The sequence below is a fragment of the Cryptomeria japonica genome, chromosome 3, assembly GCF_030272615.1.
Source record: "Cryptomeria japonica chromosome 3, Sugi_1.0, whole genome shotgun sequence".
Taxonomy (NCBI): Eukaryota; Viridiplantae; Streptophyta; class Pinopsida; order Cupressales; family Cupressaceae; genus Cryptomeria; species Cryptomeria japonica.
The window spans coordinates 764,788,629-765,942,061 of NC_081407.1; the positions used below are offsets into that span (position 1 = coordinate 764,788,629).

The 1,153,433-nt window shown below is 36.6% G+C and overlaps 6 protein-coding genes across 6 annotated transcripts; 2 read left to right on the forward strand and 4 right to left on the reverse strand.

Annotated features, from left to right (window-relative positions):
• The first annotated feature begins 333,577 nt into the window (after nt 1-333,577).
• On the forward strand, nt 333,578-335,834 carry LOC131874365 (uncharacterized). The gene is made up of 5 exons (XM_059217705.1): nt 333,578-334,144; nt 334,354-334,443; nt 334,536-334,980; nt 335,068-335,320; nt 335,405-335,834. Exons 1-5 carry the CDS (start codon nt 333,578-333,580, stop codon nt 335,832-335,834), a joined length of 1,785 nt encoding a protein of 594 aa, XP_059073688.1.
• A 506,646-nt stretch (nt 335,835-842,480) lies between these two features.
• On the forward strand, nt 842,481-852,139 carry LOC131061841 (uncharacterized). The gene is made up of 4 exons (XM_057995693.2): nt 842,481-843,436; nt 847,430-847,625; nt 850,109-850,240; nt 851,563-852,139. Exons 1-4 carry the CDS (start codon nt 843,108-843,110, stop codon nt 851,686-851,688), a joined length of 783 nt encoding a protein of 260 aa, XP_057851676.1. The 5' UTR covers nt 842,481-843,107; the 3' UTR covers nt 851,689-852,139.
• A 9,090-nt stretch (nt 852,140-861,229) lies between these two features.
• Nucleotides 861,230-863,793, reverse strand: LOC131061843 (serpin-ZX). Its single transcript, XM_057995705.2, has 2 exons — nt 863,206-863,793; nt 861,230-862,274 (listed from the first exon to the last, which is right to left on the reverse strand). Exons 1-2 carry the CDS (start codon nt 863,590-863,592, stop codon nt 861,495-861,497), a joined length of 1,167 nt encoding a protein of 388 aa, XP_057851688.2. The 5' UTR covers nt 863,593-863,793; the 3' UTR covers nt 861,230-861,494.
• A 188,817-nt stretch (nt 863,794-1,052,610) lies between these two features.
• Nucleotides 1,052,611-1,054,682, reverse strand: LOC131874366 (serpin-ZXA-like). Its single transcript, XM_059217706.1, has 2 exons — nt 1,054,235-1,054,682; nt 1,052,611-1,053,390 (listed from the first exon to the last, which is right to left on the reverse strand). Exons 1-2 carry the CDS (start codon nt 1,054,619-1,054,621, stop codon nt 1,052,611-1,052,613), a joined length of 1,167 nt encoding a protein of 388 aa, XP_059073689.1. The 5' UTR covers nt 1,054,622-1,054,682.
• Nucleotides 1,054,683-1,076,018: 21,336 nt separating this feature from the next.
• LOC131874367 (uncharacterized) lies at nt 1,076,019-1,076,909 on the reverse strand. Its single transcript, XM_059217707.1, has 2 exons — nt 1,076,777-1,076,909; nt 1,076,019-1,076,734 (listed from the first exon to the last, which is right to left on the reverse strand). Exons 1-2 carry the CDS (start codon nt 1,076,907-1,076,909, stop codon nt 1,076,019-1,076,021), a joined length of 849 nt encoding a protein of 282 aa, XP_059073690.1.
• Nucleotides 1,076,910-1,145,379: 68,470 nt separating this feature from the next.
• Nucleotides 1,145,380-1,147,778, reverse strand: LOC131061907 (serpin-ZXA-like). The gene is made up of 2 exons (XM_057995759.2): nt 1,147,178-1,147,778; nt 1,145,380-1,146,371 (listed from the first exon to the last, which is right to left on the reverse strand). The coding sequence occupies exons 1-2, from the start codon at nt 1,147,562-1,147,564 to the stop codon at nt 1,145,592-1,145,594; spliced, it is 1,167 nt and encodes a 388-aa protein (XP_057851742.2). The 5' UTR covers nt 1,147,565-1,147,778; the 3' UTR covers nt 1,145,380-1,145,591.
• Nucleotides 1,147,779-1,153,433: the final 5,655 nt, after the last annotated feature.

A 1,153,433-nucleotide genomic window follows, 5' to 3' on the forward strand; every position in this document is an offset into this window, starting at 1 on the left:
TGTCAAAAGTGTTTGTTGCCATACTCGATGCCCCTTATATTGATTTTGACAAGTTCATGTCTGATTATTTTCCAAGAACATTAGCTATAGAAATCCCATCTATAGTTATCACCCACACTAAACCCATTGTAATTGCCACTGCTTAGACAACAATTACAAGTCTATAAGTGGATCATAGCTGATAGGGAGCTTGCTAGGAAAGTGCTCACAAGGCTAATTTTCTCAAGAAGGATCAATTTATTACCCAAAGACTTATAGGGTCTATTGTGTTTGCCTACACAATCTATCTTGTGTTATAATGCTAGGTATTCCATGGTTCACTTGCCTAATAAACTCCCTGTTAGGTGATGGTTCTCACCCATGCATAGATCTACTCAAATTGCTTATTCCTTCCAACTACACATTCTCATTCCTAGTTCTTGGGGCCTTCAACCTTATGTTTCAAACTGTACTAGGGGTCTTCCACATGGGAATGTAGGGGCAGTAAGGTATTACTCACCTTTGAATGCTCACAATTTTGTTTGAGGTCTTTAACCCTTAGCTTACCCAAGCTCACCAACAAAGATCAACTACCCCCTCATGAGGTTGGACACTGTCTAAGGGTCCCAAGTAACACTTGTTTGAGTGCTTAGTATTGTTCTCACTATGTTTCATAAGTCCCAAGTTTCTTTGCCATCGGGTTCATGCTTTTGACAAAAAATAGTCATTATGTGTTATGAAGTCCTAAAGGGCTACTAGCTCGTGGAGGCCTAATTAGCCCTTTTTCCCTCACCTAGCCCAATAATTGGAATTTCAACCAAGAAACTTGTTTTAGATGATGTTAGGGAGGTCTATTCTTTAATATTTTCAAGGTTTAGCCCACTGTTTGTGCAGATTTAGGATTGTCCACCTTTTGTGGCATATTTGGAGGGTTTGGTAGGGTTTGGAGCAAGTAATTTTGGAAAGTATCCCTAACTCCACTCTTCAAGGCTCCATAATGGCTTAGGACCTATAACACATCATAAGGAACCTTCCTCTACTTCTTCCCTACAATCAAAATTCCAAGCACTTGGCAAGCAAGTGGGAAAACAGTAAATTGCCCCTATCATTGTCCTTTTTCTGCCTTTTACTAGTCAATTGCTGCCATCTCTTTAGACCTACATAAACAAGAGTTTGTATAGGAATAATACCTCAAAGAGGTTTAAAAAATACTAGAGTCACTCCTACTACATTTCCTTCTCAATTACAAGGCATGGATGATGCTTTTGGAAGCGTTCTAATGAGCATTTTACAAATACCATTCTCAAAATAGTGAACTCACTGTTTGTTTACAAAAATAGGAATGTTTGATAAAACAAGATAATCCAAGAAGCCAAGATGATTCCTAAAATCCCTTGGCCAAATTTCCAAACCACTTTCACATTCATTTTCTCACCCAAATTACTTTTGAGTGCAAACTTTGAGTTTTGTTCATGCTACTAGCCAAATGACAAACACTTGCCTAGTATTCACTCAATTGCATCTTCGAAACACTTCTTTGGCACAAAATGAAAGATATGTACATTATATACACATGAATAAACTTGTAACAATCCATTGGAGGGATCCCAGACCTGGATCAACCAAGTTGATGCATTTTACAACTCCAAACCCCTGGCAGGGCAGCAGGTACACAGTTTACAAATATTTTTGTACAAACATCTTGCAAATGAAAAACCAATGAAACAATTACATGAGAAGATTTATTACATAAAAATTTCAACTTCCAAGAAGGTATAGTATGGATTTGCATAGCTACAGTATGGACTGTTATTCAAAAGGAAGGAAAAACAGTCAAAAAAAGCCAAAAAAGCATGATTTCAATTAAGATTCTCTTGTAAGTACGAACACCAACCCTTTCCAAGGAAAAGGGAGGCCTTATATAATTTCTCTAGTTGGTTTTCAATCCCTAGTATGGACATGAGGCTTCAACAACTTCATTTTTACAAGAAAATGACATTTTTGACAACTTTTCTTGCTCAAAAATGCATTTTTGACAAACTAGCCTTGTCAACTTTCCTAAAGAACTTAGACATGCTTAAAAACACTTAACATGTTTCAATGCTCTTGAAGACATTAGGAGACCTTTTTGGCAATTTTCCACATTTTTGCCAAAAAATGTCAACTCAAGGCCTAAAAGGCAAAACTTGATCTCAAGAGCCCAAAAAGAGATCAAAACCACTAAAAATGACCCAAAAAAACCTAAAACAACATAATCAACCTAACAAAAGACTTTACAAACATAAAAGCATTAAATACTCAAAAATGGGAGTTTTACTCAACTAGGTGCTCCTGCACCATACTCCCCCAGAAACAAAGAAGTTATTTGACTCCTTGAGGAAGCAACGAATAAGGAATGCCAACTTTCTAAAAGTCATCTTCAGGTATCCATGTGGCCTCTGGGATGGGTTGCTCCTTCCATTTGATGAGATGCTCCATGTAGGTGTGATTCCTTGTCTTTTTGAGGATTCTGGAGTCTAGAACCTGTTCAGCTTGGGGAAAAGAAATAGAAGGGAGAGATAGATCAGAAAGGGATTGAGAAACATATGAAACTCTTTGAATCTCCTTAGGTGGCTTCCCTTTGAAAGCAATCAGATCTACAACATTAAAAATGAGGGACACAGAAACATTAGTAGGCAAATCAACTTTGTAAGCGTTAGACCCATACTTAGCCAAGATCTTGCAAGGGCCTATCCTTCTCATCTAAAGCTTTCTTGGAACTCCCTTTTGTAGCCTTTCCTTATTCAAATGAACCATCACATAATCACCTATGGCAAACTAAACATCTCTCTTTGTAGCATTCACTCTTGCCTTGACTTTTTGAGAGGTATCTTGGAGGGCTTGTCTCACTTGTTCATGAGCCTCCTTCATGGAGTGAGCCATGTCATCTATTGTCCCACTCTTATGATACAAGTTAGTGTATCCCTCAACTCTATTATGCCCCTTGGATGCATTCCATAAACAACTTCAAATGGACTTTTACCTGTAGATCGGTTAACACTATCATTGTAGGCATATTTTGCTTGATGAATGTGCTGATCCCAACTCTGTCCATATTCCTTTGTCAAATACCTAAGCATGTTTCCAAGAGACCTGTTCACAACTTTGGTTTGGCCATTAGTTTGTGGATGATAAGCTGAACCAAAAGACAGATTAGTACCCAGTCTCTTCCACAATGTTTTCCAGAAATGACCAAGAAACTTAACATCCCTATCTGAAATAATGCTAGTAGGCAATCCATGTATTCTAACAACTTCCTTGAAAAATAAATAAGCAATATGACTTCCATCATGTGTTGTTTTGCAAGGAATAAAATGAGCCATTTTGCTAAATCGGTCAACCACTACAAAAATGCTATCAAATCCTGCTTGATTTCTAGGTAATCCTACCACAAAATCCATACTAATGCAATCCCAAGGCCTATGTGGAATGGGAAGAGGCTGATATAAACCAGCATTAGAGGAATTGCCTTTGTCTTTTTGACATACCAAGCATTGCTCTACATACCTCCTGATGTCTCTCTACATCTTAGGCCAATAATAAAACCTTTGAACCAGCTCTAAGGTCTTATTGAGACCGAAATGTCCACTTAAGGACCCATTGTGCTTCTCTTGAATGAGGTTCTCTCTCATAGAACCCTTTGGAACACACAACTGTCCACCCCTGAATAACAAACCATCCTGCAAAGTGAAATAAGCATATGCACCATCGAAATTATTCTCAAAATCTTCACAAACTTTATAAGCTTTAGTAAAATCGTCATCAGTAGAATACATGTCCTTGAAACCATCAAAACCAATGCTCTGAACTTGAATCTCATGAATAGTTAACAACCATCTACTCAAAGCATTTGCTACTTTATTCAACTGACCCTTCTTATGCTTAAGAGTAAAAGAGTAAGCTTGTAAATATTCTACCCATTTAACATGCCTATGATTCAGTTTATCCTGTGAGTTCAAGAAACTGAGTGCCTGATTATCTGTGTAAACAAAAAATTCCTTAGGAAGAAGATAGTGTCTCCATTTCCCAAGTTCTTGTACTAATGCATAAGTTCTAAATCATAGGAAGAGTACTTTTTCTTGGCATCATTCAATTTCTCACTAAAGAATGCAATTGGTTTATTTTCTTGACTTAAAACAACTCCTACAACAATATTACTAGCATCACATTCAATAGTAAAAAGCTTATCAAAACTAGGTAAAATGAGCACTGGTTGAGTAGCTACTTTGGTTTTCAATAATTAAAACCCCTTATTGGCTGCACTTGTCCATTGAAACTTTACCTTTACACCCCCTTTGATGGTGTCTAACATTGGAGCATTAATCTCAATGAATCCCCTGATGAACTTTCTGTAAAACTATGTCAAACCATGGAAGCTTCTGACATCACTGGTTGTCTTAGGAGTTGGCCAACTCGTTATTGCTGCAGCTTTAGATTGATCCATTTTTAGATTTCCTCCTGATAAAACAAAACCAAGATAGACCAATTCTTGCTTCATAAAATCACATTTTTCAAGATTAATGGTTAGTTTTTCATCGGATAACTTTCTCAAAACAATAGCTAAATGTTTTAGATGCTCTACCTTGGTCTTACTGAAAATAAGAATATCATCTAAATACACAACAACAAACTTGCCAATGAAATCATGTAAAACTTCATTCATGAGTCTCATGAATGTGCTAGGAGCATTAGAGAGTCTAAATGGCATGACAAGGCACTCATAAAGACCCTCATTTGTTTTGAAAGTTGTCTTCCACTCATCCCCCTCTTTGATTCTTATCTAATGGTAACCACTCTTCAAATCATTCTTGCTGAAATACTGTGCACCCCCTAAACAACCCATCAAGTCCTCTATCCTAGGTATGGGAAATCTGTATCTAATGGTGATCTTGTTTATGGCTCTGGAATCTGTACAAAGTCTCCGTGTACCCCCCTTTTTAGGTGCCAACACTGTAGGTACTGCACAAAGACTAATGCTTTTCCTAATCAGCCTTTGGTCTAAGAGTTCTTGTATTTGTCTTTCTACCTCTTTGTTTTGTTCAGGGGTCATCTTGTAGGCGACCTTATTGGGCAAAGAGGCTCCAAGTATGAAGTCAATTTGATGGCTAATGGATCTAGAAGGTGGTAAGGCTGTAGGTGTACCATCACTGATTATTTGTTTGAAGTTATCAAGGATTTTCTGCACCTCATATGGTATCTCAAATTTGTTTTCTACCTTTTCTTCCTTGGGTTTCACTACGAGTGCAAATCCTACTCCTTCACCCTCTTCTAGTGTTTTTATGAACTCTTTCTCATTCACTAACAAGATGTTAGGTACTTTGTTGTTGCTCTCTCCTTCTTCAGTGAGGGACTGAATCTGATAGGCTACTCCAGCTTTCTAAAATGAATAGGAGTTTCTTTCCCCATCATGTTGTGCTTTTCAGTCAAACTACCATGGTCTACCCAACAGTAGGTGGCAAGCATCCATAGGAAGGATGTCGCATAGGATCCTATCTACATATCCCCCAATGTGGAAATATACCCAGGCTTGCTCATTTACCAACACATGTTGTCCCTTATTCAACCAGGTGACTTTGTATGGCTTCTTGTGTTGTATCCTAGGTAGTTTCAATTTGCTTACTGCTTCTTCTGATATGATGTTATCTGTGGATCCTGAATCTATGATCACCTTACACACCTTTCCCATGATTTTACACTTAATCCTACACAATTCTCTTCTCTGTGAGGCCTCTGTACTATCTATCTTCTTCATTAACACTCTCTTGATCATAAAACTCTCACCATCTTCTAAAGCTAGGTGGTTCAATGCTGAAGTTTTGGTATTACCTCTAGCTTCCTGAACATAATTTACCCTCTTTTCACCTCCATAGGATGAACTAGGCTTCTTTGGGCATCTATAGGAAGGGTGGCCCAACTTTTGATAGTTATAGCACTTCATGGTTGAGAAGTAGGACCCTCTCCCTGGTCCATTAAATCTACCTCTACTCGAGTTGCCTGATCCCCTACCCCTATAGTTGGGTTTGCTTTGAGAATCCCCACTTTGCTCAATAAGTTTAGACCCTCCCTAGGATCGTTGATTTATGTTCCTTCCCCCAAAACTACCTCTATGGCCTCTACCATATCTTCCCCTACCTCTTCCTCTATTGTTTTGTTCTTTCTTTCTCCTACCTTTCTCTTCCACCTTAAGTGCCAATTGATAGTACTTGTGTACAGTTTGTGGGCATAACAAGCTCATCTCTTCCTAGATGTTCCATCTTAACCCATTCAAGTACCTTGCCACTTTTATGCTCTCATCCTCTACTACTCTAGATCTCATGCACAGTTTCTAAAACTCTTCAGTGTAGCTATTGACATCTAGGTCTTTTTCTCTCAAATTTGTCATTTCTGATGAAGTTGTATTTCATAGTCTTCAGGAAGGTAGGTCTCCTTGATTTTGGCAACCATTGCTTTCTAGGTGGCTAGTGGTTGCTTACCTACTTTCACCCTTTCCTCTTGGATGAAATTTCACCAAGTTAAGGACGCCCCTCTTAGCCTTGATTTTGCCACCTTAACCTTTTGTGCTTCAGTCACTCCATCACACTCAAAATGGTTTTCTAACCCTTCAATCCACTCTATTAGAGTGTCTGGATCCATCTTCCCACTGAAAAGGGCCACTCCTTCTAATGTCTAACCACTCATAGCTCTCAAGGCTTTCAAGAATGGTTCTTTCTTAATGACAGGGTCAGGCATGGGGACTTCATCCTCTATTGCCATTATTTTACCCTGATCTCCAACCTTATCCTGGACCTCTTCAGTTTTGACTTCTACTTCAGCTAGTTTCATTGCTAGTTTATCTAATCTTTCTCTGAGTGCCCTATTTTCCTCTTCTTGGTCTTCAACCTTCTTAGCCAATTCTGCATTGGTCACCATGTTTGCCTAATGTTCCTTTCCTCCTGAATCTTTTGTTGGCTCTGATACCACTATGATAGGGAGCTTGCTAGGAAAGTGCTCACAAGGCTAATTTGCTCAAGAAGGATCAATTTATTACCCAAAGACTTGTAGGGTTTGTTGTGTTTTTCTACACAATCTATCTTGTGTTATAATGTCAGGTATTCCATGGTTCACTTGCCTAATAAACTCCCTATTAGGTGATGGTTCTCACCCATGCATAGATCTACTCAAATTGCTTATTCCTTCCAACTACACATTCTCATTCTTGGTTCTTGGGGCCTTCAGCCTTATGTTTTAGAGTACACTAGGGGTCTTCCACATGGGAATGTAGGGGCAATAAGGTATTACTCACCTTTGAATGCTCACAATTTTGTTTGAGGTCTTTAACCCTTAGCTTACTCAAGTTCACCAACAAAGATCAACTACCCCCTCATGAGGCTGCACACTGTCTAAGGGTCCCAAGTAACACTTGTTTGAGTGCTTAGGATTGTTCTCACTATGTTTCATAAGTCCCAAGTTTCTTTTCCATCGGGTTAATGCTTTTGACAAAAAACAGCCATTGTGTGTTATGAAGTCCTAAAGGGCTACTAGTTCGTGGAGGCCTAATTGGCCCTTTCTTCCTCACCTAGCCAAAAAATTGGCATTTCCACCAAGAAACTTGTTTTGGATGATGTTAGGGAGGTCTATGCTTGAATATTTTCAAGGTTTAGCCCACTGTTTGTGTAGATTTGGGACTGTCCACCTTTTGTGGCATATTTGGAGGGTTTGGTAGGGTTTGGAGCAAGTAATTTTGGAAAGTCTCCCTAACTCCACTCTTCAAGCCTCCACAATGGCTTAGGACCTCTACCACATCATAAGGAACCTTCCTCTATTTCTTCCCTATAATCAAAATGCCAAACACTTGGCAAGCAAGTGGGAAAATAGTAAACTACCCCTATCACTGTCCTTTTTCTGCCTTTTACCAGTCAATTGCTACCATCTCTTTAGACCTACATAAAGAAGAGTTTGTATAGGAATAATACCTCAAAGAGGTTTACAAAATACTAGAGTCACTCCTATTGAATTTCCTTCTCAATTACAAGGCATGGATGATGCTTTTGGAAGCATTCCATTGAGCATTTTACAAATACCATTCTCAAAACAGTGAACTCACTGTTTGTTTACAAAAATAGGAATGTTTGATAAAACAAGCTAATCCAACAAGCCAAGATGATTCCTCAAATCCCTTGGCAAAATTTCCAAACCACTGTCACATTCATTTTCTCACCCAAATTACTTTTGAATGCAAACTTTCAGTTTTGTTCATGCTACTAGCCAAATGACAAACACTTGCCTAGTATTCACTCAATTGCATTTTCCAAACACTTCTTTGGTACAAAATGAAATATATGTACATTATATACACATTAATCAACTTGGAAGAATCCATTGGAGGGATCCCAGACCTGGATCAACCAAGTTGATGCATTTTACAACTCTAAACCCCTGGTAGGGCAGCAGGTACACAGTTTACAAATATTTTTGTACAAACACCTTGCAAATGAAAAACTAATGAAACAATTACATGAGAAGATTTATTACATCAACATTTTAACTTCCAAGAAGGTACAGTATAGATTTGCACAGCTACAGTACAAACTATTATTCAAAAGGAAGGAAAAACAGTCAAAAAAGCTAAAAAAGCATGATTTCAATTAAGATTCTCTTGTAAGTACAAAAACCAACCCTTTCCAAGGAAAAGGGAGGCCTTATATTGGTTCTCCAGTTGTTTTTCAATCCCTAGTATAGACATGAGGCTTCAATAACTTCATTTTTACAAGAAAATGACAATTTTGACAACTTTTTAAGCCAAATGAAAACTTTTCTTACTCAAAAAGGCATTTTTGACAACCTAGCCTTATCAACTTGTCTAAATAACTTAGACATTCTTAAAAACACTTTAAAAACATGTTTCAATTCTCTTGAAAACATTAGGAGACCTTATTGGCAATTTTCCACATTTTTGCCAAAAATTGGCAACTCAAGGCCTAAAAGGCAAAACTTGATCTGAAGAGCCAAAAAAGAGATCAAAACCACTAAAAATGACCCAAAACAACCTAAAACAACATAATCAACCTAACACAATACTTTACAAACATAAAAGCATTAAATACTCAAAAATGGGAGTTTTACTCAACTAGGTGCTCCTGCACCAAGAACCTTCCTCCTTGGCTATAGTAATTTACAACCAAAAGGAAGAATAAGCCATCTCTTCATACAAATTTTATTTTTTTCAGCTCATTCCTATAAATCCAAAAGCTACAAAGAAGGCCAAAACTATTTCAAGGATTAAAGTAGACCAAGTGGGAAATAAGTATACAGAAGTGCTTGTACCTCCACCTAGAAAAATTGTAGATCTAGGCTTCTGACTATGTGCTAAGTAGGATTGAATAAGGAAAACAAACCCATGAGAGCACAAAGAGGACACACAAGGTGCACTTAAAGAATTTATTAAAAGGTATGATAGAGATAAGGTCATCAAATATAAACTCAAGCTTCAAGTGGAACAACTCACTTTTGTGCCAATAAAAATTACCCAGTCTTCTAAAGTGATTGAATGAGTGGGGTCATCAGTTGATGTAGAATAAATCAAACAAGCTAAGTGGATTGGTTCACAAGGGAGGGTTGTCAACACCTAGATTAGCAAAATGATGTCATAGGGAACACATCTCTTGATTTCTTCAATAAAGTTGTTGGACAATTTGGAAAGTGTGAAGTCCGAATTGGGCCAAACACTTGATCTTCTCATGTAGGAAATACAAATACAATAGAAAGACCTTGAGACTTGGACAAAGCTCAAGGATTTCAAGTTGGAAATATTAGTGGATAGTAGAGTAATTCCCTCTAGGAGAATGTATATTTATAATATGGAAGCGATGATACATCACATAGACATTCTTGGACAATTGATAAAGAACAAAGAGAATGTGAAGACAAGGCACTTGACATTACTACCAAGGCTTCGGAACTCCCTTGTAAGTTGTTGAATCAAGATCCAAAAAATATTCCCATTGACATTTTTGTTTATTATTTTAGTGCACTAACTTGAAAACAATTTAAAGGAGGTAATTTTATATTATCTTCTATTGAAAAATAGTGGATTTCTAGGTGAGCCTAGATAATTTGGAAACAAACCTGAATAAGCACAAAAAAGGATATATCATCATAGAAGATTCAATCTCAGAGGTTCTTGTCATCTCAATTCATACCCTAGGACCTGATGAATTAGAGATGCACACTGTCATTCAAAGATTTGAGGAATTATTGAAAAATAATGACATCAAAGATGAAGATGTTCCTCCAGGCACTTAGTCATTTCTTATGCCTTTTTAGTTTTGTAGTTGTAGTTTTGTCATTGATATTTTACATGTCTTTTTGTATATATGAAATTACATGTAATGATAGTACAAGTCCTAAATCAAATCAAACTATACTATTAAATAAGTCAAAATATTTATAAGATTCATATTTTTTCTCAGTGCTTTCCTCTATATAAAGAGGAAGCCTCATTGTAAATAATTATCTTTATTTTATGCATTGAAGTTGTACCAATTTAAGGAGCAATTTGAGACTTTGTGCTTAAGTTGTAAATCAAGATTTCAATCAATATAGAAAAAAAATTAGCATCCAACCTTTGGTTTGGACTTGGTGTGTTGATAAATTGAGATTGTTCTTATCTCCTTCTCATTACATTATCTTATATTGATTGAATTGTGCATTGTGGAGAAGATTTTTGTTTAAAGATAGTCAAATCTGATTTTGTAGACTTCATACTACATCATTAAATTTGAAGTTCTTGATATTTGTAAATCAATAATAGTTTGGAGACTTTGCATTGTAATTTGTTATACATTTATCATAGATGAATTGTGATACATGTAAAATAATTTGAGTTGCTCATGTATTACAACTTTATTCTTGTGATCAATTTGGAGAATATATGCAAGGAGTTGTGCTTACATGAGTTTCCTTGTTACTTAGGAATCACTGATACATTCTTAGTTAATCTTTTGTATAGCCTAATTTTATATCAATTATTATTTCTTTAGTTAGTGTCCGATGCAATCATATACTTTGTAATCTACTTAAGATTGTGTTATAATTGTTATTATAAGGAAAATAAAATCTATCTTGAAAGAAGAGGATATGATGAATGTAACACCCTAGATATAGATTATTGTATATAGTTTAGTTTAGATACTAGCTCAAAATAGTTATAAATAAGAAGGTAGCCTCCCCTTTGTGAGGAGAGATATAATCTCTATTGGCAACAATGCAACAAACTAAGGGGGGGGGGGGGTGAATCAGTTTTCTCACAAACTCTACACAACTCAAACTTAAATTCGGTTTTGATAATCATCAATGAAATCACAAATCAACACCACATCAATAACACACATAGTTCACCAAGATTTTTGATGTGGAAAACCCAAATCATTAAGTTGCTTCTAGATTTGAGTGTCTTTATCTTTTTTGCATCAACATTTCAAATCATACTCTATGATCCATCATCAGGATGAGAGAGAGAGTCAAGAGATGAAAAAAAGATAAACACAGTCAAATCTAGAAGCAACTTAATGATTCAATTATGAATTGTGGAAATTTGATAAAATTGGTGGAAAAATCAGTTAAGGGAACAACCACGATGGGAACTATTAAGTTTTAATGATCAAAATAGATAGAAAAAAATTCAAACATGATTGCACAATATATACCCTGGGAAAACCTTCCTCTTAAAGGTGAAAAACCTAGCAACAAATATCTTGAAATATATTAGCAAGATGTCTTTACAAATGCTTCACACTTTGAAGCATATATGACTAAGAGATTCATCCTAGATCTCAGTGAATGTAGTCCTAACTTCCAAAGAATGGAATACAAAGTCAATCTACCTTATATGAGAAACACAACTTGTTGAAGGAGGAATCAATCTACTGAAGGATATTGGCAATCGATGATCTACTATAGATGATTATCAACCTGCTAAAGATAGAACACAAATTGTTGTGAAGGAATCGATCTGCTTGTAATGAACTTATTCGATCCTCATGAGAGAGGGAGACAATCTAGATATATACCCAATCATGAGTGCTTCCAACCAACATGAATTCTACAAGAGTCGGCTATGATATTAACCAACACATCTCTTCATTAGAGACTGGTTACATTATAATCAACATGTCTTGTTAACCAAGGGTGGCGAGTTTAAATTTAAAAACATGTTATTTTATTTACAAATATAAAGTTGGCAATATATACAAATTGAACTTATTTTTATAAATGTGTAAGGTCGATAGGCCATTCACACATTTACATTTTCTATGTCAGCCTAAAGGAATCTGACCATAGATATAACATTAATAAGAACCTACCCACAATGAGATAATACCTTGTTAGGAGTAAGTGAAATATTACAATGGGGATTGCACATGCATTTAGGCACACTGCTCAAATCAAAAAACAAGAAGGGCTACAACCCTAGGAAATCTCACTTCCTTACAAAAACAATGGATTAAATTAGGAGGATCATGAACTGATAAAATAACATCTCCTCATACCTGGTTATAATTCCAGTTAAGCACAAACTCAAACTATTCTCTTTCACACTTCTTCACACTTCTCCTCTACTACTAAAAGATCAAATCAATGATCGCACATGCAAATACATCTCTCACATGAATATTACATATATTAATATAGATCATCAACCTATATTTAAAGGTTGGCTAAACCCTTAACACAAATAACAAGAATATAACCTCACATGCTACAACACTACATGCAGACCAAAACAATTTTGGCTAAGATATATTTTGGACCTAAACCAACACCACATGCATGAAACACCTCCAATAATTATGCCTCAAACATCTGCAACATGCTACAAACATCATGAATGTCACATAACATGAAGAACACCACTAGAACAACAAAATGATCAATAGTGTGCACAACGATCAATACGGGCCACCAACATGGATAGAACACAATCTAGAAACATCCACAAGAAATGTGAATCACCACAACAACAACTGCAACATCACCACTTACTAGAATATTCATCATCATTATATCAAACCACAAGAACACCAACTATACTGACTATCAAATTGAAAGATTCACTTGTGGACCTCCAAATCACAAAGCATTTTAATTGAGGACACATATGTGTTGCCGATTTGGAGGAATTGATTATGTGTTGCATTGATGTCAACACTAGCTTATTTGGTTGTCTACCAGATTCTGATATAGTGGGTGGACTTTGATGATGATCAGGAGATTTGTCTCTAGTATATTTCGATTGGTGGATTTGGTTTGGTTTGGTCATTCATGTTATTTTGATGTGTCACATTCAATTGATTCGAGATATGGTGATCCATAAGCTATCATACATTCTAGTAATCCTTTTTGTTATGGGTAAGGGTTCTACCGACAGAGCTTTATTTAAGATCTTTTGATGAATTCAATAAGTAGTGTTGGTGTAGCTTCTAGAAGGTTTTCAGGATGCTCATGGTTATCATGTTAATTTTCCACTTGATTGGTGGTATTTCATTTGGCTTATGGCGACCTATTTTAGGTCCGGTCTTATTTTGCTAGGTTATGGACCAATTTATGTAACGTGTTGGTGGATTCTCTCGATGCATTACCAGTTGGATTTATTGTTTGGTCAATGTTGTTTTGGTCCTAGGCCAACTTGGTTTATCATTGGTTTGCGGGTTTATGTAAAGGATTTAATGTATCATCTTTTACATGGTCGACCTAATTATTTAGGTCCTTCATTGGTATAAATATGATGTAAGATCTCTTTGTAGATCGTGGTTGTGGTTACGGGATTATCTGTGTGCAAATAAAGTTGTAATAATATGCAAAGGATTTGGTCAATCATAGGTGATCGAATTGGGTTTGTGTAAGAGGTTTAAGAAAAAATAAAATTAAGATTAACCATAACTATACTTAGGCATAGGAGATGCTATTCTTGCAATTCATTCTTATTTATGGATTGTAGTCTGGATTTATTTTGTAGTCAGTGAGGCTCCTTTGTGATGAGCAGTGTGCTCTAGGCTGTTGGCCTTCCTACATGTGCAGACCCCTTATTGTAATCACATATTTACTGTAGAAGTATTATCTAACTATGGGTAGGCTTCCCACCATGGTTTTTCCCTTTATCAGGTTTTCCATGTATAAATCTTGGTATTCTGTTGTGGATGCATGGTATTTTGTTTATGGTTTATGTTTGTACTTAATTGATATATTTGCTATTCTGGTATTTGGTATATGCATTGTGGTAAAAGGTTTTGTGTGCTTAAAGTTTCATAATCTGTTAACAATTGATTCACCCCCATCTCTCAGTTGTTCAATAGTTATCCTAACAATTGGTATCCGAGCTTGGTTCTATGTATAGAAGCTTAACTGCTTGAGAAAGATCCTATGGCAAGTAATCATTCAACTTCAATTGCTTACCGAAAGGATAGCCCTAGGCTTGAAGGAACAAATTATAGAGTATGGAAGCTTTGGATGGAGACTCATGTGAGATGTCTTAGCAAGGAGATTTGGGAGATCACTGAGAAAGGATATACTCCTTATGATCCGACATCTAGCAATCCTCCTCTGATAGACTTGGATAAGAACATTGAAAATGACTATAGAGATAGAGAAAGGCTCTTGAGCACCCTTTCAAATCAGCAAGTAATGGGATTAATGGAGAAATCATCTACAAAGGCTATATGGGAGAATTTGGAGACTCTGAATGAAGGTGACCCTATTGTTAAAATTTCTAAACTTGATGGTTACCGGGTAAGGTATGAAAACTTGAGAATGGAGGAAGATGAAAGGATTATAGCTTTTATGGAAAGAGTTAATTGAACTATTTTGGGAATTCAATGTTGTGGTGGATATCTGAGCGAAGACAACATTGTTTCTAAAGTATTGAAATATTTTCCTTTGGCTTATAAGATGAAGGCTACTATAATTAATGAGTTGAGAACAATGTATAACACTTCTATTAATAGGGATACTTTGGTTGGAAAGTTGTCTTCTTTTGAGCTTGAAGAATTTGGTCCCCAAGGAGCTGCAAAGGCAGACTCTGTGTTCAAGGCATCTACATCATCAACTGAGAAGAGTGATTGGAAAGCATTATATGAAAAGGAATTGGAGGATATGATGAAACAAGATGAATTGCTTGAATAACTTGAAGCCCTATTTTCTAGAAGAGTACCTAAAGGTCCGACACGAAGTAAGTACGAAGGAAAATCACCTTTCAAATATTCTGCATGTAATAAGATAGGTCATTTTGCATCTAGATGTCTTGAGAGGAATTCAAGATTTGAAGAGAAAGATGGAAGATATTTTAGGCCTAACCATGAATATCAGAACAAGCATAATTACAAGAGGAACAAAGATAAATCATGCTACTATGCGGATGAGGAAGGTGTAACTGATGATGAACTGGAAAAAGATTCAGTGAGTGGATCCAATAATAGAAAGGAATGGGTATCCTTGGCTATCAAGGAAAATACTCCAGAACCTATCATTTTATGAAGAGAAGACCCTTGATTCTAAGGTTGAAGACAAGGATGAATGGCTGATAGATAGTGGATGTTCACATCATATGACTGGAGATAAAAGGAAGTTTCTATCTTTGCAAGAATTTGATGGTGGTCTTGTTAGATTTGGAGATGACAAAGCATGCATGATCATAGGAAGAGGAACTATATCATTGGATGGTAAGCATAACACTAATAATGTTTATTATGTTGAAGGTTTAAGGCATAATCTTTTGAGTGTAGGACAATTCGTGGATAAGGGATTTCAATTACAGTTCAAGAATGGAAAATACAAAATCATCAATAGATCTGGATTGGAGATTGCAACCGGTACCCAGACTAAAGGTAACATCTTTCATTTGAACTTCGGTCAGAAGACATGTTTGATTGCACATATTGATGAGATTTGGCTATGGCATAAGAGGTTGTGTCAAGTGAATTTTGATTGCATTTTAAAGATCAAATCAACTAAGGCAATTAGAGATATACCTAAGATTGTGAAACCTCTTAGTCTAGTATGTAAGGAATGTCAAATGGGTAAGAAAGTCAAAACTTCTTTCAAGAGTATACAAAATAAATCTAATGATTCTCTTGATCTTATTCATATTGATTTGTGTGGTCCTGCTAGAATAAGAAGTTTTCAGGGTGATATATATTTCATGCTAACCATTGATCACTATTCTAGAATGATGTGGGTTACATTTCTAAGGGAGAAATATAAAGCCTTTGAAAAGTTCAATATATTTAAAGCTATGGTTGAGAAAGAGACATGATTTAAGATCTGATCAAGGTGGTGAATTCACATCTGGTGAATTTAACAGTTATTGTGAGAAACATGGGATAAGGAGATAGTTGTTTACACCTCGGACACCTCAGGAGAATCGTGTTGTGGAAAGAAAGAACAAAATTATCCTAGATGCAGCTAGATGTATGATGATGGAAGCTAATTTGCCACATATCTATTGGAGAGAATTTTTAAGAATGATGGTGTACAAATTTAACAAAGTTCATATCAAAGGAGACACTAGTAAGACACCTTATGAGTTATGGTTTGGTCATAAACCTACGACTAAGTATTTCAAAATGTTTGGTAGTAAATGCTATATCAAAAGAGATTATTCCATTGGAAAGTTTGATCCTAGATGTGATGAAGGAATATTTACTGGTTATTCTAATCAAAGAAAATCATATAGATGTTATAACAAAAGATTGCAAAAAATTGTGGAGAGTGCTAATGTCAAGGTGGATGAGCAGAACAAAGATTGAACCAGAACTTATGAGAGAGAACTGAAAGTGGAAATGGTTATATCTGAACCGGTAGCACCTGTATCAAAACATAATGTTGAACCAATTACTCTAGTAGTATCAAAAAATTCAGCAGTAACTGAAGATCAGAGAAGGGAATAAAAAAGTTGGAAGACTCTATGGTATGTAAGGTTGAATCATTTAGAAGATTAGATCATTCGAGTCAAGAGAAAAGGAGTAATGACAATAAGAAGGTTGGCAGCGAAAGAGGTGTGTTTAATTTCTCAAATTGAACCAACATCAGTAGATGAAGCATGTAAAGATGAATCTTGGATAAAAGCTACGGAAGAGGAATTGGATCAGATAGAAAAGAACAACACATGGACTTTAGTTCCCTAGCCTAAAAATAAGAATGTTATTGAAACTAAATGGATCTTTAGGAATAAATTGTGTAGACACCTAAAAATATCTCATTAATTCTACACTAATTATTCATCTATTTAATTAAGTAATTCTTTAATTATTTGATTAAACTAACTATTTCTTCTAATCATCACCCTTCAATACTTCTAATTATTCTGTTTCTATTCTCAAATCATTTTAATTAGTTAACCACATCTCAATTATTAATTAAATATCAATTATTTAATTAATTATGACTTTATGACCTTTTCCTTAGTTAAATAATCTTTATTATTTAATTAATTTAATCTCCTAAGTTTAAAATATTTTAATTAAATTATTTAAATTAATTAATTAAATTCCTCCAATTCTCCAAATTATATTTCCAATTAATTCCATCTAATTTCATTTCATATTTCCCCAAATTCAAATTTCATATTACTTCATCTAATTTCACATTTCCAAATTCACATTTCACCAAATCTAAATTTCAAATAATTTGATGTGCATTTCAGCATTCCAATGACCAAATTCAAATCCAAATTGAAAATAAAAATCAAATTCCATTTCAAATTCCTACAACACATGCTAAATCAGAACTAATTGATCAAATTAGTTGTCTAATCAATTAACTCAGTTAACTCATCAATCATCTTTTTAAACTCAAAATCAACTTTTTTATGACTAGTCCATAAATTCAATCTACTAATCCATCAATTCAGTTATCTCCCTAGTTTGTTCAGTTCATTGATCAATCAAATGAGTTTACTAGTCAATTTATCCAGTTCACTCTCCAATCAATCCTATTAACAGATCAATCTATTGAATTAACAAATGAATATTGACTAGTTTATTGATCAATCAATTTCAGTTATCTATCAATCAACACTTGAGCTCTATTTCTCACCCCCTGTGTGTTGAAAATCTATAAATTAATTATCATTTTCATCAATTCAATCTAGTATCTAGCTTTTTCAAAATCACAGTCTTCAAAGTATTTATAAGCAGAAAATAAGTGCAATACCTAAGTGCCACCAACCACTCAAATTGGAGAAGCGCAATGGAAGAAAAGATGCAGAATGAGGGAGTTATTATTTGAATTCATTCCTTATTTCATATTGATTTTCATTGATTATGTTTGTTTGTTTATTAATTAGTTAGGAATTGGTGATTCATTCTTACTTGCTAATTAGCTTAATACACATGACATTCAGGCATAGAAACAATGGTGAACTCGACATGAATCATGCTAACCTAAGCTTTATGTTATAAATGACTTTGTAGATCCGTGCATGGTGAACATGACCCAGATTTCGCACTCGATTATGCATAAATTCACAATTGCTAGTATTGCACCGTAATTGCTAGTATAATATACCACAGTTGATCAGACATCATACCACAATTGCAAAAGTGTCTTGCAATTGTCATAAAGGGTTACGAAATCAAATTGTCTTGTGTCATTTCTTCATTATCTAGTCTTGCGCATCTAACCCAAAAATTTCATCAAATTCCAGAAAATTCAATTTCTGCATATAAGATGTATTTAATCCAATGGCAGGAAAGGTGACTTTCACAATTTTAGGTGAAAGAAAGGCAAAACAACATAGAATACAACAAAGGACATATCAAAGACTCTTAAAGGCAGAAAGGGAGCTTCGTGAAATCGAAGAAAAAGATGAGATTTCTCAATATCACAGAAACATCCACCATTTCTTAACCAAGTACAATTTTTTTGATTAGTTTGATGTGATGGTTCGCATGGTGTGGGACAATATCACTGCATATTAACCCTTCTATCTTCTATCTTTTTCTACTATTTTTAAAAATTTCAAAATTTTAAAAAAATATAATAATTTTTTTTACTGTGAGAAATTGATCTTATATCAATTCGCAATTGAGTAGTCATCACATTGCAATTTCCTAAACAATAATTCACAATTGATGATACATCAATTCGTAGTTGATCTGATATCAATTCGCATTTGTTGTGTAGGTCATTCACAATTGTTAGGTTATTTTTTTCTTTTTTGGTTCTGTTTTAGTTCTGTTTTTAATCAGAATATTTTTCTGTCTGTAAAAAGACAGAACTCTATAATTGGAAAATTAGGTTGGATAACCCACCATGTGCTTACTAACATCATTTCTGTAGGGGTAGCTTAGAAACACTTCAATTTGGTGCAAGTAAAAATCACCACAAACAACATGTTTTCTTTCACAAATTGCTATGAAGGTTAAAAATGAACACCATGTCTGTGTGGAGCAACATCTTCACTTAGAATAGAAAATCATTGCAATGGAAGGTTAAAAAGAACCCTTGTTTTTTGTGTCTTCAAAGGGATAGGTATTATTATCTCCCCTTCAATGGGTGATAAGAAAACCAAACTCTCTTCTTTCATGATTTCATTTATTTCATGCAATTAAATCCTTTAGAAGACCTGCCCTCCCGAGTTGTCCTTAGGGCGCCATTAAGGTCGGTGAGAGGGGAACAAACTAAGTGGCAATGGCTAAAGCCGAGTAATCCAAGCCACTATAAATAAATGTGTATGTGATGAAAATCATATGCAACAAGTGTTACATGCTGTCACAATGACATTATGCCTCCCTTAGTGCCTATACAGTATGTTAAAATCTGTAGAGTATAACCTCTATCAACTGGGAGACCTCCCTCAATGGAGTATAAAATGCTACTGTATATGGTGAAAATGGATAACAAGAATATTGAAAGGCTAAATGAATTCAACCACAAAACCCTAGCCTAACAACAACAAAGATCCACCATAACATATGAAGATTACCTAAGACAATGCAAATAAAATGAAATCACAAAGATTATACCATCACATGTCTAATAGGGTTTGGATCTCCATTCTTCCTATCTCCATTGATCTTGCTTGATATATTTTCTGTCAGATTTTATGTGTGCACAAGAGCTCAGCAAAGAATGGAAATGTGGTTGCAAGTAGGCTTGATTGCATATGCAAGTTCAACAGCGTAGTCGAGTATTCAGCAGGGGTTGATAATGAAGGAAGCATCTCCTTATATAGAAGACACTATAAGAAAATGGAGGGATAAGATTGAGAGGTGTAAAAGATAAATGGTTGGCTATGATTAGAGGGTAGGTAAAGGAAATAATAAAATAATGAGAGGGTAGGTAGTGTAGGAATTAAGAGATGAATGACATGTGTCATAGGTGGAAAAGGTTAATGAATTAATTAAATAAATAAAGATTCATTTAATTAATAGAGGAAGTGGGATCAATTAAATAAATAAGATATTATTTAATTTAAGAAAAGGATAATTTAAATAAATAAACGTATTTATTTAAATAAGAAATAAGGCTAGAAGAGGATAAATGAATTAATTAAATAAATAAGAATTTATTTAATTAATAGAAGAATTAGGCTAAAGTAATTAAATAAATAAAGATATTTATATAATTAGACAGGACAATTTTAAGTGTCTACGTTTTGCCCCTCTTTGAGATAATGTAGCTTGTCACGTTGTTTCAAAGAAGATAATATGAACTGATACAAAGTTGCCCCAAGATGGGAATGATATGCCCCCTCGAGAGATTGGATGAAAATGTCTGGAAAGATTGCAGACAATCTCTCGATAAAAAAGAAAGGCTAGAATGGACTAACTGGATAGGATAGAGTGATAGAGTCACGGGATAAAGAAGACTGACTTGGGAAACGAGGGCTAGGGCTAAGGCTAGGGTAGTCTATAAAATAGACCATGAGGGGAATACATCCTCATTGTCATCCACACATCCAAGAGATCAGAGTGTAGAGAGAGAATAAAGTAGTAGCAGTCAGTAGCAATAGCGTTGGTTCACAGATTCGATTGCGTTCGTCGATAGGAGAGGCTAGCAAATGCAGGAGAGCCGGTGAGTACCACAAAACCTCTTTGTACTTTGCCGAAATAAATTATGTCATTAATGTATCTTAGGTAATGCAATAAATGCACTTTTAGGTAATGTCAAAAAATGTCAAAAATGTGTAGGCACGTTTGCGTTGGTGCCAGGTGCGTCTAGGTTGGCTAGGCGCATTTGTGTTGGTGCCAGGTGCATCTATGCCGGAAAAAATGTCTATGCAAAATGCGAGTGCGTTTGCATTATGCAGGCATGTTTATGCTATGTGGGCATGTCTATGCTGAGCATAGGCACATCTGTGTATTTCAAGTCCGTTTGTGTAGAGCAGGCACGTTTGTGAAATATGTAAGTGTGTTTATGTCATGAAGGTCGTTTGTGTCAAAAATGTGCATTTATGTCTTCTAGGCCAAATTGGCAGTTCTATGATGAACATACGCTGTTGATTGGATAAGCTTCGGAGAGGATACACTCAAGCAGGTCCTTTAGGGAAGACTAGGATAGCAGATAGGGCTAGGATTGACAATTCTATGATAGAACATACGTTGCCAATTAGGAAACTACTCAAGAGGATACACTTAAGTAGAGGCCCTAGGATAGGATAGATCGAGGCACTTTGTGATGAACAGTGAGTACTAAGACATAGTACTTTGTGATGAATAGGGAGTACTAAAAAGAGCAGCACTTTGTGATGAACAAGGAGTGCAAATATGAGAAACACTTTGTGATGAACAGGGAGTGCAAGAACATGTAGTACTTTGTGATGAACAGGGAGTACCACTAGGATAGAAGCAACACTTTGTGATGAACAGTGAGTGTCACTAGGATAGAAGCAACACTTTGTGATGAACAGTGAGTGTCACTATGATAGAGTATCATATGATAGATATAAGCACTAGGATAATAAGCAACATTTTGTGATGAATAGTGAATGCCACTTTAATTGACACAGTTGATTTACTTGATTGCAGGAGTACTTGCCTATGTTGGAGTCACGAGAGAGATTCCCATCGACTCAGAGGTTACGACTAGAGTTGACATTTAAGGACTGAGCTGCCATTGAGGTTATGGGTTTGAGATTTATTTTGTATGTGCCTGAGTTTCAGGCAAACATGGGTTTGCTGACTGCACCTACTGAGAGATGGCACTCTGAGACATGCACATTCCATTTGTCGATGGGTGAGATGATAGTCACCTTAGAGGATGTTTTTAGGATACTAAGGATACTGATTGATGGGGAGTTGATACCCTATGATCGAGATGGAGATAGGGAGGCATTGAGACGAGTGTTCCAGGAGCTGGGACTAGAGATGAGGACAGGACATGTCGCCTGGGACACCATGACAGCGACAAGACTGGTACTACCAGCAGTGCTAGGATGAGTGATCAGTGGGTTCTTGTGTCCAGATAGGGTGACACGAGGGTTGGCTATGGGCTAGGGGAGTACCTTGGAGACACTGGTGACACAACATACCAGATATGCCTAGGGACCATGTGTGCTAGCACATTTGTACTATGAGCTCCATTAGTTCGTCTAGCATGGATCCGTAGGATTGGGCTGTAGAGTTACATTGCTACAGGTGTGGGCATATGAGCATCTGCCAGTAACACAACCGATACATTTCAAAAGCAGGGGTCATGGACACAACTTTTTGCACTTGTATGATATGATTACATCACAATCACAGATTGGCAGGTTGGAGCACTAGCATCAAGTCCTTGATGAGATTGACACTATGATATGGAGGTCATACCATGAGTGCGAGCAGTGGGAGGATGACACAGCAGAGCTACCCTATACCTTCAGGAGTAGATATCTGATTGGGTGGATGCCCTATGTACTGGAGAGGTAGTTGGTTGATAGGGTATGTAGGTAGTTTGGCAGGATTCAGCAGATGCCACGGGGTTCTGGGATGTATGCTCGAACAGTCAGGGATCAGGCACACTTCAGGCTATTGTTATCATATGATCAGGTAGTGATGCAACTGGTAGAGATGGTGCCCATGCCTTGGGATATGTGGCCAGAGATAGAGGATGCAGAGATGGATGCAAAGTATATTGCATATTTGGCTGAGCATCCATTTCCATGACTGATAGACCTAGGGGAGCAGATAGATGGAGATGGTGGGGGGGATGAGGATGATGATGGAGATGGTGGAGGTAGAGGCTGACAGAAAAGGTGAGGGATGATAGGAGAGAGGAGAGTGGCTCCACGGAGAGAGGGTGGGGAGGAGAGACAAGCTCAGATGGTGAGAGGTCGAGGTGGTTTACCATTACAGGTGCCAGCAGCACAAGGTCCCAAATAGGTACAGGGGTAGGGGCAGCCATAGGAGCAGCCACAGGTATGGGGGGAGAGGAGGAGGAGCAGGATGAGCTACTGGAGTTGAGGGAGATCTACTAGGGATAGGAAAATGAGATCTAGGATCTAGAGAGGGAGACAACTAGGCTCAGGAGACAGTTGACGGACACAACGCAGGACTAGGATCAAGCCATTCAATGCTATACAGAGGCTAAGATGACACTAAGGGCTAGGAGGTAGGTGAAAAAGGACATAGGGGTTGGATACGCCTATGTTCTATGGGCAGGGGAGGAGATAGATTATTGGCAAGACCTATACTATGGGGCAGTGCCACCAGAGCAGTGGGTGAGGAGCTTCCGCAGACCATCGCGGACAGCGACGACCATTGGAGGGAGTCACAGGAGATAGGCATCTAGTGTTGGGGTCATGGGTCCTCCACCACCACCAGATAGAGGGGATAGGAGAGATGATCTTGGGGTAGGTCCTTCTAGGGCTTAGACTCCATTGAGGCCAGGCGGCTCCGAGGGAGGGAGTTCATCATAGCCTTAGAGGGCTCCCTATGTATCAGTTTTGTACCATTTTGTATTATGATGTAGACACCTTCGGGTGATTGTAGCCATATGATTTTGACATCATTGTATCATGACACTTATGATTATATATATATATATATGAGATTCATCTTTGCGGTAGCTATATGCATATGTACCTATGTGATGAGGTGTTTCATGATGTACGTTTCTATGTGATGGTTATGATATGGATGCAAATATGTATATGATGCAATGCAATATTTTTTTTCTTTTATGTTTTATATGTGTATGCATGATGCAAATGTGAATGTATGAAATGCAGATGAATATGATAATGCAAATGTAAAATGTGCTAATATGTGTCATGTGCAGGATGTGATGCAATTGTGATATCTATATGTATGTATGAAATGCCTATATGTGGTAATGCAGGTGCAACTACATGAAATGCGAATGTTTTTGGTGTGTCATTATACTCAGTCATGTGATAGCAGGCTACGCGGACTCAAGAAGGATGATGGAGGTCAATCAAGAAAGGGTGATGGAAGATAGAAGATATGAAAATGAAAGAGCTTCTTGTGCATTATCATCATTGAGCTTTATTATGGAAAAATAGGTTATGACAATCTAGGCATATGTTTGACCCAGAAAGTCATTGTACCTGTTTGCATGGAGATAAGACAGTTGCAAACAATGAATGCCCCAATTCACACTAGAATCATAGTGTCCTCATATCCTTGGACAAGTCATAGCATTACTAAGAGACAATCCACAAACAACAAAGAAAAATAGGTGACAATACCCCATCCTCACCTTTCTAGTCAAAGATATCCTGGAGATAAAATCTCTAGTCAGAGACATCCTGGAAAAGCTAAAAGACATGTCACCAAAAGATAAAATCAAAATAAAACCAAGACTCGACACCAACATCCACTGAAGTCCTCAAGTTTAGTGTCTCTTGTCACTTGTATAAGTCTATTTGATTGTGGTCACAATGTTTACTTTCACAAAAAGGATATATAGCACTGAACCATAATGTTGTCTGAGTCTGTTAAAAGATTTGATTTGTTGAAGCCCATTGTTGTTGCTGTGTCTCATCTGAAACTGACTGAATCCATGAAACTGATACTTTATTGTAGATTGTGATGCAAATGTTACTTTATTGCAGATTGCACATGGATAAACTGAAGAAAAGTGGAAGAAACTATACTCCTCGAAACATGTGATGTTCTTAGTTCCACACCCATTACTAGACGTAGGATTTTCCTTAGCCACAAATAGGAGCTGATTTATTATGGATGGAAAGGGATGAAAAGGGGGTTATTATGAATGGCTAACCAATCTTAGGTAGATCAATAACAAGCCATGATGGGAATGGGTAAGTTTATTATGGATGAATAGGTTGTGAGTGTGTGCAAAGTGAAAGGATGTGATGGAATCCTGAAGGAGGGAGGAGCAATGTCTCTATGCATGGTGTTGGTGACCCAGTTTTCACCATGGTACTTGCCCAGGGCGCCACCGAAGTGTTTTTCACCGTTGGACAAAATGCTTTTTTTTCTTTATATTTTTTTTTTATTTTTCAATTTTTTTTTGTGTCATGAGGCACCTATTTGCCAGGTTTTCACCAAGTAACGATTTTTTTGTTTTTATGATTTTTTGTATTTTCGATAGTTTTTTTTTTGTATTTTTGAATTGGGATACTCTGAAGAGCTGTGTAAAACCTGCGAAGGTGCATGTTGTTGGTCGGATCCTCCAAAGGTTCACCCTTTGTGGTTGAGAGTTGATATGCACGAGATCCATATGCTGCTATGATGATGTAAGGACCAAGCCAATTTGGTTCGAATTTGCCCTTCTTCTCTCTGTCTTGCTGATTTTTAGGATTTTCTTTGAGAACTAAGTCACCCACCTCAAATGTATGAGGTTTAACCTTATGATTGTAGTTGCATTGGTCCTTGACTGAATGATGTGTATCTCGAGTGACTGTCTTCCTTGATGAAGGAACTGAGATATAATTACTAGTGTGTGGACTACATAGTCCCATATGCGTGTCACCTGAAGAAGTTTGGGCATCCCTGACAACAAAGTTCCTCAAGGAAGCTCCATTAAAGGTCCATGATGTTTCACCAAAAGGGAAAGGATGTATGGAACACGTAGATGAGTGATGAAGGCTTATGATTGTGAAAAGAAGTGAAAGTAGGATAGCATGATGGAGACTTAGGATCAACAAAGATGTTTTTTCACTTGAAATTTTAAAACTTTTTCCCCCAGTTATTTTGATATTAGGGGAGATCATCTCTTTCTCTTTTTTCTTCATAGGATTTTTATCCTTGACTTTGATTTTTGCTGAGTCTAGTAGCTTTTGATTTTGATTTGAACTAAAGGACTTATCTTTATTTTTGAATTTTAGATTTTTTTTTTCAAAGCTTGATTTGTCATCCCCAATGAGTAAGGGCTTTTCTAATTCTTGTTGATCCAAGTCTAGGAGCAGAGTGGAAATGGAATGAGTGGATGATATGGTAAAGCTATGTAAGTTATCAAGAGGGCTGATGATACGCTCAATAGATTCTTTTCTATAACCACTCTTAGGACTATTGAGATTTCTTGCACCACTATAGGAGATTTGCATTCAGACTTAGTAGCCACAACACTAGGTGGTTCACACCCAATTCCTTTCGAATTGTTTATAGATTGTTCATGTCGACTGAATGTCTTAGGAGATAGTGGGAGTTTATCAACATGAAAGATATACTCACCACATCCCAGGTCTTTAAACTTGAACTTTTCTTTGAGCTCTGTTTGTTTTGATGTAGAAGCTTTTAAGCATTCTAGATCCACATATGCTAAAGAAGGAACAACTTCTTGATTGACTGGGATTGTTATTTCTGATCTAGGTCACAGATTGTTGCAATATATGAATGGATTTGGGTCAACTTTGATGGTCACTTCAACTCCATTGTGTGGGAACTTGATACATCGATGATATGTAGATGGGAATAGGCTTATCTCATGAATCCATGGGTGTCCTAGCAATATGTTGTATGTGCACACTAGGTATAGGACTTGAAAAACCACATCCTTTGTAACTGGCCCTACTCTGAGAGGTAAGGTGATTGTGCCTTTGGATGAACGCTTTTCATCATCATATGCCTTGATGGTAATTTTGTTTGTAGCATTCATAGCTTTTTCAGAATATCCCAATTGTTTAATGGTGCTCAATGTGCAGATGTTTAGACCTACTCCTCCATCTATCAAGACTCATTTTATTCAATGTTTGTGTTTGAAAGCTTCAATGTGTAAAGGTGCATTATGTGGCTAACTTACAGAGGTGTCATTGGCTTCTGTGAATGTAAGGGAGTGTGGAACGGAAAGGTATCCCACCATGGCTTGAAACTGGTCCATGTTTAGATTAGTGGGGATAGAAGTGTCTCTCAAGATTTTATCAAGAATGGCTTTATGTATGTGGGATATGCGTAAGAGCTCAAGGATGGAGATAAGTGTGGGTATCTTCCCTAACTATTCTACAAGGTCATACTCAGGTTTGGTTGATGAGGAAGCGGTGTTTTTAGCTGGAGCAACTTGCAAGGTGAATTTACCTCAATGAGTTGTAACATTACATTCAAAGGTAGGTTCAGAAGAAGATCCAATGACTTTTAGAACAATCTTGGGTCTTTGGGTAGAATTCTCTTGTGTTTTGTCCTTGATGATAATGGTAGAGACATAATTGTCCATCGAAATGTGATTGATAGTTGAATCATAGTTATAGGATGCTTTGGTATAGCTGGTTTGGTCATATGTGGCTTTAGCTTTTCCCTTGTCATGCTTTGGGAATGGTTCTTTAAACATCTCATGTTCTTGATTGGATGAGTGTCCTTCAATCTTAATGTCACCTCTATCAATGAGATCTTGTACGATGTTCTTTAGTCGATGACAATTTCCTTTTTTATGACCCTTGCTCTTATGAAATTCACAATACTCATTGTCATTCCACTAATTTGGTTTGACCTTTGGCTCATATTGAGGTAGATCTAGGATTGTTATTATTTTGTTTGCCACTAGCTTCTTGAAAACTGATTCTAGTGGTTCTCCCAATGGAGTGTACTTCCTTCGTGACTTGGAAGTTGTTTGAGTATTCACTTGATTGTTTGTAGAGCTTGATCCAAAAAAAATGATTTTGGGTCGTACCGTATTGGCATCAACAACACCATCATTGACTGTGTTCTTGTTTTTATTCCAAAATCTTGGCTTATCTTTTCCTTTAAAGTCCTCTTTGTTTTCTTTGAATATCTTAATTACTCCTTGTTCAATTAGGACCTTCTCTATTGCTAAGCCTTTTTCAATGACGTCCTTGAAGGTGGACATATCTACAAGCTTTTCTCAAGTCATAACCAGTGTCTTTGTTAACATTCTGGGTGAACATATCTACCATTTGTTTCTGTGGAATTTCATAAGAGCATCTGCTGGCTAGATTCCTCCATCTTTGTAAAAATGATGAAAAAGATTCTCCATCCTTTTGCTTGGTTTTGCACAAGGTAGTGATTGATATGTCTATCTCTATGTTGTATGAGAAATGTTGGATAAATGCCTCTGCTAAGTCACCCATGACTTAATTACAGGTGGGAGTTGGGAGAATCATTCCATAGCTTGATCACCTAAGCTCTATGGGAATAATCTCATCAAATATGTCTCTTCTGAAGCTACCTCAATGCAAGCTATGAAAAACTATCTTATATGTGCCTTGGGATCCCCTTTTCCTCTATACTTATCAAACTTAGGTATCACAAAGTGTGTAGGAAATGGAGGCATTGGAATGCTTTTTTCAAATGGATAGGTACATATGTCTCTCATTGTGTATGTTGGCTTCGGTGTATTTATGTCCTCCATTTTCTTTTGTAAGTCCTTGATTTGCTATTCCAAATTGTTCTTAGGTGGAGATCAACTTCTTGGACCATATCCCATTCCTGAACCATCGGGTGGAGGAGGAGCATGTTGCATATATGGATGATATTGATCATACACATGTTCATATGGAGGAGGTCTCTAATGATGTTGTGTATATGGACCACTTGGTATAGATTCATGACGAGGAGCGGAATATCTATTTTGTCCATGTATACCATACTCTACGGACATGTCATGAGTTTGTTCTAGTGTGTTGCCCCCAAATTTGACATGGGGTTTCCTTGTGTCCAAATTTTGATCATGCCTTTGGATATCCAATTGCTTTAGTGGTTGATCCGTAGCATTGGTATGTGATTGAGTATATTTTTCTATATAAGACCTCCATAATGGTCTACGAAGGTGAGTATCATATGCTTGACCTTGTGTATGTAGGACCTCCAGTTTTTGAAGCAAAGATGATGGTGATTTAGGCACAAGATGTGGTCCTCTATTGCCTCCACTATTAGGCCTCCTTTGATCCATGTTGAGGTGAGGTTGTTGCAAAGGTTGATTTTCCATTATTTGAGACGTGTCAAAGTCATGAGGGATCTTGGCTCCACTTTGTGCCATCACTTGTAGAAAATATTGTCTATCTCTCCTTATTATTTCCTCAACCAATCTGTTGAAATGGGGATCCATAATGGTGTCTTCCACTTCTACTAAATGTATAGAAAAGTTGTCCATATTGTCATTGTGTGTGTCATTATTGTTTGTGTTCTCCATGTTCTCAACATTTGGAATGTTTCTATAAGCATCCATGTCAGGTAATGTAGTATGATCAAAATTGAAAAAGATATCATTGTCATATTCATAGGAACTCATGTTTATTTACTCTTGAGCCTCTTTAGTTTCTCTCCTAGATTTTTGGGAATGGGTTTCAACCATGAACTAGGTCTTGACCAAGATGTATGAGACTAGATGAAAATGGAAAGAGTATGGAAGACCAAGAGTTGGATGGAATGTAAATGAATCTGAGGTGTGCTTGCAATGTCCAAAGTGTAAGACCAAGTATGTATGTAGTAGAGTAGATGTGGCTTCCAAAGAGATGATAGTTTCTCTTGATGAGGTAAGTTGACCTTGACTCTAAGTAAGACCAAATGAGACCCAAAGGTGATAGACCTTGATAAGGGACCACTTAGCAAAATGTTGTTGTATGTAGTGTGTTGACAAAGTATGATGAGGACAAGCAAGTGACCTTTTGACTCAAGTTTAGACAAATGTGAATGTAATGTAAGGTGTAAAGCAATGATGGACTTTGTGAGACCCAAAGATAGGTTGAATGCTAGATGAAAACCTGGAGAGATACCTAGGAAGCTCGATAAGTCTAAAACTGATTATTCCTTGTTGGCTGGATTATGAAAGTTTTCAATTCTAAACACAGACGTGCCTGTATACTTCATAGACATGCTCAAATGACACAGACGCTATTCTGTCAGACACAGGTGTGGTTCTGTCAGACACAGATGTGTTTCTAAGATGTTACAAGTGCAATGTTTCTCAAGAGAACATAGACGCGTTTCTACCCTTCACAGACACGGTTCTATCAGACATAGAAGCATTTCTGAAAACTTTGTGCAATTTTTCTAATCTATGAAGTGACTTGTTGTGACCAAATCTGATTGTTTGACTATTTTCCGTGACAAGAGGACAAAATATTGATGAGCACTCAATGTTTGCAACTATTTAGACTCAAAAATGACTCAAAGAAAAGTGTGTTGTTTGATGTAAAATTGTTTTGCATACACTTGAAGACACAAAAGACACAATGTTTTGATGTTTGGTCTTGAATGTTTGAATGTTTAAAATAAGTCAAGCACAATTCTTATGGCTGGCCAAGACAATAGTTGTTGATCCCACATGGAGTTTCCCTAAGGCTACGCTATTCAGAGCGAATACTTAGATGCTTGACCCCACTGGCTCCACCCTCAGCACTCACTTCTCTGGGCAGCCAAGCATCAGTCCCCACGAAAAATCCTCATGGTGAACTTTGTATCTATACTAAGAACCGTATGTGTGTGGGCCACTGCCAGAGGTCTGATCTCCTGCCCCAACAACTAGAAGGATTTTGGCTTCTAAAACAAAAAGGTGCTAGTAAGGGCATCTGCTCGTGTGGCCATACATGCAACACTTTCAACTCTGTAAATATAGAAGGCTCCCAGCCGATAGGGGTTACGCCCTACAACTGATCAAATAAATTTGATCAAATGGGTTTATCTGGAGACATAGTGTCGGTATGAATTAATCAGCACACATTATCCATAGTTTTCACCATGAATATAGTTGTTTATAGTGGTTTAGAAGAGGTGGGTTTTCCTCACTACCACTTGGGTCGTTCTCTCCTCACTAGTAGTCTTAATGACCACACGGGGAGATAGGCCCTCTAAAGATTAAATAAAAAGAGCCTATTGCCCAAGACACAAAAGACAATGGTTCAATTTTAGTACACCAATTGAAGTGTTTGCTATTCTATGAAAACAAGGCACACAATAAAGATCAAAAACCCTTGCCAAGGTCCTACAACAAAGATCTATTAATAGTTTGGATTGTTTCAAATGATCACCCCTTCCTGCAAGCACACAAGTTAGGTAAATTTTAGATCCAAAAGACTTTGTGAAAATAGGGGTCTTCAACAAAATGATTTTGCTTTCAAAATAAGCTGCACCAATTTCTTTAGCTAGATCTGAAGGTGTTAGCTCAAAATAAACCAGATCTAAAAATCTGAATGACAAAAAACCGAATCAAAGAAACCCAAAATGTAACAACCTCACACAGACGCGGTTATCAGAAACACAAACTCTATATAACTTCATAGATGTGCTTGGATTTGACACAGACGTGATTCCAGAACACAGACATGGCTCCTAGACACAGATGCAATTGAAGACTTCATAGACGTGACTAGGGAACACAGACGCGTTTCCTGGAATCTACAAAAAAAAAAAAAAAATACTGTCGAGGGCGTAGACACGATTCCAAATGTCACAGATGTGGCAAAAAACCAAAAACATGATCCGATAGCACGCAGACGCGAAAATATCAAAATGTTGTCGGAAATGTCAGATCTGCAACTTCAAAACACAAAATCTGCAACAAAAGGATGTTAAATGCAAAAGGGACAAGAGTCCCACCGGGCGTGCCAAAATGTATACGGTGAAAATGGATAACAACAATATTGAAATGATAAATGAATTCAACCACAAAACCCTAGCCTAACAACAACAAAGATCCACCATAACATATGAAGATTACCTAAGACAATGCAAATCAAATGAAATCACAAAGATTATACCATCACATGTCCAATAGGGTTTGGATCTCCATTCTTCCTATCTCCATTGATCTTGCTTGATATTTTTGCACTCAGATTTTATGTGTGCACAAGAGCTCAACAAAGAACGAAAATGTGGTTGCAAGTAGGCTTAATTGCATATGCAAGTTCGAAAGTGTAGTCGGGTAGTCGGCAGGGGTTGATAATGAAGGAAGCATCTCCTTATATAGAAGACACTATAAGAAAGTAGAGGGATAAGATTGAGAGGTGTAAAAGAAAATGGTCGGCTATGATTAGAGGGTAGGTAAAGGAAATAATAAAATAATGAGAGGGTAGGTAGTGTAGGAATTAAGAGATGAATGACATGTGTCATAGGTGGAAAAAGTTAATGAATTAATTAAATAAATAAAGATTCATTCAATTAATAGAGGAAGTGGGATCAATTAAATAAATAAGATATTTATTTAATTTAAGAAAAGGATAATTTAAATAAATAAACGTATTTATTTAAATAAGAAATAAGGCTAGAAGAGGATAAATGAATTAATTAAATAAATAATAATTTATTTAATTAATAGAAGAATTAGGCTAAAGTAATTAAATAAATAAAGATATTTATTTAATTAGATAGGACAATTTTAAGTGTGTACAGCTACTGATTGTGACCACTCGAACGGAACCCTTTCTAAACAACATAGAAATTAGAAGCCAAACTAAGTCAGTAACAAGACACTTGTTTTATCATAGTGCAAGGGTGGGGAAGAATCCACCCCCAAGACACTCACCATATATCTCCCAGGATAACAGACCAATTGAGGAGCAATCTTCTTTGGTCTAATTTCTGGAAAAAGGCAAAAAAATGTGTGCACCCTAGGGTGTGACAGGGTTGTTTGTGCTAACAGAGTATCAAGATGTGGGTTGTGGTAATACTTGTGGCCTTTTGCTCTTAGGAGAGTCTATCTGATGTGATATCAAATTTCCCCAATATATCAAGAACAAAATGAGATCTTGAGAAAGATCCCAACATTCAAGGAAATTTGAAAAAATTCCTTAAATAAACGTTCTTTTCATGGTTTTATTCTTTTAATGTGATTGTTGTGTCCTTTGGTACACTTCGACAAATTCAAAACATTATAAGAAATAAATCATAACCTCAACAAAGTCAAAGTTTCAGTGTTCAACAAGATCAAACAAAATCTCAAAAAAGTCAAGTGTCAACATTAACACCAATGTCAGATCCAAACCTTTTGCACAAATTCAAAGATGACATACATGTTACTTTGAAATGATCCTAGGTCCTAGGCATTTAATTCATGCAAAAGTACCATTAGAATCATCACACAAAGTCCTCGCACAAGTCATTTCACCAAATTATCTTTTACTCACTTAAGATTTAGTGTTGCATTAGAGTGTAGGAATCATACCTAAGTCCATGGGTATCAGAGGAGACAGAGAATTCCCATTCGAACAACCAAATCTTGGGCCAAACAATGACCGATTACAAATAATTGATAGTTTAGATAACCTCACTTGGGAAGTAAGAGTGAATCATGCCCAATATGACGTAGTTGAGGCCGTCATAGATGATGAAATCTTGAAGTCTGTTCATCTTGATGTGAAACTAAGGAAAAGGATACAAAGAGCAGCTCAAAAAGAAGCCATTAGACAATTGGTAGAAAAGACCATAGCAATATTTCTCAAACCTTGTTAAAAGAGCAAGGTGTCAATCATTTTTAGGTGTCAATCATTTTATGCATCAATTATTTCTAGGGTCTACATTGTCTGCATAGTAGTCTTCAACGTATGGGTCTAAAAGGAAACAATAAATTCTCATTTGAACAACCCAATCTTGGGCCAAACAATGTTCAATTAGAAATAATTGACGGTTTGAATATCTTTGCTGAGGAAATAATAATTGATCAAGACCAATACAACATAGTCCAAGCTATCATAGATGAATAAGTTTGAAAATCAATACAAATAGACATAGACTTCAAAAATTGAATCAAATAAGAGGCATAATTTGAAGCTTTTCAGTAATATGTTGAAAATATTGTGTTCGAATTTCTAAATCCTCGATAGTAAGTCACCATTCATAGATTGCATTGTCTGCACTTTAGTCTTTAGGAAGTCATATATACATATTTAGTTACATTTAATCGAGTCTTGCATACACATCTTAGAGAGTCAAGATCACTTCAAAACAATATTCATGCCATTAACACATGCTCAAAAGGCAAAACACTAAATGGATCCTAAAAATGATCCCTTGGTTAACCCAACATGGAATATGGATCTATCCACACTGTTGGTATTTTGATATGGTTTTTTCATTGATGTCAGCACCTACTAAACACTTATCAACTCTGGCACTTTGGAGAATCAGCAACATTCACCGGCAAGCAAATGACTCATGCACAATCACTGGTATCTGGTACACTGTAAAAAGATAATGATCACCGACACTTGGAATGATATGGAAAATACTTGGTTATGTTGAAGACATCATGTGGACACTTTTTCATGGAGTTTTGTTTATCGGTATATTAGCATTTGCATATTTGTTGTTACCGACAAATAGGTCTAGGTTACACTGGCAGGTTTATCTTTTCTAGATCAACATGGCACGCTATGGAGATGACTTATTATTGTTGTAAATGCATTAAGCCAACATATTGAATCAATTATTGCATCAGGTATTAATTGATATGTAAATTAATTTTATTGTAATATCTTGTAGAGTCGACCTACTAAAATTGGTCTTAGGGTATGGTATAAATGTAAGATCTTATTTGTAAGATCGAACGTGGAATGTGAAAAAGGATTGTGTGAAGGTATATGCGAGAATAAGCAGAGCTATACATGCAGACATCATTTGAAGATTGAAGGAGTGTTTTTGTGAAGACAATCAGAACTACATCGGTACTAAATCCAGCATATGAAGATGCTATTTTGAGCAGTACATTCTTATTGGATTTAACCATCCAATTTTAGTCAATGTGACTCCCATTTTGTGATTAAGCAGTGAGCTCTAGGTGCTTGGCCTTTCTGCATTTGCAGACCCCATTTCTATACACTTACTATCTGCAGTAGTATCATCTGATTGTGGGTAAGGTTTCCCACCATAGTTTTTCCCCTTACAGGGTTTCCACATACAAATATTGGTGTTATGTGTTGTGGATGACTTTTTGCTTTTGTTTCATGCATTAATCCTTACCGGTATTGCAATTAACTGTTAAAACTGTCTACCGACATATTAGATTGGTTTACTGGTATTAAGCATTAAATCGGTTAAGTTGTTTTTGGTTTGAATTTTGACAACTGATTCACCCGCCCCCCCCTCTCAGTTGTCTCTTGGACCTAACAATTGGTATCAAAGCCTAGTCCTCTTTTGCAAAAGTTTAACAACTTGAGGAGATCCAATGTCTACTAACTATTTCAGGAAGGACAATCCTAAACTTGATGGAACCAACTATGGCATATGGAAGATCAGAATGGAGACACATTTAAATTGCATTAGAAAGGACATCTGGGATGTTACAAAGAATGGCTATACTGCTCCTACTTAGAGTCAGCCCAATCCACCCAACTTGACTAAAGATGAAGAAAATGATTGCAAAGCAAGAGAAGCACTTTTGAGTGCATTATCTGATCAACAAATCATGGGACTATCAGATAGGTCTATTGCTAAAGCTATTTGGGATCATTTGGAAACAATGAATGAAGGAGATTCCATAGTCAAAATTACAAAACTTGAGAGCTTCTGAGTCAGGCATGAACATCTGAAAATGGAAGAAGATGAAAGGATTTTTGCTTTTATGGAAAGAGTAAATGAGATTGTTTTGGGTATTAAATGTCATGGAGGAATCTTAAGTGAGGATGAAATTGTTTCAAAAGTTTTAAGAGGATTGCCACGGACATATAAAATGAAAGTCAGTGCTATAAATGAGTTAAGAACAACGCCTAATACATCAGTAACTAGGGATACATTGATTGGAAAACTTTCAGCTTTTGAAATTGAAGAATTTGGTCTTGTTGCTACTATAAAGACAGATTTAGCTTTTAAAGCATCAACATCATCTGCATCATCATTTGACGAATCTGATTGTAAAGCCTTTTATGCAAGAGAACTTGAAGAAAGCAGGAAAGAAAATGAAGAACTTGAAGCACTATTTGCAAGGAAAATGCCTAAAGGTCCAGTTGGAAGTAAGTATGAAGGTAAAGCACCCTTTAAATGTTGTAACTGCAATAAGATTGGTCATATGGCTTCAAGATGCCCTGATAGACATGCTAGACTAAGAGAAGAAGCTAGAAGAACATACAAGCCTAACCCTGAATATCAGAGATACGGATTTAAGAAGAATAAAGACAAATTTTGTTACATTGCTAATGAAGGAGTGACTAATGATTTTGATGAGGATCCGGCAGACAACGGATGGGTTTTTGTTTCTATAATAGAAGATCAATCGACACCTACTGCTCAACTGGTAGAATAGGCCTTCGTAGCTAAAGTTGAAGTAAAGGATGAGTGGATCATTGATTCAGGATGCTCACATCATATGAAAGGAGACAAAGGTAAATTCTTGAACTTTCAAGAATACAATGGAGGCTTAGTGAGATCTAGAGATGACAAAGCTTGTTTGATCAAAGGTAAGGGTGCAATATCTCTTGATGGTAAGCATAATACTAACAATGTTTACTATGTTGAAGGATTAAAGCATAATCTTTTGAGTGTTGGTCAATTAGTTGAGAAAGGATTTCAGTTACAATTAAAAAATGGAAAATGCAAAATCATGAATAGAACTGGTTTGGAAATTGTAACCAGTAATCAGACTAGAGGTAATATCTTTCATTTGAATAATAGTGAAAAGACATGCTTAATTACACATATTGATGAAAGTTGGCTATTGGATAAGAGACTCTGTCATGTAAACTTTGATTGGATGGTGAAAATCAGTACTATTAAGCAAGTTAGAGATTTACTTAAAATTGTCAAACCTCACAATACAGTATGTAAGGAATGTCAATTTGGAAAACAAGTTAGAGCTAGCTTCAAAAGTATTCCAGAAAAAATCCAATAAAGCTCTTGATTTAATTCACACCGATTTATGCGGTCTAGCTAGAACTAAAAGCTTACAAGGTGATAGATATTTCATGCTAATCATTGATGACTATTCTAGAATGTATTGGGTTACTTTTCTCAGAGAAAAATTAGAAGCACTTGGAAAGTTCAAACTATTCAAAGAAATGGTAGAAAATGAAACCAGTAAGAAAATCAAATGTCTAAGATCAGATCAAGGAGGAGAATTCACGTCTAAGGAATGTAATATATTCTATGAAGTAAATGGAATCAGAAGACAACTATCAGTACCTCAGACACCACAGTAGAATGGAGTTGTTGAAAGGAAAAACAAAACTATCTTGGATGCAGCAAGAAGTATGTTATCAGAAGCAAACCTACCACATGTATATTGGAGAGAGGCAGTCAGTACAACAATCTATACATTCAACAAAGTTCACATCAAAGGTGAAACCGGTAAGATCCCTCATGAACTATGGTTTGGTATTATTCCTAATCTTAAATATTTCAGAATTTTTGGAAGTAAATGTTATATCAGAAGAGATGAGTATATTGGCAAATTTGATCTTAGAAGTGATGAAGGAATATTTCTTGGTTATTCATCTAAGAGCAAGGCATATAGATGTTTTAACAAAAGATTGCAGAAAATTATTGAAAGAACAAATGTAAAAATTGATGAACAATTCAGAGGAACTTTAAGGTATATAGACTCTAAACCGGCAACAGAAATCTTGACAAATGAACCTACTTTGAATCCACCAGTACAAAATGAAGATCCAATTACCCCGGTATCATCTAAGAATTCCACTGTAACCGAGGAACAACAGCAAACAAGGACACCCCAGTATGTAAGACTGAATCACTGTGAAGATCAGATAATTGGAAACAAGAACAAAGGAGTTATAACAAGAGGAAGATTGGAAAATGAAGAGGTATGTCTTATTTCTCAAATTGAACCATCACTTGTTAATGAGGCATGTGAAGATAAATATTGGATTAAAGCTATGGAAGAAGAATTGGAACAAATGGAGAAAAACAACACTTGGACATTAGTTCCCCGGCCTAAAGATAAAAATGTAATTGGAACCAAATGGGTATTCAAAAACAAAATTAATGAAGATGGTAAGGTTATTAGAAATAAAGCAAGACTAGTGTGTAAGGGATATTCTTAAAAAGAAGAAATTGATTATAATGAAACCTTTGCACCGGTAGCTAGAATTGAGGTAGTCAGATTATTTTTGGCTTTTGCAGCACATAAGAACTACAAAGTATATCAAATGGATATTAAATGTGCATTTTTGAATGGAGATCTTGAAGAAGAAATTTACATCAAACAACCTGATGGATTTTCTTTGATAGATAACAAAGATATGGTTTGCAGGTTAAGGAAAGCATTGTATGGTTTGAAACAAGCTCCAAGAGCTTGGTATGCAAGGTTAGATAAGTATCTTTTGAAGATTGGTTTTTCTAAAGGCAATGTAGATAGTAATTTATATTATAAAGTGACTAATGATGACATCCTGGTTATAGAAGTTTTTGTTGATGATATAATCTTTGGAGGAGAAGATGGATTATGCAAAGACTTTTCTAATGAGATGCAAGAAGAATTTGAAATATCTATGATTGGAGAAATAAAATTCTTTTTAGGATTGCAGATTTCATAGACTGATAAAGGTATATTCTTGAGTCAATCCAAGTACTTAAAAGAGTTACTAAAGAAATTTGGGATGGAGAACTTTAAACCAGTAAGCACACCTATGACTACAAATGACAAATTATCACTAAGGGATGAATCTACACCTGTTAATCCAACTAGAAACAAATCTATGATAGGAGGTTTACTATATTTGACACAAACCAGACCTGATATTATGAATGCAGTATGTATTGTTTCAAGATTTCAGAGTAATCCTAGAGAAAATCATGAATCAACAGTAAAAAGGATTTTTCGGTACTTACAAGGCACTATAAATCTTGGATTATGGTACCCTAGAGATGAAAAATTTGAATTATGTGCATACACAGATGCAAATTGGGTAGGAGATGTGGATGATAGAAAAAGCACCACTAGCAGAGTATTCTTTCTTGGAAATAGACTAGTTTCTTGGTTGAGTAAGAAACAAAGTTATACATCTTTATCAATGGTAGAATCAGAATATGTTGCAGCAGCAACTAATTGTACATAGGTACTATGGCTTAAGCAAATGTTGAAAGACATAAAGATAAAATGCAAGGAACCTATTACTATCTATTGTGATAACACTGCAGCAATTGATATATCTAAGAATCCGGTATTACATTCTAAAACCAAACATGTTTCTATCAAACTAAATTTTCTAAGGGAAAATGTTGAAGCAAAGGAAATAAAACTGGTTAATGTGAATACTAAAAAGCAGATTGTAGATATCTTTACTAAACCTCTACCTAAGGAGACTTTTGAATATCTCAAAGACTAGCTTGGGGTCATACCCCCACCGATAGAGACTTAGGAAGTTGATGATTGTCATCAACTGGCAGAATTAACAGAGAAATATTTTACTCCGGCTTTGATGGGAAGCTACTTCTCAGGGGGAGTAGTTGGTATACTAAATTGATTGGTATTTTGTATATGAACTTGGCTTGGTAAGAACTTTGCCATTTGATGTCAAAGGGGGAGAGATTTGTATGGAAAAACACAAGGAAAACACATGTTGCTCCCAAGGGGAGAGATTGTTGTTTTGGAGAGATTATTACTCTCTATATGTAAATTTTGATTTCTAGTCATGCTCTCTTTTTGGAGATTGTTGGTTTTTGGTATTTAGCATTTCTGTTTTGGCACTTTGATGGTTTTTCCATCTTGTGTTGCCATCAATGCCAAAGGGGGAGATTGTTGGTATTTTGATATGGTTTTGTCATTGATGTCAACACCTACTAAACACTTATCAACTCTAGCACTTTGGAGAATCATCAACATTCACCGGCAAGAAAATGACTCATGCATAGTCGGGTGAACTCACAAAGCTGGTTCCCACTTTTGACAACGAAGGAAATCAACGAAAGTGGAAAATTTTGTTTACGGGGGGTTCGAGCGAAGTGGGGGTGTTTGAACGGAATACCCTTTGGGGTTCGAGTGAAGACCCCACTTTGCTCGAACCCCATCTTTCGAGCGAAGCACCTTTAATGCCCTTTTATGTCATTTTTCAGTTATAGTGCGGGGGTTCGCTCGAACCCCCCTTCATTCGAACCCCTTTTTTAACACTTCTCTGAAGATTTCTACATTTTTTTGCAGATTTTTGGCCTTGAAACCTATGGTTGAAGGCTCAAATGGAATGATCTTGACAACCCAAAATGTAGTATTATAGTCCTCGAAGCAAGCTTTTCAATGAATATAATTTTATTACATATTGAGTTTATTATGAACTTGTTTTTTTAATTTTACCAAATATAGGTTTTTCACCGAACATGAACTTCTCTATTCAACGCATGGGGAAAAATAGGAAACTAATTCAAAAAAATTCTGAAAAATATCTAAGCCTTGGGTATTGGTGTCTTCTTTCTAACAAAAAAAATAAAATTGAATTTTGATATATATAGAATAAGTTATGTGTTCAAATGTAAACCTATGTCTGAATTATGACTAGTCGGACTTCAAAACTTAATAAAATGAAAAATATTGAACATATCACTATCAAACCAACTGCAAGCCTTGGATATTGATGTTGCAAACCAAAATTCGAAATAATTGAGTTTTTATCATTTATAGAAAAAACATTATGCATTTCGGGAGGCACATCACTCTTAAAAAATGTAGTTTGTTGTAAAAAACTACTTTTCAAGGGAGATGGAAAAATTAAAAAAAAATCCTTCAAAAAAATTTGAAAAAAATATATACAAAATCTACAGACAAAATTCTACAAATCACTAATTTACATCATCTTCAAAGTCTCAATAGTTTAAAATTTATAGTTGTCGGAAGTTGAAGATTATTTTAAAATTGTTCATCTCAGTGTCAAAAGTGGCAAAAAAGTGGGAACCATTATTGTGAGTTCACCCAGTCACTGGTATCTGGTACACCGGCACTTGGAATGATATGGAAAACACTTGGTTATATCGAAGACATCGTGTCGACACTTTGTCTTGGAGTTTTATTTATTGGTATATTAGCATTTGCATATTTGTTGTTATCGGCAAATAGGTCCAGGTTACACCGGCAGGTTTATCTTTTCCAGATCAGCATGGCACACTATGGAGATGACTTATTATTGTTGTAAATGTATTAAGCTAACATATTGAATCGGTTATTGCATCGGGTATTAATTGATATCTAAATTAATTTTATTGCAATATCTTGTAGAGCTGACCTACTAAAATTGGTCTTAGGGTATGGTATAAATGTAAGATCTTATTTGTAAGATCGAATGTGGAATGCGAAAAAGGATTGTGTGAAGGTATATGCAAGAATAAGCAGAGCTATATATGCAGACATCATTTGAAGATTGAAGGAGGGTTTTTGTGAAGACAATCAGAACTACACCGGTACTGAATCCAACATATGAAGATGCTATTTTGAGCAATACATTCTTATTGGATTTAACCATCCAATTGTAGTCAGTGTGACTCCCATTTTGTGATTGAGCAGTGAGCTCTAGGTGCTTGGCCTTTCTGCATGTGCAGACCCCATTTGTATACACTTACTATTTGCAGTAGTATCATCTTATTGTGAGTAAGGTTTCCTACTGTGGTTTTTCCCCTTATAGGGTTTCCACATACAAATATTGGTGTTATTGTGTAGGGGAAAAAGTGACACTAAGCAAACATGCCCTAATCTCACTTTCAATCACACACTTGTGGAATATGAAAGAGCCTAGAGGTATCACACAATTGGCTACTTCTTTTTGTGGAAGAGAGAGCCACGGGCTACCTATTAGGATTTCTATTCCTTTGTTGCAAATGATAGATAGAATGATGCAAGTTCAACTATTAACCCTAAAGTGTAAGTATAAACTAGTAACAAGATTGCAGAATTGAGATTAAACAATGGAAAGTTGTAAACACAAGGACAAGATAAGAATGCAGATGTGTACCTAGAGTTAAAATCTGAGTGAAAATGTTCGGGACGGGGGTGCGGGTGCCACTGTCTTAATTCTGCACCTGAAACTGCTCCTTTTGGCAACCTGAAAGTTGTCAAAATGTGCTGAAAACTGCTATTATCTGAGGGACCAGGGTGCCCAGCACCCCTGTCCTGTCAGGACCAGGGTGCCCCACACCCCTGTCTTAGGTTTCTGCTCTGCAATTTGGTGTGTTGTCCCGTCTTAGTCTGCTCATGTCGGATCTACAACTTGCGGCGTCCTTCAAATTTGGAAATCTACACTTATGTCTGAAAAGGGTTGTAGGGCAGCTATATAGGGTTTTGCCTTAGTCAAACCCCCGCTTTGGTGATTTCCACCTCCACGAATAGCCAAGTTGTATTGTAAAAGTAATGTGTGTGTGCAGACCTTGTGTGTGTGCAAGATCCTAAAATGCAAGTAAGCAAACTAGAGCAACCTAGAAAGTAAACCCTAATTGCTTGTAAATGATAATGTAAATGCTCCATATCAAGATGCAAAGTGATCTAAAGCATGAATACAAATGATATAATTAGGCTTATGCAAAGACATGAAAATAACATGAAATAATACCCAACCCCAAGGGAGGGGTACAAGCCAATCTTCAGTCGGTGATCCCCTATTGCTCTTCAATGTCTTCAAAGCCCTAAATGGATGAATGAAATTTATGAATGCTTGATGGATGGATGTTGAATGTTGTTGAAGTCTTCAAAGATCTGCTCTTTCGCTGCGTAGAAGGCCCTTGAAACCAAAAATTCTGGATCCTTTCAAATGAAGAAAGAGAGCTCTTATATATGAAACCCTAGGTCTTAATTTCAACTTTTGGCCGACCTAGAGATTGAATCTCCCGCCAATTTCTTGGGGTTAAGCTTTATTTTATGATTGGATCGTGCTCCTAAAATTTCGGGAAAAATGTCCGGGACCGTGTGCACTCCGAGCGCCATGGTCCTGACAACTTTTCACCAATTTTTCAGGGCCATCGGATATGATGATTTTAGAGAGAATCCCGAAGTTACAGCTGATTTCAAGATGTTTTGACCCTCGAAATTAGGCCTTAAAGTTCAAAATAGGACCTAATTAGGGTTTTAGATTAAATGATGTATTGGAAGAATAAAATGAAAGGGGCACACTTTAATGAAAAGGGCCCAACTTTATGATATGGGAGATGATAAAATAGAACCTTAGACCTAATTAATTTAATTAATTAAATGCTAAAGGGGAAATGCAATGCAAAATGCAAAATGCGCCAAGTCGGGTGCTAAACTAGGTGTGAAATTGTACCACCCTAGCAAGTGCATACAATTTACGACGCTACAATTATGTGTTGTGGATGACTTTATCCTTTTGTTTCATGCATTAATCCTTACCAATATTGCAATTAACTATTAAAACTATCTACCGACATATTATATTGGTTTACCGATATTAAGAATTAAATTGGTTAAGTTGTTTTTGGTTTGAATTTTGACAACTGATTCACCCCCCCCCTCTCAATTGTCTCTGGGACCTAACACACACAACAACATACACAGGGTCCCACACCCACAACGCTGTCAAAAAACACAAATAGGATACCTTCCATTAATGAAATACAACATAATTTGACAAAAGAAGAATTGGAAGTACCCCAACAAGATCTTGCGACACTTATGATTCTCAACGCTCTCATCAATAATAATAGAGATAGATATCTCACTCTCTTAGTCCAGAATGGGGCCAAGTTACCTCATGGGGTAGTCATTTCAATGATATTACCACAAGGTGTGACATTAAATTAAAATATACCTCAAATGCCTATTTCAACATAGACACAAGCAACAGTTACTACATCAACGCAAGGTATATCTCAAAATGCCAATATGGCTACAACCTCAACACAATCAATAGTGGCATCAGCAAGTACTGATCTTACATCACTGACAATGCCCAACATGATGATGCAAGCTCTAATGACTCACAGCGCTACCTTGGCAAATCTAGCTCAACCTGCAGTTTCAGCTAGTTCCACCCACAGTAGTTATAGTGTGAATCAAGGGACAACTAGCTCAGCTCAGCCAAATTTCAGTTTATAATTTACATACTTTACACCACCTAGTGGAATTTTTGGTGCACAATTACTTGGTCTATCTACTTTTCAAAAAGCTCAAAGGTACTCAAATACTATCCCTTTTATGGGAAACACTCATCAAGTCAATACACCATTGACCCAAATAGAGATTTTGACCCAATAAATGGAGAACCTTCAAAAGAAAATGGCCAGTATGCAAGCAGATAATGATAAAAAGAGCTACATAATGGAGGACCCCATATCCTTTTGATAGAAAATTATACATGCGACCATTTCCCCCACATTTTGAAACTCCAAAGTTCAACAAATATAGAGGGATAGGGGATCCTTGAGATCATATCAGAGAATTTTTCACGGCATGTATTGAAGTAGCACACAATAATACATACTTAATGAGGCAATTTTCCAAGAGTCTTGGAGGGACAACATTAGAATGGTTTTCACACCTTCCACCCAAACTTACTTCATGGGGAGAATTGGTTGAGTTATTTATATCCAGCTTTGCCTTGAACATAGATAATCCAATTACCTTAATGGATTTATGTGCAACAAAGAAAAAAGAAGGTGAAACTTTCACCACATTCTTGCAAAGATGGAGAGGCTTATATTGCAAATGTCTTAGTCATGTCCCTGAAGCGAAGCAAGTAGACATCTTCAATGAAAATCTTGTACCTCCAATTAAATATCCATTACAAATGCAATGCCTAAACAATTTTAAAGACATAATAGAAAAAGGAATCAAATGTGAGAGAAGCCTATTAGAACAAGGGATATTGAAACACCACAAGGATAGTGGACTGACCACTAGCACAAACAATGAAAAGCCAAAATTTTGGTCTAGAAACAAAAATGTCACAAATGATGGAGTTGTTAACGTGTATTGTAAACAAAGCTCAACCACTAGTATCTCTACAAGGACCAACTAATTTTGCTAATCAAAACCAATCTCAGACAAACAACACCAATGCACTACAGTCAAATAATCCAAGGCCACCAAGGATAGGTGCACCCAGAAGAAATTTTACACCCCTTAGTGAACCTATTGAATCAACATTGAAAAAGTTGATACATAGCAATGCCATAACTTTACCAGAAGCTAGGCCATATGAACCAAGGCCATTTAAGCCCACCTGGTGGAATGACAATGATTTTTGTGTATCACTGCAATAAGGGTCACAAAATAGAAAGTTGCTACAAATTGAAGAACCTCATCCAAGATCTCATTGATCAAGGTGATATTACTGTGGAGACCAATAAGGCACCGAACATAGATCATACCATTTCTAAGGATCCTTTCATCAAACATGACAAAGGAAAAGCTTCTAGTTATAATGCACAAAACAATACTGCTAATTATACCAATGTCGCATTTGACTATGCCATTAACACACTAAGTGCAGGAGATGAGATGGTAACTACAATCACAGTGAATCCTAAAAGCAGAGATTGTGTTGTCATCACTAGAAGATCAAAGGTCACATTACAAGGGGTTCCTTCAAACCCCCCTTCAATAACTAATAACTACAATATGGTGGATCAGTTGAAACGAACTCGAGCCCAAATTTCACTATTTGAGTTATTGCGCATATCGCCAGCTCATAAGGAAGTCCTGGATAAAGTCTTACAAGATTCAATTGTTTCTAGAGATATTGATGAGAACACATTCCAATCCATGGTTGGAAACTTGGCAGCTTCAAAGGTCGCATTCACTAAACAAGATGTACCTACAAACCAACCCATGCATAATGATCCCTTGCACTTGGAAGCTTTGGTTGACCGAAAAAGGTTCAAAGAGTACTTATAGATGGTGGAGTTGGCCTTAACATATGCACACTACACTTGATCAAAGCTTTAGGATATTCTAAACATTATATTGATTCTACCAAGATAATAAATATCAAAGCCTATGATGATGAAGAATGCCCCTCTAAGGGTGTGGTGACTTTACTAGTACAAGTAGGACCGACTATAACAAACATCACCTTTCAAGTCCTAGACAGAAAATTGGGGTACAATATGTTGTTAGGTCACCCATGGATACATACAATGCAAGCAGTACCATCAAATTTTCACCAATGTGTAAATTTCCCATACAATGGCATAGAGATCACTGTCTATCGTGACCCAAACCCTTTTCAACACTGACTATTTAAGGGCAAGCACAAACAATCAAGTACAAAATAATTAGGAAGCCTCTCTTCACTTACAAATGGAATCTGGTGTAGGAGTACCTCATCAACAAGCTATTCATGACCCTAAGGATGAAGACAAGGATCATTAGGGTGTCTTAGTGTGGTTTGTGTTTCATGTATGCAATAAACCCCACCATGTAAGCCCATGTCACCAATTAGGCAAATTGAGAAGCCAATTGGGACAATGTGGTAAAAAGGGGTAATCGATAGTCTAGATTTGTGTTTGATAGGTTTTAGACATGTTTTATGTGTGTTTGGTTGGTCCATGTATGTGGATCCTAGCCTTAGAGAGTATGACAACTTTTTGTGCAAAATTGCAAAAATGCAACTTTTGTAGAATGCAACTTTTTGTGCAAAAGTGCAACTTTTTGTAAATCGGTTGGGGGAAGCCTTTCAATGGATAAAACCTACTCCAAATTCAGTGGGAAACCATTGGAGATTTTTATAAGCCTTGTGGGAATGATTACTAAGGTGGTTGTTATTGGAGTGGGAGTTTGAGAATCAATAATACACAGAATACTATAGTTTTTCCTGAAATTTTGAGTTTGTAGGAGTTGTACGTGTCTGTATGGATTGATCTAGATCCCACCATCCATGGAGTAGATAGGGAGATGAAATAGTATTCTTTTGGTGGAGGTCTAAGGTCTTAACTATTCTAGAGTAGAGAGAACTGTCCATTCTTCTGACTGTAACCCGAAAATCGAGGGTTTGGAGAGGGTTTTGAACAAAAACGACCTTATCTTCCACTCCAGTACATTAGAAGACTCTTACTTTGAAGGGATGAAAGATAAGCCTCTATACTTTGGTGTGTAGTAGGGGAAACTTTTTTGTGTGGAGAAAAGAGCAAGATTAGGTAGGCATCTCTATGTGACTGCCTAGGACAAGTTTTAGGATAGTTGTCGTAGCGGTGGATTCCAAGCATGTAACCCTAGAATTAGAGGTTTCTAACTACCCCCACATTACCATAGAATTGAGTTTCCATTTGGTGTATTGGTAAAGGTACTTTCTTTGGAAAATAGGGCTAATTGCCCCTATTAGGTCTCTTAGCTTCTGAAGGGAACATACCTTGTATCTACACATCTGGCTAAACCATTTGGGGGATCAATACAACTTCCAAAAGGGTGTTTGAAATGCTAAATTGTTTGTATGGGTGTGTGGAACATTTTTGAGGTAAGGTCCATTCTATCATCAAATGGGCCTACAAGCCGAGGGGGTAAGTTTACAAAGGAGGTATAAGGAATTGGTGCCCTAAACCAAAACCAGTGTTTGAAAGAGTCTTTAGATGACATGTGTTGGCCAACTTCAAAATCCCAAGGAGTAGAGGTCACCAATAAAGCATGTTTGAGGAGTTGAAGCCTTTTACTCATCTTGAGTATGCCTAAGCATAGTGAATGAGTGTGTAGTTTCATCCAAGATTCAGAGTCCTTCCTTGTAGGCCCCTTGTGTGTAGTTAGGGGGTCACTAGCATAACCTTGTTTTGGGCTTGTCATTAGGAGTTTGGGTAGGCCTCTGCATCAAGTGGTATCAGAGTGAAGGAGTGTCCTTTGGAAGAGAAGGAGAAGACAAGATGTCAAAAGAAGAAGGATCTCATGAGGCACCTTCAAGAATGACCAATGTAGAATTGAATGTCCTGGTGAAGGAGTAGCTGGTAGAGAGCAGAGCAGTCAGGGCTGAGAATCAAGCCATGAGAAATGAGATGGATCGGTTGAAGGACATAGTGGAGAGGGGAGAGAGAGACTCTGGAGAAGAAGGGGATGAAGAGGAGATCCCTATGAAAGAAGAGCTAGAGGTACCTATAGACCATAGACCCTTGATGAGTGTCCTCAAGACATAGAGAGAATAAAAATGGATGTGAAGATGGATCTACAAGTATTTGCAGGCAAGATGGAGCCTGATATAGTGATGGAGTGGATAGAATCCTTGGATAATTTTTTTGAAAGTGAAGACATACCAGACCACCAAAGTGTGAAGATGGCCCAATCCAAGATGAAAGGGGTTGCACTAACTTGGTGGACTTTCATCCAGGATGAGAGGGTGAAAGAGGGAAAGAGAAGAGTAGCTACATGGAAGAAGATGTTGGCTTTGGTGAAAGAAGCCTATATCCCAATGGATTACAATATCCAATTGCATAGGAGGAGACATAATTTGAAAAAAAACCAGATGGACATGAGTTCCTATACCGAGGAGTTCATGAAGTTGTGTGTGAGGACTAAGGTGAAAGAGAGTGAAGAAGCAAAGGTAGCAAGGTATCTCAATGGGTTGAGATTTACAATCCAAGAAGACTTGAATCTCCATACCTCGGAGACAGTCCAAAGTGCTTTCAATTGGCACTCAAGGTGGAGGAGAAGTTCAAGAGAAGGTAGGATCAAAATGGCAGAGGTAAAGGGAGATAGAAACAAGGAGGAAGAGGCCCTTTCAGAGGTAGAGGAAATGGTTTTGGCTACCAGGGAGACTCTAACCAAGAAGGCAATAGAGGAGAGAGCAGTTATAACCAAGGAGGGGGCTACAATCCAAGAGGAAGCTTTAGGAGTAGGAGATCACCCTCTAGAGGAAGATCCCAAGGTAGAGGACCTCCTAGGTACTACAACTGTAACCAAGAAGGGCACATGGCCAATAGATGTCCAAAGAAGGCTTCTAGCTCCATGGGAGAAAGGAGAAGCAATTTGGTGCAAGAATCTGATTGTCAAAGTGTGGCAAGTGCAAACACTTATCAAAGTGTTAATGCTCCTGACATCTATGGCTATCCTAAAAGAGGAGAGGCTCTGATGATGAGGAGAGATGTAACCACCATGAAGGTACCTGATAAAGAGCCTACACAAAGGAAATCTATTTTCAAAACCACTTGCAAGGTAGGAGGAAAGGTATGCAAGGTTCTGATAGACTCCGGATCTACTAAAAATTTTGTATCACTTGAAATGGTAGAAAATATTAAACTTAGGAAGTTGCCTCACCCTTATCCCTATAAGGTCTCATGGCTCACCCAAGGTCAGCAAGAAGTGGTCGAAGAGAAGGATTGGGTGGAGTTTCAGATTGGAACTTACAAGGATAGATTGCTATTTGACAAAGCCAAAATGGATTAATTCCATCTCTTGTTTGGGAGACCATGGCAGTATGACTTGAAAGCTCATCATGATGGGTTGAGAACAATCACCAAAGATGGGAAGGTGATAGAATTCTTACCTCTGATAGAGGAAGAGATGGAATCAAAAGGGAAGGATACAGGAGTGCTGATAGTAGAAGGTAAATAGTTCATGAAGGAGATTGCAGAGAAAGGTGAATTTTGCTATGCCGCATGCCTAGTCCCAAGGTGACAAGGAAAGAGCAATTTGCAGAAGAGAAAGAAGGAGGACCAAAGAAACTAGACCCAACTATCAGACAGTTTCTTGATAAGCATCAAGGCATCATCTCAGATGGAATTCCAATGTCCCTACCACCAATAAGGTACATTAGTAATTGCATAGATCTGATCCCTAGATCTACATTGCCAAACAAAGCAGCCTACAACCTCACCCCAGACCAGAATGCAGAAATGACAAGGCAGATTAAAGAGTTGCTTGAATTGAGACTAATTGGAAAGAGTCTAAGCCCATGTGTAGTACCGATAGTCCTTGCACCCAAGAAAGAAGGCACTTGGAGGCTTTGTATAGACTCAAGAGCCATCAACAAGATAACCATAAGGTATAGGTTCCCAATCCCTAGAATAGAGGATTTACTTGATTGCTTAAGGAGTGCCAAGTATTTTACAAAAATGGATCTAAAAAGTGGATACCATCAGATTAGAATAAGGCCAAGGGATGAATGGAAGACAACTTTTAAAACTAATGAAGGGTTGTATGAATGGAAATTCATGCCATTTGGGTTGTCCAATGCCCCTAGTACCTTTATGAGGTTAATGAATTAAGTTTTGGTGGAATTCATAGGAAAGTTTGTCATAGTATATCTAGATGATATCTTGATCTTCATTCAAACAAGGGAAGAGAACCTCAAACACATAGATATGGTTCTCAAGAGGTTACATGAAGAGAAACTAATGATCAATTTGGATAAGTGTCTATTCATGTAGGAGGAGATCATCTACTTGGGTTTTGAAATCTCAAAAGGTGAGTTTAAAATGGACCAAGAGAAGGTAAGTGCTATAATGTCTTGGCCTACACCTTGAACTATGAATGATGTCCGAAGTTTCCATGGGTTAGCAACTTTTTATAGGAAGTTCATAAGAGGATTTATTCATGTTTGTGCACCCATGCTTGACACCATAAAGGGAGGACAAAAGTGTAGGTTCAATTGGACCAAAGAGGCAGATGATTCATTTGAGACATTGAAGAAGAAGGTTGCATGACAACTAGTCCTTGCCTTACCAGACTTCAATAAGATATTTCAGGTGGAATGTGATGCAAGCCACATGGCTATTGGAGAAGTGCTCAGTTAGGAAGGAAGGCCTATTGCTCTTTTTAGTGAAAAGCTAAATGATGCTAAGAGAAGATACTCATCTTATGACTTGGAGATGTATGCTCTAGTACAGTCTTTGAAGAAGTGGAGGCACTATTTATTGCCAAAGGAGTTTATAGTTATTACTGATAATCAGGCACTTAGTTTCATAAATAGCTAAGAGAAGCTAAACGACCAGCACATGAAAGGGGTAGAGACCTTTCAAGCCTTCACATTCACCCTCAAACACAAGAAAGAAGTTAAGAACAAAGTTGCAGATGTTTTGAGCAGGAGGGTCTTAACTGTCAACCAAATTAAGATGGAAAGTGTTGGTATTGATTCCTTGAAGAGTATGTATGTTGCTGATGAAGACTTTAGAGAAATCTACAAGGTATGTGAAACTTTTGGTGACTGGTATCATATTGAGTTTTCTCAGTTTCTAATACAAGATGGATTGTTGTTCAAAGGAGTGCAGTTGTGTATTCCTAAGTGTTCCATGAGGTTGAATATTATTAGGGAGAATCATTGTGGAGCCATGGTAGGTCATTTTGGTCTTGACAAGACCCTAGACCTTGTGAAGAGACATTATTTTTGGCCTAAATTGCATGCAGATGTAAGAAAGTTTGTGGAGACATGTGTTATATGTTAGAAAGCCAAGGGGAAGTCTACAAATGCAAGTTTGTATCAGCCCTTACCCATTCCTTCTAGGCCATCGGAGAGAATAAGTATGGACTTTGTGTTGGGTCTACCTAGAATAAGGAGAGGATTTGATAGTGTCTTTGTAGTGGTGGACAAGTTTAGTAAACTGGCTCATTTCTTGCCATGTAAGACTTCTTGTGATGCATCATATGTTGCAGACCTATTCTTCAAAGAGATAGTCCAGATACATGGATTAGCCCTAAACATTGTTTCAGATAGAGATGTGAAATTCATAGGTCACTTATGGAGGAATCTTTGGAAGAAGTTGGTGACTAACCTAGCTTTCTCATCAGCCTACCATCCTCAAACAAATGGCCAAACTGAAGTTGTCAATAGGTCATTGGGAAACCTACTAAGGTGTTTGACAAGGAAACATGGAGAGAAGTGGGATAACATTTTTTCATAGGCAGAATTCTCCTACAATGACACCATAAATAGGAGTACTGGTAAATCTCCTTTCCATATTGTGTATGGTATCCACCCAAGGGGAGTGTTGGAGTTAAGAGATTTACCCAAAGAAGAAGCCATTAATGCAGATGGTGAAACTTTTGCATCAGCCATAAAAGAGGTGCATGACCAAGTCAAGTCTCATCTCCAACAATCTGCAGTGAAGGATAAGGCTCATGCTGATAAGAGGAAGAGAGATGTATAGTTTAATGTTGGGGATTTGGTATGGGTACATTTGAAGAAGGAGAGACTCCCAAAAGAAAAATACACCAAACTCATGCAAAGGAAGATTGGACCATGTCAAATATTAAAGAAATGTGGACAAAATGCCTATGAGATCCAACTTCCTTCTGATCTTGGATTATCACCCATTTTTAATGTGTGTGATCTTACACTTTTCAAAGGTGATGGCAATGAAGAAGAAGAATCAATGCAGGTTGTAGCAGATAATGACATTCCAAGGCAGGAATCACCTAAGTTGAGAAAAGTGTTAGACACTAGAGTCACAAAGAAGACAAGGAACAAGGAGTACATTGAGTACTTGGTGGATTGGTAGGACAAACCAAACTCTGAGGCAATTTGGATGACAAGTGAGCAAATATCTCATCATGGTGCAGATTTACAAACTCTGATCTCAAGTGGGCTTGAGATCTCTTCTCTTGGGGAGTATAGTGTAGGAGCACCTCATCAACAAGATATTAATGACCCTAAGGATGAAGACTAGGATCATTACGATGTCTTAGTGTGTTTTTTGTTTCATGTATTGAATAGACCCCACCATGAAAGCCCATGTCACCAATTAGGCAATTTGAGAAGCCAATTGCGACAATGTGGTAAAAAGGGGTAATAGATGGTCTAGATTTGTGTTTGATAGGTTTTATACATGTTTTATGTGTGTTTGGTTGGTCCATGTGTGTGGATCCAAACCTTAGAGAGTATGGCAACTTTTTGTGCAAAATTGTAAAAATGCAACTTTTGTAGAATGCAACTTTTTGTGCAAAAGTGCAACTTTTTGTAAATCGGTTGGGGGAAGACTTTAAATGGCTCCAAACTACTCCAAATTTGGTGGGAAACCATTGAAGAGTTGTATAATCCTTGTGGGTATGAATTCAAAGGTGGTTGTTGTTGGAGTGGGAGTTTGAGAATCAATAATACACAGAATACTACAGTTTTTCCAGAAATTTTGAGTTTGCAGGAGTTGTATGTGTCTGTATGGATTGATCTAGATCCCACCATCCATGGATTAGATAGGGAGATGAAATATTTTTCTTTTGGTGGAGGTCTTAGGTCTTAACTATTTTGGAATAGAGAGAACCGTCCATTCTACTGACTATAACCTGGAAATTGAGGGTTTGGAGAGGGTTTTGAACAAAAATGGATTTATCTTGCACTCCAGTCCATTAGAAGACTCTTCCTTTGTAGAGATGAAAGATAATCTCTCTGTAATTTAGTGGTTTCATGGTTTTTATTAGGGAAAACTTTGTTGTGTGGAGAAAGAGCAAGATTAGGTAAGCAGATATGTGACTACCTAAGACAAGTTTTAGGATAGTTATCATAAGTCATCATAGCGGTGGATTCCAAGTGTGTAACCCTAGAATTAGAGGTTTCTAACTACCCCCACATTCCCATAGAATTTATTTTCCATTAGGTGTACCGGTAAAGGTAGTTGCTTTGGAAAATAGGCCTAATTTCCCTTATTAGGTCTCTTAGCCTCTGAATAGAATAGACCTTGTATCTATAGATATGGATAAACCATTTGGGGGATGAATACAAATCCAAAAGGGTGTCTGAAATGCTAAATGTTTTGTATGGGTGTGTGGAACATTTTTGAGTTAAGGTCCATTCTATCATCAAATAGGGCTACAAGCTGAGGGGGTAGGTTTACAAAGGAGGTATAAGGAATTGGTGTCCTAAACCAAAACCAGTGTTTGAAAGAGTCTTTAGATGACATGTGTTAGCCAACTTTAAATCACAAGGAGTAGAGGTCATTGGTAAAGCATGTTTGAGGAGTTGAAGCCTTTTACTCATCTTGAGTAGGCCTAAGCATAGTGAATGAGTGTATAGTTTCATCTAAGGTGCAAAGTCCTTCCTTGCAGGACCCTTGTGTGTAGTTGGGGGGTCACTAGCCTAACCTTATTTTGGGCTTGTCATTAGGAGTTTGGGTAGGCCTTTGCATCAGAATCATTATGAATTAGAGAAAAAGAGAAAAATAAACCAACCACATCTTCTTTGCATATTAAGGAAGTTGGTTGTGGAGAATATTCCATTTCGAGTACCTCAAGTGGTAAATAGTCATTTTTTTCTCCCAGGTCTTTTCGGAACCCTCAGAACACAACATTGAAGCAAGATAAAGGAAAATAGATAGTGAAGCATTCATATTCTTGCTCTTTCATTAGATGGGGAGACCTACAAGAAGAATCTGTAAATGAAGATATCAATCACTAGATATATAGAGAAGAAGATGACATGATAGTACCCAAGATACCTCTATATCAATATGGAAACAACTTCAAGATGTTACAAAAACATGGGTATGATGGCACCATAGGATTAGGAATACAAAAGAAAGGAATATTAGAACCTGTTTTGCCACATGAAAACCCAAAGAATCAAGGCTTGGGATATAAAAATGTGCCACAAATAATAGAAGTCAGACAACATACATTGGATATATTGAACAAGCCTAGGTTACCCTCAGAATACATACCTCAAAATTATTCATCAACAAAGATGTATTTCTCTTCACCTCAGAAAAGAAAGAGAGCACCAACATCTCCTATCATGGAATCAGATGGTGAAGACATGAGGCAAATTCTACAAGAAACTGGTATAGAGACATCTAGCATTACAGTCCCTAAAACATCTGCACAAGAAAACATGGTAACAGATATAGGCTTAACACTAGGATGAGGTAAATCCTTGGTTACTGTCAATACTTTTGCTAAGGGAAACAACAACTCCTCCATTTGAGTCAGATGAAGAAAGACTACAAAGACTGATACCAGGATTAAGAAGGGTATCCATGATACAAAAAAGATCCACTAATTTACAACAAACTCAGTTACAAGAACAAGAGCAGATGAGTGACATAGAATCAGAAAGTGAAACATACATAGAAAGCATCACCAATTCTCATGACTATGAATTTCCATATGATAATGAAGACAACCCACCACCAATTTATGATGAAGACACAAAAGATCATAACCAAGTATGCATGATATCAGGATCTTCTAAGACAATGAGAGATAAAGACTTACCCCTTATGCATCCATGTTTAATTGAATGGGGGCAAGAAGCAAATCCACAATTAGATTGGTTTCAAAATGATGAAGCCATAATTGAATTATTATGTGCAAGGGACGGATTCCCTTATAATGATCACAAAGTTGGCTATGCAGTAGATTTGGACAGAACTATATATTTTGGAGAAGCAAGCTCCTCTCCTAATCACGACAAGGATGATAAAGCAAAACACAAAATGGATGATCTACCTATTGATAATGAACAGTCAACATTATTGGTAGAAGAAACTGAGGAAACAAACGATGGAGGGAGATTCACTCCTTGATCCCATCAACAACATGCACCTAAATAGATATTACATCTAAGGGTTGGTTCATCTCAATTTTCAGTACTACATTTGCATATTTCTTTACCACATTGCATATCATTATTCAGTTCTCATATATTTGCATCAATAAGTCAAGATGATTATCTAAGTCATTCACCTATTTGCACTGAAAGGAAGGAAGGTTATCTCGTTTCCTAGATACTTGTTCATGAAGTCTTTAGGAGGTCTTTAGTCATTCATCTTCAACATCACCTTATGATTAAGCTTTATCCATGGTTGAGTAGAAGTTTCAGTATCAAGTCTTGTTACCCAAAATCTGTCAATTGCTATATCTCACACATTAATCAAAAGCTCTAAGTCATTACAAATACCTAGTTGGTCATGTGGCTAGTGAAAAATCCAATATTCTGCTTCAGCACCACTGTAATTGTCATACCCAAGTAGGTTTCATTACTTACAATTCAAGGAAAGAAAATAAAATAAAAAAGTGTTATGCCAATATCCATCTCAAGGAAACAAAAAGAAAATGATATCTTACTAAAATATCACACATACAAGTGCAACAAAAAAAAAGCTTGACTACAGGAACATGCAAGTAACTCCATCAGGGATATGGACACCTACTGGAAATGGATCAATGTTTGATAGGTTATAGTGCATAACATCATCGGAGCCCTATAAGCTTTCTAGTAGCGAGGCTCTATCCAGGTTGCTTTTGAAGTCAGAATAACTTAGGAAGCTAGCCACATAGGATTCTAAGGGTCTTTGATGGTTATAAGAGTTAGAATAAACTCAATTGCACACACATGGGCAAAAGAAGATTGAAGTTTCAAGAATTGATGGAGAAGTTTTCCATGCCTCCATTCATAAATCTTGGTTACATAGTGTGTTAGGCTGGATGGTCTAAGTTTTTTGAGAATGGATTGAACTCCTATCTCTGAAACGTTTCGCACCTTTAATCCAATTACTGCATGTCAAAATGAAGGAAACACACAATCATCCTTTTTCAAATATGAACTGCATTCTTGTCATGCATCTAGCATTAGCATAGCTCATATCAAAAATTCATTGTCTCCACATACATGTTTCATACCATCATCATAGGTCTGCACTTGGGGGCATAACTGAAAAAATTCTAAAACAATTAGATAAAGACCTGAAAAAATTCTAAAAATCAGATAAAGACCTGAAAAAATTCTAAAAATCAAATAAAGACTTGAAGAAATTCTTAAAAAACAGATAAAGACTTGAAAAAATTCTTAAAAATCAGATAAAGACCTGAAAAAAATCTAAAAAATTAGATAAAGTCCTGAAAAATATCAAACAAAAACATCGAAAAAAATTCAAAAATCCAAAAACATTTAGATAAAGTCCCGAGAAAAAAAACTCCTCACAAACAAACTAAAAATCCAAACCATCAAAAACTTGCAATAAATTGTCTTGCAAGAATCAAATACCCTAGCAGATATCCAACAAACACTTCGCATGAAGTTAAACAAAGGATACAATTATCTTGTCAAAACTTTCATAATCAAGTTGATCAACTATCTAATCTATCGAATCACTATCAAACTATCAATGTGATCAACATCTTGTCTTAAATAGAATCAGTACAGTCGAAACCAGATAGGTCAGTCTTAAATGAGGTCCAAAACTTTTGAAACCAGACATTATCAAAATCACATCAAACATATCAAAGAAAAGGCATTGTCAGTCTAACTGCTGAGTTTTGTCTATTTTGGTTGACTCTTTTTATCAAATTAGTGAAGATCATTTCTTTTAGCTACTCAAGGATGTCTAAAAAGTGACTAGAGCATTCATGATGGGCATGATCCTCTTTCTTTTTTTGTTGTTTTTGGTTTGAACCATTGAAGTTCTGGGGCAATTTCTCTAATGGATGTTTGTGATAGGAGCATTCAACTTATGAATGCCACACATACCTTGACCCCTAGTGTACTTCCCAGAATGGAGGGTTCATTCCTTGTCTGCTACATGTTTGTTTCTTTGCAATGAGATATCTATACATCTTGGTTCCTCATACCCTGGTGTAATAGCTCTATTGTTACGTAATAAGGCTCAATGATGATAATGTATTGCACTATGAATAAACAAATGAAGACTTTCTCATCAAAATTATATCAAACCATCTCTATCATATCTAAATCTGGAATAAACAAAGGTTGATTCAATTGATTGATCATTTCATATCTATTTTACACCTAACAACTAACAATTATTCCAAATTCACAATTTTCAACACTTATTTTGATACACAAAAATAATCATCACATTACATTTTCATAATGTTAGTCTATTGCATTATAATAAGAATTTCATCAACCATTATACATCGCAAAATAAAGGTACATCACATCATTGCATGATACCACATTCACATTGCATTCATCATAATAATAGCATAAAACACAATAAAGAAATATTATACCATGAAGTTCAACATCAAATAGCTCATCAAGAATGCATATCATATATCATATAGAAATGCATCAAAATATATTGTATCTACAACATCAACATCAATATCAAATCTCTCAACCTATGCTGCCTCTATTAGTAGGTGCATCTCGCCTAACTCCAGTCTGTTTCGATGGCACCCTAGGTGGACCCATCACTCCACTACTAGTCTGTTGAGAGGTAGATCGGGTTGATCTTCTCCCCATGAAAGAACTAAAACTAGGCTTCCTCTGACCCTCTGGAATAGCTCTCACATAAGCCTGACGATAATAAATAGCCTCCTATGTAGCAAAAAAATATCTATCTACTTGGCTATGTGCCTCTATCACTGACCCAAATAACTTATCGTATGCATCCATGGTGATATGAGCTCTCCTAAGTGCCTCATTCCTCTCCCTTTGTAGTCAGTCTCTCTCAACAGCTATCTAATCCCTCTCTACAATCAACTCCTCCATCACTCGTCGATACTGATCTCTATCCTCCATCCGTCGTTGCCACAAAGTAGGGACCAGGTCCTCTAAATGTCTAACTCAATCTCTCAATCCCTCCTCATCTCCTCTCTCCGCACCTCCAAAATCCATAGCCTGGGGCATCTCCATATCATGTCCATCATTCCCATCTTCATCCCCATCGCTGCTAGATGAGCCTAATCCTGACTCATTGCCCTCATCAGAACTGCTCATAGATGCAGTCTCTCCGCTAATATCCACATCCTCCTCTCCACTATCCACCTGCTCTACAACTGCTACTATTAGATCTATACCACCTCTACCTCCTCCATCCATACCTCCTCCATCTCTCCCCCCACCTCTCCCTCTTCCCCTGGGACCCCTACCATGTCTAATTTGTTGAGCACCAATAGGAACTGTCAGATCTGTCAAAGGTATATGCCCTTGTTGTATCCACCATACACTATACTATGTTGTGGACCCTGGATTAGCTACCCCAACACGCTATCCCCATAGAATAGGAACAAGAGCATCAAACTCAACAATAGTAATATGAAGCTACGCGCAAGCACCCCAATCACCAACCTCTCGAGTAGTGCGAGCAAAATAAGTTGTCACATCTGGAATACCCTGTATCTCCCCAAACTGTCTGAGTATATGGCTAGGAAGATGCATGTCAATAACCCTATGACCACCCACATCTCAACCAATAAGATATCTCTACTATCAAAAAAAAGGAAGATGTTGAGCATCATCTGTCCAACCGGGGCAAGTAAGATAAGGTCTCCATGAGAAATACTATAAGATCAATTAGATGATGCCAATACAAGATGTTACCCAATGCCCTATTTCTCGCACCAACAATGTACCTGAAAGCATATGGTTGATCTGTCTCTAAATCAATATGTAATGCAAGATGAAAGATAGCTATGTGCTCCCAAGCCCATGTCCGAAGAAAAGTAATACCACATCCAACTAATTTTTGCTGCAAGTAAACAATCCCATGCATTTGATGATACAAAGTGGAAAGAAGACAAGGACCCCAAATAAACACATGTCTATCAATAATCATATCATGTATGACTCATCCCCATCCAACAGGAAAACCATGGGTACATCTATCAAGAATCAATAATCCAACAATAGTGCAAGCAAGAACAACAGTAAGATCATTATAATCAAAATCATCCCAATGAATCTCATAATGACCACGAATATGTATACCCTGCTCCTCACACTTGAACAATGTACACAAAGCAGAAACACCATCATGACGATCAAAAGTAACTTATGTACCAAATATCAGAATGTGTAAGATATGCCACACATCCTCAAGTGTGATGGGTGCCTCACCTATCGGTAGATGAAAAGAACATGTCTCTGAATGCCACTGCTCAATCAAAGCAATAATCATGGCCCTATTGGCCGTAACCTTAGGTAAATGCAATCCAAACTATCATAACAAAGCGGTATCCTCTGGATCCAACTCATGATGTTGATCAAGACCATCTGGCCTTGTCTGTCTAGCAAGCAGTACTGGATAATGCACCTGCATTTGGAAAACATACAAATGAGTTAGTTACATCATAAAATTGTCAAGACGCATAAGAAAAATTGTCTTTCTTATCAAATGCGGCATACTTATATCAACTGTGAAGTAAAATTATTAATTGCGTAATGATTTTATCAAATATGAATTACTTTTAGCAAATGTGAAACACAATTATCAATTGTGAAGCAAAACTTGTAAATGTGAATCAAGAGAAGCAAGTGCGATGTAAAACATCAAATGCGGTACATTTGAATCAATTGTGCAATAATAATATCAATTGCAGCAACATCGATAGTCAAATGCAAAATTTACGAAAAACTACATCATCAAATGATTGAAATTTTTGAAAAACAGACATAAACGAGCAATAAATCATGCAACTCACCATGCCACTAGTACCGGGAGGTCTCTGATAAGACTGCACTCACTCGGATAAATGCAGCCTCGCTCTATGAGCTACCATTTCGCTCTAAGGATGCCGAAAGCACTAATATCTTTAAGGACTTCTTGCAAAACAAAATAGTGTAGATGAGCTCAGATCAATACCACTCTTCAATTTTTAAGTTCAAAATTAGGTTTTTTCTCAACATAATGCCCATGGACCCCTCCAACTTCAACATAGTTGTACACATAGCAAACAAGATCGAAACCATTTCAAACTTCATTTTATCAGTATCTAGCACATTTTCAAAAAACTGGTCTTCATTCCACAATTTTTTGACCACTTTTTCTGAGGGGGCATATTTATACCCTAAGTGTCACCAAGGCATTCTGGGGCCGTTTTCTTTTCATTTTCTTTGAAACAACGTTGTTTTGACATTGTCTCAAAGAGGGGCAAATGTAGACACCTAAAAATGTCTCATTAATTCTACACTAATTATTCATCTATTTAATTAAGTAGTTATTTAATTAAACTAACTATTTTTAATCATCGCCCTTCAACACTTCTAATTATTCTATTTCTATTCTCAAATCATTTTAATCAGTTAACCATATCTCAATTATTAATTAAATATCAATTATTTAATGAATTACGACCTTTTCCTTAGTTAAAAAATCTTTATTATTTAATTTATTCAATCTCCTAAATTTAAATAATTTCATTTAAATTAATTAATTAAATTCCTCCAATTACCCAAATTATAATTCCAATTGATTCCATCTAATTTCATTTCATATTTCCCCAAATTCAAATTTCATATCATTTCATCTAATTTCACATTTTCAAATTCACATTTCACCAAATCTGAATTTCAGATAATTTCATGTGCATTTCAGCATTCAAACATGACCAATTCAAATCCAAATTGAAAATGAAAATAAAATTCAATTTTGAATTCTTACAACACATGCTAAATTAGTTGTCTAATCAGTTAACTCATCAATCATCTTTTTAAACTCAAAATCAGCTTTTATGGCAAATCCATGAATTCAGTCATCTCCCTAGTCTATTCACTTCACTGATCAGTCAAATGAGTTTACTAGTCAATCTATTAAGTTCACTCTCCAATCAATCATGTTAACAGATCAATCTATTGAGTTAACAAATCAATCTTGACTAGTTTATTGATCAATCAATTTCAGTTATCGATCAATCAACACTTGAGTTCTATTTCTCACCCCTTTGTGTTGAAAATCTATAAATTAAGCATCATTTTCATCAATTCAATCTAGTATCTAGCTTTTTCAGAATCACAGTCTTCAAAGTATTTGTATGTAGGAAATTAGTGCAATACCTAAGAGCCACCAACCACTCAAATTGGAGAAGCACAATGGAAGCAAAGATGCAGAATGAGGGAGTTATTATTTGAATTCATTCCTTATTTTGTATTGATTTTCATTGATTATGTTTGTTTGTTTATTAATTACTTAGGAATTGGTGATTCATTCTTACTTGCTAATTAGCTTAATACATGTGACATTCAGGCTTAGAAACAAATTGAATGAAGATGGACAAGTTGTGAGGAACAAGGCTAGATTGGGTTGTAAAGGATATTCTCAGAAGGAAGGAATTGATTATGATGAAACTTTTTCTTTGGTAGCTAGGATTGAAGCTGTAAGATTATTTCTTCCTTATGTTGCCCATAAGAACTACAAGGTTTATTAGATGGATGTTAAGTGTGCATTTATGTATGGAAATCTTGAAGAGGAAGTTTATATTGAGTAATTTGATGGTTTTTCACTTTCAGATGACAAAAACATGGTTTGCAGATTAAGAAAATCTTTATATGGCTTGAAACAAACACCTAGAGCTTAGTATGCTAGATTGGATGAATATCTTTTGAAGCTTGGTTTCACTAAAGGTAATGCTGATACTAACTTGTATTATAAGATCATTGATGATGACATATTGATTGTTGAGGTCTTTGTTGATGATATCATTTTTGGAGGTGAGGATAAGTTATGTATGGAATTTTTTGATAATATGAAGAACGAATTTGAGATGTCTATGATTGGAGAAATGAGATTTTTCTTAGGTTTACAGATTAATCAGACTGATAAAGTTATTTTCATCTATCAAACTAAGTATGCTAGAGAGTTGTTGAAGAGGTTTGGTATGGAAAATTCTAAACTGACTGGTACCCCTATGGTTACTAGTGAGAAATTGACAAATAAAGATGAATCAACTCCAGTAAATCCTACAAGGTATAAGTCTATGATTGGAGGTTTGTTATATTTGACTTAGACTAGACCGGATATAATGAATGTTATTTTTATTGTATCAAGATATCAAAGTGATCCTAGAGAGAATCATGAGAGTGCAGTGAAAAGGATTTTTAGATATTTACAGGGAACAACTGAATATGGTTTATGGTATCCTAAAAATGATGACTTTACACTATGTGCATATACAGATGCAGATTGGGTTGGAGATATAGATGACCAAAAAAGCACATCCGGTGGAGCTTTCTTTCTTGGAAAGAAACTTGTTTCATGGATCAGCAAGAAATAGTCATGTTCTTTTTTATCTACTGCTGAAGCTGATTATGTTACCGCTGCTACTAATTGTACACAAGTTCTATGGATGAAGAAAATGTTGAAGGATATAAGGGTAGATTGCAATGAACTAGCAGTTATTCACTGTGATAACTTTGCTACTATTGACATATTAAAGAATCTGATATTTCATTCTAAGACAAAGAACATATCAATAAAGTATAACTTTTTGAAGGAAAAGGTGGAAGCAAATGAAGTCAGATTGGTTTATGTGAACACTAAAGAGAAAATTGCAAATATCTTCACTAAACCTTTTCCTAAGGAATCATTTGAGTATTTTAGAGACAGATTGGGGGTCTCTACCCCTCCAGTAAAGACTTGAGTGATGTTGATTGGCATCAGTCTGGTATGTATTTATAAAAATTATTATTCATTATGGATTAATGAGATGGTGCTACTACTTTGGGGGAGTAGTCAGTTGTATGGTTCAGAGGTTTTATGATTTTTTCTTTGATGTTTATGTCAAATTTCTGACATTGATGTCAAAGGGAGAGAGATATACATGTGAAAAACAAAGCTTAATAGAGATATCAATTGTGGGAGGAGTTTGGTCTTTGGCTCAGAACTTCATTGATATTGTAAAGCGGAAAAATCGAACCCTAGTCATTCTCCCCTCCCCAACTCCAAGGAGAGAGAAGGGAGAGTCACTAGGGTTGATGGTTTTCACTTAGGGGAGACTTTACATTCAAAAGAGGGGTTGAAACCCACAAGATCCAATCCCACACAATGCAAGATTGGATTCTAAATGAGTTTCAAGGGTTGTGACATCAAGGATACCCTCTTTTGTAAAGAATGTAGATAGAAAGATTGAACTAGGAATGCATGTAAAGTAGGAAAGATTCACTTATAAATAGAGTAGGGATACGGGATGAAGCTGCGGACCTGGAATTAGTAGTAAAATGTCGAGACGGTGTTGTTCTGCAAATTTGAGCAAAAGTTGACTGGACGATGGTGCCCGACGTGCACACGGTCCTCCGAAAAATCCGCGAAACGAAGGGGGATCTGTTCGTCTCTGCACAAGGATTCCAGATCTTCAATTACAGCCATGTACCTACAACCTACACACAAAAAAGAGAGGACGATTGGGGGGTTAGGGATGAGGGGTTTGCCTTTAGGTCAAACCCCAGTTTTGGAATTAACCAAGAAATGAGAATGTTGTAAATGTAAATGTTTGTAATGTAAACAAGTACTGATACCTTGTTGTAAGAATGTTTGTATTCTTACATGCGAAGGTGTAATGTATGTAGTATGTTGTATGTTGTATGTTGTCTCCTCTTCAATGGTTGAATCCTTGTCTTGAATGCAACACCTAGCCTTGAATGGAGACTTAGAATGCTCAATTGCTTGAAGGAATGCTTGAATGCTTGAATGTTTGAATATCGCTTCCACGTCTTGCTCACATATATTTTCCTCCCTCTTTTTTGGAAGAGGAAATGTAGTTTATATACTTGTCAATTAGGGCTGATAGACTGATTTTTCCAACCTTAGGCCGACTAGGAAACATTATTTCCCGAATTGCAAACTTAAAGACCCGATGCCCAAAAGAGACTAGGCCCAAAATAAGGCCAGGGACCAGGGTGCTGGGTGCCATGGTCTTGGGGGACCAAGGCGTTGGGCACCATGGTCCCACCTCCCGGGACAGCAGGGTGCAAGGAGGGATCAGGCCAGGGTGCAGAAAAATGCAGTTTTTGGTGTCGTAAACAAGTTTTAGGGTCTCCATTTAGGTTCAACGTTGCGCCGCCATCGTGAAGACCCAAATGCAATCGAAATTGCAAGTGTCACAATTTTAAGATGCTACATTTAGCCCCCACTTTAGCGGGAGTATAAGCGTACACTCATACTTCTGGTAAAGTACAAGGAAACAAAATTGAAAAACTTTCACCACGTCAAGGAGGCAAGATACACCAAGCCCCCAGTGGACTAAGGATCTTATGACTTCGATTGACAAAGTAAAAGGGAAGATCATGAGGGAGAACCATGACTGTCAGTAATAAGTTTCCCTCACTATGAGTCATGCAAGAAAGATATCAAAAATTTTCAAGGCAAAGCTAAATTTGTCAAGAAATTTTCAAGTATCTTGAAAAGATATGGATGGGATGTATGCCCCCCTACGTTAAAGCGATTGCACATGCCTCACTGGGGGTGATTGCTTTAAGGTATTGATACATATAAAAATGAGAAGGGAAAGGAGCACGTTATCACAAGGATTTAGCCCCCAAGTGTGAGATAAGCCCAAGGATAATAGACACAAAACACAAAGCACAAGGTGACTTCGCTTTCCTCGGGGTCAGTATGCTGTATGATAATTCATGTATATCATATGTATGTATGCATAATTGTTCTTCATTCCCCAATCAAGGAAGGTCACCTAGAAGAAGGGAACACATGTGTCTTTTGAGTCAACATGAGAGAGACCAAAAGAGATCTCAATGTTTTGCATCATCCTCAAGTAGACAACACTAAGGACAACAAATAGAAGAATGAGAATAACACATAGAAGAAGTAACAAAAGACATCAAGAGAGGAGGAGAGAGTCTGCTATGCTAATGAACTAGTCTAGCACATCATCTACCCACCGATCTTGCTGATCAATATTTCGGGAAGGTAGGAAACACGCTAGAGGAGGAACATCCAACACAGCAGATGGAGCTATCACAAGATCCAAACAAGGGCTATGTTCATGTTCCGAGCCACGTTGTTCTTGTCTAGGAGCTAGGATAAGTGCTTTAGAAAATTTGTTAGATAAATGGTTATCGACATCAACATATTCATATTCACTATCAGAATGAACAGGAGTAACATTTTCATCATGAATAATATTTTCATCATGAATAACATTTTCATCTATATCATCATCAAGATTTATAAAAATAGGATCTTTAACTCGCACAGGATCAAGACCATCATGCATCTTATGTTTAGGAGATTTTGGCTCAATCGTCGGCTGAGGAGAAAATGGAATAATACTAGTTGAAGGTGTTTTTGGGGATTGCAAAGTTTGAGAAGCAGCTGCCTGAGCTCTAAGATGACGCTTTCGTCGGCGTTCACGTGTAGAACGATTTCGTCTAGTCTTAGTAGGAAGTTGAGAAGATTGAGGAGGAGGAATGTTCTCATCCTTATCACTTGGGTGTTTAGGTTGTGGTCTCTTATGTTGTTTAATAGGAGAAGAGGAAGGTCTCTTCTCTCCATAAGAGGAAGGAGGAGGAACTACTCCATATAAGGGAGGAATATTCAGTTTAGGAAGGAGACCAAGTCCATCATGACGAGGAGGTATAGGTCTACTTTTAGGAATTTTATTAGATATAGGCATAGTCACATTCATAGGAATGGGTTGGGAATCTTCTTGAGGAAAGACATTAGTTTTATCTTTCAAAGGAAAAACTTCCTTCTCAAGAACGATAGGAATGTCAAGTTTGGGTGTTCTAGGTTCACTTAGAGATAGGATCATATCTTTCTTCCACTTTTGATAAGATTTGAAAAGATGATCACTTCGCAGAGGAAGAGATTGGAATTGTTTAGGCCAAAAGTAATCAATAGGAATGCTAGAAGTTCTTTCAGCTGGTTTAAAGAGGCTATGATTGACAGTAACAACTTCACCATTATGGGGAAATTTCAAACACTTGTGAATAGGAGAAGCAATAGCTTTCATGGAAGATAGCCAAGGATAGCCTAGCTTCACACAAAATTGTTCGGACGATGGAATAATAGCAAAGCTCACATCAAGGGATTTGTTATGGACCTCAATAGGTAATGTAATAGAACCAATTGCAGGAGAAGAAAATGCATCAAATAGTTTCACAACCACATTCGTTTCATCATAGATCATTTGATTCAATTGCAAAATAAAAAGAAATTCTTCAGTAATGACATTAACCATACAAGAAGGATCAATAAGCACTCCACGGCAAGGTGTATTCTTGACTTTTGCAACTATATATAAAGGACCATTAGGTGCCCTGATAGTTTCACTGGAATCAAAGGTGATGGAAGGTTCTTTAGGGATTTTCTGCTGCTCTACAAAGTTAATCACATTCAGAGTCATAGACACAAGATCATCAGGTGAGATAGAGGAATCAGTAGTATCAATTGCATTAGAGGTATGAGAAGGTAATGGATCAGTAAAAATCTGAAGATTTTGGTTAGGAGGAGCTACAGATGTGTTGCCTTTATCATTCATACCAGAAATAGAGATAGTATTATTATCAATCAAATCTTGAATTTTACCCTTTAAAGCAAAACATTTTTCAGTATCATGCCCAGGATGACGGTGAAATTGACAAAAAGATTTGTTATCAAAATAGGGTGAATTAATCTTTGCAGGATCTATTTGCTTTATAGGAGGAAGAGTAAGCACATTTTGTTCCAATAACTTATTCATAATACTATGCAATGATTCATTCAAAGGAGTAAACTTTCTTTCTTTCTTGAAAAACTTAGAAATAGGAGGCACACCTGATGCCACATTCACATTGTTGTTGATGATGTTTTCATTGAATTTAATGGACTCTCTATTCAGTTTAAACTTCCCAAATGGTTGTTGACTACTATCACCCTTATCACTCGGAGCCATAGGATTTGCTTGTTCCATTTGACTCACAGTCAGTTGATAATTGTGAAGAGTTGCGCACAACTGTTGGAAAGAAGTAAACTCAGAAAACAGAAGTTTTTCTCTAATATCTTTTTGTAAATTAGAAATAAAGATTCTTTGAATATCATTGTCAGGTACTGGAAAAGAAATTTGAGCATACAAATGCTTATATCTACCAATGAAATCAGTCACTTTTTCTTTAACACCTTGTTTACAATGCATTAAATCAATCAAAGTAACTTTAGGACTTATATTGTTTTGAAATTGTTGAATAAAAGCATTTGCAAGTTGTTCGAAAGAAGTAATAGAATAAGAAGGCAATGAGAAATACCATTGTAGGGCTTTATCTCTTAATGTTCTAGTAAACAGTTTTACAAGCAACCTTTGGTCATAAGCAAAATCAGTGCATATTGTTTGAAAGGTCTTAACATGTGTTAGAGGATCACCCTTACCATTATAAAGCTCCAAATGTGGAATTTCAACATGTTTAGGGGGAATAGCTCGAACAATGTCAAGAGAAAGTGGGCTCGCAACATCAAATGTGGGCACACTAAAGATTGATTCATAGAGGCAATTTGTTGCTGTAAAGAAGAGACAGTTTGTGCAAGATTGTTAATGGTTGCTTCAGTCGAAGAGTTCATATTAGACATGTTAGATTGTGATGGAGGTGTTATGTTATTGAAAGAAGGTAGAGAGTAAGGTGGTGGGACACTGTGATAGTTAGTCATAGGAGATGATTGGAAAGGAGGAACACTACAAGGAGGATTGGAAGGGTTAAATGAATTGCCCCCTTGCGTCATGTTCATTTGTGGAGATATAAGAGGAATACTCATTGAAGGAATGAATGAAGAAGTCGGATTGAATGAAGGAAGAGGGTTGATTGAAGAAGAGGGATTGCCCCCATGATTAGTGATCATAGGAGGAACATCTTGTATTGAAGTAGTCATTATGTTTGATGTAAAAGTAGGTATATTAGCAATAGGAGTTGTCAAAGGAATAGAATGATTAACTTGAGTAGGAGGTTGTGTATAACCTAAAGTTTCGGCACAACTCTTCATAGGCATCACATTCAAATCCACAATGTGTGCAATACCATGCAAAATATCAATTCCATTCTTATCACTTTGAACCATACGTTTTAGACCCTCAATTAAAGGAAGAGCTTGACTATCGGGGTATTCTTGAGACATCCATTGTCGAAAATCATCAAATTGGTTATCCAATTTTGAAAGTTGTTATACAGAAACCTCATGGAGAGCTTCTTCATCATTAAGAGGATTAGAGGAATTACCCATGTCCTCGTTAAAAAGGCCATTCAAATTAGGTTCCATCTCCTCAGTAATTAAACCTTGGAAGGACTTAATTCTAAGGCTTCGTCTAACGGGAATAGTGTAAGTAGGGCTTATTGTTGTAAAACTCATGCACTAAAGAGAGAGAGAAGATTTTGAATTTTAGAGGTAGCAAATTTCAATAAAATCAGCCAATCTCCTAGATTTAAGCTGTTAAATGCAATCAGGACAATCTCCCAAAATTTCGGAAAAAGTGTCCGGGACCGTGGCGAACGGAGTGCACACGGTCCTCGCAACTTTTTTTGAAATTTTCAGGGATGAAAGTTATGATGATTTTAAAGCTAATCTGAAAAAATTGAGTGATTTTACGATCTGTAGATAGGACAAATTAAAGCTGCAATCTCAAAATTGAACCCTACCAAGATTGTTGAAAAATGTAAAATTTGAATTTTGAAAAAGAGAGGGAAACTGAAATTTTGAATTTTATGATTTTAGAAGGAATACTGAAAGCAATGCAAGTTTTGAAATTTAAAAGTTGACTTGATTTCATGCAAAATTCGAATTTGAAAGTGGAAATCAAAGTTGCTGCAATTAAAAACTTAATTTCAAAAGTCACAAACTGCAAAAATTTGAATAAAACACTGAAATTTCGAATTAATGCTAACACACTTTTCAGATTTAGGACTGTAAGAAACACAATTTTGATATGAATTTCAATTTCAACAATTTTTGAATGATTAGAAGCCTCAATCCAAGCAATCGCTAGACCAAGTTTGACTTTAATTTTGAAAGTGTTAAAATTGATAAAATCAGCCAAAATTCTGGATTTTAGCAGAAAAATACAGTAAGATCTAGCTCCTGAAATTTTGGAAAAAATGTCGGGGATGATGGCGCTCGGGGTGCACACGGTCCTCGCAACTTTTTTCCAAATTTTCAGGGATGAAAGATATTGTGATTTTATTGCGGAATCCAAAGTTACAGCCGATTTGGAGGTGTTTTGATCAGTGAAATTATCAGTCAAAGGTTGAATCAAGAAGATCTTAAAAATTAGGGTTTTGACATTTAACCACTTAATTTTCAGAATTAAAGCACAAATATGAATTGATAATTTACAATAGAAGGGTAGATCTGAAACAAGCATCAACAATTAATCATTCCACAAGTTTAATTACTAAAAAGAAAATTTTAGGGTTTTTATGCAATCAACCTCTAAAATTTGCAAAAGATCAAACATGGAAATATAATTAGGAAAGCAAAATTTTCAGATCTAACCATGAATAATCAGAATGAGGATGTTCATGTCGGGTTCACCAAAATGTAAAGCGGAAAAATCAAACCCTAGTCATTCTCCCCTCCCCAACTCCAAGGAGAGAGAAGGGAGAGTCACTAGGGTTGATGGTTTTCACTTAGGGGAGACTTTACATTCAAAAGAGGGGTTGAAACCCACAAGATCCAATCCCACACAATGCAAGATTGGATTCTAAATGAGTTTCAAGGGTTGTGACATCAAGGATACCCTCTTTTGTAAAGAATGTAGATAGAAAGATTGAACTAGGAATGCATGTAAAGTAGGAAAGATTCACTTATAAACAGAGATAGGGATACGGGATGAAGCTGGGGACCTGGAATTAGCAATAAAATGTTGAGACGGTGCTGTTTTGCAAATTTGAGTGAAAGTTGATGGGATGATGGCGCCCGGCGTGCACACGGTCCTCCGAAAAATCTGCAAAACGAAGGGGGATCTGTTCGTCTCTGCACAAGGATTCCAGATCTTCAATTATAGCCACGTACCTGCAACCTACACACAAAAAAGAGAGGATGATTGGGGGGTTAGGGATGAGGGGTTTTCCTTTAGGTCAAACCCCGGTTTTGGAATTAACCAAGAAATGAGAATGTTGTAAATGTAAATGTTTGTAATGTAAACAAGTACTGATACCTTGTTGTAAGAATGTTTATATTCTTACATGGGAAGGTGTAATGTATGTAGTATGTTGTATGCTGTATGTGATCTCCTCTTCAATGGTTGAATCCTTGTCTTGAATGCAACACTTAGCCTTGAATGGAGACTTAGAATGCTCAATTGCTTGAAGGAATGCTTGAATGCTTGAATGTTTGAATATCGCTTCCGCGTCTTGCTCACATATATTTTCCTCCCTTTTTTTTGGAAGAGGAAATGTAGTTTATATACTTGTCAATTAGGGCTGATAGACTGATTTTCCCGACCTTAGGCCGACCAAGAAACATTATTTCCTGAATTGCAAACTTAAAGACCCGATGCTCAAAAGAGACTGGGCCCAAAATAGGGCCAGGGACCAGGGCACTGGGTGCCATGGTCCTGGGGGACCAGGGTGCTAGGCACCCTAGTCTAGAAGAACCAGGGCACTGGGCACCATGGTCCCACCTCCCGGGACAGTAGGGTGCAAGGAGGGATTAGGCTAGGGTGCAGAAAAATGCAGTTTTTGGTGTTGTAAATAGGTTTCGAGGTCTCCATTCAGGTTCAACGTTGCGCTGCCATCATGAAGACCCAAATGCAGTCGAAATTGCAAGTGTCACAATTTTAGGACGCTACAGATATATCATTTGTTGGATGTCTTCCATTGGAGGAGACTTGTTTGGCATTTTCTTGGCACTTGGATGTTTTTCACATGTAGTGTTGCCATCAATGCCAAAGGGGGATATTGTTGGTAGTTTGGAGGAATTGATTATGTGTTGCATTGATGTTTGTCATTGATGTCAACACTAGCTTATTTGGTTGTCTATCGGATTCTGGTAGAGTGGTTGGACTTTGATGATGATCAAGAGATTTTTCTCTGGTATATTCTAATTGGTGGAATTAGTTTGGTTCGGTCATTCATGTTATTCAGATGCGTGTAACATTCAATTGAATCAGGATATGGTGCTTCGAAAGTTATCATATGTTCTAGTAAGCCCTTTGGTTATTGGTAAGGGTTCTAGTGGTAGAGCTTTATTGAATATATTTTGAAGGATTTGATAAGTGGTGTTCATGCAACTTCTAGAAGGTTTTTAGGATGGTAATGGTTATCGTGTTCGTGTTCCAGTTGATTGGTGGTATTTCATTTGGCTTATGGAAACCTATTTTAGGTCTGATCTTATTCTGCTAGGTTATGGACCATTTTATGTAACGTGTTGGTGGATGCTCTTGACACATTACCGATTGGATTTATTATTTGGTTAATGTTGTTTCGGTCTTAAGCCGACTTGGTTTATTATTGGTTTGAGGGTTTATATAATGGATTTATTTTATCATCTTTTAGGTGGCCGACCTAATTGTTTAGGTCCCAGGTTGATATAAATATGATGTAATATCTCTTTGTAGATCACGGTCATGGTTATAGGATTATTTGTGTGTGTATAAAGTTATAATATGTAGAGGATTTGGTTGATCAATGTTGATCGAATTGGGTTTGTGTAAGAGTTTTAAGACCTCCGACATTGAGCTTAACTATAATTGTACTCAAGCATAGGAGATGCTATTCTTAAAATTTATTCTTATTTCTGAATTGTAGTTAGTGAGGCTCCTTTGTGATGAGCAATGTGCTCTAGGATGTTGGCCTTCCTACATGTGCAAGCCCCTTATTGTAATCACATACTTACTACAAAAGTATTATTTGACTATGGGTAGGCTTCTCATCGTGGGTTTTCTCTTTACTAGGTTTTCCACATACAAATCTTGGTATTATGTGTTATGGATGCATGGTATTTGGTTTATGGTTTATTTATGTGCTTAATTGATATATTTGTTACTCTGGTATTTGGTTTATGCATTCTGGTAAAAGGTTTTGTGTTCTTAAAGTTTCATAATCTATTAACAACTGATTTACCCCCCCTCTCTTAGTTGTTCACTGATTATCCTAACAATATGAATGTCACAAAGAATCTAACAAATCCACAAACCAAGATATTACAATTCTGCAGAAATGCGGAGCACAATCCAGAATACCAAATAACACAAACAACTAAAAAATGAACCTCAATACTAGATCACACAACTTAATCAAAACATCGTGTAGACCACTAAAAATTCTAATGAATCAACTAGAGATACTTATCTCAAAACCTATTAAACCACAACAACTCATCTACAACACACTGGCCAAACCAACTCATCCAATTAGACTGCAACACTAGAACATAGGAATATATTGACATCAATGACAATAGATCATTCTAGTAAACTTCTCAGTAATATGCAAAATCTCCCCCTTTGGCATTGATGGCAACATATGAATGTGGAAAACAATCAATGCAAAGAAAGAAATCAATGATCAACAATGTCCCATAACTCTTAACAATCTCCCCCTAAGATCAACACAGGCTATAGAAGTTTTTCACATGCTTCTTTCCCACTTTGGCATCAATGCAAAAGGCACATACAACACAAATCTTTGTTCTCTCCCCCTTTACTAGATAATCTCTCCCCCTTAGAAAAAACTCATAAATCTAAACATCTGAACAACATACTGACGACTCCCTCTAAGTAGCAGCCTCACTCATCAATCTGTATCGCAAGATATCTTTGTGAGGTCCACCAAACTAATGCAAATACATGCATCTTAGTTCTCATCAGGAGGGGCAATCACCCCTAGATTCTCTCTAAGATACCAAAATGTGTCTTTAGGCAAAGGCTTCATGAAGATATCTACAATCTATTCATTTTTAGATACAGACTCCAATCTAAATTCCTTCTCATTCACCTTCTCTCTCAAGAAATGAAACTTGATTGATATATGCTTAGTCTTTGAATGCAACACCAGATTCTTAGAAATGTTTATATCATTGGAATTATCACAATATATAGTAGTAGGCTCATCAAAAATAACTTTGATATCCTTCAACATCTACTTACAATTGCTAGCAACAACAATGTATTCAACTTTTGCAGTAGACAAAGATATAGCATTCTTCTTCTTACTCATCCATGAAACCAATCTCTTACCCAAGAAAAAATGCACCACCACTAGTACTCTATCTATCATCCATATCACCTTCCCAATCAACATCAGTAAAAGAACTCAAAGTGAAATCATTGTCTCTAGGATACCACAAACCAAAATCAATTGTCCCTTTCAAATATATAAAAATTCTTTTAACAGCAACAACATGAGATTCCTTAGGATCATCTTGAAATCTAGCAACAAGACAAACGACATTCATAATATCTGGTCTAGTTTGATTCAAATACAACAATCCACCAATCATAGATCTATATCTAGTTTGATTTTCTTTCAGAGAGTCATCGTCCTTTGTCGACTTACATCCAATCACAATAGGTGTATCAACTAGCTTTGGATCATCCAAACTAAACTTCTTCAATAATTTCTTCACATACTTAGACTGAGATATGAAAATACCATTCTCCAACTAAGTTATTTATAATCCCAAAAATAATTTCATCTCACCAATCATACACATTTCAAACTCATTTTGCATATCATCTGCAAACTTCATGCATAAACCATCATTCCACCAAAAATAATATCATCAACAAAAACTTCAACAATCAAGATGTTATCATTATCAATCTTTTCAAGTACAAATTACTATTAGCAGTACCTTTATTGAATTTAAGATTCATCAAATACTTATCCAATATGGCATACCAATCTCTTCGAGATTACTTCAATCCATACAATGCTTTCTTCAACTTCCAAAACACGTCTTTCTGATATATCAACTAAAAACCATCTAGTTGCTCAATGCAGACTTCTTCTTCCATCTCACCATTAAGAAAGGCTAACTTGACATCCATTTGGTAAACCTTAAAATCTTTGTAAGCAACATAAGAAAGAAATAATCTAACAACTTCAATTCTAGCTACTGGAGCAAAAGTCTCCACAAAATAAATACCTTCCATCTGAGAATACCCCTTATAAACAAGTCTTTCTTTATTTCTAACAGCTTCACCTTGATCATTCAATTTATTCTGGAACACCCATTTAGTTCCAAATACATTTTCATCTTTACATGCTTCACTAACATCCTTAGGTTCAATCTTAGAAATCAAGCAATACTCTTCAACAATTCTTCTCCTAGTCATCACACCTCTATTCTTATCTGTTGGTGTAGATAATTATTCATCATGGATATTATTACACCTTACTTAAGTTTACTTAGGTAATGCATTTCATAGTAGTTTGGGTATGAGACACTTGGGTGTTTGTGCCACATTGGGATAGTGTGTGTAGACAAATTTCCACTTTTTGTGGACTTATGTTATTGTTACATTCCACATTCAGTGAGTGATCCACCTCATGTGGAATATTATATTGTTTCTCCTACCTACCCACACCTATTTCCTACCTACCCTTGTTTCTTATTGATCCACATGTCATGTTTGTGTGCTCACATATCCATACAACCTTGCCAATATAAGCAGACTCATATTCATTGTATGTAATGATTGATGATCCAATTGATCAATATTTTCATCTTGATAGAATATAGTTTATTCCTATCAATATTTTGTTTCTCTATTGTAATTTTCATTGAGCTCTTGATCTTGGAAAAATCTCACATGGTATCAGAGCCTATAGGGCTTCATTGGTTAGTCTTTTGGAGACATTTTGGAGGCTTCAATTTTCGGATTTGGGGATCTTCATTTTTTGGGGGCATCATACAATGATTTGGACATCATAGTTGAGTCTGGGAGGCCGTTTCCATGAACTTTGACTATAAAGTCGACTATATTTGGTGAGAATTGTTTTTTGCCTATTTTGGCTATAGTCATATGGATTTCGAAATTTTTTTTAAAAAAAATATTTTCTGAAAAAAGACAAAAAATATTATTTTGGGGGGTTCTCGTGACCACCCCCCCATCTCATAATCTGTGCATTTCAATTTTTGTAGACTGTACCCTTCGTGTTTCCCTCACCATCTGTGCCACTGCTGTCCGTGCCACTGCTATCTGTGCTCCTCCAGCGGTTGTCTCTTCTTCCGGTCGGCCCCCGCGGCTCCTCTTGACACCGCCACCGATCCTCCCGCCAGCCCTCCATGACCTCTCTATAGGCCCCTCTCGGGCCCCATGCACTCTACCACATGGATTCCACCTACCACATCATTGATCCACACGAGCCCCATGACTCTACCATGCGGACAGGCTCGACCTTTGTACAATCACTTGTACCTTTGTCACGTAGATCGCCACGTCAGCAAGTCCATACTGTACAGATGCCAAATGGGTGGGGAGGCATTTTTTTTTTATGGCCAGATGGGCATCAAATTTAAGCCTATCATTTTTTGACATCAGTGCCACGTCAGTAGTATTTTGAAATTCTTTTAATCCCCTCTCATTGAGCTTTTCAGTTTTGTAGTTCAACTTTGGAAGGCCATATCTTGCTCATTTTTGCTCCATTTTTGGTGCAATTTTTTTGAAATGGGCTATAATTTTGTGCTCTTTGTAGTGGTGGAATAATTTTATGATTTTGGTAGATGGATGTTTCATACATTCTAGATCTTCATTATTGTACCTGTCTAATCCCCAATTTTGCAACTCCAGAGGCTTCGTTTGGGGTCATACGACCTCCTTTTTAGGTGCTATTTTTTTTTAAGTGCTTAATTTTTTGTCTGCTTTCATAATCTACCATTTTTTGTAGTTATTTTAAGTATAAATTATACTTTCAGTATTTGGTCATTTTTGGCCTATTTGGTAGTTGTATTTCACTTGGATCTCAATTTAGATCACTAGCAGTATTTGTTGAAGTCTCTTAGATCTCATTTTGAGAAGTTGTAAATTGAAATCAGAAGTCCACTTTTCCCTGTTTTGCAAGTGGCCCATTGTATACGCACTAAGTATAAAGTGCCAAATCACCATTTTGGGGGGGGTTTCTTGATTGAGTGAATTTGGGGGGGTATCTTGTGTGATTGTGCCTCTCTCTATCTTGTGTTTTTTCAATTTGGTGCTATGGGTTCTCCTAAATTTCCACTTTTAACTCCTAATAATTCTGCATCATGGAAGATTAAGGCATGGAGTAAACTAATGGAAAAAGGACTCATTCATTATGTAAATGGAACAATTACAGAACCACCTGATCCTAATGCTGATCCTAATGCTCAAATTGAATGTCTTACTATGAATGCTATGGCACTTGGAACTCTTAGAAAGTATGTATCAGATGACCTCATTTTTCACATTAATAAGTGTAGAAAGTATGTATCAGATGACCTCATTTTTCACATTAATAAGTGTACCACAATTAAAGAGGCTTGGGATATTTTTCAAAAATTGTATGTTCGAGTTGATGAGATTAAGGGCTACAAGCTTGATAGTGAACTCACAACTTTGGATCCCAAGGATTTTGATACAATCCAAGATTATATCACAAAAGAAAATGAGCTAAGAGCAAAGCTAAAGGATTGTGGAATTGACAAAAAGGATGCTCAATTGGTTTATAACTTGTTGGACAAGCTTCCTTCAGAGTATGCAGCCTTTGTATCTAACTTTCACACCCATAGGTTAGCTCAAGGTTCATCATACACTTCTCCCTCATTTAATTCATTCATAGAGATGTTGATACTTGAGCAACTTAAGTTGACCAAGATGGGGATTCTCAAATCTTCAAAGTCACAAGCTTTGGTGTCTAATAAAGGGAATCAAAGCAATCAAGGAAAAGACAAGAATCAAAAGCAACCTAAGTCAAAACCACAACAAGATGGAGCATAATCTTCCTCTCCACAACAAGGTGATTCACCATTCTCACCTAAGAGGAAATCATATAAGGATAAATTTTTTTGTGGATATTGCAAGAAGTTAGGACATGATGAACATCATTGTTATAAGAAGGATATTGATAAGTTGAAGAATCTTCTTGAGAAGAACAAAATCAACCTACCTTCTAGATGGTCTACATCGGCTTCTTCTAAGGAAAAGGATAAAGGAAAGGATCACTCTTTTGGGATAGATAAAGGAAAGGGACAAGCTCTTTGTTCTACTACAAGTCATGATTCAAGGAGATGGCTTCTAGATTCAGGGGCTTCTCATCATATGGCATCTTTGCAATCTATGTTTTATACATTTGAGCCTTGCCACATGTCGCAGATTTTCATGGGCAATCATACATACATGGATGTGATTGGGAAAAGATCTATTACTATTGGGGATAACTCCTTTAATGATGTGTTGTGTCTACCCCACTTGATAAACAATCTTCTTTCCATCTATCAAATCAGACATGGGGCAACTAGGAAAACAGTGGAGTTCACACCTGATTCAGTTATCATTAGAGACTTGGAGAGTGGAGCTATCATGGTGACTAGGGTGGTTGATCATGCATCTCGGTTGTACTCTTTTTCACATTTTGGTCCTATTGATGAGGTTGGTTCTTCCTATATTGATGATTCAGATTTTGAGGAGAACTTTGGGCACTTGAACTTGGGGATTCTCACTTGTGACCCCATTCTTGAGCCTTGCATTTCATCTCCTTCTCTTGATATCACACCACCTATTGCACCTGATGATGCAACTAGTGTGATATCTTTTCCTTGTGATTCAATACAACAGGATATTTCATGTCTTCCAGCTTCAGTTTCATGGGATGCCTACTTGACAGACATTGCAGATTTGGGAGACATCATTGATGAAATTCATCTTCTCTTTGATGAAGATGATCCTTCTTTGATTGTTGCGAGGGATCACTCTGACCATCTTGTGTATTCTCTACATGATCAATCTTTAGAGGTTGACATGATTGTGGATACTTTTGTCTAGTAGTTGGAGGAGGTCTCTTTATCTTTTGAGGAGACATGTAGGTTTTTGGATATTGTTCTACATTATTCTCCACTAGATCTTGAAGTTCCTTTTTCAATAGTGTGGCACAGTTTACCACCTTTGGAGGGGGTAACTTTCAACATTGACATGGGGACACTTGAGAAGTTTTCAAAGATTCCATTCATAATGAACATTTTTCCTACATCTTCCCTTCATGGTTGGGGAGCCTTCATGGATACACCTTTGGTTTTGTTTCTTCCTAAGGGGAGGAATGTTGTTGGACATTCATGGAGTAGTTTATTCATTCATCATTGAGCTTCTATCATTGGTGTAGATTCCACATTAAGGGGGGCTTCCTAGTCTCTCTTCTTCTTCTCTCATATGGGGGGGGGACTTTTTCCTCACATGGGGTTTTGTCCTTCACATACTTCTATGAGAGTTCTTTGTATAGATTTCATCTCTCTTTTGGGGGAGGGTTTTTTCCCATTGGGTTTTTCTCTCTTTCCCCACTTTGTGAGAAATTTTATTTTATTGGTTTGCATGCATTTGCATTTGTACATGGGTACCTAACATGGCCTAGTATCCAAGACCCATCTTGCATTGCTTAGTTGTATTATAGACTTAAGTGCATTCCCTTAAGTTGTAGTTAAGGGAGGGTGTTGGTGTAAATAATTATTCATCATGGATATTATTACACCTTACTTAAGTTTACTTAGGTAATGTATTTCATAGTAGTTTGGGTATGAGACACTTGGTTGTTTGTGCCACATTGGGATAGTGTGTGTAGGAGAATTTCCACCTTTTGTGGACTTATCTTGTTGTTACATTCCACATTCAGTGAGTGATCCACCTCATGTGGAATATTATATTGTTTCTCCTACCTATCCACACCTATTTCCTACCTAACCTTGTTTCTTATTGAGCCACATGTCATGTTTGTGTGCTCACATATCCATATAGCCTTGCCTATATAAGAAGGCTCATATTCATTGTATGTAATGATTGATGATCCAGTTGATCAGTATTTTCATCTTGATAGAATACAGTTTATTCCTATCAATATTTTGTCTCTCTATTGTAATTTTCATTGAGCTCTTGATCTTGGAAAAATCTCACATTATCTCGTATGATCTGATTCTATGAATGATTCAACCTTACATACCTAGGAGTCTTAAGATTTTCATGATTCTCAGATGCTTGACCTTTTTCTTCTGCACTATTACTTGTCTCTCCTTTATTCCCAGTCTTTTCCAGAGCAATCTGCACTTGATTTTGGGTCTACAGTTTCTTTCCTTTATCTACAGTGACATCCTGATCATCTAAATCATATTTGTAATATCTGATTTGTCTCTCATTTCCTTCATCAACCTTCACATTAGTACTTTCAACTATCTTCCTCAATCTCTTATTATCTCTTCTTAGTAGAATAACCAAGAAAGATTCCTTCATCACTTCTAGGATCAAATTTTCCTAGATCTTCATCTCTTCTGATATAGCATTTACTACCAAAAATGTTGAAATATCTAACTATAGGAACCTTACCGGACCATAACTCATAAGGATTCTTACCGGTATCACCTTTGATATGCACCTGGTTAAAGGTATATACTGCAACACTCATAGCTTCTCTCCAATATATGCAAAATATTTCCTTCAATCATCATTATTCTAGTAGCTTATTGAATTGTCTTGTTCTTCCTCTCCACAACACCATTCTGCTGAGGGGTCCATGGAGTAGATAACTATCTCTTCACACCATGCTCTTTTCAAAATGAATTGAACTCACTGGAAGTAAATTCACCACCTATGTTAGATCTCAAACACTTCAGCTTCAGACTAGTCTCTGTCTCAACCATATCTTTGTAAATCTTGAACTTCTCCAATGCCTCAAACTTCTCCCTTAAGAAAGTAACTCACATCATCCTTGAATAGTCATCAATCAGCAACATGAAATATTTGTCACCCTGCAAGCTTCTCACTCTAGAAGGACCACACAAATCAGTATGCACAAGATCCAATATTCCATTAGAAGTATACTATTTGCTTTTAAAAGAAACTCTTGCCTGCTTCCCTAACTAACATTCCTTACATATTGGATTAGTAGGCTTTAAAATCTTAGGTAGATCTCTCAGTTCTTGAGCTGAACTTATCTTTAACCATGCAATCAAAATTCACTTGACACATCCGGGTGAACTCACAATAATGGTTCCCACTTTTTTGCCACTTTTGACACTGAGATGTACATTTTTAAAATAATCTTCAACTTCCGAGAACTATAACTTTTAAACTATTAAAAATTTGAAGATGATGTAAATTAGTGATTTCTAGCATTTTGTTTTTAGATTCTATATACATTTTTTTCAAATTTTTTTGAAAGATTTTTTAAAAAATTTTCCATCTCCCTCGAAAAGTAGTTTTTTACAACAAACTACATTTTTTAAGAGTGATGTGCCTTCCGTAACGCATAACTTTTTTTCTATAAATGATAAAAACTTAATTCTTTCAAATTTTGGTTTGTAACATCAATATCCAGGGCATGCATTTGGTTTTATAGTGATATGTTCAATATTTTTCATTTTATAAAGTTTTGAAGTCCGACTAGTCATAATTCAAACATAGGTTTACGTTTGAACACATAACTTGTTCTATATAAATCGAAATTCAATTTTTTTTTTTTTGTTAGAAAGAAGACATCAATACCAAGGGCATAGATATTTTTCAAAATTTTTTTGAATTAGTTTCTTATTTTTCCCAATGCGTTGAACAAAGAAGTTCATGTTCGGTTAAAAACCAACTTTTAATAAAATTAAAAAATCAAGAACATAATAAATTCAAAATATAACAAAATTATATCCGTTGGAAAGCTTGTTTCGAGTACTACCATCTAATATTTTTGGGTTATGAAGATTATTTCATTCGTGTACTGAACCAGAGCTCCGAAGTCATTAATTCTTCAGAACTCTGAAATTTTTTGGGAGAAACTTCCAATTTTGGGGTTTCGATCGAACACATGTTCGATTGGATTGGGTTCGCTCGAACCAAAGTGGGTTCAAGCGAACCCCCATTCGCTCGAACCCACGAGCTAAATTTCGGCACGCATTTTTTGGTAACTGCCATGTTCGAGCGAACCCAACAATTTTTAACTGTCGGCTTTCGTTCGAACACGGGCCGACGCATTTTTTGTTTTTTTTTTCATTTGTGGAATCGTATAAATATCTATAATTTTTTTTCGCTTTTTATCACTCAAATGATTAAAATAATTCGCACTTTTGGATGAGAGAAGATATTTGAAAATTATTTTGAAAGCGAATAATTTGAAGGTTTTTTGTAAAAGCATGGGGAACAAGAAGAGAAGGCAAAATAAGACTGCAAGGAATTATTTTCCCGAAACGGAAGAAAGATATCGAGAACAAAGAAGACAAAGATATCATGATGCAAGTATGTATTTTTAATTTTATTTCTATTTAATTTAATATGTATTACGTATCAATTAATTAGAATTCAATATTTTTTATCTAATATTTTTAATAGGATTAAAAATAATTTTGTTTTAATTGGAAAACATAATTAATTTGAGATAATACATGTGTATTTGCAAATTTCAATTTCCATCAACTTGCTTGTTGTGTAATTGCATTTTTCTCCTATATAATTAAGTTCATTTATAATAGATAAGACCTATTATGTCATAATTTTTAGGTTCTAAATTATATATATTGAATATTTAATCTACATGTACAAGTAATTTCATGTGATAGGTCCTTTAATATCACATAATATATTTGTCTTAAGGGTAGTTAAGCATATTAATTTTGTGAAATGTTTTTTCAAATGTGGTCATATTGATTTTAATAATAAGGCCTATTAGGACTATTACATACCTAGAAGCTCACATACCTACAAATATACATACCTATGTAATATACATGTACTGGATGTGAACTATTCAATACATGACCTATCTTAGTTTAGTTTGTTCATTTCATACATACTCTTTTGTTTGAAAATCAAACATGTATAATTGAATACATTTAAATCAAGTTTGTTTGAAAATCAAACATGTATTTAAATCTAATCTAATCAAACATGTATAATAGATGATCAAACACAAACCAGGTATACAGAATAATCTAGAGTCTAAACAAGTCGTTGTACATATTCAACCCCTTAGGACACATAGGAAATGTCATATGTACAGTAGGATGTTATTAGGGGTCATACATGTGACCTACTAAGGGGTCACGTATGTGTCAATGCATGCGTGGCCCCTAGGACCACATACGACCCTTAAGACGCTATGTGATGAACTAAAGGGTATGTCATTCACACTAGGATTTTATAAGGGGTCATATGTGGTTATAGGATTTTATAAGGGGTCATATGTGGGTCTAACCACATATGACCCCTTAGGACACTATATGATCCTAAGGGGAATGTCATATGTACAGTAGGATGTTATAAGGGGTCATATGTGACCTACTAAGGGGTCACACATGTGTTAATGCATGCGTGACCCCTTAGGACAACATATGACCCCTTAGGACACTATATGATCCTAAGGGGAATGTCATATGTACAGTAGGATGTTATAAGGGGTCATATGTGACCTACTAAGGGGTCACACATGTGTTAATGCATGCGTGACCCCTTAGGACAACATAGGACCCCTTAAGACACTATGTGATGGACTAAGGGGTATGTCGTTCACACTAGGATTTTATAAGGGGTCATATGCAGTTCTAAGGGGTCATGCATATGTTATAACAAATGCATGACCCCTCAGAACCACATATGACCCCTTATGACACTATGTGATCCTAAGGGGAATGTCATATGTATAGTAGGATGTTATAAGGGGTCCTATGTGACCTACTAAGGTGTCACGCATGTGTCAATGCATGCATGGCCCCTTAGGACCACATATGACCCCTTAAGATGCTATGTGATGGGCTAAGGGGTATGTCGTTCACACTAGGATTTTATAAGGGGTCATATGTGGTTATAGGATTTTATAAGGGGTCATATGTGGGTCTAACCACATATGACCCCTTAGGACACTATATGATCCTAAGGGGAATGTCATATATACAGTAGGATGTTATAAGGGGGTCACGCATGTGTTAATGCATGTTGACCCCTTAGGACCACATACGACCCCTTAAGATAGTATGTGATGGACTAAGGGGTATGTCGTTCACACTAGGATTCTATAAGGGGTCACGCATGTGTTAATGCATGCGTGAGCCCTTAGGACCACATATTCAACCCCTTAGGACACATAGGAAATGTCATATGTACAGTAGGATGTTATTAGGGGTCATACATGTGACCTACTAAGGGGTCACGTATGTGTCAATGCATGCGTGGCCCCTAGGACCACATACGACCCGTAAGACGCTATGTGATGAACTAAAGGGTATGTCGTTCACACTAGGATTTTATAAGGGGTCATATGTGGTTATAGGATTTTATAAGGGGTCATATGTGGGTCTAACCACATATGACCCCTTAGGACACTATATGATCCTAAGGGGAATGTCATATGTACAGTAGGATGTTATAAGGGGTCATATGTGACCTACTAAGGGGTCACACATGTGTTAATGCATGCATGACCCCTTAGGACAACATAGGACCCCTTAAGACACTATGTGATGGACTAAGCGGTATGTCGTTCACACTAGGATTTTATAAGGGGTCATATGCAGTTCTAAGGGGTCATGCATATGTTATAACAAATGCATGACCCCTCAGAACCACATATGACCCCTTATGACACTATGTGATCCTAAGGGGAATGTCATATGTATAGTAGGATGTTATAAGGGGTCCTATGTGACCTACTAAGGTGTCACGCATGTGTTAAAGCATGCGTGACCCCTTAGGACCACATACGACCCCTTAAGACGCTATGTGATGGGTTTTGGGATATGTCGTTCACACTAAGATTGATTTTATAAAGGGTCATATGCGATTTTAATGGGTCACGTATGTGTTAAGACACTATTTGATGGACTAAGGGGTATGTCATTCACCCTACAATTTTATAAGGGGTCATATGCGATTCTAAGGGGTCCCGCATGTGTTATAACACGTGTGACCCCTTAGAACCACGTATGACCCCTTAGGACACTAGATGTGATCCTAAAGGGAATGTCATACATGTACACTATTATATTATATGTGATCCTCTATGACCTCCTAAGAGAACGTATAGTGTCATATGTGGTCTTAAGGGGTCATGTTGTGCGTGTAATAGGATGTGAAAATAGGTCACATTGTAGAGGAAATTTATTTTGTCTAATTTGTTTAAATTTGGTATCTAAATTTTCTAATGTTTATTTAAATTAATTTTTTTAACGTTTTTCTTTTTTTGCTAATGTTTTTCTAAGATTTGATTTACTACAGGGTAGTTTTCTATGTTTTTCATAACAATTTTTTAAAATGTTGAAAAAAATATACATCTATACAATTACGTAATTTTAAAAACAAATTTACACATTTCAATCAAAATATTAAATTATCAAACATTTTTCTAAAATAATGAAAAACAATAAATTATCAAACATTTTTCTAAAATGTTCAAAACCAATAACTATATATAATTATTTAATTAAAAAATTAAATTAACAAATAAATTATTTACAAATTTAATAAAAAAAGACATTATTAAACCAAACAAAGGGTTATTTTGTGCACCTGATATAACAAGGGTCGAAAACTGAAATAAGAAAGATGCTAACTGCTGCAGACAAGGCTCGATGACGTGATGCTGACGACTGGTTCGATCCAACCCCCACCAGACAGAAAAAGTCAAATGTAACAATGACCTTTTAACTGTCATTTTTGATATTTATAAAATTTTAAAAAAAACCCTAACTGCCAAGGGTTCGAGCAAATGGGGGGTTCGAGCGAACCCATTAAAATATCGATATTTAATGGGTTCGCTCTAACCACCGTGTTCGCTCGAACCCAGCTGAACCGTTTGGTTCGCTCGGACTCCCAGGGGCAGTCCGAGCGAACATTTGTGTTTCGCTCGAACATTGTCAAATCCAAAATTCCCACTCTCGCCAAATTCTTTCGTTGGCAAAAGTGGGAACCAGTTTTGTGAATTCACCCATCCTTCTATGACATAACCAACTTTTACCTCCAACATTCAAGTGAAAGATATTACCTTTAGTATGTGTACCTGATGCAATATCTATTCTAGAGCTACTCAAGATCTTACACTTGCCATTATTGAATTGCAAATCATATCCATTATCAACCATATGTCCAACACTCAAAAGATTATGCTTTAGACCTTCAACATACAAGACATCATTAGTATTATGCTTACTATCAAGAGAAATAGAACCTCTACCATAGATTATACTAGCTTTGTCATCTCTAAATCTTACTACAACACCATCATACTTTTCCATGCTCATAAACTTACTCTTATCACCTATCATATGATCAAAGCAACCACAATCAATAACCCATTCATCTTTCTTTTCAACTTTAGTAGCTAAAGCTTTCTCTTTATTAATGCAGCTAGTAGAATCAACAATCACTAAATCATCTTCCTTGATAGCAATGAACACCCACTCATCTCCTGAATTTCCTTTCTCAGACTCATCTTTTGTCACACCTTCATCAGTAGAAAAATAACACTTGTTCTGATATTTATGCTTATATGGCTTTAATGGATTCTTAAAAACTCTTTCAGGATACCTTGAGGTGAAATGTCCTATCTTATTGCATGAAAAACACTTAAGAGGCAACTTTCCTTCATACTTATCGACACCTTTAGGCAATCTTTTGGAAATAAAGGCTTCAAGCTCTCTTTCTTCCTCTTCAAGCTCTCTCATATCCTTCTCATACCTAGATACTCTTGTAGAAATTTCTCCTGGATCATATTTATGCTTCCTGAACACAGTAGCTTTGAATGCAGATTCAGACTTAGGAAGGGCTTCATCAAATTCTCTCAAATCAAAAGCAACAAGCTTACCAATCAACATATCTCTAGTCACATATGTCACAGTCTGGATCTCCACAATAGCAATAGTTTTATGATTGTAAGCAGGAGGAAAGGATCTCAACACTTTAGCTACAATCTCAGATTCTTCCAACACTCCACTAGCACATCTGATGTTCAACACCAACTCATTCACTTTCTGCATAAAGGAGGCAATGTTCTCATCTTTTCCCATATTCAGCATCTCATGTTTTCCCTTCAATATCTACAACTTAGCAACTTTCACATGGTTTTCACCTTCATACAAAGTCTCAAGCTTCTTCTAAATCTCATGAGTAGTCTGCAAATCCATCATATTAGTCATCTTAGAATAAAACAAGGCACTCAACAATTATTCCTTGGCTCTAATATTGAATTTAGCTTCCTTAATCTCATCCAGAGTAGTAGGACCATTTGGAGGAGAATTGTACACATTCTTAGTAATCTTCCAATAGTCTTCACTGACATCTCAAATGACATTCCATCCAATTCTTCCAGAGAGTGTAATTTGTTCCATCAAATCTCAAACAATCCTTCTTAATCAGCTCAAGTGGTCAAGCTTATTTTGGAGGATTAGGCTCTGATACCAATTGTTGGCAACAATGTAGAAAAATGAGAGGGATGGGAATGAATCAATTTTCTCACAAACTCTACACAACTCAAACTTAAATTCAGATCTGATAATCAACAATGAAAGTGCAAATCAACACCACATCAATAACACACATAACACCAATATTTTTGACATGGGAAACCCGATTAATGGGGAAAAAAAATGCTGGGAACCTACCCACAATGAGATAATACCCTATTAGGAGTAAGTTAAATATTACAATGGGGAATGCACATGCATTCAGGCACACTACTGAGAGCTCACTCCTCAGATCACAAAATAAGAAGGGCTACAACCCCGAGGAAGGCTCACTGCCTTATAGAAACAAATGGATTAGATTTGGAGGATCATGAACTAATAAAATAACATCTCCTCATGCTTGGTTATAGTTCTAGTTAAGAATAAACTCAAACTTTTCTCTTTCACACTTCTTCAAACTTCTCCTTTGCTACTAAAAGATCAAATCAATGTTCGCACACATAGATACATCTCTCACATGACTATTACATATATTTATACAAATCATCAACCTATATTTCAAGGTTGGCTAAACTATCAACACAAATAACAAGAATATAACCTCACACGCTACAACAATACATGCAGACCAAAACAATGTTGGCTAAGACATAGTCTGGACCTAAACCAACATCACACACAAGAAACACCTCCAAGAATTATGCCTCTAACATCCACAACAAGCTACAAACATCATGAATGTCACATAACATGAAGAACACCATCAAATCAAGAAAATGATCAATAACGCACACAACAATTAGTGCAGACCATCAACATAGATAGAACACAAGCAATGTGAATCACCACATTAGCAACTGTAACATCACCACTTACTAGAATCTTCATCATCATTATATTGAACCTCAAGAACACCAACTATACTAACTATCAAACTAAAATATTCACTTGCAGACCTCCAAATCATGAACCATGTAGATTGAGGACACATATGAATGTCCCAAATACTCTGCCAAATCTGCAAACCAAGATATTGTGATTCCAGAGCAATGCGAAGCACAATCTAGAATACTGAAAAATCAACCTCAATATCAGATCACAAAACTAGATCAAAACACAATGTGGACAACTAAAAAATTTGCTGAATCAACTAGAGATACTTATCTCAAAACCCATTAAACTGTGACAACTCATCTACTACACATTGGCCAAACCAACTCATCCAATTTGAGTGCAACACTATAACACAATAATATATTGACATCAATGACAACACATCATTCCAAAAAACTTCTCGGCAATATCCAACAATCTCATCACAATTTTGGTTGAATCTACCATTTTAAAATCAATCACTTGATTACAAAGTATTCACCCAACAAAATCCTAAGAAATATTCATACTCCATAACATAATGCAACATTGAGAAGGAAATAATGCATGATAGCTCATGCTTGGTACTAACATTGACACACAAAAAGCTAAACTAATCTATTTGATCATCATAAATGAGGAACTAGTCCAATATATAATATACAACATTATATTTATGAGGATTCAAGTATCCTTATGTTTAAATTTACAAATAATTGAAAAGAACTTAAAAGCATAAGAGAGAGAGAGAGAAAAGAGTAGAAAAAAACTGATGGAAAATCTAATGCCAATATATCTAGTCCCCAACTATGGTTATACATACCACCTAACCATGTCAAACCTATAGGTTCACCCCACTATTCTCATGGAGATAGTCACATGGGCCAAACACTTAAAAATGAATACACAAGGGAGAGATGGGCTTACACACACCTATCAATCATGCAATATACACACCATACATTATCATAGAGTAAAAACACTAAATAGAATAGAGTACAATGCCTCTAAGGTGCTACTCAATCTACATTTAGACTTAGATGCTAGAGTTAAAGTTAGGGAGTGTCATCACATGAGCACGAAAGAATTGTCTCATGCAAGATCCTAGTATTCTCTTGTATGGACGAGAATGTTGGAGTATTTAGGACACTTTATCTAGTTATTTATTTAATTAGATCCTTTAATTAATTTTTCAATTAAGCTAAACTTAGGTTCTTTTTTATCTAGAGTCATTTTTTCCTAGCTTCTCTTAGTGATACTATAGTTTAGCTATAGTTTAACTATATTTAGCTCCTATTTTCTTTTCTTTGGTTCCACTAATTTTAGGATCATGGAATCTCTTTCTATATATAAAGAAAATATTTGTACATTGTAATCATTAATTCTTGTGTGCAATCAATACAAAATTCTTAAGTCATTGTGGAGAATATTATATTTTCTTGATTTCTTTTATGATAGATTTTTTGCTTGGAGATGATTATTGGCTTCTATGATTGTATCATTAACTTCTACATGGAATTAAAGCTCAATATTCACTCCTACATGATATCAAAGAAGATCTATGAAGTTTATGACCATGTATTATTAAGGGATCCAACCTTGAGTGATTTTTTTGTGCGCATTGGGCTTAAACGAAAGTTACTTTTAATTTTTGGAAAGTTTCCAATTTTGGAAATTTTTTATTTTTGATAATTTTCTATTTATGTGATTTTTCCATTTTTGGAAAGTTTTCATATTCAAAAAAATTCCATTTATAGAAGCCGTTCAAGCCTTCCAAGCCCTAATTGACATGCAATTGGTTTTTTGGCCATAACTTGGGCATACGGGCTTGAAATTGCACAAACAAGATATTATCAAAAAGTTTGTCCCAACACCAATCCAGTGGTGTAGGTAGTTTGTTAGATTATGCTCCAATTTTCCATACCAAGCCACCAAAGTCAATCTTTATTTTTGCACTTTTGGGGCCATATCTTTCTCATCTAAACTCCATTTTTCAAAATCTAGATATCATTGAAAAGATGGTTTAGTGTTCTATCTAGATCTTAGTTTCATTTTCTATTTTTTTCCCCAGGTATATTGTTGACATTTTTTGTGTCAACCTAAGCCATGCAGATAACCGATCTGACATAACCTAGTGGCTAAAGCCTACATACTTCCCCAAGGCCTAAACCCTAAACCCTAAAGGCATTTTTTGCCTTAGTCATTTCTACGACCTTTTTGTATTTTATTGTCAACTGGCACAAGAGGTCCTTTTACTTAAATAAACCAACTAGAGTGTCCCTTATTTATCCCAAAACTAGTCCCATTTTACTCGCTACAAGCAGGCAAGAGGCTTAAAAGTTAATTGTTACTTTGATCGCATGGTTCGTAGCCATCAGCTTTAACTGCATGTTAACCTTGTGATGTTGCAATAAGTCATTGGAAGTTACCAAGAGATGTTTGATTACAGGTTCGTGATGATTCAGGTAAACTACCTATTAACCTTGTGATGTTGCGATGGAATATGCCAGTTATCGAGAGTTGTTGGCTGCAGGGTTCACAGTGGTCAAGAACAAGGGTTGTTCAAAGTTGCGATGTTGCGATGGGGTTAATGGAAATATGAAGGAATTGATTATGTGTTGCATTGATATTTGTCATTGATTTCAACACTAGTTGTTATGATTGGTTACAAGAAGACAAAGTTTGGTTACCAGTAGAAGAACTAGTGTTACCGATAGAAGGGACTATCAGTTGGATACTATCGACAGTTTTGGATCAATGGAATATATTCGGTTTGATGTTTATGGAGTATTTTTTGGCCAGTTTGTATTGACTTGATGATTGGATGCTATCATACACTCTAGTAAGCCTATATCGGTAAGGGTTTAAGGTTTTACTAGTAGAGCTTTTACTAAGAATCTTTGACAGGATGCATAAGTGGTGCTGGTGTGGCCTCTAGATGGAATTTAGGATGCATAAGGTGATCTTTGTTCATGCCTCAAATTATTGGAGACATTGCTTTGGCATGGAGAATCTATTTGGGTCTAGGTTATGGTTTAGTATCATGTTACGTGTTCTCTACACGTTACTAGGATGATTTATGGATTGGTTAATGTTGTTTTGGTCTTAAGCCGACATGGTATATCATTGTAATGTGGATGTTTGTAAGGATCTTATTGTAATATATTTTAGGTGGTCGACCTAATTAGTTTAGGCCTTAAGGTTTGTATAAATTGATGCAAGATCTTATTGTAGATCGTGGTGGTGGTAATGGTTATGGAATGAAATATCATATACGAAGGAGATTTGGTCGATCATGGGTGATCGAATTGGGTTTATGTAAGAGGTCTAATGCCTCTGATATTAAGCTTAACCAAGAATGTCATCAGGCATGGTAGATACTATCATTGGCAGTTCATTCTTTTGGATTGTTGTCCAATTATATTGAGGTGGTTATAACCTCTCTGAAGTCAGTGAGACTCCTTTGTTTGAGAAGTACACTCTAGGCAGTGTGCCTCTCTGCATGTGCTAGCCCCTTATGGTATCACATAATTTTTGCAGAAGTATTATCTGACTATGGGTAGGCTTCCCACCATGATTTTTCCCTTTACCGGGTTTTCCACATAAAAATCATGGTGTTATGTGGTATGGTTGCATTGTGTTGATTATATGTTTCATTCTTAAGTTTTATTGCTTACCGGTATTTGTTTCTTCTATTCCGGTATTCAATGTTTATGTGCTCCGGTTAAAGGTTATAAAGTGGTTTGATTAATATAATATGTTGACAACTAATTCACCCCACCCCCTCTCAGTTGTCCACTGGTTATTCTAACAATTGGTATTAGAGCTTTGGTCCTCTTTTGTAGAAGCTTAACCACTTGAGGTAGATCTTATGGCAACTCATAATTCAAATCCACCACCAACTATTTTTCAGAAGAGAAATCCCTAAGCTTGATGAAACAAACTATGGGATATGGAAAATCTAAATGGAGACTCATCTTAGATGTCTTGGCAAGGATATTATGGAGATCACTGAGAAATGATATACACCTTATGATCTAGCATCTGGGAATTTTGTTCCAGCAAACTTGGACAAAAATATAGAAAATGATTGTAGAGAAAGAGAAGCCCTCTTGTGTGCACTCATTGATCAACAAATCATGGGATTGACTGATAAATCATCTGCAAAGAATATGTTGGATAAATTGAAAACTCTGAGTGAAGGTGACCCTACTATCAAAATTGCTAAATTTGATGGTTATCAGGTAAGATATGAGAACTTGAAGATGGAAAATAATGAAAGAATTGCTACATTTATGGAAAGAGTAAATGAGATCGTCATGGGAATTCAATGTTGTGGAGGATCTCTTAGTGAAGATAAAATAGTTTCTAAAGTTTTGAGAGCCCTACCACTAGCTTACAAGATGAAGGCTACTACAATTAATGAATTGAGAACAATGGAAAACACTTCAGTTAACAGAGACATTCTGATTGGGAAATTATATGCTTTTGAGCTTGAAGAATTAGGACCCTCTGGGACTTCAAAATCTGAACCTTCTTTTCATGCATCATCATCTACCAACAAAAGTGATTGGAAAGCCCTATATGCAAAAGAATTGGAAGATATGAGGAAAGAGGATGAAGAATTTGAGAAACTTGAAGCCTTATTTTCTAGAACAGTACCTAAAGGATCGACAAGAAGTAAGTATGAAGGAAAAGTACCTTTTAAATGTTTTGCATGTAATAAGATTGATCATTTTGCATCTAGATGTCCTGAAAGGAATGCAAGATTTGAAGAAAGAGTTAAGAAATCATTAAAGCCTAATTGAAAAAAATATAGATTCAAGAAAAACAAACTATGCTACATAGCAGATGAGGAAGGAGTAAGTGATGACTTAGAGGATGAACCGGCAGGAGACTCTACTAGTGGATCTGGCAGTGGAAAGGAATGGGTGTTTTATGCTTTAAAGGAAGATGAACTAGAACTGGTTATCAAGAATGAAGAAAAGGCCCTAGTAGAAAAAGTTGAAGACAAGGATGAATGGGTAATTGATAGTGGATGCTCACATCATATGACTGGAGATAAAATAAAAATTTTGTCCCTACAAGAATACAATGGTAGTTAAGTCAGATTTGGGGATGAAAAAGCATGTATGATCAAAGGTAGAGGTATTATTTCTCTGGATGGAAAGCATAATACTAATAATGTCTACTATGTAGAAGGTTTAAAGCATAATATTTTAAGTGTTGGTTAATTGGTGGATAAGAGATTCCAATTTCAGTTCAAAGATGGAAAATGCAAAGTCATTAACAAACTACTTTGGAGATTGTAACCAGTACTCAGACTAGAGGTAATATCTTTCACTTGAATACCAGTGATAAGACATGTTTGATTACTAATATTGATGAGAGTTGGTTATAGCATAAGAGGTTGTGTCATGTTAATTTTGATTGTATGGTTAAGATCAGTTCAACAAAGGCAGTTAGAGATATACCTAAGATTATAAAGCCTCATAATATGGTATCTAAGGAATTTAAATTGGGAAAGCAAGTTAGAACTGTTAGAATTATCTTTTATTAGATAATAATTATTTATTTAATTATTAGTCTATTATACTTTATTTAATTATTAGTCTATTATACTCTATGCTTAAGCTAAACTTAGGAATCTTATAAATCTTTAGGGCTTTCTCCTTTAGGGTTTTGAGTATCCTTTTACAAGGATTCTCTCTTTGTATTTTTCATAACAACTGTAATTATTGAATTGCATTCTTGTTGCACAATCAATGTGACTCCTCTTTTATGGATCTCTGAATTCTTGCCTCCATAGCTTTTTTGCTTCTCTCCTTCTATGAGAGGTTTGCATGCAGGGGATCTTTAGGAGTTGTAGAGTTGATTTTTCCTCAACTTCAATATGGTATTAGAGCTCTAGATCTACATGCTCATGTTCTCTTCATGAGATATTTTGGGCCTTGTTCTTCAGATCTATGTATTCAGGGGTTTGTGTAGTTTTTTTTTTTCTATTTCTGGGGGTAGCTGATTTTTTGGTACATTTTGGTGCCAAAAGGACCTCTTAGTTGGATTTCAAATGCTGATTCCATGAATTTTGATATATATTTTGCCTATTTTCAGTGACAGGGGCATATGGGGCTTGATTTTTATTAGCACATTTTTCGAGGCATGAAAATCCGTCGGCTGTACCTGCAAATGCGTCAGAAAATTTTTGTCAAAAAAAAAAATGTTTTACCCTTTATGCCCTACAAGAGGGTTTTTTTTTTTCTTTTGGTTGTAACTTGGTCATACGGAGGCATTTTTCGACAAACCTTATATTGTCGAAAAGCTCTTTCCGAGATCTATCTAGATTTGAAGGTTTGAACTTTTGATTTTTCTTTTTTGATTGTGTTTTTTGCAGTCAAAGCAAGAGGTTCCTTTTTGCACTCCGGGAGACATAACTTGAGCATCTGAACTTCATTTTTTGAAAACTTTATATTGTTGGAAAACTTGCTATGTGTAATTTCAAGTCATATGAGTTTTCTTTCTAGATTCTGCTCCAGGTATATTTTCTTCAGTTTTTTGCTTTTCAGCACTCTAATGAATATCTTGGATGTTTCAGGTCTTGGGATCTCTTTCTTTGAGTAGGATGTCTCATCTTTGGCTGTTCTTTCTATTTCCAGTCTTGTGTCTCTTCTGATCATTGTAGCATTTTATTTATCCAAACACACTGAGATAAAGTGCCCATATGCATTGTATACATGGGATCTTGCACATCTTGTGCCTTATTGTACATGCACTACTTATAAAGTGCCATGGGGGGATTGATGTTTTCCTTTGTTTTCCATCTACCTTTGTCATGTGTGTGTTCCTTTCATGACATTAGCCTCATGATGTGTGTCAAGTGAGTGTTCCTTCCACAATACTATGTACTTTCTTTGCACCTTCGATGTTCCTAGTTCTTCGTCATGCAGTTCTTATTGGTTGTTCTTTTTAGTGTACCTATCCCTCTCCCTTTTAAGCATTATGGGGAGGTTTGTCCTATTGTTCTAATGCTTCCTTGGTTCAATTGATCAGCTCTTCAGGCTTTGGTGTTTCATGCCATCTGTATCTTCGAGTTTAGTTCTTTGCCTTTGTTTGCCATCTGATTTGAGTAGTGTCATTTGAGAGCACTCATGTAGATTATAGTCTTCTCTACCTAGTCATGTTCTATTTTAGTGGAGGTTCTTCAGATCAGCAACTACTCTTAGATAGTGTTTGCAGCTATTTCATGCTTTAGTGGTGTTCTTCATTCTCTTATTTTTGTTCCTATCTTTTGGAACACTCTTGTTCGGAGGCTTCTTAGTCCTTCACTTGAGCTTTCATCTCTTATTGGAGAGGAGTTTTGTTCCCACAGGGTTTTCTCATTTTTCTCCAGTTTACAAAGATTTTTATTGTACTTGGGTACCTCATCAAACCTAGTTGCAAGGACCCATTGTTGCTTTTCTGCATTTTTTTCATGTTTTTTTAGTGCTTAGTTGTTTTTTAGCTACTCCCTAAATTAATCTTAAGGGGGGGTGTTAGAGTTATATTTTATTAGCTAATAATTATTTATTTAATTATTAGTCTATTATACTCTATGCTTAAGCTAAACTTAAGAATCTTATAATTCTTTAGGGTTTTCTCCTTTAGGTTTTCGAGTATCCTTTTATAAGGATTCTCTCTTTGTATTTTTCATAACAACTGTAATTATTGAATTGCATTCTTGTTGCACAATCAACATGACTCCTCTTTTCCGGATCTTTGAATTCTGGCCTCCATAGCTTTTTTTCTTCTCTCCTTTTGTGATAGGTTTGCATGCAACTGATCTTTGGGAGCTGTATAGTTGATTTTTCCTCAACTCCAATAAATTTTTGGTGCAATGGCAAATTCACTTGTAACAAGTGCTATTAGAGCTTGGTCACAGGTTCAAACTATCGAGACCTATAAAATTTTGTTAGTTTGAGAGACCCATTTCAAAATTCTGCTCTGCACTTTCAGTATGCCACCTAATGAATCAAGCTAAATTGCCTAGTTTGAAGGCATGAAAAATGGAGCCAACAATCCTCCCCTCGTGTGCTTGTGAAACATGGGAAGCAAAGAAGCTTTTAGCAAATGGAATTGGCTTGTATAAAGATTTTTTACTCGGGTGCCAAAGAGGTTTTTAAAAGGCCAGAGAAACTTCCAAGAAAATGCACCTTGGTGGGCGTAAAGGTTTTAGAACTTTCCAAGTAGTTTCAGCCGCCAGGCATGAAGAACCATTTATCCCACATAGGTGGTGGGGAGGAGAGTTTTAATATTTAAATATAAAGCCCCACGCATATCAAGTGTGAAAGCTTAAAGGTTTTTGACAAGGCTAGCTCAATGTTGATGGGCCCTCGCATGTGTGCACATCTCAAAGCACCTAAATTTTGTAGCAAAAAGGCAAATTAACTAGCGAACAAGTCAAGCAGATCAACGGTGATTGCAAATGATCCAACGGTGGTCACTATACTATGATAGAAAGATGTCCGCTGAATACTCACCATGACTTGGCGACAAAGCACATGCAGAAAAGTGGCGAGTTAAAGATCGAGTAGATCGCTGAAATCCAACGGTAGATCTGAGGAAGATCAACGGTGGAGTAAAATTCTAGGACTATCAGCGGTTGTCATTGTACCGCGGTTGTGAGGTGCCTAGAATGAATACCCTCATGATAGGTGGTGCCCATATGGTGGCTAGCTAGATGAGTAGACAAACCAAAGAGTGACTTATCGAATGGACCTTGGCCGCAATGGATCTCTAAAAGGATTCACCAAAAGAATCAGTTCCATTGACATAAATTACATCGAAGAAATCAGAACTGGTCCTACTGATAAAATAAAAAGTATCGAAGAAACTACAGTATTGATGAGACATCTGAACAACTTGCCAAGGGAGGAAGTTTGGCCGAAAGAATAATATCAGACAAACCAATAGAACTAAAGACACGTGGTGGGTCCAGTGGTAGGTGATGTGGTGGTCCAGTGGCGGGTCAGGTGGCACCCAAGTGCACTCATGAGCAAACCATAGGCTGACACGTGGTGATACACGACAAAAGGGAGCAGATCAGCCAAGGTAGAGGTCGAGCAAATCAATGAAGATCGGTCAGTGATGCAAAAGATCCAATGGTGGTCGCTATATTGTGATGGAAAGAAGCTTGCTAGTTATCCCCTACGACTTGGCGACAAAGCATGTGTGGAAAAGGTAAGCAATTCAGGTGTTAAGGATTGAGAAGGTTTGAGCTGATCTAACAGTTGTTTCTATACCATGAGATGAAGGTGCTCGCTGCTTATCCCCTACAACATAGCAATTGGCGAGGTGACAATTGAGGTGGCAGTCAAGGATGATCTAATGGTCAGACGGATGATCCGACGATGGTCTCTATGTTGCGATGGGAAGTAACTCAATGGCTAATTGGCACAACTTGGTGACCAAGTGGTGGGACCCAACAGGAGAGCAATTCAAAGGACAAATAAAGAATGAGCAAGTTGGAAATGATCAGACGGTGGTTGCTAATCCACTATGCAAAGATGCACGATGAATATCCATTGTGCATTAGCAACAAGGAAGAGACAAGGAAGTGGTAGGTCTGGTCATGCTCAGATGGCAGGACAAGTGGAGTCTAGAGAGACTCATGAGCCAATCCAGAGGTGACATGTGGCAGATATCTATGCGAGAAATTCAAAGTTTAAAATATAGTTTCAGACTGTTTATGGTGAAAATGGATAACAATAATAACGATATAGAAAGGCTAAATGAATTCAACCACAAAACCCTAGCCTAACAACAACAAAGATCCACCATAACATATGAAGATTACCTAAGACAATGCAAATCAAATGAAATCGCAAAGGTTATACCATCACATGTCCAATAGGGTTTTGATCTCCATTCTTCCTATCTCCATTGATCTTGCTTGATATATTTTCTCTTAGATTTTATGTGCACAAGAGCTCAACAAAGAACGAAATGTGGTTGCAAGTAGGATCGTAATGTAGTCAATTGATCAAGTAGTTCATTCATTCAATAATGAAGGAAGTATCTCCTTATATAGAAGACACTATATGAAATGGAGGGATAAGATTGAGAGGTGTAAAAGGAGGTCGGCTATGATTAGAGGGTAGGTAGAAGAAATAATAAAATAATGAAAGGGGTAGGTAGTGTATGAATTAAGAGATGAATGACATGTGTCATGGGTAGAAAAGGTTAATGAATTAATTAAATAGATAAAGATTTATTTAATTAATAGAAGAAGTGGGATCAATTAAATAAATAAAATATTTATTTAATTTAGGAAAAGGATAATTTAAATAAATGAATGAATCTATTTAAATGAGAAATAAGGCTAGAAGAGGATAAATGAATTAATTAAATAAATAAAGATTTATTTAATTAATAGAAGAATTAAGCTTAGATAATTAAATAAATAAAATATTTATTTAATTAGACATGACAATTTTGGGTGTCTACATTTTGCCCCTCTTTGAGACAATGCGGCTTGTTGCGTTGTTTCAAAGAAGATAAGATGAATTGATACAGAGTTGCCCCAAGATGGGAATGATATGCCCCCTCGAGAGATTGGATGAAAATGTCTGAAAAGATTACAGACAATCTCTCGATAAGAAAGAAAGGCTAGAATGGACTGACCGGATAAGGTGACAAAGTCACGGGATAATGAAGACTGACTCAGGAAACGAGGGCTAGGGGTAGTCTATAAGATAGACCACAGGGGAAAATACATCCTCATTGTCATCTACACATCCACGAGAGCAGAGTGCAGAGTGAAAAGAGAGTAGTAGCAGTTAGCAGCGATGGCTTTTGTTCATAGATTCAACCGCGTTCGCCGATTCTAGAGGCCAGTAGAGGCAGGAGAGCTGGTAAGTACCGCAAAACCTCCTTATACTTTGTTGCATTATTGTTTTCATTAATGCATGGTAGATAGGGAAATAAATGTGCTTAGAATAGGGTCCAAAAAATGTCCAAAAATGTCCAGGTGCATCTGTGTTGGTGCTAGGCACATCTATGCTCGAGAGGCGCGTCTGTGTCTGTGTCAGAAAATGCGTCTGTGATGAATGAGATCGCGTCTATGATGTATAGGCGCGTCTATGTCGCCCAGGTGCATCTGTGCAGAGCATAGGCACATCTATGTTATTCAGGCGCGTCTGTGTTTTTCAAGCGCGTCTGTGCAGTCTTCAAGGGTGTTTATGTCAGGAAAGCGCATTTGTATCAAAAAAATGTGGATTTGTGTCTTCTAGGTCAAATTGGCAGTTCTGTGATGAACATATGTTGTCGATTGGATAAGCTGCTGAGAGGATACACTCAAGCAGGTCCTCTAGGGAAGACTAGAATAGATCAAGGCACTTTGTGATGAATAGTGAGTATCAAGATAGAGTACTTTGTGATGAACAGGGAGTACTAAAAAGAGCAGCACTTTGTGATGAATAGGGAGTGCATAACATGTAGTACTTTGTGATGAACAGTGAGTACTAAAAAGAGCAGCACTTTGTGATAAACAGTGAGTGCAAAACATGTAGTACTTTATGATGAATAGGGAGTACCACTAGGATAGAAGCAACACTTTGTGATGAATAGTGAATGTCACTAGGGTAGATAGCAAGATGCATTTAGATAAAAAGTAGCATTTTGTGATGAACAGTGAATGCCACAATGACTGACATGATTGGTTTGCTTGATTGCAGGAGTATTTGCCTATGTTGGAGTCATGAGAGAGATTCCCATCGACTCAGAGATTGCAACTTGAGCTGATAGCCAAGGAGCGAGCTGCGATCGAGGCTATGGGATTGAGACATATGTTGTATGTGCCTAAGTTTCGAGTGAACATGGGACTGCTGACTACACTGGTGGAGAGGTGGCACTCTGAGACTTGTACATTTCATTTGCCAATGGGGGAGATGACAGTCACCCTCGAGGATGTATATAGGATCTTGAGGATACTGATCGATGGGGAGCTAATTCCCTACGATCGAGACGGAGATAGGGAGGCTCTGAGATGAGTGTTCTAGGACCTAGGACTGGAGATGAGGGCTGGACATGTGGCTTGGGATACTATGACAGCCATAGGATTGGCGCTGCCAGCAATGATAGGAGGAGCAATCAGTGGGTTCTTGTGTCCTGATAGAGCGACACAAGGGTTGGTTGTGGGCTGGGGAGGTGCACTAGAGACACTGGTGACACAACACACCAGATATGCTTGGGGACCGTGTGTGCTGGCACACCTCTACTATGAGTTACATCAGTTTGTATACCACGGATAAGTGGGATTGGGCTGCGGGGTGACATTGTTATAGGTGTGGGCCTATGAGCATCTGCTAGTGACGAGACCGATACACTTCATAGGAAGAGGTCACGGATGTAGTTTTGTTCACTTATATGACATGATCACATCGCAGCCACGGATTAGTAGGTTAGAGCACTGGCAGCGGGTGATTGATGACATTGATGTGTTCATATGGAGGCCATACCTGAGATGCGAGCAGTGGGAGGATGATGCGGTAGAGCTGCCCTACACCTTTCAGAGTAGGTACCTGATTGGACGTACACCCTATGTGCTAGAGAGGCAGCTAGTGGACAGGGTTGGCAGGCAGTTCGGCAGGATCCAGTGGATGCCACGAGGTTCAAGCATGTATGCACGGACTATGAGAGATCAGGCGCAGTTTGGGCCCCTATTATCATATGATCAGGTAGTTACATAGCTTGTAGAGATGATGCCCCTCCCCTAGGATATGTGGCTAGAGATTGAGGATGTCAGCATGGATGTCGAGTACATAACATACTGGGCCAAGCATCCATTCCCACTCCTGACGGATCTAGGAGAGTTATTAGATAGAGATGGTGGTGGGGATGGGGATGATGATGGTGATGATGGTGGCAGAGGCCGATGGAGGAGCAGGGGAGCAGCTAGAGAGAGGAGGGTTGCACCACAGAGGGAGGGTGGAGAGGATAGGCAGGCTCGGGTGGTGAGGGGTCATGGTGGATTATCGCGACAGGTGCCAGCAGCACAGGGTCCCAGATAGGTGCAGGTATAGGGATAGGTACAGGGACAAATATAGGGACAGGTACCAATACAGGCACTAGTATAGGTACCAGTATAGGCACAAGCATAGGGGCAGGCACCCGTACAGGGGGAGCCACAGGCAGAGCCATAGGGGGCTGAGGCAGAGGAGGATGAGCTGACGGAGCTGAGGGAGATCTACCAGGGACAAGCAAATGAGATCCAAGACCTAGAGAGGGAGACAGATAGGCTTAGGAGGTGGCTTAGAGATACTGAGTAGGAGCGAGACTAGGCCATTCAGCACTACACAGAGGCTAAGATAGCACTACGAGCTGGGAGACAGGCAGCAGAGGACACAGGGGCTGGATATGCCTATGTCTTGCGGGTAGGGGAGGAGATTGCCTACTGGCGAGATCTTTATTATGGTGCAGTTCCAGCTGATCAGCAGGCGAGGAGCTTCCATAGACCATCGCAGACAGGGACAGCTATGGGAGGGAGCCGGAGGAGACAGGCATCTAGTGGTGGGGTTATGGGTCCTCCACCACCACCAGATAGAGGGGATAGGAGGGATGATCCTAGGGTGGGTCCTTCAGGGGCTCAGGTTCCGTTGAGGCCAGGTGGCTCCGAGGGAGGGAGTTCATCATAGCCGTAGAGGTCTCCCTATGTATGAGTATTGTACCATTTTTGTATGATGATGTAGACACCTTCGCGTGATTGTAGCCATATGATTTTTGACATCCTTGTATCATGACACTTTATATATATATGAAATGATTCATCTTTGCGGCAGCTATATGCATGTGTATCTATGTGATGAGATGTTTCATGATGTATGTTTTATGTGATGCTTATGACATGGATGCAAATATGTACATGATGCAATGCAATATATGTTTTTGTTCTTTTATGTTTTATATGTGTATGCATGATGCAAATGTGAATGTGTGTAATGCAGATGAATATGATAATGCAAATGATTATTTACATGATGAAAATGTAAAGTGTGATAAATGTGTTGTGTTCTGGATGTGATGCAATTGTGATATCTATATGTATGTATGAAATGCTTATATGTGGTAATGCAGGTGCAACTACATGAAATGCAAATGTTTTTGGTGTGTCATTATACTCAGTCATGTGATAGCAGGCTACGCACACTCAAGAAAGATGATGGAAGTCAATCAAGAAAGGGGGATGAAAGATAGAAGATATGAAAGTGAAAGAGCTTCTTGTGTGTTTATCATCATTGAGCTTTATTATGGCAAGTAGGTTATGACAATCGAGGCATATGTTCGACCCGAAAAGTCATTGTACCTGTTTGCATGGAGATAAGACAGTCACAAACAAGGAATGCCCCAGTTCACACTAGACTCACAATGTCCTCATATCCTTGGACAAGTCATAGCATTACTAAAAGACAATCCATAGATAGCAAATACAAATAGGTGACGATACCCCATCCTCGCCTTTCTAGTCAAAGACATCCTGGAGATAGAATCTCTAGTCAGAGACATCCTGGAAAAGCTAAAAGACATGTCACCAAAAGATAAAATCAAAAGAAAACCAAGACTCGGCACCAACATCCACTGTAGTCCTCAAGTTTAGTGTCTCTTGTCACTTATATAAGTCTTATTTGATTGTGGTCACAATGTTTACTTTCATAGAAAGGATAGCTAGCATTGAACCATATGTTGTCTGAGTCTGTTGAAAGATTTGATTTGTTGAAGCCCATTGTTGTTGTTGTGTCTCATCTGAAACTGACTGAATCCATGAAACTGATACTTTATTGCGAAGAAGACAGAACTTTATTGTAGATCTATGATGCAAATGTTGCTTTATTGCGGATTGTGTGTGGATAGACTGAAGGAAGCTGGAAGAAACTGTACTCCTTGAAACATGTGATGCTCTCAATTCCACACCTATCACTAGATGTAGGATTTTCCTTAGCCACAGATAGGAGCTGATTTATTATGGATGGAAAGGGAGGTTTATTATGAATGGCTAACCAATCTTGGGTAGATCAATAACAAGCCATGAGGGGAATGGGTAAGTTTATTATGGATGAATTGGTCGTGAGTGTGTGCAAAGTGAAAGAATGAAAGAGAATACTGAAGGAGGGAGGAGCAATGTCTCTACGCATGGCATTGGTGACCCAGTTTTCACCATGGTACTTGCCCAGGGTGCCACCGAAGTGGTTTTCACCATTGGACGAAATTATTTCTCTTTACTTTTTTCGATTTTTCAATGTTTTTTTGTGTCACAAGGCCCCTGTTTGCGAGGTTTTCACCAAGTAATGATTTTTATGTTTTTATAATTTTTTTGTATTTTTTGAATTAGGATACTCTTAAGAGCTATGTGTAAAACCTACGAAGGTGCATGCTATTGATAGGATCCTCCAAAGATTCACCTTCTGTAGTTGAGAGCTGATATGCCCCAGATCCATATGCTGCTGTTATGATGTAAGGACCAAGCCAATTTGGTTCAAACTTGCCCCTCTTCTCTCTGTCTTGCTGATTTTTGGGATTTTCTCTGAGAACCAGATCACCTACCTCAAATGTGCAAGGCTTGACTTTGTGATTGTAGCTGCGACTCATTTGTTGTTGGTAAGCCTTGAGATGATTAAAAGCAATTTGTCTTCGCTCATCGAATAGTTCTTGTAAGCGAGAAACCCTATAGTCTTCATCACTGATAATGTTTTGCAAAGAGACCCATAAAGAGGGTAGCTCGACCTCAATAGGCAAGATGGCTTCAGCACCGTAGACAAGTGAATAGGGTGTAGCTCCTATAGGTGTGTGGACACTTGTACGGTAGCCCAAAGTGCAGGATTAAGTTGGATATGCCAATTACGGCCAGCATCGTCGACTGTCTTTTTGAGGATTTTAAGGATTGTTTTATTAGATGCCTCAGCTTGACCATTACCTTGGGGGTAATATGGTGTGGAGAAATGATGGGAAATATGGAAGCGGTCACAAAGTTCATGAACATCCTGATTTTTGAAGGGACGCTCGTTATCAGTGATAATGGAAACAGGAATACCGTATCGACAAATGATATAGTTGAGGATGAATGTAGCAATCTATTTTCCCATCACTTGTGTGAGAGGCACGGCTTCAATCCATTTTGTGAAATACTCTGTGGCAGTGATAATGAATTTATGACCATTGGAAGAAGGAGGGTGAATCTTGCCTATGAGATCGAGTCCCCACTGACAAAAGGGACAAGGAGACACAATTGGTTGAAGCTCTTGTGCTGGCGCATGTATGAGGTCTCCATGAATTTGACATTGCTTACATTTCTTGACAAACTGATATGAGTCTCTTTCCATATTGGGCTAGTAATATCTAGTCCTGATGAGTTTCTTGGCCAAGGTAGGACAACTAGCATGTGGACCACATATCCCTTCATGTACTTCACGTAACGCAATCTGAGCTTTGTCGCTTTCTAAACATCAAAGAAGAGTGCCATCTAGACCTTGTTGGTATAGGATATCAGCTAAAATGACATATCGAGAGGATTGGCAAATGAAAGTGCGATGTTGGTTATTTGATAGATCAGGAGGTAGGGTATTGTCACGAAGGTATGTGAAAATGGAACCATATACCTGGGACTCGGGATCGACAACACATATCATCTCAGTAGGCATGATCTCATATGAAGAAACCAAAAGGTTATCCACCAAGAACTCATAACGGGTCTCATGTGGAGGTAGATCAATCAGTGAAGCAATTGTAGCCATGGCATCTGCGGCTCGATTCTGCTCTCTTGGTATCTGCTCAAAATCTATCTTTGTGAAGTGTTGTTTCAGGTCATCCACCATTTGTTTGTAAGGCATTAATTTTTCATCTTTTGTTTGGTAATCATTAGTTGCTTGACGAATGACAAGTTGAGAGTCCCCAAAAACATGAAGTTCCTGAATCTTCCACTGAACTGTGATCCGTAATCTAGTTGTTAATGTCTCATATTTCGCTATATTGTTAGTGCAAGGAAATGATAAGCGGTATGATTTTGGTATAGAATCCCCTTGAGGAGTTATAAAGAGGATGCCAACTCCTGCCCCATGCTGTGTGTATGAGCCGTCGAAGTACAGTTGCCATGGCTTTGCATGTGACATTGTTAAAATGGATTCATTTGGAAATTCCGAACTTAGAGGAACATCATCTATCATGGGAGCATCTGCTAATTGATCTGCAATGGCTTGTCCTTTTATTGCTTTTCTATCCACATACTCAATGTTGAATTCACTCAGGATCATTACCCATTTCGCCAGTCGCCCAGTAAGTGTTGCTTTATTGAGAAGGTATTTCAATGGGTCTATCCTTGCAACCAACTTGGTCTTATGAGTGAGCATGTAATGTCATAATTTTTGCGAAGCAAAGACCACGGCGATACATGCATGCTCAATTGGTGTGTAATTTAGCTCATATCCTACCAATGTGCAACTGATATAGTATACTGCTTTTTCTTTGCCCTTAACAATTTGTTGTGCTAAGAGTGCCCCCAGTGCTATTGGAGTAGCTGATATGTATAGTAACAGAGGCTGATCTGGAACTGGTGGCATCAAAACTAGTGGATTTAGAAGATAATCTTTGAGTGTCTGGAAAGCCTATTGACAGTTATGATCCCATTTGAATTTGATGTTTTTATGTAGCAAGTGCTGAAAAGGATTACACTTATCTGCAAGTTGTGCTATGAATCTTCGTATGGACTGGAGTCTGCCTTGTAAGGATCAAAGTTGACTGATATTTCTTGGTGGTTGCATCTCCAAGATGGCCTTGACTTTTGCTAGATCAGCTTCGATTCCTCTTTTGGATACAATGAATCCTAGGAGCTTCTCGGAGGTTACTCCAAAGACACATTTCTTGGGGTTTAATCTTACTTTGTATTTTTCCAACCGATCAAAGATGACTGAAAGTATGTCCAAATGTGTATTTTTGTCTATTGATTTGCCTAAGAGGTTATCGACATAATCTTCCATGGTTACATGCATGAGATCATGAAAGATAGTAGTCATGGCTCTTTGATATGTAGCACCTGCATTTTTAAACCCGAAGCATGACATTCCAGCAGAAAGTTCCCCAAGGACAAGTGAATGATGTTTTGTGTTGATCCTCGGGCGCGATCTTTATTTGATTATAACCAGAGAATCCATCCATCAATGATAACATTTCATGACCTGCTGTGAGATCAACAATCAAGTCAATATTTGGTAATGGGAAGTCATCCTTTGGACAAGCTTTGTTGATGTCTCTGAAATCTATACATATTCTAATGTTGTGATCTGGTTTACTAACAGGCACTAAGTTAGAGATCCATTTAGGATAATCAATTGGGTGTATGAATCCGACATCCAATAATTTCTCAAGTTCTGCTTTGACTAGTAATGCCACTTGTGGATGCATTTTTCTTAATTTTTGTTTCACTGGCTTTGCCCCCAGTTTGACTGTCAAATGATGCATTACCAAATCCAGATCTAATCCAGGCATATTAGCGTATGACCAGGCAAAGTTGATTTGTTGTTCTTTGAAAAAACTTATGAATTTTGACCTTTCTGACTCCGTCAATAGTTGAGCCAGGAATATGTGGTGTGGAACCTCTTCTATACCAATGTTTGTTTTGATAGTCTCCTCTACCAACATGGATGACTTTTCCTCATATGATGTTGGGAGAATGTCGAGCCTTCCATCTTCGGGTGCCTCAGAGAGGTTTTTTCCCTCAGATATGTCCTTTCTTTTTACTTTTTTGGGGTTAGATAGTGCCACAGTGTGGTTTTCGCCATAAGACCCTTGGTTTGTTCTTATTTTCACATTTTTGCGACTGGAAGGTCTGACACCCTCACCAAAATATGCCACGCTATTGAGTTCTATAGTGTATCCTGCCTTATGGTCCCCAAGAGGGAGATCGTCTCGTATGCCAAGATAGTCACTAAAAGCTTCATCATTTTTGAATGTGTCAAACTATGCAGGTCCTTCATGATCCTAGTCAATGAGTTGGTGGTGAACAAGGGGAAGGCCTTCAATGTCTTCAAAGTTAGTGGGGCTAAGAGTGAAGATGCAGTTATATTTGGGTATGTCAAGGTAATTATCAAGGTCATCAATGGCACTCTCCTCATCAGTCTCGATCGTGAGCGAATCCAAATTATCATCACTAGTTAGCGCATTCTGGGACAGGTCTTCTCATCCTATGTGATTTCAACCTAGAACCTTGAGACAAGGACTATGTGGAATCCTCATGGGTTATTTCTTGACCAACTCTGAACTTGTTATAAAATTCCTCTTCTTCTGTGGGTTCATCTGGCTCTCTGAATGTCTCAATGAGCTCGTAGTCACTGGAGGACTTATCTGAACCCCATTCCCATTCGTTGGAGTCTGTGGAATAGCGATCCTCTTGTTGAATTTTGGTAGCTTTGATTTGTAAGGCTTATTCTATCCTTTGAGTGTGGACCTTGGAAGTCAGGAAACCAAGTCCTTTTGAGCATTCCTTTTTAAATGTCAATTCAGGTTGTAAAGGTTCAATGATTCCTTCCTTTCGTAACCCAAGAGGGCTTTTTCCATCATACCCAATTTTTTGTAGAATTTTGAAGCCTTTGCCATATTTCTCACAAGGTAGACTGATGTGATCTTGTGTGTCATCTTCAATGTCTTTGTAAAGCATTTTGTATAAGTCTTCCTCTTCCAGTTCACCCCATCTTTGAAAGGTAGTAGGGTCCCATTTAAGTACCCTGATGGATACTTGCTTGTTAGGATGTGGTCTTCCATATTCTTTTGGTGAACTCATGACTTGTCGTAAGTACATGGTCTGATTTAAAGTGTATTCCCCCATGCCCTTGTCCTGAAACTTGCCTTTAAGCTCACCTTGTTTTGATGTCGAAGGTTTTAATGACTCAGGATCAATGTATGCCAAGGAAGGAACAGCTTCACGAATACTGGGAATGATGGTCTTAGTTTTTGATCTAAGATTATTGTAGTATATGAACGGATTAGGATCACCGTTAACTGTTACTTCCACTCCATTGTGAGGAAACTTAATACATTGATGATATGTAGATGGGATTGCCCTCATTTCATGAATCCAAGGATGTCCTAGCAATATGTTATAAGTGAGATCTAGATCCAAGACTTGACAAACCACATCCTTCGTAACTAGCCCAACTCTGAGAGGTAAGGTAACTGTGCCCTTGGACGAATGCTCTTCATCATCATATGCCTTGATGGTGATTTTATTTGTAGAATTCATAGCTTTATCAGAATATCCTAATTGTTTAATTGTGCTCAATGTGCAAATGTTTAGACCAGCTCCTCCATCTATCAGGACTCATTTTATTCGATGTTTGTGTATGAAGGTTTCAACATGTAGCAGTGCATTATGTGGCTGACTTACGGAGGTGTCATCGGCTTCTGTGAATGTAAGAGAGTGTGGAACAGAAAGGTATCCCACCATGGCTTGAAACTAGTCCACATTCAGATTAGTAGGAATAGTAGTGTCTCTCAAGATTTTGTCAAGAATAGCTTTATGTGTGGGGGATATGCGTAAGAGCTCAAGGATGGAGATGAGCGCGAGTGTCTTCCCTAACTGTTCTACAAGGTCGTACTTAGGTTTGGTTGATGAAGAAGTGGTGTTTTTAGTTATAGAACCTTGCAAAGTGATTTTACCTTGATGAGTTGTAACATGACATTCAGAGGTAGGTTCGGAAGAAGATCCAACACCTTTCAGAATGATCTTGGGTCTCTAGGTCGAATTCTCAGGGGTTTTGTCCTTGATAATAATGGTAGAGACATAATTGTCCATCGAGATGTGATTGATGGTTGAATCATAGTTATAAGATGCTCTAGTATAGTTGGTTTGATCATCTGTGGCTTTAGCTTTTCCTTTGTCATGTTTTGGGAATGGTTCCTTAAAAATCTCATGTTCTTGATTGGATGAGTGTCCTTCAATCTCAATGTCACCTCTATCAATGAGATCTTGTATGATGTTCTTCAATCGATGACAATTTCCTATTTTATGACCCTTGCTCTTATGGAATTCGCAATACTCATCATCATTCCACCAATTTGGTTTGACCTTTGGTTCATATGGAGGAAAATCTGGAATTGTTATGATTTTGTTTGCCACTAGTTTTTTGAAAACTGACTCAAGTGGTTCTCCCAATGGAGTGTACTTCCTTCGTGATTTAGAATTTGTTTGAGTATTCACCTCGTTTGATCCAGAAAAAATGAATTTGGGTCACACTGTATTGGCATCAACAACACCATCATTGACTGTGTTCTTGTTTTTATTCCAAAAATCTTGGCTTGTCTTTTCCTTTAAAGTCATCTTTGTTTTCCTTGAATATCTTAATAACTCCTTGTTCAATTAGGACCTTCTCTATTGCTAAGCCTTTTTCAATGACATCCTTGAAGGTGGACACACAAGCTTTCCTTAGATCATAGCCAATGTCTTTGATAACATTCTGGGTGAACATTTCTACCATTTGTTTTTGTGGAATTTCACAAGAGCATCTGCTAGCTAGATTCCTTAATCTTTGTAAAAATGATGAAAAAGACTCTCCATCTTTTTGCTTGGTGTTGCACAAAGTAGTGACTGATATGTCTATCTCTATATTGTAGGAGAAAGGTTGAATAAATGCCTCTGCTCAGTCACCCCATGACTTAATTCCAGGTGGGAGTTGGGAGAACCATTCCATAGCTTGATCACCTAGGCTTTGTGGGAATAATCTCATCAAATATGTCTCTTCTGCTGCTACCTCAATGCAAGATGTGAAAAAATATCTTATGTGTGCCTTAGGATCCCCTTTTCCTCTATACTTATCAAACTTAGGTGTCACAAAGTATGTAGGAAAAGGAGGCATTGGAATGCTCTTGTCAAATGGATAAGGACATATGTCTCTCATTGTGAATGTTGGCTTTGGTGTATTTATGTCCTCCATTTTCTTTTGTAAGTCCCTGATTTGTTGCTCCAAATTGTTCTTAGGTGGAGATCAACTTCTTAGACCATACCCTATGCTTGAGGCACCAATTGGAGGAGGAGCATGTTGCATATATGGATGATATGGATCATACACATGTTCATATGGAGGAGGTCTATAGTGATGCTGCATATATGGACCACTTGGTATAGATTCATGTTGAGGAACGAAATATCTATTTTGTCCATGTATACCATACTCTATAGGAATGTTCTAATGTGTTGCCCCCAAATTTGACACGAGGTTTCCTTGTGTCCAAATTTTGAGCATACTTTTGAATATCCAATTGCTTTGGTGGTTGATCCTTAGCATGGGTATGTGATTGAGCATATCTTTCTGCATAAGACTTCCATAAAGGCCTGCAAAGGTGAGTATCATATGCTTGACCATGTGTATGTGGGACCTCAAGTTTTTGAAGCAAAGATGATGGTGATTCAGGTACCATATATGGTCCTCTATTTCCTCCACTATTAGGTCTCCTTTGATCCATGTTTGAGTGAGGTTGTTACAAAGGTCAATTTTCCATTATTTGAGACATGTCAAAATCATGAGGTATCTTGGCTCCACTTTGTGCCATCATTTGTAAGAAGTATTGTCTATCCCTTCTCATTATTTTCTCAGCCAATCGATTGAAATGGGGATTTATAATGGATTCTTCCACATCTGCTGAATGTATGGAAAAGTTGTCCATATTGTCATTGTGTGTATCATTATTGTTTGTAGTGTCCATGTTCTCAACATTTGGAATGTTTCTATAGACATCCATGTCAGGTAATGTGTTATGATCAGTATTGAAAAAGACATCATTGTCATACTCATAGACACTCATGTTTGCGGACTCTTGAGCCTCTTTAGTTTCTCTCCTAGATTTTTGAAGATGAGTTTCAACCATGAACTAGGTATTGACCAAGATGTGTGAGACTAGATGAAAATGGAAAAAGTACAGAAGACCAAGAGTTGGATGGAATGTAAATGAATATGAGGTGTACTTGCAATATCCAAAATGTAAGACCAAGTATGTATGTAGTAGAGTAGGTGTGACTTCCAAAGAGAGGATAGTTTCTCTTGATGAGGTAAGTTGACCTTGACTCTAAGTAAGACCAAATGAGACCCAAAGGTAAGAAACCTTGATGAGGGACCACTTAGCAAAGTGTTGTTGTATGTAGTGTGTTGACAAAGAATAGTGAGGACAAGCAAGTGACCTTTTGATTCAAGTTTAGACAATTGTGAATGTAAAGTGAGATGTGAAGCAATGATGGACTATGTGAGACCCAAAGACAGGTTGAATGCTAAATGAAACCTTGGAGAAATGACCTAGGAAGCTCAAGAATTCTGAAACTGGCTGTGTTTGTTTGCTGGACTGTAACAGTTTTTCAATTCTGAACACAGACGCGGTTTCCTGACACAGACATGGCTTTGTTCAACACACACGCACTTATGAGATTTTTTTCAAAGTGTAATGTTGATTCTGTAAACACAGATGCGTTTCTGCCCTTCACAGACGCGGTTATACAACATAGATGCTATTATGTCAGACACAGATGAGTCTACAAAATTTGTGCAATCTTTTCCAATCTGTGAAGTCATTTTGTTGTAACCAAATCTGACTGCTTGACTATTTTTCGTGACAAGAGGACACAGTGTTATTGAAGACCTAATTTTTGCAAGTGTCTAGACTTCAAAATGACTCCAATAAAAAGTGTGTTGTTTGATGTAAAAATGTTTTGCATACACTTGAAGACACAAAAGACACAATGTTTTGCTGTTTGGTCTTGAATGTTTTGAATGTTTAAAATAAGTCAAGCACAATTCTTATGGTTGGCCAAGACAATAGTTGTTGATCCCACATTGAGTTTTACCCCCGAGGCTACGCTATTTAGAGTGGATACTTAGATGCTTGACCTCACTGGCTCCACCCTCGGCACTCACTTTTCGAGTCAGCCAAGCATCAGTCCTCACAAAAACTCCCCGTGGTGAACTTTGTATCTCTACTAAGAACCGTATGTGTGTGGGCCACTACCAGAGGTTCAACCTCCTGCCCCAACAACTAGAAGGATTTGGGCTTCTAAAACAAAAAGGTACTAGTAAGGGCATCCGCTTGTGTGGCCATACATGCGGCACTTTCAGCTCTATAAATATAGAAGACTCCCAGCCGGTAGGGGTTACACCCTACAACTGATCAAATAAATTTGATCAAATGGGTTTATGGGGAGACATAGTGTCGGTATGAACTAATCAACACACATTATTCATAGTTTTCACCTTGAATACAATTATTTATAGTGGTTTGGAAGAGGTGGGTTTTCCTCGCTACCACTTGGGTCATTCTCTTCTCACTAGTAGTCCTAATGACCACACGGGAAGATAGGCCCTCTAAAAGATTAAACAAAAAGAGCCTATTGCTCAAGGCACAAAAGACAATAAATCAATTTTAGTGCACCAATTGAAGTGTTTTCTAGTCTATGAAAACAAGGCACACAATAAAATCAAAACCCATGCCAAGGACCTACAACAAAGAGTTGTTAGTAGTTTGGATTGTTTCAAATAATCACCCCTTCCTGCAAGCACACAAGTTAGGTAAATTTTAAATCCAAAAGACTTTGTGAAAATAGGGGCCTTCAACCAAATGATTTTACTTTCAAGACAAGCTGCACCAATTTCGTTAGCTAGATCTGAAAATGTTAGCTCAAAATAAACCAGATCTGAAATCCTAAATGCAAAAACCCAAAACTAAACCAATAACTCAAAATTTGAAATCGGTGAACACAGACGTGATTACCCTCGACACAGATGCAACTTCATGACGCAGACATGGTTCTGTGAGACACAGAAGTGGCTCCAGAACACAGACGCGATTTTTGGACACAGACGTGGCTAAAAACACCGCAGACGCGACTTTAGAACACAATCGCAGTTTCCAAAACCTGCAAAAAAAAATAAAATACTGTTGATAACACAGACGCGATTCCAAATGTCCCAGACCCGGTTCGGGAACCCAGACGTGATCCGAAAGTTCACTGACACGGTAAAAAGCCAAAAATGCTATCCAAAAGTATGCAGACGCGAAAATATCAAAATGCTACCGAAAATGTCAGATCTACAACTTCAAAACACAATATCTGCAACAAGGATGTTAAATGCAAAAGGGACAATAGTCCCACCGGGCGTGCCAAAATGTTTATGGTGAAAATGGATAACAATAATAATGATATTGAAAGGCTAAATGAATTCAACCACAAAACCCTAGCCTAACAACAACAAAGATCCACCATAACATATGAAGATTACCTAAGACAATGCAAATCAAATGAAATCGCAAAGGTTATACCATCACATGTCCAATAGGGTTTTGATCTCCATTCTTCCTATCTCCATTGATCTTGCTTGATATATTTTCTCTCAGATTTTATGTGCACAAGAGCTCAACAAAGAACGAAATGTGGTTGCAAGTAGGATAGTAGTGTAGTCAATTGATCAAGTAGTTCATTCGTTCGATAATGAAGGAAGTATCTCCTTATATAGAAGACACTATATGAAATGGAGGGATAAGATTGAGAGGTGTAAAAGGAGGTCGGCTATGATTAGAGGGTAGGTAGAAGAAATAATAAAATAATGAAAGGGGTAGGTAGTGTATGAATTAAGAGATGAATGACATGTGTCATGGGTAGAAAAGGTTAATGAATTAATTAAATAAATAAAGATTTATTTAATTAATAGAAGAAGTGGGATCAATTAAATAAATAAAATATTTATTTAATTTAGAAAAAGGATAATTTAAATAAATAAATGAATCTATTTAAATGAGAAATAAGGCTAGAAGAGGATAAATGAATTAATTAAATAAATAAAGATTTATTTAATTAATAGAAGAATTAAGCTTAGATAATTAAATAAATAAAATATTTATTTAATTAGACATGACAATTTTGGGTGTCTACACAGACTATAGTGAAAAGGCAGAAATTTAAATGACTGAGCTCATCCGAGAGATTGATGGTTGAGGGATTATTTTTTGCCTAAATATATAAGTATTATATATCATTGGAAAGCTATAAAAACGAGCAATCCATTTCTGCAACCAAGTGTAACCCACACCAAATATTTTTGGGCTAGTTACCTCGGGATCTTAGAATATATTTTTCAGTCAGAAAGAGAGGATTTTCTACAGGCCAAGTGTGTGAGCAATTAATGCTGAAAGATTTGGCAGTTTCCATTGTTAGAGATGAAAATCTGAAATTCTTCTATTCCTTCTTATTCTGAGTTTTTCTCATTGTAAGGGTTCCAGTTTTAGGGAGAAATTATCCTTAGGATATTTCCAAGAGGGGTTCCATTTTTGCATGTAATTTTCTTAGTTGTAATGGTTGATGTTCCTTTTCTTCTGTCATTGAGTTGATACATTTTGCAGATTGTTTCTTAGTTGTAGGTCGCATATATTTAAGGCATATATACAATTGCATTGGATTGTCTTCAGGCATTCTTTATTTTCAATAAATCTAGTCTTCAAGGGAGTTTGGGTTTGTCCTCTCAAAGTGGGAGTGTAATGGGTGTTCTTAGGTACTCTTCAAGGAAGAGTTTAAATTATGTGAACAATCATTTTGGATTTGGGTCAATGTTTGGATAAGTATAATCTTTGATTGAGTCTAGAATTTATTAATGTCGGGCATTAATACAGGGATATCATTTTCAATGAATCTGATGTGCAGCTTGGATTCCATTTGTGGTTTTTAATTGACTCTATACCCGAGTTAAAGCATTGATTTGTTATAGCTAGAAGTTACTTGTTTCTTTAAAAAAAAAAATCAAATCATAATTTCTTTTGCTTTCTGTTTTGTGGTAATGTTCCAGCTATCTCATGCTCCAATATAGTTGAGATGTCAATGTAGATCTAGCCCATCTAAAGTAACCACCTTGTTGTTGAGCCTTTTGAGATTCATCTACTTTTGTTGATGCCATATGTTTGTGACTGGTTGTATCTTATGCATCAAAAGGGTGTCTCCTCCCTAGGTCTAGTAGAACATGAAGTGTAGGAGGATCATTAGGATCCTATGTTATGTTGTCTAAGCCCTAAAGCTTTTCATTGATTGGCTATTTCATAGATAGATTGTAGGAGAACTTGGGTTTCTCTTTTTTGAGAACAACAAAAATGGCGACTCTGCTGGGGAAATATGAAATTTATTGAAGATACTTTCCTCCATGAAGAAGGTGGAAACTCTGTATGAAGATCAGTGTACAATGTTAGAAGGTCTAAGAAAGATCTCACCAAATATTAAAACATCACTACAACATCCAAGTATTTGCCAAACTTGGTATTAAAGATTGTAAGAAATTTTGTTCCTTACCAAGTGAGTTTCAGCACTAAGAAGGAAAAGGAATAATTTAGGTTGCATGCTCCTATCAGCTTAAAAGAATGGTTGAAGTATTTTGAATAATAGGGAAGATAGACTCTAGCTGCAATAATTCTTATTGGTTGAAAATAGTGAATGTATTTAAGCAAGGTTGCAGCTAGTAATGGATTGTTGTAGAAATTTCTCTACTAAAGGTTATGTGCCATTTTGCTTTGATGGCATACCTAGTTACACGAATCAGATTCCAAGTGACATTAGGAAGCACTTACCATTGTTTAAAAGGGACAAGAAACAATCAGCAAGAATGCATGTGCAAAACTTTGTTGATTTGATGAATGACAATGATATCTACCATGAGGATATTTGCATGAAGTTGTTTGTGCAAAGCTTGAAAGGGGATGCCAGGATTTGTTTTTCATTTTTGCATGAAGCTTCTATTCTCTCATGGGAGGAATTAGTTGCATCTTTTCTCAAGAAATTTGCTGAGAGAATGAACTTTAATGATATGTTAAGGAGGCTGATGGAGATTAGAGTTGAGGAAGGTGAATTAGTGCCAACCTTCAATGTCAGATTTTCCAAAGCATTGGCTGAGATCCCACAAGGGTATAGACTAAATGATGAAGTGTATTTAGTGATTTATTTGGATTCCTTTGGAAGTAAGACGAGTTACAAGTTGAGGGATAAAGAGCCAAAGGCATTACATAATGCTTTTATAACAGCCATGGACATAGAGAAAAACTTAAAATATGGTAGATCCCTAAAGGATTTTTATCTGTCGGTGTCTATTGTCATAATGTTTGTAATGCTGCAATTAAGTGTGAAGTGAGAAGAAATGTTTAGAGCTTTGGTAATCATACTTGTGCTGGCAATGCCAATAATTTAATTCCAAATGGAAATCAGAGTTGTTTGGTGCAAACAATTGTTGATCCTCATATAGATATTGATAATGCAAATTGTGTTGAAGATGAAGTGAGAGTATTTTCAGATTTCACTTCCTATAATCATGTTGATGATCTTTCTGATATGAAAGTTGAGCATAAAATTATTTCAAAAGATTTTAATGGTATACATGATTGCAATGAAAATACAGCCCACATTGATGAACAAATTTATAAAGAATGTCACATTGAACAACAAAGTGCAATGCAATTGTAGATGATTGCAGAACTTAGAGAAGCTCTTGAAGTTGTGGACAAGAAAGCTCAAATGTTGGAGAGCATTAGAATTATGAATGAGGACCTTCTGCAATGTGAAAATTTAAGTGAACATGCTAGGAATTCATTTGATGATGTTAGTCATGCATCTCATAAGGATGATGATGATGAAGACAATGATGGTGATGAGGAGTGGTCTTTACATGTTACTAATGTATATCATAGTAAACATGAAAGTGTTGAATGATGACGTGCAACTCTTCTTGAAAGGATTGAATAACTGAATGCTTCAATTAATGATGACATGAAGGAAATTGCAAATACTCACCATGTTTCAGCAAAAGTTGAAGAGGTCTTATGACAAGGAATTATCAACAAAAGAATGTGAGAACCACAGTCATGAAGATACAGCTAAAGACAGTAATAATTCTTTTGTTGATATAAATATTGATGTACATGATCCTAAAAATATTTCTGCATATGCTGATGAAGAGCTTATTGCTTGTGAAGATGTGGATAATTGCTCATATGCTAGCAACAATGATGAAACTGTTGAAGTTCATTGTTACCCCTATATACATGTTGATATTCCTTGCCAAGATGATTCCAATGAAAATGATGGTCATAGTGTCAATCCTTGTGATTGTGATAGATGGAATGTTGATGACAATTTTATTTCAGATTTTGTTTCTTCCTTTTTAGGTGAAGATGATCGTGACAACAAAATGGATGATGTTTGCAACAGACAAATTTCTAATGATTTATTTGATGTTGATATAGATCATATCCAGCTGTGGCTTTGCCATAATGTTCACAAAAGGGGTTTGCACTTTATTTCTAACCACTTGTATGAAGAGATGTTGCAGATGCCAGATGTTGTAAAAGATGAACATGTTCATGAAGCTGATACCGTTTCATGTAGTACTAACATGTGTCAGGATGAAGATTTTTGTAATGAGTTGTTTGCTAGTATGTTTGAACCCCATCTTGAAGTTTTTCATGCAAAGATGAGTGAATGTTCAAATCTTATTTCAGATTATATGTTTGAGCCAGAGGTATATTCATTTTTTCAAGAGTGGGATATTAAAGATGCTGATTTATTTCATATAGCAGATGATGAAAGGAATGGGTATGTTTCAGTGGTTGATCATGAAAGTAAGGTCCAAAATTATTTTCATGATGAGTGTGCATATAATGCTGATTGGAAAAGCATGTTGAAAGATGTGTATCACAATACAAACACCTCTATGATGATTAGTGTTTGCTTCAGATTGTTTACATTACCAAGTGATGAGAATCAAATTTTTGATAAGGGAAAGAGTTGGCTTTAGCTTTGATGGCCCGGGGCCATTTTATAAATAATTTATTTATTGTACAGTTGCTTTGTTTTCTGTTGTGTGGTTTTCTATAAGGACCCCCTATTTTTGAGAAGAAGAGAAGTGTCCTATTTTTTTGGGTGGTCTGCTCTACCTAAGATTCTAAATTCTTGTGTTGATCTTGCAATCAACCATCCCCAGTCAGAGCCACTATTGGGACTTATAAAAAAATTTAGTTTGAGAGGCCCATTTCAAAATTTTGCTCTGCACTTTCAGTATGCCACCTAATGAATCAACCTGAATTGCCTAGTTTGAAGGCATGAAAAATGGAGCCAGCAATCCTCCCCTCATGTGCCTGTGAAACATGGGAAGTAAAGAAGCTTTCAGCAAAAGCAATTGGCCTATCTAAATATTTTTTACTCAGGCACCAAAGAGGTTTTAAAAAGGTCAGAGAAACTTCCAAGCAAATGCATCTTGGTAGGCATAAAGGTTTTAGAACTTTCCAAGCAGTTTTAGTCACCAGGCATGAAGAATCATTTATCCCACATTGGTGGTAGGGAGGAGAGTTTTAATATTTAAATACAAAGCCCCACACATATCAAGTGTCAAAGCTCAAAGGCTTTTGACAAGGCTCGCTCAGCATTGGTGGGCCCCTACGTGTACGTGCATCTCAAAGCGCCCAAATTTTTTAGCAAAAGAGAAAATTAACCAGCGAGAAAGTTGGGCATATCAACGGTGATCATAGATGATCTGACGGTGGTTTCTATACAGTGATAGAAAGATGCCCACCAAATACTCACCATGACTTGGCGACAAAGCACTTGCAGAAAAGGGGCGAGTTAAAGATCGAGCAGATCACTGAGATCCAACAACGGATCTGAGGAAGATCAACGGTGGAGTAAAATTTTGAGACTATCAGTGGCTGTCACTGTACCGATTGTGAGGTGCCTGAAATGAATACCCTCATGATAGGTGGCACCCAAATGGTGGCCAGCTGGATACATAGACAAACCAAAGAGTGACTTATCGAACAGACCTTGGCTATGATGGATCTCTAAAAGGATTCATTGAAAGCATCAGTTCCATCGACATAAAGTACATTAAAGAAATCAGAACTCATCCCATCAATAAAATAAAAAGTATCGATGAGACATGTGAACAACTCATCGAGGGAGGAAGTTTGCCCAAAAGATATCAAGAAAACCAAAAGAACCAAAGACATGTGGTGGGTCTAGTGGTAGGTGATGTGGCAGTCTAGTGGCGGGTCAGGTGGCACCCAGGTGTACTCATGAGCAAACCATAGGTTGACACGTGGTGACATGGGGCAGAAGGGAGCAGATCAGCCAAGGCAGAGATCAAGCAAATCAAGGAAGATCGATCAGTGATGCAAAAGATCCAATGGTGGCCACTATACCATGATGGAAAGAAGCTCGCCAGTTATCCCCCGCAACTTGGTGACAAAGCATGTGCGGAAAGGTAAGCAGTTCAGGTGTTAAAGATCAAGCAGGTTTGAGCCAATCTAACAGTTGTTGCTATACCGTGAGATGAAGGTGCTCGTTGGTTATCCCCCGTGACATAGCGACTGGCGAGGTGGTAGTTGAGGTGGTGGTAAAGGTGGGCTCAATGTAAATTAGGAAGTGACACATGGTGGGCCTACTAGAAGAGAGAGTAGCCTAGGCAAATTAACTGGTGGGCAAGTCAAGGAAGATCTAACAGTCGGACGGATGATCCGACGGTGGCCACTATGTCACGATAGGAAGTAGTTCGATGGCTAATTGGTGCGACTTGGCGACCAAGTGGTGGGACCTAGCAGGAGAGAAATTCAGAGGAGAAATAAAGAACAAGAAGGTTGGAAATGATTGGATGGTGGTCAATGATCTGCTATGTAGAGATGTACAATGAATATCCATTGCGGATCAGCGAGAAGGAAGAGACAAGGAAGTGGTGGGTTCGGTCGTGCTCAGGTGCCAGGAAAGGTGGAGTTCAGAGGGACTCATGAGCCAATCTAGAGGTGACATGTGGTAGAGATCTGTTCTAGAATTCAAAGTTTAAAATATTGTTTTAGACTATACTGAAAAGGCAAAAATTTAAATGACTGAGCTCATCCGAGAGATTGATGGTTGAGGGATTATTTTTTAAACGAATATATAAGTATTATATATCGTTGGAAAGCTATAAAAATGAGGAATCCATTTCTATAGCCAAGTGTAACCTACAAAACATATTTTTGGGGCAGTTACCTCAGGATCTTAGAATATATTTTTCAGTTAGAAAGAGAGGATTTTCTGCAGGCCAAGTGTGTGAGCAGTTAATGCTGAAAGATTTGGCAGTTGCCATTGTTAGAGATGAAAATCCAAAATTCTTTTTCTCCCTCTTATTCTGAGTTTTTCTCATTGTAAGGGTTCTAGTTTTAGGAAGAAATTCTCCGAAGGAGATTTCCAAGAGGGGTTCCATTTTTTGCATGTAATTTCTTAGTTGTAATGGCTGATGTTCCTTTTCTTCGGTCATTGAGTTGATACATTTTGCAAATTGTTTCTTAGTTGCAGGTCGCATATATGTAAGGCATATATATTGTTGCATTGGATTGTCTTCAGGCATTCTTTATTTTCAATAAATCCAGTCTTCAAGGGAGTTTGGGTTTGTCTTCTCAAAGTGGGAGTGTAATGGGTGTTCTTAGGTACTCTTCAAGGAAGAGTTTAAATTATGTGAACAATCATTTTGGATTTGGGTCAATGTTTGGATAAGTATGATCTTTGATTGAGTCTAGAATGTATTAATGTCAAGCATTAATAAAGGGATATCATTTTCAATGAATCTGATGTGCAAATTGGATTCCATTTGTGGTTTTTGTATTGACTCTATGTCTGGGTTAAAGTACTGATCTGTTATAGCTAGAAGTTACTTACTTCTTTTTAAAAAAAAATCAAATCAAAATTTCTTTTTCTTTATGTTCTGTGGTAATGTTCCACCTATCTCATGCTCCAATATAGTTGAGATGTCAATGTAGATCTAGCCCATCTACAGTAACCTCCTTGTTGTTGAGCCTTTTGAGATTCATCTTCTTTTGTTCATGCCATATGTCTATGACTAGTTGTATTTTATGCATCAAAAGGGTGTCCCCCCCAAGTCTAATAGAACCTGAAGTGTAGGAGGATCATTAGGATCCTATGTTATGTTGTCCAAGCTCTGAAGCTTTTCATTGATTGAGATTGGCTATTTCATAGATAGATTGTAGGTGAACTTGGGTTTCTCTTTTTTGAGAACAACACAAACCCCTCGCTTGCATTGGGGGGGATTGTTGCAAGGTGTATGCCCTTGGTCTCCTTGTGTTGTGCAACACAGTGCTCGGGTTTGTGACATGGCTAAAATGACTCTTGTGGATTCTACAAGCCTAGTTGTTGTATCAAGCATTAATAGGTCGATCTTTTGGTGCAATGGCAACTTCACTTGTAATAAGAAGAGCTTCTTTTAAGAGAATACATGATAAACCTAATGATGTTCTTGATTTGATTCATATTGACTTATGTGGTCCACCAAGGATCAAAAGCTTTAAAGGTGATAGGTACTTCATGCTAATAATTGATGATTATTCTAGAATGATGTGGGTGACTTTTCTAAGGGAGAAGTATGAAGCTTTTGAGAAATTTAAGATCTTCAAAACAAAGGTGGAAACTGAAATTGGATTGAAAATCAAATGTTTGAGATCGGATCAAGGCGGTGAGTTCACATCTCATAAATTTAACATTTTTTGTGAGATAAATGGAATTAGGAGACAGTTATCTGCACGTCGAACTCCCCAGCAGAATGGAGTAGTGTAAAGGAAGAATAGAACCATTTTGGATGCAGCAAGAACCATGATGATGAAAGCCAAATTGCCTCACATCTACTAGAGAGAAGAAGTGAGTACAATAGTCTACACATTCAACAGAGTTCATATGAAAGGTGAAACCGGTAAGACTCCTTATGAATTATGGTTTGGACATACACATACTCTTAAATATTTCAGAAGTTTTGGAAGTAAATGTTATATCAAAAGGGATGATTCAATTGAGAAGTTTGATCCTAGATGTGATGAAGGAATATTTCTTGGATATTCAATTCAGAGAAAAGCATATAGATGTTAAAACAAAAGATTACAGAAAACTATAGAGAGTGCAAATATGAAAGTGGATGAGCAATACAAAGATCAATCTATATCATATGATAGAGAATTGACAATGGAAGTGATCATAACTGATTCGACAATGCCTCAACCGATGCAAGACATTGAGACAATTACACTGGCATAATAAAAAAACTCAACTGTGACTGGTGATCAGAACAGAGAACCTGAAGTTTAGCAGACACCAAGGTATGTAAGATTAAATCATTTTGAAGATCAAATCATTGGAGATAGGAACAAGGGAGTTATGACAAGAATAAGACTGGCAAATGAAGAGGTGTGTCTTATTTCTCAAATTAAACTGACATTGGTTATTGAAGCTTGTAAAGATAAACATTGGTTAAAGGCTATGGAAGATGAACTAGATTAGATAGAGAAGAATAAGACTTGGACTTTAGTTCCCCGACCTAAAACTAAGAATGCTATTAGAACTAAATGGGTTTTTAGAAATAAGCTAAATGAGGATGGTCAAGTTGTAAGAAACAAGGCTAGGCTAGTTTGTAAAGGATATTCTCAAATGGAAGGAATTGATTATGGTGAGACATTTGCACCAGTAGCTAGAATTGAAGCTGCTAGACTATTTCTTGCCTATGCAACATACAAGAACTATAAGGTCTATCAAATGGATGTTAAATGTGCATTTTTGAATGGTGAACTTGAGGAAGAAGTATACATTGAGCAGCTTAATAGATTTTAACTAGCAGATAATAAAGATATGGTTTGCAGGTTAAGGAAAGCATTATATGGATTGAAACAAGCTCCTGGAGCTTGATATGCAAGGTTGGATAAATATCTTTTGAAGCTTGGTTTTACTAAGGGTAGTGCTAACAGTAATTTATATTACAAGATCACTAATGGTGATATTCTAATTATTGAAGTATTTGTTGATGATATCTTTTTCGGAGGTGAAGATAAATTGTGCATGGAATTCACTAATAATATGAAGAATGAATTTGAAATGTCTATGATTGGTGAGATGAGATTTTTCTTAGGTTTGCAGATTACTCAAACTGATAAAGGGAATTTTTATCTATCAAACTAAGTATCTAAGGGAATTGTTGAAGAAGTTTGGTATGGATAATTCCAAACCAGTAAGTACTCCTATGGTGACAAGTGAGAAATTATCTATCAAAGACACATCTGCACTAGTAAATTCAACAAGGCATAAGTCTATGATTGGTGGCTTGTTATATCTAACTCAAAATAGATTAGATATTATGAATGCAGTAAGTATTGTTTCAAGATATCAAAGTAATCCTAAAGAAAATCCTGAATGTCCAATAAAGAGGATATTCTGGTATTTGCAAGGAACAACAAGAAATGGCTTATGGTACTCTAGATATGATAACTTCACTCTATGTGCATATACAGATGTAGATTGAATAGGAGATACTGATGACAAGAAGATCACTTCTGCTGGATCTTTCTTTCTTGGAAAGAAATTGGTTTCATGGACCAGCAAAAAACAGTCATGCATTTCTTTATCTACTACAGAAGCTGAATATGTTGCAACAACAACTAATTGCACTCAAGTCTTGTGGATGAAGAAAATGTTGAAGGATATCAAGGTAAATTATAGTGAACCGGTAGTTATCTATTGTGGTAACTCTGCAGCTATTGACATATCTAAGAATCTGGTATTTCACTCTAAGACTAAGCACATGTCAATAAAATATAACTTTCTAAAAGAAAAGGTGGAGAAAAAGGAAGTCAAATTGGTTTATGTGAACACTAAAGAGTAGATTGCATATATATTCACTAAACCGTTGTCTAAGGAATCATTTGAGTATTTGAGAGATAGGTTAGGGGTATCTACCCCTCTAGAAAAAAACTTAACTGATGGAGCAGAGCATCAGTCCGGTATGCATCATCAAGTTTATCCTTTTCTCCTGATTGATGTAGTGGTGCTACTACTTAGGGGGAATAGTCAGCTTTGAGATTCACAGGATTTTGATATCTATGTCATATCTTTGGAATTGATTTCAAAGGGGGAGAGTTATATGTGAAAAATAATGTCATAATATGTCATATGGGAGAGCAATTCAGATTAGTTTCAGATTAGACTGCACTCCTCAGGGGGAGTTGCTGGGATTTTTCATTTTTTCATTGTTATATCTTCTATGAGAATTTTTTGGCATTTGTTGGCACTTAGATGTTTTCTTTTTCACATCTAGTGTTGCCATCAATGCTAAAGGGGGAGATTGTTGGCAATATGAAGGAATTTATCATGTGTTACATTGATGTTTTATCATTGATGTCAACACTAGCTGCTATGATGCTTAGTGGGAAAGATCCTATGGTCACCAAACATTTTATCAAGAATTGGAAGAATGGTAAAATCTTGGTCGGGTTCCAAATGATGAATGTAGTTGAGGAGACTATTGCTAAAGCTACAAGAATGATTACTGAGGGCATGAAATTTTATATGGACCGTAGCATCCCTAATAAAGCTGTAGACAAATTCCCTGTTACGGATGATGAGAGGAAGAAGATGGTAAAAGTCAACAATTCCTATCATTCCCCGAAATGGATATGCAAGCCATGGAGGTTTTTTTAATTTGCTACTATCTCTTATATCACTTTGGATGGTAGGTTTATTAGAGCCTATAGTCACCATTTTGTTTTGCTCAACCATTTCCGCCATGGGGAAAAGGTGAGCTTGTCATATTACCTTGCCTGCTTCATGGACCACACTATCAAGGAGATTCAGAAAGATCCTAAAGGTGACCATTCCCTTCACCAGGGTCTTATGGCTCTTGTCTATAAAGTGCTTAAAGGGAAGAGTATTGAAAAACCTATAAAAGGAAAATATGCAAGAAATGAGGACACGGAGAGTGAAGCCAGTGGCTTCAACTTTGACTTGAAGACTGAGGGCGATTCAGAGGAGACTAGCAAAAAAGTTATGAATAAGGCTAAGAGGAAAAGGATTGTGGTGGATTTAGATATTTTGGAGTCTAAGGCCGAATCCTTTGAAGGGAATTTTATTAAAAAAAAGAAAGGGAAAATTACTGGAAAGCAAATGCAGAGGAAGAAGACCAGCAAGGAAAGCAATAAAGATATTAGCCAAATCATAATTGATTCTAAAGAAGAGGTGGAGGAGAATGAAAAGGATGAAGGAAAAGATGAGGGGGAGGAGAACCAAGTCATGAACAACATTAAGGGTTTGAATGCCCAAGGTATGCAGAAAGAGGAGAAAGAAGACAAAAGTGGTAAGCTTAGTGACTATGTTGGTGATAATGCAACTATAAACGGCTTCTATGAGACTATTGGTACAATGGTAAAGGATATAGGTAGCTTGAAGAAAGATATGCTGACTATCAAAAGAGCTACAGTTGGAAAGAAACCCCTGATAGAAAATGTTAAAGAGTTGGCAGTTGCAATTAATAACATGGAAGCCATTGAAAGCATGGTGGGTAAAATTATTGCCACTGAAAAAAAGGTTAAAGAGATGGAAGAAAACAAGGAGGGGAAAGGAATGGAAACTACTATGAACAATCTGGGTAGCAGAATTGATAAGATGGAATTCACTGTTAAGAAGATCATAGAATAAAACTTCAAGATCCTCAAAGCTTTGGTGGATAACATGAACATCCTGATCAATATATTTGAGAAAAACACTAAGAAGGATGTTGACAAAAAAGGCCATGAGAAGAGGACCAGAGCCAATACTAGGATCAAGGGCAACATCAAAGGTTGTGAGCTGGAGGAGTTAAAGACTTCGGTGGACAACATGAAGCTAATGATTGTCCATGCTGAGGATATCATGAAGAGTATATAGCTATCTTTGTCTCTGTCTTGGCAGTTGTCTCATTTTCTGTCATTTTGTTGTCATTTTGCTTTCCAAATGTTGTCTTTTCCTGGTTTATTAATGTAATGTTATGTTTTATGGGTTGTGATCCTTTTTTGATTGGTTGGGATCTATTTTAGTTTTTGATGTGATCAGGCATGGTGTTTTCTAGCTCTTTCTATATTTCCTGCTTTGTAAAAGGTTTGGGTTCCTTTCAAAAACCTGCTTTTACTTAATCAAAACACTAGCTGCTATGATTGGTTACTGGCAGACAAATTTTGGTTACTGGTAGAAGAACTAGTGGTACCGACAAAATGGACTATTAGTTGGATACTACCGACATGTTTGGATCAAAGGAATATGTTTGGATTGATGTTTCTGGAGTATGTTTTGGTCAATTGGTATTGACTTGATGGTCGGATGTTATCATACACTCTAGTAAGCCTATACCAGTAAGGGTTTAAGGTTTTACAGGTAGAGTTTTTACTGAGAATATTTGACATGATACATAAGTGGTGTTGGTGTGGCTTCTAGATGCAATTCAGGATGTAGAAGGTGATCTTTGTTTGTGCCTTGATTGATTGGAGACCTCTCTTTGGCATGGAGAATCTATTTGGGTCTAGTTTATGGACTGGTATCATGTTGTGTGTTCTCTACACATTAATGGAATGATTTATGGATTGGTTAATGTTGTTTTGGTCTTAAGTCGACATGGTATATCATTGTAATGTGGAGGTATGTAATGATCTTATTGTAATATCTTTTAGGTGTCCAATCTAATTGGTTTAGGCCTTAGGGTTTGTATAAATTGATGTAAGATCTCATTATAGATCATGGTGGTGGTAATGGTCATGGAATGAGATATCATATGTGAAGAAGATTTGGTCGATCATAGTTGATAGAATTGGATTTATGTAAGAGGTCAAAGGCCTCTGGTATTGAGCTTAACTAAGATTGTAATCAGGAATGGTAGATGCTATCATTAGTAGTTCATTCTTCTAGATTTTTGTCCAATTATATTGAGGTGGTTATAACCTCTTTGTATTCAGTGAGACTCCTTTGTAATGAGTAGTACTCTCTAAGCAGTGTGCCTCCCTGCATGTGCAGGCCCCTTATTGTATCACATACTTTCTGCAGAAGTATTAGCAAACTGTGGGTAGGCTTTCCACTGTGGTTTTTCCCTTTACCGGGTTTTCCATCTACAAATCATGGTGTTATGTGATATGGTTGCATTGTGTTGATTCTCTATTTCATTCTTATGTTTTATTGCTTACTGGTATTTGTTTCTACTATTTTGGTATTCAATTTTTATGTGCTCCAGTTAAAGGTTAAAAAGTGGTTTGATTAATATAATTTGTTGACAACTGATTCACTCCCCCCTCTTAGTTTTCCACCAGTTATTCTTACAATTATTATGGCCTTTTTCTATTTTGTTGTCAAATGGCACAAGAGGTCATTTCACTTAAATCAACCAACTAGAGTGCCCCTTATTTAGCCCAAAACCAGTCCCGTTTTACTCACTACCACTAGGAAAGAGGCTTAAAAGTTAATTGTTACTTTGATCGCATGGTTCGTAGCCATTATATTTAACCTCCTATTAACCTTGTGATGTTGCAATAAATTGTTGGAATTTACCAAGAGATGTTTGATCACAGGTTTGTGATGATTAAGGTAAAATACCTTTTAACCTTGTAATGTTGCGATGGACTATGTCAGTTATTGATTTTAGTTCACAGTGGTCAAGAACAAGTGTTATTCAAGGTTGCAATGGGGTTAATGTTTACCTTCAGCTATTTGATCAAATGTTCATAGTTGTCAAGGTGAACCACCTAGTAACCTTGTGACATTACAATTGAACCATTAGGGGTTACCATCGAAAGTCGGCCACATCATTACAGTGGTCAAGAGCAAGTGATTTTTTACTTGCGATGTTGCAATGGCAACTAACGGTTAAAGTGAATGTTAAGTCAAATCATCACAGCTTCTTTGTATCTATTTTGTCCTAGGTTGTGATCTTGTGATGAGGAGTTTGGCTCAATTGGTGGGTCTTGCAATTTTCACAAACAAACATTAGTCTTCTGATTTCGCTTGAGGGCAAGATCAATGACAATGATTTTTTTATATGTATCATTGAAGGCCATAGGGGGTCTTCTAGGCACATCTCAATCATTCATTCATGTGTGAGAGGAGGATCTAGCAACCATAATTAAAACTTGGGGGTGATCTTTAAAATTCAAATGAGTTCCCATGGTGGTTTCCAACTTAATGGTCGAAAATCAATTTTTGACCTGATTGATGACCCGATTCTGATAGGATTGCACTCCCAACCACTTCCAAGTGTTGTGGGATGATTGTCATTTCTCCTTCCAACTCTGCAGAAGTTTCCTAGGGTCTTCCATGCCTATTTATTGCTTGATGAGACCTTTTTCAACTTGATAGAAGACTTTAGATGCTATCCCAGTTGCAGTGCCACCTAGATTTTAGGGATTTCATGCCCTCTTTGACTATAGCAATGATTTTTTTCTAGGGATCTACTCCAACATGCAACATCGGATCTTCCATTTGATATATAATCTCAATCTCTCTTTGTAGCCTAACCCTAGTCGGTTAGGGTTTCTGATCCTAATGTCCTACCATAGTTATACCTGAGCTATAAATGCCACTTCATTCTTTTGAAGTTCAGTTATAGCTTTCTTCTCTGTATGTATAGCTGAAAGATTACTCTTGTAGCTCAAACCTTTTGAGTTTTATCATATTTTCATACATTGTAATCAAATTCTTCTAAAAAATCAATGAAAGATACTGTTATATAGAATATTCATTATGATTGGTCACAAAATCCTTTATTATTCTATACATCTATACAATGTTTTGGCAAGTAATCATTTGATTAAATTAGGTTGTATGTTGTGTCAATATTTTGTTTCAGCTAGTATAATTGTATGATTCACATCATCTTTCATGCAAACTAAAAGAAAAGGCTATAGTGCCCAAAATTTTGGGCAAAAACACAACATTTTTTTTTAAAAGGCTTAATTACTTGTGTTTATGTAATGTTAAGATGAGGTTGTTCACTTAGTTTTACAAATCTGATTACATAAGTATCAACTTGTAATGATCTACAATGAATTAGGCTACAATGTTTTATTAAATCAAATCTAGAGGGGTTGGCATGTACATATGTTAGCCAAGTAGGTTAAATTCTACCCCTAAGACATTTCACTATAATTCACTCCATTGGGAATAGTTCTTTAAAATTGATTAAAGAAACTATCCCTAGTATTGACAAAGATAATTTTATTTTGATTAATTAAATGACATCTAAGTTTTAAAAATAACTCCATTCACTTAAATTCTAATTTTCTAAAGGATCATAATCCAGTCTCTTTAAAATAATGATTTAATTCCGTTTTCATTTAGTGTTAATAACTCAAATAATGTAAATTTATTTATAATTGTGTTCTTTAATCATGATTTATCCAATCCAAACATGGTAATATTAATATAATCCCCCTTTTTTATAATAATAATAATAATTTAATAGTAAAATATATTTATTTGTGGTAATGGTCGTTTTATTATTTCACTAATATCACAAACCTATTTTACTATTTTCAAATTGATACAATTCTCTTGTATTACTATTAACTTAATTGACAAGGTGTCCATTAATACTTGTTTATCAAAAATATATACATGTGTATATATACTTATAAATACACATATATAGATATTTACCCATACAAACATGAATATACCTTTATCCCCTTTTTAATCATTTAAAATTTCCATACATACACACACACACACACACACATATATATGTAAATAAATACGCATATATATAAATTCCTCTTTTAAATTTCGGGCCTTTCCCCATTCTTTATTTTAAATCCACCCCCTTATTTTAGAAAAAAGTTAACCTAACTTATATTATTTTTAAATTCTCTTTTTAGGGTTTTCTTTTCTTTACATGAGATATTCTTACCTCATTCTCTATTTATCTTTTTACTTTTCTTACCCTAATTCTAATTAGGGTTTCATTTTATGAAATTTTCATGGAGATTTTGTGTTGCAAGTTAGAGATCACAGGGGGGGCGGATCCCCGTGCTTACCCCGTGATCAACATCCATGGTGGCTGATGTTTTTGTTTGCAGAGATTTTTATTTAATACCGCAATGGCGTCAACTTTTTTTGGTTTGGCAGCACTATGAAGAAGAGGCGAGGAGGAGGGAAGGGGGAGGTGGAACACCATGGCGGCCACCGCCTACAACGTGGGGAGGTTATCCCACCCTACGATTGTGGGGATTCCCCCCACAACCGCGACACTATGGCCTCATGATTGTGGGGTGGCCTCTCCACAATCGCAGGGGGGAATACCCCCACGATTGTGGGTGGCCTTGGGCCCCCATAGTCTCAGCTCTACCACATGCGATGCATTTTTTTTTTTTTAAATAGAACAATACAATGTGTTAATATATATATATATATATATATACTTATTTAATATAAAGCTTATTTTTTATTTCAAAAATATATTTTGATATTTGCAAGAGTATATTTCGATACTCAGATTTCTTGATGTGTATAAATCTATTTTATGTTATTGCAGGGTTTTATATATATATATATATATATATATATGTTTATTTGTTTCTTACTTGATCGAACATGTAAAAATAATTTCTTTTCAAATTTGATTTGTTATTTTTTTTGAATTATCAAGTTGCAAATTAAAGCATCTAAGTGTCCATATGTATTTTTTTGTATATCACATGTATACACATTCAAATAAACATAAAGGAGAATATTTGTTTAAATATGAATCTATTTCTTATCATTTTAAACTTGATCTACTTCATTTCAAAACTAATAGTGTAACAGAAAATACAAAGGAACTCTTTATTTTATTTTATTTTTGCAAGAATAAACTTTCTACAACTAAAGAGCAAAATAATACAAGATTCAAGTTTAAATAAAATCTGAAACTTTACAACTAAAATGTGAAACTTAACAACTCAATCATTTAAGAAGTAAAACTTTTCAACCCCCTTTTTTTACAATGAAGTTTACAATAGAAAACATAATACATCTTTAACTATTTTTCCTTGCTCATGAATGATTAAGTTCAATGGCAACATTGCAACCTTTTACACTTGGTTCTTTTATGAACTCAATAGTGGGAAAAAGGAATACATAAAACATCTTTCTTCTTTACAATCTTTTCTAGATTTTCATTGAACACATAAGAAGCAGCATAAACTAAAAATAATCAAGAACTTGCAACTTGGAACACATTCTTTGAACAACCACATAGGAAACTTTGTTTTTCTTCATCTTCAACAACTAATTCACAGAACTGCAATTAAAAGAACTCCTTGGTTGTGATCATGGAGGCTCACCTTCCAACATAGGCCTACAAGAGGCCACCCCCAAGCTTGGGAGAACTAGATACCAAACAGGCTACACACACTCAAAATTCAAACACACTTTCCATATTTTCATAGGAGAAGCATACAAAATAAAACTCCCAACCCAAGCTTGCACATAGTCACCAAGTGACATTTAAATTAGAGGTGAAGGTGGACCAAGTATCAAAGGGGAGAACTACAATAATACAATAAATACCAAACACCTTCACAAGGCTAACACATACTTGAAACTTGGTCTCTCACATGACCAAAAATTCCCTTATGACCCCCTAAGGCTTTCAAGCCAAATACTCCCCTTATGACTCCTAAACATACAAAATAAATCTAGCAAGGATCCCAGATCCTTGTTTTTGCCTCTCTTCCCAGAAGAGAGACTCTACACCCTAAGAGTGTCACAAACCCTTCACCCCAAGACTACTCTGCCCTCCCAAGGGTGAGTTTGGTCTTGACTCCCATACACATTATTCAAAGAAAGATAAATAAAACAACAAGTTCATAAAATCAAAGGTTCAAAAGAATACACTCATTCACATATATTTTCAACCATATTTTTACACAAGGACAAACATGAAAGTGCAACTAGGATTCTAAGGGTGACAATGCACCAACCTTCAACTCCTGCTATCTACCAAGTAACATTCCATGTCTACTGAGAAGAAATAATGATACACTGAGTGAAACGTGTTACCAGATTCAATGAATCTAGACACACATGGGAAAACGTGTTACAAGATCGAGGAACATAGAACCGTTATCACATTGGAAATTGCACTTAAAGATTGTGTATGATTTTGAGGTCATCTAACCAATGAAATATTTTGTATGGTTATTCATTTGATAAATCATGTTTGTAAGATTGAAGCAATTAATCAGATCACTGACATAAGATATCTATTTATACAACATGGATTAAGGATAAAAGTGTGACATAGAGAGAGACAGTAGAGGTGTATGAAGCAAGACATGTGTGATACATACGAAAGCACTAAGTGTTATGACTATTACAGAGACATAGAGGTCACCAAGAAGGATTTCAGAGAACAGTCAAAGAACAGAGTAAACAGAAGGGTTTACCGAGTTATTCTATGGGTTACCGAGGTATGCTATAGGCAAGGTAATCTCATTTTTGAGCACATAGAATCTGCTATAACAATTCAGATGTAAAGTTGCAGATATTTGTAAAGATTTTATTGTAATATTTTGAAGTTGTAAGAGAAACCTTTAATAGGGTAAAAGACTCTAACAAAGTCTATAAATTGTAAAGCCTTTAACCAGGTGCAACATTTAGTTTAAGTGTTGTAAAATCCTTTAGCAAGGTAGATCTAACGATCTTGATACTCCTAACAGGGTAAGCTATCAAAAATAGCTGAACATGTAGCTCTAATCGAGCAACCTTTATTATTGTAGTAGTGAAGTTGTGGGTGCCATCCCCACCATAGTTTTTCTCTCTAACCAAGAGTTTCTACATAACCAAAATATATGTGCTATGGAGTGAATCATGCATGATTGTTATTTATTTGTTTTAGCTTTATGTTATGTTACAATAGTTTTTGGCTTATGCATAACAGTAAAGATATTGTTGATAAAAGGATTTGAAGTACTGATTCACCCCTTCCCTCTCAGTACATTAGCTTTCCATATTGGGCCTAACAATTGGTATCAGAGCTTGAATCTTGGAAAAAGGTTTAACAACCTAAAGAGAAAAATCTTATCAATGGAAGGCTATAAACAATCTCGAAGAATTGTGTATTTGCAAGAAGAGTTGGATCATGCTAATCAACTGATTGCAGACATGCAAAGACAAATGCAAAAATTATTGAAAGTTAGAAGGAGATTATCTGATGATCTATAGGACTCTCAAAAGTTAGTGGAACAAATTGAAACATCATCTAAGAACAGTATATCTGAAGAGATTGAAGAGATGATTGAAGAAGTAAAGGAAAAGAACAAAGCACTGTCTGATCAACTAAAAGCAATGAAAAGAGGACATGAACATTTCAGCACACAGATGACTAAGAATCTTGATGCACTAAGGATAGCTGAGGATAAAGTAAGAGATCTAGAAAGAGAAAAACAACAGCTTGAAGCATTAGTATCTGAAAAGAATGATGAAATCACAAGGTTGACTAGGATTCAACAAAATCTGTCAGATCAATTGGGCTATGCACATCATAAAGCAAATATGAAAGATGATGAGAATCAAGCATTGAAACTTGAAGTATCAAGGTTGACCAATGAACTTGAAACAGAAAAGAAATCTAAGGAAACACTAAAGAAGAGTTATGAAGCATCAAAGATGTTGGATGAGCAACTGAATACAAGAAGACCCAACAAAGATGCAGGACTCGGTTACAAAGGAAAAGACTCTACCAAGAAGGGAATTCATACTACCGAGTGAGGAGAATCATCAAAGAAAGCTGGAAATAAGAAGAATATCAAAGGAAAGAAGCCTATTTGCAACTACTGTGGAAAACAAGGTCATACTGCTAACTTGTGCCAAATCAGAAAAGGTAAGCAACCGAATGTCACTAAGTCTAATGGTTATTGTTACAATTTCAATAAATATGGTCACACATCTAATCAATTTAGGACAAAGTCTACTAGCAACTATAAGAAGGCAAAATTCAAAGGGTTTTGTAAAAACTGCAATAGATATGGACATAGTACCGAGGAGTGTTGGTTTAAGTAGAAAAACTATATGTGGTCTACACATCGAGCAAATACTAGAGACTATCGAACTCACATAGATCCTTATTGATAATATTCTGTAGTACCATGGGATTACAATACAAGGATATGATGTGAATGTTGTGGAAGATATGGACATATAAGTGCCAACTTCTTTATAAGGTTTAAGCTGAACAACCGAAGATCATGGAAAAATCCCGATATGGCATGTTTTCATTGTCACAAAGTTGGACACCTGGCTAGAGATTGCAGAGATCAACCTAGAGGAGACACTAAAGAAATAAAAGGCAAATTATAGATGATTTGGAAAAAGAAGGAAATTGTGTCAAATAAAGAAAGAACCTTACCTACCAAGTTAGGTGCATCTATTCCAAATTAATTGGTAAAGGTATGAAGGGACTGCATTATCTCAAAGGTCAAATATTAACAGTTCCTATTTCATTTTGTACTTAATTCAAAATCTGCATAACTAAGATGTATTAGTAAGTTTGAAATTCTATCAAAGTCTTGTGGAGCACTATACAGGAAGCCTGTCAAATCGGTGAATACAGGAAGCCTATCAAGTCGGTAAATGAAGGAAGTCTGGCTACTCGGTTAAAGCGCAAAAAGGAAAGAAGGTTTAGTGGAACCGAGTGCATTTAATGTCTTTTGACCTAACTGCATGAAGCCCGATAAGGTATAATGAATACTTAAAGCTATTACATGGTCATTTTTCACTCACCAAGTTTTCAAGAAAGCAGAGAAAAGCAAATCAAAGGCGATCAAACCTCCTTCGAAGCAAATTCAAAGGTATTTACATCAATCACAACACATTATCAAGATAGTTTACCGACCATATCAAGTTGTTATTATCTGCTAAGTAGAAAGCGTCTGTTGTTTGAAAGTCTTCAAACCCTAAGGATCTTTTGTTAGTATTTATCTGAAATTTGCAATGGCGCCTAAGATCCAGAACCCCATTGTTGTTGTGGACATCGAAAAGCCCTCACTGAAATACTCTTTAACTCCCAAAATTGCATCTGAACTGGATGATAAAACAACATTTTCACTCATTCCAAATAGAGTTTTATTAGTCGAGGATGTGAGATTCTTTACTAAATGTCGAGTTGAAGAACTAGGTCATGTTGAGATCAAAGACACATATGATGAATTGTGTACCGATGGTAAAATGGATAGCAAATATGAACACATCAAAATCAAGGGATTGACTGAAGCCCTAAACTATCCCCGTGTCTTCAAACCCCAATCGGTCAAGTTTGTTCTGAGTAGAGTTCATGATGACTTCATGTGGCTAGAAGAGAAACCATTTAAGATCACCAAGGAAATCATTTATTTGATCACCGATTACCCTATTTATGATCATGCCCGAGCTTAGAAAATGATATCACAGAAGGAATTGATCAGTTTAACCAAAATAGAATCTGATTGCAGGGGACTAAAATTGAACAATGTCACTGATGCAGAGCTAAAGTTTGCCATTAGAGTAATAGGTTATTGTTTCTTCCAATCAGCAAGGGAAAATAGTGTACCGTGTGCAGCAATCGACTTAGCATATAAAATTGTGAAGAAAGGCATGAAAATTGATTTATGTGAGGTATTGTTGAAAAACCTTTTTGAGAATCTCAATACCATAGGGAAGCCAAAGAAGAACAATTTGGCCAATACGCTAAAATTTGGATCACTTCTGGGATGCATGTTTTTCTATTTTGAAATTTTTTTTCCATGAGTTGGTAAAGCTGTTTGGGAACTACATCGACCAATCACCCATCAAATCAATGACTTTATCAAGAAGCTAGGTGATAACTTTAATGATATTATGGATGATTACTTTAGCAAGTTTCAGGAAAGGATGCATAACAGGTACCGGATTCCACCCAAGTTAGTGGAGAAATACAAGGATGACATATGTTTTGAAGTTGACACCGATTACTGCTATGTTAATGTTGTGGAACCAAGAACTCAATCTTTGCCACCTATGGGTTACGAGATTGATTTTGACATCACACAACAGTAGATAGATGCTTTTCTTACATTACCAAGGCATGCTACCGAGCTGAGATATGGAACATATGAAGAAGTGAAGGAAAAAGTAAAAATGAGTATTGTAGTACCCAAAGCTACAAGGAAGGCAACAAAAATGATCAAGGCATTAACGGAGAAATTTGGAGAAGGTTCTTCCTCCACACCTGTCAAGGGCACTATTGTATTCACCGAAGAGGAATTTGAAGCTCAAGAGGCAACTAAAACATTGAGCACTGAATTGTCTAAAGGGAAAGTTTTGAAAAGAAAGAAACAGGATACATCCAAAGTGTCATCGACTCCTCCAACAAAGCGACCTAACACAAGAGCATCTGCAGCATCACTGAGTAAGAATCCAAATAATGTTATTGCACCCAAGGTAACAAAAACTTACAAGAAATCTACTTGGAGACTCATTTTGACTAAAGAGTCTAGTGATATTGAATCCAAAGACAAAAACAAATTTCAGATTGTAAAGAGTACAAAGGTAAATGTACATACTGTTAAAAAATTTTGTGCTAATCTGAAGCAATATGGTGGATTTGAATCATTCAGATATGTAAAATATGAATCCAGATATGTTGATGAAAAGAGACAAATAGAAGAAGCTGTCATCTGCACACTATTGAAATTCTGAATTGTCCCATTGGAAGTATGTAAATCTCTTCCAAATGAATTATATTTGCATATTGACAATAGGTGGAAGTATGCAATGGACTTAGAGAAATAGATGAGAGAAAGAAGTCTGGTACATCTTTTCCTAGACATGTCGGTAGATGAGATCACCGAACATTTGAAAAACTGCCACACAAAATTCCTAGTCAAGCAAAGAGCCTTGAAATTGATGAATGGCCTTTACTTGGATGTAGAGAATGAGACCAAAGAAAAATGGCAGGAAATCTTTCAAAACAAGAATGATGGTGAGCAAGCTAAAGTTGAAATAGTTGATGTCACCAAGCAAGATCCTGATATCACTGAGCAGAACCCTGCTGACACTATACAAGTAGATGAAGATATCATGGATACAGAGGCACCTGAACAGGAAATGAGGGAATTCTTATGCCCAACTTGTATCCAGTGAATCACTTTTGGACCAAGTTCAGCCCTATCCTTCAGTCACACAATCTATTTCAACTGAGGCCCCTCATGATACTGAACAAGGGATAGAAGGTCACAAATCTACAAAAGGAGAAACTGCTTCTCAGGCCACCAAAGAATAGACCTCTCAAGCTCCCTCTAGCACTAAAAAATGTTACAACCGAGACACCAAGCTCAAAGACACCAAATGACACTATAGAGGCTAAAGAAACCGAACAAAGTGTTGCCTCTACCGAGCAACCTACCAAGGGTCAACAAGCCTCACAAGCCTTTGTTTTAGTTCAATCGATGAAAGGTAAAGAAAAGAAGATGAAAAAACATAGTTTCAAATTAGATTTGTCAAAACCAATAGTGTTGCCCAATGTAGATATATCTGTAGACATCTAAAAATGGTCAACGCTTGTGGAGTCATACTTTAACATCTGCACATTGCCTTATTTTAGGGTTTTTGTGTTGCATTAACATTTCTTCTATGTTGCGCGCTTGGTCTTTATCATTTGCAAGCATCGAGTCCTTCTTCTACATTCCTCATATTTCTCACTTTCAAATTTGTTCTTGTCGATAACAATCTCCAGTCATGATTTTGGTCGATAGTCATCCCCGTCAATCTTGTCATTTTGTGATCGATTTGTCATCGATCCTTGTCCTCTTGTCAATCTTGTCATTTTGTGATTGATTTGTCATCGATCCTTGTCCTGGTCAATCTTGTCATTTTGCGATCGATTTGTCATCGATTGTTGTCCTTTTCAATCATGTCAATTTGGATCAATAAGTCATTGTTCATCGTCAATTGGCACCTATCAATTTGATCTCCTTGTAAAAATTGGTCAACTTGTCATTGATTTTTGTCAACCAATGTCAATCATTTATTAGCATTGGTCCTTTGTTAATCAGAATCATGGTTGAACCTGCATTAATTTCTTGTTGTCTTGACCTAATTCCTTGTCCTCTTATTTCAAGGGTTTTATGATTTGATCATTAAATCCTTTTCTTCTTCTTGGTGGGTTAAATAAATCTATTTATTTAGTCCTAGGTCTTTTCATGAATTAATTAATGGATGAAAACCTATTAATTAATTCACCTAATTTCTATTTCATCTTTTTCTTCAATTTTTCTAATTTACTAATTTCTCCTAATTCCTAATTTCTATTTCTCCTATTTTCTTCAATTTTTCTATTATTTCCCCTAATTTCATGGGAATGACATTTCAATTTTGTCATAATTTGTCAATCAATCAATCTTGCATAGAAAATGTCAATTTTGTCATAATTTGTCATATTTATCATTCTTGATTTGAAATTTCCTTTCAAATCTCTTCATGCTAATCTTGTCATCTCTCCAATTGGTCTATAAATTGGATGATTTTCTTCAATCGAATCGATCAATCACATTTTCGAGTAACCTTATGCTACAAATTTCATCAACAACTTGCTTTCCACTTGCAAATGCACTTTGTAGGTGAGAACAACATCAAATTGGAAGGTGAAAGAAGAACAATGGAGGAACAATGAAGGAGATATAGGCTTTGGTTTGCTTTTTATTGTAGTATTTCATCTTCATGCCTTTATTGATTGTAATTAGGATTTCTTATCATTGCAATCTAGTTTTTGTGATTGAGATAGTTTAATATCTATTTGCTTTGATGTTTTTTCAAATTCCTATCTACATTTTCTGGTGAACCCGACATGAACTAACCCCTGAACCATGTTTTTGAGTGCTTTTGAGTTGATTTGCAGGTGAAAAACTTAAGAAACAAGGTGAATCAGAGCTTTTTGGACACTTCTGCACCTGTATCAAAACATTTTGTGCCTGTGTCAAGGCATCCTGTGCCTATGTCAAGGAGATATGTGTCTGTGTCAAAGAATTTTGTGCCTATGTCAAGGCATCCTACGCCTGTGTCAAAGAGATCTGCACCTGTGTCAAAGAGATTTGCGCCTGTGTCAAGGCATTCTGCACCTATGTCAAGGAATTTTGTGCCTGTGTTGAGACATTCTGTGCCTGTGTAAGGCCAGAAACATAGGTAAAATCAGTGTTTTTACTTGCAAATTAGTTTGTTTTCATTTTGTTTCTTGAATTCTGGTTTTTCCTTGGTACTGATTCTCTATGCAGCATCTTGGCATTACATGTGATGAAGACTAAAAAAATACAACTAGTAACAAATCTCATGTAGGACACGGTCAAAGACTTTCACTAAAACATCTTGTTTGTGATTTTTAAAGTAGTTGCACATTTAATTTCTTAAAGGTTAATGAACACCATGCATGCTTTGTTTTCTTTTAGTTTGATTGCATGTTTTAACCCTTAGAATTGGGCCTACCTCCCGATCTACCTGGCACTTCGCACAGGCATTGGTGAGAGGGAACGACCCAAAGTGGTGACGGGCTAAAACCAAGCTCTTTCGAACCACTCTAAATAATTGTGGATGCAACGAAAGTTGTAGACAATGGGTGTTGGAATGGTATTGCAACGATTTATTCGCTGGATCAATACCCACCCGAACGGATGCCCTTACTAGAATCTCTTGTTTTTAGAGGCCAAAATCCTTCTATCTGTTGGCTCAGGTGTTGTGATATGTGCATGCCAAAGACACCTCTCATGTACTCCTTAGTTAGAGATAGAAAGTTCTTAGGAAGTGATGCCCCTTGAACTCAAAGCTTGGTATGCCCGAGAAGTGAGTGCATTGTAAGAGGGAGCTAGTGCTACCAAGCATCTAGCTATCCGGCTAAGTGTTGTATTTTATGGTTAGAGGATTCAATAGATATTGCCCTTGCCAACCATAGGATTTGTTATGAATGTGCTTGATTGTCTTGAGTCAAAGTCAAACAAACATTTTGTCTTCGATGATTGTCAAAGGTTAAATCAAAAACAAACTTTCAAAAGTGCTCATAATCAACTTGGGTTTTCAAAATCAACAACCTTCAATTCAAAACAAAATCCAAACAAAAGTCCAAAACTGTCCAATTATTCATCCAACATTTGAACATGGCTTATCAAAACATTGAATATCCTTGTTTCAAAATTCATGTCACTTTAGGCTAGGTTTTGCATAGTCCAACTTAGGTCCTAGGGCATATTGTCATATCCCTTCATTTTAGTCCTTTTCATTGCAAGCGTCCTCATTTTGCACTTAGGTTCCAGATCATGTCTCTAAGTTTGCATTTCATTGTCATATCTAAGTTAGATTTCCATTTAGGTGACATTTGTGCATTATCCTTTTCATGCTAAAATTAGGTATTGCCTAGGTTACATTTTGTATATTCCATGTCATTGGTCTTCGCATATCCTTGTCATTGTATTGTCATCTTGTCGTGGCTTCATCTTGTCATATCATATCCTTAGATAATTTTCATGTCCTAAGTCATTGTCATAATCATTTCCTTCTTGCATTTAGTCTCAAAAATTTAGTTTGTCAAACTTAAAAAATCAAAACTTTGGATGATACCCTAAGTTGTTGTTAGGGAGTCTCAACCTTGTCTAAAATTTGTCCTTTCATAAATATCATTTTGTCAAACCTAGCTTATTATCCAAGCATATAGGTGAGATATTGTCAATTTGTCCTATTTTCATTTGGTCCTTTGTCCTTTAAGGTCTTGGCTTCATTTCAACTTCCCAAGGTTGAGTCTTTAGGTTTGCATTCCAAAAAGTTTGTCCAAATCTTGAAAAACAACAAAATCATAGGTTGCATTCTTTCCATAGATTGCATTTTCATTTATTTAGGTTGCATTTAGTTGCATATCATACATCATTCTTTTAAAATAAAAAATCCCCAAAACATTGCATAGTGACATGTCTATTGAAACAAGGTTCCAAGCACCAATGATGCAACAAAGTTTGACGTATCAACCGATAATGCAATCAAATTTTAATCCAAGTCAATCACAATTATATCCAACCCAACAACAAGGCAATATCAATCAAACTTTTTATGATGAAATAGGGCTCCAAATACAAAAACTAGAGGAAAAACTAGTTCGAGAAAAAGGGAACTTGGAACAAAAAGTGAAAAACATTGAGAAGCATAGATCACAAATGTCCAAAACATTTAAAAAATTTCAAGGTCCAAACCCAAAATTTGAGCCAATTGATGTAAAAGCTCTTATCAAACGATTAGACATACCAGCTCTCATCTCTCAAATAGAGATGATGAAACAATTTCAAAAAACAAGCACAAATTTCAATCAAGTCCCAAATTAAAATTCATTTGGTCAAATTTCATTCAATCAAATCTTGAATCAACAACATATCCAATAGACACAACCAATGGTCCAACATATACAACCAGCACAACCAATGGTCCAATTTCAACAATATGTCCAATTAACTATACAATGTCAACAAATAGTTCAACCAATGGTGGAATATCAACAAGTTCAATCAACATATAAATGACAACAACTACAATCACAAATTCAAAAACAAAACTTGCAACATGCACCAAGCCAAATTTTGAACATGTCAAACCAATTTGATCAACATCTAGTTCGAAATCAAAACATGACATCAGACCAGAACCAACTCCTTTCCAAACAAGTTCAAATTCCAGATACAACTATGTCAAAACCTTGAAAGAAAGGTGGCCTTATTGCAAGGATCTTAAGAAAATTACCAAGTGAGTTCTTTGAGGAAGATCAAGATAATACACTTATGTCTAGCAATGCCTCATCCCCCCATAAACAAATTGACTCTCCAGTGGCATCTATCCCTACACCTTTAGAAGTTTCACAAGAACCTTTCATATTGTCCTCATCAAATAATACACCCAAGGATGAAATTATCCAAGGGCTATCCATAATTGATTTCCAAGATAATCCAATTCATGATGCACATCCTTGTCATATTTCAGAAATACAAGACCCAATGCCACCATGCACTTTATTGCCATTACCTGTTTTAGAGGACCCCATTCAAAGTCCCTCTTCCTCATGTTCAAGTGTTGATTCCTTGCCAGAATCCATCACAAATGTTCAAAGTGCATTTTCCTCATGCCAAAACATTGATCCCTTGTTAGAATCCCCCATACATATCCAAAGTCCAATCCCATGTCAAGAGGATATTTTAGAGCATGAAGAAACGTGTCTTGAAATAGATGAAGATCAAGATCTTGAAACCTTATCATCCCATCCAATTGTTGACCAAGATCCCATTTCTCCAGACACTCACAATGATTCACTTATTCCTGTCAATTCTATCCAAGAACACAATATCCTTTCAAATCCCATTGACATTCCATTCCCCAAGAAAGATCTAGATATCCCTTCCATCCTTTCCAATAATCCCATTAAAAGTCAAGAGCAAAGCACCTTTAAAGAGGAATCCAATGATCTTCCTCCTTGTCAAGATCAAAGTATCCTTCCAAATTAATTTCCAACACAAGACCCTATCATTCCTTCAGATCCTCCACAAGATCCACTTGTTCCTCCATCTCCACATCCTAATCTAGCATATCCACTCCAAGGTCTCATTTCTTTTGATGATCCCATTATTTCTCCCATTCCATCTCTTGAAGAGCCTATCATTGGACCATGTCCACTACACAATCCTAGTCCCCCTCATGATCCTAATCCCCCTCATGATTCTAACATGTCAGTGCAAGATGTTCATAAACCCTCGACATGCATAATGGGTTCTTCCACTTTGGTGCAATCCGATCCACTTCAAGATCTCATTATTTCTCTCATATCATATCCACCTCATAATGGACTTGCGTCTTCTTCCCAAAGAAAAGAGTATCCTACAAGTCAAGATATTCATAAAGGCAAAGGAGTAGATCTCCATAAGAAATAATCCATTCATGTTAAAGAAAATATTAAGGGTCATGGCCTCAGTGAAATTCCTCAAGACGTGGGTACCCCTACTAAATCCAACATCCCTTCAAAATCCAAACATATCCTTTCCCCCTCATACTTTCCATCCATCTTAGGTCCTTATATCCCTTCATCCTTTATGCAAGGTCAGCAAAGGCACACATCCTTGAGTAAATTTCATCAATCCAAAAGAATTCCATTTCATTCGTATCCATCCATGCATTCCTTCCCCCCTCCAAGCAATTTGGATGCCAAGCATAAAAGTCATAAATCTAAAAATCCACATGTATTCAAGGATCAACATGTCCAATATAATCGACATGTCAAAAAAAAGAACAATATGATCTATAAAGAAAAAGAAATATCCAAAAGGCCACAAAGGTCCATTGCTCAAAAACAAAAGTTAAAATCTATATGGGCTCCTAAATCCCTTGCGTTGGCAATGCACTCCAAGGAACCACAAAACCATGAAAAATCAAAAACCATGTGGGTCCCTAAGCAACTCCTTGAAGCACAAAAGCCTAAAGCAACATCCAACTTGGCATCCAAAGTTTCTATTTCTCCATCCAACCCTCTCAAATTTGTTCCTCCATCACCTTCTTCATCCATTTTGGGCCCTTATGTCCCAGAATCCCAAGCTATTCCTCCATCCAAATCTCACAATCTAAGATCCATTTTTCCTCCGTCAATCCACCACCCATCAAGGTGTGTGCCAATGTTGATCTTGCATTCATTTCCATCTAGTGAAGCCCAATTCTTCCAAACCCTATCCATTATCCAATGCATATTTTCCATCCTTCCATCCCTCTGGTCCAATCCTTTGCATAAATCCTTGCCTTAATTTCATCTCTTTTTCCATGTCCATATCCTACCAACATCTTTGAGCATACTTTTAAAGGTCCTGGTCCATTTTTTTCAAGGCTACTATCCAAACAAAAAGATGTTTGACTCCTTCTTCCATCCCCTATCATGTGTCCAACTTCTATTGAAAATGTCAAAATACAAAAAAAAAAAAAAAAAAGTGAAAAAAAAAGACAAAAAAAAAAAGTAAAGCAAATATAATTTGTCCACTGGTGAAAACCTGACAAATAGGCATCATGCGTAATCTATGAACTTCTTGCATACCATACTTGGGGATAGGTTTTATCCTATCATATCCTTTTTTCCTTCATTGTTCCATCATCCTCTCGAACCCCTGTCATTACCCTCCATTATCCTATTGTCCCTCATGTCCAGTTTCCCCTTTCCACCTTTGATCTTGACAAGGTTGATGATCTTCATGAGCATCATGCATCTTGTTTTCAGCTTTTAATCCATCATAGCTTTTGGTCTTTATCCATTTGCTTATTATAACCTTTCATCCATATTCCCTAGCTTATTGCAACTTTCTGCCACTATCCCTTAGCCTAACCCGACCTTCAGTCCATGTCCCTTATCCATTCTTGGTCTTGCTTATCCTATCCATATCTTATCACTATCCATACACTCTTTTTTTCATTCCTTGATCTTGATCTAACATAAGGACGCAAAATTTAAACATGGTTTCAAAAACCTCTTGACATATCCCTCATGCCATGTCACTGCTTTACATTGTCATATCCAGTCTCTTGTCCCATCATGCAATAGCCCTTGAAAATTGCATCTGTATTGTCTCCATGATAAAAGGCCTTTGTCTTCCCTCTATCCACCAACATTTCAAAAAGCCTATTTATTCACCTATCATATTCCTTTCCTTGCTAGACACTGGGGGCAAAATCATAAAAATTGAAAAATGTCCTGAAATAATAAAAAAAATTGAAAAAATCCTGAAAACATTCAAAAACATCAAAAAAATCATGTGTTCATTTTCAGCTAAAATGTACTGAAAAAATCTCTAAAAATCAAATAATGTCCTGAAAAAAAAAATCCCTAAAAATCAAATAATGTCCTGAAAAAAATCCCTAAAAAGTCAAATAAAGTCCTGAAAAATGAACAAAAATAAAAAATAAAAATTCAAAACATCAAAATCCAAAAACAATTCCTTTGGCATTTTGCATTTTGTCAATAAATGGTCCCCTTTGTGCATAAATAGATCGCTAAGCATACATCCAACAACAATCAATCAAACATTGTGCTTTAATGAAATCACGCATTAACAAATGAACTTTTCAATCAAACCAGACATTCAAATTGATCAAAATTGTCATGTCAATCAATCAACATCAATATCATTTGTCCTTGCCACTATTATCATGGGTCTTATACAGGGTGTGGTATACTCGAAACCAGACCGTGTCCTGTCTTAGACGGGGTACCGCATTCCCTGAAACCAGACAGCATGATCCTTCTTGTTCCCCACTTTTGACAATGACGATCAGAATGTTTGTTTGACTTAGTTGAATTTGTCCGTCTTATCTTTTTACTGATTCATCTTTGGCTTTGATCATGTTCCTATGTTACTCGATGATGTCACTAAGTGATTTAGAGTGACCGGGATGGTTCATGGTCCCTTTCCTTGTTTGCTGTTTGTGGAATGTTTGTCACAAAATAGGGCAACTATATCATTGGGTGTCTGTGATAAGTATGTTCCCTTTGTGAACACCGCACATACCTCGACCCTTGATGTATGCACCCTAAGATGCTTCACTCATTCTTTGTGTGCGATGTGTCTGTCTTTTGCAAAAGGGGTTGCATTCCAGCTCTGGCCTTCAATGCCATGATGCTCTGCATCCACTTTGCTATAATAAATAAAGGTTCTCACCTACTTATGTGCATTTGTGAAAGCAAGTTTTCCTTCATCTCTAACTGTCCTCTGTCTAATTTCTGCTTACTAACATTTCTTCCATCATTCTTGGCAATCCGTTCGAACCTATCATCTTCTATCATTCTTATCGATCAATTGGCCTCTTTTCTTGATTTTTCTGGCCAATTCCTCGAGGGGGCATGCATATGTCATTGTTATTGTCTAGGGCATTTTCATTATTGTTCTTTGAAACAACGCTTAGAATCGCATTGTCTCAAAGAGGGGCAAAATGTAGACGTCTAAAAATGGTCAACGCTTGCGGAGTCATACTTTAACATCTGCGCATTGCCTTATTTTAGGGTTTTTGCATTGCATTAACATTTCTTCTATGTTGCGCGCTTGGTCTTTATCATTTGCGAGCATTGAGTCCTTCTTCTACATTCCTCTTTTTCTCGCTTTCGAATTTGGTCTTGTCGATAACAATCTCCAGTCATGATTTTGGTCGATACTCGTCCTCGTCAATCTTGTCATTTTGTGATCGATTCATCATCGATCCTTGTCCTCTTGTCAATCTTGTCATTTTGCGATCGATTCATCATCGATCCTTGTCCTGGTCAATCTTGTCATTTTGCGATCGATTTGTCATTGATCATTGTCCTTTTCAATCATGTCAATTTGGATCAATTAGTCATTGTTCCTTGTCAATTGGCGCTTATCAATTTGATCTCCTTGTCAATCTTGGTCAACTTGTTATTGATTTTTGTCAACCAATCTCAATCATTTATCAGCATTGGTCCTTTGTTAATCAGAATCATGGTCGAACCTACATTAATTTCTTGTTGTCTTGACCTAATTCCTTGTCCTCTTATTTCAAGGGTTTTATGATTTGATCATTAAATCCTTTTCTTCTTCTTGGTGGGTTAAATAAATCTATTTATTTAGTCCTAGGTCTTTTCATGAATTAATTAATGGATGAAAACCTATTAATTAATTCACCTAATTTCTATTTCATCTTTTTCTTCAATTTTTCTAATTTACTAATTTCTCCTAATTCCTAATTTCTATTTCTCCTATTTTCTTCAATTTTTCTAATATTTCCCCTAATTTCATGGGAATGAGATTTCAATTTTGTCATAATTTTTCAATCAATCAATCTTGCATAGAAAATGTCAATTTTGTCATAATTTGTCATATTTGTCATTCGTGATTTGAAATTTCCTTTCAAATCTCTTCATGCTAATCTTGTCATCTCTCCAATTGGTCTATAAATTGGATGATTTTCTTCAATCGAATCGATCAATCACATTTTCGAGTAACCTTATGCTACAAATTTCATCAACAACTTGCTTTCCACTTGCAAATGCACTTTGTAGGTGAGAACAACATCAAATTGGAAGGTGAAAGAAGAACAATGGAGGAATAATGAAGGAGATACAGGCTTTGGTTTGCTTTTTATTGTAGTATTTCATCTTCATGCGTTTATTGATTGTAATTAGGATTTCTTATAATTGCAATCTAGTTTTTATGATTGAGCTAGTTTAATATCTATTTGCTTTGATGTTTTTCCAAATTCCTATCTACAATATCCAAATTAAAGGGTCAAGCACTCATTGAATTCGGTAAACTATGCAAAGCCAAAGCTGAACAGGAGAAGCAAATGGCTATTCAAAAGGAAAATAAAGTACTTCAGAAGGTGAAAGCACTCTTAACCAATATGCTACCTGAAGCAACCGTGAAAAAAGATGCCGCCATCCACATTCAACTGGATGAACTCCTAACCAAGATAGAGACATCTGGAGTAGATGCATCTGAATATTTGAGCAAGTTAAAGGACAAGGAGCTGACTGCTAAAATGATTGAAGAGGTACAGAAAGCTATTGCCATTGGCAAAGTTAAACTTGTCAAATTTATTGCTGAGTTGATCCCTCAACTCAAGCACATTCTTTATTTATTTCAGAAACTCTGTACATTATCTTTATTCATTAAAGATATTAAGAATAAACTCAAGTAATTGAGAAAGAGATCACCAATCTCTCTAATAAGTTGACCACTGAGCCACATTTCATTCAGAATTTTTATACCAAGCTACAACAGCTCATGGCTCAACAATTGGAACTAATGAATGATGAATACAAGATAACGATGGACATAATGACACTTCAAACATTATTTCTTCCTCATCTTTCATCTGTCCAAGAGCAGATCAACAAAGCTACCTCCCTATCCACTCAGCAAGAGGGAAGCACTTTAGATGGACTCATTTCGGTGTTAGCTGACATTACAACTTAGAATTCACTCATGGGCAATGTTAAGGATGCCCTCTTTGTTGCTCTTACCGATGCCAAGACAAAGTACAAAACCATTTTTGACTAGTTGCCACCACTGAATGGTAACTAAGTTTAGATGTTTATCAAAAAGGGGGAGTGAGTATCATATCAAAGTATACAAGGGAATGTAGTATACAGGGGGAGTATATACCGAGCAGAACAGAGCATATGTACAGTTAATTTTGACCAGAAGAGCAGTGAACCGACTAGTACACCGAGCAGTGATCATCAAACAAAACCAAGTACAGAATATTGATCACCGAGCATGAAAAATCAGAATTATGTACAGTATATTGATAAGGGGAGTATATATGATTATACTATTTCATTGACAAAAGTATATGCTGTCAGTTTTGTCAAAATTTTGTAAGTATATAGATTTTTGAGTCATGACTTTGAAAGTAGTTTTGTCAAACATCTCAACTAATGCCAAAAGGGGAGATTGTTACTACTTATTATAGTTGCCATTAGTCTTATATCCAAAGTCATTCTATATACTCTAGTTGGTTACTACTACCGAAACATTCAGTCGGTATGCACAAAACAGTTGATTATAGAAGAAAGTAGTCACAGAGTCTTGTATTCACCGAGCTGTCTACCGAGTAACATTCCATGTCCACCGAGCAGAAATAATGATACATCAAGTTTATATACACCGAGTGAAACGTGTTACCAGATTCATTGAATCTAGACACACATGGGAAAATGTGTTAGAAGATCAAGGAACATAGAACCATTATCACATTGGAAATTGCACTTAAAGATTGTGTATGATTTTGAGGTCATGTAACCAATGAAATATTTTGTATGGTTATTCATTTGATAAATCATGTTTGTAAGATCGAGGTAATGAATCAGATCACTGACATAAGAGATCTATTTATACAGCATGGATTAAGGATAAAAGTGTGACATAGAGAGAGACATAGACGTCACCGAGAAGGATTTCAAAGTACAGTCAAAGAACAGAGTAAATAGAAGGGTTTACCAAGTTATTCTATGGGTTACCGAGGTATGCTATAAGCAAGGTAATCTCATTTTTGAGCACATAGAATCTGTTATAACATTCCAGATGTAAAGTTGTAGATATTTGTAAAGATTTTATTGTAATATTTTGAAGTTGTAAGAGAAACCTTTAATAGGGTAAAAGACTCTAACAAAGTCTATAAATTGTAAAGCCTTTAACCAGGTGCAACATTTAGTTTAAGTTTTGTAAAATCCTTTAGCAAGGTAGATCTAACGATCTTGATACTCCTAATAGGGTAAGCTATCAGAAATAGCTGAACATGTAGCTCTAATCGAGCAACCTTTATTATTGCAGTAGTGAAGTTGTGGGTGCCATCCCCTCCACAGTTTTTCTCTCTAACCAAGAGTTTCTGCGTAACCAAAATATATGTTGTATGGAGTGAATCATGCATGATTGTTATTTACTTGTTTTAGCTTTATGTTATGTTACAACAATTTTTGGTTTATGCATAACAGTAAAGATATGTTGATAAAAGGATTTGAAGTACTGATTCACCCCTCCCCTCTTAGTACATTAGCTTTCCATATTGGGCCTAACAGTCTACTTTCAATATAGGGTACCCACTAATGGTATGATGAAAGAATGAGTATCCGATAGAATACTAAGAGGGGAGGGGGTGAATCCATATCTTGAAAGACTGATACAAAGTTCCCAAAATCAAACTCAGTCAAACAAAGGAAACATATCTTAGTCAAGATCAATATTCATAAGAATACTTGACATCAACCGGTTTAACTATTATGACAACTTTAACATTAAACAACTTCAATCTTGCAAATATTAACAATGCTTAATCAAAACTCAACATATTCATCTCTTAATGCTTCTACTTAACTTTTCTTATCAGAAGTTAACCAAATCAAAAAATAAGATCACAACCACCAAAGCATTCACCACTTGACACAAATGTTTATACGTGGAAAACCCAAATAGGTAAAAACCACGGTGAGATGAGACTCATGAGGATAGCTATCTGAACTCTTCTGAAGTTCACCCTGTTAGGATCCAATCCTATTAAAGCTTTACAATAAGGCTTGCTAAGAATTAATTCTGGTTAGGAATCACCTGATTAAGGGATTTACAAATATGCCTTAATGAAAAGCACAATACCCTGTTATGAGTAACCTCGCTAGAGGATTTAAGAATCCAAGCTAATGGACCACCTTGTTAGAGGATTTAATGAGTAACCAAGCTTGTTAGAGCTTACCCGGTTAAGGGATTTCACTTTTGTTGTAATTGTTAGAAAACAACAGGTTTTCTTGAGCTATCTAAGTAGCACTACATTTGCTTGATCAGATCCTTCTAAGCTTCAATTTGCCTTCACTCAAACTGTAGATCCACTCACCGGTTAGGCAACGACACACTCAAAAGGTTTCTATCAATCTTGCCAACAAACTTTACAAACAACTTCATCGACCTTAAATACAAATCAATTAGGTCGGTAACACAACAAAAACCTAATTCTCATCATGGAGATTATAAAAATGTCGGTACAATCTTGACTATTAGAGATCATGACAATTTCTTCACATTCTTCAAGAAAATTCCAACCGCTCCATGATCACCTTCATCAGACTTTGTAACTCATCACGTGTTGTGCATTAGATGTAATCCACTTTTCTCCTTCCCTAGACAAAAAACAAATGCACCAAAACAATTTGAACATATCTGTTGCCATATGGACACTCCAATGAGACATTGTGTGTGATTGAAGGTTTTGTCATTGATGGCAACCTTGCAATCCTATGGCACCGGCAAGACATCATACTGGAAAAGCATTACACAAGCAAGATAGTGCACCGGCATCAACAAGATCACTCTACACCGACACCGGCACCGACACAGAAGAAAAGATGTATACCGGCATAAAGGCCGATAGGATTTTTGATATGTAATATTTTGTTTATTATTGTAAGCCGACTTGGAAAATTGTAAAATGACTCTTGTATATAAAGGAGATCATTGTAGACATTTAGAGAAGTAATGTAGTGAATATAAAGAAAATTATTAGGCAGACCTAATGTGCAAAATATAGGTCAAGGGTATATGTAAAGAATAGAGTTAGAATCAGTACTGAATCTAGCATTGGAGATGCTATTGTAAAGCAGTACAAATCATTAGATTAGTATAATCCTCATTGTAAGTCAGTGTGACTTCTCATTGAGCAGTGAGCTCTAGGCAGTTGGCCTTCCTACATGTGTAGGCCCCTATTGTAAGTAATATTCTCTTATTGGCCAGTGAGTGAATATTATGGGTCACAAATCCCACCGAGGTTTTTCCCATACTGGGTTTCCTCGTTAAACATCTTGTGTTATGGTGTTCTTTTCATGTGGATGTTTCTGATTCTATTTATTGCATTAATTCTTGCATACTGATATACTGCTATTTTATGTTCTACATGTTTTAACTTAAGAAATTCTTATGACCGGTTAGATACTAATTCCCCCCCCCTCTTAGTATTTGTGGGAATCCTAACAATTGGTATCAGAGCTTGGTCCTCTATTTTTAGAAGCCTAATAGCTTGAGGAAGATCTTGACACCGGTAAAGATGGAAAATCTGATGAAGCAACTTGAAGGAGCACTTACTGACTATGATACAGAAAAGTTGAAAAATATCAAATTAGAAGATGATTTAAGAGTAGCTCAAGATATCATTCAGGCACTTCAAGAAAATCTTACTATTACAAGAAATAAGAGAAGAGAACTTTGTGAAAAATTGCAAAATGAGAATGATGAAAAGGAATCTGTTAATGATATAATAAGCAAGCTGAAACAAGAAATCATGACAACAAAAAATGAAATACAGGATATGGCTATGAGATTTTTCAAAGAGATTGAGGATAGAAAGAAGAATGAAGAAGAATTGACTAGAAGACTAAGTGATGCAGCAAATGAGAACACAAGACTTAGCTATGAAAATGACATGTTGAAGACAGATCTGATGCATACTCAAAATGACTCAAATGAACTAATGAGAAAAAAAGAAATCTTGGAAAGGGAATTGGAAACTGCAAATCAACATAAAGAAAAATTCAAGAAAAGCTCAGAAGAACTTGGTACCTTATTGAAGAATCAAAAACCTAAAGGTGACACTTCTGGAATTGGCTTTGAAATTGGTGAAAGCTCTGGTACTGCAAATACTCAGGATCACAACAAACTGGTAAGACCACCTAATGCTTATAAATTCAATGGAAAATGCTTTAACTGTAATAAGTATGGTCATAGGGAAAATGAATGTAGATCTAGGAATTATCAGAATATCAATACACCCACCGGTCAATGTTCCAAATGCAGCAAAGTTGGTCATAACTCTGAAAAACTGCAGAATGAATGTGAGATGTTATGTTTGTGGAAGATTTGGACATTTATCTAATCAATGCAGAACACAAACTGGCATAGGTTATGGGAAAGCTATTTAGAAAAATAATGTAACTTGTTATGCATGTAACAAGATTGGGCATATTGCTAAATTTTGTAGAAGTAAAGGTATACCGGTAGACAACAAAGGTGTTAGCTTGACAGGAAAAGAAAAAGTTGAAGAAGTTAAGCAAGAATTCTCAAAGAAATGGATTAGAAAAGTTGATCTAAATATTGGGAATACTCCTCCACCGGTAGAACCAACAAATGCTTCATCGGCAGGACAGAGTGATGCTTCACCGACTGGATAGAGCAGTGCTCCACCGGCAGGAAGTTCTTCATCTAATTGAATAAAATTTCTTGAGGGTTTGGCAATCTAATGACACATGTGCTATTATTCCCTCGGTTAGAGATAAGAAGTTGAAAATCACTTATTACCGGCAAACAATGTTAAGTGAATACTTAACTGACATACAGTTAATATGGTAGATAGCGAAAAAGACTTTATAAAATAAGGTTTTGGCTCCATTTCATTTCACCATGATTTCAAACTTTCAGAGAGCACAAAGATTCTGAGCTAAGGCATTTTGAGCAAGAAGCAAGCACACTCCAAGCAATCATCCATCCAAGACAGAAAAAGGTATTTAATCATGGCATCCACCTCTACAATTGAATACATAGCAAACCCTACTATTGTGGAAGTAATTAAAAGACCTAGGCCCATATTTCAGTTAGTCCCCGAAATAGCAAAGAAGGATGATACCTTAGGTGCATTTTCTCAAATTCCTAGAGGTGTTGTATATGTTGAAGACCCTAGAATGTACATCCACTACAACATTGAAGAGTTAGGAGATGAGGAAATCAAAACCATGTATAAAACTGAGATATGTGATGATTCCAGCAATGTTAAAACTGAACACAAGGTTATTGAAACCCTAGGATTCACATAAATCCTTAGCATTCTTGAATTTCCTAAGGATGTTATTAGGATAGTGTTAAGAAGAGTTCAAGGAGAATTTTTCTGGTTAGATGCAATTCATAAGATTACCAAGGAAGCGGTAAAGGCTATCACAGGGTTACCAGCCACCGGTAAAAGACCAGACAAAAACAAGAAGGTTTCAAATGATTTAGTCATAGACCTAACAGGTGCAACATTTGATAAGAGATCTCTAAGGGTTAACGATGTAAAGAATACAAATGTGAAATTCATAAGTATGATATTAGGTTACAAAGCCACTCATGCCAATAGACTTAACTCAGTTTCAAGTTTATGCATTAATAGTGCTTATGATATGATAACCGATAATGCAAAAATTGACATCTGTGAATGGTTAAAGGATGAACTGATAGACAACCTTGGAAAGATAAAGAAGGAAAAGAAAGAAACTTTCAGATTTGGAAATCTGTTAGTATGCCTAATGGTTCACATAACAAAATAGGTTCTCAGTATAGGATATAAAGAACTAGGATATGACATACCTGTAGGAAAGAAATTGATAGAATTGTTTAATACCATGGGTGAGAACAAGGAAAACAACATTCATGACTTTTTCCAAGCATTGAAGATAAATATGAAGAAAAGGATAAGGTTATCTCAGAAAATTGTAGATAAATACAAAGATGATATATGCTTTGTTATTAAAAAGGATGAAATATGGATGGAAGTATTCCTCCCAAGGACAATTTGGGTAACAAAAATGGGTTATGAGATAGATGACCACATAGTTGAAACTTATGCCAAAGCACTTCTGGAAGCTCCCAATGAACCTAAGGAAGAAGTATTTGGTAGTGCTGAAACCATAGAAAGCCAAATACAGTCCAAGAAAAGAGTGAAGAAGGTAGAGGCGTTTGTGAGGAAAGGATCCAGACAAGCAAAATCCATTAAGGAAGATGTATTAAAGAAAACCAGCATAACTGAAGATGAGTTGGCAGCCCCACAACCTGAAGCTCATCTATCACCGGTAGGTACTTCTTCGGAAGGTGACATGCCAGCAACTTTTAAAAGAGTTGTCAAGAAAAGAGATCCCTCACCGGCAACCACTCCTTCACCTAGAAGGACAAGGCAGAAGCAACAAGCTATGAGATTTCCGGTCAGAAAGGTCACACCTAAAAGGAAGCTAACTCCTAAGAAAAAGAAAAAGACAAAAACTGACTTGGCACCTCTAGACATATTGCTAAATGAGATCACAAAGGAAGGAAAACTGAAAAAACATAGGGAAAATTTATGACACCCTATCTGCTAATGAGAAAGGGCAAGTCGACGAGAGTGTAATACTGCATATGGACATGTTCAAAAAGTTTTTGATGGAAGTTATAAATGAAATTCCTGATGATTTATACAAAAGACTTGAGGCTAGAAGGTAAGCAGTGATTGAATTAGACAAGAAAATAAAAATAGAAAAACTACTTGTTGTATATCCGATAAATTCTCCAAAGGAAATTGATGATCTGATTGCTCAGGCAAACTGGACTGTTTTCTCCACTACACACTGACACATTTCACTGATGGTAGGAAGAGTTACAGAAGTTACAGAGGAAACAAAAGATGGTTGGGACATATTCTTGGTTGAAAAGGAAAAACAAGAAGAATACAGGAATCCCAAGCCTATTAATGTATATCAGAAGGATAAGGACAAAGGGAAAGGCAAAGTTGGTGGACCTCCAAGCATAAAGGTTAAAGACAACCCACCTCCACCTGTAAAAATTACAACTCCTGAAAACCAACCGGCAGCAGAAAGCATGGATGTAGAGGATAGTAATCCAAATCCTGAAGTCCTATACACTGTAAATGTTGATACCCAAAAGATCAACATAATAGTTGATAAAGATACAATTGAAAAGTCAGATATGGCTAAAAAGCCTCTAGTAACAGGAGATACAGAGCAACCGGTAGAGGATACATGGAAAAAGATGGAATCTGAGGCACAAATAGAGAAACCAACAGAGCTAAAGGCTCTGGAACAGGCTCACAAGGAAACAATGCCACCAGTAAGCAATGAAGCAGGAAAACCAATACTAAAAGAAAATACAAACACAAACTGACCTACCGGAGGTCAATACAAGCATGGTCACTTCCACCGATACTCAGACTCTTGGATCATCATCAACATTCAAGTCAACTAATGTGACTGAGGTATTGCTTGAATCCATTAAGAAAATAACTGACTGCAGTTCACAGGCTTACAAAGCAATAGATGACTCAATACCAATTTTAAAGATAATTGCTCCTGATTGTAATATAGATAATAAAGATTCTTTAGGACAATTAGATACATTATGTAAATACATTTCTGGAAATATTGAGAAAATAAAGGAAGAATCAGTAAAGGACATAGTAGAAAAGGAGAAACAGAAATTCTTTGAAGAAGAAATAAAGAAGTGTAATAGAGAATTTGACACACTTCTACCAGAACTATGTAGTTTGTTAAAAGAGTATAAAAATCTGTATAAAGACACATGCAAAACAAACTTCTTGACTATAGATATTGACAAGAAAATAAGCAAGACACAGGATGAGATAAATAAGCTTGTAGACAATTTTGTCAACTCATCGGATTCACTATCTGTTTTTGAAGATAAGTTAGCAAATTTTGAAGAAGAATTGCTTAAATAGGAAAGAGAGAAAGAGAGAATAATAAACAAGGCAAAACACTTGAGATCTAAACTGAGTCCAAGATTGCACCATCTAGCATCTCTGTGGAAGGAAATCTCAGAGGCATTAGCACAGGGAAGTAAAACACCGGCAGAGCAATTGCAGCATCTCACCAGTACTGTGAAGAGGACTGAAACAACAATAAAAGATAGAAAAAAGTTTATGGATAATATAAACTTAATTTTGGGTGATCTTTTTTAGATAATAACTACCCAACTACAAGGTTGAGGATATGGACAGATGTAACTACAAACTCTACTAACATCTTGACAACCTTTGTCATTGATGCCAAAGGGGGAGTAGTAGGATGAGAAAGTTCAAAGACAGGAATCATATGCTCAGGGGGAGCCTTCATATTTTTGGTAAATTTTTTGGACTACACATTTTGGACACTTTTTGAAATTTCTCATGAGTGTTGCCATCAATGCCAAAGGGGGAGATTGTTGGCATATGGACACTCCAATGAGACATTGTGTGTGATTGAAGGTTTTGTCATTGATGGCAACCTTACAATCCTATGGCACCGACAAGACATCATATCGGCAAAGCATTACACAAGCAAGACAGTGCACCGACATAAACAAGATCACTCTACACCGTCACCAACACTGGCACAGAAGAAAAGATGTATACCGACATAAACGCCGATAGGATTTTTGATATGTAATATTTTGTTTATTATTGTAAGCCGACTTGGCAAATTGTAAAATGAATCTTGTATATAAAGGAGATCATTGTAGACATTTAGAGAAGTAATGTAGCGAATATAAAGAAAATTATTAGGCAGACCTAATGTACGAAATATAGGCAAGGGTATATGTAAAGAACAAAGTTAGAACCGGTACTGAATCTAGCATTGGAGATGCTATTGTAAAGTAGTACAAATCATTGGATTAGTATAATCCTTATTGTAAGTCAGTGTGACTTCTTATTGAGCAGTGAGCTCTAGGCAGTTGGCCTTCCTGCATATGCAGGCCCCTATTGTAAGTAATATTCTATTATTGGCTAGTGAGTGAATATTGTGGGTCACAAATCCCACCAAGGTTTTTCCCACACTGGGTTTCCTCATTAAACATCTTGTTTTATGGTGTTCTTTTCATGTGGATGTTTCTGATTCTGTTTATTGCATTAATTCTTGCATACTGGTATACTGCTATTTTACATTCTGCATGTTTTAACTTAAGAAATTCTTATCACCGGTTAGATACTGATTCACTTCCCCCCCTCTCAGTATCTTGGGAATCCTAACAATATCCTCATACAATGATCACATGTGTCTCCATCATTACCACTTATCAGATAATAAACCATCAAACTTGTTCAGTCAAGGTTTAACAACAGATAAGGTTTATCGATTACAATACATAGAAAGGTTTAACCCTTTACACTGGTTCAACTCACAAACTTTACATACCAATTTACAAAATCTTCCACAAAGCTCTTCTTACTAGTTACTAGACAATATCAAAAACAACAATATCAACAATAACATGAATACCATTACTAGTTCAATTGACATCAATGACAACATATCATTAATGCAATCTCTATGCAAAATGCCAACAAACTCAAAATACCAACAATCTTCCCCTTTGGCAATGATGGCAATACAAATATCAACACCTCTGATTGCTGTTGAGATTAGTGAATAGGAATCCTGGTTACATTACAAAGTAGTCACCTTGCTCTGTCTGTCTTCAGCCTACCGCTGGTTCACCTAATTAAACACAATTCTTCTCCTCAATCACATAATTCTTCTCCCCCTTTTACATCAATGCCAAAGTGAAAGCAAAACATGTAATTCTGCTCTCACTATGCATCAACATCATTCTGCAACTTGATGCTCCCCCTATGGAATACATCCACTTCTTCATCAATCCATGTAAAATTATGCAAGTGTTTCAGGGACTGATGCAATCAGCATCATTCTCAACTAACTTCATGAAGAGGGGCAACTCCTAATTGAATTCTAAGATACTCAAAAGTGGTCTTCGGCAGAGGTTTAGTAAAGATATCTACAAGCTGCTCCTTCATAGAAACATGCTCCAAGATAACATCTTTACTTTGAACTTTTTCCCTCAAGAAGTGATATTTTAATTCAATGTGCTTAGTCCTTGCGTGCAAAACAAGATTTTTAGAAATGTTTATTGCACTTGTATTATCACACAAAATCTTTATTGAAACTGAGATTTACATATTCAAACCTTCCAAAATGTGCCTCATCCACATAGCTTGTGTGCAATTCATATAAGCTGCTACATACTCAGCTTCAGTGGTAGATTGTGAAGCACAACTATGCTTTTTACTACTCCATGAAACTAGCCTTCTTCTTAGAAAGAATGCTCCACCAGTAGTACTCTTCTATTCATCAATATTTCCTACCCAATCAACATCTGAGTATGCTTTCAAATCAAAATTTCCACCATATGGATACCATAAACCATAGTCAATAGTACCTTTCAAATATCTAAAAATTCTCTTGGTTGCCATCAGATGTGCCTCCTTTGGGTTCTTCTAAAATCTAGCAACAATACCAACTGCATGGGCAATATCCGGTCGACTGTGAACAACATAGTGTAATTTGCCAATCATTGACCTGTATTCCTTTTCATCTACAGACTTGGATGCATCTTCCTTGGACAATTTACAACCTATAACCATTGGGGTTCCAACTAGTTTATAGTCACTCATACTGAAAGTCTTCAAAACCTCTTTCACATAATTGAATTGAGTAATAAAAATACCATTCTTCATTTGTTGTATCTATAAGCCTATGAAATTTTTTATTTCCCCTACTAATGACATCTCAAATTCATTCTTTATTTCATCTGCAAAACAATTACTCATGTCATCGTTACCTCCAAATATAATGTCATCTACAAATACTTCACTGACCAGTATTTCATCTCCTTTAGACTTGAGATAAATGTTATTGTCATCACTGGTTCTAGCAAAGCCTATCTTCATTAGATGAGTATGAATTCGTTCATACCATGCTCTGGGTGCCTGCTTTAATCCATACAAGGCTTTATGCAATTTTCATACCATGTCTTCCTTATCTGTCAATGCATAACCATCAGGCTACTCTATATAAACCTCTTCTTCCAGTATCCCATTCAAGATTGTAGCCTTAACATCCATTTGGTATACCTTGAACTTCTTGCTGCAAATGCAAGCAATATTCTGACACCTTCCAGTCTTGCTACTGGTCTAAAAGTTTCTCCATAATCCTCTCCTTCTTGTGCATAACCTTTGCATACTAATCTTGCCTTATTGTGAACTACAACACCATCTTCATTTAATTTGTTTCTGAACACCCATTTAGTACCTATAACATTCTTGTTTACCGGTCGAGGTACCAAGGTCCAAGTGTTATTCTTCTCAATTTGATCCAACTCCTCCTCCATAGCTTTCACCCAATGATCATCACCAAATGCCTCCTTAGCACTTCTAGGTTCAAAGGTGGAGATTATGCAAGAGTTCTCTCTTATTCTCCTTCTAGTTAGTACACTGACATCCTTATCCCTAATTATTTGTTCAGGACTATGATTCAATCTTAAATACCTAGGAATAACATGGTCATTCTCTTCAGGTTCAACTTCTTCATTATCATCTTCCTCTGAATTTATTTGTTTCAGTTGAACAAGTACATCAGGATTTGCTTTACCGGTTTCTGATTTAATAGTTTCAGGTTCCAAAAGAAAAATGCAAGGATCTTCATCCTTCTTCTCAGAACTGGTTCCTTTTGAAACTTCAGGACATTCATCTAGATGAACATCAACGCTTTCAACAATTTTCTATGTTCGGTTGTTGAAGCATTTATAGGCCTTACTCTTGGTGGAATAGCCAAGAAATATCCCTTCATCATTCTTAGCTTCAAACTTTCTTATGTAATCACCTCTTTTAATTAAAAATTTGCTTCCAAATATCTTAAAATAGCTAACATCAGGTGGTCTCCCATACCAGTACTCAAATGGGGTCTTGTCCTTACCTCTTTTCACTAGAACTCAGTTCATTGTGTAGACAGTTGTACTTACAACTTCTTTCCAAAATGTTTTTATTACACCTCCTTGTATCAACATAGTCCTAGCAGCTTCAACCATTGACTGGTTGTTTCTCTCTACTATACCATTCTGTTGTGGTATCCTTGGTGCAGAAAGCTACCACTTGATACCATTATCATCACAATACTTAGTGAACTCCACAAAAGTGAATTCACCACCTTGATTTGTTCTTAGACATTTTATCTTTTTGCCACTCTCTTTCTCAACTAAGGCTCTGAATGCCTTGAATTTACCAAAAGCTTCATTCTTATCCTTCAAGAATGTGACCCACATCATCCTTGAACAATCATTAGTGAAGATCATGAAGTATCTATCACCTTGAATGCTTCTTGTTCTTATTGGTCCACATAGATCTATATGAAGCAACTCTAATAAGTGCTCTGTTGAGAAGGACTTGCTCTTAAAAGGTGAAGAAGTCATCTTTCATAGTTGACATTCTTTACAAAGAGCATTAACTGGTTTGTCTAGCTGAGGCAGACCTCTTATTGTCTTAGACTTGCTTACTTTAACAATATTGTCAAAATTTATATGACAAAATCTCCTATGCCAAAGCCATCTATCATCTGTATTTCCAATCAAACAATTGCTAACTTTAGGATTGAGATTAAATAGATTACCTCTGTCATGTTTCCTGGTTGCAATCAATTCACCTTTATTGTCAAAGATTTTGCATATTCTATTTATAAACTCCAGTGGGTGTCCTTTGTCATTAAGTTGTGCCACACTTAAAAGATTGTGATTTAGGCCTTCAACCCAATAGACATCATTAGCACTACTCTTCCCATTAAGAGGAATAACTCCCTTACCTTTAACCATACAAGGTGAGTCACTGCCAAATCTGACAACATTGCCATCAAATTCCTTCAAGGAAAGAAATTTTCTTCGATCACCGGTCATGTGATGTGAACAACCACTATCAATGATCCAATCATTAGAGTTATCCATTTTGGATACTAGTGCCTTGTGATCTGATATTTCTTCCTTAATAGCTACAAACACAATATCTTCACTAGCATCATCATCAGATTCTTCATTAGTAATACCATTGTCAATAGCTACAAGACAATCTCTCTTGCCTTTTCCCTTATACTTCTTAATTTGTCTCTCTTGTATTCATTTCAACCATTAGGGCAATTTGCTTCTATATGACCAATCTTGTTGCATGCTAAACATTTTAAGGTAGCTTACCTCTATATTTATCAGTGCCTCTAGGCAGTTGTTTTGCTAACAATGCTTCAAGTTCCACTAAGTTGTCTTTATCTTCAACATCTCTACTATATCTAGATTCATAGTAATGGCCGGTATCTCTAGTTCTTCTCACAGATGGCTTAGAGACAGAAGCTCTAAATGCAGATTCTGATTTCTGTACACTACCATCATAGCCATTTAGTTTAAAAGCAGTAAGTTTGCCAATAATAGAGTCAAGAGTTACCTTGTCTTGTCAATGGATTTCAGCTCCGGAATATCATAGACTGGTATCAGGGTTCTCAGTACCTTACTGATTACTGTGGCATCTTCCACTTTCCCTATTACACTCTTTATCTCACCAACTATCTCTTTAATCCTTTGATTGTACTACTGGATATTCTCACCTTCAGACATTCTCATGTCATCAAACTTTCCTCTTAAACTCTCCTCTTTGGCAATCTTAACATGTTCATCACTGCTATAAATCTCTTCTAATTTCCTCCATACTTCATATGTAGTTTCAAGACCATGAAAATCTACATATTCAACATCAGACAGGGAACTGATAATAGCTTCTAATGCTTGGTGATTTTCTTCTTGTTCTTTCTTTTGATCATCAGTCAGGGGTCCAGTAGGTGTAGTATGCTTATTTTCTATATGATCCCAATAATGACTACCAAGACTCTTAATGTAAATCTTCATTCTGTCACTCCATATTCTATATTTATCTTTGTTGAACTTCGGACCTTCTTTCTTCATCATGATCTACAAGATCTTTTCCTCAAGCTATTAGGCTTTTAGATTAAGAGGACCTGATATGCTTTGATACCGATTGATGGTATGATGAAAGAATGAGTATCTGGTAGAATACTGAGAGGGGGGGGGGTGAATCAGTATCTTGAAAAACTAATACAAAGTTCCCAAACTCAAACTCAGTCAAACAAAGGAAACATATCTCACTCAAGATCAATATTCATAAGAATACTTGACATCAACTGGTTTAATTGTTATGACAACTTTAACAATAAACAACTTCAATCTTGGAAATATCAACAATGCTTAATCATAACTCAACATATTCATCTCTCAATGCTTCTACTTAACATGCCTTATTAGAAGTTAACCAAATCAACAAATAAGATCACAACCACAAAAGCATTCACCACTTGACACAAATGTTTATATGTGGAAAACCCAAATAGGTAAAAACCACAGTGAGATGAGACTCACAAGGATAGCTATCTGAACTCTTCTGAAGTTAACCCTATTAGGAGCCAAGCCTGTTAAAGCTTTACAATAAGTCCTGTTAAGAACTAATTCTAGTTAGGAATCACTCGGTTAAGAGATTTACAAATATGCCTTAATGAAAAGAACAATACCCTATTAGGAGTAACTTTGCTACAAAATTTAAGAATCGAAGCTAATGGACCACCTTGTTAGAGGATTTAATGAGTAACCAAGCTTGTTAGAGCTTACCCGGTTAAGGGATTTCACTCCTACTATAATTGTTAGAAAACAACAGGTTTTCTTGATCTATCTGAGTAGCAATACATTTGTTTGATCAGATCCTTATAAGCTTCAATCTACCTTCACTCAAACTGTACATCCATTCACTGGTTAGGCAACTACACACTCAACAAGTTTCTATCAATCTTGCCAACAAACTTTACAAACAACTTCATCGATCTTAAATAGAAATAAAATAGGTCGATAACACAGCAAAAACCTAATTCTCATCATCGAGATTACAAACAAGTCGGTACAATCTTGACTGTTAGAAATCATGTCAATCTTTTCACATTATTCAAGAAAATTCCAACTGCTTCATCAGACTTTGTAACTCATCACACATTGTGCATTAGATGGAATCCACTTTGCTTTCCCTAGTAAAAAAATAAATGCACCAAAACAATTTGAACATATCCTCATACAATGATCACACGTGTCTCCATCATTACCACTTATTAGATAATAAACAATCAAATGTGATCGATTAGGGTTTAACAGCTGATAGGGTTTACTGGTTACAATACATAGAGAGGTTTAACCCTTTACACTGGTTCACCGGTTCAACTCACAAACTTTACATGTCGGTTTACAACATCTTCCACAAAGCTCTTCTTACTGATTACTAGCCAATATAAAAGACAACAATATCAACAATAACATGAATACCATTACCGGTTCAATTGACATCAATGACAACATATCATTAATGCAATCTCTATGCAAAATGCCAACAAATTCAAAATGCCAACACCCACAACTTGAAATTTGTCCCATGTGTCACAAGTTAGCTAAGTCTAGGCTTGGCAAGGGTGTAAACTTTTGTGAAAATAGTTTCTGGCATACTCGGTGGGACTAGTTGAACTATCTCTAGTTTAATTTTTATTACATATTGCTCATAGTGGGTGTGTCTATCAACAAATTTTTCCTTTGGAAGAAACATTTCACACACTTGGCAACTCTAAGAGAATCTACTAGTCAAGCAGTCCTAAGCTCAAACCAACTAAAGATTTGGTGTGTTCTTCAGTTCATCAAGCATTTGGAGGCAACACTCTTCAAGAACCTAGTGACTCTACTATCAATTTTGGCAAAAAATGGTATGTTTCAACCCCTGGTAAAGCAGACCTATCTATCCTTCAAAAATTTAATCAACATCAGTCTTTCCTTCTTAGATGTGTTGGCAATATGGAGGAATTCATCATGTGTTGCATTGATGTTTTGTCATTGATTTCAACACTAGCTGTTATGGTTGGTTACCGACAGACAGGTTTTGGTTACCAGTAGAAGATCTTGTGTTACTGGTAAGGTTTAAGGTTTTAGCGGCAGAGCTCTTTACTGAGAATATTTGACAGAATGCAAGTGGTGTTGGTGTGGCTTATAGATGGAATTCAAGATACAGAAGGTGATCCTTGATCATGCCTCAACTAATTGGAGATATCACTTTGGCAGGGTGGACCCAGATTAGGTCTGGTACCTATCTAGGTTATGGATCGGTATCATGTTAAGGTGTTCTCTACACATTACTGGGATGTTTTATGGATTGGTTAATGTTGTTTTGGTCTTAAGACGACATGGCATATCATTGTAATATGGATGTATGTAATGATCTTATTGTAATATATTTTAGGTGGCCGACCTAATTGGTTTAGGCCTTAGGGTTTGTATAAATTGATGTAGGATCTCAATGCAGATTGTGTGTCATGGTCGTGGAATGAAATATCATATGCGAAGGAGATTTGGTCAATCAGAGGTGATCGAATTGGGTTTAAGTAAGAGGTCAAAGGTCTCTGGTATTGATCTTAATCAGGACTATAATCAAACATGGTAGATTATATCTCTGGCAGTTCATTCTTCTGGATTGTTGTCCAATTATCTTGAGGTGGTTATAACCTCTCTGTATTCAGTGAGACTCCTTTGTAATGAGCAGTATGCTCTGGGTAGTGTGCGTTCTTGCATGTGCAGGCCCCTTATTATATCACATACTTTTTGTAGAAGTATCATCTAAATATGGGTAGGCTTACCACCATGGTTTTTCCCTTTACCGGGTTTCCATGTACAAATCATGGTGTTATGTTGGTATGGCTGCATTATGTTAATTCTTTGTTTCATTCTTAAGTTTTTTTCTTACTGGTATTTGTTTCTGTTATTATGGTATTCAATGTTTATGTGCTCCAGTTAAAGGCTATATAGTGGTTTGATTAATATAATCTGTTGACAACTAATTCGCCCCCCTTCCTAGTTGTCCACCGGTTATCCTAACAATTGGTATCAGAGATTTGGTCCTCTTTTATAGAAGCTTAACCGCTTGAGGTAGATCCTATGACAACTAATACTTCAAATCCACCAACAACTATTTTCAGAAGAGAAATCCCTAAGCTTGATGGAACAAATTATGGGATATGGAAAATCTGAATAGAGACTCATCTTAGATGTCTTCGCGAGGATATTTGGGAGATCACTTAGAAAGGATATACACCTTATGATCTGACATCTGGCAATCCTACTCCTACAGACCTGGACAAGAATATTGAAAATGATTGCAGAGCTAGAGAAGCCCTCTTGTGTGCACTCACTGATCAACAAATCATGGGATTAACCGATAAATCATCAGAAAAGGTTATGTGGGATAAATTTGAAACTTTGAATGAAGGTGATCCTACTATCAAAATTGCTAAACTTGGTGGTTACTGGGTAAGGTATAAGAACTTGAAGATAGAAGATAATGAAAGAATTGCTACATTTATGGAAACAGTAAATGAGATTGTTATGGGAATTCAATGTTGTGGAGGATCTTTGAGTGAATATGAAATAGTTTCCAAAGTCTTGAGAGCCCTTCCACTAGCTTACAAGATGAAGGCAACTATAATTAATGAATTGAGAACAATGGCAAACACTTCAGTTAATAGAGACATTCTGATTGGGAAATTATCTTCTTTTGATCTTGAAGAATTTAGACCTTCTAGAGCTATAAAGTCTCAACCTTCTTTTCATGCATCATCATCTACTGGCAAAAGTGATTGGAAAGCCTTATATGCAAAAAAATTGGAAGATATGAGGAAAGAGGATGAAGAATTTGAGCAACTTGAAGGCTTATTTTCTAAAAGAGTACCTAAAGGACTTGCAAGAAGTAAGTATGAAGGAAAAGAACCTTTTAAATGTTTTGCATGTAATAAGATTGGTCATTTTGCATCTAGATGTCCTGAAAGGAATGCAAGATTTGAAGAAAAAGTTAAGAAATCATTTAAGCCTAATTAGAACAGATATAGATCCAAGAAAATCAAACAATGCTACATAGTGGATGAGGAAGGAGTAAGTGATGACTCTGAGGATGAATTGGCACCAAACTCTGCTAGTGGATCCAACAATGGAAAGGAATGGGTGTTTTGTGCTTTAAAAGAAGATGAATTAGAACTGGCTATAAAGAATGAAGAAAAGGACCTCGTATAAAAATTTGAAGACAAGGATGAATGGGTAATTGATAGTGGATGTTCACGTCATATGACTAGAGATAAAAGAAAAATTTTCTCCCTGCGAGAATACAATGGTGGTCAAGTCAGATTTGGAGATGACAAAGCATGTATGATCAAAGGTAGAGGTATTATTTCTCTAGATGGCAAGCATAATACTGATAATGTCTATTATGTAGAAGATTTAAAGAATAATCTTTTAAGTGTTGGTCAAATGGTGGACAAGGGATTCCAACTTTAGTTTAAAGATAGAAAATGCAAAATCATTAACAAAATTGGTTTGGAGATTGCAACCGGTACTCAGACTAGAGGTAATATCTTTCATTTGAACACTGGTAATAAGACATGTTTGATTTCTCATATTGATGAGAGTTGATTAAGGCATAAGAGGTTGTGTCATGTTAATTTTGATTGTATTTTTAAGATCAGTTCAACAAATGTAGTTAAAGATATAACTAAGATTATAAAGCCTCATAATCTAGTATGTAAGGAATGTCAATTGGGAAAGCAAGTTAGAACTTATTTTAAGAGCATACTTGATAAATCTAATGATGTTCTTGATTTGATTCACACTGACTTATGTGGTCCAACAAGGACTAGAAGCTTTCAAGGTGATAGATACTTCATGCTGATAATTGATTATTATTCTAGAATCATGTGGGTGACTTTTCTTAGGGAGAAGTTTGAAGCTTTTGAGAAATTCAAGATCTTTAAAGAAAAGGTGGAAACAGAAACTAGATTGAAAATCAAATGTCCGAGATTAGATCAAGGTGGTGATTTCACTTCTCATTAATTTAGCAGTTATTATGAGACAAATGGAATTAGGAGATAGTTATCTACACCCCGGACTCCTCATCATAATGGAGTAGTGGAAAGGAAGAATAGAACCATTTAGGATGCAACAAGAATTATGATGATGGAAGCCAAATTGCCTCACATCTACTAGAGAGAAATGGTGAGTAAAATAGGCTACACATTCAACAGAGTTCACATCAAAGGTGAACTCGGTAAGACCCATTATGAATTATGGTTTGGACATAAACCTACTATTAAATATTTCAGAATTTTTGGAAGTAAATGTTATATCAAAAGGGATGATTCAATTGGGAAGTTTGATCCTAGATGTGATGAAGGTATATTTCTTGGATATTCAATTCAAAAAAAAGCATATAGATGTTATAACAAAAGATTGCAGAAAATTGTGGAGAGCACAAATGTGAAAGTGGATGAGAAATACAAAAATAAATCTATATCATATGATAGGGAACCGACAGTGTAAATGATCATAAATTAACCGGAAATGCCTCAACTGATACAAGACACTAAGACAGTTACACCAGTACAATCAAAAAATTTAACTGCAACTAATGATCAAAACAGTGAACCTAGAGTTCAGAAGACACCAAGGTATGTAAGGTTAAATCATTCTAAAGATCAAATCATTGGAGATAGGAACAAAGGAGTTATGATAAGAAAAGGACTAGAAAATGAAGAGGTATGTCTTATTTCTCAAATTGAACCGACATTTGTTATTGAAGCTTGTAAAGATAAACATTGGTTAAAGGCCATGGAAGATGAATTAGATCAGATAGAGAAGAATGAGACTCGGACTTTAGTTCCTCGGCCTAAAAATAAGAATGTTATTGGAACTAAATGGGTTTTTAGGAATAAATTAAATGAGGATGGTCAAGTTATGAGAAACAAGTCTAGATTGGTTTGTAAAGGATATTCTCAAATAAAAGGAATTGATTATGGTGAGACATTTGCAGCTATAGCTAGAATTGAAGTTGTTTGACTATTTCTTGCCTATGTAGCTTCTAAGAGAAATAAGGTCTATCAAATGGATGTTAAATGTGCATTTTTGAATGGTGAACTTGAGGAAGAGGTATACATTGAGCAACGTAATGGATTTTCACTGATAGATGATAAAGATATGGTTTGCAGGTTAAGGAAAACTTTATATGGATTGAAACAAGCTCCTAGAGTTTGGTTTGCAAGGTTGGATAAATATCTTTTGAAGCTTGGTTTTACTTAATGCAGTGTTGATAGTAATTTATATTATAAGATCACTTATGATGATATTCTGATTATTGAAGTATTTGTTGATGATATCATTTTTGGAGGTGAAGATAAATTGTGCATGTAATTCTCTAAAATATGAAGAATGAATTTAAAATTTCCATGATTGGTGAGATGAATCTTTTCTTAGGTTTGTAGATTACTAAAACTAACAAATTCCAATAAGTTTGGTATGGATAACTCCAAACCGGTAACTAATCCTATGGTGACAAGTGAGAAATTATCTATCAAAGATACATCTCCACTGGTAAATTCAACAAGGTATAAGTCTATGATTGGTGTCTTGTTATATCTAACTCAGACTAGACCAGAGAATCATGAATGTGCAGTAAAGAGGATATTCCAGTATTTGCAAGGAACAACATAATCTAGCTTATGGTATTCTAGAGATGATAACTTCACTTTGTGTGCATATACATATTTAGATTGGGCAGGAGACACATACGACAGGAAGAGCACTTCTGGTGGAGCTTTCTTTCTTGGAAGGAAACTAGTTTCATAGATCAGTAAAAAATAGTCATGCATTTCTTTATCTACTGCAAAAGCTGAATATGTTGCAGCAACAACTAATTGCACTCAAGTCTTATGGATGAAGCAAATGTTGAAGGATATCAAGGTAAATTATAGTGAACCGGTAGTTATCTATTGTGATAACTTTGCAACTATTGACATGTCTAAGAATTCGGTATTTCACTCTAAGACTAAACACATATCAATAAAATATAACTTTTTGAAGGATAAGGTAGAAGAAAAGGAAGTCAAATTAGTTTATGTGAACACTAAAGAGCAAATTGCATATATATTTACTAACCCACTGGCTAAGGAATCATTTGAGTATCTGAGAGACAAGTTAGGGGTATCTACTCCTTTGATAGAAACTTAATTGATGGAGCAGACCATCAGTCATGTATGCATCATTAGCTTTATCCTTTTCTCTGGGTTGATGTACTGGTGCCACTACTCGGGGGGGGTAGTCAGCTTTGAGATTTACAAAATATTGATATCTATGTCATATCTTTGGCATTGATGTCAAAGGGGGAGAGTTATATGTGAAAAATTCAGATCAGTTTTAGATTGGACTGCACTCCTTAGGGGGAGTTGCTAGGATTTTTCATTTTTTCATTGTTATATCTTCTATGAGAAATGTTTGGCACTTCTTGGCACTTAGATATTTTATTTTTCATATCTAGTGTTGCCATCAATGCCAAAGGGGGATATTGTTGGCAATATGGAGGAATTGATTATGTGTTGCATTGATGTTTTGTCATTAATGTCAACACTAGCTATTATGGTTGGTTATCGGGAGACAGGTTTTGGTTACCAGTAGAAGATCTTGTGTTACCAGTAAGGGTTTAAGGTTTTACTGGCAGAGCTTTTTACTAAGAATCTTTGACAGAATGCAAGTGGTGTTGGTACGGCTTCTAGATGGAATTCAGGATGCAGAAGGTGATCCTTGATTGTTCCTCAAATGATTGAAGACATTGCTTTATCGTGGTGGACCCAGATTAGGTGTAGTACCTATCTAGGTTATGGACCAGTATCATGTTAACGTGTTCTCTACATGTTACCGAGATGTTTTATGGATTGGTTAATGTTGTTTTTGTCTTAAGATGACATGGAATATCATTGTAATATGAATGTATGTAATGATCTTATTGTAATATCTTTTAGGTGGCTGACCTAATTGGTTTAGGCCTTAGGGTTTGTATAAATTGATGTAAGATCTCATTGTAGATCATGTGTCGTGGTCATGAAATGAAATATCATATGCAAAGGAGATTTGGTCAATCATAGGTGATCGAATTGGGTTTATGTAAGAGGTCAAAGGCCTCTGGTATTGAGCTTAACTGGGACTGTAATTAGGCATGGTAGATGCTATCTCTAGCAGTTCATTCTTCTAGATTGTTGTCCAATTATTTTGAGGGGGTTATAACCTCTCTGTAGTTAGTGAGACTGCTTTGTAATGAGTAGCACGCTCTAGGTAGTGTGTCTTCCTGCATGTCGAGGCCCCTTATTGTATCACATACTTTCTACAGAAGTATCATCTGACTGTGGGTAGGCTTCCTACTATGGTTTTTCCCTTTACCGGGTTTTCCACATACAAATCATGGTGTTATGTGGTATGGTTGCATTGTGTTAATTCTCTATTTCATTCTTAAGTTTTATACCTTGCCAGTATCTATTTTTGCTATTCCAGTATTCAATGTTTATGTGCTCTAGTTAAAGGTTATAAAGTGGTTTGATTAAGATAATATGTTGATAACTGATTCACCCCCCACTCTCAGTTGTCCACTGGTTTGTCATGCCCAAACTTTTGGGTATGAATGAGATAATTATTTTTTTAAATCACAACTTAAAACATTACATAAGCAAATATGAAATGCACTAACAAGTATGGCTTATCTAAGTGTGAGTTAACTCTAACCACTAACTTAATTAAGCCAAATATTATTTAAATGAAATGAGGAATACTAAATTATTTTAACTCATCCATTTAGCCCAATAGGTTAAATTAAATCCAAAAATCTAAATTGATAAACAAGGACCATATTAATTTTCCAATAGTCATTATTTGCTTTTAAGAAGCAAACAAATTAGTCTTGGCACTTAGATTATCAATGCCTATATTTTATTCAACGATAATTAAAATGGGTTCAATCTAACCCAACTAAAAGGGCCAATTAAACCCCTAAAGTAAATTGACCTAAAAATTTAAATCAGGAATAGCCTAAATCTAGGCGGACTATATAATTTTTCCTCATAAAGAAAAATAACTTTTCCAAAAAAAACATTTTTTGTTATATAAGAATTTATCTCCAAGAACTATAATTTTAGAACCCATATTCCTTTATCCATATGCCTATATGTTTTATAAGCATATATAATATGATCGTAAAACAATAAATACAACATTATTGTATACGTTCATATGTATATAATTATACATATATATGTGTACGTGTATGCATATATAACTAACACACACACACACACACACACACACACACACACACACACACACACATATGTTTAGCATATTTTTCTTTAGAGTTTCATAAACATTTAAACCTAAATAGGAACCCTAAAATTTTAAAAGAAAACTATAAATAAATGATCTTACCTTAACCCCTCTTTTATTCTTTTTATATTATTAAATTCACCCTAACCCTAACCGGGTTAGGGTTTCATGAAATAATTTTTTGAATGCAGGAAGGAACCGAAGGTAGGACGAAGGCTGCTAATGGTGGTGGCCATGGAATTTGAAGCAAGGAAGAGGGAAGCGGCGGTGTCGGGCAGGCGCCACTGTGTGTCCACATAGTGGTCGCTGTGACACCACTGTGTGTCCACACAGTGGCGGCCGTGGGCACCACTGTGTGTCCACACAGTGGAGGCCGCGAGCCGTCCACTATGTGTTGACACAGTGGTTCATCCCTTCGGTCTTCCTTGCCCCCCCCAAAGTCATTAAAAATTTTAAATAAATTTTGTTTATATATATATATATATATTAGATGCATGAGATAACTAGGGCTATCTTTTTCTATGTTGATATATAATATGTATTTTTTTTTTGAAACTTTTAAAATAGATACTTAATATTTTCAGATTTAAAACAATGTATTAATTTTCTCTTTTTTTGTTTCCTTTGAACTTTTTAACAGATTGATTTAAAACAGAGATAGACTATTTAACTGAAGGTTTAATTTTAGCAAATAAGCGATAACAGAGTTTGATATATATGAAAAACAATTATATAAATGACAGATTAAAATAAAATTTCAACAACACTTTATTTATCTAGAATTCCTTAAATTTTAACCATGCAATTAGGATTTAAACTGAATCATTTACTTTCAAAGCAACATGCATGCAATCCTTACATCATTTCTTTATTTCCTTGATTTATCTCATATGCATTTAAGGGATAAAATAAATTTATTGCTTTTCCAAAATATTATCTGTTTAACAAATATTAAAATTTAGAAAAACTTTAGGATCTAAATCCAGCTTTATTCAATTCATTTTTTTGCAATATAGCAATAACATATTTCCTTTCTTTAAATTATAATTCAAGACACTATCGTTATTTTACAAATGGGTCTCTCATTATTAAAAATGAGGACTTTTAAAACAAAATAATAAAAATATTTCCAATCAGATTTATGCAACAATTAACTCCATCGAATTTTCCACTTGTCCTAATCCTTTCCTTCCAACAACCTCCAAATAAAATCAAGAATATGACCATGGAGTGCACACCTCCCAGCCTAGGCTAACTAGTAGCCACCCCTGAGCTTGGAGAACCAAGCCCTAGATAGGTAACACACATGCAAACTCAAATAAACAAGGGAAAACAACCACAATCACATTCCCAACCAAGGCTACACTGCACCACACATTGTGATGTCTTTTCAAGGGTGGTAGTGGACCAAGTACCCCGAGGAGACTGCAAGTATGGTAAAACATATAGCCACCTCATGACAAAACAAAACATATAGCCACCTCATGGCAAACCAATTACACCAAGTGTAACAACCCCACATTACTTGTGCCCCCCAAGGCATTCATGCCTTACTTCCCTCCTTATGACCCCCAATGCATAAACAAGCCATGCCACAAGGGTCACATAAAATCCCTTGTGATCACTCTCATAACGAGAGCCTCTCACTTGAGGGCTATCACTTCTACCACCCACAAGACCATCCTCTCTCCCAAGAGTAGGAGGTCTTGATTACTCCCAAAACACATACATTGCATAAGCACAAAACACCAAATAAATTTCCAATAAATACATGCACAAAAACCAGTCTTTTTTCACACGCTTTTTTCTTTAAAACAACATACAATAAGAAAACATTACAAGCAAGTAGAACCAACCTTAAACTGCCCAAAGGTATGCTAGTTTTGTTGAGGATGAGCAACACAATTCCACAAGTCTTCTTTTTCTACCCTTAGCCAAAATTCTAAATCCCAAATCTATCTTTTTCTTTTCAAAATTCTTTTGTCTCAAAAAATGGAGAGTGGGTGATTACCCACCAATCTTCTAATCCTTGCTTAAGAAGCCCTTTGTGAGAGTTCTCACAAGTTTCTAAAAACTGAAAAGGAAGGTAAGGTAAATGGGAAAGGGAACTTTCATTCAAAAAGGAAGGTTCACAACTTAGTTCCAGTCTTCTAATTTCAATTTTCGCACAACTTAGAAAAGCCACTTTTTAGGGTGTCTTAGTGGTCACATGAGAGTTGAAACATGCCTAAAATTACTCCTAACCCTTAGGTATACCTTATGGGCTTTAGGAAACCCTAATAAACTTCCCCTAAGAGTCCATTTAACCCTTTTTAAACCCCTCTGAAGTTAATTTTCGGGTCAAACCTAAGTTGACTACCCCAAAGATTCTCTACCTAAGGCAATTATGGAATCACATTAAATTTAATTGAAAAAGCTATAGTTAAACAATTCCCTCCAAGAGACAAATTTAAAAACTCAAACATAAATCAACACATGTGTCAAGGGACACGAAGAAAATACTTTTACAAAATTGCACATGAAATCTTGTCTCTGTTGGATTTAAATAAATCAAATAAATAACATTTAACACACATGCATCATTTACTATTACGAATAAAATACAACACAAATGGGGTGTTGTCTCTCCAAATAGACAAACCCTAGTTTTACGAACATACATAGGTCTAGGTTTGGTTCTCCATAATATTTCCATGGTCACATGGATATCTTTTCCTATGCCACTCAAATGCACATTAGTAATTTCCAATAACCTCATATAATATTAAACACATGAATTAGAATACACCTCAAACACTTTGCATATAATTTACATTTGAACAATTCAATATATCTCATATACAAATAAATCCACATAAGCAATTATCATAATTCTCATAATTTTGATCCACACATAAAACATACATCCTAATTCTATCATCATAGTAAAGTCCCGCAGATCCAATAATGACATACATCATTTCCAATTTATCCTATTCTAGAATCATATAGTGTTCTATATCATAAAGCATATAAATGAAGCATCAACATTCATCAATGTTATCCAAATCATGGAATCATATAAGTTCTAAATCTAGACATAGCGGACATACGTTACATCGAGATTATCCAATCAATGGATCTTTTAGGTTTTCAAATTCATAACACATAAAAGTGTACACAACAAGGTGCAATAACTCTATAACTTGGTTCATTTACTTTTCTCACCAATCTATCTATCTAACACAGTCCATTCTATTGGATTATAAAGAATTTATTAATAGGGTCAAACATGGTCAACTAAGTTAATCAAAGCTTGATTTGGGGAAGGCCTTACCTCCTCGTCCCCTAGAGTTTGACTTACTCCTGGAAGTCGCATGAGTAGAATTACGAAGTAGGGACATAACATTTCCCATAATTTCAATAAGTTGCTCAAAATCTTATCTTGCCTACAAGAATTACCAAAATTAACCTATTTTTGTAATTAACTTACTATCTGCACAAGGTTAGATTCTTAGTATTTTAATTATATTTCCCTTAAATCTCAGGTAGGTGTTTACAAAGTTCTATCTTCCAACAACTTACATTAATGCGCCATCCAAACTATATCAATAACACACATCAACTTCCATAATCAAGGTTACACATATTGAATTTCTAGGGGTCCTACTTGTTTTGGATTTGTTTAAAAGCATGTTTATCCTACTGTATTCTCCTCCAAGCATGTTACTTAAGAAAATTGTCATCATACTCAGGCCAAACGAATCTACTTATTCTACATCAAGGCACCTCATTAGGGTGTTAATAAAATATTTGCTAACCCATCCTAGGTGCATAATTTCTTCCAACTTTTCTTTTTAGATAACAAGGCATAATTAAATTTAGGTTCTTCAAATATGCCCCTATATAGGGTGGTTTTCTATCACTAGGGGTTAAAATGTTTTGTTTTTTTTTGTTTTTTTTTTAAATATCTAGGCACCAAGGTTTAAGTTTCATAGGGTACACTATTCGCAATTCCCAAACATTAAGGTACATAACAATCCCATTCTAAGGGTGTGATGGAATTTATTATTTCTTATTTTAGACATTATCCACACAATCTTCCCAATTCACATGCTAAATTTACCAGTCAACAATTATTACTTTCGCAATTTATTAGGTCTAGATCACACTATTGTTATAAAAATTTTCTCTTTCAGATTACTCGCAATAAATTTTACTTAGGAAGATATTCCTTCCTTTATCTTAATTTGATAAAATACATCCTTTGTTAATTCTTGTGCCTAATTTCACTCCTTGCGGTATTCTCCCTTGACACACTATCAGTGGATCAATGAACATGATAGATATTACACAAATCACATCACTAGGGCTAGTTATATCAACCATCAAAACGACCACTTTGACACTTCACAAGATCACAATGCAAGCTACTTCTGCCAAGTCCAATAAAAAGAAGAAAAATGCCAGCAATTGAAAAATATTAAAACTAGAAACATGGCAAGTGCCATAGTTCATATAAAAAGAAACATAAATTTAGTGGTCCTCTCTTCATGAAAAAAAAATAAAAGGAAAGTTCTAGCCCTCGTGTCACAATATACTTTTCAAAGAAAATCAAAATTAATGTCGAATCAAACTCGAAACAAGATGACCATTCTAGCCATGCTATAGGGAGTAACCGCAACACATCACCCAAGATCACACGTCCTGAGTGTGTTAGGAAGTGATTATTAGACTCTTGAGATTTTAGATTCTTTATAATCCTTTATTGATTTATCAAATAAATTCTTATGCACAAGAGATCGCATTCATTTTTATAAATCATGTTCCATTTTAACCTTCACATGCTTACTATTTCAAGCAACACTTTCCGATATAATCCACTATCTATTCAGGGTGATTAACATCCTTAATTATATTCTAATAGGTGCTTGCACTAACTCTAACATTCTCTGTCCATTCCCCTTGCACTAATCTTTTTGAACACTTAATTATATGCAATCTATGCTTAATTAGAAGTTAAAGCTTACCAAGCTGATCCAACGAAACCTTAGGTCTCGATAAAACTCCTAGGTGATAGGATTAAGAAAACTACTAACATAACAAGTACGATAACTTATATTCTCAAGTGGATCAAATAAATTTAATAAGGGCAATAATAATTTCACTCAAAAGTCTCTTTCATTACAGTTGCGTTTAATAGTACTTAATTAGGTCATCTTCTACTAAATAGACATTTATATAGTTACTTGGTTCAATATCAATTAATTAATAAATATCCAGTTTCCTCCATCATGTTAATATATCCTTCCTTAATAACTTAATTTATTATGGCTTCTATTAATTATCTCAATATGCTAAACCTTGATTCAATGTTACGTGGTAGCTCAAGTATGGACACTTTCATGTCTTACACACATGGTTAACAGTTCGGTACAACATTGATACTTGTTTACTTAGAACCTCTTAGGATTTGAATAATATAATCATATAATTTTACTAGGGACATCATTTGTTTTCTTAGCACCTAAATCTAGCTCCTTATACTTTTACCTCTAACATTCACTTGCCTTCATTAGGTAGGAGCTTGTTGTCAAATTACTCACACTTAAGGTTAAGAGCCATTTGGGGTGGAATTATTGTCAAGTAATATTGATAATGGTTGATAACCATTTCTGCCCACACATTTACAGACATATTTCAAGCAACTCAGAGAGTGGACTTATTCTCTCCTACTTCACTTATGCAACTACGAAATCAAGGGGGTGTGCACTTGAAAAGTGACCAACACCCATCCTTTTAATTAAAATTTAGTAAAGAGGGAAGTTGTCTCATTCCATATTACTTATTTATATTTACTAACTAGCCATTTCCAACATATCACAACTTATGATTTCCTTCAATCCACAAAAATAAACACCTTATCGTCATAATATTTTGTTACCTAATTATAGTATAACTTAAGGGTGTCCAATAACTACCAATGTCTTAAGACCCATAATTTTCCACATTCTCCCTTGGCTAACCACATAATTCGGCTCCTTATCTATGTTCTCATAAAATATTTTTATACTGCCAACTAATTCTCATTGAAGCTTTGGTATTATATTATTGTTATACTATCTTTACCTAAGCCATTTCCATCTGCACGTTGATTCATCCATCCTTTAATGTTTTCGCATACTTCCACACTTGAGTGCCATAAATTTACAAACCTACCTTGGTTGTTCCTAGTAGATAAATTGTGCTACATACTGTCTTGCACCTAGCGACTAACCATGATTGGGTTGCACTTTCCTCCTTAGTTTCTGAACGAATATTAGTTACTCATTCCTCGATTATAAGATCCTAATACCTTTATACTCCTTGTACTTCAATGGAGATCTTTGTACGATTCCCAAATCAACTCTACTTTCTCTTCCATTATTTACTTTTTCCAGAATTATCTTCCCATAAAGGAACTAGTTGAGGTTTACTTGCTTGTTTCCCCAATTATATAATCCACAGATGAACTTTTAGGGTTTATTGTAAAAAAAAAATGTTTTCACCCAAGAAATTCATGTCTCCTTTCTCCTTATTTAACTCACCTATAGTATTACTATGGTTTTCTGATCAAGGAGTTTGCCATTCATCATTTTAGTTCTAAACTTCAGGGTTATCCCAACTCTAGCTTCATTGCATTACTACAAAAATTGTCTAACAGATGCTCTTTATAAGAAGTCTAGCATAACCACATTCTTAAGGTACCTAGTCATTAGGATAGGTTAATGCTTCTATCAGAGATTTGCAAGAGTTCCTTTTAACTCTTCTTCATTTATGTCTCCAATGGCAGCCTTGATCCTTATAACCATCATAATTTCATATAGCTTAAAAGTTAACTTGAACTGCCTTGATTTTATTTATATTGTTTATTGCCTTTATCTTAGGTCTAACTATCTTGCTTGACTTGCCATTGTCATGAACATATCTCGATGGAAGGCATTCTCTTAGTTACCATCAAGAGTATTTTAGTGAAGAATTAACTCCTCATACTTGATTTGATTAGGGCAATTATTGCATTTAGGTCCCAATTGAATGGTAACCCCATAAGTACTAAAGAACTAAATCCTGTTAATAAACACCGAAATTAATTCATTTGAATAAATAGTTGAAAATTTCACAGCCTTTGGGGTTTTATTACGCCATAAACCTTATGTCTAAAAAGTTCAAATTTTCAGGCTCTTAGTGACCCTTGGAACCCCTTGAATTGATATATGTTGATCTATTGATTTAAAAGAATTTTTTTTTTTTTCACTTATGTTTCTCTTTGTTATTTCACAAGTTTCCACCTACGTGTTATACTTCAAGCCATAGTTTGGTTTCAACTAAGTTATGAATGTAGCCCATGTTCACCAGTGTATGAACCTAGGGCTCTAATACCAAAATGTTATGCCCAAACTTTTGGGCACAAATGGGATAATTTTTTTTTTTAAATCACAACTTAAAACATTACATTAGCAAATATGAAATGCACTAACAAGTATGACTTATCTAAATGTGAGTTAACTCTAACCACTAACTCAATTAAGCCAAATATTATTTAAATGAAATGCGGAATACTAAATTATTTTAACTCATCCATTTAGCCCAATAGGTTAAATTAAATCCAGAAATCTAAATTGATAAACAAGGACCATATTAATTTTCCAATAGTCATTATTTTCTTATAAGAAGCAAATAAATTAGTCTTGGCACTTAGATTATCAATGCCTATATTTTATTCAACGATAACTAAAATGGGTTCAATCTAACCTGACTAAAAGGGCCAATTAAACCCCTAAAGTAAATTGACCTAAAAATTTAAATCGGGAATAGCCTAAATCTAGGCGGACTATATAATTTTTCCTCATAAAGAAAAATAACTTTTCCAAAAAAAATGTTTTTTTTTTTATAAGAATTTATCTCCAAGAACTATAATTTTAGAACCCATATTCCTTTATCCATATGCCTATATGTTTTATAAGCGTATATAATATGATCGTAAAACAATAAATACAACATTATTGTAGACGCTCATATGTATATAACTATACATATATATGTGTACGTGTATGAATATATAACTAACACACACACACACACACACAAATATATATATATATATATATATATATATATATATATATATATATATATATATATATATATATATATATGTTTAGCATATTTTGCTTTAGAGTTTCATAAACATTTAAACCTAAATAGGAACCCTCAAATTTTAAAAGAAAACTATAAATAAATGATCTTACCTTAACCCCTCTTTTATTCTTTTTATATTATTAAATTCACCCTAACCCTAACCCTAACCGAGTTAGGGTTTCATGAAATATTTTTTTGAATGCAGGAAGGAACCAAAGGTAGGATGAAGGCTACTAATGGCGGCAGCCATGGCGTTTGAAGCAGGGAAGAGGGAAGCAGTGGTGTCGTCTGGGCGCCACTGTTTGTCCACACAATGGTCATTGCGACACCACTATGTGTCCACACAGTGGTCACTACGACACCACTTCGTGTCCACACAGTGGCGGTCGCGGGCACCACTATGTGTCCACATAGTGGAGGCCATGGGCTGTCCACTATGTGTTCACACAGTGGTTCATCCCTTTGGCCTTTTCCCCCCCCCAAAGTCATTAAAAATTTTAAATAAATTTTGTTTTTATATTTTTGTTTTTTTAATTTAGTATATTAATATATATATATATGTATATGTATATATATATATACATATCTATATATACATATCTATATATATATATATATATATATATATATATTAGATACATAGGATAACTAGGGCTATCTTTTTCTATGCTGATATATAATATGTATTTTTTTTTTTAAACCTTTAAAACAAATACTTAATATTTTCAGATTTAAAACAGAGATAGACTATTTAACTGTAGGTTTAATTTTAGCAAATAAACGATAACAGAGTTTGATAGATATGAACAACAACTATATAAATGACAGATTAAAATAAAATTTCAACAACACTTTATTTATCTAGAATTCCTTAAATGTTAACCATGCAAGTAGGATTTAAACTGAATCATTTACTTTCAAAGCAACATGCATGCAATCCTTACAACATTTCTTTATTTCCTTGATTTATCTCATATGCATTTAAGGGATAAAATAAATTTATTGTTTTTCCAAATTATTATCTATTCAATAAATATTAAAATTCAGAAAAACTTTAGGAACTAAATCCAGATTTATTCATTTCATTTTCTTGCAATATAGCAATAACATATTTCCTTTCTTTAAATTACATTTCAAGACACTATCATCATTTTACAAATGGGTCTCTCATTATTAAAAATGAGGAAGTTTAAAACAAAATAATAAAAATATTTCCAATCAAATTTCTGCAACAAATAACTCCATCCTAATCCTTTCCTTCCAACAACCTGCAAATAAAATCAAGAATATGACCATGGAGTGCTCACCTTCCCGCCTAGGCTAACTAGTAGCCACCCCCGAGCTCAGAGAACCAAGCCCTAGATAGGTAACACACATGCAAACTCAAATAAATAAGGGAAAACAACCACAATCACATTCCCAACCAAGGCTACACTGTACCACACATTGTGATGTCTTTTCAAGGGTGGTAGTGGACCAAGTACCCTGAGGAGACTGCAAGTATGGTAAAACATATAGCCACCTCATGGAAAACCAAAACATATAGCCACCTCATGGCAAACCAATTACATCAAGTGTAACAACCCCACATTCCTTATGCTCCCCAAGGCATTCATGTCTTATTTCCCTCCCTATGACCCGCAATGCATAAACAAGCCATGCAACAAGGGTCACATAAAATCCATTGTAATCACTCTCATAACGAGAGTCTCACACTCAAGGTCTATCACTTCTACCACCCACAAGACCATCCTCTCTCCCAAGAATAGGAGGTCTTGATTGCTCCCAAAACACATACATTACATAAGCACAAAACACCAAATAAATTTCCAAGAAATACATGCACAAAAACTAGTCTTTTTTCACACGCTTTTTTCTTTAAAACAAAATAAAATAAGAAAACATTAAAAGAAAGTAGAACGAACCTTAAACTGCCCAAAGGTATGCTAGTTTTGTTGAGGATGAGCAGCCCAATTCCACAAGTCTTCTTTTTCTACCCTTAGCCAAAATTCTAAATCCCAAATCTATCTTTTTCTTTTCAAAATTCTTTTGTCTCCAAAAATGGAGAGTGGGTGATTACCCACCAATCTTCTAATCCTTGCTTAAGAAGCTCTTTGTGAGAGTTCTCACAAGTTTCTAAAAACTGAAGAGGAAGGTAAGGTAAAATGGGAAAGGGAACTTTCATTCAAAAAGGAAGGTTCACAACTTAGTTCCCATCTTCTAATTTCAATTTTCGTACAACTTAGAAAAGCCACTTTTTATGGTGTCTTAGTGGTCACATGAGAGTTGAAACATGCCTAAAATTACTCCTAACCCTTAGGTATACCTTATGGGCTTCGGGAAACCCTAATAAACTACCCCTAGGAGTCAATTTAACCCTTTTTAAACCTCTCTGAAGTTAATTTTCGGGTCAAACCTAAGTTGACTACCCCAAAGATTCTCTACTTAAGGCAATTATGGAATCACATTAAATTTAATTGAAAAAGCTATAGTTAAACAATTCCCTCCAAGAGACAAATTTAAAAACTCAAACATAAATCAACACGTGTCAAGTGACACCAAAAAAATACTTTTACAAAATTGCACATGAAATCTTGTCTTTTGTTGGATTTAAATAAATCAAATAAATAACATTTAACACACATGCATCATTTACTATTACGAACAAAATACGACACAAACGGGGTGTTGTCTCTCCAAATAGACAAACCCTGGTTTTACAAACATACATAGGTCTAGGTTTGGTTCTCCATAATATTTCCATTGTCACATGGATATCTTTACCTGCGCCACTCAAATGCACATTACTAATTTCCAATAACCTCGTATAATATTAAACACATGAATTAGAATACACCTCAAACACTTCGCATATAATTTACATTTGAACAACTCAATATATCTCATATACAAATAAATCCACATAAGCAATTATCATAATTCTCATAATTTTGATCCACACATAAAACATACATCATAATTCTATCATCATAGTAAAGTCCTACAAATCCAATAATGACATACATCATTTCCAATTTGTCCTATTCTAGAATCATATAGAGTTCTATATCATAAAGCATATAAATGAAGCATCAACATTCATCAATGTTATCCAAATCATGGAATCATATAAGTTCTAAATCCAGACATAACTGACATACGTTAAATCAAGATTAGCCAATCTATGGATCTTTTAGGATTTCAAATTCCTAGCACATATATATATATATATATATGTATGTATGTATGTATGTATGTATGTATGTATGTATGTATGTATGTATGTATATTAGATGCATAAGATAACTAGGGCTATCTTTTTCTATGCTGATATATAATATGTATTTTTTTTTTGAAACTTTTAAAACAAATACTTAATATTTTCAGATTTAAAACAATGTATTAATTTTCTTTTTTTTTGTTTTCTTTGAACTTTTTAACAAATTGATTTAAAACAGAGATAAACTATTTAACTGTAGGTTTAATTTTAGCAAATAAACGATAACAAAGTTTGATAGATATGAACAACAACTATATAAATGACAGATTAAAACAAAATTTCAACAACACTTTATTTATCTAGAATTCCTTAAATTTTAACCATGCAATTAGGATTTAAACTGAATCATTTACTTTCAAAGCAACATGCATGCAATCCTTACAACATTTCTTTATTTCCTTGATTTATCTCATATGCATTTAAGGGATAAAATAAATTTATTGCTTTTCCAAATTATTATCTATTCAACAAATATTAAAACTTAGAAAAACTTTAGGAACTAAATCCAGATTTATTCATTTCATTTTCTTGCAATATAGCAATAACATATTTCCTTTCTTTAAATTACATTTCAAGACACTATCATCATTTTACAAATGGGTCTCTCATTATTAAAAATGAGGACTTTTAAAACAAAATAATAAAAATATTTCCAATCAGATTTCTGCAACAAATAACTCCATCGAATTTTCCACTTGCCATAATCATTTCCTTCCAACAACCTGCAAATAAAATCAAGAATATGACCATGGAGTGCTCACCTTCTAGCCTAGGCTAACTAGTAGCCACCCCTGAGCTCAGAGAACCAAGCCCTAGACAGGTAACACACATGCAAACTCAAATAAATAAGGGAAAACAACCACAATCATATTCCCAACTAAGGCTACGATGTACCACACATTGTGATGTCTTTTCAAGGGTGGTAGTGGACCAAGTACCCTGAGGAGACTGCAAGTATGGTAAAACATATAGCCACCTCATGGCAAACCAAAACATATAGCCACCTCATGGAAAACCAATTACATCAAGTGTAACAACCCCACATTCCTTATGCCCCCAAGGCATTCATGCCTTATTTCCCTCCTTACGACCCCCAATGAATAAACAAGCCATGCAACAAGGGTCACATAAAATCTCTTGTAATCACTCTCATAACGAGAGCCTCTCACTCAAGGGCTATCACTTCTACCACCCACAAGACCATCCTCTCTCCCAAGAGTAGGAGGTCTTGATTGCTCCCAAAACACATACATTGCATAAGCACAAAACACCAAATAAATTTCCAAGAAATACATGCACAAAAACCAGTCTTTTTTCACACACTTTTTTCTTTAAAACAACATACAATAAGAAAACATTACAAGAAAGTAGAACCAACCTTAAACTGCCAATTCCACAAGTCTTCTTTTTCTACCCTTAGCCAAAATTCTAAATCCCAAATCTATCTTTTTCTTTTCAAAATTCTTTTGTCTCCAAAAATGGAGAGTGGGTGATTACCCACCAATCTTCTAATCCTTTCTTAAGAAGCCCTTTGTGAGAGTTCTCACAAGTTTCTAAGAACTGAAAAGGAAGGTAAGGTAAAATGGGAAAGGTAACTTTCATTCAAAAAGGAAGGTTCACAACTTAGTTCCAGTCTTCTAATTTCAATTTTCGTACAACTTAGAAAAGCCACTTTTTAGGGTGTCTTAGTGGTCACATGAGAGTTGAAACATGCCTAAAATTACTCCTAACCCTTAGGTATACCTTATGGGCTTTAGGAAACCCTAATAAACTACCCCTAGGAGTCCATTTAACCCTTTTTAAACCCCTCTGAAGTTAATTTTCGAGTCAAACCTAAGTTGACTACCCCAAAGTTTCTCTACCTAAGGCAGTTATGGAATCACTTTAAATTTAATTGAAAAATCTATAGTTAAACAATTCCCTCCAAGAGACAAATTTAAAAACTCAAACATAAATCAACACATGTGTCAAGTGACACGAAGAAAATACTTTTACAAAATTGCACATGAAATCTTGTCTCTTGTTGGATTTAAATAAATCAAATAAATAACATTTAACACACATGCATCATTTACTATGACGAATAAAATACGACACAAATGGGGTGTTGTCTCTCCAAATAGACAAACCCTGGTTTTATGAACATACATAGGTCTAGATTTGGTTCTCCATAATATTTCCATTGTCACATGGATATCTTTTCCTACGCCACTCAAATGCACATTAGTAATTTCCAATAACCTCATATAATATTAAACACATGAATTAGAATACACCTCAAACACTTCACATATAAGTTACATTTGAACAACACAATATATCTCATATCCAAATAAATCCACATAAGCAATTATCATAATTCTCATAATTTTGATCCACACATAAAACATACATCATAATTCTATCATCATAGTAAAGTCTTGCAAATCCAATAATGACATACATCATTTCCAATTTGTCCTATTCTAGAATCATATAGAGTTCTATATCATAAAGTATATAAATGAAGCATCAACATTCATCAATGTTACCCAAATCATGGAATCATATAAGTTCTAAATCTAGACATAGCTGACATACGTTAAATCAAGATTATCCAATCAATGGATCTTTTAGGATTTTAAATTCCTAGCACATAAAAATGTACACGAGAAGGTGCAATAACTCTATAACTTGGTTCAATTACTTTTCTCACCAATCTATCTTTCTAACACAATCCATTCTATTGAATTATAAAGCATTTATTAATAGGGTCAAACATGGTCAACTAAGTTAATCAAAGCTTGATTTGGGGAAGGCCTTACACGGTTATCCTAACAAGATGCTTCATCATGAGTACTTATCATTTGTAATGCCCATACCCTAGTTGGACTTTTAAAACCCGTTTAACCTTGATTGACTTCCTATGTGGCATTCTTGAATGGTAGATTAACCAATATGCAGTGTATAGTTTAGATAATATAAATAAACTGTGCACACTTATTATTGTGCTTTTGCATCGATTTTCGTGTAAATGTAATTGTTTCCTAACCCTTGAGATAAATCTTGAGCTAACGTCTTCATTGAATATGTATATGTATATGCATGCTTGTATGAATTCATGGGTGCAGGAGATTGCAGGCACAACACCGCTTAGGGCAAGGTTCATCTCCTTTGGAATTTGCAAGGTTGAGTATGCTCGTTCATCTTTTGAATTCGGATTTAGTGGTCATATAACTCTCGTCTTGCCTTAGCCATGGTTAGTTGAGCATCGTGTGTGGATTCGTGGGCTTGCTCTTCAATGGGATGCGTGTCGAGTGATTTGGAGGACTTCCTCGATTTGCGTGCCATGCGCGAGGTAAGTGAGGTTTGTGATCCTAAGTATTAAATTTAAATTTATGAGTAGACGAGCGCATTAGAAATTTAGAAATTTAAATGGGTAGCTTCTCCTATATGATTAATCATTAATTTAAGAGATTGCTTTAAATTGTTATTGTAACAAGCTTAAGGTGTTTAACTGGGGATTAGCGTGCTCATTTACACCAGTTGAAACATTTACGCATATGTAGTTGGGAAATTAGAATAGATAAGACTCTTGCATTAGATCGGTCATTTATTTTAAAATGTCGCTTTATTTTGTTGTAGCGAGTTAATTTAATAGTTAATTTTAATAACGACGATTTTAATAAATTATGCATTTTAGAAAGGAAAATTTTTAAAGTCGTTTGGGGGATAGAAATAAATTACTCATTTTCGCATTTTGGAAGAAAAGGGTAAAATTTATTATTTAAAAGAAATTAGCTCCATTTTACTTGTTAAGTCGATATAGTATAAAAGTTGATTTCTTTTAGAAAATTTAAAATTTAATCAAAACGCCCTACCCGGTAAATAGTTCCACAGTGTAAATGTAGGCCCAAATCATTATTGAGAAATTAAAAATTTAAAAAGAAATAGAAGCATTATAATTTTAATAAGGAAAACAAATGAGATGTATTAAATAAGGTAAATGAATGACTTCCATTTCATTTTCATTCATTTTATTTCAAAAATAAATGCCTAATTTCGAAATTTAAAATTAGGGCAAAATTAGGGTTTCACTTTTAACCTAGTTTTGGAGTCATTTTTGGGGGTTCTTTGGGCTGGGGAGCTTTTTTGGGAAAAAAAAAAAAAAAGGGAGATTTGCATGGGAGTTGCAGGTGGAGCTCTTTGTAACAGAAATCCCTTCCCGGAATGCATTTGGAGGTAGGATTTTATCTACCCGTTTGTTTATTGTTTTGATCTCCATGAGATGTTGAGAAAAGAAAGGAAAGAAATGTTTTGTTTTAAAAGAAAACCATGAAGCTTCTTGAAGAATAGTTTTAGATTCAGTTTTGGGAGCTTGTTGTTCTTGAATCCAAGCTTTGACATGGCTACTTGGATATTTAGTAGGGAGAAAACCTTCCCCAATCCTTGCTTATACGTGCTGGAAATATATAAAAAAAAAAAAATAGGAAAACTAAGCAATGGCTGTGAACTGTGTGTGAGTTTTCTTTAGTGTTCTTTCAAAAAAAAAGAGATGTTTAGTTCAAACTGTGATTTTCAAACAAATCTATAAAAAAAAAAATAGAGAGAACACAAAATAAAAAATATCAAAAAAAAAGGGGAGAAAGAATTTTTTTTTTTTTGGGGCTAGGGTTTGGCGGGCGGAGGAGCTAAAGCTCGGCTCCCGCCGTCGCCGCCGCCCCCTTCCCCACTTCCCTTCCCGTGCACAGTGGCACGCAGGGTTTCCCCCTATGTCCGCCGTGGGCCGCAGGGTGTTCCCCTGCGTTCACCGTGGGCCGCAGGGTTCCTGCGACCACGGTGTCCGCAGGGTAACCCTGCGTCCACGATGGCTCGCAGGGTAAAACCCTGCGGGTACCGTGAGGGCAGCGCCCTTCGCGTGAGCGAGATTTTTTAAGTTTTTTTTGTGTGTTTTAAATTATTTTAAGTTTAAAATTGTTTTGGTATATATTAAAAAAAAAAAGAGACTCTTGCAGTAAAATGTGGGTAGGATTATCGTATTTAAATTAGTTTATTTATTTCTTTAATTGCAAAACAGCGTTATATATATATATATATGTGTGTGTGTGTGTGCGAGGGTATGTTAAGCATGAAGTTGTGTCCAATATGTAAAAGTAAAGAAGAGTCGGAATGATAAGAGAATTTAGAGTTAATATAAGGAAAATTAAACTTAGTCCTTCATATTATTTAATTCTAAATTCAGTTCTTTTATGGTTGTTTTAATATCTCATCTCAGATCGCTAAATAGTATAATTGGATTTTAGAGATCTATCATTTAGAAAATCTATACTAATGAACAAGTTAATTAACTTCATATTGATTATATCATACGCGGGGTACTACTCATTAATAACATGGAATAAATAGTAAGGGCGAATTAATATGAGTTTAGAATAAAAGCTAACCTTGCAAGTCTACCAATGGATCGACACTAATAGTTAGAGCAATATGGGAAACGAATATCTCTACCGGATTGTGCCTAGGATGAATTAAATTTCTATTATTGAATTTGGTTGTAAAGGAAGACTTGATATGATAGGGATTGGTCATGAGTGGGTCAAGCCCTAATTAGGATACCGTTCAAAAAAGAATCCAGAATTGTTTGTTTCTTGTATTTGTTATGATTCTATTTGACCCGTTTTCAAAAGGGGATCACTATGTAATAATCAATCAAAGCAGATGTTGACTAGTGTATGTGTTCACCTAAGTGGCAAGATGTAAAATATTTATAAACTATGTATTCCTAACAATATAATACCAAAAGGGGGTCTTGCAGTTGAGCAGACCCGGAGATGTAGCCCATCCGGGGTGAACTCCGAGATCATATTCTGTGTCATGCGATGTTTATAGCGTACTTTGTTTTATGATTTAAATTATCTTGAATGGTTGTATTCTTGCATAGTGTAAAGTGTAAATTAAATGAATTCAAATTTAAATGTATAACATTTTTCATATGGATAAACGTAGTTAATTAAGTTCATAAAACGTTGTGAATTAAGAATATGGCATGGTATTTAAATATTGAAATTAAAGTGTGGAAAAAAAAGAGTATATTGGTAATGTTAATTTAAAATGTAATAGTGGAAGAAATTTAATTAGAATTACTTTATTGGATTAACTTGATATTAAGTATATCAATGGAATTAATGTAAAAAAAAAAAAGAAATAAAGTTAAAATTCATGTCATAATTCCTAGATTTAAAACTAAAGAATGAACATCATATAATTATCTACCTGCTTACCTTAGTAAATGAATCACGCCATGTCAATTATGTTTCATTATATTGGATATAGTTGTTTGGTCAATTACGTTTAATCTTAACAAATCAACCTTACCGAAATTTAACTTGACAATTGGTGAAACTCAACTAGTCCATCCTAATTATAACCCCAACAAATGAATTTCTTTATGATTGTTAAAGATGAACTGAAAAAGAAGGGATTCAATTAGTTGTTGATACATTAAACCTAATAAAAGAATCTCTCTCACCTTATATTCATTTAACAATAAAAAGAGTGATTTGCAACAAGATAATTGTAATTCAATCCCAATGAAGGAGCATCTGTAGGAACTTATACTCTAATCTTGAAATGTAAGATATTATCTAGCTAACTACATCTTAAAGGTAAAGGATGAACTCTTGTGGCTCGATACATTTTCAACGTAATGATTCTAGCCAATCTAGTAGCATTATTTTAAAACTTCAAATGACTCCTATGGCTACTCACATTTTATCTTTCATTTAAGAGCTGCAACTCATTAGTTGGCTACGCATGAAATCGAATAAAGGGGCCTCACTCTATTAATAGTAGATAATCCTTAAGGAACGAATTCTTCCTATTAACCATACCTTTTAATATTTAAAAAAAAAAACTATATATCAAATGTGAGTGAATACTTTAAAATCAAATGATGGAAACCTCGCCTTACTAATCGTAGGTTAATCCTAAACGATCGTATCTCATTAAGAACATTTACAGCATTAAAGGATGATGTCAAGTGTGGATGGTTATTTTAAAACTCTAATGAATGAACTTTGTTATGTTTAAAACGCTGAACCTATTGGAGACCTCCTAATGAAACTATGAATTAAAGTGCATTGAATAATTAACCTCCTGATGGCCTCCTCACCAACCAAAGTAATTGAACGTTCCCTAAGGTCATAAGTTGTCAAACCATTGAACACATTTGTAATTAAGATCTATGCATTATCCCGTAATAAAGATATCCAGTTTAAAGGATCTAATGATGCAAGTTGAGTTAGGTGTAAAGTTGTGTAATCGCGTTGGGAAACTCCTTAGGATCGTTTTAGCCTTCCGCTGTGTTATCTAGATAGAGATAACTTGAGATCACTTCAATCTATCTTAATATTGTGACCCTTTTCATTAACGCTCTTAATTGTTATAAAAAAAAAAAAATTTACACTCTATTTGAGTGGTTTTAACTTAAACCCTTTAGGGGTTTCCTGGCGGGGCATTACACTTGGTATCAGAGCCCATGTTGCAACACTGGGATCTCTGGTTTCGCTTGTGCTCTTAATTGTTGTGTGCGTGTCTATCTTTATGTTGTATGCTTGTCCACCTTGATGTGAGGGTGTGATTTAACAAACCCTATTTGTGTGTAACATGTGTGTTCACACTTTGTTTTCACCTTATTGACGTGGGTGTTTTGGAAATAATTATGGGTGTTTTGTCTACCTATTGAGGTCTTGGTCTATGACTTCTCTTCTTTGAAAATGATTCGTATGTACCTTCGTTCTTGCTTGTTTTACTTTTTGACTAATCCATCTAAGTTGGTTGTTAATGTCTTGAACCTAAAAGTACGAAATGTGCTTGTTTATGGTTTTGATCTATTTTAATGGTTGTCCACTTGAAAGACTAGTATGGCAAATGCTAATGCTTATTTTGTAGAAAATTGAGTGAATATGACTCTTCCTCTTCTCTCTCTAAGTAAATTAACAGGAATTGATATGTATAGTTATCTTTTATTTAAGTTTTCTAATTGCAAGAGAAAGGATGATATTTCTTGAGCCTTGTGTGAGCTTCATAACGTTTTTGTGCTTTAGATTGTGAAAAGGATTGATTTAGGGGTTAATTTTTGGTTAAAGATAGAAAATTATATGGTTGCATTAAAGGGTTCTCCATGTGCTTGGTAGGAGTAATATAAATAAATTTCATCTCAAGTAAGGTGCTTTAATATGCATATAGTTGATTTTGTGCAAATTGATTGATGTGAAAGGAAAACCAAAAGAGGACATACTGTAGTAGCTTCAAGAGTAAATTGATGTGCTTCTCAAAAGATTGTTTTATGTGCTTATTCAATTAGTGTGATTAGGACCTATTAAATGACGCACCATTTAACTTGTTTTGGAATTAGATAATTGCCTTATTATGTTTCGAAAGGAGTAAATAAAAGACTTGTGGAATTGTATGCACTAAATGTGTAAAATCTAGTAGATAGCTCTTTATTTACCTCCTTATCATATTATGAAGTTTCAATGTTAAAATTGAGGTATTATTGTATTGTAACGTATTACGAATAGTGATTGTGCTTTAGAAGACTTGTATTACAAAAGAAAATTAGTTGTTTTGCATTCTTGTCGGGAAAACTAGAACATTATAGTGCAACAATAAAGATTAGAAATGTCATGTTAGGATGTTTTGGCACTTTCCTAAAAGATAGCAAAATGAAAACCGTGCACTCAAATGATAAACTTATATCCGAGCATATGGTGTGATTTTGAAATCCTTGTGTATTCATAGGGATTAGTTGATTTTCGAACTCTCTTCCTCCTCTTGTCTAAAATATAGGAATCGTTGTTTTTGAAACATTATTTGGAATGCAGTGATTTAAAGAAATTCTTATAATGCATATGAAATTTTATGTTGCTTTGGGCTTCTAATTGAAAGGGGAACATTTTTGCATCTTGAAAAAAAAAAAGGGGGCAAATTACATAGTTAATAATGTGAATGAAAATGCTTAGGGAAGATTGAGAAATATATTAGCATGATGTTATCTCGTTGTGTAAATTTGAATTGTTGCAAATTTCAGAACGTGGATCTAGAGTAAACCTTGTTTGGTGATTCATGTGTAAATCATAATTAAAACTTCCCTTAAGTATGTGTTAGCATAATGTAAAGTACTCCCCATAAATGTGACTAAACCAGTAATAGTGCTATTCTGTGTGTGTTGTGAGAAAACCCGTACTTGCTTTGTGTGCCCATGGGATGGTGAAGTAATCAACCATGGGGAATGTGTTTGTTTATGAGTATGGGAAGCCATACCTATCTATGTGATGTTGCTTGTTTGTTTCCCTTACTGAGTGCCAACCCACGGGTTGTTGATAAGTCAGTATGTGAAGGGGTAGTAGTAGAAGTCACCGTTCCTTGAAATAGTATGAACAGCGTACGAGTAATGTCGACGCGAAGCGACTTTAGCTTCCCTATTTCGAGGAAAAGCATGGTTTTGTAACGAAACTATAACATAGGTGTAATCAATACTTCCCCTTGTGATGAACCAAATTACGAGGTTCATATGTGCCAGCCTATTCCTATCCTTTATCTTGAGCATATAGATGATAGTTTTTGAGCATATTGTTGGATTCCATTGAAGCATTTGTTGCCTTGTCTTCATGAGAGGCGTGTTATTGTTCTACATAAGTTACCAACAGGCTAGCACTGGTAGACTTATGGGTAGACCTTAGCCATGTATACCTCTGGCTTACGGCGAGTATCCTAAGAGGAACATCGCTATGCGGAGTGTGACCAGCGCATGCCTTATCCGCGGGGTACACTGCCATGCGGGATACGTCCATTGCGTGCTTTGTCTGCTTGGAGTATTGCCATGCCGTGCTGAGACATGATGCGGGATGTAGTAGACATCGCCATGCGGCCTACCAATAGGTATAGGGTAGAGCCATGCCACGTGACGACGTGATGCGGGGTGATGCCGAGGTGCACACTGCCATGCCATGTGGATGTGTGACTTGGTCACACCACATGATGAGCTACTAGGATAGCTAGACGATTGTTCCTTCCTTCCTCGTTGGTGGCTAGCTACTAGTCACATAGTGATGTAATGTGCACTTATAAATTTCCTTTATTTATTTATTTAATTATTTTCTTGTGGGCCAGCAAATTATTTTACTTTGACCTTGACAGTTTAGCCACGATCTTGCGATCTTGATCTTACTTGCTTTGATGTTGCAAATCCGGAAATTATTTTCTTGTTTTATTGTTGGAATTGACAAATATTATCTTTAATCTTTTGTACTTTGGTGGCTAAACCGGTTTATCCTTGTGGTTTTCGTATGCTGGTCTTGTGTCGTAATGTGAATTCCTCTCCAAGAACGTAGGAGACGGGCTTGGATGAGTGTATACGAGGAAGTAGACGCAAGGAACCTTGAGGATGGAGGTATGTGAGGCTGTGAAAACAACTAAGATCCACTACCTACCTATGAGTGGTGACTATCTCTTGGAGGCTAAACACCTTACACAACAAGGGATATTCACGAGGGACTTGTATGGAAGGTGGCACCGCTATGGTGTACCCTAGCACCATCAAGCCCTTGAGTGAGATGTTGGACATTTGTTGATCATGTATTTATTCTAAGAGCAGACATAGAGATGTGGATCATATATGTTACCTTTGACCGAGCATCAGACATGCTCACATGTGGCCTATTGTGTTGTGCAAACCAGTCTTGTGGATGGATATTATGTGTGATCATGGATAGATGGTATTAACTTGTCACTATGTTATGGGGCATAGTCATTGGAAAAGTTCTTGTATGTCTGAAAGGTGTAAACAATTGAGTTCTTACGTTGTTCTTATTTGTTGAGAAGTTAACTTGGTCGTAGAAATTGTTCTATTGAGGCTAGTTTTATGTGATAAAATATTGTGAAAGAGACAATTTGGTGAAAGAAATTGACCTTGAGAGCATGTTTTCTTGTCAAGTTTGATAAATGAGTATGGTAACTGTGCTTATATATTTTAATTACTTTAAATTTGGTGAAATAAAAAGGGAAAAGCCTCGTATCCTTGCTATGATTGAGTGTAGATTATAGAATGTTTGAAGGTGTGAATGATGTTAGATGCATTTTTATTGGTGAATAATGTTTTAAATTGTTGAAAAAAAAAAAATAGTTGTTTGTGCAAATTGATAATTGTTAATTGAGTTTAAGGACAAATAAGTGTTGCAGGACTTCCGTTTAACTTTGTGACTTCCAGGAGTAAGTCGGAACCTAGGGGGGGAGAATGTAATGCCCATACCCTAGTTGGACTTTTAAAACCCATTTAACCTTGATTGACTTCCTATGTGGCATTCTTGAATGGTAGATTAACCAATATGCAGTGTATAGTTTAGATAATATAAATAAACTGTGCACACTTATTATTGTGCTTTTGCATCGATTTTCGTGTAAATGTAATTGTTTCCTAACCCTTGAGATAAATCTTGAGCTAACGTCTTCATTGAATATGTATATGTATATGCATGCTTGTATGAATTCATGGGTGCAGGAGATTGCAGGCACAACACCGCTTAGGGCAAGGTTCATCTCCTTTGGAATTTGCAAGGTTGAGTATGCTCGTTCATCTTTTGAATTCGGATTTAGTGGTCATATAACTCTCGTCTTGCCTTAGCCATGGTTAGGTGAGCATCGTGTGTGGATTCATGGGCTTGCTCTTCAATGGGATGCGTGTCGAGTGATTTGGAGGACTTCCTCGATTTGCATGCCATGCGCGAGGTAAGTGAGGTTTGTGATCCTAAGTATTAAATTTAAATTTATGAGTAGACGAGCGCATTAGAAATTTAGAAATTTAAATGGGTAGCTTCTCCTATATGATTAATCATTAATTTAAGAGATTGCTTTAAATTGTTATTGTAACAAGCTTAAGGTGTTTAACTGGGGATTAGCGTGCTCATTTACACCAGTTGAAACATTTACGCATATGTAGTTGGGAAATTAGAATAGATAAGACTCTTGCATTAGATCGGTCATTTATTTTAAAATGTCGCTTTATTTTGTTGTAGCGAGTTAATTTAATAGTTAATTTTAATAACGACGATTTTAATAAATTATGCATTTTAGAAAGGAAAATTTTTAAAGTCGTTTGGGGGATAGAAATAAATTACTCATTTTCGCATTTTGGAAGAAAAGGGTAAAATTTATTATTTAAAAGAAATTAGCTCCATTTTACTTGTTAAGTCGATATAGTATAAAAGTTGATTTCTTTTAGAAAATTTAAAATTTAATCAAAACGCCCTACCCGGTAAATAGTTCCAAAGTGTAAATGTAGGCCCAAATCGTTATTGAGAAATTAAAAATTTTAAAAGAAATAGAAGCATTATAATTTTAATAAGGAAAACAAATGAGATGTATTAAATAAGGTAAATGAATGACTTCCATTTCATTTTCATTCATTTTATTTCAAAAATAAATGCCTAATTTCGAAATTTAAAATTAGGGCAAAATTAGGGTTTCACTTTTAACCTAGTTTTGGAGTCATTTTTGGGGGTTCTTTGGGCTGGGGAGCTTTTTTGGGAAAAAAAAAAAAAAAGGGAGATTTGCATGGGAGTTGCAGGTGGAGCTCTTTGTAACAGAAATCCCTTCCCGGAATGCATTTGGAGGTAGGATTTTATCTACCCGTTTGTTTATTGTTTTGATCTCCATGAGATGTTGAGAAAAGAAAGGAAAGAAATGTTTTGTTTTAAAAGAAAACCATGAAGCTTCTTGAAGAATAGTTTTAGATTCAGTTTTGGGAGCTTGTTGTTCTTGAATCCAAGCTTTGACATGGCTACTTGGACATTTAGTAGGGAGAAAACCTTCCCCAATCCTTGCTTATACGTGCTGGAAATATATAAAAAAAAAAAAATAGGAAAACCAAGCAATGGCTGTGAACTGTGTGTGAGTTTTCTTTAGTGTTCTTTCAAAAAAAAAGAGATGTTTAGTTCAAACTGTGATTTTCAAACAAATCTATAAAAAAAAAAATAGAGAGAACACAAAATAAAGAATATCAAAAAAAAAGGGGAGAAAGAATTTTTTTTTTTGGGGGCTAGGGTTTGGCGGGCGGAGGAGCCGAAGCTCGGCTCCCGCCGCTGCCGCCGCCCCCTTCCCCACTTCCCTTCCCGTGCACAATGGCATGCAGGGTTTCCCCCTGCGTCCGCCGTGGGCCGCAGGGTGTTCCCCTGTGTCCACCGTGGGCCGCAGGGTTCCTGCGACCACGGTGTCCGCAGGGTAACCCTGCGTCCACGGTGGCTCGCAGGGTAAAACCCTGCGGGTACCGTGAGGGCAGCGCCCTTCGCGTGAGCGAGATTTTTTAAGTTTTTTTTTGTGTGTTTTAAATTATTTTAAGTTTAAAATTGTTTTGGTATATATTAAACAAAAAAGAGACTCTTGCAGTAAAATGTGGGTAGGATTATCGTATTTAAATTAGTTTATTTATTTCTTTAATTGCAAAACAGCGTTATATATATATATATATATATATGTGCGAGGGTATGTTAAGCATGAAGTTGTGTCCAATATGTAAAAGTAAAGAAGAGTCGGAATGATAAGAGAATTTAGAGTTAATATAAGGAAAATTAAACTTAGTCCTTCATATTATTTAATTCTAAATTCAGTTCTTTTATGGTTGTTTTAATATCTCATCTCAGATCGCTAAATAGTATAATTGGATTTTAGAGATCTATCATTTAGAAAATCTATACTAATGAACAAGTTAATTAACTTCATATTGATTATATCATACGCGGGGTACTACTCATTAATAACATGGAATAAATAGTAAGGGCAAATTAATATGAGTTTAGAATAAAAGCTAACCTTGCAAGTCTACCAATGGATCGACACTAATAGTTAGAGCAATATGGGAAACGAATATCTCTACCGGATTGTGCCTAGGATGAATTAAATTTCTATTATTGAATTTGGTTGTAAAGGAAGACTTGATATGATAGGGATTGGTCATGAGTGGGTCAAGCCCTAATTAGGATACCGTTCAAAAAAGAATCCAGAATTGTTTGTTTCTTGTATTTGTTATGATTCTATTTGACCCGTTTTCAAAAGGGGATCACTATGTAATAATCAATCAAAGCAGATGTTGACTAGTGTATGTGTTCACCTAAGTGGCAAGATGTAAAATATTTATAAACTATGTATTCCTAACAATATAATACCAAAAGGGGGTCTTGCAGTTGAGCAGACCCAGAGATGTAGCCCATCCGGGGTGAACTCCGAGATCATATTCTGTGTCATGCGATGTTTATAGCGTACTTTGTTTTATGATTTAAATTATCTTGAATGGTTGTATTCTTGCATAGTGTAAAGTGTAAATTAAATGAATTCAAATTTAAATGTATAACATTTTTCATATGGATAAACGTAGTTAATTAAGTTCATAAAACGTTGTGAATTAAGAATATGGCATGGTATTTAAATATTGAAATTAAAGTGTGGAAAAAAAAGAGTATATTGGTAATGTTAATTTAAAATGTAATAGTGGAAGAAATTTAATTAGAATTACTTTATTGGATTAACTTGATATTAAGTATATCAATGGAATTAATGTAAAAAAAAAAAAAGAAATAAAGTTAAAATTCATGTCATAATTCCTAGATTTAAAACTAAAGAATGAACATCATATAATTATCTCCTTGCTTACCTTAGTAAATGAATCACGCCATGTCAATTATGTTTCATTATATTGGATATAGTTGTTTGGTCAATTACGTTTAATCTTAACAAATCAACCTTACCGAAATTTAACTTGACAATTGGTGAAACTCAACTAGTCCATCCTAATTATAACCCCAACAAATGAATTTCTTTATGATTGTTAAAGATGAACTGAAAAAGAAGGGATTCAATTAGTTGTTGATACATTAAACCTAATAAAAGAATCTCTCTCACCTTATATTCATTTAACAATAAAAAGAGTGATTTGCAACAAGATAATTGTAATTCAATCCCAATGAAAGAGCATCTGTAGGAACTTATACTCTAATCTTGAAATGTAAGATATTATCTAGCTAACTACATCTTAAAGGTAAAGGATGAACTCTTGTGGCTCGATACATTTTCAACGTAATGATTCTAGCCAATCTAGTAGCATTATTTTAAAACTTCAAATGACTCCTATGGCTACTCACATTTTATCTTTCATTTAAGAGCTGCAACTCATTAGTTGGCTACGCATGAAATCGAATAAAGGGGCCTCACTCTATTAATAGTAGATAATCCTTAAGGAACGAATTCTTCCTATTAACCATACCTTTTAATATTTAAAAAAAAAAACTATATATCAAATGTGAGTGAATACTTTAAAATCAAATGATGGAAACCTCGCCTTACTAATCGTAGGTTAATCCTAAACGATCGTATCTCATTAAGCACATTTACAGCATTAAAGGATGATGTCAAGTGTGGATGGTTATTTTAAAACTCTAATGAATGAAATTTGTTATGTTTAAAACGCTGAACCTATTGGAGACCTCCTAAGGAAACTATGAATTAAAGTGCATTGAATAATTAACCTCCTGATGGCCTCCTCACCAACCAAAGTAATTGAACGTTCCCTAAGGTCATAAGTTTTCAAACCATTGAACACATTTGTAATTAAGATCTATGCATTATCCCGTAATAAAGATATCCAGTTTAAAGGATCTAATGAAGCAAGTTGAGTTAGGTGTAAAGTTGTGTAATCGCGTTGGGAAACTCCTTAGGATCGTTTTAGCCTTCCGCTGTGTTATCTAGATAGAGATAACTTGAGATCACTTCAATCTATCTTAATATTGTGACCCTTTTCATTAACGCTCTTAATTGTTATAAAAAAAAAAAAATTTACACTCTATTTGAGTGTTTTTAACTTAAACCCTTTAGGGGTTTCCTGGCGGGGCATTACATCATTGGTGTAATTTCTATTCACCCCCTTTTTATGAGAATTCAAGCTATTATTCTCCATCTTACCAACCAGACCAAAATAGGATTACTCCTAGTTCAACGCAAATGACTTCACTTAAATAGTAGGTGGGTATTTTCCTAATGCTTACCTCTCACTCACCTCGGTTCAAAATTCTTGGAAACCTAACCAACCCCAAAGTGATGAAAGGGATTTAATTGTAGAGATGAAAAGAATGTTGCTTTATTACACCAAGCAGCTAAATGAGATCAAGAAGTAACAAGAGTTTGATTTGTAGTAGGTGGAGATAGCATATCAGGCTTATCTTCACGAGTAGGATTTGGAGGCACAAAGGAGAAAAAATGAAGAGAACCTCACAAGGTAGGTGGATAACAAAGAGGAGTAGATGAGGCTCTTGTTTTCTCAAGTGCAAAGGATAGAGTCTCTTCCCCCACCTCATCTTCTAAATCAGCTTGTGGAGGAGGTTCATGAGCATAAATTTCCAAGCTTTACACAAGGTGGGTCTCCTGAATTTTCTAAATTTGAGATTCCAAGTTTTAGGAACCCTCCTTCATTTCAAGAGAAGCCTATTGAGAGGCCTATTCAAGAGATCCCTAAATTTAGGATCTTGAGCTTTAGAGGCAGTACACCCACTATTCAATCCCCTTGGTACCCTAAGAAAAATTCCCTGTCATATGGGCCTTTCCCTGATGCTATCCACCTCTTTAAATCTGGACCTATGGTATGGAGGGTAGATGGTTGTCAACCCCATTTAGAGGAGTTTAAATGTGACATTGGTGGGCCTTCACATTCTCCAAAGGAAGGGGAGACAAATTTGTTTCAGGAGGATATTGAAAATGACTAGTTGCAGCAACAAACCATCAGACAGGAAAAAATTAATAGTGAAGAAGAGGACTTGGTCCTCTCTTTTGATCATCTTCCTTCATTAAACAAGAAAAGAGGGAAATTTCTTTTCCCACATCAATGGTGGTCTTGGAGTAGCAGGGTGATGTTGGTGATCATAGGGACCATGTGCATGAGCTCGAGATGGAGGTGGAAGAGGATCATGAAGATGATGGTGTCATGAACAATCCTTGGTATTCCCTTGTTTCAAATTTAAGAGACCTTTAGGGGAATTGCAACAAGGCCGAGGCCAGTTCTTGTGTGTTGAAGAGTGAAGAGGAGCTAGAGGAGTACTATTTTTGGGATGACCTAGAGATTGTTTGTTCAAATTTAGATACTAAGAAGATACCCTCCAATGAATTAACTATTGAGAACCATGTGTTGGCATTGTGTTGTCATTGATGTCGAATGGTATAGGATGGCAACTAGTATGGGAGATGTATGTGCAGTATTGTCATTGTTACATACAAGATGTGATGTCTTTGAGGTCATCTAGTATCATGGACATTGGAGTCATCGGTACATAAGTTAGTGTTGACTTGTGTTGAAGATATAAGGATTGCAAACCTATAAGTGACATGTTAGCAGTGCATAGTTTCCAACCAACAAGAGAGCAGGATGTTGGATGGTTATTATGATGGAGGGGGAATGTTAACTAAATCACATCAACACTGGAGGAGAAGTATGTGCAAGCCATCGGTATGCTATGTGGATGTGAAACAGGAGGACTCCCACTGGTAAAAGTTGTAGTCACCACTTGCAGAGATGACTGATAGTAAATGTACCTAATTGATTCACATGTGTCTGATTGAAGATATGTTTCTCAAATAGGGAAGCCACATTGTTGCATTGCAGGATGTAGATGACAAAGATCCACTCCCACCAGTAAGTGAAGCCTATCTCCTATTATGCATGGAATGCATCATAGTTCTAGGAGATAAGATAAAAGAGTTAAAGGCAAGTGTTTGAAGGCTCACACCAGATCAACTGGTGAAACTCTAAGTTGCCTTAGGTTCATGATATTAGAGATATGCACCAGATCAGCCAGGTAGACATGTTGAGTTGTTGGTACAAAGATTGAAGGATATGGTTGTCACTTTGACCAACGTGTTAATAGCAAAACCAGTCCAGTGGTGAAGAAAGGTGTTACCATAGATGCAAAAAGATGGAGGAAATTGAAGGTTGATGACATGGTGTCATCAAGGTGTTTACCAGTAAGTATGTCCACTGGTAATGTTGACAAAGTGTAGATTCAAAAGTCTCCCATTTGATGAAGATGTTCATGAGGTAGGTTGGCATGGGTGCTGACCAGTTTAGATGCTCCATTGGAAGAGAAGCAAAGTGCAAGGTTAAAGGAAGACTGGTTAGGGTATAACCAAAAGGGTCTATGAACTGGTAGATGAACTCAGTTGTGTGGCTAGTCAGTGATCCTATCCAGACTGATATAGAAGACTTAGCAAAGGTGGATGTTGACAAAGGGGCCACGTGGAGGTGAAGTGGCATGCATGCACAAGTCAGTGAAAGTGTTGTCGGTGAGGTAGGTGGTGACTGGTCAACATTAATTTTGATAGCATGTTTCACAGGTCGAAGAGCAGAAGAGTGTGGCTCAAGACTAATCAAAGGACAAAGATCTGATTTGATGACTTCATGATTGAGGTCGAGTGTCTAGGTGCTAATAAGGGTAGGTGAAGCTATCTGCATGATCGCTTCATGTGTTTGATAAGTGCAAATCAAAAAAGGTGTCATGTTTGCCAAATAAGGCAAACATGTTATGAATGCAATAGGATTGGTGGAGTTTGTTTGATCAATTATAGGTGATCGATCTCTAGATGGAGATTTGATTGTATTTGATTTGTCGTCAATGAAGAAACCCTAGTGAGCCAGAAGTTTGAATGTCAGTCATGGCAGGAAAACTCAAGCATAAATATGTCGACTCATGACAGAAGGGATTGATGATGCTACAGGTTAGGTGATGAAGGATAGAGACTGAAAGAGTAGCAAAGAGTCAACCAATTAGTGAAGTTAGTTTAATATCATGGTGAATGTGTGCTCAAGAGAGAACTAGTGAGAAGAGTGTAACTGGCGGGGGTAAAGTAACTGACAGACTATCATTGAGCTTGACAATGGTGTGAACTTGTGAGCAAGTGAAGTAACCAATGGAGGAACAAGAGAAGAGTGATCCTGCATAGAAAAAATAAAGAAGATAAGTACAGAGTTAATCCTACAACTAAAGTAACCGGCAAGTTGAGAACCGGTGGTGTGCAGTGAGTAGAATCGATAGAGAAGGGGAAGAGGCTGAACTGGTAAGGGTACAATAGAGAGTGAGATGAAGAAGAGAGTAAGTTATAGCAAGAGATAAGGTTGCAATAGATAGAAGATGAGTAGAGAACCGATAGAGATCTATAGAGAAAAGAACCGGTGAAGAGACATACATGAGAGTTAGAAAGTTCTTTTGTAACAAAAAGATGACTTTTGTATTTATTATATGATTTTGTAATCACTGAGTTGGAGCTCGATGCAGGGGTTGGTGCTCCTCGGGTTGGTAACCTAAAGTAGGAGTGGTACTCCTTGGGTTGGTTCCCTAGATTTTGTAACCAAAGTGTTTCATTATGAGGCTGGATTGGAGTAGTAGTCTCTAGCAGCACTTCTCATCGAGGTTTTTCCCATCTTGGGTTTTCCTTGTACATTTGGTGTTATTCGATATCCCTATTATGTGTGATTGTATTTGTGTTAGTTTCCCTTCTAACTGGTATGTCTTCTTTATGTTAGATCTATTAACCGGTTTATACACATAGGTTAGAAAATGGCTAAGATTGGAAATCATTGATTCACCCCCCCTCTCAGTGACATCTAGTGTTCAACACCATGAGTTGGAGGTAGAGGCAATAAATCATGATGTACAAAGGCATATCTCAAAGGTGCCTATTTTGTCACCATATCAACAACAAATTAGGTGGACATTCTTAATCACCATAACATTAAGGAAGTAGTCCAAAAAATGGAGGCCAACAATGATGACCTGAATTGGATTTCTTCAAGGGGATGCCTAATAATGCATCTAGCTCAGACCTACAAGTTTCCCCTAGTCATGTTTACCTTTGAGCATGAAGTTGAGCATCAAAGAGAACAAGTCCACTTCACCCATCTATCTTAGGAGAGCAATGTTCAGACATGGGTGAGATTATTTGTTCTTAGGTTTTGAGAGGCATTCAAATAGTCTATTGGATGCCTATCATTTTTCTTTTTCTCGCTCATTGGCTTCAAGCATAAGAAGCATCAAAAGATAGTTTGGAAAGGCGGTTATTTTGATAAGTTAGTTAATAGATTTGTTTTTCCTTTGGTGAGAAACAATGTACATAATTAATTTAAGTTCTTTTTTGTTTTCCAAAGAGTGCACAAGCATAGGCTATTCTCCCCTAGAATAGAAGCATTTTTATTTTTGTAGGTTACGCAGGAGGCTTCATCTTGTCGGAGACCTATTTTTGACTCTATGCCCAATGGACTTCCCCAGGCTATTGATCAATATGCCAAGAAGGCTTTCCACCCCCTTTGAGTCACCATAAATGTTAACATTTTCTTTGTCAAACTAAGTCATTCAGATAATCAATTCTTGATAACCTAATGGCTAAACCATACATACTTCTCCAAGGCCTAAACCCTAAACCCTCAAGGCATTTTTTTCCTTAGTCATTTTTTCAGCCTTTTTCTCTTTTGTTGTTGACCGACATGCAGTCATTTCACTTAAATCAACTAGATAGAGTGTCCCTTATTCATCCTAGAACCAACCTCATTTTACCCACTACTGATAGGCACAAGGCTTAAAACTTAATTGTTACATTGATCACATGGTTTGCAGTCACCAGAGTTAACCACTTGATAACCTTGCGTTGTTCTGATGAACCATTGGAAGTTACCAAGAGATGTTTGATCATGGGTTCACAAAAGTCAAGGTGAACTACATGTTAACCTTGCAATGCTACCATGGATTATGGTGGTTATTGAGAGTTGTTAGACACAGGGTTCGCAACAGTCAAGAGAAAGGGTTGTTCTAGTTTGTGATGTTGTGATGGGATTAGTGGTTACCACTAGTTGTCTGATTGCATGTTCACAGTCATCAAGGTCAACCATTTGTTAACCTTGCAACACTACGATTGAACCATAAGGGGTTACCATTGGAAGTTAGATGCATCATTGCAATGGTCAAGAGAAAGTGATATTTTAACCTGTGATGTTATGATGGCAGCTAATGGTTAAAGGGAATGTTAAGTCCCATCATCATAGCTTCTTTGTAGCCATTTTGGCCTAGGTTTCAATCCTATGATGAGGGGTTTGACTCAATTGGTGGGGCCTACAAATTTCACAAACAAACATTAGTCATCTGATTTCACTTGAGGGTAAGATCAAAGGTTGTGGTTTATTTTAATCATTGAGGGTCATAAGGGGATCTTCTAGGCACATCTCAATCATTCAATGGTGTGTGAGAAGAGGATCCAATAGCCAGAATTCAAACTTGGGAGTGATCATTTAAATTCAAATGGGTGCACATGGTGGTTGCCAACTTAATGGTCAAAAATAAGTTTCTGACCTGGTGAGTGACCCGACTCTAATAGGATTGGTTTCCCAACCACTCCCAGGAGTTGTGAGACGATTGTCATTAATCTTTTTGACTCTACAGAAGTTTCTTGAGGTCTTCTATGCCTACTTATTTCTTGATGATACCTTTTTCAATCTAATAGAAGACTTGGGACACCATCCCAGTTGTAGTATTGCCAAAATTTCAGGGATTTCATGCCCTCTTTGACTGCAGCAATGTTTTTTGTCTAGGGATTTGCTCCAGCAAGCAACATTAGATCTTCCATCTGATTCAGAATCTTGGTCTCTCTCTGTAATATTATCCTAGTCGGTTAGGATTTTTGATCCTAATGTCCTACTAGAGTTATGTTTGAGCTATAAAGGCAACTTCATTCCTTTGAAGTTCAGTTCTAGCTTTCTTCTTTGTGTGTACAACTGAACTATTAATCTTGTAACTCAAACCTTTTAAGTTTTATCATGATTTTATGCATTGTTATCAAATTCTTCTGAAAAATCAATGAAAGATACTATTGTTCCTACTCACATTTCTTGTATTTTCATTTTTCATGCATGTTATATTGATTATTCAGTGTGATTGCTCACAAAATCCTTTATTATTATATACATCTATACAATGTTTTGGCAAGTAATCCTTTGATTAAATCAAGTTGTATGTTGTGTCAATATTTTGTTCCAACTAGTATAATTGTATGATTCACATCATCTTTCATGCAAACAGGCCTCCATATGAAATGTTTATGATTGTCATAGGTACAGATGAATTGTGAAAATAATTGGTTCCTTTGTTTGTCACTTGTAATCATCAAAAGTCATTTTAAAAAACAAATATTGGTGCATCATCGCAAGTTAGGTGTAGGCTTATGTTTCAAAGAATCTTTTCTTCCATTTAGCTTGTCAAAATTCAACAGTTTTAGAGAGTTTCAAAGGGAACTAGCCCTCTCTGGAGGTCTACTTTTGATATAGGGTACCCACAACTTGAAAGTAGTCCCATGTGTCACAGTTTAGCTGAGTCTAGGGTTCCAGCAAGGGTACAAGCTTTTGTGACAACATATATTTTATTTATATATTTTTTTCTCCACTATCTATTCAATTACTTGGATGTTTTAGCACTTAGGATGGATCTATTTGTTGGAGAGGGTTATATTTTATCTTCCTAGCATGTGTTGAGGTGTTTGGGATCTACTTATTTAATTTGAGGTATCATGTGTTTTTCTATTCTTTTTTGTGTTATCAAACTAGCAAAGGGCAATTATGAATGAGTCTTGGCAACATGGCATCCTGACACATCTCAGGTGGGTAAACATTTTTCCTTATGTGTATGGACTCATACTTGAGCTAGTCACTCTAGGAGGTAGATCAATTTGGGGTAATAGCATAGAACATGTGGTAGGATCAACTTGTTCTGGTTGATTATGAGACTAGGTGTGCTATATCGGACCTTTAGTGTCCTTGCACACTTTGGATTAGACTTTGGGAAATGCATAGAGACCCTGATATCTATCCATTCCTAGAGGATCATGTAGAAAATTGTCTTCTTCCCCTTACACATGAAGATTTCATACCCTTTAATAATGATACTTCAAAGGAGCTTAAGCATATCACAAGTCTTGCATGTTCTAATGGATCAGAGGCCTATATTCATGTTCCTACTCCTCACATTGAAATTGCATCTCAATCTTCTTCATCTTCTATTGTTCCTAATGAATTTTGGATTGGTGCATGCATGGCCCCCATTGATTTAATACAATAGGACATTGTTCTTCCAGATATGGCTAATTGGGATTTGTATCTTACAAATATATCATCATTATTTTTGGAGTCTCATACTATAGATTTGGACTATTTTGAGGACATTTATCTCCTCTTTTTTGATAGCCTCATCAGCGCTTTAAGCCCATATTCATTGCCCATGGAGCTTGTTCTTCATTATTTTTTGTAGAGTCTTGATTTATCACCTCCTATATTGATTGGGCATGTACTTCATTGGTTTGTGGCATCATCATCTTTCATGGACACATCAACATTTAAGTAGTTCCCAGAGGCATACAATATTTGGATTTTGATTTCTACATCTTGTTTATGGGAGTGACATTTCATTTCTCTAGTGGATTTGTTTGTTCATAAGGGGATAAATGTTGTTTTTAGGTGGTTTATTGTTTTTTTTGTCTTCATTCCTTCATCATTATCACAAGAGATACTCCTTTATTGGGGGGATTCCTATCCTCATTTTCTTTGTTATAGGGGGGAAATTCATTGTACTATTTTAATAGAAGTAGCCCTTGGGGGATCACATTAAGTCCTTTTTATTTCCTTCTTTCACTAGTGCATTTAATGTATTTGCTCTCTTTTAGAGAGGAGTTTTCTCCCACTAGGTTTTTCTCCTTTTCCTAGTTGTGATAGTTGCATTGGTTCATACATGAGCACCTAATTAGTTATTTGTTTTTGACACTAGTTCTTGCATGCATTCATATTAGATTTTATGCTTATCCCTAAGTTAATCTTGAGGGAGGTGTCAAAGTAATTAGGACACTTTATCTAATTATTTATTTAATTAGGTCCTTTAATTAAATTTTCACTTAAGCTAAACTTAAGTGGGTTTTTATCTAGATTTATGATTTTTGAGCTTAAGTTCTCATAGTGATACTTTAATTTAGTTGTTGATGTAGGAGCATCCCTAGTTGTTGGCAATCTTTCATCAACCAAAAACATTTTCTTTCTGTCTTGCTTTCTATTTTGTAGTTTCAGTCTTTCTTTTTGCATTTATTTTCATTTGTACACCAGACCATGTGGAGCTAGATTTTTATTGTGGCATGTTCATATACCTTATCTTAATTCCACAAGATGTTTGGATCTTTTTCTGGCAAGTTATCACTTCCAAAATCAAGGATAGTTTTCTATCTCAGAGCATTGGAACCGCTTGGACCTATTTTCTAATGGAAAATCTTGCAGATCTTTTCCATAGCTTGTGGAGCTTAATTTCATTGCTTCTAACATAACTTGGCTTGTGTCCAACCTTCCCTTGGGTCCGCACTTCATTCTATGTTGTTTTCAAAGGAATTCTCTTGGTGGAGGCCAACCTAGCTATTTTTCACATTACACCTTCTTCATTGGTAATTGTTTACATCTTGGGCCGACACAAATCATCCTAGAGCCATGAATATCATATAAATAAATGTAAACAAGCATATGGAAGACAAATCTTTAGATAGAAAATAATAATTAGAGGATTAGGAGGTATGGAGTTGGCTATCATTTTTCTTGAGCTCGGATCCTGTATTTTGAGCATGTTGTGTTTAGGCCTATGTCCTGAATCTTGCAAGCCTGCATGTTTTTGGCCAGTTGTAATTGAATTCTTGATATAATGTAATTCAAATTATACATCGCCTCCATCATGTTGAGCTATTTGTGTGGTGTTTCATTTGTTGCACAATCTAGACTGTTCTCTTTGAGGACATACTCGTGTCGTGATTGCACTAAGTGGTATTAGAGCAACTTTTTATTCCAAATATTGTGGAGTCCTGGAAGAATTTGTTGTTGTTAGAATCAATGATAGTACCAAAGACACTTAGAGGGGGGGGGGGCTGAATCAGTGTCTAACCAGTTAGCAGAATCTTTAAACTTATTAAGAACTTTGTATCCCAAAATGGTGTATCGGTAAATAAGAATTCATGCAGCAAATAAGAATAACAAAGACAACATAGAGAACACACCATAACACAAGATATTTAATGAGGAAACCCAGTGTGGGAAAAACCTTGGTGGGATTTGTGACCCACAATATTCACTCACTAGCCAATGAATAAATATTACTTACAATGAGGGGCCTGCACATGCAGGAAGGCTACCAGCCTAGAGCTCACTGCTCAACTACAAAACAAAAGTCTCACTGACTTACAAAATGGATTATCAAAATCCAATACAATGTAAAGCTTCAGATCAGCATCAACTATGCCAAGTTCAGTACCAGTTTAAGCTCTATCTATAACGAAAACCTTCACTATCAACTATATCACCTTATACAAAATATCATTTATATCCTCTCTCTCTCATATATCATCTCTATCAAAATAATCTATAAGATCTCATACATATATATGACTCTTTTACAATATGCCACGTTGGATTTTACAAAAGATAATTACAATATAAAACAATATACAAAATTTTATTCCATGTCGGCTTGAGTGTTGATATGCATTATTGTCACTGTCGGTGAATGTAGAAGCCTATCGTCGGTGCCGGTAACTACAGGTGGGTTGATAGATGATTGCCAATCGGTTGCCAATTGGTTTCCATCAATGACAACATCAACTATTCTCATAAGAGTGTAGAATGCCAACAATCTCGCCCTTTGGCATTGATGGCAACACTCATGAGAAAAATCCAAAAATTGTTCCAAAAACTGAAGTCCAAAAAGTTTCCAAAAGAAGTGCTCCCCTTGACCAAATGATCTCCTCCCTGAGAAAATGATCTCCTCTAAATAAGAATTTTTATCTCCACTACTCCCCCTTTTGATGAATACTAAGAGGGGGGAGTGAATTAGTATGCCAAAAATCAATGCACTAAAACACTTACAAAGTCTAAAGATAAATCGGTAAAGCAGTCTAATAGTCAGACCGGTTACCACACATGCAAACCAAACTGCGAATAATGCATTCACCCACAAAAGAAATACAACCATAACACAAGATATTTGATGTGGAAACCCAACTAGGAAAAAACACGGTGAGATGGAACTCACAAGTCACTATCTGTAGAATAGAAACCAGACCGGTTAAGGTCAGACCAGTTGTAAAGCGGAAAAATTGAACCCTAGTTGTCCTCCCCTCCCCAACTCCAAGGAGAGAGAAGGGGGAGTCACTAGGGTTGATGGTTTTCACTTAGGGGAGACTTTACATTCAAAAGAGGGGTTGAAACCCACAAGATCCAATCCGATGCAATGCAAGATTGGATTCTAAATGAGTTTCAAGGGTTAAGACAGCAAGGGTACCCTCTTCTGTAAAGAATGTAGATAGAAAGATTGAACTAGGAATGCATGTAAAGTAGGAAAGATTCGCTTATAAATAGAGATAGGGATATGGGATGAAGCTACGGACCTGGAATTAGTAGTAAAATGTCGAGACAGTGCTGTTCTGCGAATTTGAGAAAAACTTGACGGGATGATGGTGCCCGGCATGCACACAGTCCTCCGAAAAATCCGCGAAATGAAGGTGGATCTGTTCGTCTCTGCACAAGGATTCCAGATCTTCAATTACAGTCGTGTACCTGCAACCTACACACAGAAAAGAGAGGACGATTGGGGGGTTAGGGATGAGGGGTTTTCCTTTAGGTCAAACCCCAGTTTTGGAATTAACCAAGAAATGAGAATGCTATAAATGTAAATATTTGTAATGTAAACAAGTACTGATACCTTGTTGTAAGAATGTTTGTATTCTTACATGCGAAGGTGTAATGTATGTAGTATGTTGTATGTTGTATGTGATCTCCTCTTGAATGGTTGAATCCTTGTCTTGAATGCAACACTTAGCCTTGAATGGAGACTTAGAATGATCAATTGCTTGAAGGAATGCTTGAATGCTTGAATATCGTTTCCGCCTTTTTTTTTCCATCTTCCAAAATGGGAGAGGAAATGCAGTTTTTATACTTGTCAATTAGGGCTGATAGACTGATTTTCCCGACCTTAGGCCGACCAGGAAATATTATTTTCCAATTTGCAAACTTAAAGACCCGAAGCCCCATAAGAGACCGGGCCCAAAATAGGGCCAGGGACCAGGGCGCTGGGCGCCATGGTCCCACCTCCAGGGGCAGTAGGCTGCAAGGAGGATTAGGCCAGGGTGCTGAAAAATGCAGTTTTTGATGTCATGAATAAGTTTTGGGGTCTCCATTCAGGTTCTGTGTTGCATCACCATCGTGAAGACCCAAATGCAGTCAAAATTGCAAGTGTCGCAATTTTAGGACACTACACCGGTTAAGGTATTACAATGTTCTTCACCAGAACAGATCCTGTTAGGAATCTCAATCTCTACTAGGAGATAAGTCTGATTAAAGACTGCCTTGTTAGAGGATTTTAGATTCACAGGTGTGAACCACCTTGTTAGAGGATTTTACAAAGGCTTTGAGGCCTACCCGGTTAAGGGCTATAGACTTGTCAAAGATGTGAGTAATCAACAAGTGTTTGATCTATCTAATAGCACAAACTGCTTGATTAGATCCAGTATTTCTCATAGCTAATACATTCCAGCATTAATTCAGTCTTCTCTCTCTCTCAATTACAACTTGATCTTCTCAGATAATATAGTTCTTACAACCACCTTAAACCCTAGCATGACATTAATCCTTTCAGCAACAACTTAAAACCCTAGACATGATGTCCTTTTAAAGGAATCTGATTTCATGTCGGTCCAATAGGATTACATTACAATTTCCTAGGTTCAATGAATCTAGACATACTCAGTAACATGACACAAAAAGCACCGTCAATGTGTGGCACCATCAAACAATCGGTGGATTGGTAACTCATCACAAAATGTCAGTTGGTAACTCATCATAGAGTATTACCAGTTCATACAGAATACCAGTTGTCGGTTTGACAAAAATGAAGACTGGTAAGAATGTGTTGTGTTGCTTTGCTCCCTCATACCGCTTGGGCTCTATGAACCGCTTGGGGTTGACATGTCGCTTCAAACCGAGAAACACATTCTACAAAATCACCACTAGTCTAAAGACTAGTATAAAACATACCGGTTGGAATAAATATCAGTTGAGCTTGAGCTCATACATATAAAGGGGATCTCAATACAAGTGTGTGTCCATCAATGACAATCACAACATAAACAACAAAAATGCCAGCAATCTCCCCCTTTGGCATTGATGGCAACACTTAGGAAAATAAAATTTTGACAACTAAGTGTTTTACAACAAAAACTTGCCATTAACAAAATTGCTCCCCCTAAGCATATACACTATCCCTTAATCAACACAGTGTATAGCAATTTTGCATATAGAGCATAATCATTAAGACATCAAAGCATATAGCATATATCAAAATGTCAAAACTAGATACTTCTCCCCCTATGTCAGAAGATCAAAATTTTGAAACCAAAAAATAGATACTTCTCCCCCTTTTCCAACAATTACAAAGTACCGCTAAATAACCATGTTTCCATATATATATATATAAAAGTTTATGACAATAATGAATAATACTTGTCAAAAACTGATTTCTAATCCTACAAAAATTATTTCATGGATAGAGACCAAGACTCAAGTAGGGAGGTTGCCACTTCCTTCTCTATCTGCATCTGAGATACCTGTTCCTCCATGGCATCTACTGTGCTCAGTTCCTGAGTGATTGTCAGAGCATCCAGGTTCAGATAATACTTCTAAAGAATTTACAGTTGTGGAAGTAAAACCAGTTGAAGCTCCTGCAAATCCCTAGACCATGTACTGATCTCTTGCTCCATCTTGGCTGACTGGATCTGAAACCGATGAACTGTTTGCCCATATGCTAAAAAGGAATCATAAGGTGTCTTAAATGTGCCCAAGTGGAAGCTTTTGCTTCTTGGATAGCACATCATCACAGAATAGATGAGGTTGATAGATTTTGTTGAGTAGCAAGTTTCCCTCATCTAAGGCATTCCTTATGTCCTTTTGATCTTTCAGCAGTTCAGTCCTAAGCTCATTCATCTTTTTCACTAGAGCAACATTAAGAGCCTTTTGGTGTTCTCTCTTGACATTGGCCTCTACTGCTTCTTCCAGACTCTGCACCTGATCATCCACTATAGTACATAGAAGTTTGAGTTGTGCTAGTGATGATTCAGTGTCAGGAAGATTAGTACTGAGGATTAAACCAGTAAGGGTGTCTATAGCCGCCTGAATTATATCCTGTTCCTTTTTCCTATGAATGACTTCAAGGTGCTCTTGGGCAACCTTGATGCTCTGCATAAGCTCAGACTCACTTACAGATTGGAGATCAATAGGACTTGAGATAGCAGCTGGTTTGGCTTGGCTCCTGATTGCCTTAGGAGTCTCCATCTGTGTGCTCTTCATTGCTTCAGCTGTCTTGTTTGCTTCTTCCTTCTTTTTCCTCTCCTTCTCTTCTTTCTCTTTCTCTTCTCTCTTTTTCTTCTCTTCCTCTTCCATCTTCTTCTTGTCTTCCTCTTCTTTCTTTTTCTTCTCTGCTTTTTCCTTCTTCTTTGCTTCCTCTTCTTTCTTCTTATGTGCTTCCTCTTCCTTCTTCTTTTGTTCTTCCTCTTCCTTCTTCTTCTTCTCTTCCTCTTCCTTCTTCTTCTTCTCTTATTCTTCCTTCTTCTTCTTCTCTTCTTCTTCCTTTTTTCTCTTTTCTTCCTTATCTTCTTCTTTTTTCTTCTTCCTATCATCTTCTTGCTTCTTCTTTTCTTCATCTTTCTGTTTCTCCTCTTCCTCTTTTCTCTTCTCTTCCTCTTTCTTCTTTTTCTTATCTTCATCCCTCTTCTTCTTCTCTTCCTATTGCTTTGTCGCTTCCTGTGTGTCCTTAGCCTGTTCACTGCCCTGTTCTGCTTGTTGCCCCTATTTAGTTCCCTTAGAAGGTATGTCCTGAGTGACATCTTCTACATCTAGGGCATCGACATCGATGGTGTCGATTGGTTCTTCCACTAGGTTTCCTTCCTCATCAAAAACCTCATCTGGTTTGGAAATAACCGGTTCTTTTTCTGCTTGGAGGTTGGCCATTCATGTTTTGTGAGCTAGAACGACATGATTCATGTGCTGATGAGTGTCTTTTTCCACATCATCAATTCTCCCCTCCAACAGCTAGTGTCTTCTTCTCCTTGTGAAGAAGAGACCTTTATTTTGATCCAATACATCAAACAATTCTGAATTTGAGAGTTTGGGAAAGTATTGTGAAAAGACTTTCTCCCTAATCTCCTATTCCTTTTCAATGTCAATGTGCCATTTATTATCTAATGCTTTAAATAAAGAAGCTGGTGTCTGAGATTTAATCTCTGATGGCAACCGGTCATTCTTGCACAAATAAACAATGATTTCCTGTAGTATTTCCTCCTTCTCCTCATCACTAAAATAATCATAGTAATCTACTAAATCATGAAGTAATTTTCTCCTAATATTCTTAACTGTCCTTTGAAAACGTGTCAAAGGTTTGTATGAGGAGATGTCAATATTTACCGGTGCGGATGTTGCCGATTCATTCTTCTTCATCTTCTTTGTCTATCGGGCCTTCTTTGGCTTTTCATCAGACTCGGTTTCTTTGGAGTCTGGTTCATTTGTCTTAGTCTTCCTTTTTTTTTCGAAGGATTTTGCTAGTGTTACCTCCAATTTCTTCTTTGCCGGTGACCACTTGGTCACTCTTGGAGTTGTAGTGGTAGCCGATACCGATGTTGCAAGCACTGCCTTGGCTTTCTTTGTTGCCGGTTCTTTTCCTTTCTTGACTGATGGTTCTTCAGCTAGTGCAATCCTCTCCAAGTAGGTTTCGGTCCTCTTAGCCTTTGGATCAAGAGGCGAGGCAATAAGGTTTGAGGCATACCCTTCTAGCATTTCATACATAACTTCATAGCCCATTGGCTCTACTTCCTCCATTCTAGGCTCAATAGCCTCCATTAAACATTTGTCCACCTGAATGGTGAAACAGATGTCATCTTCGTATTTCTTCACTATGTCACCTGAGATTCTTACCCTTTGACTCATCTTTCTTCTGAACTCATCAAAATATTTGTTCAATACTTCAGGGTAGCCAGTTCCAATGTCTTGAATGCTTTCCTTTATCTATTTAATTACCGATTGGTCAGGAGACCACTGGACATCTCCTACTCTAGGAAAGTAGCCTTGGAAATAGAAGAACAACCCTACCAGTAGTTGTCCAAACTTAAATCTTAGTGCATTGTCCTGTTTGATTGCCTTTAGATTCAACAGGAGTTGCCTCTACATACCGTTACATAAGTCAAAAGATGCATCCTCTTTTATCATCCGGTAAGTAGCATTTACCACTGCAGTAGATACAGAATTAATCCTACTGGCTGAAAATGTTCTGTAGCCTATCACCATGAAGGCATATTTCACCAGATCATCCTTAATAGGATTAACTATCATACCCCGTGAATCATTGGTTGAATCAGTGAGCTTGGCTATTTCAATTTTGCTCACCTTTCTCAGGGTTGACACTTCCCCTATGTTGCAAAAACTGATGACTGCATGAATTGCCTGAGGCATAATATTATGCGTCCTCTCCAAGTACATCTTGTCACCATGGACTCTACTCAAAATAATTCTGATGTGATCCTCCATGAAATCTTCTAGAAAATATACTGCATCATGGAATTTCTTCTTCTCTAAGATACTAAACTCCAGTTTGATCTTTTTGTCCTTGCCGCAAAATAGACCTAACTGAGTGTGAATAGTTAAAGACCCTAGGTCTTCTATTTTGCAATCTATAAAATCAGAAATTCCCTCTTCAACTATGACTCCAACCGGAACTTGTGATAAAGCATTATATTTGGACTTCCTCTGAATAAAACTTTTCGACTCTATGGATGTATTCAAATTGGTATGAGATGCAGAAGCCATTGTAGAGTATTTCAAGAACATGAAAAATACCTTTTCAAATGCAAATTTAGGGCTTCATGATTCTTCTTCACTCCACTCTCCATCGGTTGCCAAATAATCGCTTTATGTTCTCCACTACTGCTTGCAAACTAGATTTGAATCTCTTTCAAGGGTTAGCAATTTCTTGAAATCTTAGCTCAAATCGCCTTTCCTTCACTTTGCACTTGAAAAATTTTCTTCGCTCGAAAACAGATAGTGAGAAATGATTTGAAAAATGCATTTATACATGTCTCTCACCTACCATCATTAATGCTCCTCTATTAGGGTGTAAACCCTAATTTACCTTTTTACCATTTCCAGTCTTCTGCCAAGCAACATGTATCACATACCGGTTAAGGTCTTTTACCAGTGTAAACTGGGGGTTCGAAAGCATTTCACCATTTGCTCCCCCTAAGCCTTTGAGGCTTAGTTTGCCAGTTTCGATATTTCCACACTAGGTGCAGAAACCGGTTCCTCTTCCAACATTGTTGGTTTCTTCCTCCATGTTTTGTTCATGTCCATTTGAACTATTTCAACATCAATTTCTCCTTCCTAAGTGACTAGTATATCATCAAATATACTTTTTCTGCTTCTACAGAATCTTGCAATGTGACCCGGTTTGTTGCAGTGATAGCAAACAAGTCCAGGTGCCCTCCAAGGTCCATTGTACATGTTTCCATTCTTCCTTCTACATGTTGCAACAGTCTAACCATGACCATGATAGATCATACAATTTTCTCTCCATCTGGTTGCCGCTTGATGGCCACCGCTTCTCGACTGATGATTGAAGCTATTAAACCAGTTGTGGTTCCGGTTCACAAAAGGTTCAGGACCAGTTCCTTGGGTCCTTAGAGGATATCTTCCAATGTTATCCATCATAGACCTGCATTCAAATTCTCTATGCCCAAACTTGTTGCATGCATAACAATGACCATTGTACTTATTGGATCTAGGTACATTGTTGATAAAATATGGAAAATTATTGTAGGCTTTGCTCCTACATATATTGGCAGTGTGTCCTTCTTTAAGACAATTAAAGCAAACAGGTTTGAATTTTTGCTTACCTTTTCCTTTGAGTGTCAATTGCTTCTTTGATGCTTCAGCATTTGTTCCTGAGGATTCTCCTTCCTCATGTCTAGAGAAACCAAGACCATTGGTATTCTTTACTGGTCTAGATGACTCAAGCTTTTTCTCTAGCTTGATAGTACTTTTTCCAAAATTAGCAAGTTTTTCCTTTGACTTAGAGAGTTCTTTGGAAATAGCAGTGTTTGTATCCATTAGAATTGCATTTTCCGAGATGGCTAAGTTCAGTTCTCCTTGCATGTCTTCCTTTTCCATTCTGCTCTCATGAAGGTGAGCAATCAGTGCTCTAATCTCTTGTTTCAACTTGGAGATCTCATGATCTCTATCCTTTATCTGATCTTCAACTTTTCTCCGGTTCTCAAGCTCTTGACTAAACCGAATAGTAAGTCCTTCCAACTCCTTTTCTTAGGTTGGAGTTTGATTCATTCAACTTGTTTACTTCAGCTATCATGGCTTCCATATTAGCTTCATCTTTAGAAATACTTTCAGATAGCTCCATCAGCTTTTCTGCATGTTCTCTCCTTTTTGCTTGAGATGCCTTGTATTTGACCATAAGATTATCATAGGCTTACTCAAACTTAGTGAGCCGTTGAGTAAGTTCCCTCATGCTGTATTCCCCCATATCTCTTTCCAAGTGGTTAAACTTATAGAAAGGTAGGCTCTGAGACCAATTGATGAATACTAAGAGGGGGGGTGAATTAGTATGCCAAAAGTCAATGCACTAAAACACTTACACAGTCTAAAGATAAATCGGTAAATCAGTCTAACAGTCAGACCGGTTACCACACATGCAAACCAAAATGTGAATAATGCATTCACCCACAAAAGCAATACAACCATAACACAAGATATTTGATGTGGAAACCCAACTAGAAAAAACCACGGTGAGATGGAACTCACAAGTCACTATCTGCAGAATAGAAACCAGATCAGTTAAGGTTAGACCGGTTAAGGTCTTACAATGTTCTTCACCAGAACAGATCCTGTTAGGAATCTCAATCTCTGCTAGGAGATAAGTCTGATTAAAGACTACCTTGTTAGAGGATTTTAGATTCACAGGTGTGAACTACCTTGTTAGAGGATTTTACAAAGGCTTTGAGGCCTACCCGGTTAAGGGCTACAGACTTGTCAAAGATGTGAGTAATCAACAAGTGTTTGATCTATCTAATAGCACAAACTACTTGATTAGATCCAATATTGCTCACAGCTATTGTATTCCAACATTAATTCAGTCTTCTCTCTCTCTCTCTCTTAGTTACAACTTGATCTTCTCAGATAAGATCGTTCTTACAACCACTCAACAACCACCTTAAACCCTAGCATGACATTAACCCTTTCAACAACAACTTAAAACCCTAGACATGATGTCCTTTTAAAGGAATCTAATTTCATGTTGGTCCAATAGGATTACATTACAATTTCCTAGGTTCAATGAATATAGACATACTCAGTAACATGACACAAAAAGCACCATCAATGTGTCGGCATCGTCAAACAATCGGTGGATTGGTAACTCATCACAAAATGCCGGTTGGTAACTCATCACAGAGTATTACTAGTTCATACAAAATACCGGTTGCTGGTTTGACAAAAATGAAGACTAGTAAGAATGTGTTGTGCCACTTTGCTCCCTCGTACCGCTTGGGCTCTATGAACTGCTTGGGGTCAACATGCCGCTTTAGACTGGGAAACACATTTTGCAAAATCACCACTAGTCTAAAGACTAGTATAAAACATACCGGTTGGAATAAATACCAGTTGAGCTTGAGCTCATACATATAAAGGGGGTCTCAATACAAGTGTGTGTCCATCAATGACAATCACAACATAAACAACAAAAATGCCAACACCTTTGACAACAATGACAAAGGTTGTCAAAAATAGTCAAATGAGTGCAAAAATTTCACCTCAAAGTCTATAACCAGTTGGTTACAATCTGAAAGATATCTGCCAAAACCAAATTTAGACTCTACATAAAACTTTTGTTGTCATTCAAGGTTGCCTCGGTCTGTTGGATTGTGTCGGTGAGATAATGCATGTGTGCTTCCGGTGATCATTCTCCTTGAAGTAATGCCTTAGATATTTCTATTCTCTAAGAAATAAGATTGTCCAACTCGGGACCAAGTTTATTTTTAAGCTCTCTGGCATTAGACCTTATCCTTTCCTTTTCTTTCTCAAGTTTCTCTAGTTTTTCATCAAAACCTTCCATTTCCTGTTCAAAAACTGATATGTGACCGGATGAACCAATTATGTTATTAGCTATGTCATCGATTTCTTTCTATGTTCTACTGATTTCCTTGTTTATGTCCTTTGTCAAAAGGTGAGGTTTGCATGTTTCCTTGTATAGCTCCTTGTACTCCAAAATTGTAGAGTTCAATATCGGTAATAATGTATTCAGGTGTTCTATACACTTCTTTATGGTGTCTTCAAATAATTTATTCTTCTCTTTTTCAATTCTCTCCTTTATTGTGTCCTCATTCACTTTATCAATGGTTATTACATTGTCAACAATAAATTTGGACAATGTGTCCAATTTGCCTAAAGAATCCTTAATATGATCTATGTTACAATTTGGTGCAATCAATTTAAGAATAGGTACAATGTTATCAATTGCCTTGTAGGCCAATGCATTATAATTTGTTATCTTTTTGATTGAATCCAAAAGTACCTTTGTAACATTGGTAGGTCTAAATTCACTTGTTGATGTGTCGGATGTCTGACCAATTGCCTTTATTACCTCTGTGCTTCCATCAGTTGTAACCATTTTACTTGCATTTACCTCCAGTGGATCAGTTTGGGTTTGCATCTCAACTTGCAAAGGTTTCTCAGACTATTTTGATGTCTCAGTGATTGCTAGTTTCCCTAGCTTAGTGTGTACCTCTGCCTTAGTAGATTTCTCAGTAAGTTCAACCGTTGATATCTCAATCTCTGGTGGTCCTCTTCCAACATCTTTACCTTCAATAGGTTTTCCAGTATCTGACAGTTACTCTATTTGGGTTGGGATCTCAACTTCAACAGTTTCTACTGGTTTCTCTGCTAAGTTGCCACTGTCCACATTATCTTCCTTAGCCTCTAAACTATCCTTGTCCACAACAATATTTACTTCTTGGGTATCTACATTCATGGTGAAGAGTATCTCAGATTTAGGATTTGTGTCATTATGAGTAACACCTTCAGTGTCAATAACCGGTGGACCATCTATGTGTACCGGTGCAGTATCCAAAGGTGGCGGTAGATTGTCAGTAATCTTGATGTTTGGAATACCACCTGATGCTCTGCAAAAAGGATTAGAAAATCTGTTTGATGGCAACACACACAAGAGCACAAGAAACAAACGTTAGTGTTAGCAACAAAAGATTATCCTAAACAGGCATATCAAGAGAGATATTAAGCATGAAATAGAAAGCATATAAACATAAAATGAAATAGCTAATCAAGATGCTCATAGTTGCTCCTCCCTTGTTTCTCTCCTCTCCAAGTCCCAAATGAGTGTAGCTCTCAGCTTTTAGCACTAGCCATGGATGCCATATGGAGATTCAAGATGGTTGAATATGATAAGCAAATGCTATGCAAGTGTAGATAGTGATGCTATGAGAAAGCTCTATGCTAATGCCAGTATAACAACAATACTCTAAAATGCTTCTCCTTCTTGCTTGAGGAGAAGGGTTCTATTTATAGAAGAAATAGGGAAATGAAGGGTTAAGATTGAGCAATCTTAACAAGGGTTAGGATTGAAAGTTGGGGATCCATGTGCACAATTGGCACCAATAAAATGGTGACAAGTTTCAACATAGGATTGGGTTGAGAGAAGAGGTTGGAGGCATTAAAGGCCTAAAAAGACCTCATGGTTATCTAGAAGGTAAGGGTCAAGTCTAAATTAAGATTACCCATTGGATTAGGAGTTAATCCAAGGATAAACCTTTGTGCAAATGTTTAAGAGATAATCATGGTCAAAGCATTAATGGCCTGATGAGACCTTTGGGTTGGGTAGAGGTTGAGTCAAAACAAATGTTTTAACCATGTGGGAGGGTTGAATTAACCATTAATGGTTATTGGAGACTTTGGGGATTAAGTGGTTGAAGGTTGAAAGCCTTCAATGGTTATCAAAGACTTTGAGCCATTTAGTGGTTGAAGGTTGGAAGCTTTCAAAGGTTATCCAAGACTTTGAGGGTTAATTTGTTGAACACACAAAGCATTAATTGCTTTTCAAAGACTTTGGAGTCTTTGAGAAGTGACTCCAATTTGCTTAGGAATGTGACAATATTTAGGGGATGGATTAGGCTAATTAGGAAGGGTTTAGAAGAATCTAGAAGGGGTTTAGGCATACAAGTGGATTTTGTAGGAAAATGCAAGTGGGAGAAATTTTGGTATTTTCAATTAAAATAAAATCATTTATTTCAATTAAATGGTGTAATTTGCATTTGGATAAATATTCAAATAAATATTAATTTATTTAAATGAGAAAAATGAAGATAAAGCATTAAAATGCTTGAAGACTTTGAGGGAAACCATTAAAGGCTTGAAGACTTTAAGGAAAACCATTAAAGTCTTAAGAAGACTATAGAAGGAAGCCATCAAGTTTGAAGACTTTAAAGCCATCAAGTTTGACTACTTTAAGGGAAACCATTAAAGGTTTCAAGTGGGTGAGGATAAATAGGATTTTAAATAAATAATTTATTTAAAATAGTTGTGCAACTTGTTTTTGTAGGAAAATACAAGTGGGTGGAGGATAAAGGTGATTTAAATAAATTATTTATTTATTTAAATGTGAGAGGTGGGATTTTGGGGGTTTTAAATAAATATTAATTTATTTAAATGTGAGAGAAGATTTAATTAAATAAATATGATTTATTTATTTAATTAATGGTCTGAATTTGGTTAAGTGAATTAAATCAAATAAATTGAATAATTTATTTAATTAATAGGAGAATAGGGTTAAGATGAATTAATTAAATATTAATTTAATTAATTATTAATTGATGGTTAAATAATCAAATAAATACTAAGTATTCATTTAATTAAGTGGACAAATTTATGTGACTACATTTGCCCCTCTTTGAGACGGTGCGGTTTATCGCGTCGTTTCAAAGAAAGAAAAATAGGTGTGAAGAAATGCCCCATAAAATGTAAATTTAATGGGTGGTATGCCCCCTCGAGGGATGGGCCGAATTTTTTTGAAAAATCGGGCGATCTCTCGAAAAAGAATGAAAAGTGGAGGGGAGGTAGAATAGAAGAAATTAGAACTAATGATGAAAGAATGGGAGAAAATGGAGTGAATATGAAGAAACAACAAGCCAACGAATACCCTGAGGTCATGCAAGAGATACATAGCAGATGTAGTGTGGGGTTTGGATTGATGCTATACAATTGATCAAAATTGTTTGGACAATCTGGTGCAATCGGTTTAATTGCCCCGGTCAAGTCAAAGCGTGACAGTTGATGTCAGTTGGTCGCTTGGACATGATAAAGTCTGAGTAAGTGAATCAAAGTGACCTGATGTGACTTAGACAATTGATGTAATTGCCCGATGAAGTCAAGGTATATGAAGCAAAATACTCGTTGAGACGTAGACAATTGATGTAATTGTCCGTTAGATTGTGTTTGATTGGTTTGATCAATTGATAATGTGTGTGTGATGGATGGTTGTGGGGAATCATGGTAGCCCCGTTGAGACTAGGTCATTATGATAAATGTCTGATGTAGTCTAGGATTACCATAATCGATTACCTGTTGAGACCCGAAGATACTTGATCAGAGTATCTGTTGATAGTCTAGGTGTGTGTGAGACGATGTATCTGTGCAGATAGAGTAACTTTCTTGACTTATTGGATGACTTAGGATAGGAAACACAATCCCTCCTATTTAGAGATGGATGGTGATGAACGTGGCTTGATTAGGCTGATTGGGACACGATGTAGGGTATGTGATGTTGATTATTGAGATGGGGAGGGTGGGGGGGGGTGCAATGTTAGATAGAAGAAATGGAGGACCTATTACATTCCTATGGAAGAAGAGGAAAATAGAGTATGCATTATTATGACTATGTATGCATGATATGCAGCTATTTATGAATGTATGGATGGATGGAATGCAACGAAATGCAATATATACAGATGAGATGAGATGACGATCCATAGTGCTTTATTTTTTATCATTGAGCTTTAAAATGTTGTAAGAAAATACAAGCAACTTGACATAAAGATTCAAGATGACCAAAGTATTTCTTACATGGATTTTATATAGCAAGTTAATACAAGCAACTTGATATAATGGATCAAGTTGACCTGAGTATTGCTTGCAGAACAGACAAGGATTATCTCCGTTCATGCATGACTTGGATCGTCCTCCTTGATCTTAGGCTGATCATATCCTGAGACAAGTGCATACCGTACTAAGAAATAAAAACCTTTATCCAAATTGGATGAGGAGGAACCAAAGAATGAGCAGTGTACCTGTAAACAAACAATATATACATAAAGAATAAAGAATATGGATCCTTGGTAATGGTTCATGCTCATATGGTCAAGGTATACGCTGTAGTCAACAAGCCGTAATGATCTATGACTGCATTTGGCATAAGATCACGTAGCTTAGTGAACTTCCCACGTAGACACCATTAGTACATGCCCCAGAACTTCATCGGAAATAATGCGCAAACGATACAAAACAATGCTGAAAGATCCTGATACAGATAAACAAATGATTGTACTCATAAATCAACCAAGCATTTGATAGCTTAACATAATTTTCTTGTCAAAGAAAACGTCACTTTTGTCTTTGTTTTGATAAGGAAGGATGCATCCTTGTTTTAAAGACGGGTTGGATTGTTGATGTCAATTGTTTTGGTTTGATTGATAAGTGGTCAGTGTGTGAGTAGTTGTCAATGTTTATTTTGTATCTGATCGGATAAATATGTACAAGGTGTTGCCATGTTTTTGTGTTATTTTTGATGGTTTTTCTGATGTTTTTTGGATTTTGTGAAACAATTTTGAATGTTTTTGGTATTTTGAGAGTCATTTTTGAATGTTTTTGATATTTTCTGATGATTGCCTGAATGAAGAGCGTAATGATATATAAGACAATGTAGAATCCACTTCCTTCACGAGGGTAAGGGTATTGCCCCCAGTTTGTAGACCTGACTATGAAAAGGTGGGATGCTAGACGCATGGAGTATTTTCTTAATTGCAGATCAAATAACAAGCCATGGTTTGGATGGATGGATGTATGTGTGCATGAATGTGATCGCAATGAGCCTGAAAGATACTGGAGCCATTGCCTTTACGAGTGGCGCCTGTTTGCCAGGTTTTCACCATCGCACTTACCCAAGGTGCCACCGGAGTGGTTGTTCACCGTTTGGATGCATGATTTTTTTTTTCTTTACTTTTGTGAATGTTTTTGTATTTTCTTCAGGAATTTTCTGAATGTTTTTGGTATTTTTCTGATATGTAGGGGAGCCTGATGCTCTGTACACCTTAGGTATAAAACCTTTTGAGGTGCATGCTGTTGATTGGATCTGCAAGCGGTTCTCCTTCTGAAGTAGCCAACTGATATGCCCCGGACCCGAATACAGCAGTGACAACATATGGGCCCAGCCAATTTGATTCAAACTTGCCTTGATGTTCTCTGTTTGGTTGGTTGCGAGGATTTTCTCGAAGAACAAGATCACCTACCTCAAATGTACGAGATCTAACTCGGTGATTGTAACTTCTACTCATGCGCTGCTGATAGGCTTTGAGGTGATTGTATGCAGCTTGTCGCTTCTCATCAAGTAACTCTAAGTCCTGAAGGCGTGAGACTCTGTATGCTTCATCATCGATGAGATTGTGCAATGAAACTCGTAAGGATGGTATCTCGACCTCAATAGGTAAGATAGCTTCGGCACCATAGACCAATGAATAAGGAGTTGCACCTGTAGGGGTCCGAATGCTAGTTCGATATGCCCATAGCGCTAGATTCAATTGAACATGCCAATCACGACCGGCATCATTGACTGTCTTCTTTAGGATCCTCAATATGTTTTTATTGGATGCTTCGGCCTGACCATTACCTTGTGGGTAATAGGGAGTGGAAAAGCGGTGTTGGATATGAAATTTCTCACAAAGTTCACGGACATCCTGATTTTTAAAAGGAAGACCGTTATCTGTGACGATGGACATGGGTACACCATACCGGCAGATGATGTAGTTGAGGATGAATGAGGCGATCTGCTTGCCGGTGACTTGGGTAAGTGGAACAGCTTCGATCCACTTGGTGAAATATTCGGTGGCGGTAATAATGAATTTATGGCCATTGGATGAAGATGGATGGATTTTACCCACAAGGTCAAGGCCCCATTGACAAAAAGGCCATGGTGTTGTGATTGGTTGTAGTTCCTGAGCTGGTGCATGTATTAGGTCGCCATGAACTTGACATTTTTTGCACTTCCTAACAAAGTAGTAGGAATCCTTTTCCATAGATGGCCAATAGTATCCAGCTCGCATGATCTTCTTGGCTAGTGATGGACCACTTGAGTGAGTCCCGCAAATTCCTTCATGTACCTCTTCCAAAGCCTTTGTTATCTCACCTTGTTCTAGACATCGAAGGAGAGTACCATCAAGACTGCGTCGGTATAGGGTTTCGGCAATAATGGTATATCGAGCAGTTTGGCGAATGAAGGTTTTACGTTGGTTATTTGATTGGTTGGGAGGAAGGGTGTGATCGCGGAGATAGGTGTAGAACTCACCATACCATGGGGATTCAGAACCGACAAGGTGACATATCATGTCGGATTCGGGGATATCATAAGCGGGAATCCAAAGCTGTTCTACCAAGAACTCGTAGCGTGTTGAATTCTGTGGAAGATCTAAGAGAGATGCGATGGTAGCCATGGCGTCAGCAGCTCGATTCTGATCTCTTGGTATCTGCTCAAAAGTGATAGTAGTAAATGATGTCTTTAGAGTGTCCACCATTTGCTTATATGGCATGAGTTTATCATCCTTGGTCTGATACTCATCTATTGCTTGTCGAATGACTAGTTGGGAATCGCCATATACTTGCAGTTCTTGTAATTTCCATTGTACGGCTAACCTGAGTCCTGTGATCAAGGCCTCATACTCTGCTATGTTGTTTGTGCATGGAAATGTGAGCCTGTAAGACTTCGGGATGCTATCACCTTGAGGTGTGATAAACAGAATGCCTGCCCCCGAGCCGTGCCTAGTGTATGAACCATCAAAATATAGTTTCCATGGTTGTGCTTCTGTGATCATGAATATCTCTTCATCTGGAAAATTGGAAATGAGAGGATGATCGCCTATGAGAGGTGCATTAGCCAACTGATCTGCAATAACTTGACCTTTGATAGCTTTACGGTCCACATACTCAATGTCAAATTCACTTAGAATCATTACCCATTTGGCCAAGCGACCTGTCAATGCTGCTTTGCTGAGTAAATACTTGAGTGGATCAATCTTTGCAATGAGTTGTACCTTGTGTGTTAATAGATAGTGCCGCAATTTAGTGGCTGCCAGGATTACTGCTAGGCAAGCTCGCTCAATAGGTGTGTAATTGAGTTCATAGCCAACCAGTGTACGAGAGATGTAGTATACAACACACTCTTTGCCTTCTGCATTATGTTGTGCCAGTAATACACCTAATGCTGTACTTGTCGCTGAGATATAAAGTAACAACGGTCTACTTGGATCTGGTGGCATCAACAATGGTGGATTCATGAGATAGTCTTTAAGCGCCTGAAATGCTTGCTGGCATCGGGCATCCCACTGAAAGCGGATGTTCTTGTGTAGCAGGTGTGTGAAGGGGTGACACTTATCAGCCAATTGTGCAATGAATCTGCGGATGGATTGAAGCCGTCCTTGTAGTGTTCTTAGCTGACTGATATTCTTTGGAGGTGGCATGTCCATGATTGCTTTAACCTTTGCTGGATCGACCTCAATACCTTTGCTTGAGACAATGTATCCTAGAAGCTTCCCGGAGGTCACTCCGAAAACACATTTCTTTGGGTTGAGTCGAACATGGTATTGTTCCAGTCTATCAAAGATTTTATCTAAGATGTGAAGATGTCCTTCTCTAGTAAGTGATTTTGCTAGTAAATCATCCACATAATCTTCCATCATAGTATGCATCATGTCATGGAAGATGGTGGTGATTGCTCTTTGATAGGTCGCTCCTGCATTCTTTAGACCAAAAGGCATTACATTCCAGCAGTATGTGCCCCATGGACATGTGAAGGCTGTCTTATGTTGGTCCTCTGGTGCGATCTTTATTTGATTGTATCCTGAAAAGCCATCCATGAGTGAAAGCATGGCATGTCCTGCTGTCAAATCTACTATGATGTCAATATTTGGTAGAGGGAAGTCATCCTTAGGACATGCCTTATTCAGATCTCTGAAGTCTGTACAAATGCGGATGCCCCCTTTTGGTTTGCCAACTGGTACAATGTTGGAGATCCATTCTGCATAATCAATTGGTCTAATGAAACCAACATCCAGGAGTTTCTTGAGTTCTGTTTTGACTAGCACGACAATCTGAGGATGCATCTTACGAAGCTTCTGCTTGACAGGTTTGGCTCCTTTTGCTACTGTGAGATGATGCATGACTAAATCAGGATCAAGCCCAGGCATGTCTGCATATGACCATGCAAAGTTGATCTGACGCTTCTGGAAGAATTCTATGAATTGAGGCTGTTCCTCTGGAGTGAGAAGAGATGCCAAATGTATGATATGAGGGTTTTCAGGAGTCCCCACATTGTATTCTTTGGTCTCCTCAATGAGGATCGTTGATCGTTCCTGTTGTGTATTAGCAGGGAGAATGTCAAACCCTTCATCCTCAGGCGCCTCAGAGAGGTTTTCACCGTTGGATACGCTCTTTCTTTTTACTTTTGTTGGATCAAACAGTGCCACAGTGTGGTTTTCACTGGAAGATCCATGTTTTAATGTTATATTTTTGCAGCTGAAGGGTTTGGCATCCGCCCCGAAGTATGCTGCGCTATTAAGTTCAATGGCGAATCCAGCTTTGTGATCCCCGCTTGGTAGATTATCCCTTAATTCCAAAAAGTCAATGATAGCCTCATCGTTTTGGAAGAGGTCAAGACATGGGGGATTTGGTTGGTTCCATTCGATGAGTTCAGGGTGGATAATGGGCATTACTTCATCGATTAAGTTAAGTGTGGGAGATGTATCAGTGAGGGTTAAGACAGTGTGGTGAAGGTCATTGATGGTACTTTCCCTGTCAGAATCAGGCGTAGGATGAGACATAGGGTCTGTGGAAGATGTTTCCAGCTCAGGTACCCAAGTGGTCTTTATCTGTGCTTCTCCGTAAACAGGGATGTCTTTGCGGGGTGGAGGTGGTGATGTGTCTTCCTCATCTGAAGTGTTAAGTTGCACTGAATCGAATTCCCACTCATGTGAGTCGGTCTCTGAATCACTCTCCAGCATCCGATTGCTATACCATACTGGGATGTCTTTGGAGTTAAACACGGCAGGTGTGATTGGTTTATGTATCCTTGTAGTGATCGGTGTTGCAGGAATTGTGATGGGGTTTAATGGATTTGTCACTGGAAGTATCGGTAATGGTGACTCAGTGGCTTCTGCTGGAATTACTGGTGCCATAGATGTTGCTGCGGGTTCCAATATAGTTGCTGCTACAAATGGTGTTGCTGATAGGATTACTGGTTCGTTTGATGGGATGAGTGACATTGGTGATGGTGGAGTTTTGAGCCTTGAGGGGGCAGTGGGGATAGTGCTTGATGGTGCTTTGATTATGAAAGGTATCCTCTTTGCAGTAGGTGGGCAAAATGGTTTGCTGGGTTTTCCTTTGAATCTGAGTTTAGGAAGGATCTCTTTTTCAAAGCCAAGGCCTGTATTACCTTTGGGCTTGAATTCTGGTAGTAGAGGTTCGTGTCGTCCTTGTTTGCAGTATCCCAAAGCACTCTGACCATCATATCCCATTCTTTGCATAATGAGGAGGCCTTTGCCATATTGTTCCGTAGGAAGTGTAACTTGCGGTTTGTCAGTGGTGATGGGATCTTTATAGATCCAGTCCGCCAGGTCCTCATCTTGTGTCTCTTCCTCTTGACTCTTTCCAAGAATGAAAGGCGTTAAGGCACATGGAGGCGTGATTAGTGGTTGCTGGAGCAACTGCTGTGGTTTACCATGTGTTCTAGGAGAAGTGGGCATTTGTCCCACACAAAAGAGCTGACTCAAGTTATATTCTCCAGGACCTTCCTCTGCGATTTTCATCTTAAGCTTTTCTTGCTTGGGTATAGGGGTGTTTGAACTAGCAAGAGAGGCGGGATTTACATATGATGTGGAGGAAATGGCTTCCCTATTATTAGGAACAGTAATCTCTGGTTGATGGCTGATATTATGGCAAAATGCAAAGGGATTTGCATCACCCAGGATTGTGATCTCTGCACCATTATGTGGGAACTTGATACATTGATGGTAGGTAGATGGAACAGCTTGCATGGCATGTATCCAAGGTCTCCCTAATAATAGATTATATGGCAGAGGAAGGTCCAGAACCTGACAAATGATATGCTTTACCACAGGGCCCACTCGGATTGGTAGTACCATAGCTCCTTTGGATGAACGCTCTGCATCATCATAGGCTTTGATGGTGATCTTCTTACAAGGATCCACTGATTCTATTGCATATCCCAATGCTGTGACCAACTGAAGTGTGCAAATGTTTAGGCCTGCTCCATTATCGATCAAGACTCGCTTGATCCTGTGTTGGTTGACAAAGCCTTCAATGTGGAGTGAGGCGTTATGAGGTTGTTGGAAAGAGGAGTTGTCGCTTTCAGAAAAAGTGAGACAAGGTGATGACTTTAGATTTCCAACCATGGCTTGAAATTGGTCCGTGTTCAGGTTTGCAGGGACTGACGCTTCTTGGAGTGCTTGATCCAAGATTGTTTTATGAGATGGTGATAGGCGTAATAGCTCTAAAATGGAAATGAGCGCAGGGGTTTTGTCTAATTGTTCCACAAGATTGTATTGCTTCGGGACAGAGGTGGTGCCCTGTGGAGCTGCCTTGATGGTAACTTTGCCGCGACGCGTAACAACATTGCAATTTGAGGTTGGATTTTTGAAGGTGATAGTTGCAATTTGTTCACTGGCATCATACAGGTGATTGACAGTGTAATTATACGCAGCCTGCGTATAATCAGTGGTATCAGGACCTCGTCTGGACGTGGAAGGACCCCTTTGATCTTGCGATGGAAGTGGATTCTTGAACATCTGATGATCATTATTGGTTGTTTTTGGGTCATGTCCTTCAATTTCAATTTCTCCTCGGTCAATAAGATCTTGAATGAGATCTTTCAATCGGTGACAATTACTTGTCTTGTGTCCTCTTCCTTGATGGAACTCACAGTGTTCAGTATCTTTCCACCATGCTGGTTTGACTTGAGGCTCATAGTTTGATAGCTTAGGTAGAGTGACCAAATTTTGAGAGAGGAGTTGTCGCAACACTGTTTCAATGGGTTCCCCTAAGGGAGTATATGTGCGTTTTTGTTTTTGCTGACGAGGTCTTGGTTCATCTTGAGATGTGATGCGACCTTGATTAGGAGGACCATGTGTATTATTTTGAGGTGGAGGATTTTGTCCTGCAAACCGAACCATAGGTTGTGCATTTTGGACAGTCCTGGCATCCACAACTCCATCATTGACGATATTCTTATTCTTGTTCCAGAAGTTCGGTTTATCGCTATTGAAGCGCGGGCGAGGAGCATCTTTTGGTTCATTAAAGATTTTGATGAGTCCTTTTTTGATGAGTGCCCTTTCACATTTTATACCCTTGGTGATCATATCGTTAAAAGAGTCTGTGTCTTTGACATCCAGGTGAAATTCCATTTCTTCGTTTAAGTTGGAAATGAAAATTTCCACTAGTTCTTGTTCAGGTAATTGAAGAGAACGTCTGCTAGACATTTGGCGCCATCGTTGCAGGAATACTGAGAATAATTCACCTGGTTTTTGTTTGGTGTTGCATAGATCAGCCATGGTGATGTCGCGTTCAATATTATAAGAGTAATGAGATAGGAACTTCTGGATGAGTTCCTCAAATGTTCTAATGCCACCTGGAAGTCGGGAAAACCATGATGTGGTTGTTCCTCCCAAGCTTTGGGGAAAAAGGCGCATTAGGTATGTGTCCTCATAAGCTACTTCAAGACAAGCGGAATGAAATTCTCGGACATGATCACGGGGATCCCCCTTTCCTCTATATTTTTCAAATTTGGGTGTTTCGAACCCGCGTGGAAAGGGTGGCATATAAAGATTCCTATCAAAAGGATAGGGACAAATGTCGTTAAGTGAGAATTGATTGGTCTTAACACCACTATGAAGTTGTTGGGCGAGATTCTCGACTTGTTGCCGCAACATCTCTATTTCATTTGGAGGAGGAGGTGGTGGGTTACCTCGAGGAATGTTATATCTAATGTGATTTCTACCCCTTTCCTCCTCATGGTGACTTTGTCTTTCTGATGCTTGTCTTAATTGGGCAAGATCAAAGTCCGAGGGGAGTTTGGCTCCTTCTTGAGCGAGTTTTAAGAAGTGAGCATCCGCATTGCTCCTTAATATTTCATCAAATAATTTGTTGAAGTGAGGGTTATGCTGAGCCCTTTCAATTGTTGAAGGAGTGGGAGTACTTGGGTTTTCATCAGTTACAGTTCCTCCAAGTGCTTCTTGAAATTCATTGAGGTTGTCTTCTTCTTCCTCAATTTCTATTTCTCGTTGCCTTGATCGCGATCGGGTTTGAGCCATTTTGTTTGTAAGTTTGTGTTGAAGTTGATTGAAGATGATGATGAGTTATTGATAAAAGATTGATGATTGGTGATTTGTATTGTATGGGGATCTCTAGCACTTTAAGGTAGATGTAACCAAAATTCCTTCTTTGAATTGCTTGTTTGTTTTGAGGAGTTTGGATGTGATAAGGTGTAGAGAAATCTGAGATGTGTTATAGATTTTGACTACCTAGCAATGAGAGGATTCACTCATGAACTAGTTTTAACCTGCGTAGATGTGTCTCTTAGGATGAGCTTATCCTAGATGTAGAAACAATCTAAAAGTGATGTGATGTGTTTGATTTCAAGCAATATCTAAAAGAGAACTTGGGACAAGAACCTCTTAATGTTTTGAGAGTTTTGGGATGAATTGATGATGGAATAATGATGTATGAATGAGATGATGGATGTTTTGTTTTTCAACTTCAATAAAAACTCTGTGTCACAAATGGGACAAACTCTTCTTCTTCCCTTTCAGGGGTTGGTGGCACTTCTCGAGCTGTGTTGTAGGTGATACAGATGTTTGGGAAGAAATTGGGATCAATCTTTCCTCCTTGATTTTTGTGATAACTCAGAGCCCTATATTGCATAAAAGCTCTACGATTCAATGATTCTGAATCAAACTCGTTTATTTTACCTTGAAGGTATAGACGCATGCGATGTAGAAAGACTCTATGTGAGACAAAGATTTGTCTATTGAGATAGAAGAAGTTCCTCCTTTTGATCAAAGCCTTTGAGCTTAATGGTCTCCTTTTCAAGTTGATAGTCTGATGACACTTCTTCTTTCGCAAGATGTGAAGAATGGTCATAAAAGTTGTGACTCTGTGTTGTTTGCACTTTGTTTTTGGTATTTTTGTTTGTTTTTGAGAAATGTTGGATGAATACTATGTTTTTGGGATTGATTTTCTAATTTTTCTTTGACAAGAAAACAAAGCAAGCACACAAACACAAGAATGTTGCCTCAAAAGGCACAAATGAGTATGGGTCTAGATCAACCCAATCCTTGGACTTGTTTTTGACCCTTCCTTTAGATTTATTTTAAGGTGTAATTCCAAAGCCTGAAGTCGGCTCAATTTGCACTAGGTCTGTAAAACGAACACACTTCAAACACTCTTTATCCCTATGGTCAAATGGCCAGTTGTGATAAATTTAGCCCACATCTTGATATTTCTTCGACTTTGGTACTACATACCTTATGAATCCCGTCGTGGCAGGTAAGGATGTGATATACTAAGTCTTGCGCGAGCATAACAAATAGATGATCCCTATGATGGGGGAGTCACCACTTTTATCAAGTCACAAGTGACCTTTCAAAAAGCTATGTTTCTACTCAAGGAAATATGTATGGTGAGTATCTTGGGAGCAAAACCATCTATGCTCTTGCACTAAATTATACCTCAAATATCCTCAATCAATAGAACAGGTGGGCTACTACTTAAAAGTGTTTAGTCATGTTCGATGGCTTTGGACATAAGTTCATTCTGCAGTGACTCACTTAAGAGCCTTGTAACTGGTGGTGGGGCCCATTTGTCCTTTCGGCCAGTTACACTGTAGGAACAGCTATACCCAAGGCTACAGCTTTCGCTCTCACCTGATTTCTATAGCGGCTCGAAGGATTTACCGCTCAAGGTCGTTCCCAAGAGTATCGATCCCTTGGCAGGCCTCTCTTAAAAAGATAAAATGTTTGAGTGTTACTAACACTTTTCTCTTGCACCTAGGACCACGAAAGCCAAGGGAGAGGATAGTGTGTGTTAGAAGTAGGACCACTCGACCAACTCTTTGCACAAGTGTGCCAAGCACGAAAAACACTTGTTCTTTTTAATCTATCATTGCAATGTGATCTAACTATTTGGAGATGTTGCTCCAACAATCATGGTGTTCTTTTTAATTTTCAAAGGCAATTGTTTGAGTAAACTAGAATTTGAAAATCCTGGTCAACTTAATGAAAAACACGTTTGCATGAAGTAAAATTGCTTTGAAAATGAGACAAGTTGATTGTGAATTTTATTTGCACCAAAAATGGAAGTGTGGATTGTGAGTTTTATCTTGATGCAAGAAATAAAATTTGCCTTGTTGATTTTAAGCACCAAAACGAAGTTTGTTTTCTAACTTGCAAAAAAAATAAAGTTGTTTTTGTATAAGTTTGTGGTTCTTTTTACCTTTGAACAATGAAATTCTTTTTAATAGCCCCAAACAAATGTGTGATTCTTTTTCAAAAGCCCAAATTTGAAATGTGAAGTTAATTTTAAACCAAAATAAAAAGTGAATTCATTTTTAAAACCAACTTCAAAAACAAGTTAGTAAAAAATATAAATCTACTCTTTAATCTAATTTAAATCTGCACAAAAAAGAAAAATAGTTAGTAAAATCTGCCTATTTGGTGGGCTTCTACAAGCCTAAATTTTTTTTTTTTTTTTGGTTTTTTTTTTTTTTTGGTTACAAAGTGATTTGTACAACGTTTTGTTACAATAGCGCTAGTCTGCGTTTGAACAGAGGCACTATTTAACACAAACGTATTAAAAGAAAGGGAAAGACAGAGAAGGGAAAAGCACTGAAACAGGGGGAATAGCGCCAAAATAATGCCAAACGCACCAAAACAGTGTCAAAATCGCAACCTGTGTGACATTTTCAACATTCAAACATGTTATTGGTTAAAAAAAAAAAATTGATCTTTTTGGTGTTTGGATTCACGTCGGGTTCACCAAATGATGCTCTGCAAAAAGGATTAGAAAATCTGTTTGATGGCAACACACACAAGAGCACAAGAAACAAACGTTAGTGTTAGCAACAAAAGATTATCCTAAACAGGCATATCAAGAGAGATATTAAGCATGAAATAGAAAGCATATAAACATAAAATGAAATAGCTAATCAAGATGCTCATAGTTGCTCCTCCCTTGTTTCTCTCCTCTCCAAGTCCCAAATGAGTGTAGCTCTCAGCTTTTAGCACTAGCCATGGATGCCATATGGAGATTCAAGATGGTTGAATATGATAAGCAAATGCTATGCAAGTGTAGATAGTGATGCTATGAGAAAGCTCTATGCTAATGCCAGTATAACAACAATACTCTAAAATGCTTCTCCTTCTTGCTTGAGGAGAAGGGTTCTATTTATAGAAGAAATAGGGAAATGAAGGGTTAAGATTGAGCAATCTTAACAAGGGTTAGGATTGAAAGTTGGGGATCCATGTGCACAATTGGCACCAATAAAATGGTGACAAGTTTCAACATAGGATTGGGTTGAGAGAAGAGGTTGGAGGCATTAAAGGCCTGAAAAGACCTCATGGTTATCTAGAAGGTAAGGGTCAAGTCTAAATTAAGATTACCCATTGGATTAGGAGTTAATCCAAGGATAAACCTTTGTGCAAATGTTTAAGAGATAATCATGGTCAAAGCATTAATGGCCTGATGAGACCTTTGGGTTGGGTAGAGGTTGAGTCAAAACAAATGTTTTAACCATGTGGGAGGGTTGAATTAACCATTAATGGTTATTGGAGACTTTGGGGATTAAGTGGTTGAAGGTTGAAAGCCTTCAATGGTTATCAAAGACTTTGAGCCATTTAGTGGTTGAAGGTTGGAAGCTTTCAAAGGTTATCCAAGACTTTGAGGGTTAATTTGTTGAACACACAAAGCATTAATTGCTTTTCAAAGACTTTGGAGTCTTTGAGAAGTGACTCCAATTTGCTTAGGAATGTGACAATATTTAGGGGATGGATTAGGCTAATTAGGAAGGGTTTAGAAGAATCTAGAAGGGGTTTAGGCATACAAGTGGATTTTGTAGGAAAATGCAAGTGGGAGAAATTTTGGTATTTTCAATTAAAATAAAATCATTTATTTCAATTAAATGGTGTAATTTGCATTTGGATAAATATTCAAATAAATATTAATTTATTTAAATGAGAAAAATGAAGATAAAGCATTAAAATGCTTGAAGACTTTGAGGGAAACCATTAAAGGCTTGAAGACTTTAAGGAAAACCATTAAAGTCTTAAGAAGACTATAGAAGGAAGCCATCAAGTTTGAAGACTTTAAAGCCATCAAGTTTGACTACTTTAAGGGAAACCATTAAAGGTTTCAAGTGGGTGAGGATAAATAGGATTTTAAATAAATAATTTATTTAAAATAGTTGTGCAACTTGTTTTTGTAGGAAAATACAAGTGGGTGGAGGATAAAGGTGATTTAAATAAATTATTTATTTATTTAAATGTGAGAGGTGGGATTTTGGGGGTTTTAAATAAATATTAATTTATTTAAATGTGAGAGAAGATTTAATTAAATAAATATGATTTATTTATTTAATTAATGGTCTGAATTTGGTTAAGTGAATTAAATCAAATAAATTGAATAATTTATTTAATTAATAGGAGAATAGGGTTAAGATGAATTAATTAAATATTAATTTAATTAATTATTAATTGATGGTTAAATAATCAAATAAATACTAAGTATTCATTTAATTAAGTGGACAAATTTATGTGACTACACCACCAATTTTTCCTTTTCCCTTGTCCTTATCCTTCTGATATACTTTAAATGTCTTCTTCAGTTGGTTCATTTCCTCTTGTTTTTCCTTCTCCACAAAAAATATATCCCAATTGTCAGCAATCTCTTTTACTCTTCCTACCATTAAACTTACTTGCCAGTGTCCACTGGAAGAAACAAATCGGTTAGCCTCAAAAATTAATTCATCAATTTCCTCTTTTGAATTTATAGGATGTATAGCTAGAAGTTTTTCAATTTTCAGCTTCTTGTCTAATTCCATCACTGCTATCCTTTTTGCTTCCAATCTCCTATAGAGTTCATTAGGTAAGTCATCCACAACTTCAATTAGAACCATTTTATATATGTCCAAGTGTAAGATAATATTGTTCTCAATGCTTTCCCTATCAGAATCATTAAATGTGTTATACATTTTGTGCACATTAGCTAAATTTCCACCATCAGTTATCTCATTAGTAAATCATTCAAAGAAGGAGTAACAGGTTGTTGTTTCTTCTTTGGTGTGAGTTTCTTTGTTGGTCCCCTTACTGCCTGTTGTTTCTTCCTCGGAGTCCTTTCTCTCTTAGGTGAAGGAGAGGGTACCAGTGAAGGTTTTCTCTTCCTCCTTTCAACTCTCTTAAATTCTTCTGGTTTCTCACTGTCAATTCTAGAAGATGTGTCAACCGGTGAAATATGTGCCTCTGGTTGAAGTCTTTCAAGCTCACTAGCTGATATGCCACTGATGTTCATTACATTTTCCTTGATTTCCTTAGCTTTCTTAGAAGCATCTCTAATATATTTTTCTCTTTTCTTTCTTTCCTTCAACAAATTCACATCACTTTCAATAGTCTCAGCACTACCAAAAACCTATTCTGATGGTTCTCTTGGTGCATCCAGTTAAGCTTTTGCATATGTCTCAAGAATGTTAATATCTACCTCATATCCCATTTCGGTCACCCAGATAGTCCCAGGGAGTATTGCCTCCATCCATGTCTCATCTCTCTTGATAACAAAGCAGATCTCTTTGTCATATGTGTCTACTACACTCTATGGTAGTCTTCCTCTAATTCTCATTTTAGCTTGGAAGGTTTTGAAGTATTCAATTATGTTATTGTCTCTAGTAGTTCCCATGCCGGTAAAAGATTCATATAATTGTTTTCCTACCGATATATCATATCTAAAGTCTAGGTCCTGTACTGGGGATCTCCTTAGTGAAATACAACATTAAACATACCAAAAGATTTCCAAAGCAGAATGTCCCTTTCTTATCTCCTTTAATCTTTTCCAAATTGTCGATGAGTTCATCTTTTATCCATTCACACACATCTATTATTGCATTATTGTTAATCATCTCATAAGCATTGTTTATACAAAGACTACAAACTAAATTTAGCATGTTAGCATGTGTAGTCTTATAACCTAGCACCATACTTACAAATCTCACATTGATGTTATTGATATCATTTACTCTCAGTGATCTATTGTGAGATGTTTCTCCGGTTAGGGTCATTACTTTGTTGTTAGGAATCTTCTTAGTCTTATCAGGTCTGTTGCCGGTTGAGGGTAAACTAGTTACTGCCCTAATTACTTGCCAAGTTATTTTGCAGATAGAATCCAACCATAAGAATTCTCCATGTGCTCTACTCAAAACAATTCTTACTACTTCCTCCAGAAATTGGGGAATGGTCAGTATCTCCATAAAACCTAGAGTTTCTACAATCTTGTGTTCAGGCTTAACAACACCATGTTCATCACAAATTACCTTAGTAAGCATTTTCATCAATTCTTCAGAACCTAGTTCTTCTATATTGCAATGTATGTAAATCCTAGGGTTTTCTGCAAATGCTACACCTTTAGGAATTTTCAAAAATGCCCCTATAGAGTCATCTTGCTTAGCAACTTTGGGAATTAAATTATGGGCCTAGGGCATTTCACATTTTCCATAATGGTAGGGTTTTGAATAAACTTGGGAGCAGAAGAAGAAGCCATTGAAAAATACCTTTTACTGCTTGAAAATATTATGAATGCTTGAAGAAATCACTTCGCACCTTTGCCTTGAATGTCTTCACTCTGTTTTTGCGCTCTCTGCTAATTTGAATGCTCGGTGAGTCAAAAATGAGGGAAATCAGCTGATTTATAATAACATTTCTCTCACCAACCACATTAAATGCTTGTCAGTTAAGTGAAAACTTAACACATCTGTCGGTAAGGAAGAAATCTATCTTCTCACCATTGACCGAGGGTAATTCACATGATTTTCAACTTGCTGCAATACCTCTAAAGGGTTACTTCCCAGTTGGATGAAGAATCTCCTTCTGGTGGAGTATTACTCTATTCTACCGATATAGAGATAGTCTAATCAACTGTCTGATCTCTCTTTTTAATCCATTGTTTTGAAAATTATTGCTTTACCCCATCTACCTTTTCTTTGCCTTTCAAACTGGATCCTTTATTGTTTGTCGGTGAAGTCTTGCTTCTACAAAATTTTGCAATATGTCCAATTTTGTTACAAGCATAACAAGTCACATTGTTCCTCTGAATAGCCTTTCCATATCCTACGCCGGTTTGTGTTATGCATTGATTAGATAAGTGTCCATATCTTCCACAAACATAACATTTCACATTCATTCTACAATTTTTTGAATTATGACCAACTTTGTTGCATTTGGAACATTGACCGGTGGGTGCATTAATATTCTGATTGTTTCTAAATCTACACTGATTTTCTCTATGACCATATTTGTTGCAATTGAAGCATTTGCCATTAAACTTATAAGCATTAGGTTGTCTTACTGGTTTGTTCTGATCTAGATTGTTTGCAGTACCAGAACTTTCTCCAACTTCAAATCCAAGTCCATTTGTATCTCCATTAGGTATCTAACTTTTCAGCATGTCATCAAGCTCCTTTGAACTTTTCTTGAATTTATCTTTGTGTTGATTTGCAGTAGCCAACTCATTTTCCAGAATTCCCTTTTGTCTCATAAGCTTAGTTTTATCATGTTGCATGTGAATCAGATCTATCTTCAACATATTATTTTCATGACTAAGTCTTAGATTTTCATTTCCAGCATCATTGAGTCTCCTAGTCAAGTCTTCTTCATTCTTCTTCATGTCTTCAATATCTTTGCATAACCGCATAGTCATATCTTGCATTTCATTCTTCATATTATTGTTATCCTGTCTCAACTTGTTTACAAGTTCTTTAAGAGTTTCCTTTTCATCATCATCTTTCTGCATCTTTTCATGAATTTCTTTTCTTTTATTTTGTGCTATAACAAAGTTCTCCTGAAGTCCTTTAATGAATTCTTGTGCAGTCCTTAGATCATCTTCAAGTTTGATATTCTTCAATTTCTCTACATCATAATATACAAGAGCTCCTTCCAATTGTTTTCTTAAGTTCTCCATCTGTACTGGTGTCAGAACCTTCCTCAAGTTGTTAGGCTTTTGAAAATTGAGGACCAGGCTCTGATAACAATTGTTAGAATAAATGATAGTCCCAAAGACACTGAGAGGGGGGAGTGAATTAGTGTCTAACCGGTTAGTAGAATTGTAGACACCTAAAAATGGTCAACGCTTGCGATGTCATACTTTAACATTTGCGCATTGCCTCATTTTAGGTTTTTGCGTCGCATTAACATTTCTCCTATGTCACGCACTTGGTCTTTATCATTTGCGAACATCGAGTCATTCTTCTACATTCTTCAATCATCTCGTCCTCGAATTTGGTCTTGTCGACAACATCTATCCAGTCATCATTTTAATCGATCTTATCCTATTGCATCAATGTGCATGCTTATTTGTCATCATTTTGGACATCATCAATCCTAATTAGGGTTTTGTCCTCTTTTCAATCCTGTCAATCTTGCGATCAATTTGTCATCGATCGTTGTCCTCTTTTCAATCTTATCATCTGGCGATCGGTTTATCAATCTTGTCGTTTTACGATCAATTTGTCATCGATCGTTGTCATGTTCGATCTTGTCATTTGCGATCGATTTATCATCAATCGTGGTCATTTTCAATCCTGTCATTTTGCAATATATTCTGTCATCGATCGTTGTCCTCTTATCAATTTTGTCATTTTGCGATCATTTCGCAATCGATCGTTGTTTGTCTCAATTATGTCAATTTGGATCAATTTGTCATTGTTCCTCGTCAATTGGCGCATTTTATCAAATCATTTATCACATTGGTCATTTGTCAATCCAAAATCAAATCAAATCGAGTCAATTGTCTTTCAAGACCTAATTCATCTTTCAGGGTTTTGTGATTTAATCGTTTAACCTTGTGCGTCGTTTCTTCCTCTAGGATTGAATAATTTATTTATTTATCCTAGGTCTTGGCTAATTAATTATTCCTCTCTTTATGAATTAATTAATAAATGAAAAAATTATTAATTAATTTCCTAATCTTTCATTAATTATTCCTCTTATCATAAATTAATTAATAAATGAAAAATTATTAATTAATTTATCTAATTTTCCTTATTTTTCATTCCCTCTTTGTGAATTAATTGATAAATGAGAAATTATTAATTAATTCACTAAGTTCCTATTTTCCTCATTTCTAATTTTTCGAATTTTCATTAATTTCATTAATTTCCTAATTCCTAATTTTCCTAATTCCTATTTTCTAATTTTCTAATTCAAATTCCACCTAATTATCTTGTCTCTAGTTCTCCCTATTTGTGTGCTTCATGCGTCATACTCTTGACATAGCAATTTGTCATAGAATTTGTCATAAATTGTCATAAAATTCTTGACATAGAAATGTGTCATAGAATTTGTCATAAAATGTCATAAAATGTCATGAATTGTCATAAGCCTTGCATAGCAATTTGTCATAAAATCTGTCATAAGCCTCTTTGCATAGCAGTATGTCATAATTTTGCTATTCTTGATTTGAATTTCCATTCGAATCACTGTCATGCTAATTTTGTCTTTTCTCCAATTTATCTATAAATTGGATGATTTTCTTCAATCAAATCCCTTGATCTTTCGAATCCTTGATCCTAATTCCTATCAGACTAATGAACTTATGCTTCTAGTACTCTTGAGCTTTTCATCAATCTTGCTTTCAATTGTGTGTGCACTTGTAGGTGAGATCCACAAACCCATTGAAGAGGAAAGAACAACAATGGAGCCGCATGGAAGGAGTATTCAATTCTACGTCTGGTTTGCATAATTTTCATTTTGAATGCTTTGTTTTCATACCTCCATTGAATGCGCTTTGGAATTAGGTTCATTTCAATGAGTGTTCTTATGATTAAGTTATCATGTCTTGCGTTTTGATTGATCTACTTATCTTGTGATGAATCCTAATTTCTACGCTACAAGAATATTTAAAATTATTAAGAACTTTGTATCCCAAAATAGTGTACCGATAAATAAGAATTAATGCAACAAATAAGAATAAAAGAGACGGCATAGAGAACACACCATAACACAAGATATTTAACGAAGAAACCCAGTGTGGGAAAAACCTTAGTGGGATTTGTGACCCACAATATTCACTCACTGGCCAATGAATAAATATTACTTACAATGAGGGGCCTACACATGCAGGAAAGCTAGCAGCCTAGAGCTCACTACTCAACTACAAAACAAAAGTCTCACTGACTTACAAAATGGATTATAAAATCCAATACAATGTACTGCTTCAGATCAACATCAACTATGCCAAGTTCAGTATTGGTTTAAGCTCAGTCTATAACCAAAACCTTCACTGTCAACTATATCACCTTATACAGAATATCATCTATATCCTCTCTCTCATATATCATCTCTATCAAAATGACCTATAGATCTCATACATATATATGAGTCTTTTACAATATGCCATGTTGGCTTTGACAAAAGATAATTACAATATAAAACAATAAACAAATGTTTATTCCATGTCGGCTTGAGTGTCGGTATGCATTATTGCTGCTGCCCATGAAGTGCCTGATGCTTAATGTAGAAGTCTATTGTCGGTGCCGGTAACTATCGGTGGGTTGATAGATGATTGCCAGTTGGTTTCCAGTTGGTTGCCATCAATGACAACATCAAATATTCTCATAAGAGTGTAGAATGCCAATAGTTGTGGGGTGGCAGATTGAGGATACAAATTGTAGCTACAAAGAGCTTGTGTGAAGATGGCCCAGAGAAATGTTAGAGGTGGTGGAGCATGTGGAAATGCAGACCCCACTGTGATAGAAATGTTGAGAGGAATTGCAACTTGATTGGAAGATGTTGAAATGGCCCAAAGAAGAGGCCGACATGTTAAAGATGTGAGTGATGAAGAAGAAGAAGAAGTGGGAGTGGGAGAAGCTGGAGAAAATCCACTGGTGAATGATCTGGATGAAGAGAGGTTCATAAGAACCTTGACAAGAGTGAATACCAGACCACATTTTAACCCACTGGATTATGATGGCAAGTTAGATTTAGATGAATTGCTCGATTGGATTACAGAGACGTGAAAGTATTTTGATTTTGAGAACACCATGGAAGATAGGAAGGCGAAATATATTTTTACTAAGTTGAAATGACATATGTCTCTTTGGTGGGAACACATGCAGGTAGATAGATAGAGAAGAGGTAAAGAGAAGATAAAATCTTGCGAGTAGATGGTTAACAAGTTGAAATCAAAGTTCGTGCCTGTCAATTATCAAATGAATTTATTTCAAAAGTTGTAGAACCTAAAGTAGAAAGAGTCTAGTGTGAAGGAGTATATTGAAGCATTCTACAAGTTGAATATTAGATCCATCCATATTGATGATGAGATTGAACAAGTTGCTATATACCTAAATGGGTTATGGATGTCTATATAGGAAGAACTCAGTCTAATCAAGTTTTAGAGTGTTGAGGAAGCTTATCAATATGCCCTGAAGGTGGAACAAAAGTTGAACAAAAGACAAGAGCAAAACCAAAGACGTAGAGGAGAAATATGTCAGGGAGGAAGATTTCAAGGAGGAAGGACTTATACTAAGGACCTGGTGTGGATCAGAAAAAAGACAAGTAAGCTAGAAGAGATGGTAGTTCATATCATAAAGATGACATACAATTTTACCAAAGAATAGAACCTGATGGTTACCAAAATGAGGGTTATGAAAAGGGAGATAGAAGACGGGATAAGATAGTGTTTAGAGGAACCTTCTTTAAGTGCGAAGGAGAAGGGCATCAATCTTTTGAATGTAAGAAGGTAGAGAATGGTAGAAGAGAAGAATTGGTGGAAGAAGATTTTATTAGATCAAATAATAGACTAGAAGATGGAGAATTATTGGTGATGAGGAGAGCATTGTGCCACACTAGAGATGATCAGAAGCCCTTGCAAAGGAGGATTTTGTTCAAAACAAGATGTAAAGTAGTTGGTAAGTGTTGTAAAGTTATAATTGATGGTAGTTCAGATAACCTTGTTTCAGAGGAGATGGTGAGTAAGCTGAAATTGGAGATATTGAAACACCCTAGGCCTTATTAGATAGCATGGATTCAGGATGATTATAAAATACTGCCAAGTGAACAATGTTTGGTAAAATTTAAGATTGGATCTTATCATGATGAATTTTTGTGTGATATTATGCCTATGGATATAATTTATATCTTATTGAGTAGACCTTGCTAGTATGATAGGCAGGCAATACATGATGGAAGCAAGAACTTATGCACTTATTTTGCAAATGGGATGAAGAAGACCTTGTTTCCCTTGGAGGAGCCTCTTAAGAGTAAAGTTTGTACAAGTACTAGGATTTGTTTGGTGGATGGGAGGAAATTCCTAGATGGGATGAGACATGAGAATGTGTGTTTTTCTTTAGTTCTTAGGAAGACTGAAGATCTCAAGCATGAAGAAGAACGACCAGAGGAGATAAAGGAGTTGTTGAAAGAATATGAAGACATCATTTTAGATAATGTACCTGATGGATTATCGCCTATGAGAAGTATCAGTCATTGCACCGACCTAATTCCTAGAGCTATTTTGCCTAATAAAGAAACACACTAGATGACACCATTAAAAATGGAGGAGTTGAATAGACAAGTACAAGAATTGTTGAAGAAAGGTTTGATCAGAGAAATTTTGAGCCCGTGTGTAGTTCTAGTAGTGTTAGCACCTAAGAATAATGGAGAATGGAGGATGTGCACTAAGTCTAGAGCAATAAATAAGATCATAGTGAAGTATAGATTTCCATTTCCTAGGATGGATGACATAATGGATTATTTAAGTGGATCCAGATACTACATAAAGATAGACTTGAAGAATGGACACCATCAGATCAAAATCAAAGAAGGAGATGAGTGGAAGACAACATTCAAGACAAATGAAAAACTGTATGAATGGTTGGTGAGGCTTTTTGGACTGACTAATGTACTGAGTACTTTCATCGGGTTGATGAATGTGGTATTGAAGAAATTATTGGGTAAGTTTATTATTGTGTACTTAGATGACATCTTGATTTTCAATAAGACAAAGGAAGAACATATGTTGCATTTGAGACAAGTTTTGTAGAGGTTGAGAGAAGAGAAGTTGTTGATAAACATTAAGAGGTGTAGTTTCATGAAGGAGTTAGTCTATTTGGGATTTTTGATTTTTGTGGATGGATTGAAGATGGATCGTGAAAAAGGTAAGAGCAATTGTTGAATGGACTATACTAGAAAGAATTGGGGAGGTAAGATCATTTCATGGAATAGCTAGTTTCTCCTAGAAGTTCATTAGAAATTTCAGTTCAATTTGCAGTCTTGTGACAGAAGCGATGAGGGGAGATAGAAAGGATTTTAAGTGGACATTTGGAGCAAATAAGAATTTTGAGTTGTTGAAGTAGAAGGTGACTGATTAGCCTATGTCGGCTTTATTGGATTTTAGGAAAGTATTTTAAGTGGATTGTGATGCAAGTGGGAATGCAATTGGAGTAGTGTTAAGCCAAGAAGGGAAACCGATAGCTTATTTTAGTGAGAAATTGAATGATGCAAGAGTGAGATATTCAGTATATGATCAAGAGTTTTATGTCATAATTCAAGCATTGAAGAAGTGGAGACATTATTTGTTACCTAAGGAGTTTGTGTTGTATACCAATCATCAAGCTTTGTAGCACTTGAACAGTCAATTTAACATGAATCAAAGACATATGAGATGGGTGGAATTCTTGTAGAGTTATACCTTTGTTTTGAACCATAGAAGTGGTAAGTCAAATAAAGTTGTTGATTCCTTGCAAAGAAGGAGGAACTTGTTGACGAAGATCAGAGTGGAAATATTGGATTTTGAGGAATTGAAGAATTTGTATTAGGATGACCCCGATTTTGCAGAACCTTGGAAATCTTGTAGAGAGCTGGTTATGGAGGAAAGGAGAAAGTGGCTAGATTATTTCATTCAAGATGAGATGTTGTTAAGAGGAACTCAGTTGTCTATACATAGAAGCCCTATGAGGGAGAATCTGATAAAGGAGAAGCATAGTGGAGGATTAGTAGGACACTTTGTTGTTGATAAGACAATAGCCTTGATTAGTGAGAATTACATTTGACTGATGTCGGGAAATTTGTGTAGAGCTATAGAATTTATCAACTTGCAAAAGGTAGCGGTCAGAATATTGGATTGTATAAGCCTTTGATGGTTTTAGAGAGACCTTGGGAGGAAATAAGCATGTATTTTATACTTGGATTTCCTAAGACACAAAGAGGAAATGATTCTACATTTGTGGTGGTGGATAGATTCTCAAAGATGGAACATTTCATACCATGTAAGAAGACAACAAATGCAGTGCATATACCTGACCTATTCTTCAAAGAGGTGGTGAGAATACATGAGTTACCTAAGAGGATAGTTTCTGACAGACACACTAAGTTTGTTCGATATTTTTGGAGGACACTTTGGAAGAAAATGAAGATAGATTTGAAATTTAGTTCTACTTTTCACTCACAAACTTATGGATAGATAGAAGTAGTAAACACAAGTTTGGGAAATGTATTGAGATGTTTAGTTGGAGAGAAAACCAAATTTTTTGACTTGATCCTTACACAAGCAGAGTTTCCCCACAACAATTTAGTGAACAAGAGTACCAGAAGAACACCCTTTGAGATTGTTACTAGAATACAACCTAGAGGCATATCAGAGTTGAGAGACATCAATAATGAGGATAAGAGGAGTGCAGAAGCATAAGTGTTTGTAGAACATATGAAGATAGTACATACTCAAGTCAAACAACATTTGGAGTGTTGGAATCAATGAACACTAAGAGGGGGGGTGAATCAGTGTTTTAGAATTTACAAACTTATTAACCTGATTCTTAAACCACCAGATGCATAAGAATGAAAGTAAAGTGTTGAAACATAAATAAAAAAACCACACAACCATAACACAAATATTTTTACATGGAAACCCAAAAAGGGAAAAACCATGGTGGGATTTGAACCCATAATGTTATTATATTATGGCCAGAAGTATGATAATATTACATAAGGTGAATGCACTTGCATTTAGGAACACTACCAAGAGCTCACTGCTCAATTACATAGAGGGAAACAACCCCGGAGGACTCACTATCCTACAAATAAGATACAAGAGTAATTCTAATGTCTGAACTTGAATATAGCATCTACAAATGCCAAAGGTCAGTTCCGATTAAGTACAATCTAACTGTCAAATGCTACTCTTCCTTTTTGCCTTGTTCACTGCACAGTCATCTACCGGAGCACCAATTCTACATTTTGATTCTCATTCACATACCACACAACCACATTCACATATTCCATACCTAAAATAATCATTTGGATGGACATTATATATCCACACAACCTAATAAGATCTCAAACATGTCAACTTCACAAAAACCACATAACATGCAACATGAAACATGTAACCTTAAGTCCGCTCAATCCACCCACAATCCATATGTGGACCCAAAAAGAATGATAAAAGGCTTCATAAAAGTTGGCTCAAACTCCTCAAGCATGAAACCAATCACCAAAATCAACCCAACAATTCTGCATCACACGTTACACCAAAATAGCTCTATTCGAACTGAATTATTGGATATACTAGACCTTCAATCTTGCTCACGAATCAACACCAGATATGAAGATCACAGAGTAATCTTCCTTGAACCTCCAATCATCTACCTTAATCACTACAACCAAAATTACACCACCAAAATCAAGATGTGCACAATGATCTCATGCTCTACTGGTTACTGTGTTCCACCTTCCAGACTTATGTCTTATGAACAATATGACTTCCGGTAAGTCAAATCTATCTACACCAGATGTGATTTCCAAACTGGGTTGCCATCAATGACAACTCCTAAGAATCTCTCATGCATCAATCTTCACTAGAACAATGTCTCTTGCCAACAATCTCCTCCTTTGGCATTGATGGCAACACTATGAAAAATGAACTGTACACTCAGGACTGCAAACCTTCAAAATTTCAAACTGTCTAGGAATCTACAAGCTCCCCCTGAAAATTTATACCATTTTCCACACTTCTCTCTCCCCCTTTGATAGCAATGCTAAAGATAGGAATCCGCCAAAACTTATATACAGGGATATGTAAAATTGCTCACAAAAACTTGAAAATATCTGCAAAAATTATCTTAAGGGATAGAATATGGTTATCCCATGCCTTCTTCATACTCTCCAAAATGTTGATCATCCCCCTGAAGAGATAAGTGTGCATCTCAGCTCCCTATCTGTCTATCGGAACACTCTTATTCAGAACATCCTTAGCATCTTGAATGCTACTCATCAAAGAATCTATCTAGGGAGTGATAAGACTCTTCACTTCACCTACTCTACCCAAAATTATGGCCTTCTCCCAATTTAGACTCTTAATGTTATTCAGAATACTCAAAACTTGAGGTTGAAAACTGCTAGCCAGGATTGATTGAGGTACATATGACTGATATATGCTAGAAATTTGCCCTTCACATTCTCTTATTTTTTTGTCAATATCTATTGTAAAATTAGGCAAAATTAGACATGACTTGTATATATGACCAGCTTCATCTAATGCATCTTTAATACCCTTAAGTGCAATTACTAAGCTTACTCTATCATCCTCAATCATCTTCAAAAATATTTTCAATCACATGGCATTAAATTGAGTTAAAACTCTAGTATTTGTTGCCTTCTCCAATGACTCAAAATGAGATTCTACAACATTCAACATACTTTTAAGCTTACCGGATGGATTATCAGTTGCGTCCAGTTTGAAAGATGGAAAAATTTTCTCCAATACATCCCTTGCCAATGTTATTATCTTTGTCTGCAGTATGGGAATTAAGAAAGTCCTCACTAGCTTTTGCTTGTGCAAGAGTTTCTAAATTTAATGCTTGATTTGAAGATAGGGAACTCAGATCAATAGGCCCTTGACCAAAATCATCTAAATTAATAGCAAATTGTTTTCCTTTGTCAGCTACAGTGTCTCTTGCCACTGTCATTGAATCTTGATATTCCTTCTTCTCTCCTTTCTCCTTTCCTTCTCCCTCTACACTTGCATCTTTACCATCATCTATCTCCTCAGTTGCCTTCTTTGAAATAATTTCTATCACTAGAGGATCCTGTACGGCTTCACCAGAGTTATCAACATTAACACTATCAAGATTATCTACTACTGTAGTTTGTTCATTTGGTTTCCCTTTTGGAATGGCCTTTTCAGATGATTGATCTTCCTTCTTATCAGGAATGACTGCATGCACTTCTAGAACAGATGTGTCTTGTGATTTCTCTCCTAGATTCACATCAATTTTGTGATCTATCAAAAAAAGCCTCAAAATTACTTCTGTCTTTTTTATTACCTCATCTATTTTCCCGAGCATAAGTTTATTGACCCTCTTCTTGCTTCAGAATCTCTCCTTTGCAAGATTTAACAATCTAACAAATTCCTCTTTAGAAATGATAGAGGATAAGTTTACTAATACATACTCCTTTATTCTTTCATCCTCTAAACTTGTTGCATGCCTCCTTTCATCCAAAATGTCATACAAGCTTTTGGGGGTCATGGATAACAATTCTATTAATGATTCTCTATAAACATCCATGTACTAAATAATTGCTTCTTCTATGGCTCTTTGATCTTTATCATCAAAATGTTCATAGTATGCATGCACATTTTTCAAGTTACCATCCTTGAGTACTTCATCAATTATTTCTTTCAAAGTTATTGGGGGTACAACTTCATATGTACCTTCAACTTTTTTGGATTTCAGAGCTTCATCCAATTCTGACTTTTTCTTTTTGCTCACCCTGACTCTACTAGGTGGCTCACCTTCATCTCTTAGATTTTTTGTCAACTAGGTTCCACCAAATTGAGACTTCTCCACTACTCTAGCATATGTAGCTTGATGGATGTTGTTGCTGCTAGGATATGTTGTTATCATTGATGTCAACATATTCTTATGTTTGGTGTTCCCGTATTTGCATTGAGTTGATTTGGTTGGTTTATCTGTTTGGGATGTTGAATCAACTAGAGATACTTCATTTATTATTGATTCCATGATGCTATGTGGTGATTTGGTTGAGTTGTGGATTTTGGTATAAAGATAGTTCTTATGTGTTCTGTGGTTGGCAGAGTCTGATATTTGATTCACTGTGCTCCGGTATGATCATATATTTGGTTGCAGATTACAGAGAGTGTTTTGGATGTTCATGTGTATCTTCAATTCAGATGATTCATGATTTGGTGCTTTGTAAGATATCTTTCTATTATGAATTGTTGTTGTTAAGTGTTCTTATGTTGATCAATGAATATTTGAATAAGTGGTGTTGGTGCAGCTATTGCAAATAATTTTAATGTGCTTGTTGGTGTTTACTGATCTTGTCCTATTTTTTCTAGTGGTCCCCATTGATCCTTGTGCGTTGTAATGGCTATTTTGTTGATTTGGTGATATTCTTCATGTTATGTAGTATTTTTGGTGGTGTAGCATGTTGTGGTTGATCTTGGCAATATTTTTGGTGGTGATGCATGTTCATGGATTTGATTTAGGTCCAGGCTATGTTGTCTATGTTATTATATTGGTTTGGTGGATGATTCATGTATCATGTGAAGTAATTTTGTAATTAAGGGTTGAGGGTTTGGATGACCTTGTAGTCAAGGTTGATGAATTATATAAGCAGGTGTTATATTCATGTAATTTGTGTGTCAATGTTGTGTTTACATTATCAGAGAGTAGTATATGTACACATAAGAAAATTTATCTTTTGATATGATGTATTGAGCAGAGATTGTTGCAAGTAGACAAATAAGCTTAACCAGAACTGTTATCGGGCATTAACATATGCTATCTTTGCACTTCATGTAATCTAGATTGTAGTCCAAATATTATTGTAAGGTAGTGAACCTTCCATGAGGGTTGGATCCTTCTAGTTCATTATATTTTGAGTAGTGAGCTCTAGGCAGTGTGTCTGAATGCATGTGCATTCCCCATTGTAATATTTGCACATACTACTGCAAAGTATCATCTTATTGTGGGTAGGTTCCCACCATGGTTTCTCCCTTAACCATGTTTTTCATGTCAAAATATTAGTGCTATATGTGTTGTTATTATTATGTTTATCTTTATTCTTTTTGTAGTTGATTGAAATATGATATTGTGCTTAACAGTTTAATCCAGTGAAAATTGATTCACCCCCCACCTCTCAATTTTCCTTCATTGTTGTTGCCAATATAGCTGTCTTCTTTACTTCTCTGACCTCTCCATTAGATTCAATTTCTTCCTCTGCAACTACATATTTTCTTGTTGTCTTCTCTTTCTTTCTCTTCTCTGCTCCATCAGTTGATGTTGTTTGTGGCTTGGGTGGAGGAACAGGCTTCTACACACCGAAGGTAGGTGCAAACTTACTCTATCTTGGCTTGGTCTACTTGGGAGGAGTGGAGACCAGTTTAGTCTTGGAATTCACCATGTCTTCCTCCTTCAGTATGTTTTTCTCCCTATCCCTTTGCACAACTTCTTTGTTTATTCCCATCTGCTATGCAAGTTGTTCAGCTTCCTTTTTGACTTTTCTTCCTTGTCAGTTCAATAAATTTCTTGTGCAAGTCAAGATCCTTTTCTTTATATGTACCTAAGCTTTCTTCTCTCTCATCCACCAACTAACTCAACAGGTGTTGAGCATATGCATCAAGTGTATTTTCATCCACCTCATACCCCACGGGCATGATCCAAATAGTCCTTGATTCTACTACTTCTGTATGAAATTGATCCTTGTCAACCATGAAGTAAATTGTTTTCTCATACTTCTTTATAGTAGCTTTTAGGATCCTCTTTTTTCTTTGAATCATGGCTTGAAACGATTTAAAGTAACCCCATAAAGAAAATTTATAAGTTACTATGTCACTCAATCCTTGTAAACCTTCCTTTATTTGGACTACCATTGATTTAACATAAACCTATTGAATCTTTCCAATACCAAGGATCTCATTTAAGAAATAAAGTGCTAAAAAAATAATTAGAGAACCAAATTTGAAAACATACTTCTTTTCCTATTTTATCTTCTTTATGTTTCTCATCAACTCACTAAGAAGCACTCCACACAAGTCATATTTCTTGTCCTCTTTGAGTGTCTGATGGGCTACATAAATTATAGTACCAGATATTGAATTTTGTCTACTGGACTTGTAGACTTTGTATGCTATGACCATTGAGGAAAATCTCACTTCAAACTCAACAATATCACTAATAGCCATAGATTGGTTGTCATGCTTGGATCCATTTACCGCCACTACAATAGGGTTTTTTACATGCCTAAGTCTAGGGATCTCACTGGTAGCATTGAAACAAGTAACTGCTTGAATGTCCTGCTTCATGATTTTGTGAGGTCATTCGAGCCATATAAATTCATCATGGATTCAACTCAAAACATATCTCACCCATTCGAGCTCATCAAACATTGAGAAATGAACAAACTGAATAAAACCCTTATCTTGCAATGACTTGAAATCACCTAGGTTTCAGATTCCAAAATTCATCCATCATGTGCTTAGTATAAAGTGACAACATATTTTCACTACCCAATGTTGCAATCAATGTACGCCCTAACATCTTCATTATGCAACACAGAATAAGGTACAAAGGAAAAATGCTTCATTCGGATCATCTTCAAATGACTTAAATGGGTGTTTCTTAAACACAAGCCTTGCTCTTTCATTGATTTCAATGATAAGTGGGGTTTCAATGCTAGAATATGACGCCATTTCAAAAAGTAGGGTATGAACAGATAGCTCATAAATGGATAAATGCCTTTTCAATCTCAATCAGATGCAAGGAGTCATTGTTGGATCGCTCTTAAGATTTGATTTTGTTGCAAGATCTCTTATGCTTTGCTTCTCTGCTCTCTCTCTCCATTCACATTGTGAAGAATGAATAGAAGAATGCCTTTTTATCTTCTAAAAACCTAACTTTTAGTTGTAATAAATCCATAACCCTAAATGATTTTTGGATACCCTATTTTTCTTGAATTCATTCACCAGAATCTCAAACTACCATGAAATCTTACAGATATCAACTACATTTAGTTGATCTAGATCTTATGCAACCTTCCACAACTAGTTACAAATCTCCAAGAGGGGGGTTTTAAGGATCTGCATGATAAGCTTTCCCCCTAAGGCATTTGGCCTTAGTTACCGAATGAAGTTCCAACACCGCAATCAGGTGTGGAGCCATTTTGCACATTTGAATCTTCCTTCTTAACCCACATATTCTTATGTTGATCTCTAATCTCTTCCACTTTTATCTTTTCTCTTTTCATTTGATTTAATTTTTTTTACCGAACCATTGTTTCTCATGTTTTTGCTTTTGCAATATTTTACAATGTGATTGGATTTGTTTCATGCATAGAAAACAACATTTCTCTGTGTATGCCTGAAATTCATCTGATTTGGTCTCATCCTGGATTGGTTAGAAATGTGTCCAAACATTCCACAGGCATAAAATCTCTTATTCTAAAAATTGTTCACCATTGTGCACATATTTGACTTATGACCAAAGTTGTTGCATTTGAAACATTGCTTGGTAAAGATAGAACCATTATTCATCACATTATTCATCATCTTATTATTCATCTTATTTTTGCATTGTCTTGCCATATGACCAAATTTACCATAAACAAAACATTTACCATTGAATTTATAGGCATTAGGTTGTCTTACCAGAGGTTTCTTGCTCTTCTGATGATTTCTTTGTCTAAAATCAAAGGATTTTCCCTTCTCATATCCAAGTCCTCCCATGTCTTTCCCATGTCTCTAACTTTCCAACATCTCATCTAACCAGGCTGAGATAGCTTTTATTTTTTCTTTATATTCATTAGCAGTAGAAAGCTCATCTCTCAGAATTATGATCTGTCTTTCAAGTTTCAACTAATCATTCTCATAGTTCAACCTGCAACATTCATCAAATCTATCTTTCAATGACTGAGTCAGATTTTCTTCATTCTTCTTCATGTCTTCAATCTCCTTTGTTCAGCTTCATAGCAATGGATTGCATCTCATTCTTCAGGACTACATTCTCTCTAGCAAGCTTTTCACATTCATCTGTCTTGTCTTGTAGGGATTGATTATCAATGCTTTTCTCTTCTTTCTCCTTAAGCTTATCCATCAATTCCTTTCTCTTCTCTCTTGATGTGTTGACTTGTTCTTTCAGTGATTCAATAAAAATTTAGATACTTCTAGATTTCTCCTCGAGCTACTCTTCTCCCTCATAGATACATCAAGATCTTCAAGTGCCACAATAAGCTGCTTCTGTAAATTGGAGTCCATTGAATCAATCTTTTGGATCTTCCTCAAGATGTTAGGATTATTTCAAGGAAATAAGCTTTGATACCAATTTTTGGAATCAATGAACACTGAGAGGGGGGGTGAATTAGTGTTTTAGAATTTAAAAACTTATTAAGTTGATTCTTAAACAACCAGATGCATAAGAATGAAAGTAAAGTGCTAAAACATAAAGAAAATAACCACACAACCATAACACCAAGATTTTTACGTGGAAACCTAGAAAGGGAAAAACCATGGTAGGATTTTAACCCATAATATTATCATACTATGGCCAGAAGTATGATAATATTACATAAGGAGAATGCACTTTCATTCAAGCACACTGCCTAGCGCTCACTGCTCAATTACATAAGAGGGAAACAACCCCAAAGGACTCACTATCCTAAAAGTGAGATACAGGAGTAATTACAATGTCTGAACTAGAATATAACATCTACGAATACCAAAGATTAGTTCCAGTTAAGCAAAATCTGACTATCAAATGCTACTCTTCTTTTTTGCCCTGTTCGCTACATAGTCATCTATAGGAGCACCAATTTTTCATTATGATTCTCATTCACCTACCACACATCCACATCCACATATTTTATACCTAAAATTATCATCTGGATTGATATTATATATCCACACAACCTAATAAGATCTCAAACATGTTGGCTTCACAAAAATAGCATAACATGCAACATGAAATGTGTAACCTTAAGTCAACTTAATCTACCCACAAATACATATGCAGACCCAAAAACAATGATAAAAGGATTCATACAACTCAGCTCAAACTCCTTGAATAAGAAACCAATCACCAAAATCAACCCAAAAATTCCGCATCACACGTTACACCAAAGTAGCTCTATTCTAATTGAATTATATATCGGACCTTCAATCTTGCTCATGAATCAACACCGGATATCAGGATCATGGAGTAATTTTCCTCAAACCTTGAATTATCTGCCTTAATCATCGCAATCAAAATTACACCACCAAAATCAAGATGTGCACAATGATCTCATGCTCTACTGGTTACTGTGTTCTTCCTTCCTGACTTATGCCTTATGAACAATATGACTTCCAGTAAGTCAAATCTATGTACACCAGATGTGATTTCCAAACTTTGTTTCCATCAATGACAACTCCTAAGCATCTCTCATGTATCGATCTTCACTAGAACAATGTCTCTTGCCAACATCAAGGACATGAACAACAAGTATAAGGAGAAAGCTCATGAAAAGAGGAGACACAAGGAATTTGAATTTGGAGATAAAGTGATGGTGTAGCTTTGAAAAACAAAGATTTCTAGTTGGAGCCTACAATAAGTTGAAGATGAGAAAGTTTTGTCCTTATAAGATCTTGAGGAAATTTAGTTTCAGAAATGCAGATGAAGTGGAGTTACCTGATACTTTGGGTATTTCACCTATATTAAATATTGCGGACCTTCATCAGTATCATGAGGCATAATTAAGTGAAGATAGTGTAGTAGACTTGGAGAAATAGATACCCCAGAGGGTATCAGACCAGATTGAAGACATTTTGGATAGTATAATTGGGCGCAACACCTGAGGCAAACAATACACAGAGTATCTTGTGAAGTGGAAGGACAAACCAATAGAAGACTCATCATGGATTTCTTAGGCAAAGACAAAGCATCTTGGTTTTCCTCTGACCCCTTAAAAATGAGGGACTCTCTTTTTCATCAACCCCAGATGTCTGATGTAGGAGAATCCCTAGTTCTTGGCAATCTTGCATCAACCAAAAATATTTTTTTTCTTACTTTCTATTTTGTAGTTTCAGTTTGTCCTTTTGTGCTTCTTTGCATTTGCACACTAGACCTTGTGGAGCTGGATTTTTCTTGTGGGCATGTTCATCTATGTTATCCTAAGTCCATGGGATGTTTGGATCTTTTCTAGCAAGTTATCACTTCTGAAATTTGGGATAGTTTTCTAACTCAAAGCACCGAAACCACTTTAACCTATTTGTGAATGGAGAATCTTGTGGATCTTTCTCATAGCTTTCTAGCCTAATTTTATTTCTTCCAATGTTCCTTAGCTTGTGTCCAACCTTCCCTTGGGTCCGTACATCATTCTATGATGTTTTCAATGGAATTCTCTTGGTGGAGGTTGACCTAGTTATTTTTCACGTTACACCTTCCTCATCAGCAATTGTTTTCATCTTGGACCGATGTGGATCATCCTAGAGCCATGAATATTATATAAATCAATGTAACTAAGCATATGGAAGATATATCTTTAGATAGAAAAGAATAATCAGAGGATTAAGAGTTCTGAAGTCAGCTCACATTCTTGCTTGAGCCCAGATCTTGTATTTTGAGCATGTTGTATTAAGGCCTATGTGCCAAATCTTGTAAGCCCGCATGTTGTTGGTTAGTTGTAATTGAATTTTTGATATAATGTAATTCAGATTTTGCATCATCTCCATCACATTGAGTTGTTTGTGTGGTGTTTCATTTGCTACATGATTTAGACTATTCTCTTTGAGGACTTACTTCTACCGTGACAACACCAGTTGTAGTTGAGATTTTTTTAGCTCCTCTTTTCTTTTCTTTAGTTCCAATTTTAAGATTAGGGAATATATTTCTTTCTATAAATAAATCCTTCATCCATTGTAATAATTAATTCTTGTGTGCAATTGATACAAAATTCTCAGGTTGTCATGGAGAATATTATCTTTTCTTGATCTCTTTTGTGTGATGGTTGTTTTTCTTGCAAATGATTCTTGGCTCTTGTGGTTGTATTATCAACTTCTACATGGTATTAGATCTCAATATTTTCTCCTATATAGAGTAATCAATATTACTTGATTCAACACTCCATGATATAGTAGGTCTTCCCAAGTCATCTTTAACCTATCTGATTACTCAAAAGGCATGTAAGTGGCATCCATTTTTCTTGTTTAGTGGTTTGCCCATATTTTAATTTAGTTATCACTTGATTACAAGGCTCCCTACACTGTGATTGTCAGCATGGCACTTTGGGCTAGGGACATGTTGGGAGACATTCCCTCAACCCACTCTAATACCTAATCATAAGGCTCATCATGTTCTCCATGAATGAGGACAAAGTAAAAACAACAATGCAATATCAAATTTCACTTCTATTCACATATTATACACAATTATTCAAATAATTATTTTCAACATGATATGAAACTCAAAATGGTCCAATTTTTAAATTTTATATACTATATCCATCCTTCCACATTACAATTCTTCAAGAAATATCAAAAATTCCACCTCTAAACACTTTTTCCAATTTTCCCAAAAACTAGCGAATAGTGGTTTTCCACCATGAAAATAGCTTCAAGAACACAAAATTTTCAAAATTCAAAACTTAAAGATATGAAAATACCCTTTTGGTTTGTATCCACCCAACACTAGGTTTTCATATTAAAATATGTAATTTTCTCATTCAATTGAATTTTTGGCATGGTAACATTTCTAAATGTATTATTAAATTTTCTCAAATCAAAAGATTCAATCCATGAATTGAATTGCTATCAACAAGTTAAATTTTCCTAATACTAATCTAATCCATTTATAATCATTCAAATACAAAAGAGAGGATAAACAAATAAGGAATGAGGTTCCTATCTCAAAATATTTTGCAAAACTCAAACTTGAATTACTTCACTCAGAGCAAACAAGAGTACAATTCTATGGAGAAGCATGAACAATCTACCAATCCAACTCCAATGTCATAATACCCACAAAAATTCTCCAATGATCCTCTACACAATATCCATTTTCAATTTCAAACTTAGGGAGGGATTTTACACTCCAAAACTACAAAAAAGCTAAGTGTCAAAAATGAGCTAATTTTCCTTTATAAAACCCCATTAACATTTTACCTTTATTAATAATAAAATTATTTATATTTTTAATTCCCCAATTTCACATATATGCCCTAATCATGCAAATTCAATTTTAATGAATACACATAAGACACATTTAACTAAATCCAAATATCAATTTGCCAAATAAGACCACTCATTTTGACATTAAAATTGACAACAAAATGTAATTAAATATAATTATGCAAACACTCTTTATTGGTTGACCACAAGAGGGATTTAAGTTTTTTTGGACATTACCAACTATAGAAGCTAGGTATACATTACAAAACACATGGAAAAATCTTACTTGATTAAGTATGATGGATAATGTATAGTGATAATTTAGCCAATGTGATATCTCATGTTAACCATTGTTAAGGTATGCTTACACCTATCAAACCAAGTGAAGTCAATACCTAGTACCTTTATCACTCAACACATGCCAAGAGTACCTATGCATATATATCATAGCCAAAGGACATAAAAACTCCCCGATCAATGTCAACATCATAAGTATAATCAATCACAAAACCATACATATATAATCAACTAAAATAGTAACAACAAAATAAAGATATTATCATAATACTATAACTATCTCATAAGGTGCAACATGTAGATGCCAATACAAAAGACTGGTAGTGTACACAATCCATAATAATCATATACAATGTTGATAATAGATTAAAATAATGATGAAAGAATGCAAATGTGGGAGGCATTACACATATTCATGACATAATAGAGGTGGACATTATTGTGATATTTATGTCTTTAATTCATTTGATAGAAAATTTGACCTAGATCAATAATTTTCATATTATATATTCCTCAAATGATATTCATCTATATTTTTATTTGTTTCTTGATTCTTTTCATAGGGTATCACAACTATAGATCATGCATTTACGTCTCAAACAAATGAAGAGATGCAACAATTGAATAAGATTAATTATCAATTTGTAGTTAGTGATTATTGCCTTATTTGTCATTATATAATTTATTTTTTCTATATTAATGTGTATATATTTTGTTGTAGTATATGGAACTCCAAAATAATTTAGAAAGGAGGTCAAATAAATGGGTCAAAAAGCAACAAACATCACTTGCCTCTCCATCTGCTCAATAGTCAAAGAGCTCTTGAATCTTCCATCCTAGTTTAAAAGTGTTGGTGTAAATAAATATTCATTTTGGATATTATTACACTTACTTAAGTTAACTTAGGATAATGCATCTCTTCGTAGTTTGTATTTGAGACACTTAGGGAAGTGTGCACATAGGGATAGAGCTTGTAGGAGAAATTCCACCTTTTGTGGTCTTATTTTGCTATTACACTCCACATTCGGTGGGTCATCCACCTCTTGTGGAATATTATATTATTTCTCCTACCTACCCTTAGTATTTCTTACCTACCCTTGTTTCTCATTGAGCCACATGTCATATTTGTGTGCTTATACATCCATATGGCCTTGCCTATATAAGCAGGCCTCTATTCATTGTACTGGTTAATCCAGTTGATCATTTTGCATATTGATGAGAATATAGTTTGTTCTTGTCATTCTATTATCTCTTTTATGCTTTTCATTGTGCCCTTGATCTTGGCAAAATCCTACATGGTATCAGAGCTATTGGGGCTTCATTGATCAGTTTTTGGAGACATCGTGGAAGGCTTCTATTTTTGGATTTGGGGATCTTCATTTTTTGGGGGCATCATATAGTGATTTGGACATCACCGTTGAATCCGGGAGGCCGTTTCCATAAATTTCGACTATAAAGTCGACCTATTTTGGTGAGAAATTTTTTTTCCCCATTTTGGCTATTATCGTACGGATTTCGAAAAAAAAATTTATTTTTCAAACAAAAAAAATTTCGAAAAATTGAAAAAAAAAAAAAAATTTTGTTCGCTGCATTTTTGAGGGGTCTGTAGACCCCCCATACTCTGTCAGACCCTGTGTTGCAGGGCCGTACCCTTTCTGTAGGTCCCGCCGCCGCCATCGTGCTCCCTCCCGCCGGCTGCTCCGAATGTTGTGCCGCCACCACAGATCACCGTGCCCCGCTCACCGCCGAGACCCACCGCCACCCGCGCTCATCCCCGCCGGTCTCCGCCTTCCACAGCTACCAGAGACTTCCGTAGGCCAATGACAGCACCAGTCCAGCCACCACCTCCGGTGACCGTCCAATCACCTCCGGCGACCGCCACGCAGACACCAAGTCAGCAGCTAGGACCCACCACGTGGCTCTCAAATAGCCATCCGTATGCCACATAGACCTTTGTACGCAGATTGCCACGTCATTCGTACGACCTGCACAATCACCTGCCCAGTCAGTAGTCCGTACAGTACGGACGCCCAGTCAGCAAGGAGGCGAAGTTTTTGTGATGGTCATACAGCCGTCAAATTTAACATAGTGACTTGTCGATGTCAGCCCCACATCAGCATTTTTTGAAAAATTTTATGACCCCTCTCCATTGAGCTTTACAGTTTTGCAGTCCAACTTTGAAAGGCCATATCTTACTCATTTTTGCTCCTTTTTTGGTGCAATTTTTTTTTGAAATGGACTAAAATTTCATGATCTTCACAATGGTGTGGTTATTTTCTGATTTTGGTGCATAGGTTTTTTGGAATTTTTGGATTCTCTCAATTGTACCTGTCCAATCCTCAATTCTGTAACTTCAAAGGCCTCATTTGAGCTCATACGACCTCCTTTTCAGGTGTCATTTTTTTTGAAAGTGCTTATTTTTTCGTCTACTTTTAGAATCTATGACCAAATTTTAGAGATTTTGAGTGGAAATTGTACTTTTAGATATTGGTCTTATTTGGCCTATTAGGTACTTGTGAATTGCTTAGATCTTAGTTAGATCTCTTGCATTATCAGTTTGAGACTCTTTTGGCCTTATTGAGGCAGTTGTAAAATTGTAAATCAGAAGTCCACTTTGCCATTTTTTGCAAGTGGCCCATCGTATACGCACTACTTATAAAGTGCCAAAATCATCACATTTGGGTGGGGGGGGGTTCTTTGATTGAGTGAATTTGGGGGGGTGTCTTGTGTGTGCCTCTCTTTGTGCTCTTTCCATTTTTTGTTGCAATGAGTCCTAATAAATTTCCACTTTTAATTCCACATAATTATGCATCATGGAAAATTAAAGTATGGAGTAAACTATTGGAAAAGGGTCTCACACACTACATAGATGGAACAATAACAACAACACCTGATCCTAAGGCTGATCCAATTGCTTAATTAGAATGGCTCACAAAGAATTGCATGGCTCTTGGAACCTTACGCAACTATGTATCAGATGACCTCATTTTTCACATTGAGAAGTGTAAAACAATCAAAGAGGCTTGGGATATGTTTCAGAAATTGTATGGACAAGTTGATGAAATCAGAGGCTATCAGATTGACAATGAGCTCACCAACTTAGATCCCAAGAGTTTTGATACAATACAAGATTATGTCACCAAAGCAAATGAGCTAAGAGCAAAGCTTAAGGAATGTGGAATTGACAAAAAGGATGCTCAATTGATATTCAACTTGTTGGATAAGCTTGCACCAGAATATGCAGCATTTGTATCTAGCTTCCAAACTCATCATTTGACAGTGAGGAGTTCTTATGTTATGCCTTCATTTGATGCTTTCACAGAAATGTTGATATTGGAACAATCTAAGTTGTTGAACATGGGGTTTCTCAAGTCTTCAAAGTCCAAGGCTTTGGTGGCTAATCAAGGGAATCAAGGAAGTCAAGGCAAAGATTCCAACAAGAAGAAGAAACAATCAAAGTCTAAGCCACACCAGGAAAAAGGAAAATCATCCTCTCCATCACAAGGCGATTTTTCATCCTCTTCCAAGAAGGGGACACCACCTAAGAAGGATAAACCAACTTGTGCATATTGCAAAAAGTATGGTCATGATGAGCATCGATGCCATGCAAAGCAAGTTGATGAGTTAACCAATCTTCTCAAGAAAAACAACATCAACTTTCCATCCGCCTACACAAAGAAGGATTCATCTCCTTCCTCTTCCTCACAGTCTAAGGGAAAAGGGCAAGCATTTGTGGCTACAACAGGTTCTTCACAGCAATGGATACTTGACTTGGGTGCCTCATATCACATGGGTTCTACAAAGGAGCAGTTTTCTTCATTGGAGACATCTAAGGTACCTCACATTTACATAGGTGATGACACACAAGTAGAGGTTGAAGGGAAAGGTTTAGTTGACATGGATGATGGAACATTTGAGAATGTTCTCTATGTTCCTAACTTGTCTACCAACCTTCTCTCCATCTACCAAATCACTCACTATGGGAATGGGAAAAAGGTTGAGTTTACACCAGATTTAGTTGTGGTAAAGGAACTTGATGATGATGCCTTGGTAGTAGTGGGACAAGTCAATGACAACTCAAGGCTTTATTCATTCTCCCACTTTGTGCCAAGTTCACCTTCTAGGGCCTTGCTTACTCATTCAAATTTAGAAAGTAAGCTATGGCATGAGCAGTTTGGTCACCTCAACTACCGCTATCTTCAGCAGCTAAGCACTAAAGACATGGTCACAGGTCTACCTCGAATCAGTTTTTCAAAGGGTGTATATTCAGGTTGTTCCATGGGCAAGCATCCTGAAGAGAAGTTTGATAAAGGGAAAGCTTGGAGAGCTTTGGAAGTTCTTCAACTTGTTCACAGCGATGTAGCAGGTCCATTTCCAACACCTTCATTTAGTAAGGCCTGCTATGTTCTTACCTTCATTGATGACTACTCCCGCTTCACTTGGGTCTACTTTCTCATTCATAAGAGTGAAGTATTTGACAGATTTTAGGACTTCAAGACTCGTGTGGAGAAGCAATCAGGGAAAGTGGTCAAGATTCTTTGCATAGATAATGGAAGGGAATATGTGAACAAAAGACTTGAGGATTTTTGTACATTTGAGGGGATTGATCTTCAGCATTCTATTGCATACACTCCACAGTAGAACGGGGTTGCAGAACGCAAGAATAGAACTCTCAAAGAAATGGCTAGCTGTATGATACATGCATGTTCTCTTGATCCCACTTTTTGGGCAGAGGCTATTAGTTGTGCCACACACATCCAAAATCGGGTTCCTCACAAAGCTTTGCAAGGTATTACTCCTTTTGAAGCTTGGGCTGGTAGGAAACCAATTGTGAGACATTTCAGAGTCTTTGGGTGTCCAGCATGGGCTCGCCTACCTCCACAGAAATGCAAGGCATTGGAACCTCAGAGTCAGCCTTGCATATTTGTTGGATATCCTGAGGGTGTTAAGGCATACAGATTGATGGATCCAGAGACACATGAGGTATTCATTGAGAGGAGTGTTCACTTTGAGGAAAGCTCTCCTAGCTTAGCCTCTCTACCTCCTCCACCTTCCTCCATTGTGGATAGTGATGTTAGTGATTCAGATGATGAGACTCCTTCAACTCTGACTCGCAGGGTTACACCTCCGCAGGGTCCACTTACAGTTGAGGAGCCTCATTCTCCACCTCCACCTAGACCTCGATGGGCTCGACAGACACTTGAGTCCGCAGGTTCTCTAGTTGGGGATCCTTCAGATACATGGAGAACTCGATCACAACATCAGGATCTTCCACATGCATTCATTGCTACAGCTTTTGATCCATAGACATTTAGGGAAGCATCAGGGGTTCCTGAATGGGACCAAGCTATGGAGGAAGAATATAGTTCCTTGATGAGGAACAACACATGGGATCTAGTCCATCTCCCTAAGGGGAGAAAGATGGTTCGATGTAAGTGGATCTATCAGACCAAGTTTGTAGTGAATGGTAGTGTGGATAAGTATAGGGCTCGGCTTGTTGTGAAAGGTTTCTCACAGGTTGTAGGTGTTGACTATAGTGAGACCTTTGCAGCCGTAGCCAAGATGAACTCCATTCATTTAACACTTGCTATTGTTGCAGCTCATGGTTGGGTTGTACATCAGATGGATGTGAAGAGTGCTTTTCTTCATGGTGATCTTGATGAGGAGATTTATATGGAGCAGCCACAGGGTTTCATCCAGGATACTTCCTTGGTTTGCAGACTAAGGAAATCTCTCTATGGTCTTAAGCAAGCCCCCAGGGCTTGGTATGCCAAGATGGATTCCTTTCTTCTCTCCGCAGGGTTCACCAAGTGTCATTCTGATCTGAATGTCTACATTTTGCGACAGGATGACTCTCACTTGATACTTGTACTCTATGTTGATGACTTGATCATTACAGGGAGTACTTTATCCATCATTAGCAGGGTCAAATCTGCTTTGCATGACAAATTTGCTATGACTGACTTGGGTCTTTTGCACTACTTTCTTGGGATAGAGATTTCACAGTCACCTTTCCGGATCACACTATCGCAGCCCAAGTATGCTCTTGATCTACTTGCATGCTTTCATATGGCTGATTGTAAGCCTACCCTAACTCCCTTTCTTTCAGGAGTCAAGCTTGAGGCTCAGTGTTCTTCTCCACTAGTTGATGCCATTTTGTATCGTCAGCTTGTGGGTAGTCTCATCTACTTGACTCATACACGCCCTGATATTTCATTTGTAGTTGGCATGGTTTCCCGCTTTATGCAGGATCCACATGAGCTTCATTGGAAAGCCGCCAAACGCATCCTTCATTACATCCAGGGTACACATTACTATGGGATTCACTATGCAGCAGGCATAGGACTTCGCTTGGTTGGTTACACAGACTCCGATTGGGCTGGCAATCTAGTTGATCGTAAGTCTACTTCTGGTTACAGTTTTCACCTTGGTTTGGGCCCCATTTGTTGGCAGAGAAAGAAGCAACATGCTGTTGCTCTCTCTTCGACTGAGGCTGAGTATCGAGGCGTTGTTAACGCAGCGACTGAGACCATTTGGCTCTAGCAGATTCTCACAGAGTTTGGTTTCACCACTCCATGGCCGACAGTTCTACATTGCGATAATTAGAGTGCTATTGCGATCTCGAAGAACCCGGTCTAGCACCAGCGGACCAAACACATCGAGATTCATATGCACTATATCCGAGAGCTCATCCAGGAGCAGGTCATTGATTTGTAGTATAGTCCTACAGCAGAACAGGTTGCAGACATATTCACCAAACCTTTCACCGAGAGTAAGTTCCAGCAGTTGCGAGCTTTCTTGGGGGTGCAGGATGTGTCATTAGGGGGGGTCATTTGACTTCTCCTTCCTCTCTTATGGGGGGGACTTTTTCCTCTTTGAGGTTTTGTCCTCCTTCTTTGAGATTCTTTTGTACATTCATCTCTCTTTTGGGGGGGAGTTTTTTCCCACTGGGTTTTCTCCCTTTCTTCGTTTGTGAGAGATTGCATTGCATAGTTTTGCTTGCATTTGCATATTGTACATGGGTACCTATCATGGCCTTGTAGCCGGGACCCATCTTGCATTGTTGACTTGAGTTTTCATTCCCCTAAGTTGCACTTAAGGGGGGGTGTTGGTGTAAATAAATATTCATTTTGGATATTATTACACTTACTTAAGTTAACTTAGGATAATGCATCTCTTCGTAGTTTGGATTTGAGACACTTAGGGAAGTGTGCACATAGGGATAGAGCTTGTAGGAGAAATTCCACCTTTTGTGGTCTTATTTTGCTGTTACACTCCACATTCGGTAGGTCATCCACCTCTTGTGGAATATTATATTATTTCTCCTACCTACCCTTAGTATTTCTTACCTACCCTTGTTTCTCATTGAGCCACATGTCATATTTGTGTGCTCATACATCCATATGGCCTTGCCTATATAAGCAGGCCTCTATTCATTGTATTGGTTAATCCAGTTGATCATTTTGCATATTGATGAGAATACAGTTTGTTCTTGTCATTCTATTGTCTCTTTTATGCTTTTCATTGTGCCCTTGATCTTGGCAAAATCCTACAAAAAGATTGATTATATTATGCATATTTTATATGCTTATATATCTTTCTTAAATACATGTATTTTTGTATTACCAACATGTAATATTGTATACCAATATAGCTTTTTAGTTAATCAAAAATTCTTTTATTAATGTTGCCTATATTTTCTATAAATGTTTATTAGATGATACATATTTATTTCCTTCTAATTTATATATTTTAAGATAAAGATATAATTATAAGGAAAATATACTAAAGAGATATCTATATCTATATCATTTATTAATTTCTAAAATATTTTACTTTAATGTTGACTAGTTTCATTGGTTCAACTAGATTGACCCATAACATTAACCCATTATCCCACAACATGAAATAATGACCTATAACATTCATATAATTTTAATATTTTACTTTCAACTATATTTTAATGTGACTAATGGAGGTCAAACTAATTTATGAAATTCCTTGCTAACCCTATATAAGAGCATTCTTTCTCATCCCATCATGTCCTCTCACTTCTTACATCATTCAAGAATAAGTATCATTGGTGAATTTCTTCAGATTTGAGCATAATGGAGGAGAAAGTTGTAGCGATGTTCATGAAAGTATGTTTTCATGATTGATTCTTGTATGCCTTATCATGTAATGGTATTGCATCAATGTTGGTGGGTCTCATTTAAAGAGAATTGTGTCATCATCATCGTCATCGACAAGCTTAATGTATTGCAATGGTGAAAAATTAGGGTTTCCACCACAGTAGGAAGAAACCACTAATTTATGAGTTAAAGACCATTACATTCAAAAGAGGGCCCCAATCCAATAGAGCTAGTCACAAACCAGCAAAGATTAGGACTAGAAATTCTAATTGGATTGGGGGTTTGATGATGATGTGAATTAATAAACCCTCTTTTGTGAGTTGAATTTCTCAAATTAGGGTAAAAGTGTTGGAAATTGAAGTAGAAATGCATAAACAATAAGCTATAGTCATGAGATTGAGCCACAAACCTAGATCTGAGCAATGTAAGAAGATTTTGACTTATTCCTAGAAAGAGCTCCTAAAATGTCAAGACCGTTGTGCTCGTCGCTCTTCTAAACTTTGTGCACTCTTATAGGGATTTGTTTTGTAACTGTAAATAATGCTTATTCTAAAGATCACAACTCTATACCTATTTCCTAAACACAAAAAGAAGGGGAAATAGGTTGGGAATATGGGGCTTTCTTGAGTCAAACCCCCATTTAGGAATTAACCATGAAATGTTGCAAATACTATAATAAATGATGGAAAGATATACCTCAGATTTGCAATGACTAATAATGATTCTTTATTTCTTGAATGTAACCACATATGTTGTTTGAAATGGCATGAACATGACAAAACCCTAATCACGCACACATTCTTGCATATGAAAGATGTAATGTTGCTCCACAATCGATAAATGAAGAGTATGCAACCTTGAAGATCTCTATAAATGCTTGATGATGAATGCTTCAATACTTTAATGAGAGATTGCTTGAATGCATATTGATCAGATGCCTTATGATTCTCTTGTTATTATCCGATGATGAAATGAGAGGGATGGACCTACTTTTATACTTGCCCATCGAAAAATATCTTAATTTTCTAACATAGGCCGAAATGAAGATAACATTCCTGCCAACTCATTGTGACTGTTAAAGGGGGGAAATTAAGGTCCCAATTGAGAGGACCAAGGCACCACAGCTTGGTCCTATTGAGTACCATGGCTTCATGCCCTAGTCATACCCCATTTTAGGGCTAGAGTAAAAGGTTCATGTGATGTGCAAAGAGAAAAGGAGGCTAGAATTGAATGGTATGAGAAAAATTAGGTCCTAGTCCGGTTGTAGGACATGAAGGCTAAGATGAGGGCCCAAATGTGGAACAAATTGTAGGGGAGTATAATTTAGTACACTACATTTAGCCCCCACTTTAATGGGAGTATGAGCCTATGCAAATAATAAAGTAATGAAACAGAAATGAAGAAGAGCAATGAGGAGCATGATCAAAAGAAGTATAAAATATCACTAATTTTGAGGGACCAAGCCCCCAATCGTAGGATCTTAACTGACTCAAATATATGCAAGAGCACATGAAACAAGACAAAAACCAAAAAGGCAAACTAAAGGTAAACAAAGACAAGAAGGAAAAATATGCACAACAAAAAAGTTAAAGACCAAGACCAAGACCTCAAGTCAACTAGCCGAAGAGACCTTGATATCAAAATGTCTCAACCATTAATATCATTCTAAAAAAATGCCATCTCAAGAACACAAGTGATCACATAAAAGAGAAAAATATGCATCATCCATGAACCATCAATACAAAAGTTATGAGATCATGAGAAGAAGGAAAGAGAGAGAGAACGGATACACACTAGATGTGTTTTTCTAGGTGATCCATGAGAAGAGTGATGAGAAAGGACATGGATAATTTACCCTAGATATGTTCTTCTAGGTGATCCATGTTGGGGAGGAGAGTAGGAATAATCTACCCGTGTTCCACTAGTTCCACTCATCCTTATGTGTGTGTGCAAGTTATATCTAGTTTCAAGTGTATAGCACCCTGTATAAGAGTTTGTTTTCTCTGGTTTCAAGCATGCTTCAACCTTTTTAAGACATATAATGCAAATTCAAATGCCAAGGGGTGAACATTTGGTTTTGAGTACATCTCATTTAAGATTTTTTCTCTAGTTTTGAGAATGTGTAACCACGTCTAAAAAAGATACATGTCTGGTTTTGAGGACATCCTATGTAAGAGTTTTCTTTCTTTTGTTTCAAGAATGTGCACTCCATCTAAGACATCTATCAAATTTTACCTCTAGTTTTGAGTGTGAAGTATCTCATGTAAGAGTTTGTTTTCTCTTGTTTCGAGAATGAACACCTCATTTAAGACATTCAAAAATATGGTACAATATGGTACAAAGATAGAAATATGGGTGCCCCCCTTAAGATGTCAACATAGCTCTATGTTGATGTCTTAAGGAAGCTAGGAACAAGGATACCCACCTTCAACATCAAAGAGATATCCTTTAGGCAACAATGTCATAAATCCAAGCTAAAGAGGGGAAACTCTTCAAGCAAGGATAAGATAGTTAAAAAAAGGAGATATCTTGCAAAAAGTGGAAAAGGGATCCTTGGAGGAGAAGAGACATTTTCTCAAAAGACATATACCTCCAAGAGGAGTTTCTTGAACAAACATAACATCTTCTACCAAAGGAAGGAAAGGGGAACAAGAATGCATACCTTCCCCCTGTAGTGTCATAAAATTGTGACCCTAACAATTTTTTATTGCATTAGGGTCCTCACGCATGCAAGTTAGAATCCTCTAGCCTGATCGGAGACCAGAGATTGCTCAGCCCTCAAAAAATGCTTCTTCCTTGGCCTTGGCACCCTTTTCCTCCTAGGACAGGGGCGTGCCCCCCTATTTTTGCCCTATTTTGGGGAAGGACCCTTCCTAGGGTTGCATTGTTGGTTGTGTATCAGGCGGGAAACTCTCCCAATGTCAGCTCATGATGAAAATTAGATCCACTAACATGTATTTAAGGGGCATTCATCCTCTCATTTTCATAAGTGGGTCAGGTCAAAGTTGGATAAATTCAAGTTACATAAGCGATCAAGCATTCAAGAGCATCCGAGCATTCTTTTCTAGCATTGAGCATTCTCAAGTCTCCCTTCAAGGCTAGGTGTTGCATTCAAGTCAAGGATTCAATCATTGAAGAGGAGATTGATTTCAATATTCAATTCCACACAAGAATTTATATCAACATTTCTACTACAACCTCCCTTGAGGTGATTTACAATTCAGTCTTTCATTTACAACTACTTGCAAGTACTTTCTTTCATTACTTGGTTAATTCCAGAACTGGGGTTTGACCTAAAGGAAAACCCCCAATCCAAACCCATTTTCCTCTCTTTTCTATATGTAGGTTGCAGGTGCGTAGATATACTTTCGGATTCAGGCTTCATTTTTAGACGCGGAAAAACCCTTTTTGTTTTGAAGATATTTCAGAGGACCATGTACATTCTCGCCATGGTCTGGGCAACTTTTCCTCAAATTCGTAGGGTGATTTCATCTTGACATATTATTGCTAGATCCAGGTACACAACTTCATCCCATATTTTGATCTCAAGTTATAATCAATTCTTTATCACTTTTGCACTACATAATTCAATCAATTCCTTTCCATTTCAAACAAAGAAGAGGGGATCAACTTAACATTCCCATTTCATTCAGAATTCAATCTACCATCTTCATGTGGAGAGATTGAATCTATTGAATTATCCTTTCCTCTTTCTAATGTAACATGGTGAAAAGTGTTTGAAGGATAATCAATAGTGAAACTCTCATCTCTCTTTGAGGGAAAGGGTAATTTTCCTCTTGATCTATCATTCACCATTTTCCCACCATTACACCCCCTATTTCTAGGTGAAAGGGATTCTTGATGAAGGATGACACACTTTTGACCCAATGTAAGTGGTAAGTTTATAATAGATATACATTTCCAAGTGAAGAAGAGGTTGTAGCCAATGAATTACACCTCTTGCATAAGAGAGAATCCTTGAGCAACAACAACTTCAGGAATGACATCAAATCATAAGAAAATACTACTCAACAAAGGAAAAGTGGATCCTTATAAAGGAGAGAGAAAGAAATCATTGCCCCCCAAGTGTAAGGACAATTAGAATAATTAAACAACATCTAAGGAGAGATAAACATAAAAAAAATTCATAATGTACTCACATTAATGAATATTCAATGCAAGAAAGGACATCAATTTATGTAAAATGCAACTGTAAAGAAGAGGTAATCTTCAAAGAGAGAGGGAAAAAAAGAAGGAAAGATCATAGATTCACTAGGGAGGGATTAGTCATAAGAGACATACCATTTCATGCAAGAAAGGATATCAAAGTATGAAAAATGCAACCCCTAAAGGGAATAGTGATACTTTACATAGAGAGGGAGAAGGATAAGGTTCTTGCCCACAAAGTATAGAGGCAAGAATGAACCATGTTTCTCCCCCAAGATGTTTGAAATTGAAAAAACATCACCTTAAGACAAAGAGCCCCCAATTAAGTTAACTACTTGTATCATAGGGTGAGGAACAACATGGAAGGTGAGAAGAGTGCTAAGGCACTACTTTCTCACCAAGAAAGAGAGCAATATCAATTGAAAGATTTATTTGAGCTTTAACAAAAAATTTTTGAACAAATTCCTTAAATTATTTACATTTTCCAAGAGAATGACAATATCTATGATGAAAAAGACAATTCTCATCACCTTATTTATGTTCTTTGCTAAATTTTACTAAAGGAAAATCAACATTCTTGTCATATTTTAACTTCCAAAAGATTCTAGTTGCTAATTCTTCTTGCTCATCAATATGAATAGGATTTGTCTCATGTGATGTAGGATTAGAAGAATAAGGATTGTCATCTATGATTTTAACTATGCCTCTATCAATGAGTGTTAGACACAATGCACCACTGAGAGGGGGGTGAATCAGTGGTTCTGAAACTTTTCCCTTTAACTATCCTTATGAAAGTATATCGATTAACATATCTAGCTAAATGCATACTTACCAGTTAGTGAGGAGACTAAACACATATGCATTCACACAAAGGGACATCACATAACATTAGTATGTACAAGGAAAACCCAAGATGGGAAACACCTCGGTGAGCAATGTTGTTGGAGACTACTGATCCAATCCAACCTCACAATGAATCTTTGTTATAATGTTTAGGGCACCAACCCAAGGAGAACCAACACAAGGAGATCCAACCCCTAATTTAGGGCACCAACCCAAAGAACACCAACCCCTAACTTGTTTATGGGCTACAACCCAAAGGAGCCACAACCCCTACACCGAGCTACAAATTAGTGATCGCAATGATAGCTTCAAATATAGAATTACTCATACTATTACAAGTGAATCTTGTAACTAATTTATATACCTCACTTTGTCGATGAGACACCTTCTCTATTGCACTGATTCACTCATCTGCTGCTGCCCGGTAAACTCTATCAGTTCACCTCTACTCTTCTTCTGCTCTACTGGATCTCCTCCTCATTGCACTGCTCTTCAGTCCTCTCAACTATTGTCTTGCTAGTACAAGCACCTACTGGTTATCTCCTCAAATGCACTCTAGCTACTATACCGGTTGCTCAAACCATATCGGTTAACCCTCTATTAAACCCTATCACTGATTCAACCTTCACTCCCTCAATCACTATCCTCTTCTGCTATTTTCACATTGATTGATCTAACTCTCATGCAACACTCAATCACTTTGCAATAGCTCTATCTTCTTCTATTCAGTAGCAACCTTTAATGATTTTGGCTTCCTTATTTATAACCTGGTTTTTCTGCCAAAAGCCAATTCAAAAATATGGGTGGTTAGGGTTTCCTCATCAACCTCGAGGAAAACCAAAACCAATCAGATCTTGTTTGATCTAATAGCCCAAATAGTTGTTTTCTCAACACCACCATTGTCGTGCCTTCTTGATCACACATTCTATCTTTGCTAATCTTCCTTTTACCCTGTCAGCTGATTTCTTGGTCAATCACCAAGATTGGTCTTGCGGTTTCCTTCATCTACCTCAATCTCCTGAATCACTCTGAGCTGGCTCTCTGTTGTCCTCCATACCTTGAGCTGCAAACCTCTACAACGGCTCTACAACACATCCCATAATTTATGAGATCTACCATTAATATCGACCAACTCTTCAACAACCACGTCAGTGCATATTCCATCTACCGCTACATGCAAGTCTTCTACCTTGACTCCACGTGGAATACATGTCGACCAACTACTATCTTGGAACTTTGTGTCAGTTCAGATAGGATCACCGACCAAACACTCAATCGGTTCTTCTTTTCTGTCAGTTCACTAACCCTGCAGGTAGCTCACACTTTACCGGTTAAGCTTCATGTATGTACTTTTTTGAACTTCCGGTGGAATACCTTAACTAGTCGCCAGACATGTCTATCCATAGCATGCTCATTCTCAATAGTTAGAGTCATATCTCTTAGCCTCTTCACATCCTTACCAGTTCTCATGCTTATCGGTAGCAATCCTTGATGACATCATGTCATCAACCTTCAGTGGTTTCCATCTAAGGCATCTGCATGTCAGTTTCATTCTCTCTTTTCAGCTGCTCCACTTTTCCTTCTTCATCATCAAACTAAATATCATCCCAGCTAGTTTGTCAAGTTGACAAGCCCATCACTCTTCATCTACACCTACATCCCAACATGCCTTCTCTATCAGTTCAGTGTATAACCCTTATTTCATGCACTTGAGGCATTCCTTTGATTCACCTATAGATCTGGTGTTAGCCTTCAAACATCTTTCTTTACTTCTTCTTCCTTATCTCATAGAACTATGATGCACACTATGCATAATAGGAGATAAGTTCCACTTACCAGTGGAGTGACACCTTGTTATCTACATCCTACAATGCACTCATGTGACTTCCCTATTTGTGTAGCACATCTTCAAATAGGCACATGTGATCCGGTGTGGGCACATTCACTGTTAGTCATCTCTTCACATGGTGACTGCATCTTCATCCAGTGGGAGTCCTACTATTCTGCAACCACACAACATGCTGGTGACCTATTCATCCTCATCCTCTAGTGTTGATGTGATTTTGGTAACATTCTGTTAGACACAATGCACCACTGAGAGGGGGGTGAATCAGTGGTTCTTAATCTTTTTCCCTTTAAATAACTTATGTGTGTATACCTATTATGGGATCTAACACAATGCAGACTTTTTGGTTAGTGAGGAGACTAAATACAAATGCATACACATAAAGCGACATCACATAACACCAGTATGTATGAGGAAAACCCAAGATGGGAAAAACCTTGGTGAGAAATGTTGCTGGAGTCTACTGCTCCAATCCAGCCTCACAATGAAACTCAGTTACAATATTTAGGGCACCAACCCAAGGAGCACCAACCCCTGATTTAGGACACCAACCCAATGAGCACCAACCCTTGATTGATTTATGGGCTACAACCCCTGCACCGAGCTACAACTTAGTGGTCACAATAAACATTCAAATACAAAAGTAATATCCTAGTTACAAAAGAGTTTTGCAACCTCTCCACACAATTTCCTTCTATCGGTGAGACACATTCTCTGCTATACCGGTTCACTCTTCTGCTACTCTATTGAATCTCCTCCTCACTACTCTACTCTTTATTGGTACTATACTCTGTTGGTTCTATGTCTACCTTCTTTGTATCTTCCTTCACTTCTGCTTTGTCGGTATGGACACTATCGGTTCTACACTACTACTGGTTGAACACTTCAACCTAGTTCTCCCTCACTCTTAGTCTCTTCTTAGATACTCATTGAGCACTTGACTAATTTTTTTCTCACATGCATAAGTAACACTCAATAACTTCATAGCAACACTATCAATATCTTTGACTTGCATATTTATAGCCTAGTTTTCCCCGCCAAAAGCCAATTCAAATCTTAGGCAGTTAGGGTTTCCTCATCAACCCTGAGGCAAACCAAATCCAATTAGATATTGTCCAGTCTGATCTCATAGATAACAACATGTACATCTCCTCCATTAACGCACCTTCCAATACACTTCTTCTAATCTTAGCAACCACGACCTCATCTCTTGACCTACCTCTGTCAAAATGCCATTAATGTTTCTATTGTTTCCTTCTTGAGGTCTTCTCACAATCCGATCTTCTTGCCTAGATCCAGGTGCCAACAACTCCCTAATTTGTCTCTGTCGCTCATTATTTCTAGAGCCTCACTCTTCTAATCCGATCCACAAATCACGGGATCCATATTAAGTGCACACCTATAGAAACACCTATCTCTACACAACACTCCACCGACCTTTGCATGCTTGCCACTTCATCTCCATGTGGCTTCCATGTTGGCATCCTCATCTGTTTGAACAAATATGTTGATATGGATTTGATCACCAAACAATTCCATTACCGGGTTCATCTACTAGTATACTAACCCTGTTGGTTAAACCCTCAAACCGGTCTATCATCAACCCTTAACACTCTATCTTCAATTCGACCATTTTCCTCTATCTGCATTTTCTCAGCCTTGCATTCTTCTTGATTAGCTCAGATCAAATCTCAACTACTTTGTCAAAGTGAAAAACTCATCACTCTTCATATGTACCGGTATCTCAACATGCCTTCTCTTTTGGTTCAGTGCATAACCCTGATTTCACGCACTTGAGGTATTCCTTTGATTCACCGATAGATTCGGTGTGAGCCTTCAAACAGCTGTCTTTCCCTCATCTTCCTTATCTCATGGAACTATGATGCACACTATTTATAATAGGAGATAAGCTCCACTTATTGATGGGAGTGAGTCCTTGTCATCTACATCCTGTAGTGCACTCAAGTGGCCTCCCTGTTTGTGCAGCAAACCTTCAAACAGGCACATGTGATCTGGTGTGGGCACATTCACTATTAGTCATTACTTCTCATGATGACTGTATATTCATTGGGTGGGAGTCCTAGTGTTTTGCAACTTCCCAGCATATCGGTGACCTATTCATCCTTCTCCTCCTATGTTGATGTGATTTAGGTAACATTCTACCTCTTCATCATAATCAACAACTCAAGTACCTTGCTCATCCTTCTTGTTCACTAGTCACGAGCTTTGCCGGTTGGCAAATACTCACTTGGCTGAGTTGTCTTCCCCATGTCAACACATCATTTCCCAGTTAACATCCTTTCTTTACTGGTGATCTGCAACACAAGATGATATCGAGGATATATCAACTTGTGCTCCTCCATGATAGTGTTGCACATACATCTCTCATATTGGTAGTCATCCCATACCGATTGACATCAATGACAATGCAATGCCAACAATCTCCCCCTTTGGCATTGATGTCAATTCATGTTGTATCCGACATACTACATAATCCTTCTCCCCCTTTCTCTAATCCATGAATTCTCAACACATGTAGTATGTTGTATACTACATAATCCTTCTCCCCCTTTGACAACAATGGCAAAGAGCACTATCAGGATATCATTCCTCCTTGTATTTACCAGTCACTAACAAGATCCTTTCTTCCCCTTTATCTTCATTGGATGCATCTCCTCCTTTGATACCACTTGTTACAACTTCTCAAGTCACAACACTTGAGATGCAAGGCTCACTTTATCAAATTGACACCAATTGAGCATGAAAATTTAATACCATTTGTTTAGATACTCAATTTGTAGAGGGATGTGTCTGTGAATACTACTCACCTAGCGATCAAACTGCATCCCTTCCCATTTGATCCCAAAATTCTTTAGAATCAATTGTGATTGTACTATGAATACAACCAGCTAAATGACAAGTAGATACCCATAAACATGAAATTCTCTTGGGTATTCCTACTATAATTTCCATCATTTGCATTTTGGGAAATCAGTGCACTTACAGTTTCAAGTTCAAGCATGTCGGCCTTGCATTATAACCACTTGTACTTCCCTTGAGTCATACATCTCGGGTCCCTGTCTCCGATCAGGTCCAATACCGGGGCTCCAATCATCTCCATGTACCAGTTGAGCCCTAATACCATCATCTGATGATCTTTCAACTCCATTATATCCACCACAGCCTATGACATGATCCTAGATGAACCTAATGCCATACAATATCATCATCAAATCATAAATTTAACTGGTTAGCCCAAAAACATGCATGCCTGCGTGATCAACCACCAAGCCAACATATGTCATTCAGGTCTTTTCCAATACAACTTGAGACATATACTCCACATTTCATACTATCAAGGCTATTGCAATGATCTCCAACCTCATTGTCTTACATAACCTACAGGTACCTATTAGCATTTAACATCCTGCACATACTAGTTTCCTATACCGGTCCATTATCACTACCAGAGCACCTTCCTGTGACTCCTGACATATGTGTCACTTTGTATAACTAATTCCAATTTTTATCTCATCATACTTTGACACAACAGTAGTGATCCAACATTCCTCTATAGGTGTGTAGTCAAGGTATCCTCTATACACACTTATCATCTCATTTTCTTCCTTCATACCGATAGTAGCATGTTCTTCCATGTGTCTTCTTCCTAAGGGGGTGAATGATAAATTTAGTGTATTACTCCCCCTAAGATCCCGCATCTCATCTAGGCCTTAGGAGATATCACCTATGTTTTGAATACACAGTGTTGGTCCATCATCTTCTTCCTCCATGCCTACTCGGTCTTATTCTTCTTCCCATTTTTCAAACTTGGGATCAGGTCTTACCACCTTCTGCTAATGGGTCCTTATATTTCCTGATTCTACTTCATAGCTGGGAAGTAGTGATATAGTAGCACACAACATCCATCCCAACCTCATGATTTGGCAATCTTTTAACATTCTAGTTTGACCATCTTCTTCTAGTCATGTTGTTGTGACTAGCAATCGAAACCGGTGGACCTCTTGCGTCTGCAGGGATATTCCTCCTTTGGTTACATGCAAGTCTCTAACTTCCATATGCTTTGTACCCACTTTTCTATAGAGCATAGTTGTTGTATCGGCCTCCATATGATTGCAAGTTCCTCTTCCTACATTCAAACTCTCTATGGCCAGATCCATTGCAGTTATAACATACAACATTTACTTTATTAGGAATAGCAAAAGGATTCTTTCTAGCATAACTGGGACAAGAGACATGCATGTATCTATTCCTTGATACATTTTTCTCATATGCATGATGTCTATGGGATCCTAGATTATTCCTTCTAGATCTCTTTCTACATTCATTTGCCCTATGGCCACAAGCATTACATGCAAAGAAATAACCGAAGAAGGATGGCATATGACTTACAAATTTATTTCTCCATATATGGGGAGATCTTACCGGTCTAGCATCTCCACTTCTCCTTCTTTGAGGATGGATCCTGGATTTTCTATTATGTGCATCTCTTCCATCTGGTGTCTTCTTCTACCACACTTGCTTTTCCCTATGGGTGGTAGCATTTCTTTGTCCTCTTCCAGTAGGAGGTCTTCTTTCCTATCTTCTCATGTTCCTACTTTCATAGAAGCTATCTTCTCCCATCTTCCCTTTGCCTTTTGGATCTTCATTGTTCCTCCTTCTTGCAACATTGGTCTTCATTCATGTCTGCAAGTCTTCACCAGTTGTATTTCCTTCTTCTGAGGAGCATTCCTCATTGTGAAGGTTTGGCCTTTGTTTTCTCCATTTGAGGAGACAAATATAATGTCATTGTGGGGGACATTCTTGCTGGTGGAGCATTCACCAACACCACTACCTAAACCTTCAATGTCCTTGGCATGCTTTTTCTTCTTCAACATCTTGTCCAAGGCATCATTGCTGCCATCAAACCGGATCCTTACCTTGACCTCATCCTGACACTTCTCAAGGTCATTTTGGAGAATCTCCATTTCTCCAAGTAGCTTCTGATAGTCTTTATCTTTTACCTCTAGCTCAAAAGCTATATCACTGCACCGACACTCCCTGGTGTCTTCCTTGTGATTCATCATCTCTGAGATTCTTTTCTCAAATTATTCAAGGCATTTGATCAACTAGTTCTACTCCACTATAGCAACATTCTTGAATAACTTGTATTCCTTTATTACTCAAGTTCTTCAAGTGCATTTACAAGCTCTCCTTCAAGATCAACATCTGCTTCATCTTCTTCTTTACCTTCACTATCAAATAGATCTTGATGGCTAGATCTATCTACCTTGTCTCCTTCTTTCTCATCATCACTACCAAACACATCTTCCTGGTGGGATCTATTTGCCTTATCAGTTTCAGATGTGTGCTCCTCATCTTCTGATTCTTGAGCCGTGAAGAGGTGGGTTCTTTCTTCATCAATGTTGTGGCTACTAGCAAATCTACCTTCATCATCTACAGATTCATAAGATGCATTTCTCATCCTTTCATCACAAGTCAGTTTTGCATTAGTAGGCTCATTTCTATAGAGCTTCTTTAATCTCTCCCATAAGTTTTTTGCTGATTTACATCTGTCCACCTATGAGGAGACATCACCAGTGAGCCCACTGAATATAGCCTTCATGGATTCTTCATTGCACAAGCATCTTATTTCTTCTTTAGATCTACTGGGAGGATTGGCATTCCTAGGGAGACCATTAATAACTGACATCCATACATCAAACCCTAGAGAGGATAGGTAGACTTCCATTCTAAAACTTCAAATGGAATAGTTAGATCCATTAAACACTAGAGTAGGGATTGACACTAAACAAACCATTGTGTCATTAAGATAGAATCTACCCAAGCTGTAGAAAGCTCATCTAACTGGGAACCTAGGCTCTGAATCTAATTGTTAGACACAATGCACCATTGAGAGGGGAGTGAATCAGTGGTTCTTAATCTTTATCCCTTTAACTAACTTATGTGTGTATACCTATTATGGGATCTAACACAATACATACTTTCTAGTTAGTGAGGAGATTTAATACAAATGCATACACACAAAGGGACATCATATAACACTAGTATGTATGAGGAAAACCCAATATGGGAAAAACCTTGGTGAGTAATGATGCTAGAGTCTACTGCTCCAATCCAGCCTCACAATAAGACTTAGTTACAATGTTTAGGGCACCAACCCAAGGAGCACCAACCCCTAATTGATTTATGGGCTACAACCCCTGCACCAAGCTACAACTTAGTGATCACAATAAACATTCAAATACAAAGTAATATCCTAGTTACAAAAGATTTTTACAACCTTTACACACAACTTCCTTCCGTCGGTGAGACACCTTCTCTACTATATTGGTTCACTCTTTTGCTACTCTGTTGAATCTCCTCACGACTCTTCTCTTTATTGGTACTATACTCTATTGGTTCTATTTTTACCTTCTCTGAAGCTTCCTTCACTTCTTCTTTGCCAGTATAGACACTAGCAATTCTGCACTTCTACTGGTTAAATAGTTCAACCTGGTTCTCCCTCACTCTCAGTCTCTTCTTAGATAGTCATTGACCACTTGACTGATTTTTCTCTCACATGCAGAAGTAACACTCAATCACTTTGTAGCAGCACCATCTTCTTCTATTCAACAACACTATCAATATCTTTGGCTTGCATATTTATAGCCTGGTTTTCCCACTAAAAGCCAAATCAAATCTCAGGCAGTTAGGGTTTCCTCATCAACCTCAAGGAAAAAAAAATCCAATTATATATTGTTTGATCTGATCTCATAGATAGCAACCTGTACATCTCCACCATTAACGTTCCTTCCAATACACGTCTTCTAATCTTAGCAAACATGACCTCGTCTCTCGACATGCCTCTGTCAAAATGCTATTAATGTTTTTGTTGTTTCCTTCTCAATGTCTTCTCACAATCTAATCTTCTTACTCAGATCCAAGGACCAACAAATCCCTGATTTGTCTTTGTCGCTCATTCTTCCTCGAGCTGCACTCTTTTGATCTAATCACAAATCTTGGGATCCATATTAAGTGCACACCTATAGAAACACCTATCTCTACACGACACTCCATCGACCTCTACATGCTTTCCACTTCATCTCCACATGGCTTCCATGTTAGCATCCTCCTCTACTTGAACAACTATGTTGGTATGGATTCAGTCACCGACCAATTCCATTACCATGTTCATCTACTGGTATACTAACCCTGTCGATTAAACCCTCAAACTGGTATGTCATCAACCCTTAACAGACTCTATCTTCAATCTACCCATTTTACTCTATCTGCATTTTCTCAGTCTTGCATTCTTTCTTATTAGCTTAGACTAAATCTCAACTGGTTTGTCAAAGAGACAAACTCATCAGTCTTCATCTGTACTAGCATCCCAACATACCTTCTCTGTTGGTTCAGTGCATAACCTTGATTTCATGCACTCAAGACATTCCTTTGATTCACTAGTAGATTCGGTGTGAGCCTTCAAACACCTATCTTTCCCTCATCTTCCTTATCTCATGGAACTATGATGCACACTATGTATAATAGGAGATAAGCTCCACTATCGATGGGAGTGAGTCCTTGTCATCTACATCCTGCAGTGCACTCAAGTGGCTTCCCTGTTTGTTCAGCAAACCTTCAAATAGGCACATGTGATCTGGTGTGGGCACATGCACTGTAAGTCATTGCTTCTCATGATGAGTGCTTCTTCATCTGGTGGGAGTCCTACTATTTTGCAACTTCACAGCATATTGGTGACCTATTCATCCTTCTCCTCTTATGTTGATGTGATTTAGGTAGCATTTTCCCTCTTCATCACAATCAATAGATCAAGCACCTTGCTTATCTTGCATGTTCACTGGTCACGAGCTTTGCTGGTTGGAAGCTACTCACTTGGCTGAGCTATCTTCCTCATGTCAACACATCACTTACTATTTGACATCCTTTCCTTACTGGTGATCTACAACACAAGATGATATCAAGGATATCTCAACTTGCACTCCTCCATGACAGTTTTGCACATACATCTCTCATATCGGTAGTCATCCCATACCGGTTGACATCAATGATGACACAATGCCAACACATTCTACTTATTCATCACAAGCAACATCCAAGCATCCTGCTCATTGTCAACACTTCATTTACCAATTGACATACTCTCCTTACTGATGATACACTATATCGGTAACCTTACCCTTTCATCCACACAAGTCAGGCACTAACTTGCATGTCGATGACTCCAGTGATCATTCCTCTGAATGGAATTCTCTTCATTACCTTACTGGTGATATGCAACACAAGGTGATATCAAACATATCTCATTTTGTACTCCTCCATGACAATGTTGCACATACATCTCTTATACCAGTAGTCATCCCATACTGGTTGACATCAGTGACAACATAATGCCAACAATCTCCCCCTTTGGCATTGATGTCAACTCATGTATTATCCAGCATACTACATAATCTCTCTCCCCCTTTGTATGATCCAATTTATTCTCACTCATGTAGTATGCAGTATACTATAGAATCTTTCTCCCCCTTTGACAACAATAGCAAAGGGCACTGTTAGGATATCATTCCTCCTTGTGTTTTTTGGTCACTAACATAATTCTTTCTACCCCTTTATATTTATTGGATACATCTCCTCCTTTGATACCACTTGTTACATTATCTCAAGTCATCACACTTGATATGGAGGACTTAACCATCAACTGACACCAATTGAGCATGAAAATTTGATACTATTTGTTAAAACACTCAATTGCAGAAGGATGTGTTAGTGAATACTACTCACCTGCCGGTCAAACTGCATCACTTCCCGTTTGATCCCAAATTTCTTTAGAATCAAATGCAATTGTACTATGAATACAACCAACCAGATGACAAGTAGATACCTATAACCATGAAATTCTCTTAGGTAAGCCTACAATAATTTCCATCATCTGCAGTTTGGGAAGTCAGTACACTTACATGCTCAAGCATGTTGGCTCAGCATCATAAGCACTTGAACTCCCCCTGAGACATACATCTTAGGTCCTCATCTCCAGTCAAGTCCAATACCAAGGCTCCAATCTTTACCATAGCCTATGACATGATCCTAGATGTACACAATGCCATACAATGTCATCATCAAGTCATAGATCAAACCACTTAGCCCAAAGATATGCATGTCTGCATGAACAACCACCTGTCCAACATGTCATACAGGTCTTTTCCAATACCATCTGAGACATAACTTCACATTCCATGCTACTAAGTCTATTGCAATAATCTCCAACCTCATTGTCTTATATAACTTGCAAGTACCTGTTAGCAATCATGCCGGTAACATCCTGCATATACCGGTTTCCTGTATCGGTCCACTATCACCACCAAAACACCTTCTTGTGGCTCCTGATATTTCATGTCACCTTGTATCTGATTCCAATTGTTATCTTGTCATACACTGACACATGCAGTAGTGATTCAACTCTGATCTGTAGGTGTATAGCCAAGTTAGCCTCTACACACACTTATCATCTCATATCCATCCACCATACTGACAACACCTTGTTCTTCCAAGTGTCCTTCTTTACTAAAGGGGTGAACGATAAGTTCATTTTATTACTTCCCCTAAGATCCTGAATCTCCTCTAAGCTTTAGGAGATATCACCTGTATGATGAATGTACATTGTCGGTCCATGGTCTTCTTCCTCCATACCTGCTTGGTCTCATTTTTCTTCCCATTTTCAGGCTTGGGAGTAGGTCTTACCACCTTCTACTGATGGGTCCTTTCATTTCTAGATTCTGCATCACAACCGGAAGTAGTGGTATAGTATCACACAACATCCATCCCAACTTCATGATTGGGGAATCTCTTGACATACCAATTTGACCAACTTCTCCTGGTCATGTTGTCATGACTAGCACCCAAAACCGGTGGACCTCTTGCTCTTGTAGGGACATTTCTCCTCTAGTTCCATGCAAGTCTCTAACTTCCATATTCTTTGTATCCACCTTTTTGCAGAGAAAAGTTGCTATATCGGCCTTCATGTGACTGCAAGTTCCCCTTCCTACATTCAAACTCTCTATGGCCAGTTCCATTGCAATTATAACAAATAATATTTGCATAACCGAGCGAGCGGACATGCATGTATCTACTCCTTGATACATTTTCTCATATGCATGATGTTTATGAGATCCTATATTATTCATTCTAGATCTCTTTCTACATTCTTCTACCCTATGACCATGACTATTACATGCAAAGCAATAACTGGTAAAGAATGGCATATGACTTACAGATTTATTCTACCATGCATGGGGAGATTTTACCAGTCTAGCATGTCCATTTCTCCTTCTTTGAGGATGGATCCTTGATTTTCCATTTTATGCAGCCCTTCCTTCTAGTCTCTTCTTCTCCCACACTTGCTTTGACTTGTGGACGGTAGCACTTCCCTGTCTTCTACCGGTAGGAGGTCTTTCTTGTTGTCTTCTCATGTTCTTGCTTCCAATGAAGCTATCTTCTCCCATCTTCCCTTTTCCTTTAGGATCTACATTGTTCCTCCTTCTTCTAGCACTGGTCTTCTTTCTTGTGTGCAAGTCTTCACCTGTTGTATTTAGGTCAACCTTATTCTAGGGAGCATTTCTAATATTGAAAGTTTGTCTCTTGTTCTCTCCTTTTAAGGAAACAAACAAACTGTCATTATGAAGGACATTCTTGTTGGTGGAGCATTCACTGACACCACTTCCTAATCCACTAGTAGCCTTGGCATTCTTTTGCTTCTTCAATATCTTGTCCAAGGCATCACTGCTTCTGTCAAACCGGATTCTTACCTTCAACTCATCTTGACACTTCTCAAGGTCATTTTGGAGAACCTCTATTTCTCCAAGCAGCTACAAATATTCTTTACCTTTAACTTATAGCTCAAATGCTAGATCATTACACCAACACTCCTTGGTGCCTTCTTCTTGAGTCTTCAACTCTGAGATGCATTTCTCAGAATCTTCAAGGCATTTGATCAACCTGTTCTCTTCTACCATTATAGCATTCTTGAATAGCTTATATTCATTCCTTACTCTTCTGAGTTCTTCAAGTGCATTTACAAGCTCTCCTTCAAGATCAACTTATGTCTCATCTCTTCTTCACCTTCACTATCAAATAGATCTTTCTAGCTAGATCTATCTACCTTATCTCTTTCTTCTTCATCTTCTTCATTATCACTTCCAAACACATCATATCAGTGGGATCTATCTCCATTAACCTCTTTTTATGTGTGATTCTCAACATCTTTTGTTAGGGTTCCCACAGATACTGAGAGGGGGGGGTGAATCAGTATCTGACCGGTAATGAGATTTTCTTAAAACAGAACATGCAGAACATAAAGTAACATTATACCGATATGCAAGAATTAATGTAATTAACAGAACCAAAAACATCCACATGAAAAGAACACCATAACACAAGATGTTTAATGAGGAAACTTGGTGTGGGAAAAACCTCAGTGGGATTTGTGACCCACAATATTCACTTACTGGCCAATAAGAGAATATTACTTACAATAGGGACCTGCACATGTAGGAAGGCTAACTGCCTAGAGCACACTGCTCAATAAGAAGTCACACTGACTTACAATGAGGATTATGCAAATCCAATGATCTGTACTGCTTTACAATAGCATCTTCAATGCCAGATTCAGTAGCGGTTCTTGCTCTGTTCTTTACATATACGCTTGACCTATAATTCGCACATTAGGTCTGCCTAATAATTTTCTTTTTTATATTTCATCTCCATACCCTACAAATGTCTACAATGATCTCTTTTATATACAAGAGTCATTTTACAATTTGCTAAGTCGGCTTACAATAATAAACAAAATATTACATATCAAAAATCCTATCGGCCTCTATGCCGATATACATATTTTCTTCTGTGTCGGTGCTAGTGCCGGTGTAGAGTGATCTTGCTGATGTCAGTGCACTATCTTGCTTGAATAATGCTTTGTCGGTAGAATGTCTTGTCGATGCCATAGGATTGCAAGGTTGCCTATGTAATGCTTTGCCGGTATAGTGTCTTGCCGGTGCCATAGGATTGCAAGGTTGCCTATGTAATGCTTTGCCAGTATAATGTGTTGCTGGTGCCATAGGATTGCAAGTTTGCCTATGTAATGCTTTGCTGGTATAATGTCTTGAGGGTGCCATAGGATTGCAAGGTTGCCATCAATGACAAAACCTTCAATCACACACAATGTCTCATTGGAGTGTCCATATGCCAACATCTTTCTCATGGGCCATGAAGAGATGAATCTCCCCATCACCATTGCTACTGCAACAATTTGATATGCCTTTGTCATCTACGCATGTGTTTGTTGCATTGTTCTTCTCACTCTCACAAAATGATCTAGTGGTGCAGGGTTCATTTCCATAAAGCTTCTTTAGTCTATCCCATAGACTTTGCCAATCTGCACTTATCCACTTGTGAGGGAACATCACTGATAAGCCCACTGAATATAGCCTTCATGGCTTCTTCATTGCACATGCATCTTCTATCTTCTTTAGATCTGGTGGGAGGATAGACATTCCTAGGGAGACCATTAACAAACGACATCCATACATCAAACCCTAGAGAGGACAAGTAGACTTCCATTCTATAAATCCAAATAGAATAGTTTGAACCATCAAACACTGGAGCAGGGATTGACACAAAGAAGACCATTGTGTCCTTAAGCCAGAATCTACCCAAGTGAGAGAAATCTTGATAAAAATGGTACCTAGGCTTTGATACCAATTGTTAGACACAATGCACCAATGAGAGGAGGGTGAATCTGTTGTTCTCAAACTTTTCCCTTTAACTATCCTTATGAAAGTATATCGATTAACATATCTAGCTAAATGAAGACTTATCGGTTAGTGAGGATACTAAACACAAATGCTTTTACACAAAGGGACATCACATAACATCAGTATGTATGAGTAAAACCCAAGATGGGAAAAACCTTGGTGAGAAATGCTACTGGAGACTATTGCTCCAATCTAGCCTCATAATGAATCTCTGTTACAATGTTTAGGGTACCAACCCAAGGAGCACAAACCCATAACTTGTTTATGGGCTACAACCCAAAGGAGAGACAACCCATGCACTAAGCTACAACTCAGTGATCACAATGATAGCTTCAAATATGAAATTAGTCATATTATTACAAGTGAATATTGTAATTATTTTATATACCTCACTCTGCCGATGAGACACCTTCTCTACTGCTTCGGTTCACTCATCTACTACTCTCATCTACTGCTGCATTGCTAATAAACTCTATTGGTTCACCTCTACTCTTCTTCTTCTTCTCTACTGGATCTCCTCCTCACTACACTGCTCTTCAGTCCTCTCAACTATCTTCCTATCAGTACAAGCACCTACCGATAATCTCCTCAAACGCACTCTAGCTACTATATCGATTTCTCAAACCATACTGGTTAACCCTCTATTAAACCCTATCACCAGTTTAACCTTCACTCCCTCAATCACTTTCATCTTTTTCTATTTTCACTTTGACTGATCTAACTCTCTCATGAAACACTCAATCACTTCGCAACAGCTCTATCTTCTTCTATTCAACAACAACCTTCAATGATTTTGGCTTTCTTATTTATAACCTATTTTTTCTGCCAAAAGCCAATTCAAAAATATGGGTGGTTATGGTTTACTCATCAACCTCGAGGTAAACCAAAACTAATCAAATCTTCTCTAATCTAATCGCCTAGACAATTGTTTTCTCATCACCACCATTGTCATACCTTCTTGATCACACCTTCTCTCTTTAGCAATCTTCTTCTTACCCTATTAGCTGATTTCTTGGTCAATCACCAAGATTGGTCTTGCAGTTTCCTTCATCTACCCTGATCTCCTCAATCACTCTAAGCTGGCTCTTTGTTGTCCTCCAGACCTTGAGCCACAAACCTCTACAATGGCTCTGTAATACATCCCATGATTCACGGGATTTACCATTAATATCAACCAACTCTTCAACAACCTCATCGGTGCACATTCCATCTATCACTGCATGCAATTATACCACCTTGAATCCATGTGGCATCCATGTCGACCAACTATCAGCTTGGAACTTTGTGTCGGTTTAGATAGGATCAATGATCAAACACTCATTCAGTTCTTCTTTTCTGTCAGTTCACTAACCCTATCGGTATCTCAGACTTTACCAGTTAACCTTAATGTTTGCACTTTGTTGAACTGTCGATAGAGTACCTTAACTGGTCACGAGACATGTCTATGTTAGGGGTCCCACGAATACTGAGAGGGAGGGGTGAATCAATATCTAACCGGTAATAAGAATTTCTTAAGTTAAAACATGCAGAACATAATATAATAGTGTACAGGTATGCAAGAAATAATGCAATAAACAAAATCAAGAATATCCACATGAAAAGTACACCATAACACAAGATGTTAATGAGGAAACTTGGTGTGGGAAAAACCTCGGTGGGATTTGTGACCCACAATATTCACTCACTGGCCAATAAGAGAATATTACTTACAATAGGGGCCTGCACATGTAGGAAGGCCAACTGCCTAGAGCTCACTACTCAAAGGGAAGTCACACTGACTTACAAATAAGGATTATACTAATCCAATAACTTGTACTGCTTTACAATAGCATCTTCAATGCTAGATTCAGTACCGGTTCCTACTCTGTTCTTTACATATACCCCTTGACCTATATTTCGCACATTAGGTCTGCCTAATATTTTCTTTTATGCTCCTACATCATTATTACAAATGTCTACAATGATCTCCTTTATATATAAGAGTCATTTTACAATTTTCCAAGTCGGCTTACAATAATAAACAAAATATTGTATAACAAAAATCCTGTCGGCCTCAGTGCTGGTATACTTTCTTTCTTCTGTGTCGGTGCCGGTGTAGAGTGTGATCTACTGATGCTGGTAGAATATCTTTGTCAGTGCCATAAGATTGCAAGGTTACCATCAATGACAAAACCTTCAATCACATACAATGTCTCATTGGAGTGTGCATATGCCAACAATCTCCCCCTTTGGCATTGATGGCAACACTCATGAGAAATTTCAAAAAGTGTTCAAAAGTGTGCAGTCCAAAAATGTTACCAAAAATGTGACAGCTCCCCCTGAGCATATGATTCCTATGTTTTGAACTCTCTCATCCCACTACTCCCCCTTTGGCATCAATGACAAAGCTTGTCAAGATGTTAGTAGAGTTTGTAGGTTCAGCTATCCTTAAACTCAACCTTGTAGCTGGGTGGTTATAATCTGAAAAAGATCTCCCAAAATCAAGTTTATACTATCCATAAACTTCTTACTATCTTTTATTGTTGTCTTAGTTCTCTTCACTGTACCGGTGAGATGCTGCAAATGCTCTGTCGGTGTTTTGCTTCCCTGTGTTAATGCCTCAGAAATTTCCTTCCGCAGAGATGCTAAATAGTCCAATCTTGGACTTAGTTTAGATCTCAAATGTTTTGCCTTGTTTATTATTCTTTCTTTCTCTCTTTCCAATTTGAGTAGTTCTTCCTCAAAATTTGTTATCTTCTCTTCAAAAACTGATAGTGTATCAGGTGAGTTGACAAAGTTGTCTGCAAGTTTATTTATCTCATCTTGTGCCTTGCTTATTTTCTTGTCAATATCTACAGTCAAAAAGTTTGTTTTACATGTATCTTTATATAGATTTTTGTATTCTTTCAACAAATTACATAGTTCTAGTAGAAGTGTGTCAAAATCTCTATTACACTTCTTTATTTCCTCATCAAAGAATTTCTGTTTTTCAATTTCTAACTTATCCTTCACTGATTCTTCCTTTATTTTCTCAATATTTTTTGAGATATATTTACACAATGTATCCAATTGTCCTAAAGAATCTTTCTTATCTATATTACAGTTGGGAGCTATTACCTTCAAAATTGGTATAGAATAATCAATTGCTTTGTAAGCCTGTGACCTGCAGTCAGTTATTTTCTTGAGAGAATCAAGTAATACCTTAGTCACATTTGTTGATTTGAATGCTGATGATGATCCAATGATCTGAGTGCTAGTGGAAGTTACCAAGCTTGTATTGACCTCTGGTAGGTTAGTTTGTGTCTACATTTCTTTAAGCACTGGTTTTCCTACTTCACTACTTACCTGGTGGCACTATTTCCTTATGTACCTATTCCAGTTGATGTTGTTCCGGAGCCTTTAGCTCTATTGGTTTCTCTGTATGTTGTGTTGTTTCTATTTGTGACTCAGTCTCTACCTTTTTCTATGTATCTTCTGTCGGTTTCTTTGTTTCCCCTGCTACCAAAGGCTCATTAGCCATATCTGACTTATTAGTTGTATCTTTGTCTACTATTATGTTGATCTTCTGAGTTTCAACATTCACAGTATATAGGACTTCAGAATTAGGATTGTTATCCTCTACATCCATACTTTCTGTTGCCGGTTGTTCTTCAGTAGTTGTTATTTTCACCGGTGGGGGTAGGTTGTCTTTAACTTTGATGCTTGGTGGTCCACCAACTTTACCTTCCCCTTGTCTCTATCTTTCTGATATACCTTTATAGGTTTAGGGTTCCTGTACTCTTCTTGGTTTTCTTTATCAACGAGGAATATATCCCATCCTTCTTCTATTTCCTCTGTCACTTCATTAACTCATCTTGCCATTAGTGAAATATGCTGGTGTGCAGTAGAGAATACTGACTAGTTTGCTTGGGAAATCAAATCATCAATTTCTTTTGGAGAGTTTACCGGATATACAACAAGTAGCTTCTCAATTTTTATTTTCTTATCTAATTCTATCACTACATTCCTTTTGGCCTCAAGTCTTTTGAATAATTCATCAGGAATTTCATTTACTACTTCCATCAAGAATTTCTTGTACATGTCCATCTACAATATAACTCTATTCTCAACTTGCTCTTTCTCATCAGCTGTTAGAGTGTCATAAATTTTCTCTATGTTCTTCAATTTTCCTTCCTCTATGATTTCATTTAGCAGTACATCAAGAGGGGCCAAGTCTCTATTTGTCCTTTTCTTCTTCTTAGGTGTCAGTTTCTTCTTTGGTGTGGCCTTTCTAATCGAAGATCTCACTGCTTGTTGCTTTTGCCTTGTTCTTCTAGGTGAAGGTGTGGTTGTCGGTGAGGGATCTCTTTTTCTTACAACTCTTTTAAAAGTTGCTGGCATGTCACCTTCTGAAGAGGTACCTACCAGTGATAGATGGGTTTCAGGTTGTGGAGCTACCAACTCATCCTCTGTTATGTCAGTTTTCTTTAATACATCTTCCTTAATGGCTTTTGCTTGTCTGGACCCTTTCCTTACAAATGCCTCAACCTTCTTTACTCTTTTCTTTGATTGTATTTGGCTTTCTATAGTCTCAGCACTACCAAATACTTCTTCCTTAGGTTCATTGGGGGCTTCCAGAAGTGCTTTAGCATATGTTTCAACTATGTGATCATCTGTTTCATAGCCCATCTCAGTTACCCAAATTGTCCTTGGGATGACCGCTTCCATCTAGATTTCATCTTTCTTAATGACAAAGCATATATCATCTTTGTATTTGTCTACAATCTTCTATGATAACCTTACTCTTTTCTTCATTTTGGTCTTTAATGCTTGGAAAAAGTCATTAATATTGCTTTCCTTGTTCTCACCCATGTTATTGAATAGTTCAGTCAATTGTTTTCCTACCGGTATGTCATATCCAAGTTCTTTATAACCTATACCGGGAACCTATTTTGTTATGTGTAGCATTAGGCATACTAACAGATTTCCAAATCTGAAAGTTCCTTTCTTGTCCTTCTTGATCTTTCCAAGGTTGTCAATTATTTCATCCTTTAACCATTCACATATGTCAATTTCTGCATTGTCTATTACTATAGCATAAGCACTCTTAATGCATAAACTTGGAATTGAATTAAGTGTATTAGCATGAGTGGCTTTATAACCTAATATCATACTGATGAATCTCATATTGATATCTTTTACATCATTAACCCTTAGAGACCTCTTGTCAAATGTTGCACCAATCAGTTTTGTAACTAGGTCATTGGAAACCTTCTTGGTTTTATCTGGCCTTTTACCGATGGTCGGTAACCTTATGACAGCTTTCACAGCTTCCTTGGTGATCTTATGGATTGCATCTAACCAAAAAAATTCTCCATGTACTCTGCTTAAAACTATCCTATTCACATCCTTAGGAAATTCAGGAATGCTAAGGATTTCTGTAAATCCTAGGGTTTCAATAATCTTGTGTTCATCTTTAACATTGTTGGTGTTATCACATATCATGATTTTATACATGGTTTTGATTTCCTCATCTCCTAACTCTTCAGTGTTGTAGTGGATGTACATTCTGGGGTCTTCAGCATATACAACTCCTTTAGGAATTTGAGAAAAAGCACCTAAGGTATCATCCTTCTTTGCTGTCTCGGGAACTAACTGAAATATGGGCCTAGGTCTTTTTATTACCTCAACAATAGTAGGGTTTGCTATGTATTCAATTGCAGAGGTGGATGCCATGATTAAATACCTTTTACTGCCTTGGATGGATGATTTCTTGGAGTGTGCTTACTGCTTGCTCAAAATGCCTTAGCTCAGAATCTTTGTGCTCTCTAAAAATTTGAAATCACGGTGAAATGAAATGGAGCCAAAACCTTACTTTTATAATGTCTTTTCACCATCTACCACATTAATTGCATGCCGGTTAAGTATTCACTTAACATTGTCTGCCGGTAATAAGTAATTTTTCAACTTCTTATCTCTAACTGAGGGAATAATTAGCACATGTGTCATTAGATTGCCAAACCCTCAAGTAAATTTTCTTCAATTAGATGAAGAACTTCCTGCCGATGGAGCACTGCTCTGTCCTTCCGGTGAAGTATCACTTTGTCCTATCAGTGAAGCATTGGTTGGTTCTACCAGTGGAGAAGTATTCCCAATATTTAGATCAACTTTTCTAATCCATTGTTTTGAGAATTCTTTCTTAACCTCTTCAACTTTTTCTTTACCTTTCAAGCTAGCACTTTTGTTGTCTACTGGTGTTCCTTTACTTCTATAAAATTTAGCAATATGCCCAATCTTGTTACATGCATAACAAGTTACATTATTCTTCTGACTAGCTTTCCCATAACCTATGTCAGTTTGTGTTCTACATTGATTTGATAAATGTCCAAATCTTCCACAAACATAACATCTCACATTCATTCTACAGTTTTTAGAGTTGTGACCAACTTTGTTGCATTTTGAACATTGACCGGTGGGTGTGTTGATATTCTGATAATTCCTAGATCTACATTCATTTTCTCTATGACCATACTTATTACAGTTAAAGCATTTTCCATTGAATTTGTAAGCATTAGGTTGTCTTACCAGTTTGCTGTGATCCTAAGTATTTGCAGTGCCCGAGCTTTCACCAACTTCAAAGCCAATTCCAGAAGTGTCACCTTTAGGTTTTTGATTCTTCAGCAAGGTGCCAAGTTCCTCTGAGCTCTTCTTGAATTTTTCTTTGTGTTGATTTGCAATTTCTAGTTCTCTTTCCAAGATTTCTTTTTGTCTCATCAGTTCATTTGAGTCATTCTCAGTATGCATCAGATCTGTCTTCAACATGTCATTTTCATAGCTAAGTCTTGTGTTCTCATTTGCTACATCACTTATTCTTCTGGTCAATTCTTCTTCATTCTCATTTTGCAGTTTTTCACAAAGTTCTCTTCTCTTATTTCTTGCAACAGTAAAATTTTCTTGAAGTGCCTAAATGATATCCTGAGCTGCCCTTAAATCATCTTCTAATTTGATATTTTTCGATTTCTCTGCATCATAGTCTGTAAGAGCTCCTTCAAGTTGCTTCGTCAGATTTTCCATCTTTACCAGTGTCAAGATCTTCCTCAAGCTAGTAGGCTTCTGAAAATAAAGGACCAAGCTCTAATACCAATTGTTAGGGGTCCCAAAGATACTGAGAGGGGGGTTGAATTAGTATCTAACCAGTAAAAAGAATTTCTTAAGTTAAAACATGCAAAACATAATATAACAGTGTACTGGTATGCAAGAAATAATGCAATAAATAGAATCAGGAATATCCACATGAAAAGTACACCATAAAACAAGATGTTAACAAGGAAACCCGGTGTGGGAAAAACCTCGGTGGGATTTGTGACCCACAATATTCACTCACTGGCCAATAAGAGAATATTATTTACAATAGGGGCTTGCACATGTAGGAAGGCCAACTGCCTAGAGCTCACTGCTCAATGGGAAGTCACACTGACTTACAAATAAGGATTATACTAATCCAATAACTTGTACTGCTTTACAATAGCATCTTCAATGCTAGATTTAGTACCGGTTCCTGCTCTGTTCTTTACATATACCCCTTGACCTATATTTTGCACATTAGGTCTGCCTAATATTTTCTTTTATGCTCCTACATCATTATTACAAATGTCTACAATGATCTTCTTTATATATAAGAGTCATTTTACAATTTTCTAAGTCAGCTTACAATAATAAACAAAATATTGTATAACAAAAATACTGTCGGCCTCAGTGCCAGTATACTTTCTTTCTTCTGTGTCAGTGCCGATGTAGAGTGTGATCTGCTGATGCCGGTATAATGTCTTTGCCGATGCCATAGGATTGCAAGTTTGCCATCAATTACAAAACCTTCAATCACATACAATGTCTCATTGGAGTGTGGATATGCCAATAGTCTATCCATAGCATTATCATTCTTATCATTTAGAGTCACATCTCTTAGCCTCTTCATTTCCTTATCGCTTCTCATGCTTACCGATAGCCATCCTAATGACATCATGTCATCAACCTTTAGTGGTTTCCATCTAAAGCATCTGCATGCCGGTTTCATTCTCTCTTTTCAGCTACTCCACTTTTCCTTATTCATCATCAGACTAAATATCATCTCAGCTAGTTTGTCAAGTTGATAAACCCATCACTCTTCATTTGCACCTACATCCCAACATACCTTCTCTATCGGTTTAGTGCATAACCCTGATTTCATGCACTTGAGGCATTCCTTTTATTCACCGGTAGATCCAGTGTCAGTCTTCAAACATCCACCTTTACCTCTTCTTCCTTATCTCATAGAACTATGATGCACACTATGCATAATAGGAGATAAGTTCCACTTACTGGTGGAGTGACACCTTGTCATCTGCATCTTGCAATGCACTCATGTGACTTCCCTATTTGTGCAACACATCTTCAAACAAGAACATGTGATCTGGTGTGGGCACATTTACTATCAGTCATCTCTTCACATGGTGACTGCTTCTTCATCCAGTGGGGTTCATGTTGTTCTGCAATCACATAGCATATCGGTGACCTGTTCATCCTTCTCCTCTAGTGTTGATATGGTTTAGGTAACATTCTGCCTCTTCATCATAAGAAACATCCAAGCATCCTACTCATTGTCAACACTTCACTTACTAGTTGACATACTCTCCTTACCAGTGAAACATTATACTGGTAACCTTACACTTTCATCCACACAAGTTAGGCACTAACTTGTGTAATAGTGACTCCAGCGATCATTCCTCTGAATGACATTCTCTTCCTTACCTTATTGGTGATTTGCAACACAAGGTGATATCAAAGATATCTCATTCTATACTCCTCCATGATAGTGTTTCACATACATCTCTTATAGTGGTAGTAATCCCATACCAATTGACATCAATGGCAACACAATGCCAATAATGAGTCCTTTCATTGCATTCTAAAAATCATGGCAATCATTGGTAGTGTGATCATTAGTTTGGTGGTATGAACAAAAGGAGGTTTTGAAGAAGAAGTACTTTTAGCTGAATGAATGGTTTGTTGTCTTGCAAGATGGTCTTTGAAATATTGAATCCTAAGGAGGTCATCTAGAGGAGATTTATGATCATGTCCTAGGCTTTATGTGCTAGTTTGTATAGGAGGATTTATAGGGACTCAAATTTCTTGTTCAAATTTTCCAAGTCCTCGTCCTCTAAAAACTTGTTTTGATATTATGTTAAAGTCACTTCTATAAGAATATTTTAATTGAAAAGTAAGAGAAACATTATAATAAATTTGTTTGAAGTTTGTAGTGTAAGTGTGTTTGGAAGGAACAAAGGGACAGGTAGATGAAGGGATATCTTGTGGACAGGGATTTCCCTTTCTTTCATCATGCATATCCTCTTTGGAAGATTGTGAAGGAAGATCCTTATCATCTAAGACCTCCTCTTTTCTTAATGTTATGTTGGGAGATATATCATGAATAAAATGCATAACATTGATGATTAAGATAGGCTCTAGGAGAATAAGGAGGATCTAGAGAGATGGAAACACCAATATTTTGATCTTGTCCCCCTTGTACTAAGGTATGTGAATGAGATAGTTCCATGTTGCTCTTCCATGCTTTCTCTCCATTAGAGAGATTATTGATATTAGTACTAGCTTATTCTTCATTCACATTATATACCCTAGGAGAGGTACAAGTATTAGTTTTTCCATTAACATCTCTAGAATTGGGATCTACAAAAGCTTTGAGATGATCTACATATGAAATTCATTTTCCCCAGAACATGATAATAAAACAACATGCACTATAAATAAAATCTTTGAGATCAAATTTATTGAAAGGAAGGAATTTTGAAACTCCAAAAACACAATATGCCAAAGTGCTATGAATGAAAAGAAGCAATGTGAAATGAAAGAAGCCATTATCCAATACATGATTTTGATAAATTTAAGTGAAAAGCAAGGAAATAATATGCAAAATAGAAAATAAATCAGATCAATTAAATGTCATTATGAATGTTTTAAAATCATATCTAAAAATTGAAGTGAAGAATTGAAGTGATGCAAAAACCAAATTAACCAGAATAAATTAGAGTTTTTATGAATTAAACTTATAAATTTATATAACTTGATTAAAATGAGATCTATGAATTTGAATTTGAATTTTTAAATGTTTCTAAATCAAATATGAAATAATTAATCCAAGTTAGACAACCCACAAGCTCAATTTTAGAACTAAAAATTAGGGTTTTTGTGAAATTAGCCTCTGAATTTTTCAAATTCAATTAGAAATTAAACTTGTAAATGTAAATTTGAATTTTAAATTGCATAAACACTTAGATCTAAGAACATAAATCATAAATAGAGGTGTAAGGAGTTAGGTTCACCAAAATGTAATGGTGAAAAATTAGGGTTTCAACCATCAAAGTAAGAAACCGCTAATGTATGACTTAAAGACCATTACATTCAAAAGAGGGTCCCAATCTAATAGATATAGTCACAAACCAGCAAGGATTAGAACTGAAAATTGTGATTGGATTGGGGGTTTGATGATAATGTGAATTAATAAACCCTCTTTTGTGAGTTGAATTGTTGGAATTAGGGTAAAAGTGTTGGGAATTGAAGTAGAAATGCATAAACAGTAAGCTACAGTTGTGAGATTGAGCAATGAACCTAGATCTAAGGAATGTAAGAAGATTTAAACCTATTCCCAGAAAGAGGTCCTAAAATTTTGTGACCATGGTTCTCATCGCCTTGGCCCTCCAAAAATTTTGCACTCTAATGGTGGATCGATTTGTCATTGTAAATAATGCTTATTCTAAAGATCATAGCTCTATACGTGTTTCCTAAACACAAAAAGAAGGGGAAATTGGTTGTGAATAGGGGCTTGCTTGAGTCAAACCCCGGTTTAGGAATTAACCTTGAATGAAATATTAAAAATACTGAAATAAATGATGGAAAGATATACCTCAGATCTACAATGACTGATAATGATGCTTTGCTTCTTGAATGTAACCACATATGTTGTATGAAATGACATGAACATGAAAAAACCCTAATCAAACAACATGCTTGCATATGAGTGATGTAAGGTTTCTCCAAAATGGATAAATGAAGAATATGAAACCTTGAAGATCTCTAGAAATACTTGATGATAAATGCTTCAATTCTTGAATGATATATTGCTTGAATATGAATTGATTGGACACCTTATGATTCTCCTGTTATTTTGTGATGATGAAATGAGAGGGATGGACCTCTTTTTATACTTTCCCATCGAAAAACATCTTAATTTTTTGATATAGGCTGACATGGAGATCACATTGCAACCAACTCATTGTGACCATTAAGGGGGGCCAGATTAAGGTCCCAGTTGAGAGGACCAAGGCATCACACCCTAGTCATATTGCATTTTAGGGACACAACAAAAGGGTCATGTGATGTGTAGATAAAAAAGGAGGCTATAATTGAATGGTATGAGTAGAGTTAGGTCCTAGTCCAACTTTAGGGCATGAATGCTAAGATGAGGGCCAAAATGTGGACCAAATTGTAAGGGAGTACAATTTAGGATGCTACAAGTATAATATTGTGGATCCAACATTTTACTTTAGATCTTTCCTTTCATCTATTTTTATTATAGGGTTAATTCCAAAACCAAAGTTTGATTGAGAAAATCCCTATCAAACCAACACCATTTTTCCTCTCTTGTGTGTGCAGGTGACAAGTTCAAAAGGAAATAAACATAGATCCCAAAAGAAGAGGCTGAGACAAATTGAACCAAATTTTGAAGAACCAGAAAACTTTAGATAGTGGCAATCGATAAACAGTGTCTAATAATTTTTTACAAAAATTTAGGAGTATATTCTAAGTGAAATCATAATCCTGAATCTATTTTTGATATCTAAATCTGACACCTCCAGGACTAGGTTGATTAGCCCCACAGTATAGTACTTTCAAGCTCAAATCTCAAGCATAGTTTCCTCTCTATTTCTCATTTCTAGATATGTACTCAAAGTTTGCATAACTGATCTAAACTTCATTGTTTGTGTTGATTATTGTCAATTTTGAATCACTAGCCCTAATTCTCACATCATTTCCAATGTCAAATTCAATTCAAATAAAAGGACATTTTCAATCTAGTTTTCAACTCCCTTTTCAATAGGTCTAAAGTAGGGCCTACTAAAATTGATTCTCCTTAGTGTATTGAGGTGGTAAATGTGTTTGATTGGTAGTTTATATAATTATATTAGTGGATCCCATTTTGATGCAGTCAAGGTAGGGAGATCCAATTAAGGACAACCCACCCTTGTAGCCTAACACAAACACCATGGAAGATATACCAGTAACACAATACCAGTTATAGCTAAAAGAACAACCGATAACAACAGACAATACATAACCGATAAACAATCTGAATAAATCTTATAACAATTTGAAGAATTACATATGCCAAATGTTGGACCGCAACCCAGGGTTACAAAACAACTCTTACAACTTAGATCTATGATCTACAGATCATCCTCTCAACAAATCATCATCCGATAACAACTTCCACTCTTCTGCACTTATCCAGACCTCAACCATCTTGGCTTTAGTCTCCCCAAACCAGAATCTCGCTGGAATCAAGATACAAATATAAGATCTATAGATCTTCTACTCGATGAATATGTCTCTGGTAACAGTTTGCACTGTTCTGCACTAATCCAGACTTCAACCATCTTGACTTCACTCTCCCCGGACCAAAATCTCTTCAAAAACTACATCTTGCTCAATCTAAAACTTCAGTCTCTTATCTTCTATCTTCTCAAATGATTCATAAACTTCTATTTATAGCATCCGCAAATAATAAAAACTTGATCAAGTCGGCCTAAAGACCAACCAGTTCATGAAACGTGCTAATGGTAACATGTTAGTTCAAATCACTAAGAACATCATGAAAGCATAAAATGATGTGTGGACCTCCAGAAAATACCGGCCAAGGCCCCCAAAAAAATCTCCAATGATCCACAAGTCACGAAAATCAACCACAACCTGATCCAACTTTGCTCAACACACTATCAGACTAACCGGTAAGAACATATCAACTGGGCCAATACCAGAATCAATATCTCGCCGGAATTAAATTCAAATGCCATGAAACTCGAACAAAACAAATACAATAAACTTAAGGGAATAAACCCAAAACCACAACGCTAAACTCTCAAACATGAAGAAATGCCATGATCTCCAAGAAATTCCATTGGTAGCTGCTCAACCAGTAAGAACTACACTAGTGCTCCTACATCAGGCTCTCAGGGTTAATTAAAAAGTGAGTCCCATCACATGATCTAGTTAGGTGATCTATCAATAGGTACTTGCAACTGCCTCAGGGGTTTGACGATCTGACTACAACTTCTAGTTGCCTCTCCATGACAATCTATTGGTCCACTCTGTAGCCTTTCTCGATCAACAATCTATTCAAGTCTCCACCCACTAACTACCTCAAGCTCAAGCTCTAGGATCGGCAGGCTACCTGTGAACCTTGCTGTGCCTCATTTTCGGTGATCTGAACAAGTCCATAAGTTGCCTCAACTTCCTCTCCAACAAATTGGTACACAACCAACACTCTCTCCAACAATAGGTTCACAAACCAATTCTGATTCCACTTGATGCAGTCAAGGTAGGGAGATCTAATGAGGGATAACCCATCCTTGCATACTAACACAAACACCATGAAAGATATACTGGTAACCGGTAACTTAATGCCAGATATAATAGAAAGAACAATCGGTAACAACACACAATACATAACCAGTAAACAGTATGAATAAATCTTATAACAATTTAAATAATTACATATGCCAAATGCTGGACCACAGCCCAGGATTACAAAACAACTCTTAAAACTTAGATCTATGATCCACATATCATCCTCTCAACAAATCATCATCTGATAAAAAATTCCATTATTTTGTACTAATTTGGACCTCATCCATCCTAGCTTCAGTCTCCACGAACTAGAATCTTGCCAGAATCAAGATACAAATCTAAGATCCATAGATCTTCTGCTCAACGAATAGGTCTTTGGTAACAATTTGCCTTGTTCTGCACTGATCCAGACTTTAGCCATCTTGGCTTCACTCTCCCCAGACTAGAATCTCTCCATAAACTACATCTTGCTCTATGTCAAACTTCAGTCTCCTATCTTCTATCTTCTCTCTTCTATCTTCTCAAATGGTTCACAAACTTCTATTTATATCATCCGTGAATAATAATAACTTGATCAAGTCGGCCCAAAGACCAACCGGTTCATGAAACATAGTAATGGTAACATGGCTCAAATCACTAAAAACATCACAAAAGAATGAAATAATATGTGAACCTCTAGAAAATATCAGCCAAGGCCCAGAACAACATCTCCAATGATCCGCAAGTCATGGAGATGAACCGCAACCCAATGCAACTTTGCTAACACACTGCTAGACTAACTAGTAAGAACATATGAACCAGGCCAATAATGGAATCGATATCTCACTGATATTGGTCTGGTTGATATGTTCTTATCAATTAGTCTTGCAGCATGCTGAGAAAAGTTGAATCAGGTTGCAATTGATTCCTATGACTTGTGGATCATTAATTTATTTTTCTTGTGTCTTTTTCAATGTTCCCGGAGGACCACATGATGTTTTATGCATTTTGGAGTTGTTCTTAATTATTTGAGCTGACATGTTACCATTAGCACGTTTCATGAACCGGTTGGTCTTTAGGCCGACTTGATAAAGTTATCATTATTTGCAGATGGTATAAATAGAAGTTTGCAAATCATTTGAGAGAATAGAAGATAGAAGACAAATATTAGAGATCGAGCGAAGATGTAGAACCGGCGATAATTTGGTCTGGTGGACTGAAGTTGGAAGGGTTGAGTTCTGGATTAGGGTTGAACCAACAGAGTATTTTTTGGAGGTTGATTTGATGTGTAGATGATCTATGAATCTTATATTTGTGTTATAAGCATTGTTTGTATCCTGGACTGCGATCCAACATGTGGCATGTGTAATTATTCAAATTGTTATAAGATTTGTTCATACTGTTTACCGGTTGTGTATTATGTGATGTTACCAGTTGTTCTTTCCGCTTTATTTGGTGTTGTATTATTAGTTACTGATATATCTTGCACAGTGTTTATGTTAGGTTGCAAGGATGGGTTGTCCTTTATTGGATCTCCCTACCTTGACTGCATCAAATCTGATGCAGGAGCACTGGTGTAATTCTTATCGGTTGAGTAGTTAGCAGTGGAATTGCTTGGAGATCATGGCATTTATTCATGTTTGATAGTTTAGCATTGTGGTTTTGGGTTTATTCCCTTAAGTTCATTGTATTTTTTGTGTTCGAGTTTCATGGCATTTGGATTTAATTCCAGTGAGATATCGATTCTGGTATTGGCTTGGTTGATATGTTCTTACCAGTTAGTTTGGCAGTGTGTTGAACGAAGTTGGATTGGGTTGCAGTTGATTTCCATGACTTGCGGATCATTTGAGATGTTGTTTTGGGTCTTGATAGGTATTTTCTAGAGGTACATGCATCATTTATGCTTTTGTGATTCTCTTAGTGATTTGAGCTAACATGTTACTGTTAGCATGTTTCATGAACCAGTTGGCCTTTGGGCTGACTTGATCAAGTTATTATAAATGTGGATGCTATAAATAGAAGTTTGTGAATCATTTGAGAAGATAGAAGATAGAAGATAGGAGAATGAAGTTCAAGATCAAGCAAGATTTAGTTTCTGGAGAGATTTTGGTTCGGGGAGACTAAAGTCAGGATGGCTGAAGTTTGGATCAGTGCAGAACAATGTAGACTGTTACCGGAGACCTATTCATCAAGTAGAAGATATGTGGATCTTATATTTGTATCTTGATTCCTGCAAGATTATAGTCCAGGGAGACTGAAGTCGAGATGGCTGAGGTCTGGATCAGTGCAGAATAGTGGAAGCTTTTATTGAATGATAATTTGTTGAGAGAATGATCTGCGAATCATAGATCTAAGTTGTAAGAGTTCTTTTGTAATCTTGGGCTGGTTCCACCATGTGGCATATGTAATTCTTCAAATTGATAAGATTTATTCATTTTGTTTACCGATTATGTATTGTGTGTTGTTACCAGTTGTTCTTTCTTCTATATCTAGCATTGTGTTACCAGTTACCAGTATATCTTGCATGGTGTTTGTGTTAGGCTACAAGGATGGGTTGTCCTTCATTGGATCTCCCTACCTTGACTCTAAAAAAATGGTTTTTGTGTTAGGCTGCAAGGATGGGATTATTGGTATTTGGCATTAATGATGCAGATAAGGTGATGCAATTGAAGACTGATGAATGAACCGGTAAAGGATAGAAGTCTATTTGTGATGAAGAGATTGAGATTTTGTGATTAGATGACATGATCAGTTATTTGTGTTGTCATTGATGGTAACTAATGTCAAATGATGTTCTTGATGTTTTGTTTTATCATCTAAGTGATTTGGTTTACAAGAAGATAGGGTTTACCAGTAGAGAACTAAAGTCTGTGAAATAGGACTTTAACCGATAAAGAAGAGATGTTTTGATTGAATTGGACGATCAGAGATGAATGGTGATTTGTGGTTTGGATGGTGAGATTGTATCATGAAAAGGTGTATTTTATTGAAACTAAAACTTGTGAAGATTATTGGAAGGTGTGTTTCAAATTTTTGATGAAGTTTTGCTAAGGTTTTAGTAGGGTTTAAGACTAGTGAAGAAAGCATCAAACCGGTAATGATTTTTGTTATGTAGTGATCAACGATGAGTCTACATGAAGGTGGTAACATGACACAACCCACATGAATGATTTAATTGTTGTTTTGGTGTGATTCAAGGAAAAATTTCTTGGGAATCCATGAAATGCTTAGTAGAGTATTTTAAGGTTTTGACTTTGGTACAGATTGGATTTTCGTGATAGGTTACGATCAACCAATGGTTGATATTGCATTGTAATTTGTTTTAATGATCTGTATATCGATCTGAGATGATTTCTTATTATTTTTACTATAAATTCATGATGTTGTTAGGGTTTAGTGGCCGACCTAGTTGAGATGTCTATTTAGGATGGCACACTTGATGTTTTTGAAGTTGGTGGTCTTGAGAAAATGTGTTGAGCCATCCAAGTGAAGTGTGAGATCTACCTAAGAGTTGTAGAGTGTTGTGCATAACTGGATCTAATCAAGCAAGAAGAGAAGTGCAAGTAATAGAACATTTACTCACTGTTGTAGCCTAATAGTTGCAACAGGTTAAATCACTTAACCAGGTAGGTCCTAACAGGCCTTAAACATTTAAGTCCCCTAACAAGGAAGCTCTCAAAATAGTGTTAAATCCTCTCATGGTGTTGATCCTAATAGATCATCAAGCTCCTAACCAAGCTGCTAAGCAAATCCCTTAACCAGGTGACTCCTAACAAGGTCTTCTTCTAACCAGGCATATTGTAAGCTCCTAACAGGGCTAATCTCCTAATAGGACATACTTCAAAAGAGTACAAATATTTGTGGGTTCCAACTCCCACTGTGGTTTTTCCCTATTTGGGTTTCCACATCAAAAACTTATGGTGTTCATGTGTGGAATGTTTTCATATAATGTTCTTGTTTATGTTTCATTTCATGCATTATTTATGAGACACCAATTATGATTTTTTATTAGAGGTTTATCAAAGGTTACCGGTACCGATAAGAGTTGTTGGAGAAAATATTTGATCTAATTGATGAGGTTGATAAGTTCATAAATGATCAAATCTATATAATTGCTTTGGTGGTGAAAATATTGATAGATATGGTAAATGATTTGATTAATGTGTTAAGCAAATTAGATAAAGAGGTTTTTAGATTTGATTAAAGAAGTTGAGATATTTGATAAGTGATTTCAGATCTAACATAAATTTGTTTTTGGGTTTGTTCAATTGTTCTTAATATTGATTCACCCCCCTCTCAGTATTAACTAGATCCTCATAGGATTAATAGGGATTCCCTTCATTGGATCTCCCTACCTTGACTGCATCACATTTACACCACCGTCTACACTAACTACAAAGGAAACAATAAGGGAACAACAACCACAAACACAATCATAGAACTAGCATGGAAGAACCAAGGAAATAGTAGTGTGAGAAACAATAATTCAAGTAAAACAATAGGAAGCTCTAATGAAGATTCTTCCAATTGACAACCATCAAGTCTAGTTTATCCTCACATTTTAAAGCACTACAAACATGTCCTTTCTTCTTATCCTTATTTGAAACATGAATTTACTCCTCCCTCTTTCTCATTTACTTCTCCTTCTTTTCTAAGTTGATTACAACTTTCACCTCTCCGACCATAGTCTTTCTCATAAGCTTGTCAATAAATTTAAAACCAAATTGCCCAAATCTTAATCCATTATTTGTTGGAAGGAGGCAAAGTACTCTTGCAAACCACCTCCTTTCTACTTGTAGGTAGGACAATTATTAAAGCCCTATGAATTTTCAAAACTCCACTCTAAGGTATTCAACTTCAGCCATGAAAATATACATATTGTATTCTTTGTTGGAAATATTCTCACTCATTTTTTTCCTTTATGGCCTTACCTTCATCTTCATCATAATTGTCTATATTATTTAAACTTAAGGGTCTCCCTAGAATCTAAAGGCATAACATACAAAGAGGAGTGAGAAAGAGAGTTTTTAGGGGTTATGTCCAATGGCTCACCTAAAAACTCCATGTTATTATCCTTATCGAGCAAAGAGCCACCTAAGTCTTCCTACATCTCAACGCATTAATTGTAAGTATAAAAGAACCATAGAAATATTATCCATAATAGAGATTTTAGAAATTTTAGTTGGCATTCACTCACCAAAAAAAGTAGATGTGTTCTCTTTAGTGCTCTCCCTATCTAAGATCTCCAGAGAAGGGCTAGGGGGTAGGTGCACCAAGATCTAGGAGACTAAAAGGGGGTCTTAAGATGTCACTTTTTTTTTTAATTAGCAAAGTCTAATCTTTGACAAAGAATTGATAATAGTTACACTCAAAATCTAAAGATGCAACGAGAACAAGAGTTGTAGTGTTCTAAATCTACTTTCTAAACTACTATTTTTTTTAAATGGTGGAAATTAAGGGTTTAAAAAATAAGGGCCACACAAATTTCTCCTATTTTTATCAAAAAATTATAAGATAGCATCTTTTATGGCCCTACTAAAATGTTGACTTTTTTTTATAATTTAAAAAATTGCCCCAATGAGAAGTTAGTTAACACCATGCAGTTTATGCCAAATTTTTTGGTTAATTTTTTTAATGAATATATGAATTTTTTACTAATTTTTGAAGTGAACACATCCTAAAAAATAGAAATTTGAGCGTGCACCCCCTAAATTTTTTTTAAAACTAATCAAAAATTAAAAAATTCAATGCATGTAGAATGGAGTCTAGTTTCCAAAAATATAATTTGTTTCAAAATTTGATGAATGAGTAAAAAACTATACCCATAATACCACATGTTGGTTTTTGACAGAAAAATGACACACTAACAAAAGAAATTAAAGATGAAAACTTCAACATACTCAAAATGCAAAAAGAATTATGTGATTAGATAGTGTAGATGCATAAATTTGTCCACTGAATTAAATAAATATTTAATATTTGTTTAATGCACTAATGTTCTTCTATCAATTAAATTTACATTTAATTAATTCATTTCAACCCATTCTACTATTTTAATTAAATAAGTTTCATAAATTTATTTAAATTAAAATCACTACCTATTGTCCAACTATTAAATAAATTGATAAATTTATTTAATCACACCCTTTCCTATCATTTAAATAAATTAAACATTTAGTTAAATCCCCAATCAAAATCCCTATTTAAATAAATGAATATTTATTTAAAATACTCATCCACTTGCAAATAAAAGTTGGACATTTAATTGAAATAAATGAATTTTATTTTAATTAAAATCCTATTTATCCTCACCCACTTGCATTCTCCTACAATGTCCACTTGCTCACTAATTTTCTTCTAAACCCTTATATTTTAGCCTAAACCCACTTCTAATCATTTGCACAATCCTAAGCCCAAATTAACCCTCAACCCATCATCTCACCCACAGAGTCTTAAATGCTTCCCTTCTTCAACACAGTAACCCACATGGGTCTTGTTCCTTTGACCAAGGCCTAACCATGGGTAAACCTTGTACAAGAATTTACCCATTAGATAATAGCTTTATCCAATAACTCAACCACATGAGGCTACCCTCATGTCCTCTCAAGCATTTAATGCTTCTTCCCTCTCCTCTCAATCCCTCTCATGATGCCACTTGTCACCATTGCATTGGTGGAAGTTGCAAACATGGATTGAGGATCATACCTCTCTCATGCAATCCTAGCCCTTACTAAGCCAAATCAATCTTGACCCTTCAATTACCCATTTGTCCTATAAAAGGAACCATCATCCTCCAGAAAAGGAGGAAGCATTTTTAAGAATTGTTACTATATTACATAGGCATTTCTACTTAGATTTATCATAGCAATTCTATTTTGTGCATTTGCATAGAAATAGAAGTTCATTTTCAACCATTCAATCCTTCATTTGTCATCCATGGTTACATGCTAAAACTGAAAGCTACACTCAAGAATTTCATTTTGGATATTAGAGAGGAGAAGAATAAGGGAGAGCCATAAAGAGCACAATGGAAGTGTCTTAGGGAATCTCTTCTCTCTTCTTTTCATTTGTTTTTCTTCCATTTGTATGCATTTTATTCTCTTTTGATATGCATTTAAAGGTTAAAATTTTATTTTGGTTTTGGTTGAGACTAACTTATTCACATATGAGATTTTTTTGTGTGTCCCCTTTCATGTGCATCATTTTGGAGCCCACCGTGGGGCCCATGTCCCATATTCAACACTAAAAATTTTGTAACTTGCAGATTTTCCACACACATGTCACATTTTAGCACATTCATCACGCAGTTTAGCACTTTTGTTTTGAGTTTTGGCACCTCTGTGAATTTCTATTCTGGTGCATATGTAGTTTTTAGCACTTATCTCACTTCTTTTAGTGCAATTGTTGTGTTTTAGCATTTATGTTTGGTCTTTTAGCACAGTTGTGGTGTTTTAAGCGCTTTTTCTCTATTTTAGTGCATTTGTTTCCCCAAAGTAGCACATTTGTCATAGGTAAAGAGATAAATTTTGTAACACAAAGAAATATTTTAGGCTTGTGAGCCCACAATATTGGACTAATATTTTGAGGTTTTTGTAGGTTCTAACTTTTCTTGCAGATTCCAAGGAGTTAGATTAGTTTTTATTTTACTTTTGTTTCAAGTTTTCATTTCTTGTTACAAAGGTTTAAAAAGAACTCACACTTCATTTCATGCAAGGTTTAAAAACAATTTCACACTTCTTTTTGGTGCTAGATAAAAAGAACTTCATTTTTTTCTTTGGTGCTATAAAAAGAACTTCACTTTTTCTTTCTTGCAAAGGATAAAAAGAACAACAAAGAGAACCTTTCATTTTGCAAGTAGCTCATACTTCATTTGCTGCAAACTAAAAAGAACAATTAAATTTCATTTTCTTGTTACAAACGGTAAAATGGACAAAACACACTTCATTTTGAAAGGTAAAAAGAAGAAGCCACCTTTTTTTTAATTTCAAAGTTCTTGTTTTTCTTGCAAAGTTTTTCAAAGTTTTTAAGGTTTAATTATTGAAATTATTGGATAAAAATAACACTCATTATCACTATCTTGGTTAACAAGAACACCACAATTGTTGGAGAAACATCTCCAAATAGCAATTTGATCATATTACAGTGATGGGACAAAAATAACAAACTTATTTACTTTGTCTTGTGATGGGCCTATGCTCTCCCCCTAATTCGGTGACCAAAATGCCAGACTCACTTTCATTTATTGCAATTAGGCTAAATCCATTAGCACGTCTACCCTCCCAAGAATCCCATAAGGTCGGTGAGAGGGGAACAACCTAAGTGGGGAACGTCTAACATCAAGTATTCCAACCCACTATAATCAAATGTGGATTGTGATGAAAATCACATCCAATGGTAGTGTTCATTGATAGCCTTCCCCTAGTATCTTAGAGATACATAAAGCCTTTGTTCTAAAGGTTGGGAATCCTCTTGAGGGAGTTTATCATTGACGCACCAAACAAAGCACTTATTATGAACCTTAAGTGTAGAAACTAGCTGAGTCAATAACCAAACATTGTAATATCATAGTGCAAGGGTAGGGGAGAATCCTCCCCCAAGACACTCACCATATGTCTACCAAGAAAATGATCCAATTGAGAAGCAATTCTATTTGATTCAACTTCTAAAAAAGGCAAAAAATGAGCGCACCCTAGGGTGTGACAAGGCTATTTAAGCTGACGGAGTATCAAGATGTGGGATATGATATTATTAATGACCTTTTTGACAATAGAAGAGTCTGACTGATTTGTATTCAATTCATCAAAACCTGTGGAAATCATTGGGGTTCGAAAAGATCCTAGAAATTTCATCGAATTCATTTCATAGTTACCCTACCAAGAAAATATGTGCTTTTGTGCTTGACGTATTTTCCGGTCAAAGGAATAAAACATTTGAAACAAATTACACCCCAATAATGATCTAAATAAATAATTCAAACATTCTTTCAAAAGCCATCAATGCTTCATGTTTGGAAATCTCTCAAACATGCCAAGAAGTCAATTTATCGATAGACCAAAAAGAAGCATAGTGAAAAGAAGACCCAAAAGAAAAGAAGCTTCTTGTGCAAGAATCGCAAGATTTTGTTGAAATGTTATACCTTCCTCCATCGCTATCACAATTTTGATCATGGTTTCACCTATGATTTTGAACTAGAACCCCTCACATCACAAACTTTATTTAAAAGGAGGTCTTTATCATATCATCACAATCATGATTAGTGAATTCCTCCATCATACATTCCTCAACCCACAATCACCTATTAGAAATTCCAAGGTTCCACATTTCCTATTGTTCACTTTCTTGAGTCATTCTAAACATACATCTTACACATTTTTTACTCAAATTATTCAAAATCAATAATCAAACTCATAATCACCTAGTAAAAATTCCAAGGTTTACACTCATTTCAAAACTCACAATCAAAACATCAAGATTCCATTCAACTCTCAACATAAAGAGGTCTTGTCCTTAGTTCTTTCGGATATTTCTCATTGTACCAATAGAAATACTCTCTAGAGTGTCTCTATATCTAGGATCAATCATCCTGAGCAACATTACTAAACTTCATAGATAGTTTAAAACTAGTTCATGAATTCATCTCTCATAGCTATATAGCTTGTGATTGTAACAACATAAACCTTTCTACACCTCTTCTCACAATTATTGAACACCGAGTAAGAAATCCCAAAGAGGACTGTGTTAACTTCCAACCTTTAGTATAAGAGATCACTCACCCACAAACATTTCAACTCAATCATCATCATTGTGAAATCTTAGAACTATAAGAGGGGATCAACCACCCACTTTTCATTCATTTCATTTCCAATACACAAACTTAAACATGGCTGAGATTAGGTCTCAGAGTCAGAGACACAAGCAAAATGAAATACATAAACAATTAGAAGAGGAAGAAGACCTCAACCCCTTTCATCATAGATAATTTGTAGGGGGAGAAGACCTAGATACTCCCACAAAAGAGGAAATTGAGCGAGCAACACATGACCTCAGATTTAACAAACTATTTGATGATATTCTCAAAGGGAACACTGATGTCCATTTCCTAAGACTTGCTCATGAAGAGGGTGAAAAACTCCCTGTAGACTTTGATGTATCACAACTTAGGGAAACACCAGAACAAGCTCAACACAGTCATCGGAAAGAGAGAAATGAGAGGAGGTCGAGGAATACCCACAATTATGATGACAACTAGTATCAACAAGGGAAAGTCCCACCTCCTCTCATAGAAATTAGTATTTTGAGACAACAAGTACAAGATCTCACCCAACAATTAAACTCAGGGAGGCCACAAAAGAGATATGGTCTCAAGGATATCTGTCCATATCCATTTGATAAGATAATTGCCATGCATCCTTTCCCAGGCAATTTTGAGACTCCAAATTTGACAAATACAAAAGAAAGGGAGATCCAAGAGACCATGTGAGAGAATTCTACTATGTATGCTTAGAGATTGTGTATGATGACACCTACTTGATGCACCTCTTTCCTCAAATTCAAGGAGGCTCAACTATGCAATGGTTTTCCTGATTGCCAGGTGGAATCCAGACATTTGAGGACTTAGTCCAAAAATTTGTTGCTCATTATGCCCACGACATAGAACATGATGTCTCCATGGCTAATCTATGCAACACTAAACAAACTAATGGAGAGTTATCCTCAATATTCTTGTAAAGATGGAGACACCTTTCTAGCAGACGTTCCTTCCACATTCCTGAGGAACAATTAGTTGAACTATTCATTTCAAACTTAAATGAAGAGATGGAATTCTACTTGGAAGTCAAATGTTCAAACTCTTTTGTAAAGGTGATAGCCCAAGGACTCAAAATCGAGAAAACCCTTATCAAGAAGGGACTTGTCAAGATCTACAAGAACAACAAGGACAGTCCTTGACTGACCTAAAATAGCAACAAACCCAAGTTTTGGTCCAAAATTAGAAAACATCATTAACGATGGTATTGTAGACACAAGGACTATCAAGATCACCCAACCTATGGTCAAAATAGCTAGGCAAGCTTATAATCGTAACAACAACAAGCCCAACCCGAACAACAACAATCCCAACAACGATATCAACCAAGGTAATCCCCCCAAAAATCAGAGAAATCAAGCTCCCAATGCACAACAAGAGGCACCTAAGAGCAAGCACTCTACCTATAAACCAAATCGAACATATACACCCTTGGGACAATCTTTTGAAATAGTATTGTGGCAACTCATATCTTCCAATCTTATCACATTGCCTAAAACATCAAACTACGAACCAAAAGTTAAACCTCCATGGTGGAGAGATAATGAATATTATGAATTCCACAAAGGAAGAGGACACAAAATGAACAATTTCCATCAATTAAAGGGCATCATTCAAGACCTCATTGATTAGGGTAATATAGAAGTGGATGGCCACACTGTAAAAACTTCCAATATGGATCACACCATGTTTAGGAATCCACTCCCATTATATGAGAAAGGGGGTCCCTTCCATCAATATAAGAATAAAGATAGCATGATAAACTATACGCGTGCATCATATGATTATACTATCAATAACTTTTATGATGCTAATGAACAAGTTGCAACTATTACAATAAAAGGAAAATATCCTGAATGCAATGTTGTTACCCACCATAGAAAGATTACCTTACCAAGAGCACCACCAAGTATGACATAAATTCCCAAACAATATAACCTTGTGGACCAATTGGATAAGACACCAACCTTCATTTCCATACTAGAGCTTTTGCACATATCACCCTCACACAAAACTATCTTGGAGAAAGCTCTCCAAGAAGCGTCAGTTTAATCCAATCTAAACATAGATCAATTCAAGCCATGGTTTGAATTCTCCAATCATCACCATGCCTCACTTTCATTGAGAGTGACGAAGCATTTGTTCAACAACCCCATAACATCCCTCTCCACATTGAGGGATTCATACATAAACACATAATCAAGTGAGTCTTGATTGACAATGGAGTTGGCCTTAACATTTTCACCTTATAATCGATAGCATCATTGGGATATGTAGAAGGAGCAGTTGATGCCAGAAAGAAGATCACCATCACGGCCTATGACAATGCAGAATGCTCCTCTAAAGGGTGCGTTACTCTACTAGTAAGGGTAGGACCTCTAGTGAAGGATGTAATTTTTCACGTCTCGGATCTCCCTCTTCCATACAATCTCCTACTAGGCATACCATGGATTTATGCCATGGAAGCACTACCATCCACCTAACATCAGTGCATCAAATTTCCACATAACGGAGTAGAGATTACTATCCTTGGTGATGCCAATTCATTTGTCTTCTGCAATAACATTAGTCACCATCTGGTTATCATGGTGCCCAGCAATAGAGAAGCCACCACCTCATCATCATATATCCACCCAACTTCTCTCACCAGTACATTGATCCCTACACCCAAATAGGAAAAGCTAAAGATGAAAGTAAAAGATGAAGGCCTAGGAGAATTTAATATTACCTGACTTTTCTATGTTGGCCAACTACCTCTCTCACCTAGAACTCATGGAAAACCACAAATTTTACTCTAGTCACCTATTGTAACAAATACCTGTACACCAACTCAGTTCACCCCCGGAAGCACCCAAGAGGAGGAGAATGTGGAAGAGGATTTGGCCAAATGGATCTACAAGGACCCTATAGACAAAGGTAAACAAAAGATAAAGATTCCCACCAAGAAGTATGGCAAAGGATTCACCATAATGAAAAAGATGGGCTATGATGGCCATAGTGCTTTGGGATCCTACAAATAGGGACTGCATGATCCATTACAACCCTTGTTAAAACCAAGAGATAAAATATGACTCAAATTTAGTCCTAGTCCAGGGGGCTCTTCTAAACTCAAAAGCAAACAAAAGCAACCAACTTATAAGCCCATCACTCCATGGTTAATGCTCTTGTTCATTTTAGAAACCCAAGAAACATCAACAACCCCATCAAATACAACACCTATAACAGTTGTCAACAAACCTTTCACACCTGAAGACATCCCTATAATATATAGTGACAGATTCACATGAATACGAATGGGATTCTTTGGCTTCACATGACTTTGAAGGGGACTCTTTTGATACTTTTGAAGATAAAAGAGCTAAGGAGGATGCATGGATCAAAACCTTTTGAAATATAGATACTAAGGATACGTCTAGGAGAGATATATTACCTTCTGAGCTTGATTACAATGAGGAGAGTACAAATTATGCCCACAATACCTCCATCCTAACCATAATTAACGCATCCTATGAACTCAACCTAATAGATGAAGCAATGCCAATCATCCACCTTGAACTCATTGCCTGGGACCAACAAGATCCCTCATACCCTGACACCTTCCAAAATGATGAGGCGATAATAGAATTTCTCAAATTACGAGATAACATACCAGGTGGGGATTACAAGGTTGGGTTTATTATTGAACTCAACAGTGTGGCCTATTTTGGAGAGAATGTTAGGAGAGAATGCTAAACCTTCTAGTTACAAAAATATAATAATAAAGAATGGATCTTCTAGTGAAAACCACACTGTGACACTTCTAGATCCCAAAAAAGAGAAAATAAAGGACACATCCAAAGGTGAAAACCTCTCCGAGGTGCCTAAGGATGGAAGGTTTGACATTCTCTCCTTTAGTATAAATTAGGAGAGATCCTCTGTTCTCATAGAGGAGACCAAGGAAATCAATCTAGGATTGGAGGAGAACCCTCATAAAATCCATTTAGCAACATCTTTAACTCACATAGAGGATCCTAGCTTTGTGGAATTCTTCAAGAAGTGACAAATAATATTTGTGTTGTCTTATGCAGATATGCCAAGACTAGATTTAGATGTAGTGATGCATCACTTGACAGTAGTAGAAGGAGAAAAACCGGTGAAATAAAACCTCAAGAAAATACATCCTCAGATCGCACTCTTAGTGAAAGATGAACTTAAAAAGTTATTAGACATTGGTTTCATAAGACCAATTGACTATGTAGAATGGATATCTAACGTTTTACTAGGGGCATCCATTTCTGTACATATTTTAGAGATCTAAACAAAGCATGTCCTAAGGATAACTTCCCTCTACCCAATATTGATATGATCGTGGACCTAACAATAGGACATGCAAAGCTATCTCTCACGGATGGATTTTTAGGATACAACCATATTAAGATTGCCCCAGAAGATCAACACAAAATTGATTTCACATGCCCATGGGGAACATATTGTTGGAATGTGATGCCATTTGGTCTCAAAAATGTAGGAGCCAGATATCAAAGGGAAATGACTACCATCTTCCACGACATGATGCATACACTAATGGAAGACTATGTAGATGATTTACTAGCTAAATCAATAACAAGAGAGGATCACCTTGCAATGCTAGATAAAATATTCACCAGACTAGAACTGTATAATGTTTGCCTCAATCCAAATAAATGTGTCTTTGGAGTGACCTCTGAAAAGATCCTAGGATACATTGTCTTGAATAAAGGAATTGAGGTTGATCCTACAAAAGTAAAGGCAATAATGGAGATGCCACCTCCTAAGAACATCAGCCAATTGAGAACATTACAAGGGAGGCTATAGACAATAAGTCAGTTCATTACACAATTGATCGATATATTTCATCCATTCACACATCTGCTACACAAGAATATTCACTTCAAATGGGATGAGAAATGCTAGCAAGCATTCCAATAGCTTAAGGACTGCCTGATGAAACCACCTCTGTTAATACCACCAAATCTAGATAGGCCCTTTTTATTATATATATCTATGACTACAGCCTTAGGAGTATTACTAGCACAACATAATGCAAAAGGAAAATAATGTGCAGTATACTACATCTCTAGGACACTAGTAGGGTATGAACTCAAATATACACCTATTGAACGAGCTTGTCTCGCAGTAATTTTGGCAGCAACCAAACTAGGGCACTACATGTTGACACATAAGATATAATTGTTAATCTAATGAGGATCTGGTAAATACTGAGAGGGGGGAATCAATCAGTATTAAGACCAATTGCAAATTTGAATCCAAAATCAAACTTATATCAAATCTGAAACCATCTAACAAATATCTCAACTTATTTAATCAGATCTAACAACCTCTTTATCAAATTTGCTTAACACATTAATCAAATCATTTACCACAACTACCAATACTTTCACCACCAAAGCAATCAAATAAACTTGATCATTTACCAACTCATTAACCTTATCAATCAAATCAAATACTTTCTCAATAAAATCCTTATCAGTATCGGTAACCTCTGATAAACTTCTGATAAAAAATCATAACCGGTGTCTCAGAAATAATGCATGAAATGAAACATAAACAAGAACATCGCATGAAAAACATTCCACACATGAACACCATAAGTTTTTGATGTGGAAACCCAAATAGGAAAAAATCAAGGTAGGAGTTGGCACCCACAAATATTTGTACTCTTTTGAAGTACGACTTGTTAGGAGCTTAGCCCTGTTAGGAGTTTACAATACGCTCGGTTAGGAGCTTGATGATCTGCTAGGATCTTGATGATCTATTAGGATCAACCTCATGAGAGGATTTAGCACTCTTTTGAGAGCTTCCCTACTAGGGGACTTCAATGTTTAAGGCCTTTTAGGACCTACCCAGTTAAGGGATTTAACCTGCTGCAACTATTAGAGAACAATAGTAAGAAAATGATTTGTTACTCACACTTCTCTTCTTTCTTGATCAAATCCAGTTATAATAAACACTCTACAACTCTTAGAAAGATCTCACACTTCACTTGGATGACTTAACACATTCTCTAAGACCACCGACATCATAAACATCAACTGTGACATCCTAAATAGCCATCTTAACTAGGTCGACCACTAAACCCTAATTACATCATGAATTTACAATTCAAATCATAAGAGATCATCACATATCAATATACAGATCATTACAATAAATTACAATGCAATATCAACCGTTGGTTGATCATAACCCATCATGAAAATTCGATCTGTACCAAAGTCAAAACCTTATAACACTCTACTAAGCATTTTACTGATTCTGAAGAAATTATTCCTTGAATCACGCCAAAACAGTAATTAAATATTTTCACTTAGGTTGCATTGTGTTACCAACTTCATGTAGACTCACCATCAATCACCATCATAATAAAAATCATTACCGGTTTGATGATTTCTTCACCAATCTTAAACCCTACTAAAACCTTAGCAAAACTTCATCAGAAATGTGAAACATTCCTTTTGGTAATCTCCACAAGTACTGGTTCCGGTCAAATACACCTTTACATGATACAAGCTCACCATCCAAACTGCAAAATACCAATCATCATTGATCGTCAGATCCAATCAAAACATCTATGCTTTACCAGTTAAAGTCCTATTTCACAGACTTTAGTTCTCTGTCGGTAAACCCTATCTTCCAGTAAAACAAATCACTTAGATGACAAAATAAAACATCAGGAACATAATTTGACATTAGTTGCCATCAATGACAATACAAATAACTGATCATGTCATCTAATCATAGTATCTCAATCTCTTCATCACAAATAGACTTCTATCCTTTACTAGTGTAGTCATCCATCTTCATCTACATTAGTTATGACAAATGCCAAAAATCTCCCCCTTTGGCATTGATGGCAACACTAATTAGATATACAATCATAGTAACATCATCATCTGCAACTTGCTTGCCGGTATCAAATCATTGGCCAATTCTCCTCCTTTTGTCATCTCTCCCTTAACCAATGCTTCTCTCAATCTTATCTTCAACTTCCATATCTGATTTCTATTCTTCTCTCATAGCTGCCATATCTAATTTCTATTCTTCTCTCATATTTACCATATCTTATTTCTATTCTTCTCCCCCTTTGACAGCAATGTCAAAGGTATAAATACATCACTTGTCTTCAATTCTGCTTCTACCTCTTCCATCATCTCTGCTACTCAAATCAAAAAAATTATAACAAAGCATTAAATCAGAACTTTACATTAGATTTGCTCCCCCAAAGGAGTATCCTACACCTTCACGAATCCTTAGTGAAAGATAAACATGAAATCTATAGGATTGATGGATCTCCATCATTCTAGTTCTTCTGGTGTAGGGGTGTAACCCCTAGTTTACCTCTAATAAAATCAAAGGTAGCCTTCGATAAGGGCTTAGTAAAGATAGCAGCTAACTGATCTTTACTCTTCACATATTCTATCTTTACCTCTTTTTCTTGAACTCTTTCCCTTAGGAAGTGATACTTTAATTCATTGTGCTTGGTTCTAGAATGAAGTATAGGATTCTTAGAAATGTTTATTGCACTTGTATCATCACAATAGATAGTCACCGGTTCAGACATATCTATCTTGAATCCTTCTAGCACATGTCTCATCCATATTGCCTATGTTCAATTCATGGATGCAACTACATACTCTACTTCAGCTGTAGATTGAGAAACACAAGTTTGTTTCTTGCTTGTCCATGCTACTAATCTATCTCCAAGTAGAAAAGCTCCACCGGTTGTTCTTTTTCAATCATCCACATTACCTGCCCAATCAACATCAGTAAAGACATCCAAAGTAAAATCTCCTTTATAGGGATACCATAAACCATATTATACTGTGACTTTGAGATATCAAAAAATTCTCTTCATAGCCACCATGTGACTCTCTTTAGACTCTTTTTGAAATCTAGCCACTAATCCAAGATCATGAGCAATGTCCAATCTACTATAAACAACATAGTGTAGCTTGCCAATCATAGATCTGTACTATTTTTCACTAACAATAGGAGAATCATCTTCCTTTGACTATTTGCAGCCTGTCACCATTGGTGTTCCTACTGGTTTGCAATCTTCCATGCTGAAAGTCTTTAGTGCCTCTTTGATATACTTGGTCTGACAAATAAAGATACCACCATCTAGTTGTTGGACCTGTAAGCCAATAAAGAACTTTATTTCACCGATTAGAGACATTTCAAATTCTTTTTTCATTATATCAACAAAGTCCATACACATATCATCATTTTCACCAAAAATTATGTCATGTACAAACACTTCTGCTATTAGCATCTTGTCTCCATCAGTCTTCAAATAAATGTTGTTGTCCTCACTGGTACATTGGAATCCAATTTTGATCAAATGTGCATGTAATCTCTCATACCATGCTCTCAGTGCCTGCTTTAGACCATATAGTGATTTGTGCAATTTACACACCATGTCCTTATTATCGATCAAGGAAAATCCACCTGGTTGTTCAATGTATACTTCTTCTAGAATCCCATTTAGAAAGGCTAATTTGACATCCATTTGGTAAACTTTGAATCCCTTATATGCACCAAATGCCAGTAGTGTCCTTACTCCTTCTAATCTAGCAATAGGTGCAAAAGTTTCACCATAATCCTCACCTTCTTCTTGAGCATACCCTTTGCAAACTAACCTTGCATTTTTTCTTACAATTCTTTCTTCTTCATCGAGTTTATTCATAAAGACCCAGTTTGTTCCAATTAAATTCTTATCCTCTGGTCTAGGAACAAGTGACGATGTCTGATTCTTCTCAATTTGATCTAATTATTCATTCATTGCATTCACCCAATCATCATCCTTTAGTACTTCCTTAACTATCTTGGGTTCAATTGTAGATATCAAACATGAATTCTCTTAGATCTTTCTCCTAGTTTGCACACCTGCATTCTTATCACCAATTATATGCTCTTGTGAATGGTTCAGTCTGACATATCTAGGGATTTCTTGTGCTGGTTGTTAGGACCCGAAGGCAACTGAGAGGGTGGGGATGAATCAGTTGTCTATTTATTTCAACCCAATTATAACTTAATCAAACTTGATACATAATACCAGTAAACCAAACTTAATGTTGGTTAACTGATTAATAGTTAATATTAATACCAGTGAAGCTTAATACATGAAACAAAAAGAGAAACAACATCCACAACACATAACACAAGATTTGTATGTGGAAACCCTGTAAGGGGAAAAACCACGGTGGGAAACCTTACCCACAATCAGATGATACTATTGCAGATAGTATGTGTGTACAAATGGGGTCTACACATGCAGAAAGGCCAACTACCTAGAGCTCACCGCTCAATCACAAAAAGAGATACACACTGAATACAATTGGATGATTAAATCCAATGATAATGTACTTCTTAAAGTAGTATCTCCAATGTTGGATTCAATACCGGTTAAGATTTGATTATCTCCTTCAAGTCTTCCTTGAATCTTCTCTATGGTCTGCTCATATGATCTTCAATATTCGCACATACCATGTTACAATTCCATAACCTTACATATATCCTTTTTACCTATATACATTATCTCATAAATGAGATCTTACATATATACTAAAACCTAAGACCAAATGTGTAGGTTGGCTCACTAAGAATATTACAATTAAATCATTTACAACAAGTAAGTCAAGATGTGATGCATCATGTCAGCTCAATCAATAATACCAATTGATTAAATCATCTTCATAATGTGTCATGCTGATCTGGAATAGATAACTCATGCCAGTCCATAACCTAGACCAATTTGCCGGTAACAACAAATATGTCAACCTGATTAGACCAATAACCAAATCACCAAAAACAAGTGTCCAAACCATGTCTTCGACATAACCAAGTGATCTCCAAATGATAAGAAGTCATCTTGAGTGTCGGTAAACAATATAACCTGTCGGTGAATCAAATACCAGTGACTATGCATAAGTCACTGAACTTGCTAGTGAACATAGCCAAAGATCTCCAGAAGGATAAGTGTTGATAAGTGTTGACATCAATGACAAAACCAATGCAACATATCCATAATACCAACAATCTCTCCCTTTGGCATTAATGGAAACACAAGATGGAAAACTCATCTAAGTGCCAAAGAAGAAATGCCAAAACCCAAAAGCCAACAATCTCCAAAATAGATCAATACTAGTAATCAAAAATACAAATGCAAAGATTAAGTATCTCTCCCCCAATGAATAATATCTCCTCAAAGGATAATGTGTTTCCATAGATATCTCTCCCCCTTTGACACCAAATACCAAAGCAATACAAATACCAGATAAAACCAATTCATAATACCAAATGTTATAACCAACTACTCCCCCTAAGAAGTAGCTCTCTTCCATCAAAGCCGAAAAAAGGTTTCTCTATAAATTCTGTTAGTTTGATGCCAAGCATCAACTATCTAAGTCTCTATAGGTGAGGGTATAACCCCAATCTTCTCTCTGAGATATTCAAAAGTTTCCTTAGGCAATGACTTAGCAAAGATATATGTAATCTGCTCTTTAGTATTCACATAAACCAATCTCACTTCTTTTGCTTCAACAATCTCTTTTAGAAAATTGTATTTGATAGAAACATGTTTAGTTTTAGAGTGAAATACCGGATTCTTAGATATATCAATTGCTGCTGAATTATCACAATAGATGATTATAGGTTCTTTTCATTTTACCTTTATGTCTTTCAACATTTTCTTAATCCATAATACCTGAGTACAATTAGTTGCTTCTGCAACATATTTTGATTTTGTTGTTGATAATGATGTACAACTCTATTTCTTGCTCAACCATAAAATCAATCTGCTACCAAGAAAGAATGCCCAGTCGGTGGTTCTCTTTCTATAATCTACATCTCCTGCCCAATTAGCATCGATGTATGCACATAAATCAAAATTTTCATCTTTAAGATACCATAAACCAAGATTTATTGTGCCTTGTAAATACTGGAAAATCCTTTTCACTATTGATTCATGATTTTCTCTAGGATTACTCTGAAATCTTGAAACAATACACTGCATTCATTATATCAGGTCTTGTTTGTGTTAAATATAGTAAACCTCCAATCATAGATTTGTATCTTATCGGATTAACAGGAGATGAATCATCCTTTAATGATAGTTTATCAGTTGTAGTCATAGGAGTACTTACCAGTTTAGAGTTTTTCATACCAAATTTCTTCAGTAATTCCTTCAAGTACTTTGATTGACATAAGAATATACCTTTATCAGTCTGTGAAATCTGCAATCCTATAAAGAATTTTATCTCCCCAATCATAGACATTTCAAATTCTCCCTGCATCTTATTAGAAAAGTCTTTACACAAACCATCTTCTCCTCCAAAAATGATGTCATCAACAAAAAATTCAATAACCAAAATGTCTTCATTAGTCACTTTGAAATATAAGTTGTTGTCAGCATTCCCTTTAGTGTAACCAAGCTTCAAAAGATATTTGTCCAATCTAGCATACCAAGCTCTAGGAGCTTGCTTCAATCCATATAAAGCTTTCCTTAATCCGCAAACCATATATTTATCATTTGTTAATGAAAATTCATCAGGTTGTTCAATGTAAACTTCCTCTTCAAGATCACCATTCAAAAATGTATATTTAACATCCATTTGATATACTTTATAGTTCTTGTGTGCCACAATTGCAAGAAATAATCTAACTGCCTCAATTCTAGCTATCGATGCAAAGGTTTCATTGTAATCAATTCCCTCTTTCTGTGAGTATCCTTTACACACTAATCTTGCTTTGTTTCTGATTACCTTACCATCTTCATTAAGTTTGTTTCTGAATACCCATTTAGTTCCAATTATATTTTTATCTTTAGGCTGGGGAACTAATGTCCATGTATTGTTCTTTTCAATTTGTTCCAATTCATCTTCCATAGCCTTAATCCAGTGTTTATCTTCACATGCCTCAATGACAGATGTTGGTTCAATTTGAGAAATTAAACATACCTCTTCATTTTCCAGTCTTCCTCTTGTCATATCTCCTTGATACTTATTCCTAATTATCTAACTTTCAAAGTGATTCAGTCTTACATACCTGGGTGTGTTCACTTCTTGTTGTTCTTCAGTCACTGTGGAATTCTTTGATGATACCGGTGTGACTAGATCAATATTTTGTACCAGTGCACTCTATATAGGTTCATTTGTGATTATCTCAACTATCGGTTCAAAATCCATAGACCTTGAATTTCTTTTGAAGTGTTCATCTATCTTCACATTTGCACTCTCAATGATTTTCTGTAATCTTTTATTAAAACATCTATATGCTTTTCTCTTAGATGAATAACCAAGAAATATTCCTTCATCACTTCTAGGATCAAATTTACCAATATACTCATCTCTCCTAATGTAACATTTGCTTCCAAATATTTTGAAGTACTTAAGAGTAGGAATATTACCAAACCATAATTCATAGGGTGTGTTATCGGTTCCACCTTTGATGTGAACCCTGTTGAAAGTGTAAACCATTGTATTCACTGCTTCTCTCCAATATACATTTTCTTCTGGTATTATGCTTCTAGCTGCATCCGGAATAGTTCCATTCTTCCTTTCCACAACTCCATTTTGCTGAGGTGTCTGAGGTGTTGATAGTTGTCTTCTAATTCCATTCACTTCACAAAATGTATTGAACTCCTTAGATGTAAATTCACCTCCTTGATCTGATCTTAAACATTTGATTTTCTTGTCAGTTTCATTCTCTACAAGTGCCTTGAATAATTTGAATTTCCCAAAAGCTTCTAATTTCTCCCTGAGAAAAGTAACCCAACACATTCTAGAATAATGATCAATGATTAGCATAAAGTATCTATCACCCTGTAGACTTCTTATTCTTGCCGGACCACATAAGTCAGTATGAATTAAATCAAGAACATCATTGGTTTTCTCAGAAATACTCTTGAAATTTGTTCTAACTTGCTTTCCCATTTGACATTCCTTACATACCGGATTATGAGGTTTTACAATCTTAGGTAAATCCCTTACTGCCTTAGATGAAGTAATCTTCACAATGCAATCAAAATTCACATGATAGAGTCTTTTATGCCATAACCAACTTCCATCAATATGTGCAATCAAGCATGTCTTTTCATTGTTATTCAAATGAAAGATATTACCTCTAGTCTAATTACCAGTTGCAATCTCCAAACCAGTTCTATTCATGATTTTGTATTTATCATTCTTAAATTGTAACTGAAATCCTTTTTCAACTAATTGACCAACACTCAAAAGATTATGCTTCAAACCTTCAACATAATAAACATTGTCAGTATTGTGCTTACCATCAAAAAATATAGTGCCTTTTCCTCTGATCAAACAAGCTTTATCATCTACAAATCTTACTAGACCTCCATTATATTCTTGAAAAGATAAGAATTTACTTTTATAACTAGTCATATGATGTGAACATACAAAATCTATAATCCATTCATCCTTTTCTTCAATTTTAGCTGCCAGGGCCTGCTCTATCGGTGGAACAGTAGGTGTCAGTTGATCTTCTACTATTGCAACAAAAGTCCATCCATTTTCTGTCAGTTCTTCATCAGAATCATCGGCAACTCCTTCATCAGCATAATAACATGATTTGTCTCTATTCTTCTTAAATCTGTATCTCTGATATTCAAGGTTAGGCTTATATGTTCTTTTAGCTTCTCTCAATTTTGCATGTCTGTCAGGATATCTAGATGCCATATGACCAATTTTATTGTAGTTAAAAAATTTAAAGAGTGTTTGACCTTCATACTTACTTCCAATAGGACCTTTAGGCATTTTCCTTGCAAATAGTGCTTCAAGTTCTTCCAGTTCTTCAGTTTCCCTCCTGATGTCTTCAAGTTCTCTTGCATAAAGTGCTTTCCAAACATATTTATTAGCTGATGATGAAGATGTTGTAGAAGATGATGCTTTGAAGGCTAAATCTATCTTAGTTGACATGACCAAATTCCTCAAGCTCAAATGCTGAAAGTTTTCCAACCAAGGTATCTCTAGATACTGATGTATTAGGCATTGTTCTTAACTCTTTTATAGCAATTACTTTCATTTTGTATGCCGGTGGCAATGCTCTCATAACTTTAGAAACAATTTCATCTTCACTTAAGGAACATCCACAACATTGTATCCCTAAAACAATTTCATTAACCCTTTCCATAAAAGCAAAAATTCTTTCATCTTCTTCCATTTTCAAATTTTCATACCTGACCCAGAAGCATTCCAGTTTTGCAATTTTAACAGTGGTATCTCCTTCATTCAATGTTTCCAATTTATCCCAAATAGCTTTATCAGTAGATTGGTCTGATGATCCCATGATTTGTTGATCTGATAAGGCGCTCAAAAGTGCTTCTCTTGCTTTGAAATCATTCTCTAAATCCTTACTCATTGTAGGTGGATTAGGTTGACCTCATGTAAGACCAACATAGTCATAATTTGTAACATCCCATATGTCTTTTCCAATGCAATTCAGATGTGTCTACATTCTAATCTTCCATATACCATAGTTAGTTCCATCAAGTTTCAGGTTGTCCTTCCTAAAATAGTCAGTTGCCATAGAATCTCCTCAAGTTGTTAAACTTCTACAAAAAGAGGACTGAGCTCTGATACCAACTGTTAGGACCCAAAGGTAACTGAGAGGGGGGGGTGAATCAGTTGTCTATTTATTTTAACCTAATTATAACTTAATCAAACTTGATACATAATACTGGTAAACCAAACTTAATGTCGATTAATAGATTAACAGTTAATATTAATATCGGTGAAGCTTAATGCATGAAACAGAAAGAGAAACAACATCCACAACACATAACACAAAGATTTATACGTGGAAACCCTGTAAGGGGAAAAACCATGGTGGGAAACCTTACCCACAATCAGATGATACTACTACAGATAGTATGTGTGTACAAATGGGGTTTGCACATGCAAAAAGGCTAGCTACCTAGAGCTCACTGCTACATCACAAGAAGGGAGTCACAATGACTACAATTGGATGATTAAATCCAATGATAATGTACTGCTTAAAGTAGCATCTCCAATCCTGGATTCAATACCGGTTAAGCTCTGATTATCTCCTTCAAATCTTCCTTGAATCTTCTCTATGGTCTGCTCATATTGTCATGGCCAAACTTTTGGGCAAAAAACACAACAATGTTTTTTTTAAAACACTTAATTACTTGCGACCTATGCTTAATTAGATGTGACAACTTAACAAGTTGTCCCAAACAAAATCTTAATTGATATTAAAATGGGTTTCTAAAGTGAGCAATAATTTATTTAATTTAATTAGGAGATTTAAGATTTATCTCAACCACCTAAATAGTTAGTTACGATATAGAATTTTAACTTACTTAATATTTACAATAATAGTCGTTACTAAAATTGGTTTACTAATTAATTTGCCCAAGCTAATCCTTTAATTATTAATAACACTATGGGTTATTATTGACCCCATACAATATTTAAATGACTCCAACTTCCACTATTAATGACACTAATATAATTTCTTGAATCAATAATTATTTATCAAATATCAAGTTTCCCCCAATCATTGATATTATAATCTCTTCATTTATAACTTAATTAATTCTTAAATCTATTAATTCAATATTAACACGATTTCAATGTATTATTATTATTAAACAATTGAGCAAATAAAATTAAGTGCCAAACGTTATTATAATAATTAAATTATTTAATAAAAGGTTCCACTAGGGTTAAATAAGTAGGCAAGAACAAGTCCATTAACTTATTTTAGAAAAGTATATTACTCCACCATAATACCCTTACAAATAACATTTAGCAACCTTTATTAAATTATTCCATTTAATTATAAATACAGTAAAATCTCTAAAAAGTATTTATATAACTTAAATCAAGTTGTTATATATTACTCCTCCAAACATTAAATATTAATTATTTAATAATCAACATTTAAATTACCTCTTGGTTTAAATTTAATCAGTAAACTATATAAAATTTCCATTAATAAACCTCTTTAATAAATTTACTCAAAATGAGTTTATCATTTTTCCTATAAATAATCAATCCCCAATTTTAATTATAATCTCATTAAAAGGTCTACCAAATTTAATAGTAACATAATAAGTGGGAATCTCCCCAATTAAAGAACTAACTAGATAATAATAATACAAATTAAATGGGCAATTCCTATTTCAAATTTTAAAAGAAGACTCCCCCCATTTTATTATAATTTTAATCCCTAACCCTAACTAGATTTTTTTTTTCTTTTTCTTTTTAAAACTATAACACTCATATCTTTCTTTCTTTCTATTTGTCTTTACCCTAACCCGAAATTGGGTTAGGGTTTCTTTTCCTTTTGTGTGTGTGTGTGCAAGTGGAAGATGGCTCAAGGCCGAAGGAGGCGGGTTGTAGAGGGCCGAAGGGCAAATGGAGAGAGGGGTCGTGTTTACAAAAGGGGAGGCGAGCTCAGAGACGACAACCATTGTGGGGCTACCCATAGGATGGTCGAGGTCGTACCTGTGGGTTGCGGTCCATAGTGGCAGTCAAGGTCACCACTATGGTATGTGGCCCACAGAGCAGTCGCAGTCACCTGTGGGTCACGGCCCACAGTGCGACCCGAGTCGCCTGTGGGTTCGCACCCCACAGGGAGGGAGTCGGGGGCTCCTTCCCAGAATGTATAGTTTGTGATATTTTTTTTATATTTATTTTCTTTAAAAATAAAGAATATGTAAGCATTATATGTACATATTAATATATAATTAAATATATATATATGGTAAATATAAATTTCAGGGTATATATTATATGTATGTTTAAATATATACATTTATATATAAGTAATCAGTTCTTATAATGCAGAATATAAAGTAATACCATATACTTGCACAGATATAAATAATCTCTTTTTTTAATATTAAATGTTACTAATATATCTGTACAGATTAAATAATCTATATTTTTAATCAGTATACTAGATGTTATAATCATGTTTGCACAGGTTAAATATTCTATACTTTTAATCAGAATACTAAATGTTATAAATATTTATGTATAGTTTTAAATGATGCTATCATTTTAGTCAAAATATTAAATGCATGAATCCTAGTTTAAATGTAAATGAAATCTTCCTTTTTTTTTTTACTACATGCAACACATATCTATTAAATTTCCCTTTAACAGCAGATTAGATTGGCATATATAAATACTTAAATCTGCACTATTTGTTTCCTTTACACTATCTTAGAATACGTATGATAAATGAGCATCATGTCTTTCTTTTATTATTTTTATTTTTCAACTTAAATAAGGATGCATAAATCTAAAATGTCCCTCTAACTGAGCATTATCAGAAAATAGAGTTTAACAAAAATAATTTATTTACAGCTGCAACTAATTCTTCCATATTTCTTATTGTTCAATAAAGCAACAAAATGAAAATCTAAAAGAAGATTTAAACTAACATGTTAAAATGTTTTTCCTACATTTCTTTTTAAAAACTATAGACAAAAATAACCTTTCCTCTTTCATTTAAAATTGCATCTCTAGTACTTATTTTTGCAGAATGATAAATATAACATAATGAACCCACTTAAATATACAACTGCTTTTCTCTTCCATTTTCAATATGTTTGTCCTTTACCAATTAAATAAAACAGAAACAGATTTTTCTTTCAACTTTTTCAAGAAATAAACAAATATAAAAGAATAACTGAAATACTTTTCTTTATTTTATTTATTTTTATTTCTTTGAGTGAGCTAGTCAAATTAAATACATTTTCTTCTTTATCATTTCCTTTACAAAAATAGGAAAGTTACAAAAAAATCAAACCTCTTCATTTCTACCAATTGAGGATTTATCCATTACATTTATTTTTGCAACTAAATACATTAGGACATAGGATCATCTCAAAGCTTTCCCTTCCAAATATTTTCCCCATGCCAAATCATTTCCCAAGCAACCTACGATAAAAAGTTTAGGGTTGTGACAATGGAGGCTCACCTCCCAACCTAGGCTTACAAGAAGTCACCCCTGAGTTAGGAGAACCAAGGGTAGACAAGAAACACACATTCAAACACATACAAGGAAGAAAACTTCACAACATTCACACTCCCAACCCAAGGATAAACAACATCACATATGTGACTTTTCAAGTGAGGTGAAGGTGGTCTAAGTACCTTGAGGAGAATTTTGGAAGTAGAGAACATCATGCCACAGCAAGGCTACAAATAAATGGATCCACAAGTTCCAAACTTGTCCCTAATATCCCTTATGTCCCCCAAGGCATACAAGCTAACAAACTCCCCTTATTACCCCCATTTCATAAGCAAAATCACTATGCAGCAAGGGTCAAAAAATCCCTTGCGAATCACTCTCTTCCAAAGAGAGCCTCTCACTCATAGGTTGTCAAACAACCCTTCACCCCAAGACCACTCTACCCTCCCTAGGGTGAGTTTGGCCTTGAAAACTCCCAAAACAATAACATAAAAAAAACTCAACCAAAAACACATAAGTAAGAACTCAACATCTTCCTACACATAAAAAATAAAAAGAAAACAATGGAAAAATAAATACAACAACAATCTTTTCAAAAACAACAACATACATGAGATAGGAGTTCAACCAACCTTAAATCTGCCAAAAGGGTGAAAAGAAGTTGTAGGAGAGCTGCCCAAATCCACAACCTTTCTCCTTCTCAAGACATAGCCAAATTTTCTATATCAAAATTCTAAACTTCTCAAGATTCTAAGTCTCCAAAAATGGAGAGTGGGTGATTAAACTTCACCCTCCCAAACTATTCCCTATGAAGACACTCCTCACTCTTTCCAACCCACTTGGGAAGGGTGAAGGATGCTCATCGGCTGGTCTTCCCAATACCTTACAAAATCTCTAACCAAGACACCTCAAAAAGGTAAAAGGAATGGGGAAGAGAAATGTCACTCATGAGGAGGGTTATCTAACCTAGGTAGGCTCCTCTAAAGTTGAAATTCGGCCAACTTGGGAAACTCAATTTTTGGGGAGGCTAAATAGGCCCTAGAGAGTGGACACATGGCAAAATTTTGCCTTCATCCATAGGTACATCATATGGCCCAATAAAAATGCCCCTAAGTTGACCCTAGGAGTTAGTTTAACCCCCTAGAATGTCACCCAAAGTTTACCTACGGGTCAACCCTGAGTTGACCTTTCTAATGGCTCCCTATCCAAGGCTTTCTTGGTACCATTCTAGGATAATTGAAAAATATGCATTGGTAAAATAAATTTCCTCAAACGAGACATGTCATTGTCAACTCATCTTACAACACATGTGTCAAGGGACACCACAAAAAGAATTACACATCACTAAAATACACATGGGAAATGTCCCTTTTTTTGGAATTTATAAATTAAACAATTTCCACATTAAACACACATCCAAGCATAACATTTACAAATTAAAACACATTTACAAACGATGTGTTGTCTCTCCAAATAGACAACCCTTGGCTTCATAAACGCACATAGGCCTAGGCTTGATTCTCCGAATAGTTTCCATGGTCACATGAAATAATTTTCCTGCACATCTCATTTTGCACATTAGTAATTCCAAAAATCACATTTAATATCAACATATGAAAAGAATACAATTCAGACACTTCGCATATAATTTCAATCATAATGATCAATTTATCATTTATCCAATAAAATCTAGATAAAGAAATTTACTCTGAAGGCATCCTCATAATCCTCATGAAACTCAATCATTAATATGTCATGCATCCATGTTTTCAAATATCAAAAAGAAGTACTGCAAATTTTGAGATAGCTAACATACGTTATATCAAGATTATCAAATCAGTGGATCATATAGGATCTAAATCCATAACACATCAAAATGTACACCACAAGGTAAAATGATTCCATAACCTAGTTTAATTATTTTTCCCACTAATATATCCATCTAACATAGCCCATCCTATTAAATTATAACATTTATTAATACGGTCAACCATGGTCAACTAAGTTAACCAGAGCTTTATCGGGGATGGGTTCTACATCCTGCCCCCCTAGAGTTTGACTTGCTCCTAGAAGTCGCATGACTAGGATACAAAATATAACATTTCCCACAATTTCGCTAAATTACTATAAATCTTATCTTGCCTACTAAAAAGATGCAATACTAAAATCATTCTTCTTTCATAATAGCTTATTTCCTCCATAAGGTACTTTTGTAGCATTTTTATTACATTTCCCTCAACCTCAAGTAGGTGTTTACAAATTCTATCTTACACATTCCTTACTTAATTTACATTAATGCACCATCCAAATCATATCAATACCACACATCAACTCCCATAATCTAGGTTACACATATTAGTTTACTTATTAAATTTCTAGGAGTCATACTTTGTTAAGGATTTGTTTAAAACATGTTTATCCCCCTGCGATTTTCATCCATTGCATGTTACCAAAGATAATTGAAATCATAACTTACTTTATCCAAAGTGAATCTTCTTATTTTACATCAAGGTGTCTCATAAGGGTGTTAATTACATATTTGTTAAACCACCCTAGGTGCATGATTTCTTTCCACATCATAAGGCAACAAGGTATATCCAAGTTTAAGTTCTTCCAATCTACCCATAAATAGGGTAGTTTTCTACCTCAAGGCTTACAATGTTTAGACTTCTAGGCATCAAGGTTTAAGTCACACAGGTTACATTAATCGCCTTCTAAGGGAGTAATGAAAAATAATTATACTTAATTTAGATATCATCCACACAGTCATCTCCATACACGTGCCAAATTAGCAGGCCTGCACTTATCAACACTTTCACAATTTATTAGGTCTAGATCACACTTTTTTAATTAATTTTCTCGCTTAGATTACTCGCAAAAGATTTTCATTTAAGAGGATATTCCTTCCTTCATCTTAATTTGATATAATACTCTCTATTTGTTCCTTGTTCCTAATTTCACTCCTTGCGGTATTCTCCCTTGACACACTATCAGTGGTTCAATGAACATGATAGACATTACACAAATCACATCACTAGGGCTAGCTATATCAACATTCAAAATGACCACTTGACACTTTAAAAGGTCAAAATAAAAGTTACCTTTTCCAAGTCCAATCAATAGAATAAAAATGTTGGCAATTGAAAAAGTTTTAAAATTAACAACATGGCAAGCACCATAGCACCAATGAAAAGAAACATAAATTTAGTGGTCCTTCCATCATAAAAAAAAAAATTATAAAAGAAAGTACTAGCCCCAAGGTCACAATGTACTATTCAAAGAAAGTCGAAAACACTGTTGAATCAAAACTCAAAACAAGGTGACCATTTTAGCCACACTGTAGGGAGTAACCACAACACATCACTCAAGATCACACATCCTGAGTGCGTTAGGGAGTGATTATTGGACTCTTAAGGTTTTTAGATCATTTATATTCCTTTATTATTATGAAATATCTTATACACAAGAGCTTGCAACCATATTATAGATCATGTTCCATTTAACCTTCACGTGAATACTATTACAAGCAACACTTTCCAATATAATCCGCTATCCATTTAGGTTTATTAACATCCATAATTATATTCTAACAGGTGATTGCACTAACTCTACCACTTTTCGTCAATTCTACTTGGGTTTCCATTAAATATCTTAATATGTTAATTCTTGGTTCAATGATACGTGGTAACTCATGCATCAACACTTTTATGTCTCTTACTAGTGGGGTTGATAGTTGGGTACAAAACAAATACTTGTATACTTAGAACCACTTATGATTCATATAATGCAATCATATAATTTTACTAGGGACTTCATATGTTCTCTTAGCACCTTTTGCTAGCTCTTTGTATTTTCATTTCTAATCATCCATTTGTTCTCATCAAGTAGGAGCATGTTGCCAAATTACTAACACTTATGGTTAAGAACCATTAGGGGTGGAATAATTGTCAAGTAAAATCAATAACGATTGACAGCTAATTCCTACCCACACATTCCATGACATATTTCAAATAATGCGGAGAGTTGACTTATTCTCTCCTACTCCACTTATGCAACTATGAAAACAAGGGGGTGTGCACTTGAGAAGTGACCAAGACCTCCCCTCTTAATTTTAAATTGGATAAAATGAAATTATCATTTCCTATATTACTTATTTTATATTTACTTGCTAGCCGATTCCGACATATCTCAACTTTTGATATTCTTCCATCCAAATTAACCACCTTATCATCATATTATCAAGTTACCCAATTATGGCATAGCATAAAAATGTCTAATAATTATCAATGTCCTAAGACTCCCATAATTTCCAAGTTCTCCCTTAGCTAACCACATAATTTGGATCCTTATCATCGTTCTCATTAAACATTTTATACTGCCAACTAATTCTTATTAAAACTTTGGTATTATAATATTACTTATGCTATCCTTCCATAAGCCTTATCCAATTGCATGTTGTCTCATCCATACTTAATGTTTCACATACTTCTACACTTGAGTGCCATAATTTCTTTTATAAACCTACTTTGGTTGCCAAGTAGTTAAATTGTGTTCCATACTGCCTTGAATCTAGCTACTAGTCATGATTGGGTTGCACTTTTCTCCTTAGGTTCTGAACGGATATAAGTTAACCACTCCTTGATTATTAGATCATGATTCTTCTAAACTGTTTGTACTTTAATAGGGATTTTGCATGGTTCCCAAATCATCTCTACCCTTTTTGCCATTTACTTAGTCCTTTCAAAATTATCTTCCCATAAAGGAACTAGTTGTGACTATGCTTTGCTTGTTTCCCCAATTATCTAACTTACAGAAGAAATTAGGGTTTTTTGAAATTACATGTTTTAACCCAAGAGGTTCATGTCTCCTTTCTTCTTATCTCAATTCATCTATAGTATTACTAGGGTTCACTTATCAAGGAGATTGTCATTCACCATTTCAGTCCTTATCTTCAAGGTTATCCAACACTAGCTTCTTACATTGGTACAAGAATTCCCTAACAATGTTCTTAATAAGCAACCTAGCAAGACCACATGCTTAAGGTACCTATTCATTAGGATAGGTTAATGCTTCTTTCTGAGATTTGCAAGAGTACCTCTTAACTCTTCTTCATTGGTGCCTCAAATGGCGGTCCTCATTCTTGAACCACCATAATTTCGCATAGCTTAAAAATTTAACTTGAGCTGTCTCTATCTCAATTATCTTGTTTATTGCGCCTTCATCTCATGTCTATCTAGCTTTCTTGACTTGCCACGTCATGAACATATCCCGATGAATGGTATTGCCTTAGTTACCATCAAAGGTATTCTATCATAGAATTAACTCCTCATACTTGATTTGATTAGGGCAATTGTTGCAATTAGGTTCCAATCGAATGGAAACCTCATATGTACTAATGATCTAAATTTCATTATTAAACATCAAAAATATTTTCATATATATATATATATATATATATATATATATATATATATATTGAAATTTTCATAGCCTTTGGGGTCTCATTATGCCATAACCATTATGAATAATAAGTTTCGAATTTCAGGGCTTTTGGTGACCCTTGGAACCCCTTGAATTGATAAATGTTGATCCTTTGTTTTTTTTTAAAAGAATTTTCACTTATATTTCACTTTGTTATTTCCCAAGTTTCCACCTAGGTGTTATACTCTGAAGTCGTAGTTCGGTTCAACTAAGTTATGAATGTAGCTCATGTTCACTAGTGTATGAACCTATGACTCTGATACCAAAATGTCATGCCCAAACTTTTGGGCAAAAAACACAACAACAATTTTTTTTTTGAACACTTAATTACTTGTGACCTATGCTTAATTAGATGTGACAACTTAACAAGTTTGTCCCAAACGAAATCTTAATTGATATTAAAACGGGTTTCTAAAGTGAGCGATAATTTATTTAATTTAATTAGGAGATTTAAGATTTATCTCAACCTCCTAAATAGTTAGTTAAAATCTAGAATTTTAACTTACTTAATATTTACAATAATAGTCGTTACTAAAACTGGTTTACTAATTAATCTGCCCAAGCTAATCCTCCAATTATTAATAACACTATGGGTTATTATTGATCCCATACAATATTTAAATGACTCCAACTTCCACTATTAATGGCACTAATACAATTTCTTGAATCAATAATTATTTATCAAATATCAAGTTTCCCCCAATCATTGATATTATAATCTCTTCATTTATAACTTAATTAATTCTTAAATCTATTAATTCAATATTACCACGATTTCAATGTATTATTATTAATTAATTGAGCAAATAAAATTAAGTGCCAAACATTATTATAATAATTAAATTATTTGAGGAAATAAGGGAAATGGAGCAGAGGAGGAGGAGGCTAGGGCTTCGACTAAGGGAGTTTCAAAATTTTCAGGGTTACCAGGGGTTTCGATCTCAGGAAGATGGTTTCCAGGATCGAAGATTTCCAGATCGGAGACCACTACAAAAATTTACACAGTCTCGATCTGAAAAGCAACCTTGGCAAAACCCAAAAGAGGCGTGGGAGGATCAGGATAGGTTTTTTCATTCTCATGCACACTGGGGGGAGGGAGTTGCAGACAAAAACTCTAAATATTCAAAAAATGAGGGAATCAGAAACAAAGGGCAAGGTAGAATAGAGTATGGATCGAAAACAATATGGCAGCATTGTCAAGAGAAAGAATGGCATTCGAAAAGGAATGCACAGAAGTAGACGAAGTCCCCAGATCGAAAAGAAAGTAGGAGAACAGAGAAAATATCAATGATAATAGATAACAAAAGCTAGAATGACTCGGTATCCTTTTTCTGGGAGAGGGGAATTTTTGTTAAATGTTTTAGGGAATGGGCAGTGGTGGGAAAGATGAGTTGGTGCACTAAAACCTAGAAATGAAAAATCGAACTCAAAACCCTTCCAAATGGGTTTTTCTTGGTAATAACAGATGATAATAAGGGTAAGCAAGAAATCTTAAATAATGGCCCTTTTTTCATGGGCGGAAGGGGATTGTACATTAGGGATTGGGAGCCTAATTTCAATCCAGCACTAGCTCTAATTGAAATGGTACCTGTCTGGCTCAGACTATATAATCTACCCAGAGAATACTGGAATGAGGAGTTCTTTCAAACTTTAGGTAACAAACTAGGTTTCTTCATCAGAGCGGATGAGGTGATTGAGTCCAAAGACTTTAGCATGTACACAAGAATATGTATTGGATGGAAACCACACTTCCCACTTCCAGAACAAGTGGAGATCATCACAAAAGAAGGATAGTGGCTCCAAAAAATAGAAATGGAAGAGTCTAACAAAATATGCCAGCATTGTAAAAGAGAAGGACATTCAAAGGACACATGCCTAATAGGCCCTAAAGGGAAGGCAGTGGAGACAATGATAGAAGATGAGGTGACCTTCTTTGCAAGCAAGGATGACTCATGCAAGGAGATGAGATCCAATGAGGATGAGAACCAAGCCATGCAGAATCTTGTAGGGCAGGGGGAGGCTTCGAAGGCTCCCATCATCACTGACCCGAAAGCGGAAAGGAATGTATTAGGAGATTCTATTATCGATAAACATAGGAAGGCAGCAGGCTGGGTGGAAGAAGCCATCACAAGAGTTGAGAGAGCGGTGAATATTCTGGATGAGGTTAACTTCAGGGTCTCCCCTCTAGCGGAAGTAGGAATCAATGTGGAGTCGATTCAGCTTTTGGAGAAGAAAATTGGTTTGAGGTCGGATAAAGAGGAAGACAAAAATAATAGAGAGTTAGATGGAATTGAGGAGGAGGATGAATGGGGTTGGATGGATGAGGAAGACATTATGGAGATAAGAACTATAGAGCAATCGGAACCATCATGTACTAAGGTACGAATAGGAGAAAAGAGATTGAGAGGAAGATAGTCAAACCAATTCAAGATTGCAATGGCTAGTAGTGCGAAAGGCCAATGTTAATTGAGAGTAGGGAAGGGGGTCACCCTTCCTTAAGGACAATGAAAATCATAACCTGGAATGTCAAGGGCTGTAATGCCCTTGATAAACGTCGATTGATCAAATGACGATTGGATCAATTACAGCCAGATGTAGTTCTTTTACAAGAAACAAAGATGGATAAAGTGGAAGTGAAGACTCTTATGGGAACTTGGAAGCAGTGGTCGGGGGTCTTTGTAGATTCAGAGGGTGCATCGAGAGGGCTAGGTATCCTCTAGAATGTAAATATTCAAAAGGTGGAGAAGTTATGGTCTCCAATATGTGGCAGGTATGTAAGTTCCACTCTTATCCTCTAAATGTTGACTTCACAATAACCAATGTTTATGGACCGTCAAAATCTACGCTGCAAAAAGTTTTTTGGAGAACCCTGTCCTCCCTCATTCGGGATTTGGAGGGGGATCTTCTAATCATTGGGGGTGAATTCAATGCTATTTTGGAACTGAGTGATAAACTGGGGGGCAAGGGTGAAATTCCTGCGAACCTAGCACATTTTCAAAATTTTGTGACAAAAAATGGTCTCAAGGAAATCAAGTCCACGGAAGGCCAGTATACATGGTCAAATCAAAGGATCTCAGGACAGCATGTTGCAGAGAAGCTGGACTGTTTTTTCTTAGGAGGGCCTTGGGCGGAAACCAATCTCCTCTTCGCCTCAAATGTCCATCCAATGACTACCTCTGACCACTTACCTGTGGAGCTATCTATAACCGTGGATGGTCTCCCCATCAGATGCCCCTTTAAATTTGAAAAAATGTGGCTGAGGGATCAAAGCCTAAGGGAGTTAATTAATGGTTGGTGATCAGGGGCTCTAGAGGTGTGTGGAACTAAGGCCTTCATTTTTGTTAAGAAGTTACAGTTCATTAAGTCAAAAATTAAAGAATGGAATCGAGTGAAGTTTGGCAACATTTTTGCTAATAAAAGGGATCTGGAGAACAAATTAGAGAGCTTGCAAGAAGATATAATTCAAAAAGGGATGACATCAAAGAAATTTTGGCAGGAACGAGAACTTAAAGGACAATATAGCGAAGTGTTAGCTCGAGAGGAGATTTATTGGAGGTAAAAATCAAGAGAGTGCTGGCTTAAGGAAGGGGACAAAAATACAAAAAAAATTCACAACTTAGTTAAAGCGAAAAGATCCAGGAACAAAATCACGACCATTCTCAATAGTGAGAATGTTGTTTTAGATAAAGTGGAAGATATCAATAAAGAGGTGGTGGATTTATTTCTATCTTTATTATCCAAGGATAATGAATCCAATGTGGAGCAGCAGCAAGAAGGATTGAATGTTATCCCGAAGTTGATAACAGCTACGCAGAATCAGGCACTGATGAAACCAATTCAAGTTGAGGAGGTTAGGAATGCAGTTTTCAGTATGGAAGGGGATAAAGCGCCAAGGTCGGACGGTTTCCCAACTTTTTTCTATCAAAATTTATGGGAGGTGGTGGGATTTGAGGTGTGGGAAGTAGTGGAGGAATCTCGAAGTAGAGCGAGTGTGGCAAAAGATCCTAATTGCACACTCATTGCCCTCATTCCTAAGATGGAGCACCCCACTAATTTTAGTAAATTTTGACCAATCTCTTTATGTAACACCATTTACAAAGTCATTACTAAAGTGATGACAAATAGATTAAAACCCATTTTAAATCTGATTATCTCAGAAGAATAGAGTGGCTTTGTTCTGGGTAGGTCGATTGTGGAAGGGATAATTATTGCACATGAGGCAATTCACACAGTCCGCTAAGCGAAGGTAGATCAAATGATGATTAAATTAGATATTAGAAAAGCTTATGACATGGTGGATAGGGAGTTTCTTATTCAGGTATTGCAGAGGTTTGGTTTCTCCAAAGAATGGGCTAGTTGGATTAGGGCTTGCATCAGGGGGGTGTGGACTTTGATTTTGGTCAATGGTAGCCCTCAAGGCTTTTTTCAAACCACACAGGGTATTAGAAAAGGGGACCCTTTATCACCTTTCCTATTCATTATTCTAGCAAAAGTACTAGGAAGATTAATTCAATCACAGCAATAGGGAGGGAGATGGAAAGGCATCAAAATTGTGGAAGGGATGGACCCAGTGACTCATCAACAATTTGCAGATGATACTCTACTATGTGGACAGTCCTCACTTCATGAGGCCAGAGTGATGAGAAAGACATTAGATGTTTTTTGCAGAGCAAGTGGACAGCAAGTTAATTGGACCAAATCGGAAGTTTTTTTCTTTAATATAGAGATAGACAGACAACAAGTAATCTCAAATATCTTAGGGGTCAGAAGGGGAAACCTTCTTGGAAAATTTCTTGGTACCCCCCTTTTTGGAGGGAGGAACAACCTGAACCTGTGGAATAACCTCATTGATGCTTGTGCAAACCGTTTGGAAGGTTGGAAGAGCAAATGGCTTTCATTATCGGGGCAGATTATGCTACTTAAAGCGGTCCTTTTTGCTCTTCACATATTCTCCATGAAAGCCCTCAAGATCCTGGAGAAAGTGATAAATTTTATTAACAGGGGAATGAGAAAATTTATGTGGAATGGCAAAGAGGTAAATGACAAAATTCCTTTGGTTGTGTGGGATAAAGTTTGTCAAGATAAACAGGCAGGGGGAGTAGGACTAAGGAATTGGAAGCTTTTAAATGAAGCTATGGGGGCAAAAGTGCTTTGGCAGATCTATACTAAGCCAAACTAGAAATGGGCTCAAATTCTAAAGGATAAGTATCTAGACCAGATGAGTAGGGAACGAATATTCACAATTTCAATTTTACCCAAATGATCAACCATTTGGAATTTTATTACCTCCTGCAGACATGTTATCACTAAACATCTTACCTAGGAAATAGGTAATGGGGCAATGGCCAATTTCTGGACAGATTCATGGGAAGGGAGACCAGCCCTTTCAGACAAACAAGACATTGAAAACATTAAATAGGTGACTAAAAATCAATGGGGAGAGAAGGTAGGAGACTTTCTATTGAAAAGGAGAATTCAAGGGGATGATGTTTGCGAATGGAAAGAGATAGGAAATCTTCCATTATCAACAAATCAGAAGGAGATTCTAAAGAGGATTTTGCAGGAGTACACCCCTATGCTATCTACAAAGGAGGACACTTTGAGATGGTGCGGCTCAAAATTGAGACAGTATTCGGTAAAGATTGGTTACAACATTCTCGTCAACGTGGAGGAAAAAAAGGAGTGGCCCCTAAAGCTGATGTGGAGTGCCCCAATTCTTCCAAAAGAAGGAATCTTTACATGGCTTGCTCTGAAAAAGCGCATCTTAATAGGAGATAGATTGTGCAAACTAGGGTTCTTGGGCCCTTTCAGATGTGTAATGTGTAAGAAGGCAGAGGAATCCCTGGATCACTTGCTCTTACAATGTGAGTAAGCACAAATGGTATGGAACTTCCTGTTAGGGAAGTTAGGTTGGCAAACTCCTCTACCTAATAAAGTTACTAAACTTTTCTCTAGCTGGAATATACCGAGCCGCAGATCAGTCTTTTCCAGTGTATGGTTAGTGGTACCATCTCTTGTGGTATGGGAGATTTGGAAGGAAAGGAACTGAAGAATTTTCCAAGAGAAAGAGGAATCGTCGGTGAGTTTGTTATCAAGAGTTGAAAGAGCAATAACAGAATCAGTGTCAGTAACAGCTAGAAATCATAATCTAGCAAAATACCCTTATACTAGTGAAGACATTGCAATCCAAGCAAGTTGGCCGCTTGTGAACTGCCAACCTGTTAATGGGTCCCGGAGGGCTAATCCCCTTTCAAAATCAGCAAAAGAAGAGGCTAAATGGGAACCACCTACTAAGGACTAGATTAAAATAAACTTTGATGGGGCTTCTAGGGGAAACCTGGGAACCTCAGGAGTGGGAGTAGTTGCAAGAAATGATAAAGGGGTTATTCTATTCAAGGGGGCTCGATGACTTCAGAATGGGACAAATAATGAAGCTAAAGCACAGGCGACACTAATGGCCTTAGAATTAGCCATAAACATGAAAGTACCAAAAGTGCACCTAGAAGGCGACTCCCAAGTGGTGATCAATGCAATAGTGAAGGGTACCACCCCCTCATGGAAACTATCTCATTGGGTGGAGATAATATGAGAAAAACTCACTTCTTTTGAGGATTTTTGGGTCTCCCATGTCAGGAGAGGTGCCAATGCAGTGGTGGACCTCCTCTCCAATATTGGATGTGACATGACAAGTCAAGTGGTGAAGTGGTGGTTAGGAACTAGCAGAGTATGGAAGTTGATTTAATGTAGGCCGAGAAGCACAAGCTAGTAAGCTAGCAAGATAGCTAGAAAGGACGAGTAATCACTATCACAAACAGCGTAATTAATGTGGCAGTTCAAAAGCACGAAGGAGATGCTTGAGACAATGGTGGTGGGCAGTAAATCTACTATGAAATATCTTTCCATTAATATCACAGATTATGCATTGATGGCTTGTCGCAAACGATGATAGATTTATAACTATATTGAATTTTGAGTAATGTATTAGTTAAAAACTGGATTAATGAATGTTTGTTGTGTCTCTGTCGTCTATTTTTTGTTTCAACAGGGTTTGAGCAGGTCCGATGGAGGCTAATTTCACTCTCAGAACAGAGAAGAAATTGGTCCCAATTCTAGGAATGGTGTTGGACAAACGAATGCAAGGCCTCTTTAAATATAAGGAAGAAAAGTTGTGGAGTGTGGCTCAACTAATGCTAGGGGAGGAATTGGTGCATATCCATTTTAGGTACAGGACAAACATGGAGGTCTATTCTTTGATAATGGCCTGGGCTTGCGAATTTGAACCCGAAGTGGAGAAAGTCAAGCTTACAATGAAAAAGCTTGTTGATGGGGACTACTTGATTAATCTTGATTCCATCCTCGAATGGGTAATCCCTTAGACCAAAATTTGTATCCGAGAAGGAGAGGCAGTAGAGGAGATACTACCATTTGTCAGAGGACTGGAGAATCGGTTAAAGGAGCAATGCAGGGAACAAGCTTGAATTGGTTGGGAAGCCATGAAGCTCTATGTCAAGTTGATACGAATAGACGAGGTCCTAAAGGCTCTCAAGGTGGTGGCATGCATGGAGGTGGGAAGAGAGCTTCGTGATTGTTTTGAGGAGGGGAGAGCGGTTCAGTTCCTAGCTAGCCTCGAAGGTGACCCAAACTTTGGGAACCTAGACTGCATTCCGAAGATGAAGACTGAAGCAGCCAAAGGGAAAGCTTTGGCAGAGATTGCAGATGAGGAGGTGAAGAAGCCAAACCAAAGTGATTCGGACTGAGCGATCATGATGCCAAAAATCTATTTTTTTGTTTTATGCTTATATGGTCTTTAAAAAACAATATTTCTAGATGATTGTAATATTTTGTGCATGACTGCACAGTACTATTTTTACTTCTATTTTCGATTGGAACTCTACACAGTAGGTTTGAACTAAAATTTTGGGCTGATGTTGAAATCTAAATGGCCCTGTTTGAATGTAGCTACTTTTGAAAATCAATATAACAAAATTACCGATCAAAAAAATAATAATAATTAAATTATTTAATAAAAGGTTTCACTAGGGTTAAATAAGTATGCAAGAACAAGTCCATTAATTTATTTTAGAAAAGTATATTACTCCACCACAATACCCTCTTACAAATAACATTTAGCAATCTTTATTAAACTATTCCATTTAATTATAAATACCATTAAAATCTCTAAAATGTATTTATAAAACTTAAATCAACTTGTTATATATTACTCCTCCAAACATTAAATATTAAATATTTAATAATCAACATTTAAATTACCTCTTGGTTTAAATTTAATCATTAATCTATATAAAATTTACATTAATAAACCTCTTTAATAAATTTACTCAAAATGAGTTTATCATTTTTTCTATAAATAATCAATCCTCAATTTTAATTATAATCTCATTAAAGAGTCTACCAAATTTAATATTAACATAATAAGTGGGAATCTCCCCAATTAAAGAACCAACTAGATAATAATAATACAAATTAAATGGGCAATTCCTATTTAAAATTTTAAAAGAAGACCCCCCATTTTATTATAATTTTAATCCCTAACCCTAACTAGTTTTTTTTTCTTTTTCTTTTTAAAACTATAACACTCATATCTTTCTTTCTTTCTATTTGTCTTTACCCTAACCCAAAATTGGGTTAGGGTTTCTTTTTCTTTTGTGTGTGTGTGTGTGCATGTGGAAGATGGCTCAAGGCTGAAGGAGGCAGGTTGAAGAGGGTCGAAGGGCAAATGGGGAGAGGGGTCGTGTTTACAAAAGGGGAGCTAAGCTCAGAGACGGTAGCCGCTGTGGAGCTACCCACAGGACGGCCGAGGCCGTGCCTATGGGTCACGGCCCACAGTGGCATCCGAGGTCACCACTACGGTACGCAAACCACAGAGTGGTCACAGTCGCCTGTGGGTCGTAGCCCATAGTGGCAGTCAATGCCATCCTTGTGGGTCGCGGCCCATAGTGTGGCCCGAGCCGCCTGTGGGTTTGCACCCCATAGGGAGGGATTTGGGGGCTCCTTCCCAGAATGTATACTTTGTGATATTTTTTTTGTATTTATTTTCTTTAAAAATAAAGAATATGCAAGCATTATATATATATTGTTTTATTTTTACTTTTAAGTAATAGGTTCTTGTAATGTAGAATATAAGGTAATACCATATACATGCACAGATATAAATAATCTCTTTTTTTTAATATTAAATGTTACTAATATATCTGTACAGATTAAATAATCTATACTTTTAATCAGTATACTAGATGTTATAATCATGTTTGCACAGGTTAAATATTCTATACTTTTAATCAGAATACTAAATGTTATAAATATTTCTATATAGTTTTAAATGATGCTATCATTTTAGTGAAAATATTAAATGCATGAATCCTGGTTTAAATGTAAATGAAATCTTTCTTCTTCTTTTTTGACTACATGCAACACATATCTATTAAATTTCCCTTTAATAGTAGATTAGATTGGCATGTATAAATACTTAAATCTACACTATTTGTTTCCTTTACACTATCTTAGAATATGTATGATAAATGAGCATCATGTCTTTCTTTTATTATTTTTATTTTTCTACTGAAATAAGGATGCATAAATTTAAAATGTCCCTCTAACTGAGCATTATCAGAAAATAGAGTTTAACAGAAATAATTTATTTACAGCTGCAACTAATTCTTCCATATTTCTTATTGTTCAATAAAGCAGCAAAATGAAAATCTAAAAGAAGATTTAAAGTAACACCTTAAAGTGTTTTTCCTACATTTCTTTTTAAAAACTATAGACAAAAATAACCTTTCCTCTTTAATTTAAAATTGCATTTCTAGTACTTATTTTTGTAGAATGATAAATATAACAGAATGAACCCACTTAAATATACAACTACTTTTCTCTTCCATTTTCAATATGTTTTTCCTTTACTAATTAAATAAAACAGAAACAGATTTTTCTTTCAACTTTTTCAAGGAATAAACAAATATAAAAGAATAACTCAAATACTTTTCTTTATTTTATTTATTTTTATTTCTTTGAATGAACTAGTCAAATTAAATACATTTGCTTCTTTATCATTTCCTTTACACAAATAGGAAAGTTACAAAAAAATCAAACCTCCTCATTTCTACCAATTGAGGACTTATCCATTACATTTATTTTTGCAACTAAATGCATTAAGACATAGGATCATCTCAAAGCTTTCCCTTCCAAATCTTTTCCCCAAGCCAAATCTTTTCCCAAGCAACCTGTAATAAAAACTTTAGGGTTGTGACCATGGAGGCTCACCTCCCAACCTAGGCTTACAAGAAACCACCCCCGAGCTAGGAGAACCAAGGCTAGATGAGAAACACACATTCAAACACATACAAGCAAGAAAAATTCACAACATTCACACCCCCAACCCAAGGCTAAACAACATCACATATGTGACTTTTTAAGTGGGGTGAAGGTGGACTAAGTACCTCGAGGAGAATTCTGCAAGTAGAAAACATCATGCCATAGCAAGGCTACAAATAAACACATCCACAAGTTCCAAACTTATACCTATAATCCTTTATGTCCCTCAAGGCATACAAGCCAACAAACTCCCCTTATGACCCCCATTTCATAAACAAAATCACTATGTAGCAAGGGTAACAAAATCCCTTGTGAATCACTCTCTTCCAAAAAGAGCCTCTCACTCATAGGCTATCAAACAACCCTTCACCCCAAGGCCACTCTACCCTCCCAAGGGTGAGTTTGGCCTTGAAAACTCCCAAAACAATAATGTAAAAAAACAACTCAACCAAAAACACATAAGGAAGAACTCAACATCTTCATACACATAAAAAAAAACAACAATGGAAAAACAAATACAACAACAATCTTTTCAAAAACAGCAACATACATGAGATAGGAGTTCAACCAACCTTAAATCTGCCAAAAGGGTGAAAATAAGTTGTAGGAGAGCTGCCCAAATCCACAACCTTTTTCCTCCTCAAGACTTAGCCAAATTTTCTATATCAAAATTCTAAACTTCTCAAGATTCTAAGTCTCCAAAAATGGAGAGTGGGTGATTAAACTTCTCCCTCCCAAACTATTCCCTATGAAAACACTCCTCACTCTTTCCAACCCATCTGGGAAGGGTGAAGGATGCTCATCAGTTGGTCTTCCCAATACCTTAAAAACTCTCTAGCCAAGACACCTCAAAAAGGTAAAAGGAATGGGGAAGAGAAATGTCACTCATGAGGAGGATTATCTAACCTAGGAAGGCTCCTCTAAAGTTGAAATTCGGCCAACTTGGGAAACTCAATTTTTGGGGAGGCTAAACAGGCCCTAGGGAGTGGACACATGGATAAATTTGGCCTTCATCCATAGGTACATCATATGGCCAACTAAAAAAGCCCCTAACTTGACCCTAGGAGTTAATTTAACCCCCTAGAAAGTCACTCAAAGTTTACCTACGGGTCAACCCTGAGTTGACCTTTCTAATGGCTCCCTATCCAAGGCTTTCTTGGGACCATTCTAGGATAATTGAAAAATATGCATTGGTAAAATAAATTTCCTCAAAAGAGACATGTCATTGCCAACTTATCTTACAACACACGTCTCAAGTGACACCACAAAAATAATTACACATCACTAAAATACACATGGCAAATGTCCCTTTTTTCGGAATTTATAAATTAAACAATTTCCACATTAAACACACATCCAAGCATAACATTTACAAATTAAAACACATATACAAATGAGGTGTTGTCTCTCCAAATAGACAACCCTTGGCTTCACAAATGCACATAGGCCTAGGCTTGATTCTCTAAATAGTTCCATAGTCACATGGAATAATTTTACTGCACATCTCATTTTGCACATTAGTAATTCCAAAAACCACATTTAATATCAACATATGAAAAGAATACAATTCAGACACTTTGCATACAATTTCAGTCACAACGATCAAGTTATCATTTATCCAATAAAATCCATATAAAGCAATCTACTCAAAAGGCATCCTCATAATCCTCATGAAACTAAATCATTAATACGTCATGCATCCATGTTTTCAAATATCAAAAAGAAGTACTGCAAATTCTGAGATAGTTGACATACGTCATATCAAGATTATCAAATCAGTGGATCATATAGGATCTAAATCCATAACACATCAAAATGTGCACCGCAAGGTAAAATGATTCCATAACCTGGTTCAATTATTTTTCCCACTAATCTATCCATCTAACATAGCCCATCCTATTGAATTATAACATTTATTAATACGGTCAACCATGGTCAACTAAGTTAACCAGAGCTTGATCGAGGAGGGGCTCTACATCCTGCCCCCCTAGAGTTCGACTTGCTCCTGGAAGTCGCATGACTAGGATACGAAATATAACATTTCCCACAATTTCACTAAATTACTCTAAATCTTTGCACATACCATGTTACAATACCATAACCTTAGATATATCCTTTTTACCTATATAGATTATCTCATAAATGAGATCTTACATATATACCAAAAACTAAGACCAAACGTGTAGGTTGGCTCACTAGGAATATTACAATTAAATCAATTACAACTGTAAGTAAGTCAAGATGCAATGCATCATGTCGGCTCAATCAATAATACCAATTGATTAAATCATCTTCATAATGTGTTGTGCTGATTTGGAATAGATAACTCATGTCGGTCCATAACCTAGACCAATTTGTCGATAACAACAAATATGTTAACCCAGTTAGACCAATAACCAAATCACCAAAACCAAGTGTCCAAACCATGTCTTCGACATAACCAAGTGATCTCCAAATGATAACAAGTCATCCTGAGTGTCGGTGAATAATATAACCTATCGGTGAACCAATGCAACATAGCCAAAGATCTCCAGAAAGATAAGTGTTGACATCAATGACAAAACCAATGCAACATATCCATAATACCAACAGTGGTTCTGCATCTTCTACATCAGGTTCTACATCTTCTTCCTCACTGTCATCGCTTACCGGTTGAGCATCTAATTCTACATTTGTCGGTTCTTCATTATTCTTTACCTCTGGTTCAATGATTACAAACTTTTCCTCATTATCATCCTTTTCAGGTTCAAATTTGCTTGTACCTTCAGACTTATTAGATAGATCATCAAACTTTACATTAGTACTTTCAACAATTTTCTTAGTTCTCTTATTGTAACATTTATATGCCTTACTCTTAGAAAAGTAACCAAGAAAAATTCCTTCATCAGATTTTGCATCAAATTTCTCAGTTCTCTTATTGTAACATTTATATAACTTACACAAGGGGTTTTTTCATACCATAGCTCATAGGGTGTCTTATTGTTACCTCTGTTTACCAGTACTCGGTTTAGAGTGTATACAACAGCACTGACGGCTTCTCTCCAAAATATTTTGGATACATTAACCTGCAATAACATGGTTCTTGCAGCTTTAGCTATTTTTTTGTTCATCATTTCTGCTATGTCATTCTGTTGTGGTGCCCTCGAAGAAAACATGTCTCTTTATACCATGTTCATCATAATGCTTAACAAATTCATTAGATGTGAATTCATCTCCTCGGTCTGATCTTAAACACTTCAAGTTCTTACTGGTTTTCTTATCAACTAGAGCTTTAAATGATTTAAATTTATTAAATGCTTCTGATTTCTCTCTCAAAAATGTCACCCACATCATTTTAGAATAGTCATCGGTGAAGATCATGAAATACCTATCACCATAATAACTCTTTTTTCTCATAGAACCATAGAGATTAGTATGTACCAAATCTAAAACATTCTCAGAAATACAATTCTTTCTCTTGAAAGAAAAGGTCATCTTACCGATTTGACAATCTTTGCATATCACACTATCCGGTTTAACAAGTTGGGGTAATCCTCTTACAACACTTGACTTTCTTATCTTAACCAAATTATCAAAATTAACAAGACAACATCTTTTATGCCACAACCAACTGTCTTCCATTATTGCAACCAAAAAATTATTAATATTACTATTCAAATGGAATAAGTTACCTCTAGTTTGCTTCCCAGTAGCAATCAGTTCACCATTACCTCCAAGAAATATCCATACTCCACTTTTAAAATCAAGTGAATAACCTTTATCATTGATCTGACCAACACTTAATAGATTATACTTAAGACCATCAACCCAAAACACATCATCAGCATTACTCTTCCCATTTAGAGAAATTGAACCTTTATCTTTCACCATGCAAGGAGATTTATTTCCAAATCTAACAACACCTCCATCAAATTTATTAAGGGTTATGAACTTACTTTTATCTTTGGTCATGTGATGTGAACAACCACTATCTATAATCCATTCATCACTATTCTCCATATGAGATACTAGTGCCTTTTCATCAAATAGTTTCTCCTTCATGGCTACAAACACAATTTTTTTATTGTCATCTTCTTCTTCTGAATCCTCATCGGTCACACCTTCATCTAATGCAACATAACAATGTTTCTTTCTCTTTCCTTTGAATCTTCTAAACTTCTCTTTCTTATCAGTGTTAGGGAAGTTAGAAGCAATATGACCGATTTTACTACAAGAGAAACACTTCAAAGGTAGCTTTCCTTTATACTTACCAGTGCCTCTTGGAAATCTCTATTCTAACAGTGCCTCAAGTTCTATCACTTGATCTTCATTGTCTTCATTTCCCTAGTGACTTCCATGACTTGTCCTACACTCATGATTTTGACATATATATTTTCCTTTTATAGTAGATGAACTGGTAATATAAGCTTTAAAGGAAGATTCAGTAGATTTTGTCATACTATTGTCAAAACTATTTAACTCAGAAGTTGTAAGTTTACCAATCAATGAATCAATAGTTACCTTATCCTTTGAAATAGATCTAAGTTATTGGATTGCTGATACTCTTATAGCATACTGAGGTTGAAGAGTTCTGAGCATTTTACTTACTATTTCATCATCTTCTATTTTACCCCCTACACTATTTATGCCGCCAACAACTTCTTTGATTCTCTAACCATATTGTGCAATATTTTCTCCTTCAAGCATTCTCATGTCATCGAAGTTTCCTCTCAAGCTTTCCTCTTTGGATCTTTGAACATGCTCATCTCCTCCATAGATTGTCTCTAACTTTTCCCAAACCTCACCCACAGTTTCCAATCCTTGAACATCAATATATTCTGAATCAGATAAAGTACTTACAATAGCTTCTAGGGCTTGCATATTATCTTGCTACTCTTTGTGTTCATCCAGTATCAATGGAGTAGTAGTAGGAGAAACATATGTTGTTTCAACTTGCTTCCAATATTGTGCACCAAGACCTTTGATGTAGATCTTCATTCTGTCTTTCCAGATCTTGTAGTTATCCTTGTTAAACTTAGGACCCTCTTTCTTCATCATCTTGACATCCTCAGAATCTTTCCCTCAAGCAGATAGGCATTCTACATATAGAGGACCGAAGCTCTGATACCAATTGTTAATCTAATGTGGATCTCATTAATACTGAGAGGGGGGGTGAATCAGTATTAAGACCAATTGCAACTTTGATTCCAAAATCAAACTTATATCAGATTTGAAACCATTTAACAAATATCTCAACTTATTTAATCAGATCTAACAACCTCTTTATCAGATTTGCTTAACACATTAATCAAATCATTTACCACAACCAATACTTTCACCACCAAAGCAATCATATAAACTTGATCATTTACCAACTCATTAATCTTATCAATCAAATCAAATACTTTCTCAAAAAACTCCTTATCAGTACTGGTAACCTTTGATAAACTTCTAATAAAACATCATAACCCGTGTCTTAGAAATAATGCATGAAATGGAACATAAACAAGAACATCACATGAAAAACATTCCACACATGAACACCATAAGTTTTTGGCATGGAAACCCAAATGGGGAAAAACCACTGTGGGAATTGGCACCCACAAATATTTGTACTCTTTTGAAGTACAGCCTGTTAGGAGCTTACAATACGCTCGGTTAGGACCAAACCCTGTTAGGAGTCACTCGGTTAAGGATTTTCCTAGTAGCCCGGTTAGGATCTTGATGATCTGTTAGGATCAACCTTGTGAGAGGATTTAACACTCTTTTGAGAGCTACCCTATTAGGGGACTTAAATGTTTAAGGCCTGTTAGGACCTACTCGATTAAGGGATTTAACCTGTTGCAACTGTTACGGAACAATATTAAGAAAATGATCTATTACTCGCACTTATCTGCTTGTTTGATCAGATCCAGTTATACTCAACACTCTACAACTCTCAGGCAGATCTCACACTTCACTTGGATGGCTTAACATATTCTCTAAGACCACCCACATCATAAACATCAACTGTGTCAACCTAAATAGCCATCTCAACTAGGTCGGCCACTAAAACCTAATTACATCATGAATTTATAATTCAAATCATAAGAGATCATCACATATTGATATATAGATCATTACAACAAATTGCAATGCAATATCAATCATTGGTTGATCGTAACCCATCACAAAAATTTGATCTGTACCAAAGTTAAAATCTTTAAACACTCTACTAAGCGTTTCATTGATTCCCAAGAAATTCTTCCTTGAATTGCACCAAAACAGTAATTAAATCTTTTCACGCGGGTTGTGTCATGTTACCAGCTTCATGTAGACTCGTCGTTGATCACCGTCATAATAGAAATCATTACCGGTTTGATGATTTATTTAGTGGTCTTAAACCCTACTAAAACCTTAGCAAACTTCATCAGAAATTTGAAACACGCCTTCCAATAATCTTCACAAGTTCTGGTTTCGGTTAGATACACCTTTCCATGATACAAGCTTACCATCCAAACCACAAAACACCAATCATCACTGATCATTGGATCCAATCAAAACATCTCTTCTTTATCAGTTAAACTCCTATTTTGCATACTTTAGTTCTTTGTCGGTAAACCCTATCTTTTGGTAAACCAAATCACTTAGATGACAAAACAAAATATAAGGAACATCAGGAACATAATTTGACATCAGTTTCCATCAATCACAACACAAATAACTGATCATGTCATCTAATCATAGAATCTCAATCTCTTCATCACAAATAGACTTCTATCCTTTACCAATGCGGTCATCCATCTTCAACTGCATCAATTATGCCAAATGCCAACAACAACTCATCGCCAAGATAAACCTACTCAAGTATTTACTCTTTAAAGCAACACAAACAAGTTGCTTGGAAAAGTGGGTTATGAACCTCAGTGAGTTCGCCATAGAGTATGTGGACCATAAAGAAATCAAAGGGAAATTTATTGCAGATCAGTTGGCTGAAGTACCCCTCATAGGAGACCATCATCTCATCTCAATTTTTCCAGATGAGGAGATCTTCACAGTCATGCCAGCACAACAATGGAAGCTATATTTTGATGGTTCATACACTACATATGGTTCAGGAGTTGGCATTCTTTTTATCAAACCTCAAGGTGATAGAATCCCAAAATTATGCAGGCTCACATTCCGATGCACAAACAACATAGAAGAATATGAGGCCTTGATCACAAGACTAAGAATGACCATACAATGGAACTTGAAGGAGCTACAAGTATACAACAATTCACACCTGGTCATCAGAAAGGTTAATGATGATTACCAAACTAAGGATGATAAGTTCATGCCTTATAAGAAAATGGTTGATAGTTTCAAGGAATTATTTACAACTATCACCTTCGATCAGATTCCTTGAGAGTAGAACAGTCCTGCAGATGTGATGGCTACAAAGCCTCTTTTCTTGATCTTCAACAAAACTCAACATGCTATGAGTTCTTAGTCGAACAATTTTGGATCCCCTCTAATGAAATCCCAAAATATAAGATGGTATGTGAACTCATTGGTCCCTTTTCCCCATGGTATGGTGAGTTTTATGCTTACGTACATGATCAAATACTTCCACCAAACCAATCGAACAATCAATGAAAAACCTTCATACACCAATCCACTCGATACATAATCAATGTTGAAACCCTATACCGATGAGGTTTTGATGGTACTCTCCTCTGATGTTTAGAGCAAGGTGATGTGACCACAACTTTAAAATAACTACATGAAAGTATCTATGGGGCCCACTCAAGCGGCCCTTCATTAGCTAAAAGACTCATGAGAATAGGATACTATTGGCCCTTCATGGAAAAAGACTCATATTACTTTGTCAAAAATTGTCAGAAGTGCCAAGTACATAGAGATTTGATACATGCACCAACACAATACTAGTACATGCAGAGCTGATTTTCGACAGCCGTTTGTCAGATTTTCAACGAATTTTAGTCAGAGTGTCGACAAAATCCACCGTCAAAAACTCAGCATCGGATTGGTCGACGATGCCATGCCCGTTGGAAATTTGACAAGCCAATGGACTCTACCAACAGTCAAAGAAGTCATCGGTCGAAAGCTTGGTATTCGTCGTAATTCCGACGATGATCATTTTTATAAAAAAATAAATATAAAAGAGCCATCAAAGGAAGGAAGTTCTTTCAATTTGTTTGAAATCCTAAGGGGTTCAGGGTTTAGGTTTTAAGTCACTTCAATACCTGAGAAAAGCCCTTTTGGTTTCTAATTTGGCGTTACTTTATTCACTTAAGCGATGGGTCCATTTATCATAAAAGTGTTCTCCCCTTGTCATTTACCTAGGCGGTCCCTTTAAATATTTTATTCTTGTTCGCTTTTAATCTACCTTTTCTAATGTTCGTCAAGCCTTACAAGTATCATGCGATTTTCTATTGATCTAACCGCTCGTGTTGATTCGCGACCAAAAAGTGCTCGAAACTTAGTTTCCGTGAAGTAGTGAAAGGCGGAGGCGGACCCGGCATATAGGTTTGGACCAAAGCTAAACACCGATCAAGTTTCATCTGATCAAACGGATAGCGTGGTTTCGTGAGATCAGGCTGAACATGTTTTAACCTTTGCGAAGTGGCTAAAGGGTTTGGTGGGTCCCAGAGATAAGCAGTCTTCTTTGGTTAAAGAATGATCGGGTTGGAAAAAGATCAATGGCTTCTCGTTGTTTTATGGCCAGGAGATGCACGAGCTATACCTTCAGTGAAATAGTGAAAGGTGGAGGGTCCCATTAAGAGTGGTAGTAAATGTAGTAACCCCAGTTGGTGATGACATGGTGGTGACAAGGCACTTAGTTGGCGGTATGCAGTGGGTCCAGGGAGGGTTGTCATAAAAAGAGCAAACAATGAGCAAGTTCTTGAGATCTAATGGATCGCGTGAATTCACAAAGATAAGATGCTAGCAAGTTAGTCATTATGAAGTAGCGAAAAGGCCGATGGGCCCAAGGGACAGGCATGGAATGAAGTTAAAAGTAGACTAGGTCTGTTTTGATCTAACGGCTCTCGTGGTTTCGTGGCTGCAAGCCAAACAAAGAATAATGTTCGTGAATTCACGAAAGATAGGTGGAAATCACACGGAGGAGTGACGTGGCATAATAGTTGCTGCTTTTTGTAGAGCTTGATAATAATGTGTCAAGTGATACTTGGTTTAAAAAAGTGGTTGAGGGCCTGCCTAGGTGTAACCGGCAGTTATGTGGGAATAGTAAAAGGGAACACATGGCGGATTAAGGGTGGAACCAAAAAGAGTTTCCAAGGCTAATGGCCGACTGCCATGTGGCATTTATTAACCAGAGAACAAGTGGGGTAAGTAATTCCTGGATAAAGGGCCCACTTAAAAGGCATTCATCTCAAGATTGATCTAACGCTTCTTGTTGTTTCGTGACCCAAAGATGCCCGCAACTTAACCTCGGTGAAATGGTGAAAACCATTAGCCGTCAAGATGAGGTGTGGTTAGTTAAAAGGATTAACAGTCCTAGTTGGAGTTAAAGGCCAAGTGATTTGAGTTTGATCTAACGCTTGGCGCGGCCTCGCGAAGGAAAAGTGCATGACTGTTAAACTCCGTGAAGTGGCGAAAAGGAGGTAGGGCCTGACACTAAAGCAAAGAGATTAAATGGAGATAAAGGCGATGTAATTTCTTGAGATCCAACGGCCAGCATTGTTTCACGAAAGAAAAGAGCACAGGTTTTATGTTCTGTGAAGTAGCGAAAGAGAAAAACAGAGGAAAGACTTAGAGAAATTATGACCCATTGGAGCCAATTTTGAATTTGATTTTGGTGAATTCAATTCTGAAAAGAAAGCCAAAGCATGCAGAGTTAATTTCTAAAAACTTAAATGCCAACTTGCCCTTTTGAGTCTGCATCAACTTGATTGCTAAGTATTGTTTCATCGAAGTTTGTTGCAGAGCGATTTTCTTTAGGCGAATAATCAGGTTTCTTGTGCTTTTCTTGATAACTCTTGGTTTGTTCTCAAATACTGTTGTGTGAATTACTTCATTAGAGGTTTGTGCTAGCTTCTAGTGGTATAATTGTTTGACCAAAATGGCACCTAGAAGAGAATTAACAGGGAAAGTGAATTACCAGGACCGAAATATCTGTGATGATTTTTTAGAGCAATTAACCATGTCCACCAATGATGGGGCTAAGGCCAAAGAGCTAGTACCTAATAACCCTTGTCTAAAAATTGGAGAGGGCCTTTATGATAAGGGTAATTGGTTGAGGGACCCTAAAATAGGATTTTCAAGCTTAGGACTCTTCAAAGTTGATTTTGGGCAGAGGAATTCCCTAGCTCCTTTGAATGGCATATGGGAGCAAGATGTAGGAAAGCTTGTGGTCCCAGGTGTTTTTATGGATGTAGATCTGTTAGCCCTGATTGCACAGAATTATGACTCTATGGCAAGATGCATCAAGAACATAAAGGGATCAGTCTTGATTGAGATAAATGAAGATGAATTCACGAAAGTGTTTAAACTCAGTGAGTCCTCCAATTTGTTAGAACCTATTGACTTTGAGTCGTTAGCCCAGGTTTACAACACACAAAGGGATCATCTTAGAAGTGGCCCATTGAAAGAATTCTTTGTAAAGATAGGGGGGTTAACAGTTGTAGGCCCCAGCACAATGGAACCATTCTCTCTCAACCTATTCACTCTGAGAGCTAAGGGTATGTATTGGGCATTATGCCAAATTTTTGGAGAGGATGCTGAAAAGAATATGCCAACCCATTATATGTTAATGATTGCACAAATTCTAAACCCCTCCCTAGAAATAACATTTGATTATGCCTCATACCTTGCTGATGCAATTCATAAAGGGCTAGTAGGAATAAAAAATGGTAAGGTTGATAGGCCATTTGGATGGTACTCCATGTTAATGCATATGTTTATGTTCAAAGGGGCTGATTATTTTGGAAAGGAGATGGATCTGATTAAGGTCAAGGATAAAGAGGAGATGCCAGTGCAATTGTGGAGTACTATTCTATCTTGGGATAGAGAAGATGCAAGTTATTTAAAGTTTGATAGATGCTTTGCATCTAAAATTAGGATTCTTCTATGCAGAGAAAACCCTAGAATTCCTAAGGCTCTTTTGGAGTTTCTCAGACCAAAGGAGTTTGCAGAGGATATCAAGATTGTTCACAATTGGGGAGACATATATTTGTACCCGGTGTCTACTATTTTTAGAGTGTTTGGATCTAGAGGCACCCCCTTTTTACTACCCTATCAGGTCCCATTGAAGATAGGGATTGCAGAAGTCCTGAGACAAATTGGGGGAGTACAAGAAGCAGAGCTAACCAATAGAGGTAAAGGGAGTATTTTACCACTATTACCATGGCTCACCATTTTGTGATCATTAAGGGTGGATGGAGATTTTTTGAAGAATTCTTTAAGCCATATAGGCTGTCTACTGTAGTGTCAAGATGTGTAGACCCCGAGGATTTTTTCAATGGCATGTTCAGAAAAAGAGCAGTGTGCAGAGGTAGGCCACATCATTTCAGTTCCCAGAAGATCTAATTAGAAATGAATTCATCTTAGATGAGAAAGAACTAAGGAAGGAGAAGTGGGTAGAATATAAGAAAGCCCTTGATTTTATCCATCAATTTGACACTGGATATGACCCCCTTTCTAGCTTCAATCCATTTGAGGAGAAAATAAAATTCCTGATTCTTTATTTTGAAGATCTCATGCAGACCTTAAAAGAAAAGAGGGAGGCCATAATGCAAAATGAGCATGATAAGGCTAAGATGGTATTGGCTAAGTCTTCCTTTGCTAGAGATATCCCATGTGGTGACTATGTAATGCACAAAAGGTCAAAGTACACTGTGATAATGTTAGTGACAGGTGAGCCTTCCACTTCAAAAGGGAAGAGGAAAATTGAAGATGTCATTGACATCCAAGATTCCCCTAAGAAGCAGAGAGTGGGAAAGGAAATTGAAACTGATGAGCCTCAATATTCTCCATCTCAGTCTCCTATCCACATTGGAGATGAACAAGCTATGCCTGAACAATTATTGCAGTTAGGGAGTCTCGGTGAGATTGCCTATACCTATGAGGAGACCCAAGAGGGGATGCCCAAAGAGCCACCTAATGCTGAAATGGATTTGACTAATGGTGAGTTAAAGGGCCAAGAAATGGGCCTTACTGTTAAGCAAGCTAGTGAAGAATTCCTAGCTGATAGTAATTTTGTCACATCAGGAGCTTTCATACAGTTTCTATGGAAGCAAAATATTGATCAATTCAAGACTAGATGTGAATAGAGGAAAAGTGAATAGCCTCTTAAAAATACAACTCAGGTAGAAGAAGAGGTTAAGCAAGAAACGATGGAGGAGTTCAAAGCAATCACCCTTGAGAAAGGAAGAGAAATGGTAGCAAAGGTTGGTGTGTTGATTCTCCCTGAATGGGATATAGCTGATGCCTTAGTGCTTGATGTAGTGAGGAAAAAAACAAAGCCTATGGAAGGAGTGACATTCAGCAAAGATAATGTTGCTCTTGTCATGTGGTCTTTAAAGAAGGATGAAAACAAAAGAAGGAAGGATGCATAAGATTCTAGCCTCTTAGGAGGCATGATAGTTAAAAGAGTCCAGGACATAGGGGTAGTGGAAGCTACAAGCACAGTCTTAGAGACTGCAAAATTTAGTGTTGCGGTGGCAGAGAAAGAGGCACAAGAAAAGGCTAATCTCCAATTGAAGTTGGAGACTATTTTAAAAGCTTACAATGATGCTAAAGAAGGAATAGCCAACAGAGACAGCATAATTGCTAGACTCCAGAGTCAACTGGCAGGTCAATATCATCCCGGTGAATCTTCTACACTCATGATAGCCTCCTCTCCAGCAAGACCGCCTCCTACTAGTCCCATCATTGAATATCCCCCTTCTCCTATGCCTTCTAGTTCCCAATTACCTGAAAATGTCTAGCATGAGTTGGAAAAATTGAAACAAGCTCAGACATTGTATGCAAACAAATATGAGGAGAAGGTGAAAGCCACCATCTTGAAGTTTGCTGACTCAGTCAAGACCTCCAATGTATACATAAATATGAAGAGGATTATTGAGATTTTGATCAAATTGAGAGAAGAAGAAGCCACTTTGGAACCAATCTTGAATAAGTGGGTGCCTAGAGGTAAAGAGTTAGAGCTCATGTGTTCTTCCCATGCAGATGCAGAAGAGAATGACAATCTAAGGTCCACATGTGAGTTTATAAAAGAGATGAATATTCTTTCAATGGAAGGAGCAGGTATAAAAAGAAAAGCCCAACTTTATAGGAAAGAATATTCAAATCATAAATTTGAAATGTTTCTAGGAGGTTTCATTGGTCTTGTCTAGCTAAAGGAAGAGAAGACTTGGTTAAAGGAGGTGGACCACAATTTGTCCCTAAGGATCAATCAGATTATTAGTACTAATGGCACATCCTTATTTGTCCAAATAATTGAGGAAATTGAAAAAGTGAAATCTCATTATGGTTTCATAGAAACAGAGATTGGGCATGTACGAGTCACTTGGAAGCGGCTAGAAGATATGAAATAAAAGATTGCTAGTTTTACTTGGCCTAGTGATGATGTGTATCAAGAGTGGAAAGATAAGTATATGGGACATAAAGAAGATCCTCAGGAGCAATTACAGGAGGTTGCAACAGAACAACAAATAGAGGAAGCCATAGATGCTGAAAAGGACTTATAACCGCTTCTTGAAAATGACCGGTTGTTTGTAACAAACTTTCTTTTGAAGGGTCCAAAGCTTGTATGCATCCATACTATTATAAATGGATACCAGGACTCCTAAAAAAATGATCACAAGTAATTGTAAGAAAATGCTACAGAAATTTATCTGAGCTTTTTTCTAGTCTTATGGAGAATACTCTAAGTTTTGTAATATTTTCTCAAAATTAATATCAATATATAGACTAGAAATAGTGTATGTACATGTAAATATGCATAGTAGTCATAGGGAAACTCATGTCAAATGTGCAACTCAATACAATAAATAATCATAGTTTGTAGCCCTATAGCATCATAATGCAGTCCTTGACCAATTATGCATACAAGAAACATCTATTTCTATTAAGGCACAAGCATCAAAGTCAGAGGTTATGACAACTAGTGAAAAACATCAAGAACAAAAATTTTAGTCTCAAGAATTAGGAGTTGTAATAAAAAAACTTACAAGGATGAGGCATATTCATAACTTTTTTAGTCCCACCTTGGATATCAACACTAGAAGCAACTCATATTGTTCGTGTGTAGACAAGACAATATGGGAGTTCATTATACCCAGCAACTCATGGTGTTGTTGTTCATGTTGGCTCTGTTGGACCCTGCAATTAAGATTCAATATACATTATTCAATAAGATTAACTGTGCAACATAATGAAATATTGAAAAGTGTGTTGCCTTGTTGAGATTCACTTGGTTTCAAGAATAGTTTAATATTCTCTACTTAATAGGGCCAACCACATGAAGGTGGAAGCTCATTTGGCCCCTCCCCTCCCCCAACATCACTCTAAATTCCCCATTAACATCTTATAACATTCATTCATTAATTCTTTCTACCATTAATAAAATACAGCATTCATTCATTAATATCACATAACGTTCATTAACACATAACATTGATTAACATTAATTAACACGCAACATTCATCAATATTAATTAACACATATCATCCATAACAATTAATTAGCACATAATTACATTCACTAACACGTAAAAATTAGTCATTATCAAATAAGTTAGATTACAATCGTTTCTCTCTTTGTTTTTTCTTTGAAGTTGTGAAAAGACTAAGTAGAACATCGGTGTCTTCATCATTTCCCCCCTCTGCAGATGTTCCGCCAACTGCTCGTGATCTCAATGTATGCCTAGTCCTATACTGAGGATGAAGACACTGAAGCAAAGGGGGGTCCTTTGCAACAACAAAGAAATGGGTTAAATTCAAAAAAAAAAATATTATTATTGTTATAAGTATTTCATTAATTTAGAGAACATAATTGTTGTGCTATTTACCTGATGGGACCACATCATTTTGTGTAGCCTCAACCTCAACATGTTGAACACCACGGTCCTCTTTACCTAAGTGGGGAACATCACGTTCTTGAGGTTGTGTACCTAGATCATGCTCCACTTGCTCACCACCGACTACATGCTCTAAAATATTAACGAGAAAGGTTACATTAATTACTACTCTAATTACAAATTAATATGTTTAATTGTATTAATAGCTAAATAAATAAATTTGAATAGCAAATGAATACCTCCACTACTGGGATACACATCCGAACCTTCATGTGCAAGTGGTGTTTCACAATTAGCAGGCTGCATTCCAATGGCATGCACATTGTTATCATTGCTTGCTTATTTAAAACAAATATAGTCACTTTATGTTGGAACTCAACATCAATTAGATTATTGGTAAAGTATTCAATTTGAAACAACTTCCATTTAGCATATTTACCTATGTGACGGATGCACTCGAATGTTGTGTATGCCCACTCAATTCTCGTAGCCGATCAACCATGGCTGAACAGCCTTGCTGGTAGGCAATTCTCTTGTCATCTTCTGTGGGCGCTCTATTGAATTCAGAGCCCTGCATTTTTGCTTAGTACCATGAATTTTGCTTGCATTGTTTGATAAAAAAAAAATGTTTGTAAATTATTAATATTTTGAGACAATATGGGAGTTTACATGAGATACTTACAATTCGTGCAGCAAGTTTCATGTAACCACCAAAGCCGAGTTTGTGTTGCCCATGCTTTTCTTGCCTTGCCTTGGTTCCCTTTGACGTGTCACTCAATCTATAAAAAGTTTGAAATATGTTAGATTATATAAATATAAAGAGTAATTAATTAGTACATAATTACATTCTTAATAGTATTGCGTACCTTCTTTTGGTGTCTACTGGTGTATTTCCTTTTTTCCTTTCAATTCTCTCCTTGGCATCCAAAATCAGGTCCTTCCACTCCCTTTCTGGAATCATGGGGGGACGCTCGTACTTTAGATTCCTCTCCAAATGGGTCTTGTATTGGTCCCTCACATACTTTAGATATGTGATAGATTTTTCAAGGAGCTTGGTTTTGTCAGAGGTGTCATTTCAAAACCACTCAACCATTTGGTTTGTCAATTCATCTTTTAACCTTTTTTCTTGGTCATTCCACCTTTTAAAGCAAAAACAAGCCTGTTAGATTCAGAAATAAACTGAAGCTACATTTATTACACTTCAAGAAATGGATCAAAGGAAAAGTATTCTAGCAATGATATGAAATCAAAAGTGGATAAGGGTTAGTTCACATATGATGTACCACCTTTTACGTATGGTGGGCCCAAATATCTGCAATGCAATGTCACTAAGATGTTTATAGAAAATATCATTGCCTACAAAAAATTCATGGGATCAATATTAGTCCAAAATGAGTGATCATAAAGTAAATTACAATTAGAGTATATATAATAATAGTTTTAAAGTACCTGGAACCTTTTGTATCTTTAAGGGAAGCATTTCTTCATTGCTCACCACGAATGTGGCCTACAATGTTCCCATACTAGCAATACGAGAAGATCCAGGAAACGATGCTATGTTATCAGCAGTATTCGCCTGTGGCACATCCTCATGTGCATCTCCTCCTGCAAAAACTGAATCCACTATGAAATGGCATTAGAATTCAAGAAAGAATTCTTGAAGGGAAATAAACACATGACAGAAGATAGAGCAAAAGAGGGATCTACCAACAGTGGGTGGGCCAATATGACATGCACTAGAGGATGTCTACATGCTACGTGTTGCTGACATTACAGTCGGCAATACAGGTGAGGGTGACCTTTGATGAGGCGACATCGGTATTTGCACAGTAACATTGACAACACCTAAAGAATAATACATTAAATAAATCAAGCATTAAATATATGAAAAGTGCAAGAATTGTAAACAAGGATGAACCTTTATTTTGAAAATTGACAGTATCAAGTATGATGTGTTTTGGGTACTTAGAGTGATAAGCCAAGCAAGTGATAATACAAGAAAATTGTCATCACCTGATCCTGCAACACCCTGATCATAGGAACGACTTTTATGAGGGTGGATAAATTGCTGTAAAAACAATATGTACATATTTTAGTTAATGACATAAAAAGAGAATAAAATATAAACCATTATTGAACTTTTGTTATAATTAAAGCTTTCATTACTACTTACTTGCAATTTTTCTACTGTCTTATACAATAATTCCGCCCTCTATCGTATCTCATCAATGGTAGGATGCACGGCTGCCAAAGCAGCAATCTCTTTTCTAATTTTTATAAGAGGCATTTCAAAGAATTTCACAAGGTCTGTGGGATCTTTAGGGTCATCATTTCTTAACCCTAATGATTCCATATCCATAGAAAGGTACTCAGGTACTGCAACTCCCTTTCCCTTTCCCTGAACATCCGTCTGTGTCAAGAATATCATTAACAATTACAAAATTAGTATAAATCGCTAAAAAAAAGAACATAATAATGTAACAGTTTGCTTCTACCTAATTTCTACAATTACAATGAGGTTTACCTCCTCGGTAGAAGTGTCGCAAGGTACATCTCTATCTGCGATATGTGATGGATCCATGTCGGCCTATGACAAAGAAAAAATATAAAAAACGTTAATGAAATTACATCATACACAACATGAACAACATGAACTTTGTAGACAAAAAGAGTATTAAATAATAAAAAGATGTTGGCATCAAAATCATTGTAAATTTTGTAATTCCTTACCTTTACTTTATGTAGACTATGCAAGATCCCCAACTAAATGGTCACATAAATAGTCACATAGCTAATAAACAATCCAATTTCCATAAATAAACACAGTTTAAAAATTGTCACATAAATAGTCACACCCCCTATCTCCATCTCCATATTAAAAGGTACATCATGAATTAATTATGTAATGGCATTAGAATTCAAAACATAATGAATTAATTATGTAAAAAAAATTCTATCAAGAAGTCAATATTCAATAGATAATATACTAATTGCATTCCTAATACATTTCATTCATCATCATCATGAACATCAAGGTCATCATCACCATCATCATCATCATCATCATCATCATCGTCGTCGTCATCATCATCATCATCATCATCATCATCATCATCATCATCATCGTCATCATCATCATCATCATCACCATCACCGTCATCATCATCATCATCATCATCATCATCTTCTTCTTCTTCTTCTTCTTCTTCTTCTTCTTCTTCTTCTTCTTCTTCTTCTTCTTCTTCTTCTTCTTCTTCATCGTCATTGTGAAACTGTCGATCGTGATCATCATCCTCTTCATCTTCTACTTCTTCGGTATCTTCTTCTTCCATCACATTATACTTTATCGGCCTTCCTCTTGGATCATGTCTAACAATAAATGACCAACCCAGTTTATGTGGAACCTCTAAGTAAAATACTTGCTCACATTGGCTTGGAAGAACATAGGGCTCATCCCCAACTATTTCAAATGACCTTGTATTTAGTATTATAAAACCATTATCATGTTCAATAACAGTTCTATCTGGATCATTTTTATTCAATCGTAGCCTGTACCATTTGATGACAAACAAAACTAATTTGAAGGAATTAAAGTCACACTCAAGTATATCATCCAAAATGCCATAGTATCGATTTTGAGACTGTTGAGGATGAATGCAATTTCTTGATGAAATATTTGTCACCTTAAAGACTGCAGTGATGCCAGAATCACAAGTTTTCTTCGTGTCATCCAACTTTTTTATGCAAAATTTATGACCATTGCAGCACATAGCGTTGTGGTGTTTGACTTGCGATATCTCAAACATGTAAAATTTATTGCATTGTGAGTTGATAAACATATGGGTGATTAAAAAATTTATACATACTTGTTTATCTCTTAAACCATATGCTAAATCAAGTTCCCTTTGCGTAACATTGGAATCTCCATTATGATGTGCTTCTTTAACCAATCAAGCCACACCTTCCCATGTTAACGTACGTCCAGAATGTTGACAACGTTCAATCCATACCGTCATCCAATCAAGATTGTATGCAATATACAAATGTAGTGCATTCCACTCTCGACCAACTGTACAAAAAATAAATAGACGTCTTACAATTGATTTATTTTGAAGATTAAGAATTAATTAACTACAATAACATCTTATAATTACCTCTCACTTTCCTCAATCTACCTTTCCCCGTCAAGTACTCCCCTTTGAATTTTTTAATGGTGTTGGGATCCCAAATGCGATCCACGTGGATCTTTGCTGCAAACTTAGGAAGATATTCAAAAATGTACACCATAGTCTGGTATACCATATATCCCTCCACCATAGAACCCTTAGGATGTGCTCTTTGTCAAACCAAAGACTTCAAAAATTTCAAGTGCCTCTCAACCATCCACATTGACCTAGTGTGTATAGGTCCACACAATTCAATCTCCTCAACTTGGTGTATGAGGTAGTGTTCTTGTGCATTGAAAAAAGATGGAGGTAGACACTTTTGCATTTCACACATTAAATGAGGAATTTTTCTCTTCCAATATTTTATATTGTCTTTATGGATTTCTTTACATGACAACCACCTACAAGGTATTCAAGACGCAAAAAAGTATATTACATAAGAAGTAAAACAAATCGCAAATATAATATCTATACAATGAACTAAACAAAAATCACTACTTACCTCATGTATTTTCCAAGATCATATATGACTTGCTTGATATTATTGTCGAAGTCGTCTGGGAGAGATAGAGGTAGAACATACTGCAACAATTATAAAATTATCTTTTCATTTTTTTGTAACATAATGAAAAGTACACATACGCGCAGTACTTAAATACATACTAAAAACACAAGAACATGAATTACCTTAATGAAGGTATGTCAATCATGCATTTTCATCCCTAGCCCAAATTCACTTTTCTTTGATATGAGATTGTTTATGTTCACAACAAATCCTATGGGAAATCAAATTTTTTGTATGACTTCTTTTATAGCATTGCTTTGCTGGTCCATTAATAACCAAGGAAGCTCACTTATATTAATCTGGTCTCCATGGCTATTTGATTGAATGACATTTATCATTGCATGATTGGAATCTTGAATGTCACTACATATTTTGACAATTTTTTCTTTGTCACGCCTTCCATCCAATATTTTCCATAATGTCTCTATTATGTTCTTTCCAATATGCATACTATCAAACAAATGAACAATTTGTAACTGCTCGTAGTAAGGCAACCTACTAAATTGTCAGGGATAACTTTTTATTCCCTTAGGAAGGTGGTCATTTATGCCTTCACGACCTTCATGATCATCAATCACATCATCAGTAAACAAAACAAAATAGAAAAGATGTTTTATGACAAACCAATAGATGGAATGGCATTACCTTGACGATTAATTCTATTAAATTCCAACTTCCACAAGTGAGGTGTCATTCTTCGTGGCTTTGATGTATTCTCTTCTTTCCCATTGAAAATATGTTTTTCAGTATTTCAATACTTATGATTTTTGTGGAGAAAGTGCCTATACTCATCAAACACTTGCTTTCCTAAACTTTTTGAATGACGAGATTTCATATTTGGACCACAAACAAGACATGCAAATTTTCCCTTTGTTTGAAGACCTACAAGATAATATATAATTGGATTAAATATGATAATTTTTTGAATTATAATGTTCATGCACAACTTAAACACTATAACATACCACAAAAATGTGTTAGCCTCGGGGCATCGTGTATTGTCCATAGAAGTATCGCATGGAATTGAAATTGTCTTTGTCCTATTGGTCTAAAGACATTATACATAGTGACACCATTCCATAACTCTAGCAACTCATCGATAAGAAGCTCAATATATACATTCATATCTTTAACTTGGTACTTACCTAATCAAATGAACAAAAACATTACATAATTATTATGACTATTTTACTACAATATTTATAATTAAATTTAGACGACTATATTTAAATGATAAAATACCTAGAACAATCATTGTCAACATTATGTGCTCCCTCTTTATTGACATCCATGGAGGAATGTTATTGTTGATAACAAAAATAGGCCACACTGAGTAAACAGATCTCATCTCTCCAAATGGATTGACACCGTCCGCTGCCAATGAAAGCATGAGATTACGAGGTTCTTCTTTAAAGTGTGGCCACTTTTCCTCTATGTCCATAAATGCTGAACCATTCATAGGCATTTGAATAATGTCATCTCGACTTCTATTGCATGCATGGTAATCCATAAATTGTGTCAAGCTAGTGCACTTGAATAATCGTTGCATACATGGAACAATGGGAATATAGCGAAGAACCTTGTGAGGAACCCTTTTTGTTATTTGATCTATTCGATATCTACTGATATGACATTCAGGGCATTCAGTTCGAAATTCATGTTGTTTGTGATATATAATATAATTATTGGGACAAGCATCTATTGCTTGATACTCCATTCCAATATCTTTCATAACGGCAGATAATTCTTGGTATGAGCGAGGTAGAATATTTGATGGTGGTAACAAAAACTCACCTATCAATCTACAGCAACAAAATATAATTTGTTATAATAAAGAATATTAATGGTACAACATGATTCATAGTTTATTATGACATATATGACATGCCTTAACAGACATGACATTGTTATGTTGGATAAACCATTCATAACCTTCAAGGTCACCAACAACAATATAGCGGAGAGAAGAGTTGCCTGCGAGCCTTCATAAAGGGCCTCAGATGCCTTCTCAAGTAGAGGGACATCATGAACAACATCAAGGTCATCTTCATCATCATGATCAACTGCGCGAGTACTAAATGAGTCATGGATCAATGCATTTATACTATCATCTTCAATTGTGTTTTCTGGCTCATGATCGTCATCTTCCATGGGATCATTATCTTCAGCTTTGATATTCACACCTCCATGTTTGTCCACTTCGAAAACCATATTCTCAGGGTTGTGTTGATCCATACCATGTGCTCCGGGGTGCTCGACCTATATAAAATTGATATACATAAATAAACCGTGATCATGATCTCATCATCACATGATTTATTATGTATATAAATTGTCAAAACAATATAATTAAAAACTTACCAATGGATGATAATCATGTCCACCTTCAATGTGACCATGCAACCTACAATTTTTCTTTGTTGTTTTGATTAGAAGTATTCTAGTCTTTAACCCCTTACAAATTTTGTAGGGACAATAACATTTTCCATCACCTTTTCTTTTCAAGTTAGACCACAATCTAGCAATTGTCTCCTTATTTTGTTGTTCGTTGATATTGTCTGACATGGTCTTTCTTCACAAGCAAGAAAATAGAAATTATTAAAATACATAAGACAACATGCCCTTTTCTTCTTGTTTTTTCATACTCATTGTCATGCTTTGAATTATTTTTATTTCTTGGTGACTCCTTACTGCTCTCACTATCAGTTTCACTCTCAGAATCTGAGTTTGATGTATCAGAATCTGATGAACCTGATGAACTAGACAAAACATCATTAGAGGTAGATTCATTTGACTCAGGAATAGACTTTTTCTACTGCATTACAAGCATTGGCATATTCTTCAAATACTCACGTAAACTCTCAGTGATACCACCAAGACCAATAGAAGTAAAGAAATTGATAGAAAACCATGAATTTTTGGGATTGTCCTTTGGAGAAATTGAATCAAAAGACTCCTGCATTGTTGGATCATTCAACCTTTCATTAAGCAACAATATACCAAGCTACTCTGTCAGCTCCTGCAAGATAATATTTATAAAAATACGAGAAGAGGAAGTAGTATCTTCCTCTATCTCACGTATATAAGCAAGACAATGCCATGGAAGAGCATTTGTGCCAAGTAAGTGGGCAAAAAACTTTGCAACATTATGCAGTTTATTTGTTTCTAGTCTGTGTATCATAGAATACTATTGTACAAAGCACTTATCAAAAAATTCCTTATATATTTTATTGATCATATAGAATCTTTGCCCAAGAATACCATAATAACGAAGGTATGTTCTCTCTTGACCAAGTTCAAGCTTGATCTTTAGTAGCTTATGACCAGTTTCCTCAAAATCAACACTTGACATGATTGTCAAATAAATTGTATGTCTTAAATTGACCAAGTTTGTCTCTGTCTCATCCTGTATTCTCAGTGCTTCCTCACCTTCCTCTTCATCATCATCATCATCTGAATCATCTGAATCATCACCTGAATAATTCTCCCCTTCTGCTTCATCTGAAGAAGCATCTCCAAGGATATCTTTCTTCAGTTTTTCATAGGTTGCCTCATGCTCTAAGAAATCAAGACCTGGCTTGAAAACATCCAAACCAGCCTCTTGATCAAGTTCATCTTCTAGGAAAACTTCATGTGGTAACTGATCTGGACGCACGGCTAGATGACCCTCGAACTTAGCTTTGTGAAATGCAAAAAGGCCTTCGATTAAAAACTATACTCGTTTCTCAATTTCCCACTCATGGAGAATACCTCTAAATCTTTCAAAAATCCCATAGAGACCTTTGGGTGAAAGGCCTTGCAACAAAGAACCACATTCTTTCACGAACCCAATAGCAACCTCTGCACTATCATCTATGGGGTTCTCTAGTAAAAGGGTGAGAAGTTCCAAAGCAATGATCTCATTTGCAACTTGTTGATTCACTAAATGAGCTATGAATTTGGCTGCTGGTATCAACATGTTCTTATCATTGCATTTGTATGCCCTCTTAAGCTGCAAAATAATTCTTCGCAAAAGCAGATTGCCAACTTTAGGAAATTTTGTATTTACCACAGCAACCAACGTAGCAAAAACATCTGTAAATCTAGGGGATGCCATTTGGGATTTCATACAAAACCTACAAAATAGACCCCTCGCACGAATGAGATTCTCTGCAAACAACTCCAGAATGATGTTCTTGATGTTAGATGCATTTACCTTGTTTACTAACCCATTAATACTCTTTTGAAGGGAATCCCATGTCATGCGCTGCTATTCCACACTGCTCTTGTCTTCCACATCTTTCATCATTTGAGCCAACTTAAATGGGGAAATGTAAACACCCCCACTTCTTCCAACACCTTTCTCAACTCCTCTTACAGCACCTTCGCCATTCCCATTCTAAGATGGAGCAGACACAACACCAGAAGTTTTCACTTCCACTGCCTCTCTGTCCCTCTTGTTTCCAGAAGCCCCTTGACCACTTAATTCGTGCTTATTTATGTACATAAACCCATCAGGAAGCATGAGTTTTTGCATATAAGCTCGCCCAAATATTTTACAGTTATTTTTCATCAAGATTCCCTCAGGAGCTGGCAGATCCTGCTTCCATACTTTAATTCTATTTTCTCAAAGGACAATCCTAAAAATCCATGCATTGCAAATAACTTTTTACACCTTTGTTGGTTGTGGTGGCGTCATAGAGAGTTTACATCAATAAATGAAGAACATGCCAATGCTTTTAATGTAGTAGTAGAAGTCTATCTCTTAATCAATATCTCTAGTGAAACCCCCATGATCTTTTGTTGGAGTAGAATTTGTTATATTCTAGAAAGGGTCTTGTCCTTTGTTGATGGGATATTCATCTACCTCAAGAAATAACTATTCTTTTCTCCAACAAGAAGTGGAACTAAATGAAGATCTAGCACCATGAAATGAATCCTCAAAAGGATTACTATAGTTAGTTTTGGTAGATAATGATCTAGGTAAAATACTAATGTGGCTTTAGGAAACATTATGTACTAGCTTAGCATACTCTAACAACTTTGGTGTGACATGCTACATCCAATTAAGTCTCCATCGGTATCTCTATTGTGTTTATGGATTGGGCTTCAATGTACTCTTTTTATACACAGGTTTTACTTTCAACTGAGGAGGTTTGTATGTACTTACTTGTCTTTTGATTATATCCTTATTTCAAGAATTTCTTCTATCAACAAATCATTTGTTGTAAGTTGTACAAGTGGAAGCTTGAACATGCCTTCCATGCTAGCCTTGTTGATACGTTCAACACCATCTTGTGCAACAAATCTTTAGAACTCCACTATTTCATTGAAGAGTGAGTAGTAGGGACAATCTAGGACACTTACAGAGGTTTTGCAAGAGAGATAAATAGACCTAAATATTATGGCTTAATAATGACCAATAGGTAAATAGATAAGAAACTCTCAATATCAAAATGACTTTCTCAATTGTCTTTACTAGAAATGGATAGATCGACTAATAATGGCTTTATGACTGTATGTCCATTGTCAACTTTAGACTCAATCCAAGAAGAGCTAGAACTAATATGCGATATCTAGATTTATGATCTCTATAATATAACAATCCCATAATTATGTTTCCATGCATCTATACCACAACACAAACATCATGCTAGTGTTCAACCATAGCAATTGATATCCTAATTATAGAATGTGAAATATGCACATAACTATGAATAAAGATTAAGAAAAACAAAGAAAGATGCTTATTGCAAACATAAATGACTAATGGACAAGAATTGAATTCATTGTAGATAGTTTTGAATATCAAATTCACTTATTTGTATGCCTCAAAGAAATATGGTTTCCTGGACTGCAATGATTGTCGGATATGCACAAAATGGATTTGTTGAGAAGGCTTTAGAAACTTTCAAGCAAATACAATCGGCAGGTGTAAAGACAAATTGCATGACCTTTGCTACTATCCTCCCTGCCTGTGCCAAAATGGGAGATTTGGAACAGGGTATGGACATTCATCGAAGCATAAAGGATAGAGGAATTTTGTCAGATGTTGTAGTTGCAACTTCCCTAGTAGACATGTATGCAAAATGTGGAAGCATAGACAAGGCACGTGAACTATTTGATAGAATGCCTGAAAGAAATGTTGTCTCGTGGACTGCAATGATTGCTGGATATGCACAAAATGGTTTTGTCGAAAAGGCTTTAGACACTTTCAAGCAAATGAAATTGGAAGGCATAAAGACAAATTCCACAACCTTTGCCAGCATCCTCCCCGCATGTACAAAAATGGGAGCTTTGGAACAGGGTATGGACATCCATCAAAGCATAACGGATAGAGGAATTTTGTTAGGTGTTGTACTTGCAAATGCCCTACTTAACATGAATGCAAAATGTGGAAACATGGACAAGGCTCATGAATTGTTTGATACGATGCTGCAAAGAGATGTTATCTCATGTGAACAATCAACACGCACGTATACGGGAGGAAGGGATTGCTGCTACAAAATTGAACGCTCACTCCTCAATCATAGTTCTATGGTTTTATGAGATTAAACTAGGACAATTAACCACCACATGTATATTTTTTGCAACATGAAATTAAAAAATGGGCAATTTGAATCTACCTCCTATGCGGGATTGCAAGCAATGCCACAAATGCCTTCGACATGGGTTTGATGTTCTTGGGGGTTGAAGTCGCCACGGACACCTACACGGGAAATTTGAAATACAAATGAATTCCCCTCTTCTTTTTTTTAACTTATAATGGTCGTTGTCGCCAGAATTACGACGAACTCGAGCACTTTTTTGGAAAAAAGAAATTTCTCATTGCTAATGCCTTCTTCTTCGAAACCAAATGGGAAATTTTTGTCGAAATTACATCGAATGCGGGCATTTTTTCAAACAAACATCAAATTTGGCCATAATATACCTTCTCCGTTGGAAACCTCAGTTGGAAATCTAGTCCAAATGTATTAGTGCAAGAACTGTAACCCATCACAACACCATGGCCCTTTTGTCAGTGGGAACTTAAACTTATGAAATAATCCATCCATCTTCATCCGTTGGTCATAAATCCATCATTACTACCACTAAGTACTTTACAAAGTGGATCAAAGTCATTCCACTCACCCAAGTCATCGATAAGAAAATTGCCTCATTCATCCTAAATTACATCATATGCCAGTATGGTGTACCCATGTCCATCATCACAGATAATGGGCTTCCCTTCAAAAATCAAGATGTTCGAGAACTCTATGAGAAGTTTCATATCCAAAATCATTTCTCCGCCCCATATTACCCACAAGGAAATGATCAAGAAGAAGCCTCAAACAATAATATATTGAGGATTTTATAAAAGATAGTAAATGATGTTGGTCATGATTGTCACATTCATCTGAATCCTACACTATGGGCATATCAAACTAGAATTCAAACCCCTACAGGTGCAACCCCATACTCATTTTTTTATAGATTAGAAGCTATCTTGCCTATTGAGGTTGAATTACCATCCCTATGGGTCTCCTTGCACAATATGATTAATGATGAAGAGTACCGATTCTCCCATATTTAGGACTTGGAACTACTTGATGAGAAGCAACAATTTCCCTACAATCACCTTAAGGCATATCAACAACGCGTGAGAAGAAGATATAATCATAGGGTCAAATCTCTCACATTTGAGGTAGGTATCTTGTTATCAAAGAGAATCCTCGCAATCAACCAAACAGAGAACACCAGGGAAAATCAGAATCCAATTGGTTAGGTCCATATGTCATCACCACCGTTTTCGGGTCTAGGGCATATCAATTAGCAACTTTAGAAGAGGAACCACTAGCAGATCCCATCAACAACATACAACTCAAAAAGTTCCATACATAAGATGTGTAGAGCACCAGGCTTGTAAAATCTCAAAAAGACTAAAAACATTCAAAAAACATCCTGAAAAAAGCAAGAAATAGTAAAGAAAAATCATTCATCCAAACGGTGAAAACCACTTTGGGGGCACCTTGGATAAGTACAGTGGTGAAAACCTAGAAAAAAGGCGCGATTCGTAAAGGTTGTAACTCCGTTGTCTTTTATAATTGTTGCAATAACATCCATGCATCTGCTCATACACCATATCTACCATGGCTTGTTACCAATGATATGCAATCAGGGTTATTGCCTCATGTGTCTCGCATCATGGTTTCACACCAACACCTAACTGGGGACAACTTTTTTAACCTAATGATGGGAGTGGATTCTCAATACTAGTATTTTTTCTAGTTACTCATTCAAAAAATGTTTTGATATAATCCAAAAACATTTGTAAAATCTCAAAAAAACCAAAAACCCTTGGAAAAAGTCCAAAAAAAAATCAAAAACATTGGAAGAACTGTACACAACTAGAAAATCCAAAAACATCATAAAAATCAATCAAAAACATTGCAATAAAATTATTCCTTGTACATAAACATCGAGCCAGATGCAAAACAACATTGGAGCTACCTAAAAGATGACCAACTATCGTATCAACAAAAAAATCAAACATCTAAGAAAAACATATGCGAGACCGTCTTAACAAGGATGCATCATTCCTTACAACAAGACATGGTGACATATCTCTTTGAAAAGAAGATTTTTTTTGGCTGATAGGCACTTGGTCAGATTACTACTTTTTATGTCAGGTTCCTATGCTACTCCAGGATATCCACAAGTGATTAGAGTGGCTAGGATGGTTCATGATATATTTTTCTTTGTTTTATGTCTATGGATTGTTCCAATGAAGTTTTGGGGCAAATACTAATGGTGTCTACATGGGAAATTCACTAAGCTACGAGATCCTATGCAAAAATGTGCAGTCATGGATCACTATGGCTTACTGACTATAATTTATACCTCAACAATGTGTATATGAACCAAAATGGAGGGGAACCTTCCTTGTCTGCGATGTTCATTTGCAGGTGGAGTGCTCAACCTTGGTTTCTAATACCTCGGTCAAGATCAATACTACCATACTCAATGAGGAAATAAAAGCATTATGAATAATCCATGGATCACCCATTTCATCTCATCTATATATATTGTGTTTTGTTGCATATCGCCCATACATCTGGTCATTCATACATTATAAATATGTGTGCATGCATACACAAAGAATGGAATTGACTATGAGATTGGTAATGAGAATGCTATCCCTAAAATCATGACTAAGTACAATGATATACACCCCATTCATGTCAATCGATACTCCATTTGATCCTCTTCAAAAGTAGCCTCAAGCTAAAAGACTTGGTACTAGATCTCCAAACCTTCTCTCTACAACTAATTCCCCCTGCCCTCCCCCCTTGCCCTCCCCATCCAGATCATTAGCATCACATACCCTATATTGTGTTCCGCAAGTTGATCAAGCCAAGGACATTGTAGTCTATCTCTCATAGGAGGGGTTGTGTAGCCTATGTCATCTCGGTCATCCTATAGGCTCGAATATCAATTGGTCAACCTATCAACCATAGTCTAAATGAGAAATTACATCAATTTTCTAAGTCTCAATGGGAAATTTGACTCAGATACCTCAACTTCATCAGGCAATTACATCAATTGTCTAACTCACAATAGGTCACTTTGACTCAATTACTCAAACTTTATCCTATCCAAGGGTAAGTTCACAATAATGGTTCCCACTTTCACCCACGAAGGAAAAATGAGATGGAAGGAAAAAAAATTCAGAGGGGGTTCAAGCGAAGTGGGGGTGTTCAAATGAACTACCCTTTGGGGTTCAAGCAAGCCCCCACTTTGCTCGAACCCCCTTTTTCGAGCGAAGCACCTTTAATTCTTGTTTATGTCATTTTTTAATTATATTGGGGGGGTTCGCTCGAACCCCCCTTCATTCGAACCCCCTTTTTTACACTTCTCTGAAGCTTTCTACATTTTTTTGTAGACTTTTGGCCTTCAAACCTTTGATTGAAATCTCAAATGGAATGATCTTGACAACCCAAAATGTAGTAGGGTGGTCCGTGAAGCAAGCTTTCCAATGACTATAATTTTATTACATCTTGTGTTTATTATGAACTTGTTTTATTAATTTTACCAAACATAGGTTTCTCACCGAACATGAACTTCTCTGCTCAACGCATTGGGAACAATAGGAAACTAATTCAAAAAAATTCTGAAAAAATATCTATGCCCCACGTATTGATGTCTTCTTTATAACAAAAAATAAATATTGAATTTCAATATATATATAACAAGTTATGTGTTCAAACTCAAACCTATGTCTGAATTATGACTAGTCGGACTTCAAAACTTAATAAAATGAAAAATATTCAACATATCACTATCAAACCAACTGAAAGCCCTAGATATTGATGTTACAAACCAAAATTTGAAAGAATTGAGTTTTTATCATTTATCAAAAAAAAAGTTATGCATTTTGGGAGGCACATCACTCTTAAAAAATGTAGTTTGCTGTAAAAAACTACTTTTCGAGGGAGATGGAAAAAAAAATTTTAAAAATCCTTCAAAAATTTTGAAAAAAAAAAATGTAGAATCTACAGACAAAATTCTACAAATCATTAATTTACATCATCTTCAAATTCTTAATAGTTTAAAAGTTATAGTTCTTGAAAGTTGAAGATTATTTTAAAAATGTTCATCTCGGTGTCAAAAGTGGCAAAAAAGTCAAAACCATTATTGTGAGTTCTCCCCCAAGCGAACAACTAACATCAATTGTCACACTTTGACTAACACTGGGGCAATTCACACAATTGCACCCAAACCATATTGATCAGTTGTATAGCATCAACCAAAGGCACCACAAAACATTTCATTTGCACAATCTCTCCTACATGACCTAAGGGTACTTACCAACTTACCTTTCTCTACTCTCTATTCATGCCCAAATCATCCTTTCTTCTTTATCGCTCGTCATTTCTTTGTATTAACCTCATTTTCCTCTGTTCTTCCCCCATTTAATCCAAATTATTCTACTCTATCATTCCCCCCAATTCTTTCTATTTTTTCGAGAGATAGCCCACTTTTTCTCATGTCTATCTATCTTTCTTTAAAACAACGCAATAAACTACACCGTCTCAAAGAGGGGTAAATGTAGACACATAAATCTGTTCACTGAATTAAATAAATATTTAATATTTGTTTAATGCACTAATGTTCTTCTATCAATAAAATTTGCATTTAATTAATTATTTCAACCCATTCTACTATTTTAAATAAATAAGTTTCATAAATTTATTTAAATTGAAATCACTAACTATTGTCCAACTGTTAAATAAATTGATAAATTTATTTAATCACCCCATTTCTTATCATTTAAAATAATTATACATTTATTTTAAAATCCTCAATCAAAATCCCTATTTAAATAAATGAATATTTATTTAAAATACTTGCCCACTTGCAAATACAAGTTGCACATTTAATTGAAATAAATAAATTTTATTTTAATCAAAATCCTATTTATCCTCACCCACTTCCATTCTCCTACAATGTCCACTTTCTCACTAATTTTCTTCTAAACCCTTTTCCTCTCTAACTTCCCCTCCCTCCTCACCCCCCATCTCTCTCCCTCTTGAGCTACTCTCTCTCTCTCCATTGTCTAGTAGTCACTATTCCCTTCCGCCCCCTCTCTCCCATCTCTAGATTTCTCCCTCCGTCTCTCTAACTCTCCATCCATGTCTCATTACCAACATCTTTTTATTCCCCTATATCTATCTCACTCCTCTCTCCCCCATCTAGGTCTCTCACCCTTCTCTCCCCCTCTAAGTCTCTCACATCTATTTGTCCCCTCTCTAGTTCTCTTTGTCCCTTTATACCTCTCTCTCCTTACTCCCTTACATGTCTCCCTTTATGAACACTCTTATTCTCTTCTCTCTCTCCCCTCACCTCTCTATTTCCTCCTTCCCTAGGTTTCTAAATCCCTCCATGTCTACCTCTTCCCTACAACCCTTCTTACTCCTCTCCTCTCTCTCTTTGTTCTTCTATCTCTCATCTTCTTCCTCCCTCCCTTTCTTCCCCTCTCTCTCTCTATCTCCCCCTCCCTCCTTTCTCCCATCTCTCTCCCTACCCCACTCTCTCTTATTCTCTCTTCATTGTCTAGACCATCACCTTTCCCTCCAACCCTCTATCTCTCTCCTCTCTAGGTTTCTCCCTCCCTCACTCTCCGCCTCTCCATCCATGTCTCAGTACCCACCTCTCTCTATCATCATCTATCTATCTCATCACTCTCTCTCCCCATCTAGGACTCTCACCTCTCTCTCCCCCTCTAGGTCTTTAACCTCTCTATCTATCCCCTCTCTAGCTCTCTCCCTCCCTTTGCACCTCTCTCTCCCTCCCCCTTACCCAACTCCCTTTATGAACTCTGTCATTCTCTTCTCTCTCTCCCCACACCTCTCTATCTCCTATTTCCCTAATTCTCTCACTCCCTGAATGTATATTTCTCCATTCATAGACCTTCTTACTCTCTCTCTCTTTGTTATTTTCTCTCTCCATTCCTTTCTTCCCTTCTCCCTCTATATCTCCCCCTTCCTCCTCACTGCCATCTCTCTCTCCCTCCCTCATTCTCTCTTATTCTCTCTTAAGCACAAGTCCAAGGAGAAAAAAGGGCTTCCTTTGATTGCGAGTGTAAGTTTTAGGAGCAAAAAAATGCAAGATGCAAGAGGAAATAGTAGAAATGAGTGAAACTTTCCACTTCTTTAGAAACATTTTTTCTAAAGCACACTAGTTTTTGGTTCAACTTAACCAAGCTTGAGGCTTGATCATTCTAAACCTAAGTGTACATGCCATTTTTAGCTAGTTTACTATGCTCTGATTGGGAAAAAAATTTAAAGTGCCAACTTTTTGGTCCTCCATCCTGGTGCACTTACCCTAGGAGGGTAGATCAAAATATGAGCCTTGCATTGCTTATTGCTAGCAAATTTACCCTTTTCATCTTAGGAAACCTTCATTTTTTCGGCGGGGGGGGGGGGATTTGTTTATCTTAAAGAGATGATAGAATATTCTCTAGCCTAGACTCATCATCAATTGAAGTTTTGAATTCAACTCTCATTTTAGACTTTTTCTTCTTGGAAGCAAAAAAAAGGAAGAGAAGTGTTGACCTTAATTTCGTTTGCCTGAGAGGGAGAAGTGTATCTTGTAAGAAATCAATGTGCTTTCTCTCTTTATCCTTGGGAGAAGGGTTAGACTTTTTTTGAGGAATTTCTAGAGGACTAAGAGTAGGGAGATTAGTAAAAGGGGTAATATTGACACAAAAATTTGAAATGTAGGGGGGTTCACTGGCATAAACATGCAACAAGGAATCAAACCCAAGCCCATCAATTTTATTTGAAAAGAACCAATTAGGCCCAGCTTTAGTCCCTAAGGAGAGTTGGGCACTTAGATTGATTGTTCTTTAATGAAATTGTTAATGATTGGATAATGTTTTAGATGTGAAAATGCAAGAACTAGGTTTAAAGGATGCAAAATTGGCAATAATCAACATAAACAAATAGATGCAGAACGAAAAGTTAGCTGAAAGGTATAGGACTAGAAATGAGGTGCTGAGAGAAACCTATGATAGTAAGAAAAGATAAAAATGTATGGTCACTATAGCTAGGAACCATAGTCTAGATAGGTGTTTAGGTGCACACAGGTGACATAATTGATCTTAGGAGCCTCCAAATTATCTTCTTATCAAATTTCAAGATATATCACCAATACTATGGTGCTAGGAACCACTAACCAAGTGGACTAGGGTGCAAGGCACCCTGGACCATGCCTTCTTTTCTAAATTTGGGTTGGCAACCTCTGTCTCTATCTACACTATGATCCTGTACGTACAAATTGGTATGGAACCTATTCCTTGGCCTACAAATTCATAAGAAAGAAGAAAGTAGTGTTGAATTGAAGTGTTGAAACAAAATTATTATATCTTTGATTGATGATGCAATGTTTTTTAGATAATTCCTCCAAGGGTTAATGCAATAACATGATAAATCATAACAAAATCTATCATGAAAACATACTTGAAGACAACTTGGTGTAGCTTGATGCTCCTTGTACTCGTATCTATTCTTGAAATGAAGGAATAGAGTGCTTGAATGAAGCTTGTGCATATGAAAGATGTGATCAAAATGAATTAGAGATGATGTCATATATAGGGTTCTCAAGTTTGTTTTTTTCATTTAGGCTAACTTCCAAAGGTCAGACCCAAATTTTGAGACAAGATTCTGCAATGTTAAGGCCAGCACATTAATCTCCTAAAATTTTAGCAAAAAAAATTATCTCACACTTCTGGCTAATGAACAGTGACCTGAAAAAATAGGCACCTCTTTTACAGAAAGCAAGATAATAGGTCCCTAATATTGGATCTAAAATTTAAATTTGGATTGACAACAATTATGTGTGGAACAAGATGCCTTCAAATTTAAAATAAGATAGAATCCAAATAAGCTTCAAATGACATAAGAAAGGGAACACTAAAACAAGAGCCCAAAAGGAATGTGAAATTGTAAGGGCTTACAATTCAGGGCACTACAAAATTATACAGCACTAACATCAACCCTTGATGGAGGACAAGTAAACTCCATATTTGATACATTTCTTCATAGAAATTTACCAAAACAAAAAAAGAAAACTAGCAAGCTACTTATGCCTCGAGTGATTCAAAAGAAAGAATTGATAATCATGAACCGTTGCAATATGACCCTTCGAAGTGAAGTATTGATAATCATGAACCGTTGCAATATGACCCTTCGAAGTGAAGTATTTAACTTACCATCCCTAGCAGAATAGGTATACCTTCACAACTAAACAGGTATTTTGGTGTCTTTTCAATTCTCACCATCTTTCAAGAACAAATCAATATAGTCTGGATAAGAGTTTTGACTAAGGTTTGGTAAGAATTTTGACTAAGCTTTGGCACGTTTTCACCTTCACGACTCAGACTAGTAGCTCGAAAATTAGCTCCTCCATAACTTGACCAGCATCGTCGCATCTTTTTGTCCACTCTCAAATATTGCATAGACTTCAACATTTTTCTTCAAAGATAAATAAGAGGAGGGCTCCACATGCAATCTTTGGCCACCCATAATTGCAAATCTTTTTCTCTCTCAACTCTGACCCACACAATGGAAAGAGAACCATAGAGATAGCAATAGAAGCACGAGTGTCTCCGCATTGAATACAGTGAGCATTGACACCACTGACACCATGAAAATAAAGTTTATGGCATTGACACCACTGTGAGAGATTATCGCAAAAATCCAAATTGTGATAATAAATACTGTATTGATTATAATAATTGGAATGACTAAGGATTATAATATAATCTTGCCCTTTATTAAGTCTTTTTGTACAAATCAAAGTGTAACCAATCATCACTATATTTATAACCCTAACTTGGTGATTAAGAAGTCTAAATATGAAGAAATAATGATTAAATTTATGAGATTATAAATTTGAATCCTCCAGACTCTATATACCTTTTCACATTCCTTTTCTCTTGAGTTGTATCAATGAAGAGTTAGTTAGGGAGCTAATAATTATTAGTAAAATACTTAATGAGGTAAAAATAATATACCTCAGCATAATGATTAGCCTAAGACAAGCCTTTAGACATAATAATAAAACTAACACACATCAAACAATATAGCACTTTCTTATACCAAATCTTAACCTTTAAATCAACATTGATCACAATCCTTACAATTACCTATTACAAGTGTATCTCTATCTTTTCTTAAATAAAATATCCTTAATGTGCAATTGGAGGTTACCATCAAATAACTAATACTTCCATTAGTTACATTGAAGACCTAATTTAGCGAGAGCATCCACCAATTTATTTCCTTTTTTGAAGGCATGAGATTTCTTCAAATGTTTGAATTTGAACACCAGCAATCTACTATGCTTAGTAAAATTTATAATTTTCCAAGAGAAGTTATGAAGTAGTTTAATGCTTAGCTCAAAGTCTCCCTCTATTTCATTTTTTTTTGTAGACATGCTCCTTTTATTCCCCACCAAGTAGTAATTGCTTCCACTTTCTTATTTATTTTTATACCCTTAGTTTTAGCAAAGCATTCAATCATAAACCCTTTCTCATCTCTGCGGGTGCCCTCAACCATAGCAATTTCACGATTTAATTTATTGCAACCATCAAAATTCAACTTTATCCACCTTGTATCAATTTTTTGTTCTATATGATGTTTCTTCTTATGAATCTCTTACTAAATTTGACCTTAGTCATGGGTTGGGTAATTCCTCAATATTAATTTTTAACTCAAGCGAAAAAGGAATCCTAAGGGTTTCTCTCAACTTGACCACATTAATGTCAACTTTAATACCATTCTTTATAGATTGAAAAACTTCAATATTGTTTTTGACACTCTCTAAATATTTTATTGTTTTGCTCCCTCCAACACCCTAGGCAAGGAAATGGGGTATTTAATTCCATAATTCTCTAAGACAAGGTGTGAAACAAAGGATAATTATACATCTAGCTTGAGATAAAATCTTCTAAAGACTTTGAGACAACCCAAGAAACCACAAGAAAAGATAAAAACTCCTCTCACACCTTCCCAACAAAGTTAATTCATAGAATTTAGAAATTAAAGTAGGTATTGATTATTAAAAATAATGTACAGATTTATTAAAACAAAAAAAGTTTACCAATATTTAGATATATAACCTAAATTTCAATAACTCAAATATCATTCATATTCAATTGATAAAAGAGAATCTACTTATAAACCTGCATAATTAGTATGCATTGCTTCTAGTTTTGATTGTGTGAGTTTTCCTCCTTGATATTTCAGATCAAACTCCATGATCCTTCATTGCGAAAAAGAAACAAGAAAAAAGAAAAGAGATATCAAGAGGAAGAAGATACCCATATTACATAATTATAAGTTATTAAAAATTAATCCTAAAAGCATGACCAAAACTGTACAATATGATTACTGTAGTACAAATCTTGACTGTGTTCAAATAGTAGAAAATACACAATCATTCCTTAGAACCGCCACCAAGGTTCTATTTACAAATAGCAGAAAAATCAGACATGACATACAAAATCTACACATTTCCAAACTGCACTCTCAATTTTGCAAGCAATAATTCCCATTCTATAATCTTCTGAGACACTCAAAATACAGAAAACTTTTCTCTCATATCCAATATCCACCTTAGCTATTATTAAGGTGAGCGTTTACTTGCAAGTTATGGACAAGCGCTGAAGAGCTCCAAGCTATCACAGCCCTCCTTTGAATTGCACAAGTCTGCTGCTTCGTCCTCACAGCTTTCTTATAACATTCACAGCAACGACTAAGTGCTTCAATTATTAGCTGATATAAATTACCCTTCAAACCACAAATACCCACAAACTCATAGAGTCTCTGCTACTTAAATAACCCACTCTTATCTCCATTCCCATCTTCTACTTGTCTCATATTGAGATTCACAGAAAAACTTAATGATAGACAGTTTTTGACTTAGCTTGAATGAATTCCATTCTCTGGGTTTCTATTTATGAACATAGAAAGTTCATTAGAATGATTGAGCATTTGCAACTTTACCGGGTTTTCCGGAATGGATATGGTAGATTGGCAACTAGCTGAAAATTTTATGGCTGGGCTTGTTTTAGAATATAGAAAGAGTGCCCACAAGAATTTGAGCTGTCCAACATCACAAAGACTGAAACAGTAAGGACACGCTGCACAAAAGTTTCCAGACGCCACATAAATTAGTGGGAAGAGGGACCGACTCAATGGGGAACACATGTAAAGTTTAATCGATTTCTCAAATAGTTGGACCGTCCTTACTTAAGGAATCGTTTCAACTTGCAGAATGTCCCGCCTAAAAACTGTTGCTTTTCTTCGTGAGGGAGAAAATGGATGCACGTATGAGTGTAAGTCATTTTCAGAGCATAAGCTAAAATGGCTTGAACGTGACTGATATGGAGTGCCTTCACAGATGGAAGGAAATCATTGGGTTTCATTATGATATTTATGGTTGGATGTTACATAATTAAAGTTTGATTTCTTATCAATGAATACTGTTGTTATTTGTTTGAGGTGATGGTATAACGAACAACCTGCAAATGATCCTCATCGATGGTACATCTTGATCTTTGGATAGCGATTTCCGAAAAATGACATAAGAGATGAGAAAAGTGCCACCTAGTGATTAGTACTTACTGTTGTTAGTTTTCTAGTTAATTGTAATTGTAATCTTAATATTAGATGTAATTATAATTATAATTATAAGGTTTTTTAATAAATTAATTATTAAAAGTAATTATTTTTATTTATTTTATTTTTACAATATATTAAGTTTATAATATATTTAAAGTTTATAATATATTTAAAATTTACAATAAATTATAAATATTTATTAAACTTCAAATTCAATTTATGAATAACCACTTTTCATATATATAATTTTCATCATTAAAAATTCATAATAGCAATCTAAGTTCTATTAATATATTGTAAATTTAATAGATTAGTTTTTAATTGCTAATTACTTTATTGCTATTTTATATATTTTGTAAAAATAAAAAAAAATTATGAACAATTTATTATTCATAGATATATTTTTAAAAATTTAAAATAAAATAAACCATTTTTTATTAAAAATAATTAATTTAAAATTTAATTTATAAATAATTTCTTTTTAAATACATAATTGTTAACATTAAAAATTTATAATACTAATTTGAACTTTATTTATATAATTTAAACCTATAAATTTATTTTTACAACTTAAAAATAAAATAATATAATAACTATTATTAATAGTAATAATTATTAATAATTATTAAATCTTAAAAATAATATTTTAATGTTAAAGTCATTAAAAGAATACATTATGGCAGATGTTTTTAAACTTAAAAAGTTGAAATCTGCATGTACCTAATGCATTCGGCTTAACCTTTGTGAATTTTACTTAGTATTTTCCATGCAAGAAGTGGTATGATAGGGAAATCACAAATAAAGTAATTCTATAAAGGGTAAACTCTAGAAATGAGGGTAAATAAAAATAAAACCAAAATATCTTTCACATATTCCATCTTAAATAGTTGTCATGATATTCATATTCAGATTATCAAAAATTTGCCTATAAAAGCTAAATTGTTGATTTTTATATATTTAAATTACTATATTGTTAATTTATTTTGATTAAAGTATAATATTATTGTATAGATTTTTATATATAATATATTATATTATTGATAATATTATTTTATTATCATTTTTTTTTATATTATTAAATTTATTAAGGATAATTAAAATTATGTGTGTGTGTTTATTTACTTATATAAAGTTTTAAAAGAATTAGAATTTGTTAAATATTTGTTTGGTAGATGTGTAAAATAAATTTGATAAGAAAATGTAAACAAGTTAAATATTATTTTAATGTGCTCAAAAAAATTCATTCAAATAGTGGATCCCTTCCAAGGAGTCTTGCTCATGTTGATGCTTATTTGTGGAGAATCTTTGGCAGAGCTAGGGTTTTCTTGGTTTTCCCTACCGTATTCTAGCAAGCGCCCCTTATAAGCCTATAGGCAATTCCCAACTACCAGCCGCCCCGACTGAGTCTATGGGCATTAGCCAGATTCTATACGTAGCATGCCCCCCTTTCTATATATTGGCCAATCCTCCCTAGATTGGAGAAAACTAATTCCTATAATTTAGAAACTTAAAAAGCATGCATCTTAACTTTATAAAAATTAAAAAACATATATCAAAACAAGAAAATCATACTTCTAATTGGTGGAGAAACAATTGAGTAATAATGAGTTAACAAAAAATAATGGCAACTGATTGCAATAGTACTAGCCTAATAGCAAGTACTAATAAGAGACATTGATTTGTGTTTTGAACATATTAATGGAATAGTAAATTATTGTGAGTTGTAAGTTATAAGTTAAAGTTTCATGTCTTAATAAAAAAAGAGAGAAATTTATTCATATCAATAAGATAAAAGAGGAAGGAAATCATTAGGATGCACTATGGCATCCATGGTTGGATGCTACATAACTAAAATTTTGGCTTCTTATCAATGAGGATTGTCATTATTCATTTCAGGTGATGGGATAATGAAAAACATGCAAATGATTCTCATTGATGAGAAGTCAAAACTTCGATTATGTAGCATCCATGGATACCATGGTGTATCCTGATGGCCTAATAGCCATTTTGGAAAGATGGTATAAGAGATGAGAAATATACTAGCCTCAAACTATTTAAAATTATATCGTAGTAAATTATTCTGAGTTGTAAGTTATAAGTTGGTGGTTTGAGTTAAATTTTCACGTGTTAATTAGAAAAGAGAGAGAGAGAGAGAGAGAGAGATTGATTCATATCAATAAGATAAAAGTGGAATATGAATATTAAATTATACATCAAATAATGGGAAACAAGCACAAAATGTGAATCTTATTTTATAGATCAAATAATGTGCAGTATACTACATCTCTAGGACACTAGTAGGGTGTGAACTCAAATATACACCTATTGAACGAGCTTGTCTCACAGTAATTTTGTTAGCAACCAAACTGGGGCAATACGTGTTGACGCATAAGATACAATTGTTAATCTAATGAGGATCCGGTTAATACTAAGAGGGGGGGAATGAATTAGTATTAAGACCAAATGCAACTTTGAATCCAAAATCAAACTTATATCAGATCTAAAACCATCTAACAAATATCTCAACCTCTTTAATCAAATCTAACAACCTCTTTATCAGATTTGCTTAACACATTAATCAAATCATTTACCACAACTATCAATACTTTCACCACCAAAGCAATCATATAAACTTGATCATTTACCAACTCATTAACCTTATCAATCAAATCAAATACTTTCTCAAACAACTCCTTATCAGTATCGATAACCTCTGATAAACTTATGATAAAACATCATAACCAGTGTCTCAGAAATAATGCATGAAATGAAACATAAACAAGAACATCGCATGAAAAACATTCCACACATGAACACAATAATTTTTTGATATGGAAACCCAAATAGGGAAAAACCACGGTAGGAGTTGGCACCCACAAATATTTGTACTCTTTTGAAGTACGCCTTGTTAGGAGCTTAGCCCTGTTAGGAGTCACCTGGTTAAGGGATTTACCTAGCAACCTAGTTAGGAGCTTGATGATCTGTTAGGATCAACCTCATGAGAGGATTTAATACTCTTTTGAGATTTTCCCTGTTAGGGGACTTAAATGTTTAAGGCCTTTTAGGACCTACCCAATTAAGGGATTTAACCTGTTGCAACTGTTAGAGAACAACAGTAAGAAAATGATCTGTTACTCACACTTCTCTGCTTGCTTGATCAGATCCAGTTATAATCAACACTCTAAAACTCTCAGAAGGATCTCACACTTCACTTGGATGGCTTAACACATTCTCTAAGACCACCGACATCATAAACATCAACTGTGTCATCCTAAATAGTCATCTCAACTAGGTCAACCACTAAACCCTAGTTACATCATGGATTTACAATTCAAATCATAAGAGATCATCACAGATCGATATATAGATCATTACAATAAATTACAATACAATATCAACCGTTGGTTGATTGTGACCCATCACGAAAATCCGATCTGTACCAAAGTTAAAACCTTAAAACACTGTACTAAGCATTTCATTGATTCCAAAAAAATTCTTCCTTGAATTGTGCCAAAATAGTAATTAAATATTTTCACACAGGTTGTGTTTTGTTACCAACTTCATGTAGACTCGCCATCGATCACCATCATAACAGAAATCATTACCAGTTTGATGATTTCTTCACCAGTCTTAAATCCTACTAAAACCTTAGCAAAACTTTATCAGAAATTTGAAACACGCCTTCCGATAATCTTCATAAGTCCTGGTTCCGATCAAATACACCTTTCCATGATACAAGCTGACCATCCAAACCATAAAACACCAATTATCGTAGATCATCGGATCCAATCAAAACATCTCTACTTTACCAATTAAAGTCCTATTTCACAGACTTTAGTTCTCTATCAGTAAACCCGATCTTCCAGTAAACCAAATCACTTAGATGACAAAATAAAACATCAAGAACATCATTTGACATTATTTGCCATCAATGATAACACAAATAACTGATCATGTCATCTAATAATAGAATCTCAATCTCTTCATCACAAATAGACTAATATCCTTTACTGGTGCAGTCATCCATCTTCAACTGCATCAGTTATGCCAAATGCCAACAACAACTCATTGCCAAGATAAACCCACTCAAGTATTTACTCTGTAAAGAAACACAAATAAGTTTCTTGGCAAAGTGGGTTATGAACCTCAGTGAGTTTGCCATAGAGTATGTGGACTATAAAGCAATCAAAGGGAAATTTATTGTAGATCAGTTGGTTGAAGCACCCCTCATAGGAGACCATCATCTCATCTCAATTTTTCTAGATAAGGAGAACTTCACAGTCATGCCAACACAACAATGGAAGCTATATTTTGATGGGTCATACACTACACATGGCATAGGAGCTAGCATTCTTTTTATCAAACCTCAAGGTGATAGCATTCCAAAATTATACAGGCTCACATTCCTATGCACAAACAACATAGAAAAATATGAGGCCTTGATCATAGGACTAAGAATGGCCATACAATTGAACTTGAAGGAGCTACAAGTATACAACAATTCACATCTGGTCATCGAAAAGGTTAATGATGATTACCAAACTAAGGACGATAAGTTCATGCCTTACAAGAAAATGGTTGATAGTTTCAAGGAATTATTTACAACTATCACCTTCGATCATATTCCTCGAGAGTAGAATAGAGGTGCAGATGTGATGGCTACAAATCCTCTCTTCTTGATCTTTGAGAGAACTCAACATGCTACGATTTCTTAGTCGAACAACTTTGGATCCCCTCTAATGATATCCCAAAATCTAAGATGGTATGTCAGCTCATTGGTCCCTTTTCCCCATGGTATGGTGAGTTTTATGCTTACGTACATGATCAAATACTTCCACCAAACCAATCGAACAATCAATGAAAAACCTTCATATACCAATCCACCCGATACATAATCAATGTTGAAACCTTATACCGACAAGGTTTTGATGGTACTCTCCTCCGATTTTTAGAGCAAGGTGAGGTGACCACAAATTTAAAACAATTACATGAAGGTATCTCTGGGGCCCACTCAAGCGGCCCTTCATTAGCTAAAAGACTCATGAGAATAGGATATTATTGGCCCTCCATGGAAAAAGACTCGTATTACTTTGTCAAAAAGTGTCAGAAGTGCCAAGTACACGGAGATTTGATACATGCACCAACACAAGAACTGCAACCCATCGCAACACCATGGCCCTTTTGTCAGTGGGAACTTAACCTTATGAAATAAATCCATCCATCTTCATCCGCTGGTCATAAATTCATCATTACTGCCACTAAGTACTTTGCAAATTGGATCGAAGCCGTTCCACTCACCCAAGTCATCGAAAAGAAAATTGCCTCATTCATCCTAAATTACATCATATGCCAGTACAGTGTACCCATGTCCATCATCATAGATAATGGGCTTCCCTTCAAAAATCGGGATGTTCAAGAACTCTGTGAGAAGTTTCATATCCAAAACTATTTCTCTACCCCATATTACCCATGAGGAAATGGTCAAGAAGAAGCCTCAAACAAGAACATATTCAGGATTTTAGAAAAGATAGCAAATGATGTTGGTCGTGATTGGCACATTCGTCTGAATCTTGCACTATGGGCATATCGAACTAGCATTTGAACCCCTACAGGTGCAACCCCATACTCACTTTTTTATGGAGTAGAAGTTATCTTTCCTGTTGAGGTTGAATTACCATCCCTATGGGTCTCCTTGCACAGTATTATTAGTGATGAAGAGTACTGAGTCTCCCATCTTTAGGACTTGGAACTACTTGATGAGAAGCGACAAGCTGCTACAATCACCTTAAGGCATATCAACAATGCATGAGAAGAAGATATAAGAATAGGGTTAAATCTCTCACATTTGAGGTAGGGATCTTGTTCTCAAAGAGAATCCTCGCAATCAACCAAACAGAGAAAACCAGGGAAAATTTTCCTTCAATTGGTTAGGTCCATATGTCATCACCACCATCTTCGGGTGTGGGGCATATCAATTAGCAACTTGAGAAGAGGAACCATTGGTAGATCCAATCAACAACATACATCTCAAAAAGTTCCATACATAAGTTGTGTCGAGCATCAGGCTCGTAAAATCTCAAGAAGACCAAAAACATTCTGAAAACATCCTGAAAAAAGAAAGAAATAGTAAAGAAAAATCATTCATCCAAATGGTGAAAATCACTTCGGGGGCACCTTGGATAAGTATAGTGGTGAAAACCTAGAAAACAGGCACCATTCCCAAAGGTTGTGACTCCATTGTCTTTTATACTTGTTGCAATAACATCCATGCATCTTCTCATACACCATATCTACCATGGCTTGTTACCAATGATATGTGATTAGGGTTACTACCTCATGTGTCTCGCATCATGGTTTCACACCAACACCTAACTAGGGGCAGCTTTTTTAAACTAATGATGGGAGTGGATTCTCAATACTGGTATTTTTTCTAGTTACTCACACAATTGCACCGAGACCATATTGATCAGTTGTATAGCATCAACCAAAGGCACAACAAAACATTTCATTTGCACAGTCTCTCCTACATGACCTAAGGGTACTTACCAACTTACCTTTCTCTGCTCTCTATTCACCCCCAGCTCATCATTTCTTCTCTATCGCTCACCGTTTCTCTATATAAACCTTGTTTTCCTCTGTTATTCACCCATTTATATCATTCCCCCCAATTCTTTCTATTTTTTCGAGACATAGCCCGATTTTTGTCATGTCTATCTATCTTTCTTTGAAACAACGCGATAAACTGCACCGTCTCAAAGAGGGGCAAATGTAGACACATAAATATGTTCACTAAATTAAATAAATATTTAGTATTTGTTTAATATACTAATGGTCTTCTATCAATTAAATTTACATTTAATTAATTTATTTCAACTCATTCTACTATTTTAAATAAATAAGTTTCATAATTTTATTTAAATTAAAATCACTAACTATTGTCCAACTATTAAATAAATTGATAAATTTATTTAATAACCCCCTTTCCTATTATTTAAAAAAATTAAACATTTATTTAAAATCCTCAATCAAAATCCCTATTTAAATAAATGAATATTTAGTTAAAATACTCTCCCACTTCCAAATACAAGATGCACATTTAATTGAAAAAAATATATTTTAATTAAAATCCTATTTATCCTCGCCCACTTGCATTCTCCTACAATGCCCACTTGCTCACTAATTTTCTTCTAAACCCTTCTCCTCTCTAACTTCCCCTCCCCCCTCACCCGCCCTCTCTCTCTCTCTCTCTCTCTCTCTCTCTCTCTCTCTCTCTCTCTCTCTCTCTCTCTCTCTCTCTCTCTCTCTCTCTCTCTCTCTCTCTCTCTCTCTCTCTCTCTCTCCATTGTCTAGGTAGTCACTATTCCCTTCCACCCACTCTCTCCCATCTCTATATTTCTCCCTTCGTCTCTCTAACTCTTCATCCATGTCTCATTACCAACATCTTTTTATTCCCCTATATCTATCTCACTCCTCTCTCTCCCCATCTAGGTCTCTCACCTTTCTCTCTCCGTCTAAGTCTCTCACATCTATTAGTCCCCTCTCTAGTTCTCTTTGTCCTCTTATACCTCTCTCTTCTTACTCCCTTACATGTCTCCTTTTATGATCACTCTTATTCTCTTCTCTCTCTCCCATCACCTCTCTATTTCCTCCTTCCCTAGGTTTCTAAATCCCTCCATGTCTACCTCTCCCTACAAACCTTCTTACTCCTCTCTCTCTTTGTTCTTCTATCTCTCATCTTCTTCCTCCCTCCCTTTCTTCCCCTCTCCCTCTCTATCTCCCCTCCCTCCTTTCTCCCATCTCTCTCCCTACCCCACTCTCTCTTATTCTCTCTTCATTGTCTATACCATCACCTTTCCCTCCAACCCTCTATCTCTCTCCTCTCTAGGTTTCTCCCTCCCTCACTCTCCACCTCTCCATCCATGACTCATTACCCACCTCTCTCTATCCTCATCTATCTATCTCACCACTCTCTCTCCCCATCTAGGACTCTCACCACTCTCTCCCCCTCTAGGTCTTTAACCTCTCTATCTATCCCCTCTCTAGCTCTTTCCCTCCCTTTGCACCTCTCTCTCCCTCCCCCTTACCCAACTCCCTTTATGAACTCTATTATTCTCTTCTCTCTCTCCCCACACCTCTCTATCTCATGTTTCCCTAATTCTCTCACTCCCTCCATGTATATTTCTTCATTCATACCTTCTTACTCTCTCCATTCCTTTCTCCCCTTCTCCCTCTATATCTCCCCCTTCCTCCTCACTACCATCTCTCTCTCCCTCCCTCGGTCTCTCTTATTCTCTCTTAAGCACAAGTCCAAGGAGACAAAAGGGCTTCCTTTGATTTCGAACGTAAGTTTTAGGAGCAAAAAAATGCAAGATGCAAGAGGAAATAGTAGAAATGAGTGAAACTTTTCACTTCTTTACAAACATTTTTCTAAAGCACACTAGATTTTGGTTCAAATTAACCAAGGTTGAGGCTTGATCATTCTAAACCTAAGTGTACATGTCATTTTTAGCTAGTGTACTACGGTCTGATGGGGAAAAAAAATTAAAGTGGCAACTTTTTGGTCCTCCATCTTGGTGCACTTACCCTAGGAGGGTAGATCAAAGTATGAGCCTTGCATTGGTTATTGCTAGCAAATTTACCCTTTTAATCTTCGGAAACCTTCATTTTTTCAGGGGGGGGAATCCGTTTATCTTAAAGAGATGATAGAATATTCTCTAGCCTAGACTCATCACCAATTGAAGTTTTGACTTCAACTCTCATTTTAGCCTTTTTCTTCTTGGAAGCAAAAAAAGTAAGAGAAGTGTTGATCTTAATCCTATTTGCCTGAGAGGGAGAAGTGTATCTTTTAAGAAATCAATATGCTTTCTCCCTTTAACCTTGGGAGAAGGGTTAGATTTTTTTTGAGGAATTTCTAGAGGACTAAGAGTAGGGAGATTAGTAAAAGGGGTAATATTGACAAAAAATTTTGAAATGTAGGGGGGTTCACTAGCATAAACATGCAACAAGGAATCAAACCCAATCCCATCAATTTTGTTTGAGAAGAACCAATTTGGCCCAGTTTTAGTCCCTAAGAAGAGTTGGGCACTTAGATTTATTGTTCTTTAATGAAATTATTAATGATTGGATAATGTTTGTGAAAATGCAAGAACTAGGTTTAAATGATGCAAAATTGGCAATAATCAACATAAACAAATAGATGCAGAATTGAAAGTTAGCTGAAAGGTATAGGACTAGAAATGAGTTGCAGAGAGAAACCTATGATAGCAAGAAAAGGTAAAAATGTATGGTCACTATAGCTAGGAACCATGGCTTTACAGGTGTTTAGGTGCACACAGGTGACATAATTGATCTTAGGAGCCTCCAAATTATCTTCTTATCAAATTTCAGGATATATCACCAATACTATGGTGCTAGGCACCACTAACCAAGTGGACTAGGGTTCAAGGCACCCTGGACCATTCCTCCTTTTCTAAATTTGGGTTGGCAACCTCTGTCTCTATCTACACTATGAGCCTGTACCTAAAAATTGAGTATGGAACCTATTCCTTGGCCTACAAATTCATAAGAAAGAAGAAAGTAGTGTTGAAACGAAATGATTATATCTTTGATTGACGATGCAATGCTTTTTAGATAATTCCTCCAAGGGTTAATGCAATAACATGATAAATCATAACAAAATCTATCATGAAAACATACTTGAAGACAACTTGTTGTAGCTTGATTCTCCTTGTACTCGTATCTACTCTTGAAATGAAGGAATAGAGTGCTTGAATAAAGCTTGTGCATATGAAAGATATGATGAAAATGAATTAGAGATTATGTCATATATAGGGTTCTCAAGGTATTTTTTTCATTTAGGCTAACTTCCAAAGGTCAGACCCAAATTTTGAGACAAGATTCTGCAATGTTAAGGCCAACACATTAATCTCCTGAAATTTTAGCAAAAGAACTTATGTATCACTTTTGGCTAATGAATAGAGACCTGAAAAAATAGGCACCTCTTTTACAGAAAGCAAGATAATAAGTCCCTAATATTGAATCTAAAATTTAAATCTGGATTGACAACAATTATGTGTGGAACAAGGTGCCTTCAAATTTAAAATAAGATAGAGTCCAAATAAGCTTCAAATGACATAAGAAAGGGAACACTAAAACAAGAGCCCAAAAGGAATGTGAAATTGTAAGGGCTTACAATTTCACATTCCTTTTGGGCTCTTGTTTTAGTGTTCCCTTTCTTATGTCATTTGAAGCTTATTTGGACTACATCAACCCTTGATGGAGGACAAGTAAACTCCATATTTCATACATTTCTTCATAGAAATTTACAAAAAAAAAAGAAAACTAGCAAGCTACTTATGCCTCAAGTGATTCAAAAAAAGAATTGATAATCATGAACAGTTGCAATATGACCCTTCGAAGTGAAGTATTTAACTTACCATCCCTAGCAGAATAGGTATATCTTCACAACTAAACATGTATTTTGGTGTCTTTTCAATTTCTCACCATTTTTCAAGAACAAATCAATATAGTCTTAATAAGAATTTTGTCTAAGGTTTGGTAAGAATTTTCACTAAGGTTTGGTACGAATTTTGACTAGTAGCTCGAAAATTAGCTCCTCCATAACTTGACCAGCACGCCGACTATTCAAAAACTGAGAAGAAAGGTCATCGTCGCATCTTTTCATAAATCTTAAAGGAGGAGGTTAAACCTCCACTCTCAAATATTGCATAGACTTCAACATTTTGCTACAAAGATAAATAAGAGGAGGGCTCCACATGCAATCTTTGGCCACCCATAATTGCAAACCTTTTTCTCTCTCAACTCTGACCCACACAATGGAAAGAGAACCATAGAGATAGCAATAGAAGCACGAGTGTCTCCGCATTGAATACAGTGAGCAAAAATGATCGTAAACTTCCTTTTCGAATTCATCATGAAAATAAAGTTTATGGCAGTGACACCAGTGTGAGAGATTATCGCAAAAATCCAAATTGTCATAATAAATACTGTATTGATTATAATAAATACTGTATTGATTATAATAATTGGAATGACTAAGGATTATAATATAATCTTGCCCTTTATTTAGTCTTTTTTGTACAAATCAAAGTGTAACCAATCATCACCAAATTTATAACCCTAACTTGGTGATTAAGAAGTCTAAATATGAAGCAAACTTTCAATGATTAAATTTATGAGATTATAAATTTGAATCCATCGGACTCTCTATACTTTTTCACATTCCTTTTTCCTTGAGTTAGTTAAGGACATAATAATTATTAGTAAAATATTTAATGAGGAAAAAATAATATACCTCATTACAATGATTAGCCTAAGACAAACCTTTAGATATAATAGTAAAACTAACACACATCAAACAATATAGAACTTTCTTATACCAAATCTTAACCTTTAAATCATCATTTATCATAATCCTTGCAATTACCTATTACAAGTGTATCTCTATCTTTTCTTAAATAAAATATCCTTAATGTGCAATTGGAGGTTACCATCAAATAACTACTAGTTCCATTAGTTACATTGAAGACCTAATTTAACTAGAGCATCCACCAATTTAATTCATTTTTTCAAGGCATGAGATTTATTCAAATGTTTGAATTTGAACACCAGCAATCTACTATGTTCAGTAAAATTTATAATTTTCCAAGGAGCAATAGAAAAGTTTTGAAGTAGTTTAATGCTTAGCTCAAAGTCTCCCTCTATTTCAATTTTTTTTTGGAGACATGCTCTTTTTATTTCCCACCGAGTAGTAATTGCTTCCACTTTCTTATTTATTTTTATACCCTTAGTTTTAGTAAAGAATTCAATCATAAACCCCATCTCATCTCTCACGAGCCCCCCAACCATAGTAATTTCAAGATTTCCTTTATAGCAACCATCAAAATTCAACTTTATCCACCTTGTATCATTTTTTTGTTCTATATGATGTTTCTTCTTATGAATCTCTTACTAAATTTGGCCTTAGTCATGGGTTGGGTAATTCCTCCGTATTGATTTTTAACTCAAGCGAAAAAGGAATCATAAGGGTTTCTCTCAACTTGACCACATTAATGTCAACTTTAATACCATTCTTGATAGATTGAAAAACTTCAATATTGTTTTTGACTCTCTCTAAAGATTTTAGAGTTTTGCTCCTTCCAACACCCTAGCAAGGAAAGGGGGTATTTGATTCCATAATTCTCTAAGACAAGGTGTGAAACAAAGGAGAATTATCCATCTAGCTTGAGATAAAATCTTCTAAAGACTTTGAGACAACCCAAGAAACCACAAGAAAAGATAAAAAGTTCTCCCACACCTCCCCACCTCCCCAGCAAAGTTAATTCATAGAATTTAGAAATTAAAGTAGGTATTGATTATTAAAAATAATGTACAGATTTATAAAAAAAAAAGTTTACCAATATTTAGATATATAACCTAAATTTCAATAACTCAAATATCATTCATATTCAATTGATAAAAGAGAATCTACTTATAAATCTGCATAATTAGTATGTATTGCTTCTAGTTTTGATTGTGTGAATTTTCCTCCTTAATATTTGAGATCAAACTCCATGATCCTTCATTGCGAAAAAGAAAACAAGAGAAGAGAAAAGAGATATCAAGAGGAAGAAGAAAGCGAGAGTAGAAAAAGTAGATCCATCATGAGGAAGAAGAAAAAATATATCATAAAGTTTGATCTGAAATATCATAAAAAACTTACATGATCAAAACCAAAAGTAATACACATTAACATCATAAACTGTACACATTATATGATTATATGACTACAACCAGAACAATTATAAAATTCATTATATATTCTCATATATGCTGATAATAATTAAAATAAAAAAAATAATAGCATGGACATGTAAATCTTCAATAAAGATACCCATATTACATAATTATAAGTTATTAAAAATTAATCCTAAAAGCATGACCAAAACTGTACAATATGATTACTGTAGCACAAATCTTGACTGTGTTCAAATAGTAGAAAATACACAATCATTCCTTAGAACCACCACCAAGGTTCTATTTACAAATAGTAGAAAATTCAGACATGACATACAAAATCTACACATTTCCAAACTGCACTCTCAATTTTGCAAGCAATAATTCCCATTCTATAATCTTCTGAGACACTCAAAATACAGAAAACTTTTCTCTCATATCCAATATCCACCTTAGCTATTATTAAGGTGAGCGTTTACTTGCAAGTTATGAACAAGCGCTGAAGAGCTCCAAGCTATAACAGCCCTCCTTTGAATTGCACAAGTCTGCTGCTTCGTCCTCACAGCTTTCTTATAACATTCACAACAGCAACTAAGTGCTTGAATTATTAGCTGATATAAATAACCCTTCAAACCACAAATACCCACAAACTCATAGAGTCTCTGCAACTTAAATAACCCACTCTTCTCTCCATTCCCATCTTCTACTTGTCTCATATTGAGATTCACAGAAAAACTTAATGATAGACAGTTTTTGACTTAGCTTGAATGAATTCCATTCTCTGGGTTTCTATTTATGAACATAGAAAGTTCATTAGAATGATTGAGCATTTGCAACTTTACCGGGTTTTCCGGAATGGATATGGTAGATTGGCAACTAGCTGAAAATTTTATGGCTGGGCTTGTTTTAGAATATAGAAAGAGTGCCCACAAGAATTTGAGCTGTCCAACATCACAAACACTGAAACAGTAAGGACACGCTGCACAAAAGTTTCCAGTTGCCACATAAATTAGTGGGAAGAGGGACCGACTCAATGGGGAACACATGTAAAGTTTAATCGATTTCTCAAATAGTTGGACCGTCCTTAGTTAAGGAATAGTTTCAACTTGCAGAATGTCACACCTAAAAACTATTGCTTTTCTTCGTGAGGGAGAAAATGGATGCACGTATGAGTGTAAGTCGTTTTCAGAGCATAAGCTAAAATGGCTTGAACGTGACTGATATGGAGTGCGGAAGGAAATGGGAATGGGATCACAGATGGAAGGAAATCATTGGGATTCATTACGATATTTATGGTTGGATGTTACATAATTAAAGTTTGATTTCTTATCAATGAAGACTGTTGTTATTTGTTTGAGGTGATGGTATAATGAACAGCCTGCAAATGATTCTCATTGATGAGAAATCCAAATTTAAGTTATGTAGCATTCAATCATGGATACCGTGGTGCATCTTGATCGTTGGATAGCCATTTCCGAAACATGGCATAAGAGATGAGAAATTTACTACTCTCAAATCATTTGAAACAAGTGCCATCTAGTGGCTAGTACTTGCCCCATTGTTAGTTTTCTAGTTAATTGTAATCGTAATCTTAATATTAGATGTAATTATAATTATAATTATAAGGGTTTTTAATAAATTAATTATTATTATTATTTATTTAATTTTTACAATATATTAAGTTTATAATATATTAAAAATTTACAATAAATTATAAATATTTATTAATCTTCATTCATAATAGCAATCTAAGTTCTATTAACATATTGTAAGTTTAATAGATTTATTTTTAGTTCCTAATTACTTTATTGTTATTTTATATATTTTGTAAAAATAAAAAAATTATGAATAATTTATTATTCATAGATATATTTTTTTAAATTTAAAATAAAATAAATAATTTTTTATTAAAAATAATTATTATAAAATTTAATTTATGAATAATTTTTATAAAAGGTAAACTCAGGAAATGAGGGTGAATAAAAATAAAACCGAAATATCGATTACATATTCCTGCCTAAATAGTTGTCATGATATTCATATTCATATTATATTATATATAATAATATTTTATTATCAAATATATATATATATATATAATAATATTTTATTATCAAATATATATATATTTGTGTGTGTGTTTACTTACTTATATAAAGTTTTAAAAGAATTAGAATTTGTTAAATATTTTTTGGGTAGATGTGTAAAATAAATTGATAAGAAAATGTAAACATGCTAAATATTATTTTAACGTGCCTAAAAAAATTCATTCAAATAGTGGATCTCAAAAATCTGCTAATAAGATGTAAATTTTTCAAGCCAGTTAGATTGGAGAAAACTAATTTCTATAATTTAGAAACTTAAAAAACATGCATCTTAACTTTATAAAAATTAAAAACATATATCAAAACAAAAAGATCATAGTTCTAATTGGTGGAGAAACAATTGAGTAATAATGAGTTAACAAAAAACAATGGCAACTGATTGCAATAGTACTAGTCTAACAACAAGTACTAATAAGAGACTTTGATTTGTGTTTTGATATTTGATGGAATAGTAAATTATTGTGAGTTGTAAGTTATAAGTTAAAGTTTCATGTCATAATTAAAAAAAAGAGATCAATAAGATAAAAGTGGAAGGAAGTCATTAGGATGCACTGCGACATCCATGGTTGGATGCTACATAACTGAAGTTTTGGCTTCTTATCAATGAGGACTGTCATTATTCATTTGAGGTGATGGGATATTAATGAACAACTTGCAAATGATTCTCATTAATGAGAAGTCAAAACTTCAGTTATGTAGCATCCATGGATACCATGGTGTATCCTGATGGCCTAATAGCCATTTTGGAAAGATGGTATAAGAGATGGGAAATATACTAGCCTAAAATGACTAAAAAAATATGAAATTTCTTACAATTACAAATCTTTGTTGAGTTAGGTGATGTGCTTCAAGTGATAGTTGATGGTTGAAGTACAATGTGGGTGCCCAATCCTAATATAGCCTTGTTGCATCCAATCTACTTTCATGAAAATGGTTTGGAGATAATTTAATTTACATATTTGATGATGATAAATGAAAGTTGAGATTGATTTAGGAGGTATGGATATGATTGCTTGAAGAAATTTGAATTTGAATTTAAAGGTGTAGCGTCCTAAAATTGTGACACTTGCAATTTCGACTGCATTTCGGTCTTCACGATGGCGACGCAACACGCAACCTGAATGGAGACCCCAAAACTTGCTCACGACACCAAAAACTGCATTTTTCAAGCACCCTGGCCTGAACCTCCTTGCACCCTGCTGTCCCGGGAGGTGGGACTAGAGCGCCCAGCGCCCTGGTCCCTGGGTCCTATTTTGGGCCCGGTCTCCTAAGGGGTCTCGGGTCTTTTTGTTTGCAATTTGGAAATAAACTTCCCTGGTCGGCCTAAGGTCGGGAAAATCAGTCTATCAGCCCTAAATGACAAGTATATAAACTACATTTTCCTCTTTCATTCGATATGATGGAAAAGGCGTGGAAACTATACTCAAGCATTCAAGCATTCAAGCATTCCTTCAAGCAATTGATCATTTCAAGTCTCCATTCAAGGCTAAGTGTTGCATTCAAGTCAAGGATTCAACCATTGAAGAGGAGATCACTTACTACATGCTACTACAACATACAACATACAACATCTAAACCTTCGCACATAAGGATACAAACATCCTTAGAACAAGGTATTAGTACTTGTTTTACATTACAGTCATTTACATTTACAGCACTTGCTCATTTCTTGGTTAATTCCAAAACCGGGGTTTGACCTAAAGGCAAACCCCTAATCCCTAACCCCCCAATCGTCTTCGTTTTTCTGTGTGTAGGTTGCAGGTACGCAGCTGAGATTGAAGATCTGGAATCCTTGTGCAGAGACGAACAGATCCCCCTTCATTTCACGGATTTTTCGGAGGACCGTGGCACCGGGCGCCATCGTCCCGACAACTTTTGCTCAAATTTGCAGGACAGCGCCGTATCGACATTCTACTGCTAATTCCAGGTCCGCAGCTTCATCCTATAACCCGAACTCAGTTTATAAGCGAATCTTTATGACTTTCTATGTATTCTTGGCTTAATTTCCTTAACAACATTCTTTACAAAAGAGGGTAGCCTTGCTTTCCTAACCCTTGAAATTCATTTAGCATCCAATCTTACATTGTGTGGGATTGGATCTTATGAGTTTCAACCCCTCTTTTGAATGTAAAGTCTCTCCCCTAAATGAAAACCATCGAATCCTAGCGAACCTCCCTTCTCTCTCCTCGGAGTCGGAAGAGGGGAGAACAACTAGGGTTCGATCGCGATTTTCCGCTTTACAAAAGGAAGAAAGGATATTATGATAGTGGTTGGTAAATGGAGTAATAAAATTGGATGAGCGGATGGGATTAAAAGTTAGTTTGAATTTGGATTTAAGGTGGCAAGAGATGTGTGGTTAGGATTAATCTAGTTGACTTGATGGTTACGATTGAGTGTTGACCTTATTTTAGATTGATTGTTTGTATTTATTGAATTTTAATATGATAATTCCATTGAGATTAGAATAGGGTTTTGCAATAATTTAGACTAATTAATCAAATAATTAGTACATTTAGTCAATTAGGAGAGATGGATATAAGATGTTGGTTTAATTAAAATAATATGATTTATATAATGCCCTTCCATTTTGTTGTTTTAGATTATTCTCATTTTGGAAGAAAATGCTCTCAAAACCCCCTCTAAGGAAAATTTAAATTTAGGGAAAATTGTGCTCACGGCAATTTGAAAGGATTGGGATTTGGATTGATTATGATAGGATAATTATTTTGATTGTGTCTCAAAATTCATAAAATTGAAATTTTTCATTGTTTGGGTGTGCTTAAAAGAATGAGGAAAATGTCCTATTCCTTCTAATTTAGCTTATTTTTCTCCATTTAAATATCATTCCATCCTTAAGAGGGCATAGGAAATTCCTAATAGGTTTCAATTGGACTAATAGATTAGAATCGATTTTTTATTTTTTCACTTTTCTATTTTTCAAAATGCTTGGAAATTAAAATTGACTTCATAAAATTATTGTAGTTCATATTTAAAGCCAAAGGGAACTTTTTTTTGTTTAATTTTGAATCTGAAAAAAATAAAAAAAAATTAAGGTCTCAAGAATGGAGTTTATGAAAATTTCTTGTTTTGTGTGTTGAAGATAAACACTTTAAAATTTTGAATTCTTGATGTGTTTTTTAATGTTTTACAACAATGAAATTGATGAATCCTTCATGACTTTTCATGATAAATTTTTGAGGTTATGTTGAAAATTTTGTGAACAAAGGTTATTGCCTTGTTTTTGATTTCACACTCTATTATTATGAGTATGATGAGCCTAGGATATAGGGGTTGGAATTATGTGAATTAGAATCGATTTTTTATTTTTTCACTTTTCTATTTTTCAAAATGCTTGGAAATTAAAATTGACTTCATAAAATTATTGTAGTTCATATTTAAAGCCAAAGGGAACTTTTTTTTGTTTAATTTTGAATCTGAAAAAAATAAAAAAAAATTAAGGTCTCAAGAATGGAGTTTATGAAAATTTCTTGTTTTGTGTGTTGAAGATAAACACTTTAAAATTTTCAATTCTTGATGTGTTTTTTAATGTTTTACAACAATGAAATTGATGAATCCTTCATGACTTTTCATGATAAATTTTTGAGGTTATGTTGAAAATTTTGTGAACAAAGGTTATTGCCTTGTTTTTGATTTCACACTCTATTATTATGAGTATGATGAGCCTAGGATATAGGGGTTGGAATTATGTGAGTGGCTTTGGATGTTTGTTTGGGCCCGAATTTGCTTAAGTATATCACGTGTAGAGTTGTCTTAATCAAGTGACAACTAAAATTTTATGGGTAATGGAAGTGAAAAGAGATAATGATCCCTCTAAAATTCTTGGAGCACTAGTATAAGCTCTATATGGTTGTAGAAGATATTCTTTCTTAGGGAGAATTGGCTCTTGTTGTTGAGTAACCTTGTAATTTGTGAAAGGTGTACTCAATCCTACTTGGCTAGTACCTTAGGCCATTATTATAACACTCCCTATCTCCTCTTTGGGATCATTTATTGTGACCTTTTGGCATTACCTCAAGAGAATTATATATTTTTATTTTTTTGTTGTTGTTGGGTAATTCTTGCATGTCATGTATCTTATGTGTCTACTATGTGATTGGTGTGAGTGTAAGACTAATCTCTTTTGTTTGTTGTGACTATGCTAGTGGCCTATGTGACTATCTCCTAGCATAGTTGGAGCATATCTTTGGATGCCACATGGTTGTGCATGGAACCACTTGAGAATATTGGGAAGAGCTTCAAGTTCATGATCAAGTTGGTAAATATAATGATTTTTATTTCCTTATTGTTTAATGTTGTAAAAGTGTAATTTAAAGGAAAGTTGAGTCCTCGCATCAATTATTGGACCTCCCTATTGGACGGTATACAAATAGGCCACATAAGTAGTGTTGATGTTATAAATATGTGTGTGTATGTGTGTGTGTGTGTGTGTCTTGGAATTATAGTTCAGAACACATTCTATCTTGTATGTACTCTTTAATCCTTTCCTATTCTTGGATAAAATAGCCTTAGATCTCTAGCATCGTAAATTATTTATGCTTACAATTTCACTCTATTTTTAACACCTATTTTGGTGGGTGTTCCTAATCTTGTGTGGATTGATTGTCTTAGTTTTAGATAGGGAATCTTGATCTTACCTATAGTGCTTGGCCCTTTGAACAACCAAATAGGGTAGGACTCTAGTACCTAGAACTAGTATCTCACTAATTTGTCTCTAAAATTTAAATTTAAAATGTTGCTTTCAAGCTCTTAACAACCATGACCTTACTATCAGCCTTTTCCTAATATATTTTTTACAAAAATGTCTAGATTACATATAAATATAACTTTCTCATCGTATACCTACAAAGTGAGTCTGAAACCTATTCTTGTTCTTGCAAATGCATAAGGAAGAGGAAAATAGTGTTGGGCTATATAGGGTCTTTCCTAAGTCAAACCTTAGTTAGGTTTTAACCTCGACAACAACTATGATTGATTAGCAAAGAGAGCTTATCCCTAGTACGACAAAGGCTAAATCTAAAATGAAACGTTGAATTGAGTGATGAAATGAAATGATTATACCTTTGATGGATGATGCAGTGCTCTTTAGATGATTCATCTAAGTGTTGATGCAATAACATGATAAATCAGAACAAAACCCATCATTAAAATATACTTGAAGACAACTTCTTCTATCTTGATGCTCCTTGTACTCAGATTTGTTCTTGAAATGAAGGAATTGAGTGCTTGAATGAATCTTGTGGATATGAAAGATATGAACAAAATGAATTAGAGATGATGTCTTATATAGGGTTCTCAATGTAAATTTTTATTCAGGCTGACTTCCAAAAATCATACCCAAATTTTGAGACTAGATTTACAATGTTAAGGCCAACACATTAATCTCTTGAAATTTTAGTAAAAAATCATTGATCAATTCTAACTAATGAATAGTGACTTGACAAAATAGGCATCTCTTTTGTGGGAAGCGAGATAATAGGTCCCTATTATTGGATCTAAATTTTAAATTTGGATTGATGACATTTAAGTGTAGAATAAAGTGCCTTCAAATTTAAAATAGGATAAAACCCAAATAAGCTTGAAATGACATAGGAAAGGGCCCAAAATAAGTGTGAAATTATAAGGGGTTACCATTTACAACACTACAAAATTATACAACACTAATATCAACCCATAATAGAGGGAAAGTAAACTCCATATTTGATAGATTTCTTCATAGAAGTTTACCAAAAAAAAGAGAAAACTAACAAGATACTTATGCCTCAGGTGATTCAAAAGCAAGAAGTGATAACCATAAACGATTACTAAATGACCCTTCAAAATTAAGTATTTAATCAAATAATAACTTACCATGAACCTATTTTTGGGGCTTTTTAATTTCTCAACATTTTCCAAGAACAAATCAATAGAGTCTTGGTAAGCATTTTGACTAAGGTTCGGCACTTTTTCACCTTCACGACTCAGACCATTAGCTCGGAAATCTAGCTCCTCCATAACTTCAATGTGTACCTTGCCATCTCAAACCTGACCAGCACGCTGACTATTAAAAAACTGAGAAGAAAGCTGATCATCGCATCTTTTTACAACTCTAAAGGAGGTTATATCTCCACTCTCAAATATTCAATATTTTTCTTCAAAGAAACATAAGAGGAGGGCTCCACTTGCAATCTCTGGCCACCCATAATTGTAAACCTTTTTCTCTCAAATCTCTCACCCAGTAGGAACCCACACAACGGAAAGAGAACTGTAGAGATAGTAATAGAAGCACAAGTGTCTCCACATTGAATACAGTGAGCAAAAATAATAGTAAACTTCCTTTTCGAATTCATCATGAAAACAAAGTTTATGGGGTTGACACCAGTGACAGAGATTATCACAAAAATCCAAACTGTGATAATAAATAATAAATACTATATTGATTATTATCATTAATCAATATATTGGAATTATATTTATGAGATGATAAAATTGAATCCACCAAACTCTCTATATCTTTTCACATTCCTTTTCCGTTTAGCTGTATGAAGGGCTAACCAGGGAGATAATAATTATCATTAAAATATTTAATGAGAAAAAATAAAATAATATATCTCTTTCTTATATCAAGTCTTAATTGTTAAATCAACATTGATCATAATCTTTGCAATTACATATTACATGTGTAATTTTATCTTTTCTTAAATAGAATATCTTTAATGTGCAATTGGAGGTTACCATCAAATAACTAATACTTCCATTCGTTACACTAAAACCTAAATTAGCAATAGCGTCCACAAATTTATTTCCTTTTCTAAAGGTTGAGATATCTTCAGATGTTTGAATTTAAATACCAGCAATCTACTATGTTCAATAAAAATTATAATTTTCCAAGGGGGGATGGAGAAGTTTTGAAGTAGCTTAATGCTTAGCCCAAAGTCTCCCTCTATTTAAATTTTTTGGGAACTTTAAAAACATGTTTTTTTAATTCCCCACCAAGCAATAATTGCTTCTGCTTTGTTATTTATTTTTATGACCATAGATTTAGCAGAGCATTCAATCATAAACCCCTTCTCATTTCTCCCAATCCCCCCAACCATAGCAATTTCAAGATTCGCCTTATTGCAACCATCAAAATTCAACTTTATCCACCTTATATCATTTTTTTTTCCATTTGATGTGTTTTCTCAAGATTCTCTTACTAGACTTGACCTTCATCATAGATTGGATAATTCCTTAGTTCCAACTAATTTTTAACTCAATCAGAAAAGGAATCATAAGAGTTTCTCTCAACTTGACCACATTAATGTTAACTTTAATACCATTTTTTATAGATGGAAAAACCTCATTGTTGTTTTTGACTCTCTCTCTAAATATTTTATTGTTTCCTCCTTCCGAACACCCCAAGCAAGGAAAAGGGAGTTTTGATTCCATAATTCTCTTAAGACAAGGTGTGAAATAAAGGAGAATTATTCATCTAGCTTAGATTAAAAACTTCTAAAGAAAACCCAAGGAACCACAAGAAAAGATAAAGACTCCTCCCACACCTCCCCAACAAAGCTAATAAAACAAAGCTAATAAATAGAACTTAGAAACTAAAGTAGATCTTTGATTATTATAAATAATGTACAGATTTATTAAAAAAAATGTTTACCAATATTTAGATATATAACTTAAATTTCAATAACTCAAATATCATTCATATTCAATTGATATTTAAGTATTTATAAAAGAGAATTTAATTATAAACCTGCATAATTAGTATGCATTGCTTCTACTTTTGATTTTATGAGTTTTCTCTCTTGATGTTTTGGATCAATCTCAATGATCCCTTATTAAGAAGAAGAAAACAAGAGAAGAGAAAAGAGATATGTTGAGGAAGAAGAAAGCAAGAATAGAAAAAGTAGATCCATCATCAAGAAGAAGAAAATAAGAGAAAAGAAAATAGATCATGAAATTTGATCTGAAATATCATAAAAATCTTACATGATCAAAACAAAAAATAATACGTATTAATATCATAGACTGTACAAATAATATATCTACAACCTACATAATTATAAAATTCCTTTTATTTTCTCTTTTATGCTGATAATAATTAAAAGGGCAAAAAAATAGCATGTACATTTAAATCTTCAATAAAAATACCCATATTACATAATTATAAGTTATTAAAAATTAATAAACTGAATTTTGATGGGGCCTCTCGTGGTAACCCTTGGTCGGCTGGAGTAGGCATGGTAATTTATGATCACAATGCAAATTTTATTCGAGCTAAGTGTCATGCTATTGGTTTTAAAACTAACAATTATGCAGAATTTCATGCTTTGTCTATTGGATTGAATATGGCAATCTCTCTAGGAATTAAGGACTTAATAATTGAAGGTGATTCTATGGTGATTATTCAATGTGTTATGAAAAAGAAATCGAATTGTTGGAATTTGCAGTATATACTTGATCCCATTTTACAAAAATTAGAATTGTTTGAATCTTTCTTGGTGTCCCATTGTTACAAAGAAGTTAATAAGATTGCAGATTATTTGGCAAATTTAGCCATTGATAGCAATGCTAATCAGCGAGAGGTGGGTTTTGAGGAAATTCCTTCTAGGGTATGGGAAGGTTTGCAGCAATAGTCATATGATTTTCTTGAGTAACGTCGATGTAAAATTTTATGATGATAATTATTCACGCTTTCCCCTTTCATTTCAAGTATTCATGTTCGTTGTCAGGAGAGTTCGAGCTCATGGTATTTGATATAATAGTGTTTTTCCAAAGCTTTTGTGATACTTTCCTTTTTGGCAGGAAGGTTTTTGGCTCATGGGATTTGGCACAGGGCTTTGGAAAATTTTGTCTTCTTCCATTGATAGCAGCTATGGAGCCTACATTTGAAAATTATCCGATGGGTTTTTTTGGCAAATTGTCATATGGGCTCTATGCAAAACTGATATTATATGTGTTGTGACCGCATTTTGTATGTGGTTTTGGGCGGGGTGTATAAATTGATCTGTTAGATACTATAGATTTATTTTATGAGCTGTGACCGGAGATTTTCTTCCCAGAGTTCTTTCCTCTGGTATGCTCTTTGAATCCTGTGTAAAAAATAAAAAATATTAATAAAAAAGTTTAGTAGAATAATCCACTTTTATTGAAAAAAAAAAAGATATTAAAAATTAATCTTAAAAGCAAGACCAAACTGCACAATATGATGACTGTAGTAAAAATCTTGACTGAGTTCAAATAGTAGAAAACAGACAAACATTCCTTAGAACCACCAGCAAGGTTCTATTTACAAACAAAAGAAAATTCAGACATGTCGTACAAAATCCACACATTTCCAAACTGCACTCTCAATTTTGCAAGAGATAATTCCCATACCATAATCTTCTGAGACACTAAAAATACATAAAACTTTTCTTTCATATCCAATATCCACCCTAGCTATTATTAAGGTGAGCGTTTACTTGCAAGTTATTAACAAGCGCTGAAGAGCTCCAAGCTATAACAGCCCTCGTTTGAATTGCAGAAGTCTGCTGCTTCGTCCTCACAACTTTCTTATAACATTCACAGCAGCAACTAAGTGCTTGAATTATTAGCTGATATAAATTACCCTTCAAACCACAAACACCCACAAACTCATATAGTCTCTGCAACTTACATAGCCCACTCTTATCTCCATTCCCATCTTCTACTTGTCTCATATTGAGATTTACAGAAAAACTTAATGATAGACAGTTTTTGACTTAGCTTGAATGAATTCCATTCTCTGGGTTTCTATTTATGAACATAGAAAGTTCATTAGAATGATTGAGCATTTCCAACTTTACCGGGTTTTCCGGAATGCATATGGTAGATTGGCAACTAGCTGAAAAATTTATGGCTGGGCTTGTTTTAGAATATAGAAAGAGTGCCCACAAGAATTTGAGCTGTCCAACATCACAAACACTGAAACAGTAAGGACACGCTGCACAAAAGTTTCCAGTTGCCACGTAAATTAGTGGGAAGAGGGACCGACTCAATGGAGAACACATGTAAAGTTTAATCGATTTCTCAAATAGTTGGACCGTCCTTAGTTAAGGAATAGTTTCAACTTGCAGAATGCCACGCCTATAAACTGTTGCTTTTCTTCGTGGGGGAGAAAATGGATGCACGTACGAGTGTAAGTCGTTTTCAGAGCATAAGCTAAAATGGCTTGAACGTGACTGATATGGAGTGCGGAAGGAAATGGGAAAATGGGATCACAGATGGAATCATTAGTATGCATTATGATATTTATGGTTGGATGTTAAATAATTGAAGATTGATTTCTTATAATGAGGACTGTTGTTATTCATTTGAAGTGATGGGATAATGAACAACATGCAAATGATTTTCATTGACGAGAAGTCAAAACTTCAGTTATGTAGCATTCAACTATGGATACCATGGTGCGTCCTGATTGCTGGATAGCCGTTTCCGAAAGATGGCATAAGAGATGAGAAATTTACAAGTGTCAAATCATTTGAAATAATAGACTTTGATTCACGTTTTGATATTTGATTGAATAGTAAATTATTGTGAGTTGTAAGTTATAAGTTGGTGATTTAAGTTAAAGTTTCATTTCTTAATCAGAAAAAAAGAGAAATTGATTCATATCAATAAGATAAAAGTGCAAGGAAGTCATTAGGATGCACTGCGGCATCCATGGTTGGATGCTACATAACTGAAGTTTTGGCTTCTTATCAATGAGGACTTGTTATTCATTTGAGGTGATGGGATAATGAACAACCTACAAATGATTCGAAGTCAAAACTTAAGTTATGTAGCATACATGGATACCAGGGTGTATCCTAATGGCTTGATAGCCATTTTGGAAAGATGGTATAAGAGATGGGAAATGTATCTCAAATCATTTGAAATAAGAGACTTTGATTTGTGTTTTGATATTTGATATAGTAGTAAATTATTTTGAATTGTAAGTTATAAGTTGGTGGTTTAAGTTAAAAATTTCATGTGTTAACTAGAGGAAAAAAAAAAGAGAGATTGATTCATATCAATAAGAGAAAGGTGGAATGTAAATATTAAAATATAGATTAAATAATGGGAAACAAGCATGAAACGTGAATCTTATTTTATATCAAGTTTGCACTTCTAATTATAACAAAAGAAATGTAAAAATGATTAAAAAAATATGAAATTTCTTACAATTACAAATCTTTGCTGAGTTAGGTGATGTGCTCCAAGTGATAGTTGATGGTTGAAGTAGAGTGTGGGTGCCCAATCCTAGAGTATAACCTTGTTGCATCCAATCTGCTTTCATGAAAATGGTTTGGAGATGATTTGATTTATATATTTGATGATGATAAATGAAGGTTGAGATTGATTTAAGAAGGATGGATAGGATTTCTCGAAGAAATTTGACTTTAAAGGAAGAAAGGAAGAAACGATATTATGATAATGGTTGGTGAATGGAGTGATTAAATTGGATGAATGGATGGTGTTGGCATTATTGTCATTGATGTCAAGGGATGTCAAGAGGTTGCAGAAAAGCAAATAGCAATCGTGCATAACACGTAGGTTATGTTGTGAAATTGTGCACAACACGTCATGTTATGCTACGGGGGTTTCGACTAGATTCATCATCTCCACATGTCAGAAGTAGTGAACAAGTCCCGATTTGTGCTTGAGACCCGTGATTTTCACATGGCAGTAGTTGTTTGGTTCACGTGTATCTGTGGGTTTTGTGGTGTGTTTGAATGCAGGGAAGAGAAGAGATCGTGTGGGATAACACTTGAATGAAGGAAAGATTATCCGCAACTATCCTGCAATGTTGAGATGGAAGATGCACTAGTCATGTGGGATAAGAGTTTCTTTGAAGTCGAAGATCCCCCAGCTATCTCGTAGCATGTGTCGCAGCATGTGTGGTTGAAGGTGTATGACCTTGCGGGATAACACTGAAGAAAAGCAAATGGTGTTCACCTTATCCCGCATCATGTTGGTCGAGTGATAATTGCCTCATGGGATAACACAAAAGTGGCACTACTCGCTATCCCATGTTGTTGAAAAGGTCATGTGCTAGTCGAGTGAGATAGCTTAAATTTGATGAACAAGGTGGTCCCTCTTATCTCGTAATGTCAAAAGTGACCAACAAAAGTCGCGTGGGATAAGAAACTAAAGGGGAGATTGTAGATTCCCTTATCCCACATAGGTTAAGAGGCACACAAAATATCATGCAGGGGGAAACAAAAACAAAGGCATTTTGTTATCCCATGTGACCAAGCAGGGAGGTGAAGAAGCCTGCAAGATAAGGAAAAGCAAAGAGAAAAGGGAAATGTGTTCCCCAGCTATCCCACACTAGGCAAAGTGTGTGCATGGTGATCATGTGAGATAATTTCAAGCAGGGCATAGTGACCCCCCGCCCCCCCCGCCCCCGGCAATCCTGCGGCATGATGGACGTGTGAATGGTAACCATGCGTGGTTAAAAGAACATAGGCAGGATTTGCGCTTCCCGCCATCACGTGCCTATAGATGGATATAAAGAGGAACTCGTGGGATAAGTTAAGGCAGAAAGACGATGTATCCCACCATTCCACAATGACAAAAGTTAAGGTCATCATGATCATTAGAGTTGTTTCAGCCAACACATTGGCAGCCCGATAAGAGTGATAGTCCACGTGGTGATTGAGTATGGTTGACCAGGTGACTTGGATGTCGATTATGATGACTTTTGACAACACCTGTGTATGCCAATTGGCACAAGGGTTTTACGTGGAATCTAACCGACCTTGATTGAATGATCTAGACAAAAGAAATGGAGACATATGGCTCCCTGGTTGGTTAAAGAAGATATATGATAGGAAGAAGTCGGTGACGAAGGACTCTAGTGCGGTAGTTGTCAATCTTTTCAGAGTAGGTTGACAGAGGATGGAAAATGCATTAATGGCGACTGAGTTGTAGGCAGGTTGTGTGGTTCGAGGAAGGATTCCAGATCATTTTGGGCAGAGGAAGATTACTAAACTTAGTAATCTAAGTACAGAGAATGATCTGAAGACAGATAGGGTGCATTTACTTCAGGAAGATGATATGAGAACACATTGAAGACAGATAATAAAATCACCTGCAGTAGAGATCTCCAAGTTAGCTGACTTGAATAAAATATTAAAATCCTACATTGGAGAAATATGAGTGGTGTACAGAGACGATTGAATCGAGTAGCAGGTGTGATGAGATTTGACATCAGTAGGTGTGGCTATTGAGATGTAGATAGAAGTGGAAGTAAAAATTTCTTGACTTGGAGTGTGTCGAGTAGGTTTACAGTGTGTTATGAGTAGAGTGTGATGTTGCTGCTAAGAGAAAATAGAGAAATCTACAGAAGTGAAAAGCTGGAACAGAGCAAGAATAGAGTATTCTGTAAGGAAAAGTTGTAGTAGAAAGAGGAAGACCAATAGACAGAGAAAAAAAAAGAAACAAAGGAATAGATTTAACAGACAGATAAATCCATTCTCATGATATGAGAAATGTGTAAGTGTTGCAAAACTCATTTGTAACGATCTTTTCATCATTGCATCGTAAACTTGATCAATCATTGTATATCTATGAGTGGGTGCTCAGAGTAGGGGTAGGTGCTCCTTTGAGTTGGTGCTCCTTGGGTTGGTGCCCTAGAGTTTAGGGGTTGGTGCCCTAAACATTGTAAATTGTTATTTATTGTGAGGCTGGATTGGAGCAGTAGACTCTAGTAGCTATTCTCACCGAGGTTTTTCCCACATTCAGTTTTCCTCATAAATCTGGTGTTGTGGTTTGTTATATGTGTGTGTGTGTGTGTTCTTAACTAATTTCTAGTCTCAGTATTAGCACACATAGTTAGATTTTAAAATACACTAATTCACCCCCCTCTTAGTCTCCATCTGTGTTCTTCAATTGGTATCAGAGCCATAGGTTCCCTTACTGTAAAAGCTTCCTCTAGCTTGAGTAGATTATGTCTTGTGAGAACAATTGCTAGAAATGAATCCTCCTCTAAAGCTCTTGTGTTTGATGACACCAACTATGCCTTCTGGAGTAGAATAATTGAGACATATCTATCTTCGCTTGGGTTTGATGTCTGGATGTTAGTAAAAAATGGATATACTGTTCCTCAAGTTCCTCCTACTGACCCTGATCTTAAAAAGGAATATGAGAACAATAAAAAAGCTAAGAATGCAATCTTGAGTGGCTTGTCTAATACAGAATTCATGAAAGTCATGCACTGCACATCAGCAAAAGAAACATGGGACAAACTACAAAGTATATATGAAGGAGATACTAGAGTGAAAGAAGACAAACTACAAAATCTGAGAGCTCAATTTGAAAACCTGAAAAATGAAGAATGACGAGAAAATAGATGATTATCAGTAAAGAGTGGATCAGAATGTGAGTTCTATAAGAGGACTTGGAGAATAAGTCAAAGATGAAGTTATAGTTCAAAAGGTACTCAAATCTCTCAATCCAAAGTATGACACCAAAGTCTCGGCCATTGAAGAAGCTAAGGATCTGACCACCTTCTCTATGGATGAACTATTTGGCTCTTTGTCTACCTATGAGATGAGAACAATAAGTGTTGAACCTTAAAAGAGAGAGGTTGCCTTTAATACCACATGTAGCATCCTAAAATTGCGACACTTGCAATTTCGACTGCATTTCGGTCTTCACGATGGCGACGCAACACGCAACCTGAATGGAGACCCCAAAACTTGCTCACGACACCAAAAACTGCATTTTTCAAGCACCCTGGCCTGAACCTCCTTGCACCCTGCTGTCCCGGGAGGTGGGACCAGAGCGCCTAGCACCCTAGTCCTTCAGGACCAGGGCGCCCAGCGCCCTGGTCCCTGGGTCCTATTTTGGGCCCGGTCTCCTAAGTGGTATCGGGTCTTTTTTATTGCAAATTGGAAATAAACTTCCCTGGTCGGCCTAAGGTCAGGAAAATCAGTCTATCAGCCCTAAATGACAAGTATATAAACTACATTTTCCTCTTTCATTCGATATGATGGAAAAGGCGTGGAAACTATACTCAAGCATTCAAGCATTCAAGCATTCAAGCATTCCTTCAAGCAATTGATCATTTCAAGTCTCCATTCAAGGCTAAGTGTTGCATTCAAGTCAAGGATTCAACCATTGAAGAGGAGATCACTTACTACATGCTACTACAACATACAACATACAACATCTAAACCTTCGCACATAAGGATACAAACATCCTTAGAACAAGGTATTAGTACTTGTTTTACATTACAGTCATTTACATTTATAGCACTTGCTCATTTCTTGGTTAATTCCAAAACCGGGGTTTGACCTAAAGGCAAACCCCTAATCCCTAACCCCCCAATCGTCTTCGCTTTTCTGTGTGTAGGTTGCAGGTACGCGACTGAGATTGAAGATTTGGAATCCTTGTGTAGAGACGAACAGATCCCCCTTCGTTTCGTGGATTTTTCGGAGGACCGTGGCACCGGGCGCCATCGTCCCGACAACTTTTGCTCAAATTTGCAGGACAGCACCGTATCGACATTCTACTACTAATTCCAAGTCCGCAGCTTCATCCTATAACCCGAACTCAGTTTATAAGCGAATCTTTATGACTTTCTATGTATTCTTAGCTTAATTTCCTTAACAACATTCTTTACAAAAGAGGGTAGCCTTGCTTTCCTAACCCTTGAAATTCATTTAGCATCCAATCTTTGGGATTGGATCTTATGAGTTTCAACCCCTCTTTTGAATGTAAAGTCTCTCCCCTAAGTGAAAACCATCGAATCCTAGCGAACCTCCCTTCTCTCTCCTCGGAGTCGGAAGAGGGGAGAACAACTAGGGTTCGATCGCGATTTTCCGCTTTACATTTTGGTGAACCCGACGTGAACATCCTTTCTGATTTTTCATGCTTAGATCTGAAATTTGATTCCTTGATTACATTTCCATGTTTTGGTGATTGCATAAAAACCCTAAATTTTCTTTTTGAATATTGAACTTGCGAAATGTTTAATTGTTAATGCTTGCTTCAGATCTGCTTTTCTATTACAAATTATCAATTCATATTTGTGCTTTAATTTTGAAAATTAAGTGGTTAAATGTCAAAACCCTAATTTTTGAAACCCTCTTAATTCAACCTTTGTCCGACAATTTGACCGATCAAAACATCTCCAAATCAGCTGTAACTTTGGATTCTGCAATAAAATCACAATATCTTTCATCCCTGAAAATTTGGAAAAAAGTTGCGAGGACCGTGTTGCACTCCGAGCGCCATCGTCCCCGACATTTTTTCCAAAATTTCGGGAGCGAGATCTTGCTGTATTTTCCTGCTAAAATCCAGAATTTTGGCTGATTTTGTCAATTATAACACTTTCAAAATTACAGTCAAAGTTGGTCTTGCGATTGCTTGGTCTAAGGCTTCTAATCATTCAAAAAATTGTTGAAATTGAAATTTTGTGTCAAAATTGTGTTCTTACTGTCCTAAATCTGAAAATTGTGTTTGCATTCATTCAAAATTTCAGTGCTCTATTCAAATTCTTGCATTTTGTGACTTTTGAAATTAAGTGCTTAATTACAACAACTTTGATTTCCGCTTTCAAAATTGAATTTAGCGTGAAATTGAATCAATTTTTAAATTTCAAAACTTGCATTGCTTTTGATATTCCCTCTAAAATCATAAAATTCAAAATTTCAGTTTCCCTCTCTTTTTCAAAATTCTAATTTTGCATTTTTCGACAATCTTGATAGGGTTCAATTTTGAGATTGCAACTTTAATTTGGCCTATCTATAGATCGTAAAATCGCTCAATTTTTTCAGATTAGCTCTAAAATCATCATACCTTTCATCCCTGCAAATTTCGAAAAAAGTTGCAAGGACCGTGTTGCACTCCGAGCGCCACGATCCCGAACATTTTTTTCGAAATTTCGGGAGACTGTTGTGATTGCATTTAACAGCTTAAATCTGGAAGATTGGCTGTTTTTACTGAAAATTGCTACCTCTAAATTCGAAATTTTCTCTTTCTCTCTAGTGCATGAGTTTTACAACAATAAGCCCTACTTACACTATTCCCGTTAGACGAAGCCGTAGAATTAAGTCCTTCTGAGGTTTAACTACCGAGGAGATGGAACCTAATTTGAGTAGCCTTTTTAACGAGGACATGGGTAATTCCTCTAATCCTCTGAATGATGAAGAAGCTCTCCATGAAATTTCCGTTGAACAACTTTCGAAATTGGATAACCAATTTGACGATTTTCACCAATGGATGTCTCATGAGTATCCTGATAGTCAACCTCTTCCTTTAATTGAGGGTTTAAAACGCATGCTTCAAAGTGATAAGAATGGAATTGATTTTTTACGTGGTATCACACATATTGTGGATTCGAATGTGATGCCTATGAAGAGTTGTGCTGAAACTTTAGGTTATACACAACCTCCTACACAAGTCAATCATTCTATTCCTTTGACCACTCCTATTGCTAGTATACCTACCTTTACATCAAACATCATGGCTACCTCTATACAAGACATTCCTCCTGTGATTACCAGTCATGGGGGCAATCCTCCTTCTTCAATTAATCCTCTTCCTTCATTCAATCCAACTTCTTCGTACATTCCTTCAATGAGTGTTTCTATTACATCTTCACAAATGAACATGACGCAAGGGGGCAATTCATTTAACCATTCCATCCCTCCTTGTAGTGTTCCTCTTGTCCAATCATCCCCTATGATTGATTATCATAGAGTCCCACCACCTTATTCTCTACCCTCTTTCAATAACATAACACCTCCATCTCAATCTAACACACCTAATATGAATTCTTCGACTGAAGCGACCATTAACAATCTTGCACAAACTGTCTCTTCTTTACAGCAACAAATTGCCTCTATGAATCAATCTAAGTTTAGTGTGCCTACATTTGATGTTGCGAGCCCACTTTCTCTTGATATTGTTCGAGCTATTCCTCCTAAACATGTTGAAATCCCGCATTTGGAGCTCTATAATGGTAAAGGAGATCCTCTAACACATGTTAAGACTTTTCAAACAATATGTACTGATTTTGCTTATGACCAAAGGTTGCTTGCAAAACTGTTCACTAGAACATTAAGAGACAAAGCCCTACAATGGTATTGCTCATTGCCTTCTTATTCTATTACTTCTTTCGAACAACTTGCAAATGCTTTCATTCAACAATTTCAAAACAATATAAGTCCTAAAGTTACTTTGATTGATTTAATGCATTGTAAACAAGGTGTTAAAGAAAAAGTGACTGATTTCATTGGTAGATATAAGCATTTGTATGCTCAAATTTCTTTTCCAGTGCCTGATAATGATATTCAAAGAATCTTTATTTCTAATTTGCAAAAAGATATTCGAGACAAACTTCTGTTTTCTGAGTTTACTTCTTTCCAACAGTTGTGTGTCACTCTTCACAATTATCAACTGACTGTGAGTCAAATGGAACAATCACATCCTATGGCTCCGAGTGATAAGGGTGATAGCAGTCAACAACCATTTGGGAAGTTTAAACCGAACAGAGATTCCATCAAATTCAATGAAAACATCATCAACAACAATGTGAATGCAGCATCAGGTGTGCCTCCTATTTCTAAATTTTTCAAGAAAGAAAGAAAGTATACTCCTTTGAATGAATCATTGCATGGTATTATGAATAAGTTATTGGAACAAAATGTGCTTACTCTTCCTCCTATAAGACAAATTTATCCTGCAAAGATTACTTCACCTTATTTTGATCACAAAGCTTTTTGTCATTTTCATCGTCAGCCTGGTCATGATACTGAAAAATGTTTTTCTTTAAAGGGTAAAATTCAGGATCTGATTGATAATAATACTATCTCTGTTTCTGGAGTGAATGATAAAGGCAACACATCTGTAGCTCCTCCTAACCAAAATCTTCAGATTTTCACTGATCCATTACCGTCTCATACTTCTCATACCTCTAATGCGATTGGGGCTAATGATTCCTCTCTCTCATCTGATGGTCTTGTGTCTATGACTCCGAATGTGATTAACTTTGTAGAGCAGCAAGACATCCCTAAAGAACCTTCCATCACATTTGATTCTAGTGAAACCATTAGAGCACCTGATGGTCCTTTATACATAGTTGCAAAAGTCAAGAATACACCTTGCCGTGGAGTGCTTATTGATCCTTCGTGCATGATTAATGTTATTACTGAAGAATTTCTTTTTACTTTGCAATTGAATCAAGTAATCTATGACAAAACAGATGTGGTTGTGAAATTATTTGATGCATTTTCTTCTCCTGCAATTGGTTCTATTACATTGCCTATTGAAGTCCATAACAAATCCCTTGATGTGAACTTTGCTATTATTCCATCTTCCGAACAATTTCGTGTGAAGCTTGGCTATCCTTGGCTATCTTCCATGAAAGCTATTGCTTCCCCTATTCATAAGTGTTTGAAATTTCCCCATAATGGTGAAATTGTTACTGTCAATCATAGTCTCTTTAAACCAGCTGAAAGAACCTCTAGCGTTCCTATTGATTACTTTTGGCCTAAACAATTCCAATCTCTTCCTCCGCGAAGTGATCATCTTTTCAAATCTTATCAAAAGTGGAAAACAGATATGATCCTATCTCTAAGTGAACCTAGAACACCTAAACTTGACATTCCTATCATTCTTGAGAAGGAAGTTCTTCCTTTGAAAGATAAAACTAATGTCTTTCCTCAAGAAGATCCCCAACCCGTCCCCATGGATGTGACTATGTCTATGCCTAATAAATCTTCTAAAAGTAGACTTATCCCTCCTCGTCATGATGGACTTGGTCTTCTTCCTAAACCAAAAATTCCTCCTTTATACGGAGCAGTTCCTCCTCCTGCCTTTTATAGAGAAAAGAGACCTTCTTCTTCTCCTATTATCCAGCCTAAGAGACCACAACCTAAACACCCAAGTGATAAGGATGAGAACATTCCTCCTCCTCTATCTTCTACACTTCCTACTAAGACTAGACGTAATCGTTCTGCACGCGAACGCCGACGAAAACGTCGTCTTAGGGCTCAAGCAGCCGCTTCTCAAAATTTACAATCTCCAAAAACACCTTCAACAAGCATTATTCCATTTTCTCCTCAGTCGGATATTGAGCCTAAATCTCCTAAACACAAGATACATGATGGTCTTGATCCTGTGCGAGTTAAAGATCCTATTTTTATAAGTCTTGATGATGATATAGATGAAAATGTTATGCATGATGAAAATGTTACTCCTCTTGCTTCTGATAGTGAATATGAACTTGTTGATATTGACAACCATTTATCTAATGAATTTTCAAAAGCACTTATCCTAGCTCTTAGACAAGAACAACGTGGCTTGGAACATGAACATAGCCCTTGTTTGGATCTTGTGATAGCTCCATCTGCTGTGTGGGATGTTCCTCCTCTAGCGTGTTCCCTGCCTTCCCGAAACATTGATCAGCAAGATCAGGGGGTAGATGACGTGCTAGACTAGTTACATTAGCATAGCAGATTCTCTCCCCCTCCCTTTTGTTACTTCTTCTATATGTTATTCTCATTCTTCTATTTGTCGTCCTTAGTGTTGTCTACTTGAGGACGATGCAAAGCATTGAGATCTCTTTTGGTCTCTCTCATGTTGACTCAAAAGACACATGTGTTCCCTTCTTCTAGGTGACCTTCCTTGATTGGGGAATGAAGAACAATTATGCATACATACATATGATATATACATGACTTATCATACAGCATACTGACCCCGAGGAAAGCGAAGTCACCTCGTGCTTTGTGTTTTGTGTCTATTATCCTTGGGTTTATCTCACACTTGGGGGCTAAATCCTTGTGGTAACGTGCTCCTTTCCTTTCTCATTTCTTATGTGTATCACTACGTTAAAACAATTACCCCCGGTGAGGCGTGTGTGATCGCTTTAACGTAGGGGGGCATACATCCTGTTCATATCTTTTCAAGATACTTGAAAATTTATTGGCACATTTAGCCTTGCCTTGAAAATTTTTGATATCTTTCTTGCATGACTCATAGTGAGGGAACCTTACTACTGACAGTCATGGTTCTACCTCATGATCTTCCCTTTTACTTTGTCAATCGAAGTCGTAAGATCCTTAGTCCACTGGGGGCTTGGTGTATCTTGCCTCCTTGACGTGGTGAAAGTCTTTCAATATTGTTTCCTTGTACTTTACCGGAAGTATGAGCATACATACTCCCGCTAAAGTGGGGGCTAAATGTAGCGTCCTAAAATTGCGACACTTGCAATTTCGACTGCATTTCGGTCTTCACGATGGTGACGCAACACGCAACCTGAATGGAGACCCCAAAACTTTCTCACGACACCAAAAACTGCATTTTTCAAGCACCCTGGCCTGAACCTCCTTGCACCCTGCTGTCCCGGGAGGTGGGACCAGAGTGTCCAGTGCCCTGGTCCTCCAGGGCGCCTAGCGCCCTGGTCCCTGGGTCCTATTTTGGGCCCGGTCTCCTAAGTGGTATCGGGTCTTTTTGATTGCAAATTGGAAATAAACTTCCCTGGTCGGCCTAAGGTCGGGAAAATCAGTCTATCAGCCCTAAATGACAAGTATATAAACTACATTTTCCTCTTTCATTCGATATGATGGAAAAGGCATGGAAACTATACTCAAGCATTCAAGCATTCAAGCATTCCTTCAAGCAATTGATCATTTCAAGTCTCCATTCAAGGCTAAGTGTTGCATTCAAGTCAAGGATTCAACCATTGAAGAGGAGATCACTTACTACATGCTACTAAAACATACAACATACAACATCTAAACCTTCGCACATAAGGATACAAACATCCTTAGAACAAGGTATTAGTACTTGTTTTACATTACAGTCATTTACATTTACAGCACTTGCTCATTTCTTGGTTAATTCCAAAACCGGGGTTTGACCTAAAGGCAAACCCCTAATCCCTAACCCCCCAATCGTCTTCGCTTTTCTGTGTGTAGGTTGCAGGTACGCGGCTAAGATTGAAGATCTGGAATCCTTGTGCAAAGACGAACAGATCCCCCTTCGTTTCGCGGATTTTTTGGAGGACCGTGGCGCCGGGTGCCATCGTCCCGACAACTTTTGCTCAAATTTGCAAGACAGCGCCGTATCGACATTCTACTGCTAATTCCAGGTCCGCAGCTTCATCCTATAACCCGAACTCAATTTATAAGCGAATCTTTATGACTTTCTATGTATTCTTAGCTTAATTTCCTTAACAACATTCTTTACAAAAGAGGGTAGCCTTGCTTTCCTAACCCTTGAAATTCATTTAGCATCCAATCTTACATTGTGTGGGATTGGATCTTATGAGTTTCAACCCCTCTTTTGAATGTAAAGTCTCTCCCCTAAGTGAAAACCATCGAATCCTAGCGAACCTCCCTTCTCTCTCCTCGGAGTCGGAAGAGGGGAGAACAACTAGGGTTCGATCGCGATTTTCCGCTTTACACCACACAAAAAGAAAAAGAACAAGCTATAAATGAGGATGAAAATGACTTTGATACTATTGTTGCAAACTTTGTAAGGAAGCTCAAAAGAGGTTCAGGAAAGTACAAAGGTAAGTTGCCTTTCAAATGTTTCAACTATGGCAAGATTGGACACTTTGCATCTAAGTGCCCTTATGGAGAAAAGGATGAAGATGAAAATAAAAACATGAAATTGTTTGGCAAAGAAAAAATGAAGCATTTCTATAAGCCAAGGAGAAGAAGTTTTAGGAGTAAGAGAAATCTTTACACGTTTGAAGATGATGCCTCTGATGAAGAAAGTGTCTCTAAAGATGGTTGTGTTGGCTTGATGATGATTTTGTGGAAGAGGTTGATTGATGACTTGTATTGTGTTGTCATTGATGGCAACCATATTTTATCAGCCATCTAAGTCTTTTAGTCCAACTGGTAAAGTCTAATAGGTAGAGGAAGCAGTTAAACAATGAACCAATAAAACAGTGACAGAGCTATGCTCAAGCGATCGGTATGGAAGATCAGTGAAGAGTAAAGTGTTGCGGTTTGGAAAGAATGTTCATGACATTGGCAAGAGTCTATGACTGGAACCGTATTAGCAGATTTAACTGTATGAGTGAGTTATGATGTTTAGAGTAGTCAGTCTTGAAGAGCAGTTAACCGGTTAAGTAGAGTTACATAGATCAGTAAACTGGTAGACTTAATGTTTTATTTTTTAGTTAAGTTATTTGTGGCCAACATGAGTAAAGAGCAATGTGCAATATTGACTAGATACAATGTACCTAGGAAATTATTCCAATGGTTCTTAGTCGGCTTAGCAGAGCTGTTTATTAAAAGGAGTATATTATGTCATGTTGAATGAGATATGAAACATATAGTGTGAATTTGATTGTGCGGTGAAAGAAGATTCTCTGTATTGATGTTTAGTCAGTGTTAGAAGAAGACTTGAAGTGGATCTAATCAGGCACATAGGTGCTATATGCAGATCAGTCACTTGTTGTTCCCTAATAGTTGCAACAAGATAAAATCTTCTAACAAGGTCACTCCTACCAGGGTGCAGTAGGATCCTCATAGGTTCGAAGGTTAAATCCCTTAACAAGGTCACACATTAACTTTTTTTGTTTAAATCTCATAGCTGGGTAGCTCCTAACTGGGTTGGTCCTAACGGGCCTTATTGTAATAACTCTTAACTTTGATAAGACACTCTTGACCAGGTGTGCTCCTAACAAAGCAGTTGTAAGACCTTAACCGGTCAGATCCCTATTCTACAGATAGTTGATCTTGTGGGTACTAATTCCCACCACAGTTTTTCCCATTTGGGTTTCCACGTGAAAAACATTGTGCTATGAGTTGCATGCTTTATTGGGTGTTAGCTTATGTGGTTATTTTCCTTGCATGCTTGTTAAGTTTCAAATTGATAAAAGTGGTGAACATATTTGTGTTGTTTTTTCTTGCACTGATTCACCCCCCCTCTCAGTGCCTTATAAGTTTATCAATTGGTATCAGAGACTAATTCCTTTAAGGCTTAACTGCTTGGGAAGGATCCTTAAGGCTATCATGGGGGATATGAGTTATAGGGAGCTTTCTAACTAGCTTGCAGAATCTGGAGAAGCCCTAGGTGAGTTAAGGGCCAAGTATAAAGCTCCATTGGCTAAAAGGAGAGAGTTGGTTGAACAGTTGTATGAAATCAGTGAAAATAGTTCATCTGAAGAAGCTAACATTGATACATTGGACAATGAGGTGGAAAAGTTGAATGATGATAAGTCAAATCTAAGGAGAGAGCTGGAAGCCCTAACTATCAGGATGAGTCAAGAACTGGAAGCCAGGAGGGTTGCTGAAGACAAGATCGGAGAGAAGGACCATGAGATCTCTCAGATGAACCAGGAGATCAGTACTCTACATGCACATATTCTTGAGGAAAAAGAAGAAATACAGGTTGATCTAAACATGGCTATGTCCCTTAGAAAGAGTCTTATGAAAAAGAATGAAGATCTTATTAAGGAGTTGGTTGATGCTAATGAGATCCTAGCTAAATTCAACAAGAGCTCTATTATGCTTGATGAGCAGATTCAGTCACAAAGACAAAATGGAGATACACATTGCTTGGGATACACTACCTTTGAGAAAGGAGAGCCTTCTAGTACTAAGGACATCGTGCATGAAGGCAAATCTGCACCTAAGACAAAGAAGAACACCGGTAAGAAACCCTACAAATGAGTATGTTTTAATTGTCATAAGCGAGGTCATACTGCTAATGTTTGTAGAAGCAGATATAGTACTTTTGATGGTTATAGGTCTAATACTTATGAAGGATATGAGCCTAGAACTTTTGATGGATATTGTTACACTTGCAACAACTATGGGCATAGATTTGTTGAGTGCAGGTCTGGAGCAAACATTCAGAGACCTTACATGAATCAGAGACCTAATGGTGAATGACAGAGATCTTTCAATAACAAGAGAAACCCTACTTGGCAAAGACCTTATGTGAACTGGTCTAGTCCTTATGAGATGGAGCATAGACAGAATGTGACTTGTTCAATTTGTCACAACTTTGGACATGTTTCTTTGAATTGCCGAAGAAGAACTGGTAGAGGCAATGTTGGACCCTAGAGAGCATCTGGAATGGCTTGTTTTCATTGTCACAAACCGAGACACCTTACAAAGTTTTGCAGAGCAAGAATGAACCAACTAGTTAATCAGTATGCTAACCAGAAAGGTAAGAAGAAGGTTGATGTGGAGGAAACTAGAGAAGAGATGAACAAGATCTGGAGAAATAAGAGTGATGAGAAAATTGAAGACAAATCACTTGAAGATTCCCATTCTTCACCTAATGTGGAGAATACATCACCGGTAAACTAAGTTGTTATAAAGCTTAGGGGGAACCTATTGTCAAATCTATTTGCGGATCCCCTGAATGACTGCGTGGTAAGATAAATTTTCATATTGTGATGCTTTATGATGTTTTGAAGTGATTTTGTGATCAAACTGGTAGGTTTGATGTGATATGAGAACCGATAGTGATTTTTAGGGTTGAATGAAGTTTAGGGTTTGTTCAACCGGGATAGCAATTAATGTTGTTGGTAAAAGGTAAATAAAAGGACATTTTTCAATTTCATTTGTTACCTTGCATTTTTGAGAGAATTTGGAGAGTGACTAAAGCAAAGAAGAACTTTTGATTGTTGCATTGGCGAAGATTAATAGCAGATTCAGAAGATTTGTGGATTTGTGAATCGGCGAAGTGCATTCAAACCGAAAAGTGCAGAAACCCTAGCTGCAAAGGAGGAAAAGGTATTTATCTGGAATTTGTATCTATGTTTTATATTTGAGATGGATACACCACACTTTGTTGATATAACTGAAAGGCCTGGACCAGAATTCAAGAGGCATCCACTCGAGTCAATTGAAACCAATCCTGTTGGAGCCTTATCTAGTGTATCATATGGTGTGTTTCACGTTGAAGATGTTAGATTTTGCATTCATTGAAAAGTGGAATATTTGGGAATGCTTGCAATCTTCAACCAATTTTGAACAAGGTGTGACAAACAAGATGTTTTGAAGGATCAATTTTGAAGGGTTTTCACCATGCGTTGAATTTTTTTGTTGAATTCAAAGAAGACCATATTAGATATGTTTTGAGTAGAATACATGATCAGTTTATGTGGCTTGATTGACCACATAAGATTACAAAGGAATCTATTCATGATGTCATCAGACTGTGTGCAACTAGTCAAGATCTTGTGCTGAGGTCAATCCCGAAGGATGATGTAACTAAACTGGCAAAGTCTAAATGGGATGGACGTGCTATGACAATAAATAAAATTGAAGACCTTGAGGTGAAATATGCATCTATGGTGATCGGTTACAGGGTTTATCATTCAAGCAGAACAAACAGTATTCCTGGAGCTGCGATTCATACTGCCTACTGGATGTTGAAGGACAATGTAGACTATGATCTTTCAGAAGCTTTGAGAACCCAGTTGGTACTCAACCTTGAATCACTTAAGAAGGATAAAAGGTATAAATTTAAGTTTGGACAGTTGATCATAGGTTTTTTTTTCTACTTCCAGAACTCTTTTCCTGGTATCGATGATATACAATGGTCAAATGATACACCGACAATGTTACAAATCAAGAACATCATCAAGATGATCGGTAATGAATTTGATAAGGTCATGTGGGGATACTTTAAAGATTTTCAGAAGAGGATGCATAAAAGAGAAAGAATACCAGAACAAGTTGTTAAGAGGTATGAAGATTCTATCTGTTTCATGGTTGATACTTGCTAGCCATTTGGTGGAATTGATTATGTGTTGCATTTATGTTTTGTCATTGATGCCAACACTATCTATTTGGATGCTTTATCGGCACCCTTCTGGTCCCGGTAGGTTGAGTGGTTTCTAGTTAACTTGGATCTGACATGATCTGGTAGGCTCCGGTATAGTCAGGTGATGGAATTGGCTTGTTCATGATACTCATGCTCATATTTGGTCGGATGGTTTTGGTCTGGTGATCGGATGCTATCCTGCTTTCCTAGAAGCTTGGTTTCTAGTTCCGGTGAGGGTTTCATCGGCAAATCTTTTTGTGGATATCTTTGATGAATTGCATAAGTGGTGTTGTTGCAGCTTCTAGTGGAGTTTCTGGATGTTGTTGGTTATCATGTTTGAGACTCGGCGGATGGAGATCATTGTTGAAGCGTGTAGACCTATACTGGGTCCCAATTGATCTAGGTTATGGATAGACTTTAATATAACGTATGGATAGGACCTATTGATGTATTTCTGGGATGTCTTATGTGTTAATATTATTTGTTTGGTCTTAGGCCGATATGGTTTGTAATTATGTAATTGGTTTATTGTCTAGTGGCCGACCAAATTGTTTATGGTCGAGGGTTTGTATATATAAATATAAGATCTCATTGTAGATCATCATGGTTATTGTTAGAGGTCATGGTCAAGGAATGTGATGTGCAAATAATGTAATATCATTCAGGTAGAGGATTTGGTTGATCATTGGAGATCTAATTGATTTTATGCAAGAGGATTTAGTCCTCTGGTATTGCGCTTAACCGGAACTGTACTCGGGCATAAGAGATGCTATATTTTGCAGTTCAACACTTCTTTGGATTGTAGTATGGATTTCTATGTAGTCAGTGAGGCTCCTTTTTGTGATGAGTTGTGCGCTCTAGGTTGTTAGCCTTTCTGCAAGTGTAGGCCCCTCAATTGTAATTCACATACTTACTACAAAAGTATTATCTGACTGTGGGTAGGCTTCGCACTGTGGTTTTTCCCTTTACCGGGTTTTCCAAGTACAAATCTTAGTGTCATGTGGATGGTATTTATTTTGTGATTATTGTTTATGTTTAATTGGTTTATCTGTTATTCTAGAAAAGCTATATGGGATAAGTTGGAGACTCTTAATGAAGGTGACCCTACAGTGAAGATTGTTAAACTTGATGGTTACCAGGTGAGATATGAAAACCTGAAGATGGAAGAAGATGAAAGGATTACTGCATTCATGGAAAGGGTAAATGAGATTGTTATGGGAATTCAATGTTGTGGTGGAACTCTGAGCGAAGATGAAATTGTTTCTAAAGTCTTGAAAGCCCTACCACCGGCTTACAAAATGAAGGCTACTGCTATTAATGAGTTGAGAACAATGGCTAATACATCTGTCAATGGAGATACATTGGTTGGGAAACTATTTTCTTTTGAGCTTGAAAAATTTGGACCTTTTGGAGCTATGAAATCTGAACCTTCTTTTCATGCATCTACATCTACAATCGGTAAGCAAGACTGGAAACCTTTGTATACAAAGGAATTGGAAGATATGAAGAGAGAAGATGATGAGTTTGAGCAACTTGAAGCACTATTTGCTAGAAGAATACCTAAAGGACCGGTAGGAAGTAAGTATGAAGGAAAAGCACCTTTTAAATATTTTGCATGTAATAAGATTGGTCATTTTGCAGCTAGATGTCCTAAAACGAATTCAAGATTTGAAGAAAGAGTTAGAAGATCATTTAAACCTAACCCTGGATATCAAAACAAGTATAAATACAAGAAAAACAAAGATGAATCATGCTACATAGCGGATGAGGAAAGAATTACTGATTCTGATGATGAACCAGCAGAAGACTCTACTAGTGGATCCGACAATGGGAAGGAATGGGTGTTTCTGGCTATCAAGGAAGATGATCTGGTACTGGAAGAGATTGTACCTCAAGAGAAGGCACTTGCTGCTAAAATTGAAGACAAGGATGAATGGGTAATTGACAGTGGTTGTTCACATCATATGACTGGAAATAAAGGGAAATTTTTGTCTTTGCAAGAATTTAATGGTGGTCTAGTTAGATTTGGAGATGACAAGGCATGTATGATCAAAGGAAAAGGAACTATATCATTGGATGGTAAGAACAATACTGACAATTTTTATTATATTGAAGATTTAAGGCATAATCTTTTGAGTGTAGGACAATTGGTAGATAAAGGATTTCAATTACAGTTCAAGGATGGAAAATGCAAAACCATTAACAGATCTGGCTTGGAGATTGCAACCGGTACACAAACAAAAGGTAATATATTTCATTTGAACTCCGGTGAAAAGACATGTTTGATTACACAGATTGATGAGAGTTGGCTATGGCATAAAAGGTCTTGTCATGTGAATTTTGATTGCATTGTGAAGATCAGTTCAACTAAGGAAGTTAGGGATATACCTAAGATTATGAAGCCCTATAATCCAGTATGTAAAGAATGTCAAATGGGTAAACAGGTCAGAACCTCTTTTAGGAGTATACAAGATAAATCAAATGATGTTTTTGATCTTATTCATACTGATTTGTTTGGCTCTACTAGAGTTTAAAGTTTTCAAGGTGATAGATATGTCATGCTAATCATTGATGATTATTCTAAACTGATGTGGGTTACTTTTCTGAAAGAAAAATCTGAAGCATTTGAAAACTTTAAAATCTTTAAGGCTAAAGTGGAAACTGAGACAGGATCGAAGCTTAAATGTTTGAGATCAGATCATGGTGGAGAATTCACATCTAGTGAGTTTGATAACTTTTGTGACAAGCATGGTATAAGAAGACAATTTTCTTCTCCTCAGACACCTCAACAAAATGGAGTTGTGGAAAGGAAGAACAAAACTATCTTGGATGTTGCTAGAACAATGATGATGGAAGCTAGTCTACCTCATATCTACTGGAGAGAAGCAATGAGTACAATGATTTATACATTCAATCTAGAGTACATATCAAAAGAGAAACTGATAAGACACCTTATGAATTATGGTTTGGCAATACACCTACAGTTAAGTATTTCAGAATTTTTGGTAGTAAATGTTATATCAGAAGAGATGATATTGTTGGGAAATTTGATCCTAGATGTGATGAATTCATATTTATTAGCTATTCTAATAAAAGCAAAGCATATAGATGTTATAACAAGAGATTGTATATAATTGTGGAGAGTGCTAATGTCAAAGTAGATGAGTTGAACATAAGTCAAATCAGAATTTATGAGAAGGAACTGGCGGTGGAAATGATTATATTTGAACTGGTAGCACCTTTACCAGAACGGAGAGTTGAACTAGTTACTCTGGCAGTATAAAAGAATTCTATAGTAACTGAAGAACAGGGAAAAGGAATAGAAAGTCAGAAGACTCCTAGGTATGTGAGATTGAATCATTCAAAAGATCAAAAATCATTGGGGATAAGAGCAATGGACTGATGACAAGAAGAAGATTGGCAACTAATGAGGTATGTTTAATTTCACAAGTTGAACTGGTATCGGTAATTGAGCCATGTAAAGATGAATATTGGTTGAAAGCTATGGAAGAAGAATTATATTAGATTGAGAAAAATAACACATGGACCTTGGTTCTCCGACCTAAAAATAAAAATGTTATTGGAACTAAAAGGGTTTTTAGGAATAAATTGAATGAGGATAGTCAAGTTATAAGAAATAAGGCTAGATTGGTTTGTAAAGGATATTCTCATAAAGAAGGAATTGATTATGGAGAGAATTTTGCACCTGTAGCTAAGATTGAAGTTGTAAGATTATTTCTTGCCTATGCTGCTTATAAAAACTACAAGGTTTATCAGATGGATGTTAAATGTGCATATTGAGAAACTTGATGGTTTTTCAGTATCAGATTATATAGATATGGTTTGCAGGTTAAGGAAAACTTTATATGGATTGAAACAAGCACCTAAAGCTTGGTATGCAAGATTGGATAAATATCTTTTGAAGCTTGGTTTTACTAAGGGTAGTGTTGATAGTAATTTATATTATAAAATCACTGATGATGATATACTAATTATTAAAGTATTTGTTGATGACATTATTTCTGGAGGTGAAGATAAGTTATGCATAGAATTTTCTAAGAATATGGATAAAGAATTTGAGATGTCTATGATTGGTGAGATGAAATTTTTCTTAGGTTTGCAAATTACTCAGACTGACAAAGGTATTTTCATCTGTCAAACTAAATATGCTAAGGAATTGTTGAAGAAATTCGGTATGAGAGATTCTAAATCAGTAAGTACTTGTATGGTTACAAGTGATAAATTGACAAGAAAAGATGCTTCTACACCAGTAACTCGTAAAAGATATAAATCTATGATTGGAGGTCTGCTTTATTTGACTCAGACTAGGCTTGACATTATGAATGTTGTTTGTATTGTTTCAAGATTTCAGAGTGATCCTAGAGAAAATCATGAGATGGTGGTGAAAAAGATTTTTAGATACTTCCAAGGTACATCAAAATATGGCTTGTGTTACCCTAAGGATGATAACTTTACTTTATGTGCATATACAGATGCTGATTGGGCTGGAGATGTTGATGATCGGAAAAGCACTTTCGGTGGAGCTTTCTTTCTTGGAAAGAAGTTGGTTTCATGGATCAGCAAGAAACAATCATGTACTTCTTTATAAACTATTGAAGTTGAGTATGTTGATGATGCTACTAACTGTACACAAGTTTTATGGATGAAGCAAATGTTAAAGGATGTAAAGGTGGATTGTGATGCACCGGTAGTTATTCACTATGATAACTCTGTTGCTATTGAAATTTCCAAGAATCTGGTATTTCATTCTAAAATAAATCGCATATCTATCAAGTATAACTTTTTGAAGGAAAAGGTGGAAGAAAATGAAGTTAGACTGGTTTAAGTGAACACTAAATAGCAGATTGCAGATATTTTCACTAAACCTTTACCCAAGGAATCATTTGAGTACCTGAGAGATAGATTGGAAGTTTTTGCCCCTCCTATAGAGACTTGATTGATGCAATTTGGCATCAGTCTGGCATGCACTATCAAAGATACTATTCATTCTGACACTAATGTAGGATGCTACTACTTAGGAGGAGTAGTCATCTTTGTGATTCAGTGGTTTATGTTTTTGCTTTGATATTTTTGTCAGCTTTCTGGCATTGATGTCAAAGGGGGAGTGATATTGATGTGAAAAAGAAAAAGAAAGGGGGAGAGATATTGATAAGGGAGAAATTCAGAGCTTTACAGAGATTATTCATAGGGGGAGATATAGATATTCAGAGCTATATGTGAAGTTTGTTGGTTGTCTTCCATTGGTAGAGACTTGTTTGGCATTTCTTGGTACTTAGATGTTTTTTCACATCTAGTGTTGTCATCAATGCCAAAGGGGGAGATTGTTGGCCATTTGGTGGAATTGATTATGTGTTGCATTGATGTTTTGTCATTTATTCCAACATTAGTTGTTTGGATGCTTTAATGGCACCCTTCTGGTCCCAATAGGTTGAGTGGTTTCTTGTTAACTTGAATCTGGCATGATCCAGTAGGCTCTGGTATGGTCTGGTGATGGAATTGGCTTGTTCATGATACTCATGCTCATATTTGGTCAATTGATTTTGTTTTAGTGATCGGATGCTATCCTTTTTGCCTAGACACTTGGTTTCTAGTTCTGACGAGGGTTTCACCGGCAGAGCTTTTTGTGGAGATCTTTGGTGAATTGCATAAGTGGTGTTGGTGCAGCTTTTGGTGGAGTTTCTAGATGTTGTTGGTGATCATGTTCAAGACTTCACGGATGGAGATCATTGCTGAAGTGTGTGGACCTATACTGGGTCCCGACTAATCTAGGTTATGGACCAGCTTTAATGTAACGTGTGGATAGGACCTATTGATGTATTTTCTGGATGTCTTATGTGTTGATATTATTTGTTTGGTCTTAGGCCAACATGGTTTGTAATTATGTAATCATTTTATTGTTTGGTGGTCGACCTGATTGTTTATGGTCAAGGGTTTGTATATATAGATGTAATATTTCATTGTAGATCATCATGGTTATTGTTAGAGGTCATGGTCAAGAAATGTAATGTGCGAATAATGTAATATCATTCAGGCAGAGGATTTGGTCGATCATTGGAGATCAAATTGGGTTTATTGAAGAGGATTTAATCCTCTGGTATTGAGCTTAACTGGAATTGTACTCTGGCATAGGAGATGCTATCTTTTGCAATTCAACACTTCTTTGTATTATAGTCTGGATTTCTATGTAGTCAGTGAGGCTCCTTTTTGTGATGAGCACTGCGCTCTAGGCTGTTGGCCTTCCTACAAGTGCAGACCCCTCAATTATAAATCACATACTTACTGCAGAAGTATTATCTGACTGTGGGTAGGCTTCCCACCGTGGTTTTTCCCTTTACCGAGTTTTCCACGTACAAATCTTGGTGTCACGTGGATGGTATTTATTTTATGATTATCATTTATGCTTAATTGGTTTATCTACTATTCCAGTACTAATGTTTTGGGTTCCGATATTAAGTTTAAATTGCTAATGGTTTCGGTAATCTGTGACAACTCATTCACCCCCTCCCCCCATCTCAGTTGTCTTCTAGTTATTTGAACTGTCTAACAATACTGACACTTGTCAGATGGAGGCAGTAGAACCTAGGACATCGTGGGTGATGCCAATAGGTTATGAAGTTGAAGCTGATTTACTAATTGCGTATGTTGATCATCTTCTATCTACACCTGTAGATCCTAATGCAACAAGGTTTGGAACATATAAGAAGAAATATATTGAGGTACATTCTGAGCTTGCCAGACCAGTCATTGCAAAGAAAGTCAGAAAAGAGGTGGAAGAATTTGTTTTTTCACAAGGGTTTACTAAAGAGACAATTGCTAAGGCGAGAGCTAAATTTAAAGAAAAGAAGGTTGTTGAATCTTCTAGTGCCCCAACCGGTACCAGTACCGGTAGACAATCAAGAAGCACAGTTGCTGAGGAGAAACCTTCTAAAATTCAATTCATGAGAAAAGGGAAAGAAATCAAGTCCGCTGCACCTAAAGAATTGGTAGTCACCAGTAAGAGGAGGAAGGAGCAGTCAAAGAGAGTTGCAGATGAAGAAGAAACGAAGTCTAAAGGAGAGAAGAAATAAAAGAGAGCCAGTGGTAAGAAATCAAATGTTGTTGGAGTGTCTATTGTAAAATCAATTAAGAAACCGGTAACTAAACTTACTCCCTTTGAAAAATTAGTGTTACACATTATGGAGTATGGTATATTAGCTGGTTTGAATAAACATTTTGCCAAATTCAATGAAGAAGAGCAAAGGAAAATTGAAGATGTAGTAGTTTTGTTAATGAATAAGTTCAGTAAATCTCTAATTGAATTGCAAGGGAAAATACCAAATTCTGTGTACAATAAATTAGATGCAAGATGGTAAACTGCAATAAAACAAGACAAGGAAATTATTGAATTTGTTCTTGTAAGTTTACAACCGGAAGCCTCAAAGGAGGATTTGCAAAATATCTTTTTGAATTGAAAACCATTCTTTAGTTCAAAGAAAAGGCTTACAAGATTACTTTCTGGAGAATCTCAGTCGGCACAAGATGAGACTAGGGAGATTTTGAAGAAGTTTTTAGGACTTATTCCTAAAGAAGAGGAACCAGAGAGATTAAAGGAAGAAGATATCCCTAACAATGTGAATATTGATGAAATCATACTGGATGAGATTTTTTTTGCTGAAACAACAGTTAATACATAAATTGAGCAAGAAATAATCATTATTCCTGATGATGAGACAGTATTACCAGAAGTGAATCTAACCGCTATAGGTAAAAAAGATGCAGAGAAGGTACAAAAACAAGATGAAGAAATGACTGAGCCACCGATGAATGAGCAAACATAAAATGTACAACCCACTGAGTAACCAGACAAGATAGAAGCACAAGTGCCACCAGTAGTTACACAAACAAATGATGTGCAAACCACTGCACCACCGGTGAAGGAGAAGGAGAAGGAAGAGAAGAAAGCTGAAGAGACAGTAGAGGAACATGAGAAGGATGAAGAAAAACAAAAGGAGGAAGAAAAATAGAAGGAAGAGCAAGAATAGAAAGTGACCTCTCGGTCACTTACATCAAAGAAGATAATTGATGAAGATGAGGAAGATGACACTATAAGTATACAAGGACCGATTAACATGGACATGCGAAGTCCTACTGAGCTGATGGAGATTGCATCTGCCATGCAATCTAAGGCACAAAAGAAGATTATGAAGGCTCAAAGAAAAGAAGCACAAACTATTCAAAGTGCAATAGATATACTTTCCAGTATATTACCGGAGACTGATATTGACAGTCCTCCTACACCTATTGACAAACTAGAACATTTGGTTACATCAGCAGGTGAGTAGATGAAGAGCCTAGAAGAAGCTGCAATCAAGAAGGTTGAGAAGGAATATGAGAAGAGAAGGATTGCAATTTTGATCAAGGAAATTGACAGAGACACGGTAGGTCTTAGTGATAATATGGAACAGATAAAAGATGCACTAAAGATCGGAGATAAAATATTGTCTACAATTTGTAATTTTTCATTATTTCTTGATGATATAGAGAAGAAGATCAAGGCAGTTAATTAGGAAATAAATAAGTTATGAGTGAATCATTTGATCCTCTAAATGATTCAACTACATTTTTTGGTCATTCTACTGTAAGTGTACAACATAAGTTGAATTCATATGAGGAAGAAAAGGTTAACATGACTGCAACTCTACAGGAGTTACAGACACATATATTTCTACAAGGAAATAAAGGCAATCTTGCTGACACTGGAGATGAGCACTCTAGATGCCATGGAGGAACTTGCATACCAAATCCAGACACACATTTATAATTTTGAAAAATGGTGAATGACGGATCAAGAGGAAAACTACCCTTTCCCTCCATGGAGAGATGAGAGTTTCACTATTGATTACCCTTCAAACATTTTTCACCATGTTACATTCAGAAGAGGAGAGGAAATTCACTAGACTCAACCTTCAAGGATGAAGACTGAATTCTGAATGAAATGAGAATGATAAGTTGATCCCCTCTTCCTTATTTGAAACTGAAAAGAAAATGATTGAATTATATAGTGCAAAAGTGACAAAGAACTGATTATAACTTAAGATTTCAACATGGGATGAAGTTGTGCACCTAGATTTGGCAGTAATATGTCGAGACGAAGTCACCCTGGGAATTTGAGGAAAATTTGCCTAGACCGTGGCGGGAATGTACACGGACCTTTGAAAAATCCGCGAAACAAAAAGGGTTTTTTTGCCTCTACAAATGGAGCCCGAATCCGAAAGTACAACTGTGCACCTGCAACCTACACCTAGAAAAGAGAGAAAAATGGGTTGGGATTGGGGGTTTTCCTTTAGGTCAAACCCCAGTTTTGGAATTAACCAAGTAATGAAAGATAGTACTCACAAGTATATGGAAATAAAAGACTGAATTGTAAATCACCTCAAGGGAGGTTGTGATAGCAATGTTGATAGAATTGCTTGTGTGGAATTGAATGTTGAAATCAATCTCCTCTTCAATGGTTGAATCCTTGACTTCAATGCAACACCTATCCTTGAAGGGAGACTTGAGAATGCTCAATGCTGGAAAAAAATGCTTGAATGCTCTTGAATGCTTGATTGCCAATTTTCACCTTATTGAACCTTATCCAACTTGACCCACTCACCAAAATGGGAGGGAAAATGTAACTTAAATACATGTCGATTAGGGTTAATGAAAGTGATTTTCGTCACAGGCCGACATTGGGGAAGTTTCTCGCCCAATGCACAACCAACAATGCAACACTAGGAAGGGTCCTGCCCCAAAATAGGGCAGGGATAGGGGCACCATGCTTATTTCCTAGGAGGAAAAGGGTACCATGCCCCTATCCAAGGGGGGACAGTGTCACCACGCCCCTATCCTACCCCTTTCTTCAGGGCAGAGTATGGACGGGGTGGTGCAGAGGCCAAGAAAGAAGCTATTTCTAAGGGTCGAGCAATCTCCGGTCTCCGATCAGGCTAGAGGATTCTATCTTGCATGCATGAGGACCCTAATGCAATCAAATATTGCTAGGGTTGCAATTTTATGACACTACATTTATCCCCCACTTTAGCGGGAGTATAAGCGTAGGCCAATACTATCGGTAAAGTACAAGGAAACAAGATTTAAAGACTTTTACTATGTCAAGGAGGCAAGATGCGTGAATCCCCCAGTAGACTTAGGAACTTATGACTTTGATTGACAAACTAAAAGGGAAGATCAAGAAGGAGAGAACCATGACTACAAGTAGAAAATTTCCCTTCACTATGAGTCATGAAAGAAAGGACACTAAAGATTACAAAGCAAAACAAAGTTCACTAAGTAATTCTAAGTATCAAAGAAGGAAAATATGAGCGGAATGTATGCCCCCATGTTAAAGAGATCGCACGCATCTTATCGGGAGCGATTTCTTTAAGGTAGGATACACCCAAAAGAGAGAGGAGGGAGCACATTATCGCAATGATTTAGCCCCCAATCGATGAATAAACCCAAGGATAGTGAACACAAAACATGAGGTAGTATTGCTTTTTTCAAGGTCTGTATGTTGTATGATAACTCATGTATATCATGTATATATATGAATATAATAATCATCATTCCCCAAAGAAGGACACTACCTTATAAGAAAGGGAAGAGAGGATGTCTTTTGAGTCAACATGAAAGAGACCAAGAAAAGATCTCAATACTTTGCATCATCCCTAAGTAGACATTAAGGGAACAATAGAAGAACATGGATACACGTAGAAGAATGGTCACAAAAGAGAAAGAAAGGAGAGAGGAAAAGATTTGCAATGCTAATATTGCTAATCTAGCATGACATCCACCTCCTGATCTTGTTGATCACTATTTCAAGAAGGTGAGCAACATGCAAAAGGAGAGACATCGAGCACAATGGATGGAGCTATCACAAGATTCAAACAAGGATTATGCTCATGTTGTAAGTCACTTTGTTCAATTCTAGGAGCTAGGATTAGGGTTTGTGAAAAATCATATGATAAATGCTTGTATACATCAACATATTCATATTCACTATCAGAAGCATTAGGAGTTTTATTGCCATTATGAATAACATTTTCACCCATTTCTTCATCAATGTTTAGATAAAGAGGAGCAAGAACATGAATAGGAGTAAAACCATCACATGTTTTGTGAAACTTATGATTTGGAGATGTTGGTTGAACATCTTGCTTAGGAGAAAAGGGAACCATGTCAACTGTCAGAGTCTGAGGAGATTGAGTATTTTGAGGGATAGCTTCACAAGCTCGAACATGGTGTCTTCATCGGCATTCTCTCACACAACGATTTCGTTGAGTCTTATTGGAAGGCTAAGAAGGAGGAGGAATACTTGAAAAAGTAGGAATGTTTCTCTCCTTGATAGTTGAAGGTTTAGGTTGAGGTCTTTTATTTTGAATAAGGGGAGAAGGAGGCCTCTTCTCTCGATAAGAGGAAGGAGGTAGAACTGCACCATAGAAAGGAGGAATATTAGGTGTAGGAAGGAGACCAGGTCCATCTTGAGGAAGAGGTATAGATATAACCTTAAGAATAATATTTTCATTCTCCTTAAGAGAAGGTGAAGTCACATCCATAGGTATAGGTTGATGATCTTCCTTAGGAGGGAAATTAGTTCTATCTTTGAGGGGAAGAACCTCATCTTGAAGAATAATAGGAATGTCAAGTGTTGGAGATCTAGGTTGACTTAAGAATAATATCATATCATTCTTCCATTTTTTATAAGATTGAAAAAGAGCATCGCTCCTTGATGGAAGAGATTGAAATTGTTTAGGCCAAAAGAGATCAATAGGAACACCGAGGCTTCTTTCGGATGGACAAAATACGCTATGATTCATGGTTATGATTGCTCCATTGTGAGGAAATTTCATACAGTTGTGTATTGGAGAAGCAATAGCCTTAATGGAAGATAGCCAAGGATGGCTCAACTTCACATGGAATTGCTCAGAAGAAGGTATGATAACAAAGTCAACATCCATGGATTTAGTATGAACTTCAACAGGAAGACTGATAGAGCCAATGGTAGGAAAAGAGAAGCCATCAAATAACTTCACAAGAACATTAGAAGCATCATATATTGGCTTATGAAATCATAAAGTGAAAAAATACTCTTCAATTATAGCATTAACCATGCAAGAGGGATCAATTAGGGCACCACGGAAAGGGATTTCCTTAACCTTCGTAACTATGTATAAAGGGCCATCGGGTACTCTAATGATATTGCTAGGGTCAAATGTAATACAAGGATCTGTTAGTATTAACTGGTGACTAAGAGGGGGAGTGAGTCAGTCAAAACTGTTTATACACAATTCAAACTTTCAAACTAACCGATTTACAGCTATCCTTCCAAATTAACTTAAACATTGCATTAATCATGAAAGCAGAGAACATCAAAGAAAAGAAATTTTCATGCACAAATAAGCATCACATAACACTAGCAATTATACATGGAAACCTTCAGTTAGAGGGAGAAAACCACGGTGGGGATAACACACAATCTCTTTTACTGCAGTGAAAAAGAGTGCCATGTTAAGAGCTTACAACCAGTTCTTTCTGAGAACATCACCCTGTTAGGAGTGACTGGTATCCGGTTAAGAATACCTTAGAACCTGTTAAATTTCACCTTGCTAGAGGATTTTACAACTTCATATTAGAAGTGACTCTGTTAAGAGATTTTACATGAAGAAATGGTTAAGGTTCACCCTGTTAAAGGATTTACAATGCTGCAATTATTAGAAGGCAACAAAGATGATTGATCTGTCTGATGACACTACCTCAGTCTCATAGATCCACTTTGCATGCTTTGTTCTTCTGATCGGTGTCGGCTTCACTGATTCATACCTCTATCTATTGCACTCTATTTTTCTCCCCCTGTTAACATTCACATAGATCTTTTTCTCATTGACAACAACACAATCAGAATGAATGATGTGAATATATTAGCCTTTAGTTCTGGCGCCAACTTTCCCTCCAAAAGTTAAATTCAAAAATCTATTATCGCACCTCAAATTGCTCTCCAAAATTCATTCTGGGAATATCAGTTAAGACAACAGTTCATGCTGAAAATCTCGTTGGTTGAAAAGAGAAGACCGACGGTTCAACTGGATGTTATCTGGATGTTTTTAAGTCCGTCGGTTGAGACTCTTGTATTTCCAGTTGTCGCCTATGTACCGGTCCAATTTTGCCTAACCGGTTACCTCCTATATATCGGTCTACTCACTTCTTAGCCTATTTACCCCTGTATACCAGTCTACTCACTGCTTAGCCTATTTAGTAACCAGTTAACCCCTGTATACTAGTCTACTCACTGCTTAGCTGGTTAACCCATGTATACTGGTCTACTCATTGTCGATAGGAATAAGTACTATTCTTTTTCACCAGTTACTCTTTACTCCTTTATTGATAGACTGTAGAGACTTAGAAGCTGATGTTGCCAACAATGACAACCATATCACCGATCATACAAAATGCGTCATACTGCCAAAAAACTCCCCCTTTGGCATTGGTGGCAAACACTACATAAAAGGGTCATTGACTTTGTTGCAAAATAGTCATGTATGTGTCGGTTCTGATCCCATGTTTATGTGCCTCGTGTATATACAAACTCCCCCTTTTAACATCAATGGCAAAGAATATACAAAAGAATTCATGAAAGTAAAGAAAAAATGTCTTTGAAATTTTCCTTAGCAGCTTGCAAAGAGGAATCCCATGAAGGCTTCCCCTATTTCATGGTGTTCAAGCACTACGAAAGAGCCTAGGGAGATAGATCACTTTCGCTACTTGTGAAAAATAGAGAGCCAAGGATTACCGTAGGGTTTCTATTCCTCTTGTTGCAAATGATGAGAAAAACTAGGGTTTGAATGATCAACTAGATTAGGAGATAAAGAATAAAGCATAAATGAACTCTAAATTGCATAAACTTGTAGATATGAAACTAAGATACAAAAGGCATGAAAGGGGGAGGATTTTGGATGTGTACCTAATGTTGTAAAGTAAGCCAAACTGACCAGGACACGGTGCCATGCCACTATCCCTGATAATCTGACAGAGAGATGCAATTAAAAGACTACAAATGTGATGACCTGAAACTGCAACCTATCAAATTTCACTGCAAAGTGGAGGGACCATGGTGCCATGCCACTATCCTAGGTAGCACTAGGCTACAACACCCCTGTCCCAAAATATTAGGGAAAATATGAAGATTATGGACTGTTCATGTGCCTTTTCCTGATCCAAAACTGCCTCTAGATGTCTGTTTCTGCACCTGCAACTGAAAAGGAAGGGTTTGGGTGGCTATATAGGATTTTGTCTCAGTCAAAACCCTATGTTAGTAATTTCAACCTCCACAAATAGCTGATAATGTACTGAAAATGTGTGTGCTAGAACCTTGCGTGTATGCAAGATCCTAAAATGAAAACAAACAATCTAGAGCAACCCTAAAGAGTAAACCCTAAATGCTTGTAATTGACAAAGTAAATGCTCTAAATCAATGTTGCAAAGTGATGTAAATCATGAATTTAAATATATAAGTTGATGCAAAGAACCTCATACAAAGACATGAAAATAACATGAAATCATACCAACCCCCAAGGGAGAGATATTGCCACTAGATCTCCTATTACTCTTCAATGTCTTCAAGGCTCCTAATTGATGATGAATGCTTAATGAAATGTTTGTGAATGTTGTTGAAGACTCCACATAGGCTTCTCTTTCACTATAATTTACGACACTACATTTAGCCCCCACTTTAGTGGTCATATGACACTATGTGCATATGCAAGCTAAAGTAAAGAAAAGTAAACATTCATGAAAAAGGAAAAATCCACAAGTTGTCAGATGAAGCCCCTAGCGGCATCTACAGTACACAATTAGGAACCGTACCCTACAAAAACACATGTTAGATAAAATCACAAAATCAATTAAATGCTTACTAAGGAATGTGATGAAAATTCGAGGGTAGCTATGTGGCCCCCTGTTTCGGCTTGATAATTTTAGTGAGTTGAAATAGGGTATCATGTTTACCACATCGAATTGGGAAAGAAGATTGATGACAAATACTCACAAGAAGATTTGATACAAGATCAAAAAATAATGGAGAATCATTTGGTAAGAAAGAGAACTAAGCCTCAATTCCAACACAACAAAGAGAGTGAGGATTTGAGAGCTCTCTAACACAAGATGAAAGATTTAAATGGAGACAAATGCAAAGAGAAGGAAGAAGAGATAGAAAGCATGAATACACATTTTGGTGATTCATGAGAAGAGAAAATGAACTATAGACATCTCGCCCCTAAAACTAGGTGATCCATGGAGAGAAGGACATGGAAAACTAGCCCCCAGAGTTTGTTTGGGTAATCCATGTAAGGGAGGAGAGTGAGAACACCATTAGTTCCACTAAACCTCATGCATGTGTGTGCAACTAGAACAAGGATACCTACCTTTGATACCAAGAAGATATCTATCATGCAATAATGTCATAAATCCAAGCAAGAGAGGGAATACTCTTCAAGCAAGGATAAGATAGTTCAAAAGAGATATCTTTCTATATAAGTGTATCATGTATTCATGATGGTGGCGAGAGTGATTTTGGGGGAAAAATGGTTGATAAAAATAGATATGAGACAATAAAATAAAATTTGTAGAGTGACAGTGAAGTTTCTAAATGTGTGTTGGTTACAAGAGAAATAAGTGTTATAGATTTAATATCTAATTTTAAGAATAATAGTTTTTACATGTATGTAAAGCATAGTCATAGATCTCGAAGGTTAGATCAATAATTTATGATGTTTAATTATTTCTTCCATTTGGAACTATTATATCTATAGTTTAATTTGGAAAAAAAATATGCTACAACTACAAAATGAAGTCCAAACTCAATATTACAATTCTTTTTAGATTGCTATTTTTGTTCACATCACATATAGAAATCCTTCATATTGTACAAAAGAGGACATGAAGATAGTCAATGAGTATAATTTTATATGAGTCATGATAGATCTCATTTGGTTCAATTATTGCAAGAAAAAGATATTGGAATGGTTCAACATCTCATTTGGTTAGATAATTGCATTGGTAAATTCAAGAATGCTCGTATGTTTTATTGGTTGAATGTAATGCATGCAAGGAAGGATATACCTCACATTTGGAGGTTTTTAAAGTTGTGCATGGAAATGGGGAGCATGATAGAGTAGGTATATGCTTGAAGAGATATCTAATTAAATAATAACTAAATATTAGATGTGCTACATTTAGTGATGTAAGTTCTATTGTTGAGTGGTGTAATATGTATTATACCAAAGAGGGGCACTTGATTTAGAAGTACATTGGTTCTTTTGGTTGGTTGATGAGGTGCCATGGGAGATAAATTGGATTTTCATAAAATAAAAGAATCTTAACTGATGAATTTATTTTGAAGCTCAAATGCAAGTGCATGGACTATTTAGACACAAGAATTAGCTTATTTTTTGTAAAAATTGTATTCAATGTGACTATGTTCATTGTGAGTTAAATGAGTAAGTAGATACATGCATTCCATAATATCTAACCCCTTTATCTCAAGAAAGCACTCTTTACTCAATTGAATGGAAAGTTCATTTTACTATGACCATTTGTCATCCCTTGTACAACTAGGACATGTTTATAGAATTATTGCACCCCATGGGAATGAAGAGAGATCAAACTATTGGTCGGTAATGATGTGTATAGGAAAATAAAAAGATAACACAAACAATGATAGGTGATGATGTGTTCACATATCCTATAGGATCAATTTTACTTGATGAAACTTTGTCGTGAACATATATGACTAGAAATAATGGCATAGCTACATTTAAAGACTTTTAGAAATACAAAACCATTCTCATGTATTTGCAAATACTTGTAGCAAAAAATATTAAGTTATTAAAGCAACATGCAAAACCAATAACAAAATAACTATGGATGATTATTAGTGTTGATCATGAAGCAATATTGGATACTTTGAAGGTAAGAGATGGCCCCGCAAGCATGCTTGAGAAGTAGCTCTAGGTTTTCATATGGGATAAGTATGATAATTGTAGACACCTAAAATTGTCCTGTCTAATGAAATAAATATTTTTATTTATTTAATTATTTTAAGCCTAAATCTTCTATTAATTAAATAAATCTTTATTTATTTAATTAATTCATTAATCCTCTTCTAGCCTTTTTCCTCATTTAAATAAATACCTAATTTATTTAATTGATCCCACTTCTTCTATTAATTAAATAAATACTTAATTTATTTAAATTGTCCTTCCCTAAATTAGATAAATATTTAATTTATTTAATTGATCCCACTTCTTCTATTAATTAATAAAATCTTTATTTATTTAATTAATTCATTATCCTTTTCTACCTATGACACATGTCATTCATCTCTTAATTCCTACACTACCTACCCTCTCATTATTTTCTTATTTCCTCTACCTACCCTTTAATCCTAGTCGACCATTTATCTTTACACCTCTTAATCTTATCCCTCCATTTCCTATAGTGTCCTCTATATAAGAGGATACTTCCTTCATTATCAACCCTCAACTTCACTTTAAAACTTTCATATGTGATCAAGCCTACTTGCAACCACATTTCCGTTCTTCATTGAGCTCTTGTACACACATAAAATCTGAGAGCAAATATATCAAGCAAGATCAATGGAGATAGGAAGAATGGAGATTCAAACCCTATTAGACATGTGATGGTATCATCTTTGTGATTTTGTTGATTTGCATTATCTTAGGTAATCTTCATATGTTATGGTTGATCTTTGTTGTTGTTAGGCTAGGGTTTTGTGGTTCAATTCATTTAGTCTTTCAATGTTGTTGTTAACATTATCCATTTTCACCATACACAATAATATCCATATCTTAATGATATAATGTGTGCTTCTCACTATTCAAGTCGATTATCAACCATTGTAGACTTTTTGGTGAACAATAGTATTGTATTCAAGCAATTTAGAACAAAAGTTTAACAATTTTATTGAACATTAAGGAGACATTTGACCTAATTTATTAGAAGATGTCTACTTGATAGAATTATACATAGTGATTCTTAATCCTATATTTGGTTTCAGAGAATATTCAGTTAACTTTGTCGTTTGTGTTTTTTATGCTCCAATTTTTTTTAATATTTATATACAAGTCTATTTCACACAAGTTTGGAGTACAATGTGAGCTTACAGTGGAAATGTATCCACCATTGGAGTTAACATTTATTTCATTCTTTGGTTATTTTTAGGTTATGTTCTTGTACTGTCGTAAATTATACACCCTTGCTAGGGTGGTACAATTTCACACTTAGGTTAGCACCTGCCTTAGTGTGTCTTTCATCTTGCATTTCTAATTCCCCTTTAAGCATTTAATTAATTAATTTAATTAAATCTAAGGTCATGTCTCATCACTTTACATATTATAAATTTGGGCCCTTTACCCTAAGTGTGCCCCTTTTCATCTTATTTCTCCAATGAATCATTTAATCATAAACACTAATTATGTCTTATTTTGACTGTTTAGGCCCGATTTTGCATATCAAAGCATCTCGAAATAAGTTGTAACTTTGGGATGCACTCTAATATCATCATATCTAATGGCCCCAAAAATTTGGTGAAAAGTCGGTCAGACCGTGGCGGGAATGCACATGGTCCATGGCTTTTTCCCCAAAATTTTGGGAGCACAATCCTATGATATAATAATGCTTAACCCAAAAATATCAATGGGAAATTCAAATCCTAGGTCAGCCTGAACATGAAATTAATATCTAGGGTTTCATACTTAAGAGCTCTCTTTCTTCATTTGAAGGGGTCTTTTTCTAAGGATCTAAGAGCAGGTTTTTGGAGCATTAAAGCATTCTTTGCAATGAAAGAGTAGATCTTTGAATTATTCAACAACATTCAACATTCATCCATCAAACATTAATCAAGAATCATTTTATCAATTTGGGGCTTCTGAAGATGTAGAAGAACAATAGGAGATCACCGACTGACAATTGGCTTGTACCTCTCCCTTGGGGTTGGGTATGGTTTCATGTTGTTTTCATGTCTTTGCATAAGCTTCATTTTAATTCATATTCATGCTTTAGATCACTTTGCATCATGGATTTAGAGCATTTAATTTGTCAATTATAAGCAATTAGGGTTGCTCTACATTGTTTTCTTTCATTCTTAGGATCTTGCACACACATTTTCAGTATATTATCGACTATTTGTAGAGGTGGAAATCAGCAACATAGGGGTTTGAATAAGGAAAAATCCTATATAGCCACCCCAAACCCTCTTTTTCAGCTTCAGGTACAGGTTTGAATTAGAGCATCGCTGGAAGTTTCAGTTTCGAAAGAGCACACATGGACAATTCTAGGTTGTATATCTTGGCAGAAACCCCAAAGGTAGAGGCGTGGCACCCTGGTCCTTCCTAGGATAGTGGTGTGGTGCCATGGTACTGCCCTGTGTCAGCAAGACTTGGTAGAACAACACTTTGTAGGTCTCAAAATCCCTCCTGTTAGTTTCAACTCCACAATTATAGAATCAAAATAGTGGCATGGCACCCTGGTCTTGGACATTTCTTCTCAGATTTCAGACATAGGTGCACCTCTGATTTTTCCTTCTGATCTGAACTTTTTAGCAGTGTATCAGTTGTTCTTTGATCTGCATTCTCAAATTAGGGTTTTCTTGCTTACTTAATTTCTAGGTTATATTGCATTGTGCATCATTCCTCTCTCTCATTTACAGCAAAGGAATAGAAAATATAAGAGGTAATCCATATCTCTCTCTTTCTCGTAAGTAGCCTACGTGCGTTACCTCTCTAGGCTCTTTCATATTCCATGAGTGTGTATGAGAGTGGGATTACGGTTTCCACAATTAGTCTCACTTTTTCCCCTACACATCTTTGGTGAAGCAGACATGAATCCAATTTCATTTGCATTGCATTGTATTGTTAGATCTAGATCCAGTTTATTTCATTTTCTTTCAAAACATAAAACAAAAACAGAAACATAGAAAAAGAAAAAAAAAAGATATAGGTTTCTTTGATTTTCCTTGCATTGTTTGTTTAAGTTTCATGCAATTTTCATTTGAAAATGTCAGATTTCTATTTTCAAGATGTTCATGCTTTTGATGATGTATGCAATTTTGTTGATTATGAGTTTAGTAAGGATGAATTAAATGAATCTTTAGATGATTTTTTTAACCCTGAGCCTTCTAAACCCTCATTTTTCCAAAAGTTAATCAGCCTTGTTACTATATCATTTCGTGGTGATGAGAAAGATAAGTTGAATGATCCCTCTCATGAGTACATTCCTATCAACTTCTCCACTAGATATAGCAACATAGTTTATTCCCATGATTCCCTCTATGATGTTATGTCTCCTTTTGAGTCCAAAGATAAGTCTTTCAATCACTATGACCATGCTTTATTTGATGATGTCCTTGATGACTTTATGTATTTGCCTAAACTTTCAAACAAGAATAATGCATCTAAAAGGTTGATTAATATGATCAATGTGAATGAACTTAGCAAACCACTTTTTGTTTTCCAAGGTTCTTGTCCTTCTCCAACTTCACCTCTTCCTAATCAACCTCTTTTTACAGTTCAAGGTGGATATGGTCATGATTCCTTTAGCACTCCAAACAAACCTATCATTACGGTTGAAGGAAGGAATCCCACTAAGAATCCTTATAGATATGCTAGACAACTAACTAAGGATAGTTATAATGTAGTTTCCCATACCTATAACATGAGATACAATAGGCAACCTAATCCTCCTCCGGTTGTTCTGACTCCTCTACCTGATCCTCGGCTCATTTTGCCTCAAGAACCTTGCATTTCACAAACTCTTTGTAAGGAATATGATATTGTCAAACAACTTAAAGCTACTCCTGCCAAGATATCCCTTTGGGATTTACTTCAAACTTTTTTGACTCATCATGGAATGCTACAAGATGCCTTGAAAACATTGAATGTCCCACCCGCAGTGACGTCCAATAATATGGCTTCTTTGATTCACTCTATTATATCACCTAAGGCTCAGATTGTGTTTACACAAGATGAGTTGCCCTCTAGTGAAATTAAACAAGAGTATGATCCCTTAATGATTGTGGTTATCATAAATGATAGTGCAATAAGGTGAACATTAGTGGACAATGTTTCTGGCCTTAATGTTTGTAGCATTAACTTGTTGCATAAGATCAATGTTGATACATCTCTTATTAAGCATGATTCTCTCACTATCTGTGACTTTGATAATGTTGCTAAATCTTCATTAGGTATCACCACCTTATCTATTAAGGTAGGTCCTGTTAGTTTACCCACACCTATCCATGTCATGTCTGTAGAGTTCAAATATAGCTTATTGCTAGGGAGACCTTATATTCATAGAATGCAAGTTGTTCCCTCTACGTTGCATAGGAAAATCAAGCTCATTCACAAGAATACAACATACACCTTGTTAGGTGACACAAGATTTCAGGCTTGTTTACAAACATCAAGTTATAAATCCTCTTCAATTAATTTTTCCCCAACTATCTTAGCCAATTCCTCTAAAGATTCTATTCTGATTAGTGTGACCAATTAATTCAAACCTATCTCCTATATCTAGATTGATCCCCAATACTTCCTCAAGTGGACCTAAGGTTCTTGAGGAAGAGACTTCTTAGCCCGATTCTACGATTGAGATCACTCTCTCTCTCTCTTGAAAAGATTCTTGCAGAAGATGATTGGGGATCTCTTGATTTCAATTCTACTTTCATAGGGGAATACAGGATTCCCCCTAGAGAACCTAATGTCAAAAATAAGAAAGAAGAAGAACCTAAAAATCAATCTACTTTGTCTGGGCCATTGAGTAATAACTTTGTGGTGGCTTCTCAGATTTCATCTCCCTTAGTTTTTGGTCTAGAGGATTTTGATCCTTTGCTTTTTGAAAATCCTCCTTCTTCTTCAGAAATGACTAACCTATATATTTCTGGTTTTCACATCCTGACTAGGTATGGATATAATGGAAATGGATGTGGTGCTCAAGAAAAATGGATTAAGGTTCCCTTGGAAAACAACTTTCGTGATATGACATTAAAGATTGGTTATTGTCCTTTCAAGCGTACTAAAGCCTTTAAGAGACCATATATTAGTGTTAATGTCATTTCTACTTCTCTCTCGAAATATCCAGAATATATTGACTGTGACTCTTCTTGTATCTTTGTTTTGTATGTTTTTTCTACCGATGATTCCTTAGCCGAATTCTTGGGAGCTTATGACAACCTTCCTCATTATCACCATAACCACAATTTTACTTATTGTCTAAAAGTGGAAGCTTACTTTGGGAAAGAAATAAATAACGATGAGATAGTTAAAGAATTTCCTCAATTGAAAGATTCTCCTCAACAAAGCAATCTCCTAATAAATGACACCATTGATATCAAGATGGATCCTTGTATTGAACATAAGATCATCAAGATAGGGAAATGTCTTAACGAAGAAGAGAAAAAATAATATGTTGAGTTGTTACATGAATTCCCTGAGATCTTTGCTTGGATATATTCTGACATGCCTAGCGTAGATCCTAAGATTGTCACTCATAACATTGTCCTAATTCCTGATGCTAAACCTATGAAGCAAAAGATTCAAAAGATTCACCCTAAAGTGGAATTACTTGTTAAAGTTGAGATTGAAAAATTACTGGATGTTGGACTCATTCATCGTATTGATTATTCCCCATGGATTTCAAACATTGTGGTTGTGGCTAAAGCTAAAAATAAGATTAGTATGTGTATGAATTTTCGTGATCTAAACAAGGCCTCTTTAAAAGATGACTTTCCTCTCCCAAATATTGATATGATACTGGATTTTGTAGCAAGTCATGCTTTACTATCCTTTATGGATGGTTTCTCAGGATATAATAAAATCTTCATCAATCCCCAAGATCAATATAAAACCACTTTTACCACTCCTTGGAGTATGTTATGTTCAATTGTGATACCTTTTGGATTGATAAACGTAGGCGCAACCTATCAGCGTGCTATGACTCTCATCTTCCATGACTATATACATTAAACCTTAGAAGATTACATTGTGTTAGGTCCCGAAGACAAATGAGAGCGAGGGGGTGAATCAGTTGTCAAATAAATTCAAACCAAAAACAACTTAACCAACCTTAATGCTTAATACCGATAAACCAAACTTTATACTGGTAGACAGTTTATTAGTTAATATCAGTACCAGTAAAGATTAATGCATGAAACAGAAAGTCAATAACATCCACAACACATAACACCAATATTTGTACGTGGAAACCCTGTAAGGGGAAAAACCACGGTGGGAAACCTTACCCACATTCAAATGATACTACTGCAGATAGTATGTGTATACAAATGGGGTCTGCACATGTAGAAAGGCCAAGCGCCTAGAGCTCACTGCTCAAACACAAATAGGAGTCACACTAACTACAATTGGATGGTTAAATCCAATAAAGATGTACTGCTCAAAATAGCATCTTCATATGTTGGATTCAGTACCGGTTCAGTTCTGATATGCCTTCACAAAAACCTTGCCTTACCTTAAATGATGTCTGCGTGTATAGCTCTGCTTATTCTTGCATATACCTTCTTATATTTATTTTTCCTTATCACCTATCGATCTTACAAATAAGATCTTACATATATACCATAACCTAAGACCAATTTAGTAGGTCAGCTCTAAGAGATATTACAATAAAATAAATTTACAATAAATCAATAACCGATGCAATATCTGATTCAACATGTCGGCTTAATGCATTTACAACAACAATAAATCATTTCCAAAGCGTGTTGTGCTGATCTAGAAAAGATAAGCCTGTCGGTGCATAACCTAGACCTATTTGTCGATAACAACAAATATGCAAACACGAATATACCAATGAACAAATATCCAAGACAAAGTGTCCAAATGATGTCTTCGACATAACCAAGTTTTTTTCATATCATTCCAAGTGTCAGTGATCATTATATCATGTTGGTGTACCAAATACCGGTGACTGTGCATAAGTCACTTTCTTGTTGGTGAACATTGCCAATCCTTCAAAGTGCCAGAGTTGATAAGTGTTGATAGGTGTTGACATCAATGACAAAACCATACCAAAATACCAACAATCTCCCCCTTTGGCATTGATGGCAACACAAGATGGAAAAACCATCAAAGTGCCAAAACAAAAATGCTAAAAACCAACAATCTCTCAAAAGAGCTCATAACCAGAAATAAAAAATTCAGATATAGAGAGTAATCAATCTCAAAGTAACAATCTCTCCCTCAATGAATAATCTCTCCCCAAAAGATAATGTGTTTTTCCATAGATATCTCTCCCCCTTTGACATCAAATTCCAAAGCAATACAAAACCAAGTTTAAATATAAAATACCAACCAATTCAATATACCAACTACTCCCCCTGAGAAGTAGCTCTCATCATCAAAGCCGGAATAAAGGATTTCTCTGTAAGTTCTGTCGGTTGATGGAAAACATCAATTTTCTAAGTCTCTATCGGTGGGGGTATGACCCCAAGCTGGTCTCTGAGATATTCAAAGGTCTCCTTAGGCAAAGGCTTAGTGAAAATATCTGCAATCTGCTCTTTAGTATTCACATAAACCAATTTTATTTATTTTGCTTCAACATTCTCTTTCAAAAAGTTCAATTTGATAGAGACATGTTTAGTTTTAGAATGTAGTACCGGATTCTTAGATATATCAATTGCTGCAATGTTATCACAATAGATAGTTATAGGTTCCTTGCATTTTACCTTTATGTCCTTCAACATTTGCTTAAGCCATAATACCTGTGTACAGTTAGTTGCTGCTGCAACATATTCTGATTCTGTTGATAAAGATGTACAACTTTGTTTCTTACTCAACCATGAAATTAATCTGCTTCCAAGACAAAATGCTCCGCCGGTGGTTCTTTTTCTATCATCCACATCTCCTACCCAATTTGCATCTATGTATGCACATAATTCAAATTTTTCATCTCTAGGATACCATAAACCAAGATTTTTAGTGCCTTGTAAGTACCGGAAAATCCTTTTTACTATTGATTCATGATTTTCTCTAGGATTACTCTAAAATCTTGAAACAATACATACTGCATTCATAATATCAGGTCTTGTTTGTGTCAAATACAGTAGGCCTCCTATCATAGGCTTGTACCTAGTTGGATTAACAAGTGTAAATTCATCTGTTAGTGATAATTTGTCATTTGTAGTCATAGGTGTGCTTACCGGTTTAGAGTTCTCTATCCCAAATTTCTTTAGTAACTCCTTCAAGTACTTGGATTGACTCAAGAGGATACCTTTACCAGTCTATGAAATTTGCAATCCTAAAAAGAATTTTATTTCTCCAATCATAGACATTTCAAATTCTTGTTGCATTTCAATAGAAAAGTCTTTACATAATCCATCTTCTCCTCCAAAGATTATATCATCAACAAAAACTTAAATAACCAAGATGTCATCATTAGTCACTTTATAGTATAAGTTGATGTCAGCATTGCCTTTAGAAAAAACAATTTTCAAAAGATATTTATCCAATCTAGCATATCAAGATCTTGGAGCTTGCTTCAACCCATACAAAGCTTTCCTTAGCCTGCAAACCATATCTTTGTTATTTGTAAAAGAAAATCCATCAGGTTGCTCAATGTAGATTTCTTCTTCAAGATCTCCATTTAGAAATGCACATTTAATATCCATTTGATATACTTTGTAATTCTTGTGTGCTGCAAAAGCCAAGAATAATCTAATTGCCTCAATTCTAGCTACCGGTGCAAAGGTTTTATTATAATCAATTCCTTCTTTCTCAGAATATCCCATACACACTAGTCTTGCTTAATTTTTCATTACCTTACCATCTTCATTAAGTTTGTTCCTGAATACCCATTTTTTTCCAATCACATCTTTGTCTTTAGGTCAGGGAACTAATGTCCATGTGTTATTCTTCTCAATTTGTTCTAGTTCCTCTTCCATAGCTTTAATCCAGTGTTTTTCTTCACATGCCTCATTAATTGATGATGGTTCGATTTGAGAAATAAGACATACCTCTTCATTTGCCAGTCTTCCTCTTGTCATGACTCCTTTATACTTGTTTCCAATTATCTGATCTTCAGAGTGATTCAGTCTTACATACAAGGGTGTCTTCGTTTGTTGTTGTTCCTTAGTTTCAGTGGAATTTTCAAATTATACCAATGTAACTGGATCTTCATTTTGTACCCGTGGATTCAATGTAGGTTTAGTTGTCAGTATCTTTGTTGTTGGTTTAGAGTCTATATACCTTGAAGTTCCTCTAAATTGTTCATCAATCTTCACATTTGTACTTTCAACAATTTTCTGCAATCTTTTGTTAAAACATCTATATGTCTTGCTCTTAGATGAATAACCAAGAAATATTCCTTCATCACTTCTAGGTTCAAACTTGCCAATATACTCATCTCTTCTAATATAGCATTTACTTCCAAATATTCTGAAATATTTAAGAGTAGGAGTAATACCAAACCATAGTTCATGAGGGGTCTTACCAATTTCACCTTTGATGTGAACTTTGTTGAATGTATAGACCGATGTGCTTACTACCTCCCTCCAATATACATGTGGTAGATTTGCTTCAGATAACATACTTCTAGCTGCATCCAAGATAGTTTTGTTTTCCCTTTCTACAACTCCATTTTGTTGTGGTGTCTGAGGTGTTGATAACTTTCTTCTGATTCCATTCACTTCACAGAATACATTAAAACCCTTACATGTAAATTCACCTCCTTGATCTGATCTCAGACATTTGATTTTCTTACCAGTTTCATTCTCTACCATTTCTTTGAATAGTTTGAACTTCCCAAGTGCTTCTGATTTTTCTCTGAGAAAAGTAACCCAACACATTCTAGAATAGTCATCAATGATTAGCATGAAATATCTATCACCTTGCAAACTTTTAGTTCTAGCTGGACCACATAAATCAGTATGAATTAAGTCAAGAGAATTATTCGATTTTTCTAGAATACTCTTAAAAGATGCTCTAACTTGTTTTCCAAATTGACATTCCTTACATATCGGATTGTGAGGCTTAACAATCTTAGGTAAATCTCTAACAGCCTTAGTAGTACTGATTTTTACCATGCAATCAAAATTTACATGACAGAGTCTCTTATGCCATAGCCAACTTTCATCAATATGTGCAATCAAGCATGTCTTTTCACTGTTATTTAAATGAAAGATGTTTCCCCTAGTTTGATTACCAGTTGCAATTTCCAAACCAGATCTGTTCATAATTTTGCATTTTCCATTCTTGAATTGTAACTGAAATCCTTTCTCAATTAATTGACCAACACTCAAAAGATTATGCTTTAAACCTTCTACATAGTAAACGTTGTCAGTATTATGCTTACCATCAAGAGATATAGTGCCTTTTCCTTTGATCAAACAAGCTTTATCATCTCCAAATCTTACCAAACCTCCATTATATTCCTAAAATTTCAAGAATTTACCTTTATCACCAGTCATATGATGTGAACATCCTGAATCAATGATCCATTCATCCTTAACTTCAACTTTAGCTGCCAGGGCCTTCTAAACCGGTTGAACAGTAGGTGTGGGTTGATCTTCTGTTATAGCAACAAAAACCCATCCATTGTCTGTCGGATCTTCATCAGAATCGTCAGTGACTCCTTCATCAGCAAGATAACAAGATTTATCTTTATTCTTCTTAAATGTGTATCTCTGATATTTAGGGTTAGGCTTGTATGTTCTTCTAGCTTCTTCTCTTAGTCTATCATGTCTATCAGGGCATCTTGAATCCATATGACCAATCTTATTACAGTTAAAACATTTAAAGGGTGCTTTACCTTCATACTTACTTCCAATTGGACCTTTAGGCATTTTTCTTGCAAATAGTGCTTCAAGTTCTTCATTTTCTCTCCTGCTTTCTTCAAGTTCTCTTGCATAAAAGGCTTTCCAATCAGATTTGTCAAAAGATGGTGCAGATGATGTTGATGCCTTAAAAGCTAAATCTATCTTTATAGTAGCAACAGGACCAAATTCCTCAATTTCAAAAGCTGAAAGTTTTCCAATCAATGTATCCCTAGTTACTAATGTATTAGGCATTGTTCTCAACTCATTTATAGCAGTAAATTTCATTTTATATTCCGGTAGAAATCCTCTTAAAACTTTTGAAACAATTTCATCTTCACTTAAGGTTCCTACACAACATTTAATACCCAAAACAATTTCATTTACTCTTTCCATAAAAGCAGAAATCCTTTCATCTTCTTCCATTTTCAGATTTTCATACCTAACCTAGAAGCTTTCAAGTTTTGTAATTTTGACTGTGGAATCTCCTTCATTCAATGTTTCCAAATGACCCCAAATAGCTTTAGCAGTTGATCTATCTGATAATCCCATGATTTGTTGATCTGATAATGCGCTCAAAAGTGCTTCTCTTGCTTTGCAATCATTTTCCTCATCTTTAGCTAAGTTTAGTGGATTAGGCTGACTTTGAGTAGGAGTAATGTAGCCATTCTTTGTAACATCCCAGATGTCCTTTCCAATGCAATTCAGATGTGTCTCCATTCTAATCTTCCATATGCCATAGTTGGTTCCTTTAAGTTTAGGACTGTCCTTCCTGAAATAGTTAGAAGACATTGGATCTCCTCAAGCTGTTAAACTTCTACAAAAAGAGGACTAGGCTCTAATACCAATTGTTAGGTCTCGGAGACAACTAAGAGGGGGGGATGAATTAGTTGTCAAATAAATTCAAACCAAAAACAACTTAACCAACCTTAATGCTTAATACTGGTAAACCAAACTTTATGTCGGTAGATAGTTTATCAGTTAATATCAATACCGGTAAAGATTAATGCATGAAACAGAAAGACAATACACATCCACAACACATAACACCAATATTTGTACGTGGAAACCCTGTAAGGGGAAACACCATGGTGGGAAACCTTACCCATATTCAGATGATACTACTACAGATAGTATGTGTATACAAATGGGGTCTGCACATGCAGAAAGGCCAAGCGCCTAGAGCTCACTGCTCAAACATAAATAGGAGTTACACTAACTACAATTGGATGGTTAAATAGCATCTTCATATGTTGGATTCAGTACCGGTTCAGTTCTGATATGCCTTCACAAAAACCTTGCTTCACCTTAAATGATGTTTGCGTGTATAGCTCTACTTATTCTCGCATATACCTTCTTATATTTATTTTTCCTTATCACCTATCGATCTTACAAATAAGATCTTACATATATACCATAACCTAAGACCAATTTTAGTAGGTCGGCTATAAGAGATATTGCAATAAAATCAATTTACAAATAAATCAATAACCGATGCAATATCCGATTCAACATGTCGGCTTAATGCATTTACAACAACAATAAATCATTTCCAAAGCGTGTCATTCTGATCTAGAAAAGATAAGTCTATTGGTGCATAACTTGGACCTATTTGTAGGTAATAGCAAATATGCAAACACGAATATACCAATGAACAAATCTCCAAGACAAAGTGTCCAAATGATGTCTTCGACATAACCAGGTGTTTTCCATATCATTCCAAGTGTCGGCGATCATTATATCCTGTCGGTGTACCAAATACTGGTGACTATGCATAAGTAACTTGCTTGTCGGTGAACATTGCCAATCCTTCAAAGTGCCAGAGTTGATAAGTGTTGATAGGTGTTGAAATCAATGACAAACCCATACCAAAATACCAACACATTGATGACATCTTAGCCAAATCCATTCTTCATACAAATAATGTTGTGATCCTTCATCAAATCTTTAAGATAATTCGTAAGTATAACATGCATTTGAAACTCTGAAAATATGTTTTGGTGTTGATAGTGACAAACTATTAGGATTCATAGTTTCACATCATGGCGTTGAGGTGGATACGAAGAAGATAGATGTTATTGTCAACAGGCCACCTCCTAAGAATGTTTCTCAACTAAAAAGTTTGTAAGGAAAGATCCAATTTATTCGTAGGTTCGTCTCTCAACTTGTGAATCGTACCTTTCCCTTCACACAATTGCTTAAAAAGAATATCACTTTCCAATGGAATAAGGATTGTCATCAAGCATTCAAAGACTTATAAACTTATTTGGCCAATCCTCCCATTCTTCAACCCGTTGATCCTACTAAGCCTTTCCTTCCAGAGATCGTTGCTTCCCCTCAAGCCTGTGTGGCCCTATTGGCACAATGTGATAAGGATGGTGGAGAATGCTCAGTTTATTACATAATCCAGACTCTACTCGATTACAAATTCCGATATTATATGATAGAAAGATAGTGCCTTTCTTTAGTCTTTTCAACTCAAAAATTGAGGCATTATCTCTTGAATGCTGAGATCCATGTTATCATTAAATTTGATCCTCTTAAACATCTTTTCTCCACAACTGATCTTTTTGGATGCTTAGCTAAGTGGGTTATGATGTTGACTGAGTTTGACCTTAAGTTTGTCTCACAAAAGGCAATAAAGGGTCAAGAGTTGACTGATCACTTAGTTGATGCTCCTTCACCCTTCTGCCTACCTAATCCAGAGTCTTTTACCAATGAATACATTCTTTCCATTGAGGTTGATGAGACTTGGGAACTATACTTTGATGGCTCCAAGTGTCATATAGGATCGGGGGCAGGGGTGGTCTTAATCTCTCCTAAAAATAAGCCTATTCCTTTATCATACCATCTCAGTTTCTTATGTACCAACAACATTGTTGAATATGAGGCTCTTATAGCTGGAATTAAAGTAGCCTTGGCATTGAGTGTGAAACATCTACATATTTATGGAGATTCTTAGCTAATCATAAGACAAGTGATATGAGTTTATCAAGCTAAGCAAGACAAATTATCACAATATAGAGATCTAGCTATATCCTTGTTGCAAGAATTTGATTCTTATACCATGGAGCCCGTTCCTCAAAAAGATAATCAACATGTTGATGTGATGGCATGTGTTGCCTCTCTTGTGTCTCTAGAGGATCCCATGGTAGATCTTAAACTCACTATTCACAACCTCACTACCCTGGCTATTGTTGATAATACTAGTGATGTGGATATTGTTACATTATAGATTTTGATGAATGGTACTTGCATATCATGAGATATTTGAGTAATGGTACCTTTCCTGACTCTGCAAATAAGAATGTTAAGTCTAGGATTTACAAATTGGCTACTAGATACATTATCCTTTCTAATGTCCTTTATAGGAGGGGTTTTAATGGTCTTCTTCTTCGATGTTTAAATAAGGCTGAAATCCCTATTGCTCTTGAGGAAGCACATTCAAGTGCTTGTGGGGGAATTTTGGGGGTGGGATACTATTAGCAAACCATGGAGAAATATTCCTTCGTGTTTGTTAAAATATGTCATTAGTGTTAGCAACATAGCAATTCGATCCATGCCCCTACCCAAGAACTTCGATCACAGGTAGCATCTTGGCCCTTTTCTACATGGGGTTTGGATCTTGCTGGTAAAATATCTCCTCCATCATCATATTACTATGATGACATCATCATTTCTGAAAACTATGAAAACACAAAAAAGTCAAATGGAGTCAACAGATGGTCAACTCACCTTGTCGAGCGGTTGGCCGACAAATACGGACTAGTGCAGGATCTCCATCCTCATAGGTTGCTCAGGTCGGCATCGAGGCATGGTGGCTTGTATGTGGGCTCCTCTATAGTGAATAGTACCAAAAAGTTAGAAAGTGACAAATGAAGGTGTCACTTTCATATTTATGTGTTATGCATTTTTTCACTTTATGCTTTTAAGTTAAAACCCTAATTTCTGCATGTTTTCTTCAATCTATCATATCTTGAGCTAGGAAGCTCCAATTCTCGCACCGTCAGTTGCATTGGAATCATGATTTTACCCTCTCACTTTGTATTAGTTCCATAACATGCTTGGATAATTAATCAAGCCTTGTTACAAACTTTCTTTGTCAAAATCTTTATCACATTTCGTTGTGGAAAACATGATACCTTGTTTCACCTCACTAATAAGCAAGTCAAAACAGGGGGGGCATATAGCTAACCACAAATTTCATCACCTTCCTTAGTAAGAATTAGGTGATTTTGTGATCTAACATGTGGTTTTATCGGGTGTGGTTCCTAATTGTGTACTGCAGATACCGTTAGGGGCTTCATTCGATAACTTATGGATATATCCTTTTTCAAATAATGTTTACTTTTCTATACTTAGCTTGCATATGCGCGTAGTGTCATATGACCACTAAAGTGGGGGCTAAATGTAGAATCATAAATTGTACACCCTTGCTAGAGTGGTACAATTTCACACTTAGGTTAGCACCCGCTTTAGTGTGTCTTGCATCTTGCATTTCTAATTCCCCTTTAAGCATTTAATTAATTAATTTAATTAAATTTTAAGGTCATGTCTCATCACTTTACATATTATAAAGTTGTGCCCTTTACCCTAAGTGTGCCCCTTTTCATCTTATTCCTCCAATGAATCATTTAATCATAAACCCTAATTATGTCTTGTTTTGACTATTTAGGCTCGATTTCGCATATCAAAACATCTCAAAATCAGTTGTAACTTTGGGATGCACTCTAATATCATCATATCTAACGACCCTAAAAATTTGGTGAAAAGTTGATCAGACCGTGGTGGGAATGCACATGGTCCGCGTCTTTGTCCCCGAAATTTCGGGAGCACAATCCTATGATATAATAATGATTAACCCCAAAATATCAACAAGAAATTCAAATCCTAGGTCGGCCTAAATGTGAAATTAATATCTAGGGTTTCATACTTAAGAGCTCTCTTTCTTTGTTTGAAGGGGTCTTTTTCTAAGGATCTAAGAACAGGTTTTTGGAGCATTAGAGTCTTCTTTGCAACGAAAGAGTAGATCTTTGAAGTCTTCAACTAAATTCAACATTCATCAAGCATCATTTTATCAATTGGGGGTTTTTGAACATGTAGAAGAACAATAGGAGATCACTGTCTGACGATTGGCTTGTACCTCTCCCTTGGGGTTGGGTATGGTTTCATGTTGTTTTCATGTCTTTTTATAAGCTTCATTTTTATTCATATTCATGCTTTAGATCACTTTGCATCATGGATTTAGAGCATTTACTTTGTCAATTATAAGCAATTAGGGTTTACTCTTTAGGATTGTTCTAGGTTGTTTACTTTCATTCTTAGGATCTTGCACATGCACAAGGTTCTTGCACACACATTTTCAGTATATTATCGACTATTTGTGGAGGTGGAAAACACCAACACAGGGGTTTGATAAAGGAAAAACCCTATATAACCACCCCAAACCCTCTTTTTCAGCTTCAGGTACAGGTTCGGATCCGAGTGTTGCTGGAAGTTTCAATTCCGGAAGAGCACATATGGACAGTTCTGGATTGTAGATCTTGGCAGAAACCCCAAGGACAGGGGCGTGTTGCCCTAGTCCTTCCTATTATGGTTGTGTGGCACCATGGTCTTGCCCTCTGTCATTAGGACTTGGTAGAACATCACTTTGCAGGTCTTGGAATCCCTCCTGTCAATTTTAACTCCAGAATTGTAGAATCAAGACAGTGGCATGGCACCCTGGTCTCGGATATTTCTACTCAAATTTTAGACACAAGTGCACCTTGTATTTTTCCTTCTGATCTGTACTTTTTAGTAGTGTATCAATTGTTCTTTGATCTGCATTCTCATATTAGGGTTTGCTTGCTTACTTGCTTTCTAGGTTAGATTGCATTGTGCATCATTCCTCTCTCATTTACAACAAAGGAATAGAAAACCTAAGAGGTAATCCATGACTCTCTCTTTCTCATAAGAAGTAACCGACGTGTGTTATCTCCCTAAGCTATTTCGCATTCCATGAGTGCATATGAGAGTGGGATTAGGGTTTCCACACTTAGTCTCACTTTTTCCCCTACACAACTTTATATATTCATTAACATTTTTTATAATATTGTAATGAATGTGTTTTTGAGACTAGAAGTGATTTGAGCTTTGCCTTACTTGGAAAGGATAGCTATTGGAGATAGATTCCCTAGAGGCACATCTTTGGCTGTGTGTGCATGTTTACTCAACAATACATTCATGTATTTGTACATCAGTTAATAGACAAATGTGTGGGAATTATTAGTAGAATTAATTATTATGGTGATTATGATGAGTATATGATGATTTGATGTATAGGTACATGATCACAAGGAAAAAATATGATGTGGTTATTATTAGTTTCAATTATGTGTATGATGATTAAAATGATTACATGATGATACTTCTACAATGAAATGGACAAAATGATGTGGTCATTATTATTTTTATTGATGATTATGTTGATATGATGCATTTGTACTTGAGAACATGGAAAATGTGATTGAGTTTTTCTTAGCCAATTCATTCTCTTGGCCTGAATAGGCTATAGCATCATTTTCTCAAATGTCAAATGAATATTTGGTATAAGAAATTCTTAGATGTTTGGATACCCTTGGGAGGCTTATTATCACGTCCACATGTAAATTTACTAGGTCAAAGGTCATGTAAATGATTCCCACACCCTATTCATTTAATATCTCCAAAGCTTGAGTAGATTTGTACGGAAATGATTTTTCTTTAACTCTCTCTAGTTACTCACCATGCATTGATCCTCATGTAGAGAAAAGCCATTTTTTTTTTTTCATATTTACAAGCACCAAAAATGGAGCTACAAAAGTAGTCAAAGAGGTATGAATAAGTACTAGAATAGTTTGGAGGCCATGAATAAGGTTGAAAATGTCAAAGGAGTCTATGTCATTTACCTACAAAAAGATATGCATAGCAAGACACAGCATATTAGTTTGGTTGGTGCTTAAAAAATCCTATTGCTAACACAAATAGATGCCTATTATGTTTGAAGTTCATTCATTCTACATGTTTGGTATGTATGTGTAGCATCCTAAAATTGCACCCCTTGCAATTTTTTATCACATTTGGGTCTTTTCCTTAGTGTTTGTGCCCCTTGGCCTGATCAAAGACCTGACTATAATCATACATGTCAAAAACACCATCTAGCTCAAAGATGCACCTCATTGCCACCTTGATCCTGCCCCAAAATAGGGCAGGACCAGGGCATGGCACCTTGGTCCTCACCAAGACCAAGGTGTAGCGCCATGGTCCTCCCTAATGGGGATCTGTTTTGGACCCCCTGGCCTATCTCAAATTTAAAGTGGGAAAACCCCCTCCATGTCAGCTCATGTTGGATTATTAATTCATTTTCCCTACAAGAATGTATATAAGAGGGATTTCCCCTCTCATTTGATAATACAAACACACACAAGAGGAAAAATAATCAATCATTAATCATTCAAGCATTCAAGAGCAATTGAGCATTTTCAGTCTTCCTTCAAGCTTTGGAGCAGCAATAAAGTCAAGATTTCAAGAATTGAAGAGGAGATCATCATCCTAATTCATAAAGTCCTGATTCCATGTGGAGGCAAGAAAAAATTCACAAGGAAGTATAAGTATTTCATTTTCAATCAATTTAACATCCCCTCAAAGAGGAGGATTTCTACTTTCAGTCATTTCAATTACATTATTTCAACCACTTGGTTAATTCCAAAACTAGGGTTTGACCTAAAGGCAAGCCCTTATCCCCAACACATTTCTCTTTTCTTCTATGTGCAAAAAAGAAGGTGTGTAGCTGTAACTATCAGGATAAGCTTCAGATATAGAGACGGAAAAACCCTTTTCAGTGATCAAAAATTTCAGAGGACCAAGAGGGGGCATCCTAGTTCCTACACACAGTCCCTGCTACTTTTGATAGTTTTCGCAAAGCAACTCTGAATCATCTCATACTTCTCAGATCCAGGTGCATGACGAAACCCTAAATTCACAACTCACTATTTTCTCAAATTTGTCTTTATTTCCAGCACTTAGTCTTAATTCAACTTGTCAACTTACAAAAGAGGGTCAAATACATTCTATTTCAATCAATTTACTTATTATTTAGTCCTAATCTGATTAGTGACTGAATCTAATGGATTTACCCCCTCTTTTGAATGTAAAGGCATCTCTCCCTATTAAGAGAAAATAGGTGATTTGGTGATTTCTCCTTCTATGTTGCAAATTGCCAAGTCACCTAATTTTCCCCTTTACATTCTGGTGAACCTGACATGTCTTATCCTCACTTCTGATTTTCATTTTCAGATTTGATTCATATGCAATTTAAAATTCAAATTTTCAATTACAAGTTTAATAACCTCGCAATTTTCAAAAATTTAGAGGTTAAATTCATAAAAACCCTAATTTTAAGATTCTAAATTGAGCTTTTGATTTGTCTAGATTGGATTAATTGTTTCAAATCTTAGAACTATTCAAGTTTTCATTTACATGTTCAATTTTCAAAAAAATTAAAAAATTAAGTGCTTAAATAAAAAACCCTAGTTTTTAATTTTAAAAATTGAACTTGTGGATTGTGTAGATCTTGAATTACTTTTCAAATTTGAGTCCTTGCTTCAATTCCAAAATTCAAATTCCCACCTTACAACATTCATAATTTAAATTTCATTTTTTTAAATTAAGCGGTTTAGTTACCAAACCCTAATTTTTAAATTTAAATTAGTCCTGTGCAATTTTCAATTTTTCTTTAAGAATTTAATTAATTTAATTGAATATAAAGCTCATAAAATTTGTCCCTTAACCATAAGTGTGCCCTTTTTTGTTTCATTTTTTTAATTAATCATTTTAATGAACATCTTAAGTGTGTCCTATTTCAAACTTTAAGGCCTTATTTTGCATATCTAGACTGTTGGAATCAATGAACACTGAGAGGGGGGGTGAATCAGTTTTCTACAAATTATTACATTCTTGATTTGATATTTAATCCACTTTAAAAACAACTGAAAGACAGAAAGATGCAATCACATAAAGCAAACAACATAAACACCACAACACCAATATTTTTACGTGGAAACCCAGTTAAGGGAAAAACCACAGTGGGATTCAAACCCACAATATTATTATACCTTGTTAGAAGTATAAAAATATTACAAAAGGGAATGCACATGCATTCAGGCACACTACCTAGAGCCCATTGTTCAAATTACAAATAAGGGCTACAACTCGGAAGGCTTTGTTGGCATTTTTGATGATTATGTTGTGATTGTCATTGATGGACACACACTTGCATTGAAACTACTTTTATGTATGAGTTATGCTCAACTGGCAATTGTTCCAACCGGTATGATGCATTATAGTCCTTAGACTATTGGTGTTTTGCAGAAAGTAATTACTGATCTGAAGCGGTATGTTGACCCAAGCAGTTCGAGGATCTCAAGCAGCACGAAAGATCAAAGTGGCAGAACACATATTTCCCAGTCTTCATTTTGTCAAACCAGCAACCGGCATTTTGCTTGAACCGGTATTTCGTATGAACCCGTAATACTCTGTGATGAGTTACCAACTGGCATTTTGTGATGAGTTACCATCCACCGATTGTTTAACGGTGCCGACACTTTAACGGTGCTTTTTGTGTCGTGTTACCAGATATGTCTAGATGCATTAAACCTAGGAAATTGTATTGTAATCCTATTGGACCGACATGAAATCAGATTCCTTTATAAGGACAGCATGTCTAGGGTTTTAGATTGATTGGTGTTGTTGATGTTATTTCTAGGATTTAAGGTGGTTGAGGAGTCAGAGAGAGTATGAATGTATAGAAGACTGAAGTAATGTTGGAATGCATTAGGAATGAGCTATCAAGGATCTAACCAAGCAATATGTGCTATTTGCTAGATCACTCACTTGTTGATTACTCACATCTTTGACAAGTCTGTAGACCTTAACCGGGTAGGCCCAAAAGCCTTTTGTAAATCCTCTAACAAGGTGGTTCACATCTGTGGATCTAAAATCCTCTAGCAAGGTAGTCTTTAATCGGACTTATCTCCTAACAGAGATTGAGATTCCTAACAGGATCTGTTCTGGTAAAGAACATTGTATGACCTTAACTGGTCTAGTTCCTATTTTGCAGATAGTTACTTGTGAGTTCCATCTCACCGTGGTTTTTCCCATTTGGGTTTCCACGTCAAAATCTCTTGTGTTATGGTGTTTGTGCTTCTATGGGTGAATGCATTATTTGCTATTTGGTTTGCATGTGTGCTAATCGGTTTGTCTGCTAAACTGTTTTACCGGTTTACTGTTAGTCTAGCAAAGTGTTTAAGTGCAAATTTTTTTGGCATACTAATTCACCCTCCCCTCTTAGTATTCATCAGGATCGCTACCTTAAAAATATTTTTTAGGAGATTACAATGAAGTTTGAACTGTGAATTAGCATCAACAAATACCTGTATATAGTTCTAGTTAAGCACAAAATATTGCATCATACCAAACTCTACAATACTACTTTGTTCTGATATTCTGCTTCAATCCAAAGCACCAATGGAACACTTGTGCATGTGAAACTGTGCATAATCGACCATATCCATCTCTCACGCCATCACACACTCTAAAATGATCAATTACACCTTCCTTATATATTCATGACAAATTGAGTCACCACATCATGTCGGCTTCAAGAACACGTCAGAAAAGATGAAACGTGTAAATAAGTCGGCTCAAATATATCTCCAATGCATATGCGGACCAAAACAAAATGTCCACATTCTTCTCATATGATAGCTCATCAACCTTGAAAACATATCCAACCACCAAAATCATTCCACAATATCTCCAAAGCGAATCACCACACGTTACCACATTATTCTTACCAAAAACATGATTATCGGATCTTCCAGCTTGCACAAATCTTGTTACCAGAGACCATAATCATGGAATAAGACTTATTACACATCCAAAAACCTTCTCTAAAATCCACAAGGCAAAATACTTAGCCAAAATAATCCGCTAGCCAAAATATTGAACACTCTATTGGATAACTTGTTCATCTTACCAGACTTCATTGGACTCAACCAATATTCACTCAATCTTCCAAAATGATGAAAACATGAAGTATGGATATGAAAACTGATATGGGTTGCCATCAATGACAACATCTCAACGTACCTGCAATGTCTCTTGCCAACATAGACATTTCCAATTTTCATATCCTTCTGGAATTTGCATTAAAATCATGATATTTTGCTTCCCCAAAATTTTGACAAAAATTTGGTCGGACCACGTGTTCGAACCAAGTAGCTAGCTACCTGGTCCCGACTTTTTCTCCTCAAATTTTGGGAGCCTGTTTTGACTGTATTTTGTTGTTCAATTCCATAGATTTGTGAAAAAAAAAATTAGGTCACCCTAAGGTCAAAAGAAAATCTGAATTTCAACATTTTAATTTTCAATTTAAATTTTAAAATTAAGTGGTTAATTACATACACCCTAATTTTTAAAATTAAATTGATTTCTTCAAAATTTCAAAATTTCAAAATTTAAATTACGTTAGTTTTGGACAACCCTAATTTTAAATTTAAATCTTCCCTCCTTTCAATTTTTAATTTTAAAATTAAGAGGTTATTGTTAGTAGGCCCTAATTTTAAAGTTCAATCACCTAGGAGATTGCATTATTGCTCTTTATTCTTTCAATCAATTTGTTCATCTAATTGGGTAGTCATTTTTCTTAGAATTTTGCATTATTCAATTATTTTGCAACTTAGATTCAAAATTCGAATTTCCAATTTCCCTCCCTTAATACATGAATTTTACTACTATTAGTCCTACCTATAGTATCTCCATAAGAAGAAGTTGTAGAATTAAGGTTTCCCAAGGTTTAATTACCGAGGAGATGGAGCCCAATTTGGCTAGCTTTTTCAATGAGGATATTGGTGGTTCTTCCAATCCTACAAATATCCATGTTTATCCTCTTGATAATTTTCATAATGTGGAGGAATCACTAACTAGGGTATCAGTTGACCAATTGGTGAAGATGGACAATCAATTTGACAATCTTCAACAATGGATGAGTCAAGAATCCCCAGAAAGTGAGGCTCTCCCATTAATTGAAGGATGAAAAAGAATGATTCAAAGTGATAAACATGGTGTTGATATATTGTGTGGTATTTCTCATATTGTTGATTCTAATATCATGCTCGTGAAGAGTTGTGTTGAAGCACTAGGTTATATACAACCGACCCTAATCATGTTAATAATCCCATTCCTTTGACAACTCCTATGACTAGTGTTCCTACCTTCACAACAAACATCATGGCTACCTCTACACAAAATGTCATACCTACAAGTGTTAGTCATGGGGTCAATAACTCTTCTTTCCTTCTTCCTACCATGAGTGTCCCCCTTGTTACCCAAATACCTTCACCGCCTATTAATGTTAATCTAGGGGGAAAATCCTTCAATCACAATTCCTTCATTCCTCCCACGAGTGTTCCATTTGTTACCCAATCTTCTCCAATACCAACCTACCATAGTGTCCCACCTCCTTATTCCCAATCTCTTCCTTCATTCAAAAATTTTACTCCTCCTTCTCAGTCCAGCATGTCTAATTTCAATCCTTCCATCAAAGCTACCATCAATAATCTAGCTCAAACAGTGTCCTCCTTACAACAACAAATAGCTTCTATTAATCAATCTAAGTATAATGTGCCCACATTTGAAGTAGTGAGCCCATTATCCATTGACATTGTTAGAGTTGTCCCTCCCAAACACATAGAAGTCCCTCAATTGGAACTTTATAACGGAAAAGGCGATCCCTTAACTCATGTTAAAACATTCCAAACTTTATTTAGTGACTTTGCTCATGATCAAAAATTGTTAGCAAAATTGTTTACTAGAACATTAAGGGATAAATATTTGCAATGGTATTGTTCTTTGCCTCCTTATTCTATTACCTCTTTTCAACAATTGTCTAATGCTTTTATTCAACAATTTCACAATAACATTGGTCCTAAAATTACTTGACTGATTTGATGCATTGTAAACAAGGTGTTAAAGAAAAAGTGACTAATTTGATTGGTAGATATAAGCATTTGTACTCTCAAATTTGTTTTCTTGTGCCTGATCAAGATATTCAAAATATTTTTATTGCTAATTTACAAAAAGATATTAGGTATAAACTTCTCTTAACTGAGTTTACTTCCTTTCTGCAATTGTGTGCACTACTTCACAATTATCAACTGACTGAGTCAATTAGAGCAATCTCCTTCCATGGCTCTAAGTGATAAGGGTGATAGTGCTCAACAATCATTTGTGAAGCTCAAACCAAATAAGGGATTCATCAAATTAAATGAAAACAACAACAATTAACTGGTAGGCACAACAAGTGTGCCTCCTTTGTTTAAATACTTTAAAAGAGAAAAAGAATTTACTCCTTTGAATGAATCTTTGCATACTATTATGTCTCAATTAATACAAAGGAATGTCTTAAAAATTCCCCAAATCAAACCAATTGATCCATCTAAGACAACTTCAACTTACTTTGATGCTAAATCCTTTTGTCAATACCATCGTCAACCTGGTCATGACATTGAAAAGTGTTTTTAATTGAGAAGTAAGATTCAAGATTTTATTAATAGCAATACCATATCTATGGCAGGTGTGAATGATAAAGGAAACAAATGCATAGCTTCTACAAATCAAAATCTTTAGATTTTTACTAATCCTTTACCATCCCATTCCACTAATGTGATTGAGACTGATCATCTTTCTTTCTCTCCCGATGATGTTGGCCTTGAATCTAATAATATGGTGAAACTTGTAGATCAACAAGAACCTCCTAAGGACTTGTGCATCACATTTCATCCTAGTCAGACTATTAAAGCACCTGATGGACAATTATACATAAGTGAAAAAATCAAAGGTATACCCGCTAGAGGAGTGCTTATTGATCCTGCTTGCATGGTTAATGTGATAAATAAAGAATTTCTTTATACTTTGCAATTGAATCAAGTGATATATGATGATATTGATGTGGTAGTTAGATTTTTTTATGGCTTCTTTTGTCCTGTTATTGGTTCTATCACAATTTCAATTGATGTCAACACTAAAACCCTAGATGTTCAATTTGCTATCACTCCCACATTTGATCAATTTTGTGTGAAGTTGGGACATCCTTTGCTCTCTTCTATGAAAGCAATCTCTTCTACTATTCATAAGTGTTTGAAGTTTCCTCATAATAGTAAAATCATAACTGTTAATCATAGCATGTATCAACCTGTAGTGAGGCATGGAGATGTTTGTCTTGATTAAATTTGGTTCAAACAATTCTAGCCTCTTCAACTTAGAAGTGATGCTCTCTCTAAATCATACCAAAACTAGAAAAATGAGATGATTTTATCCTTGAGTAAACCTAAAAATCCAACACTTAGCCTTCCTCTTGATGACCATATACCTCTATTGGAATCCAATAACACTAAGAGCGGGGGGGGGGTGAATCAATGTTATACCAGAATGATTAATTTTGGCCTTATTAAAACATGCATACACCAACCGGTATACCGGTACATACAGAATTGAAAGAAGTAAAGCAACCAATAAGCCAATCACATAAATGAGAACCATAACACATAGATTTATATGTGGAAAACCATAGTGGGATTTGTGACCCACAATATCAATCCACTAGCCATATGAAGAGATATTACAAAATATGAGGGGTCTGCACTTGCAGGAAGGCTTACAACCTAGAGCACACTGCTCAATCACAAAAGGAGCCTCACTGACTACATAAAATTCCAAACTACAATCCAGAGAAGTGTGAACTACTAAGATAGCATCTTCTATGCCAGAATACAGTTCCGATTTAAGCTCTATATGTTCCAGTCTGAAACCCTAAACCCCTTTATCGGAATAACCCTTACATGAATTTCCTCACATACATGATCTTTCTGGTATATTTTATATTACATTCGCATATCCATAATCTCCTATCTCATGTCTTTGTTGTCTATATCAAAAATGATCTATCAAACTGACTTATATATCCTATATAAATTTGCATGTCTTATGTCAGCTCACAAAGATATATACAATATCAAATTACATGTCGGTCAGATAACATAAATGCATAAACATTAAAATCAATTGTCGATGTTGGATCCAAGATATGTCGGCCTCCAATACCAATAACCTTTACCAAACCATGTCGTCCTGCATTGTCGGTGACCAAAGAAATCCTTCTGCCCTATCGGTGTCGATGTTGATGCTGGTGAAGTATCTGTGAAGTGTCTGCCCATACACAACTAATCCAAAACATAAATTCGGAACACAATACCATTTTGCCATCAATGAAAACATAGTGAAATCAACCAATTGAGTTTCAATTGGCAACAATCTCCCACTTTGGCATTGATGGCAACACTCATGTGAAAAATGGTCAAGGTTTCATCTGGCGGTTTCATCTTGCCCTGTTCCCCCTGAGCTGAATATGCATAATAATCCAATCTACATAACTCCATGACTCCATAACTCCCCCTAATATATACAACTCATTTTATTCTTTTTCACGTCTATATCACTCACCCATTGACATCAATGCCATCAAAAATGCTAAAAAGAATGTCAAAGAATAAGAACTATACAATGAATATCCCAAAATGTCTTACTGGAGCTTGACAAATTTTAAAATTGTCAGATAAGCCTTCTCCAGTAGCTCGAGATAAGTATCTCAGCTAGTTTTGAATGTGTCATAAATAGATACAAGTCCACTCAATATATGTGTAAAATAATCTTTCTCATTTACCTCTGTCGGTGTGGGCTTTCCCACCATATCCATGCATTCTTTCTTATGTACACTGAGTGAATCCAACCAGGGACTCACCAAGCCAATCAGACTTCTGGCTCTTCTTATTATTTTGTCTCTTTCCTTCTCAAGAATAGAAATTTGGTTCTCCAAAATCAAAATTTGACCATCAATGGATGTAGTCAATGAAATCAATCCGTCAAAAGAATTAGCTATACTTGCAATTTTCTCCTGAATTTATTTTATCTTTTTATTGACATTAGCTATAAGTATTTCAGTGTTACAACATACCCCATATATATTTGTACATTACTTCAAAGAATTTTCTATTAGGATTAGCTTGTCATCAATATTTTTCTTCTCAGATTCAATTACCTGATCAAATGCATATCTCTTAGCCTGAGTAAATCTTTCTAGTGCTTGTCGGTTTGAGATTCGCTTTAAGGATTGAAAATCTTTTGAAATATGCTCAGTGATTATCTTAAGCTTTCTGGATGGGCTCGCTTCATTTTCAATCTTACACTCTGGGACCAGTCTATATAAAATAGTGATTGATTGATCAATAATCCCTTTATCTATGGTTCCCTCTTTCATTAGTTTTTGTGTTGCCGTCATCATGAGTTTAGTAGGACTCATCTCTTTTATGTTTTTCTTTTCGACTTGTGAGGTGTCAATTGACAACAATGATGGACCAACTACTGGTTCCCTATCGGATTCCCCTATCTTCTCTTATGAATATTTATCCTTTATAACCTCCTCACTTGCACCAGTGGCTTCACCACTTGGTGCAGTCTATGCAACTATCGGTTCCTCTGTAGGAACTGTAACCTCAACCTGTACATTTGTATCTGGAGGACAATGATCCTCAATATTAGTATCTTGTACAACATTATCTTGTTCACTCTGTATTAACTAGTATCTCAATATTTGTTTATACATTTGTATTTACCGGGGGCTCAATTTCCACTATCTTAATATTTTTCAAAAATGAGGGTGAAGTACCCATAATCCCCTTTTTTTTCCTTCAACCGGGGTATCTACAGTGTCTATCTTGGTTTCTGGTGAATTAAAGAATCTCATGTTTTCTCCAAGAAATTTTAACCCATGCTTTTTGAGTCTCCTTTATTATTTTATTTACTCTTCCTAGCATCAGACTAGTTATTCTATGTTTGCTATTGAAAACTTTCCGTCTGCCACACCAAGTGTCTTTCGCATTTCATCTAGAGCAACAGTAACACAGATAGATAATAGCTCTTGAATTTTAATATGTTTATCTTCTTACATAGCTGAAAGTCTTCTAGCATCTAACATATTATACAATTCAGTCGGTATTTAATTTTCTATTTCTATTAAGACTTTCTTATAAATATCCAAGTATAATAAGATTGCTTCCTCTACCTCTCTTTGTTCATCATCCTCTAAGTGTTCATAATAAAATTGAACATTCTTCAACATGCCATCTTTAGTGTTTTCATCTAATAATTCTGCACAAGTTTTAGGTGGTATGATAGTCACATTACCAAATTCAATTGCTAAGTCGATGTCACTCTTCTTCTTACTCTTTGCAGTACCGGATGCAACTGAAGGTGTAGCCTTTGGTGCTTTCTTTTGTACCAGTATTTTGATTCTAACCTTCCTAATTGGTTGCTTCTTAACTTATGTCTTTGTTTCCATTGTTTTCTTTCTAACAACCCTCTTAAATGCCAATAGTGTATCATCCTCAGATTCTACAGTAACAGGCTCAATATGAACTTCAGGATCCTTCCTTTTTTTGCCTTTCTCCGGGACAACATCAATTAGTGCTTTGATGTCCTTTGAGACCTTCTCCACAATTTTTCTTGCTTTCCCTTCCTACTTCTCTCTTTTCTTCTGGTTGAACTCTGTTTCAACCTCTTGAGTTTTCTGTTGTGCAGTACAATAGGGTTTCTCTGCCTCATCAATTGGTGCATCAATCAACATTTTTGCATAGGCATCAAGAATATATGCATCCACCTCATAACCCATTTCTTCAATCCAAATTTTTCGAGGCTTAACTGCTTCCATAAGTGTTTCATCCTTCTTTACCATGAAGCATATGTCGGTTGAATATTTTACTATAATATGCTCAGGTACCCTTACCCTAGAACTCATAGATTTTTGGAATGCTTTGAAATATCCCCATACCTTATCATCTCTTTGACTTCCTAAAGAAGCAATTGATTGTTTCAACTGTCTCCCTACGGGGATGTCAAATTCCCATTGCCTCTTACCAAAACCAGGTGTATCATTCATGAAATATAACATCAAGAAAACTTTCAAGTTTCCATACTAGAATGTATCCTTCTTTTCACCCTTAATCTTCCCTAGATTTATTAACAACTCATCTAGCATCCAACCGCATAGATCTAATTTTACATTCTCTCTCATCATTTTGTATGCAGCCGAAATGCATGAATTGGAAACAAAATTTAGTCGATTTGACTGAGTTACCTTATACCCGATGATCATGCTACTGAATTTGATGTATGTGTCGATGATACTTACTTTCATGGATCTTTTGTCAGATGTCGCGTCGGTGATCTTTTTCATGAAATCATTTGAAACCTTCTTGTCTGCATGTTGCCCAACTAATGGTAAACCAGTGATTGCCCGGATGGCTTCCTTGGTGATTTTGTAAGGTCTGTTTAGCCATATAAATTCCTCATGTACTCTGCTCAAAACATATCTGATTATGTCATCCTCAAATTCCAGAATATCTAGAATGTCGGTAAACCCTAAATCTTCAATATGCTTGTATGTCAGTTTGATCTTTCCAGATTCTCCCATCATCTCACTCATATACATGTCCTTAATTTCAGAAGTTCTCAAGTCCTCAATGTGACAATGAATATATGCCCTAACATCTTCTACATAGACAACTCCCTCTGGAATGCGAGAAAATGCTCCAACCAAATCGTCTAGGGTAGCCACATGTGGATACCGCTTTAAAATTGTCTTGGGGCAGTCCTTGACCTCTACTACAGTCGGGTTTACAACAAAAATAGGAATATATGATGATCTCACTTCCATGTTAAAAGATAAATACCTTTTGATCGCTCTCGGTGAAAACCTCCAACAAATTCTTCCAGACATCGGTGAAATCGCTCAAGAAGAAATCTGATTGCTCTAAATCTCCTTTGATCGCTCTTAGTCACTCTGAATCACTCTGAAATCTCTCTGAATGCAAGGTGATTGATAATGAAGTGTATTCGACCTTTTAACCTTCAAGAAAAATCCTAATCTTCCATTGACATAAATGACTGTCAGTGAAAGATATCGGATCTCACTCAAAACGTTGGCCAGATAACATAAATGCATAAACATTAAAATCAATTGTCGATTCCGGATCCAAGATATTGCAGCCTCCAATACTGATAACCTTTACCAAACCATGTCGGCTTGCATTTTCGGTGCCCAAAGAAACTAAATTGCCCTGTCGGTGTCGGTGAAGTATCTGTGAAGTGCCTATCGGTACACAACTCATCCAAAACATGAAGCCAGAACACAATACCATGTTGCCATGAATGACAACATAGTGAAACCAACCAATTGAGTGTCAATTACCAACAACCTCTTCTTGAGGATAATATTATTCTTCATCCTAAGGAAAGAAATAATCTTCTTCCCAAGGAGAAATCTATTACTTCTCCTCCTAAGGATGAGATTATCTTTCCTCCTAAGGAAAGTGATATTCTTTTTTCTAAGGAAGAATCTATTCCTTCTCCTATGGATGAGTCCACTCTTCCTCCCAAAGGTAGAAATGCTCTTCCTCCTAAGCATCAATATATTCCTCATAAGGGTAGACCTATCCCTCCTCCTCATGATGGACCTAGTCTCCTTCCTACACCTCCCATTCCTCCTTTATATGGTGTGGCTCTTCCTCCTTCATCTTACAAAGAGAAGTGATCGGCCTCACCTATTTCCCAACCTAAAATACCTCATCACATTCATCCTTCCCTAAAAGAAGAGACAAAGCCTATACCTGATGGACCTTAACCTTTAGCCAAAACTAGACAAAACTATTGTATGAGATAACATCGATGGAGACGCCATGCTAGAGCTCGTGAAGTGGCCTCCTAAACCATTTCTTCTCCTAAAACACCAATTGTCGACATGATTCCATTTTCTCCTAAACAAGATGTTGAACCTAATTCTCCAAGATGCAAAATGCTTAAAACAAATGATGGTTCAAGTTCTATTCCTATTAGAACTCCTATTCTTATTAATCTTGATGAATAAATAGGTGAAAATGTTGTTAATGATGAAAATGTTGATCCTAATATTTTTGATGATGAATATGAATACGTTGATGTTGATAATAATTTATCTGCAAAATTTTCAAAAGCATTAATCCTAGCTCCTAGTAACAAACAAAGTGACTCAGCATTAGAGAATGGTCCTTGTTTGGAACTTGTGATAGCTCCATCTATTGTGCTCAATGTGGCTCCTCTTGCGTGTTGTCCACCTTCCCAAAAAAATGAGTAGCAAGATCGAGGGGAGGATGGCGTGCTTGATTAGCTTCAATAGCACTGTGGATTCTCTTTCTCTCTCATCTCTTGCTTGTTTGTGATCCTTCTTCGATTTGTTTCCATATTCTTCTATTTGTTGTCCCTAGTGTTGTCTACTTGAGGACGATGCAAAGCATTGAGATCTCTTTTGGTCTCTTCCATGACACGTGTTCCCTTCTTCCATGGTGGTTTCCTTTCTTTGGGGGATGAGGACAATTATATGCACATATATATACATGAGTTATCATAAAAAGCATATTGACTCCAAAGTTAGGTGAAACCACCTCATTTTTTGAGTTTTGTGTTCATTATCCTTTGATTTGTCCTCTCTTGGGGGCTAAATTATTGTGACAACATGCTTATCTTTTTGGATGTATCCAACCTTAAAGCAATTGCTCTCAGCAAGGCATGTGCAATGATATCAAGAAGGTAGATTTATGGTAACAAAATAAGTTTGACAAACATGTGATTGAAAAATCAAGAAATAATATCCAAGTCTTGAAAATACCAATACATGAATCATGTCCATTATTATTGAGGACAATCAAAATAAACAATAGTACTAAGTACTTGATGACAATGCTTATAATAGAATGGCAATTTTATGATAGTGGTTTTAAACTATCAAGAGGACATAGATTAAGATAGCAGTCAGAGCACATGAAAAATGGTAGTAAAGGTCCATGTGATAGTACATGGACAACATATGAGATCCATGTTGGATAGTGATTGGATAGAGTGATGTGTTGTCATTGATGTCAACATATTCCTATGTGTTTGAGTGTTCCAGTCAGATTGAGTGAGTTGGTTTTATCAATGCGTTGCAGATGAGTTGATGCGGATTAATGGGTTCTGAGATATGTATCTTGAGTTGATTCAGAAGAAGTTGCAAAGTCTTGCATGATGATTTGATCGAGTTATGAGGTTTGATATTATTGTTGGTATTTTAGTTGTTCAGTGATTGGCAGGTTTTGGTAAATATGTGTGTATTTCTCCAGAATTACAATATCTTTAGTTGCGTATGTGTGTCCTCAGTTCGAGTGGTTCATGATCTAAAGGTCCACAAGTGAATATTTCAGTTTGATAATCAGTTTTGTGAGTGTTCTTGAGGTTCAGTAGAGAGATGGTGATGATTCTAGTAATGCAATTTGTTGTGGTTGTTGCGATGAAATTCACATTGCTTGTAAATGTTTCTTGATTGTGTGTTATGCGTATTGGTGGTCTGCATTGATTTTTGTGCATGTTATTAAATATTTCCTATCTCTGGTGACATTCTTTATGTTATGTGACATTCATGATGTCATAGCATGTTGTGGATGATTGAGGTATAATTCTTGGAGGTGTTTCATATTTGCAGTGGTTGTTTAGGTCCAAATTTTTTCTTAGCCGACATCATTTAGTCTGCATGCACTATTGTAGCATGTGTGATTATATTCTTGTAATATGTAGTGTGTAGTGAGTCATCCTTGAAACATAGGTTGATGACTTGTATAAATGAATGTAACAATCATTGTATGATGTATGCTATGTGTGAATATGTGTTAATCATCCAGTAGAAGTGAATTTGTGTGAAGTTGTGCAAAGAGGTGTGTAGCAGAGAAGGTCAAATGGTGAGATTAACAGGAACTGTACTCAGGCATGTTTAGATGCTATTTTATCAGTTCATGATTCTTTGGATGTAATCTGAATGCTTTTGTAAGATAGTGAGTCTTCTTGTAAGGTAGCGAACCTTCCCTAAGGGTTGTAGCCCTCCGAGTTTTGTATTGTGAGCAGTGAGCTCTAGGTAGTGTACCTAAATGCATATGCATTCCCCATTGTAATATTTTACTTACTCCTAACAAGGTATTATCTCATTGTGGGTGTGTTCCCACCATGGTTTTTCCCTTAATCAGGTTTTCCACGTCAAAAATCTTGGTGTTATGTGTGTTATTGATGTGGTCTTGTTTCATACTTTAACTATTCATTATCAACTCTATTTTGTGGTTTAAGTTGCAGTAAGTTTTTGAGCAAACTGATTCACCCCCCCTCCCCCCCATCTCAGTTTTTTGTATTGTTTCCAACAATTGGTATTATAGATAAATCCTCTAAAAGAATTTTGATCGCTTGAGGAGATCTGGGATGGAAACCTTACCTTTCAAGAAGGATAGTTAGAGATTTGATGGAACAAACTACACTCTCTAGAAAAGCCAGATGCAATGTCACTTGAGATGCATTGGAGAAGAGTACTGGAAGATCACTAAGATTGCATATAATGTTCCTCAGAATGGTCCTACTACTCTAGATGAGATAAAGGAAGTAGAATAAAATATTAGAGCTAAGGAAGCATTGCTGAGTGCCTTGACTGATTCTAAAATGACTAATGTGATGGACTTAAAAATTGCTTATGAAATCTGGATAAAATTGAAGACCTTGCATGAAGGTGATAGCCATGTGAAGATTGCTAAGTTGCAGAGCTTGAAGGGTAAATATGAGAACTTGAAGATGAGTGAAGATGAGAACATTACCTATTTTATGTAGAAAGTGAATGAGCTTGTGTGTGGAATCAAATGTGTTAGTGGATTATTAGAAGAATCTGAGATTTTTGCTAAATTGTTGAGATCTTTGCCTCCTTACAAACATAAGGTTGTTGCTATTCATGAGATCCGAACTATGAAAAATGTGACAAGAGACATGTTGATTGGTAAACTTGTTGCTTTTGAGTTGATTGTGTTTGGTGACTCTCTTCCTAAGGCTGAATCTGCATTCAAAACTACTGTATCTGGGAAGTAGAGATATGATGCGGGAGAAAGTTCTACAAGAATATCTAGATATGAGAAAGAGATGGAAGAAGATGAAAGAGAGCTTGAGGAGATTGAAGCACTTATTGCCAGAAGATTGCCTAAAGGTGCTGGTAAGTATGAAGGTAAGTTACCTCTTAAATGTTTTTCATGTAATAAGATAGGACATTTTGCATCAAGGTGTCCGGAAAGAGATAGAAATCCTAAAAAGCCATTTAAGCCATTTAAGCCTAAATATCAGAAGAAGTGTTATTATGTTGTTGATGAAGGTGTGACTGATGATAAGTCTAAGAAAGGAAATTCAAGAGATGAATTTGTGTTCATTTCTATCAAGGAAGATAATCTAGTAACTACAAATTCTACAAGTTGCATTAATGAAGAGAAAGCTCTAGCTGCTAGAGTTGAAGAAAAATATGAATGGGTAATTAACAATGGTTTCTCTCATCATATGACAGGTGATAAGAGTAAATTTGTTAGAATGGAAAAATATGATGGTGGTATTGTTATATTTGGTGATAACAAAGCATGTGTGATCCATGGTAGAGGTTCTATTTCTCTTGATTGTAAGCATAATAATGATGATGTCTTATATGTAAAAGTCTTAAAGAATAATCTTTTGAGTGTTGGTCAGATGGTTGATAAGGGATATGACTTTCAATTCAAGAATGAAAAATGTAAGATGTTGAGTAGCTCCGTAATTGAAATTGCATAAGGTACAAAGACTAAAGGTAATATCCTTCACTTGAATGCTCATGGTAAAATTTGTTTGATTGCTCAGATTGATGAAAATTGGTTATGACTTAAAAGGATGTGTCATGTAAACTTTAATTGCGTGGTTAAGATAAGTACCACTCAAGAAGTGAGAGATCCACCTAAGTTGATGAAGCCATCTAATCTGGTATGTAAGGAATGTCAATTACGGAAGCCGACAATAGTTATTTATAAGAGAAAATAGTATAATTCTAATGGATTGTTGGATCCTGTGCATACTGATTTGTGTGGTTCTTCTAGAATAAGAATCTTGCAGGGTGATGGGTATTTCATGTTGTTGATTGATGACTATTCAAGGATGATGTGGGTTACTTTCTTAAGGGAGAAGTTTGAAGCATTGGAGAAGTTCAATATTTTCAAAGCTATGGTTGAGACTAAGACTGGATTGAAGTTGAAGTGTTTGAGATCTCATAGAGGTGGAGAATTCACTTTCAGTGAGTTTAATGCCTTTTGTGAAGAGCATGGAGTTAAGAGATAATTATCTGCACCTAAAACACCTCAACATAATGGTGTTGTGGAGAGGAAGATAAGAACAATTCAAGAAGCTGCTAGAACCATGATGATTGAAGGAAATGTTTTGCATGTGTAATGGAGAAAAGCTATAGTTACTACAATATACACTCTTAATCAAGTGCATGTCAAAGGTGATTTTGGTAAGACTCCTTATGAGTTATGGTTTGGTCATGCTCCTACAGCTAAATACTTCAGAATTTTTGGAAGTAAATGCTACATTAAAAGAGATGAAGATATAGGAAAGTTTGATGCTAGATGTGATGAAGGAATCTTTCTTGGTTATTCTACTAAAAGTAATGCCTATCGATGATACAATAAAAGAATGAGAAAGATAGTTGAAAGTGATAATGTGAAGGTTGATGAAGGAAATGTGAGACATATCAAATCTTGCGGATATGATTATGATGATTAGAATGTCAGTTCAGATAAAAGAAAGAAAGTACAGACCCAAAATCATGTTTAGATTGATATAGAAAAGTCAGAGAATGAAGGAGAAGGTACAAATGCTAATGCAAAGGAAGAGCTAAAGAGCCTATAAATCAAGAAAATCTTAAAACTCCCAGGTGTCTGAGATTGAATCGTTTAGAAAATCAAATTATTGGTGATAAGAATAAAGGTGTGATGACTGGGAGAAAACTTGTTGAAGAAATTTTCTTAAATTCTAAGATTGAGCCTAAATATGTTGATGAATCATGTAAAGATGAAAATTAGGTTAAAGCAATGGAAGAGGACTTAATCAAATTGAAAAGAATAATAAATGGGAACTTGTTCCTAGACCTAAGGATAGAAATGTAATTGGAACTAAATGGGTTTTCCAGAATAAGATGAATGAATAGGGCGAAGTTTTTAGAAATAAAGAAAGACTTGTATGTAAAGGGTATTCGCCGATGGAAGGAATTTATTATGAGGAGAATTTTTCTCTAGTAGCTAGAATTGAAGCTGTTAGATTATTTCTTGCTTATGTTGCTCATAAAGGTTTCAAGGTTTATCAAATGGATGTCAAGTCAAACTTTCTTAATGGTGAGCTGGAAGAAGAAGTCTACACTAAGCAACCTGATGAATTTTAGTTGACTAATGAAAAGGACATGGTTTGCCGATTGAAGAAATCATTGTATGGACTGAAGCAAGCCCCTAGAGCCTAGTATGCTTGATTGGATAAGTATTTAATGAAGCTTGGATTTGATAAAGGTACTACTGATAGTAATCTTTATTTCAAAGTTGATCAAGATAACATTTTCATTGTTAAAGTTTTTTTTTTATGACATTATTTTTGGTGGAAATGACTGCTTGTGCAAGAAGTTTATTCAAGAAATGTAGAATGAATTTGAGAAGTTTATGATTGGAGAAATGAAATTCTTTTTGGGATTGCAAATTACTCAGTTGGATAAAGGTATTTTCATATCTCAAAGAAAGTATGTGAAGGAATTGTTGAATAAATTTGGTTTAGATGATTTAAAGCATGTTGGTACACCTATGGTGACCGGATGCAAATTAACAAAAGATGATGATTCTACGAAGGCTTATCAGACTAGATATAGATTTATGATTGGTGGATTGTTGTATTTGACACAAACTAGACCTAATATAATGAATGTTGTGTGTCTTGTTGCTAGATTTCAAGTTGATCCTAAGGAATCTCATGTTACTGCTATGAAAAGGATATTCAAATATTTGAAAGGGACAGTTGACTTTGGTTTGTGGTCTCCTAAGAATGATGACTTTACCTTTAGTGCTTTTACACATGTTGATTGAGCAGGTGATGTTGATGACCGAAAGAGTAGTACTAGTGGTGCATTCCTTTTGGGTAAGAAGTTGGTCTCATGGGCAAGTAAGAAGCAAAATGGTACCTCTTTATCTACTGCAGAAGCTGAATACATTGTTGTTGCTAGCAATTGTACTCAGGTAATTTGGATGAAGCAAAAATAAAGGATATAGGATTTATTTATGATGAGCCTATTGATATATACTCTGATAATTAAAGTGCTATCAATATCTCAAAGAATCTGGTATTGCATTCTAATACTAAGCATGTATCTATTAAGTTTCATTTCTTGAGAGAGAAGGTGAATAAAAAAGAAGTCAAATTGGAGTAGTATCTACAAAGGAACATATTGCAGAGATCTTTATGAAGCCTTTGCCTAAAGATACTTTTGAGTATCTTAGAGAGAAGTTAGGGGTGATTTCCCCTACTAATGAGAACTAAGATGCATGGATTTGCATCAGCCTGGTGAACTTAACAGAGATATCTTGTGTTCTGGATTGATGAGTGTTGGCTGCTACTAAGGGGGAGTAGTCAGTGTTTTGTATCATATCACTGAGATTCAAATGTTCTGATTTGTATACCTAGAGAAGAGCATAATCTGTATATGTGCCTTTGTCATTGATGCCAAAGGGGGAGAGGAGCATGTGACAAACCTTGAAGCATTTTGGGGTAGAGATTATGAGATTTGAGTTTTGAGTTGTTTATCAAAGGGGGAGTTGATCTTTGTGATTTTTGGGGAGATTGTTGAGAGTTGATTCTTTCTTTGCATTGATTTTTTTTTCACATTTATATGTTGTCATCAATGTCAAAGGGGGATATTGTTGGATAGTGATTGGAAAGAGTGATGTGTTGTCATTGATGTCAACATATTCCCGTGTGTTTCAGTGTTGCAGTCAGATTGAGTGAGTTAGTTTTGTCAGTGTGTTGCAGATGAGCTGATGCAGATTAATAGGTTTTGAGATATGTATCTTGAGTTGATTCGGAAGAATTTTTAGAGGTTTGCATGATGATTTGATCGAGTTATGACGTTCAGTATTGCTATTGGTACTTCAGTTGTTCACTAATTGGTAGGTTTTGGTAAATCCCTATGTATTGTTCTAGAATTACAAATATTGTTAGTTGTGGATGTGTGGGATATATTTTAGACATTGATGTGTGTCATTAGTTTGATTGGTTCATAATGTAGAGGTGTGCAAGCAAATCTTTCAGTTTGATAGTCATTTTTGTGAGTGTTCTTGAGGTCCGCTAGAGAGATGATGATGATTCTAGTAATGCGAGTTGTTGCGATGCAATTCATGTTTCTTGTGAATGTTTCTAGATCGATTTCTATGCATATTGGTGGCTTGCATTGATTGTTGTGCACGTTATTAAATAATATTTCCCTTCTTCGGTAATATTCTTCGTGTTATGTGACATTCATGATGTTGTAGTGTGTTGCGGATGATTGAGGCATAATTCTTGGAGGTGTTTCATATTTGTGGTGGTTCTTTATGTCCAGACTATGTCTTAGATGACACCGTTTTGGTCCGCATGCATTATTGTAGTGTGTGTAATTATATTCTTGTAATGTGTAGCGTGTGGTGAGTTTAACTGGAATTGTACTCAAGCATGTTTAGATGTTATTTTATCAGTTCATGATTCTTCGGATGTAATCCGAATGATTTTGTAAGACAATGAGTCTTCTTGTAAGATAGTGAGCCTTCCCTAAGGGTTGTAACCCTCCGGGTTTTGTATTTTGAGAAGTGAGCTCTAGGAAGTGTGCCTGAATGCATGTGCATTCCCCATTGTAATATTTCACTTACTCCTAACAGGGTATTATCTCATTGTGGGTGTGTTCCCAATTTGGTGTTTCCCTTAACTGATTTTTCCCTTAACTGGGTTTTCCATGTAAAAACTCTTGGTGTTATGTTTTTTATTGATGTAGTGTTGTTTCATGCTTTAACTGTTCATTATCTGATCTGTTTTGTGGTTTAAGTTGCAGTAAGTTTTTGAGCAAACTGATTCACCCCCCCCCCCCCCCCCCCCCACTCTCTCTATCTATTTCATTGTTGCCAACAATTTGTGCATACAAATCATAGAGTACAATTATAAAGTTTAAGATGACAGTCTTCCAAAAAGTTCAATGTAATATCCTTATAGCATATGAGACAACAACAATGAAGGATAGAGCTCAGTGTGGAGATAAATAATTGTCATAGAATAGGGATAAATAAACACTGATAGTCATAATGTTATGTAAAGTACATAGGATTGAAGTATACAATTCTATTAAGATGACAGACAAAGAAATTAGAAAGTCACAAGGAATGAGACAACAAACTATCAATGACAAGAGAAAATGTAAGAAAATGCAGGAAAACAATCATGACAATAGAAAGTCATAGCATATCAAGTTGATAGAGAGAGGAATAAGATAGTGGCATAATGTGTATAATGATAGAGGGTTGGTTAATGATATGAATGGTGCTTTGTTCCTATATTCTCAAGATTGGAAAAATAATAAGGAACATCAAGTAGCATAAACCTAGTTATTATGCTAAAAGACAATCAAGACAATAAAATGATTATAGTATATACTTATAGTTGAAAGCATTTGATAGTTTATTGTGATCTCTATCTACAATTATAGAAGTCATGGAGGCACTATTATAGGATATAGGAAAAAATGAAAGACCATGGGGTCCAAGAAGGAAGAGATTATAGTTTAAATAGGGCAAAGCAAGGTCTAAAAGGGAGAATATCAATGTGACAAGAAATTAAAATGATAGTTAATTTCTAGTGTGGAGGATACTGAAATGCAAGGCAATGCATCACATTCATCATCTTCTTTAGATCAGAATGATAAATGTGATACTTAGTGATGGTGATATCTAAAGATCATAAAATGATAGTGTTAAGGCATTGAATAAGAGGGAATAGACAAAGAAAATTCCTTTCTCAAAGAAAAATATTAGTGCAAAGGATAGATTTGAAAGTACAACATAGTCACAGAGAGAGAACACTGATAAAGTTGGATACCAAGACTTATAATTAGCTGCTCAAGAATAATGTTAAACACTAATTTTTTTTTTATGCATGATGACAATCAATGAAACTAGAGAAAGATCTATGAATGCTAGGGAAGGGAAGCAAAAGGTAAGCTATGAAAGATTTGTTGAAGAAAGTGAGAAATCCTAAGCATAGAAGATACCAACGATAACAAATGATTGCAAGAAATGCAATAATAAGAGAAAATTTAGGACTCTTAGGTGTCATTAGGGCATGTGAGAATGTCCTTTGTGGATATATGCATTAAAAAGGAAGTTTGAAGTTGATATGTAAATTTTGGAGCAATTTTGGGGGCCTTAAATGGATAAGTTTTGTTTCATCCAACCCCAAAGCCTCTCCCAACTTCAAAAAGCATGAAAATTAAAGGACATGTGTCCTATTATTTTGGGAAGCTGGTACGATAGCTTGGCAAGGTGGAACAAGACTATAGGAGACTAATAGAAAATATAAGGTAGTTTGGGGCATTTTTGACCAAGTTTGAAGGCTATCCAAGTATCTAAGTGATGTAGGAGCATCCCCGGTTCATAGCAATCTTGCATCAACCAAAAATATTTTTCCTTTTTGTGTGTCTCGATTTTTGCTCACCGGATCCCATGGAATTGGATTCTACTTGAAGACTTGATCATCTTTCTTGCTTCCAGACTGCATCACATTTGGATCATTTTCCGGCAAGATATTGTTATCGGTTTCCTTGACAATTTCCTGTTACCAGTTGCCTGGACCTATTTTGGTGATCTACCCGAATCCCTTCTGAAGCTTGCGGAGCCTTGGGCATTGATTTCTATGTTCCTTGGCATGTGGCCAACCTTTTCCCGCGATCTACATTTCATCCTTTGGATTTTCTAGAGGAATCTCTTGGCAGAGGTCGACCTTGCTATTTTACACGTTAGGTCTTGTTCTTTGGGTTTTGATCCCTTTTTGGGCCAACTGGATCATTTGGATCAATATATATATAATTGTAATTGCGCATTAGAATGTAACGAATGAGAGAATCAAGTAGCTAGACTATGCGTAGAAGATAGATCTCAAGATTCAAGGTTCCGATTATGAGCTATTTTGTATGTTCTACCAGGCCTATGAGCCAGTATGCTCTAACCCGGTTGTTACCGGTTGCTTGTAATCAATTTGCATGCAATAAAACAATATGTTAAGCATTGCCTCCATCATATCTTTGTGTTTCAATTGTGTTTACACTTGCTAACTAGTCTGGATTGATCTCTTTGAGGTCCCTCCTCATCGATGATTGCTTCAAGTGATATCCGAGCCAAGTTTCATTCTGGAGGTTGTGTGTCCTGAAATTTTGTTGTAGGGTGGTGGATTGCAGACCCGACCTGTAGCTGCAGAGGGCTAGTGCAAACGATGGCGTGAAGAGGAGCTAGGAATGGTGGTGCGCATGGGAATGCAGACCATGTTGTAATGGAGATGTTGCAAGGTATAGTAACCTGGTTGGAAGTCATGGAGACAACCCAAAGAAGAGGCTGACATATTGAAGATGTAAGTGAAGACAAAGGAGAAGAAGCCCCGACAAAACAAGCAAACCTACCGGTAGTTGATCCGTATGAGGAAAGGTTTTTGAGGGTTTTGAGTAGAGGGTAAGTACACAAAGATGGTGGTCAAAAAAGTGGACACACCCAAAAAAAAACATGAAAAACAACAAAATGCACATGAGGTATTTCAAATTTAAAGAACCCTGTGCGCATTTAGGCTCGTTTTGCCGAGCCTAACCAAAGCTAAACCACGTATGAGGTCTAAAGTATACTATCGTGTATGCAGCTTAAAAAATAAAACCATGTACGCGGTTTAGAAACTAAGAACCCTGTGCGTAATTTAAAAAATAAAACCGCGTACGCGGTTTAGAAACTAAGAACTCCGTGCGCGGTTTAAAAAAAAAAACTGCGTACGCGGTTTAGAAACTAAAAACCCCGTACACGGTTTTAGTTTTTAAACCACATACGCATTTGTCTGTCAATAAAATGTAATTCATTTAGCATTCCATTAGGGTTTTTGGTAGAAAGATAAAAGACAAAGAGAAATGTCACTCATACTTTAAGTTATATTTTATGTATATATTGTCAGGATGTTTGAGAGTGGTTCCAGATCTCTAAGAGTTATAATGCAGATTCTAGTTTTTTCAGTATTTTTATAAATTTCAGACTTAGTCAAATTTCGGTAATCAGCATGCTTATATCAGCATTATCTCTCTCGTCTCTTCCCTACATTCCCCCTCTCTCTTCCTTAACCCTTACCTTTTTGTATCTTATGCATCTCCCTCTCTACTTTCTTCCCTCTCTTGGGTATCTCTCCCTCTCTACTTTCTTCCCTCTCTCGAGTATCTCTCCCTCTCTTTCTCATCTCCCTCACCCTCTTTCTCTCTTTCATCTATCCCTCTCTTTCTCTCTCTCTCTCAAATATCTCTATCTCTATCTCTCTCCCCCTCTCTTCAGTGTCTCTCTATCTCATTCTATCCCTCTCCCTCTCCCTCCCCCTCCCTTTCTCTTCCTTTGTCAAGTATTTCTTTCCCTCTAACTCTCTTTCTCTCTCCCCCTCTCGCTCCATTTCTCTCTCTCAAGTCTCTCTCCTTCTCTCTATCAAGTCTTTGGCTATCAACCTTTATCTCTCTCTCTCTCTCTCCTCTTCTATCAACTCTCTCTCTCTCTCTCTCTCTCTCTCTCTCTCTCTCTCTCTCTCTCTCTCTGAGTCCCCTTCTCTATGTCGCTCTCTATATCTATCTCTATCTCTTCCTCTATTTCCCTCTCTCTCTCTCTCTCCCTCTCTCTCCCCCTCCCTTTCCCTTTCTCTATCTCTATCTTCCCCCCCCTCTCTCTCTCATTTATCTCTTGTCTCTCCCTCTCAGTCTCTATCTCTCTATCTCACTCTCCTCCTCTCTTAGGTGTATCTCTCTCCCATTCCCTCCCTCTCCTCCCCCTCTCTCCCTCTCTAGGGTCATATGGTATTCTTAGGGGTCATATGGTATCCTAAGGATCCATGCATGTGTCCTAAGGGGTCATAGGAAACCATATGACTTCTTAGGACACCATATGACCCACAACGACACATAAGAGGTCATAGGGAGATGTAAGGGGTCATAGGATACCATATGACCCCTTAGCACACCATACGACCCAAAATGACACCAAATGGTGTCCTAAGGGGTTATAAAACACTATATGACCTTTTAGGACACCATACAACCCATAACGACACCATATGGAGTCCTAAGGGGTCATATGGTACCCTAGGGATCCATGCATGTGTCCTAAGGGGTCATAGGACACCATATGACCCATAAAGACACATAATAAGTCATATGGAGTCCTAAGGGGTCATAGGACACCATATGATCCCTTAGCACACCATACAACCCATAATGACACCAAATGGTGTCCTAAGGGGTCGTAGAACACTATATGACCTCTTAGGACACCATACAACCCATAATGACACCATAAGGAGTCCTAAGTGGTTGTAGGAGACCATATGACCCCTAACGACACCATATGGTATCCTAAGGGGTCATAAGGTGTCCTAGGGATCATAGGACACCATAAGACACATAACGACACCATATGGTGTCCTAAGGGGTCATAGGACACCATATGACCCTTAGATCACAATATAACCCCTAACAATGTCTAAGGGGTCATAAGATACTATATGATCCCTTAGCACACCATAGGACCTATAATGACACCAAATAGTGTCCTAAGGGGTCATAGAAAACCATATGACCCTTTAGGACACCATACGATATTGTTATGGGTCGTATGGTGTCTTGAGGTGTCATATAAAATCCTATAACCCCTTAGGATACCATATGGTGTCGTTATGGGTTGTATGGCGTCTTAAGGGGTCATATGGTATCCTAAAGGGTCATAGGACACCATATGATTAGGAAACAATATGAACTCTAATGACACCTAAAGGATCATATGGTGTCTTAAGGGGTCATAGAACACCATACGACCCTTTAGGACACCATACAACCCATAACGACACCATATGGAGTCCTAAGGGGTCATATGGTGTCCTAAGGGATCGTAGAACACCATATGACCCCTTAGGACACCATATGACCCATAACAACACCTAAGGGGTCATAAGACACCATATGAACCCTTAGTACACCATACAACCCATAAAGATTATCCAACTAATACATCCACATGATCCAAAGAAACCAATACATTCATCTTCTTCAAACATTCTACTTTATATCCTATATTCTTTTTTAAAAAAATGACCACCTTGTCAATCTTCTTATCACCTCATCTAGATGCAAACAAAAAGAAGATATATTGGAGGGAGAGGAAGAGAGAGAGAGAGAGAGAGAGAGAGAGAGAGAGAGAGAGAGAGAGAGAGAATGGGAGAGAGAGGGGGGGGGGAGAGAGAGAGAGAGAGAGAGAGAGAGAGAGAGAGGCACATTGTACATGCTTGAGAGGGGGAGAGAGGGAGACAATACACATACATACACACATATGTGTGTGTCTATATACTTAATATATTATATACATATATATATAAATATTATATATTATATATTTTTATATTATATATAAATTATATATTATATGTATATAAACATATTATATATACAATATCATACTATACACACTCCCAAAATTTAAACATAAAAAGCGCATATGCGCTATTTATAGTAAAAATAGCGCGTACACGCTTTTTATAGTAAAAATAGCACATACGCACTTTTTATAGTTAAGATAGAGCGTACACGCTTCTTACACCATAAATACCACGTACGCGTTTTTTATACCATAGGTACCCCATACACGCTTTTGACTGTTTAGGCTTGGAAATAGGCCTGGATGACAAAGCTACAGTTTGGAAGTTTGATTTCCTCCATTTTCCTCATTTTTGATGTGTTTAATTTTATCAACTTGGTTTCTCAACTTTATCATCATCAGGTTTACACTTCATCAAGTGGGTATTTCTAAAATTACCACCATATTTTCACCCATCTTATGAGCTTTCTAACCATATATATATTTTTTAATTTGAACAACAATAACATATTATTATTGAATTTCTTTTACCAATGTCTCCATAGTTCTCACAGACATACATGCACCATTTTTTTAATAACTTTCGATATACCTATCCAAACTTTAAAAAAATTATATATTATTGTAGTGTACTTGATTATTTACAATTTTTTTAAAAAAATTATATTTTTTATTTTTTCAGTGCAACTTATGCTTTGTGCACAAACAGGTACCTAATTTTCAGGATGTGCTTGATTGGAAAAATCATAAAATGAAAAATAATCAACAAAAAATTACAAAAAAATACACATCTTCTAGTGCTTGCTCTTAACTATCTTTTTGCCAATGGATTTGTCAAAATACTAAATCTAACTATGACTTTTTTGATGCGCATGTCAGACACTATGTTATGTTTTTTCTGAAAAAACCAGGGTTGTTTTTTGTGCGCGAAGGATTTGATCCCCTTAATTTAATCCAATTTTGAAAAAGTTTAGTAGTTTGGAAACTAGATTTAGAGTACTACAATATTTATTCTTTGGTTATCTTCATATCTTGATTGAATGACTTTCAAATTTTGCCTCCAAGTCCAGGTTCACCTGATTTCAGAAAAAAAGTTTCCACTTATACCCCCTTTTTTACCACCATCTTTGTGCACTTAACCTAGAGAGAATACGAACACTCATTTTACCCCACCAGAATATGATGGGAAGTTAGATTCAGATGAATTAATGGATTGGATCTCGAAGATGGAGAATTATTTTGATTTTGAAAACACTGCAGAAGAGAGGAAGATGAAATATGCCTGTACCCGGTTGAAAGTTCGTGCATCTCTTTGGTGGGAGCATTTGTAAGTTGATAGACAGAGAAGAGGTAAAGAGAAGATTAAGACATGGGATTGGATGATTGATAAGTTGAAATCAAAGTTTATGCTAGCTGATTATCAAGTGACTCTGTTCCAGAAGTTGCAAAATTTGAGACAGAAGGAATCTAGTGTGAAGGAGTACACCAAAGCATTTTACAAGTTGAATATCTTATCCAAACATGTTGATGATGAAGTTGAAAAAGTTGTAAGATATTTTAATGGATTATGGATGTCTATACAAGATGAACTCAGTTTGATCAAATTGGAGAGTGTTGAAGAGGCTTACCAGTATGCCCTAAAGGAAGAAGAGAAGTTAAACAAAAGATATGAGCAGAGGCAGAGAGGCAAAGGTGGAAGGTTTACCGAAGGAATATTTCAAGGAGGAAGAGGATATACCGGAGGTAGAGGAACCAGTACAATTCATAACAAGGACAAGGAAGTGAACAAAGAAGGTAATTCATACCAGAAGGATGATAGAAATTTCTACCAAAGGAGAGAATTGGATGGTTATTGGAATGAGAATTTTGGAAGACAAGACAAGAGGACATTCAGAGGAACCTTCTTTAAGTGTGAAGGAGAAGGACATCATGCATTCAAGTGTAAGAAGATAGAAACTACTGGAAGAGCAGAAGTGGTGGAAGAAAATCCCACTGGATCAGACAATAAACTGGAAGATGAAGAACTATTGGTGATGAGGAGAGATTTGTGTCATACCAAAGGAGATGAAGAGTCTTTATAGAGGAAGAATTTATTCAAGACCCGATGTAAGGTATCTGGTAAGTGTTGTAAAGTTGTTATTGATAGTGATAGTTCAGATAATCTTGTTTCAGAAGAAATGGTGAATAAGTTGAAATTGGAGAGATTGGAACGCCCTAAGCATTGTCAGATAGCATTGATTCAGGATGAACATAAGTTGTTAGTAAGTGAACAATGTTTGGTGAATTGAAAATTGGAAATTATCACGATGGAGTATTTTGTGATATTATGACTATGGATATTTGTCATCTTTTGTTGGGTAGACCTTGGCAGTTTGATAAACAAGCAGTACATGATGGGAGGAAGAATACATACACTATTATGGCCAATGGGATGAAGAAAACCTTATTACCCTTGGAGGAACCTTTGAAGAATGAATTTTGTATGAATGCTAGAATATTTTTGGTAGATGGAAGGAAATTCTTGGATGGATTGAGATATGAGAATGTGTGTTTTGCCTTAATTCCTAAGAAGACTGAGAAACCGTAACTGAAAGAGATAAAAGATTTACTAACCAAATATGAGGACATCATTTCAGATAATGTACCTGATGGATTGCCACCTTTGAGAAGTATTAGTCATTGCATGGACTTGGTTCCCGGAGCTACTTTGCCTAACAAAGTTGCACACTGGTTGGCACTGACATAAAATTAAGAGCTGAATAGACAAGTGCAAGAGTTGTTGAAGAAAGGTTTGATCAAGGAGAGTTTGAGCCCTTGTGTAGTACCAACAATATTAGCACCTAAGAAGAATGGAGAGTGGAGAATGTGTACTGATTCTAGAGAAATAAACAAGATCACAATGAAATACTAATTTCCTTTGCCTAGGGTGGATGACATAATGGACTATTTGAGTGGAGCAAAATACTTTACAAAGATAGATTTGAAGAGTGGATATCGTCAGGATCAGGATTAGGGAAGGTGATGAGTGGAAGAAAACATTTAAGACAAATGAAAGACAGTATGAATGGTTGGTGATGCCTTTTGGATTGACTAATGCACCAAGTACTTCCATGAGGCTGATGAATGAGGTATTGAAGAAATTATTGGGTAAGTTTGTTATTATGTATTTGGATGACATTTTGATTTTCAGTAGGATAAGAGGAGCATTTGTTGTAGTTAAGACAAGTTTTGCAAAGGTTGAGAGAAGACAAGTTGTTGATCAATATCAAGAAGTGTACTTTCATGAAGGATGAGTTAGTCTATTTGGGATTTGTGATATCTGACAATGGTTTGAAGATGGACCTTGAGAAAGTGAAAGAAATTGTTGAATGGCCTACACCAAAAAGCATTGGAGAGGTAAGATCATTTCATGGATTGGTTATTTTTTACCGGAAGTTTATCAGAAATTTCAGTTTGTAACCCTATGACTGAGACCATGAGAGGAGATCAAAAGAAATTCAAGTGGACCACCGAAGCAAACGAAAGTTTTAAACTGTTGAAGCAAAAAGTGACTGAGCAACCTATGTTGGCTTTACCGGATTTCAATAAAGTATTTCAAGTGGATTGTGATGCAAGTGGAACAACAATAGGAGTAGTCTTGAGTTAGGAAGGGAGAGCAGTACCTTATTTCAGTGAGAAATTGAATGATGCCCGGATGATATGTTTAGTGTATGATCATGAGTTTTATGTCATAGTTCAAGCTTTGAAGAAGTGGAGCTATTACTTGTTGCCTAAGGAGTTTGTGTTGTATATAGATCATCAAGCTTTGCAGTATTTGAACAGTTAGAGTAAGTTGAATCAAAGACATATGAGATGGGTAGAATTCTTGAAAAGTTGCACCTTTGTGTTGAAGCATAGAAGTAGGAAATCTAACAAAGTTGTTAATGCATTAAGTCGAAGAAGGAATTTGTTGACAAAGATGAGAGTGACAATATTAGGATTTGAAGATTTGAAGACCTTGTATGATGATGACCTGGACTTTGCAGAACCTTGGAAAGCATGTAGAGAACCGGTTATGGTAGATAGAAGCAAGTGGTTGGATTACTTCATTCAGGATGGGATGTTATTAAGAGGAGTTCAGTTGTGCATACCTAATATTTCTATGAGGGAGAATCTGATAAAGGAGAAACATAGTGGAGGACTAGCTGGACATTTTAGCATTAACAAAATAGTAGAATTGGTGAGTGAGCAGTACTTTTGGCCCCAAATTCATAAGGATGTTAAGAGATGTGTGCAAAGTTGTAGAGTTTGTCAAGTTGCAAAGGGTAGCAGTCGGAATGTGAGATTGTATAAACCTTTGACAGTACCGGTAAGACCTTGGGAGGATAGAAGCACGAATTTTGTACTTGGATTGCCTAAGACACCGAGAGGGAATGATTCTATATTTGTGGTAGTGGATATATTCTCAAAGAAGACTCATTTCATACCTTATAAGAAGACATCAGATGCATTACATGTAGCAGACCTATTTTTCAAGCTGTGGTGAGATTGCATGGATTTCCTACGAGCATAGTTTCAAACAGAGACACTAAGTTTGTTGGCTATTTTTGGAGAACACTTTGGAAGAAGATGAAGATAGATTTGAAGTTCAGTTCTACTTTTTATCCACGGACTGATGGACAAAAAAAAGTTGTTAACTGAAGTTTGGAAAACTTGTTGACATGTTGAGTGGGAGATAAAACTAAAAGTTGGAATTTGATCCTTGCATAAGTAGAGTTTGCCTACAACAACTTAGTGAATAGAAGTACCAGAAGAACACCTTTTGAGATTGTTACATGAGTGCATCCTATAGGTATATCAGAATTGAGAGACATTAGCAACAAAGACCAGAGAAGTTCAAAAGCATAAGACTTTGCAGATCACATGGCAACATTGCATATTCAGGTTAAGCAGCATTTGGAAGACATGAACAACAAATATAAGAAGAAGGCAGATGAGAAGAGGAAACATAAGGAATTTGAAGTTGGCGATGAAGTGAGGGTATATCTGAGAAAAGAGAGATTCTTGGTTAGAACTTATAACAAGTTGCAGATGAAGAAGTTTGGACCTTGTAGGATTTTGAGGAAATTCAGTTCTAGAAATGCATATGAAATGGAGTTACCAGATAGTCTAAGTATTTCACCTATATTTAACATTGCAGATCTCCATGAGTATCATGAACCATAACTTAGTGAGGATAGTCTTGTAGACTTGGAGAAGCATTTTCCCCGAAAGGAACCAGATCAGATTGAAGAGATTTTGAACAATAGGATTGGGTGTAGTACCCGAAGTAGTCAGTATAAGGAATATCTTGGGAAGTTGAAGGATAGATCAGTTGAAGATTCATCTTGGATTTCTCAAGCAGAGGCAGACTGCCTTGGTTTTCCTTTGAGCCCAACAAAGTGAGAGGCTCACTTTTTTTCAATAATCCTGGATGTCTATTGCAGGAACATCCCTGGTTCATGGAAATCTTGCATCAACCAAAAACATTTTTCCTTTCTGTTTTGTTTTTTGTTTGCAATTTCAGTTTTCCTTTCTGCGTGTCCCAGTTTTCGCTCACCAGATTCTGTGGAATTCGATTCTACTTGAATACTTGATCATCTTTCTTTCTTCCAGACCGCATCGCATTTGGATCATTTTCTGACAAGATATCGCTATCGATTTCCTTGACAGTTTCCTGTTACCAGTTGGCAATTCTTGTTACCGATTGCCTGGACCTATTTTGGTGATCTACCAAAATCCCTTTCGAAGCTTGTAGAGCCTTGGGCATTGATTTCGATGTTCCTTGGCGTGTGGCCGACCTTTTCCCATGATCTATGTTTCATCCTTTGAATTTTCCGGAGGAATCTCTTGGTGGAGGCTAACCTTGTTATTTTACACGTTAGGTCTTGTTCTTTGGGTTTTGATCCCTTTTTGGGCCGACTAGATCCTTTGGATCGATATATAATTATAATTGCGCATTAGAATATAATGAATGAGAGAATAAAGTAGCTAGATTGTGCATAGAAGACAGATCTCAAGAGTCAAGGTCCCAGTTGTCACCTATTCTGTATGTTCTACCAGGTTTGTGAGCTGGTTGGTTGTAATCAATTTTCATGCAATAAAACAATTTGTTATGCAGTGCCTCCATCATATCTTTTTGTTTTTGTTGTGTTTACTCTTGTTGACCAGTCTAGATTGATCTCTTTGAGGTCCCCCCCTCATCGGTGACTGCTTCACTAAGGATACTTGCAAGCCAAGTCAACAAAACTCATCAAGTGGAAAAGCTACAACAAGGTCAAAGCATTGAAGACACAACCTCAACCGCTCTTTCTAGTCTTCTAAGCAGGTTGACTTGGTCTTTTGCATTTATTTCCTTTCATAGATACTCTCCAATATTCTCTCATGTAACAAAGAGATATAAGGAAGTTTAGATTCAAGTTTAGAGTTAGTTCTTGTTGTTCTAAACCACAATTGTAATCTAAAGTAAATTCTTTCTGGTATTTTAATACCAAAAGACTCAATTTTTTAGAGTTGTGCAAAGGTGTTGCAAATACCTTTGATCAATAAAATAAACTAGTTTACCTTTTTTAATTATTGTTTAGTGTGAAAAACACATAAGATAGTTGATGCAATATTATGGTGAAGCTATTTTTCCTTGACTTTGTCACATTTTCCTTACCTTTATGCACAAAATACGTATTATTGTAGGTCATAACTCTTGTTTAACCAGTTAAAGAAATAGTTTAAGTTGTGATAACATTTCTATATCCTTCTAAATGTTGTCCTTGACATATTGAACCTAGTTGTGAAACACTATTGCAAAGACATATGAAATGTTGAATTGTGTATGCCATGAGCCAAGCTATTTATTATATTGTGTACCTAAAACAATAGTATAGGTTCTAAAAAAATATTTGGTGCATCACCATAGGAGTATAGATTTCATTTTAGGTTTTCCTCTTCCCTTTTCCCAACAAATCAAGAAGTTTTAGGTGAGAATCTAGGGGAACTAGCCCTCTCTAGAGACTCACTCTGACCTTTGGGCAACCCACAAGCACAAAGGTGTTTCTATGTGTTACAAGGTTATTGAGTTAATAGCTTAGTGAAAGGTGCAAGCTTGTGTGATAATAGTTTTTCGCACACTCGATGGGACACTTTGAACTATTTGAATTTAACGCTTTCATTCTTCTTGTTGATATTTGGTTTGTATGTCAACAATTTCTACCTTTTGGAGGCAATACTTTCACACACCTAGCAAATATAACTTCAAAATCATTGGTTTCAACAATCTAAGTGCTAGTATGTTTCAAAGCAAATCTTTTTTATTATGATTTTTCAGCTCTATGAATGATTAAGAATGTTTATGCCTCATGGAAATACATCTTATCATCCCCCATAGCATGAAAATTCTGCTTATATACCCTCCCTATATTCATATCAAAATGAGTATATTGTTGGTTTCACTCAAAATAACCCACTTACAACAAGTTACAAAAGTTTTATATGCTTACCACCCACCAATCCCTACTTAACCTTCTTGGCAACCAATATGTGTTCAAAGCCAACCCCAATAAGGCCATTTTGCTCCAAAGCATGCATGTTTGCTTGCAAAATCAACCTCAAAATACCAAAAATGTGGAGCTTAGAGATATTAAAAACATTTTCAAATATCCTTGGTAAACTTCACCAAGCAGCTAAATGGCATCAAGAAGCAGCAAGAGTTTGATCTACAACATGAAGAATTGGATTACCAGGTATATCTTCATGAGCAAGAGTTGGGGATTGAAAAGAGGCAACATGAGGAAGGCCTTGCAAGGGAGGTGGCTTCTAAAGAAGAGCATATGAAACTTGAATAAAAGAAGCTTTTTATTTTCCCAAGATAGAAGCCCAATCATCACTTTCCTTTGCAAATCTATTTCTTGTTGAAGAAGAGATGTCTTGAGCTTTAAACAAAGTAATCCTCTTGAACCCTCAAATAAGTGTCCTAAATTTGAAATTCCAAGCATTAGAACCCTCAAGTAAGTGTCCTAAATTTGAAATTCCAAGCATTAGAGAATCCCATTCATTGCAAGAAAATATAGCATTTTCCCAAAATCAGTCCATTATCCCTCAAGAACAACCTTTTGAAGAGCTCATATTCCTTTGAGAAACTCAATGCATTCCTCAAGTTTCTTTGTCAAGTTAGCCCTCTTATCCTCTTAATATTCATCTCTATCCAAATGGACCTATTGAATACCAAGAGAGCTAGTTTAATGAGCAAACAAAGGAGCATACTCAAGTAGAAGAAGAGAGTTTTTTTAGATACACTTGTAACATACAATAATTAGGTTTATGTTACTTGACATAAACCTAATTTTTGTGCCAAAAGACAATCAAGACAATAAAAGGATTATAGTAGAAGTTTATAGTTAAATTCATTTGATAGTATACTATGATCTCAATCTACAATTATGGAAGTCATGGAGGCACCGTTATAGGGTATAGACAAAAATGAGAGTCCATGGAGTCCAAGAAGAAAGAGATTATAGTTTACATGGGGCAGAGTAAGGTCTGAAGGGGAGAATATCTGTGTGACAAGAAATCAAAATGACAGTTAATCTCTAGTGTTAAGGATACTAAAATGCAAGGCAATGCATAACATTCATCATGTTCTTTAGATCAATATGATAGCCTTCATGGTTGGTGATAGTGATAGCTAAAGGTCATAAAATGAGTGTTAAAACAATGAATAAGAGCAAACAGACAAAGAGAAAAGTCTTTTCTCAAAGGCAAATTTTAGTGCCAAGGACAAATTTGAGAGTTCAAGATAGTCATAGAGAGAACATTGTTAAAGTTGGAGAAAAAGATTCATTCTTAGCCACTCAAGAGAAATGTTAAATACTAATTTTCTTATTTATGCACGGTGATAGTCTTTGAAAGTCAAAGATATGTGAGTTCCAGGGTAGGGAAGCAAGAGGTAAGTTGTGACAGATTTGTTGATGAAAGTGAGAAGTCTTAGGCATAGAAGATGACAACGATAAAAAATTATTGCATAAAAGGTAGTAGTAAGAACAAATTTAGGACTCTTAGGTATCATTATGGCATTAGAAAATGTCCCTTGTGGATATATATGTATTAAAAAGGCATTTTGAAGTTGTTGTAATGAATTTTGGAGCAGTTTTGGGAATCTTAAATGACCAAGTTTTGTGTCATCCGACCCCAAAGCCTCTCTCAACTTCAAAAAGCATGAAAAGGGCACATGTCCTATTATTTTGGAAAGCTAGTACGACAGTTTGCCAAGGTGGAACAAGAATATAGGAGACTAAGAGAAAATTTATGGTAATTTAGAGCAACTTTAACCATGTTTGAAGGCTATCCAAGCATCTAGGGCCAGTTGCAAGCCAAGTCAGCAAAGCTCGTTAAATCGAAAAGATACTGCAACCACTCTTTCTAGTCTTCGAAGTAGGTGGGCTTGGCCTTTTGCATTTATTTCCTTTTATAGATATTTTCGTATATTCTCTCATGTAAAAAAGAGATATAAGCAAGTTTAGATGCAAGTTTAGAATTAGCTCTTACTGTTTGAAAGCAAGATTGTTATCTGAAGCCCAATTCTTTCTGGTATTGTAATAGAAAGACTCATATTCGATAAAATAGGCTATTTTACCTTTTCTCATTGTTGTTTACCATGCATAACACTTAAGATAGTTGATGCAATCTTATGGTGAAGCTATTTCCCCTTTGATTCTATCCTATTTTCTTTGTCTTTACATAGAAAATATGTACTATTGCAAGTCATAGCTCGTGTTTAAGCATTTATGGAAATAGTTTAAGTTCCGATAACAGTTCTATATCCTTCTAAATGTTGTCCTTGACATATTCAATCTATTGTGAAACACTATTGCAAAGACATATTAAACGTTGAATTGTGTATGCCACGGGTAAAGTTTTTTTTTTTTTTTTTGATAAAAGTGGATGAACCACTGAAATTATATTAAATCTTTATATTTTTTTACATGGTGTTTGGTTCAATGTGTTGGCATTTCTGATGATGATGTTGTGATTGTCATTGATGGACACACTTTCTTTGAGATCATTTTTTGTATGTATGAGTTATGCTCAACCGGTATTTATTCCAACCGGTATTATGTAGTATAGTCTTTAGACTATCGGTATTTTGCAGAAAGTGTTTATCGATCTCAAGCGGTACGAAGAAACTAAAGCAGCAGTTATCAATTTCCCAGTCCTCATTTTTGACAACCAGTAATCGGTTAAATGTATGAACCGGTATTACTCTATGATGAGTTACCAACCGGTATTTTTGTGATGAGTTATCATCCACCGACATTTTGGTGGTGATTCTGTGTTGTGTTACCAAATGTGTCTAGATGAACTGAACCTAGGAACTTGCAATGTAATCCTATTGGACCGACATGAAATCAGATTCCTTTATAAGGACATCATGTCTAGGGTTTTAGAAGAAGTTAGGGTTTTAGGTGGTTGATGAGGTTTTTGTATGTGTGATCATAGTAGAGAAGATAAGGTCTGTGTGAAGAAGCAGAGTGTGGAGATATTGAAGATTGAAGTAATGCTAAAATGCATTAACAATGAGCTATCAAGGATCTAACCAAGCATACTGTGCTAGTATTTAGATCACTCACTTATTGATTACTCACATCTTTGACAAGTTTGAAACCCTTAACCGGGTAGGCCTGACAAAGCCTTTGTAAATCCTCTAACAAGGTGGTTCACAACTGTGGATCTAAAATCCTCTCACAAGGTAGTCTTTAATTGGACTTATCTCCTAATAGAGATCGAGATTCCTAACAAGATCTGTTCTAGTGAAGAACATTGTATGACCCTAACCCGTTTGACCTTAACTGGTCCGGTTTCTATTCTGCAGATAGTTACTTGTGAGTTTCAGCTCACCGTGGTTTTTCCCATTTGGGTTTCCACATCAAAACCTCTTGTGTTATGGTGATCGTGCTCTTGTGGGTGAATGCTTTATTTGATGTTTGGATTGTATTTGTCTTAACCAGTTTGTTAGTAAATCTATTATACTGGTTGACTACTAAATTGTTTAAGTGTTTAAGTTCAGTAATTTTTGGTATACTAATTCACCCCCCCCTCTTAGTATTCATCAATTGGTATCAGAGCCAACCTTTCTATAAGTTTAACCACTAGGAAGGAGATATGGGGAAATACATTGTGAGGGAGCTTACTCACCGTCTCACTCAGACTAAGAAAGCCCTTGATGAACTCAAAGTCAAATATAAAGCCTCTCTGGCAAAAAGAAGAGAGCATGCTAAGAAACTGATGGAGCTTACTGAAAACAGTTCTTCTGATGAAGCAGACATGGAAGCCATAGTTGAAGAAGTTGAAAAATTGAATGAGTCTAATGCCAACCTGAGAAGGGAACTAGAAGGACTGACTATTAGAATGTGTCAAGAGCTTGAGAACTGGAGGAAAGCTGAAGATCTGGTAAAAGACAAAGATCATGAGATCTCCAAACTGAAGCAAGAAATCAGTGCACTTACCGCTCATCTACAAGAAAGTAAAGTGGAAAAAGAAGAAATGCAAGGTGAACTAAACATGGCTATTTCTAAGAATGCAACCTTGAAGGAGTCCAAAGCTTCTATCACCAAGGAACTCACTGAAATAAAGGAGATACTTGCCAAATTCAATCAGAGTGCTGCTAAGTTAGAGCAAAAGCTTGAATCAACCAAACCGGTAAAGAATACTAACAGACTTTGTTTCTCTGGATATGAGGAAGGTGAGACCTTTGGAGCAAAAGATGTAGCATCAAAGAAGCAAACGACATCAAAAAATAAAGGTAAGCAAAAATTCAAACTTGTTTGCTTTAATTGTCTCAAGGAAGGACATACTGCTAATGTATGTAGAAGTAAGGCTTACAATAATTTTCCTTACTTTCTAAACAATAAGCCTAGATCCAATAGATTCAATGGAAACTGCTATGCATGCAACAAGTTTGGGCATAGAGCATTTGAATGCAGATCTGTCATGCACAACATTGGAAGGTATCCTCAAAGGAGTCAAGGAGTTTTTCCTGAATCCTCTGTGAACTGGAATCAAAACTGGTATAATGCCTATAATCATCAGTCAGGTAGTGGTGGCTATCAAGCGGCAACTAGTTGGAGAGCAACCTGTTTGATTTGCCATGGTAGCGGTCACACTGCTTCAACATGCAGGAGGAAGAATGGTAGAATGAACAATGGACCAAGGAGAACACCTAGAATGGTATGCTATCATTGCAACAAACCGAGACACCCAGCTAGAATATGCAGGATGAGAAAGTACATATCGGATGACATACCGGTCACTCCAGAAGGAAAGATTGATGTTGAAACTATTCAAACGGACATGAAGAAAACCTGGAAAAAGAAACCAGAAGAAGTATCACAAGAAGAACCGGTTTCTGCACCTAGTGTGGAAATCTCTGAATTGACAAACTAAGCTACAGAAAAGCTTAGGGGGAGCGAATTGGTGAAATATTTTGAACCCCTGGTTTATATCGATAAAAAACCTTAACCGGTATGTGTTACCTGTCAATTGGCAGAGACCGGAAACGGTAAAAGGCAAAATTAGGGTTTATGCCCTGATGGTGGAGCATTTATTGTGGTAGGTGAAGAATTTGTTTAAATGAGATTTTCAAGTCATTTTCACTTATCAATTTGCGAGCGAAGAAATTTTCAAGTATAGAGCAACCAAAGGCGATTTGACTTGCGATTCAGAGTGAATTGAAATCTAGCAGAAGAATTCTGAGATATTTGCAACCTATTAGTGAAGAACACTAAGCGGTGTTCCAAGCGACCGAAGTGGTGTGTTGCTAGCTACAGTGTCAAAGCCCTAAATCTCAATTCACAAAGGTATTTTTCAAGTTTCTTTGTTTATCATGGCTTCTGCATCGTACTCCAGTTCTAGTGCACCTATTGATTTAGCGGATTTCATACAAAAGAAGATGAAATACAATGCCCTATCCCAGATACCCGCTGGTGTTATAGTTGAGGAAGGTATTTTAGATTATATTGATTGCAAAATAGAAGACCTAGGATCCCTAGTGATCCATTCTCAGTTAGGTTTATCCTGCGGGGATGACAAGAAGATCAAACCGGAATACAGCATCCTAGAAAGAAACTTCAAAATGTGGTCTATTTTCTTGAAGAATCACAGAAGATCACATCCACATCATCCTAAGCAGAGTGCACAGTGACAAAATGTATCTTGAGCGGACACATGACACCACACCAGAAGTGATTCATGTCGTCACCAGTTTTTGCAACGTTGGAGAAGTGTCAACCCTAAGGAAAGTTATTAAGACGGAAATGACCAAGCTCACCGGTTCTGTGAGCGACCAACAGGGAATGACTGTTAACACCATCAAGGATGATTTGGTCAAGTATGCCTGCATGGTGATTGGATACTGGACGTTCTATGCTAGCAGAATAAACTCTATCTCTGCAGCTGCGGTGAATGTCGCCTACAAAATGATCATGGAAGATGCATCATTCGATCTATGCACCTGTATGCAGAGGCAACTTCTGGTAAACTTGAAGTCTATCAAACAGGACAATGCCTTAAGATTTGAATTTGGACAACTATTGGTAGGTTTGTTTTTCTACATTCAAGGCTATTTTCTGGGAGTCAGTGATATTCAATGGTCTGTTGACCAACCGGTTACCAAACAAATCAGAGAAAGTCTTCAAGCAGTGAGAACCGTTTATCCTGAAGTCTTGAACAAATACTTTGATGAGTTCAGATGGAAGATGAGACTGAGGATGAGGATATCTGGCGATATTGTCAAGAAGTGTGAAGCGGACATTTGCTTTACCATCATAGTAGATGAGTGCATAATGGAGGTGGTTGAACCCAGAAAGGAAGAAGTGGAGCCCATTGGATATGAGGTGATGTATGACATGCTCGATGGGTATCCTTCTACCCTACTTGCCTCGCCTCCTGATCCAAAGAAGAAGAGAACCGACACCTACTTGGAAAGGGTAACACCGGTTGAAGAACCTTCAGTGAATAAGGGAAAGACAGTGCCATTGGTATCAGCACCGGTGACTTCAACAAGTCCTAAAGTGACCAAGCGGTCACTGGCCAAGAAGAAACTGGAAGTTGCACCTACCAAGGTTTTTGAAAGAAAGCGGAAGACTAAGAGCAACTCACTAGATTCTGAGGATACAAAACCTGAAGTGCAGCCTAAAAAGACTAGGCAAATGAGGAAGAAAGCAAAGACAACCAGCAATGAACCAACATCGTCAGCACCGGTAAATATAGACATTTCCTCTTACAAACCATTGACACATTGTCAAAGGACTATCAAGAATATTAGGAGAAAAGTGCTAAGTGATTTAATAGATCATTTTGATTATTTTAATGACAATGAAAAGGAGGAAGCCGAACAGGAAGTTATTCAATATCTATGTATTAATGACCAATCGCCATCAAAAATTAGATCTGACACTAGATTCTTTATAAAATTCTTTAGATAACAAATGGTGCATTGCCATAGAAAAGGAACAGGAAATAAGAGAGGAAAAATTTGCACAATATTTTCCCGATGTGTAAAATTCAGAGCTCTATGAAGTTATGGATAAATACAAAGGCCTCTTCTTCATGAGAAGAAGAAGACTCTCGTTACTAGAAGGGAAAGTCTCTGAAGTGGTGAAAGATACACACTCACATGCCAAAGTCACTATGAGATTGCACCAAGTGTTTGAAGACAACAAGAAGGCTAAACAAGAACCAGAAACCGGAAACCGGAAAACCGGATGAGGTATATAACAGTGAAGGAGAACCGGTTACTGAACAGATGGACACTATTGACGTTGATGCTTTGGATGGTGAAAATGTCACTCTGGATGCAGCAAAGGAAAAGGTTGATAAAGAGAGAGTGGACAAGGAAAAACAGGACAAAGAAAAGGCTGACAAAGTGCAAGCGGAGAAAGAGAAAAAGAAAGATGAAGAAAAGAGGAAACAAGATGAAGAGAAAAAGAAACAAGCAAAAGAGGAGAAGAAGAAATAGGAAGAGGAGAAAAAGAAAGAAGAAGAGAAGCAGAAGGAAGAAGAAAGGAAGAAGGATGAAGAGAAGAAAAAGAAAGAAGCAGAGGAACAAAAGAAGGAAGAAGAGGAAAAGCAAAGAGTCGAAGCGAAAAAGGAAGCGACAAAGAGCACACATGTGGAGACACCAAAGACAACCGGTGGTCAAGCCAAACCGGCTAACATTACCAGTCCTATTGACCTCCAATCTATAAATGAATCAGAGCTGCTCCAAAGCATTAATCTTGCACAAGAGCGACTGGAAGCATTAAGGACGAAAAAGGAGCAAGATGTTATTCAAACTATGGTTGAAACTCTTGCCAATTTGATTCCTGGTACTAACCTCCCCAGTACCGATTCCTCTTTGGCCCAACTTAAACTTCTATGCACAGTTGTGGAGGACCAGGTACAAAGCCTGGAAGAGGTTGCTGAAGCTAACGCACTGAAGAAGCATCAAAAGGCATTAAACACTGCCTTAGTGAAGAAACTGAACGAGCTCCGGTCTAAACTTCAGAAAGAACAGAAGGACATAAGAGATGCTATCGATGAGGGAAAACTACTGCTCAGTAAGATAAGCCAACCCCATCTATTTTGTGATGATGTGCTTGCACAGAAGGAAAAACTGCAATCTGATTTGCAGGCATATATAAGCACCTTTAAGATGCCCTATGATTCCTTCACAACATATGGGCAAACTATTCACCGGTTTCAGCTCCAGTCTGCCAGAATCAAGTTGGAGATCAGCAACCGGACCAGAGATTTGCAGGAACTTCAACTGGTTCTACTACCTAGACTGCAAATACTTCAGAAGTGCTATCTTAATATGGATACCTTAACGATCACTCAAGAGATGAGCACAATTGATGCCATGGAAGAACAGGTATCCCAGATGCAAACAAAAAGTGAGGTGGCTACCTCATTACTTGAGTCATGGTCTTTATCCATGAAGACCTTTATGTGGGATTCTAAATCGGTTTTTGATAATTTTCACTCATTATTGTCATAAACATTTATTATATTAATGATAATGAGAAACAGAGGTTATTCTGCAATACTTTGTCATTGTTGGCAAAGGGGGAGTAGTATTTTGTATTTAAAATTTTGATGAATGTTATGTATACTTTCATGTTATCTCTTTAAGGGAGTAGTATACATTGTATCTTCTGCAAAAGGGATAGTGTATATGCTTAGGGGGAGTAATTTTGATTATGGCATATTTTTGTTGTAAAACACTTAGATGTCAAAAATTTTCCTAAGTGTTGCCATCAATGCCAAAGGGGGAGATTGTTGGCATTTTTGATGATGATATTGTGATTGTCATTGATGGACACACACTTGCTTTGAGATCACTTTTTGTATGTATGAGTTATGCTCAACCGATATTTGTTCCAACCAGTATTATGTATTATAGTCTTTAGACTATCGGTGTTTTGCAGAGAGTGTTTACCGATCTCAAGCGGTATGAAGACCCAAAGTGGTATGAAGACCTCAAGTGGTTCGAGGATCTCAAGCGGTACAAAGAAACTAAAGCGACAGTTATCATTTTCCCAATCTTCATTTTTGACAACCAGTAATCAGTTAAATGTATGAACCGGTATTACTCTGTGATGAGTTACCAACCGGTATTTTTGTGATGAGTTATCATCCACCGACATTTTGGTGATGACTCTGTGTCGTGTTACCAAATGTGTCTAGATGCACTGAACCTAGGAACTTGCAATGTAATCCTATTGGACTGACATGAAATCAGATTCCTTTATAAGGACATCATGTCTAGGGTTTTAGAAGAAGTTAGGATTTTAGGTGGTTGATGAGGTTTTTGTATGTGCGATCATAGTAGAGAAGATAAGGTATGTGTGAAGAAGCAGAGTGTGGAGATATTGAAGACTAAAGTAATGCTGAAATGCATTAACAATGAGCTATTACGGATCTAACCAAGCATACTGTGCTAGTATTTAGATCATTCACTTGTTGATTACTCACATCTTTGACAAGTCTGAAACCCTTAACTGGGTAGGCTCGACAAAGCCTTTGTAAATCCTCTAACAAGGTGGTTCACAACTGTGGATCTAAAATCCTCTCACAAGGTAGTCTTTAACCGGACTTATCTCCTAATAGAGATCGAGATTCCTAACAGGATCTGTTCTAGTGAAGAACATTGTATGACCCTAACCGGTCTGACCTTAACCGGTCTGGTTTTTATTCTGCAGATAGTTACTTGTGAGTTTCAGCTCACCATGGTTTTTCCCATTTGGGTTTCCACGTCAAAACCTCTTGTGTTATGGTGATCATGCTCATGTGGGTGAATGCTTTATTTGTTGTTTGGATTGTATTTGTCTTAACTGGTTTGTTAGTAAATCTGTTATACCGGTTGACTGCTAAACTGTTTAAGTGTTTAAGTTCACTAATTTTTGGTATACTAATTCACCCCCCCCTCTTAGTATTCATCACAATGAGCACTGAAGGGAAAGAACCAATAAGAAAACCCTTCAGTATTGCTCAAGAGAACAAAAGCCTATCTACCCATTACAAAAGCCCATAGGCATCCCAAATAAAAAACCCCCAGTCACATAGCCAACCGCATTAGATATAAAAGAAGCTTGTGAGAACCAGTGAAGAAGAGAACATCCCCAAATGAAGCCACAATTACAATTCAAACCAAAATCCTAATAAAAAATCTTAAAACTCTTTTGGTGCATCATCGTAGGAGTATAGGTTTCATTTTATAATTTCCTCTTCTCTTTTCCGAACAAATCAAGTAGTTTTAAGTGAGAATCAAAAGGAACCAGCCGTATTTGGAGATTCACTCCAACCATCGGGCAAGCCATAGGCCCAGGAGTGTTTCCATGTGTCACAAGGCTACCTACTTAATAGCTCGGTGAAGGGTGTAAGCTTGTGTGATAATAGTATTATTAGCTATATTGATGGTGAATTTGATTGTTCATAGATATGTATTTTCATGAATATCATGTTTATGGACATGGGTATGCATTTTCATGAATCTTATGTGTATGCACATAGGTATATATGTACATGAATATAATGTGTATGTGTAATGGTAATTACGTGTATTGAATGTATGCATATTATGTCGATTATGAAAAGATGCATAGACTAACAAAACTTATGTGTATGCACATAATTATGTATCTTCATGAATCTTATGCGTATGGAATATATGCATATTATGATGATTGAAACACTCTATGAATGAGACAAGCCTCCTAGTAGCATTTACTAACCCACCCTGAGATATTTGCACTTTTGGTTAGGTCCAAATATGTTTTCAAGGGCAAATACGGTCCTATTGAAAAATATCCCATGGCATAGAATATAAAAAATGCTTTCTTACATGTTTCCGGTGCATTCAAATAATGCTCTAATAACACTTTATAGCATTCCCTAGCATTTACATTCCCACCTTCACATGTTGGCACAATCAATTTTACTTTAAGATGCATGAAACATAAAATATGCTTTTTGCCTTTTTTTGTTTTGATCTACACTGACAATTTTTTTAAGAATGCATTCAATGTTGGCATGGTCAAATGGTGTTGAGTTGATCAAACCCAAGAGAGGTTAAGGTAGAGGGATTCCATACCCACTTGTAGGTCTAGAAAAAAAACATTTCTAGATGCCACAAGCTCCAAGAACTACTCCATCATAGTTTGGTTTCTTTCTGCTCTGATGGCTCTTAAGAGGCTACCCTAGAATAATACACTTTGGAAAGATTGGATGACTTGGGTAACAAACAAAGACCTTCCTTAGCATTTACTCACCCACCTTGATGTGTTAACCAGATCGATTTTGTTGTAAGATTCATGAAACAAAAAATATGCTTCTTGCCATTTTTACACTACTCTCCACTAACATTTTTTGGCAAGAATGCATTCAATCTTTGCATGGTCAAATGGTGTTGAGTTGACAAAAAATTAGAGAGGTTAATTTGCAGGGATATTTGTTTTGTAACACAATGACACCCCATAGCTAGATGCTTGTGTGTACTACCCAAGTAAACCAAAATATTTCATTTCATAGCATTTATTCATGGGATTTGATGATATTGTTGGTTGTTATGTCTACCCCAACATGATATTGGACTATTATGTGGGTTGTTATGACTGCCCCAACATCATATTGGACTATGAACTATCATTACTAGGCATCCTTGTTATGATTGTTAAATTCAAGCTAAGGATAGTACCACTTGGCAATGTTATGTGAGGATTACACAAGGTTTTTCAAGATTTGATGACTAATGGCCACTCATCAAATCTATCAAGTGTTCTCACAAATACTTAATAGTCATATCTAATTTGACATTTGAGAGAAAATAGTATTATACGATCATTTTAATAATATTGTCACATTTGAAAAATGGCCATACAAGCTAAGAAAAATAACTCATATAGAGAGTTATTAAGAAAGTGTTTGATGTGTTCAAAATGATCCGTAAATTAAAACAATGATATTATGTAAACTAATCTTGTGAATTGTAATGCATACAAATTATTGTTTTACCCAAAACTTTCATAGATGGATTCTCAATGTAAATGACTCACATAGGAATCTAATTTGGTGAGATGCCCAAGGAAACCAAATTTAACATTAATATAAATGGTTTACCAATTGTAAATGATTGAAATGATAATTTATGACTAAAACTGGTATGTAATTCATAAACTATTAAAGTGCCAGATTGTAAGAAATCAATCTATAACATGTTTGTTCATAACTTAACCATTCTAAACCAATTATACATTCAAATTTTAAGTTTAAAAGTACGAAAATATGCACACAAGGAACACATTATATTGAATACCAACTTTTATATATAAAATTGTAGAATAATTAAGTATACAAATATAAAATTGGCATATATGCCAACTCAAAATAAATTTTACAAATTGTGGAATATGCCATCTCAAGATTTATATATAACGTATATGTCAAATAGCTATATATCAAATCCTAAATATCTGATTGGTCCTAGATGTCTCAAGAAAATCTTAAACTCATAGTAGATCACCAAAATCTAGCCTCTTCACACACGTGGTTGATGTGAAATTGACTACACAATTACAATTCAAACCAGAATCCTAATAAAAAACAATTCAAACCAAAATTAGATTAATTAGCTCAATATTAAACTACTAAATAAAAAATTATTATTATTTAGAACTCTTAAATTAACATCGAAATTGCTATGTTTAACTATAATTTCTCTATCATAACATTAAAAACATATTTGACTTCCTCGATGTCGTCAGCGTCTGCCGCTGCCGCTGCCCTAAGGCTGTCTGTTGCTGCAAAGCCATCTTCCCTAAGGTCGGCTAGTGATGTTGTCCAACCCCCTGTTCCCCCTGGTGCGGCTGGTGAGACTGCTTTGCCTGGTGCTGTGAATGGGGGCTCTGCGGGGGTTTCCTCTAAGGATGGTGATACGATGCATCCAACGCCCTCTGCTGTTGATCGGGATGCCCGTGGCTTGGGCCTGTGGCTATTACTGCGTGCAAACCTTTGGTTTTCAAGGTGTCTGCTGTTACTGATATGGAGATCATCCACACTTCCTTTGTGTTTGAAGCTCATGGTCTGATTTGCAGGTTTCGGGGTTTTTGGCCAAGCCTTCCTCAGCTACAAACTTGGATTTCCCAAAGCTGGGAATCGATCATAAAAGGTTCAATTAACATTTTTCCTTCAACCAAGGGTTTTTTCATTGCTAAATTTGAATATGCAGAGGATAGATCGAAAATCTTAGGTATTAATCCTTTCAGCTGGGAGGACAAATTTGTTTTGATGGTTAAACCCTGGTTCTCAGGTTTTAACCCATCTACTGATTCATTTAATGAGATTCCTATTTGGGTTAGGCTCCCTAACCTTCCCCTTCATTTATGGACGAACTCTCTGCTAGAGGAAGTGGGGGAGGCTTTAGGCGAATTCCTAATGATTGATAAGGATTCTTTCCAAATTTATCATTCTACTTATGCTCGGATTTTGGTTAACATTGATGTCTCTAAAGGGCTTCCAGTTGAGTTAGAGATTGAATCTTCCTTGGGATCTTGGGTCCAACCATTCGACTTTGAAGGTATCCCCTTTAGATGTTGAAAGTGCTTCCAGACTGGACATGTTGATGCACGGTGTGAAACAGAAAAAAAGAAAAAAAGATCTGCTTCTTGATGGAAGGGTGCATCCTCTGAACACTATTTTGTTAAAAAGAAAAGCTTCTCCTAGGTGGTGGCACAGGTTCCTCAGGCCGATGGTATTGCGCCTCTGGTTGCTGCCTTTGTTCCCTAGGAATGTGTGGATTCTTGCAGTGGCATCCCGACTGATCGTTTGAAAAATGCTGGATCTTCTTCTTTGATGGATGACCCTCCTATGTCCCAGATTGCTATTGGATCTTCTGCTGTCCCTGCCTCTCTGGATGCTGGCTCTGTTCCTCCTGATGATGAGAGGTCCTCTATTCTGGACCCATCCTCTTGGCAAAAGGCTACTGCTAGGGTTGAGGAGGGATGGATTACTGTTAAAAGTAAAAAATCTAAATTGTCCCAGTCATCTTTTGATATGACCCTTCGATCCCACAAGGGTAGGACAAATTCTTGATCCTTCCTGATTGGGTTAGGGCTGCTGGTTTTTTGCATCCTGTTGGTTTTTGGTGGGGGTATGTTGTTCCCCTTCTTTTGATTGGCTGTACCGAGTCTCTTTTGTCTTCTATTTCTTTGAGTGGACTTTCAAGTTTATCTTTCGGTTCGGGTTGCAGGTCCTTCTAAAACCTGTCTTGTATAGGGTTTCTGGTCCCTTAAAAACTTGTTTTCCCTTAATCAAAAACTATAATTTCTCTAAAATATTATTTAAAGTAAAATTTAATACTTAATTAACTCAAGTCTTTGTCCTTTTAGTGAAAGATTTACTGCAAATGGGGGTTCCTTAAGATAATCAATATGCCTAGCATTCTACAACGATGGAAGATCCACATTATGGTGAAATAAACTATGACGGATAATATTAAATTGATATAAATTAATATATATTTGTTGAGAAAACAATATAAATGTAGGAGCATCCAAGGTGTAAGTGCAATCTTGTATTACCAAAAAACAAAATTCAATAATATAGGCTTACTATTTTTAGAAAGTTGGCATTTGTGCAAATATAAACCTAAAAAATTACCCCAAGAGGTGAAACTAAAATACAAAGTGAATGGTGAAAGAATTATCTCAATATCTTGTGACATTTGAAAGATATTGAAGTGTTTGTTTTGGGAAAGTTCTCCAAAACACTTTCAAATTCAAATTTGAGGCCCATTGAAGACTCATACAAGTTACAAAGTTGGCAAATTTTGTGTTAGCACAATTTAACATCATAAATATCTTCATGATATTTTCATTGATATATAATGATCGAAAATCCAATGATCATATCAAAAGTTATGGCTTCCAAGAGTTCTACCAAAATTCAATTTTCCAATTTCCAATAAAATATTTGATTGAGCAAGAAAATGGACACTTGGACTTCTAGCACCTAAAACGGGAGTTACACTTTCCAAAACATTCTAGGGCAATTCCACTATACAGGATAAATATAGAAAATAGGGGTTATAGAGGACATTCAATGGTGCAAATTGTAGCTCTATCTTACGGATTTTTCTTGATAAAATTAGATTTCTTTGTAATAAAAAAGCCTATGTGATTGTAGCCTGTAATTTCTAAATATTGTAATAAATTTTCATAGAAGTAATAAAAATTAGTTGTCTTCCTTCTTGTATTTGGTTGACATTTCTATAGTTCTTCCATATGCATGTGTTGGGTGAAGTAGCCCTTCATCAATAAACTAAAAATATAATCTACTTATATCTAAATTTTTATCTACAGTATAAAAAAGCATATACCAGTTGTGATGCTTCTTCCATTATTTGAGGACTCGTCTTAATTAACCAACTACAACTTCCTATATAAGAAATGACAAAAATGTAAGACTATAAATATATACATATAATTATAATATCTAGAAAATAAAGAAAACATATACCAGTTGTGATGTTTCTTCCATTGTTTGAGAAGAATGCATCGTAAATGAACCTACTACGACTTCCTATCTAGAATATGACAAGAATCTAAGTTTATAAATGTAAATACATATGATCATAATATATTTAAAACATTAAAATCTAAATCACTACACTAAGCTCTACAAGCTCTATAAACTATTAATTCAACTAAAATTTAGTTGAATAACTTTATCTCTTTGTTGTATCTCTAACAGTTATCCTCTAGATAACAGTCACTTAGGGGGATCGAGTGTTCTACCATTATGATGAAAAGAAAAGGGGAAATTGGATCCCCTTGACGAATGCCCTTAGAAGATGAGAAGAAACCATCTAGCTTGCCACTAATGAGGATAGGAAATCTAGGTGTGGCTCTGCATTCAAAGACCTAATTAATCCATTGCTTGTTGAAACCAAAAACATGCAGAATTTTACATAGAAAACGCCAGTCCACATTGTCATACACCTTGGATATGTCTAATTTCATTAGCATACTTGGTCTTCTCGTGCTTTGAAGAGTATGAATTGCCTCCTGAGCCACAATTACTCCATCTAAGATCGAGCACCCTAGGAGGAATCTGGTCTGCTCTTCTGAGATAATGCTATCCATAAGAGGTTTCAATCTATTTGTCATCACCTTTGAGAGGATTTTGTAGATGGTGTTACAAAGAGATATTGGTCTAAAGTCCTCTAAACGAGTAGCTTTCTCCTTCTTCGGAATAAGAGCTATGAAAGTATTGTTTATTTCCTTTAGAAGATTGCCTGATCTTCTAGCAAATTCCAGCATCTCCACTAGGTCATTCCTAATGATCTCCCAACATTTCTTGAAAAAACCAGTCGGGAAGTCGTTTGGCCCTGGGGCTTTGTCAGAGGGGAGTTGGTTAAAACTGAATTTTGACGAAGCTTCAAAAGGAAACTCAGGTGCTTCTGAAATTGGCTATGTGGTGAGAGATCACAGAGGAGTTGTCAAAGGTAAGATGGTTGTGCCTACATCTTCGGATACTAATAATATGGCAGAATTCAAGGCTCTTTTGTTAGGCCTCACAGAGTGCTCCAGAAGAGGAATTAAGAACCTAGCAATTGAAGGGGATTCAACAATCACTATCAATGCAATCAAAACCTCAAATTCCCCAAATTGGAGGCTGCAAGCACTATTGGATAAAATTTTGGTGACACAATCCATGTTTGACAATTTTCCCTGCAAGCATATCCATAGAGAGGCAAACACTGAAGCGGATGACCTTTCCAAGGTTGCATCTGATGGAATAGCTCTTAGTGGGTAGAGGAACTCAGTAATCAATTGTCCCACTGATCGAAAAATTTCGTAAACTGATTTTGATGGGTAGGAGAATTCATAAATTAATTTTGTTTTGAATCTCAATGTAGCGACCCATTGAGTTCTTTAACAACTCTCATTTTTTAATCAAATTATCTTCCCACCAAATCTAGAAATACGTTGGAGAGCTTAGCTGGATCTTGTCATCCTTTTCTTGTCAAGTCATGGCTTACTTCGACAAGAATGTTGCTAGAGGAGTTTCTTTTTGGGATGTCTTTTAAACTATCAACAATCAATGTCCGACATCATTAAATGATCTGAAAAAGGCATGTCTCAAGAAAGATCGATGAGATTATCAAAATCTGCCAAATCACTCTGCAAAGCAGAAAAGGACGCCACCATCATGATGTGGAGAGTTCGAGTTGTCTTGGTGGCAGTATTCCAAGGACCAAACATTTAGTTTCTTTTTTTGGAAGAAGGAACCTCGCCAACTTTCCCATCTGTCTCATCTACTCAAGGCCTTTTGCATTAAAGAGTGATGGAAGATGCGAGAATGTAGGGTAGTTAATCCTGCTCTTGTCGAGGGTCCTAGCTCTCATTCTACCATGGTCATGTAGTCTGGATTCGCCTCTAGTTTTTTCTAAATTGCAGTGTTAGCTTTTTTCTCTGGTTTCTTAGCAAACAATGGAAGAAGACCCATTTGGCTTCATAGTGAGAGCCTTCCCACAACCAATTTCTTGTTTTGGGGCGAACTCTCCTATCTCTCTCTCCTCTACGAGCCATCAAGTATCTTTTGGAGAAATCTCGAATTTGAGACTTAAACGAATCCTTCGAGTTTCAGAGCCCTTGGTAATCTTGGCGGTCAAGCTTATCCTTGGCCATGGCCATCTGAGTAGGCGGGAGTACTTGAGGGATAACACCCATATTTCTTCAAGGTTCGTGGCGTTTCTCCTCGACAATCAGGTCCCTAAAGCGGAGGTGTTGGCTTTGACAACCCAATTGTTTGAGAAAGATGTATTGGGGGGACTGGATGTAGTCCTTAACCGTGCTATCCTCAACACTGGATACCTCGACCATGAGACATGATGCTATTCTCAATCCTAGGTGAAGCTATCAACTACTACCTGTTTCCTCTGGACCTTAAAGGCCCTGCCTAAATGCAACATAGGGCTTTTGCAGCAATGGCGGTCAGGTTCCTCAATTGGAAGCTCTTGGGAAATGAGCCAGAGAATAGAGACAGGGAGGACGAATTCATAGACTTCGCCAGGCTAAACGGCTTCCTTCCGCCAAAGCTAGAACGCGATGAGCCGTCGATTTCTGGTGGAAGTAGTGATGAACAGCATATGAGCCATGGTCGTGGGCAGACGGGTGTGTCAGGCAAAAGAGGTCATCCGCAAGGCAGGGGTCGTGCTCAGGAAGGTGCTTCAGCCTAAGGCTGACTGGGAAGCATGGATACAGATATGAATTATGTTTTGCTTTTTGACGTGAAATCTCTAGTTTTTCATTGGATATTTAGATCTATGTCTTGTTGATATTCTCAAACTTGAGGAGTTAGAAAGAAATTGGTGATAAACTTTAGACCATTGAGGTTGCTAGATTGCCTCCTTTCTCTTAAATCTGAAAAATACTCGTTTGTTTTCTACAGTGGAATATTTTGGTTTTCATGGGGAATCTGCCCTTATTTTTTAGCACTCAAAAGTTCCTGACTACTGCTATGTAATTGGATCAATATTTTAATACAATTTTCTCTGGCTATGTCGTTTATCGATTAAAAAAAAAAAATTCAACATGTACAAATAAATTATACCATCAAGTCTAGGCCAAACAAAATGGTTAAAAAGTACCATATTGAACATCTCTAAGTTCATCCTATGTCAGTAATTGTTAAATCTCACTTAAATATACATTAATACTAATAGCATCTTATATTATTTCTAAATAAATGCATTATAAAATTACTTGATGTTTTACCTCTATATAAGATTGATCTTTTTCTCCTCTTCTCTAGCTCTTGATGGGTCTCCTTGTGTTCTTGCCTTTGATGCCTTTACAAGGTCTAGCACCCCTAATACATCCACATATGTTCTAAACCATATTGGCTCATCTTGTGTAGGTGTCGTATAATAGACCTCATATTCAGATGTGTTTATGAGAAGCTTACTAGTCTCTTCAAGTAGACCTAAACACATATGATTGCACATAGTGCATTGATGAGGCACATAAATATGTGTAGTCAAGAAGGGTCTACCAACATCAATTGATCCAACAAGAGCATCAATGCCATAAAATTGAGAAAATTAAGAACTTTGTGCAATCCAACAAAATGAACATATGAAAAACTACTCATCTTTGCCTCCCCAATATCTAAATTCATCAAGATATTGTCTAAAATATGACACCATTCAAGACTTTGTCAACTCAATAGGTAAATTGATTATCCTAGGTCAAAACTCTTCGTGGGTTGGATTAATGAATGTGAACAATACCAAAAACAACATACGCAAGCAATCAAACAACCTATATGGTGATGTATATCTGATAATGGTGTGCTAATTATTCTCTGTAATGTCCTCTATTTTCTAAATGCAAATTAATTACACACTGAATATTGAAATTCTATGACATAATGTGTGCCAAACTCGATCATGTCTAGAAGTGTGTATGAGAGTTGGGTGTTCAAATATAAAATTTTGAATTTTTGGGTCATTCCAAGTCGATCACAAGTGACATAGAAATGAACCATATCAATTATGTGATTATCTTGAGGTAAGGGGCACATGTCCAGAGGTACAATTGACGATAAAATTAGAAAAAATAAAAAGAACATAAATGAAAATTGGTACAAAAAGATATAAAATGAATATGAAAAAAAAAGAAGCTATAAGCCATTTTAAGCATAAAAATGTTACTTATCAAAAATCTTATCACATTAAGACATTCTTCCAAGTTTAACACAAAATGAAATAAAAAAATGTGATGGATGTAGCAATTTCACCATTTTCTGAATGTTCAATTTTCATATTGACTAAGAAAGCCAAAAGATCTGTGAAATGTTTGCAAAAATTAGAATGAATAGAGAAAACAATAACTAAAACAAAATAAAGCAATAACAAGAGACAACACACGATTTATCATGGTTCAGCAAATTTGCCTACATCCACACTCAAAGCAGGGAATCACTTCATTAATCAACTCTAATACATGGGCTACACACAGCCATTATATAATCATATTCAAATATGAAATGAACAATTGGGAGAATGCGAATGGTCATGTGACCGTTGGGCTTCACATTCCCAACAATCTCCCTCGTGAAGGCCAACTGGCACAACCATGCACTTGCATCCCTACTTCCATTTTCGAAATTCACATTAAAACCAACATGCTAGATTTTAGCTTCGCGATCTTCTGCTCGCATACACTTCGGATTAATCTTTTCCAAAGCACGTTAGACTGAATGACATTATGATTAACTCTTGCAGCTAATATATCCAAAACATTGAAAAAATCATTAACTCGTTCTAAAATAAACCCTTCATCCTGAAATGAATCCTTAAGATCATCGATGCTCCCTCGTGATAGAACATCGAAAAATCTGTCATCTTCCTTGATCTTCTCCTTCTGCTGAGTGAGACATTCTTGATTCACCACAAAAACTTCATACACGTTGTAACTACTTTGTAACAGACCTTCCACATCTTGATTCTTTTCAATAACAGTAACGCTGTAACAGTTATTTGCACTCACCAACTTCAGAACAGCCTAGCGCATGAGAGAATCTACAATCTCCATTTTTACACAATCCACACTGACTGCATCATTAACTTTGTCCAGCTAGTCACATGGGTCCTCTGCAATGATGACTATGACAGTTGCCACCTTAACTTCGGCCAGGGGGATTTTTATCTTTGGTAGAGGCGTTACTTCATTCCCTGTCTCAAATAGTAGCTTTACTTCTTTCTTTGTATAGCCATGCAAAGCAAACTGTAAAAACTTGTCATTGTTGAAAATATTAACTCCAAAATGATTCCCTATATACACCAGCTTCACCGAATCAATACAAGCGGTTGGTAATGCGTTCATATACTCATTATCTACATTGGCACTATCATCATTGGAATTGGCCAAAATTCCTCTGTTACAAATTCTCAGACATGGTTGTTGGTAATGAGAATATTGTTTCTCACCAGCAGTTTCGATCTCCAAACTAGGCGAAGTACCATCCAACAAAACCTGCACCTTTTCATTTTCCTTGCAATGCCTCATATCACTCTTTGAAAAATGCCTCACATCCATCTGCAACGAATCGTTCACTTGAAGATCTACCGAGATGACATTGACATTCTCTTTATTGTTATTTCTACTTGCCGAAGAACTGAGGGATGAAACTGCAAACACGAGACACGGATTTCTCTAGAAAACTCCATTCTGCCGATCCAAAGCGTGAATGATGGGTAGCAACTCCTTGGCAAGCTGTGCATTTAGGGCAAACATGAAAGCCACAAAACGCCTGCCCTCACATACAAAGGCAACACCACATACCACCTCAACGACTGCTGGAGATCCCCGCCACTCTCATGCGTGAACTCCAGGTGCTCCAAGATCATCGGAGCCAACGAAGCGCTGCAGCTTCTAATAAATCGGAGCTTCAGGTAAGCAACCTCTGGTTTCACAAAGTGTCGTTCCAAAGGAATTTGATGAATCGTGGGTTCTACGAAAGTCTTGTCTGCCAAGGCAACACAAATCGTATCCTTCCTCTTCTTTCTTTTTATAAGGATTGTGTCTCCATCGAACAATTGTAACTTTTTCATGGTTTTTGAGTGCAGGCAAACAACCGAGTTATCATCGTTAATGGCTTCGTCCACAACTAGCCAATTCGCCGCCTTCTTTCGCTCTAAAATTGTTGTGCTAAAAACCCTTTGCATTCCTTTTGGTTCTGAAGATTTCCTTTCTCTGAGAAGCTCTTCGTAAGTTAGCGCCCCATTTAGAGATATTACCGTGCACCTCTCCACACAAGCCAAAATTCTTCCTTTTCCGTTACAAATTGTCATATAGGCCAAAATGCGTTGCTCTACTAAGTCGTTGGAAATGAGTTTACCCAAAACTGGGCCTAGCTGCAATACCTGCAGCATTTTGTGCCTCATTGCTAGCATGGTCTTCTCCATCGCTCCAGCTTCATCTCCAAACGCGAGGGTCGCTACATCCAACAATTGTTCCTTCGTAGCCTTAATACGTTCTACTTCAGCAAAAAGAGCATTTCTCCTAGAAATCTTTGCATAAGGATTAAGCTTTGAGAGTGCCCCCAAATTCTTCAGCGAGGTCTTCTTGAGCGGCTTATATTTAACTTCCGTCTTAATCAGTCTCACAACACTTTGCACCTCGTCAGAGTTCACAATTCTAGCAATATCAGAGTTGGACATCTTAGACCTAGGCAACACGCACCCCTTCTTTTGCTCAGACTCCTTTGAATTTGTCACAAAAATGTGCAAAGGCTTCTCATTATTCTGCTCATAATCCTCGTCGACACAATCATCAATATCCATCCAATCAAGTTGTTGAACCATATCTCCCTTCTCTCCTTGTGACGCATGAAATCGCTTGGAGCGATGCCCAATGTCCTCGACTCCCATTAAAGGTCGCTTCTGCTTCAAACCAAAAAACTGTATTTTATCTGGACTTCATCCAAGTCCATAGGCTCATAGGCTTCTCTGAAATTATCTATGCAAAGGTTGTCATCATCATGGGAGTGCCTCTTTATATTTGTCAAGGTTATGCCATCTGCAGAGCTTTTCGAAGCCAAAATTTCTCCCAAGTCTCCTTGCTCTGCTACCTCACTCCAATTTGCACCCTCCTCATCCCAGGAGTCAACAGCAGATTCAACTTGGGTCTTCGACGGCATACACTCTTCATCCCGCAATCTCTTGAGTTCATCCTCTTCAACAACCACCTCTTTTCCAGCATCTTTCTGCTTAGAAATTCCAACGTCTATACAAGGATTATCACGACGTTCAACCTTCACCACACGAATGTCAATAACTTCCCGACCATTAACAGTTTGGCCAATAAGTGCCAAGGCTGGCTCAAGGGGAGAGCAAATAAGAATCCCAACATCATTTTCTTTCGCTGGATTCTCCTCTTCAACTGAGTTCCCCTCTTTCTTCTAGCCATCCCACCAATGTATGCGGCGCTAGAAGCATAGTTTTACATGGAACGTAAAACTGCCATAGAAGTTATAAGTTTTACCTTCTCCTTCTTCCTCCATCTCTGCTCAAGCCAAAATGGCTCTGATATCAATTGTAAAGATTAGAATGAGCAGAGGATACAATAACAAAAACAGAATAAAGCAATAACAAGAGACAACACACGATTTATCGTGGTTCGGCAAATTTGCCTACATCCACACTCAAAGCAGGGAATCATTTCATTAATCAACTCTAATACATGGGCTGCACACAGCCATTATATAATCATATTCAGATATGAAATGAACAGTTGGGAGAACGTGAATGGTCATGTGACTGTTGGACTTCACATTCCCAACAATATCCCTACTCATGCATCATCTAGCCAAAATATGTTGGCTGATCTGACATTAACAACGATCAATATCTTATTGTGATGGATGTAGCAGTTTCACCATTTTCTGAATGTTCAATTTTCATATTGACTAAGAAAGCCAAAAGATCTCTGAAATATCCCTACTCACGCATCATCTAGCCAAAATATGTTGGCTGATCTGACATTAACAACGATCAATATCTTATTGTGATGGATGTAGCAATTTCACCATTTTCTGAATGTTCAATTTTCATATTGACTAAGAAAGCCAAAAGATCTGTGAAATATCCCTACTCACGCATCATCTAGCCAAAATATGTTGGCTGATCTGACATTAACAACGATCAATATCTCATTATTTCTTCAGGATAGAATATTTCTTATAAAGGATAGATGGTCATTATCCTGTCCAAACAGCCCCATATGGCTGCCATTTAATACCTGAAAATCCCGTGTTTTATTCATTTTCATTGTTAAGAACATATGGATGGGATGAATACATGAAAGTTAACAATAATTTAGCTCCACGGTAACCTGAGAATTTTTTTATGCTATTGAATTGTTTTTCCTCTACAAAACGACGACTGTACCAAATACAATGCGAGACTTTGATATGAAGCTAATGCAACTTAAACTTTTCATAAGAAACAAGAAGAGTATTACAATGAAATCTTGTTTAGCTTCTAAAAAAAATGAATGCGAAAACCTGAGATACACCAAAATTGAATCCAATAGCCAATGCAACTTTAATTGCTTATAAGATCCATTTAACCAGACTAGTTGAAGTGTTCTCTAGATTCCCAAAACAGTAAGGTTAATTAAATTAACGAAGGAAATAGATTCTAGCACAACATGGCTATTTCCCACTGTTGCCAGGTAACGAGGACAATTACAGGTACACCATTTTTCAAGAAACAAAATGAGGTGAGTACTAGGTGACACCAGAAATAAAATAAACATCTAAGTATTTATGCAAAAATTCGAAAATATGGTATATACTATATAGTACACATACACAATTTTAAAAAGAAGAAATCTATTTTTGAAACTTCAGCAAATGAGATTAGAACATGGGGGTTTGTCAATTACAGTTAGGTAGTAGTGAGAAGCCACTTTTGCATGTTTTTAGTCTTTATTTTATTTATTAGTTATTGCAGTTAAAGCCAGGAAACTGCATAGGAGATGCAAAGAAACTTGGAATAAAATCTCTTGGTATCAGAAGACTGTTAAGAAATAAGGGAAGTATCACATCTCCGTGCCTTTGATCGAAGCTTGGATAATGAAATAAAGGTGATTCAATAGAGGACATCTTGGTACCAGAAACTTTTTTTTTTTTTGATAAAAGTGGATAGAACCACTGAACTATATTAAATTTTAAAAGTTTTTCACAGTGTCTGGTTCAAAAAGCACTAAAGGGAAAGAACCAGTAAGAAAACCCTTCAGTATTGCTCAAGTAACACAAGCCTATTCTACCCAATACCAAATGCCTATTGGCATAGTACATCAAAAAACCCATCCCAATTACATAAGCCGCATTAGATATAAAGGAAGCCGCCAACAGAAGCATATAGAAGGAAGATTAAAGTATGATCACCCAAGGATGCATATCCATTGCTGCCAAAAAACATCAGTCTGAACCACCCGTCTATGAAACACAATTCTTCAAACCACTGGTTAGAATGATACCACATAGCAGAAATGAAACCATAATTAGAGACCCTGTCAAAATAAACATTGTGACCAAGCATAGCAGAACCCACACCAAAGAAAAGCCACACCAAATAAGGAGGTTGATGAAGAATACAACTATGCCCTTCTTTACTTCAAATATTCAAAAACCAAGGAAGGGATCTCATCCACACTTACCTCCCGCATATTAGCTTCACTGTCAATGGCTAAGTTAGCCAAGAAATCTGCAATCTTATTCACTTCCCTATAACAGTGGGAAATCAAAAAGGAATCAAAAAAATCTAATTTTTGCAAAATATGATCAAGTATATATTGTAATTGCCAACAATTCGACTTCTTTTTCATGACACTTTGAATAATAACCATAGAATCACCCTCAATTATCAAGTCCTTAATTCCCAAAGATATAGCCATATCCAAACCAAAGGACAAAGCAAAGAATTCTGCACAATTGTTAGACTTGAAACCAATCGCATGACAACGAGCCTGAACAAATCTTACCTTATGATCATAAATTACCATACTTGCCCTTGCCAGGCCAGGGTTCCCACGAGAAGCACCATTAAAATTCAATTTAAAGTGCCCTTGCGGACAAGGTTTCCAGCAAGCAAAATTTCTTTTACTTATAGCATTAGTCTTATTTAAAATAGATCCATGAGAAGGTAAGATTGATAACATTCTCCAAACTCGAGTTACCCTACCATCCCAATGAGAAAAAGAGGTAAGGGTTTCCAAATTCTTATAGATAAAAGACAAAGCAACTTTAGAGATGGAAGATTCAATCCTCAATAAAACCTCAGCCAAGGAAGAACTTGTTTGTTTAAAAATCCTATTATTACGCTCTAACCAAATATTCCAAATCACAATAGATGGAGAAATAATCCAAAGACATGCATAGAAAGATGAGGCAAACAGGAGAGGCCAGGATCTAAAGTGGGAAAGGAGATCCTTACCAATAACAAATGATAGATTAAGCTTTTCAAACAACCACTACCAGCAAGCATAGGCAAAATCACAGTGAAGAAACAAGTGTGCAGAGGATTCTAAATTTTTATTACAAAAGACACAAGAAAATACTGCAGTAATACCCAACCTATCCAACCTCATTCCTGTAAGGACCCTGTCCTGCACTGCTAACCAAGCAAAAGCACCAGCCTTTGGGAGGCAAGCCATATGCCAAAACAGCTTGTATGGCCAAGTAGATAAATCTTTAGCAACCAACAGAGAATTATAGCCATCCTTAATTGTGTACTTACCAGAGATATTCCTTGTCCAGATAAGCTCATCGTCGGCATCAGAAAGAATTATTACTCTCTCCCCCAACAACTTTTCATATTCCAATTTCACATTTTGATCAATATCAAAAAACTCAATTGATTTCCATTTTGTCACCTTAAGATTCCCACTATACTCAATTTCAAAATAATCAGCCACAAAGACACCCCAAAGGGAAGAAAGAGTGGAAATTAAAGGAGACCAATCTCTCGAGTTCACCAAAGGGGGATGTCCATTCCAAACTTCCTCCCAAAACCTGACCTTTCTACCATTATGAACAATCCATGAGAGATGAGGCAAAATCACTGATCTACATTTACATAGAAAATTCCAAATAGCTGAACTAACAGTAAATTAGAAACTTGAAAAACATACTCTCTTGGTCCATTATTTAAATATTTAGCAAACATAATTCGTGCCCAAAAGGAGAATGGTCTCATACAATTTCCAAACCAACTTAGCACCTAAGGCTAAATTCTGACTTTCCAGACTCCTAATGCCTGTGCCCCCAAGGTTTTTAGGCAAACAAACTTTATCCCATGCTACCAGAGGGAGTTTCTTCTTACGTTTTTTATTATTACTCCAAAGGAAGGACCTAAGAGTATCTTGCAAACTAACAAGAACCACTTTCGGAGACTGCAAAACAGACATGAGATAAATAGGAACAACATTTAGGACAGACTTAATAAGAACAATCTTACCAGCCAAAGATAACTCTCTATGATTCCAGGATAGGATCCTTCTAGAGATAACTGAAATGATCTTATCCCAAAACTCAACTCTATCCTTCTTAATGAAGAAAGGTATAGCAAGATAAGAACAAGGAAGATTTCCAAATGCAAATCCCCAAAAAATCTTCAATCTATCCTGAACCAATTGTGAAGCATGAAGGAAAAAAATCTTTGACTTATCAACATTGACTCTCTAACCAGAAAAGGATGCATAATTCTGTATTATCCCCTTTATCACTCTTGCCTCACTTAAAGAGGCCTAACCAAATAACAAGGTATCATCTACAAACAAGCAATGCGAAATGCTTTGTGGAACATTATGAATCTTAATTCCCTTCCAAAGCCCTCCCAGCTTAGCGTCTCTAATAGCCCAACTGAACGTTTTAGCTAGAAGAATGAACAAGAAAGGAGACAGGGGATCACCCTGCCTCAAACCCCTAGAAGAGGAGAAAAAACCACAAGGGGAGCCATTAATTAGAACCGAGAACCTTGCAGAAGAAATACAAGCACGAATCCATTTGACCCATGCCTTGGAAAAGCCCAATTTAAGTATAACAACACACAACGCCCCCCATTCTACTCTATCATATGCTTTCATCATATCTAATTTGAGGATCATGGCCGGGATTCTCTGAGTAGAAATAGAATGCAGAACCTCATGCGCCACTATAGCTCCCTCTGTCATCTCCCTTCCTGGAACAAAACCACCTTGTTCTAAAGAAATGATCCTAGGCAGAATTTTAGCCAACCTTAAAGAAATAGCCTTGGTAAAAATCTTGTACAAAGTATTACATAAAGCAATAGGGCGAAAATCAGCAAATGTCTTGGTAACCTCTTTTTTAAGAATAATTGCAATCATTGTAGTATTAAGCTCTTTCAAAACAGACCTATTCTTTCTAGCTTCCTCAAGGGCCAATAAAACATTATTCCCCACAAAATCCCAGCATTTCTGAAAAAATAAAGGAGTAAATCCATCCGGTCTCGGAGCCTTATCAGGGTTCATTGCAAAAACAACATTCTTAACTTCATCCAAAGAAAAAGGAGACATCAACATTTTATTATCTTCCAAAGATACCAAAGAAGGAATATTAGAAGAAATATTATTATGAAGATCTCCATGCTCCGAAGACAATAGTGACTTAAAAAACCTAATTGCCTCTGAAGCAATATCCTCCTGTTCTGTTAAAAGTCTGCCATTTGGACACTCAATACAAGATATCCTATTTCTACTTCTCTTAATTTTTTTTGAAGAGTGAAATTTTTTTGTATTTCTATCACCATCTGAAAGCCAAATCTCCCTTGATTTCTGTCTCCAATAGATTTCTTCTCTGGACAATCCTCTATTTTTCCTGGAAGATGTTCTTAAAATGCAATATATTCCATTTTCTAATATTAAATTTCAAAAATCTCAACTTCTTAGCAATCTGAAACATTCGGGATCCAGAGCAATAAGGAGCAGAAATCCACCATTTTTTGAGCAAAGGCAAAAAGGAAGAATCTCTAAACCACATAGGTTCAAATTTAAAAGGTGACTTAAAAGGAGCTTTATCTTCCAGAATTGATAGAGAAATTGGAAAATGATCTGACCCCGAAACTGGAAGAATAGAGGAAAAAAATTCAAACTCTGAATCAATCCAAACATCTGATAACAAAAACCGGTCTAACCTTTCTGCAATCTGAGAAAAATCTCTTCGCATATTTGTCCATGTGAAAATCCCATTCTGAAACTGACAATCAAAAAGACGCATGTCCTTAATGAACATCCCAAAGTCTTCCATAATTTTTTTATTAGGAAGAATACCTCCTTTCTTTTCTCCCAAGTCAGTGATAGCATTAAAATCCCCCCCAAAGATTATAAAGGGACCATGCCTTAAAGGGGAGGAAATCCTCTTAAAGTTCTCCCCATAATTTAGTCTTCCTTTGAATACCAGAAGGAGCATAAATATTAAAAAGCCAAAACTTAACCTTCGAAAGCTTGCTTTTAACTAAGGCCAACATCCAATTTACAGTAGAAGCAACTAGCTCAACCTCAATGTTAAAGTTATTCCAAAGCAATGCCAAACCCCTTGATGCACCACAAGCTGGAGAGGAGAGGAATTCCCACTTTCTCCAAGAAGAAAAAACCAAATCAGCAGACTCCTTTGACAATTTTGTCTCTTGCAACATGAAAATATCACACTTAACTAAGTCCATCTGGGACTTAATTAAGCGCCTCTTGTTAGGAGCATTTAAGCCCCTAACATTCCAAGATATAATTTTCATTGCTCTCGAGGGGAGACCAAGGCTCCCCTCTTTCCTTTAGACGGAGAAGACTTTCCTTCTCCAAAACTACTTTGAAGATTACGCTTCACAGCCCCTGACCTAGTCACAGGAGGACTGATAATAGACCTCTTACTCCTCTTGCCCTTAGGAGTACCACTTTCTTTCATAGCGTCACCAAGAGAAACCGAATGCTTCCCTTTCCCAACACCAGGAGAAAGAGACAAAGTCTGCTGAATCCCAGCATCAATTTCCAATTGAGTCTTTCGATTCTTTGGAGGTCTACCCCTACTAGGAGAAACCACAGATGAAGCCCTAATTAGAGTCGTTTGAACAATTGGTAAACTCTTACTTGACTTAGGAGAAGTCATGGCTAAATTATCTATGGTGCCCACTTCTGATGAGGCCAAAATCTCAAAAGGGTTAGCAGATGCAAAAATAGGAAGGGTCGATTTAATTCCCCCCAAGTCATTCTCAATGGAACAGATAATCCTATTCGTAATGTCCTCAGCCATCTAAAGCTCATGATCTTTAAAAAGATCATTTACTTGGTGAACTAGATTTTCATCTGGCACAATAACAGGAATGTCCCCCAACTGAATATTATTTCCTAAGGTGGCGTTATTATCCACATCCACATCCACATCAACATGCTGCGAAGAATTAGACACCAATTCTTTGACTTGTTGGGCAAGGATAGCATCATCAGGAAACCCTAGAGAAGAAACCCCAACATTAGACTCTGAAACAACCCCATCATTCTTCGCAAAAATCTGACCAATCCCCTAACAACTTTCTAAGTATTCTTTTGACTTCACAGGACAGACAAGATTCCCACCACCATCATTTAGTGACTTATCCAAGGAATTCGAGGTAGTGAGATTTGGAAGTAGATCATCCACATTGTTGTCCCCCGAAACCACAATATTCTAGTGAGCTACTGTCTTATCCTTACTTGTAAAAAACCCTACAGACTCCGGATCATGAGACACAACATAAACCTCTCGCTTCCCAACATCCCTCATAGCCTAGTTAACCTCAAAAGTAGCGGGAGGTTTCCCAGTGGAACCATTAACTAATAGTTTATCCAGAAATGGATTATCGTTACTACCCAAGCAATGTTCTGCCTTATCCAGAACAGAGGATTTCGAAAAATCCATAAGCAAAGGAGCATCCAATTGCAAGGAAGTTTTACCAAAGTCTTTCTCCAACTTATTAATTGGTTGTTTCTAGATACCCTCATGAGATTTAATGATACAGGTTCGAGGGCAAACATTATTAGGGTTAGTCAAGACACAAATTTTTACCAAAACCTCCCCCTCCACAAAATCAAATCTTGATGATAAGAAAGAACCACAAGTATTACCAATTTGTTCCAAAACCTTTGGGTCCATAAATTCAAACGGTAATTTGGGCAAGCCAAACCAGAAAGGAACTAATTTAAAGCTTGACCAAGCAGGGACATAAAATGGTTTCCAAGTCGAAACAAACACTAAATTTTTACCAAACCAGTAATGTGAAGATTTTAAAACTTCATCCCTAACAGAAGAAGAGTTGAAAACAATAATAAACGCATTTGCAGAGAGTAATTGAAAATAACGCATATCAGACCACTTTTTGTGCAATTTATGATCAAATTTAGATAAACTAGTTGCATCACCCCATATTTCCCCAGAAATAGCATGTGTATGCAAACAACGAGCTTTCAAATCCACAACAGAATCAAGTAAATCAATGCATGGAACAGGAGCCCATACCTGTGAAGACCCACCTCCTAAATCAGAGCCGGTTTGATTTTCACTTACCTTATCGTCTTTTCCTGATGTTGAAGATTCTCTTACCTTATCCCTCCTTTGATGTGACGAAGATAACTCAAGCGGGTTACTGTTAGATTGTTTGTCCATCATCTTTGCACCAGTGTTCAACCGAGAAGCCCTAATTGCCTCATTTACAGATGAAAACTTCACAACTTTCGCATAGGACGGTTTTCCTCCCAGCTCTGTAGACCGTTTACCCGAAAGCCCCTTTAAATGATTTGGGATAAACTTTTGCCATGGGCCCTGACCAAAATGCCTACGATCCAAAAATCATTGATGCCCTTCACCAGATCTGTCCACACTCCACCAATTTCCACTGCTTGGACCTCTCAAAAAACCCCGAAAATACTTGGAGACTGGTTTGAAATTTCATAAGTCTGCCTTCAACCAATTCTGCACTGAAGACCAGCTGTGGGACATGTGGCTGACCTTCCCAGCCCACATCAGCCCACACGCCAATAACCCTAGATTCGTCCATGCAGAGCACTTTTAAAATCTTAAAGATCTGAATTGCGCAAAACCAAATTTACTGCAATGAAATCTGCCCTTCCCGGAATCTGGTAGAGATCGCCTAAGAGAGGCGATGAAGAAACAAACAATATCCTCCTCCAATGTGCAAATCGAAATCCTTCTGTCGCCCTGCAGCTGCAAGTGGGAGTCTGAGATATCAATGTAGACAGCAATGAAGAGGCTCCAAACTAACCGCAAACTGACCACCCTTAAACCAAGAGGAGAGCGCTTCACCCTAAGATGAGTTTCAATTCCCTCACAAGTGGAAATGACCCAAATCGAAGGGTTCTATTGCTCAGATCCATTTTCTGACCATACACCAAAATGTGATGAATTTTATCACCAAAGTTCATACAAAATGTCCCAAGGAGATCGCCTTGCTTCCAAACTAAAATCTTGGTACCAGAAACTTGTGTCCTAGCAACACTGCTATTTTATAAAATCAATTTTCAACATAATGAGAATGCATCGAGTCTTCAATCTATGAATCATCTTAAATTGGAAAGATGCATCATCCAATCCAAATGTGCCATACAAAGATCAGAGTACAAACAACTTTGAAATTAAAATACTGGTCTGGAATTTCAACCACTTGTAAATTTGCATCTTTCCTTATCATAGCATAAAATTTATTTTGAACTTGAAAACAAACAGGGAGGGTGTTTCAAGGTTTCGATATAAGCATGATCCTTCTTTTGAAAGAGGCGCCATTTGAAAAACATAATCCAATTTAGATTTGCATCACCAACCTTCACATTGCAATTTTTAGTATGGAGTCTGGACTCCATAAAAGTGGATCTACCCTTACCATAGGTTCAAGTTCAGATTCAGATGAATAAGGAAAATTGTGAATAAAATCGAAAATAATAAAGCTAAGAACGAAACAGAGCAAAACAAATTCTGAAACAATCTGACTTTATCAATTGTCTGTGGTGTTGAATATATGTGAAATTGTCAAAATATATTTGGTTTTCAATCTAGAAATTTTAATATCAAACTTCGTATGTATCTATTTAAAAGTCTTTATGAAATTCGATTTATTCTCTCCTTGCTCTCTTCTCCTCAATTCACAGTATGTACCTATAAAAATGAACAGACATTTCAACTTACACAAGAAAGACGCTTTAAAAGTAATTACTATGTCATGGAAAATTCAAGGAAAACGTCCAGAGCTTCAGACATGGCTATTAGACCGCCGGACTTTTTCCTTCAATAACATTAATGATATACGAGACTTCACTGACTAGAGAAATGAAACAATCCTCCTTTCATTTGGCTAAAATGTATAGTCAAGATTTTCCTTTACTTGTTACATCTAGCTTAGCATAGATATTGAATTTTGGCAACTTAAATGTGTCTAAGGCAATTGATTACAGAAACTAGACATTTATATTTGAAATTTTACAGCAGATTGGACTTGATCAACAACAAATTTGGGGGGTACAATATTGCATTATAGTATTATACGACCTTGTCTTAAGTATTAGTTATCTAATCTCCAATACCCCCATTTCGTTAATCCCAAGGATTAAAGCAAGAGGATCCCTTAACAGTATACCTGTATAATAATATCAAGGCTGAAGGTTCAGGCAGACTATCACAAGTGTCTAGAATCATTAATCACCGATACATTGCTAAGAGCTAAACCAACTGCTGAAGCCCTAAGTCATGCCACAGTTTACAGATGAATTGCAGAAGTTGATTTTCTCAGTGGTTATGCTCACAATGAAATTGTCATCAGATACAACCACTAGAGATTTGAACTACAACGTGTAAGCAAACAGTTTAATGTTTCTGTCAACCAATTGTGCAAAATGATAACTACACTATTAATTTAGAGTTCTTCCTTCTGTTATTTGTTTACTGCAGCCGTGTAGTATAGCTTTGATATTTTGATCTGCCTAAGATAGAACAGGTTCTTTGCAGATCATGGGCTACTTGGCCTTGATGCCAACTCACTAGCACATCAGGACTCTAACCATTTCCATTATGCAAATTGCATACATTGCAAGAACATTGGATTACTGGCATGGTTTTCTCTGAACCTGTGACTTTCTTAAAATAAAAATCTGTTTCCTTCATCAAAACAAGTAATAACTAATAACTAATAAAAATAAAAATACAAATCTAAGAAATTGAATAAATTACTAAATTTACTATCAGATTTGTCATGAATCTTACTCCATGTAACTTTTATAGCAATCAAAACGTTCAAATACTAGAATGACTTCACAGCAAACATTAGAAAATATATCAGTTTCAAAATGCTATACAAAATGCCAAAAAATGATTCTATAATGTGACCTGATTTTTTCGTACAATGTATTGATATGTTATAATTCAATAACGCTTAATAAATTAATCTTAAGAACGACTCCATCTCGTGCACCATCAGATGCCAAGAATTTAAAAAAGAAATCTCAAAAGACCACATGGAAAACCTTATGTCATCAGTTCCACGTACAACGCAGATGCATATTTCAGATACTCTAAAACATCAGCAACAAAATAAATTGCTATAAGCACAAAAATTATGTATTTTTTAGAATCCATGAGATGAAAGAACCGATAAAAACTTATGGAACCTGTTACTGGAAATTACTTGTCGTCAATAGATGTACCAATATTAACATCTCGGTGACTGTCATTGGTTGTTCTGACATGTCGGGAGAGGCAAAAGACGCATCGTGAGAGACAGAAAACACTGCGTGAAGGTTTTTTTGCCACAGCATTGCAGGAGAAACGGACAACTTCCAGCCTACAGATATTTGTTTAACCTTTTAACCCTAAGTGGATGCCATTTATTTACAATCAATAGCATCCATTTAGTGTCCTTTAGGCAGCAAATCGCTGGTCAAATGGCAAACTCAACACAGTCTGAGTCTACGTTTTGTAAATTTCCAAAAAAATTATAAGCTTTTAGTTATTTCAATTAAAAAAAGAGTCTACATTTCTATTGACCTCTTAAAATACAGTTTGTGTTTGTAATTTGTATAGGCTTAGCCTTATTCCAATAAAAAAAAATTATTAAATTAAAATTTAAACTATATAAATATAACTTTAATAACTTATAAACTTATACTTTGGCTGAGATCTCAGATTTTAAAAAGTCACAAAATTAACCATAAAAAAAAACAAAACAGACCTAGACAATCAAACCCAAAAATTAAGCATTGAGATTTGCCGTTGGGCACTGAATGTCAAGATTAAAAAAATGTAGAATGGAGGGAATCAAGGATAGACGCCTTTTTTTGAGACAAATCTTTGAGACCAATTTGCCAAACCCTCATTTTTTTCTTTTTTTTTTGTTGATTCAGATTCAAAATGGACAAAAACAAGGCTTGTACCCATTGTGGAAATATTGCAATCATGTCCAAGGGCCAAAATGGATAGGTCAAATAGTCACAATCAAATATAAGCTTTGTCCAATGCAATGGGCAATGCACTTACACGAGGGTGAAGGCTCATTTCCTTCACATACCTAGAAAAGGTGTTGATAATTGTCCATATGAGGGAGAACGATATGATGTTGTGAGGGATCAAGAAAGGGCTGATGGGAAAGTTGCTAATCTGAGCTATCATCCTTCAACAATAGGGGCAACTACTACTGCAGCTCAAAGTAAAATAGAGAGTCAGAGGTGGATGTGTCTTCTGGAGACGTAGCAGCACAATATGCTCACAAAAGACCATAGATTGGTAGCTCAAACGCATTGGAAGATTGTTTGATGTGCAAGGTCGAGAAGTAGTTGATGCAACAATTGCACGATTCTTTTACGCAAATAGAATATTGTTTAATTTTGCTCATTCGTCTCTCTACAAAGAGATGGTCCAAGCTATTAGTAATGCACCAATAGGGTATAAACCACCTAGTTATGAAAAGCTTCACACTACTCTAATCAATTAGAGGAACAAAGTGCACCAATGAAAAGAGTATGGGCTGCAGAAGAATGTTGGGAAGATGCTAGAAATCATCCACTACTTAATATCATGGTAACATGCAACAAAGGGGCTTGTTTTTTGAAGGCGATAGATTGTTTAGGGCAAGATAAAAGTGCAGTGTTTCTTCATAACCAGCTATGTGACAGCATTGAGAAGGTAAAGGCATCACATATAGTCAAAGTTATTACTAATGTTGCCCCTATTCGTAAAGTAGTAGGCATGTGGGTGCAAAAAAGGTAAAAGCATATATCTTGGACACCATGTTGTGTGCATTCATTGAATAATGCACTCAACGATATTGGCAAATTCTAATAGATTTTGGATCTCATAGAAAAGGGGAGAAAAATACGAATGTTCATATGTAACCATCACACACAAGCCATTTATCGTAAATTTGCGAAGATGGAACTTCTCAAACCTGTTGTTACATAGTTTGCTTCTTACATAATTCTTCTTAATCGTCTTTGTGAAGTCAAATGAGCTTTGTGTTCCACAATTGTTAGTGATGCATGGGCAGTTTGGAGACAATCTAGATCAAATACTACAATTGAGGTGATAGTAATGATCATTGATGACCATTTTTGGGCTGATGTTAAATTTGTAGATTCAGACAAGGCATGTTTTATGAAGCAATAGATTCCATGTGTGAGAGAGTCGAGAGAAAAACAAATGCAAAACATCTATCTCTATATCCTTGGATAAGAGGAAAAGTTACATGGAAAATGGAACAAACTTAACACACCTCTTTATTGTGTTGCATATGCCCTTAATTATAAATGGTATGACGTACAAGTGAACAATAAAAGGGCTCCACATCAGGATAGAGAGGTAATGAAGGGTTTTTGGGCTGCAATAAAAAAGATTTAAAGTTTTATATGATATGAAAGCAAAGAAAGACCCTATAAAGTGGAGGTGAAACCCCTGAATTGTAATCATTTGCAATAAGATTGGTCTTGGAAGTACCCAGCTCTTCATCTTGTGAGAGAAATTGGAGTGTTTATGGTTTCATTATTTCATTGAAGAGGAACCAATTAGGGTCAAAGAAACCTAAGAACCTGGTGTACATTCATAGCTCACTTCGTCTTCTCTCGTGTAGATCTTGGATACAATGAGGGACCATCAACAAAATGGGATTGAATTTCACTTGATGCAAAAGTTCCAGCCATTGTAGATTAAGTGATCAAAGAAGATGGCCTTACTAATTTAACCCTACTATTCTACCAATAGAGGAACCTAGTTTGAGAGTGATGAGTATTTGGACATCATAGCTAAGGACCTTGATATTGATGATCATGGCGTGGAACTATAGATGATAGATCTAATATTTTTTATTTTTGTTTTTTCTTTGCGTATCAGTTTGTAACTTTGACAGTACTCAAACTTCAAAGTTAATGTTAAACAGTAAACTATATCACTATTCTTGTTTTCAAAGTTCAATGTCATGATATTTTCAGATTTTCTATAAATTATTAAATTTTTTTTTTTAATGATTCTCCAAATAACCCCTTCTAGTTTGAAAATTAGCCATACCGGTACTGGTACCAATCTCTCGTACCAGTACCAATGCCTGTCTCCTAGCAACCCTAAATTCAAAGCACCAATATATATTATGCCCTCTGCACATCCAGCCTATAATACATATTCACCAGGATCTACTTGACTGCTGTTGGGGGAACTTTTCTAAGATGAATTTCCGAAGTCAAGCTCCGGGTCTGTCTTCAATAGTTCATAAGCTTCCGAAACAATACAAATTAAATAAAAAACAGTATAGCCTTCGTAATTGGCACCTTATATGTTTTTTTCATAAATGTCAAACAGAAAGAGCATGTCAACAAGTGATAACTATAATTTAAATAAATCAATTGCTTCCTGGACAAAAATCTTTAAATTTCAACAAATCGTGCTCAAAAACTTCAAACAGCCATGTACAAAGGAGGTTTTTTAATAGATCCATGCATGCTGTGTACTATTTTTTTTAGATTACGTCACACTACTTAAAAGGGCTGTTAAGGAGGAAACTTGGGAATATACAAAGTAGATTCCTTTATATACAAAATATGCAGAATTGAAAGTTTTTACAATATTTGTTAACTAGTACACCTATGTGCATCAAAAAACTACAGAGAAATTGAGTCCCATCATAAGTAAAACAATCATACACAAATGCAAACTATGTTAATAGCCCATTAAAAACCAGATATAAAATTCATACATTTTTAACAATAATGATGTCCCATGAAAGCAATCATTCACTTCTAAACATAAAGAGCAATACATTTCAAAAAAAATGAAAAAATATAAGAGGTAGATGCAAAATCACTGAAAATGCTCTTCCCAATATAAAAAATTGTATACAATAACTGGGGGATTGGTGTGACTCTCTAGCATTAAGAATTGGAGGAATTAACTATGTTATTTATAAGCTAAGATTTCTCAGTAGTCATTTCCAAAATCCTCACCCTTGTAATCACTCTCATCAATGATCTTGCAGCTGATTTAGTATCCACCACTATTATTTCCATGCAACCTGTTCAGCCCTCTGATGTTTAATGAGCCATACACAAGTCAGGTAACCCAGAGGAGAACAAAATAAAATAGATGTGAGTGTTTAGTGACCAGAAATGATTCTAAAGGAAAAGAGCAACCACAAAAACAATTGTCAGAACCCTCTGGTAAAACTATGACACGATATTGTGCTAACTTATAACTTGCAAATTTTGTACAATGATAAAAGAGATCAGATGTATCAACAAAAGTTGAACTATCTAGGCAACTACTGTAAATCAAGACATAAGTCGAAAAGGCACAGCAGGACTCGGAAGTTACAAGAATAGCAATCAATTTTGGAAGTGTACTAAATAAATTTGACACTGCCAAAGCTCTGCCATATCAAATACAATGAATGAGGATCATTCATTTCAACCATACAAACTTAGTAGTCAAAATGAAATTGATTTGTAGTACCGAAATGATAATACAACTTGATCAAAGTCCTCGATCCTCCTCAAATATTTAGCCCTCCTTAAGATGCATGTGGGAACTTCTCTACAAGTCGAGCTTTGGAGTACAAATCATCTTGTTGAGTTATCCAGCCAAGATTGACAATCCAATACAGAGAATTTATTTTCTTATATGTTGACCCATGCACCAATGACTTGATCAGATTCTACTATAATCAGGATTAATTCCCGTTGCTTGCAGTTCTTTCATTGCATGTGATGTGTCCAGAACTTGAAAAGTGAGCTCCATGAGGAGGAAGTTGGGCACTTGACAGTGCAATCTATAAGATTTTTGAAAAGGATTATGATTTTTCTTGAGAATGCATAGCAAATAACACACAATATAACAGCAATAATACTCTCCTACACAACCCAATAAATCATAACCCTTGCATTAATAGTTTATAAGAAGGCTAAAAATCACAGTCCTAAGAAGAGAAAAACACTCCTCATAACCTAAAACTGTTATTTCACTCACACAGCTTATAACCTGCAAGTAATTATACTCCTGCATAAGATATCCACCTGAAAAACACACTTTCAAGGACAAAGAATGTCACAAAAACCTGTACTAACACTAAGGACTCACAATCACAAAAGAATATGGAAAGGCATGGACTGCTTATTACTATTCAAAGGTGTTACAATGTTGTCTTTCTCCTGAAAATGTGTTACAAAATCATCCACTTCTATAGAAAGAACTCTGAAATTACAGTCCGCTCAAGATGAACAACTCAGAACCCCTTAAAAGAAGACTAAAGGAGGTATATATGCTTTTCCAAAAGAAAACAATGAATATAAAACTCCACCTTCTCCTGGGCGAGCAAACACAAAAACCCACCTTTTGAAGACCTAAAACAGGTCTAAAAGAAAACTTGGGCCAAAAGTCAAGCCCCTCCATTGTTCTGCCATAAAAGATCCTAAATGCATCATAAATGGCCCCAAAATATCTCCTGACAGGCCTGCAAACCTTCATTAATGCCAAAAATATCTCTTTGACTTCTCAATAAATGAAAATAAATATCTCATAAAGTGATTTGAAATTCTTACTTGATTAAACATTTGTTTAATTTTATGTTTACATTTAAAGTCAAAATATTATAAATGTAATGAGAAAACATATTTAATAAAGTGACATAAAATTATCACTTTAATAAACATTTTTATTACTCCATTTATTAGTATTTTGATTTTAAGTGTAAAAAAAAAAATAAAACAAATGTTTGATTAAGTGATTAATTTCAAATTACTTTAATTAATATGTATTATTATTTATTTAAAAAAAACTTAAGCTTAAAGTCTTCATTAAAAACATATTTATTAAGTGACTTATTATTATCACTTAATAAATATTTACATTGAAAATCAATATTAAGTGATAATAATAAGTCACTTAATAAGCATAGACAAGGGGATGTAATTCATTTTTTCGACCCCCTTAGGCATTTTCACGGGGCATGGAAAGGAAATAGAAAAATTAAAAATCAAGGCAAAACAAATGCCTTAGGCCATCGATGAATATAGGGTGAAAGAAAACCCTAAAAAGCTCATTCATCTTTCATCTCTTTTGGCATTCGATATTTTTCTTCTTTAAGGCACTGCCATGGGAAACCTGTAGGGTTTTAGCTGGCACGAAATGGAGGAATTTTGGGCAATTTCTAGGAGTTATCTAGCTCTAAATCAGCAGGCCGCCATGATTGATTTTCTGTACAAAATGTGGAAGATTTTTTAAAACAAGGTTCCGCAGGTCGAAGGGCACATTTTGACGTTTTCCGAGAGCTGAATAAGTGCCGCCATGAGAGTTTCTCCTCCTTGGTTCGAAATCTGGAAATGATAATTGATTTCTTGACCAAATGTAGGCCATTTCAGGTGTGCATTCTTGTTACACAAAGTAAATCGAGTTTTTTTGCATTTTGCTTTTGGAAAAAGACTATGAATGATATGGAATTGTTGTATGGCGTTTTTCCCTTGCATTTATTGTGTTCAATTCGAACTGGAAGATGTGCTTGAAAACCAGTGTCATAATTATCACTGCCCGTGATTTCCGTTTCTGTGTGTTCTTGTGTTTTTTGGCAGCCATAACTTGCTATTAATTGGGCTACGAATCTGCTCCATTTTGTTGAGACATGGACCAGCTAGGACTCGAACCTAGGACCTTCCATAGGCTGTTGGAGTGCTGTACCACTGAGCTACCAGCCCCTCTTGGACCAGTCCATCGTCGGTCCGAGTGTGGCTTATTTCCAACACCAACACCCCCCTTTAAGCCACACCTCTCATGTGCTTGGGGCTCCTAGCCTGGACCTGGCTCCGATACCATGTTGGGACATGGACCAGCTAGGACTCGAACCTAGGACCTTCCATATGCTGTTGGAGTGATCTACCACTGAGCTACTAGCCCCTCTTGGACCAGTCCATCGTCGGTCTGGGTGTGGCTTATTTCCAACATCAACACATTATATATAAAACCAGCCCCTTTAATGGTCGGAACTGCTTTTGTTATTATCTTATCAGCATATCTTTGCTTTGTAATAGTCATTCTTTATCATCGCATCTGCTGGAGATGACTACTTGCACTGTGTAATGAAGGACTGCAATCTTTTTGTTCTTATGTATTGAGCTCAAGCCTATATATATAATGACAATGGACTGAAAAATAACTCAGGAATCTGTGTATTAGTTGTTCTTTTCATTGCCAATCAGCCCCAATGACTGCTCTTGAGATTAAATTTGTATCTCCCCTTCTGTAATATGGCTGCAAACTAATCATTTTTCAGTACTCTTTTACTATACTTCTCTGTGTTCAACATGGATCTCTGTCATAAAGATGAATGAACTGCTCTCTGATAATATCAAATGGAACGGTTAAATGTAATCACCTCATTGTAGCATGATTTAAACTTCAATGTCAACCCCTTGTTGCTAAGATAACTATCTTTGCTCAATATGCATATTAGGAATGAAGGCATTATTTCATTGCGATTCCATTATTTTGTACTATATACCAGCCTGATGCACTTGTCCCCTTAAAGTTCATTTGCTAACCTGTAGCACGCTGGGCTCAACCCTTGTGGGAGCCCATTTGACCCCACGTACTAAAAATGAACATGATCAGGTCTGTAGCTGCACATAAAGCAAACATGTTAGAAATAATATGCCTACGCGTGATGATTTTCTTGATTCTCTCGGACACCTAAAATATGTATCTCCTTTGCAGTGCACATCAAGATTGACTTATACATGCATACGTGAATGTTCATGTATAGTGTATGACCTTTCATTGCTTAAAAACATAGTTCTAACTCATTGCCTATCGTTTAGTGCAGGAAACAGGAGCACTGAGGACTTGGCAAAGCTAGGAGGAGCAGGACAACACCAACAGATTTATGGATCAACCAACAAGCACCAGTCATTCAAGCAATGACTGGTCACCCTCTAGACATGCATTCTTTAGCATTTACTCATCCATGTATAATTTAGCTTTCATGTGCATCATGCATTTGAATTAACAAGGTCAGTCTTACAGCTTATTGTGTGAGACATGCATTGTATCATTTTAATAAAGATTACATCTCTTCAAAAAGACTTGCCTAATCTTTCTATGCTTCGTACATTTATAGCAATGAAATGATATTATTTTACAATCTTTGCTTCTGCAATCTCTTGAGGTTATTTCATTTGTACTTGAATGCAACATAGGGAGGCTATGAAAAATATAACTTGCTCAAAAACTCAGTGGCTCTACCTGATTGAGCCTGTAGGTGAAAATTTGGCAATAGGTACACTAGAGAATTCTTCTAGATCAATTATCTCATTCCCTAAACCATCTTTCTATTTATAGATTGCAAAAGTGCATACACAAAATAATCAATCATATAGAATGACTATCAGCTGCTAGTGAATTAAGTCATTGAATACTTGTAACTATCTGAATTTTTAGTGTTACCAAAGACCTGCTTCATGAAGAAAAACACCTTATCATATTTTTTGATTCACCATAACAAGATAGATCGATCTTGGAACAAATTTTCTTTTGTACCATAATTCAAATGTTGAAGAACAAACACTGGTCATTCATATTGGTGTGAATGGGGCTATAAGCCTATATGGACTAAAAGGTTCCCATTTGAGTCACATTCACACTTTGTTAGTGTTGTCGGGTAAATTAGTATTTGTTAAGTAGTTGTCGAGGGGTTAGCGGTTAGCCGACGATTGCCAACGGTTGGCACCCGCAGCCAGTCGACACCCTTATATATGTTTGTGTACTTATCCTCTGGATTTGTTAGGTGATGCTGGAAACGTTATTCTGGAGATACATTGTAATGCTATGAACAATGAATATATATTTGTGAGTTCTCTATATATTGTGCATATGTGTACTGTTATGTTTTACTTGCATTCTGTTATGTTCTGAACACGTACCCTATGGGGTAAAACATTTGGTACCATTGTCTGAATGAATCTGGAGAATGAGTTACCCGAGGGGATGGTAGACATATGACACGGCGAGAATCATATAATGGCCAACCAGTAAGCAAACAAAGCACCAGTGACGAAGAAGTATTCAAAGGTGAAAGAGCACTGACAAAAGACTGTGCAAATATACTGAAGCCATCCATTGGGACTTACGTCCATAGGGAGGCGGAACACATAGAGGTTCCTGAGAGTGTGATCTGGGATACACTTAGGGTAAGTCCAGCAGTGGATCATGTTATGTGCCATTTGCCAAGGCTTTTAGCACAACACTTTATTGCTCTCCATAACCTGCAAGAAGAAGAAAATCGCGAGGATCGCCGCCAACAGATCTTACAGCGATTTGAGTAAAGGACTTGACGGGAAGAGGAGGAACGTGACGAGAACCGTCGACGACAACAAATCCTCAATCCGTACCAAGGAGGTTATTGATACCAGTAACTTTGAATAAAGATAGGAAGCATGTGCCAAAGGGACAAGAGGATGAGCACAAAGCTATCCAAAGAGTGCTAAGGTTGTAAGAGCAAGCTGAGAGAAGATGGCGGCTATAGAGAATTGCACACGAATCAACTGAAGGAGACCCGGGGAACAGAGAAGCGTTACCCAAAGGAAACTAGGAAGTTGTCAAAGGGTACAAAGTGGACCAGAATGTTGAAGGGCATGCCGGCGAGAGATTGGCTGAAGATGACCAAGTATCTGAGTTGATTGAAAACACCTAACGCCATTTGGGACACCTGACCCTCACATTAGAAAAAATTAGGAACAGTGGAGGAGTAGAACCAAATACACTGTACTAAAGGGAGTCAAGGGGATCGGAGATCGAAAGGACACGGAGTGAGGAGCACACCACAGACAGATTTGTAGAGGATACAGGACTAGCTAGGAGTGTTGGGAGTACACCAGGGCACCATAGTCAAAACGCTCTGTTCGGATCAAGTGCACCAAACTCGGAGCGATTCCAACCGGACCAAGTACACAGAGCGGGTCACAAGGAACCACCACAATGTCGAAAAATCAGAAGTTGTTGAAGTTCACGGGGGATGGAACAGAGGACCCCGTACGGCATTGTAGGATGTGTGAAACATTCTGGTCGACCAATGGGTAGACCAACCAGGATGAGTGGGTGGTACCGTTCCCCGCAACCCTACGAGGAGTGGCAATCGACTGGTTTTCTGAAGTAGATAGAACCAAGGTCGACACATGGCCTAAACTAAAGAATTTTTTTCAAGCGGAGTTGAAACTGCTTCGAGATGATAACGAAATTGTAGCAGAGATCTACAGTACAAAGTAGAGCAAGCATGCGAGTGTGAGAACATACAATCAGCTGCTCAAGGAGTTGCTGAGGAAAATGGAGAATCAATCGCCAAACGGATTGAAAAGACGCTAGTTTGTGGAAGGATTGAAATCTTTCCTTGAGAAAGAAGATAAAAGTGGTTACCCCAACATGATATGAGGATGCTTACAACAGAGCAATGGATATAGAAAGTGAAGACAAGACGTCACGGAAGAAGAACGGATCCGATGATGATTCTTCTTTTGCGGGAAGTAGTACGGATGAGGAAGCAAGCAAGAAGGTGCATTGGAGAAGGGCATGCACCGAATGATGAAAGAATTTAAGGCCATGAAGGGGAGTAGCAAAGTGAAGGGGAATTATGGTGTGCAGACTGTAAGGAGGAAGGTCACACTAAAGGCACATGTCCTAAAAAGGCCTTCTATGACATTTGTCAGGTATTGGGACACTCCACCAAGGAGTGCCCATACAACATGAAGACCAGAGGCGCACAAGTACTCCTCACGCAAGAGAAACCACTCACTAGTAGAAATATGACAAATAAATGACTAGGTAACTAAAACTTTTAGTCACAACAAGTAAAAATGACCAAATTTTAGTCATTTTTTGCAACAAAGCTATAAATGACTAATTTGGTCATCGAGTAAGAAACACAACTAAATAATTAGTCACATAAATAAAAATGACTAAATAAATGACTATTACTCTTCTATTACAACTAAACATCAGGTTTATGCCTAGACAACAATTATAGATAGATAGAGAGAGAGAGGGAGAGAGCCTAATCAGACTTGGAGGTTAAATTTTCCCCACTTTTATCGGTGCAGTTTCTCCCCAGATTTTCCCCAATGGATAATAATATTGGACTTTGTTTGGTGGATGTAGCCTGAGTTTGGGTGAACCACGTTAATTATATATTTAAATAATTATTAATTATATATTAATAATATATATTAATTATTTAAATAATAATTAACATATATAACAATTACTTAAATATATTAAAATATATATACACCAAATCCTATATATCAAATTGTTTTTTAAACTCCCAAGTTATGGCTACCTCATACCATTGTCCCCACCATGGGGTTAAGTTTACTTAATTAGCTTAATTCCTTATTTACTTTTTCCAGTCGGAACCTAATGAGTTGAGCATTGATTCTCATCCATTAGATTGCTTTGATTTCAACCGTTGGATCTTAGGGCTTCTTTGGGAAAACCTAACTTCTATTATGATGGAAAGAAAAGGGAATTTTAACCCTATTTTCTCATTTGAACAATTTCTCCAAATTTTCTAACCCTAACCTCCTTCATGGAATCCATTGATGCAGGGTTTCCAAGGGTGTTTTGGCTTCATCAAATCAGCAATGAAGATCAAAGGTTTCTCCAAAATCTTCTTTCTTCCTCTCAGATTTTTAATTTATCCTTAGCTTTGATTTTTCTTTTGTTTGTTTTTTGTTTTGTTTTGCAAATCTCCAAGTGTGGATTGTGCAATGAATTACAAACCCTATTTTTTTCCAGCAACTTCTCTTCATGGAGACTAGGGTTAGAGTGGAGACCAGTGTTGTTTTATTATTATTTTAATTTATTATACATTTTTAAAAAAATTTCTGTAGAGCAAAGCCCTGGGAGGTCGCCATCACAGACCCTCCTCAAGGAGCTAGGACCTCCCCCATAGGAGAGGCGTAGACCTCCACAGGGGCTGCGACCCCCTCCCATGGGGTGTCGCAGCTTCCTTTGGGGCTGTGACTCCACATGGTGGGTGCCACAGAAACCCCTAGGGGTTGCGACTCCCATGTGGGAAGCCGCAACTTCCAAGGAGCTGTGACCCCCTCCCATGGGGTGCCGCATCTTCCTTTGGGGTTGCGACACCCCATGGTGGGTGCCGCAGCAACCCCTCGAGGGCAGCGACTCCCATGTGGGAAGCCGTAGCTTCCAAGGGGCTGCGAACCCCTCCATGAGGAGTTGCAGAAACCCCACCCAATAATTATTTTTTTAATTTTTTTTAATTAATTATATATATATAAAAGTCTACTGAAAAGACAGTATATATATATATATATATATATATATATATATATATATATATATATATATATATATATATATATATATATATATATATATATATATATATAAGTTTGCTGAAAAGACAATATTATCTAAAGGAAAAGACGTGAGGATACATTGAGGGAAAAAAATATATATTTTGATTTGAGGGGGATAAATATACAGACATGTATTCCATATACCATTGTGTCAATAGAGTTAAACAAAAGGTGAAGAGTATGTGCTTTCAAAAAACATTTAAACATACATACATTTGTAGTTGGTTATATATGTACATATATATACATCATTTTAACATGTGTATATAGATGTGTATGCATACATGTATACCATTATTTCATGCACAGACAGATTCATAGCCTTAGTTTTAATTTGGAACACATCCTCATAGAGATACATATGTACATACAATCTTGTTATATGTATATGTATATTTTGTTACTAACACTTAACCAGAACTTTCCAGCATCCAAATTTCAGATTTGATGAAATGGTATTAAAATGAAAATTAATGATTACAATGACTAAATAAATGACCTGTTAACAACAATCAATGACTAAATTAACCATTAAATATACTACCAAATTGATGACTAAATTAACCACTAAATATACTACCAAATTCATCAACCAGAACAACCAATAAATGACTAAAATAGTTGTCATAAATTTGATAATGTTATAAATGACCAGTATTAAACTACTAATGGTCACGTGACCAAGATAAGTCATTTATATGCAATTTTAAGTAGTTTTTTTAGTCATATATTGTTGTTTTTGTACTAGTGACCCCACCACGGCCGACCAACACAACTGCATCATCCGATGGCTACAAAAACAACCGGAAGGGTGGGAAAAATAATAATAACAATAATAACAGCCGTTGGGTATAGTATGATCTCAAAGGCCGACCAATGATCCAATATCGAGCCTATAGAAAATGGGGACACTTTGCCAGAGATTGCCCGAAGGGGGAAAGTTTGCAGCACCCGTGCAGATGGTGTGGTCACGATGACCATGAGAATGCCAATTGCCCAAAGTCAAGAGTAAACATGTTAAGCATAGACAGGATGAATGAGGAAGCGACATTGGCAATCACAAGAGCACAAGCGAAGAAAGCTATGTACCCAAACCCCCGTACAGAAAAGGAGAGAGTATGGGAAGCTATGGTCGACATTGCGAGGGAAATGGAGGAGCGTAGGGAAACAAATGACACTACCCGTACTTCGCTACATGCGGAGTTGGAGAAGAATGTCCTGAGGCAAGTGTTGCAGACAAAAGTGCCAATAAAGATTAAAGACCTTCTAGGGACTGTTCCACGACTAAAGGCGGCTATCACCAGTGCCATAGAAGTGCTTATCCGTACGGCAGCACTCCACACAGAGATTCCCGTCGGCCCTTCGGCCGACCCAATGTTGCGGTAAACAATGGCAGACACCCAGCAGTAGTGGAAATAGGTATATGGGGCACAATCCTCACCAATACCATTGTAGACGGAGGATCAAGAGTGAGCGTGCTGCTAGAGGAGACGTGGAAGAAATTGGGGAAGCCGACGCTGTGGCCATCGACATTCAATCTAGTGGGAGCCAACCAACACGACATCAAGCTGATCAAAACCTTACTGGCACAACGGGTAAGTATTAGTACACAACCCTTCATTTTGAATTTTGTAGTAATTCCCCTAAAGAAGAAAGGCTATGATGCAATCCTTGGAAAGGGGATGGCTGATCACAGCAAAAGTAAACCATAATTGGAAGCAGAATACGCTATCCATGGAGAGTGGAGGGATTACGCACACAAATGGTGAGCGAGGAGTTGGCATCCTCCTCAAGATCCGTCTCGGAGGGGGAGACTCCTGGAATGGACAAAGGCAAACAGCAGATGGAGCCGAACGATGAGGGAATTCTGGAATTGGAAGGCTGCTCAGAAGATGAGGTGGGCTTGCTAAACAGGCTCTTCCACTGGTAGATGGAGGATTATGAGCTCTTCCATCTGGAATGCAACATGCTGCAAGTAGAAGAAGAATCGAGGGAGAAAGACATGTTCCCTTCTGAGTATGCGGAGTATAAGGAAGGGGTGGCTCGAGTAAATGAGACTTCGGCGCACCAATTTGCCAAGGACAAACCCATACAGTACAAGAACCCTACATTGAAGGAGACAAACCTGGGGGATGAAGCAAGCTCGAAGACTATTCTAGTCAGTGACGATTGGAATCTCATGCTGAAGGCAACAACCTTCAAGATATTTATGGAATATAAGGATGTATTCGTGTGGACCTATAAGGATTTGAAAGGGGTCCCCTTGAAACTATGCGTTCACCGGATTCCACTAGTACCAAGAGCCCAGTCGGTGCAAAAGAGACCGTACCGTACGAATAAGAATTATGCAGCGAGGGTGAATGACGAGATAGAACAAATGCTGGAAGCAGGCATCATATTTCGGGTGGAGACAAGTGAGTGCGTCTCACCGATCGTGATATCATTAAAAAAGGAGGTGAATCAAATTCACATTTGTGTGGATTTTTGGTGTCTGAATGTCATCACTATCAAGGACCCATTCTCGATACCCTTCACGGATAGTATTATCGAGGAGGTGGCGATGTGTGAAAAGGTCATGATAGTGTCCATATGCAGAAAAGAATGATACTAATGTTGAAGGAGATCATAACATGAAAAAGGAGCAGCCATCATCAGTACAAAAAGAACTTCCATAAACACAAGAAAAGCCTCTACTCGTCAATAATTCATCTAGAGAGTGATGAAAATGTCTCAAACAGGGATGGAGAAGAAGCTCTATTCATCACAGCAGAAACAAGGGTTGATGTCATGAAGGTGAAGACAACTTTGTGAAATAAAATGTGCATTTAAAAGAGGAAGAGGATGCTGAAATTGAAGAAGTGGATCTTGAAGAATTCATTTCTGCCCTAAGTGGGATCACAAAGAGTAAGAAAAAGAATTTGAAATGGAAACTTGTTGTGACCATTTCACACATCGCCCCATTTGAAATGGGGACCCCCTCTTTTTGCTCGTTTTTGCTCGCCTTCGCTTTGCTTTTTAGGGTTTTGGTAGTTTGTTAGTTGTCTGGATTTAGGGTCAAGCCTTAGGGTTTCCGTTTCTGTCCTTTCAGGCCAGAGTCCAGTCAGTCTTGAGAGCTTTTTAAGCTTCCTCTCGCAGGATGCAATTTTGAATGAAATGAATTCGCCAAAAATGGTCTATTTTCAATTGAAATTTTGAGTGCAGAGTCTTAATTTGTCTAAGTGTTGATGGTGAAAATGTGAATTTTATCCAATTGAGGAATTTTGACCAAATTTTGAGTTTTTTGATTTTTGATCCTGGGCGTAGGGAATGATTTGTTTTTGCCTTGTGAAGTGATTAAACTTGTGAAATCATGATATTTTGGCCTGTAGAAGCAAAATCGCTCCTGTCCCTCAGTAAAGGACCGGAGCTCGTTTTCAAAAATCTTACTATCCCTGCAGGATCAAGATGATTTTTCAAGTGGAAGTGGTAAAGAAAGGCATGATCTTTCCGTTGAATATAAATTGAAGAATTTCACGAACACGGAAATGCCTCAGGAAGCAAAATCGCTCCTGTCCCTCAGTGAAGGACCGGAGCTCAAAATCAAATATTATTTTGTCCTTGCAGGATTTTAATGACTTGACGATTTGAAGAGGTCCAAGGAGATGTGTTTTATCAAATGAATATAACTTGAAGTGCCGTCGTGAAGGAGAATGACCCAAATATGCAAAATCGCTCCTGTCCCTCAGTCAGGGACCACGGCGAAAACCATTGTAGCTCCCGTCCCTCTCCCAGGGACCAGAGCGAAATCCTTCATAGGGCATGTTCTGGGCAAAGATCAAGCAAGTTTTACGTTCGAAGGCAAGAAAGGAGGTGAATTGAACCTGTTGAAGACAAATTGAAGATTACCAAACGTCAACAAGGGACCCAAATGCCCAAGTTCACTCCTGTCCCTCAGTCAGGGACCAGAGCGATTTTTGTCTTAGACAAATTTCTTGCCAGGTTACAATGAATTCCAAGGCATGGATGAATGAAAGGAGGTATGACGAGACCATTGAAGATAATTTTTGAAGTTAGCAAAGTGAGACAAAGCCTACAAGAGCAAAATCGCTCCTGTTCCTCTCCAAGGGACCAGGGCGATATAATGATTATGTCGCTTTTCCTCCAAGTTCAAGACACTCCAAGTCCGGATATAAGGTGGCAAGGACATTTCGAGGCATCTCAATCAAACACAAAGTTACGAAGATCACCAAATTGAAGGATTTGCATTAAAATACCCTAGTTCGCTCCTGTCCCTCAGAGAGGGACCAGAGCGAAATCTTCATGAGGCTCTAAATTTTGAAGGATTACCAAGTATTAAGCGGCCAAGAAGGATCAACGGACTGCGTTTTACCCAATGAAGGTAATGACAAGTTGAAGAAGGCAAGGACGAGCTCAAAACCTTGAAATTCGCTCCTGGCCCTCTCCAAGGGACCAGAGCGATATTGACTATAATTGCCAAATCCTTCGAAAATCACGTTAAGTCAAGGTTTCGCAAAGTGATAAATGGTCTAAGATGTCTTGAGGAGATGATATACAAAGATTTCGAACGTCAAAGGATCATCAATTTGAACAATGAAGCTATATCGCTCCTGTCCTTTGGACAATGACCAAAGCGATTCTTATTAAAAACCTTCATCTTCCTTCAAATGCATGTCAAAGCAAGGTTGAACAAGATCAAGGATGTTATTTGGAAGGCAATGAACGAAGAACAAAGATTGAAAGGTGGTGAATTTAGACCAAGACACAAGGATCGCTCCTGTCCCTCTCCAAGGGACCAGGGCGATATTTGTTAAGTCACTTGTTATCCGTTGAAGATCACGTCAAGGCAAAGTTGCACAAGGTTTAAAAACATCATTTGGAAGGCGATACAAAGGAGGTGAAAGTTAAGATGTTACCAATTTAAGCTTGAAATGGAGAAAACACATGGATCGCTCCTGTCCCTCTCCAAGGGACCAGGGCGATGATCCTCCAAACTTCAAAAGCGCCTTGTAGAAGTCAAGTGAAACAAGCATAGAATGAAGAAATAATGTTATTATTCGCCTTATGATGAAAATTGGAGATTAAAGATGCAAGATCTAAGTGAAAACATCTAGATCGCTCCTGTCCCTCTCCAAGGGACCAGGGCGATAATGGTCATAAAGGGCACTCGTTCACACAAGCAAATCAATCAAGCTCGAAGAACCCAACGAAAATGGCAAATTCAACGTGGAGATGAAGACTTTGAACGTCAAAAAATGGAAGGATCAAGACAAAGTTAATGGATCGCTCCTGTCCCTCAGTCAGGGACCAGGGCGATGAGGTTTGAATCTTCCTACTTTCCCAATTTTGGCGCTAAACAAACATTTTGAATTTATTTAAATGCTAGAAAATTCGATAATTTGAAAATTTAATTAAAATGGCATTTAAAATTTGCGCTTGATCATTAATTAATTATTATTTTGCCTTGTCAAAAAATCGAATTTATTAATTTAAAAAACAATGGCATTTAATAATTAATTATTAATTAATTTAAAAAATTAAATGGAGCGCTTGGTATTAATTGGTTTATGGAAGTCGGCCTTGTTATTTATTTAAAAAATCATTTTTAATTGCGTTATTTTTACAAAGTCGGCCTAAGTGAATTGGTGATATGAGCGCTTATAAAGGGTGGTGAAGATTGTTATTTTCACATTACCATTTTATCCTTCAAGTGCGATTTGAGGAAGACAAAAGGAAGAGTGCGAGTTGTGTTTTAAGGTGCGAATTCAATCAAAGGTGGTGCGAAACTACTATCCAAAGGAGAGGCGAACTTGAAGTTTCACTTGGGCGAATTTGCCAAGGACGTCAAGGGCATATCAAAGGTGGCGAAGTTGCTAACTTGAGGAAGAGATCACGTTGAAGACCATCTAACGTCAATTTTGCCTAGGCGAATTTTATTCATTTTGCATTCTAGTGTTAGCTCTCTAGTGAGGTATGGCGATATGGTTTTATTGTTTTGATTTTGAACGTTGATCGTCATAGCTTAATTTTGGAATTTTGAATTTTGAATTCCAGTTGCTCAATCGTTTTTTAGGAAATGATAACTCAAGGACTTATCATGAGGTTTCCTAAAATTTACTCTCTAATCTATGTTATATATTGCAAGATCTAGTTTCTCATTATGAAATGTTGTGTAGGTATGGCGACCCCGAAGGCGGGAGCATCCACCAGTCGTTCAGCTCTCATGAAAGAAGATCAAAAGACCGAAGAAGTGGAGACGAAGATCGTGTCGAAGTGGAGCAACATTGGAGATACCAACTTGGGTAACTTTAGCACGAAGAAATTTTGAGAGGTCCCTTACATTGGCAAGCCATCACCTGTCGCCCGGAGAATAATCGAGAGTGGCATCATAAAGGCGGCCGGCTTTCCTCCAGCTGTTCAGTGCCATGAGTTGATGATCGAGTGTGCTCGCCATTACGATCCTCAGTCTAGAGCGATTGTGTCCAATGAGGGAAACACTTTGGCGTATCTTTTAGAGGAAGCTATAAGTGAAGCTTTCCATCTTCCAGAGCCCAGGGACATGATATACAAGAGCATAGAAGGAGCCAGGTCAATGTACGAAGATGATCCAGATGCTTGTCTAAGCATAATTAATAAGAACTGGTTACTCAAGAGCCGTCCCCGTCTAAGCAAGATCCCGAATACACCGCACAGGATTGATTTCCAGGAGGAGTACAGAGATTTGATCACAATGCTCAACCGAGTTACAGGAGCCCCTCATGCCTTCTATTTTGAGAAGTGGATGTTCTACTTCATCCAGGTGATTGTTCAAGGGAAAGGTACCATTCATTGGGCTAGAATGATTAGCCATTGCTTGGACGTACAGTTGAGGAGACTCAAGGCTACCAAGTCCTTCCACATGAGTTCATACGTCATCTATGCATTGATCAGGAGTTTTGAGTACGCAGGACTACCTCACAGAGGAGTGATTGGAAGAGGACCCGGCGAGGTCAGAGCTTGTGATTCCTATGCCTACCTGCATCATCCGCCAGGAAGCAACTACAAGTTAGTTAATGATACCTTCACGATGAACATCACAAGGACATTGCAAGGTGGGATTCACAACAGATTATCTCAGGATGCACAAGAATTGGTGAAGAGGTACGGTGCTTGGTTTATCCAATTTCCGAAGTTTACTTATATCAGAGTTCATGGATGTCCTTTACCTCCATACATGTTGCCGAGATATTCGACAGACAGAATTGTGTTACTTGAAGTAACAAGACAGTTGGCAGCGTATGCGAAGGCATTCAGACACAGACATGGGAATGGAGTTCCAGTACCTATCATTTTGGGCAATTCAGTTGAGGTATGTCCTAATGCTTTAGCTATGGATGACGCAGAGGAGGAGTTAGCCTTGTATTCTTTTTCAACCTTTGCTTTGAGGGAAAGCTTTGATCCACATGGACATTTAGAGGAGACAGTCGGTAGGAAATTTAAGCATGAGTACCAAATTGAAGATTTTATGATGAATCTCTTAGATGATCTTGAAGTGAAACGAAAAATGCATTCTAGATTGCCTTTGGATTTCATCAGGAAATGCAGGATTTACAGAGTGGCCGACCAAGCACAGGACAGTGGCAGACATATCCAGTCATCCTATGATCGAGAAAGCAAATCAATAAGGTTAGATTGGAATGAGCCCGAGGTCGTGGATCTAGATACTTTGATGGCTCCAGTTTTGTCTTGTACTCGCAGATGGGTTGACGTACAGCATCAGAAGTTGAGAGAGCAAGGCATAGCTATGACTTTCACTTTGGAAGAGAAACCAGCCGAAGGTGGAGCTAGTGTGAGTGAAGGCAATCCTAATCCTAGAAATTCAGGTGAAGGTAACCTTCGATGTGCCAGTGAAGGCAATCTCCATCCAAGAGGCTCGAAGAGGAAAGAGAACCTGGAAAGAGAGAATCTTCCAAGAAGAAACAAGAGGCCAGCCGAGATCGATCATCCGGTACTTCTTCTAGACCAGAGAAGAGGACACTTCAAGTGGAAGAATCCATGGAGTCGATGGTACAGAACGATAGGCAGGAAGAAGGACAGGCACAGCAAGGGTCACCAGATGGATCTCTCCAAGATTATGAGTTAGATGAAGATAAAGAAGACAATGAAATAACATCTCCTCCCAGAGAAGAAGAAGTAGTACATAAGGAAATTCAAGTTCAAGAGACAAGATCAGCTATCCCAGATTGGTTGAAGGAAAGATTAACCAAGGTGATCGTGATAGAAGACGAAGATAATGCAATTGATTTGGAAAGCCTTGTTGGAAGTTCTCACGAAGTAACAGAGAAGAGGAAGGCTACCAAGATGTCCAAGATGATTCGAGATGAGACTGGATCCAGAAAACTGCAGATAGCTACACCGGCAGTAGACAAATATGAAGGTGAAATCCTAGCAGAGGAATATGATATACAGACTTTTGAGCTAGGACCATCCACAGCTGAGCAGACGTTGGATGATGCCACCGATTCATTTGAGGCATTGAAAGACAAGCTTAGAGAAGAAATGGAGAAGAATAGAAAGCTTGAGAGAGAGGTCGGTGCATGGAGGACATATTTCAGTCATCTCAATGAGCCTTTGGGACGTCAGGATCCAGCTAGATCACCAGTGCAGGCACTTCCACTTCAATCAATTAATGAGGCAGAAAGATTCAGGAATATGGTCCAGCGTACGAGTACTTGGATGGATAAATCTCATACAGTTGCCGTAGAGTTTGTAACAAGGATGATGAAGATTATTCATCAAGCTATCCAGGTTCTTGAGATAATCCACAATTTGATGATAACAGTAGCCGCATTCGCTCATACCAAAGATGTTATCATTTCGGTCTTGAAAGTCATTAGACACACATCAAGGAGGGTCTTAGCACAAGAAAAGATCATGGATGGAGGACCTCACAGTTTGCTTCAGTGGTCAACCTTACTCCATATGAAGAGTGTTCTCTTCGAGGACATCAGTACTAAATGTAGCCAAGTTGAGGAGGTGATCAATCCTATCCAGGACAGAGTATTTGAGGTACTTCGTACCATTCTTGGCAGGAGGATCGAGGTCGAGACAGATGTGGATATGCAGGAATTAGAAGATAGAATCAAGGTCATCTTTTGCAAGGACGCTAATGTTACAGACGAGCAATATGATCAGATGTTTGCCACCATACTCCTGATTGAAAGAACAAAGGAACTTGAATCTTCACGGGACGCAGCTCTTCTAGATGCATCCGATCAAGTCATCCATTTGGAAGAAAGTATGAAGAATCTTCCCGAGATTCCAATTGCTGAGATCGAAGGAATCGTGTCAAGATTCATTACATATGCTAAAAAAGAGAATTGGAAAGGGAATAAGATTCTAGATGAGAGGTTGTTATAGATGACATGGCATCTTATTTGTCAATGGTTCATGTCTCCTAGGTTTTTGTGCCAAATTTAATATTTGGCTATGCATTTAATATTGTTTAGTAAAAAGGAGGCCATTTGTAACAAACCCTAATTAGGGTTTAGGTGTCATGATCTTGACCGTTGATCTACTTTCAATCTGGACCTTTCATTGTAATTGAGGATGCTATTTATACCCTCATTTTTCATTTCATTTGTAATAGAATAGAATAGGAATGTAATAGAGAATAGAGATAGTCAAGAGATTAGAGAGATTAGAGTTAGAAGCAATTTTACTTTTGTAGCAAGATTGAGTTTTGAGGAAAGGAATTCAAGCAATTGTTGTACATGATGACTTGGAAATCAATGAAATATTGAAGTTATGGTGTTTTGTTGCAACTTTCTTGGTTATCTTCATGGTTGTTCAATTTACTTGAATCATACTCGATCAAAGTAGTGTGTTAATTTGAAGGACATAGTGTGAGACTTGATCTTTGGTAGGATTCGTAATCCAAACCACTAGCTTCTTGCTGATTGTAGGAACGCCTTGCGTGGTCGACTGGAGAATACCTGAATCACTTAACCTTCAATCATTATTGTATCTTGGATATGTACCTTCGTGGTAGTGTCTTTGATCTTTGATGCGTTGAAAATCATTTGTTACCTTAGAAGATCGCATCAATTTCAATTGAGTTGTTATTTTATGGCGAAATTGAAGTTGGTAGAATCTTGCCAAGTCTTGTCCGCATGGAGTCATTCTTAGGGTTAGATTAGATTAGACTTCTTGCAAAACCCTATCCTTTTGTTATTTTTTGAAAAGCTTCTTAGTTTAGTAAAATTTCAGGCTTTCGGAGCGTAAGACCCCTTGAGGATACAGCAAATCACATCATACCACTGGTGCTTGTCCACACGTAGAGACCCTACTAACCAGAACATTGGAGTCATCCTAACTGATCCTTCATGCGAATCTTCAGCAGTTAGAGACTTTATTCAAGAGAGGATAAGATGCCTTTGGGTATTTTATTCTGTGTATGATCGTGTACAAAACACACGTCAACAAAAATGCAGCTGCAGAAATATAAAGAAAAGGATTGTGATTCAAAATAAAAAATGTCACAAAGTCTTCAGGAATAAGAAAAGATCATTATCAGCCTGAATATTCAACTAGAAGATGCAACGAGTATAGAAGAGCTCGTAAGAACTCAGCTGAAGACAAAGGAAGAAGACTATGAGAAGCTAGTTTAAAATTGTTCCTTCAGGAAGGAATTGGAGAAAACAATTGCTTTAGCTGAACAGAAGCTTGAAGTTTGAGAAGATTATGAAATTCTAGATGACATTATCAGTAAGACTACTCTTGGCTATGAAGAAAGTCAGAAGAAGACTGAAAAAGATCAAAATCCAGAGGCTACATAACCACCAAAGAAGACAAATGCAAAAAAAAACTTGTCACAGCTAACATCATCTTCTTTCTTCCTACTACTTTCATTATTTGTTGTTCAATTTTTCTCACATCTAACACCTTGTGTAGCTTATCATTACTGCCCCTCAAACCCATTAGGATCTCCACTCCCAAACTCCCCATCCTTATTACAATCTCATATAATATAAGAAATTTGATTAGGATGAGGAGGTCTGGGAATGAAATCACACAAATCAGGTTGAAATTGTCAACAAAATTCTTTTTTTTCTGGTGCAGGTCCATGCTTTCTTTTTTGCAGAATCCTCACCAAGTATTTTGTCGAGCCCTTCCCAAGTTTTTTGCCAACTTTGTGCCGAGTCCTAAGTCCGAGATAAAATCTTGGACTGCTGAGCTAAATCTGAATCTGAGATTTCAAACTATGAATGGAAAGACAAAAACAGAAGATTTCTTGTATGGTGAAGACTTAAAGCATAATCTTCTTCGAGTAAGTCAAATGTGTGATCAAGGACACACCCTCGCATTTCATGTTCAAGGTTGTGAGATCAAGAAGACAAGTACAAGATAAATAATTGCAAATGCAAATACAATAACAAATAATCTATAAATCCTTAATGAGATCAAGGGAGAACGATGTTATATATAGGACGAACAAATCAAAACTAGTTATGGCTCAAAAGAATGAGCTATATTAACTTTCGGTAATCAGACATTGTATAAATCAACAATTGGCAGCCTACTATATGTGATAGCGTCAAGGCCAAACATTATGCAAGCAATACGCATGGCAGTACGTTTTAGAGCAATATCAAAAGAGGCCCATGTGCAAGCAATAAAAAGAATGTTCAGATATATAATAGGCACTTTGGGGTTTGGTTTGTGTCATCTCAGAGGTGAAGATTTTACTCTAGCTGCATATATAGATGCAGATTGGACAGACAGTGTTTGATGATAACAAAAGCTTCATGTTGGACAAAAATCCATATTGCTGAGGCAAAATACACAACAAAGGAAGAGTACATAACGGCAGTGTTATGTACTCTAGATGAATTAGACATTAAAAGACATTAAGGTAGCAGAACAACATGTCAAGTTGGAGTATCTCAGGTAGAAGTAGTGAGAACCATAATTTCAGGGAAGCTAATTATTGTATCATCTTTCAGCTCCATAGTTTTTTTTGCTGATATACTTAGAGAAAGATCAATTGGTGGATTTTAGATAGGAGAGTGTTGTGACCATTTCACGTATCACCCCATCACAAATGAGGACCCCCTCTTTTGCTTTGAGTTTTAGGTTTTAGATAGGTTTGCTAACAATTAGATCCTTTAGATTACATGAGGTTGAGTTCATTTAGTCCTCGATACCTTGGCTATGAACGATATATGATGATCATTTCATTTGATCATCATCATCAGAGATAGAGACAATGAATGCAAGCATGAAGATCAATCATGAGAATTGAGATGATAGATGCAAGATGAAGGCATAAACAACAGGGAAAAGTCTTTGATGATGATGATGATGGACCCTTTGAGTTGGTGAGGTGAGTGCAACAACTCACAAATTTGAGCAAAGTTGAGTCGCTGTCAGTGCACCACCAAAACCGCAATCACTTCCAATCAGTGAACCCTCAAAACCACAACCTCCTTGAATGACTAACAATGCATGCTCAAATCCCCACCCAAGGATAGAAGAGAATGTCTAAGGCAATGACTATGTTAATGATGTAAGAATGATGAATCCAATGAGTCGAGTAAGATAAAGGAGAGATCAAAATGAATCATCAAAGAAGTTTGAAGGCATGAACATAATGGAGACTGGAAGCTTTTACTTTCACCAAGGGCTAAACCACGACCAAGGCATTGTCAATGCCTACCCAAAATCCCGGCCACTTCCTGTCAATGCCCCATAAAAAACCCGATCTCTTTGAGCCACTGTTAGTGACCATACAAAAGTCTGCCCATTTTAAGTCAGTGGGGTCTTAGAAGTCCAATCTTTGAGCCATTGTCAGTGATCATCATGAACCCCAATCATTTCCAATTGATGCCTCTCGAAAACTCTAACCATTCAAAGTCGATGCCTTCTCAAAAGTCCTAACTTCCTGTGCCTATCAAAAGGTCCGACCATTTCCTATGGTTTCTAAAATCCATGATGAAGAACGCATCCATTTGAGCGCTAATGATTGAAAGAGGAACCCACCTAGGATAGACGTTTAATTTCAAATTCAAAGACAAAATAGAGTCGGCTTAAGCATTGGGAATCAAAAAAAGAATTGTAAAACATTAAATGAAAGAACGCAAATCAGCCTAATTCAATCAAGAGACACCCCTTCATCGCCTATAAAGATAGGTTGATCATTTCATTTGATCAACAAACCATTTGCAAAGCGAATTACCATCTAAGGGCAACAATTCTGATCATTGCAAACAACAATCTGGTTTCCATTCAAGCAGGGCGAATTCATCTTTGTAAAGATAAGTGAATCCACCTTCAAGGATCGGCGAATTAATCACAATCAATAATCATAGCGAACTTACACCTTCAAAAGGAAGCGATCAACATCAATAATCAGCGAATTCAAGGCTCAATATCAGTAATTACCAGCACTATCAAAGCGATACCACATCGAGACTGTAATGTCCCCATTTTTGAAGAAGAATTAAGTTGTCCAAATTATTGATATATTTTATGGATAGCTTGATTAATTATCTTAATTAATAATATTAAGTTAATTATTTAAAGTTATCAAATAAATTAAAATTAAAAGATGACTATATTTAATTAATTTAATAAAGTGACTAATTAAATATTAGTTCATTAAGTCACTTCTAGAAGCTTCTGGATGTTGGGGTAAAAAAGTATTAAAGGAGATCAAGATGAAGCTTCAAAGCAGCTTGGTTTATTGATTTGGATATTGGTTGGATTTTGTGGAACCGAGGGGTTTTTGTAAATCTTCTTCTTTGGGAACGAAAACTCCCATAGATAGCATAACTGAGGGAGTGAAAGACCTTACAAGTGGTTGTTGATGAGAGTGGTAGATAACTCAGTATTCCACATTGTGCCTAACTAGTTGGTTATATTATCCATGGTGAATATTATGAAGACACACTCAGCTTCATAGAGTTTTGATGACTATTTTACAACAGCATTGAGGGAGGAGTTAGACGATCTTGGTATAAGCATTTGGAAGAGATTTTGTGGTGATCGCAGGTATCATATCAGTTCTGAAACAAAATAGTACCAGACCCCCATTGCCACGATTTTGTCATGAAAATCCATATTGCCATTAATTGTTATTGAGAACTCAAGGCGACTTGTTCTAGCAGCGTTTTGAAGGTGAATTGATGGTGTTTGCAGCTGACAGTACAAGTCTGAAGGAGTTCGAACTCATTCCTCTCTTCCACGATTTTATTCCTATCTCCAAATTCAAGCATCAAACTTGGGTATTGTTGCCAGCATTGTGATTAGAAGGGGACAGCGATTAGTCCAAGGGCTGAAAGGAGTTTACAGGTGCTGATAATTAATTATTATCAGTCACAGAGGTCTGCAGCAGGGGTGACATTAGGGAGATATTCGATTTGGTTGATTTGTGTGACTCAAGCATCTAAATTCACTTAGGAGGGCAGCGCTACAAAAGGAGGGAGGCATCAATCATTATTAGGGGACAAGAGAGGACTTGAAGCTGATCATAATTGATAATCAGACCTTCATCTTGTAGCAGGGGCGATTCTGAGAATTATCCAATTTGGCATCTTGAGGGCTCCAAAAACAAGGATCTTGCTTGCTTCTTCAATCCTAAGGCAAGGAAATTCTAAATCAGGTTCTTTTGGCATCATTCCTCTTGTAATTTCATGATGTTTGCAGACCACCATGGTTGCCATTTGTCTTCATAAATTCTGAGTATTCAGTTACTGAGTGTTAGGGCTTTGGACTCATGTTTGAGTAATGTAATGAACATATTGTCACAAGAATAAATAAGGAGTCTAAGTTGCATATCAATTTGCTCATTGTTCTTGGTTTCATGCCAACTGTTTGATGTAATTACAGCCAACTATAGTATTCGATTGTATCTAAAAATTGGTGTTATTACAATATGAACTAGTTGCATATTCATCTTGGATGTTTATATATATCTTTGAAGTTGTTTGCAAGTCACAACTCAGTTGTCCTCAGTGGTAAATGCTCCAAAAACTCAGTCTGAAAGCTCTGAGACAGACATACAGCATAACACGCAAGTTACACATGCAGTTTAGAAACTGCATAACACGCAGGTTATGCAGACAGAAACTTGGAACAGCAGGCTACCAGCTAAGTGTTTGACGATATCCCTTGCATCTTTAGCCCTATAACAGCAGAGGATATTACAGAGACAAGGACAATTTTGTCAAATTGAGGGCACATTTGAGGTTACCAGTCAGTTTAAAACTCATTTGCAGGTGTGAATCAGATTATTTTTTATCATTTTTGTTGAAATCAGACCTTAGAATGATGTTGGTGCAGCTTCAGGTCTAAGATTATAAAGATGTTTCAGTCATAGAATACTTGTTGCATCACGCTTTGATACCCTCGAATTGATCATTTAAAATGCTTTAATGCAAAATTCATTACGATTAGATGATTATTTTCAGATTTTGACAATCTAGGGTTTATATTTATGCCTAGGGTTTTAGCAATTCATTGAGATCTTAATGATTTAGTAAACTTCTAAGAACAAATTACTAACCTAGATGCATCTTATATGTAGATATTAAGGTCATATCAAAACCCTAACTTAGACACCTCTTCCAGGTAGAGCATGGCAGCCCCGAAGACAAGATCAATATCAAGACAAATCCTCATCAAGGAGGACTCGAGGACTCAAAAGGAGTGATGCCCAAATGGAGGACACACCAATCTTGGCCAAATTGACATGAAGAAGTTCCAAGGGTCCTTATACACAAGTAGGCCATCCGAAGTCTCAAAAAGGATGATTGAGAGTGGGATAGTACATGCAACAAGTTTCCTTCAATCCATCCAATGCAATGAATTGATAGTTGAGAGTGCCAAACACTATGATGCCAACACTAGAACAATAGTTGCACCTGATGGGAGAGTACTTGCCTACCTATCTGAGACAACCATCGGTGAAGCCTTCCCCATTTCGGATCACAAAGCCATGGTCTACAAGAGCAAAGGAGCACAAGTAATCTATGATGATGATCCCGACGGATGCCTAGGCATAATTAACAAGTACTGGGTATTGAAAAGCAGACTTGGCATATCAAAGGTACCCAACAGATTGCACAGAATTGATTTCAAGAGTTTGGTGATTTGATCACTCTACTCAACCGAGTTACGGGAAGTTCTCATGCATTTCAATTTGAGAATTGGATGTTCTACTTCATGGAAACAATGTCAACTAGAAGAGAAAACATCAACTTGGAGAGAATCATAAGCAATAACCTTGACCCACAATTGAAGAGGCTTCAGCGCACTAAGGCATTTTACATGAGTTCATACCTCATATATTCACTTGCTTGACCTCATGAATATGCGGGATTCATGTATAGAGGTCTAGTTGAAATAGGAGTTGGAGAGATGAGAGCATGTGAATCATACACACAATTGCACTACCTAGCAAAGCACATTATAGGAGAGTGAACAATGCTTTCACCGTGCACTTGACAAGAACATTGCAAGGCGGCATCCATCAAAGACTATCCCCACAAGCAAAAGAATCAGTAAAGAAATTTGGTGCTTGGTATATTCAATTTCCCAAGTTCGCCTATATAAGAATTCAAGGATGCTCTTGTCCACCCTATATGCTCCCACACTATCCTATCCACACGATGGTATTGCTGGAGTTAACAAGACAATTGATCACATATCACGTATCACATATCACACAAGACAGGGATTTCTTTTCCAGTCTCAGTTGGGCAATTAATAGAAGTATGTCCATCCTTGCAAGCAACTGAAAAATTAGAAGAGGAATTGAGATCATACTCTCTTACTCCCTATCCTCCTAGAGAGAATTTTCATCCATACGACAACATGAGAACAGCTCATGGAAGAAGGCATAAGCATAAGCTACACTTGGAAGACTATTGGATGAACACCCAAGATGATTTAGAGATAAGTAGGTCAAGAATTACCACCCAAATTTATAGAAGGTAATATCTAGCCGCACTAAGGTTTTTCACGACTTACCCCATGGAGTTCTTCCTGGGAGACGAATAGAGCATGTCATAGAGTTGGAAGAGGGGGCCAAGCTAGTGATTACTACCCCCTATCGCCATCCTAAGAAACAAAAGGATGAGATTGAAATGGCTATTAAAGAGTTGTTAGAAATCGGCCACATTAGGCCAAGTAAGAGTCCTTTCGCTTCACCAATGGTTCTGGTTAAGGAAAAAGGTGGAACGAGGAGAATGCACATTGATTACAAGGCTCTTAATAAGAAAACAATCAAGAACATACCCCATACCGCAGATTGATGAACTAATTAATGACTTACATGGAGCATGATACTTCTCAAAAATAGATTTGAGATCAGAGTACCATCAAATCAAGATGAGGGTTGAAAGTCGAGAAGACAACATTCAGATATCATTATGGTCACTTTGAGTTTCTGGTTATGCCATTTGGGTTAACCAATGCTCCTGCCACATTCCAGAGTTGCATGAATCACGTATACGGAAAACAATTGAGAAAATTTGCGTTGATCTTTGATGATATCTTGATCTTTATAAAAACTTGGGAAGATCATTTGCAACACTTAGAGGAGGTCCTGAGTATTTTGGAGAGCGATTCTTTGCATGCCAAGGAGTCAAAATGCGAGTTTTGAAAAACACAAATGGACATTGAGAGGGGGATGAAACAGTGTATTTTAAAACTTTAAACTATGTGTGCAAGTACTAAAACTACAAATTAATTAAGAACATACACACACACAAATCAAACCACAACACAGAATATATGAGGAAAACCCAATGTGGGAAAAACCTCGGTGAGAATAGCTGCTGGAGTCTACTGCTCCAATCCAGCCTCACCGTAAATAACAGATTACAAAGTTTAGGGCACAAACCCAAGGAGCACCAACCCTTGATTTTATGAGCACCTACTCAAAGGAGCACCTATCCCTGCTCTAAGCACCCACTCAGAGAAATACAGTAATATTAAGTTTTACAATGCAATGATAAAGCCTTGTTACAAATGTGTTTTGTAACACTTACAAAATTCTCACACCTGAGAATGGATTTTTCTGCCTACTAATGTTCTTCCTCTTTTTCCTCTGTTTGATTATGTTCTTCTCTCTGCCTCTGCTTCCCTTATCTTTGCTTCACCTTTTTCTCAATATTCTATCTTCTTTGTTCTCTGTCTTTCTGCTTCTGTAGCTTCTACTTCTCTTGGCGACAATTCACACTCTCCTACAACATTCTTTAGCAGACAAGTTGAGACTCCTTTATTTCCACCTCTATCTCTGTCTTAACATCCACACCTACCTATGTCAAATCTCATCACATCTGTTGTTGAATACATTCGATTTTGTATACATTAGATTTTATGTCTACTGCAAACCTAAATATTTTATTCAAGTTGGTTGTCTTGGAGATCTGCACTTCTGGAGATTTTATTCTCTATCCTGAATATTATCTCAGATTTGCTACTTGTAGTAAATGCATCCTATCTTTCTTCAGATCATACTCTGTACTTAGATTACTAAGTTTAGTAATCTTTCTCCTCCCAAAGAGATCAAGATGTTTTCCTCGAGCCACACAACTAACCTACAACTCGGTCGCCATTAATGCATTCTCCATCCTCTATCGACCTACCCTGAAAGGATTGACAACTACCTCCATCATCACCAACTTCTCCATATCTGATTCGTCCTTTGTCCACCAGAGAGCCACATGTCTTCATATTCTTCGTCTAGATCACTCGGTCAAGATTGGTCAACTTCCACGTAAAGCTCTGTGACTATGGGCATGCACAGATGTCATCAAGAGACTTCTTAATCAACATCCAAGTCACCTGGTCAACCTTGGTCAACTGCCACGTAGACTATCGACTCCAATCGGGCTACCTCATTCTTTTCTTACATTATCCTGCATCATCATTTACAATCCTTCTATACCCATGCGGGCTGGCAGGATACAATTATTCAATTTATCTTGTCCCACAAGAGTTCTAACTTATGGTCTTTGACATTGCAGGATAGCGGGGGACATGTCTCGCTTCTCCTTTTGTTAGTCCGCACGATATTCGGCACGACCTCTTAACCCATGCGGGATAAGAGACTTCGACATTCTCTTTGTTCTCTTTTTACCTCGCAGGGTCCTCTTTTCATCCCTCTGCATGCTACAGGATAGCAGGATCCTTCTCTTATCCCGCACGACCATCGCCTTATGCTTGTTAGCACTGCGGGATAACGGGATACCACCAATTGCCTTTGTCTTCATTTTCCCGCATGGCAACTTGACACTCAACTAGCACACCGCGGGATAGTGTATAACACTTATTTGATTTGCTCAAGTGTTATCCCGCTCGGACACCATGCACACACTTTGTGTGGTGCGGGATAGTGGGGGACACATTTCCCCTTGACTTTTCTTGCCCCGCACATTTATTTCTCTCAGGTCTTCTTCAATGCAGGATAGTGGTGGGTCTTTGACCTCAATGAAACTATTATCCCGCACAACTAGTGCACCTCTCTTTTCAACGTTGCGGGTTAGTTGTAGATGGCCTTCTCTTCATTCAAGTGTTATCTCGCACGGTCTCTTTCCTTCATTCGGACACACTGCAGGACCCACGAACACACGGGAACCAAACAACTACTGCCACGTAGAAATCACGGCTCACCATACCCAACTCGAAACTCGGTCAAACACTAAAGACTTCCCTGCCGAGTGCCGAGTGCGACAACTGACACACCAAAGAGGCCCCACATGTACAACTCGCAAACACATAACTCTAGACCGCTGCTGACACGTGGAGACAATGAGCTTGGTCGAAGCCTCCGTAGCATAACACGTGTTATGCGCAATTACATACATAACTGCATAATATGCATGTTATGCGCTTCACATGTCTTTGTGTTATGCACACTGCTGCCTGCTTCTCTGCAACCTCATGATATTCCTTGACATCAATGATAATAATGCCAACAATCTCCCCCTTTGACAACAATGGAAAAGGGTGAAGCAACCAACTGTCAACAGCTCACGTCATCCCCCTTTGATTTTCTATAGCAATGAATGGAACGTCCAATTTCGATCATGACACATCTGCAATACATTAGAAATTTCCTTTACAACTTCACGAAAGATGTCCTATCTTCATGTTGGTCTACCTCTACTGCCTATAGCTAGATGAACCATTTTTACAATATAAAAAGCAGTGCCAATACTGCTTATAGAAATTTTGATCTCCCCCTGAGACCAAGCATGAGGTTCCAAGGCGGAAAGTGTAAAACAATAGGCTCTCCCTGAACCACAAACTACACAAAGAAGCTTAAGTGTTGAAGGCGGGTGGAAGAACACCCAATTTATATCTCAGATATTCAAAGTTGTCCTTAGAAAGGGGCTTAGTAAAAATATCAGCAATTTGTTCACCGGTGGACACATATTCAACTTTTACCTCTTTATTTGCAACCTTTTCCCTGAGAAAATGATATTTGATAACAATATGCTTTGACCTAGAATGCATGACAAGGTTCTTTGATATATTGATTGCACTTGAGTTGTCACGCATGATGGAAATAGGATCTGACAAATTCTACCTGAATGTCCTTCAGTGTCTTCTTCATCCATAATACTTGTGAGCAACATGTAGCAGCAACAATATACTTTGCTTCAGCAATTGATAAGGAAATGGATTCTTGCTTCTTGTTGTGCCATGACACTAACCTATCTCCACGGAAGAAGGCTCCACCACTGGTCCTCTTCCTGTCTGTTGAAGTGGCTAAAATCGTATCGCTACAACTCTCTCCGGTCAACACAGAATAGAATATTGAGTATCAAATCCTGTAATATCCCTTGGTCAATTAGGAATGGAAAATGATGAATTTTCCACCCAAGAAATATCGTCAAACAAATGTCCTTTGAAGTCATAAACTGCAGTTTTGATTTTCAGTGTCTTATAAGGTTGTCAATCACATGAATCTTCATGAGGTAACAACTATCAACGCCATAAATATCCTATGTAATAAGTATGAGGATCAATTGTACACTTTAGACAACATTATATCCCAAGTGGAACTCATAAAACCATGTCAACAAAGGACTGACATTTTGTAAAATACATGTCATGCAACCTCTGAAAACATATTATAGCTACAAGCCCATTCAAATCTTATTATAAACCAGTTCCAAATGCAACCATAGGATCTATACATAGGCTGATTACAAAGAGTTATGCCATTGATTTTCTGAAGACATTAGACAGTCACTAATTGAAGCATATATCTCAAAATCACAAAGCAAGAAGAGGTCTAAAGAACCTAATTAAGCCACACCCAAGTCTGGCATGTAAACACCAACATTACTCATCCAAAATAAGGCTCCAATGTGCAAGTTCACACTAAGTCCTAACCTGCCCCTGCAACTGAAGGTGATGTCTCATAAATATTGTTGTCACTGCTATTGAATGCCTCCAAAAATCATTTGAACATGATTGGACTTCGCTCCAAGGGCAGCACCTAACTCCTTTGATGGTTTTTGAGCAAGGTGGAGTGTCTAAGCATGAAGTCGAGGATCCATGTAGATGGCGGACGAGATGAGGTTTTGCCTCTCCAAACAAATAATATTTGCACTTTTACCACCAATAAATGCCTCAAAAAGAATCGCCTTTGCCCCACCTTCAATCTGCAATCATCAATGGGCAAGATCGATGCACAAATGGAGAGATATGAGTCAAAATGTGGGTCTGCTACTGTTCACGACACTGTACTGACGACACTGTTCACGACCACTGTAGCGACGACACTATTCACGACCACTGCTCACAACAAGGTGACAAGTCTTCGATCTACCTCCAATTTCTAGAATTAAGTCGCCTTGTTGCCAAGAGGATATCGACAAATTAGTCTTGCACAAAGATGAATGTATCAATAAGGTGATCTTTAAATATGAGAGTCTGAAGCACAACCACCCAAAATCTGATATAAACTCTGTTTGCCTCATATCGGTAAACGATTAAATGCAGAAAGTAAATGCACAGAACATAATTGACATATATTAAAGAACTAGTTTCTGTATTCATTCAACAGTCCATGTACATCAAGTGCTTATAACATTTCATCAGACACGACTATCATGATGATACTAAGAAGGAACGATATGCAATATATAATACCCGAAGGGGTGCGACCAACCGTCACATCCAACTGCCCTTCGGGATGACTAGCTAACTGACTGTCGTAACTCATTATTATCGACGACAACATAAACATAATATGACAACATAACATAATGATTATTCCCGGCAACATCATCCCCCCCAAGAAAAGAAGTCGTCTCCGGACGACTTAATACAAAATAGAGATGACATGAAACAAAACCAAGGTAGAGAACTGCAGGAACTGCGAACGCGGAGACGACTTAATACAAAATAGAGATGACATGAAACAAAACCAAGGTAGAGAACTACAGGAATTGCGAACGCTAGTCGAGCGTGGAACTCATACACCTGCTGCGTCCTCACCTGAAAACCCTTTTCTGCTACCATCCGATGCTCAAGTGTGGATTTCACCATTAGTGCTTCCTTTGACATCACAGTCCTCTTGTGCCTAAACCAAACTTGTCTGCAAAACACGCTTTTCAGTCTTAGCCCTCACCAACTACTACTCAAATGATACTGTCTCCCTAGCCAATTTGTCCTCGATAGCCACCTACGCTGCCCTCTCGGCATCCAACTCCTGGGTATGCTAAGCTAAGTCTCACGCTACTCTTGCCGCCAACCTGGTGGTCAACTCCTCCCGAGCCCTCTGTGCATCCACCAAGGCAACCTCTCGTCCAGCCGAGACATACTCTGAGTTCCTCAAAGCGTACCATTCATGTCGGGAAGTGGCCACAACCCTCTGGCACAAAGGCTAGGAGACGCCTCAAATCCTCCATCACTCTCCCCAAAGGTTGATAACAGAACTGAATAACTCCTTGGTGCCATATGACTTCGCGTGCCTACAATGCCTTTCCTTCAAACTTTGTTTATTCGCAACCTCCAAATTCGTCTCCCTCTATGGCTTATGGCTTCCCCGCCAATGCTTAGCTTGAGGCTTCTTTCTCACAGTACAGAACAACCCCAACACTTACCATGACTTCTCGGATGCCCTTCGCCCAACTCCAAAAAGAGTATTGTAGCTCAAAAATAAACTGGGGGTCTGGGGCAGCGCCCCAACAGGGTCGAGGGGCAGTGCCCCTCGTGGGGTCCTGGGGCACATCATTTTTGTGATATTTACAACCTTCAGAACCACACGGAAGCCCATGGCGCACATCATTTTTGTGATATTTTAAGATACCCAAAACCTTCTTCTCCACTTTAATTTTCCAATGTCCTGCTCTAGACTCCATTGAACGATTTTAAATCTGGTCGTCGTCTTTTTTTTTTTTTTTCACGGGCCAGAACCATTGTTTATCCCTATTGTGCCATTGTATTTTCCTTTTCACCCTCTTTTAAACTGCCACCGCTGTGCTCTTTCACGCCTATGGACTGTAATGTCCCGAGCCCGTACAAAGGTTATCTATCGTATGAGGGAGTGGTCTGTCGTACGGTGGCTGAGTCATACGGTGACTGGGGTCACTCGAAGCTTGGTGTCGTACAGTGTCTGGGAAGGTCGTACGATGGATGCTGTTTAGCGTACGGTAGATGAACACCCTCCGAGGCCAGTAACCTCCGTCGATGGTGGTCCACCGCATGACAGTGCTCCGTACGGTGTCCCACCGCACGGTGGTCTACTGCACAGTGTCCCGCCGTACGATGCCCCACTGCACGGTGGTCCCACCACCACTCTTTTTTTTTTCAATTTTTTTTTTTTCTAATCTAATTGTCGAGAGAGTCTTTGGCTCGGGTCCCGTGTCTCTAGAGTCGCCCTTCATCCTTCTTAGTTTTCCTCGCCCGAGAGTCTCCCGCTTTGGTCCTGTGCCTCTCGAGTTGCCTGCCTGGCCTCTCAAGTCCCCTTCCATCCTCTCGGGTCCCCCTCCAAACTCTTGGGTGTCCTTCCAGCCTCTCGGGTCCCCCTCCGGACTCTCGAGTGTCCTTCCAGCCTCTCGGGTCCCCTGCGCGCTACTCGTGGTAGGGTTTCAATTTGGACCCGTTGGTGGCAAGCCTATTTTGAATGGCCATCCGAAGACCTGGAACCATAAATTCTACAGGAACCATGGTCTCCTTCCCATACATAAAAAGAAGAAGAATAATAAAGATTTTGAAGGTTGCGGCCTTCCACACAAGTTTCCAATCGTTTCCGACATGAATGATCTTGGGATTATCTACGTCATCGAGGTTTGGGGCGTCTCCCTTCCAATATTCTCTATATTCTGGCAGGTACACCTCCTCTGTTACTTGCTCTAGTTCCTCTACTTCGAGCCTGTAGCTCTGGAACATTTCGTAATCCTCCATCTGCCAGTGGAAGAGCCCATTCAATGACCCCGTCTCATCCTCAGAGAACTCTCCTGGTTTGAGAATCCCTTCGTCGTTGGGCTCCTTGTAGCCTCGTCCTTCGTCCCTCAGGTCGCCTTCTCCTTCACCCTACAATTCCGAAGATGATGCCAGTTCCTCACTAACCAACTGCGTCCCAATGTCTATGATAAACTTCCTTCCTCCATTCTCCATAGACAGAGTGTTCTTCCAGTTGTGGGTGGCCTCGGCTACCACCAGCCACCCTCTCCCTAAGATCGCATCATACCCTTTTTTCTTTAGTGGGATTACCACGAAGTCCAGTATGAAGGGTTGCGCCCCGATGGTAACTTGCTAGCCCATCAGTGTCCCGATGGGTTTGATTCGATGTTGATATGCTCCCAGCAAATTGAATGTAGATTGCCACAGCGTCAGCTTCCCCAACTTCCGCCAAGTTTTTTTCTAGAAGAACATTCACTCCTGATCTACCATCGACGATGGTATCGGTTAGAATGGTGCCAAGGATACCCATCTCCACAATGGTTGGGTTCCTTCTAGTGTTAACTGCCAGCAGCATGGGGTCTATTGCAAACCCCCCAGGAACATCTGTGGTGGTTGGTATTGGTGCGTGGTTGGGAGAGATTATTCAGCAACACCATTCGTAATTAAGGCATCGTCTGGAGGAGGTCGTGTACCTTCACAGGCACCTCCAGTTTTAAAATTTGATTTAGTATAGCCTCCTTCACCTTCGGTCAGCTGGAAGTACCCGTCGTACCCTTCGCCTTCGCCCTTTCTCGTATCTCTTTCTCAATTTCTTCTCGTGCTTCCTATACCCTTCGCTTCTCTATCTCTGGGTCTGGGCACATTGTGTGTCTGGCTTGGGGGCGGGTTACGACTAGCACTTCCTCTTCTTTGGTTTTCTCGATATTGAGCAAGTTGATGCTAGACTTCGGGTAGGTGGCGTCTTCGTGGTCTCCCGGTCCGCAACATTTGCACAAATATTGTGTGGCCTCTCCCTTCGCGCAGTCTCGGGGCGAAGTGCCCCTACTGGTTGCACGCTCTGCATTGTACCATCGGTCAGCCTTTGGAGTCGTATTGGATCCAGCTCCTTGTATTGTTATTGTTGTTTCGTCCTCCCCACCGGTTATCTCGGTAGCCTCCTGATGTTGCATTGTTGTTCGCCTAGGAGCTGTCGGTACCGCCCGATGTAGTTGGTTGTTCCTGCGTAAGCAATACTTGTTGGTTTCGTGTTTTCATGTTGTAGGGGCATTCCTTGCTGGGAATTGGCATATATCACAATAGGCCTTCTTTTGGCAGGAGCCTTTCGTGTGGTCGTTCGTCTTACATTCCGTGCACCAAAGCTCCCCTTCGTCGGTCTTGCTCAGACCTCCCTTCATAACCTTTAGCTCTTTCATCATCCTCAACATGTCCTTCTGCAGGGCTTGCACCTTTTTGCTGGACTCGCCATCGCTGCTGCTTCCCTCGGAAGAGTCATCATCCTCGGCCGAGCTATCCTCCTTCTTTTTATTCTTGGATGTCTTGGTCTCGCTCTCAAGATCCATCGCTCTATTATATGCATCTTCGTACGAGGTTGGTGGAACAATTTTCATCTTCTTCCGGATGGAGTGTTTCAATCCCTCCACGAACCATCTCTTTTTCAACCCATCCGTTGGTTGACTCTCCATTTTCCCCAATAGTTCCTTGAGCCGCCGACTATAGACTCGGACAGTCTCGTTCTTGTTCTCCTTTGTGCCATAGATTTCGGCTACTATTTCATTGTCGTCTTTGAGGAGGCGAAACTCTATCCCGAACTACTCCTTCAGGTTGGGCCATGTGTCGACTTTGGTCTTATCCATATCGAAGTACCAGTCAATGGCCACTCCCCTTAAGGTTGCTGGAAATTATGTTACCCATTCGTCCTGGTCGGTAACACCGTTCGCTGACCATATGGTTTCGCAAGTGCGGCAATGGCGGATGGGATCTTCCTTCTCGTAGCCATTGAACTTCGGCAGCTTCTGCTTACTTGCCATCCCACCGCTGGGTCTCGCTCCTCTGGTGCCTTGTGTGCTTGTACGTAGTGATCCTCCGCCTCCGCCTCCTGCACTTGACCCTCTAGAGAAGGTTGTTGACCCCGAACCGAACAAATTGCCTCCCGTACAGTACCCTTGTGCTCTCTCGGCACCATCGGTCGTACCATCACCTTTGGTCATCTCCCTCTGGTTGTTCTCCAAAATGGACAAGTTCTTTAGTAGGTCTCTAGTAGCGTCGATCAAGTTTAGACTTTGCCTTGTTTGTTCCACCAACTCTTCGCGACTTCTTACCCTAAGGTGGTATTCTGGCGAACTGTAGAGTTCTCCTTTGGCACCCTCCATGACTCCTAGGTTCCCTTCGGACAACCCTACGACAGTGTAGAGAGTGTAATTCTCTCCGTCTATCTCTGCCTCCGCAACCTCCGTGACACCTCCTGGGTTCTTTTCGAGCAACCCCTCGGTCGGTCGTCCTTCAGCAAGCTGCCTTAGCCTACGCCTTCGTTCTATTTGTTGTCTAAGATTCAACGCTCTTTGTACCACTTCCCATTCATCACTTTTTATCTTTTTATTTTTGTCCTTATTTAGTATATTTGGCATAAATCACTTCCGTACATAGCAAGCACACACCACACAAAAAAAAAACTTTTTTATTATTTTCCCTTTCGGCCACAATTTATATCAACATTGTATCGGGATTATTACAGGGTTCAATTTCCCCTTCGCCTCTTGCCATCACGCTCCGCGTCCCAACGACGATTGTTCTGTTTGCGCGTCGTCAGCCTCTGGGTTAATCTAACCGACGAGTAGGCCCATCATGTCCGTACGCCATCCGCTCCTTCCTTTCCTGAGTATGTCTAGGCAATGGCGCCAAATGTTTGCCTCACTGGGTAATCAGAAAGAGTACAGAAGTAATGCAGAAATGAACAATGCAAGTACACGCTGAATATGAGAATAAGCTTTCCATTAATGACTCAGAATGCATCTAATGTTCATAGTATTATCTGTCGTAAAACATCGCCTCCTTCAATACCCGCAGGTAGTACAATATATAACAACCGAAGCAGTGTGACACAACCGTCGCGACTCCAACTACCTACCCGTCAGCTAACTAACTACTAACAAATATCATTACTACCAAAACATAAGATATACATATTTCTTGACAACAAACTCAATAAGCTCAAATGAGATAACCGGAATGTCACCTCCTCTATGCAACCCCTTGAGAGATCTTTCACCCTCTCAGTTACGCGATCAATGGGAGTTTCTATTACCAAAGACCCTTAGTTTGCAAACACCAACTAGGTTCTACAAAACCAAATCAACTCCACACTATCAATTCTAGGTCTACTTTCTCCAACATCTCCCTCTTCTATTTATCTTTCTTCATAACTCGTCATGATACACCTTCTAGAAGGGGCTAGGTACACTTTATTTATTTTTATTGACTATTAATTATTATTTTATTTTTATACTATAGTCACTTTTAATTAAATTAATTAAATATAAAGTCACTTTTTTAATAAATAATTTATTTTAATGACTTCATAACAATTTAATTTAATTAATTTCTCCTTATAACGCTTATTAGCCTAAAGGCTAAAATTGGGGACATTATAATCCGCCCCTCCTAAAATTGCTTGTCCCCAAGGAATCTCCATTGCTCAACAAAAACATCCTAAAGAATCATGCCACTTGGATCCCAAATGAAAAACTGTGTAATGTCCCTTTCAACATGCCAACGCTCTTGTAACACTAGCTGTATCTGCTGAATTATTTAGAAGACCTTATCACGTGCCACGGGAGTGCAAGCCTTAGCGCTGACAATACCCGGATCCAAAACCAATCCATCAATCCTACCACATGTGATGAAGATGAAATGACTCCTCAAATCACCACGAATCTCCCATCCATGAAGGCTGACCACAAAGGAAATGTAGAAATGAACTCCCACATGCCAATGATACAACACAAACAGCCTCCCAACATTGCTATGATAACTTAGATTAGCAGCATGAATGATGTCATAAATGTCATCATAACAATGTAAATCAAAGGAATCCATCTCATACTCATTCCACATCAAATAGGTATGTTCCCGCACACCTTTGTGCCACTGAATAGCTGATGTAAACCATGTCAAATCTGAAAGTGCTTCGGTCACCAAAATAGGACAGCCACTAACCCATGCAGAGTCAAGGAAAATAAAATCACCAATCAACAAGTAGATAGCTGCCATCTCATATCAATCCAAAGAGGGATACAACTCTTGAGTAGCTGATCCACTATAAGTGTCATCACAATAATCATCATCACCTTCAAATTTAGTCAAATTTGTCTATCATGAATGTGTTGAAGATGTAGCTTGGTTTGTTGACCCAACATCTTGGCTTGCTTTGCCCTTTCTACCCATCCATCAATTGGGACTTCCCCATATCAGCTGCTCCAAAGTGCCTAAAACTTATCCCAAAATGAGATGCATCTTCAAAATCTTTATGTCCTCTACTTGCATCATGTGTACTAACCATTGTACTTCCTTTTCCACAATTAAAGGTTACCTTATCATGAGAAAGTGAAGACATACTGTTGCTGTTCATCCATAGAAAATAAGGACTATTTTCAACTTGTTTGTCCTTGCCTTCAAAATCTCCATATGACAAAGTGGTTACCTCATACAAAAAAAAAGTATAACTACTATGATGAAAATCACAATAGTCGTCATACCATTGAGTGTCGTATTCGCCCTTTCCAAATACCTCTTCAATGCAAGCTTCATCCTCTTTACTTGTAGATTTGTCTTCACCAATTCTTCCATGTGTAAGGTCTGCAACTTCGTGAGAAGTATCGAACATAATGTTGCTGTCCTCAAACAAAGCAGTGATGATATCATGTCATTGCAAGGTGTGTTCTTCGTCATGTGTAGTCAGAACACTAGTGGCTGCTGCACTAAGAATAGGGTCAATTTCCAAATCTGCCCAAGTCTGATATACAAAATCAGAATGCTCATGATCTGAATTCATCCCTCCGAGCTTATCTTTAACACCCAATTCTTGAGTATCTTAATTTGACAACACTATAGAACCATCAACCTCATGTGCAGTAATTATTGTCTCATGTTGATGCAAAGGAACCTTACTGCTGTCATGAAAATCAAAACCGGTGTGGCTCATATTCTCCATGCATTCTTCATGTTTGACACTTATATCTTGCGTGTCAACATTCAAAGCTTCTTCCATAACATTTTTGTCATTTACTAGCCCATCTACATCATGATTAAGTGAATCAGCATATGTATAAGTCTCACTAATCTTATTATCTGCACATTGGTGTTTAGGCTCCCAAAAACCTTTGCAAGTGAACCATAGACCTTCTCTTCTCATTTCATTCTTGCTCATTATGGGCGCTCTTGAAAATTGATCATTGAGCTTTGATGTAGAACCATCTTCGTAAGCTGATTTAATAGTTCTATCATACCTGCTCACCTTGTTCCCAAGACAGAATTATGTTCCATTAGAAGAAATTTCCAACTTATACACCCTCCTAATATACTTTACTAACCCAATTTCTTTAGGCCTGCGGGTGACAAACAAATTCAAAAAATCATGTAAAGAGTATTGTTCTTTAAAAGCATCTGGCATTGTCTGATAGCACCTCAAGGAGTCGAGGAGCTTCCTGTTGATATTTTTCGTTCAATTTGATGGCATCCTGTTCGATCTCTTCTCTAGATTTTCCCACAATATTGTAGTAGCCCATGACTGAAACTTATGTGTGATGATCACTCAAATGATGCAATTCAAACCCCAACAGGATGGTAGGAAACCACTCTGATACCACTGTAATATCCCTTGATCAACTAGGAGTGGAAAATGATGAATTTTCTACCCAAGGAATATCGTCAAACAAATGTCCTTTGAAGTGATAAACTGCAGTTCTGATTTTCAGTGTGTTATAAGGTTGTCAGTCACATGAATCTTCATCAAGTAACAACTATCAATGCCATAAATATCCTATGAAATAAGTATGAGGATCAATTGTAGACTTTAGACAACATTATATCCCTAGTGGAACTCATAAAAACATGTCAACAGAGGACTGAACTTTTGTCAAATTCATGTCATGCAACCTCTGAAAACATATTCCAGCTACAAGCCCATTCAAATCTTATTATAAACAAGTTCCAAATGCAATCATAGGATCTATAGATAGGCTGATTACCAAGAGTTATGCCACTAATTTTTTGAAGACATTAGACATTCACTAACTGAAACATATATCTCAAAATTACAATGAAAAGCCACGACCAAGTCTGACGATGTAAAAACCAACATTACTCATCCAAAATAAGGCTCCAAAGTGCAAATTCACACTAAGACCTAACCTGCCCCTGCTGCTGAAGGTGATGTCTCACAAATATTGTTGTCACTGCTATTAAACGTCTCCAAAAATGATTTGAACCTGATCGGACTTCCCTCCAAGGGCAGCTCCTATCTCCTTAGAAGGTTTTTGAGCAAAGTGGAGTGTCTAAGTATGAAGTCGAGGGTCCATGGAGATGGCAGACCAAGTGAGGTTCTGCCTCTCCAAACAAATAATATTTGCACTTTTACCACCAATAAATGCCTAAAAAAGAATCGCCTTTGCCCATAATCAATGGGCAAGATCGATGCATAAATGGAGAGATTGGAGTCAAAATGTGGGTCTGCTACTGTTCAAGACACTGTACTGACGACACTGTTCACGACCACTGTTCACAGGAAGGTGAGAAGTCTTCAATCTGCCTCCAATTTCCAGAATTAAGTCGCCTTATTGCCAAGAGGATATTGACAAATTAGTCTTGCACAAAGATGAATGTATCAATAAGGTGATCTCTAAATATGAGAGTCTGAAGCACAACCAACCAAAATCTGATATGAACTCAATAAGCTCAAATGGGATGACTGGAATGTCACCTCCCCTATGCAACCCCTCGAGAGATCTTTCACCCTCTCAGTTATGCGATCAATGGGAGTTTCCGTTCCCAAAGACCCTTAGTCTGCAGACAACAACTAGGTTCTAGAAAACTAAATCAACTCCACAATATCAATTCCAAGTCTGCTTTCTCCACAGTCTCCCTCTTCTATTTATCTTTTTTCATAACTTGTCATGATACACCTTCTAGAAGGGGCTAGGTACACTTTATTTATTTTTATTGACTATTAATTATTATTTTATTTTTATACTATAGTCACTTTTAATTAAATTAATTAAATATAAAGTCACTTTTTTAAAAAATAATTTATTTTAATGACTTTATAAGAATTTAATTTAATTAATTTCTCCTTATAACACCTATTAGCCTAAAGGCTAAAATTGGGGACATTACAATCCGCCCCTCCTGAAATTGCTTGTCCCCAAGGAATCTCCACTGCTCAACAAAAACATCCTAAAGAATCATGCCACCTGGATCCCAAATGAAAAACTGTGTAATGTCCCTGTCAACATGCCAAAGCTCCTGTAACACCAGTTGTATCTGCTGAATCATTTCGAACACCTTATCACGTGCCACAAGAGTGCAAGCCTTAGCCCTAACAATACCCGGATCCTAAACCAATCCATCAATCCTACCACATGTGATGAAGATGAAATGATTCCTCAAATAACCATGAATCTCCCATCCATGAAGGTTGACCATTAAGGAAATGTAGAAATGAACTCCCACATGCCAATGATACAACACAAACAGCCTCCCAACATTGTTATGATAACTTAGATTAGCAGCATGAATGATGTCATAGATGTCAACATACCAATGTAAATCAAAGGAATCCATCTCCTACTCATTCCACATCAAATAGGTGTGTTCCCATACACCTTTGTGCCACTGAATAGCTGATGTAAACCATGCCAAATCTGAAAGTGCTTTGGTCAGCAAAACAGGACAACCACTAACCCATGCAGAGTTAAGGAAAATTAAATCACCAATCAACAAGTAGATAGCTGCCATCTCATACGAATCCAAAGAGGGATACAACTCTTGAGTAGCTGATCCACTATAAGTGTGATCACAACATTATCACCTTCAAATTTAGTCAAATTTAGTTTATCAGGAATGTGTTGAAGATGGAGCTTGGTTCGTTGAGCTAACATCTTGGCTTGCTTTGCCCTTTCTAGCCATCCATCAATCAACTTTTGGGATTGCTCCATATCAGCTGCTCCAAAGTGCCTAAAACTTATCCCAAAATGAGATGAATCTTCAAAATCTTTATCTCCTCTACTTGCATCATGTGTACTAACCATAGTACTTCCTTTTCCACAATTAAAGGTTACCTTATCATGAGAAAGTGAAGACATACTACTATTGTTCATGCATAGAAAATAAAGACTTCTTTCAACTTATTTGTCCTTGGCTTCAAAATCTCCATATGACAAAATGGTTACCTCATACTGAAAAAAAAGTATTACTGCTGTGATGAAAATCAGAATAGTCGTCATACCATTAAGTGTCGTATTTGCCCTTTCCAAATACCTCTTCAATGCAAGCTTCATCCTCTTTACTTGTAGATTCATCTTCACCAATTCGTCCATGTGTAAGGTCTGCAACTTCGTGAGAAGTATCGAACATAATGTTGTTGTCCTCAAACAAATCAGTGATGATACAATGCCATTGCAAGCTGTTTTCTTCGTCATGTGTAGTCAGAACACTAGTGGCTACTCCAATAAGAAGAGGGTCAATTTCCATATCCTCCCAAGTCTGATATAGAAAATCAGAATGCTCATGATCTGAATTCATCCCTCTGAGCTCATCTTTAACACCCAATTCTTGAGTATCTTCATTTGACAACACTATAGAACCATCAAACTCATGTGTAGTAATTATTGTCTCATGCTGATGCAAAGGAACCTTACGGCTGTCATGAAAATCAAAACCGGCGTGGCTCATATTCTCCATGCATTCTTCATGTTTGACACTTATATCTTGCGTGTCAACATTCAAAGCTTCTTGCACAACATTTTTGTCATTTACTAACACATCTACATCATGATTCAGTGAATCAGCATGTGTATAAGTCCCCCTAATCTTATTTTCTGCACATTGATGATTAGGCTCCCAAAAACCTTTTCAAGTGAAGCATAGACCTTGTCTTCTCATTTCATTCTTTCTCATTATAGGCGCTCTTGAAACCTGATCTTTGAGCTTTGATGTAGAACCATCTTCATAAGCTGATTTAATAGTTCTACCATACCTGCTCACCTTGTTCCCAAGACAGAATTGTCTTCCTTTAGAAGAAATTTCCTTCTTATACACCCTCCTAATATAGTTTACTAACCCAATTTCTATAGGCCTGTAAGTGACAAATAAATTCAAATAATCATGTAAAGAGTATTGTGCTTTAAAAGCATCCGGCATTGTCTGATAGCCCTCAAGGAGTCGAGGAGCTTCCTGTTCATATTTTTCTCTCAATTTGATGGCATTCTATTCAATCTCTTCTCTAGATTTTCCCACAATATTGTAGTAGCCCATGACTGAAACTTATGTGTGCCGATCACTCAAATGATGCAATTCAAACCCCAACAGGATGGCAGGAAACCGCTCTGATACCACTGTAATATCCCTTGGTCAACTAGAAGTGGAAAATGATGAATTTTCTACCCAAGGAATATCGTCAAACAAATGTCCTTTGAAGTCATAAACTGCTGTTCTAATTTTCAGTGTGTTATAAGGTTGTCGATCACATGAATCTTCATGAAGTAACAACTATCAATGCCATAAATATCCTATGAATTAAGTATGAGGATCAATTGTAGACTTTAGACAACATTATATCCCAAGTGGAACTCATAAAACCATGTCAACAAAGGACTGCCATTTTGTCAAATACATGTCATGCAACCTCTGAAAACATATTACAGCTACAAGCCCATTCAAATCTTATTATAAACCAGTTCCAAATGCAATAATAGGATCTATACATAGGCTGATTACCAAGAGTTATGCCACTGATTTTCTGAAGACATTAGACAGTCACTAACTGAAGCATATATCTCAAAATTACAATGAAATAAGAGGTCTGAAGAACCTGATTAAGCCATGCCCAAGTCTGGCGATGTAAACACCAGCATTACTCATCCAAAATAAGGCTCCAGTGTGCAAGTTCACACTATGTCCTAACCTGCCCCTGCTGCTCAAGGTGATGTCTCAGAAATATTGCTGTCACTGCTATTAAATGCCTCCAAAAATGATTTGAACCTGATCGGACTTCCCTTTAAGGGCAGCGCCTAACTCCTTTGATGGTTTTTGAGCAAGGTGGAGTGTCTAAGCATGAAGTCGAGGGTCCATGGAGATGGCAGACCAGGTCAGGTTCGACCTCTCCAAACAAATAATATCTGCACTTTTACCACCAATAAATGCCTCAAAACGAATCGCCTTTGCCCCACCTTCAATCTGCAATCATCAATGGGCAAGATCTATGCACAAATGGAGAGATATGAGTCAAAATGTGGGTCTACTACTATTCACGACACTGTAGCGACGACACTGTTCATGAGCACTATAGCGACGACACTGTTCACAGCAAGGTGAAAAGTCTTCGATCTGCCTTCAATTTCCACAATTACGTAACCTTATTGCCAAGAGGATATCGCCATATTAGTCTTGTACAAAGATGAATGTATCAATAAGGTGATCTCTAAATATGGGAGTCTGAAGCACAACCACCCAAAATCTGATATGAACTCAATAAGCTCAAATGAGATGACTGGAATGTCACCTCCCCTATGCAACCCCTCTTCACCCTCTCAGTTATGCGATCAATGGGAGTTTCCGTTCCCAAAGACCCTTAGTCTGCAGACAGTTCTACAAAACCAAATCAACTCCACAATATCAATTCCAAGTCTACTTTCTCCACCATCTCCCTCTTCTATTTATCTTTTTTCATAACTCGTCATGATACACCTTCTAGAAGGGGATAGGTACACTTTATTTATTTTTATTAAGTGACTATTAATTATTATTTTATATTTATACTATAGTCACTTTTAATTAAATTAATTAAATATAAAGTCACTTTTTAATAAATAATTTATTTTAATGACTTTATAAGAAACTAATTAAATTTCTCCTTATAACGCCTATTAGCCTAAAGGCTAAAATTGGGGACATTACATATCCTCTCTTGAAATAAGGAAATCCCTAATGCTGTTTTAGTTGATCAATGGGGACAACCCGTTTCATAAGGTTGGCCTATCAAATCTATCCAGCACGACACCCAAAGAAAAATCATGACCCTCATACCTGAGGCAAGCACATTCAATATCCCCTTGTTTACACTCAACTAGGCACCTAAGGATGGTAGAAAATATTTCAGATCAGGGAATCCATACAAGGTATCATCCAGCTCAGCTAGGAGACTGTTCATACATCTCATTACAATTTTTTAGAGTACTGTAAAGGTTTCCATACTTGGTCTAACTTTGGATCTGCAGAGCAACAGATAGTTGTAATTCTATTATTCCAGAGATAATAATAAAACAGTTAAGTTGTCCTCGTTTATTTATCTGTTCCTTTATCATTAATTTAAGTTGCAATCTAGCTATGTGAATCCAGGGGGAATAATATCTGTCGGTTGTAGTTTGTTGTGTTGAAAGGTCAGTGAAGTTTGGATAGTGTCACAATAACCCTAGGACGTTACACCCGGGTCCTCCTTGGTTTGACCTGGGTCCCACCCAGGTTCTGCCCAGGCGGCTGGGTTCCTTGTGGATCCTGCGTGGCTGGGTTCAGCAGGACCCACAGGGAACCCAGCCGCCTGGGCAGGACCCGAGCAGGACCCAGGTCAAACCAAGCTCAAACTAGGACCAGGCATGAATCGGGACCAGCACCTCAGCATTTTAGGGAAGAACCGGCAACTGAGTATTAAACATAAATGCTGAATTTAAGACATTCATACATTCCATGTTTAATAACCGAACTAAGCATACTAGTGAGTTCAAAGTAACCATGCAGAGGAACTGACAATTAGCCAATCCTTAATGGTATGAACTAAGATTTCTATCAAATATCAACTTGCACATATTATTTTGTAAAACAAATTGCATAACAAAAATTCAAAGAGTGAAGAAATAGACCATGAACTCACATGAAACAATAACAGCTTTAATCTTCATTAAGTCTGAATGTATTTCTGCAAAGTTTTTGCAACAATCCAAGATATAGAAAATCAAAATGCTCATCACTCCAAACCGACCAACGAACTTCAAAACCCAATATATCTACATGCAACTCACTGGCAAATTCCAAGTCCTCTGTGGAGTACGTGGTTTTATCAATTCTCAGTCTATCCTCCCACCGTGGTCGTACCTCATTATCTTTCATGCTACTCTTCCAACTAGGGACCATCGATCTGAGGATCTTTTCACCAAGATCCTTCATGTTTGGCATAACTTCATCGCACTCATCCTGCTCTTTATTTATGGTGTCCCTCATCATTTTTCATGTTGGAAATCTAGTACCATTCCTTGAAAGTGTTGATGTCGTAGGGATCTAGGATAGTCCGCAATGTGGGAATCTGAGTGTGGGTCCAGAAAAGAGCCCTCATGAGGGGCAAAACCATACCAACCATCTCATGCACTTTGAAACATTCTTACTTTACTTCAAACATCTTGACGCGAATGGTCTCTCGATCGTGGGCCATTTTCTGCACATCCATAATGATTTTCTCTCCTTTTCTTTTAACGTCCTGGATCCATTTTCTGACGGTCTTGGCGGTGTCACACACTCCCTCTAACTCAGCTATAGTCCTTTGTGCCAACGCCAAAGGAGGAACATGGGACTCAACAATATGTTGCAGCGGTCTTAACAGGTGGTCTATATATCCTTCAACTTGCTCAGCACGAGCTCGGTACATATCTCTCTCAGCAGTCATTTCATCTAGTTGTTTGAGCATATTTTGTACGGAATCCTTGAATTCTTTCCTCTCATGCTCTTTGGTTGCTCTCCCTATTGAAATGGACGTGATGCTATAGTTAGCCAATGCAACCTGATCTACTGGTTTGTCTACAGGTGGGGCAGCAATATAAATCGTACGATTCCTTTGCTCATCTTTGGTAATCCTGGAGTAAGTCTTTGGCTTTTTCTTTCCTTTAGCTTTTATTTCTCCTATCCGAGAGAAGATATTCTCTAGGTCAATTGGTGGCTTGACAACCGCTTTCCGCTGTGCCCGCGCTATCAACCACTCATGAGAGATGGTCTGTCCAGATGTGACTACTAAATCCCCACTCTGTTCTTTGGATGCCCCAGCTGATTCACTGCCTATCTGCAACTAATCGGACACAGAAAGAGGAATGGGTGCAGTATCTAATCCTTTACTCACGGTTGAGTTCTCTCCCACTTCACTGAGCAACTGCTGGGTATCCTCTAGTAGTGGTTGTTCTTTAGTTCTGCTGGGCTCTTGGGTTCTATTTTTTTTCCTTTCTCCCTCAACCGTGGTGTCATCCTTGTTGTCGCCTTCTTGCTGCAACTCATGCCTACTCTCTTGCATGAGCTCTTGTTTACCAATCCCTTGATCAGGTGCAATCTCACCTTCCTCGACCTGATTCTCAGGTCCATCGAAACCAATGATCCTTGCCTCCACTTCTTGCTCATTTTGTATTTGTGGATTATTTGCCTTTGATGCAATGGGATCATCAAGTGAAGGTGGAGTTGGAAGGTGATCAAGTTCAATCACATCATCCTCTGAACTAGGGTCCTTGGATGAGGAAGTAACCTCTGGCCTCCTAATTGGGATCTTTTCTCTTCTTGTCCTTTATGATGCTCGAGTCCCCCTATTGGCTCTTGCTTTCTTTCTCTTCTTTTTAAGTTTCTCAACCTCTTCTTTTAGCACGCTCGATGTCTCTTCATCTTTTGAAGACTGGGAATCAAGACTACCCATCAAATTATATGTGAATTGGTTTCCTCCATGGGTTAGCCTCTCTATCTGTTGAGATAGCCATTTATCTGTGTATCTTCTTGGACCCTCCATGACAGCTTCAAAATCTGTGATAGGGTCCTGAGTCCAATCAATGGCTGGCGGGAGGTCCTTGACTGCTTCAAATTCCTGGACTTGCAAGCAATTTCCATAGTTTGTTACCTGATCCGGAACCTGGCAGTACTCACAAAGTCGCATTTGTTGAACACTAAACCTTGAATATTCCCGCCGGCGGACTTCAAAATCATCCGTACACTTACTCCAATAGTCCTCTATTGATGCCTTGGCCCTGTAATGCTTGTCGTAGGCCTTCTTTCCCAATCCAGCATGATCAAAGCATTTCCTAGGGAAATGCTCTTGTATGCAATAAGAGGCCAGTTCGTCGAATGATTCCTCGGCCTGTACCGAATTTTTGAAGTGCACATCAAGGTTACCTAAGATCATAGGGAAGGTGAATCTCGACTGCTTTTTGTCCCTGAGTATGCTGCCTGTTGGGTGTGTTGCCTTGCTACCTCCATGAGGACTAATCTATCTGATGGGTAATGTGGAAGCCGATACAGTGTTCCCTCAAAGCCGGCTATTCTGATGTAAGTGAATCTGGGGAACTGGATGAACCATGCACGATATTTCCAAATCAGTGTGGTAGCCTTCTTTGACAGCATTATGTGCAACCATCCTTGCATCAATCAGACCATGCACATTGTAAAAGCGTCATTGACACGCTCGTATTGACCAATCGCATATGCAATGTTCTTTTCTCTTTGGGCTCTGTCATAGTAATGCAACTAAGGATAGTAGTCGTATCCCCTCACCTGATTTGGCCTGTTCCCAATCTCACCTCTCCTGATTAATCCTGGCAACGACTGATGTCGAGCAAACATATAGACCAGGCAGGAGGTCATAACGAAGTACTTCTTCTCTTCGAGCTCAACCAATTGTGTATGGATATTATCGCTGATGATTTGGGCCCAATCAAACTTAGATTTCTCAGCGAAGACTTGCTTGGTAAAGTAGAACATCCATTCCTCAAAGAGATTAGATTGCGGAAGTCCCATGACCCATATCACCATACTCATTGTGGAAGTCACTTCTGTGGGTCTTTTTACCGATCCTAGTGCTCGGGGGTCTTCTCTCCTTGAATCACTCTACATTTATCACTGTTTTGCACGGAGTAGGATTCTTGTCATAAGCAATTTGGGCTTCATCAATGGTTACGGCAGTTGGATTATCAAGAAGCGGGATATCAAATGCTTCCCCAATGGCTTTAAGTGTGAAGTCAGCCATTACCATCACTTTCAACACCACCAATCTGGTTTCCAGCTGATAAGCTTGGCGACTTCAACTACTAGTTCATAATTCTGCATGGTCGGTGGGAAACCAGCAACCTGAGCAATACCACTCTCCAACATCCATCTGGGCTTGCCATAGGCGTTAGCAGAGTATACCCTGTTTCTAAAATCCTGAATGTCGATATGCCCCAAATCTGTATCTCCTAAATTGTCCCACACACTTTGGACCTTTGACTCCTTAATTCCTCCTCCTTGGTACTTGTCCTCATTTTTGTTTCCAAAAATGAAGGACCACTACATGAATTTTTTGTGAAAAAATGAAAATTTTTACTCTATGGCATGCTTCCCGAAGCAAAATTTTGACTAATCCTTGGACTGGCTTAATCCTCAGTCCATCCTCGAACTGCGTTTCGAATTTCGTCAAATTCTTGGTTTGTTTACTATGTCTTTCCTTCAATTTCGGGTTTTAAAATCCTGACTGCAGGTGGAGAATTTTCTTCAAACTGCAAGTTTTAATGATATTCATTGTTTTGGTTGTTGTAGAGGAATTTTTAGCTTATTACATGTGCATCTTATTAAAAGATGTTACTTGCAATTTGTTTTAAATTTTCCTTTCTTGTTTTTGTCTTTTTTGTTGTTTTTTGGTCTTGTTTAGTTAAAATAGGGATTTTTTGACTCAATTACAAGTAAACTTGCAGTTTGGTCAAAAAACCCCTACTTTAATGGTTTTTGCATGTAATAAGAATTTTAAATCCCCATTACATATGTGGAAGTATTTCTAACTTGTTGTAGTGATTTTATTTCCCTTTTACAAGTAATTAAAACTTGCAGTTTGCTCCAAAAAACCCGATTTTGCCTTGCAAGTGCATTTTTGACAATTTTTAAAATTGTCATTTGCTCCAAAAAACCCGATTTTGGCCTAGTAAGTGAAAAAGTAAAATTTTTAACTTGCTATTTGTCTTAAAAATCCGATTTTGGCTTGGCAAGTGAAAAAGTAAAAAATAAAACTTGTCATTTGTCTAAAAAATCCCGATTTTGCCTTGTAAGTGGAAAAAGTGAAATTAAAACTTGTTATTCTCTCCCAAAAACCCGATTTGCATTCCCTTATGCAAATTCAAACTTGTCTTTTGCTTCAAAAAACCCGAAATGCAAGGAAAAACGATTTTTGACCATTTCAAGGCAGATTTTGTGGAGAGATTGTTGGAGGAAGGAGGCGTTTTGGTTTGCATCCTATTTCCATGCATTCTTGGACACCTTTCGTGACATTTGGAGGATGCATTGACTGTTTTTTCGCCCTAAATCAGCAACCACGTTTTTTATAAATGCCACTTCTTGAGGGATTAAATCTTCAACAAACTGCAAACTCCTAAATCGTTTTGCCCTTTCTCACCTAGGCGTGGAGTTTGGGGGAAGTTTTGAGCTATTTAATGATGTCGTTGAAGATTGAAATGGTGGCCATATTTTTCTTCACGTGATTCCTTTGGCTACGTTTTGCAACACTCGTCTCCATTTCTCCTACCCCTACTTAGGCGTTTTGCTCCAATCCTTTTGGGCGTGCTCTCTCATTGGCACTTTAATCTTCCAAATTTGGGATTGCTGCTACATTTATCAGTTTGGGGCATTTTTACAAAAACATGTTAAGGGTTTTGGCATTGCGGATTGCTTCTATTTTTGATCTTCCTTCTTTTTTCCAAAAATTGGTTGCATTTTTGGAGAAGCATTTGCATTTTCAAGAAAGGTATGTTCTCTTTCCTTTCTTTCCTTCATTTTATTATTTTCTTGTTTTCTTAATTTTCCTTCTTAGTTACTTTTTTTTTGGCATGTGTTGTTCTTCCCCCAAAAATCAGTTTTTGTGAAAGGATTTTTCCCCTTGGTATGCAATTTTCGAATTGCATTGTTCTTCCCAAAATTCACTCTTTACTTGTATTCGGGATTTTTATCTCGATTACAAGTTCGCTGGAAATTCTTGTTCTTCCCCTACGGTTAAGGAATTTAACCATTTTTTGTTAAAATTCCAAATTAAAAAATGTGAAATACCCCTCCCTTGCAAATTCGGGTTTTGAAAACCGGATTACATGTTGAAGAGTTCTTCCCATTTTCATGAAAATGAGTTTCTCGGATTTTCCCATTTCTATCCATTCATGTTCCCCATATCTGTACTTTCCGTTTCCGTCATTTCCCACAAGTCAAAATCTCATTTTTCGTCCATTTCTCCATTTTCGAATTTACAAGTGTACTTGTATTTGGGTTTTAAAACCTCGATTGCATGTATGTCCTTTCCAACTTGTATACTTGCAAAAATTCTCCCAAGATCCGAAATTGGTCAAAGTCAAGATTTTCCCATTTCTACATATTTCCCCTCTTCCTCTCACAAAATCGTGAAATTCAAGAATCAAAGTTTTACCCATTTGGAGAAGGAAGAATGATATTTGCAGCTGACTATGATGTTGCCTTAACCTTTTTAAGTCTTCATCACAGTATTCCAGGTTCACAATCAATGACAGATTTGTCAGCATCTCCAACTCCAAAGAAAATGAAATACAAATACGACAAATATCAGAATGAGGTTGCACCTTCCCAGGTTTCTTCTCCTTTGGATCACATCAGAGACACGGAGATAGGGCACGTTGATATGGCAGAATTCGTCAACAAGGTAGAAGATCCACAGGATAATAACTTGCAGCGGTTGTTGGACAGCCATATCCATCATGCATCTTCCTTCCCAGAGGCTGCCCTAGAACCTGAGTTCGTTCTTGCATGCGCCCATCATTTTGACAAGGAATCAAAAGTCATCAAAAATGATGATGGTGAAGCTATAATTCGTCTCGATGCGAATACACTCGAGAAGGTCTTCAGAATACCTCCTGCACTTGTTTATATGGAAATCACCAAAGAAAGTGCAGCGGAATATTACGTGAAGAGGGAAAAAGATTGTAAGTGACACATCAATAGGTGGATCCAAGAGCCACGAGCCTCCTTCTCAAGGTGGGCGAAGTTGTACCGCTGCGATTTCAAATGGGAGATAGGAGACACCATCACTCTTCTCAGCAGGATGATGGGCCTTGAGCATTCCAATGTCTTTGAGCCATGGATGTATCAGTTCATTATGTTCATATGGCAGTCACATCACATTTCATGGGGGGAAGTCATCAGCGATGCCTTGTGCGAACAACTTGCAACAGTTCCTACCACCATGACCTTCTTCATGAATTCTTATTTGGTATATTTAGCAGCATCACTTAGACACTTTCCAGGTCTTTCTACCAGGGGTGATTGCTCGCTTATACTAGTTTGGGAATATTATGACCAGTTGCCATTGAGACCTAGCAGACTACATTTTAGAAGGTTCCAATATGCATTCTTTGGATATTTCATGTGTCAGTTTGACAGAAATCTCAGGAACAAAAGAGTATCAGATGAGGCATGGGTCAAGGTGTCTGAGTATGGGTGCTTGTTTCTGCAATTTCCCACCTTCACCTATATGAGGATATGATGCTATGATGGTCAACCATACATGCTTCCGAGATACCCAACCGATAAGATAATTCTTATGGAGTTGGGAAGACAGATCATGGCTGTTCACACTTTTCAATCTGCTAGACACAAGGTTGGAATGGGGATCTCTACCACAAACCCATTGAAAATTGGTCGATACTCCCTTGTCAGATCTATGAAGGCTAAGGCCATGGAGGCTGAATTGCAGGAAATCAAGCTTAAAAGGTTTAAACCTAGAGCTGATTTTGATTATAGAGGAATGAAGGAGAAAATCAAGAAATCCTTTGTGCATGTTCATCGCATTGAAGACATCTGGGTAGATCTCCGCACAGAAGCCGAAGTCCTCAAGATGGATTACTGCAGGCTCACTGTTGAGAAAATTGTTGATTTGAACCTGGCAGATATCCCACAAGGGATGATTGATGACAGGCATATACTTGATCCTAAATACACTTCATGGAGGGTTGAGGAAGCTCCACTTCCTTTGATCCAATGGTCGCACAAAGAGTGCATCTCCATCCTTGACAGATTTCAGCCTATCTTGGCCAACACTAACGCATGGCTGAAAAGTAATGCTGTTAGACTCATAAAAATCAAGGTTGGTAAAGAAGATGATTCTACGGGGCCTCTTGCATGGAAATCTAAGATTCAGATTGACAACAAGGAGGGTGCTTCATCTTCGGGCACAAGGATCAAGTTATGAGTCAGTCGTGCAGTAGTGCTTCCTCCTGAGGAGACGACTGTTCGTGGGAAGGAAAAATCACGATTCCATGTTCAGGTGATCGATCTGGATAATCCAGAAGAGGTGCAACAATCTGATGATGCTCCTAAGTCTCCAGTTTTAGACTCGCCTCATAAGGTCATTCCTCCAGTTTCCATTGAGAGACCTCTTTCTCCTCCTGATTTGCTTGTGGATGAGTCTCCTCAGAATGCAATTCCCATTTCAGCATACGAGCCATCTCCTGATCATCAATAAGAAAGTGTGTTGAAAGTTCCTGAAGATATTCCTACTTGCATCCAGTTATTAGAAATTGATACTTCCACTTCTGGTTTTGAAGAATTCACGAGACAATCTTCATGCCCATTGGTAACTGAGCAAACCGTGGTTGCTGTCCAAACAGATATTTCTCCCAGGATGACCACGGTAATTCAAACAGAAACTACTTCTCCTTTGCCTACGACTGCTACTGGAAGAGAGTTGATGACTTTACCTCCATGGCTTAGTTCTTTTACCCCGAAAAGGAAGAAGCAAGAAATCTCACCTGACGCCTTTAGTTACCAGCAACTCAAACAGTCCAGATCCAAAGTTGCTAAGAAGGCCAAGACTATCTCTAGGGTAACTGTTGATAGCAACAAGCTGAAAGTAGCTGAAATTGTGGAACCTATTGTAGATAAGCCACTTGATGAAATGTCAGCTGCTGATTATAAGGTTACAAGGATAGAGTTGGGCAAGCAAACGCATGAGGTTATTAAACATGATGCTCAGTTTTTTGTTGCTTCACTGGTGCAAAGGTGTGATGAGCTTCTAGCGAAGAAAGACAAGCTAGAAGAGGAAAACCGACAGCTTATGGCAGCCATTCATAAAATCACAAAACCTACTGCTGAAGGGAGTAACTCCATAGGTTCTTCTGGTTCCCAAGAATCGATTCGTGGAGTGGAAAGGGCTGCTCAAAAGGTACAAGCACTGGATTCTTGGGTTGATCAACTTCATGATCAATGTGTACAAGTAATAAAAGACATTTTTCAAATAATGTCTAAACTAGAGACCATTGAGGAGAAATTGGATCAGACTTCTAACACTTTCCAAAAGAATCTGGAAAGTGTTGAGAAAAGTCTGACAATCTGGCGTACCATGCCCCAACAACAGCTGAGTATTTTGCAGGAGCATGCCATCATCTCTTCCAGGGTCATGTACTTGGAATTTGAAGAACTCCTGGAAAACAAGACCCTTGTTCTTAAATCCCTCAGTGAGGAGATCGGTGATGCAAGGAGATTCTGGGGTGAAGTTTACCGAGATATTGTCTCACATTGTGAAAGGGCCTCTTGCAACATAGTAAGTCAGGATGGAGAGCTGATTCCAGAAGAAGAAGTTCTTGCTGATTTACAGATGAGGATTCATAATGAATGGAGGAGCGAACAATTCTTGGCAGCTTCGATTCAAGCATTGATGAAACACCAAGCCTTTCTGCATGAAATCCAGTCTATCTTGGATAAAAACAATTCTGCGCTCCTCCGCTGTCATGACACTATTGTGAAGACTATGGTTGTTGCCAAGAACACCCATGAACCGAATCCCGAGGAACTACAAGCGAGCATCCGGAAATTTCAAGGATTTGTGTCTTCACAAAATGCAACTTAAGTGTTTTTCAACACTTAGTTGAATTTTCCCTCTTTTGTAATCTTTAGTTGTAATTTAGTTTTGGCAATTTACATGTAAAAGTATTTTTTGTAAAATGCAAGTTACACATTACTTGCACTTTTGTAATTACATGTAAGGCAACTACAAGTTGTGTCCGATTAGGACTGTAGTTGGAATAAGTTTTAGTTAGTTGGAGTAACTCTTAGTTAGTTAATGAAGTCTCAGTTAGTTATTGAATGAGTCTTGGTGGTTGAGAGAATCTCTCAAGTTAGTTAGGATCCTCCCACTTTTTTCTCAAGGCTCCTCTTCTATAAATACTTGAGGTGTCCATTGTAATTATCATCTTTTGGAAAGCAAGCAAAAACTTTGCCAAATTTACAGCAAGAAGTCTTTCAGCTTATGTATGTGATTGAAAGTTTTTGAAGAATAATAAAGAAGGATTACTCAAGTTTTGAGTCTTTGAGCTACATGTTTGAGTTTGAATCTTTTTATTTCTTCAATGCAAAGTGTTTCTAAAGGAGCTTAGTCCAATCTGATTTGAAGTCTTTGAGCTGCAAGTAGAGAAGACTAATTAAAATAGGAAACTCTCTTGAAGGAGCAGCAAGTCTTTGAGCTTGCATTAGTTCTTGTCTTTGTGTTGAAAGAATAGATTATTCGAGTCTTTGAGTTGTTATTTTTTATTCGTTGTAAAATTTAGTATAGCAAAGGGTAGATAAGACTTCCAATAGTCAAATCTTTGAGCTTGATATTGTTGTCCCCTCCCAAAGGAAGTGACAGAAGTCTTTGCGCTTTCAGGAAACTTCATTTCCTTTCTCTTATTTCACTTGAAAGTGGTTACTGCTGTTATTCAATCGTGAAGAAAGATTGTTGTCCCATCCCATTTTATTTTCCAAGTTGTAGTTAGATAGGGGGAGCCTTCCTTTAATTAGGAGAGTTTTTACTCGTGTGCTGTGGTTGAAACCACAATTTTGTATATTTCCCCAAGTGTACAAAATTTTCAACCAACAGTACTGATACTTCATTTTCTCAAACTTTTGGGGAATGTCAACTTTGGAAGTTCGTGATGCTTTGATTGCGTCAGGTGCCTTTGAAGATTTTGTCATTGATTTAGGCATTTATCCTGCATAGCCGGACACGAATTACAAGATAGGCCTTAATGCGAAAAAAATATGGGTTAGTAGTGCCAAAAGACGACGTTAGCACCAAAATTGTTAAATGGCGAGAGAGCTTAAAACTTGAAAGCATGCTTAAAATGAGATATTCAAATTTTGTGCTTTTAGATTGTGATCCGGATATTTGAAAATCAGTTGGTTATTTGGTTAATTGCTGATGGTGAAAAGTTGCAAACGTTATTGGATTGTGCAATTCAGCGTTTTAAGTTTTAAGTTTTGGTTTGCGTTGATCGTTTTGAAAAAGTTGCAATGGTTCGGATTTATTGTTCAAGTTTTATCCAAATTCCTAATTCTATCTTAGTCTGAATTTCGGTCGAAAGGTAGATTTTAGCAAATGATGATTATTTCATGGGCGTTAAGTTTCCAAAATTAATTTGAATTTTACCTTGTATTTCAAACCCTAGGTTTCAAACATGATTGCCTGCACAATTTTAACCATTTGAAGGTAGAGTCCGAACTTAGAAGGTAAAACTTTGCTCTCTTTCTCAAAATGCAACGTCATGTAGCTTGACTTCACCACTGGAATAGAATTTTGGGTATCCTTGAATTTTCGACTTCTAGAGTCGATTTGCACAACTGAAGCTCCTTTGGAATGGAAGATTTGCTTTCAAAAGCCTATAAGTACCGATTTTACCTCTGTCTTCCTGCTTTGGGCTTGTTAGCTCCCTTCCTACTTCGGCTAGATGAGGTAAATTGTGCAATTGGAGTTTTGAATGCTCTTAGCCTAGCGTGACTTCAAACCTTGGATGATTTTCGGCTGAAGAAAACCCTTCACGCGATTTGATTTCTATTGAAAACACCCTCTTTTCAGTTGCCAACTTCGGGTTTTATGGAGGGAATGCGTGACTTCACTTGGTTTAACTTTTCTTGCAAAACGTCTGAAATTTCCAAACTTTGGTTCCAACCCCCCCCCTTTGCTTTACGAAATTCGGCCATCTTGGAGAGAATGCGCGGTTTTCATAGTCCTTATCTTCAGCTTATTGGCAGATAGCGCGATTTGAAGCTTGGATGATTTTCGGGCTTATAAATGATATAGCGCAATTTGAACCTTGGATGATTTTCGGGCTTATAAATGATATTGCGCAATTTTCATTTGGTCTTCTTTTTTCGGCTTAATGAGTTAAAATGTGAACTTAGATGCTCCTTTCTAATTTTCGGCCTTTTGGTTAAAATTGCACAATTTAATATTTTCACTTTAGTGACCTTTTCGGCTTATGAGCTCCTTTTGCGCGATATCAGACTATGAAACAATTTTTCGGCGCTTTGAATGACTTTGTGCGATTTGTAAGACTTCAAACGTTTTTCACTTTTTCGGCTTGCTAGCCAAATTTGCAAACTTAAGTTGATTTTCACGTCAAATGGCCACAAGGTGTGATATCCTATTGACTTAAGTTTTGATTTTCTAAATTTCAGGCCAAGAGGTCGAATCGCAAACTTGTCTCACATTTCGGGTTACTTGGCTGATTTTGAATTTAATTTACTTCAGGTTCTTCATTCATCTTTCCCTTTGCGAACAAAATCGCGATCAACTTTCAAGGTGAATTCCTTAGGATTTAGGACGTAGGTTGGCTCAATTTTGAGAAGGATCATCTCCTTAACACCTCAAATTCCTAACTGTTGCAACTCCTCTTGCGAATTTACCAAAACTTCCTACTCAGGACCTGAGCGAGGACAAGACGAGAGAAAAAAAAAAAAGGGGGGGGACCCTGTTGACGACGGGGAGTGTGTGCAAGGCACAACACTGTCATCTACACATCCTGCCCAATCTGCATCAGTATAGGTTTGTAAAGTGAAATTTTCTTTCTTTGGGTACCATAAGCCATAAGTAAGTTTCCCCTGCAAATACTTGAATATCCTCCTAACTGCATTGACATGTGATTGCTTAGGAGCTGCTTGGAATCTTGCAACCATGCACACAACTTGAACTATATCAGGCCTTGATGTCGTAAGATACAATAGGCTTCCAATCATGGATCTATACAATGTCTGATCTACACTAGGTGACTAATCATCTTTGCTTAACTTGCATCTTGTCACCATGGGGGTACCAACCGGTTTGCTATCCTCCATCTGAAACTTCTTCAACTTGTCTTTAGCATACTTGGTTTGAGAAACGAATATGCCCTTATTCTTCTATGATATTTGTAAACCAAGAAAATATGATAACTCTCCAAGCATGGACATTTCAAACTCTGACTGCATCTAATCAGCAAATTCTTTGCATAGAGTATCTTTGTTTCCTCCAAAGATGATGTCATCTACATATACCACAACTATGATCATGTGGTCTTGTTGATGTGTTTTTTCCTGCACATGCAAACACAGAATAAAATACCAAGGTATCTTATCCTCTCTTGAACAAAGCTTCCCCGAATGTTGAAGATCTTGCAGAAGGATCAATCGGAGTAGCTCCAAGGTTCTAATTGTAGGTTCTCTATGTGTGGATAAGCACCAGTGGTCGTTGTGTTTGCTGTTTTACAAGGGGCCTTACATACTTTCTAAGAAAACTTTCTCTTGCAACTACTTTTCAATGAGGAAACTGAATTCTCCAAATACTAACTGATGTTTCAAAAATGGCAAAAGATAAGGGTTTTAAGGAGGCAATACTAAATTAATCCTAGGAATGACTAAATGAGGACTAGTCTTAATAAAACTCTACCAATTTCAGTATTGCCAAAAGATTACAACTCTACTAGAATTGGTGCGATCTTCTAAGGGGATTCAATGATTTTTGAATCATCAATGGGATAGATACTATCACTAAGATACATATCAATATCTCCAATAATGATTGAACTCTTAAACAATTTTAATATCTCTAGTTGACCACACAAGGCATGCTTACAATCAGTAAGGAGCTAGTGGTTTGGACTATGAGTTTTACCAAAGATCAAACACAACATTCGTCCTTCAATCTAATTCTAAAACTTAAGTACTATTTCCACTAAGAGTGATTCAAGAAGATAAACAACCATGAAAATAGCCAAAAGGATTGCAATAAAACACCATAACTTCAATATTTAATTGATCTCATAGCAAAATAAAACAACAATTGTTCAACTTTCTTTCTTCACTACTTCTTTCTCTGCTACTAACAATCTCTTTTTCTCTAACTCTAACCTCTTAGAATGAATTGAGTGAGGGCTTATATAGCAATTTCAAATACAATGAACGGACTGGATCTAAAAAAGATCAAAGGCTAAGATTTTGACACCTAACCCCTAATTAGGGTTTGTTACAAAAAAGACCCCATTTACATAAACATTATCAATCCATAGCCAATAGAAATTGGCACAAGTAACGACGAAACATAGCCCAATGGGAATAGAGTTGCCACATCATCTTACAACGACTTCTCATCTAGAATTTTGTTCCCTTTTCTATGTTCTTTTCTGGCATATTCAATGAATCTGGACGTAATCCCCTCGATCTCAGCAATGGGAATCTCATGCAGGTTCTTCATTCGTTCTTCCAAGTGAAGGACTTTATCAAAAGCTACGAGAAAGGTCATCTCCCATCCAGGCTCTAGCTCTTTTGTTTTATCAATCAGGAACATAGTACCATACATTTGATCTCTCTTCTTTTCTATGATCATGTTCTCCTCTTTACAAAAAATAATCTTGATCCTGTCTTCCAATTCTTGGACGTCCACATTTGTTTCAATCTCTATCCTTCTGTCAAGGATTGTACATAACACATCAAACACCTTGTCTTCAATAGGGTGGATAGTGCCTTCAACTCGACTGCATTTGTTATTGATGTCTTCGAAAAGAACTTCCTTCATTTGGAGCAAAGTCGACCATTGCAGAAGGTTATGGGTTCCTCCATCCATTATCTTCTCTTGTGCTAAAACTTGCCTTGGCATCCTTCTTATCACTTGTACAACCGGGATGACAATGTCTCTAGTGTGAGTGAATGCATCTACAACTATCAATAGATTATGAATGATCTCAAGGACTTGTGATGGAGTTGGGCTAAGTTCTTCATCTTTTCTGCCTCATTTATCAATTCAAGAGGAAGTGCATGCAAAAGTGATACTGTTGGATCCTGTCGCCTTAATGGTTGATTAAGGTGGCTAAAATAATTCCTCCTAACGCTAACCTCCCTTTCTAGCCTCTTATTCTTTTCCATTTCTTCCTTGAGTTTATCATTAAGTGCTCTCACTGAATCAATCGCTTCTTCCATAGCCTGCTCGGAGGTAAGTGGACCAAGATCAAATGTTTCTAAATCATATTCCTCTGTCATAATCTCATCCTCATACTTGTCCACTACTGGTGTGGCTACCTGTATCTTCTTGGATCCTACATCATCTCTAATTACCTTTGAGATCTTTGTAGCCTTTTTCTTTTCGATTTCTTCTTGGGAATTTCCTATGAGACTTTTCCAAATCAAATACCTGTTCTTCCTCTTCAACTACAACTACCCTTGTCAGTCTTTCTTTTAGCCAATCTGGAATGGAAGACTTTCTTTCCTTTACTTGTATTTCCTCAAGTAGAGGTCTTTCGTCTCTGAAAGGAGATGTTGCTTCATCATCATTCTTTCCTTCTTGTTATTCATTAGCACCAACTTCGAGAGGAAGAGATTGACTTGATGAGTGCTGAGATGTTCGTCCTTTGCCTTGTTTATCATTTTGTACTGTTGATTCTATAGACTCATCAACTTCATACACTATATCTCTCTGATCTTCTCCTTGACTTATCTCCTTTTCATTTCTAGAAGTACTCGGTGGACGATCAGGATCCACCTTTTGTTTCTTCTTGGAGGGTTCTCTCTTCTCAGGTCCTTTTCTCTTCGACCCCTTGGAATGAGAAGTACTTTCACTCACACTTGCTTCTCCTCCTTCTGTTCTTGTTTCTAGGGTGAATGTCATGGCTATATTATGCTCCTTCAATTTTTTATGTTGTACGTCCACCCATCTGCGAGTGCAATTTAAAACTGGGTCCATCAGTGCTCTCAGGTCTGCAACTTCTTGCTCATTCCAATAGTTGAAATACTTGGTTGGTGGTCTCCTATCATACCATAGTTCATAAGGTGTCATATTGTTGTTCACCCTTAGTTGTACTATGTTTAAGGTGTATACAACAATGTGAACTGCCTCTTTGCAATAAACATCAGGCAGATTTGCTTCATTTAACATTGTTCTTGCCATTTCCTTGACTGTTCTGTTCTTCCTTTCCACAACACCATTTTGTTGTGGTGTCCTGGGGGTTGAATATTGTCTTTTGATTCCATGTCTCTCACAGTAGTCTTCAAACTTATTTGATGTAAACTCACCTCCACGGTCTGATCTTAAACATTTCAGCTTGTATCCACTTTCCTTCTCAACCATTTTCTTAAAGAGCTTGAATCTCTCAAATGCTTGTCACTTGTCTTGCAAGAAGGTGACCCATGTCATCCTTGAAAAATCATCTATAAGTAGCATGAAGTATCTTTCTCCATTTAGGGCTCTTGTTCTTGTAGGCCCACACAAATCAGTATGCACAAGCTCAAGAGGTCTTGTAGTTGAATACTCTTTTGTCTTAAAGCTGACCTTAGTTTGTTTTCCTTTTTGACATTCACCACAAAAGGTGCTTGCAGGTTTGATAATCTGTGGTATGTCCCTTACATATCCTTTCTAGCTTGCCTTAACAAGATTATCAAAATTGTTGTGACCTAGTCTTTTGAGCCATAACCAGCTCTCATCAACTTGTCCCATCAGACATTGAGACTCAAAACATTCCTTCAAATTGTATACATTTTCATCTGTTCTTTTACCTTATGCCACTAATTGACCATTACTCTCTTTTATGATTTCACAACCCTTGGAATCAAATGTAAACTTATATCCTTTGTCACACATTTGACTCACACTTAGCAAATTGTATTTCGAACCATCCACATAATAAACATCATGAGCTTTCTTTCAGCTTGCCATCTATGTTTAGAGTACCTTTACGCTTGATTTTGATTGATGAAATGTCTCCAAACCTTACTGAACCTTCATTCCAATCTTCAAGCTTATTAAATTTCTTCTTATCACCAGTCATGTGGTTGGAGCAGCCATTGTCTACCACCCATAAGTTTTTCCTTTCAGCATGTAGGGTAGTTTGAACAATCAAACTTGACTCGGCCTTGTCTTTTTCCTTTTCTGCTCAAACTTGTTTTGATTCTTTCTTGCTTCCTGTTGTTGTTTCCTGACCCGAATTAACTCTTGGTTCCAAGGTTGATACTACCTTCTTTTGCTTAGCAGTCCTTAGCTTACAGTGTTTTGCAATGTGACCCAAGTTTTGACAATGATAGCATTGAACATTTGCATTGAATGATGAATTTGAAAAACTATTGTAGGACTGAGATACATTTCTTCTACATTAATGACTCCTATGACCATACCCATTACAATGATAACAAATAGCATTCATATCCCTAAGAGCAGCAAATTGATTTCTACTTTCAAAACTAGGTGGAGATCTATGCATAAGCTAACAATCAACAATTCATCACCCACAAATTGATGGTCAAACGAAAATTGTGAACAAGTGGGTTGAGCGGTACCTTAAGAACTATGTGTCAAGGCAACACATGACTTGGCTCAAACGTTTGCATTTGGTGAGTATTGTTACAATACTACCTATTACATGTCCATTAAGATGACCCCGTTCAAGGCATTGTATGGATATGAAGCTCCTAACTTCATGGATTTGCTTTTTAGGGATAGCAGAGTGCCCAAGGCAAAGGATTTGTAGCAGAAGAGTCAAAACATCCTGAGATTGTTGAAAGGTAATATCCAAAAAGAACAGAATCAGCAAAAGTTCTATGTTGATCAGCACAAAATTGAACGCAGCTTTGAGGTGGGGGATATGGTTTCCTAATGTCCCCTTTCTAGCCAGTTAATTTGTGATTCTTTGTTAGCCCATTTTTCCATGGTCCTGTTGTCATTTTATGAAACCCTTGGTCCATCACTAAGAATCGATCAGAGATACGATCCATGGACCAGCGCTGCCCAATTGATCAAGGAGAAAGCAATGGAATTATGAAGTATGAAGTGTTGTCTTGTCGGAACTCAGAAACCGCGAGGTTCCGAAGTTCATTCCTTAGCCTCTTCTTCTCTTGCCGGAACTCTGGAACCCCGAGGTTCCGAAGTTCCTTTCCTTAGTCTTCTCTTCCTCAACCCCAGAACCCCGAGGTTCTAAAGTTTCTTCCTTAGCCTATTCTTCTCTTGTCGGATCTCCGAAAGCCCGAGGTTCCGAAGTTCCTTTCCTTAGTCTTCTCTTCCTCAACCTCGGAACTCCGGAACCCCGCGGTTCCAAAGTTCCTTTCCTTGGCCTCTTCTTCTCTTCCTTGGAACTCCGGAACCTCGAGGTTCTAAAGTTCCTTCCTTAGCCTCTTCTTCTCTTCCTCAGAACTCCGAAACCCCGAGGTTCCAAAGTTCTTTTCCTTTGTATTCTCTTCCTCAACCTCAGAACTTCGGAACCCCGGAATCCCGAAATCCCAAGCCTAAGTCTTCCCAACTTCCTTCCGACTTGCAACACTTCTAGATGGCGTGATCAACGCTCAAGGCTCTTAATGCTCCAACAACTCTTGCGACAAGTTTTCTATATAAGGTCGTTATGCCTCATTGTAAAGGGTTCTCTCCCTGTTGGCTTGAGCTATTCTATGCTCTTTCACTTCTTTTAAAGACTTGTATTTATCTTGCATTTCTACAACTATAAGTTTGGTCATTGGCCTTAAAATGAATTGAAATTATCATTCTTGCCTTACTTCAACTTATGTATGTTGTGTATGTGTTCTTACCTTCATCATAAGTGTATGTTTGTGGCTTTCTTTCACATATATGTCGTGTTAACCTGTTTTTGGGTGTGACTTGTGGGAAACCTTCTCCCCTCCTGACATTCAACAAGTTCTAACCTCCATACGTGCGTTGAGGTCATTCATGCAACTGAAGTTTGTGCACCTCCTGGGTATTTCAGTTGATTCTTTGTGTCATTTCGGGTGGGTAGAGAAATATAACTTATCTTGGTGCATCACCTCCTTTCATTTTAAGCATTTCTCTCTTCCCTTTTCCTCTGCAAGCTATTAGGATAGGTTTAGAAGTAAGATTTGAAGTGTTGAGTTGGTTCAACACCTGCACTTGGATTGAGAAGGAAGTCGGCCTTCTCCGAAGATTCAACCCCTTGCGCAAGGTCCCACACTTCGAGGTTGTTTCCATGTTTCACAAGGTTGCTGAGTTGATAGCTCAGCAAGGGTGCAAGCTTTTGTGATAATAGTTTTTGGCACGCCCGGTGGGACAGACTTTCGATTTACATGCTAAGGATTCATTGTTGTTCTTAGTGTCTCATCTTTTAAAGGCAGTCATCTTTCAAGCACTTGGTGACTCTGCTCACAAGTCTAGTCTCTTGTTCATGACTTGTTGCTGATTTCATGCCCAGAATTCATACAAGGTCGTCTTCTAGAGGTAGTTTCCAATTTGTAGAACTCTCATCTTCGGGCCCTAGAAGGCAGAGAGGTAGACCTTCATTGTCACCAGTCAGGGGGGTCAAGGTTGTAAACACCCCATGACCTAGGTCTCGTTCTGCCCCTCCATTTACAAGACCATTACTATCTAGGGCTCCCACCACTCATATCAATAGACCATTGTTTCACATGGCCAGAAATCGGGTTTTTGTTACCTTCAATGGGGGGAGTCCTCTTATATTGACCCAATGGAATGATATACCAGTGGCTGCGTTAAGGAGTATACCATACTTCACTAGTGAAACAACTACTACCCCCATTGAGCATATTCAAGACATTGCGAACATCTGCTCTGTCCATAATGTCACTCAAGATGATGTTGTTGTCAGACTCTTAACCAAATCTTTGAAAGGAAAAGCTTTGCAGTAGTATAGAAGGTTGTCGTCTAGCTCCATTCACAATTGCAATGAATTAGGGGAGAAGTTGTGCAACCATTTCAAAGACAAAAGTGATCACCTATCACTTGTCGAGGAGTTGACTACAATTAAGAGGGTACCTCATGAGTTCATGGGAGATTTCAATTTCAGATTCCAAAAGACATGGAATAGAATCCCTGCTCTAGTGAAGCCATCTCCAAATCATGCCTTCTTGTATTATCTGAGAGCTCTCAACAACGATATAGCTGTCATGATACAATCAATGGGTGGAACCTCTCTACCGGATGCATATGACATAGCCATAAGGGCATAAAATTGTTTGATACAAGCTGAGAAGATAGCTCCAAGGCCTCCAATGTCTCTCTTCCTAGAAGCTCCTACTCAACAACCCACCTTGGCTCCTATCCCCATGACACCCGCAGGTCAACCATCCACATCCTCTATATCCTCTAATGAGCTCCATGAAGTCAAGACTCTATTGCAAAACTTTGGCAATGAGTTGGTAACCCTAAAGAGGCAACAAGCTCAGCATAGTAGACCTTATCAAGCACAAAATCAGAACTATCAGCAAAATAGGCCACCCTTTCAAGGGCAAAACGAATGGAGCAAGGCTAGGCCTTTGAATAGTGTGAACCCCATAGTTGCAACTCAAAAGCAATAGTTCCAATGCAAAACAACCTCGCCCAAGAGCAAGATTGGTGTTAACCATGCAATCAGCCACACAACCAAGGTGCATACCAAAATGGAGAATTTGTCAAAGCCTTAGTAGTGCAGAATGAGCCAACCACCTCTGGCCAACAATATGACCCAAATCAGCCTAGTGTTGGCACCTAGGCTTACTTGCAAGGAGATTCTTTCTTTGTCAATCGGCAGGAGGCAGAATTTTGTGGTATGAACCAAACAAATGGTGAGTCTATGCTACAATATACGAGATCAAAGAAGAGAGCCATGGAAGCTGCCTCACCTTTCAACATCAGCCCAAGCTCCAACGCCCAATGCAGCTGTCCAGGATACAAACCAAAATACTATGCGAGGGAGCAAGAGGCAGGAGGAGGCCCAAAACGTCCAAAGAGCAAAGGTAGACCTTGTAGCCTCAAAGGGGCCTCTAAAATCAGTCAGTGTTCCTTTAAATATAGTAGATCAGATGAAGAAGGCCAACCTCAATGTCACTATGTGGGAGGCCCTTTCCATCCCATCTCAAAGGGATTTGCTCAAGGAGGCATTGAAGGACATCAACCAGTCAGGTGATGAGGCAGCAGTTAGCAGGAAGGTAGTCTCCACCAGTTTGGTACAACCCAAGGAGGAAGAAGATTCAAGCAAGATCAGCAAGCCTCTCCCCTTCTATCTCTCTTTAATCATAGGAGATAACTTAGTTCACAACTGCATGATAGATTCAGAAGCTAGTAGCTCAGTTATGCCTAAGAAGGTAGCTGATCTTCTTGGCATAGAATATGAACCTGTGACTAAAGGGGTGGTCCAATTGGATGGCACTTCTATTAAGACAGTAGGGGTTGTTAAAAATTTGAAGTTGACATTGCATGCATGCCCTGGTTGCACTGTCTTCCAAGACGTATCATTCATCAACCTCCCTACTTTCTTTGTCATCTGTCTGTCTAAAGACTTCACTGCCAAGATAGGTGCATACCTGTCTTCTAATTGGTCCCACATGCTATTTCGAACAAGGTATGGTACCAAGGTTACCATAAGGGCAGAGCCCATTGCGCAAAACCACATTGAGCCCTATACCCCCAACCTTATAAACATGAATTGCACTTTGCACGAAGAGGGGGAGGAGTGTACTGTCCTTGAGCCTGCTACTCTTTTGCAAGAGGTCCCTGTTTGTTGGCTAGATGAATGGGCCAATGCTTTTCAGTTTGATCCATCAACTAAGACTGAAGAGACTGGCTCGGTACCTATTGTATTCATGAAGAGGATACTCCTATCCCTAACCTCATCAAGACACAAGGAGATTCAGAGGGGTTATGGAGCATGTTTTTTGATGTTTCAAGAAATAGAAACGGTGCAGGTATCGGTGTGATGCTTGTTTCTCCTGAGCAAGAGAAATATTTCTTCTCTTTTAGGCTTTTGTTTGGTTGCACCAACAATGTCGCTGAGTATGAAGCCTTGATCCAAGGCTTCCAACTTGCACAAAACAAGAAAGATCAGAACCTTGCAAGTATTTGGAGATAGTGAATTGGTTGTTAATCACATCTGAACTCAAAGTATAACAAATAACAACCTACTCAAATCATACAAATATAGGGTTTGGGGTTTGATTGGAGGATTTGAGGCCTTCAACATCCAGAGTATTCCTAGAAGTCAAAACAAACATACTGATAGGCTTGAAGTGGTTGGTGCTCAGTTCGACATACCAGCGCATGTTGCAAGAGAGAAGGAACATCACATCAAGCTTGTTGTGAGGCATGTTGTCCCAGACAATCAGGCCAATTGGCAAGTATTCGAAAGTGATCAGCAGATTGTTAATTTCTTTCAAAAAGAAGCAGAATTTTCTTCTAAAAATCAATCTAAGCTGCAAGACCAGTATGGAGATCAAATCATGCAGCTTAACTCCAACAAGTTGCCTAAAGGTCTAGTTACCTTGGAGGGCATTTTCAACTCGGATGATCAATTGAAGAAGAAGATGAACCTGGCTGCAAAGAAGGGTGATTACAAGCCCGTTGTTGTTGCTGAGGTAGGTCTCTAAACTTGGGCAAGGTATGTTCCTCAACTGAACAGAAGGCTTTTGTTGAGCTTTGTCAAAAATATGATGACATAGTTGCTTGGGCCTATGAAGATTTGAAGGGTTTTGACCCTAACTTAGCCCAGCATACTATAGACCTAACCCAGATGCAAAGCCAGTTAGACAAAATTAAAGGCCAATAAACACAGCTGAACAATGATATCCTCTATACCTTTGGAGGAGAATCTAGCATCTCTGATGTCCTAACACAACTAAACAATGATAATTTGGAGCAACCTATTGCCTTCTTTAGTGAGGGGTTAAAAGACTATGACCTCAAGTATAGCTATGTAGAGAAGTAGGTCCTCACTGTGGTAAGGACGTTGAAGAAGTTTAGACACATGTTGTCTAATAAAAGGATCCAGCTCTTAGTTCCACATGCGAGTGTTAAGGATTTCCTTCTAAACAAGGACATCAACGAAAAGAGGGTTGGGTGGATAACCAAGGTCATGGAATACGACATCAACATCAAGATCACCAAGCTTGTAAGAGACAGGGGCCTATGTGAACAGCTTGTCTCATCTTCTGAAACTACTTCAAAGGTCGCCCTTGTGTTACAAGAGGATCAACCAACTAGCAACGACAGTCAATTCAATTGGGTAAGTGACATGACCACCTTCTTAATGGAAGGTAGATACCCCCAAACATAGTTGAAAATCTCGGACTCGCCTCGGACTCGGCAAACCAAAAATTTGGACTCAAACTCGGACTCGTGAAAGACTCGGCAAAAAAAAAACCCGTAGTTTTACAAAAAAAAACATAAAGAAATTAATGCATTTAGATAACATAAGTGCCATAATTGAAACATTACACATGTCATATGATCTGCAAACACGCAATATTTGAAATTTCATCATTCATGGCAGCATATTCAAGTTTTGCAGCATATTCAAGTTTCAACTTTCAACTCTAAAATGTATAATGGCAGCATAAGTATATAAATGTTCACAAAATTAGATATAATGATATGTCCAAGTCCAACTCCAAATGTGAAAAACAACAATGTGAATGAACAAACCAAAGAGAAGACTGCATCTTCCTCTTTGAATTTTTCCTAATATAGCTCAATTTTTCAGGCCTTGAGCTAGAAGTAGTAGCAGTGGGTGTTGTGGTATCTAAATGGTGAGATGATTCTTCTTCAAAGTCAAAGTCCTCATCATCGTCCTCATCTTCGTCCTCATCTTCATCCTCCATTTCATCCAATCTTGCTCCTTCTGCATCTTGTGCTGCTCCTCTCTCTATTTCTGCAATTTCTTCTTCGGTAAGGAGGACATCGTCACCATCATTTTGTTCATTCATGGTCCAATCACCATATGGATCAATTTCATCCAAGTCAATGGCCTCATGTGAAACACCCTCCACCTGTCTAACTCGAAGGCGAAGGTTGTACCGAACAAATACTAGATCATTGAGCCGCCTTTGCGACAATCTATTTCTCTTCTTTGTGTGAATGCTCTCAAATACACTCCAATTTTGTTCACACCCAGAAGCACTGCATCGCTGAGACAAAACACGGATAGCTATCTTTTGAAGATTAGGCGTGCCGGCACCATAATTCTCCCACCGTAAATCTACAAAAAACATTTAGAAATATTAGAATTGAGAAAAAAATGTAACAATCGAGTTTGTAGGTTTTTTCTTGCACTATTGAACTAAGTTACTAAATTTTTTACCTGGTTGTTGTTTTCCTCTCCTATCAGTTGCTAGTTGTGATGAGAAGAGTCTCCCCTCTGCACTTTTGTAGATCTTGAACAATGAACATTTCCAAATTCAGAAATAAATAGTCAAAGTGTCAAACTCAAATTCAATAATGAACATTTCCGAATTCATAAATAAAGATAGAGCAATTGCAAATGTCAAATCTCACCTCCAACTCATCAAGAACCTTGTCTCTCAACTCAGGATCAAGTGTCATCTTATCAATGCATGTAATAACACCTGCCATGACCTCCTCATCAACCCTAAATGAATCAGAGAAGTAGAATTTTGGGTTCAAAAAGTAGGCGAAGGCATGTATCGGTTGGTGGAGTTGGTTTGTCCACCTACGATCAATGATGCGCCAAAGGATTTCACATTTTCTTGTATTTCCACGATAGTAATGTGAAATGGCCTCTTTGGCCCTATCCATGGCCTCATAAATGAAACCCATTGGCATGCCCTCTCCATCCACCATACGAAGAACCCTTACCAAAGATTCTGTCACCTAAAAAAATGAAAACAAATTTTAAATTAGTACAAAATCAACCCCTAAAAAATAAAATCAGCAAATAGACAAGATTGTATAAACTTTACTTTTGTGTTTGTTACTTACCGCAGTCAACTCCTCTCCACTTTTATTGAACCCTTCATCAAAAACAATGCTCACAATCTTCTCTGCTTCAGGTCTTTTGGAGTATGTAGAACCCAACCAAGCATCTGACACAAACATCTGCTTAGATGAGGAATGACACTAAGAATGCTCTGCAAAGTGATGAAGTGGCTAGCAAATCGTGTCACTCCAGGTCGCACAAGGTCCTTGCCATTTGTGTGTTTTCTCATCAAAACAAGCAACCAAGTATGGATGTAGATGAATTTGTTGACACTTCTTGCATCTTCAACCACCTTCTTCACCCATCCAATCTTCCCAATGTCCTCTAGCACCAAGTCCAAGCAATGTGCAACACAAGGACTCCATGTAATCGAAGGATGCCTCTCCATAGGCATTCTACCTGCAGATACATATGCAGCTGCGTTGTTCGTGATAATTTGGACAACATTCTCAACTCCAACTTCCTGAACCACACCATCCAACAGATTACAGAAAGTCTCTGCATTTTTTATTTCATTTGAGGCATCAACAGACTTTATGAATACCATTGCACCATTTGAAGCCACCAAGAAGTTGAGAAAAGTCCTATTCCGTCCATCTGTCCATCCATCAGATAAAACGCTGCATCTTTTTCTCTTCCAATACCTTTTCTGATCATCAACCACACCTTGTGTATTTTTCACAACTTTCTCTAGCAATGGCCCACTGAAGTCATGACCTGTTGGGGCCTTAAACCCCTTACCCGGAACTATTACTGCATTAGCAAAACCTTCCCATACACATTGTTTGCTGCATTGAAAGATAGATTATTGTAAAACCAAAAGTTTGAAGCTGCTATCCGTGCTTGTTCATGCTTCTCTTTATTCCATCATGTACCTTCAAGTGAAGGTTGTGCACCTGGAACATTGCGTGGTACAAAAAAATTAGGGTTTGATCTAACAGGAGTGCCACAAGCCTCACCCTCATTGTCACCAAAAGATGAAAGTGACTGACGACCCTGAGTGTGACCAATGGGACCCGAAGTGGACGATGTGGGATTCATTGCAGCTGCCATGGCTTCTCTTGTTTTTTTCCTTTCTTCCTTATGCATATCATTCTCAGCAAGAATGTCCTTCATCTCTCTAATAATTTTAGGAGTTGATTTGGGGCATGCCTCCACACCATATCCAGGTATTTGTGCAAGGTGGTATTTTAATCTATTGATTCCACCAGTCATCCATTTTGTGCATTAGGTGCAAGTGACCTCCCCCTTTTTGCTTCTAGCAATCCCATATTTCCATGCTTTATCTCTTTGTCTTCCTGACCTTGGGGTTGCCCTTGGAGTTGAACTTGCCATTGCTGATTTAACATGAAAAAAAAAAATCAGCAGGGTTTTATGGAAAATCAACAAAAAAAATGACAATGAATCATTTGGGGAAAATAGAATTCAAAAACAAGAAAAAAAATGAGGAAATAACTTAGGAAAGAAAATAGAAACAAATTTGGCAGCATATCCCCTTGTTTTTCAAGATTTTTTTGAGTTTCAAAACAATGAAATGATTCAAATGAAAAAAAACGAAAGAGAAAAAATCCTTACCTAGATCTCTCTTGCTGATTTTTTCTTCTTCCCTCTACTCCTTCAAACCCTACAAACCTGCTAAAACCAAACAAAAATAAAAATGAAGTGAAAAACCAAAAAAAAATTCACTTTTAACCCTTCACAGGCATCTTTTCTGGGCCCGCTAGTCCCTGCGAAAGACTCAGGAGTCCGAGCAAAAGACTTGCGCGAGTCTTTGCAAAAGACTCGCGAGTTTTTCGCAGGGACTCGCCTGGACTCATGAGTCCAGGTAAGTTGACTTGTGGCGCCAAAGGACTCGCGAGTCTGTGGCGAGTCCGCGGCGAGTCGCCGAGTTTTAAAACTATGCCCCCAAAGTCTAGATAGGACCAAAAGAAAGCATTTCAGGTTACATTCCATCCCCTATGTCTTAGTGGATGGCACCCTTTTTCGAAGAGACTCTAATGGAGTCTTGTTAAGATGTATAGAGAAAAATCAAGTCAACAAATTGTTAGAAGAATTTCATGATGGCTCTTTAGGGGGGCACTTCTCTGCAAGGACTACATCTATCAAAATAATGAGGGCTAGTTATTATTGGCCATCCTTATTCAATGACTCACATAGATGGGTGAAGAATGGCAAGAAATGTGCTTTCTTTTCTAGAAAGCAAAGACTAGCCGCCGTACCTCTTCACCCTATCCGAGTAGATCAACCATTCACACAATGGGGTTTAGACTTCATTGGCATGATAAATCCACCTTCAAGTGCTGGCCACAAGTGGATCTTGGCCACAACAGACTACTTCACTAGGTGGATAGAGACAGTTGCATTAAGGGATGCCACTGAGGCCTCAGTATTGGAATTCCTTGATGGAATTGTGACAAGATTTGGTGTCCCCTCCAGCATCATATTAGATAATGCCAAGGCATTCGTTGGAACCCAAATCAGTTCTTGGGCAGTTAAGCATGGTGTATACTTGAAGACGTCATCCAATTATTACCCTCAGGGTAACGGCTTAGTTGAATCTTCCAACAAGAACCTCATCAAGATAATCAAAAGGACAATTGAAGACAACCAGAGGTCATGGCATATTAAGTTGAGGACAGCCTTATGGGCTGACAGTATCACACCCAAGAGGGCGATCAGTAACTCCCCTTTCATGCTGGTATATGGGAAAGAAGCAAGACTCCCAACTTCCCTAGAGTTACCCTCTCTTGAACTAGCACATCAACTAGAATTGACAGAGAATGAGGCCATGACAATAAGGCTAGCTGAGCTAATGGAGTTGGAGGAGGTTAGAGGTCAGGCTATGAATATGCTTGAGACTCATCAAAAACAGGTCGAGAGAGTTTTTGACAAAAAGGCTACTAGTAGGGTCTTCGAAGAGGGAGATCTAGTTATAAAGTGGGATGAAAACAGAGCCAAAGTTGGGCAACACTCAAAATTTGATGCTATCTGGAGTGGTCCATATGTCATCACTAGTTGCAAGGAGGCCAATGCATTTCATCTCTCTAGGCTTAATGGCGAAGTTCTTCCAATCCCAGTGAATGGGATTCATCTCAAGTCCTGCTTCTAAAGAAGGCGTTGATGACTATGTAAATATTAGAATAGAAGTTGTTTTGCTTTCATAAGTGCTTGTGCGCTCTAGTTTCCAATTTCCCTCCTACTGATGGTGCACACATGTTTTGGGTCTTTTCAATGACTCAGTGCCCAATGGATGCTCAAGGGTTGATCTATATGCTTAACAGACAAGCATTCCGCAGAGGTCGCTAAAAATGTTGTCATTTTATGACACCGTTGGTCCATCAGTGAGAACCGATCAGAGATACGATCCATGGACCAGTGCTGCCCAGTTGATCAAGGAGAAAGCAATGCAATTATGAGGTGTGAAGTGTTGTCTTGCCGTAACTCCAGAACCCTGAGGTTCTGAAGTTCCTTCCTTAGCCAATTCTTCTCTTGCTGAAACTCCGAAACGCCGAGGTTCTGAAGTTCCTTTCCTTAGTCTTCTCTTCCTCAAACCCGGAACTCCGAAACCCTGAGGTTTCGAAGTTCCTTCTTTAGCCTTTTCTTCTCTTGCCGGAACTCCAAAACCTCGAGTATCCGAAGTTCCTTTCCTTAGTCTTCTCTTCCTCAACCCTAGAACTCCGGAACCCAAGGTTCTAAAGTTCCTTTCCTTAGCCTCTTCTTCTCTTCCCCGGAACTCCGGAACTCCGAGGTTCCAAAGTTCCTTCCTTAGCCTCTTCTTCTCTTCCCCGGAACTCCGGAACCCCAAGGTTCCGAAGTTCCTTTCCTTAGTATTCTCTTCCTCAACCCCGAAATCTCGAAATCCCAAGCCTAAGTCTTCCCAACTTCCTTCCGGCTTCAACACTTCCAGATGGTGTGATCAACACTCAAGGCTCTTAATGCTCCAACAACTCTTGGAACCAGTTTTCTATATAAGGTTGTTATGACTCATTGTAAAGGGTTCTCTCCCTGCTGGATTGAGTTATTCTATGCTCTTTCACTTCTTTTAAAGACTTGTATTTATCTTGCATTTCTGCAACTGTAAGTTTGGCCATTGGCCTTATAATGAATCGAAATCATCATTTATGCCTTACTTCAACTTATGTATGTTGTGTATGTGTTCTTACCTTCATTGTAAGTGTATGTTTGTGGCTTTCTTTCACATATATGCTATGTTAACTTGTTTCTGGGTGTGACTTGTGGGAAACCTTCTCCCCTCTTGACATTCAACGAGTTCTAACTTCCATACGTGCATTGAGGTTATTCATGCAACTGAAGTTTGTGCATCTCTTGGGTATTTCAGTTGATTCTTTGTGCCATTTCGGTTGGGGAGAGAAACATCTCTTATCTTGGTGCATCACCTCCTTTCATTTTAAGCATTTCTCTCTTCCCTTTTCCTCTGCAAGTTGTTAGGATAGGTTTAGAAGTAAGATTTGAAGTGTTAAGTTGGTTCAACACCTGCACTTGGATTGAGAAGGAAGTCGGCCTTCTCCGGAGATTCAACCCCTTGCGCAAGGTCCCACACTTCGAGGTTGTTTCCATGTTTCACAAGCTTGGGTGCAAGCTTTTGTGATAATAGGTCCCATGAGCTACCTTGGACGTTGAAGGGATCCAGAAGATATTTGGCCTAGGCATTTAAAGTTTCAAGCCAATCCTGTTGATTTGATGTAGTTTTGGGGGACATGCTATTTTTAGTAAGTCAGTTGGCCAGGGCAGTGACTCGGCATTTTCAGTTCATTCTTGAATGGCAACAATGTCGGTGATGATAGTTGAACACCGACTGGGTAGTTTACTTCAAATCGGAGATATTTATTACTAAACGATAAAGTTGAAGTTATAAACTTAAATTAAAATATTTAACTTTATCGTTATTCAATAACTTTAGTGGCACCATAAAGTTTAAGTGTTAAAACAATTAAATGTCATCTTTCTTTGAAGAGGTACATGGGTGCCCTAATGAGATTATAATATTCAAATAAAAGTGATTTCTATTATCCCACATTGCCTGTGAGTTGGGTTGACTTCCTCGGAGAGTCAATAAATAGAATTGTTGAGAGCTCTTTCAGCATGCTTGGTTAATTGGATGTCAATGAAATTGTTTGGAAAGATCATCTTCAGGGGCTTGGAGGATGAAATCCCTCTTTGCTAGCAATGTCTATGCTGTTGGAAGACACAATCTGGGAATTTTATTGAAGCAATGAGGTAAAATCCGAAGAATAGCAATTGTAGTTTCATTGTTGCATTGCCTGGAAGGTTTGATTTGTGTATTGAGGCTTGGTTTCGAATGTAATTGTTGTTGCACACTTCATATAGCTGGCCGTACCTTTAGTGTTGGTGTTGCACCACTGTCTAGGGCCGTACCAAATTCTTGTTGGGACGTACATCCTACAGGCTGGTCGTACTCTTCATTTATGGGCTCAACATCCTCTTAGTTGGGTCGTACACACCTGTAGAGGAAAATATACATGTGCTGATCACTGTGACAAGGTGGGCATAGAGACTTGGAGAGAGACAGCATGGTTACTAGACTCATAACTGCTACACACTCACAATCGTACCAGTCCATTATATTGGAGCAGCACCTAGGGTTTCCATCACACAATTTGTTGTTGTATTGTTTGGAAAACTCATATTCCAGCGTGTCTGTTAAGGGTATGTCAAAGCAACACTTGTGAACACACTAAATGTGAAAGACATTTGGTTTATTAAGTCTTAAACAATTCTGAAAGTTGTTAGTGTAATGTCTTTTGAAAACCAGTGATTTTTTTGGTATTTAGTAGGTGTTAAATTCATTCTTGTTGTTGAATGTTAATAATAAGTATTCCTACAAAATAAGCATTTCATATACTAAACCAAACACAAAGAAACAAGCTACAAGACTGCCTATTACAGCCATAACTTCTTAAACAAAAACAAAAAAACTCAGAAATCAATCGTAAAGATAAGTGCATGCCATGTGTTTGACAACAAACTACACAAACTACAAACATAAGTTCAGAAAGGACAAGGGACTTTAAAGGTTTATCTGAGACTTCATCCCTATAGGCAGTTTTCACTTAAGAGAAATGGTGCAAAGAAACTTAAACTGTGATTCTATGGCCCATTCAGAGTTTCTCGTTGCATTGAAGTGACATATGAGCTGGAATTACTAGCAAACAGCAAGGTACATAATGTATTTCATGTCTACAGGCTCAAGAAAGCTCTAGGACACAATGTGGTGCCATCTGCAAAGTTGCCTCCCCTACATGAAGAGGGGAAGATCTTTGTTCCAGAGGCTATCTTAGACACAAGAGAGAGGACACTTCGGAAGACGACCATCAAAGAGTATCTAGTCAAATAGAAGAATCTACCAATGGAACATGCTACTTGGGAAAATGAACAGATCTTGCACCATCCAGAATTAAAATTGCTTGAGGACAAGCAATATTGGCAAGGGCAGACTATAATGTCCCCTTTCTAGCACATGTTGTATGATGTTGTCGTTAGCCTATTTCTCCATGGTCACATAGGCTAACTAGGACATTTAAGGGATCTTGAGTATATTTGGCCTAGAAAGGTTTAGTTTCAGGCAATTTTGAGGTGTTTTGGTGTGGTTTTAGGATACTTACTATTTATAGCAAGTCACTGTGGGTCAGGTTAGTATCACCAGAGAATTCCTAGATGGCATTTATGTTGGTGGTAATCGTTTAAAACCGACTAGAGATTTCAATAGTCATTTGATATTATTTATTTATTTATCGATAAAGTTATTTTATAGAGTTAAATTAAAATATTTAACTTTATTGTTACGAGGACTAAGCTTTAAAAGGGAAGTTGCTTAAAATTTAAATGTTCCCCTTATTTAATTGCACTTGAGCAAAAAATTATTTAAAAATACAAAAGGAAGTGCTTCTATTTATCCCACATTGAATGGTGAAGTGTGTGGGCTCTCTTGTGAATGTTATAAAAGACTTGATATACTTTTTACAACATACTTGGTTGATTAATTTGTGAATGAAATTGTTGAGATATTCTCTCAAGGGTTTGTGAGGACGAAATCCCTAATAAGCAACAATCTCTACGTTGTGTGAAGACACAGTCTAGAGATTCAGTTAATTGCCTACGAACAAGTAAGATCTTTGAGCAAGATTTAGTTTCATTTTTAGTTTCATTTTCAAATCAAATGCAAGTGACAAATTTATACAAGTCTAGAAGGGACGATTCAGGCCTAGCGAGAGAAGCTGAGACATTCAATTGTTGGGCTAAAAATTATCTTCGTTGGGTCGTTCCTATGGAAGAGCAACATTGGTTATCGTGGACAAATTTGGCTAGGATTGGGTGGCGAAATACTTCCATTTGTGGCGTCTAAGACATGCACACTCATTAGCATTCCTTCTATTGCATTTTGGGACTCATTCTTGGAGTGGCATGTGCATTTTGAAGAACTCTTCAAGGCTGGTCACTAGAACAGCAATTTGTCAAAGCCAAAATCTCTTTCTGGGTATGTTTCCTTTAGGTAATAGGGCATATTTAATGTACTGAGTTGTTGGTATTTTGAGGAAAAATTCAATATTAAGTCGGAATAAGAAATCTGGAATTTTCAGTATCTTGCATTGTAATTTCAGCATCTTGCATTGTAATTTGCAAGTTCATTTCACTTTATGAAAGTCTCTATTTTTAGTAATTAGTTGCAAGTCATTTCTATTTTCAAAGCATTGCAAAAAAAGAAAAAAAAAAGAAAAAAGCAAGGCAAAACAAGGCAAATTGTTACTTCTTGGACCTCCCGCAATGCAGATATCATGTCATCATTGACATTTTCTTGGACCTCCCGCAATGCAGATATCATGTCATCATTGACATTCTCGCTTGAAATCTCAACATTAGAACCTTCTACAATCACTTCATTTGGAATCGGCTTTAGCTCCATTGGTTGATCATCAATAAGAACCTCGACATTTGGAGATGGATTTTCACTTTGGCTCCTCTGTGGAGTGGACTCCAATGATTCATTTAAACTCTGTCCTTCTCGTATCCTTGGATTCAACCCTTTCTCTCCTTGAGGGTCATTATCTGCAATAGATGTTGTATTGTTATCCATTGAAGTGTTTACCTCTTGTACTGAAGAAATGCTTGTAGAGGAGTTATGTTTGTCTTTTGCCTCTTTTTCTTAGGCTCATGAATAGGCTCTTCCTTTCTCTTTGTTTTCCTTGCATGTGAACCTTTAGCCATGTCCTCTCCTTTATTGTGGCTTCCACTTGTTTCCTTCTTTCTTCTTCAAAGCTAGTATCATGTCGGCTTTCCATTTCTTCATCATCAGAAAACTGTGAGTCCAAATCTCCCATTAATTTGGAAGTGAAGGAAACATTTTCTTCTTTCAATGTTGTAACATGCTAATCTACCTATTGACGTGTTTTTTATGACAGCGTCGAACACAGAATAAAGTTGCCTAACAGTCACTTCACTCTCTCTTGATCAAAGTGCGATTACATGCTAAGATTGAAAGAAGTTCAAACAATCGACTCCAAGGCTCCTTCAATACGTGGATGTGACTCAGTTGGCTGATGTGATTGTCAGTAATCCAAGGGGCCTTACGTTTGCATCATTATTTCACTTCTTTGTTGTGGTTGGAACTCCATCATCGGATATGACAATTCTGCGATGTTGCTGCTTCGAACGGAATAAAATGAACTGAAAGTAAAAGGGAAAGGGTTTAGAAGGATCTAAATCTACTCCTAAGAGTAGTGATAATAATGAATAGTGCTCTGGTGGACAAATTCCAAATAAACCAAGCTCTGCTTCGCCAAGATCAACTACAACTCCGCAAGAACTGGTGCAATCTTTTGGGGATGCTAGAGGATTTTCAAATCGAGAAAGTACATTTGAATACCCAAAAACGGCGCAATCCAAACGACCATCTACAATCGAACTTAGCACAAATTTAGGGGGTTCAGACTAACTTTACATTGCAACTTACAATCAGCAAGATGCAAAAAGTATGAACCATGGAAATTTGTCAAACACCATTACATTCTCCATTGAAATCAAAGCACTTTACTACTTCTAATCTAAGTGAGGAAGGTGAAACCATGCAAGCTTTGGAAAACTAACTTAAGTGGACACCATCAGAGAACAATGTTTCACTGTTATTATCTCAAAACTTATCGCAACAATTTCATACAAGGCTCCCTCCTTTTAAATGAGGGGGTCATCCCCTTATATAGGCCTCAAGACATGATTACATGCAAAACCCTAATTAGGGTTTGCCCTAAAGATTCCCCACTCAAGGTGCAACAAGGTGGGAATCGACAATCAATAACCCATTATGCCCGTTTACAATTAATTTAAAGAGCCTAAAATAGCGCCCACTAGCACATTAAATGTGCCCCATGATGTTGATTATGCCCAGAATATAACCGACACCATCATAAATGCCCATCATTGTCCTAGTGACGGCAACATGCACGGAGAATTTGTCATAAAACCATAAATGTGACAGTTGCATGCAAAGAGATGCTTCATTAATTCAGCATTTGTTGACTCGGCTGCCACTTGGTGGAAAAAACCCTGGAGAGAGAAAACTTCAAGAAGGAGAATCTCTGACTCTGGAAGTATTTTCTTGAAGTTTTTGAACTTGCCTTGCTCTGGAAAAGATTTTCAATGATTTTTCAACATCTCCTATTTTTTAGGAATTTTGCACAAATTACGGTTTCAAGTCCAGGAGGAAGAGAATTCTCCTACGAATCCAAATCTGTAAAACTTTTGAAATTTGGATGTGATTTGATGCCCAAGAATGGAATTTTTAAATTTTTATCTTCAATTCTGTAAAACTGTAGGAGAATTCTCCTACGAATCCAAATCTGTAAAACTTTTGAAATTTGGATATGATTTGATGCTCGAGAATGGAATTTTCAAATTTTTCCCTGGGGGGGAAATTTCTTGTTTAGTTCATCCATGATTCCTTCCTTGCCTTCAAATTTTTATCTTCAATTCATCCTTGGGTGTGATTTCTTGTTGTGGAGGAATTCTCCTTTGGAAAGAAATTTGTTCCTTACCCTAGGGAAGGAAATTCTTCATACCTTAGCCAATTTTCATGGTTTCCAAGAACTGTCCTGAAGGAAGAAATTTCAAACACTTAGTCAATTTTTTACCTTTCCTGGAATTTCTTCTTCTTGGGTGCAATTCTTCCCCGATGAAGGAATTCATCTCTTTGTGCACTGTTCATTCTGGCGCCCTCCACAAGGTCAGGGCGGAAACTCCCCTTGAGGAAGGAATTCATTGTTTTGTGAATTGTCCATGTCTTTTTTTCAACATCCCTATTTTTTAGGTATCCTCCTAAAATTTAGGAGCCAAGTTCATTGGATGGGGAATTTCATCCCGATTCCAAATCTATAAAATTTTCCATACTTCGTCGAGATCTGGTGTCTAAAAATAGCAAATTTGAAAATTAGCCCAAGGGGAATTTTTCTTTTTATTCCTCCTTGACTCCTTGGGTTTCATACCTTAGGCAAAATTTCAACTTTTAGCTTGGGCAGAATTTTGCTAATGCCAGGGATTCATGGATTTTTCCCTCCGTCCTTGCCTTCTTCATTTTGGCGCCTGACTGCAGACTTGGGCGAAATTTTGCTAATGCCAGGGATTCATGGATTTTTCCCTCTGTCCTTGCCATCTTCATTTTGGCGACTGACTGCAGACTTGGGTGGAATTTTGCTCTGGCCAAGGATTCACGGATTTTCCTTCTGTCCATGGGAATCCCATTTTGGCACCTGACTCCACGTTTGGGCGGATTTTTGCTTTGGCCATGGATTCATGGATTTTCCTTCTCTCCATGGAAATCCCATTTTGGCGCCCAATTCCACATTTGGGCGGATTTTCGCTTATGCCATGGATTCATGGATTTTCCTTCTCTCCATGGAAATCCCATTTTGGCGCCCAATTCCACATTTGGGCGGATTTTCGCTTATGCCATGGATTCATGGATTTTCCTTCTCTCCATGGAAATTCCATTTTGGCGCCCCAGTCCATACTTGGGCAGATTTTTGCTTATGCCATGGATTCGCGGATTTTCCTCTTGTCCTTGGGAATCCCATTTTGGTGCCCCAGTCCATATTTGGGCGGATTTTTGCTTATGCCATGGATTCATGGATTTTCCTTCTCTCCACGGGAATCCCATTTTGGTGCCCAACTGCACATTTGGCGCAATTCTCCTCTAGCCATGGATTCATGGATTTTTCCTCCTCTCCTTGGCTTCTCCATTTTTTAATCTCCCAAATTTAGAATATTTTGACCTCTTGTGATTTTAAAGTGTTTTCCCGAACTTTCCATTTCAGGCATGGATTTCCAGCACTTGACCCATTTCTGGCTTTCTTTGTCTGCTGTCTAACTTTCCGGAATTAGAAATGTCTGCGAACGTTTGATCCTCATCGCCTCGTCTCACTGACCCTACCAGTAATGACTTTCCAAAAATAGAAACCTTCAATGTGTCAGCGTTAGATCCTTAGATAGGGTGCAGGAATGACTTACTATAAATAGAAACTTACTAAAAATAGTAAGTTTGATTTTTGGCAAAATGACAACATTCGGAACTCGGAAAAATCCCTAAAAAATAGGGACTTTCTAAAAATAGAAAGTTTCTCCGTTTTTGGCTCAAATTTTACTGGGAGGTCCCTTGAAGGGTCCTGATTCTAGTCGTATGCTCAGTTTTCCCAAAACCCTAACAGGAACCCCTAAAACCTAGGACAAAAGGCAGAAACCCTAAAAAGGGACAAAACAGGCCCTAGACTTCATAGAATTCGCTCGACAAAGAAGCAGATCAACTCTAATTGACCCCCGAACATCCGCAAAGCAGAGAGATTGAAGAGATTGCTACCAACACACACAAAAACCAAGACCAAACGACCAAAAGGCCCTAAAAGCTAGGGGGTCCCTATCTGGGATGGGTGATGTGTGAAAACGTCACAACACTACCCACTTCCTTGTGTATGCCAAGACCGGTCTCATCAAATCAATCAAATTTCTTACCTTAGGTGCACTCCAATCAATTTCAGGGAGAGGTTTCCCCTTTTCTTGTTCGTAGCAGTGTTGAACACACTTTCCATCATCCTCCACGTAATCTGGCACTTGAAATACTTGCCAAGCCCTGATTACTTGAACTGACAAACTTGAATACATTTTCTTCCTTATGTCAAAACCATCCCTAGCATTTGCCCAATAGTCTTCAATTTGTACCTTGTGCATGTATTTCCTTTCTCTAACTGTCCTAATTATATTGTAAGGATCAAAATTCACTCTTGATGAATAAGCAGTGAGAGAGTAGAAACACAATACTTCATCCGATCTCTCAACTGCTTGGATTGAAGGACATGTTTCAATTGAATTTCCAATAACCAATACAAAGCTTACCCCAAGCTTGTTTTCATCCAAACCCTACATGCTTCCAAGATTCTCGATAGACAAGATGGTTTTGCTAGAGGTTGCAAGGCAACTATCCACTTATGATGAAAATACTTGTGGTCGAATGTAGATGAATGTCATAAATTGAATGTACCATGCTCCATATTTCTTTACTAAGTCCTTAGCTTCCCGTGAAAGTCTTTGGTGAGTGCCTCCTTGCAAGGTTCTGACAATATGCATGAAGAAAGCATCATTCATCCTTCTATATTGAGAGATGTTGTGAAGATGCAACTCAAGATAACAATCAAACACCCTTGCCTATCCTTGCTCACTTTCAGTTCGGCCAATGCATTTCAATCCCTTGTACTTACAAGTCCTTGCTAGCATAAAGACCACATATGAGCTCATGTAAAAATAGCGATAACGCTCTGACTTCTTCAATTGCTCATTTATGTTGTCATTGATTATTTTGGCCCAATTAATCATCTATGCTCCAATTGTGATCTCTTGAACAAAATAGAATATCCATGGCTCAAAACTTGCTCCCTACGGGCATCCCATGACTCTGCTCAACAACGGGACAAGATCCCCATACTCCTCTTCGAAGTCTGATCTATGAAGTTTCTTAGGCATTCTTGAAGGATGTCCTTGACTTCTCCAACCAAGTTTTATTGATGATTTCAAGGCATTTCTCAAGTCTATCATTATACATCTTGGATGCCCCTCCTTGGTTTGGTAGACCATAGCATTATATACAAGGATATCAAATGTTACTGAAATAGCATCCTCCGTGAGGTAAGCTAACACCTTTCCATCCAAAGCTATTATTTGCCTTTTCTTAGAATTGTAATGCTTAGCACACTCTACTTATCAATTCATTCCATTGCATTGTGTGGAGAAAGTCGGTTGCTTGCACGATCCCATTCCGTAACATCCTCTTGGCCACCTTTGAAGAATCACGTTCCTACATCAATCTCTTGAATTTGTCCATGTCGAAGCATCCAATGTTAGTATCTCCAACTCTAATCCATAGTGAGAGGATCTTTGACTCCAAAAGTATGCCTCTAGAATTCCCCTTGTTTTTTGTTTGCCTCGACATCCCTCCAGTCCTTGGGGCTGACATCTACATTCGAGAGAAAACTTGAATTACAATGAAGCATAAATTGATCAAATTTCAACGTGCAGTGGGTGAAGTGCAACAATTGATGTTAAAACATGAAAACCTGAACTTATGGATTCACATTTCAGATTTGGAATAATATTCTAATTGATGCACAAATCAGAATTCAACTAGTATTTTATGAGATGATAGTATTCTTAGTCATTAAAACTCTTATTCTTCTCTTCTAATAATTTTCATATTCAACCTGTTGATGTGGCTAAAGTTGTATCGCTACAACTCTATCCAGCCAACACAAAATAGAATTTACTAGTTGAGTATCCTATGCTCTCTTGAAATAAGGAAATCCCTAATGCTGCTTAGATTGATCACCGGGGATAATCTCAATGTTTCGACTGTCAGGATCATGACTGCAGGATAACTCAATGGTCTGATGTGTTTTGTTGGATACACAAAGGGGACTTACGGTTAGATAGAATCGGATTTGTTTGTACGGGTTCCCTAAGACTCTATGGTCTTAATTCCATCAGATTTTATCTTTGACATGATGTTGTTTAGGCTTCAAATTTGATAAAAAAAGGAAAAAAAGGAAAGTGAAAGAGAGAAAATATCTAATTAATCTACCTAAGATAGCATATTCAAAAAAATAGATAGAAACCTTAAAAAAACAGATTTAACATTATCAACTAATAAAGCGCAATGCTATAAAATCCAGTGCAATCTTCGAAGGGAGTTGGATTTTCATGTTATTAAACATAAATGCAGAGTCAAACATCCATTCATTTGATGTTTAACAACCGAACAAAAGCATATAAATTGGTTCAAACTAACCATGCAGGAGGAAATGGCAATCAGCTAATCCTTAATGGTATGAACACTAAGGTTTCTATCAAATATGATCCTAAAAATACTATCTGAAATCAAAATACATAACAGGAAAATTAAAAGGTGAAGAAGGAGACCATGCACTCACAAGGAAACAAGACAGCTTTAATATCCATTAATTCTGCATAAATTTCACCAGAGTTTCAACAACAATCTTAAACGTCTTACAAAATGAGGGAGAAACCATCCCTTATATAGATTTTCAAAAATGGATGAATGGCCAAGATTTAATCTTACAAGAGGCCCAGATTCATCCTCCAAAGTATGGCTGCCCATACCTATTAATAAGGAACGAAATATCCACTACCAACTACGAACTACCTAATAACTACCAACTACCCAACATAAAGTTGCTCCCAAAAAGTGCACCTGCACGGAGCTCAAAATCTGCAATGACTTTGGGTAGTTGAAAAAAAGTTTAACTTGAAAAAGTGCATTTAGAATTTAAAAGAAACAAATACTTTTTTTCTAAGAAAGCACTTTTTCCTTTCCCAAGGCAAATTCCTTCACCAAAAATTCAATCTCCTCGCGCAACTACCCTTTCCAGATGTCTCGGTTTGCCACGTGCTCTTCCCGAACATATTCTTGAAACCTCATGCAAACCGGGAACAATTCCTTATTAGAGGGAATAGGAGGATTGCGCATTTTGAACCGCGTGCCTTGTTAGGTCCTGGAGACAACTAAGAGGGGGAGGGGAAGGGCGGGGGGGGGGGGGGTTGGGGGGGGTGAATCAGTTGTCCAATAAATTCAAACCAAAATTAACTTAACCAAAACTTAATGCTTGATGCCGATAGACAGTTTTATCGGTTAATTGCAGTACCGGTAAAGATTAATGCATGAAATAGAAAGACAATAACATCCACAACACATAACACAAATATTTGTACGTGGAAACCCTATAAGGGGAAAAACCACGGTGAGAAGCCTTACCCACAATCAAATGATACTACTGCAGATAGTATGTGTGTACAATATGGAGTATGCACATGCAGAAAGGCCAGCTGCCTAGAGCTCACTGCTCAATCACAAAATGGGAGTCACATTGACTACAATTGGATGATTAAATCCAATAATAATAATGTACTGCTTAAAATAGCATCTTCATATATTGGATTTAGTACCGGTTAAGTTCTGATATGTCTTCTCAAAACCTTCCTTCAATCTTCAAATGATGTTTGCGTGTATAGCTCTGCTTATTTTCACATATACCTTACTACAATCCTTTTCCTTCCGCATTCCAATCTCACAATTGAGATCTTACATATATACCGAAAGCTAAGACCAAATGTGTAGGTCGGCTTACAAAGAATATTACAATAAAATCAATTACAAATAAATTGATATCCGATGCATCATGTCGGCTCAATGTATTTACAATAATAATAAATCATCTCCATAACGTGTCGTGCTGATCTGGAATAGATATGCTTGCCGGTGCATAACATGGACCTATTTGCCAGTAACAACAAATATGCAAACCCGAATAAACCAATAACCAAATCGCCAAAACCAAGTGATCAAATAATGTCTTCGACATAACTGTTATCACTTGAACCTGCACCCTATTTTGCTAAGCTCTCAACTCAGCAGGCTTGTGACACATGGGAACTCTCCTAGGCCTGTGGGTTGCCTAATACTTGGAGTGAACCTCCAGAGAAAGCTAGTTATCACCTAATTTTGACTATCCTAATGATTTTTTGAGGAAAGAGAAGGGGGACATGAAAAATGAACTTACTGCCTAACAGGTGATGCACCAAATTGAGTGTCTTGAGGAAGAAAACAACAAACAACAAACAGTATGACAGTAATAATACTCACCTACACAACCCAGTAGGTCATAACCCTTGCATAAATAATTTATAAGGCTAAAATCACAGTCCTTAGAAGAGAATAACACTTCTCACAACCTAAGACTGTTATTTCACTCACAACTTATAACCTGCAAATAATTATGCTTCTGCATAAGGTAACTACATGAAAATATAGTTTAAAGGACAAGAATATCACCAAAAACCTGCATAAACACCAAGTACTCAATGACAAAAGAATATGGGAAGCATGGACTGCTTATTACTGCTCAAAGTTGTTACAATGCTCTCTTATTCCTAAAAAAGTGTTACAAAAACATTCCCTCTTGCAGAAAGAACTCGGAAATTACAGTCTGCCAAAAAGATGAATGAAGAACCCTTGAAAAAGTGAAATCCTGCAGTATATATGCTTTCCAAAAAGCAAATAATGAATACAAAAATCCACCTCCTCTTGGACGAGCAGAAACAAAAAAACCCACTTGGAAAGCCTTGAAACAGGTCTGAAAGGGAGAAACCTGGGCCAAAAGTCAAGCCAACCCATACTGCAACCATAAAAGCTCTTAAAAGCACCATAAATGGCCCCAAAATATCTCCTGACAAGCCTGCAAGCCTTCATAAATGTGAAAAATATCTTGATTTTCTAATAAAGGTAAATAAGTACCTAATAAAGTGATCTTTTATTATTATTATCACTTTATTAAATATTTATTCATTCCATTTTTTACAATAAAGTCAAGATATTGATTTAATAAAGTGATCTTTTACTATTTCACTTTAATAAACATTTTCACACATTTAAATATTAGAATCCATGTAATATAATAAGTGAATCAATAAAGTGACGCAAAAATTCCACTTTGATGAATACTTACCTATTACACTTTTACATTTATCAATTTGTAATTTTCACATATAACATTTACTAAGTAATTTATAAATTTTCATTTAATAGATATTTATTTTAATTATATTAATAAATATTTATTTAGTGATAATTTAATAAATTACTTAATAGATATTGTATGTGAAATTACAAAATGATAAATGTAAAATAAAAACTTGTCCCTCCCCTAGGCATTTTATGGGGGCATTAGAGAGGATAAAACAAAATAAAAACAAAGGCAAAAAATGCCTTTGCAACTCGAGATGTATTTTAGGGAAAAGAAGCCCTAAAAAGAGACATTTCTTCCTTCATCTTTGGCGTTCGATTTTCTCATCTCTTTGCTGGAAACTTTTGGGCGGCCATGAGGGTTTGTTGTAGGTTCGAGCTGCTATTTTTTGATGATTCCAGGCACATTTTGGGGCTGCCGTGGAGATTTCTTTGTACATTCTTTGCACTTTCTGAAAACTGGGCGTGGTTTTTTTCCTTTGATTTGCTTTGCTGGGTGCTGCCATGAGTTTTCACAGGGGTTTACGTTGAGGCTGCCTTCGTGTCTTGAAACTGCTGCTATTTGCCGCCACAGGTAAGACTTTCCTGCTCCACGCATAGCAATCTGATTTTAAGAGGACTGAAAAAGTAAAAAAAAACTGTAAACCCCTCCTTTGCTGTTCTAAAATTTGTACTATGCTGCGCTAAAAGATGCATCTTCTGAAACTGGGCGTGAATTTGGCACTTGATTTGTTGTTAGACGCCATGCTGCTATTTTATGAAACTATTCTGCATATATCTTGAATTTGACACTTCGATTTTTGGATTTGCTGGTAAAACGTGGGTTAGAGATGTCTTTGGCATAGATACAACTACCGTATATTGCTTTGTACAAAGTGATGGGAATATTCTCTGTATCTCGTGACCCATTTGGAGAGTGTTGGTTGATATTTGCAGAGTCTAGCATAACATATTAGTTCTCAACAGTCATTCCCTTGTGCATGAACATAGACCATAAGTCTGCGATATTTTTCTCCTCTTTTCGCCCTTTTCCGAAAATTACTTTCAGCTGGTGGGCATGTGGGAAGTGACACATTGTTTGACCCTGCTGATCAAAGCATTTTATTGTTACCTTTGCACAACTGTGCTAGTTACAGCTGCTCTGCACTCATTCTGTGTATGTTTGAAACATTTGCGCTCTAACAAGAAGAGGGTTTTTCTGTCCTTGTGCATAACAATGTATTTTAAGATGATTCCCTCTCCAAGAAAATGCTATGGACATCATTGTGTAGGCTATGAATCCTTTGTTTTTGTATTTTCCATGTTTAGTGGATGTATCTGTCTTCACTCATTTTTAAATGCAGCACTTTAGCTCTCTGTTGTATCTGATTTTATGCATGAAAACGTCCTATAACTGCAGTATTGGAAATGATCATGAGATTTACCTCTAGATTCCTCCTTTGCTATCTGCAATAATGCTGCTATGTTGACCTTCATGATGATGCTTAAGGGCTATTAGCATGATGTTTTTTGCTTTTATGCTTCAATTTTGGTGTATCATGGGGTCTCAGCCATCTATGCTTTTTTCGTAGAAAAGAAACTCCTGCTCTAAATGGCTGCCATTACTTTTACGGACTTTTCATGGAATGCAATTTGTATCATTAGTATTATGGCTATGATGTGGCTATAGCTGCTCAATGAATCTTGTTCATACTTGCAAATCTATATATTTCTGCTAAAACTTAAACTAAACTGAAACATCCATCCATTATCTCTTCTTCATGTTGTCACAAGATCTTCTGTTTTTTGTCTTAGCCTGATAATGCTTGACTGTTACATCAACTCTCAGTGTGTATGGCGCAAAATGGAAGTTTGTGACTTAAAAAATGTCCATGATTGTTTTGCATCGAAAGCAACTTGGACTGCACATTACTATTATTGTCTTTTGAGTCTGAGAGACTGAATATTGCATTTTCCATACTTAGTAGACGGCTTCATTTATGCATTGCATCTTCTCTTTATTATGCATAACACGAACCCATCCATGCTCTTTAGAAAGGGCAACCTTCACTCGTGCTTATTTGCTGATCATAATCACATACTTGCGTTTTGTTGCTCTCTCTCTATCATCAGCTCTAATATAGCTTAATTGTATGAGACCTTGCTATTGTGTTTCATATGAGTTGGGCTCAACCCTTGTGGGAGCCTCATTTACCCCCACTCATTTGTGAAGTTTACGACTAGCAAGCTACTTTTTCCTAGTCCTGCACATGAAGCAAACATGTTAGAAATAATATGCATACGTATGATGATTTTCCTTCTGATTGGATATTTGCTTTTCCTGAGATCTTCCGTGATGCTCACTATATGCACCTGATGCATGTAGGGACTATATGTACATGCATGCGTTAGTATACATGTTAGGAATGTAATCAGCCATTGCTTAGAACGAAATGTTCTAACTCATTGCATATTTAACCCTTTTGCAGACACCGGAAGGAAGGCAGATGCAGACAAGGACGAAGCAGCAAGACGAAAACAACATCAAGGCTACTCCAACCGTTCCAGTCATTCAGGCAATGACTGGTTCCATTCTCAACATGCTCTCTTCATTTTTGTACTCATGTATACATGTTTATGTATTTCCTTCCTGCACCTGATGTATGTAGCTAGTCTCACGGCTCTTTGTGTGGGACGCCTGTTTGAATATCAATAAAAATACTTCTCTTTTTTGATGAGATGTCTCTCTCTCTTTTGTTGTTACAAACTAGAAGTATTTAAAATATAATCTTTAGTTCATTTTTTCTAGTGCAGTTGGAATGCAATATAGAAAAAGTAATACGTACTTGTTTCATTTTGTAAAAACAAGCATATCTCAAAATATTTTTCAACTAGAAGTGAAAAATAGGTAACAATAACCAAGTAGTCTCCAAGTCATTCCAAGTGCCAGTGAACAATATAATCTGTCGGTGAACCAAATACCGGTGACTGTGCATAAGTCTCTGACTTGCCGGTGAACAAAACAAAGATCTCCAAGTGCTGATAAGTATTGACAAGTGTTGACATCAATGACAAAACCATATCAACATATCTAAAATACCAACATGCCCTCCAAATGAGTGTCCACTATCCTCAGCCGCTCACGCCAATTTGATTGATGATCCTCAAAATGTAGTATATCTGCATGCAGCTTGCTAATGCATTCTATGTCTTTCAGAGATTATGTAGTTTTATCGGCCCTCAACCTGCCATTTCATCATGATACCACATCGTCATCTCCCATGCTATCCTTCCATTCAATGACCTATGCCTTAAGGATATCTTCACCAGTGCTCTCAATACCAAACAAGTCCTCGCACTCCTCCTAAGTTTTCCTGACGATGTCCACCATGTCCACCTTCATGCAGATAATCCAATACCATTCCTTGAAAGTGTTGATGTCCTGGGGATCCAGGATAGTATGCAGTGTGGGAATCTGAGCATGAGTCCAAAAGAGAGCCCTCATGAGTGGTTGAGCCATGCCAATCGTCTCCTGGATTTTGGCGTACTCTTTCTCTACCTCCACCATCTTTAGTCGGGTTGAATGTATTTTGAGAGTTACTTCAAATACATCATAAATGATTCTCTTTCCTCTTGCCTTAGTGCCCCGGATCCATTCTCTGACGGCTTTGGCGATGTCATGCACTCCTTTGAATTCAGTTGTAGTCTTTTGTGCCAACGCCAATGGAGGAATGTGGGACTCAGCAATGTGTTGTAGCGGTCTTAACAGGTGATCTATGTATCTCTCGACTTGCTCAGCACGGGCTCGATACATATCCCTTTCAGCGGTTATTTCATCTAGCTGCCTAAGCATATTCTACACAGAATCCTTGAATTCTTCTCTCTCCTGCTCTTTGGTTGCTCTTCCTATTGGGATGGATGAGATGCTATAGTCGGCTAATGCAACCCGATCTGTTGGTTTGTCTGTAGGTGGGGCAGCAATATGAATCTTCTGATTCCTTTGCTCCTCCTTGGTGATCCTGGAGTAAGTTCTTGGCTTTTTCTTTCTTTTAGATTTTATTTCTCCTATCTGAGAGAAGATATCCTCCAGGTTAATCGATGACTTGACAATCGCTTTCCATTGTGCTCGAGCTATCAACCAGTCATGGGGGATGGTCTATCCTGACGTGACTACCAAATCCCCACTTTGTTCTTTGGATGCCTCAGCGAATTCACTGCCTATCCATAACTGATCGGACATAGAAGGAGGATTGGGTGCAGTATCCGGTCATTTACTGCCACATCACTAAGCAATTGATGTGTAGCTTCTAGTAGTGGCTGCTCCTAAGTTCTACTGGGTTCTTGGGTTCTATCTTCTTCATTTTCTCCCTCAACCGTGGTGTCATCCTTGTTGCCATCTTCCTCATGTTGCAACTCATGTCTTCTCCCTTGTGTGGGCTCTTGTTTGTCAATCCCTTGATCTGGCGCAATCTCTCCATCTTCAACCAGATTTTTAGGTCTCTCCAAACCAATGATCCGTGTCTCTATTTCATGCTCACTTTGCGTATGTGGATCATTTGCCTCTGATGCAATTGGATCATTTTGTGAAGGTGGAGTTGGTAGATGATCAAGCTCAACCATATCATCATCCGAACTGGGATCCCTGGATGAGGTAGTAACTTCTAGCCGCTTGATTGGTACCTTTCTGTAATGTCCCCTTCTCCGCAGTGATTAGTTTTGTTGGCCGTTAGCCTAGTTCGAAGGCCCGTAGGCTAGTCGGGGACAGAAATTAGGGCTTCCTATTTTCTAGGAGGATTCTTTGTTGTTTTTAGGGGCTATATGTGGGAGTTTGACAGTTTGGATTATGGATTCCTTTTGAGTTTTCAGGGAGCTTCAGGATGGTTCGACATGCATCTACATCAGGTGACTTTTTCCAGACTTACTATTTTTTGTAAGTACGACAATTTCTCAGAATGTGGTTAAAATCACTTTGGAAACACTTACTATTTTTAGCAGTATACTATTTTTAGTAAGTACTATTTTTAGCAGGATGTCAACAGGCTTGTTTAGATGGCTATTTCTGATAGGCCAGTTTGAGCAGTTGGTCTCCCCTCATTTTTTGGTGCTATTCTTGGCAAGAGTTCCTCTGCTCAGTTCAATGACTATTTCTAGCAGGACAATTCTCTCAGCTTATTTCCCCATATCCTTGGAGCTTGTTTTGGCAGGTTCAGTATTTGATGAAAAATGGTGTTTTAAATTAAATTATAACTTAAAGCAAAGGTTGGACGATTTATTTTAAAGGGGTTGCTTAAGTTATATTGATATATAAGTCATTTCTTTAATCATATATTGGGTGATTTATTGTTGAGGAAAAATACTTTATAAAGTGAAATATTAATACGGCAAGATGGACGCCTTATGGAGAAATAAGTTAATTTTATAATATATTTCACTTATCTACCTTGGATGCCACATTATGATTTTATTGTCATTTTTATAAAGAATATTTGCTCCTATGAGAAGATCGATTTGGAGAAAGGATAAATGAAATGTAATTTCAAAATAATGTGAAGTGAATGTGCATTTGGATTTGGCATTCATTTGGAGGGATTGTGAATTTGAATTTGAGCCCTCAAAATCTATAAATGAGAGTGTTGGGCTTCTCATTTGGTATCAAATGAATTTGCATCGTTATGCTGCCGAATGGGCGACTAAAAATCTGAGCTTCGAAGTGTGGCTTCCTAGTTAAGTCTCAATTTTGTACTTGCAAGATAGTACCTAGCTGTGTCCATGTATTCCCAGTGTTGTTGGTGAGTGAGTTGTAGATTGTGGAGTGTTCTATTTGGGATTGGAGTGTTTTCTGGTTGCTGGTCGCGGGATTGCTGAAAGTGTATTTTGCTCACACATCTTGACCAAGCGATTCCATCATTCTGGGTACCAGCTCATCCTTCCTTCCTACCACTGGCGATGCATATTGTAAGTTTTTAGCATCTAATTTTGAGTGTGGATTTTTATATTGCAAATCGAACTTCCCAAGTTAGGCATGAATCTACATTTCTTCGGATTAAGGGCCAACTGTGCCCTTCGACATCTCTCCAGGCACTCCCCAAGGGCCTTTAGGTGGATGTCCTGTCCACTGTAGATAGACCAATCGTCCAGGAAAGCTTTGAAGTTCCCTTTGGACATCTTATCGAAGATGTGCAAGATGATGCGCTGAAAGGTCGCGGGTGCATTACATAGACCGAAGGGCATTCGGTTGTATGCATACACACCGTCCTCCACCACAAAGGTCATTTTCAACTTATCCTCCTCAGCGATGGATATCTGGTTGTACCCAGAGAACCCATCCATGAAAGAATAGATTTCGTGTCCAGCCACTTCCTCGAGGATGCTGTCGGTGAAGGGTATGGGAAACGGGTCTTTAATAGTGACAACGTTCAGACAACTGAAGTCTACACAAATCCGGATCTGATTGGCCTCTTTCTTGAGGGAAATCACAATGGGAGACACCCATTCGCTTGTCTGTACTTTGAAGATTATACCCACTTCCAACATCCGCTCAATTTCGTCATTCACTCGTGCCACATAATTTTTGTTCATACAGTAGGGCCGCTTCCTTACCGGTTGAGCTCCTGGTACCAATGTTATGCAGTGTACACATAGCTTTGGTGGCATGCCCTTTAGGTCCTTGTACATCCATGCAAAACATCCTTGTATTCAAGGAAAATTTTGAAGGCTGTAGCCTTCAACACTGGATTCTAGTCATCTCCGACAAGGATGATCTTGGGGTCACTCGTCCCCCCAAGATTTGTCTCCTTCAAATTGGCTTCTTGATATTTAATAGGCTCCCCCTTTGGGAACTGGTGTGTCGGCCTGTCATTCACCGAGGCCTCCCCTTCCTTGTACTCTCCGTATTCTGGAGGAAATATATTTGGTTCTTCCTCGATATTCAATACATTGCACGAGGGTGTAAACAATTCATAATCTCCCATTTGCCAATGGAAGAGGCCGTTCAAGGAGTCCTTGTCATCCCCCGAGCATGCTTCCAGTTCTAACACCCCTCCGTCATTGGGCTCTATGTCGCGTCCGTCTCCATCCTCACCCAACTAGTCTCCCTCAAATTCCGAGTCAAAGGAGGATGCTATCTCCTCGCTCACCATCTGCGTACAGAGATCAATCACGTACTTCCTCCCCACATTTTCCAAGGAAAGAGTATTTCGCTTCCAATTATGATTCACTTTTGCTGCAATGAGCCACCCACGCCCAAGAATGGCGTCGTACCCTTTCTACTTCAGTGGAATCACTACAAAATCTAACACGAATGGCTGCGTGCCAATCATCACCCACTGGCCCATGAGGGTACTGAGGGGTTTAATCCCGTGTTGATCTGCCCCTAGCAGGTTGAACGTGGGGGACCACAACGTAGATTTTCCCAATTTTTTCCATGTCGCTTCTGGCAGCACATTTACTCTTGACCCTCCATCCACAATAGTGTCCGTCAAGGTAGTCCCAAGGATGCCCATTTCTACCACCGTCGGTTGGCATCCGTTGTTGACTACTAACAACATGGGGTTGACCGTGGGGCTTGCGACCTCCCTCGTTTTCACTTGTGTGGGTACGGAGTTTAAGATAACCATTTTCAATTGCGGCATGGTTTCAAGGTCGTCTTGAATCTTCACGGGTACCTCCATTTGCAATATTTGTCGTAAGATTCTGTCTTCTCCCCTCGTCCGTGACGGGCTTGCGGCCTCGTGGTTGTTTTGTCCTTGTGCGGCCATTTCCTTTGTGATCTCGTCTCTTGCTTCCCGCACTCTCTCGGTCTCCGTGCGAGGATCTGGGTATATATCCTTTTTGGCCTGTGCCCTTGTGATTGCCAACACTTCTGCCTTCGTAGGTTCTATGTTCAAAAGGTTTACTCCTGGCTTTGGGCAATTTGCGTCCTCATGGTCGCTTGGCCCACACCATCAGCAGAGATGCTGAGGGGTGGCTTCCTTCGTGCAATCTCGGGCGAAGTGCCCCCACTGATTGCAGGCCCTACACTAGATCATTGGCCGGCCCTTGGCGTCATACTGGATACGGCTTCTGTTATTGTTATTGTTGTTATTCCTTCCACCGCCGCGCCTGTTGTCCCAGTAACCTCCAGATGATGTCGTTGTGTTGGTTTGCTGGGTCGTACCCGCTGGTGCGGATGTTGTGGCCTGTTCAGTGAACAACACTTGTGTACTTCGGGTCTTCATATTGTATGGGCACTCCTTGATGGAGTGTCCCATTACTTGGCAAATTTCACAAAAGGCCTTCTTTGGGCACGTACCTTTCGTATGTCCTTCCTCCTTGCACTCCGTGCACCACACGTCTTCTTCGATCCGGCTCGTAGAGCCTTTCATCGCTTTAAATTCCCTCATCATATGCTCCATGTCCCTCTGCAGGGCTGTCACTTTCTTTTTCAACCCCTCGTTACCACTCTCATCCGAGGAAGAATCATTTTCCTCAGAGGAGGACTTCCCCTTTTTCTTGGACGTTTTGTATTCACTTTCTAAGTCCACCTCTTCTTTTCTTCTATCGAATGACGAAGGAGGGACTATCTTCATTTTCTTCTTCAAACTGGGTTTTAGGCCTTCTACGAACCACCTCTTCTTGAGTTCGTTGGCTGGTTGACTCTCCATTTTCCCAATTAGCTCCTTCAGGTGCCTTCCGTAGGCACGAACTGATTCCTTTTGTCCTTGTTTAGTGTTGTATATCTCTAACACTATTTCATTGTCATCCCAGAGTAGGCAAAACTCCTTCTCGAAGGCCTTCCGCAGCGTGTCCCATGTGGCCACTGTATTTTTATCAATATCCAAGTACCAGTCGATGGCGACTCCCTGTAATGTTGCTGGAAATTGCGTAGTCCATCCGTGACACCATTGGTCGCCCATATGGTTTCGCAGGTTCTGCAGTGCCTGACGGAATCCTCCTTCCCATCGCCTGTGCATTTTGGCAGCTTCTGCCTATTGGCCATTGATGGGGGTCGTGTCCCCAGAGGTGGCTATGTCTGTCGTGCACCCGCGCCACTCCCTCCTGCGCCGGTGGTGTTTCCTGCTTGAGTGACTGGGGGTACAGTGTTTTGTTTGTCATGTGTCTGCGGCTCTTCCGCACCTACAGTCATACGGTTGCCCTCACCTCTGTTCTCACCTGCGTCCGCTGTAGGCTCCCTTCTGTGGTCCTCACTGCGCGACGTAAGGGATAAGTTCCTGAACTGATCCCGGGTCTCTTCAACCAGATTCCTTCGTAGCCTTGTTTCCTCCAAAAACTCTTCGTGGCTTCTCACCCTACGGTGTTCTGGCGACGCGTAGAAATTTTCCTCAGCTTCTGCACCCTCTGTGACACCTCCTTGGTTCCCTTCGGGCAACCCTTCGGCAAGTTGCCTCAGCCTCCATCTACATTCTACTTGTTCCAGAATCAAGGCCCTCTGTGCAGCCTCCCACTCCTTAGTTTGTACCTTCTTATTTCTATCTTTGTTTAATAGGTTGGGCATTAATTCCCGTACATCCCCATAAATAGCAACAACACATGAAAATAGAACACTTCTTTATTAATTCATCCCGTCAGATACAATTTGTGTCAATAGTACGACACCATTATTATAATATAGAATGTTCTTTATTCCTCCTGGAGGTTCAGGGTTCAATTTCCCCTTGGCCTCGTGCCATCACGCTCCGCTTCCCAACGACGACTGTTTTCTTCGTACTGTTGGAGGACTTGTTGGCGTCGCTCCTCACGAGCAATCTCCTCCAGGCGAGTTCATTGTGCTAGTGATGCCTGTGCAAGCAACCGGGGGAGGTGGTTCATCAACCGATTCGCTGCGGGGCTAACTTCCAATGCAGGCCACACTGCACTTGTTGGGACGTCAGCCTCCGTGGCCTCCCTTCAGACGTAGGTCTTGATTGCCACCTGAAGCAGGATTGAGAATTCCCTCGTCGCAGTGTTTTCTCCGTCGTAGAGCTCTGTTTGCGCGTCGTCGGCCTCTGGGTTAATCTCACCAACGGGTAGGCCCATCGTGTTCGTGTGCCATCCGCTCCTTCCTTTCCTGAGTATGTCTAGGCAACGGCGCCAGATGTTTGCCACATATGGGTAAATGATTAAATCCATAAAATAAATGCACAGAACATAATGGAAATATATTAAAGAACCAGTTTCTATATTAATTCAACAATCCATGTACATCAAGTGCTTATAACATTACACCCCGATATGACTATCATGATCCTACTAAGAAGGAAAGGTATGCAATATATAATACCCAAAGGGGTGCGACCAACCGTCGCGTCCAACTGCCCTTCAGGACGACTAACTAACTGATTGTCGTAACTCATTATTACCGACGACGACATAAACATAATATGACAACATAACATAATGATTATTCCCGGCAACAATAAGCAATTGTCTATCTAGAGAGCTAATCTTCCTTGGCTAAGTGGAAATAGTCATCATGTTGAACATGTGAATAGAAGGACTCTTCTACACCACGTGGAGGAAGCAAATTGTCAAACAACTATGAAGAGAATAATGGAAGCATGCTCCTATAAACATGCAAGCTCGGTTTAAGAAAATTCGGAACTGGTAAAAGTAGTTTTAACAACATACCACTATCACCTGCTGATTCAGAGATATAAGGACAGTTGTTGGGTTTGATAAGGAAACCTGTACGCCTTCTTTTGAACAAGGTCAGCACACATCCTTTCCAATGCCACTTGGGATCGTTTTACAAGTCAAGCAAAGATAGAGAGTTCTCAGTGCCAAGATGTAGTCAAACCAGTCAGCTTAAAGCAAACAAAGTTTTAGTGCTCTTTAAGTCAGGTCCTACTTTCTCTCACGCAAGGGATTTAGAGAAGTAGTACACCTAGCAATGATTAGTGCTCAGTTCTTGCTTTTCATTAGCTGCATATTGTAACTCTTGGTAGTTCTTTCTAGCAATAAAAACAGCTTTATAACACTATCTAACATTGTAAAACTCAGTTTTCTGAGTAAGGATATGACAGAAAACACACTTGTACTCAATTTTGTAACTTTTCAACCAATAACATAAGTTGTTTTTACCTTCAAAGAAGCTGTATATTGTGTGAGATTTTAGTAATAGTTGATGTTATCTTCTGATATATTGTTTTATCCTTGATTTCCAGTCATATTTCTATTAACTTCGTGCAAAAGTACATGTGCTTCCAGATCATAGTCTGTGTTAATTCATTAGTACAATGGTTTAGTTGTGATAAATTGTCATTCATAGACATTTTTAACTCCTTCCAGATGTTGCTCTAAATGTTAAACATGGATATGAAATACTTATGCAAGGGTATGTCATTTTCTGAGTTCTGTATGTTGCAGTTTAACTTTTGGTCATATCATGTGCTAAAACAATAGAACAGGTCTAAAACATTTTGGTGCATCACCTTAGTAGAACATAATTTCATTTCAAGTTCTTCTTTCCCCTTTGCCAACAAATAGAAGTATACGTGAGGTACTAAAAGAGAAACCAGCCTACTCTAGAGATTCTCTCCAACCTACAAGCAACCCACAAGCCCAAAAGTGTTTCCATGCTTCACCGGCTGGCTAAATAGAGCTTTTAGCCTAGGTGCAATCCAATTTAATAACAGTCAACTTCCCACCCTTCAAGGTTTTTTATTAAGCCCTCCGATGGAGCACCCAAACAGTAAATGTAATATATCAAAAAAAGAAATCTCTATTGAAAATTGTCAATGGGCTTCAATACCATGTTTCTATTAGCATCATAATGATAGTCAACTATTAATCAAGTTCAACTGTGTTGTTCTACATTGTTTATTCTAGTTTACATAAACAAAAAAATAGAAATATAAAAAATTGCATATTTTATGAACATTTCAAGGTAATTGCTAGTCTAGAGAAATAAAGTGGAGTAGAAAACACATTGCAAATGATCACATAAGAAGTTGAGCGCCAGATCCAACTTTTGTACCTGCAATGCCAAAATTGGTGCCACCTTATTAAAAAGAAATTCAATCAAAGCCTAGAAATATAACACATAGTATTCCATGAATTTCAATATAGAACACAAAATTAAAGATAAAAACATAAAATGATTTGGTCTACCTATGGGAAAAGGTCTAATGGACCCACATTAGGGCCTCTCAAGGAATGTGCTGGTAGAGATGGTGAAGCTGTGGATGTGGAAAGAGCAGAATTTGCAGCTTGCCTGGTAAATCAGAAGTTGGTAGATATGCTACACTATGAGGCACTTCTACCATCTATGAAATGTGTTGACTGAACATATATATTATTACAATAGAAGAAAATAATATAACAAGTAAAAATAAGAGAGCTCGTTTTTTAACAAACCAATGTACTTAGCAATTTTAAGTATTATACAGCATTCTTTTGGTCGTTGTAAGCTATTGGAAGAGAATAACCCTTGAGATCTTGTTTTCCTTTCAAAACCTTCATTGGAACTTGAACTTTGTTTTCTGTGAACCTTCATAATGCAGAGAAAGCATTAACAAAATAGGGACAGAAAAGACTTCATTATTAGGCATAAAAGAAGCGTGAAAGACTTTGGCCCAAAAAAATGCTAAAAAGAGGAGGGAACTAAATCCACAACTTCCCTTCATCTACAGACAAAAATTAACAGGATAAAATTTAATTAAACAATGCCAACAAATGCAATGAATTGACTACTCATAAACTACACACTAAGCATGAAGTTCAAAAACTGGGTTGTTCTGCAGATTTAACAACTTACACAATCTCCAACCAGCAGAATAGGAGACAAAATCCTGATGCCAAAGGAGATTTCCTGGTCTTACCAAGTAGACATCTACCATGCAATCCCACCTTGCAAAAGGGCAACAAACTTTTGACGTAAATTGTACTATTTAATCCAAGATAAGTCTGTGGAGCGTGCCTTGGGAAGAGCATCAAATAACAGAGTAAGGTCAGGAAAAGAAAATCCTCCATACGCATGCGAACCAGGATACTTAACTAATCCTAATTCCTAACTACCATCCTTAGCACCCAATTCAAATTCACTTTGTGGGTGGGAATTGACTTCTTATTTAATTGTTTATGAACATGTATTGATCAAGGCTATGGAAAAGGGCATATCAAAGAAAAGGAGAGATATTAAGAAAAAGAAGAATGTAAAATATTGGAGCAGCCATTTTAGAAAACCCTATTTTGTCCTTACATGACACAACAACCAAGGGAGGCAGCTTGCCAAAAGGACAAAATATATCTTTTGTTTGGATCATGTGCAGCCATGCATGAAAAACAAAGGAGCTCATGTAAATGGAAAGGAAGATTCTTTTGCAAAGAGAAAGTGGTTTGGGGTTTGAGGAGGCTATCATAAATTGGGGAGTTTGGAAATAGAGGAGATCCTCATTTTGACAAAAATGTATGTTAACAGGCCTCCATGACTATGAGAAAAGCCTTTCCAACAGCTGCAACAATCATGGAGGTTTATTCCGTTATGTTTATTGCTTCTGCTACTAAATGTATTGATATTTGAAACTTACGTTTAACAAGACAATTGAGTATGGATTTTTATTGTTGTGAAAACTATCATATGAATAACAAATGCCTTTGACTTCATTTAAGTTTTGGTAATTATATAGCTTGTTTTTTGTCCTAAATATCCATCTTATTGTGCATTGTAGACTGTTGTTTGCTGCATAGTTGATTTTACATCAGTCCTGTTGATTCAAGTAGCATCGATCAGATAAAACCATATACCTATCTGTTTATATCAAATGAAGAAAGACGGTAATGCAGATATATATTTCGTACGAATGATTTATATATCGAACCTCTTCACTATCGAATTGCAATTAATACATGTCCAAAACATTATTGATATATAATCGGGTTATATTAGAATTGACCCGAATTAGTTATCGGGCTTGTTTGCTTTGATACCGATTCATTATCGGGTGTGTTTACAATGGCACAGATTAGTTATCGCAGACACCGAATGGATTGGTTGCCATATGGAAGAGTCACGACCAAGTGACATCTTGGTCGGACATGTCTAAAAGACATGTCTGATCAAGGTGCCACTTGATCGTGACTACCTTACTATATATGCATCATTCAAAAGAAAGGGGATGACATTGAAATCGATACATGTTCATCCTCCATACCTGCAGCAAAAGAAAGACAACAATATTATTGTCATAGTCATAATACCTAAATCTGAAATATACCATCTTGCATATAACTTGTTCATTAAATTGGAAATTGCAATAACATTTACATGGTATCAAAGCCAAGTTATAGAACCTGAGGCTATTCAATTTTGTGGAAAATTTAAGAACTAGTTTATATCAAGCATTCTATTTCTCTAATGGCCAATGCTATGAGATTCGAAGATAGACTTGGTGTGGGTGATGATTTCTCGCATGGAAGTTTAGAATCAAGATGATTCTAAGGGAGAGCAAAGTCGAAACTTTTATCAAGACTGAATCTACGGAACCAAAGACCGAACCTAACAAAACATCATGGTTAGAAGGAAATGAAAAAGCAATCAAGATTATTGTTGATGGGGTGAGAAATAACATAATGCCCATTATAAAGAAACATGAAACGGCTTTTGAAATGTTCAAAGCACTTGTGAACACATTTGAGATATCAAATACAAGTCGAACTCTGGCCTTGAAGCGAGAAATCAATCATATAACCATGAACAAAGGAGAGACAGTAAACGCCTACTTCATGAGGATCTCAACTCTAAGAGATGAACTAGCTACTCTAGAATATGAGATCCAGAGCAAAGAGTTAACACTCATTGCTCTAGATGGGTTACCTAGTACATGGGAAACATTTGTCCAAGGCATCAGTGCAAGGGACAAATATCCTGAGTTTGAAAGACTAAGAGATGACTGTCTCCAAGAGGAATCTAGACTGAATAAGAAAGGAATAAAACATAAGAATATAGATGAAGACCTTCAAGTCCTAAACACTACCTCCACCAAGCAAAACAAAAAAACGCAGTTTAGGAAGAGAAAAGGTCGTCAAGGCAAGAACACTTCAAAGAAGGACTTATCTCACATCCAATGTTACAGATGTGATCAGTTCGGACACTATGTTGCAAAGTGCCCGGAAAGAACCAAGCAACATGCTACATTTGCCAAAGCAGGAAAGACTAAAGGGGAAGATGACTCCGGAAAGTATGTATTCTACTCAGCACTCACAAGCCAAGCTTCTAACAAGATCAACTCATGGGTGATTGACAGTGGTTCATCCAGGCACATCACAGGGTTTAGAGAAGTACTTGACTCCATGACAGAGGAGAGTAATGAGGAAGTAACCATCGGAGATGACTCCACACATCCAGTCAGAGGAATGGGAACCTGCACAATCAAATTGAAGACAGGCATATCCTTACGACTCGAAGGAGTACTATATGTCCCTGGCATCAAAAGGAATCTAGTCTCTATATCAGCACTGGAAGATAACGGATACAGAGTGACATTCATGGACAACAGAGTATTGGCTTGGCCAAAGAACTCTTCCATCAAGAAGGCAAAGACCATTGGACAGAGACAGGGCTATTTGTATGAGCTATGCACAGAACCCAACCTAGCCCTAATCCATGAAGCCACTAATGCAAATAAAGTTTGGCATAGAAGATTAGGCCATCTGAATTTTAGGGCTTTATCTTCAATGGAAAACCTTGTCACAAGTCTACCTAAGTTAAAACAAGATCATTCAGGGGCATGCAAAGGATGTGCCCTAGGTAAAAATACCAAGGGTATATTCCAAAATAGTACAAGGAAAACTAGTAAAGTTCTAGAGTTAGTTCATTCTGATGTATGCGGACCTATGTCCGTACCCTCTCTAGGGGGATTCTTGTATTATGTAATATTTGTTGATGACTACTCTAGGAAGACTTGGATCTACTTTCTGAAATGTAAAGAATCAAAAGAGATCCTCTCTAGGTTTAAAGAATTTAAATCACTAACTGAAAACTACTCTGGAAACAAAGTTAAAACCCTAAGAACTGACAATGGGGGAGAATACACATCAGATTCGTTTAGAGAATTTTGTAGAGATAATTGGATTAAGAGGGAACTTACTATACCTTATAACCCCCAACAAAATGGGGTAGCTGAAAGAAAAAATAGGACTATAGTCGAAGCTGCCAAGGCCATGACTCTACATCAAAACCTTAACACAAATCTCTAGGCAGAAGTATCCAACACCGCTATATATATACTGAACAGATGCCCACACTCCCATCTTGAAGATAAAACTCCTGAGGAAGTATTCACTAAAATTAAGCTAGATATCAGCCACCTTAGGATATTTGGGTGTCCTATCTATATCCATGTACCTAAAGAAAAAAAACTAAAACTAGACCCTTTTGGAAAAAGAGGAATGCTTGTAGGATATAGTGAAACCTCCAAAGCCTACAAAATCTATGTACCTGTTCAAAGAAATATTGAACTAAGTAGGGATGTAATCTTTAAGGAAGACTTAGCCTTCAAAAGAGCTCAGAGCTCCATAGAACCTGAAATCTATGTCCCTATTTCTAACTTAGATGAAGATCCTGCTCCTGAGTTTCAGAGGGAGAATCTAGATGAAACTAAAAATGAAAATGAACACTCACCTAGAAATCTCAAGAAAAGACCACTATGGGCCACTGAAAACAGTAGAAGAAGCTCAAAGGTTTGCTGCTCCTTCAGGAACCTTCAGAGAAAGCAAAAAGCCTAATAAATTTACTAGCTATGTTGCTCTTATGAATGATCTATCTAAAAATGAACCTGACAATGTAACTGATGCCCTTAAACATCAAGTATGGAAGGATGCTATGTCTGAAGAGTATCAATCCATAATGAAAAAATGATGTATGGAAGATTGTTCCTAGGCCAACTAAGAAATCTGATGTTTCTTCTAAATGGCTTTTTAAGATCAAACATGCAGCAGATGGCAATATTGAAAAACATAAGGCAAGATTTGTAGCCAGAGGGTTCTCTCAAAAGGAAGGAATAGACTATGAAGAGACATTTGCTCCCATAGCCAGATATACCTCAATAAGGATTGTGCTAGCCATTGCAGCAGCAAAGGGATGGAAGGTACACCAAATGGATGTAAAGACATCTTTTCTTAATGGAGAGATCTCTGAAGAAGTATACCTAGAGCAACCTGAAGGGTTTGAGATTCATCATGCAGAGTTTCATGTGTGTAGACTCAAGAAAGCTCTATATGGGCTTAAACAAGCTCCCAGGGCCTGGTATGAAAGAATTGACACATATCTATCAAAACTAAGTTTCTCTAAAAATGATGCAGATCCTAATCTCTACTACAAACAGAACAAAGGTGATATGCTAATATTGATTTTATATGTTGATGACTTATTAATCATAGGAGAAGATCACCTTATAGATCAATGCAAGAAAGATCTATCCAAAGAATTTGATATGAAGGATTTGGGATTCCTTCATTATTTCCTAGGGTTGGAAGTATGGCAGAATTCTGATAACATTATTCTAAACCAAGGCAAGTATACCTTGGACATCCTGAAGAGATTTGGAATGCTAAACTGCAGACCCATGACCACTCCAATGGAAACCAATCTTCATAAACTTAAAGAAGCAGCAACAGAATCACCTTCTATTGACCTCACTCTATACAAGCAGATGATTGGGTCTCTTATGTACCTAGTAAATACAAGACCAGATATCTGCTATGCAGTGAATGCTTTGAGTCAATTTATGTGTGAGCCAAAGGAGATACACCTGGTTGCAGTAAAACACATTATGAGATATTTACAAGGCACCTTGAATCTTGGTCTCAAGTATGAGAAAGTTGATCTTAATCTACACAGATTCACAGATTCAGATTGGGCTAGAAGTGTGTCTGACAGGAAAAGCACCTCTGGGTGCTGCTTCAGTTTGGGATCAGCCATGATATCCTGGATCAGCAGAAAGCAGTCTTCTGTAGCGCAAAGTTCCACCGAGGCTGAATACATTGCGGCCTCCATGGCTGCTCGAGAAGCAGTGTGGCTTAGAAAATTACTCGTGGGATTGTTTGGTGATCCTATGAAGCCTACTATTATCCATTGCAACAATCAAAGCTGCATAAAACTTTCAGTGAATCCAATGTTCTATGATAGATCCAAGCATATTGAGATTCCATACCATTACGTGCGAGATATGGTAGACAAAAATGTGATCCAATTGGAGTATGTGAATACAGGAGACCAAACTACAGATATTCTGACCAAACCCCTTTCCAGAGTGAAGGTTGAACACTTCAAAAAAGGTTTGGGTATGATAGAAAGGTAATTTGTTTTGTAACCTATACTTGCATATCAATAAGATGTTTAATGTGTAAACTTCTTTGTCGTGTTAGGACTTCTATGGGTGTAACCCCCTGTGTTCATATTCAAGAAGTGACGACTTCTCTAATATTGTACACTTGTATGGGAACATCATAAGGTGACGATCTTATGATGTTCAAACCAGTTATCGTGATAGGATCTCTGGTATGTCATGGATGTGCCATGATTGTGTTGTGATATTACATTTGAAATAGAATGCTAGTGCACTTATCACAACTTGGATATGTTGAAAATTTAATTATTTTCATATGATTATCCTTAGTATTGCGTGTGTAGGCAATACTGATATCACGTGCTTAGGTGATATCATGTCATTACAAATTGACTAACCCCTTGTATCACATGTTTAGGTGATAATTCATAATTGAATGGTATAATCCTATGTAGAGTAAGATTATGAAACCTCATAAGGAATCCTGACCATCATAAGAAATGAGATGATAGATATGGTAACTTTATCCTCCCTAGCTAAGAGGGAGTGTTGATTCAAGTAGCATCGATCAGATAAAACCATATACCTATCTGTTTATATCAAATGAAGAAAGACGGTAATGCAGATATATATTTCATATGAATGATTTATATATCGAACCTCTTCACTATCGAATTGCAATTAATACATGTCCAAAACATTATTGATATATAATCGGGTTATATTAGAATTGACCCCAATTAGTTATCAGGCTTGTTTGCTTTGATACCGATTCATTATCGGGTGTGTTTACAATGGCACAGATTAGTTATCATAGACACCGAATGGATTGGTTGCCATATGGAAGAGTCACGACCAAGTGACATCTTGGTCAGACATGTCTAAAAGACATGTCCAATCAAGGTGCCACTTGATCGTGACTACCTTACTATATATGCATCATTCAAAAGAAAGGGGATGACATTGAAATCGATACATGTTCACCCTCCATACCTGCAGCAAAAGAAAGACAACAATATTATTGTCATAGTCATAATACCTAAATCTGAAATATACCATCTTGCATATAACTTGTTCATTAAATTGGAAATTGCAATAACATTTACAAGTCCTGTTGCTTATTTGGAACAAATATATATGTGTGGTTCTTAAAGGTTGTCTAGTGTACAATTTATGTTCAGTTAGGTCTCCCTCAATGAAAACACTACCCACCTGGTGCAAATCTGGGGAGATTCCCAACTGAATTTGAATCTCACCCCAGGAAGCCTTGAACAAACTTGCTAACCCACACATATCAAATAGAAAGCAAGACTTATTTTTTATGAAAATAACAAGCATATTATAGTTGGAAAGAGTTATATCAAAACAAAGAATGTTTTTCTTTAAAACACACAAAGAATTTAAATCAAAATGTAACTAAATATGCAGGAATAAAACATCAATTATTCACTTATTATGGCTAGAAAATATGAATTTGGGTGTCTTATATTGCTTGTAAGCAACTTAGATAAAAGAACTAAACCTTCTTGAACTACTACACTTGTGGTGAATCTTATCTCTAACTCACGGAGGGCTGATAACACTCATCTTCATGAAAATGCAGCATCCCATCATCTGAAAATGTTAATTTTTTCAAATCTCCTCAATATGGGACAACATCCAAATCTGTATTTACTTAAAAGCATCAAAACACATTTGTCGCCTACAACACCCTATTTACCTCTTCTTAAACAGTCCTCTTACCCTTGCATGGAGCTCATCTTCCTCGTACATGCATACACATGATTGTCCAACTTGGTGCAACATTGAAAACAAAGTAAAAAGGTCTTTTTGGCTATTCAAGAAGGCGGACCTGACAATTATTTTGTATAAGGACAAAAATTAACTTTTATAAATGACTGCACTCCTCTGTTATGCCTTTCCTCTTTTCTAAATTTGTCCCACCTTGTCAGAAATGCATACCCTTCTTGGACTACTCTACCACGTCTTTTCACTTGTACACAATCAAAAACAATTTTAGAAATAATCAAATCCCAACAAGGGAATTTGAAATCATCAAGGATGTGGATGGGCATCAAGGAGGGATATATTAAATGTTACCCAAATGTCTTGACTTCAACAAGTTGGTCAAAATGTTATTCTCTCCCAAAATATCACTACGTACCAAAAATGCAATATGAGCAATACAAACCTTGAGTATATGTTTACAAGTAATGCAGATTAGCATGATCCTAAGATGCTCGTACATTACGAATCCTAGGTTAATGAAATGTGAGCTCTTACTCACGGATAATACTTGAATTAGCTCACAAATAAAAGTTGAATTGTGAGAAGCTTAACCAAAACTATTTAACTTCAATTAAGCTCAACACTAAGGCATCTTCAGCAGATTTGTTCTTCCATTTAAATAGATACTCTTTGTGCTCCTTGTCTATCATTTGCTTAATCACTCTTGATTCCTGAATTGACTCAATGTCTTCTCATTCTTTCCAGACAGTTGCTCTTTCCATTTCTCCAATTATGTTTGATCTTCTTCTTTTCCCAGTGATCCCTCTCCTTCATGAAAGGGATACTAATCTGAAACATTTAAGATTGAAGAGATATAACTCAACTTACAACTTCAACTCGTATGCATTGAGTGTAAACTTCCTCATAATTTTGCAAGCCAATTTTTTTTCAACTTTAACTAGTTGGTTTTCTTTAGAAATTTTTTGCAGATTTTATCAATAATAATTCAAAAATTTATTAGGGGTCATTCCTGAAAGAAACATACCTACAATATTTGAGTATTACTGAGAGAATGCTTATGTGCGATGATAGAATCATGTGCTAACATTCTCACTTCATTAGCACTTCATTAAATAAATTATCTTAAATTCTAAAATATAACTAACATGAACATAAGAATGCACCTAAAAATTTGCACATTCAATTAGCATTCTTCTGGGGTAACATTGATGACCTAGGCAATACTCCAGTAAGATCATTAACAAAATCTTTGATACACACAATTAAAACATCAAAAAAAAAAAATATCAACAAAAATAATGCACAATACTAGAATTTTATTTTAAATACTGAATTAAAAATGGTGCTCACCCTTCTACACCTTTGACTTGATCTTTTGGTAAGCAAAGAAAATCAGATTGTGCTCTTGAATAAGCCTCTCAGTTGAGGATTCTGCTTGTTCAGCTCCTATAGCATTGGTTATGCAAGAAAAAACAGTTGGAACTAGTTGTTATCAAATGAAGCCAGTGACAAACAATTTATATTGATCAAGGAATCAGCATACCTACAGTATACGAGTATGAGTGAGAATGTTTATGTATGAACTTAAAGAATGCTTATGTATGAACTTAATAACAATGTGAGCTAACATTCTCACTCTATTAGCACCCTAACTGCATAGTGTCAATTTACAAGCTATCCAAAAATGAACAATTTGTTTTCTATAAACAAAACAATGCCATTTGAGAAATTCTAAAACCAACTTAAACACGGCTAAGTTTCCAACAAGATAATATACTAATTTTTAGGTGTGGACTTCTGCTAAACTTCTGGCAGAACAAGCTAAAAGATCGATACATTTACACCAAGATAATTTGAAACACCATCATGCATTTACACCATCATTTTCCATTCATTTATTCCTGTAATAGTTCTGCACATGATTCTTCAGCTAGTTTAACTTTCCTTAACTTTTATCTGTTCTTGACATCTACGTTCTTCACCCTGGAAATTTTTATACATAACATGTTTTTATTGGATTGTTGCATTTTATGTGCCACCACATGTAATTAGGCATTGGACAAATGTAGGGATGCTGACTTGGAAGAATTGATAGATTACAGGAATTGAAATGACTAATAAGAATTCTCAAAGTTAGTACAGAAGATGAAAGAGTATGCCTTGAATTTGGCATCACACTCAACTTTTTGGTAAAATTTTTAAAAAATAATTTGCCACTTGATATATATTTATTGTCAAATTATCACATTATTAAATCTTCCAAACTGTAAATCCTCTATTTCCTTCAAAATGAGCAAGATTCAGCAACCATTTGTTTTTAAAAAAATAATTCCTTAATTTTTTCCTTAAACAGAGATATGAATTTCTTCTGACAATACGGCCATGCTAATAATACAATCCAAAATATGTGCAGCTTTTTAACATATTAATGACACCTTCAAATCAGTATTGCTTGCAAAAAAAATTGTATGCATGCCTGCAGATAAATAGGACAAAACATTTTTCCACGAATATTATTTTATACCTGATTTTCTCATAATATTGCAACTTACATTTCCCGGTGAATATTATTTGATACCAGCCTTCCTTCCAATTCCATCCCCTGCAACTCTTCTGTCTGCCACTACATTTACCCATACACAGACAACACCAACATAGAAGAAAACCTGGGAAGCAATTTAATCACACTTCCAGCTCTGAAAATTTTAAGGTTCATCTTCGGCTGCTCAACATGAAAACTTTAACTTCACAGAGAGGACCAGAGAACTGTTAAATAGAATCTTTGAGCAGCTCAATATGATATAAAACAAGTTTGCCTTCTCTTAATGCTTCTGAGACTATATTGACAACACAATTCAACCAATCCAGCAAAAGTTTAGAAGAGTAAAATAGGAAAGATTATTCTGTGGCAGTGTATGAAAACAGAGAAGACCATGATAAGTTAACATAAGGGGATGCCGAGAAAATTTTTAATTTTTTGTCAATTCATTCACAAATAGAAAAGGTGTTCTATGCAGATCTTTCTTCTCAAAAAACCACTTTACAGCTTATGTGAGTGTCCCCCCTACCTGCACCAAAATGGAAACCTTGCAATAAGGTATGGACATCCATCAAACTCTAAGAAAATAAGTTTTGTTATTGCTGCGATTGCAACTACCCTATCAGATTTATATTCCAAACATGAAGGCATCGACAAGGAATGTGAAATAGTAAGCTACTACCATGTGCTACCGTCTGGATTGATCATATTATGAAACCCTCCATTGCTATACCATACAAATGAATCCTTCCGGATCACCTTAATCTCATAATTCATTCCCGATGTATAATGAGAAGATATTAACGGACAATTTGGTTAAACTTCGAAGAGCACTTGCCACTATATTAACCAACGCCTGTAATTTAATTGACTGCTTATAAATGCAATTAAAAATTGTTCAAGAAAAGAAATGGTTCTTGTGCAACGTAATGGAATTGCTTGCACTTGAGGAATATCGATAGCCAGTACATTCAGAATTTTGATCTTCAACTGTTACGTTCTGTTTACATGGCATTTCAACGGGTGAATGGTTGTCAAACTAAAGAGGGGAATAAAAATGTACACGAACTGTTTGAACCCCTCCACAACTGAAAACGCCTTTCAGCGTAAAGATATTCAAATTGAATAATGAGCTCTAAATTTACTAAAATCACTGCATTTAAAAACTCTTATATTTTGTTTGGAGATAAGATAGAAGTTAGCATTGCAAATGTATTAGGATCACTACATCTAAAATCTCTTGCATTGTCTTAAATGAGTTGATTCGCACAAATAAACATTTGCAATTCAATATTTTCAATATTAAAAATATTGATAGAAAGACTACAATGTAAATAAACTGATACAAATACTGCACAACAGATTTCATACTGAAAATACTCTCACACATATATAGTAGCACATACAAAAATAAGGAATGTCCCTCAGCAAATCCGCTGAAGCAAGAATTGTAAATGCCAAAATGCTAAGTTAAGCTACAACCTCAAATAACTAATGATATCTTAAAAGAATATTTGCCATGTTTACCATGAAATACAGCTACATATTTTATCAATACTAAAAAGAGACACAATTTTGTATCTTACTTCAAATAATAGCACTGTTAATATTTTTTATTTGGCAATCTAACCAAAATTATGTCAGCTTTTCAAACAAAAATTGTCTCTTTCACAAAAGCTTTTGAGAAGACTTAAGCAACAAGGAAAAAAGAAGAAAATATTTAATCTTTGCATCCACGTACCTGCAACAGATAGGGTTTCTTGTTAGAAGAGAGGAGCTCCTTTTATGGCATAGGATTTAGGAACAGCAAATGGTGGGTTGTATCATACCCACGTTGCAGAACAAAATTGAGAAATAATGGCACATTGAAGGCAAAAGAGGACTTGCTGCTCAGATTTCACCATGTTGCTTTTGAAAGCAGAAAACAAAGGAGAAACAATAGGGCACGTTGCAAGGTATGCTTGCTATGTTGCAGGGAGGACTGATAAGAAGATATGGCACATTTCAAAGATTTATTCACATATTCCCCATATTGCTGGATTCATATGTTTCTTCTCTTTCCCTACCATGTACGCCCCTATGGTTGGAAAGCTTTATGTTCTCAAGCACCTATAAAATTCTCCATTAGTCGTATAATTATCATAGGGGTTTATTATTGGTTTGAGCAGATAGAGACTGCTAGGGTCTCCAAAACAATATTGAGACATTCATCTAGATAGAACAAATCCTCATGAAACTCATAAAACCTTGCCCCTGTCCAAAGTGAGCACAAAGAAAGTCTCTGTCAAAGTAATCTATGCAAGTAATCACAAGTTTTTCTGTAATCCTTGTTGAACAATTTAACAATATGACACAGTCAAGTATGAAGAAATCATGTCCAAAGCCCTATGCACCAACACACATTCTCATAGGTTTAATGATGCGTGAACGACAGTCTATAAAGACATGCACGGTTCAGTCATGCCAAAGAATAGGGAAAAGAATAAATAAGACAGCGCTTAATAGAGGTGACAGTTCATAAAATAATGGTGTTGGCACCAGGCTAAAAGGTAAAGTGCGTGATTTTTCTGAAAGGTCATGACAAGAAATAAAAGAACATTAAGAGCTGCTATACAAATGACTGCATTCCACAGTGAGAATAGGCATGGTGTAAGAATGAGGGCAATTCCTTGACAAATAGTTAACAGAGATCAATTATATCTCAAGAATATTTTATTTCATAGCAAGGACATAGTGTCCTGTCCCTGCTATGACATCAGACCCAACATCGAATAAGTCTAAACCCTAGGCGAGAAATTGTCTTAGATAAGACTTCACAATTTCTCCAAACACTACAGCCGTCTGTCGACAGCAAGACAAAGATATTAAATATGCCACATCAACTCTCATAAGACATTCGGTTAAGAAGAGAAATAAGAAATAAGTAAGATAGCAGTAAAGGTTATCATTGTATTGAGCAATTTACAAAGGAAATGATTGGACAGTAATTACAACTTGCAGCAATCACATAAACTACAAAAGTGACTTGTATAAAGGAAAAGACAAAGTGCAAATAGGCAAAGCAGTGATTCATAGAGAAAAGAATCATGGTTAATGTGATTACATTAATAAACATTTAAGTGGCAAGAACGCTGGCCGATTTGATAAGGCACAAACATAACTCATGAAAAGCAGCAATTAAGATTAGTTGAGGTTGAAAGGACATTTGCAAGAGACGGGTAGGAAAGAGTCACTACTTCTAGGAAGGATATGACCGTTGGGAGAGACAACCTCTCGTTCATATTGAAGGGATATATATGCAGCATTTTGGTCATTGAGAGATCATGGAAAGAGAATATATATAAAATTTACTGGCAGATCATATTATATTGGCAATCATTGGGTAACAGCAGATTGGTATGCTGTATCTCAGTCACAAACTAAATGTTTATTTACAGTAATATTACATCTGAATTCTATTAGGAATAAAGGACAGATATATGGCTTATAGCATAAACTGTTGCATTTATTCTTACATACACATATAACAGAAATAATAAGATTTAGATTTGTTAATCAGATTTATATAACAATTATGCTTAATTTCATTTGTTTACATATATATTCATAATACATGACAGAATAGTATACTCATAGCCTAATCCTTAATCATTCTCTAATGTCCCTCATGAGGATAGGTTGGTTTTGTTAGGGGAAAGGCAGTTGTAATACCTCCGAAAACAGGTGAGCCCCAAGAGGTGGTATGGGCAGGTGTTCATAAAACCCTTAGGGAGTCCTAAAGGTGTTATGGACAGGTGTTCCTGAAACCCTTGGACCTGTTTGTGGAGAATGGTTTTCCTAGCACCCTAACAAGTAACTCCCAATCCTTCGTTAGGGTTGATGATTAGCAAAGAAGTAAGGATTGGGGCTTTCGTATAGTAACTATCAAGTATTATGAATGCTAATTGTTCTCTAGTTTAGTGTTCTAATTTGAGGCATAATAATATATGTTAATTATACAGGCAGCCTCCTAGTAGGGGACATTACAATTGGTATAAGAGCCTTGATCCCGTCAACCTGCAAGGTAAGGTTAAAACAATGAATGCATCCTAGTCAATATGAAGGACCTAACAATACATGTATTCGTGTATATTGTAATGTCCCCTACTAGGAGATAGCCTATTTTCCAATAATTAAACACATCTCATCATACTTATTATATTTTATTATGCATTTGTTAGCTCTAGGGAACAATTAGCATACATCATACAAGGGATAATCAACATAGCCAGGTCTAATCCCTAATCAACCCTAATGATCAATCTTAGCGGAGATTTAATGATCAACCTTGGTGGAGATTGGGAAGTATCTTTGTTAGGGCACCAGAAAACCATCCTCCACAAGTAATGCCTTTGGATGATGTAACATATACCCATTTCACTGCAGGCCTCATCCATTGCCTTTGTATGATGTATCACATGCCCATTCCACTGCAGGCCTTATCCATTGCCTTTGTATGATGTAGCACATTTCCATTCCACAGCAGGTCTTATCTACCCTGCAAGGTATTAATACCGCCTTTCCCTAACAATTCCACATCCAATCCTAGCATAGGGCATTAGCAGAAAAGCAAGGATAAGGCTATGAGTATACTAAGTTCTCATGTATTATGAATATATATGAAATTAGGTATGACTGTCATACATATTGCAGTCTATATTAATATTACTACTAAATTCTGCATAAGAACATTGTCAGGCTTCATATATTAAAAATACATATTAAGCACATCCCATGCATACCACCAAGAACAAGGTGTGACTTAATAACAGTTCTGATCTGATTGATGGTTATGTCACTGGAGGCTTTTGATTCCTTTCCTTTATATCTCTCAATGTGAGGGAGAGGCCACACCTCTTCATCATCTATGCCCTTCGGCAAGAGACACACCCTTTCACCATTAACACCCTTTGAAAGAGTGCAACTGTTCATTATTTCTGCCCTTTGAAAAGGACACAATCTTTCACAATCAGATCTGCACTTCTAATTCCCAAATTATCCTCCCTTGAAATGAATTCTATTCTCCATTTTATACCTTATATTTGGGGGAGTCGCAACTTATCATTTCATGCCTTTTGACAATTCATTAACTTTAATCAAATTTTAATTATATTCCTTTATATTTTAATCTAATTTTTATTTTTTTATTCTTTTGTATTTTAAATTTTATTATATCATTTATTATTGAATTATATTTCAAAATAGGGCCACTACATATATGCTCCGTGTTTGGTTCATAACTAATGTGTTTGTCTACTCCATGAGTGTCTATGGTTACCAACTTACTATAGACATATTCCTATCATTATAAGATTTCTATTTTTGGTTGATCTAGAGTATGAGAATAACTAGAGTGAACCAAAAAGAGAGATGAATTTATTTAGGAAAGAGCAGTGCATTTGAGGTCATAGATGTGTGTCATCCTCACCCTAATATATAAGTTCTTGCCTTAACATTAAGAGATATCTATGACATTATGTAAATGAAGGATATAAGGATTACAAATATTCAAGGGTTGGTTTAGGGATCCTCACATTGAACAAATTCAGTTAAAACTATCACTGCTTGAGGAGAACCAATTTCGGGAAGGACGGACTGTCATGTCCCCACTATGACATCAAACCCAATATCGAATAAGTCAAAACCCTAGGCGAGAAATGTCTTAGATAGACTTCACATTTTTTCCAAACGCTACAACCATCTGTCAATAGCAAGACAAAGATATTAAATTGTTAAGAGAAATAAGAAATAAGTAAGATAGCAGTAAAGTTGTCATTGTATGCAGCAATTTACAAAGGAAATGATTAGACAGCAATCACATAAACAACAGACAACTCATATCAAGGAAAAGACAAAGTGCAAATAGACAAAGCAGTGATTCATAGAGAAAAGAATCATGGTTAATATGATTACATTAATTAACATTGAAGTGGCAAGAATGCTGGCCAATTTGATAAGGCACAAACATAACTCATGAAAAGCAGCAATTAAGATTAGTTGAGGTTGAAAGGACATTTGCAATAGACATGTAGGAAAGAGTCACCAATAGGATATGACTGCTGGGAGAGACATAACCTCCCGCTCATATTGAAGGGATACATATGCAGCATTTCAGCTATTGAGAGATCATGGAAGGAGAATATATATAAAATTTATTGGCAAATTGTATTATATTGGCAATCATTGTGTAACAGCAGATTGGTATGTTGTATCTCACTCATAAACTGAATGTTTATTTACAGTAATATTACATCTGAATTCTATCAGGAATAAAAGACAGATATATGCCTTATAGTATAAACTGTTACATTTATTCTTATATACGCATATAACAGAAATAATAAAATTTATATTTGTTAATCAGATTTATATAACAATTACGCTTCATTTCATTTGTTTACATATTTATTCGTAATACATGAGAGAATAGTATACTCATAGCCTAATCCTTAATCATTCTCTATTGCCCCTAATGAGGATAGGTCAGTTTTGTTAGAGAAAGGCAGTTGTAATACCTCCGAAAATAGGTGAGCCCCAAGAGGTGGTATGGATGGGTGTTCCTGAAACCCTTGGGCCTATTTGTGGAGAATGGTTTCTCTAGCGCCCTAACAAGCAGTTCCCCATTCTTTGTTAGGGTTGATGATTAGGAAGAAGTAAGGATTGGGGCTTCAATATAGTAACTATCAATTGTATTATTAATGCTAACTGTTCTCTAGTTTATTGTTCTGATTTGAGGCATAATGATGTGTGTTAATTATACAGGCAGCCTCCTAGTAGGTGACATTACACATAGCCAAAATTCAGTCATAATAAGCATTATCAAAGGTCAAAGGTATGGAACAGAGGGCAGAGATATTGGGGCTGAATAAAGACAGTCATGTCACCTCAAATGGTAGGGTAGGACTGAGTTCTTCACAAGCGGAGACAGCAGTATAGCAAGTTGGTGAAGATAATGTTTAAGGAAAACAAGTAAACAAATCATGGATGACAGAGTATTGAAGTGATAAAGGGCAAAATTTCATGTAAGGTAATGTCACAGTCCTGGAGAAAGTCATAAGAACAATAAACTGGAGACTGTATTGTCATGTATACTGCACAATCATTTTCATTGCTAAGTGACACATGAGAAAATCATAGTGAATATGGTATATATGAAAAACAGTCTACAAGCTTATTATAACAAGTGGATTTGACAAATGAAACAAATGATAATGCAAGACACATGACAACCCAAGTAGAGTAAGTCATAGGGTGTACACTAAAGATGAAGAAGCCTTTATTGATTGAAGATTTGCATAGTGCACTAGAGGAAAGTGGTCTTTGTTACTATCTAGCTGTTATGACTAGTGATTGACTCAATGTGAGATCATTAACCTCGAAGAATGTAGCAATGGCTCGCTGTTTTCAAAATTTGCTGATTGATGGCTTGCTTATCACGTTGATGGAATATAGAGAGGATACTGTACAATACAACGAAACAGTCCTCTTCATTTGTGTCTTCCAAATCTTTATTCCCAAAATTTTATCAGTTTCGACCTGGACTTAACAAGAAAAGACTTGACAAGATTTAGCCAAGATTGAATCCATATGCCTTCTAATAGTTATAGCATGTGGCTAATTGAGTCCAAATAAATTTTGGAAACAATTAGCCACGTCAATTTAAGGAAGTCATCTCTTTCATTGTAAACTAACAAGACAACAAGATATAGATCTCAATATAATATAATTTTCTGCAAACATAATCTTGTCTCTTTGTGCATTCAAATCCTTATTCTCAAAATTTTAACAATTTCAACCAACAATTAACAAGAAAAACCCTAATGAGATTTAGCCAAGATTTAACCTAACAATTACAATCTCTGCCAAACAAAGGAAACAAACTCATATTGGTCTAATTCTAAGTTTTAAAAAAACCTTAAAGAAATATGCATGAAAAAATGCTCTGCTTAGAAAGAAGTGGAAAAAAATTACCCCAACAGTGAGCAGCACTTCGATGCCACCAGAGTTGTCTTTCAAGAACTTTATCGGAACCTGAATTTTGTTTTCTGCAAACCTTGGTAATACAAAGAAAGCATACACAAAAAGCAGCACAGAAAAGACTTCATTATATGGGCACAAAAGGAACATGAAAGACTTTTGTCAGAAAATATGCTAAAGAGAGGATAGGGAAATAAATCCACAACTTCCTTTCATCTGCAAACAAAAGCTAACAAGGTAAAATTTCAATAAAAAATGTTAACAAATGCAGTCAATTGACTTCTCATAAACTGCACACTGAACATGAAATTTGAAAAATGGGTTTCTATGCCTATTCAGCAACTGAAAAATCACCATACTGCAACAAAGTTCTAGGAGGTGCGAAAAAAGGTGTAATACAGTTTAGAAGACTCTAAATCTTCAACTTTGGTCATATCAGAAAAACCCTAGCAAAATTTAGCCAAGATATAATCCAACTCCCTTACAGCATGTGGCTTATAGAATTGAAGTAAATTTTGGAAACATTTAGCAGCCTCAATTTAATAAGTATAAACTAATAAGACAACAAGATGTAGATCTGAATACATATATATATAATTTTCTTTAAACATAATCTTATTTATATGAATCTTCCAAATCCTTATTTCCAAAATTTTAACAACCTACTATCAAAAAGAAAACCTCTACCGAGATTCACCCAAGATTTAACACAACCATTCCAATATGTACCCAACGAAGGAAACGTCACATTGACCTAATTTTAATACCAATATATTTAAAAAACATTAAAAAATTATGTATGAGAAAATGCTTTGCTTAAAAAGAACGAAAGAAAAAACTACTACAACGGTGAGCCGCACTTCAGTGCCGCACGGTTGTCTTCCAAGATTTTTAAGGGAATTTTATTTTCTGCAAACATACACAAAAATTAAGCACAGAAATGACCGTAAGAGATTTAGGACTTCCTCATAAAAATTTTAATGGAATTATATTGGTCAGAAAATTTCCTATCAACAGGAGAGGGAAATTAATTTACGACTTCCTTTCATCTGCAAACAGAAGCTAACACAGTAAATATTTATTAAAAAAATGCCAACAAATGCAGTCACTTCACTGCTCGTAAACCGTGGAGTTAGAAATATATGTTGTTCTGCAGAATCATTAACAGCCAGCACAGCAGGAGCCGAACTCTTGACCTCGAAAGAGATTTTCTGGTCTTGACAACTCTGGAAAATTAAACCGAACAAACCATAAAACTCCTCCGTACGCATATATGAACCTGAGCTATTAAACCCAACAAACAATAAATTGCAAATTGTTCTGTTGGGGTGCCTTGGGAAGAGCGTCGAATAAACGGTACAATCAGAGAAAAAAATCCTCCGTATGCGTAACGAACTCTGACAAGCTATCTGTTCGGTTGGATATGGACGAGATTTTTAAAACTTGTCCGTTTGCCTACGCGCGCTTTCTACCCAAAAAAAAAAGCAAATATTTAAAAATAAAGGTTCATTTCTTTTTATAAAATTAAACTTATGCTATTTTGTTATTTTGAATTTTTTCAATATTAATTAGACGATTTTCTTGGTTCTTTAGTCTGATTTTCAATTGTGAGGATTGGTTAATAGGACTCACATCCATACAATTTACTATGTCCTTAATGGTTTAACATATACATGAATAGATTCGTATATTGAAGAGAAGTAGAAGGTGAGCATTCAAATATTTAAAAATATTAAATCCATATTGTTGGAGCTCGAAATCACTGGTTGGTTGATTCTATGTTCAAGCTCAATGCATGACTTTGGCCAACGAATGGAATCAACAAAAATAGTTGTAATTCCCTGCTCTTCTAACTCCACTAAATCAAGACGGGTATACCTTTTTTGATTAAGTAAATTGTAACTGTATTCTTGAACTATTCTCTATTCCAGATTGACATGAATATCTGAAACAGATTGATTTAACTTCTTACCCTTACCCTTACCCTTACCCTTACCCCTACTTCACCCCTACTTCTGCTTCTACTCCCCCTACTTCTATGCAACTTGAAAGTAAAGATAAAGTGTTGATGTATGGTTATAAATAATAGTTGATTAGTGCCCTATCCATTGGGCCACAGAGTCTGAATAATCACCTGTCCACTTAATGTATTAAATTCTAACTATCAACAGACCGTTGTTTATGTCTTGTATAAACAGACAAGTAGATGTCTACAGCTTGTATAGACCTGCAAGTATGTAGACACCGAATTATATCCACCACCTTATCCCTCCTATTCATGGAATTCCTTCAATACCTTGAAGAGATCAAATTGAAAGAACACACAAGAGTGCTGAAAACACAATGACCAATTGGCTATATGCTTGATATATCAATTGATATGATAAGAAGAATAAATGATAGAAACATAGACAGTGATCTTTTGTATTAAATTTATGAACAGTAGAGTACAATTTATAGACAGAATATATTATACATTTTCTGGTATCCCTCTGGACATGACAGTTGATTGTTTTCAGGTTCTAATATAATACTCTGTGATATTGATGATCCTCCCCCCCTTTTATCCAATCTGTGGTCTCCCTTTTATAGACACAAGGGATCCCTTCAGAATGGTTACATCTCTTGGTAACTGAAAACTACTTAATTACCTAGCAAACTAATCAACCACTCTAGGAAATCAAAAGACAAAATTAATAACATTTGCAGATTATTTATTTATCTAAAATAATTAGACATTTCCTCTGTTTTGTCCTTTAGTAGAAAACTCACTCTGGGAGAAGAAATAATTATCTCCAACTTCAAGCATAACGGTCCCCAAACTAATACATTCAGCAATAAATTTCTGCTTGAATTAAATCGTTTTGATAATCTGGCCCAGTCTTTTTTGTCTTACTTTCATTTTGTTATTTTCCTGTGGATTCCTGTCTATGTCTGATGTATCCCTGAGATATCTCTTTGAAATATTTCTGTCACACATGCCCTGCATATGATCCCAAGCTTTATGTGTATATCCCTCATCAGCTAAATTTGCATTATTACATATTTATAATCATCATCCAATCATGGGACTAAACTTTCCGTATGCATATATGGCATTCACGATTACAACATAAGTGCTTTACATTTTGATGAATGCTTGAATACTGCTTCAAAGGCTGCCCATAATTACTCCAATGCCTGCCCAGAACTAGAGCGGTCTGAAGCAAATGAATTCCACTGACATGAGCAGCACTGGCTACAACAGGATTTTTACCAACAATGGCTTGTTTTAGATATCTCTTAATTTGACCCACAAAGTATCATCTGTGATTTGTATACATGTTTGTAGGTGAATTTGCAATCGTAATATTCTGCCCAAAGACTTCTCCCTGAACCTGGAAGTACCCTGTAGTCTTCATTCTTTGTTATTCGGAGTCCACACAACTCCCCAATTCACACACAATCTATAAATATCAAAAACCACCGAGCCACAACAAATATGATCTTGCATATCGCGCAATCATCTTATTTCCTTTCTCGATGACATGTCTTTAAGGCTCCCTTGTTCCATGGTATCTATCTGTGATAACCTATAAAAATCCTTTTCTTAGACCATAATCACTGCTTTCCACATTTCTGCGAAGCATTTCAACAAACGATTTTCATGCATTCTCTATGCTTCCCAAGTCCCTGCGCAAAGGAGTTCACAGGATCACATTTCTTTGATGCGTTCAGCCACAATTCACGTGCCTTGTATATGCTTCCTGAAATCTTCCAAAAGTTCCTCAACAAATATATTGTGTATATCTGCAATCAATGGCAATTGAGGAAACCACAATTTGTTGAGGTATTATGTTGAATATTAGGCGCATATAATCTGTACATACACATCTTTCATGCAACACAACTCATAGTGGCAATACGTTAATTGAATCACATGCTTTCTATATGCATCTGTGTATTTTGCATCATCGACTCAAGGCATTCGAAGAGACATTTCACATCTTTTGTCTATAACTCGACATCTTGTACGTATAAAAAGCCCTCTTATTTGTGTCTCAACGGCTATCCACGGCTATCCATTTCGCTATCCTGAAGCTACATTGTATGTAGAGAGGATGCTTGTAATAGTGTGGTAATGCGGCTTTATACTTGTTGACAGCGCTAACATTGAAATTCCTAATGCCCTTTCTCAACTCTATCGTATGCATATTCTGTGATCATTTCATTCTATAATGTCGCACTCTTGTGAGGGATTTTGTTCAACAATTCATATCCCTGTCTATGGTTCCATAATTTTTGTAAAATCCGAACATTTGCTCGAAAATTTTATATGCATTAAATACATTTGGCATATATCTACAATCACGACATTTCGTCTGACAATATCTCTGTTGACATAGACACATTGTCGTTGATTCCACACTCTGCGCCTGTCATTGGGCATTCTGTCAGATAATTCTAGTGCCGTGTGCACGCATGAGATATCTTGATGCATTTTGTCGAACATTACGCGTGCACTGTCGATGCTTCTTCTTTGCATACTTGTCTAACAGAGCACTTCCAAGTTGTCTATGGCTCATGTAATTACAGTGTCTAAAATCACTCACGCTTCGATAGTTGCCCATATCTTTGTCCTCAACCATGTCTAGTCCAGGAAACATTGTCCATACTATACCGATATGTCCCCAAATATCTTCTTGATTTGTAGTTATGGTTCGATGAAGCTTCTAACGTCTCATCGATATCATAACCCAAATGGAACTTACTTTATACTCCTGCGATGTCAATGTACTTTTATTATCAGTATAACCCCTTTCACTTTTCCTTCGATGTTTTTATCCATACTGACACTTTGTTTTAGTATAACTTTTTATGTTACCTCGGCTTCCTGCCATTTCAATGTAACTAATTTCTTCCGTATAGCACCCTTTACTTTTGATAGACATGTCTAGTTTCATCGATGAGTCTTTTCGCTGTAGTATGTCACACGCTTTATCGGCACTGCACGATACCATTGCTCATCGATTCCCTTCATTCCGAAGTATACTTTGATACTCAAATTTTCAATGTAGCTTGATGTTTTGGTGCAGCTCATTTTGTATTTCATCGACTTGCAATGTTTCCTCGATATGATTCGTGTAAGGGGCTGTTGTCTCAAGTGCGGGGAGCACAAGTAGACACGTAGTCTTGTAGGGTGTAAGTCCTTATCTGCTTCTCATGAGGTGGAAATTGTGGTGCAAGATCGTGGGGTGGTCTCAAACTATAGATGTGTGGGAATTGGACGAAAAACTTTTATATGGGGGTCGGTTGAAAGAATAGCCGAGTGCCAGGAGTGCACCAAGGTGGTCTAAGGCAGACACCTCCTCCTAGGGGTGAAGAAGAGTAACCCTGCCCTCTAGTCTCAGGGAGATAGAGGTTTTACATGGACATTAGGGATGAAGTAGAGTAACCCCGCCTTATCATTAGATGGCGAGGTTTATTGGTGGATGTATACTCAAGGTCCTTGTTGTTGGCAATATAGCATTATAATAGACAATGAAAGATTGTTGGCATTTCAATAAGGATATTGAGAAGGTTGTTGATGATTATGGATATAACTGATTAAAGATGTTTACTATCTTGATATTATTATTTTGTCATTGATGTCAAGAAATTGATTTTCTAATTCAGTATGATGTTGCCATATCTTGAGAAGTATGATTTGAAGAATATAAAGATGTCGGTAAAAGACACGGGAAAGATTATGATGAATAAGGGGATGAATAAGGTATTCAATAAGCAACTATTACCGAGTCAGACAATGATGAGATCATGATGTTTAAATTGTTTTAACATCATACATATGTTGTAAAGTGAAAGGTTAATACTATACTATGTTACCAAGCAAAGAACCTAGTCGGTAAACCCTAAAGTTATCGCTATCGGTTAATGAAGGCGGAATGTCTACTGAGTGAAGTTTAGTATTTACCGAGTTATAACCGAGTTGTAACCGAGCTATAACATAATGCATTAAATGGTTACATATATTTAATGAAGGAAGTTGATGAGTTGGAACTAATTAAATGATTGGTATGTCGTGGATGAAGTTTGTTAATGAATCTAAGGCAAAGGAAAGTTGGCATGAAGATCTACAGCGCAGATTGAACTGCAATACCCTGGCACAAGTTCCAAAGAAATGTGTGCAAGTTCCCAGGCGGGGTAAAACGTTTTCAGATCGAAAGATGCATTGAACCTGGACAAGATTGAAGATCTGATGGCTATGATTGATCATGGGAAATGTGATCGAGGAGATTAAGCGGTTAGCTAATTGTTTCTAAATAGGAAACTGTTGATAAACAATGTATGCGGGCAAGTGTATGCACAGGGATGCTACATAGTGATTACTGAGCACAGAAGCTTGAAGACATGTTTGAATAACAGAGTATAGAAGCCTAGCAGATGGACAAGATTAGTTCTATGTCTAGATTGTATTGAGCAAATAAGAATCTGCTTTAGCATTTTAGATGTGAAGTTGTAGATAGATTTTTATTACTATTATTTTGTAAAAGTGACAGAAAATCTCTTAACCAAGTGGACTTAACAGTCTTATTTGTAAAACCTTCTAGCAAGATGGCATTCTGATTGAGTGTTTGAAATCCTTTAACAAGGTCACTTCTAACAAGGTGAAGATCCTAACAAATCTGAGGCAAATCTCTTAACCGGGTCACATCTAGCAATGTGTTTGTAATCTTTAAAAGGATTTGCTTTTAACTGAGCATACTCTAGAAGAGTATATTTCTTAGTGGGTCCGAAATCCCACAGTGGTTTTTCCCTATTTGGGTTTCCACGTTAAATCCGGTGTTATGAGTTTCATGATATTTATATGCTTTTGAGTTTGCATGTTTAACAGTTTTGGTTATATTATTGAAGTATATGTTACCGAGGTTGAATCTGATGTTTTTAGGGAAGATTAAGTTTGTATGATTCACCCCCCTCACCCCCCCCCCCCCCGCTCCCCCCCGCTCTCATCTTATTGGCTATTGGATTTGTACTTACATTTAGTATCAGAACTATCACCTATCTCAGTAAAGTGGAGTAGCTAAGCCAATGTTGGGGATGACTCCCGGGGAGTTGTCTATGACCCGAGGACTAGGGAAGCAAAGTACCTAGGCCCTTACGAGGAGGACAATTGTGCAATGGATTGTCCCGGTTAGGGAACGGAGTACCCAGGATCTTGTTAGGCGGGATGGTTGCACAATGGGCTATCAGTGTTGGAATGTTGGAGCTCGAGAGTTGGGCGAGCTATGTGGGTTGAGTTGCAGAGCCAGAAGTCCATGTGTCTTGTGTAACAAGTGGGGTGATGTGCTGGGCACGTACCTAGGTTACCTGAAGTGGAATTTGCATTGAGGTCCGAGATCTCAAGGCCCTAGAGTGGGGGTCGAATGTGGCAATAGGGACAGGGTTCCAAAAGTGTGCTCATGTTGAGTCGAACCACGAGGCGAGTCCAAGAGGGTGACGAAGATGGATGAGTTGCATGACCGAAAAGAGGACATGGTCCATAGGCGAGTTGTTCTGGGAGCACAGCCGAGTTGAGGAGAGTTCAGTGACTAAGGATATTGGGTTGGATCATGGAGCAAAGAGCTTGGAGCCCAAGTAGGAGTGCAAGGTGATTTGTGAGTCTGAGGAGCTTAGACTGGGTGTTTGCATGGATTTGGTTAGTGTGCATAGAATGTACATGGAACCGGGTTCACCAACGAAGTCATGTAGACATAGGCCAAGGGCCCAATGCAGTTGGAGCTTGGATGGATGAACATGAAGCTAGATCAAGGAGTCTAGTCGTCCCATGAGGTATGTTTGGTGCTTGAGGGTCCTAGGGAGCTAGGGGAGGCCAACATGGGGCGCCAGTGTTGTGGGAGTATTGGGCATGCTCAAGGAGTGTGAAAAGTTGGAGCCAGAGGACTTAAGGAGTTCCGGATGGGGTCAGGGTTAGTAGTCAGGGTCTTATGGGGGACTCGGGAGACGAAGGCATGGAGGAGACCTGTAAGCTTGTACCGAGGGTGCTAGGGCGGTGCGACAAGACAGTGCTAGAGTAGAGTCAAGGACTTGAAGGGAGTGTTAGGAGCATCAGGATGAAGGAGACCCACGAGAGGGTTGGCATGCACTTCTATTTCGCATGGGTGTGTGTTAATGTGGTCAGGTGGTGAACACTTGAAAAGGAAAGGCGTAGTCTGGGAGCAAGAAAGGACTTGTCTGCAATGGGAATCACGAGTAAGGTTTGCTAGTGCCGCATGAGGTTGGACCTCCTTTAGAAAAGGAAAAAGCTTGTTTGGGCAGCAAGTCAATCTAGCCCCATGACAGTTCCTTTCGGAATTTTGATCAAACATGCCATTTCAGTGAGGTACACTTTCCATTTGCTTGGTAATCCATATTTCATCGATATCATTTTTGTTTTCGAAGAAACAATTTTTAACGTTCCTTTGACATGTTGTTTTTTGGGGTAACATATCTTTTCAATGAAGCATTATCTGTCTTTATTAGATGATATGTGTTATGCCGATCTAAGTGGATTTCAAAGAGACCACTCTTTGTTTCATTGATATCATGCTCTTCTCTGTAGCATCGATCATAACTTATCCTTCTAAACGTTTATAACTTGCTTAATCAATTCATATATAAATTGAACAAAAACTCTCCTGAAAAAATTGGGGTTGCTCAGCCTATTCATCATTTTGGCTTCATCTACTTTAAACTCTATAGCATTCATTTTAGCAACATTTGTCAAGATGAAATCCCACCTTATTTAAGAATGTACTTTGCTTCACAATTGGCATGCATGTTCGCCATGTTTGTAATGATAACATTTGATAGAGACAACTTGTATTGCATATTTGGGCACCTCATTGATAATAGATGATCATGATCCTCAATGTGGATTTGTATGATAATCAAAGGATTGGAAGATCTACACCTTCAAAGTGGGCCACTCAAGATGATTTTGCAAAGGTTTGTTGTCCTCATTTTTGTTTTCAAAAATGAAGGACCATTACATGAAATTTTTGTGAAAATATGAAGAAGAAAAAAATTACTCTATGGCATGCTTCCCGAGGTAGAATTTCAACTAATCCTTGGACTGGCTTAATCCTCAATCCATCCTCGAACTATGTTTCAAATTTCATCGAATTCTGGGTTCATTTGCTATGTCTTTCCTTCAATCGGGTTTTAAAATCTCGACTGCAGGTGGAGAATTTTCTTCAAACTGCAAGTTTTAATGATATTCATTATTTTGGTCTTTGTAGGGAAATTTTTAGCTTATTACATGTGCATTTTTATTAAAAGATGAATACTTGTCATTTGTTTTAAATTTCTCCTTTATTGTTTTTATTATTTTTATTGTTTTTTGGCTTTTTGTAGTTAAAATAGGGATTTTTTGGTTAAGTTACAAGTAAACTTGTAGTTCTCTCTAAAAACCCTCACTTTAATGGTTTTTACATGTAAGAGGGATTTTAAATCCCCATTACATATGTGCAAGCAAGTATAACTACTTGTAGGGATTTTATTTCCCTTTTACAAGTATTTAAAACTTGCATTTCTCTCCAAAAAACCCGATTTTGCCTTGCAAGTGCATTTTTGACAATTTTAAACTTGCACTTTAGTCTAAAAAACCCGATTTTGCTCATAAAGTGCATTTTTTACATTTTAAACTTGCTATTTGGCCAAAAAATCCTGATTTTGCCCAACATGTTGAAAAAGTGAAATTTTAAACTTGTTATATCTTCTAAAAAACCCAATTTTCATTGTTTCATGCATTTTAAACTTGCTATTTGTTCCAAAAAACCCGAATTGCAAGGAAAAATGTTTTTTTTATAGGATTTTTAGCAAATTTTTGTGGAGATTTTTTGGGAGATAGAAGGCGTTTTGGATTCCTCCCTATTTTTATGCATTTTCAAACACCTTTCACGCCACATGGAGGTTAAGATTGCTAGTTTTTAGCTTTATAATAGCAACCACGTTTTTTTGCCATTTGGAATGCCATGAATCAGCAATGTTATGAATCGTTTTGGCTTGGTATGCTAAGGCGTTGAGGTTAGTAAGAGTCTTGGCCATTTTCCATGCCATTTCTCATGCATTTGCTGCCACGTTTTTCAGTTTTGGGCATTTTTTCAAAAACGTGGCTAGGGTTTTGGAATACGGTTAATTTCTTTTTAAGAGTTCTCCTTCCTTCTTTCAAAGATTAATCATCTTTTTGAAGAAGGCATTTTCAGTTTGGAGCAAGGTAAGATTTCTTTTCTTCTTGTTTCATTTTTCTTGTTTTCAAATATGTTGGTTCTTCCCCAAAAATCAAATTTTGTGAGAGAGATTTTCCCCTTTATAAAGCAATTTTAGAATTGCATTGTTCTTCCCCATTTTCCCTATTTGCTTGTATTCGGGATTTTAAATTCCGATTATAAGTTGGATGAAAATAATTGTTCTTCCCTTACGGATAAAAGTTTTAACCATCTTTTGTTGAAATTCCAAGTTGCAAAGATGAGAAATGCCCATTCTTTCAAAATGGGGTTTTTAGAACCGGATTACATGTTGAAAGTTCTTCCCATTTTCTTGAAGATGATCTTCCCAAAATATTTTCATATTCATTTCCATCATTCGTACATACCATTTCACACCTTCATTCATTTTCCCCATTTAAAGTCTACCTGTGGTCAGCCATCCAGAACCCGAAATTGGTCCAAAATGCACTCAAAAAACACTTGAAAATGAGTTCTAAAGGTCCAATTACAAGTGCAAACTTGTAGTTACCCATTACGCATATGAATTTGCATGTTTGTTCCCCGCAATTGCAAGTTAATGCTCTTGTTTTCTCCACACATGTAATGCAACTTCCAAAACCCGAAATTCACTTGTGAGCCCATTTTTGCATCAATTTCTCTCTTCCCTTGTCAGTCCGGTTTGCACACACGATCTACCAAATCAATGGATTAAGGCACGGGCCTTATTTTGCAAGCAAATTTCAAGAATGAAGGATGATACAAAGAAGAAATACAACAACAATTCATGATTGAGAGCATAAAATGCTTTCAAGACAAAGATGGTCATGACATGAAAAGAGGAAGGCAGCCAGTTCCCTCTTGAAAAGCTAGTACTACCCCAAGCAAGAAGACAAGGATGCAAGTTCCCGTTCCGGTTCAAGATGTCTTTACCAATCCAGAATACTTCAAGTTCTAGCATCCTGAAAGCGACATGAAGATCATCACAGACAAAGGATGATGTAGTTAGAGTCGTGTCTTTAGACACATGGAATAGTTTTAGTTATGCATTTGTAATTTTGTTTTGACAAGTTATATGTAAAAGTATTTTTTGTAAAATGCAAGTTACACATTACTTGCACTTTTGTAATTACATGTAAGGCAACTACAAGTTGTGTCCAATTAGGACTGTAGTTGGAATAAGTCTTAGCTAGTTATTGAAGTCTCAGTTAGTTATTGAATGAGTCTTGGTGGTTGAGAGAATCTCTCAAGTTAGTTAGGATCCTCCCACCTTTTTCTCAAGGCTCCTCCTCTATAAATACTTGAGGGGTCTATTGTAATATATATCTTTTTGGAAAGCAAGTAAAAACTCTGCCAAATTTACAGCAAGAAGTCTTTGAGTTTATGTATGTGAATTGAAAGTTTTTGAAGAATAATAAAGAAGGATTACTCAAGTTTTGAGTCTTTGAGCTACATGTTTGAGTTTGAATCTTTTTGTTTCTTCTATGCAAAGTGTTTCTAAAAGGAGCTTAGTCTAATCTGATTTGAAGTCTTTGAGCTACAAGTAGAGAAAATTAATTAAAATAGGAAAATCTTTAGAAGGAGCAGCAAGTCTTTGAGCTTGCGTCTATTCTTGAGGAAAAATTATTGTTTGATAAGAAATAGCAGCAAGTCTTTGAGCTTGCATTAGTTCTTGTCTTTGTGTTGAAAGAATAGATTATTCCAGTCTTTGAGTTGTTGTCTTTTATTCATTGTAAAATTTAGTATAGCAAAGGGTAGATAGGACTTCCAATAGTCAAGTCTTTGAGCTCGATATTGTTGTCCCGTCTCGAAGGAAGTGACAGGAGTCTTTTAGCTTTCAGAAAACTTAATTTCCTTTCTCTCGTTTTCATTTGAAATTGTTACCATTATTATACATTTTCTTGCTATCACTTTTCTAAGGAGAGAAAAGGATATAGGCTTCCTTGAAGAAAGAAGGAAGACTGTTGTCCCATCCTGTTTTTATTTCAGTTTTAGATAGATAGAGGGAGCCTTCCGTTAATTAGGAGAGTTTCATACTCACACACTGTGGTTGAAGCCACAATTTTGTTTGCTTTCACGAGTGTACAAAATTTTCACCTTATGAGCATACTAATTTTTTGCCAAAATTTTGGATTGCTAACACATATATTCAAATCAAAACTACATTTGTGCAAGTTAGATCGCCATGCACATAATTAATCCTATATAAGTGCAAAATTGGCATGCAATAATAGGCAATGACTTTATAGATTACAACATTTTGGTATTATTAAATTTCTTATATGTGCAAAATGACTTCCATCTAGGCATTATGAAATTTCCTCTTACCAAATCATTTCCAACCTTGTCTCGTAGCTTATGTGCATTGAATTTCTACTCAAACACCCTATTTAAACTTTCTATTCTTTGAAGCATTTGTTTTAGTATATATATTAATTATTTAAACTTTCTATTCTTTGAAGCATTTATTTTAGTATATATATTAATTTTGAAGCATTTAATTTAGTATATATTTTAATTATCCACTCTATGTCACTATTTTATTTGTATTGGGTTTTTATTTATTAATTTTCTAATTATTTTACCTTGGGGATAAAATAATTATGATGTAATTATATCCTTTCATTTCTTTGAATCCCTTTTCTCTTAAACTCTCAAGTTGGATTTATCTTATTTTAATTATTGATCGTGAAAAGTTTGATATTGTTATATTTTAAAATATTCATAGTTAAATCCACTCTTGATCTACCATTGATTATATTTATAAAGTTTGGTTATTCCGAAAGCTAATCAAAACTCTAATAACTACCTTTATGAATTGATGCTTGCTTATATCCTCATATTTCTTTCTTGTTTTGTTGTTTACAAAATTTCTAGTGAAACTAATCATAATGAGAAACTTGGTTATTTTGATCATAATGTATGTGTCCATAATAAATACCTACCTCTCACTACACAATTATGCTTTGAAGAACCTACTAATGCTAGTTAATTACTTCTCTTCATAATTTATTGTTTGGTGTACCTTTTGGCACATTCATTCTACATGGCATTGGTACTATGATGGATTCTTCTAACTCTTTTTAAGGTGCATCTTACCTTACCGATGAAGGGTACCTCCCCTCAACCATTACCACACACAACAAACACCAACCTTAGAGGAGTAGAGGATATGCAAATATGCAACTTTTCTTTTTATCTACACAATGATAGCTTCAAATATAAAATTTGCATTCAGTAAAGGTTTAATGTCTCTTACTACAAAAATATGAGTTGCATTACATTCAGGGAATTAGACATGTCAATTTAACCATACTGACAATACTTATAAAGAACACTAATAACCCCATGATGCAGAGATTCTTGGAGTTGCTCTCAATCACCTAGTTGCCTTTCTTGTTCTCTCCAACCTTCTAACTCCTCAAGCCCATCCAATGGTACTTGGTAAGGGTTCTGCTAGTTAGAACTCCAAGGTTTAATCCACTTTGGCTTGCCTCCAAGGTATAGCCACAAATGTTTTACAACAACGCTTTCCTATTGAGGATTCCACCTCAATCCTTATCACACCTTCCCAACGCTCCAACAACCTCTACAAAGGATCTTTAATCACAAACTTGTTCATGAGTGTAAATGAAGTTGACACAGTGTCTTTGGTGTCATCTAAGGGTTTTATAACCTTTAAATCCATTGCCAATCCTTCTCAAGCTCACTTTGTCTATATTGGGCTCCAAACAGACCTAATTCAATTAGGCCTCTTTTTATTGTTTTCAGGGCTTAAGTTCACATCTACCCACACAAGGCCCCAAACAAATTATATTTATGAGTACCATTTTCCTAGTTACATACAATATTTCATAATGGCATATGGGTTCTCCGTACACATGGGGTTTCTAGAATTGTCCTATTTTTAAGGGTTTTAGGGCTACCCGGGTGACTTGCAAACTTGGCCTAAGAAAGCTTCACCAATCAAAACCTCTGCACAAACTAATCATGGATTCTTAAAGGGCATTCAATAGGGTCTCCAAACATGTATCAATTTTTTCTCTACCAATCCATGCGTGCTCTAAAAATGCACATCTTATGTTGTCCTAGTCTCACCAACTCCTAGTTGTGAGCCTAGGGTATCATTGTAAAACCACCAAAAAGGTCCGCAAGCAAAAAAAGCCTACAATAAACATATTTAAAGACCCTAACCTAGCATTCCACTGGATTTCAACCGGTGCCATCAGTGGGTGCTCAAGTTAGAGCCATTTATTGCTTAAACCCTAGCCTACAAGGGTTTTGTACCTAGTTCACAGAGAATGGTTTGAATCTCTGTAACCAGACACAATCAAACCTTGAAATCTACCTTGATGGAAAGTATATTCACCATTACTTCATGCCATGTAGGTAGGTTCCTCTGACAAGTCCGTACTGGACCATACAACACAGCAAAAAACAAGGAAAACAATGAAAGCGGTGTAAAAACAAGGTGTTTTTCTTACAAACAAAACTTTCTCTGCATTCCAAAATCTTCCAACCCGTATAATGATGTTGTCTTTGCCTTTTAACATCATGATCAGTTGGTTAGAACCAACTTCTTCATCACCAACAACATAAAGTGCAACTTTTGCAATGCTGCAAATGTTGCTTAGCATTTTACATCTTTTTTATCCTTAGGATGCAACCTTGCACTCAAGTGTACTCCAAGGCTCCAAAGGCCCTCTATGCATTCTAGGAGACCTAAAAGAATGCATTACACCCTTATTACATGATGACTCTGCTTAGAGTAGTGCAAATGTGAACGACATTAGCATTACATCTTTCTAGGATATCAACATCCTGAACACAACAAAAGCTTGGACAACTCAACCATGACTTCATTAAGTCCCAAATGGTTGATCCACTTATTACAACATAAAGGACCTAAGAACAAACCAAAATTTGCATGGAGTGATAGGTGCCCTACACCACCCCACTTTTCAACTTGCAACTTAACCCCAATTTCATTGTCCTAGATGAGCTATTTCTTTAGAATCTAATGGATTAATTTATCATCCTGCACCCAAGAATTGTAATTCCCAAGGTGCCCCTAATATAATATAAAACTAAGACTTAAAAAAATATTGGCATCTTTGATGCAGAGCATCATGAAAAACCAACCAAGAACCTTAAATCAATCGTGGAGTCTCAATCCTAGGGTGCTCAATGACCCAAAATAATCATCAATCTGCAACCTTGATATGTTTGAGGCATCTAACAAGATTAATATCAACCAACCAATCCAATATCAAATCCATCATATCATTTTATAACCCTCTAAACATTAATCAAGACCAAAACAATGCATTATGTTGTCCCAGTTAATGACAATCGGATAGACCCGTACTCTGTTACTACTAACTTTCAAATCTGACATTATTTTGAAGATCTCTTTGGTGAGGCTATAGAAAACTAGGTTTATAAAACCATATCCAAAATTACAATCCAACGGTGGAGTTAAGAGTTATGCCCCCCGTACTGAGACCTATTTTTACTGTCATAAACAACTCAAAAAAATCAACATTTAGCCTACTAGGGCATCAAATATCTCATAAAATACTTAACCAATCACATTGAAACTGAATTCATTTGAAAGATAATTCAACCCTCTAGCAAACACCAAAGTTACAACAATTTCCAATGGTGCAATCAAAATATTTTAGTGAAACTCTCCACAAACCCCCAATTTGAAGGGTTTTTTGACAGTTTTCACCAAATCTTGCATAACTTGCTTCAAAATGATTGAAATTAAATGAAACCAAAGGGAAAAAAAATTTAACTCATGCCATTATCATATCCAATACATTTCCCATGGAGACAAATTATTTTTCATAAAGAAAAACGGGAATGATCAAACTGCAATACCTAGAAAACAATGTGGAGTGTGTAAAAACTTCAAATGTTATTCATTTCCTTCCTCCAATATTACACGTGCACCCCCTTGGATTCGGAAAAATGATGGATTTTATAAACTCCACACATCCATATGGCAGTTACAACTTCCCAAGACCAATTACATCCTTGGTTTGCAACTTTATAATGCAATTTGTGCTTGACAACATTTTTGACACAATTGACAATTTTGACATTTTGATAAATATGACCCCTAATCTTTTCTTGTGCACTTCAAATACATTTAGATGGACTCAAACAAAATTTTACATCCTCTTTACCCTTCCATGGCTTTTTTACACAAGATTTACCTCCTTGACCATATTAGGACCCAAATACTCAACTTGAGCAACTTGTTACAAATGAGTGGCATTGCCTTACAAAATGACTCATCATTCCTTGAATTACATCCAAATGACCTTAAAGACAATCATAGACTCAAAACCTTATGAAATTAATCATGACATAATTGGTGACAAGGTGCTCCTGCACCAATCTTCTTTCATACTTTGAGTTTGTAACTCCCTCCTCCCAAAAATAGGTCAACTTTCAAGAGCCATAACTTAGGACTCGAGCACCTAATTGTGCCCATTTTTTAAAATCCAAAAGCTCAAAGTTCTCTATAGCATATTTCTTCCAAGTTCTAAAATGAACATTTTTTAACACCCCAAAAGATCACTTGCAAGTCGAAAATTCAAGTTTGAACATTTTTATAAGATTTTTTAACCTTCAAACTTTAATATCTCACTATCTACCAATAATCTTCAGTTCATAATTTAATTAGAATTTATTTTTACAATTTTGAAGCTTTGTGTAATATCCCTTGTTATAACTTATAAAATTGGGACAATTAACTTCCAAAGATTAATTGCAAGAGACTTCTTTCCTTAAAGACTCTAATAACACTAAAATGATAATGGTTGAAGTAAGATTACTAATCTATGATGTACCACTTCCAAAAGATTGTTTTTATGTTGTACATATATGAGAACAATATCATTGTTATCTCTGATTCAACACTTACACATATGCAAGATAATTTGGTCTATATATATGGACTTACTGCAATTTAACAATGATAAGATCATCTCTCCTATCACTAATAGGATTGATAATAATTATGCAAAGAGGATCTTAATATCAATATGTGTTTCCGCTAACAAAATTAGCCTTCTCTGATATGACAATGGAGAGTATGCTAGAAGATGTTTTGATCGGTAGTTGTCTCTACTATGACAAAAAGCAATATGCTAACACACACACACACACACACACACACACACACACACACACACACACACACACACACACACACATATACACATGTGCATATATACATATATATGTATATATGTATATATGTTTATATGTATATATGCATACATATATATATGTATATATGCATACACACATAATATATATATATGTGTGTGTGTGTGTGTGTGTGTACATATACGTATATATACACACATATGTATATGTGTGTATATGTATGTATGTGTATGTATGTATGTATACATATATATGTATCTATACATATATACATATATCCACACACACACACACACACACACACACACACACACACACATACGTGTGTGTGTACATATATATACGTATGTATACACATATGTATATGTGTGTGTGTGTGTGTGTGTGTGTGTGCACACACACATACCATATATATGTATATGTATGCGTGTGTGTGTATGTAGACACATAAAATTGACTAAATTAATATTTAATTAATTGTGTCTTTATCACATGATTAATTTAATTAATCATATTAACCTACCATTACCTTTAAATTAATTAAATTATATTTAATTAATATCCCCTTTCCACTTCTTCCAAATATTGATTTATTTCAATAAATCAAACTCACCTTTATGGAATATTCCATTTTATCCCTAATCCTAATTAGCTAAATTAATCCATGATTAATTAGGCTAATTTAGTGATTCCTAAGAACCTATCATCTAATCCCCTCATTATCCTAATTAATCCAAATCCTAACCAATGTTAGTATTTATTCAAATTAAAAATACTACACATCTACCCAAACCCACATGTGACTCAAAAGTCACTTCACATGTCCACATCACCTTTGACCAAGGGGTTCTCACACATGTGTGAGGATGCTCTTCCCCATAGAGCGAAGTAGTCACCGGTGAGGAGGGACCTCAAAGAGATCAATCTGGACCGGTCAACAAGAGTAAACACAACCGAAACACAAAGATATAATGGAGGCAATGCAGAACAAATTATTTTATTGCATGAAAATTGATTACATCCAACTAGTAACAACCAGGTTACAACATACCAGCTCATAGGCCTATTAGAACATACAGAATAGATCACAACCGGGACCTTGAATCATGAGATCTGTCTTCTACGCATAGCCTAGCTACTTGATTCTCTGATTGATTCATTCTAATGCACAATTACAATTATATATATTGATCCAAAGGATCCGATCAGTCCAAAAGGGATCAAAACCCGAAGAACAAGACCTAACATGCAAAATAAAAAAGGTTGGCCTCCACCAAGAGATTCCTCTGGAAAATCCAAAGGATGAAACGTAGATCGGGGAAAAATGTCAGCCACACGCCAAGGAACATCAGAATCAACACCCACGGCTCCGCAAGATTCATAAGGGGTTCCTGTAGATCACCAAAATAGGTTCGGGCAACTGATAACAAAGGAACAACCAGTAACAGGAAACTGTCATGGAAACCGGTAGCGATATCTTGCCAGAAAATAATCCAAAAGCGATGTGGTATGGAAGCAAGAAAGATGATCAAGTCTTCAAGTAGAATCCAACTCCACAGGATCCAGTGAGCCAAACCTGGGACACACAGAAAGGAAAAATGAAACTACATACAAAAAGCAAAATAAAAAGGAAAATGTTTTTGGTTGATGCAAGATTGATATAAACTGGGAATGCTTCTGCATCAGACATCGGGGGTTATTGAAAAAGTGAGTCTCTCACTTTGCTAGAGTCAAAGGGAAACCAAGGCGGTCTACCTCTTCTTGAGAAATCCAAGACGAATCTTCAACTGTCTTTCCTTCCACTTCATAAGATATTCCTTATAGTGACTACTCTGAGTACTACGCCCAATCCTACTGTCCAAAATCTCTTCAATCTGATCTGTTTCCTTCTGGGGCAAATGTTTCTCTAAGTCTGTAACACTGTCCTCACTGAATTATGGTTCATGATACTCATGAAGATCTACAATGTTAAACACAGGTGAAATACTCAGACTATCTAGTAACTCCACTTCATATGCATTTCCAGAACTGAACTTCATCAAAATCCTGCAAGGTCCAAACTTCTTCATCTACAACTTGTTATAAGTTCCAACCGGGAATCTCTAGATCTTATCATATATACTATCACTTCATCGCTATCTTCATATTCCTTATGTCTCTTCTTCTCATATGCTTTCTCCTTATACTTGTTGTTCATGTCTTCAAAATGTTTCTTAACTTGAATATGCAATTATGCCATGTGATCTGCAAAGTCTTCTGGTTCTAAACTTCTCCGGTCTTCACTGCCTTTTGTCTCTAAATTTTGACATACCTTTAGGATGCACTCCGGTAACAATCTCAAAAGGTGTTTTTCCGATACTTCTATTCATTGAATTGTTGTAGGAAAACTCTGCTTATGCAAGGATCAAATCCCAACTTCCGGTTTTATCTCCCACTATACATCTCAACAAGTTTCCCAAACTCTGGTTAACAACTTATGTTTGTCCATCAGTCTATGGATGAAAAGTAGAACTGAACTTCAAATTTGTCTTCATCTTCTTCCAAAGTGTTCTCCAAAAATAGCCAACAAACTTAGTGTCCCTATCTGAAACTATGCTCTTAGGTAATCCATGCAACCTTACCACTTCTTTGAAAAATAGGTCTGCTACATGCAATGAATCTGATGTCTTCTTACAAGGTATGAAATGAGCCATCTTCAAGAATCTATCCACTACCACAAATATAGAATCATTCCCTCTCGTTGTCTTAGGCAGTCCAAGTACAAAATCCATGCTTATATCCTCCCAAGGTCTTACCGGTACTGTCAAAGGTTTATACAATCCTGCATTTTGACTACTGCCCTTTGCAACTTGATAAACTCTACAACTCTGCACATATCTCTTAACATCCTTATGAATCTAGGGCCAAAAGTATTGTTTACTCACCATTGTTATTGTTTTGTTAATGCCAAAATGTCCAGCTAGTCCTCCACTATGTTTCTCCTTTATCAGATTCTCCCTCATAGAACTCTTAGGTATGCACAACTGAACTCCTCTGAATAACATCCCATCCTGAATGAAGTAATCCAACCATTTGCTTCTATCTACCATAACCGGTTCTCTGCATGCTTTCCAAGGTTCTGCAAAATCTGTGTCATCGTCATACAAGGTCTTCAAATCTTCAAATCCTAATACTGTCACCCTCATTTCTGACAACAAATTCCTTCTCTGATTCAATGCATCAGCAACCTTGTTAGATTTCCTACTTCTATGCTTCAACACAAAGGTGCAACTCTGCAAGAATTCTACCCATCTCATATGTCTCTGATTCAACTTACTCTGACTGTTCAAATACTACAAAGCTTGATGATCTGTGTACAACAAAAACTCCTTAGGCAACAAGTAATGTCTCCACTTCTTCAAGGCTTAAACTATGGCATAAAACTCCTGATCATACACTGAATATCTCCTTCGAGCATCATTCAATTTCTCATTGAAATAAGCTACTGCTCTCCCTTCCTAACTCAAGACTACTCCTATTGTTGTTCTACTTGCATCACAATCCACTTGAAATACTTTATTGAAATCTGGTAAAGCTAACACAGGTTGCTCAGTCACTTTCTGCTTCAATAGTTCAAAAATTTTGTTTTCTCTGGTGGTCAACTTTAATTCCTTCTTATCTCCTCTCATGGTCTCAGTCATAGGGTTACAAATTGAATTGAAATTTTTGATAAACTTCTGGTAAAAAATAGCCAATCCATGAAATGATCTTACCTCTCCAATGCTTTTTGATGTAGGTCATTCAACAATTGCTTTCACTTTCTTAGGGTCCATCTTCAAACCATCCTCAGATATCACAAATCTCAAATAGACTAATTCATCCTTCATGAAAGTACACTTCTTGATATTGATAAGCAACTTCTCTTCTCTCAACCTCTGCAAAACTTGTCTTAACTGCAACAAACGCTCCTCTTTTGTCCTATTGAAAATTATAATGTCATCTAAATACACAATAACAAACTTTCCCAAGAATTTCTTCAATACCTCATTCATTAGCCTCATGAAAGTAATCGGTGCATTAGTCAATCCAAAAGGCATCACCAACCATTCATACAATCCTTCATTTGTCTTAAATGTTGTCTCCCATTCATCACCTTCTCTGATCCTAATCTGATGATATCCACTCTTCAAATCTATCTTTGTAAAGTATTTTTCTCCACTCAAACAGTCCACTATGTCATCCATCCTAGGCAAAGGAAACCGGTATTTCATTGTGATCTTGTTTATTGCTCTAGAATCCATACACATTATCCATTATTCTTAGGTGCTAATACTATTGGTACTGCACAAGGGCTCAGAATCTCCCTGATCAAACCTTTCTTCAATAGGTTCTGCACTTGTCTATCCAGTTCTTCATTCTCTGTCGGTGTTAACCGTTGTGTAGCTTTGTTAGGAAAACTAGCTCCGAGAACCAAGTCCATGCAATGACTAATACTTCTCATAGGTGGCAATCCATCAAGTGCATTATCTTAAATGATGTCCTCATATTCTGTCAGCAAATCTTTTATCTCTTCTAGGTGTTCTCCTTCTGGTTTTGGTTTCTTGGTCTTCTTAGGAATTAAGGCAAAACCCACATTGTCATGTCTATGTCCATCTAGGAATTTCCTTCCATCGACCAAACAGATTCTAGCATTCATACAGACTTCATTCTTTAAAGGTTTCTCTAAAGGCAACAAGGTTTGCTTCATCCCATTGGCACATTATTGTATGTATTCTTCCTCCCATCATGTACCGCCTGTCTATCAAACTGCCAAGGTCTATCCAACAAAAGATGACAAATATCCATAGGCATAATATCACACAAGACTTCATCATGATAATTCCCAATTTTCAATTTCAACAAACATTGTTCACTTACTAACAACTTATGTTCATCCCGAATCCATGCTATCTAATAAGGCTTAGGGTGTTTCAATCTCTCCAATTTCAACTTATTCACCATTTCTTCTGAATTTTTTTTATCCAAACTACCACTATCAATAAAAACTTTACAACACTTACCAGACACTTTACATCTGGTCTTGAACATATTCTTCCTCTGCAAGGGCTCTTCATCTCCTCAGGTATGACACAAATCTCTCCTCATCATCAACATTTCTCCATCTTCTAGTTTATTGTCTAATCTGGTGGGGTTTTCTTCCACCACTGCTGCTATTCTGGTAGTTTCTATCTTCTTACACTCAAATGCACGATGTCCTTCTCCTCCACACTAAAATTAGGTTCCTTTGAATGTCCTCTTGTCTTGTCTTCCAAAATTCTCATTCTGGTAACCAGTTGGTTCTCTCCTCTGGTATAAATTTCTATCATCCTTCTGGTATGAATTACCTTCCTTGCTCACTTCCTTCTCCTTGCTCTAATCTATATTAGTTCCTCTTCCTTTGGTATATCCTCTTCCTCCTTGAAATTTTCCTCCAGTAAACCTTCAACCTCTCCCTATTTGTCTTTGCTCATGTCTTTTGTTTAACTTCTCTTCTGCCTTTAGGGCATACTAGTAAGCCTATTCAACACTTTCCAATTTGATCAAACTGAGTTCATCTTGTATAGACATCCGTAATCCATTCAAATATCTTGCAACTTGTTGAAATTCATCATCAACATGTCTGGATCTGATATTCAACTTGTAAAATGCTTCAGTGTACTCCTTCACACACTATTCCTTTTGTCTCAAACTCTACAACTTCCAAAACAAATCCACTTGATAATTCATCGGCACAAAATTTGATTTCAACTTAGCAACCATCTGATCCCATGTCTTAATCTTCTCTTTAACTCTTCTTTGTCTATCAAATTGCAAATGCTCCCACCAAAGAGATGCATGTCCTTTCAACTGAGTACAGGCATATTTCACCTTCCTCTCTTCTGCAGAGTTTTCAAAATCAAAATACTTCTCCATCTCCGAGATCCAATCCATCAATTCGTCTGAATATAACTTCCCATCATATTCTGATGGGGTAAAATGAGGTTTATTATTCACCCTACTCAAAACCCTAAAAAACATTTCCTCATTTGGATCAACTGTCGGTAGGTTTGCTTGTTCTATCGGGGCTTATTATCCTTCATCTTCACTTACATCTTCAATATGTTGGCATCTTCTCTGGGTTGTCTCCACGGCTTACAACCAAGCTTCTATATCTCACAACATCTCCATCACAACAGGGTTTGCATTCCCATGCGCTCCACTATTCCTTGCTCCTCTTCATGCCATCATTCACACTATTCCTCTGCAGCTGCATGTCGGATCCGCAAACCGCCACCCTACAACATAATTCAGTAAACACAACCTCCGGAATGAAAATTCGCTCTAATACCACTTGCAGCAGTCACCAGTGAGGAGGGACCTCAAAGAGATCAATCTGGACTGGTCAGCAAGAGTAAATACAATGGAAACACAAAGATATGATGGAGGCAATGCAGAACAAATTGTTTTATTTCATGAAAATTGATTACATCCAACTAGTAACAACCAGGTTACAACATACTGGCTCATAGGACTAGTAGAAAATATAGAATAGGTCATAACCGGGACCTTGAATCATGAGATCTATCTTCTACACATAGTATAGCTACTTGATTCTATGATTTATTCATTCTAATGTGCAATTACAATTATATATATTGATCCAAAGGATCCAGTCGGCCCAAAAGGGATCAAAACCCGAAGAACAAGACCTAACATGTAAAATAAATAAGGTCGGCCTCCACCAAGAGATTCCTCGGGAAAATCCAAAGGATGAAACATAGATTGCGGGAAAAGGTCGACCACATGCCAAGGAACATTGGAATCAATGCCCATGGCTCTGCAAGCTTTGGAAGGGGTTCCGGTAGATCACCAAAATAGGTTCGGGCAACCAGTAACAAAGGAACAATCGGTAACAAGAAACTTTCATGGAAACCAGTAGCAATATCTTGTCGGAAAATGATCCAAAAGCGATGCAGTCTAGAAGCAAGAAAGATGATCAAGTCTTCAAGTAGAATCCAACTCCAAAGGATCCGGTGAGCCAAAACCGAAACACACAGAAAGGAAAACTAAAACTGCAAACAGAAAGGAAAATGTTTTTGGTTGATGCAAGATTGCTATAAACTGGCTCGGATGCTCTTGCATCATAGAGCCACCCTACTCATTCCTCTTTTGGCCCGTGTGTCATAAAATCTCTTCCACTAGCCTTTACACCTTTCCACAAGTGTTTCCACTTGTCACCTCTTGTACTTCCCAAGTTTTTCTCACACATGTGTGAGCACACTTACCTTTGCACCCACTTCTCCTTGTGACACTTGTCACATGGCTAAGCTTTCAAACCTGGGACCACATTCCCTTTCAGTCTTATCCCTTGATCAATATTCAATCTTGAGCGTCGGTTTTCAAGCCTCCAACTCTATAAATTGAGCCCTTCCATCAATCAAGGATCCACTTTTTATGCATCCTCATGCTAGCTTTTTATCCACTTATCATAGCACAACCATAATGCCCATTTTGATCTATCATATCTACATCCATCATCCATGTTATTATTCTAGTTGAGAGCATTCCATACTTAACCCTACTCAATCTCCCAGTCTTCATTTGACAACCTCGAAGCAATGCGGTTTGTGGAGATGAGGAGGACAAGGAAGAATCACGGTATTGGGAGCATCATAAGGGAATTTATATTGGTTTAATCATGTTTTCTCATTATGTTTTTATATGCTTAATCTTTCTTGATGTCGTTTTTAAGATGGTTTTGATTTATATTGATTGCTGGTCTATATTGATTACCGAAATGGCGTAGGGAGCATCATGAGTGAATTCTTTCTTTATGTTCAGCATTCTCATTTATGTTTTTTCATACTTTCTTGATATTGCTTTTAAGATACTTTCGATTAATATTTATTGACTAATCTTGTGTAACCATTTTGATGTGATATATATATATATATATATATATATATATATGTATGTATGTATGTATGTATATGTATATAGATATATATATATATATATATGTATGTATATGTATATAGATATATATATATATATATATATATATATATATATATGTATGTATGTATAGATATATATATATATATATATGTATGTATATGTATATAGATATATATATATATATATATGTATGTATATGTATATATATATATATATATATATATATATACACATATACATATATATATATATATATATATATATATATACATATATACATATACATACATATATATATCTATATACATATACATACATATATATATATATCTATATACATATACATACATACATATATATATATAAATGTATGTATGTATATATATATGTATATATATGTATATATATTTATGTATATTTATATATACATATATATATATATATATGTCTATACATATATATATATATATATGTCTATACATATATATATATATATGTATATGTGTGTGTGTATACATATATACATATATATGTATGTGTGTACACACACACACACACACACACACATATATATACATGTATATATATGTATATGTATATATGTATATATATATATATATGTACATATATACATATACATATATGTACATATAAATATATATACATGTATATATGTATATATATACATATACATATACATATGTACATATATATATGTACATATATACATATATATGTATATGTGTATATGTATATATATATGTATGTATGTATGTATGTATGTGTGTATGTGTATGTGTATGTGTATGTGTATGTGTATGTGTATGTGTATGTGTATGTGTATGTATATGCATATTGTGTGAGGGAAAATGTGCATGCTAATAAAAGGATAAAAGATAAACTAATTAACCAAAACAAGCCATTAAACTTAACACTTCAAGATTGAAATGGTAAAATCATAGCAAAAACACAAAGAAAAGCTATGCAAACCCCAAATCTTTGCTTCGATTTGATTATTTTGCGATTGGATATGTGCTCATGATGTCAATTTGGATGCTTGATTGTGCTCCATGATTTGATGAAGATGATAATGCAAATGAAAATGGATGTGTGAGTGTGAGTAGTGATTTCAGTAGAATAACAATGCGTTGGATGAAAAATGGATTCGAGAGAATTTGGTCTAAAAATGGAGGGATTAAATAGAAGATGAGAAGAAGGAGAGGGGGTATGAAGAGGAGATACTTGTCCCCCCAAAAAGGACAAGTGGCTCAACAAGAGAGAAGAGGAATGACATGTGTCCATGAGGACACATGTCTATTTTCCCCCAAAAAGGGGGAAAAGAGGTTAGGATGTGCACATATGGAGGTTAGGAGGGATATGGTAGGGTTGGTTGGGAGGTTTGGAGAATAACTAGGTTGGGGGAGGTTTGTGTTATAATTCGTGAATGCGAATTGGACAAGCCCAATTATCTTCTGCAAGAATACTTGTCACACAATAAGAGAAAATTTAACAACAAAGATAATTAAAGATAATTAACAATAATTGAATGTATTGCTTTGAAATTTCTTAATTACAATGAAGGATATGTTATCCTTATAAATAAATCTAACTCTAAAGATAAAAATCCTAAATGGTGGAGTCTACAAGATAGATTAGAGTTAAAATAGAATTCACGAATCAGTCATGTATGCACAAAAAGCATAATAGACTAATTAATGCATGATACTCTCCAAATTCTAAACATAGTTTGCTTTTCCTAGTTTGCATTATGCATGGAGATAAATATTAATTAATTATTCACAATTAATTAATTAACTAACTAATAAATTCCAATAACTAATTACTAACTAAGGCATTGATTATTTAGTGAATTAATATAATTAAGTGAATAATTAATATATGAATTATTTATTCCAACACCCCCCCTGAATGCACAACTAGGAGAGAGGCAAATATATAGGAAAAAACATGCAAATATGAATGCATGATGGGTCACAGCCTAAAGCCTAATGAGGTACCCATGAACAAACATGCAAGTGTCTCGAAAATAGAGCAAGGGAGAAAACCCTGAATGGGAACAAAACTCGTCTCCAAAAGAGAAACAGAAAGACAAGCATGAAGAAACATTGAAGCATGAAGAAGCTACAAACACTGTCATAGAATGACTGCTATGATGCTGAAAAAAGAACCTCCGAAAATAGGAATGCTAGAGTGTCGATATGGTAAGTATTCCATCTCACTGAAAATGCATGGGTAAATGGCCGTGATGAATCTCATAGTATATAGGAATAAATACATAAGTGATCCATCTCACAGACAATGCATGGGTAAATGACCCTGCATCTCCTAGTACATAGGAACAACTACTGAATACAAAGAACACTCCAACACGAAACCAAAGAAACATTAGCAACAATAGTAGAAACCAAATCATAATGCTAAAAAGGGAGAGTAAGATAGGTACACTGAATCTGAATTCTATTCTCCATGATGCTAAAAAAAAATAGAGATGTGTGCCAAAAAGATGGAGCTCCGATCACAGGAGGACAAAATAGGGCCAGAAAGTCACTAATTACTTCAGCAAGAAGAGGTAGTGGGCTAGAAATCTATCTGCAAAAATGGACCTAAGATTTGGATAGAGCGCTGAATCACCTTTCCGATAATATCTCATTTGTGAAAAACGGAGTCCAAATGCACAAGATATGCCCCCAGGAGTGCAAACTGTAGCTTTTGACTTCATTTGGAAAAAAAACCTTGCAAAATGAAACTTTTGACTTCATCTAGAAAAAAAACCTTGCAAAATGAAAAATCAGAAAAATATACCTCCATATCTGGATTGGTCTTGGAAAGAGCTTTCCAATGGTATATGGTTTGCCAAAAAACACCTCTGTATGCTCAAGTTATGAGCAAAAAAAGCAACCCCTGTAGAAAAGGACTTGGAGAAAAAAATCCACCCCCCTTGGTGGAGGAGCGGTGGCTCCTTGGCGGAGCTACCCGGTGGAGTAGTGTGTGGGTGGATTAGTGGTGGAGCGGTGGGGTTGAGTGCTGAGGTGGGCGGAGCCATTTCGAGAACCGTGGTGGTTTGCGCAGTTGCTGGTAGCGACGTCTTGGAAGCCGCTAGCGGCTATCTTCAAAGTCGTTGTTGGAACCGTCGCTGGCAATTCGCATCGCAACAACTGTGGCTGCTAGCAGTGGCACCATTGTTTTCATAGTGAATCGAACCCGACATGCCTCTAAACTACTATCAAACATTTTATTTTTTTTGACAAAATTCTATACAGTATGACCTGTACGCCAAAAATAAAAATAAAAAATCCTTTGAGATCCCTACACCAAAATATATCAAATTATATATCAAAATTCGTCAAATCAGCCTCCTGAAACCAATCATGAGATCCTTTTGGGCTCAAACACTCCAAATTTTTAGGTACCCTCTGGAACAAAGAAAAAACCAAGATGAACGATTTGTTGTGTAAACGCAAATAATCTCCAAAAAAGCAAACAAGAATCTTTAGATCTGGAGCTCTAATACCATGTTAGAATTCTTGAAATGCGAATCCCACAAGCCCAATTATCTTTTGCAAGAATACATGTCACACAATAAGATAAAATTGGACAACAAAGAGAATTGAAGACAATTAACAATAATTGAATGTATTGCTTTGAAATTGCTTAATTACAATGAAGGATATGACATCCTTATAAAGAAATCTAACTCTAAAGATAGAAATCCTAAATGGTGGAGTCTACAAAATAGATTGAGAGTTAAAATAGAATGCATGAATCAGTCATGTATGCACAAAAAGCATAATAGACTAATTAATGCATGATACTCTCCAAATTCTAAACATAGTTTGCTTTTCCTAGTTTGCATTATGCATGGAGATAAATATTAATTATTCGTTCGTAATTAATTAATTAAATGTTGGCATGATGATGATTTTTGTATTTAACGACTTCATGTGTTGTCATTGATGGCACATTTGTTTTGACTGGCATAGTCATCTTAGTTAAGAGAAACTAGTATATTTGAGTCATTGTATAATCGGTATTATATGTATAGTGGAAGTCTAATCAGTATGAAGATGTCTAGACCACTATATGTAGATAACTAGTATATGTAGATAAGTCAATCGATTTTGATCTATTCTAGAGTTACCAGTTTTGAGATGCAGCAGATAAAGTCAAGGAGGAGCATGGAGACAATCACCCAGTATGAATTCAAAGTGAACCGGTCTATGAGCTAATATTTTTGATGTGGTCAACACTAAACCGGTATCGGTGTTCTAACCAGTTTTCCCAATTTGTGTGATGAGTTATCACCAACTGTAATGTGTTACCATTGATCAAGACTATGGCGGTGATTTATGTCATGTTAAGCAAGATTGTCTTGATTCATTGAACCTAGGAAATTGTGTCAAGGTTCAGGAGCCGACATGAAATCTAATATCTATAAAAAGACATTGTGATGAGTTATTTCATACAGAAGATACAAGTTATGATATGAGTTGAAGTAGAAGCGATTTGTTGAAGGTATTGCAGTATGTCAGTGATATAATAATGTATGCACAAAAAAGGATCTGAATCAACAGAAGGTGCTATTTTTAGACCAATCCAACTATTGTTCTCTAACCACTACAGCAGTAAAATCCCTTAACCGAGTAAGCTCTAACAAGATTCTTTGTATAAATCCTCTAACAAGGTGATTCATTAACATGGATCTAAATCCTCCGTGGAGGTTACCTTTAACTAGGTATAGCTCTTAACACGGCTTGAGATCCCTAACAAGATCTACTCCTAACAGAGCATTTGTAGACTTTAACCGGTCAGTTATCTATATTGCAGATAGTTAACTTGTGAGTTCCATCTCACCATGGTTTTTCTAGTTGGATTTTCCATGTATATATCTTTGTCTTATGGTGAATATTTTGCTTGTGGTGAATACTTTTATAACACTTTGGATTACATGCAAAGTCATTGGAAAATTGGTTAAATGTTTTTACCTGACTGCATTTAAAGTGTTACTGTTTTTACTTTCACTGATTCACCCCCCTCTCAGTGCTTTATAAGTTTATCAATTGGTATCAGATCTTGACTTCCTTGAGGCTTAACCGCTTGGAAGGTAACCCTAAAGCCATTATGGGGGATATGAGTTATAAAGACATGGCTAGAGAACTTGTTGAAACTAAGGATGAGCTAGAAACCCTAAGAGGCAAATACAAGGCTTCACAAGAAAAAAGGAAAGAACTAACCGAGCAATTATTAGAGATCTCTGACAGTAGCTATTCAGATGAGGCAAACATTGATGCATTGGTTGAAGAAGTGGAGATGTTGATGGTGAGAAGACTAAATTGAGAAGAGAGTGGAAGCACTTACAATCCGAATGAGTGAGGAACTTGAAAATAGGAGAAGTGTTGAAGACCAGATCAAAGATAAGGAACATGAAATCTTTAAGATCAAGTAGGAGAGTGCAGCTCTGTATGAACATTGGCATGAGGAGAAAGAAGAAAAAGAAGCATTACAGTCAAATCTTGAAATGGCAATGTCTCTTAGAGAGACCCTAATGAAATGGAATGAAGAACTTACAAAGGAACTTGCTGGGGCTAATGAGAAAGTTGACAAATTCAATAAGAGTTCTCCAATGCTTAATGAGTGAATACAATCTCAAAGGATGAACAAAGATACAATTGGGTTGGGCTACTCTATATTTGAAAAAGGTGAACCTTCCGGTACAAAGGTCAACTTGCATAAAGATAAACCGACACCTAAAGTTCAGAAACCCACTAGTAAGAAATCTTACAAACCTATTTTTTTTAATTGTCACAAATCAGGACATACTACAAATGTGTGTAGAAGTAGATATGAGGAAAACACCGGTTATAGACCTAACACTAGAAATGTGTCTAGGAGATTTGAAGGTTACTGTTACACATACAATATGTATGGGCATAGATCAGTTCAATGTAGGTATGGAGAAAACATCCCAACATCTCATACGAGTACAAGACATGTTGGTGACTGGAGAGGGAATTATGATAACCTGAGAAACATGAATTGGCAAAAACCTTATATCAACTGATTTAGTCCCTATGAGATGGAGAAAGTAACTAATGTGATTTGCCCAATTTGCAATAACTATGGACATGTGGCTATGAACTATAGAAGAATAACATGAATAGGAAATGCAGGACCTTAGAGAGCATCTAGAATGGCCTTCTATCATTGTCATAAACTAGGACACATTGCTAAGTTTTGTAGAAAGCAAAAGAACCAACCGGTAAGTCACTCCACAGATATGAAAGGGAAGAAGATAGTAGATGTTGAAGAAACTAGAGCTGAGATGAATAGGATATGGAAAAAGAAAAGTGAGGACAAGCCATCAGAAGAACCAAATACTTCACCTTGTGTGGAGAATCCCACACTGGCAAAGTGAGCTTCTCAATAAGCTTAGGGGGAGCATATCGGTAAATCTATTTTCAAACCCCTTGAAGAAAGTATCATAAGTAAATTTTTCATTTTGAGTTGAAATATAAGAATTTTGATATTGCTATCAATTGGTTGGTATACTTACCGGTAAAGTCAAGTATGTCAAGTGGTAATTAGGGTTTTTCACCCTATCGGTAGTGCAATAAATGCAGTAGGTAAAGTAAATAAAAAGCAGTTTCGCTAAGTCATTTTTACCTTATTGCATTCGAAGAGCATTTTGTGAGCACTTGCAGAGCGAAACAAAGCATTCCCAACAAATTGCTAATAGATTTGAACAACGAATTGAGAAGTTGGATCAGATTTGAGCAAAGTAAAGTGAATCAAGTGTGCAAGCAAGAGAGCAACCGAAAACCCTAGCAATGCAAAGGAAACAAGGTATTTAGTCAATCTCCTCTCTCAAATAAAATTTATTTGGAATGGCATCATCATCTTCAACACCATCAAAGAGTCTTTTTATCATTGTTGAAGCCATTGAATCAATGGATTCAGACAAGATAGAATCGTACAATTCATTATCATAGGTACACCAAGGAGTTTGGGTTAAAGGAGATCTATCCAGTTATATAGATTGCAAGATTGAAGATTTAGGTTCATTGACAATCTATTCCCAGCTGAAATCTGTGTACAACAAGAACGAGAAGATTAAACCCGAGTTCATTGGGGTTTATAAGAAAGGTTTTCACAATGCGGTTTATTTTCTTGAGGAATTTGAGGAAGAGCACATCAGGGTCATCCTCAACTGTGTTCATGGAGGGAACATGTATTTAGACGGTTCACATACTATCACCAAGGAGGCCATTCATGTTGTGACCGGATTCTACCAAACCGACGAAGTTCCCAAGTTGAGGAAAATTTAGCAGAATACTGTTATTGAATTGACAAAAACCACTTGTGATGGTCATGCTATGTCTGTCAGTAACATTGAAGATGAAGAAATCAAATATGCTACAATGGTTATCGGTTACAAGATATTTCATTCTAGCTGAATGAATTGTGTGTCATTGGTTGTCGTACATTCTGCCTATCGGATGATAAAGGAAGATGCAGATTATGATTTGTGTGAGGCAATGCAGAGTCAGTTAATGTTGAATTTGGAATCAATCAAGAAGGACAACAATGAGAAGTTCAAGTTTGGGCAACTTTTGATCGGTTTGTTTTTCTATTTTCATAACTTTATTCCTGGTATTGGAGATATCCAATGGTCAAAAGATACACCTGTTTCAACTCAGACTAAAAATTGTATAAAAGATGTTAAGAACACATTTTTAATTGTTATGAACAATTATTTCAATGAATTTCAGAAGAAAATGAGTATGAGATTGAGGTTATCAGTTAAAGTGGTCAAACATTTTGAAAATGATATTTGTTTCACAGTGACCACCGATTTGTGCCTAATGGAGGTTGTAGAACCTAAAGAAGAAGAGATGGAGCAAATGGGTCATGAAGTCAGTTATGACCTATTGATTGGTTATTCCAACAACCTCCTGGCATCACCTAAGGACACCAAGAAGAAGAGACTAGGTACATATCAAGAAAGAATTGCATAGGCACATGTGAAGGAGAAAAAGAAGAAAGATGATCAAGCAGTTTTAGTGTCAATCGGTTCAAGGGTAACAAGGAGCGCTCAATCCAAGAAGGAATCAAAACCAAAAGTATATGCAAAGAAGTTGACTGCCACTAGGAAGAGAGGTGGACATCTTATCTTACAAGAAGAATCCAAGGAAACAGATTCCGGGGAAGAAAAGAAGAAGTTGAAGGGAACTGGTAGGAAATCTAAACCTGTAGGGGAAATCCCTAAACAAAATATTCCTATTGATATTGCATCTTTTAAGCCTATGAGTCATTTTGAGAGGACTATGAAAACTTAAAGAAGAAATCAATATGATGATGTAAAGGATTATTTTGATTCTTTTGATGAGATTCAGAAACAAGAAGTGGTAAAAGACGTAATTAAATACCTATGTCAATATAGCCGATTACCACATGAAATTCAAAAGGAAATTTCTGATTCTTTGAATTTAATTCTAGAAAATAAATGGAAGTTTATCATAGATCAAAATCAAGAGATTATTGACAAAATTTTTGTTCAATATTTTTTTTAATTGTCTCATGAAGAGTTATTAGAAATGCTTTCTAAACACAAGGGGCAATTTCATACAAGACCAAGGAGACTTAGATTGTTGGAAGGAAAAATTTAGGTAGTAGAAGATGATACTCATCGAGCTGCCCAAGATATTATAAGAATGAATGAACAATTGAAGAATTATCACAATAAACTTGGTTAGACAGAAACTGGAGCTCCACCGGAGTTGGATACTGAATAAATACTTCTACCAGGTGAAATCTACAATGACAAAGATAAGAATGACACTAATTCACCACCAGTCATATTCTTTGTTGATGGAACTGAAGATACTGAGGATACTGTTAATACAATCAATACCAATATTGAACTGGATAAGGAAAAAGAACAACAACCGGGAAAGGGAACATAGGAAGTAAAGGAAGTGGAAAAAGAGAAAGATCAAGAAAAGGATAAGGAACCAATAAAGACATCTGAAGAACAGGTAAAACATGAGACAAATAAAGGAGATAAAATAGGTAATGTGGATCAAAAGCAAGCTGCAATTGAACCCAGTTTACCTATGAACATTGTCATACCTGATGATGCAGATGAGATTATGAAGTTGTCATTGGAACTTCAGGCTAAAGCAAAGAAAATGAAGATCAAGAAGGAGAAGGAGGCTCTCTAGACCACAATAGATGTATTGTCAAATCTCCAACCAGATGTTGACATTTAAGGTATTTCAAACCCAATAAAGCAACTTGACATTCTATGTACATCTGTTACTGATCAATTCAACACTTTGGAGGAAACAACACAGGTGAATATTGAGAAAGAATATAGAAAGAAGAAAGCATTAGAGTTGATCAAGTGTATAGACACCAACCGAGCAAATCTTGTACATAAGAGAGATCAAATCTCTATTGCCATGACTAAAGGCCACAAGATTTTGAGCAAAGTATGTCTAAGTGATTTTTTTTATGAAGATTTAATAAAATCACGAGAGAAAATTGAAGCTGAGCTAAAAGGTTACATAGAATATTTTAAGCTTCCTTATCATTCGTTTATCACTTATGGAAAGACTGTTGAGTTGAATACCGACACTAGTTAGCAAAAATAGAGGCAGAAACAATAAAAAGGTTAAAAATCTTACAGGAGCTTCAAATGGTTTTATTGCCAAAATTATAGGTACTGCAAAGGATCTTTCTACATACTAATGCAATCCTAGCCACATCGGAGATGAGCACTTTGGATGCAATGGAGGAACTGCCATTTCAGATAAGGACTCAAGTAGATATTACTGCTACGTTATTGGAGACATGGTCTACCAACCTTACTATTGTGCAAAAAGACTTTAAATCTATTTTATAAGCTTTTGCAATTATAGACATTTATATCAACTCCTCTATGTTTTTATTAATGCAAATGTGATTATGATGCTTTATCTATTCATATTTTTGCATTTCTTTGTCATTGGTATCAAAGGGGGAGTAATATATGTGAAAATTTTGTATGTAATCATGTATGATGTCAAAGGGATAATCTTATGCCAAGGGGGAGTCTTTAGAGTCTACATTTTTGTAAGCACACTTAGTTGTCAAATTTTTTCTAAGTGTTGCCATCAATGCCAAAAGGGGAGAATGTTGGCATGATGATGATTTTTGTATTTGATGACTTCATGTGTTGTCATTGATGGCACATCTGTTTTGACTATCACAGTCATCTTAGTTAAGAGAAACTAGTATATTTGTGTCATTGTATAACCCGTATTATATGTATAGTGGAAGTCTAACCGGTATGAAGATGTCTAGACCAGTATATGTGGATAGGTCAATCGGTTTTGATCTATTCCAGAGTTACCAATTTTGAGATGCAATAGATAAAGTCCAGGAGGAGCATGGAGACAATCGCCCAGTATGAATTCAAAGTGAATCGGTCTGTGAGTTAATATTTTTGATGTGGTCAACATTGAACCGGTATCGGTGTTCTAACCGGTTTTCCCAATTTGTGTGATGAATTATCACTGACTGTGATGTGTTTCCATCAACCGACACTATGGCGGTGATTTGTGTCATGTGAAGAAAGATTGTCTCGATTCATTGAACCTAGGAAATTATGTCAAGGTTTAGGAGCCGACATGAAATCTAATATCTATAAAAATATATTGTGATAAGTTATTTCATACATAAGATATAAATTATGATATGAGTTGAAGTAGAAGCGATTTGTTGAAGGTATTGCAAAGTATGTCGGTGATATAGTAATGTATGCGCAGAAAAGGATCTAAACCAGCAGAAGGTGCTATTCTTAGATCAATCCAATCGTTGTTCTCTAACCACTACAACAGTAAAATCCCTTAACCAGGTAAGCTCTAACAAGCTTCTTTGTATAAATCCTCTAACAAGGCGATTCATTAAGTTGGATCTAAATCCTCTACTGAGGTTACCTTTAACCAGGTATAGCTCCTAACAGGGCTTGAGATCCCTAACAGGATCTGCTCCTAATAGAGAATTTGTAGACCTTAACCGATCAATTATCCCGCAGATAGTTAACTTGTGAGTTCCATTTCACCATGGTTTTTCCCGCTTGGGTTTTCCATGTATAAATCTTTGTGTTATGGTGAATGTTTTGCTTGTGGTGAATACTTTTATAACTCTTTGGATTACATACAAAGTCATTGGTAAATTGATTAAATGTTTTTACCGGTCTGCATTTAAAGTGTTACTGTTTTTGCTTTCACTGATTCACCCCCCCCTCTCAGTTCTTTATAAGTTTATCAAACTAAGTAATAAATGCCAATAATTAATTACTAACTAAGACATTTATTATTTAGTAAATTAATATAATTAAGTGAATAATTAATATATGAATTATTTATTTCAACATATTGGATGGATAGGGTTGGTTGGAACCCTGGGTTTAGGAAAAGGGTTAGGTTAGAAGCCATGTGCTCAAATAGGATTTGAGTCTAATTAATTCATAGGGGTTTTGGAAAAAGGGACATTTAATTAATTAAAGGTAATTAATCAAATGGGAAGGAAAAGGACATCAGTTAATTAGATTAATTAATTGAAGGAAAAGGATTGGGGGATTAATTAATTAAGAATTAATTAATTGGAGAAAAGGGGATTAATTAATTAGGAATTAATTAGAAGAAAGGGATTTGGGAGATTAATTAATTGGAAGAAAGGGATATAAAATTAATCAGATTAGATTAATTAATTGGAAGAATAAGATTTAAATTTGATTAAATTAATTAGCCAAATCTAGGGGTCTACATTTTGCCCCTCTTCGCGGTGGCACTAAAATAGTGTTGATACGAAGAAAAATAAAACACCTAAGAGCGAGGAAGTGAAAAATGCCCCAGGCCTGATGAAGGAATGGGTAGGGATGCCCCCTCGAGAGGGTGCCTAGGGAAAAAGGAACCGGACAACGTCTCGAAAGAAACATTGCCCCAACAAACAAGATAGAAGGAAAGAAGCAAAATAGGAAGAGAAGAAAAATGCAAATGCAATGGATGATATGAATGAAATGAGCATGGAGCTCAAGCACCCGTGAAATAGGATGCAATGTACAGAGCACTTATTTTGATTTAGGATTATCTATGAGTCACCAAGGTATAAGGAACCAATGTGAATTTCATAGCCAATGCATGGACTGACACATATAAACGGACACATGGGCTAATCTAGCACCACACAGAGTTATAGAGACCATGTAGGCAATAGTGCTAGAAGAACCCCAAGCAGAAGATATGCCCCAATGTAACATGAGATGGAAGAGACCTCGTGAGGGTACAACATCCAAAAAACACGCCAAGCAAAACCAAAAGCAACAACATCACATCCTGAGCCTTGTTATTCCTAGCATACCATGATATAAAAGATCGTGGCGACCAAGAGGAAATAGAGCCCTCAAGAGCTTAAAAAGATAAACAAAGATAAAAAAGAATCAAAGCCAAAACAAGTGCTTCAAATATCTTTTGCCAAAAGGATGATTGATTGCATGAGGATTTGATGATGTCTGGCTTGAGGAAGGATACATCATGCACAAACAGATGATGTGTGTTGGTGAGAAGGATACATTTTCAGAACAAAACCAAGATAAAAGATTGATGATGGGATGACAAAAGGTATCTGATACGACCACGATGACAAAGATTATCAAAGATGATTGTTGAAGAACCAGTTGATAGGATATGATCTCGAAGACAGGACTGATAGACACTTATGTATAGCGAAACCTATTTACAAGATGTACAAGAGATAAGGATGATGGAAGAAGATGCCATGGCAAGCATGATTTTCCCTAGTCAAGAGGAAAAGCGATGAGAGATTGATCATGATGATTAGGAAGGAGATATCTTGATGATGATGAGAATACTATGATTAAGGCTTGAGAACAATACCAAGGATGTGATTGGATGATCGAATGGATGGTATTGGATAGCTCAGGAAGATAGATAGGATTTGCATGAGATGACAAATTGTGAGGAGTAGATGGATCGAGGGAATGTGGGTACCATGGGATACCAGAATGAAAATATGCGGATGCGATGGAAATGCAGATGGGAGGTATCCAAGACCTAGATATCAATGATAAGGGATGAAAGAGGTAGACAAAATGATATGAGAGGAGGGATGAAAGGGTGAAGGATAGGATGAAAAAGATGGAGATGGAAGAACTATGGAAGTGGTTGGGAGATGAAAGGATGAGGGATGAAGGGACGATGGGGAGAGGAACATGTTACAGATGAAGGGATGGAGGAATTTGGAAGTCCAAGAATTGGTGGAGGATAAAGTGATGGATGAATAAGATAAGATATGAAGGAACTGGGAGATAAGGATTGGTGGATGGATCGGATTATGAGTGAAGGGATGGAGGAACCATGAGATAAGGATTGGTGGATGAATCAGGTTATGATAAGATGACTGACAAGAGGATAGGAAGTTGAGGAATGTGGATGGAAGATATGGTGATAAATGGATAAGGACCATGAAGGTATAAGGAAGGATTATACAGATGGCAAGAAGGATGATTGAATAGGAAGGATGAATGAAGGACCAACCTGATAGGGACATGGAGGCCAAGAGGTGTCCAAAGCATGTATATATGGGGGCCTTTTCATTCTTTTAAGATCCAAGGGAGGATGGAGGAAGTGAACTGGATAAGATATGATGGGTACGGTAGAGAGATGGAATGGAGGAGGAAATGACCAGATGGGCAGAAGAGCTTGCCCCTAAGCATGGAGAGAAAAAGGATGAGGGGAAGCACACATGACGCCTTTTTACCAGGTTTTCATCATGGTACTTGTCCAAGGCGCCTGTTTGCCAAGTTTTCACCAGTGGACAAATTTTTCTCTTTACTTTTTTCTTTTCTTTTTTTTATTTTGGGAGGAAACTTATGGATGAAGCTATTTGAAGATAAGTGGATTTGGAGGATCGATGGATGGAGGACTCAAGAATCAAGTTCCATATCAAGGTAATAGGAGCCCATTTGGAGTGATCACTAGATTTTGGTACAACTTTATTAGGAAAGATTGGATTGTGCAAAGGCTTTGATTAGATGGTTCTGATGGGGAATGCATGCAGTGTAAGGGATATGGTATTGGCAAGTATTTGGATGGAAAGAGGGATAGTGAGCATGATGGGGGGATGTTGTCAAGACTAACATTAGCAAGTGTTGTGAAGTATGTGGGATGAGCGGAGGGGAGATGGATGTAGCATGTGGATATGATGACTCTTATGATAGATAGATTTGGAACATAGGGACCCAAAATAGACTTAGGAGATGGAGGAAGAGAATATTTAGTTGGTGGACTAGAAATTTTGGATGCCATTGTAGGTTATTCTTTTGGATGCACTGCTTCTTTTTTCTTTGGAATCCACATTGTTCTTTCTTTTTCTTTAGTGGGCCTTTGCCACCTTTGGGGTTCATTGCATTTTTGTGTCAACTTTTGCACTGTTGGAAAATGTCTTTTTGAGTGGACATGATCATCTTTATATTGATGTGGATGTTTGGGTTTATGCATTTTTAATTTGGCATCCAACTTTCTATGAGTAGCATTGGAAGGAGTGTGTGAACATGGAGGAGATGGAGGGAATATGGGTGAAGTGATGGAGGTAGGATGTTGGATGGAATGTGAGGACATGTGCCTTCATTGATCTTGATTGGGAATGAAAGGACTAGGATGTTTATGATGGGTGATGGAGATATTGGATTTGTGCATGGAGGGACGAGTAGGAAAAGATGGAGGATGAGATTTTGGGATATAAGGGCCCAAAATGGATTTAGCATGCAAGGGATATATGAAGGTAGATATTGGGATAAAGGGACCCAAAATGGATTTAGAGGATGAAGGAGGAAAATGGATGGTTGTTTTAGCTCTATATTATGGAGGATGGGGGATGGCGAATAAATGATTTGGAGGAATGATGGGGAGATGTAATTGTGTGTGTGGAAGCATACTTGGATTTTGCATTAGTTGTACCAACATTTTTATATGAAGTGCCTCAAGATATGTAACTGAGACCATGAGATCCTGGATGTGCTTTGACATGGATGGGCTCCAAAGTACCTTGCTCATGTAGGTCTAAGCCTTTTCTTTGATAGTTCATTTTTTTGAGCATTTTATCTAAAGTAGGATACTTGTTCATTGGGTAACAAGATGCGAGTCCTTTATCAAATGGAGGAGAATGGGTGTTGCATATGAGATGTTATTCGGTTGTGAACGAACTTCCATGGATGAATGTAAGTGAACCAAGGCGATAAATTGATGGTGGTGGTATTGTTCAGATAGGAGGAGATGGAGGATCAAGAGGTGGAGTATATGGAATAGTAGGATCTTGACTTGGAAAAGGGGATGGTAGTGGAACTTGAGATGAATGGGATGGAATGGTAGGATCTTGATTTGGATTAATTATGCTTTGAACATTCTCTTAATAAGATCTTGGAATGATGGGATTGGTGTGGATGTTGTGACAAGAGGTAAGTGGGTAGAATCTTAAATTAGAATGGATGGAATGATGGAAGATTCAATGAATTGCGTAGATGGAGTGGATGGAAGGATTGCATATTATTCAATTGGGATAGATTGAGTGGATGAAACGATGGGGAGTTCCTCAACTGGGTTGATGGGAGGACGAGAGGTTTTGCAACTAGGATAGATGGAGTAGATGGAAGGATAAGAGGTTCTTCAACTAGGATAGATGGAGTGGATGGAAGGATGGAGAGTTCCTTAACTGGGGTAGATGGAGGGATGAGAGGTTCTACATATGGGAGAGATGGAGTGGATGGAAGGATGTGAGCTTCATCAACTGGGAGAGATGGAGTGGGTGGGAGGATGGGGAGTGCCTCAACTAGGGTAGATGGAAGGATGAGACATTCTCCATTTGGGAGAGATGAAGTGAATGGAAGGATGGGATATTCATCAACCAGAGAGAGATGAAGTAGATGGAAGGATAGGGAGTTCCTCAATTGGGGTAGGTGGAAGGACAAGAGGTTCTGTATCTGGGATAAATGGAGTGGATGGAAGGAGGGGAGATTCTTTAGTTGGGAGAGATGGAATGGATGGAAGGATGGGAGATTCATCAAACTAAGTTTGGATGATGGTAGGAGTAGGTGATGGGGATTGCGATGGAAGGATCTTGATGGATGGAAGGTTTTCGATGGTGTTAGGAGGTGGGAGAGGGATTATAGGTGCAGTAGTTGAAAGGAAAGCTAGTGGATTGAGATAAGATGTGATGGATGGTGGATTGCGATAGGAGGAAGTGGATAGTGGAGGATTTATGTGAGATGGAGGATTGCGACTAGTGCCACGTGCTTGTTCATGAATGCTCATCACAACAATGTGTGAAGGTGGTGCATGTAGATAACTGAATCATGGTTTTGAAACAACATGTTGTGATGTTACTTGGGATTGATATTATGGAGCACTGACCACTTGTGGCACTAATTGGACAAATGGGGGAACAAATGATAATGGCATTGCGTAATTCATGCTCGTAGTCACAACTTGTGTGACAAATGATGTTAGATTATGATCAAATAGAGGATTGAGATAGGATGCAATATTATAATTGGATGGATAATTAAGATAAGATGGAGGACTATAACTAGATGGAGAATTTAGATAAGATGGAGGATTGGAACTGGATGGAGAATTTAGATAAGATGGGAGATTAGAACTGAATGGAGAATTTAGATAAGATGAGAGATTAGAACTAGATAGAGAAGTGAGATAAGATGGGAGATTAGAAATGGATGGAGAAGTGAGATAAGATGGAAGATTAGAACTAGATGGAGAAGTGAGATAAGATTACGACGTGACTTGGAGATCTGTCTCATTAGGTTGATCAACCATACCCTCATCATCATCGACATAGGGTGAAGTGGAAGAAAAAGAGAAATGACCATACTCATCATAGTAGGATTGAGAGATGACTTGGATATATGTGTCATCAAGTTGATCAACCATATCCCCATCGTCATTGACATAGGGTGAAGTGGAAGAAAATTAAGCATGACCAAACTCATCATAATAGAATTGCCACATGAGGATTAGTTGATCAGTTGGAGAGATGAAAGATGAAAAAGGGTGATAGACCAAAGACCAAGATGAGATGGAGACTAACTTTGAAAAAGTTGGATAGAGGATGAAATTTAATGTTCAATTTTGGATATTTGATATTCAACGTCTGACTTAGGAAGAAGGAAATGATGATGTGAATTGGAAGACAAGATATGATGATGGACAATAATCTTGATGTTGGGAGATATGAGACATAAAGTGATCTAACTGAAAAGCGGCAACATCTGGATGCAAAAGGGACACAATGACCGAACGTCGCGCAAAGCCAAGAACCAAAAGATACTAATCGAACAAGAATCTAGAAACTCGCAGATAGCATAACGCCTAGACCAAGGGCATCTAGGACCATGAGAAATGCACAGATAAAGACACCAACTACTGATAATCCAAATATTTCTACCATAATGCAAACAACATAACAACATCATAACAACATCGAAAGACCAAGTTCATAAAAGATAGATCTTGAAAGCTGATAGATCAAGTAGTTTCTAAGACAATGCAGACATCATAACAACACCACTATGACTTCTAAGGAAAAGACCACAAAAGATAAGTTATAATTGCTAAAAGGTCAAGAAATTTTTAATGCAATGCAAACAACATAACGATAGTGTAACAATGTCTAAGACCAAGACCATGAAAGATAGGTGTAAACTATTGAGATATCAAGAAGTGTATAAAGCAATTCAGACAACATAATGACAACACAATGGCATTGAAGACCAAGGCCATAAAAGATAGATGCAAACTGAAAAGATATCAAGAAGTGTATAAAGAAATGCAGACATCATAACGACAACACAATCATGTCTAAGACTGGGATCACCAAAGGTAAACTCTAACTGTTGGGGAAACATAAGATTGAAAATCAACTAAGTGAAAATAAAGCATAATGAGACCAAACTAACCAAAGAGGATAAGACAAAGAAAACTTTCTAGGACAAGGGTGCAAACTTGCTAGAACAAGATAGGCAGGATTGAAAAATGTTTGGACAACATAACAGTACCAAAAGCGCAAACCTGTTGTTTCAAGGTGCAAACTCGCAGTTTCAGGGTGCAAACCCGTTGGAACAACACAATAGACAGTATCAAAAGTGAAGCCGCTAGAACATGACTCAAGAAAAGCTAGAGCAAACCCTTTGGTTGAGAAAATGATAGTGACTGCACTAAGTATGTCAATTCTGGCTCAAAGTTGACAACATTCCTGCTAAAATACGACTGCAAACCCGCTATCCTAGACCACAAACCCGCTAGAACTGACTTCAAACCTGCTAAATTGATATTTCAATAAAAGAATTGACACCAAACACAACAAACATGAAGATCTGACCATAAAACAAATAAAATCAGTTAAGTACAACCCTATGGATAGTCAAATGACAGTATGTGTTAAATCTCTTGACCATAAAATACCACATCTAACCGGATAGATAGAAGCCTGACGACACTGGATCCACCCTCGACACACACTTCTAGGGCATGCCAAGCTTTGAATTCTTGGGTAATCACTTCCCAGTGAATTTTCTATCTCATATTGAGGGGTCCATGAGGAGTTTCTTCGGTATGTGCATATCACAACACTCGAGTTAACACATAGAAGGATTTTTGGATACTAAAAATAGTTGGCTCGTAATGGGGAAACTTTCAGGGTGAATCAGGTAGACATACATGTAGTGGCTAGCTCATTTAAGAGATATCTCAGCCTGTAGAACATGGATTTTACGCATCTACCACACAAGCACTAGGGGATTCTGACTTGCATCAAGAACACAAAGGTATTTTCATAATGATATTGAGTGAAACCATTGGTATAACACAACGTTACCAGTTGATTTATAGCTTTCGCTAAAATCACAAATATTTCTATAGCGGATAGAAAGAAAGTAAAGTTTGGGTCGTTCTCCCCTCACCCGACCTTATAGGCTACCTGGGGGACATACCCTCCTACTTAGAAAGTAAAATCGAGCTCGCTAACACTTTTCTCTTGCACCTATGACCACGAGAGCAAGAGGGAGAGGATAGTGTGTGTTAACAGTAGGACCACTCTACAGCTGCACAAGCGTGCAAGACACAAAAGACATGGGGTTCATTCCTTTACTTGAATTGAAGTGTGCCTAATTACTCAAAAGAAACAACATGTCCATTCCCTTAATTGAATTGAAGTGTGTCTAATTATGCTATAAGACACAAAATAAAGAAGGAAATGAAACAAATGAAATGAACAAATTTGTTCCGATGAAACCCCACTTTCTTTAGTGGTCCTACATGCAAAATGTTAGTGTTTAAGTGCTTAGGGGTCTTCTTATAGCTCGAAATGTTGCACAAACGTTAGTAAAACAATCCAACAACACACAAATTAGTTGATTAATACTAAAATAACATTATGGATAAATCAGGTAAATGATAATTAGTGATCCCCTTACTGTGTGGCACAAACCTACTGTAGACACCTAAAATTGTCATGTCTAATTAAATAAATATTTTATTTATTTAATTATCTAAGCCTAATTCTTCTATTAATTAAATAAATTTTTATTTATTTAATTAATTCATTTATCCTCTTCTAGCCTTATTTCTCATTTAAATAAATACATTTATTTATTTAAATTATCCCTTTCCTAAATTAAATAAATATTTTATTTATTTAGTTGTCCTACTTCTATTAATTAAATAAATCTTTATTTATTTAATTAATTCATTATCTTTTTCTACACATGACACATGTCATTCATCTCTTATTTCCTACACTACCTACCTCTTTCATTATTTTGGTATTTCTTATACCTACCCTCTAATCCTAGCCGACCTCTCTTTTTACACCTCTCAATCTTAACCCTCCATTTCTTATTGTGTCTTCTATTTAAGGAGATGCTTTCTTCATTGTCAAACCCTAATGACATATCCTAATGACTAATGACTGATTTTGGAGTACTTGGCTACACTACAATTCCACTTGCAACCACATTCCGTTCTTTGTTGAGCTCTTGTGCATATGAAAATCTGAGAGCAAGTATATCAAGCAAGATCAATGGAGATAGGAAGAATAGAGATCAAAACCCTATTGGACATGTGATGGTATAATCTTTGTGATTTTGAGTTATTTGCATTGTCTTAGGTAATCTTCATATGTTATGGTGGATCTTTGTTCATTGTTAGGCTAGGGTTTTGTGGTTGAATTCATTTAGCCTTTCAATATTGTTATCATTGTTATCCATTTTCACCATACACATTTTGGCACGCCCGGTGGGACTCTTGTCCCTTTGCATTTAACATTTTTGTTGCAGATTTTGCATTTTTGAAGTTGCAGATCGGACGATTTCGACGACATTTTAGGTTTTTTCCGCGTCTGCGAGTGTTCGGATCGCGTTTTTGTATTTCAGAGGCGTCTGCGATATCTTGGATCGCGTCTGTGTTTCTGTCATTGTCTATTTTTGCAGGTTTCCGAAAGTCGCGTCTGTGATTCCTAAACGCGTCTGTGAATCATCTTATCGCGTCTGTAGCAGAAAGAAGCGTCTGTGTTCTGAGGCCGTGTCTGTGAATCACAGAACCGCGTCTGTGTCGGACAGACACGTCTGTGTCTGGTATAACAGCGTCTATGCATTCTGTTTTGCAAATTTTTCAAGTTTTCGATTCGGGTTTTCGGATTTTGTACTTAAGGTTTCAGATCTGGTTCATTTTTGGCTAACCTTTGCAGATCTAGCTAACCTGATTTGTGCAGCTTGCTTTGGAGACAAATACGTTTTTGTTGAAGGCCCCTTTTCACAAAGTCTTTTTGGGTTTTCTAAAAATTTACCTAACTTGTGTGCTTGCAGGAAGGGGTTATCATTTGAAACAACCCAAATTACTAACAATTTTGTTGCAGGGCCTTAGCTAGGGTTTTGTAATTTTTATTGTGTGCCTTGTTTCATAGCTTAGCAAACACTTCAATTGGTGCACTAAAATTGAATCATTGTCTTTTGTGTCTTGAGCAATAGGCTCTTTTTGTTTACTCTTTAGAGGGCCTGTCTTCCCGTGTGGTCATTAGGACTACTAGTGAGAAGAGAACGACCCAAGTGGTAGCGAGGAAAACCCACCTCATCCAAACCACTATAATCAAATGTATTCATGGTGAAAACTATGAATAACGTGTGCTGATTAGTTCATACCGACACTATGTCTCCCCATAAATCCGTTTGATCAAATTTATTTGATCATTTGTAGGGCGTAACCCCTACCGGCTGGGAGCCTTCTGTATTTACAGAGCTGAAAGTGCCGCATGTATGGCCACACGAGCGGATGCCCTTATTAGCACCATTTTGTTTTAGAGGCCCAAATCCTTCTAGTTGTTGGGGCAGGAGGTCGGACCTCTGGTAGCGGCCCACACACATACGGTTCTTAGTAGAGATACAAAGTTCGCCATGGGGAGTTTTCATGGGGACTGATGCTTGGCTGACCCGAGAAGTGAGTGCCGAGGGTGGAGCCAGTGAGGTCAAGCATCTAAGTATCCGCTCTGAATAGCGTAGCCTCGGGGGTAAAACCCCATGTGGGATCAACAACTATTGTCTTAGCCAGCCATAAGAATTGTACTTGACTTATGATAAACATTCAAACACTCAAAGACAAAACAGCAAAACATTGTGTCTTTTGTGTCTTCAAGTGTATGCAAAAACTTTTTACATCAAACAACACACTTTCTTGGAGTCATTTTGGAGTCTAAACACTAGCAAACATTGAGTCATCAACACTGTGTCCTCTTGTCACGAAAAAACAGTCGAACAATCAGACTTGGTCACAACAAAACAACTTCACAGATAGGAAAGATTGCACGAAGGTTACAGAAACGCGTCTGTGTCAGATAAACGCGTCTGTGAAGTACAGAATAGCGTCTGTGTTTTTATCTGCGTCTGTGTCGAACAGAGACACGTCTGTGTCTGGGAATCGCGTCTGTGAAGTATACAGGCGCGTCTGTGTCCACAATTGCAAAAAACTGTTACAGTCCCGGCAAACATCAACAGGAAAATCTCAGAATCACGTCTGCGTTAAACAGAGTAGCGTCTGTGTCTTAAAACCGCGTCTGTGAAGTATACAGAGGCGTCTGTGTCAGGATTTGAAAATTTTAACAGTCAAACAAACAAAGAAATCAGTTTCGGCATACTTGAGCTTCCTAGGTTGTCTCTTCAGATTTCATCTAGCATTCAGCCTGTTCTAAGGTCTCACATAGTCCATCATTGCTTCACATCTCATTTTACATTCATACTTGTCTAAACTTGAGTCAAAAGGTCACTTGCTTGTCCTCATCATACTTTGTCAACATACTACATACAACAACACTTTGCTAATTGGTCCCTCATCAAGGTTTCTTACCTTTGGGTCTCATTTGGTCTTACTTAGAGTCAAGGTCAGCTTACCTCATCAAGAGAAACTATCCTCTCTTTGGAAGTCACACCTACTCTACTACTTACATACTTGGTCTTACACTTTGGACATTGCAAGTACACCTCAAGATTCATTTACACTCCATACAACTCTTAGTCTTCCATACTCTTTTCATTTTTCGTCTAGTCTCTCACATATTGCCAAACACCTAGTTCATGGTTGAAACCCATCTTCAAAAATCTAGGAGAATAGTCAAAGAAGCTCAAGAATCCGTAAACATGAGTTCTTATGAGTATGACAATGATGTCTTCTACAATCCTGAGCACACTACATTACCAGACATGAATGTTTATAGACACAATCCTAATGTGGAAAGCGCAAACGCTATAAACAATAATGCTACACACAATGACAATGTTGACAATTCTTCAATACTATCAGCAGACATACAAGAATCTATAATGGATCCTCAATTCAATAGATTGGTTGAAGAGATAATGAGGAGAGATCGTCAATACTTTCTAAACATGATGGCACAAAGTGGCACCAAAATACCACATGATTTTGACTTATCTCAACTTATGGAAAGTAGACCTTCACAACAAACTCAACTTAATAGTGGAGGACCAAATAATGTGATGCCGGAGTCACCATCAGTTCTACTTCAAAAACCGGCAATCCCACATACACAAGCTCAAATGCATGATACTTACACTCAAAGACCATCATGGAGGCCTTATGCTCAAACACATACTCAAGATATGGGTCAACCAAGACAAATGGATACTCAAGGATTTCCTCAAAATTTTGACACAAGGAGACCTCATGCCAAAATTGGGGACAACACAATGGAAAATGAAAGGCCTATTGAATATGGTTTATATGCACAAAACAGATATGGGGTCCCTCAGCAAGAAATTATGCCAAGTGCTCCATACATGTCGCAACAATATAGACCTCCATATGGACATGTCTACGATCAGTATCATCCATACATGCAACAAGCTCCTCCTCAAATGGGTATTTCAAACATGGGGTATGCTACAAGAAATCAGTCTCCTCCCAAGAATAATTTGGAGCAACAAATTAGAGATCTACAAAAGAAAGTGGAAGACATGGGCACATCAAAACCCACATATACTATGAGAGATATATGCCCTTATCCATTTGATAAGAGCATTCCAATGCCTCCGTTTCCTCCGCACTTTGTAACACCAAAATTCGACAAATATAGAGGGAGAGGAGACCCCAAGGCACACATAAGACAATTCTTCACAGCTTGCATTGAGGTAGCGGCAGAAGAAACATACTTGATGAGGTTGTTCCCACAAAGTTTAGGAGATCAAGCTATGGAATGGTTTTCTCAATTACCTCCCGGTATTAAGTCATGGGGCGACTTGGCAGAAGCATTCATTCAGCATTTTTCTTACAACATTGAAACAGATGTCTCAGTTACAACCTTGTGCAATACGAAACAAAAGGAAGGAGAATCTTTTGCGTCATTTTTACAGAGATGGAGAAACCTAGCTAGCAGATGCTCTTGTGAGATCCCGCAAAAACAAATGGTGGAGATGTTCACACAAAATGTTAACAAGGCTATTGGCTATGATCTCAGGAAAGCTTGTTTGTCCACATTCAAGGATGTCATTGAAAAGGGCCTAGCAACAGAAAAGGTCTTAATTGAACAAGGAGTTATCAAGCTATTCAAAGAAAACAAAGAGGACTTCAAAGGAAAGGACAAACCAAAATTTTGGAACAAGAACAAGAACACGGTTAATGATGGTGTTGTTGATGCCAACACAGTGAGACCAAAGTTCATCTTTTCTAGATCAAGTTCTACCGACAATCAGGTGAACAATCAAACGACTGCTAAACCACGAAGGAAGTACACTCCATTGGGAGAACCACTTGAATCAGTATTCAAAAATCTTGTAGCAAACAAAGTGATCACGGTCCCAGATTTTCCTCCATATGAACCAAAGGTAAAACCGAATTGGTGGAATGATGATGAGTTTTGCGAGTTTCATAAGAGCAAGGGTCATAAAACAAGTAATTGCCATCGATTGAAAAACATTGTACAAGATCTCATTGACAGAGGAGATATTGAGATTGAGGGACATTCATCTAATCAAGAGCATGAGGTGTTTAAGGAACCATTCCCAAAACATGACAAGGGAAAAGGTAAAGTCATAGATGATCAAGCCAATTACACCAGAACATCTTACAATTATGATTCCACTATTAATCACATCTCAATGGACAATCATATTTCTACCATTACTATCAAAAATAAAAATCCTGAGAATTCTTCTCCAAGACCCAAAATTGTCCTAAAAGGTGTGGGATCTTCGTCCACATCTACCTCTGAATGTCATGTTACAACCCGTCGAGGTAAGATCACATTGCCAGGTACCTCTACTAAGAATACCAATCTTCCGTCAACTAAGCCTGAGTACGACCTTGTAGAGCAATTAGGGAAAACACCCGCACTCATCTCTATTCTTGAGCTCTTACGTATATCTCCTGCACATAAAGCTGTCCTTGACAAAACCTTGAGAGATACTGCTGTCCCTACTAATCTAAACGTGGACCAGTTTCAAGCCATGGTGGGATATTTATCCGTTCCACACTCCCTCACATTCACAGAAGCCGATGACGCCTCCATAAGTCAGCCTCATAATGCACCTCTACATATTGAAGCCTTCATACATAAACACCGAATAAAGCGAGTCCTGATAGATGGAGGAGCAGGTCTTAATATTTGTACATTGAGCACCATCAGACAATTGGGATATTCTGACAAAGCTGTAAATTCTACAAACCAAATCACTATTAAGGCTTATGATGATGAAGAGCGTTCGTCCAAGGGCACAGTCATCTTACCACTAAGAATAGGGCCAGTCACAAAGGATGTGGTTTGTCAAGTCCTGGATCTAGACCTCACGTATAACATATTGCTAGGACGTCCGTGGATTCATGAAATGAGGGCAGTTCCATCAACATACCACCAATGCATTAAGTTTCCTCATAATGGAGTCGAGGTAACGGTCAATGGTGATCCAAATCCATTCATATATTGCAATAACTTGAGATCGCATACTGAGACTATCATTCCCAGCAATCGTGAGGCTACTCCTTCTTCAGCGTATATTGATCCTGAGTCATTAAAGCCCTCGACATCCAAACAAGGTGAACTTAGAGCCAAGTTTCAAGACAAAGGCATGGGAGAATACACTCTGAATCAAACAATGTTCTTATGACAAGTCATGACCTCTCCCAAGGAATATGGGAGGCCACAGCCTAATAAGAAAATCTCCATCATGCTACTCAAATGGGATCCTACCGTCTTTCAAAAATGGGGCGAACTAGAGGAAGAAAATTTATATAAAATGCTATATAAGGACGCTAAAGAGGATACACATGATCAAATTATAATACCCTATGAGAACTATGGCAAAGGTTTCAAAATTCTACAAAGATTTGGGTATGATGGAAAAAGCCCTCTCGGACTACGCAAAGAAGGTGTCATGGAGCCTTTACAACCTGAGCTAACTACAAGGAGGGAATGCTCCAAGGGGCTTGGTTTTCTAAATCCCAAGATTCACAATAAAAGAACAAAACAGATATGGCGAGTCAAAGTGGCTGAAGTTCAACAAGAAGATGACTATTCTACAGATTCCAACGAATGGGAATGGGGTTCAGACAAATCCTCCAGCGACTATGAGCTCAACGAGACATTTAGAGAGCCAGAGGAACCTACAGAGGAGGAGGAGTTTTACAAGAAATTCAGAGTTGGTCAAGAACCGACCCATAAGGATCCCGCACAAGCTTCGTTTCAAGGCCCTAGGTCAAGATCACATAGGATGAGGACACCTGTCCCTGAGGGTTCTACTAGTGATGATAATTTGGACTCACTCACGATCGAAACTGATGAGGAGAGTGCCATTGACGACCTCGATGACTATCTTGACATACCTGAATATAACCACATCTTCACTATTAGCCTTGCGAACTCTGAAAACACTAAAGACCTTCCCCTCGTTCACCCCCAACTCATTGACTGGGATCAGGATGGACCAGCACAGCTTGATACATTTCAAAATGACGAAGCTATAGTCGATTATCTTGGCATTCGCGATGATCTTCCTCTTGGAGACCATAAAGCAGGATACGCCATAGAGCTTAATAACATGGCATACTTTGGTGAGGGTGTCGGGCCTTCTAGTCGCAAAAATGTGAAAATAAAAACAAAACAAGGGTCTTATGGCGAAAACCACACTGTGGTGCTATCTGACTCTAAAAAAGTAAAAAGAAAGGACGTATCTAAGGGTGAAAACCTCTCTGAGGCGCCCGAAGATGGAAGGCTTGACATTCTCCCAGCATCATACGAGGAAAAATCATCCATGTTGGTAGAGGAGACTATAAAGACAAACATTGGTACAACAGAGGTTCCACATAACATATTTTTGGCTCAATCATTGACAGAGGCCGAAAAAGCAAGGTTCATAAGCTTCTTTAAGGAACGACAAGTCAACTTCGCATGGTCTTATGCTGATATGCCTGGACTAGACCCCGATTTAGTAATGCATCATTTAACAGTCAAACCGGGGGCAAAACCAGTAAAACAGAAATTGAGGAAAATGCATCCACAAGTGGCATTATTAGTCAAGGCAGAGCTGGAGAAATTACTAGATGTCGGATTCATACGCCCAATTGATTATCCTGAATGGATTTCCAACTTAGTACCTGTTAGCAAACCAGATCGCAGCATCCGAATATGTACAGACTTCAGGGATATCAACAAGGCTTGTCCAAAGGACGATTTCCCATTACCAAACATTGATTTAATTGCTGATCTCACAGCAGGCCATGAGATGTTATCTTTAATGGACGGATTCTCGGGATATAATCAGATCAGGATTGCACCTGAAGATCAACATAAAACATCATTTACTTGTGTTGGAATGTCATGCCCTTTGGGCTGAAAAATGCAGGTGCCACGTATCAACGAGCTATGACTACTATCTTCCATGATCTCATGCATGTAACGGTGGAAGATTATGTTGACGACCTTTTGGTTAAATCAATAGACAGAAATACACACTTGGATATACTTTCAGTTGCTTTTGATAGGCTGGAAAAATACAAGGTAAGATTAAACCCAAAGAAATGTGTCTTTGGAGTAACCTCCGGGAAGCTCCTAGGATTCATTGTGTCTAAAAGAGGAATAGAAGCTGATCCAGCAAAAGTCAAGGCTATCTTGGACATGTCGCCACCCAAGAATATCAGTCAACTTCGGTCTTTACAAGGGAGACTCCAGTCCATACGAAGATTCATAGCACAACTTGCAGATAAGTGCAATCCTTTCCAGCACCTGCTACACAAAAACATCAAGTTCAAATGGGATGAGAACTGTCAACAGGCTTTTCAGGCACTCAAAGACTATCTTTTGAACCCGCCAGTTTTGATGCGACCAATTCAAGATCAACCATTGCTACTTTATATATCAGCTACTCCAACAGCACTGGGGGCACTCCTAGCACAACAAATACCTGACGGCAAGGAAAAAGCAGTTTACTATATCAGTCGCACGTTGGTGGGATATGAGCTGAACTACACTCCAATTGAGCGTGCATGTCTCGCTGTGGTCTTTGCTTCACAAAAATTACGACATTATATGCTCACTCACAAGACTAAGTTGATTGCCAGAATTGATCCACTAAAATATCTTCTCAACAAAGCTACACTTACTGGGCGGCTAGCCAAGTGGGTAATGATTTTGAGTGAATTCGACATTGAATACGTAGACAGAAAAGCCATAAAAGGACAAGCCATCGCAGATCAACTGGCAGATGCTCCCATGATAGATGATGTTCCTCTACAGTCAGAATTTTCAGATGAGTCTATTCTAACAATATCACCTGCAAAGCCATGGCAACTATACTTTGATGGCTCATACACACAACATGGAGCAGGAGCGGGTATACTCTTTATAACTCCCCAAGGCGATTCTATACCAAAGTCATACCGCTTATCATTTCCTTGCACCAACAATATAGCGGAATACGAGGCATTAACAACTGGGTTAAGAATTGCAGTTCAGTGGAAGATCCAAGAACTTCGTGTTTTTGGGGATTCTCAACTTGTCATCCATCAAGCAACTGATGATTATCAAACAAAAGATGAAAAGCTAATGCCTTACAAACAACTGGTAGAGGATCTGAAACAGCACTTTGCAAAGATAGAGTTTGAGCAGATACCAAGAGAACAGAATCGTGCTGCTGATGCCATGGCTACAATTGCTTCGCTCATTGATCTACCGCAAAATGAGACCTGCTATGAGTTCCTGGTTGACAACCTGCTGATTCCATCATATGAGATCACTCCTACGGAAATGATATGTGTTGTTGGTCCTGAATCCCAGTTATATGGTTCCATATTCACATACCTTCGCGACAATATCTTACCTCCCGATCTATCGAACAACCAACGCCGCACTTTCATTCGCCAATCCTCCCGATACGTTATCCTAGCTGATATCCTATACCGACGAGGTCTAGATGGCACCCTTCTTAGATGTTTAGAGAGTGACGAAGCTCAGATTGCGTTACGAGAAGTGCACGAAGGGATATGTGGTCCGCATACTAGTGGTCCTACTTTGGCCAAGAAACTCATCAGGACTAGATACTACTGGCCTACTATGGAAAAAGATGCATATCAGTTCGTCAAGAAGTGTAAGCAGTGTCAAATTCATGGAGACCTTATACATGCACCAGCACAAGAACTACAACCACTTGCATCTCCTTGGCCCTTTTGTCAGTGGGGACTCGATCTCATAGGCAAGATTCACCCTCCTTCTTCCAATGGACATAAATTCATTATCACAGCCACAGAGTATTTCACAAAGTGGATTGAAGCCGTGCCTCTCACACAAGTTACTGGGAAACACATCGCTACTTTCATCCTGAACTACATCATTTGCCGATATGAGATTCCTACTTCCATTATCACCAATAACGGGCGTCCTTTCAAGAACCAAGATGTTCGTGAACTCTGTGAGCGCTTCCATATCTCTCACCGTTTCTCCACACCATACTACCCCCAAGGTAATGGCCAAGCTGAGGCGTCTAACAAAACAATTCTCAAAATACTTAAAAAGACAGTCAACGACGTTGGCCGTAACTGGCATGTCCAACTCAATCCCGCACTTTGGGCCTATCGTACCAGTGTCCGCACACCTACAGGAGCTACACCCTACTCACTTGTCTACGGCGCTGAAGCCATCTTGCCTATTGAGGTCGAGTTACCTTCTTTACGGGTCTCCTTGAGAAACATAATCAACGATGAAGACTACAGGGTCTCCCGCTTACAAGAACTAGAACTGCTGGAGGAACGACGACACACTGCTTTTAATCATCTCAAGGCTTACCAACAAAGAATGAGTCGCAGTTACAATCACAAGGTCAAGCCTCGCACATTTGAGGTAGGTGACTTAGTCCTCAGAGAGAACCCCAAAAATCAGCAAGACAGAGATAAGAAGGGCAAATTTGAACCCAACTGGCTTGGTCCCTACATCATTACAGCAGCATATGGATCTGGGGCATATCAGCTCTCTACTACAGAAGGTGAATCCTTGGAGGATCCTATCAACAGCATGCACCTTCGCAGGTTCTACACATAAGCTCTTTTTGAATATCCTAATGCAAAAATACAAAACAAAATCAAAAAAGTTCAAAAATACAAAAAAATTATAAAACAAAAAAATCGTTACTTGGTGAAAACCTGGCAAACAGGCACCTTGTGATACAAAAAACATTGAAAAATCAAAAAAAGTAAAGAGAAATAATTTCGTCCAACGGTGAAAACCACTTTGGTGGCGCCCTGGGCAAGTACCATGGTGAAAACTGGGTCACCAGCGCCATGCGTAGAGACGTTGCTCCTCCCTCCTTCAGGATTCTCTTTCATCATTTCACTTTGCACACACTCACAACCTATTCGTTCATAATAAACTTACCCATTCCCATCATGGCTTGTTATTGATCTCCCTAAGATTGGTTAGCCATTGATAATAAAACCATCCCTTTTCACTCCCTTTCCATCCATAATAAATCAGATCCTATCTGTGGCTAAGGCAAAATCCTACGTCTAGTGATGGGTGTGGAACTGAGAACATCACATGTTTCGAGGAGTACAATTTCTTCCAGCTTCCTTCAGTCTATTCGCGCACAATCCGCAATAAATCAACATTTGCATCACAGATCCGCAATAAAGTTTCATCTTCTCCGCAATAAAGTATCAGTTTCATGGATTCAGTCAGTTTCAGATAAGACAAAGCAGCAACAATGGGCTTCAACAAATCAAATCTTTCAACAGACTCAGACAACATTCTGGTTCAGTGCTATCTATCCTTTCTGTGAAAGTAAACATTGTGACCACAATCAAATAAGACTTATACAAGTGACAAGAGACACTAAACTTGAGGACTACAGTGGATGTTGGTGTCGAGTCTTGGTTTTCTTTTGATTTCATCTTTTTCGGTGACATGTCTTTTAGCTTTTCCAGGATGTCTTTGATTAGAGATTCTATCTCTAGGATGTCTTTGACTAGAAAGGCGAGGATGGGGTATCGTCACCTATTTGCATTTGCTGTCTGTGGATTGTCTTTTAGTAATGCTATGACTTGTCCAAGGATATGAGGACACTGTGAGTCTAGTATGAACTGGGGTATTCCTTGTTTGTGACTGTCTTATCTCCATGCAAACAAGTACAATGACTTTCTGGGCCGAACAAATGCCTCGATTGTCATAACTTATTCTGCCATAATAAGCTCAATGATGATAACGCACAAGAAGCTCTTTCACGTTCATATCTTCTGTCTTCCATCCCCCTTTCTTGATTGACTTCCATTGTCCTTCTCGAGTCCGCGTAGCCCGCTATCACATGACTGAGTATAATGACACACCAAAAACATTTGCATTTCATATAGTTACACCTACATCACCACATATAAGGATTTCATACATACATATAGATATCACAATTGCATCACATCCTGCATACAACACATGTTAGCACATCTCACATTTTCATTATGTAAATAATCATTTGCATTATCATATTCATTTGCATTACATACATTCACATTTGCATCATGCATCACATATACAACATAAAAGAACAAAAAAATATTGCATTGCATCATATAAGCATCCATATCATAAAACATGTATCACATAAGAATATTTCATCACATAAGGTACACATGCATATAGCTGCCGCAAAAATGGATCATCTCTCATATATAATCAAAAGTGTCATGATACAATGATGTCAAAAGAATCATATGGCTACAAAAGAATCACCCGCAGGTGTCTACAATACAACAATGGTACATCTACAGATACAATGGGAGCCCACTATAGCTATGAGGAACTCCCTCCCTCGGAGCCGCCTCGCCTCGACGGAGTCTGAGCTATAGATGGACCCGCCCCTGGATCCCCCTGTCTCTCTGGTGGTGGTGGAGGCCCCATGACCCCACCGCTGGATGCCTGTCTCCTGCGGCTCCCTCCCGTAGCCGTCGCTGTGCGCGACGATCTATGGAATCTCCTAGCCCACTGATCTGCTGGCACGGCTGCATAGTATAGATCCCTCCAGTAGGCGATCTCCTCTCCAGCTCACAAAACATATGCGTAGCCTGCCCCTGCATCCTCTGCTGCCCGCCTACCTGCCCTCAGAGCTGTCTCGGCCTCTGTGTATCTCTAGATGGCTTGATCCCTCTCCCGCTCTGTGTCTCGGACCCTGATCCTGAGGTGGTTCCTCTCTCGAACCAAATCCTCAATCTCATCTGCCTGGCCCTGGCAGATCTCCCGCAGCCTCACCACCTCATCCTCCTCAGAGTCTCCGCTCTCTACCTCTGCCTGTGGCTCCTCCTCTACAGGTGCTTGTCCCTCAACCTCTGCCTGCACCTGTCCCTGTGCCTGTATAGGTACCTGTGGCTGTACCTGTCTCTGTCCCTCTGCCTGCACCTGTCTCGGTCCCTGTCTAGGACCCTGTGCTGCTGGCACCTGTAGGGGCAGTCCACCCCGTCCTCTCACCACTGGAGCTGCTCTCTCCTGTCCTCCCTCCCTCCGAGGTGCCACCCGCCTCTCTCCCACCACTCCCCTCCGCCTCCGCCGGCCCCTACCTCCATCCCCTCCTCCATCATCATCCTCTCCTCCACCCTCTCCATCCAGTGGCTCTGCCGGATCTGTCAATCTGGGAAATGGATGCTCTGCCCAGTACGCAGAGTACTCTGCGTCCATCCCTGCATCATCTACCTCTGGCCACATGTCCCATGGCATCGGCATCATCTCAGCTAACTGTGTCACTGCCTGATCATATGATAACAGTGGGCCAAACTGCACCTGATCTCTGACCGTCCGGGCATACATGCCCGAGCCTCGTGGCATCCACTGAATCCGCCCGAACTGCCTGCACACCCTGTCTACCAGCTGCCTCTCTAGAATATAGGGCGTCCGCCCCATCAGATACCTGCTCCTAAACACATATGGTAGCTCCAAGGCATCGTCCTCCCACTCCTCGCACCCCAGGTACGGCCTCCAGATCACCATGTCAATATCATCAATGACTCGCCTCCAATGCTCCAATCTCCCAATCCGAGGCTGGGATGTGATCATGTCATACAGGTGCACAAAACTCTGTCCCTGTCCTCTGCCTCTGAAATGAATGGGCCGTGTGATGGGCAGGTGCTCATAGGCCCACATCTGCAAGAGAGTCACGCCGCAGCCCAAACCCACTGATCCGTGGTAGACAAACTGATGCAGCTCATAATACAAATGTGCCAGGACACATGGCCCCCATGCATATCTAGTGTGCTCTGCCATCAGCGTCTCCAAGGCCCCTCCCCAGCCCACTGCCAATCCTCATGTGGCCCTGTCTAGACACAAATATCCATTGATGACTCCCCCAACAACTGCCGGCAATGCTAATCCTGTGGCAGTCATGGTGTCCCAGGCTACATGACCTGCTCTCATCTCCAACTCAGGATCCTGAAAAACCCGTCTCAATGCCTCCCTGTCACCGTCACGATCATAGGGAATCAACTCTCCATCAATAGGAACATGCAGAATCCTATATACATCCTCTAATGTCACTGTCATCTCACCCATCGGCAGGTGAAACATGCATGTCTCTGAGTGCCATCTCTCGGCCAACGCAGTCAGCAACCCCATGTTTGCCCGAAACTCGGGCACATAGAGCATATGTGTGAGACCCATCTCCTCAATGGAAATCATGTCGTGGATCGACAACTCTGGTCGCAGTCTCTGAGTCGATGGGAATCTCTCCCGTGACTCTAACATCGGCAAATACTCCTGCAGTCAAGCAAATCAATCATGTCAGTTATCATGGCATTCACTGTTTATCACAAAATGCTACTTGCTACCTAAATGCATCTGGTTATCTATCCTAGTGACACTCACTGTTCATCACAAAGTGTTGCTATCTATCCTAGTAGTGCTCCCTGTTCATCACAAAGTACTACGTGTGTGACATTCCCTGTTCATCACAAAGTGTCACTCACATTCGCACTCCCTGTTCATCACAAAGTGTTGCCTATCTTGGTGCTCCCTGTTCATCACAAAGTACCTGGATCTATCCTAATCTTTCTAGAGGACCTGCTTGAGTGTATCCTCTTAGCAGCTTATCCAATCGACAGCGTATGTTCATCACAGAACTGCCGATTTGACCTAAAAGACTAAAACCATGCATTTAAACACACAAACGCACTTTTACAACACACACGCGCTTTTAACTCATAAACGCGCTTATAGACTGCACAAACGCGCTTCTGCGACACAGACGCGCTTTCTGAACACAAACGTGCCTATGCCAGACACAAACGCGACCAGGGAACACAGACGTCCCTACATGACATAAACGCTCCTATAAAGCACAGACGCTGCTACATTTCACAAACGCGTCCGCATTCAACACAAACGCGGTTCCAGGCACAGACGCGCCTGGACCCGACACAGACGCGCCTGTTGGACACAGACGCGCCTGGCGCTGACACAGACGCGGTTGCACGTTTTTGCACTTTTTAAATATCCTATTCCTAGCGCATTTATTGCTCCTAAACATGCATTTATGACAAAACTCGAAATGCGTGAAAGTACGAGGAGGTTTTCGGGTACTTACCGGCTCTCCTGCATCGGCTGGTCGCTGGAATCGGCGAACACGGTCGAATCTATGAATGAATGCCATCGCTGCTGACTGCTGCTGCTCTTTTCTCACTCTGCACTGTGATCTTCTAAGGGTGTGGATGACAATGAGGATGTCTTTTGCCCGTGGTCTATCTTATAGCCTACCCTGGCCCTGGCCTTCATTTCCCGAGTCAGTCTTTCTCATCCCGTGACTTTGTCACTTTATCCGGTCAGTCCATTCTATCCATTCTATCTCGTCTTTCTTATCGAGAGATTGTCTGCAATCTTTTCAGACATTTTCATCCAATCTCTCGAGGGGGCATATAATTCCTTATTCTGGGGCAACTTTGTATCAGTTCATCTTATTTTTCTTTGAAACAACGCGACAAGCCGCATTGTCTCAAAGAGGGGCAAAATGTAGACACCTAAAATTGTCATGTCTAATTAAATAAATATTTTATTTATTTAATTATCTAAGCCTAATTCTTCTATTAATTAAATAAATTTTTATTTATTTAATTAATTCATTTATCCTCTTCTAGCCTTATTTCTCATTTAAATAAATACATTTATTTATTTAAATTATCCCTTTCCTAAATTAAATAAATATTTTATTTATTTAGTTGTCCTACTTCTATTAATTAAATAAATCTTTATTTATTTAATTAATTCATTATCTTTTTCTACACATGACACATGTCATTCATCTCTTATTTCCTACACTACCTACCTCTTTCATTATTTTGGTATTTCTTATACCTACCCTCTAATCCTAGCCGACCTCTCTTTTTACACCTCTCAATCTTAACCCTCCATTTCTCATTGTGTCTTCTATTTAAGGAGATGCTTTCTTCATTGTCAAACCCTAATGACATATCCTAATGACTAATGACTGATTTTGGAGTACTTGGCTACACTACAATTCCACTTGCAACCACATTCCGTTCTTTGTTGAGCTCTTGTGCATATGAAAATCTGAGAGCAAGTATATCAAGCAAGATCAATGGAGATAGGAAGAATGGAGATCAAAACCCTATTGGACATGTGATGGTATAATCTTTGTGATTTTGAGTTATTTGCATTGTCTTAGGTAATCTTCATATGTTATGGTGGATCTTTGTTCATTGTTAGGCTAGGGTTTTGTGGTTGAATTCATTTAGCCTTTCAATATTGTTATCATTGTTATCCATTTTCACCATACACACCTACTGTTTTAAGCGAACCCGTTGTTTCAAGGCACAAAACCGTTGTTTTAGGGCGTAAAATTGCTGTTTCAGGATGCAAACCAGTTGGTTTAAGTGAACCTAGTGGTTGTCTAAAATGCATTCCCGTTGTCTATCTAAAATGCTAACACACAAGTTAGTTGATTAGTAGTAAAATAACATTCAAGAAAATCATATAAATGATAATAAGCGGTCCCGCTACTATGTGGCGCAAACCCACTATTTTAAGAGAATCTGTTGGTTTAAGCGAAACCACTAGCCAAGAGTAGCGAACCCGTTGGTTTAAGAGAACCCGTTGTTTCATAGACAAAAGCCAATTATCATTTATAAAAACCCTAAACTTAATGAAAATTCTACCTTTCGTACAAAACTGATGATGGTGATCCTGTGATCGTCTGAAAATGATATTAGCGAACCCGTGGTTTTAAGGTGCAAACCCATGGTTTCAAGGCATGAACCCGCAGTTTAAGGGTGCGAACCCGTTGTTTCGTGAAATCACAAGATTGAGAAAATAGACTTTTTCCTAGGCGGAAATCAGCTTGTAGATTTGCTTTTTTGCCTGCAAGTGCTTAAAATATGCAATAAAATGCACTAAAACAACAAAAAACGTTAGATCACTCCTGAAGTGGGTCCCACCGAGCATGCCAGAAAATGTGTGAGGAAAAATGTGTGTCCTAATACAAAGGGGTAAAAAAATAAACTAATTAACCAAAACAAGCCATTCAACTCAACACTTGAAGATCGAAATGGTAAAATCAAAGCAAAAACACAAAGAAAAGCTATGCAAACCCCAAATCCTTTCTTCAATTTGATTATTTAGCGATTGGATGTGTGCCCATGACATCGATTTGGATGCTCAATTATGCTTTATGATTTGATGAAGATGATAATACAAATGAAAATGGATGTGTGCGTGTGAGTAGTGATTTCAGCAGAGTAACAATGCATTGAATGAATAGTGAATTCAAGATAATTTGGTCTAAAAATGGAATGATTAAATAGAAGATGAGAGGAAGGAGAGGAGGTGTGAAGAAAAGACACTTGTCCTCTAAAAAGGACAAGTGGCTCAACAAGAGGGAAGAGGAATGACAGACACATGTCTATTTTGGGTAAATCCACCCAAAAATAGGATATTTTCCCCAAAAAGGGGGAAAAGAGGTTAGGATGTGCACACATGTGTGGGAGGTTAGAAGGGATAAGATAAGGTTGTTTGGAGGGTTGACTAGGCTAGGGAAGTGGATTGGAAGGCTAGGGTTGGTTAGGATAGGATTGGAAATAGGTTAGGGAGAAAAGTTAGGAGCCATGTGCTCAAATAGGATTTGAGTCCAATTAATTAATTGAATTAATTAATCCATGGAGGTTTTGGGAAAAGGGATATTTAATTAATTAAAGGTAATTAATCAAATGGGATGGAAGGACAAGGATAATTAATTAATTAGGAGGATGGGATAATCAATTAATTAGATTAATTAATTGGATAAATAGGATTTAAATTTGATTAAATTAATTAGCCAAATTTAGGTGTCTACACATATGTATATGTATGTGTAAATATATGGATACATACACACATACATGTATGTATGTGTGTGTATATGTATATGTGTGTATATGCATATGTATATGTATAGGTATATGTATATGTATATGTATTTATGTTGATTTTGATATAACAATATAGTTATGCAAATGTATATAGTGGTATCGCTTATAGTGATATGATGTTGTTTCTAATCTAACTTTATATGCTTGCAACGATGATGGTGTTATCTCTAATATCAAACTTGTTCTATATGCAACCAAATTTGAAATTATTACCCACTTTTTGGACATAACTCAACTCTTTATTTTATCCCTCTCACTTGTTAGTCCACAAGTTTTACCTATCGCATGGTCCGCCTTTTATGGCACCTCAGAACCAAAACTCTCTTTTCCTTAGTTCTTATTTTTCCCAAACAACCAATCAGCTATGTAAAGTTTAAGTCATAGTAGCGTCCAAGTTATCTCTAAGAGGCCCCACCCTTGTAACATTGGCATGTCACTCATTTTATAAAATCAAGCACTCACTCTTTGTAGTATTGAATTCTCTTTGCTCACCGATTGCTTAACATGTCGATATGAGTGAGTCTAGTTCATTAGTAAAGGGGCCTCCACTTGTCTTAAGTATCGATTGATTGCACTTTCTAGGAACCTTGCACACACTTGAATTCTTCCACAGTCCCTGCTTAGGTCGAGAGCCCGATGATGAGAAATTCAGTTTTCAAAGCACTATTTGGGTGGTAATGTCAACAAGTACCATGTACCAATACACATTTAATCCAAAGCAAATCATAGAAGGCGAAAAATGCAAACACCTTTTCTAAGAAGAAATGTCATTTTTTAATGGAAAGTAGGATGGTACGAAAAGCTGCCAAAACTAATTGAGTTAATTTATTAAGGCACTTATAGAGCTACCACCCTTTTGTGTGAGCTTCATTTTTATATTCTAGGTGGCAAAGAAAGAAGGAGTCAAAGATAGACTGGATTTCAAGCATGCTTTTATAGGAAAATTAATCTTGAGTAAGCATTCTCTCCTCTCATACCTGTTTTCCAAATAAAAGAATTAGGTTTTAGGAAAGGCTTTCAAGGAAAAAGCCTCTCGATAATGTATATCAATTCCTTCTCTTGCTACACCCTACTTTTCCTGTCATTTTCTCTATTCTCTGTAATATTTGTAAAAACCCTAGTGCTCCTTCTGATACATGCAATGAAGAACAAAACATTCCTTAGTATATAAAGTGAATTGTAGAATGTGAGGTACATAGACTTGGGAAACTCTACCCCAATGTAAGTGTTTAAAAGGTTGGAGAGATTAGACCCTTCCCCTATTGCTCCAAAAGTAGTTGATAGTGCATTATTAAGAGCAGGAAGTTACCCACTTGCCATTGAATATCTAGAATTAGTCATTACATGCATCTGAAATTATAATGTTGACTCTTGCGAGGTTAGAGGCCCAAATGACATTATAATAGCAAAGATTGATCTTGAGATGGTGGCTAATGTGCTACAAATTCTAGACTAGGAATAGTATGTGGATCTGTTAATGTAATACAGATGTGAATATTTTTAGAATCATGCATATTGGTGGCTCACCCAGCTAGCCCAAAAATGGTTGGAAGTACAAAGAAAAAGAAATTCAACAATTCCCTCATAGATTAAAACAGGGCTTTTCAAAAGCAATATTGTCAATATGATTATATTGTTACATAGGGAAACTAGGAGGCCTAACACAAAATACTTTGAATAATGGATGTGCAAGTTTTTATTGGCAATTTGTTTTGAAGATGAATTTGTGTATTGGGTGATACTAATGAGTAATCTCCTACAAGATCAATTGGCTAGCTACCCAAAAAGATGATAATTCCATTTCTACTCTGTGTTGTTCTATATACTTGCTGGTAGCAAAGTGACCTGGCCAGACTTAGCTATGGACAACTCACTAGCAATAGGTAGACCTATTTATAACTGCTTCCACTGGTTATGAGAATATATGGGCATGAGGGAGTTTTATCGTGTTTATGATGCATTCTACATGACCCTAATTTAGAGAATTGAAGGGTCTCCTAAGAAGAGAATCTCCATAGAAGGTTTTTCCTTGGTAACACAATTTGGTAGTGATGTAGAGAGTCTTGGAGCTTTGTTTGATACACCTTCTTGAGTGACTTGTCCTACTCAACCCTACAACTACTCAAGTCCTTCCTATGGCACTTGGAAGGGGTTATGATAATGAGACCTCCAAGGTCTGAACCTTCTTGACTTTCCTCCTAGGTATAGCCAATTTTTTTGGACAATCAACTCCTCCACTTGAGGTTGCCACCTCAGTTACTCACACACTCCTCTCCTGGGCTCCAACCACTCCTGCAAGAATCTTAACACAATCTCTTCCTATGGTTTCCCAATGCATCAACAAGGTGTATTCAATGAGTTTTGAGGTTTAAGACTCACCAAATCCATCGCCTTGTCTTCTTAACCCTTCTAGGTCTCTACCGACACCTAATTAGGCCTAATTGCATTAGCCCTCCCTAGGCCATTTTAGGGGTTTAATTTGAAAAAGTACCAAAAAAGACAATAAATAAATCATGGATTTGAGTACCCTTTTGGAGGTTACAAACTATTCTGGAAAATTGCATCTGGGTTATCTATACAAGTGGGGTCTCCAAAGCTACACTAATTTGAAGGGTTTTAGGCCTAGCCGATGAATTGACAAGATGGGTCTAGAACTCTTCACCAGTCAAATCTCCTACTCCAAACACCTTGGTAACCTTCAAGGGGAATCAAATGGTCTTCCATTCATATGCCACTTGGACCTGCACTAATCTTTGTGTGCTCAAAAATCACACTTTTCTTGTTGTCCTAACTCACCTACTCCCAGTGGTGAGCCTAGGGTTTCATTGTTTCTCCTCCTCCTAGACCCGCAACATCACACACCATATTCATACACTTTGTATAGAACCTAACCTATTATTATTAGTGATTTCAACAGGTGGCATCAAAGAATGCCTAGGTTAGAGCCATTTCTTGCTCTTAAACCCTACTTGCAAGGGTTTTGCTCCTACTTGCAAAGAATGAAAGAAATCTCTATAACCTGGAACAATCAATCCTGAAAATAAACCTTAATGAAAGAAAATGCAATTAACATACATATATGGCAATGAGTTTACACCATCTAATCTGCATTGGACCATGCAGACAAGGAAAAACAAGACAAAACTGTCAAAAATTGGTGGAAACAAGGTTGCTTCACAAACCAAAAACTTGCTCTTGCATTTACAATCCTCCAATCCATATAATGAAGTTAAATTTGGCTTATATCCACTTATTTCAGTTGGTTCAACCAACTTCCTAATGCCTATAACCAAAAATGCAACTTTTAGAAAGAAATTGCAAAATGTTGCTCGACAACTTTTGACAACTTTTTCTCCAGGATGCAATTTTGCATTCTAATGAATTCTAAGGTTCTTAAAGGTCCTCAAACACCCTAGAAGACATATAAACAACTCAATTGACTCCTAATACATGAATACATTCATCTGGAGTATTTTGCCTGTGAACTACCTAAGCATCTCACTTCTTAGGCTAACAACATCCTGATCACAATTGACTCAAACCAAAATTTGGACAACTCAACCATGGCTCTACTAAGTCCTCAATGGTTGGTCCATTATTACATCACAAATTAATACTCAAACTTAAAATATATCAAATCTTTCATTCTTGGAGTGCTAGGTGCCCTGCGCCAAGTAGTTTTCACATTAAGTTCCACACCCACACCTATCTAAGGATAGGAAAATATGAAAGTAATCCTTTGAAGCTACCTAGGTATGCTTTAGATTATCCCATATTTTTGGAATTGTGTTGCCAAATGGAGTTTGTGAATCTCAAATATTCAATATTGAAGAAGAAAGGGTACTCTTTCCCTTTATCTTTGCCCTATTTTTCTTGCACAAAAATAATGAAGCTGTGAAGAACGCAGATAAATTGTTGGTTGAGTTTGGTTTTTGTTATCTGCCTTTGAGAAGTAATTTGTATAGAAAGGGCTATGCCCAATAAAATCTCTATGGCTCAACTTCGTACCATCTAGTCTGTATTGGACCGTACAAGCAAGGAAAAACAAGACAAAACTGTCAAAAACCGGTGGAAACAAGGTTGCTTCACAAACCAAAAACTTGCTCTTGCATTTCCAATCCTCTAACCCATGCAATGAAGTAAAATGTGTCTTATATCCACTTGTTTCAGTTGGTTCAACCAACTTCCTAACACCTATAACCAAAAATGCAACTTTTGCAAGAAATTGCAAAATGTTGCTCAACAACTTTTGATAACTTTTGCTCCAGGATGTAATTTTGCATTCTAATGCATTCTAAGGTTCTTAAAGGTCCTCAAACACCCTAGAAGACCCAAACACAACTCAATTGACTCCCAATACATGAATACATTTATCTAGAGTATTTTGCATGTGAACTACCTAAGCATCTCACTTCTCAAGCTAAGAGCATCCTGAGCACAATTGACTCAAACCAAAATTTGGACAACTCAACCATGGCTCTACCGAGTCCTCAATGGTTGGTCTATTATTACATCATAAATTAACACTCAAACTTAAATGAAATCAAATCTTTCATTCTTGGAGTGCTAGGTGCCTTGCACCATACTCCCCTGGGTCAAAGAACTCAAGTCCCTTGAGTTATAAGGTCTCAAATCTCCACTCCATGTTGAAGTATATCTGCCTCTGCAATCCACATGGCATCTGAATCAAGTAACCCTTTCAACTTAACAAGATAGTTCTTGTAGACTCCTTTCCTTGTCTTCTTTACTATCTTGGTATCCTTGATACTCTTTAACTCAATCGGTTGACTAGGTGGCAAATCCTTTACCCAATCTTCATGAATCGGTGATGGCATGTCTATTTGATTTGTTGGTGTCTCTCCCTTGTATGGATAGAGATCACATACATTAAAAATAGGAGATATCCCCAAGGTAGATGGAAGTTCAACCTCTTAGGCATTCTGCCCATACTTGTGCACCACCTTGAAAGGTCCAATTTTCTTCATCATGAGCTCGATATGATGCCCTTTAGGAAGTCTTTCCTTCCTAAGGTATGCCAGCACTAAGTCTCCTACTTGAAATTGTAACTTCCTCCTTGTTTTATCAGCTTGAACCTTATACTGCTCGGATTTTTGTTGTAAGGACTGCCTTACCTTATCATGCACCTCTTTAATACCTTCTGCAAAGTTCTCCCCTTGTGCACTCTTGGGTGCCATTGAATTGAGATCTTTGAGCTCTAATATTCCCCTAGGATGGAATCCATACACTATCTCAAAAGGAATTTTACCTGTGCTACGGTTCATTGAGTCATTATATGCATATTCTGCCTGTCCAAGTACTAGATCCCAAGTTTGCCCATGTTGTTTTGTAAGACATCTTAGCAAGTTACCTAATGACCAGTTGACTACCTCTGTCTGACCATCTGATAGAGGATGATAGGTAGATGAGAAAGATAACTTGGTGCCCAACTTCCTCCAAAGTGTCCTCCAAAAGTGGCTCAAAAACTTCACATCTCTATCACTAACAATGATGATTGGAAGACCATGAATTCTGACTATCTCCTTGAAGAAGAGGCCTGCAATATAGGTGGCATCATTGGTAGTCTTGCAAGGTATTAAATGTGACATTTTGTTGAACCTATCTACTACCACATACACACTATCAAATCCTCTTGGTGTCCTAGGAAAGCCTAACACAAAATCCATTCTCAAACATTCCCAAGGCCTCTGAGGTATGACCAAGGGTTGATATAAACCTACATTACTTGAGGTTCATTTTTCTCTTTGGTAGGTGGTACATTGCTCTACAAATATTCTCACTTCTGATTGCAACTTGGGCCAATAATAAAACCTACCAACCTACTCCAAAGTCTTATCAGTGCCGAAATGACCTCCTAGACCTCCTTGATGCTTTTCTTGAATAATATTTTGCATAGAACATTGAGGTATGCAAAGAAGATGACATTTGAATAGAAAACCCTCTTGTATCATGTATTTTGAATAAGAGACATGTGAGGTATTAGAAAAATCAGAACAAACATTATATATCTCTGCAAAATCCTTGTCATCCTTGTAGAGGTCTTTCAACTCACTCAAACCCACACTTTGCAATTGAATCTCTTGCATGGTCATGATTCTCCTACTTAGTGCATCAACAACTTTGTTGGTTGTCCCTTTCTTGTGTTTAATAGTGAATGTATAAGATTGTAGGTACTCAACCCACTTTAGGTGTATTTGGTTCAACTTCTCTTGCCCATTGAGAAAACTAAGGGCATGGTTGTCAGTGAAGACTACAAATTCTTTGTGCAGTAGGTAGTGATGCTATTTTTTCAATGTTTGAACCATTACATACAACTCCAAGTCATATGTGGAGTACCTTTTCTTAGCTTCATTTAACTTTTTTGAGAAGAAAGCTATAAGATGTCCCTCTTGCCTTAAAATTGCCCCTATTTCCCTTTGGCTTGCATCACATTCTACTATAAACAACTGATTGAAATCAGGCAATCTAAGGGTTGGCAGCTCTGCTATCTTGGTTTTCAACCTTTCAAACCCCTTATTGGCTTCCTCTATCCACTTGAAGTGACATTTAATCCCTCCTTTAATGGTATTGAGAATAGGAGCACAAACATGGCTAAAGTTTCTCACAAATTTCCTATAAAAAGATGTCATTCCATGAAAGCTTCTAACTTCACTTATGCCCCTAGGGATAGGCCAATTAAGTATTGCTTCTACATTACTTGAATCCATTTTCAAATATCCATGAGAAATAACAAAACCAAGGTAGACAAGTTCTGTTTTCAAAAACTCACATTTTTCAAGGTTAATCTTGAGTTGAGCCTCCTTCAACTTCTTCAAAACCATCTCCAAATGCTTGAGGTATTCCTCCTTGAACCTGTTGTAGATCAAAATGTCATCAAGATATACAATTACAAATCTACCAATAAACTCAACTAAGACTTCATTCATGAGCCTTTGGAAGGTACTAGGTGCATTGGTGAGGCCAAATGACATCACCAACCACTCATATAGGCCTACATTGGTTCTAAAGGTTGTCTTCCATTCATCTCCAAGTCTGATTATGATCTAATGATAACCAGACTTTAAGTCCACCTTTGTGAAGTAGCTTGCACCATATAGTAATCTTGTTGATTTCTCTGGAGTCCATGCACAATCTCCATTTTCCTCCCTTCTTAGGCACTAACACAATATGAACAATACATGGACTCAAACTCTTCTTGATAAACCCTTTGTCTAAGAGTTCTTGCACTTGTTTAGCGATCTCTTCATTTTGACTAGGTGTCATTTTGTAGGCAACGTTGCTTGGTAGATTGGCCCCTTGTATTAAGTCTATTTGATGATTTACATCTCTTATTGGAGGAAAAGAATCATGTAAGTCATCCCCTATCACTTCTACATATTGTTTGAGTAAACCTTGCACCTCTTGAGGCACTTCACTCATTGGATCTGCCTTAGCTTCTTCTCTAAGTTTCAACACTATTGCATGGCCTTGATGTCCTTCTTGTTTCAACACTTTGAGAAACTCTTTTTCTCTCATCAACTTCACACTTGAGCCTATTTTATTTTCTTCCTTTGGTTCAGTTAGTGGATCCATTTGATACTTCTTCCCATTCTTGGTGATAAGATAGTTGTTCTTCTCCCCATCATAAGTAGCTTTCACATCATATGGCCATGGACGGCCCAACAACAAATGACAAGCATCCATAGGCAATATGTCACATAATAATCTATCCTTGTACTCACCAATTTCAAAATCCACCCATGCTTGTTCATCAACCAATATATGTTGACCCCGGTTGAGCCATGATACCTTATAGGGAGTGAGGTGAGGCAATCTTTTCAGTTTGAGTTTGTCCACCATTTCAACTGAGACAATATTCTCAGTGGAACCAGAATCTACAATCACTTTACAAATCTTCCCATGTGACCTACAAGTGGTTCTAAACAAGTTTTTCCTTTGTGGTGGCTCTTGAGCTTGGGGTATCTTGAGCATAGTTCTCCTCATCATCAAGGTTTCTCCATCTGTCACTAGCCCTGCCTTGCTAATTGAAGATGTTATACTCTAAGTGTCCTCCTCTTGCAACAATTGATTTCTTCTTTCCCCCATGTATGAGCTTGTGGAGCTTGAGGCTTTCCTCGAGCACTTACTCATGGTATGCCCAACTTGATTGCAATGATAACACCTACCGGTGAAAATGGTATTTCCTCTTCCCGAGTTTCCAAACCTGCCCCTAAAATTCCTCCTTCCTCTAAATGCTACTCTCTGAGAGTCTCCACTACCTTCTTGGCCTTGCTGCTCTTCACTTCTTGGGGATTGCTGCCCTCTACCAAAGTTTCCTATACCTCTGAAATTCTTACCTCCCCTCTTTTTCTGATTTTGTTCACTCCTCCTTTTGATCTTCTCTTCTACCCTTAGGGCCAACTGAAAACACTTATGGACAGTGTCTGGTGTGAGGATACTTATCTCATTTTGTATATTCTGTCTAAGGCCATTCAGGTACTTGGCCAACTTCTCCACCTCATTCTCATGCTTCCTAGCCCTCAAACTAAGCTTATGGAACTCTTCAATGTATGCAGTGATATCTAACTCCCTTTGTTTCAGATTTTGCAGTCTCTTATGAATTTGAACTTCATAATCTCCTGGAAGGAATTGTGCCTTAAGTCTGATCTTCATACGCTCCCATTAAGTTATCTTCTTTTTGCCTTCTTTTATCCTTTCTTCTTGCATCATATTGCACCAAACCAATGTTGATCCTCTCATTCTTGATTTGGCCACATTCACTCTTTTCTCTTCTTCCGCCTCTCTGTAATCAAAGTGATTATTGATAGCTTCTATCCAATCTAGCATGGTCTTGGGGCATAGCTACTATTTTTTATTCCTCTCCATCTTCCACTTCTTCATCAGTCTCATCACCCCATTCTATTTTAACCTTCCCCTTCTCCTTCTTTACCTCTCTAGTTCCTCTAGTTCCTTCTGCATCCTTCAATCCTTCTATCATCTTTGCCACCATCTGTCAGATGGCTTCTGGAGTCATTGCCTTCGGAGGCATTGAACCTACTTTTGATTCTTCACAATCTAACATACACCAAATCTTTCAAAGAATGGCTCTGATACCACTCTGATGCAGAGAGTCTTGGACCTTTGTTTGATACACTTTCTTGAGTGACTTGTCCTACTCAACCATACAACTACTCAAGTCCTTCCTATGGCACTTGGAAGGGGTTATGATAATGATACCTCCAAGGTCTAAACCTTCTCGACTTTCCTCCTAGGTATAGCCAATGGCTTCTAGACAATCAACTCCTCCACTTGAGGTTGCCACCTCTATTACTCACACACTCCTCTCTTGGGCTCCAACCACTCCTGCAAGGATCTTAACACACAATATGTTCCTATGGTTTCCCAATGCATCAAAAAGGTTTCTTCAATGTGTTTTAAGGTTTAAGACTCACCAAATCCATCGCTTTGGCTTCTTAACCCTTCTAGGTCTCTACCGACACCTAATTAAGCCTAATTGCATTAAACCTCCCTAGGCAGTTTTAAGGGGTTAATTTGCAAAATTCCCAAACAAGACAAGAAATAAATTATGTATTTGAGTACCCTTTTGGAGGTTATAGTCAATACTATACAAGTGCATCTGGGTTATCCGTACAAGTGGGGTTTCCAAAGCTGCACTAATTTGAAGGGCTTTAGGCCTAGCCAGTGAATTGGCAAGATGGGTCTAGAAATCTTCACCAATCAAATATCCTAATCCAAACACCTTGGGAACCTTCAAGGGGACTCAAAGGGATTTGCATTCATATGCCACTTGGACCTGTACCAATCTTCATGTGCTCACAAATCACACTTTTCTTGCTGTCCTAACTCACCTACTCCCAGCGGTGAGCCTAAGGCTTCATTGTTTCTCCTCCTCATGGACCTGCAACATCACACACCCTATTAATATGCTATGTACAGAACATAACCTATAATTCTTAGTTCTTTCAATAGGTTGCATCAAAGAATGCCTAGGTTAGAGCCATTTCTCGCTCTTAAACCCTACTTGCAAGGGTTTTGCTCCGACTTGCAAAGAATGAAAGAAATCTCTACAACCTAGAACAATGAATCCTGTAAATAAACCTTAATGAAAGAAAATACAATGAAAATACAAATATGGCAATGAGTTTACACCATCTAGTCCGTACTGGACCGTACAAGCAAGGAAAAACAAGACAAATTTGTCAAAAATTGGTGGAAACAAGGTTGCTTCAGAAACCAAAAACTTGCTCTTGCATTTCCAATCCTCCAATCTATTTAATTAAGTGATATTTGGCTTATATCCACTTGTTTTAGTTGGTTCAACCAACTTCCTAATGCCTATAACCAAAAATGCAACTTTTACAAGAAATTGCAAAATGTTGCTCAACAACTTTTGACAACTTTTGCTCCAGGATGCAATTTTGCATTCTAATGCATTCTAATGTTCTTAAATGTCCTCAAAAACCCTAGAAGATGTATAAACAACTCAATTGACTCCCAATACATGAATACATTCATCTGGAGTATTTTTCCTGTGAAATACCTAAGCATCTCACTTCTTAGGCTAACAACATCCTGATCACAATTGACTCAAACCAAAATTTGGACAACTCAACCATGGCTCTACTAAGTCCTCAATGGTTGGTCCATTATTACATCACAAATTAACACTCAAACTTAAAAGAAATCAAATCTTTCATTCTTGGAGTGCTAGGTGCCCTACACCAGGTAGCTTTCACATTAAGTTCCACACCCTCACCTATCTAAGGATAGGAAAATATGAAAGTAATCCTTTGAAGCTACCTAGGTATGCTTCAAATTATCCCATCTTTTTGGAATTGTGTTGACAGATGGCGTTTGTGAATCTTAAATATTCAACATTGAAGAAGAAGGGGTACTCTTTCCCTTTATCTTTGCCCTATTTTTCTTGCACAAAAATAATGAAGTTGTGAAGAGCGTAGATAAATTGTTGGTTGAGTTTGGTTTTCGTTATTTGCCTTTGAGTAGTAATTTGTATACATAGGGCTATGCCCGAGCAAATCTCTATGGCTCAACTTTCTACCTTCATATACCTCAATTAGAGGATTTTTGGGAGGACTATTGGAATGATAGAGAGGTCTATAAAAGAGATTTCATCTAATTGACAATGAAGGATGTTATTGTTTTTAATATCCCTCTCCCATTTTTAGAGGATGAAACAGATGACGACTCGGATCTAATTGATGAATCCTACTATAATGCAGTTGTGATGCCTCTTCATTTGATCGAATAGCCTCAAGAGGAGGAGACAAATATGAAAACCCACACCTCCAATTTTTTGAAGAGAACCCAAAAATGGTTAGAAAATAAGGTTAAGTCTCACATTGAGTCTCCTTCACAAAAGGGAATACCATCATCAGATTAGAGATCATCTCAAAGCTCTTAGGATACTAAGATCACAACCAAGGATAGAGAAACTTCACACAAGTCCAACTCCTGATTTGGAGGAGATTAGGAACCCCCAGAGGATTAGGCAAAATTGAAGCAAATTTGTGAGGAAAGCATCACTACCCCACCCAAAAGGAAGAGAGATCGGAGGTTGGCCACACCAACACCACTGTTGGCACAATAGGTAGCTACCCCTGTTGTCACCACTGCTGATGATGATGATGCACATATTTGTTTTCATATAGGTAGAGACTCTGTTGTAGGCCTACCTTTCGGTGAACCCAATCCTTTGACTCTAGCACATCCCATATCTTTGGCTCCCCCTGCTATTTTTTAGCAAGTCTCTCCTACTATAGTTAGTACCTCTTGCATTGTTACCTCCTCCCCTTGGTTTAAGAAAGTTGTTGAGAAGAAGAAATATACCCCGACTGCAAAAGTACATGTAGACATCATCACTCAACTGTTAAGGGATACACCCAAACCTAAGAGGGATAGGAGGATGTCTCATAGGGTTATTGATTCCAGCATAGGACACCAAGATGTGGAGATTGTTGACCCCGTGGTAGACAAAGAGGAACATGAACTCACAAAAGTCAATTATCAGCTGAGTAGAATTAACATTGGTCTAGGTTCTAACATAGAAGATGATATTTATCATACTAATTTTTTGTGAGTAATTTGTCACAAAGGGTAAACAAGGAAGAATCATGAGCTAACTTAGCAGTTGAACACTATCATTACTTTTATCCAATCTGTTCTATCAACTGACAAACAATGCAATGAAGTTACTTCAAATGCACCAATGCTAGGGGAAATTAATGTTGATCAATTGGAACAGGTTAGGAGATGTCGGGCAATAACAACAATTATTGAAGAGTGGGTGAATAAAGGTAGAACTCGATGTTTCATATTTATTCATGGTCTAAGAGCCTACACCACTCTTGCAAACAAAATATGCACTCTTCATGCCAACCTAAAAGAGCTTAGAAAATAAATTGGAGGATTGGACCTCATCTCTCACCAACTGGGGGAAATTTCCCAAATGTACCTCACTCTACTAATAAAGGAAGGAATTATTAAGGATCACATAGGAAATAAAGTAGTTGATTAGAGAGAAATGGTCGACTGGAGATTATTTGTGCTAAGGGAGCTCCATACAAAGATAGTGATGGCCATTACCCGATATTTTACTATCGTTAAGACCCTTCACACAAATTGAACACTTTGGGTCTTAATATTTTAAAAGAAGGTGAGCGAGAGTTGTTAATGGCAAATGAAGTTCGTGGGGATTTGAGGATGAAGATAGAAGATGACTTTTCACTAGAAAAAGTTGGGATGTAGTCTTTGGAAAAGATGAAGGACACCTTGACCCTTGTTCCAGGCATGAGAGAAACTATCAATGATTTACAGAAGCAAATAGTTGAGGTCAATCAAGAAATTCATAGGCAAAATCTCTAAGCTGACATGATCGATTGCCCTAATAAGAGCGAGATGTCCCTGATTATCCAGGCATATGTGGATTATACAAAGAAAGAAAAGATACTGACAAAATCTATCAACCAGTTGCAGAGTCCAAATGATGATGAGCTAGCATCAGATGATGATATGGGGTTGATTAGCAAACTAGAGGGTGGTGAAGTGTGTCCACACGATTAATGCTCTTTTCATATTTCATTCTCTTGGTCAAAAACTATTGGCTCTGGAGGGTCGTTTATTTATTATTATTTTAAAAGACTTGCGTTTTAAATCAGTTGTCTTCAAGAATCCATTATCTTTAAAAAATGAAACATATGGGTTAGCTATTTATATTTTGAGAAACTAATCTGAATGGGATCTTTTCTTTGTGAATGCAAAATTTGTGTTGTTTTTGAGAAGGAAAGACATTAATTTATATGTTTTGATAAGTTATCTTTGATATTTTGAAATAGAAATCTCTGCAACAGTTTTCTGAAATTAATAGACTAAAGTTGTGCTATGGTGGATGAAAATTCATTCTTTATGTGTTGAATGCATATCTTTTTCTACGTTCTATGATGGAATATTAGAGTGGCTAATTTATCTTTACTTGTTTTATTGTCATGAATTGTTTATCTTTGCATAGATATTTAATGGTAATAATGTTTCAATTTTCAAGTTCTTATACTGGCTCTTTTGATCCCCCTTGCACTTTGATGCATGAGTGAGGATTGATTAGAAGATTCTTTGTTTATTTATTCTTAAAAATAGTTCAATTTGATGCCTTTAAATCCTTTTGGTTGAAATATATACCTTACATTGCTTTCTATTTAAAAGCATCCATAGTTATCATTTATTGTAAATATTTAAACAGTTTGTCACTTGTTTGAGTGGTATAATATAGATCAAGGTGATAAAATGTATACGCAAACAAAAATTTAGGCTAAATGCTCAATAAGAGTGATCCAATAGGGATGAAATAAGAGATAAACGGATATGATGATGTGGGATTGAATGATTTCAATATCCTTATGTATCTTGCAATATCGAAGGTACTGCACCCTTAAAGAGACATATCTCTTCCAAATCATACTTCTTTAAGTATAAATAAATCGATTTATTATGCAAAACATATATCTTCATGACATTGATTAGTTTATTATGCCCATCACTTTCCACTTGTATAATCATTGCCTTTAATTGCACTTATTCCTTTTATTTGTTGGTTTCTAATGCACATCATTCCATACTTATTGATCATTAGTTATCTTTAGAATAATCATTAGTTATTAATCTTTATATTAAAATCATCCTTATCGATAATTTGTCTTGATTTGATCGATCCTTTAGTGTCCTATCAATTACTTGTGTCTTTGTTTTAATCTTCAAGTATGATTGATTTGTAGTATACAATGATGATTGACCTAAAGAAATCATATACTTATCATGTCTATCTTTATTGGATGTATGCGATTGATCTACCTTTCAAACTAAAAAGATAATTGATATGGCTTTGTTGACTATTGAAACAAACACTATTCGATCAATTGTTAACATGTTGATTGATCTTTTGTAATGATGATACCCTACAACTTTGTTGTTAGATTACTTAATTGATATCTATTGGATGTCCAATTAGTAGGTTGTTGATTATAATGAGTCTCTTTTCCTTGATATACGTCCTTAATGTTAGCATGTTGCTTTCTATCTTCATCATTTATCATCATACGACAATTGTTGCTATGATGGCCTTGATATATGTATTCCCAATATGAAATGAACACATTAACATTGTAATTTGATCTTATCATCCTCAATCTTGACTCATTCTTACATCACATTTTGTTGTGCCTCCTAATGCCAACTAGAAAGATTGTCTTATTAATAAGACCTAACGATTTTTCACGAATACACAAGTTGATGCTTTATTAACTACTTGAACTCTTATTTTTTATGTACAAATAACTACTAACTATCTTCTAACTATCAGGAGGTGCTCAAGGTCTACCACCCCTTCACCACATAATTGTTTTACTACTAGTAAATTTCCAAGTGCATACAAGCTCAAAGTGTGATGGGGACATCGTGCTTTGGGTAAATTTTCAAGTGTGTACAAGCTCAAATGTCAACTTACTAAAATGAAAAACTTCCTATATTTAGCCTTTATTGAAAGGGTAAGTGCAACAAGATGGTGAACACAAAGGGGGGTATAAGTGGCCACTTTTTTTTCTTCTTCTGAAAATAGGTAAACCTAAATTTCAAAGAGATATTTGAAGGTCGGGCACTCAAAACTAGGAGTTGAGAAAAGAATAATAATTTTAGTACTCTGAATCTAGTTTCTAAACTACTAAAGTTTTTTAAAATTTCATAATATTAAGAAGGTCAAACCTCTCACACACGAAAAATTGTTCCTGATTTTTCCAGACAAACATAACATAGCCGTTTTCGTGCGCTGCACAAAATATATAGTTAGATTTAGTATTTTGCAAAACCCTTTAGTAGGATGATAGGTAAGAGTGAGATATAGAAGTTACGTATTTTTTTTGTAATTTTCCGTTGAGTATTTTTTTTTTATGATTTTTTGAAGTGACCGCATCCTGAAAATTTGGTACTTGTTCATGCGTTGGGCATAACTTGCATCAAAATAATAAAAAATGCAAACTTTTTTTTTAAAAAGTGTATATAATCTAGTGTAGAACAATAATATGTAATTTATTTTGAATTTGGTTGATTATATCAAATGTTATTAAAAAAATGGTAGACATATGTCCGTGAGGACTGTCAAGGCACTAGTAAAGAGAATTAAAGTTTACTATGCTAATGTTGTCAAAAAATATAAAAAATTATATGGTCAGAAAACTGAGAAGACATGTGAGATTATGGTGGTAATTTTAGAGAAACCCACTTGATCATTTGTAAACCTGATGACAACGAAGTTGATAAATCATGTTGGAAGATGAAAAATGTGTAAAGGGACAAAAATGGGGGGGTAGAGTCATTTTCCAGCCCTCTTACCAAGCCAAAACTTGCACGGGTTTTGAAAAACAAAAATTACCATTCGCAGTTCTACATAACCCGTATGGGTTATGTAGAACTAAAACCAGTATTTTGTGTTTCAGAAAATTCGTATGGGTTATGTAGAACTAAAACCAGTATTTTGTGTTTCACAAAACCCGTACGAGTTATGTAGAACTAAAACTAGTATTTTGTGTTTCACAAAATTTGTACGAGTTATGTAGAACTAAAACTAGTATTTTGTGTTTCACAAAACCCGTACGGGTTATGTAGAACTAAAACCATTATTTTGTGTTTCACAAAACCCATACGGGTTATGAAGACATAATAATGTATGCTTGTAAACTTAGCATTTACTACACATATGTATAGACATACATATATAATATCTATTTATGTATGTATATGCATATCTATAGATATGTGTGTGTGCGTGTGTGTTTGTATACATGCACGTCTCTCTTCTTTTCCTCTCTCTCTCTTGTCTTCCTTCCCCCATCACCATCTCTATCTATTCTGAGCCCTAATTATCCTCCTTGAGTTCTATCTCATCTCTCTCCCCCTCACACTTCTCTCTCTGTCAAGTCTCTCACCCTTTTCTCCTTCTCGTTCTCTCTCTACCTCATGTATCTCACCCTCTCCTCCTTCTCCTACTCTATGTCCCTATCCCATTCTCTCTTTCTCTCTCATTATCCTATCCTATTCTCACCCTCTCCCCCTTCTCTCTCTTTCTCTCCCCCTCCCTCTCCCTCTCCCCCCTCTCCCTCCCCCTCTCGCTTATCCTATTTTCTCTCTCTCTCTCTCTCTCTCTCTCTCTCTCTCTCTCTCTCTCTCTCTCTCTCTCTCTCTCTCTCTCTCTCTCCCCCTATCTCCCCCTATCCTTTTCCCAATCTCTCTCTCTCCCCCTCTCCTTATCTCTCTCTCTCTCTCTCTCTCTCTCTCTCTCTCTCTCTCTCTCTCTCTCTCTCCCTTTCTTAATCCTATTCTCACCCTCTCCCCCTTCTCTTTCTTTCCCTCTATCTCTCTCCCCACTTCCTATTTGGTTCCTAGTTCTACATAACATGTACGGGTTATGTAGAACTAAGGCCAAAACTTCTAGTTCTATATAACCCGTACGGGTTATGAGAAATTGTGAACATTCACATTAGGTTTCCATAACCTATACGGGTTATGGGAAAATCTTAATATACTTTAGTCCCAACGACCTAAAAACCAACATTGTAACTTGTTTGAAGGCCCCACTGCTTTTGCACATGATTTTCTTGGACAATAACAGTTAGGTTTTCATTTTTTTTGGTCACTTTTTCTTTGAAATGATTGATTTGTCTTGTATATTGGATTGTTTTTGAAGTTATTTTATCATTGTTACTTTAGATTATAACAAAATGATGATCATTTTCTATTTTTTTGCTTTGATCATGGTTGATTTGTGTTGTATTTTTTTTTTAAAGTTATTTTATTATTGTTACTTTAGATTATAAGAAAATTATGATCATTTGTTATTTTTTTTCTATTTGATTGTGGATTGTCATCATGATGTTATGTGTAGGACAATGGGAAAGAACAAGAGAGGCAGTAAAGGAAAGACAAAGGGAGTGTATGAGGAGATTACGTGAACGTATGTCATCTAATGCACCTAATGAAAGTGATAAACATTCAACAATTGAAATTGATACGATGAATGCACCAAATAAAAATGATCAACATACACCAATTCAAATGCATATGATGAATGCACCTAATGAATGCAATGAACATACACCATTTGAAAATGATTACGTGAATGCACCTGTTAATGAAATTGAAGAAGATATACCATTTGAATTTGATGTGATCTATGCACATAATGCACCTAATGAAAATGAAGAGCATGCACCAATCTTAACACCTCTTAGAATAATTCGTAGAAAACCAAACTCCCTAATAGACATTGATGAAAATATTGTGAAGCCAATGCATGATAAAATTTCTTAAAGAACTTGCAGAAGAACGGTTAGAATAACTATTTTAAAAACTTAAATCAAAGTGTAAGATGCCAATTAGTTGTTGAAATGATTAAAAATCTGAAATTTAGAGACACAATGAAAATTTTGAGGTTAAGAACATCCGAAAATAATAGTGAAAGAGCCATTGTGAGAAATCTTTTTGATGCATACCAAGCCATTGGTTTGAAATCACGCACTAAAGATGCTAATGTTACTCGTTGTGTCCTCACATCAACCATAATGGGAAAGGAAATGAAAAAATCTCATTTAATAAGCAAGTCATTAAGGATAAGTAGAACCACATTACACTATGACTTAGAGAGGCGAGAGAAAATCAAGGATCCTAACAATAATTCTCTTTGGGAATTCTCGGGTAGACTCCCACGCAAGGACAAGGTTGTTGTTGATGCACTAAGAATGTTAATTGAGAAATATTGGCATGACAACAAAAGGGTTTCACCCAACCAAAGAGATGTTGTTAGAAGGTGAATTGGAATTAGAAATAGTGAGCCACATCCAAAACACTATTTAGATACAACTCAAACACAATTTTATGAAAGGTTTCTTCAAAGATTTCCTCAGATTGAAATTAGTCAAAGATTGTTTGAGATGAAAAAACCATTTTATGTTAAGATTTATCATGCACGTACTACATGTTTTTGTAGGGTCCATGTTGAATTTTTCATGCATGATATTTATCGCTATATATGTTGTACTTTGCACACTAATGATGTTTTGTAGGAATGTGGTCTACAAGTACCTCCTAAGTCACCGAGAGAATTTATTTCAAGTGTACTATGTAGACGAGATGACAAGTGCATTTATTATAAGATGATGTGTTTGAGAGGTTATTGTCCTACATGTGGCGATTTTCAATAGTTGCATAGATGCCTACATCTGGATAGTACACATGAAATTAGTAAGGAACTAGTTTCTATTGGAAAATACAAGTCAGTCACACATGGTGTTAAATATTGAAAAGAATTAAAGAGGTGTGAGTTAGTGAAAAGGGATATATGTGTAGCTGATTTTATGAAGATGTTTCAAGAGATTCTTCAAAATTACTAAAAATGATGGGGGGGTTCAATATACTGTCATACCATATACATTATCAGATCATCATCCTATTATGATTGGGCTAAAGATAACTGATAGTAGGGTGACCCCACCAAACCCTAGCTCAAACTTTAGAATGAACACTAGTCTACTAAAGGATGAGGACCTGGAATGTGCCCTGTGTCTGGTTAGAATGTTCAATAAATATGGTAATTGTCAAATGTCCAACATAGACAGATGGAACTAGAATATTAAAACCTGGACCTCACTCTGTCAAGCTGTGGGTAAAAAGAAGGCTAAGGATGCCAGAGCTTCTGAGTTACAACTTCATAATGCCCTCCAAGTGGTTGAACTGGAACTTCAAGGGGATCTTGAGAATGTATCACTCACCAACCAGCTTGTTAGGGTCAAGATTGCTCTTAGAATACTGTAGAATCGAAAAATCAAAGGGTGGAGAACTAGGGCCAAATTAAATTGGCTAGACACTGGAGACCAAGGATCTAAATTCTTCTTCCAGTTTCTTAAAATGAAACAAGCCAGAGAAAAAATTGACACTATCTGGGAGCAAAATAAGAACCTTTATGAACCAACTAAAATTCTTGAGTGCTTTGCTCAGTTCTACAAGAACTTGTTCTCTACTGAACCAGGTAGGGAGGAACAAGAAAATGCCAGAAATATTGTTATGTCCTTAGTCCCTAAACTTATTGACAAGGAGGATAGTGGGAAAATTGAAATGGCTATCTCAAAAGAAGAAATCGGGGGAGCTATCTTGGCTCTTAGTAATGATAAATCCCTCATTCCTGATGTGTTTCTAGTAGAATTCTATAAAGAAAACATTGGATGGATTGTTGATGATCTTCACTCCCTATACACTGAGGCGATACATATCGGCTCCTTGGGCAAGAATATTAACCAAGGTCTAATTAAGCTCATTCCTAAGGAAGGCAACAAAACCCTACTTAAAAATTGGAGACCTATCACACTGTTGAATATGTCATACAAAATCCTAGCTACGTTGATTGCATCTAGATTGGAGAAAATCTTGCCTAAGATTGTCAGTACTACTCAAACAAGGTTTGTTAAAGGACATTATATACTGGAAAACCTAATTACATGTTGGGAGTTGCTCCACTTGGCTAAGGAATCAGGACAAAGTGGAGCCATGTTGCTCATAGATTTTGAGAAAGCTTATGACATGATAGAATGGGACTATATCATTCAGATGCTTCAATCATTAGGCTCCCCCCCTGGATTTTGTAATATGGTTAGAACTCTACTATGTGATGCCAATGTTGTTGTTGAAGTAAATGGGATAAGGTCCTCCAATTTTGCACTAACTAGATCCATTAGACAGGGGTGCCCTTTAGCCCCTGCCCTCTTTGTTCTAGTTGTTGATGCAATGTTTTATTTACTTAAGGACTCCTCTACTACTCCTCCTGTTAGGGGTATTTCCTTACCTAACAAGGGGAAAATATGTAATGTCCAATTTGTTGATGACACTGCACTATTCATTAAGCTTGAGGAAGAGAACCTTGTTGCCCTGATGAAAAATATTCATCTCTTTTGCCTAGAATCCGGCAACAAGATTTCTATGCACAAGTCCAATCTTCTTGGTTGGGATGACAACCCTTCGAGCTAGCTCTCAAAGTTCTCTCTCAATTGGCTGGGCCCAACACAGATTGTAAAATATCTAGGTATTCCCTTTTCTATTCTTCCAAATCTAAAAGAAATGTGGGAATGGGTATGGAACAAGATTGATAAGAAACTCTCCAAGTGGAACATGAACTTTCTCTCCTTGGCTGGAAGATTCCAGGTGTATCAAAAAATATTGGCCTCATATAATATCTATTTCTCCTCAGCCTGGTTCTTTAAGAACTACCAATTTAATTATGTTCAAAAGCAGATTAGGGAATTCTTATGGTCAGATGGCAAGGGTACTAAGAAGCAACATGTAGTCAAATGGGAGTGGTGCACTATGGATAAACTATTTGGTGGGATGGGGTTGAAAGACCTGAAGCTATAGGTAATTGCTCTTGCTTCCAAGTGGATTCGTAAGGCCATGGAAGGTGATGAGCCATGGAAAGTCCTTATAAGAAATAATATTAGATGCTCAGTCTCTAAGAAAGCCAAGAAATGGAAAGACCTCCCAATACTTGATATTCTTATGGGACAGTTTGAGGTAGCTCCTGCTGGTTCTAATATCTTCAAGTCCATATGGAAGGCCTGGGAACATGTGAAACACTTGGTACATATAAAAGTTAATGGCACTAAATAGGGAAATATTGTTGATAACAGATCAATATGGTGGAATCTATTTCATAATGGGAAATCGTTAGCCACTCTCCAAGGTTGTTCTGCTCTGAAATGGCATAATATGGGTATTAAACACTTTGAGCAGCTAGTTGCAAATGACCAATTGAGATTGTGGGAGGAGATGAAAATTACCCTTTCTATCCCGACATCCCAGAGCAGGACATATAACATACTTAAAATGGCCTTATCCTCTACTCGCCCCCCTCCCACCCCCTCTCCTTCGCCCCCCCATGACTGCACTTTGCTGGACTAATGGCACACCTCTCCCTTCCCTTAAAGCCAAATGCATCTATTCTACACTCACTGAGGCTGATACCATTTTTCTGCACCTTAACAAATATTGGGACCTAAACTGGGAGCCAAAGACCTAGAAAGATAGTCTGAGTAGGTTTTGGATGGCCCATAATGAACCAAAAAAACAATTCTTTGGCTGGCGCCTGCTGTTAAATAAACTCCCCACAAAAAATAAAGAAGGTACTTTATTAAGTTGTAATATATGTAGAGTTCCTGAAACTGTGAAACATATTTTTTTTGAATGCCATTTTGCAAAAGAAATATGGAGACTGTTTGGCTTTAACTTAGAATCCGTTTATTTTGAATACATAGATATTATTCTAGGCTATATCAAGGGCTGTAGGAGAATTGCAAATATCTTTTGGTCTTGTTTTTCTTTGGAGGTTCTTTGGATCATATGAAAGTATCGTAATGATGACATCTTTAATAGCAATACCAGGCACCTCACCGAGTCTCTTAGGAGACTCATAGTTCATTCTATTTCCATGCAGGTCACTGTTGTACTTAAGCTCGACTCAGACAAGTTTGACAGGCGGATCAAGGAGGGGGATACTACTGTTTACATCTGTGAACTTTCACACGGATTCACTTGGGAGAGGGATGAACCAGGCAAAGTAGATTTTGAACAAGCATTGATGGCCTTTATGAGGCAATTGGATCGTAGACAGATGCACATGGAGATTATTCAGGAGGAGGCTGACCTGATTTGTGAGCACACCTCCCATCCTCATAAAAAGGATATACTTGATGGACGGGTGGAAGTGTGACTAGATGCTGAAATCTCAATTTCCTAAGACTGATGCTTAGGTCTCTTTATTGATAATTTTGTCTACAGCTATGTATATCTAATGTAATCATCCCTAATATAGTGGAAGTGCCCGATAACTATATATTTTGTATACGCACCTTCTCTTGGTGCCCCTGATACTATTGAACTCAGTCTTTTTTGTTGATGCTATGTAAAGTTTTTTTGATATCTAATCCAAAAAAAATATGTTTCAAGAGAAACTAGTGTATGAGTGCATAGGTCACACACATAGAGCTAGGTGGTTAGATGAGAAATTCAAGTTGTGTAAGGACACTTTCCCCCTCGATACTATTGTCTCTGTCGTTGATTTTGCTGAGAATTACACACTAAAGCTGCAAAATGAAGTACAATCTATGTATTACCACTCTACACAAGTTACATTTTTTGTACACATAGCATTCATGCATGCACATGATAGCACTAAGGAGGACAAAAAGGTTATAAGAGAATATCACTTCTATATCAGCGATTATCATACTCATTCCTCATATTTTATGCAAGGATGCTTTACAGTCTTCTATGATAGTTTAAGGGAAAGAGATATAAGATACAACCAACACTTAATATGGTTGAACAATTGCACCACACAATTCAAGAATGCAGGGATGTTCTACTGGTTGACTAGGATGAATGTGACAAGTGGTGTGCAACATTTTTAGAATTTCATTGAGGCAGGGCACGAAAAGGGAGAGCATGATGGTGCAGGAGCATGTGTGAAAAGAGCTCTTACCAAAGAGGAATTGAAGTACGAAGGTGGTGCAATGTTAATAAATGTAGAAACAATTGTGAAATGGTGTAACTCTACGATGGAACCAGGTAATGCAGGTAAATCTATGGTTTCTAGATATTTTTGGTTAATACATGAATCTAACATTGAAAACTATCTAGATTGTTGTACACTTACAAGATCAAGTGACATGCATTCATTTAGAAGTTCAAATGCAGCATCACTAGTTCTTTATACTAGACAGATTGCATGCTTTTGATCTTCGTGTATGCATTTTGTGTGGGATGAATGTGAATCAAAAGAGTGGATTGACCAATGGTCTTGTAGACCTTTGCAAACCCTAGATACATATCAAATTCCTAGAGCACTTCAAATGAACTAGATTGAAGCATCAGTAGATTTTGACCATGTATCAGACATTGTTGGACCAGGTAAAGGGTTGCAATTTGTTACTTGGGTAAAATCAAATTTAAGCTCAATTTATTAGTATTAACTTATGCTGATTTTGGTATTAACTTATATCCTTCTATTAAATGTAGGTCATGTATATGTAGTTATTGTGAATGAGAACAATGAAGAAGGAACAAATTACTTATCGTGTTGTTGTATTAAGGCCAAAAAGAAATTAACTTCTACAGTGGTTGATGGAGAGGATATTGAGTACCCAATATGATCCGTTGTTGTGACAGGGACATGGCTTAGAAGGTATAGTTGTTGTGTCGAATTGTATTAAGACCTATTAAAATCATTTATTTATCAGTCATTGTATTGATTTTGGCATTAACGTATCCTTCTATAAAATGCAGGTACCCTATCAAAAATTCTAATGCCTGGTTGTTTGAGGACTTTGAGACACATAGACACATTCTTCATTACTGAAACCTTCTTGTTGCAACAAATATTCATTTGATTAAATATCATGGTAGATCTCTTAACAAGGATTTGTGGAAAGTTCGTGAATCTAACCACAAGGCAACACTTGAGACACTAAGGGTTAGAGTTGATCCAGAAGGTTCACTTGATTTATTTTGGGCCATCTAGAAGAATAATTCTACAATATGGTAGAATAATTTTGACAATTTTGTATATATCTTTTGCGAAACATTGTAACTTCTCTTTTATGGATGTGTTCTACATTCATATGAGTTTTAATATGCATATGATTTGTAATGTGCATATGTATATGCCAAATTTTGTATATAAAAACATCAATGAGTTGTAATGTGCATATCTAGATGCTAAATTTTGTATAAAAAACAACAATGAGTTGTAATGTGCATATCTAGATGCTAAATTGTGTATTAAAAAACAACAACGAGTTGTAATTAGCATATTTAGATGCAAAATTTTGTATATATAAACAATAATGAGCTTGATCATTTATATTATATGCCAAATTTTATATATAAAAGTGCCCATGGGGCTGATTTGCAAATTTTGAGAGCCCAAATTTGTACCATTTGATTATAAATACATTTGTAATAAATTTATACCATTTGATTATAAATTTGTACTATTTGATTATAAATAAATGTGTTTGATTCTAACATATGTTAAATAACATGCAAATGGGTATCTGAATATGCAAAAAAAAATTCCAAGTGTTTTGGGAAAGTTTTGAGTTATTGTTGAATTGCCTGATTTGAAGGGTTAGTAGGAATAAGCCTCCTAAGTGCAATTTTGTGTATTGGGAAGTGAACCGGTCAAACTAGGCATGTGGAACCTTGTATCAGGGTGTCATAGGTGTGTTAATCCCCTGAGTTATGTTTGGTTAAGCCGTTGAAGTTGAAAACCCCATTTGAGTGGCTGGGTGATGCCTTGAGAGTGCATTGAGACAAGGTGTGAAAGGGTGAGAAACCTAATATTGGATGATTGGAGTTTGATTCTCTTCAGGTCAATTGAGTGTGATTAGAAGAAGGCACAAGGCTTTGCATCAATAAGTGCCACGGTCTCCAAATTACGCGATGTCAAAGTTTAACCATTTTTTCCACTTTGAGCGCTCAAGGGAAAGCGTTGCTACGAGGTGGCTTGAAATGATCGGACGTCTTTGGAAGCGAGATAAGGTCACACCTAGTGTAAAATTGACCATCTAGATGCGCTCATGTAGACGGTTCGTTCCCACGACGAGCAGAACGGAAGATGCACTATTTTGCCACCTTTCACTGACGGTTTTTGATGCGACAAAAAAAATCTCGCCACAAGAAACAAAATCGATTTGTCTACAACCGAGAGAGGATTTTTTAGGAAGTGACAACATGACCCTGTGGGGTCAAACGACTCATCCATAAGTGTCACATTCTCCAAGTTATGCGACGTCAAAGTTTGATCATTTTTTCCACTTTGAGCGCTCAAGGGAAAGCATCGCTATGAGGTGGCTCGAAATGATCAAACATCTTGGGAAGAGAGAAAAGGGAACACCTAGCATAAACCTGGCCACTTGGATGTGCTCACATTGACAGTTTGTTCCCACGATGAGCATAACGAAAGATGCACTATTTTGCCACCTCTCACTAACGATTTTTGATGTGACAGAAAAAATCTCACCACAAGAAAACATAAATTGAGTTGTTCGAACCGAAAGAGGCTTTTTTAGGCAGAAACAACACAACCTCGTAGGTTCAAATGACTCATCCATAAGTACCATGATATTTGAGTTATGCGACGTCAAAGTTTGACCATTTTTCCACTTTGAGCGCTCAAGAGAAAGCGTCGCTACGAGGTGACTTGGAGCGATCAAACATCTTAGGGAGTGAGACAAGGGCACACTTAGCATAAACTCGGCCACCTAAATGCGCTTGCACTGATGGTTCATTCCCACTATGAGAAGAACAAAAGATGCACTATTTTGCCACCTCTCACTGATGGTTTTTGACGGTTTTTTATGCAACAAAAAAATCTCACCACAAGAAAACAGAATCGAGTTTTCCGAACCCGAGAGAGGATTTTTTAAGTAGAAACAACATGACCGTGTAGGTTTGAACAACTTGTCCATAAGCGCCATAGTCACCAAGTTACGCGACATCAAAGTTTGACTTTTTTTTTCCACTTTGAGCGCTCAAGGGAAAGCGTTACTACGAGGGGGCTCAGAATGATCGAACATCTTGGGGAGAGGGACAAGGGAGAACCTAGCGTAAACCTGACCACCTAGATGCGCTCGCATTGACAGTTCATTCCCATGACAAGTTGAACGAAAGATGCATTATTTTGCCACCTCTCACTGACGATTTTTGATGTGACAGAAAAAATCTCACCACAAGAAAACGAAATTGAGTTGTGCGAAACTGAGAGAGGATTTTTCAGGAAGTGACAACAAAACCATGTAGGTTTGAATGACTCATCCATAAGTGCCATGGTCTCCAAGTTACGTGACCTCAAAGTTTGACCATTTTTTCCACTTTGAGCGCCCAAGGGAAAGTGTCGCTACGAGGTGGCTCGGAACGATCAGACGTCTTGGGGAGAGAGACAAGGGCACACCTAGCGTAAAACTGACCACTCGGACGTGCTCATGATGATGGTTCATTCCCATGATGAGAAGAACAAAATATGCACTATTTGCCACCTCTCACTGACGATTCATTCCCACGATGAGCAGAACAAAATATGCACTATTTGCCACCTCTCACTGATGGTTTTTGATGCGACAAAAAAAATCTCACCACAAGAAAACGAAATTGAGTTGTCTAAAACTGAGAGAGGTTTTTTTAGGAAGAAACAACACAAACCCTTAGGTTTAAATGGCTTATTCATAAGTGCCACGGCCTCCAAGTTACGCAACGTCAAAGTTTGATCGTTTTTCCACTTTGAGTGCTCAATGGAAAGCATCGCTATGAGGTGGCTCAGAATGATCAGACATCTTGGGGAGTGAGATAAGGGCACACCTAGTGTATACACGGCCACTCGGACGCGCTCGTGCTGATGGTTCATTCCCATGACAAGCAGAATGAAAGATGCACTATTTTGCCACCTCTTAGTGATGGTTTTTTACAGTTTTTGATGCAACAGAAAAAATCTCACCACAAGAATGGAATCGAGTTGTCCGAAACCAAGAGAGGATTTTTTAGGCAGCAACAACACAACCCCGTAGGTTCAAACGACTCATCCATAAGTACCTCAGTCTCTGAGTTATGCAACATCAAAGTTTGCCCATTTTTTCCACTTTGAGCGCTCAAGGGAAAACGTCGCTATGAGGTGGCTCGGAACGATCAGGCCTCTTGGGGAGTGAGACAAGGGCTCACCTAGCGTAAACTCAGCCACCTGGACATTCTCACACTGACAGTTCATTCCCACTATGAGCAGAACGAAAGATGCATTGTTTTGCCACCTCTCACTGATAGTTTTTGACAAAAGAAGAGATAATTGGTTTGATTTGATGTTAAAATGATTGCTTCAACTCTTTTTTATAGACAATTTGGATGAATAGGTGTGCATCTTACCCTATTTATGACTTGTTATGGAATAAAATTTAAATAAAAACCTTACCTAAGCCGACTCATCCTTAGATAAATTTCAAATCTGCTTTCTACGCTCAAATGTTGTCTTAATTGATTCTTGAAATGATGAAATTTGTTCCGTAATATCAACTCCCGAAGTTATCTTGTTTGCTTTCAACTCATGAAGTAATAAAACTTCGCTCTCCTTCTTTAATACATGAAAACTTCGCTCTGAAGCATGAGTTTATGAAATAATAACTTCACTCCAATCTCTTCATGTACGAAGTTCGCTCCTTATCTCAAACACATGAAGTAACAATTTTGTTCCTCCTTAGCAACCCTTGAAGTGAATGATTTCGCTCCTCTTAGGTCAAACATGAAGTAAAGAATTTCATTTGAAGCTTGCTTCTCTTAAAGTTATCAACTTCACTCATAAACACCGATTCATGAATCAAGAAACTTTGCCCAACACTTTTGATACTTGAAATATGCATTTCGCTCCTAGTTGTTTGAAGCCGAAATTCACTCCTAAACTCTCATAATTGAAGTTCGCTCCAAAGGTGAAGTCATGAAGTAAAACTTTGAAACCCAAGAAATTTTCAAAGGTGAGGCAAATTATGAAAGAGCTAAAGATTACTTCATTGCACATTCAAATGTTCAAACTCATGCAACTTACTTTCATCAATCCCCAAAAGGACTCAAAGCAAATTCACTGAATCAAAATATACAATATGAGCATTACCGGTGTCGGTACTTGGGTATACACAATACGAGAAACCTAGTTTAAAAGTATACACCATATGAGTTACATGTAATGAACAAATTGGATCACATTTCAAGACATATACACAATGAACAAGTTTGATCATATTTCAATAGCAAATAACTAAGTTTCAAGAATATCAAGTTTCATATATATCAATGAACAAATCGGACCGAATATCAAGTTTCATATATATCAAAATGAACAATAATTGTGTATATATCATAAAATGGCATAGATGCCAAATCAATAATAGTTACAAAAATGTGGCATGTGCCATGCCTATCAAAGTCGATATATGCATATACAAATATCGAATATATAAAAAAATTGGTCCTTCAATGACCACAACTATAACTATATGTCTCTATTGGTATATATGACTGTGGTGGACCATCAAAATCGAGCCTCTTTGAAGCAGTACGTGGCTCTGCAGGCGGCTGCACAAGGACAATTCAAATGTCGAATTAGATATATTTTCTTAATATAACATCAAAATAACTAAATACTAAACTCTAATTTGTTTGAAGTTGAAATGTTGATTACCTCATCTCTGTCTTCTGCAATTGGGCGAGGTTGAGGATCCGTGGGAAGTCCTGAAGGGGGATGTAACTAGTAAAACAACATCAATACAAGTTAATAACATATATGTCAAATAACACATAATAACTAAAAATGAATAGACTAAAAAACTAAAGCATACTAGAGCCTCAGATGGATGTGCTATGATCATAGGAGGCAAAGTCACAGAAGAATCAGTTACGATCATTTCCTATATTCATGGTACGTCCAAAAGGAGTTAACAAGAGAGTTTCAACTTTGTTGTGCACTTAGTGAAAAGGAGTTGATCTAAGACATACATACCTTTTCCCTTTGTCGTGTTGGATCCCATATTATATGTGTAGGACTTCTAATGAAATGGAATGGTAGAACATCAGTAGGAAGTTTAAAAGGGGAATGTAATAGGTTAAAGGCAGTTATATAAGTTAATAACCCAAAGTTGTTGACAAACTAGATAGAACAAATATTTTTAACATATGTAGAACAAATGCACACTAAAGCCTTATGTACTTCTCTTGTACCCTTGTGAGGCCTAGTCGAATCTGATGTAGCGATTACCATTTCCTGTATGAAAAATGATAACATATGATATAGACATAAAAGGATTTAGTTATTTCGAACAGGCAAGAATGCAATCCAAAGTGAATATGAAGATATCATATCTTTCCTCTACTCAACCTCATCGACATCAGGTGCATTCATTAATTTCGTAAACCCCATATGTTTTTGTATATAGAACAAATAAATTAAGTGCATTTATCAATATCTACATATACATGTTTAATCATAATACATTTCAACAAATGAATTTAAATTGTATTAAATTACCTTCTGTCATTTGGGTGTCCGGGAGGATATCATTTTCTACCTCAGAGTGCTAGAGGATGACTTTCTCACACGAGATGTCCTCAAGGAAGGTGGGGTAAACTAATAGAAAAAAATAATATAAGGGAAAAGAGCATGTATTTAATATATCACTTAAGTAAAATATATATAACTCTAAATGGTACCTCATAGCTATCTTGGCCAAAGTCAATGCCCAAAAGCGTGATAGCATCAAGTTGGGAGATCTCAGCCCCTTATAAGCCCTATAAAACACCAAGTAATGATACATATATATTAACAAAAGATATTTTGAAACCAATGTATTATTATATTTTTAACAAATTTACAAATCTTTACCTCCGGTGGTGAAACTACTCGTGATCGTGGAGTTGACTGAAAAGTATGCAGTGTACTCCCACCACCTGTTGCACCCTACAATGCATTTTATTTATATCACTTTAAATTGTTCCCTTTAAACAAAATTAAACACACCTGTGTCTGATAGCGAGGGAACAATATACTGATCAGATCGTCAGTGAGGGCCATATCCTCTGTAGTGGAAGCATGACATCTACTCCCGCAACATGTACACGAATGTGATGTCAAACCATCCTCATCCATGTTAGTGTCTACACCAGAACATACACCATGGCACGTGGTGCACATATGCTGAATGGGTTGGCCCGTGCCAAATGATGCATGAGGTGACGTTGATGAAGGAGGTGTTGCTAATGAAGGAGGTGCCATAGGTGCTAGTACATCCTCTGCTCCGACCAACTATGTGCCATGCTGAACAATGCCATCAGTCAATGATGCAGTTGCCTGAAGAGTTTGTAATTCCATAGACTCCTTCAAGGATATAGGGACAGTGACATGAACCATGGGTTTAGGAGATGTACACCTCCTATGTTGTGGTTGTACCACCCTATGGGCCCTAGGTCTATCTTGCGCAGAGCCTCTCCCTCTACCCTGAAATTGGTAGGTGTCAAAGTAATTCGGCTTCTCACTGAGGATAAACTCACAATACAACTTTCTCAAAAAATATAGAGGCACCTCCCAATTATTACAAGGTGGTTGGTCAAAGACCATATACCACCTATCCCAAAAAGATTCTTTCAGCCTAGCATGAACACACCAATATATAGGAAACTGAGTCATATTTACTTCTAGGTTGTTACTGGTAACAAGATCGATGAAAAGAGCACATATGTCAGCTTTAAGTATGCCCTTTTTTTTCACTTGATCATATGATAGCCCATCTGCATAAAATGTTTGACATCTATCCCTCCATGAACCCCATTTTGTAACCTCCCTAGATACCTCATTTGCACTATTGGCCATTGTTTCTAGTGTTGTGGCGAGGGTTGAGTTGTGCTCAAGCCTAGAGGACCTCAACCTATTCACCAATATAAAAATTTGGGCACTATTTTGTGCAAGACGATTGATGAGATCCTCTTGTGTGACACCTACATGATCTAATGGAGCACATGGAGGGTTTAGGGGTGGCGGTGGTTGTTGAGGAGCAACATTTTGAGGATTTTGTGGTTGTGGAGAAACATCTTGAGGGTTGTCTTGTTGTTCATGTGCAATGTTTACAAGGTTTGCTTGTGTTGCTGGTGCAGGAGGAGGTCTTTGTTGTCTATTTCGTTTTTGGGGATTGCTTGAATAATTTGACATCAAATTAATAAAAACAAAACTTAAATCAATTAAAAAACCCTACTTCAATTAAAATGCAAACATAAAAAATCAAACCAATCAAATCTTACCTATTTGATGGGGTTCCATTGTTGAAAATTTGCTCTTAATGCTGAAAAAATCTAAAATGATTACAAACCCGTGCGGGTTCTATGGTTTTTTGGCTTCCTTTTGCTACTGTTCCATGGGGTTTGGCGTTGAAAATGGCCAAAACCCATGGGCTACCAAAAAATATAAACTTTTGATTTTTTATTATAAAACATAATGTTCCTCAAAACCCGTACGAGTTTTGAGGAACTTTTTGTTTTTTCAATTATTTTTTGCTAGGCTTGGTGTTACCAAGCCTAACACGTATTTGAATTTTTCAGAATCCTTACGGGTTATGAAAAATTTGGTTTTTTTTGGCATGTGGCCACTTTTCTGTTCACCATCTTGGTGCATTTACCCGAAAATTTATCCACCGTTAAACCAAACAAAAATCAAAATAAATATTTTTTGGCGTGAAGACATATTATTTTTATACCCTAGATGCTCACTAATTGCTTATCCACTCACCTTATGTTTCCAACGATCCCTCTTCTCATCTCAAGGTAGATCCCCTCATTATGTCTACCTCTTGTGTTACAAGTGCTAGTCCAATTCAAACCATGCAACTACTATTTCTAGTGTTATTTTTCCAATCCTCAAAATAAATTAACAATTTTAGAAGATAACAAACTTATGGATAATGTGCTTGAAGTTTCATTGATCAAACACTACCTCAATCACTTCTCCTCTTGTTTATCCATTCGAATTACCTAAAAGACTCAATGAAACATGTAACAAAATTAATATCTTATAACTTTCATATGTTCAATAACCATTATAGATAGATTTACATTACATGAGTCTCGAGTATAAGGTTAGATATGTGATTAGAAATTATGTTTACACATGGCATATCTATACTAATAAAGACATGGGTAAACATTTTCAATTATCCAAACTAATTTAGGTACAAAAAAGATGGCAACTCTACTGGTACCTACGAATGTGAACAATGTGAATCACAGATAGTCGTTATGCAAAGTTGATCTTGGGGACATCATTAACGACGATATTCAGGCCCTGGTTCGAATGACGATCATTGCCCGAAGTTTGGGAAAGCACCATCACAGGGATCATATCCATGACTGAGTTAACTAAAACTGGGGAAACAACAACCTGGAAATTTACTTTCTTCCAAAATAATTTTTCATTGTCGATTTTAACTGCGAGGCGGATCGGGAAAACATGATTAAAACATCCAATTGGACCTTGGATGGCCAATCAGTTTTTATCTAGTGTTGGGTTCCTAGATTCAATCCATTAAATATGGATCACTATGATGGGCCAATTTGGATCCACTGGGATCCACTTGTATAATCTGTTGTTTGAATTTTGGTCTTGCGATGCTTTGCACTGAGTGGGAGAATGCTGGAAGTAGATTTGGGGGAAAGCGATTCAATTCACTTTGCCTGTCTCAAACTTATAGCCATACACAAGATCCCATTGAACATCGCCCTCTTGAATGCCCATGGAAAATGGAAACAGTCTCTAGAGGTGGAAGAGAGGAAGTGTTTTTGTCTTCACTGTAGGAACAAGAAGCATAACGAAAATACGTACCCAGTGCCTCCTGCCACCAGATAGACATCGAAAAAGGAACCCAAGCCCTTGCCCACTACACAAACCAACCCTAATGGAGGTGAGAAGACCCCTATGGCCATTGAAAGTCTGATTGCAAAGACCAGTCCATATCCTCTATCAATTGTCCCTTTCACTTCTAACTTTGGGGAACCGACAATGGAGAGGGATGAAGAGCCTATAAAACTAGAGAAGCAGATGGAGGTGTTAGAGAACGATTTGGACATTGTTGACCCCAAGACCATATCTCAGTCGACAGTGAAATTATTAATATTGGATCCTATGTGAAAATGAACCAGAAGAAAAACAAACAAACAAAACTGGGAGGAAGAGGCTAAGCTACATGAACAAACCTCCATCAGATCCTACTTAACAAGATCCAAGGGAGCAGCCTCCCTTGGACAACCATGAAGATACTCACTTGGAACTATATACAACTAAAAATGATGTGAAGATAATTAGTTAAATAAGTAATTATTTAATTAATCCCTCTTCTCAATTTAATTGAATTCATTAGCAATTTGATTAAATTCTCTCATTCATCTACTTACTAATAAATCTAAGGATTTATTTAATAGGTTCATTTCAATGGTCCCCTTTGATTAATTAATTCTCCCCCCATTTAATTCACTCTTCTAATCCCCAAATTAATTAAAACAAATCAATTTATGAGTTGTTGAAAGTTAATTAGCCTTTTTCTATTGTTTGAATTTTTAAATTCAAATTACCCACATGCCTCCTAACTTCTAACCACCTAACCTAACCATCCCCTAACCTAACCCATTCCACCTAATCCTAGGTTTAACTAACCATATCCTATCTTGCACATCCTAACCTCCTTATCCTAACCTCCTATGGGTTGGACATTCTTCCCTTGAGACACATGGCACTTTTTCCACATGTCTCTTCTCTTGGACACTTGCCCTCTAGTGAGAAAGATTCCTTGACACTTGTCACCACAGAGATGACAAGTGTCCCTCCCTCCAATCTCTTCTTCAACCTCCTCCAATTTGACCCTTGATATCTTTAGACTCAATCTTGACTGTCAATTCTTGCCACCTCACCCCTGGCCTTGGAAATCCTATAAATATCCCCCATTTTGGAGCACAAAGGATCCCATCTCATATCATTTTAGGCATTGTTATTATAGCCACATCTCATCTCATTATCATTTAAGCATTGTTATTATAGGCATTTGCATCTTAGATCTAGCTTAATTTGATCATTTTATAGCATAATTGTTCATCATATGGCATACTCAATCTCTTTTTCTAGCATAATCAATCTCTCACTTAGCTTAATCATGCATCTCATTAGCTTAGTTATCTTCTTGGATCAATCTATCATAATCATACACTCATCTAGCTCTGAGAGAAAATTCATACTCGCATCTCTTAGGAAGCATCGAGTCGCTTTGTCACGGTTTATCTTTCATTTGCTTTTAATTTTCTATCCATGCTTGTAATGATCTATTGAGTGTTTGTGTTGTAGCTACAGGTATCCTACTTCACACACATGACAAGAACATTAGGGGCTTAAATGGCCCTAATAGAAAGCACATAATAAGGAGGCAATTGGCCAACTTGTCATGTGATCTAATCTTACTTCAAGAAACAAAAAGCTCAGGTGATAATGTTGCTTTTATTCTCCACTACTTCAAAGGATGAGATGGGTTTTTTAATGAAGTGGATAGGGTATCTAGCTCAATCTTTGTTTTCTCTGGAAAAGTAACAAACTAAAAGTGGCAGTCTGTCACCATGAAAGGAACTGGATTTGTGCAATGGTTTCAAGTCTCACTACGGGGTTGGGCTTTAAAATATTTAATGTCTACGACCCTACAAGGATGAAAGACAAAAAAGCTTTATGAGATACCATTTCTACTAGAATGCAGATTTGCATGGAGAAATTTGTTATTGCTGGTGATTTCAATGCGCTTTTGTGTAACTCTGAGAAGTTTGGAGGACTAACAAGGGATACCCAAGCCCACACCGATTTTAGAGCTTTTATTCATAATTGTGATTTAATCAAGAATAACCCTTCTAATGGTGTGTTCACATGAACAATTGTCAACCAGGATTCACAAATATCTTGAAAAAGTTGGACCGGTTTTTTGTCTTTAAGTACCTAGGTAGTCAATGATCCCATCCCTTCAGCCTGAATTCTCCGAATTCTGACTTTAGACCATTGCCTGGTTATGATGACAATTGACCAATTTGAGGCTCCACAGAAGACCCAATTTCACTTTGAGAGAGTGTGACTTAGCCATCTTGATTTGATGAACAATTTGGAGCAGTGGTGGATGGAATCTAACATCTTCTCAGGTACATAAATGTTTAAATTTTCAAAAAGACTTCAATTCATTAAGGATAGGTTGAAAGAATGGAATAAAGGCATCTTTAAAAACATTTTCGATGAAAAAGAAAGAGTTAAAGAGGCATTGAAAAAACTAGGCGAGGAAGTGAACACCAATGGCATGGCAACTAAAGAATATGAAGAAGAGAAAGCTCTTTTGGCCGAATATGCTGAGATACTAGCGCAGGAAGAGTGCTATTGGAAATCAAAGGCTAGAGAACCATGACTACTCGAAGGAGATAATAACACAAGCTTCTTTCATAAATCAACTAAAATGAAGCGATCTTGGAATCGAATAAACTATTGGACATCGAACCCTAAAGAGATCCAAATTACGGGGGTGGAATACTTTGAATAGATTTTGGGAGGCTAGAATAAGGCCAAGGAGCATGTAATGGATTGCCTAAATTGTCTACCATTGTTGGTTATGGATTCAGATAAATTAATGCTCAAAATCCTAGTGTTAGAGGCCGAAGTTAAAGCATGCTCAACTTTTCAAATGCACCCGGACAAGGCTCTTGGGCTAGATGAGTTCACAACTTTGTTCTTCCAAAAAGGATGGCCCTTACTGAATAAGGATATATCAGAGTGGTAGAAGAATCAAGAAGTAAGAAAATTCTGAAAGACTTGAACAATACCATTATTGTATTGATACCTAAAGGTACGAAATACAAGACATTTAAGGACTTTAGGCCAATCTCACTTTGTAATACGATCTACAAGATTGTAGCCAAAGTAATGGCTAACTAGCTAAAGTTGTTTCTTCCCAAAATCATCTCCCGAGAACAGAGCAGCTTCATCCGAGGCAAAAATATCGTAGATGGAATTATTGTAGCCCATGAAGTCTTGCACTCGATTAAACAACAAAGCATTCATAGTATGTTGTTGAAACTTGATGTAAGTAAAGAATATGACCGACTTAGATGAAATTTCTTGGTTAAAATAATGAGAAGATTAGGCTTCTACTTTGAGCGGGTTTTTGCATTCATTTCGTCTGTACACTATTCGGTAGTCAAAATGGAACTCGTTATGGTTTCTTTGAGGGTGGAAATGGTTTGCAATAGCGGGATCCCCTATCCCCATTCCTGTTTGTGATGGTAGCTAATGTCCTTAGCCATCTGATATTCCAAGCAGTGGCTGAAGGCAAATGGAAAGGAATCAAGATTGTCGAGGACCTGGACACATTCACGCACTAGCTTTTTGTTGACGATACCTTGCTGATGGGGAAAGCCTCCACAGAGGAAGCACTAAACATTAAGGTTGTTCTTAAGAACTAATCTCGAACCTTAGGCCAGGTGGTTAACAAATAAAAATCTAGAATATAGTTCTTCAATACCCCGAGCTTTATGAGGAGAAGAATTACAAGCATCCTCGATTTCCAAGTGGAACAGATACACACAATATACCTTAACATTCCTCTGTTCTATGGGGTTACCAGGGATAGCCTTTGGAAAGACATTCTGGATAAAACTAATTAGAAGACATTGAATTGGAAAGGTAAATGGATCTCAATGGATGGGAGAAACATAATGATTAAATCTGTTATTTTGGCAATACCAATCTATATGATGTCCTGCATCAAATTGACCAGCAACATGGCAAAACAACTTTCATCTCTACAAAGGAAATTCTTGTGGGAAGGATCAAATGACAAAAAATAAATTCCATTGGTTGCCTGGGATGATATCACCAAAAACAAAGATGCGGGAGGTCTCAAAATCAACGATGTTATGCTTCAGAATAAAGCCCTAGGCGCTAAGTTGATTTGGCGCATGTTCAAGAATCCGAAATATTTATGGTGTAAACTCCTACAACCCAAGTACCTTGATGACTGTGAGCCATCAAGAGTTTTCACAATCGCGAATCCCTCAAAAGGATCCTCGATTTGGAATTTCATGTGCAAGTGCAGACCCTTAATAACAGACCATCTGTCATGGAAAATTGGAAATGGCCAGAGCCCCCATTTTTGGGATGACTCATGGAATTGTAGTGTGTCCTTAGCTTTGATTGAAGCATTGCAAGAGATTAGGCCAACAATGGAACCTGTGCTCGAATCTCAGCTGAGGGACTATCTTGAGCCTTTGTCTGAGGTGAGGGGCTCAGGCTTCAAGTGGAAAATATTTAAAATTTTAAATGAGAACCAAGGGGTTGCGTTGACTAACATTCTGGATCAGAGACAAGTATTAATCCGAAGTGAGGAGGATCATATCATATGGTGTGCTGCAAAGTCAGGCGAGTATCCGTTCAAATTGGGATACAAGATTTTGAAAATCGACAGAGAAGTGTGCAAATGGCGCCTTAAGCTTATATGGGATAAAAACATCCTTCCTAAAGCTGGTGCTTTTACCTAGCTTGTCATGCATAAAAGTTCTCTTACTAGGGAATGATTGTTAAGGTTGGACTTTGCAAGTCCTTTTAGATGTTCTTTCTCCAAAGTAACGAAGGAGATATTGAACCACATCTTCCTCTAGTGTGACATTGCTTATGACTATTGGAGATGGTCACAAAGGATGCTTGGATGGGAGGGACCTCTTCCTTCTTCTTTGAATGAACTAATGTGTTGTTGGCCACTTATAGGTAACGATCCCTATGGGGAGGTCTTTGGAAAGTCATTCCTACTCTGATCCTATGGCACCTATGGCAAGAGCGAAATGCCATAATCTTCAAGGAAACCGAGTCCTCTTTGGAAATAATTCTATCAAAGCTCAAGATTGGTATTAATGAGCTTCAGAATGTTTTAGTGGCTAGTAGAAGTGTAATCGTTTCTCTCAGTCGGATGATTGGATCACTAAAACTTGGCGCCACCTAAAAATTCCCAAGGGTGCCTTCATTAAGAACAAAACGCATTGATCTACTGCCAAATGGTCTCTACCCACTCCTAGTAGACTCAAACTAAATTTTGATGGTGCTGCACGAAATAATCCTGGATGCTCGAGATACGGGTTCATCGTCTAGGACCGTAGAGGTAAGGCCCTGTGGATGGGGGCGTGTAAGCTTACAGATGGAACCAATAACGAGGCTAAATTTTGGGTGTTGTACGAAGAGGTAAAATGGTGTAAGAACAAAAATCTGAACTCGATAGATATTGAAGGTTATTCTCTCCTTGTTATAAATGCCACTATCAATGATTTAAACCTAAATTGGCAATTCCATCCAGAAGTTCTTAGCTGGATTGGACTTCTCGATCTCCCATATCTATCAGGAGGCGAATTAGGATGCAGATTTTTTGTCCAAGGCAACTATGGATATGATTGGATGTCAGATTTCGTGTTCTGCAGAGGATTGGAGGGGTATTGACGCTATTTTAAGCAACGATTGCCAATCACATGGCTTAGTTTAACCATTGTGTATGGTGTTGAATGTGTATTTCATCTTTTTTCATTTCCTCCATTGTGCGATAATGGCAGGCCCTTCTACGACCTCAAGAGTTTGTGTAGATCATATGGAAATTCGAAGCATCAAATGTGTTTGATTATGAAAGCGAATAAATGAAGTGCAGGAAGAACATAAAGAAATGAAGAAAAATAAAATAAATACACAAATAGACGGAACATGCAGATTTTACAGTGGTTCCCAAATTGGCTACGTCCACTTTAATTAGGGAATTCTATTATTATAATCAGTTCCAAGAAGTTACAAGGAATACACAACAACAAATATATGTAGAGACTCCAATACAACTCAGAAAAAGAAGCCTAACAACCAAGCGTATTGGAGGGAAATGTCTATTGGTGTTTCATCTTCAACAATCTCCCACTTGAAACCCAATCGCTACTGCAGAGATTCCCCTGCTTGCCTCGCTATTAGAGTTTGACAAGGCCGAGAGAAGTCCGACAAAACTCAAACTTCGCCCTTGTCACAGACTTAGTGCATCAACTAGATTCACCTTTGTATCAATCTTGGCAATCTGTAACTTGCCTTCTTCAACTACACGATGAATGAAATGTTGGTATATATCAATGTGCTTAGAGCGAAAATGAGATGAGTGATTATTAGCCATAAACATGGCACTGCTACTATCACAAAAAAGAACATAATCATTCTGTTTACATCCCAGCTCACTCAATAAGCGTTGCAACCAAATAATCTCTTTGGCCCCTTTAGATAGAACCATATACTTGGCCTCGACGAAAGAAAGAGCAACTGACTTTTGTAACCTAGAAGCCCAACTGATCGCTACCTTGACAAATTTGAAGACATATGCTGATGTAGATCAATGTGTGTTCAAATCACCACCCAAATCAGAATCAACATAACCCTGTAACTGAAGCTTACCTCCACCAAAACACAAGGCATAATCCGAAGTCCCTTTCAAGTACCTCAAAATACACCTAACAACATCCCAATGAGCCTTTCCAGGATTGCTCATAAATTTGCTAACAACTCCCATTGCGTGAGAGATATCCGGCCGGGTATAAATCATGATATACATAAGGCCGCCAATTGTTGATGAATAGGGGATACATTTCATAAAGTCTCGATCCTCTTGTGTCTTAGGAAACGTATTAGACGATAGATGAAAGTGATCAGGTGGAGGAGTGACAACGAGCATAAGATCCTTCATACCAAACCTTTCCAAAACTTGAGTGATATACTTTTCTTGAGACAATCTGATTTCTTTGTTTTTCCTATCCCTTATTATACTCATTCCAAGTATACGTTTTGTAGCCCACAAATATTTCATGGCAAAATTTTGAGCTAATAGTTGCTTCAAATCATGAATAGTTTTCATGCTAGAACCGGTAACTAGCATGTCATCAACATAAAGTAGTAGTAAAACAAACTCACCAAAACCAAGTTGCATGTAATAAACACAAGGATCAACCTCACACTGAATGAAGTGATGCTCAGTCATGAAGCGATCGAACTTATGATACCACTGTCTTGGTGCTTGTTTGAGCCCATACAAACTTCATTTCAGTCTACAGGTACAAGTGTTCTTGACCCCTTTTGACAAAGCCTTCAAGCTGTTCTATATAGAGTTATTCTTCAATATCGCCATGAAGACACAGGGTTTTAACATCGAATTGTTCAAGCTCAAGTTCATTAGCTGCTACGAAACCCAATACAACACGAATGGAAGTCATTCGCACAACCAGAAAGAAAATTTCATTAAGGTCTACCCCCTTTTGCTTATCATAACCCTTTACAACTAGTTTGGCCCTGTAGCATTTCCTGTTGCCGCCTTCTTCTTTCAATCGATACACCCATCGATTTTTCAAAGCCTGTTTATGAGGTGGAAGGTTCACCAATTCCCAAGTCAAATTTGTCTGCAAGGAATCCATTTCCTCTCTCATTGCCTCCATCCATCTTTCGCTATGAGGATCATTACATGCTTGTTTGAAGGTAACAGGCCCTCTTTGATCAGTTAGTAACAATTCAGGATACTCAACTAACAACTGTTCATAATCCTTAAAAAATTTCAGAAGCCTCTTTTGCCTATTGGATCTTCTTAAACCGGTAACTGTAATTTGTTTATTACTTGCACTATGTGATAATTCATGGCTCTTTGGTTGCCCAATATGATCAAACACACCACTTTGTATATGAGTAATAGGCATATTAAGATGTGCAATTTTGCCTGTTGGATTACCAAATTTGGAGTCATTACTTCCATCAACGTTACCAGATTGGCCTGCTGTGATTTTTGTAAGACAAATGCGTTGTGTATTTGGCGATTTTCCAATTTCATTTAACGAACTGAGCTGGAATGACATGCTTCAAGACATTTCAAAGGATTTCCAGTCATATCCCCTGTTTGACCAGACCGTAGTATATCACGAGGTAGTAAAGAGTTATTTGATTTTACTGAGTTCGCTGACTGGGAATTAGAGAATACGGTGTGCAGGGGAGAAGCATCTGTAGGCCGCAAAGGCTTAGATTTGTGCTGGCAATCAAATTTTCATCATGCATTGCCCAAAGGTGATTCATTTGAAAAACGCATAGACTGAACATCGCGTGAACAGTCAAATTATCCTTGTGCGCTATCTAGGGGAGAGACATCTTGCTGCCAACGAGTCATTTGACCATGCTTTGGACTGATATGTGGAGGTAGTGAATCATATCGCCCTGGTGGGAAAAGTTCCAAGTCCCCTTGTAAAGGGTGAGTGACAGATCGTAAAAACTCAGGTCCCTCATGTGAGGATACTTCATCAAGCTGAGGATTATTAATTCTAAATGTATCAAACTCATTCTGTCTAGAAACATGTGATGAAGAAACAGGGCTAGAACCCAAAACAAAGGTAGGGGAAGCAGGTGATGTTGGAGGCAACCTCAAGGACCCTGTGACACATTGTTTTCGAAAGCAGAGAAAGGTGCGTCAATTGGTTGTGCTTGCATTGCTGGAAAACAGTGTTCATTGAACACTACATTTCGACTTCGAATTATCTTTCTTTCAAGTGGATCCCATAAGCGAAAATCATATTGGTCTTCATCATAACCAAAAAAGATGCAACGTCTTGATTTGGAATCAATCTTGGAACGCTTCTCCTTAGGAATGAGAGCAAATGCTTCACAGCCAAAAATTCAGAGATAATGATAAGTAATTCGCTTATCCAACCAAGTCTCTTCTGGAATGTCGAAATTCAAACGAGATGAGGGCGCTGAGTTGATCAAATATAATGTTGTATTGTAGGCTTCTGTCGAGAACTCCTTACCCAATCCAACATTCAAGAGCATGCAACGAGCTCTCTCAAGAATTGTATGATTGAGCCTTTCAACTGCACCATTCTCTTGAGGAGTAAAAGGAACAACCTTAATCCGATGAATACCATTGTCAGCACAAAAATTATCAAATTCCATGGAGCAAAATTCTCCTCCATTATCTGTTTGCAGGCACTTAATTTTGTGTCCACTTTGATTTTCAGCGAAAGCTTTGAATAACTTAAATTTAGAAAACACTTCTGATTTTCTTGACAACATGTAAATTCAAACTTTTCTTGTGCAATCATCAAGGAAGGTGACAAAGTAGTTAGCACCTCCAATGGAGGTTACCTATGTGGGTCCGAAGACATCGGAATGAACCAGCTCCAAGGGCATGCTCTTCTTCTCATGATCGGTCCTTAAGAAGTTGACCCGCTTCTGCTTGCCATAAAGGCAATGTTGGCAAAAATCCAACTCAATTGATTTTAGACCCTGTAATTGCTCTCTCTTAAGCATGATTGTGAGTCCCCTTTTGCTCATGTGACCGAGTCTTTTGTGCCAAAGCTCGGTACCGCTATCTTCAACTGTCATAGTAGCTCCCACTTGATCATGATTGTTGAAAACATATAGACTACCAACTTTATTTCCCTTTGCTATCACAAAAGCCCCTTTAGTTACTTTCCAAGAATCAGAAGTAAATAATGCATGGCAACATTGATCATAAAGTTGACTTACGGAAATTAAGTTCCTCTTGAGTTTAAGAACATGGCAAACATCCTTCAAGAGTCATTTGCTTCCATCTTCTAGCTGCAACAAAACATTACCTTTCCCAATAATTTCACATGCTTTATTGTCACCTAAATACACTCTTCCAAACTACTCTTCTTCATAATTAGTGAAGGCTTTTGTGCAAGAAGTGGCGTGAAAGGAAGCTCCAGAATCAAGTACCCATGAACTTGATGTGGTGTTAGTTATGGGGAGAACTAAAACACCGTCATCTTTATCAGAAGTTGTATTAGCTTCGTTGTCCCACACTTTTTCTTGTGCTTTCTTGTAAGACCGACAATTCCTTTTTGTGTGGCCAGCCTTGCTACAAAACCAACACTCGCCATTGCAACCTCTTTATTTCGATCTTGTCGCAGATTTGGATCTTTTCTTGCTATTATACTCACCTCTTTCTTGAGGCCTTCCTCTTTCTTGAGGATTTTTAGTGCTTACTACTGTCAAAGCTTCTCTGGATGAAGGCTCTTGATTCTTTCTTCTCATATCTTCGCTGAGAAGAGTACTTGCAACATCACCAAACTTCAATTTTCTTTGGGCTGCCACCGAAGTGCTAATAGCCATTACAACTCCTTCCCAACTATTGGGTAGTGAACATAATAACAAAATTGCCTTGATTTCATCATCTAAAGTGATGCCAACTGAAATTAATTGATTCACTAAGGTGTTGAATTCATTCAAATGGTTTGACACAATTCTACCTTCCTTCATTTTCAGATTATGAAGCTTTTTCACAATATATACCTTATTAGATGCCGAAGCCATCTCATACAAGGACGAAAGTTTGTCCCACAATTATTTCAAATTTTTCTGCGATGAAACATTGAACAACACGTTGCTGGACAGCGAAAGGAAGATTGTCACTCTTGCCTTCTTGTCTATTTTTTCCCAATATTCCTCAGATAAAGTGCCTTGTCCTTTTGCCTTTCCTTCCAACGCTAATGCAAGATCCTACTTAATCAACAGTGACTCCATCTGCACCTTCCAAAGACTGAAATTCTGACCCGTGTATTTCTCAATTTTTCATTTGTCTGCCTCTTCCATAATTCTGGAAATTTCATATCAAATATCCAACCAACTCTTCACCACCGAGCTCTGATACCAATTGTTTAATTATGAAAGCAAATAAATGAAGTGCAAGAAGAACATAAAGAAAAAAACAAAAATAAAATAAATACACAACTAACAGAACACCAGATTTTACAGTGGTTCACCCAAATTGACTACGTCCACTTTAATCAGGGAATTCTTCTATTATAATCAGTTCCAAGAAGTTACAAGGAATACACAACAACAATAAATGTAGAGACTCCAATACAACTCAGAAAATGAAGCCTAACAACCAGCCGTATTGGAGGGAAATGTCTATTGGCGTTTCATCTTCAACAAAATGCAACTGCAATCGATGGGATCTCCCAACCAGCTATGGGAGGTGTTCTCCATAAACGACGACCTTGAAGAGGAGATTGTTTGGGTCATTGTTGGTGAAATATCTTGGCTCGGGTCCATGTCCATAATAGTGAAATAGTGAAATGCTTGGGCGCTTCATGTATAACATACTGCGCACTACATATGATATGGAAGCTACGATGAGGGCCGACAAGTGTATGGTGCATCTTCAGTTGAGGAGAAAGGTTCTGGATTCCTTTAAATATGTTTCATTGCACCCCAAAACTGGTATTGATTTGGGGTGCAATCTGTATTGAAGAAATGGAGGAAGGCGGACCTTTGGTGGAGATCATTGGCAGAGTGCAAGTCGGTGTGCTTCAAAACCGCATGGACACTTATGCTTACTTGGTAAAGGTTTACAAAGATGTATTGTCTCCTGCATTGATCGAACAACTTCAGGAAACAATTGAAGCCATTCGAGCTCTGCAACATTCTCTCTGTACTTAAAACTTTTTTAATAATAAAATGGGTGCTACCCACTTTGGTAGCTTTTGCCAAAAAAAATAATAAATAAATAAATAAAAAAAAAAAAAATTATCCAAACTAATTTAGAATTTTTAATTTATATAAAATTATTTTGTCACATTCTAAATATAATGATATTGATTTTTCAATAGCATGATGTTTGTGCATGAAATGTGGGTAGTACTAATGACATGGGTAAACATTCAATTATCTAAACTAATTTAAAACTTATTTTATACAAATTTATTTCCTTCACTATATTAATTTTTGAGGTGCCCTACACATATGCTTAGATTTCTTACAATATACAACATGATATATTATGTTCATTCCTTTCATATGCCACAACTTCCTCCTTTCCTTTTAGATATTACCAATCATTGTCATAATGTTGAATCTTTACCTCTTATTTATCACCCGCTTAAAATATTCCTACTATCACTTGTACTACCACTACCACCATTATCCCTACCACTACCTTGATGCATAGTTGCAAAAGGTGAAAATAGTTCAACATAAAACTTGATTCCATAACTCTTAGACAATATAACACATTTCTTTGGCACTTGCATTTTAAATTGTGATGTATCCAGTTTGATTATTATTCAAGAAGCTCTTGTTTTGAGTTTTTATTTTTTTTGTGTAGTTATAGTATTATGAGAGAACCAAATTGTCTATTTCCTACTTTCCCAACTCAACACTTTATAATTGAATGGTTATGTCTTTTGTGTTTTGGGTAAGTATTCTAAAATAAAGTATTTATATATATTTTGTAGTCATTATATTAATTTCCTCTTCTACATTTGCTTTTTCTCTATTTCATGATGTCCATTTCAAACTTTAAAAAAAATATTATTTTGCTATAAGCATATACTTTTTTCTATCAATTTACTACAAATTGAACTCAGCTTAATTGAACTCAACTTCAATCTACTACAAATTGAACATAATACTATTCATATCTAGAATCATGAAATAATTTCATCTATGGATTATATTTGAAAAAACAACTTGTATTTTTCTACTATGAGCCTCAAATTTCAACAAAATATACATATAAGACCGATGATTTAATACTTTCTAATTTCTACTATACATGTCACTGTTAGAGTTGTTATGTTACCAAATTCAAAACCGAACTCAAGCTAATGAGATCGCATGTGCACTGAACTGCCATTGTTATTATTTAAAATCTATAAAATTATGGTGATGTTATATTATTTGAATTCTCGTTATTTGAAGATCAAAGTTGTATTTGCATAGTATATAGTTACAACAAGTGAGATAAATTTCACAACATTAGCAAATTGGTCAGTTTAACATTCTATCTTGTTTACATGATGCCTCACTATATTTTGTGGTTCAAATTTATCCTATTTTTAAAAACTCCACAACCTCTGAAATTTCAGCACTCGAACTTTTGACATGTCCTATGGATGATGATGCATTTTTGTGGTGTGAGAATTTGTACCTCTGTCACCAAATGAATCAAAAATGGTTTTCAAAACCTCCTATTTCTAAGATGATCTTATCCAACTATATCCATTGCTTTGTAAATTCTAGGGGTTTTTGGGTGCTAACTATAATGCTATTAATTTATATCACAAATAGAGTTTTCACAAATAAATTAAATAAGTAATGATCCAAATCCACATTTTATTTTGCATACAAATCACTGAATTAATACCTTCAATACTATCATTGTGAATAATTATTAAAGTATATCTTCATCAAACATCCCTTCACACAAAAAAAAAATGTCAACACTCTATTGTATGAAAAAAGCATGCAACCACTAGTTTAGTTGAATTGCATTTTTTTTATGAGATGAGACAATTAAAATTAGCGTTGATTTAACACTATGCACACGCATATGGCATCTATTGAGAGTTACAAGAATAAGTTTTAATAAATGCTAAAGGCACTTGGTTTAATGACAAATTCCATGTTGTAGGAATCTAGATGACACTTAGTTCAAATCCTCTACAATAAACAAATTAATTAACCGATAGACTATTATTACGTGGGCTTTGCCCACCGGAATTGTCTCATGCTCTCATCAACAAAAACTTCAGTGAGTATGTTTTGTTCTAGCGTCAAAAAAACTCACACCTTGGATAATTTTTTTAAGAGCTTGAATTATCAAGAAATGCAATTAGCAAGTGTGGAAGCAAACTCAAAAGACCACCACCACCGTTGTCTTCACTTGTGCCAAGTTGGCAGCTCTTCTTTTCTGAGCATTTTGTGGTTGATAATTATTGTTTTTATCCCTAATACATGCTTTTTTGTATCTTTAAACCTATAAATTGTGAAGACTCTTATTTTCATTGAAAAACATTGTGATTTATGGCTCAGGTATGTTTTGTTTATTTCGTGTAATTTTATTTATGTTCTTGTTTATGCATGCTAGATCATTTTGGAAGTTGCCAACACTTTTCTCTCCTTTGTAACAATTGTTTGTCCAGACTTCAGTATTCAACATAGGCAAATGACTTAGGCTTTGGAGTAATATGCTCTAAAATATTAATATTCAGTTTTAAATATGTTTTATGGTTAAAAAATAGAATATAAAGATCTATATATTTTACTTGGATTGGTATGTATAACTTGTGAACATTAATGTTATTCTGAGTACATCAGTATAAAGATTCAACATAGGCTGAGATCATTGCAATGCATGTATTGATGTCTTTGTTGATATCTAATATAAAAAATCACGTGATTGAGTGAGGAAAATATATAGAAATGAATGGTAATAATAAAAAATGAAGTTCCAATGTTTTTATCTACGATTTTTCTCATCTAGAATATTAAAATTAAAATGCATCAATGTGAGGGATTGATAAAAATACAATATTTTTGGTAATTAAATATGTTGATCAAATGATTTATTTGTATAAAGTTATACCTTTTATATAATATATATCTTTGTCCAATCATAATAACAATTTATTTAAGTATTTTTTCTTATTATATATTTATATTTATCTATGATTTAATTATATTCATACATTTACATTATAATTAAATAATTAATATGCCTCACAAACTTTATTTTCTCATTTTTACATTCTAACTTAAACTACATATCTCTTGCTTATTTTAGCACATGTCCAACTTGCAAGGAAAACTCATCTAAATGAGCATCAAAATTAAAGTGATGCATATCTTTCAAACAACCACAAATGTATTAAATATACCCAGCTTGAAGAAGATAATGACTCACATCTTATATTGTAGAAATATCTTATGTTATATTTAAGACTGCCAAACTTTTACCATATATTACTATTAGTATTATCATTGCACCTCTATTTGATGCAAGTACTAGTAAATAAATAAAAATAATGGTACATGAAGAAGTTGAGAAATACAACTTCAGAGATCCCAAGAACACTTGCAAGCAAAATACCTGTCACCATAGAAGAATGGAGGCAAAAAAACAATAATAGATTTGAAGAAAAAGATTATCATTCAAAGAGGGAATCAATAAAAAAATACAATATAATCCTTATAAAAGGAGATTAGCAACCCTAAAGGTGTGCAACCCTCAAGAAACCCTAAAGGGATAATGTGTATTTAATAATTAGAATAATTATTAAATATCTACAATATTATTAAATCTCTAAGTTTAGCTTAAGTGTAGAGGATAACAGATTAATAATTAAAAAAAAAATTATTAGCTAATGCATGATAACTCTAACACCCCCCCTTAAGATGAACTTAGGGAGCAGCTAAAAACAACTAAGGACTAAGAAATGCAGGAAAACAAAATGCATGAAAGTAACAATGGGTCCCGACAACTAGGCCCAATGAGGTACCCAAGTACAAAAGACCTCTCACAACTAGAGAAAAGGAGAAAACCTCATGGGAAAAACTCCTCTCCTAAAGAGAGAAATACAAGTGAAGGACTAAAGAAGTCTCCAAACAAGAGAATGTCCCCCAAAAAAGGAACAAAGGATGAACATGAAGAACACCACTGGAGCGTGAAGCTACAAACATTGTCGAAGAATAACTGTCGATCTGAAGAACCTCCACTGAAATAGAAGATAATTAGGTAGAGAAGACTGTAATCTGCATGAGTGCCCTCAAATAACACTACTTGAATAAGATGGAAAGCAAAGACAAACAACTGAACTCGAAGATATAGATGGTAAAAAACACCAAAGTCTGAAGATCTGATCAATCAAAGATGGAAGGATGCCTCCAAAAATAGGAATTAAAGAGTGTCCATATGATAAATTATCTTTCTCATCGAAATTTATAGGTAACCAGCCACTACATCTGCCTAGTACATAGGAACAAATAATGAATACATAGCTCATTCCAACGAAGCAAGGAAGCATTAGAACCAACAACCAATAGGAGAAACCCCCCATAATACTTAGAAGGGAGAGGCGATAGGTACAATGAAACTAAATGCCAAGAAAAACTGCATGACAAAGAACCAAGAACAACGAGAGTGCAACAGAAAGTACAAGCACATTCAAAGGCTAGTGTCATAGAAGGAACACTCACTTGACACACATCATGAGGCTAATTTCATGGAAGGAACACTCACATGACAAAGTTAGATGGCAAACAAAGGCAAACATCAAACCCCTTATGGCACTTTATAATGGAGTGCGAGTACAATAATGCACAAGATGTGCAAGATCCCAAGTATGCAAGGCATAGTGGCACTTTATCTCAATGCGATTAAAAAATCATAAGTTCTTACAATGAAAACTCAGAATGTCAAAAAAAGACATAAGACTGGAAATACATGTAGAACAACCAACAACAAGTCATCCCACCCAAATGAGAAGTTTCCATGCGCTCATATGTCCAAGTAATTCACCAGAGTGTGAAAACACAAAAAACTGAATAAAATGTACCTGGAGTAAAATCTATAAAAAGTGCATGGATGGATGTGAAGAGCTCTAAAACACTGTCCCAATGTCGCTGAAATTGCAAAAAACGGAGAAATTAATGAAAAGATACGTGCTCGGGACTGAAAACAACACCTTTGACTTCAAATGGCTATATAATATAGCAACAGAAATACCAAGTGATGAAACCCACAAATCTATAAAGTAGATGAAACTAGCTTTCCAACGATATCTTGTTCGCCAAAAAATGATATCGTTTGCCGAACTTATGGCCAAAACAAAAAAAAAAACCCTCTTTTAGGGCACAAAGAGGGTCTCAGGAGCCATGCAAAGCTTCCGTACTGCTCATGTCAGCGAAATATTCCTTCACTTGCCAAATTTTTTTTAATTAATTTTTAACCCAGAAAAGGGCAAAAAAAAAATGAAAATCCAAAGCCAAAGTTGTTCAAATTGGACAAATTTTATATGAAAATGGGGGTTTTGGAGTGATTTGAGCTCAACAATGTGGTCCATTTGAGCCCAAAATTCCCAGAAACAAAGAAGCGCCCTAGATTCAAAAATAAAAACTTTGAAAATCTTGAAACCCTAGCCTCCAAAAAATCTTCTGAAAAATCAGGAACAAGTAGCAGCAAATGAGGGCTTTGATACCATGAAGAAGTTGAGAAATATAACTTCAGAGATCTCAAGAACACCTGCAAGCAAAATACCTATCACAAGAGAATAATGGAGGCAAAAATAAAATAATGGATCTCAAGAAAAAGACTATCATTCAGAGAGGGAATCAATAAAAAAGTACAATACAATCCTTATAAAAGGAGATTAGCAACCCTAAAGGTGTGCAAAACTAAAGAAACTCTAAAGGGATAATGTGTATTTAATAATTATTAAATACCTACAATATTATTAAAGACCTAAGTTTAGCTTAAGTGTAGAGGATAATAGACTAATAATTAAATAAATAATTATTAGCTAATGCATGATAACTCTAATAGTACACATACGTAGCTATTCTTACATTTTGGAGTTTTTCTTATTATAGGAACTCAATTTTCACAATAGAAAAGACAACCGGATATCATACTGGAAGCATTCTTTTTCTGGTTATATTTTGTTCTATGCACTTTTTAAAAGACAAGAGGAGACCGTCAAGTAACTCGCATGAATCAAGGGTCAAGAAAAAGGGGAAGCAAGCCTACACAGAGAGAGCAAAGAAGGAGAGTCCAAAGAGGAGAAGACACATTACCCAGTTTTTTAATTCACTCCTCATCTTAGTAAATTTGACCTGAATGCCAACATAAGAAAAGCTAATTTACACTAAAATTATTTTCCTTTGGAAATTAATCGATTCTAGTGAGAGTCTTGTTTGGTCAACAAATGCTTAGCTGGTAGATCTTGTTTAGTATCACCCTTTATGGATGTATATCCTTTTCAAATAATTTAAAAAAAAAAAAAATTTACCGTAGTTCAATTTATGTTTGTTTTGATTTCTATGCTGAATAGGCCTCCAAATGAATTTAGCCAGAATAACGTCCATGAGTTTCCTTCCTCTCATAATGCAAAAAGTTTAAGAAATAGTACTTGTAATATTCAAGCTTATATTAATTGTTGTCATAGACTTGAAACAACAGAAGAAACCATACTTTTTTATGTTGAAGGCCTATTACACTCACATAATGGATTTAAAAATGTTTGTTAATAAAAACTAGGAACATTTAATTTGATATATTTGTGACACTTAAATGCATAAAAAGAAAAAATATTTTAATTATTTTCTCCTCTCAACTACCTCACTCTAAATTTATCCGATCAATCAATAATGTCTCCATCATGCAATCGATTGACTTCATAACTTAATCTAATGACATAAATATAATAATAATATTGTAGTCTTAATAAATTTTTTGCTTTGGTCAAGAGTTTAATAGAAATATTAAACTATAATGATATCTTAATACTATTTTTGATATTGATTACAATATCATAATATAACAAGGGCTACTTTGAAGTTCCTACCAAGAGTGGAAGAATGATTTTGTTTTTGTCTATTTTATCTAATTGAAATTTTTGCCCGATTGAAGTTTTTGCCAAATGTTATAGTTGTAGTTGCCAGTGACCTGGTAGACATGTGGATAGGGTTTGGTTGTCTTTTCTTCTTATTGTAAACATTTGGTACAAAATAAATTAATGGTTAGATATATTCTTATTTTTCCATATTAGTTGATCAAAGCACTATATTAGTGTATTGAATTTGAAATGAAGAGTTTTTTTTGAGAAAAATATCCAGATTTTATCATTAATAAATGATAACTATTAAAATAAATAATATAATTATACTATTTTAATAATAAATAATTAAATTTTTTCTAAGATATATTATAAAATTAAAAAATATTTTTTAAAAATCATTTCAAAATAAATTCCATTTGGTTCACTTGGTGCAATTAGCAGCAGCTCAACAGGAGGGTGTATTGTAGGCTAGATAGATTTTATTTCAACAAAGGGTTCTTTGCGATCTTGAGAGATGATAAAGGAGAGAAGTACTTTGTGATCCCCACACCATGTCCAACCATCACCCTATTCAAATTCAGGTAGGCTTCTATGTTGGATGTCCTCTCATCTCCTCTAGGGTGAACTCCTTTATATTGAACACTAGTCTCTTGGAGAATGAAGACCTCCTATGTGCCATTAAGTTTATAAGGACTTTCAATAAACATGATGCTTCTCTTTCCTCATGTAGTGATAGATGGACTCAAAACATCAAGAGTTCATGGACTGAATTGTGTCAGGTGGTGGGCAAGAAGTATGCAAAGGACTATAGAAGGGAGGAGTTGCTTTGGCAAAGAGCCTTGTCGGAAGCTGAATTTAGGCTTTAGGAAAATCTCGAGGATGAGAAAATTTGCTAGGAATTGGTTGTCACAAAATCAGAACTTAGGAGGATACGGGATGTCAAGATTAATGGCTGGAAAACTAGGGCTAGGCTTAAGTGGCTTGAAGTAGGGGACAAAGGGACTAAATTTTTCTTTCAGCTGCTTAGAGCTAAAGAGGCAAAGGAAAGGATACATAGCATATGGGAAGAAAACAAGAATATCTCTGACCCTAAGGAAATTATTGATCGCTTTGCTCAGTTTTATAAATCTTTGCTTTCATCAGAAGATCCGGGGGTAGAATAGTATAGAGCTCAGGAGCTGATTGAGAAATTGGTTCCAAGGAAGCTTGATGAGGATAAGTGCTCTCTTATTGGGCGACCTCTTTCTAAAGAAGAAATTGAATTTTCCATCTCCTCCTTGGGTAATGATAGGTCCTGAGGACCAGATGGGTTCCCTATGGAGTTCTACAAGGCAAACTTAGAATGGATTTCAGATGATCTTCTTGAGATGTATAATGAGGCTATTGTTAGGGGCTCTCTAGGACAAGAAAATAATTAGGGACTCATTAAACTTATCCCTAAAGAAGGAGATAGGACTTTAATAAAAAACTGGAGGCCCATTACTCTTCTAAATATTTTATACAAGATTTTGGCTAAGGTTGTTGCTATTAGACTTGAAAAGATTCTCCCAAAAATTATCTGCCCTACCCAAATAAGATTTATAAAAGGAAGGTACATACTTGAGAATCTAGTTACATGTTGGGAGTCCTTGAATTGGGCTAAAGAGACTAGGCAAAAGGCTGCAATGCTGCTAATTGACTTTGAAAAAGCTTATGATCGAATTAAATCGGGGTTTATTCTAGAAATTCTTCATAATATGGGATTCCCATAATCATTTTGTATGTTGGTTCAAACTCTTCTGGGTGATGCTAATGCTATTGTAGAGGTAAATGGGATGAGATTTGAATGTTTTTTCCTGTTAAGGTCTATCAGATAAGGCTGCCCGCAGGCCTTGACTTTGTTTGTGATTGATGCAGATGCTCTTTCCTACCTTGTCAAATATAATGAATTTACTCCTAAGGTCTAGGCGATTTGCTTGCCAAATAAAGAGGAAGTGGTTAATGTGCAATTTGCAGACGACATTGTTGCTATGTTAATCTTAGAAAAAGAGAATTTGGAGGCCTTATTGAAGAATGTAGATATCTTTTGCAAGGCTTCTGGTAGCAAAGTTGCCCTTCAGAAATCATATTTGCTTGGGAGGGATCATAACCCCCCTTCTTGGTGCTCCATATTCCCATTAAAGTGGGGAGGCCCTAATCAGATTGTCAGATATTTGGGCATTTCATTCTCTGTTGCCCCAAATAAGAAAGAGATGTGGGAATGGGTGAGTAATGGGATTGATAAAAAGCTTTCTAAATGGAATAAAAATTCCCTACCTCTTGTTGACAGGTTTCGGATTTATCAGAAAGTTATATCCTCTTATAGCATTTACTTCTCTTCTTCTTGGATTTTTTCCAATTATCAATTTAATCACATTCATAAACAGATCAAGAAGTTTATGTCATCTGATGGGAAAGGCAATAAGAAGCAACATGTTGTCAAGTGGGATTTGTGTGTCTTGAAAAAGGAATTTGGGGGTATGGGGCTCAAATATTTGCAGATGCAAGGGGTGCCCTTGTCCTCTAAGTGGATCTTCTAGTCTATGTCTGGTAATGAACCTTGGAAAGTTCTAATTAGACAAAATATCTTAAGGTCAGTTCCAAAAATGGCCAAGAAATGGAAGGGTCTTCCATTGAGTGACTTAATTGCTAGTAAGTTTTATGTTACACCGTGGGGCTCTGAGGTCTTCAAATCTCTTTGGAAGGCATGGAAAATGGTCAAACAGTATGTTAGGGATAATAAATGCCAGGTGAGTGGTCTGAATTTAGCCATTGATAGATCCATATGGTGGAACTTCTTTCATAAGGAAAAACCCCTTGTTGTTCTTTAGGGGTGCTCGACCACGAAATGAAATAATGTTGGAATCAGAGTGTTAGGGGATATCTTCCATGACGGTCTTTTTGATGTCTTGGCCTAAGATTTTAGATAAGTTCAAGGTTTCTCCATCTCAAGCTAGGATCTCTGTTGTTCTTAGGGATGCTCTCTCTCCCTACACTTCCTTGGGCCCCGTTTCTCTCACTCCCTCTTCTCCCTCCTCCCTTTGTTGGATTGATTCTACACCCCTCCTCTCCATCAAAGCTAAAATTATTTATGGTACCTTGTTTGACTCTTCTATTGTGATTGACCACCTAAACTTTGTCTGGACCTTGAGTTGGAGTGAGTCACTATGGGGCAAGGCTCTGTGTTGTAGGTGGGCTGGCCCGTCTGAACCAAAAAAGAAATTATTTGCTTGGAGTTTACTTCTCCATAAGTTACCTTTGAAAGACTTGAATGGCTCTTCGTATATTTGCAGATTTTGCCGCCTTCTTGAGACCTCGCTTCATGTATTTTTGGATTGTCTATTTCCCAGTGAAGTTTGGAAATTGTTTGGTATATTGTTTGACAAATTTAAAATTGCCTATGTAGATGCTATCCTTGGTTATATCAAAGGCTGCAAGAAATTTATTAACTCTTTTTGGTCCTTCTTGTCTCTCAAAATCTTATGGGTGATATGGGAGTTTCAAAATGATGAGTTATTCAATGACAGGCCTAAGAATCTTACTGAGTCTCCGAGGAGGCTCATTTTTCATCTCGTCTCCATGTAGGTTTCTGTCATTATCAGATTGGATGAAAGTAAGTTTGATCAGTGGCCGGAAGACAAATATACCACTGTGCAAATCAAAGAGATCTTCCATGGTTATACCTGGGAGAGGGGTGATCGTAAGTTGTCCCCCTTTGAGCAGGCACTCAGAAACTTCATGCATTTCTTGGAGGAGAGACAGGCCCAGATGGATGTTTGTCGCCAACAAGAAGACTTGATGCAGGGGTATGTGGTGCACCCACACAAGGACCATAGTCTTGACAAAAAGATTGAGGTTTGGATGGTGGGGAGTTTGGGGTATGTGGTGCATCCACACAAGGACCCTGGATCCCCCCTAGCTAAGAATGATGCTCCAAATGGAGAACTTGAGTTTAGTTAGAATAATGTTTCACTTCCATGTAATTTTCTCTTATGGCTATGTTGATACTCTTTGTTATCTTCTCTTAGATCTTTTTGTATATGGACGTCTTGGCTAAAATTTTGTAGAAGTTGTTTATGGGTGGGCTCAAGTCAAATTTGTTGATTCTGATGTAATCCTCCTTTTTGGATCTTTTATATTTAATTTAAAAAAAATCATTTCAAAATTATTATTTAAGTTTTTAATAGTTATATTTACTTTATTATTATGTTTATATATTTTAACATTGAAAATCAAAATATCTTTCTAATAAAAAATATTTTTATTTATTAACTTATACACACATATCTATGTAGAGATCGTGTTCTCAAATTATATTTCATTGGGAATATACCAATTTGTTGCATACAAAGACAATGGCCCCAAAGAAAGTGGATGTGGCCACCCTTTCTTCAAAAAAGAGAGTCATTATTGAGTATGTTTTAAGATTGAATAAAAGCTGAAATTAATTCATACAAAAGAAATTATAAGAAGAAGCAATGCCAAATATACATGTTCCCCAACATTCCATAAAATCTTTTCCATAGGACTATTTAAGACATAATGAAGTGCTAATATGGTCAAACCTACAAGCCCTAGACTGGCCTTGAGCTGACTTCCAGTATTAGATAAAGTGAAAATGATTTCAGCATGGATCTCCTCAGCAAGCCATTTCAACTCCTGCATTCCATTACAAACATGCTCATCACTCATGTGAATTAGTGAGCTTCAACATATCTTTTTACCATTCTATCAAAAGTTGGGAGGGTATACGGAACCTGCAGTGACAAGTTTTTCAAATGCATGGGTGTTTCAACTGTATCCAATAAAGGAGTTGACGACTTTTCCCAATAGTCGTTGCCTGTGTCATTAATAGTCGAGGCTGAACTTACCAAACCCTACATTCCAAACACAAATAAATGATATATTTAGAAGTAATTTTGTAGGAAGAATAAAATTATCTTAGTATACATAAAAAAGTATTCAACTATTCAAATGCATAAACAAGGATATAGACCTTTATATCAAATCAAATATCATATAAATTAACATAAGGTGATGTCATTTTGCTAGGCAATTTTATGACTATGACACATAAAAGGAAGAAAAATACAAGTAGATATTTTTTGCTTGATCTTGTCAAGTCTGGCCTCGAAAGCATATTATTTAGTTCACAAACATAACACTCTATAGATGGATGTAAACTATTTAAATCCATTGAGACATACATCAAGGCTATCAAGGTTGCAAAATGGATGATCTTGTTCGTATTTGAGGGGGACTAATTTAGTCAGAATACCCAGCATCTTACATCTAAAATCTGAATGATTTTAATACTCACAATTATCTAGAAAATGATAAGCTCAAACATCAAGAGGAACTCCCACACTTGGCCACCATAGGTAGCAAATCTTGCAAATCCATTTCTTTTACAAACATTTTATTGATCCATTACCGACTTTTGCATTGTAGTAAAACTTAGATTAAACACAAAACCATTGTTATAATACTTCACTACAAAAAATTGGGCAATTTGGAAACATGTTTCCAAAAAATAAAATAGGCATAAATGCAAAATTTCCTCTAATTGAGAAAGCAAATGAAAACATAGTAGCATATATCTATCAATACAGATTCAAAAATATTGGGTCATTTAATCTTTATTAATATTGAAGAAGAATCGTGCCACCTGGATCAATTGAGTGCCATGGAGCAAGGATAGTTACATCTTGAATGTTCAAATTGTTGCATACACCATAGATATCATTTGATTACAATCTATTAATAAAAATAATAATAGATGACGATCCAGAGAAACCAGAGAATTTAGTGATTCCAGAGGGCCCATAGAAATCAAAGGTTTCAGAGTAACATCAGTTTTAAGAGGAGTGACTAGAAATGGAACTGGGCAGGCTTTCCTCCGCACTCGACACAGATGGGCTCCTCCTTCAATCGTAGCTCTGGTGGCCCTTGGCAAGCAAAAGAACAAAATATTTGGGAAAACAAGAAGATTAAAGAACATGATGGTATGATGAAAGAATAAGTATCTGGTAGAATACTGAAAGTGGGGGGTGAATCAGTATACTGAAAAACTGATACAAAGTTCCCAAACTCAAATTCAATCACACAAAGTAAACATATCTCAGTCAAGCTCTTCTAAAGTTCACCCTGTTAGGAGCCAAGCTTGTTAAAGCTTTACAATAAGTCATGTTAAGAACTAATTTTGGTTAGGAATCACCCAGTTAAGGGATATACAAATATGCCTTGATGAAAAGAACAATACCCTTTTAGGAGTAACCTCCCTGGAGGATTTAAGAATCCAAGCTAATGGACCACCTTGTTAGAGGATTTAATGAGTAACCAAGCTTGTTAGAGATTACTCGGTTAAGGGATTTCACTTCTATTGTAATTGTTAGAAAACAACAGGTTTTCTTGATCTATCTGAATAGCACTACATTTGCTTGATCAGATCCTTTTAAGCTTCAATCTGCCTTCATTCAAAGTGTGGATCCATTCACTAGTTAGGCAAATACACACTCAACAAGTTTCTGCCAATCTTGCCAACAACCTTTACAAACAACTTCATCGACCTTAAATACAAATCAATTAGGTCAGTAACACAACAAAAACCTAATTCTCATCATCGAGATTACAAACAAGTCGGTACAATCTTGACGGTTAGAAATCATGACAATCTCTTCACATTCTTCAAGAAAATTCCAACCGCTCCATTATCACTGCTTCATCGGACTTTGTAACTCATCACGCGTTGTGCATTAGATGCAATCCACTTTGCTCCTTCCCTAGACAATAACCAAACGTGCCAAAATAATTTGAACTTATCCTCATACAATGATCACACGTGTCTCCATCATTACCGCTCATCAGATAATAAACCAACAAACTTGATCGGTTAAGGTTTAACAATTGATAGGGTTTACTGGTTACATTGCATAGAAAGGTTTAACCCTTTACATCGGTTTTTTGGTTCAACTCACAAATTTAACACACCAGTTTACAACATCTTCCACAAAGCTCTTCTAATTGGTTACTAGCCAATATCAAAAACAACAATATCACCAATAACATGAATACCATTACCAATTCAATTGACATCAATGACAACATATCATTATTGCAATCTCTATGCAAAATGCCAACAATCTCCCCCTTTGGCATTGATGGCAATACAAATATCAATGCCTCTGATTGCTGCTGAGATTGGTGAATAGGAATCCTGGTTTACATTACCAAGTATTCACCTTTCTCAGTCTATCTTCAACTTGCCGCTAGTTCACCTAATCAAACACATAATTCTTCTCCTCAATCACATAATTCTTCTCCCCCTTTGACAACAATGCCAAAGTGAAAGTAAAAACATGTAATTCTGCTCTCACTGTGCATCAACATCATACTGCAACTTGATGCTCCCCTTGTGGAATACATCCACTTCTTCATCAATCCATGTAATATTCTACAAGTAATTTAGGGACTGATGCAATCAGCATCATGCTGAACTAACTTCATGAAGAGGGACAACCCCCAATTGACTTCTAAGATACTCGAAAGTGGTCTTAGGTAGAGGTTTGGTAAAGATATCTACAAGCTGCTCCTTGGTAGAAATATGCTCCAAGATAGCATCTTTACTTTGAACTTTTTCCCTCAGGAAGTGATACTTGAATTCAATGTGCTTAGTCCTTGCGTGCAAAACATGATTTTTTGAAATGTTTATTGCACTTGTATTATCACCCAAAATCTTTATTGGTTATGAGATTTCCATCTTCAAACCTTCCAAAATGTGCATCATCCATATAGCTTGTGTGCAATTCATATAAGTTGCTACATACTCAGCTTCAACAGTAGATTGTGAAGTACAACTCTGCTTTTTACTACTCCATGAAACTAGCCTTCCTCCTAGAAAGAATGCTCCACCGGTAGTACTCTTTCGGTTGTCAATATTTCCTGCCCAATCAGCATTTGTGTATGCTTTCAAATCAAAATTTCCACCATATGGATACCATAACCCATAGTCAACAGTACCTTTCAGATATCTAAAGATTCTCTTGGTTGCCATCAGATGTGCCTCCTTTGGATTTTTCTGAAATCTAGCAACAATACCAACTGCATGGGCAATATCTGGTTGACTATGAACAACATAGTGTAATTTGCCAATCATTGACTTGTATTCCTTTTCATCTACAGATTTAGATGCATCTTCCTTGGACAACTTACAACCTGTAACCATTGGGATTCCAACTAGTTTATAGTCACTCATACCGAAAGTCTTCAAAACCTCTTTCACATACTTGGATTGAGTAATAAAAATACCATTCTTCATTTGTTGTATCTTCAGCCTATGAAATTTTTTATTTCCCTTACTAATGACATCTCAAACTCGTTCTTCATTTCATCTGCAAAACAATTGCTCATGTCATCATTACCTCCAAATATAATGTCATCAACAAATACTTCACTGACCAGTATTTCATCTCCTTCAGACTTGAGATAAATGTTGTTGTCATCATTGTTTCTAGCAAAGCCTATCTTTATCAGATGAGTATGAAGTTGTTCATACCATGCTCTGGGTGCCTGCTTTAATCCATACAAAGCTTTATGCAATTTTCCAAGAAAACAAAACTGCAGTAGTTTGAAATGGCAAAACCATGAAAAGCCTCAAAATGTTGGTTTTTCTCGACACCCAAGGTCCTTCCTTTTCTAGAATGATGTTTCTTCAAAGTACCCTAGCTTAGATTATTGGGCAACCAAAGTGGCAACAAGTCCAAATAGCATTCCTCTTCAAAATAGGAAGTTCAACTTTGCTCCATCTAAAGAGGCCCTTCCCTTCCAAAAACCAAATCATCCTCAGCACCTTCACTCCCACTTCAGGGCTCCCAGAGAACCGTCTAGTTACAGAGATCATGGGGTTTTGGGTGTCAAAATTCCCTTCCCTCCTTTTGATCATAAGCTCTGAAAATGGAATAGGAAAGGCATGGGGATTAAGCTTTTTGTCCTTCCTTTGGATTCTCTAATCCCAACAATTGCTCACCTTAAGGATAATTCCCTTTTTGCTCAATGGTACAGTTGTCGAGGGGATAGCCAAGAAATTATGTCCTAGTGGACCTCATCTTTCCCAGGAATGATCTCAATTAGACCATTGCAGAATGGTTTTTTATTTTTAGAGTGTGCAGACTCTACGCTGAAAGATGCCATTATCAATGGTAGCTCTCTCTTTTTTCAAAGTTCGACCTTCCATTTCCTAGACTGGAAACTAGGCTTCGACCTGGCAAATCACATATTTCAAAAATCTCCAGTATGGCTTTCTCTAGTTGGTCTTCCATCTGAGTTTTGATGTTCGAAGGCCCTTTTGAAGATGGGAGATGCTTTAGGATCTCTAGTGGGTATTGGGGAAGACTTCTTGAATGGACTCAAGGGGGATGTGGCTAACATCTATGTGGAGATAGATTTAAAACAAGGCTTTTACAATGAATTAGAGATAATCTCAGAGGTGGGTAGATGGAAGCAGAAAGTTCAGAGACTGGGAAAGGAGACTCCTGGTAAATGTATTCTTTGAAATCAAATTATTCATAACTGCTAAATGGATGCAGCTAGAGGTGAAATCTCTCCCCTTCAACCAATTGTTGTTCCAAATAATAATGAAATGAATCCTCATAGGGAGAACAAGGGATTGGCGTCTCCAATAAAACCGCCTATTTTAGAAGTTGTTCTAAAAAATGATGAAATGAAACTTCAGATGGAGAACAGGGGATTGGAATCTCCAATAGATGCACCTGTTCCTACAACCTCATGCTATATTCAAACTCCAAGGCCCTCTCGGCTCTCAAAAGATATGATTGCAATCCTGAAATCACAACCTCTTCCACATTTAGGTTCTCCCTCTTCTCCCCTCCATCCTCCATCCTTTCCCCCGCTCATCCTATCCCCGATAGTTAAGATCCAATCCAACAAGACTGTTAGGAGTTTGTTTGGTGAAATTAAAACCCCTTCTTTTATTAGGTGTGCCTTCAATATATTCTCTCATAATCCTAGAAAGGTTTCAAAAAGAAAGAACAAAGTTAGGCAAAAGAGAGCAAGGGGTGCTCCAGTTTTAATAGAATCAAGCAAAGGTAAACTTATGCATCTAGCTAACATTTTACAAGAGGAGGATGTTTGCTAAAGAAACACAAGCCGACATGGAGGTTGAAGATGATCTCTATCTCTCAGATGGAAAGGCATCCCTAGTTAAATTCCAATCTAATTTTCCTCTTAGCCCTCCTCCTCCCCCCTTGGAGATCCTCTCAAAGGATATTTCTGATTGCTCAGCCTCCCCATTAAATGATCTTCTGTCATCAAAACATTGTTTCAATCTTTCAGCTGAACTCCCTTATCCTCTCATGATGTCACCTTCATTGATGCCACATGATTTTGATATGCCCTTAGATCAAAAGACTCAAAGACTTCTTCAAGATTATATGATTGATGATGAGGGTATGGATTCAGTCTTGGACACTCCCTTAGCTGTAATGTATTCGAAGATCAAGGAGAAAAGGAAATTGGGTCTGAACCAGTTCTTAGAAGGAAAAGAGAAACCTGATTTCGGATCCTCCCCTCCCAAGAAGGGTCGTAGATCTTTGAATGAAGTAAGAACTCGAGAAGGGGCTGTAGAGAACCAATACAAAATCACAGACCTTTGGAAGTAGGGAAGGGAAACTCCCTTCCTGAACAACAATGAAAATCCTTTCTTGGAGTGTTAGGGGTCTCAACACCCCTAACAAACAGAGGGTGATCAAGAGAAGGATTCTTTTGGTCAGCGCATATGTTACCCTCATTCAAGAAACTAAGTTAGATTGCCAACAAGATGTTTCCTTTGGTTTTGGAATTATCTCCCTCTTTCAAGCATCTTTTCAATCAACAGTTGCTTCAAAAGGGGCCTCTAGGGGTCTAATGATAATCTAGAAGCCTTCTCAAGTTCATGTGGAAGGTGTTGCTTCTAACAAAAATTGGTTTCTAGTAAAGGTCACTCACCTTCAAACAAATTCTTTCTTTTTTATCATCAACACTTATGGACCAATGTCTCGTCAAAACAAGATTCTCCTCTAGCTATCCCTTGATGGGGTCATATCCCAACTTTCAAATCAACAACTCATCATAGGAGGTGATTTCAATGCTATCAAGTATGCGTCAGACAAAAGGGGTGGCATTGTCAAGTTAGGCAGATCTCAACAAGATTTTAATGATTGGATAGATAGGAATGGGTTATTAGATATTGACTTAGGGGATTACTTTACATGGAAAAAAAGGAGAAAAGGTTTTAGTAATATCTTAGAGAAAAATGATAGATTTTTCTGGTTGGGGGATCTGATATCTTTTCCCTTCTTCTTTGAGTGTTTGGTTCTAGCCTGTTCAGGATCTGACCATTTCCCCATTATGCTTTCCCTTCAAGGTGTTTTTGACACCTCCAAATATCCTTTTAGATTTGAGAACATGTGGATGAAAGATCCAAATTTTCTAACTTTGATAGAAGACTAGTGGAAAGAAGAAACACTTGAAGGCTCCAAACTTTATTGTTTCATTTCAAAGTTAAAATATGTAAAACAAAAGTTGTTGCAATGGAATTCTCAACATTTTAAAAACATCTCCAAAAAATATTTAGAAGAGAGGTTAGTTGTTCTAAATGCTAAAATTATTTTTGAGGGCATGGATAAAGATTCCTTTGAACAAGAAAAGAGTCTGCTCATGGATTATGAGGATATCCTATCTAAAGAAGAAATTTTCTGGAAGAAAAAGTGTAGAGAAAATTGGCCCTGAATGGGTGACAAGAATACTAAGTTCTTCCGTAATGTGACAAAGGTTCGCAAGAGCAAGAATAGGATTTCAAAACTAGATTTGAATCAAAACCAAACTATAGAAGATCCTAAAGAGATTAAGAGAGAAATAATTTCATATTACTCTATTCTACTAAACAATGCAGAAGGTTCTCACCTTATAGAGCAGGGAAAGTTCTTGGCCTTGATTCGAAAGATCATCTTAGATGAACAAAATCAAATATTAAATGAGAAATTTTCACTAGAAGAAGTAACTCAAGCTCTTAATCAGCTTCCTTCTGGAAAGGCTCCTGGCCTAGATGGATTCCTTGCTAACTTCTTCAAGAAATGCTGGCATATTTTAGGACAAGAACTTGTTGAGGCTCTGGAGTTTGCAAGAAGATCAGACAACTTGCTCAAAGAAATCAACAATAAGTTTATAGCCCTTATTCCAAAAAAGGAGAAAGCTTCTAAAATAGGGGATTTCAGGCCTATCTCACTCTGCAACACAGTTTACAAAATCCTCTCAAAAGTCATTACAAACAAAATGAATCCCCTTATGGCTTGCATTATATCAGATGAACAGACTGGATTCACCCCTGGCCGCTCAATTCTTGATGGTGTCATTGTGGCCCAAGAAGCTATCCACACACTTCAAAATATGAAGAGACCAGGTATGATAATCAAATTAAATATTTTCAAAACTTATGATAATGTGGATTGGTGGTTCTTATACAAAATAATGCAGGCTTTTGGTTTTGACAAAAAATGGATCAACTGGGTTTTTTAATGCATTTCTACGCCCAAATTTTCAATCTTGATAAATGGGAAGCCAACAAGTTTATTCTCCTCCTCAATGGGCATCCGACAAGGAGATCCTATCTCCCCATTTCTCTATATTATCATGGTGGAAGCTCTAGGGAGGGCCATTAAATCAAAACAATCTAACAACCTTTTGGAAGGAGTCAAAGTAACCACAAATTATGTTGTCACGCACCAACAATTTGCAGATGATAACCTTTTGTTGGGTGCAGCAGAAGTCAAGGAAGCAATTCAACTAAAAATGCTTTTGGAATCCTTTGGGAAGGCTTCAGGATAAATCAACAACAAAGAAAAATCAAAAAGTTTTCTTCTTCTCCACCCCTTCCCCCCTACAGGTTAATATTCAAAGAATTTTGAATTGCAGAGTAGGCATCCTCCCATGTATACATCTGGGCATTCCAATTGATAGAGGATTGAGGAACACTAAGCTTCGGTACCCTCTAAAGCTAAAGATGGATCAGATATAAACTCTTGGAAAGGGAAATGACTTTCATGGGCTAGTAGATTAGTGATGCTCCAAGCAGTTATTTTGACTCTCCCCATCTATCTTTTATCCTTCTTATCCCTAACTGTTGGTGCAAATTCCTTCATCATCAAGAAGATGAGAAACTTCTTTTGGCAAAACACTAAAGAAAAACAAAAAATTGCCCTAATTGCATGGGATAAAATCATCAAACCTAAATCTTTGGGGGGTCTAGGAATCAAAGATCTTAAATTGCATAACAAAGCCTTAGGAGCTAAACTAGTTTGGAAGTTCATTAAAGATCTCAAAGCAACATGGGTTAGTATGATGGCAACTAAATATCTAACAAAAGGGGATCCTCAAAACCTTCTTAGTGATAACTTTCATCAAAAGGGTTCTAGAACTTGGAATTTCATTGTCTCTTGTAGAAACTTAATTGCAGATTCCTTGTCTTGGGATATACATGATGGTTCCTCTAGCCTCTTCTGGGAAGATTCATGGGGAGGATACCTAATCATTGAAAGTTCTCTTAACATTCCAACAGCTAAGTATTAGCTTAAACAACACTGGGGATCCTGAGTTAGCGACTATATGGTTTTAGAAAGGACCTCTAGCATGCAAGGATGGAGTTGGAAGCCTATGGAAGGATTGCCTATTCCAATTGCTAAAATCAAACAAATTTTAGATCTTATAAGAGTAAGAAATATTAATCCTAGAAGAGGGAAAGATACTCTTATTTGGGATTACTCGAAAATAAGTTAATATAATGCTGTAGCGTCCTAAAATTGTGACACTTGCAATTTCGACTGCATTTGGGTCTTCACGATGGCGATGCAACACGGAACCTGAATGGAGACCCCGAAACTTGTTCATGACATCAAAAACTGCATTTTTCAGCACCTTGGCCTGATCCTCCTTGCACCCTACTGTCCCTGGAGGTGGGACCATGGCGCCCAGTGCCTTGGTCCTTTAGGACTAGGGCGCCCAGCGCCCTGGTCCCCCAGGACCATGGCGCCCAGCGCCCTAGTCCCTGGCCCTATTTTGGGCCCGGTCTCTTATGGGGCTTCGGGTCTTTAAGTTTGCAAATTGGAAAATAATATTTCCTGGTCTGCCTAAGGTCGGGAAAATCAGTCTTTCAACCCTAATTGACAAGTATATAAACTACATTTCCTCTCCCATTTTGAGAGATGGAGAAAAAGGTGAAAACAATATTCAAGCATTCAAGCATTCCTTCAAGCAATTGATCATTCTAAGTCTCCATTCAAGGCTAAGTGTTGCATTCAAGACAAGGATTCAACCATTGAAGAGGAGATCACATACAACATACAACATGCTACATACATTACACCTTCGCATGTTGTAGGTACGCAACTGTAATTGAAGATCTGGAATCCTTGTGCAGAGACGAACAGATCCCCCTTCGTTTCGCAGATTTTTCGGAGGACCGTGTGCACATCGGGCGCCATCGTCCTGTCAACTTTCGCTCAAATTTGCAGAACAGCACCGTCTCGACATTTTACTGCTAATTCCAGGTCCGCAGCTTCATCCCATATCCCTATCTTTGTTTATAAGCGAATCTTTCCTACTTTACATGCATTCCTAGTTCAATCTTTCTATCTACATTTTTTACAAAAGAGGGTATCCTTGATGTCTTAACCCTTGAGACTCATATAGATTCCAATCTTGCATTGCGTGGGATTGGATCTTGTGGGTTTCAACCCCTCTTTTGAATTTAAAGTCTCTCCTAAGTGAAAACCATCAACCCTAGTGACTCTCCCTTCTCTCTCCTTGGAGTTGGGGAGGGGAGAACAACTAGGGTTCGATTTTTTCTGCTTTACATTTTGGTGAACCCGACGTGAACATCCTCATTCTGATTATTCATGGTTAGATCTGAAAAATTTGCTTCCCTAATTACATTTCCATGTTTGATCTTTTGCAAATTTTAGAGGCTAATTGCATAAAAACCCTAAAATTTTCTTTTTAGTAATTAAACTTGTGAAATGTTTAATTGTTAATGCTTGTTTCAGATCTACCCTTCTATTGCAAATTGTCAATTCATATTTGTGCTTTAATTCTGAAAATTAAGTGGTTAAATGTCAAAACCCTAATTTTTAAGACCTTCTTGATTCAACCTTTGACTAATAATTTCACTAATCAAAACACCTCCAAATCGGTTGTAACTTTGGATTCCGCAATAAAATCACAATATCTTTCATCCCTAAAAATTTGGAAAAAAGTTGCAAGGACCGTGTGCACCCCGAGCGCCATCGTCCCCGACATTTTTTCCGAAATTTCGGGAGCTAGATCTTACTGTATTTTTCTGCTAAAATCTAGAATTTTGGCTGATTTTATCAATTTTAACACCTTCAAAATTAAAGTCAAAGTTGGTCTAGTGATTGCTTGGATTGAGGCTTCTAATCATTCAAAAATTGTTGAAATTAAAATTCATATCAAAATTGTGTTTCTTACTGTCCTAAATCTGAAAAGTGTGTTAGCATTCATTCAAAATTTCAGTGCTTTATTCAAATTTTTGCAGTTTGTGACATTTGAAATTAAGTGTTTAATTGCAACAACTTTGATTTCTGCTTTCAAATTTGAATTTTGCATGAAATTGAGTCAATTTTTAAATTTTGAAATTTGCATTGCTTTCAGCATTCCCTCTAAAATCATAAAATTCAAAATTTCAGTTTCCCTCTCTTTTTCAAAATTCAAATTTTGCATTTTTCAACAATCTTGGTAGGGTTCAATTTTGAGATTGCAACTTTAATTTGGCCTATCTACAGATCGTAAAATCACTCAATTTTCTCAGATTAGCTTTAAAATCATCATAACTTTCATCCCTGAAAATTTCGAAAAAAGTTGCGAGGACCGTGTGCACTCCGTTCGCCACGGTCCCAGACATTTTTTCTGAAATTTCGGGAGATTGTTCTGATTGCATTTAACAGCTTAAATCTAGGAGATTGGCTGATTTTATTGAAATTTGCTACCTCTAAAATTCAAAATCTTCTCTCTCTCTTTAGTGCATGAGTTTTACAACAATAAGTCCTACTTACACTGTTCCCGTTAGACGAAGCCTTAGAATTAAGTCTTTCCAAGGTGTAATTACCGAGGAGATGGAACCTAATTTGAATGGCCTTTTTAATGAGGACATGGGTAACTCCTCTAATCCTCTTAATGATGAAGAAGCTCTCCATGAGGTTTCTGTAGAACAACTTTCAAAATTTGGATAACCAATTTGATGATTTTCGACAATGGATGTCTCAAGAATACCCCGATAGTCAAGCTCTTCCTTTAATTGAGGGTCTAAAACGTATGGTTCAAAGTGATAAGAATGGAATTGATATTTTGTGTGGTATTGCAGACATTGTGGATTCGAATGTGATGCCTATGAAAAGTTGTGCCGAAACCTTAGGTTACACACAACCTCCTACTCAAGTTAATCATTCTATTCCTTTGACAACTCCTATTGCTAGTATACCTACTTTTACATCAAACATAATGACTACTTCAATACAAGACATTCCTCCTATGATCACTAGTCATGGGGGCAATCCCTCTTCTTCAATCAACCCTCTTCCTTCATTCAATCCAACTTCTTCATTCATTCCTTCAATGAGTGTTCCTCTTATATCTCCACAAATGAACATGACGCAAGGGGGCAATTCATTTAACCCTTCCATTCCTCCTTGTAGTGTTCCTCCTTTCCAATCATCTCCTATGACTAACTATCATAGTGTCCCACCACCTTACTCTCTACCTTCTTTCAATAACATAACACATCCATCACAATCTAACACGTCTAATATGAACTCTTCGACTGAAGCGACCATTAACAATCTTGCACAAACTGTCTCTTCTTTACAACAACAAATTGCCTCTATGAATCAATCTAAGTTTAGTATGCCCACATTTGATGTTGCGAGCCCACTTTCTCTTGACATTGTTCGAGCTATCCCCCCTAAACATGTTGAAATTCCGCATTTGGAGCTTTATAATGGTAAGGGTGATCCTCTAACACATGTTAAGACCTTTCAAACAATATGCACTGATTTTGCTTATGACCAAAGGTTGCTTGCAAAACTGTTTACTAGAACATTAAGAGATAAAGCCCTACAATTGTATTGCTCGTTGACTTCCTATTCTATTACTTCTTTCGAACAACTTGCAAATGCTTTTATTCAACAATTTCAAAACAATATAAGTCCTAAAGTTACTTTGATTGATTTAATGCATTGTAAACAAGGTGTTAAAGAAAAAGTGACTGATTTCATTGGTAGATATAAGCATTTGTATGCTCAAATTTCTTTTCCAGTGCCTGAAAATGATATTCAAAGAATCTTTATTTCTAATTTACAAAAATATATTAGAGAAAAACTTCTGTTTTCTGAGTTTACTTCTTTCCAACAGTTGTGCGCAACTCTTCACAATTATCAACTGACTGTGAGTCAAATGGAACAAGCAAATCCTATGGCTCCGAGTGATAAGGGTGATAGTAGTCAACAACCATTTGGGAAGTTTAAACCGAATAGAGAGTCCATTAAATTCAATGAACACATCATCAACAACAATGTGAATGCGGCATCAGGTGTGCCTCCTATTTCTAAGTTTTTCAAGAAAGAAAGAAAGTTCACTCCTTTGAATGAATCATTGCATAGTATTATGAATAAGTTATTGGAACAAAATGTGCTTACTCTTCCTCCTATAAGGCAAATAGATCCTGCAAAGATTAATTCACCCTATTTTGATAACAAATCTTTTTGTCAATTTCATCGTCAACCTGGGCATGATACTGAAAAATGTTTTGCTTTAAAGGGTAAAATTCAAGATTTGATTGATAATAATACTATCTCTATTTCTGGAGTGAATGATAAAGGCAACACATCTGTAGCTCCTCCTAACCAAAATCTTCAGATTTTTACTGATCCATTGCCATCTCATACCTCTAGTGTGATTGATACTAATGATTCCTCTGTCTCACCTGATGATCTTGTGTCTATGACTCCGAATGTGATTAACTTTGTAGAGCAGCAGAAAATCCCTAAAGAACCTTCCATCACCTTTGATTCCGGTGAAACTATCAGGGCACCTGATGGTCCTTTATATATAGTTGAAAAAGTCAAGAATACACCTTGCCATGGAGTGCTTATTGATCCTTCTTGTATGGTTAATATCATTACTGAAGAATTTCTTTTTACTTTGCAATTGAATCAAGTGATCTATGATGAAACAAATGTGGTTGTGAAACTATTTGATGCATTTTCTTCTCCTGCAATTGGTTCTATTACATTACCTATTGAGGTCCATAACAAATCCCTTGATGTGTGAAGCTAGGCTATCCTTGGCTATCTTCCATGAAAGCTATTGCTTCTCCTATTCACAAGTGTTTGAAATTTCCCCATAATGGTGAAGTTGTTACTGTCAATCATAGTCTCTTTAAACTAGCTTAAAGAACTCCTAGCATTCCTATTGATTACTTTTGGCCTAAACAATTCCAATCACTTCCTCCGCGAAGTGATCATCTTTTCAAATCTTATCAAAAGTGGAAGAAAGATATGATCCTATCTCTAAGTGAACCTAGAACACCCAAACTTGACATTCCTATCGTTCTTGAGAAGGAAGTTCTTCCTTTGAAAGATAAAATTAATGTCTTTCCTCAAGAAGATTCCCAACCCATCCCTATGAATGTGACTATGCCTATATCTAATAAACTTCCTAAAAGTAGACCTATACCTCCTCGTCATGATGGACTTGGTCTCCTTCCTAAACCAAATATTCCTCCCTTATATGGAGCAGTTCCTCCTCCTTCCTCTTATGGAGAGAAGAGACCTTCCTCTTCTCCTATTGTTCAACCTAAGAGATCACAACCTAAACACCCAAGTGAAAAGGATGAGAACATTCTTCCTCCTCAATCTTCTCAATCTTCCTACTAAGACTAGACGAAATCGTTCTGCACGTGAACGCTGACGAAAGTGTCATCTTAGAGCTCAGGCAGCTGCTTCTCAAACTTTGCAATCCCCAAAAACACCTTCAGCCAATATTATTCCATTTTCTCCTCAGCCGACGATTGAGCCGAAATCTCCTAAACATAAGATGCGTGATGGTTTTGATCCTGTGGGAGTTAAAGATCCTATTTTTATAAATCTTGATGATGATATAGATGAAAATGTTATTCATGATGAAAATGTTACTCCTGTTCATTCTAATAGTGAATATGAATATGTTGATGTTGATAACCATCTATCTAACGAATTTTCTAAAGCACTTATCCTAGCTCCTAGACAAGAACACCGTGGCTTGGGATATGAACATAGCCCTTGTTTGGATCTTGTGATAGCTCCATCTGCTGTGTTGGATGTTCCTCCTCTAGCGTGTTTCCTACCTTCCCGAAATATTGATTAGCAAGATCGGGGGGTAGATGACGTGCTAGACTAGTTCATTAGCATAGCAGATTCTCTCCTCCTCTCTTTTGTCACTTCTTCTATGTGTTATTCTCATTCTTCTATTTGTTGTCCTTAGTGTTGTCTACTTGAGGACGATGCAAAACACTAAGATCTCTTTTGGTCTCTCTCATGTTGACTCAAAAGACACATGTGTTCCCTTCTTCTAGGTGACCTTCCTTGATTGGGGAATGAAGAACAATTATGCATACATACATATGATATACATGAATTATCATACAGCATACTGACCCCGAGGAAAGCGAAGTCACCTTGTGCTTTGTGTTTTGTGTCTATTATCCTTGGGCTTATCTCACACTTGGGGGCTAAATCCTTGTGATAACGTGCTCCTTTCTCATTTCTTATATGTATTACTACCTTAAAGCAATCACCCTCGATGAAGCGTGTGCGATCACTTTAACGTAGGGGGGCATACATCTCGTCCATATCTTTTCAAGATACTTGAAAATTTCTTGACAAATTTAGCTTTGCCTTGAAAATTTTTGATATCTTTCTTGCATGACTCATAGTGAGGGAACCTTACTACTGACAGTCATGGTTCTCCCTCGTGATCTTCCCTTTTACTTTGTCAATCGAAGTCGTAAGATCCTTAGTCCACTGGGGGCTTGGTGTATCTTGCCTCCTTGACGTGGTGAAAGTCTTTCAATGTTGTTTCCTTGTACTTTATCGGAAGTATGAGCGTACGCTTATACTCCCGCTAAAGTGGGGGCTAAATGTAGCATCCTAAAATTGCGACACTTGCAATTTTGACTGCATTTGGGTCTTCACGATGGCGATGCAACACGGAACCTGAATGGAGACCCCGAAACTTGTTCATGACATCAAAAACTGCATTTTTCAGCACCCTGGCCTGATCCTCCTTGCACCCTGCTGTCCCTGGAGGTGGGACCATGGCACCTAGCACCTTGGTCCTTCAGGACTAGGGCGCCCAGCGCCCTGGTCCCTGGCCCTATTTTGGGCCCGGTCTCTTATGGGGCTTCGGGTCTTTAAGTTTGCAAATTGGAAAATAATATTTCCTGGTCGGCCTAAGGTCGGGAAAATCAGTCTTTCAACCCTAATTGACAAGTATATAAACTACATTTCCTCTCCCATTTTGAGAGATGGAAAAAAAGGCAAAAATGATATTCAAACATTCAAACATTCAAGCATTCAAGCATTCAAGCATTCCTTCAAGCAATTGATCATTCTAAGTCTCCATTCAAGGCTAAGTGTTGCATTCAAGACAAGGATTCAACTATTGAAGAGGAGATCACATACAACATACAACATGCTACATACATTACACCTTCGCATGTTGCAGGTACGCGGCTATAATTGAAGATCTGGAATCCTTGTGCAGAGACAAACAGATCCCCCTTCGTTTCGTGGATTTTTAGGAGGACAGTGCGCGCTGGGCGCCATCGTCCTATCAACTTTCGCTCAAATTTGCAGAACAGCACCGTCTCGACATTTTACTGCTAATTCCAGGTCCGCAGCTTCATCCCATATCCCTATCTCTGTTTATAAGCGAATCTTTCCTACTTTACATGCATTCCTAGTTCAATCTTTCTATCTACATTCTTTACAAAAGAGGGTATCCTTGATGTCTTAACCCTTGAGACTCATATAGAATCCAATCTTGCATTGCGTGGGATTGGATCTTGTGGGTTTCAACCCCTCTTTTGAATGTAAAGTCTCTCCTAAGTGAAAACCATCAACCCTAGTGACTCTCCCTTCTCTCTCCTTGGAGTTGGGGAGGGGAGAACAACTAGGGTTTGATTTTTTCCGCTTTACAAATGCTAAAGATGGCTATAGGGTTCTACTTAACTTTGCGAATCAAGAAGAACAAGATATTCCAATTAGGCTCTTTTGGAACAGTAAGATCATCCCAAAAGAAGGAACCTTTGCATGGTTGGCCTTCAAAAAGAGGATTCTTACTGCAGAAAGGTTTACTAAAATGGGCAATGAAGGGCCCTCGAGATGCATCTTGTGCAAAGCCCATGCAGAGACAGTTGATCACCTTCTCTTGAATTGTCCCTTTGCCTCAAAATGCTAGCGATGGCTTTGTTCAAAATTGGCGTGGATATTAGCCCTTCCTAATGATATAGTCTCTCTTTTTCAATGCTGACATCTTACTTCTAAGGAAACCACTTTAAGCCAGATTTGGGAAATTTTTCCATCCTGCCTTGTTTGAGAAGTTTGGAAAGAAAGGAATCAAAGACTTTTTGACAATAAAGAAAGGAGATTTGAATCAGTATTAATCTCAATTGAAACCTCAATTGTTGAGATAGTAAATTGCAAACTAGCTTTGCTCAACAGATTTTTCCTAAAAAAGTTCTTCTTGGGATGATAGTATAACAAATAACTGGCAAGGAATCAAGATTCCTCCTTCATTTGGGCAAAAACCTGATGCTCGAAAGGAAGCTATATGGTCTCCTCCTAAGCAGGGATGGTTCAAAATAAACTTTGATGGAGCCTCCAAAGGTAACCCAGGTCCTTCAGGTATAGGATATGTGGTTAGAGATAATTCAAGGTCAATTGTTGGAAAAGTGGCCAAGCCAATGCCACTAGTTTCCAATAATATAACAGAATTCAAAGATTTTTTGTTAGGCCTACTAGATTTCCTCAATCGTGGGTTAAGAAACATCATAGTGGAGGGAGATTCAGAGATATCAATCAATGCAATCAAATCGAAGAAAACCCCAAACTGGCGGCTACAAGCAATTTTGGATAGCATAATCGACAATCTAGCTATATTAGAGAAATACGAGGTTAAACATATCTACAGAGAAGCAAATATAGAGGCAAATGCTCTCTCAAAATCTGCAGCATAAGGCATTTCTTTTCACTGGTGGGAGCAGGGAGGCAATCGTCAGGGCTAACCTACAAAGTATTTCCATCATTCGCCAAAGATTCTATCAGAAGCAGACTTTAATTTTGAAAATTTGTAGCAGAGGGTTTACATTGCTTTGGTGAGAGCAGGGCAACAATTCCCAAGGTCAATCTTAAGGGAGTTAATCTATCTTGCTTAGCAGTGGTTTCTCTTTTCTATTCTTCAGACTTTAATTCTAGCATTAAAGCTTGGTGAAACGGCTACTTCTTTGAATTCAAACTTTTTCGCTAACTTTAAGATTTGAAGCAGACACGTCATATCTGACGTCACTTATTCTTGGCCTTTCCATCAGCGAATTCTCCCACTCACCTCCTGAAAAGATAGCCTAGAGTCCACCATTATTCTAAGTACGAGGCATGTGTTGTCTGTTGGATAGAGATTAACTCTTTAGCCGGGAGATTTGGCATGATTAGAGACAGATATCCTTCGCTACCTTTGTAGGAGAATTCATTGCAAGGCATTTCCCATTAATGCATGTCGAAGAAAGTGTCGTCTAGCCTTTATTCAGCTTCCTCTGCAAGTTTATCAACTAGTTTATCTCTGCAATCGCATACAAAGTAGGTTAAGTTGCTTGAGACCCTCGATTATCAACTAGTTTATCTCTGCAATTGCTCGCAAAGAAGATCAAGGTGCTATAGATTCTTGAAGCTATGTCTGGTGAGGAGTCATTTGGATTTATTATGAGTGTCTACCCTAGACCAATCTCATGATTTGGTGCGGACACACCCATTTCTCTCTTGGCCTCGACCCATCAAGTCTCCTTCAGGAAAATCACGGACCTAAGGCTAAAGAGGCTCCTCCTATTTCCCGAGCCAACAGTTATCCTGGTCATTAAGCTCATCCTTGGTAGTGGACATATTAGCAGGAAAGAATATCCCTGTGACATCACCAGCATCTCATCTTGGTTTGTCACCTCCCTCATGGATCTAAATCTTGACAAACAAGCAATTTGGACCCTCACCAAAAGGATATTTCCTAATGACATCTTGTTTGAATTACAAGAGGTTCTTAACGATTTTGGGGCTCCTCGGTCGAGTGAAAGAATTCTCTTCAACGTTCCCAGCGAGCTCATCAAATTCTACCCTTTTTTGTTTGACATTATTGGCAAGGACCTTCAAAAGAACAAATCCTTTGCAGGCATGGGCCTCAGATTCCTAAAATGGTATTTTCTGGGGGAAAATCCGAAAGATTTGGGCAGGGAGGAAGAGCTTCTAGAATTCACCAGACTTAATGGTGTCTTGCCTTCAAAAATAGAAGCTGAGGGACCCCAAGCAGAACAGAGCAGGTGAGGTGGTTGCAGAGGCTCAAGTCGCAATTCTGGTCGGGTAGGGGTTGTCTTCCGAGTAGAGGCTCTAGAAGAGGTCGAGCTCCAAAGCCTCAATCAATGCCAGAAGAAGATTCTTAACCATATAGGTGTTTTAAGCTGGGGTTTTTTCCTTTTGAGGCCGTCTCAGAGCCTTTAGTTGGTTTTTTATATTTCTCTGCTAAAACAAATTTTTCATATAAATTCTGCTATGCTTTCGTTTTTGTAGCTTTAAACTTTGAAAATATTTTTGAAAGCCTGATGAGGTTTTATAAGGATTAATGTTTATAAGAAAAACTCTATGTCCAATCCGAGCCCATAAATTTTTTGAGGGCTTTGGAGTTGGTTTTCCCTTTCTGTGCATACTTAGAAATATAGTTTCATATTGTCTGTCTTTAGGTCCTCTGGGCTTTTTTGGAAATCTGAGATTTAATGCTTTAATCTTCCATTAGAATTAATATATTAATCTAGCAATGCTTTTATCGATTAAAAAAAATAATAGATAGCAAAAAAAATTATTAAACAAACAACAGGAATTACATAGGAATAGCCCCAACAGTAGCAAATTTGTCAAATTTTTTTGCCCATATCAAGCATCCTACCGTAGGGATATTTGTAGCTTGGCAAACAATTTTACGTGCCTATTTCCTATAGTTGGGGATCAAAGATGTGAAATTGGCCCGACTCTGTCTTAAAATCTCCAATTCCAACCAATATCAACCCTACAACATTAGGCATTATAATATATAACCGTGTTGTCAACTCTACCATCTTCCTCGCATAGTTATGCCATTTCTCCATTCTAATATACAATGTTTTAAAATCTACAGATTCAGCTCGATATGAATCAAATATAATGCCCTTTCGGAAGGACAAGAGAGTTTCCACATCCCTCTCGAAAGTGACATTGTTGTGATTAAAGATTGCAGTCACAGGAATAATTGCCCAGCTTAGAAAGAGAATGTAAATAATGTGCAAACATAAACAGGGTACGTGGACTGTTTATATGATGCATGTAAAAATGTGGAAGTACATACGAGGCACGTCAGGGGAAAATAGGTAACATGCAAAGAAAAACTCACAAAATAGGTAACATGCAAAGAAAATTTCACCAGACAGGACAAGAACCCTCGATTCAAGAAAAAAACTAGAAACTGATGCTTCTCTTGCTTTGTAATTTTAAAATCCTCTGTATTTGCTCCTGCAACGCACTATCAGAGATCTAGGCCTAGGAATTAGTAACTTATCTCTGACAATCTATTTTCACCGATTTCAGCCCAATCATATAATGGATAAACGTTTTTCATGTATTTTTGGTTTTAAAAATTTGCAATTTTCTTTCTTAGGACATAACATTAAACAACAACAAACAAAAATTTAATTTTTCATTGGTTGGTGAATGCAAACATTAATCATTGTTTAAGTTTTTTAAGTCTTGGCAATAGTTACATGGGACAGGAACTAATAATTTCTTGAGTGGAATAATGAACAAATATGAAATTTTTGAGCACATTTTACCTATTAATCACTTTACCATTAATCACTGTTTAAGTTTTTTAAGCCTTGGCAATGGTTCAAAGGATTATTTAAAGAATTTGTTTACATTGCATCTAACATTTATCTTATTTATGCATTTAATCATATAGGTAACTTGATTAATTTACTTGATCAAAGATAAATGAAACAACTTTTAAGTGAAATTGGTAAATGAATTTGTTATTCAAAGAGAGTTTTTGCATTGTATCTAATATTGATCTTATCTATGCATTTAGCCATATAGGTAACTTAATAGTTTTTCTTAGTGAAAGATAAATGAAATAGTTACTAGCTTATATATCTTCACTTTAATCTATATAAAGTACATGCATTTTTTTGTTTAATCAAATTTTTAAATATAACATATACAAGGTGTGAAAAACATCAAATCCATTGAATTGTCCTTATGTCCAAGTTTTATTTACATTGAAATTGTATTAGAAACAAAAGTAAGATTCCTTAAATATGAAAGATGTTTAAAACAACTACATACTTGTACGGGGAATGATGAAATTATTGTAATGGTTACCCAAGGGAAGGTAGTTTTCTTTTTCGTTCAAGTGGAACTATGTGAAATGTTTTATTTGAATATGTATGGGCGAGTGTCGAATGTGGGGAAACCTAGAAAGGTAGGTCTCCACTCTAGAACTATCTACTAATAGTCGGCTTAAAATTTCTTTGGCAAAATTTGTTGATTAATCATTTTGATACTACATGATTACTATGTTTTCACTTTTTGTCATATCATGATATTAGGACATTGCATGTTCATATGTGAAATGTATATTAGTTGCATCATGCTGTGCTAGATTCCATCCTAGCCATTGGTTCTAGATCACTAGGTACCTCACATAAGGTTAGGATCTCTTTCTCACTTAAAGAGCATTAAGAAAGCTTACACTTCGTGGTTGGGAGGAAAAAGCACTTGGATCATATTCTCGTCTCACAATTAGTAGATGGAGGGGAGTCCATGGCAAACTAAAGACTTCATTATTTCATAGTATTGTTGTATATTGTTTTTGAAGTAATCAACCTTTATGGTATCTATTATCATATCATTCCTCATTATGAAATGAATATTGTAACTATACATTGATGTATATTATCTCTTTGTGTATATTATAGAAATTTATAATTTAAAAAAAATGTAGTTTTTATGAATGTCTACATCTTTGTAGATCCTAGTATTTAGGGTTAGTAGGGTTCATATCCTGGTAGTATCTATATATAATTGTGCATGAATCATCATCATATTGCCAAATTGTTCACTTTGTGAAGAAGGATCCCATGAAGAAAAAGTAAAAATAAAAATTTGGGTTAACATGGAAGAAGGCCTAAATGCCCCAACGCTTGCATCATCCCTGGATGTTGAAAATCGAATTGAATGATAGAAATATAGTGTCATAAAATTGTGACCCTAGTAATTTTCAACTGCATTAGGGTCCTCATGCATGCGAGATCGAAACCTCTAGCCCGATCGGAGATCAGAGACTGCTCAACCCTCGGAATTAGCTTCTTTCTTGGCCTCTGCACCACCCTGTCCGCACTCTGCCCTAGAGAAAAGGATAGGACAAGGGCATGGTTCCCCTATCCCCCCTAGGATAGAGGTGTGGCACCCCTATCCCCAGGATAGGGGTGTGGCACCCCTATCTCTTCCCTATTTTAGGGGAGGACCTTTCCTAGAGCATGCATTGTAGGTTGTGCAGTGAGTAGGAAAACTCCCCTAATGTCGGCCTATGACGAAAATCAAATTCAGTAACATGTATTTAAGGAGAATTTGTCCTCTCATTTTCATAAGTTCAATAAGTCAAAGTTGGGTAAGATGGAGTTGGTCAAGTTGCATAAGCGATCAAGCATTCAGGAGCATTCTTTTCTAGCATTAAGCATTCTCAAGTCTCCCTTCAAGGCTAGGTGTTGAATTCAAGTCAAGGATTCAACCATTGAAGAGGAGATTGATTCCAACATTCAATTCCACACAAGCATTTCTATCAACATTACTACCACAACCTTCCTTGAGGTGATTTACAATTTAGTCTTTCATTTACATCTACTTGCAAGTACTTTCTTTCATTACTTGGTTAATTCCAAAACTGGGGTTTGACCTAAAGGCAAACCCCCAATCCCAACCTATTTTCCTCTCTTTTATGTGTGTGGGTTGCAGGTGCACAGCTGTACTTTCGAATTCGGGCTCCATTTACAGAGGCGGAAAAACCCTTTTCATTTTGCGGATTTTTCGAAGGATTGTGTACATTCCTGCCACGGTCCAGGCAACTTTTCCTCAAATTCATAGGGTAACTTCATCTCGACATATTACCGCCAGTTCCAGGTACATAGCTTCATCCTATATTCAGATCTTAAGTTATAATGAGTTCTTTGTCACTTTTGCACTACATAATTCAATCAATTCCTTTCCATTTCAAATAGGAAGAGGGGATTATCATTCCCATTTCACTCAGAATTCTATCTTCTTCTTTGAAGGTTGTGTGTGGGGGCAAAAGCGAGACTAGGTTAACATGCCCTAATCCTACCTTTTGACACACATTACAGAATACGAAAGAGCCTAGAGATATCGCACAATTGGCTACTTCTTTTGGTGAAAGAGAGAGCCACGGGATATCTATTAGGATTTCTATTCCCTTGTTGAAATTGTAAGATCAAGTAATGCAAGTTCAAACTCTAATCCCAAAATGCAAGTATGAACTAATAACAAGATTGCAGAATTGAGATTAAACAATGAACAGCCGTAAATACAAGGATGAAATAAGAATGCAGATGTGTACCCGGAGTCAAAATCGGATTGAAAATGTTCGGGACGGGGGCGTGGGCGCCACTGTCCTGAAAACTGCACCGGAAACTAGTGTTCTGCACTCTGGAACACTGTCGGAAAGCTGTCTGAAAGCTGTCTGTCCGGAGGACCAGGGCGCCCAGCGCCTCTGTCCCAGGGACCAGGGCGCCCAGCGCCCCTGTCCCAGTCTTCTGCTCTGCAATTTGATACAAAGTGTTGTCTCGACCTTCTCTCTCCGGATTTGTATCCCGCGGTGTCGTCCGAATCCCGAAACCTGCAATGATATCTGAAAAAGGGTGTATGGGCGGCTATATAGGGTTTTGCCTTAGTCAAACCCCCGCTTCGGTGATTTCCACCTCCACGAATAGCCAAGTTGTTTTGTAAAATGTATTGTGTGTGCAGACCTAGTGTGTGTGCAAGGTCCTAAAATGCAAGAAAGCAAACTAGAGCAACCTAGAAAGTAAACCCTAATTGCTTCTAAATGATAATGTAAATGCTCTAAATCAAGATGCAATGTGATCTAAAGCATGAATAAATGATGTATTGAAGCTTATGTAAAGACATGAAAACAACATGAAATCATACCCAACCCTCAAGGGAGGAGTACAAGCCAATCTTCAGTCGGTAATCTCCTATTGTTCTTCAATGTCTTCCAAGCCCTAAGTGGATGAATGAATTTGATAGATGCTTGATAGAAGGATGTTGTAAGATGTTGAAGTCTTCAAAGATCTTCTCTTTCGCTGCATATGAAGTTCCTGAAAACAAAAATCGGATCCCTTCAAATGAAGAAAGAGAGCTCTTATGTAGGAAACCCTAGATCGTAAATTCGTATTTTGGCCGACCTAGAGATTGAATATCCCGCCAATTTCTTGGGGTTAAGCTTTATTTTATGATTGGATCGTGCTCCCAAAATTTCGGGAAAAATGTCCGGGACCATGTGCACTCCGGGCGCCACGGTCCCGACAACTTTTCACCAAATTTTCAGGGCCGTCGGATATGATGATTTTAGAGAGAATCTCGAAGTTACAAGTGATTTCGAGATGTTTTGACCCCGAAACCAAGCCCCCAAATTCGAAATAGGACTTAATTAGGGTTTTTTGATTGAGTGATGTATTGGAGGAATAAAATGCAAAGGGCGCGCTTTAGTGAAAGGGCCCAACTTCATGATGTAGAGAATGATGAGATAGGACCTTAGACCTAATTAATTTGATTAATTAAGTGCTTAAGGAGAAATGCAATGTAGAATGTAAAATGCACTAAGGAGGGTGCTAAACCAGGTGTTAAATTATACCTCTTTTAGCAAGTGCGTACAATTTATGACGTTACATTTAGCCCCCACTTTAGCGGTCATATGAGTACTACGTGCATATGCAAGCTAAAGTACAGAAAGTAAACATTATTTGAAAAAAGGATATATCCATAAGTTGTTGGATGAAGCCCCCAGCGGTATCAGCAGTACACAGTTAGGAATCGCACCCTACAAAACAAATGTTAGATCACAAAAATCACCTAATGCTTACTAAGGAAAGTGATGAAATTTGTGAGTAGTAGTATGCCCCCCCTGTTTCGACTTGCTTATTAGGGAGGTGAAACAGGGTAGCATGTTTACTTGCGACAAATTGTGTAAGATAGTATTGATGAGGGGTGTTCACTAAATAGGCTTCATTAGAGCACTTTTTGGAACATCCCAGGAGTAGGAGAAGGAAAATACGATTCCAACGCAACAAACGGCTCAAAAATCGCATCTCCCAAACCCAAGTTATGATAAAATGAATGATAGAGGAAAATTAGGGTTTCAAAAAGTGAAGATAAACAAATGAGAGTATATACCTTGAAAGTGACACTTGCATTTGTCACTTTGTTGATTTCAGAATACTATTCAGTGCAGCGGAGCCCACATAGCCATCATCATGCCTTCACGACGACCGGAGCGTCCCACAAGGATCGAGATCCTACGTCAGGCCGTGATCGACGACGAGCCACTGGACGAGGTGAGTTGACTGAATGTTTGACTTTTGATTTTTCGCATGTTTGACTTTTTTGTGATCGTATGCGGGCCTTGAAGGCTGACCGGGGCCCACCCAGGGCGCCATGGTCCCTGTGGGGGCGCCCTAGTCCCCTCAGGGCGCCATGGTCCCTGACAGGGGCGCCATGGTCCCTTCAGGGCGCCATGGTCCCTTCAGGGCGCCATGGTCCCTGACAGGGCGCCATGGTCCCCAATCAGGGCCTGGCGAAGGGTTTCAGAGCTAGCATACGGTGTGCGACAGTTTGCATTTGCGATTTTGATGATCGAGTATTGATTACGGTCATGTTTTTGTGTTGCAAGGCCTTCCGTACATGAGAGAGCATACAGCGGGACATATTCTTCGTAGTTTGCGAGATCAGATTCCGCGGCTGACTCAGTCAGAGAGAGACACACTATCGATTGTGGGATTGTGGTATGTGATCCTCATGCCAGCTATTCGGTTCCATCCTGTGATGCTGATGGCATTGATGGAGCGATGGAATCCTGACACATGCACTTTTCACTTTCCAGTAGGAGAGTTGACAGTCACACTTGAGGATGTGTATTGTATACTTCGTCTTCCTATCAGAGGATCCACTGTTACATACGCGATCGATCAGTCAGCGGAGGATCATCAGAGAGAGCAGGTGTATTGCATAGGGAGAGTCATGCCGAGCGAGACGAGAGGTCGCATCATGGTCAACTGGCTCTTACATCCTACAGGGGAGGTACCCCTTCTGAGACGCCTTATGATAGCCATCATAGCACTAGCCATCTGCCCTAATGGGCGAGGGACACATATGCATGGGGGTCTCACATGGTGTATCAGAGCGATGGAGAGACACAGGAGAGTGTATGCTTGGGGTCGGAGTATGCTTGCACATCTCTATCATGACCTTGAGGAGTATGTATTCGGACAGGGTTGCAGTTTGATGACATGCACACTTCTGCAGGTGTGGATTTTAGAGCACTTCACATGCACCAGGCCCGTCGGCTTTCCGCTGAGTACAGCGAGCGAGCGACCTAGGGTGTTCGCTTATCCACTTACCAGCGAGTGGAGATTTGGAGATTTGTTATATTGGAGAGTGATTTTTGACAGACTGACAGTCAAGGTGACAGTGTGGAGACCTTACCTACGGATGCACAGATGGGATGGGATGGAGAGACAGTTAGCATGCCTACAGAGGAACCGCCTACTGCGGGGACGATATGCACACATCATAGTCCCTTTCTACTTCGACCGAGTACAGAGGCAGTTCGGGCTAGAGCAGTGTGTTCCAGCCGATGTGCCCATCTATACTCGACACTCGCGGGTCCTTCCCAGACCTAGAGCAGTAGCGAGACCGACGATAGATGACATCGAGACTACAGACTTAGAGGGATCTGATCAGGATGTAGTCACTGACTACTCTGCAGAGCCTGGAGCACAGCGCAGGTACGTCTCATGGTTTATGAGATCATATCCAGGTCCTATCTTTCCACCAGATCATCCGACAGGCTATCCAGGCCCATGGAGACATGGAGACCAAGACGAGGACCAGGGATCCAGGTCAGAGGAGCCAGAGGAGGGAGAGGGTCATGAGGAGGCGGGAGATCCTGATCCACCTACAGGCGATCAGCCCAGTGACGAGGAGGAGGAGGAGGAGGATACAGATAGAGAGGAGGACGAGGAGGATGCAGGTGATGATGCGGATGAGGACGAGGATGAGGATGACGAGGAGGACGAGGAGGACGAGGATAGAGATGATGAGGAGGAGTCGGATGCAACTCCCCACCATTCAGGAGACGATACCATAGCACTAGATTCACCTCTTATTCCCCTACAGGGGGAACATGAGGTGATTCGAAGACCTGTTCCTAGTACCGTCCAGCCCACACCCATCGTGCACAGATTATTCGAGCGAGGGGAGCCTAGTGGTGCCCAGGCACAGATGCTACCATATCATGATCCCTACTGGCGTGAGGGAGATCCAGGTATAGCAGTTTTATATTGATTGATTAATGTTTTGATGATATAGAATGGTACTAACAAAAATCTGTTCTACTACCACAGCTAATGTGTAGGAATGGTGTTCCCTGATTCAGCAGGCAATGATAGATATTTCCATGATAGCACAGATCCCCAGTTCCTCACAGATTGCCTATAGGCCTCAGGGGAACGCGGGTCGGCATGAGGATTTGTTTTTCCCATTCCGAGTACAGGTAGATATATGGAGGGAGAGAGAGAGAGTCCTATCAGAGGACCTCCAGCAGGCGTGACAGAGAGAGAGAGTCCTATCAGAGGACCTCCAGCAAGCGCAGTGAGATCTAGCAGCGGCTCAGACCGAGGCTACCACCTATCGCGCGATCCTTATGGATAGGGATCGCAGGAGTTCCTCTCGGAGTCACTCACAATCTGTATCGCGCTACACACCCATGGGTCCACCTTCACGGCCAGATCAGGAGGGAGCGTCCAGTCGACACTCTCCAGCCACTAGCCCTAGGGATAGGAGATGATTTTATGATGTAAAAGAGAGGTCACATTTTGGATATACAGTGACCTATATTTGTATACGATCCACACATATATATATGTATATATACATGCTTCTCTTTGTCTCAAATGTGTTATCTTTAATGCTTAAAACAATGTATATTTTGTTTTGATTAAATCTAATACATCTGGTAAATGTACATGTATGTTCAGAATTTAATTTCCATGTGATTGATTTCTCAATGCTCCATGATTAAATTGATACATGTGTGACTTAATTAAATATTTAATCAAGTACTACATTGATGATAAGGAAGACATATGCATTAAGTCTAAGAATCATATAACTAATGTGATTTAATTCCGAACTTAAACACAACATGATACGATTCTACTTAACACATAAAGACACTGTATAATATGCTAGCATAATGGAATGTAAATCTTTCACAATTTACATAAATGAATTCAAGACACACTATAAAGTAAGAAGACACGCTTGTCAGGAACGAAGCAATATAGATTAAACAATATAATATTTAATTCTATTTTGCTTTAATCAAGAAACACTAACATATTATCCAATGTTGAAGAATTGAAAAGAAGATAGATGAGGAACGAAGAATTAAGCATAATATCTATGCAAGTGCATAGCATTGATAGGTTCTTTAAGAGGTGTACCGTCTACATCTGCTATTTTGTAAGCACCTGATCCATAATCCTCAATAACGATGTATGGTCCAAGCCAATTAGGACTGAATTTTCCCTTTTCTGCAGGTAAGGCATTCACATTGCGCTGATTCTCATAGAGGACTAAGTCACCTACTGAGAAGGAACGTTGAATAACCTTATCATTATAGCTTCGTTGTAGAGTTTTGTGATACGCTTGAATATGCTCAAGAGTGTTTATACGCTATTCATCAAGCATCTCAAGCTGTTGAAGTCGTTGTTCTCTATAAGAGTCATCATCTACTATACCTTTGAGAGAAACCCTAAGTGATGGAATCTGTAGCTCTAAAGGCATAATAACGTCAGCACCATAAACAAGATTATAAGGAGTAGTTCCTGTGGCAATTCGTACACTCGTTCGGTAAGCCCAAAGAGCATAGATTAGCTGGTTACTCCAATCCTTACCATGCTTATTCACGGTTTTGCGAAGAATTTGTTCAATTATCTTATTGGATGATTCGGTTTGACCATTTGACTGAGGATAGTATGGCGTAGAAAATCGATGTTTGATATGATACTTATCGAGGAATTTCTTCACGTCCTTGTTCTTAAACGATGTCCCATTATCTGAGATTATAGTGGAAGGTATCCCAAATCGAGAAATAATGTTTTCTAGAAGAAATTGACAAATCACTTCAGCAGTAGTAGAGCGAAGGGGAATAGCTTCTACCCACTTCGTAAAGTAATCCGTTGCGGTTATAATGAAGGTGTGTCCTTGAGATGAAGGAGGGGAGATTTTTCCAATAAGATCCAAACCCCATGCGGAGAAAGGCCAAGAAGCTACTTGAGAACGAAGTTCTTGGGCAGGAGCATGAATCAGATTATTGTGTTGTTGACATTGATGACATTTTTTAACAAATGAAAAGGAATCCTTCTGCATAGTTTGCCAATAGTATCCCATACGAAGCAATCTATGAACTAAGGATTTGCCCCCAAAATGCCCCCCACAGGCACCTGAATGTGCCTCTTCAAGAGCAACAGGGATTTCCGACTTGTTAAGACAACGAAGGAGAAGACCATCATAACCCCTTCGGTAAAGGACATTAGAAAGAATGATATACCTAGCAGACAGCTTGCGGATTCTAGCCCTAGTGTTCCTATTAGCAGAATCAGGAAAGGTACCATCGGTCAAATATCTTACGATATGCGAGAACCATTCATCTGAATCTACAAAGTCACAACATGTTACCAAGCTAGAATCGTCTTCAATAGCTGGAGAAATAAGATTGTGAATAATGAATTTAAGATCGACCATAGGGTCCTCTAAAGATACTAGAGAAGCCACACATGCCATTGCGTCCGCATGTCGATTATCTTTTCGAGGAACTGGTTCCATGGTATAAGAATCGAAATTTTGTAATAAAGAAATAGCAAGGTCTTTATATTGTGATAATTTATATTGTTTTGCTTGATATATTCCTGTTACTTGTCTTATAATCAATTGCGAATCTCCATAGATATGTATGTGTTTTATATTCAGAGCTAAGGCTGCTTTTATTCCCGCTATAAGAGCCTCATACTCAGCAATGTTATTGGTACACAGGAAATTTAGATGATATGATAAGGGAATAGGTTTCTTTGTAGGAGAAACCAGAACAACACCTGCCCCCGATCCCGTACGACACTTAGAGCCATCAAAGTATAACTCCCAAGTTTCATCTTTCTCTATAGAAAGAATGAAGTCGTTAGGAAAGGACTCAGGGTTAGGGAAGGAGAAAGGTGAAGGGGCCTCAACTAAGTGATCGGTCAACGCTTGTCCTTTAATTGCTCTTTGTGAAACAAATTTAAGGTCAAATTCAGTTAACATCATAACCCACTTAGCTAGACGTCCTAATAAATCAGTTTTAGAGAAAAGATGCTTCAAAGGATCAAACTTTACCATGACGTGGACTTCTGAATTTAAAAGATAATGTCTCAATTTCTGAGTCGCAAACACCACGGCCAAGCATTGTCTTTCTATCGTAGAATATCGAGTCTCATAATCGAGTAAGGTATGACTTATGTAATAAACCGGACATTCCTTACCATCTTTATCATATTGTGCCAACAATGTTGTGAGAGCATGAGAAGAAGCAGCTGTATACAGAAGGAAGGGTTTAGAAGGTTCGGCAGGTTGAAGAATAGGAGGACTAGCCAAATACACTTTTAAATCTTCAAATGCTTGCTGACAATCCTCATTCCATTGAAAAGTGATATCCTTTTTAAGAAGTTGAGTAAAGGAAAGGTACGATCCGCAAGCTGAGACACAAACCTACGAATAGCTTGAATCTTTCCTTGTAAGCTTTTAAGTTGAGACACATTTCTAGGAGGTGGCATGTTGACAATAGCATCTATTTTCTTAGTATCCACCTCAATCCCACGATGCGAAACTATGAACCCTAATAGTTTTCCACTATCCACACCAAACACACATTTGCGGGGATTCAAGCGCATGTGATATTTACGAATTCTTTCAAAGATTTGATGAAGGATTTTAACATGATCCATGCGAAGAAAGGATTTGGCCAAAATATCATCAACATAATCCTCTAAAATCTTATGCATATAATCATGAAAGATAAGGGTCATCGCTCGTTGATAAGTTGCACCGGCGTTTTTAAGTCCAAAAGGCATCATTATCCAACAAAACGTACCCCAAGGAGTGGTGAAAGCAGTTTTGAATTGATCTTGAGGGTTAATAAAAATTTGATTGTAGCCTGAAAAACCATCCATGAAGGATAACAAGGCATGTCCTGCCGTAGAATCAACTATCATGTCAATGTTTGGAAGAGGGAAATCATCTTTTAAAGAAGCCTTATTTAAATCCTGAAAGTCGGTACACATTCTTATTTTGTTGTCTGGTTTAGCCACAACGACAATATTTGAAATCCATCGGGAATAGTCAATAGGGCGGATAAATCCAGCCTCCAATAATTTTTCAATCTCAGCCTTAACAAGCAGAGCCACCTTAGGATTCATTTTTCGAATCTTTTGTTTCACGGGCTTAGCATCAGAAACTAAGACAATATTATGAGTAACGATCTTAGGATCTATACCAGGCATGTCGGAATATGCCCAAGCAAAGATCTCAGGGAATTCATGCAATAGTTCTTCATATTGTTTATGTTCCTCGTCATCCAAACATTTCCCAATTTTAATGACTTTCTCTTTATTGCAAGGATCCATCTTAACATCAGTGGTGTCACTTATGAGAAGATTACTTTGTTGAGGAGTATCCTTTAACTGAGGGAATTCTTTCACAATCTCGTCATTATCAATCTCTTTTCCAAAATAGGCTTCAGTGTTCAAACAATAAGGGATTCCCCTATTGTGATGATAACGAGGAAGAGTGTCATAGGCTCCCAAGAACTCAGCTAAAGCATCGTCGGTAGGGAAGACATCCAAAGCACAGGCACACGAAGGATCCCCATCAATATACTCAGGGTGTTGTATTGATAAAGATGTAGAGATAGCATTAACACTAATGCATGGTCTTTTAGAAGCTTTAGTACGTTTGCAGGGATTAAAGCCAAGTCCAAAGGCATAATTATGAAAATTAGTCTCTAGAGGAACTCTTATCCCTTGTTCATGAGCACCACAACCTTTTCCATGATACCCATGCTTAGCAAAAATGCAAAAACCATGACCATAACGATCAGCCATTTCAGGAAGAGAAGGTGGTTTTTCATAAGACAAAGAATCAAACTCTTCATAATTAGAGATGTGAGGAGAAGAAGTTTGAGAGGCGGCCACAAAATTATTACTCATAGATTCAGGTAAGGTTGATTGATTTTTAGTTTCTTCTTTCTTTTCAACTTTAATTTCTCTAGAAGGAACCTTATATTCACCCACAAAGGTAGGATTAAAATCAAGGGATCCCCAATCGTCGTCTTCGAGGATCTTCCCAGGATCAAAATCCTTCTTATGTGTAGTTTCAAGTCGAGAAGAATCTTCTCCAAGAGCTCCAGACTCATCCAAAGAATTTTGATCATCGGAGAGCGAGGATTCACCGATAGGTATCTTATTTAAAGATTCATCACTAGATGAGGATGGCTTAGAAGAACCCCCCTTAGAAGTGGATGTTTGCAAACAAGCTTGAAAATTAGTATCACCTATCAAGGTATATGTCTTATTGTTATAAATAAATTTAACTTGTCTATGCAATGTAGAAGGGACAGATTGCATACTATGAATCCAAGGTCTCCCCAGTAGCAAGTTGTACGTTAGATTTCCTGACATAACATGGATAGGTGTAGGCAAAGTAACAGGCCCCACTGTGATGGGTAAGGTGATAGTACCTAATGAAGTTTTAGCCACATTATCAAAGCCTCGAATAGGACGAGAGTCCGGTTCAATTAAGGATGTATCCACATTCATCTTATGCAAAAGATTAATGCTACACACATTAAGACCAGAGCCATTATCTACTAGTGTTCACCTTATAGCATTGTCTTTCATGATAACCACAATCATCAAGGGATCATATTGATGTTGGATTTCACTAGTAGGCAACTCATCTTGGGTAAACACAATTTGAGCTTTAGGATTCATCACAGAGTTAACCAAAGATGCTATATTACTAGATGTATTCTACGGAGGAACATTCAAATCTTTCAAGGCATCTTGTAACATTCCATGATGAGCGGAAGAAGTTTGAATCAAATCCCAAAGGGATATCTTAGCAGGGGTAGCTTTAAGTTGTTCTATGAGATCATATTCCTTACTAAGAACTTGCGAAATACGTGGAGCTTGTGGAAGAACTGGTTGAGGATTCGGAAGGGAAACTGGGATAACAGGAGGAGGACTAGGCTGCCTATTATTTCTGGTATGATAAGTATGGGCAACCGCATGATAACTCTCTCTAGTTATTTGCTTGGCATAATTATAAGGACTTATAGGTTTTCTTCCTTGCACAGTGATGATTGGTTTATTCGGAGTACGAAAGGAATCATGATCATACCCTCCTTGGATAGTAAGGAGAGGTGACTTAGAAACTTGAAAGGTGGGAGAAGGATAAGCTCCTTGGACTTCAAAGAGAGGCTTTTTATGCTCATTCAAGTTTATCATGTTAACTAATTTAGAAGTTTTGTTCTTGTTTAAAGATTTCGATAAAGCCACAAAGTCATCAAGAGCATCATCCAACAAAGCATGATCATATCTATTGAAAGGTTTATCTTTTGATTCAAAAGGAGACATCTCCTCATAGAGGGGATTGGTGAAAACAACCATGTTACTAGATTTAGTGGAAGAGTTGATAGGAATGTACCCTTGAGAGGACTCATTCAACTTATCTTTCTCATCACAACGAAATGGCATAGTAATAAGGTTTATGAGTTTTTGGTAAAATGAAGGTTTGGCATCTTTAGGGTTTAAAAACTCATCTAAAGCTTCATCTAATTCGTCTTGGCTATACTCATAATAATCATCGAAAGCATGAACATTTTGCAAATAAAAATCTGACATTTTGAAAAGATTACACAAAACTTAAACACCCAATGCAAAGAAACACAGTTTTTTTTTTTTTTCTTCTTTTTCTTTTTAATGAAAATGAAATGAAAACACACTAAATCTAGATCTAGATCTAACAAATGTAATGCAAGAGGAAGCAATGATAGATTCACGTCGGGTTCACCAAAATGTGTGGGGGAAAAAGTGAGACTAGGTTAACATGCCCTAATCCTACCTTTTGACACACATTGCGGAATACGAAAGAGCCTAGAGATATCGCACAATTGGCTACTTCTTTTGGTGAAAGAGAGAGCCACGAGATATCTATTAGGATTTCTATTCCCTTGTTGAAATTGTAAGATCAAGTAATGCAAGTTCAAACCCTAATCCCAAAATGCAAGTATGAACTAATAACAAGATTGCAGAATTGAGATTAAACAATGAACAGCCGTAAATACAAGGATGAAATAAGAATGCAGATGTGTACCCGGAGTCAAAATCGGACTGAAAATGTTCGGGACGGGGGCGCGGGCGCCACTGTCCTGAAAACTGCACCGGAAACTGTTGTTCTGCACTCTGGAACACTGTCGGAAAGCTGTCTGAAAGCTGTCTGTCCGGAGGACCAGGGTGCCCAGCGCCTCTATCCCAGGGACCAGGGCGCCCAGCGCCCCTGTCCTGGCAGGACCAGGGTGCCCAGCGCCCCTGTCCCAGTCTTCTGCTCTGCAATTTGATACAGAGTGCTGTCTCGACCTTCTCTCTCCGGATCTGTATCCCACGGCGTCGTCCGAATCCCGAAACCTGCAATGATATCTGAAAAAGGGTGTATGGGTGGCTATATAGGGTTTTGCCTTAGTCAAACCCCCGCTTTGGTGATTTCCACCTCCACGAATAGCCAAGTTGTTTTGTAAAATGTATTGTGTGTGCAGACCTAGTGTGTGTGCAAGGTCCTAAAATGCAAGAAAGCAAACTAGAGCAACCTAGAAAGTAAACCCTAATTGCTTCTAAATGATAATGTAAATGCTCTAAATCAAGATGCAATGTGATCTAAAGCATGAATAAATGATGTATTGAAGCTTATGTAAAGACATTAAAACAACATGAAATCATACCCAACCCTCAAGGGAGGAGTACAAGCCAATCTTCAGTCAGTAATCTCCTATTGTTCTTCAATGTCTTCCAAGCCCTAAGTGGATGAATGAATTTGATAGATGCTTGATAGAAGGATGTTGTAAGATGTTGAAGTCTTCAAAGATCTGCTCTTTCGCTGCATATGAAGTTCCTGAAAACAAAAATCGGATCCCTTCAAATGAAGAAAGAGAGCTCTTATGTAGGAAACCCTACATCGTAAATTCGTATTTTGGCTGACCTAGAGATTGAATATCCTGCCAATTTCTTGGGGTTAAGATTTATTTTATGATTGGATCGTGCTCCCAAAATTTCAGGAAAAATGTCCGGGACCATGTGCACTCCGGGCGCCACGGTCCCGACAACTTTTCACCAAATTTTCAGGGCCGTCGGATATGATGATTTTAGAGAGAATCCCGAAGTTACAGGTGATTTCGAGATGTTTTGACCTCGAAACCAAGCCCCCAAATTCGAAATAGGACTTAATTAGGGTTTTTTGATTGAGTGATGTATTGGAGGAATAAAATGCGAAGGGCGCGCTTTAGTGAAAGGGCCCAACTTCATGATGTAGAGAATGATGAGATAGGACCTTAGACCTAATTAATTTGATTAATTAAGTGCTTAAGGAGAAATGCAATGCAGAATGTAAAATGCACTAAGGCGGGTGCTAAACTAGGTGTTAAATTATACCGCTTTTAGCAAGTGCGTACAATTTATGACGTTACAGGTTGAATCTAGTGAATTCTCCTCTCCTCTTCCAATGTAACTAGGTGAAAAGTGTTTGAAGGGAAATCCGTAGTGAAACTCTCATCTCTCCTTGGAAGGAAAGGATAGTTTTCCTCTTGATCTCTCATCCACATTTCACCACATTACAAGAACAAATAGAATAAATCTACAACAAAAATCCTCCCCTACATCTAAGCACCTATGAGGGTATCTTGGGTCCTCCAAGAGAAAACACAAACATATACCAACAAGTATGGGGGAGCACAATGAAGCAAACAAACTTTAATTTAAAGACATGAAGAGGTGTTGTTATTGGAAATATGTGTTGTCATTTATGTCAACCTAATGTTTGACAATATGTGTTTTCTTTGAGGAGATGATCAGAGTATGTAGGATGTTGTCATTGAGATATGTTTTGAATAATTATTGTTAGAGTAATGAAAATATTGTTGGCAGGTTTTGAGTATAGATGAATGTTGGTTGTAGATGCTTTTGTGCTATGGATGTCAACCTTCTCGATGTCTAATATCTACACTCAACATGATGATATTGATAGTATAATGGTTATGTCATAATAAGATGAGGATTAGACGCATTGAAATGAGGAATATTATGATGGGAGTTAGATACATTGAGATATAAAAAATATTAAGATGAGGATTAGAAGCATGACAATAAATCAGACCTGATTGTAATGAGATTTTGTATGCTACACGATGGTTTGTTTCTCTTGAGTGATAAGGATGATATTTTTAGGACATTCTGGTCGCTAGAAGATTGATATAAGTAATTGTGAGAATGTATGTTGAAGATAGTTTGGAAGAATGCTCTACATTTTTTCCACATTTGATGATTTAGTCTCGTGGATTTAAAAAATATGTATGCTTTATCAATATCACACTCCTATCTTTTCAAGTCCCTGGTGTTTCAGCTGATGTGGTTGGTAATTGTAGTTTGTTAGTAGTCTAGTTGTCTGTCAAGATTGGTCTAGAAAATGCTCCACATTTCTTCACATTGATGTTTTTGGAGTTGTAGGTTGGAGGAAACTATGTTTGTAATTTTTGTGCTATGTCTCAATTCAATTTTTAGGTGTTGATGTGGTCTTCAAGAGTTGATAATGATGTTTTGTTCATGACTGGGTTTCCTGACCTTTCAGAATAAAGTCTTCAGTAACTATTTGTGTTGCGCTAGCATGTTTTTGTTGTGATAGTGGGAAATAAGTATTTGGGAATATTTTTTGGATTTTCAAGGAGAATCCATATGTGCTTCGCATGATGCTAGAGGATCTTTTTGATGTTGCTTTGTGTTTGATGTTAGTGTTTTAAGGTAATTTATTGTGGTTTGGCCAACAAAGTTTATTCTCTCACTTATGGTGTATCCTTTGGTGTCTCTACTTGCATTTGAGATTGTGTTATGTTGTACTTGGGTCCTACCTTGGCATGTGAGGATTCATATCAAGTTTATTAATCTAGAAGATATGTTTTTGGGTCAACTGGTTATGTGCTCCATGGATTATCTATACCTTACCTTGTAGCTGAATTTGGAGGATTTATGCTAGCATGTGTGATATTTAGGGTCATTTAGAAAGATGTGATATGATATCTTAGGTCTTCTCTATCTCCTGGATTGGATTGATTTCATCATAATTATGTTTGGCGGTTGACTTGATAGGACTTATGCGTGTCCCCTATTTTGCCCAACACAATTGATGTTTTATGATGAAGAGGATGCTATATATAGAAGAACAAATTAGTGTGAATGTGTGGCATGAGTGTGTGGATTAGAGTATGTGTACGTGCTTACATGATCATATCGATTGCAGTGTTTGTGATGCAAAATTGAGGCAGTGTGTGGTGATTTATTTTAAGTTGGTCGCTTGAGACAAAGATTCGAAGGCAGCTTCATACTTCAAGATTGCTAGAGGTAGTGTTGAAGGCTTATTTCATCATGATTCATATATTAATGTACCTTTCTCAAAGATAGTGATTCTCCCAAAGAAAGTTCTTTGTATCTTTTCCCTTAAGACAATATTCTCAGCCTGCAAGTCCCTTGTATCTTGTCTTGGGGTAGTGCACCTCAACTTGGAAGTCCTTCTAGGAGCAATGAGCTTTCTTAGTACTGGACCTAACATAATTATTCTAATATTATTTATATGTTGTGATTTAAATCTCATCAAGGTTTTTTTCTCCTTGGATTTTCCACATAAATATGGTGTTCTCTTGTGCATGGTGTTTATTGTTGTTGATATGATTAACAATAAGTAGGTATTGATTTGAGGTATAAATTTTAATTGATTGATCAAGACTGATTCACCCCCCTCTTATTCTTAGGGTGTGTTAAACAATTAATATAAGAGTTGATTTTGTCTTAGAGAAGAAGCTTAATTGCTCGAGGAAGGTTCATAATGACACAAGATGGATTCTACGAGATACCCAAGTTTAATGGTACAAACTACACCTCTTGGAAGCTAAGGATGGAATCATAGATTTAGACTCTATAGAATATGAAATATGGAACTCTATTCTAGATGGAAATAATTCTCCCTCTTCTCCTCCAACTACATCCGAATGAGATCAGGTTGTATGATAATAATTACAAAGAAAGTAATGCAATCATAAGTGGTTTGATAGATTTAGAACTTATGAAGGTGATGAATTGTAAGTCTACTAAGATGTATGGGAGAAGCTCAATAGAATCTATGAAGGAGATGAAAAATAAGACATATCAAGATGCATTTAACTCTAAATGCAAACTTCAAAATCTAAGAATGTCGGAAGAGGAAAACATTGACAAATATATGCACTATGTAATAGAAGTAGTAAATGGAATCAAAGGTATTGGTGGAAACCTTGATGAAGATGAAGTAGTGAAAAATTTACTCAGATCTCTACCCAGATCCTATAGTTCAAATGTGTGTGCCATTTAGGAAAGCAAGGATTTGGACAAATATACAATGGATCAACTTTATGATGCTCTTACTACCTTTGAAATGAGAAAATTTGAATTAGATAACCCTAAGAAGGAAGTTGAATTCAAAGTTAGTAATGAAAGTGGAAGATGATGTTGATCTAGATGATGACCTTGATGATGTAGAAGAAAACTTTGTGAGAAGATTAAAAAAAGGCACCAAAAACTATAGAGGTAATTTACCTTTCAAATATTTTAATTGTGGAAGAATTGGTCATTATGCATCTAAATGTACTTTCAAGGAAGATAAGAATAGAAGAGGAGATGATGGAAACAAAAGAGAAGATAGAAGAGATAAGCCTAAAATAAGTTTTTATTCAAAAGAAAGTAGTCACTCATCCAAAGATGAGGAATTTGATGATTCATATGATGAGAGATTATTTATGGCTATCAAAGTTGATAATGTTGAAAATTGTAAGGAGTCTGATACCCTACCTACCGATGAAAACAATGAAAGATCATTAATTATGTGGACTACTCTTCATGCAAAAGAAGAACCAAATGCTTGGGTGATTGATAGTGGGTGTTCAAATCACATTACTAAAGATAGAAGAAAATTTATCAATCTTAAAAAGTGGGATGGTGGATTAGTTAAGTTTGGAGGTCAATATTTTCTTAGATTTGTTTCAAAGGAACCATTACCATTGATGGACATAAAAAGACAAAGGATCTTCTCTACATTAAGGGACTAAAACATAATCTTCTCAGTGTTAGTTAGATGTGTATCAAATGATACAAACTTACATTTCATGAAAAAGGATGTAAAATCAGAAAAGGTAATTTGGGAAGATGGATTGCATAAGGAATAAGTACTAATGGAAATGTTTACCATCTAAAGGAAGCTAAATGAGGTAGTTGTTTGATGACTTGCAACAATAAATGTTGACTTTGGCACAAAAATATTGAACACACAAATTTTGACAATATGGTGTAGATCAGTTTTACACAAGTTGTAAGAGATATGCCAAAGATTATCAATCCCACAAACATATTGTGCAAGGAATGTCAAATGAGAAAGCAAACAAAGATAACTTTCAATATTAAGGAATATTCTCCTACAAAGCCTCTAGAGTTGATACATACTAATCAATGTGGACCTACCAAGACAAGAGGACTGAATAATGAAAGGTACTTTATGTTACTTGTATATGATTGTTCTGGAAGGGCATGGGTTACTTTTCTAAAAAAAAAAACTCCGTAGAGAATTTTAAAGATTTTAAGTCTATGGTCGAGAATTAAATAAATGCTAAAAGTAAATTCTTAAGGTTTGATAGAAGAGGTTAATTTACATCAAATAAGTTTGATAAGTTTTATGAAGATCATGGTATTAGGGGACATTTATATGCTCCTAGGTCCCCTCAATAGAATGGGGTAGTGGAAAAGAAAAATAGAACAATTCAAGAGATGGATAGGACAATGTTGCAAGATGCTAACTTGCATGATGTGTATTGTAAATATTTTTTATGTATTGTTGTTTATATTATTAATAGAGTGTGGGTGAGGGTTAATAATTCCAAGACCCCTTATGAACTGTGGTATGGAAGAACTGCTACTGTCAAGTATTTTAGAATCTTTGGAAATAAATGTTACATCAAAAGAGATGAAGAATACCTTGGAAAGTTTAACTCAAAAATTGATTGCGAGAATTGGCCAATATCTAGAGTCCAAATGATAACACAAACAAGAGAGAACAAAATATGTGAAAGATTAAACTGTATTCCTATCAAGATGCAAAATACCCAACTAACTGAGTTGATTGATTGAATTGAATTGAATGAAATTACATACAATGTAAATGAGTCTTCTTATAAAGATAAGGCTATGACAACACACAATCATGACATGTGGCTCAATGAGAAACAAGGGTAGGTAGGGGTAGGTAGGAGAAATAATATTTCACAAGAGGTGGATCATCCATCGAAGGTGGAATGTAACAACAAGATAAGACCACAAAAGGTAGAATTTCTCCTACAAGCAACTTTCCTATGTGCACACTTCCCTAGGTGTCTCATATGCAAACTACCATGAGATGCATTATCCTAAGTCAACTTAAATAAAGTGTAATCATGAGACATAATTTACACCAAACCGCCCCTTAAGTGCAAATTAGGAGAATGTAGACTCAAGCTAACAATGCAAGATGGGTACCACCTATGAGGCCATGTTAGGCACCCATGTACAAATGCAATTTAATCTCTCATAAACAAAGAAAGAGACAAAAACCCAACGGGAAAAGACTCCCCCCCAAAAGACAGATGAAAGCACACAATTCTCTCAATGAAGAATGAGAAGAGAAAAACCTCATGTGAGGAAAAATTCGCCCCCATAAGAGAGAGGAAGAGAGACCATGAAGCCCCCCCTCACTGTAGAATCTCTTACAAATATGGTCCAATGATATTGACCAAAATTTTTCCCCATTAGGAAGAAAAGAACCAATGTTGCACCAAGAATGTCAAAGTGTAACAAAACTAGGTACCAATGTCGATGAAGAACAATCGATGAATCACTCACTACAACAAAATGAGGATCACGCATGGAGACATGTGAATTTAGCATTGACTAGATACTCATCAATTTTAGATTGGTACAATCAAAGTCTCACTGGAGCCATGCACAAACTTGTACAATCCAAGTCTCAACTAGAGTCATGCACCAAGGCTCGCAAGATATTTCCTAATCTATGAACTACAAGAGGATTACATCAAATATGTCATCAATGACAAAGTACAAAGAGGTGTGGCACTTTATAATAGTGTGTTACAACATAGCTCATGTAAGAGAATACAACATGATGATGCAAATTTGGAAACATGAAGATAATGCCAGCAAAAAGATACCTTGTAGAAGACTGCAGATGAAGATTCCTCTAATTGGAATGATGCCCTATGTCAAATTTAGTAAAGTAATTATGAGAAATAATTTACACCAACATTGATAAAGGAATATTCCTTGGTTACTCAAGAAAAAGCAAGGCTTACAAATGATACAACAAGAGACTCAAGAATGTGGTTGAAAGCACAAATGTCAAAGTAGATGAAAAATGGAATCAAAATACATAAGAACCTGAGGATTATAGAACAAAAGAAGCTCCCTGTATTGTAGAAGAAGATGATGAAGATATAGAAGAAAAGGAATCAGAGAAGGTCCCTAAGAATCCGACAAAGTATGTTTGAAATAATCATTCAGAGGATTGTATTATTGGAGACATGAATGAAGGAGTGCAGACTAGGAGAAGACTTGCCAAGGAAAGTGAGCAAGTGAATCTTTGGCTTCTATCAAAGATATAACCCCCCAAAAAATTTGATGTTAGAAAGGATGAAGAATGGATGAAGGTAATGAATGAAGAGATTGATTAGATTGAGAAAAATCATACATGGGAACTAGTCCCTAGACCAACAGACAAAAATGTTATAGGAACAAAGTGGATGTTTCAAAATAAACCAAATGAAAAAGGAGAAGTGACAAGAAACAAAGCTAGGTTGGTTTGTAAAGGATATTCCCAAATGGGAGGTATTGATTTTGAGAAGACTTTTGATTTGGTAGCTACGATGGAGGTAATTAGAATGTTTCTTGTATTTGCAACTAACAAGAACTTTTAGGTGTATCAGATGGATGTTAAGTCAACATTCTCGAATGGAGATCTAGAGGAAGAAGTGTACATAGAGCAGTCTGATGGTTTTCAATTAATAGAGTATATAAACATGGTGTGCATACTTAAGAAGACACTGTATGGTCTCAAGCAAGCCACTAGGGGTTGGAATGCAAGGATTCAAGAAAGGTACAATATGTAGTAATCTTTATTTTAAGGTGAAGGCATGCAAGCCCTTAATAGTGGTTGTGTATGTTGATGACATTACCTTTGATGGAGATAATGGTGTATGTAAGATATTTGCAGTAGAAATGCATAAAGAATTTGAGATGTCAATGATTGTTGAGTTGTCTTTATTTCTTGGACTTCAAGTTACTCAGTTAGATGATGGTGTCTTTATTTCTCAAGCTAAGTATATTAAAGAGATGCTGAAGAAGTTTGGTATGGAGAATTTTAAACCAATGAGTGCCCCCATGGCTATTGCTTATCATTTGGGTAGAGATGATGAGTCTTTAAGTGTGGATCAGACTCTCAAGTCTATGATTGGTGGACTGCAATACTTGACTACTTCTAGACTTGATATCATGCATGCAATATGTTTGGTTGCCAAATATCAAACTAACCATAAGAAATCTCATGACAAGGCTATTAAAATAATATTTAAATATTTGAAAGAAATCATAGATTATGACCTGTGGTACAAGAAGGATGGTGATTTCTCTTTGAAGGCTTATATTGATGTTGATTGGGCTAGTTGTGTAGATGACAAAAGAAGTACCGGTGGTAGTGCATTTTTCTTAGGAGATATATTGGTTTCCTAGTTCAATAACAAACAAGATTTAGTATCTTTATAAACAACAAAGACCGAGTATATTGTTTTAGCATCCTATTGCACCCAGGTGAAGTGGATGAAGCAAAAATTGAAAGATATCAAGGTGATGCATGATGAACCCATTCCTATTATGTGATAATACAAGTTTTTTAAACATTTTAAAGAATCCATTAATGCATTATATGATGAAACACAATTTTATTCATTATCATTTCTTAAGAGGGAAAGTTGCAAAGAAGGAAGTCAGACTGGAGTATGTGCCCACAAAACATCAGATTGCATATATCTTCACTAAGGCACTTTCAAAGGATATTTTTTAGTATCTTAGGAAAAATCTATGGGTTATTTACCATCCTTCTTCTAAGTATATGCATAAGTTGGTGCATCTATCCAAGGGGATAAATTCAAGGTATATCCTCTGTCTCCTAGACTAATGTGATTGTTGATCTTAGAGGGAGAGGGTAGTTTGTTAGTTTTTGTTGAAAGGGAAGAACGTAAAAATATGGAAAGAGAAGGATGCACATTAGAAAGGGAGAGTCAATGTAGATGAATAAGAATGTAGAATATGGTAAATACATGTGCTCTTTATCCTTGATGTTAAAGGGGGAGAGTATGTACAGATGTAGATAATTATTTTTCAAATCATTGTCATCAATTAAAAAGGAGGAGATTGTTGGTAATATGTATTATCATCAATGTCAACCTGATGTCTAACAATATGTGTTGTCTTTGAGGAAATTATTGGAGTATGTAGTATGTTGTCATTGATGATATTTTTGGAATGGTGCTTATTAGAGATAAAAATATTGTTGGCAAGTGTTGAGTACATATGAATATTGGTTGCATACGCTTTGTGTTGTAGATGTCCACCTTCTTGGTGTCCAATGTCCACAAGCATGATGACTGATGATATATTGATAATATCATATTAAGATGAGGATTAGATTCATTGAGATGAGGAATATTAAGGTAAGGATTAGATGCATTGAGATAAGGAATTAGAAGCATGGAAATAAAGTGGATATGGTTGTGACGATCTTTTTTATGATACATGTTGTTGGTTTTTTTCTCTTGAGTGAGAAAATGATGTTTCTAGGGCAGTCTGGTCTTTGGAAGATTGATATAAGTAATTGTAGGAATGTATGCTGAAGATGGTTTTGAAGAACGCTCTTCGTTCCTTTGCATTTCATGATTTGGAAATGCATATTTTGAAATAATGTGTATGCTTTGTGGGAATCATGATCCTATCTTTTTAGGTCCCTAGTGTTGTAACTAATGTGATTGGTAATTGTAGCTTGTTGGGCAGTCTGTCTGTTTGTCAGGATTTGTTTGAAAAATGCTTTGCATTTTGTTGCATTGATGTTTCTAGCACTACATGTTGGAGGAAATATGTTTGTGTCATTATTAATTCAATTTTCAAGTGCTAATGTGGTCTTTAATAGTTTATAATGACGTTTTGTTCATGGCTAGGTTTTCTAGCCCTCTAATATTAAGTGTTCAATAACTATTGTGCTGCACCAGTATATTTTTTTATGTGACAATGTGAAATAAGTATTTAGGAATGTTGTTGTATGTTCAAGGAACATCCTTACATGCTTTTCATGATGCTAGATATTCTGTTTGATGTTTCATTGTGTTTGGTGTCAGTGTTTCAAGATAATTATTTGTTTTGGCCAATAGAGTTTGTTCTCTTGCTTGTAGTGTATCCTTGGGTGTCTTTGCTTGCATTGGAGGTTGTTTTATGTCATATTTAGCTCCTACCTTCACGTGTGGGGATCCACACTAGGTTTATTTGTTTGGAATATATGTTTTTGGGTCGAATGGTTATGTGTTGCATGGTTTATCTACATGTTACCTTGTTGCTGACTTTGGAGGATGTATGCTAGTTTGTATGATGTTTGAGGATTATTAGAAATATGTGATATGATTTCTTAGGTCTTCTCTATCTCCTAGATTGAACCACTTTCACCATAATTCTTTTTGGTGGTTGAAATGATAGGACGTATGCTTGTCCCATGTTTTGGCCAACTTAATTGATGTTTTATGATGAGGAGGATGGTATATATAGAAGATCAAATCAGTGTGAATGTGTGGCGTGAATTTGTGGATTAGAGTATGTGTATGTACTTATGTGATCATATCAATTATAGTGTTTGTGATGCAAAGTTGAGGTAATGTATGGTGATTGTTTTGAAGTTGGTCACATGAGATAGAGATTCGAGGGCAACTTCATACTTGGATATTGCTAGAGGTAGTGTTGTTCAAGGCTTATTTCATCTTGATTCATATATTCATGTACCTTTCTTATAGATAGTAAGTCTCCCCAACAAGTTCTTATATCTTGCCATGAGGCAATGAGTCTCAGCTTGCAAGTCCCTTGTATATTGCCTTGGGATAGTGCACCTGAACTTGAAGTCCTTCTGGAAGTAATGAGCTTCTTTGACAGTGAGACTAAAACAATTATTATTATCTTATTCATATATTGTGAGTTAACTCTCACCATGGTTTTTCCCTCCTTGATTTTTCCATGTAAATCTAGTGTTTTCATATGCTTGGTGTTCATTGTTTTTATCTTTCATTGTTGATAAAATTAAGAATAAGTTGGTGTTGATTTGATGTATAAAATATAAGTGATTGATAAATATTTATTCACTCCCCTCTCATTCTCAAGGTGTTTTTAACAATATCTATAGTCAATCACCTCCAACAAATCATCATCCTCCTAATCTAAATCATAGAGGAAGGAGGACAATCTCGTAAAGGCATAATGGCCAAAGTAGTACTAGGTGTCTCGCCTCGTACAACAAGAGTTAGGGATGAATTTGTCTCAAGGTTCCCATCTAATAGTTCATGTGACTCAATGATAAATGATCTTGTAAGTATATCCAACAACACTAGAATATCATCCAAAGAATCAAACATACTCTTCTTTGAAGAGGAGTGACGTGATTCTATAGAAGGTTATGAAACAAGAGTATCACCAAATTGAGGGAGAGGGGTAATGAAAAGGTAGAGACTTATCGACTAATAAGATTGAAACAAGGTCCTACTCGAACTTGTGCTTAAGCAGTTGAAATAAGATCTTCACATAAATAGTGGTAGGTTGAAGGACCCTGGGGAAGGTAGGATGAAGATCATACAAAGAAGTAGGAGTAGCAAATAAAACCATGGACACAACCTTTGTATGAATATTTGCACCCTCTTAGGGAAAGGTTTATTGACATCTCCCACAGAAGCTAGAATCAAGATAGATGAAGGATCAAAAGGAGAACTATATAGAAAGTACCTGAGCAATATAAATTGAAACAAGAATAGAAGAAAACATAAGATATGAAACAATAGATTTGCCCTTGTTCTTTAGTGTGATATTATGTTCTTGAGTTATCTCTCATTGATGAAACTTACGATCACACACAAGTTTGTATTGACATAGATGAGCACCGAAAATAGGAGCTTAAGAAGGATCTACAACATCCTGTTCCATCGGCAAAGCCATTGTCACAACCATTCTTGATGGAAGAGAAGTCTCTACTAATGAAACAAGAGGCATCATAGACTTAAGGACCTTAGTCTCAACCACAAGTACCTTTCCTCTTTTTATATTAGGAGTAGGTAGAGGAATAAGAGGAACCTTCAAAGGTTGATATGTAGGTTCTTCACATGAAGGACTGGTCGAGGAAGAATGCTTATTCTTTCCATATGAAGTAGGGTAAAGGATATTAGGAAGGATAAAGAGCTCGAAGACATGGGATTTTGACTTCAACAACATGAGTGCCTTTACTTTTCCTGCATTGGACACAGTTGAAGGAACATAAGGCATTGTTAAAGGCTATGATGTATTGGAAGAATGAGGAGGTCTACTCACTAGAGTGGTCTTGTCCTTATCTCCCTATGAAGAAAGAGCAGAGGAAAAAGTACAGTGTAGGAATAAACTGAGAGGGAGAAGCAACAAAAGGAGGAGCTAGATAAACAATAGGTTCATCCTACTAAGTCATTGGTCTTATATTTACAATAAGCTTTGTATAGAAAGCCATTGTGAGCTAACATGTGTCCAAATGGAGCAGGATAGAAATGGTCCAAATAAAAGCCCCCACATGACACTAGTGGTTTGTATCCAATGTCCTAAATAGTTTGCATAGTGCTACCATGAGGAAATGTTTTTGGCACTTGTGGACAATAGAGGCAACAACATCCATAGAAACTAGCCAAGGGATGCCTAGCTTCACGCTGAATAAATCAAACACTAGAATCACAACGAATATTGTTGAAATTAACTTAGGTCCCACAAGGACCGATGAAGAAATAAAACCCAAAGGTGAAGGAGAATTGCCATCATGTGTATCGATAGTGGCTTTTGACTCATCATAACTTTCCCTATGTAATCCATTGATGAAAAGGGCCTCCTCTATGATCACATTGACTTTGCAAACATTATCAACCATAATGCAAGTAATGAAATTATTATTAATACAAGTAGGAACATACAAGGGAGAAGTCTCTCTATGGAACGATGAGTCACAAGGTTTGAAAGATATGCCAAATATCTTAACCTTTTGTCTCAAAGGGGAGATCAAAGTGATTGTCACCATGTTCACATATGTAAAATTACTAGATGGAGAAAAAGAAGACACAATGATAAAAAATGGAAGAATGAAGAAGAAATAATTTTTTGTATATCTACAACTCAATGTTAGACTTAACCACAAATTTGTTAGAACTCTATTTCCTATCACCAACCCAGATAGTCATGTTATCTATTTGTTCTTGGACTATATATCTTAGACACACATAGTCTTCATATCATGTCTTGGTGTAGTGGTGAAAAATTAGGGTTTTCACCATAAAAGGATAAAAACCTGCTAAATTTTACATAGGGACCAATACATTAAAAAAAGGGGTAAACCCAATGGATCTAGCCACATAGAAATGATAAGGGTTGATAATTCTATTGGATTTACTAGATTTGATTAGATAGCCCTCTTTTAAGTTGAATTGTACGAATGTTGAAATTAGGGTAAATGTGTTGGAATTGATGTAAAAATGCATGAATAGTGAGCTACAGTCATCGGATCGAGCTACGAACCTGGATTTGAGAAATGTAAATGTATTTGGATCCGTTCCCAGAAGGAGCTCTCGATTTATCAGGACCATAGTGATAGTCGTTCTGGTCCTCCACACTTTCCACATTCTAATGGGGGATCTATTTGTCACTTTAAGTAAAGCCAATTCTAATTATTGCAACTTTTTACTTGTTCCTGCACATAATAGAGAAGGGAAATGGGTTGGGAATAGAAGTTTTCCTTAGGTTAAACCCCAATTTTGGAATTAACCATGAAATAGAAATGAAATATGATTGAATTGTAGTAGTGTAAATGTTCTCCTTTTGAGGGAGATGTTGAATAATGACTAAAACACAAATGTTATACCTCCTTGTGAAGTTTGTTTATCTCCACATAGAATTAGGGTTTGATGAAGTGTTAAACAACATAGAACATGAATGTCAACTTCAGTGCTTGAATCTTAACCTTATCTCAAATCTAATGCTTGAAAGAAGATTTATTGCTTGCTCACTTGAACTTGAATGCTTGATTTCTTGAATGAATTGATCAATATGATTGTCATATTACTAAATGAGAGAGGTAGACCTCCTTTTATACTTTCCCATCAAAGAACAACTTAGTTTTTCAACATGAGTCGACACGGGGTCAAGATTCCTGCCCAAATGTTGTGACTGTTAAGGGGCCCAAAAATGGGTCCTAATTGGGAGGACTAGGATGCTGGGCACTTTGGTCCCTTGAGGATGAAGGTGCTACACCTTGGTCCTAACCAATTAGACACTAAATATAAAGGGGGGAAGGAAGTCTAAGGTAAAAAACATGACAAATATGCATGGTATGAGCATAATCAAGTCTTTTATCGGGCCTCAGGATATGAATGCCAAGGTGAGGACCCAAATGAGGATAAAATTGTAAGGGAGTACAATCTAGTACACTACACTTGGGGCCCAGTGATATGACAAAACTTGAAAGAGTGATACCAACTAGGGTATGGCTTATTGCTTTAGAGTGATCTAATCTTCGAAAGGGTGATTTGAATGTCCTTTAGTAGTTTTTGGAGTACACTTCTGTTGGCATTATGTGAATCGGCATGAGCATTATGTGAATCAGCATAAGCCTTATGTAAACTGGCATGAAGACATAATGATATTGTATGTTGTCATTGATGTCAATATGAGACATAGTGTGAACTGGCACATGAGTTAAGTGACGAAAGAGGTACCAGCATATGTGTGAACCGATATATGCCAAAGTGAAGTGGCACATTTGTTCAAAGTGAACCGGCATGCAGTTATGGGAACCGACACATGGAAGCACTGTATGACTACTGGTTTGTAAGGCGGCTTCCACTTCGGGGTTTCCGGTTGGAGTATCTCAAGTCTATGTGACTCAATCAATGATCTTTGTGTGATGAGTTAGCAGTATGATGGAGGACAGATTATGTTGCCACGTAAGCTCTGTGCGCGTGAAGGATCTTGCATAAAGAAGACTATTCCTATCTACCTCGGGAATGTGCGAATTCTGTCAAATGGTGATAACGCGTGATGGGTTATCAGCCGCCATGAAAACGGTGGATAATGGACGATGGAGAATGTCTTGAGATCGACTCAAGACTAGTGCATTTAATGCAGTATTTTTCAACGGTCAGGATCAAACCATTTGAATTGCTCAACCTAACAGGTTTAGGGTTTAAGGTTTTTTGCTACCGACCTATATGTTCCCTATAAGATCGATGTTAGGTTTCTATCTGAAGTTACTGGCAAAAGTTGTGAGTGTGTATCCAATGAAAGTGATACAAGATTCTTACCAGACCATAAGAGAGAAGAGATACCTGCAAAGTGTATGTGCAGAAGGAAAAGAGGAGCCTAAACGGATCTGTATTAGTATTAAGTGTTGTTAACAGATCATTGTAATACCTGTTGATCTCTAACCACTTCAACAGTTGTAAAATCCTGTAACAGGGTAGCCTTAACTGGCTTGATTCAAAATCCCTTAAATCGGGTGGTCTTAACCGGCTTGCTGTAAATCCCTTAACCAGGTAACTCGAAGCTAATGAGTTCTGAGAAGCTAGAAAAGCTTAGGAGATCCTTTCAGCTATTGAGTTCTTAAAATCCTCTAACAAGGTTAACCTGCTGGGTTTAACCCTTAACCGGGTATCCCTTAACCGGGTGATCCCTAACAAGATCGGTTCCTACCAGAACTTATTGTAATATTCTTAACCAGACAAGGCTCCTAATAGAGCAAACTTCTAAAGAGTTCAAAAATCAGCTTGTGGGTATTCATCCCCACTATGGTTTTTCCCAGTTGGGTTTCCACGTGAAAAATATGTGTGTCATGTGAAATGCTTTTGTCTTGTGATGCTTTGTTTTATCTATTATGCACTTGAAGGTTCTATGTTTTGTGCCTGTCTATAAAACATATTGAACTCCCTGTTGTGAAGATTTGATAGTTAAAGTCTACTAGTTCATGCATATGAATATTATGATAATGTGGTATTGAGCTAAGAGAAAAGCTTAGTGAATGACCGGTTCATGACTGATTGAGCTATACTGGATGCTACCGATTGCACTCTGTTTTACCGGTATCTCTGTTTATCAGTCATTTTGAGTGTTTGCTGTCAAACCGGTTTTGGACTGTAATTGTGTCTGTACTGATTCACCCCCCCCCCCTCTCAGTATCGGTTGGGTACTAGTGGTTCATCATTGAGTTATAGATTGGTATCAGAACTCTCTAGGTCCTCTGTGTTGTAAGCTTAATTGCTTGAGGAAAAGATCCTAGCCAAATGATGAAGAGGGAAGGTCCAAAGTTCAATAGGGAAAACTTTGGTATATGGAAAGACAGGATGAAGATATTCATCAAAAGCATGGGTGTTCAACATTGGAGTTATGTTGAAAATGTATATGTTGTTCCTACCGGTACTCTCACCGATGACCAAAAGAGAGAGATACAAGAAAATGGGCAAGTCATGGAAGCCCTCATCAATAGTCTATCTGACATTGAGTTTATTGATGTTTAGGACAAGGCAAATCCCAAAGAAGTATGGGATGCTCTTGAAAATATCTATGGTGGTGATGAGCATGTAAAATAGGCCAAGGAAGAGAGCTTGAGAGGAAAGTTAGAAGACATGAGGATGGTTGAAGGAGAGACCATTCAGCAGTATGGAATAAGAATCAAAACAGTTGTTGGAGAAATAAAGAGAGCAGGTGGCAAAATAGAAGATTCCACTGCGGTAAGTAAAGTCCTGAGATCCCTGTTGCCGGTCTATGCAATAAGGGTTGCTGCTATTCAGGAGCTGAGATCAATAGACAAGTCTAAGGCATCCTTGGACTCCATCATAGCCAAGTTGACAACCTATGAGATGAATAGCTTTGATGGTAGTGTTCAAAAGTCAGAATCAACTTTTAAAGCTTCTGCTAAACCATCCAGAAAAGGAAAAGAGGCTAGCACTAGTGGGGAACCTAGTCAGAATAGAGAAATGAAGGATGAAGAGTTTCTGATGGAATTTGAAGCTCTTCTAGCCAGGAGATTCCCAAAAGGAACTGGTAAATACAAAGGTAAGCTACCTTTGAAATGTTTCTCCTACAACTGGATAGGACATATTGCTATGAACTATCCTAATAGTGACAACAAGGACAAACTGGAAAGGTTCAAGAAATTCAAAGGAGGAAACCGGAGAAATTGTTTTGTGGTAGTTGATGAAGGTGTCACAGATGAGGGATCAGAAGATGAAGAAAATGAAGACATTGTGTTCATTGCTGTAAAGGAAGATGTGACAGAAAAGAAGGCTCTTGTCTCCCAATTTGATGATTCCAATGAGTGGATCATTGACAGTGGCTGCTCTCACCATATGACTGGTGACCGGAGCAAGTTTCTATCATTAGAAGAGTATGATGGTGGTGTGGTTCGCTTTGGCAATGATGCACCATGCATGGTCAAAGGAAGAGGGTCCATCTCCTTGAATGGAAAGAGTAGTGTTGACAATGTGTATTGGGTTGATGGTCTCAGACACAACCTTTTAAGTGTTGCCCAGTTAAATGACAGTGGACTCACTCTGCAATTCAAGAATGGAGTTTGCAGAATCAAAGGTAAAGATGGTAAATTGGTAGCCACCGGCATGCCGACTAAAGGTAACCTATTTAATCTAAATGCTAATATAAGTACATGTCTTATGGCTAAGCTTGATGATAGTTGGATATGGCATAGGAGATTCTGCCATGTGAACTTTGACAACATTGTGAAGGCTAGTAAGATCAAGGCAGTTAGAGGGTTGTCGGTGCTGAGCAAACTGGATAATACCTTGTGTAGAGAATGTCAATTGGGGAAAATGTCTTCCTCAACCTTTAAAGGTAAATCCTTCACTGCTGACAACTTGCTTGATATTGTGCATACTGATTTATGTGGTCCTATGAAAACTAGAAGTGTGCAGGGTGATAGGTACTTCATGATTTTGACTAATGACTGCTCAAGAAAGATGTGGGTCACATTCTTGAAAGACAAGTCTAAAGCTTTTGGGAAATTCAAAGATTTCAGAGCATTAGTGGAAAAGGAAAGCGGTAAAAGGATCAAGTGTCTCAGAACTGATCAAGGAGGGGAATTCACTTCTAGTGAATTCAACAAGTACTGGGAAGAATTTGGCATCAAGAGACAGCTGTCTACCCCCCAGACTCCACAACAGAATGGCCTAGCAGAGAGGAATAACCAGACTGTGGTTGAAGCAGCTAGAACTATGTTGATCCAAGGAAAGGTTGCTCACACCTTTTGGAGAGAAGCAGTGAGCACTGTAGTTTACACTATGAACCGGGTACTCATCAAAAAGGGCAAGGAAAAAACTCCTTATGAGTATTGGACCGGTAAGACCCCTGTGGTAAACTATTTTAAGGTCTTTGGTAGCAAATGTTACATCAAGAGGAGTGAACATTAAGGCAAATTGGAAGCTAAATGTGATGAAGGAATATTTCTAGGATATTCCACCAAGAGTAAAGCTTTCAAGTGCTACAACAATAGGACTCAGAGAATTATGGAAAGCATCAATGTAAGAGTTGATGAATCCTCTGAGAAGACTGAGAAAACCGGCAGTGAGCAAGTTGTAAATGAACCGGTTGCAACCTTTTGGGAACTGGTTGTCAGTCAACCGAGCACAAGTAATAGTGTTCCTGAACCAGTGAATGTTGATACTGATGAAGATAAGGATGAAGAAGAAAAGCAAGAAGAACCAATTTAGACCATTCCTCGGTATGTCAAGCTGAATCATGATCCCAAGCAGATCATAGGTGATAAGGATGCAGGAATCCTTACCAGAAGAAAGATCAGAGAAAACTTATGTATGATCTCTGAATTTGACCCTAAATCATTCAAAGAGGCTCATAATGATGAAGACTGGATCAAGGCAATGGGAGAAGAACTTGACCAGATAGAGAAAAATGGTACATGGTCCTTGGTACCCAGACCAGAGCATAAAAATGTCACCAAATGGGTGTTCAGAAATAAGTTGAATGAGGATGGCACAGTGATTAGGAATAAAGCCAGACTGGTATGCAAAGGATATGCTCAAGAGGAAGGTGAAGACTATGGGGAAACCTTTGCTCTTGTAGCCAGATTGGAAGGAGTTTGTATGCTTCTTGCATATGCAACTTTTAAGAGATTCAAGGTATATCAAATGGATGTAAAATCTGCATTCCTAAATGGTGTACTTGAAGAGGAGGTATATATTGAGCAACCAGATGGGTTTACCCTATCTGAAGACAGTGACATGGTATGTAGGCTACACAAAGCATTATATGGTCTAAAGCAAGCACCTAGGGCATGGTATGAGCGCCTACATTCCCATCTTGTGAAGATTGGATTTGAGAGAACAAGTGAAGATAACAATATCTACTTGAAGTCTGAAGAAGATCAGATTCTGATCTGTGAAGTTTTTGTTGATGACATCATCTTTGGTGGAGATGACAAGATGAGTCATGAGTTTGCTGATGAGATGAAGAAAGAGTTTGAAATGTCACTCATAGGGGAGATCAAGTTCTTCATTGGATTGCAGATCTAGCAGATGAAAGATGGAATCTTCATCACTCAGTCCAAATATGTCAAAGAGGTGTTGAAGACTTTTGGCATGGAAGATAGCAAACCGGTTGGTACACCGATGGTGACCAGTTGCAAATTGACAAAGGAAAATGATTCTGCACTGGTTGATGAGAAGGAATACTGATCAATGATTGGTAAGTTGCATTATGTAGTGCATAGCAGACCGGATATTGCACATGCAGTTGGCATCACTGCAAGGTTCCAGAAGAGTCCAAGAGAATCTCACTTGAGTGTTGTCAAGCAGATTCTTAGGTATTTGAAGGGAACAATTGACTATGGATTGTGGTACCCATACAACAATAATTTCAATCTGAAAGTATTCACAGATGTTGATTGGGTCGGAAATGTGGATGACCGGAAGAGCACAACCGGTGGTGCATTCTTTCTCGGTGGTAGACTGGTCTCATGGATGAGTAAAAAGCAGAGTTGCATCTCTCAGTCTACAACAGAAGTAGAGTATGTTGCAGCTTTCATGAACTGCACTCAGACAATCTAGATGAAGCATGTACTAGAAGGCTTCAAGATCCCTGTATCTGAACCGATAAGTATATTCTGTGATAACACAAGTGCTATCAATATATCAAAGAATCCGGTTTTACATTCTAGAACCAAGCATTTTGAGCTTAAGTATCATTTCTTGAGGGAAAAGGTTCAGAATAAAGAGATTGCATCGGAGCATGTGTCCAGTCAAGAGTAGTAGCAGACATATTCACCAAGCCTCTCCCAAAGACAACATTTGTGCATTTGAGAGGTGAATTAGGGGTATTTCCCCTTCAAGAGGTGAACTAAAAGTGGTTGTTCCACATTAGTCAGGTACTGGATAGACAAATATTTGGTTGATTGGTGTGTTTAAGGATGCTACTCCTCAGGGGGAGCAGCATGAGGAAACAGTGATGATTGTACCTCCACTTTGGCATTGTTGTCAAAGGGGGAGAAGAAGTGACACGAAAAGATATCTGCAACATATGGGGAGAAGATGTGAAGCAGAGAAGATATCTTTTGTATATTGCCATCAATGCCAAAGGGCGAGATTGTTGACATTATGTGAATCGGCATGAGCATTATGTGAACCGGCATAAGCCTTATGTAAACTAGCATGAAGACATAATGATATTGTATGTTGTCATTGATGTCAGTATGAGACATAGTGTGAACCGGCACATGAGTTAAGTGAAGAAAGAGGTACCGACATATGTGTGAACCGATATATGCCAAAGTGAAGTGGCACATTTGTTCAAAGTGAACCGGCATGCAGTTATGGGAACCAACACATGGAAGCACTGTATGACTACTGGTTTGTAAGGCAGCTTCCACTTCGAGGTTTCCGGTTGGAGTATCTCAAGTCTATGTGACTCAATCGGTGATCTTTGTGTGATGAGTTAGCAGTATGATGGAGGACAGATTGTGTTGCCACGTAAGCTCTGTGCGCATGAAGGATCTTGCATAAAGAAGACTATTCCTATCTACCTCGAGAATGTGCAAAGTCTATCAAATGGTGATAACGCGTGATGGGTTATCAGCTGCCATGAAAACGATGGATAATGGATGATGGAGAATATCTTGAGATCGACTCAAGACTAGTGCATTTAATGCAGTATGTTTCAACGGTCAGGATCGAACCGTTTGAAATGCTCAACCTAACAGGTTTAGGGTTTAAGGTTTTTTGCTACCGACCTGTATGTTCCCTATAAGATCGATGTTAGGTTTCCGTCTAAAGTTGCTGGCAAAAGTTGTGAGTGTGTATCCAATGAAAGTGATACAAGATTCTTGCCAGACCATAGGAGAGAAGAGATACCTGCAAAGTGTATGTGCAGAAGGAAAAGAGGAGCCTAAATAGATCTGTATTAGTATTAAGTGTTGTTAATAGATCATTGTAATACCCATTGATCTCTAACCACTTCAACAGTTGTAAAATCCCCTAATAGGGTAGCCTTAACTGGCTTGATTCAAAATCCCTTAAATCGGGTGGTCTTAACCGGCTTGCTGTAAATCCCTTAACCGGGTAACTCAAAGCTAATGAGTTCTGAGAAGCTAGAAAAGCTTAGGAGATCCTTTCAGCTATTGAGTTCTTAAAATCCTCTAACAAGGTGACCCTACCAGGTTTAACCCTTAACCGGGTATCCCTTAACCGGGTGATCCCTAACAGGATCGATTCCTACCAGAACCTATTGTAATGTTCTTAACCAGACAAGGCTCCTAACAGAGCGGACTTCTAAAGAGTTCAAAAAGCATCTTGTGGGTATTCATCCCCACCATGGTTTTTCCCAGTTGGGTTTCCACGTGAAAAATATGTGTGTCATGTGAAATGCTTTTGTCTTGTGATGCTTTGTTTTATCTATTATGCACTTGAAGGTTCTATGTTTTGTGCCTGTCTATAAAACATATTGAACTCCCTGTTGTGAAGATTTGATAGTTAAAGTCTACTAGTTCATGCATGTGAATATTATGATAATGTGGTATTGAGCTAAGAGAAAAGCTTAGTGAATGACCGGTTCATGAATGATTGAGCTATACTAGATGCTACCGGTTGCACTCTGTTTTACTGGTATCTCTGTTTATCAGTCATTGTGAGTGTTTGCTATCAAACCAGTTTTGGACTGTATTTGTGTCTGTACTGATTCACCCCCCCCCCCTCTCAGTACTCGTTGGGTACTAGTGGTTCATCATTGAGTTATCAACTTCACCATGAATTAGATAGCTTTGCAAACACTTGATTATGTTGTGATATGAGTGTAATCTTCTTAATTTCCCAAGGAATAGTAATCACGTTAGCAACTATTTTGTTATTCCTGGACCCTTTAGAAGCAAACACAACTCCCAAATTATTAGTACATGAGCTTGAAACAAAATCCCCAAACTAAGCCAATGTATGTTGATAATCTCAAAGTGTAGTACATAGATTTGCAAAGGTATGATATTTCACCAAAGATACACATGTCCTCAATTTCGTCTACAAACTTCCCATGAACATTCTTTAAATGTGATGGTTAGGGAGGGCATAGGGAATATTTTAAGAAATAGATTGATAGATGATTGGTATCTACTAAGCATAATAGGTTTATGCATGCAACTCAATGAATACTCTTAATGGACCTGCAAATCCTCAAGTTAAGTAGTCTATTGACTCATAGAGGCTCATTTAGTTATTGACCATGGGTGTATAGTAATGATGTTAGCACTATGTGTGCAACCAAGGACTCTTTAAGCTACCTATTAGTTGTGTAAAGAGAACTAACTAAGATCAATGATAAATTCAAACAAAAACAAGACTAAATTGGAAAGTTTTCTACACAATAGTTATTGCGGGTAACTGGTAGGTTAACTCAATAGTGGTTACAAGTAGACAATGTTCTAAATGAGTTGTATCAACTTACAATCTGAAGCATTAACTTCACTAATAGATTAGATGCATTTAACTAAGGAAGAATGAGCATAACAACTAGTCTATGAATGTAATGAATGATTAACTAATGTTAAAAAATGCAACTAAGTACAATAGGATTACACTGCTTGAAGTGGCCTTTGCTTGAGGGGATGCAACCTCAGATGACAAAATAATCTTAACTTAGCATTGCCATTTAATCATTTACTTTATTCATATTGATTTAATACATAACAAGTAGTGGTATTACCTCCGCTAATTAATCAGAAATCTAGGTAGTATCTAATATGTATCCTATATGTAGAATAAGATCTCACAACTCTAGCAAGACTAGATTTTATCCATACTCTTAGAGAGTGGGTTAATTATTTCTCAGAATTCACTAAGAACACTTATCAATCCTCCCTAACATGAGGATGACTTATTCTACCATGAAATTGAAAACAACAATGAAATTAACAAGGGCCCAAATCAAAGTCAGACTCTTGGATAAATAAAAAGTTGGAACATGTAAGAATCCATGTGCATAATTTAATGAAGTGTGACTCCATTATTTTGTGAGTTTATACTCATCCTTTGCACATTTATTCTTTAAAGATAAGGTCAATAGATCTTTGTAAAAGTTGTGTTTTGACCAAGGTCCTCTAACTTCTTCCACACAAGTTGCAGAGGCATGCTCTACTTTGGTTGTGGAACAACTACTAATCCTCAAGTTGTGAGTTGGTATCTTAAAGAAAGAAATTATCTACATCAACATCATTTACAACAAGAAATTATGTCAACCATGAAAATACAAATAGCATATTCATTCATCACATGTCACATATATCATTAGTTAAGTAAACTTGCATGGTCCAGAATATAGTTTTAAACACATAAATGTCTGATAAAAGTGAGGAAAAATAGGTGAAATAGTGCCAACTGTAGATAGAGAGATAAAGTTAGTAAGTTTCTCATTGGGTTGTTGTTTGCACTGGACAAGATTAACAATGATGACCTTGGACCCAACTTTTGCTTGGAACATCTATGAGAATTGATTCTTGAGTTGATCAAAAGAAAAGATGGAATTATCAAGTTTAATGAGTACAACCACTCCAACATGGTCTCCCCTTAATGAACAATGGGAAAAATTTCACTAACAAATGGTCTTGATGATAAAGTTAGTACAGAGTGCAGTGAAAGGGTTGGCATACAGCTATGCATCACCCTCACCATTGAACTTATCAAACTAAGGAATCTATATCCCTTGGGGAAGGGGTGTATTTAGGATATGCAAGGCAAGAGGGATACGATGATAATAGGGGGTAAGTGAGGATTGTATGGTGACATTGGTTAGATTTGTGAGTTGAGACTACATTTGTCCCATTTATAGCAATATGATGTTAAGAAAAGAATTACTTGGTGGGGGAGGTGGAGGAGGATTTCCCAAATCTGCAAAAACCTAAGCTGAGGAAACATTACCCATGATTGCATTGACTGCAAAAGCATCAAATATTCTAGCAAGAATGGTAGAGCTAGCTAGAGGAGGAATAGTCGTACCACAATGGATTTTGAGTGTAGTGTCATAAAATTGTGACCCTAGCAATTTTTTCGACCATGTTAGGGTCCTCATGCATGCGAAATTGAATCCCCTAGCCGGATCAGAAACCGGAGACTGCTCAACCCTCAAAAACTGCTTCTCCCTTGCCCTCCGCACCACCCTGTCTGCGCTTTTGTTAGCTAAAGTAGTGCTTTCAACTTACAATTAGCGGTATTGTCTCTAGTTGAGCATTATTGCTCTTCAAATAGAGCTATTGTAATTAGTTTAGCGTTTTTGTGCTCTCTGTCTAATAGAGATTTCATTCTGTGTAACATTTTCTTTTAGCACTTTTGTTGTTCTTTTAGCGTGTTTGTCATTCTTTTAGCGTGTTTGTTGTTCTTTTAGTGCGTTTTTTGTTTGTCATTCTTTCAGCACTTGTGTTTTAACACAGAGTAGCGCTATTGTAACAGAGAGTTGTAAAAACTTTTTTTGTAACTGAAAAAAAAAAAGGCTTGTAGAAGCCCACCAAAAATTCGGATTTTACTAATTATTTATTTTTTATGCAAGTTTTGACTAACCCCTTTTGCAGGATTTTCAAGAGTTAGATGAAGAAGTAAATTTGTTTGTTTTGCTAACTTTGTCTTTAAAGTTGGGTTTAAAATAAATTCACTTTCTATTATAGCTTAAAGGAATTTCTTTCACATTTTATTTTGGGTCCTTAAAATGAATCACATCTTTTAAATTTGGGCTTAAAAAGAACTTCACTTGTCAAGATAAAAAGAACCACAAACTCAAACCCAACAAATTTTTTTTTTTGCAAGTTAGGATTCATATCATTTTGGGTTTTAAAACAAGACAAAACAACTTTTATTTCTTGCATCAAGCTAAAATTCACAATCAACACTTCATTTGTGCAAGTTAAAAAGAACCCCCAGTTTATCAAAGTTTTGTTTTCAAAGCTATTTACTTCAAAGCAAAACGTGTTTCAAATTTAGTTGACCAGGATTTCAAGTTCCTAGATTACATAACATTTTGCCTTGAAGTTAAAAAGAACACCATTTTTTGCTGGAGAAACATCTCCAAATAGCTTTTAGATCACATTTCTATAACTTCATTAAAAAGATCAAGTGTTTTTGGTGATTGGCACACTTGTGCAAAGTTTGTCAAGTGGTCCTACTTCTAACACACACTATCATCTCCCTTGGCTTTCGTGGTCCTAGGTGCAAGAGAAAAGTGTTAGTACCACTCAAAGTTTTATCTTTTTAAGAGAGGCCTGCCAAGAGACACATCACTCTTGGGAACGACCTCATGTGGTAAAACCTTCGAGCCGCTATAGAAATTAGGTGCGAGCGAAAGTTGTAGCCTTGGGTATAGCTATCCCTACAGTGTAACTTGTCGAAATAACATATGGGCCCCACCACAAGTTACAAGGCTCTTAAGTGAGTCACCGCAGAATGAATTTATGTCCAAAAACATTGAACATTACTAGACACCTTTTTATATAGAAGCCCACCCGTTCTATTGATTGAGGATATTTGTGAGAAGTTCAGTGCAAGAGCATAGATGGTTTTGCTCCCAAGATACTCACCATACATATTTCCTTGAGTAGAAACAGAGCTTTTTGAAAGGCTACTTGTAGCTTGATATAAGTGGTGACTCCCTCATCATAGGGATCATCTATCTATTATGCTCGCGCAAGACTTGGTATATCACATCCTTACCTGCTACGGCGAGATTCATAGAGTATGTAGTACCAAAGTTGAAGAAATATCAAGATGTGGGCTGAAATTATCACAACTGGCCATTTGACCTTAGGGATAAAGTGTGTTTGAAGTGTCTTTGTTTTGTGTCAGACCAGTGATAAATTGAGCCGACTTCGGGATTTTAGAAAAACATACAAAAACATTTGAAAAGGGGTCAAAAAGTTCAAAAGATTGGGTTGATTTAGACCCACACCTATTTGTGCCTTTTGAGGCAACATTATTGTGTTTGTGTGCTTGCTCTGTTTTCTTGTCAAAGAAATTCAAAACCAATTCAAAACAAGTATTCATCCAACACAAATTTCCATCTAACATTTGACCAACAAACATCAAACAAAGTGAAAAGAAGATATCAAAATTATATGGCCATCCTTCAAATCTTGAGAAAGAGGAATCCTCATCAACATGTCAATTTGAAGAGAGGACCATTGAGTTCAAAGGCTTTCATCAAAAGAAGGAAATTTTTCTATCTCAATAGATAAATTTTTGTCTCACACAGAGCCTTCTTGTGTCATATGCGTCTATATCTTCAAGGAAAATCCAACGTGTTTGATAAAGAGCCCTTCAACAACAGAGCTTTTACTCAGTATAGAGCTTTGAGTTATCACAAAAAAAAAGGAGGGAAAATCAACCCTATTTTTTTTCCAAACTTCTGCATTACATATAACATAGCTCGGGAAGAACCACCAACCCCTAAGAGAGAAGACGAAGAATTTATCCCCTTTGTAACACAAATTTTTTATTGAAGTTAACATTCTATCCACTTTCACATTCATACATCATCCATTCATTCAACTCTCAAAACATAAAAGGGTCTTGTCCTAAGTTCCTTTTAGATATTGCTTAAATAAAAAATAACACATCACTTTTTAGAGTGTCTCTACATCTAGGATAAACTCATCCTAAGAGGCATTTCTATGCAGGTCAAAACTAGTCTATGAGTGCATCCTCTCATTGCTAGGTAGTTTGGTTTGTAACACATCTCAAACCTTGCTATACCTTATCATATCAACATTATTGACAACACACAAAGCAATTCATAAAAGAACTTTGGTGACATCAAGCCTTCAGTGTTAGAGATCCCTCTTCTAAACACTTCACAAAACATTCATCTCTCATTCCATCACCAACTCATAATCACTTTCACAAAGCTTCAAAAACAACTTTCAAAATGGCTCACACCAAATCGAGAACTAGACAACTAGAGATTGAAGAGGAGGAACAAAACCTCAACGATTACCATGAGGCCATTGGAGGAGGTACACATGATGAAGATCCTAGTACCCCAACTCCTAAAGCAATAGAAAGAGCACAACACAACCCCAAGTTCAATTGAATTTTTTATGAAATCCTTAAAAACAATGCAAATGCTCATTTTCTAAAACTTGCTCAAGAGGGAGCTAAGCTACCCTCTAATTTTGATACCACGCAAATACGAAAAGCATCAAAAAACCATAGCCGTAATGAGGGTAGAAGAGGTAGAGATAACTTCATATATGACCTTAATCAAGGAAACCCCCCACCTCCTCCTCCTAACGACATAGACATGTTGAGGCAACAAGTCGAGAACCTAGCTCAACAACTCCATAGTGGTGTGAAGAGTACTCGGTTTTCACTCAATGATATTTGTCCCTATCTCTTTGATAGGAACCTACATATGCCACCTTTTTTGCGAGGGTTTGAAACACCTAATTTTGAAAAGTATCAGGGAAAGGAGACCCTAGATATTATGTCAGGGAATCTCGTTCAGCTTGCCTAGAAGTGGCATATGAAGACACATATATAATGTGCCTCTTTCCTCAGAGTTTGGGGGGAACAACCACACAATGGTTTTCCTGACTAATAAGCAACATTAGAACATTCAAGGAACTCATCCAAAAGTTCATTGCACATTATTCACACAACATAGAATGCGATGTTACCATGGCAGATCTGTGCAATACCAAGCAAAAGCCAAGGGAGCTATTTTCAGCTTTCCTACAATGGTGGAGGCAAGTGTCTTCTAGACGTTCTCTTCATCTACCTGAACGAGAGCTAGTAGAAATATTTATTTCCATCTTGAATGATGAAATGGAATTCCACCTAGACATGAAGGGCACGGAGTCCTTTGAAGACATGATCACCCAGAGATTAAAATGTGAATGAGCCCTTATCAAAAAGGGACTTATCAAGATATACAATGAACCAAAAGATGGCCCTCACCCGCATTTTAATAGTGATAAACCCAACTTCTGGAATAAGAATAGAAACATCATCAATGATGGGGTCATAGATGCAAGGACCATAAAAAGTGCACAACCTATGGTCAAATTTGCGGGGCAAAATCTCCCTCCTAAAAAAAACACCATTACTCCTCCACAAAATCAAGGTCGCAATGCACTGCAAGAGGAACCAAGACAACAACAACAAAATTATAAACCAAAACATACATACACACCCTTAGGGGAACCTATCGAAACGGTGTTGCATCAATTGGTCTCTTCAACTCTGGTGACCTTACCAAAGACATCTAACTACGAACCTCAGGTCAAACCTCCATGGTGGAGAGATAATGAACATTGTGAATTCCACCAAGGGAAAGGGCATAAAACAAGTAACTGACATAGATTGAAAGATCTTGTTCAAGATCTTATTGACCAAGGCAAAATTGAAATCAAAGGACACAACCCAAAAACCTCAAATAATGATCATCTCATGTTCAAGAATCTGCTTCCATCACAAGATCAAAGGGTTCCTTCCACTTCAGGGCGAAACATAGATACAACTGATTATACACGAGCAATCTATAATTATACTGTAAATCAACTGTATGATGCCAATGAACAAATTGCAACCATCACCATCAAAGATCTGAACCCTATTTGCAATGTTGTCATGTGTCATAGCAAGATCACCATTAAAGCAACTCCACAAGTCACAACCTCCATCCCAAAGCAATATAATCTTGTAGAGCAGTTAGATAAGATGCCCACACTTATATCCATCTTAGAGCTTTTGCGCCTATCCCTGTCTCATAAAACATTCTTGGATCGAGCTCTTCAAGAAGCGTCAGTCCCTGCCAATCTTAACACATATCAGTTTCAAGCTATGGTCGGTAGTCTGAGGTCATCACCATGTCTCACTTTCTCTGAAAGTGACAATACATCCTTCCAACAACCTCATAACGCCTCACTCCATATTGAAGGATTTATCAACCAACATAGGATCAAGTTAGTCTTGATTGACAATGGCGTTGTTCTAAATATATGTACATTACAGTTGGTCACAACATTGGGATATGCAATAGAATCAGTGGACCCCCACAAAAAGATAACCATAAAAGCCTATGATGATGTAGAGCATTCTTCCAAAGAAGCAATTGTGTTACCAATCTGAGTGGGCCAAGTGGTGAAGCACATCATATGTCAAGTTCTGTACCTTCCTCTGTTGTATAGTTTGTTGTTAGGAAGACCTTGGATACACTCCATGCAAGCCACTCCATCCACCTATCATCAGTGTATCAAGTTTCCCCATAACGGTGTAGAAATCACAATCTTGGGTGATCCAAATCCATTTGCATATTGTAACAATATTAATCATCAACCAGAGATCACCATTCCAAACAACAGAGAAGTCGTCCCGTCCACATCATATGTAAGTCCATCTTCTCTTTCTACATCAATCACCCCTATACCAAAGCAAGATAAGTTAAAAATGAAAATAACTGAGGAAGGTTCTGGGGAATATAATCTAAGCCACCTATTTTGTGTTGGGAAATTACCCACTTCTCCTAGAACTTATGGAAAACCTCAAAGGTTACTTCAACCACCACTGGTCAAGCCACCATGCACTTTGGTGCAATTCATCCCTGGAAAAAGTCAGGAAGAGGAGACCAGAGATGAGGACCTAGCATAATGGATCTACAAAGACTCTATCAAAGACATCCCACAGGCTAAACTACCCACTGATAAATATGGCAACAACCTTATTATCATGTAGAGAATGGGCTATGATGGCCATAGTACTTTGGGACCTTGCAAGCAAGGATGACACAAGCCGTTGCAGCCCGAATTAAAGCCCAAAGATAACACTGGATTAGGTTTTCAAAAGGAAACTCTTCCTAAGCTCAGATTCAAAGGGAAACCCAACAAACCTCTATATCAACCTAATACTCTAAAGAGGCCACCCTTGATTATATCAGCAGCACCAAGAACAACACCAACTGCCCCAAAGACTGAGAATCCCATCAATACCATCCACAACATTACTCACACCACTAAAAATACCTACAAAACTCATTATCCCATTAACAACACCGATAATATTACCTGCAGCACCAATCATCCCACCAATCAAACCAACAACCCCATCAATAACAGAAACTGCATCAACAACACCATTAGCAGTATCTGTACCCCCAATAGCATTGACAAAACTGGTAAACCAATCAGCAACATTAGTGGCACCCGCAATACCAGCAATTTCGTCACCAGCAGTACATCAACCAATTACAACTACAGTGTTCAACTCAAAAGATATCCCAGTTTGGTATAGTAATCGAATACTAGAAAGCTTACCCTACGTCGCATCCTACGCCTAATTCTGATAGGGAGAGTACCATCAATGACCTTCACCACAATGGCTTAACCCTCATTGATACATCCCATGAACTTAACTTGATCGATGAGGTAATGCCCATTATCCATCCTGAACTCATTGAATGGAACCAACCTAATCCCCCATGCCTTGACCAATTCCAAAACGATGAGGCGATCATTGAATTTTTGGAACTACGAGATAACATACCAAGTGGGGATCACAAAGCTGGATTCACCATCGAACTTAATAGCGCAACATACTTTGGGGTGGATGCCAAACCTTTCAGCTGCAAAAACATCACGATAAAACATGGATCTTCTAGTGAAAACCACACTATGGCATTGTTTGATCCCAAAAAAGTAAAAAGAAAGAGCGTATCCAATGGTGAAAACCTCTCTGAGGCGCTTGAGGATGAAAGGCTTGACATCCTCCCCTCCAGTACAAATCAGGAATGATCAATGATCCTCATCGAGGAAACAAAAGAATTCAATGTGGGGATCCTTGAGACTCTTCACCAAATACATTTGACGTCTCTTTTAACTCCAGATGAATAGCCTAAATTTGTAGAATTATTCCAGAAACGTCAGATCAACTTCACATGGTCATATGCGGACATGCCCGGTCTTGATCCTGATTTGTTCATGTATCACCTCATCGTGGCAGAAGGAGCTAAACCTGTCAAACAGAAGCTTTGCAAGATGCACCCCTAGATTGTTGTACTAGTCAAAGCAGAACTTAAGAAACTCCTGGATGTTGGTTTCATCCGACCAATCGATTATGTAGATTGGATCTCCAACATTGTACCTGTCGACAAACCAAATGGGGGCATTTGTATCTGTACTGACTTCAGAGATTTGAGCAAGGCATGTCCTAAGGATGACTTTCCCCTACCAAACATTGACATGATCGTGGACCTAACAACAGGATATTGCATGCTTTCTCTTATGGATGGCTTTTCAGGGTACAACCAGATAAAGATCGCACCAGAAGATCAACATAAAATTGCCTTCACATGTCCATGGGGAACATATTGTTGGAATGTGATGCCTTTTGGTCTAAATAATGTAGGGGCGACCTATCAAAGAGCTATGACCACCATCTTTCATGATATGATGCATACCATAATGGAGGATTATGTCGATGACTTACTGGCAAAATCATTAACAAGAGAAGTTCATCTGGAAATATTAGATAAAATCTTTGATAGACTAGAGCAATATCATGTTCGACTCAATCCAAAGAAATGTGTCTTTGGAGTAACCTCGGGGAAGCTTCTAGGATACATTGTCTCAAGCAAAGGGATTGAAGTAGATCCGAGGAAAGTCAAAGCAATCATGGACATGCCACCTCCGAAGAACATCAATCAGTTAAGGGTACTACAAGGGCGACTACAATCAATTCAGAGATTCATTACACAACTAGCAGATAAGTGTCATCCCTTTACACCTCTGTTACACAAAAACATCCACTTTCAATGGGATGCCAGATGTCAGCAAGCATTCCAGATGCTCAAGGACTATCTCATGAATACACCATTGTTGATCCCACCAGATCCAAGTAGACCTCTATTGCTCTATATTTCAACTACAAATACGGCATTGGGATTACTACTGGCACAACACAATGCAGAAAGAAAAGAGTGTGTTGTATACTATATCTCTCGCACACTAGTCGGCTATGAGCTCAATTACACACCTATTGACCGAGCTTGCCTAGCAGTTATTTTGGCAGCCACTTAACTGAGGCACTACATGTTGATGCATAAAGTACAACTCATTGCAAAGATCGATCCACTAAAGTACCTACTCAACAAAGCAACATTGATAGGCTGCTTGGCCAAATGGGTGATGATTTAGAATGAATTTGACATTGAGTATGTGGACCGTAAGGCTATCAAGGGCCAAGCTATTGTAGATCAATTGGCCGATGCATCCCTCACAGGTGATCATCCTCTTGTTTCCAATATTCCAGATGAAGAGATCTTCATGATCACAACAACACAATCTTGGAAGTTATACTTTGATGGCTCATATACTAGACATGGCTCAGGGGCAGACATTCCGTTTATCACACCTCAAGGTGACAGCATCCTGAAGTCTTACATGCTAACTTTTCCATGTACAAACAACATAGCAGAATATGAGGCTTTGGTCATCGGACTCAAACTAACCATACAATGGAAACTGAAAGAGCTATAGGTATATGGCGACTCCCAACTGGTCATCCGACAAGTCACAGACAAATACCAGACCAAGGATGATAAGCTTATGTCGTACAAGAAAATGGTGGATAGTTTAAAAGCATCATTTACAACTATCACCTTCCAACAGATACCCAAGGATCAGAATCAAACTGCTGACGCCATGGCTACAATTGCATCTCTCTTAGATCTTCCACATAATTCAACACACTACGAGTTCTTGGTAGAACAGCTTTGGATTCTCGCTTATGATATCCTCAAATCCGAGATGATATGTTGCCTTGTCGGTTCCGAATCCCCATGGTACGGTGAATTCTACACCTACCTTCGCGAGCACACACTTCCTCCTAACCAATCGAATAACCAATGCAAAACCTTCATCTGACAAATCACTTGATACACCATCATTGTTGAAACCCTATATCGACGCAGTCTTGATGGTACTCTCCTTCGATGTTTGGAACAGGGTGAGACAACAAAAGCCTTGGAAGAGGTACATGAAGTAATTTGTGGGACTCACTCAAGCGGTCCTTCACTAGCCAAGAAGATCATGTGTGTTGGATACTATTGGTCATCTATGGAAAAAGACTCCTACTATTTTGTCAGAAAATGCAAGAAGTGTCAAGTTCACAGAGACCTGATACATGCACCAGCACAGGAATTGCAACCAATCACAACACTATGGCCCTTTTGTCAATGAGGACTTGACCTTGTGGGTAAAATTCATCCATCTTCATCCAACGACCACAAATTTATCATTATCGCCACCGAATACTTCACAAAGTGGATCGAAGCCGTTCCACTTACCCAAGTCACCGACAAGCAGATTGCCTCATTCATCCTTAATTACATCATCTGTCAATATGGGGTGCCCATGTCTATCATCACAGATAACATACTTCCTTTCAAAAATTAGGATGTCCGTGAGCTCTGTGATAAGTTTCACATCCAACACCGCTTTTCCACTCCCTATTACCCACAAGGCAATGGTCAGGCCGAGGCATCAAATAAAAACATATTGAGAATCCTCAAGAAGACAATCAATGATGATGGTCGTGATTGGCACGTTCAATTAAATACAACACTATGGGCGTATCGAACTAGCATGCGAACCCCTACAAGTGCAACTCCCTACTCACTGGTCTATGGTGCAAAATCCATCCTTCCTATTGAGGTTGAGATACCATCTCTACGAGTTTCTTTGCACAATCTAATAGATGATGAAGCATACCAAGTCTCACGTCTTCAAGACTTGGAACTACTTGATGAAAGGCGACAAGTTGCATACAACCACCTCAAAGCCTATCAACAATGCATGAGAAAAAGCTATAATCATCGAGTTAGACCTCGTACATTTGAGGTAGGTAATCTTGTTCTCAAGGAGAATCCTCGAAACCAAACAAATAGAGAACATCAAGGAAAGTTTGAATCTAACTGGCCGGTTCCATATGTTATCACTGTTGTATTTGGGTCTGGGGCATATCCATTGGCTACTTCAGAAGGAGAACCACTAGCAGATCTGATCAACAACATGCACCTCAAACTGTTTCATGCATAAGCTGTATAGAGCATCAGGCTCCAATAGATATCGAGAAAACATCAAAAACATTCAAATAAAAGTCCTGAAGAAAATACAAAAAAATTATAAAATAGTAAAGAAAAATCATGCATCCAAATGGTGAGCAACCACTCTGGTGGCACCTTGGGTAAGTGCGATGGTAAAAACCTGGTAAACATATGTCATTCATAAAGGCTATGGCTCCGTTGTTTGTCAGATTCGTTGCGATCACATTCATTGCATCCATTCATCCATCAGTCAAACCATGGCTTGTTATTGATCTGCAATCAGGGATAGTACTTCATGCGTCCTGCATCCCACATTTCATAGTAATATCAAAACTGGGGGCAATTCTCTTAACCTATTAATGGAAGTGGATTCTACATTACTTGTGATTCATTGAGTTCTTCATGCAAAACAACTCACAAAATCCAAAAACATTCAAAACAACTCACAAAATCCAAAAGCATTCACAAAACACTCACACAAATCCAAAAACATCATAAATCGATCAAAAACATGGCAATGCATAATATCCTTTGTACATACACATCAAAATAGACATCAAACAAACATTTTGAGCTATTCAAACAATGATCACTTATCAAAATCAACCAAACAATCAACATCGACACACAACTGTCTTAACAAGGATGCATCCTTCCTTACCAAAACAAAGACAAGATAAGATTTTCTTTGACAAGAAAATTATGATTAAGCTATCAAGTACTTGGTCGGTTTTATAAGTTATTTATTCATTTATCTCAGGTTCCTATGCTACTCCAAGGATATTCACAAGTGATTAGAGTAGCTGGGATGGTTCCTAAGGTATCGTTTTGTTTATTGTCTGTGAATTGTTCCAATGAAGTTCTGGGGCATGTACTAATGGTGTTTACATGGGAAGTTCACTAAGCTACGTGATCATGTCCAACAATCTAGTCATGGATCACTATGGCTTACTGACTACAGTGTATACCTCGACCATCTGCACATGAACCAGAATGGAGGGTCCATATTCTTTATCTATGTTGCTTGCTTACAGGTACAATGCTCCAAACTTGGTTCCTACTACCTCATCCAAGATTGATACTACCATGCTCAATAATGAAAAATAAAGTACTATGGATCGTCATTCCATCTCATATGTATATATTGCATTCAGTGGCATTCCATCCATCCATATAGCTGCATATCATTCATACATAGTAATGACAATGGATACTCCTTTTTTCGATCTTCTTTCATAGGAATGAGTCCTAGGTCCTCCATATCTTCTATCTAACATTGAATCCCCCCTCACCCTCCCTATCTAGGTCATCATCATAATCACATTCCTTACATCATTTCCCATCAACCTAATCAAGCAAGTTACTCTATCTGCATAGGTACATTGACTCACGCACACCTAGACTATCAACAGATACTCTGATCAAGTATCTTCGGGTTTCAACAGGTACTCGATTATGAAAAACCTAGACTACAACGGGCATTTCTCATAATGACCTAGTCTCAACGGGGCTGCTATGATTCACCACAACCATCCATCCCACATACCCACTATCAATTGCTCAATCAATCCAACACAATCACAACGGACAATTACATCAATTGTCTAAAGTCTCAATGAGTATCTTGCTTCCTATACCTTGACTTCATCGGGCAATTACATCAATTGTCTATGTCACCAACAGGTCACTTTGATTCACTTACTCAGATTTTATCTTGTCCAAGCGAACAACTAACATCAACTGTCACGCTTTGACTCCATTGAGGCAATTAAACCGATTGCACCAGATTGTCCATCCAATTTCGATCAATTATATAGCATCAATCCGAAGCACACACTACCTTTGCACCGTATCTCCTACATGACCTAAGGGTACTCACTGGCTTCCCCTTTCTCTATATTCACCTCGTCTTCCCCCATTCTTTCATTGTTATTGCTCATTTCTTTTGTTCTACCTCCTCTCCACTTTTCGTTTTTTTTTTTGAGGTTTCGCTCGATTTTTTAAAATTTTTTGGCCCATCTCTCTCGAGGGCACACCACCCATTAAATTATCATTTATGAGGCATTTTCTTCATACCTATCCTTCTTTCTTTGAAATAATGCGATAAACCGCACCGTCTCAAAAAGGGGCAAATGTAGTCACATAAATCTGTCCATTTAATTAAATGAATATTTACTGTTTATTTGATTAATAAACCATCAGTCACTAGTTAATTAAATTAATATTTAATTAATTCACCCTCAACCCCTTCTCCTATTAATTAAATAAATTATTCAATTTATTTAAATTAATTCATTAAACCAAATTCACAATCAATTAAATGAATAAATCATATTTATTTAATTTAAACACTTTCTTCTTTTAAATAAATAAATAAATATTTATTTAAATCACTAAACAAATCCCCCCCACTTGCATTCTCCTCCAAATGCATGTTGCAACCATAATTGAAATAAATTAATTTTATTTTAAATTAAAATCCTATTTTCCCTCACCCACCAAACCCACTTGCAATCCTAAATCCCCTTCTAGACTCTTCTAATTATTCCTAATTAGCCTAATCCATCTCCTAAATATTGTCACATTCCTAAGCAACTTGAAGTCACTTCTCAAAGCCTCCAAAGTCTTTGAAAAACATTTAATGCTTTATGTGTTCAACAAGCTAACCCCTAAAAGTCTTTCAAACCACTAATGGCTCTTACATGACCATTAATGGCTCTTACATAACCATTTATGGTTAAATCCACTTGCCCCCATGATTAGAGACTTTACCTCTAACTCAACCCCCATTTGACTCATGGGTCTCTTCAAGCATTTATTGCTTTGACCATGGTTATCCTCACTAACTCTTGCACAAGAGTTTAGGGTGAACTCACAATAATGGTTCCCACTTTTTTGCCACTTTTGACACTGAGATGTACATTTTTAAAATAATCTTCAACTTCTGAGAACTATAACTTTTAAACTATTAAAAATTTGAAGATGATGTAAATTAGTGATTTCTAGCATTTTGTTTGTAGATTATATATACATTTTTTTCAAATTTTTTTGAAGGATTTTTAAAAAAAATTTCCATCTCCCTCGAAAAGTAGTTTTTTACAACAAACTACATTTTTTAAGAGTGATGTGCCTCCCGAAACGCATAACTTTTTTTCTATAAATGATAAAAACTCAATTCTTTTGAATTTTGGTTTGTAACATCAATATCCAGGGCTTGCATTTGGTTTTATAGTGATATGTTCAATATTTTTCATTTTATAAAGTTTTGAAGTCCGACTAGTCATAATTCAAACATAGGTTTGCGTTTGAACACATAACTTGTTCTATATAAATCGAAATTCAATTTTTTTTTTTTGTTAGAAAGAAGACATCAATACCAAGGGCATAGATATTTTTCAGAATTTTTTTGAATTAGTTTCTTATTTTTCCCAATGTGTTGAACAGAGAAGTTCATGTTTGGTGAAAAACCAATTTTTAATAAAATTAAAAAATCAAGAACATAATAAATTCAAAATATAACAAAATTATATTCGTTGGAAAGCTTGCTTCGAGTACTACCATCTAATATTTTTGGGTTATCAAGATTATTTCATTCGTGCATTGAACCAGAGCTCCGAAGTCATTAATTCTTGAGAACTCTGAAATATTTTGGAAGAAACTTCTAATTTTTGGGGTTCGAACGAACACGAGTTCGATCGGATTGGGTTCGCTCGAACCAAAATGGGTTCGAGTGAACCCCCATTCACTCGAACAAGTGAGCTCGATTTTGGCATGCCCGATGTTCGAGCGAACCCAACTGAACAGTTTGGTTCGCTCAGACTCCCAGGGGTAGTCCGAGCGAACATTTGTATTTCGCTCGAACACTGGCAAATCCGAAATTCCCATTTTCGCCAAATTTATTAGATAATGGCTTTATTCATTCAACTCAACATTAACCTTTCCTCCCAAGTTATCCATCAAGTCATGTCAAGCATTTAATGCTTATTCCCATCTCTTGTTGACATTTGTCATCCTGGGATTGGATTGAAAGTCCTCACATGGATCATAAACCCATCAATCCTGACCCTTGTTGAGATTACTCAATCTCAACCATCAATTGCTCCATTTTACTTATAAATAGAGCTCACATTCCTCATTTTCAAATCCTCAAGCATTCTCAAGCACATCTATGATCCTGAAATCTTGTATGCATCTAATTTATAGTGAAATCTAGAGAGCATTTTAGCATAATAATCTACATTTGTCTTTTTGGCTAAAATTAACATTAGACAATTAAATAACATCTCATTTTAGCTTGTTCACATTTGCATTCTCATAAGTTTTCATTCTACAATCTTGAATCTCCATAAGACATCCAGAATAGTGCAAAAAGCTACTGAGAGCTACACTCATTTGGAACTTGGTGGAGGGCATTTGGAGATGTTTTGTTGCATTTCTTAATTTTGTTAAGCTTTCTATTTTGTGTTTTGTGTCTCTCTTGATATGCTTGCTTATGATGGTTTTTGATTTGTGATTTCTAACACTAACACTTGGATTGTCTCTTGTCATGTTGTTGTTTGTCTTCCTAACATATCCTAACATCCTTTTTGCAAAGCATCAGGTTTAGTTCCTAGTTTTCATGTATAAGCTAGTGAACCCCATTTCCACCCATTACAACATCCTCATGGTTGGACAAGACATAAACATCTATTAAGTATTATGCATACCTCCTTCTCATTGAAGTATCGATTTTTTTTTTCTAGACACATCTCACTTTAATTATTCTTGGATAGCATGGGGTGTACATTACATATCTAGCATGATATGCAAAGCCATACATAAGTTTTACAACATGGGATAAACTTAAATGTAACCCTAAAACCTACCTTTTCCATTACTACGTGCTAAAAATTATCCTCTAAACACTGCAATGTGGTGAATGACTGAAATTACTCTTGCTCTTTCTTCTTGAATGTGGAGCTAGCCCATAGAAATAAGAAAGTGTAAGAAAGTACTCTTCAATGCCACAAGTGAAGGCTCCTTCAATGGAAACAAACATAAATCCCTAAACTTGCAAAGACAAAACTTAACGTGGAGATCCAATAAAACTGAAGGCTTCTTTTTAGTTTTTCTTTTAGGAATCTACTTCCCTTACTTTTCTTTGGTGCCTAAATCCCATTAAGACTTGTTCCTTTGAATAACATGGCTTTAAAATGTCGAAGGACTTGATAGTTGTTAGAATTCATGAAATGCGAATCCCACAAGCCCAGTTGTCTTTTGCAAGAATACCTGTCACACCTAAAGAGAGAATTGAACAACAAAGAATAATTGAAGACAATTAACAATAATTGAATGTATTGCTTTGAAATTGCTTAATTACAATGAAGGATATTACATCCTTATAAAGAAATCTAACTCTAAAGATAGAAACCCTAAATGGTAGAGTCTACAAGATAAACTGAGAGTTTGAAGCACAATGCATGAATTAGTCATGTATGCACAAAAAGCATAATAGACTAATTAATACATGAAACTCTCAAAATCTAAACAAAGTTTGCTTTTCTTAGTTTGCATTATGCACGGAGATAAATATTAATTAATTATTCATAATTAATTAATTAAATAACTAATAAATGCTAATAATTAATTACTAACTAAGGCATCGATTATTTAGTGAATTAATACAATTAAGTGAATAATTAATATATAAATTATTTACTCCAACACCCCCCTGAATGCACAACTGGGAAAGAGGCAAAGATGTAGGAAAAAGCATGCAAAGATGAATGCAAGATGGGTCCTGGCCTAAAGCCTAATGAGGTACCTATGAACAAACATGGATGTTTCTAAGAAATAGAGAAAAGGGGAAAACCCTGAATGGGAACTCCTCTCCAAAAGAGAAACAAAAGACAAGCATGAAGAAACATTGAAGCATGAAGAATCTGCAAATGTTGTCGTAGAATGACTACTATGATGCTGAAAATCTAACCTCCAGAAATAGGAATGGAAGAGTGTCGATATGGTAAGTATTCCATCTCACCAACAATGCATGGGTAAATGGTCGCCGCATCTCATAGTACATAGGAACAAATACGTAAGTACTCCATCTCACGGACAATGCACAGGTAAATGGCCTTGCATCTCCTAGTACATAGGAACAATTACTAAATACATAGAACACCCCAATGCGAAACCAAGGAAGCATTAGCAACAACAGTAGAAACCCCCTCATAATGTGGACAGGGGAGAGGTATGATAGGTACACTAAATCTGAATGCTATTCTCCATGACACTAAAAACAATAAATATCTAAGACAAAAAGATGGAGCTTGGATCATAGTAGGGCATAATAGGGCTATGAAGTCACTAATTACTTCAGAAGGAAGAGATAGTGGGCTGGAATTCTATCTGCTAAAATGAACCTGAGATATGGATAGAGCTCCGAATCACCTTTTTGACAATATCTTGTTTGCAAAAAACAGAGTCCAGATGCACAAGATATGCCCTTGGTAGTGCAAACAACAACTTCTAACTTCAATTGGGAAAAAAGCTTGTAAAATAATAATAATAAAAACCTCCATATTTGGATAGGGCTTGGAAAGAGCTTTCCAATGATATCTTTTTTGCCCAATTTCGACTCCATATGCTCAAGTTATGAGCAAAATACCAACCCCCTCTTTTAAAGCACAAAGAGGATCCAAATGGGCCATGTATGCTGACTGTACCGCAGAAAAGCTGCTGAAGGTACTTTGACATCTTTTCATTGATTAAAAAATTACTCTTTTTGAAATAACATGCACCCACTTGATTTTATTTTTTTACTAGCCAGTTGACTTTTTTTTGGAAAAAAATTATGACGCAGGTGCAGGCATGGCATTATAGATTTCATGCCTTGAAAAATGTGCCAATAAAAATCATGCCCCAGATGCCCCTGTCACTAAAAATAGTTAAATTATATATCAAAATTCATGGAAAAGGCCTTCTGAAGCTAATGGCAATGTCCGTTTGGGCCAAAAATGCTCCAAATTTTCAAGTACTCTCTGAAATAGAGAAAACCCTTGAATTTCGAACCCTTGCAAAATGGACTGTGTATATCGGATTTCGGTGAAACAAAAGGCAATCTTTCCTTTCTCGAGCCTTCTGGAACTGATGGTGAGCTCCAAATTAACCCAAGGTGAACATTTTCTATGCAAATGCAAATAATCTCAAAAAAAAAAGTGAACAAGAATCTTTAGATCTAGAGCTCTGATACCATATTAGAATTCATGAAATGCGAATCCCACAAGCCCAGTTGTCTTCGACAATAATACCTATCTCTCTTTATGTGCATCCCACAAGCCCAGTTGTCTTTGACAATAATACCTATCACACATAAAGAGAGAATTGAACAACACAGAATAATTGAAGACAATTAACAATAATTGAATGTATTGCTTTGAAATTGCTTAATTATAATGAAGGATATTACATCCTTATAAAAAAATCTAACTCTAAAGATAGAAACCCAAAATGGTGGAGTATACAAGATAGACTGAGAGTTTGAAACACAATGCATGAATCATTCATGTATGCACAAAAAACATAATAGACTAATTAATGCATGAAACTCTCGAAATCTAAACATAGTTTGCTTTTCCTAGTTTGCATTATGCATGGAGATAAATATTAATCAATTAATTAATTAATTAACTAACTAATAAATACCAATAATTAATTACTAAGGCATCAATTATTTAGTGAATTAATGCAATTAAGTGAATAATTAATATATAAATTATTTACTCCAACAGGAGCAAGCTAATGACCTTGCAAAAATTAACCAAAAGTATAACAATTACAACTTAAATAAAAACTCATTTGTATATATGAAAACAACACTACTTAACTCTAAACTTGATGAAGATTTCATGTGATACGTGTTACCAATTAATCATCGATCTGCTAGAGCCCTAGCAGATGTTAGATGTATGTCTTTGTATGAGTGAATTCTTTATTTGTCACTCTAGCTTTGTTCCATACCTACATGTTTAAATCCTACACATGCAGTTGATCCAAAATCAATTGATGTCAAGATCTTACTTGCTTTGTCGTTTGAAACTTGCATTTGAAAAGAAGGGACATCAATAGAAAATTTTGACAAGCTTGTTAGGTTAGGTTGTTCTCACTTGGTTAGGCTCTGTTTTATTGTTTTAAAAATTTCTAAAAGAGATCATGATAGACAAACATGCAGTGATACTTAAATGCATGAAAAAAAATAAAAATTTTAACTTCACTTCCACCTCTCAACTTCAGTCACTTTGAGTTTAACTACCAATCAACTTTTTCTTTCTTGGTTGAGTTAACTTCCTAATTATCTCAACCAATTCATTTAAAGATATAATAAAAATATAATAATATTTTAAGTAAAATAATGAAAAAAAAATGAAATATTAAGCCTACTTTTAACTATATTTAGAGACGAACCTTCCTACATAAATAAACCAATATTTATAAAAAAACAAGAACCCTAATTTTCTAAGGGCTTCGACCATCGCTCGAAATTTCTTTTTGACCTTTTATAAAAGACGGTACGAGGTGGTCAACCAGGAAGAATGGGCTCGATTGCTGTACTTACAGATGTAAATCTCATGTGTAACACGTGAAGAAGCATCCGCGCTAAGAAAGTAGAAGAAGCTTTAGGAATACACGTTTTTAGATCCTTCTCATAGGAATATACGTGCTGCGTTTCGGTTGGCAATAAGAACAAAGGTCCTCAATAATTTTTCTCTAAATAAAATTAGGGAAGATCCTGTTGAATATATCAGACAACGAAAGCCGCGACGAAACATAAAATTGTTTTCGTTTATTTTTCTTCAAATAGGCGTGCCACCCTCTTTGGACCCTTTAATTTTTTTGGAAAAGAATTGGAGGAGTTCAGTGCAGTTTGGAGGGTTTAAATTTGATTTTTCAGAGCATAATTTGTGTACTTTCAATTCCCTGAATTTGAAATAGGTGATTCAGGGTTTCAATATCGACTGGTTTCGAGCACGGATTGGGAAAAACTGCACCATTTAAGGCATTCTTTGTGGTTTGGAGGGTTTTTTATAAATTATTTCGAATTTGGGACCCTGAAATTGGGGTGTTTAGGGTTTGACTTTAGGTTGCTTTTGAGGAGCTATTGAGAAATTGTTGTCACTATGCGGCTTTTCTCAGAAATGTCGAAGGCTGCGCTTGGGATTATTTCTTCTCGTCAGCAGCGGCCGGTTTTTCGGCTTGGTTCCGTTTTGGTGCAAGGTGATGTTATATGTTGTGATGGGATTTTATTTGGGAACAGACAATTTAATAACATTGCAAGGACTGATGCAAAGGCAACGCTTAAGGAGAGGAATTTGGCAAAAGAGTGGGTTTTGAGAAGGAACATTTCGACGAGGATGGGTTCTCAGCAGGCAAGGGGTTTCTTGGGATGCGGAGATGGTGATGAAGATAGCGGACTCACGAAAACTTATGAAGAGAAGCGTATTATAGGGTATGTACTGTATAATCTATGTATTATATTTGACATGTATATGGGAAGCTTGGCTTTTCTCCAGGGAGCTTCGCACGTCTTGTTTGTTTTAACCTTATGCATTGTTCAAATTTTGTACCAGTTGGTTTCCACCTCATGCCAAACTCAAGATTGAACACGGTCTTTTTATTTTAAGCTCGCTCTAGGTAAATTTGGTGTTGGCATTTACATACTCAAGTATGCGTACCGGAGAATGTTAGGGTGGTTGTTTTATCCAATTCGGACAGTTAACAGGTTGCTTTTGCATTTATGTCTTTGATTCTAAAATCCTTCCCATAAGGTTTGGATTTGTGGATTTATGAGACGGAATATCCTTTTAAATCAAATTGGTCTGTAGGATACAGTAAAGTGTGCAGAAAAAGTAAATCATTATCAATTTGGTCAGAAAACTGTGAATTTGTATATTTTTTTGTCGACTTAAACCTTTTTTTTTTGTTTCAACAACCATTTTGTCGAGAAAAACAAACTTGGATCGCCAAACCTATTTTCTTGTTTAACCAGTTGATTTGATGAGCATTTAGATTCAAATAAAAACATCACTTTTCTTTCGGTTGTCCCAATTTAGTTGTTTGTGAATGAATAACGATGCAGATACCATTGTATTCATGTCTTATATCACTGTACAAGGGGCATGTTACGGGGAAATAAACTTCAGCTTTCATTTCATTTGAGTTACACAGCTTAGAGTTTTGTTTTTCTCAAGGTGTTTTGGAATATTCCATATAAATGTGTATGCATGTATGTAAACATGCATGTGATATATAGGTCACAGTCAAGTTAGATGCAAATTTGGTTAATTGGACCCTTTTGTGGAAGGCCAAAAGAGGTTTTCTTTCTGATCAGTTTATATCTTATTTTGAAAATATTACCTGACTTTTTACGTTATGATCAGTCTTGGGAGTAAACACAACCTTTCCAGTCTGTACAAGCAAGTTTTTTGATGTTTAATGCATTTCAAAGAATTCTCTCTTTTCCCATCTCTTTGTGTATATTTCTGTGCATACGCTGATGTGTGTGAGGGATACAATTTTGGTCTAGGTTGACAATTTTTACGTTCAATTAGGACAGCTGAATGTTTGTTTTTATTTTCTCTCTTTAATGGAATTTCGTTTGATATTAGGCTTGGCCTAGTGGCCTCACTCCCTATGATGTCCCCTTTTGTGATTACCCTAAATCTTGCCCAAGCACCTGTCAAAGTCTACTGACTTTACCTTGATTAATTATGAAATCAGATATTCTGTTTGGATTGATTGACTTTCTTGTCTCTTTCGATGCTTGATCTGGAATGATTACCTGATCTACTTTATATCTTATGACTGATCTGCTCTTTATGATCAGTGATGCTAATTGAATTGTTTCCTTTCTATGATTATCAATCTGCTGATTACTGATTGCAGATCTGTATGTCTAATCCGATCTCTTGCTTTTCATTCCATTGATCATTCAATATAGACATCTTCATTGACGATTTAATTGTGCTATGGCTGAGAATTTAACCCCACTTGCTGATTGATGATTCTCTTGATTTGCTTATCTATAATAACCCAATATAAATTATTATAAATGATCCAATTCCCCATGGCTAATTGATGCCTGTAACATAATAACAGTGCTGATCTGGTCTGATTGTTGGTCATATCACTGGAGGCTTTTGATTCCTTTCCTTTATGTCACTCAATGTGGGGGAGAAGTCACACCTCTTCATCATGTATGCCCTTTGGCAAGAGACACACCCTTTCACCCTTAGCACCCTTTGAAAGATTGCGACTCTTATTTCTGCCCTTTGAAAGGGACACAACCTTTCACAGTCAGTTCTGCACTCCTCATTTTAAATCAGATCTGCACTTCTCATTTTAAATCAGATCTGCACTTCTGATTTCCAAAATTATCACCCTCAAATGAGGTTCTCTTCTCCCTTTTATATCTCATGTTTGAGGGAGTCACAACCTTTCATTTCACGTCTTTTGACCATTCATTAACTGAATTAAAATTTAATTATACTTAATTATACTTGTATATATTAATTTTAAATTTTATTATTATTATTCACCATTAACTTGTATTTCAAAGTGGGGACATTACACTCCCTAAGTGTTAATGTTAAATCTGCCCTAAGATCTTATTATCAAGACCAATTCTAATGGCTGTCTCGTTGTATTCTAATTTTGTAATACTGAGGTCTTATCTAATAACAGAGTGCATTAATGTTTAATTATCATTTTATATTGTGCAACAGAATAAAACTATAATAAACTGTACTTTAATGTGAACATGAAAATGCAAGATTTATATAAAAGTAGGCTTTGTTGGACTGAAAGTATAACAAGTGTAAATATACCTGATTAGCTTGCTTTACACAAATAAAGAGGTCAATTTTAGGCCCTAATATGACTAATTCAGTGGTTTTGTGTGCTTGCCAATTGTACATTATTTATCACAAGTTTTTAAGCTATACCCTTGAGTTTTTTGTGCTGTTGTATAATTTTCTGTAAACATCATATTTTTTTCATTCTATTCAGATTTATTGTTTCTTCAAAGATAGAACCTTTCTGAATTTAAATGATTTTTTTTCTTGTTTTTGAAGTATCTCCTCTATATGATGTCTATCTAAATTACATTGCATTATCTTGGTGCTATTTGGACCTTTTTTCACTTTGGATATGATAAAATTTAAACTTTTGCCACTGAAATCAATTATAATTTCTCTGTGTGTATGCATTTAGGAAATGTATTCTAGTAAACCTTGTGATGCAATGAATTCCTGCGTCTAATGATATTTTAGGAAAGTTATTATTGGCAAGATTATGTTTGGTAGCATATACCTAGTTTATGTGAAACAGTTGTCATGAAAATTGCCTCTGTCAGGTTTTGTTTAAATGGTAGTAGATACAGCTGCAATTTACTGTTTCTCATTAGGGAACTTATGTATGTGTAACTTCATTATCAAAACATTGACTGAGTACTCTTCTGGAAGACATGTGTTGATGGTTTTATTATTCTAGGGTCATACATATTCTCCCCACCAAAGGATGAGTTTTGCATATCAGTCATGCATATGGCTGATGTGGAATAGCCAACCTGAGAAACTGTAGAAGGTATAGCAAGAAGAGGAAAATAGTGGTTTTAGACCCTGTATAGTCCTAGGGCAGAAAATAATATATATTCTTTGAGGTAAAAAATGAACAGAATAATGAATTGCAATATTAAAAATCCCTGTTGTGCTCGCTGTATATTATTTTAGAAATTGTATCTGCATGACGCAATTACCCTGCTTGAGGAGACCTCATTTGTAATTATGTCTGTCTTGCTCTACTGCCAATAATTTATGAATCCCTTGGAGGTCATGGCTGGAGTTCTGGTTCTTTTTATTTAAGAGAAATTAGCAATTGCCATTTAAATGAATTAGATAACAAACCTGTAATTGTTATTGCAAGCAGAAAATATGCTGTGTGGAAATTTCACTTTTCAAAAATAGAAGAATTCCTTAAGGTGTCTTGCTTACAAAGATATCTGTATTATACTTTAATACTTAATTCTTGTTGTTACATCTTGGAAAAATCTCTGACGTCTACATCTTTGACAAGTTATTTATTTGTCGTGATGTAATTAATATAAATGGGCTGATAGGATTCACATTGTTTTGCATTGGTTTATAATTTTGATGACAAAGCTGCTTTCAAGGATTGAGTTCTCTATTTTCAGCCTTAGGAAACAATTTGCCTTTGTTGTGAAATGATTATTAGCTGTATGATTTAAGCAATTGATATGAATCCACCCTCCTACAGATGTCTGCTACGTTCTTCTTAATTCTTTAGTTTTAAATTTTAAGAATTTGTTTTGATGTGGTAGTAATTTACCATATTAATTTACTCTGATGTGGATGGTTATAATTGTTGTCTCGTAATTACCATATTAACAAACAAATGCAAAACTGACAGGCAAGAACATCTGCAGGTATTCTCCAGAACAATTATTTGCTGTTGTAGCAGCTGTTGATTTGTACGAGGATTTTGTTCCCTGGTGTCAAAGATCAACTATACTATATCATAAGAACCCTGAATCGTTTGATGCAGAGCTTCAAATAGGCTTTAAATTTCTTGTTGAACGCTATATATCACATGTGGAACTGAAGAAACCCAACTATGTGAAGGTATTGCTTGTAATTGGTTTTATTACTACTTAGTTATGGAATCTTTAAATAATTGTCATTCAAATTTCCATTTGAATGACAAGGAAGTTCTAAACTTGTATATCTTTTAGTTTCTGGCCTTGTTTAATAAGAAAGTATAGAGTCTTTTAGTCATTTTATCGATTCCAGCAAAAATTGTTTGGGGAAAAAATTGGTAAAATAAAAGTGTAAGACTTTGAAAAATGGGGAAAAAATCAGATTTAAAAAAAAAATGTAGAAAAGGAGACAAAAACTACTTTTTTTAGGTCATTTTCATAGCATAGAGTTATAGAGAGCAAATAAAATAGAGTTTAACCCATGAATTGTAGAAAATCGATTTTTTGTTGTTTATATTCATATTGTGTGAATATTAAAATGTATTCATGGAACAAGAAAATAAAATAATTAACAGTAGCATTTAAGCGACTCATCATTCTCTTCCTATATAATTTCAAAATATGGACATCCATTCTTCTTCTATTAATAATTCCTGTTCCCTCCTAAGATTGTCTTACAAGAGGCAATCCCTTCTTATTTTTCTCCTTTTCTTTCTCGAATGATTCTTATCCTTTTCATATTTCTTCTCTTTCTTTCCCTATTGTCCTATGTGAGGCTATTTGTGATATTAATTTTCATGTTGTTAACCAAACTTATGACACTAGGTGTAATAGAAGGAACCCTCATGTTCCCGCTTCTTTGTTGAAAGAACAAAAGGGGAAACCCTAAGTTGTAGATTGCATTAGGATCAATTGAATGTTTCTATTATATTTATTATCATAAGCCAAATTTAAACATGAAAGCACTACAATTTGATCTAGTTTGCATTGGTTCAGAAGCCGTCCCTTTGGTTTTTGTCAAGTAGAGGCACTCTCACAATGCACCTTTTTGATTCCATTTTTTGGTGTTATTGGAGAGGTCCATTCATTGTGTGTTGTTTCTCCTAATATATTAATTGTCAAAGTTCCATACAAAGTATTAAATAAGATTCTCTCACAATGTCTGACATGCTCCTATGGGTTACTAGATGTCTCATGGTGTAATGTCCCCAACAAAAAAATTAATATTGCTCTTAGATCTGGAAAATAGATTCCCAAATATTACACAAAACTTCACCTAAAACACCCAAACTAGTTAGCTACTTTTGCACTGAAAGGGCTGAGTTAAAATGGAACTTTATAGAACAGTATTGAAAATGATTTTTCTCATATGTGCGTCCTTTAATTAGGTCTGAAACTGATTATTGCAGCAGCAACATTAATACATTCAAACTCCAATTTATAAGCAAAACCCACAAAACTATTATAACCAAATACCACCAGTGTCACTGTAAACACCACAAACTGATATTATTTGATTTACAAATGGAAAATACATAGAATATGATTTGATACAAGATTAATAACAGCAGCAAAGCCCTCAAAACACATCTGGAATTACTGCAACAATATTAATGAAGCCCTGAATGCACACAATGGAAAACTGCTGAAATCTTGAAGCTCCAATGCAACCTCTGGATGAAATTGCTCGATGTGAACAATTGGGTTTCATCCACTATCCACCTGAAACTTATGGGTTTCCGTCCACAAGCCTCCAATCTCCAATGGGTTTCTGTCCACTGAAGAATTTTGTAGAACATGAAGTTCATACTAGAAGAAATTGAGAAGTAGAAAATGGCATAAAGATGTCTTTTTCCAAATATGCTTCGTATTTATCTTGTCCTCGGCCAATTTGGTGGGAAAATCATTAAATAGAAATATTACAAATTTCCACTCCACTCTTACTTTCCAAATTTGCACTTGGTGGGAAAATCATTAATTAGAAATATTTTAATTTCCCACTTTATTCTTGCTTTCCAAATTTGATCTTTGTGGGAAAATCATTAATTAGAAATATTTCAAACTTCCCACTCCACACTCGGTAGGAAAGTCATAATTAGAAATATTTTTAACTTCCCATTATGGCATAAAATCCAATCTCCGAAATGACCCTTTAAATAGTTAATTTAATATTTAATTGCCCCCATTAAATTGGAAATAGTTGGACAATACCAAATATTAAATCAATTAATGTCCCTATAGGAGAACAAAATGAAAATGTTTGCCAAAATCCAATATCATAAAAAAAGGGGACATGACACACAGAACTGTTAAATTTAATCGCACTGCTTGCTGAAATCAATTCTTGGCATTATTTATTAAGGAGAGAATCTCAGGAGACCCAATATGATAATGCATAGGCTTTAGCTGAGTCACTAGAAGTGCTATATGGCAATCTCATGAATTTTAAGTATTTTTAAACTGGGATTATGAATTATGGTCTCTGCAAATAAGGCATCCACTAAAATTCTAAATTTAATTTATTTTTAATCCATAAGGTCTAAATATAGTTAATTATATCATGTTTTTACAATAATTTATTGAACAATTGCTATTGTAGCTTACTCGTTTTGAATTATTATCATGCAGACTACTGCATCAGACAGCAATCTTTTTAAGCATCTGATAAATATATGGGAATTCAAGAATGGTCCGGTTCCTGGAAGTTGCAATCTTCATTTCTTTGTAGACTTCCAATTTCAATCGCCTCTTTACCGGCAGGTATGAAATGTGTGGCTTGCATTGTTTTTTCTTTTCCGTGTTCATATTAGTGAGATGTTGGTTTTGGTCACCTGTTTATGAGCCAAGAATCAAGAACTATAAATTTGAATTAAATAGTTACTTAGCCTTGGAAGAAAGTTATGTGGTCGTGCATTATTGTTATTCTGGAAGTTGCAATCTTCATTTCTTTGTAGACTTCCAATTTCAATTGCCTCTTTATCGGCAGGTATGAAATGTATGGCTTGCATTCTTTTTTCTTTTACGTGTTCATAATATCATATTACTGAGATGTTGGTTTTGATCACCTGTTTATGAGCCAAGAATTATAAATTTGAATTAAATAGTTGTTTATTCTTGAAAGAAAGTTAAGCATCTTTGCATTGTTATTCAGTGTTTACAAGTGAAAGGATTAAATTATTTATTGAAATAGTTAATTCCATTTGGAGGGGCTAAAAAAGGTACTTGAACTCCATTTGGAGGGGCTAAAAGAAGTGCATGAATTCCATTTGGAGGGGCTAGAAAAAGTAGTCTAAATTCATCATCGATGCATGAATAACTTTGGTTCTTACCTTTTGGGAAATAACCTACCCTTTGGGGGGTATCATTACAAACATACCCACCCTGGATATCAACTTGGCTTTGTACTTTTGTACAGCTTGTACCCTAGCACATTAGACACTACTAAATGTAAATAGTAGTGCTGCATAAACTATTCATACTCACGAGAGTTGGGTTCATGTGAACCAGTGGGTCAACGATTTAGAATTGCAGTTGAATCTGGATTAAAAAACATAAGTTTACCAACAGTTCCTGTTGTTAAAGTTCATGCTTGCATTTTAACTTGGACAGCTTGAAGACGGGATAGCCTTTTAAAGTTGGCAGCCTTCAATCCTATAAGTTAAACTTGAGCTTCTACCTTGAGCTGTGCTATTATAGAAATGATCTTTTTATGAAGATTTTATGTGCATGAGTTCGCGTTTGTATGGCTTTAATTGTTTCTCCTGTGTATGGGATAACTAGCTAATTCAATCACTCTGCTGTAGATGCTAATCTGCATGTGCTATGGTTTCATTTGAGATTTTAAGAGTAGGACAAAGGTCTTTCTGTGTTGGTTATGCATCTGAAGTTGAACATTGTTATTTACCTCTTAAAACTGGGGACTTTCAAGGTTCAGAATAATGGATGTGATTGATCACTGCCCTTTTTGGCTAGCAAGCCATACTGGGTCAAGATAAATCAGTGTTGTGTGTCAAATTCATACCTTTTACTTGAATACTATTTTCCTCTGAGTTCAGGTTGGCTTACTATGAGTTTGTTAACAGGCAGCTGATATGTTTTTCACGGAAGTAGTTTCCCGCCTTGTGGGATCATTTGAGCAACGTTGTCATATGGTATATGGACCAGCCGTGAAGATTGTGGAGGATGCATATAGGAGTCAAAGAGCTTAACATACTGTTAATTGTTTTGTACTATTCATTTAAAGACACATGAGGCACATTGCTTCATTTAACCGGGTGGGAAGCTTTGAAGTGGACAGACACAAGCCAGAATTGAATTGCTTTTCGCTGTTGTAATTTTTTTTGAAGACAACTGAGGCACAAAGCATTTTGCTTCTGTAGACCATATCCGATTCTTATGATTATGTCATCATTGATGATAAGAAAATATCAAATACGTCAGATTTTTTTCTAATTTATTAGTTCATTCTTTTTTCTATTCTCAGCTGTTCAATGTGAGCTCCATACTTGTACATGCCAGAGACAAATGATATGGTATCTTCGATATTCAGTTTGGCCAAACTTGGCTGCTTTGAAAGGAACATAGATTTTTATGTTTTCTGGCGTGCATATTGCAATACACTCTTGAAATTTAACATCTAACTGGATTTACATTACTTCTCTTTTTTGGACAGTTATAAATTGTATGATGGACTAGTGCAGGAAAGTGATAATTTTTGATAGTTTGTGCAGGAAATATTTTACTGAATATTCATAGAACGTAGACACTTCATTATTTTTTTACAATAGTATTAAAGTTTGGTGGAGATTATTCTTCATTTATGGCTGATAGTAATGAGCATGTTACTTGGAAAAGATAATGGTGTCGATTGCTTAAATCACAGATTAAAGCTAAGTTAGCTTATTCTATCTCAACTTTGAGCTTAAGCAAAAGATAAGAGCGTATCTGGTACAGATGGGTACAGAGATTGAACAAAGGCTCGCTTGTGATGTTGGATAAAAATCACAATACATAAACAATCTTTAACTGTACAATACATAAACAAATACATTTTTGAGGGAAAAATTTGGTAAAAACATATGAAACCAATTTGCCTGGATTAGCCTTTGCAAAATTGGGAGAAGAGTAGTAAATACAGTATCAGTTAATTTAAACGTACGTATAGGGAAATGAGTGGTAGAAATAGATCAGAGATAAGACCAGCCAGCTGTCCATACAGAAGAACACATAGAAGTCAGATGCTACGTATCTAACAGTGTTATTTTCTGTATTTGATTTTTAAAATGGGTTGGAACTCACATCAGAATGCACATTTGATAAATATTTATTAATTAATTAAAAATAAAATACATTTTATTTTGATTTTCAATTAATAAATAAATATGATCAAGTAGACAGTACGTTGAAACATTAGCTATCCGTTTTTTTAATACCTCTGTACTCTGATTGAAGCAAACTAATATGGAAACAGGAAAATAATACGAGTCCCTTGATTACTCATTGGTTGCAGTTTCAGTGATATGTACAAAAAAACTTTAATAGGAAAATGCTAACGGGTCAATAGAAAAATTAGATTCAAATATTTTCAAGAAAAATATTAGGAAAAAGAGGAAACATTACGAGCATGATTTTTCTTCTTTCTTTGGCACAGGCTCGCATAAATCTATCAGTATCTCAAGGACTATTAGGTTACAAAAGGAAAACATATTTTCATATATAGGCCTACCTCAACTCTAAGATCGATGATTGACATTCCATTCAGGTTATTACAGTAATAGCAGCATCCACCTTCCATCATTAATAAGAATATTTCAAGGGTCTGCTTACTTTCTTATGCTAGAGAAGAGGGTGCTTCTATCATGTATAATGATTAGACAATTATAAACAATGAGCTATGAGCATTTTGTAAAAATAACTTATTACATTATATATTGTTATAAAAGTTTTAGGTATATAATACAATTTATTTAAAGCTTTGTTTAGAAAGTTTAAGGAGTTTTATGATCCCGCTAAGCCTAAAATTTATATGAAGCAAATAAAACTCTTCTATTAATCTTAAAAATGTGAATTTTCAAGATACTTGTATTGAATTGAAAATATGCTTAAAAAAAATAGAATCTAGAATCTATGTGCAAGAATATACTAATGTGATAAAATACAATGCTATACTCCATTTTGGAGCTTAAAAAAATTGAAAAATAATTAAATTTTTTTCCTCAAAATGTGAAAGTGAAGATGCTATACTCCAGAAGTAAAAAATATTTGAAAAATACTTAAAATTTTTTCCTCAAAATGTGAAAGTGAAGTCATTTGTAAAATAATTTACCACTTAGTAGAAACTAACCTTACAAAGGCCTTTTGCATTTCAATGTTCCACTTATTTGGCCATTAGTGGTTGGGGACGATCTAATGCCATTGGATTACACGAACATATTGGTTATGTGCTTTGTTGGGTTGTGCCAGTGGATCGTAATGTGGTAATAGTGTTTACTCATAGGCTAACTTTGCTTCGAAGTCGAGATTAATTCTTTATGTAATTTGCAATGCAACTTATAATTATGATGAATCTACCTTGGGGAAGTGTGTCAATGCTCAAGGTGCATGCATAATGATTGTTTGTTGTTCTCGAAAAGTATTGCTCCCCATTTCATGGTAAATAAGCAGCAAAAAATTAAACTTGGAGATGCAAAAATGCCCATGTTTTTTTGAGTCTTGTGACTCAACATAACTAAGAATTGTTGTGTGGGGTAGATATCAAGGTCGTGTGGACGAGCTCATCATGTTCTACAACAAGTGTGTAAGGTCCAAATTTGATGGCCTTTGGACTATGTAAGATTCAAGAAATGAAATGGTGGTGTGTAAGGCTTGACAAGCTCAATTTTGAAGGTTGGATGCATATTTAAGAATAGAGGGATGTAGAGATGATTGCCCTCTCTCAAATAGTGTGGTTAATGGTATAAGGACCATATTTTAGTGGTTTGAGATTTGGTTTAGGATCTTAAAAATTGTTGGTTGGTGTGCTATTCATCTATAGAGAGTTTTTGGTGAGAGACAATGTGTGACCCTGTTCTAGTTTATTGCAATGTTCAATCACAAATTGGTAAATAATATTGGAATGATATATGGAAAGTTGCAAAGAGTTTTAGATGTAATCACATTGTTTTTTGAGTAGTTATTAAAGTATATACAACAATATAAGCGTAATGTAACATTGTTGGAGTATATGTGGCGATGATTAAGAACATGGAACTTTTCAAGGGGGTCTTAAAGGAAGCACACATGATTAGACGTAATAAGGTGTTTTCCCTTGCTAGCACAAGTTGTTATGGTGTTTGGCTATAGTGTAGAAAGTTATTGACATGGTTTAAGTGAAGTTGGTCAACAACCTTTGACTATGTAAGTGTAGTAGCAACTAACTATATGTAGTGATTATCCATGTGGAGAAGTCATGTTTAATATAATTGTTTGACTAAGCACAAAAAAAACTTCCATTAGTGAAACAATAAACACAATAAGATAATTTATCATATGAGATGAAGAGTGTAAAATATAGATAATCAACCTTGCATATATAGGTGAGGGAGAGGATGTGAGAAGGTAGGAGTGAAACTCTAACTACCCCTCTAAAGGTGGAACACTTATGATTTCACTTGATAAGTGTGTGAGCAAATATCAAATATGAATGTAATAGGTGTCAAGTGATGATGGCACATGTCTCAATGTTATGAAGTGAGAAAAAAATTCTGAAACAGCCTAAGTGAACTTAACCTAAGAGTGAATAGGTCACTAATTAGAAAGATGATTAGCTAACTAGATTGTCAATGACTCTATTTACACTAACCCCCCCCACCCCCCTCCCTTAAGTGCAACTTAGGAAGAAGTGTATGCAAGTTGATGAATCCAAACTACTAGGCCATGTACAAACTTCTCATTAAGTGGAGAAAAGGAGGAAAACCATTGGGAACAAAACCCCTCTCCAAAAGAGAAATGATGCATGAAATGAAATGTACAAGAATGAAGAAGATAAGTGATAGAAAGACTCATGATAACCCCCCAAGGATTACTAATAACACAATGTACAATGAATGTTCTCCCCATAGGAGAGAAAATAGAGGTCGTCATGTGTCACCCCCCAAAAATGTGAAGTAATGAACTTCATGCAAGGAAATGCTTCCTCTCAAAATCGATAGAAGAAGAGAAACCATGTAGCCTCCCCTCAAGATGATGATTTTAGTGTTCGTAGATGCTTGGCATTAGATGTTGAAGATGATCCATAAATGCCAAACAATATTTCTCCCCTTGGAAGAAACAATACCACAAATGTGTGCAAGATGACTTCCCATTCTTGATAGGAAAATGTAGGAAGTGTATGCGGGAAAAGCGGGTCGATAGAACTCAAAATGCGAAAAATGGAGCTCTAGGGAGCCTTGCTCACACACCCACAGGACTTCTTGGTGCAAGCTATGGAGTAATGAAGTATCACTTAGCTTCCCAAGGTTGGTCCCATGGTTCTCTATCTTACACGGTCCCTCAAACCAATGTTTTTGCTCTCAGATCACTGAGCAAAATGGTTTAGGGATGGCAAATGCAAGAACGAGGGATGCTTTTGTTGGTTTTAATATGAGATGCATCCTAAGCTATGCATGATTCTAGAAATGCAATAAACTAACATAAGATGACAAGGTTAGTAAACAAACTATCCTAGCATACTATATTAGTTCAATGATTTAAGCTAATGATAATAGAAAGTACTCTAAACATGCATATTTAGACTAATTCCTATTTAAAAGAGAGGCTAAAATGATGAGCATATATGGAATGAAAGCTTGAATGTATTTGAGCATAAGTATGATACTACAAACTTGGATCCTTAAAATGGAGGGATGAGAGCTCTATTTATAGCAAAAACAGGGCAATGGATGGTCAGGATTGAAAGAGTTAATCAAGGGCTAAGTTTGAAAGTTGGGAATCCATGTTTGCAATTTGCACCAATGAAATGGTGACAAATGTCAACATAGGGTTGGGTTGAGAGAAGGGGTTGGAGGCATTAAATGCCTGAGAAGACCTTATGGTCATCTAGAGATAAGGGTTAAGCTTAAGTTAGGCTTACCCATTGGATTAAGAGTTAATCCAAGGATAAACTCTTGTGCATATGATTAAGAAATAATCATGGTCAAAGCATTAAAGGCTTGAAGAGACTCTTGGGTTGGATGAAGGTTAAGTTAGGCAAAAAGTCTCTAACCATGTAAGAGGGTTGAATTAACCATTAATGGTTTGGGAGACTTTGGAAAATTAAGTGGTTGAAGACTTGAAGCCTTTAATGGTTATCAAAGACTTTAAGGTTTTGAGAAGTGACCTCCCCTTGTTTAGGGATGTGACAAAGTTTAGAAGATGGGTTAGGTTAATTTAGAGGTGATTAGAAGGGTCTAGAAGAAATTAGGAAGGGGTTTAGGAAGCAAGTGGGAGATGTAGGAAAATGCAAGTGGATGGAGGGATAATAGGATTTAATTGAAATAAAGTTAATTTAATTCAATTTGGTTGTAATTTGGGGAAATTAAATAAATTAGATTTATTCAATTTAGGATAAACTTTTTAATTAAATTTGAATTTAATTAAAAGTGGATAGAAGGGATTTAATTGAATAAAATGATTTATTCATTAAATGGTATAGTGAATTTAATTTAAATAAATTGAGTAATTTACTTAATTAAATAGAAGAATGTGGGTAATTTAATTAAATTGGATTTAGTTAAATAGAGAAATGAACATAAAATATTCATTTAAGAATATGGTCATTTTTATACGTCTACAGGAAGCAATAGGGAAGTCTGTGAAATACTACACATGATCCAAAGATTGACAAGGTGCCCATGATGGATGTTCAATTATCTACAAGCCAATGCTATGAGGTGTCAAATGCATATATGATGGATCAAGTACCATAGAAGATTTAGGAATATGACCATGGATGTATGATGATAACTAGATCGATGGGAATTTGTTATTGCTACAAATGATGATTATTGAGTCGGATTAAAGTCATGAAGATCTATAAAATCTATCACTATAGATGTTGATGTAAGAAAGGCAAAAGAAAGATCCAAAGATGGCAAGGGAGTGAGAAAAAAGGTGATGTGACTATCATCAAATAGAAGACCAATTTCCTCAAATGTGTCATCCAAATCTGCAAGTTGGGATTCTACAAATAAAGATGTGATGTTTGATAGATATGTATCTCAATGTGGATGATTTGGAAAGACAACAACAGTGCCCTGATGTAAAGAATGACTAAAACTCATGGGTGATTTGAAAATGGATTCATACGTAACTTGCATTTTAGGTTTTACAATCCTAGATAGAAGTTGGAGGACATAATTCATCCACAAGTTGATTACTCCCATAATATGTGCACTTCATTTTGCAATGTTTAGACATGGTATGATTATGAGCAAAATAAATGTGAAATGCAAGTATACTCCCCCAGATGTAATATTAAGTGACCTTGTCACAAATTTTGGCACTTTATAAATGATGTTCAATTTCGAGCTATCAATCAAAAGTTATTGGACAAACAAGTTCTCATAAAATTGATCTATTTTATATACAACTGCATTAAAAGTTTAAAAAATTCACTAAGGTGATAGCGGACCTAGCCTTCCAACTACTTGTTGGAATCAAAACAAAAAATGCATTCCATTGACCATCCACACTAAATTGTTTTGACTCCTTGCTTACAAGTTATAACAAAAAGAAAAAATCCCTTGTTTTGTAAGCTTTATGATTGAGATGGACAACTAACATAGTAACAATTAATGCTAGTGGTTAGTCTGATGGTTACCAATATTTTAATAAAAAGTTATTAGAGTGCTAGTGGCTAGCATACAATGTTGGCAAAAAATGTTAACTACTAAGCTTATTAAATGTTACCTAACTAACAATATAAGCTAGTTGATAGCTGTGCCAAAAAAAAGTTTACCACTACAAATAAGATGGAAGGAATGGCCAAACTGTGGCTGGGAGGAAGAATTGCATGTAATCTCTGATTCATGAAGATAATACAAGCATTGGCCTCTCTTCTTGTTGGAGTTTTCTCCCAAAGGGTTTCTCCATATAAATCATGTATTGTGAAATGTTTTTGCTAATTTATTCTTTCTTATTGTTGTTATCTTATGATGAAGTAATATTTATTCCCTTGATGTTTTATGTTCATTTAAGATAAATTTATTAAACATGTTAAATTTTAATGTTGAAGACAAGATAATGACAATGACAATTGAGCAATTTTAATGTTGAAGACAAGATAATGACAATGGCAATTGAGCATGTGCAAGATAAACACCAAAATTTATCTTGCCTCCTACATTTTTGTTTTTACGGAATGAATTCTATCGTTGCTTGCGACAAAACTATTGGCCATGTCAGTACTAACATAACCACAGGATACACGACGTCAGCAGGTCTCAAGAAAAAGCAAGATCCCACTTTTGACGAATTTGTAGAGATCCAGACGCAATTTCATGGAATTTAATCCACTAACAGCCACCATTACCTGACAAGGTACAAGCGGAATATATATGCAGAAGCTATCAAAGCAAATAAAATATTCACATTCGTAAAGAAAATGGTTCTATTCAATATGAGCTTAAAGAAGGTAAAATAATTTTGTATACAACCACAAAAGATAAGGCGTACAATATCAAACTAGTAGATCCCTTGTTAGTAGTTTCGACACTTGTAAATGGATTAGTCGTGGTCCTATTTAGGAATCGCAAACAACTGTAGGGTATGTATCCAGATAATCATATCAAGATTTCGGATTTTCAAACTTTAGAAGAAATGAAATTAGAATATAATGTTTAATGGATGAATGGGCTACTGGCACTTATTGAGCTGGGGAACACGAAGTACAGGAGGCAAATTACTATATTACCTCACTTAAAGTCCGTTAATGTATGTATAGGTCCATACCATCCCTTAAAGTAAAATCAACACTGAACTAATGGGGCTTTTCTGATCCCACCTCCTTAACTATTACGAGTACTTGTATTCAATATAGATAAAGCCCTAGGTCACTAAACCCTAAACCTATAAAAGAGCTCTCTAGTGAAGCTGACAGAAACCTCTAAAACCATTCATAGTATGTGGGCACATCATAAGTAAGTATCCTGTTTGAGTCCAGACTCTTACGAAAATCAAGATCAAAATGAAGCCTCACAAGAAATTCAATTAAGGAAGCCTCACAAGAAATTCAATTAAGGGTTAATGCCAAACAATTTGTGAAAATTTCAAAAGAAATTGAGATCATCTCAAAATTCTTGATATACCATTCATAGGATGTGGGCACATGATAACTGGGCGTCCTGTTTGAGTCCAGGCTCTTACGAAAATCAAGATCAAAATGAAACGTTACAAGAAATTCAATTGAGGGTTAGTGGTAAACAATTGGTGAAAATTTTTAAAAAAATTGAACCTCACAAACTTGAAAGTTCCTTTGGCAATTTCTAAATATCATCTCAAAATTCTTAAGAGTTGTGATCTGTTCTTGAATTTCAGCTCTTCATATTATATGGTCATCCCAAATATGCATATTCACAAGGACTTGAAGCATATCACATTGACTGAAGGAGAATCAGAATGTGCAAGGACAAGTGAAATAGTGTAAGATAATCGACTTCACATGATGTAATTGCTGCTGAAAGTTGATACTTGTGGGCAGGAAATCATGAGAAGGATCCAAACATATACAACCTCAGGGTCAATGAATGTAATCTAATGATAAAGATGACTTCAAAGAAGGACCTAGAAGATGATAAATAGATAAGCATGGAGGCAATCTCAACCATATCATTATTACTTCAAAATATTATCCTTCACTGAATGTTAAATGTATGTTGCATATGCATTGTACATAGAGAGTGCAATGAGATCTGCCAGCAAAAGTGAAGTTCTTGAAGCATACAATATTCTTTTGATTGCATTCATTATCTACCTGTTCAAAAAGTCCAACTTTGAAACCTGAACAATATCATCAACCTCAAATTCAAACCTTGCTCTTTCACAAAAGAATTCAAGTAATTTGTTTTCCAGAATGAAGTTGCCTGCCTTTCTCATTCATCTAAGAAGGCAGCCTACCTGGAATGCTTACTTGAAGACAAAAAGTGGCCATGTGGAATACGCACGTGTAAGACAAATTATAGAACCATAAAAGATATCAGACGTGGTGCCTTCTCTAGCAAATAAGAACTACTCTGTTGATAAAGAAAGAACTGTCTTTAATTTATAAGGCCAACGAATACCCCAATGCAAAATAAAAAATGTATATTTTTTTTCTGTTGGAAGCCAAGGGATGGAAATTGGAACCAAGGCAAAGGTGAGCAGTTATCCGGTTCATAATTGGATTTTAATGAATGCAGCAACTAAACATATCCAAGTAAATTCAAGTCACAGAAGCAATTGAGACAAGCATATATAATTTTCTTCAGTGTCAACCTTCCAAGTATGTGACTTCCTCCAGTTTATGCTAATAACCAGAAACTAGCATTTACTATGTTAAAAATAGAGACTCAAGTCTCAAAAGAAACGTGAATTATTATGGTGTGCCATAACGCACACCACCATTAATTTTTTTGCCACATGTTTCACAAATGAAAATAAAAAAGAACATTGAATTCTATGATTTCATTCATACGCACATGCACAAGTAATGAGTGTGATAGTAACAAACTCCGGGAGTCCTCTGAAAAAACTTAATAGATAGTACTAACCTTTCTACTAGTATTGTTGGAAAAGAAACGAGATCTGAAAGACCAAACAACACAATGTTTTGTACATACTAAAAGCCACAAAATATAGCAGATAAAAACAGTGATGATCGGTTATGGGATTAGCATCCAGTCAATAAAATAACTTTAATCAAAGCTATTTCTCAATAGCTATGTTGAGTATTACTATAATTCCTATTATATCTTCTGTAATCTGCTCCCAAAAATTACAACTTGGCAAATTTCTATTGAGTTTAGCTGTTCAAAGGATTCAGTATGTGTCCGACAAACAGGACAACTCCGGTTAGCTCTTCTTTGATCACAAACATGAAAGGATGGTCTGCAACAAAGTCCTCAATAGGGTCCATTGGTATGCTCCTCAGGAGAATAGTGGCTGCAGTAGCAGCTGCTGCTTCAGTGCCCTCTTCATTAACCTCCACAAAAGACTGGTGAAAAACATTTGAAATGCTAAGAGACTTAGCTGCAGTTGATTCCACCATTTCTGCAAAATCTGCCACATTAGAAAATGGCAAATCCAACCCCATCTTTTTCAAGATTTCAGTTGCCTCAACACTGAAAGATATCTTGAAGCGAGGCAGCTTGAAAGCGCCTACCTTCACTTCAGATCCTTTGGATAGATGATTCTCAAGAAAATTGAGATCAACTTTTTTCTCCAGTTCAGGCAGGCCTTTGATGTCATCAGGCAAGATGAAGTACATAGAAAAGGACCGGGTGTCCTGTCCCTGAACATAGGGAAGGCGTAGAATTTTGCAGTTACCAAACGTCTTAATATATTGTTTCTTTGTAGAAGTCATCATTGGTACTTGCACGCTGTCCCCACTAAGCAAGTTAAAAGTGCCTTCCTTTGTAGCCGAGGAATCAAATTGCTTCTGCCATGCACCCTTGAAATACAAGGCATTTGCCAAAATCAGCCTGGTAGATTTATCTATAGAATCAGCTGGAAGCAACTCGTTTATCTTGCCCTTGGTCTCGTCTGACGCCCATTTATTCACCACCACTCTAACTTCATTTGCCTGATAAGAGTCAACACAATGGAAAATGCAAATCAGGCACTTGTCTGTTGCTATCAATATAACCAAGCATATTTCATAATTTGGAAGATAGATGGAATGACACATTGTGTCAACCCTTCTGTTCCAAGGATGAAATGCTAAAACTAGAAGCTTTCAAAAATAGTAAACAACATTCTCTGACTGCCCTATGGATGGTGAATGTTCTGTTTATGTCTACAAGGTAATCACGTGGAAAACCTTGAATTAAAAATTACATGATATATCTAATCCAGGCTAAGCAAGCCATTAAAGTTTCATTCTGTATTCTCACATGAACAGAGATGGTTAAGGATTAATAAATTATGTGCTTTACATAACCCCCATCACGGTTATGAATAATCTAAAACCTAGCTTCAAAAACTAACACAAGCTTATTAGGCTTGCAAATGTCAAATATTTCGCTGCCGATAAATTCCTTATTAGATATTACACACCATGTATTGAATGCCAGGTGATCCTGATCACTTATGGATTGCACCTACTCAAAAGAAGAACAACCCTAATGCTGCAAAAATAAAGTTCGGCAATCTTAAATCTTACTAGCGTGTTTTAAACAACAGGGTGCGCACTATGCCCAATTGAGCATTGATTCAACTTAAGTGCTCTTGTAAACCTTATGTGATGAGAAAAACAAGAGTGAAGGCAACCACACATTTCTGCAAAACCCAATATGCAACTATACCCAAATTATGTACAAAACAACCACCGAATTCTCTATTCTCTGGCCGCTACTAGCAACATATGTTTCCATCGACCGAGAATCCAAAACCACGAATCCTAGACTAAATACACTTCAGTCTGCTCCCCACATCAATAACTGCTATAACACTGTGCTGTCCTATATAAACAAGGGAAAAAAAACACACAAATAAGGATCGAGGGTAAAACATACCTTATTGATAAAATCTACCGAACTAGCTTCTGTGTTATACTGTTTCTTCACAAGATCTCTGTAACTGGGCTTTAAAGTCATGGACTGATCCACCCATACCCCATTTACAAAGGACAAAAAGGGACCTCCATTGGCACTTCCATCTGGAAGAACTACATTGATAATCTGAGAAGAAAGTTCGTGCAATTGATGGGGATCTTTGAATTTGAGACAAGTGCAAAACTGGTCCAAAGTTGTACCCTTTGCTCCACCTGCAACCAAGCTCAATGCCACTGATACGCTCAACGGGGAAAACACAGCATTCTTGTCTGCACTAAACTCCAACGCTTCCTTCGAAAACCCAACTGAAAAATCTGTTTGACTGTGAATTGAAGCATGGATATCCATTTTGCGAACGAGCTCAAGCGGAAGATCTGTATCTACAGTCTTGACCCAAATCCAAATAAACTACTCTTCCTCTTTGTTATATTAATGGATCGAGACGAGAAAGACGTTTGACGGGTTTGTCTGGTCTTTAAAACTGATATTATTTTGCTGACTCAACTTTGCACATGTACAAATGTCAAAGCTTATAGTATTTCGTCCGTTTAGATAACTCCCAGTCGCCGACGTATATGTTTGCTTTAACCCTAAGCAAACTTGACTACACAGGCAGTTTCGATATCTGAACAGAATATGCTCACGCGGAGGATAATAGTACGGATAAACAAACCACTCAAATAAAAAAATATCTACGTTAATCATATTATTAATGCAATTAACGAACAATTAACTTAGATAAATGAGTTGACCGGAAATAATAAAATGTTAGATTAAAGTAGAATTTAATGAATATAATGTGATATATAGTTGGATTTTAGAAATGGAAAATTATGATAGAGGTGTTGGAAATTCATACCATGAGAATTTTAGGGTTTAATCAAACAATTTTTTAAAAATTTATAAATTGAATGAATTTTATTTTGATTCACTTATATTAGTGATTTGAACTTGATGTGTAGATCTTAAATATAAGTTGTAGGAATAAACAAAAGAAACTAATTATTTGAAATTTGTCTACTTGACTCTTTAAGATTTGAATATTCATTTAGAAACAACTTTTGAGAAATATATTGAATCACGATGGTCATGATCTCCTTAATCAAACCCTTGGTTGGACCAATTCACTGGCTTTGGAACAAGGATCAATGATAATAACAAGCAAGCATGCAATAAATCTAAGATGATGTATGATAATATAATGCTTTGATAATGTTGCTATGTTTCTCTTATAAATGCTTTGTAATAATGCTTTGCGATTACTTCTAGGTTTTCCTTGATTTCTAGTATGATTTTTAAATGAATAAATGAATGTCTTTAAATGCAACATAGAACACAAATCAACACAAATATGTTTTAGGGTGGGTTATAGTGGCTAGTGAAAATGTTAGCTAAGTGTAAATATGAAGATACTTAGATTGGTAATTTCAAGTTAATATCGTGGGTGAAGTCTACATCCATAGATCTAATCCAAGGTGATGAATATGGGATATAGGGATCATGATCAAATGTTTGGTGATGAATGATTATAATACACACAATAATATGTCACTTGTAAACTTACTATTGTATCAAATACACATTAATGAAAGCATGTGGGAAAAAGGGCACGAGCATGCAATTTTCACCATTACATTTTGCCCCTACTAAGATATGTATTCAAACCACTAGGCACATGTATGTCAAAATTAAAAAAAAAGTCAATATCTAAATTAAATGCTTTTCAAATACTTAAAGGCTACATATTTGCACAAAATCTAAATAAAATTCTTGAATTCTTCTTATAGTGAGCACTCCAAACAAATATTATGGGAAGTGGTAAAAATTTGACTATATGGAAATATAGGACTTCAACCAAGCGAACAAGATTGGTAAGGCTCACTTGGAAATGAGAATGACTATGAACTTGTCACTACAAAACATAACTAGAAAATAATGACGTAATACACCCCCTACTCTAATTGGTTGCATATAGAGAGTGCAATGAATTGGATGAGAGGAGAAAAATATGTAATAATGATAAGACATATAAACATAATAAAATATATCATATGATAAGCATGTAAGGACTTAGACAAGATATAATTGTGGAAGCACATGTAATGAGGGAAAAACAAGATGTCCCCTAATCTTGCTTCTAATGAAGGCAAATGGCATGACAAGGATAGTCCTAAATGTTAGATAAAGGTCATATTGACACATGTATATATGGTGTAAGGGATGTGCGTGTGACAAGGATTGTAGCATGCAATCATATGATACAACTTATATGGTATTGATCATAAAACTAGAACCATAAGATGTATTATTCAATAAGGATCACATGCATGTAATCGCGAGTTGTAAATGTGATAAGGATCATAAACATGGAATTATAATTTATGTAAATATGAAATGGATACTAGACAAAAATTATAAGATGTAAACATGGTAAGGATCACAATTATGTAATTGTAAGATATAAGTATGATAAGGATCACAAACATATAATATGTGAGCATAGGATATAAGCATGATAGCCATGTGGAAATATGCACAACATAAGATGTGAAAAAGAGAAGCATTAGGATCACAACACAAATAATCATAATAAGCATAATGAACATTTAATAGAGGTAGCATAAGAGTTGTAGATTAGAAATGTTTATGTAGATTGGAAACATAAAAACATTTAACAAAAAACAAATGGAAAGATAAAGGGTAAAAATGGAACACAAATTATATAATAATCAAACAAGGTATTTAGAAAACCATGGAAAATTAAAAAGGAAGCATATGTGAAAACCAATGGGCTAAGTAGGGCACATGTGAAAAGCATAGGAGATAACATAGAAGAATCACAATAAAGATAAGGAAAAGGGCATGGACACACATTTTTTACCATTACATTTTCCCTCCACATTGGAAAATGGATGCATGTCAAAATAAAATAAGTATTCAGTATGCGAATTAAATATTTTTTAAACACTCAATGGGTACATATCCTCTCAAAGTATACCTAGTATCATTCTTGTAATGAGTGCTCCATATAAAACTTATTATGAAAAGTGGTAAATCTTTTACTACATGGAAATATAGAAGGATTTAAACCAAGCAAACAAGATTAGTAGAGCTCCCTTGGACATGTGAATGACTATGATCCTATCATTATAAAACATAACTCATAAATAGGAGCACGAGTTACATAGTATATTCCCCATTGCAATTAGTTGTATATAAAGGATGCAAGGAATTGGAGGAGAGGAGAAAATATGTAAGCATGATAAGGAATATAAACATGATAAAATATATTGTAATATGATAAGAATGTAAGGACATAAACAAGATATGATTATGGAATTAAATGTATTAAGGGAAAAGAAAGATGCCCCCAATACATAATAAAATATCTTTCTCCCCTTATCCCTCTATATCTCTCTATATCTCCCTCTTTTCCACTCTCTCACTCCCTCTCCCTCTTCTTTCTCTCTATGTCTCTCCCCCTCTCCCTCTCTCTCCCTCTCTTCCTCTCTCTATAATAATTCCTTATATCTCTCTCTATCTTAAATATTATGTCTTTCTCTATCTCTCCTCCATCTCCCTCTATATCTCTTTATCTCTCTTCATATCTCTCTCCCTCTCCCTCTCTCTCTTCCTCTATACCTCTAGAGCTCTCCCTTTCTCTACCTCTATTTCTCTATCCCCCCCCCCCTCTCTCTCCCTCTATCTTTCTAGATATCTCCCTATCTATTTCTCCTCCTCTCTATTAATCTCCACTTCTCTATCTATAAATACCTCTCCCTCTTTTTATCCATCCCTCTCTTCCTTTCTCTATCTCTTTCCCTCCTCCTAGACCTCTACATCTATATCTCTTGTTGCTTCTCCCCCCTCTCTCTTCCTATTGGAATACTTGGATAGTAATAAGAATGAGTGTGTTATAGTACAATCATGTTATAACAATAACAATTTATACCATGCTTATCTTTGTTGAGAAGTAAAATTCTAAAAAATTAATAAAGAGTCACGTGGATCCTATGATTTTTTGACCCACATGCTTTATTTTACTCTACAATTTGTGCTTTATCTGACATAAAAAACACTTTTCATGGTGTTGATAAAATATCAACCATTGTTTACTAATTACACCACCTTTTCTTATTTTGTTGACATAGAAGAACCAAGTTGCATGTTTTTACATTGAATGTGATAGCACAAACTAATAGTTTTATGTTTTGAAGATTTGGAATAATAATTATCAAGTTTTGTGTTTTAATTTGATAACATGCAATCATTATTTGTATATTTTATACTAATTCTATTAGATTGATATAGAATTGAATATCATACCAAGGAAGTTAATAAGAAACTCAAAATTTGGAGGAGTGTGAAGTAAAAAATGTATGAGACAAAATCATGCAACTAAAAAATCAAATCTTGGAGTTTAAGGTATGTCCTCTATGCCTTTGTCCCTTTTGTTCATGCCCACTTCTCATCATACTTCATGTGCTACATATCTTAGTGCTAAATTTAACTTTATTGTAGCCTAATTGTTAACCCTTTCATGGTTGATATCCCTCCTCTTTCCAATAATTTTGATATTGTCACTCATTTTTTTAATTCCCATGATTTTTTTATTATTACACTCACTTAGCCAACCTAATATCAATCAACATCATAAAAGTATATCCCAACTATATAAGATTTGAAGTGTGTTATAAACCCTACAAGTGGACCTAGATCCTTAAATTCTCATTGATGCACTAGGTAGTAATTTGGTTACACACTCAACTATGTTACTATCCATCATCCTAAAATCTTACTAGGAGATGAAGTGAGCTAAAGCCCTCCCAACAACTTTGTTTTGTACATGTACAATATTTTGATGGTAATTTAAAAAAAATATCGTTATATAATGTGTAAATTGAAAGTAGCAAATGAAAGTGATACACGTGAAATTGGGGCAAGTTAACACTCCAAAACTTTAAGCTTGTTGTCCAAACTAATTCCAAGCCAAAATTGGCAAAACAATTAAAAAATAGGAGTGTGTTATGTAACACACCTGAGTTACATAATACTAGCATGTTACATAATGCAATCATGGTTTAAAATAATTTTTTGATTAATTTATCATATATTTTCAAATAAAATCAAATCCAAATATTTGACAACCTTAGGTTAGCTATCTTCCATAAACATATTCCTAATTTAAAATCTTATCATCATCAAAAGCAATTCTTGGATAATTTGAAATGTAATGTTTGGATCTTTATTATTTAGATAAGATTTAGTCTGCCATTTAAGACCCTTAAACTATCATATATTCTATCTAGTCCAATCCTTATCTTAGAACTTGAGAATCATTTGTAGATCTAAAATCCTAGTCAAATTAAAACATCCTTAAGAACCAAAAGTGCAACATATACCTCATTTCAACTTTAGCAAATGAATACATATATCCATCTATTCCAACCTTCAAGAATCTTGCTATTTATATAATTTTTCTATCAAATTTGTTCCAAATTCATCTGAAACATCCCTTGAGGCTATCACTCATTTGAGAATTAATTTTTTCCTTAATCATAATCATCCAATCCTAATTGATATCATCATAAACCTTTGAGTTCAATGGTCTCCATTTTTTTCACTTATTTGATAAAATTATAATTTCATTATGGTTCTCCATACCCATCATCTACAACATCAAGTAATAAAACATGACTAATGGTTCCTAGAAAATGATTAACCACTAGATATAAAATTTTACTTCCATAATCAAATCCCTCATATAAAAAATTCCCTTCCTAGGAGAACCTTCTAAAGCCCAACATGATGGTACTGAAACCAATGATTATAATCCAAATAAACTTGAATACAATATTTATCCCAAATGATCTTTAAATTCAAACAAGGATGGAATCTCATGGAGAGGTTTACTGAAATAAACATAGATGCAATCCTTAGGTAAGTCCTTGATTTAGGTGATAAGCTTCCCCCCAATTACGATCTCTCTCATATTGACCACATAGTGTATCTTGACCCCTTGGATCATGTTTATTCTCATGAGAACTCTCTAGCCAAAACCTACAATGTTCATCATCCCATTCATGAAGACACTAACCATCATTTTAACAATAACACTTCCTCTTTAAAGAAATAATCTCTTTCCATCAAGGGTAACCTCCCATATAAAAAATGTGTCCTAGTTATGGTACAAACATATCTTTATAATGGGTTTTCAAATATCAAATTTGCTAGTCAAGTTGAATTTAAAATAGATGCCCATCTTAGAAATAAACACTAGACTTCCCATACAATGTCTCTCTTTTCCCATTTATAATAAAAACACCTTTTTGTATCTCGAATTATAATACAACCATTCTAAATCTTGTACTTGCTTTGAATATCAACTAAAAATCCTTGAGTAACATCAACCAACACCAACACTTAATTTCCTCCTAAGAAATACATCATGCACCATCACTAATAGACCTATCCACCTCAACCACAACCTAGCTCATCCTTCAATCAATAGCAAAAAGCAATGAAAAATTACCTCAAAAGGATCCAAGTTGGGGCTGTTGACCCTTGGCATAAGGTTTTGTCATTGATGTCAAAAAGGTAGTTTGCATTTTGCATTGGATGCTTCTTAGGTATCGGGATATGCGATCGCTATGATATTATGTACATATGTAGTTGGTATAGCTTTGATATAGTATCTCTTACTTGGCATTGACATTTCCATACAATTGATTTGATACATGACCATAGCATGTTTGGTCTCAGTATGACAGTGCATTAGATTGGTTACAGTGATCATGTGGAAATATGAACAGGTTTCTAGGCTTTTGTGATGATCTTCTTCATAGTGGATAGATATATAGATCTTCTTGACTAATATATGCAGATTGGTGTATTTGATACATATTGGTTTGTATATGCTTATCATTTCTGATTTATGAAGGTTTCATTGCTCTTGGTTACTTATGATATCCTTGGCATACATTGTTGACATATCTTGTTGTCATGGTTGGCCTTGTATATTCTTATGATGGTTCATGATGATATTTGAATATTTAGAGTGCCCTTAGGTTTTGCCCTTGATGATAGAGCTACGTAAAGCCATCACTGTGGTTAGTGCATACAAGCATTCTTCATGGCATCATATTGGTTGGTATAGGTAATGACATTGTAGAAGTACTCTTCATGGTACATGTATTCTTTAAGGCATCAAATTGGTTGGTAGGTTGATTTCTTAACAAGATTACTTGATATGGTACTTTGCTTGATCACATCTTTGGCATGTGATCTAATTTGGTCTCAAAGCATATGACGGTGCACACATGATCATGCCAATATTATTCTACTTTGGTATACTTTGATGTGAATGTGAAGTAATATCCTTATTAGATAAGGATCATTATAAGGGTACATTACTCCTTTCACAAGTATTGATTAGCATAACATTTGTTTTGAAATCAAAGGTATATATCAACATTATTTAAAAGCAATAATATAGCTCTCTGACCATGGACATGAGTTTAAACACTCACCACTAGTGTGACAATAGAATTGACAAATTTATATCATATTTACTATACTCTCTAGTCGGCATTGATGAAAAGTCAAAAGACATTATTATTGTGAATAATATATGCACGAGTGTTTCCTTTATAAGGAAGTTGGCATCATTTTTTATTAGACACACATAATGGTCTTTGATCTCGAATGCATAAAAGACACCATTATTGTTATTTGACTTTTGAAGAGGATCATTATCTTTGAAAGATATGATGATGCCCAAATGTATCAAAGAAGAACAGTTTGAAGTCATTTTGGGTGACAGTTTTTGATGAAACCCGAGTAATCTGGGGCATGACTGGGGTTGACAGTTGCAGACAACCAAAATGCAATAAGCTTAGAAAGGGAAACAGTTAAGATTGAATGGTGGTTTGAGAAACGACTTGAGAATCTGGTAAGAATATTTTTGACAGGTATTTGTTATATCTCTTTTAGTGTGTTGCTAGAAGGAAAGGTACTACTATTCTATGAATAACAATGAGTTTAGAAAAGACCGTTGAAAAAAATTAGTTAGTTAAATTCTGTTCTGTTATTCAGTCTGTATATAATAAGGGCGTCTTCATTTTTCTGAAGAACAAAGTTTATGAGAAAAAAAGAAAAGAAAGTGAAGAAAGTTTTTTTTTGGAGATACTCTTGAGGGTTTTTGTTGCTTACATTGTGAAGTGGTTTGGGTAATGTGAAAAGTTGAAAAGGGTTCTGTTTATCGTTCTCAAATGCTGATTCAGTTTGAAGGAGACATTTGATCTGTTGGTAACAAAGTCTGTTTCTTTCTCAAGGGTTTTGATTGTGTAGGGTTTGTGGATATTTTGAAAGAAATTTGATATACTCTGTTGGAGTTAATCATAAAGGAAAATCTCTTATTGCTGTTTCATGCTCTGTATAGAGTCATTATTCTTAGTATTGTAAAAGGCATCATTGTACAGTTTATGAGTTGTATATTTGTATCTGAAAGCATTATTGAGATAGTTTGAAAGTACACGTAGTACATTGAGAAATAGTTTTATACTCTATATCACTGTGTATGCTAAACATATGCACAATGGTATAGGGTATCTAAACTTTTTCTTTTGAAACTCAAGTGACGTGAGTTCAGAATATGTTGTGAAAAGAAACAGAGATGATACTCTGTGTATTTAATTCAAAATAAAATTGATGATGTAAAGTTGAAAATGATCAAGTCAAATTGATCATTGTAAGCGAGACACGTCATGGCCAGTGAGGCCTTGCTAGTGAGGCACATTTAAATGTTAGTGAGATGCATTGTAGTCAGTGAGGCGTTTTCTAAATAAGCCAATGAGACAATTTTCGAGTAGTTTTTCTACTCCATGAGGGTTTGCCACTCAGGACAATATTTGTGAACATATGGGTTATCATAATCACTGATGTGCTTGATCCTCATGTTCATTTACTTAGCATGTATCATTGTTTAAAATGATGTTCTCTTCTTATCTTCATTATGGTCAAACAAACTTCTCAGTTAGTTAATAAGTGAACAACCTTGCTTTTAAGACTTATGTTCATGAGTTAAAGTTAATCATAGATTGCTTCATAAAATTGTGTTGGTGCATTCTTGACCTTGATCAGTCAGTTTTAATTGTCATGATACCTATCTTAATACAACAGAAACTGTATGATGTTCATAAATGATGCTACAATAGAAGTTGCCTTGATATTCATGTCAGTCTAGTCAAAAGTGTGAATTGATGTCTTGAGTTAATATTGTCTACCAAAGTTTTTGATTATGAGTATGCCCGTTCTTATGGTAGTTATCATTCAAAGTTTTTTGAAAGATTATTTCAAGACCATTTGAAATCAGTATAACATTGATTCACCCCCCCCCTCCTCTCTTAGTGGTATTGTACTCCAACAAGGGCCCATAATAAATCATATAACTTTAAATAGTTAAGTTGATACCTTTTGATTGATACATAACATAAATTCTATTCTCTAGCTCTTTTCAAATTTCTAAGTGTGATAGATAAAATGGAAAGGTAGATCTTAGGGAACATGCACAAAAATTATGCATGATTATTCAAGAATTGAAACATGAATATGTAAACTAATACAACTTTTCCATCATACCATATGTGAAAAATAACTTGAATGGTTCTTGTACCAACCTAAGGTGCCATCACACCTTTTGGATATTGTTGGGTGAAAATTTTGTAAACTAATGAAGGTTTACAAAATGTGAGTTTTATGATAGCACATGAGATAATATCTCTCAGAAGGCAAGATACGATCTCTCCTAATTGTAAGGGAAGACTCCTCCTTTCTACTGCAATTACTTTTTACCTGCTAACTTTACACTATTCCAAGATGAAACAACTTCTTAGTTCTCTTTTTTTAGAACCAGTTATATCTAATTCTCTTTTTAGAACAAATTCCTTAACTAAAACGCCTCTAATTTTGTAGTAATATTAAACTAATCTAACTAGGAAGTAAATTGTCCGTGAAAGACCAAAGTCTTCTGTTACTTCTATACTCTGAAAAACGACTCGAGGACGGGAATTATGCACACTAAGAACTCAAAGATTTTTCATAATACCTAATCCTTACCAACCATTGCTTGACCCAAATATATTATGAGCTCAAAGACCTACAAATACATTGAAATACCTTTGACTCTAACCAGATAATCCATACAACACAAAGACTTTACTTTTTATCTTTCTAATACAAATTCCAGAGATAACTTTCAAAAGATCAAAGACTTAAAACAAGACTATTTGAAACAATTTCAAATTCTTGAATTTTTAAAGTGACATAAAGACTACTTGTAAACACTCAAAATATCCAACTTTAATCATTCAAGAAAATATGATACCAATGACATAAGAACATTCATACCATACATAAGTTTGTTCTCAATTTTTTTTTTCAATTCCAAGCTTATCTCCTCTTTGATTAAATTGCAAATTTTACAAAATGAACACCAAGTCTCAATTTTATCTTCACTTTGGTAGAGTTTCGTTGCATAAATAATGATGGAAAAAAATCCTTATTACAATCATAATCCTCATATATATAGAAGAGGGGTGCAACATGAAAATAGGAAATTATAACTAATTCTAAGACTAAGTCAAAAGAAGAGTTTGATTTGACTTAGGACTTGTGCACTCAACATGTGCACCTAAGCATATACAAAATGACACCTGAGGTGTTGATTGATATAACCAAATGCCATTGGAAAAACATGAAAATGACTAAGGGTCATTTTTCTCAAGTTGACTCTTGCTTCTAGAATTCTTCAAACTTCTACAAGGTGTTCTTCATTGGAACTCTATCGGGTCCCTGGGTATGGTTGGTAATGATCTTGACCTTGTGATGGAATCCTCCAAGTCAGTGCAACACTTCTTGTGTTTCTTCAGAAGTGAATCTAGAAAATCCAAGATGAATTGGAGGCCAACCAATCTATCAATTGAGGACAAAGAAAATTCCTCTCTATCAACTTCAACAGTCACGAGCAAACTGAACTCCTTAACGATTTTGTCAACATCAAGGACCTTTTCATTCTCATCAAGGAAAGCACATGCAATTTCAGATATTTTAGCAACAATCTCTTTCTTCTTATCTGCACATTCTTTTTTGGCTTTCCTCATGTTGTTGACCAATCATTTTAGGATATTCATCTGATGCTCAAATGCCTCTCACTGCTCAATATACATTTGCCGTGAAGGGATAACACCATTTTGGATGAGATCATCCAAATCATAATCTTCAAATTTCAACCAGGCTTCAAACTCTTTTTTTATGTTTCAAGTTCTTGGGAGAAGGCTTCTATGGTGTTGTCCACCTTTGTTCTCACAACATCAAGATAATAAATGGTGCAAGCTGAGCTTAGGAGCTGTGTACCTTGACTCAACATCTATCCATCCATTCCCCTACGACTCTACTTCGTGATGCTGCTTTCTCAACTCTTTTCGCAACCTTCGTACAGAGATGAGGCTACCGGTTTAATAACTTCTGAAGACCTACTTACTTTGATAAGAATTGAGGTGAGCTGCTCAATTTGTTCCTTGAGTTGATCCTTTTTTCTTTATCTTCATCATATCTAGATACTAGGGCCTCCAAAGTTGATTGAGTTGATGAATACTAAGAGGGGGGGGTGTGAATTAGTATGCCCAAAAACTTAACCCAACTTTTAAGCAATTTTACTGTAGACCGGTATAGTAGTTTAAACAACAAACTAGTTAAAACACAAATAAGCCAAATATCAAATAGAACATTCACCCACAGAAGCATAATCACCATAACACAAGATATTTTGACGTGGAAACCCAAATGGGAAAAACCACGGTGAGTAAAAACTCACAAGTCAGCTATTTGCAGAATAGTAACCAGACCGACAAGGCCTTACAATGTTCTTCACCGGAACAGATCCTGTTAGGAATCCAGATCTCTGTTAGGAGATAAGTCTTGTTAAAGTCTACCCTGTTAAAGGATTTCAGATCCACAACTATGAACCATCTTGTTAGAGGATTTTACAAAAGGCTTGATTGGGCCTACCCAGTTAAGGGTTTCAGACTTGTCGAAGAGATTAGTAATCAACAAGTGAATGATCTAGACAATAGCATAAAATGCTTGATTAGATCCTTGACAACTCTTTATTAATGCATTGCAACATTACTTCAGTCTTCTATCCTTTGCATATTTAATCTCTATCGCACGATGCTTCTATAACAACTTCTCTCTCCAATATACACACACACACATACATACATTCAGTGTCTTAAAACCCTAGACATGATGTCCTTAAATAGGAAGCTGATTTCATGTCGGTCCAATGAGATTGGATTACAACTTCCTAGGTTCAAAGCATCTAGACACATTTGGTAACACGACCCAAAAACACCACCAAAGTGTCGATGGATGATAACTCATCACACATTACAATTTTACCGGTTTAACACAGTGTACCGATTAACAAAGATTAGTAAACTGGAACATAGTGTTCCAATCAAAAGATTGACTACCGCTAGGGGTCCTCGTGCTGCTTGAGGTCTTCATACCACTTGATGTCTTCGATCATGCCTTGACTGGTAAGCATTTTCTGCAAAACACTAATAGTCTTCTACAAACAAAGACTAAACATTTAATGGCATATAATACCAGTGTGAGCAATACAACACATATTACTGGTGGAGAATAATTCATACATAAAATAAGTGTGTCCATCAATGACAATCACAACTAAACAACATCAAAATACCAACAATCTCCCCCTTTGGCATTGATGGCAACACTTAAAAAAATTTGACATCTAAGTGCTTACAAAACAAAATGATGTCATAATCAAAATTTACTCCCCCTAAGCATATACACTACTCCCTTTGCCAAAAATTACAAGCATGTACAAATTCAATGCTACTCCCCATAAAATTTTCATGAATACTACTCCCCCTTTGCCAACAATGACAAAGTAATACAAAACGTAGTAGGTTTACCACTCTCCTAATCATATTGCATAAAAACAAAGCATATGTTCATGACAATAAAGAGTAAAACTTCTCAAAAATAGATTTAAAGTTTTTCAGAAAATCCTTCATGTCTGTTGACCAGGTGTCTAGGAGTGAGGCAACAATTTCACTTTGAGTCTTCATCTAGAAAGCTAAGTCCTCCATGGCATCGATGATGCTCAATTCTTGTGTAACAATAATAGCTTCCATGTTCAGAAAACACTTTTGAAGAACCTACATCTTTGGTAATAGAAGCAACTGGAGCTCCTACAAATCTTGTGTTCACTTGCAGATCTCTGATTCAATCTTTGCAATCTACTGTTGGTGAGTGTGAACAGTCTATCCATACACTGTGAAGGAGTCATATGGCAAGTTGAAAGTGCCGATGTACTGCTTTAACTTCGATTGGAGTTGACTCTTTTTCTTCAAAGCATCATCACAAAATAGATCAGGCTGGAAGATTTTGCTCAACAGTTTATGGCCTTCAGCTATTACCAAACGGATATCATCCCTCTGGTGGATCAACTTGTCTTTGTCTTCATTAAATTGTTTCACTAGTGCAAATTTGAGTGCCTTTTCATGGTTTTTCTTTGCAGTGGCCTGGGAAACATCTTCCAAACATTGTACTTGATCATCCACTACTGTGCAAAGAAGTTTTAACTTGGCTAGCCAGGAATCAGTACTGGGAAGGTTAGTACCGGGGACTAGATTGGAAAGAGTGTCAACAACAAATTGAATGACATCCTGTTCTTTCTTTTTCCTCAGTTCTTCCAATCTAACCTAAGCTAGTTGAATACTCCTCAGTAACTCATTTTCATCAATTGATTGAGTAAGACAGGCAAGAGTCAAATCGGTGTGACCGGTGGGATCAACCTGCTTAGCTTGATCTTCAGTTGCCTTAGGAGTCTGTTCTCCTTCCTTTGCCTTGATCTCCTCTTGTCTTTTCTTCTCCTATTCTTCTGTTTCCTGGGCTTCCTTGGTGGCCTTCTCTTTCTCCTCTTCCACTCTCTTCTTCGCTTCTTCTTTCTTCCTCTCCTCTTCTTTCTTCTTCTCTTCTTCCTTCTTCTTCTCTTCTTCCTTCTCAGCTCTCTCTTTCTCTTGTCTTTCTTTCTCCTCTTGCTCTTTCTTTTGTTTTTCTTTCTCCGCTTGCTCTTTTTCTGTCTTTTCCTTCTCCGCTTTCTCTTTTACCTGTCTCTCTTTTTCTGCTTTTTCTTTTTCTTGTTTCTCTTTCTCTTCTTTTTCTTTTTCTTGTTTCTCTTTCTCTGCTTTTTCTTTTGCCGCTTTCTCATCTTTTTCTTTCTCCAGTCTCTCCTCTTCAGCTTTCTCCTTCTCTGGAGTGGTTTCCTCAACATCTAGTGCATCAACATCAATGGGTTCATTTTGTTCAGTTATTCTTTCACCCAGATTACTGAAGGTTTCATCCGGTTTGGATGTAGATAGTTTAGGCTCTTGCACATCTTGCCGATTTTCTTTGGCTACCTGTTTCGTTTTGACAGCTTCTTCAGCTCGCAAATGGGTGTCCTTTTCTACTTCAGAGGTTTTGCCTCCAAGTAACTAAAGTCTTCTCCTTCTTAAGAAAAAGGTACCTTTGTATCGATTAAGAATCTCAAACAATTCTGAATTAGAAGCATCAGGAAAATATTGGGCAAAAATTTCTTCCCTAATTGCTTGTTCTTTTCTATGACAATGCACCATTTGTTATCCAAAGAATCATATAAAGAACTAGAAACAATAGTCTTAATATCGATTGGTGACTGATCATTTTTGCACAAATATTTAATGACCTCTAGCTCTACTTCTTCCTTTTCACTATTGCTAAGATCATCAAAATAATCTTTTAGATTGTCAATAACTTTCTTTTTAATATTCTTCACAATTCTTTGAAAATGTGTCATAGGTTGGTAAGAAGCAATATGTATACTTACCGATGCAGAGGTTGCTGGTACATTACTGGTTGTCTTTGTCTTCTTACTTGGTTGCCTTTTCTTTTTCATTTCTACCTCCAGTTCAGTGTCATTTGAATCCGGTGTGTTATTCCTAGTTTTTCTCTTTCTTTCAAATACCTTTGGCGGAATTGCCTCTAGTTTCTTTTTGGCTGGTGACCTCTTGGTCACTTTAGGACTAGCAGCAGATGTAATCGGTGCCGATGCCGATGGCACAACTTTCCTCTTCTTGTGCTTCGATACTTCAATAGATTTGATCCTCTTTGAGTAAGTACCGGTCCTCTTCTTCTTTGGATCCAATGGTGAAGCAAGTAGGGTAGAGGCATACCCTATGAGTATATCATTTACCACTTCATAGCCCATAGGCTCAACTTCATCTTCTCTGGGCTCAACTGCTTCCATTATGCAGTGATCTACTTTGATTTTGAAACAGATATCATCTTCATACTTTTTAATTAGATCACTTGATATTCTCATTCTCTGGTTTATTTTTAGTTTGAACTCATCAAAATACTTGTTCAGAGTCTCTAGATAAGCAGATCCTACTGCTTGCAGTCTCTCCTTTATTTGTCTTGAAATCGGTAGGTCAGTTGACCATTGAACATCACCAACTCTTGGAAAATACCCTTGAAAATAGAAAAACAAATCGACAAGAAGTTGACCGAACTTAAACTTCAGTGTCTTGTCTTCCTTGATGGACTTCAGATTCTCCATGAGTTGTTTTTGCATGTAGGTACACAAATCATATTCTACATCTTCCTTGATCATCCTATAAGCAGCATTCACCACAACTGTAGGAATGAAATTCATTCTACTAGCATAGAATACTCTATACCTGATCACCATGCACACATACTTCACCAAATCATCTTTTTATGGTATTTATAGTCATTACCCGCTGGTCACTCACAGAACAGGTGAGCTCTGTCACTTTGGTTTTGGTGATCTTGCGAAGAACAGGGACTTCTCCAAGATTGAAGAAACCGGTCACGACATGGATTGTGTTTGGTGTAATATTATGGGTTCGCTCAAGATACATCTTGTCGCCATGAACCCTACTTAGAATGATCCTTATGTGATCTTCTGTGAATTCCTCGAGAAAATATATTGCATTGTGGAATTTCATCTTCTCAATCACGCTATACTCTGGTTTGATCTTTTTATCATCTCCATAGAACAAACTCAACTTGGAGTGAATCACTAGAGACCTTAGGTCTTCCAGTTTGCAGTCAATGTATCCTGAAATATCCCTTGCAACAATGACTTCAACTTGAATTTGATATAGGGCATTATATTTCACCTTCTTCCTAAGAAACTCAGATGACTCCTCTGGTTCAGTAGAACTAGAAGGCATTTTGGATGAGAGGCCATGACTAAATAATTTTGAATGACAAGAGTGTTTCGATGAAGAATACCTTTTCACTCTGAACTAGGGTTCACCGATGTTGAATTTGAACTAGGGTTTGGCAATGTCGAACACAACACACTTCTCCAAAAGCTTGTTTTACCACTCTTCCCTCCACTCTGAATAGCTTGAAATGTCTGTTGGATCTTGTTAAAGATTTCTTCCTTGATTCTTTTGAACGCAAGATGAATCGCTCTTGTTTCGCTGCTCAGGCTAAAAAAAATCTCCTTTGAAAATAAGTAAGTAAAAATGACGACAAGAGTCACTTTTAAACATGCTCCTACTTACCATAATAAATGCATCATTGATAGGGTACAAACCCTAATTTTACCAATTCATTTCTTCTGTCGAATGACAGGTAATCGATACTACTAAAAACACTTTACCAATACATACCAGGGGTTCAAAACATTGTTACCGATATGTTCCCCCTTAATATTTTCAAAGCTTAATTTGCCAATTCAGGAGTCTCCACACTGGGTGCGAAAACTGGTGCATCCTGTGGCTCCTCTTCTTCCAAATTTTATCCATATTGGCCTGAATGATTTCAACATTGACCTTTCCTTTTGAGTCGACCGGTATGTCTCTCGATGGATTCTTTTTCAGTCTGCATGTTATAGCAATATGTCCTGGTTTGTGACAATGATAGCATACCATACTAGGCTCTCTCCATGGTTCGGTGTTCACATTTCCATTCTTCCTCCTACATGTTGTAGCCGTGTGACCAATACCATGGCATATCAAACAGGTTGCTCTCCAACTGTTTGCCGCTCCATAACCATTTGACTAGTGGTCATAGGTTCTGTACTGGTTCATAGGAGGTTCTGAGACAACTCTTTTAGATCTTGGTGCATAGCTTCCAGGGCTGTTCATAACTGATCTACACTCAAAAGATCTATGCCCAAACTTGTTGCATGCATAGCAATGACCATTAAACCTACCAGTTCTAGCCTTGTGGTTATGCACATTGTTTTGCATGTAAGGGAAATTGTTATAAGCCTTGCTCCTACATACATTGGTTGTATGTCCTTCCTTAAGATAGTTAAAGCATACATGTTTGAACTTTTGCTTACCTTTGCTTTGGTTGATCTTAGGTGTCGATTGCTCTTTTGGTGCACCAGTCTTGGTTCCAGAGGTTTCACCTTCCTCATATGCAAAGAAAACAAGTCCAGAGGTATCCTTTGATGGCTTCATTGTTTCTAGCTTTTGGTCCAACTTCATAGCACCCCGGTTGAACTTTACAAGTATCTCCTTTGTCTCAGCAAGTTCCTTGGAAAGAGCATCATTGGTTTTCATCAAGGTTTCATTATGAGAAATGACTGCATTGAGGTCTGCTTGCATTTCTTCTTTCTCTTCATTACCCTCTTGCAGATAAGCGGTGATGGTACCAATCTCTTGTTTCAACTTAGAGATCTTGTGCTCCTTGTCCTTCACTAGATCTTTAGCTTTTCTTCTATTTTCTAGCTCCTGACTCATCCTAATAGTCAGTCCTTCCAACTCCCTCTTGTAAAGCGGAAAATCGAACCCTAGGTGTTCCCCCCACTCCGAAGAGAGAAAGGAGGTCACTAGTATTGACGGTTTTCACTTAGGAGAGACTTTACATTCAAAAGAGGGGTTGAAACCCACAAGATCCAATCCCACACAATGCAAGACTGGATTCTAAATGAGTTTCAAGGGTTAAGACATCAAGGATACCCTCTTTTGTAAAGAATGTAGATAGAATGATTGAACTAGGAATGTATGTAAAAGCAAGAAAGATTCGCTTGTAAATGGAGATAGGGATATGGGATGAAGCTGTGGACTTGAAATTAGCAGTAAAATGCTGAGACGATGCTGTTCTACAAATTTGAGCGAAAGTTGACGAGACGATGGCGCCCAGAGTGCACACGGTCCTCCAAAAAATCCGCGAAACGAAGGGGGATCTGTTCGTCTCTGCACAAGGATTCCAGATCTTCAATTACAGCCGCGTACTTGCAACCTACACACAGAAAAGAGAGGACGATTGGGGGGTTAGGGATTAGGGGTTTGCCTTTAGGTCAAACCCCGGTTTTGGAATTAACCAAGAAATGAGAATGTTGTAAATGTAAATGTTTGTAATGTAAACAAGTACTGATACCTTGTTGTAAGAATGTTTGTATTCTTACATGCGAAGGTGTAATGATGTTGTATGTTGTATGTTGTAAGTGATCTCCTCTTCAATGGTTGAATCCTTGTCTTGAATGCAACACTTAGCCTTGAATGGAGACTTAGAATGCTCAATTGCTTGAAGGAATGTTTGAATGCTTGAATGTTCGAATGTTTGAATATCGCTTCCGCCTTTTGCACACATATGTTTTTTTTCCTCTTTTCTTTCCTCCCTTTTTTTGAAGAGGGAATGTAGTTTATATACTTGTCAATTAGGGTTGAGAGACTGATTTTTCTGACCTTAGGCCGACCTGGGAAAACTATTTTCCAATTTGCAAACTTAAAGACCCGATGCCCAACAAGAGACCGGGCCCAAAATAGGGCCAGGGACCAGGGCGCTGGGCGCCATGGTCCCACCTCCCGGGACAGCAGGGTGCAAGGAGGGATCGGGCCAAGGTGCAAAAAGATGCAGTTTTTGGTGTTGTAAACAGGTTTCAGGGTCTCCATTCAGGTTCAACGTTGCGCCACCATCGTGAAGACCCAAATGCAATCAAAATTGCAAGTGTCGCAATTTTAGGACGCTACATTTAGCCCCCACTTTAGCGGGAGTATAAGCGTACGCCCATACTTCCGGGAAAGTACAAGGAAACAACATTGAAAGACTTTCACCACGTCAAGGAGGCAAGATACACCAAGCGCCCAGTGGACTAAGGATCTTATGACTTCAATTGACAAAGTAAAAGGGAAGATCACGAGGGAGAACCATGACTGTCAGTAGTAAGGTTCCCTCACTATGAGTCATGCAAGAAAGATATCAAAAATTTTCAAGGCAAAGCTAAATTTGTCAAGAAATTTTCAAGTATCTTGAAGAGATATGAACAGGGTGTATGCCCCCCTACGTTAAAGCGATCGTACACGCCTCATCGGGGGTGATTGCTTTAAGGTAGTGATACATATAGGAAATGAGAAGGGAAAGGAGCACGTTATCACAAGGATTTAGCCCCCAAATGTGAGATAAACCCAAGGATAATAGACACAAAACACAAAGCACGAGGTGACTTCGCTTTCCTTGGGGTTAGTATGCTATATGATAATTCATGTATATCATATGTATGTATGCATAATTGTTCTTCATTCCCCAATCAAGGAAGGTCACCTAGAAGAAGGGAACACATGTGTCTTTTGAGTCAACATGAGAGAGACCAAAAGAGATCTCAATGCTTTGCATCGTCCTCAAGTAGACAACACTAAGGACAACAAATAGAAGAATGAGAATAACACATAGAAGAAGTAACAAAAGAGATCAAGAGAGGAGGAGAGAGTCTGCTATGCTAATGAACCTAGTCTAGCACGTCATCTACCCCCCGATCTTGCTGATCAATATTTCGGGAAGGCAGGAAACATGCTAGAGGAGGAACATTCAACACAGTAGATGGAGCTATCACAAGATCCAAACAAGGGCTATGTTCATGTTCCGAGCCACGTTGTTCTTGTCTAGGAGCTAGGATAAGTGCTTTAGAAAATTCGTTAGATAAATGGTTATCAACATCAACATATTCATATTCACTATCAAAATGAAGAGAAGTAACATTTTCATCATGAATAACATTTTCATCTATATCAAGATTTATAAAAATAGGATCTTTAACTCGCACAGGATCAAGACCATCATGCATCTTATGTTTAGGAGATTTCGGCTCAATTTTCAGCTGAGGAGAAAATGGAATAATACTAGTTGAAGGTGTTTTTGGGGATTGCAAAGTTTGAGAAGCAGCTGCCTGAGCTCTAAGACGACGCTTTCGTTGGCGTTCACATGCAGAACGATTTCGTCTAGTCTTAGTAGGAAGTTGAGAAGATTGAGGAGGAGGAATGTTCTCGTCCTTATCACTTGGGTGTTTGGGTTGTGGTCTCTTAGGTTGAATAATAGGAGAAGAGAAAGGTCTCTTCTCTCTATAAGAGGAAAGAGGAGGAACTGCTCCATATAAAGGAGGAATATTTGGCTTAGGAAGGAGACCAAGTCCATCATGACGAGGAGGTATAGGTCTACCTTTAGGAAGTTTATTAGACATAGACATAGTCACATCCATAGGGATTGGTTGGGAATCTTCTTGAGGAAAGACATTAGTTTTATCTTTCAAAGGAAGAGCTTCCTTCTCAAGAATGATAGGAATATCAAGTTTGGGTGTTCTAGGTTCACTTAGAGATAGGATCATATCTTTTTTCCACTTTTGATAAGATTTGAAAAGATGATCACTTCGCGGTGGAAGAGATTGGAATTGTTTAGGCCAAAAATAATCAATAGGAATGCTAGAAGTTCTTTTAGCTGGTTTAAAGAGGCTATGATTGACAGTAACAACTTCACCATTATGGGGAAATTTTAAACACTTGTGAATAGGAGAAGCAATAGCTTTCATGGAAGATAGCCAAGGATAGCCTAGCTTCACACGAAATTGTTCGGATGATGGAATAATAGCAAAGTCCACATCAAGGGGTTTGTTATGGACCTCAATAGGTAATGTAATAGAACCAATTGTAGGAGAAGAAAATGCATCAAATAGTTTCACAACCACATTTGTTTCGTCATAGATCACTTGATTCAATTGCAAAGTAAAAAGAAATTCTTAAGTAATGATATTAACCATGCAAGAAGGATCAATAAGCACTCCACGACAAGGTGTATTCTTGACTTTTGCAACTATATATAAAGGACCATCAGGTGCCCTAATAGTTTCACTAAAATCAAATGTGATGGAAGGTTCTCTAGGGATTTTCTGCTGCTCTACAAAGTTAATCACATTCGGAGTCATAGACACAAGGCTATCAGGTGAGAGAGAGGAATCATTAGTCTCAATCACATTAGAGGTATGAGAAGGTAATGGATCAGTAAAAATCTGAAGATTTTTGGTTAGGAGGAGCTACAGATGTATTGCCTTTATCATTCACACCAGAAACAGAGATAGTATTATTATCAATCAAATCTTGAATTTTACCCTTTAAAGCAAAACATTTTTCAGTATCATGCCCAGGTTGACGATGAAATTGACAAAAGGATTTGTTATCAAAATAGGGTGAATTAATCTTTGCAGGATCAATTTGCTTTATAGGAGGGAGAGTAAGCACATTTTGTTCCAATAACTTATTCATAATACTATGCAACGATTCATTCAAAGGAGTAAACTTTCTTTCTTTCTTGAAAAACTTAGAAATAGGAGGCACACCTGATGCTGCATTCACATTGTTGTTGATGATGTTTTCATTGAATTTAATGGACTCTCTGTTCGGTTTAAACTTCCCAAATGGTTGTTGACTACTATCACCCTTATCACTTGGAGCCATAGGATTTGCTTGTTCCATTTGACTCACAGTCAGTTGATAATTGTGAAGAGTTGCGCACAACTGTTGGAAAGAAGTAAACTCAGAAAATAGAAGCTTTTCTCTAATATCTTTTTGTAAGTTAGAAATAAAGATTCTTTGAATATCATTGTCAGGCACTAGAAAAGAAATTTGAGCACACAAATGCTTATATCTACCAATGAAATCAATCAATTTTTCTTTAACACCTTGTTTACAATGCATTAAATCAATCAAAGAAACTTTAGGACTTATATTGTTTTGAAATTTTTGAATAAAAGCATTTGCAAGTTTTTCGAAAGAAGTAATAGAATAGGAAGGCAACGAGCAATACCATTGTAGAGCCTTATCTCTTAATGTTCTAGTAAACAGTTTTGCAAGCAACCTTTGGTCATAAGCAAAATTGGTACATATTGTTTGAAAAGTCTTAACATGTGTTAGAGGATCACCTTTACCATTATAAAGCTCCAATTGCGGGATTTCAACATGCTTAGGGGGAATAGCTCGAACAATGTCAAGAGAAAGTGGGCTCGCAACATCAAATGTGGGCACACTAAACTTAGATTGATTCATAGAGGCAATTTGTTGCTGTAAAGAAGAGACAGTTTGTGCAAGATTGTTAATAGTTGCTTCAGTCGAAGAGTTCATATTAGACGTGTTAGATTGTGATGGAGGTATTATGTTATTGAAAGAAGGTATTGATTGAGAGTAAGGTGGCGGGACACTATGATAGTTAGTCATAGGAGATAATTGGAAAGGAGGAACACTACAAGGAGGAATGGAATGATTAAACGAATTGCCCCCTAGCGTCATGTTCATTTGTGGAGATGTAATAGGAACACTCATTGAAGGAATGAATGAAGAAGTCGGATTGAATGAAGGAAGAGGGTTGATTGAAGAAGAAGGATTGCCCCCATGACTGGTGATCATAGGTGGAATGTCTTGTATTGAAGTAGTCATTATGTTTGATGTAAAAGTAGGTATACTAGCAATAGAAGTTGTCAAAGGAATAGAATGATTGACTTGAGTAGGAGGTTGTGTATAACCCAAAGTTTCGGCACAACTTTTCATAGGCATCACATTCGAATCCACAATGTGTGCAATACCATGCAAAATATCAATTCCATTCTTATCACTTTGAACCATACGTTTTAGACCCTCAATTAATGAAAGAGCTTGACTATCGGGGTATTCTTGAGACATCCATTGCTGAAAATCATCGAATTGGTTATCCAATTTCGAAAGTTGTTCTACAGAAACCTCATGGAGAGCTTCTTCATCATTAAGAGGATTAGAGGAATTACCCGTGTCCTCGTTAAAAAGGCCATTCAAATCAGGTTCCATCTCCTCGGTAATTAAACCTTGGAAAGACTTAATTCTAAGGCTTTGTCTAACGGGAACAGTGTAAGTAGGGCTTATTGTTGTAAAACTCATGCACTAGAGAGAGAGAGAAGATTTTGAATTTTAGAGGTAGCAAATTTCAATAAAATCAGCCAATCTCCCAGATTTAAGCTGTTAAATACAATTAGGACAATCTCCCGAAATTTCAGAAAAAATGTCAGGGACCGTGGCGAACGGAGTGCACACGGTCCTCGCAACTTTTTTTGAAATTTTCAGGGATGAAAGTTATGATGATTTTAAAGCTAATCTGAAAAAATTGAGTGATTTTACGATCTGTAGATAAGCCAAATTAAAGTTGCAATCTCAAAATTGAACCTACCAAGATTGTTGAAAAATGTAAAATTTGAATTTTGAAAAAGAGAGGGAAACTGAAATTTTGAATTTTATGATTTTAGAGGGAATACAAAAAGCAATGTAGGCTTTGAAATTTAAAAGTTGACTCAATTTCATGCAAAATTCACTTTTGAAAGCGGAAATCAAAGTTGTTACAATTAGACATTTAATTTCAAAAGTCATAAATTGCAAAAATTTGAATAAGCATTGAAATTTCGAATGAATACCAACACACTTTTCAGATTTAGGACGGTAAGAAACACAATTTTAGCACAAATTTCAATTTCAACAATTTTTGAATGATTATAAGCCTTTATCCAAGCAATCACTAGACCAACTTTGACTTTAATTTTGAAAGTGTTAGTTTTGATGAAATCAACCAAAATTCTGGATTTTAGTAAAAAAATACAGTAAGATCTAACTCTCGAAATTTCGGAAAAATATGTCGGGGACAATGGCGCTCGGGGTGCACACGGTCCTCGCAACTTTTTTTCCAAATTTTCAGGGATTAGAGATATTGTAATTTTGTTGCGGAATCCAAAGTTACAGCCGATTTGGAGGTGTTTTGATCAGTGAAATCATTGGTCAAATGTTGAATCAAGAGGGTTTTAAAAATTAGGGTTTTGACACTTAACCACTTAATTTTCAGAATTAAAGCACAAATATGAATTGACAATTTGGAATAGAAGGATAGATCTGAAACAAGCATTAACAATTAAACATTTCACAAGCTCAATTACTAAAAAAAAGAAAATTTAGGGTTTTTATGCAATTAACCTCTAAAATTTGCAAAAGATCAAACATGAAAATGTAATTAAGGAAGCAAATTTTTCAGATCTAATCATGAGTAATCAGAATTAGGATGTTCACGTCGGGTTCACCAAAATGTAAAGCGAAAAATCGAACCCTAGGTGTTCCCCCCACTCCGAAGAGAGAAAGGAGGTCACTAGGATTGACGATTTTCACTTAGGAGAGACTTTACATTCAAAAGAGGGGTTGAAACCCACAAGATCCAATGCCACACAATGCAAGACTGGATTCTAAATGAGTTTCAAGGGTTAAGACATCAAGGATACCCTCTTTTGTAAAGAATGTAGATAGAATGATTGAACTAGGAATGTATGTAAAAGCAAGAAAGATTCGCTTGTAAATGGAGATAGGGATATGGGATGAAGCTGCAGACCTGAAATTAGCAGTAAAATGCTGAGACGATGCTGTTCTACAAATTTGAGCAAAAGTTGACGAGACGATGGCGCCCGGAGTGCACACGGTCCTCTGAAAAATCCACGAAACGAAGGGGGATCTGTTCGTCTCTGCACAAGGATTCCAGATCTTCAATTACAGCCACGTACCTGCAACCTACACACAGAAAAGAGAGGATGATTGGGGGGTTAGGGATTAGGGGTTTGCCTTTAGGTCAAACCCCGGTTTTGGAATTAACCAAGAAATGAGAATGCTGTAAATGTAAATGTTTGTAATGTAAACAAGTACTGATACCTTGTTGTAAGAATGTTTATATTCTTACATGCGAAGGTGTAATGATGTTGTATGTTGTATGTTGTAAATGATCTCCTCTTCAATGGTTGAATCCTTGTCTTGAATGCAACACTTAGCCTTGAATGGAGACTTAGAATGCTCAATTGCTTGAAGGAATGTTTGAATGCTTGAATGTTTGAATGTTTGAATATCGCTTCTGCCTTTTGCACACATATGTTTTTTTTTCCTCTTTTCTTTCCTCCCTTTTTTGGAAGAGGAAATGTAGTTTATATACTTGTCAATTAGGGTTGAGAGACTGATTTTTCGGACCTTAGGCCGACCTGGGAAAACTATTTTCCAATTTGCAAACTTAAAGACCCGATGCCCAACAAGAGACCGGGCCCAAAATAGGGCCAGGGACCAGAGTGCTGGGCACCATGGTCCCACCTCCCGAGACAGTAGGGTGCAAGGAGGGATCAGGCCAAGGTGCAAAAAGATGCAGTTTTTGGTGTCGTAAACAGGTTTCGGGGTCTCCATTCAGGTTCAACGTTGCGTCGCCATCGTGAAGACCCAAATGCAGTCAAAATTGCAAGTGTCGCAATTTTAGGACGCTACACCTCCTTAGGTTAGTTTTGGACTCATTCAGTTTCTCCACTTCTTGGACTAGGGCATCCATGTCTGCTTCATCAAAAGAGCTGTTTTCAGTGATTTCCATCATTTGTTTAGCAAGATCTCTTCTTTTGGCTAAAGAGGCTTTATACTTGACCTTAAGTTCATCATAGGCTCTCTCAAATTCAGCCAAATGGTGAGTGAGTTCCCTCAAGCTATATTCCCCCATATCTCCTTTCAAGTGGTTAGACTTAGAGAAAGGTTGGCTCTGATACCAATTGATGAATACTAAGAGGGGGGGGGGGTGTGAATTAGTATACTTTTAAGCAATTTTACTGCAGACCGGTATAGTAGTTTAAACAACAAACTAGTTAAAACACAAATAAGCCAAATAACAAATAGAACATTCACCCACAGAAGCACAATCACCATAACACAAGATATTTTGACGTGGAAACCCAAATGGGAAAAACCACGGTGAGTAAAAACTCACAAGTCAACTATTTGCAGAATAGTAACCAGATCGGTTAAGGCCTTACAATGTTCTTCACCATAACAGATCCTGTTAGGAATCCATATCTCTATTAGGAGATAAGTCCTATTAAAGGCTACCCTGTTAAAGGATTTCAGATCCACAACTGTGAACCACCTTGGTAGAGGATTTTACAAAAGGCTTGACTGGGCCTACCCAGTTAAGGGTATTAGACTTGTCGAAGAGATTAGTAATCAACAAGTGAATGATCTAGACAATAGCACAAAATGCTTGATTAGATCCTTGACAACTCTTTGTAAATGCATTGCAACATTATTTCAGTCTTCTATCCTTTGCATATTTAATCATCTTAAAACCCTACATACATACATTCATCGTCTTAAAACCCTAGACATGATGTCCTTAAATAGGCAGCTAATTTCATGTCGGTCCAATGAGATTGGATTACAATTTCCTAGGTTCAAAGCATCTAGACACATTTGGTAACACGACACAAAAACATCACCAAAGTGTCGGTGGATGATAACTCATCACACATTAAAATTTTACCGGTTTAACACAGTGTACCAATTAACAAAGACTGGTAAACTGGAACATAGTGTTCCGATCAAAAAGATTGACTGCCGCTAGGGGTCCTCGTGCCGCTTGAGGTCTTCATACCACTTGATGTCTTCAGTCATGCCTTGATCGGTAAGCATTTTCTGCAAAACATTGATAGTCTTCTAGAAACAAAGACTAAACATTTAATGGCATATAATACCGGTGTGAGCAATACAACACATATTACTGGTGGAGAATAAATCATACATAAAATAAGTGTGTGTCCATCAATGACAATCACAACTAAACAACATCAAAATACCAACATGAGCATCCTGTGCAACAAAATCATGAGTCTACTTCGCTAGTTCAATCCTATGGATCACATAGTTTGACTCCTGGATCTTATCAATATTCGTGTCTGGGGAAGTCAAAACAAACTCAACATGCTTGTTCCTTTCTTTGTCAACTTTTACTCTTGACATTTCTTTAGCTTTCTTTGTAGTTTTGGGTTTGACAAGAACAAGTTGACTGAAATCAAAATCTTTAGGTGAGATTGCCTGCTTCTTTCTCTTAGGTGCATTGGAAAATAACCATGGTGGCAAATTTGAATCATCATCCTCACCCGCTACCACATCTTTAGAGGGATTGATAGAATCATGAATGGTAGTAGTTACAATAGGAGATGTCATAGTGACAACACTGGTAGGATTTTCAGGGGATTATTCATTAGACCTAGGAGTAGTCTCATTCATAAACTTGTCAAAATCATCCAACATGGCGGAAGACACTTTAGACAACATGGGAAAAGAAGAGAAAACATTTTCAATATTGTCATGAGGAGTATCTAGGACAGACTCACTAGAACTAGTAGAAGAAACATGAATAACATTGCTAGGAGAAATGCAAGTGACCACTGGAGTCTCTGACTCAAGTAGAAACAAGAACTTGAATCATAGGTGAAGGAAGGGATACTTGGGGTAAGGACTTATCTTCTTGCGACAACTCTTCTTCATCAAATTCATCTTGTTCTTATTCACCTTCTTGACCTTCTTCTAGTTGATCAACATTAACTGGTTCTTAATCAGAATGCCCACCTTCCAATTTTTCATTTGGTACCTCAAACTCTTGTCTCATGAACATTAGAGGCTGATGGCTCTCCTTGATCTTTCCCTTTCTTGGTTCTAATTGTGAACTTGAATTTGGGAGCCTTTGTAGGAGTGGTAGGGTTTTGTCTATTCTTGGTTCTGATTGATGATCTCTTTTCAACTGGACCAATAGTGTCATCATCAGAGTCGAATGCGAAGGGTTTCAATGGAATACCTTTTCTTGAAAGCCACACAATTGTATTCGTAGGAATACTTTGAAACCGATCTTTGATTGAAGTTGATTCTTTTTGTGACCATTGAATCAAAGGCAAATGAGTAGAAGAGACCTTCTTATCAACATAGGTAAGGTCTTAGACATTACCATCATCCTCTAGGTCATCTGGGATGTCAACGAGGTCGAACTCCCTGATTTGATCCACTGTTAACTGACAACAATCAAGTTTCCTTACATCATGCTTGGTTCGACAATCGACCAAAACATATTCAATTCGATGCATATGAAGCAATGCCTTCTTTAGCTTATTTCTCATCCCTCTATAATCAAAGTCTGTCCTAGCCTTGAAGAACCTCATTGTAACTCTTCTCATCTCCTCCTCCATTGCTTTGGCTTTGAAGATTGAGTTGATAGAATATCTACCAATAGCAAGAGAAAATTTAAAACCTGTTTTATGAGAACCAGATTGGGCCTCATGAACTGCCACCATTTGACGAGCTAGCTCCATCAACACAATTTTTTCTGAGGGATATCTTGGGAGCATGAAAGGCTCGCCATTGAAACATCCAACCCTGAGATATGTAAAGGTTGGAAATTGCAATAACATGCATCCATATTCACTCACCACCTCCTAGGCATGATCATATACTCTTCTATTGTACAAATTCTTATTCAATATACACATGTAGTATCTAAAGAAAGCATCATTCACCCTCTAGAAATGTTTGTGACTATTATTTAGTATCAATCGGGAGTAATACTCATGCACAACAACTTGCCTTCTATCACCTATTGTGGATAGACTTGTAAAATGTATCATTGTGGCTGCAATGTACACCAAGTAGGAGGTCATGTAAAACTTAAGAGTGGTAGGGACCTTGGTAAGTTGCTCAGAAATGGTATCACTGATTTGTTTTTCCCAGAATATCTTCTCCTTATTTTATCTGATCACATGGATACATTGATACATCCATTTATAGTAGGTGTTAGAAGTGGAAAGGCCTTTCACCCTACTCAAGAGAGTTATCAAATCATTAACTTCTTTAATGAAGTCACATCTAGGAAGAGTTTCTGGCCATCTAGCAATGGTAGGCCTTGGAGTCTTCATCTAATTTTCATTCATGTTTCACTTACACTTGCCAGAATTTCTATCAAAGTAGGCTAGAGCTAATTGCATTGTGATGTTTGAGTATTTTTCAATGCTAGGACACTTGAAAATAGTGTTGAAGAAGTCCTCACCCAACTTGATCAACTTCTTTCCAGTTTCATCTTTTACACTCTTACTAGCAGGATCAAAGTGGTTTGCAACTACCATGACCAGCTTAGGGTCCTAAGCAGACATAGGGAAGGCTGCCACTAGATGGATTCCACTGTTGATAATAGATTCCATTTTATTGTAGGAAGAAGGCTGCTCAACCCTCTTTAGAAACTTAGATAGGTCAACATGACCTATTTTTGTATCTTATGTGATCTATATTTGATGTTACTGAAGAAGGCAGGAAGACCGGATGGGGGTCTTTCTTCTCGAACTTCATTGCCTTCTTGCTTGGAGTAGCTTCTACCATTAGTATAATGGCAACACTGTAATAGGAAAAAATATTAGTATTAGAGAGGTGCAACTAATCAACCATTTTGTTCATTTTGAATTTTACAATCTTCTTTAAAATGATGCATTTGAAGGCATCTAGGGTTTCCAAAAACCCTCATAGTAACTTGGTAGTTTTGAGGTAAATCAGGGTTAAAAACCCCATTTACGTGTGTGCAACAAGTGCAATTCAGGTTTATAAAGATGAAATACACTTTTAAAAGTGTGCGGCAAAACATGTGTAATTTGGGTATATAAACCCAAATTCCACGTAAGAGGAAGGACAAAGTGCATGGCAAGTTTATAAACCCGACATACACCTTTGAAAGCGAAGGTCACAATACAAAAAGGATAAAGGTGTAAAGTGGGGTTATGGACTCGACATACACCATAAACGAAAAATTCAACATGCTTGGTGTAGGGTAGGTTGGTAACCCTACCTTACATCTTTGAAAGGAATTATTTTGGTGTTTGTTGGATTTATGGACTTGCCATACACCAATATTTGGTGCATGGTGGGCCTATAGCCTCGCCGAGCACGACCTGTGTATGCATCAGACAAATGATGTGTGAGTTTACATCCCCACACACCACCAACACTTACGAAAGAACAAAAGTGGTGTAAGGTGGGGTCACAGACCTGGCCTACACCAAGGATACATGGTGTATGGCGGGCCTACGACAATGCCGAACACCAAAAATAATGCATAGAAAGAAGACAGGTGGAGCACATGCCATTTGTGTTGGCAATTTGGAGGAATTGATTATGTGTTGCATTGATGTTTGTCATTGATGCCAACACTAGCTGTTTTGTTGTCTACCAGCTTTCGGCAAAGTGGTTGGTCTTTGATGTTGATCTGGAGATTTGTCTTCAGTTTGGTCTGGCTGTTGGAATTGGTTTGGATTGGTTATTCACGTGTTCCTGATGTGTATCACATTCAGTTGGTTCGAGATTTGGTGATCCGGATGCTATCATATATTATAGTAAGCCTTTTGGTTACTGGTAAGGGTTTTACTGACAACGCTTTGATGAAGATCTTTTGGTGAATCTGATAAGTGGTGTTGGTGCAACTTCTACACTAGTACATTTGGGGCTGATTTCTGATGGCCTATCGTCAGAATTTCGACTATTTTTCGTTGGACTAGTACACTAGTACACTAGTAAATGTGTCATGGATCAATGCATTTGTACCATCATCTTCAATTGTGTTTTGTGGATTATGATCGTCATCTTCCATGGGATCATTATCTTCAACTTCGATATTCACACCTCCATGTTCCTCCACTTTGAAAACCATATTCTCCGGGTTGTGTTGATCCATATCATGTGCTCCGGGGTGCTTGATTTATATAAAATTGATAAACATAAATAAACGATGATCATGATCTCATCATCAAGTGATTTCTTATGTATATAAATTGTTAAAACGATATAATGAAAAACTTACCAATGGATGATAATCATGTCCCCCTTCAATGTGACCATGCAACCTACAATGTTTCTTAGCTGTTTTAATTAGAAGTCTTCTAGTCTTTAACCCCTTACAAATTTTGCTCGGACAATAACATTTTCCATCACCTTTTCTTTTCAAGTTAGACCACAATCTAGCAATTGTCTCCTTATTTTGTTGTTCGTTGATACTATCTGACATGGCCTTTCTTCATAGGCAAAAAAATTGGGCTATAGAACTAGTTAAATAGAAGTTGAAATGTTATTTATGAAATCACGTTTCAGTATAATATACCAAATTAAATTACTTGAACATAGAAATTATGCAAATTGAACCAAAACCATTTAACTCTTCTTTTTCATCTCAAAACATATCTAATGGCTTTATGGTGATTTAGAGCAGGTGATATGCTAATGGCTTTGTGGTATGCAATCCTTGTATCGCATCTTAAGTTGACTAATGTCTAATTGGGGTAATCCATGAGTGTCTAATGTGAATTCATTATCAATGTTGTGAAGTCATCGAGAGTATGGTGATAGTAATCCTTATAGGATCCTCTCAATACTATCCAAATCAGTCTAAAAGGAAAGTAACTATCCATTCCCATGCTCATGCATACTTACATGACTAATGCTGCCCTTGTGTATCCTAAACATTGGAGAGACCTTATTTGACTTGCCTAATCAATGTGGTTGCTGTCCTAATATGAAATACTAAGTTCTACCCTTGCCTCTGCATCAAACTTCTCACATCATGTTTCTTCAACAAAACACACTATTCTGATCCCAATCTTCCACAATACCCTCAATGGAGGGGCATGTATAATGATTTCAACATACAAATTAGTCAATGATCATACAATCCATTCTTCTAGACACCCTTGGATACATTACTTGGCTTCTAGGCTTGGGAAAAATAATATGAATTGAGCCAACACCATGAGGATAGGGTCAAGTATCATGGAAACTTATCATAATACGTGAAGACAGGGTTCACACCTAAGTGTTGGCTCTCAACAATGCCACACTTCCAAAATTGTTAGTCTCAAGACTTCTCCTATTGGGTCAACACTCATTGATGGTCACAAGGCCAAATCAATGTATCTAGGCTTCAAACTCCTTACTCTAGGCTTGGAGGACCCTACACAAGGTCTATGAACACTCACTTGGTATTACAATAGAAAGAGCCTTCCTCTAGAACTTTGTTTGCAACACACACATCATTGGTAATCATTGTTATGATGGATGGTCTATTAGGACAGTAAATAAAATTCTTATTCTTTTTCCACCCTTTGAAACTACAACAAGGTATTTGACTTGGCAGGGTCCCCACACATCACTTCAAAACCAAACATTAGGCAATTCAACCTTTTGCCTTCTCAAAGCATTTTTTCCCAATGGACCTCAAACTTTCACAATTAGGTCCCAATACATGAATATTTGAATGGTATGGTAGCTTCTAAAGAGGGTAAAGCTTGCACACAAATTGAACTGACATAAAGATTACAATAAAATATTTATTCAAATATGCAATTAACAATCTCCATGCATATCAATCCTCTTCACATTTAATGTCTCTCCCTAGCGTTTCAAAATTTTAGATAGTTATTGATCTGATCAAACACATGGCAATTATATTAATGGTAGAGCTTCAAAAGCCTTTACGATTTGATGGATATCATACCCTACTCTATGGCTCAACCTTGCATCTTTTCTATTCTTGTTTCTTGCATAGCTTGTCTCTATATTGTGCCACACACCATCTCTGCAGCCTTCCAAAGTAGTGTTATGTTTGTTCATTGCCCCTTTTACTAAATTCTATAAACTACAATCTTGTATTTATTTTTAATTGATGCTTTGCTACATTGTTTGATCTGCCATCTTGTTAGAAATGTCCTCTCTATTATGCTTCGATGGATGTCTCATCCTGTTACAAACCTCACATTTTGGCACTGGCAGAAAGGATATTAGCAAAGGTTATGGAATATGGCTTTTACATCTACCAATTTTCATTCCATCTTGTGCATATGGATTTTACATGTAGAATAAATAAATTTGATAAATAGGCCATATGGTGGATGATAAGTGGAGAAATGGTGGAAGTTGGATATATGGTAGAGGTGGGAGTAGATGTTATTTACGCATGAAAATGTTAAGCTAATACTCATAAAATAGCTAGGAATCCAACTTAAGGCCTTCTATTTGTTAATAAATTTCTCTACCATTGAGCTACTACCCCCTTTCTTACCATTCCATTTTTGGCTTGAGTGTAGATTATTTTCAACACCCATTATAAGACACATTATAGGTTCTTGGGGCTCCTAACCTAACCTAGCTTTGATAACATTTTGAGCTACTACTCATGGACTAGTTAGGTTACCAAGCTATGACCTTCTATTTGTTGTTAGAATGCGATCTATGACTAAGTATTAGAGGATCTTACTATCCTGGGTATCATGCCTTTATGTGCCTCTGACATGACTCCTAGTAACTATATAAGGATCTTACTAGTCCTAGATCTATGCCTTGTCTTTTTGATATGGTTCCTAGTGAGAATATATGAATCTTACTAGTTCTAAATGTCACAACTTTGTGTTTTGCATGCTCCATGTGAGTTACCAAAGTTACTTATATTACTCACTTTGTACTTCCCTTTTATCTCAATATTGTTGATTGACAATATCATAAGTCTTGGGAGCTACCACCTTTCCAAACTTGTAGTCATCTTGACTCTTCAATATCTTGGTGAAAGAATATTTGGTTTCTCCATATTTTCCCAAGAGTACATGATCATAATTTCATACTCTTGCTAAGAGGGGGCTAAATATTGCATCATAAGTTGTATCTATTTATAAATATACACCAGGTTTGGACTCACTTTAGTGGTTGTGCCTTATTTATGCCTAATTGTACTTAGGTTTGAGAATGTTTCCATAAATTTGGTTCATTCCCTTATTCATGATGTTCCTCATGGCTCAATTTTCTAGGACTAGGGTATTGGGAACCCTTATTCATGGAAATTGGACCTAAAATTTGAAAGATGAATGTTGGATTCACAAATAGTAGGAATTTCCTCTCCAAATTTGGACTTCTCCAAAAGTTCAATTTGAAAAGGTGCAAGTTGCATATAGATACAAGTCTATTTCTCATTTCAAACCCCTATCAACTCCAACACATATCTACCAATTTTTCAATCAAGCAATTCCAATGAATTGAGCATAGATCTATAATCAAGGAACAAGGAATTCAAAGATACAACTTTGTTACATCAGTTATGATCAACTACATTATGTTTTTCCATGATGAAAGCATACACTAACATGTTGTAGAAACATTAAGTCTTGTGTGGAACTTCATGCCAAGCATTTCAAAATTGAGGTATATTTGTCAATTTTTTATTTACATTTATGTTTGGAACATATTAACACAAACTCTAATGTTATGAAGCTTCCTCTGCTAGATACCTCCCTAGAATTGGTTCAAGATGACTCTCACACACATTTGTAAATGTGCAAGGAAACACAATAGACAAAAAAAATAGTAGAAAAGGAAGATGGTTTCCCAGCTAATGACCTTAACATAAAACATGAAAAATTTAAGTAACTATCTAGAACTACCTCACTGTTAGAGGGGGTGTGGTTGATAACTACAAAAATATTTTTACAATGGCATCTCCTACTCTATCTTGTAATGAGAACTGGAAACTAATCAATGCTACCCGCGAAAGGTTGATCCTTTAACCAATTAGCTCGTTCTTCGCTGTGTATGTTGTCAAATTTTCTATCTATACATACTTATTCTACCTACATGTTGTTTGTTTTTTATCCAATCTATCATAATCTCAATATCATGCTACTTGTTTGTGCAACCACATTCCTCCCTGTTATGCCCTGCATATCTATTCCCCATTAGTTTCCTTGTGTTGAAATATGGGTCCCCTATTTTTGCCTTGTGTTGCTTTGTTCTTTTGGTTTTTATTTCTTTCACCTCGGAACCCCAGAGTCCGAGAGTCCCGAGGTATCTTTCCTTGTTTCTTTGCTTTATCCACCTCGGAACCCTAGACCTTTGGAGTCCCAAGGTTGGTCTCTTTGTCTTGTGTTTTGTGTTCTTCACCTCGGAACTCCAGAGTCTCGAAGTCCCGAGGTGCATTGTGTTTTGTCAACCCCAGAACCCCGGAGTCCCTAGGTGGATCCTTGTGCGCTTTCTTTCTCTTCTACCTCGGAACCCTGGGACCCCGAAGTCCCGAGGTGGGATGTTTTGTTCTTTGTTTTCGTTGTTGAGCTTGGAACCCCAGGACCTCGGAGTCCTGAGGTCCATTTTAAGGCATTCGTATAGATGAGTTTGGTTTGGGGGGGGGGGGGGGGTATAAATATGAAAAATGATCTTTTTAAAGCTCATTTGTGCATTTCACCTTCAAAGCTCTTGCTTCCTTGCCCCCCCACTGCGTGCTTCCAAACTTCCAAGCTTCGTTTGTGTTCTTGGGCATTTCATTTCACCAGGTTGGTGATTTTTCTTGCCCTCTTTGTCGTTTGTAGGTTAGATCTTTTTTTTCTTTTTGTTGCGGGTTTTGTTTGTTTTCTTATTTTCTTGTTTTCCATTTTATTGCATGTTCTTGCATGCCCTAGTTCCAACCTTGGAACCTCGGACCCCCGGAGTTTCGGTTTGATTTCTTTTCCCTACCTAAAACCCCGGAGTTCCGGGGTTTTTGCTGAGCCTACCTTTGATGAGCTCGGAACCCCAGAACCCCAAAGTTTCAAATTATCATTTTTTACGAGGAAGTGCTACCACTTATCCCGAAACCCTGGAATCCTGGAATTTCAAGGTCCATCCTTACAAGCCCTTCTTTTTCTGAATCCTATTGGGTATCTTTTATTTGGCTCGGGACCCCAAAGTCTCGAGATGAGCCTAAACTTCCTACCTCGGAACCTCGGAGTTCCAGACCATTGGTTATCTATCAAGCCTGGAATCCTGGAGTTTCGGACTTCATCCACACATACCCAGCCCGGAACCCCGGAACCCCGGAACCCCAAAATTTTGAATCCTATTTTTAAGTTGTCTATCCCGGTACTCCGGAACCCTGAAGTCCCAGGGTGAATGAACTTTTAATGTTTTGGATAAGGAATTGAAACTTGTTTTTTTTCTTCTTCTTGCAGATTCAAGCAGTTAGATGGACTCATCTTCCAGCAAGAGGTGAGGATATTGATCGACTTCCCGCGACCATGAAATACCACTATCAAGTACAGGTCTACACCTCAAAGTTGGACGATCAAGTCGAATGGGTCACTAACACTGAAATTGGCCATGTTGAAATTGAGGATATCAGAACCCAGCTGGATAAGCCAAGATTGGAGGCCCCACAGAGGAGAATTAAAAGACCAGGCCTAGTAGAGGCGACCATCTTTTCATAATTGGTGTAGGCACCTAAGTTCATAATGACAATTGCCAAATCCTACAACCCTGACACCAGAAAGTGCATCGATGCATAGGAAAAAATAGTCATAGATTTGTCCCCTGACATGCTGGGATTCATGTTCGGTATCCCAACCAGAGATGAGACATTCCTCTCAACCGAAGAGGAATCCTTAAAGGTATGGAATGACAAAGTCACTGTAAAAAAAGGCATATGAATGAGAATTGGTTAGAGGAAGAAAGGAAAACTGGCCTAAAGGCAACATAAATCCTGAGAGGAGACTTTAAGGAGCCTCAAAGACACCTGATTATCATGCTAAGAAGGGCCTTTGGCAAGCCCGATTGTAAACACTTTAATCCATGGATGTTTCAGTTCATGACTACCATCTTGGTGGGAAAGAAATAATTTGATTGGCCTTAGATCCTCTCAGACAACATATGCGAGCAAATGAAGGAGGTCCACCAGACCAAGAAATTCTTCTTCACATCTTATGTCATCTGGGTGGCTACAAGAGCTAGAAAATTCCCAGGCTTACAGGTGGAGGGTCAATTAGGGGACAAAGAAGGACAAAAGAAGGTATGGGAATACTAATCCTAGCTCCCCCTAGTCAATGCAAAGGTTCATTTCAAAAGGATCAATGATGCCTTCATTTTTCCTGTAATAATTAAACTAACGGGAGATACAGGATATCGGATTAGCCCGGAGGCTATGGCTATTATCCGAGAGTGGGCATGTTGGTTTATCCAAAACCCACGCTCCACTTACATTAGGGTCAGTGGATTTACAAGAAACCCAATGCTGCTCCCCAGGTACTGTAATGACATGATAATTTTGTTAGAATATATTAGGCAACTACTAGGCCTCTAGTCCATCTTGTCATATAAACATAAAATAGGAATTGATTTTTTAGTATCTATTGGATACTTCTTGTGCTCCAAGATACAAGTGGCGAAGTTGGTAGAGCCAGAGCTTTAGGATTTGAACCTGAAAGAATTTGACTATGCTAGGGAATTATATGATCCCTACGAGAAGCTCAAGCAAGCTATGCCTAAGGCATATGAGGGACATAAGCCTAGATTGGAGGATTTTTGTGCCAACCTCCAGGACAGTTTTGAAGTAAGCGAGAAAAATTATAACAGGCTATCAGTGCCACAAATAAGAGATTTTAAAATTGAGACCAATCTCCCTTAAAGACCTCAGGGACAATGGAGACTTGCTTGATGCTGGTTACAAAGGGCTAGAAATTGATAAAAAGGCCCTCTCCCCAATAAGGTGGTCCACGAATGAGGACGTGAATATAGAAAAGATTTCCCAAGTGGTCATCAATAGGACCAAACAATGGCTAAGTCAAAGGGTCAGGCCGAGTGCCTCAAAGGGAAAACGAAAGGAGTCTACCTCAGGGGTACCTCACTCAAGGGGTTATAAGGAGTATGCTCGGAAGACAAGATCGAACTCAAGAAAGAATATATCTATTGACCCCGATGAAGAAGTGGGGCCCCAAGATAGCAATGAGGATCTAATGAGAAAGCTTAAGGAGAAGATGAGAGAGTATGAGTTGTTAAAGAAGGCGACAGACCTCAGAGCGATAGATGGATTAGGAGCAGTACCACTGGCCAAAGCCCTTCTGCTAAGGACAACTATAGGGCAGGCAACAAGAGAAGGTGCTCATGAGAAAGAGTAAGGAATAGAAATAAATGAAGATGTGCCTGCTCAACCTCCTCGAACAGTTACGGTGGTTGTCCCAGTTACCAACGCCCCTGTACCACCATCAGTTAATGTAACCATAGGGCAGCCGAGGATACAAGGATTTAGGTCCAACACTGAAGAGGTGACTATTATAAATATAGAATCAGATTCAGACCAGGAAGAGGATCAACCTGAGTGACATCAGCCACTTGGAGAGGAGAAAGAACGAGATGAAGCAGAAGATCTGCTAAACGAGAGATTAGTCTTAAGTCCTCAAGACTAGGAAGACCTCTTTAAAGATATAGCTGTCGAGCAAGCTGGAACAAAGGTGAAAGAAGATGAGGAGATAACATTCAATGACACAGTCAACGATAAGTTAGGAGAGTTGCACAAGCAACAACAACTAAATACTAATATTGCTCTCCAAATGAATCTGGCCCGTCAAGTCGCTACACCTTATGATCTTAAACAAACAGATGCAGAAGAGAGGGATGAAGTAGAGGAACAAGAAGAGGTGCATATTGTAACTGTTGATATAGTGTCACATCAAGGTGACAAAGACCAATACATACCACAATGGCTCGAATTTACTTTCAAGAAGAAGAAGAGAAAGGTAGAGCTCTCACTAGTACATTCGGTGCTAATTTTTTACGGTCGTTTGTTGGATTTGCGACGAATTTTTTTTGAGTGCCGACAAAATCAACTGTCAAAAACTCGACGTCGGATTGGTCGACGATGCCATGCTCATCAAAATACGACAATCCAATGGACTTTGTCGACGGTCAAAGAAGTCGTTGGAATTAGTAGATTTCGTCACAAAGCCGACAATGATTTGGAACTTCGCACCGACGGTGATGTTGTTTATTTGACGCTTGTGTCATCAGTCCATTCAGAGACATCGATGACCATCTGAATATGAAGTACCGTCGCACGTACAACATCCTTGTCGGATGTTTGTGTGGTTTGAGTCAGAAGTGCGACGACTCCAAAACATTTCACCGACGAGAAAGCCGTATGTTCGCCAATTACATCGTCGGTCAAAAGCTTGGTATTCATCGTAATTCCGATGATGATAATTTTTTCTCAAAAAAAAAATTATTATCCAGTCATTGATATGTACAGCGAATGATATTCTATCCCCACCACCTACCAGTAGGGGCATAGGTTTGAGGCTAATATGAGGCGCATGGTTTCAAGCTAATATGATCAGGCACACCATGGTTGAGATGGTCCAACTCCCTAGTCTCACTCTATGACTAAGCTCATGCCATATCTAAATCAAAGACATCTCAAATACATGGTCGGTGGAAAGCTGCAAAATGCCATTTTCATACATAAGAAAGACATACACAATTGGGCACAATCACCAAGAGAACAGTAAAAAGTGTGTTTGAGATCATTGTCCTAATTGTGGCGTGGTCACAAAGAGATCACCGTAAATTTGTCAACCTCTTCGTGACCACACCACAATTAGGACAATGATCTCAAACACACTTTGTTCTCTTGGTGATTGTGCCCAATTGTGTATGTCTTGCTTATGTATGAAAATGGCATTTTGCAGCTTTCCACCGACGATGTATTTGAGATGTCTTTGATTTAGATATGGCATGAGCTTAGTCATAGAGTGAGACTAGGGATTTGGACCATCTCAACCATGGTGCACCTGCATATGTATATAGTTTTGTGTATTCATTAAAGATTTTCATTTAATTTTGAGCATTTTGGTTAGCAAATCAGGGGTGCACTTTACATTCTTGTTGCTATCTAATTCACTTACTTTAGCTCTGTTTATTTTTTCAGATTTTGGTCTAGAGCTCCTCCCTAAGTAGAGATTGTTGGTTTTGTCTCCCCTACTTTGGTTGGAGAGTTTCTTGCTATCTCTAGTAGTTAGACCACAGAGTTTAGCTTTTCTTAGATTCATTAAGCTTTTTATTTGTTGTGTAGTGTCTTTCTTGATATGCTTGATTATGATAGTGTTTAATCTTTGATTTGCTAACCCTAATGACTAACATTTGTTTCTTGTGCTTCTCTTTGTGTGTGTAGCAATCAAATAGGTTTTTCTAACTATCCTTCTTTTTGTAGAGCATCATATACATATACATATACATATTATGTATATATCTATATATCTACATATGCATATATGACCAAATCCTATATATCATTTGGTTTGATTTTATTATTGGTTGTTTCACATATGATATTATTATAATACCTAATGTTATATCCTATTTATTTTTGTTATCCAATTTTCATTTATATGTCAATTGCATTTAATAGGGTTTTTTTTTGTTGTTAGCATCTTCATGCTTTGAGTCTAAATTTTAATATCCTGAAGCTTATTCCAGTCTTTTCTAAGGTCCTAGGTCCTTGTTGTTTTGGAAATCTCATTAAAAGGCTCCAAAAGGTTTCAAATGTACCTTATAAATGAAAAGAAGGGCTATATTCTTATGATTATATTGTAAAAACTTTAGAAAAGAAGCACATTCATGTGACTTCATGAAAGAAAAAGTTTTTTCCAAAAGAAAATACTTTGGAGGGAAGGTCATTCATGTCTTCAAATGCATGTTCTACATGTGACCAATGATTAACTTGAGTTTGAAGGAGTCAAACTCGGGTTTGACATAGCTGGACTTGGGTTTTCATGCAAATACCCTATTAGGGAGAGGGACCAGTAGTTGTGAGGGGTAAATTTGTCAACATGTAGCCATCACGTGGAATACCTAAGACCTCCAATTTTTTTAGAAATGTAAAATGGACATTTAACTATCTAAAAATTAAGGTTTGAAGGCGTGACTTTGTTACCAATTTTTTGACTTCAAGAGATAAAAAATAGAATTATTATATACCTCATGTCTTATCATGAATTTAGGAAAGTTTAGAGAAAGGATTTATTAAATACCTTGAAGGTGTCTATAAGGTTGAGCTTATTTAAAAGGATGAGATTTCACAATGCAAGGTTTGGAGGGAAAACAATTCACTTGAAAAGGCATTTTAATTCAAAAGATATACAGACAAATAAAATTCTTTATTTATTTACAAAAGTTTTCTAAAGGCCTCCTTCCACGTGATTATCAAGAAAATCAATTTCATGCATAGCTTGGAGGGAAATAGAAAGCTAAAAGTATAAGCTTTCATGTGATTTTAGGGTTTGCATTCTGTTTCAAATGAAAAGAACCATTTATAGCCAGTTTTTAGAAGTTATGCTAGGGTTATGTTGGGTCTCAAATCAACAGATTGGATAGGTTCTAAGGAAATGCCAACTCCTATGATCAAACCCTCCAATTGACTTGGCCAACTTATATAGTGAACCTATTTGGTTACTAACTCTCTCGCTTTAGGCTCTGCAAGACCTAGGTGGGTATACCTACTCACTAGTTGTTCCTTCAACTAATGCTTTTTATAGCAGATTTAGTGTCTTGATTTGACTTCCCCCTTTCTCAGAATGGCATCAGTTCCTAGAATGGAGATATAGCAGATGAGTTCAAGATTGTTGTTGTAGAAGCTATTCGATCTTGGTGCTTGAAATTTATATATACACTATTGCTAATTTACCCTAGAATCCCTACTCAACTACTATTATTCTTTATGTGAAAGTATGATTTGATGGGTTGTGTTTTATAGATGACCAGTGTCTTTCTTTGTTGTTTGGGCTACAAAGTCTTTATATTTCTTTAGGACTTATTGTGTAAACTTATGAGACAATTTTTAAACCCACCCCCTCTCAATGAGTTTGTCAATTACTATTTCTTATGAGCTCTACTTCGATGTCTTTATTGTAAATTGCTTGAATGAATTTAACTCTAACCTTAAGAGACCATCCAAGGAAGAAATACGAGGAACAATTACAATTCACAAGTAAATCTTTTATTCAAATCTACAATATGAAACACAAAGTTTTACTGGAAGAACACAAGTAACCTTATCTCCTTTAGATAATATCACAAGCAACTGCCTGCAGAAAAATGCAGTAATCCGCAATGGTTCGAATCCACTTCCAGGATTCACTAAAATGCTTCATTTCAGTTTTCTACCTTATTGTTTATAGGTGGAAAGCTCGAGGTTGAATGCCGAACTTGGTTGCTATGATACCATATGTAATATTCCATTAACTCTATACTTAAAGAAAATAAATTGTGATCTATATTAAGATAAAAAATTAAGCATTTCAAAATAAAACATAACTACTTCAGTTGAAGGAGAAAACTAACTAAATGTTCTTCAACATAATAAGAATCTAACTAATTTATCTAAAAGGAAGGTAATCTTTTAACGATAAAAAACATTGAACAAATATTATTAAGCTAATCAATATGAGAAAGGAATTCAAATGGCAAGTTTCATTTTTGAGGGAAGAGATAAAGGTTCAGAGGTTACAATTCATTTAACTTTCCAACTGAAACTTTTTGTATCAAGCCTCAACATAGTTTGGAATAGGGAGATCATCATCAAGGGCTTCTCCATTCAATTATAGACTTGCCAGTCTCCCATGCCCCTTCCAATTGGAAGAGACCCAACCCTTCATAAGAGTGCATTCTAAGGATTGGGTCTCTTTTACATCTGGCCATCTGATCTTGGTGTTCTAAACCTACACGCAACTAGTCAGTCACACACTATAGGTAACCCCTAACTACTATGACCATTTGACTAGTAGGTGTATCTAGTATATGTGATCTAACAATCACTTAGATAAAGCATCACCATCTTGGCCAAGGTTTTAACATTGCAAGCACCAATGCGTTGTTAGTGTTCACCTCCCTTGCTCGACTTGTACATCCAATTCTTGAGCTCAACAAACTCACTAGTTACCAACCATCTAAACAAGCCATCTGCTTAATGTGTACTAACAATAATGGTTATTGACGACCATCATATGATAAATAACATACACTTGATCCAACTAACTCACTGGTTTACTAACCAACTATCTAGCGAACTGCTTAATGTCTACTAAGAATAACGGTCATAAATGACCATCATAAGATAATTAACATACACTTGAGTCAGTTGATTCATTGGTTACAAAACTTCTAGATTTAGCTGATCCAATTCATTACATAACAGTCTCATGTCTACTGACATTAACGGTTTACAAGGACCTTCATGGGATTGTGACATAACCTAACAAGCCAACTGCTACAAATCCCCTATCTCTAACAAGCTTCAACTGTCATCATGGAATTAAACCTAATACAAAATTGGTTCCCTTATTTAGCTAGATTAACACCATATTATGACTCAACAAAAAATACGGTTCTAATATATTTTTTTGTCTTTGTATATTCCCAAAAGTATGCATCTAATTGATGATAAGAATCCTTCTTTAGGTCTTGCAACCATGGAGACTGGTTATAATCTGATTATAACTGATGTGCATTGATTCCAAGATGAACCATATTCGGTTGAACTATGAGTTAAGAGTGGAAAACAAATAAACATAGAAAAGCTGCAATACTCGGCTATTATGCCCTCGTGGGCTAGCAATTATATTCTATAGTGAATTCTTTGAGGTTTCTACTCAACCATACTATGCACAAGATATGAATGCAGTATTCAATTTTCTTATGAATAAGGTAAGACAGTGTATTCAAGGAAAAGTAACAAAATATCATCATGATTTATATCTATGAATAAATTTATCTTCCTTAAGTTCAAGACTTGATAATGAATGAGTAAATCATTTAGGCTCTACAATTTATCTTAACAAGAAAGATCATGAACATGCAATAGCTATACATCGGCTACTCAAGGCGGAATTTACACGGCTATGTAAGACAAAATAATCACAGTTAGGCATGATAGTATGTTCACAGCTATCAGAGCAAGATTCTTTTTCATTCATTTTACTTTTTCTTTTAATGAGTAATATTTCCATAGTCAATTAGTGATACATGATTAACCTCTGCATTTCAGTCGGATATGAAATAGATACATACCTAATGTGAGAGGAAACAAGGAAGGAAATACCCCTCGAATGCAACATTTGCACGACTATGATAGAAGAGAATTTGGAACAGTCTTTGTTTCCTCCTTTCCCCACTACTAAAAGTTCACATATGCAAAGGAAAAACAATTGATTATCTTATATATATTCGCCAAAATAGTACAGTGGTAAGCCTGAGGCTATAATCTACTCCTTTCTCTAAATTTCCTCCATATTACAACGCTCCCTCCTTTATATAAGAGTATACATTATCACCAAGTGTAGTGGCTTTTCAACATATAACCGTCAACTAACACTTTTGTTTCAAACATTACTTCGACTAGTTATTTTCTCCCTTCATTGAAATGCTGTATTCAGTCACTGTGGCTATCTCCTCACCGATACCTATCTGATATCCATCGGGTTTTTTATGTCGAAGAAACCTTGGGCTTCAGTGACCTCTTTTATTTTTCCACCGAAATACCTCTTCCATTGATATCACTATGCCCCGTCGATGAATGGATCTATTGTCTCACCGAAGCCTTTCTTTATCCTCTCTTGTCGTCTTCCACCAATAAAGTTATATCGGTGAAACAACGCATATCAGAGACATGCCTTTTAGCCTCCTCGAAACCTATTTCCTCATCGATATATATTTGATGTCCATCGGGTTTCATGTCGAAGAAACCTTGGGCTTCGGTAACTTCCTTTATCCTTCCATCGAAACACTTTTTCTATCGGCATCACTACACTCCTTCGATGAATGGGTCTATTGTTTCATCGAGGCCATCTTTCTTTTGATGATTTTCTTCCACTATCATCTTTCATCGATGAGCTCATTAGTAATCTTCCTCGATAAAGTTGCATCGGTAAAACCACACATATCAGTAACATGCCTTTTAGCCTCCTCGAAACTCATATGCTTATCGATATCTTTTATCGATGTAGCTTCCTTATGTTTGATCGATATCATTCTTTCGATAAGAATGCTTCTTTTGGTAAGTTTCCTTCATGTTACGTCGATGGTATTATTTCCTCAGAAGCCTTTTCCCGTCGATGAAAACCATCTCTGCTTTCTTCGATATCCTCTTTCGGTGGAATCATTGCTTTCAATGAGTCCCTTTTAGAGTTCATCGGTGTTACCTTTCCTTTGATACCCTTTTTATATCGATGAGACATCGCTGGGTCTCATCGATACTATTTGAATTTTGGATATTTCGATAGAATGCTATTAGACTTGTTCGATAACTTATGGGTTATTACGGTATCAATGAAAATGATGATTTCTTCCAAAGATAGATGGCTTCTATGATTTAATCTCTCAAATCAAGATATTTTACTTAATTCAGATTTGATGCTCAATAGGTTCCACAAGCTACACCTTCAATTTATGTCCTAGCACGTCACCGCAAGGAGGAAGGTTTATAAGAAAAGGACTGCATGCAACAGTCAAAGGGTTACTTCAAAGTTTGAATGAGAAGTTTGCCTCTTCGATGAAGGAGTTTCATAAAAATATGAAGAGAATCCATAAGGACATTTACAAAGCACCTCATGCCAACACCATGCAAACCACATGCAGAGTTTAGGCGTGATAGAAGTTAGCATCAAATCTTCTAGAGAGAAATTGTCATAGTCATAACAGTACATATCCACATTTGGAGGTAGGGTTTTTAGAATCCTATTTTAGAATTTTTAGTATCTTATTATTTAAATCATGCATTGGATACGACTACAGTAATGATTCAAGCAAAAGTCGGGTTAAAGGAGAAATCTGATTATCTATAAAAAATAATATAGTTTCAGCTTTGTGCTATGACAACATCTATACGTTTGTCAATGCTTTCTTGCTCACCATAAGGGTTCCACATATTATTTAAAAGGGTTGATTGTCTTGTTAGATTTTATTTTTCCTTGAAGTGAGCAAATCCCTAGGTCTCTTTTGTTCCCTAGGATAGCTTAGAAAGTACAGTCATGCAAAAGTCATTTAGTGAAATCATCAAGAGTTTGTAATCCCCAAACAAATCTCAATTATAAATAGAAAAGGTGCAATAGTAGGATTGACACAAACCAGATAAAGATCAAGTACGGGAAGTAGTGAGCAAGGTCTTTTACATATAGGGTAATAAAAGTAATGAATAGTGGCCCAAAATTATTCAAAAGGTCAAGAAATAGAGCAAGCTCGAGAGTCAAATTCAAAAGACAAAGACATCATATGATCATTGAGTAGTGATCTGAAATGCAAATTATAGCAAGGTATTGTGACTATAGGATAGAAACCATCCTAGGAGCCTCCAATATATCAAAAGTTGAGAAAGTAGCAAGCTTACTGTACAAAGACAATGATCACTATAAAGTTGTAGTCAAGTTTAAAGCATTGATTTGTGGGAACAAAGGGTTTCATATGGGGATAGAGCAGTCTCATGAAATATCATGATATTCATAATCATAATCTAAAGAGTAGTCAAATCTTCAAGATAGATTGGTGATAGTGCAGTCATTCATTAATTGTTTTGGACATTTCAAGCTATGTTTTCCTAATAGATGGTCAAGTATAGAAGAACAACACTCAGAAAATACAGTCTAGAGAGATTGCAGTGTACAGTAAAGCCAGTAGGCAGTCATACCTAGTACCAAATAAAATGATAGTAATCAAGTCTACTGAGTGAAAAAGAGAAGGGTATAACTTTCTAAAAGGTCTTTTCAAACCTTAACAACATATAACACGTTATTGTTGCAGCATTGTCAAAACTTGATAAGAATAACACCTTATAACCTCAAGAGGCATAGCAGTCATAGGGCAACTCATGTGAAATGTGCAACTCAATACAATAAATAATCTTAGTTTGTAGCCCTATAGCATCATAATGCAGTCCTTGACCAAGTATGCATACAAGAAACATCTAGTTCTATTAAGGCACAAGCATCAAAGTCAGAGGTTATGACAACTAGTCAAAAACATCAAGTACAAAAAGGTTAGTCTAAGTCACTAGAACACAATTTGCAACATGCATTAGGAGTTGTCCTCCTTACAAATAGTGCAACATTAAAAAGGTATTATCAAAGCTACAACCACAATTCAAAGAGGAAGCTTACAAAGATAGGACAAAGCTAGGTACAATCATAAGTCAAGGCAAATACATAGTTGAAACTCAGTCCAAAATAGTGAAGAAGTGCAACAAATGACATGAGAAGTCTAAAGAAGTATTATAGAAATCATGAGTCAAGGATTAATGAAGAGATTTTTTGCATCCATGATACAATCCTTAAAAGCATCCATCATACAATCTCAAACACACTTTTTACCGTTCTCTTAGTGATTGTGCCCAATTGTGTATGTCTTGCTTATGTATGAAAATGGTATTTTGCAGCTTTCCACCGATGATGTATTTGAGATGTCTTTGATTTAGATATGGCATGAGCTTAGTCGTCGAGTGAGACTAGGGAGTTGGACCATCTCAACCATGGTGCGCCTGCATGTGTATATAGTTTTGTGTATTCATTAGATTTTCATTTAATTTTAATCAACTAAAGAGAAATATTCATGACTTACAAGTAATAAAAAAACTTACAAGGATGAGGCATATTCATTACTTACAAGTAATAAAAAAACTTACAAGGATGAGGCATATTCATAACTTTTGCAGTCCTACCTTGGATATCAACACTAGAAGCAACTCATATTGTTCGTGTACAGACAAGACAATATGGGAGTTCATTATACCCAACAACTTGTGGTGTTGTTGTTCGTGTTGGCTCTGTTGGACCCTGCAATTAAGATTCAATATACATTATTCAATAAGATTAACTGTGCAACATAATGAAATATTGAAAAGTGTGTTATCTTGTTGAGCTTCACTTGGTTTCAAGAATAGTTTAATATTCTCTACTTAACAGGGCCAACCACGTGAAGGTGGAAGCTCATTTGGCCCCTCCCCCCCTAACATCACTCTAAATTCCCCATTAACATCTTATAACATTCATTCATTCATTCTTTCTACCATTAATAAAATATAGCATTCATTCATTAATATCACATAACGTTCATTAACACATAGCATTGATTAACATTAATTAACATGCAACATTCATCAATATTAGTTAACACATATCATCCATAACCATTAATTAGCACATAATTACATTCACTAACACATAAAAATCAGTCATTATCAAATAAGTTAGATTACAATCATTTCTTTCTTTGTTTTTTATTTGAAGCTATGAAAAGACTAAGTTGAACATCGGTTTCTTCATCATTTCCCCCCTCTGCAGATGTTCCGCCAACTGCTCGTGATCTCGATGTATGCCTAATCCTATACTGAGGACGAGGACACTAAAGCGAAGGGGGGTCCTCTGCAATAACAAAGAAATGGGTTAAATTCAAAAAAAAATAAATTATTGTTACAAGTATTTCATTAATTTAGAGAACATAATTTTTGTGCTCTTTACCTGATGGGGCCACATCATTTTGTGTAGCCTCAACCTCAACATGCTGAACACCCTCTAGATCATCTGGAGTTGAAATACTAAAGGTTACATTAATGCTGAACACCAATTGCAATTATATTTGTTTAAAGCAATAACAGTGGTCCTCTTTACCTGAGTGGGGAAAGTGGGGAGCATCACATTCTTGATGTTGTGTACCCAGATCATGCTCCACTTACTCACCACCGACTACATGCTCTAAAATATTAACAAAAAAGGTTACATTAATTACTACTCTAATTACAAATTAAGATGTTTAATTGTACTAATAGCTAAATAAATAAATTTGAATAGCAAATGAATACCTCCACTACTGGGATGCACATCCGGACCTTCATTTGCAGGTGGTGTTTCACAATTAGCAGGCTGCATTCCAATGACATGCACATTGTTATCATTGCTTGCTTATTTAAAACAAATATAGTCACTTTATGTTGGAACTCAACATCAACTAGATTATTGGTAAAGTATTCAATTTAAAACAACTTCCATTTAGCATATTTACCTATGTGACAGATGCACTCGAATGTTGTGTATGCCCACTCAATTCTCATAGCCGATCAACCATGGCTGAATAGCCTTGCTGGTAGGCAATTCTCTTGTCATCTTCTGTGGGTGCTATATTGAATTTAGAGTCTTGTATTTTTGCTTGGTACCGTGAATTTTGCTTGCATTGTTTGATAAAAAAAAAACGTTTGCAATTTATTAAATTTTGATGCAATATTTCATTTACATGAGATACTTACAATTCGTGCAGCAATTTCATGGAACCACCAGAGCTGAGTTTGTGTTGCACGTGCTTTTCTTGCCTTGCCTTGGTTGCCTTTGACATGTCACTCAATCTATAAAAAGTTTGAAATATGTTAGATTATATAAATATAAAGAGCAATTAATTAGTACATAATTACATTCTTAATAGTATCCCGTACCTTCTTCTAGCATCTAGTGGTGTATTTCCTTTTTTCCTTTCAATTTTCTCCTTGGCATCCAAAACCAGATCCTTCCACTCCTTCTCTGGAATCATGGGGGGACGCTCATACTTTAGGTTCCTTTCCAAATGGGTCCTGTATTGGTCCCTCACATACTTTAGATATGTGCCAGCTTTTTCAAGGAGCTTGGTTTTGTCAAAGGTATCATTTCCAAACCACTCAACCATTTGGTTTGTCAATTCATCTTTTAACCTTTTTTCTTGGTCATTCCACCTTTTAAAGCAAAAACTAACTTGTTAGATTCAGAAATGAACTGAAGCTACATTTATTACACTTCAAGAAATGGATCAAAGGAAAACTATTCTAGCAATGATATGAAATGAAAAGTGGCACATATGATGTACCACCTTTTACATATGGTGGGCCCAAATATCTGCAATGCAATGTCACTAAGATGTTTATAGAAAATATCATTGCCTGCAAAAAATTCATGGGATCATTAGTCCAAAATGAGTGATCATAAAGTAAATTACAATTAGAGTATATATAATAATAATTTTAAAGTACCTGGAACCTTTTGTATCTTTAAGGGAATCATTTCTTCGTCACTCACCACCAATGTGGCCTGCAATGTTCCCATACTAGCGATATGAGAAGATCTAGGAAATGATGGTATGCTATTAGTAGTAGTCGCCTCTGGCACATCCTCATGTGCATCTCCTCCTACAAAAAATGAATCCACTATGAAATGGCATTAGAATTCAAGAAAGAACGCTTGAAGGGAAATAAACACATGATAGAAGATAGAGAAAAAGAGGGGTCTACCAATAGTGGACGGACCAATATGATGTGCACTAGAGGATGTATGCATGCTACGTGTTGCCGACATTGCAGTTGGCAATATGGGTGAGGGTAACCTCTGATGAGGCGGCGACGACATTTGCGCAGTAACATTGACAACACCTAAAGAATAATACATTAAATATATCAAACATTAAATATATGAAAAGTGCAAGAATTGTAAACAACGATGAACCTTTATTTTAAAAATTGACAGTATCAAGTATGATGTGTACTCAGAGTGATAAGCCAAGCAAGTGATAATACAACAAAATCATCATCACCTGAAGATCCCGCAACACCCTGATCGTGGGAACGACTTTGATGAGGGCGGATAAATTGCTGTAAAAACAATACATACATATTTTAGTTAATGACATAAAAGAGAATAAAATATAAACCATTATTGAACTTTTGTTATAATTAAAGCTTTCATTACTGCTTACTTGCAAGTTTTCTGCTGTCCGAAGCAATAATTCCACCCTCTCTCGTATCTCATCAGTGATAGGATTCACGGCTGCCAAATCAACAATCTCTTTTCTAATTTTTATAAGAGGTATTTTAAAGAATTTCATAAGGTCTGTGGGATCTTCAGGGTCATCATCGCTTAACCCTAATGATTCCACATCCCTAGAAAGGTGCTCAGGTACTGTAACTCCCTTTGTAATGCCCCACTAGGAAACCCCAAAGGGATAAGTCAAAATACAAGAATAGAGTGCAATAATTTTTTTTTTTTTTAAGTTACACAACATTAAGATACAACAAGATATCAAAGATTCAGATTACATAGCGGAAGACATCAACTAACACCTAAAGAGTTTCCCAACGAGATTACTTAAATTTCACAATTCACTTAACTCACACAATTAATCCAATAAGCTGATTATCTTAATAACGAGATAATTCTTAATCAGGATAATTTCTTTCAGAAGATGGAAATATAAAGCACAAGCAAAGATTCATCCATTAAAATCTATTCATAATCTTCATTCAAGTTTTTCATAAAAATACAAGCCATACATCTAATATTCTAACACACTAGAATTTCATCATAAACATATGAGATCTTTTCAAGCATACTTAATTTCCTAAACAACAACTGAATATATTCCATTACTCCAAGTTACATTCTTTCATATTCCAATTTATTGCATTAGAAAAGACGATTGCATACATGCATCTACAATAAATCTCATCTAAACCACTTATGCATTCGATCATAATGGCATTCGAGAAAGAACTGCATATAAACATTTAAAGTTAATTCCATCTTATCCACTTATACATTCTAACATAAGCTAATCATACATGATAAAGCTGAATAAAGGAAACATAAGAGAATAACATCACATAACACCATAATGATCTCAGAGTTCACCCCTAAAGGGCTACATCTCCGGGTCTGCTCAACTGCAAGACCCCTCTGATAATTAATAAAGTTAGGAATACAAGAGGTTACACCATTACAATCCGGCTATCAAGGTGAAACATAAACAATATACAAACGACGGCATAGGTCAATAATACATAAACGATCCCTGAAAAGAAAAGGATCCAGCTGAACATAATCAAAGCTAAAACAAAAGATCATTGGAGCATCCACAAAACGGAGTCATCACCACCCAAGGTCTAACATGAAAACGATACTCACAAGGGCATAGACAAAAGGATGACCCACAAAGGTACTCCTAACAGGACAAAACGACAACACACTAGCGAACGTAGGGACAAGTGTCATCACACAACCTGGTATGGTTACCATGGTAGGTCTTCATAGGTCCCGACCCCATACATTGGGTTACCCTGACAACCTAATCCGAGCCTCCGGTCCATCCAAGCTTCATGTGGACCCACACATCCTCTCGTGAAGACAAGGATGATGGTTTGCCATTTCAGGCCTTCTCACAGCATGTCGAGTCTATGGTAGCACTTGTCCCATGTGTGAGGCACATTTATCTTACTTAGAGATTACATCCTAATCTACTGTTAGATTATCACTTATTAGACTCACTTTCGATGGGTTACCCAACAGCCACTTTGGGCGCGACCCCCAATCGAAAGCCACTTTCCCATACGACACTAGATTAAACTCGGACGAACTCAAAACCAGGGAATACACATGGTCAGACGAACAGAGTTCAATAAGGAGGGAACAACCATCTGGTCAAACACGAATCATCATTCGACACCCACACAAAGGATATGACCAAATACGACACTACCACAAATCAATAGTCAACTCGGAACCGAGGACGGAAACAGGTACCCCAAGTCAATCCATACGACAGGGACCTATCAAACAAAGCACGACTTGCCATTTCATAATCAAAAGCGAATACAGAAATTAAACTCGCATAGGCAATAATCGGAAAAGACAATATTTTCTCAAATTGATTTAAGCATAACAGTTGATCCAATTCTCTGATTGCTCTAAGTTTTCAAAATGCATTAACGGGAAATCACCGTTACCAGGTGAGTACAATACCACAATTAGCAATAGTACCATTGTCTATTTCTCAAACAGAGGAAAAATATAAATTAACCATTCATTTTACTAAATGAGAATATCAGTAACTAACAATTTTCCCAAATGGTACTTAATTAAATTTCCAAAAGCACATCGTTTAAATTCATAATGTCCAAGGTTTAAATATTCATTTCTAACATTTCCAGATGGCCTATATCATTAAAATCTTCAAACCATATATATTCTTGAATAAAGTATGTTTTATCTCGAAAATTTTTCCAATACAAACAATATTTCATCTCTTTCAATAGATGCTCCCCTAATATTATAGGTCCAAAAGGATTAAATATTAATTCATAAATATTTATAACCCTACGGTTAATAAAATTTACACAATTAATATTTAATATTGCATATTAATCCAATTAAGTATTAATCAACATATATACATTTATACTCATTGATAAATATATATATTAATATTAATTAATAATTAGTTAAACACTTTATATAAAAAAACAAAAAACTTTTAAACTAATAAATTTATTTATTAATTTATTTATTTTTTTTAACAAAAAAAAATAATAAAAAAAATTACAAATTAACAAGGGGGAGGGAGGTTTCCACGTGGACCCCACGTGGTCCCCATGGGAAGCTCATGCAACCCCCAAAGGGGAAGCGCTGCTTCCCAAGGGAGCACGCAGCTCTCCCCAAAGGGAGCGCTGCTGTTCCTAAAGGGAAGCACGCAGCTCCCTTGGGGTGCGCTGCTATCCCATTGGGATAAGCAACTCCCTCAAAATATACAATTATTTTATTTTTATTTTTTTTAATTTCCTCTTTTTTCTTAATTAAAAATATTGCTTACTGTGTAAAACACAGTCTGAAAAAAAAACAGTCTCCCAGAGACTAACAAATTTTTTTTTTTTTTTAAAACCAAAACCCCATTGATATATTTTTTTAAAAATTGCTGTTAGAAAAGAATTTCATACACAGCAACAAAAAAACACAGTCTCACAGAGACTAAAACAAAATAATTTTTTAAATTTTTTTCTCTCCCATTGAAATTTTAAAATACCCAGATCAGGGAAGGGGAAAATTTCTCCAAAACCAACAGCATATTTGCTAAATAAAATTGATTAACATTCATATATCAACCAACAGACAGATATTTCTGATTTAAAACTTGAATGAGAAGGCATTAACTTAGAATTTTAACAAATTTCATTGAAGAACAACCATTCTCAAGTTTATTTTTTTTAATTTTAAAAAACAACCAGAGCAACCATAATCCAGAATTGAAATGGAAATAGAACAAGAAGGGATTGGATGGGAATTACAAACACAACTGTATCATTTTTCCCCAATAGCTGAGATTTTTATTTATTTTTAATCTCCACAAACAGATTTCCTCAAAATCCAAAACAATTTCTGATAAGCAAAGAACCAAAATATAAACCAGAATCTTACCTCTTATAGCAATCCTGGAAAAGATTCAGTGAGGAGCCCAACCTGTAGGCTCAAGAAATTTCTCCTCCTCCAAACCCCCAAATTTTCTTCCCAAAAATATTTTTCCAACAAACATTTTTCCAAAAATATCCATCCTCTAAAATTTTCCAAAAGTCTAGGTTATCAAGGTGAGTTGACCAAAATTTCATTTTTTTGGAATTAAAATTTTTATTTAAAAATAATTCCCAAAATTACTATTTTCCAACTATAACAACAAATCAAATTGCTTTTCCCATTTAAAATTGATTTTTCTCACTCAACTGAAATTTAACCTTTCTATATCAAAATGCCAAAAGATTAAATTAATTCTATTGCAATTAAATTTAAATCTTTCTTTTTCAACAACATATACAAAATGCATTTAATATTCAAAATCAAACATTTAATTGAACTTACTCCCAATTTAAGACGAGCAATCCAATATCAACGATAATCGCATAACGAAATCCCGATTAATCTAGTCCATTAATCTTTAATGCACAAACACATATTTAATCAAATTAAATACTAAGGACTAATTAATCAATTTAACCATACACACCAAGCACGCAAACTAAGAAGGTCAACCAAACAGACGACTCGCAAACCCAAACAAAAAGGGATTACCGACGACGACTGATGATGCTCACTTGAGCACGACTAAGGTCAACTAGGGTCTTACGACCACCTAATCCAACTCTAAGGATTAAAGAGGTACACTCAAACCTGCAAATCCAGGTGAAGACGAACCTCGCACTCATGCGGCGTTGTACCTGAAATCTCCTGCAACCAAGAGTCATACATGCATACATATATAAAATTTAATGAAAGCGTTAGCCCGATATTAATACCACGAAATAGGAACACTAAACAACTTGCATACAACTAGTGTGAAAACCACATCAACAACTATGCATTAAATCAAACATCTGACTATAACATTATATTAAGATAAACTGACCAAGATTAAACCAAGAATAGAAATTGATTAGGGCAGGGGTACTACACCCTTTCCCTTTCTCCAAACATCCGTCTGTGTCAAGAATATCATTAACAATTACAAAATTAGTATAAATCACTAAAAAAAAGAACATAATAGTGTAACAGTTTGCTTCTATCTAATTTGTACAATTATAATGAGGTTTACCTGCTCGGTAGAAGTGTTGCAAGCTACATCTTTGTTTGTGATATGTGATGGATCCATGTCGGCCTGTGACAAAAAAAAATATAAAAAACGTTAGCGAAATTAAACCAATAGACTTAGCAAAAAAACTTCATAATAAAATGGTATTTTGGATTCATTAATTGGAGGTTGGTTAATTTAAATGGTATATAGTACGTACCACCCCCATGATATTAACTTTGTTTGTATCTATACGATTCAAACTGTAATCGATTAGAAGCTCTTCACATGCACTTATTGATTTTATCACACATACAAATACACGATTTCCCTCGTGCACCTCAAATATGCAATTGGGTTGTTTATTAGTTGACCGAGGTCGCGTACTATTTATAAAATCTACAATATTCCCTGTTGCTTTTGACCGACCATCAATGTATACAACCACTCATTTATTTTGATCATTATCTTTCTATTGTATATAATTTGCTGACAGTTCATACCTACACATACTTTTTTTATATTTAACAATCTGCATCCAATGTTTGTAATTGTAACAAGGTCCAACAAACTCCATCAATTCTGCAACTCTATTGTAACAGACCTTTAGGCCGTCCATGGAAAATAAGCCTAAACCATGTAACGATGAAGGTGCTATGCGATATATCCTATCATTAACACAAAAATTGGTGTTTATTGGAGGAAGTTCCTTGGGAACCCATTGTTTTTGTAGATGTCTGTACCTCAGTGGCACCTCAATGTCGCCTTTGGTCTCATCATCATAAGAACATGACCCCCCTTGAGCAAGGAAAAATTTCATGCATTTATTGAATTGTCTTCTAATCTTTTGACCTCTTGTTGATCTCCCTATTGTACACCTACTACATGTGTCACTTTTATTTTCTATTTGTTGGCATTACAATAGAAAGGAGATTGCTGGCATTTCAATAAGGATATTGAGAAGGTTGTTGGAAATTATTGATATAACTGAAGAAGGATGATTACTGTCTTAATAATATTGTTTTGTCATTGATGTCAAGAAATTGATTTTCTGATTTAGTATGATGTTGCCATATCTTGAGAAGTATGCGTTGATGAGTATTAGGAGGTCGATAAGTGACACAAAAAGAATGTGATAATAAAGGGGAGAAATAAGTTATTCAATGGGCAACTATTACCGAGTTAGACAATGATGAGATCATGTTGTTTTGATTGTTTTGATATCCTACATATGTTGTTGATTATAAGTTTAATACTGTATTATGTCACCAAGCAAGGAACCTAGTCAGTAAACCCTAAGGTACCTAGTTGGTAAACCCTAAGGTTATTGATATCGGTTAAAGAAGGTAGACTATCTACTGAGTGAAGTTCAGTATTAACCGAGTAACAATCGAGTTTTTATAGATCGCATCGATGAATAAAAGCATTATTTAATGAAGGAAGCTAATGAGCTGGAGTTGATTAGACGATTGGTATGTCGCACAAGAAGTTTGTTGAGGATCGATGACATGGAAAATACAACAGGAATATCTACATCACAGATTGAACCGCAATAACCTAGCACAAGTTCCTAGGAAGGAATGCAAGTTCCAAGGCGAGGTAAAACATTTTCAGATCAAAGGATTCATTGAACCTAGTCAAGTTTGATGATCTGATGGCTAATATTGATCATGGGAAATGTGATCAAGGAGATTAAGCAGTTAGAAATTATTTATAAATAAGGAATTGTTGATAAACAATGCATGTGGGCAAATGTATGCACAATGATGCTATAGGAATGTTTACCGAGCTCAGAAGCTTGAAGATCTGATTGAAGAACAAATTGAGAAGCCCAGCAAGCCCATCAAGGGACTAGATAAGTCTTATGACAAGATTGTTTTGAGCAAATAGAATCTACTTTAGCATTTCAGATGTGAAGTTGCAGATATAATTTATTACTGTTATTTGTTTTGTAAGTGACAGGAAATCTCTTAACTGAGTGGACCTAAGAGTCTCTTTTGTAAACCCTCTAGCAAGGTAACATTCTAAATGAGTGTTTGAAATCCTTTGACAAGGTCACTTCTAACAAAGTGCAAGACTCTAACAAGTATGAGAGAAATCCCTTAACCGGGTCACATCTAGCAATGTGTTTGTAATCTTTAATAGGATTTGCTTTTAACCGAGCATACTCTAGAAGGGTATATTTCTTAGTGGGTCCGAAATCCCACAATAGTTTTTCCCTATTTGGGTTTCCACGTTAAATCTGGTGTTATATGTGTTGTGATGTTATCTGTTCATAAGTTTGAATGTTTTACAGTTTTGGTTATGTATTCTGAAGTATAAGCTACCGAGGTTGAATCTGTTGAATATATTGAAGATTAAGTTTGTATGATTCACCCTCCCCCCTCTCATCTTATTAACTATTAGCATCAGAACTTTACAATTGGTATCAGAGCTGTGGACTCTGAAAGAAAAGTTTAAAGGTACTTGAGGCAAAGATCCGAAGATGTATAAAAGGGATGCACCAAAGCTGAACAAGTCAAGTTTCTCCACATGGCAAAAAAGGATGAAGCTGCATTTATCAGGAATTGGAGAATATGCAACATATTATCTAGAGAATGATTACATAGCACCTAGCACCAGCCCAATGACCTTGGAAGAGATAAAGGCAAAGCAAGAACATATTCAAGCTATGATTGAAATAACATTAGCATTAACCGACTCAGAGTTTAATGACCTAGAAGGCTGCAATGATGCAAAAGCGATGTGGACCAAGCTCATATATGTGTATGGTGGTGATGAACATGTTCAAAGAGAAAAAGTAGATAGTCTAAGAGGACAACTTGAATCCATGAGAATGAATGAATGTGAGAACATAACACAATACAGTACAAGGTTAAAGGAAATTGTCAATCAAATTAAAGGAGTAGGAGGAACTATTGAAGAAAAGGATGTAACAAGTAAATTGTTGAGAACCCTTCTACCTGCTTATGCCATTTGAGTCTTTGCAATCAATGAATTAAGGTCTGTAGCAACCATGCCAGTCTCTTTGGATGCCACTATCGGTAAGCTACATGCATTTGAGTTAAGTAATTTTGATAATAGTGGGTCTTCGGTAAATAAAGTAGAATCTGAATTTAGTTCTTTTCATATTGGTGAATCTGATGACTATAATGATAGAATGAATAAGTATTCTGAAGGAAATCACAGTGGAGCAAGTGAGAGATTTCGTAAAAACATGGAAGAAGTACACAAACTGTAGGAGGAAATAAAAAAGCAAGAAGAGTTTGAAGCACTGTTGGCCAGAAAGTTACCAAGAGGCAAAGGTAAGTATAAAGGAAAGCTACCTTTAAAATGTTTCAATTGTGATAAAAGAGGACATATGGCTTCTAACTTCCCTGACAAAGAATCTAGTTAAAAGAGAGAATACCGAGATAACAGGCAGAAAGACAACCAATATAGAGGACACCGAGACTTCAGAAGGAGAGACAGAAAGACATGCCTAGTAGCTGATGAGGAATCCAATGATGATAAATCTGATGAAACTGATATAGAGGAAGTTGTTTATGTGGCTATTAAAGATGGATCAGATGAAGAAAAAGCCCTAATATCTCACATAAATAATAATGACACTTGGATCATAGATAGTGGAAGCTCACATCACATGACAGGTGATAAACACAAGTTTGTTAAATTAGAAGACTATGATGGAGGATATGTAAGATTTGGTAATGATGCACCATGTCTGGTGAAAGGTAAAGGATATATAACACTTCTTGACAATGCTAAATGTGATGATGTATACTGGGTTGAAGGTTTGAAATACAATTTGTTAAGTTTAGCACAACTAAACAATACAGGATACCGAATAGAATTATAGAAGGGATGTGTCAAAGTTCATGACAAACATGGAAAGCTGGCTGCTACCAGGACACAAACAAAAGGTAATACATTTCATCTTGACTCAACTCGGAACAAATGTCTATATGCAAAAATAGAAGATACCTGGTTATGGCATAAAAGGTCTTGTCATGTAAATTTTAATAATTTGATCAAAATAAGTAAGAAGCACCGAGTAAGAGGTCTACTAAGCTTGGAAAAACCTGAGAATGCTATGTGCCGAGGATGCCAAATGGGTAAGATGACAAGATCAAGATTTACAAGTAAGTCCTACACTTCTAAAGGAATTTTAGATCTAGTACATAGTGATCTTTGTGGTCCCATGAAAGTTCAAAGTTATTATGGTGATAAATATTTCATATTATTTGTGGATGATTACTCAAGGATGATGTCAGTTATGTTTTTAAAAGAAAAATCAGAAGCTTTTCAAAGGTTTAAATGGTATAAGGCAAGAGTTGAAAATGAAACAGGAAGACAATTGAAATGTCTTAGATTTGATAGAGGAGGAGAATTCACTTCTGATGAATTTAACTTATTCTGCAATGATCATGGTATAAAAAGGCAAGTGTCTGCACTGAGAACACCTCAGCAAAATGGGATAGCTGAGAGAAGAAACAGATCAATTGTAGATTGTGCCAGAACCCTGATGATAGAAAAGAGGGTACCTCAAACATTTTGGAGAGAAGAAATCAACACTGCAGTTTACACCCTAAACCGAGTACAACTGAAGAAAGGAACTATGAAGACTCCATATAAAATTTGGTATGACAAGAAACCTAATGTAAGTTATTTTAAAATCTTTGGAAGTAGATGTTATGTTCACAAAGATGACAGAAATGAAAAGTTTGATCAGAAAAGCGAGGAAGGAACATTTCTTGGTTATTCTTCTAGAAGTAAAGCATAAAAATGTCTGATCAAATCATCTAACAAAATTGTAGAAAGTGCAAATGTGAAAATTGATGAATTTGTAGAAAGAAATGATGAAGGAAATTCGAAAGAACCAGAAAATTATGAAGATTTTGTTTATGTTCAATCGAGAAGTCCTATCGAGAAAGTTGCTGAAGAAAATGAAGATAATATCCAGTTACCGAGTGATGAAGAAGATCATACAGAGCCTACCGAGCCTGTATTAGCCAAATATGTCAGAAGAAATCATGCATCAAGTCAGATTATAGGAGATAAGGATGATCCAGTGATGACAAGGAACAAATTGAGACAGAACACATGTTTGATATTTGAATTTGAACCGAGAATAGTAAAAGAGGCATTTAACAATGAAGATTGGGTAAATGCTATGACAGAAGAGATTGATCAAATCAAGAAGAATGAAACATGGATATTGGTTCCAAGACCGAAGGACAAAAATGTAATTGATACAAAGTGGATTTTCAGAAACAAGCTAAATGAAAAAGGTGAGGTCATTCGGAACAAAGCAAGACTAGTTTGCAAAGGTTATGCTCAAGAAGAAGGAATAGATTATGGTGAGACTTTTGCACCTATGGCTAGACTTGAGGGAGTAAGAACATTGTTGGCATATGTTGCTTTCAAAAATTTCAAGGTATATCAAATGGATGTTAAATCTGCATTTTTGAATGGTATACTAGAAGAAGAAGTTTATATTGAACAACCTGAAGGATTTGTTGAAGACAAGAATAAAGATCAGGTATGTAAGTTGAACAAAGCTTTATATGGTCTGAAACAAGCACCTAGAGCATGGTACGAAAGACTACACTCTTATTTGATCAAGATTGGTTTTATAAGAATAAGTGAAAACAACAATATGTACATGAAGAATGATGAGGATAATAGAATACTGATCTTAGCCATATTTGTTGATGATATTATTTTTTGTGGAAATGATTCTCTATGTAAGAACTTTGGAAATGAAATGTGCAAAGAATTTGAGATGTCATTACTCGGTGAGATAAAGTATTTTATAGGTTTACAAATACTGCAAATGAAAGATGGGATTTTCATTACTCAATCCAAGTACATAAAGGAAATCTTGAAGAAATTTGGAATGGAGGATTCTAAACCTATAAGTACTCCTATGACTATTAACTATAAACTATCAAAGAATGATGAATCTGCATCTGTTGATGATACACTTTACCGATCTATGATTGGAAAGCTACAATATGTTGTTCACAGTAGGCCAGATATAGCACATGCAATAGGAATAGTTGCAAGATGTTTTGCAGATCCCAAAGAAACCCATATGACAACAATCAAGAGAATTTTCAGATACCTGAGAGGCACTGAAGATTATGGCTTAGTATATGAAAAGAGGAATGATTTTGATTTAAAAGTTTATACTGATGCTGATTGGGCAGGAAACATTGATGATAGGAAAAGCACAAGTGGTGGAGCTTTCTTCTTGGGAGATAGACTAGTAAGTTGGCTTAGCAAGAAACAAGGATGCATTTCACAATCAACAGCCGAAGCTGAATATGTTGCTGCAACATTGAATTGTACAAATATGGCATGGATCAAGCAATTGTTGGAAGGTATAGATGAGAAAGTTACCGAGCCAGAAACTATATTCTGTGATAATACTAGTGCCATCAACATTTCAAAGAATCCAGTAATGCAGTCTAAGACAAAGCATATCTCTATAAAGTATCATTATCTTAGAGAAGAAGTTCAAGAGAAGAAAGTTGTGCTGGAATATATCAGTTCAAAGGAGCAAATAGCAGACATCTTCACAAAGCCACTGCCAAGGGACACTTTTGAGTATCTCAGAAGCAAGTTAGGGGTCCTACCCCTATCTTCTACTCACTGACAGAGTTCAGTGAAAGCATCAATTCGATGACTCTGTAGAATATTATTTGTGGATTGATGCTAATTTACGCACTTTAGGAGGTTTTCTAAAGGTGTGCAGGAATTAGTGAATAGAGACAAGTTGCTCTGATCGAGACTGAGATGATACATGTGTAACACAATAACGAAATTACTTCACAAAGGAAGAAATCATGAATTAGTTTTTTCTTTTTTTCTTTTTGGCATTGTTGTCAAAGGGGGAGAAGACTAAATGGAGAAGATAACATAAAACCAATAACAGGGGGAGAAGACTTTAGGAGAAGGTTCAAACAACTCAAGGATAGAAGTCTAAACGACAATCTGAATCCGAATCAATTGGAATAAATCAATTTGGTATTACCATTTAATTGTTGGTTTTGCCATCAATGCCAAAGGGCGAGATTGTTGGCATTACAATAGAAAGGAGATTGTTGGCATTTCAATAAGGATATTAAGAAGGTTGTTGGAGATTATTGATATAATTGAAGAGGGATGATTACTGTCTTAGTAATATTGTTTTGTCATTGATGTCAAGAAATTGATTTTCTGATTTAGTATGATGTTGCCATATCTTGAGAAGTATGTGTTGATGAGTATTAGGAGGTCGATATGACATAGAAAGAATGTGATAATAAAGGGGAGAAATAAGTTATTCAATGGGCAAATATTTCCGAGTTAGACAATGATGAGATCATGTTGTTTTGATTGTTTTGATATCCTACATATGTTGTTGATTATAAGTTTAATACTGTATTATGTCACCAAGCAAGGAACCTAGTCGATAAACCCTAAGGTTATCGATATCGGTTAAAGAAGGCAGAATGTCTACCGAGTGAAGTTTAGTATTAACCGAGTAACAACCGAGTTTTTATAGATAGCATTGATGAATAAAAGCATTATTTAATGAAGGAAGCTGATGAGCTGGAGTTGATCAGATGATTGGTATGTCGCACAAGAAGTTTGTTGAGGATCGACGACATGGAAAATACAGGAGGAAGATCTACAACACAGATTGAACTGCAATAACCTAGCACAAGTGAGGTAAAACATTTTCATATCAAAGGATTCATTGAACCTAGTCAAGTTTGATGATCTGATGGCTAATATTGATCATGGGAAATGTGATCAAGGAGATTAAGCAGTTAGAAATTGTTTATAAATAAGGAATTGTTGATAAATAATGCATGTGGGCAAATGTATGCAAAGTGATGCTACATGAATGTTTACCAAGCTCAGAAGCTTGAACATTTGATTGAAGAATAGATTGAGAAACCCAACAAGCCCATCAAGGGACTAGATAAGTCTTATGACAAGATTGTTTTGAGAAAATAGAATCTGCTTTAGCATTTCAGATGTGAAGTTGCAAATATAATTTATTACTGTTATTTATTTTGTAAGTGACAGGAAATCTCTTAACTGAGTGGACCTAACAGTCTTATTTGTAAACCCTCTAGCAAGGTAACATTCTAAATGAGTGTTTGAAATCCTTTGACAAGGTCACTTCTAACAAAGTGCAAGATTCTAACAAGTTTGAGGGAAATCCCTTAACCGGGTCACATCTAGCAATGTGTTTGTAATCTTTAACAGGATTTGATTTTAACCGAGCATACTCTAGAAGGGTATATTTCTTAGTGGGTCCAAAATCCCCCAGTGGTTTTTCCCTATTTGGGTTTCCACGTTAAATTAGGCGTTATATGTGTTGTGATGTTATCTGTTCATAAGTTTGAATGTTTTATAGTTTTGGTTATGTATTCTGAAGTATAAGCTATCGAGGTTGAATCTGTTGAATATATTGAAGATTAAGTTTGTATGATTCACCCCCCCCTCTCATCTTATTAACTATTAGCATTAGAAATTTACACTATTACTGCATTTTCCTCACTTGACAAAGACAGGTCTCACAAATACCTATTTGGGGGTACCTGCACTCCATGAAATGAGAGAGTTAATTGGTAATGAGAGAGAAATTTTGCAAATGAGGGTTATATTGATGAAGAAGTCAGCCCTAAAGTTGATTTTGGGATGAAAATTGGAATAAGTCCAATCGGGGCCTCAAGTGTTGATAACTATATTAGATTTGCTGCTAATGTCGAGGTTTGAAAAATTGAGGAAGTTTGTTTTCCAAGTAATTTTAAAAAAATAAACTATTTCTATAGGGTGTATTGACTAGTTATACCTATCCATCCATGAGACTGTGCAGGATCCTTGTCAAAGGGGTTCAGGGTCCTATACAATGTAATTCAATTATCTTATGCTAGCTAAAAATTACATAGTACACAACATGAACAACATGAACTTTGTAGACAAAAAGAGTATTAAATAATAAAAAGATGTTGTCTTCAAAATCATTGTAAATTTTTTAATTCCTTACCTTTACTTTATGTGGACTATGCAGGATCCTCAACTAAATGGTTGACAATGTCTGTAGTCAATGACTTGTTCCCACCAAGGGTGACAACATCACACAGGGACTATACCTGAAACCAACACCATCAATTAAGCATCATAAGCATTACTACATTTGTATGTTGATAAACAATAAATACATACGTATCATAAACATCAAAAGCATCACATGATGTGTCATCATATATGTAATTGAGCATCACAATTAACATCACATGTCATGTGTCATCATAAACATGTAATCCATCACATATGTATCATAAATCACCATCCATCACATAGGTAATAAACAATCCACGTTCTATAAATAAACACAAAGTTTGAAAAATGTCACATGCATCATCATAAACATGTGATCCATCACATAGCTAATAAATAATCCAATTTCCATAAATAAACACAGTTTAAAAATTGTCACATAAATAATCACTCTCCCTATCTCCATCTCCATATTAAAAGGTGCATCATGAATTAATTATGTAATGGCATTATAATTCAAAACATAATGAATTAATTATGTAAAAAAAATTCTATCAAGAAGTCAATATTAAATAGATAATATACTAATCGCACACCTCATACATTTCATTCTTCATCATCATGAACATCAAGGTCATCATCGCCATCATCATCATCATCATCATCATCATCATCATCATCGTCATCATCATCATCATCATCATCATCATCATCATAGTCGTCGTCATCATCATCATCATCATCATCATCATCATCATCATCATCATCATCATCATCATCATCATCATCAACATCTTCGCCATCATCATCATCACCATCACCATCACCATCACCATCACCATCACCATCACCACCATCACCATCATCATCACCATCACCATCACCATCACCATCACCATCACCATCACCATCATCTTCTTCTTCTTCTTCTTGTTCTTCTTCATCATCATTGAGAAAATGGCGATCGTGATCATCATCCACTTCATCTTCTACTTCTTCGGTATCTTCTTCTTCCATCACATTATACTTTATCGGCCTTCCTCTTGGATTATGTCTAACAATAAATGACCAACCCGGTTTATGTGGAACCTCTGAGTAAAATACTTGCTCACATTGGCTTGGAAGAACATAGGGCTCATCCCCAACTGGTTCAAATGACCTTGTATTTAGCATTATAAAATCATTATCATGTTCAATAACAGTTTTATCAAGATCATTTTTATTCAATCGTAGCCTGTACCATTTGACGACGAACAAAACTAATTTGAAGGAATTAAAGTCACACTCAAGTATATCATCAAAAATGCCATAGTATCGATTTTGAGACTGTTGAGGATGAATGTCATTTCTCGATGAAATATTTGTCACCTCAAAGACTGTAGTGATGCTAGAATCACAAGTTTTCTTCGTGTCATCCAACTTTTTTATGCAAAATTTATGACCATTGCAGCACATAGCATTGTGGTGTTTGACCTGTGATATGTCAAACATGTAAAATTTATTGCATTATGAGTTGATAAACATATGGGTGATTAATAAATTTATACGTACCTGTTTATCTCTTAAACCATATGCTAAATCAATTTCCCTTTGTGTAACATTGGAATCTCCATTACGATGTGCTTCTTTAATCAATGAAGCCACACCTTCCCATGTTAACGTGCATCCAGAATGTTGACAATGTTCAATCCATACTGTCATCCAATCAAGATTGTTTGCAATATACAAATATAATGCATCCCACTCTCGACCAACTGTACAAAAAATAAATAGACGTCTTACAATCGATTTGTTTTGAAGATTAAGAATTAATTAACTACAATAACATCTTATAATTACCTCTCACTTTCCTCAGTCTACCTTTCCCCATCAAGTACTCCCCTTTGAATTTGTTAATGGTGTTGGGATCATAAATGCGATCCACGTGGATCTTTGCTGCAAACTTAGGAAGATATTCAGAAATGTACACCATAGTCTGGTATACCATATATCCCTCCACCATAGAAGCCTCAGGATGTGCTCTTTGTCAAACCAAAGCCTTAAAAAATTTCAAGTGCCTCTCAACCATCCACATTGACCTAATGTGTACAGGTCCACACAATTCAATCTCCTCAACTTGGTGTATGAGGTAGTGTTCTTGTGCATTGAAAAAAACTGGAGGTAGACACTTTTGCATTTCACACATTAAATGAGGAATTTTTCTCTTCCAATATTTTATATCGTTTTTATGGATTTCTTTACATGACAACCACCTACAAGGTATTCAAGATGCAAAAAAATATATTATATAACAAGTAAAACAAATCACAAATATAATATCTATACAACGAACTAAACAAATATCACTACTTACCGCATGTATTTTCCAAGATCATTTATGACTTGCTTGACATTATTGTCGAAGTCGTCTGGGAGAGATAGAGGTAGAACATACTGCAACAATTATAAAATTATCTTTTCATTTTTTTTTAACATAATGAAAAGTACACGTACACACAGTACTTAAATACATACTAAAAACAGAAGAACATGAATTACTGTAATGAAGGTATGCCAATCATGTGTTTTCATCCCTGGCCCAAATTCACTTTTCTTTGATATGAGGTTGTTTATGTTCGTAGCAAATCCTGTGGGAAATCAAATTTTTTGTATGACTTCTTTTATAGCATTGCTTTGTTGGTCCGTTAATAACCAAGGAAGCTCACTTATATTAATCTGGTCTCCATGGCTATTTGATTGAATGACATTTATCATTGCATGATTGGAATCCTAAATGCCACTACATATTTTGACAATTTTTTCTTTGTCATGCCTTTCATCCAATATTTTCCATACTGTCTCTGTTATATTCTTTCCAATATGCATACTATCAAACAAATGAACAATTTGTAACTCCTCGTAGTAGGGCAACCTACTAAATTGTCGGGGATAACTTTTTAGTCCCTTAGGAAGGTGGTCATTTATGCCTTCATGACCTTCATGATCATCAATCACATCATCAAAAAACAAAACAAAATAGAAAATATGTTTTATGACAAACCATTAGATGGAATGTCATTACCTTGACAATTAATTCTATTATATTCAACTTCCATAGGTGAGGTGTCATTCTTCATGGCTTTGATGTATTCTCTTCTTTCCCATTGAAAATATGTTTTTTCAGTATTTTGATACTTATGATTTTTGTGGAGAAAGTGCCTATACTCATCAAACACCTGCTTTCCTAAACTTTTTGAATGACGAGATTTAATCTTTGGACCACAAACAGGACATGCAAATTTTCCCTTTGTTTGAAGACCTACAAGATAATGTATAATTGGATTAAATATGATAATTTTTTGAATTATAATGTTCATGCACAACTTAAACACTATAACATACCACAAAAATGTGTTAGCCCTGGGGCATCGTGTATTGTCCATAGAAGCACCACATGGAATTGAAATTGTCTTTGTCCTATTGGTCTAGAGATGTCATACATAGTGACACCACTCCATAACTCTAGCAACTCATCGATAAGAGGCTCGATATATACATTCATATCTTTAACTTGGTACTTACCTAATCGAATGAACAAAAACATTACATAATTATTATGACCATTTTACTGCAATATTTATAATTAAATTTAGATGACTATATTTAAATGATAAAATGCCTGGAACAATCATTGCCAACATTTTGTGTTCCCTCTTTATTGACATCCATGGAGGAATGTTATTGTTGATAATAGAAATAGGCCACATTGAGTAAATAGATCTCATCTCTCCAAATGGATTGACACCGTCCGCTGCCAATGAAAGCCTGAGATTACGAGGTTCTTCTTTAAAGTGTGGCCACTTTTCCTCTATGCCCATAAATGTTGAACCATCCACAGGCATTCGAATAATGTCATCTTGACTTCTATTGCATGCATGGTAATCCATAAATTGTGCCAAGCTAGTGCACTTGAATAATCGTTGCATACGTGGAATAATGGGAATATATCAAAGAACCTTGCGAGGAACCCTTTTTGTTATTTGATCTGTTCGATATCTACTGATATGACATTCAGGGCATTCAGTTTGAAATTCATGTTGTTTGTGATATATAATATGATCATTGGGACAAGCATCTATTGCTTGATACTCCATTCCAATATCTTTCATAACAACAGATAATTCTCAGTATGAGCGAGGTAGAATATTTGATGGTGGTAACAAAAACTCACCTATCAATCTACAGCAAAAAAATATAATTTGTTATAATAAAGAATATTAATGGTACAACATGATTCATAGTTTATTATGACATATATGACATACCTTAACATATGTGACATTGTTATGTTGGATAAATCATTCATAACCTTCAAGTTCCCCAACAACAATACAACAGAGAGAAGAGTTGCCTGCGAGCCTTCGTAAAGGGCCTCAGATGCCTTCTTAAGTAGAGGGACATCATGAACAACATCAAGGTCATCTTCATCATCATGATCAGCTGTGCGAGTAATAAATGAGTCATGGATCAATGTATTTGTACCATCATCTTCAATTGTGTTTTCTAGCTCATGATCGTCATCTTCCTTGGGATCATTATCTTCAGCTTCGATATTCACACCTCCATGTTCGTCCACTTTGAAAACCATATTCTCTGGGTTGTGTTGATCCATATGATGTGCTTCGGGGTGCTCGACCTATATAAAATTGATAAACATAAATAAACCGTGATCATGATCTCATCATCATGTGATTTATTATGTATGTAAATTGTCAAAATGATATAATGAAAAACTTACCAATGGATGATAATCATGTCCACCTTCAATGTGACCATGCAACCTACAATGTTTCTTTGTTGATTTGATTAGAAGTCTTCTAGTCTTTAACCCCTTACAAATTTTGCATGGACAATAACATTTTCCATCACCTTTTCTTTTCAAGTTAGACCACAATCTAGCAATTGTCTCCTTATTTTGTTGTTCGTTGATATTGTCTGACATGTTCTTTCTTCTCAGGCAAGAAAATAGAAATTATCATCATTGAACAAAGAATCTTATTGAATTTAGATTTCTAGTTTTCTTATGGTACATCACATAACATGGAAAACAAGAAATGCTCAATAAATAACAGGATTCATTGATCTAGTATTATCACAATCTGCACTTGGCCTTCAATATTTTCTCCTCCTAACACTGTTTATCCATTACCTGTCAAGTATACAACTCTAAAACCCGTGGCTATTAAAATACATAAGACAACATTGTAGCAACTTATAATCATCTGTTGTAAAACCAAAGCACTTGGGAGTGATTCTTTTGTTTTTCACAGTCCAGGAAAACGGTGTCTACTGGAGCCTTGAATAACTAACTAGAAAGATTTTTAATTCCTTTTCTTTTTCCTTCTGATTTTTTCACTGTCACTTCCATCCTCCGAGTCAAATTCCCTCGCCCTTTTCTTTCTTCTTGTTTTTTCATACTCATTGTCATGCTTTGAATTTTATATCTTTCTTGATGACTCCTTACTGCTCTCATTGTTAGTTTCACTCTTAGAATTTGAGTCTGATGTATCAGAATCTAACGAACCTAATGAACTAGAAGAATCGTCATTAGAGGTAGATTCATCTGACTCAAGAATAGACTTTTGCTGTTGCATTACAAGGCTTGGGATATTCTTCAAATACTCATGTAAACTCTCAGTGATACCACCAAGACCAATATAAGTAAAGAAATTGATAGCAAACTGTAAATTTTTGGGATTGTCCTTTGGAGAAATTGAATCAAAAGACTCCTGCATTGTTGGATCATTCAACCTTTCATTAAGCAACAATATACCAAGCTGCTTTGCCAGCTCCTGCAAGAGAATATTTATAAAAATAAGGGAAGAGGAAGTAGTATCTTCCTCTATCAGATGTATTTAAGCAAGACTATGCCATGGAAGAGCATCTGTGCCAAGTAAGTGGGCAAAAAACTTTGCAACATTACGCAGTTTATTTGTTTCCAGTCTGTGTATCATAGAATACTGTTGTACAAAACACTTATCAAAAAATTCCTCATAAATTTTATTGATCATATAGAATCTTTGCCCAAGAAGACCATAATAACGAAGGTATGTTCTCTCTTGACCAGGTTCAAGCTTGATCTTTAGTAGCTTATGACCAGCTTCCTCAAAATCAACACTTGACATGATTGTCAAATAAATTGTATGTCTTAAATTGACCAAGTTTGTCTCAGTCTCATCCTGTATTCTCAGTGCTTCCTCACCTTCCTCATCATCATCATCATCATCATCACTTGAATCATTCTCCCCTTTTGCTTCATCTGAAGAAGCATCTCCAAGGATATCTTTCTTTAGTTTTTCATAGGTTGCCTCATGATCTAAGAAATCAGGATTTGGCTTGAAAACATCCAAACTAGCTTCTTGATCAAGTTCATCTTCTAGGAAAACTTCATGTGTTAACTGATTTGGACGCACAACTGGATGACCCTTGAACTTAGCTTTGCGAATTGCAAAAAGGCCTTCAATTAAAAACTGTACTCGTTTGTCACTTTCCCCCTCATGGAGAATACCTCTAAATCTTTCAAAAATCCCATAGAGACCTTTGGGTGAAAGATCTTGCAACAAAGAACCACATTCTTTCATGAACCCAACAACAACCTCTACACTGTCATCTGTGGGCTTCTCTAGTAAAAGGGTGAGAAGTTCCAAGGAAATGATCTCATGTGCAACTTGTTGCTTCACTAAATGAGCTTTGAATTTGGCTGCTGCTATCAACATGTGCTTGTCATTGTGTTTGTATGCCCTCTTAAGCTGCAAAATAATTCTTCGCAAAAGCAAATTGCCAACTTCAGGAAATTTTGTATTTACCACAGCAACCAACACAACAAAAACATCTGTAAATCCAGGGGATGCCATTTGGGATTTCATACAAGACCTACAAAATAGACCCCTCCCACGGATGAGATTCTTTGCAAATAACTCTGGAATGATGTTCTTGACGTTAGATGCATTTACCTTGTTTACTAACCCATTGATACTCTTCTGAAGGGCATCCCATGTCATGCACTGGTATTCCACACTGCTCTTGTCTTCCACATCTTTCATCATTTGAGCTAGCTTAAATGGGGGAATGTAAACACCCCCACTCCTTCCAAAACCCTTCTCAGTTCCTCTTATAGCACCTTCGCCATTCCCATTCTGAGATGGAGCAGATACAACACCAGAAGTTTTCACTTCCACTGCCTCTCTATCCCTCTTGTTTCCAGAAGCCCCTTTACCACTTAATTCGTGCTTATTTCTGTACATAAACCCATCAAGAAACATGAGTTTTTGCATATAAGCTCGCCCAAATATTTTACAGTTATTTTTCATCAAGATTCCCTCAGGAGCTGGCAGATCCTGCTTCCATACTTTAATTCTGTTTTCTCAAAGGACAATCCTAAAAATCCATGCATTACAAACAACTTTTTACACCTTTGTTGGTTGTGGTGGCATCACAAAGAGTTTACATCAATAAATGAAGCACATGCCAATGCTTTTAATGCAACAATAGAAGTCTATCTCTTATTCAATATCTCTAGTGAAACCCCCATGATCTTTTGTTGGAGTAGAATTTGTTATATTCTAGAAAGGGTCTTGTCCTTTGTTGATGGGATATTCATCTACCTCAAGAAATAACTGTTCTTTTCTCCAACAAGTGGTGGAACTAAATGAAGATGTAGCACCATGAAATGAATCCTCAAAAGGATTACTATAGTTAGTTTTGGTAGATAATGATCTGGGTAAAATACTAATGTGGCTTTACAAAACATTATGTACTAGCTTAGCATACTCTAACAACTTTGGTGCGACATGCTACATCCAATTAAGTCTCCATCAATATCTCTATTGTGTTTATGGATTGGGATTCAATGTACTCTTTTTATACACAGATTTTACTTTCAACCGAGGAGGTTTGTATGTACTTACTTGTCTTTTGATTGTATCCCTATTTCAAGAATTTATTCTATCAACAAATCATTTTTTGTAAGTTGTACAAGTGGAAGCTTGAACATGCCTTCCATGCTAGCCTTGTTGATATGTTCAACACCATCTTATGCAACAAATCTTTAGAACTCCACTATTTCATTGAAGAGTGAGTAGTAGGGACAATCTAGGACACTTACAAAGGTTCTACAATAGAGATAAATAGACCTAAATATTATGGCTTAATAATGATCAATAGGTAAACAGATAAGAAACTCTCAATATCAAAATGACTTTCTCAATTGTCTTTACTAGAAATGGATAGATCTGCTAATAATGGCTTTATGACTATATGTCAACTTTAGACTCAATCCAAGAAGAGCTAGAACTAATATGCGATATCTAGATTTATGATCTCTATAATATAACAATCCCATAATTATGTTTCCACACATCTATACCACAACACAAACATCATGCTAGTGTTCAACCATAGCAATTGATATCCTAATTATAGAATGTGAAATATGCTCATAACTATGAATAAATATTAAGAAAAACAAAGAAAGATGCTTATTGCAAACATAAATGACTAATGGACAAGAATTGAATTCAATGTAGATAGTTTTGAATATCAAATTCACTTATTTGTGTGCATTTAGTAACTCATGTACTTGTGGCCAACCATTTATCTCTTTCATAAATTAAACACTTATTAATAACATTCAATGGCTGAGTAGTTATGTTTTAGTTGAAATTGAAAATAAAATATTTTATTTCAGGACAGCTCACACTATTCCCTATCATATTTTAGACTCGGTTTTGTTAGTAGTGGTTTGATGTCTTTGGAGCTGATCATTGCATTTCTTTAGTTACATTTGCCAGCGTACTCCCAACCTGTTCCAAAATGGGAGCTTTGGAATAGGGTATGGACATCCATCAAAGCATAAAAGATAGAAGAATTTTGTCAGATGTAGTTGCAACTGCTCTGTTAGCATGTATGCAAAATGTGGAAGCATAGACAAGGCATGGGAACTATTTGATAGATTGCCTCAAAGAAATGTGGTTTCCTGGACTGCAATGATTGCCGGATATGCACAAAATGGATTTGTTGAGAAGGCTTTAGAAACTTTCAAGTAAATGCAATCAGCAGGTGTAAAGCCAAATTCCACGACTATTGCTACTATCCTCCTTGCCTGTGCCAAAATGGGAGATTTGGAACAGGGTATGGACATTCATCGAACCATAAAGGATAGAGGAATTTTGTCAGATGTTGTAGTTGCAACTGCCCTAGTAGACATGTATGCAAAATGTGGAAGCATAGACAAGGCACGTGAACTATTTGATAGAATGCCTGAAAGAAATGTTGTCTCGTAGACTGCAACGATTGTTGGATATGCACAAAATGGATTTGTCAAAAAGGCTTTAGACACTTTCAAGAAAATGAAATTGGAAGGCATAAAGCCAAATTTACACAACCTTTGCCAGCATCCTCCCTGCCTATGCAAAAATGGGAGCTTTGGAACAGAGTATGGACATCCATCAAAGCATAACCGATAGAGGAATTTTGTTAGGTGTTGTACTTGCAAATGCCCTGCTTGACATGAATGCAAAATGTGGAAACATGGAAAAGGCTCGTGAATTGTTTGATACAATGCCTCAAAGATATGTGATCTCATGTGAACAATCTACACAAGTGTATACGGGAGGAAGGGATTGCTACTACAAAATTGAACCCTCACTCCTCAATCATAGTTCTATGGTTTTACAAGATTAAACTAGGGCAATTAACCACCACATGTATATTTTTGCAACATGAAATTAAAAACTAGGGCAATTTGAATCTACCTCCTGTGTGGGATTGCAAACAATGCCACAAATGCCTTCGATGCGGGTTTGATGTTCTTGGGTGTTGAAGTCACCACAAACACCTACGTGGGATTGCAATGCACAAATGAATTCCCCTCTTTTTTTTTAAGTAATGGCCGTTGTTGTCGGAATTACGACAAACATGAGCACTTTTTTGAAAAAAAGAAAATTCTCATTGCTAATGCCTTCTTCGTCGAAACCAAATGGGAAATTGCCGTCGGAATTATGATGAATGTGGGCATTTTTTCAAAAAAAAATCAAATTTGGCCACAATATACCTTCTTTGTTGGAAACCTCAGTCAAAAATATAGTCCAAATGTATTAGTGTCCCTAAGGTGACATTGCAATAGGTAATCATGGAGGATCCCCCAAAGGTTAAGAAGCCAAAAATTGTACATCACTTATCAAGAACAGGTTCCAGTGAAGTGGTTGCAGATGTGGTAGTTCCAGTTTAGGCTGAAGGTCAAGCTTCTCCTAAATATCAAGTATCCCAAGTGAATTTGGGTAAACAAACAAAGTGGGGAGAGTTGGACACTCTAGAACTAGCCACTAGTGTTGTTAGGGGGCGCTTGGAGAAGGAGCATACCTCCAACATGGAGCTTAAAGCACAGCTGGGGCAATACAAGCAATTGTCATTAGAAATGAGCAAACCTCTAGACTCTTGTAGGGTTGAAAACCTACCGTCAACTTCATCACTGCCAGAGGGAGAAGTGAAAGCATGAGTGGAGGTGAGACGGGTGGCCGCTGCAACTAAATCATGTGTCCAAATAAATGTAGCGAAAATTAGATTATTTTTGCAAGATACCATGGGGATATACCGAGAGGCAGTACAGGTAGGTGGAGCATTAGATTTTTGTTCTAGGAAATGGGAATGAAAACTAAGCATTTTTAATAAGTAGTTTCAAATTTTGAATAAAGTTTTGCATTTAGGAGAAGAGGTAATAATGGAGGAGGATCTCTTGGGAGGAGATAGCTGTAAGAATTTACAATCTTACGCATACATTTTGGAACTGAAGATTGAAATTCTTCAACAATATGTGAAGGATATGGCAGAGATCCAAGTCCCTCTCCTTAGAGAAATTTTGAAATACATGATATTTTTAGATTATTTTGCAGATTGTTAAGAATTTGAGTTATTTTTGTTACACATTCTTTGAAATTAATACAAGAAGCAGCTTGTAGATTGCCTAATCTACGTCTATATTCTACAAAATTGTTCTATGTAATCTGGTAATGTCTATTATTTGGAATTAACAAAGTGGTTTGATCTTTTGTTTATTGCTTTATGAATCATATTGCGCATGTGAGTGGTGTATAAGAATTATTATGGTAGGCGATATTGTTGATGATTTTATTTCCATAAGTCTGTGAAATTGATGATTTTGTAGGTTTACTGGAGGTCCGTTGTTGAATGCCAATTTGAATAATATTTGATAATTTCTTGGATTGCGGGGAGCTAACTGAGTAGTTTGTTAAGTTGTTATTGAATTAGTTTCATTGTTGTTTTCTTGTTTCCTTTACTCTTTGCAGTTTATTTTCCAGAGAATCTTATATCATAAAAATACAAAAAAGAGGAAGTTAAGCCATTAACGATCAATGAGATTTAGTTTCAACCAAAAGGCCCCTTAACAGGTACAACCACATCAACCATTGGGCTGCCCATCACTGTTGTGACCTGGCTATAGAGACCTTGGAGTAGTGATTTTTCCTGAACTTATTGCTTTTTAGGAGAGGTGGTGAGTGTTCACATTGGCTACCTGACTGTTAGCGGGTGTGCCAAAATAGTCATCAACACTCCCAACTACACAAAACTAAAGGAAAAAATCAAGTGAGGAAGGATACCTCTAATTCCACTCAATCCGTGAGATGAGAAGGTAAAAGACAAGGTAAATTGTGTCTTTCATGTATTTGTCTATTTGTCTTTTATTCATTTATTTTATATTTTATAGGTTTCTCTAATTGTTGTAAGTCCAAATCTTCATTGTCAATGAATTATTTCTCTTGGAGTGACTGATACAGAAAAAATGTTCATAAATAGTCAATTAAAAACTTGGGAACTACTTCAGGAAGAATTCAATTTGAGTGTTATGAGTAAAGGAACTTATTCTACATTGACTAAATATATTCAATTTATTAAACAACCTAGAAAGAATGTTAATGAAAGTGACTTCATCCCTAAAAGTAAGTGGGCTGATGGGATCCCTCTTCTCACGATTAAAGCTAAGGGTTTGTATAATATCCTTACTCATACACAAAGCATTTTTGAGAATGTTAGCAATATTGGATAAGAAAAATGTGGTCTAAGGCTATTACTAAATCTTGTTGGTCTAAAACTCTTTTGGGCTTTGTTTTGGGTGTGGATAAGGTTTCTAATGTGTTTTGGCTTTTGTTGTCTACTAACATCCATCGGTTGCTATGGAAGAGAAGGAATGAGCATGTATACCAAAGGAAAGAGAGGGTTCTTACTTAGTTATATGTAGACTCAGTTTGATCTTAATTGTGGAACAAATAGATTTCACATTAAAGCTACTGGTTGAAAGGTTCATGAATGTGATTGAAGGATGGACTCCAATTTATAAGGAAGATGTACAAGAAGTGAACTTTTGGCCATCAGATTTAAGATAGATTGACAAGAAATTCCAGGAAGAGTACAATTGATTTTCAAAACAAGTAGTGAAAGGAACATCAATATGAAAAGATAAGGGTTGAAGCAGTCAGGGGCCTTGAAATTATACATCAGAACTATGATACAACTAGCTGGGAAATAATTTACCCCTCATTGGTATAGCCATTTGACTCCTATCAGCTAAAGAAGGTGGATAAAGAAAAGGGCAAGAAGAAGGTTAATGAAGAGGGATATGTTGAAGAGGAAGAAAAGAACCAGGAAGATCAACAAGAAGAAAATGAAGAAGATTAAGATGTGTAACCCAGTTTGATGTTTTATCTAGTTTTGGACTTGAAAATTATTTGTGCCTTGACAATAATTTATGTTTTATGGCTCATGGAACTCACGATCTAGTCACTATAGTATATGAAATTCACAAGAATATGAAACTCTCTCATGACAAATGAGAAGAACTAAGGAAGAAAGGCCTATCTTTTGATTGCAGGAAGAAATGAGAAAGAGGACACACTTATAAACGAGATGAAACACAAGAGGTAAATATGTGTTTTTATGTGCAAATATCCATGGGCACCTAGGCATAAATGTAATGCAAGGAATATTTAAAAAAAGAACTTGTGTTATAAATGCAAAGAAAAATGGGAACTAGGACATATATGTGGAGGCCAACTATGAAAAATAGAGGCAATATCTGATGAAGAAGCAAAAGGAAACCTAAGCAAAAAAGAAAGATATGGTGAAGGAGACCATAAGAGAATCCCATCAAAAGAAGAGGGGACAATTAATGAATGGAGTTTTGTGGAGGAACCAATCCAATAATCATAGAAGGTCCAAATGATGAAATTGTCTTACATGGTAAGACTTTATAATTTCATGGAGGAAATCATTGATTTACTATGGTCAAGCTTATATGGATTAAAGACAATAAAGATCAACCCTCACCATTAATCTCCAGTGATAGTGAATATTTAAGAGTGATAACATATTAAGGGTGTGTAATAATATGAAGAGGCATGCCAGTTGTTAGGAGGAGACATCATGGTTTAGGAGGGGATGCCACCACTCCAACAATCACCCCTTATTGAGTGGTCACCACTTCTGCACCCAATGAAGAGATATAAGTAGTGCATGCCCAATAGTTAGAAGATCATCAAACCAAGCACTTAATACTTGATAAGGAACTGAATATAAAACAAATTTATTACTTTTTGAGTACTTCCAACCATGGTAGAAGGGAAGTAGGCTTGCAAGAATGGTATGGTGATGGTTGTGTGTGGGCAAAGGGTTACAAAGCGTATTTCCCTTGGGCCTAGAGGAGATGGCATCTAGGGCAACCTATTGTAACCACTTTCCCCTATCATGGTAAAGATTCAAATCCGAAATTCTAAAATTCCTCATCCAAATATTATGCAAATATGAAATTCCTCATGCAAATATTATGCAAATCCGAAATTCCTCATTCAAATATTATGCAAATCCGAAGATTCAATGAATGAGGGTGAAGATTCAACAATTCCTCATATTATGCAAATCCAAAATAAAGGTGAAGAGTCAACAATTCCTCATATTATGTAAATCCAAAATGAAGGTGAATATTCTACCATGAATGGTGAGTGTGCAAAAGTACCTCGAATGGTGAGTGTGCCATTTGATCTTGCCAGGGGTTGAGGTTGACGCGGAAGCTTGCATGGGATTGAATGCACAAATGACTTGTCCTCTTTTTTTTTTTTTTAAGTAATGCCCATTGCCGTCAAAATTTCAACGAACGCGGGCACTTTTTTGAAAAAAAACCAAATTTCATTGCTAATGCCTTCTGCGTCGAAACCAAATGTGAAATTACCATCGGAATTTCGACGAATTCGGGCATTTTTTCAAAAAAAATCAAATTTGGTCACAATATACCTTCTCCGTCGGAATTCTAGACCAAATGTATTAGTGCTAGAAGGTTATCAGGATGCTGATGGTTATCATGTTCATATTCTAGTTGATCATGGTGTTTCATTTAGCTTATGGAGACCTATTTTAGGTCCGGTAGTTATTCTGTTAGGTTATGGACCAGTTTATGTAACGTGTTGGTTGATGCTCTCGATGCATTACCGGTTGGATTTATTGTTTGGTTTATGTTGTTTTGGTCTTAGGCCGACTTGGTTTATCATTGGTTTGCTAGATTATGTAACGGATTTATTGCATTATCTTTTAAGTGACCGACCTAATTGTTTAGGTCTTGGGTTGGTATAAATATGATGTAAGATCTCTTTGTAGATCATGAGGTATGGGTTATGGGACTATTTGTGTACGAATAAAGTTGTAATCATATGCAGAGGTTTTGGTCGATCATAGGTGATCAAATTGGGTTTGTGAAAGAGGTTTGAGACCTTTGGTATTGAGCTTGACCGAAAGTGTACTCAGGCATAGGAGATGCTATACTTGCAATTCAATCTTCATTCCAGATTGTAGTCTGATGTTTTCTGTAGTTAGTGAGACTCCTTTTGTGATGAACATTGCACTCTACGCTATTGGCCTTCTTGCATGTGTAGGCCCCTTATTGTAATATTTATTCATTTGATCAGTGGATAGATATTGTGGGTCTCCAATCCCATCGTGGTTTTTTCTCTTTGAGGTTTCTACGTATAAATATGTGGTGTTATGGTGTTCATCTTTGTGGTTGCATTGTTGCTTATTGTTATATGCTTTTATGTTTACCGATTGCTAAGTTGTTGTGTTAATAAGGTTAAATTTATCCATTCTAGTAGGACACTGATGCACCCCCCCTCTCAGTGTTCTTAGATCCCAACAATTGGTATCAGAGCCTGGTGCCTCAAAGTAAGTCGAACATTTTGAGGAAGATACTGTATCCAGAATCTATGGAGATAAGTTTGAGGAAGGAACTTCAAGTTGCACTTGAAGACTATGATACTGAAAGGTCAAGGAACATGAAGCTACAAGGTGAGTTGAGATTTGCGAAGGAATTCATTTTTACTCTGCAGGATAGGTTGTCATCCGCACAAGATAAAAGGAAGGAACTCTGTGATCAATTACAAAATTAGGATGATGGAGAGAAGAATGCTTTAAATGAATTATGTCAGAAGTTGAGTCAGGAGAATGGTATCATGAAGAATGAAATGCAAGCTATAACTATGAGGATGTCTAAGGAGATTGAAGACCGAAAGAAGAATGAAGAAATTTTTTCTATATCTTTGAAAGGCAGATCTAAGGAATGCATTAGGTTGGCGCATGGGAATGATGTGTTGAGAACTGAATTGGTGCAATCACAAAACAATGAGAAAGAGTTGGAAAGAATGATGATAATCCTAAGAAGTGATCTAGATGCTGCAAATGAATACAAAGATAAGTTCAAGGTTAGTTCTGCTAAGCTTGATTAGATATTGAAGGATCAAAGGGACACCGAAGACACTAGAGGTCTTGGATTCGAGCATGGAGAAAGCTTCGGTACTGCAAATCAGGATGACACATCCGGTCAGAAGGTCAACCGAAATCAAAAATTACCTGTAAGGCAACCCAATGCACATAAATTTAATGGTAGATGCTTTATTTGTAATAAGTTTGGTCATAGAGCAAGTCAATGTAGGAATAGAGAAAATCAGAATAATAATGCAGTTCCTGACCAGTGTTCAAATTGTAAGAAGTATGGTCATATGACAAGAGATTGTAGAATGAATGTGAGATGTCATGCATGTGGAAAGTTTGGACATATGACTAATCAATGTAGTTAAACGAACGGTCAAGGACTCAACAAGGCAATTTAGAAGAACAATATTTACTTGCTATGCATGCAACAAAATATGACACATTTCTAAATATTGTAGAAGCAAGAATACACTGGAAGAGAATGACAGATCCAATGAGGAGGGAAAGCAAAAGGTTGATGAAATCCAACAAGCTCATACTAAACGATGGGTTATGAAATCTGATGATCAATCAACAGAGGCAAATTCACTGATTACTCAACCGATAAAGCAGAATGTTCCTGCACCGGTAGGAAACTCATTCGGTATCTAAGGCATTTGCCTTAGGGGGAGGCAAATTGATGATAGATCTTGCATTGCCCCTGGTAGTAGTCTGAAAGCCTATTCCAGACTTTGGAGAAGTCAGTTTGAAGGTTAATTGATGAAGATTTGTTGGATCTTGGATCTGGTTTAGTTTACTGGTTAGTCACTTTAGGAGTTATGGTTTGGTCATACACCTACAATTAAGTCCTTCAGAAACTTTGATAGTGAATTGGAAAGTTTGATCCTAGATGTGATGAAGGGACATTTCTTAGTTATTCTAATGAAAGAAAAGCATATAGATGTTATAACAAAAGAATGTATAGAATTGTGGAAAGTGCTAATGTCAAGGTGGATGAGTTGTACAAAGGTCAAACCATAACTTATGAAAGAGAACTAGAAGTGGAGACAATCATAACTGAACCAGTAGCACCTATACCAGAACATAATGTTGAACTAGTTACCCCAATAGTATCAAAAAAAATTCAACAGTAACTAAAGATCAGAGCATGTAAGGTTGAATTATTCAGAAGATCAAATAATTGGACAAAAAGATGGTTGGTAGCTGATGAGGTATGTTTAATTTCTCAAGTTGAACCGACATTAGTTATTGAAGCTTGTAAGGATGAATATTGGATGTGAGCTATGGAATAATAATTGGATCAGTTATAAAAGAGCAGCACATGGACTTGGATGTTATTGGAACTAGGCTTGATTGGTATGTAAAGGATATTATAAGAAGGAAGGAATTGATTATGTTGAATCCTTGCTTCGGTAGCTAGGATTTTCAGATATTTTCAATGATTTTCAGGTATGGTTTTTGTTTTATGATGACTTTACACTATGAACATATTTAGATGTGGATTGAGATAGAGATATAGGTAACCAGATAGGCTCATCCGGTGGAGCTTTCTTTCTTGGAAAGAAACTTATTTCATGGATCAAGAAGAAATAATCATGTAATTCTTTATCTACTGTTGAAGCTGAGTATGTTGTTGTTGCTACTAACTATACACAAGTTCTATGGATGAAGCAAATGTTGAAGGATATAAGGGTAGATTGCAATGAACCAATATTTATTCACTATGATAACTTTGCTGCTATTGACATATCAAAGAATCCGGTATTTCATTATAAGACTAAGCACATTTCTATCGAGTATAATTTTCTGAAGGAGATGGTGGAAGCAAATGAAGTTAGACTAGTTTATGTGAATACTAAAGAGAAGATTGCAGATATCTTCACTAAAACTTTGCTTAAGGAATCATTTGAGTACTTCAGAGATAGATTGGGAGTTTTTGCTCCTCCGGTAGAAACTTGTGTGATGCTGATTGGCATCAGTCTGACATGCATTTTTAGAACTATGATTCATTCTGGATTGATGTGTTGGTGCTACTACTCAGGGGGAGTAGTTAGTTGTGTGGTTTAGAGGTTTTATGATTTTTCTTTGATGTTTATATCAGATTTCTGGCATTGATGTCAAAGGGGGAGATATATTTATGTGAAAAAAAAGCTTGATAGAGATATCAGTCTAAGGGGGAGATTGTGTGCACTAGGAGGAGGAACAAAATTTCAGACTGGTTGTATCCCACTGGGAGAGTTTGGTTCAAGTCTATGAATGGTTAATTGGTACAAAGATAATTGTTTCAGAACTTCATTGTCATATCATTTTGGGGAGATTGTCGGATGTCTTCCTTTAGGGGAGATTTGTTTCGCATTTCTTGGCACTTGGATGTTTTTCACATCTAGTGTTGTCATCAATGCCAAAGGGGGATATTGTTGGCAATTTGGAGGAATTGATTATGTGTTGCATTGATGTCAACACTAGCTGTTTTGCTATCTACTGGCTTCTGGCAAAGTGGTTGGTCTTTGATGTTGATCTGGAGATTTGTCTTTGGTTTGGTCTGGTTGTTGGAATTGGTTTGGATTGGTTATTCATGTGTTTCTGATGTGTATCAAATTTAGTTGGTTCAGGATTTGGTGATCTAGATGCTATCATATGTTCTAGTAAGCCTTTTGGTTACCGGTAAGGGTTTTACTGACAACACTTTGATGAAGATCTTTTGGTGAATCTGATAAGTGGTGTTGGTGTAGCTTCTAGAAGGTTATCAGGATGTTGATGGTTATCATGTTCATATTCCAGTTGATCGTGGTGTTTCATTTGGCTTATGGCGACCTATTTTAGGTCCAGTGGTTATTCTGTTAGGTTATGGACCAGTTTATGTAATGTGTTGGTTGATGCTCCCGATGCATCAGCAGTTGGATTTATTGTTTGGTTTATGTTGTTTTGGTCTTAGGATGACTTGGTTTATCATTGGTTTGCAAGATTACATAATGGATTTAATGTATTATTTTTTAGGTGGCCGACCTAATTTTTTAGGTCTCGAGTTGGTATAAATATGATGTAAGATCTCTTTGTAGATCATGAGGTATGGGTTATGGGACTATATGTGTGCAAATAAAGTTGTAATTATATGCAAAGGTTTTGGTCGATCATAGGTAATTGAATTGGGTTTGTGAAAGAGGTTTGAGACCTTTGGTATTGAGCTTAACCGAAACTGTACTCAAGCATAGGAGATGCTATACTTAGAGTTCAATCTTCAGTCCGGATTGTAGTCTGATGTTTTCTGTAGTCAGTGAGACTCCTTTTGTGATGAGCAGTATACTCTAGGCTGTTGGTCTTCCTGCATGTGCATGTCCCTTATTATAATATTTATTCATCTCATCAGTGGATAGATATTATGTGTCTCCAATCCCACCGTGGTTTTTCCTCTTTGAGGTTTTCCACGTATAAATCTTTGGTGTTATGGTGTTCATCTTTGTGGTTGCATTGTTTCTTATTGTTATATTCTTTTATGTTTACCAGTTGCTAATTTGTTGTGTTAATAAGGTTAAATTTCTCCATTCCGTTAGAATACTGATTCACCCCCCCTCTCAGTGTTCTTGGATCCCAACAATTAGATCCAAACCTCATCTAAAATTAATGGAGTTCGGTTTCAAAGACCCGTGCTCCACTGAGATTAGGGTGACATCAAAAGTGATGTAAAAAACTAGGGAAACAACATCAACATATTTTGATTGGATCCATACACCTAAGCTACATCACAAAAATGGTGTAACTCGGGACTATGAATCCACATGACACCATAAATCAGATGAAAGATCATACAAGCATTCACATTCAATATCAAGAAAAAAAAGTGTTTTTGAACCTTATGAAAAAGAATAGGGATGAAAACTTACTCAGAGATTAGTGGCAAAAATTTGAGCTAAAACTTCAATCCCCATGACCTCAGATCAATTTGAAGAGGAAAGACAAAGTTTAAAATGCAGAGAGAATCAATTAAAAGGCAATAAAGAGGCTCCTAATTGACTTACTCAAAGGAACAATTAATAACTTGAAGTGCCATTAATAGGTGCATATTGGATTTACAAACCCGATTTGCACCTAGGGAGCAAAAAGGAAGGACGAGGTGTAAATAGGGTTTACAAACCCGATTTTCACCTAATTTGCATACTTGATGTAAATCATGTTTATGAACCCGATTTGCATGAGCATTTCATACTTAGTGAAAAAGGGAAAAACTAGGGGAAAAACACGCTTATGATGACAACAATGTCTCGTAAAGCATGCATAAAGCTTTAAGACCACAAATGAGCAAAAAAATGGTTGGGTATCCTCAGATTTTCATAACATGAAAATCAAGGATAACCGATATCTAATTGAAATTATGTCAAACACATATCTTATAAAATAAGACATGATCTAGATGTGATGGACCTATATAAAACCAAAGACAAATCAAGATAAATATTTGTATGATTCCTTTATGGATAGTTGATTTCCATGTCCAATACTAAAAAAAATAACTAATATATATCTTTATCATAAATCTCAATCTAGAATTAGAATTTCATTTACAAGTACAAAGTGTCATTTCTTTTGGTGAGTTTATTTAATGTTGAATCCAAGTTAAAAATTCCATCATTTCTAGAGGGATAATAAAAATTTATTCAAAATATTAAAACTAAAAGGACAAATTATATTTTATCATTGAAAAAATAAATTCTTTAGAAAACAATACTAATATGGTTGGAGGTGAGGTAATTGACTTGAAAGAAAGTTCAAAATACCAAAAAACCTTCATCAATAATTATTTCATCCACACCTTCTAAACTTGAGAGAGAGGAAAAAAATCACACCCATAGGGGATCCTATTGAATTAGTCTTTCATCAAATCCAATATGATCCTTCTACTCGTAAAACCCTTTGATGATGGTCGACACAAACCCTATTTCTATAAGAATATAAACATTATGATTACTGAATCATCAAAGGTTTAAAGGCCACAAGATAGTATATGAAAGTAAAAAAAATAAATCCAAGATCTTATAGTGGAGGCAAAATTGAAATCAAAGAACTATTAAAATCCTCACCTAATAAAGACACAGATTTATCAACACACATTCCCTAAACATAGTCAAGATTGCATCTCTAAGGAAAAATAAGGATGGTGCAACCATATGAATACCATCCATTACTGTAGAAAAATTGATACTCATTATTCCATTAATTAACATTTTGATCAATATGGAAAATGAGCTCAAACAATTAAAATTAAAGCATCCAATTATTATATCACTACTTAATATGATATTAATATCAAAGGTCCTACTCTGACTAATCCAAATCATAAGAAAAAATATGATCTTATTGACCATATTGAGAAAATTCCCACTTATATTTCCTTCCTCAAGATCCTTTAAACATCCCTTGTTCGTAGGAATATCTACAATTGAGTCCTTCAATAATCCCAAGTTCATAATAACATTGATCCTTCACACTTCTAGACCCTTTTTGGATATATTTCCATTGACCATCACTTCTCCTTCATTCCAAATGAATTTCCTTGCCTTGATCCATCCATAACCATCCTTTTTATATTATGTCTATCATTTTCAAAAATAAAAAAGCATGTGCTCATTGATAATGGGTCAATTATAGATATGTCTACATCATCAACCATGGTTCCATACCATGCAAGATGTACCATCTAATTACCATTAGTGTCTTATATTTCCATACAATGATATGCAAGTTACTATTGTTGGTGAGCTCAACCCCTTTCAATATTACAAGATGTTGTAAGGAAGCTTTTCCTAAATTTTCATCCATAGAATCAACAATACATTGATTCCATGCTAATCTACCCTCCATATTTTCCACTCTACTTATTCAATAAAAATAAATAACATCCACATTCAAAATCCTTGATACATGAGGTGAGAATTTCAAACCCATGAATCCCTTCATAATGCTAATTTAAAATATCACCTCAATCCTTTGGTTGACCAAACCCAAAAGTATAAGATCCCTTCCTCATGCTATAATGGGGTCCACTACCTTCAATTTTAGTGGTTATCTTATCATTTAAGGAATAGAGGGATTTGAACCTACGTGGATTTACAAAGATGAAAACTATGTTGCTTTCTTCAAGGAGTACAACTATACTATTCCCTTGGATATCTACAACAATATGAACTATCAAGGTAAAGGCATTCGTCTCCATGTGCAAGGTCCCCTTAATCCTATTGTTATACCAATAAAAATTGCACTACTAGCCTAGGATATTATGTCTATAATTAATTTATGTCGATTGTTTTGTATAATTTTTCAATAGTGATAGGAACACCTCTTCTTACCTTGTTTATATCTTAATTGATCCTTTTGAAAAGAATTTTCCACACACCATCCTTGCTATCCATCTCAACCTATATGTAAAACTGAAATTTTGTATATATTTAATAAAATATCCAATATATGTAGGTCTTTGGTTTTTCACAAATACTTGTCAAATAAGTCAATATTTAGCTCCTCACAAAGGATGACAAATTTTTACCTTATAAATACATGGTGGATAATTTTAACAAATATCTCTTAGATATATATTTTTTAGAAAATTTATTCCATTAGAAACAAAGATACAAGTGCAATGGCGAAGCTAGTCAAATCTCTTTTATATATTCTTAATGAAGCTCATGAGTACTATTTCATTATTAAAAAACTCCTTATCAATTCTTATGTCATCCTTGACCCTAGCACATGATATGCAACATTTATTGTTCTAACAATATTTTGTATACTAACATCTATACTTGCCTCTAAATCTAAACCATCCCTCTTGACCTATCACCCACAAAATTATGTAAATAAGTATAGCAAAACACCTCTAGTTATACCCTCCTTGGTGGCATGTTCTCTCATTGGAGTTATGAAGACACTTTTCTTATATGTATCAATTTAGATGGCCTTGTAGACACTTAAATTAATTATTTAATTAATTTGTCCTTTCTACATAATTAATTAATTTAATTCTGAACCCCTTTATTCTTCTTAGAATTAATTAAATTTATTTTAATTAATCCTGTCACTATAGTCCAATAATTGATTTATTAAATAAATCGATTATTCCCTATTCTTCTAAAGTCCTTAAATTAATTAACTCTTCTAATTCCCTTTAGTTAATTAATTCAATTAATTAACTAAATCATGTGATTCCTACAAATCACTTCTGCTAATCCACACTTAGCCTAATTTATTCTTCTAGAAGCTCACTTAATATTATTTACCAATTTTTAATTCATCCGCTCATTCTCTCTCCTCTTGTCAAATCCTCTTACAAACCCTACTTGTCTTCTAATCTCTTATTAATCATCCTAATCACCCTTTCTAATAATTTGCTAGTTGCTAATCCCCATGATTAGCTACCAAGTCAACCAATTGCCATAAATGGCTTGTCCCCTCTTGTCCCCTTTACCTTCCAACCTTAAATGCACCTAATTGGGTCATTTCAAGGATTTCAAAATTCCCCATTCTCCTAGGCACTCTCATCTTCCCAAGGAATGTTTAATTCCTTTTCCCATTTCCTTTCCCCATCCAAACCATTATTTAGAAATTTTTAATTCCCTTTTCCTCTCCCAAGGAATTATAAATTCCTTTTTATTCCCCCAAGGTATTTGAGGATCTCTTCCCCATGCACCTTGTGGAGTGTGGAGACAAGAAATGCCTTTATGGAAAATCTCTTGGTCTCCACACCTTGTCCTCTCAATCCATGTCCCCACCTTCCTTCAATCTCCACCCTCGATTCATCTGTAATCTCAACTATCCATTCATCCCTTTTCAATCTATAAATTGGGGTCTTCTCCCCTTCATTTCTCATATCATATTCAAGTGATATGATGCTGCTCATTTGTACTTAGAATCATTCCCATAGCTTCTTCATTATAGTCAATTAGCATCCTTGATCACTTAGCATCCATAGTCATCCACATCCTCCATCCATTAGAATACTCATCATTCCATCCTCTCATCCATTTGTTGTGCATTTGGAAAGAAAACCACATATCAACAAGGAGAACATCCAATCAAGTGGAGCATTTGGGCGTATTCCACTTCATCCATTGCTCAATCCGAAGGAGAAGGTAAAATAACAAAGTATAAATGGTTTAATTTATGTTTTGAATGTTTTATTTGAATATTAACCATTTAATCTTGCTTTTCTTGTTTTCCCCTCTTCATTTTGGCATGCCTGGTGGGACCCACGTTCCTAGAAACTATTCAAAACATGGAGTTTTTTGGTGATTTTTTAGCTCCCAGGTCTCAATTCAATGTCTGCGTCTGCAAATAAATGCATCCGCCTTGCTGGTTCGACGTTTCCACCAAGAATCAACACCTGCGCTTTAAATTTGAATTTTACTAACCACCATTTTTGCAGGCTGCCACACTTCAACATCTGTGCTCTATTTTAACATTTCCGCATAGTGTCTTTTGACACTTCATTTTAGAGCTTAGATTTTTATTCCTTTTTCTTACAATCTAAAAAAGAACAAAAACAATTAAAAATTATCTAAAAGAAACAAAAAACACCTTAGATTAGGATTTTCTTTTTATTTTCACAATTTAGCTAATTTTTATAGGTATTTTAGTTAAGTTTTTGGGTCTTTTTAGCGCACCAGTGTTTGCACAGATGCATCAATGTCGGTGCACTCCTTCAACACCTGTGTTGAGGCAGAAAAGCCCACCTAGATTTTTAAATTTCAAATTTTAAATTTCAACTAACTCTCTTGGCATTTAATTTTCCCACTTTGATGTCTTTGCAGATGCTTAATGTCTGTGCTTAGGAATGACATCTCCACAGTGGTGGTTTTAAGTTCAAATTTTCAAATCTTGAATTTTTGTAAAATTTCTCACTTTTCATCTCATAGGTTGCGCGCAGACGTTTCAACGTTTGCGTAGGCATTTTAGCGTCTACGCCTGTGGTTCAATGTTTGCATTGTTACCTTAGCATTTTTGTGTTACCGATCCAAATCTTAGTTTTTGCAGGTTTCTCATTTGTCCAAGGCCTTAATATTAGACTACTAACAGTTTTCCTTGCAAGATCAATTGTCAAAGTCATTTTTTATCACTAGTATAGTTTTCTTTTTGTATTTTAGTGTAGAAAACATATACATTTGGGGTTAAAATTAACTAGTGTCTTTCATGTCTTGTGTACTTGCACACATGTTTGGGTAGACCCACCGTTGTTCTTGAGTATCCTCTCCCCTCGCCTTCGTGGATCTTGGGTGTAAGAGAAAGAGTAACCAACAACACCCACTTTTTATTTTTGTAGAGAGAGGTATTTTTCATTGGGCATTTCATCACCCCACAAGAATACTTTGAATTGGGACATGTTGGGGATATCAACTCTCCTAGCACGATCTCCAATAGGTTTTTTTGAGTCGCTATATAAATAAGCTAGTCAGGCAGTTGAGGTGCTCAGTGAATTCGATGTATGTGAGGGCCCTCCCTGCATCGATAAGCCTAGTTAGAGCCTTAAGTGGCTTGCTTCGAGAATCCATTGTTGGATTGGTGATCCCTTGAAAATTACACTAAAAATCACTTTTAGTAGCCAAAATCCTACATTTTATAGTGTAGGGGATGCAAATTGTACCCCGAAGTTACCTCTCATGTACCTGATAAGGATGAGACATGAATTCCCCATATCATAGATCCTTAGATCTTTGGGGTAAGAGAATCTGGTATGCCCGAGAAGTGAGTGCACTGTAAGGGGGAGCCAGTGCTACCATAGTCTCTATCTATCCATCTAAGTGAGGTATCACTTGTGCAAGAGGCCTATCAAGTGGTTTCCACTTTCCAGCCTTAGGTCGTATGTTTTAAAAACGTCTCTTCATTTGTACAAAACCTATAAAATTTGTTTGGGCTAATCTAGGGCCCCATCACTTTCACGCTCAATTATTGAAGCATTGCACTTAGCCAATGTGTATACTTTGCTTGATGTGTTCTTGCCAAGAGAAGTCGACAATCACCAAGCTCCAAAACATTTTCCAAGCATTTTCCCAAACATTTGACAACCGTCCAATCCAAATTTTCATAAGTCCAAATCATTTTCTAATCCACTAATTACCTTAATGCCCACATCAAACAAACATCCCAAGAGGTCAATCTACCATCAAGTCAAGAAGAAGAAGCCTAGTTTGAAGCAAACCCTCAAGTGTAACAAGTTCCTATATATCAATCATAAAATCTTGTTGAAACATAGAACCTTTTTGCATTGCTTCCGGGATTACCTTCATGGTCGCAACAAGTTTGATGAAGAGTCTCTAAGGGAACGTTCTTTCCAATATAGGCCAGGCCTTTCATAATCCATTAATAGGAGTAGTCTTATTAACTTATCCTACCTTCTTGAGAATCCCATCACCTATTAAGTCATCCTAGCGCGACCTTTCCCTTTTACCATACTTCTTTTCCATAATCAATTTACTTTGCTTACACATTCACCATTCAACCATCTTCTAAGGACTTAGCACAATCAAATCCAATCAATCTTGATCCTTAATTAATCAATCATCCATTCCAAATCAATAAATCAAATTAACCTCATCCAAAGGTTCACATCTTTATGAAATTTTAATTTAGACCTTATCTTAAATCAATCATCATTTGGCTTTGTGCTTAGGGAAGAATCTACCCCAAGTACCCTTGCCTAATCATTTGGGTTGATCAAAACCCTAATCCTTTTTCCCTATTTTCCTTGGGAACATAAGTCCATCCCACGTAAGAGAAGGCCTAATAAATTGATCCTAATCCTAAGATCTAAATTGAACTTAGCCTATTTGTCACCTTGTTTGTGGTTCACATCAATTCCACATCTTCTAAGGTGTCATTCTAATCCAATCAATCTTGTCCTAATCTAAAGAACCTATCTAAAAGAGTCCTAATCGACACCAAAATTTGCTGTCCAATCATCACCTCTTCTTGTCTAAATCCCTCATCAATCCTTGATCATACCTAAGGTCACATGTGCATGGTCTTAACTCACACTCAAAAGGCAAAAATGGTGGTCGAAGACTTTGGAACGCCCAATACTAGTATCCTCTACAATCAAGATCCACCACATCAAGAGGAATGACTTGTCAATCAACCCGACCTCTCTCCACGTGTCCAAACATTCATATACGACCCTTATAACCAAGGCATGATGGAGAGATTCATCAAACATGATGCCAATAGGCTTGTAGCCAAATTCATCGACCAAGGGGCACACTTTCCCCCCTGAGTTCGATAGAACCATCCTTGATAGGTTGCCACAAGGTGACCTTGTGAACAATTCCATTCTTGATCCTCTTCTCCATCCTCAACCTACAACATCTGCACCTGCAATATCTACACCCGCAACTTCTATTGCTATGACCAGATTCCCTCAAATCTCCATTCCTCGTCACATTTCCAATCCACCAGGTTCGTTCGTCCCCCTTCATAACATGGCTAATTTCATCAACACAAGCTTACCTCCCATTACCACGGTTTGAGGATCACAAGCCCCCAACACTTCACAACCCCCTCATTATTTATATCAATACATTTGTGGTGGTGGTGGAATCCCCTCCTCATCCTATCAAATCCCAACGAATCACTAGATTCCTATTGTCCAAAATCAACAACCTGATATCCTAAAAAGAGATTCAAGACATGAAGGACCTCATAAAAAATCTCAAGGAAGGGACAAATAAAAAACCTTATTCTTTCAAATAAATATGTCCATCTCCTTATGACCCATCCATCTCCGTCGCCCCATACCCACCTAGTTTTGAGATACCCAAATTCAAAAAATACAAAGGCGAGGGTGATCCTAGACATCATGTTCGTGAATTCTATTTCTTATGCCAAGAGGTCTCCTATAGTGAAATCTACCTCAGGAGGCTTTTCCCAAAAAGTCTTTCAGAAGAGGCCCTCACTTGGCTCTCCGCTGTACCCCAGGGCTCTATCACATCATTCCCTGACTTGGTCAAAAAGTTTGTGGATCATTATGCCTAGAATATTGAGAATGATGCTTCTATGATAGACCTATGCAACACAAAGAAGAGGCTTGGAGTAACCTTCACCAATTTCCTTGAAAGATGGTGGCATCTCATTAAAAGATTCCCTTGGAAAATACCAGAGCCAAATTAGGTTGAATTATTTCAATGCAACTTGATACCAAAATTGTCCAAAGCATTGACTTGTCAGTGCTTGACCTCCTTTGTAGAAATTTCCAAGAAGGGTATAGCTTTAGAGTGCGCGCTCCTAGATGATGAAACTATAAATCCATATCAGAAGTCAAATCAAAATTCCTCCTCTTATAATGACAAGCCAAAATTTTGGTCTAAGAACAAAAATGTTGTTAATGATGGGTTCACTGATGCCAAGCGTGTCCAAACCATCACCGCACCATCCAATCCCACCACCACCACCAACATGTTCAGTAATCGATCTAATCCTTGCAACCAATCCAACACTCATGGTCAATCACAACCTCGCAACACTACTTTCATCCAAGGTCATTCTGCCCGACCCAACAATCAATGTGAGTATACCCTACTAGGTGAGCCACTAAAGTTATTTTGCAAAATCTTGTCAGGGGTAGCACCATTCTCTTCCTGATGACACGCCCTTTGATCCTAATCAACCTAAGCCTCGATGGTATAATGATAACGAATATTGTGACTATTGTTGGGTAAAGCTGTGGTTTAAGTTGATTCTCATTTTCGCTTGAATTTGGATTCATGTAGGTTTCCTCAGTTTGTACCTAAGAGTGTCAATTTGGGGTTGTAAATTGATGAAAGGTATAGTGGCTATCTGCTCAAGGGATTAACGAGTCAAGTGGGGATGAATGCACCTAAGACTTAAAACACACTATCTTTCAATCAAAAGAAAATACAATCCCACTCTATCTATGAAATGTATCTAATGAAATTAATTAATACACATTCAATTCCTTAGGATATGCAGATATTAACATTAAATAGAAGGAATGTGGTTGTTGTAGATGTTTTGCTATGGTATGAGTCACAACTAAGAGGTGACATGATGTTGGAGATAGAGTTGAGCGATAGGAAGTTGGATGAGGTGTGCAATAGGAGGTTGGATGTGCGATAGGGAATTGCAGAACATAGCAAAGTATAGAATTATAATTCAGAGTTTAATCTGCAAAGATGGCTATTCAAATTATGATTGCATTCCTTAGGAAATTGGTTGTGTCTATTAACATGCTTAATACCAAATTGATCCTATAAACATAACTGATTCTGAAATTTTTCACAGAGACAACTGAATTATGACTCGTAGAAATCACAACATATGTAAACTTATGGAAATCATGATATTTTAAAGAGTCAATTGAAACACAACTTACTGGTAATAGAAAGGAAATTACAACAAATCAATTTTAAGCTAATGAAAACATAAAACCATCTCACTAAGATTCCCGAGAGGGGGCCCTTCCTCTGGTCCGCAGGGTGAGCAAATAGAGTCGATTAAGCTAGCTTATGCCATGATCAATGCATTCATTCACTTGATAAAAGTATTTGTTTAGTACTTCTGTAGATTCTATACCAGATCATGACACACACACACACAACTATATATATATATCAAATACCATAAAATGAACCAAATAACTACGATTTGTAGTCTAATAATAGTCTATAATAACAAGCTACGGTTTGGCCGCAGGCTATAAGCCTTAACAGTCATAAAACAAACATGTTTGACAATAGTTTATGGTTTGGCCGCAGGTCACAAACCATAGAAGTTCTAAAGAGATGACTTAAAATAGAACATAGAGACAAAAACAAGTATTAATTCAAAAACGGTCAGTCTAACCGTGTGTCCATAAGACTTTGTCCATATGGCTGGCTCCTTCTTCACATATAGTTCTTGTAACAAATAATTCAAATTATGCCATTAATTCAAGGGTTTCAGAATATTTATTTACCTCTTAGAAACCTATTAAACAGTATTCATTCTCCTAACAATTAACGACAAAAGGACTTAGGGAAAAGGAAAGGAATGGTATTGGAATGGAACAAGAAGGGTATAGAAATAAAACATGTTTCACACCCATCATTTCCCCCCAACTTAAGGAATTTTCATGTCCTCATGCAATCAATTAGTAGAAAATAGGTGTATGTTCTATGCTATTAGTGGCTGCAACCCTGCTACTTTGGGGTCCCTTAGAAGATACTGCAATCTGACACATCCTGACTTTATGATGCAGCCATAACCGGTAAAACCCTCAAAGAGAGTCAACTGAATTATGCAGCAAGAGTAACACAGTGAAAGAAACAAGAAAACATAAACAAATCATATTATTTCTTTATAACTCTTGAAAATCATCCGGCTATCATCATATAATGATCAAAGAACATCCGACAATTATCTGGTTACATGCAGGCTATCAGCCAGATACAATCCAATCTGGGACTCTAAGAATCAACTTGATCACAAAATGCGAATCTTAATCCTTATTCTTAATTCTACTTCCTTTTTCCCCTACAAATGATTACATAACATCATATTTATACCCACCAGAACATATCCAGGTCGACCTCATACGATTACATTTACCAATGCAGGGAAATGAAACGTGTAACTAGGCCGAACCTAAGAATTAAAGAAATCTTTCCAAAAAATAACAACCACAAAGTGCGGTTCAGCAGGAAGGTCAGCCACATGCCAAAGAACATTGGACAAGACCCAAGATAGATCCACATGCCAAGAATCATGTCGGTAAAGAAGGAAAACCAACCGGTAAGAACAAGAACTATCTTGAAACCCAAAAGCAGTCAACCATAAGCAATAACTGTTTGAAAAAGTGTTGGCAATTTGGAGGAATTGATTATGTGTTGCAATGATGTTTGTCATTGATGTCAACACTAGCTGCTTTGGCTGTTTACCAGTATCCGATTGGTCATGGTAGGATGATTGGTTTCTGGTTGGTAAGATAATGTTGATTCGGTATGCTCCGATATGCTTTGGTCTATGGAATTGGTTTGGATTGGTTATTAACATGTTCTTGATGTGTATCACATTCAGTTGGTTCGAGATTTGATGATCCGAAAGCTATCACTTATTCTATTAATCCTTTTGGTTACGAGTAAGGGTTTCACTAATAGAGCTTTGTTGAAGATATTTTGATGAATATGATAAGTGGTGTTGGTGCAGCTTCTAGAAGGTTATCAAGATGTTGATGGTTATCATGTCCGTGTTCCAGTTGTTCATGGTGTTTCATTTGGCTTATGGTGACCTATTATAGGTCTGGTATTATTTTGCTTGGTTATGGATTGGTTTATGTAACATGTGGGTTGATTCTCCCAATGCATTACCGGTTGGATTCATTGATTGGATTATGTTGTTTCGGTCTTAGGCCGACTTGGTTGATCATTAGATTGCAAGTTTAAGTTATGAATTTATTGTATTATCTTTTAGGTGGTTGACCTAATTGTTTAAGGTATAGGGTTTGTATAAATATGATGTAAGATTTCTTTGTAGATCAGGTGATCATGGTATAATGTAACAATTATTCATGCAGAGGATTTGGTTGATCATAGGTGATCGAGTTGGGTGTATGAAAGAGGTTTAAGACCTCCGGTATTGAGCTTAACTAGAACTATACTCAGGCATGGGAGATGCTATACTTGCATTTCAATCTATATTTTGGATTGTTGTCCGATGTTTTATGTAGTCAGTGAGACTTCTTTGTGTTGAGCAGTGTGCTCTAGGCTGTTGGCCTTCCTGCATTTGCAGGCCCCTTAGTGTAATATTTATTCATGTGATCAGTGGATAGATATTGTGGGTCTCTAATCTCACCATGGTTTTTTTTCTTTGAGTTTTTCCGTGTATAAATCTATGGTGTTATGATGTTCATCTTTGTGGTTGCATTGTTTCTTATTGTTATATGCTTTTATGCTTACCAGTTGTTGAGTTGTTGTATTTATAAGGTTAAAATTCTCCATTCCGGTAGAACACTGATTCACCCCCCCTCTCAGTGTTCTTAGTTCCCAACAATTGGTATCAGAGCTTGGTGCCTTAGAGTAAGTCTATCAAATTGATGAAGATCATGTATCCAGAATCTATGGAGATAAGTTTAAGGAAGGAACTTCAAGTAACACTTGAAGACTATGATGCTGAAAGATTGAGGAACATGAAGATGCAAGATGAGTTGAGATCTACGAAGGAATTCATTTTTACTCTATAGGATAGGTTGTCATCTGCTCAAGCTAAAAGGAAGGAAATTTTACAAAATCAGGATGATGAAGAGAAGGATGCCCTTAAGGAATAATGTCAAAGGCTGAGTCAGGAGAATATTGTCATGAAGAATGAAATGCAAGCTCTAACTATGAGGATGTCGAAGAAGATTGAAGATTGGAAGAAGAATGAAGAAAATCTTTCTCTATCTCTAAAAGTCAAATATGAGGAATGCATCCAATTGGTTCATGAAAATGATGTCCTGAGAATTGAATTGGTGCAATCACAGAACAATGAACAAGAATGGGAAAGAATGGTAACAATCCTAAGAGGAGATTTGGATGCTGTAAATGAATACAAAGATAAGTTCAAGGTTATTTTTTTTAAGCTTGATGAATTATTGAAGGATCAAAGGGACACTGGAGACACTAGAGGTCTTGGATTTGAGCATGGAGAAAGATCCAGTACTATAAATCAAGATAACACATCCGATCAAAAGGTCAATTAGAATCGGAGGTCACCGGTAAGGCAACCCAATGCACATAAATTTAATGGTAGATGCTTTGTTTGCAATATATTTGTTCATATGGCTAGGCATTGTAGAAATAGAGCTAATCAAAATAATAATGCAGTTCTTGATCAGTGTTCAAATTGCAAGAAGTATGGTTATAGGACAAAAGATTGTAGAATGAATGTGAAATGTCATGCATGTGGAAAGTTTGGACATATGGATAATCAATGCAGGTCAAGAAATGGTTAACGTTACATCAAGCCAATTCAGATGAACAATGTCACTTGTTATGCATGCAATAAAGTAAGACATATTGCTAAATTTTGCAAAAGCAAGAACCTACTAACAGAAAATGATAAATCTAATGAGAAGGGAAAGCAGAAGAATGATGAATTTCAAAAGGAGCATGAGAAGAAGTGGGTTATGAAGTTTGAGGCTCAACCGACAAAATCAATTACCCTAGATGTTTATTTGGCTAAAGGATATACCCTACCCCAATTACTCAATCGACAAAGCATAATGTTCCTGCATCAGCAGGAAACTCATCTGGTAACTAAGGCATTTGCCTTAGGGGGAGGCAAACTAATGACTAATCTTGCATTGCCCTTAGCAGTGGTCTGAAAGCCTATTTCAAATCTTTGGAAGTCAGTTTGAAGGTCAACCGACAAAGATTTATTGGATCTTGGATCTAGTTTGGTGTACCAATGTTATAACAGGAGATTGCAGAGAATTGTGGAGAGCACTAATGTCAAGGTGGATGAGAATAATAGAAGACAAATAAGAATTTATGAGCAAGAACCAGCAGTGGAAATGATCATAACTGAACTGGTAACACCTTTACCATAATAGAATGCAAAACCAGTTACTCCGATAGTATCAAAAATTTCAACAGTAACTAAAGATCAGGGAAGAGGAACAAAAAGTCAAAAGATTCCTTGGTATGTAAGGCTGAATGATTTAGAATATTAGATAATTGGACAAGAAGAAGGTTGGCAGTTGATGAGGTATGCTTAATTTCTTTAATTGTACTGGCATCAATTATTGAAGTTTGTAAGGATGAATGTTGGATGAAAGGTATGGAAGAGGAATTGGATCATTTAGAAAATGACAACACATGGACTTGAATGCTATTAGAACTTGGCTTGATTAGTTTGTAATGGATATTCTTAGAAGGAAGGAATTGATTATGTTGAATCCTTTCTCTTGTAGCTACGATTTTCAGATATTTTCAAGGATTTTTCGGCATGTTTTTTTTGGATAAATTTACACTATGAGAATGTTCAGATGCGGATTGGGTTAGAGTTATAGGTAACCAGATGGGCTCATCCGGTGAAGCTTTCTTTCTTGGAAATAAACTTATTTCATGGATCAACAAGAAGAAGTCATGTACTTCTTTATCTACTACTGAAGATGAGTATGTTGCTGCTGCTACTAACTATACACAAGTTCTATGGATGAAGCATATGTTGAAGGATATAAAGCTAGATTGTAATGTACCGATAGTTATTCATTGTAATAACTTTGATGCTATTGACGTATCAAAGAATCTGGTATTTCTATCAAGTATAATTTTCTGATGGAGTAGGTGAAAGCAAATGAAGTCAGATTGGTTTGAGGAATCATTTGAGCATTTGAGAGACATGTTGAGGTTTTCTGCCCCTCTGGTAGAGACCTGAGTGATGCTGATTGGCATCAGTCCAGTATGCATTATCAGAGCTATCATTCATTCTGGATTGATGTGGTGATGCTACTACTTAGAGGGAGTAGTCAGTCATATGGTTTAGAGGGTTTATGATTTTGCTTTGATATTTATGTCAGATTTCTGACATTGATGTCAAAGGGGAGAGATATTCATGTGAAAAACTTAAGGAGTTATATACATTAAGGGGAGAGATATTTATGTGAAATACAAAACTTAACAAAGATATCCGTCTAAGGGGGAGATTATTGGCACAAGGAGGAGGAACTGAATTTCAGATTGCTTGTTTCCCATTGGGGGAGTTTGGTTTAGGTCTATGGATGGTTAATTGGTACAAAGATATTTGGTTCAGAACCTCATTGTCATATCATTTTGTGGGAAATTGTTGGCTATCTTCTAGTGGGGGAGACTTGTTTGGCATTTCTTGGCACTTGGATGTTTTTCACATCTAGTGTTGCCATCAATACCAAAGGGGGAGATTATTGGCAATTTGGAGGAATTGATTATGTGTTGAAATGATGTTTGTCACTGATGTCAATACTAGCTACTTTGGCTATTTACTGGTATCCGATTGGTCCTGGTAGGATGATTGGTTTCTGGTTGGTAAGATCATGTTGATCCGGTATGCTCTAGTATGCTTTGGTCTATGGAATTGGTTTGGATTGGTTATTCACGTGTTCCTGATGTGTATCACATTTAGTTGGTTCGAGATTTGATGATCCATAAGCTATCACTTGTTCTAGTAAGCCCTTTGGTTACGGGTAAGAGTTTCACCAACAAAGCTTTCTTGAAGATCTTTTTATGAATCTGATAAGTGGTGTTGGTGTAGCTTCTAGAAGGCTATCCAGATGCTGATGGTTATCATGTCCATTTTCTAGTTTTTCGTGGTGTTTCATTTGGCTTATGGTGACCTATTATAGGTCCAATGTTATTATGCTAGGTTATGGACTGGTTTATGTAACGTGTGGATTGATGCTCCCAATGCATTACCGGTTGGATTCATTGATTGTATTATGTTGTTTAGGCCTTAGACTGACTTGGTTGATCATTAGATTGTGGGTTTAAGTTATGAATTTATTGTATTATCTTTTAGGTAGCCGACCTAATTGTTTAGGCTCCCTATAAACCTATTCATTTTTCTTGTTGGGGGCCTTGGTTTCTAATACCTCTACTTCAGCCATGGAATCAACAACGTTCACAAGCTTATCCAACTGGGAGGAGGTTTGCCGTGTACTCTACCGCATAACCCTATTATGTGGATTTGGGGTAGTTTTAGGGCCAATTTTGGGTTTTTTAAGGCTTTTGGCAATTGGGTTTTCCTTGAATTTCTTCTTTTTAGAGGATTCCCCATTTAGGGAAGGATCGATTTTTAGTTTCTTGGAGATTGCAGTGGTTGAAGAGGCATTTAATTGCTTTCTTTTAGAAAATTCTCTGGTTAAGATTTCTACAACATTTTGGGATGTAGGGTCTTCCTTAAGATTATCGTTATTACTCAAAATATTATCCCATTCTAGAGAGGGTTGAGAAGACTGAAGGCCATGTATAACAACTAGTTTGATTAACCCATGATGGGCAAGGGAATTTTTATGACCCTTAAAAAATTGACTACATGAAAATTTAATGAGAAATGCAAATAATAAGGAACATTAACAAGGATAACATTTCGCAGGTGCAACATGAGTCTAAAATGGTGAGAAAACACATAGTTGTATCTCCCTTCGCAGGTAATGTACTAAATCAAAAATTTGGCGACATGCTTCCATGGTGGTGGCAGAGACTTGCGTTCAACACCTTGACCTTGAAAAACTATCACAGATTCACCACACTAAAGAAATTACTTGCAATGGAGCTTAAGGTTTATTACCCGAGAGGAGTTAGGGAAGAAATTATCTCTGATTTGTTGGAGACCTGTTACTGCAGAAATTGTTTGTACCATAACGGGAAATTGCAAACCCCTCAAGATGACACTGTTATTATGAAACCCTTCAACAAATTTGGTAGCAATGCTATCATCTGATCCACATAACCGCCCAAAACACCTTGTCCAAGTGGCTTGTTCAAAGATTTTGAATGCTTCCTCATTAGCAAGGAGTTTATCATTGGAGTCAGGCTCTCATCGAACATGTTTTCCCCCCATGAAAGAATGCAATAGGAACAACTATCACAATTGCAGTGAAGACAAAACAATAGATGAAAAATGACAGTTTCAAAGTATAAATGATAACTTTATGGAATTTAACCAGTACTAGGTTAGAAGTGCAATGGGTAATAGCCGATAATAGGTTAGAGGTGCAAGTTGATAGGTGACATGAAAATATGAGGGAAAAATCATGAAAGGATATGGTTTGGCAATTCAAAACAATCACATTTCACGACTAACTCATCACTACCCCCCTATCTAAAGGATGAACCATCCTGGTGATGCCATGTAATTATTAGCAATAAATAACATTTAACAAGCTTAAAAGAGAAAAATAGTACTACCTGATATTGAGAATCGTGATGGAACAATCGAACTGTGGGTAAAGCATGAGTGGAGCCGAGAATGATGTCACAAGAAAGTGGGGTAGAGACACAAGTATAGAGTCTAGCCAACAAGATAATCATGACATGTGTTGGAACAACCATGATGACCAGTTGATGTGGATATCATGAACACGAATGGAAATACCCATGGTGGCACGAGGATCACCAATAGGCGCCGGGAGAGATACATGCCGATGGGACCCACAAAACAACACCAAAGTGACCAGGCGACAAGAATGTGAGAGAGGCCACCAAAGAAGCATCAAGAACAATAGAAAGTTCCTGCTGCAGAAGAAGAATTCCAGTGGAGAATCATGCAATGCCAATCCATCTTTCTTATTTTGCTTTTTTTTTTTTTGTTGGCAGTAGACTACTAAGAAACTGGTTTTCAACCCACTATTGCCTAGAGCCTAGAGTCGTTAGAAGAACAATTTTCACCTCTAAGATTATTGAGTAGTTAACATTTACCGAAAATCGGTTTTCAAATGATAACTGGCCAACAACGCCCGAAGGTTTTCGCGGTTGGATCTTTTATTGCAATTTTTTTTTTTTTGAATTCAATTCTTGAGAAGGCCAAAAGGAAAAATAGTGAGTTCCTTTTCTATATCATAGAAGAAAGTTTCTTTGGAGAGAGGGCATTTGTAGAGCTTCAGGCAATTTCCATTGACAAGAAGAGCCCTCCATTCATAATCCACAGTACAGAGACAGACAACACCATTATCATATATTCTCTCGATCTCGTAAGGCCCGAGCCACCGTGTGTGAAACTTGTATTTGAAATCTTGAAAATGAGAGCCATACAGGAGTGCCCAATCACTTGGCTGAAATAATCATTGGTGAATGAAGAGATCATGCTAGAGAGCACACTGTTTCTAAACTATCTTGGCATGAAAAAGAGCCTCCTGACGCAACTCATCCAAAGAATGTAATTGAGCGATACACTCTCTTTGTGCATCAGAAATATTCATTCCCAAATGAAGTGCAGTGCGGAGTGTCTTCAACTCAAATTTAATTGGGAGGACAACCTTCTTGCCATAGACAAGCTCATAAGGGGTTAGACATGTGGTGGTGTTCCACGTTGTGCGATAGGCCCACACAGCTTCAGGGAGCCAGGCAGACCAATCACGCTTGTGAAGAGCAACTATCTTGGTAAGGATATTTTCAAGTTCACTGTTGGTGACTTCAACTTTCCCATTAGCTTGAGGGTGATAAGGTGAAGACTTGTGATGTTGAATTTCATACTCTTGAACCAAAGAAGAAGTCAGGTATGATGTGAACTGAGGTCATTGGTCTGTGACGATTTCTCATGGAACACCAAATTTGGTAAAAATATTGAAATATAGAAAGTCCACGACTTTGGTGTCCCTGGCGTGTTTCTAGGCAACAACCTCAACCCACTTAGTGACATAATCAATACAAACAAGAATATACTCCTTGTTTTGTGAGGATGGATTGATAGGCCCAACAAAATCAAATCCCCATTTGTCAAAGGGCTCAATAGATAGTTGTGGATGCAAGGGCATCTCATCAGAGTGAGCGTGATGCCCCATTCACTGACATTTATCATAATGATGAACATAGTGCTTAGAATCCTTGTGAATTGTAGACCAGTGGTAACCAACAATAACAATCTTTGTAATGGTTCTCTAGGCAATAACATGTCCTCTGCAAGGTTTAGTATGGTATGCACAAATTATGTCAAAGACATCATCTTCAGGCACACATCGATGCATAACATTATCTATCCCCGTGTGGAATAGTATTCCAGTGATCCATGAGTATTGACCACTAACTCCAACCAACTTCCTACGTTCTCATGGAGAGAAATGCAGAGGAAACTGACATGTGACCAGGTAATTTGCTATGTTAGGAAACCATGAGCTTTTTGTAGAAATGGCAAAAATATGCTCATCTAGAAAAGTGTCATCAATGGGAGTCAGCTCATCTTGTTGTTGTAACCTGGATAGGAAATCTGCAACCACATTCTCATGACCAGGCTTATCAAGTATAGTTATATCAAATTCTTGAAGCAAAAGTAGCCATCAATTCCTCTACTAGTTACAATAGGTTTATTTATTAGAAATAAAATGGAAGAATGACAAGTATGGACAAACACCTTATACCCAGTAATATAATGATGAAATTTATTTACTGCATAAACAAAAATGAGAAATTCCTTTTCAATTATCATGTAATTAACCTCAGCTCCAATGAAATTTTTGCTAATATAGTAAATAGAGTAGAAACGATTATCTTCTTTTTGTCCAAGCACAACTCCCATAGAACTATCTGAAGTATCAATATAAATATGAAAAGGCAACTCCCAATTCGGACCTCTGAGTATAGGTGTGGTTACAAGTTTGACCTTAAGGGCTTCAAAGGCTTCTTGACATTTTGATGTCCAGGAGAAAAAAACATCTTTTTCTAGCAAGGCTAAGAGAGGTGAGGTAACTTTACTGAAGTTTTGGATGAACCTACAGTAAACCCTGCATGTCCTAAAAAGCTTCAAACATCTTTTTGACTGGAAGGTGTAGGCATGTCTTTAATGATTTGTATCTTTTTGGGATCTACTGTAATACCCTTAGAGGAAATATAATGACCAAGTACAATTCCTTCCGTCATGAGAATATGGTACTTTTCATGACTTGGAGATAAATTAGTTTCAATCCACCTTTTAAGCACTTTTTCTAATTTTTCTTTAGCTTCCTCATAAGTATTACCATACACTGTAAAGTCATCCATATACACTTCCACACAATCATGTAAAATTACCCCAAGGACAAGTGAAAGTGTCCTTGTCTAGATCTTTTGGTGCTATGCAGATCTGGTTCTAGCCACTGAAACCATCCAAAAAGGAGAATAACTTTTTACCTGCAATAGTATCCATCACTTGATCAATAAGTGGCAATGAAAAATGATCCTTTTTAGTAGCTTTATTAAGTGCTCTGTAATCGAGACAAATTCTCCACTTACCATTTTTCTTTGGAACCACAACAAGAGGAGAGACCCATTGACTGTCAGAAAATGGGTATATAAACCCTACATTTAATAACTTTTGTAACTCCTCTTTAACTATTTCATGCAAGACAGGGTTAAGTCTTCTGTGTGGTTGCCTAATTGGGAAACTACCCTCTTCAATATAGATGTGGTGTGTGCAAGTATTAGGGTGAATGCCATGCATATCTTGATATTCCCAAGCAAATTCATCTTTATGAATTTTAAGCATATCAATTAGATCTTGAATTTGTTCACTGCTTAAATGTGGATTAAGATTAAGTGTGAGACGGTAAAATTTCCATAGCCTTGGATTGTGTAGGTGAATTAAGAGCTAGGACTTGTGATGCATCAGTAAAATTTTCAAAGGACAAGAATGAACTATACAAGCAATCGTGAGGTAGTAATTGATTTAACATAATAAAATGTTGAACAGATTGTGAACTACCTACCATTGGAAAATTACCAAAAGGGAAATTATCACCCATCTCAGATGAAAGCACCATCCTTTCCAAAATTTCATTAGAACCATATCTATTTTGGAGAAAATTAACAAGTATATCTTCTTTAGAACACTCCCTTGTATCAAATGTTTGGCCAATAGTGAGGATTGGCAATGATTCCTCAGAATCACTATCAATCCATACTAGATCATCTATTTCCAACAAAGGTTGTGCAGGAGGATACAATGTTAATTGCTTAGTTTGTTCCCCGTTAGAAATCACCATATTACCTGACCTGTAATTGATGAATGTATCTGCAACAGCTAACCAAGGTCGCCCTAAGATCAGGGGATATCCCCTAGACTTAATTTTTGGCTACAAAATCATGAAGTTAGTTGGGTGTTCCCATGAATCAATAGAAAGAATTACATCTTCTATCATACCTTCAGGTTTGACCAAAGAATGGTCTGCCATTTGGAGAACTGTACGAGTGGGTCTAAGTCCTCTGAGTGATAATTTTTCCTTTGTTTCATTTGTCATAACATTAGTTGCAACTCCCAAATCAATGAGTGTATTTGGAATAACAACATTACAAATGTGTATCTTTATCATAGGACTTCCTGGATATGCATACTTAGGAACTGCGAGGTTCCCAAGCATAAGGTCATCTAGTTTGTCCAATGATGTGAACAATCTTGGGATCTATCTTCTTCTTTTTGTTGCGTGATAACCTGCAATAAAGGAATTTTGATGTTAAAATTACGTAATTTATTTACAAAATCAAATGCATGTTTTTGGAACTTTCTTTTGTATGTGTTCAGTTTGCAAGCGATCTGGGTATGGAGGTTCTTTTACTCGTTCAATTTTAGGTTCCTCAGGTGAATTATTAATTTTAGTAATGGTGGGCCCTTGAAGGGCTTTTCCTGATTGCAATTGAACTCCATCAATTTCAACAAAGTTGACAGGATAAGGTGGATATCCAATTGCCTCATTATTATATACGGGGATTGTGGGCTTTGTAACTAGGAATTATGGAAAACATCAAAGCCCACCATTAGTTAACCACGAAAACTAAGAAGCTTATGAAATGAAATCCTAATTCAATAAATGAAAGAATGAAGACAAGATTCAAAATAAACCAAATGCAAACCAAAGCCCAGAATCTCCTCCATGTGACTCCATTGCTCTTCTTTCACCTTCAAATAGGATTTTTTGTGGATTTCACCTACAAGTGCAATCACAAGTGGAAGCAAGATTGTGAGATGAAAACAACAGAATAAAGTTACTCGTAGCGTGGTTGTCAAAAATGAGCAATGAGAGCTCAATTTATAGGAAAGAGGATTTTGAATCAACGGACGAGATTAATTTGAAGACATGAAGAATCAACGGCTATGATTAAACACATAGCAGAGTTTCCATTAGGAGACAGAGAAAAAGTGGACGAAATCCGGAAAGAAATATAGAATCAAATTGAGAAAGATAATATGGGGATTTAATAAATAAACAAAATTGATTATCCTCATATTTTTCCAAATTAGTAGGTTGAAAAGATAAATATGGGATAATTAAATAAATAAAATTTATTATCTGCATATGAGAATATAAATTTGTTAAATTAATAAATTAAATTTATTAATTTACTATTCATATTTAGGAATTAGCTAATCAAATAAATTGAATTTATTTAATTATCGAAAAAGACCCAAAATTGATAATGACTTTGATAAAAGCCTGATAAGATTGATAAGACCAATTGACAATGACTTGATAAGATCGATTGATAAAGTGCCATGCGAGGCTAATAGAGTGTCACCGAGGACTGATTGAAATTGATTAATAAAGAGGTTGATAATTAATGACTAATTAATTATCAACCAAGAGGGAATTAAGTTTAATTGTCAAGATGAGACCAATTTGAATGATTTGAAACGCCAATCATAATGATTTAGGACCAAATGCAAATGAAGAAGACTGATTAGGGTTATATTTGAAATGAACTAAAACCAGAGGAATGAGACAATGTCAACATATGATGAAGATGAAATGCGACATAGAAGACATGTTTAAAATTAGGTTAGCGACATAGGAGTGATGACCAATTTTGAGTGTGTACATTTTGCCCCTCTTTGAGACAATGCAATTTTGAGCGTTGTTTCAAAGAATAATTAAAAAGATCATGCCCCAATAGATCGAGAGATGGAGGTGGGATTCACCCTCGAGAGATTGTTTATGCATGAAAGAAATGAATGTTCTCTCGAAAGAAGAGAATAAATGTTAGAAAGAGAAAATATGATGAAAGAGGAAAATGTTAATAAGAAGGGAATAATTTTAATGGATTGCAGAAAAATGGTTGATTGATATCAAATAAAGAAATTATCGATTGATCAGATAGAATAGATAGGATGATAATGATCGATTTGATGAATAGATAGAAGGATTGATGGGATAGAAGAAATGTTAGCCAAAAGAAGTGCAAGTGAGAAGTGAAGAATGATTAATGTGATGAAATCTTGCTTTCACAAATACAAATAGTAGGTGAGAGCCTTTATTTGATATGGCAAAAAGGATGCGGCTTACCATGGCAATGAAGGCCAGGGTGATAATGCAATCCCTTTGCATAAAATAGACACATTACAGACAAGAAATGAGTTTGACCATCCTAAGATATTATGTGTGTCAAGGGTTGAGGTATGTGTGACGTTCACAAAGTGAACGTACATACCACAAACACCAAAGACATACGTGCCCCAAAAATATATGAAACACTCTGCAAATAGAAAACAAAACAAAAATGACCATGAGCCATCCCGGCCACTCTAAATCACTCTGTGACACATAGAGTAGCATAGGAACATGATCAAAGATAAATCAAAGAAAGATAAGATTCACAAGTTCAGACAATTCAAACAAACTCCCTGATCTTCATTGCCAAAAGTGAGAATATTTAAAGGACAATCATGTTGTCTGGTTTCGAGTATACCACACCCTGTATAAGACCCATGATAATATTGTCAAAGGACTGATAATGTTGATGTTAGCTAATTGATAAGACAACCTGACCAGTTTGAATGCTTGATTGGTTGAACATTTCATTTGTTAACGTGTGATTTGTTAATCGCAATGTTTTATTGTGTTTTTTGTCTGATGTCTGTCTATATACAAAGGGGATGGTTTATTAACGAAATGAAAATGAAAATATTTGTTTTTGGGATTTTGATGTTTTCCAATTTTTAGGGTTTTTGTAAATTTTGTATTTTTTATTATTTTTTTTTTGAAGACATAAATTACAATTTTTTTGTGTTATTGCAAGGCATTTTGCTATTTTTTTGGTATTATTTCAGGATATTTTTTGATTTTTTTTTTTTGTAATTATTTCAGGATATTTTTTTTTATTTTTAGTGATTTTTTCAGAACTTTATTTGACTTTTAGGGATTTTTTCAGGACTTTATTTGATTTTTAGGGATTTTTTCAGGACTTTATTTGATTTTTAGGGATTTTTTCAAGGCTTTATAAGTTATGTACATGTTGTAGCCTCCAAGCTGTTCACTATGATAACTCCAACAATTGATCATGACAAGGTATGTGTGCTCAAGTGAGGTCCAAAATATTTATATTGATCAGGTCAAAAAACATATGTATAGGGATTGACAATTGATAATAAAAGACATTGATGTTGACCAATCGTGAGCCTGGAGAAAGATACTGGGTCAAATTAAAATGGATAGGTGTGATAAAACTTTATGCTATGTACAAAGGGAATCATGATAGATGGAAAAGCAACGACCTTTCTACACGTGGTGCCTGTTTGCCAGGTTTTCACCACGGTACTTGCCCAAAGTGCAGGTTTTCACTAGAGGGGGCGAATGCTTTTTCTTTACTATTTTTGTTTTTCTCATTTTTTTTTTGTTTTTTGCATCACTTTTTTTAATTTTTTTTTTGTATTTTTTAGGATCATATTGAAGAACAACTAAAAAAAACCTATGTATAATACTTCCGGAGGTGCGTGCTATTCACAGGATCTAATAGTGGTTCTCCCTTCAGGGTTGCAAGCTGATAAGCACCTGAACCATATGCTACAGTTATGATGACAGGGCCAACCCAATTATGTTCAAATTTTCCCTTGATAGTCTTATTAGATTGTAAATTCTTGGGGTTGACTTTCAGGACCAAGTCTCCCATTTCAAAGTGGCCAAGGAGGTCTAGGAGCCATAAAAAATACTGGTTCTTCTGTATACTCTACTTCTGTCACATCCACAAGAAGGGGCCTAGGGATTGTATTCTTGATGGATTCTTCTAAGGATGCAACTTTAGTCCTATTGTAAGGACATTCTTCATCACCATGCTTCTTCCTACAGATTGGACAAAAGAATGCTAAAACTTTTTCAGCCTCTTCCTTATTTTTACGAGTATACAATGTATCTATTTGCTTACCCATATAACTTAGAAAATCGGTCTTTAAGTCTTCAAGCAACATACCTAGCTTCCTTTTGGTGATACCTGATATACTTCCTCCCGCCATATTGTGCCTCCCTATAGAACCTCGCATTGTTCGAGAAAATCATGAATAGTTCCCGCATGCTTCACAAATGTCATCAAAACGGACTTTAGAAATATCTCCCCCACCCATAAGATTTAATATTTTCATACAATGATTCTGAACTACCCCTAAGGAATAACATTTTAGTAGTATCATTATTTAAACCATTTTTTTGAGCTTGCTGGAGACTAAACAAAAACTATTCCAAATAATCCTTCGGTATTTTGTCTTCACATTGTGTCATGCGGAAGATTTCATCACATACTTCTTTGGTCTTGCAATATTCATGATATTTAGCCATGAACTTTTCTTTCATATTGTCCCAAGTGTGGATCGACTGTAATCCCAAAATCATGAACCATCTGAGTGCTGCATCTTTTAAGGTAGCTGGAAACAACTTGAGTTTATGTGCATCATTTCGATAGTCACATCTATTGCACAAGACTTCAAATTCAAATAAGAACACATCTGGATCTTCTATTGTCAATCCCCTTAATATAGGAAAAGCAGAGTGAGGGATATTTTTCATTGGAGCATCTTCAGTAGGGTCAACAATAGGGAACTAAAAAGTTACAAGATTATTATTGGCAAGTGCCCTCCTAATATTATTGTTGTTGTTGTTGCTGTTGTTGTTTTCGCCACCCATATTTCCTTCAAATGCCCACAGGGTATAAACAACTGTGAATGGCTTTTCTACTGTCTTCACACTATGTAATTCAAATGAAATAGCAAATTATTGGGCAAATTTTAGGGTAATCAATGGCTCTCGAGGAAACTCAGGGATTGTTTGTGATATGCTAGGTGGAGAAATAATAGAAGGTTCTACCACACACCTTTCCAAATCAGGCTCAACCACCAATGGATGTTTTTGTGTTTTTTTTTGTTTTTGAGTTTGTGAATTTTCTCCTATTTTGTGCATCTTAACAAATCTACCTTTGCTATCCCTAGATCGATGCATGCACCTATATGAATTATAACAACACAAATCAAGAGTATTTATTCAAACAAGGTTGACAATTGTACAGGCATTCCTCAAGATGTACTGGTCCTAATTTAACTCACTATGACTTCACGCCTTTAATACCTTTCCTCGACAACAATGCCAAAAATGTTGGGTAAAAATGTGGTTTAAGTTGATTGTCATTTTTGCTTGAATTTGGATTCATGTAAGTTTCCTGAGTTTGTACCTATGAGTGTCAATCCGGGATCGTAAACTGATGAAAGGTATAGTGGCTATTTGCTCAAGGGATGAAGAAAATGAGTCAAGTGGGGATGAATGCACCTAAGACTTAAAACACACTATCTTTCAATCACAAGCAAATACAGTCCCACTCTATCTATCAAATGTATCTAATGAAATTAATTAATACACATTCAATTCCTTAGGATATGCAGATATTAACATTAAATAGAAGGAATGTGGTTGCTGTAGATGTTTTGCTATGGTATGAGTTGCAACTGAGATGCGAAAAGAAGTTGGAGATAGAGCTAAGCGACACAAAGCTGGATGGGGTGTGTGAGAGGAGGTTGGATGTTCGGCATGGAGTTGCAGAACAAAACAAAGTTTAGAATCATAATTCAGAGTTTAACCTTCAAAGATGGCTATTAAAATTATGATTGCATTCCTTAGGAAATTTGTTGTGTTTATTAACACCCTTAATACCAGATTGATCCTATAAACATAACTGATTCTAATTTTTTTTTATAGAGACTAAACTGAATTATGACTCGCAGAAATCACAACATATGTGAACTCATGGAAATCACGATATTTTAAAGAGTGAAGTGAAACATAATTCACTCACAATAGAAAGGAAATTACAGCAAATCAATTTTAAGCTAATTAAAACATAAAACCATCTCACCAAGCTTCCCGAAGGGGGCCCTTCCTCTAGTCCATAGGGTGAGAAAACAAAGTCGACTAAGCTAGCTTATGCCATGATCAATGCATTCATTCACTTGATAAAAGTATTTGATTGTACACACACACACACACACAGATATCTTTTCTGCCAAATACCACAAAATGAACCAAAGAACTACGATTTCTAATATAATAATAGTCTATAATAACAAGCTATGGTTCAGCCACAGGCCATAACCCTTAACAGTCTTAAAACAAACATGTTCGACAATAGTTTATGGTTTGGCTGTAGGCCACAAACCATATAATTTCTAAAAAACTGACATAAAATAGAACAAAGAGACAAAAACAAGTATTAATCCAACAACGACTTGTCTAACTACGTGTCCAAGGCTTTGTCCATATGGATGGCTCCTTCTTCACATGTAGTTCCTGTAGCAAATAATTCAAATTATGCCATTAATTCAAGGGTTTCAAAATATTTCTTTACCTCTTAGAAACCTATTAAATATTATTCATTCTCCTAACAATTAATGGAAAAAGGACTTAGGAAAATGCCAAGGAATGGTAATGGAATGGAACAAGAAGGGTATAGAAATAAAACATGTTTCACACCCATGAAATACCATCGCATCAATGTTCATGACACACGTAAGTGCATGAAACTTAATAACTATATTGAAGACCTTATTGATAAGGGTGATATTGAAATTGATGTTGCAAAACCTAGTAACTCCAATGATAAGATTAAAATGTACTAGGACCCATTCCCCAAACATGTTAAGGACAAGGCCTCATCGTCTAACAATGTCAATTATGACTACATTAGTTATGCCTCTAGATTTGATTCCTTGGTAGGTTGCACAAAACCCACTGATACCCATGTAAAAACCATCACAGTCTGAGGAGGTGATCCTCCTCCTACTCCTTATAGACTGAGGGTTACTATCCAATGTGTCCCTCCCCCACAATCATCCATGCAAACTTCTCAAGCCAAAATAGTCATCCAAGGAGCTGCCCCCTCAAATGATTGCAATGTGACCACCTGCCGAGGGAGAGTAACCATCCAGGGAGCTCCTCCTCCTCCTCTACAACCTTCTATGTCATCCACTTGCCAGTATGATTTCCTTGATCATCTTAGGAAGACTCCTACACAAATCTCCATACTTGAGCTCCTCAAAACATCCCCTGTTCATAAAGAGATCCTTGAGCAGGCTCTTCTAGAATCTTGTGTCCCTTATAACATCAATACAACCCAATTTCAATCTCTCATAGGAAACCTTGCTTCCCAACACCATCTCATTTTCACATCCAAGGACACACCTGTCGATGATCCATCTCACACCAAACCCCTTCATATTGAAGCCCTTGTACAAAATCATAAAGTTAAGCGAGTCCTTATAGATGGTGGATCTAGTTTGAATCTATGTACATATAAGTTCATCAAACAATTGGGAATCTCTAAGTATGTGGTTGACCCATCTGGAAGGATCATTATAAAAGAATATGATGATGTAGAGAGAGTTTCTAAAGGCACCATCACATTGCCTCTTCAAGTGAGCCCGACTATTATGGAAACAACTTGTCAGGTTTTGGACGTTGAGCTTCCTTACAACATCCTCCTTGGCCATCCTTGGATCCATTCCATTAAAGCCATCCCCTCCACCTACCATCAATGCCTTTAATTTCCATTCAATGGTAGAGAAGTTACCATTCGTGTGGACCCAAAACTCTTTGAGTATTACAAACTTCTTGAAGGAAAGCACCCTTACCATTGCCCACTCAATAGGCCTTCCCCACTCCCCCCATTTGATCCATCCAATGTTGCATCCACCTCATCTGAACCTAAGAACAAGGTCAAAATCATTGATAATGGCCATGGAGAGTATACCCTACAAAATTATCTCTATGTGGGTCAACTCCTACCCTCTCCTAAGTCATATTGTAAGCCAAAGAAAATTAAGAAACAAGATAAACCCACTATCAAATGCAAAGAAACTACCTTCCAACAGTGGGGCCCACTCGATGAGGAAAGTTTGGAAAATGATATTACCTTTTGGTTGTATCATGAGGAAGATGAAGAACCAACAAAAATCCCAAAGAAGATGCATCCAAAATAATTTTCCATGGTAGATAAGATGGGATACAAAGGACATGGTCTTCGACTAGAAGAAAAAGGTATAAATGAATCCATCTCTCCAATCTCTCATAAGTACAATAGAGGCTTGGGTTTCTCTCCTAGGGATAAGATCACCATCGTTGGTGTCCAGCCAGACCCTCCTACTGAAGTCAAAGATTTTGATGAAGAGGAATTCAATAAAATTCCTTTCGAATACCTCAACAACATATTTCATGATGCCCATGTAAACACTATCACTCCCATCACCCCTCCCACTCCATATGAACTTAAACTTGTCCATCCTGAACTCATTGACGAGGACCAACGAGGACCACCTATTTTGGACATATGTGCCGATGATGATGCTCTTATAGCATTAATTAACATGCAATACCTTGAGGACCATACATTTGTGAATGGAATTCAACTTCATCTAGAAGCTTACTTTGGTAGTCAGGTCAACTTTCTCAGTCGCAAAAAATAAAAACACAAACAAAAATCAAAAGTTCCCTAGTGAAAACCTTTCTGAGGCACCTTCGTACATGGAAAAAGTAAAAATAAAGGATGCATATTCAAGTGAAAACCTGGATTAGGCACTTGAAGATGAGGGAATTTAACTCCCTACCATGGTTTCCCCGCAACAAGAAAGGTCCCCTCTACTCATTGAGGAAACCGACACAATAAATATGGGCACAAAAGAAATACCAAAGAATGTACTCATCACCAAGTCACTCACTGATCAAGAAAAGAGAATTTAATAAGCTTTCTAAAAGAAACACAAATCAATTTTGGCTAATGGTATGCTGACATGCTAGGCCTTGATCTTGACTTGGTGGTACATAATCTTGTAGTTCATCTGGATGCCAAACCTATCAAGTAGAAACTACACAAGATGCATCCTCAAATTACCCTCCTAGTGAAAGTAGAACTACAAAAAATGTTGGATGTCAGCTTCATCAGACCTATTGATTATCCTAAATGGGTCTCCAACATTGTACTTGCCGGCAAGCCTGCCGGGGGCATCATAATCTACATGGACTTCAAAGATTTGAATAAAGAATTCCCTAAAGATGAATTTCCCTTGCCCAACATTGACATGATTGTGGACTTAAAAACATGACATGAAATTATTTCTCTCATGGATAGATTTTTCATCTACAACTAGATCCACATCACAGAAGAAGGTTAACACAAGGCCACATTCACAACACCTTGGGGCACATTTTTCTATGAGGTCATGCCTTTTGGCCTTAAGAATGTAGGAGCAACCTATCAATGTGCAATGGAAACTATTTTTCATGATCTCTTGCACAAGATAATGGAAGATTACGTGGATGATCTTCTCCGCAAGTCAAAAACAAGGGATGAGCATGTTCCAATCCTAAGGCATATTTTTGAGAGATTAGAAAAATATAAATTGCACCTAAATTCTAAGAAGTGTGTCTTTGGAGTCACATAAGGAAAGCTCCTTAGGTTCATAATATCTTACAAAGGAATAAAATTAGATCCTACAAAAGTAAAAGCTATAATAGAAATTCCTCCACCGAAGACACTCAGACAACTACACAACCTACAAGGGAAACTTCAGTCCATCTGAAGATTCATTGCACAATTGGGAGATAAGTGTCACCCATTTTTCACATCTTTTGAGAAAGGATAACAAATTCAAGTGGGACTATCTTTGTCAAAAGGCTTTTGATAAGCTCAAAGAATACCTGGCTTTTCCTCTAGTCTTGATGCCTCCTATCCTGGAACAACTGATTCTTTTATACATATCAACAACCATAGTGGCACTAGGGACATTACTAGCACAAACATATGACCAAGGCAAAGAGCATGCAATCTACTACATCAGTTGTACACTTGTAGGATATGTACTCAATTATACCCCTATAGAAAGAGTTTGCCTTGCACTGGTCTTTAGCACACAGAAGCTATGACACTACATGCTCAACAATAAGACTAAGTTGATCACCAACATTGACCCCCTTAAATATTTGTTGTCAAAAGATGCTTTCACTGGAAGAACCACAAAATGGTTCATGCTATTGAGTGAATTTGACATCGAGTACGTGGACTGGAAGGAAATCAAAGGATAAGTTATAGAAAATTGATTATCTGATGCTCCTCTTCAAGGTGATCACTCCCTTAAAACAAAATTTCTAGATGATGCCATTATGACTGTATCCACATCCAACAAATGTCACTTGTAGTTTGATGGCTCCTGCACACAAAATGGATCGAGGATAAGAATCTTACTTGTGACACCTCAAAGAGATTGCATCCCAAAGTCATATAAGATTATGTTTGCATGTACCAACAAAATTAGTGGAGTATGAGGCTCTCATCACTGGCTTTGCCTTGCCATACAATGGAAGATCAATGAGCTACAAGTTTATGGTGATTCCCAAATTGTCATAAAAGAAGTAAACGATGAGTATCAAATAAAAATTGACAAGTTACTCCCCTATTGCAACATGGTAGAAGACCTCAAGTAATATTTCACTCTCATCCAATTTGAGCAGATTCCTAGAATAAATAATCATGCTACTGATGGTATGGTTACAATCGGTTCCCTCCTTCAAATGCTGACTAATAGTCAGAAGTGTGAGTTCTTGGTTGAGAAAAGCCTTATTCCAGCATATGATGTCCCTAAATCTGAAATGGTGTTTGTCCTTGTTGGTTCCGACTCCCCTTGGTACTAGAAAACCTTTTCTTACCTTCGAGACAATATCATCCCTCCCCACCTCACTAAAACCCAACAACAAACCTTCATCCGTCACTGCGCCCACTACACTATCATTGGTGACACCCTTTTTTGAAGGCATTTTGATGGATCCCTCCTAAGGTGTTTAGGAAAAGAGAAGGCTGAATGGGTACTACGTGAAGTGAATGAAGGTATTTGTAGAGCACACTCAAGTGACCTCACATTGGCTAAAAATATCTTGCACACAAGATACTATTGGCCTACAATGGAAGAAGATGCATATCATTATGTGAAGAAATGTGTCCCTTGTCAAAAACAAGATGACAAAATTCATGAACCTTCTTAGGATCTGCAACTATTCAATACACCTTGGCCCTTCTCTCAGTGGGGGCTCGATCTCATGGGGAAAATCCATCCCGCCTCATCCAATGCCCATAAGTTCATAATAACTACCACTTAATACTTCACCAAATGGGTTGAGGCCATACTCACGTTCACCACTAGAATTTTTTTTTCTAAGTTCATCCTAAATTACCTCACCCGTCGATATGGAATCCCTAAAGCAATCATCACATAAAATAGCAGACCATTCAAGAATCAGGATGTCAAAGAACTTTGTTAGAAGTTTGGTAGTCAATACTGCTTTTCCACTCCATACTACCCACAAGGTAACAGTCAAGTTGAGGCTTCAAATAAAACCCTCAACAAAATCCTAAAAAAAATAGTCAACGAAGCTGGTCATGATTGACACTTGTAACTCCATCCTACCCTCTAGGTTTACTGCACAAGTATCCACACACCCACAAGAGCCACTGCATACTCCCTAGTCTTCAGTTCCAAAGATGTCCCACTCCTTGAGATTGAGATCTCATCACTAAGGCTTTCATTGTAGAACATCCTCCCTGATGAGGAATACAAAGTTGCCAGACTACAAAAGCTTGAACTGCTAGATGAAAGGCACCTCAAGGCCTTCAATCACCTTCGAGTATATCAAAACCGCCTATGATTGAGCTATAACAGGAAGGTCCGAATTCAAGAATTTGACATTGGTGATCTTGTGCTGATGGAAAATCAGAGAAACCTACATGACTGTGAAAAGAAAGGCAAGTTTGAGCCTAACTGGCTTGAACCATATGCGATCACTACAAAATATGGGTCAGGTGCCTATCAGTTGGCCACTCCTGAAGGAAAACCCTTGGAAGAGCCTATGAACATCATGCATTTGAAGAGATTTTATGCCTAGTCCTCAGAGAGCACCTATTTTCAAAATAAAAAAATCAAGAAAAATACAAAAAATGTAAAAAGGAAAAAGTAAAGAAAAATCAATTCATCCATTAGTGAAAACCAATTTGTGGCGCTATGGGAAAGTACCTTGGTGAAAACTTGGTTTCAGGCATCAAGTAATTAAGATGGATCCATCGTCTATTTGAACAAACTAGCTTTTTAATCCCCACCCCCTAGCCTTGTGGTTTTGCGACTTTAATAGTGTTTGCGAGCGAATTCCGCTTCACACCATATCCTTCCCCCACCCACCTGCTCAACATCCATATTCCATAAATCTAATAATCAAACATGCAGTTCACAAGTGCTCACCCATGGAGACGATCAATTTAAATGTGCAAAATTAATTGATATTATTCAAGCCGTCAGATTTGTTGTTTCAAATGATCTGACGTGACATGAGTCATTCTGTGATCCTCCACTACCTCCCATTTCCCCCCATTTCCTCCCACCTAATATCCATATTTTATAAATTGAATAATCTGACATGCTTCTCTCCTCGCACCCACCCACCCACTGACCTGATATCCACATTTCATAATCTGACATGCTTCTTTCCTCCTACCCACCCACCCTATTCTCATATTTCATACTAAAAATTGAATATTCTGATGTCTTCCACAACCCAGGAAAGATAAGGATTGTACAACTTCACTTTCCAATTAAGGGCATATGTGTAGGATGACTCCTGCATTGATTCACCATCATTTCCCCTGCCTCACTTGCAGTTGGTTGTCTCCTTCATTCTACAAGAAAAGCAATCATGTGACCCTTCATCCCATTGCTCACTTGTAGCCAATTATCCCATCCATCTTTCAATCACGCCACCGTATAAACCTTCACCACTTCACCAGCGAATATCAAGGTTATTTGTATCTTCATGAGATGATGAGTCTTTGTCCCATCCATGAATAAGGATCCCCCCAGCACACTTGTAAGGAAGTTAAGTAGCATAACAACTTCCTAGACTAACCTTGAGAGGAGGGTAATGTAATTATTTTTACAGATCGTCACAACAGTTATAAAAAATAGAAATAGACATAATAACATTCAAACCATAACACAGTGATTTATGTGGGGAAAACCCTTTCGGGAGAAAAACCCCACACTCCAAAAGCTGCCCAATATATTATTCAACAATAAAAAATAGATTACAATATACTTGCAGAGAAAAATCTTCACAAGAGTACCACTAATTAGAGATTCAGAGGTAACTCAATAGCCATAAGACTCTTACACACAACCTCTATCTCATGTACCTCATATATAGGAGATACAATACAAGAAATCATCAAACAACATTGCAAAACCATGGGCTGAAACCACCCAATAAAGTATAGCCGAACTTATCTCCAATCTAGATGCCCTATGATTCGTTAAAACACACATCAACACATGTACCTTTTACCACTCATTTATGTGTCCAATACAAATTATATTTTCTATTTTAGGAGTACAAACTTCCGGAGGCCATAACGTGCGAACTATGTGTCCAATTGACAAATTGTTTGAAGAGTTGGAAAGCTCGTGAAGTGCTCTATTGCCTCGTAAACATAAACATTGTTTACACCCACTTTTTAGGGCATTTCAGAGGGTCTAAAGTCTTTGAAATTAATTTTAAATCTTTAATTGCACCCCTCAAAAATGAAACCTTTAATATCTTCAAATCTAGTTGTGATCTTGTAACGAAACTTCACCGACATGCTTATCTGACCAACCAAAAGCTTCTGGGAGAATTTTGCAACATTTCATGCTTGAATGAAAAATTGCTATAAATAGTAACCTCATGTAAATGCAAGGTTGAGACACCATTTTCCCAACATTCTCCCACTTGTTGAACACCTTGCAAGAGCAAAGGGAGTACCAACACAATGAATCAATTGCTAGGAAAATCTTAACACCATCTGAACTTCTCTGTGCTCACAACCTTAGTTAAAGAATCTGCAACATTCATCAAATTTTCTATCTTAACCAGCTTCACCCTGCCATCTTCAACCATATCTTTGAAAAAATGATACTGAACATCAATGTGCTTGGTTTGAGTGTGAAATGTCAGGTACTTAGCTAGGCATATCACACTCCGACTGTCACTGCTCCTTGTTTTATTCCAATATCTAAACATAGTCTCTTAAGCCAAATGGCCTCTTTACAAGCATGAGTAGCTGCCGTATACTCTTTTTCAGTAGTGGATAAAGCAACTGTTAGCAATATGTTGGATTTTCTCAAGTGTTGTCATTGATGTCAACATTGTATTTTGGTTGGATATGGTTCTACTATCCTGGTTGGACCTATCCCGGTTAGACTTGGTGTTTATCTTGGTTTTGGCTATGATTCTGATCCAGTATGATCAGATCCCTAGCTTTGGTTTTGGATGTTTATTCAAGATGGTTATATGCTTTTCATATTCAGTTGGTTCATGATTTGGTTCTCCGAAAGCTATCGCTTATGTTCTCGGTTGGTATTTCCTGGTACCGGTTAGCTCTACCGGTTAGTGATATGTGATGTTATGGTTTAGTGATTTTGGTTCGACTTATGGAAATGGTTTCTAATGTGCTGAAGGTGTTTCTTGATCATGTCCCAATTGTTTGGTGGATTCACATTGGCTGACATGCTGATATGGTGGTCCTATTTGGGTCCAGTTAGGTATTCCATGTTATTGGACTGAGGGTTTCTATCGGTTGGTGAACTATGTTGGAGATTGGTCTTAGTGTGATTTTCGATGGATATAATTGTTTGGGAATTTGATTTAGGTCCATGCTATGTAATGTAAATCATAATATTGGTCTGGTGATATCATGTGATGTAATTTTTATAATTATGGGTTCAGGGTTTAGCTGACCTTATCATAAGGCTGATGATCTATATTTATAGGTTACTTATTCATGTAATTTTGATATCGATGGGATGGGATGGTATCGATGGTTATGTGTGCATTATCAGAGAAAGGTTTATGTGAGAATAAGTGATATATCATTCGACATAAGGTTTTTGGTGTTGTAGGGCAGACATCTGTGCTTAACCGAAACTGTATCAAGCATTAGGAGATGCTATTTTCATAGTTCATTCTTTCCGGATTGTAGTTTGATGCTTTTGTAAGTCAGTGAGACTTCTCTTTTGTGATGAGAAGTGATATCTAGGCGGTTGGCCTGATTGCAAGTGCAATCCCCATTGCAATTATTTCATATACTATTGCAAAAGTATTATCTGATTGTGGGTAGGGTTTCCCACTATGGTTTTTCCCTTTACTGAGTTTTCCACATTAAAAATATTGGTGTTGTGTGTGCTCTGCTTTCATTTTTTATCTTTCATTGTGTTAGTTTCCTTGTGCTTTGATATAAAGGTTATAATCTGCAATAGTTCTGATTGCTGATAGAAAACTGATTCACCCCCCCTCTCAGTTTTCTCCCAGTATCAGATCTGTCTAACAATTGTTATGAGAGCATGGTCCTCTTTGTAGAAGCTTAACCGCTTGAGGAGATCCGATGGCATCTTCATCTAGTTCCACATTTAATCCCTACCAGAAGGAGAGTCCTAGATTTGATGGTACAAATTACAAAATATGGAAGGAGTGAATGAAGATTCATCTGAGATGTCTTGGAGCTGAAGTTTGGGAGATAGTGGAGAAAGGGTATATACCTCATGATCCTAATTCTGGAACACCGACACCCGCTGATGAACATAAGAGAGTTGAAAATGATGTCAGAGAGAAGGAAGCATTGCTAAGTGCCATATCCAATGAAAAGTTATTGAATGTCATAGAGTTGAAGAATGCAAAGAAGATTTGGATAAAGATTGAAACTATTTATGAAGGCGACCAAGTAGTAAAGATTACAAAACTTGAAGGTTTCTAGGTGAGATATGAAACTTTAAAGATGAAATAAGATGAGAATATAAGTTCTTTCATTGATAGAGTGAACGAGATTATTGTGGGAATCAAATGCTGCGATGGATCAGTTAGTGAGGATAAGGTTGTGTCAAATATTCTGAGAATTCTATCTCTGACTTACAAGATGAAGGCTACTGCAATTAATGAATTTCAGACAATGTCAAGTACCCCTGTTACTAGAGATACATTACTTGGGAAATTGACTGTTTTTGAGCTTGAGGAACTTGGAGATCATACTGCTACTAAAATAGAGACTGCATTTAAAGCATCTGCCTTCAGTAAGAAAAAGATACATTGGAAGGAATTATATGCTAAATATTTGGAAGACATTGAGAGAGAAGACATAGAACTTGAAGAGTTGGAAGCCCTAATTGCTAGAAGAATCCCTAAAGGATTGGATGGAAGTAAGTATGAAGAAAAACTACCTTTCAAATGTTTTTCATGCAATAATATTGGTCATTTTGCTTCTAGATGTCCTGAGAGAGATGGTAGGAATTAGGAAAGAGTTATGAAGAATTATAAGCCTAATCCAAAATATCTGAACAGACCTAGATTTAGACGAAATAAGGATAAATCATGCTATTATGTTGGTGATGATGATCTTGGTATTATTGATAATGATGATGGACCTGTAAGTGGATCCAGTAATGGAAGCTCCGTTAAAGATTGGATCTTTATTGCTATCGAGGATGATTCTTCGGAACCTGTCATTAAAGCAACTCATACTAAGGAGAAGGCTTTAGCTAGTAAATTTGAAGAAAAGGATGAATGGGTTATAGACAGTGGATTCTCACATCACATGACTGGTGACAAGAGGAAGTTCTTAACTTTGCAAGAATTTGATGACATGCTAGTTAGATTTGGAGACAACAAGGCATGTAGGATCAAAGGCAAAGGAACAATATCGTTGGATGGTAAGACTAATACTGATAATGTTTATTATGTTGAAGGATTGAGACATAATATTTTGAGTGTAGGTCAGATGGTGGATAGAGGATTTTATTTGCAATTTAAGGATGTAAAGATTGTCAATAGATCTGGATTGGAGATTGCACCCGAAACTCAGACCAAAGGAAACATCTCTCATCTGAACTCCCATGAGAAGGCTTGCTTTATTGCTCAAGTTGATGAAAGCTGGTTATGACATAAGAGGATGTGTCATGTAAAATTTGATTGCGTAGTCAAGATAAGTTCAACACAAGATGTCAGAGACTTGCCCAAGATTGTTAAACCTCACAATCCGGTATGTAGAGAATGTCAAATGGGTAAGAAAGTTAGAAATTATTTCAAAAGCATACATGATAGATCTAATGAAATTCTTGATCTTATTCATACTGATATGTGTGGACCGACAATGACTAAAAGTTTTCAAGGTGATGGATATTTCATGTTACTTATTGATGACTATTCTAGAATGATGTGGGTTGCATTTTTGAAAGAAAAATCTGAAGCTCTTGAGAAATTCAAAATTTTCAAAGCTATGGTTGAGATAGAAATAGGATTGAAGATAAAATGTTTAAGATCAGATCAAGGTGGTGATTTTACATTTGGCAATTTTTGTTGGATTGTTGGCATTGACAAAACTAGTCAATCTAGAAAACTGGTATATGTGTTAAGGTTTGTCATTGATGTCCAACACTTACCGGTGAAGACACTAGCTGGTGAAGTGGTATAGGTAAAGTGGTGTTGTTTTTCAATAAGCAACAGTGAATGGAAACAACATTGGTATTGAATGATCAAAGGTTACTTCAGCTCAAGGAAAGATAAATTAAGTCAACCAATCTATCATTTAGGAAGATCGGTCACTTTGGTGATGGTGAAGTCACAAAAGGTGACTCAGGCAAGAACACTTGTTTTCTCTAACCAACCAGTAACTCATTGGTAAACAGGGGAAGAGATTTGGTGCTAGCACAACAAACCGTCAATCAAAGGATGAACCGGTAATATAAGAAGTACAGTTGCATACAGGCACACTGGTATGACAAAAGGAAGACAAGTGATCACCATAAATCTCGGAGTAGTGATTAGTTATTCATTTGTGGTGCCAAAGGATGAGTTGGTAAGCTTGTGTCTATGCCAAAACATTTATTGGTAAGGTTATCTTTTAGTTATCATACAGTCAAGCATGATTACATGCAGATTCTCTAGTTCACATTTATTTGGTTGAACATGACTCAAAATTTTCTACCTTTGAGAGATGCAGTGGTAAAATTGGTTGAACACTTGGCAAAATTGCTGTAAGGTGCACAAAGAAAGAGTAGGAGATTTTGAAATTGTAATCTTCTAAAATCCTTGATTGATTTGATTGAGGATATGTCTGAAGGTGTCGATAGAAAATGTATAAAGAGTTCTTGAGCTCTTTCAGAAAGTTTTTGATAGAGAAATTTGAAACAAGGAAATCTTGTTGAAGGCAATCCAATGTGAAGAAGCAGAGTGTGAGGAAGTGCTAAGAGGTGTTAGCACAGTTGAGTGTGTGTGAGAGGTAGATCGACTAAGTGTAGAGACAAAGGACAAAGAACTGGCTGAGGGCAGAGCCAAAGGACAGAAGACCAATAGAGTGTAGTGCCGAGGGATAGGTGATCGGCTGAGTGAATAGGTGAAGGTGTAAGAAGGAAACCAGTGCTATGCAAAGAAGACACAACCGGTGTGTATTGAGTGGGATATATATTGAGATCTAATCAAGCTATCAGTAGCTAATTCAACACATCATCCATCTATTTTTTTCTAACAACTGCAACATAAATCCCTTAACTGGGTGGACTTTAACAGGTCCCTATTGTAAAATCCCTTAACCGGGTAAGATCTTAACTAGTGTTCTAAGTCCTCTAACCAGGCTACCTTTAACAGGCTAAAGGCACTAACAGGCCTTGTTCAAAATCCCTTAACCGGGTGGCACCTAACAATGTCTTTGTAATCTCCTAATAGGGATGGCTCTTAACTGGGTGTACTTAAGAAAAGTACAAATTTTGTGAGTTCCTACTCACACTGTGGTTTTCTCCCTATTGGGTTTCCACGAGATAACTCCTTGGCATCACTGTCAACTTTTCATGCTTGCATATTTTACTTCTATGATTAAGTATATTGTTGGATCTTAGATGAATGAAGTTGTAAGATAAAAGTTAAATTGAGAAAATTTGATTAAGTGTTGATTCACCCCTCCCCTCTCAGCATTGATTGGGACCAACAATTGGTATCAGAGTATCAGGTCCCTAGAATTAGAAGAAGCTTAACCGGCTTAGGGAAAGATCCAAGATGGTGCGTAAGGAGGGTCTTAAGTTCTCAAAGGAGAACTACACCTTATGGTGTGGAAGAATTAAAATTTATCTAAGATCCCTAGGTTAACACTATCAGAACCATGTGATCATAGAATACAATGAACCTTCAGGGAATCTTACCCTAGACCAGATAAAGGAAAGGCAAGATAATACTACTGCTGAGGATCTGATTGTTAGCACTCTTTCAGATAATGAATTTTCTGAAGTACAAGATTTGAAAACAGTTTTTTAGATATGGAATAAGATGAAGACACTCTATGGGGGAGATCCCCATGTTCAAAAGGCCAAAGTAGACAGCCTGAGAGGAAAATATGATGAGATGAGAATGCAAGAAAGTGAAAACATAGAGCAGTATAGTAAGAGGATAAAGGATGTAGTAAACTCCATTAAAAGTGTAGGAGGAAAACTTGAGGAGGATGATGTGGTTAGAAAAATCCTAAGAACTCTGCTACTACAATATGTCATAAGGGTGTTTGCTATCCAGGAACTTAGATCCTTGGGAATAGTCAATGTAACTCTTGATTCATTGATTGGTAAGTTGACCACTTTTGAATTGAGCAATTATGACAACAACATACCAAAGATTGATGCTGCTTTCAAAACATCCATGATGCATGCACCCACAAGGAGAAGGAAAGAAACCGATAGTAGATCTACTACTAGAACCGATCATTCCCATGAGAGTGACAATCTTCTCTTTAAGGAACAGGAGCAAGACAAAATTGAAGCTCTACTGGAAAGAAGATTGCCAAGAGGTAAAGGTAAATACAATTCAAGATTACCCTTAAAGTGCTTCTCTTGTAATAAGATAGGTCATATTGCTTCAAGATGTCCTGACAATGATAGAGATAGGAAGGACAACTTTAGAAGTTACAGGGACAAGAGCAAGAAGGAATGTTATCTTGCAGAAGAAGGAGTCAATGATGAAGAATCAGAGAGATCTGATGAAGATGGCATTACTTTTGTGGTAGTCAAAGAGGACACAATAGAGGAAGGAGATATGCCATTGATTTTTAGCTCAAATTGGTGTGGAGAATGGGTGATCGACAGTGGCTATACTCATCACATGACCGATGATAGAAGAAAATTCCCCAGCATGGAGGATTGCAATGGAGGAACAATGAGGTTTGGAAATGATGCCCCATGTGTAGTAAGAGGTAAGGGTCTATAGCCTTGAATGATAAGACAAATTGTGATGATGTATTTTGGGTAGAAGGATTAAAGTATAGATTGTTAAGTATTTCACAACTTAACAATAAAGGATACCGGTTAGAACTCAATGAAGGGATATGTAAAATAAATGACGAATCTGGGCGTCTAATTGCCACTCATAAATAGTCAAGAGGCAATTTGTTTCATCTAGACACCACCATAGGTAATTGTCTAGTGACTAAGGTAGAAGACAACTAGTTGTGGCACAAAAGATTGTGTCATGTTAATTTTGATAGCATAGCTAAAGTCAGTAAGGCAAAATCTATCAGAGGTATGGCTGACATAGTAAAACATGAAAATGCTATGTGCAAAGAGTGTCAACTAGGAAAGTTGACCCGGTCCACTTTCAGTAGTAAAACTTTCTCATCTGAAAGTGTGTTGGGCTTAGTTCACACAGACTTGTGTGGTCCGATGAGAACCAAGAGTTTCTATGGAGACCGGTATTTTATATTATTTGTGGCTGACTTCTCAAGGATGATGTGGGCTGTATTCCTAAAAGAAAAATCAGAAGCTTTTCACATGTTTAAGGTGTTTAAGGCTCAAGTAGAAAGAGGAACCGATAAGAATCTAAAGTGCCTAAGATTAGAAAGAGGAGGAGAGTTCACCTCTCAAGAGTTCATGAACTACTGCGAGGGACATGGAATCATGAAACAAATGTCTGCACCCAAAACACCTCAATAGAATGGAATTGCTGAAAGAAGAAACAAAACTCTCATTGACTGTGCCACAACTCTAATGATACCGAAGGATATCCCACATACCTTCCAGAGAGAAGCAATAAGCACTGTTGTATGTTAGGATTCCCAAAGATACTGAGAGGGGGGGTGAATCAGTATCTTTCCAGTTATCAGATTTTCTAGTCTTATTAGACAAATTGCATTCCAAAACAGTGTACCAGTAAACAAGATATAATGCAATAAATAAGATTAATAACCACAACATAGAAAGCACACCATAACACAATATTTTTAATGAGGAAACCCGGTGTGGGAAAAAACTTGGTGGGATTTGTGACCCACAATATTCACTCACTGGCCAATAAATGAATATTAATTACAATAGGGGCCTACACATGCAGGAAGGCCAACTGCCTAAAGCTCACTGCTTAATTACAAAAGGGAAGTCCCACTAACTTACAAAAATGGATTATGTAAATCCAATATCATGTACTACTTTGGTTTAGCATCTACTATGCCAGGTTCAGTACCGGTTTAAGCTCATACAACTTCCATAAACCTTATTCCAAAATCTGCCTTATTATTCTCATGTTTGCATCTCCCTATTACATTCCATACTTACACAAATGATCTACATAATCTCATACTTATATTTGAGTCCTATTACAATTTTCTTTGTCGGCTTACAAAAAGATTTTACAATTAAATACATTATGCAATATACAAAATCTTGTCAGCTGGGGTGCCGGTAATCATCTTTGCCTGTGCTGGTGCCGGTGCCTGCCGGTGCCATAGGATTGTAAGGTTGCCATCAATGACAATACCTTCAATCACCTACAATTTCTCATTGGAGTGTACATTTACCAACAATCTCCCCCTTTGGCATTGATGGCAACACTCATGAGAAAAACTCAAAATTGTATCCAAAAATGTGTTGTCCAAAAAGTCTTGCCAAAATTATCTTACCAAAATTGTGTGCTCCCCTTGAGTAGATGATGTCTTCTGCCAATCATTTTTCTCATTCTACTACTCCCCCTTTGGCATCAATGACAAAGGCTGTCAATTAATGTCACTTGAGTGTAGTTCTTGTCAAGATCCCTGTAACCAGTGGGTTACAATCTGATATAGATCCACTAATGCAAAATTCAAGCTATTAGTGAACCTCTCACTATCCTTCAATGCTGCTTCTGTCCTTTGGATGGTATCACTGAGTATATGCATTTTCTCTCCCGGTGTCTTAAGTCTAGGAACAAGTGCCTCAGAAATCTCTTTTCTCAAAGAGATGAGGATGTCTAGTTTCAGACCAAGTCTACATTTGAGTTCCTTAGCCTTGTATTTTATTCTTTCCTTCTCCTTTTCAAATTTCTCAAGTTTCTCCTCAAAACCTTCTATCTCTTGCTCTATAACTGATATGGGTTCTGATGAATGAATGATATTGTTAGCTATATCATTTATTTCCTTTTGTGCTATGCTGATTTCCTTGTCAATATCCACTGTCAGAAGACCAGTCTTGCAGGTGTCTCTGTACAACTCCTTAAATTCCATTAAAGTTTTGTTTAGTGCCACTAGGAGGGTGTCAATGTGTTCCGTTCACTTCTTTTTTGTCTCTTCGAAGAATTTTTCTTTTTCCTTGTTCATTTTCTCATTGAATGTCTCCTCTTTAATTTGATCAACTGTCAAAAGATTGCCGGTGATGTACTTAGACAATGTGTCTAGTTGACTCAAAGAATCTTTATTTTCCACATTGCACTTGGGTTGAACCAGTTTCAATAAAGGAGTTGTGTCATCAATAGCCTTATATGCCTGTGCATTCCACTCTTTGATTTTCTTGATGGAATCTAGTAAAACCTCTGTTACGTTTGTCGGTCTAAATTTTGTTAAGGAGGAACCACATGATTGTCCAACTGCCTTAACGATTTGCAATCTGTTGGTGTGAGTAACCTCTTTTCTTATGTTGATCTCTGGTAGGTCAGTTTGAGTCTGCATTTCTACTAGTAAAGGTTTGGGTTTCTTAGCTGTTGTCGGTGGCACTGTCTCTATCTGAACCTTTTCCTCTTCATATTTCGTAGAATGTACCTCTGTTGGTTTCTCTATTCTTTCCATTGCCGGTTTCTCTGATTGTGTCTCAATGTTTTCTACCGGTTTTTCTGTAAGTATCTCTGAACTGTCTACTACTGGTATCTCAATAGATTTATCAGTAGCCGGTTGCTCAGTAGGTTTTTTAGTATGTACATCAGTGGTATCTAGGGGATTAGTTGATTGTTCAGTATGTGTTTCAATCCCAATCTCAACATTTCCAACTGTATCCTCAACATTTGTCTCAACTGCAATGTTTTCTGCCAATGGCTCAGTTGCCACATCTCTCTTCTCAGTTGTTTCCTTATCAACCACAATTTTGACTTCTTGTGTGTCAATATTCATGGTATACAACACCTTTGAATCAGGATTAGGATCCTCATGTGTAGTCTCCATACTCTCCACATTATCTGTTACTGGTGGTGTATCAACAGTTTGTGCCGGTGGAGTATCAGAAGGAGATGGGGGCAAGTTATATTATCTTTATGCTCGGAGGACCAACTACCTTGCCTTTACCTTTATCCTTTTCCTTTTGATAGACTTTGAAAGTCTTTGGTTGTTTAAGTTCTTCTTGCTTTTCCTTCTCTACAAAGAAAATATCCCATTTGTCCGTTGTCTCTTCAGTGATCTCATTTACTCTGCCAGCCATTAATGATACATGCCGGTGACTGGTGGAAAATACAGTCCTATTTTCTTCACTTATTTGTTCATCAATCTCTTCTAATGATCTTATTGGGTGAACTGCAAGTAATTTTTCTACCTTAATCTTCTTATCTATTTCCACAATTGCTAACCTTTTTGCATCTAACCTTCTGTACAAGTCACTTGGCAAGTCATCTACAACTTCTGTCAAGAATTTCTTATAAATGTCTAAGTGTAAGATACCACTGTTTTCTATGCTTTCCTTTTCTTCATTAGTGAAAGTGTTATACAATTTGCTAACATTTGACAAGTTACCATCTTCAGTTATTTCATTTAAAAGGTTGTCTAAGGGAGGGACAACTTGTTTTACCTTTTTCTTCCTTGGTGTCATTTTCTTTGCCGGAGGCCTTACTATCTGTTGTTTCTGTCTTGTTCTCTTTGGTGTAGGAGCAGGTACCAGTGAAGGTTTCCTTTTCCTTTCTACTCTCTGAAACTCTACCGGTATTTCACTGTCAGAGGAGGTACCAACCGGGGAGAGATGTGTTTTTGGTTGTAGTCCTTCCAATTCACTTTCCTTAATACCAGTCATATTTAGTATGTTTTCCTTGATTTCCTTTTCTTGTCTTGTTTCTTTTCTAGTTGTTTGTTCTATTTTCTTTATTCATTTCTGTGATTGAACTTTGATTTCAATAGTTTCAGCACTACCAAATATTTCTTTTGTTGGTTCTCTAGGGGCTTCTAGAAGGGCTTTAGCATATGCTTCTATTATGTTCTCATAAGCCTCATAACCCATCTCTATAACCCAAACTGTCCTTAGAACCACTATCTACATCCAGATTTTATCCTTCTTTATACAAAACAAATCTCTTTTTGATATTTATCAACTATGGATTGAGATAATCTTTCCCTATTTTTCATTCTAGCCTTTAGTGCCTGAAAGTGTTCAATTATGTTCTTCTCCCTGTCATCTCCCATGTTATTAAGAATATCCAAAAGTTGTTTTCCTACCAGAATGTCAAATCCAAAATCCTTTCTGCCAATACCAGGAACTTCCTTGGTGATATACAACAATAGACATACAAGTAAGTTACCAAATCTGAATGTGCATTTCTTGTCACCCTTAAGTTTCTTCAGATTGTCTATTAGCTCATCTTTTGACCACTCACAAATGTCAATCTTTACATTGTTTACTAAGTCATAAGCACTCTTGATACATAAACTAGAAATAAAGTTTAATCTGTTGGCATGTGTAGCTTTGTATCCAAGAATCATGGTAATGAATCTTACATTGATATCCTTTACATCATTGACTCTTAGGGTCTCTTGTCATAGGTTGCACCGGTTATGGTCATTACAGTGTCGTTTGGAACCTTTTTAGTCTTGTCAGGCCTGCTACCGGTGGAAGGTAAGCCTGTCATTGCCCTAACTGCTTCTTTTGTTATCTTATGAATAGAATGTAGCCAAAAGAACTCCCCATGAACTCTTCTCAATACGATCCTTATAACCTCTTTGGAAAAATCAGGAATGCGAAGTATCTCCACAAAACCTAGGGTTTCAATTATCTTGTGTTCCAGTTTTACATTACCATTTTCATCACATATTACTGTCCTATACATGTTCATAATCTCATCAGCACCTAGTTCTTCAATATGACAATGCATGTAAATTCTAGGATCCTCAGCATATGCAACTCCTTTGGGTATTTTAGAAAATGCTCCTAGGGTATCATCCTTCTTTGCTACTTCGGGAATAATTTTAAATATGGGCCTAGGGAATTTAATCACTTCAATTACTGTAGGGTTTGCAATGAATTCAGGTGTAGAGGAGGAAGCCATTGTATAAATACCTTAATCTGCCTTTAGATTTGAATGCTTGAATGATTTTCTTCACTTCTCATTGTGGATGCCTTCGCTCGGGTTTTTCGTGCTCTAAGGAATTTTGAATGCTCAGTGAATGAAAAAGAGTGATAAACACTTGCTTTATAATGTCATTTCATTCAACTACCACATTGCCTGTCGGCTAAGTGAAACTTAACATATATGCCGGTAAAGAAGTAATTCAACTTCTCACCATCAACCAAGGGTAGACTAGCATGTTTTTAGATTCATTGCCATACCCCCAAAATGATTTCTTTTTAGTTAGATGAAGAATCTCTTGCCGGTGGAGTGATACTCTATTCTACTAGTGAAGGAATAGATTCATTAACATTCTGATCTGACTTTCTAATCCATTGTTTTGAAAATTCTTGCTTTACTTCTTCAACCTTCTCTTTACCTTTCAAACTGGGTCCTTTGTTATTTGCCGATGATGCCTTCTACAAAATTTTGCAATATGTCCAATCTTGTTACAAGCATAACAAGTCACATTATTTTTCTAAATAGCTTTTCCATATCCTATTCCGGTATGTTTTCTGCATTGATTAGATAAGTGTCCAAATCTTCCACAAACATAACATCTTACATTCATTCTGTAGTTTTCTGAATTATGACCAATTTTGTTGCATTTAGAACATTGACTGGTGGGTGCATTGGTATTCTGATAGTTTCTAGATCTACATTGATTTTCTCTATGACCATACTTGTTAGAGTTAAAGTATTTCCCATTAAATTTGTAGGCATTAGGTTGTCTTACCGATTTATTGTGATCATGATTGTTTGCAGTACCGAAGCTTTCACCAACTTCAAAGCCGAGACTATTAGTATCTCCATTAGGTTTCTGATTTTTCAACATGTCATCAAGTTCTTCTGAACTTTTCTTGAATTTCTCCTTGTGTTGATTTGTAGTAGCCAACTCATTTTCTAAGAAATCTTTCTGTCTCATGAGTTCAGTTTTATCATGCTCTAAGTGAATTATATCTGTCTTCAAAATATCATTTTCATGACCGAGTCTTAGATTTTCATTTCCAGCACCATTGTTTCTCCTAGTCAAGTACTCTTCATTCTTCTTTTGGTCTTCAATGTCTTTACAAAACCTCATAGTCATATCTTGCATCTCATTCCTCAAGGTCACATTTTCTTACTTCATCTTGCTTACAAGATCATTAAGAGTTTCTTTTTCATCATCATCACTCTGTATCTTCTCATGAAGTTCTCTTCTTTTGTTCCTAGCAATAGTGAGATTTTCTTGAAGTCCTTGAATGATTTCCTGTGCAGTCTTCAGATTATCTTCAAGTTTCATATTTTCAACTTTTCTGCATCATAATCTGCAAGAGCTGTTTCCAATTGCTTTCTCAGGTTTTCCATCTATACTGGTGTTAGAATCTTCCTCAAGCTGTTAGGCTTTTGAAAATAGAGGACCAGGATCTGATACCAATTGTTATGATTCCCAAAGATACTGAGAGGGGGGGGGGATGAATTAGTATCTTGCCAGTTATCAGATTTTCTAATCTTATTAGACAAATTGCATTCCAAAATAGTGTACCAGTAAACCAGAAATAATGTAGTAAATAAGATTAATAACCACAAAATAGAAAGAACACCATAAAACAATATTTTTAACGAGGAAACCTGTTGTGGGAAAAACCTTGGTGGGATTTGTGACCCACAATATTCACTCACTAGCCAATAAATGAATATTACTTACAATAGGGGCCTGCACATGTAGGAAGGCCAACTACCTAAAGCTCACTTCTTAATTACAAAAGGGAAATTTCACTGACTTACAAAAATGGATTATGTAAATCCAATATCATGTACTACTTTGGTTTAACATCTGCTATGCCAAGTTCAGTACTGGTTTAGGCTCATACAACTTCCATAAACCTTATTCCAAAATCTGCCTTATTATTTGCATGTTCGCATCTACCTATTATATTCCATACTTACACAAATGATCTACAAGATCTCATACTTATATATGAGTCCTATTACAATTCGCCTTGTTGGCTTACAAAAAGATTTTACAATTAAATACATTATGCAATAAACAAAATCTTGTCGGTTGGGGTGCCAGTAATCATCTTTGCCGGTGCCAGTGCCTACTGATGCCATAGGATTGTAAGGTTTCCATCAATGACAATACCTTCAATCACCTACAATTTCTCATTGGAGTGTGCATTTTCCAACATTGTATACACTTTGAACCAGATACAAGTAAAGAAGGGGACAAAGATAACTCCTTTTGAATTATGGAGTGGTTACTCACCCAATGTTTGTTATTTCAAATTATTTGGAAGTAGGTGCTATATCAAAAGGGATGAGTACACTAGAAAATTTGATCCCAAGAGTGATGAGGGAACCTTCTTAGGTTACTCAACAAAGAGAAAGGAATACCCGTGTCTAAACAAAAGGACCGGTAAGATTGTGGAAAGTGCAAATTTCAGAGTAGATGAGTACTCTGAGAAAAATGAACAAGAAAGTAAGAGTGAATCAGAGGACTATAAAGGGTTTGAGTACAATGTATAGGTGGAACCTACTGAAGAAGATCCCGCTAAAGCAGCTAATGAAGAATCCCATGAAATAGAACCTGCACAACTAGTAGAAGAAGCTCCAAGGAGTGAGCCGGTATTGGGTAAATATGTCAGAAATAATCACTCTACATAAGATATCATCGGTGACAAGGATGCGGGAGTTCTAATCAGAAGAAGAGAAAGAGAGAATGAGTGTATGCTCTCTATTTTTAAGCCCAAAACAACAAAGGAGGCTCTGAAAGAAGATGATTGGGTCAAAGCCATGGAAGAAGAACTGGAGTGAATAGAAAAAAATGATACATGGACTCTAGTACTCAGACCGGAAAATAAAAATGTAATAGGCACCAAGTGGGTGTTTAGAAATAAGATGGATGAAACTGGTAAAGTATTAAGAAACAAGGCAAGATTGGTCTGTAAGGGCTATTCTCAAGAAGAAGATTTAGAATATGGAGAAACCTTCCCACCGGTAGCCAGACTGGAAGGGGTCAGAATTTTGCTGGCCTATGCTGCTTATAAAAGGTTTGAAGTATACCAAATGGATGTCAAATTGACATTTTTAAATGGGGTGTTAGAGGAAGAAGTATACATAGATAAACCAAAAGGGTTTGCATTTGAAGATGGGAGGAATATGGTATGTAGGTTGCGGAAGGCTCTGTATGGGTTGAAATAATCACCGAGAGCTTGGTATGAGAGGTTACACTCATATCTGCTAAGAATTGGGTTCAAAAGAACCAATGATAACAATAATCTGTATTTGAAGAGTGGAGCTAAAGAAAAACACCTAATTGCTGAGATCTTTGTAGATGACATCATCTTTGGGGGAGATGATGAAATGAGAAAAAGATTTGCAGGACAAATACAACAAGAATTTGAGATGTCCATGATTGGTAAGATTAAGTTCTTTATTGGCCTACAAGTCTCTCAATTAAAGAATGGAATATTTATCATTTAGACTAAGTACATAAGAGAAATTCTTAAGACTTTCAAAATGGAAGATTGTAAACCTCTTGGAACTCCAGTTGTTACAAGTTGCAAGCTATCTAAATATGATGAGGCTATAGAAGTGAATGAGACACTTTACTGGTCCATGATTGTTAAATTACAGTATGCAGTACATAGAAGACCAGACATAGCATAAGTTGTTGGCTTGGTTGCTAGATTCTCTGCAAATCCGAAAGAAACTCACATGATGGTAGTCAAAAGAATATTCAGATACCTAAAGGGGAGTGATGAGTATGGCCTCTAGTATCCACACAAAGGAGACTTTAGTTTAAGTGTCTTCATTGATTCAGATTGGGATGGAAACATTGATGATAGGAAGAGCACCAGTGGAGGAGCATTCTTTCTTGGAGAAAGGATTGTATCTTGGACAAGTAAGAAACAAAACTACATATCTCAATCTATAGCTGAGGCTGAGTATGTAGCTGCTGCAATTAACTGCACATAGATAGTTTGGATCAAGCAACTGCTGGAAGGAATTCAAGAAAAAGTGGTTGGACCGGTAGTGATTCATTGTGACAACACCAGTGCCATTGACATATCTAAGAACCCGATGATGCACTCCAAAACAAAAAATATAGCCATCAAATATCACTATCTAAGGGAACAAGTTCAAGAAAAGGAAGTGATGTTGGAATACATACAAACAAAAGAGCAGATGGCTAATATATTCACCAAGCCACTACAAAAGGACACCTTTGACTATCTCTGAGATAAGTTGGGGGTTATGCCCCTCCATTTAGTAAAGTAAGAAAACATGGTTCTAAATCAATCTGGTATGATTTTAAGTTTTTAAAATGAAATCAACTAGATTGATGAGTGTGGACTACTCTGGTTAGGGGGGACAGTCTTGTAAGTGTTCAGAATGGACTCTTTGACATTGTTGTGAAAGGAGGAGATATGTTTAGAGTGTTTGATCATTGGCAGATATCAGTGGCAGGGAGAGATATTCATCACTTAGGGCAGAATGAATAGACTGTTACAAAGATGAAGAAACATGCATCTAATAAGCCAAAGTTTGAAGTGTTTGCCATTAATGCCAAAGGGGGAGATTGTTGGATTGTTGGCATTGACAAACCTGGTCAATCTAGAAAATTGGTATATGTGCTAAGGTTTGTCATTGATGTCCAACACTTACCGGTGAAGACACTAACCGATGAAGTGGTATAGGTAAAGTGGTGTTTCTTTTCAGTAAGAAATAGTGAATGGAAACACCATTGGTATGGAATGATCAAAGGTTACTTCAGCTCAAGGAAAGATAAAATAAGTCAACCGATCTATCATTCAGGAAGATCGGTCACTTTGGTGATAGTGAAGTCACAAAAGGTGACTCAGGCAAGAACACTTGTTTTCTCTAACCAACCAGTAACTCACTGGTAAATAGGGGAAGAGACTTGGTGCTAGCACAAAAAATCGGCAATCAAAGGATGAAACAATAATATAAGAAGTGCAGTTGCATACCGGTACACCGGTATGACAGAAGGAAGATAGGTGATCACCATAAATCTTAGAGAAGTGATCGGTTATTCAGTTGCGATGGAAAATGATGAGTTGGTAAGCTTGTTTCTATGCCAGAACATTTGTTGGTAAGGTTATCTTTCAGTTATCATGTAGTCAGGCATGATTACATGCGAATTCTCTAGTTTGCATTTATTTGGTTGAACATGACTCAAAAGTTTCTATATTTGGGAGATGCGGTGGCATAATTGGTTGAACACTTGGTGGAATTGCTGTAAGGCGCGCAGAGAAAGAGTGGGAGATTTTTAAATTGGAATCTTCCAAAATCTTTGATTGATTTGATTGAGGATATGCCAAAAGGTGTCGACAGAAAATGTATAAAGAGTTCTTGAGCTCTTTTAGAATTTTTTTGATCGTGAAATTTGAAACAAGGAAATCTTGTTGAAGGCGATCCAAGGTGAAGAAGCAGAGTTAGAGGAAGTGCTAAGAGGTGTTAGCATAGTTGAGTGTGTGTGTGAGGTAGACCGGTTGAGTGTAGAGCCAAAGGCCAGAGAACTGGCTGAGGGCAGAGCCGAAGGACAAAATAATGACAGAGTGCAGTGCTGAGGGATAAGTGACCGACTGAGTGAATAGCCGAAGGTGTAAGAAGGAAACTGGTGTTGTGTAGAGAAGACACAATCAGTGTGTATTGAGTGGGACGCATATTGAGATATGATCAAGCTATCAGTAGCTAATTCAACAGATCATCCATTTGTTGCTTTCTAAAAACTGCAACATAAATTCCTTAACTGGGTAGACTTTAACAGGTCCCTATTGTAAAATCCCTTAACTGGGTAACATCTTAACTGATGTTCTAAGTCCTCTAACCAGGCTACCTTTAACAGGGTAAAGGCACTAACCGACCTTGTTCAAAATCCCTTAACTGTGTGGCACCTAACAATGTCTTTGTAATCGCCTAATAGGGATGGCTCTTAATTGGGCGTACTTCAGAAGAGTACAAATTTTGTGATTACCTACTCACACCATGGTTTTCTCCCTATTGGGTTTCCATGAGATAACACCTTGGTGAACTGTCAACTTTTCATGCTTGCATATTTTACTTCACTGATTAAGTATATTGTTGGATCTTAGATGAATGAAGTTTTAAGATAAAAGTTAAATTGAGAAAATTTGATTAAGTGATGATTCACCCCTCCCCTCTTAGCACCAGTTGGGACTAACAAGTTCAATAACTTTTATGAGAAGCATGGAATCAGAAGACAATTTTTTGCACCTAGAACCCAACAATAGAATGGAATAGTGGAAAGGAAGAACAAAACTATCTTAGATGCTGCAAGGACAATGATGATGTAAGCCAAATTGCCTAATATCTATTGGAGTGAAGGTGTCAATACCGCTATATACACTTTCAATAGAGTACACATAAAATATGATACCGGTAAGACTCCTTATGAATTATGGTTTGGTTATACTCCTATTGTCTGATGTTTCAGAATTTTTGAAAGTAAATGATATATTATAAGAGATGATGCATTAGGAAAATTTGATAAGATTGAATAGGATAATGGAAAGCATAAATGTCAAGGTGGATGAGCAGAATAACAATCAGATCAGATCATATGAATTTGGACCAGAAGATGAATTGTTCAGATCATAACCGATAGTACAAGAATCGGTACAAAGCATAGATCCAATTGCTCTGGTAATATAAGAGAATTCCATAGTGACCGATGAAGGGCAGAAAGAATTAGAAAGTCAAGACATTCAGAAAACACCCAGGTATGTGAAACTGAATCATTCTGGAGATCACGTCATTGGAGATAAAAGGAAAGGTGTGATGACTAGAAGAAGGTTAGTTTCTAAAGAGGTATGTTTAATCTCTTAAACTAAACCAACATCTTTTATTGAAGAAAGCAAAGATGAGGATTGGATGAAAGCAATGGAAGAGGAACTAGATCAGATAGAAAAGATTAAGACTTGGGAATTGGTTCCTAGACCTAAAGATAAGAATATTATTGGAATTAAATGGGTTTTCAGGAGTAAATTAAATGAGGAAGGTCAAGTTGTGATAAGTAAAGCTAGACTGGTTTGCAAAGGTTAATCACATGAAGAAGGAGTTGATTATGATGAAACTTATGCTCTGGTTGCAAGAATTTAAGCAGTAAGACTATTTCTTGGCTATGCTACACACAAGAACTACAAGGTATATCAAATGGATGTCAAATATGCATTTCTAAATGGAGATCTTGAAGAGGAAGTCTATATTGAGCATCCTGATGGATTTTCTTTATCAGAGGACAAGGACATGGTTTGCAGATTGAAGAAAGATTTATATGGTTTGAAACAAGCCCTTAGAGAATGGTATGCTAGATTAGATAAATATCTTTCTAAGCTCAGTTTTAGTAAAGGTATTGTTGGTAGTAACTTATATTATAAGATTTAGCATGATGATATACTGATCATTGAAGTCTTTTTGGATGATATCATTTTTGGTGGAGAAGAAAGTTTATGCATGAAATTTGTTGATGATATGAAGAATGAATTTCAAATGTCTATGATTGGTGAGATGAAATTTTTCTTAGGTTTGCAGATTACTTAGACTGATAAAGGTATTTTCATTTGTCAAACTAAGTATGTGAAGGAATTGCTTAAGAAGTTTGGATTAGAGAACTCTAAACCTGTCGGTACTCTTATGATAACCGGTTGCAAATTGTCAAAGGATGACGAATCTCCTAGAATAAATCCAAGCATATACAAATCAATGATTGGTGGATTGTTGTACTTAACTCAGACTAGACCTAATATAATGAATACTGTTTGTAATGCCTCTAGATTTTAGTTAGATCCTAGAGAAACTCATGATATTGCTGTCATAAGGATATTCAGATATTGAGCAGGTACAACAAACTATGGGTTATGATATCCAAAAGATGATGATTTCTGACTATGTTCATATACAAGCTTTGATTGGGAAGTAGACGTGGATGATCAGAAGAGAACTACAAGTGGTGCATTCTTACTCAAAAAGAAACTAGTTTCATTTCTCAACAAGAAACAATCATGCAGTTCATCATCTACTATTGAAGCTGAATATGTAGCCGCTGAACTAACTGCACTCAGATTTTATGGATGAAACATATGTTGAAAGTTATAAGGGTAAGTTATGATGAGCCTATTGTAATTCACTATGATAATACTGCTGCTATTGATATGTCAAAGAATCCGGTATTTCATTCCAAATCAAAATAAATTTCTATAAGGTATAATTTCTTGAAGGAAAAGGTTGAAGAAAAGGAAGTCAGATTAGTTGATGTGCCTACTAAGGAATAGATTGCAAATATTCTAACAAACCATTGCCTAAAGATACTTTTGAATATCTCAAAGATTAGTTGGGGTCACCAGCCCTTCGGAAGAGACTTAGAGATGTAGGAATGCATCAATCCAGTGAGCTTATCAGACATACTTTCTGATCTGGGTTAATGAGATGCTATTGCTGCTCACGGGGAGTAGTCAACCATTTGGTTCTGTTTTATTTTTTGGTTTGGTATCCGTCCTTTTTCATTGATGTAAAAGGGGGAGATGGTGTTCATGTAAAAAACAATTAATCTTTATAGGAGATGGTGTTCATGTGAAAAACTGTTAGTCTAAGGGGGAGATATATTTCAGATCAGTCTTTGAGAGATTGTTGTCATTCCTTGGCACTTGGATGTTTTCCATTTTTAGTGTTGCCATAAATGCCAAAGGGGGAGATTGTTGGAAATATGATGGATTTGGTCAAGTGTTGTCATTGATGTCAACACAGTATCTCAGTTGGATATGGTTCTGCTATCCCGATTGGACGTATCCTAGTTAGACTTGGTGTTTATATTGGTTTTGGCTATGATTCTGATTCAGTATGATTAGATCCCTGGTTTTGGTTTTGGAAGGTTATTCAGGATGGTTATATTCTTGTCATATTCATTTGGTTCATGATTTGGTGCTCCGGAAGCTATTGCTTATGTTCTCGGTTGGTATTTCCTGGTACTAGTTAACTCTACTGGTTAGCGATTTTGATGTTATGGTTGAATGATTTGGGTCTGGCTTATGGAAATGGTTTCTAATGTGCTAAAGGTGTTTCTTGATCATGTACCAATTGTTTTGTGGCTTCGCATTAGCTGGCGTGTTGATATGGTGGTCCTATTTGGATTTGGTTAGATATTGTGTGTTATTGGATTGAGGGTTTCTACCAGTTGGTGAAACGTGTTGGAGATTGGTCTTAGGTTGATTTCTGGCAGATATAATTGTTTGGGAATTTGATTTAGGTTTATGCTATGTAATGTAAAGCATAATATTGGTCTAGTGATATCGTGTGATGTAATTTTTTTAATTATGGGTTTATGGGTTTAGGGTTTAGCTGACCTTATCATAAGGTTGATGATCTGTATTTATAGGTGACTTATTCATGTAATTTTGATATTGATGGGATGGGATGGTATCGATGGTTATGCTTGCATTATTAGAGGAAGGTTTATTTGTGAATAAGTGTTATATCATTCAACAAAAGGTTTTTGGTGTTGCAGGGCATACATCTGTGTTTAACTGGAACTGTATCAAGCATTAGGAGATGTTATTTTCACAGTTCATTCTTTCCAGATTGTAGTCCGATGCTTTTGTAAGTCATCAAAACTGCATGTTGAACCTATCTAACATTGTATTCACATACTTACTCTGGCCTAGCCGTATCTTTCTTTCCACTCTATCTCTTTTAATTTCCATCCCAAGAATGTTCTTTGCTGCACCAAGATCTTTCATTTCAAATTTAGCAGGGAGCTAAGACTTTAGTTCTAAAATCATACCTTTCCCTTTACCAATGAATAACATATCATCAACATACAATGTAATGTATAATAAATTATCACCATTAGATTTATAATAAACACAATGATCTGATTTAGAATGTTCAAATCCCAAACTCAACACATATGTATCAAATTTATCATACCACATCCTAGGACTGTGTTTGAGGCCATACAAAGATTTCTCTTATTTGCAGACTAAATTACTTTTACCTTTCACCACATAGTGCTTTGCTTGTGTCATATAAATATCCTCCTCCAAATCACCATGAAGGAAAGTAGTTTTCACATGCATTTGCTCAACCTCTAAATCATAAGAAATAACAATAGAAAGCAAAAATCTAATGGATGTCATTTTTGCAATAGGAGAAAATATCATACCATAACTAACACCCTCAACCTAAGAGTGGTGTTTTGCAACCAACCTCACTTTATACTTCTCAATGCCTCCATCTTGTTGTCTTCAAAATCTAATTTCCTTTAACATCCTTAAAATAATATAGTTTAAAGCTTGGTGCAGAAGAGACATCAAAGATAAGAAAATTCTCAAGACAACATATGACAAGGTTTGATTAGACCTTCTACACTTCGGGCTTACTCAGAGCCCAGGTGGGTATACCTTTGTGAATTAAATTCATGCTTTCAAACATAAACCCACAACAAACCAGTCTAGAAAACCAGTGAGTCTATTCACCTTGAAATCAACTGAAAACAAAGAATGGAAATTGTACTTAAGTTCAGCATTTCGATCAACAAAGCATGCAATAAACAACTCCAATTAACACTAGTGCCTTATCCAAGGTCACAGAGTCATCTAAACTCAAATAAGACTCCTCAAACAAAACATCTTTATGCTTCCCGTCGGCTTGGTTTCTATCAATCCTTGTATATGCCTGACACCTACAAGAATTCAAGCATTCTAAACTAAGCTATGGTCATCAAAATTCAAAGTTCCTTCCAGAGAGTTTACTAGTACGAGTGATCCCCGCCTCTTTAATTTCCCTCCTAAAGAGAAAAGCTAACGAACACTTATACTAAAATTGCTTTACAACTCCATTCAAACAGAACAACCCTGGATTATTCAGAATGAAAATAGTAAACAAAATTGTGAACAAACTTGAAGACAACACAAAGCTTTACTCAAAACCGGTGGTCTGTATATTGATATTCAGTTCAAAAAAATATTACAAGAAATCTTGATTCTCCATTGGACTTAGAAAAAACTCAGATAAATTTATGTAGCGTTTTCTTACAATTTTTTTGCGATCCTTTTTCCTCTAGTCCTGGTATCCATTTATAACAACATGGATGCACAAAGCTTCGGACTTCTCGAGGAGAGTTTGTTACAATCATTTCTTTCAGAGTAAAGAGGTTACAAAATTTTCGCAAAAGCAGTTACAAGCTCTTTTCAATCTCTGCAGTTTCTTCAACAGGCCGTTCGGTTGCAACCTCTTCAATCTTTTCAAGGGCGCTCTCCAACTGTTTCGGATCATGGGTAGCATATTTAGTTGCCCACTCACTATATATCTCCTCTATCGGCCATGAGAAATTAATCGCTTTATCTTTAGTCTTAGTCAACCTTTTCCAAGAATTTCTAATTTTGTTGACTTTTGAATTGAGAAAAGCATAATGCGACTTAATTTTCTCTATCTCTTGTATTGTCACAACAAAGAAAGAAGCATCATCAAGATCAATAATTCCTTTAACTCTTGCTGACAATTTAGCTTCTATCTCTTTGAGCCACATTTGTTTGTCTTTTAACTGATCTGGGCTAGCAAAAACTCCTGGGAGCAACTCAAAAACTTGGTCAGTGTATTCCTTCTTGCACAAATTGACCTTTCTATCCACATTATCCACCTCTGCTGCTAATTGAATTAAGATTTTAGTGACATTAGAAGTGGATTTAATAATGGGATTGGCCCTTGCTTCATCGCAGGATACACACATAAACTCTAAATCCTGCTCCCTAGGCCTCCATCTGTCAAAAATAGTCGTCAAAATGGCCTTGTCTCTCTTGAGCTCATTCCATATTTCCATAATTTTACCTACATTGTTGTAGAGCAATGAGGCATTTATTGTATCTGCAAAACTGGATATTATAGCTCTTACCCTCTCCTGATACTTCTTTTCATATAAGCCCTGAGCCTATTTCAAATTTTCTAATTCTTGAGGAGTAATTTCAATCATCTGAGAGCTGGAGGGTGCTGGAGATGGTGGAAACTCAATGATAGGGCTCAAAGGTGGAGGCCTTGCAGGAGAAGAGGAAATCATCAATGTTGAAGACTCACCTTGATGGTATTGTCCAGTCAACTGGCTCTGCAATTTGGCAATGATGCTATCCTTACCTCTTACCTCCTCCTTGGCATTGTTATAAGCCTTCAGAACTGTTTCCAACTTGATTTGAGGGCCTCCTTCTCTTTGGCTTCCTTCTTTGCTACTGCAACACTAAATTTTGCAGTTTCTAGCATAGTGCTGGCAGCCTCTACTACCCCTGTACTCTGCACTCTCTTCACCATCATTCCACCAAGGTAACTTGACCCTGGGGTGTCCTTGCTTTTCTTGCTCTCATTTCTCTTGAGAGACCACATAATGAGTGCAACATTATCCTTATTGAAAGTGACCCCCTCCATAGGTTTAGTCTCTTTCCTTACTGCATCTAATACCAGGGCATTTGCAATATTCCATTCAGGTAAGATAAGCACTCCAGCTTGTGCTACCATATCTCTTCCCTGCTCAGGGGTGATGGTTTTGAATTCTTCCATCATCTCCTACTTTATTTCCTCTTCCACCAAGGCTGGATCTTTATTGGGCTGCTCAGCCTTTCTTGTTTCACATCTAGCATTATATTTATCTATGTGCTGCTTCCATATAAATTGCATGAATGCTTCTGAGGTGACAAAATTGTTGTTAGCTAGAAAGGCACTACTTGCCTGCTTTATTTCAGGATCCCACTCCTAGCCTTTAAGTTCAGTGGAGGTAATATCCATTCCAGCAGCAATGGGTTCTTCCGGCATCCCTTCCTCCACTTCATCATAGGTGTATGCAATTTCCCCTAGACTACCCAATTGTAGGAGTTTCTCAGCTGCTGCTTGCTCATTTCCTATATGGATAGGGGATTGGGATGGGGAATACAAGGGTGTATCTGATTGTATTTCTTTCCCCACCCTTTGCTTCTTTGGGCTCTCTTGGATGTCGATGACATCTTGTATCTTCCTCTTCCCTTTGGAGGTAGAGGGCTCCCCTGTTGTAGGCACCAACACACTATAACCTGATTTCTTATGCAGTGTGTAATCACCAAGAGGGATTGGCTTGCTAGAAGCTGACCTACTAAGGATTATTCTGGCCTTCTCAGGGTTGCTCTTGATTACAGCTTCCCTCTTCTCCTTCAATGTATGCATTACATCTTCAAAGCAAACAATTAAAAACTTTATTTTCTCTAGTGGGAAAAAGCTAGACAATGGGTCATAGCTAGCATCAAACCGATGCACAAAATCTAGGGCTTTCTTATAAGCCACCCACTTTTATTTTCTTAGCTCCTGCTCATCTAGATCAAATTTATTTCTGATGAGGTCTTCAGGAAACTGGAATTGATGAGGCCTACCTCTGCATGCTACCTTCTTCCTAAACATACCATTGAAGAAGTCCTCTGGATCGGCACACCTGGACACTGCAGTGGATAAATGATAAGGTTTGAGGAAATCCTCAAAGCAATTCCAGCCTCCCTTTGTTATTACAAATTGGTGGGCTATGGTAGCTGCAGGGAAAATGGTCCCTTTACCCCTACTTGTCAACTCTGCTTCTTGCAAGCCACCAATTTGTCTGAGGATCTCCGCGATTCCCACTTTGAGAGGGACCTCGTAAGGTAACAAAAATGGAGTGCCTCTAAAACAAAAAACTCTGAAAACTGTGGAAACTAGATATAAATAAATGTCACCCCAGTTATGAACAATGTTTATGTTCTCTGCGAATTCTTTTGGTCTTATGAATTCTAGAAGAACCTTAGGGATTCTTGGGTTCTCTGAGCAGAGGAGAGTCCTTATTTTAGATGCAAAATATTTATTCTCCACGATTCCCACTTTGAGAGGGACCTCGTAAGGTAACAAAAATGGAGTGCCTCTAAAACGAAAAACTCTGAAAACTGTGGAAACTGGATATAAATAAATGTCACCCCAGTTATGAACAATGTTTATGTTCTCTGCGAATTCTTTTGGTCTTATGAATTCTAGAAGAACCTTGAGGATTCTTGGGTTCTCTGAGCAGAGGAGAGTCCTTATTTTAGATGCAAAATATTTATCAAACTTTAAAAAACTGGCATCCTTTCTGTCCCATGACAATACAGTACTCCATAACTGTACTGACATTTTTTCTCCTTCCTTCTCCTTAACCAGGTCCAGTCCACTGGCAAAGTAATCACTACCTTTGAAGAGAAAAAGATGCATTAGGAGTGAGTACCATTCAAAAGGCCTGTCCACCTTTCCATTCTTGATTCCTATCAACCCTCCATGAATAGCATCAACAATATAAGCGGTATAATCAAATGTGATTGCCAGAGAAGGATTCAAAATCTGAGCGATCATTAACAAGTAATGATTCAGCATATTTGCTTCAGCATCTTCTCCCAAAACTTGGCAAAGTGCCCAATACATTCCTTTAGCCCTCAGGGTGAACATACTTAATGAGAAGGGCTCTTGTGTGTTGGGTCCTACAACTGTTAACCCTCCTATTTTCACAAAAAATTCCTTAAGAGGCCCATTCCTGAGATGACTCCTCTGTGTACCGTAAATTTGGGCTAATGCTGTGAAGTTTATTGGTTCTAGAAAGTTTGTAAACTCATTAAGCCTAAATGCTATCCTAAACTCTTCAGCATTAATTTCCACAAGGGTTTTCCCGTTTACATCCCAAATGCTTCTTGTGACTGGATCATAGTTGAACGCAATTTGGGTCAGCAAATCTGTATCCATAAATACCCCTGGGACTACCAGTTTCCCAACATCCAGTTCCTAGATACTATTTTGCGGGGCAGAAGAATTTCTCATTCCGAATCCCACTTTAAACAACCCCAACCCAGACAGTCCAACCTGTGGGTCTCTCAACCAATTTCCCTTGTCATATAATCCTTCTCCTATCTTTAGACGGGGAGCCTTGGGCACTAGCTCTTTTGCCTTTGATGCCTAGTTAGTTGACAACGTCAACTGTTCTAAAAAATCATCACATACACTCCTTTCTGAATAGTTAACCTTACCAAAAAATTCTCTTTTAGGAGCCATTTTGAAAATGCAAGAAATAAATGCCACCCTTAAACAACTCTGCGAAGAATCAATTATCTAATTTAGAACACTGCACAAGAATTGCTACACATAAATACGAGAGAGCCTGTTCTTTGCTTGAAGGAATTTGCTCTGCAACTGAACCGACTTGCTCTGTATATGAGGAAAATAACTCTGCGTCTGCTCTTCTGCAAAATCCTTTAAAAGATATCTTTACCCGGTTGTTAGGAAATCAAATATTTGTACTCAAGGCCTTAACTATAACATTGATTCCGCATGCTTCGACCGTCCCTTCAAAATTGAATTCATACAAGAATTCGTATTTTTTGCTCCAACGGGTCAAAACATTCCTGCAAGTGTTTCATTTTTCTCTTTCGCAACTTTGCGAAGCATAACTATCGGGAAGCTTGGTCCTGCGAAATAACGCCAACCGTTCGATCAAAAGAAACTTGATCGAGCGTTAGGTTAACTGACGGCTTTGGCTTTACTCTGGGTCTCACTTTTTTATTGGCTACATGATACCACGTAGTGTTCAACCATTGGTCTTGAAATTCCCTTCGCATTCCACTTGATATTGGCCACATGTCTTTCTTTCATACCACCGGTTCCACCTTGGCGGGCCCACACTTTCTTCTTAGACCACGTGTCATCATGACACGTGGACGGCTCGCATTCACTCTCGCTATTTTGTGGGGTATAAAGGACGTGCATCTTACCCTTGTGAAATAGCGTGGGCCGTCGGATCATCTCTTAAGCTGATCAGCTTTTAATCCTCTGAAAAGGCTCTCAAGAGAGGTGGGCCCGCTGACTCGTTGTGAACACCTGGCACCCAGTCATTTTCGGAGCTGACTTGTCACTCTGTTATTTGCCAAAAGGAAACCACGGGGCCCCACTGTCTTCTTAACCTCCAGGTCATCATCATGACACGTGGATGGCTCTCGTGCACTCTCGCTATTTTGCGGGGTATAAAGGACGTGCATCTTACCCTTGCAAAATAGCATGAGCCGTCGGATCATTGCTCAAGTTGATCTGCTTTTAACCACCTGAAGAAGATCTCAGGAGGGGTGGGCCCACTGACTCATTGTAAACACCTGGCACCTAGTCACTTTCAGAGCTGACTTGTCACCTTCTTATATGCCAAAAGGAACTCGTAGGGCCCCACTTTTCTTCTTAACTGCTATATCCTCCAGGTCATCATCATGACAGATGGACGGCTCTCATGCACTCTCACTATTTTGCAGGGTATAAAGGACGAGCATCTTACCCTTGCAAAATAGTGCGCGCCGTCGGATCATCGCTCAAGTTGATCTGCTTTTAACCACCTGAAGAAGCTCTCAGGAGGGGTGGGCCCGCTGACTCGTCGTGAACACCTGGCACCCAGTCATTTTCAGAGCTGACTTGTCACTCTGTTATTTGCCAAAAGGAAATCACGGGGCTCCAGTAAGTTATTAATAGCTGTACCCGCCAAGTCATCTCCACCTGCGACCTGACTCACCTCTGGGGCCCGCCTTTTTAGCCTTTAATCCTGACCCGCTGACTGTTGTGACTTGTGCCACGTGTCGCCAATTTACTCGCTGTCAACCACCAGCTGGACCATCTATGTGGCATGCCATGTGTTTTTCGCAACTTTGTTGGTTTTAAACTACGCGCAACTTCGCCTAGCGAAATAGCGCGAGCTGTGGATCCACCCGCGAGATGCGCACTAGTTACTGGGCCCGACAACTTTAGAAGAAAAACATGTAAGGCATAAATTTTTTGATTAATCAACATAACCGCCTAGGCAAACAACAAGGGGGGACACTTCCTACGACCCCATGACCCATTACTTAAGTGAATAAAGTAACGAAAGATTAGAAACCAGAGGTTTTAGAACGAAACACAAGAGGATTTAAAAAACAAAAACCCTTAAACCCTTGAGGTCTAGAACAAAGCTGAAGCATTTGGAACTACACCTTATTCAAAAAAAATTCAACAAAACATAGCCAACCATGGGAAAAGAAAAGCCCATTTTTAATCAGTGATAACAATGGCTCTGACTGGGGATGGTTGATCACAAGGTCAACACAAGAAAACTCAAAAATTGTGGAGAAACAGACCAAAACATAGACCAAAACAGAAAAGCAGGAAAGGAACAAAATATGTACAAACAAAGGACCTACCGTGCATGGACATTTAAGAGAAATAATGCTTTAGGAATTGTCCATGCACTGGAAATTCCTGCATCTCATCATCCATATTCTTCAAGAAATATGAATCCTTACCATTTAAATTACAAACCACAAAAGGGCCAATCCATAGTGATTCAAATTTCTTATGCTTTCCTTTATCCTGTCCTTTTGCATTCCACTGAAGAACCATGTCATCAATTCGAAACTTCCTTAGTGATGTCCTTTTATCAAAAAGATACTTTGATTGCAACTGGATCTTCTGATTTCTCTTATGGGCAGAAGCCCTAAGCTCCTCCATTTCTACAATTTGGATCATTCTGTCCTCCATTGGTTCAGATACCTCCATGTCCTCATTTTGCAAAAACTGATACACTGGAAGAAGGTTATTTACCGGCAGTCTAGCTTGGGCACCATAAACTAATTCAAAAGGTGACATTCCAATAGATTTTTTAACTGTTATTCTATCTACCCATAGAGCTAACTTCAACTTTTGGGCCCAAGATCGTTTATTCTCCTCTAGGATTTTCTTAATGATATTCAGCAGGCTTTTATTGTTGGATTCTGCTTGTCTATTCCCTTGAGGGTGATAAGGTGAAGAGTATGACATGAGTATACCGTGACTAGTACAAAAGCCTACAAATTCTTCTGATCTGAAACACATGGCATTATCCATCACCAATTTTGCAGGTGTCCCAAATCTAGTTACAATATTATCCATCAGGAAATCAATGACAATTTTACTAGTTGCTCTTCTTGTAGGGATGGCTTCTATCCATTTGGTGAAATAATCAGTGACCACTATGATCCATCCATGACCTCTCCCTAACTTTTCAACAATTTCTCCAATAAAATCAATACCCCACTGAACAAAAGGAGCTTCCACAGAGACTGGATTTAGGGGTAAGGCTCCTTCATATTTGAGCTTGGATGAGAATCTTTGACATGGATCACATCTTCAAACATATGCATGGGTATCTTTAAATAAGGTGGGCCAATAATACCCAGCCCATATTATCTTGCCAGCAGTAGTCTTAGTAGAATAGTGACCTCCACATACTCCATCATGCATTTCAGTCAACACCTGTTTAGCTTGAAACTCATCCAAACACATTAGTAACTCTCCATCTCTGTTTCTCCAGAAAAGATCACCTTGAATGAGCACATATCTTTGGGACTTGAGTTTCAGAGTTCTTTTCTGATTATTTGTCATTTTTTCTAGGAGTATATCACCTCTCAAAACTTGGATTATCTCTATGTACCAGGGTTGCCTCTCAATACTAGTGACTAAAGCATCCCTAACCTCAACATTGTGTACTTCTACATTCATGAGATTTGACTCAGTCATGAGCTTGGCCAAACCTAACCCTCTCACCAAGTTGGTGATCTTTATCTCCAAGTTGAACTCCTGAATTCTATTGATCCATCTGCATCTCTTCCTATTAACCTTAGACTGAGACAAAATATCTTTAACTGCAGCATGTGGGACATAGGCAATAATGTTTGCATTCACCAAATATGGCCTAAAAGCCTTGACAGCTTTAACTAGGGCATAAGCTTGTTTCTCCATGGTTTCATATTTTAGTTCTGCTGCCTGCAAAGATTTGCTGTAGAAGGCTATGGGATGTTCATATCCTTCATTATCCTTTTGTAGTAATATTGCAGCCACCGTATGATATGAAGCAAAAGAAAACAGAGAAAAAGGCTTACTATAATCAGGGGATTTCAACATCGGTGCCTCCTGGATTGCCTTCTTAATCTCAGCAAAAGATTTTGAAGCTTCCTGATCCCAATGAAACTTTGTGTCCTTCTTAAGAAATTTGACAATAGGCTTCACTATCTCTACGAAGTTTGCAATGAATCTCCTGACAAAATTTACTTTGCCTAAAAAGGATTGGATACCTTTCACATTTTTAGGTTCAGACACCCTATTGATTGCTTCAATTCTCTCAGGGTCTATTCTTACCCCCTCCTTGGAAACTATGTGTCCCAATAACTTTCCTTCAGTGACCCCAAAATGACATTTCTTGGGATTCAGTGATACACCAAATTCCAAGGCTTTATTGAACACCTTCTCTAGATGTCCACAATGATCATCAACTCTTTTAGAGAAACAAGTTAGATCATCTTGATACACCACCATGATGATATTTATGAATTATTTGAAAGCTACATCCATAGCTCTCTAAAATGTAGCTCCTGCATTTTTTAATCCAAATGGCATTCTCACATATACATAAGTTCCCCATGGAGTAGTAAAAGCTGTTTTAAACTGTTCAGACTCCTTTACCAACACTTGATTATATCCTGAGAAACCATCCATCATGGATAAAAGATCACATCCTATCACTCTTTGTAGCATGGCTTCCATATTTGGGGATGAGTAATTATCTTTCAAGGAAGCAACATTTAGATTCCTAAAATCTACACACAATCTGATGTCTCCATTCTTCTTCCTTACTGGGACCAAATTGGAGACCTATGAGGAATGCCTTATTGGTTTGATAATCCCTCCTCTCAATTTGGTCAACTCTTGTTGCATCTTAGTTTCTAACAAGGGATTGATAGGCCTCTGTTTCTGTCTGAAAGGCTTAGCATCTGGAAGTAAGGGAACTTCATGCTGAAAAAGATCTTGTCTGTACGCCTTTAGGTCTTCATAAGACCAAGCAAAGACATGCTTATACCTTTTCAATAAATTAATAAGGTTAGTCCTGACATGAGGGGGTAATTTCTTTCCAATATACACCAACTTAAGGGATGATTCTGTCCCCAGGTTTACCTCCTCTAACTCTTCCAACTTGGTGGTAGACTGCTGATGTAAATGACTATCATTAGAACTGAACATGCTCTCCAGCTCTACCAGCCCTTTAGGTATTTCATTGGTTTCCAACTGGACAACATCATTTCCAAACACTGTCTCTCTATTGTCTACCACTTCCACTAATGCATTACAATCAATCTTTTGTCCATCATAATCATCAACACATTGAATAAACCTAAGAATGTCTTCATCATCAGCAAAAACTTACCAATTGTACACATTATCAGGAATAGCAGGCCTAGATTTTATTTCCACAATGGAAATACCGGTTAGCGTTGCATCATCATTTTTCAAAGCAACATTAGCTAGGAAATCTGCCATGATATTTTTTGTTCGCTCTATCCAATTAATAGAAAATGCATCAAAATGCTCAATAACATCCCAAACAGCATGCTTATACTGTTTTAATTTATTTTTTTTGGATGCATATTTAGATCTTACCTAAGAGACAACCAATTCTGAATCCCCCATTACTTTCAACAGTTGGATTCCATGCCTTTTTGCAACCTCAAGTCCTAGTAATAAGGCTTCATACTCTGCAGTATTATTTGTGCACTGGAATGCCAATAAAAATGAGTATTTAAAGGTTATACCTGACGGGGACACAAAAAGAACCCCTGCTCTAGATCCTTCTTTGGAGCAAGCTCCATCAAAATATATCTGCCACAACCCATATTGCTGTGCTTGTAGCTTGACTACAATTGGGTCAGTATTCTTCAATTGGGGTGAAATTGGTTGAAGTCTAAAATTATCTAAATCTACATCAATCGTACAATTAAGCATACTAGGGTCTACATTTTCAATTACCCTAGGAGCTCATGGCTCCCTATATAATTTGATCTGATTACCACCAATAGGAATGGTAGCATAAGATAAGTCCAATTGAACATTCCCCCCTACTGCTGCTGCCCATTACCTGGAAAGTAACATGCCATAGTGGGGTTTAGTGTCAGTAACAATAACATCCATTTTGTAAGTGGCTTCAGGAAATGCTGCTATTTTTACTTCCACATCTTTCATTGTACCTATCACAGGTATTTCTCTGTTATCCATGGCATAGCATTTCCCATACACAGTGGTTATTGATAACCCTAATTCTTTCATAACACCATAGGGCATTACATTAGCAGCAGCTCCTGAATCTATCATGCAGTTTTTGATCAACCGGTTATTGACTAACAAAGTAACATAGAAGGGATCTACCTGAGAAGGCTCTTGAGTGATAGTGGTTCCAACATAAACCTCAGGGGTTTGGAACTCTTGATCCTTTCCAACTTTAGCTAAACCAGTGGGTAATACTGTGTCACTATCAGATATACTAGAGAACAAAGACAAAGCTGCATCCTTATGTTCTTTAATCTTTAGCAATTCTACTAATGGAATAGTGACTTTCATTTGAGTTAAAGCTTTGGCCATATCAAATGTAGAATTATTACATTTTTTAGTATTAACCCTAACCTTTTGTGTTTTGAATTGACTTGCCTTTTTCACTGTCTCTGCTCCTTGTACATCACCAACATTTTTATCATCTATGCCTTTAGGTACATCTTTAACCAGTTCCTCTTTATCTTGACTGACTTTAGGAAAAGTAGTAACACTGCTTGATGCCCCCTTTTTTGTGATTTCTTTTACAAACATAGAACCTGGCTCACCTTGATCAGTGTCTCTCTTGGTGCTTCTCAGATTATAGTTATGTTTTGCTTTGGCAATTGCAGCCTTAGTGAGATTTTTAACTTCTTCTTCACTGGGCCTTCTAAGATGAACCTCTTCATCTTCAATTGTTACCACATTCAATGTAGGATGCCAACCTAGGGCTAATTGTCCTTTCATTAACTTTTCATTATCCAGTACATCACTGTATTCACTTTGCACAGATTCCTCATCACTTTCTACGATGGTTTCAAACATATTAATGTCAGGCTCTGCTTCTGGTCTCATAGATTCTTCTAGAGCTTGAGCCACTGCACACTGATGAGGGGAATGTGGTCCATCACAAGCAATACACCAAGGAGTATTTTCTATATTGTGAATAGTTTTCCCTTTCAAGGGATCCGGTGTGTCTTAACTTTGGGTAACTTTGGGCTTCTCAATTTGGGGTTTACCATCCTTCCAATTGGTATTATAGGGCATATCATGTAATCTAGGCGGCCTGTCTTGCCAGTTATAATGAGGTTTATCATTTTTGTTAACCTTAGCAGCCAGATCTTTCATAGCAGTAACCAATTTTTCTATCTTATCATCCTCTTTAGCAACTTTATTAGATTGTTGTTTGGTTTCTTGCCATAATCTACCGTCAGTCCTTCTTCCTAATTTTCCAGATGCTTTTCTGTTACTTTCTACATTTATAGCAATTCTAAAAGCATCTCTCAAATTATGGGGGTTTTTATCTCTTAAGATATAGGCCATATTAGAATCAAATGCATTGTAATATGTATTAAGACACATGTTGTCATCTAGCCTCATCACCTGATACAATCTGTGCATAGCTTTCTGGAATCTGGCATTGAAATCAGTGACCATTTCATTTTCAGATTTTCTAATGTTGTTGAACTCATTTAGCATGAAACTCACATTAGTCTTGTCACCATATTGCTCTTGAAATCAATTTTTAAAATCTTCCCATGAACCTATGCTATTTATTGGAAGACCTCTGTACCAATCTCTTGCATCATCAACCAGGGATTGAACAAACAGTTTCATAATAACATCTTCATCTGCTATCTCATAATCATTTATTAAATCCCCGAAAGATTTCAGATGTTCCTCAGCACTAATTGCATTGTTCCCAGCAAATTTATGAAGTCTGTCTCTTAGCTCAGTGGGAACATGATTTGGATATCCTGGGATCCCATCAAAAAATAATTGTCTATATTGTTCCAGATTAATGGGCCTTCTTTGAAAAGGGGTAATAGCACTATTATTTCCCATGGTCACTCTAGCTTTTAGGATTGGAGATTGAGGTACCGAGGTGTACTGTTTATTCACAGGTTGTTGGCTTACTGAGGCAATATTGGCCTACACTGCAGGTTGAGCATTAACCCGAGGAAATGAAATGTGTTGGGGATTAGGCTTGCTAAGATCTTCTGATGGGAATGTAATAGGGGGAGCCTTTAAGTAGTTAATCTTTCTTTTTACTTCTTGATTTGCTACTTCTAACTTAGCCTTTTCCAGTTCCATTTGGAGATCTTCCTTTTCCTTCCTCATCCTTTCCATCTCTCTCTCATGTGCTAGAATCCTATGAGAGATTTCTTCTGTAGTTTTAGACTCTATTCCGTCATCTACCCATTTTTGTTTTCCTTTATCTAGATTGGCTTTAGGAGGCTGGGAGCCATTTAATACTTCCCTAATTGGCTGGGCTACTGACTTACTAGCTTGTCTAGTTTTAGGGATTAGGATTTCCCTAATCACAGGGCCTTCCTCATCACTTTTTTCTTTCTCCTTAGCAAGCATTTCAAGATTAGCTATCTATCTAAGAAGCCTATCTCTTTCCATTAATTTGGCTTTAACTTCCTTCTCCTTATTTGCCTCCTTTTGGGCTCTTAGGGAGATCAAATGATGGACTCTTTTATTTAAATCTTCAATCTCTTGAGACATTTTATCCTCATTAGGGAAGTTTTCTTCAGAGTCTGATGCATTAACTTGATCTATGTCAATCAGACTAATGTTCCCATCAATTGTCCTAGGAACAGAGTACCTAATTACATTTGAACTGGTTCTATCTTTTGCAGAAACACTAGCATGAGATAGATCTTGATTTAGAATAGGTGCATCATCAATATTTCCAAACAATCCCAAATGAAAACCTAAGATATCATGCTCTGAATCTCTGGAAGATGAATTAGACTTTGCATAAATAGGTTGGTCAAGCATCTTACCAGTAGTATTGTTTTTCTGCACCCAAGCAGCATTTGATGGCTCATGCAACATGGATCTCTTCTGGTCTCTCTGTGACTGTTTTGGCAGACCTTCTTGAAAAGTTTCACGAGGATGTTCTGGTACCCAAAATCTATTTCCATCTGCTGAAGGTGAAACCCTCAAATCTTCTGATGAAGTTTCCATAGATTTACTTTTTATAGAAGCACTATTACACTCAATAATGTATGCATCTAGTTTATACAAATTGCCAAACTTGAAACCTCTAGCAATTACCATAACACCCTTAATAATCTTACATCCTTCTTCAGAAAATACTACCTGCACACCTACATCTATCAGTTTGCTTACAAATAATAGATTTCATTTTAATCTAGGGGTATGAAACACACCATTAATCCTTTTTATTCTACCATAAATAAACCTGATTCTAAATTTACCTCGACCAACAATGTCTAAATGTGAATCATCACCCAAGTACACCTTACCTCCATTAAATTCTTCATATTCAGAAAACCAATCTCTATTGGAAGTCATATGAAAAGATGCACTCGAGTTAATTAACTAGGCATCATTACTTGCATGAGTCGCCAAAGCTGTGGTGAATGCATCACCATATTCCTTCTCGGACTTAGAATCAGAATGAAATTTTTTTTTTCTTCTTCTTTTGTTCTTTGTAGTCCTTACGAAAGTGACTCGATTTACCACAATTCTAGCAAATGACTTTGGATTCTCCAGGAGATTTTGATCTCCCTTTGGATTTCGACTTATCATGCTTCTCATTCTTCTTGCTTTTCTCCTTAGGTCTTCCATGAATAGTTAGAGATTCCTTTGAATTGATGGATACCTTCCTCCGTATATCTTCACCAAGTAGGGCACGCACCACATCTTTAGATTTCAAAACAATAGAAGTACTATCGATAGCCATAACAAGAGAATCCCACGAATCAGGTAAAGAACAAAGCAAGATCTGGCATTTCTCCTCTTCATCCATCTTAGCACCGACATATACCAATAAAGCCACCAAAATATTGAATGCTTTTGTAAGGCCTTCCCCAAACCAAGCTTTGATTAACTTAGTTGACCATGTTTGACCCTATTAATAAATGTCTTATAATTCAATAAAATAGATTGTGTTGGGCAGATAGATTTGTGAGAAAGGTATTGAACCAAGTTATAGAGTTATTGCGCCTTGTGGTGTACATTTTGATATGTTATGAATTTGAAATCCTAAAAGATCCATTGATTGGATAGTCTTGATTTAACGTATGTCAGCTATGTCTGGATGTAGAACTTATATGATTATGTGATTGGGTAACATTTATGAATGTGGATGCTTCATTTATATGCTTTATAGATACAGAACTCTATATGATCCTAGAATAGGATAAATTTGAGAGGAGGTATGCCATTATTGGATTTGCAGGACTTTACTATGATGATAGAAATAGGAATGCATGTTTTAATGAATGGATCGAAATTATGTGAATGATGATAATTGTTATGTGGAGTTATTTGGATGAAAGATGTATTGGTTGATAAATGTATATTGTATGCAGAGTGTTTGTAGTGCATTATTATTCAGGTGTTTTATATTATATGAGATTATTTGGAAGTACTAATGTGTATATTGAGTTGCGCAGGAATTATCCATGTGACCATGGAAATATTACGGAGAACCAAACCTAGACCTTTGTATGTTCGTAAAACCAGGGTTTGTCTATTTGGAGAGACAACACCCCGTTTGTGTTGTATTTTATTCTTAACCGTAAATGATGCATGTGTGTTAAGTGTCGTTTAATTGATTTATGTAAAAGCCACAAGAGACACGATTTCATGTATAAGTTTGTAAAAGTATTTTCTTTGTGTCACTTGACATGTGTGGATTTATGTTTGAATTTTTAAAATTGTCTCTTGGTGGGAATTGTTTAACTATAGCTTTTCAATTAATGTGATGTGATTTCCATAAAATGCCTTGGGTAAAGAATCTTTGGGATGGTCAACTTAAGTTTGACCCAAAAATTAACTTCAGAGGGGTTTAAAAGGGGATAAAAGGACACCTAGGGGTAGTTTAATAAGGTTTCTTAAAGCTCATAAGGTATACCTAAGGGTTAGGGGTAATTTTAGGCAAGTTTCTACTCCTAAGTGACCTTTTAGACATTCTAAAATTTGACTTTTTTGAGTTGTACGAAAATTGAAATTAGAAGTTTGAACCTAGTTGTAAACTTTCCTATTCAAATGAGAGTTATCTTTACCATTCTGTTTTACCTTCCTCTTTAGTTTTTAGAAACTTGTGAGAACTGGGAGAATGAGCTTCTAAGCAAGAATTTGAAAATTTGAGGGTAATCACCCACTCTCCATTTTTGGAGACAAGAGAATTTTTGAAAAAAAATAGAATAGATTTGAATAGAAAACTTGGCTAAGGGTAGAAGAAGAAGATCTGTGGAATTGGGCAGCTCTTCCTCAAATACTATCCTACCTTTGGGCAGATTAAGGTTGGTTACATTCTTCTTTAAATGACTTCTGTTTGCATGTGTTTTGCAGGTATGTTGGTGTAAGAACTCTGTTTTCTTGTATGTCCTTTTTGGGAATTTCATTTGGTATTTTGCATTATGTTTTGTATGTGTTTTTTTGGGAGTTTTCAAGACCTCTTACTCTTGGGAGAGAGGAGGATCTTGTGGGTGGTAGCAGTGACAACCCTCGAGTGAGAGACTCTTGTTTTGAGAGCAATCACAAGGGATTTTTGTGTGACCCTTACTGCATGGCCTATTTGTGCAATGGGGGTCATAAGGAGGGATATAAGGCTAGAATGCTTTGGGGGGGCATAAGGAATAAGAGGTTGAAATTCTTGATGTATTTGTTGTGCCATGAGGTGGCTACATGTTTTCCATACTTGCAGTTCTCCTCAGGGTATTGGTCCACTACCACCCTTAAAAAGGTCATCACCAAAGTGTGGTGTAGTGTAGCCAAGTTGGGAGTGTGTTTGAAGTCTGTGTGTTTTTTGTCTTCTATGTGTTTACATGTTTGTTACTTGTCTAGGGTTTGGTTCTCCGAGCTCGGGGGTGGCTACCAGTTAGCCTAGGCTGGGAGGTGAGCACTCCATGGTCATATTTGTGATTTATTACGTAGGATTGTCGGGAGAAAAAAATAGGACAAGTGAAAAGTTGCAGGAATTATTGTTGCAGAAATTTATGTGCAGTTATAATTATTAGTTTTAAAAGGAGAAATATACCCTCATTTGTTGAAATGAGAGGCAAGTTGTAAATTTGAAATATAGACATGAGATTTGTTATTGTATTTAAATAAAGAAACATCTTGTAAATTTTGTAGAATATCTTTAGGATTGTAAAAAAGCTAGATACATCCATATCTTCTATTTGAAAAGAAATACCTTTGAATTGCATGCAATAGTCATTGTAATATGAAAATCAGTTTTATTTAATTCTGTGTTTTTCTTTTATCTATGAATTTGTATTCATTTTAATTGCAAAAAGTTGAGTTGTAGTTGTTGTTAGATTTTAAATAAAAATATCTCTTCAGTTGCAGTAGAAATTGCAGAATCAGTAAATGTATTTATTGCAAAAAAGAATAATGTATTCCTGGATTAGTATTCCCTAAGTTCAGAAAAAAAAAATAAAAATCCGATGTGTTATGATAAATAGTATAGCAAGAAATTTATTCCATTTTTAGGCATTTAAAATAAAAATAAATAGGTAAGGCATTAACTAGATTTGCATGCATATTGCAGATTAAAAATAAATTTTATAATTCTGTTTCTTGTAAAACAATAAAGTACAATATAGTTTTGGAAAATATCCTTCCATTAAACAAACTTATTACTACACTTCCTTTCCTACAATTGTAAATCAGAATCTTCCATGATTTTGGTGTTATTTTAAGAAAAGAAATAATAGTATAAGTTATAAATAAATATATATATTTATATACATGTAGAATTCATGTATATATTTATATATACTTATATATAAAACATATCATAAAAATATCCTGCAAAACAAATGAAGATGTAAACCTAAGTATATATATACCATTATATATATATGAATATATACGTATGAAATTGTATATATATATATATATAAATATACATATAGATTTATTTAACTTTTAGAATTACCTTTGTTCTTTGTTTAAAAAAAAAATTTGCATGTAAAATATTTTGGAAAAAATATATATATATATATTAAATAAACAAAAAAAAATATGGGGGAAAGGGGCTGAGCACTGTGCATTGCACAGTGATCGGCAAGCAAGCCGCGCACAATGCAATGCACAGTGGCCGGCGGAGCCGCGCACTGTGCAATGCATAGTGGACGGCGGTGCCACACACTGTGCAGTGCACAGTGGATGGTGGGGCCGCACACTATGCACTGCACAGTGGGCGGCCATGGCCCAGCTGCCTCCAAGAAACCCCTGCCTCTCCTTGATTCGCCACTACGTTGCTAAATTTCCCTCAACTCGGCCTTGCATCATAGTGTTAAGCAAAAAAAATAAAAATATTAAACCCTAGCCTGGGTAGGGCTAGGGTAATAAATAAATAAAATAAAATGGTATCTCTTTTAGATTTGGGCCATTTTATAATTGAAAATCCCTAATTAGGGTTTGAAGGGCTTAATTACTATTAAGTTGGGAAATCTCTTATGAAGGCTTATATATATATATATATATATTTGGGTAAGTATTTTTATGTAGATGCAAATATTTAAATTCCCATATATGATATTTAATAGGAAGTTGGAGAAAATTTTAAAGAATAAAGCCTAACCTTATATTTTAAAATTTGTTAGTATGGTAAATACTTAATTGTGCCTAGTTAATCTAATTAGAGTATTTACTTTTAAGTTTGGATTTAAAAGGGATTAATTTAAGCACCTTTCATTTTGAGGTTAGAATGGATGCTAGAAAAATAATTTTTAATTAGCTTTCTAAAGTCGATTAATAGCTACCCATAATTAATTTTGCCCGTGTAAATTAATTATCTAAATTAAATGACACTTTAATCGATTATTTTTATTATTGATTTAAAAATGGATTTTAGACTATATAGTCTTATTGGAGATTAAATTTATCTTCATCTACTATTTATTAATGAGTTTGATTTAATTAATTTTAATTAATTTCGTTACTTAGTTTAGTATCAGAGTTAGCTCGAATATAGATATGGCAAACATGTTAATGCATGTCGAGTTAGCGAACTTTGTTAATTAATTAGTATTTAAAAAAAAAAAAAATCATTCCGTTTTTGCCATAAATTTTGGGCATGACTCCGAAATTTAGGGCATGACAGCTTCTAGGTGGTCTACAATTCATCCACCCTCTTCCATCTTCAAGGAATACAATTTCTTCCTTAATAAAATTTGATTTAATAAAGATTTTGCTTGATACATTTCACCAAGCTTAGTGCATAGCTTTTTTGCAGAGTTTTCTTTGTGGACATTGATCAGAATAGAGTTTTCTAGACAGAGTCTGATTAGACCCTTGGCTTTTTGGTTGATAACATCATACTAAGCCACCACAGTAGGATTTGAGGGTCTTTGGACATTCACATCAACAACATCCCATAGATCTCGATCTATTAGCAGATCTTCCATCTTCAACTTCCACATCTCAAAATTCGTTCCATTAAATTTCTCCACCTCTATTCTCCCTGACAAACTTGCCATCTGAAAATTCCTACAAGATCAAAAAGTGTCTTTTGCACAAGCTCCCACTCAAATATGGATTAGTTCAAAAAACTCAACCCACAATTGACACCAAAGGTGATCAGGCTCTAATACCACTTGTAAGGAAGATAAGTAGTGAAACAAATTCCTACACTAACCTTGAGAGGAGGGTAATGCAGATTTTTTTACAGATCATCAAAAAAGTTACAGAAAATATAAATAGACATAAGAATATTCAAACCATAACATAGTGATTTACGTGGGGAAAACCCTTTCGAGAGAAAAACCCCACACCCAAAAGCCTCCCAATATATTATTTAGCAATAAAAAACAAATTACAATATACTTGCAGAGAAATATCTTCGTAGGAGTGCCACTATTCAAAGATTCAAAGGTAACTCAATAGCCATAAGACTCTTACACACAACCTCTATCTCACACACCTCATATATAGGAGATACAATACAAGAAACCATCAAACGGTATTACAAAACCATGAGCTGAAACCACCCAATAAAATATAGCTAACCTTATCTCCAATATAGATTCCCTATGATGTGTTAAAACACACATCAACACTTGTCCCTCTCTTTTACAGCTCATTTATGTGTTCGATACAAATTATATTTTCTATTTTAGGAGTATAAACTTCTAGAGGCCATAACTTGCGAATCGTGTGTCCGATTGATGAACCGTTTGAAGCGCCAAAAAGATCACGAAGTGATCTATCACCTCGTAAATGCTACACCATTTATGACCACTTTTTTAGGTAATTTAATAGGGTCTAAAGTCCCCAAAATTAAGTTTAAACCTTTAATCGCACCCCTCCAAAATGGAAACTTTAATATCTTCAAAATAAGTTTTGATCTTGTGACGAAACTTTACTGACATGCTTATATAACCAACCAAAAGCTTCTAGGAGAATTTCGCAACATTTTGTGCTTAAATGATAACTTACTATAAATAGTAACCTCATGTAAATGCAAGGTTGAGACATCATTTTCTCAACATTGAGATTTCATCCCACTAGCCCGAGCTTTCTGCCCATCACACTGAGCTTAACCACCTATTTTTGAGCTTGAGCTTCTTCTTGACTTGTGCGTTGTCCAGGAACTCATCCAAACAAGCCTAAACAAGTATTTGCACCCAACACCACATCTACATGCATATGTCCATACCACCTGCTCTATTTCCTATATAGTCCTCTCACGTACTCCTTCCCATTGGGATGCATCCTTCTTGTGTCCAACAGTTTATCCATAATCCTAAGTCCTACTCTTGGCAAGAGATGTCAATTGGCCTTTTGCATTTTGATTGCATGATTTTTCTATTGCTTTGATTTGCATCATTTTGTCCTACGACTACTCCTATCTACGACTACCAAGATCATTCTATATCTTGGAATGTTTTGGGTGGGTGTACACTGGGGCATGTCTTTGTGGTATGGCGTGTTTGAGAGTTTTTCTTGCACTAACTTACAACCATGTATCTACATCTATATGGTGTTTACACAATTGTGTGAAAGGGATGCCTATTGTCTGAGAGTCAGTCCATGCCTTGGATTTTCACAACATCCAGATTCCTATAATCAGTGGTGTAGATCATCCTTGGAAACATCAAAACTAGGTTTCTCTCCACATATGCACAACAACAAAATCTCTTCATCTCTATTTATTCACCCATTTCATCCATGCATTTTGGGGACCTCAATTTGTTCACATCTTCCTTTCTTCTATTTGGTCCTATATCATTATATTATGGTTGACATGTCCTAAAAATAATTTCACTTGCATTAATCATTATCATCAGGTGCACTTTTTGAAACCGTGTCATTCATTTTCATTATCATGCTCATTTGTATTATTCGTACATACTTATCATTTTCATATAGTTTCACCGTCATTATCATTATCATTTTGCATTATCATTATCGTTTTTATCATATAGTTGCATTATCATTATCATTTTGCGTTATTATTATCATTTTTATCATATAGTTGTATTATCATATCATTGCATTATTTTCGCACATCTCCATTCACATTGGCATTTTAAGTAAAATCACATTTTAGGGTCATAATAAATACTAATGTAAGTTTAATTAAATCCCATTCAAACATTAGTATCTCATGTAGTGCTGCAATCATTACATCTTAGGTGCATGAAATAGGATCCCATTCAAACATTAATTTTTTACACGAATGGTCGTGTAAGTCATCAATCAGCCACACAATTTTGGCTTGTTATTTTTTAGTAGCTAAATAAGGGTTTTCATTACATCACATTGAACATTAGTGCATCCTGCATTCATTTAGTTACATACCATTTGATTATCACATTCACTATATATTATTCATTCACTTATCATTTTAGGTGCATTTCATTATTAGAAGCATTTATTATACCATTACATATCACATACATACATATCATGTTCATCTGCACTACACCATAGCATATACATCATCATAAAACAAAAAATAAACAAAATGCATACCATATAGGCATATGTTATACACATGCATCTTGCATCCACAAACATGTTAGCAACATTATATATAACACATGCATACAAACATGTTAGCGACATCATATATAACACATGCATACGAACATCTCATAATCATCCATCTTGCATCACAAATAAGTCCGATCATATGCATCAACACGTCATCATATCATAAAATCATCATCAATAGTATAGTCAAACAATAAATCAAAGTGCATGAGAGTCCATAATAAAGTCCATATACATTCATACACCGCCAAAATCACATCTCGTATGTATTACTAAAAAATATGAATGTGTGAAATCAGAGTACAATGATATAATCCTCGAAGGGTAAAAAATAATTTGTCAAATACATTTAGAGCACTATCTTGTGCTCTCTCGATCACCTGCCCCTACTGTTGATCCTGAGGGCCCCCTTGGTGGACGTGGTACCCTCATCCCCATGGAGGAACTTGACTGGCGACTCTGAGTCCTCTGAGATCGGGCGCTCTTTGCATATGAAGGTGCCCACTGGTCTCCTGGAATGGCTTGATGGTATAGGTCCCTATAATACTGGGCCTCACAGACTAATCTCTCTGCCTGCTGTTGTCCCGCCACGACATCAACAAATACCTGTACAAGACTTGCAAGCTCTAACATCCATCGCACAACATCAATCTCACTCTGTAGCCTCACCACATCTGCCTCTACCCTACTCAATCAATCACAGAGTGCCTCTAACTCATCATCCATCCTCTCCAGCTCCGCTCTCATCTGTGAGATGGCATGCCCACTCTGTGCCTCCTCCAAGAGTCTCTTAGACTCATCCCTCTCATGCCATAGATGTGAGACCTCTATCAAGGCTAATTGTAATCTCTCCCTCAGATCATCCGCCTCCCTAGTCAGTCAGGACACCTCTGACTCTAGGATATCTTCTTTGGCCCTATCAACTCCCACCTCCTCATCCTCAAGGTCCCCGGTCCTCCCCCTCATAGAATCCATCCCTCATAGCTCCTCCTCCAATCTCTGTTCCCTCTCCATCACACCATCCCTCTCCCTAACCACCCTATCATACTCTTCCTGTGAGACCCCTCTTGCCTATACCGACACTTGTCCCTATACTTGTATATCAGGAATATCCATGGTTTGCAGACCCTCCTCTCCTCCCTCCTCTCCTCCCTCCTCTGCGCCCACCCCACCAATCTGTATTGTTGGTGGCTATACCTGTAATGTTACCTCTACCTGAGGCACCCACTATCCTCCCCTCCCTCCTCTCCTCTGTCTCCTTGCTCCTCCTTGCCTCTACCTCTATACCGCTCCTCCCCTTGCTATTGCTCTATTGAACGACCCATTCTCCTCTCCCCCTACTACCTCATCTTCTAAGGGTCATAGCTCATCCTCCTTCAACACACCTGGTACACTCAGTCTACCTAGCCTATGGCCCTCCCACTAGCAGGTATATGCACTTGTGCAACCTAGATCCTCTCCTTCCTGCAACCACTCATTCCATGTGATCCTATTGGCAGTATCCCAGCTTCTCTATACCTCCAACGGTCCCACTTCCTACCCCTCTCGTGTAATCCGTGAATATAGCCTCTCATGGATGACTATATCCTGAACTTGACCAAACTGTCTCATCACCCTATGCGGTGTGTAGTGCTCAATCACATATATAGATTTGCTAAATAACCAACACTCTATCTGCACCCAGGCCAACTGCCAATTGCCTCGCCACCACTCGCTATCCATGAACGGGCGCTAGCAAAAGAACATCATCTTGTCAAAAATGCACCTCCAGTATCACATAGCCCCTACCCTATGATAGTGTAGGAGCCCCCTGTACCTGTCCACATAAGGGAACCATCGCCTCCTCTCTTGTCTCCCTATTGATCGCGTCATAGAGATATGCTTCCACACCCAAATATAAAGTTATGTAACCCTTGTACCGAGGTTTCGGTAATCCTGATAAAGACATAGATGCATGTCATGTTACAACTGTCTGAGCATCACTTCTCCCCAACAATATTGCACACAACCTTCCAACATATAATACATGCATAATGAGCCCATCCAATAGAAAATCCATGCCTACTGAGGTCTGGCATAATCCATCGACTGATCAATCCACATATGAATAACACTAGACACGAAATATGTCTGATCTGCATGGCCTATCCTAGGTGCATCCACATCCCATCCATAGGTAGTGAACCATACTCGCACACTTGTTGCAAGTAATAATATCCTCCACTGAGACTACTCAGGAATCATGCCTTGGATAGAGATCTTCAAGATCCTCTAGACATCTAACAGTGTAATGGTAGCCTCCCTAGTCAATAGGTGGAAGGTGCATGCCTTGCTATCCCAATGCTCCACTAAGGGTATCATCATGGAAGTGTGAGACCTAATCTTGGGCCATTTCCCAACAAATCCGAGACCCACTGTGCTCAGGATCTCTCTTTCATCTGCTCTCAACTATCTATACAACCTCATGGTTGAAGGCTAGTGCTCTCGTGATGTGAGCAGTCTTGCCTCCTCCTGCAACCAATCAATTCACTTCATTAGCCTTCTTATCCTACCCTATGCTAGCCTATCTTAGCCTATGTCTATCCCACACCATCCCAGGGGCAACTATGCACCACCTTGAATCCTTCTTGTCCCCTTCCTATCCCTCATTTTATCCTCCCTAGCCTCCTTGACAGAGAGGTTGATCCCCTCCGGTGCAGACATTGAAGCCATGGCGCATGTGTCACACCACAGGAAGAGACGTCAAAGCATAGTCTCTACCCCCTTTGACCCCCCTTTAGCACCAATTGACGCCTGCACTTGCATTGGTCACTGGTGCTTGCATTGATTCTCCCTTTTTTTCCCTTTCAATGCCTACATAAGCGTTAGTCGCCTGCGAAAACATTGACCCCCTATGGAGACACTGATACGGCAATCAACGTCTCCTCCACACCAAATTTCTAGCCTATTAAATACTCCTATTAAATACCCTAACCTACAAAATCACAAAGTGGAGTTGGGGTACATACTAGTGGGCCATACTCGGTCAGTCGCTGGTGGTGTTTGACTCTCTTAACGTGATGCTCATGCACTAGAAAAATTTCCATTTCTCTCCAATGGCTAAGTGCTCTCTAAATTCTGTAAAGGTGTATGTGACAATGCCCCTTCCTTAGGCCTGGTGTGGCTTATATAGGGCCCCCCATGGCCTTGTTTTCTTGCCTTCCTTCCATTTCACACCTTTCCTTCTCCCATCATTATTTTCTTTTCTCATCTCCCCTTTTCCTCTCTTTTTCTATCATTTTCTTCATTTTTTGAGAATTTCCCCGAAAATGTTAAAAATTCCTGGTTAAATTCTCGAGGGGGCATATACCACCTGCGTCTTCATGCTGGGGCATCCCTTTCTTCTCTTTTACCCATCGCCAATTTTATCGCTACATAAAAGAGGGGCAGAATATAGACGCTTAAATTAATATTTAATTAATTTATCCTTTCTACATAATTAATTTATTTAATTATGATCCCCTTTATTCTTCTTAGAATTAATTAAATTTATTTTAATTAATCTTGTCACTATAGTCCAATAATTGATTTATTAAATAAATCGATTACTCCCTATTCTTCTAAAGTCCTTAAATTAATTAAGTCTTCTAAATTCCCTTTAGTTAGTTAATTCAAATAAATTAACTAAATCATGTGATTCCTACAAATCACTTCTCCTAATTAATTATTCTAGAATCCCACTTAATATTATTTACAAATTTTTAATCCATCCACTCATTCTCTCTCCTCTTGTCAAATACTCCTACAAACCCCACTTGTCTTCTAATCTCTTATTAATCCTCCTAATCTCCCTTTCTAATCATTTGCTAGTGCCTAATCCCCATGATTAGCCACCAAGTCAACCAATTTCCATAAATGGCTTGTCCCCTCTTGTCCCCTTTACCTTCCAACCTTAAATGCACCTAATTGGGTCATTTCAAGGATTTCAAAATTCCCGATTCTCCTAGGCACTCTCATCTTCCCAAGGAAGTTTTAATTCCTTTTCCCATTTCCTTTTCCCATGCAATCAATTATTTGGGAATTTTTAATTCCATTGCCCTCTCCCAAGGAATTTTAAATTCCTTTTTTTCCCCCAAGGTACTTGAGGATATCTTCCCCATGCACCTTGTGGAGTGTGGAGACAAGAAATTCCTTAATGGAAAATCTCTTGGTCTCCACACCTTGTCTTCTCAATCCATGTCCCCATCGTCCTTCAATATCCACACTTAATTCATATTCAATCTCAACTGTCCACTCATCCCCCTTCAAAACTATAAATTGTGGTCTCCTCCCCTTCATTTCTCATATCATATTCAAGTAATCTCATGCTGCTCATTTATGCTTAGAACCATTCCCTTAACATCCTCATTATAGTCAATTAGCATCCTTGGTCACTTTGCATGCATAGTCATCCACATCCTCCATCCATTAGAACACTCATCATTCCATCCTCTCATCCATTTGTTGTGCGTTTGAAGAGAAAACCACATATCAACAAGGAGATCATCCAATCAAGTGGAGCATTTGGGCGCATTCCACTTCATCCATTGTTCAATCTGAAGGAGAAGGTAAAGTAGCAAGGTATAAATGGTTTAATTTATATTTTGAATGTTTTATTTGAATATTAACCATTGAATCTTTCTTTTCTTGTTTTCCCCTCTTCAGGGGCTAAATGATCACTTGAATAATTTCATAATCGCCAGACTAGGCCTTTTTTAGCAAGTGTGATTGTGTAAACACTATAAGATTTTCATAATTTTAGCCTTATTATTTTAAAAAACTATTATTTTAAATAATAAGGCTAAAATTGTGCAAACCTTCTAGTGTGTGCACAATCACACTTGCATAAAAAAGGTCTAGTCTAAGAGAGAGCTAGAACAAAGGTAGGGAGAGATGTAGCCATCTAGGAGTAATCAAGGATCCAACAAAATGTAGGTTCCATCCATTTAGAGTGAGATACCATTGATTACGAGATTGCATAATTATCCATCTAGAAAAAGCCAATACCACGAAATGATATCTTTTTTGCATATTTGACATGATAGATAGTACATTGACCATCATTTGCAATTAAGAAATGGTGTTTGACACATTGCAAGAGGAGGTCAAGAAATTATATGGAGTATCATTGGTTTTGTGGGAGAGGTTTTGATCTTAATCTCACTTCTAGTTGAGGATATATGATAGATTGAATTTATGTACTAAGATCACTTTCCTAGAAGGATAGAATAATTAATTGTTTTAGGCATCACATGGGATAATATATTTCAATTGTATGGACTAGTTCAAATTGGAAGAGTAATATTATATAAAACATAATGCAAGCATATTGTAAAAGCCTTTGATAGTAATACCTAATTGTTGTGTCTTTTATAATATCTACAACTAAAGCTCAAAACATGTTCATGATTTATAACATGGGCATGTTATAAATCTTTTTCATTACAAAGCACGTGCACATTTTGAGCTCCTTGTAGTTGTATGTTTATTTTATAAAAATGTGAGCACATTAGGGGAGAGGACCCAGTAGTCGAGCACCCTAACTTTGCACTTCTCAAAATCCTACGTGGAAATTTTGAATCACTCCCAATTTCATACAATTTACTTGGCAAGTCCCTTGCTTATAAAAAGGTTTCAGGGCTACATCACCAAATATGATACAACATCAACATGCTTTTTGCTAAGGTGTCCAAAACAGCCCCCAAAAAGTGAGACCAATGGTCATGCAAAAGGGGATCCCATACTTGTGCAGCTAATGCGACTTCACATGATTGGTTGCTTTATACAACTAAGGGATATATTTCATTTAATTATGGGTAGTCATCATCAACAATAACAATTTAAAATTTAAAGTAAATAAAAATTGGACTATTGTATAGTCTCAAAATTGGAAACAAGCAACTTAAACCAATTTGGAAATTGCACATTAACATCTACTCACACAACACACTTTGAAACCTTACCTTAACAATAACACTTCCAAACACCTTTTAAATTGAAGGATGAAATATATAGCTTGAGGAACGAACATATATATATATATATATATATATATATATATATATATATATATAACCTACGTCAATACTAAAACCAAACATTGCACTCAAATTGCAATCCAAAACATGCACATAACACAAATTAGAAATAATAGAAACAACCAAATATTGAAGCTCCATTGCAACCTTTGAATGAGATCACCATCATTTAGAAAATGGATCTCACCCTATGATACCCAGAACCAATGAATGCTCATCCATTTATCACTAATATTCAATGGGTTTTTGTCCACATAAGATATTTAAATGAGCACAAATTTTATGTCCTAATAAAATATTTTCTAAATAATTTGTAACAAAATAGAAAAGCAATTTGAAAATATGGTGCTCAAATCTCCCATAAATTTTTATTTATACACAAAATCAACATGGACTAGGACACTAGTCATTGTGTTTGATATGGAAAAGACATGGACAAATCTAGCAAGAAGTTTGACTAAAACCAATCTTTCTTCTATAAAACATTGGAATATGAATACAAAGGTATCTATGTTGACTAACTATAATAAAAAAGAGTCAAACACCTTGGGTTCTATTAATTTGTTGTATATGGATTCATTTATTTAGATGTGAGATAATTAAGTCTAAAAGAATAAATAAATGACAATATAAGATACAAAAATAAAATCACACACACAAGAAACCACTAGAAGTTACAAAAATGGAACAAATATACAAAGGTGCACTTGTGACAATAAGTAGTGTTGAACACACCATATGACTGAGAGGCAGGGGTAAATTAGTCCAGACCTTAAACAACTTACTTTAATCCTTTTAAATTCAAACCACAATTAACTTAACTTTGTAAATATGAAACATGAAAGCACAAAGTACAACACACACAAGAACACCACATTTAAGTGAAAAACCCAAGGAAGGAAAATCATAGTAAGAAGCACACTTACAATATGTATAATTTATTACAAATCAAGGCCAAGGAGCTCATTGCACCTGAATGGACTTGAAAAATTAAGGCACACAACCTTAGGGCAAGATAAAAAGGACTTGCAATATTGAGATGCACAATCTCAAGGTAAGATACAAAGAGCTGCACAAGCTGCCAAAGGACTCATTGTCTTCCAATAAGAATAGTGAATAATGAATTGTAATGAACAAGATCTCTTGATCATGATACTATCCTTGAACCATTGTGTTAAGCCAACAATATCATGGAAATAAATATGACTTCATTTAGTGTCTCAACATATGGTCACACTGAAAAATACGATCACAAATTGAAATTCACTTTTCTATTGCTTGCATAGCATTCACATCCAACTCACAGAAATCCAGACACATTCCATGCATCAACTCATCCACACACCCATATATACAAGATTATACATTAAAACTGTCAATTAGGTTGGCCACAAACAAAGTATACATGAATTACATAAAGTCGGCTTCTCAAACCAATAATACACAATTTGATCCACTCCAAGAGATAAAGGGGACCCAAAAAAATCATAACACATCTTCCAAATTTGATTCCAATGAAATGCACATGCAAGAACATCCACCAAAGATGACATCAAGTATAACGTATAGAAAAGTAATGAAACATGTTAACCAATAAACCAAACACATCACCCAATTCACAATAATCAATGTGGATCTACACATGCCACTGTGAGACCCATATTAACATTTTAATTCAACCTCTAATGCTTATCTTGACCAAATATTATGATCCAAATAAGATACACCACCTAAGTCAGTCAACCACCACCACAACTAAAACATAGAACACAAAATGACATAACTTCACTTGTTGAATGAATCAACATAAACCATATGAATAAGGCCTATAAGGAGAAACACTTGAATCACCATAGCGGAGAAATGTAAAACATTCTTGAGACTAGTCTTGACAGACAATATCACTATCAACAATTTGCTGCAACCAACTACATCATCTGAATAATTGAGAACCTGAAAACATGATAGTGCAGTATCCACAGAACATAGACATTATATCCAGAACCATAGGCCATGATCATCAATAACCAAATAAATGCAACATTCTTCTATTAAAACATTTAAAAAATCTTTCTTGCATATAAATAATGTTTCATGCATATTGAAACTTCCACTACACTAGCCTTTTGGAAACCCCTCATAGTATCTCAACAACACCAACATACATCATAGAAACATTTGAACACTCATTCTCATACCATCTACAACATCAACACTACACACAGTGACACCAATGGGAATGCTAGAGAGGTTGAAATCAATGACAACATAAGCAACAAAACTCAAGTTTCCAACAAGTAGAACCTAAAAGCTAGACATGGGTGGAGGGTCCTCTAGTCGTGAGGGTGTTTGACTACCAAAACTATTCAGATTTGGGATTGAAAGTCTTAGAACACTTGTCCTCAAAATTCTTACTAGAATTGTAAAGGGGAAAAAATTATTTGGCAATTTGCAACATAGAAGGGAGAAATCACCAAAACAATTTTCACTTCGGACCTTCACATTCAAAAAAGGGTTAGAATCCATTAGATCTAGTCATAAATCAAATAAGGATTGAATACTAAATGGATTGGATTGATTTGGGTTTCCTCTTTTGTAAGTTGAAATGCTAAAATAGGTAAAGTTCTGAAAAATGAAGGAAAATATGTGGAAAAAGTGAGCTACAGACTTAGGATTGAGTTGGGCACCTAGAATTGAGTAGAATAAGCCAAATCGGATCTGACACTCAAAAAAGCTCCTAAAAAGCTAGGACCATGATGTGGCACCACGGTCCTCCAGACTTTTCACATGTCAAAAAGGGTTGATTTGTCTCTATGAATGAAGCTTATTCTGAAGAGTACAACTCCATACCCATTTCCTGCACACAAAAAAAAGGGGAAAAAAGTTTGGGAATAAGGTTTTGCCTAAGTCAAACCTCAATTTGAAATCAAGCTTGAATGAAATATTCCAAATATTTGAAATAAACAATGGAAAGGTATACCTCTGATCTGCAATGACTGATAATGATGCTTTGCTTCTTGAATGTAATCACATATATTTTATGAAATGACATGAACATGATAAAACCGTAACACACACACATGCTTGCAAACGATTGATGTATTGCTTCTCCACAATGGAAATATGAAAAATATGCAGCCTTGAAGACCTCTAGAAATGCTTGATGATGAATACTTCAATGCTTGAATGCTTGATTGCTTGAATGTAGTTCACCTCATGTTCACCCGCATCCTTGCCTTATTTGCCTTATTATCCAAGTGAGAGGGGAAGACCTCCTTATATACTTGCCTATCGTCAATTATGTTAATTTTCCGACATAGGCTGACATGAAGAAAGATTTCTTGCTCAAATTTTGGATAGGGCAAAGGGTTTGAATTGGGCCCCAAATAGGGAGAACCATGGTGTGGTGACATGGTCCCAGTGAGGACCAAGGCATCATACCTTGGTCCTACCCCATATTTGGGCCAGGGTTAAGGTGCAGTGCAAGGTATAATGTGATAATATGACATTTATTGCATGGTACAAGCATAAATGGGTTTGTTAGTTCCCAAATCAATAGATTGGAAAGTTCTAAAAGAATGCCATGCTTTATGTATATTATAGTATATTATACTTTACATTATATTTTAATTTTGATATTTATCTCCAAGTGGCGATTGCTTCTGAGATAAAGCTATCTACTCTTTAGCTTCTTCTAACTCCTATTTGTTCCTAATTCCTATACTTCCTACAATTACATCCTACTTGTATCTTCAAACTGAAATTAAAAAATGTAAATGTTTTGAATAAAAGTAAGTATGATTTGATACCTGATCAATGCCTTCCTATTCGGTTGGGCTACAGAGTCACTCCTTCTAGAATCTCACGTATAACCCCTATGAGACCTTAATACTATTAGAACCACTATTTCCCACAACAATAAGTCTGATTGAGTTTAACTTCTCCTTGAAAAGACCAATCAACAAAATCACAAGAATATGGTCATCACAAATGATCTTGTTTTATCAAATTATCATGACAATCAACAATTCTTTCATAAGAGAATTTAAGACAACATTCATCTACTAGAAATGAATATCAAGAAAAACTGATATCTAAAACATAAGTTTTCAACAACACATTTGAATAGAAAGCATTGAATCAATTATTGAAATAATATTACATTTGGTATATAATGTTCCCTTAATTTCTAATTTTTTCTAGCCTCCTCCCTAAGTTTTGACCCATACATATACATTATTTTTCTAGGGCTCTGACTGCAACCGTTCATTTTAATTAACTATGATTAAAATATTAATTTTAATCACTTCAATATTCACACTTAAAAATAATAACATTTCTCCTGTGCTAGGAATCTTGTGCTTGTATCCGCCTCAAGATAATTATTTAATCACTTTTTTGATTCTCTTTTGATAACAAGTAATATTTTTATCCATCTGAAAATAATATCTTCCCTCGTGTGTCACCTCTGTGTATAAACATTTACCGTTTACTATATCATTGTGTACGAAATAACTTCTCGCTTCTATATGCCCGTTCTTTATTTTCCCTTTTTACCCCACTTAAATTTCTTACCTTTGATGCTATTTAAGTAATTAAAGATTACTTAAATATAATTGTGAACCCCTTTTTTCTTGAAAATTATAATTGTGAATATACTTCTTGTGGGGAAGACATAATATATCGGTGGCACATTTAAAATATCTATCCGATAAGCAAAGTCCTCCCGATGCTTTATCTTGCAATTGCTGGGATCTAAATTGACTTCAGATTTTTCATCCAGCATCTTTAGTAAATCTATCTGAATCATTTGTGACTGTTTTCAAAATTTATTACCAGCTCAGGTTCGTTCTGCCTTCATAATACTCTTTATCCATGGAATTCAACCATCCCTTGGGGTATGTATGCTTGAAATCTTTTGAAAATAATAGTCATATCAAGTGCCCTCTGTTACAAGTCCCAGTTTCTCTCAAGGTTATAAATTAAATATATATCTCACTAATGGTTATTAATAAGAAAGGTAATTCGGCCCACTTTACTACAGGGACAACTAGAGCAGAGGTAGTGAAAAGAACTCCATGAAAACCAAGCTCTCTAAGTGGCATACTCTAGTCCAAGATCTTTTAAATGAGGCTTCTCCCAAAGCTCTGCTACTCACTTAACAAACCTTTTGAATTTGCATTGATTCTATTTTTCCTATCCCTTTCTTGCCATTCACCATACATTGAATTTATTCCTTTATGGTTCATCTCTGCGTTATCCTCAATAGAATATATCACCGAAAATTAAGCGCTGGTATAATCTATTGACTTCGGCTTTTCACCTGTAACCGATTATATTATCTTGAAAGTGTTAAAGCCTTATAAACGAATTCATTTGGTATATATCCTACGACAATTATACCACATTATTTTGAGGCAATTTGTTTATTCGTTACTGTATTTCGGATGCATTTCTACCGTTTTCACTTTCAATATCTTATTGCTTCAATGAATGTCTATATCCTTTCGGCACAGACCGAGAGGATGATGGCAAAGGTTGTGAAATTTGGCTTCAAATCTCTTAATTGCATTTACTTGGGAATCCAAAACCTCTTTTCGGCACAGGCCAGGTAGATTTTTTGCATACTGTGATTTGTTTAGGATAGCATGCATATCACCTGTGTTCAGAGCCTTCACTCGAGGACATTTCGAATTTTGAACTCGGCTCTATGGCAGCCGTTTACATTCATTTGAAAGTTTCAAAATCTTTTCAACATACTCGTATTTATTTATGCGTACGCCTGCAAATATCTGCATTCCATGAGATGACGTGTTAAAACATTATCCATATTTAAGCTTTGTGTCTCCCAGTTGTATTTGCTCGACAGTCTCCCGAAGCATATATTTCATGAGATTACACCTCTGCAATGAATCCTGCAACTTACATTTGCTTGCAAGTTTCTATCGGCTTTTAAACCAATCCATTTTGTGTGAATCCCATATTACTGCATCTTAGGGTTTTTATTTCCAAAAGATAAGCTTATCGTTTTTGGCCAGACTTTGTACTTCGGCGAAATAATTCTAAAGTCTTCCCGAAACATGAAATAATATTTTAAAGTTATAGTGTAAGCTGGTCCCTTGGTGGGAACTGTATGTTGGGTTCTCCCCTTGTGGGAGCCACATTTACCCCACACACAGTGCAGTCATTTGAAACTTCAAAAGTTTGATTTAAATTATCAAGCTTCTAAAAAGCAAAAATATTTATCTTATTTATGTCTTTCATTAATGAACTTGTAAGAGTAACAATCTCATTTGATGATCAAATAAACTATTCTTTTCAAGCTGACGCTCCATCCATTTGAGCTGGTGGGGGGAATATTTTGGAATGAGTTAATAGTGTCCAAACTTAGTTTTTTGCATTTGGAACCAATCCTGAAAACTCACCCAATCATATAATGAGGTGGTGAGAGTTTGCAATCATGCATATTTTTATCGAGAGATTGCAACGCAACTGATGGCTCCGAGAAATTAATTTAGAGGTGAGAGACATTATTTTTCAAAGTGAGCTCCATAATTAATTTTGACTTTGTGTAAGTTTCGGACTTGCATGAATTGCATTTGGTCTAGGCTTCAGAAAAAATATCAAATGAATTGGTGGGGCTCCAAAACCTTGCATCAGGGTTCATTGTAATATAGACAATTGCATAGATTAATCAGTTTGGTCCAAAGGTAACCTAGGTGAGAAGTATTAAATTGTGTGGGAGGCCACTTTAATAAGTTTTGCAATGGGGAAATAACAAACTGAATAAATTGGAAATAGTTTGGATTTAGGAAAAATATTATATGGAGTTCTGGGATTCTTGAAGTGGGTATGGTGGATCATTATTATATGGACAATTGCTAGGAATAGTTGTTTTGACCATAAGGCAAGTTAGGTATTGAAATATTAATCCTTGAAAATGTCTACTTGAAAGATTTGCAATATGCAAGTAACAAAAAGAATAAATTGCAAATGGAATTGATTTTGGAAAAATAGCGGATGGCGTCCTGAGATTCTGCAAATTGGCACAGCATTAACTGGTCAATAGGAGAGTTGAGTGAAATAACTATCCTAGTTTGATGGCTTACAGGTGCAAAATTTTAACTCTCCAACATGGCTACTTGGGATGGTTGTATGAAACTCTAACTAGTGTGCACCCTGAATTTAGCTATTTGACAGAGGTATCAAATTTGATTGTGGGAAGCTCAATATGGATAATCATGCTTATTTATAAGTGGTAAACCCTATTGCAAGGTCAAATTGCTTATGAGGATCAAGATCTATGAGTGCATTTTTAGGGGTATTTATTGAATCATCTCATTTAGGGGATCCTAAATTTTGCTAGAAGTGATCCTAAAATTGTCTAGGGGAGTGAAAAATGAAAGTGTTAAGAAGAGTGGAATTGGGTTCACAATTAAGGAGTGCAATTGACGACAATACACACTATAATTGCACCTATGAACTAGAAACCCCCAATTTATATTTATCATATGAAAATGAGTTTACATGAAAATGGACTATAATAATTAAAAAATACCCACAACAATAGAAAACCAAAACCAAAACTAATATTGCACTTCTATACCAAATTGAGTCATTTATACATTGCTAATCTCAACATTAGATTGTCCTATTTTATCCAAAATTATCATAAAGATGCTACAATAGATAGTAATGATAAACGGTGCTAGAAAAAAAAAACAAGATACTCACATAGCAACAGTCATGCTTGCAACAAAGTTGAAAGAGAAAATCTACAACTACTTCTACACATAAACACACAACAAACACCACTTTAAAACAACCTTGTAATACTGTCATAGCTTATCAAATTACTCTTGAGAAAGATCCATCCAATTGATGATGTATTGGTATATGATTTAATATGTAAACACACAAAAAAATGCAACAAAAACTTACAATAAAACTGAAATCCATACCTTCAAATTCTAAAAAATACCCCCACAATCAACAATTAAATGAACACACCAAACTATATAAAAGACACTGCAAAACTCTCCAAACTTACACAATATGATCTTGGCGCCCTCTAAGAGGTATGGAAAACACAAATATAAAACAATACAAAAAAAAAAAAAGAAAATACAATTGCAACACTAAAACGAAAACTTAGAAAAATTGGAAATTACACAATCAACCCTATAGATAAAAATAATAAAAATTCTTGAAACCACAAAATCATTTTGTACAATTGTAACCTCTAGATGATATTAATCTCTATAATCTAAGACAACCTATGTTTAGACCACTTGAAACTCATGGGCATCACAATCAACAAACCTTTGCTCCAATGGGTTTTTGTTCAATGAAGCATACAACTTGATGAGAGAAAATAAAAGATATATACCAGTCATCTTAAACAAAATCATTCTTCTTTTTATATATAATATGTCCTTATTGGGTGCCCATAACCCCCCAATTCTATTATTTGGGAGGGAAGACCAATTTGAATACATTATTGGAGGTTCCAATAATTTTTCCTTTTATATACAATATGTCCTAATTGGGTGCCCAAACCCCCCCAATGCTATTATTGTTGGCATTTTGATGATGTTTGTGCTTAGTTACGATTGTCATTGATGGACACACACTTATTTGTTGTATGAGTTATTCTCAACTGGTAGTATGTGATGTATTGTTCAAACCGATATTATATGCCAATGCATGCATAGTCTTTATTTGTAGAAGACTATCGGTGTTTGCAGAAGGAGCTTATAGGCCAAAGCATGACTGAGGAACTCAAGCGGTACGAGGACCCCAAGCAGCAGCCAATCTTTTTAAGATTAGAATACAATGTTCCAGTTTACCAGTCTTTGTTTGTAAACCGGTAATCGGTATACTTTGTTTTGTTAACTGACAAACTTGTAAAGTGTGATGAGTTATGATCCACCGACACCAATGCGGTGATTCTGTGTCATGTTACAATTGTGTCTAGATGCATTGTACCTAGGAAATTGTAATCTAATCTCATTGGACCAACATGAAATCATATTCCTATATGAGGACATCATGTCTAGGGTTTTGTGTAAGGAAGATTAGGTCTTTGCAAAAAGTATCTTGCGACAAAGATTAAACGTGCGAAGGATAGAAGACTGAAGTAATGCTACAATGCATTAACAAAGAGAAATCAAGGATCTAATTAAGAATTTTGTGCTACTTTGTAGATCACTTACTTGTTGATTACTAATCTCTTCGACAAGTTAGAAACCCTTAACTGGGTAGGCTCAGTTAAGCCTGTTCTAAATCCTCTAACAAGGTGGTTTAGAGTTGTGGATCTAAAATCCTTTAATAGGGTAGTCTTTAACAACACTTATCTCCTAATAGAGATTAGGATTCCTAACAGGCTTTGTTATAGTGAAGAACATTGTAAGGCCTTAACCGGTCTAACCTGAACCGGTCTGGTTGCTATTTTGGAGATAGTATACTTGTGAGTTTTACTCACCGTGGTTTTTCCCATTTGGGTTTCCACATCAAAATATCTTATGTTATGGGTATTGTGTTATTGTGGGTGAATGCTTTATTTGCTATTTGGCTTGTTTGTGTATTAACTAGTTTGTTGTTTAAAGGGTTATACCAGTCTACAGTAAAATTGCTTAAGTGTTTGGTAAGGTTTTTGGGTATACTAATTCACCCCCCTCTTAGTATTCATCATTTGGTATTAGAACCAACCTTTCTTTAAGTCTAATTGCTTGAAAGGAGATATGGGGGAATACTGCATGAGGTAACTCACTCACCATCTAGCTAAATCAGAGAGAGCCTATGATGACTTAAGGTCAAGTATAAAGGCTCTTTAGCCAAAAGAAGAGAACTTACTGAAAACAACTCTTCTGATGAAGCAAACATGGATGCCCTAGTCGAAGAAGTGGAGAAATTGAATGAGTCCAAAGCTAACTTAAGGAGGGAGCTGGAAGCACTGACCATTAGGATGAGTCAGAAACTAGAAAATTGAAGAAAAGCTGAGGATCTAGTGAATGACAAGGAGCACAAGATTTTTAAGTTGAATCAAGAAATTGGTACCATTATCGCTTATCTGCAAGACAGTAAGGAAGAGAAAGAAGAAATGCAAGTAGAACTCAATGCAACCATTTCTCAGAATGAAACCCTAATGAAGACCAATGAATCTCTTTCCAAAGAACTTGCTGAGACAAAGGAGATACTTGCAAAGTTCAACTAGAGCTCTACAAAATTGGACCAACAACTGGAATCAATGAAGTCATCAAGGGATACCACTGGACTTGGTTTCTCTGCATATGAGGAATTTGAATCCTCTGGAACCAAGATTGATTTACCAAAAGAGCAACTGATACTTGAGAACAATAGAAAAAGCAAAGGTAAGTCAAAGTTCAAACTTGTATGTTTTAACTGTCATAAGGAAGGACATACTGCCAATGTATGTAGAAGCAAGACTTATAATAATTTCCCTTACATGCAAAACAATGTGTATGACCACAAGGCTAGAATTGGTAGATTTAATGGTCATTGTTATGCATGCAACAAGTTTGGGCATAGATCTTTTGAGTGTAGATCGGTTATGAACAACCCTGGAGGTTATGCACCAAGATCAAAAGGAGTTGGCCAAGAACCTCTTATGAACCAGAACCCAAACTGCTATAGAACCTATGACCAATGGTCAAATGATTATGGAGTGACAAACGGTTGGAGAGCAACCCGTGTGATCTATCATGGTAGTGGTCACACTACTGCAACATGTAGGAGAAAGAATGGAAATGTGAACACCAGACCATAGAGAGCACCTGGTATGGTATGCTATCATTGTCACAAACTGGGACATCTTGCCAAATCATGCAGACTGAGACAGAATCCTTCAGAAGAGAAACCGGTTGACCTAGAAGGTAAATGAAAGGTTGATGTTGAAACTACTCAAGTAGATATGAATTAAATTTGGAAAAAGAAATCTGAAGAGAAGCCACAAGATGTACTAGTTTCCACACCTAGTGTGGAGAGCCCTGAATCAACAAATTAAGCTTCGGAAAGCTTAAGGGGGAACATATCAGTAACAATGTTTTGGACCCCCAGAGTATATCGGTAAAAGTTCTTTTATCGGTATCGGTTACTTGTCGATCGACAAAAGAAATGAAGTGGTAAAAGGTGAAATTAGGGTTTGTACCCTATCGATGATGCATTTATTATGGTAGGTAGGAGCATGTATAAAGGTGACTCTTGTAGTCACTTTTACTTGCCTATTTTCGAAGAAGCATTTTTCTAACTTGAGCAGCACAACAAAAGCAATCAATCTTTCATTCGAAGAAATCCAGAAAGAAATCTTGTGCAAGACCCAGCAGTCATTTCAAGCTATCCAGAGTGGAGGACAATGTGGTAAAGCAAGCTTTTGGAGAAGTATGTTGTGCTCAACATTGGCGAACCCTAGTTCGAAGTTAAAAGGTATTTTTCATCAAATCACTCTTATCATTCAAAATTATTTGGACATGGGTTCTTCATCCAAAGTCTCTTCTAGTTCTTCCACACCTGAGGAGTCATCCAAATCTCTTAGGAAGAAGTTGAATTACAATGCCCTATCTCAAATTCTGGTCAGACTCATTGTTGAAGGGGATGTTTCTGGTTACATTGATTGCAGACTAGAAGACCTAGGGTCTCTAGTGATTCACTCCCAGTTGAGTTTGTTCTGTGGAGAAGATAAGAAGATTAAACCGGAGTACAACGTGATTGAGAAGAAGAATTTCTACAATGTAGCATATTTTAACAAGGAATTCACAAAAGATCATATAAGAATTATTTTGAGTAGGGTTCATGGTGACAAGATGTATCTTGAGCGAACCCATGATATCACACCTGAGGCAATCCATGCCGTGACCAATTTGTGCAATATTGGAGAAGTCCCTGTTCTTCATAAGATCACAAAAGACAAAGTGGAAAAGCTCATTGGTTCTGTGAGCGAAAAGTAGGAAATGACTGTCAACACCACAAGAGATGACTTGGTGAAGAATGCGTGCATGGTGATCGGGTACAGAGTATTCTATGCCAGCATGATTAATTCTGTTCCTACAGCTGTTGTGCTTGCTACTTATTGAATGATCAAGGAAGATGTAGAGTATGACTTGTGTACCTGCATGCAAAAACAACTCATGGAGAATTTGAAATCCATCAAAGAGGAAAAGGCACTAAGGTTCAAGTTCGGTCAACTACTTGTCGGGTTGTTTTTCTAGTTTCAAGGGTATTTTCCGGGAGTTGGTAATGTTCAATGGTCAAGTGATCTACTGGTTACAAGACAAATCAAGGAGAGTCTACAAGTAGTGGGATCTACTTATCTGGAGACTCTGAATAGGTATTTCGATGAGTTCAAATTGAAGATGAACCAGAGAACAAGGTTCACCGCTTGATCCAAAGAAGAAGAGGACTGGTACCTACTCTGAGAGGGTTAATCCTACTGAAGTACTGAAGCAGAAGAAGAAGAAAGTTGTGCCATTGGCATCAGCATCGATTACATTTGCTGCTAGTCCAAAAGTGACCAAGAGGTCACCAGCCAAGAAGAAATCGTAGGCTATTCCGCCAAAGGTATTTGAGAGGAAGAGGAAAACCAAGAACGAAGCATAGGATTTAGAAGACACTAAATCGAAAGATGAAATGAAGAAGATGAGGCAATTGGGTAAGAAGACCAAGCTAACCGGTAATGTACCTATAACGCCTAAATCGGTAAATATAGACATTGCTTCTTACAAGCCTATGACACATTGTCAAAGAACTATAAAGAATATTAGAAGGAAAGTTCTTGATGATCTAAAAGATTATTTTGATGTTTTTAATGATACTGAAAAGAAAGAGGTAGAGAAAGAACTCATTAAGTATTTATGTGATAATAATCGGTCTCCAACTGATATTAAACTTATAGTTTCTAATTCTTTGTATGATTCTTTGGACAATAAATGACGCATTGCCATTGAAAAGGAGCAAGCAATTAGGGAGAAAATTTTTGCTCAATATTTTCCACATGCTTCCAATTCTGAATTATTTGAGATTCTTGATCGGTACAAAGGCACCTTTTTCATGAGAAGGAGAAGACTTTAGTTACTTGGAGGTAAAATCTTTGAATTAGAAAAGGACACTCATCTGCGGGCTCAAGAAGTTGTCAAGATGAAAAAGGTATCCAAAGAAAATCTACAGGCTAAGAAAGACCTATCAAAATCAAAACCGGATGAAGCCTTCAATGATCAAGGAGAAAGAGAAGCTGAGAAAAATGATCCTATTGATGTGGATGCATTAGATGCTGAAGGCATTAAACCGGAGGATACTGCACTAGATATTCAAGAATCACCTAGTGAGAACACTGAGAAGAAGAAAGCAAAGAAGGAGAAAGCGGAGAAGGAGAAAGCAAAGAAGGAGAAAGTGGAGAAGGAGAAAGCAGAGAAGGAGAAAGCAGAAAATGAGGAGAAAGAGAAGGCCGACAAGGAGGCCAAGGAGAATGAAGAGCAAGAGAAGAAGAGACAAGTGGGAATCAAAGAAAAGGAAGGAGGACAGACTCCCGAGATTCCCAAGGCAACCGGAGATCAAGTTCAAGATAAACAAGTTGATTTGACCAGTCACAGTGAATTGACTCTTGTCTGTCTTACCAAATCTATAGACAAAAATGAGCTACTTAGAAGTATTCAACTTGCTAAAGAACTATTGGAGGAACTAAGAAAGAAGAAAGAAAAAGATTTTATTCAATTTTCTATTGATACTCTTTCAAACTTAGTCCCCGATACTAATCTTCCTAGTACCGATTCCTCACTGGCCTAGTTGAAGCTTCTATGCACAATAGTGGGTGATCAAGTGCAATCATTGGAAGATGTTGCCCAGGCTACTGCAGAGAAAAAGCATGAAAAGGAACTAAAAGTTGCATTGGTGAAGCAAATTGATGAAGACAGAACCAAGATGATCCATCAGAGAGATGATATCAGTCTGGCAATGGCTGAAGGATATAAACTTTTGAGCAAAATCTACCAGCCCGATCTATTTTCTGATGATGCTATGAAGAAGAAAGGTCAACTCCAATTGGAATTAAAGCAGTATATGGAGACCTTCAAAGTGCCATATGATTCCTTCACAGTGTATGGGAAGACTGTACAGACACTCACAGGCAACAAATTGCTAGGATTGATTCAGAGATCTGCAAGCAGACTCAAAATCTGCAGGAGCTTCAGTTGCTTTTGTTACCTAAGTTGCAAATTCTTTAGAAGTTCTTTTTGAACATGGAAGCCATTATTGTCACTTAGGAATTTAGCACTATGGATGCCATGGAGGAGTTAGCATTCTAGATGAAGACCCAGAGTGAAATTGCTGCCTCACTCCTAGATACTTGGTCTACAGACATGTAGGAATTTTTGAAAGACTTTAAATTCATTTTTGAGAAATTTTACTCATTATTGTCATAAACATATACTGCGTTTTCATGTTATGCAATATGATTTTGGTAAATATCTACGACATGTTTGCATTACTTTGTCATTGTTGGCAAAGGGGGAGAGGTATTGAATGAAAATTTTATGCAAATGGAAGTAGTACATGCTTGTAATTTTGGTAAAGGGAGTAGTGTATATGCTTAGGGGAAGTAATTTTGATTATGGCATCATTTTTGTTTTGTAAGCACTTAGATGTCAAATTTTCTTAAGTGTTTCCATCAATGCCAAAGGGGGAGATTGTTGGCATTTTGATGATGTTTGTACTTAGTTGTAATTTTCATTGATGGACACACACTTAATTGTTGTATAAGTTATTCTCAACCAGTAGTATGTGATGTATTGTTCAAACCAGTATTATATGTCAATGTATGCATAGTCTTTGTTTGTAGAAGACTATCGTTGTTTGCAGAAGGAGCTTACCGGTCAAAGAATGACCAAGGACCTCAAGCGGTACGAGGACCCCAAACGACAGCCAATATTTTTAAGATTGGAACACTATGTTCTAGTTTCCCAGTCTTTGTTTGTAAATCGGTAATCGGTATACTTTGTTTTGTTAACCGACAAACTTGTAAAGTGTGATGAGTTATCATCCATCGACACCGATGCGGTGATTCTATGCCATGTTACAATTGTGTCTAGATGCATTGTACGTAGGAAATTGTAATCTAATCTCATTGGACCGACATGAAATCAGATTCCTATATGAGGACATCATGTCTAGGGTTTTGTGTAAGGAAGGTTAGGTCTTTGCAAAAAGTATCTTGCAATAGAGATTGAACGTGCGAAGGACAAAAGACTGAAGTAATGCTGTAATGCATTAATAGAGAGCAATCAAGGATCTAACTAAGCATTTTGTGCTACTTTGTAGATCACTTACTTGTTGATTACTAATCTCTTCGACAAGTTAGAAACCCTTAACTAGGTAGGCTTAGTTAAGCTTGTTCTAAATCCTCTAACAAGGTGGTTCACAGTTGTGGATCTAAAATCCTTTAACAGGGTACTCTTTAACAGGACTTATCTCCTAACAGAGATCAGGATTCCTAACAAGATCTGTTCTGGTGAAGAACATTGTAAGGCCTTAACCGGTCTGATCTTAACCGGTTTGAACTCAACCGGTCTGGTTGCTATTCTACAGATAGTAGACTTGTGAGTTTTACTCACCGTGGTTTTTCCCATTTGGGTTTCCACATCAAAATATCTTGTGTTATGGTGATTGTGTTATTGTGGGTGAATGCTTTATTTTCTATTTGGCTTGTTTGTGTATTAACCCGTTTGCTATTTAAAGGGCTATACTAGTCTGCAATAAAATTGCTTAAGTGTTTGGTAAGGTTTTTGGATATACTAATTCACCCCCCCTCTTAGTATTCATCAATTATTTGGGAGGGAAGACCAATTTGAATACATTATTGGAGGTTCTAATAGTTCTTAGAACCGTTGTAAACCCTTATCGGGGTTATGAGGGAATTGTCCAAAGATAGGGATGTCAAGAGAAAGAGAAAAGGAATATGATTAGATCCCAAAGACCAAGACTACTAGGGATAAAAAGGAAAGGTAGAGGTTAGGCCTAAAGCTTTATCTTTGATAGGAATGATGGTGAAGATTGTAATGATTTTATTTTGGCACAAAAATTTATAGAGGCCATTTTTTCTTGTCATTAGCTCTTGTAGGTTTGTTTGGTGCATTTTATTTGTGCACTCTCTTTGCAAACCATTAATGTTTGTTATCATCCTTCAACTTACTTGAAAAATATCTTTGGAATCTATAGGGGCGATTGTATTTTTTGGTGTAATTTTTAGAAATATGATGTCACACCTCATTTATTTTTATTGATCCTATTGTTAGTAATTTATCTCTAGATCATGATTTTGTTCTTTATTTATGGGAATCTTTGTAGTGGTATTCAATTCTCATTAAAAATGTCCACACTTCTCTAGTAAAATTGGTGGCTAGGTTTTTCCTTGGCTTTCTATGTTTGTCTTTTTTGGGCTTTTTCTTTCTAAATAAAATGTAGTTCATTAATACCTATTATAAGGGTTATTTTTTTATTTCATTTTTAGAGACATGCATTTCATATAGATCCACAATTGTATATAGGCTCTATGCCTCCATATTAATGAAATATATAACATACTATTAGATATCTCTTATAGGATCTTTCCTATCCTGCAAAGCTTTTATGTTCATGATTACATGATTATTTCTATAATTTTTCTCATGTATTATGTGTGAATCCTATTGTAAGGACCATTTATTGATATATCTTCTTGTTTAGTACCTATCAAACCACTTACCCTCACATTTGACTCCAAAAGTATTGAAATAGATTATTATGTTAGTTCCCTTAGTAGATTCATTAATGCTTTGTTCCATTAGTGAGTAGGATTTTTTTGTTTTTTGTTTTTAATCTAGGTCCATCACCACCCTTCCTATTTCATACATTTCTCCTTTCCTTTTCCTTAGAATTCAATACAATAGGATTCAGTGTAGGATTATGTAGTTTTGGGTGGGGTTAGCACCTTGTATATAGGGAAACAAACCTTCATTTAGAGGTTTGTCTTCATTCAACAAGGGTCTCACACCTTGAAGCCATTCCAATGTTTCATATAGTTATTACATTTTAGATTGAAAAAAATTGTGTAACTTATATTCACAATAGTATGTTGGTTCCTTGTTGTCCTTGAGGTGAATGAATTGAGTATGAAGATTTTCCTTGTCATGAAGATGTAACTTCCTGCAATATGGATTCTAGTGTGCCCAAGTTTGAGTGTTTCAATTAGGCCTCACATATATGTTGAGCAACAATAATTTCTCTATGATGATTATTAGTAATTCTTGAGCTTCAAAATTTGTAGATTGGTTTTCTAGGAGATGACCTTTCTTTTATGTGTCAATTAGAAGAAGAGGCATATTTTCTTTATCATGTGAATTGGAGGTGTTTTCATTTTGCTTCATTTTCCTCTTAGTGCTAACTTAAGTTTTCAATTTCTTCTCTCAATTTCTTTAAAGCTATAGGATGCAATACAAGGTAATGTGGTGTATTAAGTTCTTTGGTTGTCATGCAATGACAAGGTTAATGGTGTAGCAATTATACACTTGTTTGAAAGTAATCACAAAGTTGCGATTGAAAGGAGTAGGTTGTATTTGCTACAACTATGTGAAGAAAGAAACTATGGGTTGAGGGATTTCAATTCTTTTAATAACATGGTGTTTGAAATAGGTAAATAATTTTGTCCATCCTTCGTACGTCTTCCTTACTTTGTATTAAAATTTGGCATCATAGAAACTTTCAAACAAATGCAAATGGTAATTGTAATGCCCAACTCCACAATCGTTTTCCTTACTCCATAGTGACTCTTGGCTGCTTCTATCCTTCATATAATATAATCCTTTTTCTTTCCCATGGCTTTCCTATCCCCTCATGTGGCCTCCATGCCTTTGCATTATCTCATCTTTGTCTCCTCCTTTTCTTCTCACCAGTCAATCTGCACTTCTTTTGTCCTCATCCTTCCAATTTTCTAAATGAAAATAGGTGCAATGTCATGCTTTATAAATGGCATGGACATCCCTTCCATTCCTAGCACCATATGTCCTATCTTTCTTTTTTTTAATGCCCTCAGAGAAGCCCATGCGTAGCCCATAATTCAATTATTTGGGTACTTTGATAGTTTCAATTTATTTATTTTTAATTTCCTAGTCACGAACTACGTGGGATGTGACAAAAATTAAGTATTTACATTATCATAAGTAAACTTAATAATTACGTTTAATATTACTCTTAAAATAAATGCTATACCAAGTGAGCTTGAAATTTTTATATCAAGAAGCCCCATTAGGTGTAGCTTGAAGAAATCTTAAATGTGTGTTAATAATGAGGTCATTTTAGATACCCATTTACAATGATACCTCCCAAATAATGAGAGGAAATATTCCAAGAATAGAGAGAAATGTGAAGAGAGAGATTAGGTAGCCCTTCAATATATGATGCCCCATGTTCCAGTGGTGGATACTAAGCTTTGAACCTTGAAGAGGACCTATGTCAAATGTTCATCAACAATATTTATGCACTTAGAGAGAAAAAAATCCAAAGGCGAATGTCTAAGATATTTCCATTCTAGAAAGGAATATTTAAGAAGAAAATATAAAATGTATGTCTCAAAAAACTATACAACATTCCCTATGTCAAAAGTGATTTTATGATTAGATTAGTAATTCTCAACCTAACTAAAATGACAATTGATTAAGACCATGTGGACAAAAACATGCACAAAGTGTTCTTAAGAATTAGTGCATTGTTGAAGAATCTTAACGCATGTCATGTAACTACAATGGTCATCCCATTAAATGTCCTACTACAAAAACTCTCTAGAAGCCCTTAATGAAGCATATTGGAACTCTATAACACTAAGGAGGATTCTTGGTCCATGTAATTTGACTAGAACAAATGCCACAAGATGTCCTACAATGAAGAATTATTATAATTTATTCATGAATCAAGTTAAAAATTTGTACTGTTAGTAGAAGGAGGTGATAGAATCATTATAATGTCTTGTGACTACATTGCTCATTCTATAATATGTCCACATTACATACATGATAATGAAAAAGTAACAAAGTTGTTGGAGGTATTGGAATGTTAGTCCTTTAGACTAATATAAACATTTCATGAATCTATGACATCACTCATGTAAATACATGAACAAATGTAAACAAGGCATGAAGAGGATGAACTACTTTTTAATTTTATGTACACACACAATTTCCTCTAAGGGAACATCAAAACATATTAGATGTTCAAGTTATGCATATAATTACTTGGTTATGGTCATGGCAATGCTAAGGCCCAATAAGTGTGCTCTATGTGATGTAGCGTATCCTCATAAACTTTAAGACCTATTAGTTTGTAGATCATCTCATTATAGGCTAATCAAACATGTTTATGTTCATAGTCACTTAATACAATGATTATAGTGAATTCTTATAAAATCAAATAAGATAAAGACCTATATGCAACTCTAGGTGAATTTAAGTTATATCATGACAACTATCCTCATCTTATAACTTGAGACAATATGATCTAATTATACGTCAATCTAATAATAGAAAAGTGCTCTAAGTTTAACTTAAGCGAATAAAGTAAAAGAGAATGTAAGTGATTAATGTTCCATTAATAAAATACTAATATGATTACTTAATTACACCAGCGTACCTCCTTAAGTTTTGTTAGGAAAATACTGAAATATTGAGATAAAAGATTGAAACACTTATCTCAACAATTATGTTGATTAGTTTTACATTGAATTTGTTTATTTTGATCTAAACATCTTATTGATTAACATCTTTTTCCATTCTTGATTATATTTTTTTCTATAAATTCTTCCAAGTAATTTTTTTATAAATATACTTTAATTATTTTCCAACTTTACTCAAATGAGGGTGAGGAAAACTTTTCCCTAATGTAACAAACAAAATATATTTGATATTGCTTAAAGGTTAAGAAAAATATATTTGATATTGCTTAAGGATAACCTTTAGTTTATTTATTCTAATATTGCAATCATTTACATTGGCAAGAAAAATATATTAGTACTGCTCGCAATTTATGTGATGTCAAAATAGTCAAGCAATGTACACAAATTTTTACAATCTATGTGTACATATTCATTAAATGTTCACAAAGTTTGTGAAAATGCCATTAACTCTAAAGAGTTGATATTCTTGGCTTCAAGAAACGGTGCCAAACATGCTATTTTCTCTGAAATGCGCAGCACAAAATGCACTGAGAACTTAATGTCCAAGTGTAACATAGCTATTATCTTGGCTATTCTATAATTATCGATTATTGTTCTTAGTTATATCTTCTGTAACCTGATTTTAAGCATTTATCTGTTGGCCAATTTCTATTAAGATTAGCTTTCCAATGGATTGAGTACATGTCCAACAAAGAGGATAACTCCACTTTTATCTTCCTTGATCACAAACATGAATGGATGGTCAGCTATGAAGTCCTCCTCAATTTGGTATATGATTGCGCATTGCTTTTCCATCACGAGTGCAGTGACAGCTGCTGCTTCAGTGCCCTCCTCATTAACCTCCACAAATGAATTGTGGAAAACATCTGAAATGCAGAGACGCCCACTTACACAGTCAACCATGTCGTTGAAATTTGCATCATCACTGAACGGGAGGACAAGTCCCATATTTTTCAAGATCTCAGTTGCATTGACATTGGAAGATACCTTGAAGCGAGGTAGTTGAAACGAACGTACCTTCACCTCACTTCTTGGGGAAAGATGGTGCTCAAGAAAATTAAGATCAAGCTTTCTCTCCAGTTCAGGCAGACCATTGATATCATTGGGCAATATAATATACATGGAGAAGGATCGGTTGTCCTGTCCCTGAAAATAGGGAAGGCGTAGGATTTTGCAGTCATCGACAACTTGTATAGATCGACTCTTTGTAGTAGTCATCATGGGTACTTTCACACTTTCCCCATTCAACAAATTAAAAGTACCTTCTTTTGTTGCAGAGAGATCAAAATTTTTCTGCCATGCGCCCTTCAAATATAAGGCATTTGCCAAAATTAGCCTAGTATCTGCACCTACAGAATTAGGTGGAAGGAACTCTTCTATCTTCCCCTTGGTCTCATTTGCTGCCCATTTATTCACCTCCATTCTAGCTTCATTTGCCTGATAAAAGTCAATAGAAAGGCAAGAAATTAGTGATGCACCATAGAGTCAGGAACTGAACTGTAATTTTATTTCAGATGAGGAATTGAGGGGAGAATTGTTTTTTCTATTAATAGAAGTTGTCTAGAACTTCCCTGTTTTTATTGTAGTCTGACAGACAAACTAGCTGTTTTATAACTAGAGAGTTGAATGAGAAGTCTTTTGGCCACTTATGCCTTTAGCTGTTTTAGGTTAAGGCTTTGGCTGGAATAAGAAATAAGAATTCAACTATATGTAATGTATATTTTCTGAACCAGGTACTTGTGTCTTTCAAAAGACAAGGTATCTCATACCTTTGAAGATTGATTGAATGGAACATTGTATCAAACCTTTTAAGCGTAAATTTTTTTTTCAAAAGAACCTTTCAAAAAGTATAAAACAAAGGTATACTTTATTCTCGTTTATCAATGATGATTGATTTGTTATAGTCAACACCCTAACATCATGCAGAAAATCTAGGATTAGTTATTCTATGAAAAATTTGTTCCAGCTTAAGCAAACCACTAAAATTTAATACCGGAAACAGTGATATTTGAGTATTAATTAAAAAACTTTCAAATTGCCCTCATTCCCATTTTATCTAACAGGCATTCAACAAGGACTATTATACTCAAGCTACTTCATCGCAATATAAATATAAATTTTCAGTGAATTGGGGATTAGAAAACATTTAAATTGTGAAGTAGAAAAAAATCATTTGAATCTGCTTCCAATGATTATAATTTTTGAGACTATCGCACTTTGATGTCTTACACACCAAGGGTAAAGGAATACACGCAATTGAAGATAAAGGAAAATCACATACCTTATTGATAAAATCCAGTGAGCTAATTTCAGCATTATATCGATTCTTCACAACATCGTTGTAATTGGGCTTCAAGGTCATAGACTGATCCACCCATACTCCATTTACAAATGACAACACGGGACCTTTATTGACACTTCCATCTAGTAAAACTACATTGATAAGATGAGAAGAAAGTTCATGCAATTGATATACATCTTTGGACTTGAGACAAATGCAAAACTGATCCAACGTTGCACCCTTTGCTCCTCCTGCACCCAAACTCAATGCCACAGATATGCTCAATGGAGAAAAAACAGAGTTTTTAGCTGCACTTACCTGTAATGCTTCCCTTGAAAATTCAAGTGAGAAATCTGTTTGACCATGAACTAAAGAGTGGATATCCATTAGTGCTCAATTCAATGCATCCGAGTTCTGTAATTCTGAAGGAAGGTAATTCTGTATTCCTCTGTTCTTATTCATTTTTCTCAATGGATAGAAAGCAACAGATATTGAGGATCTTTTGCTTTGCCGACTTAGCTTTAACATATATAGGATTTCTTGTGCCGACCTAAAATCCTTTGCTGGAAACCACGGGCAATCCAACGCGCACTCAGCTAAATTCCATGGCGAATAATATTATTTTAGGGTAAGCTTTCTTACACCGTGCACATTGAATACGTTTTCTTCATTTAAGATTAGACGTTATCATTTGAAAAATTAAATTAGCTGGCAATCTGCATATGTTTGATTAGTCTATGTGGTGGACGGAGATGAGCGCCGTGAAGATAATAAGATGCCTTGTCAATTAAAATAAGCTCGACTTATTCTAAATGTCTTTGATTATATCAAAACGTTTTGTCCATCCCGATAAATTTTATCGACGAGATAAACATTTATAGATATTGATCAAGTCATTATATTTTTTTTCTAATTTTGTTTATATTAAATTGCTGACATAATTGTAATATACTTTGGGTAAAAGATCAACCTTCATTATGATAGTTTATTTATGCATTCATTTTATAAACTAATTAGTATGCTTATATTTAAAAAATATATGTAAAATATGTCAAGAGATATCTTATAATAAAAGAGAATCATTGTAAAATAAATGTTCTTTTAAAATACTAAATACCAAGAATACAAATCCATTAAAGTCCTGCATGCAAAAAGCTGCGAATCTAGTTGGAGACAAGTGGCGAGGGTTCTATTTTATTTGAGTATTACTCCACAAAAGCTGAAACATGGCATATTTCATGCATTTACCTGTCATTTGCATGTCAAATTGTTTCAAAAATAGATTTTGATGTCATTCTAGATGCTTCTCTACATAATTAAAAGTATATAAATAATATGTGAGTATTAAAAAGAATTATTATCAAAATAATCTATATAAATTAATTATTATTTTTTAGTTTTAATTTTAATTATCAATTTTTTTTTATTTTTTAAAAAATTTATTAAATTCTTTCATTTAGTATTGTATATTTTAAGGGAAGATATTGATGACTGAAATATTTTGTACAAAGTTAAGTTCATTTTCATATGTCATCATTCATTTTCTTACACACATTTTTAGAACTTTATTTCCAACATTATTCATATTCCCTTGTATTCAAATATATTCAACTAGATTATTCAATTATTGACCTATCCATACATTCATCCTTATATATTCATTATCCATATTGATTTTACCATTTCAATGTCTTAAATAATTTCCGCAAGTGTAAATCATTCCCCCACCCACAGATTTGATGCCTATGACTTCTAAATTTGTCCAACTCTCACTAATGCATTTCCCACCTACAACTTACTAAGCACAAGTTTGAGTGATTCATTGCTCCATTTGTATTTAAAGGCAATCAATTACATTTACTTTGATAATTCTCTTATTTGAGCTCATCTAATTATTCATAGTTAAATGATTCTACTTTTGCACTATACCACTCAAAAATATCTCCACCATTGAAAGTATTATTTTTTATCATTAGTATTAGTATAAAGATAGTTCATTTTGGGGTTTAGTCTAGACAAGATTCTCTTAGGTAGCTATTTGGGAAAAATACAAATTTGTAATTATAAAGATTCCTAGTTTAGATAACAAAGCAATGAATAGTGGATTTGGATTGGCATAAATTAAATGATCTTTCTATTTATTGACAGTTTAGGGGAGGAGGATAACTAAATATAAAAATAATATAGATATTACACTATTACAGATGGATAATTTATGTGAAATATTTGTAAATATAAGGTATTTTGTTTATAAACCTTAGTACTATTATAGACTTAGAATTCTTCTCAATCTAGAAAATTGAAGTGTAAACTTCTTGGATAATTGTTCATGATTGCAATTTATATACATAAAATTATTAAAATGACTACTAGCAACAAAATATATCTACAAAAGATATTCACTCAATTATTTTATTATGTTTTTTTTGAACAAATAGTTTACTTTTGCACAATATTTCAATTCTAAACATTTAACACTTATTACTACTACAAATCAACTAAATTTATTTTAAAATTTTCAACATGCAGTGAAATAATGCACAATACTTTTTGACTAAGGAATAAATACTATTTCTTGTAACATGTAGATAAGAAATATTCTAAAAACATGACAAAGCATGTATTTCACAAACTAGCTTAGATGCAATTGCAACCAATGTTTAAAATAAGCACACACAAATAAACAACTCACTTCACAAGTTTATTCACAACACATGGATTCCATAATTCTCATTGATATAAATCGAGATTATACATGTGTTCAAAAGAATAATCTTGCAGCATAAATTAAGTGAGACAGAGGTGTTTGGATATAGAGATTTTGATTGGGGAGGTGAAATAAATAATAGAAAATCTACAAGAGGTTAAACTTTTCAGCTTGAGACAAGGCCAATAACATGGATCAAGAAAAAACAAATAATTACATCATTATCTTCATGTGAAGTCGAATATAGAGCAGCAAAAGAAGCAAGAAAGGAAGTAGTTTGGATTCAAAATATTTTATTCGAGTTTGGCTTTCTCCAAAGTACAGCTACTACTTTGTATTGTGATAATTAAAGAACCATACAAATTGTCAATAATCTAGTTTTCCATGCAAAAACAAAGCATATTGAGCTTGATGCACATTACATTTGAGATTTGGTCAAAGTAGCTACTGTCAATTTACAATTTTGTCCAAGTGAAGAACAAACAACTGAGTTATTTACTAAGAGTATGATAAAAGCTGGAAAGTTTTGAGATTAAGTGGAATGATTGGTATGTTAGAGGTGAACATTAAGGGGGCATAGTGTTATAATTTTCCTCTAGGAGCTTCTTTGTATCTCCTTTATCTTCTTTGTAAATATTCTAGTCAAGCTTAAGGGGGGATGATAAGGTATAAGATTGTGTCGAATGTTCTAGAGAAACAAAGTTTTTCAGAAATTAGAAATAGCTAGAAGCTATCTAGGAAAAAGAACTTTCTTGTTCTAGAATTCTAAAAGCTTCCAAGATCAGCTATAAATATGAAGTTGAGAGATACAATGTAACACAAAAGGTATTGTGATTGTATATAGTTGGATTGAATAAATAAAAGCTAGATTGTTATATTTTACTCATTTTTCTTTTACTAGTACCTTGTTTTGTCATACTCACTACTGTTATTTTAGTTCATAACTATATTTTGGACCTATTTTTTTACTCATTAAGATGGCTGGGACTAAAATCTCCAATAAAGTCCTTCACCATCTATGCTTTGACGTGTGTTTTTTTTTAAATTTTCAAAGTTCGCATTTTGGGACAGGCTAGGAGTACGCCCTTTTCAAAAGCTCCCATGCTTGTGCATGCAAGTAGGATATTACTGTTGATTCTAACAAATTCATCTTCCAATGCATTTCTTTGAGGTATTTTGTCAAACAATTGGGCGCTTGTCTCTGCCTCCATATAGAATTTAGTCAAAAGTATTTTCAACAAATTCACTTTAGTGCATTCTGTCAAACTTTTGTAGGACCCCTTCTATGCTTTACATTTTGTGTTTTGGTTTATCTTTCCACCTCTCGTATGCACTCATTTATGATATGGAACCTGCAATCACTATATTTCATGTGACAAAACTTCCTTGATGCGCTAAATCAAACAGTTCAAATGCCTTGCATTTGCTTGCACATTTAACGTTCATAGAGTAGCTGTGCACATGGTTTCTAGAGCGTTTCCGACAGGGTAATATCAATTACAACATTTGATTTATTCATGCTATTTTTATGCCTCCACTTCACGAGAGCAGAGAGGTAGTTGTGAGTTGTGAATTTTGACCAGATATTAAGAGGGATGAGGTGATGATAACTGACAAGAATTTATTCAATGAGGTTTTAATATTTTGTGAAAATAGGGTAATAAAAACAAAAACATTAAAATCTCATAAATGGTGAAGTGGGTTTTCGTGAAAAGTTGACCCCATAACTTAGAATGATACTAGAAACATGTCTATAGGATGGTTTCCCTTGATGCCTCATAATTTCCAAAGCTTGAAAGTTTTCTTGTATTGACTGATACGTGACAAGTTTGTACATGATGAGGCTTCGAGATGATGACTTTGAGCTAAAACAACATTATTACGTATCCTAAAAAACTTGGATAGATATATATTTTAGGTAAAATGGATATTGGATTTAACATAAAATTTCTAAATTTGAGTGTTTAAACATTGGGGCAACATTACACAAGTGACAAGCATAGAGAAATAAACTAGTCTAATATATGCTAATTAGACTGTATACGGTAAAAATGGGATGCTTAAAACTATTGCAAAACCATAAAAGATCCAACCACATAAACCCTAGTTCTATAATTAAGAATCCACCATAAACCAATGACGAACCCAAAACATGCCAAACATCAAAAACATGAAAGACTATACCATTCACATACTTAGTAGGCTTTGATCTCCATTGTTTCCTATCTCCCTTGATAGTGTTTACTACAATCAAGGATTTCAGTTCATGTTGGTGTCAAGTCTTTGAGGTATTCCCACATGCCTAAGTCACCAGGTGGAGGAGGGATATAATGCATGTATGGATGATATTGGTCATAGATATGCTCATATGGAGGAGGAACATAGTTGTAGCTAGTGTATGAGCCACTTGATATGGTATTGTATTGAGGAGCACTAGGCCTAGGATGATTGTAAATGTCATGACCATAAGGGTAAGAGGTATTATAAGTATGATCTTGAGTATTGCCCCAAAATCTCACACAAGGTCTCCTTGAGTCATGTTCTTGTGTGTTCCCTTGAATATGGGTGGATGCATTAGTATTTATATGCCCTTGAAGAGGACCAGTACATGGTTGTTCATGAGATTTACTAGTAAAATTAGTATGAGCATGAGTGTTGGTCACTTCTAGTTTTTGAAACAAGGATGAAGGTGACTCAGGCACAAGACATTCTCTCCTATTACCACCATTATGTCCTCTAGGATTTGCATTTGCTTGATTCACTTGATTTGGATCCTCCTATAGAATTTGTGACACATCAAAATCATGGGGTAATCTTGCTCCACTTTGTCTGGAAACACTTGCAGGAATTATTGATGATCCCTTCCCATAATTTTTTCCACCATCCTATTAAACCTTGGATCTATTATGGTCTCTTTAATGTCTGTTAAAGTGATGGATTCATTGTCATTGTCATCATCATTCTCATTCTCCAGTGGATTACTACAATTCTCAAAATTTTGTGGGTTGTAAAATTCATCTCCTTCAAATTCATAGGTACTCATGTTGAGAGATCTTAGAGATTCCTTGGATTCTCTTCTAGACCTTTGTGAACGAGTTTCAACCATGGACTAATCCTTGGGTAAAATGGAAGATGGAAGAAAATGTAAAGATTATGGAAGACCAAAAGGAGTTTGAATGGAAAGAGAATCTAGGGTTGTCTTGCAATGTCCAAAAGTATAAGTCTAAGATGTATGTGATCTAAAGCAAGGTGTGGCTTCCAAAGAGATGATAGATCCCTTGATGAGGTAAGTTGACCTTAACTAAAGATAGCCAAATGGTACCCAAGATGATGGAGCCAATATGGGAGCCACCTAGCGATATGTTGTATCTTTGTGAGATAGGGTGAGGACCACTAAGCAACCTTTTGACTCTAGTTGGAAAGTATGTATGAGGGATTGTAAATGATGAGTTAAAATGACTGAAAATGTGTGACAACGCCATGATAAAGACTAGTTGACTAAAAATTAGCCCTAAGGGAAGTTACCTTAGAAGGTCTTTGATCTTAGAACACACATGCGTTGTGAGTTCACAAATGCGGACATAATCCACTTATACATAGTTTCAAAGTCAACAAATGTGTTTTCCATAGTTGATAATGTCGCAAGCTATGAGCCCGTGGTCTCCTTGTGTTGTGTATCATAGCACTCGGGTTTGTGACGTGTCTTAACCACCTCCTATGGATTCTATAAGTCTAGTGGTTGTATCAGGCATTAACAGGTCGATCCTTTGGTGCAGCGACAACCACACTTGTAACAAGTGGTATCAGAGAAAGGTTACAGGTTCAAACTCCTCACTTGTGCTGGGAGAATTGTTGCAAGGAGTGTGCCCTTGGTCTCCTTGTGTTGTGTAGCGCAACGCTTAGGTTTGTGACATAGCTTAACCACCTCCTATGGATTCTATAAGTCTAGTGGTTGCATTAGGCATTAACAGGTCGGTCTTTTGGTGCAAAGGCAACCACACTTGTAACAGATAATGCAAATATCATTTCTAGTACATAAATGTGATTCTACTTTGCATGGATGTGGTTAAAAAACACAGACACAATTTGATCCAACATAGATGCGATTTCCTCTGTTTCAATTTTTTTTCTTGTCTAATATGCACATGCAAATACATGGTGTTTCCCTACACAAAACAATTTTAATTTGAGAAAATATGGTAGGAGAAAATACAGACACGACCAAAAAGATCAAATACACACTGATATCACACACAAACATGTTTCTAGCAAATATGCAAATTCTATCCAAGTTTTTCAAATTGTTGAGTGTGACCAGATCTTTATGTTGAATGTCTTATGGCAAGGAAACACAACAATCAATGAAAACACAATGTCTAAAGGTGTTTTGTCAATTTTTGAGTGTTATGTGTATGTCCAATAGGTTGAATCAACCCAATTTCCATGAGTCTAGCACATTTAAAGACACATAAAAAACTTTCTGAGCCTAAGGTCAATGTTCTCATGACGGTAAATTCAGCCCACAACCTAGAATCTTTGTTGACTTAAGTGTAGAGACACCTTCATGGGTGTATTCACTATTTTGTCTTTTTCATGACTAGATAGCTAGGGGCCTCTAGGATTAGAAGGATGACCCTATCACCCTCTCCCCAAAAAGCTACAAGTAGCTTATGCTAAGCTGAGGATTTTTGTCTCATCTCATAGGAACCTTATGGTGAGTATATTGGGGGACAAACTAGCTATCCCGTTGCACTAAAATTATCATGATGTTCAGAGAAAAAAGAGTGGGCCACTACTCTAAAGGTGTCTACTCATGTTCTGGGGGAATCTAATGGCTATACATGCAGCATTTTACTCAAATTAATGAGGCCTCCCAGTAATTGTGAGTTTTACACACTACTATGGGTACTTGAGGACATAGACATCAATATAACATATCAACACCAGGTGATAAGAGACTTTCATCTAAAACCACAATATTTTATATAGCGAACCAAAACAAAATACTACTTGGGCCATTCCCTCTCCCAAGATGGGAAGTGAGCCCTCTAAAAGAAAATAAGAATTTCTCTTACACCTAAGGTCCAATGGGAGGCAAGGGGAGAGGATACTGTTGTTATCACCTTTAGGGTTCTAATCTAAACACAAGCATGCCAAAGGCACAAGACACTTCAAGAAAAGTTAATTAAAGTCAAACAAACAAAGAAAAAGAGCAATGAAAACGTGTGAGCCTAATTAAACTAGGAATTAAAAATGTGAAGACACACATTCAGTTACCCCTATAACAAAATGATTAGTAGTTTTGAATAATCAACCCCACCTACAAGCACACTTGTTAAGTTAATTTGAAAAAAATAAAAATAAAAATGTGAAAAGGGGCCTTCAACAATACATTTTTAATAGCTACACGACTTTGTTAGTCCAAGCAAGGCGTTACAACAAAAAATAAAATCCAAAAAAAATGAAAAACCCTAAATGAAAAAGATAAAGAACTGAAAAATATAAAATGCTGAAACACAAATGTTGCTATATCTGACCTAGACATGGCAATAACTGACCAGACATGGAAATACCTATAACCTCCACAAAATGAACATGTAACACATGCACGATAAAAAAAAACCCAAACGTGATAATAATAAACCCAGAGTGTTGTCAGATCTGAAACATAAATATGACAAAAGGATACACATATGCACAAAAACAAGCAAACACGATAATATGATTCATAGACATGGAAATAAGAGAAGCAAACACAATTTCTAATTAAACTTGCAAATTGACAATCGAACAAAAACACAAACATTGCAAAATGATTCATAGACACACTTTCACTTGTAATTGTTACTAATCTGACCTTCAACTTGACAAAAAGACTAAAAATGCAAAGATGATGTTAAAAACAAGGGACAAGAGTCCCATTACGCATGCCAAAATGTATATGGTGAAAATGGGATGATTAAAACTATTGAAAAACCATAAAAGATCCAACCATATAAACCCTAGTTCTACAAGCAAGAATCCACCATACACTAGTGAAGAACCTAAAACATGCAAAACATAAAAATAAATAAAAGATTATACCATTTGCATGCTTAGTAGGGTTTGATCTCCATTATTTCCTATCTCCATTGATCTTGTTTGATATATTTTCTCTCAGATTTTGTATTTTGCACAAGAGCCCAAAAAGACTGTATTGTGGTTGTGAAGTTGCTTGATCACAAGTAGTCTCAATTGCATATGTCATTAGGGTTGTGAAAAGATGAAAGGATCTTGTTATATAGAGAACACCTTAGAAAATGGAGGGATAAAATAAGAGGTGAAAGGATAAATGGTCGGCTATGATTAAAGTGTGAGTAGGAAAATAATAAAATATGAAGGGGGTAGTTGGAGGAAAATTAAGAAATAAATGACAAGTGTCATAGAGGGAAAACGCTATTGAATTAATTAAATAAATAAAGATCTATTTAATTAATAGAGGAAGTGGGACCAATTAAATAAATAAAATATTAATTTAATTTAGGACAAGGATAATTTTTAAATAATTATGTAAATAGGGAAAGGCTAGAAAAGGATAAGTGAATTAATTAAATAAATAAAAATCTATTTAACTGATAGAAGGCTTAAGATAAAATAATTATTTAATTAGGCTAGGACAATTTTTGGTGTCTAAAAGAACAACCAAAAGGTTTTGAGGAAAAATACAAAGAGAATATTGTTTGCACGCTAAGAAAATCATTATATGTGTTGAAACTGTTAGACTTGTGTGAATATTATCATTGTTGTCATTAATGTAAACACCTGGTTATCCCAATAGGAGTGGATGTGGTATGATGTTGGAAGCAGTTTGGGTATTGTTTGTTGGTCATTAATGGAAGATAGGTATGTGATATGAAGTAGTAAGGCATAAATGATCTATTGGAGCTATTTTTAGAATATCTTTATCTTCAGAATTCTATGTTGTGCCCATCCTATTCTAGTATCAACTGTGTGAGTTTCGGTATCAGTTGTATTAGTGATATCGGTTGTATCTGATTGTATCTATCATAATTTATGTTCTGGAAGTTGTGGTATATGTGGAATCTGTATCTTGAAGTTAGGAGTTGTTGTGCTTGGAGTATTATGCTTATGGGTCTATGTCTATGGGTCCAGTAGACCCCTATTTTATTATAGTAATTAAGGTGTATGCATCGATAAATGAAATGTGTGAAAGAAACATGTAAGAGATCAAGTCAAGGTCAACTTTTCTATCATGTTTCTGGTCAAGGCTCTATTGGATAACATGTTGATGTGAGCAGCGTATTATTGTGTAAATCATTTGTGCTTGGCTGACATATCATCTCGATATATGAACTTACCATCATATATATACATATAGAAGGTGTGTGAAAGAAAAAAGGAAAAAAAATGGTGAATATTATGAGATAGGTGAAAGTAGAGAGTGTGTGGTATAGCATAGCAAGAAGTGTGTGAATAAAAAAATTATGGACAACAAAGCAGTTATAGTAAGAGAAGCAGTTTATAGTGTGTGCAGTATATGAGTGAGGAAGTATAAAGAAGAGTCAAAGTGCAAATAGTGTTGTAGTAATCCTTTACTAGATTTGCTACAAGTGATTGGTTCAGAACTAGAAGAGTAATGCAATACTTAATCCCTTACTATATTTTCTATAGGCAGTTGTGGACAGGAGTGTAGTGATCCCTTACTAGATCTATTGTGATTTTTTGTGAGTTGTTTTTTGAGCTTGATTTGGAACTAACTTTGTGCATTAGGAGATGCAGTTTTTCCTCAGTTCGATTCCTTTATATTGCAGTGAGTGTTCCTATAGTGAACTACTTTTGTAATCTAGCAGTGAGTTACCTGGTAGTGAGCCAGCCCATTTTGTAAACACCATATAAGTAGTTATATTATCTTGAGAGGTAACACTCTCTGCATTTTTTCCCATTTAGGTTTTTCACATATAAAATCCGGTGTTTAATTTGTGGTTGTGTTATTTATTTATTATGCATTTTCTATTTCATGTTGATGAGCTTAATTGATGAAATTGATATATAAGTAAAAAAGTTAGATATTGTAGGAATACTGATTCAGCCCCCTCTCAGGATTCTGGTCCATTCAACCAATTAAACAATTGGTATCAAAGATTTGGTCTCTTGCTTGAAATCTTAACTACTTGAGGCAGATCCTTGTTGGTTGAATCATGGCATTGATGAGTATGACTGGAGAATATCGGTTGGATGAGGAATTATAGATAGGTCTTAAAGATTTGGAAAGTGTTGAGTCTGAGAATGAGGAATTGAAAGAGAATGTGAAGGTAACAAATGAATGTGTGCAGAAGCTGAGACAACAAATCCAGAAGTTCAAGATGATACATAAGGAAGTTAGCAATTAGTTGAAGTAGGTGAATGAAACTATTAAAGATTTGATGTAGAAGATTGAGGAGAAGAACAAGATAGAGGAAACCCTAAAAGAATCAATCAAGATGAAGACTGATGAATATGAGAAGCTACGACAAGAAGCAAAGAAGTTGAAGACATAAAATAAGGTTCTTGATTGCATTAAGCATTTGGAAGATTTGATTAACATGCAGAAAGCTCACTTACACAAGGTTGGACTTGTATTTTTAGACAGGTGAATGTTCAAATCAGAATGACAAAGACAAAAGAAAAGAGGTTAAAACAGAAGCAGAGAATAAATTAGAAGATGTAAGAAAGACCTAGAATCAAAGAGCTAATGCAAGGAGGCTATTGGTTCGTGAGTCAAATGCACAAAGGTACCCATAATTTAATGGCTATTCTTTTCAATGCAATAAATTTGGTCATAAGGCAGCAAACTATAAAACCATTTAATGTTACAATTGCAAGAGGTATAGTCATAAAAAAAATTACTCTAGAAATCATGCTATGAGTTTGAATCTTAATATGGTTGGAAGTAACTTTCATAGATATTGTAATAAATACAATGGTTATTGTCACAAAGCTAATCAGTGCAAATCTAGAATACATTCAACAAATTCAGTGCAAAAGAACATTAGTTGTTACAAGGGCAAGCAATCTGAGCATTATGCTAATCAGTGCAGAAATGAAAATATGGAGAAGTCTACTAAAATGAATGTAATGAAGACTAATGAATCAAAGAAAAATGAAGTTTTGGTTTGGAGAAAGGAGGTGAAAATTTGAAGCAAGCCTAGTGTATTTAAATCTGGTGTAGGCACCTCTTCCTTCAATAACTAAGCTTACTGCTTTGGCTTAGGGGGGAGTTTTCAAAGAAAATATTTTGATCCCCTCTTCTAAGTTGGTTCATGTCATTGGTTCGACATGACTGTGTTAGAGATGTTATCTTGTAATTCAATATGTTTTGCTGACATCATTGACAAGACACATTTTGGTGGCAAAACCCTAAAAGAGATTTTTGGAAAGATAAGTATTGATGTTTGAGATTATTTATCTTTATTATGATAATACAAGAACTTGAAGAGGTTGTGTGTAGCTGAAGAGAAAAGAGTTGAGAGGAAGAGATAATAGTCATGGAAGCCAAAATGATTGTTCGAGAATCCAGCAATGGAGATTTCTAGATTTTAGAGAGGGTATTCCTAGATGAATTTAATCCTTAAAAGATTAGAAAGGTGGAAAAGAGATTGAGTATAGAATATTTGTAGAAGATAAAGGAATTTGAGCTAAAGAATTGGATCTATGGACTAAGTTTCCCTGCTTTGATAATAAGGATGTGATCAGAGTAATTATGAGTCATATGAAAAATGATTGTATTGTGTTGGATAAACCCTATCCAATTACGAAGGAGGTTATTTTGGTCGTTACTAGTTTATGCAATAGAGGTTCTACCTATTTAAGAAATCTATAAAGAATAATGAAGTTGAAACCCTAACTGGTGTGAATAGTGATCAGAGAGTGTTGTTGATTGACAAAATTATCAGTCCCATCCTAAGGTATGTTGCATATGGTATTTCTTACAAGATTTGTTTTAGAAATAAGGAAGGTTCTACTTTGTCTATTTCTATATACATGACACATATGCTAGATATGGAAGATAGAGTGTTCAACTTGTGTGAATTATTAAAGAATCTATTGCTAGAGAGCATCAAGGTGATGAAAGATCAAAATTATCCCTTCTGGTTTGGATCTTTGCTTGTCTGTTTAGCTATGTATTGTTTGGGATCTCTACTGGCTAAGGAAAATGTGTCATGGGAATCTCGTGTTCCAATTGCTAGACAAGTCTTTTGATATTTGAATGGATTGGATAAGAGAGAAGATGCATGCAATGCCTATTTAAAATCATTTCTAGATATATGGAGTATTGGTCTAGTATCCTCTGCTACCAGTTCAGCTAGAGAGGGTTCTTCCTCCGAAAAGAGAAAAAAGGAAATACTTTGTGCCTACTAGTTGATTAGAATCTAAGAAGTAAAAGAAGGATCAGAAGGAGAAAAAACATTGTTGTGATTGAAGATCTGGAATCTCGTGTTGCTAAGTGAGAAGTAGTTGTTGCGGAGAAGAAAGTAAAAGCATCTAAATCTTATGATGAGTCTAACTTGCTTGAAATCTTTGGCAATGTAGATGGAATAAGGAAGATTGGAAAGAATTTAGAAGATCCTGATAAATCAGTTGGTCCAAAATAATATTATGATTGAAGATTTTAGTGATGTGCTTCTGGAATCCTTGTCTAAATTAGTTAAAGAGAAATTGATTGAGCAACGTGTTAGTGTATAAGATTCGAAAGAAGAAGCTGATGATATGCATAGTATGTTGGAAAAGTGCAATGATACACAGAGGGCTCTATCCAAATGCATAAATGAAATGAGAGATTGTATCAACAGTGCTAACATAATTTATAGGTATTGTCCTTCATGGCTAGTTATTGTAGTAAAGCATACTGCAAAGTTTGAAGTTGTTAAAGAAGAACTGTGTTCCTTGGGCAAGTCATTTTATTTTCTAAGTGACAAAGATGAAGAGAAAAGAAAAAAGGTAAATTCTCTTTTAGGATGAGTGATTATTGTTGCAAAGGAAAAGAGAAGACTATGTGAGTGTTTTATAGAAGGTGAAGGAGATTGTTGAAGCAAAATTGGAACATTTCTCAACATGACTTAATAGTGTAGTTGAGTATGAGTAGAATCCATCTGCTCTGGATAGTTTCTCTCATGTTGTTGATATATTGGTGGCATACAGAAGTTTATCTATTAGTATTAAATTGGTTCTGCATTCTTGGGAGATTCTTCTTTTGGAACTGAAGCAGAAGTAGAAGCAGATATATCAGAAGAAGAGCAGTTAAGGAACTCTTTTTTTCTTACAATTTTGGCATTTTCTTTTTGTTTGTCATGGATTGAAGGTACCCTTTACCATTTTTGTCAAAGGGGGAGAGAAATAGAATAGGAGAAAAGTAGTATATAGAGATAGGTAAAGTAATAGAGATATTAGTCATATGAGTAAGGGAGAGTTTTAGGCATTCTTCTTTTTGAGATGTTTTTCCATCAATGACAAAGGGGGAGACTGTTAGACTTGTGTAGATATTGTAATTGTTTTCATTGATGTCAAAGCCTACTTATCCAGTTAGGACTGGATGTGGTATGTTGTTGGAAGCAAATTTGGTATTGTTGGTCAAGAATCAATGGAAGATAGGTATGTGATATGAAGCAGTAAGGCATAAATAATTTACTAGATTTATTTCCAAAAGATCCTCTTCTTCAAAATCTTGTGTTGTTCTCATCTTGTTTTGGTGTCAATTGTGTGAGTTTTGGTATTAGTTGTACCAATGATATTAGTTGTATCTATCATGTTTTATGTTCTAGCATTTGTGGTATATGTAGTATCTGTATCTTAGAGTTAGGAGTTGTTGTTCTTGGAGTATTATTCTTATGGGTATGTTTCTATGGGTCTGGTAGACCCCTGTTTTGTTCTAGTAATTAAGGTGTATGCATCAGTAAATGAAATGTGTGAAGGAAGCATGTAAGAGATCAAGTGAAGGTCGAATTTTCTATCATATTTTTGGTTGAGACTTTATTGGATAATAAGTTGATTCAAGAAGCATATTATTGTGTAAATCATTTGTACTTGGGTGACATATCATCTTGGTGTATGAACTTATTGGAACATATATACATATAGAAGGTGTGTGAAAGAAAAAAGAAAAAAATGGTGTGAAGAGTATAAGATAAGTGAAAGAAAAGTGTGTGTGGTATAGCAGAGAAATATGTGTGTGAATAACATAGGTGTAGACAACAAAGTGGTTGTAGTAAGAGAAGCGGTTTATAGTGTGAGCAATATATGAGCAAGGTGTATATAGAAGAGTCAAAGTGTAGACAGTTTTGTAGTAAGATCCTTTACTAGATCTGCTACAAGTGATTGGTTCGGTAGAGTAGTCTAGTAATCCCTTACCAGATTTGCTATAGGTAGTTGCAGATAGTGGTACAGTGATCCCTTACAGGATCTACTATGAATTTTTGTGAGTTTTTATTTTGGCTTAATCGAGGACTGATTTCATGCATTAGGAGATGCAATATTTCCTTAGTTCAATTCCTTTATATTATAGTGACCATTCTGACAGTGAGCCACTTTTGTAATCTGGTAGTAAGCCATCCTATAGTGAGCCACCCCATTTTGTAAATGCCATATAAGTAGTTATATTATCTTGAGAGCTAACACTCTCTGTGGTTTTTTACCATTTAGGTTTTCCACATATAAATCCGGTGCTCAATTTGTGGTTGTGTTATTTCTTTATTATGCATTTTTTATTTCGTGTTGATGAGATTAATTGATTAAACTTATATATTAGTAAAAGTTTTAGATATTGTAGGAATACTAATTTACCCCCCTCTTAGTATTTTGGTCCATTCAACTAATTCAAAAAAATACAAGTGCCAAGGTATTGGTACAAGCGATTTGATTCATTCATGATGAGTTTGCGTTTTAATAGATGTGAGGTTGATCATTGTGCCTATGTTAAAAGGCATGATGATGGTAGTTTTATTATTCTACTACTATATGTTGATGATATGTGGGTAGTAGGTCTCAACATGTATAAAATCATCCATTTGGAAACTTAGCTTGCAGAACAGAAAATTATGGTTGTCACATAAAACTTATGTGGAGAAGGTTTTGCAATGCTTCAATATGCTAAATGCAAAACTAGTTAGTACCCCATTTCTTGTTCATATTAAATTGTCTTTAGAATAGTGCCCTAGCATAAAAGTAGAGAAGACACACTTGTCCCATGCACCATACTCATGAACAATTGGAAGTCTTATGTTTGTCATGGTGTGCACTAGACTAGAGATTGCACAAGAGGTGGGAGTTGTCACTAGGTACACGGTGAATCCTAGTATTGATGATTAGACAACCATGAAGTGGATTCTCAAATATATGAGAGACACCTTAGATGCATTGTTATCTATTGTGGGAGTAATCTTTAAATTAATGGGTATGTGGATGCAAATTTTGGTGGACACAAAGATAAGAGAAAGCCTACAACATGTTATGTTTTCTCTTTAGTTGGAGGTGCTATTAGTTGGGTGTCAAAGTTGCAGACAGTGGTGGTATTGTCTACCACTGAGGCATAATATATGACAACAATACAAGCTAGTAAGGAGGCAATTTGGTTTCATAGACTTTTGGGTGAATTGCAAGTGAAACAAGATAACATGGTACTACATTGTGATAGTAAAAGTTCTTTACATTTCTAGCATAAAACTTAGAATACCATTCTAGAACAAAGCATATTTATATTCAATATCACTTTGTTCATAAAGTGGTGGAAGGAGGACAAATCTCTTTGGACAAGATTCACATTGATGTAAACCCTATAGATATTATGATGAAACTTATTAATAGAGAGAAGTTTATTTTGGTGTAGAAATTATCTTGGTCTAAAAATTATGTGATGATAGGTAGCATTGGCAATGGTCTTTCAACAAAAGAATTATTCATGAGTTTGAAATTTGACTTCAAGTGGGAGAATGATGGATTGTGAAGTCCAAATTGGGTTCTCATCTAGCAATGGTTGAGTTATCTTGGATTCTCATCTAGATGTGGTTGACTTGTCATAGATTCTCATCATAAATAGCACATTTTTTTAGGAAGATTACTATAAATAGTAATTTTGACATGTGTTTTACATGTGGTTGTACGAGTCGTACTTACTATATTTAGTAAGTTGTCTTCGATTAGGACTCTACAACTCAGTTATTTTATGCAGCTCAAAGTCATGTTTTGATGTACAGTCTTGAGATTGTTATAACTCTGTAATTCCTTAGAATCGATACGAAATATATTTTTCCCGTGGATTTTTACTAGTATATTTTTACCAGGTTTTTCCACGTAAATCTGAGTGTTATGTGCTATTATTCTTCTCTATAATTTCTGCACTTGTTAATTTTTCTTACACATACCCCAAAATCATACAAGTCCAAGAAACCACATTCTGCTTCGACATTTTGTCAAAGGGTTGAGAAGCTTCCTTTAGAAAACTATTTTTCACATATCTTGGAATCACATTTGTCCATGATACCACATTTCATTCTTGCATCCCCTGAAACACCTTGAGTGCTTCAACGATTTACCCATTCTGCACATATCTCGCTACCATCACATTCCAAAAGATCACATTTTATTGAAAAATATTGTCAAACATCTTTTGTGCATTCTCTTCACTACTCATCGTCTTTGTTTCCGTTGTCTACAATTTGAAAATTTTGACATACCTTGTCTCGTCTGTTCTTCTTAAATTTTTTTTTGAAAGAATTATATTTTAATATTATAATAACTAAAATATTGCTAGTCTATTTTATTATTATTATATTAATAATTATTTTATTATCAAATTTCATGAGGATAACCCTTACCTAGCTAAAATAATATTATTAATTTATATTTTTAATGTATATATATATATATATATATATACATATATATATATATACATATATATATATATACATATATTTATACATATATATATATATATATATGTATATATATATATATGTATATATATATATATATATATAAAAGATTTAGACTAAATTAAATTCTATAAATTTATTTAATATATTAAAACTAATATTATAATATTATATTTAATTATTACTATTGTATTATATTATATAATTTCAACTTTAGTCAAATAGTAAATTACAAGATATAAAAGAGAAAAATATCAACAAGTAATCTAGTGAAAAACCATATTAATTTATAGTTTCATGCTTCATTCTTTCTTTCTTATATATATATATATATATATATATATATATATATTGCCTTAACATGACCTAAAAAATTGCATTTATATAGTGGACTCATGAAATCCAACAATAAGATTAGTCAATTATATTCTATAAAAATAATTTGTATAATTTAGAAACTTAAGAATCATACATCTTAACTTTGAAAGAATGAAAAAAAAAATTAACAAAAAAAATTAACAATTCTAATTGATGGAGAAACAATTTAATAATATTAATTTAACAAAAAGTAATTGCAATAGTACTAGCCTAATGACAAGTGCTAATAAGTTATATCAAATGCATTATTCTTAGAAATTAAAACTAATAATAGACTTGCAATTGTGGAGAAACAATTTAATAATAACAAGTTAACAAAAAGTAGTTGCAATAGTACTACCCTAATGACAAGTGCTAATAGGTTATATCGAAATTCATTATTCTTAGAAATTAAAACTAATAATAGAATTGTCCATTTCTTGTGTTATGCACATTATTACTTATGCTATTAATTATTAAATTCATTTGAATTTTTAATATTTGTTTGTTATTACAATCTATTTTTAAACAATTACATCTTGTTGCATACAAAACAAATATTCGATGCATCAAGATTTACTGATACATTGAAATAAAAACACCTAAAAGTGCTATAAATATCTATACCTATGAGTCATTTGATGGCACATAATTATATGTAAATTGTTTTGAATAGTGTTTTTATTCTTAAATAGTTTTTAATTAAAATTAGTCAAATATGCAATCACTATTTTTAGTTGTAATTTTCAATTAGATCAATGTATACATTAATAACTTAATTTTAGATCATTTTCAAATATCATTTTTCTATCTTATACAAGAGTATAAATCTGATAAAGGGTATGCATTCCACCAAAAGTCACTCAAGACACAATCTAGGTCTCACCCTTTCTCTATCACACTTAAAACAATTTGAATCTTGATACATTGCATACTCAAAAACATAATACAACCCTCAAAATTAAATTACAACAATTTGATATCGTTGTAAAAAAATTATTATATTTATAATAAAAAATTCCAAATACAATCATCCAATCATAAAATTTATTCGTAAAAACAAGAACATAGATTAGCATAAAAAACATTTAATAGTTCCACAATAATAGAAATAATGAAGAATTTGATACTAAAATAATATTATTTAATAATCTTTAGATTAATAGTTTGGACTTGGTAAGCGATCGGAGCGAGATAATCTGTTTCTTATCCGCTGATAGTTTGGCCCCCGGAAGCAGAGAAAACCTCTCTACCTATCTGTTGGGATCGGCTTGAACAATTAAGAGCAAAATATGTCTCTTGTCATTTCAAACCCACCTATTGTCACGGGGTCGTATAGGGATACTAAGGACCAAGCTTACTTACGATCACGGGTTATATAGTGACATTAAGGAGTAGTTTCTAAGCTTACCTATGGTCACGGGGTCATATAGTGACATTAAGGAGCAAGTCTTCTATAGTGACATTAAGGAGCAAGTCACACTAACAAGCAGCTTTCGAGTTCACATATCATTATGGGTGGTACAGGGATATTAAGGAGTAGCTTTCAAGTTTATTTATGATCATGATTCATATAGTGACATTAATGTGTAGTTTCCAAGTTCATTTATAATCATGGGTCATATGGTGACATTGAGTAGTTTCCAAAACTACTTATAGTCATGGGTCATCATTGAGTAGTTCCCAAACCCACCAATAAAAATGGGGTCATTTAGTGACATTAATGAGTGGCATTCAAGCCCTGTATAATGACATTGATAGTACAAGCAGCTTCCAAGCCCACCTACCTTCCAAGCCCACCTACCATCATGGGGTCATATAGGGATATTAAGGAGCAACTTTCAAGCTTTCTTATGAGCATGGGTCATATAGTGACATTAAAGAGCAATTTCCAAGCCCACCTATAATCATGGGTTCGTAAAGTGACATTAAGAAGCCACATTTAAGTCTTGTATAGTGACAATAAATAGCTTTCAAATCCACCTACCATCATGGGGTTCCATAGGGATATTAAAGAACATCTTTCAAGCCCACCTATGATCATAGGGACAATAATGATCAACTTTAAGTCTTGTAAGGGACAATATTGAGCACCTTTCAAGCCTAGCTACCATCACAATATAGTGACACTAAAGAGTGTGTAATAGTATGATGACCAAAAAAATCTTACATTGAAATAGTTACATATTAAAGTTGTAAAATTAAAATATCAAAATAATGTATATCCAAATATAAAAGATGCAAACTTCATTTTTATGACCAATAAAAAATACATTCTACAATAACAAACAGTAAAAAAAGGCCATCAAGTGGCCAAGGTAGTGCCAGTAGAGCCAGGAGGGTCTCTATCATCCTTTGTACCCCATACATTAGCGGGGTCAGGATTGACGTCAGGAGGAGCCCAACCATCATTATCTTCTTTATCTTTGATTTCTTCCTCGCGCTGGGGCGAGATTGCAAGGGCCAACCGCGGAAAGACTTTATCCGAAACTGGCCAACCCGAACCAGAAGTAGTACCAGGAGCAGGAGCACCATCAAAAGGCCAACCACCCCCACTCCCCATTGGCCCACCAGCACACCAACCTTGGCTATCTCACGGCGGAGGAGAGCGAGAATGTCGAGAGGGGCAGGAGTCGCGCCGAGGCGGAGGCTGAGAGCGGGGGCGCGCAGAGCCACCCAGCCGTCAGCCCCGAGAGGGTGACTGGTGGCGGGAGGAGGAGGGTGAGTTGGGGACCCGGGCCACAGTGCACAGGGCATTGCCCCAATGGTCCAGGAGGACCTAGAGGTGAGCCACTTCAAGCACCACTTTATTGGCCTGCACCTGTATCTGAAATAATACATTAGAAAAAATAGTAGCTTTAGAATACATAGAAATCTGACAATCCATATGAGAATGAGCAAATATGTAAGAATTTCTATCTTTCCAAATAGTAAAGAGGATTTCCACTCTGAAAGTGTGCCAAAGCTGGGTATATTTAGCTTGGAAGCTGGGCGAATCCCCCAGAAAAATCATGTGCCAAGAGAACGGCTCCGATCAAAATGGCCAGAAAAAATCATGTATCCAGTTCCAATATTGCTGGGCCCTAGGGCAAAACCAAAAGAGATACTTAAAAGTCTCAGACTGCCCACAAAACGGGCACCGAGGGTCCGGAACCCCCAAATGAACAAGCCGAGAGCCCATAGGTAAGCCTTGGAAAAGAATGCACCAGGCAAAATGGGTGAGCTTCGGCTCAACACTTGTAGACCAAGTGTTGGCAAATCTTTTACGCCAAACAGGCTCAGGAGATTGAAGTAACCACCTCTGATTCAGACTCTGGATCATGGGAAAGTGAGGCGATAGCCACCTGTAACCAAGCCGAGGCTTGTAGTTTCTCAAAGGAGTATCTGGGTACCATTTCCAGTCTTTCCACCAAGGCTTGGGCCCATGAATACCAATTTTATGAAGCATCTCATCTGGGATAGCACTCACCAAACCATCAAAAGTAGCCTGGTCTTGGTTTTGAAAACTATACAAAGCACGAAACTCGTCCCACTTCATGATTCACATGGCAGGTCTGAAAAAAAGCTGATGAAGAGTATGAATACCCTTCTTATGAAATCTGAGAGCTTTGAGCCAGGGCACTTTGGCCAAGGGCTGGCCGTTTCTGGCAAACAGGGGCAACCACCACACATTGTGCTGGTTCAATGAGAGCCTGTCCCGAAAGCCGGAGCCAAACCATTGGAGCCAGGGTTTAACAGACTCCAAGGCATGCCAAATGCTTTTGGTAACAAACGTACCAACTATCTGAACCGGTTCTTTCATAACCAGAAGGGTCTAGAGGCCAATTCCTTTCCAGGCCGGTCTGTTGTCAGGGAAACCAAACTGAATGCAGTGGCGAAGAACAATTTTCCAAGCCTCATCACCCGTAAGGGTGCGAATAACCCATTTGACACATAAGGCAATTCCTTGTCTCTGGGTGGACAACAAACCCAAGCCTCTAGAGTCCCTAGGGAGACAACATAAATCCCAGGTGACACGATGGAATCCATGGTGGGTATTAGAGGAAGCCCAAAGAAAGTCCTGAAGTAATTTTTCAAGCTTGCTATAAGCAACTTTAGAAGGCAGCCAGCAAGAGGAATAATAAACATGAGTAGCGGCTAGAACTTTAGAACAAATCTGGAACTTCCCCACCAAAGACAAAGGCTTGGTGACCCAATAAGCCAGTTTTTTCTCCACCCGAGCAAGCACAACCTGCCAAAGCTCCGCTGGGGAGGCTTGAAAGGCAAAAGGAATGCCCAAAAAGTGGAAAGTTTCGCCTGGCCCAATCCACTTCCAGCCATAGGGTTGCAGCAAAGCAGGACAAGGCAGAATAGACTGCCGGTAACAAAGCGTCTTGTGCCACTGAATGGCGGAGCCTGAAGCAAGACAAAATATATTGAGGCACTTGAGCGCCTCACGAATAGTCTCCTCTTCCTCCAAGAGAGTGAGAAAAGAGTCATCCGCAAAGTGCCCATTGAGTAATTGCAACTGAGAATTAGGCAATGAAATGCCTTTAACACGCTACAAAGATGCAGCATTAGCTAATAGATAACCAAACCCTTCAGCGGCAAGCACATACAGTGAGGGAGCTAAAGGGCAACCCTGCTGAATAGAGCGGAAGAGGCCAAAGGCTGAAGACTGTCGACCATTGATGGTGATACAAGCCGAGGCATCCGCAAAGAGCATTCGAATAGACTAGATAAAATTGGGGCCAAAACCCAAAGCTTGCAGCATGGCAAGAATGAAAGGCCATTCAATACGATCATAGGCTTTAGCAAAATCAATTTTGATGAAAACAACCTTCTGGTTGGAGCACCGAGCCCACTCCATGCCTTCCCAGATGGCAATGATATTATCTAGAATATACCTGGATTTGATAAATCCAGTCTATTCCGGAAACACAATGAGAGGCAAAAGATGATGGATTTTTAAAGCAAGAGCTTTAGCAATAATTTTGTAGGAAACATTGAGGAGCGTGATAGGCCACCAATTGCAAATGTCCTCAAGATCACCGGATTTAGGTATGAACTTAATATTTCCTTTATTTATTAGCTCTCCTAGAGAATTAGAATGAAAAGCCTCTAAATAAACCTAAAACAAGTCGGGACCCGCACAGTCCCAGAGAGCTTTGTAAAATTCACAGGGAAAGCCATCAAGGCCTGGGGCTTTATCATCAGCCATGGAATGTAATGCCTCTTTCAGATCCTTCAGAGTAAGTAACTGGTCACAAAATTTTTTCTGGGCTGCAGATAGCCTATGTGGTACGACAGCAAGGCAATCTTGCAAGGCCTACTGGTGCTCAGGTGTGGGGTCTTGGGCAGTGAAGACTTGCTCATAATGACACACAAAAGCCTGCAGAATGTCCGGCAGCTCCGAAAGGATTTGTACACCATCTTTGATCTTTTTAATGCTTGGAGAGGAGTGCCTGGCATGCAAAGCTAAGAAAAACTCCTTAGAGGCACGATCACCAACTTTGAGCTAGTGTAAACGAGCCTTGATTTGCGTGCCTCTAGTGGTATAATTGTCTGCAACTTGCTTTTTGTGTCGTAATTTTGCAACTTTAGCTTGCAAAGTTGGAGGAAAAGGGCTAGCCACTAAAGCCTGGTTAGCAAAAAGCAGATTGGTAGTGGTTGCCTTGTAAGACCGCCGGTGAAAGATGGCCAGCTGGCGCCCATAAATGCGCAAGAAATGCACGATATGGGTGATGGCATTGTTCCACCACCTAATCCAGCCCGTATTATGAGCTAGCCTACACTCCAAGTTCCAAACTTTGCGAATGTGGGCCAGAGTGGCTTTATGACCAAGCAAAGAAGTGTTGAGGAAGAATTGTGTTCGGCATGCGTGAGGCTGATGTGTCTCCCATTCAATGCGAAAACTAATGGGAAAGTGATCAGATAATGTCACATCCATTAACGGCTAAACTGGAAGGGAGGAGCTGGCGAAGGAGAAAAAAGATTGTGCTGAGATCATGGCACGATCAAGGCGCTTAAAAATTCTGTCAGAACCAGCCCTGAAATTGCACCAGGTGTGCCAGGAAGAATGAGAATGGCGGCGGCCCATATTGGGATCAAAAAGCCCCTATTTATTACGCATGTAGAATCACACCTCGTGCTCGCCAGTTGCCCATCTAAAGGGCAGGATGCCATCTTTATCACAAGCCATCTCAACCATATTGAAGTCCCCACATAAAATCCAAGTGGCAACTGGCAGTGAGTCAGCAATCCATCGCCAAAGTAATGAGCGCTCCACAACATCATTCGGGGCATAAACATTAATTACTCCGAAAGAATGATTATCAATATTAAACAAAATCTAGACAAGCCATTGCGTGGGTTCAGACCCATGGTCGACCACGTAGGAGTGCCATCATGGGGACAAAAGAGTGACAGCTCCACCACACCCAGGCTCAGGGGTAGTACCAAACATATGACTGGCAGGCCAGATAGACCGACACGCCGAAGCAAGCAAAAAACCAGAAACCTTAACTTCCTGAAGGCAAAGAATATCAATGCCAGTCAACTTTTTCAAAGTATGTCTAACAATATACTTTCTGGAGAGGTCGGTAAGACCTCTAACATTCCATGAGAGGAAATTTATGGATGAAATGCATCCATATCATCGGACTCCGCCTCCTCTCCATCCAGGGAAGAGAAATAGTTCTGCAAAAATTCTGGTGGAACTGAGCCAATCTGATGTAAAAGGGGGAGATGGTGTTCATGTAAAAAACAATTAATCTTTATAGGAGATGGTGTTCATGTGAAAAACTGTTAGTCTAAGGGGGAGATATATTTCAGATTAGTCTTTGGGAGATTGTTGGCATTCCTTGGCACTTGGATGTTTTCCATATTTAGCATTGCATAAATGCCAAAGGGGGAGATTGTTGGAAATATGATGGATTTGGTCAAGTGTTGTCATTGATGTCAACATAGTATCTTGGTTGGATATGGTTCTGCTATCCCGGTTGGACGTATCCTAGTTAGACTTGGTGTTTATATTGGTTTTGGCTATGATTCTGATTCAGTATGATCAGATCCCTAGTTTTGGTTTTGGAAGGTTATTCAGGATGGTTATATTCTTGTCATATTCATTTGGTTCATGATTTGGTGCTCCGGAAGCTATCGCTTATCTTCTCGGTTGGTATTTCTTGGTACCAGTTAACTCTACTGGTTAGCGATTTTGATGTTATGGTTCAATGATTTGGGTCTGGCTTATGGAAATGGTTTCTAATGTGCTGAAGGTGTTTCTTGATCACGTACCAATTGTTTTGTGGCTTCGCATTAGCTGGCGTGCTGATATGGTGGTCCTATTTGGATCTGGTTAGATATTGTGTGTTATTGGACTGAGGGTTTCTACCGGTTAGTGAAATGTGTTGGAGATTGGTCTTAGTGTGATTTCTAGCAGATATAATTGTTTGGGAATTTGATTTAGGTTCATGCTATGTAATGTAAAGCATAATATTGGTCCAGTTATATCGTGTGATGTAATTTTTGTAATTATGGGTTTATGGGTTTAGGGTTTAGCTGACCTTATCATAAGGTTGATGATCTATATTTATAGGTGACTTATTCATGTAATTTTGATATCGATGGGATGGGATGGTATCGATGGTTATGCTTGCATTATCAGAGGAAGGTTTATTTGTGAATAAGTGATATATCATTCAACAAAAGGTTTTTGGTGTTGCAAGGCATACATCTGTGCTTAACTAGAACTGTATCAAGCATTAGGAGATGTTATTTTCACAGTTCATTCTTTTTGGATTGTAGTCCAATGCTTTTGTAAGTCATCAAAACTGCATGTTGAACCTATCTAACATTGTATTCACATACTTACTCTGGCCTAGCCGTAGCTTTGTTTCCACTCTATCTCTTTTAATTTCCATCCCAAGAATGTTCTTTGCTACACCAAGATCTTTCATTTCAAATTTAGTAGCGAGCTAAAACTTTTGTTCTAAAATCATACCTTTCCCTTTACCAATGAATAACATATCATCAACATACAATGTAATGTACAAAAAATTATCACCATTAGATTTATAATAAACACAATGATCTGATTTAGAATGTTCAAATCCCAAACTCAACACATATGTATCAAATTTATCATACCACATCCTAGGACTATGTTTGAGGCCATACAAAGATTTCTCTTATTTGCAGACTAAATTACTTTTACCTTTCACCACATAGTGCTCTTCTTGTGTCATATAAATATCCTCCTCCAAATCACCATGAAGGAAAGCAGTTTTCACATCCATTTTCTCAACCTCTAAATCATAAGAAACAACAATAGAAAGCAAAAATCTAATGGATGTCTTTTTTTCAATAGGAGAAAATATCTCACCATAATTAACACCCTCAACCTGAGAGTGGCGTTTTGCAACCAACCTCACTTTATACTTCTCAATGCCTCCATCTAAACCAATCTTTTTCTTGAACACCCATTTACAACCAACAAGTTTCAATCCTTCAGGCAATGGTACAAGATCCCATGTATCATTCTTTTTGAAAGCTGTCGTATCTTCTTCAATAGCAATCTTCCAGGATTCTACATCATTAATACCTAATGCCTCTTCTACAGATTTTGGTTCATCCAAATTAGTATTCTAAGCCTTTCAGGTGGTTGCCTATGCCTTGTAGACCTTGTAGATTTTGGTTCATCCAATCATCAGGTGGATACCTTTCAGGTGGTTATCTATGCCTTGTAGACCTTCGAACAACCTGAGTTGGAGGTTCTTTCTCCTCTTTTGAAGATTCAGAACTAGATGAGCTCTCCTCAACTTCTTGCCTATCTAGGGGTCTCAATTCAACTCTTTTAGGTGTAGAAGGGAATTTAATCACATCTTCCATTTTAGTCTATTCTGGCTGCAATGTAATAGGAGGAGACTTAATTTCTCTAAAAATAACACTTCTACTATGAATTACCTTTTGTGTAGTAGGGTCCCAAAGATTGTATCATTTCACACCATAACTGTACTCGATGAAGATACAATTCACAACCTTGATCTCCAACTTTGTCCACTTCTCCTTTGGCACATGTGCATAAGCCTCACAATCAAAAACTCTAAGATGTCTCAATGAAGGCTTATGACCCGACCATGCTTCCATAGGTATTTTATCAACAAGAGATGATGTAGGAGACCTGTTAATTAGGTAGCAAGTAGTGGCAACAACTTTAGCCCAAAATTTTTGTTCTAGACCAACACCACTCAACATACTCCTAGCCTTCTCCATTAGTGTCCTGTTCATTCTTTCTGCAACTCCATTCTGTTGTGGAGAATACAGAGTTCTCTTCTATCTGTTAATGCCACAATATTTACAAAATCTATCAAAATCATTAGAGAAAAATTCACCACCATTATTAGTCCTCAAACATTTAATTTTCCTTCTAGTCTGCAACTCAACCATTTCTTTATATTCTTTAAATCGACTAAAAACTTCAGATTTACTCTTTAAAAAATATACCCATGTCCTTCTACTAAAATCATTAATAAATGAAACATAATATGTGGATTTTCTAATCGAAGGAACATCCATAGGACCAAACACATCATAATGAATAAGATAAAAAACACCACAAGTTTTACGAGAACTCAAGTAAAACTGAATACAATTTTGTTTTCCATAAATGCAATGCTCAATAAATCAAAGTCAAGATTACAATCATTCAAACCTTCAACAACTTTAGTTTTTATTTCTCAAGGTCCTTAGACCTTTTTCTCCAATGTGGCCATGCCTCCAGTGCCATAACATAGTCTTCTCTGCAGGTAATTTTTCTTTAGAAGAAAGAGCACCCTTAGGTACCCAAAATCTATTTCCATCTGCTAAAGGTGAAACCCTCAAATCTTCCAATGAAGTTTCCATAGATTTACTTTTTACAGAAGCGCTATTACACTCAACAATGTATGCATCTAGTTTATACAAATTGCCGAACTTGAAACCTCTAGCAATTACCATAACACCCTTAATAATATTACATCCTTCTTTAGAAAATACTACCTACACACCTACATCTATCAGTTTGCTTACAAATAATAGATTTCATTTTAATCCAGGGGTATGAAACACACCATTAATCCTTTTTATTCTACCATAAATAAACCTGTTTCTAAATTTACCTCGACCAACAATGTCTAAATGTGAATCATCACCCAACTACACCTTAGATCCATTAAATTCTTCATATTCAGAAAACCAATCTCCATTGGAAGTCATATGAAAAGATGCACCCGAGTCAATTAACTAGGCATCATTACTTGCATGAATCGCCAAAGCTGCGGTGAATGCATCACCATATTCCTTCTCGGACTTAGAATCAGAATCAAATTTTTTTTTTCTTCTTCTTTTGTTCTTTGCAGTCCTTACGAAAGTGACTTGATTTACCACAATCCTAGCAAATGAATTTGGATTCTCCAGGAGATTTTGATCTCCCTTTGGATTTCAACTTATCGCGCTTCTCATTCTTCTTTCATTTCTCCTTAGGTCTTCCACGAATAGTTAGAGATTCCTTTGAATTGATGGATACCTTCGTCTGTATATCTTCACCAAGTAGGGCACCCACCACATCTTTAGATTTCAAAACAATAGAAGTACTATCGATAGCCATAACAAGAGAATCCCACGAATCAGGTAAAGAAAAAAGCAAGATCTGGCATTTCTCCTCTTCGTCCATCTTAACACCGACATATATCAATAGAGCCACCAAAATATTGAATGCTTCTATAAGGCCTTCCCCAAACCAAGCTTTGATTAACTTAGTTGACCATGTTTGACGCTATTAATAAATGCGTTATAATTCAATAAAATGGACTGTGTTGGGCAGATAGATTTGTGAGAAAGGTATTGAACCAAGTTATAGAGTTATTGCGCCTTGTGGTGTACATTTTGATATGTTATGAATTTGAAATCCTAAAAGATCCATTGATTAGATAGTCTTGATTTAATGTATGTCAGCTATGTCTGGATGTAGAACTTATATGATTATGTGATTGGGTAACATTTATGAATATGGATGCTTCATTAAATATATGCTTTATAGATACAGAACTCCATATGATCCTAGAATAGGATAAATTTGAGAGGAGGTATGTCATTATTGGATTTGCAGGACTTTACTATGATGATAGAAATAGGAATGCATGTGTTAATGAATGGATCAAAATTATGTGAATGATGATAATTGCTATGTGGAGTTATTTGGATGAAAGATGTATTGGTTGATAAATGTATATTGTATGCAGAGTGTTTGTAGTGCATTATTATTCAGGTGTTTTATATTATATGAGATTATTTGGAAGTACTAATGTGTAAATTGAGTTGCGTAGGAATTATCCATGTGACCATGGAAATATTACGGAGAACCAAACCTAGACCTTTGTATGTTCGTAAAACCAGGGTTTGTCTATTTGGAGAGACAACACCCCGTTTGTGTTGTATTTTATTCTTAACTGTAAGTGATGCATGTGTGTTAAGTGTCATTTAATTGATTTATGTAAAAGCCACAAGAGACACGATTTCATGTATAAGTTTGTAAAAGTATTTTCTTTGTGTCACTTGACACGTGTGGATTTATGTTTGAATTTTTAAAATATTCTCTTGGTGGGAATTGTTTAACTATAGCTTTTCAATTAATGTGATGTGATTTCCATAAAATGCCTTGGGTAAAGAATCTTTGGGATGGTCAACTTAAGTTTGACCCAAAAATTAACTTCAGAGGGGTTTAAAAGGGGATAAAAGGACACCTAGGGGTAGTTTAATAAGGTTTCCTAAAGCCCATAAGGTATACCTAAGGGTTAGGGGTAATTTTAGGCAAGTTTATACTCTTAAGTGACCTTTTAGACATTCTAAAATTTGACTTTTCTGAGTTGTGCGAAAATTGAAATTAGAAGTTTGAACCTAGTTGTAAACTTTCCTATTCGAATGAGAGTTATCTTTCCCATTCTGTCTTACCTTCCTCTTTAGTTTTTAGAAACTTGTGAGAACTGGGAGAATGATCTTCTTAAGAAATAATTTGAAAATTTGAGGGTAATCACCGACTCTCCATTTTTGGAGACGAGAATTTTTGAAAAAAAATAGAATAGATTTGAATAGAAAACTTGGCTAAGGGTAGAAGAAGAAGATCCATGGAATTGGGCAGCTCTTCCTCAAATACTATCCTACCTTTGGGCAGATTAAGGTTGGTTACATTCTTCTTTAGATGACTTCTATTTGCATGTGTTTTGAAGGTATGTTGGTGTAAGAACTCTGTTCTCTTGTATGTCCTTTTTGGGAATTTCATTTGGTATTTTGCATTATGTTTTGTCTGTGTTTTTTTGGGAGTTTTCAAGACCTCTTACTCTTGGGAGAGAGGAGGATCTTGTGGGTGGTAGCAGTGACAACCCTCGAGTGAGAGACTCTCGTTTTGAGAGCAATCACAAGGGATTTTTGTGTGACCCTTGCTGCATGGCCTGTTTGTGCAATGGGGGTCATAAGGAGGGATATAAGGCTAGAATGCCTTGGGGGGCATAAGGAATAAGGGGTTGAAATTCTTGATGTATTTGTTGTGCCTTGAGGTGGCTCAATGTTTTCCATACTTGCAGTTCTCCTCAGGATATTGGTCCACTACCACCCTTAAAAACGTCATCACCAAAGTGTGGTGCAGTGTAGCCAAGTTGGGAGTGTGTTTGAAGTCTGTGTGTTTTCTGTCTTCTATGTGTTTGCATGTTTGTTACCCATCTAGGGCTTGGTTCTCCGAGCTCGGGGGTGGCTACAAGTTAGCTTAGGCTGGGAGGTGAGCACTCCATGATCATATTTGTGATTTATTATGCAGGATTGTGGGGAGAAAAAAATAGGACAAGTGAAAAGTTGCAGGAATTATTGTTGCAGAAATTTATGTGCAGTTATAATTATTAGTTTTAAAAGGAGAAATATACCCTCATTTGTTGAAATGAGAGGCAAGTTGTAAATTTGAAATATAGACATGAGATTTGTTATTGTATTTAAATAAAGAAACATCTTGTAAATTTTGCAGAATATCTTTAGGATTGTAAAATAACTAGATACATCCATATCTTCTATTTGAAAAGAAATACCTTTGAATTGCATGCAATAGTCATTGTAATATGAAAATCAGTTTTATTTAATTCTGTGTTTTTCTTTTATCGGTAAATTTGTATTCATTTTAATTGCAGAAAGTTGAGTTGTAGTTGTTGTTAGATTTTAAATAAAAATATCTATTCAGTTGCAGTAGAAATTGCAGAATTAGTAAATGTATTTATTGTAGAAAAGAATAATTGATTCCTAGATTAGTATTCCCTATGTTCAAAAAAAAAATAAAAATATATCCGATGTGTTATGATAAATAGTATAGCAGGAAATTTATTCCATTTTTAGGCATTTACAATAAAAATAAATAGGAAAGGCATTAACTAGATTTGCATGCATATTGTAGATTAAAAATAAATTTTATAATTCTGTTTCCTGTTAAAGAATAAAGTACAATATAGTTCTGGAAAATATCCTTCCATTAAACAGACTTATTACTACACTTCCTTTCCTACAATTGTAAATTAGAATCTTCCATGATTTCGATGTTATTTTAAGAAAAGAAATAATAGTATAAGTTATAAATAAATATATATGTATTTATATAAATGTAGAATTCATGTATATATTTATATATACTTATATATAAAACATATCATAAAAATACCCTGCAAAACAAATGAAGATGTAAACCTATATATATATGTATGAAATTGTAAATATATATATAGAAATATACATATAGATTTATTTAACTTAATGAATTACCTTTGTTCTTTGTTTTAAAAAAAAAATTGCATGTAAAATATTTTGGAATATATATATATATATTAAATAAACAAAAAAAAAAAAAAATATAAAAAAAAATGTGGGGGAAAGGGGCCAAGCACTGTGCATCGCATAGTGATCGGCAGGCAAGCTGCGCACTATGCAATGCACAGTGGCTGGTGGAGCCGCGCACTGTGCAATGCACAATGGACAGTGGTGCTGCACACTGTGAAGTGCACAGTGGACGGCGGGGCCGCACACTGTGCGCTGCACAGTGGGCGGCAAGGCCGAACACTGTGCAATGCACAGTGGGCGGCCATGGCCGAGCCGCCTCCAAGAAACCCCCGCCTCTCCTTGATCAGCCATTGCGCCGCTAAATCTCCCTCAACTTGGCCTTGCATCATAGTGTTAAGCAAAAAAAAAAAATATATTAAACCCTAGCCTGGGTAAGGCTAGGGTAATAAATAAAAAAAATAAAATGGTAACTCTTTTAGATTTGGGCCATTTTATAATTGAAAATCCCTAATTAGGGTTTGAAGGGTTTAATTACTATTAAGTTGGGAAATCTCTTATGAAGGCTTATATATATATATTAGCATCTACATAAAAATACTTACCCATATATATATATATATATATATATATATATATATATATATATTTGGGTAAGTATTTTTATGTAGATGCAAATATTTAAATACCCATATATGATATTTAATAGGAAGTTGGGGAAAATTTTAAAGAATAAAGCCTAATCTTATATTTTAAAATTTGTTAGTATGGTAAATTCTTAATTGTGCCTAGTTAATCTAATTAGAGTATTTACTTTTAAGTTTGGATTTAAAAGGGATTAATTTAAGCACCTTTCATTTTGAGGTTAGAATGGATGCTAGAAAAATAATTTTTAATTAGCTTTCTAAAGTCAATTAATAGCTACCCGTAATTAATTTTGCCCGTGTAAATTAATTATCTAAATTAAATGACACTTTAATCAATTATTTTTATTATTGATTTAAAAATGGATTTTAGACTATATAGTCTTATTGGAGATTAAATTTATCTTCATCTACTATTTATTAATGAGTTTGATTTAATTAATTTTAATTAATTTTGTTACTTAGTTTAGTATCAGAGTTAGCTCGAATATAGATATGGCAACCATGTTAATGCATGTCGGGTTAGCGAACTTTGTTAATTAATTAGTATTTAAAAAAAAAAAAATTCCATTTTTGCCCTAAATTTTGGGCATGACCCCAAAATTTAGGGCATGACAGCTTCTAGGTGGTCTACAATTCGTCCACCCTCTTCCATCTTCAAGGAATACAATTTCTTCCTTAAGAAAATTTGATTTAATAAAGATTTTGCTTGATACATTTCACCAAGCTTAGTGCATAGCTTCTTTGCAGAGTTTTCTTTATGGACATTGATCAGAATAGAGTTTTCCAGACAGAGTCTGATTAGACCCTTGGCTTTTTGGTTGATAACATCATACTAAGCCACCGTAGTAGGATTTGAGGGTCTTTGGACATTCACATCAACAACATCCCATAGATCTCGATCTATTAGCAAATCTTCCATCTTCAACTTCCACATCTCAAAATTCGTTCCATTAAATTTCTCCACCTCTATTCTCCCTGACAAACTTGTCATCTGAAAATTCCTACAAGATCAAAAAGTGTCTTTTGCACAAGCTCCCACTCAAATATGGATTAGTTCAAAAAACCCAATCCACAACTAAAACCAAAGGTGATCAGGCTCTAATACCACTTGTAAGGAAGATAAGTAGCGAAACAAATTCCTACACTAACCTTGAGAGGAGGGTAATGCAGATTTTTTTATAGATCATCACAAAAGTTACATAAAATATAAATAGACATAAGAATATTCAAACCATAACATAGTGATTTATGTGGGGAAAACCATTTCGAGAGAAAAACCCCACACCCAAAAGCCTCCCAATATATTATTTAGCAATAAAAAACAAATTACAATATACTTGCAGAGAAATATCTTTGTAGGAGTGCCACTATTCAAAGATTCAAAGGTAACTCAATAGCCATAAGACTCTTACACACAACCTCTATCTCACACACCTCATATATAGGAGATACAATACAAGAAACCATCAAACGGTATTACAAAACCATGAGCTAAAACCACCCAATAAAATATAGCTGACCTTATCTCCAATCCAGATTCCCTACGATGTGTTAAAACACACATCAACACTTGTCGCTCTCTTTTACAACTCATTTATGTGTTCGATACAAATTATATTTTCTATTTCACGAGTATAAACTTCTAGAGGCCATAACTTGCGAACCGTGTGTCCAATTGATGAACCGTTTGAAGCACCAAAAAGATCGCAAAGTGATCTATCACCTCATAAATGCTACACCATTTATGACCACTTTTTAGGTAATTTAATAGGGTCTAAAGTCCCCAAAATTAAGTTTAAACCTTTAATCGCACCCCTCCAAAATGGAAACTTTAATATCTTCAAAATAAGTTTTGATCTTGTGACGAAACTTTACTGACATGCTTATATAACCAACCAAAAGCTTCTAGGAGAATTTCGCAACATTTTGTGCTTAAATGATAACTTACTATAAATAGTAACCTCATGTAAATGCAAGGTTGAGACATCATTTTCTCGACATTGAGATTTCATCCCACTAGCCCGAGATTTCCGCCCATCACACTAAGCTTAACCACCTATTTTTGAGCTCGAGCTTCTTCTTGACTTGTGCGTTGTCCAGGAACTCATCCAAATGAGCCTAAACAAGTATTTGCACCCAACACCACATCTGCATGCATATGTCCTTACCACCTGCTCTATTTCCTATTTAGTCCTCTCACGTACTCCTTCCCATTGGGATGCATCCTTCCCGTGTCCAACAGTTTATCCATAATCTTAAGTCCTACTCTTGGCAAGAGATGTCAGTTGGCCTTTTGCATTTTGATTGCATGATTTTTCTATTGCTTTGATTTGCATCATTTTGTCCTATGACTACTCCTATCTACAACTGCCAAGATCATTCTATATCTTGCAATGTTTTAGGTGGGTGTATATTGGGGCATGTCTTTGTGGTATGGCATGTTTGAGATTTTTTCTTGCACTAACCTACAACCATGTATCTACATCTATATGGTGTTTACATAGTTGTGTGAAAGGGATGCCTATTGTCTGAGAGTCAGTCCATGCCTTGGATTTTCACAACATCCAGATTCCTATAATCAGTGGTGTAGATCATCCTTGGAAACATCAAAACTAGGTTTCTCTCCACATATGCACAACAACAAAATCTCTTCATCTCTATTTATTCACCCATTGCATCCATGCATTTTGGAGACCTCAATTTGTTCACATCTTCCTTTCTTCTATCTGGTCCTATATCATTGTATTATGGTTGACACGTCCTAAAAATAATTTCACTTGCATTAATCATTATCATCAGGGGCACTTTTTGAAACCGTGTCATTCATTTTCATTATCATGCTGATTTGTATTATTTGTACATACTTATCATTTTCATATAGTTTCACTATCATTATCATTATCGTTTTTATCATATAGTTGCATTATCATTATCATTTTACATTATTATTATTATCATTTTTATCATATAGTTGTATTATCATATCATTGCATTATTTTCACACATCTCCATTCACATTGGCATTTTAAGTAAAATCACATTTTAGGTTCATAATAAATACTAATGTAAGTTTAATTAAATCCCATTCAAACATTAGTATCTCATGTAGTGCTGCAATCATTACATCTTAGGTGCATGAAATAGGATCCCATTCAAACATTAATTTTTTACGCGAATGGTCATGTAAGTCATCAATCAGCCACACAATTTTGGCTTGTTATTTTTTAGTGGCTAAATAAGGGTTTTCATTACATCACATCGAACATTAGTGCATCCTACATTCATTTAGTTACATACCATTCGGTTATCACATTCACTATATATTATTCATTCACTTATCATTTTAGGTGCATTTCATTATTAGAAGCATTTATTATACCATTACATATCACATACATACATATCATATTCATCTGCACTACACCATAGCATATACATCATCATAAACACACAAAAAAATAAAAATGCATACCATATAGGCATATATTATACACATGCATCCTGCATCCACAAACATGTTAGCGACATCATATATAACACATGCATATGAACATCTCATAATCATCCATCTTGCATCACAAATAAGTCCGATCATATGCGTCAACATGTCATCATATCATAAAATCATCATCCATAGTATAGTCAAACAATAAATCAAAGTCCATGAGAGTCCATAATAAAGTCCATATACATTCATACACCACCAAAATCACATCTCATATGTATTACTAAAAAATCTGAATGTGTGAAATCAGAGTACAATGATATAATCCTCGAAGGGTAAAAAATAATTTGTCAAATACATTTAGAGCACTATCTTGTGCTCTCCTGATCACCTGCCCCTACTGCTAATCCTGAGGGCCCCCTTGGTGGATGTGGTACCCTCATCCCCATGGAGGAACTTGACTGGTGACTTTGAGTCCTCTGAGATCGGGCGCTCTCTGCATATGAAGGTGCCCACTGGTCTCCTGGAATGGCTTGATGGTATAGGTCCCTATAATACTGGGCCTCACAGACTAATCTCTCTGCCCGCTGTTGTCCCGCCATGACATCAACAAATACCTATACAAGACTTACAAGCTCTAACATCCATCACACAACATCAATCTCACTTTGTAGCCTCACCACATCTACCTCTACCCTACTCAATCAATCAAAAAGTGCCTCTAACTCATCATCCATCCTCTCCAACTCTGCTCTCATCTGTGAGATGGCATGCCCACTCTGTGCCTCCTCCAAGAGTCTCTTAGACTCGTCCCTCTCATGCCATAGATGTGAGACCTCTGTCAAGGCTATTTGTAATCTCTCCCTCAGATCATCCGCCTCCCTAGTCAGTTAGGACACCTCTGACTCTGGGCTGTCTTCTCTGGCCCTGTCAACTCCCACCTCCTCGTCCTCAAGGCCCTCGATCCTCCCCCTCGTAGAATCCATCCCTAATAGCTCCTCCTCCAATCTCCGTTCCCTCTCCATCTCACCATCCTTCTCCCTAACCACCTTGTCATACTCTTCTTGTGAGACCCCTCTTGCCTATACCGACACTTGTCCCTATACCTGTATATCAGGAATATCCATGGTCTCCCGACCCTCCTCTCCTCCCTCCTCTGCGCCCACCCCACCAATCTGTATTGCTGGTGGCTATACCTGTAATGTTACCTCTACCTGAGGCATGAACTATCCTCCCCTCCCTCCTCTCCTCTGTCTCCTTGCTCCTCCTTGCCTCTACCTCTGTACCGCTCCTCCCCTTGCTAGTGCTCTATTGAACTACCCATTCTTCTCTCCCCCTACTACCTCATCTACTAAGGGTCATAGCTCATCCTCCTTCAACACACCTGGTACACTCAGTCTACCTAGCCTATGGGCCTCCCACTAGTAGGTATATGCACTTGTGCAACCTAGATCCTCTCCTTCCTGCAACCACTCATTCCATGTGATCCTATTGGCAGTATCCCGGCTGCTCCATACCTCCAATGGTCCCACTTCCTACCCCTCTCATTTAATCCATGAATATAGCCTCTCATGGATGACTATATCCTGAACCTACCCAAACTGTCTCATCACCCTGTGTGGTGTGTAGTGCTCAATCACATATATAGATTTGCTAAATAAACAACACTGTATCTGCGCCCAGGCCAACTGCCAATCGCCTCGCTACCACTTGCTATCCATGAATGGGTGCCAGCAAAAGAACATCATCTTGTCAAAAATGCACCTCCAGTACTGCATAGCCCCTACCCTATGATAGTGTAGGAGCCCCCTATACCTGTCCACATAAGGGAACCATCGCCTCCTCTCTTGTCTCCCTATCGATTGCGTCATCAAGATATGCTTCCACACCCAAATATAAAGTTATGTAACCCTTGTGCTGAGGTTTCGGTAATCCTGATAAAGACATAGATGCATGTCATGGTACAACTGTCTGAGCATCACTTCTCCCCAACAATATTGCACACAACCTTCCAACATATAATACATGCATAATGAGCCTAGCCAATAGAAAATCCATGCCCACTGAGGTCTGGCATAATCCGTCGACTGATCAAACCACATATGAATAACACTAGACACGAAATATGTCTGATCTGCATGGCCTATCCCAGGTGCATCCACATCCCATCCATAGGTAGCGAACCATACTCGCACACTTGCTGCAAGTAATAATATCCTCCACTGAGACTACTCAGGAATCATGCCTCGGATAGAGATCTTCAAGATCCTCTAGACATCTAACAGTGTAATGGTAGCCTCCCTAGTCAACAGGTGGAAGGTGCATGCCTTGCTATCCCAATGCTCCACTAAGGGTATCATCATGGAAGTGTGAGACCTAATCCGGGGCCATTTCTCAACAAACTCGAGACCCACTGTGCTCAGGATCTCTCTTTCATCTGCTCTCAACTATCTGTACAACCTCATGGTTGAAGGCTAGTGCTCTCGTGATGTGAGCGGTCTTTCCTCCTCCTACAACCAATCAATTCACTTCATTAGCCTTCTTATCCTACCCTATGCTAGCCTATCTTAGCCTATGTCTATCCCACACCATCCCAGGGGCAACTATGCACCACCTTGAATCCTTCTTGTCCCCTTCCTATCCCTCATTTTATCCTCCCTAGCCTCCTTGACGGAGAGGTTGATCCCCTCCGGTGGAGACATTGAAGCCATGGCGCATGTGTCGCACCACAGGAAGAGACGTTGAAGCATAGTCTCTGCCCCCTTTGACCCCCCTTCAGCGCCAATCGACGCCTGCACTTGCATTGGTCGCTGGTGCTTGCATTGATTCTCCCTTTTTTTCCCTTTCAATGCCTACATAAGCGTTAGTTGCCTGCGAAAACATTGACCCCCTATGGAGACGCTGATATGGCAATCAACATCTCCTACCCACCAAATTTCTAGCTTATTAAATATTCCTAATAAATAACCTAACCTACAAAATCACAAAGTGGAGTTGGGGTACATACTAGTGGGCCATATTCGGTCAGTCGCTGGTGGCGTTTCACTCTCTCAGTGTGATGCTCATGCACTAGAAAAATGTCCATTTCTCTCCAAGGGCTAAGTGCTCTCTAAATTTTGTAAAGGTGTATGTGACAATGCCCCTTCCTTGGGCCTGGTGTGGCTTATATAGGGCCCCCCATGGCCTTGTTTTCTTGCCTTCCTTCCATTTCACACCTTTCCTTCTCCCATCATTATTTTCTTTTCTCATCTCCCCTTTTCCTCTCTTTTTCTATCATTTTCTTCTTTTTTTGAGAATTTCCCCGAAAATGTTAAAAATTCCTGGTTAAATTCTTGAGGGGGCATATACCACCTGTGTCTTCGTGCTGGGGCTTCCCTTTCTTGTCTTTTACCCATCGCCAATTTTATCGCTACATAAAAGAGGGGCAGAATATAGACGCTTAAATTAATATTTAATTAATTTATCCTTTCTACATAATTAATTAATTTAATTATGATCCCCTTTATTCTTCTTAGAATTAATTAAATTTATTTTAATTAATCTTGTCACTATAGTCCAATAATTGATTTATTAAATAAATCGATTATTCCCTATTCTTCTAAAGTCCTTAAATTAATTAAGTCTTCTAAATTCTCTTTAGTTAGTTAATTCAAATAAATTAACTAAATCATGTGATTCCTACAAATCACTTCTCCTAATTAATTATTCTAGAATCCCACTTAATATTATTTACAAATTTTTAATCCATCCACTCATTCTCTCTCCTCTTGTCAAATACTCCTACAAACCCCACTTGTCTTCTAATCTCTTATTAATTCTCCTAATCTCCCTTTCTAATCATTTGCTAGTGGCTAATCCCCATGATTTGCCACCAAGTCAACCAATTGCCATAAATGGCTTGTCCCCTCTTGTCCCCTTTACCTTCCAACCTTAAATGCACCTAATTTGGTCATTTCAAGGATTTCAAAATTCCCCATTCTCCTAGGCACTCTCATCTTCCCAAGGAAGTTTTAATTCCTTTTCCCATGCAATCAATTATTTGGGAATTTTTAATTCCATTGCCCTCTCCCAAGGAATTTTAAATTCCTTTTTTTCCCCCAAGGTACTTGAGGATATCTTCCCCATGCACCTTGTGGAGTGTGGAGACAAGAAATTCCTTTATGGAAAATCTCTTGGTCTCCACACCTTGTCTTCTCAATCCATGTCCCCATCGTCCTTCAATATCGACACTTAATTCATATTCAATCTCAACTATCCACTCATCCCCCTTCAAATCTATAAATTGGGGTCTCCTCCCCTTCATTTCTCATCTCATATTCAAGTAATCTCATGCTGCTCATTTAAGGTTAGAACCATTCCCTTAACATCCTCATTAGAGTCAATTAGCATCCTTGGTCACTTAGCATGCATAGTCATCCACATCCTCCATCCATTAGAACACTCATCATTCCATCCTCTCATCCATTTGTTGTGCGTTTGGAGAGAAAACCACATATCAACAAGGAGATCATCCAATCAAGTGGAGTATTTGGGCGCATTCCACTTCATCCATTGTTCAATCCGAAGGAGAAGGTAAAGTAGCAAGGTATAAATGGTTTAATTTATATTTTGAATGTTTTATTTGAATATTAACCATTGAATCTTTCTTTTCTTGTTTTCCCCTCTTCAGGGGCTAAATGATCACGTGAATAATTTCATAATGGCCAGACTAGGCCTTTTTTAGCAAGTGTGATTGTGTAAACACTATAAGATTTGCATAATTTTAGCCTTATTATTTTAAAAAACTATTATTTTAAATAATAAAGCTAAAATTGTGCAAACCTTCTAGTGTGTGCACAATCACACTTGCATAAAAAAGGTCTAGTCTAAGAGAGAGCTAGAACAAAGGTAGGGAGAGATGTAGCCATCTAGGAGTAATCAAGGATCCAACAAAACGTAGGTTCCATCCATTTAGAGTGAGATACCATTGATTACGAGATTGCATAATTATCCATCTAGAAAAAGCCAATACCACGAAATGATATCTTTTTTGCATATTTGACATGATAGATAGTACATTGACCATCATTTGCAATTAAGAAATGGTGTTTGACACATTGCAAGAGGAGGTCAAGAAATTATATGGAGTATCATTGGTTTTGTGGGAGAGGTTTTGATCTTAATCTCACTTCTAGTTGAGGATATATGATAGATTGAATTTATGTACTAAGATCACTTTCCTAGAAGGATAGTATAATTAATTGTTTTAGGCATCACATGGGATAATATATTTCAATTGTATGGACTAGTTCAAATTGGAAGAGTAATATTAAATATTAAAACATAATGCAAGCATATTGTAAAAGCCTTTGATAGTAATACCTAATTGTTGTGTCTTTTATAATATCTACAACTAAAGCTCAAAACATGTTCATGATTTATAACATGGGCATGTTATAAATCTTTTTCATTACAAAGCACGTGCACATTTTGAGCTCCTTGTAGTTGTATGTTTATTTTATAAAAATGTGAGCACATTAGGGGAGAGGACCCAGTAGTCGAGCACCCTAACTTTGCACTTCTCAAAATCCTACGTGGAAATTTTGAATCACTCCCAATTTCATACAACTTACTTGGCAAGTCACCTGCTTATAAAAAGGTTTCAGGGCTACATCACCAAATATGATACGACATCAACATGCTTTTTGCTAAGGTGTCCAAAACAGCCCCAAAAAAGTGAGATCAATGGTCATGAACAAGGGGATCCCATACTTGTGCAGCTAATGTGACTTCACATGATTGGTTGCTTTATACAACTAAGGGATATATTTCATTTAATTATGGGTAGTCATCATCAACAATAACAATTTTAAATTTAAAGTAAATAAAAATTGGACTATTGTATAGTCTCAAAATTGGAAACAAGCAACTTAAACCAATTTGGAAATTGCACATTAACATCTACTCACACAACACACTTTGAAACCCTACCTTAACAATAACACTTCCAAACACCTTTTAAATGGAAGGATGAAATATATAGCTTGAGGAACGAATATATATATATATAACCCACGTCAATACTAAAACCAAACATTGCACTCAAATTGCAATCCAAAACATGCACATAACACAAATTAGAAATGATAGAAACAACCAAATACTGAAGCTCCATTGCAACCTTTGAATGAGATCACCATCATTTAGAAAAGGGATCTCACCCTATGATACCCAGAACCAATGAATGTTCATCCATTTATCACTAATATTGAATGGGTTTTTGTCCACATAAGATATTTAAATGAGCACCAATGTTATGTCATAATAAAATATTTTCTAAATAATTTGTAACAAAATAGAAAAGCAATTTGAAAATATGATGCTCAAATCTCCCATAAATTTTTTTATAACATAAATTTTTATTTATACACAAAATCAACATGGATTAGGAGACTAGTCATTGTGTTTGATATGGAAAAGACATGGACAAATCTAGCAAGAAGTTTAACTAAAACCAATCTTTCTTCTATAAAACATTGGAATATGAATACAAAGGTATCTATGTTGACTAACTATAATAAAAAAGAGTCAAACACCTTGGGTTCTATTAATTTGTTGTATATGGATTCATTTATTTAGATGTGAGATAATTAAGTCTAAAATAATACATAAATGACAATATAAGATACAAAAATAAAATCACACACACAAGAAACCACTAGAAGTTACAAAAATGGAACATATATACAAAGGTGCACTTGTGACAATAAGTATTGTTGAACACACCATATGACTGAGAGGTAGGGGTAAATTAGTCCAGACCTTAAACAACTTACTTTAATCCTTTTAAATTCAAACCACAATTAACTTAACTTTGTAAGTATGAAACATGAAAGCACAAAGTACAACACACACAAGAACACCATATTTAAGTGAAAAACCCAAGGAAGGAAAATCACAGTAAGAAGCACACTTACAATATGTATAATTTATTACAAAGTTTTAGGCTGAAGGCCAAGGAGCTCATTGCACCTGAATTGACTTGAAAAATTAAGGCACACAACCTTAGGGCAAGATAAAAAGGACTTGCAATAGTGAGATGCACAATCTCAAGGTAAGATACAAAGAGCTGCACAAGTTGCCAAAGGACTCATTGTCTTCCAATAAGAATAGTGAATAATGAATTGTAATGAACAAGATCTCTTGATCATGATACTATCCTTGAACCATTGTGTTAAGCCAACAATATCATGGAAATAAATATGACTTCATTCAGTGTCTCAACATACGGTCACACTGAAAAATACGATCACAAATTGAAATTCACTTTTCTATTGCTTGCATAGCATTCACATCCAACTCACAGAAATCCAGACACATTCCATGCATCAACTCATCCACACACCTATATATACAAGATTATACATTAAAATTGTCAATTAGGTTGGCCACAAACAAAGTATACATGAATTACATAAAGTCGGCTTCTCAAACCAATAATACACAATTTGATCCACTCCAAGAGATAAAGGGGACCCAAACAAATCATAACACATCTTCCAAATTTGATTCCAATGAAATGCACATGCAAGAACATCCACCAAAGATGACATCAAGTATAACGTATAGAAAAATAATGAAACACGTTAACCAATAAACCAAACACATCACCCAATTCACAATAATAAATGTGGATCTACACATGCCACTGTGAGACCCATATTAACATTTTAATTCAACCTCTAATGCTTATCTTGACCAAGTATTATGATCCAAATAAGATACACCACCTAAGTCGGTCAACCACCACCACAACTAAAACATAGAACACAAAATGACATAACTTCACTTGTTGAATGAATCAACACAAACCATATGAATAAGGCCTATAAGGAGAAACAGTTGAATCACCATAGCGGAGAAATGTAAAACATTCTTGAGACTAGTCTTGACATACAATATCACTATCAACAATTCGCTGCAACCAACTACATCATCTGAATAATTGAGAACCTGAAAACATGATAGTGCAGTATCCATAGAACATAGATATTATATCCAAAACCATAGGCCATGATCATCAATAACCAAAGAAATGCAACATTCTTCTATTAAAACATTTAAAAAATCTTTCTTGCATATAAATAATGTTTCATGCATATTGAAACTTCCACTACACTAGCCTTCTGGAAACCCCTCATAGTATCTCAACAACACCAACATACATCATAGAAACATTTGAACACTCATTCTCATACCATCTACAACATCAACACTACACATAGTGACACCAATGGGAATGCTAGAGAGGTTGAAATCAATGACAACATAAGCAACAAAACTCAAGTTTCCAACAAGTAGAACCTAAAAGCTAGACATGGGTGGAGGGTCCTCTAGTTGTGAGGGTGTTTGACTACCAAAACTATTCAGATTTGGGATTGAAAGTCTTAGAACACTTGTCCTCAAAATTCTTACTAGAATTGTAAAGGGGGAAAAAATTCTTTGGCAATTTGCAACATAGAAGGGAGAAATCACCAAAACAATTTTCACTTCGGACCTTCACATTCAAAAAAGGGTTAGAATCCATTAGATCTAGTCATAAATCAAATAAGGATTGAATACTAAATGGATTGGATTGATTTGGGTTTCCCCTTTTGTAAGTTGAAATGCTAAAATAGGTAAAGTTCTGAAAAATGAACGAAAATATGTGGAAAAAGTGAGCTACAGACTCAGGATTGAGTTGGGCACCTAGAATTGAGTAGAATAAGCCAAATCGGATTTGACACTCAAAAAAGCTCCTAAAAAGCTAGGACCACATGATGTGGCACCACGGTCCTCCAGACTTTTCACATGTCAAAAAGGGTTGATTTGTCTCTATGAATGAAGCTTATTCTGAAGAGTATAACTCCATACCCATTTCCTGCACACAAAAAAAAGTGGAAAAAAGTTTGGGAATAAGGGTTTGCCTAAGTCAAACCTCAATTTGAAATCAAGCTTGAATGAAATATTCCAAATATTTGAAATAAACAATGGAAAGGTATACCTTTGATCTGCAATGACTGATAATGATGCTTTGGTTCTTGAATGTAATCACATATATTTTATGAAATGACATGAACATGATAAAACCGTAACACACACACATGCTTGCAAACGATTGATGTATTGCTTCTCCACAATGGAAATATGAAAAATATGCAGCCTTGAAGACCTCTAGAAATGCTTGATGATGAATACTTCAGTGCTTGAATGCTTGATTGCTTGAATGTAGTTCACCTCATGTTCACCCGTATCCTTGCCTTATTTGCCTTATTATCCAAATGAGAGGGGAAGACCTCCTTATATACTTGCCTATCGTCAATTATGTTCATTTTCTGACATAGGCTGACATGAAGAAAGATTTCTCGCTCAAATTTTGGATAGGGAAAAGGGTTTGAATTGGGCCCCAAATAGGGAGAACCATGGCGTGGCGAAATGGTCGCAGTGAGGACCAAGGCATCACACCTTGGTCCTACCCCATATTTGGGCCAGGGTTAAGGTGCAGTGCAAGGTATAATGTGATAATATGACATTTATTGCATGGTACAAGCATAAATGGGTTTGTTAGTTCCCAAATCAATAGATTGGAAAGTTCTAAAAGCATGCCATGCTTTATGTTCAAACTTCCCAACTGACTTGGCCAACTGAGAGAGAGATCCCTTAGGATTACTCATTCCCTACACTTTAGGTTCCACAGGACCTAGGCGGGTATACTTATTCACCAACTGACTTCTTTAGGCTGATGCTTTTTATAGTATATTATACTTTACATTATATTTTAATTTTGATATTTATCTCCAAGTGGCGATTGCTTCTGAGATAAAGCTATCTACTCTTTAGCTTCTTCTAACTCCTATTTGTTCCTAATTCCTATACTTCCTACAATTACATCCTACTTGTATCTTCAAACTGAAATTAAAAAATGTAAATGTTTTGAATAAAAGTAAGTATGATTTAATACCTGATCAATGCCTTCCTATTCGGTTGGGCTATAGAGTCACTCCTTCTAGAATCTCACGTATAACCCCTGTGTGACCTTAATACTATTAGAACCACTATTTCCCACAACAATAAGTTTGATTGAGTTTAACTTCTCCTTGAAAAGACCAATCAACAAAATCACAAGAATATGGTCATCACAAATGATCTTGTTTTATCAAATTATCATGACAATCAACAATTCTTTCATAAGAGAATTTAAGACAACATTCATCTACTAGAAATGAATATCAAGAAAAACTGATATCTAAAACATAAGTTTTCAACAACACATTTGAATAGAAAGCATTGAATCAATTATTGAAATAATATTACATTTGGTATATAATGTTCCCTTAATTTCTAATTTTTTCTAGTGATTGCCTCCTCCCTAAGTTTTGACCCATACATATACATTATTTTTCTAGGGCTGTGACTGCAACCGTTCATTTTAATTAACTATGATTAAAATATTAATTTTAATCACTTCAATATTCACACTTAAAAATAATAACATTTCTCCTGTGCTAGGAATCTTGTGCTTGTATCCGCCTCAAGATAACTATTTAATCACTTTTTTGATTCTCATGGAATACCTCTCTTTTGATAACAAGTAATATTTTTATCCGTCTGAAAATAATATCTTCCCTCGTGTGTCACCTCTGTGTATAAACATTTACCGTTTACTATATCATTGTGTACGAAATAACTTCTCGCTTCTATATGCCCGTTCTTTATTTTCCCTTTTTACCCCACTTAAATTTCTTACCTTTGATGCTATTTAAGTAATTAAAGATTACTTAAATATAATTGTCAACCCCTTTTTTCTTGAAAATTATAATTGTGAATATACTTCTTGTGGGGAAGACATAATATATCGGTGGCACATTTAAAATATCTATCCGATAAGCAAAGTCCTCCCGATGCTTTATCTTGCAATTGCTGGGATCTAAATTGACTTCAGATTTTTCATCCAACATCTTTAGTAAATCTATCTGAATCATTTGTGACTGTTTTCAAAATTTATTACCAGCTCAGGTTCGTTCTGCCTTCATAATACTCTTTATCCATGGAATTCAACCATCCCTTGGGGTATGTATGCTTGAAATCTTTTGAAAATAATAGTCATATCAAGTGCCCTCTGTTACAAGTCCCAGTTTCTCTCAAGGTTATAAATTAAATATATATCTCACTAATGGTTATTAATAAGAAAGGTAATTCGGCCCACTTTACTACAGGGACAACTAGAGCAGAGGTAGTGAAAAGAACTCCATGAAAACCAAGCTCTCTAAGTGGCATACTCTAGTCCAAGATCTTTTAAATGAGGCTTCTCCCAAAGCTCTGCTACTCACTTAACAAACCTTTTGAATTTGCATTGATTCTATTTTTCCTATCCCTTTCTTGCCATTCACCATACATTGAATTTATTCCTTTATGGTTCATCTCTGCGTTATCCTCAATAGAATATATCACCGAAAATCAAGCGCTGGTATAATCTATTGACTTCGGCTTTTCACCTGTAACCGATTATATTATCTTGAAAGTGTTAAAGCCTTATAAACGAATTCATTTGGTATATATCCTACGACAATTATACCACATTATTTTGAGGCAATTTGTTTATTTGTTACTGTATTTCGGATGCATTTCTACCGTTTTCACTTTCAATATCTTATTGCTTCAATGAATGTCTATATCCTTTCGGCACAGACCGAGAGGATGATGGCAAAGGTTGTGAAATTTGGCTTCAAATCTCTTAATTGCATTTACTTGGGAATTCGAAACCTCTTTTCGATACAGGTAGATTTTGTGCATACTGTGCTTTGTTTAGGATCGCATGCATATCACCTGTGTTCAGAGCCTTTACTCGAGAAAATTTTGAATTTTGAACTCGTCTCTATGGCAGCCGTTTACATTCATTTGAAAGTTTCAAAATCTTTTCAACATACTCGTATTTATTTATGTGTACTCCTGCAAATATCTGCATTCCACGAGATCAAATGTGTTAAAACATTATCCATATTTAAGCTTTTACATAGGCCTGTGCAGGGAGGATGTTGGTAAATTTGTGGAACTCGGCTTTGTGTCTCCCAGTTGTATTTGCTCGACAGTCCTCCCAAGCATATATTTCATGAGATCACACCTCTGCAATGAATCCTGCAACTTACATTTGTTTTTGGAAGTTTCTATCGGGTTTTAAACCAATCCATTTTTTGTGAATCCCATATTACTGCATCTTAGGGTTTTTATTTCCAAAAGATAAGCTTATTGTTTTCGGCCAGACTTTGTACTTAGGCCAAATAATTCTAAAGTCTTCCCGAAAATTGTATTCACTCGGATGAAAGCTGTGTAAATATTGTACTTCGATAAGACTAATCTGTCTTTAGCAGATGTGTGGTCTTTCATTGATATCATATTTCGATGAGAGCCCATATTTACTTTCTTTCAATGAATTTATAAGTTTTCATTTATTTATTTTCTCCTCTAAGCATTATTTCTCGGATGTGCAAATCTTTGCCAGGTCCCACTATCATGCCTCAATTTCTTTATGAGAATATTTGTTTTCCTTTAAATCATTAAAGGTAAATGATTTAATCCTGGCATATTAATATTTAAATTAACAAATGATTTAAATTAAAATCTGAAATAATATTTTAAAGTTATAACGTAAGCTGGGTCCTCTCGTGGAAAATGTATGCTAGGCTCTACCCTTGTGGGAGTCACATTTACCCCACATATAATGCAGTCATTTGAAACCTCAAAAATTTGATTTAAATTATCAAGCTTCTAAAAAGGAAAAATATTTACCTTATTTATGTCTTCCATTAATGAACTTGTAAGAGTAACAACCTCATTTGATGATCAAATAAACCATTCTTTTCAAGTTGAGGCTCCATACCTTGTTCTGATGTATTTAGCTAATAAATCCATTTGAGTTGGTGTCGAGAATATTTTGGAGTGAGTTTGTGATCACAAACTAATTTTAAACATTGTTGAATTTGTGCATTTTTGACCCTTTGTAATTATGTCCAAACTTAGTTTTTTGCATTTGGAACCAATCGTGAAAACTGACCCAATCATATAATGAGGTTGTGAGAGTTTGCAATCATGCATATTTTTGTCCTGAGATCATATAATGAGGTCATGAGAGTTTGCAATCATGCATATTTTTGTCCTGAGATTTCAATGCAATTGATGGCTCTGAGAAATTCATTCAGATGTGAGAGACATTATTTTTCAAAGTGGGCTCCATAATTGATTTTGACTTTATGTAAGTTTCAGACTTGCATGAATTGCATTTGGTCTAGGCTTAAGAAAAAATATCAAATGGATTGGTGGGGCTCCAAAACCTTGCATCGGGGTTCATTGTAATATAGACAATTGCATAGATTAATCAGTTTGGTCCAAAGGTAACCTAGGTGAGAAATATTAATTTGTGTGGGAGGCCACTTTAATAAGATTTGCAATGGGTGAAATAACAAACTGAATAAATTGGAAATAGTTTGGACGTAGGAAAAATATTAAATGGAGTTTTGGGATTCTTGAAGTGGGCATGGTGGATCATTATTATATGGACAATTGCTAGGAATAGTTGTTTTGACTAGAAGGCAAGTTAGGTGTTGAAATTTTAATCCTTGAAAATGGCTACTTGAAAGATTTGCAATGTGCAAGTAACAAAACGAATAAATTACAAATGGAATTGATTTTGGAAAAATAGCAGATGGTGTCCCGAGATTCTACGAATTGGCACAAAAGTAACTGGTCAATAGGAGAGTTGAGTGGAATAATTTTTCTAGCTTGATGGCTTACAGGTGAAAATATTTTAACTCTCCAACATGGCTACTTGGGATGGTTGTATGACTCTAACTAGTGTGCACCCTGAATTTAGCTATTTGATAGAGGTATCAAATTTGTTTGTGGGAAGCTCAATATGGATAATCATGCTTATTTATAAGTGGTAAACCCTATTGCAAGGTCAAATTGCTTATCAGGATCAAGATCTATTAGTGCAATTTTAGGGGTATTTACCTAGATCATCTCATTTAGGGGATCCTAAATTTTGCCAAAATTTAGGGTTCTAACAGGGTCCAGATCAAGCATGAGGATGAGAACACTAAAGAGAGGGTCCTAAATGCAGTCAAAATTGCAATGGGTGCAATTTTAGGATGCTACAAGAATATTCAAGACTAGGGTGTTGTGTGCCTTTGCCTAGGTCTTTTCTCCTAAAATAGTTGTGTTAATTTTTTGTCTTTATAAAATTAGTATTCATGTTCCTATGGATTGTCATAAAATTATAGATTCACACTTGCACAGGTAAAATGGTTGTGGCTATATAGGAGTTTTCTTTAGTCAAGCCCTGATTTGGTGTTCCCACCTCCACAAATAGGTAAGTTGGATTTGAAACAAAAGTGTATGCTTTGAACCTTAAGTTTGTCTAAGATTGTGGTGAGAAAAGGTATATATAAACATAAATGGAAGTGCTACTCAAGTGTGTTAGAGTGAGATCTAGATGCATCAATCAAAAGGTGGTATACAAAACAACCCAAGAGTGCATAAAAATGTAAATAAATGATTAATATCACATCTGAAGATTAAACTTATAAATTCAATAAAAATATAGAATCATACCAATCTATTGAGGAGAGGTTAAAGCCAATCATCAGTTAGTCATTACCTATCATCCTTCAACATTCCTCGAAGCTTCAATCATCTTTGCAATAATGATGAATGAACAATGCTGAAGAGTTGATGTTGTTGATTATCCTTGAGATTTACAGACCTACGCAATTAATTTGGCACAAATTTTTAATCATAAAGATTGTATATCCAAGTGGGGAAAGCTATTAGCTTTTATATGTGACAAAAGGTTGATTTTTGATAAAAATATGACACAAAATGATCATTAAAAAATTGATACTAAATTTTGTAATGTTGAGATCAATACTTAAAATATTTTGGCAATACACAATTGGAGGGCATGCAGGTCCCACCAAAATGAGTTGTGTGAAAGAAAGATGCAAATCTAAACCACAATATTAGATGCGATCCTAATTTTGGTTTTTGACAATGATTAAAAATAAAATAACATAATTAAGTTTTAAAATAGTATAAGACACATCTTCTTGAGTTGGGGTCTAAAGTTGAAGGCTAGAAGTACTGATCCTAAAATTGTCTAGGGGAGTGAAAAATGAAAGTGTTAAGAAGAGTGTGAAATTGGGTTCACAATTAAGGAATACGATTTATGACAATACACACTATAATTGTACCTATGAACTAGAAACCCCCAACTTATATTTATGATATGAAAATGATTTTACATGAAAATGGACTACAATAATAAAGAAAACACCCACAACAATAGAAAAACAACAACCAAAACTAATATTGCACTTCTATACCAACTTGAGTCATTTATACATTCCTAATCTCAACATTAGATTGTCCTATTTTACCCAAAATTTTCATAAAGATGCTATAATAGATAGCAATGATAAACAATGCTAGAAAAAAAAAAAAGATACTCACATAACAACAATCATGCCTACAACAAAGTTGAAAGAGAATCTACAACTACTTCTGCACATAAACACACAACAAACACCACTATTAAAACAACCTTGTAATACTGTCATAGCTTATCAAATTACTCTTGTGAAAGATCCATCCAATTGATGATGTATTGGTATCTAGTTTAATATATAAACACACAAAAAAATGCAACAAAACTGAAATCCATACCTCCAGATTCTAAAACATACCCCCATAATCAACAATTTGATAGTTCTGATACTTAATGTAAGTACAGATCCAATAGCCAACAAGATGAGAGGGGGGGGGCGGGGTGAATCATACAAACTTAATCTTCCATAAAAACATCAAATTCAACCTCGATAACATATACTTCAGTAATATAACCAAAAGTGCTAAACATGCAAACTCAAAAGCATATAAACATCATAAACCTCATAACACCAGATTTAATGTGGAAACCCAAATAGGGAAAAACCACTATGAGATTTCGGACCCACTAAGAAATATACTCTTCTAGAGTATGCTCGGTTAAAAGCAAATCCTGTTAAAGATTACAAACACATTGCTAGATGTGACCCGGTTAAGGGATTTCCCTCAGATGTGTTAGGATCTTCACCTTGTTAGAAGTGACCTTGTTAAAGGATTTCAAACACTCAATCAGAATGTCACCTTGCTAGAGGGTTTTACAAATAAGATTGTTAAGTCCACTCGGTTAAGAGATTTTCTGTCACTTCATAAAATAACAGTAATACAAATCTATCAGCAACTTCACATCTAAAATGCTAAAGCAGATTCTTATTTGCTCAATACAATCTAGACATAGAACTAATCTTGTCCATTTGTTGGGCTTCTATACTCTGTTATTCAAACAGGTCTTTAAGCTTCTGTGCTCAGTAATCACTATGTAGCATCCCTGTGCATACATTTTCCCGCATACATTGTTTATCAATAGTTCCCTATTTATAAACAATTCGCCAATTGCTTAATCTCCTTGATCACATTTCCCATGATCAATCATAGCCATCAAATCTTCAAACTTTGACCAGGGTCAATGTATCCTTCGATCTGAAAATGTTTTACCCTACCTTGGAACTTGCATACATTTATTGGAACTTGTGCTAGGGTATTACAGTTCAATCTGAGCTATAGATCTTCATGCCGATTTTCCTCTGCCATAGATTCATTAACAAACTTCATGCATGACATACCAATCATTTAATCAGTTCTAGCTCATCAGCTTCCTTCATTAAATAACGCATGTAACCATTTAATGTATTTTGTTACAGCTCGGTTACAACTTGGTAACAACTCGGTAAATACTAAAATTCACTCGGTAGACATTCTGCCTTCATTAACCGATAGCGATAACCTTAGGGTTTACCGACTAGGTTCTTTGGGGTTTACCGACTAGGTTCTTTGGGGTTTACCGACTAGGTTCTTTGCTTGGTAACATAGTATAGTATTAACCTTACAATTTACAACATATGTATGATGTTAAAACAATCTAAACATCATGATCTCATCATTGTTGGACTCGGTAATAGTTGCCCATTGAATACCTTATTCATCCCCTTATTCATCATATTCTTTTTGTATCTTTTACCGACATCTTTATACTCTTCAAATCATACTTCTCAAGATATGACAACATCATATTGAATTAGAAAATCAATTTCTTGACATCAATGACAAAATAATAATATCAATATAGTAAACATCCTTAATCAGTTATATCCATAATCATCAACAAACTTCTCAATATCCTTATTGAAATGCCAACAATCTCCCATTGTTTATTATAATGCCAAATGCCAACAATCTCCCCCTTTGGCATTGATGGCAAAACCAATTGATTTGACCTTAAAAAGATTCAGATTATTGTGATTCTGAAATGCTGAAATGCTCTCTTGTTGTCAACAAACTTCTCCCCCATACATTAGACTTCTCCTCTTTTCTCCAATCTTCTCCCCCTTTTTTCAATCTTCAGTTTCATTCTTTTCAATCAGTCTTCTCCCCCTTTGACAACAATGCCAAAAAGTAAAGAACTAAAAAATAATTTCTTCCTGTATGAAGTGAATTCCTGCTGTTGTGTATCAACTGAGTCTTGGTTAGAGCATTTTGTCTTCAATTCCTGTTCCCTGTATTGTATCCTGCATTATTTCCTGCACACCTTTAGAAAACATCCTAAAGTGTGTAAATCAACATCAACTCTTAAAAGATGTTTGATAGAGTCATTGAATTGATGCTTTCACCGAACTCGGTCAGTGAGTAGAAGATAGGGGTAGGACCCCTAACTTACTTCTGAGATATTCAAAAGTGTCCCTTGGTAGTGGCTTGGTAAAGATATCTACTATTTGTTCCTTTGTGCTAACATACTCCAACACCACTTTCTTCTCTTGAGCTTCTTCTCTACGATAATGATATTTGATAGAGATGTGCTTTGTCTTAGAGTGCATAACATGATTCTTCGAAATGTTAATGGCACTAGTATTGTCATAGAATATAGTTACTGGCTCGATAACTTTCTCATTTATTCCTTCCAACAGTTGTTTGATCCATGCTATGTTGGTACAATTCAATGTTGTAGCAACGTATTCAGCTTCTGTTGTTGACTGTGAAACACATCCTTGTTTCTTGCTAAGCCAACTCACTAGTCTTTCTCCTAAAAAGAAAGCTCCTCCCCTTGTGCTTTTCCTGTCATCAATGTTGCCTGCCCAATCAACATCAATATAAACTTTTAAATCAAAATCATTTCCTTTCTGATATACTAAGCCATAATTCTCTGTGCCTTTCAAGTATCTAAAAGTTCTTTTGATTGCTGTCATGTGTGTTTCCTTAGGATCTACAGAGAATCTTGCAACTATACCTACTGCATGTGCTATGTTTGGTTTGCTGTGAACAACATATTGTACCTTGCCAATCATGGGTTAGTAAAGTGTCTCATCAATAGATGCAGATTCATCATTCTTTGATAGTTTACAGTTGGTTGTCATAGGAGTACTTATTGGTTTTGAATCCTCCATTCCAAATTTCTTCAAGATTTTCTTTATGTACTTGGATTGAGTAATGAAAATCTCATTTTTCATTTACAGTATCTGTAAACCTATAAAATACTTTATCTCACTGATTAATGACATCTCAAATTCTTTGCTCATTTCATTTCCAAAGTTCTTACATAGAGAGTCATTTCCACAAAATATAATATCATCAACAAATATGGCTGAGATCAGTATTCCATTTTCATCATTCTTCATGTACATATTGTTGTTCTCACTTGTCCTTATAAAACCAATCTTAATCAAATAAGAGTGCAATCTTTCATACCATGCTCTAGGTGCTTGTTTCAGACCATATAATGCTTTGTTCAATTTACATACCTGATCTTTATTATTGTCTTCAACAAATCCTTTAGGTTGTTCAATAAAAACTTCTTCTTCTAATATACGATTCAGAAATGCAGATTTGACATCCATTTGATATACCTTGAAGTTTTTGAAAGCAGCATATGCCAACAATGTTCTTACTCCTTCAAGTCTAGCCATAGGTGCAAAAGTTTCACCATAATCAATTCCTTCTTCTTGAGCATAACCTTTGCATACTAGTCTTGCTTTATTTCAAATGACCTCACTTTTTTCATTTAGCTTGTTTTTGAAAATCCACTTTGTACCGATTACATTTTTGTCCTTTGGTCTTGGGATTAGTGTCCATGTGTCATTCTTCTTGATTTGATCAATCTCTTTTGTCATAGCATTTATCCAATCTTCACTGTTAAATGCCTCTTTCACTATTCTCGGTTCAAATTCAGATATCAGACATGTGTTCTGTCTCAGTTTGTTCCTTGTCATCACTGGATCATCCTTATCACCTATAATCTGACTTGGTGCATGATGTCTTTTGACATACTTGGCTAATACAGGCTCGGTAGGCTCTGTATGATCTTCTTCATCACTCGGTAACTGGATATTTTCTTCAACAGTTTTCTCGGTAAAACTTGTCGGTTGAACATAGACAAATTCATCATAATCTTCTGGTTCTTTGGAATTTCCTTCATCATTTCTTTCTACAAATTCATCAATTTTCACATTTGCACTTTCTACTATTTTGTTAGATGATTTGATCAGACATTTAAATGCTTTTCTTCTAGAAGAATAACCTAGAAATGTTCCTTCTTCACTTTTCTGATCAAACTTGCCATTTCTATCATCTTTGTGTACATAGCATCTACTTCCAAAGATTTTAAAATAACTTACATTAGGTTTCTTGTCATACCAGATTTCATATGGTGTCTTCAAAGTACCTTTCTTCAGTTGTACTTGGTTCAGGGTGTAAACTGCTGTGCTTATTGCTTCTCTCCAAAATGTTTGCGGCACTTTCTTTTCAATCATCAGGGTTCTGGCACAATCCACAATAGATCTGTTTCTTCTTTTAGCTATTCCATTTTTCTATGGAGTTTTCGGTGCAGAGACTTGTCTTTTAATACCATGATCATTGCAGAATAAGTTGAACTCATCAGATGTGAACTCTCCTCCTTTATCTGATCTAAGACATTTTAGTTGTCTTCCTGTTTCATTTTCAACTCTTGCCTTGTACCATTTAAACATTTGAAAAGCTTCTAATTTTTCTTTTAAAAAAATTACTGACATCATCCTTTAATAGTTATCCACAAATAATATGAAATATTTATCACCATAATAACTTTGAACTTTCATAGGACCACAAAGATCAGTGTGCACAAGATCTAAAATTCCCTTAGAAGTGTAAGACTTACTTGTAAAGCTTGATCTTGTCATCTTACCCATTTGGCATCCTTGGAACATAGCATTCTCAGGCTTTTCAAGACTTGGTAGACCTCTTACTCGGTTCTTCTTACTTATTTTGATCAGATTATCAAAATTTACATGACAAAACCTTTTATGCCATAACCAGGTATCATCTATCTTTGCATACAGACACTTGTTCTAAGTTGAGTCAAGGTGAAATGTGTTACCTTTTGTTTGTGTCCCAGTAGCAACTAACTTTCCATTCTTGTCATGAACTTTGACAATTCCCTTCTGAAATTCTATTCGGTAACCTATATTGTTTAGCTGCGCTACACTCAACAAATTGTATTTCAAACCTTCAACCCAATAAACATCATTGCATCTTACATTGTCAAGAAGTGTTGTAGATCCTTTACCTTTCACCGGACATGGTGCATCATTACCAAATCTTACATAGCCTCCATCATAATCTTCTAACATAACAAACTTGTCTTTATCTCCTATGATATGATGTGAGCATCCACTATCTATGATCCAAGAATCATTAGTATTTACATGAGATATTAGGGCTTTTTCTTCATACCTTTCTTCATTGATCCATCTTTGATAGCCACATAATCTACTTCCTCTTTATCAGTTTCATTTGATTTATCATCATTGGATTCCTCATCAGCTATTAAGCATGTCTTTCTATCTCTTCTTCTGTAGTCTCGGTGTCCTCTATAATGATTGTCTTTCTATCTGTCATCTCGGTAATCTCTCTTTTTAGTAGATTCTTTGTCAGGATATTTAGAAGCCATATGTCCTATTTTATCACAATTGAAACATTTCAAAGGTAGTTTTCCTTTATACTTACCTTTGCCTCTCGGTAACCTTCTGGCTAATAGTGCTTCAAACTCTTCCTGCTTTCTGATTTTTTCATATAGTTTGTGTACTTCTTCCATGTTCTTACGAAATCTTTCACTTGCTCCACTATGATCTCCTTCAGAGTACTTATACTTTCTTTCATTGTAATCATTAGATTCATCAAGATGAAAAGAACTAAATGCAGATTAAACTTTATTTATTGAAGATCCACTATTATCAAAGTTACTTAACTCAAATGCATGTAGCTTACCAATAGTAGCATCTAAAGAAACTGGCATATTAGGTACAAACCTCAATTCATTGATTGTAGAGACTCTAATTGCATAAGCCGGTAGAAGGGTTCTTAACAACTTACTTGTTATATCCTTTTCTTCAATAGTTCCACCTGCTCCTTTGATTTGATTGACAATATCCTTTAGTCTTGTACTGTACTAAGTTATGTTCTCACCTTCATTCATCCTCATAGATTCAAGTTGTCCTCTTAGACTATCTACTTTTGCTCTTTGAACATGTTCATCTCCTCCATATACTGATATGAGCTTATCCCACATAGCCTTTGCATCATTGCAGCCTTCTAGATCATTAAACTCTGAGTCAGTCAATGCAGATGTTATTTCAATCGTTGCTTGGATATGTTCTTGCTTTGCCTTTATCTCTTCCATTGTCAATGGATAGGTGCTCGGTGTGATGAAATCATTCTCCAAATAATATACAGCATATTCTCCAACTCCTGATAGGTGCAACTTCATCCTTTTCTGCCATGTAGAGAAACTTGACTTGTTCAGCTTCGGTGCATCCCTCTTATACATTTTGGATCTTTGCCTCAAGTACCTCTAAACTTTTCTTCAAGAGTCCAAAGCTCTGATACCAATTGATAGTTCTGATACTTAATGTAAGTACAGATCCAATAGCCAACAAGATGAGAGGGGGGGGGGTGAATCATACAAACTTAATCTTCCATAAAAACATCAAATTCAACCTCGGTAGCATATACTTCAGTAATATAACCAAAAGTGCTAAACATGCAAACTCAAAAGCATATAAACATCATAAACCTCATAACACTAGATTTAACATGGAAACCCAAATAGGGAAAAACCACTGTGGGATTTCGGACCCACTAAGAAATATACTCTTCTAGAGTATGCTCGGTTAAAAGCAAATCCTGTTAAAGATTACAAACACATTGCTAGATGTGACTTGGTTAAGGGATTTCCCTCATATGTGCTAGGATCTTCACCTTGTTAGAAGTGACCTTGTTAAAGGATTTCAAACACTCAATCAGAATGTCACCTTGCTAGAGGGTTTTACAAATAAGGCTGTTAAGTCCACTCGGTTAAGAGATTTTCTGTCACTTCACAAAATGATAGTAATAAAAATCTATCTGCAACTTCACATCTAAAATGCTAAAGTAGATTTTTATTTGCTCAATACAATCTAGACATAGAACTAATCTTGTCCATCTACTAGGCTTCTATACTCTACTATTCAAATAGGTCTTCAAGCTTCTATGCTCGGTAATCACTATGTAGCATCCCTGTGCATACATTTTCCCGCATACATTGTTTATCAATAGTTCCCTATTTATAAACAATTCGCCAACCACTTAATCTCCTTGATCACCTTTCCCATGATCAATCATAGCCATCAAATCTTCAAACTTTGACTAGGTTCAATGTATCCTTCAATTTGAAAATGTTTTACCCTGCCTTGGAACTTGCATACATTTCTTGGAACTTGTGCTAGGGTATTGTGGTTCAATCTGAGCTATAGATCTTCATGCCGATTTTCCTTTTCCATAGATTCATTAACAAACTTCATGCATGACATACCAATCATTTAATCAGTTCCAGCTCATCAGCTTCCTTCATTAAATAACACATGTAACCATTTAATGTATTCTATTACAGCTCAATTACAACTCAGTAACAACTCGATAAATACTAAACTTCACTCGGTAGACATTCCGCCTTCGTTAACCGATAGTGATAACCTTAGGGTTTACCGACTAGGTTCTTTGCTCGTTAACATAGTATAGTATTAACCTTACAATTTACAACATATGTATGATTTTAAAACAATCTAAACATCATGATCTCATCATTGTCTGACTCGGTAATAGTTGCCCATTGAATACCTTATTCATCCCCTTATTCATCATATTCTTTCTGTGTCTTTTACCGACATCTTTATACTCTTCAAATCATACTTGTCAAGATATGGCAACATCATATTGAATTAGAAAATCAATTTCTTGACATCAATGACAAAATATTAATATCAAGACAGTAAACATCCTTAATCAGTTATATCCATAATCATTAACAACAATCTCAATATCCTTATTGAAATGCCAACAATCTCCCATTGTCTGTTATAATGCCAAATGACAACACAATGAAATGAACACACCAAACTATATAAAAGACACTCCAAAACCCTCCAAACTTACACAATATGATCTTGGCATCCTAGAAGAGGTATGAAAAACACACATATAAAACAATACAACAAAAAAATAGAATATACAATTGCAACACTAGAACAAAAACTTAGAAAAATTGGAAACTGACAATAAACTCTATAGATCAGAATAATCAAAATTGTTGAAACCGCTAAATAGTTTTGTACAATTGTAACCTCTAAATGATCTTAATCTCTATAATCTAAGACAACCTATGTTTAGACCACTTGAAACTCATGGGCATCATAGTCAACAAACCTTTTCTCCAATGGGTTTTTGTTCAATGAAGCATACAACTTGATGAGAGAAAATAAAAGATATATACCAATCATCTTAAATAAAATCATTCTTCTTTTTATATATGATATGTCCTAATTGGGTGCCCATAACCTCCCAATGCTAGGGAAGACCAATTTGAATACATTATTGGAGGTTCCAATAATTTTTCCTTTTATATACAATATGTCCTAATTGGGTGCCCAAACCCCCCCAATGCCATTATTTGGAAGGGAAGACCAATTTGAATACATTATTGGAGGTTCCAATAGTTCTTAGAATTGTTGTAAACCCTATCGGGGTTATGAGGGAATTGTCAAAAGATAGGGATGTCAAGAGAAAAAGAAAAGGAATATGATTAGATCCCAAAGACAAAGACTAATAGGGATAAAAAGGAAAGGTAGAGGTTAGGCCTAATGCTTTATCTTCGATAGGAATGATGGTGAAGATTGTAATGATTTTATTTTGGCACAAAAATCTATAGAGGCCATTTTTTCTTATCGTTAGCTCTTGTAGGTCCATTTGGTGCATTTTCTTTGTGCACCCTCTTTGCATGCCATTAATGTTTGTTAGCTTCCTTCAACCTACTTGAATAAGATCTTTGGTATCTGTAGGGGCGATTGCATTTTTTGGTGCAATTATTAGAAATATGATATGTCACACCTCATTTATTATTATTGATCCTATTGTTAGTAAGTTATCTTTAGATCATGATTTTGTTCTTTATTTATGGGAATCTTGTTAGACAACTCATATAACCGATGGGCAACTGAGAGGGGGGGGGTGAAGCGATTTTCAACAGATTTTAAAACTTTAAGCATTAAAACCTTATTACCGGAATACATAAACCAAATACCGGAATGACATATATAACAGTGAAGGACAAAAAAAGCCACAAAAGATTTACCAATCATCCACAAAAGATAACACAAGATTTGTACATGGAAAACCTGGTAAAGGGAAAAACCACGGTAGGAAGCCTACCCACAGTCACATAATACTTTTGCAGTAAGTATGTGATTACAAAAAGAGGGGCATGCACATACAGGAAGGCCAACAACCTAAAGCGGATTGCTTGTCACAAAAGGAGCCTACTAAATACAAAATAACTCCAGACTACAATCCGGAAAGAAGAGTGAACAACAAGAATATCATCTCCTATGCCTGAGTATAGTTCCAGTTAAGCTCAGTACTAGATGTCTTAAACCTCTTTCACCAACCCAATTTGATCACCTATGATTGACCAAAACCTCTGCATATTATTACAACCTTATTCACACACAAATAATTGCATAAACCTTAAAACCATAGACCCATAACCATAACCATAACTAGAACCAGAACCATAACCATAACCAAAACCATAACCATAACCATAACCATAACCATAACCATAACCATAACCATAACCATAACCATAACCATAACCATAACCATAACCATAACCATAACCATAACCATGATCTACAAAGAGATTTTACATCATATTTATACCAACTCGGGACCTAAACAATTAGCTCAGCCTCCTAACAGATAATACAATAAATTCATAATATAAATCTGCAATCCAATGATCAACCAAGTTGGCCTAAGATAGAAACAACATAATCCAATCAATAGATCCAACCGGTAACACATCATGATCATCCACCAACACGTTACATAAACTGGTCCAAAACCTAGCAAAATAAGATAGCATTAGGTCTGGTCCTAAATGCAACACCATCGATCAATGGGAACATGAACAAGATAACCAACAACATCCCAAAAGCCATCTATAAGCTGCACCAACACCAATTATCAAGTGCATCAAAAGATCTTCAACAAAGCTCTGTCGGTAAAACCCTTACCGGTGACCAAAAGGCTTACTAGAAAAAATGATATCTCCTGAGCCATCAAATCCCAAACCAACTGATCATGATACACATCTGAATATCATGAATGAAAAATCCAAACCAAAGCATACTAGAGCATACCGGATCAATATCATAATCCAACCGCTCTACCAGAACCTATTAGAAATCGGTAAACAACCAAAACAGGGCCGATTTTGCCATCAATGACAAAACATCAATGCAACACATCATCAATTCCTCTATTTTTCTAACAATCTCCCCCTTTGGCATTGATTGCAACACTAGATATGAAAAACATCCAAGTGCCAAGGAATGCCAAACAAGTCTCCCCCAAATGAAGACAACCAATAATCTCCCATAAGATGATACTACAATGAAGTTAACAAACTCCCCTTGAGAATGATATCCCTGTTAAGCTCTCATCTCTCTCCTTTGACTGATATTCTGTTAAGATTTGTTTTTCACATATATCTCTCCAACTTTGACATCAATACCAAAAATATGACATAAACATCAAAGAAAAATCATAAATCCATTGAACCACATAGCTGACTACTCCCCCTGTATCATAAATCATAAATCATAAAATCATAACTGGGTATCCCTTAATCGGGTGATCCTTAACAGGATCGGTTCCTACCAGAACCTATTGTAATGTCCTTAACCGGACAAGGCTCCTAACAGAGCAGACTTCTAAAGAGTTCAAAAAGAAGCTTGTGGGTATTCATCCCCACCATGGTTTTTCCCAGTTGGGTTTCCATGTGAAAAATATGTGTGTCATGTGTAATGCTTTTGTCTTGTGATGCTTTGTTTTATCTGTTATGCACATGAAGGTTCTATGTTTTATGCCTGTCTATAAAACATATTGAACTCACTGTTGTGAAGATTTGATGGTTAAGTTTACTAGTTTATGGATGAGAATATAATGATAATGTGGTATTGAGCTAAGAGAAAAGCTTATTGAGTGACCGGTTCATGACTGATTGAGCTATACTAGATGTGACTGGTTGCACTCTATTTTACCGGTATCTCTGTTTATCAGTCATTTAGAGTATTTGCTGTCAAACCAGTTTTGGACTATATTTGTGTTTGTACTGATTCACCCCCCCTCTCAGTACTGGTTCGGTACTAGTGGTTCATCATTGAGTTATCAATTGGTATCAGAGCACTCCAGGTCCTCTGTGTTGTAAGCTTAACCACTTGAGGAAAAGATCCTAGCTAAATGATGAAGAGGGAAGGTCCAAAGTTCAACAGGGAAAACTTTGGTATATGGAAGGATAGGATGAAGATATTCATCAAAAGCATGGGTGTTCAACACTGGAGCTATGTTGAAAATGTATATGTTGTTCCTATTGGTACTCTCACCGGTGACCAAAAGAGAGAGATACAAGAAAATGGGCAAGTCATGGAAGCCCTCATCAGTAGTCTTTCTAACATTGAGTTTATTGATGTTTAGGACAAGGAAAATCCCAAAGAGGTATGGGATGCGGGTGAACTCACAATAATGGTTCCACTTTTTTGCCACTTTTGACACTGAGATGTACATTTTTAAAATAATCTTCAACTTCCGAGAACTATAACTTTTAAACTATTAAAAATTTGAAGATGATGTAAATTAGTGATTTCTAGCATTTTGTTTGTAGATTCTATATACATTTTTTTCAAATTTTTTTGAAAGATTTTTAAAAAAAATTTCCATCTCCCTCGAAAAGTAGTTTTTTACAACAAACTACATTTTTTAAAAGTGATGTGCCTCCTGAAATGCATAACTTTTTTTTTCTATAAGTGATAAAAACTCAATTCTTTCGAATTTTGGTTTGTAACATCAATATCCAGGGCTTGCATTTGGTTTTATAGCGATATGTTCAATATTTTTCATTTTATAAAGTTTTGAAGTCCGACTAGTCATAGTTCAAACATAGGTTTACGTTTGAACACATAACTTGTTCTATATAAATCGAAATTCAATTTTTTTTTTTTTGTTAGAAAGAAGACATCAATACCAAGGGCATTGATATTTTTCAGAATTTTTTTGAATTAGTTTCTTATTTTTCCCAATGCATTGAACAGAGAAGTTCATGTCCGGTGAAAAACCAATTTTTAATAAAATTAAAAAATCAAGAACATAATAAATTCAAAATATAACAAAATTATATTCGTTGGAAAGCTTGCTTCGAGTACTACCATCTAATATTTTTGGGTTATCAAGATTATTTCATTCATGCATTGAACCAGAGCTCCGAAGTCATTAATTCTTCAGAACTCTGAAATTTTTTGGGAGAAACTTCTAATTTTTGGGGTTCGAACGAACACAAGTTCGATTGGATTGGGTTTGCTCGAACAAGTGAGCTCGATTTTGGCACGCTCGATGTTCGAGCGAACCCACTCGATGTTCGAGCGAACCCACTCGATGTTCGAGCGAACCCACTCGATGTTCGAGCGAACCCAACTGAACAGTTTGGTTCGCTCGGACTCCCAGGGGTAGTCCGAGCGAACATTTGTATTTCGCTCGAACACTGGCAAATCCGAAATTCCCACTTTCGCCAAATTCCTTTGTTGGCAAAAGTGGGAACCAGCTTTGTGAATTCACCCATGCTCTTGAAAATATCTATGGTGGTGATGAGCATGTAAAACAGGCTAAGGAAGAGAGCCTGAGAGGAAAGTTTGAAGGCATGCAGATGGTTGAAGGAGAGACCATTCAACAGTATGGAATAAGAATCAAAATAGTTGTTGGAGAAATAAAGAGTGCAGGTGGCAAAATAGAAGATTCCACTGTGGTAAGTCCTGAGAGCCCTATTGCCGGTCTATGCAATAAGGGTTGTTGCTATTCAGGAGCTAAGATCAATAGACAAGTCTAAGGCATCCTTGGACTCCATCATAGCCAAGTTGACAACCTATGAGTTGAATAGCTTTGATGGTAGTGTTCAAAAGTTAGAATCAACTTTTAAAGCTTCTGCTATGCTATCTAGAAAAGGAAAAGAGGCTAGCACTAGTGGGGAACCCAATCAGAACAGAGAAATGAAGGGTGAAGAGTTTCTGATGGAATTTGAAGCTCTTCTTGCTAGGAGATTTTCAAAAGGGACTGGTAAATACAAAGGTAAGCTTCCTTTGAAATGTTTCTCCTATAACCAGATAGGACATATTGCTATGAACTGTCCTATTAGTGACAACAAGGACAAACCGGAAAGGTTCATGAAATTCAAAGGAGGAAACTAGAGAAATTATTTTGTGGCAGTTGATGAAGGTGTCACAGATGAGGAATCAGAAGATGAAGAGAATGAAGACATTGTGTTCATTGCTATAAAGGAAGATGTGGCAGACAAGAAGGCTCTTGTCTCCCAGTTTGATGATTCCAATGAGTGGATCATTGACAGGGGCTGTTCTCACCATATGACTGGTGACCGGAGCAAGTTTCTATCCTTAGAAGAGTATGATGGTGGTGTGGTTCACTTTGGCAATGATGCACCATGCATGGTCAAAGGCAGAGGGTCCATCTCCTTGAATGGAAAGAGTAGTACTGACAATGTGTATTGGGTTGATGGTCTTAGACACAACCTTCTAAGTGTTGCCCAGTTAAATGACAATGGCCTCACTCTGGAATTCAAGAATGGAGTTTGCAAGATCAAAGGTGAAGATGGTAAATTGGTAGGCATCGACATGCAGACTAAAGGTAACCTATTTCATCTAAAGGCGAATATAAGTACATGTCTTATGGCTAAGATTGATGATAGCTGGATATGGCATAAGAGATTCTGCCATGTGAACTTTGATAACATTGTAAAGGCTAGTAAGATCAAGGTAGTTAGAGGGTTGCTGGTGTTGAGCAAACCGGATAATACCTTGTGTAGAGAATGTCAATTGGGGAAAATGTCTTCCTCAACCTTTAAAGGTAAATATTTCACTGCTGACAACTTGCTTGATCTTATGCATACTGATTTATGTGGTCCTATGAAAACTAGAAGTGTACAAGGTGATAGGTACTTCATGATTCTCACTAATGACTGCTCAAGAATGATGTGGGTCACATTCTTGAAAGACAAGTCTGAAGCTTTTGGGAAATTCAAAGCTTTTAGAGCATTAGTGGAGAAGGAAAGCGTTAAAAGGATCAAGTGTCTTAGAACTGATCAAGGAGGGGAATTCACTCCCAGTGAATTCAACAAGTATTGTGAAGAATTTGGCATCAAGAGACAACTGTCTACCCCTCAGACTCCACAGCAGAATGGCCTAGCAGAGAGAAATAACCGGACTGTGGTTGAAGCAGCTAGAACTATGTTGATCCAAGGAAAGGTTGCTCACACCTTTTGGAGAGAAGCGGTGAGCACTGCAGTCTACACTATGAACTGGATACTCATCAAAAAGGGTAAGGACAAAACTCCTTATGAGTATTGGACCGGTAAGACACCTATGGTTAACTACTTTAAGGTATTTGGTAGCAAATATTACATCAAGAGGAGTGAACATCAGGGCAAATTTGAAGCTAAATGTGATGAAGGAATATTTCTAGGATATTCCACCAAGAGGAAAGCATTCAAGTGCTACAACAATAGGACTCAGAGAATTATGGAAAGCATCAATGTAAGAGTTGATGAATCCTCTGAGAAGACTGAGGAAACCAGTAGTGAGCAAGTTGTAAATGAACCAGTTGCAACCTTCTGGGAATTGGTTGTCAGTCAACCTAGTACTAGTAACAGTGTTCTTGAACCGGTGAATGCTGATACTGATGAATATGAGGATGAAGAAGAAAAGAAAGAAGAACCAGTTAAGACCATTCCTCGGTATGTCAAGTTGAATCATGAGCCTAAGCAGATCATAGGTGATAAGGATGCAGGAATCCTTACCAGAAGAAAGATCAGAGAAAACTCATGTATGATCTCTGAATTTGAGCCTAAGTCATTCAAAGAGGCTCATAAAGATGAAGACTGGATCAAGGCAATGGAAGAAGAACTTGACCAGATAGAGAAAAATGGTACATGGTCCTTGGTACCCAGACCAGAGCATGAAAATGTCATTGGCACCAAATGGGTGTTTAGAAATAAATTGAATGAGGATGGCATAGTGATTAGGAATAAAGCCAGACTAGTATGCAAAGGATATGCTCAAGAAGAAGGTGAAGACTATGGGGAAACCTTTTCTCCTGTAGCCAGATTGGAAGGAGTTCGTATGCTTCTTGCATATGCAGCTTTTAAGAGATTCAAGGTATATCAAATGGATGTAAAATCTGCATTCCTAAATGGTGTACTTGAAGAGGAGGTGTATATTGAGCAACAAGATGGGTTTACCCTATCTAAAGATAGTGACATGGTATGTAGGCTACATAAAGCATTATATGGTCTAAAGAAAACACCTAGGGCATGGTATGAGCGCCTACATTCCCATCTTGTGAAGATTGGATTTGAGACAACAAGTGAAGATAGCAATATCTACTTGAAGTCTGAAGAAGATCAGATCCTGATCTATGAAGTTTTTGTTGATGACATTATCTTTCGAGGAGATGACAAGATGAGTCATGAGTTTGCTGATGAAATGAAGAAAGAGTTTGAGATGTCACTCATAGGGGAGATTAAGTTCTTCATTGGACTGCAGATCCAATAGATGAATGATGGAATCTTCATCACTCAGTCCAAATATGTCAAAGAGGTGTTGGAGACTTTTGGCATGGAAGATAGCAAACTAGTTGGTACACCAATGGTGACCGGTTGCAAATTGACAAAGGAGGATGATTCCGCACTGGTTGATGAGAAGGAATACCGGTTAATGATTGGTAAGTTGCATTATGTAGTGCATAGCAGACCGGATATTGCACATGCAATTGGCATCACTGCAAGGTTCCAGAAGAGTCCAAGAGAATCTCACTTGAGTGCAGTCAAGTGGATTCTTAGGTATCTGAAGGGAACAATTGACTATGGATTGTGGTACCCATACAACAATAATTTCAATCTGAAAGTATTCATAGATGCTGATTGGGCCGGTAATGTGGATGACCGGAAGAGCACAACCGGTGGTGCATTCTTTCTCGGTGGTAGACTAGTCTCATGGATGAGTAAAAAGAAGAGTTGCATCTCTCAGTCTATAGTGGAAGCGGAGTATGTTGTAGCTTTCATGAACTGCACTCAGACAATTTGGATGAAGCATGTACTGGAAGGCTTCAAGATCCCTATATCTGAACCGGTAAGTATATTCCATGATAACACAAGTGCTATCAATATATCAAAGAATCCGGTTTTACATTCTAGAACCAAGCATTTTGAGCTTAAGTATCATTTCTTGAGGGAAAAGGTTCAAAATAAAGAGATTGCACTGGAGCATGTGTCCAGTACGGAGCAGTTAGCAGACATATTCACCAAGCCTCTCCCAAAGACAACATTTGTGCATTTGAGAGGTGAATTAGGGGTATTGCCCCTTCAGTAGGTGAACTAAAAGTGATTGTTCCACATCATTCAGGTACTGAAAAGACAAATCTTTTGTTGATTGGTGTGTTTATGGATGCTACTCCTCAGGGGGAGCAGCATGATGAAATAGTGATGATTGTACCTCCACTTTGGCATTGTTGTCAAAGGGGGAGAAGGAGTGAGAGTGAAGCGAAAAGATATCTGCAACAAATGGGGAGAAGATGTGAAGCAGAGAAGATATCTTTTATATATTGCCATCAATGCCAAAGGGGGAGATTGTTGGCATTATGTGAACCAGCATGAGCCTTATGTGAACTGGCATGAAGACATAATGATATTGTATGTTGTCATTGATGTCAATATGAGACATAGTGTGAACCGGCACGTGTGATAAGTGAAGAGAGAGGAACCGACATATGTGTGAACCAGTTTATATGCCAAAGTGAAGCGGCATATTTGTTCAAAGTGAACCGGCATGTAGTTATGGGAACTAGCACATGTAAGCACTATATGACTACCAGTTGGTAGGCAACTTCCACTTCGGGGTTTCTAGTTGGAGTACCTCAAGTCTGTGTGTTTCAATCGGTGATCTTTGTATGGTGAGTTAGCAGTATGATGGAGGACAGATCATGTTGCCATGTAAGCTCTGTGTGCGTGAAGGATCTTGCATGAAGATGACTATTCCTATTTACCTCGGGAATGTGCGAAGTTTGTCAAACGGTGATAACGCGTGAACGGTTGTCAGCTACCATGAAAACGGTGGATAATGGACGATAGAGAATGTCTTGAGATCAATTCAAGATTGTTGCATTTAATACAGTATGATTCAACGGTCAGGATTGAACCGTTTGAATTGCTTAACCTAACTAGTTTAGGGTTTAGGGTTTTTGCTACTGACCTATATGTTTCCTATAAGGTCGATGTTGGGTTTTTGTCTGAGGTTGTTGGAAAAAGTTGTGAGTGTGTATCCAAGGAAAGTGATACGTGATTCTTGCCAGACCAAAGGAGAGAAGAGATACCTGCAAAGTGAATGTGCAGAAGGAAAAGAGGAGCCTAAACGGATCTGCATTAGCATTAAGTACTGTTAATAGATCATTGTAATACCTATTGATCTCTAACCACTTCAACAGTTGTAAAATCCCCTAACAGGGTAGCCTTAACTGGCTTGATTCAAAATCCCTTAAATTGGGTGGTCTTAACCGGCTTGTTTCAAATCCCTTAACCGGGTAACTTGAGGCTAATGAGTTCTGAGAAGCTAGAGAAGCTTAGGAGATCCTTTCAGCTATTGAGTTCTTAAAATCCTCTAGCAAGGTGACCCTACCAGGTTTAACCCTTAACCGGGTGATCCTTAACAGGATCGGTTCCTACCAGAACCTATTGTAATGTCCTTAACCAGACAAGGCTCCTAATAGAGCGGACTTCTAAAGAGTTCAAAAAGCAGCTTGTGGGTATTCATTCCCACTGTGGTTTTTCCCAGTTGGGTTTCCACGTGAAAAATATGTGTGTCATGTGTAATGCTTTTGTCTTGTGATGCTTTGTTTTATCTATTATGCACATGAAGGTTCTATGTTTTATGCCTATCTATAAAACATATTGAACTCACTGTTGTGAAGATTTGATGGTTAAATTTACTAGTTTATGGATGATAATATAATGATAATGTGGTATTGAGCTAAGAGAAAAGCTTATTGAGTGACCGGTTCATGATTGATTGAGCTATACTAGATGTTACCAATTGCACTCTGTTTTACCGGTATCTCTGTTTATCAGTCATTTAGAGTATTTGCTGTCAAACTAGTTTTGGACTGTATTTGTGTTTGTACCGATTCACCCCCCCCTTTCAGTACCAATTTGGTACTAGTGGTTCATCATTGAGTTATCATAATGCACTACTTTCACTAACTTTTACTTCAGACTTCGACTTCAATAATTCTTGCTCCAACTTTCCATTTTATTATATCTTTAGATTGATTGTATCCTTCATGATTTCTTATACTTTCCTTCTTTCTTCAATTTGCAAATTTAGGTTCACAATTGTCTCATTTTCTTGCTTCAATTCCTTGTTAACTTCTTGATGCCTTTCTTTGAACTTCCAAATCTGATCTCTTAGCTTCTTGATGCATTCATTTTCTAGGTTAACATTTTCTTTCAAGTGTTCAATCTTAGATTCCACACTTCCCAAATCTTCAATAGTCGTCTTCAATTATTCATCCAAATAATATTCTCCATCCATATTCACAAGAACTATCTATTCAAATAGATCTACCTTAAGCAATTAATCTAGCAACAAGGGACTAGGCTTTGATACCAATTATTGAACAAACCAAAATTGAGAGGAGGGGTGAATCAGTATTCCCAATATAAAATACTCTAATAATATAAACTTAACTTGATCTCAAATAACCTTAGCATGAAATGACATATGGAATATAAATGAAATACACTACATACACAACCATAAGAGAGACACCAAATTTTTATACGTGAAAAGTCCAAATGGGAAAAACCATAGAGAGGGTTAACTCTCAAGATAATATAACTAGCTATATGGGATTACAAAAAGGATCACTATCAGAGGGCTCACTACCTAGAGGGCTCACAACCTAGATTACAATAGCTCACTTTTAGAAAGGCTCACAACTAGAAAAACAAAGGAATGAACTAAGAAAATTGTATCTACATATGCTTGAGATCAACTCCTATTAAGCCTAGAAAACACACCAATTTCTTGTAGTAGATCTGGTTAAGAAAATCTGTAACTCATTTGCTATCGTCTTTCTCCAATCTACTTATACTCAAAATATGTTGCTGCACAGAATCTATCATTCTTCTTCACTCATACAACATCAAATTTCTTACTCTATCACTTACCACCTTATCTTTTTCTTACTTCTTCACTACACATACATTTAATCCATAAAACATAATATGACTATGTGTATGGATATATGTGTACCTATAAGAATATACATCAAGTTGACCTCAATAATATTTTCCCAAATGATTCTTCAACGATTAGATCACACACTATGATTAGCGGAGTAAAATAGTGACATAATCATTCAAGGTTAGTTTGACCCAAAATGAGCATATCCTTGAATTTCCATAATAACATGCTACTAGAGCACAAAGATCACAATCCAACTTAGCATTATGAGGTTAAAGACATGAATAGAAAATCAGTGAAAAATTATCATTAGATATCAAAAGGTTGGAGGAAACTGGAGTGCATAGAACTACCAAAAACTACATAAACAAATATATTTCTAGAGCACAACATCCAAAGCATGAATTCTAGAGCACCAAAACATGAATATAACAGTCTCAAACTATCATACTAAAAATGTGCTATAATATTTGCAACGGGACAAAGAAAACAACACTCTGCAATCCTAAAAACTGCAATACATAACCATTGCATGAACATCTAGAGGACAAACTAATTGCCAAAACCAACACCAAACCTTAGACACCATGAAACACATATCCATATATTGACAATAAATATTTCCAAAGAAATAAAAATATCTGTAATACTTTAATAATAACTAGGATTTGGAATCTACATCATACATACCTATCTTCCACTATTATGCATCGTATTCGGACCAATTTGAATCACTAGGTTTGATATCAATGACAAATAAGACATGTATTCCTAACACCTCTTGGATCAATAAATCAAAAAGATATCATGGCTAATATGTAGGAGTTCATTTCTCCATCATTCTTTCAATTACGATGGGAGTTAAGTCAATCTAACTAAGACTAAGGTGATCTTGACTAAAAAAAGGTGACACGTAACTACCATTAATCAAGGATTGAAAATGTAATATTGTTACTTTTGTATGATGAATCAAGGTGAAAAAATGTCATTATTAGCTAGTGAGGCAATACAAATTACAATATCCACCCATCAGATACTATAATTATTTTTACATGTAACAATTTAATTGACCAAGCTTCTTGTTATAGCATAGAAGTGTCAATTTTGTAATTTATTCAATCTCCATAGTGGTGACAACTCCATTCCACCATGTATGCTTATTTTCAAAGGTAGTAAGCTCTTATGTTCAAGGTCATCTCTAGACCTTGACATATTCCTCGAGGGTTCATTCCTAACGACCCTAGCTATGCATCCCTTCAAGGGAATCTAGAGGCTTCATAGTTCACCTAGAATATTAGAGGGAGATCCTTCTCTCCTCTCGTATGAGATTCTTTACCTCTCTTTAAATCTTGATTATTAATTTCATGCAATCAATTAACTTAGTTCATTTAAATAGAAAACAACCATTGGCCATCAGGTAGTGTACAAGCATACACAATTATACAAAGGTCAAATCCTTCCAAAAATTTCCATTTCCATAAAGAGTGACTTGAGCACACTTCCCATAAACACATGGAGACTAGATCGTACATATCACATATATGATTACTAGTTGTAGCTTATGTCGCATGTACATAGTGACTAGCTCTAACATATGTCACTTATTCATAGGGGCTATCTTCAACATACATTGCTCATATAATAACTAGCTTCATTAGGCATCACATACCCATTGATGAGTATATACATAGTAAGGAACCGGAATATCTATAATGGCTAGCTACCACTTCCACTTAGTACATCCCAGATAAAAGAAATGTTGGTGCACTAGGCACTACACTATGGAAAACATTCTTTTGTCTAGTCTTTTGCACCAACAAGCAAGTGGGAACAAGGTTTGATGTATCACATACTAAACCAAGTGCCTATCCTCATCATAAAAAAGCCAAGTATACCATTTCTACATCAAGATATGCCCAAAATTATATAATGAGATTGGTTCGATTATTACCTACCTATTCTTCTTTAGAAATTATCTTCCCTGTAGTCCATCAGATTACTAAGAAACAAGGACATCCTTTGCCGACATGCAATTGACACTCAGGTCTATAGATGCTCTTGGTGGAATTTTCCCAAGATCATTGTGAGGTGTTCCTCTCCTACATGCAATTAGCAATAACCATCCACTAACTAGGGGGTATGACGAACAATCTAGTAATATATAATGCTCCTTCATTGTTGTCAATATCGATCGGATAAGATTATCTTATGTAGGCCATAGGAATTATTCTTCAGTGATCACCTCAGATAGAGAGGACTGGTCTATGTGCAAGAGGAAAACAATACTCTAGCTATGTCCTCGTAGGGTCTTATCTCCATCGGTTATTGTAAAAGTGATCGCTTGTACATGGCTTAGAATTATAATTGGAAGAGAGGTTCCTAATTAAGAACAAGTAGATCATAATGAAGATAGGTCTAGGAGTATTTACATAAAATCTTATAGGTCTAGGATTAAATTTCACTTGGATCCAACTCAAGATGACATCTACTTTATAGATAAACAAACCAACTATGAGGTGGTCTACCATTTCACTTATCAACTCATCATTCAAAAAAATAATACATATTAAATACGAGCTATAAGGCTTTCTTAAGTCTTCCAAAGAACTTCTAATGCCTATTAAACCTCATTTGAAGCCTACTAAAGAGGAAAGGTTGACAAGTTAGGATAAACCCCAAACCTTGGAGTTGTTCACCCTATACCCCATCCCTATGAACTTGAGGTCACAAGGGTGTCCTTCACCCAAGGATCACCTACGTTCTCACTTCGAAATGGGTCAAAGTCACACATAGTTATCCTTACAAGGTCTCTTAAGGACATCTACACTCAAGTTAACATAACCAAGATTTTGTGAATGTTTCCCTTAGGAACTATGTCTTACCCAAACATAGTCCCCTTAAATGATTTCAACTAGTCATTAGTTCTTAACAACAAAGACAATTCTAATGCCATTTAGCAACCAATATTACAACACTTGTCTTGAATATATTGAGATCTTAAATCAAACTCTTCCTAGTGTTATTCATAAATCAACTCAAATGACTGAGGTTTGTATTATAAACACAAGGCTAGGGTTATTACTCAACATAAAATTACCTTGGTTTACCCAACACATAGGAAAACACTTTCATTCAAGATTTACATAATAGATTCACTATAACAAGTGTTATAATCAAGTAGTCAATATTTTGTAATACTATAAAGCGTTTACAAGATTATATAAACTATTGAAAGATGTAACACATTAATTACCAATTTTCTTAAGGCATGAGTAGTATTTGAGTAATACTCAAGATAGTTTGTTCCTCTATATCGATTGGAGAATCATGTAAGGATATACACTCAATAATATTGATAATATTAATAACATGAACACATCAATTTTGTTTCCCTAATACTCATACTTAAGGGGTAACATGCATCTTCTAGTACCCCAATAATAACATCAAGCATGTTTTCATCATTTTCCACTCAATAATATTGATAACATTAATGAAATGAACATATCAATTTTCCCCCCCTAATACTCATACTTCAAGGGTAACATGCATCTTCTAGTACCCCAATAATAACATCAAGCATGTTTTCATCATTTTTCCACCTATATCATGATGACATTTTCTTGCAATTAATTTTAACATACATATTAATTTGCACGTAAGCCATAGGCACCATTATATCATGTGTCTTGTGACTCAACCATATAATGATACAATAATGTCATATTACCCTACATGTCTTAACAAGACTAAGTATCATAAATATAATATATACTATTTTGCCTCTTATCAATTAACCATTATATCGAACTAGGTTAATAATTATAATATAACCTCAAAAGACGGTTTAAATTTACATTATTCTTTTACTAAGTAGGCCATAATAGCCCTCACAGATTAGGCATAAAATGATAAACCATAAATAAAAAGAGTGTCATGCTATTGCACCCTTGTTATAGCTTGTCCTTACTAATCAATTGAGGGTTTCAATAAAACTATTGAATATTCCATCAAGTTTGAGGGCCTAATATAAGAAAATGAATTGCCACCTCCATAACTAGTTTAATTGTGTACCAAGGTTTAAATGATCTTCTTATAATAATTAAAATTGTGGTACTTTGTTTCTTCCTATGATTAATAAGATATTACAATAATTATCTAAGAAATAATACTATTTCTTTTAATTCAAGATCTTTCAATCCCTTTCTACATGCTACTCTAGGACCACATTCACAATTAATCTCTACTTAACTAATAAAGATCTTGATAACAAAGTATATTTCATTAAGTAATATTTTTCATAATTAAAAATAGTTATAAAACAACACATATATGTGAGAATATCTAGTCTTACATAAAAGACACCACTAGTTTGACATTTTCATGATGTGTGAATGTTCTTCTATTACCAAATAGGACCTATAAGTTCAATATGCTCTAAAGTTGAAAGATAGAAATTCAACTCAGGTCATCTACGATATAATTTCAACATTATCTAATGTTGAAAGGGAATAAATTGTTGATTGATAGAATTTGAGCACCAAGTGAAGATTCTTCTTTTCTCTACATGACTATGGAATTTTTCATACAAATGTTACTTACTCTAATATTCAACAAACATCATTTTTTATTTTATTTTTAAGTATTTTGTTAAGTACCACATGTATTGGGTTTACTTCCAAATTTTCAATTACTTTTAATTATTCATTTATTGAAGCTTCTAAGCATTCAACTTGCACAATTAATTCGATTGCAATAGTACAACTATCTTTGTACTAGCCATTGTTTTTCTTTAATATTATTATTATTATTTAACGAATCGAATGTGCTAGAATGGGGCTATAATATATTTCAATGAATAATATAAATAGAACAATAAATAAAACCATAGCTATTCCTATGGGCTTTGCTGACATCAAGACACAAATTGTTGTGAATCATTTCACAGTTTCCATCCAAAGCTTCTTCCATTTGCTACTCTTATAGTTTTTCTGGTATCCTTTTGTGACTAGCCTCTTAATCCTTGCATCTACATCCCCTCCAGACCAGTAGTCATTAATTTCCTATTATCTCAAAAACCATTGTCTCTAAGGTTACAGTGTTTCAGAGTTTGTAATGTTGCAGGGTATATACAAAGTGGTATTTCTGGAAAGGCTTCTGAAACTTCCAAACAGATGTTGATAGCTGGAGTAAAGTCCTCTCTACAACCCTTAACCTGCATCTTTCTGCCTATGCAAATACCAGAGCTTTGGAACAGGGTATGGGCTTCCATCAAAGCATAAGATAGGGAGCTTTTATCGGATATTGCAATTAGACATGTACACAAAATGTGGAATCTTAAACAAGATATGTGAACTGTTTGTCAGAATGCCTCAAAGAAATGTGCAGTCTTAGACTACTATGACTACAGGATGCGTGCAAAAATAGAATTATTAAGAAGGCTTAAGGATTTAGAAACTCTCAAGGAAATGCAAATGGTAGGCATAAAGCCAAGTTATTTGCCAAGTGTCTTCCCAACACACAAATGTGGTTGGCGGGTATCCAACCAAACTACAAAAAATATGGATTTGCTGAAAAGGCTTTAGAAACTTTCAAACAAATGAAAATGGTAATTGTAATGCCCAACTCCACAATCTTTTTCCTTCCTCCAGAGTGACTCTTGGCTGCTTCTATCCTTCATACAGTACAATCCTTGTTCTCCCCCACAAGGAATGGTATACGGAAGGCTTGCCTATCCCCTCACGTGGCCTCCATGCCTTTGCATTATCTCATCTTTGTCTCCTCCTTTTCTTCGAACCAGTCAATCTGCACTTCTTTTCCCCTCGTCCTTCCAATTTTCTAAATGGAAATGGGTGCAATATCATGCTTTATTAATGGCATGGACATCCCTTTCATTCCTAGCACCATACCTCCTATCTTTCTTTTATTTAATGCCCCCACAGAAGCCCACGCGTAGCCCAAACATCAATTATTTGGGTAGTTTCACAGTTTCATTTTACTTATTTTTAATTTCCTAGTCAATAACTACGTGGGATGTGACAAAAATTAAATATTTACATTATCTTAAGTAAACTTAATAGTTATGTTTAATATTACTCTTAAAATAAATGCTATACCAAGTCAGAACAAGCCCACTTAGGTGTAGCTTGAAAGGAATCATAAATTTGTTTTAATAATGAAGCCATTTTAGATACCCATTGACAAGGATACCTCTCAAATAATGAGAGGGAACACTCTAAGAATAGAGAGAAATGTGAAGAGAGAGATTAGGTAGCTCCTCAATATATGATGCCTTACGTTCCAATGGCAGATACTCGGCTTTGAATCTTGAAGAGGACCTATGTTAAATGTTCATCAATAATATTTATGCACTTAGGGAGAAATAAATCCAAAAGGCGAATGTCTAAGATATTTCCATTCTAGAAAGGAATATTTAAGAAGAAAACATAAAATGTATGTCTCAAAAAACTATACAACATTCCCTATGTCAATAGTCTTTTTATGATTAGATTAGTAATCCTCAACCTAACTAAATGACGATTGATTAAAAACATGTGGACAAAAAGATGCAATTAGTGTATTGTTGAGGAATCTTAACGCATGTCATGTAACTACAATGGTCATCCCATTAAATGTCCTACTACAAAAAATCTCTTGAAGCCCTAAATGAAGCCTATTGGAACTCTATAACACTAAGGAGAATTCTTGGTCCATGTAAGGGTATGTGCAAGCTAATGAGTCACAAATTCACGGAAGTCTGCATGTTGGAAAACGCGCTCCACAAAACGGGCCCCCGTTTTTAAAAAACGGGGGCCCGTTCTAAAAAATGGGGGCCCGTTAATGGTTCGGCCTCCCGAGCCGAAAGGTCACGGGGTGCCGAAGCCAAATAAAACGGGCCCCCGTTTTCTCAAAAAACGGACCCCCATTTATGGACAAAACGGGCCCCCGTTTATAAACAAAACGGGGGCCCGTTTTGAAATTCTATTTTTACTATTTTTTTGGACAATTTTTCATTTTCACCATTACAGTTAGTTGACAAGAGGAGATCAAAAACGGGCCCCCGTGCTGTGGTTTCCACTTCAAGCCTCCACCACTATCCCAGGTACACATTCAGTCATCTATTTTCACATTTCATAATTTTCTTGTATATTTCTCTTTTTTTTTTGTGTATTATTTAGTTTTTTTTTTATTATTTTAGTTTTTTTTAATAGTAGCATATAAATAAATTATTTTTTATATTTGTAAATTCTTGATTTTGATCTAAAATATTTTTGAACAGTTAACCCTAAACCGTAATCAACAAATTCAGAAACCAAAACCAAACCTAGATAATTAACAAAATGAAATCGACACAAACAAAAAACTGAAAATGAAATGGAAACAAAAACAAAAACGTTCGAGAAATTGAAATAAAACCGAACATATGTACCTAAATTGTTCTTAATCCTCATTAGGCAATACAAAAGTTACCACTAAATTAGTATAACCTTAAAAGTAATTAACATCACTCTTCAAATTTTAGATATGAAAGTTTAGGCTTAGGTTTATACCATGTCATGGCATAAAGGTCCTATTATGGTCCTATTATGTCATGTGATGGTATAAAAGGATCAATTATGGACACAATTTTAGAGCAAAGCTAGATAAGTTACTAAAATTGGAGTTTGGTTTACATAGGTTCATAAAGGAAGCTAATATGCCAAATATATAATTCATTAATACAAAATAAAAAATATTCTTGATTTATAATGTCGATTGATAATGAGTTTTCTAAATGGGGTGCTAATTATATATACATCCAAAAGATTTGAAAAATATAATTCCCAAGAAGTATTTTGAATATCTTTAGAAGTATATTGGTATATCTAGAATGTAATTTATATTATAAAAGATTTAATATATGATTTGAAGTTGGTAGATATTTTGAGGAAGATTTATTAGATTATGTTATGATTAAGCTAATATTAGAAGAATGGTTTTAACAATATCTTTTGGTTTTAAAAGGTGCACAAGGTTTGAAGTTGAAATCATATTCGATTGTATATAATATTAAATTGTTAAGGAGCTATTTTTTTTAAAAATAGTTAATTTAAGATATTAGTTGAAGCTATTTGAGAACGTGAGATAGTCCTAATGAACACACGAATTAAATTAATGAACCTAGGACAATCACAATGAACATATGATAGTCCCAATGAGCCTCAAATGATCCTAATGAATGTAGGGCAGTCTTAATGAACCTAAGAAAGTCCTAATGAGCCTAAGAAAGCCATAATGAACTTGGGACAATCCTAATGAACCTAGGATAGTCCTAATGAACCTATGATAGTGTAAACAAGCCTAGGATAGTGTAAGAAAAAAACACTACAAAAAAGACCTCAAATGCGTTAAATGAATTTCCCAATAACGCACTCGTGTTTATCTTTTTTTGGTCATTTGGCTACCTTTTTACAACATCTTGGTGTATACGCCCCTAAGAAGACCTTTTCCTCAAAAATTTCTTGGATCATGAACTCCTCATGTGCACCAAACATAAGTTGCCACTTGGAAGCTTCTAATGCACACAATCCTTTCAATCAATCTACTCCATTGATCTCTCAAAACAATCTTAGTATTTAATCCTCTATCCTTCATGACTATAAATAAATCATTATATGAGCTATTTTCAAGAACTCTTGTAATGCAATGTTATGTTGCCAATTTAAGCACCTTACATCCTATCTTGCCAATTTAAGCACCTTACATCCTATTTTTTATGCTTGCTTGCATACACATATATTGCTAGAATTTAGCAATTATTTATAGCTTCTATTTTAGTTTATTTATGAAAGAGTATAAATGAAGCTATATTTAAAGTGAAAATTGTAAGATCCCCTCAATCATTGAGGTAGAATTCAAAATTGATTTCACCTCTAATTATATGAAAAATTTAATTTGTCTATACATATCAAAATCTTTCAAAATTTTGCATATTAAACAATAAAATATTGTGATGAACAAGTCTCTAGAGTCTTAAAAACCTTTATTTTCATAAAGTGCCAACACTGCATTTTTTCCCTAAAATATTCTCTTTGATTAATACGAAATTTTAAAATGGTTGCCACTAAAAGTATTAGGTCAACGAAAGGAATTGGGATATTTAAAAATAGGCTTGCATCACTTTTTTAGCTTCATTGAGTTGTAGTTTGTTCATTGACTTAATAATTAAGTGCTTGCAAGTATGATAGTGGACCCCTTTGTGCGTGAGCGCATTCCTAAAGCTTTCAATTATTAAAATAAAAAGCATTACGATGTGATGATTTGAAGGAGATGTATCCGTTAAAGAAATATTATGGATGCGTATTAATGAGGATCATATAGTATGTTAGGAATTTTATTTGGAATGTTAGTCAAAATAATATTCTAGTTGATAATTATAAATGCATGTGTAAAATATTGTTGAAATTGATTATTTTAAAAGTAAATATTGCAAGGTTAATTTTGTTTTTAATTGTTGGCATGTTGTGTTGATTTTTATGTAAGAGTTTCATTTCTTATTCAACTTTGTAAGAGAATTTGTGTATGGATTGATATCTTAAATTTTATAGAAAGATTATATATGAAAACAAATGATTGCGGAGTTTTATAATAAATGATTTATAGGAAATAATATTTTTTGAAGGTTTTGTAAATTATAATCTTGTATAGATTTGATTATGGGAGAAATTTAATGGTGAAATATGCTTAACTCTTCAAAAGTTTTGATGTTTTGTCTTTACATGACAACCACTTAGAATATAATATGTTTTAAGTATGTCATTTATAGTCATGGGAGATTAGTTTTTTTTTAAGATTGTTTGAAGACTAATCAATGTAATATGAATTGATGGCAATTATCTCAAAACTATGTAATTGAATTCTAATAAATTATCATGTGTACACTAAAACACTAGAAATATGGTGCATCCAAACACACACGTGCATTTTTCAAAATAACTTTAAGTTAAAGTTAACAAAATATTAAGTTGTCTTAGTAATATTGTTTCCATGCTATATATTCTTACACTAGAAGGAGGATCATCTTATTTCTCACTTCTTTATTGATCTTATGTATGAAATATTTTATATTTATTTTAATAGTTGATGCATTTTTCAAGAAATGAATTTATTAAATTGAATATATAATAGATTTATGATGTTTCATTGAAAGTTTTTATTAAGTTTTGTGTGCAAATTTTATATTTCAAGATTCAATAGTATGTACATGTATATTTTTTTAAGTTCAATATTATATTATATATTTCATGTGTATCTCATTCAACAACATAGAAATGTTACTATTTATAAATGTTTTTTTTTAATTTAGTAAAATAGATTCTTCTTTGACATAGAGTTGTATATAATTCATGTATATCTTTATATATGCAGGATTTCTTTGCTATCATGGATGTCTTTGACATAGATGAACTATTAGGTGAAAATCCCCCACCACAACCCCCTCCTCCTCCTCCTCCACCTCCACCACCACCACCACCACCACCACCACCACCACAACCCCCTAGATTGGATGAAATTCATTTAAGAGAACGAATTAATGAAAACCTACAAGTGATTGAACAAAACATTGCTGCTATCCAAAATGAGCAAGTCATGCCACCCCATCTTGTAGAGTTTGCAAAATCAATGCAAACTGTTGTTGAGTCAGTTAGATCTGTTGATTCTCAATTAGATCAATTTCATAGACGATGACAAGAGTTGCATGATTTTTATGCCAATGGTTTAACTTATAGACGTATCACTGATTTGAAAATAACCAAAGCTCATTTATGTCCATATTTTACCAACCAAAAAACAAGAGAACCAATGCAACCTAACCAGAAAAGAATTTCAATTAGGTGGTGTGTGCATCCAGAAATGGCTAGATACTTTTGGGATATATGGTGGATTGTTTTTGATTATCCACCACATCGTAATTATGAGGTCCCTTTTTATTTTTTGAAGAAATTATACTATGAGTTTGTAATGAACCAAAAACCAAATTATTTTGATATTAAGTCATTCCAGGGTGTTGGTTGTGGAATGCCATAGCATAGATTAGGGGCACGGAGTAACAATCCCCTACCGGATCCACCCATAGTTCCACTTGTTGCTCCATCAATTCCTGTAGATGTCCAAAATACATCATTCATTTCGACATTAGATGCTTTGACTTCCCTCATAGGTAACCTGAGTGAGCAAGCTGCTCACATGGCATCTGCTCCTTGATGGATGCCACATATGTGTTCGAGTTGTCATGAGATGTGTGTAGGTCCTACTACTGCTGGAGGATCTACTTTAGTTCCAGATGAGCATGATGCAACAGATGATAGTATGATGACATCTTATATGGATTTTCTTTGCTTGGATGTTCATCTTGACCAAGTATAGATATATATACATGTACATGTCAATCTTTTTATGTACTTCATTAAATATAGGTATAAACTAAGTGCATCTCTTTTTTTATACAATCTAATACTTCATTAAATGAATTTTGTTTATGTAGATAAGGACTACGCCTAATATTAGAGTCAATATTGCATCTACTGGAACACAACTCGGCACACCTTATGGGGTATAGTATAAATTTCTATCTAGACATTGTATTAGATCTTTTTAAGTTAATATGTTATCATCGTATACTATATAAATTTTCATGTTGATACATTGAATGCTTCTTTCTCCAGGATTCAGGTCATGAGGGACCCTCTACATCACATCGAGAAGAGGGTCTGACTATTGTGACACCATCTATGGTATGTATCTTATAATTCTTAAATTAAATATGAACTCTTACAATATTGTAACTTAACTTGAAATTATTTAGTACACATATATATGTTCACTAAATATGATTTCATTAAATGCATGTATGCAGGTGGACACTACCATTAGGATAGGTTATCCTCATAATTTTGATCAGAGCCAATTTGAACGCACATCGACATCCTTTGAGGTATTAATATGTAATACTTAATTTGATCTTATTTTGACTCTTAATTTAAGATTTAATTGGACACTTTGAATTTGACCTTGTACAGGAGTTAGCTAGCACTGCATTTGGTGTTGATACTGCACAAGATACTGCTAGAGGAGATACTGCTAGAGGGTTTGATGAGCATATAGTAAGTTTGTAACTTAATTTATGAATTCTACTATATTTGATAAATGGTTCTTTTAATAGTTAATTTCAAGTAATATTTTAATATTATTTTTTTATTGTACAGCATGAGACAGGTGGATTTGGACCACGTCCCGGGGACAAGAGAGATACTGGGTGAACTCACAAAGCTGGTTCCCACTTTTGCCAACGAAGGAAATTGGCAAAAGTGGAAAATTTTGTTTACGGGGGGTTCGAGCGAAGTGGGGGTGTTCGAACGGAATACCCTTTGGGGTTCGAGCGAAGACCCCACTTCGCTCGAACCCCATCTTTCGAGCGAAGCACCTTTAATGCCTGTTTATGTCATTTTTTAATTATAGCGTGGGGGTTCGATCGAATCCCCCTTCATTTGAACCCCCCTAAAAATGGGTGGTTCACTCGAACCCCCCTTCGTTCGAACCCCTTTTTTAACACTTCTCTGAAGATTTCTACATTTTTTTGCAGATTTTTGGCCTTGAAACCTCTAGTTGAAGGCTCAAATGGAATGATCTTGACAACCCAAAATGTAGTATTATAGTCCTCGAAGCAAGCTTTCCAATGAATATAATTTTATTACATATAGGATTTATTATGAACTTGTTTTTTTTATTTTATCAAATATAGGTTTTTCACCGAACATGAACTTCTCTGCTCAATGCATTGGAAAAAATAGGAAACTAATTCAAAAAAATTCTAAAAAATATCTAAGCCCTAGATATTGATGTCTTCTTTCTAACAAAAAAAATAAAATTGAATTTCGATATATATAGAATAAGTTATGTGTTCAAACGTAAACCTATGTCTGAATTATGACTAGTCGGACTTCAAAACTTAATAAAATGAAAAATATTGAACATATCACTATCAAACCAATTGCAAGCCTTGGATATTGATGTTACAAACCAAAACTTGAAAGAATTGAGTTTTTATCATTTATAGAAAAAAAGTTATGCGTTTCGGGAGGCACATCACTCTTAAAAAATGTAGTTTGTTGTAAAAAACTACTTTTTGAGGGAGATGGAAATTTTTTAAAAAAATCCTCCAAAAAATTTGAAAAAAATATATATAGAATCTACAGACAAAATTCTACAGATCACTAATTTACATCATCTTCAAATTCTTAATAGTTTAAAAGTTATAGTTGTCGGAAGTTGAAGATTATTTTAAAATTGTTCATCTCAGTGTCAAAAGTGGCAAAAAAGTGGGAACCATTATTGTGAGTTCACCCTACTGCTACAGGATCTGATGAGCATATGTTAAGTTTGTAACTTAATTTACGAATTCTACTATATTTGATAAATGATCCTTTTAATAGTTAATTTCAAGTAATATTTTAATATTTTTTTTTTTTTGTACAGCATGAGACAGGTGGATTTGTACCACGTCCCGGGGACAAGAGAGATACTGCTACAGGATCTAATGAGCATATGGTAAGTTTGTAACTTAATTTATGAATTCTATTATATTTGATAAATGATTCTTTTAATAGTTAATTTCAAGTAATATTTTAATATTATTTTTTTATTGTACAGCATGAGAAAGGTGGATCTGGACCACGTCCTGGGGACAAGAGAGATACTGCTACAGGATCTGATGAGCATATGGTAAGTTTGTAACTTAATTTACGAATTCTACTATATTTGATAAATGATTCTTTTAATAGTTAATTTCAAGTAATATTTTAATATTATTTTTTTATTGTACAGCATGAGACAGGTGGATCTGGACCACATCCCGGGGACAAGAGACCACGAGATGTTATTGATGATAGCACTTAGATTTTACTATTTATTTGGCTTTGATATGTACTTTTTTATGGACTTTACACATTTGTTTACACGTGCACATACTTTATACATATGGATAGTTGCATAATAGGATTAGATCATATATATTTTGTGCATACTTTATATATTTTGTGCACATTAGATATTATGTGGAGTGAACATCATGTTACCATCTAGACATATATATGGATTAGATATTATATGGATTATGTGGACTTGAAATTTTACTGTTTATTTGGCTCTGATATGTACTATTTTACGGGCTTTACATATTTGTTTACATGTGCACACACATACTTTATATATATGGATAGTTTCATAATAGGATTAGATCATATATATTATGTGCATACTTTATGTGTATTGTGCGCATTAGATATTATGTGGACTTGAAATTATGTGCACATTAGATCATATATATTGACTTGAAATTATGTGGACTTGAAATTTTGTGCATACTTTATATATTATGTGGACTTGAAATTTTATTTATGGAAGTTGTGCTTAAACAACTTTATAGGCATTATGTGGACTTGTAATTTTATTTTTGGAATTTCATTTAAATAGTTCTTGTGATTAGATAAACTAAATGTGCATACATCATGAACTAAGTATCGAAATGTATCTTATAATTATAACATATTCTAAATTAAAAAGTATCATTTAACAAATATAATGAATAGAACTTGATTAAAACATAATTATCTCATTCATAAATTTGACCAATAGTCTCTCATTTATGTATATTGTACACAAAATGTAATCAAGAAGACATATCTAAAATAAAATAAACAGTCTATTTAAATAAATTTGTTTTCATTGATGCCTTCTACTTGTGGTAGACCTGGAACAAAATTATACTAGATTCATTCCGTTATACCATCTCCATCCTCTCTCTTTTGCAAAGCATCTATAATTGTCTCGTGCTCTTCCATAGAGAGAGTCCATAATTGTTTATTAGTAGGCCTGCCATGATATCTATCCAATTTTATATTAGTTGCCACTACCAAATGCGAGTAATGTATAATCTTCTTCTCTAATTCATAATCTTCAAATGCGGGCAATCCATTCTTTCTTGTTAGATATTTGCGTAGCCAAGTGCCAACAACAACCACAAATTCTATTGGATAGTCATAACCATCATCATCTACTCGAGGAGTAGTTAGCTTATGTTTTGGCTCTACACATCGAGCCAACCAATACTCTGTCCCCTCTTCATTGTCCTCTGGTGCAACAACAACATAGACATGTCCTGTGCACAAAAAAATTTTATTTTAATATTTAATGAGAAATAAAAACAAAAATATACACTGTAAGATTTCATAAATTTATGTACTATTTAATAAATCAAAACAAATTTCAAAAATAATTTTACCTTGTTGTATAAGATCTAAAATACGATCATAGTCATTTGATGCAAACATTTTATCCATATCTTCATCAGTTCTGTCATGCGGATCATTTGCATCTATGGGTGTCAATGATCTTTGTTGCCATTCTTCAACCCATTCTTTATTCTCACAAAATTCCCAATCTCCGGAAACACAAAACTGACAAAAGCAAGCAAATTGCCTTGTGAATATAGTCCATGTGTTTGAATTAGAACTCTTAAACGAATGCCATTTAGCTGATCCAATGAAGGTATTACAATCATGCCGAATAGGAATACTATCTTCCTCTATCAACCAAAAGAAATGTCAAATTGCAGAGTTTTCAGTTGATCATTTTGACAACTTTGAATTGCACCAATCTACAACTGTACGAGCATCTCTGAATTTCACTGCATCCTCGAATTTCAATTGTTCTCTAGCAAGAGCTCTTTTTATACAGGCACCGGCTCCATCGTGTTCCCCCTTACCATGTCCGGCTTCAAAAAAACTCCATAAATGTTGGACATTGGTTATCTTGTGAACTTTGCATAGCCAATAAAACATTCTTGCATTTTTGAATTGTCTAGTGCAGTTATCTGACCATATCATATGTTGTTTCATGTCAATTTCTCTTTCCTTAAGATTATCATAAAATACCTCGAAGCAATGTTGGACAAACTCTGAAGAGTGTAATCGATTATTACTAACATAGAAATGATACTCCCTCAAAATTTTTTTGTTATCTTCTGTACTGTCATGGTCATGTCTATATATAATGTGCACAAATATGGCCACTTGCATTGAGTTGTAGTATTGTGATTGAGTTTCCTCTTGTGGTTTTAGAGTATAATTTTCTGCAAAATCCACAACTAATACTATTGTTCCAACTGGAAATGTGTTCTTGCATATGCGAAACTGTCCATCAAGCCATCGGGCATGTTGGGAATGTTTCACATATTTTGGAACAATATGAGTTTTAAACTCACTAATAAATGCATTCACATTGTTCTGTTCTGTAATCAATTCTAAACGTTTCCCCATCTTTCCATCCTTTAGAGGGTATTCTATATTTTTAAATCTCCTAACATCAACCATTTTTTGTCCAAACTCAGATGAAACATGTTCATGCAAACATTCACCTATCGAAGAATAGTTCCCACATAAATTGCAAAGACCATAAATGCATGAACTGGAAAGAAATAATTGTTCATTAGGTGGTTTACAAAATAAACTTCCAATACAATCTTTTATAGTTTCAGGTGGAACATAAACACCACAATCCTGCACAAGATCATTACCATGCAACATACAACGAATATATCGAAAAACATCATAATAGTAATGAAACTGGACATGAGTTTTACAACAACAAGATCTTCTTTGTTTATTGATTTTAACATACCAGGGTTTGCATTTTTCAAATGATCTTTGACTAATTCGTAAATTCATTGACACATATTCATCACTAAATTTTTTAAAGAATTCAGTTTGAGTCATGTCAAGAAGATGTTTTGGATGAGGATCACGAATCATTGATCCCACCCTTAACTTTAAAACATCTCTAGCATTTGATGAAACTCTAGTGTTATCATGCCAAAATTTTGCAATTAATTGTTTAGTTTCATCATTTAATTTTATGTCCGACCTTTGAAGTCTACCACTAAAACTCCAACAATGGTTTAGTGGATCAATTTCAATTGTGTCTCTTCTTTTGGCCGCTCTTGACAAGGTTATACGATGTAAGTTCAAATAGCCACTTATATCACTTAACATTCTTTTACTAACAATCATTTTGTCAACTATAGCAGTCGTTATAACTCTACGTGCTGCATTCTTATCTTTAGATCGACTTGTTTTTCCTATAGAATCGATGGCACTGGCAACAGTAGATACAACTTGCTTATATGATTCATCTTTTCTTTTTGGTTTTGCATAAATACCTATTTTTTTCATGACTTTACACATTTTTAACATTTTTATTAATTGTAGCATTAATTGACATTGGAATCCTAACTTTTTATTATAGAAAAATTGTTTATATAATCTATTTGCATGTGTTCTGATTTGTCTCCAAGAAACTAACCCATTAAGATTATCTAGCACATTGCTATCAATAGTAAACAAATTACATTCATTTTCTTTTAGAGAGGGTGGTGTAATATTTTCAATTTTTATTTCTTTTCGTATTGGTGTATGAAATTTATATCCAGCTTCATTTAAATCAGCAATTTGATTGGCATCATAGTCATCAGGATTTAAAAACATACCAGGATTCACATCCACATCAACAGTCATACCTATGTGTGGTTCTACATTTCTTGCATCCATCATGATGTCTTCAATGGTCTCATCTACAATGGGCACTGAACTAGATGCTTCAGAAGTGTTATTCAATTTCCGTTGTTGTGATCTTCGATCTCTTTGGCGTTTTGCCTCCTTCTCTCTTTGTGCTTGAATTTCGTCCATTGTCATTGTCCTCTTTTTTTTCTTTTGACGTTGCTTAGAACCCATTTTTACAAACTCGTCTTCAAAAAATAATATTTTTTTATTGAGTTCTTCAAAAAATCGTGTAAAAAATATTAAAAAGTACTGCCAAATGATGTAAAAAATCCTTGTTAGTACGGATTTCAATGATAGTGTGGTAAATCGATGCAATCTATTTTTTTTTTACAGTAATGGTTATTTAGAAACGGGGGCCCGTTATTTAAATAACGGGTCCCCATTTTAATAATGGGGGCCCGTTATTTAAATAACGGGCTCCCGTTTTAAAAACGGGGGCCTGTTGTTAAATCCAACGGGCAAAAAATGAAACGGGCCCCCGTTTATAAAACGGGGGCCCATTATGCAAAATTTGAATTCACAACCCGCCACTTGCCTTGGGATTAGGCTCGGGATAGGCCTGGGATGGCCACACCTGAGACATGAACCTGCAAATTCAAAGCTCCATGAATGAAAGCACAAATATGATGAAATGAAATAGTTTATGTGCCTCTAATCAAAGAATTTATATACGGAATTGAAACCCATTTCAGATTATACTGTCTAGATTCTAAATATGTAAATTAATTTAAAAATTGATTATTTTAACTATTTTTCATTTAATTTATACTAATTCAGGTTCATAAATTTGAAATATTAACTAATTTTCTTAATTTAATATCTTATTTATTTTAATGAATTTTGAAAAAAAAACTATATGTCATCAATCTACACAAAATTCTTTTCAATTTAAAAAAAAAAAATTCAAAAAATGCTAAGTTTACGTCAAATTATGTGGGTCGTACATGTCAGCTTTTTAAAAAGATAATTACGGCCATTAAAAAATTAATTAAAAAAAAAATATTTGAAAAAAAAATACAGAAAAATATGCTCATCAATCTTCAGTTTGTTACAAACCATTTCCCAAAACGGTTTGAGAAAATAATTTTAATTGTGTCAAAAAGTGTGGGTCGTACACATGCATGGTATGGTCCTGAAATAGGCATTTTTAAAACATAGTTTTTAGAACTCCATTCAAAAAGTTATTTTTTATTATGTGGGTATTAAAATAAATTACATATTTGAAAAGTACACTCAGAGAGCTATCTTTTATATTACTGACTTTTTCCAAGATTCAATCTCTAAGTGTTTCAAAATTTAAGCTCAAGTGAGACAAAATCTGAAAAATAGGGAAAACACTTCCACTTTTTGGCCAAAAAGTGGACTCATCTTCTTGCACTGACCCATAATTTGACTACAACAAATCCCACAATATGTCCTACAATGAAGAATTATTATAATTTATTCATGAATCAAGTCAAAAATTTGTATTGTTAGTAGAAGGTGTTGATAGAATCATTATACATGTCTTGTGACTACATTGCTCACTCTATAATATGTCCACATTACATACATGCTAATAAAAAAGTAGCAAAGTTGTTGGAGGTATTGGAATCTTAGTCATTTAGACTAATATAAACATTTCATGAATCTAGCACATCACTCATGTAAATACATGAATAAATGTAAACAAGGCATTAAGAGGATGAACTACCTTTTAAATTTTATCTACATACACAATTTCCTCGAAGGGAACATTACAACTTATTAGATGTTCAAGTTATGCATATAATTACTTGGTTATGGTCATGGCAATACTAAGGCTCAATAAGTGTGCTCTATGTGATGTAGAGTATCCTCATAAACTATAAGATCTATTAGTTTGTAGATCGTCTCATTATAGGCTAATCAAACATGTTTATGTTCATAGTCACTTAATACAATGATTATAGTGATTTCTTATCAAATCAAATAAGACAAAGCCCTATATGCAACTCTAGGTGAATTTAAGTTATATCATGACAATTATACTCATCTTATAACTTGAGACAACGTGACCTAATTATAGATCAATCTAATAATAGAAAAGTACTCTAAGTTTAACTTAGTGAATAAAGTAAAGGAGAATGTAAGTCATTAATGTTCCATTAATTAAATACTAATCTGATTACCTAATTACACCAACATACCCCTTAAGATTTATTAAGAAAATAATGAAATATTGAGATAAAGGATTGATTAGTTTCACATTGAACTTATTTATTTTTATCTAAATACCTTATTAATTAACATCTTTTTTCCATTCTCGATTATATGTTTTTCTCTATATTCTACCAAGTAAAATTTTTATAAATGTATTTTATTTAATAGATGAGGGTGAGGAAAACTTTTCCCAAAAGTAACAAACAAAATATATTTGATATTGCTTAAGGATAACCTTTAGTTTATTTATTCTAATATTGCAATCATTTTCTTTGGCAAGAAAATAATATTAGTGCTGGCAATTTATCTGATTTCAAAATAGTAAAGCAATGTACAAATTTTTTTACAATCAATATGTACATATTCATGAAATGTTCACAAAGTTTGTGAAAATGCCATTAATTCTGAAGAGTTGATATTCTTGGCTTCAAGAAACGGTGTCAAACATGCTATTTTCTCTGGAATGCGCAGCACAAAATGCATCGAGAACTTAATGTCCAAGTGTAACATAGCTATTATCTTGGCTATTCTATAATTTTCGATTATTGTCCTTAGCTATATCTTCTGTAACCTGATTTTAAGCATTTATCTGTTGGCCAATTTCTATTAAGATTAGGTTTCCAATGGATTGAGTACATGTCCAACAAAGAGGATAACTCCACTTCTATCTTCCTTGATCACAAACATGAATGGATGGTCAGCTATGAAGTCCTCCTCAATTAGGTATATGATTGCGCATCGCCACTCCATCACGAGTGCAGTGACAGCTGCTGCTTCAGTGCCCTCCTCATTAACCTCCACAAATGAATTGTGGAAAACATCTGAAATGCAGAGACGCCCACTCACACAGTCAACCATTTCGTCGAAATTTGCATCATCACTGAACGGGAGGACAAGTCCCATAGTTTTCAAGATCTCAGTTGCATTGACACTGGAAGATACCTTGAAGCGAGGTAGTTGAAACGAACGTACCTTCACATCACTTCTTGGGGAAAGATGGTGCTCAAGAAAATTAAGATCAAGCTTTCTCTCCAGTTCAGGCAGACCATTGATATCATTGGGCAATATAATATACATGGAGAAGGATCGGTTGTCCTGTCCCTGAAAATAGGGAAGGCATAGGATTTTGCAGTCATCAACAACTTGTATAGATCGACTCTTTGTAGTAGTCATCATGGGTACTTGCACACTTTCCCCATTCAACAAATTAAAAGTACCTTCTTTTGTTGCAGAGACATCAAAATTTTTCTGCCATGCGCCCTTCAAATATAAGGCATTTGCCAAAATTAGCCTAGTATCTGCACCTACAGAATTAGGTGGAAGGAACTCTTCTATCTTCCCCTTGCTCTCATTTGCTGCCCATTTATTCACCTCCATTCTAGCTTCATTTGCCTGATAAAAGTCAATAGAAAGGCAAGAAATTAGTGATGCACCACAGAGTCAGGAACTGAACTGTAATTTTATTTCAGATGAGGAATTGAGGGGAGAATTGTTTTTTCTATTAATAGAAGTTGTCTGGAACTTCCCTGTTTTTATTGTAGTCTGACAGACAAACTAGCTGTTTTAGAACTAAGAGAGTTGAATGAGAAGTCTTTTGGCCACTTATGCCTTTAGCTGTTTTAGGTTAAGGCTTTGGCTGGAATAAGAAATAAGAATTCAACTATATGTAATGTATGTTTTCTGAACCAGGTACTTGTGTCTTTCAAAAGACAAGGTATAACATTGTATCAAACCTTTTAAGCGTAAATTTTTTTTTTTCAAAAGAAGAACCTTTCAAAAAGTATAAAACAAAGGTATACTTTATTCTCGTTTATCAATGATGATTGATTTGTTATAGTCAACACCCTAACATCATGCAGAAAATCTAGGATTAGTTATTCTATGAAAAATTTGTTCCAGCTTTAGCAAACCACTAAAATTTAATACCGGAAACAGTGATATTTGAGTATTAATTAAAAAACTTTCAGATTGCCCTCATACCCATTTCATATAACAGGCATTCAACAAGGACTATTATACTCAAGCTACTTCATCGCAATATAAATATAAATTTTCAGTGAATTGGGGATTAAAAAACATTTAAATTGTGAAGTAGATTAAAATCATTTGAATCTGCCTCCCATGTTTATACACTTTGATGTCTTACACACCAAGGGTAAAGGAATACACGCAATTGAGGATCAAGGAAAATCACATACCTTATTGATAAAATCCAGTGAGCTAATTTCAGCATTATATCGATTTTTCACAACATCGCTGTAATTGGGCTTCAAGGTCATAGACTGATCCATCCATATTCCATTTACAAATGATAACAAGGGACCTTCATTGACACTTCCATCCAGTAAAACTACATTGATAAGATGAGAAAAAAGTTCATGCAATTGATGTACATCTTTGGACTTGAGACAAGTGCAAAACTGATCCAATGTTGCGCCCTTTGCTCCTCCTGCACCCAAACTCAATGCCACAGATATGCTCAATGGAGAAAAAACTGAGTTTTTAGCTGCGCTTACCTGTAATGCTTCCCTTGAAAATTCAAGTGAGAAATCTGTTTGACCATGAACTAAAGAGTGGATATCCATTAGTGCTCAATTCAATGCATCCGAGTACTGTAATTCTAAAGGAAGGTAATTCTGTATTCCTCTGTTCTTATTCATTTTTCTCAATGGATAGAAAGCAACAGATATTGAGGATCTTTTGCTTTGCCGACTTAGCTTTAACATATATAGGATTTCTTGTGCCGACCTAAAATCCTTTGCTGGAAACCACGGGCAATCCAACGCGCACTCAGCTAAATTCCATGGCGAATAATATTATTTTAAGGTAAGCTTTCTTACACCGTGCACATTGAATACGTTTTCTTCATTTAAGATTAGACGTTATTATTTGAAAAATTAAATTAGCTGGCAATCTGCATATGTTTGATTAGTCTATGTGGTGGACGGAGATGAGCGCCGTGAAGATAATAAGATGCCTTGTCAATTAAAATAAGCTCAACTTATTCTAAATGTCTTTGATTATATCAAAACGTTTTGTCCATCACGATAAATTATATCGACGAGATAAACATTGATAGATATTGATCAAGTCATTATATTTTTTTTCTAATTTTGTTTATATTAAATTGCTGACATAATTGTAATATACTTTGGGTATACTTTGGGTAAAAGATCAACCTTCATTATGATAGTTTATTTATGCATTCATTTTATAAAATAATTAGTATACTTATATTTAAAAAATATATGTAAAATATGTCAAGAGATATCTTATAATAAAAGAGAATCATTGTAAAATAAATGTTCTTTTAAAATACTAAATACCAAGAATACAAATCTATTAAAGTCCTGCATGCAAAAAGCTGCGAATCTAATTGGAGACAAGTGGCGAGGGTTCTATTTTATTTGAGTAGTACTTCACAAAAGTTGAAACATGGCATATTTCATACATTTACCTGTCATTTGCATGTCAAATTGTTTCAAAAATAGATTTTGATGTCATTCTAGATGCTTCTGTACATAATTAAAAGTATATAAATAATATGTGAGTATTAAAAATAATTATTATAAAAATAATCTATATAAATTAATTATTATTTTTTAGTTTTAATTTTAATTATCAATTTTTATTTTTATTTTTTAAATTTATTAAATTCTTTTATTTAGTATTGTATATTTTAAGGGAAGATATTGATGACTGAAATATTTTGTACAAAGTTAAGTTCATTTTCATATGTCATCATTCATTTTCTTACACACATTTTTAGAACTTTATTTCCAACATTATTCATATTCCCTTGTATTCAAATATATTCAATTAGATTATTCAATTATTGACCTATCCATACATTCATCCTTATATATTCATTATCCATATTGATTTTACCATTTCAATGTCTTAAATCATTTCTGCAAGTGTAAATCATTCCCCCACCCACAGATTTGACGCCTATGACTTCAAAATTTGTCCAACTCTCACTAATGCATTTCCCACCTACAACTTACTAAGCACAAGTTTGAGTGATTCATTGCTCCATTTGTATTTGAAGGCAATCAATTACATTTACTTTGATAATCCTCTTATTTGAGCTCATCTAATTATTCATAGTTAAATGATTCTACTTTTGCACCATACCACTCAAAAATATCTCCACCATTGAAAGTATTATTTTTTATCATTAGTATTAGTATAAAGATAGTTCATTTTGGGGTTTAGTCTAGACAAGATTCTCTTAGGTAGCTATTTGGGAAAAATACAAATTTGTAATTATAAAGATTCCTAGTTTAGATAATAGTGGATTTGGATTGGCATAAATTAAATGATCTTTCTATTTATTGACAGTTTAGGGGAGGAGGATAACTAAATATAAAAATAATATAGATATTACACTATTACAGATGGATAATTTATGTGAAATATTTGTAAATATAAGGTATTTTGTTTATAAACCTTAGTACTATTATAGACTTAGAATTCTTCTCAATCTAGAAAATTGAAGTGTAAACTTCTTGGATAATTGTTCATGATTGCAATTTATATACATAAAATTATTAAAATGACTACTAGCAACAAAATATATCTACAAAAGATATTCACTCAATTATTTTATTATGTTTTTTTTGAACAAATAGTTTACTTTTGCACAATATTTCAATTCTAAACATTTAACACTTATTACTACGACAAATCAACTAAATTTATTTTAAAATTTTCAACATGCAATAAAATAATGCACAATACCTTTTTGACTAAGGAATAAATACTATTTCTTGTAACATGTAGATAAGAAGTATTCTAAAAACATAACAAAGCATGTATTTCACAAACTAGCTTAGATGCAATTGCAACCAATGTTTAAAATAAGCACACACAAATAAACAACTCACTTCACAAGTTTATTCACAACACATGGATTCCATAATTCTCATTGATATAAATCGAGATTATACATGTGTTCAAAAGAATAATCTTGCAGCATAAATTAAGTGAGACAGAGGTGGTTGGATATAGAGATTTTGATTGGGGGGTGAAATAAATAATAGAAAATCTACAAGAGGTTAAACTTTTCAGCTTGAGACAGAGCCAATAACATGGATCAAGAAAAAACAAATAATTACATCATTATCTTCATGTGAAGTCGAATATAGAGCAGCAAAAGAAGCAAGAAAGGAAGTAGTTTGGATTCAAAATATTTTATTCGAGTTTGGCTTTCTCCAAAGTACAACTACTACTTTGTATTGTGATAATTAAAGAACCATACAAATTGTCAATAATCTAGTTTTCCATGCAAAAACAAAGCATATTGAGCTTGATGGATATTACATTTGAGATTTGGTCAAAGTAGCTACTGTCAATTTACAATTTTGTCCAAGTGAAGAACTTTACAATTTTGTCCAAGTGAAGAACAAACAACTGATTTATTTACTAAGAGTATGATAAAAGCTGGAAAGTTTTGAGATTAAGTGGAATGATTGGTATGTTAGAGGTGAACAATAAGGGGGCATAGTGTTATAATGTTCCTCTAGAAGCTTCTTTGTATCTCCTTTATCTTCTTTGTAAATATTCTAGTCAAGCTTAAGGGGGGATGATAAGGTATAAGATTGTGTCGAATGTTCTAGAGAAACAAAGTTTTTCAGAAATTAGAAATAGCTATAAGCTATCTAGGAAAAAGAACTTTCTTGTTCTAGAATTCTAAAAGCTTCCAAGATCAGCTATAAATATGAAGTTGAGAGATACAATGTAACACAACAAGTATTGTGATTGTATATAGTTGGATTGAATAAATAAAAGCTAGATTGTTATATTTTACTCATTTTTCTCTTACTAGTACCTTGTTTTGTCATATTCACTACTGTTATTTTAGTTCATAACTATATTTTGGACCTATTTTTTTACTCATTAAGATGGCTGGGACTAAAATCTCCAATAAAGTCCTTCACCATCTATGCTTTGACGTGTGTTTTTTTTTTAATTTTCAAAGTTCGCATTTTGGGACAGGCTAGGAGTACGCCCTTTTCAAAAGCTCCCATGCTTGTGCATGCAAGTAGGATATTACTGTTGATTCTAACAAATTCATCTTCCAATGCATTTCTTTGAGGTATTTTGTCAAACAATTGGGCGCTTGTCTCTGCCTCCATATAGAATTTAGTCAAAAGTATTTTCAACAAATTCACTTTAGTGCATTCTGTCAAACTTTTGTAGGACCCCTTCTATGCTTTACATTTTGTGTTTTGGTTTATCTTTCCACCTCTTGTATGCACTCATTTATGATATGGAACCTGCAATCACTATATTTCATGTGACAAAACTTCCTTGATGCGCTAAATGAAACAGTTCAAATGCCTTGCATTTGCTTGCACATTTAACGTTCATAGGGTAGCTGTGCACATGGTTTCTAGAGCGTTTCCGACAGGGTAATATCAATTACAACATTTGATTTATTCATGCTATTTTTACGCCTCCACTTCACGAGAGCAGAGAGGTAGTTGTGAGTTGTGAATTTTGACCAGATATTAAGAGGGATGAGGTGATGATAACTGAGAAGAATTTATTCAATGAGGTTTTAATATTTTGTGAAAATAGGGTAATAAAAATAAAAACATTAAAATCTCATAAATGGTGAAGTGGGTTTTCGTGAAAAGTTGACCCTATCACTCAGAATGATACTAGAAACATGTCTATAGGATGGTTTCCCTTGATGCCTCATAATTTCCAAAGCTTGAAAGTTTTCTTGTATTGACTGATACGTGACAAGTTTGTACATGATGAGGCTTCGAGTTGATGACTTTGAGCTAAAACAACATTATTACATATCTTAAAAAACTTGGATAGATATATATTTTAGGTAAAATGGATATTGGATTTAACATAAAATTTCTAAATTTGAGTGTTTAAACATTGGGGCAACATTACACAAGTGACAAGCATAGAGAAATAAACTAGTCTAATCTATGCTAATTAGACTGTATACAGTAAAAATGGGATGATTAAAACTATTGCAAAACCATAAAAGATCCAACCACATAAACCCTAGTTCTACAATTAAGAATCCACCATAAACCAATGATGAACCCAAAACATGCCAAACATAAAAAACATGAAAGACTATACCATTCACATAGTTAGTAGGGTTTGATCTCCATTGTTTCCTATCTCCCTTGATAATGTTTACTACAATCAAGGATTTCAGTTCATGTTGGTGTCAAGTCTTTGAGGTATTCCCACATGCCTAATGTTAGGGTTTCAAGCAGATCCGAAGCAAATATGAACTAATAATTATATGCAGATTTAAATACAAAAGATAAAGAAATAAAACAGGACATAGATAACACAGAGATTTAACGTGGTTCACCCATAATGGGTTACGTCCACCATACACAGTCGTCCAATCTTTCTTATTATCCAGCAAAAACAGTACATCAACCTTACGATGCCTTAAGCATCACAGCCACTTATAACTTGCATTTTTAGGGCAACAAACAAAGTCGGCCTTTTTAGGGTTTTATTACAGTACTTTGCTAATCAGTCGCCACATTTCAACAATCTCCCACTTGGAGATTGATTAGGCTCCACACCGAACAATTTCTCACTTGGAGACTGATACTACACGACACCACTATACATGCAACATCCGCTAGATAAAACACTAGGACTCGACTGGTATAAATTCCACAATTATCAATCAAGAAGACCAACAGAAACTGATGAAGAAATCAGCTTCTCCTGTGGAACTGCCTTTGTGAACATATCGGCAGGATTCTCACTTGTGTGAATCTTCTCAAGCCGTAACTAACCCTCCTCCAAAATAGTCTGGATGAAGTGGTACTTGAGCTGAATGTGCTTTGTCCTTGAATGAAAAGTAGAGTTCTTCGCAAGATGAATGGCACTCTAGCTATCAATATACAATGGGCTATTCTCTTGTGTCTAACCCAATTCCTCCAAAAAACATTGCAACCAAATCATCTCCTTGCTGGCTTCTGTAGCAGCAACATACTCAGCTTCAGTGGTTGAAAGTACAACAACCTTTTGCAGCCTAGAAATCCAACTGATTGCAGTTCCCCCTATAGTAAAAACATACCCTGTAGTACTCCTCTGTGAATCAATATCACTCGCTAGATCAGAGTCAACAAATCCACTTAGAGCAGCATTAGATCTTTTGAAACATAATGCCTTCGTAGTAGTTCCTTTCAAATACCGAAGAATCCATTTCACAGCATTCCAATGTTTCATACCCGGATTACTCATAAACTTGCTCACAACTCCCACTACATGTGCAATATCTGGCCTTGTGCATACCATTGCATACATCAGACTGCCAACAACTGATGAATACGGGATGTTAGACATTTCATTAACCTCTTCCTATGCCTTTGGGCACATCTCCTTAGTCAATTTGAAATGACTAGCCAAAGGTGTACTAACTGCTTTTGCATCTTGCATGTTAAATCTTTT

What these genes read in the sequence shown, in the direction of transcription:
- LOC131874365 (XM_059217705.1), top strand. Translation starts at nt 333,578, where the DNA reads ATGGAAGAGTCTAACAAAATATGCCAGCATTGTAAAAGAGAAGGACAT. An exon ending in AGCAGTGGTCGGGGGTCTTT is followed by an intron (nt 334,444 to 334,535) that starts GTAGATTCAGAG and finishes AATATGTGGCAG; the next exon opens with GTATGTAAGTTCCACTCTTA. An exon ending in GCTATCTATAACCGTGGATG is followed by an intron (nt 334,981 to 335,067) that starts GTCTCCCCATCA and finishes GTTGGTGATCAG; the next exon opens with GGGCTCTAGAGGTGTGTGGA.
- LOC131061841 (XM_057995693.2), top strand. Translation starts at nt 843,108, where the DNA reads ATGCGGCTTTTCTCAGAAATGTCGAAGGCTGCGCTTGGGATTATTTCT. An exon ending in GAAGAGAAGCGTATTATAGG is followed by an intron (nt 843,437 to 847,429) that starts GTATGTACTGTA and finishes GAACATCTGCAG; the next exon opens with GTATTCTCCAGAACAATTAT. An exon ending in AATCGCCTCTTTACCGGCAG is followed by an intron (nt 850,241 to 851,562) that starts GTATGAAATGTG and finishes GTTTGTTAACAG; the next exon opens with GCAGCTGATATGTTTTTCAC.
- LOC131061843 (XM_057995705.2), bottom strand. Translation starts at nt 863,592, where the DNA reads ATGGATATCCATGCTTCAATTCACAGTCAAACAGATTTTTCAGTTGGG. An exon ending in CGGTAGATTTTATCAATAAG is followed by an intron (nt 862,275 to 863,205) that starts GTATGTTTTACC and finishes GACTCTTATCAG; the next exon opens with GCAAATGAAGTTAGAGTGGT.
- LOC131874366 (XM_059217706.1), bottom strand. Translation starts at nt 1,054,621, where the DNA reads ATGGATATCCACTCTTTAGTTCATGGTCAAACAGATTTCTCACTTGAA. An exon ending in CACTGGATTTTATCAATAAG is followed by an intron (nt 1,053,391 to 1,054,234) that starts GTATGTGATTTT and finishes GACTTTTATCAG; the next exon opens with GCAAATGAAGCTAGAATGGA.
- LOC131874367 (XM_059217707.1), bottom strand. Translation starts at nt 1,076,909, where the DNA reads ATGCTCTTTGCGGATGCCTCGGCTTGTATCACCATCAATGGTCGACAG. An exon ending in GCTTGCCGCTGAAGGGTTTG is followed by an intron (nt 1,076,735 to 1,076,776) that starts GTTATCTATTAG and finishes AGCGTGTTAAAG; the next exon opens with GCATTTCATTGCCTAATTCT.
- LOC131061907 (XM_057995759.2), bottom strand. Translation starts at nt 1,147,564, where the DNA reads ATGGATATCCACTCTTTAGTTCATGGTCAAACAGATTTCTCACTTGAA. An exon ending in CACTGGATTTTATCAATAAG is followed by an intron (nt 1,146,372 to 1,147,177) that starts GTATGTGATTTT and finishes GACTTTTATCAG; the next exon opens with GCAAATGAAGCTAGAATGGA.